The sequence below is a fragment of the Plecotus auritus genome (assembly GCF_963455305.1).
Source record: "Plecotus auritus genome assembly, chromosome: 4".
Taxonomy (NCBI): Eukaryota; Metazoa; Chordata; class Mammalia; order Chiroptera; family Vespertilionidae; genus Plecotus; species Plecotus auritus.
In genome coordinates this window covers 151234830-152343047 of record NC_137775.1, presented here as the reverse complement: position 1 = coordinate 152343047, position 1108218 = coordinate 151234830, and the positions used below count along the sequence as shown (strand labels likewise).

General features: G+C 39.8%; 15 protein-coding genes and 2 pseudogenes across 34 annotated transcripts in view; 8 read left to right on the top strand and 9 right to left on the bottom strand.

The window, feature by feature from the left end:
* Positions 1–42453, bottom strand: part of PTPN12 (protein tyrosine phosphatase non-receptor type 12) — a 96645-nt gene extending 54192 nt beyond the window's left edge. Inside the window, exon 1 of one of the 2 annotated variants that reach the window (XM_080666729.1) lies at positions 42240–42453. In XM_080666729.1, coding sequence (XP_080522855.1) covers positions 42240–42338 — 99 coding nt within the window. In that variant the 5' untranslated portion in view covers positions 42339–42453. The remainder of the gene's footprint in view (positions 1–42239) is intronic. The other variant, XM_080666730.1, reaches the window with a different exon arrangement.
* A 26952-nt stretch (positions 42454–69405) lies between these two features.
* On the bottom strand, positions 69406–70042 carry LOC308246858 (transmembrane emp24 domain-containing protein 10-like; annotated as a pseudogene). Its single transcript has one exon. The product of its transcript is annotated as a transmembrane emp24 domain-containing protein 10-like (transcript).
* Positions 70043–133258: 63216 nt separating this feature from the next.
* On the top strand, positions 133259–221017 carry GSAP (gamma-secretase activating protein). 5 transcript variants are annotated; one of them, XM_080666613.1, is made up of 31 exons: positions 133284–133473; positions 146531–146607; positions 149160–149216; positions 151162–151231; positions 151544–151597; positions 156264–156352; positions 158646–158715; positions 159438–159487; positions 165662–165766; positions 166005–166064; positions 166988–167031; positions 167923–168008; positions 174609–174686; positions 176264–176341; positions 180118–180210; positions 180326–180543; positions 182052–182121; positions 182819–182901; positions 185572–185625; positions 198872–199000; positions 199926–199984; positions 200637–200668; positions 203012–203073; positions 209251–209346; positions 211300–211370; positions 211820–211914; positions 216928–217047; positions 217923–217984; positions 219504–219605; positions 219772–219871; positions 220267–221017. In XM_080666613.1, the coding sequence occupies exons 1-31, from the start codon at positions 133365–133367 to the stop codon at positions 220356–220358; spliced, it is 2565 nt and encodes an 854-aa protein (XP_080522739.1). In that variant the 5' UTR covers positions 133284–133364; the 3' UTR covers positions 220359–221017. The 5 variants fall into 5 exon arrangements, with proteins under 5 accessions (XP_080522740.1, XP_080522739.1, XP_080522741.1 ...); XM_080666614.1 differs by lacking the exon at positions 174609–174686 and having other exon boundaries at positions 133259–133473; XM_080666615.1 differs by lacking the exon at positions 219772–219871 and having other exon boundaries at positions 220267–220982.
* On the bottom strand, positions 140867–142308 carry LOC308247464 (tubulin alpha-1A chain-like; the record flags this gene model as incomplete). Its single annotated transcript, XM_080666618.1, has 1 exon — positions 140867–142308. The coding sequence occupies exon 1, from the start codon at positions 142220–142222 to the stop codon at positions 140867–140869; it is 1356 nt and encodes a 451-aa protein (XP_080522744.1). The 5' UTR covers positions 142223–142308.
* A 1794-nt stretch (positions 221018–222811) lies between the features above and the next one.
* Positions 222812–342373, bottom strand: CCDC146 (coiled-coil domain containing 146). Its single transcript, XM_080665436.1, has 19 exons — positions 342244–342373; positions 321181–321349; positions 265209–265291; positions 263391–263600; positions 257007–257064; positions 254887–255063; positions 253118–253191; positions 251624–251851; positions 250793–250979; positions 246066–246158; positions 245314–245484; positions 242234–242322; positions 241976–242140; positions 239855–240079; positions 237870–238098; positions 234462–234590; positions 230286–230423; positions 225044–225292; positions 222812–223348 (listed from the first exon to the last, which is right to left on the bottom strand). The coding sequence occupies exons 2-19, from the start codon at positions 321337–321339 to the stop codon at positions 223148–223150; spliced, it is 2865 nt and encodes a 954-aa protein (XP_080521562.1). The 5' UTR covers positions 321340–321349; positions 342244–342373; the 3' UTR covers positions 222812–223147.
* FGL2 (fibrinogen like 2) lies at positions 294592–300923 on the top strand. Its single transcript, XM_080665437.1, has 2 exons — positions 294592–295286; positions 297620–300923. The coding sequence occupies exons 1-2, from the start codon at positions 294671–294673 to the stop codon at positions 298324–298326; spliced, it is 1323 nt and encodes a 440-aa protein (XP_080521563.1). The 5' UTR covers positions 294592–294670; the 3' UTR covers positions 298327–300923.
* Positions 342374–342634: 261 nt separating the features above from the next.
* Positions 342635–401232, top strand: FAM185A (family with sequence similarity 185 member A). Of its 2 annotated transcripts, XM_080665960.1 has the most exons (9): positions 342663–343334; positions 345844–345953; positions 349848–349940; positions 356587–356725; positions 366315–366356; positions 375531–375626; positions 379622–379756; positions 395534–395595; positions 399825–401232. In XM_080665960.1, exons 1-9 carry the CDS (start codon positions 342884–342886, stop codon positions 399981–399983), a joined length of 1287 nt encoding a protein of 428 aa, XP_080522086.1. In that variant the 5' UTR covers positions 342663–342883; the 3' UTR covers positions 399984–401232. The 2 variants fall into 2 exon arrangements, with proteins under 2 accessions (XP_080522087.1, XP_080522086.1); XM_080665961.1 differs by lacking the exon at positions 399825–401232 and having other exon boundaries at positions 342635–343334; positions 395534–396675.
* A 598-nt stretch (positions 401233–401830) lies between these two features.
* On the bottom strand, positions 401831–570516 carry FBXL13 (F-box and leucine rich repeat protein 13; the record flags this gene model as incomplete). The annotated part of the gene is made up of 21 exons (XM_080665207.1): positions 570433–570516; positions 554996–555099; positions 554447–554537; positions 543078–543145; positions 542030–542184; positions 540247–540356; positions 536789–536956; positions 518201–518296; positions 514623–514755; positions 491890–491942; positions 487266–487366; positions 480851–480980; positions 455870–455968; positions 455247–455364; positions 454985–455147; positions 451277–451396; positions 450397–450523; positions 428468–428551; positions 411379–411513; positions 407918–408081; positions 401831–401954 (listed from the first exon to the last, which is right to left on the bottom strand). Exons 1-21 carry the CDS (start codon positions 570505–570507, stop codon positions 401831–401833), a joined length of 2418 nt encoding a protein of 805 aa, XP_080521333.1. The 5' UTR covers positions 570508–570516.
* LRRC17 (leucine rich repeat containing 17) lies at positions 494209–512058 on the top strand. Its single transcript, XM_080665959.1, has 3 exons — positions 494209–495112; positions 506470–506625; positions 511153–512058. Exons 1-3 carry the CDS (start codon positions 494341–494343, stop codon positions 511548–511550), a joined length of 1326 nt encoding a protein of 441 aa, XP_080522085.1. The 5' UTR covers positions 494209–494340; the 3' UTR covers positions 511551–512058.
* A 116-nt stretch (positions 570517–570632) lies between the features above and the next one.
* ARMC10 (armadillo repeat containing 10) lies at positions 570633–591750 on the top strand. The gene is made up of 6 exons (XM_080665963.1): positions 570633–571216; positions 575935–576083; positions 579059–579193; positions 581850–582026; positions 586411–586482; positions 587397–591750. The coding sequence occupies exons 1-6, from the start codon at positions 570874–570876 to the stop codon at positions 587646–587648; spliced, it is 1128 nt and encodes a 375-aa protein (XP_080522089.1). The 5' UTR covers positions 570633–570873; the 3' UTR covers positions 587649–591750.
* NAPEPLD (N-acyl phosphatidylethanolamine phospholipase D) lies at positions 588537–663362 on the bottom strand. 5 transcript variants are annotated; one of them, XM_080665954.1, is made up of 6 exons: positions 632666–633747; positions 614241–614547; positions 599981–600627; positions 596934–597048; positions 591808–591851; positions 588537–589476 (listed from the first exon to the last, which is right to left on the bottom strand). In XM_080665954.1, the coding sequence occupies exons 1-6, from the start codon at positions 632863–632865 to the stop codon at positions 589371–589373; spliced, it is 1419 nt and encodes a 472-aa protein (XP_080522080.1). In that variant the 5' UTR covers positions 632866–633747; the 3' UTR covers positions 588537–589370. The 5 variants fall into 5 exon arrangements, with proteins under 5 accessions (XP_080522080.1, XP_080522082.1, XP_080522083.1 ...); XM_080665956.1 differs by having other exon boundaries at positions 632380–632710; XM_080665957.1 differs by lacking the exon at positions 632666–633747 and adding an exon at positions 663269–663362 and having other exon boundaries at positions 588767–589476.
* Positions 663363–669621: 6259 nt separating this feature from the next.
* Positions 669622–688416, top strand: PMPCB (peptidase, mitochondrial processing subunit beta). Of its 2 annotated transcripts, none has more exons than XM_080665952.1 (13): positions 669622–669806; positions 670479–670619; positions 671315–671401; positions 672994–673123; positions 677592–677790; positions 678417–678496; positions 683647–683759; positions 684610–684753; positions 685889–686049; positions 687505–687590; positions 687669–687757; positions 687894–687969; positions 688059–688416. In XM_080665952.1, the coding sequence occupies exons 1-13, from the start codon at positions 669708–669710 to the stop codon at positions 688121–688123; spliced, it is 1470 nt and encodes a 489-aa protein (XP_080522078.1). In that variant the 5' UTR covers positions 669622–669707; the 3' UTR covers positions 688124–688416. The 2 variants fall into 2 exon arrangements, with proteins under 2 accessions (XP_080522078.1, XP_080522079.1); XM_080665953.1 differs by lacking the exon at positions 669622–669806 and adding an exon at positions 670078–670143.
* On the bottom strand, positions 688368–721347 carry DNAJC2 (DnaJ heat shock protein family (Hsp40) member C2). Of its 3 annotated transcripts, none has more exons than XM_080665949.1 (17): positions 721076–721347; positions 718788–718978; positions 713987–714062; positions 707303–707401; positions 704614–704755; positions 702794–702874; positions 701375–701440; positions 700609–700700; positions 700413–700534; positions 699848–699997; positions 694498–694586; positions 694149–694218; positions 692495–692679; positions 691204–691304; positions 690976–691083; positions 688718–688875; positions 688368–688503 (listed from the first exon to the last, which is right to left on the bottom strand). In XM_080665949.1, the coding sequence occupies exons 1-17, from the start codon at positions 721137–721139 to the stop codon at positions 688429–688431; spliced, it is 1869 nt and encodes a 622-aa protein (XP_080522075.1). In that variant the 5' UTR covers positions 721140–721347; the 3' UTR covers positions 688368–688428. The 3 variants fall into 3 exon arrangements, with proteins under 3 accessions (XP_080522075.1, XP_080522077.1, XP_080522076.1); XM_080665951.1 differs by having other exon boundaries at positions 718788–719028; positions 721076–721246; XM_080665950.1 differs by having other exon boundaries at positions 688371–688503; positions 688718–688872.
* A 3738-nt stretch (positions 721348–725085) lies between these two features.
* On the top strand, positions 725086–740027 carry PSMC2 (proteasome 26S subunit, ATPase 2). The gene is made up of 12 exons (XM_080666099.1): positions 725086–725271; positions 729136–729173; positions 729531–729612; positions 730527–730626; positions 733339–733470; positions 733873–733945; positions 734607–734702; positions 735569–735733; positions 736625–736712; positions 739297–739499; positions 739590–739686; positions 739773–740027. The coding sequence occupies exons 1-12, from the start codon at positions 725202–725204 to the stop codon at positions 739928–739930; spliced, it is 1302 nt and encodes a 433-aa protein (XP_080522225.1). The 5' UTR covers positions 725086–725201; the 3' UTR covers positions 739931–740027.
* A 6626-nt stretch (positions 740028–746653) lies between these two features.
* On the bottom strand, positions 746654–793658 carry SLC26A5 (solute carrier family 26 member 5; the record flags this gene model as incomplete). The annotated part of the gene is made up of 20 exons (XM_080663652.1): positions 793570–793658; positions 789183–789291; positions 773163–773367; positions 771122–771261; positions 769387–769497; positions 767413–767579; positions 766708–766872; positions 764799–764951; positions 761631–761713; positions 757079–757226; positions 755811–755924; positions 754932–755009; positions 754161–754256; positions 753809–753915; positions 752741–752810; positions 750297–750389; positions 749593–749700; positions 748497–748697; positions 747852–747906; positions 746654–746841 (listed from the first exon to the last, which is right to left on the bottom strand). Exons 3-20 carry the CDS (start codon positions 773312–773314, stop codon positions 746654–746656), a joined length of 2229 nt encoding a protein of 742 aa, XP_080519778.1. The 5' UTR covers positions 773315–773367; positions 789183–789291; positions 793570–793658.
* Positions 793659–800418: 6760 nt separating this feature from the next.
* RELN (reelin) overlaps positions 800419–1108218 on the bottom strand; it is a 462208-nt gene continuing 154408 nt past the window's right edge. The window contains exons 4-66 of one of the 5 annotated variants that reach the window (XM_080663647.1): positions 1080563–1080633; positions 1058736–1058768; positions 1056062–1056140; positions 1039902–1039998; positions 1035220–1035271; positions 1013269–1013365; positions 1010572–1010812; positions 993119–993264; positions 974794–974945; positions 967219–967331; positions 965130–965338; positions 964266–964394; positions 962820–962929; positions 959203–959269; positions 955075–955308; positions 954234–954395; positions 948001–948237; positions 932431–932569; positions 930785–930897; positions 918285–918422; positions 917217–917403; positions 910706–910911; positions 906762–906933; positions 906103–906303; positions 901670–901902; positions 893207–893364; positions 891623–891830; positions 890033–890109; positions 885843–886001; positions 885468–885656; positions 884682–884955; positions 882451–882591; positions 882174–882351; positions 878325–878409; positions 877321–877503; positions 875238–875409; positions 875034–875136; positions 872565–872794; positions 864296–864516; positions 860028–860175; positions 857499–857757; positions 856419–856668; positions 852220–852388; positions 839475–839615; positions 838034–838211; positions 835233–835426; positions 833635–833891; positions 832754–832908; positions 831558–831772; positions 829231–829408; positions 827616–827791; positions 827362–827468; positions 825693–825935; positions 823845–824020; positions 818149–818222; positions 817171–817332; positions 816301–816458; positions 813862–814081; positions 811422–811619; positions 810652–810750; positions 809948–810031; positions 805872–806007; positions 800419–801516 (exon numbers count right to left, since the gene is read on the bottom strand). In XM_080663647.1, coding sequence (XP_080519773.1) covers positions 805878–806007; positions 809948–810031; positions 810652–810750; positions 811422–811619; positions 813862–814081; positions 816301–816458; positions 817171–817332; positions 818149–818222; positions 823845–824020; positions 825693–825935; positions 827362–827468; positions 827616–827791; positions 829231–829408; positions 831558–831772; positions 832754–832908; positions 833635–833891; positions 835233–835426; positions 838034–838211; positions 839475–839615; positions 852220–852388; positions 856419–856668; positions 857499–857757; positions 860028–860175; positions 864296–864516; positions 872565–872794; positions 875034–875136; positions 875238–875409; positions 877321–877503; positions 878325–878409; positions 882174–882351; positions 882451–882591; positions 884682–884955; positions 885468–885656; positions 885843–886001; positions 890033–890109; positions 891623–891830; positions 893207–893364; positions 901670–901902; positions 906103–906303; positions 906762–906933; positions 910706–910911; positions 917217–917403; positions 918285–918422; positions 930785–930897; positions 932431–932569; positions 948001–948237; positions 954234–954395; positions 955075–955308; positions 959203–959269; positions 962820–962929; positions 964266–964394; positions 965130–965338; positions 967219–967331; positions 974794–974945; positions 993119–993264; positions 1010572–1010812; positions 1013269–1013365; positions 1035220–1035271; positions 1039902–1039998; positions 1056062–1056140; positions 1058736–1058768; positions 1080563–1080633 — 9967 coding nt within the window. In that variant the 3' untranslated portion in view covers positions 800419–801516; positions 805872–805877. Of the gene's footprint in view, positions 801517–805871; positions 806008–809947; positions 810032–810647; positions 810751–811421; positions 811620–813861; positions 814082–816300; positions 816459–817170; positions 817333–818148; positions 818223–823844; positions 824021–825692; positions 825936–827361; positions 827469–827615; positions 827792–829230; positions 829409–831557; positions 831773–832753; positions 832909–833634; positions 833892–835232; positions 835427–838033; positions 838212–839474; positions 839616–852219; positions 852389–856418; positions 856669–857498; positions 857758–860027; positions 860176–864295; positions 864517–872564; positions 872795–875033; positions 875137–875237; positions 875410–877320; positions 877504–878324; positions 878410–882173; positions 882352–882450; positions 882592–884681; positions 884956–885467; positions 885657–885842; positions 886002–890032; positions 890110–891622; positions 891831–893206; positions 893365–901669; positions 901903–906102; positions 906304–906761; positions 906934–910705; positions 910912–917216; positions 917404–918284; positions 918423–930784; positions 930898–932376; positions 932570–948000; positions 948238–954233; positions 954396–955074; positions 955309–959202; positions 959270–962819; positions 962930–964265; positions 964395–965129; positions 965339–967218; positions 967332–974793; positions 974946–993118; positions 993265–1010571; positions 1010813–1013268; positions 1013366–1035219; positions 1035272–1039901; positions 1039999–1056061; positions 1056141–1058735; positions 1058769–1080562; positions 1080634–1108218 lie in introns of all 5 variants that reach the window. The other 4 variants (XM_080663651.1, XM_080663648.1, XM_080663650.1 and 1 more) reach the window with 4 other exon arrangements.
* On the top strand, positions 1062637–1062934 carry LOC308245970 (non-histone chromosomal protein HMG-14-like; annotated as a pseudogene). Its single transcript has one exon. The product of its transcript is annotated as a non-histone chromosomal protein HMG-14-like (transcript).

Genomic DNA, 1108218 nt, shown 5'->3' with positions numbered 1-1108218 from the left:
AATCCACCCGTGGGCAAACAACGGCCCGTGGGCCGGATCCAGCCCGTTCGGGCTGTTCTATCTGGCCTCGGAGCCGAAAGAGCGGAGGGTTCTCTTGCTCTCCCCTCCGCTCCTTTACTTTGAATTTATATTAGTTCACACAAACACTCCATCCATGCTTTTGTTCCAGGCCCTCCGGTCCAGTTTAAGACCCATTGTGGCCCTCGAGTCAAAAAGTTTGCCCACCCCTGTTCTAATCAGACAAACATTAAGACTTGATTTAATTGAATCAGGCTCTTCACACTGCAAAAAGCATCATTTTCATTACTGTGAAATTAAAACTTGCCATGGGAGCACTGCATGGAACTCTGGCATTTAAATACCCAATCAGGACGCCAGGATGTGTAAATCTCACATCTTCAAAAAATGCAGAGAACAGAAAATAATGTAACTTGGAGATCTTAAGTATTTCCTTTGAATTTCTTGGAATTAAAGAGAACTCCTCAGACCACCTAACTCAGTTGTTAGGTAATCTATGAAGTTCAGGGATCCTGTTCTGTGTCCTTATTTAGGAAACAGTACACTGGTGATGAGGTTCCTGTGTTCTTTTTAATATGACAATTTAAAAGGTGTAAATTGGGAATCAGCCGAGTCCTTCGCAGAGTGTGGCAGAAACTCATTTCATTTGTAAACATGTTTCTTTTATAAAATGCCTAAATTTGTGGCATTTCTGAATAGTATTCACATGATCCCCTATCTGTTAATGTCTGATTTTGCTGTTCATATTGTAGCCTACTCTGGGTAAGAGTTATGGAATATATAAACAAATGTCATTTTTAAGAACTAAAATTGTTTGTAAAAATCTTCCACTGTGATTTTAACAAAATAGAATATGTACATGGTTAGAAAATGCCATTGTTAAAGAAGGCCTCCAAATGGAAAGTCTAACTGCTGCTGCCACTATTGTCCCAGACGAAGCTGCTATTAATGTTTCCAAAAACACATATTTACCAGCTTGGAAAAATAAAGAAATGTTAAACGTCTTCTTTAAGAAGAAGAGAAGGGAAAAAAAGATTAAAAATATGAACAATAAAATGGCAGTAAGAACATATCTATCAACAATTGAATCTGAAAAAAACAAAATAAAGGAACAAACAGAAACAGAGATAACAGAGAATATTTTGACAGTTGCCAAATGGGAGGGGGTTTTTGGTGGTTGGAAAAGGTGAAGGGATTAAGAAGTACAAATTGGTAGTTAAACACAATAAACTGATGAACAAATTAGATGAAGAGATATTTAAAAAAAACCACAAATTGGTAGTAAAAAATAGTCATAGGGATGCAAAGTACAGCATAGGGAATATCCTGTCCTATCTAATAAAAGAGTAATATGCAAATTAACCATCACTCTGCTACACCCACAAGCCATGTCACCACCCCAATCAGGAGCGAGTATGCAAATTATCCCAACCAAGATGGTTATGGCCACGGAGCAAGCAGGAGGCTTGGGTTTCCTGGCGTGGAGAAAGCCAAGCTTTCCGCACACCCGGGCCAGCCCAGGCCTCCACTCAAGGCTACAAAGTTTCAATTATAGAAGATAAATAAGTCCCAGATACCAGGGCCTCCGCTTGGGTCGCCGGGGGTGTGTGGCCAGCCTGCAAACCACCACAGGCCCCTCACCCAGGCTGCTCCATGCCCCAAGGGAACCCCCACCGTGATCCTGGACACCCTTCAGGGAAAACCAGCTGGCCCCCACCTGTGCAGCAGGCCTCTATCCTATCTAATGAAAGAGCAATACGCAAATTAACCATCACTCCAACACACAAGATGGCTGCCCCCAATGTGGACACAAGATGGCCACCACAAGATGGCCAGTAGGGGAGGGCAGTTGGGAGGGACCAGGCCTGCAAAAGAGGGCAGTTGGGGGCGATCAAGCCTGCAGGGGAGGGCAGTTAGGGGATCAGGCCAGCAGAGGAGGGAAGTTGGGGGCGACTTGGGCCTGCAGGGAAGGGCAGTTGGGGGGGGACCCAGGCCTGCAGGGGAGAGCAGTTGGGGAGGACCAGGCCTGCAGGGGAGGGAAGTTAGGGGTAACCAGGGCTGCAGGGGAGGGCCGTTAGGGGTGACCAGGCCTGCAGGAGAGGGCAGTTAGGGGCAAACAGGCTGGCAGGGGAGAAGTTAGGCAACAATCAGGCTGGCAGGGGAGTGGTTAGGGGGTGATCAGGCTGGCAGGCAGAAGCAGTTAGGGGCAATCAGGAAAGCAGGCAGGCAAGCAGTTGGGAGCCAGCAGTCCTGGATTGTGAGAGGGGTTCCAGATTGGAGAGGGTGCAGGCTGGGCTGAGGGACACAACCCCCCCATGCACGAATTTCATGCACCGGGCCTCTAGTAGTCAATAATATTCTAATAACTATGTATCAGATGTGTACAAAATTTATCAGAATAATTATTTAGTAAATTATGTAATGCCTAATCCCTGGGGTGTACAACTGAAACTAATATAATAATGTATATCAACTCTAAATGAAATTTAAAGAAATGGTTTAAAATTAAAACAAACAAGTAAGTAAAAAACATGCCTAAAAGATTACGTGTAATTTTCTTTATTCTGTCTTAAACCTTGAGCACTAATGATTGTGCCAGGCTTGTTCTAAAGCATAAGCTAATAATTACTTATAAGACACTACAAAACAAAGTTCTTTCACATACTAAATTGGAAATGTCCAACAAAGACCAATTCTGCTTATTCACTGCATTACAGAAGTGGTTTGTGAGTTAGTGACAAATTCTTACCACATATGGCAGAAGGGGATGTTCTATGGGCTGGAATATTTCTGCGTGTCAGTAATACACTTCCTGCTTTCAGAAGCACTGAAAGTCAGCATTGTGAATTGTTTAAATTCACTATTGAACTACATTGCTGAAATTTAATTTCAAAGGAGCCTACTTTCTCCCAGGCTTAAAGACATATTGGAGGTATTCTGGTTTTACTATTCAACAAATTATTAAATACAAATGTAATGAAAAACAGCTCTAGTAACATTTAACTTTTTCACCATTTTACTTTTGCTACTTGTGATGCTGATATTTAAGCAACTAAGAATATTATGTCTACATTTTTTTAAAAAAATCACAGAACTTTCAAGATTCTTAACTTATTCTTGTTATAATATAGCTTTAACATACAGCAGTTGAAATAATCTTACAAATAGGCACTTACATATAAAATAGTGAGCCTTTAGGTTTTTTTTTGAAAAACTAATAAACTTTTATCACCACAATTGTAGAGGCCTAAAACAAGAATACACTTTTTCCCCCCTTAAGATGAAAAAAAATTCCCCACATTTATGATGCTGCTTTCTTTGGCAAAGTTCTCAAAGTGTAGTAGGGGGGTGAAATTATATCTAAAAACAAATGAACTGTTGGTGACGGTATGAGAAAACAAGAAATTCATTAAATGCTAGTAACAAAGAACATTTTAGCATAACACTTAGAAAGGTGATTTGGCAATTACAAATAAACATAACCCCTTAAACCAGGAATTATACTTCCATAAATCTGTCCTCTAGATAAATAGCACACACAGAAAAGTATGTATGTGCAAAGTTACTTATTGCAGCATCCTATATAATAAAAGCCTAATATACTAAGTGTCCGGTCGTCCATTCAACCTATCAAAGCAAAATATGCTAATGATATGCTAAGGCTGCTCAACTGCTCGCTATGACATGCACTGAACACCAGGGGGCAGATGCTCCGACCGGTAGGTTAGCTTGCTGCTGGGGTTTGACTGATCAGGACTGAGCAAGACCGGCCGAACATGCCCTGGAGCCCTCCCGCATCCCTCCCCAAGGCCGGCAGGTGGACATCCCCAAGGGGTCCCAGACTGCCAGAGGGGCTAAGGTGCCCCCTTTCCCTCCCCCCTCCCGCTGCCAGTGCACGAATGTCGTTCACCAGGCCTCTAGTAATCAATAATATCGAGATAACTATGTATAGGGCCAGATGGGTACCTGAAGCAATTAAAGGGACCAACCACTCTGTAAAGTACATCACTTTGCTGTACATCTGAAACTGCTATAGAATAATACTGAATATAAACTGTAATTGAAAAATAAAATTTTAAAAAGACATTTTCAATTAATTTTACCTTTAAAAGTATTGAAAAAAAATCAGATAAATCCCCTTAAATAATTTCATTTGAATCTCAGCGTTTCTGTTCTAAAAGACAAGTATGATAGTTTTAATTTTAGCCCCACACATATAAATCCTCCAATGGGTCTATCATCTTCAAGATAAACTACCAATTCCTTAATTTAAATACAACATATTTTGAATGTTACCTGTCTAATTTCCTAGCTTCTTTTTTTATAACACCTCTCTTACTTAAGAGTTTGATGCTTCAGCCCTATAGAATTACGAGCACCACAAGCACCCCTCAACCCCTTTACATCAGAGTTTCACAATTTTTACTAATGTTGATGAGTTAATTAAAAGCCTAATATGCTAAGTGTCCGGTCATACATTCAACCAATCAAAGCAAAATATGCTAATGATATGCTAAGGCTGCTCAACCACTCGCTATGATGGACTCTTGCTAGAGTGCTATTTCCTTCCTGAAGCCTTTCTTGAACCACCCCTTCTTAACCACCCCTCAGCCTCCAGCAGAGTAGTCAATACTAGATTGCTCTATTACCACTTGTAAAAAGTATTTCAGTAATTGTCTATCTCACTCAACAGACTATAAAACTGAAGGCAGATATTGGACTATCTTATTGGACTTTATAAACCAGTACGTAATGCAATGCAAATGACACTGAAAGGGTTAGTTAGCTAGCTTAATCAGAAAGGTTTGCAGAGTTTTATTTATTTTTTAAAATATATTTTATTGACTTTTTTACAAAGAATAAGGGAGAGGGATAGAGAGTTAGAAACATCGATCAGCTGCCTCCTGCACACCCCCTACTGGGGATGTGCCTGCAACCAACGTACATGCCCTTGACCGGAATCGAACCTGGGACCCTTCAGTCCGCAGGCCGATGCTCTATCCACTGAGCCAAACCGGTTAGGACTTGCAGAGTTTTAGGAATGAGGAGGGCCCATAGGAGAGGAATACATAGATGGAGACTAGAAGACACCAGGGTGCTTATCTTACTTATACAGAGGATAGAGAAATGCCACAGGAAGAGGGGGTCCAGGCAGATGGAAATATTTCTGGCCTGAGCAATAAAACAGCCATAAACCTAGGACAGACAGGGGTATCTCTGGCTTGAGCAATTAAAGTGACCATAAGACCAAAAGTAGCCCTGACCTGAGCAGCTGGGAGAGCTATAAGATAAGGCTTTCTCTGCCAGCACAACTGGGAGAAAACCATAAGATATATCAAAACTGATTCCAACCAGCAAGATAAGGGGGTGAGAAAAGCCACGTGGGCTTTGAGCTTTGAAACTAATTCTATTTAACAGAATGACCAAAGAGGAAAATGTGTGTGTGTGTGTCCCCCAAATTAAGGAAAGGAACCAATTAAAAAAGGTCAGATTCAAACAAAGAACTGCAGCATATATAAACTGGAGACAAAGGGACATGAGGCAGGGAATTTTTTAATTTTTCCCATTAGAGAAAGAGAAAGCAGGCTTTTCCCACTGGGGACACCCCTGCCCAGATGGAGTTTATATCTGTTTCCAATAAACTTCTACATTTTGTATTAAAGAAGCCTTTTTGTCTGTGAGTTTATTCTTCAAACTCTGTGAGGACAAGAACCCACAGGAAGAAAAGTCTGCACCCCGAACCCCATGTTTCAACATTAAAAATGGGTAAATTTAAAAATTATTTGAGCCTTCTCAGACAAGTCACAGAGATGTCTCTAATATTAGGATTTTTGATGCAAACAAAAACTGAGTTTAATATTCACTGTTTCAAAGTTCCAAACAAATTATTTTCACTTTGTTTCTTAAAACACCAAAGTTTTATTCCCCTAAACCTAAATCAGTAAACTGACTCTCAAAGGCCTCTGTAAGTCACACGCAATATGACTATTTTCTTTAAGGTACCCTTTGGTTGTCAAGATTTTAGTTATTTAAAAGAGTAGAACAGTTTCCCTGTTTATCTAATGACCAAAGCTAATGAGAACACGTTGTGTGATATTTGTTGAATCTCTCTAAACAGATGTCTAATGGATTGTCCACTGAGTGTCTCATGGGCATCACAAACCTCCAAATAATACCCACCATTCAACAGTTACTCAAGTCTAAAGGCTAGGAATCATTCCTTCATTTACCTCCCCCTCACCCCAGATATCCAATCCATCAGCAAACTGTGTTAGCTTCACCTCTAAAATATATCTAAATTTCTTCACAGTCATTGAACAGACTTAGATAGAATTCAGAATACATTTAGACAGGGACAAGCATTAAATTTAATTGTTGGCTAGATTTCAAGTCAGGACAATTAAGAAAAGAAAAGGACACCAAAAGAAATAGAGCTAAAATGGAAATTAAGCTAACACTAATTCTTTTTGGAATAAGATAGGATATAAATAAATTAAATATTGGAGCTCAAGACTTCTCATGCTGTTACTAGTCCACACACTACTGTCCAAAATCCTCAATGTCAAAACACTTAAACAAGAGGAGTGTCATAAGACAATACTTTTAGTAAATATGCACACAATATACAAATCTTAAACTGTACCTTAAAGGGAAATAAAAATGGAATTACTTTAAGCCTAAGAATTACAACAGGCAAAATATAACAATAACTAACCCATAAAATAGTACTGCTTCTCTGAAATTTTTCTGAGGCAATTACTGAGGCAATCTGGAATTTTAATAGGTGGGGGGGGGGGGGGTTGGCACATAGTTGGCCTTCAATAACAACTGTTAAATGAATAAATTCATCTGTTTTGATAACTAAAATGTTTAATTGTCCTACATCACAAAAGCCACTCAATCTAATACTACTAAATTAAAACAAAATAAATAATTATTTTGGTTTAATAATTATTAAACCAAAATAAATTCTGTGTAAAACCCAAATACAAAGTAATAGCAACAAGTAGTAAAATCAGAGTACAATTTCCACCAAAAGCACACTCTGACTGTTCTTAAATTTTTAAAAACATATTTATATAAAAATATGCATACCTCTAAATGATGTTACAAGTAACTAAAATAACCAAAGGGTCTATCAACTATGCAATTGCAACACCCACCTCTGATTGCAAAATATGCAACTCTCCTCTCAAAATTCATATTTTTATCTTTGCTCACACTTTACCTACTGCTGCATGACAGACAAACTTGCCTGCCATTCTTTTGCAGGAAAGCATGGTTGTGAGTTCTCATATGAAGCTAAGTCAGGACTGATGTTAAAAGAACAGAATTTGAAATAAATGGGGCCATCTTATGGGTCTTTGGGTAACAAATGATTTTTTTCTTTGTTCATGTTGATTTCAATGCTTCAGTAATTTTCCTAGTAGTCTGTCAAGCAAACTCCTTGCTTTCTTCTAACTCAATACAGAAATCATCTTACTGAAACATTTCCTGAGACTAGTACTAGCACCCATCAGCCCCATCTTCCACTTCCTCCAAAAACGCTTCTTCATCTCTAACCACAGCTCTTGAAATATACCTCTAATATAGGACATATCCCAATGTACAATAATTATTCATATATGCACATAGTGTCCCTGATAGAGCATGAATTCCCTGAAGATGCAGGTCCTATCTTCTTTTTCTATTAATACCAGCATAACCCGTGACAAATAGCATCAATAAACTGTTTAGTTCTTCTCAGGTGGTAATGCTCAGTTCAGAGAAAACGGATACAAATCAGAATTGACCAGTACATTTAAGAAACTATTTCCTCTCCCCTCTTACACTTCATTACTACTTCACAATGGGACTGCTTTGAGTCAGAGAAGCTGGGGTTCAATTCCATCAACCACTAGCAAAAGAGGTCTCAACATAGTAATTTTATAATCCTCCCTGAATGAGTGCAGTATTAGACCTTAATTTAGAGAATTTGTTTCTAAATAAAACTTGGTTTTACAGACTTACATTTAAAAACAAATATGGGCAAGCATAAGAACTAAAAAGAAAAAGGTAATATAAAAATTTCACAAGTTTAATTGATTTTTTCTAAAGCCTAGACAACAAGCAAATGCTTTCTTTCCTTTTCTTAAAGCTCCTGTTTTCTGATTGGAAAAGGAAGTATTTCTGTAGTGTTTTCTAAGATCAAAATAAGTTAGGCGGTGTAATCCAAGTTTATCTCCACGCTATATTATTATGGAAATAAAGTAGAATCCCATTTGAATTGAGAACAATAAAAATGTTTTGTCATATATGTTAATTTTAGTGAAATGACGATATTTAATACCAAAGAGAAAAGTGTTCCTGGGTTTGATTATTTTATTTCCACTTGTTCGTACGCACAAAGCTATCACCCTTCTCTTTCATCCTTTTTTCATCATCTTTATCTATTTAATGCCCCTCTAACCATTTAACTCATGAAATCAGTGGTTCCACAATTTCCAAATCAATCTAGCAAATTGCTCAGAAATTCTAAAATCTGGATATTAAAACTATGGCTCCTGACTATGCCACCTTTCATCTGGTTTTGTGTCTTGATTTAAGAAAAGAAGAGCACTATAATCCCTTTTAGCCTTCAGTCTCCATTGCCAAAACCAGACTCAAAAGTAGTCCAAAGTGCCCCGCTGGTGTGGTTCAGTGGTTGAGCATTGAACTATGAACCAGGAGGTAACAGTTCGATTCCCGGTCAGGGCACATGCCAGGTTGCAGGCTCTATCCCCAGTGTGGAGCATGCAGGAGGCAGCTGATGAAAGATTTTTTTTCTGATCATTGAATGTTTCTCTCTCTCTTCCTCTACCTTCCTCTCTGAAATCAATAAAAAAAAAGTAGTCCAAAGCAATCCATCACTAATCTCTTCATTAATATGTAAACATACAGTAAAATTGAGAATATTAAGTTCCAGCTTTAACATATTAATATCAACTTGTCCAACTGAAAAATAAAACAAGCCTCCCAAGTTAATAGTATGCATGCAGAATTCCTATCTATCTTTGCCAAAACAAATATAGCACAGGAAGAGTCACCTTTGCAGTTTGAGAGCTCAATACATACATATTTACCACTATATGGAAATAAATGATCTTTTGCTTGGCCAGACTACCACAAAGCTGTGGTCAACAGACCAAACTTTTAAAGAGAAACTTACATTTCCTGGTGAACCATTAACCCATGAATCCTCTGAAAACATTCTGAAAGTATTTTATGAAGTTACCAATAATCTCCAAACGGCATCTAAATCTCAAAACCACATCATATAGTTTTATTTTTAAAACACAGATGAGTACTTAACTCCTTTCTTAGATTCCATTGAAACAACTGTCTCTTAATTCTTCTCTCACCTGCCAATGAGTCCTTTCCGGTTCCTCTTCTTACCAGCCTCTAAACATTGGAACTGTTCTCTCCTCAGATTTTATCTTTTAGCAAGTTTCTCTTCTCCCTATCGTGCCTTTAACTTTCACATTTCTGAATATCCCAAAATCTCTACTTCTAGTCCTGACTTTTCTCTTCAGTTCCAGTTCCAAATTCAAACTGCTTACCGAACATACCAACAGAAAGTAAAACCTAAGTAGAGAAAATTAAATTCATCTCATTTTTCAAATGCTTCTAGGTCCCTTTTTATTTTCATGGCACCCCTGCCCTCCTTATCCATTCAGGCTTAAAACCTCCTAGTAGCTTTGGACTTTCCTTCCTTATCTAGGCACTTGCTTCCCCTCACATCCAATAAATTTCAAGTTCTGATTAGTCCACCTTAGTAAACATCTCCCAAACCTGGCCCTAACTTTCTAGTCCCACTGCCCAAGAAGAAAGGTAATTGTTTTAGTCTAGAATCATAGGTAACAATTTTCTTTCAATAACATTGTCACTGGCCCTGGCCGGTGTGGCTAAGTTGGTTGAGCATTGTCCTGTGCACCAAAAGGCCTCGAGTTCGATTCCAGGTAGGGCACATAACAAGGTTGGAGGTTTGATCCCTGGTTGGGGTGCATACGGAAGGCAATGTTTCTCTCTCACATCAATGCCCCTCCCTCCCTCCCTCCCTCCCTCCCTTCCTTCCTTCCTTCCTTCCTTCCCTCCTCCCCCTCCCCTTCTTTCCCTTCCCTTCCCTTGCCTTCCTTTCTTCCCTTCCTCCCTCCCTCCCCCTCCATTTATGTCAAAGAATAGAGTCAGGAGAAATGCATTTATATTCGTTAAATCATGTAAGTACCCTACACCACACCTAATATAGACCAGGCCTTTAAATATTTGAAAACTGAAATTAGTATATAAGATTTATTAATAGATGAGGAATTTTTTTAATTAATTTATTTTCCAACTACACTTGACATACATTATATTAGTTTTAGTTATATAACATAGTGATCACATTTATATACCTTAAGAAGTGATCACCCTAATAGGAATAGTATCCATCTGACACCACACATAGTTATTACAATATTATTGACTATATTCCTTATGCACAGATGAGGAACTTAAAGGAAAATTATAATTAGCTGCCTTAGATTAGCTGAACTCTTCTTGAAACTAGCAAATACCAAAATATATTTATTTGTACATTCAGATACTGCCAATTTTTTTTGTCCTTAAAAAACATTTTGATCCCTTTTTGTGTATATTCTAGAATTTGGTACTATACCTGAGTAGGATACTTAAGATCACACTGCTCATTACCAGCCCCAGTTCCTGCTTAAAAACTCAGAAAACAATTTCTAACGTATAATGCAAGTTTATTTAGATTGCATTAGACAAAATAAATCATGGGTCAATTTCTAGAATGGTAGAGGAAACTGTCATTGATGTTCTCCCCAATCCCTCCATTATCAATCTACACAGAGATCAGATGGAAGTCTAAACTGTATTATCCAGAAGCTTAAAAGTTACCTGGCAAACTAGACTAACTTTATAGGCTATGTTTTTATACATTCCCATTTCAACTTCCCAGGTCTAGTAACACATAAGGCATTGCTATTAAGGGATATGCTGTGCCATTTCTATCAATGCATAAATATGTTCTTTGTTTAATATAAAGTATTTTTTTAAGATATAAAAAATTAAGGGTAATAAAGAATCTACTTTGACACAGCATTATCACTTTTCAAAAAGAAAGAGACCAAGCAGAGATTAAATCAAGATAGGTTGCCTAACTTTTGTCTGCAGAATTGTTTTAAATTCTTAATAGAAACAGAATTTGGCAATTCCTCAAAAGGTTAAATATAGTTACCATGTGACCTAGCATTTCCACTCCTAGGTATATATACCCAAGAGAACTGAAAACATACAGCCACAGAAAAACTTATACACAAATGTTCATAGCAGCATTATTCGTAAGAGCCAAAGAGTAGAAACAACTTAAATGTCCATCAACTGCTGAATAAAAGAAAATGTGGTATATTCATATAATAGGATATTATTAGGGCATAAGTACTAATACAGAGTATCCCCCAAAACTGTACGCACGCTTTGAATAATTATTAATTCTAATGGGTTAAATATGAAAAGAAACATCAGTTGAGCTATCAAAAAATGTTTGTATATACATTTTTTAGGGCAATATATATGCTCAACAGATGAATCTTGAAAATATTATGCTAACTGAAAGAAAAGCATATATTATGTGATTCCCTATATATGGAATGTCCAGAATAGGCAAATTCATAAAGATAGAATGTAATTTCCAGAGTATTAGAGAGAGGTGTAAATGAGGTGTGACTGGTAATAGGTATGGTGTTTCTTTTGGAGATGATGAAAATGTCCTGAATTACACAGTGATGATAGATGACCAACTTTGTGACTATCCTAAAAACCACTGAAATGAATATTTTAAAGAGGTGACTATTATGCTATGTGAATTAATATCAATAAATATGAATTTATCTCCACTAAGCACTTACAAAAATTTCTTAATACGATGTTGGGAGATATTGCTAATAATATTCATTGGCAGCTTCAGACCAGGCTGACCAAGGCACATACAGTCCCCCATTCTATAATAAGGAATATCCATCCATCTCTAATTATTACCTGGTCTCTGTTCCTTATTGCAGACCCTCTCATTAGGACATTAATACCACAGGGCCTAACATAAAAAAATGAAGAATCTGATCTAAATAGGAATAACATGAGGAAATTACAAATGAGGAAATAACATGAGAAATAACATGAGGAAATTACAAATTGTCTATTAGAATCTTTGGCCAGTGATTTTAATAGATAACTTTTTCAGCAAAGAACAGGTAAGCATGATGAATAGAAAAGACAAAAGTACAGTTTTTTAACAAGAGTTGATGTCCAAACCACAGTAATAAAGCTAGATAATTAATTTGCAAGACTAGACATTTACAAGAGGAAGATAATAGGCAGTAAATGCAAGGGTGTGAGGAGGAATAAGCCATCTAAGATTAGGGTTAAAGTCTAAATTCTCTAAACTTCAGGAACTCTAACCCAGGGCCAGGAAGGAAGACTGAAAATAAAAGAACTAAAATTGAACCTGGGGAAGGAAGATGGCTGCCGACAGGAAGGCAGACTGTAAGATAGTGTGAGTGAGAAAACGAAGGGAGAATGTGTGGTCGCACAGGGAGTGTTTGTTGGTGAGTTGAGGGGAAGCTATACTCCAGGAAACTGTGGGGGACTGCTGGACGGGGCTTCCCTGACTGGGCAGCTCCCACTGCTGCTGGGTTCCCTCTCAGAGTGACCAGCTTGGACGTGGAGACCACGCCATCTTGAAGGGGAAAGTGGATGTTATCGGAAGCCTGAAAAGCCCGAGGAATCTACAATTACGGCACCCACCGAATAGCTGTGAACCCAAGAACACCGGTCCCCAAGTGGCACAAGCACGTGGATTCAGAGGAGCTCTACACTCCCTCATGGAAAGGTCAGATTTCGCCTGGGATAAGGAGAGAACTACATAATCAGACACCCGGAGAAGAGAAATCATGGGGAGACAAAGTAACAGCCCCCATATGAAAGAAAAGCAGGCATCACCAGAAAAGGAAGTAAACGAAATGGAGGCAAGCAACCAGACAGAGAAAGAATTCAGAGAAATGGTCATAAGATGGGTGAAAAGAAAGGAAGAAATTCGACAATATGTGTAAGAACCAAGAGGAAATGAAGAAGAACCAAGAAGAAATGAAAAATGACATCACTGCTGTAAAGAACTCAATAGAAAGCATCAAGAGTAGACTAGAAGCAGCAGAGGACTGCATCAGTGAGCTAGAAGACAAGGTAGGAAAAAATACCCAAGGAGAGCAACTTCTAGAAAAAAAAAATTAAAAAGCAGGAGAGCCTAAGGGAACTTTGGGACAACACGAAACAACAACATCCGCATAATGGGGGGACCAGAAGGAGAGGAAACAGCAAGGAATAGAAAACCTGTTTGAAGAAATAATGACAGAAAACTTCCATGATATAGGGAAGAAAAAACCCACACAAATCCAAGAAGCTCACTGAATCCCAAGCAAGATGAATCCCAAAAGACTAATGCCAAGGCACATAACAATTAAACTAGCAAACACCAATGACAAAGTAAGAATCTTAAAAGCGACCAGAGACAGACAGAAAGTTACCTACAAAGGATCCGCCATCTGACTAGCGACTGATTTCTCAACAGAAACACATCAGGCCAGAAGGGAATGGAATGAAATATACAAAGTCATGCAAAGGAACGGTCTGAATCCAAGAATACTGTACCCAGCAAGGCTATAAATAAAAATTGAAGGTGAAATCAGGAGCTTCACAGACAAAAAAGGACTAAGGGAGTTTATTACCGCCAAACCAGCAACGCAAGAAATGCTAAAGGGTCTGCTGTAAAAAAAAGAAATAGGAAGCAAAGAAGGAACACAGGGGTAAAGAATAAAATGGCGACAAACAAGTACCTATCAATAATAACTTTAAATGTAAATGGATTAAATGCCCCAATCAAAAGACAAAGGGTAACCAACTGGGTAAGAAAACATAACCCATATATCTGCTGTCTACAAGAAACCCACCTCAGAAAAAAAGATGCACACAGACTGAGGGTGAAGGGATGGAAAAAGGTTTTTCAGGCGAATGGAAATGAATAAAAAGCTGGGGTAGCAATACTTATATCTAACCAATTAGATCTCAAAGTGAAGGACATAAAAGGAGATAAGGAAGGCCACTTCATAATACTAAAGGGAGCAATCCAACAAGAAGAAATAACTCTGGTAAACATATACGCACCCAATACAGGAGCAGCCAAATACATAAAAAATCTCCTGGAGGATATCAAGGGAGAGATTGACAGCAATACAATCATAGTAGGAGACTTTAATACCCCACTATCACCATTGGACAAATCCTCTAAACAAAAAAAATCAGCAAAGAAACATCAATCCTAAATGACTCACTAGACCAGATGGAATTAATTGACATCTTCAGAACATTTCATCCCAAAGCCACAGGATATACATTCTTCTCAAGTGCACAGGGGTCATTTTCAAAGATAGACCGTATATTGGGTCACAAGCAAAGTCTCTTCAAATTCAAGAAGATAGAAATCATATCAAGCATCTTCTCAGATCACAGTGGCATAAAACTGGAAATCAACTACAATAAAAACAATCCAAAAAAATCAAACACATGGAGACTAAATAGCATGCTATTAAACAATGACTGGGTTACCAAGAGAACAAAGAATAAATAAAAAATATCATGGCAACAAACGACAACAAAAACACAACAATCTAAAATGTATGGGACACTGCGAAAGCAGTCTTGAGAGGGAAGTTCATAGCTCTACAAGCTTACTGCAAAAAAACAAGAAAAAAATGGTAATAAATTACCTAACCCTACAACTCAAAGAGTTAGAAAGAGAGCAACAAGAAAAGCCTAGTGTAAGCAGAAGGAAGGAAATAATAATGATCAGAGCAAAGATAAACGACATAGAGACCAAAACGACAATACAAAAGATCAACAAAACCAAGAGCTGGTTCTTTGAAAGGATAAACAAGATTGATGAACCTCTAGCCAGGCTCACCAAGAAGCAGAGAGAGAGGACCCAAATAAAATCAGAAATGAAAGAGGAGAAATAACAACAGACCCCACCGAAATACAAAGGATTGTTAAAAAATACTGTGAACAACTCTATTCCAACAAACTGGACAACCTGGAGGAAATGGACATATTCCTAGAAAAATACAACCTTCCAAAACTCAATCAGGAAGAATCTAAACATCTCAATAGGCCAATAACTATGGAAGAAATTGAAGCAGTTATCAAAAAGCTTCCAGCAAACAAATGCCCATGGCCAGATGGCTTCACAGGGGAGTTTTATCAAACATTCAAGGAAGAACTAAAACCTATCCTCCTCAGACTATTCCAAAAAATTCAAGAGGAAGGAACACTTCCAAGCTCCTTCTATGAAGCCAGCATCACCCTAATACCAAAACCAGATAAAGACAACACAATGAAAGAGAATTACAGGCCAATATCCCTCATGAACATAGATGCCAAAATCCTCAACAAAATTCTAGCAAATCGGATCCAGCAGTACATCAGAAAGATCATACACCATGACCAAGTAGGATTCATCCCAGGGATGCAAAGATAGTACAATATCCACAAATCAATAAACGTGATACATCACATAAACAAATTGAGAGAGAAAAACCACATAGTCATATCAATTGATACAGAAAAAAGCATTTGACAAAATCCAACACCCTTTCTTGATAAAAACTCTCAACAAGGTGGGAATAGAAGGATCATACCTCAACATCATAAAAGCCATATATGATAAACCCACAGCCAACATCATACTCAATGGGCAAAAACTAAAACCACTTCCCCTAAGAACAGGAACAAGACAGGGATGTCCACTCTCACCACTCCTGTTCGAAATAGTACTGGAAGTATTAGCCATTGCAATTAGACAAGAAGAAATAAAAGGCATCCAAATTTGAAAAGAAGTAGTAAAGCTGTTTGCAGATGACATGATATTGTACATAAAAAACCCAAAAAACTCCATCAAAAAACTATTAAGACTTAATAAATGAATTTGGCAATGTAGCAGGACACAAAATTAACACCAAGAAATCTATGGCATTTCTATACACCAACAGTGAACTTACAGAAAGAGAGACTAAAAAAGCAATCCCATTTACCATCGCACCAAAAAAATTAAGATACCTAGGAATAAACTTAACTAAGGAGGTAAAAGACCTATGTGCAGAAAACTACAGGACACTGAAAAAAGAGATAGAAGAAGACATAAACAGATGGAAGAACATACCATGTTCATGGATTGGTAGAATCAACATCATTAAAATGTCCATATTACCCAAAGCAATCTACAGATTCAATGCACTCCCCATTAAAATACCAATGGCATATTTCACCGACCTAGCAAGAACTCTTCAAAAATTCTTCTGGAATAAAAAAAAGACCCCAAATAGCCACAGCAATCCTGAGAAAGAACAAAGTAGGAGGGATCTCAATACCAGATTTCAAGCTGTATTACAAGGCCACTGTTCTCAAAACAGCCTGGTACTGGCAAAAGAACAGACATATAGACCAATGTAATAGAATAGAGAACCCAGATATCGACCCAAACCACTATGCCCAATTAATATTCGACAAAGGAGGCATGAACATACAATGGAGTCAAGACAGTCTCTTCAATAAATGGTGTTGGGAAAATTGGACAGATACATGCAAAAAAATAAAACTAGATCACCAACTTACACCATACACAAAAATAAACTCAAAATGGATAAAGGACTTACACATAAGACGGGAAACCATTAAAATACTAGAGGAATCCACAGACAGAGAAATCTCAGACATATGCCGAAGCAATTTCTTCACCGATACCGCTCCTAGGGCAATAGAAACTAAAGAGAAAATAAACAAATGGGACTACATCAAAACAAAAAGCTTTTGTACAGCAAAAGAAACCATCAACAAAACAACAAGAAAGCCCACTGTATGGGAGAACATATTTGCAAATGTTATCACTGATAAAGGTTTAATATCCAACATCTACAGGGAACTTATACAACTTAATAAAAGGAAGATAAGTGATCCAATAAAAAAATGGGCAATGGACCTAAATAGAATCTTTTCGAAAGAAGACAGAAGGAAGGCCAAGAGGCATATGAAAACATTCTCAGAGTCACTAATTATCCGAGAGATGCAAATCAACACGACAATGCGGTACCATCTCACACCTGTCAGAATGGCAACCATCAACAAATCAACAAATGACAAGTGCTGGAGAGGATGCAGAGAAAAAGGAACCCTCGTGCACTGCTGGTGGGAATGCAGACTGGTGCAGCCACTGTGGAGAACAGTATGGAGTTTCCTCAAAAAACTAAAAATAGAACTCCCATTTGACCCAGTAATCCCACTTCTAGGAATATATCCCAAGAAACTAGAAACACCAATCAGAAAGGATATATACACCCCTATGTCCATAGCAGCACAATTCACCATAGCTAAGATTTGGAAACAGTCTAAATGCCCATCAGCAGATGAGTGGATTAGAAAACTATGGTACATCTACATAATGGAATACTACACTGCTATAAAAAAGAAGGAATTCTTACCATTTGCAGCAGCATGGGTGGACCTGGAGAGCATTAATGTTAAGTGAAATAAGCCAGGCAATGAAAGAAAAATACCACATGATCTCACTCATTTGTGGAAAATAAAGAACATTATAACCTGATGAACAAAAAGACAGACACAGAGGCAGTAAAGCACCAAACAGACTGTCAAATTACAGCGGGAAGGCTGGGAAGTGTTGAGGAGGGGGAAAAAGAGATCAACCAAAGGACTTGTATTTATGTATATAAGCACAACCAATGGACACAAGACACTGGGGGGATGGGATGAGGGTATGCGACAGGGTGTAGGGGAGGCTGGGGGAAAGGACAATGGGGGGAAAAAAAGGAGGAGATATATGTACTACTATATGTAATACGTTAAACAATAAAAAAAAATAACTGAACCTGGATAATTTAGTAAATATGTGTCCTTAAAAGTTTTAGTATATTTCTCTGAAGAAATGAGTTGGAGGTTATGTTTGATACCAAACACTCAGATTCCTTGCAAAAAAATATTTCATTCTAACACTGTTATAGAATTGGTCCTGAAAAGCCAAACCTCCACTACTACAAAGATATGCATACCCCAAGAGCATGATTTTGTCCTCATATACCTCTTTGTAAGGATAAGCTGTGCTACTCTTTCATACAACATGTGAAATCAAACAAAAAGCCCAAATCTCAATCATAATAAGAACTACTACCTATTTATATACAATTTTCAAGATTTCTACAGTATTTAAAAAGCACAAACTCATGATCTAGATATTTTTCATAATTAAAAATAATGCATAAATATAATCTAAAATGAGTTTCTAAATTATTTTAAAAAATGGACAAAGGATCTACCTAAATAGATACTTTTCCAAAACAGAAGGTATCCAGATATCAAGTTATACTAAAAAGCTACTGTAATCAAAACAGCCTGGTTCTGACACAAGAATAGACATATAGATAAATGCAACAGAACAGACACCAGAAATCGACCCAAGCCATTACTCTCAATTAATATTTGACAAAGGAAGCAAGAGCATACAATGGAGTAAAGGTAGTCTCTTTAATAAATGGTGTTGGGAAAATTGGACAGATACATGCAAAAAATGAAACTAGACCACCAACTTACACCATATACAAGAATAAACTAAAAATGGATAAAAGACTTAAATGTAAGTTGGGAAACCATAAAAATCTTAGAAGAAACCATAGGCAGCAAAATCTCAGACATCTCTTGTAGCAATATGTTTACAGATACATCTCCTAGGGCAAGGAAACTAAGGAGAAAATAAATAAATGGGACTACATCAAAATAAAAAGCTTCTGCACAGCAAAAGAAGCCATTAACAAAACGAAAAGGGAACCCACTGTATGAGTGAACATATTTGGCAATGATACATCTGATAAAGGGTTAATATCCAAAATATATAAGAAACTCATACAACTTAAAGGAAGACAATCCAATTTAAAAATGGGCTAAGGACCTAAATAGACACTTCCCCAAGTATCTATACAAATGCCCAAGAGACCGATGAAAAAATGCTCAAAGTCACTGATCATCAGAGATGCAAATTAAAATGACAATAAGATATTACCTCTCACCTGTCAGAATGGCTACCATTAACAAATCAACAAATGACAAGTGCTGGTGAGGATGTGGAGTAAAGGGAACCCTAGTATACTGCTGATGGGAATGCAGACTGGTGCAGCCATTATGGAAAACAGTATGGAGTTTCCTCAAAAAATTAAATATGAAACTGCCATTTGACCCAGTGATCTCACTTCTAGTAATATATCCTAAGAAACCCAAAACACCAATCAGAAAGAATATATGCACACCTATGTTCATAGCAGCACAATTTATAATAGCTAAAATCTGGAAACAGCCTAAGTGCCAATCATTAGATGAGTGGATAAAAAAAGCTGTGGTACATTTACACCATGGAATACTATGCAGCAGTAAAAAAGAAGGATCGGTAAAAAAGGATTGCTTACCTTTGAGATAGCATGGATGGGCCTGGAGAGTATTATGCTAAGCAAAATAAGCCAGTCAGAGAAAGACAAGTATCACATGATCTCACTAATATGGGGAATCTAATGAACAAAATAAACTGATGAACAAAATAGATCCAGAGACATAGAAGCATGGAACAGACTGGAGGCTCAGAGGGAAGGCAGAAGAAGGTGGGCAGGTAGGAAGAGATCAACCAAAGAATTTGTATGCATATATGCATAATCCATGGACTACAGACAGTTGGGTGGTGGTGGGGGGAGGGTGGGCAGGGAACAGGCTAGAAGAGGTCAATGGGGGATAAGGGGGACATATGTAATACTTTCAACAATAAAGATTTTAAAATAAGGTATTTTAGAATCTATAAATCAAAATAAGCCAAAATTTTAAATAAAAGATGTGACAGTGTGACAACTTTCCAAACCACGGTGAAACTCTAAAAAGAATTTACTAGTATTTTGTCCAGCAGAAACTTTACTGAGACACAAAGAAAGTATGTCAATCTACATAATTATCTTGAAGGAAAAATAAGTAATTTTAGCTAATTGTAAGAACAATTAATTTAAATGGAATTATGAAGTCACATTAACTATCCTAGATGATGATAACCCTTTACTTTGAAAATGAATCACAAGTATTGTTTCATTATGATTGTTAAACTTTCATAAACTGGTGTTTCTCTTTGTGTTAAAGATGGATATGTAGAAACACATATGTAGAATCTTTATGATATAAAGATCTATTACTCAACAACAAAAAAATGCAATTAAAAAATGGGCAAAGGACTTGAGAAAATACTTCTTCAAAGATATACAAATGCCACCAAGCATATGGAAAGATCATTAATCAGCAGGAAAATCAAACCAAAACAACAAAATAGCACCTGGCAACCATTACAATGGCTATTTTTCTAAAAAGTGTTGGTGAGAATGTGGAGAAATTGGTGGACTATTGGTGGAAATATAAAATGGTGCAGCCACTATGAAAAACAGTCAATTCCTAAAAAAAAAAATTAAAATTTGAATTACCATATGACCCAGTTATTCCACTTCTGGGAATATACTGAAAGAATTGAAAGTAAGATCTCAAAACAAATATGTGTACACTCATGTTCACAGCAACATTATTCACAATAGCCAAGAAGTGGAAGCAACTCAAGTGCCCATTGATGGACAAATGGAAAAACAATTGTGGTTTATACATACAATGTAATATTATTCAGCCTTAAAAAGGCGGGAAATTTTATACATGCTACAACATGGATGGACCTTGAAAACATTATGCTAGTTGAAATAAATCAACCACAAAAAGATAAATATTGTATGACTCCACACTTAAATGAAGTATCTAGAGTAGCCAAAGTCATAGAGATAGAAAGTAGATTGGTGGTTGCCAGGACCAGGGGAGAGGAGGGAAATGGGAGTACTTTAATGGATATGGAGTTTCAGTTTTTCAAGATGAAGAGTTCTAGAGAATGGGTGTACAACAATATGAATGTACTTAACAATAATGAACTGTACACTTATAAATGATTAAGATGGTAAGTTTTATGTTATATGCATTTCACCACAATTACACATTTCTTTTAAAAAAGGAAAATAAAGCCAGTATAGTTGTTTACATAGAAATTAAATGTCCTATCTAGTATAGTAAGGGGAACCAGCTGGTTGTGGGTGCCATAAAAGTATCTCAGATTAATAGGCTACACACTATTCATATAACATTAGATAGCTATGCTCTACTCATGAATTAACTATTAAGATGTTTTAAATCTTATTTTTTTCAGTTTGCTGACATACTGGGTCCAGACATTTACAGTAAAAGAAAAAAGTAAGGCCCCAACCGGTTTGGCTCAGTGGATAGAGCATCAGCCTGCAGACTCCAAGGTCCCAGGTTCGATTCCGGTCAAGGGCATGTACCTTGGTTGCGGGCACATCCCCAGTAGAAGGTGTGCAGGAGGCAGCTGATTGATGTTTCTCTCTCATCAATGTTTCTAACTTTCTCTCCCAATCCGTTCCTCTTTGTAAAAAAAAATCAATAAAACATATTAAAAAAAAAAAAAGAAGAAGAAGAAAAAGGTAAGCCCAGCTGGTGTAGCTTCAGTGGTTGAGCATCGACCCTGAACCAGGTCACGGTTGATTCCTGGTCAGGGCACATATCCGGGTTGTAGGCTTGATTCCCAGTAGCAGGCGTGCAGGAGGCACCCGATTGATGATTCCTGTCATTATTGATGTTTCTATTTCTCTCTCTATCCCTTCCTCTCTCTGAAATCAATAAAAACATATTTTTTTAAAAGTAAGATTTAATTATCACCTTCATGAGGATGACTGGTCTCTTCATTTTCTCCTAACGTATCCTAAATGCCAGGTAATCTTTTAGGTCCTACAGATACAGTGGTGACCAGAACAAAATCCCAGTCTTCATGTAGCATACAAAAATTTCAAAAGTACATGCTAGTCGTAAGTATTTTTCATTTCTGCCTTTTATATCCACCATTTGTTTATACATTTTATCCTATAACTACCATGAATGCTGCCACCCAAGATAGTAATTCCCTGTCTGCCGGAGGTAATTTTTTATATTTCTATTTATTCCCCCATAGTACCTAGTGTCTTCCAAGTATCATATATTCAATAAAGCATGGCAAGCCTTTTAGACATAATAGGCACTGATTACCACATCCAGAACATCAGTCAGAGAACTGGCACCTTACAATCACATTTATAACACATTCAGTTCCATAAGTTGAGATAATATAGTTTGTATGAACTTAAAATACTACTTGAAATTTGATCTTTGTAGTTTACAAGAAACTGATAGTGTAATTTAAATAATTTATCTAAACTAATATCTCCTTGTCCAAAATAACTAACTCAAGACACTTCATATCCTTAGAGATGATAGACATGTGTGCTTATGTATATATACACACACATAAACATGTTAAATTTACTGTTTTAAAAAATTTATATAAACAATGCATGATGCTAAAATATTCAAACCATACTGACAAGTTGTGTTATGGATTCCCAAGACCACCTTCAGGTTTGCTGATTCACAAGGAAAACTCACATACAGTCATATTCATAGCTAGGATTACTACAGCTGAAGGCTACAGAACAAAGGCAGCAAAGGGAAAGGTACGCGAGGCAAAGTCCAGAAGAAACTAGACACAAGCTTTCAAAACCCTCTCTAATGGAGCCACACAGACCAACTTAATTTCTCCAGGAATGAGTGGTGACAATACCTGTGAATGCTGTCTACAGAGAAGCTCATTAGAGATTCAGTGTCCAGTTTTTTATTGGTGGTTGGTCACAGGCACACTGCGTAGTGCAAACCAAAATTCCAGACTCCCAAAAGGAAAGTAGATGTTCCTCGTTAACCATATTTGTATAGTCAAGGCACAGTGAGCCACTCTTATCACAGAATGAGAGATACCTCCCAAAAGTCCAAGTTCTCTAACACTAGGCAAGGGCCAATCTTGCAAGCAGGCCCTTCTAAGGTTAATTTACTCTTTTCTGCACCCAATTACAAAATGAAAAATAACCCTCCCCCCATCTCTTTCCCCTTTTAAGTAGCCAACCATGTTAAGCCTGCTTACTAGCAAATATTTTATGTTGTTTCACAAAAATCGATGCAAATAACATAGTTGGACATACTATTTTATGCACACATGCAAATATTTTAAAGAAAAGATCCCTAGAAGTTGACATGCTGTGTCAAAGAATATGCACATTATCAATTCTATTAGAAGTGGCCAAACTGCCTTCCAAAAAAGACTTCACCAATTTACCTTCTATCAACAGATCCAAAGTATCAGTTTTTCTATAACCTTGCCAACATTTGCTATTATTAATTTCTAAATTGTCATGATTAACAAATTTTGAATTTTACCAAATTTGGTAGAACCTGGTAGATTCCTCCAAAAGTTAATAATGGACTCAAAAGTTAATGTTGACTATTTGCATTTTTCTGATTATTGGAGAGATTGCTGACTTTTCTTCCTGTGTTCAGTAATTATCTGCATTTTTCCTTCTGTTAATTATGAGTCATAGCATGTGCTCATTTTTCTTTCTCTCAAAAAAAATTTAAATATTTTTTTACTTATATCAGAGTGGAAGAGAAAGGGAGAGATAGAAATGTGATAATAAGAGAGAATTATTGATTGGCTGTCTCCTGCACACCCCATACTCAGGATTGAGCCCACAAACCGGGCATGTACCCTTGACCGGAATCAAAACCGGGAACCTTCAGTCCACAAGCTGATGCTCTACCCACTGACCCAAACTGGCTAGGACACATGTGCTTATTTTTCTACTGGAGTGGTCTTTTTATTGATACATAGAGGTTACTTAAGTATGTTAGACAATAACCCTCCATCTGTTAAATGTGTCAAAATACTTCATTGCTCATCTTTGCATTATATATTTTTTAAAAATTTTTATAAGATCACACCTGATCTTTATTGTGTTTGTGCTTGAAGTGTGTCAGGAGAAAAGGCACTGATGTTGCCCTCTAAATGTTTCATCAGTCTCTTTAAATTGGCATATTGACTCCCTCTAGACAACTATTTCATTAAAAAATTTACCCAAATATGATGGCTATGACATTTTTGTTTTGTTTTGTTTTGTTAATCCTCCTGGCAGATTAGTTAATTCTGCCTGGAATGTGAAAGTGAGATAGTGTATCAATTCTGGTCATTCTGAGCTCTTCCTCTAACCTGAGATAAAGTGAATGGACAGGGTGGTCACCATAGGAATGAATGCCTTTATTCAGCACGTGCAGAGAAAGATAACAGTAAAAAAGCAGGTGCACAGAGAAGTAAAGGCAAATATCCAAGAAGCCCTAAAGAGACAGAGAAACTGATAAATATGGAGAACCACAGAAAGACCGATGGAATGAAGAGTCACCTAGGTTGGGGATGGCTTTAACTTTTTGGTTCCTGTCCTTCAAGCAGCTCCAGGTTAGTATTCTATTGCAATAAAGATATTTTCCATTTAAACTAGTTTGGAAGTACAGAGCAACCAAAAATCTATACCAACAAATAATTTTTCTGTAATGTTCACAGTATTTATGACCCCACCCTTCCTTTATTGACTCTTTCCCCTATTAAGAATATAACTTGGCTTAGGCAACATCATGTCATAGAAAGGGGATCTGCTTTGATAATTGGTACAAACTCAGCTCTGCCAACTTCTAAATATAAAACCTATGACAAGCTCCTAAATTTCTAAACAGATTTAATGTTTCTTTTAACCATATGACTTATGAGTAAATCCATTGTACACATGTGGGGAGATGTCCAGAAAAGCTATTCTCTGTTTTTGTAGCATGGGATCTAAAACTCCTTTCTTTTCCTATAGTTCTGGTCCCAAATGTGTGTAATCTCAAAACCTCTGAGGGTCATTTCCTGGAAAACTCAAATTTGCTGAGGAATCCAAACTAAGCAAGAGGCCTGGTATTATAAATAACTAGAGGCCCGGTGCACGACATTCGTTCACTGGGAGTGGGAGGATGGGTGAGGGGCAGTCCTTCAGCCCAGCCTGCGCCCTTTAGCAGTCCCGACTGACAGGGAGTAAGCGTAGGCTGCAGTAGGTTATCCTTAGTGCTGCTGCTGAGGTGGGAGAGGCTCCTGCCACCACCGCTGTGCTCGCCAGCCGTCAGCCGGGCTTCTGGCTAAGCAGTGCTCCCCTGTGGGAGAACACTGACCACCAGAGGGCAGCTCCTGCATTGAGCGTCTGCCCCCTGGTGGTCAGTGCACATCATAGCGACTGGCCATTCCGCCTTTCGGTCGATTTGCATATTACCCTTTTATTATACAGGAGGATTTTTCCAGGTCCTAAAGATTTTTTTAATGTAATTTTTTACAGGGCACTTTTAACAGAAGCCAATGAAAAACACTGATCTAACCATCTAAGAACTACATACACAGATAAAGTACTACTTTATACACCTGGGATAAAGTCAAATTACCAGGTTTAAGAACACTGACCATATGGCTTGAACTTGATTTTTAAAAGCTCCTTACTACCAACCAAACCATACATTGTAAGACTAAACAACTATCTATACTAATAAAAGGGTAATATGCTAATTAGACCAGACATCTTCCGGACGTCCTTCCAGACAAAGCCACAGGGGCCATTTAACAGATGGGAGGTCCCTTAGCCCGAACTGCACCCTCTCCAATCTGGGAGCCCTCAGTTCCTACTGATGGCGTAGGCCCGCTCCCCGTGGTTCTCTGCTCTCTGTGGGGGCCTGCTTGCCCCTCACTGCTGCGGCCAGGGCTAAAAGGACTGGGGCTGAGAGGACTGGGTGCCGCCATCTTTGTGAAGGAGTGATGGTCAATTTGCATATTCCTGCTTTATTAGATAGGATAGTATTCCATTATGTATATGTATCACTGCTTTTTTATCCACTCATCTACTGATGAGCACTTGGGCTGTTTCCAGATCTTAGCTATTCTAAGTAAGGCTGCTATGAATATAGGGAGTGCATATATTCTTTCTGATTGGTATTTTGGGATTTTAGGATATATTCCCAGAAGTGGGATTGCTGGGTTAAATGAAAGTTCCATTTTTAATTTTTTGAGGAAACTCCATACTGCTTTCCACAGTGGCTGTACCAGTCTGCATTCCCACCAGCAGTGTTCTAGGGTTCCCTTTTCTCCACATTCTTGCCAGCAAAAAAATCATTATCAAAATGAAAAGGGAAATCACTGTATGGGAAAACATATTCACCAGTGATACATCTGATAAGGGGTTAACTTCCAAAATACATAAAGAACTCATACACCTCAACAAAAGGAAGACAAACAATTATGTATATGTATATGTATATGTATATGTATATGTATATGTATATGTATATGTATATGCATATGCATGCAAAGGACCTAAATAGACACTTCTCCAAAGAGGACATACAGATGACTAATAGACAAATGAAAAAATGCTCAATGTCACTTATCATCAGAGGATGCACATTAAAACTAAAATGAAGTATCACCACCCTAACCGGTTTGGCTCAGTGGACAGAGCGTCGGCCTGCGGACTGAAAGGTCCCAGGTTCGATTCCGGTCAAGGGCATGTACCTGGGTTGCGGGCACATCCCCAGTAGGAGGTGTGCAGGAGGCAGCTGATGGATGTTTCTCTCTCACCGATGTTTCTAACTCTCTATCCCTCTCCCTTCCTCTCTGTAAAATATCAATAAAATATATTTTTAAAAAAATTAAAATTAAAATTAACAAAAAAATAAAATGAAGTATCACCTCACACCTGCCAGAATGGCTATCACCAATAAATCATCAAAAAACAAGTCCTGGCGAGAATATCCAATAGGGCCTCTTTGCAGAAACTATCTGATTTTTCAGGCAGATTTAGTCTCTTTTTTGCCACTATGATTTCAATCTTGAATACATTTACATTAGAGTAATATGATGTTTTGAATTATTATTGAGTATCTTCCACATACTTCTATGTGAGAAGCTTCACATACGTATTATCTTGATAGATATTATATCCCCAATTTCCCCAGATAACCTGTTTATATCACAGCAAGGCCAGGATAGAAACTAATTCCTGTATGGCTCCAAACTTTGCTGTCTTTTTACTAGCCTAGGCTTTTGGAACCCAAGTCCTTGAGAACCTAAGAGCTATGAACATTTTTCTACTCCATGCTGCCCCCACCCAATCCCCTCTCCAATGGGCTTACACACAAAGTATTATGTATAAATTGAAAGGATTTACCAACCCCCTGAAGGGCATCTACTGCCCCCAGGAAAATTTCCTGCTACTTCTCACAAGTGTATTCACAGCAGGTAAATGGACTATCATATTGTCAACTGCCAATTCTAAACATAGTGCCTAGGCCATAGTGGCCATTGAATTGAATACCTTTTGTATGAATGGTGGATGGCAGGATCCAAGAAAAGATACAGGGCACGTTTTTTGCATTCCTTTGGAGTCTATCAGGGTAGCTACTCAAATGTTAAATAGCTTTTCAAGTGTAGGTTACATTTAAAAACAGTCATTACAGAAATGTAGATATTAGCATACACCCCAAAGCCTGAAATTAACAGGATCCACACTCTACATTCTCCATGAAAAACTTTTAGGGAGTAACTATGTATATCTCCAATAAGCTAGTTCACCGACACTATAATATTATACAAATGGAAACAAGATTTTATATGATTGCCGAAACCGGTTTGGCTCAGTGGATAGAGCGTCGGCCTGCGGACTGAAAGGTCCCAGGTTCGATTCCGGTCAAGGGCACGTACCTTGGTTGCGGGCACATCCCCAGTAGAGGTGTGCAGGAGGCAGCTGATCGATGTTTCTCTCTCATCGATGTTTCTAGCTCTCTATCCCTCTCCTCTCTCTTCCTCTCTGTAAAAAATTAATAAAATATATATTTAAAAAAAAAAAAAAAAAAAAAAAGATTTTATATGATTTCAGAGGAAAGAAGACTATTGATTGCATAAATTTAAAATATTTAAATACTACAGGAAATATAAAATGCTACGAAAGGAGTTCTAGTTGGAAGAGATTAGAGGTTTAGAACAACTGGTTATCACTGAGCGTGCCTTAGCACGTCAGTCTTCTACTCAATTCTAATTAAAGGCTCTTCCCCCATGGTATTAAAAATCAAATTTTACAATGGAGAACAAGAGCTTTAAGATAACTGGGCTAAAATATTTATCCCAGAAAGTGAGAATTACATTTTTGCTTCTTACTTCTCAGTGTATGTGGTAAAGTCATTCTAAATTTTTAGTGTTCTGATTCAAAGTACTGGTCTATATAATAGAAGAAAAATTTTCCCAAAGGGAAAAAGTATGTTCAACAGTACAACCACAGATAAGCAAGATTTAATTCATTCAGTAGGTATGCTTCAAGGACAAGAAACGGCTTACTCCAAAAGGTAAGAGAGGATACATACTGCAGAGTATAGGAATTTAACAATGGAAAGGTAATGTGAACCACTATGTTAAGAAGGCTCTGGAATGCCAGGCTAAGAAGTATAGACTTTATTCTACTGGCCTGTATGCTAAACTAGGGCAAAACTTACAAAATTGGAGGTATAGAAGAAAGAGAAATTGGCAGAGGCATACAATTACAGTTTCAAAAGAGCAGAGCTTGGAACTGATGCTTTGAATTGACTTAAGCATTTAAAATTCCAATTATTTAAATGGTCAAAGGGAGCTTTGAGGGTTTTTTTGAACATATTTTTTAATAATAAAAACAAAACCATATGTTTCCAATATGGTCCTATGTGAATATATTAAAGAAACACAGAACTAAACAATAACACTGGGACTTAAATCCAAATATCCTGATTTTTCAACCAGTAAGTAGTCTTTCCTTTACTACACACTTGAAAGCAGTATTTTAGGACTGGATGAGGTAAGAAACTAGAGGCAAGAGAAAAATAACAGCTATTTCTGTAACCACTCCCCAAATTCCCACATGTTGCAAAATAACACTATTTTTGAAGAAATTCCAGTGATATGATATCTGGATTTTATTAATTCAATCTAAAATAAAAAATTAAGCCCTAGCTGGTTTGGCTCAGTGGATAGAGCGTCGGCCTGTGGACTGAAGGGTCCCGGGTTCGATTCCAGTCAAGGGCACATGCCCAGGTTGTGCACTCGATCCTCAGTTAGGGATGTGCAGGAGGCAGCCGATCAATGATTCTCTCATCATTGATGTTTCTATCTCTCCCTCCCTCTCCCTTCCTCTCTGAAACCAATAAAAATGTATTTTAAAAAAAATTAAAAGTGGACATTTTATTAAATTTAATATTCTAAGATAACGTCCCCACAGTTGGGGATACACAAGTAGTCATTTGAAGTGGTTCCCTGAATCCTTACGCACACCAACCAGTGGACAAAAAAAATATATATACTGAACTAGTTTCTATATTTATGTAGAAGATATTACAATTAATAATATGTATTTAAAAGTTCTATTGAATTCAGTCTAGCACTTTATCTTGTATTTTCTTTTTCAGTGGATATTGAAAATACAACCACAGTTGTGTACTAGTAAGCACACCTGTACGCATACAAGGCGGAAAAGCAGTTCTCACACTGATCTAAGAGACAAGTCCTCTGGATCATTTGAGGAATCCATCTGCAGAATAAATGTCTTACAGCATTAAGCTAGCTACAATTTCTGCTCATGCAATAGCCATTAATGCCTATTAAATACCAAGCACTATATTAAGCAATGGGGACACAGAGATAATTAAGTACCAGTCTCTAGCCTCAGAGGCTTTCAGTCTAGGGAAGTAAAAAAATGTAAATTTTTATAAATCTAATTAACTGAGTGCTACAGAAACGTGGTAGTGTTTAACATGAAAAAAAATTCATCTATATAAATGTTAATGTCTTATTTTCAGTTTCAACCTTTCAAAAACCTTTTCTAAATTAAATGTCAAATATTGAAGGACAAATACCAGCAATATTCTAAAAGCAAATGCAATAAAAAAACTCTTTAGAATTAACACTTGAGGTAAATTTTTAGTGGCTGTTTCAATGAGCAATGTCTGGAAAGTTACTTTAAAAAGTTCCCTTCCACTTGTGAAGTTAATTAAATCTATATTATAAAAACCCAGTGGCCCTAACGCCATAACAACCAAAGATTGGCATGGGTGGGCAGGGCCGCATGATTTCACATGCTGGGCTTCTAGTATAAGTACATTTGGCTGGACATCCATTAAAGGATGGATAAGAAAATCTTAACTAAACCAGTAGCACTGGAAAAGCATGAAGATTAGCTCAAATGCAAACACTGCAAAATATTTCCTATCACTCTGGCTTTGAAAGATACATGAGACATATAGCGCCATATATGTAAACTTACTGAGGTATTTTACAAACCTATAAGCCCACCACAATATTACCACTTCACACTAACTACATTGCTATAATAAAAAAGACAGACAGAAACAGTGCTAGTGAAGATGTAGAGAAATTGGTGGGAATATAAAATGTGTATTCTCCTGGTGGGAATGTAAAATGTGCAGCAGTTTTAGATAACAGTTTGGAAGTTCCTCAAAATGTTAAACATTAAGAGTTACCATATTAACCAGTAAGTCTACTCCTAAGTATATACCCAAGATAACTAAAAACATTTATCCTAACAAACACTTGTACACAAATGTTCACCACAGTATTATTCATAAAATACTTGACCTAATGATCTTTATGGGATGTTTGTTTTGTACAGTGAAGACATTAGAAGATGTAGAATACAAAATACTCCAAAGAGTGTGAACAACTCATATGTCCTTCAATAGATAAGTGGATAAACAAAATGTGGAATGTCCATATAACATTATCTATATATAAATCTATATATATAAAAGGCTAATATGCTAAGTGTCTGACCAGTCACTGACCACCAAGGGGCAGACGCTCAATGCAGGAGCTGCCATGACACGCACTGGCCTTTACAGAGAAATGGCACAGCGGACTTAGCGCCCACAAAGCAACACTCGGCTTCTCCCAAGTGGGACACAGGTCCTGCCACCACCCCGGAGTGACAGCCCACCAAATCGCAGCAGATGCTGCTGAGACCCCATGTTGCAAAATGCGGCCCACAGCCCAGCTCAACCCAAAAACGGTGGCTGTGGGCGCCAGGTAATGACGTCACATAGCAATGCCCAGCTTCCTCTCCCCAGGAACAAGCCATCCTATATAATAAAAGCCTAATATGCAAATTGTCCCCTCAACCTGGAGTTCAACTAGGGGGCAGGGCCAGCCAGCCAACAGCCTGCGGGCCCTCTCCCCAGCCAGCCCCACTCTGCCAGGGTGGCAGGCGGCTGGGGGGAAGGGAGGCCCCGGCTGGCAACCAGCAGCTGCTTAGGGACCCTACCCATGAACAGATTTTGTGCACTGGGCCTCTAGTTCAACCATAAAAAGGAATGAAGTATTTTTGATCACTGCAACAACACAGGGGAACCTTGAAAACATTGTATGTTAAGTAAAGAAGTCAAGTCACAAAACACCACATTCTGTATGATTCCATTTATGTATGTCCAAAAGAAGCAATCTATGGAGGTAGAAAATACATTAGTGGTTGCCCAGGGTTGGGGACAGGATGGAGGGAAGATGGGAGAATGACTACTAATGGGTACAGGGTTTCTTTGGGGGGTGGGTGGGAGGGGCTAAAAATTGATTATGATGATGGTTGCACAATTGTGTGAATATACTAAAAACTGAAATTTTACAGCTTTCAATAAATGCATTTTATGTTAGGTGAATTACATCTCAACAGAGTTGCTATTGATTTTTAAAACACCTACAAGCCACAATATTGAAGTTTAATAATAAAAATTGTTATACTTATCAAATCTGTGCAGCATTATAAGATTTTGCCAGGCTTTCAGTCTTTCCTTCTTTTCTAACATTTCAAATCCAAATTTTAAATTAAAAACAAAAAAAATTCAGAGGTCTTAATCAAGACAAGTTGTTATCTGTCTTTAAAAATTGTATTTGAACAGCAATCATTTTACAAAAAAAAAAGCATATACATGTAGATAATATTTGAAAAATATTCTCTATCCTATTTTTTTAAAGCATAGGGAGTGCTCCTTCAACCTCTAACTTCTGCCATCTACTTTCAGAATGTTAAAGTAAATAAAGGAATTTATACCCACTTCACTTGTTTTCCCCACAACCCACTATAATCTGGCTTCTTCCCATACCCCAACCCCAAACTGCTTTTTCTAGCCACCAAATCACTCCTACTTGGCAAATAAAATGGGTACTTTCTAAATCTCACCTTACCAGTCCTCCCAGAATAATTTGACTTTGGTAACTACTCCTTTCGTGAAACTCTCCCAGGCTTTCTGACATCCTTTGGGTTCGCCTCCCTCCTTTTTGACCATACCTTCTCAGAACAATCACTGGTACTTCCTTTTGGGGCTGCTCTTTAAATGCTGATGCTCTTCAACCTAAAGTTGGTCATTCTATATACTTGTCTGAATAAGCTCTCACTCCCATGTTTTCAACTATCTTTTACATGCTTACACGATGACTCCCAAATCTTTAACTCCATCCTGTCAGCTCTCTTGAGCTCTACACATTTATTAGGTGTGTCACAGGCACCTCAGTTTTTTGTTTGTTTTTTAAATAGATTTTATTGATTTTTTACAGAGAGGAAGGGAGAGGGAGTTAGAAACATCGATGAGAGAGAAACATTGATCAGCTGCCTTCCGCACACCCCCTACTGGGGATGTGCCCGCAACCCACAGGTACATGCCCTTGACTGGAATCGAACCTGGGACCCTTCAGTCCGCAGGCCAACACTCTATCCGCTGAGCCAAACAGGTCAGAGCAGGCACCTCAGTTTTTGTTTTGTTTTGTTTTAGCCCTGCCAAAGCAAGGCCTCAAAAAATTGAGTATAAATTCAGAATTGTTCCTCTCCACGGAAATCTTTAGTGAAAGGCGAAAGATTTATGAGATCTGAAGAGAAACCAGAGTATGGAACCTCAGTTTCAACATGTCTAATTTCCTTCCGTCATGTCCTGCTTGATCCCCTCTATTGTTACTCCCCCTTTACTCTTTATCCTACGAAATATATTCTAATTTGAGTGATAGTACACCAAGCTACAAACCTGGTAGTCATACTACAATACTCCTTGCTCCTTTACTACTAACATCTAGTCCATCATTGAGACTTCTTTCTTAATCCTTATCAGATCCTTTATAAACTCTCTATTCCATTACTTTATTTTTTTAAATCCCCATCCGAGGATACACTTTTCACTGATTCTAGAGAGAGGAAAGGAGGGGGAGAAACATCGACATGAAAAACACTGATTGGTTGCCTTCTATATGCACCACCCACCAGGGATTGAACCCTCAACCTGGGTATATGCCCCAATAGAGTATCGAACCTGTGATCCTTCCGTGCACAGGACGATGCTCTGAACCACACTGGTCAGGGATCCACTAGTTTTAGTTAGGTTTACTTCAGACTCTCACCTTACTTCTTACAGTTTAACTTCCAAAATGCTACTCTTCACCTGCTAATTCATCCTTAATACTGTCATTAGAATCAACTTTCTACAACACTCATCTGTCAGATGACTGCTTACCTTTCTTAAAAAAGGCAGGGGCTCTCCAGAGACCTATAGTAGGGTCTCAGCTTTCCTAACAGAACCTATATGAATGATGTAATTGAAGGCTCATAGTAAAGCAGGCTGGAAAAGGAGGGGGTAGGGTGGTCGTGGCAGTTGGAGGTGGGGAAATACTGCTGGACTCTTGGCAGCTAGCATGTCTATTTTTTTACACACCTACCCACTTTCCATGTGAATCTAAGAATTGTAGTGTAGCCCTAACCGGTTTGGCTCAGTGGATAGAGCGTCGGCCTGTGGACTCAGGGGTCCCAGGTTCGATTCCAGTCAGGGGCATGTACCTTGGTTGCGGGCACATACCCAGTAGGGGGTGTGCAGGAGGCAGCTGATCGATGTTTCTCTCTCATCGATGTTTCTAACTCTCTATCCCTCTCCCTTCCTCTCTGTAAAAAAATCAATAAAATATATTAAAAAAAAAGAATTGTAGCGTAGAACTGTTAAAAATTACTATTACTGATATATAAAATAGAATATATCATAGATGCAACAATCTGACCCCCTACCTAATTTTCTCAGCATTACCTTTAGCCTATACCATGTATTACCTCCCTGGTTCTCAAAGTATGGTTCGGGGATGCCCAACCCAAGATCACTGGAGAAAGCCTATGACATCAAAACTCTTTTCCTAATAATACTGTTATGTTTCCTCATTTGTAAATATGAGAATGCACAGACGTTAGTATAGTAATTTTTTATCACTTTCATTTTCTTAGGTGTGTACAGTGGAGTTTTCTAGAGGGCAATTGACACATGATACTGTGTGAAATGTGACATTGCAACATTATGAATGTAGTAGGTATGAGAATCCAACTCTCTTCTATTAAGCCAGATATTAAATAAATTTGCAAAAATATAAAAACAATTCTTCAAACTAATTTGTTTTGAATTAAAATATAGTATACAAGTTAATATTGAATGGGTTTAATATCACTACTTTAAAATAAATATTTTTAAAATACTTGTAATTTCTAATGTAGTAAATAGATAAGAACTCTTCAGGGTCCTCAATAATTTTAAGATTGTAAAGGACTCTTGAGACCAAAAGGTATGAGAACTGCTGCACTACTTATAGCAGATTATCTATCCCCCCCTAAACATGTTCAAATTTAAAACCTTCACCCTTTTGCATGGTGTTTTACCCCCCACCACTAGCCTAGTCCCAGCCAGGCCCTTAGGGACCTCAGATGCATCCTGGAGAAACTGGATAAAAAGAACAGAGGTTTTAAAGTCAGGCAAGATACTTCTCAGACTGTTTCCTCATCTGTAAAATACATGTTATATCTATCTCATAAATTGTTGATATGTTCAATAAGACTGTAAAATAGCCCTAACCGGTTTGGCTCAGTGGATAGAGCGTCGTTGGCCTGCGGACTCAAGGGTCCCAGGTTCGATTCCGGTCAAGGGCATGTACCTTGGTTGCGGGCACATTCCCAGTGGGGAGTGTGCAGGAGGCAGCTGATTGATGTTTCTCTCTCATCGATGTTTCTAACTCTCTATCCCTCTCCCTTCCTCTCTGTAAAAAATCAATAAAATATATATTAAAAAAAAAAAGACTGTAAAATAGGAACCCTCGTACACTGCTGGTGGGAATGCAGACTGGTGCAGCCACTGTGGAGAACAGTATGGAGTTTCCTCAAATAATTAAATATGAAACTGCCATTTGACCCAGTAATCCCACTTCTAGGAATGCATCCCAAGAAATCAGAAACACCAGAAAGAATATATACACCGCTATGTTCATAGCAGCACAATTTCCAATAGCTAAGATTTGGAAACAGCCTAAGTGCCCATCAGCAGATGAGTGTATTAAAAAACTGTGGTACATCTAAACAATGGAATGCTACATTGCTGTAAAAAAGAAAGAACTCTTACCATTCGCAACAGCATGGGTGGACCTGGAGAGCATTATGCTAAGCAAAATAAGCCAGTCAGAGAAGGATCACATGATCTCACTCATTTGTAGAATATAATGAACAACATAAACTGATGAACAAAAATAGATCTAGAGACATAGAAACATCAAACAAACTGGCAAACCTCAGAGGGAAGGCAGGGGAGGGTTGGAGGGTGGGGGATAAGAGATCAACCGAAGGACTTGTATGCATACATATAAGCATAACCAATGGACAGACAGTAGGGGGTTGAGGGGATATGCTGAGGGGTGGGAGGGGCCCGGGAGAGGTCAATGGGGGGGGAAAGGAGACATATATAATACTTTCAACAATAAAGAATTTAAAAAAAAAAAAAAAAGACTGCAAAATATCTGGCAGCCCTACCCGGATAGTGTCGGCCTGAGGACTGAAGGGTCCTGGGTTCAATTCCGGTCAAGGGCACAATCCCGGGGGGGGGGGGGGGGGGGCGTGCAGGAGGGGCGTGCAGGAGGCAACCAATCAATGATATTTCTGTCATCATTGACATTTCTATCTCTCTCCCCCTTTCCCTTCCTCTCTGAAATCAATAAAAATATTATATATATATATATATATATATATATATATATATATATATATATATATGACATAGTGTTTAGTATATAGTAGGAAGGAAAATGTTAATTTCTGCCTGGCCAGTGTGGGTCAGCGGTTGAGCATGAACCAGGGATCACAATTTGATTCCTGGTCAAGGCACATGCCAGGGTTGTGGACTCAATTCCCAGTGGGGTGCATGCAGGAGAAAGCCAATCAATGATTCTCTCTCATTATTGATGTTTCTATCTCTCCCTTTCCCTTCCTCTCTGAAATCAATACAAAAATATTTTTTTTAATTTTTTATTGATTTTTTACAGAGAGGAAGAAAGAGGGATAGAGAGTTAGAAACATCAATCAGCTGCCTCCTGCACACCTCCCACTGGGGACGTGCCCGCAACCAAGGTACATGCCCCCGACCGGAATCGAACCTGGGACCCTTCAGTCCACAGGCCGATGCTCTATCCACTGAGCCAAACCGGTCAGAGCCAAAAATATTTTTTAAAAAGAAAAATGCTAATTTCCTTTCTACTTAAAATGATTTATAAAACCACTAACATTCTGTAGTAAAATAAAAACAATACAATAATTATTTAATCATAACAAGCAAACTGGTTTTGAGCAGTTCTGTCAGAATTACTATTTGCAAAAACATTTTTATAGCCTACATCCCTTGAAATTCATGTCTAATGCACATTAAACTTTACCCTGATCAGAACAAATCTATTTGAGATTAGACATGAAAAAGCTTTAAAAAGCCAAAGAAAATGACTGAAAACAGAAGCCCAAATACTTCTTTCCTTCTATCTCTAGTTATCTGTAACGATGAGGATATATAGACCTTAGCTACAGCCGTGGGCAAACTACGGCCCGTTCGGCTGTTCTATCCGGCCCGCGGAGCCAAAGGAGCAGAGGGTTCTCTTGCTCTCCCCTCCGCTCCTTCACCAGCAGCAGTGTTAACATGGCAATGTCGGGAAACAGGGCCGCAGCTCCTTCTTCAGTAGAAGGAACAACCTCTCAATCTTCCAGAGGCTCCCTGTAATGCCCGTGGACGCATCCCTGACATCACCCTGGGAATGCGTAGACACGTTACTGTGGTGATATAGGGAGACACGCCCCTGGAGAGCACAGTATCAGAGAATTAGCTAAAAAGGAGACCAACAACACTGTTCCCACTGAAGTTGATGTTTTAAAGACCAAAAACCTTTCAACCCAGTCTACATTGCCATCTACATCTACGTCCCGGGCATAATTTGGAAGTTGCACTAAAGAAAATGTTTAATTTACTGTTTACACATTTTGTTCTTTTCTATTTGTTTTAGTTTTAAATTAGTTTATTATATTTAAGTTTAATTTGAAAGGCTTTTGTACCTTTCCTTTGTTAGGCAATTTTATTTTGCCTTTGCCATCTTCAATATAAGGTATGTTATTGTGCTATGATTCCTCCATTTTTTGAAGTTTCAAATTATAATAATTAGTGTTTACATTCTTCTTGTTAAAATGTTTGAAATGAATAAAACTATTGAAATAAAAAAAAAGACCGTACCCTTTTATGTAATGATGTTTACTTTGAATTTATATTAGTTCACACAAACACTCCATCCATGCTTTTGTTCCGGCCCTCCGGTCCAGTTTAAGAACCCATTGTGGCCCTCGAGTCAAAAAGTTTGCCCACCCCTGCCTTAGCACAATAATTTGTTAGATGAAATAAGTCCCATACTTCAGCTCTGTAAAGGAGGTACATTATTCTTCTTTTAAAGATGAGAGAACTCAATCCTTTCATTTTCTGTTAAGTGGCCTGACAAAGTCAGGTAGCTAACCAATGGCAGAGATGAGAGTAAAAGACAGGTATGACAACTCATAGACTAGTTAATGACAGATGGAAAAATTTCTTCCCTCAGTAATCATCAGGAAATTCAAATTAAAACACAAGAAATTCAAATTAAAACAAGATACCATTTTCAACCATCAAATTATCAAAGGTCAAGATAATTATATGAACACTTGTACATTAATGGCAGTTGTATAAATGACAGTTCTTCAAAAAATTACTTATAAACATGTATTAAATGTTTACTTCCAGTACTAGAAGATATCTTATGCAATAATCCAAAATAAAGTTTTATGCATAAATGTTCAGTACAGAAGTATGATATATAAGAGCAGAAAATAAATGGCCTAAATATTCAACCACAAGGAAATGGTTAACATTAGTCACCAGGTGAATTATGATGAAGCAGCTTAAAATGATTTTTCAAATGATCAAAATGTTAAGTTGAAAAAAACCAAGAATATAAAATGACATATATAGTATGGCCACAGAGAAGCATGAAAACATTATCAGACAAGCCCAGCCTTATCGGCCCAGGAACCAAGAGGTCACAGTTTTGATTCCCCATCAGGGCATGAGTCCGGTTTGCAGACTCAATCCCCGGTAGCTGCATGCAGGAGGCAGCGATGTTTCACTCTCTCCCTCTCCCTTACATTCTGAAATCAATAAAATATATTTTAAAAAAAGAAAGAAAACATTAATAGACTTAATGCTGTCAACCGTACTTTAGTAAATGTTTTAAAAGGAACTATACTGATCTACATATACTTATAAACCCACGTCTAAAGTAAGATATAAACTAGTATATATAGTTCAAGCCTATTTGTATAAATTAAAATGTTACATAGATATTTTTTAAAACATTAAAAAAGACAGCCTTTCGGTGATGGGACTATAGCTGCAATTTTCAACCAGAGTGCTACAAGAATTTTTAAGACAAGGAATACCTATTTAGTCAGGGACACTGACCTCTTTTCCCTTCAACTGTCAAATTTAAAAATGACAACAGCCAACAGAACAATAGCCATCTGGTGTGAATGAAATCAAAATTATACCGTTTTTGTCAGATCAGCAAAAAATATATTTTTTGATGTGCTGCAGAATTTTAGTAAATAGTTTATATGCCACAAGACGAAAAAGGTTGAAAATTCGCTGGACTATAGGAAGGCTGGATAGAATAATGGAAAGAGCAAGTTTATTTTTAATTTTTATTTTTGTTTATTGATTTCAGAAAGGAAGGGATGGATAGAAACATCAATGATGAGAGAGAATCATTGATTGGCTGCCTCCTGCCCACCCCACACTGGGGATAGAGCCTGCAAACTGGGCATGTACCCTTGGCCGGAATCGAACCCGGGACCCTTCAATCCACAGGCCAACACTCTGCCCACTGAGCAAAAACGGCTAGGGCAAAAGAGCACAGTTTAGATGCTTTCCTAAGGGGAGGGCATTTATTTTAATTATTATTCTACTAGAGCAGTGGTTGGCAAACTGCGGCTTGCGAGCCACATGCAGCTCGCGAGCTGCGGTTTGCCGACCACTGTACTAGAGGCCCAGTGCCCGAAATTCGTGCAAGAGTAGGCCTTCCTTCCCCCAGCTGCCGGCACCAGCTTCCCTCCGCATTCAGGACCCGGGCTTCCCTCGCAGCCCCGGCTTCATCCAGAAGGTTGTCTTCATCCAGAAGGTTGTCGGGAAGGACGTCTGGTCTGATTAGCATATTATGCTTTTATTATTATAAAAGATAATTTCCATATTTGAAATGATGAACATTATAATTGAATAGGATTTATACTAGCTAGATTATATCTAAGGCTCCGTTCTAAAATGCTAAAATTTTAAAATGTATTTTTTAACCCACATCACAATTTAAGAATAATAGAACGAACAGTAAGCTAATCTTCTATTCTATGTTATAACTATTCTCTCTCTATGGCAGAAGGTACAGTTTCCCTCCAATCTTCCAGGCAAGGGGAAAAGGAACACCAACTAGCAGCCTTAATTATAGCTATTGCTTATCAAGTCAGGGAATTAAAAGCAAGCAATACAAAATAATGGCCTTAGTCATCAAATCTCAAATGTAAAATCACCTCGCTATTCCTAGGTATTATGGAAGAAAAAGGAAACTCATTCAGTCCTTGAGTAATGAAATTTTCAGTAGGAATCCCTGACTCATCCCTAAAGCATGAACCCTAGAGCTACTTCCCCAGTACAGTTCAGAGATTGGGCACCTGTCCTGATGGTCTGCATCACCAAACAATGCTCCTTCCTGACAGGATATGCCTAGGGATAACAAGATGACTAGCATGCAAAGTGGCCAAAGACCTCACCTCTTATCCTTCCATAACCAAAATAAGCCTGCAAAAGACTAGTTTTAAGTGTTTTAAATATTCTAAGCAAATACATTCTTCTATTTTGCTATAGTAAAACGGGGACTCCATCCAAGTATTGACACTATTCAAAGACAGACAACACCATCAAAATTCTCGGTATTAAGGGAAAAGTCCTCTTTTCTTTACCCTTCTCTGATCAAAAAGTAAATTTTTAAAAATACATAAGCTAAATGTTAAGAGAAAATCTTAAAATAAGCGTAAGTTATTTAAATCTATTTTTCCATCGTCCAAAGGTACTAACAAAACCTTACTCCTGTCCTCTATTACTGGTCTAGAAAGGCGGGAATCACAAAGCTCAGCAACACTGTGGATCTGTTAAGTTATTCATTTTAACGCTAACGCTTTACTAGACCGAAGTCTCTTTAAAAAGTGAAAAAGTACCTCAGTATTAAAAGCCATTTCACCTGCACCTTGTTAACAATTAAAACTACTTTGAAGCAAAAACTAAACAATGTTTGCTGCTCACTAATGTTTGCTGCTCACTGTGTACACTTTTCACAATCCAGAAAATAGGGGGTTAAATGATTATTCTTGGGATGTACTTTGCCCAGGAACAAAACTTCCCCTAGCTTATTTCCCATTCCCAAATCCCGCCAAGGCTAAGAAGGAACCACTTCCCAAAGTCCCACTTCCTTTTCCATTCCCCAGACCTCCAGGGTTTCCAACGCCCCAGTCTTGCGCAACATCCGTAGGAGCAGCCGCCGCAACCACCGCCTCCTAAGCCGGGAAACAACCCTAAAGGAACATTTGTCCAGCAGAAAAATAAGGGGGAATGGGGGGGGGGGGGGCAATGTAGGAAGTCGACTTCTGGTCCCACGCCTTCGGATCTGACCCCCTCAAAGTGATGTTTCTAGACCAATTTCATAAACTAGACTTTTAACCTCCTTCCCAGCCCGGCAGCACAAGCAGAAGGCGGAAAGGGGGGAGGGGGAAGGCTGCGAAGGTTATCTCCCAGCTCAGGGCTTCGGCCTGCAACGTCGCCTCCGCCCCACCAGGACTATTGTTCCCAAGTTCCCCACCCCCACCCCGGATAGGAAGTGATAGTCACATCCCCTCCGCCTTCGGCAATATCCCCTGGGGAGTCTAAAGGTTTCCTTCAGGATAACCCTTCCCTCTCCACACACACTTACCCCCTCCACCTAAAGTCACTTTGACCCCCACTCTGTCTCCAATCTGGTTCTCAGGAGACGAGAGACCGGACCGAGATAAATGGGAATTAGGCAAACCACGAGATACCTTATAGACAATCCTCTCCCAGGCGGTTTAGATAACAATTGCGAACCCAATTCGCAGAACTCCTACCTCGCCCACTTCTGAGACCAGCTCGAGTACAGGGACCCCACATATGAATGCCAACCTCAACACCCCCGTTCCTCCATCAGCCGCGATCCGCTCTCCTCCCTAAGCAGACACCCTGCCTAGATCCTCCCAGGAGGGACAGGTTGGATGGGGAGGTGACGAGAGACCTCACTCGCCTCCGATTCCCGGCACGAGAAACAATAGGTGGTCGGCGGCGGCGCTGAGTGCAGACTCGGCCCGGTGGCCTCTCCCTTTGCGCCCAGAGCGCCTGCGGAGGTGGCCGCGAACGCGGGAGGAGGGGAAAGGAGGGGCGGAGGCGGTCTCACCTCCCGCCGGCCTCCGAGACCACCCGGTCCTTGGGGTTGGTGCGCGCCTCTCCGCCCCCCTCCTCACCGTCGCACACAAAGCGCTGGCGGCCCGGCCCGGTAAGGCGGCGGGAGGCTCCGGTGCCGGCGAGAGGAGGCGACAACTAGGGTAAGGACTCACCATGAAGTCCCGAGCGAAGTTGTCCTCCCCATTGTGGTCCGGACTCTTCATGGCCTGGACCCTTTGGATGAATTTCCTCAGGATCTCCACTTGCTCCATCCTCCCGCGTCCCCCCGGCTGCGGTCGCTGGCCGCCCCGCCGCCGCCCGCCCGCCCGGCGCAGAGCCCGCTCCGTCTTCCCCAGCTCGCTCCCCCTGCTCGTCCTCTCCCTCCCGACCCCCGCTAACCCCCGCTGCTCCCTCCTCCTCCCCGCCGCTCAAGGCGGGGGCACCGGCCCGGCACCCGACCCTACAACTTCCAGAAGCAGCCGCCGCTCTCCCCCAGGACGCGGCGAGCCGCTGCAGCTAGCGCCAACCCCAACCCCCAGCTTGCTCCATCCTCCTTCCCCGCCCTCCTCCGCCTCCTCCTCCGTCGGAGACGCCGCCACCGCCTCAGGAACACGGCTCTCCGCTCGCCCTGCCCCCCCTTGCCGGTTCCTCCTTTTTACTCCCCCCTCCCCACTAGCAGCCGCCGCCGCCTCTCCCCACGGGCGCGCCCCCGGCCGCCACCCAGACGCGCGGCCCCGCGCTCGGCTCCGCCCCCAGGCACTACGCCACGCCGCTCCGCCCCCGCCCGCTCCGCCTCCTGGCCCCGCCCCGCCGGCCCCAGCCGGTTTTGGAATGGCTGGAAGTCGCCTCGCCTGTCGTCTGGACGACTTCCGGGGCGGGTTCCGACCGGGAAGCTCTAGCTCTGAGGAGAGCTGGGCGGAGGAAATGCGACTCAGAGCAGGGCAAACCCTAGTCAGCCCGAGTAAGAGTTTAGATGGGACTTGTGGTCTCACCGCCGACTAGGTGGGAAAAGCGTATTTCTCAGGGGCTTCCGTACCGCCGCCTGCCTTGGGCCGGGACTACAAGATCCGGCGGGCGGGAGTCGCGGGGCGGGGCGGGAGTCGCGGGGCGGGGCGGGGCGGGGCGGAGGTGGGAAGAGGATGCTGGGAACTGTAGTCGTGTCAGCTGCAGGTTCACAGTCGGTAGGTCTTGGTGACTGCTGACGGCAATTAGACCTTGCTACTATAGCGAATGGCTACAGCCAAGAGAAATGAACTGCCTCTTGAGTGAAAGACTTGTGCTTTTTGCAAATCTAGACCCTGGCGAGTGAGTGCCTGAGATTCGAAATGCGTCCTAATACTGTACATACCACGCTTATGGTGGGGCCCAGTGTTTGCTGAACTGAAAGGGAGTTAGTCTTCTTGCCTTTACATTCGCAACACTTTGAACTGAATAGACTTTTCTCCGTAGAATGGATTTTGTAAGCCTTTATACATCTTTGTAAATCTAGTAATCAGAGAATATCCTAGTCTAATAATCCATTTTACAAAGAAAGTGGTTTGCCCAAGGTCTCCCAGCATATTCTTAGTAGAGCCAAAAAATGAGAACGCAAATCCTTTTGCTCTCACTACAACACCATTCTGCCTTTCACTAAGGACTATAAACTTGTGATAATGTGACGGTAGTGAAGGATTTGATTCGCGGACATAGGACCACAAACATTTTTACAGATCACATTGGTCAGTGAATTTGGTTAAAATAGGGAGTATCAGTGGTAGGCCCCATTTCCCCAGATGAATGCTTAGAAGTAGACTGGGACTGAACTCTGGTGAACATTGAATACCTGGCTAAGGATTTGAACTTGTTACTTTTGGCAGTGGGAGCCACCGAAGTTTTTTGAGAATAGAAGCAATACTTGAAAAATATTAATCTGTCACTTTTGGGTAGATTGTAAATTATTAAGGGAAGAGAATAAGAGATATTGGAAGCCAGTACATGAAGCAATAAAAGCTGAAACTAAATTCATAACACTGCAATTAGAAAGACACAGATAATCTCTCTCCCAATTTTTTTGGGGGGAGGCAACCAACATTTTTGGTGGCCTTGTTTCGAAAAGGCTAAGAAAATAAAAAAAGAAAAGAAAGACGCAGATAGCTCTAGCAGGTTTGTCTCAGTGAATAGAGCATTGGCCTGTGGACTGAAGGGTCCCAGGTTCCATTCTGATCAAGGGCACATACCTCGGTTGCATGTGGGAGGCAACCAATCGATGTGTCTCTCTCACATCAATATTTCTCTATCTCTCTGTCTCTTCCCCATCCCTTCCGCTCTCTAAAATTCAATGGAAAAATATCCTCTGGTGAGGATTAACCCGCCCCCTCTCCCCTCAAAATTAGCCTTTAGAAAGATGCAGATAGAGGTGAGAGAGACTGAAAGAAATCACAGAACAAGGTGACTAACTGACTTAGTGAGCAAGAAGGAAGGTAGATGAAATTACCAGGTTGGCAGAAAGTTTAACAGAACTTTAACAGTGCATGGTATGGGCAAATGGGGACATTCATACACAGATGGTAAGAGAAATTGGCACAACATTTTTAGAGACATTTGTTCATAAGTGTGTCATGCATGCTTTGACTGAAAAATTTGTAGGTAATATTTACAGCTGTGTACAAACATAAATGCTTATTGCAGCCTTATATGTAATGGAAAGAGTGGAAAAACATACCTGCCTATCAAAAGGACACTGGTTAAAAAACAAAATCACATGCATATAATTAAGTTCTATTACACTTTTTAAAAATGAAAAAAATTATAATGTTGCTGTGGAATAGGCTACAAAATCTGTTTATTAAATGAGGAAAGCTAAACACACGTGTATGGTATTCTTCCGTTTATGTACATTGGAATATGGATAAAATGCTTGAACATACATAGAATTTTTCTGAAGGATACTTCAAAATCTTAGCTGTAATCACCTCTAGGAGGGCCTTGAGAATCTTTGGTAGAAAAGAGACAACTTTTACTGTGTGTGTTACTTTTACAACAAAATTAAATCAATTTATTTAAAAAAAATTTTAGACTTTCAATCAGGATGAGAAAAAGAATGCCAGTATCTTTCATAGAAATATGCAAATAAAAGAAAAAAAGAACAGATCTTATTTGGGAAATTTTTTTAAATGGCACAGGCTTAGTTTCAGAATTTCCACCTACTTACACTACAGTTCTCAAGTAACTTGGCCGTCCTGCTCTGCTCAGCCTTAGCCACAGCCTAGGGTTTGGGCACTTGACCCAAGTTAACCAATCTATGTAGACTGGCCAGCAATCTATTGCCTAGAGTAGAAGCAGGATCTGGTCCAATCAGTTCTCACTAGAATCTGAACTAGGACACCTAGAGAGAATAAGTCATTAAGCTGCAAGGGCAAAAGCCGAATGCCATGGAGTAGAGTTGGGGATTTGGCAGGCTGAAGCCTTGTGGGAGAGTATAAAGTATAAAGAATCTGGTTAGTCAAGAAAGGAGTGTTAAGCAGGCATGCAGAGATATGTAGAGATGTCATGATATAACCCATGTAGCCATGGCAGAGATGGGGAGAATCCCAGGAACCACTTGACTTCCTCATAACTTTCAGGACAGGTTTTGTTGACATTTTTATTCCACAAATAAATTTTGATTTTCTTGAAACAGAATAGGGCAATAATAAAGAGCATGGGCTCTGAAGTGAGAGTGATTCAAAAACCCACTTCATTTCTTATTCAGGGAAAGTTTCTTAACTTCTCTAAGCCTCAGTTTCATCTTCTAGGAAAGCTACCTGGTGCTGTCTTAAGGTGTGTTTCAGAATTAGTGTATTTGTAACTTTCCTCTTTTTAGGCTCATTCCCTACACACAAGTCACCTGTATTCTGGGTAAATACATGAGGGCTGAGAAGAAAGCCAAATACCATTTTCAAAAATCTCTCTTCTTCTTAGTACTTTTGTGAAGGTTTGAGTGGGAGTTTAAAACTAGTAATCAAAAAGAGGTTTCGGAATTACCTGTTTCATATTCACAGTATCCCTTTCCCCTCAAGCTCAGATAAAAGTAATGCTTTATATCTGTATAAAAAATTTAACTTTTGGAGTATTTTCACATCTATTCTCTCATGAAAGCTACCTTTTTTACAGTTTTTATGGCATTACAACTCTTTGTGAGTTCTATTTTTTTTTTTTTTTTTTTAACCACCTAGTTCACTTGTAAAAAACAGATGTCAGTCTCATGGCCAGAACCCACAGGTCTTGAGTTTCCAGCTTCTTGCATAAACCACTGAGTCACAATGCTTTTATACCTGTTGTAATTTAAGTGAAACTACAGATGAGGACTCAAACCTGAGATTCTCCCAAAGTAACATTACTAATATTAACTTGTCCTTTCATTCTACATCCCTCAGCACTCTCTATACTCCCAAATTCGACTCATAGCTGGGAAGTTATGGGAGAGTGAATAAGAAAGAAGGGAGGGAAATTCTTCTCTAGTTTATTCTTGGTATTCCTTACTCCCTCATTCCTACACCTAGTCATAGCAAAAAAGCTGTTGACCAGTTTTTAATTGTGAGTTTATTATTGAAATGTATTATTCAGTAGATAGGGACTCAGGGAATAAAGGAGGAGCACAACTTTTTAGTCAGGAGAAAGGTATATAAAAATGGAGAGAAGTTTGGAAAAGATTAAATATAGTACTATATATTTCTAAAGCTAATATTTCAGAGCTTTTCATGTGATACCCCCTGTTTATTCTCATAACTAAAGTAGGTAGACCAGGTATTATCTCCACCTTTATGCATTAGAATTTTAGTTGGGATAATAATGCCTAATCTTAAAGAAATTAAAAGATTAACAAAGGTCATACAGAGGGCAAAACTGGAACCAAAACCCACGAGGCTCTCTGCTCAATGAAAACGTGTTACACAACAAAGGCTAAATGCTGAAGTGTAATAATAAATACTAACTCAGAAGAATGTAGTAATTAAATCTACACTCTTCTCTGAATTTTCTATATCATATTTCTTATGCTGTTTCATTTAATATTCAAAGAAAAAATTAATATTTTATAAATAACTTCAAAGTCAAGTACTACCTGAGCATTTAATTAGTGACTCTTCCACATGATGACATTTAGTTTCTGTGTTCAGGAATGGATCATTAACAAGGGCTGTGAAAAATGATTGCACCATGTAATTCATTCAGTATATTGATTGAGCTCAGGCTCAACTATCATCAAAATGCTCCAGGAGAAAACAAGCAATTTCATTCAGTAACTGTTAATATTTTAGTTTAAAAATAAATTGTAGATAAAAACAAATACTGTATAATCTCACTTATATGTGAAATCTGAAAAAAGAAACTCATGGGAAAATAGATCAGACTTGGGATATCAGAGGTAGAATTGGAGAAAGGGGGTCAAAAGATATAAACTTCTAATTATAAGATAAATAAGTACCAGAGGTGTAATGTATATCATGATGACTATAGCTAACACTGCTGTGTGATTTATAAGAAAGTTTTTAAAAGAATAGATTCTAAGAATTCTCATCAAAAGGTGAAAAAAAATTTCTTATTTATTTTATTGGGATGATGGATGTTTGCTGAACCTACAGGGTTGGGCAAAAATAGGTTTACAGTTATGAGGACACAAAATAGAGTTTATTCTTGTATTATTATTTATTAATTTTTGTATTATTTTTCATACAAACAACTATAAACCTCCTTTTGCACCACCCTGTATTGTGGTAATAATTTCATAATACATATAAATCAAACCATCATGCTGTGCACCTTAAACTTACACAGTAATATATGCCCGTTATTTCTGGAGAAAAATAAAATTGTGATTCCACTTATACAAGGTATCTAAAGTAGTCAAGTTCATAGAAACATAAAGTAGAATGGTGGTTACCAGGGGCTGGGGGTAAGGGAGAAAGCGTAGTTATTATTTAATGGGTATAGATTTTCAGTTTTGCAAGATAGAAAAGTTCTGGAGATCTGTTTCATAACAATGTGAATATACTTAACATTGTTGAACTACATACGTAAAACTGGTTAAGAAGGTAAATTTTATGTGTTTTTACCACAATATAAATAAATAAGTTATATTGCTTGGGATGACAAAAAAAAAAAAAGTACTGGAGATGGATAGTGGTGATGGTTGCACAACAATGTGAATGGACTTAATGTCACTGAACTGTGTGTACTTAAAAATGGTTGCCTGGCTGTAGTGGCTCGGTTGAGTGTCATCCTGTGCACTGGAGGGTTGCCAGTTCAATTTTTTTTTTTTCTTTCTCTCCCCTTTCCTCTCTCTAAGTATGTCCTCAGGTGAGGATTTCTTTAAAAAAAGATTAAAGTGGTAAAAAATACGTTAGGTATATCTTATCACAGTTTGAAAAAAACACACTTGTATTTAAAGTACCAATGTGATTTTAACTTTTTATCCCATTCACTATTATGTAAAAAAACAACACAACTTTGCATGCTTCTGGATAGGCCACTATAAAGCTAAGTCAAACATAAATAATGGATGTTGTTAGGGAGATATTCAGATCTAAACTAAAATCTATAGAGGGAAATTTTATTTCCAATACTTATCATCACATTATGCAAAAAATCTTTTAATGCCATGAATTCCACAAGGCACATTACTTTCGTATTATGTTTCATTCAGTGGAATCATTAGATGATTACATTGCCTCATCAGTGACTATCGCATTTCAAGATGTCCATTTTGTAGACATATTCAAGTTTATCCTCTAGTTGAAAATGTGTTTAAAAGCATTTACTGTGAATAGCTAGCTGCTCATTTTTCTTAAGTTTCAGCTAATAAGCATTCAAGATTTTAAAATTATTTTTAAATTTCCTTTTAATGTGCTCTACCAGTTACTTTAAAAAAAATTATTGATTGATTGATTCTTGAGAGAAAAAGAGAAACATTGACTTGTTGTTCCACTTATTTATGCTTTCATTGGTTGATTCTTGTATGAACCTGTAACCTTGGTGTATGGGACAATGCTCTAAACAACTGAGCTACCCCACCAGGGTTAACAACAACAAAACTTTAAAAATACTTTATTGTAAACTTTAAGGCATTTATTTCCTTCTTTCTCAAAGAAATAATTATGTAATCCATCAAGGTAACTGTTATCTACCCTCTTCTTATCAGTTTTTAAGTAGTTCCATTATTTAAAAATTCTAATGAAATATTTGTTTCTATCTTTCTTTAATAGTAACTTGTCTCCTGAGATCTTTCATTTCCTTTTCCTAGTTGAATGTTTGATACTTAATGTTTCCTCAATAGATTTCAATCTGCTCTTTCTCCAGTTATCCCTGACTGATCTTTCTGTTGCATGTTACATAAAGACTATTTTAAATATATTCATAATATGTCACGAATCCAGTATCATGTGTAATACAGTTGGTACTATGCAGTCGTTTTATTTCTGATTAACAATTTGTGAGACAATATTAATTATACAGTGCTTTTAACAATTAGCTTTTTCACTTGTGGATTTGTGTGGGATGGGGTTGGGGAAGATGTTTATGATTTCCACTAAAGCCCTCAAAGCCCAAGCAGCCTTGTTATTCATTCCTGGTGAACTCCCATGACTCCTCAAGCCCTACCCCCTGCTTCCTCATTCCTAGAGAAAATAGGAGTTATCAAGTGTCAACCTAGTCACTTCTCTCTCCGAGTGAAATTTGGAAATCATAAACTTATCTCTATACTTATTTGTTTCTCTCCAATATTAATATTTGTAACCCTTTCTGAGGCTAACCCCTCTCTACTGACCCTCTGTATCCTTTTATCTCTTTCTAGTCTTGCTGTACAAATATCTCCTCTCCTATATCTATCTGCAGTCTCTCCCTCTCCACTGACTCTCCTTATCCTACAAAATGCTTCAAGATTCCCTTAAGCCATTGCACAGGGCTGTCTATTGCAACCTATAACAATCTGGCTACTGCCACACTTCTCCTAAAAGGGCCTCCTACTTGCCAGGTCTAATGACATCGTAATCTATATCCTTCTCTACTTTTCTGTGGTATTTGACCCTTTTCAATAAATACCTGTCCTTGAATTCTCCCCTTTCTTAGATTTAGTTTTAACTGGAAGTGAAATTGACATAGCATAAAATTACCCATTTTAAAATGAACAATTCAGAGGCATTTAGTACATTCAAAATGTTGTACAACCACCACCTCACCTCTATCAATCTAAAACATTTTCATGACTCCAAAAGGAAAGCCCATACTCATTAAACAGTTGCTCCCTATTCCTCCATCCTCCCAACCCCTGGCAACCACCAACCTGTTCTGTCTCTATGGATTGACCTATTTTGGATTTTTCATATAAATGGAATCAAATAATATGCCCTCTTGTGTCTGGTCTCTTTCACTTAGTGTAGTTTTGTTTATTTCAAATCCTAGTATTTTGCCATATTTGCCTTAGATTTTATTTAAGTAACAAAACATTACAGAGAGAATTAAGATGTCTTTGTAGTCCTACACCCATTAAGCAATAACTTCCCTTTTTAAACTTTTTATTATGGAAAATTTTTAATTTATAAAATAGAATAGTGAAATGAATCACCATTACTCATTAATCAACTTCGACAATTATCAACATAGGGCCATTCTTGTTTCATCTAAATTCCTTATACTCCCTCTCCGCACTGGATTATTTTGAAACAACCTCAGAAATAATTTCATTCATAAATACTTTTCTGACATTTTTAAGGGAAATAGTTGAACATTAAGTATAAACTTTAGTGTTCCTGGGGTCAACTATCTAGAACTTTCAATTAACTGCCCTCCAGTTTTAAGAGTACAAGAAAGTCATAATAAATCATCTGCAATCTCAGATCTTAAAAAATTCATGTTAGTAGATTCTAGTTTTAAAACAAATCCAGCATAATCTCCTAAATTTCTATACTTACAAAGGCTCTCAAGGGACAAACTAATGTTCCTTACACTGAGCTTAAGGTATTACAAGATCTAAATTATCAAAGAAATGGCCAAGATAAAATACGTTATTTAGGCAAGAAATACACTTTTTGAGGTAAAGTTTTTAAAAAAATACTTTTGCTGAATTTCATTTCACCAGAAAATAATGTCTCATTATATTAGATATAAAATGACACAACTAGAGCCCCAAAGTGGTTTTTAGTTACATTGAATAATGAATTAGTGTTATATGAATATTGTTAAGAATAATGGAAACTACTACTCTTTACTTCGTTGAATCTAAGTTTTTTGGCTCTTTCTGTTTCTACATGTTCTTGGGGTGTATGTGGGGGGGGGGGTCTGTTTGAAATTTCAAAGATCTTCACTTTGAAATGATCACTTTGAGATTATCACTTTGCTACTCCCTATGTCTAGCCACTATCATCTCTCATCTGCCTTTTATGATAATTAGCCTGCTAACTGGTCTCTCTGCATTGGCCTTGGCCTGCGTCTGCCCCAAAGGTCAGAACAGTCTTTAAAACATGTCAGATCCTATCATTCTTCTGCTCAAAACCCTCTAGTGGCTTCCCATCCCACAAATTCCCACTATAAATAATTGTCTCTCATTCTGCATAACTTTTTAAAAAATCTATTTCAAGTTAATTTATATAAAATAAAATGCATCAGTGTCCAGTTTTATGAGTTTTGACAGATGTGTACACCCATGTACCATTAAGGTATAAAACATTCTCATCACCACAAAACGTCCCCTTGCGTGCCTTCTTCGTGACCTTTGAATATTTTGGACATTCTTGAAGGTGAAAAATCTGTTTATAATGATCTGAGCCTAGAACCCAACTCTATTTATATATAAATACAAAATATTTTTGCATGGTTTTAATGTACACCTGATTTTTCAGAAATGCAACTATCGTAAATTGAGGGAAGGTGGCACTGTAACCGGAATCCAAGTTCAGCTGACTGCTGCCCCCCAGAACCAAACTCATTAGACAGACGCTGGTGAAAAAAGAAAAAGGTTTTATTCAAATGCTGGTTCCTTGAGGAGATGGGGACTCTTGTCAAAAATCCCATCTCCATATCTTAGTGCAGGTAGAGGTTTTTATAAAGAGGTAGAGGGAGAGTAGAACAAAATCAAGGGGCGGGGGTTGAAAAGTTCTTTACGTGCAGGCCGGCATAGTCCATTCCGATAAGGACCTGGAAACTGGTCAAGAGATGGTCTGATGTGCGTCATCCTGTTTCTACGTCACCCTGGTTTTACATTTGAAGGTCAGCAATCTCCTGGAACTGAGATGACTGAAGGTCGGAATGTATATCTGCTGAAGTTAGTTCCTAGAATTCTTATACAAACATGCTGTTTATCTACAAGCTACATATTAGAGTCAGTATTTACAGAAACAATGTCAAAAGAATAGTGGGGTGGGTTACAATTTTTCACTGTTACAGTTCTCTGTTCAGAATTTTACCTGAGGTTTGCCATTTTGGAAAATCATGTCGGAGGTTCTGTAAACATCACCATTTGTGGCATTTGAGTTTCCAAGAGAATACTCTTCTATTAGTCTGCATTTGTCATCACATTTACAGTAGTTCTACATAAAGCTGAAATATTTCATTATGTCTTTTACAGTGTTCATGAAAATTTACATATTGAAATAGATAATATTTTATTATAAGTTACTTTCATATATATTACAGGTTTGGCATTATATTGGTTCTTTTGAAGTGTAGACAGGTTATTTATCTGTGAGTTTAATTTCAGGCTAGTAAGTGACAAGTATTAACTATCCTATCTAATAAAGATGGAATATGCTAATTGACCGCCATACCCTCACAAAGATGGAAGCACCCATAGCCAATAAGGAGGGGATATGCTAATTGACTGCCACACCCTCAAAGATGGTGGCACTCACAGCCACAAGATGGCGATGCCCAGTCCCCTCAGCCGCACTGGGACGGCAGGCATGCGGCACAGCCGGGCCCGTCCCCAGGCAGGTCCGGCCACTTCACGCACCTGCCTCCGGAGTCCTCCAGTCCTCTCAGCTGTCCAGGGCCGGCCTGAGGCTCAGGAAAGCCTCGGATGGTGGCTGCCCGAGGCTCAGGTAACCAGGGCCGGCCCATGCTTGTGCTGCCGGCAGTGGCAGCAGCAGAGGTGTGATGGGAGCATTGCCTTCCCCTGATTGCCGGGTCGCCTCCCGCCCTAAGGGCTCCCAGACTGTGAGAGGGGGCTGGCCGGGCTGAGGGACCCCCCCTCCAGTGCATGAATTTTCATGAACTGGGTCTCTAGTTTGTTATAAAAAGAGAACACTGGCTTATTAGATTAGAGAAGCACTACCCGTCTTGTCCTATTACCTCTCTGATAGAATCTACTATTTACTGTTTATTCTCCTCTGCACTCCCTACTTCCCTCCAATGGCTTCCCTGCTATTCCATGAAATCGTCAGGCATATGCCCACCTCTGGACCTCTGTCTTCAGTTGCTGTTTGCTTCCTGTGCTGGAATGCTCTTCTGATGAGGATCTAAGTGATTCATTCCCTCCCTTCAGTTCTTTGTTGAAATGCCACCTTTTCACTGAGGCTTTCCCTGATATCCTGCAGCATTCCTCATGTCCCTTCTCTGTTTTATTTCTCTTATAGAACTTTCTATTCTCTGGGCAGATTTCATATTTTACTCATTTGTTGTTGGTTTTTTTTGTTGTTGTTGTCTATTAACCTGTCCTCTACCTTTTACCCCCTCCCTTCCCACACTAATATGTAAATTTCATGAGGATAGCTGCAAAATGTGCGTTTGTGCTGGTGAAAAAAAATTGTCCAGTTATCCAGCAAAATGGCATTTGTTTGGATATGCTACATAGTTGGCCCTCAGCTTCCTTCTTATCTTCCAGCCTGGTATATTGTATTAGTTTCCCCATTGCTTAGTCCTCTTTATAAATGCAGCAGCATCACTAGAGTTTAGAATAGTGCCTAGCACATAGTAGGTATTCAATAAACATTTGTTGAATGAACAAATGTGTTCCAAGAGAAGTGTTTTTATGTGATTTTATCTGAAAGTTTTAAGATTTAAATGTTTTTACCTTTTTTTAATAATTGTAATTTAAAAAATATATATATCTTTATTGATTTCAGAGAGGAAGGGAGAGGGAGAGAGAGAGAGAAACATCAGTGATGAGAGAGAATCATTGATCAGTTGCCTCCTGCACGCCCCACACTGGGAATTGAGCTCGCAACCCCAGGCACATGCTCTGACTGGGAATTGAACCATGATCTGCTGGTTCATAGGTTGACGCTCAATCACTGAGCCATGCCAGCCAGACAAGAGCAATTCTTTAAGCATCCTCTTCCCTCAATTATGCTAAATTCTGATACCTTACACATTGCTAGATTGTCAGGTGCTGGCATCTTGTTCAGGAAATCGAGCAATCCTGCTTGCTGCTGAAACAGTTACCACTGCAGTTGTCCTGTGTGGTAACCAGCTTCCAAGACAGCACCCAGGGATCCTGACCTCCTGATTTTCACACCATTGTACAGCCTCTTCCAACATTATACCAGAATCTATGTGACAAACAGAATCCTGGGGAAGTGACAGTTTGTGACTACTGAGACCAGGCCAGAAAAGACATTGCCAACCTCTGACTTGCTCTCTTGAATGTCTCACTCTGGGTGAAGCCAGCCACCATGCTGCTAGGAGACTGAGACAGCTCTAGGAGAGGGCCACATGGCGAGGAGCTGAGGCCTCCCGCCAACAGGCAGCACCAACTCGCCAGCCCCGAGAGTGAGCCATCTTAGAAGTGGATTCTCTAGCCCCAGTCAAGTTTTCCGATGCCTGCAGCCATGACTGATATTTTTACTATAACCTTACGAGAGACCTTGAACCAGAATTACCTAGGCTAAGCTGTTCCTGAATTCCTTACCCACAGAAACTATGTGAGATAATAAATGCTTGTTGCTAGGTTAAAACAGTTTTGGAATGGTAATATGTCATAGAGCAGGGGTGGGCAAACTTTTTGACTCGAGGGCCACAATGGGTTCTTAAACTGGACTGGAGGGCTGGAACAAAAGCATGGATGGAGTGTTTGTGTGAACTAATATAAATTCAAAGTAAACATCATTACATAAAAGGGTACGGTCTTTTTTTTTAATTTCAATAGTTTTATTCATTTCAAACATTTTAACAAGAAGAATGTAAACACTAATTATTATAATTTGAAACTTCAAAAAATGGAGGAATCATAGCACAATAACATACCTTATATTGAAGATGGCAAAGGCAAAATAAAATTGCCTAACAAAGGAAAGGTACAAAAGCCTTTCAAATTAAATATAATAAACTAATTTAAAACTAAAACAAATAGAAAAGAACAAAATGTGTAAACAGTAAGTTAAACATTTTCTTTAGTGCAACTTCCAAATTATGCCCGGGACGTAGATGTAGATGGCAATGTAGACTGGGTTGAAAGGTTTTTGGTCTTTAAAACATCAACTTCAGTGGGAACAGTGTTGTTGGTCTCCTTTTTAGCTAATGCTCTGATACTGTGCTCTCCAGGGGCGTGTCTCCCTACATCACCAGGATAACGTGTCTACGCATTCCCAGGGTGATGTCGGGGGACGCGTCCGCGGGCATTACAAGGAGCCTCTGGAAGATTGAGAGGTTGTTCCTTCTACTGAATGGGTGGATATAAATCCGCCCACTCAGAAGAAGGAGCTGCGGCTGTGTTTCCCGACATTGCCATGTTAACACTGCTGCTGGTGAAGGAGCAAAGGGGAAAGCAAGAGAACCCTCCGCTCTTTTGGCTTCGCGGGCCGGATAGAACAGCCGAACGGGCCCACGGCTGTCATAGAGCAATACATAACTAATACAGTATGGCTCATTCAGGTCCAAACATTGTCTTTTGCTTACATGACACCCCAGGAACATAGGAATTCTTCTGCTGTTTCATGAGGTACTGGAGTATGGAAATTATTGTGCAGTTGCCTGTGCCCTTTATCCCCCAACACACCATGTGTTTCTTCGCTAGGATTGTACCTTCCTAGTCTCTTGGCTCAGGAAACAAAGCCCAAGTTCCCTCCTTTCCCAGAAGCATAGACCTATTTGCAGACCTGCCATCCTTCATCCCCAACCTTAATCTTGTTTTTTGTTTCTGTCTTGGGGAAATCCTTCTCTACTTTTATGACCATAATATTTTGTACTTCAACCTTCTCACCCTCTCCAGGACTTTTAGAAATAAAAGTTAGAAACAAGCTTATCTTTTTTTTTCTTTCATGTTATAATCCCTTCCCTGAGACAGTGAACAGATGGCTCTCTCCTTGAATTCTGAATGATGGGTAAGGAAAGAGGAAAATGGAGGGAAGAAAAATTAAGGTAAATATCTCAAAATACTATCCTACCACAATTATCAATATGTGCTGGGTATTTACTCTGCACTAGTCACTATAATGAATGCTTTAAATATTTATCTCACTGACACCTTACAATATCCAATGAAGTAAGTACTATTATGCTCATTTTACAAACAAGGAGGTCATGTTTAGAGAGTGATTAAGTAACTTGCCTGAGGTCTAAAAACTTGTAGGTGGCAAAGCTGGGATTGTACCAGGTATGTGTTTTATTGGGAAGCCCAGGCTTTTGACCATTACCATGTGGTTAGGGAGGGGAGAGAATGGGTTTTATTTGGCTCCGTTTGCTCACATAAATGAGTATGCCAATCATAGCTAAGATTTATCTGTTCATCAAGACATTAACTGGCAGTAGCTTCTACTGGCAACACTTTTCAGGCAGTCGTACCTACTCTGTGCACCTGAAAATCAGACATTTTATTTAGTTTTTTAGGTCCTCCATCCATCCAGCAAATGTTTCCCAAGTGCCTGTGCTGTAGGTACTGTGTGTGATGCTGGAGATACCAAGCTAAGTTAAATACTCACCATGAGCTATATGTGTGTTTGGATGGTACAGGCATATAAACTAATAATTATAGGAGTGAGATAAGCTCTGTATCTAAATAGTATATGAACTACATGTTCTGGAATGCAGAGGAGAAATACTAAGCTTAGGTACGACAGGGAAAAATTCCCAGAGGTAACATTTCAGCCTTCAAGGTGAGTAGAAATTCACCAGTAGGGCATCCTGGACGAGGAAGTGACATGGGCAAAGGTGCTGGGCAGTTTTGGAGAGCTCCAGATAATTGAGAATAATTGAAGAGCAGGATGGATGCTTTGTAGGGATCAGATAATGAAGAGGTTTGTTATACCATGTTGGCGAGTAAAAAGGATTAGAACTCTCACCCCATGGGTGGAACCTTCCCGCAGATAGGCCTTGTTTGTCAGAGTTTTAAAAATCAGAATGCCTGCAGTTTTCTGTCTCCTCAGGTCACCTCTCCATATTATATTTGGCCCCACTAATAACATACTTAGGATTCCTATCTACCCCTATAGACATTTGAGTTACTTCTGCTACAGCAATGGGAAGTCACTGAAGAATATTGTAAAGCAAGATAGTATTTGCTCTTTTAGAAAAGGCCATGCTGGCTTACTGTGGAGAATGAATGGTGAGTCCACAAACTTAAGTACAAGATTAGGAGACTTACTGGATGAGGAGGCTGAGGGAGGGGGAAGAGTGACGATTCCCAGGTTCTACTGGATGAATGGTGGTGCCATTCACCCAAAATAAAATAAAAAATAAAAAAGGAAGGTTTTACTTTGTGTGTTATATAAAGTAAAATTCCTTGGGAAGGATTGTGGAGCGCTTGCTAGAGTCCACTTAATAGCTCTCAGGAGTACATAGATGAAGTTCACCTGGAGACTTTTCAAAAGTGACATAAATGTGCCAATACTGTGATATATTTATGTCACAAATCAAGATACATTTAGGACATGTTGGAATGAATAAGAATTTTTCTTATACTGCTGGTATAAGAAAAATGAGACACTGTTTAAAATGGGGACTGTTCTGGAAAACTGGTGCATATGGTCACTGGGTATAAAAATTACTTTGTCGTCTCATCTGTGCTCACTTTAATAAAAAGTCTTTCTGAATGAAAATACTATGTACATAATATTAAAATAAAATGTACATGTTATAAAAACAAAATTTTTAAAAGAATGTACATGTTTAAATAAACATGTCTTAGTTACAGCTTATCAATCTATAGGTATTCTCATCTTGAAAAATAATTTAAAACTGCTTACCATACTTTTCACCAGAGTTATTATTGGGAAGCCCCATCAACTGACTTGAGTTTTCTCTCCTTTTCCCAAGCTCATATTCACTAGTGGTATATATATATTTTATTTATTTATTTATTTATTTATTTATTTATTTATTTATTTTTGTTAATCCTCACCCCAGGATATTTTCTACTGATTTTTAGAGAGAGTGCAAGGGATGGGGAGAGACAGAGAAATGTCAATGTGAGAGAGACACATTGATTGGTTGCATCCTATACATGCCTCGACCAGGGTCAGAGATCAAGCCTGCAACCTAGGTACGTGCCTTTGGCCAGAATCGAACCTGGGATCCTTCAGTCTGCAGGCTGATGCTCTATCCACTGAACTTAACTGGCTAGGGCATTGAAAGAAAGAAAGAAAGGAAGGAAGGAAGGAAGGAAGGAAGGAAGGAAGGAAGGAAGGAAGGAAGGAAGAAAGAAAGAAAGAAAGAAAGAAAGAACGAAAGAAAGAAAGAAAGAAAGAAAGAAAATATATATATATTGATTTCACCCCCCATCACTGGGCATGGAGCCCACGACCAGGAATTGAACCACGATCGCCTGGTTCATAGGTCTATGCTCATCCACTGAGCCACATTGGCTGGCCAAATTTATCTTAATTGTTGAAAATATTATAGATGTCCCCTTTTTCCTCCCCATTGACTCTCTCCAACCCACAGGAGAAAGCAGCAATTACAATGAACATTTTTGAATTTCCATATGCAAAAGTTGGACCTGGCAAATAAAAATTAAACCTTCTTTAGGAAAACTAAATTTCAATTTAGCACATCGATCTTCAGAGAAAACAATATATACATTTTAAAATATTTTTATTGATTTCAGAGAGGAAGGAGAGGGAAAGAGAGATAGAAACATCAATAATGAGAGAGAATCATTGATAGGCTGCCTCCTGCACGCCCCACACTGGGGATGAGCCCACAATCGGGACACATGCTCTGACTAGGAATTGAAGTGCAACCTCCTGGTTCATAGGGCGATGCTCAACCACTGAGCCACGCTGGCCAGGCACTATATACATTTTTAAAAATCATTTAAAATATTTTAGATTTGTTTTCTCTGAGGATTTAAGAACGTATCCCTCATAAAACTCTGTGAGGTCTGGAAACAAGATTAAATCTTATTTTTTGGTATTTAATATTTCAAAAGATAAAAGGGGATCTTGAATGTTTAACTTTTCCCTCTTTATTAGGAATGTGAAATTCTTTATATGTAATAATCAAAATATGCTGTATTCTCAAACAACATAAAAGTGGTATTGTTATTTGGATTTGCATCATTTCTATATTCTGAACTATGTATATATTCATTTTAGGCTATAATTTTGGATTCTTTTAAAAAATAAAAACAGTAAATTTTCTCTATAAACTAGCAAACAACAATTGCTAATTTATGTCTTATGTTTTCCAGTTGAGAATGTGGCCATGTGTGTCACGAGGTGGATGAGATCATTCCTATGCTGTGGAAGCTGAAGTGCTTTTCTAAGTCCATGGGTGGTCTGGCCCGATTTCCGAGTTGAGTTAGAACAATCTTTTATGTCATGGGATGCCTTGCCCAGGTTGTGCAATGTAACCATTAAAACCAAGCAAACCTGTTACTCAACTACTTCAGTTCTATTCCTTCTGTATCCAAATTAGATTATTTCAATACAAACATGATTCAATAGAATATTTACCAGGTGATAAGGATTGTAAAAATTTCTGTGGACTTACTGAATTAAAAAAAAACACAACCAGTTTGAAAATATGCTATGAGCCAGGTGGGACTTGGAAGGCACTCTGAAAAACAGGCTTTATTATTTATTTATTTATTTATTTATTTATTTATTTGATATTTTACAGAGAGGAAGGGAGAGGGATGGAGAGCTAGAAACATCGATGAGAGAGAAACATCGACCAGCTGCCTCCTGCACACTTCCCATTGGGGATGTGCCCGCAACCAAGGTACATGCCCTTGACCGGAATCGAACCCGGGACCCTTCAGTCCGCAGGCCGACGCTCTATCCACTGAGCCAAACCGGTTTCGGCCAGGCTTTATTATTTAAATAAAATCCAGGTTCTACCCAGAAAAGGTGATATCAGAGTCAATAGTTTTTTACAGGGTTTCTCCTTCTCTCCTTTCTACCCACTTGGGATACCCACCAGCTCCCTTTATTTCTCATCCTAGGACTGTGCCACAGGTGTGGTAGGTGTGGCCCTGCCACTGGCATAAAGCTTTTGCTTCCCACCAAGGCCCAAGAACAGGTCATTGGAGTGGGAATGGATGGGGCTGTGCTTGCTCTGGGTAGAAGGTGGGAGAGAAAGCAAGAGGATTACTGTATGTGAATCATCCTAACAAGAGAGCTTTTTAAGTTCTTGTTTCAATCGTTCCATATTTCTTTAGTTATTCCACAATGGCCTTAAAAGTTGGCCATCTATTTCCTTTAAAGTAGATGATTCATTTTTTATTGCTTTGTGTTCTGCCATCCACATTAATTTTGATAAAAATGTGGATCAGCCCTAACCGGTTTGGCTCAGTGAATAGAGCGTCGGCCTGCAGACTCAAGGGTCCCAGGTTTGATTCCGGTCAAGGGCATGTACCTTGGTTGCAGGCACATCCCCAGTGGGGAGTGTGTAGGATGCAGCTGATTGATGCTTCTCTCTCATCGATGTTTCTAACTCTCTATCCCTCTCCCTTCCTCTCTGTAAAAAAATCAGTAAAATATATTTAAAAAAAAAAAAATGTGGATCAATTAACTTTGAACTCATTAACTGGTACTTAATACCTTCTCAAGTATTACTTCCTCAAAGAAAAATAAAACAAGTATGATCCTGAAAAAGGGATTTGGGGAAATTTTATTTAAGAAAAAAGAAATTGCTAACATATAACTTTTCACTGTCAACATCTGAAATTTTCCAGGGTTTCTTTACAAAAACTGCTCTTGCATAAGATTTTTCTTCTCTGTTTTATTCTATAACTAGAGGCCCAATGCATGAAAGTCATATAAGAGTAGGCCTTCCTTCCTCTGGCTGCCAGCACCGGCTTCCCTCTGGTACCCGGGACCCGGGCTTCCCTTACAGCCCCAGCTTCGTCCCGAAGGACATCTGGTCTAATTAGCATATTATGCTTTTATTATTATAGATGTTTCAAGCCCACAACTACTTTGCTGCATTCTGAGGACATTTCAGGGTCTAAATCATGTAGAGATATACAGATTGTTAATTGTATTATTCACTGTATATACTAAGCAAATGATTTTTGAGTGCCAGTCACTGTCTGGGTGCCAGAGATATAAAAATGAAGCTCCCAGTCTAATTGGGGGAATACATACATATTTGAATAATTATAAAGTAGTCAATGAAATATTAAAAGAGATCTGCAAAGTACAACTAGGACTAGACAATGGAATAACTAATTGTGCCAAAGACAGTCAAGGAATGTGATAATATTTGATCAAGGTATTAAAGAATGACTAGAGATTCACCCAGTGGGTCTACCAAGTGGGAGTAGGCATTCAATTACAGGGAACATTGTTTGCAAAAGCAGGGAGGCCTGAAATGCAAGATAAATCCTGAAAGTGGCCTGGAATCACTGGAATTTAGGATACAAAGATTAAGCATGAGTTCCTTTCACCAGTTGGCTGGCTCTCCCAGCTGCCTCTCACATTCTCCTCTAAGTTTCACTCCTGCTTCAGCTCCTAATACAGCAGAGCTCTTTTTTCTTCCCCAGTACCTCTGGTCATTGAGTAGGTAATTTCTCAGCTACTTTATGAGCATGAGACTCCTTTCATGAAAGGGACACACCTTGTGCCTCATATTACTTTCTTTAACAAAACCAGTCACTCCCAGTCTGATTACTCCCCCTATTTACTGGGGTTTATTTTCCCAAAGACTTGACTGATTTCAAGTCAAGGCCATCTTGGAAGACTGAAGATTTACCAGCGATTGGGATAACGAAAGAATATATAGCAAATTCTGAAAATAACCCTGAGAAGTATTCCAAAAATATTTTGAGAAATTCTAGCATCAATTATAGCCTCTAAAGAAGGTTCTTTGAAAAGAATATTCCACTGGATGTGCAAATTCTAGGGTGTTTTAAAATAGTCACACATTGTTAATTTTTAGGTGTGATAATGATATTGTGGTTATTTTTTTAAAGTCATATTTTGGAGAGACATATTGAAATAATAAGGTGAAAGAGTGTGGGATTTGCTTTAAAATAATCCAGTGATGGGAGGAAAGGTTAAGTGTGGGGAGTAGATGAAATAATATTAATGGATAGACATCTGAAGGTCATTGCACTAGTCTATTTTTGCATGTTTAAAACATTCAGTAATAAAAAGTCACCTTACCTTATAGTCACATTTCATCTTGTCCTTGTAGGTGAAAAAGAAATAATCATTTTTACAAATATAAAGGCACATGGAGTACTTTAATATCATCAATTCATTAACCCCTCCAGAAGTTGAGATAATTTGAGTTCTTTATAAGGAGTCTAATACCTTTTGCTATAAAGGATTTTATATTTATATGTAAATAAATAATCTTTTAGTATTTCTAAAGATAAATAAGTAGGCAATTAAACATGCAAATCTAACAATACTAAAAATTCTACATTTAATCCCAAAGAATGCACCATTTCTTATTTTAGCTTGTCATTGTCTTTTATTTTACAGCACAACTGCACTATAAACACTAATGAATAAAAATTACCTAGTGTAATTGTCATTTTCCTCCTATTATAATGTATCAAGTTATATTGATTTATTTGTCTTCTTTACAGTGCCTTCCTCCACCTACTTAAAAATTTTGTAAAAGAACTCCCGGCATTTTTGGACAATAAAGATCGTGTTAAAATCAGGTCTCTCCTTAGTTCAAATTGTTTAGCCTGTAGAGTAGCTTATAACACTAGATGTTTTCAGCTCTCTTAAGCATGTAAAATGCTTTGTTACAGGAATGGTAAGGTGACTCAATGGGTCCTCTTCTTGCCTGGGTGAGCACAGACTCCAGAGCATAGGGCGAGCTCACCAGGCTCAGCTCACATCGGACCTCAGAGATGTTGGAGATGAACAATGACCACAGGCAAATTTGTGCTCTTCTTGTTTAAAACAATTCCAAACTCATAACGTGCATTTTTTAGTGGTTCTCCTTGCTCCAAATCCAGCTTAACCAACACACCTTTAATTCTTAACTTTTTCATTTTATAGGTCACCTCTACCAATTTCAATTTATACATTCTCCAGGACACTTTCCTTTTAGGTGAGTATTCCCAAAGTGTAACCTAAGGGCCACTTCTGTCCAGCTGCTTGGAGTGCTGCCCCCTACCACAGGCATTCTGGATCAGAATCTCTGGAGGTGAGGCCTGGGAACGGGGCTCCAGTGCACATTAACAACTGGCAGCAAAGCTTAAGAGGAAGTTTTCATTTGGCTATGGAATGGCAGGACCAAGAACAGTAAACCACTACTCTTCTTCTGCCTACCCTCTTCTTTAGAAGTGTATTTCCTCAAGAACTGGACTCAGCCCGGCCGAAATAGCTCAGTGGTGAGCATCGACCTATGAAACAGGAGGTTGTGGTTGGATTCCCATTCAGGGCATATGCTCGGGTTGCAGGCTCGATCCCCAGTGGGGAACATGCAGGAGGCAGCCAATGATTCTCTCTCATCATTGATGTTGCTATCTCTCTCCCCTCCCCCTCCCTTCCTCTCTGGAATCAAAAAAAAATTTTTTTTTAAAGAAATAGACTCATACAGAAAACAGATGGATGGTTGTCAGAGGGGAGAGGGCTTGGGGACTGGGTGAAAAAGGTGAAGGGATTAAGAAGTACAAATTGGTAGTTACAAAATAGTTATGGGATGTAAAGTACAGTATAGAGAATCCTATCTAATAAAAGGGTAATATGCAAATTGACCGTACATCTGCTATACCCACAAGCCATGCCCAACAGCCAATCAGGAGGGAATATGCAAATAAACCCAACCAAGATGGCTGCAGCCATGGAGAGCAGGAGGAAGGCTTGGGTTTCCCCGGCAATGGAGGAAGCCAAGCTTTCCACCTGCCCTTGCCAGCCCAGGCCTCCACTCAATGCTACAAATTTCAATTATAGAAGATAAATAAATCCCAACAGAAATGGTGGCAGCCACGGAGCTGGAGAGAGCAGGAGGCTAGGGTTGCCCGTGGCAATGGAGGAAGCCAAGCTTCTGCAGCCGGGCCTGCTTTGGCCTCCGCTTAAGGCTACAAAGTTTCAATTATAGAAGATAAATAAATCCCAACAGAAATGGCTGCCGCCACAGAGTGAGCAGAAGGCTTGGCTCCACCCCAGGCTACAAAGTTTCAATTGTAGAAGATAAATAAATCCCAGGTCCCAGGGCCTCTGCTTGGGTCACCGGGGGGCATGGCTGGCCTGCAAACCACCACAGGCCCCTCGCCCAGGCCGCCCCACACCCCAAGGGAACCCCCACCCTGATCCGGGACACCCTTCAGGGCAAACCAGCTGGCCCCCACCTGTGCACCAGACCTCTATCCTGTCTAATAAAAGAGTAATATGCAGATTGACCATCACTCCAACACACAAGATGGCTGCCCCCATGTGGTCAAAGATCCTGTCCCCATGTGGACACAAGATAGCCATCACAAGATGGCCAGCAGGGGAGGGCAGTTGGGAGGAACCAGGCCTGCAAGGGAGGGCAGTTGTGGGTGATCAGGCCAGCAGGGGAGGGCAGTTGGGGGCAATCAGCCTGCTGGGGAGGGCAATTAGGGGTGACCCGGCCGGCAGAGGAGGGAAGTTGGGGGTCACCGGGTCTGCAGGGAAGGGTAGTTGGGGGGTACCAGGCATGTAGGGGAGGGCAGTTAGGGGTGACCAGGCCTGCAGGGGAGGGCAGTTAGGAGTGACCAGGCCTGCAGGGGAGGGCAGTTAGGCATCAATCAGGCTGGCAGGGGAGTGGTTAGGGGGTGATCAGGCTGGCAGGCAGAAGCGGTTAGGGGCAATCAGGAAGGCAGGCAGGCGAGCAGTTGGGAGCCAGCAGTCCTGGATTGTGAGAGGGGTTCCAGATTGGAGAGGGTGCAGGCTGGGCTGAGGGACACCGCCCCCTCCGTGCATGAATTTCGTGCACCGGGCTTCTAGTATAATCAGTAATATTGTAATAACTATGTATGGTGCCAGGTGGGTACTAGAAATACTATGGAGAACACTTTGCAAATTATATGATTGTCTAACTACTATGCGTACACCTGGTAGTAATACAAAATAATATTGAATGTAAACTCATTGAAAAATAAAATTTAAAAATAAAATAAATACTGGTTTCAATGGTTAGTCATTCTCATTCTTTTAAAATTTGAAAAACTTGTGAGGATTTTATGTCAATGAGGAGATACTACTTAGGCAAGTTGTGCTGTTTTAGGACAGCAGTCTCCAAACTACTGGTATATACACACACACACATACACACACACACGATGGTATAGGAAGACTTTTCAAGAGCTATGAAGGCCAAGGAGAGTTTTAAAGGATCAGGATTCTGGATATTCAGTTTCCCTTTGCACTCCTTAAAACTATTCTGCAAAAATAATGTCTGGAGAGCGGCCCAACAGGGCAAAAGAGGAGGCTTTCCTGAGCTCCCCTTCTCCTGTGGACGCACTGGTAGTACAGCTACACGTGGAGCAATTCCCTCTGAAAGAGATCCAGAAACTAGCCAAGCAACTCCCACACATCAGACAAATAAGAAAATACCCACATCAAAACAGGTAAGAAAAGCTGAGACACACTGTCTCCATAAACCTCACCCCCCAGCGTTGCACCATACAGCGAGGAGGGATCCTTCTCCCTGAGGAGCGAAGGGTTTGGACTCTATACTTAGTGCCCCAACTCTGAAGACTCCCACTCAATTGGCCACCAAAACCCCTAGCTCTGAAAGTCAATGGGCCTTGCTTCCAAGAGACCCACAAGATCATAGCAAACAAACATAATATTATCAATAAATGGTGATGGGAAAATTGGACAGTCACATGCAAAAGAATGAAACTGGATCCCTATCTTATGCTTACACAAAAACAACTCAAAGTGGATTAAAGACTTGAATGTAAGATCTGAAGCTGTAAAACTCCTAGATGAAAACAAGGGGAGGGAGGAGTAAGTTCTTTGACATTGCTTTTGACAGTAACTTTTTTGGATTTTACACCAAAATCAAAGGCAATAAAAGAAAAAGTAAACAAGTGGGACTACATTAAAATGCTTCTGCACTGACTGCAAAGGAAACCACCAACAAAAAGAAAAGACAATCTTTGGAAAGGGAGGAGATATTTGCTAACCACATAACTAATAAAAGTTTATGCAAAATATGCAAGGAACACTAGCAAAAAGGGAAATAACCCAATTTAAAAATAGGCAAAGGATCTGAATAGACATTTTTCCAAGGATATACAGATGGCCAAACAGGTACATAAAAAGGTGCTCAGCATCACTAATCAGCACAGAAATATAAGTCAAATCAAAACCACAATGAGATATTATCTCACACATGTTAGAATGGCTGTGCTCTAAACGACAAGAAATGTGTATTGATAAGGATGTGGAGAAAAAGGAGCTATTGGTGGGAATGTAAGTTAGTGCAGCGATTATACAAAACAGTAAGGAGATTTGTCAAAAAATGAAAAATAGAACTACCACATAATCTAGCAATCCCACTTCCGGGTATATATCTAAAGGAAATGAAATCACTATATTGAGGAGATATCTGTACTCCCATATTCATTGCAGCTTTAATCACAATAGACAAAGTGTGGAAACAAATGTCTGTCACCAGGTGAATGGATCAAAAAATGTCACACACACACACACACACACACACACACACACACACACTGGATTAGTAGCCTTAAAAAAAATAAGGAAATCTTGTCATTTACAACACCATGGATGAACCTGCAGGGCATCATGCTAAGTGAAATAAGCCAGACAGAAAAAGACAAATACTGCATGGTATCACTTACATGGGGAATCTTAAAAAAAGCCAAACTCATAGAAACAGAGAGTAGAAAGTGGTTTCCAGTGACTGGGTGGGGAGGGGGGTGTTTGAGGGAAATAGAAAGAGGTTGATAAAAGGATACAAACTTTCAGTTATAGGATGAATAAGGTCTGAGGATCTAATGTATAACATGGTGACTATAGTTGACAACTCTGTAGTGCATAATTGAAATTTGCTAGGAGAGTAAAACTTAACATGTTCTCACCATCTTTCTCCACCAAAACAATAAATATGTGAAGTGATGAATGTATTCATTAATTTGAAGGGACAAATTCATTCACAATGTATATTTGTATCAAATTATCATGTTATACACTTTATTTTATAATTTTGTCAATTATATATTAATAAAGCTAAAAAATAATTTTAAAAACCTGATCTGTCTGAGGATAAAAAATTTCCACCTCTTCTTTCACACATCTCTTCCCCATTATGTCAGATTTTAAAGAAGAAAGGCCCCTTCTTACCCTAATCTTTCTATAGTGTATTACCTTTTGGTAGAAAAACCTCTGTAATCCACAGAGATAATTAGAAACACAGCATAGGTATTGGTATTTTGTTGAGAAAGGAGTCACATTAATGAATGAGTAACAATTCCATTTGCAATTTGATGGTTTTCTATTTCACTTTCAAAGATCTACAATCAAGTTCTCAACTGATAGAATATTAAAAGCAAACTTTGGTGCTAGGTTTCCCCATGACTTTTGCCATATGATTCTGAGAGTGCAAAGAATTGCAGGCATTGCTGTAACAAAACTCCTATTTCTACCTACTTATTTACAAGAACAAATTTTGCTCAACATTTACATTAATAATAAAGCACAAAAAGATAGGGGAATAAAACTGAGGTTAAACCCTATCTCAATTTAGCCATAAATAATAAGTAATTATGCTAAATTGATACCTGACCTAATTTTAGCAAAAATTACATACTTGACCTAATTTTAGCCAAACCAGCCAGTCCCTATCCAGCTCATTAAGAGATACATTAAAACAAAATTAGATTTTTCTTATTAAATATATTTCCTTATAAAATGTATTCATGTTATTTTTTTCAATAGTATGCTTATAGCAATTGAAATGATAACTTAATCCAGAATAATTATAATTATTTGGGTGACCAGCTTTATGGTCACTCAAAATTTTTAAATGTAGTTTTAATAGATATGCTTTTTGTTATGATAATTAAGGCAATTGACAAAAGACTTTCAAGAATAAAAATATGTCCTGTTAGGATGGAATTCTTTGGTATAAACAGAATAAAAATATGAGTTCAAAGAGAGAAAAAGGAAAGATTCAAAATCTCTGATTATTAAAAACAGCTTGTTCAGCCCTAGCTAGTTTGGCTCAATGGATAGAACATCAGCCTGTGGACTGAAGTGTCCCGGGTTCAATTCCAGTCAAGAGCACGTGCCTGGTTGTGGGCTCAATCCCCAGTTGGGGGCATACAAGAGGCAGCTGATCAATGACACTCTCTCTTCATTGATGTTTCTATCTCTTCCTCTCTGAAATCAATAAAATTATATTTTATTTATTTATTTATTTTTTGAGCACAAATGTTTTCATTCTCTAAAATGAAAAATTTTAAAAAGAGTTATCTATAGTCAAAGCTCATTTCTATGAGGTGTCGCATCCATCACCCTTTTATGAGACATAAAACTAAGAAAGGGTACCTCCAGAAGCTACCTAAACGTTCCAGCTAATGGTTAAGATAAAGTTAAGGGTGTTTTCACACAGAAATCTAAAGAGGACAATGAGAATGAAACAAGTTCCACATGGTCATTCAAATCTTGCTAAAGGAACTAGAGTGGAAGCCCAAGCTGGTGAGCAAGTGGGAGAAGGAAAGAAAACATGGTTCAAACAGATCGCATGAGGAAACCCAGTACAAATGTTGGCTTTGGCATTATGTAGGTAACCCCTACTTTTTGTCACAGGTGACTCTATTAAGTCCTATTGTTGCAAAACCAGTCCAAATCCTATCAAGTTAAAAAGAAGTCCCTCAATGACTTGTTGGGTGTAGGCAGTAACCCATGTCCTCCCACACCAAGAGACATCAGTTCTGGCAAGAAAGTTCCAACGTGCCTTTATGGTGCTGTTGATAGGATGCCTTGGGCCAGGCCCGTCCCAGTGATGTTCTGCTGGCTGAGATACAAGGTGGGAGGAGAATAGGCCTTATTACTCAGTCAACTTCTTGGCCTTGAAGAAGCGGCGAAGGTAGAAGACCTGCCAAGTAGCTAGTCCAATGAGACAGAACATTGAAAAGATGCTGAAGTATAGGACCCGAGTGTTTGTTGATTCATTGGAACCCCCATCTCCTCCTCTCGCTTCTTCATGCAGGCAAAATCCTTCACGACAGATTCTGACAGGTCTTCTAGGCGTCGTAGCTCTACCTCTAAAGGTTTGAGCTTCTCAACTTTTGCAATCTCTTCATAATTTTTCGCCTCATGTCTAGGATCACGAGTTGGTCAGATAACCGCCCTGTTCCCTTGCTCTCAAAACACACTTCAAACATGTCATAATCTTCAGTGGTAAAGGCAAATTTTCCCTTGGTTGCATCCTCCTTGGAGTACAGAATATGGCCAGCAGAATCTGTGATCTTGAGGTGGGTGCGCAGGCCGCCAGCGCCCCCAGATTGGTCGGTGATCTCGTCTGCGCCGGTCACCAGCAGGTCCTTGTGGATCTCCTCGCGGCCGCGGCACTTGCGGGAGTTGATGGGCAGATGGAAGGAGATGGCGAGAACCAAACTGGGGCCGAGCAGGAGAAGTACAAGCAGCAATGCTAACTGGCAAGGGCCACGTTGGGCTTTAGGCATGGTGCCGGAGGCTGTTCAATAAAAATACATTTTAAAAAATAAAATAAAAATTTATTAACAACAGCTTGTTCATATATTTAAAAAAATAGATGACATGATATTTAGATTCAGTATGATATATTTTTTAAAGTGCTGTAAGATTTTTTAATGACAATATTTACAATACACTGGAAGTTACATCCTTTGCAACCATTTTAACTTGGGATGAAAAGCTTTACATGTCAGCTTAATAATGTGCACAAGGATATGAGTCTTACAAAATTCTTTTGAAAGTATTTGCAAGTAATAAGTTTGAAGACCACTATTTTAGGAAACCTGGTCAGAGATCAGTGTGTAGAAGGGACTAGAATGGAAAAGAACGAGGAGAATTTGGGCAGGGCAACAGTTAGGAGACAATGATTTTTTCCAGATATAAGGAATTTGAACTATATTAAGTTCACAGTCTTGGAAATGAATGGAAACAGACTGGAAAGCAAATGCTACTAAGAAATGAGAATTGTTCGTGTCAGTCCCTGCTTCATTTCATATTAAGTTTTGAATACTGACAAAACAGATTTTCCCACACCTGATTTGATCCTTCCCTCCCTCCCTTCCTTCCTCTATTATTCATCAGTTTGCTAAGTGCTTGGACTTCTGAAACAGTTAACATCAATCAGGTCTCTGGCCTCTGATAGCTTCCTGTCTAGTAGAGGCATTTACAGCTGAGTATGATGCTGAGAGAGATATCATCATATGTGGCCCACATTATTCCACCTCCCTCCCCTTGTAACATGCTAGAGGACAGAGAGCTGAAGCTTCCATTCCCAGACTTCCTCAGATTCCACATGTGGCCCAGTCTCTCTGGCAAGGCAGACACATGAATGTCATATTTTGGGAAGATAGAAGTGGCACTTCTGCTGTTTCCACTAACAAGCAGAGATGTGGAGGCTCTGGTTTTTCTATGGCAATGTAGCAGAGACCCCACTTGTTCTGGTTGGTTCTCTCTTTAGTGAACTGGGGTCTCTCCTGCCCTGTCCTGATGAAGGCTATTCATGAATATATCTAAGTGGTGGCTTCAGAGTATTGAACCCTTACACACTGTTTATGTACTCTGTTTTTTTTGCCTCTACTACTATGTTCCATCCACTTGCCTGGCACTCCATTACTGCCTCTTGTGCCCTATGAACAGGCTGCCTTCTCAGTGTGTCTTTTCTCAATTGGGTCATTTCCTTCAGAGTAGTCTGTTTAGTTGGCCTAAGAAGTTCCCTGGAGAGCTAATTTAAAATGCAGACTCCCTCCCCGCCACCCCAACCCGGATTCAGTAGTCTGAGATGTGGCTGGAAGTCTGCATTTTTAACAAATGCAACAGGTCATTCTGATCCATTGGCCTTGAACTGCACCTTGACAACTCTCTGATGTCAGTGGTTAGGACAGAGTAGGCCTTTGCTCCTTCATTCTTCCCTGTACTATGGAGGATAAGAAAAGAGGAAAGTTAAAGGTAGCACTAGGTTGTAAGTTTGGCTGACTAAGACTATAATTGTAGCACTTGTTCAAATGGGGAAATTAATAAGGTAAACCAGTTTGTGGAGGAAATAATGAATATTATTTGAGATATGTTGGTTTTGACATCCCAAAGAAATTGATATATTGTTGGCAGTTTGTATTGGATTAATGACTTGGCCCTGGAGGTTGGTTATTGGGATGGATTCTCTGTTGAGTGCACTTCAGAGAATTACTACTGTAGCTAAATTATTTCTTTAATGTGGTGCAACCAGGATTGTCCTAAAGATGACATACATCTATTGGCATCATTCCCAATATGACATGGAGTCAAATATATTTTGTATAAGAGGAAGAGTGAGAAGAATCCTGGTAGAATAATCAGTACTATAGGCTGCCTAAGAGATGCCCAAGTCCCAGCTCTTTCCCTAGATCTCTCCTTCCCCTCTCCCTTAATCCTTTCTTCCCTTTTCTCCAGCCCCGTGGTAAATATATATTAGTTGTGTAAATTGTGGAAGGAAAATTATGTAGAATAAATGTAAGAGAAGAGAATATAAACTAAATTTATAAGTATTATTGTAATGTTTCAGTTGGCCACAAACTAGGTAGGGTAAAATAATGCTGTTTCTGAGCTGTCTCACAGGTCTTTGTGTAAAGGAGAACTCTGGACTCCTATTCCAACATATTGTAAAAGATCTGTTTCTTCTCCAGGACTTAAAGCCATTGTTTTAGAGAGGCCTTCAAGCTCTTTTTTCAAGTGAAATCTTATGCAGAAATAATATTTCAGAAATGAAACTGTACTTGATTGAGTTCAAATATATATTATTTATGTATTCTAAAGCTGTCTAGGTTCATGAGAACAATGTATCTATTTTGATGAAGATAAAAATTTAAAACCAGGGTATATGGACAAGGGTAGTATGTGGGCAAACAAATTTCTTTCCAAATTTATATTGATGAAGTCCTGACTTATTCAGAAAAGTGGTTACAAATGGAATAATTTCTTTTAACAACATGTTTTGCAATCTTGGAATACTGTAAATAAACAGATATGGTACAAGAACCCTAATTCTGAAATCTACCATATAATGACTTACCTTTGTCAGTGGGTCGGTCAGTCATAAATATTTATTGAACACTTAGTATAGTCTAGATACTGAAATTATGTTAGAGAAAACAGACACCTGGAATTTATAGCCTAGTAGGATAGTCACTAAACAAATAATTGCAAATAATTATAAGTGCATAAATTATGAATCGAAAGAAATTCTAAGTATGCTGGGAATATATGACAGGATATCTAGCTTGTATAAACGTGGTCAAACATGTTTTTCCTAAGAAAATGATGTTTAAATTGAGACATGAAAGGTGAATAGGCAAAAGGAAGGGCAACATAAAAGTATTCCAGGCAGATGGGCCATGATGTGCAAAGACCCAAGGAGCAGCCCAATATTTTCCAGTGTGGCAGAAAGTGACACTGAAGAGCAGGCTGACCAGGAGGGGCTGGTGAGGCAGTGTACACTGAGGCAGCAAGTGTCTAGAGAAGGAGGGACAAGGGATCAGCATATACTGGGGTGGGATTGGAGCCCATCAGTTAATATTTCTTATATCATCCTGACATATGTATGTTAAGAATTTGAGCCTTATTTAAAAGATAATGGAAAGCCACTGAAGTATTTTAAATAGAAACCTGGGTTGATGATATCCCTCTAGCTGGGTATAGAGAATGTTTTGAAGGAGGTGGGACTGATCTAGAAAGAAAACTGCTAGAAAGATATTGCAATAGTCTAGGCAAGAGGTGATGGTAGTCTGTACATGGATGGTAGCAGTGGAGATAAAATAAAATGGGCAGTTTATAGATAACTGTCTTAGTCTGCTCAGATGCCATAATAAAATATATAATAAAGACTGGGTGACTTAAAAAGCAGTTTATTTTTTCACAGTGTGGAGGCTGGAAGACTCAGATCAAGGTCCATTTGGGTTGGTTTTTGGTGAGAGCTCTCTTCCTGGCTTGCAGATGGCCATATTACATGGCAGATCTCTCTCTCTCTCTCTCTCTCTCTCTCTCTCTCTCTCTCTCTCTCTCTCTCTCCCTCTCTTTCTCTTCCTCTTCTTATAAGGCTCCAACCTATGACTTCTTTTAACTTTAATTGCCTCCTAAAGCCCCTATCTCCAGTTACAATCACAGTTGGGGATTAGTGCAACATATGAATTTTAGGGAACACAATTTAGTCTGTAGCAATATCTTATATGTTTAGGAAATAGTGCTTCATTGGTTGTAGGAATGAGGTGGAAGAGGGTAGGGAAGTCAAGGATGACACTTAAGTTTGTGGTGTGAGTAGAAATGATAATTGCCATTTTTGGAGACTGAGATTACTGGAGGTAGAGAATATTTGGAGGAGAAATATCTGAACCTAGAGCTAAATGTTTTTATTTCGAAATACCTATGAAATATCAAAAAAGGAAATGTCAAGTGGTTAGTTGATTGTATGGATCTGGAATTCAGAAAAGACATCTTGGGTACAGAAAGTAGATTTAGGACTCATCTGCCTAGACATGGCTGTTAAGCCATTGGAGTAGGTGAGAATCCCTAGGGCAGTGGTTCTCAAATGTAAATGTACATCAGAATCACTTGGGTAGCTTGTTAAAACAGATTGCTTGGTCCCACCCCAGAATTTCTGATAACTCTGTACTTTCAGAGGCTTATGAGTATTTTTTTTTTTACAATTTTTAAAAATTTCTTTATTGATTAAGGTATTACATATGTGTCCTTATTCCCCCATTACCCCCCACCTCCCATTCATGCCCCCACCCCCCTGTTGTCTGTGTCCATTGATTAGGCTTACATGCATGCATATAAGTCCTTTGGTTGATCTCTCCCCCTTACCCCCACCATCCCCTACCTTCCCTGAGGTTTGATGTTCTGATTGATGTTTCTCTTTCTCTGTCTCTGGATCTATTTTTGTTTATCAGTTTATGTTGTTCATTATATTCCACAAATGAGTGAGATCATGTGATATTTATCTTTCTCTGCCTGGCTTATTTCACTTAGCATAATGCTCTCCATCTCCATCCATGTTGTTGCAAATGGTAAGAACTCCTTCTTTTTTACCGCAGCATAGTATTCCATTGTGTAGATGTACCACAGTTTTTTAATCCACTCATCTGCTGATGGGCACTTAAGCTGTTTCCAAATCTTAGTTATGGTGAATTGTGGTGCTATGAACATAGGGGTGCATATATCCTTTCTGATTCATGTTTCTAGTTTCTTGGGATATATTCCTAGAAGTGGGATCACTGGGTCAAATGGGAGTTCCATTTTTAGTTTTTTGAGGAAACTCCATACTGTTCTCCACAGTGGCTGCACCAGTCTGCATTCCCACGGCTTATGAGTATTTTAAGGCTTTTAAAATATAGTGGTAAATTACTTTCCAGAGAGCTCAGAGCAGTTTATATAGTATAGAAAGGTCATATCACTGATCCTTTTATTGCATTGAATATTGTAATTTTTTAATATTAGAGGCAAAAAAGTGAACTCATTGCAATTTTGCACAGCTTTGGTTATTAGTGTGATAGTGAACATTTTAAAATGCTATTTGCACATCTTTTGGTTTGGGGTTAAAACACTCTGTTTTTCCATATATATATATATATATATATATATATATATATATATATATTTTGCCATTGTTAACATTTTATTTATTTATTTATTTTTCTTTTAAATTTTTTTAAATTGTTTGAAGTATTACAAATAGTAGTACATATGTCTCTTTTTTTTCCCCCATTGACCTCCCCCCAGCCTCCCCTTCCCCCGAGTACATGCCTTTACCTGCCCCCCCCCCAGTGTCTTTTATCCATTGGTTATGCTTATATGCATGCGTACAAGTCCTTCAGTTGATCTCTTACAGCCCCCCCCACCAAAACCTCCTCTGCCTTCCCGCTGTAGTTTGACAGTCTGTTCAATGCTTCTTTGCTTCTGTATCTATTTTTTTCCCCTTTTCTTTCCTTTAAAAAATCTTGCCTCTGCAGACTAGAAATAAACATATAATGACAAAAAAATGTTTGAGTCCCAATTTCAATGTCCAACAGTTCTGAGTCCCCGTTTCAATGTCAAACAGTTCCTTATGTGTACATGTCAGCAATGATATCTGGATGGTGGGCACATGGTGGCAATGCAGGTCCAACCCTCTCTGGTTTGGTCCTAGGCAAGCTGCTGCGTCACACAGCTGCTGACTGCTAGCGTGGCAAGGCGTCGTCAGCGTCTCCCATCTCTGGACTGTTTCTCCTCTTGTCTTCGTGGTTGGAGCAGACCTGTCAATTCCTCTCTGTTGCAGGAATCCACATGGTCTTGGAGTTGTTTTCTGAAAATATACAAACATATTCTCGACCAAAAGTTAATAAAGGATCCATATTTATATTTTAACACATTTATTCTTTGGCCCCTTCAATACACCATTGCATTTTATGATCAGCATATTTGGGAGCTAATTTGCACTGATAAAATCTGAATCGTCACATTTAGGCAGGTCTTTAATATTCACTTTTATGAACATGAAGAAAATACTTCTACTTTTCCAAGATGAATAATTTAAAAATTTGGCCTATATAGTGCTTGAGACAATTTCCATGTATATGTAGGGTAAGTAAAACCAAGACATTGTCATTCTGATTGACCTTAGGTTGTCTTGTGGCCTTTTAAGGGGGCAGAGGCCCAGAAATTCTTCCTCTTTTTCTAAATGTAGAACACACTTGACTGTCTCTGGTAAACTGGCCATGACCTAATGTTCCATCTTACACAATGCTATTGCATGTGAAAGCCAGCCCAAATGCTTAGCTACAGAGCAGTGAAACTGCTGATGACAAAACCAGATCCTGCTGGGAGCTCAGCTGTCTTGACTCTGTGGCTCTTTCAGTCAAAACTAGGTTACTTTTCTGACAGCCTCTTTCAGTCAACAATGTTAGATGACTTGAAATTATACTTCAATATATACTTCAAACTCTTTATGACTCTTTCCTGGCCTGCAGCCTCCTTAATTTATCATAACATCTGCCTTGGCCTCCTGTCATCACTTCTTTTGGCATCTGACAGTCTCAATGCAGTGAAGCTGGGATTAGGTCTGGTTTGATGACTGTTCCCACAGTCATCATCACATTGCATTTCTTAAACACCCATCCTAATCATAGAGATAATTTCTGGCTCTCTGAAGGATAGCCATCAGATTTTGCAGATGAAATGCACAGAGGCATAATCTGGCATCAAAGCAAGGCTAACTCTCTTCATATCCAAAGGACATTGGTTTTACAATATATTTTTACTCTGAATGTAGATTTTGGGATCCTCCACCTCTTCTTCTTCTTTTTTTCTTAAATATATTTTATTGATTTTTCACAGAGAGGAAGGGAGATGGATAGAGAGTTAGAAACATCGATGAGAGAGAAACATCAATCAGCTGCTTCCTGCACACTCCCTACTGGGGATGTGTCTGCAACCAAGGTACATGCTCTTGACAGGAATCGAACCTGGGATCCTTCAGTCCGCAGGCCGACGCTCTATCCACTAAGCCAAACCGGTTAGGGCTCCACCTCTTCTTAAATTGAGGAAAGAGCAGAACATGGTGAAACAGGCTTGAACTTTGAGATTAGACAGACCAGTCTTCTGGCTGTGTGACTTTGAACAACTTTCTTCATTTCTCAAAGTTTGTTCCTTCATTTGTGAAATGGGGTAATGTGTTTCTTACAGGGCTATTGTGAGAATGTTGAAACATGTAAAACACATGTCAGGTATTCAAATGTCAGTTCCCTTCCCTATTGACTAGGAGTAGCCATCACTTTATGAAAAGAGTTGTCAGTACATGACTAAGATTCAGAAGGTAAATTCTTTAATGAATAGCCTGATTCTTGAATAATAATGGCTCAGCAGCAAGGGCTTGAGTAATTGTTTTATTGCTTTGAACTTCCTTTGACACAGGGCCCCACCCAGCCCTTACGAAAATGAATGCTAGTGAGCAGCCAAGTGTTCCTCAGTTGTGAGCACTTTCAACACAATTTTTTATAAAAGAATTTAATGGCCAGGAATCAAATAACTATAATTGAATATTGCATATGAAGATCAAGATTTCCAATAAATTGAAGGACTCTTGTGTGTCATATCCTCAGCATAAGTATCTCCCATGTCTTTTCACATTTCATAATGGACGATATGAGGAGATAAAGAACTAGAGACAGAGAAAGTTCCTGTTTGAGGCTCCACTAAGGGTCTCTGATGCAGTTTCCTGCCAAGCCTCCACTTTCTTTTTGCTGCAGATATTTTACAACTACAGTTACACCATAGTTAGAACTTCTGAAAATAACAAATTAGATAAAAGCTGGCTTTGCTTTAGACCTCATTGATGTAGAGTGAGATGGAGCAAGTGATACATACTAGTACTGATTACTTATCACCCATATCCACTTATTAAAACAGAATCTCTAATCTCTAAGCAAGTTATGGCCAGCTAGTCTCATTGCTGTGTTTATACCAAAGAAAAAATTCCAAATTAAAAAATTTCGCTCTTTTTTTTTTTAATGTAAAGCGACTCTTTTTAAAAAAATATATTTTTATTGATTTCAGAGAGGAAGGGAGAGGGAAAGAGAGACAGAAACATCAAATGATGAGAGAGAATTATTGATCAGCTGCCTCTTGCATGCCCCCTACTGGGGATCGAGCCCACAACCCAGGCATGTGCCCTTGACCAGAATCGAGCCTGGGACCCTTCAGTCCACAGACAGACACCCTATCCACTGAGCCAAATCGGCAGGGGCAAAAACATTTCACTCTTTTGATTAATTCAGGTTATGTGTACACACAAACTCCGGCCCCTTCTGGTTCAAATTTGACAAATGTAATTATCTGAATGTATTTTTCTTTAAGCATACTGAATATAGATATGAAAATCAGAATTTATATGAAATATAGTATAATTTAGACGCTGGTTATTAACTTTATGAAAAAGATGTCCTCCTCTAGTTGAAACTTCTCTGGTTTAACAAAGTTGCTGATAAGATCATGGAAAAGCCAGGCAGGGATGTTTGGGAAGAGCTCCGGTCTAGATTCTAGGGCCATTACCAACCACTTTTGTTTTGTTGGTTATATCACATAATCCTCTGATTCTCAGTTCTTAATATAGAGGTCTAAGCAAGATAATCTCCTTGGTTTCATCTATAAATTCAAATTACAAGAACTTGTCTACTGTATAAACCCAAGCCCAAATTTCTGTCTTGGACATTAAGTCACTTAAGGATAATGGAGTCAGAATTTCCCAAACTAATTCCCATTTCTTAATTGTACCATTAAGCACCACTGGTAATAGAGTTCTAAATATTTTATTATAAAAACAGAAATTTAACATTAAATTCCAGGGCATATAAAGGAAAAAATGGTTCAAGTTAAAAGCACGCTCATATGTTTCATAGGTTAATGAGCTTATTAAAAAAGCTTGCAAAGTCTCTAGTGCAATATTACATTTTACAACTTATATTTATAAAGTCTGTTGAGCCTTTCCTTTCCTATTTGATTCAAGTGTTGCAACTTGACATTAATGCATACACTTTCCTTCAAATCACACCTATTGTAGCACGTGACTAAATTTAAATTCATATTGCATTACATATTGCAATTCCCTTGCCTTCTTCTAATATATTTAAGAAGTTTGGCAGAATTACTCAACCACTTTTTTGGACATTTAGGATAACTCTCATTATTTGAAACAAATTTGAGAACTGAAACTCCACTAACCATAAGAATGGCTTTAAAAATGACTCACCCAACTTGGTGGTCAGCCTATTTTTTAAAAGTTAGGTTTGAATGGAAAATTGAGAAAGCAAAGGACTATTAATAATGACAGGAGGTGGGTGTATAAACAGGTGTAGTAGATTGTGGTGACAGAGTTGTGAAATTGCCACAATTCTAAAGAACCACATCCCCAGTTTTTTGGTCACCTTCTCAGCAACTGTGGTTTTTTGATTCGGAAAAAGATGAACTGATGAGACAGACAAGACCATCAGAATCTTAAAAAAAAAAAGAAAAAAAGAAAAAAAGAGTGGCATTTGAGAATGAGAAGAAACCTTAAAAGAGCAAAAAAAAAAAAATTCCTTTAAGAAAAGAATCTTTTTCATTCAAGAGAGTGAAACGATTTCAATATAAAAACTTAGGACTCAAAAATAAAATGAGTATTATTTGTTTCCATTAGAATTTTATACTAATCAAACATTTTCACAAACATTTATAATGATCATGATCAGGAAGTCCTTCCTTTCTCACATCCAGGAAGTTATCAGGCCTTACTGACTCTCTGTCTTAAATATCTTTAGTTGCATCCTCTTTTCTTTGTCTTCAGTGTCACTCCCTAGGCTGACACCATTACAATTTCTTACCTAGATGACTGCACCAGCTCCCAGCTGCTTGCCCTGTTTCCAACATTGATTCTCTGTTCTGCCAACAAATGACCTTCTAAAAGACAACCCTGAGTATGGCCCTCTTCTATTTAAAAGCCTTCAATGTATTCCAATCGCCTCAAGAATAAAATTCAAACCTTTAGCATGACATACGAGATTCTTTATGGTCTGACATTTGCCCTTGTGTTCAGTCTTGCCTGTCAGCACTCTCTTCCTCTCTCCAACTTAACTTCTTGATCATGCTGAACTAAATTTTAGTTCCCCGAATTCATGTTGCTTCCTCACCACACTTCTCTGCACATTCTATTCCTCTTACTTGGAATGTCTTTTTTCACTTCTTTATCTAGGAAACTCTTACTCATCCTTTAAGATTCAGCCACCCTCTCCTTTCTTCATCTTTAATCACTATTCCAGTTATGCTAGTATGTTCCCATGCATATCTCACTGCATATTTCACTCTAAGTTGCACTTCATCATTGCACGTGTCCATGTTTCTCTGTCCTGAGATTTCCTAGAAGAAATGGACTGTCTTGTTCACCCGTTTTCTTCAGCATCTAGCATGATGCCTGGCACAGAGTGGACATTCTGTAAATGTATGACAAGTAACCAATGCATAAGTAGTCCAGGAAAGAAAAGTTCAATGTGGAACAACTTTAAAATGGAACTAATTATGACAGTTATTGGTTCAGATTGTTTTTAATGCTATTGTGGCTGCTACAACCTATGACTGGAAGGCTCAAAAGAGTACAAAAAACTCATAGTAAACATGATTTATACTTGACTAAAAAGAACCACATTAGCCCGGCTGGCATGGCTCAGTGGTTGAGTGTCGACCTATGAATCAGGAGGTCACGGTTGGATTCCCGGTCAGGGCACGTTCCCGGGTTGTGGGCTCAATCCTTAGTGTGCAGCGTGCAGGAGGCAACCAATTGATGATTCTCTCTCATCACTGATGCTTCTATCTCTCTCTCCCTCTCCCTTCCTCTCTGAAATCAATAAAAGTATATTAAAAAATAAAAAAAATTAAAAGAACCACATTAAAACAACATCCACCTTTCCTAAAACTCTTTTATTTTACTTGAAAGGAAAGGCAATCTTTCCCCCATAATTTCATAAATTCACAATTTCCCTTCTCGCAAGTTGCGGTTATCACTGGCATCTTAAATCTCTATAACCTTTCCATTCCCAGTTAAAACAGAAGAGATAACTATGGTTTATACCTCTTCAAACACTTCTGTAAAGTCATTAGAAATTTTACTTATATATTTGCAATGTAATTCTGTGAAAAATGCAAGTTCCAAAACAGTATACTTTCATAGAGAGAAACAACAGGCAAAGCAAGGATGAATCTCCATAAACTTGGGCACCCAGAAAATATTTCCTTATTTTTCTATATGCCTGTCATTCTGGGAACTTAATCTATCTATACATATAAAAGGCTAATATGCTAAGTGTCCGTCTGACCAGTCACTATGATGTGCACTGACCACCAGGGGGCAGATGCTCAACGCAGGAGCTGCCGTGACGTGCACTGGCCATTTACAGAGAAATGGCACCATGTACCTGGCACCCACAAAGCAACACTCAGCTTACCCCAAGTGGGTCACAGGCCCTGCCACCACCCCAGAGCGACACCCCACCAAATTGCAGCCACGCTGCTGAGACCCCATGGTGCAAAATGCGGCCCATAGCCTGGCCCAGCCCGGAAACAGTGGCCATGGGCACCGGGTAATGATGTCAGGAAGCCCGGCTTCCTCTCCCTAAGGACAATTAGCCTCCTTGCAGTTTCTTCAGCCCAGGAACACGACTTCCTTTATAGCCAGGTGGAAACATTTCACACTTTAACCAAATGTGTGTGAAGCGTTTTCCCGTGCCTCATCTCATTTGATCCTCACAGAAGTCCTGGAGTAGGTAGACAGGAGACTCAATGGAATCCTATTTTCTTTTCATTAGCTGGAAAATGGAGATTTAGAAAGTTTAGAAACTTGACCCGAATGAAAAGAAGTGAGAAATGGTGGACCTTGAAAATGACTTCAGGTTTTCTCACTGCACAGACTAGAGTCAAACACTGCTGCAGTTAAATATTTTACCCTTTGTTCTCCCTGCATGATCTACAATAATAATGGGCTTCACGTTGATATTTACTGCTGTGTTGCTGACAATTACCTGAAAAAGAAGTTGAGGTGCTTCACTGGTCTAATTAAGCAAGTTTATTTTATATATATATATATATATATATATATATATATATATATATATATATGAAAGGCTAAGTTGACTTGCCCATACACAATACATATAAAGCTCTCGCTGGTGCCAATTGCACGCATATGCTTTGATTTGTCATTGTCCATTGTGAATTTGGTTGACACTTCTATTATAGAGAAAGGGCGAATAGTGATATTAAAATATTTTTTCTAATTAATTTCCTTTCAATGTGCACGAATTCGTGCACTGGGCCACTAGTTTCTATATAAGTCCCAGTAGAAAGGCTAGAATAAAAGGGGATGGAAACTAAATTAACTTCTCTTTCCTTCTTGAAGTCTAGGGACTGATGTAGTTCCTAAGTGTTGGAGGAGTGGAGAGAAAGGGTGTTTGGTCCTTACTCTCATTATCTAACCAGCTATAGCTCAAGTGATTTTTTAAAAATATATATGTTTTTATTTCAGAGAGGAAAGGGAGAGAGAAAGAATCATTGATTGGCTGCCTCCTGCATGGCCCCTACTTGGGATTGAGCCCACAACCCTGGCATGTGCCCTTGACCAGAATCAAACCCAGGACCCTTCAGTCCACAGGCTGACACTCTATCCACTGAGCCAAATGGGCTAGGGCCCTGTCACTCATTTTAATTGCTTAGCAGCACCTACTATGGCATGCGCTACTCTGCATTAGAAAGCATGGAATAATGTCTGGAGGAAATGAGATGAGCATAGCTTGTGTTGTTGGTTGAATAGGGAACAAGGATGTGAAGAGAAATCCCAGGACATGGAGAAGTATCTGGTAAGAAGTAGGGAGGGTGGGTGGCTGGGCTAGAGGACCTCAGTGAAGAACCTAAGTCCTGATTAGCTGGTGTAAGTTCCTCAAAGACAAGGAGTATAAAGGTCTTTGTATCCCTGGGCTCTGGCACAGAGGCTGACGTAGAAAGTGCCTAAAAATGTTTGTTGACTGAAGGAATGAATGGAATGCAATTCCAAGAAGGAGAGACCTTACCTCACGGTTCTACCACTTTCTGAGGATGGAAGGTAGGAGTAGTCCCTTATTTAGCCAAGCCATGGATACCTAACACTCCTTCTTCCCCTTCCCTCTTCCCTAAAGAATTTTTCTTAACCCTCAAAAAAATATTCTCAGGTTTATATTATCTTTCCAATGCTCCTCCCCAATGGGGTATGATGAAAAAAAGAAAAAAAAAAAAAAGGCTAGTTAGTTTAAATCAACTAAGGATGCACAACGATTTCTAAGGGGCAAGAGGGCCCAAAGATAGATTTACTGGATAGATCTAGCTTCTGGATATTCAACTTCCTCATTCTCCTGCACACAGATCTGAGAATACCCTTGCTCTGTCCTGCTTCCTCCTTTCTCACCTTCCCTTACATAATCCCTCACCCCCCCTTCATGAAAGAAAGGCTGCCCTCCCTCTCAGATGTTACAGCAGCACATTGCACTGGGTGGAAGAACTTCTGAGGAGCTAGAGGAGAAGATAATTTAAATTAATGGTGTAGACAGTGAGAGGGGGGCATGATTATAATAATCCTTTTGAAAATCAGAAGGTTTTCAATACTCTCAACAAAATTAAAGAAGGAATTAATTGACTGGTCACTTGGTGACTTACTAAAAATAATTTTTATGATATATTAGTATGTGATTTTAGTTAAGAGGTTTAAAAATTGCAGGCTATTGCTGTAATAAAATTCTTTTTAGCCCCATCTTCTCATTTATGTGAACACATTTTTTTCAGAGCTTACATTAAAAAAAAAAGTATGTCTAATTCTGGCAATAAATAATATTAACCCATAGACACATAAAGTAATTGAAAAAAAAGGCCCCATTATGTCATTAAAAGATACATTTATAATAAAATTTTAACTTTATATATCTAAGATTTATTTAAATGTATCAGTTATGTTGTTTGATCAATTTTGTCTATTTAACAACTGGTGGTAACTAAAATACAGAAGAAATATTTCAATTTGTATACATATTTTTATTGCAAAGAATTATGATAGAGTGATCAAAGATTTTTGAGCATCAAAAACATGGCATATTAGGATAAAATCTTGAGGGAAAATGGAATTGAAATATGAGTTCAAGGAGAAAAAAAGTGATGTGAAATTTCTGCCAATTAAAAAAGAGTTTGTCCATATATTTTTTTAAATGGATGATGGTGGGAATCAAATCTCTATGGTATTTAAATTCCTTGGGTTGTATTTGAATGATATAATAGTATAACTTAAACATGTAAATAGTTATAATACACCAGAAATCATATCTTTTGCCACTATTTAAATGTATGATGAAAAAGTTTAGATGCAAATAAAAATGTGTGAGGTAATATATAGTTTTTCAAAATTATTGTAGGGAGCATGCAAGCAGAGTCTAAAGACCACTGGTTTAGGATCCAGGCCTAGAACCAAATAAATCCTATTTACTTGGTAAGTGGTAAGATAGATTCCATCTTTAGAATTGTAATAATGGGTCTTATTATCTTTTACTTCTTCAGTGGAGCAGATACTAAAGAATGCGACAAGAAAATCTCAGTAATTAGCTGCTACTCAGTAATAAGGAGAAAACATCTAGAGTATTTAGCTTTAAGTGACTTCTAAATGCAAATGATTCACAAACTCATAATTCTAGCCCAGATCTCTCCTCTGTGTTCTGGATTTACATTTCCAGCTACCTGAGATAGATCCACATGGTATTGTTGCTGGAGAAATTAGTAGGCTAGATTTCCCAGACATGAATGGGAGTGGGGTTCTTGAAGTACCCCTGAAATAAGCATTTTCAGAAGCTGCCATGGGAGAATGAGATGTGGTAAAAGCCTTTATTTGTGTAGAGTTGCATTCCTCGGGTTGCAAAGCCCGCTGCCCTTTAACCCAGTCTGGAAAGAGGTGCAGCTGGAGGTCCAGCAGAGCCATAAGCAAGGCCTGTGTCCAAAGATTCCGTCCCAAGTTGCAGTGGGGTCTAGTTCAGCATTCAGGCTTATTAAAGTCCATTAGTCCTTTGTGTGGTTCCCATGCAGGGGAGTGTGCCCCCTGCATCAGGAGTCCCAAGAGGGCCAGAGGGCCAAAGGCCAAGAGCCAAGAGAATGTGCTTTTTTGTTCAGAAGTTTAAATATTCAGGTTTCCCACCCTTGCAGTGACCAGGCCTATTCTGGCCACTGACTCACTTCCAGGTGTGACTGATAGACAGGTAGGCACCTTCCTGCATCACTCAGACCTTGCTGGGCATGCATCTAAAGTGCCTTTGTTCAGTTCCTTCCCCCATCAATCAGCAGGGAACAGACTTGGAGAGTGTTAAATTAGCAAAGCTGTATAAATGGCATGCCTATATTAGCTAGTTTTCCCTTTACTTCTTTCCTGTTAAGTAATAACCAGATTATTACAATGGTATCAGCATCTCTTATGTGCAGTTGGCCAATATCATGTCCACTATTCCAATTCTGATACCAAGATTCTCTCTCCAAAACCCCAAATTGGTTTATCTTCTCAATAAATATTTCCTTCCTCGGCATTTTAGGCACTGTGGCCTCTTGCTTCTGCACTGTGGTGGCTGCAGATCCTCTTTCTTGCTCCTTGGGCGTAACTCGAGCCTCCCTCTGGAGCTCTCTCTGTCAGGCCCGGTTCCCACTTCTGGTTCCAGGCTGTCCTGAGTGCAGGCTAGGAGATACTAGAGGGAAGAGAAAATGGGAAACTCCCTCTGGCTCAGCAGGACTTCAGATTCCATCTCCTTTTCTAGTCTTCCAGATGCGAGTTCATTTTATAGTCATGTTTTCTGTCCATTTTATATCTGCATTCAGCGGAAAGACAGGATCAAGTCAGCTTCTCCAGAACTGGAACCTCTGTATTCTGTATCTTAACCTCTTATTCCAGGATAAGCATTATCCATTTTTTTTTTTTTTTTAAGTATGAAAGCATTATCCATTTTTGTTAAATAGTCCATGGGGGCATATTATTTGACAAATATTTTTATTGATTTCAGAGAGAAAGGGAGAGGGAGAGAGAGATAGAAACATCAATGATGAGAGAGAGTCATTGATCGGCTGCCTCCTTCACATCCCTCACTGGGGACTGAGCCTGCAACCCTGACAGGGAATCAAACCATGACCTCGTGGTTCATAGGTCGATGCTCAACCACTGAACCATGCTGGCTGGGCCATACTACACTCTTGATTGGACATTTGGGTTGTTCCTAGTTTCTCCCTATTTAAATTATGACAGTTAGGAGAACTCTGGAAAAATCTGTTTTTGTGGGGCCTGGGCCTTCCAAGCAATTTCCTATTGTAATGAGACTTTCTCCTTTTTGCCATCAGACTATCTCTTAAATTAGCTGAAGCTAGTAGGCGTTAAGTTACAAGCAAGATTAAGCAACTCTGTTTCTGTGCAGTGGTTTGAATTTAGGGGCAAATGTTGTAGTTGACCAGTAAGACTATGAGTGGGTTATAGCATTGTAATTTCAGGTTGCATGGGTGATCCAGTCCATGCATGCCTAGCCATTGTTGACAAGACCCATGACTTTCTCTGGGACAACCTGAAATAATAGGCTGCTGGTCAGTGGCATGTGCTACACTTGCTGGAACCTGCAGAGAGCACCACTTTCCTCTCTTGTGGGTGCAAAGCAGACCCTGTGATCCTGGGAGACTCATAGGCATCCAGATGCTTCCAGTCCTCTCCACTGTTAGTGTGCTCTTGCATCTCTCCTGGAGTGGTGAAGTTATAGCCTTCACTCTCTCCTGGGGTAAGAGCCCTCCCTTTTCCAGCCCTCTGAGACTACAGCTGGCCAGAAGTGGCATAAAGCTTGCTTTTTCTATCATACTAGAGGTCTGGTGCATGAATTCGTGCACAGGTGGGGTCCAACCGGCCCCATCCCGATCAGGGCTGATTGGGGATGGGACGGCGGGGGGGAGGGGCCTCAGGAGGTTGCCTGGCCAGCCCTGCTCCCTGCAGTGTGTGTCACAGCAACCACTTGTTCTCGTCATTCCGGTCACATAGGGTTTTTTATATATATAGATATCATATCATGAGTCTGTATTCTTCATGTAAGGGCTCACTTGATTTGAGGAAAAAGAACCTGGTTTTAGTTCCAACTTGGGTAGTAGGAAATTACTCTGATTTTCTTCTGTCAGGATTAATCTCTCTATGGGGTTAGATTTCTCTTTACAAATATGGTTCCAATGTACATTTCTACTAAAAATATATTAAAATGCCTTTTTTTACTACACCCTTACCAATAATTCTCATTTGTAATATTCATTAATTTGACAGATGAAATATTTTTTTTGTTATAAATGTTTATTTCTTTAATTGCCTGTGAAATGGAACATTTCCCCATGTTCATTGCTATTCCTCTGGTGAATTTTCTGTTCTTGTTCATTGCCTATGTATTTCCCCACAGTTATTTTTCTTTCTTTTTTAAAAAAATACATTTTTATTGATTTCAGAGAGGAAGGGAGAGGGAGTGAGATAGAAACATCAATGATGAAAGAGAATCATTGATTGGCTGCCTCCTGCATGCCCCCCACTGGGGATCCAGCCTGCAACTTGGGCATGTGCCCTTGACTGGTTTCAAACCCGGGACCCTTTAGTCTGCAGGCCGACGCTCTATCCACTGAGCCAAACCAGCTAGGGCTCCACACAGTTCTTAAGTGTACATATTTAAGATTTGACATTTTATATTTATCATTTAGAAAAATCAGAGTGGAAATATAAAGAAGTATAATGAAATGTTATTCTCTAGTTCTGAAAATTATTTTGCTGCATGGTTTATTCTAGGTCTACATAGGAGAATGGTAGCAAAGTTTTCATTAGTAACTGAAATCTAGAAAGACTCCAAAAGCCTAAATTAAGATCATGAGTTAAGTTTTGTTCTTCCAACTTTTTGATCAAACAGGTTCCAACGCTCTCTTCTGCCCTGCCCGCCCTCTGGTGGAGGTGCTAAAGAGCAGGCCAGGAGATCAAGCAGCCTTAACAGGGGATCAGTGAAAAAGACCCAAGGTTTGCCTGCAAGGCAAGCCAGCTCTGAATAATTGAAGAGCCAGTGTTTGACTAACAAACCTCTGCTCCTCGGTTTTCCTAACATTAAATGGGGTCAACAGAATTTACCGTAATACTATTTATTATTCCCAAGTAGCACTTTTCCATAGGTACTGCTTTCCATCTTTGGTCTTGTTGACCTGGTTATTCCTGCACAGGGGGAAAAAAATTCCCCCTAATTCTATATCTAGAAAAGAACACGGGTTGGTATAGTATAGAGAACAGTGGACAGGGAAGTGAGGATTCTGTTCCCAGCTCTGGTACTTGCTAATTAGTTGACTGGCATTGGATAAGTCCCTTAACCTCTCTGAGTCTGGGTTTCTTCATCTGTAAATTAATAACAGTGATATTAATAGGTTTATTCTGAGGCTTAAATGAGATAATGGTAGTGAAAGTGCTTTATAAACAATAAACCTCTCTACAGTTTTCAACCTTTTCATCTCATGGCACCCATAAATTAAATTACTAAAATTCTGTGGCACACCAACACATATATGTATTTTTGCCAATCTGATAAAAAAAATAGGTATAATTTGTATTCATTCACATTTGATGGCTATTGCTGTGTTGCTGTTGTCATTCTTTTATTTAACAATCTAAGGGAAGAGAGGTCAGTACCCCTGACTGAACAGTCAGGTATTGCTTGTTTTAAAAATTCTTGCAGCACACACTTTGAAAATCGCTGATCTAGGGTAATATTAATAGTGCTGTCAACTCTTCTTTCTGAATCAATGTTCAATGTGATAGTTGCCTCTGTATTTTACTTTTCTATTTATTTTTAATTTATCTTTATTGTTGAAAGTATTACAGATATCTCCTTTTTCCCCCCATGGACCCCTCCTCCCTCCCTCGCTCCTGCCCTTTCTCTCAGGCCTTCACCACACTATTGTCTGTGTCCATGGGTTATGCATAAATGCACGTAAGTGCTTTGTTTAATCTCTTCACGACCACCCCTTTCCCCTTCCCTTTGAGATTCATCAGTCTGTTCCATGCTTCCATGTCTCTGGATACATTTTGTTCATCTGTTTATTTTGTTCATTAGATCCCACATGTAAGTGAGATCATGTGATACTTGTCTTTCTCTGACTGGCTTATTTTGCTTAGCATAATACTCTCCAGGTCCCTCCATGCTGTCTCAAAGGGTAAGAGATCCTTCTTTTCTTACAGCTGCATAGTATTCCATGGTATAAATGTACCACAGCTTCTTTATCCACTCATCTACTGATGGGCACTTGGGCTGTTTCCAGATCTTAGCTATTGTAAATTGTGCTGCTATGAACATAGGGTGGATACAATCTTTCTGATTGGTGTTTTGGAATTATTAGGATATATTCATAGAAGTGGGATCACTGGGTCAAATATGAGTTCCATTTTTAATTTTTTGAGGAAACTCCATACTGTTTTCCATAGTGGTTGCACCAGACTGTATTCCCACCAGCGGTGTACTAGGGTTCCCTTTTCCCCACAACCTTGCCAGCACTTGTCATTTATTGATGGTAGCCATTCTATCAGGTGTGAGGTAATACCTCATGGTCATTTTAAATTGCATCACTCTGATGATCAGTGACTTTGAGCATTTTTTCATGTGTCTCTTGGCCATTTGTATGTTCTATTTGGAGAAGTGTCTATTTAGTTCCTTTGCCCATTTCTTAATTGGCTTGTTTGTCTTCCTTTTGTTAAGTTATATGAATTCTTTGCATATTTTGGAAATTTACCCCTTATCAGATGTATCATTGGCAAATACGTTCTCCTATACCATGGGATCCCTTTTCATTTTGTTGATGGTGTCTTTTGCTGTGCAGAAGCTTTTTATTTTGATGTAGTCCCATTTGTTTATTTTTTCCTTTGTTTCTCTTGCCCTAGGAAATGTATCAGCAAACATATTGCTATGAGAGATGTCTGAGATTTTTCTGCTTATGGTTTCTTCTAGGACTTTTATGGTTTTCTGACTTAAATTTAAGCCTTTTATTCATTTTGAGTTTATTCTTTTTTTTCTTTATTGATTAAGGTATTACATACGTGACTTTATCGCCCCATTGCCCCTCCCCCCCACCCAAACCCGTTCATGCCCTCACCCCCCTGGTGTCTGCTTGAGTTTATTCTTGTGTATGGAGTAAGTTGGTGGTCTAGTAGTTTCACTTTTTTTCACGTACTTGTCCAATTTTCCCAACACTATTTATTGAAGAGACTGTCTTTACTCCTCCTTTGTCAAATATTAATTGAGAGTAATGTTTTGGGTCAATTTCTGGGTTCTCTGTTCTGTTCCACTGATCCATATGCCTGTTCTTGTGCCAGTACCAGGCTGTTTTGATTACATGGCTTTGTAGTATTATTTGGTATCAGGTATTGTAATCCCTCCTACTTTGTTCTTTCTCAAGATTGCTTCGGCTATTCACAATCTTTTTTGGTTCCATATACATTTTTTGAGTATTTGTGGGAGCCCAGCCAGCTCTCTCGTGCCTTCACACTTCCTACCAGTCTGGATGTTGCCTCCTCTTTATGTTTTTGGTGATAAGGGTTCTCTCCAGCTAGTCTTCAGTTGGTTATTCAGATGATTTTTCTATATTTTAGTTGTAATTCCAGTTTGATCCTGGGAGAATGCCAGTGTAGCTTCCACTTAATCTGCCACCATCTTGGAATCCTGCCTCTGTATTTTGGAATAATAAATAATCAGTTTATTCTTTTAATCTTTAGCAAATAAACGGAGCCTTTGGTGTCGGATCCATAGAAAAAGCAAGTTACATGTCCTGATGTGACTCAGATCTCTGTGTGTACTCTCTAGATTACACTTTCACTTTTGTTTTAATTTTAGCATTGAAGGAGTGGACGGTTTAAAATAGTACCTTTCAGAATCAGTCATTATTTAGTGACTCTCCTTTTTGAAAATATTGTTTATGTCTTTAAAATAAATGACACGTTTCTTTTATTGTTACTTGGCCCAACTACAAATTTATTGACATGGTGATGATACTGATTTTTAGTTTGTTAAAAAACAGTTTCTTGAAGCTGTAATAACTAAGAAGATTTAATTATTTAAGCATGTTTAAATTAAGTCTAAAATTTTAGATTACATTGCTTACTTTTTTTTCTGTGTGGCTGAAGATAAATGTGAAAATACATAGAATTATTTAACTAGCAGAGTTGAGAGTTCTGCATTCCTTTCCCTGGTATACACACAATCTCCCTCCCCCTTATCCCATCCCACTTTAGTATGCTATACTAGAAGAAAAACAAAAATGGTAGCTATCTGAAAAGAGATAAAGCTGTCAAAGGTACCTGGCCCAAGTCACCATTATTTTTGCCTAGATATTTACAATAGCCACTTATCTGGTTTTCCTATTACCATTTGTTCTTGAAAGAGCAGCCAGAATGATTCTGTTAAAATCCAAGACAGATAATGTCACTTACATGCTTAAAAACTTCTGATGGTCTTTACTCCTTAGTCCTATTTTCCTGCTCACCCCTTCACTCCCTCAGTCCAGCCACATTGGCCTCCTTGACCACACCATGTCCACTTCGGCCTTATCCTGGGATGTGCTTCCTTCAAACATCTGCATGAGTGGCTTCCTCACCTCCCTTAGTTCTATTCATCTTTCCCGTGGTATCTTCCCTATCACCTCTTTTACCGTAAGATTACAACCACCCCTTTATCCCTTCCTTCCATAATAATTATCAACATCTAACATAAAATGTTGACTTATTTCTTCTGTTTATTATCTGTCTCCCTCTCCAGAATGTGAGCCCCAGGAGGGCAAAGGGCTTTGTCTGTTTTGTAACTGTTTTGTCAACATCCAGAAGAGTGGCTGGATCATAGAAGTGCTCAGCAAATGTTTGTTGAATGAATGAATGAATGATGAATGAATGAATAAAACAAAGATAAGTCATGGTCTTATTTGATTTGCAACACTGTGAAAATTGCAAAGTTTTAATCACCACTTTTTAAAAAGCCACAACACTTTGAATACCTTCTGATGATGAGACCTTGGATGTTGTTGCTATAACATCCAAGTTACAGCGTTCTCCTCTTCCACCCCGCTCCAAATATTTTAGTCATTCTATGTCTTAAGAATTAAGATCTCCATTAATTCATCACTATCCCGTTTAGTGCAAGTATAATCGTGTAAACCACTCCTAGTTTGGCATGAAAGGAGGAAAGAATTGAATAATAATGAAACATCTGTTCTTTGCTTTCGTTGACACTATAGTCTCCTGATGATCTTAGTAGTGGCCACCTATTGTCTGATTTCTCTTTCTCTCCTGTTTCCAGCAGATAGGTCTAATTAAAAAATCTTGTTTGGATCTCTTCTCTTGTTCTGCGTATTCTTGTGGCTTCTATTATCTCCGTTCCTTAGCTTACTGTTAAATTTGTAAACCAAATCTTGACATTTCTTATTGGCTACCATTTTTACATTTCCCAGGCTGAGCATATCCATCTGTCCATTTTTCCAGTTCTCAAATCTTATATGTTTAAAACCAAATTTATCTTTTTCCACTAAAACTGGATCCTGCTTTAGTAATTCATTATTGTTCATGACCCTGCTTTCTTTCAAGTTTGGAAATGCTTCCAAAATTCATGACTCTTTTTCATATTGTTAATTGTCAAGCCTTGCTGCTTATACTTCTAGAATATCTCTTGATGGATCATCTTTGCTTTCAGTAGATTGGAGCTGGGGTCTGAAATTTTGCATTTCTAAATGCCTCTGAGTCAAGCTGATGCTGCTGTCTGTTAACCACACTTTGAGTAGCAAGGGCTTGCTCGCAGGGGTCCTCAAACTTTTTAAACAGGGGGCCAGTTCACTGTCCCTCAGACCGTTGGAGGGCCAGACTATAGTTTTAAAAAAAAAACACTATGAACAAATGCGCACTGCGGGCCCGGGACGAGTCGGCTGCTAAGCAGGACAGGCAGTGGCACCCGGCGGGCTGGATAAATGTCCTTGGCGGGCCGCATATGGCCCACGGGCCGTAGTTTGAGGACGCCTGCTCTAGGGTAACAATGACCACCTGAGCCTAGCCTTTCACTTCCCATTCCATGGCCACGTCTAAGAAAAACTCAATTCTTTTTCAACATAGAGATCTGACATTGCCCAGTCTTGCTTTAAAAGAGAATGGGTCTTTCCCACGCCATGGAAGATTTGGAAAGTCACAGAGGAGCTAAAAAATTCAAATCAACCATAATGGTCAATTCACAATTAATCATTAAGACTTTAATGTATATCTTTGTAGTCCTTTTTTCTTTGCATGAAACTATCTATTTAGGTTATACCTGTATTTTTAAGCCACAAAAGAATCATTTATATCTTTCTATTGTTGTCTGTGTATAATTTTGCTCTCTAAGTATTGAATCCTCTGTCTTGTAAAGTAGAATCTGCCTTTTTTTATGTGATAAAAACACTCAATGCTCTTTTCTCAACCTCCCTGACATCTGGGAACTGGGGACTGGGTGCAGCCAGGCAGATGCATCCTCTCTCGACTTTGATTCAGGAGCTGGTGACTCAAAGCAGCAGGAATGACGCAGAATCCATTCTGGCCAGGGGATGGTGGCGATGGCAGCTGCATCCGGTTTCCAGTGGCAGCAGAGACAGCTGTACCATGGCAGTGTGCAGAGTCCAGCATCTGAGTACAAGCCATAGGGTCAGTGCTTGGCAGCTGCGGTGGTAACTTTACAGGACCAGCTCTGTGGAATGTTTTGGGTATAGTTTTTGCCCAGTGTTTTGTCTTTCCACCTTTACTTCTTTAATTAGCTTAAAAGTTGACTTAATTTACTGACAACAAATTCTAACAGTAAATAACTCTTAGATAAGTGGCTTACTGGTTAAGATATGTGTCAGGCAAATTTCAAAGTACTTTATGTGTATTAACTCATTTAATTATTACAACAATCCTATGATATATGTTATGGTATTACCCCCATTTTATAGATATTAAAACTGAATTACAGAGATGTTAGGTTACTTGATCTAAGTCACATGACTATAAATGGCGGCTTTGAAATTCAAACCTAGTAAGTCTGATGTAGTTCTTAAGAGCCCCGACTTACACACATACTTTTATAACCTAACTAGTGGCCCGGTGCACAAAATTCATGCACTGAAGGGGGGTTCCCTCAGCCCAGCCTGCCCCCTCTCACAGACTGGGAGCCCTCAGGGGATGTCCTAGTGATGGCTTAGGCCCGCTCTGGCCTCCCTCTGCGGGAGGCGACCGGGCTGATCAGGGGAAGGCGCCAGCCCCATCACCCTGCTGCTGCAGCCACAGCCAGCCACCACAGCCACCAATTGTTTTCATCAACATGGACTCCAGTCCCTTCACCATGAAAAAATGACAACTTCCTTTAGGCATTTTCAAGATGTGTCTTTCATAGGACTATGACATTTCTTTCTTTGTTTTTTTATAATTTTTTTTAAATATATATATTTTATTGATTTTTTTACAGAGAGGAAAGGAGAGGGATAGAGAGTTAGAAACATCGATCAGAGGGAAACATCGATTCAGCTGCCTCTTGCACACTCCCTACTGGGGATGTGCCCATAACCAAGGGACATGCCCTTGACCAGAATCGAACCTGGGACCCTTCAGTCCACAGGCTGACACTCTATCCACTGAGCCAAATCGATTAGGGCTCTTTCGTGTTTTTTTTTTTTTTTATCCTCACCTGAGGATATGTTTCCATTGATTTTTAGAGAGTGTGGAAGAGAGAGGGAGAGACAGAGAGAAACATCAATGTGAGAGGGACACTTTGATTGGTTGCCTCCTGCATGAGCCTTGACCTGGGCCCCGGCCAGGGAGGAGCCTGTAACCTAGGTACATGCCCTTGACCAGAATCGAACCCAGACCCTGCGGTCGGCAGGCTGAGGCTCTATCCACTGAGCCAAACTGGCTAGGGCAGGATATGACATTTCTTAGCCCCTCCAGCAGACCTTCGTTTTTTCCTCTAGGAGTGTGGTGGAAAAACCCTAGATCACCTTCTTGGATTCTTATAACCCAAGTTACCAAGAACACTGCAATTGGCGGCTTAGCCAATGAGCGGTCAGAAAAGGCGTTTACACTTGAACTTGTTTGGCTCAGTGGATAGAGCATCGGCCTGTGGACTGAAGGGTTCCAGGTTTGATTCCTGTTAAGGGCATGTACCTTGGTTGGGGGCACATCCCCAGTGGGGAGTGTGCAGGAGGCAGCTGATCGATGTTTCTCTCTCATCGATGTTTCTGACTGTCTATTCCTCTCCTCTCTTCTCTGTAAAAAAAAAAATCAATAAAATATATTTTAAAAAAAAGAAAAAAAAAGGTGTTTCCTCTGCAGCTCATGCGCAGAGGACCCCCTGCGTTGTGTCCACTGGGCTAGGGGTGTGTCCCCGCTGCCCTGGAGGGCACTCCCCCAAGGCCGGCAGCCAGCCCCGCATTGTGGGTGCTGGGCTGGGGGCATGGACCCGGGCTGCTGCTTGGCGCTGGCACACGCGCAAGCCCCCAGCCACTTGGTGCCTGCACCCATAGGCCCAGAGTGGCTGGGGTCGTTCTGGGACCCTGGCTGCTCAGGGCCTACTCACGGGCCTACAGGCTAGAGCAGCCTGAGTCCCAAGGATGTTCCTGGGACCCAGGCCGCTCGACGCCTGTGTATGCAAATTAACCCGCCATATTTGTTGGGTTAATTTGCATACTCACTCCTGATTGGCTGGTGAGCATAGTGGAGGTACGGTCAATTTACATGTTTCTCTCTTATTATTTTTTATTTTTTTTTTTTAATAAATCTTTATTCAGATTATTACAATTATTTCTCCTTTTTCCCCCCATAGTTCCCCTCCACCCATTTCCCACCCCACCTTCTGCCCTTACCTCCCCCTCACTGTCCTCATCCATAGGTGTATGATTTTTGTCCATTCTCTTCATGAACCCCCCCATACCCCTTTCCCCCTGAGAATTATCAGTCCACTCCCTTTCTATGTCCCTGATTCTATTATATTCACCAGATTATACTGTTCCTCAGGTTTTTAATTCACTTGATTTTTAGGTTCGCTTGTTGATAGATATGTATTTGTTGTTCATAATTTTTCTCTTTACTTTTTTCTTCTTCCTCTTCTTTAAGAATACCTTTCAGCATTTCATATAATACTGGTTTGGTGGTGATGAACTCCTTCAGCTTTTTCTTATCTGTGAAGCTCTTTATCTGCCCTTCAATTCTGAATGATAGCTTTGCTGGGTAGAGTAATCTTGGTTGTAGGTTCTTGCTATTCATCACATTGAAAATTTCTTGCCACTCCCGTCTGGCCTGCATAGTTTCTGTTGAGAAGTCAGCTGACAGTCGTATGGGTGCTCCCTTGTAGGTAATTAACTGTTTTTCTCTTGCTGCTTTTAATATTCTCTCTTTGTCTTTTGCTCTTGGCATTTTAATTATGATGTGTCTTGGTGTGGTCCTCTTTGGATTCCTTTTGTTTGGGGTTCTGTGCACCTCCTGGACTTGTAAGTCTATTTCTTTCACCAGGTGGGGGAAGTTTTCGGTCATTATTTCTTCAAATAGGTTTTCGTTATCTTGCTCTCTCTCTTCTTCTGGCACCCCCATAATTCTGATGTTGGTACGCTTGAAGTTGTCCCAGAGTCTTCTTACATTATCTTCAACTTTTTGGATTTTTTTTTTTTGCTTTTTGCTTTTTCGGTTGAGTGTTTTTTGCTTCTTTGTATTTCAATTCTTTGACTTGATTCTTGTGTTCCTCTATTCTGTTGTTGGGTCTCTGTATAATATTTTTTATTTCAGTCAGTGTATGTTTAATTTCTAGTTGGTCCTTTTTCATATCTTCGAGGGTCTCGTTATATTTATCGGCCTTTTCTAGGATATTCTTAAAAAGTCTAATAACAGTGGTTTTGAATTCTATATCCAGTCGTTTGTTTTCCTCCATTTCTTTCGTTTGTGATCTGATTCTTTGACCCCGCATTTTCACTGATTCCCTGAGTTGGTAAGGTATATATTTGTGCTAGGTTTCCAATATGGCCCAGGGGTCTGCTTCCCCAGTTAACCTGAGGTGGACACTCTTGGTGCACCCCTTTGTGGACTGTGTGTACAGCCTTGTTGTAATTAAGTCTTTATTGTTGTTGGTATCACTGGGAAGAATTGACCTCCGGGCCAGTTGGCTGTAAGGATCAGCTGTGTCTATGCTGGGAGAAGTTCGGTGCTGGAGGCAGCCTTATAGGATTAGACTTGCCAAATTGCAATAGCCTCTGTGCTCAGCTTGGATGGGGTGGAGTCTCAGTTTTGGCTTCCTGTCAGCCTTGCCCTTGCGCACATGTGCGCTTTCAGTCCTCCGCCTTCCCCAGCTCGAGTCTCCGCCTGAGAGTCCAGACTCCCCCCACAAGAGCGTGGGTCCCCAGGGGCTCGCCTGGAACTGGGGTTCGCTGCAGTCAGAACTGGGGCTCAGTGCCGTCAGGAGCCTCTGACTCCCTTTCACTAGGGAAAGCCTGTGGCAACCTCCGCAGCCTTTGTGCACCCTGGCACGCGCACGCGCGCTATCAGTCCTCCGCCTTCCCCGGCTCCCGAGTCTCCGCCCGAGAGTTCAGACTCCCCCACAAGAGCGTGGGTCCCCAGGGGCTCGCCTGGAACTGGGGTTCACTGCAGTCAGAACTGGGGCTCAGTGCAGTCAGAATCCTCTGACTCCCTTCCACTAGGGAAAGCCTGTGGCAACTTCCGCAGCCTTTGTGCGCACTGGCGCGCGCGCGCGCGGGCACTTTCAGTCCTCCGCCTTCCCCGGCTCCCGAGTCTCCGCCCGAGAGTCCAGACTCCCCCTGTAAGAGCATGGGTCCCCAGGGGTTCGCCCGGAACTGGGGTTCAGTGCTGTCAGAACTGGGGTTCAGTGCGGTCGGAAGCTTCCTTCCCCCTTCCGCCAGAGAAAGTCAGCCAGGCTCTCAGCCGCCCTTCCTCTCTGCGCGCACAAAGCCCCTTTGCCGTACCTCCAATTCTCTGTGAGCTTTCCTCTTTCCTTCTAGTTGTAGAATTTTCACTCAGCCAGCTTTCCTGTGGTTCTGGATGGTGTCCGTTCTGTCTTTTAGTTGTAGTTTTGAAATTGTTGTGCGAGGCAGCAGTTTAGGTGTTTACCTATGCCGCCATCTTGGTTTCTCTCTCTCTTATTATATTGGATTTTTTTCATATACCAAAATTTCATGAGCCTTTCCATGTTGTTACATATTCATCTAAATATTTAGAGTAGCTGTATAGGATGGTTCATTATTTATTTAATCAACTTGTTATTTTTGGACTTTAAGGATATCCTGGTGGCTAAACTTTTTTTTTTTTAGTATTTATGACTACTTCGTTGGAATTAATTCCTAGAAGAATGCTTGGTCATAGGGTATTCAGATTGCCTTCCAGAAAAGTTTTTCCAGTTTATGTATAAGAGCAGTTAGTTTCCCTGAGTCCTTATTAATATTGAATATTATCATTAAATATTTTTTCTCTGTGGTACTGAAAATAATGTATAGTTTTCTTTTGAACCTAAAATGTTTTAAACATTAAAAAATACATTTATTTGCCATTTGTCAAAAATTCTTTTGTGGCCCTAACTGGTTTGGCTCAGTGTACAGAGCGTCAGCCTGCGGACTGAAAGGTCCCAGGTTCGATTCCAGTCAAGGGCATGTACCTTGGTTGCGGGCACATCCCCAGTAGGGGGTGTGCAGGAGGCAGCTGATCGATGTTTCTCTCTCATCGATGTTTCTAGCTCTCTATCCCTCTCCCTTCCTCTCTGTAAAAAATCAATAAAATATATATATATATAAAAAAAATTCTTTTGTGAATTGACTTCTCTATCAACAATGGGATAAAGTTGAAACTTAGAAGGCAATGCAAGGCTCTTTCTACTCACCCCAACTACTTATCTAATTCACCTACAAGTCCTAAACATTCATCCTACACACCATGGGAATTATTTTGTATTAGATTGAATCGTATGAATGTACTATTTTTTTAATACAGGAAGGGAGATGGATAGAGAGTTAGAAACATCGATCAGCTGCCTCCTGCACACCCCCTATAGGGGATGTGCCTGCAACCAAGGTACATGCCCTTGACTGGAATCGAACCTGGGACCCTTCAGTCCACAAGCTGACACTCTACCCACTGAAACAAACTGGTTAGGGCTGAATGTACTATTGTTGTAGGTCAAAAATGGTTGACTATTGGCAATTTCATATGTTCACCTTCCTCCAGCCCCCTCCCCCACATATCCCCACACATATCCAAACAACTCTGGTCTTTTCTTTCCTTCTTGTTCATTAGGCATGTCTGTGCTCAGGATTTTGCCTTTTGTAAGTAGGCTTCTCTAACCAGGGTACTGGTTCAATTTCCAGATCCAAAGATCTAGAAGATCTGTTTGAGATTTTCAAATAGAGGGTGGGATGTTATAATAAAAAAGAATGATAATAACAACTATTGGCAAGAATGTGGAGAAATTGGAATTCATATTCCATTCCTACAATGCTGGTGGGAATGGAAAATGGTATAACCACTTTGGAAAACAGTTTGGCAGTTCTTCAAGTAGTTAAACATAGAATTACCATATAATTCAGCAATTTCACTCCTAAGTATATACTCAAGAGAAGTAAAAACATATGTCCACACAAGAGCTTATACTAGTACATGAATATTTATTGTAACATTATTCATAATAGCCGAAGAGTGGAAATAATTTAAATGTCCATTAGCTGATGAATGAATAAATAAAATCTGCCTTGTCCATAAAAGGGAATATTATTTAGCAATTAAAAGGAATGAAGTAGCCCTAACTGGTTTGGTTCAGTGGATAGAGCATTGGTCTGCAGACTGAAGGGTCCCAGGTTCGATTCTGGTCAAGGGCATGTACCTTGGTTGCAGGCACATCCCCAGTACGGGGTGTGCAGGAGGCAGCTGATCGATGTTTTCCTCTCATCGATGTTTCTAACTCTCTATCCCTCTCCCTTCCTCTCTGTAAAAAATCAATAAAATATATTTAAAAAATAAATAAATAAAAGGAATGAAGTACCTATACATGCTACAACATGGATGAACATTGAAAACATGCTAAATGAAACTAGTTACAAAAAACTTACTGTATGAGTCCATTTCTATGAAATGTTCAGATAGGCAAATCTATAAAGACAGAAAGTAGATTAGTGGTTGCCTAGAGCAGTGGTCGGCAAACTGTGGTTTGCCGCTCTGTTGACTAATGAGTTTGCCGACCACTGGGATAGGGGCTTAATCACAAGGAACAACAACAGCCTGTAATTATTGGAATCGAGAGTCTATGTCAGTGGTCGGCAAACTCAACAGAGCCGCTGTTTGCCGACCACTGGCCTAGAGTGACAGCTAAGGGGCGTACAGTTTCTTTTTGAGGTAATAAAAACGTTCTAAAATTGATTGTGGTGATGAATGTACAAATCTAAATATTTTATAAGCCATTGGATTATACACTTCAACGGGGTGAATTGTACAGTATGTGAATTATATGTGAACAAAGCTGTGAAAAAGAAAAAAGGTGTGTGGTGTTTGTTTGCTTGTTTGTTTTGTGTGTGTGTGTGTATTTTTCCATTTAATTTTATCTCCTAGCTCTGGCTAGCTGAACATTCCCATGCCTAATTTCAGACTTGCTTTGCCCTTTAATTCTGCTTGAAGTCCAGCCAATAGCTAATGTAGCAGGGTGGAAATTTAACTCACACTGCAACTCAGACATGAAAAGAAAATATAAGTTCTTTATTTAGTCTGTAACCAGTCTGACTTTTCTTCTGAAGTCCCAACTGATGGATAGTGGGAAAAATGAATGGCATGCTTAGTCCCCAGTATCTGGGAGGCCACTGTGGTGGAAGGAATGGCTGGGACTAATTCACATGCAGGTAACATATGCTATTCTTACCTTAAACATTTAATTCATTAATTTAATTCAATTTATCGGTGTAACATTGGTTAATAGGATCATATAGGTTTCAAGTGTACATTTCTATGATACAAAATCTGTGTTATTGTACTGTGTGCCCACCACCCAAAGTCCCTCTTCTATCACCATATATTAGGGCCCCTCAATGCCTATCCCCACCCCTTCCCTCTGGTAACCACCACACTGTTGTCTGGGTCCACGAGTTTCAGTTTTATATCCCACACATGAGAACACACACTATTCTTGCTGAAACTAGATCTACTCAAATGACCAATGGGCAGGACAGTGTGTGCTCCATATGCATGATTTGGAATTCTTGTTTTAATTCTTGATTTTGTGTCTTGCTTTGGACTCTGTTTTCTGTGTGACTCAAGACTTGTTTTGAACTGTATGTGTGTGCTCCTTAACTCACAATGGTTCTCCTGACTCTTGACTACTGGTTCTGTCTTGAACACTGGCTCCCAGGCCATGCGTATATCTCTGGGTTTTCTGTATTCTGGTAGCTGGTCACAAAGTTTCATTGTTTCAGTCTCCTAGTCATGGCATCTCATTTCATCTCTATGATGAGTAGCTGGGTTGGGTCATAAAAGATTGTCTTGTGGTTTCCTGAAGCATTGGAGCTTAATAGAACACATTCACTTATTCCCTTCTTCAAAAATGTATTTAAAGTACTCCAAAATGTTTTAAATAGAATTTGACAAATTTGACATTTTTATAATTTTGTAAAAATGATGTTGCTATCTATGAGTACTTATTTTAATTTTAAAGCTGTACTTTTTTGTTTGTTTGGAAAGAGGACTTCCTGACTATTGGTGCTTTCAATGGAGAAAGTACAAAATAGTATTACATTAGTTGGATCAGGAGAGAGATAAACTGTGATGTACATTCATTTTTCAAATTGTTTTATCTTGGCTAAACTAAGTTAATGATATGACAGTTCAGAAAGGAATTCAGAATATTTACTGGTTGTTTTGAATGATTTATATTCTGAAGGATTGTGATTTCTATAAACAACCAAAAATATTTCAAAACTGGTACTCACTGAGGATGGAACTGATGTAGTGTCCTACAGTTTGAGTGTCAATGCCTGAGAGGTTATTTTTATTACTTGTAATTCATTATTCTGGAAAAAGTATTAAGAATATTTAACATTATATGAATATGTATTGAGTTTATGAAGAGACAGACCTGATTAAAATATTTAACTACTAAATGAAAAGGATTTTAAAACCCTATTTTATAGGGTTTTATATTCAATAGAAGTTATCTTTGTGTCCATTATATACATACATACAAATTAAAAATTTAGGGGATATATATGTAAATAAATAAAAATAAATATGTATCTATATATATAAAAACCTAAGTGACCGTTACGACCAAACAACCGGAATGACCAGAATGACAGGTTGACTAGTATTGACTACCAGGGGTCAGATGCTCAACACATGAACTGCCCCTGATGGTCAGTGCACTCCCAAAGCCAACCTCCCATGGCCCCTCCTCCTGGTTGGCCCCCCGATCACCCAGATCGGGGCTGGCCAACCTCCCATGGCCCCTCCCCCCCCAGGCCGGCCAACCTCCTACAGACCCTCCCCTGGCTGGCCAACCTCCTGTGGTCCCTGCCCCACCCTGCCCGCTGACCTCCCATGGCTCCTCCGCCCCTGGCCAGCCACCTCCTGGGGTCTCTCCCCCAGCCTGCCAGCCCCCCTGATAGGCCTCAATCGCTGGCCAGGCTGAGGGACCCCACCCATGCACGGATTCATGCACTGGGCCTCTAGTATCTAAATAAATACATGCTTATATTCTTAGGTATGTTGTCCCAAGATTCAGCTGAATATAATTTTCACATTATAACCATAATCAATATCATATTTTTTAAGTCACCAGGAAGTAAAAGGTTGATAATGAGAAAAACAAGTATACTCTTTTGAATATTAGTTACTTATTCTGATATTCAAATATATTAAAAGGTTTAAAAAATGCCTGAGCAAATTGTAACAACTCTAAAGCCACTGTAGAAGAAATGTTAATAAAACATGAGATAAAATTACGTAGATTGCTAGACCTGAATAAATGCAATGATAATAGACAAAGAACAGTCAAAAAAGAGAAGGAAGACTGGAAATAAGAAGAGTGAAACATTAAAGGACTGAACTAGTTGAAATCTTGGGTGAATCAGTGACATTCAGCATAGAAAGTATAACAGGGAATATGCATTTGCACATTTAAAGCACTGCACTGCAATGAATTTATGTATTATTCCCACACCACTCATATCTCTCATTCCATTTGTATTGGTTGGGATACTGATTAGACTGTTGTATCAAGTAAGTCCAATATATAATGACTTAAACAAGTAAAATCCAGTATCTATAAGGTGGCTTGATAGTATCTGGGTCTGACGTTCCTTCTGTTTTTGGGCTTTGCCATTCTTGAAGGTATAGTCTCTATCATTCACACTGCTGAAGATGCCTCACCACCATACCAACAGAAAATAGGGAAGCAGAAGGCCTTATGAAGCCTGACATGGTTAACGGAAAGGTAAATGAAAGAGAAAGAAATCTGACTATGTGTCCAATATGGTTTAAGAATAGTTAGGTTTGGGAATTTAAACTGTCCCTTAGGTAATGCTATGTTTTCCTAGGAAAAACTGGTAACCCTCTGAGATGCCCTGACCCAACCTGTTTCTCTCCTTTAGAAGATGCCCTAATATAAATGGGAGAGGGACGTGATTTATAGGTCCCCATTGATGAGGGATGAATTGGGGAGATTTGAGCAGGGGTCAGTCTTAGAGATGATCTCTTTCTAGGGCACTACATGAAAATCAAGGACAAGGAACTCCTCTGCCTTTGGGATTACTTTCATTTATTGCAAACAGTGGTTCTCATGCAGCATCAGCATCACCTGGGAACTTGTGAGAAATGCAAATTCTTGAGTCCTACCCCAGACCTACTGAGTCAGAAACTCTGGGGTGGAGCCAAGCAACTGTGTTTTAACAAGCATTCTAGGTGACCTGAGGCACATTAAAGTTTGAGAAGCACAGATTTAATGAAATTCACTGATTCTTCTTTTCTCTTGGTCTCTCTATCTCTGTCTCTATCTCTATCTCTATATCTATCTCTATCTTCTTTACACACACACACACACACACACACACACACATTTCCACAATCCTCTGGGATTAAAAGAAGCAAGCTTTTCTTTTAATTTTCCTAATGTAATATCCTATTTCCATAAAGCTTCAACTTTCACATCAACATCACATAACAACTGAGCAAATCTGAATAGAATATGGACTGTAATAATAGTGTATCACTATTAGTTCATTATTTTAACAAATGTACCATACTAATAAGACATTCATTATAGGAAAACCCTGGTGCAGAGTATCTAACTCTCTATACTAGTTTTTGTGGTTTTTCTGTAAATCTAAAGCTGTTCTGAAATTTAAAAAAGTGTATTTTAACAGTATCTATATGGTACTTATACCATTGGTTTTGAAGTCAGAGAGCTTGGCTTATAGGAAAAAGAAGAAAAAAAGAAAATAAATCACATAACCAACAAGCAAAACCCGTGTGATTGGACCCTTTGGGGCTGCTTAGAGAGTGGGGAGGGAATTGGGAAGATAGCCTGGATTGCTGTAAAATCCTATTGTGAATGCCAGGAGCCAAGTATTACTTTTGCCACTGTAGTCCTTCTTTAAGATGTACTAATTTCCTCCCTCTCCCGCACTGAACTAACCATGCCATGGGTCCTGTTTTCACAGCAGTAGTAGCAGGGCACAGTATTTTTCAAAGTATTATTGTGTTACCCAGTTACACATATTTGATTTTGCTGGCAGTCTACACTTAACTTTGATGAGAATGATGACGAGGATTGGCTGCCAGCTCCTACATGCTCCACAGAAAGAAATAGTACTGGGTAACAAAAATAGAAATAGTCACTCATGGAGAATGTCTAATTCTAGCTCTGTTTCTGTCCCAGCATCCTCAGTGAAGTGCATAGTTTCCCCTGATTGTGAAATAGAGATAATGTTCTGAATGCAACATTACATGAAAAGGCATTTATTTTTATTCCTTCCTCTGTCTTGGAAAAAGTAATTTGTTTTCATTTTCAATGTACTAGTAAGTTAGAATTTATACTGCCTGAATAGAAAAGATTTCAGTTTTCATTCATTTAGGAATAGTATGTTTCCTTGGGAGAGAGTTGGTTAGTAAACAAACAAACAACATGTGTGGGATGTTAAAGTTTTACAATTACTTAAAAAAATAACTCTAAAATGCTACATTAATATGTTTATAAATTAGAAGTTGTCATTTTTGTGAATGGGGAGTTTATATAGAAAAAGACATGATTTTTGCCTCCACCTAATCCATTTTCCACATCTGACCTTTTGAATAATCATTTTTAAAATGTGAATTACATCACTCCCCTCTTTTGGGGCTTCTTATTGAATTTATTTTTTTAAAATATATTTTTATTGATTTCAGAGAGGAAGGGAGAGGGAGAGATAGAAACATCATTGATGAGAGAGAATCATTGGCTGGCTGCCTCCTGCCCCAGCAACTTGGCCGCAACTCGGCCATATGCCCTGACCAGGAATCGAACCATGACCTCCTGGTTTATAGGTCAACGCTCAACCACTGAGCCACACCAGCTGGGCTTTCCACTGTATTTAGAGTAACCTTCAACCTTCAAGGCTCTGCAAGCTGTGCCCTTGCCATCTTCTCAGTGTCATCTTGAGGCTTTTCCTCTTTGCTCATATCGGCTCTCTTCCCATTTCTTGAAGGAATAAAATGATTTTCTATTACAGAGCTTTGGGACATGCCCTTTGCCAGGAATGTCCTTTCTCTAGCCGCACACAAGGTTAATTTTCACTTATTCTTAATTTCTCAGTGAAATGTCTCTTCCTCAGAAAAGCCTACTGTGATTTTAGGAATCTCTCTTTCCCTTCATATTGTCACAATTTGTGTTATGTATTAAATTGGTGTTTATAATTTATTTTCTAAATTAGATTATAAACCTGTAACATCAGAGATCATATCCATTTTGTTTACCTCCTTATAATCAGTGCCTACCATGGTGCTTAGCACATAGTAGGCATTTAATAAATATTTAATGATCAGATTACCAGATATCTTTTATTTTATTTTATTTTTTTAAAAATATATTTTATTGATATTTTACAGAGAGGAAGGGAGAGGGATAGAGAGCTAGAAACATCGATGAGAGAGAAACATCGATCAGCTGCCTCCTGCACACCTTCCACTGGGGATGTGCCCGCAACCAAGGTACATGCCCTTGACCGGAATCGAACCCGGGACCTTTCAGTCCGCAGGCCGACGCTCTATCCACTGAGCCAAACCGGTTTCAGCTACCAGATATCTTTTAAACAAAATGGACACTGTGGTTTGAAATATAAGTGATGAATTCTAACTTATAATTTTAACATTACAATATGTGAATTTGATTGAACACAAATGGGTTGAATTCCAAAATTTGCAAACTGGTTCTTTGATACTCAGATTACATTTCTCTAAAGATGCCCTTGTTGGTCCAGGCCTGTGCCTGCTGAAAATAAAATTACAGATCTGCAAGCTCACCTATCTATCTATTAGCATCCTTAGACATCAATTTCTAACTCAGAATTGCTAGTTTTCAGCCTCCACATAATTTTCTAAGAGTGTTTGTGTGTGTGTGTGTGTGTGTGTGTGTGTGTGAATTTAAGATCAAAATGAATGTATTGAAAAGATTATTTTTAGTTTTCTTCTCTCCCAATGTCTCTTTCATGATCTGAATGTTTGCATGAAGGGAAGTATTGCTGTAAAGTGGTGCTCAGCACAAGGGGTTGCCTGAGGAGCTGGGAAAAGGGCAGCTTCCAATAATAGTTTGGAACAAGATCTGTCAGCACATCCGCGGTAGCTTCCAGCGTAGAAATGTGTTTGTGTGTATGTGGACCGAGGGTGGAGGACAGGAAGATTCTGCTTGGAGGAGGGGACTGACCCTGGAATCATCCCTTGTCTACTGGAGTGTTCCCTGCTGTTTAGTCACAGTGGCAGCTGCACATCCCTAACTACTGTTGGAATGCTAGCTCTTAAAGACCTCAGTGATGGCACTGAAGTGGCCACCCACAGATGCAGATGTATTTCTTAAAGGGTCCAATGCTAGTAGGGCATCGTAAGAACAATTATTCATTGCAGCTCTTTCTTTTTGAGGTCAGTTCAAATAAAATTCAATTTTGCTTTCAAGTCCCTGCCAGAGCTAGAGAAGCATATTAAGTAGCTAAAAATTTCCCATCCAGAACAGGAATTTCTGCTACAACAGCCTGACAGGTGTTCCTCGGCCTTTGAACACTCACCTCCTTAAAAGCCAGCCCAGTTCAAATTTGGACAGGTCTCATTGTTACATATTTCACTTCCTTATGCCGTAATGAAATCTGCTTCCCTAGACGTTCACCCCGTTTGTCTTTGTTCTGCCCTCTGGAGCTATGCAGAATATGTCTAATCCTTCAACGTGATAGTTCTTCAGACATTTGAAGACAGCTGTCAGGTCTTCTCTCCTAAAGTTTCTCATTCCCAGGTAAAATAGCCTCAGATCTTTCAATTGTACCTTTTGTAAATAGTATAATTATGTGGAAAATGTATGAGCATTTTCCTAGGCAAAGCTGGTCCTTTTAATTTGTTTATTCAATGATTTAATCTTTTTGCATATATTTCCACTAACAAGTAGAATAAATATGATAAATCCTGCAAAGGAGAAGCACATGGTTCAATGAGTATAGACACTAGGGAAGGATTTGACGAAGGCAGAAGTCAGTTAAGGCTCTCTTAGGAAGTCAAGGTTAAACTGAGCTGATGGGTGGGTACAGGAGAGGAAGTACTTTCCAGGCAGAAGGAGCATTATGTACAAAGGCCCTGGGGTGGGAGGGGTATGTGATGGAGGAGTCACTTATCTTCTTGAGCTTTTATTTCTGTATATATGCAAAGAGGGATTATAATAACTTTTCCTTTATTAAAAGATTTGTTCTGAGGACCTATAAGATGGATATGAATGTGCTTTCAAGTGCAAAAATCCTACGTTACTATTCCAAATAGAATGACCTATTAACCCCGTCAGGCTCATTCCCTCACTGTTCCAGAAACAGGCATTCCCTCTAGACAGGTCTCGCCTTTTCTCTCTGTTCATCCAATCCTTGCAACTTTACTGCCCGTTTCCAGTTCTGATTCCTCTGGGAAGCTTCCCTGGGCACTCAGGCTGAGATCCATTTCTGTAGTGTGATGGTTAGACGCAGGGTGTTACAGTCTCGGTGTGAAGTCCGGGTTTGATTACAGAGCCGGTGGCTTTAGACAAATTACTTAATTTCTCTGACACTCAATTTCCTTATTTGTGCAAAAAAAGGTAATAATAGTAACTATTAAAGTAGTTGTGAGGATAAAGTGAGATAAATATATGCATGAAACAGTACCCTTTCTTATTCCTTTTGGGTCCTGTACCTCCCCTGTGCCCACACCAAGTAGCTCAGTAATTCTTTCTAAGACCGACTCTAAGACCAAGGAGTGGGAGGAAGCCATTTGCTTTGCTTCCAGGTATTTGAAGTCTGTGGTACCCTGGCTACTGCTACTGCACAGCGGGCGGAAGTGCCCTGCAGTGAGCCCGCATGCCCACAGGACCTCTGAGCCCTCACCAGCAGACCCAGCTACCTCACGACTCCCCAGGCTGGCTCCCGCTCAGCGTCACCCTCACCGTGCATGACCAACCCAGCCCAGCGAAACCGTGGAAGGCAAGTTATATTTATGTTTTAAATGGCAAGTAAATTATTTTTTCAGAATGTCATGTCCAGGGCTCTTCTAGATTAATGATTCTTTTGCAGAATCCTATTTCATAAATATATCTTGACAATTCATGTAACAGAAAAACAATTTAATTCCTAAATAAACATGTTCTTAAAGTACTTGCATTCAAATGAGGTTAACTAGGTGAAATTCCAATATTATCTTTTAAAACATTGCAAGTTAAGACTGCAGGCAAGGTTGTAGTGGCAGGATATTGAATTTACATCTCAAAAAAAGGGATGGAAATGTGCTAAATTGATTAAGACCATTGACTTAAGATTCTTTATGTTTACAGACTGCAGACAAGAGTGGTTCAATATTACAAGCGGTTTTCTTTGTAGAATTGAAAGAATCTGCAAAACAGAAACTAAATCAATGTTGCATTTGCAATTTAAAATAAAATCCCTTTTGAGCACCACTCTGCATTTATTTCATACCCCAGATGCTTCTCATGCTCTGCTAGGTCAGGGCCGTAAAAGATCTATTAATGCATGTCTAGTTTTGCAATCCATCCTAATTTAAACTATTCTTTAACAGGCAAAGTAAAAGATGAGCATTTAGGACTGGGATTAACAAATGAAAATAGGTCATCCTGTGATATCCTCAGGGACACAGCAGAATTTAGGTTTAAGGCTCAAAGAAAATCTATTTTGAGACAAATACTTCATTATGGACAGGTGTGTCCCACTAATGATGATATCTTTATTTTCAGTTCCCGAAACATCATCTCTCCATTGCAATATAACACTTCTTTCCCCCAACAACCTTGCTTCTATCTACTGAGTTTTTCTGCCCTTCTCTTTGGTTTTTTTTTCTATTTTAAAAAATTTAATTTAATTTTTTTGTTCAAGGTATTACAAATAGTAGTACATATGTATCCTTCCCCCCCCACTGACATTCCTCCCCCCCACCTCCTCTCCCCCCCCCGCCCCCCCCCCCCGCACTTGCCCTCATCCCCCCCGCCCCCAGTGTCTGGTGTCTGTTGGTTGTGCTTATATGCATGCATACAAGTCCTTCGGTTGATCTCTTACCTCCCCCCACCCCCCCCCCCCGCCCCATCCGCCGCCCCGCCCTGCCGCCAACCCTCCCCTACCTTCCCGCTGTAGTTTGACAGTCTGTTCGATGATTCTTTGCCTCTATTTTTATTCAACAGTTTGTAATGTTCTTTATTATTCATAAATGAGTGAGATCATGTGGTATTTATCTTTCACTGACTGGCTTATTTCACTTAGCATAATGCTCTCCAGATCCATCCATGCTGTTGCAAATGGTAAGAATTCCTTCTTTTTTATTGCAGTGTAGTATTCCATTTTGTAGATGTACCATAGTTTTTTAATCCATTCATCTGCTGATGGGCACTTAGGCTGTTTCCAAAAAAATATGGAACGCTTCACGAATTTGCCTGTCATCCTTGCGCAGGGGCCATGCAATCTTCTCTGTATCATTCCAATTTTAGTATATGTGCTGCTGAAGCGAGCACCCTTTGTTTTTCAAATGGAGCCTCCAGTCACATTTACCTTGCTTACTGTTTTGATAGATATTAAAATCGAGGTCAATGTGTTTATTTTTCTGTTGCAACCATTTTGAATATAAGTATTCAAATAGTACACAAAGTCTCACTGAAGCGCTTAATTCAGAGGCTGGAAACGTGTGTCCCAAAACACCATGATTCTGGAGAATTCAAAATTGGCCATTTGGCTTTCTTATAAAATCGATCACAATGAAAAGGTACATTTTGTTCTATTCATTAGCTTTTCCCTGATTTCTTTAATTCACTTTATTTTTATTTGTAGTCTTTCCCATCCTCACACTGATTTTCTTTCTGCAGATCCCTTGAATGATAGAGGTTGACATCAGTGTCCACAGTTTTAATACCTTTATTAAATCTAATATCATTTATAAAAATTCAGGTACACCTTAGAGAACCAGAAGCTTACTAAACGTTAGCTTACCTCATTTTATCACCAATTCCCTCTTTTCCTGTTGCTCTAAAATTTATTTTTACCAACTGCTCTTCTGATCAAGCATCATAATCAGAAATATAATCGAAGTTCCATTTTTTCCTTTCCGTCACCCAACATTTTATTTTGATAAATCAGAAGGTTTGAAAATCTGTATAGTGTCTGATATATGTTTGTGAACCCATTTCTTCTTTGATTTAATCAATCTTGGCCTCCATTCTGTAACATAATTGAACCTGTGTCAAGCATCGTCTACATATTTACCCAAAGATCCTTATGAATTTGTGAAATAAATACTATAGTTAAGTGGTATCTTTATTTAATGCCAATCATGGAGTCCCAGAAAACTTGGATTTTCCTATTTTTCCTATTTGCCCTCAATAGAATTGGTGGTTTACTTTCTGGATGGAAATTAGTGCTTTCTTAGTTTACTTAAAAAAACAAACATTTAGCAACAATTCAAGTATCCACCTATAGGGGACCAGCTCAAATTAATTGTTTCAGCCCATACAATGGAATACTTCCCCTTCTCTGCCTCCTCTTACTGGATATATCACTTATGTGGTTTTATCTTTTTCTTCATGATTTCATAACCTTAAGGTTTTATAGATGAAAAGACCTTTGGGGTCATCTGATTCTATCCCCTCATTCTACAAAGGAAGAAAAACTCTCAGTGAGATTAAATAACATGCCTTAAAAAATAGAACTGACAATTTTGAGAGTTAGGACTAGATACAGATCTGATTGAATAACCTTTGGTTTCATGTTTGTTTCTCTGTTGTCAAGTCCTGTGGATTTGTGCTTTAAGATGATTCTTGCACTTACGTATATCAAAACTGGATGTCAGTCAGACTAATCCTGTTCTCTTGGGTCCATCTTGCACTCTTGTCTCACTAATTTCCCTAATATAGATCTTTTATCAGACATCCTTGTATTCTAGAAACTTCAGTGGTTTCCATTGAACCAGGTCCTAAAATTTCAAGCATCTCAATCCTCTGATCCCATGCTGCCTCTTCATCCTTGTTTCCCACTCTCCTCAACCTTCACCTGCTCATCAGAATGGGTTCACTGTCCCCTAGTTGTATACGAATTTCTGTTGTGTTTCCTGTGTTGGTTCCTTATTCTAGTATCCCACCCACCCAACCCCTCTCCATTTAGCCACTTTCATACAGCTTATCATGCAAACCCAGCTCAAGTTCCACCTTTTCTATGAAACATTTTCTGAATTTTTCTCAACCCTAAGTATACATGGCAGCATCCCAATGAGCAAATGATACTAGCCTCTATAACAGATAAAACCCTAAATATCACTGGCTTAACATCATACACAGATATCTGTTGTTCATTGATAGTGTCTAAGTATTGGTGTATTGGCAATGATGGTGGCAGTACTTTTTGCAGCCATTTAGGGACTCAGGGTGATAGAGGCTCTGCTGTCTTTAACACAAAGCTCCCAGAGTTGTCCAGGCACTGGGAGCTGGAGAAAGAGCTGAGGCGGCACATCTGCTTCTTGACCACCTAACTCCAGTAGGGAGGTGTCACAGCACTTTTGCTGCTGAGAACTAGTCACTGGGCTCCAATCCACCTTGTGCTGGGAGATGTCCTCCCTGCCTGAACATGTGCATCCCCTAAAACCATATTCTCTGGAAGGGAAGTAAAAATCTCTAGAGGGTAGCTAGCTAGTTTTGTTACATACTGTGTTATCCTGCACTGATTTATAATTGCTTGGTCTCCTGGTATCCCCAGCTGGTTTTATACTATAGCTAAAATTCCACAAATATATATGGCAAAATGCAAGTTTAGCACTTAGTGTACGTTCAGTGAACAGTTGTTAATAACAATAATTTACATAGTCTTTTTTTAAAGTTCTTAATTACCAAATTAAACAAGAAAGAAACAAAAAATAACATATCCCCAGTGGTTCTGACTCTGTCTTTTTTAAGAGCACATTTGCAATGTATTTTCATTTTATACACACAAAATGAAACTTTGCTGGATTATCTTCAATTTCAGAGTAATAATAGTTTCAGCTTCAGACACTAGTTTCAATTGGTGCATTTTGTTTCCCCTTTCCTCCTAAATCTTTTCCATTTTAGAAAAATTGACACATATAAAAATAGAATGTTATAATAAAATCTCATGTACACATCACCTGGCTTCACTAATTACTGACTCATAACAAGTCTTGTTTCATCTATATGCCCTACTCCCCTGCCACACTAAATTTTTGAAACTAAACATAAATATATCATTTCATGTGTAATCATTTCTATTTGCATTGCTAATATATAAGGCCTAAAAAAAACCCACAATGCTATAGCCCATTTAAGTAATAACAATAATCCCTATTACCAATAAATAATCCAGTCAATATTCAAAGTTCCCCTATATTTTAAAAATCAATTGGTTTGTTCAAGTCAAGTCAAACAAAGTCTAGACAATACATTTTATTTATTTAAAATATATTTTTATTGATTTCAGAGAGGAAGGGAGAGGGAGAGAGAGACAGAAACACCAATGATGAGAGAGAATCATTGATCAGCTGCTTCCTGCATGCCCCCCCCCCCCCCCCCCCGGGAATCAAGCCCACAACCCGGGCAAGTGCCCTTGATGAGAATTGAACTTGGGACCCTTCAGTCCACAGGCCAATGCTCTATCCACTGAGCCAAACTAGCTAGGGCTAGACAATACATTTTATACATTTTTCTTAAATCGTTAAAAAATTGTAATTCTCCCTCTTCCTCTTATCTTGGAATTTATTTGTTGAAGAAATCAAATCATTTGTCTTATAATTATACTCAGATTCTGGATTTGGCTGATTCCATCTCGTGGTTTGTTTGACAGTTTAGTGTACCTCTGTCCCCAGCATTTCCTAAAAACTGGAGTTAGGTTTACAGTCTTGATTAGATTCAGGTTTAATTTTTCATCATAAATGGATAAATGGGGTTATATGCTTTCATCAGAAGACATATATCTGGCTATCTCTCTCTTTTTAATCCTCACCCAAGGATATGCTTAATGCTTTTTAGAGAGAGGAAGGGAGAGAGAGAGAGAGAAACATCGATCGTTTGTCTTCTGTATGCACCCCAACCGGGGATTGAACCTACAACCTAGGTTTGTGCCCTGACCAGGAATCAAACTGCAACCTTTTCGTGTAGGGGATGATGCTCCAACCACCTGAGCCACCTGGCCAGGGCTGGTTATCTCTCTTTTTGATGTTAACTTTTATCAGTGAGTTTAAGAATTGTCACACTGATCCAACTATTATAAAGTTCTCCCTCAGCTTTTCACCTGTGGTCTTAGCTGCCATTCATGATCATTACTTAGATCCATTATTTCATTACACACCTCTTGTGTCTTTTTACAATAAGATCTTTCAAAGTTTTATTATTTTTTTAATCTTATGTGTTATTAAATATATTTAAGACATTAAAAAACTTCTCACAGTCATAATAATGGTAATTAATATCTGTTTGACACTTAACACTTTACATGTTTTTACACACACGATTTCTCAAATGTTATCTGATCCTCTCAAAACACCTTAGTGGTAAAATGGCTCTGTGACCTTGGCTTCTATAATGCAGTTGCACATGGTCTTCGGTGGGCCACATACATGCATCACCTGAGGTGTAGTTGATCAGGGGCAACTTCTCAGCTCCCATTAGCATCTACAATCTACTCTCATCTCCTCTGGGTCTCCCCTTCTCTATTTGGAGGACTGACCATAGAGTTTTTACAACAAGCCTATGAAATCAGGACAAACGCAGAATGAAGAAATAGACTCAACCTCAGTTAAAAGAAGAGGAGTGCGTAAAGAACAGAAGATGTATAGGATGACCCTGGCCCAGGAACTTAGTTCTTTCTCCCTACAGAGAAGACAAGAGGAAGGAAGAATTGAATTTGACTTAGTGCTTAGTCACAAGAGAAAAAGTTCCAGTGCGGAAATGATTACCAAGAATTGTCAAGTTTATGTTTTTCCATTCTGAGCTGGGAACTATGGTTTGTGTGCTATGTAGAATTCAGTTATACACAAAGTTACATTCATGCACTCCTGACTTTTCTGACTAATAATATGCAGGAACATTTTCCTTAACGTTAAAGCTGCCTTGTAACTATATCACAGGCACATAAGCAGCCAAACCCAGACTGTGGGGAAAGCTACAGGTAAAAAATCTGTTTTCCTCAAGAGGCAAGACTGAGTTAATTTTCCTTCCATCAGCAGAAAGGGGACTAAAGAACGAAGTTTCCATTAGAAAAGATAAAGGTACCTTCAGCACATCTGCGTTGTGACAATAAATTTTCAACCTACTACATAACTCACACTTACATTTATTTTTAAACATCTACCTTTATTATAGTGTAAGATTAGCAAGGGCATAGACCATCCCTTTTACATTCTTAGCACCTAACTCAGTGCTTTGCACAATTCTGAAGAAGAATTTATTGAATGAATCTTACATCCACATATGAAAGCTCCTTCCATACAAAGTGCTTGATAGAGAGAAAGTACTTAATGGTCTTTTCTCTTCCTTCCTAGAGGAATATGTATTTCTTTGGGCACTGCCTTGCTATTGAAAGCCACTTCTGTCTTGGATGGCTCTGAAGGTAAATCTGCTTTGGTTGTGTTTATGGGAGTTACTTAAGAAACTGAAGACAATATTTGTCTTCTCTGACCTTATTTTGTATCCAAAGGGTATTGTGGATACAGCAGTAGTCATAGTTGCAATTGAAAGATGTTAAATAGTCAGCAGAGATCACCCCACCACCAACATAGTCCTGGTCCCTTACTGAATTCTAACACTTTCTCTCCTTTTCCCTCCCAGCCTGGGATCTTATCTGTTCTCATGTTTCTCTCTCTCTCTCTCTTTTTTTTCCTTTTTACAAAATATATTTTTTATTGATTTCAGAGAGGAAGGGAGAGGGAAAGAGAGATAGAAACATCAATGATGAGAGAGACTCATTGATCAGCTGCCTCCTGCACTCCCCCTACTGGGGATTGAGACTGCAACGTGGGCATGTGTCCTGAAGGGGAGTTACTAGTAAACCATGACCTCCTGGTTCATAGGTTAACGGTCAACCACTGAGCCACACCAGCCAGGCATATTGTATATGTAGCATTTACCCTCTCAATTTTATTTTATTTTATTTATTTTTTAAAATATATTTTTATTGATTTCAGAGAGGAAGTGAGAGGGAGAGAGAGAGAGATAGAAACATCAATGATTAAAGAGAATCATTGATTGGTTGCCTCCTGCATACCCCCCATTGGGGATCGAGCCTGCAACCCAGGCATGTGCCCTTGACTGAAATCGAACTCGGGACCCTTCAGTCCACAGGCCGACGCTCTATCCACTGAGCCAAACCAGCTAGGGCTACCCTCTCAATTTTACAGTATTAGAAGGAACACTGCACAGATATGGCCCTTTATTTTTATTTTTTTGAAATTTAAGGCAAACACCTTTTAGAATAGCAGGTTACCCATTTTGTAATTTCTGCCTCTTTTGAAACTTTGTTTCTGCCCCATCCCTCTTGAACAGGGGAATTCCATACTTCAATACTTACTGCACTTAGTAAAGAACAGTACTTGCAGAAAAGGAAAACCCCAAACATTTGTACTTTGAGGTTTCCCCACTCTGAGGACTTAGTGGCCTTTCATTCCCTGCAGTCTCAGGATCACTGGATGGAGGCATCTGGGAGCATGTGTGAGGGGCAGGAACCACAAGGGCCCTGGAGAGCTGGGGTGCCTGCTGCTGCTGAAGACCCCTGATGGGAGATATGGAGGAGTCTCAAGGAAGTCGGCCTTCTGGTTTATGGACCTGTCACTGTCCATTGCTTAAAAGTTGAGATTATTAGCCCTAACTGGTTTGGCTCAGTGGATAGAACGTTGGCCTGTGAACTGAAGGGTCCCAGGTTCGATTCTGGTCAAGGGCATGTACCTTGGTTGCAGACACATCCCTAGTAGGGGGTGTGCAGGAGGCAGCTGATCAATGTTTCTCTCACATTGATGTTTCTGACTTTCTATCCCTCTCCCTTCCTTTCTGTAAAAAAATCAGTAAAATATATTTTTTAAAAAGTTGAGATTATTAAAACTAGTAATTCCTAAAGAACGCAGTTTTGTAGTATGAATCTCTTCTTAGTAAAACATGGCATGATATGAAAAAGGGTCTGCAGTGCAGGTTTTGAGTCTGTGTTCTGCTTTTTTGCGTTAGCCATCTGGCTTCTGGCCAGGGACAGCCCATTTTCTAAGCCGGTTGCACTGAAAACTATTGCCACGCAGAAAAATTCCCAAATGTTGGGTACTTTTGGAAGTTTGCAGCCTTGCAATTATATTTATTAGTTAAACATTACCCTCTTTCTGTGTGCTCTTATGAAAATAACAGCATGATACCAGCTGATCAGGTGCTGATGGAATTAGGCACTGATGGACCTTGATCATATTATCCACACAGGAAATCGAATTTGGGTTTCCACAGATATGCACTGCTGCTGCCTATATTTACCAAGTCTCATCATCATGTCCTCTCTTTAGATGTCTCCACAGAGTTTGGTACATCACTAAAGAATGATAACAGTGCCTTCAGAGTTTTGCACAACACGTTTTTATGAATCGAAGGAAAATGGCATGATCATAGAGGCAGATAATATTAGAATTATTTGGGCCCTTAGCGGGGTTTCCTTCCTAGCTGATTCAATCCCCTCCTTTGTGTGTCTACCCATCCATCTGTGGAAAGGGGATAATTACAACTGTTCTTCATTTGCCTCAGAGGAATGTCATAGAGATTCATTTAAAAAGTTTATAAAGCTTTTTGAGCATGGAAAAGTAAAATTACAAGAAAATATGTTGTCATTGCAGTGGTCCTTGCAAATCTTAAGCAATTCCAGTTATCAATATATTGATGAATATGCATTATTTCATTTTGTTAGCTCTTCATGCTCCGTGAGTTTTTCCCATCATGTGTATGTCTAAGAGAAGGGAGTTTGGAGAATGGATAATCAACCACAAATGTAGGTTTTAAATCGTCCATTTTCTTTTAACTCACTTGCATTCAGGCTTGAAGCTAAAGAAGACGAGCTTCAGGAACGACATGCAGTAACAGCAACCCTGAGCTTCCCTGTGCAGACTCTTTATTAGTTGGGCTTATGATCAAAAGTGATCACTGGAGTTAGAAAACATTTCTTCCGGTCAGACCTGCTTGTTTCTGTTTTTTTTTTTTTTTTTTTTTTTAAATAGTTCCTGTGTAAATCTTGACAAATCACCTGGACCTTTTTATTTTTATTTTATATATATATATATATATATATATATATATATATATATATATATATATATATATTATTGATTTTTCACAGAGAGGAAGGGAGAGGAAGAGAGAGTTAGAAACATCGATGAGAGAGAAACATCGATCAGCTGCCTCCTGCACACCCCCTGCTGGGGATGTGCCCGCAACCAAGGTACATGCCCTTGACTGGAATCGAACCTAGGACCCTTGTGTCCGCAGGCCGACGCTCTATCCACTGAGCCAAACCAGTTAGGGCCACCTGGACCTTTTTAATTGACAAGTTTTCCTGAAGATTTGAAAGAAAATCAAAGGGCAATTGACATGCCCCCTATAATGTCTACTGTCAGTTATGGAAGAAGCAAGGCTATCCCGGATACATCAGAAACACTAATTTCTTCCAAAATATCATTTTCCCTGTTATTCATCCTTCATTGTCTTTCAAAGAGGAAAGCAAAGTGGTTTTTCTGAAAATGGTTAAAATCTCATTAACAGTGCTAAAATTGCATCAACAACATGGGAAACAGAGGGAGTAAAAGTACACCAAATACATAGAAACCCAGAAATCCAGAATGAAATGACTCCTATTTTCTCTGTTCCACAGCATGCATTTCTGACCTCCCATTATGAAAATGAACAACAAATGTTTGTAAGATGTTCTGGATTAATGGTTCTCAAGTATGGTTCCCCAGACCAGCAACATCAGCATCACTAGAGAATTTGTTAGTTAGTAAATCAGAGACTCAGGGGGTGGAGCCAGTTTTAACAAGCCCTCCAGGAGGTTCCCATATGTACTGAAGGGTGCCTCTTACAACTGGAATTTCGTAGGGTGGTGGGGACTGGGCTGGGCATCTTGTGGGCAGTATGAGCAGTGGCTGAGCTCATCACTCTGACTCATTAGGGGGTGCTCCTCGTCTGAGCCAGCTCAGTACTTGTATTTTGGGAGGGGAATTATTCTCCTCTGGGATTCAGATTTCATTTCAGATAAGTGCTCCACTGGGAGATATTTTGACTTGTGGTTAATACTGTATGCCATGATAGAGCTTTTCTCTATTGCTCTTATAACATTCCTTTGCAGATCTGAAGGAGGGGCCTAAGATGGAGAGAAAAGAGACAAGAGGGCCTGAAATAGGTTTGATCCCCACCATTACCATTTCTCATCTCTGCTACCCCCTCCCACTATTCTTTTCTCCTTTTCCTCCTGACCTCCCTGTGTCCAGCATGCTCTCCAGTGAAAACTGGGAGAGGTGACAGAATGAAGGTGACATATGTGCTAGAGATGGCTCAGAGAGAGGATACCCCGGCTAGTCCCCGACCTCACCCATTAGCCTGCAAGATTCTGATGCCAGTCAGAATTCTAATTGCATCTTAGCCAACCATGACTATTTCATGTCCAGCCCCACTCCTTCCTCCCTCTGAGACAAAAAGGAATTCCTGGAAATAGAAGTGGTCTTTCACTTAAACAGATGTTACTATGATGTATATCCCAATTTCTTTTTTTTTTTTTAATATATTTTATTGATATTTTACAGAGAGAGGAAGGGAGAGAGGGATAGAGAGCTAGAAACATCGATGAGAGAGAAACATCGATCAGCTGCCTCCTGCACACCTCCCACTGGGGATGTGCCCGCAACCCAGGTACGTGCCCTTGACCGGAATCGAACCCGGGACCCTTCAGTCCGCAGGCCGACGCTCTATCCACTGAGCCAAACCGGTTTCGGCTGTATATCCCAATTTCAACTGCTGGTGACCTAGTTTCCAAATGGACCCCAGATCCACACCCCAGTCCTTGTTGGAGAATGATTAGCAATATGGCCCACTTCCTGAGGCCCACAGAGCATTTCAGTCCTGCTCACACATCTTAGCAGTCAGATTTGGGGACTAGTCATACGTGGAATCAGTATTCCCTGCAAGAAACCTTCCCTTAGGAAGTTTTTGATCTTTGCAACATCAAAGAGAGACTAAGAGAGAGCAGGCATTAATTTTCATCTATGGTTTAAAATTAATATGTAAAATATATGAAAGAGAGAAAACTGAGTGGACTCAACCACCTGAGACATCTGGGTCTTTATTTATTCTAATATTAATCTTTTTATGAGCTAATTATTCAGTGTACACACTGTAAGAGACTTCTGACTTAAGCACAGTGTTGGTTTAATGAGAGTCCATATAATCAGTAAGCAGAGAAGTTAGGATTTTTCTAACACTGAAAGAAACCATGACTAAAGCATTTTAAAGCAAAAATTAGCAACATTGCTTGAATCGCAGAAGGTCTTAACTACCCCCAAGACCCCTCAGGCATTTACCTAGTGGTCTATGGATACATCTACCGTTTGCTTTTTGAGGAGAAATTAGAAAGTAGAACTGAACTGCTATTTTTAAAAATTCCCTAATATTCCTTAATCCTCAATTCCATTTTCCTGGGTTGCTTTGTAGAATGTGTCTTATCCTGCTATATGGGGTATCTTTCACTGTTAGCATTTTTGTTTCCATGGACACTAGATTTGCAATATTCCCCCTAAGCCTCTCTTCACAGATGGACAAGGTGACAGGGGTTGACGAGTGGATACCTTATTTATTTATTTATTTAAAAAATATATATTTTATTGATTTTTTTACAGAGAGGAGGGGAGAGGGATAGAGAGTTAGAAACATCGATCAGCTGCCTCCTGCATACTCCCTACTGGGGATGTGCCCGCAACCAAGGCACATGCCCTTGACCAGAATCGAACCTAGGACCCTTCAGTCTGCAGGCTGACACTCTATCCACTGAGCCAGACTGGTTCAGGCTGGATACCGTTTTTAGATGATCTTATTGCTACTATAGGTAAGAATCCTAGAAATGTTTATAACTAAAAGGGACTTTGGGGGCCATAGTGCAACTTCTTTTATTTTATAAAGAAGTACCCAAGTCCAGAAAGTTTGAGTGCCTTGCCCAAGGTCACAGAGCAACTTGATCAAAGGGTTGTGACAAGAATTCAGGCTTTTTAACTCTCAGTCAAGTACTGAATACATCACCCTTTTGCCTTGCTGGTTTTCTTTTCTTTTCTTTTTTAATACTTGAAATTCTTTACCCTCTTGAGGCTGAGCTGAGCGGTTGGCCAACCTGGTGTCGGTATCAGGCTTTTTCTTAAGCGATGAGGTTTTTGATATTATCAACGGGCACCCAGGCAGTGAACTGTACTATCTAGTCCCAGGGGTGGACACAGATTAGATGGGCATTTGGAAAGCTGGAGGCCTTGTAGGGAAAGGTGACACATTACAGGATTCAGGCTGACATTACTACTAAGTATTCTGATAGTATTCTGATTCTATGCAGGAGAGAGATCTCCTTCCCACTGGCTCTAATTTGTCTCCGTAGTCCTTCTTTCAGCAGACCAGAGACCAGTCTTGACTAAAATGACATAGATACAGGTTATCTTTTTAAAGAAAAATTCTGTGATGGAGGTGGTAAGCTCAAAATTTGGAAAAGATTTGTATTTTGAGAATGAAGAAAGTTTAAATTAAATACTTCCAAAAATTAAATGAACATGAGGGAGAACACTCATGGAACCCTCAATAATAATTTTAAAAAATCACCTACAAACCTCAATACTTCTACAATTTAAATTATTTCTAGAAAATAACAGGTTTTAAGAGGACTGATGTATAGCCATTTTTGTGATTAACTGCTTCTTTTATATATTTTATTGATTTCAGAGAGGAAGGGAGAGGGAGAGAGAGATTAGAAACATCAATGATGAGAGAGAATCACTGATTAGCTGCCTCCAGCATGTCCCCCACTGGGGATCGAGCCCACAACCTGGGCATGTGCCCTGACCTGGAATTGAACTGGTTCATGGGTTGATGCTCAGCCACTGAATCACACCGGCCGGGCATACCCTCTTTTGTTTTAAAACATTTTTTTCAGTTACAGTTGTCATTCAATATTAGTTTCAAGTGGACAGCAGAGTGGTTAGACATTGATATAACTTACAAAGTGATCTCTCCCCGCCACCCCCATAAGTCTAGTACCCACCTGGCACCATACATAGTTATTACAATATTATTTATTATATTCCCTATTATGTACTTTATATCCCCATAAATATTCTGTAAGTGCTCTTAGATCCTGTTTTGAATGTGCTGAGCTGGTTTCTATTTCTCTGAAGTAGTCTATATTATTAGAATGCACACAGAGAAAGGTTCAGAGGCTTGCTTTTCTTTTTGGCACAGTAAAATCTTTTCAAAAAGATTTTCTATTATATGGATTTTTTTTTTTTAAATCCCTCAGGTCAAATCATGTTCCCTTTGTATATTGTGATTCACGGTAAGATAAAAAAATAAATAAAATAAACAACCACCACCGTAATTTAAAGAGAAGCCACTTAAGGAAGAAGAAGATCTTAAGTAGCTAATGAGTCAGTGTGTATTCATAGAACTTTGATCAATGCTTGCAGGGACTATTTTATGTGAGAACAAAGACACCAAAGAGATAGGGCCACTGGGAGGAAACTGGGAGGTGGGGGGAAGCGGGTGGGCAGGCTACCATGGAACACTGGAATCAGGAAATTCCCAGCCATAATTATCAAAGCCAAGGGGGAGGGAAAGCAGCTGAAAAAAAATTAGAACAAAAACAGGTGAAAAAGGCAGGAAAGGCAATGTTCTTAGCAAGGAATAATACCTTTCATTTTAAATCACCTACAACACATTTTAAATGTACAATCTTGTCCAAGAAAAGAGGTTTCTCTGATTCAACAGCTGAAGGACAGCCTATCATTTCCCTTCCTCCCACAAGTGACACTTGCCAGAGGGACACCAGAATCCCCTGAATTGGGACATTACATCATACAACAAAATATTTCCTTTTAATCTAATGTGTTTTCCTGGGAGCATTCGAAAGAGCACACTAACCCAGTGCTTCCGAGATGGTAATTTATTTGCATAGTGTTTGTTTATTCAAGGCCCTAGGTTGGCTGAGGCAGTCCCTCCAGGAATTGCCCCTCCAGAGGCCGTGACAATAGGTCTTCTGTGGAGGGCAATGCTGGGAGAGCTGTCAGCATTTAGTATAGGCAGCTCTCAGGGAGAGCGGGAGCTGAGGGCCCAGCTGCCAAGATTTTAATGAATTGCTTCAGATATTCTTTCTCATGGCTTCCACTGTGTTTAAAAATCTGAAAGGAAAAAAAAAATCATCTATGTGCAGAACACATGGCAACTGGACATTAAAAATCTGCCACACACACAAATATCTGTTTTAGGTTTCTTTTTAAATGGCTAGGTACTCTTCATAAAATTCACAAAGAATTTCATGAAGTCCATGTGTGCATTTTTAATGAAAATATTTATGATATTATTTATTCCTTGCTATCAATTTTCCTACGAACTAAAGTCATGTGATAGCTTGGAAAAAAAGTTTTAGTAATTTCCCCCTCTAAGGCCAGTTAATGGAAGGTTCTGTTAAGGTAAAAAGATAGTCATTTAACAGTTGAAAATGTCATTTTTCCATCATGTTTCTCCTTTTATTTTCAGTCAGTTTTGGAGAATTTACTTCAGAGCTTAAGGTTAATAAGTTCAGTAACTATAAGTTTGCAGTAGAGGAGGAAAATACAATCTAATTTAAAGAGCTTGCATCTTCTGGTCATTCAGTGTTTTAAATAAAATCACCCATGTCACTATTTAAAGTTCATTCTTAGCAGGATATGAGATGATAGTTCCTTTTATGGGGAAAAAGTTTATGAGGCTTCTGAAACACCAGTCATTCAGATAACAATTATGTTTTTTAAAATATTTTTCATCTTGAAACAATCACAAACTTATAGAAAAGTTGGAGTACCATACAAATAACTGTTTTTTGGAACCATTTGAGAGTAATTGCTTATCTCATGTCTCATTATCCTCTAATACTTCAGTATGTATTTTCTATTAATAAGAACATTCTCCTATATAACCACAGGACAACAATCAAAATCAGGAAATGAACCTTGATACATCACTGCCACCTAATCCTCAGATCCATTCAAGTTAATTCAGTTGAACCAATAATGAATTTTTAAAAAACTATATATTTTTATTGATTTCAGAGAGGAAGGAAGAGGGAGAGAGATAGAAACATCAATGATGAGAGACAATCATTGATTGGCTGCCTCCAGCACACCCAACACTGGGGATTGAGCCCACAACCCGGGCATATGCCCTGACTGGGAATTGAACTGTGACCTTGTTAATAGGTCAACACTCAGCCACTGAGCCACGCCAGCTGGGCCCAATAATGAATTTTATAGCAAAAATATCCAGGTCACAATCACATGCAGCATTTCCCTGTCATGTTTCTTTAGCCTCCTTCTGTCTGGAACAGTTTCTCAGTCTTTCAATGGCTTTCATGACCTTGACACCTAAAAAGGTAACAATCCAGTTATTTTGTACAATATCCTTTAATTGTGTTTGTCTGATGTTTCCCCATGATTAGGTTAAGGTTATCATTTTTGGAAGTGATTGTATCCTGTAATTTCTGTTGGCCCCCTTATTGATGATAGTTGCTTTGATCCCCTGATTTAGGTAGTGCACACCAGGCTTAATAAGTATTTTGTGGGGACACACTTGGAAACTGTCTAGATATCCTGTCCTGTATCAAACTTTCTGTATGTATATTCCTATGGTTTTCTGTTTTAATACTAGAGGCCCGGTGCATGAAATTCATGTACTCAGGGGGTCCCTCAGCCCGTCCTGCACCCTCTTGCAATCTGGGACCCCTCAAGGGATGTCTGACTGCTGGTTTAGGCCGGATCCCAGGACCACTGGCTCCTAGCTGCTCACCTGCCTGACTGCCTGATTGCCCCTAACCACTTGCCTGCTTGCCTTCATTGCCTTAAAATCTGATACCCTATGCTGGACAAAACTACTGCCACATACCTACCCACATAGATGCCCCACTCACCCTGATTGGACACTGACACCTTACCCTGGGTGATGACCCCCGCCCCCTTGAGTACCTTCTTTACCCTCCTTGGGCTTTGAAATCTGAATTTTGGCCAACACCCTGCCCTCACCCATCTGTACAGATGCTTACTTTTCTTTGCTCACCTAATGGATTTAGGATGGAACTGCTTAGGAATAGAGGGGACAGAGATTGAAGGAGGAAGGGAACAGGGGTGAAAAAGAGGAGGAAGAAGAAGAAAGGGAAAAGAACAAATTTATGTTTAAATAAATCACAAGTAAGCATATTAAGTTTAAGGAAAAGAGGAATCTAAAAAGCCACCTAGAAATGGAGTATTTTCTGACTGAGATAGGATATAACCTTAGCAACCCTGGTTATTATAAATAATACCAAAATCCATGTGTTACAGATGACAGCCCATCTTTCACATGGTTTTTGGATCATCTTTTCATACTTTGTACATTCCATTGTTCTTTCTATTTGAGATATCGTAATTCCACACAGTTAATACTATTCATTCATCAGCCAAATTTTTAAAGGAAGTTGAAGTGTTCTTGCTGTCAGAGATATTTAGCACCCTTTCTAACTGTTTATTCCAATTCTCCCTTATTCCCTGATTAAATCAGGCATGATTCCTTTAGAATGGATTCAAACTATTGTCTACTCCATCCTGTTAAATGGCAACCCTTTATCTCCCTCTGAATCATAGGGCTATTATTATTTAGAACATTTCCTTTAAAAAATCTATGTCAGTCATCTTTTCAACAAATTTCAGGGAGAGTGCTCTTCCATTAACATAAAAGATAAGCAAGCAGATTTAAACAGTTATTCTATCAATCAACGCTAAACAGTGTCATCTCTCTAAGAAAAACATAAAAACAACATATTATGTCTCTTGCCATTCAGCCATCTCTGCAACTGCAGAGGACAAAAATTGGCACAAATTGTCAGGAAGAGGTACATTAAAGCCTAAACAATAATTTTTAAAACCTCTTATTTTATTTATTTACTTTTCTATTATTGGTTTTACAGAGAAGAAAGGAGGGAAGGAGAGACAGGGAGAGGGAGAAGGAGAGGGACAGGTAAAGGGAGAGGGAGAGGGAGAGAGAGAGAAAAATGTTGACCTGCTGCCTCCCACACATGCTCTGATGCTCTGACTAGGAATTGAACCCATCACCTTTTAGTGTATAGGACAACCTACTGAGCCACACTAGCCAAGGCTGAACAATAATTTGTTTTTACCAAAATCAGAGTGAGGACAAATTTTTTAAAAATTAAAGCTAATTTTTAAAATTTAAAAAAAAAAATAACATGTGCCTAAGTTTTAATAAATAAATGTCACATAGTTCACATTTCCCAGATATAACAATTGTTAACAGTTGAGATAGTCTTTGGAATTACATGTGTAACTGGTAAGAAATAGGACTCTATATTTTATTTTTAAACATATCTAAATAAGATTCCTTTCTTATATGAAGAAAATGTGTAAGATGTTCAATATGCTTCATTTTCATTTCTAGGACAGAATTTAAAAATACTAAGAAATAACTGCAAAAACATCCTGGTGTCACAGAAATTGGAATTGGTGGTTTAGAGGCTTATAGATTATCTACCTTGAACATGTTATAGATTTAAAAAATTCTCTAGAAAGGCCACATCTTTTTTTCATCTTCTATTGTATAGATCTCTAATACTGTTACTGGAACCATGTTAAGTAAAATATTGAAAAGTCTGAACATAAGCAAAGAAGATCTTGATTGAGGATGCCCATTCATTTTATTGAGATACTGTGTTGTGATTCTCACAGAGTAAGTATATGTTGGAGGACTCTTGTACTCCTACCTCTTTGCCGCTTGCATCTTGGGGTGAAGTCTCTGCTCTGCACCAAATCAACACAGGCCTGAAACTCAATAACTCAGTCACAAAAGAAAGAAAACAACTCTATTTAAAACATCTGGTAGCTAGAACAATGCTTCTCAAACTTCAGTGTGCACATGAATCATCCAGAGAGCTTATTAAAATGCAGATTCTGGTTCACTGCCTTGATTCACCTTTTTCTTGCCTTGTGTTTGCATATCTCCTAAAAGTATCAGTACTTTAATCTTTTCCCAGGCACTGCTTTCTAGAAGTGCTGGGATAAGAGCTTTTTCCTTTTTCTAAAATTTCCTCTTTAGTTCCTGTTTTTCTGTAGTCTGCTACTAGAACTTGCTGCCTATGGCCTGGTTCTCGCTTATGGAATCAGTACTCACCCCCATTTTATATTTCTCTCTGAACCTAGATCTTCAGCTCTGGGGTATCTCCACAGCTAGCCCATCCAAGCCTAGCCACACCTGGCTCTCTGTGGCTAAAGTAAGCTAGCATTGCACAGGTGGAAAGATCCAGGCATTAATAGCAGAACTTTGCTATTCAAAGTATCATCAATGCACTAGCAGCATCAGCATCACTTAGTAGCTTGTTAAAGTGTAGACGCTGACTGCTGAATGAAAAAGAATGAGCATAATTTAAAGAAACCTTGGGACAACATGAAGCATAGCAACATCGGTATCATAGGGGTACCAGAAGGAGAAGAGAGAGAGCAAGGGATCAAGAACCTATTTGGAGAAATAATGTCTGAAAATTTCCCTAACCTAGTGAAGGAAAAAGACACACAGGAGGCCCAAACAAGATGAACCCATAGAAGCCCACACCAACTGACATCATAATTTTTTAAATCCTCACCCAAGGGTATTTTTTTCCATTAACTTTTTTTTAGAGAGAGTCGAGGGAGGAAGGTGGGTGGGGGGGGGGGGGGATAGAGAAACATTGATTGTTTGTCTCCCATTTGCACCCTGACTAGAGCCAGGGATTGAGCCTGCAACTGAGGTATGTGCGGTCTGAGGGAGAATGCCCTAACCACTGAGCAACCAGTCAGGATGAGCCACATCTTAATTAAAATGGCAAATGTTAAAGACAAAAAGAGAATCTTAAATGCAGCAAGAGAAAAGCTATTAATTAACTACAAGGAGCTCCCATAAAACTGTCAGCTGATCTCTCAACAGAAATATTTCAGGACAGAAGGGATTGAAATGAAATATTCAAAGTAATGAAGAGTAAGGACCTACAAACTGACTACCATTTAAAATTGAAGGAGAAATAAAGAGCTTATCAGACAAGAAAAAGCTAAATGAGTTTGTTACCACTAAGCAGGTATAATTTGTTAATGGGCCTTCTTGAAGAATAAGAAGAAGAAAAGAAAGAGAGTTAAAAGAATAAAATGGCAATAAATACATACCTATCAATAATCACTTTAAATGTAAATGGCTTAAGTGCTCCAATCAGAAGACATCTGCAGGCCAGTCAATAGGGTAGCTAAATAGATGAGGAAGCAAGACCCATGTACAAGAGACTCTCTGTGGCTAGGATTTCCAGTACTATCCTATATAACAAAACCCTAATATGCAAATCGACTGAATGGTGGAACAACCAGTCACTATGACACGTGTCTGCTCCCCAAGAGGGAGGCGACTGCAGCAGCGATTGAGGGGCCGGCCAGTGGGTGGCACCAGGGAGCCCCCTGATTGCCCTGCCCACCGGTCACCCCACAGATGGCCCTGATTGCCGACCAGGCCTAGGGACCCTACCCTATATATTGGGAAGAGTCTCTTAGATTTAAAAATTAAAATCTGGCAAGGCTACTCTAACACCAAGAAAACAGGATGATGTAGCGATGACATGCATGGACTCTGGCTTACACATTTTGTGGTCAGCCCTGATTCTGACACTTACAACTGTGTGACAAAGCCAGTTACTTAACTTCTCTCTACTTCAGTTTTTCCTACCCATAAAATGGGGAAAATGGTACTACTGCCTCAGAAGGATCATGTTATGTACTACTTTTTATAAAAACATGTAGCTGCCCATACAACAGCAAGATGCCTTTCACCTGTATGGAAAGTATGGCCACTGGTGCATGCAGCATTCCTGGATTGCGAGAGGGATGTCCAACTGCCGGGTTAGGCCCGACATTCCCTGAGGGGTCCTGAATTTCGAGAGGATGCAGGCTGGGCTAAGGGGCCGCCCCCCAGCCCTGTGCATGAATTTCGTGCACTGGGCCTCTAGTGTTGAATAAGAGTGGCAAAAGCAGAAATCCCTGTCTTGTTCCTGATCTTAAGGGAAATGCTTTTAGTTTTTGCCATTGAATATGATATTGGCTGGTTGTCATATATGGCATTTAATATGTTGCGGTGTCATTCCTTTATTCTCACTTTGCTGAGAGTTTTTATCATAAATGGGTAATGGATTTTGTCAAATGTTTTTTCGCATCTATTGATACGAACATGTGATTTTTATCCTTCATTTTGTTTATGTGATGCATGATGTTTATTGATCTGTAAATTTTTACCAGCCTTGTATTCCTGGAATAAATCTCACTTGGTCACTGTATATGATCTTTTTAATGTACATACACATTGCTAATATTTTATTGAGGATTTTAGCATCTATATTCATCAAGGATATTGGCATGAAATTTTCTTTATTTGTAGCGTCTTTTTCTGATTTTGGAATAATGCTGGCCTTGTAAAAAGAGCTTGGAAGACTTCTCTCATCTTAAATTTTTTGAAATCGTTTGAGGAGGATAGGTGTTAGTTCTTTAAATGTTTGGTAAAAGTCGCCTGTGAAGCCATCCAGTCCAGAACTTTTGTTTGCTGGGAATTTTTTTATTACTGCTTCAATTTCATTAGTTGTTATTGGCCTATTCAGGTTTGAGATTCTTTCTGATTGAGTTTTGGAAGATTGTTTCTAGGAATATGCTTCAATTTCTAGGCATTTACCCATTTCTTCCAGATTGTCCAATTTGTTGGCATAGTATTTTCTTACAATCCTTTGTATTTCTGTGATGTCATTTGTTGCGTCGCCTCTTTCATGTCTGGTTTTATTTATTTGGGTCCTTTCTCTTTGTTTCTTGATAAGTCTGGCTATAAGTTCATCAATCTTGTTTATATTTTTGAAGAACCAGCTCTTGGTTTTGTTGATCTTTTGTTATTTAGTCTTTATGTTATTTATTTTCAATTTGATCTTTATTATTTCCTTCCTTCTGCTTTTCTTGTTCTCTTACTAATTCTTTTAGTTGTAGGGTTAGATTGTTTATTTGAGCTTTTTCTTCAATCCTCACCTGAGGATGTTTTTCCATTGATTTTTAGGGAGAGTAGAAGAGAGAGGGAAAGACAGAGAGAAACACCAATGGGAGAGAAACACATTAATTGGTTGCCTCCTGCACAAGCCTGGACTAGGGCCCCGGGCCAGGGAGGAGCCTGCAAACAAGGTCTGTGCCCTTGCTTTTGACCGGAATCTGCAGGCCGAAGCTCTATCCACTGGGCCGAACCAAGTAGGGCCTTTTTCTTGTTTCTTGAGGTAGGCCTGTAGTGCTATGAACTCCCCTCTCAGGACTACTTTCACTGCGTCCCATAGATTTGGGTTGTTGTATGTTCATTTTCATTTGTTTCCAGGAAGGTTTTAATTTCTTCCTTGATCTCATCGGTAATCCAGTCATTGTGTGATAAAATGCTATTTAGCCTCCCTGTGTTTGAATGTTTTTGTAGTTGATTTCTAGTTTCATGCCATTGTGATCTGAGGAGATGCTTGATATGATTTAAATCTTCTTGAATTTGTGAAGACTTACTTTGTGTCCAACCGTGTGGTCTATCTTTGATAATGTCTCATGTGCACTTGAAAAGAAAGTATATTCTGCAGCTTTGGGATGAAATGTTCTGTAAGTATCAAATCCATCAGGTCTAGTGTGTCATTTAAGGTGGCTGTTTCCTTGTTTCTATCAGCCCTCCCATGAGGAGGAAGCACCAGTCAGGTTCCTGGGAAAGTGGGGGAAATGGCCCGACCTCAAAGCCAGTCACTGATGCCCTCTGAGACTGGCCGGACTCTTAAGACCACTGCCTCCCCAACAGGGGTCAAGGGGCATGGTGGGGCACCATTGGGTTCCCAAGGGTGGGGAGAACGGAATTCCTGGGAGTGGGGCAAGCTGTATCCCTGAGGGTGGGGTAATTGCCTTCCCCCCTTTGCCCCCCAGCTGTTGCTGTTGGGAGGGGCTGTGCCTTTCAGGAAAATGGCTGCAGAATGCACTGATCACTGATATCCCAGCTGGCCCTCTTTCAGGTCTCCCTGCAGTATCTCCCACCCCTGACTCTCCTCATTACCTTCTCTCTACTTAAGCCTTAGTGAGTGGCTTCAAGGGAAAATCCTGTGCTGTTTTTTTTAAAGTGGCTTTGTATCTGGCAGGCTCCCTGGCGGATAGAAGCCCTGCTGGCTTTCAGGGCTATGTGGGCTGATGGGGAGCCCAGTCTGGGGTCTGGGCTGCTCTTGCAACCCCACCCTTCTTATCAGCCTTGAGGTGTTTTCTGCTCTTCCTTGCTAAAAGTCTCCTCTTCAAGTAGTCTTCAATTGGTAATTCAGGGTGAATGTTGCCCAATTTAGTTTTATTTCCAGTTCTGGTTCTGGCAGGAGGTGCAAAAAAGATCCACTTATAACATCGCCATCATGAAACCCTTCTTTAACCTTTATTTAGAGTAGTTTTTAAACCACAGCAAGCCCAAGAATCAGCTGAGGCTCTGACAAAAAGGAACATATTGGGAACTTGCCCAGGTCTAGACGTGAGCCCAGGAATCTGCATTATAAAACAGCTCCCCAGGTGACTGCAATGCAGGTCGTTTTCAGACCCTAGCTTTAAGGAACAGGTGACAAAGGGTTTCTTCCGATTACTGTACTTATTCTTCAATAACTGTTGAGCACTTTCAAGGTGCTCTGTTAGTCCCTGGTAGAAGGCAATAGGGCAGAGAGGGGTGCCAAGACTCAAGATTCAGTTTTCATGTCTCAAGACGTATATGTGGTGTACTAGAAATAGCTCTCTAGGAGTTCAGGGCTGGGAAGGCTTTGTGGATCCAGGTTGGAAGGGCCTGGTGATTTCTCTCCGAGGACAGAGGGTAGAATCAGAGGGGCTCTGTAAGTCAGGTTAGCCTGGAGCTGAAGTTCTGGGTGAAAGGCTGTAAGGTTTCAGTAAAGCGTAGGCGCTTTATTCTGCCGTGGACAGCTGCGACTCACGGTCTCTGTATAGGGACATGAGGACAGCTTTGTTTTAGGGTGAGTAATAACCTGGTTCAGGAGGGTTTGGAGCTGGCAGTAAACTTAGGATGCTGTGGGTAGGAATGAAAAGAAAGCTGTGAGGAGATTCAGAAAACACTGGATGTAGTTGTGATGATGGGGATGAGGAGGTGCCCCCACAAGAATGAAAGGCCAATTGCAGAAAGAATCCTAAACAATTCAGCTTCACTGAAGCCACTGGTGGGAAACCCATAAACAGACAGAGGACCTGTCTATGTTAAGCTGACTAATCCTTTCTGGTGTCTCCATTATCTCTCTTAAACAGAGGCAACGTATTCACATGATTCCTGCAGCTACTTACTACCTAAATACTGCTCATAAGACATTACTACCCTGAAACTGGGTCCAATAGGCCCCAAATGCGGACCACTTCTGCCAGTGCCACGAACTTGAATCTTCTCAGGAGACCCAGCTACTAACACTTGTAGCCTAGCGGGTTCCAAACTTCACTGCAAAGTGGAATCACCAGGGGATGTGTGTGAGAGAGAGAGAGAGAGAGAGAGAGAGAGAGAGAGAGAGAGAGAGAGAGAGAGAGAGAGAGAGAGAAGGGAGGGGAGGGGAGGGGAGGGGAGGGGAGGGGAGGGGAGGGGAGGGGAGGGGAGGGGAGGGGAGGAGAGAGAGAAAGAAGGGAAGGGAAGGGAAGGGAAGGGAAGAAAGGAAAGAAAAGGAAAGGAAAGGGAAAGAAAGGAAAGGGAAAGAAAGGAAAGGGAAAGAAAGGAAAGGGAGAGATAGATGCCTGGCGCGCCCACACCTGATGTGCAACAGTTTGTAAAACATTGGTTTAGCGGCTAAACTTTAGCCACATCTCCAAAGCCCGTAAAAAACCCCAGATCCTCAGCCCTTTCTGTGCGTCGCCCGGAGGGTGCACCTTGAGGTTCCCCGGCCGGTGAGCCTGGGCCCGGCGCCTCGGTCCCCTTCCCCCTGCCCAGCGTGTCCCCCGCGCAGCTCGGGTGCTCGGCGTGGGCCGGGAGGAGGCGGCGCTCGGGCTTCTCAGCCGGGACCAGGCAGAACCGAAAGCTGCCGGCCAGGGAGGCGGGGAGAGGAAGGAGGGGCGGGCGCAGGGCGAGAGGGACGGGGTGGCGAACCCCGGGCCGGGAATGCCCGCGGTGCGGGGCCCCAGAGCTGCCCCGTGGCCGCGTCCGGGCCATGGCTCTCCGTCTGGTCACCGACTTCGATCTCGGAAAGGACGTGCTTCCCTGGCTGCGAGCGCAGCGGGCGGCGGCGGCGGGCGCTGGGGTCCGAGGAGGCGGCGCAGGTGCTGGCGGCGCGCGTCCGGGGTGGCGGAGAGCCGGTGCGGGCGGGCGAGGCGGGGAGTCAGTCGTTCATCCTTGCGGGCTCCCAGGCGGGGTGGTGGGCCCCGACCAAACCGGAAGGAGGTGGGCAGCCCGTGGCCCCTGCCAACCTGGGGAGGTTAGCGCCCAAGGCATGAGCTTCCCTCGTTGGAGTCCGGCTGTGCCACCCTCACCCCGGGCCACTGGGAGAAGGTAGGAGGGGCCGGCCTTGGGCTGCATTTATTTTTCTGGCGAGTCCTCCAGCCTCTGGCTAGCTCGTTGCCCACAGAAATTCACCTTCAGCAGCGGGGCGGGGGGCACTGGGGGTACCTCAGCATGATCTCATCCGCGGAAGGCAGGCGTGCAGGAGCCGCGGCGAGACTCCGCTCCCAGGCCCCAGGCTGCGGGGCGCGGAGCAGGGCGGTTCCTTACGCTCCATTCGCATCTCACCTGCCAGGGGAGGAAGGTTCACCACGCTCGGGGCTCTGACCAGACTAGAGGCTCCTGGAAGTTCTTGCGTTGTGAGGAGGAAAAGAATCACGGACACCCAGAAACTTAGATAAATACTTAAGGGTCGCACGGTGTGTCCTCACGTATGGGAGACGCGCTGCTGCATCTGTGTGAACAGGGGCTGTGACTGCGGGGACGTGCCGCTTTGGGTGTGAAGTGCCAGGGGGCGGGGGTCCGCGCTCAGGCCGGGAGCCGTGGGCTGACGGCGCGCTCTTTTCCGAAGAAGCACCGAGCCCGCCGCCTGCAGCCAGGGCGGCCCGAGGCAGGCGGATGGATGCTCGGGTTTCCTGCACAGCTTCCTCAGGCGGAATCGGAATGCATTCCTGGCAGTTGAGGCTTCCTTCACCAAAAAACCCTTTGTTTTGATTTCGATCCGAGAGTAAAACGTGACGTTTGAACCTCCCCAGCATGGATCAATCAACACTTGAAAGGGGAACTCTGTGATTTCCCAGGTGGGGTGTGTGTGTGTGTGTGTGTGTGTGTGTGTGTGTGTGTGTGGAGTGTGCTGTATACAATGGTGCATCGTCAGGGCTTACATTCAGCTTCAAAGAAGTGAGACCCCTGGATGCCACCTTGTGCGTGTTTCTCAGTCTCCCTTGTTTTTCCTTAGATACTGTAGACTGCTGGAGGACATTTTTTTTGGAAGGACTCTCACATTACCCATATTTACAACTCCTTTCTCCTTAATTCTGGTGGGAGGTGTCTATCCTTACCTTATATCTTCACACTGCCCTGAGGCTTCAGTGGAACATTTGTAGGGTTCCTTCTTGTCTTGGCCTCTTGGCTGTTAGTTCCAAATAAGGAGTCATGTTTTTGTAGCTCAAGGCTTGAGTTTGACTAATGACTAGTGTCATTATTAGCAAAAATTCTCACTTTGGGGGAAATTTTAAAATGTCACCTGAATATCTAAAGAGCTTTGGATGGTTTAACTTTTAAAAATACAGTAGGCAGCTCCAAGTCTGCTTTCCCCCACAAAGTGGTCTTTTCTCTGAACATCCACCTTACATAGCTAAATGGCAGATGTCTGCAAAGAAGTTAGATGAAGTGTGAAATGCCACAGTCATCTGTTTCCGTATGTGTGTTGTGACTGAAAATCTGTGTGAGCCAGTTAGATTTTGGCTTCCTTGTGTCTTGTACTCATCTGTGAAGAAATAGAAATTTGTGTATTGACATTCCACTAAACAACCGAAAGCTGGGTCCTCAGACAGTAAACTTACTAAAAATACCAGTTTTTAAAAAAATATTGGTAATTTTTTGCTGTTGCAGAGCACCTTAGCAAGATATTAGTGTTAAACTGACAGAAATGGTTACTACTGATAATTACCAGTGGGAGGTAGCTCACCCCCCCCCCCACCCCAAGTTAATTTCTTGTCTGCTGTAATTTGTAGCACCGGCAGGAGAGTCTGGGATTCCATTTTATTTCTAGCACAGCTATTACTTCACACATTGTGCAAATTACTTTCCTTTCAAAGTCTCAGCTTTTCAAATGTAAATTGTGAATAATTATACCATTGTAATGTCTCCTGCCTGCACACTTGCTATCTAAATTTGAAGCCTTAAGATTTCTACATCAACAAATACAATTGAGGATTTCATAGTGGTGCTTGGTAGCACTGGTGAAGTATGACACATTCCTGGCAAAACAGCCAGGGTTAACCATGGAAATTCCTTCTTTTAATCAATCAGGAGTCAAGGAGTAAGGAGACCAGATTTGGTTACTGCATCTCCTGGTTCTGGGTTGAACTTTGGGAAAATGGGTTCTCCTGAAATAAATGAAGAAAATATTTGTTCTTTTAAAAATTAAAACAATTATCCAAAGGAATATTTTAATACACGTAAGCTATAAGTAGTAACAATAACAAAACAAAACCATATGCCCACCTTCAAAACAGAAAAACATCAAGACTTTGAGAGGCTCTTGCGTCCCCTATCTGCTCCTTTTTCTCTCTCTAACCCTCATCTCCCAGAGGTAATGACCATTTAAACGTTTATATTTTAACATCCCTTTGATCTTATTTATAGTTTTAACCCATATGTAATTTTCCCTAAGGAAAATATAATTCATTTTGCTTGTTTGTGAATTTTAAATAAATGAAAGCATACAATATGTATTCTTTTTTGCTTTTGCTTCTTCTCAATATTGTGAGATTTATCCATGTTGACTGCTATAGCTTTAGGTCATTCATGTTCACTGCTATATAGTATTCCATTGTGTGAATATACAACAATATGGTGAACATGGATCAGGCGTCCTCAAACTATGGCCCGCGGGCCACATGCGGCCTGCTGAGGACATTTATCCAGCCTGCTGGGTGCCGCTGCCTGTCCTGCTTAGCAGCCGACTCGTCCCGGGTCCGCAGTGCGCATAGGAATTTGTTCATAGTTTTTTTTTAAAGCTATAGTCCGGCCCTCCAATGGTCTGAGGGACAGTGAACTGGCCCCCTGTTTAAAAAGTTTGAGGACCCCTGGGCCTTAGATCCTCCTTTCAAGGAAAGACTTGTCCCAGGTGCTGTGAGTGTGGTCAGCAGATAGCCTTCAGCTGTCAGACCTTCAGGGATTGCGCTGACAGAGGGCTGACTGGCCTTTTGGGTGTGGACCACTTCTAATTAGGGTTTGAGGTGGGGTATAAAGGCCTTGCCATTTTGACTTAAAATAGGACAACTTTGACCATCCGTTTCAGTTCTACAGGTTCCCCTGTGGAGGACCCCGAGGTTGCCTAAAGCTAGTGGGCCTCCATTGCATCTTGACTTCTCCTTCCTTCTGAATGCTTTAATCCCACTTTACTAAGCACTCCCTAATGAACATCCGGATACTAAACTGTCTCAGAGTGCTTCCTCAAGAACCCATCTGCACTTATCCTTTTTCTTGTTGGTGACATCTGGGAGGCTTCTGGAATATGCTGCCACCGTCAGTGCTTTTACTGACCTTGTGGATGCTGCCTGGTGCACAGTGTGCAAGTTTCTCTAGGCTGGATGTCTAACAGTGGAGTTGCTGAGTCATCGGCTCTACACATCTTTAGTCTTCCTGGATAGTGCCAAATTACTTTCCAAAGTAGTTGAACTTATTAATAACCCCATTTATAGTATAGAAATGTTTTTGGTATTCTATATCCTCACAAGCTCTTAATATTTCCATATTTTAGATTTTTTTGGTCAAGTGGGTGGGTCTAAATATTATTTAATTGTTGTCTGAGGTTAAATATCTATATATTTATTGACCATTTGAGTTTCTCCTTCCATGAGATGTCTGTCATTCTTATGTCCACTTTCTTATTGTGTGGTGTTTTTCTTCATATTTATTTTTAAGGATTTTTAAAAAACGTATTCTGGATTCTAGTCTTTTATTCATCATGTATGTTGCAAATATTTTCTCTCAATGTTACTTTTTTTAAGTTCATGATGGTGCCTTTGATAAACAATTAATTTTTGAGTTGAATTTATGAGTCTTTTCCTTTGTGGTTTATGCTTTTTGGGAAACTTTAAAAGAAATCCTCCCTTATTCAGTAGGCATGAAGACATTTTTACATTAACTTGTACTAGAGGTTTTCTCTTCATATTTTGTCTTAATCCATATGGAAATTTATGATGTAGGAATCCAGTTTTATTGTTTTTCCATGTGAGTAGCTAATTGTTGTAGAATCACTAACCAAATAGCCCTACCACCACTCAGTGACAGCAAAGCCACTTCTGTCACACATCACGTTTCCACATAGACACGGGCCTCCTTTTCTGGCTTCTTAATCATTCTTTGTTTTACTGTCCTTCCTTTTACCTTCCTAGTGTCCTTTTCTCATGTCCATATCTTTTTATTGCTTCTTAACAATCACCCTATCCTTGCCTTGTCTCATTTTATTCATAATATGACTTTTAAATCATATGACGGTGTTTACCTCATAAGTTTAGGAATTATAATATCTGGTCATGTTGAGCCTGAGGATTTATGTGAATTAGGCAAACCGGCTTCAATTTTCCATGAGTTATGACTTGCCAACACTTTTAATATCTAGGTACCCTCCTTTTCTTTAGTATGTTTATTTATGCAAGTTTCTTATCTATCAAAATGCTACATTTTTTTTCTTCATAAGTACTGAGTATTCATGTAAGGTTAAACCTCATTTCCTCATTTGAAATTGCTAAACTTCCTCCTCTGGACTTTCCTGTGATGAACTACTGGGAGAAGTCAGGATGAATAAGCAAAGAGGTTATTACATAGTTCTTTTACAAGGGTGTGCCTAAAACATGAGCAACTTATCCAGGGAAGGAGGGCTCTGATGGCTTAATGGTGTGTGTTGAAACATTGTCTCTGAATTTTCCACAATGCCCAGTTTGTCTAATTCAAATGTTTTTGAGATGAGAACCTTGTACACCACTGCAGGATTATTTAAACGGCAGTTACTGCTACCTAACAGACCCTTGAAGGTATTCTTTTTATTATTTCTTTCAACTGTCTAACATGGTTACATTATAAGCTGGTCCTAGTTATGCTATATAATGAATATTATTTAATATGTAAGGGTGGGCAAAAGTACACCCACAGTTGTTCATATGGAAAACAATACAATAATTAATAATAATAAAAGAATAAACTCTATTTCATGTACTCACAACTGTAAACCTACTTTTGCCCACTCCTGTATATTATAAATACAGGGTGCCCCCCAAAATGTATACACACTTTTAACAGCTGATTCTATTACATTTTGAAAATGAAATGTATTTTTTTTTAAAATATATTTTATTGATTTCTTACAGAGAGGAAGGAAGAGGGATAGAGAGTTAGAAACATCGATGAGAGAGAAACATCGATCAGCTGCCTCCTGCACACCCCCCACGGGGGATGTGCCCGCAACCAAGTTATGTGCCCTTGACCGGAATCGAACCTGGGACCCCTCAGTCCACAGGCCGACGCTCCATCCACTGAGCCAAACCGGTTTTGGCATGAAATGTATTTTAATAAACATTGTCTTTATAATTATTCAAAGTGTGAATACATTTTTTGGGGGACACCCCGTATGTAGTTCAGTGGTTCTCAACTCTGGATGCACATTAGAATCACCTGGGGAACTTAAAAACACATACACAAGAGACGAGGCCCCTCACCAGCCCAATAAAATCAGAGTATTTTGGAGGAAAGCTTGGGGATTAATGTTCTTTTAAAAGCTCTCATGATGATTCTAGTGCACAGCCAGAGTTGAGAACTAGTGGTTTAAAGGAATAAGCATATACTGTTTGTTGTGATCTGTACTTTTTGGAGAACATTTTTCTCAATTTTTTAGTAATTTGAAAGTAGATGTGCTTTTGCAAGGAAATTGGATTTTCTTAGCAAGATTTCTTGTCAAGGAGTTTCTTATCTTAGCTGAAACCTTTTAAGTGTACTTTGGAAAAAGTCTCTCATTATCTTTAAAATCTTGAAAGAAAAAAACAAAACACTTCTCAAAGTATTGACACATTGCATTCCAGAAGTTTTGAGTCATGTGCAGCGTGAAAAGAAACTCACTGAAATTCTCCTTAGTTGTCTACAAAATTTACTGTAAAAGGGTTTTTCAGTAATTATCCATTTTCCCATTGTAAGTGTGGTACAAGAAATTTAATTCATTCTCTTTACCATTTTCTAAGATTTGAGTTTAGTCTGTGCCACTTTTTCCCCTGTATGATTACTGGCCAAGTATCTTAACCTTATTTAAACTCCGTTGTTTTATCGTTACAATGGACCTATAATACCCTACATAGTGTGGATGAAATAGAAATAAGAACTCTGAAAATTGTGAAGTGCTATTGAGTAGCAATCTGATTGAATCATGTTATTCTTCTAAGAGACCAAGTGATTATGCTTATTTTTTTAATCCTCACCCCAGGATATTTTCCCCATTGACTTTTAGAGAGAGTGGAAGGGAGAGAGGAGCGGGGTGGGAAGAGAGAGAAACATCAATGTGAAAGAGACACATGGATTGGTGGCCTCCCCCATGTGGCCCTGGTCAGGTCACGGGGGATTGAACCTGCAACTAAGGTATGTGCCCTTGACCCGGAATCCAATCTGTGACCTTGTGGTCCACGGGCGAATGCTCTAACCACTGAGCAAACCAGCCAGGGCAGGAAGCTCCTTTTTTTAATCAGTGGGAAATGTGTCTGACAGCCCAATATACATTGAAAAGTATGTATAGCATATATAAAAAACACTTCTCCCCTTTCTTTGTCCTGCCCCCAGAAGATCCATGCAACTTCTTCCTTTCAGGAGGGAAGAGAGTTCTCAGTAGAAACCTGAATTCTCAATGAAACCTACGCTTTGTCTCTCTAAATGTTTCCTACCTCCAGCTCTGGTGCAGGGGTCCAGCTCACCAATTATCTTTATTTTTTTAACCGTATTTTTTCCTTTTTAACCAGCAATACAAACTGAAATTTGCTATGAGTTATAGGGTATTTTGCATATGTTTTGTCTAAATATTGGAACTTGTCAGAACATAATATTTAACATCTAAAACACTATTCATGTGTGAGGAAAATGAGTCAAGTTAAAGCAATTAATTTTGAAGAAATTGGAAAAATAGATATTTCTCCTTAATCAATAATGATAATTATCAATGTTGTATCTACCAGTGTTTAAATGTTGTATCTACCAGTGTTTAAGTCCTCTAACTTTATTTATTTATTTATTTTTTTCATTTAAGACAGGGAATACTTTATTCAAACCCATCAGAGAAATTGACAATTTGGATCTGTAACAAAGCATTGTTTTAAAGCATAGGCCGGTAATTGTATATGAGAGTGTACACTGCTCTACATACAAATGAACTGATCAGACCAGAACTTTTCAATGTTTAAAACAGAATAAGTTTCCCTGTAAAAGCAGCACCATTGTGACATTTTAAATTTAGTATTCCTCTCCTTCTTTCTCACCCGCTCCTTCAACAGAATCCACACCAACTTCCTCATAATCCTTCTCAAGGGCAGCCATGTCCTCACGGGCCTCAGAAAACTCTCCTTCCTCCATGCCCTCACCTACATACCAGTGGACAAAGGCACGCTTGGCATACATCAGGTCAAACTTGTGGTCCAGGCGAGCCCAGACCTCAGCAATAGCTGTGGTGTTGCTCAGCATGCACATAGCTCGCTGTACTTTGGCCAGGTCTCCACCAGGGACCACAGTGGGAGTTTGGTAATTAATGCCAACTTTGAAGCCGGTGGGGCACCAGTCCACAAACTGTATGGTACGCTTGGTCTTGATGGTGGCAATGGCAGCATAGACATCTTTGGGGACCACGTCACCTTGGTACAACAGGCAGCAAGCCATGTATTTACCATGGCGAGGGGCACATTTCACCACCTGGTTGGCTGGCTCAAAGCACGCATTGGTGATTTCTGCTACAGAAAGCTGTTCATGGTAGGCTTTCTCAGCAGAGATGACAGGGGCATATGTGGCCAGAGGGAAGTGGATGCGGGGATAGGACACCAGGTTGGTCTGGAATTCAGTCAGATCAACATTCAGGGCCCCATCAAACCTGAGGGATACAGTGATGGAGGACACAATTTGACCTATCAACCTATTCAAGTTAGTGTAGGTTGGGCGCTCAATATCGAGGTTTTTATGACAGATGTCATAGATGGCCTCATTGTCAACCATGAAGGCACAATCAGAGTGCTCCAGGGTGGTATGGGTGGTGAGGATGGAGTTGTAAGGCTCAACTACAGCTGTGGAAACCTGGGGGTCTGGGTAAATGGAGAATTCCAGCTTGGACTTATTGCCATAATCGACGGAGAGACGTTCCATCAGCAGAGAGGTGAACCCAGAACCAATTCCCCCACCAAAGCTGTGGAAAACCAAGAAGCCCTGAAGGCCTGTGCACTGGTCAGCCAGTTTCCGAATTCGGTCTAGAATGAGGTCAATGATCTCCTTGCCAATGGTGTAGTGTCCACGGGCATAGTTATTGGCAGCATCTTCCTTGCCTGTGATCAGCTGCTCAGGGTGGAAGAGCTGGCGGTAGGTACCAGTGCGAACTTCATCAATGACTGTGGGTTCCAGGTCTACAAACACTGCCCTGGGCACATGCTTGCCAGCGCCTGTCTCACTGAAGAAGGTGTGGAAGGAGTCATCTCCCCCGCCAATGGTCTTGTCACTTGGCATCTGGCCATCGGGCTGGATGCCGTGTTCCAGGCAGTAGAGCTCCCAACAGGCATTGCTGATCTGGACACCAGCCTGGCCAACATGGATGGAGATGCACTCACGCATGGTTGCTGCTTTGAGGCTGCTGAGCGGATGGCGGAGAGGAAGAGGAGAGGTTGTTGCTTCTTACAGTGCGATTCTTAGGCGGTCGATGTAAGAGAACCTCTTAAGTCCTCTAACTTTAGAGTTGGAAGGAATAGCGTAAAATTTTAGAAGAAGCATGGTACTCAGTTAACGTACATGTTAGATGTATTGTGTTAAGAATCTTTATATCCTTCAATAAAATATGGCTTTCAAACAGAAAAGAAACACCCATGCACCTCGCACTCCGAGCAGGAAAGAGAACACTAATAAACTCCCAAGCTCCCACTCAGGCTCCTTTCACGCTATCACTCATCTAGCACCATAGAGTCATCTTGCCTTTTTTTGAAACTTGTGTATAAATTAAATCATACAGTTGATGATATTTTTTGGGAGAGGATAGGATCTGGGCTTCTTTTGCTCAGTTATTTATGTTGTATGTTATAGCAAATTAATTCTTATTGTTGCATATATATACAGTATATGCCTGTTCTTGCTTCAGTACCAGGCTGTTTTGATTACAATGAATTTGCAGTGTAATTTGATATCTGATATTGTGATCCCTCCTACTTCGTTCTTCTTTCTCAAGATTGTTGCAGCTATTGGGGTCTTTCTTGGTTCCAAAGAGGACATACAGATGGCCAAGAGACACATGAAACAAATGCTCAAAGTCACTGATCATCAGAGAGATGCAAATTAAAGTGACAATGAGGTATCACCTCACACCTGCCAGAATGGCTACTATCAACAAATCAACAAACAAGTGCTGAGGAGGATGAGGGGAAAAGAGAACCCTAGAACACTGCTGGTGGGAATGCAGACTGATGCAGCCACTGTGGAAAACAGAATAGAGTTTCCTCAAAAAATTAAAAATGGAACTCCCATTGGCCCAGTGATGCCACTTCTAGGAATATATCCTAAGAATCCCAAAACACCAATCAGAAAGAATATATGCACCCTATGTTCATAGAAGCACAATTTACAACAGCTAAGATCGTAAAACAGCTCAAATGCCCATCAGTAGATGAGTGGATAAAAAAGCTGTGGTACATTTACACAATGGAATACTATGCTGCTGTAAAAAAGAAGGATCTCTTACCCTTTGAGACAGCATAGAGATACCTGGAGAATAAGCTAAATAAGTTAGTCAGAGAAAGACAAGTATCCTATGATCTCACTTATATGTGATGAACTGATGAACAAAATAGACCCAGAGACATTGAAACATGTAACAGACTGAGGGAAGGAGTGGGGGTGGGACGAGATTAAGCAAAGAACTTATATGCATATATGCATAACCCATGGACAGACAATAGTGTGGTGAAGGCCTGGGGAGGGGGCAGGGGCCGGAGCCGGGGGGGAGGGGGTCAATGGGGGAGGAAGGGGCACATCTGTAATTCTTTCAACAATAAAGATAAATTTAAAAAATAAAAATACATTTAAGAAAAAAGAATAGCAACAGACTATGTATATAATTGACAAGTTAATAAGTCAGAGACTGAAATAATAAAACTGCAATTAAGCCAGAAGGGAAGGACAGAGTAAAATTATTGAGTTACATAGAAAATAAAGAGTAATGACAGATATAAACCCGATATATCTAAGTGTAAATAGATTACATACTTTAAAGGATACTACCTTAAGACACAGCTTAAATATAAGGTTACAAGAAGAGTAATAATAAAAGGATAGAAAAAGTTATATGTCAGCACTAACCAAAAAAAAAAGCTGATGTAGCTATACTGATATCCGAAAAAGTAGCCTTTACAGTAAAAAGAATTTTTAAAGTTAAAGGATATTTTATAATGAATGAAAGGGTTGACTAGTCCAGCTCCTGGTTAAAAGCCTTGATTTTTTTCAAGCCCAACCATATGCAATTACAAAAGCTTTACTTGGCAGGCCTCATGGGGGAAAGCTGCCTTCTCCAAACCAGACTTGGTACATAGCCAGTGCCCCTCAGGCCCTAAAGGGAGTTGCAGTCCAGCCCCCTGGTTGACCATAAAATTATACATAATTCCCAGCCCAGAGGGTTTTTATCAGGAACCTGAAGTAGAGATCTTCCTTAGGTGCCTCTGCGGAAAACATCTCAGCAGGAAAAGGAGGGAAACCTTGAAGATCCTTTTTCTCCCCTTTGACTCAGTACTCAGTACTTTTCCATGCTTAGCTCTTCTCCCTCCTCCTTCCCTGAGCCCTTGGGTCTGCAATGCTGCAGGAACCTTTTGTTGGAGGCCCCCTGAGCAGTGGGAGATCCCCACCTCTGCTGATCTGCCTGACCCTGCATCCATTTCATGGGGCAAACGGACTGGGAAGTGGTGTTTTCTCTGGTTTAACCTTTTTCTTTACTATCACAGTAAGTGTTAAAAGGCTTGACTGTTACCTGATTTTATTAGCTTTTTGATGTAATCTGCTCCTGTGACAGCTCTGCTGAGTTTCTGACAGGTTAATCCACCAGGAAGCTATAACAGTTCTACATTTCTATACCCCTAATGAATAACATACATAAAGCAAAAGCTAATAGTGCTTAAAATTGGTTGTATAACATACATGCAGAAAAATATACAGGACAAGAGTGTACAGCTCAGTGAGCTATTATAAAATGAGCAAATCAGTATACCCAACGTATACAACATGCCAGCACCTCAGAGGGCTCCTGATATACCTCCCAATTATTACTCCTTTCCTCTTCCCTAAAGGTCACTACTATTCTGACCTCTCATTCAATAGATTAGCTTTGCCTGTTTTTAAACTTTATATAATGGAGTCATCAGTATGTATTCTTTGTACTTGGTTTTTCACTAATATTATATATATACTAGAGGCCCGGTGCATGAAATTTATGCGTGTGTGTGTGTGTGTGTGTGTGTGTGTGTGTGTGTTCCTCAGCCCAGCCTGCACCCACTCCAATCTGGAACCCCTCGAAGGATGTCCGACTGCCCGTTTAGGCCCGATCCCATCATCCCTCTCACAATCCAGGACTGCTGGCACCAAACCAGCAGTCAGACATCCCTCTCACAATCCAAGACTGCTGTCACCAAACCACTTGCCTGCCTGCCTGCCTGCCTGATTGCCTCTAACTGCTTCTGCCTGCCAGCCTGATCACCCCCTAACCATTCCCCTGCCAGCCTTATTGCCCCTAACTGCCCTCCCCTGTCGGCCTGGTCGCCCCTAACTGCCCTCCCCTGCCAGCCTGGTTGCCCATAACTGCCCTCCCCTGCCAGCCTGGTCACCCGCAACTGCCCTCTCCTGCTGGCCAGGTTGTCCCCAACTGCCCTCCCCTGCAGGCCCGGTCCCCCCAAACTGCCATCCCCTGTTGGCCCGATCGCCCCTAACTGCCCTTTCCTGCTGGCCTGGTTTCCTCCAACTGCCCTCCCTTGCAGGCCTGGTCCCCCCCAACTGCCCTCCCCTGCAGGCCTGGTTCCCCCCCACCAACTACCCTCCCCTGCAGGCCTGGTCCCCCACAAATGTCCTCCCCTGAAGGCCTGGTCCCCCCCAACTGCCCTCCCCTGCAGGCCTGGTCCCCCCCAACTGCCTTCCCCTGCAGGCCTGGTTGCCCCCAATTGCCCTCCCCTGCAGGCCTGGTCCTCCCAAACTGCCCTCCCCTGTTGGCCTCATCACCCACAACTGCCCTCCCCTGCCGGCCATCTTGTGGTGGCCATCTTGTGTCCACATGGGGGCAGCCATCTTTGACCACATGGGGGCGGCCATGTTGTGTGTTGGAGTGAGTCAATTTGCATATTACTCTTTTATTAGATAGGATACTAGAGGCCCGGTGCACAAAATTCATGCATGGGGTAGGGGGTCTCTCAGCCTGGCCTGCACCCTCTCTAATCCAGGACCCCTCAGGGGATGTCCGACTACCCGGATTGGGCCTAAACTGGCAGTCGGACATTTCTTTTACAATCCATGACCGCTGGCTCCTAACCACTTCTGCCTGCCTGCCTGATTGCCCCTACCCACCTCTGCTGGCCTGCCTGATCTTGCCCCTAACTGCTTGCTCCCCTGCACTGGCCTGATCTTGCCCCTAACTGCTTGCTCCCCCATGCTGGCCTGATCTTGCCCCTAACTGCTTGCTCCCCTGCTGGCCTGATCTCACCCCTAACTGCTCTCCCCTGCCTGATGGCCCCTAACCGCCTCTGCCTCGGCCCCCACCACTGTGGCTTTGTCCCGAAGGATGTCAGATGTTCAGAAAACGTCCGATCAATCCGGTCTAATTAGCATATTACCCTTTTATTAGTATAGATATGTTCTTAAAGATCTCCTGCTAAGTATTAACTTGTTATTATTATCTTTCAGGTGTTTTAGAAAATAATTATGAGAGCTTACGTATATTAAATGTTGAAAGAAATGGAAATATAATCTATACCTATAAGGTATGTCTCTATCTCTCTTTTTCATTGTGGTAAAATATACATAGCATAAAATTTAGTATTATATTAACCATTTGTAGTCTCTTTAAAATTTTATGCTCTATTTTATTGAGGGATAACAAATATTTCTTATTGACATTTAATCTTTAATATATCACTTCTTTTATTTTTGGAGATTCAATGGGGTGATTTAAATTCAGTCTTCTCTTTTTTAAATAAAATAAAACTGTGCATAATGTCTGATATAGTACTCAGTTTTTTTTAATAAATGAAAAGTTCCATTTTCTATAGAAAAAGTGCCCAGTAGAAGATGTTTAATTCCAATTAATATGTTAAATTTTTTTCTTTGAGGAAATATAAAATATGATTATTCTACATCATCTGTTCAGACTTAGATATGCTCAGACTTTTGAGGCATTATTATTTAACAATGTATTTTCTGTCTTTTGAAAAATATATTTTATTGATTTTTTACAGAGAGGGAGAGGGATAGAGAGTTAGAAACATCGATGAGAAAAAAACATCGATCAGCTGCCTCCTGCACACCCACTACTGGGGATGTGCCCACAAGCAAGGTACATGCCCTTGACCAGAATCGAACCTGGGACCCTTGAGTCTGCAGGCCAATGCTCTATCCACTGAGCCAAACCAATTAGGGCTGTTTTTCTTTTTTTAAATCCTCACTTGAGGACATACTTAGAGAGAGTAAGGGATAGAGAGAGAAAAAGACAGGAGGGGGGAGAGAAACATCAATCGGTTGACTTCTGTACATGTCCCAAGCAGGGATTGAACCTGCAACCCAGATATGTATCCTGACTGGGAATCAAACAGGCAACCTTTTGGTATATAGGACATTGCTCAACCAACTGAACCACTCCAGCTGGGCAACAATGCGTTTTCAATGTTAAGTGTTCTAAGGAAAGAAAAAAAATTAAAAAAAATATATATTTTTATTGATTTCAGAGAGGAAGGAAGAAGATGAGAGAGATAGAAACATCAATGCTGAGAGAATTATTGATTGGCTGCCTCCTGCATGCCCCACATTGGGAATCTAGCCCACAACCTAGGCAAGTGCCCTGACTGGGAATCAACCTGTGACCTCTTGGTTCCTGGGTTGACACTCAACCACTGAGCCACCTCTGGCTAGGCTAAGGAAAGAAAATTTAACTTTATTATAGTAGAGAAACGTGAAAGAATAATTCAGTGACCAGTTGCTTTGCACAGTTGTATCACTGTACATTTTTTTTTTGCTTAAAAAGTTATTATTTTAAGTTGTATCTGTAAGTATGCTGCATTTAAGAAACTGTATGATTAAAAATGTTTTACTTATAAGAATACCATAGCCTTGATATAGCAACTCCCAATATTCACTATATATATTCTTTTAAATAGATAGAAGTATAAAGAGATTCACCCCTTTGCCATGCTCAGTCCTACCAGACAGTGTGCCCCAAACGCACTGAGCTGTACACTCTCAATCCATTTTACCCTTTGAGCCCAGGCAAGGAGCTGAAATAGGTTCTGTCACTTTCTGATAGGCACAGCATGCTGCCTTTAGAGCAGGGATGGGCAAACTTTTTGACTCGAGGGCCACAATGGGTTCTTAAATGGACCGGAGGGCCGGAACAAAAGCATGGATAGAGTGTTTGTGTAAACTAATATAAATTCAAAGTAAACATCATTACATAAAAGGGTACGGTCTTTTTTTTTTATTTCAGTAGTTTTATTCATTTCAAACATTTTAACAAGAAGAATGTAAACACTAATTATTATAATTTGAAACTTCAAAAAATGGAGGAATCATAGCATAATAACATACTTTATATTGAAGATGGCAAAGGCAAAATAAAATTGCCTAACAAAGGAAAGGTACAAAAGCCTTTCAAATTAAACTTAAATATAATAAACTAATTTAAAACTAAAACAAATAGAAAAGAACAAAATGTGTAAACAGTAAATTAAACATTTTCTTTAGTTCAACTTCCGAATTATGCTCGGGACGTAGATGTAGATGGCAATGTAGACTGGGTTGAAAGGTTTTTAGTCTTTAAAACATCAACTTCAGTGGGAACAGTGTTGTTGGTCTCCTTTTTAGCTAATGCTCTGATACTGTGCTCTCCAGGGGCGTGTCTCCCTACATCACCAGGATAACGTGTCTACGCATTCCCAGGGTGATGTCGGGGGACGCGTCCGCGGGCATTACAAGGAGCCTCTGGAAGATTGAGAGGTTGTTCCTTCTACTGAATGGGCGGATATAAATCCGCCCACTCAGAAGAAGGAGCTGCGGCCGTGTTTCCCGACGTTGCCATGTTAACACTGCTGCTGGTGAAGGAGCGGAGGGGAGAGCAAGAGAACCCTCTGCTCTTTCGGCTCCGGGGGCCGGATAGAACAGCCTAACGGGCTGGATCCGGCCCGCGGGCCGTAGTTTGCCCACGGCTGCTTTAGAGTGCTAGTTGCCAATGTTGATTGCCTTATTGCAGGTTTGTTTTAAAACTTGTAACATCCTAACTTTCTAAACAATGACATTTACTAAACACCCAGTTACATTTTTTTAGGATGATAAGGAAAATGTCGTCTTTGGATTATATGATTGCCAAACCAGACAAAATGAGGTAAAAGTCACCGTTGATTATGAATTACTCATTGGTTACTTTACTGCTTTTAGAGTTTTCCTTCTTTCTGCCTCCTTTTTCTAGATTCACATTCTCATTTTATTTTCTAAAATTTTAGTTTTTATTTCTTTGCCTTTCTTCTCCCTTTTGCCCTCTCTTAGCACCATTATCTCTCTCTCTCTCTCTTTCTCTCTCTCTCTCTTTTTTTAAGTGCAAAGTCTTTTGGACCAAAACATCAGCTGAAGTCTCTTGGTCCTTTGAGATTTAAGCGAAATTGGCTCAAGCCAATTATCCAATATTCTGTAGGAATGTAGGGAGTCCAGTGTCCTCTCCAAGATTTGTGTGCCCTAAAAGCTCAGGATCTCACAACGACCTCTAGCTCTGAGTTCTGCTTCTGCTTAACCTTCACTTATCTAGCTTTTCAAAGATCCAGGTATAGAACCTAGTCTGCTTTTCTCAAATTTTCCCCAAGCCACCCACATAAGGCAATAGATAATGTGATAGGCTTGTCTATTTTGGGGGGCAAATGGGAGGAAGTCATTTTGTGCCTATATAAAAACAATTTACAACTGTTAAGGGATTAAGAAGTCTAAAAATATACACTGGCACAAAAGCTTCCCCAAAACATCGCTGCATGAACAAAACAAGTTGCCAGGGTAATATGTTCCACTTATGTTTTAAAAAATTGCAAGAAAACTATGCTACACATGTGCATAAATATATGTTAAAAACTCATTTTAAAAACTCCAGAAGGCTAAAGAGCAAATTACCATCATGTTTCATTTTAGAAGAGAGTTAGGATTGAGTGAGCATAATGGTTAGCTTTGACTTTTTATTTGGTAGTGTTTGCATGTTTTAAATATGGAGATTATGCTCATGCTATTTTATAATTAAAAGGATAAAACACTAAATATTAAGTGTATACATCCATGATTCTTCTTTGCAAATTAGAATTCCTCAATTAGACCAAGAGTCAAAGGAAACCAAACATTCTCACATGAATTCAGAGCCTTCTTATTAGTTCTTATTCAAAGTTCATTTTCTGTAATTTAGTGTGTTCTGACTTCCCCAAATTTTTTTTTTATCAACTTCTGGCCATAGGATTCTAGTGTGTTCTCAGGGATTTTTTTTGCCTGCAGGTACTAATTACTTTCTTAATACTTCTACTCTTTATTGTTTCTCTTAACCCATTCTCCTCTGACATCTAAGACTCTATCTTCTTTATCCTCTGAGTTTGCCCAATATAAGTAATTGTCTCCAGTTCCTCATTCTGTGTCTCACATCCTTCTTCTGAGTGACCATTTTCATTTTCTTTAATATTCAAGGAAATGGAGCAAATGTTTGCAAAATTTCAAACAGCAGCAAGACAATAAAAATAAAGATTAAGTAAAGATAGATTACTTTGCCAATGCACTAAATACGAGTCCTATAAGAGATGTACTTGTGACAGTGTCTTAGACATGGCTAGTTATGTCATGTTATATAATTTGATTAAAACTTTACTTGCCTCAATAATTTTAATAACTAACATTTGAGTGCTTATGTATGGCAAATATTGTATTAAGTGCTTCATATGGATTATCTCCCTTGATCCTTCTATCAATTTCATAAGATAGGTATTATGATTCCTATTTTACTGATGGGTGGATAGAAAGGTTGAGTGACTTGTCCAAAGCCACACAGCTAGCAAGTGGCAGAGTCAGGATTAAAACCTGGGTCTAGTTTGGCTCCAAGGTCTGTGCTCCTAACTGCCAAGTTTCAGTGCCAAACATGGCCCCCAATAGCACACTTTTTTTTCTTAAAAAAATAATCAGAAATCCCTCCGTATGAAAATGGGTTCATTGAGGGTTCTTTAGTAAAACGTTTGCCACAATGATACTTGGTAGACAGCTAAATGGGAATCTGTATATGAAACCCCCAATTAAAAAATGCTTTATTTTAATAGCATCTCTATACGTTCGAGAAAGACTTGCAAGTTGTCAGTTGCTCTGTCAACAGTGAGAGAACTTTGCTTGGTAAGTTGAACTCTTTTAATGCTACATGTCAAAAACTAAATTACATTTTTTTTAGTTTCAAAGTATTGAATGTTTACAATATTTGATTAGTGTATTACAATGATTTTCTGTGACGGGAAGCTCTTAGCGGATTAGATGTGAAATAAAGAATCTACTGAGTCTACCTACAAAAAAGATTACTTGGTATTCCTCCTTAATCATCCCTGACAGATGCTTTGAGCCCTCACTTAATTCACATAGCAAATAGTAAACTTTAACAAGCCACTGCATGAATCATTTGCTAATGACTTATTATTTTTCTTTTTCCATTAGCTGCAAGTTTAGTTCAATCTACTAAAGAAGGAAGCAAGAATGAGCTTCAACCAGGTAATGAAATTATACTTTTTAGTGCTTACTGATAGATGAAGATTTATTGAATGACTTAGTCAAATTTCAGGCATCTTTATAAATAGCTTTATCTCAGAATGAAAAGGTAAAGGTCATGTCAAGCATGTAAAAGTTTAAATTTTTTTCAAGTTAACAAGTAAGTACAGAAAATATTATAACAGCAAACGGCAGAAGTATAAAAAGGCAATTAGCACCTGCAAAGTAAACATTGAGAACATACTAGAACCCCATGGTCAGAAGCTGATGTAAAGGATTGGTAAAAGTTTGGTATTTCTTTAACAATACCGTTTTTAAAAAATATCTGGTTAACTATTGACCAATACATAATGCAATATGAGTAGTCCATCAATTCTAAATAAAAGTCAATTCTACTCATTTGCCAAGGCCCACTTCATAGTTTATTATCTGTGTGATGCCCCCCTCCCATCCTTTTAACATTTTATAATATCCATCTCTCTGCTCAGAACCCAATAAATATTGAGTGCCTGCAGTGGGTTAGGCACTATGCATTCAGCTAGGGATATAGTGGTTTGCAAAGAGGTGTGGCAATTGCCCTGAAGGTGAGTTATAGGGATGCCCCATTGAGCATGTGCCCCATCTTCGAAGGAAGCCCAGTGGGATCAGCTTTTCAGTTTATCAAGAGAAGTATGGTCCTGGCTGGGTGGCTCAGTTGTTTGAAGCATCGTCCCGTACACCAAAAGGTTGTGGGTTCGATTCCTGGTCAGGGCACATACCTGGGTTTTGGGTTCAATCCCTGGTTGGGGCATGTGTGGAGGCAACCAATTGATGTTTCTTTCTCTCTCCCTTCCTTTCTCTCTAAAAGCCAATTAAAACATATCCTCAGGTGAGGATTTTCTTTTTAAAAAAGAGAAGTAAGGACATTGATCCAAAACTTTTATTTTTAAAAGTTGGCTCAAATATTTTTAAAAAATTCTCCTTGGGCAATGATAACCACCTGTGGCTGAATCTATCCGATGGACTCCTGTTTTTCAACCTCTGGCCTAGTGGATCTCATTTCAATCTCTTGCTATTCCAATCCAGTGTGTTTGTTCCATCTGCTCTGTCTATTGGGCACTTAAACTCCTTTTGTTAGCATAGTTCCCACTCAGAAGTATTCACCTGCAGTTGCATGTAATGGAAAACTCCTTTTACATACTTTCCACAGGAGGCTTATGAGGCACTCCTGGGCTCCCACAGAGCGAGCTTAGAGAGAGTCAAGTCTGGGTAGGACATTTTCAGGGACCTCAGCAGAAGAGTTTCTGGGAGATGTTGGTGAGTAGGATGTAATTTCTGAAATCTCATGTATATTACTCACCCAACCATCCCTCCTGCCATGTTACACTGAGAACCACAGCAGTCCTCTTCCCTCTTCTGTGCCCTGTCCTGCTCTTAGCATTCTCTGCTCTTCTTAGAATCAGGTGCAATGCTTACTTCAGAGGTAATGCAACTGGATGAGCTTAAGTGAAATAGGATCTAAGATATTGGTGTCCTGACCTTTAAAACAAGGGTATGAACAAAATCTGGTTACCTATTGACCCTGATTTCCTGGGCCAATACATCCCTTTCCCAAGGAGAGACAGGCCCAGTTGCTTGTATTCCTCCCAGTCACAAGGCTGGATTAGATCCTTGCACCTCCTAGTTATTTTCTATTTTGTGAGAATATTTTTTCCATTGATTTTTAGAGAGAGTGGAAGTAAGGGAGGAGGAGGGGGAAGAAAGAGGGAGAGAGAGAGAGAGAGAGAGAGAGAGAGAGAGAGAGAGAGAAACATTGTTGAGAGAGAGAGACACATCGATTGGTTGCCTCCTGCATGCACCCCAACTGGAGCTAGGAACAAACCCAAAACCCAGGTATGTGCCCTTGACTGGGAATGGAACCTACAAGCCTTCCATCTGTGGCTGAGCTCTAACACTGAGAAAAACTGGGCCAGGACTGTCTGACTTTTTACTTAGCATAATGCCCTCAAAGTTCATCCCTATCGTAGCTTTTGATTCTGCTGTTTCTACTTCCTGTATGTCCATATCCTGCGGCCCTGTCTTTCCCTTCAGCGATGCACTCCCAGTCTCCACTGATAGCTGGATTCTCTAAATTCTTAAGACAATTTTAGACATTGCATGGAACCATGGGATTTTTATGCTTGAAAGTAATTGTAGAAATAATCTGGTTCTGTAGTTCTTCATTTTATTTTTTAAATAATAAGGTAGGGATGCCTAGAAATCTTTGTGACTTGCTGACAAGTATATATTAGGTTAGTGGCAAAGCTTACACTAGAACTGATGTCTCCAGAATCTTAATTCAGAGTGCTTCCTGGTACACTGTGAAAACACATGATATGTTATTGAGAGAAATTCCCTTTGGCACAATTATTCTTATCATTATGCTAATTATATTAGTTAGGTGTCTCTCTGCTGCTCTAAAGAAGGGAAATATTAGTATAGGAAAATGGCTTCTGTCCTTGAAAATCCTACCATTTTTCAGGCAAGTTAATTTAGTTGATAGCTGGTTATCTCATTTGGGTACAATTCACTGCCAAAAAGGGCAAACATAAAATGATTCCTTTTTTCCACTGAGAAGATTGCCCTGCCTGCCCCCCAAAAGCTTTTTCCCCCCAATGAAAATATATAAGCTTTTAGGGCAAGAAATAAAGTAGTCAGATGCCATCTGTACTACTTAATATGTTAATGTAGTTATACCAAATTAAAAGAACATCCTATCCTATATAATAAAAGGCTAATATGCAAATTGACCCTAACGGCTGAATGACCAGGAATGACCAGTCGCTATGAGGCGCACTGACCACCAGGGGGCAAACACTCAATGCAGGAGCTGCCCCCTGTGGTCAGTGCGCTCCCACAGGGGGAGGGCCACTCAGCCACAAGCTGGGCTGACGGCTGCAAGCGCAGTGGCGGTGGCGGGAGCCTCTCCTGCCTCCTCGGCAGCAGTCAGAACAGGTCTAAGCTGCCAGATGGACATCCCCGAGGGGTCCCGGGCTGCGAGAGGGTGCAGGTGGGCTGAGGGACCCACTGAGTGCATGGATTTTCATGCACCGGGCCTCTAGTAAAATAACAACAATACGGGAATTTTGGACTGGAAAATGTGGTTTTCCCCTGGGCAGAATGGCTTCCCCAGATTCTTTGTCCGTTGGAGTCAAAGAATGAAACCACTGATTGAAGATGGTATAGCAAAGGTGGAAATTTACTGAAAAACAAGTACAGACTCCCATGTAGGGAGAGGGAAAGAGTCCCACCGAGTTCCTTTTTCCCAGTTTATAAAGGCTGCAGTTTTTGTGTCTCAATATCCCCTCTGATTGGCCACTATTCCCCTTTGATTTGGTCACTATAGCAACTCCTGAGCTCAAAGGTCAAACCTCACATGGGATGTGTGAGGCCCTTCTTCTTTATTTTGTAAATATAGACCTTTGGCTACTCCCAGTTCCCCTATCTCATGGAAATGTAACTTCTGCTGCTTCCAACTTCCTTGCCTTATGAAAATGTAACTGCTGCCTCTCCCAATTCCCTTGTCTTATGGAAATGTAACCTTTGTAGCTCTGTAGCCCTGTGTTTCTTCCATGGACCCCTTTAATTATAAAAATTCCCTAAGCCTGCCTATTTCACCCCTAAAAATTCCTATTTCAATAAGGAAAATTGCTTTTTCTTCTAATGTTCACATTTAAAAAAATAATTTTTTACTTTTCAATTATAATTATCTCCATTCTCACATTTCACAGAACATTTCTATTCTATTTTCATCCCAAGTATCTTTGACACCACGGTCTTTCTTATTCCTAGAACCATTTTTTTGAGTCACTAGGCAAATTCCTAAAGCACCTCACCTTTATTTCTATCCCATTTATTAGAAATACAGTCCTTTTTAATAGGTGTGTGATCCTGGATTTTTATTCGAAACTACAAGTACCCATTGACCAAACAACATTGGATTTTCTTGTGCTATCCCCAAATTGTACATTGTCATTCAAAATGAAGCCATTGAAAAGTACCAGAGAACCGTAGTCTTTATAGGAACTCAAATATAAGGCAACTCCTTTTGAAGTTTAATCTTGAGGGAGGAGAGCTTTTGGCCTATATTTGTATATTTGTGATAATCCCATTATAGCCTGTATCCAAGGACTTCCTCCTAGCTGCTATCTTTGTTGGCATTTGCTTGAATGTGACACTGAGGAAACAGTGGGTATTTATCAGAGCGGCTCCACCCATTCCTGAGGGAAGCCAAGTTCCTGTCCTACTGATGGGTGCTGACAACTGAAACATATTCATGCATCAGGAGTATCTTCATATGTCCACATACAAACCACATCTGCCACCATGCTGCAGAACTGGAGTGACGCTGAAGCAAACTGTCTTATTTAGACTTAGAAGCTGCAAGGGCCTGAGAAGCTGTGCTAAAGGTGGCCGAGGAATGGGAGGAACTGGTTCCTCACCCCACGTGCATCGACTTCTCCTTTATGAAGTTTTCTGGATGTGTTTGGGGTTCTAAGAAATGTCACAGTAAACTTTAAGAAAATTATTTTTCTTTGTGTAATATAATAGGCAACACATGTACATTTTCCAAGTTCAGACCTATGTTATGTGGGGAAAATAATGTGTGATTTTCTGGTCTTCATTTCTAAAAGCCTCCTTTACTTTGTAGGATCAAAGTGCTTAACTCTGTTGGTTGAAATCCACCCCGTTAACAATGTGAAGGTTCTAAAAGCAGTGGATAGCTATGTTTGGGTTCAGGTGAGTGATCTTGTCATTTAACTCTTACCTCATTAATCAAAAGGCCTGAACGTAGAGGCAATGGTGTTTACCAAGAGCTTTCACATACATTATTACATTTTATCCTCAAAGCACTCTGTAAATGGTATGGCAGGAATTATCAACTCTTCCCTTTGCAAACATGGAAATCTTTAAAACCCTGGTTCCTCTGTCTCTATTAGATCATGTTTTGTCTGATAGTAAGGTAATGTTTTATGTAATAAAATATTAAATATAAAAACATACTTAAGGTAAATTTAAAATAGTTTATTTAATGTATTCATAGAGTTGACAGGTCAAATATCCACGATTAAATGACTTAACCCCATAATTGATCAACTCCGTGAAGTGGACATAGAAGCACTGTGTGAACAATGCAGGAAGACGAGATAGAGGCAGCCCTCCTTGTTTGTTTGATCATTCTGAATTTAAAAATTCTGCTAAAATTTATTTGTAACCCCAAATCAGTACTTATGATCGTTTCACAGTCATTTGCAGACATGTTCAAAATGATGAAAGATTTGTTACTCAGTGCACACATTTCTTCTAGTGCTGAGGTTTGGACCCTAACCTGGTGCCCTTTGAGAATTTCCCTGCAGCATGAGGTGGATCTTCCAGATAGTTCCAGTGGATAATTAGACCCCCATCTACACCCCTATCGTGCGAACTTCCCATTGATGAATATGAACAATCAAAGCTCCATATTTGGGAAGATAAATATTTCCTTAACGTCTCTATGGCTTCTTACTCACAATGCCAAAAAATAAATAAATAAAAAATACCCCAAACCTTTCGGGTTTTTGTAGAGCCATGTCTGAAGCCTGTTGATTTATATTCCGACTTCTAGTCCTTGCTCTAGGGTTGCTTCATAAAAGAAAGAAAAACAACCAACATCTAAGTGGGACTTTCAAAATCATGTTCTCACTGATTGCCACACAAGGACCAGGCAGAGGTTTAGAACTCCACAGCACCTTCGTCCAGGTCGCAGTCCTAAGCGAGCATGCCCCGGCCACCTCTGTGGCCCCAGGGGAGGCCATGTCATCTTCTGTGGGAGTACCTCCTTGTGTTGAGACACTGAGCATCTACTCTTCCATTATCCATGTGGTGTCACTCATCTGTGCTTCTCCTCTCCCCAGGACTCAGAGTACCCTGCTCCATGTGCCCCATTTCACAAATCAGGAGATAATTAAGTTCTGTATTATTTTTGTAGCTGAATTCTGCACTTGCTATCTATTTTATAATTTTGAAGTTATTGCTCTCAAGAATGGTATATAGTTAATGTTTTGTTTTTCAATTCTAAAAGGGAAACCGGACTACAAATAATTTTAAAAATAGACCATTTCTATTTCCAATTTGTCATTGTGAAAAGTTAGGACAACAGGTAACATATTTTGACGAAAATGTTCCTAGTCTGTAGAGAGGCTGCCAACTATATGATAGGGACGTTAAAGGTTGTGTTCTTTCAGTATGCTTTCAAGTTTGGAGGGAAAAAGTGGAATTCACTGGTGGATCTCTAGTAAGCTTTCATGTTACAAGACAAACCTGCTGATTTATAGTAAGCCTTTTGATAATGAAAGAATTAAGTCACTGGAGTGTCATCCCATGACCAGTGCTCCCTCATATCACAGTCGACAGCATCAGGCCGTTGGTTTCTGGCTGCCTGCTGAGGAGGAGGAGTGGAGTGGGCCCCCCATTCCTTCCCAGGGGCAGTCATTCTTTGAGGCTTGCAAGTCCTCCACCACATGCCACACGGTGACTCACTGTCCTTTCTTGGAAAGTCCCTGGCTGTGTTGTGCTTTGTCTGTTGGATGTGGGACCTGAGGTTGTAGTGGAGAGTACGTTTACTTAGCTCTCTAATTAAATACTAGGGTTTGGTTGCACAACCAATGTATTGATTGCTCTTATTTTGTGCCATGTGAAATAGAGCTTTCTGTACAAATGTTAACATTGTTTCTGATTGACTTCAGAATCACATTTTCCAAATAGGAAGCCCCATCTCTAGAGATAGCTTACACTTTAGCCTTACCATTTAAATGAATTATGTTAGACCTGCAGTCAGTTTCCCCCTGGAAAACTGAGCTCCTGAAAGTGTTCCACTTTCCTGCTGGCTTCCATCTGTAATGTGTGTGTGCCTAAATGTGTGACTCACCTACACTGTTCTGTGGTTCCCAGCCTCTTCTCTGGTATGTAGCAATATAGTGATCAAATACAGCTTTTGAAATAGTTGTGTATGCAAGGTAGTTGCTCATGGTTTTGATTAATTTTCTTTTTGCAGTTCCTCTACCCACATGTTGACAGTCATCCCTTTCCAGAGAACCATCTGTTACTGATTTCAGAAGAGAAATGTAAGTGCATCCTTAGGTGGTGTATGGGACTTCATGAGTGGACTCTCCTATTGAAGTATGGGCCATGACTGAATCTTCTAGAGGCCCACTCACCAGTGTTGAGGCTCTGCAGACCCTTAATGTCCTTTTGAGACCTGGGACTCCTGTAGAAGGGCTATTGCCCAACTGTCTGTCTCATACTTTTATAACTAGAACTGGCAGAAGGTAAGTATGCTGAATGAATCTAAATTGCTTACTGAAAGAAAGGGATCATCTCCACCTTGACCCGAAATGCTTAGTTTTGTTCAAGTGAAGTTGCTCCCTATAAAAAAGCCTCCCCGGATATCTTCTATGAGTTTTCTATTTGATATTTTCATACAAACAGGTGTTTGGTATTTGGAAACTGCAAGAAAACCCTAACAAATGAGCCCTTATTAGTTGCACATAAGACCGATGGTATAGGGGAGGCAAATGCTTATTGAGGGAACTCAGGGGAGCAGAAAGGTTTATGTGTGCATTGTTGATATTGAGGAGCAGGGTAAATATTGGACTTGAAACAGACTGTAAAGGGAGGTTGTGTTTTGAACCTTTATTGTGAGATTACTGTCTGTGATAATATTTTTCAGTCAGTTGTTCAATCTCCCTTATTTTTAAAAAAATTATTTACAGTGGTTAGGTGAAAAAATAGTACTCATGTTTTTCACAAAGATTAAATTATCTTTCTATTGCTTATTTGTTTAAAGATATTGAACAATTTCATATTCAAGTCATCCAAGAAGATGGAAATAGAGTGGTAAGTATTTGAAATCCCTTTTGCTTCAGAACCTGCCTCCCCCCACCCCCCAAGAATGACATTTCTAGACTGTTAAAGATACGTTAATGTGCCCTGGCCAGTGTGGCTCAGTTGGCTGAGTGTCGTCCTGTGTACCGAAAGGTTGCTGCTCAGGGCACATACCCAGGTTGCGGGTTCCATCCCCCATATAATTGATGTTTCACTCTCTCTCCCTCTCCCTTCTTCTCTCTAAAATCAATAAAAAAACATTAAAAAATAGGCTAACATTGTGGAAACAGCATTTTCTTTATTTGCTGTCTTTCAACTTACAATGTTGCTATTGTAAAATGCGAACTAATACAAGATATATAAAGGGGCCCTAACTGGTTTGGCTCAGTGGAGAGAGCATCAGCTTGCCGACCAAAGGGTCCCAGGTTCAGTTCTGGTCAAGGGCATGTATCTTGGTTGTAGGCTACTTCCCAGCCCCACCACTGGTCAGGACTCCTGCAGGAGGCAACCAGTCGATGCGTTTCTTTCACATTAATGTTTCTATCTTTCCCTCTCACTTCCACTCTCCCTAAAAAGAAAAAGGGAAAAATATCCTCCGGTGAGGATTAACAACAACAACAACAAAACCTAAAGTGTGTGTGTGTGTGTGTATATATATATGGATTAAATGTTCTCTTTACCTCTATCTCAGCCCCCAATCTTGTTTCCTGAGATAACTTACAATGACAACCTAGTGTGACTCTTTCCACACTTTTTGCCTTGCTCAGGTGCACGTATACAAGGATTCAATTGTTTTTAGCAAAATAGAATTAGAACATATATATTAATTTGCTGTTTTTGTTTTTGCTTTTTACGTAATATATCATGGGTATCCATCCCTATAGGTTACTAAATAAATATATAACTTTTAAAAAAAATTTTTATATATAGATACACACACATACATATATAATAAGTGGGATCATAACATATTTGCTGGGGTTTTATGTAGTTTTATTTTTTTTGATTGTTTTCCATTTCTCCCTTGCTTTTTCACCTTTATTTTTGTTCACAACCTGGCATGTATCCTATCATCCTTTTCTCTATACGTCTGTTGTCTCTCATCCTCACCCCTGACACACCTAGGGGATTGTTTATTGTTCACCCCTTCCTCACTCAACTTTGTGAAATGACCTGTGGATCACCTAGAATAGTTCCAACTTATTGTCTTTAGAAGTACTTAATGTACACAGTTTTCAACATTTTCCCACAGATGTACATTTACTTGATTACCAACTTATTTTGTTTGCGTTAGAAATGGTCTCAAACATATTTGTGTCTATAGCTTTCCATATTTGGTACACATATTTCGGGGTTAAATCCTCAGGTATGGATAATTGGGTTGATGTTTTAATAAATTTCAATAGATTTTTCCAGATTGCTTTTCAAAAAAATTGTAACGTTTTACAAGCAAAGTATAACAAAACCCTTTTCTCTATCCATACCATTAATAGGTGTACTAGTCTTTTTAAAAATAATTCCAATTCGGTGGGTGTTAAGTTGATACTATTATTTTAGTCTGCATTTCTCTTGGTATTAGTGAGTTTGAGCATCTACCATGCTTATTGGCTATTTGAATTTTTCTAAACATTGCTTAGTTGTTTTTTCTTTGTCTGTTTTTCTACTGGGTTGTCTTTTTCTTGACAATTTGTGTGCGATATTAATATCTTATTGTTATTTAAAATGTCCTTCAATATTTAAATCAGCATCAAAATAGTGTTTGTTTGAAGATTTTAATTTTAAAGTTATGTGAAGAAAATTGAAATGGAAAATCACATTTATTAACATGTATCTATTATTGATTGCCTTATATCAAGAGGCCAGGCTAGAACATGACCATCTGTGGTTAGGAAAACATGTGTGGCTAGAGTTCTGGGCCACCAGTGACTAAGTGGATGGGAGGGCAAGATCAGGGCCAGTGGTCAGAGAGGAAAGAACAAGTTAAAGATCCCAAAGCCTGTGATGAGAATTTAGGGTAGAGATGTAAATAAACAAGCAGGGGTCAGAAGCTGGGAACGGGCATAGACAAAGGACTGGCTGGTTGGAAGAGGGTTTGGGAGCCAAGAAGACACTGTAGAGACAGTGAGGGCAGTGGGGACTTGTCAGCAGCCCAGAAAGGCTTCTCCCCGCCGAGAGGGTGCAGCCTCAGCATCCCCTGGTCCATGTGTGCCCTACTGTAAGAGGCACTTTTGCCTTCATTCTTGAAGGCTTAGACCACAGCTTCTTGAGGCAGTTGCGGCTCCACGAATTTCTCACAACATTCCTGCATGATGGAGGTGGTATTATACTCATCCCATTTTTACAGCAAATAACAAAACCAAGACTTAGAGATGACATAGCTCTAGAGATGTGAACCTGGGTTGCCACACTCTGTCAGTATATACCTTTTTTTTTTTTTTTAAACCACATTTTTATTGATTTCAGAGAGGAAGGGAGAGGAGAGAGATATAATCATTGATCAGCTGCCTCCTGCATGCCCCCTACTGGGGATGGAGCCCTGCAACCTGGACATGTGCCCTTGACCAGAATGAAACCTGGGACCCTTCAGTCCCCCACACTCTATCCACTGAGCCAAACCAGCTAGAGCTTGTCAGTATATACCCTTATCTGAAAGAGTTCCCAAATCTACCTGAACCTAACACTTTTCAGGAAAATGGAAATAAGATGGCTTTCCAAGGTTTAGAGACAAGCAGGCCCTCTTGGATATTTTCTCCAGCGACACTTTCCTCTAGCCTCTGGACATCGGCAAACCAGAATCAGAAATGCATGATTCTGCGTGCCCTGTGCCTTCCCAAGTTCCAAGTTAGCCTCAATCGCAAAATCCCTGTTAGGGTTAGAGAGGGTTTGGGCATGAAAATGGATATAGAAACATCAAACAGACCGTCCATCCTCAGAGGGAAGGCGGAGGAGGGTGGGGAGCGGTAAGAGATCAACCAAAGGACTTGTACGCACGCATATAAGCATAACCAATGGACAAGGACAGTAGGGGGGTGAGGGAATGTGCTAGGGGGTGGGAGCAGCCGGGGAGAGGTCAATGGGGGAAAAAGGAGACATAAGTAATACTTTATTTTTTTTATTTTAATAAATCTTTATTAAGATTATTACAATTGTTCCTCCTTTTCCCCCCATAGCTCCCCTCCACCCAGTTCCCACCCCACCTTCTGCCCTTACCTCCCCCCCACTGTCCTCATCCATAGGTGTACGATTTTTGTCCAGTCTCTTCATGAACCCTCCATACCCCTTTCCCCCTGAGAATTATCAGTCCACTCCCTTTCTATGCCCCTGATTCTATTATATTCACCAGATTATTCTGTTCCTCAGGTTTTTAATTCACTTGATTTTTAGGTTCATTTGTTGATAGATATGTATTTGTTGTTCATAATTTTTATCTTTACTTTTTTCTTCTTCCTCTTCTTTAAGAATACCTTTCAGCATTTCATATAATACTGGTTTGGTGGTGATGAACTCCTTTAGCTTTTTCTTATCTGTGAAGCTCTTTATCTGCCCTTCAATTCTGAATGATAGCTTTGCTGGGTAGAGTAATCTTGGTTGTAGGTTCTTGCTATTCATCACATTGAAAATTTCTTGCCTCTCCCGTCTGTCCTGCAGTTTCTGTTGAGAAATCAGCTGACAGTCGTATGGGTGCTCCCTTGTAGGTAACTAACTGTTTTTCTCTTGCTGCTTTTAATATTCTCTCTTTGTCTTTTGCTCTTGGCATTTTAATTATGATGTGTCTTGGTGTGGTCCTCTTTGGATTCCTTTTGTTTGGGGTTCTGTGGGCTTCCTGGACTTGTAAGTCTATTTCTTTCACCAGGTGGGGGAAGTTTTTGGTCATTATTTCTTCAAATAGGTTTTCAGTATCTTGCTCTCTCTCTTCTTCTGGCACCCCCATAATTCTGATGTTGGTACGCTTGAAGTTGTCTCAGAGTCTTCTTACACTATCTTCAACTTTTTGGGTTTTTTTTGCTTTTTGCTTTTTCGGTTGAGTGTTTTTTGTTTCTTTGTATTTTAATTCTTTGACTTGATTTTTGTGTTCCTCTAGTCTGTTTTTGGGTCTCTGTATAATATTTTTTATTTCAGTCAGTGTATGTTTAATTTCTAGTTGGTCCTTTTTCATATCTTCGAGGGTCTCGTTATATTTATCGGCCTTTTCTAGGATATTCTTAAAAAGCCTTATAACCGTGGTTTTGAATTCTATATCCAGTCGTTTGTTTTCCTCCATTTCTTTCGTTTGTGATCTGATTCTTTGACGCCGCATTTTCACTGCTTCCCTGAGTTGGTAAGGTAGATTTGTGTGCTAGATTTTCAATATGGCCCAGTGGGTCGGCCTCCCCAGTTAACCTGAGGTGGATACTCTTGGTGCACTCCTTTGTGGACTGTGTGTACAGCCTTGTTGTAATTAAGTCTTGATTGTTGTTGGTATCACTGGGAAGAATTGACCTCCAGGCCAGTTGGCTGTAAGGATCAGCTGTGTCTATGCTGGGAGAAGTTCGGTGCTGGAGACAGCCTTATAGGATTAGACTTGCCAAATTGCAATAGCCTCTGTGCTCAGCTTGGATGGGGTGGAGTCTCAGTCTCAGTCTTGGCTTCCCGGCAGCCTTGCCCTTGCGCGCACGTGTGCGCCTTCAGACCTCTGCCTTCCCTGGCTCCTGAGTCTCCGCCCGAGAGTCCAGACTCCCCCTGTAAGAGCGTGGGTCCCCAGGGGCTCGCCCGGAACTGGGGTTCAGTGCAGTCGGAACTGGGGTTCAGTGCGGTCGGGGGCTTCCTTCCCCCTTCCGCCAGAGAAAGTCAGCCAGGCTCTCAGCCGCCCTTCCTCTCTGCGCACACAAAGACCCTTTGCCGTACCTCCAATTCTCTGTGAGCTTTTCTCAATCCTTCTAGTTGTAGAATTTTCACTCAGCCAGCTTTCCTGTGGTTCTGGATGGTGTCCGTTCTGTCTTTTAGTTGTAGTTTTGAAATTGTTGTGCGAGGCAGCAGTTTAGGTGCTTACCTATGCCGCCATCTTGGTTTCTCCATAAGTAATACTTTATTTTATTTTTATTTTTTTTTATTTTTTTATTTTTTTATTGATATTTTACAGAGAGGAAGGGAGAGGGATAGAGAGCTAGAAACATCGATGAGAGAGAAACATCGATCAGCTGCCTCCTGCACACCCCCCACTGGGGATGTGCCCGCAACCAAGGTACGTGCCCTTGACCGGAATCGAACCCGGGACCCTTCAGTCCGCAGGCCGACGCTCTATCCACTGAGCCAAACCGGTTTCGGCCATAAGTAATACTTTAAACAATAAAGAACTTAAACTAAAAAATAAATAAAGAGAACAAATTATTACATTAAAAGAAAAAGAAAATGAACTATTCTGATGTTCCCTTTTTTTTTTCTCTCACTTCTACCTCAACTTGTCTACATTCTTTACTTATCTGTCCCAATATAGATTGCCTTTGCTACATAAAGCATTTTGAGGGACGTGAATACTTAATTCCTTGCATTAAACTTGTAATATCCTTGGCAATTTACACACCTTATCTCATTTTTCTTCTTTTGAATAAGCATTGCTTGAGAACTGTTATGTGCTAGAAACAAGGCATTGAGAATAGGAAGGTGGCATAGAAGAGTGCATTCTCACTGGGGAGACATAGAGTATTCATTAAAACGTAACTGACAGGAGCTTGCCAAAGTGCCATAGGAATACAGAGGTGGGAAGCTTTGCCTTGGTCTTGGGCCCGAGTTTTCCCTTGGCAGCCCAGCCTCTGTGAAGGCCTCGTCATCGAGACCTGAGTGGGTTATGTCCAGAACAGAAAGCTCTGGCTCTTCTATTAACCTGGCTATTGACTTGTGGTAGGTGTGACCTTGCCTTCAACGCCACCCGCCTGTCTGTTAAACTAGGAATAGAGTAAAATAGTATATTATAAAGTGTTTGGGAAGAGCAAGTAATGAAGTGATGTCTTACGTCTTTTCTAAAAAGACTTGCCATATGTACTAGTATGTGTTTTGTTGTGGTTTTTTTTTGGGGGGAGGGGCTGCTAAAAATAAACTTTGGAAATATTTACATGTATTAGTCAGATAAAATATGCAAATAAGAATGAATTTCAGATCTTTTTTCTTTTAAAATAGTTACTTATTTCTAAAATCCTTTTGCCTCTTTAGGTGATTAAAAATTCTGGCCATGTCCCAAGAGAGAGAATAGCAGAGGATTTTGTTTGGGCTCAATGGGATATGGCAGAGCAGAGATTGTACTACATTGACCTGAAGGTAAAAGCTAGTCCGGTGGCCCTCCTTTTTAGAGGTACAATTGAATTTTGACAGTATCGTTATTGTAATTTACCAGTGACTGCATTTTCATTGATGGTTTATTAAAAAGAATGAAAAGCTTTTCATTACTGTTTCTTTCTTGGCTGCTTCCTTCTCTCTCATGCTCTTTTCTTTTTTAACTCGTATTTTTGTTGGTTTTAGTGGGATAAAATGTCATTTATTTGGTTTTCTCTTTTAGAGATCAAGGAGTACCTTAAAATGTATCCAGTTTTGTGCTGATGAGAACTTTAACCTAATGGTAAGTCCAGATAATGACTGAGCTAGAGGAAATTTTTTAACATGTCGCTGCCCCTTTTTAAAGAGAATTGTTATCATTAATAGCATTTTAGCACTCTTGATGTGCTATTTGTCAGTTGTGTGAACAAGTAAAATAGTTTTTGCCATCTCAAGGCTTCAACACTATAACAATTGCAATTAATATACACAGGAAATTTCTAATAACTGAATGCTTCACATGAAAGAAACAGGTGTAAGAGTGAGGATTAGTAGAAGGTAATAGGTGTGGTCTATAGTAAATAGCTTTACGTAGTTATAAGTCATTGATGCCAAAGGATTTATGAAGTTGGAGGATTTGAGAGTAAGGTCAGTGAGAGGGCATAGTTTAATTAGTAAAAATCTAGCATGACTCCCGAAAAAGCTATTTGGAATGCTAGCCTTGGGGTGAAGAGTCATAAATATTTTTATCTGTAATGGACAGTACAGTATTATTCTTCCTGATGAGGACTAATATTGGTCTAGATTGGTGTCATACCATTATAAGAATTCATTTATTCCTCCTGCATCACTCCCCCCACCCCCTTTTTGACTCATCCACACTCCTGCTAAAGACATGCATTCCTTCTTTCCTTATGTGGCCATCCGTGTCTTGTAAAAGTTTACTCCCTTTAATTGGCTTATTATATAATCCATTTATGATACTCAAATCTGAAACAAAGTTTGCTAAATATTAGCCCTTTGAGAAATAAATACAGGTGAATCTTGTGATTGTAGTAAGCTCCAAAATATTTCCGATGGACTTTCTGTGCTGTGTATCTTCAGAATAACCTCTGAAGACAATGATGGTTAAATGGGCTCTTCATCATTAGGCGAGCACGGGAGTGTCAGGCTTCAGCACTATTGTCACTGAATGTCCTTTTTTGTTTTCTCCTGACTTTTTGACAGTTTGAAGCACCTTTGGACATATCCTTAAGTGACTCAGGATTTAAGTAAGTTGTCAAAGATTTCTCTTAATTTTCATAGACACTTCTGGGCAGAATGGTTATATTCATGCCTAATCTATGGTAATCAGACAAAAGGATAATCAGATATTCCATGTCTTCTTTTATCCTCCTGTTTTCTGTAGGGAATAGAAACAGCTTTATCAAGCATGAACACAGGGTGTTTCCATGTAAAGCCAATTGTGCTGATTTTTGTAGCCATTTATTTCTATAGGTTGTCTCTGCCTATTTTGATCTACGGAATTACACTTCTCCCTGTGATTCAATAAAAGGAGTCAGTGAGTCAGAGACAGCCACCTTTAAATCAAACATAAAATCCCTTTTCTGTAGCCATCAAAGAGGAAATCACAGGTCAATCCACTTGTAAATCAACTGAATCTATTGCGTTACTTCTTTTCCTTTTTAGACAAACGGTGATTTCCCACTCCACTCCCCCAGACTATTTTAGTAAAAACATGAAACACTTTTGAAAAACTAGACACAACACCATCAGTGCACAGAAAAAGTAAAGTCTTCTTGAATTAGAGCAATGATAATTCCAAACTATTCAATGTTTTACTAGCTTTATTTCATCATATATAAATGTACAGTTGTGCTTATTTTGAAACATATACAGTCCTGTAAATCAGAAAAAAATGGAAGTTGAAAATTTTTTTTTTCTGTTTCCCAGACCACATCATTTATGTACCATGTATTTTTTTAAAAAAACAAACAAACAAACAAAATTGTTTTATGGAATTTTTAAACAAAAGAATGTATATACTTAAAATTTTCAGGGACATGTCTCTACTTCTATAGGTATATTTTAGTGGTTACTATCCTTTGCAAGGGAAGTTATTTTTAAATGCATTCAAAATTTTTTGTCTTTTATGTTCTTAGACTTGTCAACTTTGGATGTGGTTATCTTCAAGATCAAGAGAGGTTATCCAAATACCTGACTCTGTGCGTTTTTACCAACCGTACAGGTAGAACCAATGTTGCATTTACCACTTTGTTCAACTATACTTGAGTTCTATACAAAACGTAGTCATTGTTTAGTTGTATGGACCTTGAAAATGAAATATAATGGCCACATTTTTCTATAAGTGATCATTTGGATTTTTTGTATAACAGATTATTTTCTCCACTGTAATTTTATAAATCTGCTAGCTATATAAAATAAGCTATACTCAACAGGGTTATTGTTCTAATAGTTATTTCTGTATATTGTTCTAACAGAGGAGATGGATTCACATTTAATCAGCCTAGATTTTCTCTCCTGCTTCATCTTTTAACAATGGCACAGTGATGGGGATGCTTCTTGCATCAGACTTACTGATGTGTTTGGGTTCTAAACCTATGAACTTAGCTGCTTTAAGTGCCATGCTATCACCTGCTGAGCTAATAATAAAGCTTGACATACAGTTGTTAGTGTACATCTTCTGTCTCTTAACACCTGTGTATTGCAGATGGAGAAAATTAAAAAGGGTGGAAAGTATATCTGAAAATGAGAGGAGGGGAGTATGATTACATGAACAAATCTGGTGGAGAATGTGCTCATTAATCTCAACAATCATCTAAATGATAAACTCTAATAACTAAATCTAATAGCCATTTTTAATATTCCACTTGAGTGGAAATTTACCATGTGAGTTAAGTAGTGCTTATATAACAGATAGCAGTGGGCCTCATCTCCCCTGATTGCTGTTAGGGGTGGATTTCTTGTGATAACCAGAGAAAAGGAATTTTCTGAAACTAGTATGGGAGAACGAATGAGTTCTATTTGCGTGGACGTACATCCCTGGCTTTCCAAAGTTCCATTTCCCTTTGCCCAGTCATAGAAGTGTAGCTGGGTTTCAGCAGAGCCAACATCAGAGCCAGTGTTCAGAGTTTCCTTTCCATGTTGGAGCCAGGTCCTATACAGCATCAGGCTAGCTTAGCTTGTGTTCCCCACTGCAGTCCATCAGTCCATGGCATGTGGGGGTCCGCATGGCTGTGGGCCCCACAGGCAAATGCAGGAGAACCAAGAGTCACAAGAGTCACAAGCCAAGCATGCCAAGAGCAATAAGAGCCAAGAGACTGAACTCTTTTGTTTAGGAGATTATGTATTCCCAAATTTTTGCATTGCTTGTAGTGGCCACACCCATTCTGGCCAACAATTTTGTTCCCTGGTGTGACTTAAAGGCAAGTATCTCCACTGTTTGTCATCCCAACTTTACTGGGCATGAATCTATCTTTCCTTTGTCTAGTCCCCTTCCCTCAGGGTTTTGCAGGGAATAGGCTGGTGTTTCCCTGGGGAGTGCAAAGTTGCAGCTTTATGTGAAGCTGCCCAAATGACATGCCTACAATGTCTGGCCTTCCCTTTGCTCCTTTCCTACTGTCAATAACTAGCTAATTACAATGGTATCACTTGGACTAAAATAGTTTTCCTTTAAAGCCAAATTATGTGGTATTCTTTAAGCCAGCAAGCACTTTCTCTATGCTAGGTATTGGGGATACAATGATTAGTAAAACTGACCTAGTCTTTATTAATATGGAGAATACTATTTGGTGTAGATTTTTGACATTGAATAAGTGCACACATAATTTTAAAAATAGAATCATGATAAATATTATGAATGAGAATTATAAGAAGCTGTGAGAGCATATAATGGAGGTTTAATGGAATATATTAGTATCTTCAGATATACTACAGTTGGACTAGTCCATCTCTGTTTCTTTCTCTCTTCTAGACATTCATTCATTCATTCATCCTGTTCTGTCTTAGTGCTGAAAATTGCTCCCTTTCCCATCTCACTCCTTCATAATTCTTCACATTTTTTCTGTCCATCCCATCTCCCTCAGTCACATGAGTCCCTCCATAAACCAGTCTTGGGGGGTTTAGGGAAGGAAGTGATATTTCACTTAAGACTTGAAGAATGTATATGAACCAAGAACAGTGTGACTGAATTAGAGAGAGAAAGGGGAGAGTAAGCTGAAGAGGTAGTCAGGGACCAGATGGTGGAAGGCCTTACAGACCATGGAAAGATTTTAGATCCTATCTAAGAGTCAGGAGAAGTCTTTAAAGGGTATTTGTTCTTATTATATTTTATTTTGCTAATGCTGAGGCATACAGAAAAATTCAAGATTATAATGAATATCCATGTGCCTTTTACTTAAACAGTTGTATCGTTTACAGTATTTACTTTATCATTCTCTCCACATATAGGTACAATTTCCTTCCTCTTGACTAAACCTTTTAAAAGTAAGTTGTAGACATCATGACAATTTGTCACTAAATAATTCAGCATGTATCTCCTTAGGTTAAATATACTCTTTGATATAACTTCAGTTCCATTATCACTTGAAGAAATTAATTAGTAAACTATTTCATTTTCAGATTTCCATAAATATTTCAAAATATGTATATATGCATATGCATATCTATATATATAAAAGTCTAAGCGACCAGCCGACCAGCTGGCCAGCCGGTAGCTATCATGCGCACTGACCACCAGGGGGCAGACAAAACGCAGGAGCAGAAACCATAGGCATGGAAACATGAACCAGACTGATGAATCTCAGAGGGAAGGGAAGAGGGGGGAGGGCATGAAGAGATTAACCAAAGATCTTATATGCATACTAGAAGCCCGGTGCATGGATTCGTGCACCAGTGGGGTCCCTTGGCCTGGCCTGTGGGGATCAGGTCAAAACCGGCTCTCTGACATCCCATGAGGGGTCCCGGATTGTGAGAGGGCACAGGCCAGGTCGAGGGACCCCACCGGTGCACAAATCCGTGCACCGGGCTTTTAGTCCTATGTAACAAAAGCCTAATATGTAAAGTGCCCCTCGGGAGTTCGACCGCTCACTATGACTTGTGCTGACCACCAGGGGATGGTGCGGAGAAAGGAAGGCCCTGGCTGGCAGACAGAATACCCCAATCGGCCCTGATCTCTGGCCAGGCCTAAGGACCCTACCCATGCGCAAATTTCGTGCACTGGGCCTCTAGTAAATATGTAAATATATGTATATACTAGTATGGGTATGACTTTTGAAGTGAGGATCCCATCAAGATTCATGCATTATCTTCAGTTTTGTCTTTTTGTCTCATTTGATGTAGACCAATTCCTACCTCCTATCCTCTGCCCTGTTTTTCTTTTCACAACATTAACGTTTTAAGGAGTCCAGGCCATTTGCCTTGTGGAATGTCCCACATTCTGTATTTGTATAACTGTTTTCTTGTGGAATTATTGAACTTTTCCCTCTATCCTCTACATTTCCTGTAAATTAGAATTTAATCCTAAAGGCATTGTTAGATTTAGGTTAAACATTTAGAATACTTCATTGTTTAGTTGTATGAAGTGACATTGTGAACTGTATTTGTACCAGGTCAGGGTGGATATAATGGCAAGATGTCCTAATGCTAGTGATGCTATGTTTGGTCATTTGGTTAAGTGGTAACCACTGTCTGTCTTCCTTGTAAAGCTTCATTTAATCTTTGCGTTAGTAATCTGTGAGGTGATACTTTGGCATCATGTGACTATCCTATTCCTTAACAACTTCTCACCTGTTGGTTTTAGGATTCATTGATGTTCATTCACTGAAGTGTTGTAAGTGGGCAGAGATATGATTGGATATGTAGTTTTAAAAGATCACTGTGGCTGCTGTGTGAAGAATGAGTTAGAGGAGTCAAGAGGGAGAATGGGGAGATGAGCAGTTAGGATGAGGTTGTAGTTGTACATTTGAGTTGAAACTGCTTGAATTAGGATGGGCAGTAGAGGTAGAGAACTGAATGGGTTTGAAATGCACTTTGGAGATGGAACTGAGAAGACTTGCTATAAATTAGATAGAGAGGAATCGTTTTTAGATTTCTGGCATAAGCAAATAGGTGAACAGTGGTGCCATTTACTGACATAAACAATCATTTTAGGCTTTTATTCTATGAAGATTTTATTCCTGTTGGTTTTATTCCCACAGGAGTGTCTCATGAATAGTAGCAGCTATAATTTTTAATGGGCTACCTATGACATATGTTATTTAATAAAATGTTAGGTTCATCTGGCATGAGATGTGAATCTGTTCTTCCTTTCTCAGCGATGTCTGGGAGAGTAGAAAATGAGACTTGCTCTTCACAGTCATCTTTGAAATAGAAAAAAATAAGCCTGTTTCCAATGTGATGCTGCCAGATTTCATCTGAAACATGACAGAGAAGCAACTTTTTGGTTTTTGACTAATAGGTTGTCAGTTCATGGATTTCCCAAATTACTTTTCAAAAATGATTTTGCTTTTTACTTTTGTGCTTAAACAAGAAACAAACAAAAACCTATTTCAGTGAAGTAGGATTGGAGAAGGGAGCAACTAGTCTAATCCCTACATGGCTTCCTCTATAACAGCTTCATTTTCCAGAAAACATGGTTCATGAAAGGAATGCCAATAGCCTCAGGGTCTTATTTTTAACTGTTTACATCAATGATGATACTATAATATTTGATGTTCAATTGTCACATATTTGTCATTGGAAGCTACTTTGCCCTTTCACCATTACTTCTTACATTTTGGAAAACCTTTATGCTGAATATACTGCCCTGAGAAATGAAATTCGAGAACTTCCAAGGAATTAGAGATTAAAACCTGGATGATGGGGGATGCTCCAGAGAGTTGATGGTGGGCAAAAGTGCTGCTGCTGTGGTCAGGCCACGTATGTTCTAAGATTATGAGTTCATATAGATTTTTCTAATAAATCTTCTGCAGTGGTAGGGCAAATCAGAGGAAAGAAAATATTCTCATTCCTTTCCTAGCTGATAGTCAACTTTGAAGCTCGACTGAGTGCACTCTTGTGTGTTCTAAGTCAGTGGCTGTGGTTCTTTTCTGTGTACCACCTACTACTGGGAGGTAGTGAGGGGCGAAAAGTGTAAATTCTCCTTCCTGTAAGAGTTGCCCTTCACAAGTTCCCAGAATTAGGCCTGTGTTTTAGCATTTTGTAGAGCCTTTTACAATGAGATAATTTCCCTTGGAAAACTTTGTCCATAATAGCTTTCATTGTCCAAATGGCTTCCCGAAGGCTAGCCAACTTGGAGATGTTATCTTCATCATTGATGAATATTTATTAAACATCTCTGCACACACCATTAAGAGCATGCTTTGTTTTTTCAAACGGTGACTTTCTCCAACTTGTAAATAGAAGCAAAATTATTCTGGAATAATAATAATAATAATAATAATAATAATAATAGCAGCTAATCTTTATCTCACTTAATCCTCACTTATGAAGTAGGTTCTATATTTTATTTACAGATGAGGAAACTGAGGCTCAGAGAATTTAATTAATTTGCCTCAGGCAAATTTTAAAAAATACTGATGTCTGGGTCTCCCTCCCAGAGATTCTGATTTAGTTGATCTAAGGTGAAGCCTGGGCAGAGTGCTACATGGGACTTTTGTAACTCTCATAATTATTATTTTTGCTTATGCTTTAGTATAGCATTACTTTTATTCTTAATGAATCTGTTGTAATTTTGAAGAAAAGTTATATATTTGTTTACTCAGTAACCATAACAGTAATTTTATATCTAACAGAATTGTTATTATTTTAATCTGGTAAAGTTATTCTTTTTTTGTTTAAGTTATTGCAATAAAATGTAACAATAGTCTTAAATGTCATTGAATATAGTCACAAATGATAAGTATTATAACAGAATCCTTAAATAACCTTATGGGAAATGGACTTTTTTTTCTATCGTGATTCTTTCATAGAGGAACTAGTGGAGTTCATGGAGGAAACAGTGGGTGGTTCATTGTGGTAGAGTAATGATTGAATTCACACTTCTAGTTAAACATTAGCTTGGGGACTAGAACTTTCCAGACTCTTTGTCAAGTTACTTTCCACCTGGAAAATCTCCTATTTCAGTTAATCACATAAACATTAGCATCAGAATGAACTATCAGCTTAAGCATAATTCCCTCATTTGTAGGTCATCGATAGACTTTATCTAGTTGTCCACATAGCAACAGTTGTTAGAGACGATGTACAGTTTCACACACATTGAAACAGGTGGGAAGACCAAGGGTGTTCTGGAGTGGTGGACAATGTAGATGTACAGGGCTCTCCTTCGCCCTTGGGCCAAGGCCCTCAGTGACACAAATATGGGTGGGTGGGGGGCTCTCATACTACATTTGCTCTTATTGCTCTATAAGATTGCCGAGTTCACCTCTTATTCTAGGTAACTAAGAAGACTGGAAACTTGCTGTGAAAAGGACATACAGTTTTGATATAGTAGGGTCTTTAGCTATTAGCAATGACTGGAAGGCAAGCTGGATTAGAGGGCAGGGCTGTACATGTATATTAGGAGAATCTCATGAAACTTTGCAAACTTCTCTAGTCTCCCATAATTTCATACACAGGAGTGTGTCTCTATTCATACACTGCTTATAGTATGTGCTGAGTAATGGTTGAATTGAAATTTCTTAGTAACTTGTTATAGATCATTTCTAGAGTTTGGGAATCATCTAGGAGGTAAATTGAGACAAGACATCAAAAGGAATATAAGTAAGGTTAAGTGGTTTAGGAATCTTTTTGTTTATGATTCTACTAAATACCTTCTAATTTCTAGGAAGTTTATGTGTGTGCTACAGCCCGAAGTTTGACTCTTGGGAACAAATTACATATTCAGTGTTTTACTTTCATAAAGGTACTTTTCATTTACTTTGTGTTTTACTTTCACATAATCACTTTTTCGAAATAGTAGCAAATTTGATAGATTTTAGTATTATTGAATACATTCTATACCAATATACCTATATAATACGTTTCCTGAAGAAATTCACTGATGAATATTAAGTTAGCTAAATATTTTTATATATCATATACTTTTCATCCTGCCCTATATCTTTTTCTAGGTCTGGAGGTCAATCCTAATGGACATATTTTCCCAAAGTGTGTTTGTTTGCTTTTCTGTTATTACTAGTTGGAAAATGTTGGTAGATTTAACTTACAAACATACCTAAGGTTTTAGTTAAAAGCTTCCATGATCTCAGACCTTAACAGGTCTAAAACCTAAGATATTTCATTTCACATATCTGTTATCCCCAAAACTGATATGTCAGCAGCCAGCCTAGGGAGCAGGAGTGAAATGTGCAACCTTTCCCAGTTCTGTCATTGCTCACAGTGTGTCCTTCAATAGTTTTAGTCTGAACCATGCTAAGGAGTATTTATTTTGCTTATTTAGTTCCTTAAACATTGGTTTTTATGTAGTACATACTGTAGGTGAAGTTAAAAAATTTTAAAGATGGATTTTTTCCCCAAAATTGAAAAAATATTATGCCAGGCCACACCAGTTTATTATTCTGCAAGTGGGCCTAATATTTCTTTCAGAAGTTAGAGCTCAAGGCAAAAAAGTTTAATAACTTACTTGATAATGAAGAAAATAAAAGTACCTTCAGAACTAGACATATATACATACTTTACTAGTTTAAGGTTGGTATGTTGTGGAAAGTTTTCACACATTTTTCTAATGACTAATGATTAAAACCAGTTAATATGCCCCAGCTGGTTTGGCTCAATGGATAGATGTCGGCCTGCGGACTTTAAGGTCCCAGGTTTGATTCTGGTCAAGGGCACATGCCTGGGTTGCGGGCTTGAGCCCTAGAATAGGGCGTACAGGAGGCAGCTGATCAATGATTCCTTCTCATCATTGATGTTTCTATCTCTCCTTCTCTCCCTGCCTCTCTGAAATCAATAAAAATATATTAAAACAAAAAAACACACCAGTAAATAAAACTTTTCTGAGATTAAGAAGAGTTAGGAAAGTGGAGAGTGAAGCCTAAAACACTAAGTTTAGTAGATAGCCTAACCCTAACCCAATCTACCTCGAAGTGGTATTCCGAAATGACTCAGAGAAGTCTCAGAGGGTCTTAATGACTTCAGGAGTGTGGCGTGAGCCTCTAGGTACCAGGGCCAGCGAGCCAGCTGGTCTCCTCCATCTCTTGGATCCTTAAGTAGATTCCTTTGGATCATTCCCTCCCAGCACAACCTACCTGTTAAGGTCTGAGGTTGTAATAAGCCCAGAACAACTACTGGAATGTGACTGCACTCAGGTCATCTACCCTTAATGCTGCCTTTGGGAGAAGGATGGGAACCATGAAGTCTAGAAGTCAAAGCTGCTTGCTTTATCAGTGTCACAGGTACTAATGTTGAGAGTATTACAAAGAGTCACTGCCTTAGGTGGAATTCCAGCTCTTTGTTTCTTAACATGTTCTCTCTCCACAGGGTACAGCAAGACCTTCACTGCTGCTCTTGGAAATGCTCACTCACAGGTGACAAAGGGCATTACTTTCCTTAACCTTGGTGAGTGAGAGAGAGGGGGGCACCTCTCTGCTCTGATCCATCCTTCCAGTACATGTTATGCCCCAACCTCTACATCTCATTTTCTTCTCTGTCCATCCCATCTTCTCATGCCTCTTTGGGGCTTGGATTGCAATGACAATCACTGTCCTTTTTGAAATCTGATAGGAGAAGGTTTTCTAGGGAAGCACCCATCCCCAACTCCATCAGCCTTTATGGGGTTCTGAGGTGAGGTTGCATTTCTCCTTTTAGGGAATCCACACTGTGAGCTTGCTCATGTTTGCAGTAGCAATCATGAAAGCCATTTTGTTAGTGTAAAAATGATGACAGTGAGTGAGCTGTTCCCTAAAAGCCTATGAGCAATAATATATCATGTTGGCCCTTGATTCTAGAGAGGACAAAGGCATTTGGGAAATTGTCCATTCCCTGTTGCTAATTGCTAAAAGATTCCAAGTCCTAAAAATGATTAATGGATCAGCTTAAGTGAGTTGTTTTTCATTGAGTAAATATGGTAAATGGAACTTGAGTTCTATTAAAGGAATCTAAGAAGAAGAAAATAAAGAAGGGAGTTATTGTTTCTACTGGGAAAGTGGCTTGTCCATGCTAATTGGGATATGGGGCACAAACAGGTTAGCACAGAACTGTTCCTTGCCTACATATGGGACATGGCATGATATTTAAAAAGGAAGAGCTGCCCTACCTTTTGGCTCAGTGGGTAGAGTCAGCCCGTGGACTGAAGGGTCCCAGGTTTGATTCAGGTCAAAGGCACCTCGTGCCTCGGCTGCATGCTTGATCTAACCGGTGTGTGCAGAAGGCAACCAACTGATGTGTCTCTCTCACATAGCTGTTTCTCTCTCTCTGTTTCTCCCCCGCCCTTCCACTCCCTTTAAAAATCAATGGAAAAATATCCTTGGGTGAGAATTAACAAAAAAAACCAAAAAAAAAAAAAAAAAGTTTAAGAAGGTGTGATGTGAGGGAACTGGGCAAAGTGAGAACCAAAATGATAAGAATGTTCATAAAATGATTTTTACTTTGAATGATACTATTGGTGAGGTAAGATATCTTATGCTGTGTTGGCTAGTATGTGGCAGATTTTATGAGCTCTGAACCTGTGGGAAATGACCTTAGGCCTGCTGCTACTACTTCCTGTGGTAAGAGAGATAAATATAAGATTTCTTGGGACTAGGACTAGATTCTTATCAGCATTTCATCTAAAGAGTGATTTGGAAAACTTTCCACTAAAAAAAAAAAAAAATCAAAACAAACCCCAACTTAGCATTTTGTGAGGTCAAAGGTATCCTTTCCCTCCGTCCCCCGTCCCCCCTTTTTTTTACCCTGGGAAACACTCTTGAAAAGGGCAGGCATGATTTAATCTATGGTCTTCAGAATGTGGAGAAGGCAGAAATACTAGAGCTTAGTGAAAATAGGCTGTCTTACATGGATTATCTTTCCTTCTTAAACACATCTTGTAGGCTCAAAATTGTACCTGATTAAAACTGTTCTAGAGATAATTTTTATGACAGCAATATTGCTTTTTTGAGTGATGTACTTTTTGCTATCAATTGCATGCAATTTCCCTACATTGCTACCCTGTTAAAAGGGCTTATATTGATTGAAATTTTAAAAAATAGAGTTTGGGGAAATTTTCAATGAACTCCTAAGCACCACTATATAAGAAATATGTTTATAAATAAAAAAAAACTTCCATTTAAAAATTAATATTATATGCTGTTTCACTTAAGTTATCTTGACTATTACAATAATTTTGCTTGGTGATGATAATCAAATTGAAGCTCAGAAAGGCTGAGATTTATACCCAGGCTTCTTCTTTTTTAAATGTTTTTAATGATTTCAGAGAGAGGGAGAGAGAGATAGAAACATTGATCAGTTGCCTCCTGCAGGCTTCGTACCATGGACTGAGCCTGTCACTCGGGCATGAGCCCTGACCGGGAATGGAACCAGTGACCTCCTGGTGCATGGGACAATGCTCAACCAACTGAGCTACACCGGCTGGACTGTCCAGGCTTCTTTTTGTATCTCTTATCAGGGGCACTATTATAGTTTTTTATTTCTTTTGAAAATAGTCACCATAAATTTAGGGCTTAAACAAAACAAAACATTCTCTTATGGTTTTGAAGGTCAGGATTCTGAAATGAGCCTTGAGAAGCTAAAATCAACATGTGGACAAAAAATGGCTCTTTCTGGAGATGCCAGGGAAGAAAGGGTTCTTTGCCCCCTACAGCATCTAGAGGCTAGCATTTCTTGGCTTGTGACCACATCATTTCAATCTCTTTCATCACATGATCTCCTGTAGTCAAATCTTTCTCTTATAGAAACATTTGTGATGACATTGGGTCCACTGGGTAATCCAGGATACTGTCCCCATCTCAAGATCTTTAATCACATCTACAGGGACCCTTTTATCTCTTAAAGTAACGTATTTGTAGGCTCTGGTGGTTAGCACATGAGCATTTGGAGGCCAGCTTACCACAGATACTATTGTTATTTTTGGTGAGACAGTAATTCTTTGTGTGAGAGTGTCCTGCACATTGAGGGACTTAACATCCTTGGAGCCCACTCACCAAATGGCAGTAGGAATCCCCCTGCCATTTGGTGACACCCCATTGATTGTGACAATCCTAAACACCTTCATATACAGTATTTCCAAATGCCCCCTCTCCCAGGGACATAGTGCCATCCCAATGGACTGGTTAGCCTAGGCCATTTGATGCCTAAACCCTTACCACTGTACCCTACTATATTATTCATGTTTTTCTACTTAAGGTTTGCCATAATTATATTATTGCAACCATTTATGCTAAGCATTTTAGCATTGCTTGATCCATGGTGACTGATTAGCATCTTACATCCTCTTTCCTTTCCTTTGCATAGATGCCTTCTATGCAAATGATTAGCACATATTTATTTGCTTCTTTGGAAAATAAGATTCCAGCTGGCTCACTTACAATTTAAATGTTTCATCTGTATAAAATTCACTACAATCATGTGAATTTCTGTTTTCCTAAGATCCTAGAGAAAATATTGGTATTTCTACCCTCCCGTTCTCCAGAAATGTACTTTTACACTTTGACTCAATCTGCATACAAATGTTCTTGGTACAAAAATATCTAGTGCAGGGACCATGAAGGTGTGACTTCTATAGAGGCAGCGAGCTATGCAAAGAAATAAATTAGTATTTCATAATGTGTCAGAATGCCTGCAGAGATTGTTTTGATGAATATCAACTTAAAGATTCTCTAAACAAAATGATGATGATGATGGCAGTGGTAAGCATGACTATGATGATGATGATGAGTGGGTAAACATGGGAAATGAAATCTTAGAGCTTCCCCAAACTGGCAGAAACTTTGAAGGAAATTCCCATTATAAGCTATTCCCAATTTCTCAGATTAAGGAATAATTCATCTTGCTTAATATTTTTTTCTTTTATTTTAAAAAGTATTTTCTATTCTAATTTGCTCCCAAAGATCCTTTAGAATTATACTGTATAAAGCCATAATTCACTTAGAAACAAAACTATAGATTAAATTAAGGTAACCATAGCTAAAGGTCTGAGGAAAATTAGCCACAGGTAGAAATAAATGAGAGCTGGCTGTAAGATGGGATGTACTGACAGCAGACAGCTTATTACTGCATTGACCAAAGCTTTTGTTTTAAGAGATTAAAAAAAAAATAGAAATACTGTGAAGTCCTGGGCTTTATCTGTACCTGTACAGCTCTTACCACATGTAGATGACTTCAGTTTTTCTCTTCTACAGACTATTACGTGGCTGTTTACTTACCTGGTCATTTCTTTCATCTACTTAACATTCAGCATCCAGACCTGATCTGCCACAGTCTGTTTTTGACAGGTACGGCTGATGATTTCCCCTCAAGAACATGGTCTGTTTGAATTTGTTGACTTTAATGTTTATGTTTGGGTAAGAAGGGTTCCTTTTATTTGCTGATCTTTTTGTTTTTGGCCAGGAAACAATGAAGTGATGGATATGCTACCTCATGGACCTCTGCAGTCGCTGTCGGGGTCCCTGGTGCTGAATTGGTGTTCTGGGAAGCTCTATAGAACGTCCCTCAACCAGTCCTATTTATTACGGCTCCTGTGGGACACACGGCTGGACTGTGAGAAGATGGCCCTGTTGCACTGTGTGCTCTCATGTGGCCAAGACCCGGAGTTCCTGGAAGCCCAGGTGGGGACATAGCTTAAGTTTAAAAATTGGCCAATAGACAACATCAGATGTATTTATTTAGTGGTTGAATATGAACAGAAGCTATTTTTATTTGTTAGCAATTGATCAAGGTTTATGTCTCCATCCTGACTTGAATATATTTTTCTCTTGTGCTCCTTTTTAATGGATCCCAACCAGACTTCAGACTGTGAGGATGCGTCTGTTCTTTTGACTCCTCTTTTTTTTTTTTTGATATTGTGAATAAATGTTTAGCTACATCAGTAACATTCTAAGGAAGTGCTCAGTAAATAATGAGTTTCTCAAATATCTACTTTTTCACCTGTCCTATATTTGGAGTATATTGCCAAATGGACTAAACTCTGGTGGCATATTTTTATTGAAAATTACATTTAAATTTTACATAATAGTTTACAAAGCACCTTTACACATTCTGTCATTTAATTTTTACTGTTCCTGTGAAGTCAGAGACTTAATTGGGACCAATTGGTAGTTGGTTAATTGAAAAACAGATATCTTAAACATTTTATTTTAACCTAAAACATATAAATGTACATTTATTCACCTATCTTCTGATGTAAATGAAAGCCCTTTATTTGACTGTCAGCTAATTAAAGTTCAAAATCATTTTTCTTACATTACACACACTAGTAATGTGTTGTCTCTTATTCCTGTTAGTTTCTTTTTTTTCTTTTCCTAAGGAGAGCAATAATTTCAAAGCAATGTGTTTTTATAGGGCATTTTTTTCCCCTCAGTCTTTTATAGTCATCTCATCTATACTTAGTTTTTTAGTAAGTGTTTTAGAGTCTTTCCAAAGCATCCAACTTTTGTTGACCCACCAACACTCTTTGCATCCATGGTTTGATTGTCTATGGTAATTGTTTAATTACTTAGTTGAGAAAATAAATACAATTAACAGGAATAGGTTTGGGAAAAAAACAAATTATTGGTAGGAATAGAATCATGAGAGTAAATTCTAAGGTAGAGAATGAAGGGCTTTATTCCTCTAGTCTAGCAGATAAGGATGGTTTTGGAGACTATGGAGAGCTGTTGACCACAGGATATCCCTCATCCCTCCCCTCAGAGGACAGCACAGTGATGTTAAATAGTGAGGCATTGTTTGTACTGATTACTGAGCTGGAAGTCAGACCCAGCTTTGCTGCCTCTAGCTCAGTGGGTTTGTTTGCTCCTTTGTCTGACAGCTCTTCCCACTGGTTCCTTGCTAGAATATGACCTCCTCTAGCAAAAACAAACATTGGGTGCAGGAAAGTTTATTTGGATTCCAGCCAAGGGCACTTATTAAAAAGACATGTAAAAAGCATCTCATTTATAATATTGTTTTACCCACACAGGCTTCCATTATCTGTCTAGTCTAGTCTAGTCTAGAAATAAGTATATTCTTAGGCAATTCTAAAATAGATATAAGATTCATATATATTTTATACTTCTTTGGTGGTGGGGGCAGGGTGCAGATTTAAATATTAACAGAATTGTCTTCTTACTTTTTAAAGATTATTCAATGGATTTCTGAGAACATCTCTGCCTACTATTCATTTGACCCCATTCAGGAATTTATAATTGGTAGGTGTTGCTCACATTTTAAGTTGAATCCATGACCCTTTTGCCTGAGGGAAAATACTACACTGATAATGCCTCAACCTGTCAAAATGCTGGTTAGTAGCTTCCCCATCCCCTCTATAGTAGTCAGCAGCTAATTAAATTTCATTCTTTTGTGGTTTTGTGAGAAGCTGGGGCTGTTCAGAGACTGATGAGATATAAGATATGATTTTGATTCTATAACCTCATCAGTGATTTTTTTTCCAATAAAATGTAGCGTTCATTTTGTGTTGGCTGGTTTGATATAAAGTGGTATAATGCCATTTGGATAGATATAAGTGCCTAATTTTTTAAAGCAATTCCTACTTTTATTTATTTTTAAAAAATTGATTTAGAGAGGAAGGGAGAGGGAGAGAGAGAGAGAGAGAGAGAGAGAGAGAGAGAGAGAGAGAGAGAGAGAGAGAGAGAACGCAACCCTTCGGTACACAGGCCTATGCTCCAACCACCGAAGCCACACCAGCCAGGATGTCAAATAATTGTTAAAAAATTTATGTCATTGTCAAAAGCAGAATCTGAACATTCTAATCAGTAGATAAAATTATAATGGTTAATGTGTAGAGGATGAAAACTGTTGTTGGTTTGCTTATTTTGGAAAATCACAGTGTCTACTGCCTGATTATTAAACCATGTCTATTTTTTTTCCTTTCAAAAACCTGCTCAGCTTCTTCATATTGGAGCATATACCCAGAGACAAGTAACATGGATAAACTTTTGCCATATTCCTCAGTGCTCACTTGGAATACAGTAAGTTACAGTTTTTGTGTTCCTTATGTAATTGAAATTAACTCACAGTTGTGGGTCAGTTGTAGGGCATTCCTGTCACAGTGACTAAGGTTGTGATTTCATTTTGATTTTGACTGATAAGGAACTGAATTGGCATTTTCTGGCAGAAAAATAATACTTGCTGTTGGCCAAAAGTATTTCTAAAACTGGAGAATTGAGGAGAAGGCATAGGATATTTGTTATTCTTTCCACTACCAAACAGACCTAAACCGTTATCATCTTCAACAGGTATTTTAATTTTATTAGCTCCTAGAGTGGATTAAAACATTTCTTGGGGTTTCATAAACAAGGAACATTGGACCACTGCTGTTAATCTGAGTGGTTCTCTTTACTTAGTAGATTAGCACCGCCCTGACCTTGCAAGGAAAACGTGTGATAACTTTAGAGCTTGACAACCAGTAAGTCAGTAACCTTAAGCAAATTCACTCCTTGAACCTTTCTTTCTGTTGGTGCAGCCGGCCTCCTTTTTAACTAGGAAGCACTGAACTAAAGCACCGTTCGCTTTCTCTTGAACAAGGTGCCAGGAACTGCACTTTGCTGGATGGGAACGTGCAGAGCATGCACAGGCTTCCCCTGAAAAAGGTTCTGGTTCTGCTTTCTCTCCTGTCCTATTTAGATGCCAGCCTGCATGCTTACTCTTGAGGCAGAGATTCGGATCAGAAAGTCATTTAGAAAAATAAATTCAATTCTGAAAATAGACCTAGGAAAAGATGCGCCAGGATAACATGCGACCCTTTCCATTTTGTACTGAGACTATTTAAATATAGACCTGAAGAAAGACACATGAGGTGTATTTGATTAAGATCTCAGTTTTTGGTATACACAATGGTAGTGTTTTCCTCAAGGCCCTCTGTTCGTGTCTTTCACTGTTAGAGTTATTAGACGTCCATGCCTCACTGTAGAATTATGAGGGGAAGACCTGAGCTTATAACAGGGCCTCCCTGTTTTTGTCAAGAGCCCTTGTGAATATATGTGCAGACGCTGTGGTAATGTGGCAGGAAGTTTGCAGGGTAAACCACCCGGTCAGGAAATGCACATCTCAGCTTCTTCCGCTCAGCACCCATTGCTCTCTCTTGCTGTCCTGCCCTGTCAGGTTCAGTGGTGGAGGCAGGGACAGGACCTGTAGTTCTCAGGGTTGTGTTTTAAGATGGAGCACATCAGCCTGACAGGCGAGTCTTCACCTTTGCATTTCTCATGGCTTTGTGCGGCAGAGGAGCTGCTGTGGCCATAAAAAGTGACATCCTACAAGAAGTACAATGTAAAAAACCCCACAATTATAACCCCCTGTGGACTAAGCTTATTTTAGGGTTTACCACGTTGCTTTAAGGTTCTTGTGGTTAGAGTAGGTTACCTTGAAGATCTCTTCTATCCTGAAATTTTAAAAATCTATGCTTCTCCTTAGCAATGATGCAAATAATTTTTTCTTTCTCTAACCTGCGAATGCTCTCATTGCTGCACCCTTAATAAGCACTTGGCACAATAGAAAACATTAATTTCACACTTCTGTATGGAGGCAGATTATTTTTGTGAAGTAACTGAATTGGATTTTTTTTAAAGATACTAAATAATAGGGTGCTCTTACCCATTGATAACCCCAAATTATGCTATGCAAACAATTAGCCTTGTTATACCTATTTTAAGGTGTTATTTATAACCTAAAGCTGTAGCAACAATTCAATGCTTTTTTTGAAGTGTCCTATGTTGTGAAGCACACAGAAGATTCTTTTCACAGGCTTTTTATTCTCGCAGTGGAGAACTCAGCTGCTTGACTGTTCTAGAAATTTATTTCTCTGTCACTGCAATCCCTTTCTAAACCAAGTAAAACCCAGGACATTTAAGTCCTATCCAACTATCAAGTTTTATTTCTACTTAGCACCTTCTAAATTATATTCTCATGTATTATGTACTTTTTTGGGGGGGGGAAAGGAAAGATGAGTTGACTAATTGAGAGGCTGATATACATAATTCACACAGAAACACATTTTGAAAAACAACAGTGAATAGAGAGCAATTTTGGAAGTTTATCCTCTTATGTCAGTGTCTGTTTTAATGCTCACTTGTCAGCAGGAGGTTATAATTGGGACTTCCTGAGATGAAGTGCACATCCTTCACACCTGCCGTGGTGATAGAGTTGTGCCAACTTTATGGGGGCCTCTTAGCTCTGAAATGATGGTGGAGGGTGAGGCGTAGAAAACTTTTCCATGGCAGTCATACAAGGACCCAATTAGTCTTGGTTCCCTCTAGCAAGTTGGAACCAACTGCAGTGCATTTGAATGAAAGAGGAGGAGAGGGAGGAAGGGTCATAAAACCTGGAACATGCCCCCCTTATCATTACGCTGGTAGTGCAAATAGAACCATGCAAACAATACACTGTTTGCTCTGTTTCTTTATTCGTTGTCTTCTTTCCTTTAGAGACACTGTCAACTATTATAATCATAACTTTACGGAGTCTTTTTCCTCCTGAGGCAAGAGATAGACTGTGCTCACTGTTATTTATAGATTCGGAGGTCTATTTAAAGTAGAGGTTAGCAAACTGGAAGCTGCCCTCGGCTTCTGGCTGTGCAGGAGACCTTTCCTGAGGGCTTGAGCTCGTGGCCGTTGACATGTGTGTCTGCTTTGCCCCCACTGTAGGAAATTCCTGGAATAAGCCTTGTGACGGAAGAGATCACGTTGCCTCTGATGAAGGTGAGTCCACACAGTCAGAGACTTTCGGGCGCAGACGTGCCTGGCTTCCTTGCTGCCCCCACACTGGAGTCACACCTCAACGGCCCGAGTATAACGGCAGTTCCAAAGGGATTGTGAACTGTCCGAGGAGGAGGGGTAAAGGTTAGAGCCTTTATCCTTCCTAAGTGGTTGAGTAGCCACAAAGAATGATGCTATGGCATTCTTAGGAATGCTTTTCGAAAAGGGAAGTTTTCTGGATAGAGAATTACAGGGCTCAATGTAAACCATATAAAACGAGTGCTTTATACTGCGCCTTAAACCCATCAGCTTTTGCAAATTATCTTATAGGGCCTGGTAGCTGTTTTTTACTTCATTGGTGCTGTCACCCCCTCCTAACACACACACATGCATACACACACACACACACACACACACACACACACACACACACACACAGGACCTTAAAACCATTAAGTAACCTGGCTGGGATTATTTCATTTCCTTCTGCTTCTAAGAACAGCTTTTCTGCTTCTGCAGTGGCTGTCTGTGGCCTCGCTCAAGCTGCTGCACCCCTCCTTCCTGCCCCCTGAGCGGTAGCTATTAGTGTCTTTCTGCAGTCTGGTGGTTTCGGAAGAGTGTCTGACTACAGTAGGGAGAATGGGGTGGGTGGGTGAGTAGTAGCGAATGCATGTGTAGTTAAGAACTGGGGAGCATTTTTGCGCAGTTTCCTTGAAGCTCCTTTGTTGGTTTTGGCACTGCCTCCTGTTAATTACAGACTGGTGTGCACCGGGAACTCTCAACTTTTGGCAGCAGGCAGCTCAGTGTGCAACTGCCTTTTCTTTACATTTGATTCTTTTGGATCCATGAAGGGCCTGCTGGGCCTGGGCAGCTGGGGGAAAGCCGTGGGCGGTTGAGGTCACAGTGATGCACTGGGGATGAGAAAGGGCTGGGGGTGGGGGCGGGGGTGGTGGGAGGTGAGGGCTGGGGGGCTTAGTGGTCTACTGCTGGGACTGGCCTTGGGCTCAGGAGAAGATGGTCCTGGGTTTGGCGTGGCCCGTTCCTTCACCCCGACCCGAGTCACTCAGCCTGGGAGACTAATCAGTACCTTCCAGTTCACAGGACACCTGGCCCTGATACCTCTCATTTGTTTCTCCATCTCTGCTTAGTGGTTCTGGCTTGGTCCTAAGAGGGTGCTTTAAAGAGAGACTTACAAGGGATGTTTTACAAAGATAGGAAGATGAAAGGAAAAGAAAGGTCCAATGAATAGTTTAAAAGGCTCTTATGATCAGCCTCTATCCTTTCATTTTATTGTTTCTGCTTCCACAACTCATCCCACCAACCCCATACATTGTTTAATGGACAAACCACAAACTAGTAAGAGAATTTTAAAAAGAAACAAATGCTACCTATCATTCTACAGCTCCTGTCCATATCCTTTTACCTTGGTCTTTGTCATAGGTATGCATTTTTGCTTAGTAGTAATGGCAATCTAGAGATATTCAATGGAGATTACTAATTATAATATATCTTCATTTTTCATGTCACCACATAAACTTCATAATTATGATTACTAATGACTTCATGGATTCTGCTGGGTTGCTGTGTCTTAATTACTTAATCATTCTGTTTTGGGACAGTTAGTTTGTCTACAGCCACACTTAAAAAAGTGACTACTACAATGACCCTTGCACTGAGTATTTTTATACAGACAGCTTTTCTTTGGAATTACTTCCTTAAGGTTAAATACACAGGAGTATTATTGGCCAAATAGCTATGACAATTTTTATAGCCTTTGATTCTTATTGCCAAATTGATATTCAAAAAATTGTGATAATTTACACTGTTACATGGGGTTTATGAGTTTATAATTTTATTATAATCTTATCAACATTGTATATTTTCATTTAAAAATTAAGTATAAAGATTGATGGAAGCCCTAGCCGGTTTGGCTCAGTGGGTAGAGTGTCAGCCTGTGTACTGAAGGGTCCTGGGTTCGATTCTGGTCAAGAGCATATGCCCAGGTTTCAGGTTCAATCCCCAGTGGGGTAGTGCAGGAGGCAGCCAATCAATGATTCTCTCTCATCACTGATGTTTCTATCTCTCTCTCCCTCTCCCTTCCTCTCTGAAATCAATAAAAAATATATATTTAAAAAATTAAAAAATGAAATAAAAATTAGAAAAAAAAGGTTGATGGAAGGTTCTCTTAAAATTTTTACCTATTGGCTTATTTCAAGAATATGATTTGGCTTTGCTTAGGAAAAAAGTAGCTTATTTTTATACTCTGTTTTTTATTTTTATTTTTATTTTGTGTGTGTGTACAATGATGTGTTTTTATGTTGTTCATGCTTATTTTTCTCCTTGGCTATTCATTCTGCCTTGTCACTTTTTCTTTTTTTTATTTTAATAAATCTTTATTGTTCAGATTATTACAATTATTCCTCTTTTTCCCCCCCCATAGCTCCCCTCCACCCAGTTCCCACCCCACCCTCTGCCCTTACCTCCTCCCCACTGTCCTCATCCATAGGTGTACGACCTTTGTCCAGTCTCTTCCCGCACCCCCCACACCCCTTTCACCCCGAGAATTGTCAGTTCACTCCCTTTCTATGCCCCTAATTCTATTATATTCACCAGTTTATTCTGTTCATCAGATTTTTTATTCACTTGATTTTTAGATTCACTTGTTGATAGATACGTATTTGTTGTTCATAATTTTTATCCTTACCTTTTTCTTCTTCTTCCTCTTCTTAAAGAATACCTTTCAGCATTTCATATAATACTGGTTTGGTGGTGATGAACTCCTTTAGCTTTTTCTTATCTGTGAAGCTCTTTATCTGACCTTCAATTCTGAATGATAGCTTTGCTGGGTAGAGTAATCTTGGTTGTAGGTTCTTGCTATTCATCACTTTGACTATTTCTTGCCACTCCCTTCTGGCCTGCATAGTTTCTGTTGAGAAATCAGCTGACAATCATATGGGTGCTCCCTTGTAGGTAACTAACTGTTTTTCTCTTGCTGCTTTTAATATTCTCTCTTTGTCTTTTGCTCTTGGCATTTTAATTATGATGTGTCTTGGTTTGATCCTCTTTGGATTCCTTTTGTGTGGGGTTCTGTGCACTTCCTTGAGTTGTAAGTCTATTTCTTTTACCAGGTGGGGGAAGTTTTCAGTCATTATTTCTTCAAATAGGTTTTCTTGCTCTCTCTCTTCTTCTGGCACCGCCATAATTCTGATGTTGGTACACTTGAAGCTGTCCCAGAGGCTTCTTACACTATCTTCAAATTTTTGGATTCCTTTTTCTTTTTGTTTTTCCGGTTGAGTGTTTTTTACTTCTTTGTATTTCAAATCTTTGACTTGATTCTTGCGTTCCTCTAGTCTGCTGTTAGGTCTCTGTATAATATTTTTTTATTTCAGTCAGTGCATGCTTAATTTCTAGTTGGTCCTTTTTCATATCTTTGAGGGTCTCGCTAAATTTATCGGCCTTTTCTAGAAAATTCTTGAAAAACCTTATAACTGTGGTTTTGAACTCTATATCCAGTCATTTGCTTTCCTCCATTTCTTTCGTTTGTGATCTGTTTCTTTGTCTCTGCATTTTGGTTGCTTCCCTGAGTTGGTAGAGTAGCTTTGTGTGCTAGGTGTCCTATATGGCCTAGTGGCTCAGGCTCCCCAGTTACCTGAGGTGGACACTCTTGGTGCACCCCTTTGTGGACTGTGTGCACAGTCTTGTTATAGTTAAGCCTTGATTGTTGTTGGTATCACTGGGAGGAATTAACCTCCAGGCCAATTGGCTATGAGGATCAGCTGTGTCTACGCCGGGAGAACTTCTGTGCTGGAGACAGCCTTATGAGACAAGACTTGCAAAATTGCAAAAGCCTCCGTGCTCAGCTTGGATGGGGCGGAGTCTCAGGGCTGAGCAAACAGCCTTGGCTTCCTGTCAGCCCTGCCCTATGAGGCCCCTGAGTCTCAGTGTCCCTTGGTTATCGCTGCAAGCACCTCTGAGAAAAAGCCACCCTCGAGTTTCGCCCGCTGCCAGACTGTCCAGTTTCTCCCCCAATGAATCTGGATTCCCAGATTCTCGCCCGGAACTGGAGTTCAGCGCAGTTGGGAGTTTCCGTCTTCCTCCTGCTAGAGAAAGCCAGCAGCATGCTCAGCAGTCATTCCTCTCTGTGTGCACTCACACGCGCACCTCCTGACCTCTGCCTTTCGCGGTTCCCCTGAGTTTCTGTGCGCTCCTCTCTTTTCCCGACAGTCCAGACTCCCCCCGTATGAGTCTGGGTCCCCAGGGTCTCACCCAAAACTGGGGTTCAGTGCAGTCGGAACTGGAGTTCAGCACAGTTGGGAGCTTCTGCCTTCCTCCTGCTAGAGAAAGCTAGCCAGGCACTCAGCTGCCCATCCTCTCCACGTGCGTGTCTCCGTACCTCAGCCTTTTGCAGCTCCTCTGAGTCTCCGTGTGCCCCTCTCTTTCCTTCTAGTTGTAGAATTTCCACTCAGCCAGCTTTCCTGTGGTTCTGGATGATGTCCGTTCTGTCTTTTAGCTGTAGTTTCGAAATTGTTGTGCGAGGCAGCAGTTTAGGTGTTCACCTATGCCACCATCTTGGTTTCTCCTGCCTCGTCATTTTTCTACTCTCCCTTAACTATCTTTAACATTTGGCCCTGCAAACAGTTGTTTCCCATTAACCATCCCAAACATGCTTGTGAGCTCTTTGGCGACTCCGCATGTGCCCATAGGCTAGCTAGTAGAAAGTGTTATCTAAGACAAGCTTGACCTGTACATCTCTTAATGACCCATGGGGGAAGGCAGATGTCTACTGCTGGGACTGGCCTTGGGCTCAGGGGAAGATGGGTTTGGCGTGGCCCGTTCCCTCACTCCCACCCCAATCACTCAACCTGGGAGACGAATCAGTACCTTCCGGTTCACAGGACAGCTGGCCCCGATACCTCTCTTTGTTTTGCCATCTCTGCTTGAATGATACTCATCACTGAATGCTACTGTCTTTGACCTACTTTTTCTACCCCAAGTCCCAGCTTAATTATGTTGTGAGGGACCTTGTTGCGGCGGCACATCCCACCCTTTGTGCCTCCCTCCCAGCCCCAGTTATGACTGTTCTTGCCACGCTCACCTGACAGCCATTAGCTCTGAGCACCTATGACCTGAATCATAAGCCACCTTTGAAAGCGTGCTTGCTGCCAGACTTTCGGTGAGGCCCAAGGGACCCCTGTTTACTCTGACCCACACTTGCTCCTGTTCTCCTTGGTAGGACTGCCCTGATAAGGAGTCGGGAGAGGGAAGGAAAAATGAAACTAGATACGCGCTTTCCTCCTGCTTTCTCTGCAGATAATTTTAGTTTGAAGTGGAGCACTTTACAGACGTTCAATGTACAGGGGTGGGTAAAAGTAGGTTTACAGTTATAATACAAATAAATAATACAATAATTAATAAATAATAATACAAGAATAAACTGTTTCATGTATTCAAACTGTAAACGTACTTTTGCCCCTATGAACATGTTAGGACTTATAAACCAGTTGAATTAGAGGATTGTCACCCGAAAGACAAAAGGCTTCCTTACTTTATAAAATAACTTTCAAAAGAATTTTAAAAATGAAAAAAGGAGTATATTGAAACAAGTCTCGTCCTAAAAGGAATGTCATCAAGAGCAATTTCCTAGGATGATTTTATCCCTTCTTAAAGCATGGTTTTCTCTAGGGAAGTGGCAACATTTGAAAAAGGTTAAAAATTAGCCTTGATTTTATAATGACAAGAGAAACTAGTAAAACTGTCTTACCACAGGAAGCATGTACAGATTTAAAAAAGAAAGAGTAACTTGAAAATAAAGATGAAAGTTGAAAGAGCATCTCCAAGATGGAGAAATGTAGTATTTTTACCCAAGTATTTTTTTAAGCCAGACATCTTTAGTTTCATTTTATAAAAAATGGAAGCCTTTTATTTAGTCATTTGTTTAGAGGTTATTAACTATCTGACCAGAGACTGGGAAGCTCAGAAAGACTGAAGGCCCCTTCCCACCTATGGCCGCTCAGCAGTGAGGGTGTGGCTGTAAGTGTCTGTCAGGTGTCTACAGGCCACTGAGCAATTGGGAGAAGAGTAGTTGACGGTTCTCCATTTAGACTTGTTTATTTAATTATGCCTCTTTTCTCAAAAAGTTTAAAAAATACTGTTTTAACTGGGCAGATCATGAGTATAATTAATTGCTTAGTGAAACACAATGACACCTTTTCCTTGACTTTCCCAATACCAACAACCACCATCGCTTAAATGAAAGGTTTGTTAGAGATCCAAACTACTGATGCAGTCACAGTGTAACAGCTGACAATCTTTTTTTAAGCCAGAGCCACAATGAAATGGCACTTTATTTATTTTATTTTTTAAAAATGTAATACTAAGGCTGTGCCATACTTTATTTAATTAATATTACTATTGATAGTATTTAAGTTGCTTCTGCTCTTTTACAAACACACAATATTTCCACGAGCCTTGGTAATAAAGGTTCTAGCACACGTGTGTGAGATTACCAACAGGGACAAGTCTTAAAGAAGGATTGCCACGATTTGTGATTCTGACACAGGTATCCAGATTCCCCATGGAGCTTGTCACACGTCACAGTGATTATCAGTGGAATGACACCTTTAAAGCCGGGTCCCATCCCTGATCAGGGTGCTTGCAGGTGGTGGCAGATCCATGTGTCTCTCTCACATCGACGTTTCTCTCTCTCTCTCTCTCTCTCTCTCTCTCTCTCTCTCTCTCTCTCTCTCTCTCTCTCCCTCTCTCTCTCTCTCTCTTTCTCTCTCTCTCTCCTTCTCCCTTTCCTCAACATTTAATAGACTTTGCCTGGCGCTGATGCACCAGCAGCCACAGCCACCGTCCAGCCCTGTGGCCCTGTGGCCCTGGGACATCTCGCTCCATCATGGACCATCACACCCCACAGCTGACAGTTTTTAAAAATGAGAATTGTTGCTTTGATAAGAACGTAGCTTTATCAGAAATGTCCATTGGTTATGTGGGAAATACTAATTGATTTTTCTTTTTTAAAAAATATATTTTATTGACTTTTTACAGAGAGGAAGGGAGAGGGATAGAGAGTTAGAAACATCGATCAGCTGCCTCCTGCACACCTCCTACTGGGATGTGCCAGCAACCCAGGTACATGCCCTTGACCGGAATCGAACCTGGGACCTTTCATTCAGCAGGCTGACGCTCTATCCACTGAGCCAAACTGGTCAGGGCTTAATTGATTTTTCAAAGTTCAGTTTATACATATGTGACATTGTGTTATAACTACAAATATATATTTGGTCTTCCAGACATATCCATAGTTCCTGGCACAGAGCTCCTAAAATCCTTATCATTTCCTAAGTGATAAGCGTTACAGGGACATCTTCTGTTATAATAGTTAGTGTTTGTTCCCAGTTTCTGAAATGGCACCACAGCAGGAAGGTGAGACGAATGTCTTTTGATATTTATATCCAGCCCCTTTCAACCACACCTGAGATTACCTTATTGAGGTGCTTTTGAAAAGCACCTAAGGATGGGACTGTGGCCCTGAGAAGCAACCAGGTGATTAGGGGGTTGAACTTTCAGCCCCGCCTCCCCACTCCCCACCTCCTGAGGTGAGGGTGGCTAGAGATTGAGTTCAATCGCCAATGGTGAACGATTCAATCAGCCATGACTTTGTAGGGGAGCCTCCGTGAAGAGTCCTAACGAACGGATTTGGAGACCTTCTGGGCTGGATGAACATGTGGAGGTGCAGGGAGGGTGGTGTGCCTGGAGGGGGCATGGAAGCTCATAGCCCCTTTCCACATGCCTTGCCTCTGCATCTCTTCCATCTGGCTGTTCCTGAGTTGTGTCTTTTATAATAAGTAACCTGTTTTCCTGAATTCTGTGAACTACGGTTGCAAATTATCAAACCCAAAGAGGAGGTTCTGGAAACCTTCGCCTTATAGACCAACAGTTAGAAGCACAGGTGATAACCTGGACTTGCGATTGGCATCTGAAGAAGGGGACATTTTTATAGGAAGGAGCCCTTAACCTGTGGGATCTAACACTGTCTCTAGGTAGATAGTGTCAAAATTAAGTTCAATGGTCGGACACCCAGCTGATCTTAGAGAACTGATGGATGTGGAGAAAAACCCTCACATATTGGTGACCAGAAGTGAAGTATTCTGTTAGTAGACTGTGGTAGAGAAAAAAAAAAAAGAATTTTTCCTATACAACATTTCTGGACAGTGAGTTATGGTGAGTAAAATTAATATTGTAAAACAATTTTATGAAACACTACTTATTAGAAACAGAGCACCAGGCTGGTTAATCCACTCCTGTCATAGCTGTAGAGATGGGGGTAGCTTCAGTTTACTTCCCCGATGATGCAATGGAGGAACACACCCAGGACCAAGGATTCTTGTTTTTGTTTCTCTCCTACTAGTCCCTAGGCTATGCTGCTGCTCTTAGTCAGAATTTTGGTTGGAGACATAATGTTTCATTCTTAAGGCTGACAGGAGGGAAATACCTTAGTATTGGCTTTCTCAGGGCACATGCTGATTTTTGAGATGGAATAATTTAGAGCCATATTTAGTGATTACATTAAAATAAAACCTATGAAAAATGGCTAAGAGAACTTCACTCATCTAAGAAGAGATCTCTTTGTTACTAGATGCTAGGAAAAGGAGGAAGTCCATTTATAAATAGGAGAACTTGCACTTGCAACATGCAATCCCCTTAACAGGATGCCTCAGTGAAACTGAGTCCAAGCTCGTACCACTCTCTGCACAGCAGCCAATCAGTTGAGCGACAAGGTGTTGAGGCAAGAAAAGGTGACTTTATTCAGAAAGCCAGCAAGCCGAAAATATGGCGGACTAGCATCCTAAAGAACCATCCTGAGAAAGTACAGAATTCAGGCTTCTTTTATATCAAGGGAGGGGGAAAGAGGAGGGGCAAGAGGTGATTGACGATGGCAGACATCTGAGCACCAGCAGGGGTCTGAGGAAGATGGAGAAACTTCTTTGTTCTTAGCCTGTTCACTCTAGTTGACGAGTTCAGTCATGAGGTTCCTGCAAATCCTTGATAAGCAATTATTACTTTTCTACATAGTTCCCTTATCTCCTCAGGAAAGGCACTTTTCGGTAAGGGACTGTTCTGTAAAACACAAGGTGCAGGTGGCACACCTCTAATGATTAGCATGTCCATATGCAACACCAAGCAGAAGCTGTTAGCCGGAAGGCCATGGGAACAACACAGGCTTGAACAAGATGCAGCTGAGCCTTTCACTCTGTCACCTCAGGAGTCCAGTCACCAGAGCATCTTGGCTTAGTGTGGTGCCTCGCTAGCCTCATGGACACATAGACGTCTCTGTTTTATCCTGTCTGTGCTGGAGGTGGTGGGTCATTGTGTTTCCGTGGGCTGCAAGTAAAAGCTGATACTGAGGTGGGATCCGCCGAAGAGCCAGAGTGCACGGACCTTTAGCTCTGCTGGTTGAGCCCTGGCCTGGAGAGTGAAGGTGCTCTCTGAGTTGGCTTCCTCTCCAGTGAGAAGACGCTGGTTAATCAGAAGACTTGGGACCAGAGCCAGAGGGCTGTTTGGAAATGAAGGGCAGATGTTTTCTCCTGACAGCAATTTGCAGATGAGCCTGTACCACAGGGCTTAAAAAAATAAAAAATAAAAAAATCAACTGGCAACCCAAATCATAAATGGGAAACAGGCCCTTAATGTAACTCCTTCATTCTTTTGTTCAGTTAATAGTTGTCATGGTCTACATTTGTTAATTATTCCATGTCATCCCAGGGGGACAAAAATAGATTATTTCTCAAGAAGAAACTTCTTTCAAAATCAAAGTTTAAAACTCCCCCTTGAGTAGGAAAATGCTTCTGGATTGTTCCTGGAGTGTCTAATGGCTTCTAACACCATGTCTCCCAGAAGCAGCTAAATTCATGGGTATCTTTCTTATAAAGCTTTTGTGTGTGTATTTTAAAGTTTTCTGAGTTCTTTTAAAGTAGCTGGCATGCGCTTCTAGGGCTTCCACTTCGCTCAGTTGTTTCTGATGAATACAGTGCTTAGTAAACAAGCAGTTCTAGTTCTGTTTGTGCTGGCTGACTGAGAGGAGTGGCTGTCTGTGCTCCCGGTTGGCTGTTAGGATGTGGTTGTGCAGCTCCCCCATATCTTCGTATATTCTCTGGATTAATGAGCATGCTGGTACTAACTGGCAGTTGAGATCCTTCACAGATTGGCCCTAACCTCCTCTTTAATGCTGTCTCCTGTCACTTAACAACACAATCTCAGCCTTCCTCCACCTTTAACCAGGGGTGCAGATGGAGGAAAATGTTTGAGGTTGGGAGTCGGGACTGGGATTAGGGACATGCTCAAGTGGTGTTCTCAGCGCTGGCTGAACAGTAGGATTGCCTGGGGAACCTGTAAAGCTCAGGAGGCTCAGCTCACGCCCCAAACAGTTACATCTCCAGCGGATGGGATGCAGGTGGCTGCTGACGTTTGGAATCAACTCCAGAGGCAGGTATCTTCACCACCGAGAATGAAGTGTTGTTGGTTGTTTTCTCTGCTTTCTCTAAGGCTCTGCCTCTGATCTAAACTCAGAATCCACATTGGGGTATCTCAGTCTTCACTCCCTTCCTCAGAGCCCCCCTTGGTACATCCTCTTCTATCCTTCACTTACTCAAATCCCTTTTCATCCTTTGGATCTCGTCTATTAACCAGACTTCCAAATATTTATCCCAATTTACAATGATCTCCATGAGTTTTTATAGCTCAGAAAGTTGCATCAGTTACCTAGTAGTTACCACGTAGTGACATATGCTGCGCTTTGCATTTCTCTGTACTCCCTCAATAGCTACAGTATAACATGCAGCCCAGTGGCCTCCTTGAAAGACCTGTAAGTTTATATTAAAATAGTTTGGCGACCTTTGGCTAACAGTGTTTCTTATGTAAATGTAAGCTGCTGTCATTGTTTTAAACTTAGATTCTTTTCCTTCAAACTCAGTGATTTTGAACTATTTTAGGCCATGGATTCCTTTGAAAATCTGGTGCAAACTATAGACCTTCCCAGAAAAGCGCTCATACAAACACACACTCCACTTTATATGCCACCAGTGGGTTCATGAGCCCCTGTGAAGCCTGTCCATGGACTTGCTTTACCTGTTTTTTTTCTCAGCTGAGAAAAGGGATTTTTTAAGTGGGGGAGTGAGGAAGAGGAAGGCAGTTTGGGAGAGATATTTTCTTAGGACCCACAGTGTGGGTGTGGGAGGTGGGGTCTTCTGATGGGAGGGTGGCAATTGGTCTGAGGGGAAGAGGCCCTGTGACGGGTAGAAGGACACCCGCATTCCTCCCCTGACATACCTGCGGGCCGCATGGTGGAACGCCTGTCCAGTGCAGGCAAAGCTGATAGCTTAATTGACCACTAGATGTCACCACAACACCAATAAGTTTCTGGCTTTTGGCTGCAGTGTGCCTGGGCCCAGAGGTGAAATAGCAAGAAAGTTGCAGTGACTTAACCATCAGGGACCTAATAGTAGCAGGATTTATTTTCATTATTATTATTTCTCAATACAAGGAAGTACAAAGGATGAATAAAGACACATTCAGTATAAATAAACGGAAAACAAAAGAAAAGGTGAATGAGAGGTCAAGTGGGGAGTATGACCTGACTCCAGTGTTACGATTTCCCCTAGAAATGATACTGTCTTGGAAATATTTTTTGTCTTTGTGAGGATTGTTGGCTGGACTGGGCTTTCAGGCTCCTAAAACGGCAGTTATTATTATGTAACTAACTTCACAGATATTCCAAAACCCATTTCGAACCAATTATGACTGTCGGTTCAGTAAGAATTTGGACAATGTGCTCTTGTTTATCATAAGGGCATGTTTCTTTTCTTTTCTTTTCTTTTCTTTTCTTTTCTTTTCTTTTCTCTTCTTTTCTTTTCTTTTCTCTCCTTTTCTCTTCTCTTTTTTTTCTTTTCTTTACTTAAATATATTTTTATTGATTTCAGAGAGGAAGGGAGAGGGAGAGAGAGATAGAAACATCAATGATGAGAGAGAATCATTGATCAGCTGCCTCTGCACACCCCCTACCGGGCATTGAGCCCGCAGCCCCGGCATGTGCCCTTGACTGGAATTAAACCCAGGACCCTCAGTCCCCAGGCCAGCGCTCTATCCACTGATCCAAACTGGATAGGGTGGCATGTTTCTTGGCTGAGGCATATTTTATTTCTTATTTTTTTCTCTTGCAATACAGCCAAGTCTGTTACCACAGTAAGCATTAGCTCACTTCGGTTTATGGCCTCACATTGCAACCTTGGACCCATTCAGGTCTTATAATTGCATATTTTATATGATACACACATTGGCAAGAACGTGTGTATCATAAATTTTTCTTCATTGATTAAAAAAAAAAACAATTTGTGTCCTAACTGGTTTGGCTCAGTGGACAGAGTGTCAGCCTGCAGACTGAAAGGTCCCAGGTTTGATTCCGGCCAAGGGCATGTACTTTGGTTGCGGGCACATCCCCAGTAGGAGGTGTGCAGGAGGCAGCTGATCAATGTTTCTCTCTCATCGATGTTTTTAACTCTCTATCTCTCTCCCTTCCTCTCTGTAAAAAATATATTTAAAAAACCCCAAACAATTTGTGTCACTATAGCCTTCAACATTGAAGAGGCTTAATATTTCATTTAATTTAAAAATGAACATAATGGGTACATTCTTGCTTCAGGGTAGTACAATTGTATCCATAAGTCCAAGACCTAGATAGGATGCCAACTATTCTGTTCTGGAGTATTTGACAACTGGATATGAAACTAGTTCACTTTGCCTTTCTGATTCCTACATTTTGAGAAGTAAATTTTTGGAAGTGAATAAGCTTGGTGGGAAAGTGAGCCTATTCCATGTGTTCCAAATCTCATGAACATTCTTTGGCTGAACATGGCATTGTTGGTACAACACTGTGTGTTTAACGTAGGCTGACCCGCTTAGCCTTAACCAGGGCAGTCATATCAGTTTGGGGAAGTGAGCAGCGGCTCTCTGTGTGAAAGGGAGTAGGAAAGGAAGTGGGGAAGTAAAGACTCTTTAAACCTCTCTACTTTAGAATCCCTATTGGGATGAGACGCCATCCTTCGTGGGAAGTATTCACTCGGAAATGCTGCCCCATACGAGCTGAGGAAGTAAGGGATCCCAGGTTTGCAGCAGGCTTGTGTGGCCCTTCTGGGTAGTTTGGCCAACAGGGCCCATTGCTCAAGCTCATGGATGTTTTTGTCCCCTACAGGTGCATAGCGTTAAGAACTACTGGGAAAAACTGAACGCCAACCTGGAATATGTTAAGTACTCCAAGCCACACTTACACTATAACAACAGCGTGGTCAGGAGAGAGTGGCACAGCCTGATCTCGGAAGAGGTACGTGTGGGTTCATGAGAACAAAGCAAGAAGCAAAAGCATGCATGTTAGATCCAGGTGATACCCGGAAGTCATAAGGCTGCCTTACATTTGCAGCACCTCCCCAGTTGCCAGGCACTTTTACGTTGTTGCTACCAATCTCCCAATAGGCAGTCAGAGGTGCTTCTCTGATGCTTCTTTGGGTGATAGAGCCCTTCTGTCTCCTGACTGTGGTGGTACATGAATCTACGCATGTGATCAAATGGCAACACTGTACACGCACGATACCAGTATCAGTGTCTGATTTGGATAGCGTACCACGTATAGTCATTTATATAAGATGTAAACATTGGGGAGATTGTGGGTGAAGAGTACCTGAGGAATGTTGTATATAACTGTAGTGTTATTGTATATAATGTATAGTTGACTTACAATGTCCTATCTGTATATATAAAAGCCTGAGTAACCATCTGACTGTCCAACTGGTAGCTATGAAGCGCACTGACCACCAGGGGGCAGATGCTCAACCTAGGAGCTGCTGAGCTGCAGAGACTTGGCAGCTGCGGTGACTTGGCAGCTGCAGTTCTCGGGTGATGCACCTGGAACCAGAGAGGAGGGAGCTCGATTCTGGGGTGCGTCACCTGAGAACTGCCCTCTCGCAATCTGGGACCCCTCGGGGGATGCTGGAGAGCTGGTTTTAGCCCGATACCTGCAGGCCAGGCTGAGGGATCCCACCAGTGCACAAATCTGTGCACCGGGCCTCTAGTAAATTTATAATAGTTTTAGAGAAACAAAGTTTTAATAATCTATGTATTTTACCTGTTTACCTGTAAGGTATATTTCTTTTTCCTGAAACTCTTAATTGTATTACATTATGTCCTTGATGTGAAAAATGTCACCCATAACACCTTCAGCTTTTATACCTCTGACATATTCTCACTCCTAGAAAACAGGAAAAAGAAGGTCCAAGGCTTATGTGAGGAATATTCTTGATAATGCAGTAAAGTAAGTGAAACTGGGGATTCTTGTATCTATAAGATGGTTATCATTTGCATTATTTTTTGGCTACTTTTCTTGGAAGTAGCTTACTTTCTTTGTGTATCATGATGCTGTCAGCTTAGTGAATGCAGCCAGCGGGGCCCTATTCTGGAATTTGATGCCAGAGTTTCTGGTGGAAAAGTGTATCTGTTAAGCCTTACAGGTTTGCACCCTATGGATGGTTATAAGGAAGTGGTAAAGAAAGCTCTTATTAATTGAGCACTTTAGGGGGGTACAGACAGAAGGCTGATTTAAAAAGTGATATTGGCCTGTGAGCTTGCTCTTATTTTGAAAGCAGATTTTCTGGATAGTGAGTCATCTCAGTATAGGCCCCATTCCAACCTCTGTTCTATTTTCTGTTCCCATTATTTCCAATAACCGAGAGCTGCAATTGTTCTAAATTATTGTCATTGTTTGCACTAAAGGGCTTTGAGTTTTATAATTGCCTAATGTGGCTTTTGCCAAGTTGATTAAAGTTTTTGAGGTTTTCACCAGCCTGAGAACAGTTTCTGCAGGGGTTGTCAAAGGAGGATATCATTGTACGGTATTGTGGCTTTCATTAAAAAAAAAAAAAAAAGAATGTTTCCTGTGTGAATAACATTGGCTAATTTCTTTGTAGGGTGATTTCTAACCTAGAAGCAAAGAATTCGGGTAAGAAAAGACCTGTAATCGAGCCTTTGGATTCCAGTCAGTGTTTTGTTTGTAACACCCTTCGTCCTTCCACTGGGGGTTGGCAAGAAACCCACTTCCAACAGTGCAGTGGAGGCAGCACCTTTAACATCTTCCTGTCCGAACTCCATCCATGTCTGCTTGGCACCAGGACCTTCAGGGACAGCTGCTGAGTGTGCTTTTGCCGGATGGTCCCTGAGTGCTGGCCTCTGGTTTTCATTATTTTCTCGCATGGAGTGGATCTAGTTAACATGCCCGCTGGCTGTACCCACAGGATGCACTTTGGAAATTCCCTTGGCTCAGGGCGCCACTCCCTCCAGCTGTCTGATCATACAAGGGCCTTTGACTTGTGTGCTGCTTTCATTTTGGTTGACACTTGGGCACTCACTGGGTGAGGTCATAGGGGCGCAAAGATGAGGAGCCCCTAAGTAAGTGATGTGGGGGAAGATCCTGGGCTTGGAGCCAGACAGGGCGGGGCTTACACTCCAGCTGGGCCTCATGCTAACCGTGTCCTTTTAGGCAAACCATTTAACCATTTTGTATGGTCCTCCTCAGGGCAAGGGTGAGGAGAAAAGGAGAGTAAATGCTATAGCTCTTGGCCCATGTGGGATACCTGGAGTGGCTGGTATATCATTCGTGTATGAGGAAGAAATGCTAACATATAATTTCTAAACCAGGTGACAGGTGTTATGTAAGCTCAGGGTGCAGGTGTGAGGGGCAAGGGGCCAGGGGTGAGGCCAGGTGTAGGGATGGTTGGGGAGAGTCTTGACAACCAAGGGGGACTTAGCTGGGAAAACTGGGGGAGGAGAATGCTAAGCATGTCCAGGTATAAGCCCTTTTGTGGTCTTGTCAGTAGAACTCTCAGGGTTCATACAAGTCGGTCTTTATTTAAAAAGTTGTTTTTATATCTCACTTATGTTTATGGACCTGTTGTTAGGTGTATGTTGGGTGACCCTAACGGAAATTGTTTTATACAGTGTATTGCTGCACAGCCGCAGCTATGGACTCCACCCTCATGCACCGTGACGGTGAATTTGTCAGCCAGCCCAGGCAGACGGAGCCTGGGCCCACTGCATGGCCCCAGGGCCCAGCCTCTGCCTGTCACCAGAGCATCCATGTGAAGCCAGGGGTTGCATCACCAGCACCTGGCAGCAGCCATCGGCAGCGTCCTGCCAGTGCGCGGGGTGTGAACGTGTGGGATTCAGGGGGTCGCAATACGGGAAATGTTGCTGTGGTCTGTTTCTGTTGTGCTCCGCCCCCTCCCTCCCCACCCCAGAGGAGCCCCTTCTGCTCCTGTCCTTCAGGCCTGCTGGCGTCCTGTGACGAGTCATCATCTCTTGACACCTTTTTGGGAACTTGCCCCTTCCTCTCGCTGCTTTGCGTGTGCCAGTTTCCTAGGAAGGATGACATCACTGCCAGAAAGGGAACACTCGTGTGAAATCCAGGGCAGCTGGGCTCAAGTCCTGCATTGTTTCATCTTAATCTTGAAGGTCATGTGGGATCCATGTAGGATTTCTCCTGAGGTGTCAAGAGGCATTCATGCCTCCCGCCAGGAGTCCTCAGCCCAGGGACCAGCAGCGTCCAGTCCTCCTGACCGGCGCTGTGCCTCAGGCTCTGGGACAGGAAGAGCAGGGCAGAGGTGCCCAGGTGCCCAGGTGCCCTCAGAGGAGTGTTAGAGCAGATCGTCCAATGAGACTGCTAGCCTGCTCCCCCTCCCAGTCTTGCTGGTGAAGTGCAAGTCACGGTGGAGAAAGCGCCATTGGATTTGACCTTCCCATATCACTTTTCCATCTTGATCTAGTTGCTTTCAGTCTGATAACTTATACTCATTAGTATTATTGCCACAGTAATTGGTCCCCTCAGCTTAGTAATTCCTGAAGACACTGAACTATGGGAGGCCAGAAAGAAGGGAGTCATGTGATCCTTCCAACAGGTCCCCGTTTCTGTGTTGTGTCCCCCTTAGAGTTTAGAGAGGTTACTCTGTCTCCCAGGAAGCAGAAGTTCTTAGACAGTGGTGAGGTTTTGTGTTGAAGAGAAATCAAAGCCAGAGCCTGTTGCTGTTGGGAGATGTGTTCCTTCTTCCTTCCTTCCTCCCTTCCTTTGTTCTCTCCTGGGTCTCGACCTGAATCTGCTGCTCAGAGCTCTCTTGCAGTCACCTGAGTGAGAAGTTCAGCTTGCAGGAGTAGGTCACACTAACCTAGTGAAAATTTTTTATTTTATCAGGGAACTGTCATGTTTTCCCAATGACTAAGAGAGGGGAAACCCAGGCGGATTCCATTTTTTCCAGCCCATTTCCTGCTTGACAATTGCTCTGTTTCGTTTCAGAGCCAAGAGTGACACCCCTTTTGCAGGAGGAAGACAGCCACCAGAGGCTGCTTGTGGGGCTGGTGAGTGGTCTCTGGGACACTGAAGTGGCAGCAAACCGTGGGCTCCAAGAAGGGAGGAAAGCGCTAGATCGTACTTCTCATCCTGATCTTGTTTTTCATTCTTTCTTTTTTTAAAAATTTAATAAATCTTTATTGTTCAGATTATTATAATTGTTCCTCTTTTTCCCCCCATAGCTCCCCTCCACCCAGTTCCCACCCCACCCTCTGCCCTTACCTCCCTCTCACTGTCCTCATCCATAGGTGTACGACATTTGTCCAGTCTCTTCCCACACCCCCCACACCCCTTTCCCCCCGAGTATTGTCAGTCCACTCCCTTTCTATGCCCCTGATTCTATTATATTCACCAGTTTATTCTGTTCATCAGATTTTTTATTCACTTGATTTTTAGATTCACTGTTGATAGATATGTATTTGTTGTTCATAATTCTTATCTTTACCTTTTTCTTCTTCTTCCTCTTCTTAAAGAGTACCTTTCAGCATTTCATATACTGGTTTGGTGGTGATGAACTCCTTTAGCTTTTTCTTATTTGTGAAGCTCTTTATCTGACCTTCAGTTTTGAATGATAGCTTTGCTGGGTAGAGTAATCTTGGTTGTAGGTTCTTGCTATTTATCACTTTGAATATTTCTTGCCACTCCCTTCTGGCCTGCATAGTTTCTGTTGAGAAATCAGCTGACAGTCGTATGGGTGCTCCCTTGTAGGTAACTAACTGTTTTTCTCTTGCTGCTTTTAATATTCTCTCTTTGTCTTTTGCTCTTGGCATTTTAATTATGATGTGTCTTGGTGTGGTCCTCTTTGGATTCCTTTTGTTTAGGGTTCTCTGCACTTCCTGGAGTTGTAAGTCTATTTCTTTCACCAGGTGGGGGAAGTTTTCTGTCATTATTTCTTCAAATAGGTTTTCAGTATCTTGCTCTCTCTCTTCTTTTGGCATCCCCATAATTCTGATGTTGGTACGCTTGAAGTTGTCCCAGAGTCTTCTTACACTATCTTCATATTTTTGCTTTTTGCTTTTCTGGTTGAGTGTTTTTTGCTTCTTTGTATTTCAAATCTTTGACTTGATTCTTGCAATCCTCTAGTCTGCTGTTAGATCTCTGTATATTATTTTTTATTTCAGTCAGTGTATGCTTAATTTCTAGTTGGTCCTTTTTCATATCCTCGAGGGTCTCGCTAAATTTATTGGCCTTTTCTAGGAAATTCTTGAAAAACCTTATAACCGTGGTTTTGAACTCTATATGCAGTCATTTGCTTTCCTCCATTTCTTTCATTTGTGATCTGTTTCTTTGTCTCCACATTTTGGCTGCTTCCCTGAGTTGATAGAGTATCTTTGTGTGCTAGGTGTCCTATAGGGCCCAGTAGCTCAGCCTCCACAGTTACCGGAGGTGGACACTCTTGGTGCACTCCTTTGTGGACTGTGTGGCACAGTCTTGTTGTAGTTAAGCCTTGATTGTTGTTGGTATCACTGGGAGGAATTGACCTCCAGGCCAATTGGCTGTGAGGATCAGCTGTGTCTACTCTGGGAGAACTTCTGTGCTGGAGACACCCTTATGAGACAAGACTTGCAAAAGCCTCTGTGGTCAGCTTGGATGGGGTAGAGTCTCAGGGCAGAGCAGACAGCATTGGTTTTCCATCAGCCCTGCCCTAATAGGCCCCTGTGCCTCAGTGTTCCGTGGTAATCGCTGCAAGCACATCTGAGAGAAAGCTGCCCTCGAGTTCTGCCCGCTGCCAGACAGTCCAGTTTCTCCCCGAATGAGTCTGGGTCCCCAGAGTCTCACCTGGAACTGGAGTTCAGTGCAGTCAGGAGCTTTTGTCTCCCTCCCGTTTGAGAAAGCCAGCCGCGTACTCAGTTGCCCGCATTCTCTGCACGCGCGCCTCGGTACCTCTGCCTTCCGCAGTTCCTCTGAGTCTCAGTGTGCTTTTCTCTTTCCTGACAGTCCAGTTTCACCCCGTATGAGTCTGGATCCCCAGAGTCTCGCCCGGAACTGGAGTTCAGCACAGTTGGGAGCTTTTGTCTCCCTCCCACTTGAGAAAGCCAGCTGTGCACTCAGTTGCCAGTCCTCTCCGTGCACGCACATCTCAGTACCTCTGCCTCCTGCAGCTCCTCTGAGTCTCAGTGTGCTTTTATCTTTCCTTCTAGTTGTAGAATTTCCACTCAGCAGCCTTCCTGTGGTTCTGGATGATGTCCGTTTTGTCTTTTAGTTGTAGTTTTGAAATTGTTGTGCGAGGCAGCAGTTTAGGTGTTTACCTATGCCGCCATCTTGGTTTCTTCTCTGTTTTTAATTCTTTCAACACAGAATTGTGTCCAGCCACTGTATGCCCTGTGTGTTCAGTGGTAAGGAACACATATATGATTTCTGTCCTCTTGGAATTATAGTCTAGTGTGGGAGACACACATTAGTCAATTATCCCAATAAATATATAATTACAAAACATCATATGGAAATGTACATTAAGGATTTTTTAAATGAGGAAAAAGCAGTATCTCTGTGGCATTTGTATTTCTGGTTTAAAATAAAACAGACTAAAGAATTATTTCTCAAGAAATCCTACCACTAGGAAGACCAAACAAATATAACGCAAAATAAATTAACTAAAGATCAGAATTGGTAAATAACTCCAAAATCTTTAGAAGACTGATTAGAGACATCAGGAAAGTCTAATAAAATGTTTTTAATACTGTGCAAGCTTAGGAATGAGATAATCTACTTCTAGATATGGCAAGTTAAAACATATGAGAACAGTATGTATAAATACATGTTCGCACACTTCAAAATTCTAGTTAAACAAAGTATCCTTGGGAAATAGCCAAGAAGAAATAGAAGACCTGAAAGCACAATAACTGTAAAATAATTAGAAAAACATGCCAAAGATTATCTCCTAAAAGGCTGCACAGTTATTTAATTAGCTTGTTCTTTCAAACTTTTGAGGATCAGGTAATTCTCATGGTATGTAAATTATTTTCAAAAAAAGATGGGAAGCGTCTTAATCACTTTAAAAAGCCATCATAACCTTAAAACCAAAACTGACAATGAATAATCTAATACTAATAGTCAATATCCTTCTTAATGGAATGTTGGGGCATTTCTATTAAAATCAGAAATAAGTTAAGGATCATTGCAATTTTCACTAAAATGTTACATGGTCTGGAAATTCTAGCCAATGCAATAAGAAACAAAAGTAAAAGAAGATGCTAAGACTGTCTAATACTATAAACAAACAAAATAAACAACTGGGAAAATGAAAAATAAGGAACAAGTTAGTAAGCTGGTGATTCTATACTTATTTTATCTTATTTTAATTTATTTTTTGTTTTGTTTTGTTTTATATTTTTTTATTGTTTAAAGTATTACATATGTTAGTACATATATCTCCTTTTTTCCCTCCCATTGACCTTCCCCCAGCCTTCCCTACCCCTTGTCGCATGCCCTCATCCCACCCCCCCAGTGTCTTATGTCCATTGGTGTTCTTATATGCATGCATACAATTCCTTTGGTTGATCTATTTCCCTCCCCAACACTCCCCAGCCTTCCCGCTGTAATTTGACAGTCTGTTCGGTGCTTTACTGCCTCTGTATCTATCTTTTTATTCATCAGGTTATAATGTTCTTTATTTTCCATAAATGAGTGAGATCATGTGGTATTTCTTTCTTTTGCCTGGCTTACTTCACTTAACATAATGCTCTCCAGGTCCATCCATGCTGCTGCAAATGGTAAGAATTTCTTCTTTTTTATAGCAGCGTAGTATTCCATTGTGTAGATGTACCACAGTTTTCTAATCCACTCATCTGCTGATGGGCACTTAGGCTGTTTCCAAATCTTAGCTATGGTGAATTGTGCTGCTATGAACATAGGGGTGTATATATCCTTTCTGATTCATGTTTCTAGTTTCTTGGGATATATTCCTAGAAGTGGGATTACTGGGTCAAATGGGAGCTTCATTTTTAGTTTTTTGAGGAAACTCCATACTGTTCTCCACAGTGGCTGCACCAGTCTGCATTCCCACCAGCAGTGCACGAGGGTTCCTTTTTCTCTGCATCCTCTCCAGCACTTGTTGTTTGTTGATTTGTTGATGGTTGCCATTCTGACAGGTGTGAGATGGTACCACATTGTCTTTTTGATTTGCATCTCCTGGATATTTAGTGACTTTGAGCATGTTTTCATATGCCTCTTGGCCTTCCTTCTGTCTTCTTTCGAAAAGATTCTATTTAGGTCCATTGCCCATTTTTTTTATTGGATCATTTATCTTCCTTTTATTAAGTTGTATAAGTTCCCTGTAGATGTTGGAGATTAAACCTTTATCAGTGATAACATTTGCAAATATGTTCTCCTATATAGTGGGCTTTCTTGTTGTTTTGTTGATGGTTTCTTTTGCTGTGCAAAAGCTTTTATTTTGATGTAGTATTTTATCTCATTTTTAAAAAATCAGGATTAACTAGTTAGAAATAATAATGAAAAACAATATCCCATTTACAAGTTATTAGCATCTAGGTTAATACTTATTAGCATCTAGATTAATAACATAAAAGCAAAAAGCCAATAAAATTTCCCTGCCAGTGACTAAATGACTCAGTCGACACAGTAAAGAAGTGCACGACTGTCATTACCAGATATCTGACTGTGTTGATGGTCTACATGGACAACAACAATATGGTGCTTGTACAAAATAGTCAGTAGACTCTAGTTTAATTAGAATCTTTAGTATGATATGTGATTAGAATCTTTAGTGTATGATATGTATAAAAGTCAATGTGGAAAGAAATAATTTTTAAAAAATTAGTCAATGGTTATCTATTTGTAAAAGAAAATTAAATTAGATTCATCCTATCCCAAATACCACCACTTTATACCATATAACAGCAATTTTCAACCTTTTTCATCTCAGGGCACACATAAACTAATTACTAAAATTCTGCAAAAAGATAGTATAATTTTGATTCATCACACTGGAGGCTATTGTGTTGGCCGTTGTCATTTTTTATTTGACAATCGAAGGGAAAATTCAGGTATTACATGTTTTAAAATTTGTTGTGGCACATCAATTGAAAATCACTGCCATAAACCAACAGAAATGTCAGATAGATAAAGGAGTAGAATATACAATATTTAACTATATGAAAGAATTTAAATAAGATAAGTGGGGAGTTAAATAGTTTTGAAATAAAGAAGGCCCTTTAGTGTGTTATTGAATATAGACATATAGGAAAAGATAGATTGAAAATTTAAACAGAAAAACAAACGATAAATTTGGAAAAAATGGTTGTGATATTTGTGATAAATGATTAACATTTGGTGTATAAGTAACGTTTATAAGTCAATACAAGAACAATACATCAGCCCAGCCAGCGTAGCTCAGTGGTTGAGCGACGACCTATGAATCAGGAGGTCACGGTCAGGGCACATGCCTGGGTTGGGGGCTTGATCCCCAGTGTGGGCATGCAGGAGGCAGTCAATCAATGATTCTCTCTCATCATTGTTGTTTCTCGCTCTCCTTTACTCTCTGAAGTCAATAAAAATATATATTTTTTAAAAAAGAGCAACAAATGAGAAGGGAAATAAATAAAGGCTGTGACGAATGATTTTTCAAAAGTAAATTTAGGCCAAATTCTCAAGTCACGGGAAGGGAAGGAAAAGAATTGTTTACCATTGCTATATTCAAATGACAAATAGAATAAGTGTTTTTGCTTGCTTGTTTTTTATTGCCTATCAAATTAACAACAATTTAAAAATCATACCAGCAAAGCTCAGGGTACAGGGAGTTGGACAGCCTCATCCACTGCAGTTGAGAATTAGTATAACCACAATGGAAGGCATTTGGTGATTTCTCCACAAACCTTAAGTGTGTGACCCAATGAATTCCATTTCTAGGAATTTAGTCTGACAAAATAACATGGTAAACAACTTTTGTTTGAGAATTCGTTGGAGAATTCTCACCAGGGCCTGGAGCTTGACTCTCAGCTGCTCCCTGGGCTTTGGGTGAATCAGAAATAGTTCCTCTTGAAAACATGGCACCCTGGATTTGTGCTCATCAGAGGAAGACTGAGGATTATGCATTTCTGCTGGTGGAATCTTCAGACCCAATATTTTCATATTGATAAAGAATGTTAATAAATGGATCCAACTCAAACCAGTTGCCGGTGTGAGCAGGTGGGTTGTGATTTATCTAATTTATATCCTGTTTTCAGATGGTGTCTGAATTAAAAGACCATCTTTTGAGACATCTACAGGGTGTGGAAAAGAAGAAAATGGAACAGATGGTTCTGGACTACAGCTCAAAACTGGTTGGTTTTGCTTTCTGTTTTCCATCCCCCAAAGCCCAGGGATATAATTCCTAGTATGATTTACAAATCAGGTTTTTGGAGGTCTCCCATTCTCAAACCAGGATATTTGGTGCTATAGATTGAGGAAAGGGGGAAAAGAACCTCAAAACAAAGAGAACTTGGTTTATTGCACTCTTCAAATAGTGATTGTATGCTCATAAAGCCTAAACCGGTGATGAGTTTAGCATGGTTGCCTAATGTTCACATCTCATCTTGGCATTTTATTAAACAGTAGGTAATGATTTCTGTGCATGGAGGTTTATGTAAACATGAGAGAACTTGAAGTTCAATTCTTAATTAGCTCCAACAGCCCAATTAGGCCAGATTCCAGTTAGTTGTAGAAACACTACATTCGAATCTGCTGATGAGACTGGCAGCTCATCTACCAGATAGCCACTTACTGAAACTGTAATCCAAATGAATGCCAGTTCATGTGTAAATAGAAGTGATGTTGTAAGATTGAATTCTAAAGCTGTATTTGGTCCTTTTATAAAGCATATGGAGTTGAAGCCTGACCCTGTTTAGAACCTAGAAATAATATGCCAGAAAAAATTTTAAAGTACATGGAAAGAGAAAGAATACTCCATTTCCCAAGTTTGAGTAAGACCATTATGCAAATGAGCCAGTGTGCAAATATGTACTTTTGCATTGAACTCTGGAAGATTAAATTTATTAGCTCCCTCATTTAATTTCATGTTTTATTTTTAAAGTTTCTGCCTTTATTGTAATCATTAGTGTCTGTTTTAAAAAGAATATCTTTGAATTTAATAGTTTTTAATATATTAGGAAAGGTTGGTATTCTCATATACTGATATTTATAATCAGAGTATTGAAACTTTCTTAAATAACTCACCCTTGAAGTGGAACTATACTGAGGGGCTGACTTTTATCGATGTGTTAGTGATCTTCCCCAGGTTGATATTAACTTGCTTTCTTAGTCTTTTAACTAATACCGTTCAACTATTTAACACATCTGCCTATCACCTTTACTTCTGTTGACTTTAGATTTCACCTCCCAAAGTATTAAGAGTTTTTGTTTAAATATCATTCTTCCCCATAGTTAACCTCATAAAAGTTTTAACACTAGTTTGTGTGAACCACTCCTAGAACTCCTACAATGGACCTGAAATGGTGCAGGTGTAGTCTCAGAAAACTCAGCGCCCCTGACTTCCCGCCTCAGCAGTTACTGATTGAAGCCAAATCTGCCTGCCCCGGCCTAGCGGCCAACAGCTACATCTCCCAGGCCCCTCTCAGGAGGGTGGCTCAATAGCCTTTCTAAAACAAATTCCAGAAGTTTCTGCCGAACCTGGATATATTACTCATGCATTATCTTACTTGATTTCAGCCCAAGAGAAACTGAGAATCTGTATCATTGAGAATAAATGTTATTTGTCTGTGCCTGTAGGGAGACCCCATCCTTTGCCCACACCTGCAATGCTTGGATTCATGGCTGATAACTGCTTAGTGGAAGCTATACTAGTATTGACACACTAGAGAAATGTTGGAACCTGGGGACTTGAAACCAGTCTTATTCCACAGCCCATGCTATTCAGTATCGCCTTTCTCCTCACTGCCAGTGGTTGGCTGTTGCCACAAAGCAGGCCTAGAGCAGACCCAGTTGCACTTGACCTTCACTGATGGACAAGGGCCTGTAATTGAGGGCCTGTTGGCCAGGCTGGGGGAGCTCAGCTGGGGCACGGCCCGCACAGACAGAGGGTGCTCTGTGCATTTTCAGTCTTTCCATTTGGGATTCCAGTGCCTCAGAGCTGACCTCAGATAGGCTGGTTCTGTGTCTGGGAACAGCCGGAGCGCCAGCTGCCCCGAACGTGCCTGTCAGAGCTGGGAAGCATAGCTGTGGGGCCCCTGGGCGTGGGTGGGATGAGCTGAGGTTGACAGACTGTCTTTCCCCTCCAGCTGGACCTCATTTGCCAAATACTGGAAACCAGTTGGAGGAAACATAATCTTCATCCCTGGGTTCTCCACTTGTACGCAAGTATTTCTCATTCTTTTGTCATGGTGTGCAAAGAGCCAAAACAACTCTGTTTCAGCAAAGCCTTTTTGGAACTTACCAGTTGAAAGCAATCCTCACCAGTCCTGACACCATCTATCTTAGTTCTGTGCTCAGCGTTTAAAGTTATGCCCCTGTTATTTCACTCATCCTCTTTCCGGCATATGGTTGATGGGGGTGGGGGCTACATGAGTTAAGTACTACCAAGAAGGGGAATTGAAGTTAACATAATTAATTATGTGCCAACTCCCTGATTCTAGGCATTAGGCTGGTGGTCATCATCATCTTTTTGAAGCTCTCTACAGGGGTAGCCTTTCCCGATTTGTATGGATGCCATCTGTCTAGGTACTCAGAGCTGCTGCTTAGACAAATGGAGTTTCAGAGATGAGCTTCTTGGCTGACATGCTGCTTTGGTCTTTCCCACAGCAATAGGCGGGCTAGTGCTGCTGAATCTGCAGTCTTCCACATCATGACCAGGATTTTGGAAGCTACTAACAGTTTGTTTTTACCTCTGCCTCCTGGTAAGTCTTGGCTCCTTTATCCTTTGTTATAATAGATTTGTTCTTTCTTCTTCACATGGTCCCTAGATGAGGGCACATTATGAGTGTAAGGATGAGACCTGCTGTGTCTGAGAAATTGTGTGTCTGGTGTCATTGTGAGAGATGGGCCTGAGGTTGGTCTCTGCTCACCAGATCTCCCCCAATTATTAAACTATGCTGTAGTTTGTCACTAACTTTAGGGAGCCTCGTTGGGTCCCCATGTAACTTTCTAGGATACTTTGAACCAGTGGAGCTGATTCAGGGAGATCTTTTTCTGATGTCCGTAGCCTAGTTTATCTGATCAAGAAAGTTAACACAGAAGGAAGTGGGTCTGGCTGGGTGTTAAAATTGGACTGATTCTTATGTGCTTGGAAGCTGTACTTTACATTCCCATGGCTATTTGTTTAATAACTGGCAATTTTTACTTCTTAATCCCTTAACCTTTTTCACCTATCCCGATGACCCCCATCCCAGCTGGCGGCCATCAGTTTGCTCTCTGTATCTATGAGCTTATTTCTGTTTTGTTTGTTTGCTTATTTTGTTTTTCAGATTCCACATATACGTGAAATCATTTGTCTTTCTCTGCCTGACTAATTTCACTTAGCATAATACATTCTAGTTCTATCCATGTTGCTGCAAATGGCAAAAATTCATTCCTTTTTATGGCTGAGTAATATTCCATTGTTTATATGGACCACATCTTCTTTATCCATTCCTGTTATTTTTTTTTATCCATTCCTCTATTGATGGACACTTAGGCTGCTTCTATATCATGGCTATTGTAAATAATGCTGCAATGAACGTGGGGGTACATATGTCTTTTCAAATTAGTGTTTTGGGTTTCTTCAAGTGAATACCCAGAAGTGGAATTTCTGGGTCATATGTTAGATCTATTTTTAAATTTTTTGAGGAACTTCCATACTGGTTTCCACAATGTCTGCACAAATTTATAATCCCACCAACAGTGCACAAGGGTTTCCTTTTCTCCACATTCTTGCCAACACTTGTTGTTTGTTGGTGTATTGATAATATGTCAGACAGTTTAATTTATTCATATACAGCTATCCATTCACCCATCATTAATTAATTCCTTTATTCATTCATCTTAAGCCAACATGTATATAGTGCCTATAGTACTTTGTTCCAAGTACTTTACATAAATTAGCACATTTAATTTTCATAACAATCCTGAGTAGTAGGAGCTTAAATTGAACCACATTAAATATTTGACCAACACAAATGGCACTTACATATCGTTTCACTTAATATTATTCCCATTTAAAGATGGTGACGTTGAGGCACAGGAAATTTAAGAGTAACTTGCCTAAAGTCACACAGCTATTAGGCAACAGAGCTAGTATTGAAATCCAGGCAATCTGGCTCCAAATTCTGGGCTTTTAATGACTGTTCTGTTGCTACCTTTTGAATTTTATATTCCAGTTGAATTAGTTGATGCTCAAACTTTGGCTATTTATGGGCCCAGAAAATCCCTATAGCATGTCTGAACTTATCTGGATCTGTAATATATCTGATATGGTGTGGAATCCTTTATGCTTTATCTATCCATACACCTTATCTTATTAGGTCTTCATGTAGTGGAGGTACTAAGCGGGTTTCTTTTGAGTTTGTAGGAATCTGAAAATGGCATTGTATGAGGAGAAGGGATGGTTTTAAATTATTCCAATGGAATATGAATTGTGAGGAGCCCTCTAGAAAGAGTGAAGGGATTTCATGGCTTCCTGGCTTAAATTCTTAATTATTATGATTAACACAAAAGACTTGGTAGAGGGATGAATGGACACTTTCACATTTGTTCACCCTGGTGTTCAAGCTCCTTTTGTAAATAAATGAACTTGACTTCCTGGGGGCAATATTATTCCTTGGAGATCATAAAAATTCACTTTCTGCAGAACATTGCATTCTTTCACGGGGATGGATAAGGAGGGAAAACAGGAAAATGTTATCTGTAGTGACTGAGAATTATTTTGAGTAGACTTAACAGCTTGTGTCCATGGGTCAAGTAAGGAAGAGCAGTTTCTATCCTTTTTCTATCTTTTAAAAAATATTTTTTATTGATTTCAGACAGGAAGGGAGAGGGAGAGATAGAAACATCAATGATGGGAGAGAATCATTGATGGGCTGCCTCCTGCATGCCCCCTACTGGGGATTGAGCCTACAACCTGGGCATGTCCCAGATTGGGAATTGAACTATGACCTCCTGGTTAATAGGTTGATGCTCAGCCACTGAGCCACATCGGCCAGGCATATCCTTTTTCTCTTAAATGTTTGTTTCCCTCATGTGACATAGAAATGGAAGTGAAGTGACACTGAATCATGTGTGTGTACAGACATGTGTGTAAATACAGGGCATTTTTTCATTTACATGTGTCAGTGTGCATGCTTTCCAGGCCTCCTAGAGTAGAGGAAACTGAGTTTTATGTTTCAGAAACATGTAACGTGAATTGGTTAAAGAAGAAAAAGAATGAGGTCCACAAAAAGGAAGTCACGGTTTAGAGCTGGAGCATTTGCAGTTTAAAGGGGACCTGTGTTCGTTCCCCTTGCTGGCCAGAGGAGGCCAGGACCCCTGGAGGACGAGGACAAGAGTTGGCTGGAAAAGCTCTTTTTTGGAACCAATGCCTACTTTTAGCCAGTTTTTCCTGTCGCCAGAGCTGACATGCAGAGAGGAGGCCAAGAATGGACTGTTGAACTTGGGCCTGTGCCCTAGGGATAGAGGATGAAGGGTCATCAGGGATATTTAGGACATGGACACAGGGATGGAGAGGAATTTTAAGTCCAGAAAACCTATAGAACTTATAAACCTTTATTCAGAAATAATTTCATAACTTTTTTTAATCTTGGGAAGAACGTCCAAACTGATTAGAAGAATCTCATGTTGTTAATTAGCTAGTAAAATTATGATTTTCTCCTTTGGATTCAGGGGAGCTAGTGGACTCATCCATTGCTAGCCCAGTAACATCTGTTTGTGGGCAGAGCCTGCATGTTATCAGACCCTCGATGTTGCCAGGACTCGGGACTTGAGTTCCTTACTGCTCATGATTCATGTGCTGAAAGAGTGTGTGTGTGTGTGTGTGTGTGTGTGTGTGTGAGAGAGAGAGAGAGAGAGAGAGAGAGAGAGGGAGAGAGAGAGAGAGAGAGAACCCCATGATTTGTCTGAATCCAAGTCCCTGCGCTTTGGGTATCATTTCTTTGTCATGTCAGCTCCCAGGACTAGGCTAGATTCTTTGTCACTTGCTGCCCGCTTCCAATCAGTTTCCAAGCCTCTCCCATCGTTGCCCTCATTACCTCCTGCCCAGGTTCATGCATTGCCTCCAGACAGGTCTTCATACCCCTTGTAGCAAACTGCTACTCTACCTCCTTCTTGCCATTTTAATATTCCAAAAGTACAGCTCAATCCTCTTGCCATGCTGCTTAAAAACTTTCATTGTCTCCCCCAAGTCTACTAAATGTTAAATTCCTTCCTGCCATTCAGCATTCAACCCATTACATTTACTCAGAGCACCCTACACTTTTCTTTCATAGACCTGGTCATGTTAAATAATAGATATTGATTTTTTTTTGGTAATTATTTGATTTTCTCTCTCCCCCTCAGACTGGAAGGTGGAGGGGAGCAGTTTGCTCATTGGTGTACACTCAGCCCCTTGCCTGGTATACATAAGGGATTTGTTAAGTCAACCTTTCCAACCTCACCTCCTGTCATTCCTGTCCTCCACCTGATTCCAACTCAGCCGGATCACTTAATGCTTTCTGAACATGCCCCATACTTACTTACCTTTGGGCTCCTGTTCTTATTGTTCTATTAACACAGCTACCAATGATGGGGGCTGGATTATGTTACAGTAGAAGCCTAGGTCAATGTCCCACAGCCTGTGTGCAAATTTCAACTCCACCACTTACTATTTACATGATTCTGGGCAAGTTTCCCAGCTCCCGTGAATCTCAGCCTCTCCATTTAAAGCTGTCCCACTCCATGGGGCTGTGTGAGGACCAAGTAAGCCAGTGGGTAGGTGGAAGGCCTCAGTACACGTTTGAGATTAGCCACTGTTGTTATCCCATTGGTGCTCCTTAGACCAGCTCTGGTTCTCAGGGCAGCCCTGCGAGAAAGGTCGTGGTGGTTCCATGGGAAGGACGCAGAAACGGAGACTCATAGGGGCTAGTAAGAAGCTTGGCAGGACTCCAGCCTCAGTCTACTCACACAAACATGGCTTTTTCTGCTGTCTCCACCCTGTGTCCTCCTGCCTCATTTCCACCCCAGGAATCACATGTACCCTTCACAGCTCCCCTCATATGCCGCTTTTCCAAGAGGGCTTGTCTGATTCCTTCCTGGTCTGATGTCTTCTTCTCCCAGGGGTGCTATTTTTATCATTTATTGTTAATAGTGCACTTAGCGCTCTAGGTTTCTGCAAGTTTGAGGAGTTTTCCCCATGATACTCAGGTTTTGGAGAGCCTTCCTCTCTATTGGCTTTCTACAGATTTACTATCTGACCATATTGTTTTAATTCTTCTTTTATAATAAATAATTTAGCCCAAGTAGATCCCAAAGGCATACCTGGAGATCAAGCATATAAGCTGGCTCCTTCTGGGTCAGATTCTTTTCCTCTTTAGCAAAATGCTCCCTATCCATCAGCCTTTGGCTGGGCATGTGGAGTCTGAAGGTCTCCTGTTAACTGTTCTCTTGTGCTATCTTACCGTAGTATTGCCAGCTGCTAAACTGTAAAGCCATTTCTCATCGAGCAACCTTGCACACTTTTCCTCTTTTTTGCTTAGGAATGGACACAGGTGACGGTAATACAGACTCATTGGGAACTTACATGCCCAGCACAATGCTTAGTCTTGGTAATGCGTAGCCTTGTCTTCAAGCAGCATTTAGTGGAGTCTAGGCGCCAAGCACTGAGCTACGTGCTTTACGAACACCGTTGTTTTCATTCTGTCTGAGATGCTGGCTGACCGTTTACCCTCCCGCATCTCTCATCCCAGGTTTTCACACTCTGCACACGGTCCTCGGCGTCCACTGTCTCCCTTTGCATAACCTGCTGCATTACATTGATAGTGGGCTGTTGCTTCTCACAGAAACGGCTGTCACAAGGCTCATGCAAGGTAAGAGGCTCTGAGGCTCTGCGTTTCCCGGAGCGCTGGCTCCTGTCTGGGCGCCTCCAGGCCTGGCTTCCAGGTGGTGCACCTGTGTGGCCAGGGCCCAGCAGTACTCAGCAGGGCCCCGTGTTTACATTAATGCTTTGCATTAAATCTGGAAATTCTTGATATTGAACAAGGGGCTCCTCATTTTTTTTTTTTTTTGCATTGGGCACCATAAATTATGCAGCTGGCCCTTCTGAGTGCGGTTCATTTCCTGGAACCATCCTTTGGGCAAATTTAAAGTGTCTTCGCCCTTCAGGAGACCCAAAATGACTTCTCAGTCCACACACAGCTCTTCGACTCTTTTCCTGGACACGAGGGCACTTGAGGACAGGAGCCTCTGAGGGCGTGTTTCTTAAGAAGTCACGAAATGGCTTACTTTCAGCCAATTAACACTGTCATTTCAAAGCTAGACTTGAAATGCAAGAAAAATCAATGAGAAATACAGTGCTTGTATGATTTTGAGCTTTAAATATGGTCTATCGTATAATCGCTCTCACTTAACTGATTCAGTCGTGGTATTTTATAGATGAGTTTTGTTAATACATGTTGAAGTATTTCCCATTCCTCAAGGTACCTTCTGTTTTTAGTTAGTCCCTAAAATTGTTTTCTGATTAGCAGCCTGCTACAGAACCATGTCCCATGATATATAGAAAGCTTCCTTTAAACAACCCTTTTGTTCAGACAGACACAACCTAACATTTTCAAAGCACGGTTAGACTTAGCTTAATTCAAGGTTGGGAGATGTGTTATCAGGATGAACCGTTGAAGTACTAGTAGCCTGTTCAGATACTTAAGTGGAGATTTCTGGTTTGTTTGTCACTCTGACTTTCTCGTAGATCTGGACAACACAGAGAAAAATGAGAAACTGAAATTCAGCATCATTGTGCGGCTTCCTCCGGTAATCCTGAATTCTATTTTATTTTCTCCCTGAGCCTTGGCTTGAACCTCTTTTAAGTTCTTCATGCAAAAGGAGCATTTACTTGATTTGGGCTGAAGTCAGTTGAATTGTTTCACTTTTCAGCTCTTTCCAAGAAATCCCATCCATCCCCACCCTCTGCCGCTGTCCGCTCGGCCTGCGAGGCCCTCGTGCCTCTGGCTCTGCTCTGCCTTGGCACAGCCCACCTAATACTCTTAGCCATTTTCTTCTCTTAGGAAACCGCTCTAATATTTACATCTGGGAGTCAGGGGAGGGAGAGGGGAAACATGTGCTTTTGGCTTTTTAACTGATAAGGAATTTAAATACAGGTGAGGTCAGAAGGTCCTGGAACTGAATTTCCTCTTACTGCGTTTTCCACCAGGGTTGGAAAACATTCCCGGGTGGAAGGAAGAACGAGAAACATGAGGGAAAGCGTTACATAGACACTCCTTGTTTTTGTGGGAATAGTAGCTCTTGGATTTAAAAATACTTTGAAAATATGAAATTCCATAGCACGGTCTTCAGAGCCTCGACTCTGTGAACCCCTGACCCTGAGCGCCAGGCCAGCCCTGCATGCTGTTTACATACCTTGAGCACTTGCATCTCTGGCATGATCCTCCCACGAAGGGGTGTTGTTGCCTTTCTGGACCTAATCGGCTTGCTTTGTAACACCCTCTCCTTGCAGGCTTACTGAAGCAAAGGCGAGAGCAGAAAACAAAGCCTGTTTTCCATGGCTGGATCTCTCAGGGGACTGTCTCTGAACATTTATTTTGGTCTCTAAATTAGATTATTTTTGGGGGGGCCTCATACTCTCAGGGAATTAAATTTTCTGGGCAAGACATTGGCAGAGAATATGCCTATGACCTTTCGTTTCCTATTAAAACATCGCTTGGAGTTGGCGTGCAGGACCCCAGCTTTGAAGAGCAGCGGATGAACTCCATTTCAGAAAAAGAGTTTGGCAACATCAGTGTATGAACTGCTTTCTCAGGGTTGCATTTAAGAGAGTATTTACTAAAAATTCAGAAGCATACCTCTGAGGAAATGGCCTTTTTCCAAAGGTCGTTAAGCATAAAGAGCCTTTTATACTAACTGGTTATTTTGGAACAATATTTTTAAAATTATGAATAGAATATAAGGTACATTTACTTAATATAGTGTGAGCTGTAGTCTCCTCTATATGTTTTTTCATCCTTTTATTTTTATACTTGACATTATTTTCTTTAGAGTAGCTTAGGTTCACAGTAAAATTGGGTGGAAGGTATAGAGATTTTCCATACTCCCCCCACCCCCACACATGCATGGCCTCCCCCACTATCAACATCCCCACAGAATGCCCATTTGTTACAATTACTGAACCTACATCACAACCATCCGAAGTCCACAGTCAGCATTAGGGTTCACTCTTGGTGGCGTTTGTTCTATGAATTTGGCCATCATTATAGTGTCGTACTTTCACTGCCCGAAAAATCCTCCTTAATCTGTTTTTCAATTTGCATCATAGCTTATTGGTCAGAAGATCTGCCGACTTTGGGACCATCCCATGAGTTCTAACATTATTTCCCGGAACCATGTGAAGTGGTTGCTCCAGAACCATAAGAAGCAGGTGAGCCAGTGTGAGAGCACGCCCCACTCAATGTTTTTTGGGTCCTGTTTGCCCATTTCCACTTACCTACATGGACTGCAATTGTAGTTATTACCACTTTTTTTTTTTTTTAAGTCTGTGCTGGTTTTGGATAATCAACTAACAGCAGAAGTGGTTTCCTTTTTAGCCTCAGCGTTCTATGATTGACAAGTCGTCATTCAGTGTGGAATTTCTGCCTCTGAATTACCTCATTGAAACACTGACAGAGATAGAGTCCTCCAATCAAGGTAATTCACTCCTCTGGTCTCAGCGTTTTCCTTTGACACATCAGTCAATCCCTGTTTACTCCCCTGTACCTTTTTCTTTCCAAAATACCCCTTACTTATAAGCAGGTCCTTATTGCAGTTGGTTTTAATGAGCAATACACAACTCACCTGGAGTAAATTACCGAAGGAATGATCACCTCTGAAGTTTTAAAAGGGTTTAAGATGTTAAAAACCCATTGGGTTGATGCACATGGCCCTTCCTGGTTCTGAGGTTTAATAAGTTTTAACAACCCATTCTCAGAGCAATGTGTTTTACTAAAATATAAAATAATTATGATTTAAAAGAGCTGTGGGCACAGCATTATAAATGCCATATGGTTTCATAGTAACTCTTTTCTCTTTCTCTCTCTTTCCAGATCTGGATGCTTTTATAGGACATGACAACGTGGATGCAAAATTTGTGGAGGAAGCAGCTCTGAAACACACCACAATGCTTTTAGGCTTATAAAAAAGAAAATATAATGGTGTCAGCTTCCAAGTTTTATTCTTGCTCATTAGCTCTACTTCTACGGAGAATTCTCTAGCAATATTGAAATTGGTTACCAAAATCAGAATGCATTGTTGAACCATCTGAATTTCAGTTTGGTACTTGTTCAGAATGAAGTCAACTGCTGTCCCTCACCCCAGTTTTGGACAGACGATAACAGCCAAGTGTGGAGAAATGACAGCTAGCCCCGGAGGCAGGCAGTGGCATGGAGGGTGCTCTTCCTAGTGGCTACAGAGGCCAAAAGCTGGTTTCTCTTGCACTCCGAAATGAAAGATGCTTTAAAAATGCAGGGACTAGTGTTTAGAAAAACAAAAACTAGAAGTGTCATTGAAAATAACGTATGACAAGTGGAAAAATTAAATGTTGCATAAAAACTGTATTTGTAAAGAGGATAGATTTTAAAAAACTGAATTCAGACTAAGTCAAATCTGCTATTTCCAGTATAGAAAAATTTGTAACATACAGCAGTTTGTACATACAGTCTATTCAGAGTAAGATTTGTCTTTTTGTGATGGTTCAGATGGAATTGTGTTTAATATGTTTAAGCTCTTTTATGTTTATAGAAGTTTGATTTAGAAATAACTTATCATTAAAAAATGAAACCAAAAAACACTGAAAGTTTTGGCCTGACTCTTGTCATTTCTACAAAGACTTTACAGTCCAGCCAGGAATCATGAGTCTATGAACATGTTCCCCGAAAGTCCCCCATGACATCTAACTAGTTCTCCCACTTCCCCCTGCCCCCCTTCCCGCCGTCTGCAGTGACTTAATTCTGACCCATATATAGAGTTGCTGCCTGGGGTCAGCCCATGACCCTTTGCTTATTTCTTTTCACATTATTTCCCTTAGTGAACTTGTGAAATTTTAATCATCATAAATATCCCTAGTTGGTATAATAATTCAAGTTCTTCTCTAAAATGATCATTGTATTTTAAAAATTGTCCTCTCTACAGAATTCCCCTTTTTGGTCAAATACTTCATGGTCACCGAGGCTCAAAATCTTGGAGCCATATGAACAAGACAGTGCTGATCTTTTCCTCTTGGTAAGGTCCTTATTTTTCATTCCTTACCCTTTACTTTTCACACCTGGCTTGTGTCGGTCGCTTTCTAAGGTCTAATTCAACTGACTTATATTTGAGATAGACATTAGCTCGATCCTGTCATACTCCTTCAGTAACTTGCCATTCATTATAGGATACAATTCAAACTCACATTTAAAATTACAGGATAAAATGCAAACTCCCCCTAATCCCGCTTATGCAGTTCCCCAATATGCACATTCTGTTCCAGCCAGCCCCATTCCCTGGGCCTGGAGCACAACTTTTGTCTTTTTACTTCAAAGCCTTGCTCAGGCTATTTCCCCTACCTGGGATCCCCTCTTCACCTACTGAAATCTTCTCTGTAAGAAGTTCCCTCCGACTGTGGCCTCCGGTCATTCCAGCACACATTGCCACCTTTCCCCTCTCAACCGGAAACACACACTGTAATATTTAAGTACACATTCCTTTGCGATTTAAATTTTTCCCTGCATTCCTATGTTGTTAAGCTTCCAATGTGTATTTTTTGAATCCCTAATGCAATTGCTAATTCCTACAACACAGGACCTGTGTTTATGCATTTCTTTGTGTTAAACACATGATTTATATGGTTACTTATGGGTACGCCCAAGGAATTGCCTTTCAATGACTGCACAAAGCAATTGCGTTAGATTCAGGACTCGGAGACTGAGAATGACATTAAATTTCCCTCCAATCTGGCAGGATCGGGGTTTGGAACAAATTTTGTTTGATTTAGCAAAATAAAGGAATGTGGTATTTCTCACGCCCAGAGTTGTGAACTAAAATTCATAACTGATATCAGTATGAAATAAAGGTAGACTGAGCATATAAATGAATATAAAATCACAGGTTTGAAATCTTGTGTATATTCATACATATGAACATATAAAAACAATTAGGAATATACTTGGCTGAAATGCAATAAAACTAGATTAATAAAATCAGGGGAATTGGCCTCATTTTCAACTCTTTCACATGCCAAGTTATAAATATTTCCATTGAAATTTTGAAAAATCTGGTATCAAAACTTAAAATAATCATGAGTTTATTTGCATCCAACATTTTGATAAATCTAGTTGTATAAGAAAGATAAATTAGGGCATAATTATTTTTGCAGTGAAAGGATTATTTACTTGTAAAAAGAATCACCATAACATTATTTTGAAAATAACAAGCTTCCCTCCTGTTTTTTACTTGATTTAGATTTAACAACATTAACTTTAAATGCAACCATTTACTTAACAAAGTCAGTCAAGTCTCTGTGATACTTGATCATTCTATCTTTTTCTTTAAAGTCAGTATATTGAACAGTATTTCCTTTTTGTCTTTAATAAATAAGGACCACTCAGCTAATTTCTGTGCCTCATTGAAAATTATTTTTATTGAATTTTTATAGCACCTGGCCTACTATATATATCTGAAAGGTTTCAATATATAGAGTGAAAAAGAAAGAAATGAACAATGCAAATATATACTTTGACATAATTGTAGAACAATTCTATGTCCTACTCAACATCATATAAAATATAGTAGTTGGTGAGTATAAAAGGAAACTGTTATTTCTGCTGTTGGTTAATTGTGGCTGTTGTATTTGCCTGTAATTTCGCGCTATTGTGCTGACATTTTCCAGCTGTGATATGCCAGAAGCTTGGCTGAAGTGTCTCCTTGAGGAGCCCGAATTCGTTTACATATTCAGATTTCAATTGGCTTTATAACAGGCTTCTTGATGTGCCTCATATTGGCCCCTGGTTCACTGGGCTTAAAAGGAGCCAAAGCACCATATGGTTTTGGCAAAGGAAGAGTGGCTTCTGCCTCTGGGATGTAGGCAGTCGGACGCAGCTCTGCAGTCGTGAGAACACCATTGGGCAGCTGGCGCTGTGTGTCCAAGAATTGCTGCAAAGAATGAAGTTTCCTTTTCAGTTTTCTGCAAACTCTGGTGAAGCCACTTCACCCCAGGGCTTGTCAGACACAGCTGGGTCTGAGTTGTAGGCTGTGCTGGTTGACATTCCCCCAAAGGATAGGAGGGTATGAGGGTGAAGTCACCACACACACACACACACACACACACACACACACACACTCACACTCACACTCACACTCACATACTCATGCACATGTTGCACCTTGCTGTGATGACCCATGTTGCTCAAGCATCACGCTGTTCATGGGGCTTATGGTTTATCATAAACTGGTTGGTGGGTTCTAACTTCCTGTGTGTTCCAACCTCAGTATCTTTCATCAAATACTAAGTATTTCCATGGTTTTGTTGTTGACAGAGGTAGGACAATCTATTCCCTTTGGTAAGTCATTGGTGAACAAGTGTTAGAAAGGAAGAGATAAGGAGATAGGTAGAACCAGAGGGAAGATGTGGTCAGTAGTTTGCCTTGACCCTCAAGGTCCTCTGCCTGTGCTTCTGGAAAACAGATGACTCTCTTACAGCATGAAAAAGAATTCTAAATAATGGAGACAGGTAAATGATGCTGGGACATCCTCGGTAAAACCTGAAGGTGCTAGTAAATACAGTTCCAGGCAGTGTGGGAATTACAAACCAGACCCTGTTTTCAGATATTCCTAACTTATGTTTGGAATGATGTGCCTTTTCCTTGGGCTAGTTAGTGAACAATGATCTTTTTGAAGAATCTACTTGACAGTCTGAGAGTGAGTTGTAGGTCCCCAAGACACAGTCTCCTTAGAAAGAGATGCCCAATTCCATTCTACAAATATTGAAAGGCCATGGGTTTAGGCAGAAGAACTGGGTACCGAATGTGCAGGTGGAACCAGTGATGGACCTAGACTTAGGCCCGTGGAAGGAGAAAACAGGGATGGCACTGAGGCCAAGGGTGCACACCAAGTGCAGAGTCTGCAAAGGCTGTGACAACCTTGGTGTGCTGGGGGCCTCCCAATAGGCTGTGATGGCCGCAGCCGGTGGACATGGAAGAGTAAGGTGTGGTTTGAGCAGGGGTGCCAGGACAGAGATTGGAGACCTATGGATACTAATAAAACCAAAGCCAGCCTCGCCTGGTCATGGCCATGTCAGTGCGAGTCCGTGGTGTTCAGCCACACTAGCCACGAAGTAAGATTGTGGAGTGGAAATTGGTGTTTGCCAGATGTTCTCCAGAGAATACTATGGTGCTTTGAACTATTGTACTTTGATTGTCTACACAATATCTTTTTTTGTTGTTGTTAATCCTCACTCAAGGATATTTTTCCATTGATTTTTCAAAGTGGAAGGGGGGGGGGCGGTAAAGACAGAGAGAGAGAAACATCAATGTGAGAGAGACACATCGATTGGTTGCTTCCTCCATGCGCCCCAACCAGGGCAAGGGATCAAGCCTGCAACTGAGGTACATGGCCTTGACCAGACTCAAACTCACAACCTTTCAGTCTGCGGGCTGAAACTCTAACCACTGAACAAAACCTAGGGCTTTACATAATAATAATAATTAAAAAACACCCAAAATTTCTTCTGATTGTTTGGACTATGTATGGTAGAGTGGGGAATTTTTCATATATTTTGGGAAGATTTAAACCCTTGAAAACATCCTTTCCCAGCCTTTTTACAAATGCAATATAAAAGCCTAAAGGTACCTGAGACTTTTCGGCGATGGCCAAGGCATACATTTCCTCATCTCGAAGCGCTTTCAACCATTCTCTCTCAACCTCTTTATTGAGGGGCAGACCCTTTTCTATCCTGGAACTGCAAGAGAAGATGAAGTCTTCTTTCTCCTTGACTTCCTTCTGGAGTTCAATGGTCAGAGCTTGCTTCATGGACAGTTCAGCAACAAGAGCCATCAGTTTTTCAGTAGCATTTTTAATCTTTTTCTGGTAGCCGTTCATCTAGAATGAAAGAACCCAAGGCTTAGCTTATGTGTATGTTCCGTGAAGAGTTTAAGAAAATGGCAGGCTGCTGGCTGTCTATAATGTGGGGGACAAATAAGAATTGGATGAGACCTCAGACACCCTAGCTGCGTAAATAATGACGAGGAGGGGAAAAGAAAGACGTGTGTTCATCAAGTTACTAGCTGTCCAAGTGGGTAGTAGTGAGGGGAATAGTGAAGTCTCTTTATTTTAAAGAGGTGATAAGGAGAGGGAAATAGAGTGTTCTTGATGTCTAAATTCTGGCTTACTTAGGCCACGTTATTAATTTGTCACTTATCCAGTGGGGGGAAAAATCTGGTAGAACAAAAACTATATTTAGAAGTTATTCTTTACTTATATAAGGTAATTAGCAGAGGCTCTGCATCTGAAATAATTTTTAATGGAAACAGTCACACCTCAACATGTTTGTATTATTGATCATAATTTCTGGGGTGCATAATTATTAAGTCATAAGCAAGCATGTGCCGAACTGGGGAAAATCTGGCCACTAATTTGAAGTGAAATGTTCTGATTGTATGTGTGTCTTGACCATTTCACATCATCTATTTATCATCAAAGAATTAAAGGACAGAGCTGAGAGGAATAATTGATTTTAAAAGATGGGAAATAAGTGAAGTTTGAATTGGTGGTTCCTCTAAGCTTTCTGGCCCATAGCACAACCTTTCAGGGTGGCCGTGGCCATGGTGGGGCACTGAATGGTGACTCCCCCACCTGCCAACACTGCCATATCACCTCGCTGTATTTTTAATTTATGATCTGTTTCACCACAGACATTGTGTTATATGTGTATGCATTAGCTATTTGGTTACAGTCGGTCGTCCCACAAGAAGGTACTACTCTTCATGAGGACAAGGCCTACTTGTTTTATTCATCACATTCCCACTATCCAGGATGTGCTTGGAACATAGGAGGCACCAAGCAAAATTATAATAGAATGTTTGTTAAATGAAGAAACGAGTAAATTCTTCATCTATTTCAATCCTTCAGGCTTTTGAACCAGGGTACTTGGAGACATGAATGTGAACTTTCAAAAAACTGCACCTGACCTTGAAAGACTTTTCTTCTTCTAATAGAGCACATACTGCTCTATCTGTACATTTGCTTAGAAGAATGTTGCTGCCAATGATGTACCTGCCTCTGAAAATGTAATGACTGGTTATTATGTACACACTTTGTCTTCTTAAGGGAGTATAAATTTGTAAACTCTTCTACACTGTCGTAATTTTGAGGGAACACACATTTAATCAAAGACTGCCATTTAAAGGATGAGGGGTGAGTCATTATCTCTATCCAATTTCATTAATTAATTAGTCACTGCACACTTGCATGTGGTGTGAATGTGTAACCAGCCAACCTTCTTCTTCTCTCTCTCTCTCTCTCTCTATATATATATAAAAGGATGATGTTAGATCCTGGGTTGGTTTGAGTTTTTGCTGAGATTTTCCATTCATTTGGGAAACTTGGAAGATGAGCCATAAGCTACCTGGGGAAGACGAGGGGCTTGAGGTGACACTCATTCTTGTTGGGCACCCACAAAAGCTAGGCTACTTCTACTGACTATGTAATGCCTGCAATGACTTCAGCTGATATCACACCCATTTCATGGATCAGGAAACTCAGTTTCAAGGTCATTTATGTATCTTTCTCAAGGTTATTTGCTAGTATCTGAGATCTGAACATAATTCTACCTTCAAGTTATGGTTATTGTGAAGACATTATAATTTTATTTTATTTTATTTTTTATTTTTTAAATAAATCTTTATTCAGATTATTACAATTATTTCTCCTTTTTCCCCCCATAGCTCCCCTCCACCCATTTCCCACCCCACATTCTGCCCTTACCTCCCCGCCACTGTCCTCATCCATAGGTGTATGATTTTTGTCCAGTCTCTTCATGAACCCCCCATACCCCTTTCCCCCTGAGAATTATCAGTCCACTCCCTTTCTATGCCCCTGATTCTATTATATTCACCAGATTATTCTGTCCCTCAGGTTTTTAATTCACTTGATTTTTAGGTTCACTTGTTGATAGATATGTATTTGTTGTTCATAATTTTTATCTTTACTTTTTTCTTCTTCCTCTTCTTTAAGAATACCTTTCAGCATTTCATATAATACTGGTTTGGTGGTGATGAACTCCTTTAGCTTTTTCTTGTCTGTGAAACTCTTTATTTGCCCTTCAATTCTGAATGATAGCTTTGCTGGGTAGAGTAATCTTGGTTGTAGGTTCTTGCTATTCATCACATTGAAAATTTCTTGCCACTCCCATCTGGCCTGCATAGTTTCTGTTGAAAAGTCAGCTGACAGTCGTATGGGTGCTCCCTTGTAGGTAACTAACTGTTTTTCTCTTGCTGCTTTTAATATTCTCTCTTTGTCTTTTGCTCTTGGCATTTTAATTATGATGTGTCTTGGTGTGGTCCTCTTTGGATTCCTTTTGTTTGGGGTTCTCTGCACTTCCTGGAGTTGTAAGTCTATTTCTTTCACCAGGTGTGGGAAGTTTTCGGTCATTATTTCTTCAAATAGGTTTTCAGTATCTTGCTCTCTCTCTTCTTCTGGCACCCCCATAATTCTGATGTTGGTACGCTTGAAGTTGTCCCAGAGTCTTCTTACATTATCTTCAACTTTTTGGATTTTTTTTTTTTGCTTTTTGCTTTTTCGGTTGAGTGTTTTTTGCTTCTTTGTAATTCAATTCTTTGACTTGATTTTTGTGTTCCTCTTGTCTGTTTTTGGGTCTCTGTATAATATTTTTTTTTCAGTCAGTGTATGTTTAATTTCTAGTTGGTCCTTTTTCATATCTTCGAGGGTCTCGTTATATTTATCGGCCTTTTCTAGGATATTCTTAGACATTATAATTTTAAATAGAAAATAAAATCCAGATAGAGAACGTGGAAAGTGGGGAAGGAAAGGGTAGATAAACCACTGGGCCAGAACTCAGTTACACTAGGACCTTCGCTACACTTTCAGCCTTTCTCCAGGATTACTGTTGATTTTGGGAGACACTGCCATCAGCTTTAACAAGCCAGCTCTCAGTAAACACTGACTTTCTCCAAAGAAAGGGAAATTCATTCTTCAAAAGGAAGGAAGGAAACATTTAAAGAAACATCAGACGTGCTAATTCAGGCAAAGTTTAGGAGCCTTAACATTCTTTTTTTTTTTTTTTTTTTTTCAGAGAGGAAGGGAGAAGGAGAGAGAGAGAAACATCAATGATGAAAGAACCGTTGATCGGCTGCCTCCTGCATGCCCCTTACTGGGGATTGAGCCCGCAACCTGGGCATGTGCCCTTGGCCAGAATTAAACCTGGGACCCTTCAGTCCCCAGGCTGAGGCTCTATCCACTGAACCAAACAGGCTCAGTGGATAGAGTCTTAACATTCTTATTTTATGAGGTGAAGGGCTTAACATTCTTATTTTATGAGGTGAAGTTGTGAATTGCATGAGCTGCAATGACCATCCACCTGTGTAAGTCATCAGAACAAAGTGTGAAAGCCAGATAAATGGCACAGGAGGCTTGAGATTTACAATAATTTCTGCTTGAGTTGGTGGGCCAGAAATGTGTTTAAAATAGGACCGACTGTTTACTTTTTTAACAAATGTTGTCCTAGAGTTTAGTGCACCCGAGGCATTTAGGGAAACTAAGAAGAAGGAGGAACAGTCATTGCCCTGTGGAGCCCACAGTCAGGTGTGGCTGTTACCATGATCTGTTTTCCCATCTGTCTCCCCAAATTTGACACTGTGAACGGTGTGCCCCTTCCTCTCTGTTCCCTCCCCCATGCCTAGCATGACGGGAGCTCGTAGTGGCTCAGTATTGTTGGCTAACTAAAATCCCTGTGCAGCCACAGGGGGATGCTCCAAGGCGCCACAGAGGCCAGGCTGCGGTGCAAGGCCCCTCCGTGTCACAATCACCAACCCTCCTCCTGCTGTCTGCTCCTTTTCAGGTACCTTCTAGCAGTCCCAGTCGGACCCTATGGCGTTGAATCGAGGTCCTGTTACAGTATTTTAAGTTTATGAAATCAGGAAGCTCTGTGTCACTGGCTTCTCCTGACTAGTGGGGCCCAGTGGCGACTCCACCCCATTGTGTAACAGGCCCATGTTTGTGTGACTGTTGTCTTCAATGGTCCCCTTCCATTTCTGGCTTCTGGCTTAGTTCCCATGCAGTCACACTGTTGTTTAAGTGAAGTCTTCCATTCACAAGGAGCTCAAAAGGATTTAACTTGGCACATGGAATCCTATCTAATAAAAGAGTAATATGCAAATTGACCATCACTCCAACACAAAAGATGGCTGCCCCCGTGTGGACACAAGATGGCCACCACAAGATGGCCAGCAAGGGAGGGCAGTTGGGAGGGACCAGGCCTGCAAGGGAGGGCAGTTAGGGGCAAACAGGCTGGCAGGGGAGCAGTTAGGCATCAATCAGGCTGGCAGGGGAGTGGTTAGGGGGTGATCAGGCTGGCAGGTAGAAGTGGTTAGGGGCAATCAGGAAGGCAGTTGGGAGCCAGCAGTCCTGGATTGTGAGAGGGATGTCCCAGTAGGGTCAGGCCTAAACAGGCAGTCGGACATCCCTCAAGGGGTCTCAGATTGGAGAGGGTGCAGGCTGGGCTGAGGGACACCCCTTCCCCCTCCCATGCACGAATTTCGTGCACCAGGTCTTTAGTATAAAGATAATGATTGTCATATTTGAGTAGGTGCCCAGTTAAGTGAAACTTGTATACTGCCATTTAAAAGTTTAGGTTTTCCCACTTTAAAGTGACTTCATTCAAGGAACAAGATGGGAACTTACTTTGAACTGTTATCTAAGCATCCTCTTTACATTTTAAATTCTACGTCCATTCTGCTTCTCTGTCATAAAGCCTAATCTCCCCAGCGCTTTGCTCAGTAAGCAAAGCATTTGGTGGGAAATGGAACTGCAATAAAGCAGTAAGGGCAGAAGAGAAAAGGCAAGGTCTTGGACAAACCTTCTTGGCCAAGAGCAGCGTGTCCTCCCTGCTGGCCTCAGTTTTGCTACAGATCCTGTCCGTGAGCCGGGAGACCTGTTCATAGATGAAATCCTTTTCCAGTAACTGCTCTTCCTTCTTGGCCAGTTGTAGTTCCAGCTACAGTAAAAAACAATTGCAATAGGAAGGGGGAAAAAGGTCATACAAGTAAAAACTTCTCCCCCCGCTTAACGAAGACACATTGTTTTTGTAGTTGCTAAGATTCCTCTAGAAAGTCTTTAGAGTTGGGCTAAGGCATGACTTCCCCTGCCACCCCCATTCCTGCAGATAGCTCTGGGAATTCTTCCTCGCCATGGCAGAGAATGGCCCTCTCACCTCAACCTACCTTCCATTGCCCTTCCTCTGATATGCTCCCATCAGGAAGGCATGTTAATCCCTTCAAGATGCCAAAAAAAGTTTTTTGGGGGTTTATGATACAAAGGTGGGCATCTTGAAACCACTCAATTTTTACTTCTTTTGGCAATGTTTAAAGTCAAGTTTAGGTTTTGTTACTAGATTACAATGAAGGTCTACTATATTAGTGGCTAGAATAATGAAGGATAAATCTATCCCCAGAGCCTGAAACACTAGTACAGATATCTGTGACACTGAACACAAGAGGCAAATAGATGCTATTTTAAGAAATAATATTTTGGGATCCAAGATGGCGGTGGAGTAGGTGGAAGGTACACTCACTTTCTCCCAGGACCGAATTGGAATTACAAACTAAATTATAGAACAATCAAACTGAATAACCAACTGAAGACTAGCAGAAGAGAAGTCTCATAACCAAGGATTTACAGAAGAAGCCACATTGAGGCTGGTAGGAAGGGTGGAGACACGAAAAGGGCTGGCCCTACTCCCATCGGCAGCAGCTGAGATACTGGAGGGTTATCTCAGTTGTCAGGGTTTCCCTGAGAAGTATGGGGTCTCAACCCCACACCAGGCTCCCCAGCCCAGAGCACAGAGCTGGGAAGAGGCACTCACATAAAATCTGGCTGTGAAAATCAGCAGGGATTCTAACCACTAGGGAGAGACAGGAGTCTCCTAGAAATCCACAAACTCCCTTAAAGGGCCAATACACGAAATCTCGTTCATAGCCACTCACCCTGGGCTCCAGTGGAGGGAAGGTGGAGTGGACTAGAGTCATGTGAAGAGAAACTGGAGTTTGTAGCTCTGGGGAGAGAGCTTAAGGGACAACCCCCAGGGCCCCTGAGCTGAGTCTCCCACACTGTAGAGGCCATCTTTCTTGGGTGGAGCACTCCCCTCCTCATGGCATCAGCCTGGTGGAATGCAATAGCCCCACTCTCTGGTCTCCCTCCTGCATTAGCCTAATCCCAAACCAGATAAAGACACTACAAAGAAAGAAAATTACAGACCAATATCCCTGATGAACACAGATGCTAAAATCCTCAACAAAATAGTTGTGCAATAGATTCAGCAAGACATTAAAAAGATCATACACCATGATCAAGTGGGATTTATTCTGGGGTTGGTACATTACCGCAAATCTATAAACGTGATACACCACATCAACAAAATGAGGGATAAAAAACACATAGTTATATAATAAATGGAGAAAAAGCATTTGGTAAAATCTGGACCCATTTATGATAAAAACTCTCAGCAAAGTGGAAATAGAGGAAACATACCTCAACTGACAAAGGTCATATAGGACAAACCTACAGCCAACATTATACTGAATGGGCAAAAACTACAAGCATTTCCCTTCAGATCAGAAGAAGCTGGGAGATACATGGTAATGGAAGGGGACTTGACTTGGGATGGTGAACACGCAATACAACATATAGATGATGCATTATAGAATTGTATTCCTCAGAAACCAAGATGGCGGCATAGTAAACACCTAAATTGCTGCCTCGCACAACAATTTCAAAACTACAACTAAAAGACAAAATGGACATCATCCAGAACCACAGGAAGACTGGCTGAGTGGAAATTCTACAACTAGAAGGAAAGAGAAAAACACACTGAGACTCAGAGGAGCTGCAGGAGGCAGAGGTACTGAGATGTGTGTGCACGAAGAGGACTGGCAACTGAGTGTGCGGCTGGCTTTCTCAAGTGGGAGGGAGACAAAAGCTCCCAACTGCGCTGAACTCCAGTTCCGGGTGAGACTCTGGGGACTTAGACTCATTCGGGGAGAAACTGGACTGTCTGGCAGCGGGCAGAACTCGAGGGCAGCTTTCTCTCAGAGGTGCTTGCAGCGATTACCATGGGACACTGAGATACAGGGGCCTATTAGGGCAGGGCTGATGGGAAACCATTGCTGTCTGCTCCGCCCTGAGACTCCGCCCCATCCAAGCTGAGCACAGAGGCTTTTGCAAGTCTCGTCTCACAAGGCTGTCTCTAGCACAGAAGTTCTCCCGGCATAGACACAGCTGATCCTCACAACCAATAGGCCTGGAAGTCAATTCCTCCCAGTGATACCAACAACAATCAAGGCTTAACTACAACAAGGCTGTACACACAGTCCACAAAGGGGTGCACCAAGAGTGTCCACCTCAGGTTAACTGGGGAAGCAGACCCACTGGGCCATATTGGAAACCTAGCACAAATATCTACCCTACCAACTCAGGGAAGCAATGAAAATGCGGAGACAAAGAAACAGATCACAAATGAAAGAAATGGAGGAAAGCAAATGACTGCATATAGAGTTCAAAACCACGGTTATAAGGTTTTTCAAGAATTTCCTAGAAAAGGCCAATAAATTTAGCGAGACCCTCGAGGATATGAAAAAGGACCAACTAGAAATTAAGCATACACTGACTGAAATAAAAAATATTATGCAGAGATCTAACAGCAGGCTAGAGCATCGCAAGAATCAAGTCAAAGATTTGAAATACAAAGAAGCAAAAAACACTCAACCGGAAAAGCAAAAAGAAAAAAGAATCCAAAAACTTGAAGATAGTGTAAGGAGCTTCTGGGACAACTTCAAGCGTACCAACATCAGAATTATGGGGGTGCCAGAAGAAGAGAGAGAGCAAGATACTGAAAACCTATTGGAAGAAATAATGACAGAAAACTTCCCCGACCTGGTGAAAGAAATAGACTTACAACTCCAGGAAGTGCAGAGAACCCCAAACAAAAGGAATCCAAAGAGGACCACACCAAGACACATCATAATTAAAATGCCAAGAGCAAAAGACAAAGAGAGAATATTAAAAGCAGCAAGAGAAAAACAGTTAGTTACCTACAAGGGAGCACCCATACGACTGTCAGCTGATTTCTCAACAGAAACTATGCAGGCCAGACAGGAGTGGCAAGAAATATTCAAAGTGATGAATAGCAAGAACCTACAACCAAGATTACTCTACCCAGCAAAGCTATAATTCAGAATTGAAGGGCAGATAAAGAGCTTCACAAATAAGAAAAAGCTAAAGGAGTTCATCAACACCAAACCAGTATTATATGAAATGCTGAAAGGTACTCTTTAAGAAGAGGAGGAAGAAGAAGAAAAAGGTAAAGATAAAAATTATGAACAACAAATACATATCTATCAATAAGTAAATCTAAAAATCAAGTGAATAAAAAATCTGATGAACAGAATAAACTGGTGAATATAATAGAATCAGGGGCATAGAAAGGGAGTAGACTGACAATTCTCAGGGGGAAAAGGTTGTGGGGGGTGCAGGAAGAGACTGGACAAAAATCGTACACCTATGGATGAGGACAGTGCGGGGGGTAAGGTGGAGGGTGGGGTGGGAACCAGGTGGAGGGGAGCTATGGGGGAAAAAGAGGAACAATTGTAATAATCTGAACAATAAAGATTTATTAAATTTAAAAAAATACAAAAAAAGAATTGTATTCCTGAAACCTATATAATTTTTCTTTTTTTAAAAACATGTTTTCTAAAATTGATTTTTAGAGAGAGAAGAAAGGAGAGGGATAGAGAGATAGAAGCATTGATGAGAAATATCATCCATCAGCTGCCTCCTGGATATCCCCTATTGGGGAATGAGCCTGCAACCCTGGCAATGTGCCCTGACTGGGAATTGAACCGGTGACCTTTTTGTTCATGGGTCAATGCTCAACCACTGAGCAACACTGGCCAGGCCATATATAATTTTATTAGCCAATGTCACTGCAATAAATTCAATAAATAACAAAAATAAAAAATAAGAAAGAAAGAATATTTACCGAATCTAATTTTTTTATCATTTCTTCTGTAGTCATATCTTTCCCTGGAAGGAAGCGGATTCTGTTCTTACCCTCAGGATTTACAAACTCTTTCTCCAGGTCTTTTATTCTGTCTGTACACTGTGAAAACTATTAAAAAAGAAACATTAACTTTAAAACTAACTCTCCTGCTTGTAAATCTTAAAATCACATAGCCAAGGGTTTTTAGCATCTTTGTGTTGGACTGACACAGACAAAGGTGGAAGACAATTCTTAACACCCAATCAGCTGGAACTTGAGGTTAAGCCATGCTCTGCTCACTTTGGTGCCATGAGGAGGATGTCTGTAATTGATCCTACAAAGAAGGCAGTGACTTCTGAGTCATCAAAGAAAAGGCTGATTTTACAGCCAGTCCTTTGTTACTTTCCATTTCATGTTATACTCATGGGATGCTGTGTGGTTGCAGAGCTCAGACTATACAGATTTGCCATCTTTATTGAAGGTTGTTCCAGAGGCCAAGGCAGACAGCATACAAGGTATGGGACATAATAGACTCCAGTTTAAAACCCTTTGCTGGCAACAGGCTTAATGGCGTCCCACAGGAGAATGAAGTTCTTAATTACTAGGTCAGTATAATGTACATTCTATGAGAAATAGACTGAACTATTTATATATTTTTCGCTAAATACCCAATATGATATCTTATATATCAACTCTATTTGTTGAATTAATGAGACTTTGGAGGTAGATGAAGAAATATGGCCACTCCAAGTAGAAGTGGCAGCCACACTGAGTTTTTGTTTTATAGGGAGATGTGGAACATGATGAAAACCAAGAGTCAGCATTTTTAGCTTTTCTCCTGAAAACCTGCATAATTTCAAGGAAACCATTTATCTTCTCTAAGCCAGTTTCTTCAACTGTCAAATTGGAAGATAAAGCTTAATCTAATGGTGTTGATCTAGTAAATGAGATAATATATTTAAGAAACTTTATGTGTCCAAGATGATAGAGTTTAAAAATTTTAATTTATGCTCCTGACAAAAATAATTTTAACTGGGGACATAAATAATTTGATTTTTTCTTTTTTCCCCCCTTCTCTCCACACTTCTTAATTGCCATCAATATGGAATTTTAAAGTATACACCCATATGTAATTAAGCATTTGTTCAGCACAACATTTCCTTCTCTTAATTAGGAAATTAAATAGGAAGCAAAAATATGGTGCTTGCTTATCCAGCGGTCCCTTGATGGATCTTATTTCCCCATGGGCCCTTGAGGAAAGATGGTTTACTTTTTCTATATAAAATGGTGTTCCTGTATTCTACAGTAGTTCATGTGATTTCCAAGATCCCTAAAAAGAACCTCTTATTGCAAACATCCAGGAATATATGACTCATGATTATCCTTGGATTAAACTGTTGAATGATTAAAAACTTTTTCAAACAGCTGAAAAAACGCAAACCTTAAGAGAATTCCAAAAATGGGAAGACTTTGAAAAACAACAACACAGCAGCTTTATCAAATAACAGGCTATGGCAGGGATCCGGCACTGTCAGGCAGGGTTCAAAATGGCTTGCCTGAAGCTCAAAATTTCACACACAGTCCTTCAAAGGGCCCACGTAGTTAGTGCTGAGTAGACAATTAAATAATTAAGTGAAGTGTGGAGACTAATGGGAAACTTTCTATTTAACTGTTCGTAAGCTTGTTGGAACTTAATCTGGTAAAACAGGTGGGGATATAACACAAATCCATATGTCTCAATTCACCCACAGTCAGAATGGTAAAGGCTCCCATTAGGCAGGGCATACTATCACTCAATGAATAATATTCCCTCTCCGGTAATCTGAATTTATAGTTCTCACTGGATAAGTGCTTTCATATAATGAAATGCCAAGTATATATGTTTTAAGAACAACTCACTTTATCCATTGAATAGAATTGTTGATTTGCAATGAACAGTTAAAATGCTTATATAATGGAGAGTGAATTTTTCTGTTGTGGGCCTTATTGAATTTAGTTCCTTTGTTCTGCTGGGCATCTTGACAGTTTAGTATGGGCAAAGATGGCCCTGAAACTGTATTTTGGGAAAGAGCTAGAGAGAGCCAAATGATTCTGTGAAATGGAATGAGACACGTATGAAGTGCCCGGGGGACAACCTGGGATGGTGAGGCTGTGGAGGGCAGATGGGGGATGAAGATGGAAAGACAAACCAGTGGAATGGAGCTAGAGTAGGGTGCTACATGGGGTAATGCAGGCGGGGACTGCTCCCAGTGATAGAGTGGCCCTGTGGAGCTTGGAAGGGCATGGCTACCTGATACTTAACTTGAAATTCTTTGCATTTCTGTACCATGCCCTCTCACACTGTTGCCCCAAATCTTCAAGAAAGTCAGTTCACAGACAAAGGCCTTGCATGAATGGTCCTGTGTAGATGCAGGCTGAAGATGCTGGCCGAGTCTGTGCTGGGTGGTGCAGGGGTGGACCAGGCACTGTGTGATGAGGGGATCTGTGAATCCCCTTGATATGATTAAATTAAAAAGCAGGACCCCAAACTGTGTTTACAACACAAGCTAATAAAAACCTTTTACTTGTACACCTAGAAAAAGACCAGAAGGATCTCTTCCAGATTTTTGATAATTTTAATAGTGGTTATATCTTGGGGATAAAATTTTATTTTCTTCTTTAAAAACTTTGTATTTTTTTTTCAAAACTTGATTAACGTGTCTTAATTTTATAATCAGAAAAAAATCTGAAAGCCACCTGACATTTTAGAAAACTTGTTATAGGTTAAAATTTGTTCCTACACTGAGTCGATGGAAAAAAGTTCAAGCCACAGTTTTTTTTAGTTTAATTTTTTCTTATATTTTCATAAAAATTACAATTATTAGAAGTGAAGAAAGCAGCTTTCTTTCCTTTCTTTCTATTGCTACTTCATGTTTAATTTTGTGGTCTTTATTACACTTTTTAAAAGGCCATGTCAGAGGCCAGGTTATTAAATTACAGGGAAACTACAGGGGTTCACAAGGAGTCGAATTATATGTGATTGCCAATTAATAACGAACAACAATCTCAGCTCCAGAGGGCAAGAGTACTAAAAATAAGAGAGCTAGATCTTTCCAGCAAGCATCAAAAACATAATTATGCTGGTGGAAGTGAAATTACATAAGTTTTGAGCTGTGAGAAAGCTGAGCTAGAGTTGAGATTTGGGAGGGTGTGTATTCCCAGAAAGGCAGAAAATGCTTCATGGGGAAAAGACCTCTGGAGCTTGGCCCTCCAGCAGTGTTCCACGGCATTTTCAACCCAGCCACATAACTCATGGGTTCCAGGAGTAGCATGGTTTGGTTTACATGTAAGAACATACAACCTACAGACCAATAATGGAGAGGGGGAAAGCAAATGGTCCCAGGCAGCATCTCATGAGCTCTTTCCCACCTGAATCTGGAGCACTGCTACGTCGGCATCCAGGGACCTCTTGACTGGCAGCAATTTCTGGGTCACATAAATCTGTCTTTGTTTCTCAGCAATCTTCAGTTTCAGGAATCGGATTTTTTCATCCAAGACATGTATTTCAATTTCTGCATTTAGTTTCATCTTCTCTTGGATATTTATTTTTTCATAAAAGATGCACACTTCTTCTTCCCGCTCTATCAGCTGAACGCCACTATGGTCAAATGGAGAGGCGGAGGTTAAGAGGATGTTGAGGTCACAGTTTTACTAGCTATTGTGGTTTCCTCTGGATTTGGGTGCAGAATGCACATCAGCATTGCATAATTCCAGAAGACAAAAGATATTTACCAGTGGCTTTCTAGTTAAACTCTACACTTCAAATTTTGGGAGATTGGAAAGGGATGGTTGTTTAGCCTCTTGACTCTGAGCTGACCATGTGGTTGACTGGCATAGAATCTCTGCAAGTCCCCAAGGTTTCCTGGGGTGGGAAAGAATGTCATTCCCCATGCATGAACAAAGTGACCCCACAGTCTGATTTTCTGCAGATCCTTTCCTTGGACCAGGCTTGCCAACCAAGTTCTGGCCAGATGCACACAGGCAGAGGGCCAGGGAATGTATTTCTGCAGGGATTCTGTTCTATGTAACGTGCCAAGCCCATTAGCTCCTTTTAAAGCTGACTATTTCTGATGCAGATTTCCTAATGAACAGGCAAATTCCGTCATTTATAATAATGCCAGGGAAAGACCCCTCCTTGTGAGGAGAATATGGGAAGAAACAGTAAGAAATTTCTAATTCCAGCCCCAGGGATCTGACCAGGGCCTGGGAGTACACTGCCTAAATGCCTTGGTTTGCGCCAGGAGTCAAATAAGAAGGTCCCCCATCCCCCAGAGAACACACCTGCCAACCCTTTGAAAAATGGTATTCCTCATCACCCTGAAGTTCTTCCCACACACTGCATACCCAGTACCCCAGAGTTTACCTTTAATTGCTTCTCTCTCTCTCTCCTCCTCAAAACATGTGTTTATGTAGTTGTATTTGACTAATCTTAGCTCTATATTTTGTCTCATTTGACAATTATTGGTTCTTCTCATGATCTCAGTCCTCTTTAAAATAGAAAGCAGGAGCAATGTTTGACCATCTTTTTGTATTGTCAGGGTCCTGCACTTACACAGAACACAACCAAGGGTTGATGATAAACACTCTGATACCAGATGCAATTGCTATAAGGCTCTACAATCTCACATGCCAGATTTCTCAAAGCACAAGAAACTTGGGAAAACTGCTAAAGTAGTACTTGAGTAATGATATAATTGTGGCCTGGAAGAAACGATGATACTCCTAAAGTTCTTACTTACTTGCTGAGAAAACGAACTGGGAGAAAGAAAGGCTGAATAAATATCATAATATGAACAGGCCTGTCACAAAAGTGGATACATGATCCAAAGATTTATGTCCATTGTCTGTAATAATTTGATGGTATCAGAGGCATCCTGAAAGGTAATCTGGGAAAGGACTTTTATCTTTAAGTAAGCAGCTCCCCAAACTCAACTGTCACTTCCTTCCTTCCTTCCTTCCTTCCTTCCTTCCTTCCTTCCTTCCTTCCTTCCTTCCTTCCTTCCTTCTTTAAATTTTTATTTATTGATTTGAGAGACAGAGAGAGAGACAGAGACACAACAATTTTGTTGTTCCACTTATTTATGCATTCATTGGTTGATTCTTGTCTGTGCCCTGACCGGGATCGAACCTGCAATCTCAGCGTCAGATGTTCTAACCAACTAAGCTACCTAGCCAGGCTCAGAGTTTCTTATTTTCAGGCAAAACATGCAGCTATCCCTCCCCTCCAAAACTAATAAAACCTGAATATCGAATGTCCCTCTCTACCCACTGTCACGTGTAGGTAGAAAAAGGGGAAACATTTCTAAATAGGATCTCTGGGTGCTTTGTTCTCACAGTAGGTTCCTGATTCTTACCTTTCATTTCGAGACTGAATAGCTCGTTCGTATTTTTTGCGAAGCTTCACCATCTCCTCTTCAATCATTGTGATCATATGGGCAAGTCTGTCAATGTTATTTAAATGGACTTCCTTCTTCTCTTTCATCTCTTGAAGTTTTACTACAATTTTGCATACATCGTTTTGCATGCTTTCTCTGATGGTAACATTGTTGGCATGTTTCAGCATGGAATTTTGTAGCTTTCTTTAAAAATAATGGGAAATAGATAAGATTATAGTTTTCTTTAGTTTCTTTAAAAATAATGAAAACTTCAAAACACAAACTGTATCAAAATAGCTCTTGATTTAATACATCCCTTGCAATGACAATAGTAATAATGATATTCATCAAACAATACACTTCAGGAATTTCTGTATTCTTTTCTGATCTCAGATTCCCCCTCCATCTGGATTAGGACATCTTTCTTTTGTGTCCCAAGACTCTCCTCTACCCTCCCCCCACTTTATCAAAGCAAGAGACAACAGCAATTCATTTACTGCTCTGCTGTCCCAGAAGACTGTGCTAAGGACAGAGAGGGTTATATCTGATAATGTCCATTGGACCTAAGGTGGTCTCTGACTCGATAAAGCATCACAATAAATGCTGGACGAATGCATGGCTTCTATAAACAATGTATTATCTTTATGTAGGATTAGAACCTGATTAGGAAATTAGATTTTCCTTTTCATACAAATCCCTTACCCCCTCTACCCCCACCCCATCCACTATCCACACACAAGGGCCCATTTTATAATATCTTCATAAAAGCAAACTGAACAATAATGGTCACCAGAAAAAATTCAGGTTATATAGACTCAGTAGATCAGGGACTAAACATAAGTTGAAAGAGTCAAACAGATCTTGCACATGGTAAGTAATACATTTTATAAAACACCATTTGGCAGACATTTTTTAGTATTTTTACATGGTTTAACTCCTCTATACTAATAAAAGCCTAGGTGGTCCTCATGCCCTCATGTGCGATGTCCTCACAAGATGGCCACAACAAGATGGCCGCCATGCGCACAGTGGAGGCAGGGCGTGGTGAGGCCTGAGGGTCCCGCAGCTCTGAGCAGCGTGGAGGAGGCTGGTCCCAGCATCTCTGCTGCCTCGTGCGGAGGAGGTAGGTCCCGGTGCAGGAGGCGGATCGCAGCAGAGGAAGGCAGTTGTGGGGGATCAGGCCGGCAGGGGATGGCAGTTGGGAGCCAGCAGGTCAGCAGGGGAGGGCAGTTGTGGGCGATCAGGCTGGCAGGGGAGGGCAGTTGGGGGTGATCAGGCTGGCGGGAGAGCAGTTAGGTGTCAATCAGGCCAGCAGGGGAGCAGTTAGGGGGCGATCAGGCTGGCAGGCAGAAGCGATTAGGGGCAATCAGGCAGGCAGGCAGGTGAGTGGTTAGGAGCCAGTGATCCCGGATTGTGAGAGGAATGTCCTACTGCTGGTTTAGGCCCGATCACCGGGATCGGGCCTAAAACTGGCAGTCAAACATCCCCCAAGGGTTCCCAGATTGGAGAGGGTGCAGGCTGGGCTGAGGGACACCTCCCCAGTGCACGAATTTCATGCACTGAGCATCTAGTGTAATAATAAAAAGTCCTATGAAATAAGGACAGTTTTTTTAATGGGTAAAAAAAGTGAGCCCAGCGAGGTTAGGTGTTTTGCCCAAGGTCACACAGCTAGTAAGTATCATGGCTGGGATTTGAATCTAGAGAGCCACCTCTTTTAACCACTATACTACCTCTTACAAGCACATTAGAGCTTCAGATCTACAACTAGGAATGCTGGTTAATAAACATTTGATTGTCTTTTAATCTTAAATGCAAATGATCAAATTGGTGCTTTTTTTCCTAATTGGATAAATGAAAATAATCATAGTAAGCATTGTTATATATTATAGTTTTTCATTCACTTAAAAAATAGATGGCTCTCAAGCAGTAGAAGCATAAGGAATCACATTCAGATGCCTTGATTATCATCTGTAAAACAAGGTGTAAGGGCTTTTCTAGCTTCATAAAATACTATTATTTTCTATTTTATTATCTCCAGAGTATTTTAGAGGTTAGTCAATCAGAAGACTTTGAAAGGATAAGAGTTATTATAACACTTACCTTTCTTGAGAAACTGCACTATTTCTTAAAATTTCCAGTTCATTCAATGACATTTTATGCCTTTCTGTTATTTCAGTTACCTGCTGGTGAGCTTTGTGAAGTAAGTTAATAAATTTGTTTCTTTCATTTCGAATAGTGTCATATAATTGAGCAAACTCTTTGAGCCTGTGAAAATACCAGTGTTTTTGAAACTTGTGAAAACAGGATGTTCCCCCTCCCCCCCACCTAACTAGATAAATCATCATGTAATTCTTTTACCTCCGTTGAATTTCACGTGTTTTCTTCTTGTGTATCCTGATTTCAATATCCTTTGCTTTGATCTCCTTCATAATGTTGATATATTTTTGCTGAAATATAAAAAATTATGTGTGAAATAGTAATAATAATAAAGCCCACCAACAACAACATATGAATACTCCCAGCCTCACCCCATCTCATTCCTATGCATTATGAAAAATCCTTTGTGCTGATTCCGTGAGATCTGAAAATTGCCTAATCAGCTGAACTAAATCACAATAGCTAGGACAAAGGGTTAATCAAGGAAGCAAAATAATAGAGAGGCGGAAAAGGAAGAGCCTGTACAGGATGAGTTTGAGGAAAAGTTTGGGGAACATTTGAGGGAGCCAAAGAGTGGGCTAGGTGAGTGAGGAGTTTGTGGAATATAGATGAGGGGAGGGGATTTGCAGTAAGCTTTGATAAATGTTACTTATTGAATCCTCTGTGGTGTTTTGTGAGAGACAAGCCATGATTTTAAAGCACTATTCCACTTGTACGTTGAGTGCTTTTTCCTACACAATAAGGCACCATAAGGAGATGTTACAAATTATGCATAAATATTTGAAGTCAGCACTTTACAGTTCTAAAATCCTAAAAAATATACCAAGTCTAAATACACTAGTTATGTTCTTCAAATATAAAGATACTGGATCCTTCATCTAGTGTAAGAAACATTTCTAAAGATGAAGTATTTGCTGGTAGAAACCTGAGGAATTAGTTTCTGTTGGTCTTCATTTGAGGACTGTGAAAGCAAAACCCAACTGGCGTGAGTGGTTAAAAAGAAATTAGACATCAGAGCCAAGATTGACATGCAGCAATTTTATCTTGTTCTCAGTGAGAATAGGATTCAGGAAGAGACTAATATTATTTAAGTAACTCTATGTGTGAAGAATTATACAAATAAAAAAATTTAGTATCATCCACTCCATCTTGGGGATAATAGCAACATTGTTTTTCTTCTTCACCCTTTGTCTTTTTGGGAGGATGTAGATGACACAAAATAAAATGATGAAACTGACTGTTGTCTTAGGAAAACTATAGTTTATTAAGGCTAATGTTTAACAGACCAATTCCCAATTCTAAGAATACTTAAAGAAAACAATATCTTTCCTTTCTTGATTTCCCTTATTCAAGAGAAAGAACTGTGTGCTTTTATAAGAATGAGCTCATTTAATAATGAAGTTTGGTTTGATACATAGATAGCACATGTATCAATTTTTTAAATATCTTTTTATTGCTTTCAGAGAGGAAGCTAGAGAGAGAGAGAGAGAAAGAGAGAGAGAGAGAGAGAGAGAGAGAGAGAGAGAGAGAGAGAGATTGAGATTAATGTTGAGAGAGAATCATTGATCTGCTGCCTCCCGCCCGCACTCCACTGGGGATAGAGCCCAAAACCCAGGCACGTGCCCTGACCAGGAATTGAACCGTGACCTCCTGGTTCACAGGTTGACGCTCAACCACTGAGCCACACCGGTTGGGCTCAATTTTTGAGATTAATTTAAAAATTATCTAATTCGTAAAACAGGTCACTGTCCCTTGCAACAAGTATCCCCCTGCTCTCTCCTTTCCTTGTTTTGCTCCTGCTTGTCCTCCCCTCAGCCACCCTGTTCTCTCAAGCTGCCTTCTTTCCCCCATTCCTCCCCTGCTGCTGCCTTTCCTTTCTTTATTCTGTGAAATCCAGCTAGCCTATGAACTCTACTGGGCCAACCATGCTAAACATCTTGCAGTTTCTCAAATGTTCTAAGGTGGAAAAAATAAACAGTTAAAGGGGCATCTGAAGAGTTTGCTGTGGATTGTGTGGTGATCTTTTCCTCAGTCTTCTTTGCAAAATCTTTATTTAACCTCATTGCTCACTATGCTTTGATGTGAGTTCTTTCTTGGGAATAAGAAGAAAGGCTACTCTGCAAATACGTGCTCAGAATTAGAACAAAGGTTGCACTTAGAAATGGCCAACATCTGGGCCACATGGTAAATTCAGGTTTTCTAGTTTAGTGATATGTCATACTAGAGGCCCAGTGCACAAAAATTCGTGCACTCGGGGGAGGTCCCTCAGCCTACATCCTCTCGCAGTCCGGAACCCCTCGGGGGATGTCCAACTGCCGGCTTAGGCCCGCTCCCTGGGGGATTGGGCCTAAGATGGCAGTCAGACATCCCTTTGGCAGCCTGGGAGCCCTCGGGGGATGTCTGACTGATGGCTTAGGCTCGCTCCCTGGCGGGGTGGATGGGCCTAAGCCAGGGGTGGGACATCCTTAGTGATGCTGAGGAGGTGGGAGAGGCTCCCGCCACCGTTGCTGCGCTCACAGCCATCAGCCCGGCTTGTGGCTGAGTGGAGCTCCCCCTGTGGGAGCACACTGACCACCAGGGAGCAGCTCCTGTGTTAAGCGTCTGCCCCCTGGTGGTCAGTGTGCATCATAGTGACTAGTTGTTCCCGGTCGTTCCACTGTTAGGGTCAATTTGTATATTATGTTTTTATTATATAGGATCATATTCATTTTTTTAACAGGGGACCTCTGGGCATAATCCTCAAGTGGAATAGGTGGTTCTAATATTAGAGTTTAGCCAGCATGACAGGAGGGTTGTTTTTGTCATTGGTTTTATTGTTGTTTTGGCTTGGGGATGTTGCACTGGGTCAGCTCTGGTGCTTTGCTGGGAGCCCAGGAATGTCACCTAGTGGCACTGGGTGAAGCAGTAGCTAAGGGTTTAAATGATGGTGGCTTGATGAACTTGGGAGGGAGGACGGTCTCATGCTACCGCTCTTGAGTTGTTCCCAGGCAAAGCTGGCTGTGAGATGTCTGTGGCCTGTGCAGCTGTCAGCCATGTCCACCACGTTGTTCTTACTGATTGGTCATCTGTTCAAATCCTCTGCTCCTTTGGTTGATCTAGCTCTTTCTCTCTATAGATTGTTGACTACTGCTAATTGGATCCTGGGACTATTACTTTGGGAAGCTGTTTCATCACTGGAATTTGGAGACTTAGCAATTACAGCTTTCTAATGAACACTGTGTTCCAACAAGGCTAACCTGAACTCCTGCAGTGATTTATGGATGGTTACAAAATGCAGTTACCTGAACTTTCCGGAAATCCTTGGATTTTTGCTCTTTCTCATCAATTTTGATTTGAGTCATACGGATAAGGCTGAATACCAGCTCTTGAATGTTTTCTTGATCCTTTAAAAGCTTGTTTTCTTCTGCAAGTTGCTGTTCTACTAATTTAGACTCAGCTTCTGATAGGATTTTCTTTTGAAGAACACAAGATATTATGATTTATTTCTTTGAAAGAACACACTAAGGCCATTATCTTAGACTATTTTTAAACTCCTATGTAGAATTTCTTTTATTAAAACATAAAACAAAGTAATTCTACTGCCTTAGCTCCAAGCATTTTTAATCTTATAAAAGAATGAGAAAATATTATAGCGTATTTAACAGGACAGAACTTTTTCTTATTCAAACTGTATTTTAAAGTAAATTTAAGAAAAAGAAGAGACATAAAAGCATGTTTAAAAATACTTTGGCAGTGGCTTGACTAAATAAAATTTGAAAAATTTAAATTAAACATTGGTGAAATAAAGCATTTATTGTTTGCTTTTAATATAATCAATAGCTTCTATTTTAAAATATGAATTTGTATAATCTTTGCTGCTTCAAGTACATCCCCCCTTCCCCTTGCAATGTAGGGTTGGTGTGGACCCAGGTTAAGTAGGGTCATGCTCTCTTTACTGACTCTCTTATTAACGAGGTTTCGTGGGGCACTGTTAAAAACCCAACTTCATATTAACCATTCTTAGATAGAAGCTTAAATGAGAGATGATATGAACCTGTTGGGCCAAATTCCTTTTAGCTACTTCAACTTCTTTGTGGAGGTCTCTCCTCCTCTCAGCAGTAGAATCATCTTTAGGGATAGCTTCAATCTGGAAGTCAAAATTTAAAACAGACATTTATACAAGAAAGAAATATTTAAGGTCATGTAGTGAACTGATCACATACCTTTTGAAAATGGTGGGGAAATGATGATTCGGAGTCATATAGGAACACTGATTTTGCTGAATATTCTTCATGAAGTCATTGAAAACTAAAATATAAAGACCTGCAAAAAAATCTATAATTCCCTAGCTGCAAATATACTATTTCTCACTCATTTGGAAATAAAATGTCTTAATAATAATAGCTGCTAACATTTATAAAGCATTAACTATGTGTCAGGGAAAGTTCTAAATGCCTGTATGTATGGTCTTATTTAATCCTCACAATAATGCCATGAGGTAGGTAATATTATTATCTCCAATCGTACAGGTGAGGAGAATGAGGAACGAAGACATTTAGGCAACGTGCCTCAATGGTTTCGGTTCAAACCCAGGCAGTTAGACTGAGAACTCATGATTGTAATACTGCATGTTACCGCCTCTCTTACTCATCACTCAGCACTTCAGAAACATGTATATTTTAATGATATTTATTATACTTATAAAGTGTGAATTTAAATCCTATAGGCTAAAGAAAAATGGAGCTATTTATTAATAACAGTGAGAGCAGTTGGCTACTTATATGTGATGGTTTGATGAGCAGCTGGAAAGTTCTTACACAAAAGAAAAGCCTCTTAATCTTTCTTATTTATTCCAGAAATTCCCCCATTACCTTCCTATTGTATTAGCTTGCACTTGTGTCCCCTGTGCAAGTACTTTGAGGAGAAGGCAACATCTCATTCCATCAGTCTTTGCTGCCTTATTGGGAATGAACTTGCCAGATTCTTTATGATGGAGAACAGAGGAGAGAGGAATGAGACACATGGCAGCTGCTGGGAATGCCCACCAAGGATGCAGGAAGGGCCAGCGTCGGGGGCTGACAGCATTCTTGACTTAGGGCAGGTTTAGGGTTGGACCTTTATACTAAAAGCACATGACTCCAACCTGATGTGGTTTATCTCCTACTGGGAAAGCACATAATTCTAGGCACCAAGGGAGGATATTGGCTAAAACTTGTCTCAAGAAGGGAAGATCATACTGTTTAGTGATTTAAAAGTCATCTAACAGGATCTTTTTGAGGTTCATGCTACTCTTTAAACTAGGTAAAGGGTATCTTTAGAGGCCCTAATATCCATGAACCTGTGCATCATCAGTAGCACCTTCTCTACCCTCAGGTGCCCAAGGATGTCCTGCCGCCCAGGGCCTCTCCTATCATGGACAGCTAGCTCTTGAGAAGCACACACTGGACTCAGGGAGATAAGACATAGTCTTGAGAAGTCTATATAACAATAGACAGAATTTGTAGTTTTGGCAGCTAATGGCTATAGCAGGTCAAAAGGGACAGCCCAGCATGGATTCCATGCAGAGGTGAAGAAATCAGCAGGGAAGAGTTTGATTTCTCCTGCAGGAAAGTGGAGTTAATCCTTCTGGGACAGGGGAAGCCCAGCAGGCACCCTGGTGCCCGCCTGATTCTCCGCCACAGGTGCCCAAGAGTGGGCTGCTCCAAATGCTTTGCTCCCAAGTGTGGGAAATCTGTACTTGCACGATAACTGGAACCAGGGATGCTTAGAAGGATTCTATCGACAATATGATGAGAGCACACTCACCAGCTACTCTATGCCAACTAAAGGCTGTCGACTAATTTTCCTAATTTCGGGTTTCAGACATTTAGCTATTTCCAATGTTTTGAATGACAAATAATACTTCAATAAAATACATTCATTTTTGAACTTGGGCTAGCTGCTTCCTGGACCCCTTTCTCAACTCTCCATAAACACAATCCCCCAGTGTCAGGCAGGAATTGAGTGTCTGTGCTTTGTGGAAGAGGTACCAAGGTGAGCCATTGGCAGCAGAGCCTGCTGGTTGCCCAGACAACAATATGCACCCTCCACTTTGACCTTGCTAACAGAACCCCTGTTTTGTTCAGTGCTGCAGTGTATCCAGGCATCCTCAGACTTCTTTGCAGCTGAAGGGTGACCAATGAGCCAGTACAGGCCAATGAAGTGCAAGTGAAAGCCTGCTGAACGGGGCTCCTGGGAAAGTCAGTTGCCATACGCCTTTTGCTCTCTGCCCTTCCCCACTTCAGGATGATCTTATGCCTGAAGGTGAAATGGCCATCTTGTGATCTTGGAGAAAACATGTACATGTTAAGGATGACACACGAAGAAGCTAAGAGGATCGTGGAATATGAAATTACCTGCTATACCTACCTCTGATTATCCAATATGTTTATTGTGTGAATAAAACAACCCTCCATGTAGGTAAGCCACTGTAATTGAATTTCTATTACTCCTTGCAGCCAAATTGCAAACCTAATAGATTCTAGTTATGTTCCAGCTATGTTATCATACTGGAGTGATGAGCTATGTAGCATTACATCTGAGCTCCAAATTGCATGTATCAGCAGGTTTGGCAAGCTTATTTATTTCAGTTCTTTGTTTTTATGGAGTAGCATTTCATACTTAGAAAAAAAGTGTTTATTATAACCATTAAAAAATAAGTAAAGTAAGAAATTAAACATCTCTGCTTCCCACCTCTACTTCAAATGCTACTTCCCAGGAGTCACTGTTCATAATTTGGAGTCTATTCTTCCAGACATTTTCAATGCACGAACAAATATCAGTAACTTTCATAAAAGTGAAGAAATTAGACATTATTCTGCTGCTGTAAACATCCCAGTTACTTGATATCACTGAACTTCAGTTTCTTTAAGGCTTTGATATTTTTCTGAAATATTTCAAATGTTCATGAGGTTTGTGGCTTGAATTTCTGGGACCGTCTCTACGATCAAAGGCCATAGGAGAATCAAACAGCTGTCTCTAGGGGAAAACAAATTCTGAAAAATAGCCAGAGCCCTTCATACTTACCTTTTATCTCTTTCCTTTTTGGATTGTTTGCAAGTCTGAAATGTTCATTCAGGATGGAGTAATTGGCCTGACCCACTCCTATTTTCAAGTACTTCCAACCCACTGTGGGACAATTATAAGTCACAAGGCAGAGGCAGTTGGTCTCTCACTGAAACTTTACTAGGACAAAAACACAGATCTTTCTTTCTCTTTTTCTCTTTCTTTCTTTACATCTTTCTTCCTTCCTTCCCTCCTTTCTTTCTTTCTTTCTTTCTTTCTTTCTTTCTTTCTTTTTTTCTTTCTTTCTTTCTAAACACAATTATTTAAGACCTTTATTAACAGGTGCTTACAGTTTGTTGACTTTAAAAAAATCAACTTGTAATCTTTTATTACAAATTAAAAATGAGGTTCTTAAAAATCTCAAGTTGACCAGATAGGAAACAATTTTAAAAACTTTAAAGGTGTATTGAGAAAAACCAGGCTTAAAAAAAATAAACATTTGTCATTTTCAAAAAGAGATGTCTTTAGATAAAAATAATAAAAACCTCATGCTGCATAGATAATGCAGATAGTTCTAGTTATCTGGTCAACAGGCAGAACTCGAGCACTTAAAGTCTTCAGCTTCAATCTTTTGTTCATTTCTTATTGCTGGAATTTCGTATTCATTTCTTCTTATTTTAAAAACATTTTCAAAATATATATTTTTATTGATTTCAGAGAGGAAGGGAGAGGGAAAGAGAATAGAAACATCAGTTATGAGAGACAATGATTAATCGGCTGCCTCCTGCACGGCACACCCTCCCTGAGCCCCACCCCTCCCACTGGGGATTGAGCTGCAACATTGGCACGTGCCCTGACAGGGAATCAAACCTCGACCTTCAGATTCATAGGTCAACACTCAACCACTGAGCAACACTGGCCCAGCTAATTTCTTCTTGTTGGATGACTAAGCCAGGTGATGGTAGAGATAGTAAAATTACATTTTTCTTAAAATCAATGAGGAAAGAGGATTTTAATACATTTTAATTTGTTAGTTTTATAGCCTATGAGTGCTATTTTGTGAACTTAATAGCTAGAAGTGTCCTAATGCAATTGTTATCCTATTACTGTTTTATCAATACAAACAACACTTGCTGGTTTTAGGAGCCTCCTGCTTATCATAGTTAGGTTTCCATCAGTACTTGGGACAAATATTATACCTGCTGTTTACTGTAAATTTCACTCTGACTAAGATGGAGTGCCACAGGGTGGGCTTTGGGCTAAAACAGAGAAGTTCTAATAAACCAATGCTTCCAACAAGAGTAACTTGAAAAATTGAATTAAAATATATCTTTGAAGGCATAAGAATTGCAAAGGTAGGAGAGTTAAAGTCTTCAAAGTTTCTAGCATTGTTGGGGACATAGTAAAATTATTAGTTTATACTGAACTTTAATAAGTCAAGGATGAGTGTAGTAATCTTGGTCCTCCCCTGTAATGACTGGATGGCCCAACTGCTTTCCTTGGTCAGGCTGAGGCCAGATCCAAACAAGACTTTTCTCTGAACTTGGGAAAGCAAATAGAGATTGAAAAACATTATAGGACTAGAGGCTCTATCATCAGATTGATGCATTTTAACATGATCTTTTCTCTGTTCTTTTCCATTTCCTATTGATACCAAATACAACTTCTTACAACATTTTTTACTTAAAAAAAGACAGCACTGAGCTTGAAAGTCAAACAGTGGTGTACAGCACCCACCTCTATTAGCAGCCTCTGATGCAGGGCTTGGGTTTGAGTGAGGGCATCCCAGGACACTTTCAAGAGTAGCTCCATTTTTTTCAGATTTCGAACATCTCGTTCTTTCTCTCTTTGCTTCCGAGAAAGTTCATCGTGGTAGTTCTGTTTGTCAATGAGACAGTTTCGTAAATTGAGATCCAAGATCCCTCTGTTCCAGGTAAAGAGACAAATGAAAGCGATTAGTCATCAGCTGCCCTTGGTGGTTTTAAAGAGAGCATGATCAGCGTGTACATACAGAACTATTCTCATGTTAGAATCAAGTTGTAAATAATGCCCAAAGCAACTTTGTTTGCAAGCTGGTATCATTTAACACCACAGTCTTATAAAAACCCCAGATGGAATAGTAGGTTGGCAGACTATTTCTCGGCAATTTTACTTAAAATTAGAAGTAAAACTCTCGGGAAATCACGTCACTAAATTGCTCCCATTAGGAAAAAGTCATAATTTCCTCAGAAATACCACTCATGTGTAGAAAAAAACATCCCTCAACTATAGCACTCTCCAGTGATAGGGTTTTCGGGTTTTCCAGAGGCACATTTCAGAAACTTACAAAATACAATAGATTGTATCCTTAAGATTTGGTCACAGGAAATTGAAGACAATGTGTAAAGGATGGAAAAAATACTTCTAAAATGCTTTATTTAATAATATATGTTTTATTAATGGTAAAATTTGATTTAATATTCTATAAAATGTTTATTGAAAAGTTCTATAAAAAACAAATTTGTTTGAGATTATGTTTTGAACCCTCATACATAAATTGAAGAAAAATTTAGATGACATGTTACTAACCTTTCAGATAGTGAAGTTGCTTCATTCTCTCTGGTTAATTCCAATAGCTTGACCAATTGGTTATATTCTCGTTCTTTGATTTCAAGTAAGGCTCGTTTGCCTTCAACTTCCTTTATTACATCCTCCTTCTCTTCAATTACAGCATTAATTTTGGTTTCAACTTTCTTTAGGGAGTCATTTAGTTCTTTGAGTTCCTGTTCCAAGATAATCTTTTTCTTTTCCATTTCTCTGTGAGGGATACATACATACATATACATGTATACCTACAGACACATTACATACACATGGACACACATACATACTCACACATTTGCTTTATTTTGATCCCAGGCTGCCTTTACCTATTTTTAATTCCTCACCAGGAAACAGAAGAGCTGCTCATAAATTCAGGGATCTCAGAAGTGGGGTGAAGATCTCCACTGAGTGCCACTGAGGGCAGGGATTTGTCCAGCCTACCCACTTTCTCCCCAGATCCTGGGTTCTACCCTCATCCTTCCCAGCCTCCCAGGACTAACCTGAATTTCTCAACTTTGGTGCTGGAGGGCTTGGCTTTGAGAACCATTACTAGAGCCTACTTTTTTCTCTTGTTTGGAGATCAGTCACCAGAGCAATCATATTATTTCTCCAGAATTTTTGTGTCTTCACTTATCTTTATCTTTTTAGTTCCTCTAAATCTTGAACATTTCCTCAGTGACTTCTGCCTCCAAATCTATCCTGGATGTTGTATGTGTGTGGGTAGTGGTGGCGGGGGAAAGGTGTTACATAGGTGAATTGGTGGCAAATAGTTCCTATTGTTTGGGCTTTAGGCTTCTGGCTGGCTGACATACTTCTGAACCATGAAATTCTACACAGTTTAAATAATTTATCCCTTGAACATCTCTTTAAAGTTAATTGGAGTTATCCATAAAGATATGATTTATAAGTTGGAAAGAGACTATTGTCCCCAAATTAAGACATAAAAGAGTGTTATGAATTATAGTATTATGCTGTACTACTTTAATGAGCTTAATATACTAGTACACAACCTAGACAAGAACAAATGCAAATATTCTAAAATTATAACAGTAATTTGATGTTTTCAGTGGTTAATATTTCTGTTTTAATGTGCACATATAACTTGGGGGAGAGTAGGCTGGGAGAGATCTATATATATAAAAGCCTAAGTGACCAGCTGACCAGCCGACCGGCCGGTAGCTATGACGCTCAATGACCACCAGGGGGCAGATGCTCCGACCAATAGCTATGATACTCACTGACCACTAGGGGGCAGGCGCTCAACACAGGAGCTGCTGAGCTGCGGTGACTTGGCAGCTGCAGTTCTTGGGTGACGCACCCGGAACTAGAGAGGAGGGAGCCCGATTCTGGGGTGCGTCACCTGAGAACTGCCCTCTCACAATACAGGATCCCTTGAGGTATGTTGTGGAGCCGGTAAGGCCTGATCCCCACAGGCCAGGCCGAGGGCTTCTAGTTAAAAATAAAAATATTAAATCATACACTTTTTTGCGTGTTGTTTTTTCTATTTCTTTTCCAATTTGTACAGGAACTGCTTGGTGGTGGACCACTTCATCCTAGTAAAGAAATGGAACCATATTAAATTATGTCAGGTAAGCAAATTAAATAGGAGAGAAAAGAACTACAACATGTAGAACTTTCACTATCTGTTCTGTACTATGCAGGGTGCTTTAATTATTCTATTTAATACTCACAATAAGCTTACACTATAGTTATGGTTGTTATCATTTTAAAGAGAAGATAACTGAGTCTAAGAAATACAGTGGGTGCTCAACCCAGATTCCCTTTATGGAGGTACACCCATCCATCAGAGGTTGCGGGAGTCGGCTGATAACAGTTCATGCTTGTTCTCTTCTCCAAAACTGAGCAGAGCTGATTTGTTGGGGAACAGGGGACGCAGAGAAGGGGAGAGCAGGCTGTGAAATGACTAACTGATGTGGTGATATAACAGCCCCTCCCCTCTGCCTTTGGCTGGAACAACCTCTGCGGTGCAATTCATGGTCAAGAGTTCCCCATGGGATCAGGTTGATAGCAAGGTTCTCCTGAAACCACCTTGTGACCCAGTTTCTTCCCCAGCTCTATCCTGCTTCCCTCACGCCCTTATCTGATTCTCCTTAGAGCCCTCCCTCCACGAATGCTTGTCTTAAGCTCTGTTTCTAGGAACCTTCCTGAGACTCATGCCCAGAGAAGGCAAAAAATTTCCCAAAGTCGCACAGCTAGTAAACATCAAGGCCAAGGTCAGAAGCTAAGTTTGTCTAACACCACTTTCCACAATGCTCCGAGAGTTCATGGAACGTTCAGTTTTAGCCTCAAGAACCTTATGTACATGGCGTGGGTGATGGAAGAGCCCCTCCTGCCTGAGGATCACAGCGGGTTTTGGGGCCTGGGGCAACACGTGCACAGAGGGTGAACACATCACTGCAGTGTGTGCATTTCTCCCTGGGATCTTGCTCAGTCCTGGGGCAGATCCAAGTTTTGTGAGGCTGAAACTTGTACAATTTTTTTTATTTTTGTGGGGGGAGTGTGCTCTTTTAGAAAAAGAGTAGAAAATTACAAACGCTGAATTAGGTACAGGGCTTTGGAAGAGACTCATGCAAGTGAGGGGCCTGAAGCTTTAACTTCATTGAGTTCCTCATAAATCCATCTCTGCTGAGTTCCTAAGTTCCAGATAGCAGCTGGGTACATCTTGGCTCATAAGACTCATAAGCAAAAAGAGGTCAAAGTGTATCACACTAAGCAAAGAGTGTCAGATGTTATTTTAAAAATAACTCTAGGTTACTTAAATTGTTTTGAGAGTTATTACATGTTTTTAAAAATAAAATGAATGTCAATTATCTCTTAAAACATAAAAACAGGCCCCTCATCAGTTGCATGATAAGAGGGAAGTAGAATGGAACCAAACAGACAATGATTAGGTGATAAAAATATACATAAGAGGTTAGAAAATTTGGTTTCTATTCAAGGAAGAGATTGTGTTTGTGACAATTCTAGTATCGAAAAATGCTTGGCAGTCTAGAGAGGCCCGTTCCTGGGTTGGGACTCCAAATTACAATGATCCTACCGGACACTCTACAGACTTTTGTGAATTCCTAGAGTCCAGCTTTAGTTTGATTGGTTTACTCACAATGCTGAATGTTTTTGTGCGATGATACACCTCTTTGTCAAACCTATGCAGTCAAACTTTACATCCATGCATTTTTATGTCCACACAAGCACAATATCTGAATATTTATGAACGCTAAGTAGCATACCTTTAGGGTGACCTGATATTCCAACAATTCTTCTAGTTCCTTCTGCTCCTTTAGCAATTGCTTCTGCTTAAATGTTAAATCTTCCCGTAAATTTTTAATTTCTAATTTCTTCTGCATTATTTCTTTACGTAATTCTTCGGTGCTTTCTCTCAGTATTCTCATCTTCTTCTCCATTTCCTTTAAAAGTCATGAAGATTATTAGGTTATTTAGAGTCTGAGCAAACATTTGTCTACTTAAATTAAAAATAATTTTACTGGCCATTTTGATTATATTTGTTTTGAGTTTCATGAATGATTTCTTAACAAGTTAAATACAATTTATGATTTCTGACATTTTCGATAAAGGCATGACAATTATACTGAATGTATTAAACATTTTATATTAGATTCATACTCTTTTTTATTACTGCTCTTTCTATCATCCTATATTTTATTTATTTATTTTTTGTTAATCCTCACCTGAGCATATTTATTTATTTATTTATTTATTTAGAGAGTGGGAGGGAGGGAAGGAGGTAAAGAAGGGAGGGATACATACACACACACACACATATTTAGAGAGAGAGAGACATCGATGTGAGAGAGGCACATCGGTTGGTTGCCTCGCACAAGTGACCTGATGGGGGCGGGTATTGAACCTGTAACCCACATAGGTGCCCTTGACCAGGAATTTAACCTTCTACCCTTTGGTGCACAAGCCAACACTCTATCCACTGAGACACACCGTCCAGGGCCTCCTATATTTCAAAGGTTTCCTTTTTTCTGCGTTAATTTTTATCTTATACCAAAAAGTATTAGTGAAAACTTCCAGGCTATTTTTTAGTAGCTTTGTGTTTTGACAAAATTAGATGCAAATAATCTTTGAATATCTGGCTTCTGGTTAACCTGTGTCCCACATGAGATTAGGGAGTATGTACTAGTATTTGGAATTTCGAACACTCTTGCACTCCTAATCTCCCACTTTCTTACTGATATTACTTCTCCCATTTCATGCACATTCTCCTCAAATACCCTCCACTCCAGACTCATAATAAATCTTTGTTTCCCAATTGAATATATACATAGAGAATGTTCCAAAAAATGTATACACATACTTTGAATAATTATAAAGGCAGTGTTTATGAAAATACATTTCATTTTCAAAATTAAGCTATCAGCTGTTGAAGTGTTTATACATTTTGGGGACACCTTGTATATAATATATATTCATATATATAAAATTGTATTTTGCTGTATGCTAAACGGGTTTTTGTGTCTTGAAATTAAAACACCAGCAGCATGCTTTTGAAATACAACCACTCAAAAGGTGTGATGATCTTTCTATTTACTCTGTATGATAGATTTCAAAAATTAGACACAAATTCCTCCTATTCCGGAAAATCTTTGTCATTAAGAGGTAGGGCCTATGTCTCTACCCCTTGATTTTAGACTTGGCCATGTGACTTGTTTTGACCAATGAAATATCCCAAAAATGATTTAAGCATAGGCTTGAAAAGTGCTTGCATGCTGGGGTTTGCCCTCTCTTGAGTCTGTCTCTTTTTTGAGGCTGGAAACCCCTCCACCACGTGACTGACTAGTGGCATGTGACCTTCCAGCCTGCCAACTCGCTGACATACGAATAAAGCCATGCCAGGCTGCCCAGCTCCAGCTGGTCCAACACAGACCAGGTGAATTCAGAACTGTGAAAAATAAGAAACAGTTGTTGTTTTAAGCCATTAAGTTTTGGGTTGTTTTGTTATGCAGAAATAGATAAGTGGTACATCTTTTTGATAAAGATTTCTTGTAATAAGCTGTTTGGGAAACTATAAGGGTAATAGCTATAGCAAAAATAATGTTTTAAAATGCCAGCCACAGAATCCTTTTCTCTTCTTCTGGAAACAAAGCAAATATTGTCTAACAAAACACAGCCTAAATTAGGTGCTAAATAGCTAAAGCCTGTAATAGGCACCACCTACGATTACTCCAGAAGTTATACAGATATTCCTTTCGGTATCGCCCATGGTTAAGACTTCTGGATCTTTCCAATGTTTGGGGTATGATAGTGGCATATTTATATTTATAAAAATGATGTTTGAATCCAGCTATTTTAACAAACTCTAGACCATCTATATAAAACTTACTCCTGGCTTAGGGATCTTCTCAAATTCCTTTATTATGAGGGATTTTTCTTCCAGTAAGCTGCAAAAAATTTAAAAAGGAAGTTTGACAAAGTACAAAAGAGTTAGTTATTGCTGCAGTAATAACTTTTTCTCCCCTTCTCCCAGTGTACTCCCAATGCTTGTTTGCCAGGCCCAGTGTTCATTCTTTATGACGGCTTCAGTGAGTCCCACAGGCCCATGTAGGTGCTTCCCTCCAGACCTCCCACAACACTGTGTAAGCACAACCTCTTGGGGCAGTTACCTCATCACATATAGGTACTTGGGAACATGAACCCCTCCCTAGACTCTGGCTCCTTCCAGTCCTGCTCTGGGCCATTTCTTCTTATATTATTTGCAATGAACTAATGTCTTTTTGGATTATTGCATCAGCTTATACTGGTTTCATCACATAAACAGGTACTACTAGCCAGTAGGTCTGGGAACATGGAGCTAAAGATGCATGCACACCAGGTTTTATTTTTATGAAATTTTATTTGCAATAATGTAAACTAAGGTTAGTATAATAAATATGTGCCACATGGAATTTAATATAGGTTAGCAGTCTTGGCCACAAGGTAAAGCTCAAATTTTCAGAGCTTTGAATACTTATGCCTTTGCTTTTAGAGCTTGCACATACTAGCAAATTGATATTTTACTTCCAAGCTATTGATCCTACACCTCACCCATCCTGCCACTTGGGGGCAGTAGTGTGCTGCCCTCTTTTGGTTGTAAAGGCAACCTTAGTGTGCTTGAGTTTCAAAATGGTGACAAAGAAGCTCTCACAAGTCAATTTATAATCTTTTCTTTAAACAAACATAAAATGGCTAATTCTTTAGGGAAGTTTTAACTAATTATATTTTTATTATTCATTTTTATTTATTTTTATTAAGAAACAATTATTGACTTTTGTCCTTTGAAAAAATGTATGTTTTTGTATTTATAGAGAAATACAGTTAACTGTTGAACAATACAAGTTTGAATTGGGCAGGTCCACTTATATGCAGATTTTTTTTCAAGAAATACTGTAAATGTATTTTCTCTTCCTGATTATTTTCTTAACATTTTCTTTTCTTTATCTTACTTTATTGTAAGAATATAGCATATAATGTACAAAATATGTGTTCATTGACTGTTTATGTTATTTATTGGTAAAGCTCTGGTCAACAGTAGGCTATTAGTAGTTAATATTTTGGGGAGTCAAAAGTTATATAAAGATTTTGACTGGCGGGGGAGGGGTGCGCAGATCAATGCCCCAGGTACTTGTCACATCATTCAGGGGTCAACTATATATCATTCATAATCCCACCCCATCGCACCAGTTGATAATTTTTATTTTCCTTTTATCATCTTTAATATTACTTTAATATCTTTCAAATAAATCTAATAAAGATCTAATATTTAGATATTTCATATCTAAATATTAAGGATTTTAATATATTTAGTTAACATATTCATATTATGTTCCTTTTAGTACCTTTTTTAAAATTTTATTTTATTGTTTAAAGTATTACACATAGTAGTACATATATCTCCTTTTTTATTCCCATTGACCTTCCCCCAGCCTCCCCTACTCCCTGTCACATGCCCTCATCCCACCCCCCCAGTGTCTTTCTTTTAGTACCTTTTAATAAAATTATATTAAATCTGTATATATGATTGAATCCATTTTGACCCAACATGTAATTAAAATAGTTTCCCAATTGCAAAACAGACTTCATAATTAATAATTTAAAAGCTATAGTTTCAAGGTTTTCTAGTGGGTGAATATACCATAATAAAATAATCCTAAATATTATCTATCTTTTACAGAACCCATTATATGCAGGTACATGCATCATTTCTAAACTTCAGAACCTTGCTAATAAGTATTATCATCTTCATTGTACAAATGAAGAAACTGAGGAGTTAGGCACCTTGGCAAAGTCACACAGTCCAGGCTGAACTGACATTCAAACCCATTCCTATCTGACTTCAGTGGGCTTTTCAGTACCAAGCTGCCTCTGGAATACATTATTTTAACATCCCATTATTTTTTATAATTCAGATTGCTTTCAACTTTTCACTTTTATAAATAACTAGAGGCTCAATATACAAAAATTCGTGCAAGAGTAGGCCTTCCTTCCCCTGGCTGCCAGCACTGGCTTCCCTCCGGCACCTGGGACCAGGCTTCACTCCAGCCCTGGCTTCGTCCGGAAGGAGGTCTGGAATGACGTCCAAAAGGACGTCTGGTCTAATTAGCATATTACTCTAATATTTTATTATTATAGTGTAATAAACATATTTATGCAGAATGTCTTTTTTTTCTCCTTTTGGATCCTCATTTTTGCATGGCATTGTGGGGATTAACAAATTTTTGTGTGCCTCTTGATATATGTAAACTCTTAACCTTTTAAACTGACATTAAAATGGAAACCTGTCTGACATTTTCCCGACTAAGGGGTGCTTCAATGTCAAAGCTCCTCAGGATTTCTTTTCTGCAGCAAGAAAGTCCTAACTAAAACCATGTCACCAAAGGTTTTTAGTTTGAAGGACTTGTGGGTGAATGGACAATGCAGGAACCCTGTATGCTGCCAGGTGCAAGAGGCATTATTCACCACCAGGAGCAGAACCAGCCCAATGGGTGGAGGTGGCAAGAAGGTAGATTTCTAAACCAGTACAAGCAATCATCATCTGAGAGGCAGGCTGCACAGAGCTGGGCTGGCTGCTGTGGAGGTGTGGCCCTGTCACCGAGGTGCTGAAGTAGAGACCGAGTGGTCACTGAGAGAAGACTCCAGTGATTCTCACGTGTAGTCAGGGCTGAGAACCACTTTTGGGGCCAACAGTTCTTAAGCTCTGACGTGAAACGGGACCACATAGAAAGCTTGTAAAAAATTCAAATGTCACCTTCGGTGGGAAGGCTTAGCAGGGAATCAGGATCATTAGGGTTGGATCTCAGGTGTCTCTCCTTCGGTTGTGAGGACTAAACTGCAAAACCTGTGCTAAGCTGGTTCTGTTCTTGGTTGCCGCAGAGCAGGCAGGCAGGAAAGATTTAAAAAAATATATATTTTTAATTCATTTCAGAGAGGAAGGGAGAGAGAGAGAGAGAGAGAGAGAGAGAGAGAGAGAGAGAGAGAGAGAGAGAGAGAGAGAAAGAAACATCAATGATGAGAGAGAATCATTGCTTGCCTCCAGTGCACCCTGCACTGGGGATCGAGCCAGGAAAGATTTTTTAAGTTCAGAAGGTGAAATCTGTTCCAGCTGTGAGTTTTCCTTGTGGCTAATCCTGATGATCTGTATGCCTCTCTGTCATATTCTAAGTTGCTAGGGTTCCCGATGCAGTACTAAAATAATTCCTGTTCCCTTCTTACGGGATCTGTTTGTTTCGGTTCCGACGTTGCTGTCACTACTGGAGTAAGAATGGAAAATAGTTACTGCATTCTGGGTGAGCACCCACAGGGACCACAGGAACCAGCTATGGGGCAGTAAATAGTCACGAAGGCCAGGACCACGTGGGGAGGGTCTGGCACATGCGCAGCACAGTATCCCCACTCTCCACGTCCTCTCCTGCGGCAGACAGCGTGGGCCATGGCCTTGTTTCCCCAGCTGATGGGCACTTTCCAGAATGCATCAGATTTAGCATGAGAGACTCAATTTATTTGCTTTCCAAATCTTAGGAATTATTAGAAAGCAGAGAAGTAAAAAAAAAAAAAAAAAAAAAAATGTAAAGTGAAGGCAAGGAAAATGTTGAAAAGAATATTGGAAAACCTTTTCAGGGAAAGTTTCTAGAAATAGAATGAGTTCTATTTTGTTTCAAAATAAATTATGGCCCTAACCGGTTTGGCTCAGTGTATAGAGCAGGGGTGGGCAAACTTTTTGACTCGAGGGCCACAATGGGTTCTTAAACTGGACCGGAGGGCCGGAACAAAAGCATGGATGGAGTGTTTGTGTAAACTAATATAAATTCAAAGTAAAGAAGCGGAGGGGAGAGCAAGAGAACCGGATAGAACAGCCGGATCCGGCCCGCGGGCCGTAGTTTGCCCAAGGCTGGTATAGAGCGTCGGCCTGCGGACTGAAAGGTCCCAGGTTCGATTCCGGCCAAGGGCACGTACCTTGGTTGTGGGCACATCCCCAGTGGGAGGTGTGCAGGAGGCAGCTGATCGATGTTTCTCTCTCGTCAATGTTTCTAGTTCTCTATCCCTCTCCCTTCCTCTCTGTAAAAAATCAATAAATATATTTAAAAAAATAAAAATAAATTATGAACAGTGTTTATTTAATTACTTCATTATTTATTTATAATGTATTCATTTAACTTATTTAAGTAGGTTACATATTATGTCCTGAACTGTATATTTATCAAGAGGTCATCAATAAGTAGTAATCTCCAAACCAAAACTATGCATTAAGACAGATTTAATTATTAACTGACCACATAATTATACTTACCATTAGCATTTATTAATTTACAGTATGTGAAAACATGAGAAAATCAACCAAAAAATTGAGTTAAATCCTTTCTTGATAGCGTATTTGAACAGTATATTATTCTTAGTTGTTGCCAGTGATTCAGAAATTCCTACAAATGTTGGTGTTGAGAAGTGCTAGTTATTTGGGTTTCTATTATTTAGACCCTGAATAAAATGAGGGTTTGTTGTACCGATGTGAAAAATACCATCAGTGTATTTGGATGAATAGTCTCTAACTGACTTATTTTTCTGTGGGGATGGAAATATCTACCTTTTTCCCAGGGAAAGAGTGTTGACTGAATTTGTTTCGGTACCATGTAATACTAAATATGTGAAGCCAATGAAGTACGCAGCCTGTTATTCTTTCCTGACATTTCTTTCGGTATCACTGTTATTTTTATGAAAACACATTTGTTACTTCTTGGAGCTGTTAACATTTGAGAATGCAAAGGAGTCTGCTGAAGCTAACATATCATGCATTACAAATCCAAAAAGAATACACACTAAGCAGTTTTGCAAATGTGCGTTTTGAATGTTCTTGTTCACTGTTGGTCAGTGTGCACGGTCCCTCCCTGTCCCAAGTAGCTCAATGAACAATTTGCCTGTCTATACCTAAAAGGCAAGAGTTCTGGTTGTTTTTGTGTTGTTTTTTTTTCCCCTTGGCAGGAATACTCGGAAATTTTAAACAACTTAAATATCAAGTGACTTATGTTCTTCTTACCCTTTCACGGAAATGTCAAGCATTCATATTTTCAATACTAATGAACAACCACCAATTGTTTTAATTTCATTATTTTTTCAACTGAAAGAGTGCTTACAGAGCACAGAAATAGCTAGGCTTTCTTTTTATAGATTGCACTGGTGAGTCTGAAACTGGTTAGATTGAAAGACAAAAAAGAACTCAGATGTTTTCCTCCTGAATATAATTCTCCTGATTAAGCTAGCCTTCTTCACCCCCCAGCTGGAAAAATAGGCCCCAAAGAGAGGATTCAAAACCCAGGACTTGCAAGGTCCCCAGGAGGTCATTCAAGTCATTTGCTTATCCATCAGCAGGACTGAATTACATTCCCTTGGGCAGAAATTTACCTCTTAAAAATAGCCAGAGAACGTCGTGCCACCTTACATGGTAACTAATTCTAGGAGAGATCGTTTGGCTTTCTCTCCAGTACCCAGGCACAGAAACCTGGATTACACTCATTTTGAAATTCAGGTTAAATAGTGGGATTTGCTGAACAAACTCTTCCGCTGACTTGCTACTCACAGACAGAATGTTAGTAAAGATTTTGGAAATAACATCGGCCCTTCTCGCAATACATTTCTGCTTTAGTTCACTGAATGACATCCTGTAGATTTGGATAAGTAAATGTGTCTTCAAAAAGGAAGTCACTTTCTTCCTTGATCCTAAGGAATAGTTTAGTAAGGGGGGAATGAGGTTGAATGTGTGTCCTGAGTTCTGATATTAGAAGACTAGCCAGATAAGACTCTCAGCTCACATAGGCTTGTCTGGAAAGTGTGTGGGGAACACTGCCATGCAGACACATGATCTGGTGCTGCAAACAGACTCAGGGGCCCCGGCCAGGGCCGCAGAGGGCCAGTGAGCACCAGTCCTGGCTCTCAGGAGTGTGTTCTTTGGCTGCAGCTCCCAAAGCTGGTGGCTTCCCTGACACACAGGAAACACAGCAGGGAACTCCTTTTCCTGAGAGTGTCTCCCTGTCACCTCAGCTTTTTCTAGAAGTTGTGTAACCTATTATTCAGGGACTGACTGTTCTAGGGAATCAAGGAAAGAGATAGGCTTGTGATCATGTAAGCATTGCTATCTCATACTCATTGTGCCTAAAATTCCTAACTTGGTCGAATTTTGTTTATGTGGAAACCACTTGGCTCGCATCTGTCTTCAGCGTGCTTGGGAGAACCGAGCACTTACCTATTCAACCTGTACTGGTTATGGTACTCTCTTTCCTTCACGGCGTTGTATTCGTTTTGGTACTTGAGGAGCTGCTCTCTCATCTTGGAGACCTCCGTGGAGAAGGCCTCTGGGAACTTGTCAGCTTGCTGCAGGTGGAACCGCTGCTGCTGGATCCGTTCTGTGAACCGCCTGGCGTTCTGGAGCAGGTGGACCTCTGAGTCCTGTGTGCTGTGTCCCACAAGAACAGAGTCACATCATGAGGACACACAGGGCCTGCTTTCTCCCAGAAAGGAGGTGGACAAGGCGGTTAGGGTCCCAGCCAGAATGCAAATGGCCATTTAGCCACATGGACTTGAAAGCGAGTGTCAGCAGAAGAGACTTTAATAGCTCTTATAACTTAGCTTCTAGGGAAAACTCGTCAGTTTCAGTTCAGCGTTCCCAGCCTCTGTCTGCCCTGCTGCAGCCCGAGCAGCAAAGTGGACAGTCTACTACTCCATCACGCCTTCCCCGCCCACCAGGCCGTGGGAGTGGGAGCGAGCGCTGAGTGTTCATAATGACAAAAAGGAAAACAGAACTGAGGGATCAAGAGGAGTTAACATGTGGGTGGCAGAAGGAGAGTAATGGTTTTGCAACACAACTGGGAAGTAGGAAGAAATAACGGCACAGCCTTGGTCCTGCCTTGCTATCTGTCACTGGGGCCCCGGGAACTGAGCTGTGGGCCAGGCGATGAGGAAGCCACGCCAGCACCAGCAAAGCTCTGCAGGGCTCTGCATTAGCGCTATTAAGAGGTGAAGGTGTGGCAATAGTCCTTGCATCTGCAAAGAGGTTCAGAGAGATGCCACAGAACTGCATGGAGTTTTCTCCCAGTTAAGCAATGTTCAGGGTGTTGGGAAAGATGACCCCAGACTTTCCATCTAAATCCTCTAAGTTCCTGAGTCTTGAGAACTACATGTGCACACTGGCAGGCAGGACTAATTGTGGGAAATGGAGTCTCCATTTAGGGATGAGGGCGAGGATCTAGCTTGGGGGTGGGGAAGAGGAGGAGGGGGAACCAAAGCTGAGGGCTCTGGAGTGTGCTTAGGGGCCTCCTGGAGCTGGGAAGCATGAGGCAGGGTGAAAATGAGGGGTGCATAGGGATGCAGCTCTGCTCTCCTAGTCGTTCACTCTTGCTCTCATCCTGAGGGTGGAAAAAGGACTGAGCAAGAAAAGAAGGAGGGGCAACGGTTGGAGACTGGGGTAGAGGATGGCTGGGGAATGGCAGAATGGAGTTTCTGTCCACAGCTGCCTCCCCTTGGCTTTTGATGGAGACATCATGCAAGGCTATGCAGCAGGAGGTGGGGGGAAGGAAGAATGTCAGTGTCCCACCCAAATCCCTTGGAGCACTCTCATATATATCAACAGCACCTGTGTGCTCCTGTCCGTGAAATTTCTCTGGCCACAGGAGCTTGCTTGGCTTTTCAAAGGGCGAGCTAAATGTGCCAGGAGCTCATCTTCACAGCAGCAATTCTTAACCAAAGAGGGGTGGGCAAATGCTCTGGCCCATCGGTGGAGAGTTCTACACAGTCACACACAGTGTCCTCAGCGAGACAGAGTCCCAGGTGCCACAGTGTTAACCCGAAGATTAACACATCACCAGCTGGATGCCTCCCATCCCCGTCTCACTTCCCCACTCTCTCACGCTAATTTCCGGTATCACTTCTCAAAGTACTTGAGCTCAAGTTCTTGCCTCAGGATCTGCTTTTGAGAGGAATGCAAAATAAGATAGGTCCCATCACAAGTAAAAATATAAATATGATTGAAGATGTCCCCACATCTTTTACTAAGTAAGTAGCATACCTTATAAGAGTGTCATGCAGGAAGGTGTACTTGGCTTTTAACTCTGCCACTCTGGTTCCAGCAAGTTTTCCCATGGCATGCAACTAGCAAAGAGAACACAGGATCATGATTAGCCATCACCTTCTTTGTGCTGTAAGCAGGAATAACACGAATATATGGACATCTTATAAAATCTTTCAGTTAAACACTGGAGAGAAACTGGATGTTTGGAGAAAATATTTCTAGTTCGATACTGCCTCCAGTAAGCTCTGCATCCCTGGGCAAGTGGTTTTCCTCTCTAGATGAAGACTGCAATTTCTTCATCTATAAATTGAGGAAATGAATTGAGCCAAATTCCTCCAATTCTAAAAAAGCATATTTCTAGGTCTAGCAAACAACCCGAATAGTATAGATTACTAGGATGGCTATTTTTTATGTTGAGAGAACTAGTAGTTATTGAGCATCTATTATGAGCAAGTGTTGTACTTTTTTAATTCACAAAAATGGTTTATGAGGTAGGTATTATCTCCATTTTAAACTAACATTTGAATAGTTAAGTAAGTTGTTCAAAGTTATAGAGTTAGTTAAAGGCAGAATCAGGATTGAAACCTAAGTGGTTCAGCTCCAAAAATCCATGTTCACTCTCGTGTACACAACGCCTCTGCCACCACTATCAAAGAAACATGGAAGGTTATCTAGTACGTGAAGCAATATGATTTATTCCTTTCTCATTTGTAATAAACAAACTTTTGATTTACTCTCTGGGTTAGGTGGTAAGTAGTTAACAGACATCATAACACAGCACCAAACCCTCAAGTTTTACCACAATGTAATGAGTATTTTGTATTAGGTTTGACTTTAGCTGAACTAACATAGTACTGACAAATAGAACTAAAGAAACGATTTGTGTTTTTCAATGCCTGTTGTCCTTACCTCCAACATATTTTCTCGATTCTGTAACTTTCCTCTCCCTTCCCTGATCCCAACACCCCCTGTCAGTGGAGGACTATAAAACCTCTGCTGTGCTCTCCTCCCATCACTGCTTCCACTTAGGGCCCCTGCTCATCTGCTTTCCATGGAGATCTTTTTAAAATTCAAACTAAGTCTTATTTTGCTGGGTGACCAAAACTCTTCAAGTGGAATAGAACTCAAGATCCTTGAAATGATCCTTACAGTCCTGTGTGACCCTGCCACGCTCCCGGCCTCTTTCACACACCTTCCTCATTCTCACAGCACTCCGGCCGTTCCAACTGCCCTGCATTTCCACAAACGCCTGAGTCTCTTTCCTTCCCCAGGGCTGAGGTACTGGCCATTTCTCACTTTACCCTGACTTCACTCCAAATCTTTCTTCATACCTCAGCTTAAATATCAATCTTCTCTGACTTCTAAATCTTAGATATCCACCTACACCACCCATCCCCAAAGAACTCTGTTTTTCATTTTACAATAGGCAGTAATAAACTTATGTGATTAAAAAAATGTTTCTTCCCAACTAGTAAATAGACACCATGAGGAAAGGGCCCAGGTTACCTTGCTATTCACTGTAACATCAGCCAGTGGAACCACAGGCGCAGTGTAGGTGTTTGGCAAGTGTTTGCCAAGGGAGCAAATGAATGACTGTAAATGACAAAATGTCTACACAGTGGGGTTTTGTGGTATCTCTGTCCAAACCAGAACAGAAAAACATTGCTAAGTGCACTCTAAAACCATTGCTTTTTTTGTGAAAGTGTTTGGGATCTTTCATGAGGCCCCTACAAGCTGGTGCCAGGCTTGAGCTCCAATCCCCACAACCCTTATCTTTAAAATGTGGATGAAATATTGTGAACAGATTTTTAAAACCTTTGAGGAGTTTTCACTACTCGCTTTATGAACTATCTTTAAATGTATTCATATGTCACCTTAAATATAATTTATATGTAACCTTTTAAAGGTTGATTTGCTGCTGGTATAGGTTTACCTAATGTTATATTTTATAGATATTTAATTAAACACACTTATGTTGGTTCTGCAGTTTTCTTTTTGTATTCTTGAGCCAATATATAATTTATTTCAGATCTCAAATATTTTCCTTGGTTCCTGAAAAAGGGGGTAGGATATAAGCACCATGCCTTTAAAGTTTCATAGGTTAAAAAAAAAAAAAGCTTTGCATATGGGCACTTTTCAGAAGAATTGTTACTGGGAAAAGGCTATGAAAAGGTCAGTGTAAGAGTATGTGTTCACATACACATGTGTGTACTGTGAAGGCCATGTGAGAGCCAGCCGCCAGCCTTGGAATTAGCCAACAAGTTAGCTCTAGGCGGTAAGCAATTGGGTAAGGTAATTATGGACTCATCTGTTTAAAAACACACATAGTATTTAGTTTTGTTTTTAAGATGATAAGACCATTATCTCCTACCTACTGCTCTGCACAATGGAAACAGAAGTGGATGTGACACAGGCCCTGCCCCCAGGTAGCTCACAGGTTGAGGAGATACACACAAAAAGAAATTACAGAACACTTAAACTACACTCAGTAGTTTCATTGTCAGTCAACAACTCTACCTGGCATTTTACAATTTTCTTCATATTGTAAGTTAAAGCAAATAAGTAACATTATAAATGACAGACCACTGCCAGGGGTGGAACTTACGGAATGGTGGTTTGAAGAGCTTGATGAATCTTCTCCCTCAGAAAAACACTGATTAAACTGGTCAAAATTATCTAAGACAACCATGTGCACGCCCTGGAAAGGGACTTGAGGACGTACAAAAAACTGAGCAGCATTTATTCAACAAAATACACTGAGACTGCATGAGAACAGTGGAGACCATGGCATTTGAACCAAGCGTTGTGTCTGTCACCCCAGCTCCCTGCTGTGGACGAACTATTCCGGGCAGGTTTGGCAGCCAGTGAAGAACCTGCCTTCCCACTGCTGAAGATCTGGTCAGGTGGGCGGGGCAGGCCCGGAAAGCTGCTGCATTCATCCTCCCGCACGCCCAGCTCAGTTGTGAAAGAGCTTTACCGGATAGATAGCTGCAACCATTCAATAGCACTCACCCCCACACCCAGGCTCCTGCTCCAAAGGGAGACTGCGGGGAGGGCAGCCCAAGGAGATCAGAGTCCCTGTCCCCCAGCTCCTGCTGATCAAGGTGGGTCTGAGTAAGCTGTGAAGACTTGCTGCTCTACCTGAGGATGCTCACTTTTTGGAACAGAGTGTAGAATCCATGCCCCAGGGCACTGTCAGAAACAATAGCTATCCCAAGGGTTAACAGCAAGTGGTGGCTCATAGCTTAGTGATACCAGTAGAGGCAGGCGAGCATTTAACAGAGAAATTGATGTCTGAGACAGCCAAAGAGGGTCCTGCCGAAGTCACTGTTGGTACTGGTGGTCCAGAGGCTGTGGAAAAGCCCACGGCTGTGACCACACAGGAGTTACCTCCGAGGGAACTTCCAAACTATCAGCCCCTGAGCTAAAGGCTGGGCAGATAAGTAAATTCCCTGAACTCTAAAAGTGGTCCCCAAGCCACACGCAGACGCAGCTCAGGAGGCTTAAACACTATCTCTGACCCATCGGTGGCTGACCACTAAGCTATGTAGGGGCAATCACCAGGAAGCCAAACTTAAAAATAAAAACAAGGAAGGAATATCTAAGCAGAGACATCAGAGGCTGAACACTATGGGGGAAATACACTTCACAGACTTAGTGCAGCCAAGTCACTAAGCAAACTTATGAACAAATATAACAAAACAAAACAGCAAAACGAACAGCCTGGGGAGGATCCAGAATTGCTGCACTATATCATCTGAAAGGTCCTATTTTCAAAAGCATGAGACATGTGAAGAAATAGAGGGGGAAAGGCAGAAACTGCCTTGGGGGTGCAGATGTTGAATCTAATAAAGACTTCACGCAACTATTATAAATATGTTCAAAGTGTGAAAGGAAACCATATTTAAAGAATTAAAAGAGTATGACGACAATTCATCAAATAGAGACTATCAATGAGGTACTGATCTAGGAGGATAAGAACTAAGGCATCAAAAGGATGTTCTCTGGAGAGTAAGAATGTACAGCTTTCATATTTTTTATTTTTGCTTATCTGTATTTTCTAACTTCCCCTGACACACAGTTAATGCTTTTTAAAAATAAAAGGTGATTGAAATAAGCTTGAAAACTACTGGGCTTGAAAACAGTAAGGATTCACAGCAGAATTTCAAACTGGAGAGTACTATGATCAGATCCTAGTGGGAGGGGCAGCCAGATCCTAGCTCAGACATAGTGAAAACTCAGCTATATTTTCCCTCGTTGAGTTTCCTCTCACATAGCAGTAGTTTGAAGGCTGTTGGGAGATGGACCAAGGATGCATGTTGGCAAGTTTTATGATCACAGGAAAAGCAGGAGGATGGAGAGGTTTCCTTTCCTATTTGCTGTTTCCATCACTCCACTGCCTTTGGTGCCTAAGAAACTGAAGAAAGCCTGACAGGGTGAACATCTGATGTGTCTTTGTAGTTTCTACACAAAATTGGAAAAGATTAAGTCATAGATGTTCAGAAAGAGGACTGATAAGCTATTTTTCATATGGTTTACTCCACTGAAAAACAAAAAAGGAAGACCAAACTGTGAAGAATGGATTTTACCCTCCTTAAAAATAAAAATCATAATCTGGAAGTTAATATTCATAAAAAGCTGACATTTCCATAAAATTGTAAATTGTCTTTTTCAGCAGATCCAGCTCTGGTTAAAAACTTCAGACTCAGTTCGAGTAGATGAAACGCTTCACGCATAAACATAACCTGGAAAAAATAGTTGCATTTTCACACCGCATAATACAAATGGATAGCAAGTTTGTCATGTTTTAAAAATGCAGAATCTAAGAAATAGAGCACAAAGACCAATCTTAAATTGTCAACTAGTATTTGCAACGAAAGGTTAGATATAATGTCACAAGTTCATAAATATGATTGCACAATAGATACTTGTGTTACTGAATTGGCTTGTTGGTAATTGAGAGTGGAAGGAAACATTTACTCTAGAGCTAAAAGTTTAACAGGAGTTCATGATTCATAGATGAAATGTAACAACATGGAAAAAATGTCAAAAATTGAAATGCTAGGACATTCCAAGGAAAGTAATAGCTCAGTAAGAGCTTATCTGGAAGGGGGTCAGCATAGGAAACAAGTAGGTGTTTGTGTGAGTGTCTGCAGGGAAACCAAGGTGGCCACGATTATTAGCCTACTCTATTCTTGTGGCCTCCTTTGACATTACCTACTAGTTCGGTCTGATTTTGAGAAACAGTTGCCATGCTTTGGGAGGTAGCATAAACTTGAAATCCTTACCATGCACATCTCCCTCTCCCTCTCCCTTTCACTGCTGGGACTATACAACATAGCCATTTGAAGTAGTTGCCAAATACAAACGAGCTCTCAACAATAATTCATCACTCCTTGTGTTTGACTTGCCCCCGTAACAGTTATATGAAGCTTTAGCTTTCCTATATACCTAACTCATTCATCAGACAAATTTAGGCCACCTAAACTCATTCCCCACATCAACAGATTCATTTATCGACACTCACATCCACCCTTTACTTCTTTCACCAAATCTCAAAAACAGAGTCTTCCTGTCCTTGTGATGAAGACCAACTCACCCACCCATGCGCTCAAATATATTCTCCTCTGCCTCTTCCTAGACATTAACTCATCAGCTATCCCTTCTCTCCTTTACAGCCTCTACTTCTCTCCTTTTGCTGGCTCAGCATATAGTAGTCGGGTATATCACAGGTGGATTTGGTTTGAATTCCAGCTCTGCTACTTTTTAACTATGTAACTGGGAGTAATATTGAATCAATCTGTGCCTTAGCTTCTTCCACTGTAAAAGACAAAAATAGCCCCATTTCATTAGACTGTGGTGAAGACTAAATGACTCAGTATATGAAAGTTATTTAGTATAGTATCTGGTACACAAGTAAGGGCTTAAGCAATGTCATTTATTTTACTATCATTAACATTATCCTCAACCTACAAATTTGCTCAAGTTTTCCTCATTAAAAAAAAAAAAAAGACAAAATCCATCTTGAATGCAGTCACCCCTTTCTCTCTTTCACTTTCATTTAAGTTTTTCTCAGAAAGAGTAATCTCTGCACTTTCTCTCCATAGTGACCAAACTACCAGTACATCACCAAATTGGTAAACTGACCAATGACTTTCTCATATCTCTGGCTAATTTTGGCATTTTTTTCTTCATCACATTTGTTTATGTTATGTCTTGATGTGGTTTTCTTCGGCTTTAGATTTGCTCAAAGTTTTGTATCTGTGGGTTTATAGTTTTCATCAAATTTGGGAAATTTTCTTGTGTTATTTCTTTAAATATTTTTTCTGTCTCCCTCTCCTCTCCTTCCTGTCTCCCTCCCTCCTTCTATGATTCTGATTGCTCATGTTTGGCCACATGATGTTCACAGAACTGTAGAGGGCCGCCTGGGAAGGCACATGGGCATTTCCTTAAATTGTTGTCAGCTGAGCCCGAGGCGACTGGCAGAGCCGCATCTCAGTTACGCCCTCCCCAAGAAGTGGGGGAGGGGAGCGGGGGGGGGGGGGGCGCGTTATCAGTACTGACTTTTTACCTTTGTCCAGGTGCCGGGGAGCGGGCTTTGATATGTAAATCTAGACAAGCACCAGGAATACTAGGGCCTACTCAAGAATGCAAATAAGCTCCTTTGATCCTAAGTTTTGGTGTTACTTCCTGGTATTTGGGCGTATAAAATAAACTTGCTGCGTAGGCTCCGGGTCCCTGCCTCTCCATCAGAGAGGATGGCGTCCCACCTGGCTCCCAGCTTTGTTTCTATCTTTCTATCTGGTCTCTTTCTTTCTTTTATTTCTTAATCCCCAGCTCCTCCACTCAGAATCGGACCCGTTCCTTTTCCGTGCTGACGCGGAAAAGAGAGAACAACTCTACACAGAACACTGATGTTCTGTTCATTTTTATCTTCTACTCTTTTTTCTTTGTTTCATTTTGGATAGTTTCTATAGTTATATCATAAAGCCCACTAATCTCTTTTTCTTTAGTGTCTGATCTGCTGTTCATCCCATCAAGTACATTTTTTGTTTCAGCTACTGTACTTTTCATCTTCAGAAATTTGATCTGGGTCTTTTTATAACTTCTACTTCTCGCATTATGCTCATGCTTTCCTCCACCCTTTTCCAACATTCAAAATATGTGTAATAGCATGTCTACTAATTCTATTTGTGTATACTCTATTCATTGCTTCTTCTCCTCATTATATGTCATATGTTTCTGCTTCTTTGCATGCCTACTAATTTTTGATTGACTGCCAGACATTGTGAATTTTACAATGTTGGGAGACAAAAAATTTTTTGGCATTCCCTTAAATATTTTTGTGTTAAATGTGTCTCAATTAAAATACTGTTAACTTAACAAACTGTTGGAAACGGTTTGGTTCTTTCATCACTTGCTTTTAACTCATCCACCAGTGCTCTCAAATATAAACTCTTCTTTCCAATAATTATCTGTTGTCTAGGGCTAATTTGGCCCCACAACTGAGTCAATACCCTTCTATTCAGAGTCCATGTATTAAGAGGTCTTTCTATTCTGGTTGATGGGAACATGAACTATTCTTGGCCCTGTGGATTGTTCCATACCTCCTTTCCGGGAGTTATTTTGCCAGCCTCAGCAGTATCCAGAAAGTGTGCACTGACCAGGACTCTTCTGCAGATCTCTGAATTTATTGGGGTGACCTTGGTCAATAAAATTATATAGATTTCAGGTGTACAATTCTACAATATATCATCTGTATATTGTATTGTGTGTTCACTACCCCAAGTCAAGACTCCTTCCATTATCATTTATCCCCCCATTTACCCTCTTCTACCTCCCTATCCTATTGTCTGTGTCTATGAGGAGGTGTTGTTGTTTTTTGCTTAATCCCTTCACCTTTTTCAGCCAGCCCCACAACCCTCTCTCCTCTGACAGCTGTTATTTTGTCCTCTGTATCTATATGTCTGTTTCTATTTTGTTTGTTAGTTTGTTTAATATATTTCACATATAAGTGAAATCATATGGTATTTGTCTTTCTATGAATGGTTTATTTCACTTAGCATAATACTCTCCAGGTCCATCCAGGCTATTGCAAAGGTAAGATTTCCTGTTTTTTTTTTGTTTTTGTTTTTGTTTTTTACCGCTGAGTAATATTCCATTGTGTAAATGTACCATTGCTTTTTTTTTTTTAAATATATTTTATTGATTTTTTACAGAGAGGAAGGAAGAGGGATAGATAGTCAGAAACATCGATGAGAGAGAAACATCGATTAGCCACCTCTTGCACACCTCCTACTGGGGATGTGCCCGCAACCAAGTTACATGCCCTTGACCGGAATCGAACCTGGGACCTTTGAGTCCGCAGGCTGACGCTCTATCCACTGAGCCAAACCAGTTTTGGCCCATTGCTTTTTTTATCCACTCATCTGATGAGCACTTGGGCTGCTTCCAAATCTTGGCTATTGTAAATAACACTGCAATGAACATAGGAGCACATATATTCTTTCAACTTGGTGTTTCAGGATTCTTAGGACATATTCCCAGAAGTGGAATTGCTGGGTCATAAGGAAGTTCCATTTTTAATTTTTTGAGGAAACTCCATACTGTTTTCCACAGTGGCTGCACCAACCTGCATTCCCACCAACAGTGCCTGAGGGTTCCCTTTTCTCCACATCCTCACCAGTGTTTGTTGTTTGTTGATTTATTGATGAGAGCCATTCTGACAGGTGTGAGGTGATATCTCATTGCAGTTTAATTTGCATTTCTCTGATGAATAGTGATGCTGAGCATCTTTTCAAATGTCTCCTGGCCATCTTAAACTGATTTTTTTTTTTTTAAATTTAAACTTAAATAAAAACCAGTGATCTAGTTGGGAGAAGTCTTATTTACTCATTCACTTCCATTCTAATTTACCTGTCCGAGAAGGCAATGGAAAAGGAGGAGTAGTGAAAAGTAACTTGGCCTATCCATCGACTTGAAAGAACAGAGAAGCTGCCACACAACACTGGCTGCCTCACCCACAGCTTCTCTTCTCCCTTCTGTGTGGTTGGCAAGGCTCACAGCAGTGGGGAGAGATCCGGGCTGTTGTCGCACAGCTGTCTGTTCCTCCTTTGGTGGCCCACCACAGGAATGTGACCAGGAGGCCGCAAGTGACAACAGGGCCTCCCAAGAGGGAAAGTATCAGATGTAATGGATGTGGTGGATGAGGATTACAGGTGCTTAGCTATATGCAAGACTTCGAAGATAAGTCACAATAATTTTAAGATAACATGTACAGCCAAGTAGGTAAAAAGCATGCCTAAGCACATACATGCTAATGAGTGGTATTGCTTTAAAAAATCATATTTGTACCAGTAAAACTGCAATTGCTTGAAACTTTAACAATTATTGAATCCTGTTTAACATTATTTCCCCCTGCTTCCAAAGATCCTGGGGAGCGTAGGTAGTGGCTTGGAGCGGCTGTAAGCCTGGAAGGCAGGAAACAAGCCAGATGGAAACCCAGTTGCCTCTTCAAGAACTTCAAAGAGTGAACCTCACCGGACCAAAGCCATGAGGGCTGTTGAAACAAGCGTCAGGAGATTATCAGAGTCAGGAAACAGAGCCAGGTTAAAGCCAGTGATTCACTAAAGTCACAAGACAGGAACCAGAAGGATACGCGTGGGGACAGGATTTGCAGAATAACTGTGCTGTCAGTTGACTCTGACGGTTTAGCTTGCAGAAGGCCCACCACTAGGGCATCTTTAAAGTGCTGGAGAGGGCTTAGGCAGTGAGAAACCTAAACGGAGCTGGGACCCTTAGAGACCACAGCATCTCCAGCACAAGGATTACTAACGTCTGAAGATGCCACAGCTGGTTTATCTCACTGTCCTGCCCTGACCCTGTCCTACGGGTCTATCTCTGGCTGACCCCAGAGAGCAGGGGGCTGGATCCCTGGGACTGGCTGCTTCCTATGTGCTGAGTAGGTGTGGGTGCCCACCTTTCAGACCTCCTCCTGGGTGCTGAGGGAACCGCCCCTCTTATCCCGCTGTCAGCCAGTGTCTCCCAGCTCCAGGCTCTGAGGTTTCAGGAAAGGGACATTGCCACTACCCACAACAGAGAAACCTGGGGCCTCTGGTGCCCACCTTCCTGTTTTGAGGATGCTTCTGCCCACAGTACTATTTCCAGTATTCATGAATAACTATTTATTTAGCATAGACACGTCCGGGAAGCTATGCTTCCCAGCAGAGTGGTGTGGCAGCACTACTCTCCACTTCCCCTCGTAGCAGGCAGACCATATGGACAATGAAGCCTTTCACTGCTAGTCACGGAAGTGTTCTTTAAAAAAGAACAAAAACTCAAAGCTTCAGCTTGGACTTCCCCACTGATACCATAAAATGGAAACTTGGGACCAGCATATGGGGATGTTTGAGTTCCATTCTTGCTAATTCGCTGGTAAGGGGGTTTTAAATCCTGGCAGCATATTTAGACAAGCTGTTTAATTTTTATTAAGTTTATTTCTAAGTAGTTTATTCTTTTTTATTCTATTATAAATTAAATTGTGTTCTTTTTTTTTTTTTTTTGCATTTTCATTTTTGGATTGTTTATTGCTAGCGGGTAGAAACCATTCCATTTTGTTAACTAAAATTATTAACCATGAAAATAAAGGCTAATCCTCATAGTAAACCTTTCTTCAGATGTCTCAGGGCAGAATATCTTTGAATCTCTTGTTCACTTGATGTATCCTAAGTATCTAGAAGACCGCATGACATTAAGGTACTAAAAATATTTAATGAATGAGGAATATGTCACCCATTCCTCAATTGTGTTGAAATCATGCTCACACGTCTGTCCACCATATAAGAAGCTCTCTGAAGGCAGGGGTCATTCTAGTGTCCAAGAAGCTTTCATAGTACCTGGCATACAGCAGGTGCTTAGCACATGTCGGAAGAATCTATCAGTATCTAGCAAAGTGGAGTGTGGCATGAAGGGTTGAGCATATCACAGAAGGCAGTCTCAAAGTATGGCTTCCCATTTCCTCATGCACATGTGAACTGGGCCAAAAGGATTATTAAGGACATCGCTGAAAGAATATAAAGAAATCAGTCTAGAAGGAACACCTGCAGCCTGAAGGGTGTGTGTGTATGTGTGTGAGCGTGTGTGTGTGTGTGAGTGCAGGTGCACACATATGTGAAACTTAGGAGGACATAAACCTGATGCTGACTGTGGGAGATTTGTGGATTTGTTTATTGTATGTGGAATACACATTCCCTATACAGGTTGGAATGGACTATAAAGAGCCTCTGAATGGAAAACTTGTCAGACATTTTCTCTTGACAGCTTGCCACCCAGGGAAGGTACTTAACATGATCTACTTCCAAGGACACTTAACTCAGCCCATAGTTCCTCAACATAAATAACTGCTACAGGTGGCTGGGCCAAATTTCAGATTCAGAGGGATGCAAATCCATCAATAAACCAGAAAATCCAATATCTAAATATTTGAATCCTAACAAAAACTCGTCAAAGGGCAAGAAAATAGAATTTTTAAATAACTAAATGTGTATTATAAATGTCACATTTAAACCTGAAATTAGATCCTCAGAATCTTTTAGTTTATGAACTAATATGAACCAATTACGTTATAAATTTCTTGAATTACCATAATGAATGGTAACAGATGGATGGCTGTTACCCATGGCAATTATATAACAGATTATTCTGGAATTTCCTCAGAAAAGGGTGGAATATTCAGAAATTAACAATTTTCCAACAAATCTGGTTTTTATGATATTTGGAGAGATAGTCCTTTAGCTTGTCTTAGTTTTTTAGAAAGTGGAGAAAACTATATAATATTAACTAAGTATAATTTTAACTTTTTTTCACTTGATACCAACTTTAATACTCAAGCAAAGTAAAATAAAAATTTTAAAAGGCTTAAAAATAGATTCTAACAAACATTTCACCAAACACAGCTGTTTCTAGTTCACTAAGTTAGCTATTACAAAATATTTTAATGTGCTTTCTGGCAAACATAAATAGCCTAATTTCATGGAAATGCCACATTTCCAGTTATTCATAATAGGTTGTAACAGTTTAGGGATATGTAACTATTTCTACAGATTTCTATATCAGAAAAAGGAGGAAAGATGCTACCTAAATCTCTTAAAATATGTAAGATAGACTTTAATCCATACTATAAGGGTGTATTTCATGCCAGAGACTATAAACTAGCAGCCATTCTGCAGATATTTTTAGTATGCACAATTAAAAATTGGTGTATTTGCCACTAAAAATCTGACTTGTCAGCCTCTCTTGAAAAATTATTAGATTTGATAACACTGGATTCACATTCTAACTTTACAGCAATTAATTGGCATTTAGCTGAGACTGACTTTAGAGGTACTTTAAAAGGGCTGTCCCTTTTAAAAAGAGCATAGTCTACCCCACCCATTCAGTGTAAATGCCATGTACTAACATGATACCCAGGCTGTTTCCCTCATTTATGTTACTTTTATGGACCTTGTAGGCATTTGAGATTGGGACCCTGATATATACCATGTATATTTAAAGGTAGAAAATATTCAATTGATTAAGGGAATGGCTCCACGTATAAAATTCTTGCACAGATTTTTTGGAATGCCATATTCTTCAGTGTTGTATCTGTCCCTTGCCTATCTCTGTACCTTCCTTAGCATAAAGGTGTATGACTGCACCCGTAATGTTTTAAAGTTTCTGAGATTTTCTTACTGTTTTTCCACTTTAGCTTTAGATAATTTTATGAAAAGATCAAATAAACATGAGTCTGATATTTTTTTTGACTAACTGAAATATTGAAAAGTTATTTAAATTGAAATATATATATTTTAAATTTAATTAATCTTTATTGTTCAGATTATTACAATTGTTTCTCCTTTTTCCTCTCATAGCTCCCCTCCACCTGGTTCCCACCCCACCCTTTGCCCTTACCTCCCCCCACACTGTCCTCATCCATAGGTGTACGATTTTTGTCCAGTCTTTTCCTGCACCCCATACCCTTTCCCCCTGAGAATTATCAGTCCATTCCCTTTCTATGCCCCTGATTCTATTATATTCACCAGTTTATTCTGTTCCTCAGATTTTTAATTCACTTGATTTTTAGGTTCACTTGTTGATAGATATGTATTTGTTGTTCATAATTTTTCTCTTTACTTTTTTCTTCTTCCTCTTCTTAAAGAATACCTTTCAGCATTTCATATAATTCTGGTTTGGTGGTGATGAACTCCTTTAGCTTTTTCTTATCTGTGAAACTCTTTATCTGACTTTCCATTATGAATAATAGCTTTGCTGGGTAGAGTAGTCTTGGTTGTAGGTTCTTGCTATTCATCACTTTGAATATTTCTTGCCACTCCCTTCTGGCCTGCATAGTTTCTGTTGAGAAATCAGCTGACAATCCTATGGGTTCTCCCTTGTAGGTAATTAACTGTTTTTCTCTTGCTGCTTTTAATATTCTCTCTTTGTCTTTTGCTCTTGGCATTTTAATTATGATGTGTCTTGGCGTGGTCCTCTTTGGATTCCTTTTGTTTGGGGTTCTGTGGGCTTCCTGGACTTGTAAGTCTATTTCTTTCACCAGGTCGGGGAAGTTTTCTGTCATTATTTCTTCCAATAGGTTTTCAGTATCTTGCTCTCTCTCTTCTTCTGGCACCCCCATAATTCTGATGTTGGTACACTTGAAGTTGTCCCAGAGACTTCTTACACTATCTTCAAATTTTTGGATTCCTTTTTCTTTTTGTTTTTCCAGTTGAGTGTTTTTTGCTTCTTTGAATTTCAAATCTTTGACTTGATTCTTGCGTTCCTCTAGTCTGCTGTTGGGTCTCTGTATAATATTTTTTATTTCAGTCAGTGTATGTTTAATTTCTAGTTGGTCCTTTTTCATATCTTTGAGGGTCTCGTTATATTTATTGGCCTTTTCTAGGATATTCTTGAAAAGCCTTACAACCGTGGTTTTGAATTCTATATCCAGTCATTTGTTTTCCTCCATTTCTTTCATTTGTGATCTGTTTCTTTGTCTCCCCATTTTTCACTGCTTCCCTGAGTTGGTAGGGTATGTTTGTGTGCTAGGTTTCCTATATGGCCCAGTGGGTCTGCCTCCCCAGTTAACCTGAGGTGGACACTCTTGGTGTACCCCTTTGTGGACTGTGTGTACAGCCTTGTTGTAGTTAAGTCTTGATTGTTGTTGGTATCACTGGGAGGAATTGACCTCCAGGCCAGTTGGCTATGAGGATCAGCTGTGTCTACACTGGGAGATTTTCGGTGCTGGAGAAAGCCTTATAGGATTAGCCTTGCCAGATAGCCAAGGCCTCTGTGCTCAGCTTGGAAGGGGCAGAGTCTCAGGGTGGAGCAGAAAGTCTTGGCTTCCCATCAGCCCTGCCCTTGCGCGTGAGTCTCCAGACCTCTGCCTTCCTTGGTTCCCGAGTTTCCGCCTTACAGTCCAGATTTCTCCCGTAAGAGCGTGGGTCCCCAGGGGCTCGCCCGGAACTGCGGTTCAGTGCAGTCAGAAGCCTCCGACTCCCCTCTGCCAGGGACAGCCTGTGGTAACCTCCGCAGTCAGTCCTTGTGCACACTCGCGCCTCCAGACCCCTGCCGCAGCGGCTCCCCTGAGTCTCCGAGTTTCTGAGTCTCCGTGTGCCTTTCTCTCCGCCTGACAGTCCAAACTCCCCCTGTATGAGCCTGGGTCCAGAGGGTTTCGCCCGGAACTGAGGTTCAGTGCAGTCAGAACTGGGGTTCAGTGCAGCCGGGGGTTTCCTTTCCCCTCTCGCCAGAGAAAGCCAGCCAGGCACTCCGCCGCCCTTCCTCTCTGCGCGCGCATCTCCGTACCTCAGCTCTTTGCCGCTCCTTCTCTGTGAGCTTTTCTCTTTCCTTCTAGTTGTAGAATTTCCACTCAGCCAGCTTTCCTGTGGTTCTGGATGGTGTCCGTTCTGTCTTTTAGTTGTAGTTTTGAAATTGTTGTGTGGGGCAGCAGTTTAGGTGCTTACCTATGCCTCCATCTTAGTTTCTCCCTGAAATATTTTGTTACTTGGGTATTCAAATGTATTTTCAATTAAAAAAAACCACCATGAAACAAAATATAACCTGAAAAGACTTTGAAGACACTGAAAAAATGTGTCAGTCAGCTAAATTTTGTTGGGGCTTGAAAACAGGAAACATTCAGTTAACATAAAGAACTTTTTCTTCCCTAGGAACTAACGTTCCCTTTGGCTCTGTACTTTATGAGCTCTGACAAAAAAAAAGCAAAATTGTAATTTGTAAGGGAAGTGCAGATAAATTCTGAACAACTTATCCCAGCAGTTATCATTTTAGTAGAGGTTTGAGCTAAACAGGAATTGAACATCCAGTAATATAGTCCAATAAGTAAATCATTTCCAGGCAAATTAGTCACTAGCACACTAGAGGTTCTAAGAGAGGCGTTGTCAATATAAAAATAACTTATTCAAACATAGCATAATTTATGACTTCTGGTAAAATGGAAGACTGGAAGTTTTATTAAAGTGGGGACCACGTCCATCTTTCCCATTATTACATTGCCAAAGTCTAGCCCATGTGCCATTCATAAGAACTTGTTGAGTAAGTGAAAGGAAGAGTACATGAGCGTGTTTAGCAAATAAGTCATTCAATAAATATTTACCAAATAATTCATGAAATAAAGTTATTCAATACACGCTTATCAAATGAATACACAAAAAGTACAAATTAATTCTTCTCTTATATCTTATGAAAGTAATGATTAACATTTATTTATTCATTGAGTGGTTGATATTTATTGTGTTAAGTACTTTTGTATGTTGTTATTTAGTTCTCACAATAACCCTATGAAATAAGCATTACAATACAAAATTTAAAATAAAACAAAAAACTGTTGAGTAACTTGAGCAATGCCACAAAGCTGGGGAGAGGCTTTATAGGAATTTGACTATGATCCTATTCTATTTCTCATTTTCTCCCCAATATTTATTCCCAATATTTCTTTTAAAAATTCTTTATTGTTTAAAGTATTACATATAGTATTACATATGTCTCCTTTTCCCCCCTGCCACTGACCTCTCCCCGGACATCTCCTCTACCCACTCACCCCCATACATGCCCTCACTCCCCTAGTGTCCATTGGTTGTGTGTCCATTGGTTATGCTTAGATGCATGCATACAAGTCCTTTGGTTGATCTCTTATCTACCCCTCCCCTGCCTTCCTTCTGAGGTTTGATGGTCTGTTCGATGCTTCTCTATCTCTGGATCTATTTATGTTCATCAGTTTATGTTGTTCATTATATCATTATATTCCACAAATGAGTGAGATCATGTGATATTTATCTTTCTCCGACTGGCTTATTTTGCTTAGCACAATGCTCTCCAGCTCCATCCATGCTGATGTGAATGGTAAGAGTTCTTTCTCTTTTATAGCAGCATAGTATTCCATTGTGTAGATGTACCACGGTTTTCTAATCCACTCATCAGCTGATGGGCACTTAGGTTGTTTCCAGATCTTAGCTATTGTAAATTGTGCTACTATGAACATAGGGGTGCAGATGTCCTTTCTGGTTGGTGTTTCTAGTTTCTTGGGATATATTCCTAGGTGTGGGATCACTGGGTCAAATGGGAGCTCCATTTTTAGTTTTTTGAGGAAACTCCATACTGTTCTCCACAGTGGCTGCACCAGTCTGCAATCCCACCAGCAGTGCACGAGGGTTCCTTTTTCTCTGCATCCTCACCAGCATTTATCATTTGTCGATTTGTTGATGATAGCCATTCTGACAGGCGTGTGATGGTACCTCATTGTTGTTTTGATTTGTATCTCTCGGATGATTAGTGACTTTGAGCATGTTTTCATATGTCTCTTGGCCTTCTGTATATCTACTTTCGAAAAGTGTCTATTTAAGTCCTTTGCCCATGTTTTGATTGGATGGTTTATCTTCCTTTTGTTAAGATATATGAGTTCATAATAAAAAGAAATAAACCCCTCACCTTTGGAGGATAGTATTAATTAAGCATTTTGAAAACTGGTATATCAAGGGAATAAATCAAGTATTTGTCATGACTCTCCTGCACGAACTCTACCTCAGGGTAGCCAAATAATTGGTGAAAGGAAGTTTCTCTTTTTAGGAGAATTCTAATTAATAAACAAAGAAGAAATGATGATATTACAAAATTATCATTTTGCAATCCCTAATGAATGGATCCAGACAAGGATCATCAATGGCTGGTGACCTCAACAAAAGGGAGAAAACCAGTACTATGTGCCTCTGAATAAAATTATATGTCACCGTTTAGAAAGTAATCTTGCCTAATGCCTCCCACTCTGCCATATATACACATATTTAATGTGACTCAGATTAAGCCTCTATGAAAGTAAAGGACGAATATTATATGATTTCACTCTGTGGAATAGTCAAATCCATAGAGACAAAAACTAGAACAGTGGTTACCAGGAGATGGGACATGGGAAGTTCATGTTTAATGGCTGCAGACTTTAAGTACAGGCTGATAAAAGAGTTCTGGAGATAAATAGCACTGATGGTTGTATAGCAATGTGAATGTACTTAATGCCACTGAACTGTTTACTTTAAAATGGTTAAAATGGTGACCTTATTGATATTTAACAACAATAAAAAAGTAGTAGGATTACAGTTATCATATGCATTTCTAATCTTTTTTTTTTTTACAATGAGCAAGAATTTTATTTGTATTAGAAAATAATTTTTTTCAGAAAAAAATGTTTTTTAAAAATGTATCACAGGCTTTCTACAATGCAGCTCTGGGCAGGGTGGGGCACAGGATTTTTTTAAAAATTATTATTCTAAGAATTTATACTCTAAGCCAGACAGCTCATCCTAGCTAATAATCCTATATAATAAAAAGGTAATATGCAAATTAACCATCACTCTGTCACAAAGATGGCGGCACCCATAGCCACAAGATGGTGGCGCCCAGTCCCCTCAGCCTCGCTGGAGTCCCCCAGTCCTGGGGAGACTGCTGCTGAGAGTGGACAGCGTGAGCGGCCTGGCAGGACGCTTGCTTCATGGCGGCAGTGATGCCCCAGCCTCGAAGGGCCTCTGGGGGACAGGTGGGCCAGCCCACAGCCTCCGCGGCCGAGCGCAGGCCCGGAGAGGAGACAGCGGGCCCACCTCCCATGGAAGCAGCTGGCTCCCTCCCACCTCCTGCGGAAGCTGCACTGCTCCCGTGGAAGCAGTGAGGCTCCCGCCGGCTCCCACGGAAGTGGCGGGCTGCTTACTGTGCGCGACATCGTGCGATGGGCTACTAGTATAAACATAAATATCAAAAGGCAAATCGAAAAAATTTATAGAGACATTTAGCATATATTAGAGAAATTGTCTGAATCATTTTCATGTACAGTGAGGTATGTGAATAGTATGAGGGAACTCCCAATTATTTTGAAAGACCTGAAGAAACTGAATTGATTTCTAAAATCCCAGGCACATTGTGCTAGAAAAGCTTTAACATGGGTAAACTGTACTTTTGTGGCATGTTTTCTATAGTCAGCGACAAATTACGGGTACCATAGAGGTCAATTGAGAGTGGATGGGCTGGAACTTGAAATCTGAGCAAACTTGGTCAGGCTTGGACAGGTCTTTCCTCAGATCTGTTTACTCGGCTGTAAAATGAAGGGGCTGGTCTCGATAATATGGAACGTCATTTCCTGAGGTTTTATGGCACCATGAAGGATAAGCATGAAATTGCTGTTTAACATTAAAATTGTTTTAGTAAACTCTAAATTCTCTTTGTCCCAAATATGTTATATTAATTACTGGAATATATACCTAATATAGTCAACTTCCAACTGACAATGCTATTTTGCTATTTGTTGTAGTACTGGTGTTTTAAAATATGAGAAACTAAGAAAAATTACAATCAATTGTTAAGAAAGCAAATAGTTGTACAACAAAACTCCTTCAAACATTTGGAAATTGGGTATGTTGGCTAAAATCTAACACTGTTTAGAAAGTTAAGCTGTTAGGAACTTGTATGTCCTAAAAATGTATTTTACTTTATTGATGGGCAATATAAGAATGTAATCTGAAGCATGACTGGCCATTGTCAAAATGATGGAGAAGGCGTTTATCTTTGATGCCCTAATGCTCTGATACTTATAATGTACTCTAACTTTCTTCTTTCCATATCCATTCTGGAACACAAACGTCCTATGAAATTAGCTTTACGTATGGCCTTAATGTCTTCGTTAAATAATGGCTGGTGGTGCAGCTCCCATCATAATTCAATTTCTCTCCCTCCTTTCCCTCCCCCGCCCCCCCCCCCCCCCCCCCGAGTCTCTTTTCTCTGTTTTTGTCATCTTGATCCCACCACTTTCATCTCTCTGGGCTCCCTTTCATTCCTGTCTTCTGTGTTTGGGTGGGAATTAGAAAAATTAGAGAAGATGGGCCACATAATGAGCTGCAGATGTTGGCTATTTGTGGCATGGTGAGGAAGAACAACTTAAACTTGGCCTCGATTCTCCAAGTCAGGCCAGACTCCTCCTCTCGTGTCTTAGAAAAGAGAAAGTAAAGTCCCCAGATCCATATGCTTTTAAGTTACTAAAAGCAACTTCTTCCTCCTCCTTACCCTCACTGCTTCACACTGCAAAAGCAAAGATATAAAAAGGAGAACAGGGATAACAGCAACTGTTAAAAAAAAAAAGCTTTAATATACAAGGTGGGGCAAAGTAGGTTTATAGTTGTGATATGCGAAACAGAGTTTATTATTGTATTTTTTATTAATTACTGTATTGTTTTCCATACAAACAACTGTAAACGTACTTTTGCCCACCCTGTATTTACCTCATGGATTCTAATATTTTCAATGTTACAGCTTTTGTCTTTATTCTGTGCATTCTGCAGAAAATGCAGTTTATTGAATTGATAAACCCTACACTCATTAAATACATTTTAGACCGAGGGAAGTTACGCATGTCATTTTTATGAGATAAGATTTTATTTTTAAGAGTTCCTTTCATTCTAAATACTTCCTTTTTTTGCTTTGTAAGTGGGAGATTTTGGAGTGATGGTAGTTAGAAAGGTGTGTTAAGAGGCTAAGAAAGAAAACTAATCAAGGACAGAAACAGGAAGCTTTCATTTCTGCCTAGGCAGCATATATCCAACATAGCAGTGGTTGTTTATAGATGACTTTTGTGGTCTAAGTTGGAAAAAAAAATCAACAACTCTAAAAGTTGCCATTTCAGAGTTAGCAAAAGGAGAGGCTAATGCCATGGCAAACTGGGAGGGAAAGAGGGGTTCAGAAAAGGCCTTGGTGTGCATACTGAACCCCCTCTAAGGCCAAAGACATTGCCTCTGCCCAAGGCTGGATCTGGCTTGAAACACGTTGCTCAGCAACTTAACGCTCAGCTAAGTGAGAGATATGTCTGTTTTTTCACCCTTGCCATTCCCACGGGTAGGTACAGAACATGGTTCAATAAATGCAAAATAAGTACACACTGAATGAATGAATACCTAAAATGGGGTAGATCTTTATAATCTTCCACTGGAATTAATTATTTAATTAAAGGACAGTCTATACTTATGTTTACATTTTAATGATTTGCTTTGCTATTATATGGCTTTAATTAATAATATTTAGAGTCATAAACACCTGAAAAGGATCTTAAAGACTTCTAATCTGACCTTCTCATATTATAGATGAGAAAACTAAGGCCTAGTTAAATGGCAAGATAGTGGAAGATTCCTCACTGAAAACATGGGTTCCATGACTACCATCTAAGGCTCTTTTTGAGACGGTCACAGTAATGAATGGAGATTTATTTTAAATTTATGTTTATATGTAACTATGCAGCTTGTGTGTCTATTTTGTCATCTTTTTCTGCAACAGCAGTTGTTGAAGTTAAACTTTGTGTCACTTGTAAAAACACCTGCCATGTCATTTGTACATATAAACATGATCAAAAATAATTTTGTGTTAAATACATAAGCCCAGAAAAGCTGTGATAAATAATCATAGATACTTTAAAATAAGGACCAAGCAACTTAACATCTGTTGATAATGATCATGAAGTGGTTTCTTCTGCTCTGAAGTATTCACTGAAAAGAACAGGAAATTACTCAAATCACAGATATTATCAAACTAAAAGCAGGAAAAGAAATAAACACAATAATATTATACTTTAGAATGCCACACTTAAATCATGTAGAAAGATTTCCTTAAAAGAACTTGGATGATGACCTATCAGTGTATTTAAATGTTTGCTATTAACACTGTAACATTTACCCCTCTCATAAATTTTCTTTAGTTACCAACACAATGGAAATCACCTTTAATTAACATTTATTGAGAGTTCACACGCTGACATATATATTTCATAAGATAAACTCGAGTCTTTTAAAAACATGTTTCAAAGAGAGCAAGGACAGGCATTTAAAAGACATGCATTCAGCATGAAATTATTCAATTAGCATGGAGTTAGTTGAATATTTTCACTTTTCCATAATAATTTAAGATGCACACTATTCTTATGAAGTGAAATATTAAAATAAATTCTTAAGGTAAATATTGTTTCAATTTATACTTATATAATTACAGCACATATATATTATATAACATATAATTTATATAAATGTAATATGTTATATAGTATATAAATTCATATTTATATATTAAAGAATTTAAAGCTATGGATTTTGTAATAATATAGAGTTTACCCTCATTATTTATGAATTCTGTATTTATCAATTCATCTACTCATTAAAATTTGTTTGTAACCCCAAGATAATACTTGTGGGCTTTTGAGATAATTTGTAGACATGTGTAGGGTGGTTGAAAATTTGGTAGCCCAACACACATTTCCAGCTAAGCTCAAAAAAGGCAACACTCTGCTGTCTTGTTTCAGCTCTCATACTGTAAAGAAGTGTCCTTGTTGTGGTCTAAGTAAACATTTTTTCATTTTTGTGCTTTTTTGTTGGTGATTTCACTGTTTAAAATGGCTCATAAGCTTAGCAATAGAGTGCTGTCTAGTGTTGATAAGTACAAGAAGGCTGTAATGTGTCTTATGGAGAAAACACATATTAGATAAGCTTCCTTTTCCTTCAGGCATGAGTTATAGTTCTGTTGGTTATGAGTTCCATGTTAATAAATCAAAAATAGCCCTGGCAGATGTTGTTCAGTGTTTAGAGCATTGATTCCTGGTCAAGGGCATGTACCTGGGTTGCAGATTCATTCCCCAGCCTCAGTCTGGGTGCCTGCAGGAGGCAACCAATCAATGTGTCTCTCTTACATTGATGTTTCTCTCTCTCTCTCTCTCTCTCTCTCTCTCTCTCTCTCTCCTCTCCCCCATCCTCCCTCCCTCCTTTCCATTCTCTCTCAATGGAAAAAATGCCCTTGGGTGAGGATTAACAAAAACCAAACCAAAACAAAAAATCAACAATATTTTTTTTTACCCTTTTTTATTTTTAAATTACAGTTGACATATCCTCCTATATAATAAAAGGGTAATATGCAAATTGACCCTAACAGTGAAACGATTGGTAGCTATGATGCGCACTGACCACTAGGGGGCAGATGCTCAATGCAGGAGCTGCCCCTGGTGGTCAGTGCGCTTCCACAGGGGGAGTGCTGCTCAGCCAGAAGCTGGCTCATGGCTGGCCAGTGCAGCAGGCCGTGGCAGGGAGCAGGCTTAAGCCGTCAGTTGGACATCCCCTGAGGGCTCCTGGACTGCAAGAGGGCGCAGGCCGAGCTAAGGGACGCCCCCCCGCGTGCACAAATTTTCGTGCACTGGTCCTCTAGTAATATTATATTAGTTTCAGGTGTATAATCATGTGATTAGACATTTATATAACTTACCAAGTGATCACTCCAATAAATCTGGTACCCATCTGATACTATATATAGTTATTACAGTACTATTGACTATATTCCCTATGCTCTGCTTTACATCCCCCTGACTATTCTGTAACTACTAATTTGTATTTCTGAATCCTATCACCTTTTTTGCCTATCCCCCTAACTCCTCTCCCATCTGGCAATTGTCAAAATGTTCTCTGTATCTATGAGTCTGTTTCTGTACTGCTTGTTTTTTATTTGTTTTTAGATTCCACATATAAATGAAAACATCTGGCATTTGTCTTTCTCTGTCTGACTTATTTCACTTAGCATAATACCTTCTAGGTCCATTCATGTTGTTGCAGATGGCAAGATTTCGCTCTTTTTATGGCTGAATCATACTCTTTTGCATATATGCATCACTTCTTTATCCATTTATCTATTGATGGACACTTAGGTTTCTTCCATATCTTGGCTATTGTAAATAATGCTGCAATGAACATAGGGGTGCCTATTTCTTTTCAATTTAGTGTTTTGGGTTTCTTTGAATAAATACCCAGAAGTGGAATTTTTGGGTCCTTCTTTGTCTCTTGTTATACCTTTGTTTTAAAGTCTATTTTGTCAGTTATAAGTGTTGCTATCCCAGCTTTGTTTCCATTTTCATGAAATATCATTTTCCTTCCCTTTACTGTCTGTGTCTTTCCATCAGAAGTGAGTCTCTCTCTCTCTCTCTCTCTCTCTCTTTTTTTTTTTTTTTTGTCCATTCATCACTCTGTCTTTTGATTGGAGCACTTAATACATTTGCATTTAAAGTAATTGTTGATAGATATGTACTTATTGTCACTTTTTAATCTTTTTTTCTTATTATTAAACAAGATTCTTTAATGTTTCTTATAATACTGATTTGGTAGTGATCAACTCCTTTAGTTTTTTCTTGTCTGAGAAGCTCTTTATATGTCCTTCAATTCTAAATAATAGCTTTCCTGGGTAAAGTAAGATTGTAGGTCCTTGCTTTTCATCACTTTGAATGTTTCATGCCAATCCCTTCTAGCCTGCAAAGTTTCTTTTGAGAAATCCACTGACAGTCTTATGGAAGCTCTCTCGTAGGTAACTAACTGCTTTTTCCTTGATTCTCTTAAGATTCTCTCTTTGTCTTTAACCCTTGGCATTTTAATTATGAAGTGTCTTTGGGTTCATCTTGTTTGGGACTCTCTGAACTTCCTGAACTTGTATGTCTATTTCCTTTGCCAAGTTAGAGATGTTTCCTGTCTTTTTTTTCAAGTAGGTTTTCAATTTCTTCCTCTTTCTTCTCCTTTTTGGCATCCCCATGATACAAATGTTGGTACTCTTGAAGTTGCCCAGAAGCTCCTTACACTATCCTCCTTTTTAAAATTTTTTTTTTTCTTTTTCCCGTTCTAATTGGGTGTTTTCTGCTTCCTTATCTTTTAAATTGCTGATTTGCTTCTCTGCTTCATCTTCTCAACTGTTGACTTCCCGTAACGTATTATTCATTTTAATTAGTCATTCTTTATTTCTGACTGGTTCTTTTTACAATTTTCATGTCCTTTTTTTATGCTGTTGAAGTTCTGACTAAAATCCTTGAGCTTCCGTATAACCATTGTTTTGAACTTTGCATCTGGTAGTTTGCTTGCCTCCATTTCATTTAGTTTTTGTTTGTTTGTTTGTTTCTGAGATTTCTTGTGTTCTTTCATTTGGGACCTGTTTCTTTGTCACATCATTTTGGCTGCTTCCCTGTGCTTGTTTCCTTATGAGTAGGTGTCCTGTAGGGCTTAGTGGCACAGCCTCCCCAGTCACCCAAGCGGAGTGCCCTAGGTGTGGTCCCTATGTGGGCTGTGTGAACTGTCCTTTTGAGCCTTGACTTTGTTGTCATGTCACTGGGAGGGATTGGCCCCCAGATACCAATTGGCTGCGAGGACCAACTGGGACTACAGCAGAGGAGCTGCTGTGCAGGGACTGACCCTGTGGAACAGGACTTCCTTCAATGGGGCTTTGGTTCCCACTGAGTCCGCTCCTTGAGAATGTCACTGGTGAAGGTGGTTGGTTGTAATTGGGTGTGGTATGGTGGTCTGAAGCTGTCCAGGGAGGTGCAAGGTCTGACACTGCCTGTGTCCTGCCTGGGTCACCTGGCATGAACTGATCTGCAAAAGGCTGCTACTTGTGTTGAGCTTGGAAGTTCCCACAGTGAGGCCAAGCTGTGAACCAATGCTGGCTGCTGCTAGTGCCAGGCCTGAAGCCACTTAACAAGTGGTACAAGGTACACAGGGGTCCGATGCTGCTTGTTTGAGAGCTTTTAGGAAAGTCTGAAGCATGAGCCAAGAGAGGCCATGTGTATGGAAAAGCCACTGAAAATGGCTTGGGTGGGCTTGGTGAGGTACGGGTAAGACAGGTCAAAGAAACTGATAACGATTCTAGTTTTAACCGAAATTAAGCAATTCTTAATCTCTCTATGTGTTGCATTTTTGTTTAAAATTCAGCATTTTGTTTAAGATTATTTTCATGAAATTTGTAATGAACACAACTAAGACATCTAAGGAATATTAATCAATTAAAGTTTACTTTTGGAATCTTATCCAACAACAGTAAATACAGAATATACTTTGTATAAGAAAAAAAATTAAAGAAGTCTGAATATGTTGTGAATGTGAATATAGACGGATGAAAGTAATTTTATCATCACGTTTATAGAAACAAATCTTGTTACTTTGAAATCCCACCATATATTGATGTCAAATAACTTATTTAGGTCTGAAAAACAAATCTGTAAACGGGCATAATGTGTCAGTTCTGTGTTGGGGCAGATCAGTGGATGATATTAGGAGTCAGGGGAGATTGCACATAAGAAAATGCAGGAAGTTTTCCTGCAAGAGGAAGGAGGCAAAGGTCAAGGCCAGAGGGTAAGAAATCTATACTCCCCAACCTACTGCTCCCTCTCTACTCTCATTGCCATGACATTACTTCAACCAGAGTCATATTTCACAGTTCTCCCTCAACTCTCGCTCCTCTTCTTCCATTTCTCATCACATATCAGATCCTATGGCTTCTATCACTCTTTACAGTAATGTCTGCAACCCCTTTACCACTCCTCCTGCCACTACATTGGTTCACCTGCCACCACACTAATACCTCTCACTATTTCTTGCTGGTTTCTAGCAGAAGAGTCATTCCTAAAAAATTGTCCTAGAAAATAAAAGGTTTCTATTGTTAATTAATGTTTGAAAAGTGCAGCATACATCACTTTCCTCTTGGCCATCCATATACACATTAGCATAAAACTGATATTTTTCAGAGGTGCTTGTCCTGGAACTCTGTTTTCATATAACCTTCATCAGCATGTAGTCACTCATGTTCAAGAAACACACGTTAGGAAACCATGGCTTGGAGTATTTAAGTGGCCTCTAGACTGCTCTCTTTGCCTAATCTTTCCCTTTTCCAATGCATCTAGTATTTCACTGATGAATTAATTTCTCTGAAGTGCCTAACTGATTATATTATCCCTTTGCTCGGAAACCTTCAGTGGTTTCCCACGGATCTAAGCGATGATTAAGCACCAGGCTCTCCATAACGTGCTACCAATATGCCTGGATATGTGGCATAGGAGAAAAGACATGGACTTTGGAATCAGACCCAGGTTCAAGCTCCAACTCTGTATCTTAAATACTGTAAAACCAGGGGCAAGTCATTGATTGCTTTGAGGGTTTTTTTTGTTTTGTTTCTCTCATCTGCAAGTACTTGTAGAGATGGGAGGATATAGTGAGATTGTTTTTGTGAAAGCTTCTTGCACTAATTATAGCACAACACTCTCTGGCCCCACAGCATCTTTCAACAAAACCAGCAGCCTCCTCCTTTGCCCCGGGTTATAAATCACTAGGCAGACTGAGCCTCTTTCATTTGGTAGTCACTTAGTGTCTGCCTGGAGTAAGTGATTTTCTAAATTGAGAGCCCAGAGGATCATCTATCAGTGTCAACAAAAACTGATTAATAAAGCAGTTCTCTGCCTTTATTTGGGGAATTTTTTATGGGTCCTGAGGGAACAGGAGCTAGTTCCACAGCATATTCAACCTTTTCAGGTGAGACTGTGCCATTTGCCCTTGGTTAAGTGGGGATGTGCAGGGCCCAAGAATTAGCAATAATGCTAGGAAAGCAAATCCTGGATTCAAGCACATGAAACAAAAGCCCATTACAAGAGCCAGAAAGCTGCTCTTTTGTTAGATTTAGAAATATTTAAAAAGTGTTTCTGATTTACTTGATTGTACCACAAGAAACTACAAGGTCCTCAATACACCTTCCTAAGAAGGGAAAGGGATTTTTGTATGATTTGTTCTCTAGTGTAGCCTCAGGGCCTGTGTAGTCTTGCATGTAGATGGTGCTCAGTTAATATGATGTCTGGATGAATGGATAAACGAATGAATGAACAAATGGAAGAGGCCATGGCTTACATCTTCTATATGTTCTAGCATAGGTCCGAGTACACAGAAGATCCTTAATAAATACTTGACTGGCTAAATATATGGATTTATATATACCCTAGTCAGTCAAGGGCATTTAGTAATGTACCTTAAACTAAACATTATTCCAATATATTTCTACTTTATACAATATTATTACATAATATCTTATTCTCTATATTCTTTTTCTTTTAAAATATTACTTTGTTTTATGCTTCTATTTTATAAAATACTAGAGGCCCAGTGCATGAATTTGTACACAGGTGTGGTCTGGCTGGCCCGCCCCAATCGGGGTCGATCAGGCCAGGCTGGCAGGAGGGTGGTGGGGGAGGAGCTGCCCCCTGGTCTAACTCCTGGTTGAACTCCCAGTCGAGGGGACAATTTGCATATTAGCATTTTATTATATAGGATTTTTATATCATCTATATTATCATCATTCTCTTTCTTTTAAAATTTCTCTAATCATTCATTTATTTCTCTGCTCACAACAGGGGAGTGTCACAGCTTGAAAGTGAGTAAGGGGAGAGAAATAAAATTAGGAGACTAAGTAGATATTTTTAATCAGAAAGTTTAAAAAATTGTATAAAACTGATGTAAACATATTGAATAAAATGAAGAGAAAACAACTTAGTTTTTTAAAAGACTGGAAGAAGATGGAGGAAAAATGAGGCATAGGGTGTGCAGAACATGTTTGACAAATTTATTTGGAAAGAATGTTACTTTTATACACACTTTTTTTTTCCCCCTGAAGCACTCCACTCAAAGGTTTTTATGACTCTCATTCCTGTATGAGGGAAGAATAGCCAAATTCCTCCTTCACAGTTACAAGACCCAAGGCTCAGTAAAGTTAATAATCTATATATCTGATAAGAGGTAGATCCAGGGGAGGGATCCAGGCCTTTTAAGTATTCAGGAGTAAATACAGCTGTGGAATGTAAAGTGAGCCTGACACAATTAGAGAACATGAATAGGGTAGTTTGGCTGGAATGAAGAGGGTACATAGGAAAGTCAATTCAAGAAATAAATATGAGATAGATTACAGAGTACCTTAAGTAATATAATAAAGAATTTGGATTTTTATCCACATCAGTCATTTTGAAATTACTTTTAAAGCAATAAAAGTCTTTTTTAAAATAAGGAATCTTAAGTGAGATGCCAATATGCAAAACAAATTAAAAGGAAGTGGTTTCTCCAATCGAAGCCATTCCTCCTTCTTGGCCTTGGCCTCTGAGGAGAAAAGTTTAAAAAATATGAAACTGAGAAGTCTGAAAAGTCATGAGTGCTGACGTGTTACACCAAGAGGCATAGAGAGCAGGTGAATGGGGCCCACGATAGAGGCAGGATTCACAGAGCGGGGCTGCCAGTGGCAAGGGGAGGCAAAGATGCTTGGAGACAGAAGAATCCGAGCAGAGGTGGGCACAGTTCAAAGACTTACACTTGGGCAGCTCTGGGAGATGACAACATAACCTCACAGATGGTAAGGGGCAAAGGAGGAGGCTGCTGGTTTTGTTGAAAGACAATGATGTACTTTTAACTGTGTTTATTACTTTGACCATAACTATGTTATGGTCAAAGTAATAAAAAGCAGCTTCCCCACCGCCCTCCTCTCTACCAGTTTTCTTCTCTTTTTCAGATAGTCCATGGCACAAGTCAGAAGGATGCACTTCGTTATATTTTTTAAAAAATTAAGATTTCACCTGCGTGTCCAACATGAAGAAAATGCAGGATCCTCAATGCCATGTACTAAAAAGGAAAAAGGACTATTTCTGTTTTTGTAAATATTTCTGTTCTTCAGATAGTGTGAATAACTAGGACTTAATTTGTATCTTAAAATATTTTTTTTCTAGTGGAGTTAAGTACAATTAAATGATTCACTTCGAGCATAATTATTTTGAAATACAAGATTTTTCTTGTGCTTTATCAAATAAACGATGAGAGTAAAATTTGTTCAGTATGTGCATCCAACCAACTCACAGTGATCCGGATGAGCATACTTTGACTGGGAATAAGTAACAGTTTTTGGCAAACTGAGGTGGCCGAGGGAAACTCTCCTCGTTTCTGAGTTTCTGAAACTTGTGATGCAAGTGCTCCCGCCCTTTTCTGACAACAGAAAGCCTGAGTCAGACGGCAGCGGCCGCTGTTAAAACAGCTCCAGCCCAGCACGCTTCCTCACTTGCCTGCTGGGTGAGCGCCACCGCGGAGATGAAGCTGGCCACCTGGTGCTGCCTGAGCTCGGCGGCTGTCCTTGCTGCTTACAGTTGTTTGGTTGCGGCAAACAACGACACCGAAGAAATTAAAGATGAAACGGCCAAGGACGCCTGCCCGGTGAGACTAGAGAGCAGAGGGAAGTGCGAGGATGGAGGCGAATGCCCCTATCAGGTGAACCTGCCCCCGCTGACGATTCAGCTCCCGAAGCAGTTCGGCAGGATGGAGGAGGTGTTCAAAGAAGTCCAGAACCTCAAGGAAATCGTAAGCAGCCTGAAGAAATGTTGCCAAGACAGCAAACTGCAGGCTGATGACAACCGAGACCCCGGCAGAAGCGGGCTGTTGTTACCGGGCACGGGAGACCCGGGAGAGGCGGATGACAACAGAGTTACAGAATTGGAGAGCGAGGTGAACAAGCTGTCCTCTGACCTCAAGAACGCAAAGAAGGAGATCGACGTGCTTCAGGGTCGCCTGGAGAAGCTGAATCTCGTAAACATGAACAATGTAGAAAATTACGTTGACAGCAAAGTGGCAAATCTGACATTTGTTGTCAATAGTTTGGATGGGAAATGTTCCAAGTGTCCCAGTCAAGAACAGATACAATCACGTCCAGGTATGTATAATAACCATTTTCTTAGCATTTATTCATGGATGTTATGTAGCTAGACAATATTTATAAACATTAACTCGAGCAAATAAGTTAAATGGCTGATTAAATAAATTAAGCCTTTTATTCATCCAGGTAGTGCGGAAAAAATGAGTATCTTTGCAAATGTGTGACCATAGAAATGGTAGTTATAAAAATCATGATTAGTTCTGTAGCCATTAGAAAGCAGTTTCAATTTCAAAGCACTTTGCTGATGTCAAAGTTACATATAAACTTTGTAGAGAAATAGAATTTTTTAACATTTTAGTGCATTTAACTTATCTCTTTACTGAAGTGCTTGAAAACATAGAGACAAGGCAGTATTTGCGGTTGTACTCTGTTCATCGAAGATCAGTTTCTTATGGTCTGCTGACTGCTTCTTCTCATGTAGCAATAGGAGCTCTTTGAAAGATCTTAGCAAGTAATCTGCAGTAGATAACCCCAAATACCTAGTGAAAATGGGAGACTTTATAGATGGAATAAAAGCAGTCATATGGTTTCATGTGTGTGTAAAACTTTTTGCTTTGAGACCTAGTGACACAAACATGGGAAGGGGGAGATTTGGAATGCCACTTAGGAAGGAATACATTCTCGTTTCTTTCCCTCTTTTACCTTAAACTAGAATTCAAGCGTATAACAATAGAACCCATCCTCACCATCCAGGTTACCTGAATTAACTTTAATAAGTATATGTCAAAGGTAACAAACCTAACTGCCTACTCTGCCCATGAGCCAGCTGTGGCACTGGTTCCTGCACACCCTGGCTTTGCATCTGAGTTCCTGGGGCCACAGCTGCTGATGGTCTTGTTACACTTTGGAAAGCCATCTGTGCATTAGGTCTAGGACTTACCATGAGTGTGAGGTTGAAGGGATATGGTGCCTAGGGCAGGATCACGTTCATTTGGAACCAGTACCTCATGCGTGCTCCATCCCCAGGGAATCTGCCAGTGAAGACAGGTGGGGTTTTCAGGACCTCTGTTGCTAATGCACTAGGCAGCTCCCATCTGAAGTTACCCTACACATTGCAAGGCAGAGAGGTAGATGACATCCTTGGGCACACATTAGATTCTCTTGTCTATTTTTTTTTTTTTTACTAAAAGTTTTGGGAAAATATCAGAATATTTTGAATTCCAAATACACATGAATAGATTTATTATGCCTCGGAGTAGTTTATACAGGGTGCCCCCCAAAAATGTATACACACATTAACAGCTGATAGTTTAGTTGATGTTTCTGTCTTTTCAGATTTAACCCATTGGAATTATTATAATTACTCAAAGTGTGTATACTTTTTTAGGGGGGGGACAGCCTATATTAAACTTAACTTATCTGGCATGGATTTTTATAAAAATTATCTGGGAGTAAATATCTGTATTGGATTCCTACAGAACCATGCTACCTAATTATTATTTTTATTCTAAACATAATCACCTGTCATTTCTTTCTAGAAACCAAATATATGAAACCTGGCTAAATACTTTCCTTGGGTAATAAATTCAAAATAAGAATATTGGAATATTATTGAAAAAATTTCCTTTTAACTTAAGCTTCCTTTTTTTTTTTTTTTTTTTTTGAGCTTCTTTATTTAGTGGTCAAGCAAGTAAAATAAATGTGAATGTATGATCAGTGCTGCGCATTAAAATTTTAACCCGTCATTTGGAACATATCCCATAACACTTTTAACAGCAGAGGCTATCAGCTGCTTTAGGTGAAGGAAAGAGAAGCCTATGATTCCTCTGTAAGCGCGGAATAGTAGAGCTGGAATTATCTGACTTTCAGGATCAATTAATGCAGTAGTTACAAGAACAAGCTATGCAGCCAGCTAGAACTCAGTCCTGACGCTGCCACTTAATGCTTCTGTGACTTGGGCAAGCCACTGATCCTCTTTGAATATGAATATTGTCACCAGCAGATTTGCAATAATATCTACATCATAAGGATCATGTGCAGATTAAGTGTAAAAATGTTATCAAGCCTTTGGCAGAATGCCTATTGAGGGTAGCCCTCGCCAAAAATGACTAAATTCTTAAAACCATTATTTTTATTTCTTCTTATTGTTGTTGATTGTTGTCGATGTCAATATTATTACCAACCAAGAGTATGTTGTCTGCTTTGTAACACCAGATTCTTTTTCTGAGGCCTTAACAAGCATTTGCTAAACTGTTTCAAGTAAGTTTAGCAGAGCAAGGTTCCATTATCACCATGGATGGAGCTGTCAAACTGCTTTTATACATACAAAGAATTCTTCAGATGCATAATTTTTAACAAAATCCAATGTCTTTCTTTTCTTCCCCCTTCAGTTCAACATCTAATATATAAAGATTGCTCCGACTACTACACTATAGGCAAAAGAAGCAGTGAGACCTACAGAGTTACACCCGATCCCAAAAATAGTAGCTTCGAAGTTTTCTGTGACATGGAGACCATGGGGGGAGGCTGGACAGTGCTGCAGGCACGTCTCGATGGAAGCACCAACTTCACCAAAACATGGCAAGACTACAAAGTAGGCTTTGGAAACCTCAGAAAAGAATTTTGGCTGGGGAATGATAAAATTCACCTTCTGACCAAGAGTACGGAGATGATTCTAAGAATAGATCTTGAAGACTTTAATGGTGTCAAACTCTATGCCTTGTATGATCAGTTTTATGTGGCCAATGAGTTTCTCAAATACCGTTTACACATTGGTAACTATAATGGCACAGCTGGAGATGCCTTACGTTTCAGTAAACACTACAATCATGACATGAAGTTTTTTACCACCCCAGATAGAGACAATGATCGATATCCCTCTGGGAACTGTGGGCTCTACTACAGTTCAGGCTGGTGGTTTGATGCATGTCTTTCTGCAAACTTAAATGGCAAATATTATCACCAAAAATACAGAGGTGTCCGTAATGGGATTTTCTGGGGCACCTGGCCTGGTATGAGTGAGGCACAGCCTGGTGGCTATAAGTCCTCCTTCAAAAAGGCCAAAATGATGATCAGACCCAAGCACTTCAAGCCATAAACCACTAATGCTCATTCCTCTGAGTATTCTTTACCTAATAGGGCAATTAATTCCTTTTTGTATTCCTTTTCCATGGTTACACATTTATCTCTGAACATTGGGTTCTTATGCTACACAGCATCTGAAATAAAGCTAAAAAATATATACAATTTAAAGGAGTCCTTTGTTGCTGTTATGCTAAAGAACACTTGCAAGCATCAGGGAATATTGAGAATTACACATTAGATTTATAATTATCTAATTTCTATTAATTAAAAAGTTTTCTATTGTATTACTTGCTATAATTTAAAAATAATTGTTTACTCAGCAGGCTAGATTGTACACACAAGTAATTTGTATTTTGGCTATGACAAACACTTCTGAGGGTATATCATTCTTTTTCAGCTATAAAGAGTTATTTGGGTATTTATTTATATGTAAATACCATAATCCTCATTCTGAGATAAACTTCTTAAATTTATGGCATTTACTTTTGGTCAGAAAGATCTTATAGCATTTTAGTTCACGGGCAAATTAATGCTGTTCAGGTAATCCATGAAATGTAAAATATTTGTCATTTAAAATATTAAAAAATGTGGCATTCAGAAAATTAATTTTAACATTAGGACCATGGTTTAAAGGTAATTCATTCACAGTTTTTTACTTTTTAGATGTTTTATGGTGAAAATTGCTCTAACATAGATATTATCTTCCTTTACTCTCTATGCCTAATAGTTTTTAAAATTGCTCACTACTGTGCAAGACTACTGGTAAGCTTTCTTTAGAAGAGGTTGGTGTTGGTGAAGAATGAAGCATTTATTTATAGTCTATAATGCTCTGAAGGCCAGTTTTATATCCAAAGCAGTAATAGCTTTAAAGCTAAGTTTTATAGGATAAATAGATAAGTCTATTTATAAAAAGCATATGAATTTTGATATATATAGAACAGTAGTTCAAATAGTATATATTTTAATCCTAACTGGTGTATTGATTATTTTACTATCAGAAGGATTCAAATAAAGATGTTTATTTTTTTAACCAATCAAAAGTATCTGGATCTTTTATAATTAATTAATTAATTCTGGAATGCAAATATCATACTCAAAAGATTATAAAAATAATGTGTTAAGTTTCATCATTGTAAAAAGGGATCATGTCAGAGAGAACAGTAGTATTCTGCTGCATATTTAAAAATACTCTAGAATAAAATTTGAAATACTCATTGTATGTGAGTCATAGAAATACATGCAAGCTTTCATTGCTAGTGTCTGTTTCTACTATAATAACCAAGATTTTAAAATATATTCACAAAGATGCATCTTTACTCATTATTTGAAAATGATTAGGTAACAAGTTAACTTTTCAAGTATTACCCTTTACAGAAACTTTTAATCAAAAAGAAGCAAAAATCCTTTTAATCATATATAACATATGGAGTTTTTAGGTAAACATGATGAAAATTAAGTTATTATGAATACAATTAAAATGTTAAAGAGAAATACAAATAGAATTAAGTTATGACCAAAATGTATCACTGTATAGTAGACCAAAATCGGTAATTGTCTATTTCAAAGGCTGTGTATCTACCCAATAGGATACCAAATGCAAATGTTGTAACTGATTTACTCTTTATCTTTCTCTTTTGTTTTTTTTTAAATGAACATTTTAATATCATACAAAGTATTTATTACAGATAAGGGCATTTGGATTCACCATATACAATTATTAATATATGTATACGTTTAAATAAATTTAAATTTCTATGATCAAAAATAGACTCCTCACAGGATATAGTTCTAAAGAAAAATAGTTCATATAGTGAGTGTGCACTGATTTAATGGGAACTAGGTATCATTTCAGGAAAATCTGGCATAAAATTCATTAGTGCATGTAAATATTCAAAAGCTATCCTTCTATCTTTCCACTCTTATTTCAAAGGATCAAAATATTATTTTCCATTATACTTGATGGTACTTTTCTAATAAAAAATTCTGTAACATAGAAATTCCTTTTTAAAATCATTTCATGCCACGTATTATTAAATATATTTTAGATTTTGATAATCTTTAACATGTTGATATCTACAAGAGTCTTTTGACTTAACTATTTACTTAAAAAGAAAGATAACTATTTACTAATATTCACTAATGTTTATAAACATGGATTTACTATTAACAATATATTATTTTAGAGTCTTGTCTTGGTTCCATGTTAATGGCCAATATTTGTTATCTTCATTAAGACTATTTCTGAGCTTTATCATTCTTTGAAAATAGAGTCTAAAACTAGAAATTCCAAGTGGAACGGATTCACTCATTGTTGAAGGGGAAAAAAAATCAAATTATTCTGATAAGCAGCAATGCTCCAAGGAAATAATGACACATCCGTTTAATAGATAGAGAGCTTAAATATGCAAAGCATAGAAGATATCCTAGTAAAAGTATTTGCTGGTCCTTATGGGTAATGTCATCACAATAAGTTCTTGTTTATAATTCTTATTTTTCTTTATGTATAAATAAATTTGTTTCATGTCTTTCAAAAACCCTGTAAAATACAAGAGTTAATCTTCATATCTATTTATTTCTTCAATGTGAAAATATTAAACATTATTGTCTGTGAAATAATATTTATATATTTACTCTTGTCTGAAAAGTTGCATAATGTTTACCTAACTGGACAATATCTTTGACTCAAGACTTTAACGAGTGCTCTTTTACTAACAGGAAGACAGAGGCAATTACATCATTATCTTATTTCCCTCTATTAGAATACTGTTGACACAGTTGAAATACAAAAGTTTCAGTTTCATTTTGAGGCATTCAACTCCATCTCCACTTTTTCCATCACTGATGTTGCTGCTCTGGTTCAGCCCTCATCATATCCTCAGGATAATGCAAATGCTTCTGAATAGTAACCTGTGCCTCCAGTTTCAATCTATTCCAATCTATCCTCCATATCCCTGCCAGAGGGATTGTGCAAAAATGCAGTTCTGATCATGTTATTGTCCTGCTTAAAACCTTTCAACAACCCATTTCCTACACAATAAAACCCAGCAAATAAGCCCCTTCCTGAAGTGGTTTCTCCCTACCTTTTCCACCTCTACTCACACTCCTGCCACACTCAATGCTGTGTTCTGGAGCAAACCATGTTCTCTCATATTTTCATGACTGTGCAAACTATTGCCTTGGTTTAGGGAGAATGCCATCCTCAACCTCAGCTGAGTTTTATCTTCTCACCTATGATTTAAGAGTAGGGACCCAGGAGCCAGACTTGCTATGTTTGAATTTTAGCTCCACCTTTTGCAAGCTGTGGAATCATATGCTAAGTCAATCTCACTGTTCTTTGGTCTCTTCAATGATAAAATAGGAATAACAAGAGAATTTTTCTGTTAGAGTTATTGAGAGGATTCAATGAGATAACATATGAAAATCACTCAGAACATACATATATATCATCATCATCATCATCCTAAATAGTTATCTCTTCTGGGCAGCCTTCTCTGAAGACATGAGGAGTTTGATACTCTCCTCTTTTGCCCTATACCATTGTAATACAGTCAAATCTCACTCTCGAATGTCTCCCATCTCAAACAATTTGGTTCTCAACCAAGTTGTTCACACAAAAAAATGTCTCAGTTATCTAGCCAAACTTCAAGGTTGGACCTGACAATCCTTTCATGCTGATACCTTAACATGACAAAAAGCCTCTCTCAGGCAACAAAACAAAGGAGAGAATGCTGTTGTTGCTGGCCAAAATCAATGATTAGCAAAATTTTAAAATATGGAGGCCATCAAGAGTGCTAATGTTGCTAAGGGCATGAAAGAAACAATGATCACAGGCCATTAAAGAGGTAGAAAAACTGTTGTTGATTCGGATAAACATAAAGCAGTTAGCTGGTGACAGCATTTCGAAAGCAGTGATATATGAACAAGTGAAGATGCTACATGCTGACCTGAAAGACACCCCTGGAAAGAGTGCTGAAAGTGATTCCTTTAAGGCCAGTAGGGGGTGGTTTGATGAATTTAAGAAAAGAAGTGTTTATTTATAGATTAAACAGTACATTAAACATGTACTGTATATAAGAGAGGTTAAAACAGAATCATTTGGGGGTCTGGAATGGAATAATTCTATTTACATTATTTCTAATGGGAAAAAATGACTTGGTTTTTGAACAAATCCCTTCTCGAACAGCCTTCCAGAACAAATTAAGTTTGAGAACTGAGGTTCAACTGTATTCTTTCTTATATATCACATTATTCAACAGTTATGTATGTTTTACCCTGAAATCAATCTGTTTGTCTAGGATGTAAAGGAAATTTGAGACAGGAATGTTGTTACTCAAAGTGGTTCATGAATGCATTAGCATAGAGGAAGGGATATAGTCTAAAGAAGCCAGAGTTATAGTTGGGGAAGGAGTGGGGACTTTCAAATCAGAGGATTTGGGAGATGGTACATACAGGTGAGAAGTGATTAAAGCCAGGGGAAAATATGGCAAGAGAGATCGAATATAAACTACAGGATTGGGTATGGAACAATGGCAAACTATTTAGAAGGGGTTCTGGAACTGAGGAAGGCTAGTAAGAATCTAATAAAATTCCCTGGCAAGTGGAATGAGGAAACTGACACAAATGGCTGAACAAATGGTTGGAGTAGCTGAGCAACTAACAGCCAGCTAACCCTCCCTAACCAAAGATACTAAGAGCAGATGGAGAAAATTGAGACAAATGGTTGAACAAATGGCCAGAATAGCTGAGCAATTAATAGCCAGCTAATAAATAAATCACAAGACCCTATTCTTCCTAACCAAAGATACCTAAAAGCAAATGGTTTAAATCACCTTAGGGAGAAAGATAAAAAAACAATCAGAGCCAGACTAATCCAAGATGGAGGTGAAACTAACCAGAGAATGACCGCTGAACCAACTATATGCTCATTTTGCTACAACAGCATTCTAAATGACACACCTGGAGAGCTAAAGAATATTCTGTGAGATCCTCCCCTGGGACCTCCCTTAAAATTCCCGCCTATAGAAAATACATAAAACCCTCAGGACAAAGGATGCCAGCATACGCTCTTCTTTGAGCACTGAGCATGTCCGGCCTCTACTCTCCCTCTCTTTCCTCAGGTGAGTACTTTGCTTCTATCCTATACTCTAAGGGTCCTGATGAGACCTGCACCCAGGGGAGCAATGGGCAGCGGCAGCTCATCCCAAGATTACTTATGCCTTGATCCTGTCTCCAGGGCCCTTCCTTTGCTTCACTCCCCAAGATTTAATAAACTTACTTTCAATTTCATCTGGACTCATGTCTTAAAAATTTCCTGTGCTAGTCAAGAACCTGGAGGTTGCCTGACACTCTACAGGTCCCAGATTCTGCTGGAGCAGGGCCGGCTCCCAGTCTGGTAACAGGTACAGCCTCTGGGTACATGTCATGGGTACATGGCTGTACTGGACTGGACAGTGATTGTCCTACCTGAGTTTCTAAAGAAAAAAGTATTTTCACACTTCTTATACTATATTATAGTCTTGAAATTAATTTTAATCTCACAAGATTCATGAATACTTTAATTTTTAAAAATTACAGATTAAAGACCCCTTTGGAAACCATCTTCAATTCCAAATCTCCCCTGAGATAACAAGCAGAGTTGGCTGAATCCAAAATGTAATTTCATTCCGTGCGTTACCAAGTGGCAACGTCTGCTGAATCATAGCTTTGCCAGGTTTCTTTTATCAATTGGGAAGAGTTGGGAGTGAGAACAGAAATGAGAGAAGTTGGCTATACTTGAAGAACTCAGAGTCCGCTGAATTCCCAAGAGTGACAGAGCCTCCCTTGCTCCTTGAAGTGGTCCCTAAGGCTCTTCTTGCTGAAAGACACTGTTACTTTTTCTCATGAGGAATGAACCTTAATTCTCTTTTGGCATCTCCAGACCTGTGAGCAGGGCATGCCCTAATGTCAATTATAGTCAAATTGGAGAAGAAACCTTTATACTACCTTATATCAGCAGAAAACTGGGAGACACATGTAGAAACAGATTTTAAGGTTGCTTGACTAAAGAAGAAAAAACAGAATTTCAGATGTGATTGAATTAGTTGATATAGATATATTTACCAGGAATCCTTAATTCAATGGGCTGATGTGAGCAGATGTGGTTGGTTCTAATGGCTTGCTTGATTAACACAAATCTAGATTCAACAGTAGCTATACTAATTAAAGCCAAGAAGCCAGAAATGTCTTGGGACTAAGACTTATAGAAATAGAAATGTTGGAGTGAATTTATCTGTAATTCACTAAAAAAGTATTCAATCTATACCATATGGTAGACAGCCCCTTAAAATAACTAACATTACATTTATATTTATTATATTAATCTAATAAATATTTATCACCTGCCTGTCATGTGTATAACATGGTGTTATATGTTTATAAAAGTATTTTGAATATGATTTTTTTCCAAATAAAAAATTTCTAAAATCTCAAAATCTGAGTTTAATCTCTAGCATTCAAGATTTCCTCTGAGTAATTAAGGATGATGCTGTTTAAGATAGACTGCCTCTCTATTACAAAGGTCTCATACAAAGGTGCAGCATCTGAATCTGAAAGTTTGTTGAGCTTCTATCTCTGTAAGTTGGTTTTTCTCATCTCCCACAAGAAGCAAATAATTTGTGCTTAGTTGTGAGGGTTTATAAACTAAGGGTCCACAAAACTAGTTGCTTCCATTATTTCCCATTCAGCAATGCTAGCATCGTAATTCTTTTCAGTTAATCTCAGTGACCTGTTTTAAATTTTTTTAGAGATTCATGCTGCTACATACTAATAATGACAAGCAGCTGTCACTTACTGAGTGCCAACTTTCCTAGGAGCATCTGCAATGTTATCTCTGTTTGCTGTGATTAATGCCGCAATAAGGAGGTAATGTTGTACATCACTGAAGTTTTCCCTGAAAAAAAATCAACAAACTTCTATTATCTACAAACTGTTTATCATGTATGGACCATTATCCATTTTCAGCTGTCCTGGCTTTCTTGGTGCATTTCACATGAAGTGGGCAAATTTTCCATGATAAATAACCCGTGGGGATTCCATGGTGAAGCATCCACATAGAGCAAATCTCAGTATCACCCCTGCTCTGACTTTCTTTGTAAATCTATAAAGTGGGAAATGATTCCAATTAAATCTCAGCTTAGGATGAAACACCTCTATCTGTATCTTTTCAAAAACAATTACATAATATTCTGTTGACAGGAGATATTTCAAAATTTAATATGCTTTCCAAGTATGTTAATGTCCCTACTTAACCTAGTGGTTAAACATTATTTTCTTCCTGCAGTTAAGTCAGAATTTATAACAACTCTGACAGAAAAGGCAAACAAGTTTCTATGCTCTCCAAACACTATTTCACTTCCATGGTTACGTGGCAGAATTCACTGATGAGAGTATACTGCTTAAGTTCAAAGCACTTTGTAAGTTCCTTGGAAGCTGAAAGATTTCTCCGGTAAACACCAAAGTTCTTAATTTGTTACATAAAATAAGTATTTAAAATGTGAATATAATTTACAAACGAAGGATGTTAGTGAAGACTTTTTTATTTCTATTCTATAACAAAAGTTTTGCTTTATCTGATCAAACCAATGATTAGAAATCTAGAGAGGCTCTGATCACGGATAGGTATGGAAGTTGGGCTGGAAGACTGATACTTTTTTGTTGAATACAGTAATGGTATTTAACATGCTAAACTGCTAGAGGGGGGTTGTCAAACTGTGTCCCCAGAGATCCTTAAGTTCTGCAGACATATTTCATGAATATGAAAAAAAGCCAGGACAATATATGATGCCTGAAACACTGTTCACCTAGAGTAGTTCTGCTTCTGTTTTATATCTTGGGGATCCACCTCAATTTCACTTAAAGAAAAGGTTTTGTTTTGTTTTAAAAAATATTTTAAAATCATTGCTTCCCCATTGCATATTCCTTCAGGAGCTCAGCCAGCAAAAATAAAAACTGGAATAGACACATGAAGACTCTAATGTGGTATGTTATTTCTAACACTAAACTTGTAAATATCTGAAAGTTTAGGTGGACTTCATGTAGAAAATACATTCTGAAATTCAGAAGAAATTTCTCCTTTCGAAGTTTGCCTTGTAAAATAGTCATTCAGTAGTGTGATTATTGTGGTAAAGGGCCTTACTAATTACTATGCACATCATTCCTTTGAAAATGGCATGGTTACGTGTGCAACAGGTAGCTAAGAATTCACAAGGAGCATCCAGAAGAATACCAGAGGCTTCCTGCTTTCAATGTTCCTAAAGCTACTATCAGTTATCTTAAAAAACAGGAAAGAAAATAATAAATGGAGTGGGGTATATACAAGCACCATGCAAGGTTACAGAAACAGAAGTGATCACACTGTCAAGAAGTGGAATGCTTGAAGAGGGTGGAATTCTGAAGCACAGAAACGTGGGGGAGGGTACTCCTGCCCAGGGCACAGCATGAGCAAAGGCTTCAGCAGGTTGGAAAATAGGAGCCAGTTAGAAAAACAGCTGGAGCATGGGGTATGTGGCAGGGGACAGAGACCAAAAGAAGACAGGAATGGTGGATCAGAATAGAGTAGAGGGATTTGACTGTAAAGTCAAAGAGGCGACATTTAATCCTATGACAGAGCAAAGAAAATTCAAATCTAAGTATCTGCAGTCTCCCATGCCACCTACTGATTGCTCAGCTCTGTGTATGGGCCTGTGAGGTGATGATATGATGCTGGGTGGTGGGGAAAAAACACTGGAAGGAACTCTGAAGATTGTTTTACAAAATAATGAAATCATCAAAGGTATCAAGCAGAAGATGGATGGCAATACAGAGGTGGGAAACCAGCATGAGGACAACAAAACAACTTTCTGGAGAAGTTTTTAAAAGGGGGAATTAAGGGATGTGGGAAAGGCGTCTTTTTTTTTTTTTAAATGTATTTTATTGATTTTTTACAGAGAGGAAGGGAAAGGAATAGAGAGAAACATCGATGAGAGAGAAACATCGTTCAGCTGCCTCCTGCACATCCCCTACTGGGGATGTGCCCGCAACCAAGGTACATGCCCTTGACCAGAATCGAACCTGGGACCCTTGAGTCCGCAGGTCGATGCTCTATCCACTAAGCCAAACCGGTTAGGGCAAGGCGTCTTTTGTGATGAGGAATTTTCGGAAGTTTTGCTATATGATGTGCTGTGAAACTTCCTCTTTGATTCCTGAAAGAAACCTCAATATATTCTAATTGCTTGTCAAGGCTTTCTGGAGGCAGATGTGTTTTGGCTGTGCTGAGATGGATTTGAAGGTGGGAGAGAGGGCTCAGTTTTACTCAGTCACAAAACTATCTGTAGAGAGTATGGGTTTCCACCAGTGGGCTCAGGGCCTTGGGGCAGTGGTGCTGGTGGGGACAGTAGATGTGAAGGAAGAGAACAGAGGACCATCATCTCTGCATCCTTTACCTCTACATCCAGCACATCCAAATCTGTTTTACGTTTTGTGCTTCTGTGTGAGATTTCCACTGGAAAAAGTGATAAATGTAGTTTAAGAAGAGGGTGAAACGCACTATGGTAGGCAGTGAGGTACCCCTGAAGGCTCATAAGCTGAGAAATGTACTATTAGAGTGAAGTTAGGTTCCGGGAACTTAAATGACTTGCTGAAGGCTGCATGGCTAGTACATGCAGAGCTAGAACTAAGACTCAATTTTACTGACCCACTCCCCTCAACCCCACCAGCCAATCAGAGATTTTTCTTTTCAAACTGTTAAGGTTTAAGACAGTTTGAGCCTGTTTATTCTTAGACATAACCTTTATAGACAGCAATATTCCTGTCTTCTTAATTTGAAGTTTGAACCCCCTCACTTCATACCTCTGATGACGCCCAGGTATGCCTGTTGACCTCCAGCCAGATGTGTATGGGCTGGGAATATGTAAAGAAATTTTGCCTCAGAAGATAACAGATTGGCATTATGTTCTAAGCTTGTTGCTGGCACCTCCTTCCTATTTCCGCTTACACCAACAGACATGCTGATAGAACAAAGGTTAAAATATGATGACTCAAACTATCGATATACTAGGAGAAAACAGGAAACAAATTTATCATCTCAGAGTAGTAACAAAGGTCTTCTTAAGTGTGACACAAAATCCTGAAGCTGTAAAAGAAAAACACATAAAAAATACATGTTCACATGGGAAAAAAACCTCAAATGAAGTCCAACAAACTGAAAGATTTTTGCAGTGCATATTATACATGACCTATTTTCTAAATGTATAAAGGCCCATTTTCTAAATGTGTAAAGAGTTTCTATGAATCTGTAAGTAAAAAACTACACAATAAAAAAATGGAAAAAAGATGTGACTAGAATTCACAAAAAAGGAAGTACAAGTAGGTCTTTGTGTTAACTAAGCTTCAGCTTCTGTAAAGTTGGTGCTTTAATGTCTGTCCTACATGCTTATGCTGGATACACTTTGTTCTAGACAGTCTGATAATATGCCTGAGTCACCTTGTCTTGGCTTCCTGCCTTCCTCATTGGTCCCCCACCCCCACCCCACCATTGACTTGAGTTCTCCTCTGGGGCCATGCTTTTCAAATACAAACCAACCAATCCAGAGTCCACACTCTTCAATCACCTCCTTCCTAAGGTTCTCACACTCAGGCCACTATACACCTGACCTGATCACCCAGTGCCAGGTACCCAATAACTAAGGACATCTCCTATGCCCCAGAGCCGGCTGAAATTACTCCAACTAGCCAATCCTGAGCCTTCTTACCCTGCTTCACCCATTCCTTCCCAAGGAAATCACAATAAAGGCGCTGGCCCACAATTCTCCCCTCTCCCTGTCTCCTGACTGACCCAGTGCTTTCCCATGCTGACCCCTGTGACATGCATGCCCCTTTCTCATAGGAACTGTGAGTAATAAATAATTTCAATGGCAATTGTCTCCTGATCTGTTGGCCTTCCTATATCTCACATTTTCTATTAATACACTATATTTTAAAAAAATATTAAACATATAAAAGGAAGCTCTACTTCACTTATTTTAAGATAAATATAAATAAAGACATGAGATATTTTCCCCTATCAGAGTGTCAAAGATCCCAAAGTTAGATAGCATACAATGCTAGTATGAGTAAAGAGACATTTATTTATTGTTGGTGGGAACGTAAATTATTACAACCTCTATGGAGAGCATCTTGGCAATAAAAACAAAATGCCAAAATGCACAAACTCATGATATGACAATTTCACTTCCGGGTATATATTCAAAAGAATTGAAAGTAGGTTCTCAAAGAGATATTTGTACATCATGTTCATAGCAGCAGTATTCACAAGAGTCAAGAGGTGACAGTAACCCAAGTGTCCACTGACAGATGAATGGATAAGCAAAATGTGGTATGAACATCTAATGGAATATTACTCAGCCTTAAAAAGGAAGGAAATCCTGTCACATGCTACAACATGCAGGAACCTTGAAGATGTTTTGCTAAGTAAAATAAGCCAGTTACAAAAGACAAATATTGTAAGATTCCACTTATATGATGTATCTAGAGTAGTTAAATTCATAGAAACAGTAAGAAGAATGGTGATTGCTAGAGGCTGAGAAGAGGGGGAAATGGGAAGTTGTTTAATGGGAACAGAGTCTCAGTTTTGCAAGATGAAAGGTTCTGGACATTGGTTATACAACAATGTAAATAAACTTAATATCTCTGAACTGTACGCTTAAAACAGTTAAGGTGGTATCTTTTATGATAGGTGTATTTTTCCACAATTAAAAACTTTTTAAATGAGCAAACCCATTGATCCAACAATCTCACTATTAGAAAGTTGTCTTTTCATTATTATTATTCCAGTGTGAAATGATGCCTGTATAAGGTGGGAATAGCAGAAGATTGAAAATAACCTAAATGTCTTAAAGTATGGTCCATTCATGCACTGAAATACTATATACAAAGCATTACAATAATATGCAAATTGTATATCTGTGTGGGAAATAAAGCAAGTGTGTCTATTATACTACCACTTGCTCATTTGTGCATTGACTTCTGTAAGGCTTTATGCAAGACCCAATAGTTCCCTCTGCACAGAAGGACTGTGGATTGTGGAATGGGGTGGGAGGCTGACTTACTTTTTACACTATACTATTCTGCAACATTTTAATTTTATACAATGGCATATTTTATGTATTAAAGACAGTTAAAAAGAAAAACTAACCCTGTGGCTGAAAAAAAACGTTATTACCTGGCTCTCTGATACTGTTCATTAACTTCCTAATGTGGCTTATATCTCACTACTTGACCATTGAGACCTGATCTTGCTTGCCTAAGGAAAACTATAATGATTGCCTTGTTTTAGTTGAAGTTCCTGGTGTTCACTACTGCTGACTCATTTACTGGTGTTGCCTATAAATTCAGTCACTGGAAGCCTAATTCCCAATCTTACTCCCTTCTGCTTTATTCCCCAAAGAATCTACCCAGCAGACAAAGTTACCCCCTCCCCTTCCACCTCTATATAATAGATTTTAATTGAAAATGGCATTATTTATTTTAATCCTTAAGCTTCCATCCTTAGTACCTAATATATTCCAGATAAGGATGTTTTGATCAACAATGAACTGCATATCGATAGTGGTCCATAAGATTAGAATGGAGGTAAAAACTTCCCATGAGCTAGTAACTGTAGTTGTTGTAACGTATTTTACTGTTTTGTGTGGGTCTCAGTCTATTGATAGTAATGCGATGGGCTAGAAATGTCTGGGGTCATTCACCGGGCCCTGGTGAGCATCCTGCAGACATCTCCCTTTTCTAAACCAGTGTCACAACTGGACTGATTCTTGTGGTTCTTATTATGATTACAAGATGCCCTTCAGCAATAACCACTAGAAAACTTAGGGGAAAAAATTATATTACAAGCCCTGGGACATACAAGGCATGCCAGAAGCCAGGGGGCACAGAGTGAGGTCATGGGCAGGAGAGAAAGAGAGAACATACAGGCCTGGGGGTCTACTATTATTGGGGTTGAGGGCGTGGCCTTTCTATTGGTGAATTTAAAACATAAGAGCGGGAATATAAAGCTCACGAAGAGGGGGGAGGGAGAGGATCCAAGATGGCGGCGTAGGTAAACACCTAAACTGCTGCCTCACACAACAATTTCAAAACTACAACTAAAAGACAAAACGTCTATCACCCAGAACCACGGGAAAGCTGGCTGAGTGGAAGTTCTACAACTAGAAGGAAAGAGCAAACAGCATTGAGGGGTGCACAAGCGCGGAAAAGCTGAGGTACGGAGACGCGCGAATCGGGAACACTGCTGTTTTCAACCCGAAGGGAGATAAGCTCCCGATTACTCCGAACTCCAGTTTCTGGGGAGACGCGGGGGACCCAAACTCCTACGGGGAGAAGCTGGACTGTCTGCCGTGGGGTCGGAAAGTGAGGGAGGCTTGCTTGCAGGGCTGCGCGCAGGAATAATTGTTTACTGTGCTGGGGCGCGGGACGCAGGGACACGGTCGGAGACGCAGAGCCAACTTCTGGCAGCCATCGCTGTTTGCCATGCCCTAGCCTAGTGACGCCCTGAGACCCCGCCCCGCACAACCTACAAACCCACCCAAGCTCCAAACAGCGGCTTTAGCATATGAATGGTCTGCCCTATTGCAGCTTAACCTAGCAAACTTGCAGCCCGGGTCAGACAGCTCCAAAACCTCCAAACCCCAAGCAAAGCGGAGAAAACTGTAGTTCTCGCTGTAGCTTCTGCTGGGTGGCCTCAGACAGTAGCTGACCTGCACCCCATTGGAGATCCAGAAGCCAGTGTACCTAGTGGTCAGAGTGAGACACCAGATTTCAACTCCTCACATCCATAAGTGACACATTCAAGAGGCAGACTCAGTGAGCACCAAAGCCCCACTGAAACAAGTCCTGCACCATAAGCATGTCTCCAGCGCAGCAGTTCTTCCATTATAGACACAGCGGGTCCTCACAGCCAATTGGTCTGGAGGTCAATTCCTCCCAGTGTACCAACAGCAATCAAGGCTTAACTACACCAAGACTTTGCACTCAGCCCACAAAGGGGTGTACCAAAGGCGTCCACCTCAAGTGATTGGGGAGGCTGAGCTACTGGCCCCTATAGGTCACCTACCACACAAAGCCACTCCATCAACACAAGGAAGCAGCAAAATGCGGAGACCAAGAAACATGTCACGAATGAGAGAAATGGAAGAAAGCAAACTACTGGATGACATAGAGTTCAGAACCACATTTATAAGGTTACTCAAGAATCTTCTAAAAACCTCTGAGGAACTTAGTGAGACCTTTAAGGATCTTAATGAGAATACCAAAAAAATAGAAAAGGACCAGTCAGAAATTAAGCATACACTGTCTGAAATAAAGAATATACAGAAACTCAACTGTAGATCAACGTACCCCAAGAATCAAACCAAAGATCTGAAATATGAGGAAACAAAAAACACCCAACCAGAAAAACAAAAAGAAAAAATCCAAAAATATGAAGATAGTGTAAGGAGCCTCTGGGACAACTTTAAGCGTACCAACATCCGAATTTTTGGGGTGCCAGAAGAAGAGAGAGAGCAAAATATTGAAAACCTATTAGAAGAAATAATGACAGAAAACTTTCCCTACCTGGTGAAAGAAATAGACTTACAAGTTCAGGAAGCACACAGAACCCCATACAAGAGGAATCCAAAGAGGACCACACCAAGACACATCATAATTAAAATGCCAAGGGCAAAAGACAAAGAGAGAATCTTGAAAGCAGCAAGAGAAAAACGGTTAGTTACCTACAAGGGAGCACCCATACGACTGTCAGCTGATTTCTCGGCAGAAACTATGCAGGCCAGAAGGGAGTGGCAAGAAATATTCGAAGTGATGAACAGCAAGAACCTACAACCAAGATTACTCTACCCAGCAAAGCTATCATTCAGAGTTGAAGGTCAGATAAAGAGCTTCACAGACAAGAAAAAGCTAAAGGAGTTCATCACCACCAAACCAGGATTACATGAAATGCTGAAGGGTGTTCTTTAAGAAGAGGAAGAAGAAGAAAAAGGTAAAGATAAAAATTATGAACAACAAAGTGACATCAAATACATACCTACCAACAAGTGAATCTAAAAATCAAGTGAATAAAAAATCTGAAGAACAGAATGGACTGGTGAATATAATAGAATCAGGGACATAGAAAGGGAGTGGACTGACAATTCTCAGGGGGGAGGGGGTGTGAGGGGTGCAGGAAGAGATTGGACAAAAAGCTTACACCTATGGATGAAGACAGTGGCGGGGGGTAAGGGCATGGGGTGGGGTGGGGAATGAGGTGGAGGGAAGCTATGGGGAGAAAAAAGAGGAACACCTGTAATAATCTGAACAATAAAGATTTATTTAAAAAAAATAAAAATAAAAAATAAAATCTGTGACATAACATAAAAAAAAAAAAAAAAAGAAGAGGGGGGGAAAATAGCTTAAATGGTCAGTTATCGAAATCAACCAAGATCAAAAAAGACCCTCATGGGTCTGGGAGGTGGGGGAGAAGACCTGGCTTTTTATATAGTGTGTGCTGACAATGTGTTTATTGGAGATAACCTTTGCTGAAGTGGATGCCTCCACAATTTAAGTCAGATACTTGCCAACTGACAGGACTTATGCTACAATTGCTCACATGTTTGTGGTGATGCTAGTGTAACAAACCTATTGTGCTGCCAGTCATATCATAATACTAGAGGCCCAGTGCACAAATTCATGCACTAGTGGGGTCCCTCGGCCTGGCCTGCAGGCTCAGGCCGAAACTGGCTCTCTGACATCCCCCAAGGGGTCCTGGATTGCGAGAGGGTGCAGACCAAGCTGAGGGATCCTACCGGGGGCTGGGGAGGGACAACATGGGAGGTTGGCCAGCTGGGAGGGACAGACCGCAGGAGGGCTCTAGGGCGTGTCCAGCCTGTCTTGTTCAGTCCTGATCGGCTAGACCTAGCCGCAAGCTAACCTACCAGTCGACTGTGTGCCCGCTGGTGGTCAGTGCACATCATAGCGAGCAGTTGAGCGGCTTTAGCATATTATTAGCATATTACACTTTGATTGGTTGAATGGCCAACCGGTCAACCGGACACTTAGCATATTAGGCTTTTATTATATAGGATAGCACATACAATCACAACAATAGGCTCTACCATCTAGATTTGTGTTAAGTACACTCTGTGATGTTCACACAATGAGGAAATTCCCTGACAACACCTTTTGCAGAATTTATCCCTGTCGTTAGTTGGGGCATGACTGTAGTTCTCAGATTACTAAAGGTACTATGCACATTCTTCGCAAGATGTCCATTCTCTAGCGAGAGCCACAAGCTTTCAAAAGTCAATTTACTTTCTCTCCAAGTGCTTTCTCAAGAGAACAAAAAACCATTAATTATTTTTCCTAATCCTTATTTTAAAAGCAACATCTGTTCAGTGACAGCATCAGAGTTTAGAATATTATTTTTAATATTTAATCAACTTGCTACAACATTAGCTAAAGAAGCAATAAAAAATAGAGGCAATTAAACTTTGTTAAATATATAATTAAAAATAAACACCCAGAGTGCACTCAGACACACACAAAGTAGGTCCACATTATGTTAGTAAAGTCAGTAGAGGAATTGAAAAAGAGAAAGGGAAATCAAAGAAAATTAACCATACAGACAGGGACAGTGGAGCTGAGGGCTGCGGCTGCATTTTCCTCTGGTAACTGGCCCCGAGTCTGGCATGTGGTCGATGCTCAGTATAGATGTTCAGAATGAGTAAGGGAAGGTAATCCCCAGACAGGAGGCAGAGGAACTGTCCATTCTTCTGTTCCTGATTGTTAACACTTTTCTGACTCCTACTTGCTACTCAGCCTGTTCAGACAGCATAGTTTTTCTGACAAGACCCCAGGTTTCTGGCCAGAATCAATCTTCATGTTTGTTTGTTTTTGTCCATTTTGAATATGACACTGTAAGGATGCCCTAACATGGGACCTTCTTTTCTCTTACCCTGAATACGTTTTCATTGTACAATTTTACTGATTGAATTTAGGGGTGTTAATCTACTTTGCAAAGTACAATATGGCTTATATTCCTGTAATTCTAAAACACATCTTTAATCTTTGTAAGTAGATATGAACCATGTCAATACTCCAAATGTTTAAGTGCATTCCAGGCATGTGCCAGGGTTTTCTTCCATACTGGATAGATTTTTATATTTCCACCTAACTGTCAGAGTTAAAAAAAACAAAACAAAACACAAAATCTTCAAGAGAAAATGGAACCTTTCTGTATTGTTTAATAAATGATCAGTCTGTTTAAAGCTTTTCGACAAACAAAATTCTTGCAAGTCTGCCTGGATGTGTCAAGGAAAAGCAAGAGCATGCAACAACAGCAAGATTTGTAGAAAGATTTTAAAAGGAAGCTTAGTAGTTTTTTAATGCATATCCTCTAAGTGCAGCTATTAGTGAGGTGTGATAACTAAGAGGACAGGGAGACTAAGGAGAAATATTTAAATAGAGCATTAAATATTTATCATTAATTTTTTTCTTTTAATATACAGTTTACTTAAAAAGTCAATTTGTAAAACCCTAAAATAGCAGTGTTTAGATGTGTGAATGTCAAAGTGAAGACTGTCAGGTGAAATGTGTGCTAACACAAAAGGCAGGAGCCTGGGTTCCATGCCTGGCTCTGCATCCACCCATCTGTACAACCTGTGGTAAGCCTCAATCTTTCAGAACCTTTAAGATGAAAACAATGACATCTCAAACCTCTATTCCTTAAGGAATCATTGTAAAATTTAAGTTATATACTTGATACTATACTGACTGTAAGCTCCTTAAGGATGAGAATCTTATATTTTCATCTTTCTTACCAGTTACTTAATTAATTCATGTATGAAAGAAATAGAAAACTTTTTAATTTGAAAATCATTTTAAATTTCACTATGGATTATCTCAAGAAACTCATCAATAACTCTATAGAAGGTCCAACCTAGAAAATACAGGAAGCTTTAATAGCCTCAGAAAATCAGTATTTTTAGTAATTAACCTAAAATTTTTATTAAAAATCCCAAAATGTATTTAATCCGTTATCAGCCTTAAAAGAACAAAATGTATAAAAAGTAAGAAAATATCTTTTGAACATGTGAACATCCCAGTAAAAGAGATAACTTTAAAAGTAGGGAATTAGTAAATGATGGCAGCATCTTAAATACATAGCAGTAGACTGTGATATTAAATATACATAAGAAACAATATGCAATCTTTTCAGAGAGCCATATGAATACTATCAAGAACCTGTAATGACTAAATCTCCAGCCCAGGGACTTCCCAGAAAACTTGAGATCCACATATTCAACATTTCCCTCAGACCTGTTGCTTCTTCTGAATTCTCTGTCACTTATAGTATCACTAGAGGCCTGGTGCATGACATTCATGCACTCAGGGTGTGGGGGAGGGGATCCCTTAGCCTGGCCTGTGCCCTCTCGCAATCCAGGACCCCTCGGGGGATGTCTGCCTGCCAGCTTAGGTCCTTAACGCTGCTGCAGAGGCGGGAGAGGTTCCTGCCACCACCGCTGTGCTAGCTAGCCATGAGCCTGGCTTCTGGCTGAGCGGCGTTCCCCCTGTGGGAGCAGGCTGATCACCAGGGGGCAGCTCCTGTGTTGAGCATCTACCCCCTGGTGGTAAGTGTGCATCATAGCGACCAGTCATTCTGCTGTTTGGTAGATTTGCATATTAGGGTTTTATTATATAGGATATTCAGACACTTTCTGAAATCAGAAATCTAAGCATCAATTTAGACTCTCTTATCTCCCTCACCTTCACCCTGCCCCACCCATCCAGCATTTTATACTTCTGTAATATCTCTCCTATGTGTATTCTAGCTTTTTTCCCACTGACAACCCTTGATTTAGTCTCTCTCATATCTTATCTCACTCACTGAAATGGTATTCTAATTGGTGGTATGGCAGGAATGAAATGAGATAAATTTAATAAATATCTAAGAGAGAACCAACTGACTGAATACATGAGGAGAACTGGGCTTGGGAGGAGAATAATGAGTTTAGTTCTGAGCATGTTTAGTAACTTGGGAGTCATCCAGGTGAAGATATTCTAAGTATGTGCATATATGGGTGTGGACAAAGCTTATGGATCAAAAGTAGGTTCACAGTGGATGCCATGGAGAGGGATGAACTATCCCCTCTCATGTCCTACTGCCTCCAAAAAGCTTTTCCCACATCAGCTCATCCTACAGTGAACAGATACATTCAAGAGATATTTAAAAGAGATAGTTAACTCTCACATTGATTAAAAGAACCCAAGAGGAAAATTAGGATTGAGAGAAGAATGATGAATTTAGTTCTGAACATATTGGATACAGTCATATTCAACCTGTACACTGAATATTTGTGAGCTTTACGGGATACATTATACCATAAAATTAAAAAAAATAATAAAAGCAAAATAGAGCAGGATCCAATTTCCAGTGGGACAAGGAAAGCCTGTGGAGTGCCAGGCCTATCTTTAGGCAGCGGTGGCAGAGTTGGGGAGCGGGTGTCCAGCATTGACCCACAGAGTCCACTGATGGGAATTGCGTGGCTTAATTCCCAAGTATTACTTTGAACATTCATCCCAAAGTGTGAATTAACACAGTGTAGTTCTGCCCTGTTAGGACTTTATTGATTTTTATTTTTTGAGAGAGGGAAAGAGAAACATCAATGTGAAAGAGAAATACAGATCAGTTGCTGCACGCATGTGCCCCAACTGGGGATTGAACCCACAACCTAGGTATGTGCTTTGACCAGGAATGGAACCCGCAACCTTTTAGTGTATGGATCGACTCCCAACTGACTGAGCCACCCGGCCAGGCTGCCCTGTTAGGTCTTGCTGCTTAATGTGATCATAATGTCAGAGGAGAATTCTAAATTTTCTACAAGAAGTATTTTATGATGAGATAATACTGAATAAATATTTGTTAATGACTTTAGTATCAGATAAAGCCTACAAACGCTGTAATAGTTGAGGGGTTGGAGAAACCACAGTGAGCTGACTGCTCAGGCAAAGTTTCTCAGAGGACTTGGAAATTGAGCCAGACTCTAAAAGACTAGACCAGATCCAGGGTTTGTAAAGTGTGGCCTAAGCAAGTATTTTATTTGATTTTTTAGTTTGAATGGCACAGTTTTTCAAGAGGTGATGAGACTGGAGGATTTGTGGATATCCGTGACCTTGCATTTTGCTTTGTGAAAATATGCCAGTTTCCCAGGCATCTGAATATGAGAGACTTGCTAAGAGAGCAACATAAGCAGAGGAGCATGAGGGTCTAAGTGACTTATTAGTTGCAAAAATAATCTGGGAACAAATTGCAGAGTGCCATGAATGCCATACTGAACACATTATGTAGGCACTATTAGAGAGCATGACATCCATGTTTTGCAATTCAGTAGCACTGGGCCAGTTGTGCGACTGACATTAATAACCATAAATGATGTAAGCAGCTTCTGGTTCTTGCAATGTGATGTCAAGCATCTGGACCTTTGGAAGTGAAATCTGACTGTTTCCTTTCAGTTGCCATCTGAACTCTTGCTATTCTGCAGATACAGCTTCTGTTTATATAACTGAAGAGGGATAGCTTGTACAAAGTAGGTTAAAATTTTTTGTAAGATTCATAAATCTTAGAGGAATGTGAAAAGAATTAGAAAATAAAGTTATAGATGCCAATGGGAACAATCTCAATGGTATTTATTATGAAAATAAAGTTGTTTAAAGCCAATAATTCATTCTGTAAGATTTTGTTGACTTGAGGAACAGTTCACATGCAGTAAAATTACTGATGTAATTATTGATGTGATTTTACGCAGTAGTTTTACAATTCTCAAAAGGGTAGGTAAGATAGTTTTTGGTGCTATAATCTAAGGTATCTACTTCCTCAAGGGCTGGTCATACCTAAGAATTAATAACTATAATTTATGTATACATGTGTACTGAGAGACTGACTCTTGATATATTTAATAAGTTGTTACATCGAAGATCAACATGAAGGAGATGTCGTAAGTTCTCTTTTGACTTTGCAAAACAAACCTTTCATGCTCCTTTATCTGTAGCTTAAAAAACTGGACTATAATTTTTAGTGTTAGCATAACCTTTGGTAGAAATAAACTTTAGTTTAGTCTTATTTTTTGTTTGATAGAATTATAAGGGTATGGTGTAAAATTAGAAATCCTATTGCAAAGTTGGGCATATGATGAATGTTAGCAGAAATAGAGAACCCTGCTCACTTAAAAATATTAAGACTAGAGATATGAATAGTTTTAAATATATAAAGATTTAACATAGAAATAGGTATAAATTTGTGTGAATAAATATAATCATGCATCTCTTTCATAGCTCTGTCTACTGAGAGGACTTTGAAGCAATGACAAACTAGTAGCAACGAACATACCCAATATTAGGTCTTAGTTTTCAAATATCATTCTCCACTAACAGGAACAAGGGGTCCTTTGAGAAATGGCTGATCCCAGGGTTGGAGCAAAGAAAATGGAAGATGAGCCTGGAACATATTCTTATGACATAAAAAAGTGCACAAAGAATCAAATCTGGAACAACTGAAGTATCAAAATGAGTAAAGACAGTGAACAGAATAAGCATTCATAGTCCACATATGTAGATTAGACAGACAGATAGATAGATAGATAGATAGATAAGAGAAAGTACTTTCTTTCAATTAGGAAGCCAACTAATAAATGTAGAAGCAATGATGAAATTAGAAAATCTCCCTTTGGCAACCATAATAGTGATAATTGACTTGGGCAAGAATCATCAAGAGACATAAAACTAATAGGTAAAAATTTTAGGATATATAAATAGTCTCAGAGTATCTCCCCAAGGTGATTATTAATTTCAAACAGAAAAATAATAACTCTACAGAGGAGAAATCTAGAAGTCATCACCTTAACTATGTGATCTAAGTTAACAATACTAGTAATGGGACACATCAATACGGTATCATGTACTCCTGATATTTATTATGTATATAACATAAATATTATGTATGTGATAATACATACACACATACACAAACACACATATGCTCAACAGTCATTGTGATGATTGTTTGAAGTATTTACATCAATAAAATATTTGGGGGGCAGATTTAGTTTTGCTTCTTGGTTTTGAATAAACTCTTTTTGCTTTAAGGCTTTTTAGCTTATTTTTATTATGACTGTTTATTAAATTTCTTAGATGTTTTATTCAGTTATATTCACATAGTCCAGTATTAAACCATATTCTAAAGTATAGTTCTCAAGCATAACATGGTAACAGTTGCATATATGGTCAATATCTTTTTTAAAATCCTCCTCTATGGGTATTTCCTAAATGTTCATCCCTTTTTTAAAAAGTCAGACAATGAGAATATATATCGTATTCCGCTTTTTGCTTCTCTGCTGAAGGAAACATTAGGTTTCAGTACTCTGTTACCGTAACTACACTTAGTTAGGTAAACATGTATTCTTTGTACTATTATAGGTCTTTTATCTTCATTTTATGGAAGTAAATGTAGTATATCAATAATGAGATAAATCTCTTTTACTTCATTTACCAACCTTTGGAATGTACTTAACTGGCTGCATATATGCAAATATTTGTTATGTTATAAAAGTATCAGAACCTACACTACTGCATTATACAAGATTACATTAACAAGCTCTTGGAAGAGAAGGTAGAAACTATTTTATTATTCTAAAGTGCTTCAAACTGTACATATTTCCTACAGGTTGTTTGTAATATATTATTTTGATAATGATACTAGCTTCCTCTGACTTTTGAGGAAGATGATTCAGGTCTTACTATAGTAATATATAAAAAGAAATAAATATACCTCATGCAGACAAATGAAAGCTGGAGTTGTAGATAAATCAACAATCCGCTCATCTCGGATGTTAATTGTGGGCACTATGGCATGAATAGGAACATTTTCATCCTTTTTATCTTTTTCCTCTTCCTTTTCTTGTTCTGTGTCTGTGGTCCTGTCTCCCATTTTCACAATTCTAAAACAAAATCATTTCATATTCAGCTATTTAGGGATGTCTTCACTTATAAAGTAAAATTAATAGAAAATAATAAAAGCAAGCAAAACTCAACTGGTTTAAGCTATTCTCCAATGGAACTATATAGATCAGGAAAGTTAGCTATTATAATCATGTTACTATAAAAGCCTGTTTGTTATAAAGATACTCTTCATTGTTACACTCAAATCAATAATTCTAATTTTGAAAAGTAGATTATTGTTGCATTAATTGGAAAAATACATATAACTAGAGTATAAGCTTCATGGGGGCAGAAACCTAATTTTGTTTACTGAGCATTGTCTTAGACATTCAGTTACTATTCACTGCTTGGGTAAATAAATAAGCCTTCATCCTTAAAATACAACACAAAGTTTACTCAAAGTTTATGATAAAGTAAAACCAACACCCTGGGATGCCCTATACTACCTAAGGCATGCACCTGAACACCTGGCCAGCACCCACACTGCCTGCTATGGCCACAGCTCGAGCCTATGCTTGTGTGCACTGCCACCTGGCCTACCTCTGCTGCTCATGTGTATGTTCAATTGTCCTGTCAGACTTCACTTACAAAGCATAAGCTCAAAAATAAAATAATTAAAATATCAAGATGGTGACACCAGAGCATTAAAGTAAATGCAAGACCCTTCTAAGAGCAGGTCATATATGACTGCACAGGTCACACACCTATGAAGCCAGCTCTGTGTACTGACCATTGATTTGCTCAAGTGGACTCAGAGCAGTTTCTAAAAGGACCCCTGTCTTGGTCTGCAAGGTCTTTATTGGCCTACTTTGGTGGCATCGGGATGGCTGCCCTTCCAAGAGAGAACTGGTAAGAGGCCTCCATTGCACAAGAGAATGTCAAGTTAATCATCTGCTCTTTTCATCTCTGAAATATATGATTTTACATGCAAAAGAAGAGTATACCTGCAATCATCTCTTGCTAAAGAAGATAATTCCAACTGTCAGAGTTTTTTCTTTTAAAAAAATTAAATTTGGGGACTGACATTGGTTAATAACATTATGTAAGTTTCAAATGTACAATAGTATATCATCTGTCCATTGCATTGAGTGCTCACCATCCAAAGTCTAGTAGTCTCCATCTGTCACCATATATTTAACTAACTGTTATATCTTTAAGGTCTGGATCTTCTGTTGAACACATGTCATCTCTCATGTCCATCTTATCAGATTAGCTGCTCCTTGGTCATAGGGATCTCCATTCTTTTAATATGGAAAGCATATTCTCTAATATGAATTGAGAATGCCAGGTAGGCTCTGGTTCCTTAATTTATTTATCAAGTGGCCACAGGCATGTCATTTATTCATTACTAGAGGCCCGGTGCACGAAATTCATGCACGGGGGGCAGGTGCGGTGTCCCTCAGCCCAGCCTGCACCCTCTCCAATCTGGGACCCCTCGAGGGATGTTCGACTGCCCATTTAAGCCTGATCCCAATGGGCAGTCGGACATCCCTCTCACAATCCAGGACTGCTGGCTCCCAACTGCTCGCCTGCCTGCCTTCCTGATTGCCCCTAACCGCTTCTGCCTGCCAGCCTGATCATCCCCTAACCACGCCCCTGCCAGCCTGATTGATGCCTAACTGCTCCCCTGCCAGCCTGTTTGCCCCTAACTGCCCTCCCCTGCAGGCCTGGTCACCCCTAACTGCCCTCCCCTGCAGGCCTGGTCCCCCTCAACTGTCCTCCCCTGCAGGCCTGGGTCCCTCCCAACTGCCTTTCCCTGCAGGCCTGGTCACCTCCAACTGCCCTCCCCTGCAGGCTTGATTGCCCCAACTGCCCTCCCTTGCAGGCCTGGTCCCTCCCCTGCTGGCCTGATCACCCACAACTGCCCTCCCTTGCAGGCCTGGTCCCTCCCAACTGCCCTCCCCTGCTGGCCATCTTGTGGTAGCCATCTTGTGTCCACATGGGGGCAGGATCTTTGACCACATGGGGGCAGCCATCTTGTGTGTTGGAGTGATGGTCAATCTGCATATTACTCTTTTATTAGATAGGATAGAGGCCTGGTGCATGGGTGGGGGCCAGCTGGTTTGCCCTGAAGGGTGTCCCGGATCAGGGTGGGGGTTCCCTTGGGGCGTGGGGCGGCCTGGGCGAGGGGCCTGTGGTGGTTTGCAGGCCAGCCACGCCCCCTGGCAACCCAAGTGGAGGCCCTGGTATCTGGGGTTTATTTTAATCTTCTACAATTGAAACTTTGTAGCCTGGAGCGGAGCCAAGCCTTCTGCTTCCTCTGTGGCAGCAGCCATTTCTGTTGGAATTTATGTATCTTCTATAATTGAAACTTTGTAGCCTTAAGTGGAGGCCTGGGCCCGCCAGGGTGTGCGGAAAGCTTGGCTTCCTCCATTGCTGGGGGCAACCCTAGCCTCCTGCTCCTTCCAGCTCGGTGGCTGCCGCCATTTCTGTTTGGATTTATGTATCTTCTATCATTGAAACTTTGTAGCCTTGAGTGGAGGCCTGGGCCAGCAAGGGCAGGTTTCCTCCATTGCCGGGGAAACCCAAGCCTCCCTCCTGCTCTCTGTGGCCGTAGCCATCTTGGTTGGATTTATTTGCATATTCGCTCCTGATTGGCTGGTGGGCGTGGCTTGTGGGTGTAGCAGAGTGATGGTTAATTTGCATATCACTCTTTTATTAGCTAGGATGTCTCTGTTTCTTTCTGAAATGGGAGTAACAGTAACTAATTTTTCTGCTTCATAAAGAATATATGCCAGCGATTTTCAATCTTTTTCATCTCATGGCACACATAAACGAATTACTAAAATTCTGTAGCACACCAGAAAGTATATTATATTTTTTGCCAATCTAACAAACAACAAAAAAGGTATACTTTTGATTCATTCACACTGGATGGCTATTGTTATGTTGACTGTTGCCATTTTCTAAAATTTGACAATCTAAGGGAAAAGAGGTCAGTGCCCCTGACTAAATAGTCAGATACTGCATGTTTTAAAAATTCTTGCGACACACCAGTTGAAAATCACTGACATGTGCAGATTAAATGTGATAATGCCTCTGGACTGCTAGCTTCCATTCTCTATTTCTAATTTTCTTCCATAGGTATAACTTACACATGCACTTGTTTCCCTCTTCCCACTACAAAAATACATCATAGGTGGTAGCACATACTTCTATCAGAAGGCACTAAATGTCAGGTTGTCTTAATGTGATATTAATAGATATTGATATCACTTGGATGTTCCCTCCTTTAACAGACATATTTTTTTTCAATGACATAAAGCAGTTTTTAAAAAGAACCTATTATTATTAAGGCATCACAACAATTTACATTTGATAAGTAATCACAGTTTATTGTTTAAATCTTCAGGGAGAGGAAAACTGGTTATATATCTAGATTTGTGTGTGTTTAATATGCTAAAATTTGTATGTTCAATTACATAATAACTATCTCAGAAATATATTTCCTTCAGAATGTTAGACCATACCAGTTATGTTTAGCTTTTTCTTTAAGAAATATTTCAAATATAAACAAAAGCTGCAGAATAGTATAATGAATCTTCACATACTCATCAACCAGCTTCAACAAATAACAATTCATAAGCAATTTTGTTTTATCTAAACCCTTCTACTTCTCCTCCCTACTCTCATTATTTTGAAGCAAAACCTAGGTACATAGATATAATATATCCTGAAGAATTCCATAATAATATACAGAGATAATTCTCATTCTATTTCACAATTGCATAGCACTCCTTCGCAGAGAGGCACCACAAGTTATTTATTTATTTATTTATTTATTTATTTATTTTAATATATTTTATTGATATTTTACAGAGAGGAAGGGAGAGGGATAGAGAGTTAGAAACATCGTTGAGAGAGAAACATTGATCAGCTGCCTCCTGCAAACCTCCCACTGGGGATGTGCCTGCAACCAAGGTACATGCCCTTGACCGGAATCGAACCAGGGACCTCCCAGTCCGCAGACGCTCTATCCACTGAGCCAAACCGGTTTCGGCACCACAAGTTATTTAAACAACTCCCAATTTATAACCATATGGAATGTTTCCAGTTTTCTGCTATTATAGTTTTGCAAAGTATAGTTCATCTATTTATTTTTAAATATTTTTAAAAGGCTCTTAAAATCTTTGTAATCAAGATGGCATTAACTTTGAAAACAGAAGTTAAGGCAACCTTCTTAAAGCACTGCACCTTTAAATACAATACAACTTACCTAGGCAACAAAAGACAGATATTATATTGAATTTGCGCAAATCCTCATTCTGCTGAAATTTTAATTTTCTATTATCTCAAAAACATTCTAAATATTTTAAAATAGGTAAAACTTTTATTTTACATAGGGAAGCAACTAAAAGACACTATGACAGGTTCTGATAGACATTATCAAATTAACCCTTAGAAAAGAAATACAAGAGGCAAATATAAAGTATAATTGGCTTAAAACCTAAACACTAATTAATCTAATTAAATATAGGATTGAAAGGGCTGAGGTAGGGAAATAACTAGCTCTGTATCAGACAAGGTAATCCTATATAATAAAAGGCTAATGCAAATTGTCCCCTCAACTGGGAGTTTGACCAGGAGTTCGACCAGGGGGTGGGGGCAGCCCGCCAACTGCCTGTGGCCCCTCCCCCTTGCTATCCCCACCCCCAATGAGCCCCCCCAACCTCCCTCGGACCCTCCCCCAAGGCCGACCCCACCGGTGCACGAATTTGTACACCAGGCCTCTAGTGTAAAATAAGCCTGAATAAAAAGCAACATTTTCAGGAAGGTAGACAAAGCTTAAAAACCTATACCTAGGTTATGCTTGTAGCCTGGAATTTAGATTTTAATCTATAGGTATTGGAAGCAATACATTTTTTTTAGAAAGGAGTTATGTGAGTTTGTAAAGATGTCGGTGACAGTGAGAAGAATGGTTTGGAAAGGATATGAATTTGGAGGCAAGAGGACAATTTAGAGGCTCTGTACTAGCCACTGTACTATGGGTAGGAGACAGATTCAGTGGTGAGCAAAACCAGACAAGGTCCCTGACCTCAAGAGGGCTCACAGACTGGTGGGCAAGACAGAAATTAATCAAGGAATTGCAAAGATATGTATACATATACAGGGTGTATATACACTTTAACAGATGATAGTTCAATTTTTAAAATAAAATGTATTTTAATAAACACTGCCTTTATACTTATTCAAAGTGTGTGTATACATTTTGGGGGAATATATATGTGTGTGTATATATATATATACACACACATATATATACATATATACATATATATGTATATATGTATATATACATATATATGTATATATATATTATTATAACTGAAATAGGTGCTATAAAAACTTGGACCAGAGAAGTAGGGTTGCTGTGTACTGCACGCCTCCAGTGGGTACCATATGCATATCAAGTTCTGCAGTGAAGCAGCCCTGATAGGAAGGTTAGATGATGAGAATCCAAGCAAATGTAGTCTGTGTGTGCTATAGGAGTTCAAAGAAGAGAGGATATGGTTCTATGAGGCTTTCTAAAAGGAAGAGTGAGCATTGACAGAGAAAAGCAAAAGGCCAGTGAAGGATAAAGGAAGGTAAAATAAAGCTTTAGTTCTATTACAGAAGAACATTGAACCCTCTATTACTCAAACTTCATCTCGGGGTTAAAAAATACTGTAAAGCCAAGTAGGAAGCTTCACAAAGAAATATTAAGCAATGAACATTGCAGGGTATGCCTTGTTTTGTAAAATACACCACTACTTCCTCTTCTCGAAATCTAAAGAGGAAATTCATCATTTTGTTTTGATTTTGAACTCTTAAGGAAATTTTTCTTGATAGTTACAAGGAGCACATGCAAAAACCAAATACCCATGCATCAGGGAATGGGGCAGGGTACACAAATGATGTGGCCTTTTTAGGGTAAAATGGCAATGCTTGCTTCAAGAATGATGTAGCAGGAAACCACTCTATCTTTCGATATTACTTGTCACGAAACAAGCACAAGCTTTGCTCATTTTAGAAAAGCAAGATACAATCTAAAGTCAAACAGGAACCTGACTAGTCTCACATAGAGCCTGAGCATTCTTTCTCATTATTTAGCTCTTCTAACTGCCCTGGAAACATGATCACATTCTCCTTTCCCAGCTGCCCATTGCTATAGGTTGGTTATATGACCGTTTCTATGTAATTCAAAGCCAGACCTCTTGGAGGAAGGGAGAAGTCTGGGACACTGATATTTTGTTGTTGTTTCAGTTCCCTATTTTTGTTGAAAAAGCATAGATATGTTGCCCCGGCTGGGTGGCTCAGTTGGTTGGAGCACCGTCCCATATATGAAAAAAGGTTTCATTCATACTTGATTGTGGGTTTAATCCCTGGTCTGGGCATGCGGAAGGCAACCGATTGGTGTTTCTCTCTCACATCGATTTTCTCTCTCTCTGAAATCAATAAAAACATATCCTCAGGTGATGATTAAAAAAACAACATAGATAGATCAAAAGAGGGCTACAAAAATTGTGGTATATTTAAATTTGTGTGACAAGTTCCTCTCAATCCTGTCACTGTATATCTGTGAAAAATATATATATATATGTATTCATTTTTGGAAATAATGTTAAAATATACATTAAAGGCCTTTTCTGAAAGGCCTCTGGTCCATGGTATGAGAGGCTTACAATATTTGGTAGCCAATTAGATACACAGACTATAGTTACCTCAGATCCACTTAATCCAACAACAACAAAATCATCAGATACTACCAAATTGGCAATTCTAAATGTAACATATATAATTATTGCACTTATTCCTGTCTAGTTCTTTTAGTCTATGTCTTATTATGTAATACCCATTATTACTATATCTAGACAAGATTAGACTTGAAACCTTTTTTTAAAGATATAAATACAGTTTCACATCATGTTTTAAAAAATCTGGGGGAGAGATTTCTGCTCAAGATGACAAAGTAGGTAAATGTTGTGTTCACCTCCTCCCATTACCGCTTCAAAATTACAACTAAATTATAGAACAACCATCCCAAAGAACCACCTGAAAACTTTTGGAACAAAACTTATATAACTAAGGATATAAGAAGCCACACTGAGACTGGTAGGAGGGGTGGAGACATGGAAGGAAATGGCCCCAGATTGCGTGTAGCAGTTAAGAACAGGAAGGGATATCTCAGCTGTGGAGGTCCCCCAAAAGGAGTGAGGGGTTCCAGTTCCACATGAGGCACCCCAGCCTGGACCACCAGTGCCCGGAAAAGGATTTCCCACAACATCTGGTTCTGAACATCAGTTGGGATTCTGTCTGGGTGAGACAGAGGGCTGCTGGAGACCCAGGAATCCTCTTCAAGTGTCCACACACAGAGTCATTCACTCACAAACACTCCCACTAAGCTCCAGCAAAGGGACAGCAGGGACACATGGGAAGGAACTGAATTGTCTGGCTTCCAGGTAAGGGCTGGAAGAATCAAGGTGCTTGCAGGTGCCACTGTTCTTTTGTTGAGCCTTCCCCTCACACAGCCAGAAGGCGCAGATGGGCACACCGTCTGAGTTTCTGACAGCCAGGCTAACACAGCTCTTGCCCCACCCTGCTGATTCTCTGAGACGCTGCCCGGCCGGAACCTCTTTCAGAGGCTAATGCACACAGGCTGCCTTCCAAGGCCCACACTGCGGGCTTTCCTAAATCTCTCCACGGCCCACAAACCCCAAACAAGCAGTGGCTGGCCTTAGCGTGCCCTGGACCTCTTGCTAAGCATCCTAAGCCTGGCACTAGTGGCAGCCAGCCTTGGTTCCCAGCATAACTGCTCCCAGGTGCCTCTAAGCCCAGCATAATCAGCTACCAACGGAAGATCACTTTGTAGCTTGCTCCTACCAGCTGGCCTCAGGCCAGACATGAGCAGTGGCTGAGCCTGGCCTGCACTAGAGCCCCTCCCAAGCAGCCCCAGTCCAACACATCTGGGGGATGGCTTCAAACCATACCAGAGCACGACCCAATTAGGACCACAAATGACACACCCAACTCAGCAGGCACCAGAACCCCCCTAAAGCAAATCCTACTCCATGGGGTCAGCTCCCACATAACAGCTTGCCTACTGTAGTCACAGACAGCCCTCCAAGTTAATTATCCTGGTAAGCCACAGCAATCAGTAGCAGAGCATACACAATCCACACAAGGGGACACCCCTGGAGCATCTGGCTCAAGTGAACAGGGAGATTGAGCCACTGGGCCCCACAGGATTTACTACATAATTCCACTCTGACAAGACTGGGAGAAGTAGCAGATCTAATACATAGAAACAAACACAAGGAGGCAGAAACATATTCCAAATGAAAGAACAGGATAAAAAAAAAAGACTAAACAAAATTAAGGCAAACAATCTACCAGATGCAGTTTAAAACACTGGTTGTAATGACGCTCAATGAACTTAAGGGAAGCATAGATAATATCAGTGAGAACTTCAACAAAGAGATAGAAAAAAATAAAAAAGGAGATAGAAACCACAGAAAAGAACCAGTCGGAAATGAAGAATACAATAACTGAAATGAAGAACAACATTAGATAGGCTCAATAGTTGATGAGATGAAGCAGAGGATCGAATAGGTGATTTGGTAGATAAGATAGTGGAAAACACTCAACCGAAACAGGAAAAATAAAAAAATAAAAAAAAAGGAGGATAGTGTAAGGGACCTCAGGGACAACAGCAAGTTTAACAACACTTGCATCATAGGGGTAGCAGAAAGAGAAGAGAGCAAGGGATTGAGAACCTATTTGAAGAAATAATAACTGAATACTTCCCTAACTTGGTGAAGGAAATAGTTATACAAGTCCAGGAAGCTCAGAGAGTCCCAAATAAGATGAACCCAAAGAGGCCCACACCAAGACACATCATAACTAAAATGCCAAAGGTTAAAGACAAAAAGAATTTTACAAACAACATGAGAAAAGCAGTTATTTACAAGGGAGCTCCCATAAGACTATCAGCTTATTTCTTACCAGAAACTTTGCAGGCCAGAGGGATTGGCACAAAAATATTCAAAGTGATGAAAAGCAAGGACCTATATAACCAAGATTACTCTACCCAGCAAGGCTATCATTTAAAATTAAAGGAGCAAAGTAAAGAGTTTCCCAGACAAGAAAAAGCTAAAGGAGTTCATTACCACCAAACCAGTATCACAAGAAATATTAAAGGCACTTCTTTAAGAAGAAAGGGAAAAATAAAAAATATGAATAAGAAAATATTGCTAAGAAATTCTCATTGACAAATGCAAACATAATAAAAGCAGTGAGTAAATCAACCAACACTAACACTATTACAGAGGTTAAAAGGCAAAAGTAGGAATATCATGTGTAATTACAATAGTAAATTAAGGGCTACATACACACACACGTAAAAAATAATGACAAAAAACATAAATGTGTGTGTGTGTGTGGGGGGGGGTGAGTAAAAATGGTAGTGATTGTAGAATGTGTTTGAATTTAAGTGACCCTCAACTTAAAATAGACTGCTATAAACATAGCTTGGTATATATGAAGCACAAACTGAAAATCTATAAGAGATATACAAAAAATGAAGAGAAAGGAATCTAAACACAACACTAGGGAAAGTCATCAACATATAAGAGAGCAAGAGAATAAAAAAGGAATGGAAAAGAACTACATAAACAAGCAAAAAACAATTAATAAAATGGCAATGACTACATACCTATTAATAATTACTTTAAATGTAAATGAATTAAATGCTCCCATCAAAAGATAAATGGATAAAGAAGTGGTACATATATGTAAAGGAATATTACTCAGCCATAAAAAAGAATAGAGTATTACCATTTGTGACAACATAGTTGGACCAAGAGGATATTGAGCTAAGTGAAGTAGATTGGACAGATAAAGACAAATACCATGTGATTTCACTTATATTTAAAATCTAAAAAACAAATGAACAAATAAGACAGAAACAAACTCACAGATAGATAGAACAAACTGACTGTTGCCAGATAGGAAGGGGGTCAGGGACCTGGATGAAAAAGGTGAAGGGATTAAGAAGTATAAATTAGCAATTACAAAATAGCCACCGGGATATAAAGTACAGATAAGAGAAGATAGCCAATAATATTTTAATAACTATACGTGGGGTTATGTGGGTGCAAGACTTAGAGGGGGATCACTTCGTAAGCTACATAAATGTCTAACCACTATGCTGTACACCTAAAGCTAATATAATATTGAATGCCAACTGTAATTGAAAAAATAAATATTTAGGAAAAAAGAAAGTAGGTAGAAAACTTTATTTAAAGACTCAACAAATCAAACCACAACTTCCTTCTGTTTAAAAAAGGAAAAAGAAAAACCCCTCTCCAAAAAAAAAAAATCCCCACAAAAAAACCATTCTGGCACAGAAAAAAATAAAACTATTGCAGTAAGTATGTGCAAATAAATTTGCCTCATGATTGAAGTGTTAAAGTAACCATGTGGTTTGGACTACCTTTATTTTACTTTTTAAAATATATTTTTATTGATTTCAGAGAGGAAGGGAGAGGGAGAGAGAGATAGAAACATCCATGATGAGAGAGAATCATGGATCGGCTGCCTCTTGCACGCCCCCTACTGGGGATCGAGCCCACAACCCAGGCATGTGCCCTTGACCAGAATCGAACCCGGGACCCTTTGGTCCTCAGGCCAACGCTCTATCCGCTGAACCAAACCGGTTAGGGCTGGACTACCTTTAATTAAAAATATATACATACGCATTAAAGAAAACAAAACTCTTGCAAGTAAGCTCCATATCTATGCTTTAAAGTAAATGTTCACAGTATTAGACAATTAAATTATATAACTGCCCATGATCATGGAGAACTCTAATAACTGTCTTAGATGAAGTAGTAAGCTCCCTGTCTGGGATGGAAGGATGCTGAAAGAGTTAGGCCTCTTCTCAACTCATTTCTCTCTCCCTCTGCATCCCTTTGCCTACTCTCACCCCACCCCAAACCTAGACCTTCTTGTATTCCCTCCCCCAACTCCGCTTTCTGCTCAGAAATCTACACAGCCCAAAGGAGCTCTATATTATTCATTTTTTAGTGGGTATAACATATAGGGTTATGATGGGAAACATTGTCCATGTGAAAGAACTATCATAGAAACAGACATGATTTTTGTCTTTAACATAGCCTTCTGATTAGCATGCAGAAACTCCTGTCTAGTGGTCAGTCACCTGTGCACCCGATAATGACGTTTACTTAGCTCTTCACAACTTAAACAACGCTTTCCCTCACATCATTTCACTCAATCCTTACAACACTATGTTCCATAAGAATGAATTACGTTGATTTTATAGAGGAGAAAATTGGAGGTCAGAGAATATAAATAATGTGCCCAAGATCTCACTACTATAAATGGCAGTATTTACTCAAACTCACATCCACTCGCTCCAAATTCCTTACCCTTTTCTATCACACTGAACAGGACTCCTACCGGGGCCTTAGCAAAGCCCTTTCCTCTTGGTCTCCAGTAATGGAAAGCAGAGTCAAGAATACAGGCAGGCTGATGGAATTTAACTTCTGTCTCCGCAAACATATAAAAACTAGGACCCCTTTAGCAAAGAGCAGGTCAACACTGTGTAAACCAATGAAAGACAAAGTAATTATTGTAGAACAGTAATTAGGCAGTACATGAGGTGATAAGACTGAGCTGTGCAAAAACAATGGGCTACAGAACTTGTTGCTATAGTTACAAACCAAAGGAAAGCCCTCGCGAAACCATGGCAAGAAACACTGGTTTCATTTCTGCAATAATTTATAGTCATTCTGCAAGTCCATGCAGGCTTCAGAAATTCAAAGGAAGCATAAGAGGCCCTATCAGTTCCCTTAATAGTTTCCAAATAATTCAGTAGTGAGCAGAAATTGAGTTCCAAATCCTGTGGGAGGCTTGGAATGCCCAAGCAGCTCTGAAGCTGACAGTCTTCCAGAGGTCTATAAAGGAGAGATTCTACATCTTGTTTGCATGTAATCTAGAATCCTCACATGACAGACCATTTCTTACTGCTGTTACAAAAATGTGCATGTTTTTCAAATTCCACTGTCTTTGCTTGAATCTTTAAAAAACTATACTAGAAAGCACTTTTATAAAATTTCCATAATAGGCTATGTATCCTACCTAATTAGGATACATAGAGCCTTGCAAACCTGCTCTTTCATACCCTAGTAATCAGGGGTCCTCAAACTACGGCCCGCGGGCCACATGTGGCCCGCCGCCGGGTGCCGCTGCCTGTCCACCTTAGCAGCCGACTCGTCCCGGGCCCGCAGTGCGCATAGGAATTTGTTCATAGTTTTTTTTCAAACTATAGTCCGGCCCTCCAACTGTCTGAGGGACAGTGAACTGGCTCCCTGTTTAAAAAGTTTGAGGACCCCTGCTTAGTTAGTAAAAACTGTGGGTCTAGATGGATTTGTTTTCTTAGCAAAGAATCTTCATGAAATATGGGTTATCACTGCTTTAATCTGCAACAGCCCAAGTTCCTTCTTTCCTTCCCTCCCTCTCCTCTTCTTCCTCCTTCTCAGATTACTTCATCTAAGACAGTTATCAGAGGTTTTAACTTAGTTGACTAGGATGACAGCATGAGATAAAGGAAATAACTATTTTGAAGTTCATCAATTCTGGCTTCAATTTCATTCCTCTCTTTCCTATGTGACCTTGGGCAAGATATACAACCTCTAAAGTGGCTGTTTCCTTAAATACAAGATGATGAAAAAGTTGTGAAGACTAAATGGGACAATGCATGTGAAGTCTCCGGCCAGAGCCCAGCCTGTGATCCTCAATAAATGTTAGCTCCCTAACAACACTGCCTGGTTCTCTTGCTTTCACGTCTAATATGCCTAAAATTCCTTATTTTGATAGGGAACAAAGAAGTAGAGGTCAGCTTGGGAATCTGGAAAAGGTGACCTGAGTTCTCTTCAGCAGGAATTTGTCCCAGAGCACTCCTTAGGATTTGGTGTGAGAGTCCTGGTAAACTCAATCTTCAAATCCCACTGTGAGATGTATAAATCTAGGATAAGAAAGACTCTAGGGCACCGGGTGCTGGAGAGGGAGAAAGGAAGAAACACATTATTTTTAAAAGTCCTTAAAATAACATGCGTCAAATCCAAGGACGGGCAGAGCCAGCTTTAGATAATGAAGTAAAGCAGGCAAGTTCCCGCTCTCATGTCTAGAAATTTCATAGTCTTCTCTTCTCATTGCATAAGCATTTCCTGTTCCCAGGCTTCCCCTGGCCCTAGGCAGACCTCCACTTTAGTCTTCCTCCGCCTGGGCAGCTTCCCTCACTCAATTTCTTTCCTTCCTCTAAAGGCAAAGGTTCTTACATTAATTATAAGGTTACAAGAATATTTACCAAGCCAAACTACCTATTTTACACTGGAAGATGAAATAATAAATAAAAATAAGTAAAAAAAACCTTTCTCTGAGTTGGGGAACAAGGAGTATTGGTGAGAAAACAAGTGGACATGAGCCCTGAGGTTCCACCCAGGAGCAGGCTCAGAAAGTGAAATAGTGGGACTGGCATATACAAGAACACCAGAGGGATAATGTGCCTCCTTTCCCAACTGGGACTTGGGAAAGTGGCAAAGTTCCAGAGCCATCATCAACGTTACCCCTTCCTGGGATGAAGAGGAGAGGACTATTGAGGCAGAAAGGGCCCAAGGGAGTTCACAGTGTGGCGTGGGAGAGGTCTGTGCTGGCTGGGAGTCCTATAGCCCAAGAACCCTTGACATTGTGATGAAAAGACACTGCTTCATAAAGTTTTGTGGACCATACAGCTGAGAACAAGACGGGGATCAGAATTCTCAGATGCGAGCAGGGAGACCCATGTCTGAGACCAGGTGGGATGTATATTTCAGGAGAGTCAACATGGTCAGATACCAAACACTGACCCGACAACCCTCCTGAAGCATTAATGCTACCTAATAACCCTGAACTTGGGACTAATAACCCTGAACTTGGGACTCATGCCCATGAGAAGGCAAGGAAAAGGGAAACATACATTAAGTATTATTTTTCAAAAAGTAGCTTTATTTATTTTTTAAAAATATATTTTTATTGATTTCAGAGAGGAAGGGAGAGGGAGAGATAGAAATGTTAATGATGAGGAAGAATCATTGATTGGTTGCCTCCAGCAGCCCCCTACTGGGGATCGAGCCTGCAACCTACACACGTGCCCTGACCAGGAATGGAATCCTGACCTCCTGATTCATAGGTCAATGCTCAACCACTGAGCCATGCCGGCCAGGCAGAAAGTAACTTTATTTTTTAAAATTGACATTATTGGGGTGACATCGGTTAATAAATTATATAGGTTGCAGGGTGAGTGGCTGACAACACGAATTAGAATTGGCCTCAGCAGGTTCTGATGCCTGCTGAGCTCTCCCTTTGGATTTGTTGCCCGTGAAGCTAATTGGGTCCTGCTCTGATGTGGTCAGGAAGCTGGCCTCTGGATGTGTTGGTTCTGGGGCTTCATGGGAGGGACTCTGCTGTCGGCCAATGTCAGACACTGTATGTGACTGGCCCTGGACAACCTGTTTAGATCTATAAAGAGATCCAGTTTGTGGCGGCCTCTGTTGGGCCTGGCTCTGCAGTGTTCGGACCAAGCTACACACCAAGGCTGGCTTTTACCAGCACTCAGCCCAGCGTCCCAAGGCACCCTGAGATCTGCCTCCACCTGCCTGCACCTGGAAGCTACCTATTAGGCTCCGTCAACGAGCCTCTGGTGGTACTTGGGTTGCATGAGGTAGGTTCTCAGTGAGTCACCAGGAAGAGGGGAGTGGTATTTACCAGATTAATACAGGTTCAATCTTGGTGCCACTGCTGAGTCTGAGGCCACTCAGCAAATGTCCCAGGTTGTACCAAGTTTAGTTGCCACCTGCTGGGTACTCACACACGCTGGTGGTGGGGCAGGATCTCAGAGTGAGGCCAGCAGAGTTTATCAGGCCCAAACAGACCAAGATTTTGCAGTGTGAAGGGAAGGCTTTGCACTGGTCAGGTGTGCCAGGGAAAAATAGCCCCCATCATAGAGCCACACAACTCAGTCTCTGCCAGATTCTGCCCAGAGCCTGATCTCAGCAGGCAGACTTCTGGGATTTGGGTGGATGGGCTAGTGCCGTGGTCGGCAAACTGCGGCTCGCGAGCCACATGAGGCTCTTTGGCCCCTTGAGTGTGGCTTTTCCACAAAATAACACGGTCTGGGCAAGTCTATTTTGAAGAAGTGGCGTTAGAAGAAGTTTAAGTTTAAAAAATTTGGCTCTCAAAAGAAATTTCAATCGTCGTACTGTTGATATTTGGCTCTGTTGACTAATGAGTTTGCCGACCACTGGGCTAGTGAATATTCTGTGAGAGAGGGTGCTGGTCTGGCTTGGGGAAAGGTGGGGGGAGTGGCCCTCGCCCCCCATCCACACAACTCAGCCTGTCTTGGCTTCTGCCCAGACCTTGACAGGGCGGAGCCACCAGGAACCAGTAGCATGGAGCTGCTGGGACCCTGTTAAGTGGAGCTAACATAGCTCCAGGGAGGGGTGGCGCAAGTCAGGTTCAAGGGAAAATGGGAGTAATGACCCCTGTCCCAAAGCCACACAGCTCAGTCACTGACACCCCTGAGTCTGCCTGGACCTCTACATCCTGGCACAGGCAGCTAATTCCTCAAAAGGGCACAAGCTCCCCAGGGTGGGGTGACAGGGAGTCCAGAGAGTGGGGCTATTTCATTCCCCCAGGCTGATGCCATAAGGAGGGGAGTGCTCCATCCAAAAAGATAGTGTCTGTGGTGTGGGAGAGGGACTCAGCACTGGAGTCTTGGCAGCTCTATCTCCAGAGCCACACACCCCAGTGTCTCTTCATGTGACTCTAGTCCACTTTGGCCTCCCTCCGCCAGAGCCCAGGGTGAGTGGCTGCAGATGAAACTTTGTATTTTGGCCCTGTGTCTCTAGCGGACTCCTGTTGGAATTTTGACTGAGCAATGAATTAATATATCAGTGTGGGGTGCTATGCCATCTTAATATTGAGTCTTATTTTCCTTGTAGAGGGTATTTCTCCCCACTAACTTAGGTCTTCTTCAATTTCTGTCAGCAATGTTTTATGATTTTCAGAAAATGGGTCTTGTATATATTTTTTTCAATTTATCCCTGTGTATTCACATTTTATATGTTATTGTAAATGGTATTGTTTTTAAATTTCAATTTCCAAATACCATTAAAAGTCCTTCAAAATAAAGTTGACTTTTGTTATTGACCTTTTATCTTGTAACATTGTGAAACCTTTTCATTAATTCAGTAGCTTGTATAATATTCCTTAGAATTTTCTACTTATATGATCATGTTGTCTGAAAATAAAAATAAATGTAAAAGTAATTACAAAAATGTAAACAGATTAAATTTACCTGCTGAGATAAATTCTCAAATTGTATTTAAAATATCGAGCTTTATTCTGTTTATAGGAGACAAGTTCCAAATATAATGTCACAGATTTGAAATAAAAGAATGAGAATATTATTAGGTAATAATATACATCAAGACAGAACACAATACTAGAAATAAAGAAGGTCATTATTTAATGACAAAAAATGTTATCAGGAAACAATAATAATCATGAATCTATACATACCTAACAACATAGCCTCAAAATATATAGAATGTAAATGCAATTTCTACCTGAAGGATATATCAATGCTACTACTGTGATTTGTTGAAACACTATTGCTACCTTGTAGAAATTGAATGAAACATTAGCACTACAAGAACTCTAATCTGAAGGAAGCTTTTAAATCTATTGCAACACTGTGGTTGCAATAAATACTATCTTTTTTTAAAAATCATCACTGGATGATTTTTTATTTTATTGATTTTTTTTTTTTTAAGAAAGAGAGGAAGGGGGGAGAGAGCGAGAGACAGAGAGACAGAGAGAAACATCCATTGGTTGCCTCGACCAAAGATCAAACCTGAAACCTAGGTATGTGCCCTGACTGTGAATCGAACTCACAATCTTTTGGTGTATGGAAGACATTCCAACCAACTGAGCCACTTGGCCAGGGTGCAATCAATACTATCTTATACACACACACACACACACACACACACACACTGCTTTAACGTATAAAGTACTACATCCCTCTACCTCAAGAATCTTCCTGAGATATTTATAACCTAGGTAACTTTTCAAGGTATATAAAGTGGGAAAATTTGACTACATTAAATAACAAAGTTTTTCCTGTACATCTCTGCATGGATACAAATAACATGCAAATTTCAAATGGGGACTACCTACCTATTCATTAAATACTTCTTAGTACTGCTAGGTAGTAGTTCAGATTATTGAGTTTATTAAGATTTCATAAAAAGTCATAAGATATATTTATTTTTAAAGTTTATAATTAAGAAAGTTAGCAAATTCCTAGGGCTTCCCTCACTTGAAGCTGAATTCCATAATCCTTGTTTAGGTTACATTTTTCTGAAAATTCTCTCATGCCCTCTGCTGTTCATTTACTGAATATAAATTATTAAATAAAGTAAAATATTCATGGGCATTTACATATTGAGTCACTCTTAGGAAGCAATATATAATAATAAATTAGTTAATATTTTAAATTAAAAATGTAATATGTTTCCTACTGAAAAAACACACACACACAAAATGAAGAAATAATTCATAATCTCACTACTTAGAGATAACAATTGTTATCAAGTTGTGTATTTTTCTTTGGAATTGTTTCTATGGAATATATTTTTAAGTATGATTTTATGTTAAAATACCATCATTATTATTATTACAAAATTGGGATATTAGACATACAATTTGGTGTTCTACCCTTTTCACTTAATATTACTGAGAGCAGGAGCTTCTTCTATCCCTGTGGAGATGGGGTGCGTCACCGTCTTGGTGTTCCATACCAATCCATACCAAGAGGGTGATGTGCTCCATCTCTACAGGGACCAATCCTCACCAAGAGCATAATGCACCCCATTTCCACACCAATAGAAGCCCCTGCTCTTGGGAGCCTCCTAGACCTAGCACTAAATATCTGTTCATTTTGGCTGTTTATTTGTATCCTTTAACATATCCCCTAATCAACTGGTAAATGTAAGTAAAATGTTTCCCTGAGTTCTGTGAGCCATTCTAGCAAATTAATCTAACTTGAGGAGAGGGTCATGGGAATCTCCAATTTGTAGCCAAATCAGACAGAGGTTGTGGGTAACCAAGGGACCTACAATTTGTGACTGGCATCGTAAGTGGGTGCAAGCAGTCTTGTGGGACTGAGCCCTTAACCTGTGCGATTTGATATTATCTCCAGGTAGGTAGTCTCACAGTTGAGTTCATTGTAGGACACCCAGCTGGTGTCACAGAGAACTGCTTGTTATGGGAAAAGCCTCACACATTTGTTGACCAGAGTGTCAGAAGTGAAGTGTTGTGAGTGTGGTGGTAGTGTGAGGGTAAAGGGGACACACACAGAAGGAAAACTGTAGATTTTCCCTTTACAATTATATTATGGAAAAATTCCCTTATCTTTGAATAGTCTTCAAAATATAATTTTAAATTATTGCATAGTATTCCCGATATATTCTAATTTCTGTAACACCCTCCTATTTTTTTTAACATTTAAGTTGCTTCAACTCTTTACTACCATAAATAACCCAGCAAAACAAAATTCCTTGAACATAAGTGTTTTTTTTAACATCCCTAAATTTATGCTTACATTAAATTCCAAAAAGCCCAATATCTAGGTCACAGATACACATATTTTAAGGTGCTTTATGTATATTGCTAAACTGGCCCCTAGAAATGTTGTAATAACTTACATTCCCACCAGTGGTATATGTTCATGACCAGAGGAACAGCTTTTTAAAAAACTGAAGATGTAAAAATATCTTACAAGTGAATTCAAAATAAGGGGGGACATTTATATATGACTCTCCACTTATTTGATGAATATTTTTTCCCAAGGGTGTCAAGAAGATAAGATGTTTCCTCATCTCAGGGTAACCTCACAAAACACTGTTTGCCCTGCTAAACAGTGTTTTGTGAGGTTACCCTGAGATGATACATGTGAACATGCTCTGAAAACCATATGTCATACAGATGGAAGGTAGTATTTTTGTTAGTCATTATTAACATGCGGCCAGATTTGATATATAAATCATTAGATTTTTAAAAGTATCATAACTTTTTTTTAAAATCCTCACCTGAGGATATGTTTTAACATTGATTTTTAGAGAGGAATGGAGAGAGAGAGACAGAGACAGAGATACAGAGACAGAAACATCAATATGAGAGAGAAATGATTGGCTGCCTTCCATATGCTCCCCAACTGGGGATTCGAACCCTCAACCTAGTTATGTGCCTTGACTGGGAATCAAACCCGTCACTCTCCGGTGCGTAGGATGACATTCCAACCAACTAAGGCACACCAGCCAGGTATCACTAGCTTTTTAATATGTTGTATTAATCTTAATGATCAATAATTTCCTCCATTTTGAAACTCATGTGATCAGAAAAGTAACTTTTCAATTATCTTTAGTTTTATTGTATTTATGTCAAAATAATAAAATAATCATTTTCCCATATAGGCAATTAAGGGTCAATTGCCAATTCCATTTACTTGGTTTGTCTCAGAAAAGAAATTACCATAGAAACAAAATGATCTATTAGAAATGCCTATTTAATCTAAAAATATATGGCACATGTATAACAAATTTGAATGCATTCTCAACTTGTTTAAACCAACACCTTTTTCGAGTTCTTTTTCAAAGTTTCCCCCATGGGTTTTCTTTAAAAAGACAGTTTGAAGATCAGTCTGAATAATTATGACCAAATGACATAAAAGCCAAGAATGATTTTCAGTGGGAACTTGGTGAACTTAGAGCTAATATTATTGTGAACCTTCACTAAGAGGAAGAATAAGGAGGGAAGAAGGACTAGCATAGAAAGGAGGAAAGAATAACTTAAGAAAATACTAAAACTTAAAGAGGGTAATGGGTAGCAAAGAACCCTGTGACTTGGGTCTGTAAAGAATTTAGCCCACAACATGAGGAATTTAGCCCATCTCTATCACGATAGCCCCCAGTAATTCTGGTTATTGCACTTGGCCAAGGGCTTCTTTAAGGCATCCAGCTTCTGCACTTGCATTATATTAAACATCATTGTTTGCAGTGTGTCTTTGCTGAGAACTTAGAGAATAATTTGCAGGAGGAGGAAGTGGCACTGAAAGGTAAAAATAAACAGGAAAGGAGAAAAAAATTCTTTTTCATCTTTTAAATTACCCACGGAATAATAAAAGGTAAAAGAGACCTCACAGAGTCACTCAGTACAAATCCCTCATCATCTTAAGGTTGAAGAAACAGATCCAAGTGACACAGATAAACTAGTGTCAGAGCCAGGAAAACAATCAGTCCCATGTTCTTCCCATTGCACTGTGTTGACTCTCTTTTATCTTATTTTAGTCCTAAAACCAAAGATTATTTGCAGACAAGAGATCAATGCTGCTGTCAACACAAGTCCTGAACTCTCAGATTTTTCTTGGTAACTTAAGAGTCAGTGCTATCCCTAAAATAAAAATACAGGATAGAAATGGCCTGTCCATTATTGTCATTTGATCCTTACAAAAAACCTTTTGAGGCAAGTCAAGGAAGGTATTATTAACCTCATTTTAAAAGCGAGCAATTAAAACACAGAGACGTCCCATGACTGGCCCAAGATCATTTAGAGTCAGAGTGAAGTAGGACTCTATTCCAATTTATTCTGCCAAAGAGGAAGTTCCCTCAGAGTCCCAATCTGGCTTTTTATCTTCTTGAAGGGGTTCTCCATCCCAAGATACCCCGTTCCAGTTTAGTGAAGTTTGGACTTAACCACCCACTGAGGGTACTCCTAATTTGCATCTAGTTCTCACCTTTAAACTCGCAGTTTCTCACTCCTTCCCTTGGTACTGATCTTTATTTAAGCTCCTGTGTCTCTGTGGGTTATGGCCTTCGAGTCTCTCTCTAAAGCTCCACCCTCTTCAAAGAAGTCGCGTCCTCGGTATCCAAGGAAACCACACAGCCTTGCCCACCTTGCCCCTTCCGCGCTTTCCATTGGCCAGCTGAACTTCCACGTAATCCATCTTTCAGTCCCTCCAATGGCTAATGGTTTTGAGGTAAAGTGCTCGCGCCTCCGAGCACAATCTAACACCTGCTCTTACTTGCTTTCCACCCTGCACATTGCCTCCTGGGATATGTAGTTTCTGAGCATCCCGGAATCCTCGCTGTTGGCTCCCTTTAGAACTACCTTTCCCATCTGCCTTTGCGAAAGGGGAGGTGGTAGGTGAGAAGTCCTGTCGTGGGGGATACGTACTGCTTTGAAATTGCAACTTGCGGCTGAGGCGTGTGAGGTTGAAGTGTCAATTCCTAGAGACACTGAGCAGTCTTGCTCTGCTTCAGCAAACCCCCGCAAACTTCTCTCTTTTGACTTGAGCCGGCGCAGTACCAAGTCCTCTGGTGGTGGTGAGACCGGCCTGTGGCTGAAGTGATCTGAGAGCGTGAGAGGGGCGCGCCATGTTCGCCCCCCGCTTGGGCCGGGGGCTCGGCTGCCTCCGGCTCGGTCACCTCCGAGTGTGGGCCGGCGAGGCTGCTGGGCGCTGGGCGTGCGGGGATTGTCAGGCCCGGCTGCACGGCTCGGGTGGTGGCGAGCGCCGGCCAGGGTCCGAGCCGGAGGTCTCGCCGCCTGGCCCCGCGCGCCGAACGCTGAAGGAGTGGGCGCTGCTGGTGAGCCCGTTCGGTCGGCTGCGGGCGCGGCTGCCGTGCCACCTGGCCGTGCGGCCCCTGGACCCCCTCACCTACCCGGACGCCGACCACGTGCTGGTCGCCGTGAGTGGAATGGAGGGCGGGGCCCAGGACCTGGCCGGCCTGCACGTTAAGTACGACGAGGAGCTGAAGGAGGTGGCCATCGTGTCTGACACCATTGACCCCCAGGCATCCGTGGAGGTGAACGCGCCCCTGAAGTTTGGCAAGTGAAGTGACGTGAAAACGGGTTTGGGTCCCAGGCCGACGTGCACTGTTAGTTGGTCCCTTTGGGTCTGACTTTCTAACCTGATATACGGCTGTCCCCCTTCACAACCTTCCTTTTTTTTTTTTTTTTTTTTCTGTTCTACTCTGAGTATTCCAGTGCTGGTTACAAATTAGTTTCCCAGCCATAGAAGTTTTAAAAATCGAATGGAAACATGATTTGGATTCATCTAAGTCAGATAACATTTATGGAGCCCCTTATGTTCTTCTTTGGCACTTTGTTCCTATTTCTGTCACTGCGCCTTGTCAGTAGAAAAAAGGTTTATTTTTCAAGGTTCATGTTTCTTGATAATCCCTTCAGTGAAATGGCAGACCATCCACATTTCCCCTTGCTTTTGGGTCTGTCCCCGAACAGCCCTGTGTATTGGATGCTCCATTACTAACCTGGACCAAGTGTTTGGTTTCAGATAGGCCCCCACCTCCTTACTGATACATCTCCAATCATTTTGGCTTAAGTAAATGTTCCGTGAGTAGCAGGTTTTGAAGAAAAACACATAGTAAGACTGCCTGGGAAACTTCAATTGGTCATGCCTGCAAGATTTATTTCCGAAGTGTTTGGATTGCATGTTATTTCTCAAATGCAAGCCAACACTTTCCTAGGAAAGTCTCCCCGGGTTCTCCTTCCTGAGACTGAGGGATATTGTTGATGATCAAACTAGCAGCGAACACTTAAAAAATAATCTAATCTTTACAATTGAATTTATAAAAGTAGATAACTATTATTGTCACCATTTCACATAAGGAAGTTGAGAGATAGCAAGTTTCATAAAGTATGTACTTATTGTGGGTGAACAAATAGAAAAAATTGCATGCCTTCATGAAATGTATATTCTAGTGGGGTTGGATCAAGAAATATGCCTGTCCGCTCTCAGATACAAAGTGGTGGAATGCGGATTTTAACTGGTTGGCGTCTGCTGAACCACTATGCTTTATTCTCAACTTCTTCTAACTAGCTTGGATGAATAAGAGACCCTTGACCTCAAAATGTAACAGTCTGTGGTGGGGCAGATGGTAGTACAAAATAGACTTGGGTATTGAAATGGAGACACACAAAATTTTATGTCAGCACAGATAAAAATGGAACTTACCTGTGTTGGTGATCCCAAACCTCATGATTTTGTTGATTCCTCTTTTTAGAGCTAGAACCCCATTTCCAATGGATTGTGTCCATATGTCGATTGCATGGGCCCCTTAAATCAACATGATTCAATTTTTTTCATACTTGTTCCTCCAATTTGTCATTTCAGTGAATGGGTAAAAGTAGCATTACTGCCGTTCAGTGTCTCTAGCCCGAACTTCTCTACTTTCCTAGTGAAGTGAAAATTGTTTCCTTTTTTCCCCTATCAACCGCTGCCTTAGATCAAGCCTTAGGTTGTAACACAACTGGGTAAAAAATTTGCAGTTACGTTTGCATCCATGGAAGTAGGAGGTAAAATTGTCTTTTTATATATTTTAGATTAATCCCAACCAAAATATTGCTGTTATTTTAAGCCTTTATAGAGTAAAGACTGCAATATACACAACTGTAGAAATTGATTTTTTATGCCATAACTATTGAAATTGTGGTATCATACCCCAGTATTTTGTGTTTGGGGCAACATAGTGCTTATTTCACTAGTCTAGTTTAAGGGAAATCATCACTATTTTTTTGAATTAGGTATTAAATATCAGTGTTTATTTTGTGTACAGAGACAACCACGATTACACCTTAAATTAATAGCCAAGAGTGGCACCTGTGACTTTTTATTTTCCAATTTTCTTTGGATAATACTGTTATTTATCCACAATTTTGAGATTTTAATACTGCGTATTACTAGGTTTTTCAAAGTTGTTCCCATTTTTTTATTACTGAAAATACCTGGTAATGTAGCTGCATGCTAATATCCTCTCTTTCAGATACAAAAGATTAGAGATAAGATTTTGCAATAGTAAGTCATGATCATATATGCTAATCCACACTACTTCTGCAAAATGCTTTTAATTTGGGAACAAATTTTTGAAATTTCATGAATATAAGGAAGAATAGGCTAACTGACTTATCTAGTTTATCATAATGACTTGTTAACTTGCTGTATTCTTACTAGAACTGTGTGTGTGTTTTCTCATTGTGAAAGAAGCTTCTATGATCTTTCCCAGGAGTTCCTTTAAGATTTGGAGTTTAAGACCTCCTTTACTTCCCTTCCATATTACTTTCTCTCTTTAGATGACATTGGCTAACAGAAATAACTGCTCTTTTAATAAGATCTGGCAGAAAAAGGCATTACATTTGGTCCTGTTGCCATGGTGGAGACCCCTTACCTTTAGAGAGAGAGACTGCTGACAACTATGCTCTCTCCAGGGTTCAGTAATATTGTGAACTTAACTGAGGAGCTGGATTTCTAGGGGGTATTAAAACGCTTTGGAGCCCATTAACTATCGTACTAACTTGTATTTTCTTTTTTCATTTCTAGATTTGAATATCAGGTCTTCAGGGTCTGGCTGTATAAAAGTCCAAAATATTGAGTGTGATAATTGCAAAATTGAAACTGAGCAGGGGACTAGCATCTTACAGTCTGTTAAGGTATAAGCATATTTATAATTTTGTGTCAGCATTATTTAAAAAAACACACACCTTAAACTATGAACTGCAGTATCAGACTAAAGCTGTTATTCTGAATATCATTTATTATGAATATTAAGTATAATTTATCACTCAAATTACTTGCAAAAAATTTGCATCGAAGTCAGTTCTGTTCTGAAAGTATAGAGGTTGTAGCAGCTTTGAAGGTTTTTTCCTCATATTCATTTTAGATTTCATTTTGAATTCTACAATGAAACTAATAGTGCATTTAAAAAATATTAGGTTAATCCTTGAGTTATCTCCTTTTCATCAAGGAAGAAATTATGAGGCATTAAGAGATTGAGGAACTCATTTAGGTTTACATAGCTAATAAATTGAGCTGAAATTTGAACTTGGGTCTTGCTGATTTCCAAGCTCATAATATTTCCACTTTTCTTTATTGTCCAAGCAAAATGTATGGCAATACTACATTTAGTCAGCATTCTTAGAGAATAATTAAGAAAATATTTTAGGCAGTAGACCCTTAACTCATTGAATGCCACACATTTGCATTGTTTAAGTGCAGTATAATAGTTGATCTTATACTAAATAGTTAATTATATAAACATTTATTTTACCTATTTTGTTTTAAATATTTTTAAAATTTTTATAATCTGCTTCACATTTTTGGAGGGGAATTAGATAAGCTTTAAATTATAAGACTAACCCAACGTTTTTGAGCCTTCACCTCTTTGAAAATCTGATGATTGTCTCAGAAAAAAAAATACACATATATATGAAATTTTGCTTATAATTTCATAAGTTTCACTGACTCTAGAAATTCAGTGTAGGCTTGGTTAAGAACTCTTGATTTAAAATATTTGTTTTGGAGATACTATTTTCTAATGTTCATCAATTATCTGCTTGATAAAGACTATATTATATACCACTTGACTTCAGACTCATGTCACAATGGACATGAAGTAGTTTATCCTATCTAATAAAAGAGTAATATGCAACCTGCACTCCAGATATGCAGACTGTCACTCCAGCACACAAGATGGCCGCCCCCATGTGGACACAAGATGGCCAGCAGGGGAGGGCAGTTGGGAGGGACCAAGCTTGCAAGGAGGGCAGTTGGGGGGAACCAGGCCAGCAGGGGAGAGCAGTTGAGGGGGGACTAGGCCTGAAGGGGAAGGCAGTTGGGGGGAACCAGGCCAGCAGGGGAGAGCAGTTGGGGGCACCAGGCCTGCAGGGGAGGGTAGTTGGGGGGGACCAGGCTTGCAGGGAAGGGCAGTTGGGGGCAATCAGGCCTGCAGGGGAGGACAGTTGGGGGGAACCAGGCCTGCAAGGGAGGGCAGTTGGGGGCAACCGGGCCAGCAGGGGAGGGCAGTTAGGAGAGACCAGGCCTGCAGGGAAGGGCAGTTGTGGGGGACCAGGCTGGCAAACGAGGGCAGTTAGCCATGACCAGGCAAGCAGGGGAGGGCAGTTGCAGGGGACCAGGCCTGCAGGGGAGGGCAGTTGGGGGCGACCAGGCCGGCAGGGAAAGGCAGTTGGGGGGGGGGGGACCAGGCTGGCAAGGGAGGGCAGTTAGGGATGATTGGGCCAGCAGGGGAGGGCAGTTAGGGGTGACCAGGCCGACAGGGGAGGGCAGTTGGGGGCGACCAGGCCAGCAGGGGAGGGCCGTTAGGGGTGTCCGGGCCTGCAGGGGATGGCAGTTGGGGGAGACCAGGCCTGCAGGGAAGGGCCGTTAGGGGCAACCGGGCCAGCAGGGGAGGGCAGTTAGGAGTGACCAGGCCTGCAGGGAAAGGCAGTTGCGGGGGGACCAGGCTGGCAAGGGAGGGCAGTTAGGGATGACCGGGCCAGCAGGGGAGGGCAGTTAGGGGTGACCAGGCCGACAGGGGAGGGCAGTTGGGGGCGACCAGGCTGGCAGGGGAGGGCAGTTAGGGGCAATCAGGCCAGCAGGGGAGCAGTTAGGCATCAATCAGGCTGGTAGGGGAGTGGTTAGGGCGTTATCAGGTTGGCAGGCAGAAGCGATTAGGGGCAATCAGGCAGGCAGGCAGGCAGGTGAGCAGTTGGGAGCTAGCAGTCCTGGATTGTGAGAGGGATGTCCCAGATTGGAGAGGGTGCAGGCTGGGCTGAGGGACACCCCCTGCCATGCACAAATCTCGTGCACTGGGCCTCTAGTTATGCTATAATATAGAAAACTTGTAAGAATGATTCATTTTGCCCTTTTCACTAAATTTAAAAAAAAAAATCATTTCTGGTCTAAGGTTTTATAATTTCCCCCCTGAATAAAGCAACCACAAGGTAAGTGGTGGTTTTGCATTTTTTTACTCCCTATGTTTTAGGCACTCTATTGCTGGTCATATTGGTGAGTTTGCTTTTGCTATTTTTTTTCTCTACTATTCTTTTTTGTTGTTAATCCTCACCAGAGGATATTTTTTCTGTTGATTTTTAGAGAGAGTAGAAGGGACTGGGGGAGAGAGACAGAGAGAAACATTGATGTGCTAAGACACGTCAATTGGTTGCCTTACGAATGTGCCCTAATAGGGCCAAGGAATCAAACCTGCAACTCAGGTATGCGCCCTGGGTCAGAATTGAACCCACGACCCTTAGGTGTGCGGGCAGATGCTGCAACCACTGAACCATGCTGGCCAGCGCATATTTACCTATATATTTCTCTTTATAATTGTGGCAGAACTGAAGACATACGTAAATTATTAAGATAAAGAAGCTACTTAATAAATAGACCAAACATCTACTGGTTCATATACAACTATAATTTATTTCTCACTTGTGTCCAAAAGTGTGGGTGGCTTTTTTGTATTCAGTGATTCTAGGTTCCTTCCATCTTCTGGCTCTACCATCTCTTAGAGCCTTCTTATAACCTACACTCATCTGGTGGAAGGGGCAGAGCATGGAGAAAGCACACCAACTCTTCTAAAAGCACAAGCCTGGAAATTGCACTTATATTCTCTTATCAAGAATTTAGCAACACGTAAGCGACAATCTCTTCATGAGCCCAGCTATACTCCTCTATTACTTTGGGGAGGAAAGTGGATTTTTGTGGACCAGTAGTAGTTTCTGCCACAGTTGACAAATGTGACATCAAATTACACACACTCTCTCACACATTTTTTTTTTTAAAATCTGGCAGAGGAGGCAATTTGTGACTGCTGTTTTATTTGTGCTTAGAGGAATTTTCACTTAATTCCAGTTTCTGAGTGCTGTGCTGCAAAGTTTAACAGTCAGTGGGCTGTTATACTAAGTGTAATTACAGTATAACCTTCAGATGAACCCAGCCATAGGAGTGTGAGTTTTGAAATTATATAGAGCTTAATTCTGTTAGGTTTTATTTTTTTCTAACCATGTCGTCTGATAAAATTATTTAACTTTTCTGATTCTTGGATTTCTCCTTCTGTAAAATGGGGAAAATATGATACCTATTTCTCTGAGTTGTTGTGAGGATTAAATGATTAATGTAAAGTAGTGAACATTGTATTTTGATGCAAAGAATTGCCAGGTAAGTGCTAAATGTTCTTATTAATAATGACGAATATTAATAACAATGAACAGTAACAGTGGTTATTGTTGTCATCCTCCTCATCATTTATGTGTAGTTAGCCAGTGAGTGGTCTTTGATTCCCAAGTTCTTTTTCAGTGAAGCTACTGGAACACCCAGGTAGCTCTTTTTCCCCTTTGAATCCACATGGTTTATTTAATCTCCTTAAAGCAGTTGACATTCCTTTTTACTTGATGTTATTATTCCAAACAGTGCATGTCTATTTATTCCTGGTTCCTCTTTTCTGCTTTATTATTTAAAAAGAAATGTGTAACATGATAAAAATCTTATTAGTATAAGTCAAATTTATTCTTTCTTTTTCTCTATGTATTTTTGTATTTGTCTTTCAGAGTCAAAAATTACGTGTTCAAACTAAAGGAGGCAAAGTGATCTGTCTGGGAACAATTTATGGAAATATAGATATTCACGCATCAGATAAAAGTGTAAGATTGACACTTTTTTTTAAAGTAATTTCAGCTTTATATCAGGTTGGCTCATACAGTGGGTAGGTTCTACCAAATTTGTGGCATAACATTCTCTTTTACTGTATTTTAGTTCATTAGTAAATTCAAATTTCAAATTAAGGTGATTAAATGTTATGAAATTTTAGTTTGTGATTTAATTTTTTTGACAGTTATTTAGTTCCTTATTTAGAATCAATAACATCTTTAAATACTCAATATTTTATTCTAGTTCTGAAGAGATTTTTATGATCATGGATTAAAATGGATTATTAAATAATACCACCATAACTGGGATTAAATTCTTATGTGTTAGGTTTATTTGAGTATTTTTCCAAAACCTGTTTACTTTGCCTTTAGGCAATTGAAGGATGATTTTCAAAATTAAACTTTCTTCAGTATTTTCCACAAGATGGCACCACTAGATAGCATAGCATTACTGTTCTCAAAATTTTTTACTAGCCATATGGATTTTGGTTGTTATTTTTTAATCAACTTTTGTTGCTTTCTGTGATTTAACATAGTATTAAGAGTAAAGGTATAATTTTGAAGTATAAATTGTCACAAAATTTATAAGCATGATAAAGTTTTAAATCTTTGAGAAACATAAATCACCTTTTGTTCTGCACTTACACAGTTTACAAGGCTCTTTTGTTATACAATTTTAAAATCCATACTCAGTTTTATTCTCAGACTAGAGGCCCGGTGCACAAAATTCATGCACGGGTAGGGTCTCTAGGCCTGGTCAGTGATCAGGGCTGATTGGGGCCTTCCTTCCCCCAGCTGCTGGCTGCTGGCTAGGGCCTTCCTTCGTTTTGTGCCACCCCCTGGTGGTCAATGCATGTCATAGTCAGTGGTCAAACTCTTGGTCTGTCGAACTCCTGAGGGGACAATTTGCATATTAGCCTTTTATATAGGATAATTGGTAGGGAGGAGTTGTGAATATATCTTATACGTAGATTACTGTTAGCATAATTAAACACGGTAGATTATAACACTAATTGTTTCTACTGTTGTCACTTTTATTTTCTGTCTTTAACCTGTGAGAGACTGTTTAAACCCACACATTTACATTTATTCTTTAAAGTAAACTAGTATTGAAAGACACTGCCTTGCCTTATGTAGCAGCTCTTTTGAGATGGCATTTAGTTTCATCTCTCAGATTGCTGTGGTCTTACAGGTACAAAAGGGAAATTGGACAACTTTATAGTTCCTTCAGACTGTCCTTTAAATGAAAGCTCATGCTATCTGAAATGATATAACTTACCAGAATATTACATATTGACATTCAAATATAAGTATCAAAGAAGAATTTAAATTATCTCTTAAATATTTCTATTTTGAATATTTTGGCTACTGTTTCCACTCATTATTTCTTTCTTTCAACTTTCATGGTTTATTGCATATTCATTTAGTCCTGCTTTCTATTATACTGTTTTGTTTTCTAGCTTGAGTTTTGTGTTGAATCAGTCTAGATATTTCTTTTTGACTTATAGTGTTCATTTTAAAGCATATTTCTAAGTTTAAGGAGTTTTATATAAAATAAATGCTTATGGAATATATTAACTTTAATATACTACTTTCACAGACATATACTTTGCATATTTGAGAAGCAGCATTGTGAACTGGTTAAGACCACAGAATTAAGAACTAAACTACTTGGGTTTCATTCCTGGTTCAGCTACTTACTAAGCTCTTTAACTTCAGACAAATTACTTAATCTCTATATGTCCACTTTTTCTGGAAAATGAAATAATAGTAGTGTACTTCATTCTGAGGGTTGTTATGAGGATTAAATGAGTTAATACAGATAAAAGTACTTAAAATGATGTCTGGCACATAGCTAACTCTAATATAGTGTTTATTATAATGATGGTGATAAAGGTAAATGAAACACATTTAACAAAGACAACTTGACCAGTCCTGGATCTACCAGTTAACTTTACTGAGTCTTCATTATTCGTAAAACAGAGATGGTATTATTTGTTTTTCCCAGTCAACAAGATTATGAGAATCAAATGAGCTCTAAAAATACTTAGCAGCATTCTTTACATGTTATTTTATATGGAGTTGCTGTTTTTAAATTATATTATTAATTTCAGTACCCTAATTTTGGTACAGAGAAGATAGAAATTCATATGATTGGTGGATAGATTAATGACATGGTTGTTAGTTGACCTCTCTTTGTAGGTTGGACTACAAAGCTACAGTGCTTCTTTAAAAGTTGGTTTTCATTACATGTAATGTTGATTTATAATAACTAAACTTATGAAAAGTTTTTCCTCATTTTCTTAGAAAAGAAAATTAATTATAGTAATATCTCTGTCAGGAAGGTATTGATTTTGGGATCTATTTTTTTCTCTTTAAATAACTATTTTCTATTAATAAGCAGGCTATATAGTTTAATTCAAAGAGTCTACTTATGCTTTATTTCATTACCATTAATAACTGTAAATCAGAGCCTCAATATTTTGCTGTAAACGGTGGTGTCCTAAGTTTAATTGTTCTAGTTATTATCTGATATAGTGCATTATATTAGTGAATTTTGAATTTGTTTGAAATTAATTTTATAGAATAATCAGTTAAAATTACTATATTGTGGCGGGGGAAGTGTATTTTTACTTGCTTTCATTTGCTTTGGTGGGGCAGTGGAGGATATATTTCTAGCTTCTTACAGAGTAAAATATTTCCTGTTTAATGAACAAAGTAAATCCTTGGCATTTTCCAGATATTCATAGAGTCTCTTAAAGGCTATTTGGTTGTGGAGAGAGTCTAATCAAAAGTGCCTCTTTGCCAGTTCAATTAAGCTTCAAATATTCTCTCAATGTTTATCTATTTATCTTTTGGTGTTCCCTAAAACAGCTTCTGTATCTGTAAAAAGCTGGAGTATTCCTACTTGCTATCTACTTTGTGGAAACTTGGAAAATTTAAAACCATGCATAAGGCAACTTTTCATGAAGCAACTTTGTAGGTAAAAGATAAATTTTTCAGGAATTTTATACCTTTACTATAACACTGAAGAATGCCAAACATTGTATTCTCACAAATTTGAATATATCTATCTTTGGTTGATAGAATTATTGAAACTAAATTTAAAGTAAAAATTTCTGTGAATCCAAAATTAGCTTAGAACAAACTGTAGTAGGTAAAAAGCAGTTGGGTGTGTATTATCCTATATAATAAAAGGCTAATATGCAAATAGACCGAATGGCGGAACAACTGGTTGCTATGACGTGAACTGACCACCAGGGGCCAGGCACTCAATGCAGGAGCTGCCCCCTGGTGGTCAGTGTGCTCCCACAGGGGGAGTGCCGCTCAGCTAGAAGCCCTGAGCCGGGCTCACCAGCATAGCAGCAGTGGCAGGAGCCTCTTCCGCCTCTGTGGCAGCACTAAGGATGTCCGACGGTTGGACATCCCCTGAGGGCTTCCGGACTGCGAGACGGTGCAGGCCAGGCTGAGGGACCCTCCTGAGTATACAAATTTTATGCACCGGGCCTCTAGTATATTTAATAAAAGTCCATTAAAAAAGAAAGCTATAGAGAAAGAAGAACAATGTTGAAGGGATCATGATACCAGATATCAAGCTATACTACAAAGCCATTTTTCTCAGAACTGCGTGGTACTGGCACAAGAATAGACATATAGACGAGTGGAACAGAACAGAGAACCCAGAAGTCGACACAAGCCATTATGTTCAATTAATATTTGACAAAGGAGGCAAGACCATACAATGGAGTCAAGACAGTCTCTTCAATAAATGGTGTTGGGAAAACTGGACAGATACTTGCAAAAAAATGAAACTAGACCACCAACTTACACCATACATAAAAATAAACTCAAAATGGATAAAGGACTTAAACATAAGATGGGAAACCATAAAAATCTTAGAAGAAGCCATAGGCACCAAAATAGCAGACATTTGTCGTAGCAATATATTAAACGATACAGCTCCTAGGGCAATGGAAACCAAGGAGAAAATAAACAAATGGGACTACATCAAAATAAAAAGCTTCTGCACAGCAAAAGAAACCATCAGCAAAACAACAAGAAAGCCCACTGCATGGGAGAACATATTTGCCAATGTTATCTCTGATAAGGGTTTAATCTCCAACATTTACAGGGAACTCATACAACTTAACAAAAGGAAGATAAACAACCCGATCAAAAAATGGGCAAAGGACCTAAATAGACACTTTTCGAAAGAGGACATTCAGAAAGCCAAAAGACATATGAAAACATGCTCAAAGTCACTAATCATCCGAGAGATGCAAATCAAAACAACAATGGGGTACCACCTCACACCTGTCAGAATGGCTATTATCAACAAGCAACAAGTGCTGGAGAGGATGTGGAGAAAAAGGAACCCTCATGCACTGCTGGTGGGAATGCAGACTAGTGCAGCCACTGTGGAGAACAGTATGGCGTTTCCTCAAAAAATTAAAAATGGAACTGCCATTTGACCCAGTAATCCCACTTCTAGGAATATATCACAGGAAAACAGAAACACCAATAAGAAAGGATATATGCACCCCTATGTTCATAGCAGCACAATTTACAATAGCTAAGATTTGGAAACAGCCTAAATGCCCATGAGCAGATGAGTGGATTAGAAAACTGTGGTACATCTACACCAGTGGTCGGCAAACTCATTAGTCAACAGAGCCAAATATCAACAGTACAACGATTGAAATTTCTTTTGAGAGCTGAAAACTGACTTCTGCACATGGGCCACGAAGTTTCAATCGCACTGTACATGCGCACCCACATGTGGTATTTTGTGGAAGAGTCACAAAGGGCCAAAGAGCCACATGTGGCTCGCGAGCCGCAGTTTGCCGACCACGGATCTACACAATGGAATACTATGCTGCTATAAAAAAGAAGGAATTCTTACCATTTGCAGCAGCATGGATGGAACTGGAGAGCATTATGCTAAGTGAAATAAGCCAGTCAGTGAAAGAAAAATACCACCTGATCTCATTCATTTATGGATAATAAAAAACATTATAAACTGATGAACAAAAATAGATACAGAGGCAAAGAAGCATCGAACAGACTGTCAAACTACAGCTGGAAGGCTGGGTTGGGGTGGGGGAGGTAAGAGTTCAACCAAAGGACTTGAATGCATGCATATAAGCATAACCTAGTGGACGCAAGACACTGGGAGGCGGGTGAGGGCATGTGCTGAGGGGTAGGGGAAGCTGGGGGAAGGTCAATTGGGAAAACAAAGGAGACATATGTACTACTATTTGTAATACTTAAACAATAAAAGAAAGAAAAGAAAGACAGAGAGAGAGAAAGAAAGAAAGAAAGAAAGAAAGAAAGAAAGAAAGAAAGAAAGAAGAAAGGGAAAGAAAGAAAGTAAGCTATATATTGCAAATCCAGAGGGCCAAGTGATTTTAATTTACTTCTGATAAGAACTGCAGGGTACTTTTCTTTCTCTTTTCATATTTGTATTTGTCTTCTCAAATTTTAGTATTCTTGAAACTTAGTTCTTATTAAAAATATTTTGAATGCCTAACAGTTTTTGAAGGATATATTAGGAGCAGGTTACACTGATGCCCATGTGTTGAAAAAACAATAATGTTCTTTCTTTAAACAACCCAGTATATATTTTAATTTGACCCTGGGCAAAACTGGCAAGCCTTCCTGGTGATTTCAGTTTCTATATTAACAATTTTATATTAACATTCATTTTATGCTTAAAAATATTTGTTTAAAATACTACAAAGATGATTTGCAATTCTATACTAGCTATCTTCATTTTATATTGTGCACAATATGTGAGACATAAATGCATACCACATTTTGCTAGGGAAACAGGGATAAACACAAAATTCCTTCCATTTTGTTCAGTGGAAAGCTACTGCCTTATTAGATGTAAAGTGGAAAAATTCTAAAAATAATAGTGCATTCACTGCATTAAACAACGAAATGAGAAAAATCATGATAGTCTAATAAAATCAGATAAAGTATGTGCTAAAATTCAAAATCTGTTATGATTTAAATAGCAACAAAACAAATCTGAAGTATAAGAGGACTTCTTTAATCTGATAAAAGAGATAAAAAAGGTATCTATAGCAAACTTGAATTCTACTTGATGCAATGTTGAAAGCTTTCCCTCTGAGAACAGGAATAAGATGAGAATTCTTGCTATCCCATGGCTTCTATTCACCACTGAATTAAACTATCACTTTTAGATAATCATGCATGTAAAAACATGTTTTTAATTCAGATAGATTATTAAAATTAGTTTAGTGAAGTTGTTGGATTTAAGGTCAAATAAAAAAAGCCAAATAAGGTCAAATGAAATTTAAAATATCTTTTATAGTAGAACTTAGAAATATCAAATAGGAATAAATGTAACAAAATATGAAAAACTACATAGAAAATGTAAAACATTAAGAGAAAGAAGATCTAAATAAGTGAATATAATGGGTCTATTTCACATTCTACAGAGAGTTCACTGTCACTCTTAATCTTGTAATTGATAGAGTTAGGGAATCAAAGCCAATAAAGTGATTGGGTATTAACTTTTTATGTAGTTACGTACTACTTCTGTAGATACCATTTTGGCTTTTTTACCGGTATTTGTTTTATAATGAACTGATTTGAGTCTGTCTCTTACTAGACTGTGACCATAGATAAACTGCAGGGAAGTTCTGTTAATATATCTACTGAAGATGGTTTGCTGAAAGCCAAGTATCTGTACACAGAATCATCATTTCTATCTTCTGCTGCTGGGGATATTACATTAGGAAGTATTCATGGTAAGATGACAACGGCCTAATACTTCTCAGACTTTACACGAAATGTAAATTTTAAGAGATGACTCTGTTTCTCTGTCATTAAAGGATCTGCCATTAGGAAGCTGGCCCTCTAAATGATTAATTACAGAGTAACCATCTTTTAAAAAACCCATAAATTAAAATGACTTATAAGCTATTTAAATTGGGCAAGAAATTGAATATTATGCTGTTATACATGAAGGTAATAATGATTCTGATTTTTAATGAATTTTCTTATAAAAAGAAACCAGCAGTAAGGAAATATGTGCAGGAGATGTTTAGAGGAAAGCACAAATAAATAAAAGCAGTGTTAAAGATAAAGATGGGTTGTGAGTGGTTGCTTTTATGTTATGATAGGGAAAGATAAGGATTAAATAAGTTAATGAAATATTTGTGTGGAATCTAATTATAGTAACTTAGTGATAAGTTACTAATTCTGACTAAAATATTTTATGTGTGTTAGTACTGGCACCAGGTCCTTTCAATACCCTGGTTATTTTCAGTTTTCTTTGATTAAGTATCATCTCGTGACTGTCAAAACATGTCTCTGTGGACAAATAATATTACTTAGTTGATTCATTTTGTTGAAAGAAGAGAATATGATGAAGAAATATGGCAAAGGTCATGATGGTAATTTGTCACTCAGCATGCCTCTTAAATTTCCACATAACAGATGATTCAAGTTTAGGCATGTTTTCTAAAATATATATAGATAGAATTAAATGCCTTTTGGGCCATTTTCCAGGGAATGTAGGCTGAAACATTTTCCATATATAGACAAATCATTTAACTTTTATAGGAAAGCTGAGTATTGGAATCTGTACACTTTGGCAAAACTTCCAGATTTAATAGTGAGCATGAATTATTAGGTGATACTAGAAAAGCATGGCTAGTGCTAGTCAACCTGTGTAGCAAATTGACAAATAATCTTACAGTTTAAAAAAATCTTGCCCTAGCTATGTGGCTCAGTTGGTTGAGTGTCGTCCTGTGCAGTCAGGACACATGCCCAGGTTGCAGGTCCATCCTGTATGAGTGGCAACTGATAGCTGTTTCTCTCCCTTCCTCTCTCTCTAATATTAATAAAAACATATTTTTTTTTAAATCTTAGGAAATGAGTACTTACATTCTTGAAATAATTCTTGAGCCTCAATTTAATAGTTGTACTTCACCAACCATTATTACAAAGTTAAGGTATTACTTAAGCCCAAAATAGCTTAAGTCCAATAGAGCTATATCCAGATAAAGCAAATGGTTTTGTTACTTATTCATTTATTTTTTACTCAGCTGTGCCTTAAATAGTTCTGATAATTTGTAACTTTTCATAATTTAACAATGACTTTTTCATAAGCATTGCATAAGAATTGTACTTAAGCCCTACCTGGGTCTGTCAATTGGTTGGAGCATCGTCCCATGCACCAAAAAAGTTGGGGGTTTGATTCCTGATCAGGGCACATACCTAGACTGTGGATTCCATCCCTGGATGGGGTGCATATGGGAGGGAACCATTGATGTTTTTCTCTCACATTAATCTGTCTTCCCTCCCTCCCTCCCTCCCTCCCTTTCAAAATCAATAAGCATATCCTCAGATGAAGATTTTTAAAAAAGTATTGTACTTAATATATTGAGTAGCTTTTAATGGTAAAGCAATTCTTTATCAAGTCAGATTTAATTAACACCCATGATAAGAACATGGCTCTCTGCAGTGCCGTGTTTATACCATGTTTATACTAAATTTATTAATTTTTGCTTTCTTTTAAGTTAGATAATAATTGCATTTGGTACAGTTTGTCATTGATAGTTTACATGATACTAAAACAGATGCACAAAGGCAGTCCTCAAAATATTCTAGGTCTCTTGATTACTTAAAGTAGCTGAAATAAGGAAACAATTGTAGGGATAAAAGAGTTTATCATTCCCTAGTCTTTGTAAAGCCTTTTATATTTACTGACTTTACTATGAAGTTAAGTACCTTTCCTTGGGAGATTTAAATCTGGATCAGACCTAGATCATCTTTTGTCTTAGATTGGGTTTCTTGAAAGCAGACTCTCAGATGAAAATTAGAGTATAGCAATTTACTAGGGAGGCCTTCAATGCCATGCAAAGAAAGGAAGCCCAATTTCCATGGAAGTTGGACTGTGATGCAGTCTCAAAAACCCCAAGAATGAGCTCTGAAGCTGGGGTGATCCTCATAATTGTCTCAAGTTGGGGTAAGGAGAGCTGGACCTTTATATCCCCAATTATTATGTGACCAAATGGGGACTGGACCCAGAGCAGGTCTACCTCAGGCTGGCCTGTAGTGTGTGGGTTATTGACTTTTTGCAGGAAAGATTTCACATATGAATCCAGGTGATTTTGAGAGTACATTTATTAAAGCTGGAGACAGTGGAACAAAGGAAGGACTTAAGGATAGAAGAAGCAACAGGAGAGAGCCTAGGTGATGCTCTGCTTTGGCTCCCTAGAAAGTGAGCCCCAAGACAGGGCTACTAATAGCTCACTGGGAAGTAAAAGGCACAGTGACAGAAGTGAGATAAGGCAGAGCTGCCGTTAGTTCACTGGAAAATCAGAGAAAAAGGGGGCTTAGAGACAGGTTCAGGTGGTAAGCCCAGGACGAGCTTCTGCTACCTGCTGCTCCCATGGTTGCAAGTCTCATGGGGACCCTTAGAGTTTAGGAGAAAAGAAGTAAAAAGTTCATGCCTGAGAAGGGGCATGGACGTGCTCCAAAGAGTGCCCGCCCAGCATCCTTTCTCTTGAGGATTTTTATTTCTCTTCTGGGGGCCAAAATCTTAGGGGAGGGTTTCAGCAGAATATTCATTAGCTTTCCAGGTGCGTTTTAAATATGCTGATACATCAAAATGAGTGTATAGGGGAGTTTGGGAATATTTTCTGGTCAGCTTCACTCCTTTACTTTTATCTTGGGTCTGTCTGTCTATAATCGAGTTTTTGGTATTTGTTTTTCTGACTTCATCCATCCTTGGGTTTGGCTGGCACAAATGGGTCTCTTTGTTCTATCTCCCTGATCAGGGTGATTTAAGCTATTTATTCTCTGGTCAGAGAGGAGAGGTATCAACCATTTGTTCTCAAGTGCCCTTGGTTAGGGAAAATAAGATCTTGTTGATTCACTAGCTGGCTATAAATTGGTTAATTTGTTTGGCCTTATTTAATGATCTTGTTTCAGTTTCCACATTCTACCGTACTTGCCCAGGAATTTTCCTAGCTGCTTATTATCCTACCTCAATTAGATGCAAGCTGCCTCAGAAATGAGTGTAATCTTGGGCCAAAAAGCCTATTTGAGCCCCTAAGAAGGCTGACAGCTGAGGGCTGTCTGCCAGCATTACTCCTAATAGTTAAGAAAATAAGCCCTTCGGTTACAAAGGGGTTCGGGATGATGAGTCACAGCATCCACTACAGTTATATTTATTGATTTATTCAACACACAGTGTGGAGCAAAAGGAGGTTTACAGTTGTGACTACACGAAGCACAGTTTATTCTTGTTGTTTTTATTTTATTAATTATTGTATTATTTCCCATACTATGACTGTTAAACCTATTTTTATCCCACCCAGTATTTTCTAGTAGTGAGTAATGAGTAAGGTAATTAATGAGTAGTATTTACTATTATTAAAGTTGGTTGAATCGCAATTATTATTTATGTCGTCTAATAAAAAAGAAACTAGTTTATTCATTGATTCAACAAATATTCCCCACTATTCTAGCACTGGAGGAGATCTAGTGAGAGAATGGGTACTTAGGTAGTTTGTTTTTAGATAAAAGATTTTGTTACAGTATACTATTTTGATTTCCTTCTAAGTTACCAAAATTAGATTGTAAGTATATTCTATTTTGCTATTTGAATATTTATGATTTTAAGGAATTTTATACATATATGTGAAATATATTCACATGTATTCTAAATATATTTTTAAAATGTAAATATATATATATAGTTTTCTGACTCTTTGAAAGAAAAGCTTCCTTGAAATACCTTGTTGAGATTGGTTTTACTTATAACATATTGATTAGGTTTAATATGTAGGAATACTCATAACAGCTATATTAGTGTTTTATATTTAAATTACTGTTTGGAATAAGTGATTAATTAATAAAATTTCATATTAAATACTTAGATTCCATCTATAACTTAGGATCTTATTTTAGTATTTTGGGGAACATACCTTGATAAATAAATTGTTGAGTATTAGTTCTCTCATTTTTTCAGTACTTCAAAATTCCTTTGTTTCACCAAAGATTTAGCAGTTTGTCCATGCTTAAACTCTTTTCTTAAATAACTACTGTGCCTTTTAAAAACTTGCACAGAAAAGTTATATTAACTATACACACCCAGTTGATAACTTTTATTTTTATTTATTTTTAATCTTTTAAAAATATATTTTTTTATTGATTTCAGAGAGGAAGGGAGAGGGAGATAGAGATAGAAACATCAATGATAAGAGAGAATCATTGATCGGCTTGCCTCCTGCATGCCCCCTACTAGGGATCGAGCCCGCAACCTGAGCATGTGCCCTTGACTGGAATCGAACCTGGGACCCTCCAGTCCGCAGGCCAATGCTCTATCCATTTACCCAAACCAGCTAGGGCCAGTTGATAACTTTGATAGTTCTGATAATTTCATAAAGAAATGTCCCAGTTTGCCTTAAGAAGGACATGTAGTCACATTTATAAATCTGCCTTGTAAATTTAGAAAGTCAGAAATAATATAAAATTTTAAAAGAAAGAAGCTTTTTATTGGAAGCTTTTTAAACAACTATTTATGAAGTTTATGAAAATATTTCATTTAAATTTTAGTATTAAGTCCATTGTAAAATTTTGGTTTTATCATTTTGACCTATGATAATGTTATGTTAATATTGAATCTGGACTTAAAACACTTTTATAGGAAATACTAGAAAGGAATTACACTTCCCTTGTGGTATAGACAGCATAAATTTTTTTCAAGATTTAGACATGTGATACTAAATGTTGCTATCCAATGCCCTGTTTGGACTCAGCTCAGCTGCTTGGAGGGTCTCGCTTCTTCTATAAAGGTAATGCTGCCATCTTCAGTGTGCGACTTCCAATCTTCCTTGAAAGGAAGAGAGATTGTAGAGGGTCATGTCAGAAGATTCAGAAACCAGGCCTAGAAGTGCATACATTACTCCTGTCATATACTATGTTATGGTTCTGAGAACCATTATTTTCTTGAGATTGCTTTACTTTCATCATGAGTACTAATGATATACTCTTTAAGAAAGACCGTATGTTCATTAAAAAATAGTAAGTTTTTACTGCATTCATTGAAGATAGTAAAGCTCCTTTGCCTTGTTGAGTATGTGACTGGACTCACTAACTAAATGACTAACTATAAAACTATGTCATTGTTCTTTACTAATACTTACTTAAAATCACAAATATTAGGTGTCTGCTTCATCTTATTCTTGAAGTGTTCAGGAGTTAGAAGCAGTAAAGAGAATTCTGAGTGGAAACATCCAGTGTCTCACAATAGGTTAATTGTCCAAAGCATAGTTTTCATCTGTTGGTTGCCATTTCGAAATTCTTTGCCAACTCCTCCAGTGTAGGATAAAGTCAGTAGACTAGCATTCCATGATTCTGCTGCAGATTGTTCTTTACTTCTTTTTCCAAACTAAATTTGAACATTGGTTCAAAAAAATAATCATGTTTACTGTGTACATACTGGGCACTGTGCTAAGCTCTCGAAATATAATGCTAAGTAAGATGTGATCCCTGTCCTCATAGACTTGCCTAATTGCTCCAACCTAACTGACCCGCATGATTTAAACATAACATGTACAGTTTTGCCTTTTTATCTTTGCTTATGTAATTCTTTTTCCCAGAGAATCCTTCCGCTTCAGCATATTCAAATTTTATCCCTTTCAAATCTCGAATATGACTATTGTCCCTGTGTATGTTAGGTCATTTTAGTCTCTTTTCTCTGAATGGCTCTGTCACCTAATTCATACTGTTCATTTATGAGGTTAATTTATAATTGTTAATAAATACTAATTTTTAACTTTTAATGTGTGCATCCCCTTAGATATCCTATAAGGTTTTGGATGGCTAGTATGTCCTCTGCCCTCAACTCCATCCTCCGTGATTCAGGTCCTTCCCCTGTGCAAAATACACTCCTTTCCTTCCAGGGATCCCAAAAGTCACATCCCATTATGCATCACCTCAGAGTCCAGAATCTCTGCATCAAAATCAGATCCAGTGTAGATGAGGCTCCTCAGGTATAGTTACTTACTAGTAAGTACAGATCCTCCAGTACAGGAATACCTTGTTTTATTGTGCTTTGCTTTATTGTGCTTCGTAGATGTTGCCTGTTTTCTAAATTGAAGGTCAAACCCTCCACCAGCAAAATGATTACAACTCACTTTATTGCAATATTTGCTTTATTGTGGTGGTCTGGAACCAAACCTACAATATCTCCAAGGCATGCCTCTGAATCTGAAGACCTGTAAACTAAAGAAACAAATTGCCTAGTCTTCACCTCAACCCCCACACACATGACCTACACACCCAACATATAATGATGAAACAGGAATAGGATAATTGCTCTAGACTTTCCTGTTCAAAGGGGGAAAATGAGAAGCACAAAGAAGTCATTGGTCTGTAGTGATTTTGAAATGTGAATGGGCAAACATGGTGGTTTTGATTAAACCTCAAGTTCTGGGAATAATTCTTTAGGGTTCCAGGCTTTGCTCTCTGAGCTCTGGGTTCCTGCCTCTGAGTCCTTCTTTTTTTATGTTATGTGGCATGTGTTTGTAGCTGAGTAGTTTTCTTAGACTGCTTCCTGCCAGTAGAATTTTGTGGGTCCAATGGGCTCTTTTCATTTTTTACTGTCGCTGCTCCTGTTAGTCCACTTTGCAGTGTGTTTGCTGACGTATTCCTGTCAAAAATTTTGTCAGCCTCCTGTGAATCACATTGGGGTTTATTTTACTAGATAAAAGCCATATCCAAGAATCTTTGAAAATATGGGCTTCTGCAGAGGTATTGAGGTACAGTGCCCTCCAGCTTTCTAGAGGGCCTGTTGTTTGTTTGAGAGCATCTATGATCTTTTTAATCTTTTTAAAGGACTTTTTGTGTAAGATTAATACTGTGAGGTACCACCCTCCATCTTTCTGGGGTCTTAATAGAAGGTTTTACAGTTACTCCCTTGGCTATATTTTTAGGCCATGTGTGTCAGTGTCCTGGAAGCCATTCTTAACTTTAACATCTTTTGCCATCTTAAGAGACTGAGACTGGTTCTTTTTTTGTTTTAACAGTTCTTTAGATTATCTCTCTTCTCTTGCATTTTACTCTGAGCAAAAAGAAAAAAACAATAGGCATCACCTACAACACTGACTGCTTAGAAATCTTAGCTAGGTCATTCATATCATTAAGTATATTTCCTACTTTCCATATTACTGAAGGTGATAGTGTTGCTAAGTTTCTACTACTACTTAACAAGGGTCCTCCTTCCTCCAATTTCCAAAAACATTTTTCCTCACTTCCCTTTGAGCCCTCATGGGAAGCATACTAACAGTCTGTTCAAGGCAATTTAGGCCTTCTCTAACATGCTCCTCAAAATCCTTCCAACCTCTACCCAGTGCCAAGTTCTAAAGCTACTCCCACATCATTAGGTATTTATTAGGGCAGCATCCCACTTTCAGCTTTCAGAATTTGTCCTAGTTAACTCTTCCATTGTTCCAAGTTACCCCAAAACTTAGCAGCTGAAAGCAACATTTATTGTCTTCACAGTCTGGATGGGTCAGAAATCTGGGTGCGGCTTAACTGAGCCCTCTGCCTCAAGATCCCGCAGGGGATTGTAATTGTGGGCTCATTTGAAGATTCACTAAGGGAGAATCTACTTCCTAGCTCACTAGTTGTGGTTGTTGGCAGGATTCAGTTCAGCTCCTGTTAGATCTCACAGCCAGGAGGCCACATGCCTCATTTATTTAAACAAGGCATGCGGCCCATCGGCCGCGAATTTAACATACTTGTGTTAGATGGAGGCATCTTTGAATTCTTTGCTTGTGAGCCTCTTTCATAGGGCAGTTGACAACATGTCTAGCTGGCTTCCATCACAGCAAAAGATGGCTAGCAAGAGAGAAACCAGAATCTTTTTGTAACCTAATCTTGGAAGTAACATCCCATCATTTTTGCCCTATTTTCTTTGTCAATAACAAATCATTATGTCCAGTTTACACGAGGGGAGGAAATTATACAAGGACTTGAGAGGCAGGGATTATTGTAAGCCATCTAAACAGCTGTATGATCTTTGGCCACTATTTGCATGTGATGGCGAATCTACATTTCCTGGATTTGAAATTAGAAGAGTATCTAGAACACACCAGTGAAATAATATTTACATAACACATTTAACAGTTTCTTTACAACCTTATAACCTACTGAGTCTTGAAAATAATTTTATGAGCTTAACTTCACACAAACCACATTTTGTTCCCACACAAATGTAACTGTTGTTCATATACTCCCATGAAGTATGATGGAAAATAAGACTTTTAAGAGATTTTTGTTATCAAAGCACATCTGACTATTGGGAAAATTAGTTATGTGCCCTTGAAATGAAATAAATGAGTTTACTTACCCTAGATTAATTTTAAGGTAATAATATTCTTTTACTTTTAAGTGTAGTTTTTGAATCATGGTAGAAGAGGTAATATTGCTTTTACCTTCAGTATAGTAAATATGGGTAGTATGGCTCCAGAGTAATTATAATACAAACATACACATGAAGAAATATCCTACTATTTTTGGTATTGGAAGAGGGGGACTGGGAAGAATGGTTGCAATATCCTATACCTGTCCTGGAAAATATATTTTCATTTAAAGATGGAAACCTTTGAAGCTTTTTTCTTTGTTAGTCATAGTTCAATGGATTCATTATCCCTGCCCCAAACCTCTTTTAACTCTTGGCACAGAAACCACTTTAACATATAAGCATGGCATACTGGCCTGAAAAATAATTGTTATTTTTTTCATATAGATTATTTTAGCATTATTTGGTTCAAAACTTGTCTTTGTGTAGTCTGATAAATACAGTGATATTTAGGTTGAAAATGCATAGTCAGTGTATTTAAGTAATATTTTTTTTATTGTTTACATTATTATTGATATCCCCATTTCTCTCTTTCTGCCCTCCTCTCCTTCCCTCTGTCCAACACCAAACTGTGTTCTGTGTCTGTAGGTTATGCATGTATGTTCTTCGGCTAATCCCTTCACCTTCTTTCATCTAATTAAGTAATTTTTTTATTTATGGATTTTAGAAATATGATGTTTCTTTCATGTTTACCAGAATGTATGATGGTATATTTTGTAGTTATGCTAAAAAGCTTAAAATGTAATGGAGGAAGAGTGTGTATAGATGCCTAAAACTTTTTATTTCAGAGTTGCAACTAAATCTCTGATTGTTGTGTGATACTGAGAAAAATTGCCAATGACAAAAACTGTTATTAAATAACATTGTGGATATCCAGCCATGTTCTAGTATACACAGTTTTTTTCCTAGATTATTCCTAATATATGAAATTGCCTTTCTTTTTCTCTCTTTTACAGGTAATATAACATTACAAAGCAAGATGGGTAACATCACAGTAGGTATGTGCTAAGATGTTAATTGTTAAATTTTGCATGCTTTTTAAAATGACTTTATTTGTGGTATTTCCTTAGGGTAAATAAAGTCTACAGTTTAGCTGATGACTTGATAGGATCCTGGTGTGCAAGTTAAATATAGGCAGACCCAATGTATGAAGATGTGAAATTATTTCCGGAAATTTATTGGTTTATAACCCTATAAATATTGTATAATTATTGGTTTGGCACCAATCAGAATAGGTTTAGAATTCTGATTTCACCGCTTTCTATACATGGGTAAATTACCTAAATTCTCTGTGCCTCAGTTTCCACATCTGAATAAGTAGAAATAATAGTAAGTACCTATTATATAGGGTTATTGTAAGGATTAAACACGATTTGTGTGTGTGTGTGTGTGTGTGTGTGTGTGTGTGTGTGTGTGTATAGTAATTTAACACAGTGCCTGACATGGTAAAAATCTATAATAATAAAAGCATAATATGCTAATTAGCCCGGACAGCTGAACAACCTTCTGGACGACCTTCCAGACGAAGCCGGGGCTGCGAGGGCCGAGCCCCTTGCACGAATTATGTGTATCGGGCCTCTAGTTTAATAAATAATAGCCATTTTTATTATTGTTATTGTCCTAATCCTAGGCCAGAACTAATAGTAGTTAATGGTACGTTAGACCAAATCACTGCATGTGATGCTGTGCCTGCTGGAGGAAAAAGTTCAGATGTCAAGATAGTTTATATAAAACTTTCTCTATCCAAGTAGTGTCTGCTTGCCTATAAGGTGAAGGCACACTCTGAGCTCTCTGAGTGGTGGTTGTTTTTTAGTCCCTAGAGGGTAGGGGGTTTGGGATGGGAAACTGGGATCTTTGTGGAGCAAAAAATATGAACTGATGGTGGTCAGTACTTTTTCATGTGCTTATTATTCATTAGTATACCTTCCTTTGTGAAATTTGTTCATATCTTTTGCCCATTTATTTGTCTTTATTATGGAGCTGTAGGAGTTCTTTATATATCACTAGAGGCCCGGTGCATGACATTCATGCACTGGGAGGGGGGGAAGGGAGGGGTGTTCCTCAGCCCAGCCTGCACCCCCTCACAGTCCGGGATCCCTCAGGGGATGTCCACCGAGGGGTCCTTAGTGCTGCCATGGAGGTGGGAGAGGTTCCTGCTACCGCTGCTGCGCTCACCAGCTGTGAGCCCAGCTTCTAGCTGAGCGGCGCTCCCCCTGTGGGAGCCCACTGACCACCAGGAGGCATCTCCTGCGTTGAGCGTCTGCCCCCTGGTGGTCAGTGCGCATCATAGCGACCAGTCTTTCCGCTGTTTGGTTGATTTGTTTATTAGCCTTTTATTATAGAGGATGGGAACAAATCCTTTATCAGACATTGTATTCCTGTATTTTCTCTCAGTCTGTGCCTTGCCTGTTTATTTTTTTAATGGTAAGCAATTAGGGACAATGAGAAGTTAGACCTGCCTTGAGATAAGTTTTTTCATTTCTATAAGCAATAATTTTAGAACTAAGTGTATATTACTTGGCCCTTAGAAAAAGAGCTGGTTGTAAATTGGTAAGTCTCTTTGTCTTAAATAGAATCAAATTTTATATTTTGTGAGGGTTTTTTTGCAGAAAAGCTCATTTCCTCTAAACAAAATGGTTTGCTGTAGGTATTGGCACACTTTGTGTGTAAGGACCACATAGTAAATATTTTTGGCTTTCTGGCCACATAGCCTATCTATACTATAAAACTCTTATCATTTTAACAGAAGCAGCCATTGATAGTACACGAGTAAATGGATGTGTTTGTGTTTCAATAAAACTCTGTTAATCAAAACAAGAGGTGGCTTTAGTTTGGTTGCCCTGCTTTAGAGCCTAAAACTGTTTGTTGGTGTGATTCTGGAGAAATTTTGGGTTTTATGTCTTAACTAGAGGCCCGGTGCACGAAATTCGTGCATGGGGGTGTGTGTCCCTCAGCCCAGCCTGCACCCTCTCCAATCTGGGACCCCTCGAGGGATGTCCGACTGCCCGTTTAAGCAGTCGGACATCCCTCTCACAATCCAGGACTGCTGGCTCCCAACTGCTCGCCTGCCTGCCTTCCTGATTGACCCTAACTGCTTCTGCCTGATCACCCCTAACCACTCCCCTGCCAGCCTGATGGATGCCTAACTGCTCCCCTACCAGCCTGTTTTCCCCTAACTGCCCTCCCCCGCAGGCCTGGTCATCCCTAACTGCCCTCCCCTGCTGGCCTGATCACCCCCAACTGCCCTCCCTTGCAGGCCTGGTCCCTCCCAACTGCCCTCTCCTGATGACCATCTTGTGGTGGCCATCTTGTGTCCACATGGGGGCAGGATCTTTGACCACATGGGGGCAGCCATCTTGTGTGTTGGAGTGATGGTCAATCTGCATATTACTCTTTTATTAGATAGGATAGAGGCCTGGTGCATGGGTGGGGGCCAGCTGGTTTGCCCTGAAGGGTGTCCCGGATCAGGGTGGGGGTTCCCTTGGGGCGTGGGACGGCCTGGGCGAGGGGCCTGTGGTGGTTTGCAGGCCGGCCACGCCCCCTGGCGACCCAAGCGGAGGCCCTGGTATCTGGGGTTTATTTATCTTCTACAATTGAAATTTTGTAGCCTGGAGCGGAGTCAAGCCTTCTGCTTGCTCCGTGGCGGCAGCCATTTCTGTTGGGATTTATGTATCTTCTATAATTGAAACTTTGTAGCCTAAGCGGAGGCCTGGGCCGGCCAGGGTGTGTGGAAAGCTTGGCTTTCTCCATCGCCGGGGGCAACCCTAGCCTCCTGCTCTTTCCAGCTCCGTGGCTGCCGCCATTTCTGTTTGGATTTATGTATCTTCTGTCATTGAAACTTTGTAGCCTTGAGTGGAGGCCCAGGCCAGCAAGGGCAAACGGAAAGCTTGGCTTCCTCCGTTGCCAGGGAAACTCAAGCCTCCCTCCTGGTCTCTGTGGCTGTAGCCATCTTGGTTGGGTTTATTTGCATATTCGCTCCTGATTGGCTGGTGGGCATGGCTTGTGGGTGTAGTGGAGTGATGGTTAATTTGCATATTACTCTTTTATTAGATAGGATACCAAAGGTTACAAGTGGATAATGTTTATTTGAAATCCTTGATTGGTTGATTTGTATTTTCCTTGAAAGATTTACTTCAGAAAGTTGAAGGCAGCTTTTATAACTCATGACAACCTAATTAAAGCCTACTGAGGCTCTGGCTGGGTGGCTGAGTTGGTTTGAGTGTCATCCCATACACCAAAGGGGTTGCAGGTTTGATTCCTGGTCAGGGAACATACCTAGGTTACAGGTTCAATCCCCAGTAGGCATTCATATATGGAAGGCAACCAATCCATATTCCTCTCTTTCTCTCACCCGCCCTCCACCTCCATCCGTCCCTCTGTCCCTCCCTTCCTCTCTCTCTAAAAATAAATGAAAACATTCTCTGGTGAGGATTAAAAAGATAAAGTCTACTGAGTAACTTGGATTTTGAGGAATTGAGATGAATGGAAGCAAAACAGTTACAAAGGAACAAAAAGTGATTTGTGGGAACCTGAGAGGGAAATATGTTACTGTGTTTCCCCGAAAATAAAACATCCTCTGAAAATAAGACCTACTTACAGGTTTCCTTCTGAGTGAAATATAAGGCATCCCCTGAAAATAAGGCCCCCAGGCTCTGTCTCAGAATGAAAATTAATTTACCGTAAACTGGTCGCTAGGGCCGCCCCGACTGGTGTCTAGCAACCAGTGACGTTACGCGGAGTCCTGACGTCACTGCTGTGTGGAGGCGGAGCGGAGGTCGGAGTGAGCGGTGAGCGCAGGGCGGGAGAGAGGAGGAGACTTTCGCAGATGCGTGTAGAAGAACAGGAGGATTAGAGCGGACGGGACGCGGCGAAGGTGGTGAGTGCTGGTCTGTCTCTGGTGACACCACCTGATGCTCGCGGCCGCCTTCATGATGACTGAAGGTTCTCAGTCAGTGGCAGACCCTGCTCCAGCCCAGATCCAGGCCCCAGCAAGCCCAGTGACAGTCCCCAGGCAGGCCCCAGGGGGTAAATGTCTGATAAAGGGGTAGGGGGGATGTCTGGTGAAGGTGTTCAGTGGCACAGGGGTGGGGGGAGGGGGATCACTTAAAATGACACAGGAGGATCAGAGGGGGCAATCAAAATAACACAGGAGGATCAAAAGGGGTTACTAAAATGGTAATCCCCCCTCTGATTCTCCTGGGCCATTTTGATTCCCCCCTCTGATCCCCCCTGTGTCATTTTGAGTGATCCCCCTCCCCCCACCTTGATACCCCAATTCCTTTTTTTTTACCCCTAGAAATGAGTGCAAAAAGAAAAAGCTACTCTGTGGAGTACAAGAAAGGAATTGTGGAAGACTCTTGGGGCCAAAATCTTACTGCTTTCTGCAAAGAGAAGATGTTGAGTATCCGATTGGTCCGAAAATGGCGAGCAGAGTATGGTAACCTCATTGAACAAGTGGACAAGGGAAATGCTAAAAAGCGCAAGTGTGGATCTGGTTGGCAACCATTATTTTCCGAGCTGGAAGACCTGATCTGTGAATGGGTTGTTGACAGGAGAGCAAAGGCTTTGGTTGTGAATAGGGCTCAGATTCAAGAATTTGCCCTTGCAATGGCACCACAGTTTGACATAGCCCCCGAAGACTTCAAAGCATCACAGCACTGGCTGGATAATTTCCTTCAGGGAAGTGAACTGTCTTTAAGAAGATCTACAACATTGTTTAGGTTGGAAGATACTCAAGTTATTAAGCGAGCACTTGGATTCAAGTCCTTTATTGATGATGCTGACTTCTCTAAATACAATCTTTCCAACATGATTGCTATGGATAAAACTGCAGTGTTTATGGGCCAATCATCTCAAACAACAATTGAATAGCGGGGTGCCTCCTTAGCGTACATTCCCTCCACTGCTTACGAAAGTGCACGTGTTTCCTGTATTTTGGCAATTCGTCTGGATGGCACTAAAATCCCACCTTTAATCATTTCTAAGGGCAAGAAGGAAAAGATTGAACGTGTTTTGGGCGTTTTTATTCTTGAAACTGAGAAAGCCTGGGCCATACAAGCAGTTATAAGGAAGTGGGTCGATTTAATGCTGCCGCTTGTTATGCGAGGGAGCCAAAGAGATCTGCTAGTCTGGGATGCAGCCAGCACTCACCGCGCTAAAGACATGAAGACATTTCTTCACAAAGAAAAATAGATCAGATAATGATTCCCGCAGGAATGACGGCCTATCTCCAGACTCTTGATATTGCAATAAACAAGCCATTCAAAGACAATTTGCACATGGAAATTAATGACTACATTGAAAATAGAATGGAGAGAAATCAGCGTGGAAACTTTGTGAAACCTAAACTGCAAGAAGTTGTGACTTGGGTGAAGAATTCATGGGAGAAAATCACTGACAGTTGCATTGCAGATGCACTGCAAGCAGGCTACCTTGACAAGAAGTACTCATTTAAAGACAGTGCTATTGCTAAACATGAGAGATTTGGTCCACTGATTCTGAAAGAAATGGAGTCACAAGAAATTCACCAGGAAATTCAGGAATTGGATTGTTATGATGATGTTCCAGAAGATGATGACATGATTGTCATTGAATAAATGAGTAAATTCTTGATACTGTAGGATTCACAGTTTGTCTGGTTTGTGTTGACAACTACCATACTACCGTACCGTATACAGGTAATAAATTTCCTTTATTTTCATTTAACAATAAATGTGTACCGTATTCTTCTTCATGGACAAATAAGACATCCCCTGAAAATAAGACCAAGTGTGTCTTTGGGGGCAAAAATTAATATAAGACACTGTCTTATTTTCGGGGAAACACGGTAGAATAGCAGGAGCTTCAAAATATTGGAATGGGTGTTGAGAAAAGGTTATATAATATTATCCAATTGGAATATTAAGAGATGAGATTAATTAGGTATTATTCTCTATGCTTTCAGGAAAATAGATTGTGTCCTCTCCAGGATTTCTTTATTAAGAAATGGTTCTTTATTTCTAGTTTAGATAATATGATTGATCAGCTTCTTAAGTAATCTCATCAGTCATTTAGATTTTGTATGTGCATTGTAATCTACCTCACAAAACCCCGTTCTTCCTAATTTCCATAATACAGGGTTCTCTTAGAAGCTGAAGTACTATGAAAGGTTTTATTATCAACACCCTGATTTTCTTTGAAATCATTTTTTAAAATTGATTTTAGAGAGAGAGAGAAGCATTGATTTGTTGTTCCACTTACATATGCATTCATTGGTTGTTTCTTGAACCCGAAACTTTTGTGTATCAGGACAACGCTCTAACCAACTAAGCTACCTGGCCAGGGCTGAACTCATAATTTTACAAATAATAACTTTCTTCTGGAACACCAGGTCATGTTCTATTTTAAAAAGGAGAGAGCAGAGCTTCATAATAGATCTTGTAATGGTGGGATAGGGGTATTAATAGAGTTTCTCACCTCACTTTACTTTCTCTGTACTATGTGGCCTCTTTTGGAAAGCATTGCTGGTAATTATATCTTTAAAAAAAGAACATCTTCATTTGGGGGAGGGGTTGCCTTGTGTGTTTTTCATAACCCCAGCCTCCTCTATGCTCCTCCCCAAATACAAAATACCTGGGCAGGACATTAATTTAGAAAACTTTACTTGAAGGGACCTTAAAATTCTGCCTTTGCAAATCCTTTACTATAATATAAATGATTGCAATGAAAAATTATTAAGAGTCAAATTAAGGTTTATATATTTAGTCCTATATAGAAAATTTGTTCCTTACTCTTTTGATTAGTGCAGGTTTGGAAGTATAAGAATCAAGTTGCAAAAATTAAGAAATATCTTTGGTATTGCTGTTTCTTAGTATTTACATGTTGAAACTGGAGGTAGAATTATAAAAATTCAGAACTTTCTGAAGATGTTTGACCAATTTTTAGAGAATTCTCCTTTATCTGAAGGAAAATAGCAAAGTTTGGAATTTTAGCCTTTTAAGCTTATTTGTTATTCTCTGCTATTAGCAAAGCACATATTACAAATATCTATTTCTTTGACTGCATACAGTATTAGCTGGTAGTTGGCATCAATTTTTTCCTGTTGTGTGTGTAATTTTCAGGAAAATTCAGTGGTCTCTGTCAGACCAATAAGACCTTTTCCCAAATTGTGATGATACAAAACTATAGAGTGTACTTATTACAACACTGTCTGGACTAACAATTTCTGTTCACTTCTTTTACCCTCTAAAGCTTATTTCCCTTAAGGTTTCCTCCAAGAGCTATAGCATTTCTCTATTACATGAATGTCCAAAAATAAGAAATTCTGTGAATGAAGCCTTAATTTGACTCTTGATCGTTAATTTTTAGTTCCAATCACTTGTATTATAGAAAACAAGAAGTTAGTGTATGTTTTTGCTACAAAACTTTTCCAATATGACCTTTGCTTTCTCTTTTGAAAGTATATATTGAATTAAAAAATTTTTTGATAGCCTCCAAGGGATGGGACATTATCAGAACTCAACACTGATAACATGAGAATGTAATTACTTAGTGGCTTAGGATATAATTATTTATCTGTGTTTCTTTCCCATTTGCATGGGGAGGAGGAGAGAAGTGAAAAGTATTATTTATAAACCACATAAAAATTTTGTATATTTTCCCCCTAGAGAAAGCAAGAAATCAAACTAATGCTTCAAATATCTTATTTTGCTCATTTGGAATAATGCACACATTGTGTAGTCCACATTTTTTATCATTATATATTTTTACTTGGCTTCTTTTAGGATGCAGTAAGGGGCTTTAAAAGGAGTTTCTGTTGGTACCTCAGGAGAGAAACACTCATCTTTATCCAGCTATCCTATATTATTTATCTCTAGTGGCTTAATTTCCCAATATTTTAATACCTTTTGACACTTAAAAAATTAAATAAATGTTGAATCACTATATTGTACATCTGCAACTAATATAATATTATATGCCAACTATACTTAAATTTTAAAAATTGAATAAATTGGTTCTAATAAAGGCCATTTTTCAGTATAGATTAGAGGTAAATTATTATAAATTATCTTAGAGTCAGATTTTAAACAGTTTATTCCCCAGTTGTTGTCTTTGAGTCATCTAAAATTTAAAGAAAAATGTTGCTTCCTTTATAAGTATACAAATGTTTTTTTTCTCCATATTTTATAAAAAGTATAATAGTATCATCTTTGACATTAGTTTCATCACATTCCCTACTTACTTTGTTTCCACTTTGAAATCATAAAAGCTCCAGATAAAATATGCTTTTAAGAGGCCTCTCTAAAAAAATATGCTTTGGCTTTCTCAAGGCAGTCAGAATATTCAATTAAAGGTTCAGTTGCCATGGAGAGGAGAAAGAAGGAGAAGCTACTTAGCACCGACTCTTCAACATCATGCTCTTACTTCTTTATCTCTGACTGTCTTGAACTTGATGTTGGCTGATTGAAAATGGAAGTCATTGATGACATAAAGAAATTTGTGTGTCAAATTAGGACCACCTTAATTATGATTTTCTTTCCCTGACTTAAGATATCTGTTCAATTCCAGAAACTTAAAAAAAAATATTTAGGTATAAATGAGCTTCACTCGCTCTTTAAGTGATCCCCCGCCCCCCTATTTCTGTCTCAGAAATGCAACAAAACCTTATATAGAGTAATCTTTCACTCTCAGCAGCACTTTCTAGTACTAGCAAATTTGATAAGAGGAGAAAATATGAGATTTTAATTTTTGTTAACTTTGCTACTACTTATATGTTGATTGTACACGAGATATAATTCTTTAGTAAAGATTGAAAGTTGATAATAAACTAAATGTATCAATTATGCTTAATGATCTTGGCTGTCAAGGATTCATTGCTTGTGTACTGTCCTTCCTACACATTAGGTTTTATAATAAACATGTTTAGACAGGGTGCCTTAGATGTTTAGAGATAAGTTATGCAGGTTACTGTAGACATAGGGATTTTTTATTGTCTGGGCGTATAATTCTAGATTTCTGTTCCTGTTTTCATTTTAAAGCAGAAGATGGCATAGTTATAAGAAAAATTTATAAAACCTTGCAAGATTCTTAGCTCATTATCCTAATACTGAAGCAGAGCTTTTTATTTCAAGTTTATAATTCCAGTTATTCAAATAAGAGTGATTATACTTACAGCTTTTTTCCTTTCCTCCTAGATTCATCCTCTGGGTGTCTAAAAGCCTCAACTCATCAGGGTGCCTTAGATGTTTATGTCAGCCAACTGGGGAAGGTGGAATTGAAATCCCATAAAGGTTAGCCAAATGGAATATTTTATTTTGACATGTGGTGTAAGGAAGGTGTTACATAACATTCAGGAAACAGATGGTCAATTTATCTTATCTGTGGTACTGACATAATGATTTCAAGAACATATCTTCTGATAGAAACTGACTTAAAGACTGGAATACTACTCTGTAGACCAATGATCTTAGAAACATTGGGGACAGATGGCCATGAAGACTGACTTTCCCTTTGTAGTTCCAACAAAAATGTTATAATATAGTGATTCACTATTATTATAAAAAGTTTTAGTGTTAGTGTTTTTCAATTTAACTTTATGTCTGAAATATAATATTCTTTGGAAAATGCTCTCTTTGGAAGCTTTTCTACGAGTCTGTACGTGGACCTTCTGAGGCCATCACTCTAGAGCAGTGGTTCTCAACCTTTCTAATGCCGCGACCCTTTAATACAGTTCCTCATGTTGTGGTGACCCCCAACCATAAAATTGTTTTCATTGCTACTTCATAACTGTAATTTTGCTACTGTTATGAATCATAATGTAAATATCTGTGTTTTCCAATGGTCTTAGGCAACCCTGCTAGCGGTTCTCAACCTGTGAAAACCCACAGGTTGAGAACCACTGCTGTAGAGCATAAGACCATCGGAAAACACAGATATTTACATTATGATTCATTAACAGTAGCAAAATTACAGTTATGAAGTAGCAACGAAAACAATTTTATGGTTGGGGGTCACCACAACATGAGGAACTGTATTAAAGGGTCACGGCATTAGAAGGGTTGAGAACCACTGCTCTAGAGTAATTCTTTTTAAAATGTAATCCTGAAATAAAGGTATCACCAGGAGGGTCTTCTAAAGGTGATTACTGACTTAGTCTCTTGAAGTATCAAGACTTATTATGTAGCCCTGGCCTAGTAGCTCCAATAGGCCAAGGTTGTAGATTCCATCTCCAGCCAGGGCACATATAAGAAGCAACTAGTGAATGCATAAATAAGAATAACAGTCGATTTTCACTCTTCCTCTCTCTTTCTCCCCCTCTCGCCTCCCCTCTTTCTCTTCCTCTCTCCTTCTCTCCCCATTCCTTTCTCTCTCTAAAATAAATAATTAATTAATTAAAAGCTTATTTTGTTTTTTCTTCTATAATCTTATTTCAAATAACTTATTCTAAGCGTCCAGGTCTTTCATTAAAAGTGGTACACTTTTTAGTCATCTCTAGACTGTACATGAACATGCACACATGCATGCTGGCAAGTGGCTTGGGTACTTGGAGTAACTTGGCCATAGGGGCTGAAGTGACCTGTGCAGAAAGTTAAGAACCATAGCTCTGTATAAAAAATTTTTTAAAATAAAGTCTAGGAGCTCTTGCATATTGGCCAGAACAGGGCTATGTGTATATCAAGGAAAATACTTCCTTACAGAGACCAGTTTTTCCTGCTGTTGGTAATTTCTTTCCGACATTGTTTTAATACTTTTTTTTTTTTTGTCAACGAGGCTCACTTGTCAGAGTGTCAAAATAAAACTACAATTGCAGAGGTCTGAAACTGAAGTTATTGCTGACACACAGGTGTGATTTGATTTCTCAAGATCAATTTTTTCCCCTTTAAATCATACCATGTTCTAACTAAATTTCTAAGAGCTTCATTAATGCTATTCAGTGTATTTTGTGAGTGCCATAAAAGTCATATAATTGCATTTGAAAAGGAGAAGAAAACCTACAATCACTGCATTTAATGTAACTAGTAACAGAGTAAAAGCTCTTACACGAAAGTTTTTTCCTGTTGTGTATGGATGGGCAGAAAAGTAAAAACATTGTTAATCTTCATCCACTTGAAATATTTTTCAGTGTTATTTAGAATTTTGATTAGGATTACAATTTTGTGTTTTCTCCGATTGAAACCATGTTACTGGCAGATGCTTAAAGATAACTGGAAACAAAGATTTCTATCTTATTTTAGGTCTCTTTAATTCTCACTACATTTGGCAACAGTGACTTTTCAGAGTAATTGATACTTAATTGGAATTCTGTTGCTTAATGGTTAGTAAAGACATCTGGAATCCTTTCCCACACTACCACTGTCTTGCTGTAGGGTTCAAGAGCCACTTGAGTCTCCTAGCTTTTCAACATTTGTCATGTGAAAAAGAATGTTATAATGCTTGTTTTCTCTCTCCCTATGAATATCAACATGGGAACTTATTAATTCATTCAGAAAGGCTGAGTTTACGCTTGAGAGTCAGGCCTGCATCTGAATACTGACTTTTATACTTAAAATTTGTCCTTGACAAAACCACTAATCTCAATATAGTATGCCTTTAATAAATGGTGCTGTTAGTATTAGTTTTAATACTAACTTTTGAATTTTTAAAAGAACGGTATTGATGCTGATAACCACTTTCCTTTCTAAAAAAAAAAAAAAAAAACCACACCAAAAAAAAAACCCAGATCGTGTTACAGGAGACATTTGGGAGTTTTCAAGTCATGAGAATTCTTCATTTGCAAACAGTCATGGAGTATTGGTAGTGATGGTTTTGTTTTTAAAGGATGTATCAAGATGGGGGTAATGCTGTTTGCATTGCTTAACATTTTTAAAGCTCACAGATTCACGATCCCTTCATTCATTTAAGAACAGAAAAAAATTATCACATTTGACACATTTAGAGACACAAAGTCCCCAGAAAGTTTTTAAAGTTTGTTATTTTCTTTTTAAAGTATGTTTTATAGATAAACATTTCTTTTCCATTCATCTGGAAATTTTTCAGGGTTGTTTTTTTCCTAAAGTTTCTCGTATTTGTTGTTCTAGGGAATCTCCTGTCAGTAGTTTACATTTAAACTTTGAAAAGCAATTTTTTTAAAAAATAAAATAAACCAGTTTTAGTGATGTGCTTTGTTACCCCCTTTTTTGCAGGAGTATAAGAGTTCATCAGTCTTATCCCAAACTTTCAGCTCTAGTTAGGAAGGCTAACAGGATATGAAATTACTTATAGAAACTTAAGCTGATGTTAACCAAACTAGGAGGCAAACAATAACCCATAAATAAATGCATTCTAGAAAGAATCTTTAAAATATTCACAATGGATTTCATTCTGACTGTCTTGTTCACAGAGCTGAGGTTAATGTTTTATGGCAGGGGCCTCTTACTTTTTTGATATATGAGAAACAGAGAAAAAGTTCTGAAAGAGGACTGTGTGGATGAGTTTGCACTGCAACCCACGACGTTTCAAAAATGATTCCTTAGCTAACAGCATACTTTTTCTTATTTCTTCCTTTAGATGCTTGAATTACTACAAGATTATAGTGGGAATAAAGTTGAGTGTCTTGCCCTAGGTACCCAAAGACTGTAATCCATTGAAAAGAAACAGTTAAAATTCAAATATTCTCTTTTTTTTTTATTATTATTATTGTTATCCCCCTGGCCCCTACAAGGTATAACTGAAAGCACAAGACCCCAAGGTTCTAGTTGTGTTACAATGGTCATTGCGGTCACAAGTTTTGTAATACGATGAGGTCGCATATCAGTGTGTGAAATCCCACAGTGGTTAAGAGCATGGGCTTTGTTGTCACTGAATTGGATCTAGATTCTAACACTAGCTCTAAAGGGAACTTGAGCCAGTTCTCATCTGTAAAATGAGGATTATAATAATACCTCATAATGTTGGTATGGAGATTTAAAGAAACAACGTGATTAAGGTATAATTACATAATGTAATTATACCTTAATAAATAATTAATGATAAATCCTTTCTACAAGCTTCATGTTAATAAACCACTCGCTTTTCTGTGATGAGAGCTTTTGGCAAAAGAAATTCACACTGTTCTAATAACTCATACTTTTGACAGAAGTTACTGTGAATGCCTTGGGAGTAAGAAAACATTGACACCTCCCGACCTCCATGAGTAAGGAGAAGGCAGTGTACCAGGAGCAATGCTACCCATTCATTAATTTTTGTAATAGACTCTAGTACTTTTGATTTCTTTGCATTAATAAGCTTTCTTATTAACTTATTACAGGCTCTGTACTTGTCAAGGTCCCATCTTCTCTTCAAGTTCATTTACAGTTATCAGGAAAAGAGGTCAATGTGAGCTCAGAAGTCCATGTTCAAGAGATGGCCAAAACTCATAAAGATGATGGTGTAATAATTACTGGTAAGGAGGCTACATTTTACTGTGTAAGATGAATAGTCATTGTCCATACATAAATAGAAATATGGTATGCTTAATTTCAGTTTTAGTCTTTTATTCTTCTCCATTGTCACATTTTGGTGTTTTGACACTTTTTCGCCCCCTGCTTATCAGTGACATAATGCAGATATTTTGTTTGGGATACTCACCAGTCCTATTATTGGTTAAAATTGATTAAAAAAATTTTTATCTTGAAGAGATATTTGCATACCATGTTTTAGCAGCATTGTTCACTGTAGCCAAGAGGTAGAAGCAACCCATATGTCTATTGATGGATGAATGGATAAATGAAATGTGGTATATACTACATACAGTGGAATTAAAAAGGAAGAAAGGCCTGACATATGTTACAACATGAATAAACCTTGAAGACATGCTCAGTGAATTCAGCCAGTCATGAAAAGACAACTACTGTATGATTTCACTATATGGGATATCTAAAGGAGTCAGATTCATAGAAAAATGAAAGAAGGGGAGAGGGAGAATGGGGAGATATACAGTGGGTATAGAGTTTCAGTTTTGCAAGATGAAAAAGTTCTGGAGATCTGTTGCACAACAGTGTAAATATACTTACCACTACTGAACTGTAAACATAAAAATGGTTAAGATGATACATTTTATGTTATGTGTTTTTACCCCAATTTAAAATTTTAAAAATCATTAAAAACATTTTTTCCTGGCACTACTGCTTTCTAATTCTTGGACTTAAAAATCAACTAAATACATATAATGCAAGACTTAAAGTTAACTTTGTATGATTAGAATAAATAGGAATTTGGTTTGGTATTATGCACTTTGAAAACTTGTTCTTTTAGTATAACAAATTCTCAGTCCTAGAAATGTGAATAGCTTTACACATTTTTCCTAATTACCTCTGGCTGTATTGATCACTGATACTACTTTTAAAATTTATTGTATAGATAATACATATACATACTTAAAATAAAACTAATGCTGGTGAGGTTTTCCTTTAAATCTTAGCAGCATAAAAAAAAGGAAGTGTGTGGTGGCGCTGGCTGTGAGGTGTCTTCATAAGATCAAGCTTCAGTTTTAAATATTTTTTTTGTATGTTAAGAAAGCTGTCTGTTAGAACTCATAGAATATTAAGAAAAGTCATAATAGTAATAAAAATAATACCCATACACTCTCAGATCTAAATCATTGCATTTAAATGGGCAACTCTTAGTTACATGATGAAAATTTAAGTGTATTAAATGTGATAAGAATCAATTTCTTGTGTTCTAATCTCAAGTTTGATAAGGAGCCAACAGAATGATCTTTTGGCTCCATAATCTAAAGATAATACAAATTTGTTTAACAGTGTCCCAAATGACAGTGTAATCAATTATTTTATATATGTTAAGAATGTTTGAATTATAAATTAAAGTTAGTTTGTCATTTTTTTATTCTGTTACTCATAAATCATATGAGTAATTTAGATTTCATTTTAATTCCATTTTAAAGTCCCATTCTCATCACTTCAGCCATTAAATCATTTAAGAACACTTACTGGTTCTGCCATTGGATAAAATCGGTATCTGCAGACCTGATCTCTTTATTAACTTCTTGCCCATTTCTACTCTACTAAACTAACACCTTAATATATTTAAAAACAAACAGTATCTTTCCCTAGTCTAGCTCTTCCTCCTGCTGTCTTCTGTATTTTCCTTCACTTGGTCAGTCAATCACTCAACAAGCGTTTATTGAGTCAGGTATTATGAGAAACTAGGAGTGCAAAGCTGACAAAGTATGGTCTGTCTGCCATCAGAAGAGCTTATATTCTAGAGTGGCAAAACAAATCAGTGAATACAATAAAGTGGGAAAATGTTACAATAGAGTTATGTACAGGGTACTGTAAGAGCATGTAGGTGACACATCTAAATTAGACTAGCACTGTGAGTTTAAGAAAATGAGAGAAGGCAGGGAGAGAGGCTGGGGAGTTGGGAATGGGGTCAGATCACATAGGGCTGATTTGAATTTTATGCTAAGTGCATTGCCAAGGCAGTGAAAGGTTTTAATCTGGGGTTCATATAGTCAGATCTGTATATTAGAAAGATCACTGAATGTTGAGTGGAGAAAGCTAAGAGAAGACAATGGTGGAATGAACAAAAAGCTAATTAGCAGCAGGTTACTGCAGTGATTCAGGAGAAAGATTCAGTGGCCTGGACTCCACAATGATCTGTTAAATTCAACATGTAAATTAACCTTCAACAAATTTTGGCTGAAGAAATAGATAAGTGGATGAAAATGCATGCTTATCTCATTGGTTATCATGAAGCTTCTCAGCCTATTTAGTTCTTTTTGTGTGTTATTTGTTATTATGTCTTACACTCTAGCCTTACTTCCTAAACCAGGAAGGTTCAAATTGCAAAATGAATTTTACTTCCTATTCATAGTGCAAGATTCTAGGTACTGATCAGCAGAATTCTTTTGTAGAGTAGCAAATGATATACTACACAGTTGGGCCTCAGATGGATCTGTAGGTTGTCATGGATATTAAATTCAGTCCATTAGAGTGATAGTACAGAAGGACCTCAGATAAAGTCAGAGGAGTCTTGTTTTGGAGAGAGCTGTATGAACAAGTGATTGGGTTTAGAGAAACTTTCATAATTCATTTTGATTCTAAAACTGTTTGGTGCCCAAAACGCCACAGACCTTATTTATCAAGTGAATGGAATGTTTTAAGAGGCCTAGAAAATTAGGGCTGATTGCTTTTTCTGTGGGTATTTTCAATCCGAAACCCAATTTTGGAAATAATGGGAAGCTTTACATGTGAATTATTATAGAAAGCTGAGCTTATCTCATCTGGGTCTTTCTTACAGAGCCTATGAAGCATAGCAATGGAAACACCTCTCTGCTAAGAGGTCTAGATTTGTATCTGTAGCATGACTTCTGCAAGAAGCCATGCCATAAAGTTTATCCTGAGGGCTCAGGCTTCCCACAGGGTTTGATGTTTCAGCCCTGTAGTTTTATTTGATTTCCTGCTTCCTGGTTTCTCTTGTTGCTGCTATCAATGATAAATAAGATAAATCGTATGATTTATAAGTATTATGTGCTATTTTGAGTCAAAAGAAAGCCTGGGACTCTCAGGCTGAAATATTTTCCTACTAAAAAGATGTGTACAGCCCTAACCAGTTTGGCTCAGTGGATAGAGCATTGGCCTGCGAACTGAAGGGTCCCAGGTTCGATTCCGGTCAAGGGCATGTACCTTGGTTGTGGGCACATCTCCAGTAGGGGGTGTGCAGGAGGCAGCTGATCGATGTTTCTCTCTCATCGATGTTTCTAACTCTCTATCCCTCTCCCTTCCTCTCTGTAAAAAATCAATAAAATATATTTAAAAAAAAAAAAAAGATATGTACGTGTGTATTCTTTGGGATGCAGTCTCTAATTCTTATAAGTTCTTGGTTCTAACTTTCTTCTCTATCCATATATGGCAAATTCAACTGATGGTGCATGGTAGGTAGGTTTACTGGTAGGTAAGATATATCTTGGAAGCTGACTTCTCTGTTAAGTTTTAAACTTGGTTCATCAACTTAGATATGAAATCTCACTGTGAAATACTAAGCCCAAAAAATGCCTGTGGTACAAAGTCTTTTAAATCATTTTTTATTTTCAATTACAGTTTCTATACATTATTATATTAGTTTCAGGTGTATATCCCAGTGATTAGGCATTACTTAAGTGATCATCCCAATAAATCTTGCACCTGACACCATATACTATAGTATTCGAATATTATTGACTATATTCCCTATGCTGTACTTTATATTCCCATGACTATTCTGTAACAACCATTTTTTACTTCTTAATCCTTTCACCTTTTTTTTTGCCAATCCCATCTGGCAACCGTCAAAATGTTCTCTATATCTGTGAGTCTGTTTCTGTTTTGCTTGTTTATTTTGTTTTTGGGTTCACTTGTTAATAGATATGTATTTATTGCCATTTTATTGTTGTATTTTTTATCTTTTTCTTTAAAAAGACCCTTTAACATCTATAATAATAAAAGGATAATAAGCTAATTAGACCGGACGTCATTCCGGACATCTTTCCTGATGAAGCCGGGGCTGGAGGGAAGCCATCCAGGTCCCGGGTGCCTGCAGGCGGCCCGAGAGAAGCCAGCCCGGGTCTTGGGTGCCTTCTGGCGGCCGGAGAGGGAAGCCCGGGTCCTGGGTGCAGGAGGGAAGCCAGTGCTGGCAGCTGGGGGGAAGGAAGGCCTAGCATGGGGCCTCTAGTTTCATATAATGCTGGTTTGGTGATGATGAACTCCTTTAGCTTTTTCTTCTCTGGGAAGCTCTTTATCTGCTCTTGGATTCTAAATGATAGCTTTGCAGGGTAGAGTAATCTTGGTTGTAGATCCTTGTTTTTCATCACTTTGAATAGTTCTTGCCAGTCCCTTCTGACCTGCAAAGTTTCTTTTGAGAAATCGGCTTACAGTCTTATGGGAGCTTCCTTGTAGGTTTTCTCTTGCTGCTTTTAAGATTCTCTTCGTTTTAACCTTTTGCCTTTTAATTATGATGTGTCTTGGTATAGGCCTCTTTGGGTTCATCTTGCTTGGAACTGTCTTTGCTTTCTTGATTTGTATGTCTATTTCCTTCAAGTTTGGGAAGTTTTCAGTCATTATTTTTTCAAATAGGTTTTCAATGTTTTGCTCTATCTCTTCTTCCGGCACCCCCATGATGTGAATGTTGGTATGTTTAAAGTTGTCCTAGAGGCTCCTTACACTATCCTCACTTTTTTAATCTTGTTTTCTTTTTTTGCTGTTCTGAGTGGGTATTGTTTGCTTCCTTATATTCCAAATTGCTGGTTTGATTCTCGGCTTCATCTACTTTACTGTTGATTCCCTATAAATTACTCTTTATTTCAGTTAGTGTATTCTTCATTTCTGACTGATTCTTATTTATGCTATTGAGATTCTCAATGAACTGAGTGTCCTTATAACCAGTGTTTTGATTTCTTTAGTCGATTGCTTGTCTTCATTTTTTTTAGTTCTCTTTTCTGGAGTTTGTTCTGTTCTTTCATTTGGGCCATGCTTCTTCATTTCCTCATTTTAGCAGCTTCCCTCTGTTTGTTTCTATGTGTTAGATAGAGCTGCTATGTCTCCTAGACTTGATAGAGTGGCCTAATGTAGTAGGTGTCTTATAGGATCCAGTGGCACAGCCTCCCCGATCACCCAGGCTGGGTACTTGAAGTGTACCTCCTGTTGTAGATGAGCCTTGTTGATGATTGCTGTTGACATGTCAGTAGGAGGGATTTATACAGGCCAATCAGCTGTTAAGGACTGGCTCTGACCACTGACCTCCTACCACTGTAAAGGATCAGCTATGCTGGGGCACGTCACACAAAATAGGGCTTACTTCAGCATGGCTCTGGTGCCCCCTGAGTCTACCCCTTGAGTGTGTTGCTTTTGGAGGTGGTTGGGTGGTGGTGCTTCAATGTGGTCACAGTCTAGATATCCCTCCTGATTTTTATCTGTCGTCCATGGGTTTGGGACCAGCCCATCCTTGTCTCTGCCCCTCCTACTAGTCTCAATATAGCTTCTTCTTTAATTCCGTAGTTGTAGGACTTCAATTCAGCTTGATTACAGGCGTTCTGAATAATGGTTGTTTTATAGTTTAGTTGTAATTTTGATGTGGTTGTGGAAAGATGCAAGTACCATGTTTAACCTGTCTTGACTAGAATTCCAAAGTCCTTTTCTCTTAAAGCTCCCAATTTAGGTGTTTAGAGATTATTAGAAAGTGTATTGCCAGCCAAATGATTGTTATTTGTCATAGACATAGTAGAGAAGGTAGTACTACTGGTTTTACTTTATTTTAGTCAAACTAAATGTAAACCATATAAAAATAAATTCATTTGGGATCAAAATCAAATTAGAAGAGATTTCTCATTCAGCTAGTTTTTAGTCAGAATAGTTATACATTTATGGCATCGTGATTTATTATGGAAAACTGCTTTGTGGGTTAGAAAAGGGGGTGAAATGGGACTAAGCCCAGAGAATGGCACTTAAGATCTAGAGAAACTGTTTTCTCTCCAAATGGGAAAATAATCCAGTCTTTTGATATGACTTGTAGAAATATATATATTTTTAAGAATATTCTGAAGTTTGGTTTTCTCCAAGCTTATAGAACATGGATTTGTCAGTCGTGTAGATGTACTTCAGGATGACTTAGATGGAATTTAGTAATAGAATGAAGAATGCTGTCGACTCATGGCTGCTTAAAAATACTTCGATAGGGAGTTAATGTAGGAACTGTCTTCAGTGTTCATGCTTTTATGGTGTTTTTGTTTCCACAGCATTTTGTAAAGTATAAGATCCTGGGAGTATCATAGATAATTAAACATCAACTTTGTTAACATTTACCCAAAAAAAGGACAAGTTTTGTTTTTACTCATCTGCAGACTTTATATGTAAGGCCAGATAGTAAATATGTTACATTTTGAAGGCTACATATAGTTTCTGTTAAATATTCTTTTTTTTTTTTATAGCCATTTAAAAATGTAAAAGTCAGTCTTACTTCTTTGGCCATAAAAAAACAGACCTCAGGCCAAATTTGGCTATGGTTTGCTGACCACTAGACAAGAACAGGCCCCAAACATAGAGCATTTCAATTCTGTTTGTAATGCCTGGAGTTTTGTTTGTTTGGTTTTAGTTTTGTATTTATTTTGGTCATTCACGAAATACTGAACCACAGCCAAATCATACCCTGAATGAACTCTTCCCAGTTGTGAACTAAAAATTATTTGTGCACATAAAAGTGTAATTGTGTAAAATTTAATAAACAACACAGCCACAGAAGATATATGAGGACAAATAAAAACATGTTCAAAACACTAGCCATTAGTGAAGTGCTAGTTAAAACCAGAATGAGATACTACCTACATAGTAGAATGGCTAAAATAAAAAATACAAATAATACCAAATGCTGGCAAGGATGTGAAGAGATTGGGTCTCTCCTGCATTGTCATTGGGAATATAAAGTGATAAAGCCACTCTAGCATTCAGTTTGACAGTTTGTTAAAAAACTAAACATGAAACTATCATATGACCTAGTGGTTACAATCCTGGGCATTTATCTTGGAGAAATGAAACAATGTTTGCATGAAAACATTTACACAAATATTCATAGCTTTATTTGTAATAGCCAAAGCTAAAAATGATTGAAATATGCTTCTACCAGTAAATGGTTAAACAAACTGTGGTATGTTTATATATTGGACAACTGTTCAACAATAAAAAGGAATAGTTTATTGATATATACAACTTGGATGAAATTTAAGAGAATGATGCTGAGTGAAAAAGTCAGTCTCAAAATGTTACATACTGAATGATTCCATTTATATAACACTAGAGGCCCAGTGCACGAATTCATGCACATTGAGAGGAAATTAATTAGAAGAAATATTTTAATATTGCTATTCGCCCTTTCTCTATACTAGAAGTGTCAACCAAATTCAGGATCAACAATGACAGATGGAAACACATGCGTGCAATAGGCGCCAGCGAGAGCTTTATATACACTGAGTGGCCAGATTATTATGATCTCTGAACGCATATAATCTGGCCACTCAGTGTATATCGTATATAATAAAAGGCTAATATGAAAATTGTCCCCTCGACCAGGAGTTTGACCAGCAGGCAGGCTGGCCAACCGCCCATGTCCCCTCCCCCTGGCCAGGCTGGCCGGACCCCACCCATTCACGAATTCATGCACTGGGCCTCTAATATATATATATATATATATATATATATATATATATATATATATATATACACATGTACATGTACATGTATATGTATATGTATATGTATATGTATATATACACACACACACACACACATATATACACATACACACACACACACAGAGTGGCCAGATTACTATGTGTTCAGCGATCATAATAATCTGGCCACTCAGTGTATATAGATAAACTTGCTTAATTAGACCTGCTTTCTGATGTAGCTAAACTTTTTCCAGCCCAGTGAAGCACCCCAACTTCTCTTCAGGTACTTATCAGCAACACAGCAGTAAAATACACACGAAGCAGATTATTACTGTAGATCATGCAGAAAGAACAAAGGGTAAAATATTTAACTGCAGCAGTGTTTGACCATATTCAAACCTGAAGAGAAAACCTGAAGTCATTTTCAAGGTCCACCATTTCTTACTTCTTTTTAGTTGGGTCAAGTTTCTAAGCTTTCTAAATCTCAATTTTCCAGCTAATGAAAAGAAAAATAGGATTCCACCGAGTCTCCTGTCTACCTACTCCAGGACTTCTATGAGGATCAAATGAGATGAGGCATGGGAAAATGCTTCACAGACATTTGGTTAAAGTGTAAAATGTTTGCACCTGGCTATAAAGCAAGTCGTGTTCCTAGGCTGAAGAAACTGCAAGGAGGCTAGTAGGGAGAGGAAGCTGGACGTTGCTACGTGACATCATTACCCTGCGCCCACAGCCACCGTTTTGGGTTGGGCTGTGGGCTGCATTTTGCGCCATGGGGTCTTGGCAGCGGCAGATGTGATTTGGTGGGCTGTAGCTTCAAGGTGGTGGTGGAGCCTGTGTCCCACTTGTGGGAAGCCGAATGTTGCTTTGTGGGTGCCAGGTCCGTGGTGCCATTTCTCTGTAAATGGCCAAGGTGCGTCATTGCAGCTCCTGCATTGAGAGTCTGCCCCCTGGTGGTCAGTATGCATCATAGTGAGAGATCGAACTCCTGGTTGGTCAAACTCCCGAGGGAACAGTTTGCATATTAGGCTTTTATATATAGAGATTCTTGAAATGACAAAACTATAAAAATGGAGAACAGATAAGTAGTTGCCAAAGATTAGGGAAGAAGAGGGAGGATAAGACTATAAAGACATGTCATAAGGGACTTTCTTAGTGGTGATAGTATTTTGATTATAATGATGGTTATATGAATCTATACATGTGAATCTATACATGTGATAAAATATCATAAAGGTATACCTAAAACAAACAAAAAAGTGAGTATGCAAAAAATGCTGAAATTGGAGTAAGGTCTGTAGTCCAATTAATTGTATTTTGCCAACCAATTACCTGGTTTTGATAATGTACTATGGTTATATAAAAGGTCACCATTGGGAGAACTGGCTAATGGGTGCACCTCTTTATACTGTTTTTGCAACTTCTTAGGAGTCTTTAATTATTTCAAAATAAAAATTTAAAGAGAGCCTGGCTGGGTAGCTCAGTTAGTTGGAACATTGTCTTTATACATCAAGGTTACAGGTTTGATACTGGTTAAGACACAAGAATCAACCAATGAATGCATAAATAAGTGGAACAACAAGTTGATGTTTCTCTTTTTTTTCTCTCTCTCTCCCTTCCTTCCCCTCTCTGCCTAAAATCAATCAATAAAAAAAAAATTTTAAGGTCATTAGAGAGAGTAAGAACAAGTAGAGCATGATGGAGGAAGGGAGGGAGGGGAAGAGAGAGAAAGAAAAAAAATGAAGGTTTCCAGGCAAGAAGCGGAATAAAAAGGACTTATTTACCCTTCTACCTAAAACAACACCACAATTTTTTAAATAGACAAAATACATGAAAAACAGTTTCCAAGACACTAGATATTAATAAATGAAATAGAGTGATCACTGAGAGATAGGAAACAAAATAAGCCCCTCCTAACTGCCTCAAGAATCTCAGGCTATGCTGAGTACAGAGGGAAAAGGCATCTATTATGGAACTCAGCAGACTCCCTGAGTTGAGAAGAGTCCACAGAGACTAAGAATGCTATAGTTCATAGGACAGAATACCAGAAGGAATAGAACCTGGTGCTTACACAGGTCCAGGAATAATGCCTGCTCTACTTGCCAGACTGGAAAAAATTGTAACTCATGGAGCATAAGGTAGAGAACTAAGTAGTTGGAAACAATTAACCCTAGACTGAGCACCCCTCTACTGCCTAACAAATTATAAAAGCAAGAGATGAAAGGCTTAAACTATTACCAAGTAACTTAACTGCATCCTTGAACAAAGCTAAAGATTTACAGGAATACAAAAATATTTAGTGCCCAACAAAATAAAATTCACAATGTCTGGCATCCAATCAAAGGTTATCAGACACGCAGAGGCAAGAAAACATGACCCATAATGAATAGAATATCAATTGAAACCCACCCAGAACAGACACAGATGTTAGCATTAGCAGAGAAGGAAAATAAAAGTTATAACTGTATTCCACATGTTGGAATTTAAGACATGGAAAATATAAAAAAGACAAAAATTGAATTTCTAGAAATAGAACTGAAAACTATAATGTCTGAAATGAAAAATTCAGCAGCTGGGATGAGACATAGAAGATTTGAGGAAGAAAAAGCCTCTCCAAGAATATTTCTTGGGCAAAATTGGTTAATAGTATACTTGCTCAAAACCTAGAGTATGATTATCTTTGTTATTATTTCAAGTAATTGAGAGAAAAATACAATGATAGGCACCATTAAAACTAGCTCAAAAATATTTTGCCAGTAAAGATTTGTTGTCAAGATATCTTGGTTTGCATTTCTGTCGAGAGAACTGTAAACAGTTAATGTTGACAACATTGGTTATGGAACTGTGTGTGGTATTAGAGGTTTTGTTTGTGAAATACATGCATTAAAATAATTAAATTTCAGCATAATTATTTTCATGTTGTTTTATGTGTATGATTTATTTTCCTAGCCAACTGGTAAGCTTTTTGAGGGTGCTAACATGTCTTTTTACATCTTTTGACCATCCCTGAAATACTTAGCATGGGGCTTCCCATTGTGGGTCAGTAGAGTTTACACTGTAAAAGAGGGAATCCTCCAACTATGATGCACTGAAGTTTATTCTGGGGCTAATAAGACAGCACCAGAATTATCCCTCTGAACCAAAAAAATGTAAATAAACAAAGTCTGTTATAGGGTTTGGGGAAGAGGGTGCAAAAGCTCATCTCAGTCTAGAAGCTTTTCAAACTTATTTTAAACCAGAGAACTAAATTATGCAAATTATTCCTCAGAGCCCCATCATTATCCACAGCCAGTGCTGATTAGATCAAGCACATTTAGGGTTCATAGCTAACACTTCTCGACTAGGCATTTGAGGAAATAAATAAATTTGGAGATTTATATATTTGGGTAGATTTGGACAGAGCAAATTTAGAGTGCAAATGCTAGAGTTTAAAAATGTCGTAAGGGGAAACTTTTCTCCCCATTTAATGGGAGCCAGACCACGTGGGGATAGGGTGGGCATTTTCCATTTCTTGGTCAAATAAACATTGTCTGATTTTCATTGGCAAAGGCATTTAAATAAGGAACAAGGTTTTTGCAACCCCAAGTTTCAATATGTGTTATAAGATTTTTTAAGGAAGGGATTTATAAACTTTACAAATTAGAGTCTCCACAGATTCAGGTCAAAGTATGAAAGGCTTTTAGTAAATTACTGTTTGGCAAGATAGAGAAAGCTATTTTAAGGAACCTATGTGGAATTTTGTAAATTACTTTATTTTTTTAGTATTGTCTCTAAGCTAAAATCGCTTGTGTGTTCATTTTGTTGGTAGCAGCAGCACCATGTGTGACCTTTGCTGCTGCAGAAGGAAATAGGCAGATTGGCTTCTCTCTCCACAAGTAAGAAAATGCATTATGAGAAACCAAGATGGCAGCATAGGTAAGCACCTAAACTGCTGCCTTGCACAACAATTTCAAAACTACAACTAAAAGACAGAACGGACACCATCCAGAACCACAGGAAAACTGGCTGAGTGGAAATTCTACAACTAGAAGGAAAGAGAAAAACTCACAGATAATTGGAGGTATGGCAAAGGGTCTTTATGCACGCAGAGAGGAAGGGCAGCTGAGAGCCTGGCTGATATTCTCTGGCAGAAGGGAGAAGGAAGCCGCCGACTGCACTGAACCCCAGTCCCAGGCGAAACCCCGTGGACCCAGGCTCATACAGGGGGAGTCTGGACTGACAGGTAGAGAGAAAGGCACCCGGAGACTCACTCGGAGACCCAGGGGAGACCCAGGGGAGCCCCGGCGGGCAGGCGTCTGGAGGCGCGCGAGACTGTGCACAAAGGCTGTGGAGGTTGCCACAGGCTTTCCCTAGCAGAAGGGAGTCGGAAGCTCCTGACTGCACTGAACCCAAGTTCTGACTGCACTGAACCCCAGTTCAAGGCGAGCCCCTGGGGACCCACGCTCTTATGGGGGAATCTGGACTCTCGGGCGGAGACTTGGGAGCCGGGGAAGGCAGAGGTTTGGAGGCGCGCGCGTGCCAGTGTGCACAAAGGCTGCGGAGGTTGCCACAGGCTTTCCCTAGTGGAAGGGAGTTAGAAGCTCCTGACTGCACTGAGCCCCAGTTCTGACTGCACTGAACCCCAGTTCCAGGCGAGCCCCTGGGGACCCACGCTCTTGTGGGGGGAATCTGGACTCTCGGGCAGAGACTCGGGAGCCAGGGAAGGCAGAGGTCTAGAGGCACGCGCAAGGGCAAGGCTGACTGGAAGCCAGGACTGTCTGCTCTGCCCTGAGACTCCACCCCATCCAAGCTGAGCGCAGAGGCTATTGCAATTTTGCAAGTCTAATCCTATAAGGCTGTCTCCAGCACCGAACTTCTCCCAGCGTAGACACAGCTGATCCTTACAGCCAACTGGCCTGGAGGTCAATTCCTCCCAGTGATACCAACAACAATCAAGGCTTAACTACAACAAGGCTGTACACATAGTCCACAAAGGGGTGCACCAAGAGTATCCACCTCAGGTTAACTGGGGAGGCCAACCCACTGGGGCATATAGGAAACCTAGCACACAAATCTACCCTGCCAACTCAGGGAAGCAGTGAAAATGTGGTGTCAAAGAAACAGATCAAAAACGAAAGAAATGGAGAAAAACAAATGACTGGATATAGAATTCAAAACCACGGTTATAAGGCTTTTCAAGAATATCCTAGAAAAGGCTGATAAATATAATGAGACCATCGAAGATATAAAAAAGGACCAACTAGAAATTAAACATACACTGACTGAAATAAAAAATATTATACAGAGACCCAACAACAGACTAGAGGAACATAAGAATCAAGTCAAAGAATTGAAATACAAAGAAGCAAAAAACACTCAACCAAAAAAGCAAAAAGAAAAAAAAATCCAAAAAGTTGAAGATAGTGTAAGAAGCCTCTGGGACAACTTCAAGTGTACCAACATCAGAATTATGGGGGTGCCAGAAGAAGAGAGAGAGCAAGACACTGAAAACCTATTTGAAGAAATAATGACAGAAAACTTCCCCGACCTGGTGAAAGAAATAGACTTACAACTCCAGGAAGCTCACAGAACCCCAAACAAAAGGAATCCAAAGAGGACCACACCAAGACACATCATAATTAAAATGCCAAGAGCAAAAGACAAAGAGAGAATATTAAAAGCAGCAAGAGAAAAACAGTTAATTACCTACAAGGGAGCACCCATACGATTGTCAGCTGATTTCTCAACAGAAACTATGCAGGCCAGAAGGTAGTGGCAAGACATTTTCAAAGTGATGTATAGCAAGAACCTACAACCAAGATTACTCTACCCAGCAAAGCTATCATTCAGAATGGAAGGTCAGATAAAGAGCTTCACAGATAAGAAAAAACTAAAGGAGTTCATTACCACCAAACCAGTATTATATGAAATGCTGAAAGGTATTCTTAAAGAAGAGGAAGAAGAAAAAAGTAAAGATAAAAATTATGAACAACAAATACATGTTTATCAACAAGTGAACCTAAAAATCAAGTGAATTAAAAACCTGAGGAACAGAATAATCTGGTGAATATAATAGAATCAGGGGCATAGAAAGGGAGTGGACTGATAATTCTCAGGGGGAAAGGGGAATGGGAGGGGTTCAGGAAGAGACTGGACAAAAATCAAACACCTATGGATGAGGACAGTGGAGGGGAGGTAAGGGCAGAAGGTGGGGTGGGAACCGGTTGGAGGGGAGCCATGGGGGGAAAAAAGAGAAACAATTGTAATAATGTGAATAAAGATTTATTTTAAAAAATGCATTATTAGGAAAGTGACAAATAATATATAAGGAAAAAAATCGTAGATATTTGGGAAAACCTTACTATTTTTTATGCTTTGCCTATTGATGCTAAATAGTGGGAAAAAAATAATAAAGTTTGAGAACCAATGTTCAAGATTTTTTGTTCTTTCCTCTATGTTTATTTGAATCACTAGGAAAACGAAATTCTGTATTATAGAAAGACTACTGGGTGCAGGTACCTCAAAATCCTGAACTACTGAATGCAGCACAGGCATAAAAAGAATAAATTCAAATTGACAGAGCTGAACCCCTTAATGATGAAGTTAGGGGGAAAGAGTAGCTTCTAACACAAGGATTTACTAATGGGAGTCATAATGGTATTGAAAATATAGCAAGAGAAGTAGAAGGAAAAACTCAAGAGGAAGTCATTGAATACTCAGCTGTGTTCTGGGACAGATACAGTGATCGCTAAGACATAAATAAGATTATGGCTCAGATTAAATGGGAGATGCAATAATTCAGAGAAGAATTTGTATCAAAGAAGCACTTAACAAAGTTTGGATGGTACAAAGCACCTTTTCATCAGCTGAGAACATTATATGGTACCAACAAAGGAAAAAAAACACTATACTAAAGAAAAGGATTGCCTGATTTGTGTGCTTGGATTTAACAAAGAACATTTATATGATGAATTGAAATAGTATATTTACAGCTCCTCAGTTCAGATTTGACTGGGTTCTTAAGGAAAGAATTGCAATGGAGTGCTAGAGGTGGTGTAACAACTTAATTACCTTGATGTTGAGAAGAAAAACACACACATAGAACTTGAAGAGTTAAGATGAGAAATGAACCAGTGAGCTCTATGATTGTCACAGCCTATTTATTACCTTGAGAGAATTTCCAGGCTGCAGGGCACAGAGGGGTAAGAGGCGGAGCCAACAGACTCCCCACAGGAGGGGACTGAGCTGAGCATCTAGAGCAAGCATGCCAAACTCAAAGGCTAACACGGGCCAAATAAACGAGGCATGTGGCCCGTGGGCTGCAAGTTGGACATGCTTGATCTAGGGAGACCAGGGCTGTTGGAGTTCACAGGAGAGTTCCAGAGAGTAGGCAGCTGTAAAGGGGGCCCATTCAGCAAAGTACTGATCACCCTGTGTGTGAGGAAACTACCTAACACTTCCTATAATGGGAATGAACTTCAAAATAATTATGCTGAGTAAAAGAACCCAGATTTTAATAAAGTGTGCATACTGTATGATTCCATTTATTAAAATTTAAGAAAATGAACTAATCCGTTGTGATTGCTGAGGGATAGAGGTAGAGGGGTCTGGAGGTAACAGGCAGGGAGGCACAGGAGAGAAAGGTTACTAAGGGGCACAAGGAAACTTGTAGGTGTGATAGATATGTTCATTATCTTGATTGAAGAAATGGTTTGACGGGTTTTTTACATATTCTAAAAATACATTGAATACTTTATATACATGTCATTTATTTGGTCAATTATGCTCATGCAAAAGCTCTTTTTTAAACTTGCATGCAAAAAAATACAAATAAAATACAGTAGCTTGCCTTTTAGAGTTCTGAGAAAATGAAAGGAGGGATCAAGCCCAGGTAACCTTTGTAACCCTTTCCCAACTCTTATCACAACTAAGATTTTTTGCTGTTCCAAAGCATTTTGATTTTAAAGATATATTATTAGGATTTATGTAGTCAAATATTGCTGTTGTCACTCAAGATATAACTTCATGCATTTTGTGTTTCAGGGCTCATGAATCAAGGAAGCAAACTTGAAAAATGGATTAAGGCTGATGCCCCAAAAGGCACTGTAAGTTTTAGAAATCAAAGCTGGTTTCAGTCCCTGAAACTGCAGGACTGAATGGTTTGAGCCTGGCCGGTGTGGTTGGTGTGGTTCAGTGGTTGAGCGTCGGCCTATGAACCAGGAGGTCACAGTTTGATTTCTGGACAGGACACATGTACAGGTTCTGGGCTCGATCCCCAGTAGGGGGCGTGCAGGAGGCAACCAATCAATGATTCCCTCTCATCATTGATGTTTCTATCTCTCCCTCTCTTTTTTAAAAAAGGAATGGTTTGAGTTGTATTTATAATTTTAATAATTAGTAGATCAACAGCTACAAAAATGCAAATACCATTGTTCATATAAATATTGAAAATAACAAATTGGATGAGTACTGAATTTTTTTTGGGGGGGATGTCAAAATTTGTACTTACCTATTGTTTCAGTTTTCATATTGCTCTGTAACATATTACTACAAACTTATCAACTTAAAATAACACCCATTTATCAGCTCACAGTTCTGTAGGTCAAGAGCCTGGCTAGATTCTCCATTCAGGATACCTATCAGGCTGAACTCAAGATGCTGGCTGGACTTAGTTCTCATCTGGCTGCTCTGGTAAAATAAAATAAAATAAATCTTCCAAGCTCGTTCTTATTGGTGGCAAAATCTTGTTCCTTGTGACTGCATGAGGCCTCCGTTTTCTTGCTGTCAGTCGGCATTTGCTGTAAGCTTCTAGAGGCCAACTATATCCCTTCTCGTGTGGCCCTGATCATCTTCTAGGCAGCAATGATGCATTCAATCATTCTAATACTTTTGACCTCTTCCGCAGCCACGTGGAGAGAGCTGCTATTAAACGGCTCACTTGATTAGGTCAGGCCTACCCAGGATAATCTTTGTTTTGTCATATAACATAATTATGGGAGTGATGTCTCATCATATTCACAGTTTCCACTCATACTCAAGAGATTATACAAAAACATAGGTAATAGAGGGAGGGGGAGGGGAAGTTATTTCAGAATTTTTTGTACTATAGCTCTTATGTAATGTACTTGTATTTATTATGACAGCAAGGTAAATTTAAGTTGTGAATAAAACACATCATAAATATGATGTAATTGCTACTGATTTTTTCATTTATTTTGCATAATTTAAGACATAACTTGTTAGTGGGAGAGAAACATTCAGCTATTTTGTAGCCTGATGTTTGAAGATAGATTTTCACTTTTATAATGGTGTATTATATAAAGTTATTTTATGAATTCTCATTCTTTCAAACCTTATTTGTCTACTCCTAGAGCATTTAAATTAACACTGAAAGACAACCTAGTAGATTAGATTTTTTTATGATTAAGATACATCAGTTCTTAAACACTAATTTCTGATATACCTTTCCAAATAGTGTGATTTATAATAGTCTCTTTGTTAATATTTCACATATTTATAGTTGTCTGTTTTTAACTTATTTGTGAAACAAAAAGTCAGCTTTGTGGAATATCTCCAAGTCTCCTTTTAGTTTACCCTCTGTGAAATCAAAATTAGTATAAGTTTGGATGATACACATTAGTATATTTGATGTGGTTGTTGTTGTGTGTGTGTGTGTGTGTGTGTGTATAATAAGTAGAGGAAACTGAGAAGCAGACAATTTTTATCCCTTTTTCACTCTCATGCAATTATATAAACATTTTCATGACTAAAAATAAAGTTTATGAATTTAGTCAACAATTGCCAAAAAGGTCATGAGCATAACATTAGTCAACTGTATTTAAAATTATTAAAAGAATTATATATAATTTAGATCACATAATCAAGTCTAAACAAAAAGGGAAAGCTTCCATATTTTGCTCTCTTAAACACAGACTGATATATATCAAATGCTTAAGAGCTGAGACCTAAGAAATGATTTGGATACCTTGAGGACCTTGCACTGAGAACTTGAAGATTTCACCCCCTCTTCACTCTACTTCTTTTGTTTTTTAATTTAATAAATCTTTATTGTTCATATTATTACATTTGTTCCTCTTTTTTCCCCCCATAGCTCCCCTCCACCCGGTTCCCACTCCACCCTCTGCCCTTACCCCTCCCCCACTGTCCTCATCCATAGTTGTACGATTTTTGTCCAGTCTCTTCCTGCTCCCCCCGACAGGAAGAGAATTGTCAGTCCACTCCCTTTCTATGCCCCTGATTCTATTATATTCACCAGTTTATTCTGTTCATCAGATTTTTTATTCACTTGGTTTTTAGATTCACTTGTTGATACATATGTATTTGTTGTTCATAATTTTTATCTTTACCTTTTTCTTCTTCTTCTTCCTCTTCTTAAAGAATACCTTTCAGCATTTCATATAATACTGGTTTGGCGGTGATGAACTCCTTTAGCTTTTTCTTATCTGTGAAGCTCTCAATCTGACCTTCAATTCTGAATGATAGCTTTGCGGAGTAGAGTAATCTTGGTTGTAGATTCTTGCTATTCATCACTTTGAATATTTCTTGTCACTCCCTTCTGGCCTGCATAGTTTCTGTTGAGAAATCAGCTGACAGTCATATGGGTGCTCCCTTGTAGGTAACTAACTGATTTTCTCTTGCTGCTTTTAATATAATCTCTTTGTCTTTTGCTCTTGGCATTTTAATTATGATGTGTCTTGGTGTGGTCCTCCTTGGATTCCTTTTGTTTGGGGTTCTCTGCACTTCCTGGAGTTGTAAGTCTATTTCTTTCACCAGGTTGGGGAGGTTTTCTGTCATTATTTCTTCAAATAGGTTTTCTTGCTCTCTCTCTTCTGGCACCCCCATAATTCTGATGTTGGTACACTTGAAGTTGTCCCAGAGGTTCCTTACACTACCTTCATATTTTTGGATTCTTTTTTCTTTTTGCTTTTTTGGTTGAGTGTTTTTTGCTTCTTTGTAATTCAGATCTTTGACTCGATTCTTACAATCCTCTAGTCTGCTGTTAGATCTCTATAATATTTTTTATTTCAGTCAGTGTATGCTTAATTTCTAGTTGGTCCTCTTTCATATCCTTGAGGGTCTCACTAAATTTATCGGCCTTTTCTAGAAAATTCTTGAAAAACCTTATAACCATGGTTTTGAACTCTATATTCAGTCGTTAGCTTTCCTCCATTTCTTTCATTTGTGACCTGTTTCTTTGTCTCCACATTTTGGCTGCTTCCCTGAGTTGATAGAGTGGCTTTGTGTGCTAGGTGTCCTATAGGGCCCAGTGGCTCAGCCTCCACAGTTACCTGAGGTGGACACTCTTGGTGCACCCCTTTGTGGGCTGTGTGCACAGTCTTGTTGTAGTTAAGCCTTGATTGTTGTTGGTATCACTGGGAGGAATTGACCTCCAGGCCAATTGGGTATGAGGATCAGCTGTGTCTACGCTGGGAGAACTTCTGTGCTAGAGACACCCTTATGGGAAAAGACTTGCAAAAGCCTCTGTGCTCAGCTTGAATGGGGCGGAGTCTCAGGGCGGAGCAGACAGCATTGATTTCCCATCAGCCCTGCCCTAATAGGCCCCTGTGTCTCAGTGTCCTGTGGTAATCGCTGCAAGCACCTCTGAGAGAAAGCCACCCTCGAGTTCCACCCGCTGCCAGACAGTCCATTTTCTCCCTGAATGAGTCTGGGTCTCCAGAATCTCGCCCAGAACTGGAGTTCAGTGCAGTCTGGAGCTTTTGTCTCCCTCCCGCTTGAGAAAGCCAGCCTCATACTCAGTTGCCTGCCCTCTCCGCACACGCGTGCCTCGGTACCTCTGCCTTCCGCAGTTCCTCTGAGTCTCAGTGTGCTTTTCTCTTTCCTGACAGTCCAGTTTCACCCGTATGAGTCTGGGTCCCCAGAGTCTCACCTGGAACTGGAGTTCAGCACAGTCGGGAGCTTTTGTCTCCATCCCGCTTGAGAAAGCCAACCGCGCACTCAGTTGCCAGTCCTCTCTGCGTGCGCGTCTCAGTACCTCTGCCTCCTGCAGCTCCTCTGAGTCTCAGTGTGCTTTTCTCTTTCCTTCCAGTTGTAGAATTTCCACTGAGCCAGCTTTCCTGTGGTTCTGGATGGTGTCCGTTTTGTCTTTTAGTTGTAGTTTTGAAATTGTTGTGCGAGGCAGCAGTTTAGGTGTTTACCTATGCCGCCATCTTGTTTTCTCCCACTCTACTTCTTGATCCCCTTTCATAATCGACTTTTTTCTAACACACCTTTTCTTTTATTTCTGTAGCTATAAAATTTGTCTCCCCATGAAGAACAAATGTATCTCCTGTTCTTTTTATTGATTTTTTTTTAGAGAAAGAGGGAGAAAGGAAAACAGATATTAGAGCAGAATATGGATTTGCTGCCTGCTGCACACCCGCTACTGGGGATCAAGCTGGCAACCCGGGCATGTGCCTTACCAGGAATTGAACCAGCAACCTTTTGGTTCATGGGAGGACACCCAGTCAACTGAACCACATGGCTAGGACTCTCTTGTTATTTAAAAGAGGATCTTAGTCAAAGAGTTTTGGAGTTAAACACCCTGCTTGGTTACTACAGAACATAACACGGTGTGTCAATCCTTACTCTGGTCTTCCCCATGCAGGTGTTATTGCTGAAGAAAGCAGCAATAGGTCTCTCCAGTTGTGTGCTTGAAACATTTAGGGATCAGAAGCCAACTTTTTAAAATTTTTTTTTTAATTGAGAGAAAGAAACACTGATTTGTTGTTTCACTTATTTATGCATTCATTCGTTGTCCCTTGTATGTGCCCTAAACAGGGACCAAACCCACAACCTTGGGGTATCGGGACAATGCTTTAACCAATTGAGCTACCCAGCCAGGCCAGAAGCCAGCTATTATGTAGCTGCCAGAAATCTCCAAATGTAGTTTAAAAATCACCATCAGAACAATCTTAAATCTTTTGGCTCAGGTCTTAAAACTTCCTATTCAGCTGATTCCCCTGCTGTCCTCTTTCAGGAACCATTTCTACAGCTAAGTGATATTACTTAATTTTAAACACTTTCAAAATCAAACTAAAAGGGAGAATTATTAAAAGGATTTAGCTAATATAGATTACCCTACAATAATACCAGTTGAGCCCTTTTAAAAACTTTTCAGAATAACTTTCATATCCTTTTCTTTACATGTTATCCTTCAAATTTGTGGGATACAAAAGGATAGTGATGAACCCCATTTAACACATAAGTAACAGAGAAAATAGGGTTAAAATACTGATCTAATATTACCAACACAACTTCTTTGGGGCGATCAGAACAGTATGCTCTCCCCTGGACTCTGAATATCAGTTCACATGACATTAAATAATGTTATAAATAACCTACATCCCTTAGCATAAAATTGGGAGAGCACCCTTTTTCAGATAGCATAGTTTTAAAATATCCCTATTGTGCAATTCTGATTAAAAGGAGATTTATCTGGGACATTCTTTCTATTCACAGATAGTTCCTGCTTCAATTTAATTTGCTCCTAGCAGTTAAGTCAGATGTTGAGATGAGTCGGTCAATTGGCATTTAGTTCTGTCTTGTTGTTAAGTATCTGGAAACCATAAGAAAGCCTTGTTTCCTCTAAAAATTTATGTTGCCCAGCTGGCATGGCTCAGTGGTTAAGCCTCAACCTATGAACCAGGAGGTGTCATGGTTTGGTTCCTGGTCAGGGCACATACCCGGGTTGCAGGCTTGATCCCCTGTGTGGGGTGTGTGGGAGGCAGCGGATCAATGATGATTCTCATGATTGATGTTTCTCTCCCTTTCTTTTCCTCTCTGAAATAAATAAAAATGTATTTTTTAAAAAGTGTATGTTTATGTTTTTTACAATAAAGCTTCACAGATCCTTAAAGTCATTTGCCCTGGCTCCATCTCTTTCTCTGATTTATAAGGTCACCTCTGCTTTCTTTTCTAAAGAAAAGCTTCTAAATTTCTTGTCAAAAAATATTACATATCTCAGTGTTGTTTCATATAATTGTAACCCCAGATTTAATAATCTCATCAAACTATTGGTTTGATTAAGGTAAATTTACATGGAAAATTTATATAGTAGCAATACTTGATTTGACTTTTTAAAAATCACGATTATTAGAAGATTTAATGATGTATTTTAAAACATTTATAGTTGGAATAAGAATCAGGAGATGATTTGCTGCTGTTTATACAATTGAGATCCAGCTAATAATATTTGCATCAAATGAAGTCACTAAATTCTAGATTTTTTTTGTTCTTCTGTTTGAGTTGAAGATTATACTACTTCCTCTTCACTATTGTATGTTGACTCTTTCACTGTCAATTCTCTATCTTTAAGTGGTATTATATCCCGTCGCTGTTGCTGTCTGTTATATGCTTGCCTTCATCATCATAGCTAGACCAAACTGGAGTTTCAGTAGGGCTGTATTCCTGCCGGACTATAGATGACATTTTCATAGCTGCCTCCCTGCAATAACAGTGATTAGCATTAGCTGGTTGGCAGAAATTGCCAGTGCAGATTTTTCAAACTAAATCAAAGTTGGAGTTAAAAACTCACCATCAGGAGTTGAATTCACTTTTCACAGCTTTGTTGTCTTCCTGAGGGGGAGGGTATGGATAATTGTGCTAATAATCAGGCTCCCAAAGCTTAAGTAGCTCAGTGGCACTCTAGGTTAGCCAGTTCAAAGATTAACAGGCACAGTGAATGAGTCATGAAACTGCATGGCCATGGAGTAGGAATACTGAGAGCACTCTGTGGTGCTCTTGAGTGAGTTCTCTGCCTGCCATTTCCAGTCTTAGATGAGCAGAACCCTTTCCAGTCGATCTGTGAAGGCTAACCAGGCACCTGAACAGGAACTCCTAACCCAAAGTCTGCAGATCTCTGTTGGATACATGGATTAGTTTCAGGGAGGTCCATGAACTCTTGGAAAATTTATGCATTTTGTATCTTAATATACCTTTTTTTTCTGAGGAGAGGGTTTGTGAATTCTCAAAGGTGTCTATGACCAAAATGATTAAAAATACTAGTACTATCTTTCTTAGGAGGCAGAAAGGAAGGAAGCAAAGAAGACATGTAAAAATTGTTCTGGACTCCCAATTCCAACATGAAGGTGTGTATGTTGTTGGGAGGTTCCCCCATACCACCAAGCAATTATTGGATACCAACCTAGGTGTCCTGCAATTCAACTCAATTATGATACTATCTACCCAGAGTTAGCATCAGATTCCACAGATTAAGGGCTCAGTCCCACAAGACCACCCTTCACTTCAGACACTAATTGCAAGTCCAGGTTGTCACCTGGGCTTCCGACCAACTGGCTATATAGAGCAAAGGTTCCAGTGACCTCCTCATTGATTCGCCATAGCTGCTCACAGAACTCAGAGATACTTTACTTACCTGATCACCAGTTTATTATAGAGGATATAATTCAGGAACAGCCAAATGTAAGAGATGCATTGGGCAAGGTATGGGAAAGGCTGCAGAGTACCCATGCCCTCTTCAGTTATGCCCCTCTCCCCAAATCTCCATGCACTTACCAACTCTGAAGCTCTCTGAACTCTGTCTTTTGGGTTTTTTAGGAAGACTTCAATGATGTAGCTATGATTTACTAAATCAGTAGCCATTGGTGATTGATTAAGCCTCCAGCCCCTCTTCCCTCCTGTTAAATCAGTTCCACCCGTCTCTTTAAAACCAGGCAACCAGCCCCAATACTTAGGTACTTTCCAAAAGTCACCTTATTAACATAAACCCAATTGTGGTGGAAACAGACTTGTTATGAATAACAAGATACCCATTTCACCTTTATGACTGAAATAATTTCAGGAATTGAAGCCAAATTAGGGGTGAGTCTCTGCTTCTTGTTGATAAGGGACAGCTGCATTTGGTGGTAGAAAACAAAAGTGGTCTTTTGGCTGTCCTGGCTCAGGGAAAGGAATTTTCCATATATCCAGCTAGTTAACTAGAGTTTTGCATTAGGTTTTGGGGCCAAGTCCAGCTAGTAGTAAAATCTTACTTAGTTTTCTTTGCATATTTTTTAATCTAGTGACCTGGCAAGAGGGGTCAGGAATCAAAAGCAGGATTTGGATATTAATAGGTATCTTGGGTCTTCTTGATTAAACACTATATTTTATACACTTGAACATTACATACCAGATTAGATTCAGTGAGGCCCTTGCCAGAAAGTCTCCATTCATCTAGTTAAAATCCCAACTATTAGAAGTTCAAAATGTTACTTCTCAAAGAGTGATTGGCAAAATAAAATCAAAAGATTAGAAGCTTAATTTCTTTGTGTAATATGTTATCCATTCACTACCACCTGCCCAAATTTGGTTGTTTAATGGTATGACAGGGTTGGCAGAGACTCCTAGGACCTAATATCCATATCGGTCTTCTCCAGACCTATCTGGAAGGGTTGAGTCACCATTCCTCTTCAAAAATTTTCAAGGACCTGCCCTCTTTAACCCAGCTTCAGTTGGCTGTCTGACCCCCTCCCTCCCTGTAGTCCTGGGCCCAGAGGGAGTACCTATTTTACAAGTTTTTGTTTTAATTTAATTTTCATACACACAGCCTTGGATCAGAAACCATTTTGTTCCTTAGACCTCAAGTGACCAATTTTCATGTCAGGCTTGCTTAACTAAGGAAGTTCTCTGAGCCCTGGCCAATGTGGCTCAGTTGGTTGGAGCACTGTCCTGTGCACTGATGGGTTCTGGGTTCAATTCTGATCAGGACACATACCCACGTTTCAGGTTTGATACCTGGTCGTGGCATGTGCTGGAGGCAACCAGTCGATGTTTCTCAGACCACTGTTTCTTTTCCTTCCTCTCTGTAGAATCAATGAAAAACATATCCTTAGGTGATGATTAAAAAAAAAAAGTTCTCTGAGAGAAATCTACATGCTTAGAACACATTATGCACTCTATACTTTGATGCTATTATTTATTTTTCCAGCTTGCAGAAAAGAATCTCATCTTCAGGGATTGGTCAAGAATTCTCATTTTGAACACTCCACAGGTTACTTCTTCAGGTCAGTTAAATAATTGCACATGTTTGCTCTCAGTCAATAGGAAAAACTGAATGATGGAGCAGATAACTTCTTTCTGTTTAAAAACTCACAGGGTAGACACCCTAGGCCTTCTACCTTTAAAAATTGCTTATTTAAAACGAAATCAGAAATGAAAGAGGCAAAATAACAACAGACCCCATAGAAATACAAAGGATTGTAAAAAAAATACTATGAACAACTCTATTCCAACTACCTTGAAGAAATGGACATATTCCTAGAAAAATACGACCTTCCAAAACTCAATCAGGAAAAAAAAAAAAAATCTGAATAGGCCGTTAACTATGAAGGAAATTGAAACAGTAATCAAAAAACTTCCAGCAAACAAAAGCCCTGGGCCAGACAGCTTCACAGGGGAGTTTTACCAAACATTCAAGGAAGAACTAAAATCTATCCTCCTCAGACTATTCCAAAAAATTCAAGAGGAAGGAACACTTCCAAGCTCTTTCTATGAAGCCAGCATTACTCTAATCCCAAAACCAGATAACGACACTACAAAAAAAGAGAACTACAGGCCACTATTTCTTGATGAACATAAATGCTAAAATCCTCAAGGACTTGTATGCATGCATATAAGCCTAACCAGTGGTCACGGACAACAGGGGGGTGGGGGCATGTGTGGGGAGGGGTTTGGGATGGGAATGGGGGGATGAGGACAAATATGTGATACCTTAATCAATAAAGAAATTTTTTAAAAAAATGCTAAAATCCTCAACAAAATCCTGGCAAATCTGATCCAGCATTACACTAGAAAGATCATACACCATGATCAAGCGGGACTATTCCAAAAAATTCAAGAGGAAAGAACACTTCCAAGTTCCTTCTATGAAGCCAGCATCACCCTAATACCAAAACCCAATAAAGACAACACAATAAAAGAGAATTACAGGCCAATATCCCTCATGAACATAGATGCCAAAATCCTCAACAAAATTCTAGCAAATCGGATCCAGCACTACATCAGAAAGATCATACACCATGACCAAGTAGGATTTATCCCAGGCATGCAAGGATGGTACAATATCCGCAAATCAATTAACATGATACATCACATAAACAAATTGAGAGATAAAAATCACATAGTCATATCAATTGATGCAGAAAAAGCATTTGACAAAATCCAACACCCTTTCTTGATAAAAACTCTCAACAAGGTGGGAATAGAAGGATCATACCTCAACATAATAAAAACTATATATGATAAACCCACAGCTAACATCATACTCAATGGGCAAAAATTAAAACCATTTCCCCTAAGAACGGGAACAAGACAAGGATGCCCACTCTCACCACTCCTTGGAAAAGAAGTAAAACTGTCATTATTCACAGATGACATGATACTGTACATAAAAAACCCTGAAGACACCATAAAAAAACTACTAGATTTAATAAATGAATTTGGCAATGTAGCAGGATACAAAATTAACACCCAGAAATCTATGGCTTTTTTATACACCAATAATGAACTCTCAGAAAGAGAAACAAACAAAAAAACCAATCCCACTTACCATTGCACCAAAAAATTTAAGATACCTAGGAATAAATTTAAGGAGGTAAAAGACCTGTACTCGGAAAACTACAGGACATTGAAAAAAGAGATAGAGGAAGACATAAACAAATGGAAGAACATACTGTGTTCATGGATTAGTACAGAATCACCATCATTAAAATGTCCATACTACTCAAAGCAATCTATAGATTTAATGCAATCCCCATTAAAATACCAATGGCATATTTCACAGACCTAGAACTAACTCTCCAAAAATTCATATGGAATAAAAAAAGACCCCAAATAGTTGCAGCAATCTTGAGGAAGAAGAATGAAGTTGGAAGGATCACAATACCAGATATCAAGCTATATTACAAAGCCACTGTTCTCAAGAACAGACATATAGACCAATGGAACCGAACAGAGAACCCAGAAATAGACGCAAGCCATTATGCTCAATTAACATTTGACAATAGAGGCAAGAGCAAACAATGGAGTCAAGACAGTCTCTTCAATAAATGTTGTTGGGAAAATTGGATAGATAACAAAAAAAAAAAAAATGAAACTAGACCACCAACTTACACCATACACAAAAATAAACTCAAAATGGATAAAGGACTTAAGTGTAAGACGGGAAACCATAAAAATCTTAGAAGACTCCATAGGCAGCAAAATATCAGACATATGTCGTAGCAATATCTTTACCGATAACAGCTCCTAGGGCAATGGAAACTAAGGAGAAAATAAACAAATGGAACTACATCAAAATAGAAAGCTTCTGCACAGCAAAAGAAACCAGCAACAAAACAACAAGAAAGCCTACTGCATGGGAGAACATATTTGCCAATGTTATATCCGATGAGGGCCTAATCCCAAAATGTATAGGGAACTCATACATCTTAACAAAGGAAGATAAATAGTCCAATCAAAAAATGGGCAAAGGACTTAGACACTTTTCAAAAGTGAACATACAGAAGGCCAAGAGACATGAAAACATGCTCAAAGTCACTGATCATCTGAGAGATGCAAATTAAAACAACAATAAGATACCATCTCACACCTGTCACAATGGCTATCATCGACAAACGACAAGTGCTGGTGAGGATGTGGAGAAAAAGGAACCCTCCTGCACTGCTGGTGGGAATGCAGACTGGTGCAGCCACTGTGGAGAACAGTATGGAGTTTCCTTAGAAAATTAAAAATGGAACTCCCATTTGACCCAGTAATCCCACGTCTAGGAATATATCCCAAGAAATCAGAAATACCAGTCAGAAAGGACGTCTGCACAATTTACAATAGTAAGATTTGGAAACAAAAAAAAAAATTGCTTATTTACCCCACTGTTATTTCATTGGAAACATTTTGAAAATTGAGGAAACAGGCATTTGGCCCATAATAGTCAAGTCAGAATACTTTACTCTGCACACCAGATCTTACAGAAAGCCCCTAGTTAAATGAATGGCAACGGTCAAGCAAATTGCTTTGGGAGTTATGGAGCTTAGGATAACTGTTAGCAATTTATATTTAATTGGGAGCTGGTTTAAGCTGATTATTTTCTTAACCCCTAGGGGAAAGTAACTGAATGGAAATTTTTTGAGAGATGAGTAGAGGGAGAGCTAGTGATCATTTGGACATCTGCAAGGTCAAGGACGGAGAAGTGCTTAAAAGTAGAAGATCTACTGGGACAGGGATATAAAACCACAAAGACCATTTTATAAGGGAGCTTCCCTTGCAGTTCAAAATGTTGGCTTCAATTAAGCAAAAAATAAAATGAAACTTTCTAAGTCTGAAAGGTACTATGTATCACAAATGCCATAGTCACATATTCTGTTTTCTCGGAAAGGAGTTCTCAAAGCTTCTCACAGTCGGGTGAATATTTACCTGGAAATAAGTCTGCAGTTTTGCATCTTAAGGATCCGGAGCTGTTGGCAGCCTATCTGAAGAAACTCAAATATTTCGTCAGTAAGCAGGTCACAACCAGAAATATCCAAAATGTGCAGGTAATGGCATTTTGCTGATAACATCTCCATTGCTGAGTCAGTAATCTGAACACACAGCCAAATAAGTACAGATTATTGTGATGAACTTCATCCCAGGGAAGAATAGTGTACTAGTCAGTTTGGGCTGCTGTAACAAAATACCATAAACTGGGTAATTTTAACAATAGACATTTATTTCTCACAGTTCTGGTGGCTGAGAAGTCTAAGATCAAGTTGCCCACAGATTCAGTGTGTGGTGAGGGCCCTCTTCGTGGTTTGCAGATAGCTACCTTCTTGTATCCTCACATGGCAGACAGCTCCCATTTCTTCCTATTCTGATAATTCTTCATGGCGGCTTCACCCTATTTAATTACTTCCTAAAGCCTAACTTCCTCATACCATCACATTGGGGATGAGGATTTCAACGTGAATTTTGAGAGAACACAAATATTTGGGGGGAAGGGCACAACTTTTTAGTCCCTAGCCAACAGGACACTTGCAGATTCTCTTTAATCAGCTTGCCACATGGTAGGTCTGTAACTCTCATGCTAGTGACTTAACTGTTTTCAGACCAATAAAATATATATTTCAAGTGGCACCAACAGAATTTGTGATCTTGCTATTCTTTTTAGAGATCTCTTGTTTGGATGGGAAACTTCAACAAAATTTCCTTAGTAATAATACCTATTACATCAATATATGTAAGTTATTAATACTGCAGCAGTGTTATAACATCGCGTTACAGAAGTCTAAAATTAACAGAACTCTAAAAGTTAACCTGTAGACAGGGTCAGATTGCTATGAGAAGGGGTCTGGACATTGCTGATGGTTTGCATGTGAAGTAGCATGGTTCTGGGAAAGGACAAGTAAGTGAGACAGACGTTTGCAGGCAGTGGGAGAAAGAGCAGAAGCGACAGACACTACACGAATCTCACTCTGATAAATTTTGCTGAGGGCTCCAACATCTGGAAAGTTTGCCCAGATGTTTTGCAGAAATAATTCAACTCCACTTCTTAGATTATTTCACTTAGGACCTAGCTTTTGAATTTAATTGAACTGATACTCACTGCAGAATCAACTAGATTACTCTCCAAAGGAATGTTTGGTCCAACTGGATTTAATTTCTTACTTTAAATGTTTGAACATTCTAAAACATACATAAGGCTTGACTTTTGTTTTTAACATAAAGTTGAGAGAATTATGCGGAAAAACCATTCAATTGAAATGTACACTTTTTAAGTTTGGAAAAATAGATGTCATTGTCTAAGCCTGCCCTTTTTCCAGAACAAGCTCAGGACCAAGGTTTAACATTGCAACTGATTCTCACTAAAACGCCTTCAGACATTCCTATCATACTATGTGGGTCTCTGAGGATCTGATGTTAGTGTGTGTGTGTGTGTGTGTGTGTGTGTGTGTGTGTGTGTGTGTGTGTGGCGGGGGGAACTCTCAGAAATGTCGAGGAAAGGAAAGAAAAAGAGCTCATAGAAAAGTTCAGAACAGGTGGAGTTAAGAGTGCTAGGTTTTATTGATACTGTGGGAACTGAAAAGGAGATCACTTCCTGTAGACCAGAAACTCAAGACATCCAATAACTGAGGTGATGTCCAGACTTATGGGGGCTGGGAACTAGAGGCAGAGATGACTGGCTACATTCTTAACTCCCAAATACAAGGTCCTACTATGAGTCCTGTTGAACAGAGGTTATTCCGATTTTAGTGCTGGGTAGGACAAGGTCTCAAGACTAACTGATCTAAGAAGTAAGCTAGCTGCAAGGAAAAGCTGGCCTTCCAGGAGATGGATAAGGTGACCATTCAAGATTAACTTTTGGGCTTTTGGGAAACCTAGTCTAGAATGATGAGCCAGACACTGAAGTGTTTTATGACCCATCAAAAGAAATATCGGTGGAATATACTGTGGAATATATTAGACTAGACCATAGCCCTATGGTTTTGGGTGAGGAATATTTAGATTGGTCCAAATTATGGTCACCACATTTTCTGAATCAGGACAGTCATTTGACCTGCATAATTGGTAAAGCTAAACCCTTCTCCCTTACACTGAGGTTCTGAAATAATCAACTCCCCTTTCTTTTTCTCACCCTAGGTCTTTGAGGTAGAGTGATTCATTTCATAATACGTTATTTGTGTAACATCCTCCTTAGTTTCTAGGCTGCAGGACAGTGGAGTTTGGGCTGCTCCCCGCGGGCCTGAGCCTTTGAACACCGGTGACGGGTGGAGTACACCGCAGGCTCCAGACCTGCTTATGTTGGTGGCGGACTGTAGATTCAGTATTCAAAGCTATCTCTGGTCTGCTAAATTAGTCCAGCTATTTTCAGGCTCCCAGATTTTGTTGGTCTTGTCTCTTCTCTTGTTTTCCCTAACAATGTGGGCCCTCACCCTTCTGCAGTTTTAGTAACGTTTCAAGAGGACACAGAACTATATCTGTATACTCAATCTGCCATATTAATCCAGAAGCACAAATCTCTATTTCCTGACATAGAAATATGTCCATAGTATATTAAGAGAAAAAAGTAGGTTACAATGTATTTTGGAAAATATGATTGTGTTCTTTAAAAATATAACACAAACCTATAACTTTTCTAATTTCTTTGTACATAGAAAAAAATGTATAAGAATAAGTATAAAATACCAACAATGGTTATGTCTGGATGGTGGTACGACAATGAATTTTTACTCTCTCCTTTATGCTTTTATATGTTATCCAAATATTTTACAATGAGTATATATTTCTTTTATAAACAAATGTCAAGAAAAAATGCCAAACACTTGAAATTATTTTGGAACATTAACAGGCCCACCTGAGGAATTCTATATGGAATTGTGCCTTTGTTTGACATACTACTGACTTTCAGGGCCCATATTCAGTGAAGTTACATGGTATAAATTTTTATATTTTTGTTCAGAAGAGATGCAAATTATTTTTGTCTGGTAGAAACTATAATTCCAAGGTTATGGATTGATTACCTTATAGTCATTAACCAATTTCAAATCTTAACTCAATTATCAGATCTCAACATTCTTTCTTCAGTTCCTATAAGTGCTCAGTTCAACCAATGCTCTAGGAACTGGCTTTACCATTTTGTTGGTTCTCTTATTAATTAAATAAATCTTTGACACATTTTTGATATTTGTGTGAAGATTGTTTTTAACTTTATGAAAATTCTATTGTAACACAAATGAAATCATAAAGCTATTTCCACTTTGGGGGAAAAAAATCTAATGAATACCTCAGACATGGCTAAGAAAAATAAGTTCTGTGGTGAGTCCACCTCTCACTTCTACCCTGCCTGAGTTCTTTAACATTGCTTCAGTTTGATATTTCTGAGCTCTGACTTCTGCACATACCTTTGTACAGCCAGCAATGCTGAGAAATGTGAGGTTAAGGCAATAAATGGACAGTGTTGTAATAAACTCATCTGATAGTTGGGTGCAATAAGAGACATCCAAGTGTTCCAAGATTTGTGAGACTTTGCAGAATACCTGCAAGAGATTCCAAAGTCAAAGGTTTTTTTCTTTTCTTTTCCTTAGTCTTTATTCAAATGTTATATACATATACAGCTTTCTTACCCATAGCAGTTTACCAAGTATGCATTTCAGTCCCTGAAATACAGTTGTGTTACATCTTGTTGGGGGGAGAGAAAAAAGCCATTACACCCAAAAATTATTTACAACAAAAGATATTCACACAGCAGCTTAATAACTTAGTAGTATTCAAATTCCTGATAATAGATTTTGGTTTTCTTGAAGTTAGCGCTAATGACATTTTACTTGCATAGTCAGCAATTATTAGCGTTATATTCAGCCAAGTGAGTGGATGAACAGAAATCTGGAGGTGAGAATTAGATGGCAAACACTCTAGGGCTGATAGTATAATATAATGGAAAGAACACAGTCTTTGGTATTAGGCAGACCTGAATTGTAATTCCATTTCCATTATCCATTAGTATAGATCTTTTTGAGCCTAATTTTTCTCTTAAAACTAGAGGCCCAATGCACAAAATTCATGCATGGGTAGGGTCCCAAGCCTGGCCGGCAATCAGGGACGATCTGTGGGATGACCAGTGGGGCGATCAGGGGGCCCCTGCTGGCACCCGCCTTGGCCGGCCTGGCGCTGCCTGCTCGCCAGCCCCCCTTCCCGCTGCCTCCACAGCCAGTTGCCTGCCTCTGGGGTTGGGGAGCAGCCCCAGTCCACTCGCTGGCTGGCCCCGTCCCCCGATTGCCCCGCCACCACCTGTCGCCTGCCTCTGTGGGGCGACCAGTGGGGCAATCGGGGTGGGGGGGCGGTGCTGGTGCCTGCCTTGGCTGGCCAGGGGCCTGCAGGCTGGGGGCAGCTCCTGCATTGAGTGTCTGCTCCCTGATGGTCAGTGTGCATCATAGCAACCAGTCATTCTGCCAGTTGTTCTGCCATTCCGTCAATTTGCATGTTAGGCTTTTATTATATAGGATTAGTGAAAATACAGTTGTCCTCCAGTATCCACAGGAGATTAGTTCCAGGACCCCAGAGTATTCCCAAATCCGGGGGTGCTCAAATCCCATAGTTGACCCTCGGTATCTGCGGTTCTGAATCTGCCAATTTTAACATCAACCCTTCTAGAACTGTTCTGAAATGCCAAAATATTCATCTTAAATTTCTAGGGCTAGTAAAGGCCTGGAAATCATTGGAATTTCTTTCCTTTATGTCAGTGGTTCTTAATTTTTATTCTCTTTTCAGTAGAAAAAACCACAATAGAACTGAGTGATAATTAGCATCCACAAGGAAATAACAGTCAAAAGTTTACAACTCAGCAGTTATACAAGAAAAAAATGACCCACAAAATAAACCTGGCAGTAATTGTAAAAATATCTGAATAGGCCAAGATGAGTAGAAATTGGAAACCAAGTTTCTAATTCAAGATACTAAAACTTTATTTATTTATAAGAAAACTAGGGGCCCAATGTACAAATTCATGCACCTTGAAAGGAACTGGGCCTCAAGGCTGCAGTGGGCACAGGGGTTGGTCTTGGTCTATCCTCCGTGCCCCAGCCCAGTCCCTCCCACCGCAGCCCCCAGTCCCCTGTCTCCTGGCAGCCCTGCTCCCGCTGCCACTGCTCCCACGTGCTGATGGCGCTGGCTCCACTCACACCTGCTGATGGCACAGAGCGAATGGGGCCAGCACCTGCAGCGGGTGTGAGTGGGGCCAGTGCTGTCAGCGGGTGCAAGCAGTGGCTGCTGCCCCAATCGCCCCTCAGGAACAGGGGGAGGTGGAGAAGCCCTCAGGGGCAATCAAGGCCAGCAGCCGCCGCTCGCACCCACTGACGGTGCTGAGTGAGTGGGACCAGAGCCGGGTGCCAGCAGCAGGTGCAAGCACCGGGCAGGACCACAGTGCACAGGAGCAAAGAATTTTCAGTAACCACCAGAGGCTTGCCCCAGTGATAGCAACTGGCACCCTGCCTTGGTCTGGCGCCTCTGCTCACCTGCTCCACCATCCCACAGTGGCCAACACCCGCCATGTTCCACTCGCCCCCAATGGTGAGCACACGTCGTAGTGAACAGATGTTTGGTTATTCCGCTGTTTGGTCTATTTGCATATTAGGTTTTATATATATATATAGATTCCCTCCCCCAATTTGTAAGAATTACAACTATCAACATGTGCTCATCACTCTAGAGATTTTGCCTCATTGTGAAACAGCTCAGATTCTTAGATTACTAAATTGGAGACCTCACTAACATTAATTTTATCTGTATTAGGTTTTAGTAACCATAATGGGTTACTTGTAAGGCATTCCTTGTTTTATATATAAAAAGGGATGTCCTGGGACTTCATGTCATTTCTTCTCAGAACTAAGGGAAGGACCTAACTCCAGAGGTACAGCCACCAGTGGGGGCTTCCCTCCCACTGAGTATGCCAATTTCCCCTCATTCTAACCCTAGGGAAGATTGGAAAGAATTAGTCAATTATTTTCTTTATCAAGTTAATAGAGGGAAATTTTCCAGGAGAGTCAGTTAAGCATAGCAGATAAAGCTAGAATTATGGCATCTGGTAGAGTGGGGCTAGAAGCCTAATTCTGCTGGTATGTGGGTTTACTGAAACTCTTTGAGCCATAGTTTCCTTTGGTAAAATAATCATGATAACACCTATATCAATGCACAATTGTGCCGATTATCTGAAATAAGACCTGATATGCTTCCTAGCACAAAGTAGATTCTCATCTACCTAGCTATAAAATTTTATATACAGTGTTATTTGAGAGGCAATATAGCATATTGTTAGTGCTTGACATATATGATATTACTTATTTAACCCAAAATCATTATCTTTGCCTGACCACAACAACCAACAATGACTCCTTTTTTCTCTGACCTCATGCAGAATTTTTTCAACTCATTTGGCACTTATAGTACTTGATTGATTCCTATTTTGTGGCTTTGTATGAAGATCTGTCTTTAGCAACTAAGTGACATCAAAAATTGGAAGGAGCACCTTGTCAGGGAATAGTGAGTTAGAGACAATCAAGTAGAGGGGCCACACCCACAGTGTTGCAGAGGGGAGTCTAGCTTTGAAGGATTGAGGATAGTGGTCTCCAATCTCAACTTGGAGACTAACATTTTTCAATGAGAATGCAATAAGTCTCTCAAAAGTACTGCCTGAAACTGCTGGTTTTTTAATACCATTTCCATAAGCATCATATTTACAACTAGAGGCCCAGCGCATGAAATTGTGCATGGGTAGGGTCCCTAGGCCTAGCCTGCGATCAGGGCCATCTTCCGCCCGCTTGCCAGTCCCCAGTCCCACCCCACCACTGCCCACCCCGGTTCCCTGTGGTTCCCCATTCACCATCCAGCGATCGGAGCCTGCAGGCTGGAGAGAGGGACCAAGAGGTCGGCTGTTCCGCCCTCTTGTCAGTCCCCAATCCCACCCACTGCTGCCACCCACCCCGGTTCCCTGTAGTTCCCTGTTTGCCATCTGGCAATGAGAGTCTGTGGGCTGGGGGGAGGGACCGAGAGGTAATCAGTGCACCTCATAGCGACTAGTCGATTGGTTGTTCTGGTCATTACACCATTATGGTCGCTGGCCTTTTACTATATAGGATAGAATACAGTAGATTCTCAATAAATACTAGTTGGTTGATCAATCTTTATGTGGCTTCAAAGATATAAAGAGTTCTGTTTTAATAATACAGGAATTCTTATGTTTCAAGGAGTAGGATAACATTGCTTTCTACTTAGAGAACAGATACCCTTCAATGAAGCAGATAAAATTTTAAACAAAAAGGAATATTTAAACAATAAGAATAATTTATGAAGACATGAAACAAGCTTTAAAAGGAGATTCAAGACTCTCAGTGTCTGAAAATCCTCTTTGGTGGCATCTCTCAATGTCTTGGGCTGCTTGAATCAGTGATGCATTAAGCCTTTTTTTTTTTTTTTTTAAAGCTCTAATATTCTTTGAAGCTGAACTTTTTTAGAGGTTTAAATTAAACAATAATGCAAAAAAAGATTAAAAAGTCTTTGATGCTTTCATGGTAGCATTCTCATCCATAGAAAATCTGAGACACAAAGATTGGTATAAGGCTTTATGCATGGCATAAATCAGTGCAGATCCGAGAAATAAGTCAGAACTTTCCCTCTCATATTCATATTATCCTTTAGAGACATGTAAGTCATATTAAGTACTTAAGTCTACAGGCATGTTTCAACACAATCACTCATTAAATTCCATTTCTCCCCTACAGATAAGATTATTATGTACTTTTCTGGCTCCAGTGGTGCAGAATCATACATGTACCAGTACTGTTGATATTATTTTCTTGGAAAGTGATAGGCTAAGCTTCTTCCAAGTCAAAATCCTTTAAAATGAAGATGGAGAGAAAAGGCAAAAATTATTAAGTGTAGACCAGCTGGTGAGGCTCAATGGTTAAGTACTGACCCATGAACCAAGAGGTTGCCATTTAGATTCCTGGTCAGGGCACATGCCTGGATTACAGACTCAATCTCCAGTAGTGGGTGTGCAGGAGGCAGCCGATCAATGTTTCTTTTGCATCCATGTTTCTGTCTCTCTATCCTTCTCCCTTCCTCTCTCTCTCAAATCAATAAAAACATATTTTTAAAAAAATTATCAAGTTTAGCTCCCATCACACATATCACCCAATTTTGCTGTGGGTTAACAACCTTGAAGAAAATTTCCAAATCTCTTAGTGAGTTAAATCGTTTTTTCTCTGTACTTTCTGGGCTGAGTCAGTGGCGGAGGGGGGAGGGGGTTAATAACTGCATTCCTAAATTGGGTATGTAGTGGAGATTGAGTTTCACTCACATTTACTGACTGTCACAATAATGTGCTTTTGCCAAAATCCTGATTTAAATCATCTCGACAGGTGGCAGTTCCCAGCCTTATAAAAGCTCACCTAATGTTGCATACTTCATGACACCATCTCTTGACTATTTGTCTCATTAGGTATGATTAATTCTACCACAGTACCAAGTTTTGTGGGTTTTTTTTTTCCTATTGATAATTATGGAAAAATCTTGTACTGTCAAGAAACATTTTCTATAATTAAGACTATTATAGGCTGCCTCAAAGGCTAAAACACAACTTCCACAATTTTAGGTAATAAACTAAATTCAAAACTATAATTTCTTGGGTCTCATATATTCCTCAAGGTGTAGTGCTCCACTTCACCAAAGACAGCCTTGTTCCCACTACTCATCAGAACAGGAGGGCGTGGTGGCCTGAGCACACTGAGTTGGGAAATATGGGCCTTCCCACGAAAACCAAACTATTCAGAGCCTCTTCTCTTGGTGAGTTGCATTCCCACCCTCCATGCCAGAGAATTTAGGCTGAGAAAGGCTTAGCTAAGGCCCAACCTTGGAGGACCATGCTGCTTTTAACTATGGAGAGGTCTCTGAAAGGGGGAAAGGGCAAGGCCAAGGCCCCAAACAAATATTTCCAGATACTTTCATGATGAAATTTGTTACCAAGTGTTGATTCAGGAAATGAACATTAGCTTTAAGCCAGCTCAAAAGTGACTTATTTCATGAAGTTTTCTCCAGTTCCTCTGGAAGAAATGCCTCTTCCAAATTCGTATAGCTTTTATTTCTTTCTTTTTTTTTCTTTTTGGCTTCCTCACTTTCTGCTTGTACTGTAGCTATATAATTGTCTTACCTTCTACATTGACTATAGCTTCTTGAGAGCAAAATCTATATCTAATTTAACTTTGTGGCCCCAATATCTATGATGCAGAAGAAGTTCAATATGGGAAAGTGTCCAAAGGAATGAGAAATGCCTCTTAGCTCAGGAGTGAGAAGAATGAGTTCCCACAGATCACTCTTAGAACACCAAGCCTGGTCCTTCCTTGCACTCTGTTTAATAATTGTCGGAGGCAGGGTAGGAGGGTGGTTAAGAGCAGAGAGTCTGGAGCACAGAGTAGGGTTGTTGGGAGGATTGAATGAGTTAATATGAATAAAGCAATTAAACAGTACCTGGCTCACAGTAAGCAGTCAATAAGTAGTAGCTAGTACTATTATTTTTATTCACTGCTTCTCAGTGGCTATGATTGCCAAATTTCTAAAATCATGCACACCGTAGTAAAAATATTTTGAGCACATACTTTCAATAAATGTATATTAGTTTACTTGTAAGTTATATAGACATACAACTATTTAAATATGTATTATATCTTATAAATCATATGTTGATGTCAGAAATGCCCAAACCTATAGAGAATTTTTGTAAGAGTTTATTTGAGTCAAACTGACCACAGGCTAGGAAGCAAGATCTCAAATGCTCCAGAGAAGGACAGTTTTGCAGTTTCTTTTACAAATTTAGAATTAAGGGGGGAGAGTAAGGAAGATTACATGAAGGTGGGAGAAAGCAAGGTACAGGATAGATAATGAGATTATGTGCTCCCTTGAGGGTGGCTATGCCTTTAAGGGGTCTGGAAAGAGGATTTCTTCTGGCATTTCAAAACTGTGTTAACCTAGATGCACAAGAAAAATGGATAGTGTTTGCTTAAAAACCTTTTACTAAAGAAGTTATAGGCCTAGGGTGTGACTACCCACCATGACCTGATCAGATTGCCCTGTGAGGTTACTTTTGCTCGGATTTATTATGAGCCCATTTTTTCAACCATACATATAAGAACAAATAAAATGTATGAGATAAAAATAAATCTAAATAGAAGTTCTAATATTTTTTTTTATCACACTGAAATATATTTTCTTACTCATTTGCCAAAGTAAATGTTTTCTCTGGAGATACTTACTCAACAGTACACCTTTGGTTGTCAGTAAACTTTGACAATTTACTAGCTGCACAGACCCTGAGTATGTGATGAAAACAAGTGGATTACTTTTAAAATATGAAATGTGACAAATGCATAAAAAGACATCAAATGTGGGGAAATTAAAGAACAGAAAGGGTAAGCAGTGAAAGAGAATGTGTATTGGAAAGAAGACTAGGAAAAGAATGCAACAAAATATATTTAAATGATATTTTATAATTAGGATTTGTTGAAAAAAAAATCCACAACCATTTAAGGTTTTAGACTTTATCTCCAAAATAAAAATGAGCCAGAGTTGGACTACCCAAAAGCCAATCAAATATTTTTCTTGTGGCCTGTGGCATATTCCTCATTTTCCATTTTTCTAAGATAAGTGAAACAAAAAGGTGTCCAGTGGCCCAGTTATCTGGTACTCCTCCAAAAGCCTCTGTGGGACAAGAAGGGCATGGAAATTACTTAAGCTATATTAACCAACCTGAAAGAGCTGACGGGTTTCTATTTGCACAGCCAGCCACCCTACATTTTATATTTCTCTTTCTTTACCAAGAAAATGGCAACTTTGTCCTTTACTCTAAGGACAAAGTCACACCATCCTTTCGTGACCTCTTCCGTTTAAGAATCTCTAGGAAATAATGAGTTCATGAACCATTGATGCTGCTGCCTTGATCTTTCATTTGGGGACATGTAAAATAAGAGATGATATCAAGGGAGCCTCCTGGTCAAGGGAGGGCCTGGAAACAGAAGTTGTGTCTGTGACCTTGAGCAATTTACTTAATCTTGAGTTTCCTCATCTGAAGAGAATGAAAACAACTCACAGGCTTCTTGGAAGTTGAAAGGAAAATGTGTGTACTCCAAAAGCACTTGTCAGACATACACCCTATACAAATGCTGGCTTTTGTCAGCAGTGGAACCAGAGAAATCCTGGAACAATCTCATCTATAGTTTAAAACCTGAGAATACTACCTCATCACCTTCAACACACTGAAGACTTTGGGATGAGGAAATACCATGCACAGAATTTAAGTGGGATCTGATAAGAGAAGGTTATTAGAAGTCATAACATGGAGAAATCACAGCTCCTGTGAGACATGCCACAGTAACTCAGTTCATATCAGGTGAGGCTCAATGAGTAAAGCATAAAAGATCAAAAACAGATTGGCCGTTTGGGTTTAAGAAGCAAAAGAAGCATAAAGTCCTGCTCTTATGTGGGTAAAAATAGGATTCTGATGTTTATTTTTCCTGCCTTTTTATTTTTGCCTTCAGACAATCTGACAGGTTTTATTGATCTCTTGGCAAGTTTTGTCTTACATAGGATAACTAATGTCCCAGGGGCAGCTTTAAGGTTAGGAAAGGCTTCCCAAGGATTATCTTCCTTTTAACACATTCTCTTTGGGGTTCTTTTCATGAAAATAACAGATGTGCACATTCTTTCAGTGAGTCCATCAGTGCTTCAGTTGTCTGAGAATGGTTCTCCCCAGTGGGAGTGGGCAAGAAGCCAGGACTGGTGTGGGGTTCTCTTAAGAGTCAGCTATTTATCAGCCAAGAAAGCATGGTACCCATGACTTCAGTATCCCTCAGAACCTTACAGACTGTGGGAAAAATGACAAGCCATCAAATCCCACATCCTTTGAAGTTTAGCAAATTTCTAATCCTATTGAATTGTCTCTGCAATTGGAAACACACTACTCTGAGAAGCAACAGAGAACAGCAAGCTTATTTCTTTTGTTCACAGCCTTTGAAGGGAAAATAATGTGTAGGTATCTTGGTAGGAGTTTGTGATTCTCAGTTGATTCTGGGTACTTGGGTCTCTTAAGTGTATGTTGTTATATTATAAATTCTAGGAGACCATTCTTAGCATGGATAGCACAGATTTCTGTAACAAAGCTCTTACTTGTTTCAGGTTTTGTGGGAGTTGCTTTTTCCTTAAGATACCAGATACCCATTTCTTAATTCTACCAGAGGGATTCCTTATTTCCCTCAACCAAGACTCTATAAAATTATTCTGTACCTGGGACCTTCTGGGATCTTTATCACAGACAGTTTAGTCAATTAATTCCTAACAGTAACCTGGAGTATTGGAAAGGTAAAGAATTTTCCTGAGCAGTGTGGCCAAGAGATGAAGTATCCAGACCTCCAGATGTCCCATCTCTCCATACAGGAGATTTCAGAGCATCCACCATCTCAAAGGCCAAGGATTAAGGCCATTTTGGAAAGGGATCCTACGTGTGTTGCTTTAACTATCCCTGGAGAAGAGGTGGAGTTATTGAAATCTAATGCTTTGACAATTCTTGAATGATTTAATCTTAGAAACCAAATAGAAATTCATGTTGGCTTTTTAAAGTGTTGCTATGTGGAGTCAACACATCATCCTTGGCATTATAAGTCAGTATGTGTCAAAGGCCTCTAAAATCAATTGTGGTTAAGCACTAGGAGGTGAAGTCTATCAACTTATGAAATTAATTGATCAGAATCTTGCATAAACATAACTAGTCAGAAAAATTAGTGATTCAAAATAAGAGTTTAAAATCAGAAAAGAATCCCTGGAGAGTAATCCAGTTTTTGCTGTTTGGACAAGAATGAATTCAACATGAATGTTAGGGCAAGACATAAATCCAACTCTTCTTACACTCTAGATCAGTGATTCTCAACCTTTCTCATGCCGCGACCCTTTAATACAGTTCCTCAGGTTGTGGTGACCCCAACCATCAAATTATTTTCGTTGCTACTTCATAACTGTAATTTTGCTACTGTTATGAATCGTAATGTAAATATCTGTGTTTTCCGATGGTCTTAAGCTCTACAGCAGCGGTTCTCAACCTGAGAACCGCTAGCAGGGTCGCCTAAAGACCATCGGAAAACACAGATATTTACATTATGATTCATTAACAGTAGCAAAATTACAGTTATGAAGTAGCAACGAAAATAATTTTATGGTTGGGGGTCACCACAACCTGAGGAACTGTATTAAAGGGTCGCGGCATGAGAAAGGTTGAGAACCACTGCTCTAAAGACAGATGTCCAGAACAGACTGGCCATAAACCGTTCTTGGGGAGGAGGACTCAGGACTGTTGCTGAGTGAGGTGGGTACTCCTAGACCTTCTGACCTGAGTGTCCATGTAGATTCTCCACACTAATTATAAGGGTCTCAATTTTATAGAGTAGGTAGTTCAGGATACAGGACTGAGATCCCTGAACTCTCAGTCCCCATTTGGACTCAGCGTGGAGCAGACCCACATCTGTAGAACTGCTTGACTTACTGAGCAGTACTGGGTCAGGCTGAAAGCCAAATAAATAAATAGCAATAGATCTTGCTCTGCTGTTCTCCCAACTATGAAGTGACTCATGATTTGCCCCACACGGCCACCCTCCCTTATTCCTTGATCCATCTTCTCTACTTCCCTTTCTATTTGTAAATCAAGATAAATAATCTGTTATTAAATTAAGGGTCAAATAAAAAGCAAAAATAAAAGTTTGCAACCCGAGAATGAATAAAAGAAGTTAAAACACAGTGAAGATTAAACGGGAAAAGGAACTTGTTATCTCGTGTCCAAGCAGTTAAGGCAAGAATGAGGGTCTCAAAAAAGAGGGGACTCTGAAAGAACAACGAGGGATGCAGAGGTTCTAGCATCTCTGCTGCTGCTTATACCCCATAAATAAAGTTTTTAGATACCTTTGTGATCATCAGAGAACATGACATTAACCCAGGCTACAACTAGGCTCTTAAAATTCCTCAGTGATGCTATTTGCAAGATATCAGTAAACCAGTTTGTGAAGAATACAAACTAGACAGAAAATACAGAAGAGTAGATGAGGCTAAACCTCTACCACATACCTCTTATTTCTCACATAATTATAAATATACCCACTGCATTCTAGTTGCGGGGCTTTAAAAAACAGATATCCTTATCTGTTAGAGATACTTTTTCATAATAAAAGCTAAGAGGAGGCCATGTTTGAGTTTGAAGAACAATGACATTCTTGAAATTACCTGTAAATAGAGTAAAAACAGTAACAAATTCCAACAGAGCTCCCTTAGCTTGCCTGCAGCCACCACACGCCTTTGGAGAGAGTGGGAGAGGGAATGCTTAAAAGACTTACACAAGTAGAGGGTTACAGAGAGCTTAGAGGAAGCACAGGGAAAATCACTTACAAGAAGAGAAAGTGCCACAATAAATGCCAAAATGCTGAATAGGACTTGGTAGTTCATAGCCCTGGCTACGTGACTTGGCTGTGGAAAGGGCTTGAAAATGAGGGTTCCACAAACTCCCAGGCAGGCAAGTCAGATGTCAGTAATCATCCTTAACCATGTCTTCACCCCTGTCCGCATCCAAATTGTCAAGTATCATGGATTTTGCCACCTAAAAGTTCTCCATTGCATTCCCTTCTCTCCAACCACACTGTTACTGCCCTTGTTCAAGCCGCCATCCTCTCTTCTGTGGACGGTAACAAAGACCTCTCAACTTATATTACCTTTAATCTAAATAGCTGTCCTCTCTCCCCTCTGCCCTTATATCTAACTTTCATATATTTTTTAAATATTTTTGAAAGTATTACATGTGTCCCCTTCCCCTCCCCCACCCCCCATGGACCCCTTCTAGCCTGCCCCTGGCCTTTACCACTCTATTATCTGTGTCCATGGGTTATGCATATATACACACAAGTTCTTTGGTTGATCTCTTCCTACCCACCCACCCCCACCTTCCCTCTGAGATTCAACAGTCTGTTCCATGCTTCTATGTCTTTGGATCTATTTTGTTCATCAGTTTATTTTGTTCATTAGATTCCACATATGAGTGAGATCATGTGATACTTGTCTTTCTCTGACTGGCTTATTTCGCTTAGCATGATACTCTCCAGGTCTGTCCATGCTATCTCAAAGGGTAAGAGATCCTTCTTTTTTACTGCTGCCAGGTATTCCATGGTGTAAATGTACCACAGCTTTTTTTTATCCACTCATCTACTGATGGGCACTTGGGCTGTTTCCAGATCTTAGTTATTATAAATTGTGCTGCTATAAACAGAGGGGTACATACATTCTTTCTGATTGGTGTTTTGGGTTTCTTAGGATATATTTATAGCAGTGGGATCACTGGGTCAAATGGGAGATCCATTTTAAATTTTTTGAGGAAACTCCATACTGTTTTTCATAATGGCTACATCAGTCTGCATTCCCACCAGCAGTGTACTAGTGTTTCCTTTTCTCCACATCCTCTCCAGCATGTGTCATTTGTTGATTTGTTGATGGTAGCCATTCTGACAGGTGTGAGGTAATACCTCATTGTCGTTTTAATTTGCATCTCTGATGATCAGTGACTTTGAGCATTTTTTCATATGTCTCTTGGCCATCTGTATGTCTGCTTTGGAGAAGTGTCTATTGCCCATTTTTTAATTGGATTGTTTCTCTTCCTTTTGTTAAGTTGTATGAGTTCCTTATATATTTAGATATTAACCCTTTATCAGATGTATCATTGCCAAATATGTTCTCCCATACAGTGGGCTCCCTTTTCATTTTGTTAATGGTTTCTTTTGCTGTGCAGAAGCTTTTTATTTTGATGCAGCTCCATTTGTTTATTTTCTCCTTAGTTTCCATTGCCCTACGACTGTGGTCAGCAAACTGCGGCTCGCGAGCCACATGCGGCTCTTTGGCCCCTTGAGTGTGGCTCTTCCACAAAATACCATGGCCTGGGCGAGTCTATTTTGAAGAAGTGGCATTAGAAGAAGTTTAAGTTTAAAAAATTTGGCTCTCAAAAGAAATTTCAATCGTTGTACTGTTGATATTTGGCTCTGTTGACTAATGAGTTTGCTGACCACTGCCCTAGGAGAAGTATCGGTAAACATATTGCTACAAGAGATGTCTGAAATTTCGCTGCCTATGATTTCTTCTAGGATTTTTATGGTTTCATGACTTACATTTAAGTCTTTTATCCATTTTGAGTTTAATCTTGTATATGGTTTCAGTTGGTGGGCTAGTTTCAATTTTTTTTGCATGTATCTGTCCAATTTTCCCAACACCATTTATTGAAGAGATTGTTTTGACTCCATTGTATGTTCTTGCCTCCTTTGTCAAATATTAATTGACGATAATGGCTTGGGTCAATTTCTGGGGTTTCTGTTCTGTTCCATTGATCTATATGCCTGTTCTTGTGCCAGTAGTAGGCTGTCAGGTTTTGTTTGTTTGTTTGTTTTTTTAAATCCTCACCCAAGGATATTTTTTCCCATTGATTTTTAGAGAGAGTGGAAGAGAGAGGAAAAGACAGAGAGAAACATTGATGTTAGAGAAACACATCGATTGGTTGCCTCCTGCATGAGCCCTGACCAGGTATGTGCCCTTGATCGGAATCGAACCTGGGACCCTTCAGTCTGTAGGCCTACACTCTATCCACTGAGCCAAACCGGCTAGGCCTAGGGTGTACCAGACTGTTTCCATTACAGTAGCTTTGTAGTATAACTTGATATCTGGTATTGTGATCCCTCCAACTTTGTTCTTTCTTGAGAATGCTGCAGTTACTTGGGGTCTTTTTGGGTTCCATATACATTTTGGAGTATTTGTCTAGATCTGTGAAATATGCCATTGGTATTTTTAATAGGGATTGCATTGAATCTGTAGATTGCTTTGGGTATTATGGCCATTTTAATGATGTTAATTCTTCAAATCCATGAGCATGCCAAAATGTGTGTCTTCAAGAGCACCAAATAATTTTAATTTAATATGATCATTGAATGTCTAATGTTCTAGGAAAAAAACTCAAGTTGAAGAAAGTAATGAAAACCAGATCCTAAAAAGTCAATACTGGGACTACACACACTCAATCTGCATGTGTTGTGGTTTTCAGTAAAACACTAAAATGAGGTAGTTCATGACTCTTGCAAAACCTAACCAGTGTAAAAATGTTTAATTCCTTGTTTTTCTCATTAAATCATTATGTAAAATAAAAGTTTTCAATGTCTTATAATAAAAAGAGAATCTCCTATAGTTACCTTTTATAAATAACAAGAAAAAAATTCCTGACAAATTGTAGATAATGCAAACATCTCAATTTAATCACCTTATGTTACTCCCTTCCTCTCTCTTGTAAATCTAGATAAGGAATTGTGGAATTGACTTTATGCATCACTTTCTCCTCCCCACCTCCTTTGTCTTATTTTGAAACTTAATAATTGGGCTGGAGGAGGCACAGTGGAGAAAGATTACCACATGCCTGGAAGTGTGAACCTTGGAAGGGGTAAAACTGGAGAAAAGCCACCACACACACACACACACACACACACACACACACCCCAAAGGCAGGAAAAGGGGATAATAGAAAAAAATTTTTGTTAACTTGAATAGAACAGCTGATTTTGTGCAACTAATAATTAAATAATTCTATATTTCTATGCTCCTGTATTCACCCATTTTTTCTTTTAGTGCACTGAAAATGAATATACACCTATTTTAAAAGATTTTATTTATTTATTTAATTTATTTTTTTAATCCTTGCCTGAAGATAAGTTTTCCAGAGAGTGAAAGAGAGGGAGGGTGGAGAGAGAGAGAGAGAGAGAGAGAGAGAGAGAGAGAGAGAGAGAGAGAGAGAGAAATATTCATGTGAGAGAGACACATCAATTGGTTGCCTCCCACACGCACCATGATGGGGGCCAGGGATTGAAACTGCAATATGCCCTTCACCTTCACCAGGAATCAAACCTGCAGCCCTTCGCGTGTGTGAGCCACTGAGCCACACCAGCCAGGGCAAAAGATTACATTTTTTTAAAGCTATGCTAAACTAAGCTGTGTGACTATATAGTTAGCATATGGGTAAATGCTTTAATCTAAAATATCTCAGAGTACCTAAAAATAGGTTAATTTTCAGGCTCTAAAGAGTGAAAATAAAAATGACTGGAACCCATAGACAAAAAGAGAAATGGCAGAAAATACTGGCTTCCTGGTACTTAGCCTCAGCGTTTAATCAGCACTCTCTCATCCAAAGGAGCATTTTAAAAATTAATAAGTGATGCATATTAAGAGGCCATTTCAACACTCTGAATGATTTCAATTCTTCTGAATGATTCATAGTTATTGGTCAAATGTAATTGATTACCATCTAAGAAATATAATTCAGTATTAAAAATATTAATATTTAACTTTTATTTTAATAACCTTTGCTCTATCAACTTGTCAAAGACCCTTTGAAAGCCTGACTAAATCATATTCATGGATAAAGTTTTGTGTAAATGCATGTTTAATCCTTAAATGAGCTGCAATACTTACTAGTAAATCATGGTTTATTCTTAGAGGAACCTTTTGGCTTTTTCTCCTAGTAGGTTACATATGTCTAAATGTTTTTTGTGGTTTTTTTAATATATACATATTTCTTTATTGATTTCAGAGAGGAAGGGAGAAGGAGAGATAGAAATATCAATGATGAGAATCATTGATCAGCTGCCTCCTGCACGTCCCCAGTGCCCCCTACTGGGGATCAAGCCTGCAACCCAGGCATGTGCCCTTCGCCAGAATCGAACCTGGGACCCTTCAGTCAGCAGGCTGACTCTCTATCCACTGAGCCAAGCCAGCTAGGACGTGTCTAAATGTTTTGTAACCCTTTTTGTTACTGTAGAGTTACAATCTTGTCCTAAATAGAACTTGCTGACCTCTCTGTGATCTTTGTTTTGAAGGATAGTGTTTGTTCTTTTTATTTTTTTATTTTTTAAATATTTTTATTTATCTTTATAGAGAAGAAGGGAGAGGAATAGAGAGTTAGAAACATCGATGAGTGAGAAACACCGATCAGCTGCCTCCTGCACACCTCCTACACACCTCCTACTGGGGATGTGCCCGCAACCAAGATACATGCCCTTGACTGGAATTGAAACTGGGACCTTTCAGTCTGCAGGCCGATGCTCTATCCACTGAGCCATACCAGTTAGGGCATGTTTGTTCTTTTTAATTCTTTATACAATTGAATATAGTAGTAAGCACATTTCATAGGAACTTCTTAGAACCTTGATACCCAGGGTCTGGAATTGGAAGAAATTGACATTGCTTGACATTAATGCCCCTAAAGAAGATTTCTTACATTTTTCCCTTAAGTACCATTACATTGTCCAGACAAAATGAAATATAATCAAAATAATTTGAAAACAATTTTTCCTCACTAAGTCATATTGTCAGTTAACCATTTAAAGCAGCAGTCCTCCATTTCTATTCTCCGTTTTTGTAAAACTAGAATTACATGCTAAAGTTTATAGCACTGTTTGATCTGGCACCCTCTATAGCACTCACCAGTTTATATAATACTTTAACACTCTCCTATTAGTTATCTTAGAACTTCTTGTAAAGAAGCTTACAGACTCATGGGAGACAGCTTCAAGTTTGCCATGCTCTGTGGACTTGTCAGCTATCACTTGTGCTATCTTCCACTTGGATAAATCCTTTTACCTCAATAAGTTTCTTTCTTTAAAATTTTTTTCCTAGTTTAGCCCCAGGTTTTCATAAGTCTCAGGGATTTTGAACTCTCAGGAAACTTTATATGGAGCTTCCAGTGTTTAACATTTACCCATTCCTAGTTTATTGGTTCCCTTTTAAAATGTTACCTTCCATGATTTACTAATAGTTAACCAGATTTTATCCTAGTTCAATACAGGTATAATATGTGATTCTGTTTTTTCTACTGTAACAACAGTACATTGATATGCTTAATGTTGTAACTTGCTCATAGTAGCTACTTTATGACTTCCTAGGTATACCTCAAGGCCAGGTCTAGGAAATTTACCTTTCTCATGAGATTTTAAAGTACTAATTGAACATGTAATTGTTTATAATATCCAGTTACTTACCTCATGTTTCCATTCTGGTAAAATATGCTACCCACTGTGTTTGAGTAACTTAAGTTCCTAATTGTTAAGTACCTGGTATAACTTTTCAAACTCGCCCAATTTTCATGGTTAGACTATGTAACATTTCTATATGCAGAACACCTTTATAAGTTTACACTTTTACCATATTGCATTTCATCTTTCTCCAAGTAAAATGTCTACCTATACCTATTTATCCTAGGAATTGATCTTGTCTCAACCAAGATCACATACATGTAGTTATATTTCCAAACCATTTTTCCCACTTTGACCTACAAAGTTTATTTAATTTGTGCTTAATTTTCCATTTTAATTCTTTATCAAAATAACTTAATTATCTTACCTGAATTCCATAATCGGTGAATTGATAACACTCAGATAGAGAAAGTTCCTTTAATTTTTTATGTCTGGAAAGTGTCCACAAACCCTAAAAATGTTTAATGTAAAGATTATTTTGTGGTTATAGTCTAGATAGAAGATATATTTCCAATAAGATAGCCATTCATACAAAAAGATTTAGCTTCTGTCTTCTATTTCTTTATACTTAGCAAATCATAAAATAACTTTAGTTAGGCAACATTATTAAATAAAAATTTCAGGTTATCTCTATCTAATGTTTTTGCAAAAAGTGTCACAGTACCCCAGGACCAGAAAACTCCTTATCTTGTTACCTATTTCCAAGTAAATGTTATCTAAATCAATACAAATCTTAAAGACCCCTAAACTCAAACCTTTATTTTGAAGATATTTAATGTGGCTAATGAATCTGTTTTTCAATAAATTCTTATTTGTCTCACCTAAAAATCTTTAGCTGATTTTATTATGTTTAATTGCTTGAAAAGAGAGAACAGATCTTTATATGAAGGCCTGTGGACAGATAAACATTCATCAATAGCCCACTTCTTTTTCAGTTCAAAAGCTTTCTTTCTTCTTATTTTAAAAAAAAGATTGCCCTCTTCAGTTTAAATTTAATTATAGTTTATATATAATACTAGAGGCCTGATGCACAAAGATTTGTGCAAGAATGGGCCTTCCTTCTCCTGGCTGTTGGCACTGCCTTCGCTTCAGCCAGAGCCGCCTTTCCGCCTTCCCGCCTTCCCACGCTGCCCAGAGGCACAGAGCTGCTGGGGTGGTGCAGAACGCCTTCATCGTCACCATGGCGACGATGCAAGCATCCCGCCCTGCCCCCAGCTGCTCAATGCCTGCATATGCAAATTAACCCACCATCTTTGTTGGGTTAATTTGCATACTCACTCCTAATTGGCTGGTGGGTGTCAGGAAGGTATGGTCAATTTGCATCTTTCTCTTTTATTAGTGTAGATTAGTTTCTTGTGTAAATATAGTGATTCAACCTTCATATACCTTACAATGTGATCACCACTCTAAGTCGTAATCATCTATTACTGTGCAAACTTACCACAACGTTATTGACTATATATATTCCCCTTTACCTTTTTCACCCATCCCCACACCCACACCACTTTGGCAATCATCGGTTTTAATTGCTATTTTATGATTCTGTTTTTGTTTTGTTTGTTCATTTTATGTTTGTTTAAGATTCCATGTTTAAGTGAAGCCATATGGTATTTGTCTTTCTCTGACTTATTTCACTTAGCCTAATACCTACTTGGTCCATTATGTTCTTGCAAATGGCAAGATTTTATTTTTTTATTGCTGTGTAATATTCCATTGAGTGTGTGTGTGCATGTGTGTGTGTATCAATAAACACTTAGATTGCTTCCAATTCTTGGCTACGGTGCAATGAAGATAGGAGTGTGTATATGTTTTCAAATTAGTTTCCATTTTCTTCAGATAAATACCCAGAAGTGGAATTGCTGGGTCATATGGTAATTCTATTTTTAGTTTTTTGAGGCAGCGCCATACTCTTTTCCATAGTGTCTGCACCAATTTGCATTCCATTAACAGTGCATGAGGGTTCCCTTTTCTCCACATCTTCAACAATATGTTATTTGTTGACTTTCACATGATAGCCTTTCTGACTGGTGTGATGTGATATTTCATTGTGGTTTTTACTTGCAATTCTCTGAAGACAGCCCTTAAACTTTTTATGAGTGGTTTTGCTTTCCCACTTCTCAGTACTTCCCCCATAAACTGTCATAACTCTCAGATGATGAACTGATTAATGCGCCTTATATAGGCCATCCTCCGGTTTGCAATCAGGATCACATTACTTTTATAATTCTGTAAGATATGTTTCCTAGATTAGGTGGACAAGGAGAGTTTCTTCTCATTCTATTGTCCCAGAACTGGCTGGCAGGGAAAATCCCAAAAATAGTATATGAATTTCTCCTTTAAAATTTTATTTACAGGATTGGTTTACATTTTAATGATCTTAAACACAACATTTGGACCATAATTTAAAATGACTATGAAAATATTATGTTTCTTTTTTTAAATGATGCACATAAAAAATCCAGATCAAGGGGGAAAGTGCTTAGAATTCTTATTAAACAAAGCCACTTTAAATTGCAATATCTAATTTCAGTTAACATTTTTGTACACCACCCCAAAATAAAATCACTTTGTTTATTCTTTTAATTATTTTATTACAAATATAAATTCTTTTGTTAAGAACACATTATGTTTTCTGCCTCCTTGTTTCAAAACAAAGAATGACCAAACCCTGTGGAGCCATTCACATGTGGTCTGTGTTCCAGATATGGATGCTATTTTATTCATGTTAAAAGAACTGGATTTAGGTATTCCCCCAACAGAAACCATATTGTTTGAACAAAAATATTAAGTAAAAGATGCAAGGTTTTTCTTTTTGCCCTGTACTTGATAGTAGCTAAATATGTTTTACTATATTTATTATGTAGCCAAGTTAGAATTTTTTTAAGATGAATTGGAAATTAAGTACACTTGCTAACTGTGACATTTAACAATCTACATTCTTTTTACCACTTTATTGAAAATCACTAAAAATTAATATTCACTAATATTAAAATAGAATTCCTTGTTTTATCACTATAATTTCTCATTAAAATGTATGACCTCAAGCCCTAACCGGTTTGGCTCAGTGGATAGAGCATCGGCCTGCGGACTCAAAGGTCCCAGGTTCGATTCTGGTCAAGGGCATGTACCTTGGTTGCAGGCACATACCCAGTAGGGAGTGTGCAGGAGGCAGCTGATCGATGTTTCTCTCTCATCGATGTTTCTAACTCTTTATCCCTCTCCCTTTCTCTCTGTAAAAAATTAATAAAATATATTTAAAAAAAAATGTATGACCTCAAAATTTTATTACTTAACATAATTAGCCATTTGGTAAAAGCAAATCAAAACCACAATGAAATGCCACTACATACATACTAGGATAGCTGTTCTTAACAAGACAGATAATAAAATATCTTGGTGAGGATGAGAAGAAATTAAAACTCAACTGTTGATGAGAATGTGGAATGCTCCAGTCACTTTAGAAAATAGTCTGGCAGTTCTTCAAAATGTTAAACATAGAGTTACCATATGCCCCAGCAATTTCACTCCTAGCTATATATCCAAGAGAAATGAAAATATATGTCAACACAAAAGCTTGTACACAAATATTCCTAGCAGCATTATTCATTTAGAGAAAAAAAGTAAAACTAGCCAAATGTTTCAAATGATGAAAGATAAATGTGTTATAGTCATACGATGGAATATTTGGCAATAAAAAAGTACTGATGCATACTACTATAGATGAACATTTAAAACCTTATGCTCAGTAAAAGAAGCCAGACCTAGCCCCAGCCAGTATGGCTCGGTTGGTTGGAGCATAGTCCCGTGCACCAATGGGACACAGGTTCGAGTCCCAGTCTGAGCACATACCCAGCTTGAGGGTTTAATCCTCTGTCGGGTGTGTGCAGGGTTCATTTTATTCATGGCTTTCTGACTCAGAAGCTTTTCAGATTAATGACTTAAAGAAATCAGAACCGGCTAGGTAAAATGTTCTACTTGGCACCATGAGGCTCGTAAAAGCTCCAAATTAGGAGGTGTTCTCTGAAACAAGTGATGGTTCCAACATTTTACAGACTTTCTTTATACTTTTACAAAGTCTTAAATCTCAGGTCTGGGCAAAATACACTCATTCTTAATTCAAATTCATTTGATAGATATACTGTATATTTAGCATGTATTTATTATACTGATCAGGCTCTGGGGTAGAAACTGGGAGTATAAAGGTCAATGAGGTACAGTATTTGCTCTCAAGGAGCCCACAGTCTGGCATGGAAAATAGGCATATACAACAGATTATTACAACCCAGTAAAAGGTAAATACTGTGCACAGTGGTGGTACCATAGAGGGATGATGAGGCCAGCCACTGTGGATTAGAGAAGACTCCATGGAGGAGAATCATAAGTTGCCAAGAAAACTATAGAGAGGAAACATTCTAGGCAGAAGGGTCAGAATTGCAAAAGCATTAAGATTTAAAACAATATGGCATGTATAGGGAACTATACAGCATGGCATGAATAATAATTTTGTTGTTGTTGTCAATCCTCACCCGAGGATATTTTTTCCATTGATTTTTTAGATAGAGTGGAAGGGGTAAGGGGGAGGGAGAGGGAGAGGGAGAGGGAGAGGGAGAGGGAGAGGGAGAGGGGGAGAGGGAGAGGGAGAGGGAGAGGGAGGGAGAGAGAGAGAGAGAGAGAGAGAGAGAGAGAGAGAGAGAGAGAGAGAGAGAGAGAGAGAAACATTGAAGTGAGAGAGACACATTGATTGGTTGCCTCCCACTAGCACCCCAACCGGGGCAGATCAAACCTGCAACCAAGAAACATGCCCTTGTCTAGGAATCAAGCCCATGACTCTTTGGTGAATGGACCAATACTCTAAACATTGAGAATGCCAGCCAGGGCAATAACAAAAAAATTTTTTTAAATATCTGAAGAGCTGACCCAAGAATTTCTCTTAAGGAGAAAACTGTGGGGCTTTATTTTGGTTTTGTTTTAATACCCTGTTAAGTGCTTGGGATAAAAGTCCTGGGGGTTGGCTGGTGCCCTGCTTTTACTTCTGGGAGGGAAGGAAAGAGGACAGAAAAAATAAAGAGGAATGAAGAACCAACAAGGTGGAGTAATTGTGCCTCAGTGGGGCAAAGGCAGATGAATGCTTACTTTGCAGGAAAATTGTAACATCATGAAAATTTAAAGCTTCCTTCATTTCCTTCAAAAGTTAGCTACACTCATGAATGCTTTGCAGGAAAGGTTTTGGTTTTGTTTTCCTAAAGTGTAAGGAGGAGCAAAAGTTAATCAGGTGAAGCACAGAGGAAAGCAGCTGGTATGGCAGGCTGGAAGAATCAGGATTGCAAGTTGGACGAGAATGCGAGGCCCCAGAAATTCGTAAGACTCTTGGTGAGCACTTTGCTCCTTCGTAGGCCTTGGAATTCAGGAGCCTAATCAGAGGGCCCAGGAGCCCCTAGTAGTTGATTTATATTATAGCTCTGGTATGAGGGTCACTGAAGGACCTAAGACCCAAAAGGAAGTAGGCACCAAGTCACAAGAACCTTGTACATTATTCTGAGGAATTTGGATTTCATCCCATGCAGCAGAGGTAAACAAAGCTTTCCCTTGTAGGGAATATGAGCTGCCACATAAGTGACCATAATGCAAAAAAGAACAAGGACGTGTTTCAAGAGAGATATGATGGGCCACAGAGCAAAAAGTCATTGCTTCCAGTTGGCGGTTTAGAAGGGACTTTCATGGAAAAAGGAGAATTTAAATTAGGGCTTAAAGACTAAGATTTTGACAAGCAAAATAATGAGAACAGTGTTTCAGGCTGAGAAAACAGCATGAACAAAGACTGCATTTGGAAAGTGTGAGTTGTTTGAGAAGTTATTCAGTTTGGGGTCACTAGCAGTAGTGAGAGGGGACATCGAACACTGCCGGGAACAGATACATGGACACAGACATTTAGAAGCAGACAAGTCCTTGAAAACTATTCTTCCCTCCTTCCCAATATTACATCTGGAATTGTTTAGCTAATGGATATCACCAACATAAACATAAAGCATTCGTCCCCTTATTTTAAAATAGCCGTAGTAAGGTTCAAAGAATGGTACAATGAATACCTATATACCCTTTACCTAAATTCACCAATTATAAACATTTTGCCACATTTGCTTAACACTACGAGTTGTGTGTATGAACATACATAGTTTTATTAATATACATGTATGAATATAGCTTTATATTTATACATATACTACATATAGTATATATATACATATATATACTTAAATATGTACATATATACACACATACATTTCTCTGAGCATTTGAGAATAAGTTTTAGATATCATGATGCTTTCCTCTAAATATTCTCTCTGCATCTTATTAGGAATAAGAACATTTTCCTATGTATTACCTATAATAATAAAAGCGTAATATGCTAATTAGACCAGACAGCCGAACGATCTTCTGGACATCATTCCAGACAAAGCCATGGGGGCCACGGCAGAGGTGGTTAGGGGCAATCAGGCAGGCAGGCAAGTGGTTAGGGGAGATCAGGCAGGCAGGCGAGTGGTTAGGGGCGATCAAGCAGGCAGGCAAGCGGTTAGGAGCCAGTGGTCCCAGATTGCGAGAGGGATGTCCGACTGCCGTTTTACGCCCGATCCCACATCGTGCCTAAACCGGCAGTTGGACATCCCCCGAGAGGTCCTGGATTGCGAGAGGGTGCAGGCTGGGCTGAAGGACCCCAACCCCCATGCATGAATTTTGTGCACCAGGCCTCTGGTGTATATACTAGTATACCTAAAATTAACAGTAATACCATCTCTATATATAAAAGCCTAAGCGACTGAACAACCGATCAACTGTTGACCAGACCCTATGATGTGCACTGACTACCAGGGGGCAGACGCTCAACGCAGGAGCTGCCCCTTGGTGGTCAGTGCGCTCCCACAGTGGGAGCGCTGCTCAGCTGACTGACGGGTGCCAGACACAGGGCTCACGGCTGGCGAGCACTGCTGGGGCGGCACCATTCTCTCCTAATCGGGACTGACTGGGTGCAAGCCTGTGGCAGGCATAGCGGGGCTGGGATGAGTGGGAGCAGCAGGCAGGAGCAGGCGTCATTGGACTGCCAGTTTCAGCCCAATCCCCAAGGGACCCCACCAGTGCACGAATCTGTGCACCGGGCCTCTAGTACTAATATAAAGTCAATATTCTAATATTTTTTTATCCAGGACTCAGTCAGTTCATCATTGCATTTTGTCATATCTCCTTAGTCTTTTTTTCTTTAAATTTTGTCTTTCAAGACATTGACTTTTAAAGATCCCAGATGTGAATAGACACTTATCCAAAACAGACATACAGATGGCCAATAGACATATGAAAAGATGCTTGCCCGGCTGGTGTTGCTCAGTGTTTGAACATCAACCCATGAACCAAGAGGTCACCGGTTCAACCTGAGTTTCAGGTTCAATCCCCAGTGGGGGGGCATGCAGGAGGCATCTGGTGTTTCTATCTCTCTATCCCTCTTCCTTTCTCTCTCTCTAAAAATGAATAAAAAATATATTTTTTAAAGAGATGTAAATTAAAACCACAATGAAATATCACCTCACACCTGTCAGAATGGCTACCATCAATAAATCAACAAACAACAACTGCTGGCTAGAATGTGGAAAAAAGGGAATCCTAGTGCACTGTTGCTGAGAATGCAGACTGGTGCAGCCACTGTGGAAAACAATATGCAGTTTCCTCAAAAAAATTAAAAATGGAACTGCGTTTTGACCCAGTGATCCCACTTCTGGGAATATATCCTCTAAGAATCCCAAAACACCAACCAGAAAGTGTATATGCACCCCTGTGTTCATAGCAGCATTATTTTCAATAGCCAAGATCTGGAAACAATCCAAGTGCCCATCCTATCTAATAAAAGAGTAATATGCAAATTGACCATCACTCCAACACACAAGATGGCTGCCCCCATGTGGACACAAGATGGCCACCACAAGATGGCCAGCAGGGGAGAGCAGTTGGGAGGAAACAGGCCTGCAAGGGAGGGCAGTTGTAGGTGATCAGGCCAGCAAAGGAGGGCAGTTGAGAGGGACCAGGCCTGCAAGGGAGGGCAGTTGGGGGCAATCAAGCCTGCAGGGGAGGGCAGTTAGGGGTGATCAGGCTGGCAGAGGAGGGAAGTTGGAGGCGACCAGGCCTGTAGGGAAGGGCAGTTAGGGGTTACCAGGCCTGCAGGGGAGGGTAGTTGGGAGGGACCCAGGCCTGCAGGGGAGAGCAGTTGGGGGGGACCAGGCCTGCAGGGGAGGGCAGCTAGGGGCAAACAGGCTGGCAGGGGAGCAGTTAGGCATCAATCAGGCTGGCAGGGGAGTGATTAGGGGTGATCAGGGTGGCAGGCAGAAGCGGTTAGGGGCAATCAGGAAGGCAGGCAGGCAAGCAGTTGGGAGCCAGCAGTCCTGAATTGTGAGAGGGATGTCCGACTGCCCATTTAGGCCCGATCCCAGTAGGGATCGGGCCTAAATGGGCAGTCGGACATCCCTTGAGGGGTCCCAGATTGGAGAGGGTGCAGGCTGTGCTGAAGGACACACACCCCTGTGCACAAATTTCGTGCACCGGGCCTCTAGTCAGTAGATAAGTGGATAAAAAAAAGCTGTGGTACATTTATACAATGGAATGTTAGGTGGCCATCAAAAAAAAAAGAAAGAAAGAAAATTTTACCTTTTAGACAGCACTGATGGACCTGGGTATTATTATGCTAAGTGAGATAAGCCTGTCAGTCAGAGAAAGACATGATCTCACTTATAGGTGAATCTAATGAACAAAATAAACTGATGAAAAAATAGAAATAGAGGCATGAATACTTGGAACTAACTGACAGCTGTCAGAGTGGAAGACGGGGAGAGGGGGTAGACAGGATGAAAAAAGGTGAAGAGATGAGCCAAAGAAAATATATGCATAGCCAATAGACACAAACAACAGTGAGGTGATGGCCAGAGGGAAGTGGTGGGGGGGCAGGTGCAGGGGCTGGGTGGAGGCACACAAAGGGGGGGATGGAAATGGGGACATCTGTAATAGTGTCAACAATAAAAATAAAGTTATAAAAAAGAATGAATAATGAATGAAATTTTTCAACATTTGTAAAAAATTAAATAACTTGCAAAAAACCAATACTTGAGTTCATTAAGTGTTTTTGTATATCAATAAAGGATTATATAAAATATTAACACCATGCTTAATTCCTTTACACAGACTCCAAACAATTCTGGGCAGTTTGGAGTATATCTGTTTCAAACAACTTAATAGGACAAAAACAGGAATATTGAAGCAAAATACTAAGCTATGAATGTTAACATGACAAGAACATATATAGATGAACAATTTTATTTTACAGAAATTGCTAGAAACATCTCTATCTTCAAATTACTTGATCCATCTGTGAAGTTTGACCCTGCTGACACAATATCCTGCTTTTTGAAACACCACCTCCCTTGGTTCCCATGACATCACTCTGAATTCTCACCTCACCTACTTCTTTGCATGTTCATTTCCGTTTTCTTTCTGTGTTCATGTTCCAACTTTGCCCAATAAGTGCTAGCATTCCCTGGAGCTTTGAACTTGACCTCTCGTCTCCTTCTGTCTCTCATCCTTGGCTTCATCCATTTCAACCATCTCTGAGTCTAATCTCTCTCCTGCACTCCAGGTCTTGTTTCACAATGGAAAATTAGACACCTGAATGTGCCATAAGCACCTCAAACTCAGCGCTGTGACTTTCAGAGGACTGGCCTTCAAACTGGACACCACAAAGTTTCAATGGATTCTTTCTAGTCTTTGTTAGTTTCAGCAAGGAGTCTAGTTAAAAGTGAATGGCTCACAGTGGAATTGTCATTGATCTAAGTACATTGCTTCTTCCTCTGCATTTTGCAACTTTTATGACCCTTATAAGGGGTCCTTGCTGGGAAATTTTTTAGAAGTGTAATCTATACAACTTTTAGGATATTTGATATTTTAGTACAGGATATTAGAAAACCCATTCTATGAAATAAGATGGAATGGAGTACCCAGGAGTCTAGGATGATTGAAAACTCTGATGTAATTATTGGAGGTTAGATCATGGAAAATCTAAAAAACGAAAGATCCTTGACAATCAGCAAACATAAGCAGCCTCCTTTCTTCCTGCTTTTTTTTCCGAGGATACAATGGGACATGAGTTGTGATACAGAAGGTAGAATGGGGGAGGGGTGAGGAGGGGGTTGTTAAATGCTTGTGTAAATTGTCTGCTTTCAGTAATGCTTGAATGGGAATATTCCTAAATTCTATGATTCCTTGCCAAACATACTGAGGAACAAAACAAAACAAAAATGAAAATTCTGAAAGTCAAATGGCTATTTGTCTTCTTTTTGTCACCCAGTCCCAAAGGGGCCCATACTATGGAGAGATGTGTCGTGGTGCTGGAATTAAACATATCTAAAATGGAATTCAGCATTTTTCTCCACGTCCTAATCCCTCCCTTAGATTCTTTTCCTGGCTAATGATACCACCATGTCTACAGTTGACCAGTTAAAACCCTGGGCATTGTCTATGTCTCCTCCTCTCCCCTTTGCTCCCCATATCTAGCCAATCAATCACCAAGCCCTATCTGAACTACCTCCTAAACATCTCTCATACATGTCCCTTCTGCCACTACTATCAAAACCTCGTTATTTCTAGCTATCATTGCAGTAGTTCGCCCTTTCTTACATAGATCTTCCTTACTGTCATTTCTGTGCCCAAATCTGTCGGAGTCCTTCTATGCAGAGTTCTTCAGTGTTTCCCATTGCGTATAGCATGTTGTCTGAATCGCTTTGCGGGCATCCAAGACCACTCACATTCTTCCCTCCACCTCCTTCTCCAGCTTCATCTCCCGCCACATCTCCTGACTTCTTGGGCCATACTCTGACAATATGAAGTCACCTTCCAACAGATAACTTTTTCTCATGACTTCATGCCTTTTGACCTGCTACTTCCTCCACTGAGAATGTTCTTCTCTTCTTTGCCTGACAACCTACCAAAGCTTTCAGCTGCACCTCAAAAGCTGAAAAGCCTCGCCTGACTTCTTCACAGAGACATAGCACCCACTTTCCAACACCTCCACTCGGCCAAGATACAAGATCTGGGCACAAGTCTGTATTACAACAAATATGCCTCATTATTTCATAAATCAAGTTAATTATTGCTGAGATGTATTGAATACTTACCATGTGCCAGGCATTATGTTAAGCAGTTTGCTTTCGTTATCTTATTTAATCCTCACAACACTGAGGAAAAGTAATATTATAATCACTTTTCCAAAGAGAGGGAAATGGAGGCCCAGAGAGGTCAAGTAACTTGCCCAAGGTCTCACAGTGTGCAGGCACCAGCCAGGATGTGAACCCACACTCTGAACTCATGCTTTTCATAATCTGTAACCATGTAGTGCTGTTACTATTGTTGCTGTTTTGACACTAGACTGTACCTTGAGACCAGTACTATGGCTTTAAAATGAGTACTCCCAGAACTTAGCACAGTGTTTGACACAGTTGACAATGAATAAATTACTTGTGAATGAACAGTCTATAAAATTAGCTGTTTTTAGTAGACCCAGTTTTCTCTTATCTTGCTGGCACACTCTCAGAATTCTTATTTGGAATCTATTTCCCTTGGTGAATCAGTGTTTATATTTCATATGTTTCTTTCTGAGAGATTTGCTCTGTTTGGTTCTGCTTACAACATTATTTGATGAATAAAGGACAAAACTTCTACTTGGAAATATGTTTTATCTCGATTATACATTCCCTTTCCAGAATCACTGATAACACTGTCTTTACAATGTCCTTGAAAATGTATCTTAACCTCCCAAGTGATTTTCCCTTTTATACTCTGGTTAGTGATTACAATTTTGTAAAAATAACTTACCCTTCCTTCTGAGTTATTTTTGTTTGTTTCTATTTATTTGGCTGTTAGTATGAATTTTGTTAGTATGAATTCTTTTTTACAGCTATCAACCTCCCTGACCTAATTTATTGATCTACAGAAGGAAAGTAGGCTTTGGTCAACACATAGAAATAGGTCCTGTATATATTTATAGAGGGAAGAAAAATCAGCATCTCTGTTACCTAAAAATAGAGCAACTTGCCTTGAGACTGTTTGCCTCTTACCTGATGGAGGCAGAGAGGAGGGTTATGCCACCAAAGAATTTCCTTGAAGGAAGTGACAAGCTTAAGTTGGCCACTGCTTTTTGCAATGTTTTTGGTAGGCGTTTTGCTGGAAACGGGACAACTGACTGAAACCTCTGCGAGGAAAACCACTATTGCTAGTTATGGAACCAGCAGACTTATACGGATAAGACCAGCGGCTGGAGAGAGGGGCCTGGAAAGGACTAAGGAGAGGTCCAGTTTTATCTGAAAAAATACAAGGGCAGACTTCTTGTTATGTACAAATCCTTTTGTCTCTGAGTTAGCCTGCTTCCTTTTAACTTCCATTCTTTCTATTTCTTGAATCCCAAGTGATTTCATATGTTTCCTGCCTCAGAGGTTTTGCTTCACCGAACCTCAGGCTTTGTGTGTGTGTTCCCTGCAGATGGGTGGTCTCTTGAAAGAGTATCATCAGATTAAGACATGCAGCTGTAAGCACTCCCTCTCCAGCGCAGAGCTTTGCTGAGAGAATGTGGAATTTAAAGAAGCCGTGTTTGGTTGAGAGGAGGGAAATGGTACCAGACCCATTCACTCACTGACACACTGGTCAAATATTTTATATTGCTCTTACATTCTGGGCATTATGCTAGGCATCCCAAAGACGGGATGATCCAGCCTCTGCCCTCAAGAAGCGCATAGTGCTATAGGGAGACAGACTTGGAACAAATATTAAAATATAATGAGCTGATTGCTTTAGTGAAGGCATTATAAAGTATGGTGGAAACACAAGACAGGGAAATCCTAAGCCTTCCCAGGAATTCCAGCAAAGCTTCACACAGCTGAAACTTAAAAGATAAGGGGAGAGGACGTTTCAGACAGAGGGAATAACTTGCAGAGATGGGAAGGCAAGGAGAGCTTCACTTGGGGAGCCATATAAGAGAGTAAAGGTAGGCAGGGGCCACTTCAGGAAGAGCCTGGCCCTTCACACTGGATTATTTAGACTTTATACTGTAGTCACTGTGGGGCTCCTGTAGAATTCTGAGCAAGGAAGTCAAAGGTTCAGATTTGCATGCTAGAAGATCACACTGCAGCAGAGTACATTTGAGGACAGTGATATTTAAAGCAAGAGAGGTTAGTAAGAAGAAATAGTGCTTGAACTATGGCAGTTGCAGCAAGGAGGGAGAGGAGAAGGGGAAGAGATATAAAAGATATTTAGACTAAAAAGATTGTTAAAGTTCTCACATTGGCTTCGTTCTGTTCAAGGATATTATTTAGTCATAGATTATTTTTGGCTAGAAATATCTGAAACTGGATGACCTTATAACATATACAATTAAAATTAACATGGATATCACATGCCAATATTTAATTAGGATTTTTTGCAATTTAATTTGAAAATGATTTGTGTGCTATTTATAATTCAAGAGTCATTATTACTGTGAGATCATGTAAGTAGGAAACACCCTTCTAGGGAACTATGCTGTAATGTGGCAGACGTAAGATTACAGTACCCTGGGAACTAAAGAATGCTTACTTATTCAGAAAAACACATAGAGACATTGATGTCACCATGTGATTTATGTTTTCTTAAAGAAAAAAATGCATCAATAAAGTAAAACCTATTGATATTGCCTTGAAATGATATTGATTGAGAAGTATGATTTTCTGATAATTATGACAGCATGAAAAATATTTATTATAGATAAAATTAAGTCAAAGTATCTTAAAATCTTGACTATTAGCTTATGTCAAGATGCTTTATGTCATAATCATCAGTAATTACTTGTTCAGCATCTACCTACCTAGGCACATGAAAAATGGAAAGACAAGTAGCCACAATAATCAAACAAGAAGAAGAAATAAAAGGCATTCAAATTGGGCAGGAGGAAGTAAAACTGTCATTATTTACAGATGACATTATATTATATACTAGAGGCCCGATGCATGAAATTTGTGCATAGGGGGATGTGTCCCTCAGCCCAGCCTGCACCCTCTCCAATCTGGGACCCCTCTCACAATCCAGGACTGCTGGCTCCCAAATGCTCACCTGCCTGCCTGCCTGATCATCCCCTAACCACTCCCTTGCCAGCCTGACCAATGCCTAACTGCTCCCCTGCCAGCCCGATTGCCCCTAACTGCCCTCCCCTGCCAGCCTGGTCACCCCTAACTGCCCTCCCCTGCAGGCCTGGTCTCCCCCAACTGCCCTCCCCTGCAGGCCTGGGTTCCCCCAAACTGTCCTCCCCTGCAGGTCTGCTCACTCCCACGTGCCCTCCTCTGCCAGCCCGGTCACCCCTAACTGCCCTCCCCTGCTAGCCTGATCACCCACAACTGCCCTTCCCTGCAGGCCATCTTGTGGTGGCCATCTTGTGTCCACATGGGGGCAGCCATCTTTGACCACATGGGGGCGGCCATCTTGTGTGTTGGAGTGACAGTCAATTTGCATATTACTCTTTTATTAGATAGGATATAAAACATTAAAGACTCTACTGGAAAGCTACTAGATCTAATAAACAAATTCAGTAAAGTATCAGGATACAAAATTAATATTTAGAAACAGGTGGCATTTCTATACATCAATAATGAACTATCAGATAAAGAAACTAAGAAAACAATCCCATTTACTATTGCGAAAAAATTAATAAGGTACCTAGGAATATATTTAACCAAGAAGATAAAAGACCTGTACTTGAAAAACTATAGAACACTGAAGGAAGAAATTGGTGAACCTTTTCACCCAGTGATCTGCCTTCTAGGATTATATCCTAAAATTCCAAAATACCAATCATAAAGAATATATGCACCCCTACGTTCATAGCAGCATTATTTACAATTGCCAAGATCTGGAAACAGCCCAAGTGCCCATCAGTAGATAAATGAATTAAAAAATCTGTGGTACATTCACAGGATGGAATGCTATGTAGCTGTGAAAAAAAAAAAAAAGCTAAAGAAATTTTACGTTTTGCAACAGCATGGATGGGTCTGGAGATTATTATGCTAAGTGAAATAAGTCAGTCAGAGAAAGACAGATACCATATGATCTCACATAAATGTGGAATCTAAATAACAAAAATAAACTGACGAACAAAATAGAAACAGAAGCATGGATGCATGGAACCAACTGACAGCTGTCAGAGTGAAGGGGTGTGGGGGAACTGGGTGAAAGAAGGTGAAGGGATTAGTCAAAGAAAACATATGCATTAACAATAGACACAGACAGCAGTGTGGTGATGGCCAGGGGGGAGGCGGGGCGGGAGCTGAGTGGAGGTGGACTAAGGGAGTGGGAAGAATAAGGACATTTGTAATAGTGTCAACAATAAAAATAAAGTAAAAAGAAAGTTGAAAGGACAAGCATCTCAGACAGAAGGTACAATGTGTTTAAAGGTCCTGCAGTAGAAAAGAATTGGCTTGTTTAAGGAACTAGAGCAATGGTCGGCAAACTCATTAGTCAACAGAGCCAAATGTCAACAGTACAACGATTGAAATTTCTTTTGAGAGCCAAATTTTTTAAACTTAAACTTCTTCTAACGCCACTTCTTCAAAATAGACTCGCCCAGGCCATGGTATTTTGTGGAAGAGCCACACTCAAGGGGCCAAAGAGCCGCATGTGGCTCGCGAGTCGTAGTTTGCCAACCACGGAACTAGAGGATGGCAGTGGAGCTAGAGGAAAGGGAATGAAGTGAACAGATGCATGAAATGTTATCAGAGGGGGTAAGGCAGGAATCTGTTCAATCAGTGGTAAATGTTCTTTCAAATTTTGGTCTTTTCCTGATTTAATTTCTCTGTTCTGTTAGACACTGTTGGTTATTCCCTCAACACTCATTCACACATGACTACATTCACCTGGTTCTCTTATAACCCTTTTCACCATCTTTCTTTAGTGTCCTTCGTAGATTCATCATCTTCTTCCCGATCCTTAAATATTTTTTTAAATATATTTTATTGATTTTAGAGAGGAAAGGAGAGGGAGAGAGAGAGAGAAACATCAATGATGAGAGAGAATCATTGATTGGCTGCCTCCTGCACGCCCCCTACTGGGGATCGAGCCCACAACCAGGGCACGTGCCCTTGGCCAGAATCGAACCTGGGACCCCTCAGTCCAGAGGCTGACGCTCTATCCATTGAGCCAAACCAGCTAGGGCCGGATCCTTAAATATTGATATTCTGTTGTGTTCTTCCTGGGTGCACATTTCTTCTCAGTCCCCACACTATTTCTTAGGATCTTGGTCATATTCCCACTTTCATGCTCATGACTGCCATATCTAAATCTCCCTTCAGGGTCTCTCTCCCAAGCCTTTGGCCTGAATATTCCATACACTCTCACTCAGTCTGATAAAATGAAGTAACTTTTCCCTCAAAACCTATTATTTTTCTTATATTATCTTTTTTGAGGTAGGACCGCAATCCACCCAAAGTCATATTTTTGGAATCATTCTTATTCTTCAATCTCCCCCTCTTCTATGTCCTCATCTTCCACAACAAACCAATCACCAAATTATTTCAGTTTTACCTCCTACGTATTCTTGAATATGTTCTTCCCATGCTAGTTCTGGCCTCTGAGTTAATTCAGGAACTCACCATCTTTTTTTTTTAATACTAAAATGATCTCCACTGGTCTCCCTTCCTCTAATCTATTCCCTAGAGAACAACCAAATAATCTATATAAAATAGGAGGCTGTCTAGCACTGTGACTACCCTACCAATTGTTGCTTCACCTTCATTGGTTCAAGTCCAAGCTTCTGGCACAGCATGAAATTCCCTCAGTCACATCTTCTTTTCATGGTGTATTCTAGTAGTACACCAAGCTACATAAAGTTCCTTAACAAGCATGTATTTCCATGCTTCTGTGTTGTGCTGGCTGAATTAAGATATCCTTTCCTCTGCTTCCTCTATCATTACAACTGCCACAACATATTTAAATTATCCATACTTACCTTTCCAAATTGGGCTGTAGAGAATAGGTCTTATTCACATTTGATAACTCTACAGCTCAGCATTTGTTCTTTCATTTAATTAATATTTATCTACTACTCCCCAGAGTTCTGGGAAAGCATCAGTAAGCAAAACTAAGTCTCAGTCTTCCTGGATCTCACATCCTAGTGAGGGGACTCCAGGAGATTGCCTAAATAATGGGCACTCCAGATCTAGTACTCATAGTGAAATTTTTTGAAAATTTGACAAATGAAAATCTTCTTAAACCACTGTCTAAGCACACCGTCTGGAACATTGTCTGACTCATTTTCCCTTATGAATATGGTGGTGACTAAGGCAACTTAAGCTACAAATTGAACTGCCCTGTTTGTGGATTCTGTGGTCTTTAGTAAATGATAAGTCTGACTGGTGTGAAACATTTTTCCATATAAATGGAGCTATAACATCATTTTCAACCAATTCTCTGGAGTAGGAAGGGAATAAATGACATCCCATTTAATAAGACATTAAGAAAAACTATAGAAGATTAAAGATACTTTAAAAACTATTACATTAGTGATCTATTTCCCCTCACTTATGAGCCCTGTCCTCTTTATATTAAAGAGGAAAATTGACATATTTCCTCTTTCCCTAAAGTGCTTATTAGATAACTTCTTTTAAAAAAATCTTTATTGTTGAAAGTATTACGTATGTATGTCCCTGTTTTTTTCACATCTACTCCTTTTAGCCACCTCCCCGCCCCACTCCCCTCCCCCACCCGGGCCTTCACCACCCTATTGTCTGTGTCCATGGATTATGCATATTAGATAACTTTTTAACTTTTGTTCATGGATGATATAATACATTAATCACTATTTTCTACAAAGGAATGGCTAAAAACAATAAAATTGTTGTAAGAAGTGTATACAGTTTGAAATAACTGTGTTCCCTTTGCTTTCCTCATTTAAATTAGCTCTCTCAAATAAAATCTTTCTAGATTTCTAAATGTCTGTATTTTTGCCTTTGCTAATTAACCTCATGAGTTTCCATGAGTTTCAGAATACAACTTCCCTTCATCCTTTGCAAACCTATAAAGTTCTTGTACCTCTGAGGAGTGAATTACAATGATTTTCCTGCTTATTTCCTGAGCTCTCTACCTCTCTATAACACTATCTTACAGGTGACTCAAACTAAACACGGCCATTTTCCCAACCTGCAGCAAACCTGCTCCTCTTACTGTGGAAGGCACACAGGTTAGTAAGGGACACTACCATTTATACTGACGCTTAAGCCAAAAATCTGGCATCATCTTTGCTTCCCTCCCTCTCATCTATACCCCTGTACTCAGTCTATTTCTGTCTCCTGTTTATTCTTCCTTCTAAATGTCTCTCAAATCTTCAGACTTTGCTCCAGCCATCTCCCTGGCTTTAGCCCTAAAGCAGACCCTCATAGCTTTTCACCTGGATTACAGCTTCATAATTGGTCACCAGTTCACTTATTATTCCCATGCCCCTCCTGCAAACAGAGTGATCTTTTTAAAATGTCCATCTGACCATGTCTAATTGACAGTACTGAATGTCCTTTTATTGCCAAAAGGACAGAGAACAAATTTCTCAATGTGGCTTCTCGGCCCCTCACAACCTGGCCCCTGCCCATCTCTCAAACATCATCTCTCACCACTCTCCTCACAATCAAGCCATACCTAATTCTGCAGATTTCCTGGATGCCACCATACTTTTAAGCCCCTGTATCTTGGTTCAGACTATTTTGTTGGTTCAGCCCATACCCATTTTCCTTCTATTGAAAAAGGTCAGGTTTGCCTGGCTGGCATGGATCAGTGGTTGAGCGTCGGACTATGAAACAGGAGGTCACAGTTCGATTCCCAGTCAAGGCACGTGACTGAGTTGAGGGCTCGATTCCCAGTGTGTGGCGTGCAGGAGGCAGCCAAGCAATGATTCTCTCTCATCATTGATGTTTCTCTCTCTCTCCCTCTCCCTTCCTCTCTGAAATAGATATATATTATATATGTATTTAAAAAGATCAGGTCTTACTTGAGCCTCTGAGCCAGGTTGGTTCCCTTCCCTTTGGTTCCCACATCTGTCACAATTTGTAACCATTTGCTCTGCGCCTGTCTTCCACTAGAAAGTAAGTGCTCAGAAGAGGGGTCATGTTTTATTCATTCTGGCATCCCCAGAACTGAGCACAAAGCAAATATTTAACTGAGTACTGCGATTCTAACTGAAAAGTCATTATGAAAAAGAATGAAAGTGAACATAGTTATTAGAAAACATAAGAAATGTTTTTCCCCCAAAAGGCACAACTGGTCACATTTGATCTCTCATAAATATCTGTAACTTTCAGAGATTAAATCTCAAATGTTAAGTCTGTAATCCAATTTGCATTTCATCAGACCTACAATCCAGACTTAGTGTTCAGCTGCCCAAGTTGACAACTAGGCTGGTTTATTTTAATTTGATTGTTAGAGGTTAGCTTCCACAGCTGTTGTGGTACTGTATTGTCAATCATTTGCCTGGTAGATCAGAGTTTTACTGATTTGGAGGGGGGAAAAACAACAACCTTCAGAAGACTTCTTTTTTGATCTTTTAGCAGAAAACAATTAGCACTCTTCCCCATAGATGTGCATTTACTGCTCTCTCAGGTTGTGAATATTCTTTATAAGAAAATGAAAACAGCAAGTGAGGCTGTCATTTTCAGTTTTAAATTGTCCTCATTAGGTAATTTTTTAATATATCATCTTTGAAAATAAAACTAAGTTTTCCCCAAAAGCTAAAAACTAAGAGCATTTAAAGTTCACTCCCTTCATTCAACAAATGTTCACCAGGCCCTGCAGGCTTGTGATGAGTTCTGTGGTGGCATTATATTCTAATGTATTTTATAATGTGCTTTGACCCTCTATTTCTTCTTACCCTGTGACTCTTCAAACAACAGCTGGGCATTCTCTCTGTATGTGTCAGGGAAGGGTTTTTACAGAAGAACACAGGAGAGAAAAAAATCCTTCCTCTTCAAACTTTTATGACTTTTAAGCTTCAAATCCTTAAACCCTGAAACACTTGGGGCATAACATTTTTTAAAACCATGCAACCAGTTTGAACATTTTTTCCACCCCTAGAATAGATATGGAATCAATGCCAAGAGAAAAGAAGAGGAACAAAGAAGAGAGGAGAGGAAAAGAGCAGAGGAGGAAGGAGAAGAGAAGGGAGAAGAAGAAAAGAGAGGAAAGGTAAAGAGAGGGGTAAAGAGAGGGGAAGGGAGAATCACATGGAAGCAACAGAATGAAATGCTGGAAGATCCCCCCTAGATCTGTTCTGGACCTCCCTGGACTCTATTCAGCTGGACAGAAAGTAGGAATCTTCTGCTAGAATTGGGGTTCTAAATAAATGAGAACCAATGTCACCTTTCCTGGCAGGCCTGTGAAAAGCAACAAGGCACCTGAGTTTTCATGTGCTCATCATGTATCAGCCAAGACCTAATGAGGAAAACAGAAATAACGCTATTTCAAATTGAGGAAATAGAGTCATTGTGACAGGGAATTGGCTACATAGGTGGTAGAGAACCTGAAAAGCTGAAGGGATAATGACAGAGTCTAAAGATTAGCAGCGGCAGGAAGCCACTACTAACTCTATATTGGAAGGACAATGGGAAAAGGTGGTGTTATTGGAGCCCAGGGGCAAAGGTTACCCAGGAAAGTGGAACCACAGGAGGCCTGAGTAGACAGTTGATCATAAATGAAATGCAGCTGCTAATGATGATGCACATAAAGGTGGAAGAAAATCCTGGCTTCTTCCTTCTTCTGACCCTTCACAGGTGCCCACACGCACCAAACCCAATTAGAATTTAGTTAACATGAATCAGCCAATCTGTAGCAGAGTGAGAGATGGGTGAGGAATGGGTCTGAGGGCAAATATACCCTGAGAGCAGGAAAATGTCTTCAGGGGATGTCTAGGACTATGGACCTAAGACAGCCTCACAGAGTCCCCATGGCCTCGCATGACCCAGACGAAGACAGAGCAAGGCACATATGACAAGAGTGCCTGGAGAATTGAAGGGGCCTTGATGCTGGGACACAGAAGACACATAAGGATCTACCTAGACAGGAAACCAAATACCAAATGGGCCCTCAGAGATCTCAGTGGATTCCAGCAGAAGACAACATTGAGAAGGTAAGACTTGACCCCGCCATAATGAATTAGCTATGTATAACTGCTCCCCACCCTCACTCTCATACCACTTAATGATACTCCAAGGAAGGGGGAGGAGACCATCTAGCAGAATAGAGCGTGAATCTAAATTCTCTATTAGACAAAGAAAGAAAAGCCAATAAGCAGACTTAGTCCTTCATCTAAAAGAGCCCACTGAATGATGGGGAAGGGTAGACACATAACCCAGATGCCAGTAATACAGTGAGAAACAGGTCATGTTGAAGATTGCACTGGGGCTGGAGATGCACATGGAGAAGTTCCTATACTTGTCTGTGAGGTAGGGCTTCTCAGAGAAGGCATCACAGACAGGTGATATTTGTTGAGTTTAAGGGATTAATAGGGATTTAGTAAGCAGATGGAGGGGAGAGCCTCCCCTTTATTGTCTTCCTATATCCCTCCTAATGCACTTCAAGAGAAGCCAGTACATTACTTATCTAACTACAGCCCATCTAAGTCTTTCAGCAACATGGCAAATCTCTCCGGGTTTATCATCCATTTGATTAGTAAATGAGGCAGTGCTGAAGTGACAGGATGCATGTGACCTGAGTTTCAACTCTAATGGGTAGCACCAGCAGCTTGCAGGAAATGAGGTTCTATAAATGTATTCTTTTGTACATTTGATGAGGCCATTTCTAGACTTCGGTTTTGAACTGGCCTGAGGTCTCAAGGCACTCAGGTAGTCTTGCAGAATATGCAAGCCACAAGAAAAATCTACTTAAGCCATCTAAAATATATTATTTCCACATTGACCAACTTCTATTATGAAACAAATTTCAGATCAATCATGTAGCACTCCGATCTGTCAGGACTCTCCTTCAATATTGTATTTTGCCATTTTTTAAACAGAGAAGCAAGACCAGGATTTACAAGTAATCATCTATCACTATTCCAGAAACAATATTCCTAAACTTGCCTTTTATAATCTAATATTTTAAGAACTAAAAGTAATTGTTGTTCTTTTCATTGTTCACAAAATGGAAAATGATTATATTACAGAAAACAAACATTACTGAACTGTTTTGAATATGTGTGGTTGTTTTTGTTTTTTTTACCTCATTAGAGATATTTGTTCCAGAGAGATCTAGTGATATCAAGGAGTAGATGTTTACGATACATTCAACTCCTGAGTCAGTCAGCTGTTCACAATTTCGTAAACTCAAATAGTTTAAGTTTTGGCAGCTGAAAGAAAGTATCATAAAAAATAATTTTAGCTTTTAATTACTGTCAGTAACAATTTCTTCACATAAAAACTATCTGGGAAAGCAAATGGTATTGAAGCAAGGGTTTTACTTTTCTCAACATAAAAGTAAGCTTAAAAGTGGAAAATAATTTGGAATTACAAAGGTGGATGAAAAGGAGATGGGCTATTATATAAGGCATTCTTCCTGTGATTTCATTTCATATTGTAATTTCTAATAAGAAAAAAAATATATCACATACATATCATGTAAGTAACACAATGAATGATCACTAAAAGTGCAAAGTTAATTTTCTTACTTATCCCTTATGAGTTTGCAATGGGAATTGGGCTTGACCCTTAGTGTACACATGACCTCCGACGAGTAAGGAGAATCAAGAATAAATCCACCAGCTAGAACATCCCTTAGGAAATGCTTGAGTAAAGGTTTACATGGAGATAATATCCTTGAAAAGTACTGCGAAGTCACTCATGCCTAGATATTCATAACTTCATGAATGATCAATTTCAAACTTTCTCTAAGGTGAAATTAATAAGAAACATCTCAGATACAATTAAAAGATTAGTTTAATCTATGACTTCAATGTCTTTTATTTTATTTCATTGAATATTGGACCAGCTTTTGGGCTGGTCCTGATGTTTTTCAAATGGCTTTGAAGTTCTATCTCTGATCTCTCCTTATTAGTAAATATACAGTTACTAATGATACGATGCAAAATATTGTTTTATCATACCGCTCTGATAGTCTCAGAATAGTGGCATCACCCACTTGGATACAGTTACTTAAATTTAGCTCTCTTATCTTTGTGCTTGAAGGACCATCAAGAAATTGCTTTAGTCCTGTATCACCAATTCTGTAGGAAAGAGTAAAAACAGCTTTACATGTGATTTGATATGTAAGTATATAGAATACTATTTAAATAGCAGTTACTACCCCCATATATTCCAAAATAGCAAGATAATATCTTTCTACTGGTATTTTGTCAACATTTTATTTTTTTATTATTTTTTTATTTTTTTAAATATATTTTATTGATATTTCACAGAGAGGAAGGGAGAGGGATAGAGAGCTAGAAACATCGATGAGAGAGAAACATCGATCAGCTGCCTCCTGCACACCTCCCACTGAGGACGTGCCCGCAACCAAGGTACATGCCCTTGACCGGAATCGAACCCGGGACCTTTCAGTCCGCAGGCCGACGCTCTATCCACTGAGCCAAACCGGTTTCGGCATTTTGTCAACATTTTAAAGCCAAATTTGATTATATAGCTTTTAGTTTAATTTGTTTTAAAAGTATAAATGATAGTAATAGAAGTTTTAATAAAAATGCTATTCCTCTTCACGTAAGTGTCATACTAATTATAATTATTAAAGAAACAGATGGTCCTTAAGGTGTCTCTCTCTTGGATTAAAATGTGATCAAGCTAAGCAATCCCTGATGCAATATCCTCAAAAGAAAAAGACCAAAACTTAAGAGACTAACAGTCACATTACTGCTAGAATCTTGGAGGAATTTCCACTAAATACAAGGTCAATTTAGTTGGACTAGAAACCCAATAAGTGACCTATGGATCCTTTCCTTTTGAAGCAGAGAAAATCTAGATATATAAAAGCTTTTAAATAGCAAAATATGTAAGAAATACAAGTTGGTAGTTACAAAACAGTTACAGGGATGTGAAATACAGCATAGGGAATATAGTCAATCATCCTATATAATAAAAGCTTAATATTCTAAGTGTCCAGTCATCCAGTCATTCGTTCAACCAATCAAAGCATAATATGCTAATGATATGCTAAGGGAGCTAAACCGCTCGCTATGGTGTGCACTGACCACGAGGCAGCAGACAGTCGACCAGTCAACCAGTTACTATGATGTGCACTGACCACCAGGGGGAAGATACTCTGACCAGTAGGTTAGCTTGCTGCTGGGGTCCGGCTGATCGGGACTGAGCGAGATGGGCTGGACACGCCCTGGAGCCCTCCCGCGGCCCCTCCCAGGCCCTGATCGTGCACCTGTGGAGTCCCTCAGCCTGGCCTGTGCCCTCTCGCAACCTGGGACCCCTCAGGGAATGTTGGAGAGCTAGTTTTGGCCCAATCCTGCTGGCCAGGCCGAGGGACCTCATTGGTGCACGAATTCATGCACCAGGCCTCTAATATTGTAATAACTATGTATGTTGCCAGTTGAGTACTGGAAATATCAGGTGGAACACTTTATAAAGTATATTATTGCCTAACCACTATGCTATACACCTGAAACTAATACAAAAAAATATTGAATGTAGCTGTAATTGAAAAATAAAATTTTTTAAAGTAAATAAAATAAAATAACAAAACATAACCTAGACATTAAAAATAAAAAAGATAAAAAGTATAAATAGTAGAATGCTTAGAAGCAAAAGAAAACCAAATGTATCAATTTTATAATAATGATACATATTAAAAAGTTGAAAATATTCCCTATTAAGACAGAGACTCTCAAATTTATTTAATAAAATCTAGTCATAAGTAGTCTATAAGAAACATATTTAAAATAAAATAACAAAAAAAGAAATTGCAAAGATGTGTTAGCAAACTTAAATAAAATTAATACAGGTTTATTGATTCCAATAATTTAAAAGTTGTGGGAACTTGCTTCAAAACTTCATATACAGTCCATTTTTAAAGGTTTGGTGTGTGGTTAAGAAAATGTATATTCTTTGACTCATCTGCTTATTGTTTTAGGTGTATCTTTCATAGATGGATTTTAAAAATCGAACCTGAAACTCTGACACTAAACCTTCTCGGTCTTTTCACCTTATGTTATAGTCTTTTATAAATTTCTCTTTTTTGTTTTTTACTCTGATGTCATGGAAGTGGTTATCTTCCAGCTCTGTTCTTCTCTCTTCAGTGAGTTCTAATCTGCTGATTAGCAATCCATTGAGTTTCTTTATTTCAATAACTACATTATATTTTTATTTCTAAAATTGGTTTTTATTTTCAAATAAATCTAGTTATTTTTACATTTGGTTGCCTGCTCATGTTTCTGATTCCATTATTTATTTCTTCAAACATAACATACATAGTTACTTAATATTCCAAATCTGATAATTCTAATATATGAATTACTTGAAGATCAAATATATTTTGCCATTTCTGGTGACTCCTTTTCATGGTGACTCCTATTTTTGTACATTTGATAATCTATAATTATGAACACCGATTTATTTGATCTTAACCTATGGTAACCCTGAAATCCTAAATAGAGATGCTTTCCAATAGAGAAAAAGCTTTAAGCTAACTTCTTCCAGAAACCTGAGTCCTTTGAAGGGTTTTATCAGCTATACTGCCTGAAGCAGAAAACCTCCATTTATTTTAAAATTAGTTAACCTGCAGAAGCCTGAGTGAAATAGAATAAAGATCAATAATTAATATTTCACATATTAATACAGATAAGATTAGCTGTTATGCACACACACACACACGCATGTATGTACACATTCACATATGCACAAATACACATTGTGCTGGTATCATGATGTAGGAGTTTGTCTGTGATTCTCAGTATCATGATGCCAGCTTGCTCATGAGCTTGCAGTCAAAATACCAGCTGGGGCTTCATTCATATGAAGGCTTGACTGAGACTGGAGGGTCTGCTTCCAAGCTCACTCTATGGCTATTGGCAGGAGGCCTAAGTTCCTTGCTGCCCATTGATTGGGGGCCTCATTTCCTAATCTCCATTTCAAATTCTATGTTACCCACCCCTCCCAGACACATGGTGCTTCTCCATCTTAATAGACAACCTGGCTTAATATTTCATGTAACTTAGCTTATTACTCAGACTCGTCTTATGTTTTCCCAGATATTAACCAACATCCTAGGATCAAATGCTATTTTGTTATCTTCTGGCCCAATAATATTACAAGAAACTTACATAGGCAAGAAGCTGAGATATTCATTGGTGAAGAGGTTTCAGCAATAATTTCATCCTTGCCCACCTGAGAATACCAGGATAGAAGCCCAATAGTAGCCTCACTGAAAACAGGGTTTTAGTAAGGACTTACCATCTATCCATCTGTCAGCAAATTCACACAGGAGAAATCTAACTAGTACCCAAGATTGGTTCCTCATAAGCAAGTTTGAAAGTCCATTTTGGAAAAACCTCTTAACTGAACCAGCTGTGAGAACACTCACTAAGAAAGATAGTCCATAAGTCTTTTTATGAATTCATTTAATTTTACAAGGTCCTGTGATTCCACATATCCTGAGCTTTCCCTGAGAATCTCCCGGCATCGCCTATAGCCAGTCTGGTTTGGGTACCCCTCCTTTGTGTTACCACAGCCTCTACGCTTACCTCCACTTAGACTCCTGACTTTCATGTTTACTATCAATGAGCTCTTTAAGGAAGCCTGGCACAATACAGAGTTTCAGTGTTTCTTGAATATATGACTAAATGACTCATTACCTTATACAATTTGCCAAATTCAACACACTAAGTTGCTTCAAAGGTGAGAGTGACTTGAGGCTACTATCCGTTATTCCCTTGCAGTTCGCCATGTAAATGTGACTAATGTTTGGATAATGCTTGTCTATATATTTGAAGCATGAATCAGTAATTCTTTTATTTCCTGTTTAAAAAAAAACAAACAGAAGAAAAGATAAGTACTGCATTTAAATTGCCACAAGAGTAAAAGTTAGTGCTGAACCACATTTTTAATATTACAGACCTTCAAATCGGATCTTTGTGAGGTTACAATTAGAGAAGGCTTTGAAAGCAAGATCGGAAATATGTGGCGAACCAATGAAAACCACTGATGTAATACGAAGACAATGCTCAACTAAAGCCTTTAGAAGAAGAAAAGATTATTAAATTAGCCACAGCACAAGTTTAATGAGGTCATTTTTTCCTAAATATTTTCAGAAACACATTAACCATTAAATTTTCATTTTTTCAAAGAAAACGAGACTTTTTTCAACATATTTTAGTATACATACATTAGAATAATGCAGAGGAATCAGAATTAAATCATGTTATGAAAGTATGGGAAAATATGAAAAAATACAATGCTGGAAAAAATCACTACATTTAGAAGCTTCACATGTAGAGCTAAACTTAAAATTTATGCTTAGGCTATATCACTGAAACAAAAATATCCTAACTGTGAAACAAAGTTTCTTAGGACATTTAAGGATTCAAATGTCCAAATGTATGTGCGTAAATTTTAAATGATTTTCTTACTATTAAAAAAACAAATATGAAAAGCCCATTCATATTTTTAGTAATTCAAGTCACTAAAAAGTGTGCCCATTTAATGGGAGTGAGAAGAAAATGTACTTTCCAACTACTTACTTTTAAACAGTTGTCTGTTAGAGTTGGCATGTCATTGATGGTCAGATGCATGATTCCAGTGCAGCTGCTTGCAATGTTCCTGAAGCCTTGGACTGAAATCTGAATTTTACAGAGTAGGTGGAAATAATGGGAAAACCCATTAGAATGAAATCTAATAAAACCCTTTGGTGGTAATAAACAAAGGTATGTCATGATTTTGCTATTGTGTTTTAAAATGGAAACCAGCACCAGCTGATGTGGCTCAGTTGGTTAGGCGTCGCCCCCTGCAAATGGTTGCCAGTTTAATTCCCAGCCAGGGCACAGGCCTGGGTTGGGTGCTCAATCCCTGGTGGGGGCATATAGGAGCAGCAGATTGATGTTTTGCTCTCACATCGATGTTTCTCTCTCTCCCCCTCTCCCTTCCTCTCTCTCTCTAAAAATCAATTTAAAAATAATATTTTTAATGGTAACCATAAAATGTGGCAGACATACAGGTAAGAATCTAGTCTTGATTTTTCTCTTTATTATTTAATATTTTACATGCATATATTATGAAATGATCATCACAAGTCTAGCTAACATATTCATTATTTGAGGTAAAATTCACATAACATAAAATTAATCACTTAATAAGCCATTTAACCATTAATCATTTTGTGCAACCACAACCTCTAACTAGTTCCAGAACATATTATCACCCTAAAGCAAGATATATTTTTGTTGATCTGATGAAAAATTAGATATAATTTTGATTAATTCACACTGGACTGTTATTGTTGTATTGGCTGTTGTCATTTTTTTATTTGACAATCTAAGGGAAAAGAGGTCAGTGCCCCTAACTAAATAGTCAGGTACTGCATATTTTAGAAATTCTTGCAACTCATTGGTTGAAAAATCACTGTCCTAAAAGGAAATCCTGTACATATTAAGCAGTTGCTTCCCATGCTTGCCTTCTCTCAGATCCTGGTAATCCCTAACTTGTGTTCTGTCTCTATGAATTTACCTATTCTAAATGTTTTCTATAAGTGAGTTTATATAACACTAGAGGCCCGGTGCATGGATTTGTGCACTGGTGGGGTCCCTCGGCCTGGTCTGTGCCCTCTTTCAATCCAGGACCCCTCAGGGGATGTTGGACTGCTGGTTTTGGCCTGATCCCCGCAGGCGAGGCTGAGGGACCCCACCGGTGCACGAATTCGTGTACAGGCCTCTAGCATGCATATAAGATCTTTGGTTAATCTCTTCTCACCCTCCTCCCTTCCCCCTTCCCTCTGAGATTCATCAGTCTGTTCCATGTTTCCATGCCTGTGCATTGAGTGTCTGCCCCCTGGTGGTCAGTGCTTGGCATAGCTACCAGTTGAATGGTTGAACAGTTGCTTAGGCTTTTATATATACTAGAGGCCCGGTGCACAAAATTCATGCACGGGGGTGTGTGTCCCTCAGCCCAGCCTGCACCCTCTCCAATCTGGGAACCCTTGAGGGATGTCTGACTGCCCGTTTAGGCCCGATCCCAACGGGCAGTCGGAAATCCCTCTCACAATCCAGGACTGCTGGCTCCCAACTGCTCTCACCTGCCTGCCTTCCTGATTGCCCCTAACCGCTTCTGCCTGCCAGCCTGATCACCCCCTAACCACTCCCTTGCCAGCCTGATTGATGCCTAACTGCTCCCCTGCCAGCCTGTTTTCCCCTAACTGCCCTCCCCTGCAGGCCTGGTCACCCCTAACTGCCCTCCCCTGGAGGCCTGGTCCCTCCCAACTGCCCTCCCCTGCAGGCCTGGTCACCCCTAACTGCCCTCCCCTGCAGGCCTGGTCACCCCCAACTGCCCTCCCCTACAGGCCTGGGTCCCTCCCAACTGCCTTTTCCCTGCAGGCCTGGTCACCCCCAAATTCCCTCCTCTGCCAGCTTGGTCACCTCTAACTGCCCTCCCCTGCACGCTTGATCACCCCCAACTGCCCTCCCTTGCAGGTCTGGTCCCTCCCAACTGCCCTCCCTTGCTGGCCATCTTGTGGCGGCCATCTTGTGTCCACATGGGGGCAGGATCTTTGACCATATGGGTACAGCCATCTTGTGTGTTGGAGTGATGGTCAATCTGCATATTACTCTTTTATTAGATAGGATAGAGTCCTGGTGCATGGGTGGGGGCCAGCTGGTTTGCCATGAAGGGTGTCCCAGATCAGGGTGAGGGTTCCCTTGGGGTATGGGGCGGCCTGGGTGAGGGGCCTGTGGTGGTTTGCAGGCTGGCCACACCCCCTGGCAACCCAAGCGGAGGCTCTGGTATCTGGGGTTTATTTATCTTCTACAATTGAAACTTTGTAGCCTGGAGCGGAGCCAAGCCTTCTGCTTGCTCCGTGGTGGCAGCCATTTCTGTTGGGATTTCTGTATCTTCTATAATTGAAATTTTGTAGCCTTAAGCGAGGCCTGGGCCGGCCAGGGTGTGTGGAAAGCTTGGCTTCCTCCATCGCTGGGGGCAACTCTAGCCTCCTGCTCTTTCCAGCTTCGTGGCTGCGGCCATTTCTGTTTGGATTTATGTATCTTCTATCATTGAAACTTTGTAGCCTTCAGTGGAGGCCTAGGCCGGCAAGGGCAGGCGGAAAGCTTGGCTTCCTCCATTGCTGGGGAAACCCAAACCTCCCTCCTGCTCTCTGTGGCCGTAGCCATCTTGGTTGGATTTATTTGCATATTTGCTCCTGATTGGCTTTGTGGGCGTGGCTTGTGGGCGTGGCTTGTGGGTATAGCGGAGTGATGGTTAACTTGCATATTACTCTTTTATTAGATAGAATAGATTGTATGAATATACCACATTTTGTTTATCCATTCATCTGCTGATGGATATTTAGGTTGTTTCCATCTTTTGGATATTTTAAATGGTGCCACAATGAATATGCATGTACATCTATTTGTTTGAGTACCAGTTTTGAATTCTTTTGGTTATATATCTAGGAGTAGAATTATTGGGTTCCATGATAATTCTATGTTTAACTTCTTAAAGAACCACCAAGATGTTTTCCACAGTGCCTGCACCATTTTATATTCCCACCAGCAATCTATGGGGGTTCCAATTTCTCTACATCTTTGCCAACATGTATTTTCCTTTATATTTTTAATTTCCTGGTGGGTTTGAAGTGGTACCTCATCGTGATTTTTATTTTCAACTCCCTAATTACTGATGATATTGAGCATCTTTTCATAATTTGTATATCTTCTGTGGGGGAATGTCTAATTCAAATCATTTGCCTATTTGAAATTGGATTGTCTTTTTGTTGTTGAGTTGTAAGAGTTCTATATTATATTCTGGATACTAGACACTTAGATATATAACTTGAAAATATTTTCCATTGTTCATTTTTTAAATAATAACCTTTGACATACAAGTTTTTAATTTTGGTGAAGTTCAGTTTATCTATTTTTGTTGTAGTTGCTTGTGCTTTTGGTGTTCTAGCTAAGAAGCCATTGACAAATCCAAGGTCATGAAGATTTACCCCCAGTGTTTTGTTCTAAGTTTTATCATTTTAGCTCTTCTATTTAGGTCATTATTCCTTTTTATTTTCTCTCATTAAACTTTGTTTTAATGAGTCTCAAAGTTTTGTGACAGATTTTTGGTTGTTTTCATTAAAAAGTACTGATTTTTAAAACGTAGCTTAAAAACTGCAACACACACACACACACACACACACACACACAAATGGTCCACAAAACATTCTCCTTTCTTCCTGAAGGTTTTAGGATGCATTGTTATTATTAACCAGTCTTTTATATTAAACTTAAATGGCCAATTGAGATAAAGGGTTCTAAGACCATTCTTCCACCACTGAGTAAGAAGGGGTGGCAGGTATTGGGGATAATATTCATTTAGCCTGAGTTTTCTGGACAGACTTGGTGACTTTGCCAGATCTAGCTGCCTTCTTATCCATTCCTTTGATGACACCCATAGCAATTGTCTGTCTCATGTCACAAACAGCAAAACAGCTCAGAGGAGGGTAGTCAGAGAAGCTCTCAACATACATGGGCTTGCCAGGAACCATATCGACAATGGCAGCTTTCAAAAACTTAAGGCCATCTTCCAGTTTTTTCCCAGAACAACAATAAATCTTCTGCTTCAACTCAGCAAATTTGCAAGCAATGTGAGCTGTGTGACAATCCAGCACAGGTGCATATCCAGCACTGATTTGGCCTGGGAGGTTCAGTATAATCACTTGAGCTGTGAAGCCAGCTGCTTCCATTAGTTGGCCATTTTTGCTGTTACCAGCCACATTGCCACAATGAACATCTTTGACAGACATGTTCTTGACATTGAAGTTCACATCGTCCCCAGGAAGAGCTTCGCTCAAAACTTCATGGTGCATTTCAGCAGACTTTACTTCAGTTGTAACATTGACTGGAGTAAAGGTGACCACCATGCCAGGTTTAAGAACACCAGTCTCCACTCAGCCCACTGGAATAGTACCAATGCCACCAATTTGGTAGACATCATGGAGGGGTAGATGCAGGGTCTTGTCAGTTGGACGAGTTGGTGGCAGGATGTAATCCAGAGATTCAAGCAGAGTAGATCCACTGGCATTGCCATCTTTAAGGGCGACTTCCATCCCTTGAACCAAGGCATATTAGCATTTGGCTCAAGCATGTTATCACCATTTCAACCAGAAATTGGCACAAATGCTACTGTGTCAGGGTTATAGCCAATTTTCTTAATGTAGGTGCTGACTTCTTTAACAATTTCCTCATGTCTTTTCTGGCTATAGGGTAGCTCAGTGGAATCCATTTTGTTAACACCAACAATCAGCTGTTTCACACCCAGTGTATAAGCCAGAAAGGCATGTTCATGGGTCTGCCCATTCTTGGAGATACCTGCTTCTAATTCACCAACACCAGCAGCAACAATCAGGACAGCATAGTCAGGACAGCTTTGGGAGGTAATTTTGGGCTCTATCCTCATGAATGGGAATAGTGTCCTTATAAAAGAGGCCCAATGAGATCCCTCACTGTAACCCACTATGTAAGGTTACAGAGGTAAGGTGCTGTCTAGGAACCAAGGAGTGGACCCTCACCAGACACTGAATCTGCCAGCACCATGATCTTGCACTTTCAAGCCTCCAGAACTGTGAGAAATAAATGATTGTTGTTTATAAGCTACTCAATCTATATTTTGTTATAACAGCCTGAATGGACCAAAATACTTAGGTCATTTTTTTTCTAAACAGTTTTTGGGAAATATGTTTTTAAAGGCTGAACAATGTATCTATTTGGCCCTGGAATTTCTTCGGCAAAAATGTCCTAAGGAATGCTACACACAGAGATTTATATACAAGGATGTTCATTGAGAAGTTCCATAATACTGAAAAAATAATACCAAATTAAAATTCCAATAATTAGAATGGGTTAACCTAAACTGTGTCAACTCCTATGATGGAATGTATTATAGTTACTACAAATTATGTTTTAGGAGAATAACTGAGATTGTGATATAGTTTAAAAGAAAACGTTGGTTATATAAATCCATGCTACTCAAAGTGTGGTCTACCAACCAGCAGCATGGGCATTAACTGGGAGGTTGTTAGAAACACTGAATCTCAATCCAACACCTACTGCCCCAGAGGCTGCACTTGAACAAAATTTCCAGGTGTTTTACATGCACAGTATAGTTTGAGAGGTGCTAATCCAGAGGAAATAAGTGAGCAAAAGAATGGGGGCAATTGGTGTATGAGTTTGGTTCTCCAGAAAAACAGAACAAATTGAATAGATAGGTAGATAGATAGATGATGGGAAGGAAGGAAGGAGGGAAGGAAGGGAGGGAGGGAGGGAGGAAGGGAGGGAGGGAGGGAAGGAAGGAAGGAAGATTCATTTTAAGAAGTCAACTCGTGATCGTGGGGGCTGGCAAGTCCAAACTCTGTAGAGCAGATGACAGGCTGGAAATTCAGGGAAGAGGTGATGTTGAAGTCTTGAGTCTGAAATCTGCAGCCTGGAACTCAGGCAGGTTTGTTTCAGTCTCGAAGTAGAATCGCTTCTTCTTTGGGAAACCTCAGTTTTGTTCTTAAGGTTATAAACTTATTAGATGAGGCCCACCCACATTATGGATGGTAGTCTGCTTTACTCAAAGTCTAGTTACTTAAATGCTTATCACACCTGAAAAAAATACTTTTGTGGCAATATCTACACAGGTGTTTGACCACACAACTGGGCAACATAGCCTAGCCAAGTTGACACATAAAATTAAACATCATAGTAGGAAATGCATCATAATGTTAACAATGATTACCTCTAAAGTGTGAATAGTTCCTGCGTTTTTCAAACTTTCTACATTAACCATGTAATATTAGAAGAAAAAAAAGAAAGAGAATGACATCATTTGGAAGATAGCAAAAGAAAGCCCTTAGTAAGTCTTTGAATCACCTCTTACTGTGGACTTCTCCTTGCAGGGAAATATTAAATGTTGTAGGTTCAGTTCCAGAGCACCACAATAGAGTGAATATCACAATAAAGCAAAGTCACACAAATTTTTGGTTTCCCAGTATATAAAAATTATGTTTACACTATACTGTAGTCTATTAAGTATACAATAGCATTGTGTCTCAAAAAATTACATACCTTAATTTTTAAAAACTTTATTTCTAAAAAATGTTGATCATCATCTGAATATTCAGTGAGCTGTCATATTTTTTGCTGGTGGCGGGTCTTGCCTCAATATTGATGGCTGGGGACTGATCAGGGTGGTAGTTACCAAAGTTTGAGGTGGCTTTGGCAATTTCTTAAAACAGGACAATAAAGTTAGCTTCATTGATTGACTCCCTTTTATTAGTGATTTTTTTGTAGCATGAAATATTGTTTGATAGCATTTTACCCACAGTAAAACATCTTTCAAAACTGGACTCAATCTTATCAAACCCTGCCACTGCTTTATCAACGAGGTTTATGCAATATTCTAAATCTTTGGTTGTCATGTTAACAATCTTCACAGTATTTTCACTGGGAGTAGATTCCATCTCAGGAAACCACTTCCTTTGTTTATCTATAAGAAGCAACTCCTTGCCCTGGCCAGTGTTCTCAGTGGTTAGAGCGGTGGCCCAAGCACCAAAGGATCAGGGTTTGATTCCCAGTCAAGGGAGCGTACCTGGGTTGCTCTTACATTGATGTTTCTCTCTTTCTCTTTCTCTCTCACTCACCTTTGCTCTCTCTAAAAATAAAACAAAACCACAACAAATAAAGTCTGGGAAAGAGTACAGAATTTGGCAATAGACCAGATTGAAAATTATTCCAAGTCAAAGGTAAAGTACAAGCAAAGGCAAAGCAGTGGTAGCACTGGGCTTGACTGAAGTGGCAAGATCACCCTTATGATGAATAAGAAAAGTTTAGTAGGTAAGGAGGAAGGGAAAACTAATGGAAAACCCATTAAGGCAAGAATGAGGTATTTTGTATTATACTGCCATGGATTCTTTTTTTTGGGGGGGGGGGGCGGTGGGGTATGTTTTTTGTTGTTGTTGTTAATCCTCACCCAAGGATATTTTTCCATTGACCTTTAGAGAAACATCTATGTGAAAGAGACACATCGATTGGTTGCCTCCCGATGCACCCAACCAGGGCCAGGGATTGAGCCTGCAACCAAGGAACGTGCCCTTGACTAGAATGGAACCTGGGACCCTTTAGTCCGTGAGTTGATGTTCTATCCACTGAGCCAAACTAGCTAGGGCCTGGCATGAATTCTTGAATAAATTTTTCATAAGTACTCCCAGAAAGAAGTCCAGGGGAGATTAATGAATGTTAAAAACCTGGAGAACAGAGGAGGAGGGGAAAATGCTAGGTTTGGAGTCAGTCAGCAGAGTTGGGTTTGAGATTGGCTTTGCCTCTTTCTCACTGATAACAAAAGGAAACTCAACCTCTCTTATGCTTAGTTTTCTCATCTATAAAATGGGTATGATGATACCTATTTTAGGCGATTCTATATAAAAATGATTAGCTAGCACAGTGTCTGGCATGCATGTTCGGTATCAGTTTTCCTGTTACTGTTCTGGGTACATTGTGCTTCTACAGAAAAATAAAGATTTGAGAACTAGAGATAGAGGGCCTTGAGAGATAATTCTAACACATCCCTCACATTGCATATATAAAGAAACTAGAGGCCCAGTGAACGAATTCATGCACAGGTGGGGTCTGGCCAGCCCACCCCAATTGAGGCCAATCGGGCCTGGCTGGCCAGGGGGAGGGGACGTGGGAGGTTGGTGGGCCAGCCCCACCCCCAATCAGGGTTGAGGGGCCGATCGGGGCAGAGGCCAGCTGGGGGAAGGGCCGTGGGTGGTTGGCCGTCCGGCCCCGTCCCTGGATCCTGGTGGTGGGCCCCGCCCCCTGGCTGAACTCCCGGTCGAACTCCTGGTCGAGGGGACAATTTGTATATTAGCCTTTTATTATATAGGATGGTATTCAGAGGTTTGAGAACATGTTCCTTATCTATTCATCACCATGTGGTCCTCAGTGTTGGACACAGTGTCAAACATAGTGTGTGCTCTATAAGTGCTGAATGAATGAACGAATGGTCTTGAGTCACACTGCTGGTGGCAGAGCCAGGGCTAGAGGCCACCTCTCCCCATTAAGACAAACAACTCCTGGGATGGGGACAGTCATTTTTCACAAAACTTCTAAGTTCCTCCCCTTTATCTCAGACCCTAGACCACCACCCTAGCACTAGCACCTCCAATAATAGCTTCTCCTAAACAAACAAACAACTTTGTCTCTCTTGCTTTCTTGGAAACATGTTCCTAACAAGATTTCCTGACAAGGCAGGGAGAGTGATGATAGCAGTAATCAGCCACAGCATAGCAATTCCTTGCAATGCAGCCAAAAATTTGGTGCTATCAACCAATAAGATTGTATCCAGAAAAGGGGGTCAGGGAGACCTCTGAGAAACAGCTTTTTAGTTTTGTCCTGGCATAAGATGTCTAGTTTTCTACACAGTTTATTTTAGGATATCCAAAAAGATGCTTGGCTGATATTTTATTCCTGCCAGAATCTTCTAGCCAACCAACTATTAGTTGTCCTTACTCTTCACTGAAATAATAGGGTATAAGCCTGAAATTAAAATTTCCCCTCTAAGGGAAAAAATAAAATATTTTACCATGTTAAAATAGCAGGCCTTGCCACAGTTGATATCTGTGTAGAATTCTTACAAAACTTGAATGTGATCTCCCTTTGTTTCATTGTGAGGTGATTTTTTGGCTTTAATTTTGACACCAACTAGAGCCCTGCCACTCTGCTCTTTGCTGGTTAAGTTCCCATTGGTTAAGAAGTTGGGCAAATTGGCCACATCAGTGGTGTTCCAATGTCAGGTCCCAGCAGACAGCTATGGCTCCTGATTGGGGCAGAGAAGCTTTGGTGATCACAGGAAAATTCTCTCCATCTCCCTCTGGTGGGTCTCAACCCATCAGCACGACAGCACAAAAAATGAGTTGTAAGTGATCCATACAATGAATACCAAAGTGCTGAGCACCCAGGAGTATCTCAGATCCCTCTTTGCCACTCAAAGGTAGTGAAAAGAAGGAAGGGACTTACCTTGGTGAGGGTAACAACTCACCAAGCTTCCATTTTCTACTCCTTTCATACAGCATTGTCTCTGAACCAATTAGCTCAGCAACAAAGAAAAGAGATCTATATATATAAAAGCCAAGTGACCAGAACGACTGGAATGACCGGTTGCCATGACACACACTGCGGTGGCCAACTGGCCCGATGGGGGCCCTGATGGGCCTCCCCACCCCGATCAGGGGCGGGGCCAGCCGGCCAACTGCCCATGGCCCCTCCCCTTGGCCAGCCTGGCCCCGATCAGCCCACCCCCCCTGCCCGATCAGGGGTGGGGTCACTGGCCAACCTCTCATGTCCCTCCCACCCCCCCACCTGTGCAGAATTAGTGTACCGGGCCTCTAGTATATATATAAAGGCAAGACCCTCCATTGCAGTTAGAAATATCCATCTTAGGTAAACATGGCCCAAGTGGTGTTCCTGTACCATTTCCAGCTGTTTCTCTCATTCTGCAGTGCTGTAACCAATGACTAATGGGTAATGTGATGACTTTAGTCATATCCATATATCCTTCACAACCTCTTAGTGACCCCAAAGAAGCCTGGCTTAGCAAGGAGAATGAATTGCTGGAGAAAATCAAAGATTTCTCCCAAAACATTATGGAGCATTCTGTTTTATTGCATTCAAATATGCCACAAGTATCTTCAATAGCAACACTTCTCAAGGTCTTGAAAAGCTTTTAAATATTGTGTCTCTTTTGAGGTCCCGCCATTCTCTTTCTTTGGATGACCCTGTACTTTCTAGTCTATATGTTCTTCATGGCCAGCCCCCAATCTATGTTCCCTAGTGCACTTCTCCCAGGGAGCCCTCCCTGATCACTTCAGGCAGAGCTGTTTTATCCTTTTACATCTCAGAGCACCAAAGACCCCAGCCCTCACTTTGCAGTTTGTATCTCCTGCCTTGTACCATCACTAACTGTGCACGTGGCTAATCTCCCTGCTGAGGAACACAGACCGCATCTTAACCCTCTTGTCCTTTACACAGCGCCTGGCACAGAGTTTGAGGCCACAACGGTTTGTTAATAGACCAGGTAGCTATTAAATAAATTATTTGTAGAATGTACATTAGAATTAGTAGTTCCAAAAAGGGAGGGGGTAGACAATATCGTCACATGTTAAAGATGACCATATTTATCTAAAAACATTGGAAAGCCAAACATGAATAAAAACTTTCATTTTCCAACGTGAGTGAGGAACTAGAACACGAGATTAGTGAAACCTACAGATGCCAGGAAGGCAAGCGTGCATGCCAACTCTGTGTGCACTCACTGCTCAGTGATTCAGAGCTGAGATCTGCAGAAGCAAGCTGACCCTTCCCAAGCTTCATCATTCCTGACTAGAGTACACTGTCCTGTCCTTTTCCTCAGCCAGTGGCCAAACTGCTCACAGCTTTCCCTGCATTCTAATGGAGCTTTGTCTCCTTTTTCAACGAGGCAATCACAATCATGATACTTTCTTCTTACAGCACAAGATTCAGAGCGCTATTTGGTTTGTCCAGATTTACTGAGCTAGCCGGTGACTTTACAGGTGCAAGTCTAGCCACAGGCTTCACCCAGGTCCAAAACACTACATAGAATTTTGTGAACAGTTTATGAAAATCTGTGTGTAAGTCACTTCCTAAGATAGGGAAGGGCAAAGAAACAAAATTAAGTATGGTTTTTCAGAAAACATTAAAAAATTGTTCAAACCATTTTTCAGGAGTGGGAAACATGATCTTACTCCCCTGAGACTCATCATTTTGTCATTTGATTCTTCAAGATCTAAAAATTGCTGCCAGATGTTTCATATTTTTACTACTTAATACAATAAACATCTTTATACATTTTGCCTACAAAGAGATTACATTAAGATATGGATGCTAATTAATAGGTGTTTGTTATATTTCTTTATTTTTTACTTTCAATAATGGCTAGCATAAAGTTAAATTCAAACTAATAGTTATTTAAACCATGTATATTTCTGAGTCCTACCTATAAGCAACATAAAAAGATTTTTATGAATTCTTTTATTTCCAACAACAGCGTGGACACAAAGCATTCCTTTACTAAAACAGGGGAACTGAGGCACAAGAGCCAATCCAGAGAAGCAGAAGTCGCAGTGATTTTTCTGACTCATTACTGCTTTTCCACTAGAACTTCTTATTGATGACACTTAAGAGCAGGTATTTTCTTCAAATAGAAAACACAACAATATTTTTTTCTTCTTTACAATATACAGTACATAGCACTTTACAGTTTTACAAATGACAGTCTAGTGCAAGCATGTCAAACTCAAAGGCTAACACAGGCCAAATAAACAAGGTTTACGTTTATGTGGGCCACAAGAAAACAAAAGCTTCAGTTTTCATAGAAACATAGGTTTATTTCGATGGAGACAGGCTGAATACAAAGGGCTGAAATAAATGAGTAATCATTAACATAAATTAATAGAACATTTTAATAAAAATTAAATTTTTTCTTGAACATTAACTTACCAGACACTGAATAACTGCACAAATAAGCGTAATGCAAATAAACCTATTTTTCTTGTTCTCCAAAAGTGAAATATTTCCTGTTGCGCACACTAAACAAGTCAGTCCTAGAATAATGACGTGGCAATCAGCTGCTAAAATATTCACTGCTACGGTAGTATCAGTGGAGAGAAATTGTGCACTTGTGCGTAAGGCGCATAAGGGAAATGAATGCAACATGATTATAGTAATCAGTCATTAGTGAGTGTTGTAGTTCGTTATTAATAATTATGTATAACAGGATATTGTAAAAATTAAGTTACGAAATTTATATTAGAATGTCTCTTACATATCTTGGCTGGGTCACAAAAATATTAGTTGTGGGCCGCATGCGGCCTGCAGGCCACGAGTTTGGCATGCTTGGTCTAGTGGTTAAGGGCCAGATCTTCAGAATTAGATGGATCAAGGTTCTAATCTTGGCCCAGGCATTTTGTGTATGACCTTAGGCAAGTTATTTACCCTGTCTTTGCATCATTTTCACTGGTGTGTGAAGCCAGCTTACTAGCCTATGAGAGCAGACAGTTAAATTTTTAGGAATTCTGCAAGCCAGTTATTAAATTCAAACAGTTTAAATTATATCATGTACCTTTAAAATTAAATAAATTATACTAAAGGTAATGAGTACTCAAAATCATCACTTCTTAATTTTTTATTGCATGTTACCATTATCTCTGCTCTTGAGGATACTTATGTTTATTGTATCTGTCTGGTGAAAATAGTACATAATAGTGCACTCTTGCACATACTTTCCCTACTCCCTGTTCAAAGACCTCATTGGTAGCTTGAAATAGGCCATGGTGAGAGTCTTTACATCATGGGTATCAGCAACCACTGCAAAGTAGGGCTTTCCCTGCTCCTAGATAATTGTTATATGTTTACTAGCACACCATTGTTCAATTTCCACATCTCTAAAATGGGAATCATTTTACCTACCTCATGTAATTATTTGTAAAGATTAAATGAGATAAAAAATGTAAAGCACTTAACTGAATACCTAGTATAAGTCAAGACCCAACAAACGGTGCAATTATTATTACTATCCATTAAAATAAAGAGTAAAGGAAAATAGAATCAAACAAACATAAGTGAATTTGAATTTGTTTCCAGTTCTTTTGGGTATGTAATCTGTTTGTTTACAACTGGTTTAGCTGGTCATACCACTATTATTGTTCTAATTACCCCTTATCAATAAACTGCCAAATCTGTATCTCCACTCCCAGCTCTGAGCCCAGGGCCAGACTTCCACTTTCAAGTAGTTTTTATCATTGACATCCAGATGTATCACAAGAATCTCAAATAAATTTGATTTCCAAAATAAAATCCATTATTCTTTTCCCCCAATTTCTCCTTCTTTAATTATCTTGGTTAGTCTTCATACAAAAGCACAAAATCCTAAAGCTGAAAAAGATCATTTTAGCCCAACCTAGTCATTCTACAGAGGAGGATGCTGGGGCAGAACAACCAAGTGTCCAGGGTTACACAATTGGTCAGTGGCATGCAAGGACTAAATCCCAGGTCTCCTAACTCCAGTTTGGGGCTCCTTTTACCACCCACTGACTTCTGCTATGTGTGGGTGGGGGGTGGGAGGGAGAGAAAGAGAGAGAGAGAGAGAGAGAGAGAAATCCCTGTTTACTCATGCTTTGCTTATGCAATCTCCTCATTCCATTTGGCTAGTACATTCATCTCTGGATGTGCCTCTGTGGCTTTCTCCCACCTCTACCACAAACCCCAGGGATGAATAAGTAAGACCTTCCATCCTTTCATGATCTTTGCCTCTCTGAAAGGAGGATTTGGAATTTATGTAGCCTTGAGATAACTGAAATGACCTTGGGATCTTCCAGTGTGCAGTTTGATGGCCTACCTTTAAGATTCATGGCTCCCAGAGAGATTTAACAGTACAAGAACTACAGATAAACCAGTATTATTGCATCAAGTATTCCAATCATTTGAACATTTCTGGGATGCTGTCCCTTTTCATTTTCTTGATTTGTGTGTAATGACTAAAAAATAATTGATGAAAAATACTTTCACTTTAGTTATTTCATAGTTTCCTAGGCTCTTTTCTCCTTGTAAATGTCAAAACCTTACCAAGAAAAGATCATCAGACCTAGGTCTAGTAAGTTGCCAACTTCTCAGCCACCCAACAGGCCTCCTGAACTTTCACCTAGGAACCTGGCTAGCCATTACTTAAAATTGGTTGCATTTTCATTCATTATTTATTCATTCAGTCATCAAAACATTGATCAAAGCCCAACTATGTGTCAGGTACTATACTGTGCTAAGGAATCAGATATACCAGTAAATAACGCATCATGCTGGCCTTCAAGGAGCTCACCATGGGGAGGAGAGCAGACAAATAAGCAGACTGGTACATACATAGAGAATGCTTAGTAAAAGTGCAATGCTGGAAGTATACACAGGAGGAACATAACCCAGCTTGGCTTTGGGGAAAGACGGGGCAGTAAGGGCTTCCTAGAGAAGGTTGTGATTGAGCAGTTCCTCAAAGTATGTGTGAAAGTTAACCCTGTGAGTGGGAGAAAGGGACAGTATCAGGGTGTCTAAGCAGAAGGGAAGAGGTGAGCCTAGCGAAACAACTGAGGCTGGAAATGGAGAACTAGGAAGGCACAGAGAGAGAAACACTGATTGCAAGTTCTCTTACTCTCTGGTTTACTTACCTTACATCTAAACAAAAAAATCTGCATCTTGTTCCAAACTCCCCACTCTTCATCTGGTCTGGTTCCTATTGTCCTCCATGTTCAGAGTTGTTGGTTCCTGAGCATTTAGGTTTCAGCTGGAATGCCTTCCTTCCCAGCAGAGCTGTGGTCATTCCATGCCTGGCTTTCTACACAGTACTATAACCCACTGACCGCTACACACAGTGAGCGATACATGAATCTGTACGGAAATGTCTATCTAAAGATAATATCAATGGGAGAACCCTTGGAGTTATAGACAGAGCAGAGGATAAAGGGAAAAATATAATCCAGAATCACTGCCCTCCTAACTGGCACTTTCTCATGTACAAATAGGATACCTTTGTCCTCTCCATTAAAACTCTTAATGCTACCCATATTTTCTATTTTTGTATTTTGAAAGAAATTGAACATCTTTTAAAGAGCTCTAAAATGAATAGGGAACTAATGTGGATCTCTTTGGAGCATTTTAGCTGATGCCTTTTTATTTATTTATTCATTCATTATGGGGATATTCAAGGAAAGACTTAAAGGAGATGAAGAAGGTAGCCAAACAGATAACTGCAGAAAGAGTATTCAGGCAAAGAAAACAGCCAATGCAAAGAAACCATAAGTCAAGACCTTTTGTGTTTGAAGAACAGCAAGGAAGCCAGTGCTCCCAAGCAGAGTGGGTAACGAGAGTAGTAGGAAGTGATGTTGGAGATGCAATTGGGGGAGGAGGCATATTACATGGGTCTTAGAGGTCCTTTCAAGGTTTTTCTTTTATCCAGTGAATAAGAAGCCTTACCAAGTATTTGAGCAGAAGAAGGACATTAATGTGGGTTTTTTAAAGATCACTCCAGATGCTGTGTTGAGAGCAGGCTTGTAGGAGGCAGAAGTGAAAGCAGAGAGACTAATTGGGAGGCTATCACAATGATCCAGGCAAAAGATGATGGTGGCTTTGAGTGGGATGGTAGCTGTGGAGGTGGTGAGAAGTGGGCAGATTCTGGATGCATTCTGAAGTAATAGTCAATGGGACTTCCCAATGGAGTGGATGTGGAGAGTGAGAAAACAGTCAAGGATATTGCATTAGTTTGCTAGGTCTTCTGTAACAAAGTACCACAAACCGTGTGGCTTAAACAAAAGAAATGTGTTATCCAACAGTCCTGGAGGCTAAAAGTCCAAGATCAAGGTGCCAGCATGGTTTGTCCTTCTGAGGTTTCTCCCTTCAATGTGAAAAAAGAACATGGTCCAGGCCTCTCGCCTTGGCTTCTAGATGGCTATCTCTATGTTCACATGGCACTCTCCCATATGCGTGTTTCTGTGTCCAAATTTCCCCTATTTATAAGGACATCAGTCATATTGGATTAAGGCCTAATGTAATGATCTCATTTTAGCTAATTACTTCTGCCACAACCTTATTTCCAAATAAGGTCACATTATGAGGTACTAGGGGTTAGAACTTCAACATATGAATTTGGGGGAGATACAATTTAATCCAAAACAAACGACTCCAAGATTTTTGGCCTATGCAACTATAAATATGGAGCTGGGGAAGACCAAAGGTGGGGCAAGAAGTTATTTTTTAGAGCAGCGGTTTAAAAAATATTTTTAAAATATAAGAGTAAAATTTAAGAGTGAAGTCTGGGTTGGTGATATATATTATATATCATATGTGTGTATGCATTTATACATATATACATATATTTCTTCTATAAACATATTACATATAAACTCATATACATATAAGCTTCTATAAGCATATATATGTATATATAAACACACCTCTATTTTTGTATTTTGAAAGAAATTGAACATGCACACACATACATATACATGTAATGATGTTGTATGTGTATGTATATATATAATGTATATGTACATATATATGCTTATGATTTTAGGTGATATTTAAAGCCGTCCTCTAGGTCTGATAACCAAAGGAGTAGGTATAGGGTGAGAAGAAAAGTGAACCAGGATCTGAACCCTGGGGCCCTCTTTGATTAAGGGGTTGGAGAGCCACAGCATTAGCTTTCTCACAGAAACCAAATCTACATGAGTTTTCTAAGTCATAAAAAATGTCATCAGGATTGATACAAGCAATGTAGGAAATTAACAATCTCAGCAAAAGCCAACATGCACATACTTTATGACCCAGCCATTGGACTCCTATGTGTATACCTAACAGAAATAAAGTAGTGTATATAGATGTTCATAGCATTGTGCATTTTCTGTATGGATATTATCTATATATATAATAGAGAAATATGGTAATTACCCGGGACACCATAACAGGTTCACCAGACCGGGGGAGGTTGCGCACGCAGCATTGGGGGCAGGGCGGCAGGGGCCTCCACGCGCCTGCGCTGGGGGAGGGCCTGATCAGCAGTGGCTGTGGCTGCTTCAAGGGCCAGAGAGGAAGGCAGGGCTGGACTGGCAGCAGCCACGGCCGCTGCGGGGCCCGGGGAGGGAGGCAGGGCCAGGCCGGTGACTTGAGGGGAGTGGCGCTGCGCGATTTCTAATTGCGCACTGGGCTCCTAGTACTTTGATAAAAGTCATTACCCACCCGCTCCCTCCCCCCCCCCCCAAAAAAAAGTCTTTAGGGAATGCCTCTACTCATTAGGTCCCAACTCTCAGTGCCAGGAAAACAGGAAGCAAATTTAATCTGGCTTCTTGAGTGTTAAGGATTGCTTTGTGGTCATTCACAGAGCATGCTCAAAGCAACAAATTTAGGTACATGTGAAAAGCCATGAGAAACCTTCACAACTTTCTCTCTGGGTTTTAGTTTTTTTTTCTTTTTCTTGAGTATGGTTCTCCATCAAGCCCAATCAGAAGCATTCTTTGCTTCCCCAACTAAAGGCTAAATAGGAATCACACCCTCACCAGTTGTCAGTTTCTTTCGGTTGCAATGATGGAAACTGGAAACTCAATATAAACTAGCTTCAATAGAAAGGGAGTTAATGGTGTGTCTAACTAAAAGTCCAACTAAACAATATGTCATCTCTCCTTCTTAACACATCATCTCTCCCTCTCATAAGTTGGCCTCTTTGTGATGGTTTCATTCTTTCCCACTGCAGACAAATTTCTTCTGTATTCCTGGGCAAGAGAATCACAAATCAGCCTGGACTTAAACACTCCAGACCCTGCAACCTCAGGGAAAACAGAATTTATTTTTCCCAATGTTGAATTGTTCTGCTAGGATCATACTCTGCCTAGAAAAATCATAGCCACTGCTTATGAAATTTAGTATTGTCTAGGCCTGGGCCAAATGACCAGTGGCCAGGAAAATACTAATACCAATCCTATCTAACAAAAGGGTGATATGCAAATTAACCATCACACCGCTATACCCACAAGCCATGCCCACCAGCCAATCAGGAGCAAGTATGCAAATTAATCCAACCAAGATGGCTGCAGCCACGGAGCAAGCAGGAGGCTTGGGTTTCCCTGGCAATGGAGGAAGCCAAGCTTTCTGCATACCCTGGCAGGCCCAGACCTCCACTCAAGACTACAAAGTTTCAATTATAGAAGATAAATAAATCTCAGACACCAGGGCCACCGCTTGGGTCGCCAGGGGGCATGGCCAGCCTCCAAACCACCACAGGCCCCTCGCCCAAGTTGCCCCATGCCCCAAGGGAACCCCCACTCTGATCCGGGACACCCTTCAGGCAAACCAGCTGGCCCCCACCTGTGCACCAGGCCTCTAGGCTATATAATATAAGAGTAATATGCAAATTGACTGTCACTCCAATACACAAGATGGCTGTCCCTATGTGGTCAAAGATCCTGCCCCCATGTGGACATAAGATGGCCGCCACAAGATGGCCAGCAGGAGAGGGCAGTTCGGAGGGACCAGGCCTGCAAGGGAGGACAGTTGTGGGCAATCAGGCCAGCAGGGGAGGGCAGTTGGGAGGGACCAGGCCTGCAAGGGAGTGCAGGGAAGGGCAGTTAGGGGTGACCAGGCTGGCAGAGGAGGGAAGTTGGGGGCAACTGGGCCTTCAGGGAAGGGCAGTTGTGGGGGACCCAGGCCTGCAGGGGAGGGCAGTTAGGGGCAAACAAGCTGGCAGGGGAGCAGTTAGGCATCAATCAGGCTGGCAGGGGAGTGGTTAGGGGGTGATCAGGCTGGCAGGCAGAAGTGGTTAAGGGCAATCAAGAAGGCAGGCAGGTGAGCAGTTGGGAGCCAGCAGTCCTGGATTGTGAGAGGGATGTCCGACTGCCCGTTTAGGCCCAATCCTACCCAGATTGGAGAGGATGCAGGCTGGGCTGGAGGACACACACCCCCGTGCATGAATTTCGTTCACCGGGCCTCTAGTACTCTAACAATAATAATAATAATAATAATAATAATAACTAATGATGACTAAGCACTTATTTTGCAGCCACTGTTCTAACCTTCTTATGTGTATCAATTCATTTCATTCACACAACACATTTATGAGGTAGATACTAGTATTTTCCCCATTTCATAGATAAAGATACTGACTATACAGAAAGTTTAGGAAACTTGCCCCAGACCCAAAACTAGTAAATGGCAAACTCGGGATTAAAAGTACCCCAGAACTCATGCTCCCAATACCATGGTATATTCTCTCAAGGTGCCATGAGTGACAGCTTCACAAAACCACAGGGGAGAGGATCAATCCCTGAAAAAAGTATGAGGTGTAAAGGAAAACTACCAACATTTCATACAATAGTTCATTAGTCTCACTTATTTAACCATTAATCCAAATATTCAATAAACATCTGATGAATGTCTCCTGTGAATTAGGTCACACGGCATTTCCTAGAGCCTAGAACAAGATGGACCCCATTCACTGTCGCCAATGTCTCCCACACAATGGATAACAAAGGAGTACAGGAAAGGGTACTTTCTTTACATGGTGAAATTATTTTGTCTCCATAAAGTCTTCCCAAATTGTGTTTAGACATGGGTTTAAAAAAACTATTTTATGGCATAAGCTTAGATTTTATAACTTTGAGTAAATGGTAAGTATAAAAGCAAATGAATTAAATTTGTTCAACTGATTCAAGCAGAATTTTTGAATCTGCTTAGTGAATGTAGACTTATTTTTCCTTCTGAAAATAGCATGAAGAAAACATTGCAATCAGGCTCTAAAAGAAAATTTTAAATTAATTTCAAAGCTATTTTAACAATGTCAGCCTCCTGGAATAAGAATGCTATCATTCAATAAATATGTATTAAGTACCTGGGTATGGTTAAAACTTTCATGACCAAAGAAATGCAAATTAAAAATACAAAATATCATGTTCAATGCCAAATTGGCAAAATATTTTAAAACATATTTATAAAGATACCAAACATTATTTTACATTTATAGTAAGTGTAAATTGACAACCTTTGTAAAATATGGGTGGCCTTAAAAATAACTATATCCTCTGTTTCACTTCTAAAAATTTGTACCCCCAAATTGCATAGGCATATGCAAAGATATGGCTACAAGAATTTTCCTCAATTGATAGCAAAATATGGTAGGCCAAAAATGAATAGTGAAATACATATTGGTGTTTTGGTATAATGGAATACTATGTAGCTATTAAGAGTAAGTTACAGGAAAATATTTCATGAAATATTTACTTTATAGAATAGTAAGTGAAAGATATGTATACTATATAATCCATTTTAGTTTAAAAGATTATAGACCTGCATAGAAAAAAGACCAAAAGGCTTTTTTACTAATACTGTGTATTATTTCTAGGTGGTTAATTTTTAGGTTACTTAATTTTTTTTCTCTTCTCTCTCTTTCTCTCTCTCTCTCTCTCTCTCTCTCTCTCTCTCTCTCTCTCTCTCTCTCTCTCTCTCTCTCTTGTTTTTAACCTGGAATGAGAAAAAAAAACAAAGATTCTTTTTAAGTAAAAAAATATACTACAAAATTCAAAGTGACAAGTATATGGCTAGAGGTCTGCAATGGGTAGCGAAAGAGGAGGCTGGAGCAGCCCTGTCCTGACTTAGGGCTGAATGTCAGCAGAGGCTTCTTTGAGGAGGAGAAACTGAGCAGAGGCATCACCTCAACCACAGCTTGTAATACTATGAAGAAAAAAAAAAAGATGATGACAAGCAGATGCAGGTGCAAGTGCTGGTATTTCTGAGGCAATCGGTCCCGTTACTTAATGCATCTACAGCGTTTATCCAATCCCAAAAGAATGCAAAACATTTCTAAAATATATGTAATTGATTTTCACTTTTCTTTGCAATTCCCCATCACCCATTTATTTATTTTTTCTAACAAGTATGGTGAAAATTCTTCCACAATATTGTATAAAGACATCTTTCCTTTTTGGCGCAGCTGTGACTACATTAAAGCTTTGCCCGTAACATAGTTCATTTATCCCAACCCCGAGTTCCTGGAAGAAAGGGATGCTGAAGACAGTGTCCAGTGCACAGCAGGCGGTCACACACCAGCGAAAAGCATTTAGCTGTTAGCCTACTCTCAAGTCTTTTTGTTTTATTAGGACCTTTTTCTCTTGGTCAGATATATTAATACATGACTTCATAGTGCAAAATTTCCCGCATTAAAAAAAAAATAGATTTCAGTTTCCAAGGGGAGAACCTGAAAAATACGTGATTGTCAGTTTTCCTTCTCTGAAACCATTTTCGTGCTGCCATATCAGTGCAGCTTGGCCTGAAAGAATAAACAATTCTCACACCCAGAACTGAGGAGGTAGGCAGAGTGTCCTCAAAGGGCTGAAGTCCCTCGGAAGCAGTAACATCCAATTTCACCTCTTCTTTCTGAAGCTAGAGCAGCAGCCATTTGAAAGATAGCCATGGATAAGAAGGAGCCCATCTCGGCTCAGTATTAAATGGTACAATTTCCAGTGCCTGAAACAGTGTCTGATGCTTAGAGTTAAATCTCTGTTGAACTATTAAATGAACAAATGGAAATGGAAGAAGAATGAACAAAATAAACGAACCGTTGTTTTGCATAATGACATGAAATACTAACTTCTCTGTGGTTTGAGACTCACGAATTAAGGAACAATCAGGAAAATAAATCTGTTCTTTATACATTCAGACCAAGCTCAAAAGCTGCTGAGGACAGGTAGGCGATGCAATTAAGTGGTAGCAGTCTAGGTATAAGTGCACGTGTACACATTACCGAGTGGAGAGGGTGTCAAACGGAAGCATGCTCCACCTCAAGGGGGTGAGACTGACTCAGCTCCAGCCATGGATGCCATATGGGAACGCAGGCCCAATTTTGCCAGTTCTTCCAGTGTTTTAAGAGAAGCTTGAAGTCTAGATTTTTATGTTCATATTATAAATGTTGGCTCAAAATTTAAAGACAGAGAGACAATGTCTGTGTGTTTTACATGCATACCTAGCCAGATAGTCACTGATTTGAAACTTATCATTTCAACTTTTCTTTCTTTTTTTAGGATATTATAGTTTATTAATTAACTTATTAATACACTTTTGTAATACTTTTACCCACATTTTTAGCTACATACCCTTTAATGGCCTCTTTATATAACAATTTGATATTCTGTAAGATTTTCTACATATGAAATAAAAAGATAATTGTCTTCCATCAGGGAAAAGTAATCAAAACTTTAAAATTGATAGTATTGAAAGCTTCTTTCATCTTCACTCTTTATTATCAGTAACGTTACGTAAAACTTTATCATGTTCAATTTGGGAATACCTCTATAAAGCTTCTTATATATGAACTCTAAGATTTCAGGTCATGTTAAATTTCCTTGTACAGTAATATGTATATAACTACATTATATACCAGTATATATGATTATAGAGACAATTTATTCTTATTGAGCATTTGGATTTTTTTCTGTTCTGTTTATTTTGTTTTCTATATTCCACATATAAGTAAAATCATAAGGTATATGTCTTTCTTTGACTTATTACACTCAGCACAATAGCTTCTACGTCTACCCCTGTTGTTGCAGATGGCAAGATTGCATCCTTTTTTATGGCTGAATCATATCCCATTGTATACATGCACCACTTCTTCTTTATCCACTTATCTATTGGTGAACACTTAGGTCATTTCCATACCTTGGCTATTGTAAAAAATGCTGCAATGAACATATGAGTATATATGTGTTTTCAATTAGTGTTTTGGGTTTCTTCGGATAAATACCCAAAGTGGAAATGCTGGATCCTTGTCTCTTGTTATAGATTTTGTTTTAAAGTCTACTTTGTCTTGTATAAGTATTGCTATCCCAGCTTTTTTTGTTTGTTTCCATTTTTGTGAAATATCTTTTCCCATCCCTTTATTATCAGTCTCTGTGTGTCTTTCAATCCGAAGTGAGTCTCTTGTTGACAGCATATGCAAGGATCTTGTTTTGCTATCCATTCAGCCTCCCCATGTCTTTTGATTGGAGTATTTAATCCCATTTGCATTTAAAGTAATTGTTGGTAGATATGTATTTATTGCCAGTTTACCATTCATTTTTTATCTTTTTTAAATTTCTTCTTAAAGAAGACACTTTAATATTTCTTGTGGTGATGAATTCCTTCAGCTTTTTCTTGCCTGGGAATCTATCTGTCCTTCAATTCTAAATGATAGCTTTGCTGGGTACAGTATCTACTTTTCTATGTCTAAGAATGTTTATGCTTAGAACTTGTATATGTGTACTTGTGTTTTTGTATGAGTTGTGTGTTGTTTCCCCTCCTCTCCTTTCCCCTATGTCCTCCCCACTGCCTAGTAATTACCTCATGAAAACTGAGAAGAACAAGGAGGTAAGTCACACTTATGTGGGGAATTTTCAAGCATGTGGTGAGCTAGTGGAAAGTATCAGAGGATGTATATTTAGGGAAAAGAGTGATCAATGGGCTATGTCAAGTACATATGGGTATTCCTGAATTTGCAAATATTTTTCTCCAAGATTAGGCTATCTGTGTTTGCTAATGGACACCCATATCAAAGTTAGGCTTCTATCTTCCCAAAGAGACTGGGAGATACTGGTGTAATCTCCCTTGGTGATTACATTTCAAAGCATGGCTCCCAGGTACTCGAAAAAAACTGTCCTGGGTTGCAACACTGGCAAAAAGCTTTTTAAGAGGTTTACATCTCAAAGGGAACAGAAAAAGAATGTACAACTGCAAGTTTTCTAAAGTAAATAAATGCTCTAAGAAAAAGGAGGTTAGGGGCCAACACTCAGAGAGAAGCCTTTCTAAAGCTTAGTCAAGCTGGAGGCAAGACCATCCGGGTCATAAGAGTGATGGGTAGATGTTATTCAGCAAGTTGCACATCATTGGATCATTAAAAATGTAAATTCTAGATGTTTCAGACCTAGCTTAGAGTCCTCCTCTCCTCTCCCCTATGTCCTCCCCACTGCCTAATAACCATGAAACTGAGGTATCTACCAACAGATGTCTACCAGAGTGCAACCTGGGTCTTTTCACTTCTAAATGGGCATCATAAATACATACTCCACAGCATTTGTACAAGGACTAAATCTGATATGTGTGAAGCACTCAACATGGTGCCTGGCGTATAGTAACAACTCAATAAATGGTAACTAGCAATATTTCAGCCAGTTCTCATCTGTGCTATTGTAGTATCACAGGAAGAACAAACTATGATACTAATATTAATAAAATACACAGAAAAGAAGTTAAAAGAATTATGACTTATATCGATCAAAATAGAGTAGAAGAAACCATCAATGACACGGCACCTATTGCCAAAGTTCCATGTCCTACCCTCCACAACTCTACCCTATTTTCTACCCAAATTTCTTTAATCTGTTTTTTCGTAGTTAAATATTTCCCCATATAGATCTCAAATCTGCATGTTATTTAGCCTAAGGGTATAATGAAATTTTTAAAACTACTATCTGTTTTGTATTTTCTTTTTACACTTACATTTGAAGCATGTTTACTCTTTGAAAGCCCATGTGGGAGCCAACTGACTTTTCAGAAAGTTCCTTGCAAATTCTCCCTCAAAAGAGTTTTCCTTTGTTTGTATCTTGGTAGCAATTTTTAAAATTTCAAGATTTGGACTCTGGCATAATAACTGTTCAGAGTATCTAACAGAAGTGGTCTGTTTCATCATCCAATGAGCTCTGCCTGTTTGTGGATGTGACACCCCAGTGGAAGGAAGCCAAGAGCCTATAGTAACGATCCTGGGGAAAATGTAAGCAGCTGTGGCCATGTAATTTAAAACCTCTGAAAAGTGTGCTGCAGTCTGTGCACAGCGTTAGTGTAACATGGGGACTGGATGCAGCCCGCTCTCCGGAGGACTTCCTCGCCTGCTGCAGGAAAGGGAAGACTGAAAAGACAAACCTGGGTGCAGCCAGAAAGGTCCAGATAGATGAGCTTGTGGCATCCATGCCCTAAATTCAGGTACCGTAAACCTTTGTCTGTGAATTTTCTGCAATAAGCCAAACTAAGATTCTGTAGGTTGTGGAAGTGCCTGAAAAGAGGGTGAGAGGAGAGAGGAAGGAAAGTGAATATAGTTGTTTTCTCACATCTTTCTTAAGCCACTGTGACAAAGAGAAGTAAAACTGTAAGTGAATCTTTTCACCTTGCAAATGTTCAACAGTTGAACCTTATTGTTAATGCTCTTCCTGTTAAGTACAGGAGATTTCATAACTTTCAGATAATGCCTAATTACATTTCAAATGAAAAGGAAGATGTGCCTAGATTTTTAAGAAAGCTGAGATAAAGCCTGGAATTGTGGGGGCAGGGAGGCTTGTGCATTCATATTGTTTGGAAGTTAGCTTGTGTTTGAAAGCAAAGTTACTGAGTTTGCATTATTGTTGCATTTAGGTTTTATCTTTGAGGCGCCAAAGTAATGAGCAAAATGTCTGGAAATACAAACCCTTTGTAAACATTTAAATGGCGATGAACTGTTACATGAGAGTGAGGATTTGGACAGAAAGGAGGCAAAGTTGAACACAACAGGCTCTTAAAATGGACATGATCAGCAAATGCTTTGAGAAATTAGATTTGAATATGCATGATTTTGTAACACTTTCATAACTATAATTTAAAAAAGACTAATTGATATACAGAGCTTAAAAATGGATTAAGAAGAGTCCACAAATGAGTGGGTAGCACATGAAAGGAGTAAAAACTACATCAGAGACTGTCAATCTCATTGGAGTTGAAACTGATTAAATATGGCATTACCACCATGACCAAAATGAGAGCTTCCAGAAAAAAGGGAGGTAATTAGGACAAGCTATGCAAGGGCTCACAGCTTTCCAGATCCTCTTTATCCTGGCATTTTTTAAAAAGTACAAGAACTCCCACTACTGCCTGCTCTTGTAATGAAATTAACAACATGCTCTTGATTTGTGGTCACAACAGTTTAACAGCAAATGGGAAAGCAAAAAGAACCAAAGTGAAAGAAGATGCCTCTCTGTGCAGAAAAAGCCCACAAATGAATAATAGAGTTTACCTTCACATAAATGGGAAATAAGATCTGCGAGCACTGACCATTAATCAGATTTATTCCGAAAATTTGAAAAACACATGTATATGATACAATGATTTCCATTCCATAGAGAATCATTTGGTTCAGATCACAGATTCTCTCTGGTAATTACTGTGTCTATGAGATTCAACAGAACAGACAGGGATGCCTTCTGGATCCCCAGTGGCTGGGTGGGCAGGGCTGTGAAGGAAAAAGCTGCACTAACCTCCTCAAGACACATCCCCTCTCCTGGGTCCCTTCAGTTAACTAAGCGCTATGCCAAAGTTTTGGAAATGCTTTATTTTCCTCTCCCTGGAGTATACCCTTGTGATTCAACTGAGTACAGTACAATTTTTCTGGGGATGGGGGGATGGACTTCATTTCTAACAACCCTTCAGCTCTCTAATTCAGAGAAAGGAGTAGTGAGGCAGACAGCAGGACACCATGGGAAATACACAAGGTTTTGGAATCTGACCAAATTGGATTCAAATCTCAGCTTTGACACTTATTGCAACTTCCCTGACCACTCAGATTGTTTCTGCATTTGTTAAGTGGAGATTATATTAACTTTTTTTTTTAACTCTAGCTGAGTGCCTCCAGCTTTCCTGAAGCTCAGTTTTCTCATCTTCAACATGGATGTAATTCTACCTGCTTTTCCTCTTAGAGGTGTGACAATTACATGAGGACATAAGTGTAATAGTATTATATTGAGGGTGATTTTTTATGATTATAAGCAGCAGGAAGCCTGGCCGGCCTGGCTCAGTGGTTGAGTGTTGAGCAATGAACCAGGAGGTCATGGTTTGATTCCTGGTCAGAGCATATGCCCGGTTGTGAGTTTGATCCCCAGTGTGGGTGTGTAGGAGGCAGCCAATCAATGATTTTCTGTCATCATTGATGTTTCTATCTCTCTCCCTCTCCCTTCCTCTTTGAAATCAATACAAATATTTAATATATATATATATATATATATATATATATATATATATATATATGAAACCAGCAGGGATATATGGTAGAGACTTTAAAAATATATATTGCTACTATTGCTACTACCTCAAATAATAACACATTAATTGTTCTTGTGAGGCTTGTACTATCTATCTTCTTCCATTTAATGAAATAGTATCTACTCAGTTGACAAAAGTGACGCATAAAACTGATTCACATTGCATCTACACCCTCATTTTGGTCATGGTGGTAATGCCATATTTAATCAATTTCAACTCCAGTGAGATTGACAATCTGATTTCATTTTTATTCCTCTCATGTGCTGCCCACTCATTTGCAGATTATTCTTCTCATCCCATTTTTCAGCTGTGTATATCAGTTAGTCTTTTTTTTTAACTATAGTAGTAAAACTGTTTCTTACAAAATCATGAGTACTCAAATGTATTTAAATCTGGTCCAAGCCCATTGTTTAATTTCTTAAAGTCCATGTGATCAGTTATCAAATACAAAAAAATGGGAATTGAGCTAGGAGTTCTTAACTTTTTGTGTGTCAGATGTCATACAGATCTATGGATCCTTCGTCAGCATAATGTTACTGATGCATAAAATAAAATACTTAAGATTACAAAAGCAGCCAATCATATTGATAATTATTATCAAAATATTTTTATATGATCTAAAAGAGGTCTACCATGATTTTGAAGTAGTGGCAAGTGCCAATGTTATTTTGAAATATTTGTAACAAGAATAATAATAATAAAATATTTGTGGTGCATATGGTTGAAAGAGTCCCACATTTTACCTACATTTCCATTAGAGATTAGTGAAAATAGAGGGGTTTTTTCCCCACATCAAAATTCATGGAACTTCTGAATTCTATCCCTGGTCCCCATGGGGGATCCACTGGCAAAAAAGGTTTTCATTAGAGGAAATGACTCCCAGATTGAAAGTCGCTAGCTGGCTCTCTTCAACCTCATGGGGACCACTGGTTTGAAAGCAAAATACAGGAATCTTGAGTGGCCCTGTAGGCCTTTCTAGGGATTTATAGGGCCACAGATTTGAAACTGCTGAGGAAAAGTAGCAGTTGACAATGAAATTGCATTTGGCAAATTTTATGCGATACTGCTACTTTTTATTTTGAATTTTGGCAAAGAAATGTGTCCCTTACATGAGGAAGATCTGGTTCATAATTTTCCCAACCCAGAAACAACTTTATTATTCTAATTATGCTTTGAGGCAGTGTTTGCAGTCAGTGTTTATCTTTTCCTAATTATTTGATAACTAAAAGTTTCTAATGTAAGGAGAAGTTTCTGTTTGTTATTTATTTTTCTACTGTTATGATAGTCTTTAGGAAACCACAATTCTTATAGAAACTACAGAGATGATTTTTTCTCCATTCTTCTGGCTTTTTCACATCAAAGAATTGAGGCTTTCTGTGTTAGATCTCCAATAACTGAGGCAGTTACTACTGGAAAGAATATAAAATTACTATGTATTTTACCAAAAATTTCTCTAAAAAAATCACCAAGACAAGGCCTAGTCTGTAATATTCACATGTGGATTCTTTTGAGTTGAGTGTGTGGGCTCTTTAGTTTCCCAGAGGCCATTTCACATGATAGAATCCCTACAGAAAAGCCAAATGCAGTGTTTTGACCTCCTGTTTACAGGCTAGGTCTTGAGGACGTCCAGTCCAGGCCACAGCTTCCTCTCTCTGCCCCACTCTGATGGGCACTGGTGAGACTATACAGCATGAGAATGTCTGCCAATAAGAAGTTTCCAAGCCAACTGAAGGATCAATTCATCTATATGAAAAATAATAAGATACCACACCACTATCACATATAATGCTCCATAATACTTTAATGACTACTCTTTGCCTAGAATGCCTCACACATAGTAGTTCATCAATATATGATGAATACACAAATGAATGTTGCTATTAGAATTCAGGGGAAGGAGAAACCACATAGACTTCTGGTGGATGATGTGACTTGAGGTACAAAGGCTGTGGATTAGCATAGATAAGAAGAAAGGCATTCCAGCTATAGAGAAAGAAAAACATGTAGCAATCAGATGACCAGAGTTAAGCACTTGCCTTGGGAAACCTGGGCAGATAAATTTGATCAGATAATGTTAAAGAACCGGGAAGAGACAGGACTTCAAACAGGTCAAAGACATGATCAGACTATTGTTCCAGGTGATACTTCTTGCAGCATAAGGCAAAGCCGACTGAAGAAAAGAAAAGAGACCAGAGGCTGAACCCTCAGGATGCTGTGCCAAGTGAGGTGCTGAGAGTGCCACCTAGGTTGTGGCAATGGGAATAAAAAAAAAGGGTTTCGTTCAGGAAATATTTAGAAGCAAAAAAAATCTCCTGGAATGGGCATGAGCTGTGGCTAGCCCTCATTTTCAACTTTAGAAAACTGAACAAGTCCCCAACCAAGAGAGGAAAAATATTCAATTAAAAACCTGGCAAATCAATGTTGCCAAGAAGGGCAAACAAATTACATCTTTCTTCTGGCAAAGGATTTCTTTGGGAAAAAATGCTAAAGGCACTGAAGAGAGAATGACAGCAGCAACAAACAACATTTCTCTGGTTATTTATAGTTTAAAGAACACTTTTGCATACCCAAGCATGTTTGAAACAATGGAAAACAAAGCAAAAATAGAGAATCATTATGAAATATATTTTCATAATAGATAAGAAATTCAGTGTACATTTTTTTCAGATGACAAAAAACACACATCAGTATTGAGTAGCATTTATCCTAAATTTTCTCTAAATAGCAAAAACTGAACATTAAAATCACAACAAAATTCTCATTTTGGGGCCTATTTTTCTATCTGTTGCCACACACACATTCATACATGCCCATATATACATACAATATATATCTTAATACGGAATGTCTAAAGAAAAGTAGCGAATGATGTTTTATAAGATTAGAGAAACTTATAGAACTCCAGCTCACAAGAGCCTATTGAGCATCGCTTCCCAACTCCACGTTCAGTGACGTCATGTTGGTAGCTTAAAACTGGCCATGGTGGAAGTATTTACACCACAGAAATCAGTAGCTTCCACAAATCAGAACATCCCCTTTCCCTGTACCCTGGACAGTTATTAAACATTTATCAAAATACTGCTATCCTTGGAACACACTTTGAGAGACATAGAGAATACAGTATGCTCTCTATGCTCTCTATATAGGAAATATATTCAGAGATAAAAATGAGAGAGAAGATGACAGCTTTGAAGGACAAGAATAAAAATTTGATCTAGCTCAGCCAGTGTGGCTCAATGGTTGAGCATCGACCTATGAACCAGGAGGTCATGGTTCAATTCCTGGTCAGGGCATATGCCCAGGTTGCAGGTTCAATCCCCAATGTGGGGCATGCAGGAGGCAGCTGATCAATGATTCTCTGTCATCATTGATGTTTCTATCTCTCCCTCTCCCTTCTTCTCTGAAATCAATAAAAATATATTTTTTAAAAATTTTGATCTAAATATAAAAGGGGATCTTAAGATAAAACTGGAGTAAATCGAATAGAAGCATTAAAAAGAAAAATACCTTCCTTGGCTGAGAAAAGAGCTAAGTTTTAGTGTTCAGGTTTACTATGTTTCAGGAAAATTAATTGAAAGAACACAATTAAACTTGGAAAATACTTAGAATATTTCAGAGAAAAGGAATTTCTTGCATCTTGGCAGGAAAAAAAAAAGGGGGGTTACCAAAAAAGGAACCAAAAAATCAAGCTGGCTTTAGACTTCTCTGTAACCAGAAATATCAGATTACAGAACAACATTTTGCAGATATAAAAGGTGTGTAGCACACGACTTACAAATAATAGTAAAATACATAATACTCCCTATTGTAAATTCCTTGTAACTAATCAATTCTCACACAAGGCTTTTATTGACTTTGCCAAACTCATTAATGTAAATAGTGCTTCCTGGAGGTGGTAGATGTTCCAAGAGGTAACCAGAGCATGGCAACGGGGAGTCTGGGACACAGAGCTGAAAGCATGAGGTATTCTATTGTAGAGAAGTCCCAGATGCTGGACTGGAATTTAGGGCCCGACTTCACTGCCCAGGAAGGGGGACCAGAAAGAGACAGCAGAGCCTAACTCAAACTAGGGCAGAGGACCTGGGCCCACCAAGCAAGGAGAAGGTAGGCACCAGCTCGGGGACTTGAAAGCAGCAGTCCTGCTATCAGAACAGGGGTGCCACAGTATTGGGGTGCTGTTAAAAGGAGCACTGCCTTTGGGGAATGCTAGAGCACGCCCAAGCCTAGAGGAGCGTAATTCTTTTCAGTGCAATACAAATAAAAGAAGCATTACCTGGGTAGGAGCCGCATCGTCCGGTTGGTGATAGCTGTGTTAGACAGGTTGAGATACAGGATCCCAGGACAACACTCAGAGATGTGTTTCATTGTTTCGTCCTGCATGAACACGGAGAGAAGAACCTTATCAAAGCCTCACAGGCTTTGCTGTCCTCTCTATCCTCTCTACCTGCTCCAAGAAGTATATGCATGTGGTCTCTTCATACTCTTTGATATTATTAGTAAATCAAATTAAATAGAAGTATTGATTTTGCTTGAAGCTCCACTACTTCCCCTTTTTCTGGAAATAAAGTTCCACTTCATCACAATGACACTACATTAAAATGTGAATTCTCACAAGTTCAACTCTCTGACAAGTAATTTGACCTCAAGTATTCAAGGGTCAAACACTCCTGACTCTTCGGATGCATGAAAGTGATTTAAAAATGGATCAATTTTTAAACTTACTGAAATTATTATGCAGGAATAGTAAATGCTCTTAACTGGACTTCATTAAAAGTGAGTCCATGCTTACACATCTATATTTATTTATAGATGTACGTGTATGAGAGTGTGTGTGTAATTAAGTTTCTATGGTTCTGTTCCTGAATATATTAAAACAGCTAAACAGACTTTCACCAAATGTATGGCAAGTTTGAGGTGACCTAAAGTAAAATATAGGCTACATGAAATTCAGGGTTGGGAGTACTGTCAGAGAGGATCTCAAAGATTCAAGCAACTCTCCCCCAGAGAGCTGAACCTGAAGTACAAGACAATGGGGTGACTATGACCTGAGAGAGACAGAAAACAAACAGTGATTTCGAGCATGACCCCTAAATGGACATTTACAAGACCAGATGAACTCCAAGCTGGATTGCAATGGAGCTGCTTCTTATAGGGTAACTACTTATAAACACTCTAGAATGAGTAGCAGCAGGTTTTTATTTATTTAATGATGGTTGGTGAGTCTCCCCGGGAACACAGAAGTGGTCAGCTAGTTTTAAATATTTATGGTACATTGGTTCTAGAAAGAATAGGCCATTGCAGGAAGAGGTAAATTGTCACTTGGCTAGGGGATGTGGTTTTTGGGGAAGAGTTCTGCATGGCCAACACAGCCACCCCGAACATCACTAAGGGTTGCAAAAGTTTATTTTCAGTTGGATCATCAATGTTTAACATTCTATTATTCCTAGTTGTTTCCTGGAGTCATGGGTATTAAAGTAATAAAGTCCTTCAGGTTGGGCTTCTATCACATGGGACAGGAACTGGTTGATTTACAGGGGCAGCAAACCACACTTTAAAGAGGACCCCGGTTGTAAAACTGTGGTTCTGCTATAGGAAAGGTTCTATGTGCCAATGCCACAGGCGTGCAAGGGCAGAGCTTTCCATAAGCATTAGACTCTTGCCGCTGCTTTTGAGCTGTCAGCAGTTTTCTAGACACCCCACCACCAAAATGTAGGATTTGGAGTTATGTGGAAATTACAGTATAGTTTTCCCAGAAGCAACGGAGAGAACAACCATACTGTGTGGCATTGTTTGTAGTTTATACAAACAAAATCTATCTTCAAAAATATTCATGATGCCAATCCAATATTAAAATGATTGTGGACCTTTTGGAAGACTCTGGCAACAATGCAACTGGGGCAAGAGGAGGTCAGAAAGCTGGTTTATGCACCGTTAGGGAGGCAGCCACAGAGAAGATGAACATTTGGGGACCGGGAAAAGGAAGATGGAGTATGCTTTATGTATCAGAGGACTCTGCTTTTCCCTGTGATATGAGGAGGCAAACCATCTTTGCATTTTTCTGTTCGGAAAAAACACAAATGAATCCTATTCTCAATATTTAAAATAAATTTAAATTCAAACCCCCAATGTTAGAACACATAAATGTAAGAACTGTTTGAGTGTCTACATTGCAGAATGGCTTATGAATTTGTCCACAATGCACTCAAACATTTCTGAAGGTAATATATTCTTAGAAATTAAAGCTTTTTGAATGAATGGTACTCAACTTCTTAAATGTAAACTTGTCTCCCATTCTGTCTCAAAGGGAAAAACAATAATGAAATGTAACTGGATAAAATGGTCCTCCCTGTATATTATTAGACTCCAAAATTAGAACATATTTTGATGTTCACAAATTCAATGCAGGTGGCATTGTTTTGACTTTCCTATTAGAAAGCCAAATTTAAAGACTATGATCTGTTAAGTGCAGAACTGAATGTCCCTGAAGGCAAGAACTAAAACTTGATTCATTTTTAAATCCCTATAACACCAATAATAAATAACAAATTCCCTATATATCTTTATATAAATAGAGATAAATACAGGGTTTTCCAGAAAAATGTATACAAACTTTAACAGCTGATAGCTCAATTTTTAAGATGAAATGTATTTTAATAAACTTTGCCTTTATAATTATTCAAAGTGTGTGTATCCACATTTTGGGACACCTATATATTGCTAACATAGTGGATACTAAAATATCCACAGAAAGCTCAGAGGGAAGGCAGGGGTGAGTGGTGGTGGGTGGGAGGTGATCAACCAAAGAACTTGTATGCATATATGCATAACCTATGGACACAGACAATAGTGTGGTGAAGGCCTGGGCCAGGGGGCAGTTACAGGCTAGAAGGGGTCAATGCGGGAGGGGGGGAGGGAGAGGACAGCTGTAATACTTTCAACAATAGAGATAAATTAAAATATATCAACAGAAAGAATGAAGTAGAATAGAAAGTTAACAGAAAGAATGATGATGATGAGACTGGGGAGGCAGCAAGGAGGAGCCAATTCATGACGTCTCTTCACCTCTGCCAAGGGGCGTGGATCCATCCTGGAGCAGGTGCTTAATGAGGGCACCACACAATCAGGCCCCTCATTCTAGTCCCTCCTGTTGCCTCAGGAACTTGCTCCATTTGTTGCTTCAAGTGAGTCTCCTCCAGCTTCTATAAACCTAAAACAGGTTTCCCTGCCTCTATGTTCTTCTGCCACTCCCTTAGTCACTTTTCTGGAACAATAGGTTTATACCTAATGCTCATTTTCTCACCTCTTGTCCACTTTTCAATTCACTACAATTAGATTTCTGCCCCACTATTCTATGGAAACTGTTCTAGCAAAAGCCACCAGTCACTCTCTATTTTCAAATCTAGGAGGCCATGCTCACTTGGTAACTTCCTTCTGAAACTTCACTCTCTTGCCTTTTGTGATACCTCTCTATTCTCAACCTACTTCTCTTCTATTCCTTCTTAAGAGCCTTCACTGTTTCTTCTCTGACTGCTCTTAAAAGTAAACATTCCCCATGGTTCAATTCTAAGTCCTCTTCTCGTCCATACACTCTCTCCCTCTCCCTCTCCCTCTCTCTTTCCTTCTCACTCTCCCTCTCTAGGTCGATCTTATTTATTTTTGAAATGTTAGTTATGACATATATCAATGTCAACCCAAGATGAAAGCTCAAGTTCTAGTCAATGTTGTCCATTGCCTACTAGAATCTCCATATAGTTTTATTCATTAAACGTATTCAGGGTGGAGCAACAGTAGGTTTACAGTTGTTCGTGTGGAAAGTAATATAGTAATTAATAAAAAATAATACAAGAATAAACTCTGTGCTTCACGTACTCACAACTGTAAACCTGCTTCTGCCCCACTCTGTATTATAGAGTGTTTCCTATGCTCTGTGCTCTGTGCTGTGACTACCCCAAAAAATGAGACACATCTCCTGCCCTTTGGGCCCGTTGGGCTAGTGGAGGAGGCAGAAACACTGTGATTAGGGTTACATAGGACAGGAACCCAGAGGAGCAGCAGCAAACTCCTCCCTGGGAGTCAGTGATGTCTTGGGAAAGGCAGTGGGGTCTAAAGTAAGCCTTTAAGCCTGCCAAGGAGGAAAGCAGCACCTGAGGACTGAGGGAAAGAGTATTCCCATCGCAGAGCACAGCCTGAGCAAAGGTAAACAGTGAGAAGCAGCCTGGCGAGCCAGCAAAGAAAGCAAAGCAGCTTTGGTCGCTGAAACGATGTGTGTGCAGGGTTTGGAGCAAGATGAGGCTGGAAAGGGAGGCAGAGGCAAGACCTCAGAGGGTATCCAAGGTATAGTAATTTTAAAGAGCTTTGACTTTATCCAATAATGTAAATGGCGAGTATGCGTATAAATGATGGAAACTGGAAATGAAATAGTCAGATCTGCCTTTTAGAGAGAGCATTAGTGTGCTCACAGGGTGGGAGACAGACTGCAGGTAGAGGAAAGCCTGGAGACGGACCAGGAGAGAGGTGGCTGGGTTCACATGTTCATTCCCATCTTCTTTGGCACTGCCCCCTTGAAGACCGTGAAAATGAGCCTATTGTTTCTGCGGGGTCCCAATTCTTCTGTCTCATATACACATGGCCTTAAATATAAAAATAGCTCATGTTTGTGTAGTTGTTGAATTGTTTCCACTTTCCAAAGACTCCAACGTTGGACATATATCTACAGGGTTAATAATAGCATTATATAAGTAGGATAACATTTCTTGCCAATGTTTAACATAGTTTGCTTTTTTCCATGTTTATGAGCACACAGGCATATATTTTGGCAACGCCTCTGTGTATTAGCACTCCAACAGAGCAAGCCCAAACCTATGCAAACAACAGTAAAATAAGTTTCTTATACTCACCGTGAGTGTTGAGCAGTCAGAGACATTCAGCTCTTGCAAATTTTTACAGAGGCCTAAATTAAACAAGTGACATATCACTAAACAACATATTACAAATGTTTAAACTTAAAGTTTTTCCATCCTACATTCAATGCGATGTATTCATTAGAACACAAAAACCTTGGCAAGTCTTATTCTAAGTACTGGTTTCTTTTCCCAGAAAAACGGTTTCTTTTGGCTTTAAAATTAAAATATATACACATGTTTATTATTGTTTGAGGATTACAGAAGGAAGCAGAAAAGAGAAAAATACTACTTTGTGGAAAACAGCATATTTTTAGAGCTTTGGCTTCAAAGCACTGAAGAAAACCAACCTGCTTTTTTGTGGCTTGACTTTTTGTTCATTTTTGTTGTTGTTTTCTGTTTCCTTTTAACGTTTTATTATGAAAAATCTCAAGCATACAAAAAAAAGTTGTGAGAACTGAAGAATTATACAATAAGTACACCCACCACCTAGATGCTACAATTTACATCTTAATGCATTTGCTTTACCACATATCCGCTGGTACATCCATCTCTCTATCCCTCAATCCATCTTAGGTTTTATGCATTTTAATGTAAGTTGCAGACATCAGCACACTTTCCTCCAAATACTCCAGCATGCATATCATAAATAATTCAGCAAGTATAATAATTAACAAAACATCTATGATTTTTTGAGGTTAGATTGACATACAATTTACAATGAATTACAGTTAGAGGAGTGGAGGGTTAGGAAGGCCAAGTGCCTGATTAGCCCTGGGACCAGAGGCAACTGTGCAGCTTATGGTCTTGCAAGGAAGACAAGACATGCTCCCAGAGCTAGATGGGAAAGTGACACACAGTCGACACTCTGGGTTTAGACTGACAGGAAATAAAACTCCAAATCTGAGACAAAAGAGAAGCAGTTAGGAGCAGGAACACAAACAGTACCCAGGAGGAATGCTTGAGGCAAAGAACGGGGAGGCATTCTAGGTGGAGGAGACCCGTCAAGGAGGAAAACTCTAGGCTAGGGAGTGATCCTGGCATTCACACGGCCAGTGAATAGAAAACACATCTGCCATTCATAACCACACAGCCCCACGGTAATAACAACAGAAATGTTATTAATTATAAATCCATTTTGAGCATTTCTTCATCTGCCAAGAATGGACTATGTCCTAAGTAATAAATGCAAACCAAAACCACTTTCAGGATTAAAAAAAAAATGGAAACAATTCTTTCATATAAAAATGGAAACAATTCTTTCATATGTGCAGATCTTGGAAGTCATCAATAATACTTGCTGGCTAAGGAAAAAATTGATTGCCTCCCAAATATAATAACTAAGTTTATGAGATTAAGATTTTTATAGAATAGTTACTTGAGAGTAATTCATGCATTCAACAAGTTTTTGCCAAGAATCTGCTTCATGCTAGAAACTCTACAGGTGCCAGAAATACAACAGTGAACAAAATAGACAAAAATCTCTGCCCTGCTGAAGTTTACATCCTTGTTGGGGGGGGGGGGGGGGGGAATCAGATGATTATAAACAAAAGAAATATCTGCTTTGACAGATGGTGATAAGTGCTCTGGAGAAAAATAAAACAAGAAAGAGGTGGAGAGCAGCCAGGAATGGGAAGGGGTGTGACTTCCAATACAGCAGAGCCGTGGTCGCTGAGAAGGTGACCTTGAGCCAGGAGATACCGAGGACAGTTCAGTTTACCCTGAGCATTTCTGGAGTCCACATTCAACATGACTGGTGATTGGGAGGCAGTAAATGAAAGAAAAGAATAAGCTCAGGAAGACAGCCATTGAGTCCTTTTTTTTTTTTTTTTTTTTTTTTTTTTTTTTTTTTTTTTTTGCACATCTCTAGTCTGCAAGGGGGAAACCCTTTAATCCTTGAATCCAATGTGCTGATAAACTACAGGTTTCGGTTTTTACGGTGCTAAGCCTAGCATTGTGGAGTGCTTCCCCTGGGCCAGGCACTGTGAAGTGTGTCACCACAGGAGCCCGTTTCATCCTCTCAACAATACTAGAGGTATCTCCAGTCCCATTTACAGATGCAGAAGATGAGGTGAAGTAATTAGCCTCAGGTTGCATAGATTAGCAACTAGGAGAGCCTTAATTCACACTCAGGGCTCCAACATTTAGCCACTAAACAAGGCAATTGGAGGGTGCAGAGCCTTTATACACCACTGCTCTGCATATGCCTTGATTATCTGGAATGTCTTGCTTTAAAAAAAAAAAAGCTGCTATTATCTGTCAATAACGGTGCTTACAATGTCCTCAACTAATTTTTTTTCCCTGCAACCTAGGGACTCTACCATACCTCAGTTGGATCTCATTGTTCCTGATCTGCATTAGTTAAGATTACCCAAACTTGGATTTCAAAGGAATACTTTCATTGTTCCATCTGTCATACCAAGTAATTGGGGCCAGCTGGATGTCAGGATGCGCGTGGTTACCATCATAATCCTGCTTTTCTTTTGTAAAGCCGCTGAGCTCCGCAAGGAAAACCCTGGGGGGGTGAGAAGGCGAGCAAATCCTGGCCGGGTGGGTGGGGGCCGGAGAGGCTCCAACCCCGTCAAACGCTACGCACCGGGCCTCCCCTGCGAAGTGTACACGTATCTTCATGAGAAATACTTAGATTGTCAAGAAAGAAAACTCGTTTATGTGCTGCCCGGCTGGCCTCACGATTTGCTGCACATGTTGTTAGCAAGAAACAAGATCCGCATATTAAAGAACAGCATGTTTTCCAAGTTCAAAAAGCTGAAAAGCTTGGATCTGCAACAGAATGAGATCTCCAAAATTGAGAGTGAGGCTTTCTTTGGTTTAAACAAACTCACCACTCTCTTACTGCAGCATAACCAGATCAAAGTCTTGACAGAAGAAGTATTCATTTACACACCTCTCCTGAGCTACCTGCGCCTTTACGACAACCCCTGGCACTGCACCTGTGACATAGAGACGCTTATTTCAATGCTGCAGATCCCAAAGAACCGAAATTTGGGGAACTATGCCAAGTGCGAAAGCCCACAAGAACTAAAAAATAAAAAGCTGCGGCAGATAAAATCAGAAGAGTTGTGTAATGAAGAAGAAAAGGAACAATTGGACCCGAAACCCCAAGTGTCAGGGAGACCCCCAGTCATCAAGCCTGAGGTGGACTCTTCTCTTTGCCACATTTACGTGTTTCCCATACAAACACTGGACTGCAAAAGAAAAGGTTTGTAAGTTTCTTTTTCTTTACATTAATTTCAGAAACAGGAAGGAGGGAGGGAGGGAGGGAGGGAGGCAGGGAGAGAGAGAAAGAAATATCGATGTGAGAGAGGAACATCAATTGGTTGCCTCCCAAACACACCCCCACTGGGGGTTGAACCTGCACCCTGGGTATGTGTCCTGATGGGGAATCAGAACCTGCCACCTTTTTGGTTCGTGGGATGAAGCTCCAACCAATGGAGCCAACACGGGTCAGTGTGTAAAGTTTCTTGCTTTTTCTTTTTCGTGGGCAATTTAAAATGTTCTTTGAATCTTACAACTCATTCCTACACCAAGCCATGCCTTGGAATTTCTGGTGTAACTTCCCCCAGAACCCTTTCTCCAGTGACAGTGCTGGAGTCCAAACTCAAGACGGTTGGTGATTTAGGGGACATTTCAGGAGGGTGGGAGGGACAGCAATTTGGGTCCTACTTTCATTCGCTTGTTGCAAGCTGTGGCTGTAAGGAATTCTTTTCATCTTAAATCTAATGTAATTTAATTGATGTAGGAAAACCAGTGGGCATGAAAGCAAGTGCAAAATGCTGTTTACATAACCTGACTTACCCCAAGTGAAGCCAGAACGTGGTGTGCATGTGTGGGGAAATGATGACCTAAAGGAGAACCATGTGCAGAGCAGGGCTGGTGAGAGCGCTGTCAGAGGGAGGCCAAGTAAGATGCGGCGATTGTGTAGCTCATAGTTTAGTCTTCAGGTTTTAATAAGCACTGGCTAACATCCTGCATCTTAATTGTCCCAAGTTACCCGAAATAAAACACACAAAAATATGGCGGGAAAAACTAAGTTAAAAATATTTAATCAAAGAACTATGAGACTAAGGGAATCTTTCCAGAATATTACCTGCTTCCTGAAAATCATTACTGGGTTTTTATCCCACACAGTCTTAGACTAGTCCTGTGCAGGATTTGCACATTAAGGATAAATTCATGAAATAAAACAGAAGGGAGGTTGTAGTAATGCTGCTGACATGTTAGTGAAGACGTTCTCAAAGTGTGGTCTCGGAACCGCTTATCTACCCTAGGGTAACAAGCCATAGGACAGTGTCTGTCTGTTTCATTCAAGCATATAGACTAATAACTTATTTGTAATATTCATTAAAGCCAGATATCATTGAATTAGGGTCTGTGGGGCATGGTGTCATTCCACTTACTTGGGGGGAGGTTTTTTTTCTTTAAGAACTGAAAGGGAAGATGCAGAACCTAGACACTCTGGCTCCTTTCCAGGGAACCATAGGCAGGAATTTGTTGACATTGAAGAAACAGGCAACCTGAGCCAGCAGGAAATTTGTTCATTTCTCAGCGAGGTCAAGCTCAAGCCTTGCCCCACTCTGTTGGACTCTGGAAGGTGGCACCTGGTTGGGTCACATCACAGCCATGTGGCTTGGAAAGGTTTGCTTACTGTGATACCCTGTGAATTGTATACAATTTGATGCGATAGCAGAGCAATTACAGCATTGTAACCTGGGAGATGCCATTCTGGGGTCCCCTGAATTTAAGAGAGTGCTCATTAATTGAGAGCCTACTATGTTCCAGGTACTCCACACTCAGCCCTGTCCACAGTTGACTACCCATTTACAGTTGAGGAAATGAGCCTCAGGGAGGTCAAGTCACTTGGCCGAGCGAGGTCTCATAGGTAAACAGCAAAGCCAAAATTTGAACCTTGGTCTACTTGACCCTGCTGTCTTCTAACATTAATTTAACTATATTCAAGCAAGCAGCTGTCTTAACAACGGGAGCATTAGAGAATTCCAGAAAAGTCAGTATATGTAGTGCCTCTGTGGCCAGATTGGGTGGAATTTCCCAAATATTGTTACGGTGAGTAGTGCTTCATTCTGAGGAGTGTGTTTTACTAGGGTTTCCTTTGTAGTGCTTAAAAACTTGAACTATATATTTAAAAACTAGCCAGGTGAGTGTGGCTTAGTGGTTGAGCATCGACATATGAACCAGGAGGCCACCAACTGCCAGTTAGGGCACATGCCAGGTTGCCGGCTTGATCCCCAGTGGGGGCGTGCAGGAGGCAGCCAATCAATGATTCTCTCTCATCATTGATGTTTCTATCGCTGTCTCCCTCTCCCTTCCTCTCTGAAATCAATAAAAATATTTTTAATAAAATAAAATAAAAACTAATTCAAAGCTACTAATCCTAGACTTGGGTTAGAAAATTTTCTTGATATTGCTGAGGTTCTATCTTCAAGATAAAGTTAATTTGCACTTGGTGCATCAGGTGGTAAAGAGTAAGTAGGTACAATTAAGTTTATTAATTATCTGAGAAAAAAAATGCCAACAACACAAAGTTAAAGACTTCTGTAACTAGACTACACTGTCATTTAAGAAGAGATAACTTGTTAGGAAATTTGGTTTTTACTGCTTTTCTATTCTTGGGCCTTTTCCTCTCCCATGAGCCTATTTCTGCCTTGTCTTTTTTCCATGATATTTTTGTCTGTCTCTTGGCAAAAATAAACTTGCAATAAATATATATTTGTATTTTTGTTTTATTTCCTCCACTTATTGTCTAAATACAACCTTCCATATATGCTCATAAATTCATTCCCCCTGCTTTAAAAATACACATACTATTTACTGGGAAACAATATAAATAAAATTTAATGACATAAACAGCATATATAATATAGCTGTTTATTATATATAATAAACACTAAAAGACAACTCAAGTTCCTCCACATGTTAAAGAATACATAAATCAGAGGCTATACTTTTTAGATTTAACATGTAGATAAAATTTAGATAAAATGAATAGTAGTCTTGTCTTTTAATATAATCAGTATAAATCTATTGATTATTTTTAAATTTTTTGGTATATTGTTGATGTCTGTATGTCTATTAAATGCCCTTAGGTGCTTCCTGGCCCGGGGCATGTGCTTCAGATGGATGATAATAACGAAGCTGCTTTCTTTGTGCTTGTAAAGCAGTAATTTAAGTAACCTTTTCAAATCAAAATACATAGGAGTTAAAAATCATGTCTAGACTTCAAGTATGACAATCTGAATATAATCCACTGTAATTTTCCGTATCCCGTTCTATAAATAGGTAATAAATGTCAAATGCTAGGAATAATTGTCCTGCGATGTTCATCTTGAGCTCCCTGCCAGGATGTGGTAACAGTTTCGATTGCACCACATGTCGGACACTATGCAGGCTCTAAAGAAGCCTGAAACATGCCATCAAGAGTGAAGCTGGCATTAATAATTAATCAGAGTTGTCACCTAAATGCTTGGTGTGCCTAAGTCAGCAGCTTCATGCATTACTTCATGTACTGCTCACAACCTTAAAAGAAATACTATTATCCTCATTTTACAAATGAGGAAACTGAGGTGTGGAGAAGTCACGTTGTCTTCCTACGGCCACACAGGCAGTCCCCAAGCAGTTCCCACGCCATGGAGCACTATGCAATGTCGTCTCTCCCTGCAATATTCTGGGTACATCTGTTAATCCAGGAAAATTTATGAGAATTTGAACCCTCCTCCTTAGGCTCTATACAGTGTACCACGCACATGGTACCACACAAGGACCTGAGTACAGATCCCCTAGCTCAGGAGCTGTGCCACTCCCAGCTGACAGATGATGAGTCAGATGGTATGTGCAGGGTACCATAATATGTGCCAGTTTGACCACAATATGACCACATAGACCTCAAAGATCACTATTTTTGCCTTAAACATCTGACAGTAAGAAAAATAAATAATAGCTTTATTCACTGGGAGACAGCCACTTTGCCAACAAAACTTAGTCTTTCAAAGGGAATAAATGTAAGATTAGTTGAAAGGCATGTTACTGCCATATTGAGGTAAATTGATTTGCCAAAAATACATGAAAGTAGCAGTTTTAAAACTTTTAGCTTCACATTTACCAGAATAATTTACCAGTTTTAAGGATTCATTTTACCTCTAAGATTAGGACTGGGGAGAATTATGCCCATCAATTGTTCCCAGTAGCCTCTAAAGTTAATTTCACCACTGGCTTGAACAATAATTAAGATTTTTTTATTTGCAATAAACAGGCCCATTTATGTCTCTTTACCCACTACTACTAAGCCTTCAGAGTAGTTCTGACATTGCTGGCAACCAAGATAGACTATTCAATGGGAAATTACATAGAGAAAACTTCCCAGTTTCCTCCTCAAAATCAGCAAGACTTGGTTGGGGAAGAGGCAAGGCTTGTCAGGGGTGATAATCAAGTAAATATGGTATTTGTTGAGGGTTTACGAAGGATTTCAAGTGGCAGCAATTAACCATGTGGTGTCTGGTCTAGAAATGGAACGCTGGCCAAATTTAACCTCTGGCCTGGGAAATTTGTATTTATGTTATCTTTATCAAAACAAACATGCTTTATACCAATATTTTCAATTCTCATTCAAGTTTAAAGTAATAAAGAACTGTTTATATTCATCAATATAATAAAATTTTTCTATGATTTTCTAAGCCATACTAGTAAAGGCTTTGGTTTGCAATTCCTGGTATTACTTATGGATCCTGTTTTTACTCAGGGCTGCTGCTAACAACGCCAAGGTCGTTTCTGCAATTCATGTTCCTTTTCCAGCATCCACAGGTCTGCCACGTTGCTTAAGCTGGGGTTTCAGGGTGTTCTCATAAACATTTTTTTCTACCCATTTATTTGTGGTTAACCCTTGTCCTCCAGTGGTCTCAGATCCAGCCCAGCAGATGTGGGTTCAGTAAGCAAGTCTTGATACAAGTCCAGAACCTAGGAGATGCTGACTCTGGTGACAAGGAAGACCTACCGCCTTTAATGGCTTTAAAGCGCCTTGGTGAGGACTTGGGCTTTTATCCATAGTGAGATGGAAAGCCACTGCAGGATTCTGCCACCTGGAGGGTGGGAAGTCATCTGGGAAAATAACAAAACTGACATGATCTGACTTACAACATTTTAACAGGATCACGTAGGTTTAGGATACTGTTAGGATAACCCAGACAAGAGGTGATGGTGCTATGGGCCAATGTGGTAGCAATGGAAGAAGTGAGAAGAGGTGGGATTCCGGATTTTAAACTAAAGCTCTATTCTGTGTTTAAAAACCTTCTAAGAAGATGTGATAGCCATTCTCAATAGCTATTCCAAATGCTAAATGCCAAGAAATTTTTTTTTCATTCATTGGGGTGACATTGGTCAACGTGAACATATATGTTTCAGGAGTGGATTTCTATGTTACAAGATCTGTATATTACACCATGATGGGCACACAGTGCAAGAAATCATTTCTAATGTCTGTTCTCAATTGTCTCTGTGGTTTCCAATTATCACCAGGATTTCCATCTCCTTGTTTACATGCAGTGCCCAAGAGAGACTATAGCTCTCTAGTTAGGGTCTTGCTGATCCTAAAGGGACAGGATTACCCCACTGTTGCACCATTATAATAAGTTTAACTCTTAAAATCTTTCACCTTTTAGTATGTTGACAGATACAGCTCTAGGTCAAATGGAACCATGTCTTATTGGAGGACAGAAATAAGATCACTCCAAATTTTCAAAGTACTTTTATTACAAGAGGCCTCAATATATAACCTGAATCATTAAACATAACAAGCATTAATGAGTTCCTATTATTTACCAAGGCCTAGTTATCCCTTGCTGCCTAACTATCCCAAAACTTACAGGCTTAAAACAACACACTTTATTATCTCACAGTTTGTGTGGGCCAGGAAACCAGACATGGTTCAGCTACGTCCTTTGGTTCATAACCTCTCACAGGGTTGCAATCAAGGTGTTGACCAGGGCTCAGGGCTGTGATCTCATCTGAAGGCTGAACTGGGAAAGGATTCCCTTCCAAGCTCATATGGCTGCTAGCAGAATTTGATTCCTTAAGAGCTGTTGGACTGAGGACCTGAATTCCTTGCCAGCTACTGGCCAGAGGCCACCTTGAATTCCTTTCCATGTGAGCCTCTCCAACATAACAACTTGCATCATCAAAGCCAGCAACAGAGTTTGCTAGCAGAACAAAAGTCACAATTTCTTATAACCTAATTATGGAAGGGACATCCCATCACATTTGCTGCATTGTTAGAAGCAAATCACTAGGTTCAACCCATACTCAAGGGGAAGGTTTTACACAAGGGTATAAATAGCAGTAGAGGGGATCATTAGGTGCCATTTTAAAAGGTGTCTGCCACATATCACTTATTTATTTATGATATACTAGAGGTCTGGTGCATGAAATTCGTGCACTTGGGGGGAGTTCCTCAGCCCAGTTTACACCCTCTCGCAGTCTGGGACCCCTTGGGGGGTGTCTGCCTGCCAGCTTAGGCACAATCCTCCCAGGGATAGAGCCTAACCGGCAGTCAGACATCCCTCTCACAGACCAGGGCTCTCGCAGTCCAGGACCCCTCACTCCTTATCACCCGCCTGCAGTGGAGTTAGGAGAGGCTCCCGCCACCGCTGCTGTGCTCACCAGCCATGAGCCCAGCTTCCAGAACCCGGCTTGCTACTCCTTAGTGAGCCCTGCTTCTGGCTGAGTGGCGCTCCCCCTGTGGGAGTGCACTGACCACCAGGGGGCAGCTCCTGCAGCTCCTGCGTCTGACCCCTGATGGTCAATGCACAGCATAGCGACCAGTCATTCCTCCGGTCGTTCCGCCATTCAGTCGAATTGCATATTAGGAGTTTATTATATAGGATTAGGCATTGTTCTAAGCCTTCCTCATGAAGCTTCCATGGTGAGGAGGGGGTGAGAAATGAAAAAAATATCACTGAAATGTATACTATGGTAGTTGATAACTACTGTTGAGAAAAAGCAAGGAATGGTGGTATTATTATTATTATTATTATTACCCACTTGAAAGCAGGGAGATGTTATTTTAAATATGTACAGAGCCAGAAAGGTCTCATGGCCATCCCAATATATTGACTGACCCCAGTTGCTCCCCATACCCCATTTCACCCTACATGCCAACCTTGAGGATTCTAAGCAGGTGGAACAACATCAGTGAAACAGAAAGGTGCCATGCATAGGCAGCAGAGCATAGTGGTTAGAAGCATAGATTCTGGGTGAATATGTTTATGTTTAATTCCTACGAATGTGACTGCGGGCAAGTTGTGCGAGTTTCTTCACCTATAAAAGGATAATATGCCCTGGCTGATGGGGCTCGGTTGGCTGAGTGTCATCCCATGCACTGAAAGTTCACCAGTTCAATTCCCAGTCAGGGCATATGCCCAGGTTGCAGGTTTGATCCCTGGTTGGGTGCATACAGGAGGCAGCCAATAGATGTTTCTCTCTCATTGATGTTTCTATCTCTCTCTCTCTCTCCCTCTAAAAAAATCAATAAAAAATATTTAAAGACAATAAAAAATAAAATTATAATAATGCTGCTTAGCTCATAGGTTCTTGTCATTTAATACTTGCTAGAGAACTTAAAACAGTTCCTGCACATTGATACTAAGATCCCATCAAGAAGAGAAAGCAAATGTAAAAGAAAACAAAGGATACTAGAGAAAGAACTACCAATATCATCCTATTAAAGACCATGGATTCTGAGCTGTTAAAGGTGGAGAAAGCCCTGGCCAGTGTGCTCAGTTGTTTGAGCTTGGACCCTCTGCACTGAAGGGTCGTGGGTTTGATTCCCAGTCAAGGACAGGTACCTGGGCTGGGGTTCAATTTCTGCCCCCAGGTGGGGTGTGGGTGGAAGGCAACCAGTGCATCTGTGTCCTCACATGGATGTTTCTCTTTCTCTCTCTCTCTCCCTTCCCTTCCGTCCCTCTTCCACTCTCTCTGAAAAGGAATAGAAAAAATATCCTCAGGTGAAGATTAACAACAACAACAACAAAAGAAAAGTGGGAGATGGGAGGGATAAGCCTGAGTCTTTTTGAAAGTAACTATACTATGGGTTAAGAAATCATAAATAACAGAGGGTTTTTTATATATATTTGGGAGAATTTATCAACAATTAAATTATTCTGTACCAAAAGGGGCATTATGGATAAATGGCTACCACTTTTCATAAATTTATTTTATTCTACCCAGTTCAAAGCATCTCTACTTATTCAGGAAGTTTTGAGGCCATGCTATTTCTCAAGTATCAATGAATCTGGATGTTTTACTTGTTTCTTCTAGTTTCCTTTTGTGGGAACAGAAACTAACCTGGCTTTTCTTGCCCTACTTAATTCACCTCTTTTGTTTCTGATTTTATTTATTTGGGATAAAATCTCTTCAGAATATTTTTCTAAGGGATAAGAGAAAGGGCAAGCATTATGCTAAAATATAAAATAAACACAATGGGAGAAACCAAGATGGCGGCATAGGTAAACACCTAAACTGCTCCTCGCACAACAATTTCAAAACTACAAGTAAAAGACAGAATGGACATCATCCAGAACCACAGCAAGGCTGGCTGAGTGGAAATTCTACAACTGGAAGGAAAGAGAAAAGCACACTGAGACTCAGAGGAGCTGCAGGAGGCAGAGGTACTGAGACACACACGTGGAGAGGACTGGCAACTGAGTGCGCAGTTGGCTTTCTCAAGCGGGAGGGAGACAAAAGCTCTTGACTACGCTGAACTCCAGTTCCGGGCGAGACTCTGGGGACCCAGACTCATACGGGGTGAAACTGGACTGTCAGGAAAGAGAAAAGCACACTGAGACTCAGAGGCACTGCGGAAGGCAGAGGTACCTAGGTGCACGCGCGCGTGGAAAGGGTGGGCAACTGAGTGCGTGGCTGGCATTCTCAAGGGGGAGGGAGACAAAAGCTCCCGACTGCACTGAACTCTAGTTCTGGGCGAGACTCTGGGGACCCAGACTCATTCGGGGAGAAACTGGACTGTCTGGTAGCAGGTGGAACACGAGAGTGGCTTTCTCTCAGAGGTGCTTGCAGTGATTACCACGGGACACTGAGACACAGGGGCCTATTAGGGCAGGGCTGACAGGAAACCAATGCTGTCTGCTCTGCCCTGAGACTCCACCCCACTCAAGCTGAGCACAGAGGCTTTTGCAAGTCTTCTCCCATAAGGGTGTCTCCAGCACAGAAGTTCTCCCAGCATAGACACAGCTGATCCTCACAGCCAATGGGCCTGGAGGTCAATTCCTCCCAGTGATACCAACAACAATCAAGACTTAACTACAACAAAGCTGTGCACACAGTCCACAAAGGGGTGCACCAAGAGTATCCACCTCAGGTTAACTGGGGAGGCCAACACACTGGGCCATATAGGAAACCTAGCACACAAATCTACCCTACCAACTCAGGGAAGCAGCCAAAATGTGGAGACAAAGAAACAGATCACAAATGAAAGAAATGGAGGAAAGCAAACGACTGAATATAGAGTTCAAAACCACGGTTAAAAGGTTTTTCAAGAATTTTCTAGAAAAGGCTGATAAATTTAGCGAGACCCTCAAGGATATGAAAAAGGACCAACTAGAAATTAAGCATACACTGACTGAAATAAAAAATATTATAGAGATCTAACAGCAGACTAGAGGATTGCAAAAATCAAGTTAAAGGTTTGAAATACAAAGAAGCAAAAAACACTCAACTGGAAAAGCAAAAAGAAAAAAGAATCCAAAAATATGAAGATAGTGTAAGGTGCCTCTGGGACAACTTCAAGCATACCAACATCCGAATTATGGGGGTGCCAGAAGAAGAGAGAGAGCAAGATACTGAAAACCTATTTGAAGAAATAATGACCGAAAACTTCCCCCACCTGGTGAAAGAAATAGACTTACAAGTCCAGGAAGCCCACAGAACCCCAAACAAAAGAAATCCAAAGAGGACCACACCAAGACACATCATAATTAAAATGCCAAGAGCGAAAGACAAAGAGAGAATATTAAAAGCAGCAAGAGAAAAACAGTTAATTACCTACAAGGGAGCACCCATATGACTATCAGCTGATTTCTCAACAGAAACTATGCAGGCCAGAAGGGAGTGGCAAGAAATATTCAAAGTGATGAATAGCAAGAACCTACAACCAAGATTATTCTACACAGCAAAGCTATCATTCAGAATTGAAGGTCAGATAAAGAGCTTCACAGATAAGAAAAAGCTAAAGGAGTTCATCACCACCAAACCAGTATTATATGAAATGCTGAAAGGTATTCTTTAAGAAGAGGAAGAAGAAGAAGAAAAAGGTAAAGATAAAAATTATGAACAACAAATACATATCTATCAGCAAGTGAATCTAAAAATCAAGTGAATAAAAAATCTGATGAACAGAATAAACTGGTGAATATAATAGAATCAGGGGCATAGAAAGGAAGTGGACTGACAATTCTCATGGGGAAAGGAGTGTGGGGGGTGCAGGAAGAGACTGAACAAAAATTGTACACCTATGATGAGGACGGGGGGGTGGGGGAGTAAGGGCAGAGGGTGGGGTGGGAACCGGGTGGAGGGGAGCTATGGGGGAAAAAAGAGAAACAATTGTAATAATCTGAACAATAAAGATTTATTAAAAAAATAAAATGAACACTGTCTTAACCACACAAAAAATTAAAAAATAAAATAAACACACTGCATATTTTTTAAAAAGCATGATTTAAAGACAGACATAAAGAGTAGGAGATACACTAGGTGAGCCTTGGTTTCCTATTAACCTATCACCTGGACTCCTCTTCCAGAGGCGGTGCCTGTGGTAGCAGCAGCAATGGTGCTATTGTACCTAGTGTACTATTGTCCAGGCACTGCTGTCCCCCGGGAGGAGTCCTGGAGTGATGGAGCATAAACTAAATCAAAGAATTCGGAGAATAAGTGTGAGATGAGGTGCATGGGCAATAAGTCAGGATGACTCTCTTGGAATGTTAGCATCCAAGGAAAGGAGAAATGAGATAACAGCTTGAGGGTCACCAAGGTCAAGAGCTTTTTGTTTGATTTTTTAGGGTGGAGAGACCTGAGCTTACTTGTGGGGCTGAGGAGAATGATAAAATAAAAATGCATTAAAGAGGCAATAATTACTAGTGAAAACACAAATAGAAGGTTTGAATTGCTTCATTTCATTTTAGCTTTCTTTTTTTAAAGCTTCCTAGCTGATTCTATGGGCAGGAGGCATGAACCCACCGCCTCCCTGATGACTGAGCCAACTGAGCTGTGTTGTCTCTTGTTCCCTTGGTTTCTCCCCGCTGCCTTGAGGAAGTTTCTCTGAACAGCTCGGCAATGAGTGGCCCCTTAAGTGTCATGCACTTGGCTCACCGGGCTTCGGTAGAATCTGGCACACGCCAAGGCTTGTTCTGACGGGCGTTCTTTGCCTTTAGCTATCCTTTTCCTCTGTAAGAACTGATGCTTCCATCACACAGGTGTAAGAATGGTAAGAGCAAAAGGGAGCAAGAGGAGGCTTGATAACCTGAATATTATTAATGTTTCCAGAGTTGAAGAAAGTTCCAAACAACATCCCTCCAGATATTGTTAAACTTGACTTGTCATACAATAAAATCAACCAACTTCGGCCCAAGCAGTTTGAAGATGTTCATGAGCTAAAGAAATTAAACCTGAGCAGCAATGGCATCGAATTCATCGATCCTGGTAAGTTCCACAGACGAGCCCTTTTAACCGGTGACAGATGTTCTCTATTTTTTCTCCCTATGGTAACATTTATAGTAAATACAATTTAGTTTTTAAAGAACTAAATAATAAAATGTTTGACTTTAAATTAAATGTGATTAGTTTAGAATTTGTTTAATTAGAACTTGTTTAGATTAAAACTTGCTTAGCACTCAGAAACATTTGCCAAAATGTTGTTTTATGAAGTATGTAATACTATATATTACTAAGCAATAGTTATTTAATTAGTTCAAATAAGAGTGTTTTATAGAATACGATAAAAAATTCTAAACGTGATTTTTAAAGGGAAATTCAGATTTGGCATTTTCTTTGATATACATTAAGTTCCAACTTGTTTAAAGTAGGACTTTAAAAAAAACTTGTTTAAAGTAAATTTGAAACAACCTGCTAAGCACCAAGTTCATAAATTAAGATAAAATGTCCTCAAACCAGAGCCAGTCATATTTTATCTAATCCTAGATCAAGATCAGTTCTTCCCATCTTTCAAATCTCTTCTCCATTTTCTAAGCAAGCCTCTGGCAAAAACAAGAGTGGTAAATTACACAATGGATTTAGAAAGAACTGAGAATTGCTGCAATATTAGATTTGTAACATACATATTCTACATGCCCTCACAGTGCTATTTCAATTTGAAAAGTCTTATCTATCAAAAATGGTTATTAATACTATTAAAAGTGCAATGTTAACGTCATAAATATTGTGAGCACAATTTTTTGCTTTTCTTAATGGCAACTTAATGCCATTAATAGAACATTAAGATTTTAACAATATAGAAGCGAAAATTAAAAATGAATGTCCTAGAACTACACAGGTATATTTTAGTATTAATAACATTGTTTTAAAGTATTAAGAAACCATAATTTTTAAACATTTCTCAAGGGAACAGCAATACGCTACATTTATATCTAGTCTGTACAGATAGTGTAAACTTGGGAGTATCTTTAAATTGTGAGGTCAAAGCAATTTTCACTTCACAGTGAGTAAGATTGCTCCAGAGACAACTCTCCTCCCAAATGAAGCAATAATCATGCTCTTGTGCAGGCCAGCCAGGCCACAGGGTGAAGGACCTGGAGGTGGGGACTTTCTTTTGCTCCAGGAGAACCACAGACCCTCAAGATAAGCATGCCATGTCCCAGGTCCCTGGGCAAGTATCTAATTTCCTTCTGATCTTGGTTAACGAACTACCAAAAGTATCCACGCAGCCTTAGCCGGTTTGGCTCAGTGGATAGAGTGTTGGCCTGAGAACTGAAGGGTCCTGGGACTGATTCCCATCAAGGGCACACACCTTGGTTGAAGGCTCCATCCCCGGCCCTAGTAGGGACGAGTGTGGGAGGCAGCCAATTGATGTGTGTCTCTTACATCGATGTTTCTCTCTCTGTCTCTCCCCTTCCCTTCCACTCTCTCTAAAAATCAATGGAAAAATATCCTCGGGTGAGGATTAACAACAACAACAAAAGTATCCATGCAAACAAGTTTTAGAGCTATCTCTAAAAGAGGCTTTAAGTTACATTTATTAAAGTAGTGAATAATAATGCAAACAATATTTTAATTATAATAAAACTACATTATATAAAGAAAACTGGAGAAAAATAAGAGACAACAACACAGAAATAGATAATAGTACCTTTATTTTCAATCCTTTATTTTCAATCTTTATAAGTTGGAAGTATTACATATGTCCCCTTTCCCCCCCATCAACCTCCTCCAGCCCCCCCGCCCCCCCCCTTCCGCCCTAGGCCCTCACCTCCCCATTGTCTGCATCCATAGGTTATGCATAAATGCATACAAGGTCTTTGGTTATGACCTCCCACCCACCCACTCTCCCCTGCCTTCCAATGAACAAAATAAACAGATGAACGGAGTGGATCCAGAGACATGGAAGCATGTCTAAGGATCATTTCCCCTCATCAGTTATGAAGCTATTATACTAGTCATTGCGAGGACCCCTTTTCCATCCCTGGGATCGCCTTTCCCGAAGGCCTTTAATGTTGTTTACCCACTGTGCTTTCCTTGCTGGCACACACGCTGTAAAATGCAGCAGTAGTATTCTTTCTCCTTGGTTCAATTCAGTCCCAGGAAAGTATTTTCTACGTTAACAAATGTGTATTGAACACCTACCAAATGCCAACCACTCTTCTTGGTGTATATCTTCTGGAACAAAAAAGTATCTCAGCCCTTAAAATGACCTAAAGAAGTTTTCAAATAAAAGACCTTCTATATTTTGGGGCCTTTGAGATGACACCCTGCCAAAGTAGGCTTACTTAGCGACTTATGCTGGTAGATACACAAATGCAGTAAGATCTGCCAGTCTTTAGGAGGTGTGAACGACAATCTCATGAAATTCCAGATATTATTGCAAAAAGGGGGGAAAGAAGACACCCTAGTAGGGGTTTACCTCCCTTAAGAAACAAATGAAAACTAGCTTTTTAATGTGCCTGGGTTCAGATGGTTTAAGTAACAACTGTAGTGCTTTCAAAATAAAATCTAGAAATGTTTACACATGCTTTCAATCTGAAGGGCTGACTCGTTTTAAGAAAAGTAAATTGTTGAGATCATTGACTCACAAATGTTAGCAAATAGAAAAAAAATGCAGTATCTTCAGAACAAAGATTACAAGGGCTGACCTTTTGCTCCTCTCTACCTCCTGCTCTCCCCACCCCACACCCCCAATTATTTGCTTTGCACCAAAATAGAGTTGTTTTTGAGGGGGGATTATGGGTTTTGTCTGAGAACAAAATGATATGAAAATGCTTGATGGTATTAGTATGAGGACATGTTTTCCAAATTCAAAATAAGAACACTTTATGCTCTAACAAGACTATTTTAAAACAGCAATGAGAAAATGTTTGAAATTGAAACAAAATATTTGAAATTAGGATTGAACTATAAATTTTAGGGTCAGTCCACATCAATTAAAATAGGGATAATCTAGGTTTAGATTTCTTTAATTTAAAAAAAAATAAAGCTTCTTATTGTCTCATTTTGTGTTATGTCTTTGATATTTGTTGTAAGTATCCATCCCCCGAGCAGAATTAAATACATATGATTCAAAGCTGATAGCTACCATAGTTTGCCAAAACACAACCAGATGTTTTCAAAATGTTGATAAAATTGTTTTGTTTTTAGACTCTACAGGACTATCTAAAGGAATATAATTCCCTCCTTCTAACCCGGGAAAAGGCTGTTTTTTTTGACATTTTCAGAGTTTACTGATATCCCAGGGAGCTTTCAAATCATCACCAGACACAATTTCATGTTTTATGCATTTACATCTTATATTTTGTGGCATCTTTCCAGTGAACATAAAAATGCACGTAAGCCCAAAATTCATATTTTAGAAAGCTAACTTAAAACTGATTTTAAGCATATAAAATATTGTGTTCCAGTTAATTTAAACAAGGGGAAAGCTTTGTTTGAGTAAAAATATATTTTAGCACTTCTCATTTAGATGCATGTACTGTTAGGGAAATACAATTAAAACCAAAATGCCCCTGTTCCATGCTTCCATGTCTCTGGATCCACTCCGTTCATCTGTTTATTTTGTTCATTGGAAGGCAGGGGAGAGTGGGTGGGTGGGAGGTAATAACCAAAGACCTTGTATGCATTTATGCATAACCTATGGATGCAGACAATGGGGAGGTGAGGGCCTAGGGCGGAAGGGGGGGGGGGGGCGGGGGGGCTGGAGGAGGTTGATGGGGGGGGAAAGGGGACATATGTAATACTTCCAACTTATAAAGATTGAAAATAAATAAATAATTGAGGAAAAAAAAAACACAAAATGTTCTTCCAACACAGAAATCCTCTCCACAAAAATAGTAGAGAAAGAAAAAAGCATTAAACCAGATGGTGATGCACATCACAGGCAATCTGCTAAGAGATTGCAAAGACAGAAAAACTCTCACATTTTACATAGCCAAACAGATACAATCCAATGCATACATGTTTTCAGGATAAGTGATAGCTAGTCCTTGAGTAAGAGGACTTGACAGCAGCATTTGTCACACACAGTTAATCCTAACTTTACCTGGTGATTGAGGTGACCAACTGTGTTAGTGAATTGGCTTTATCAAGAGGAAAACAAACCTTTATCTTTATGAAGAGGAAAACAAACCTTTATCTTGTTGTTTGGAACTTTCTGCAAGGCTCCTACCCTCCCACAGAAACTGGGAGATCTGGGTGCTATCTTTCTCAATGATTACATTTCAAAGAGAGGGCTCCCAGGTCCTTGAGAAAGACATTTCTGATTCATAAACGTGACAAAAGGCCTTAGTCTTCTAAAGGATATGTATACACTTCAAAGAGAGGAGAAAGTACTTAGAATTATAAGTTTTCTGAAGTAAATGCTCTGAGAAAAAAGGAGGGGATAAAATCTTTTCAACAGGGTAAATTAAGTCTCTTGTTTTTAACATATTCGTTGTTATAAACAGCATACATTGCATTTAACCCAATTAATTACTCACTGGTTTAATAAACATTTTCTGTTTCTAGCTGCTTTTTTAGGACTCACACATTTAGAAGAGTTAGATTTATCAAACAACAGTCTGCAAAACTTTGACTATGGAGTATTAGAAGACTTGTATTTTTTGAAACTCTTGTGGCTCAGAGATAACCCTTGGAGATGTGACTACAACATCCACTACCTCTACTACTGGTTAAAGCACCACTACAACGTCCACTATAATGGCCTGGAATGCAAAATGCCTGAAGAATACAAGGGGTGGTTTGTGGGGAAATATGTTCGGAGTTACTATGAAGAATGTCCCAAAGACAAATTGCCAGCATACCCTGAAACATTTGACCAGGATACAGAAGAGGATGAATGGGAAAAAATACATAGGGAGCACACAGCAAAGAAGCAAAGTGTAAGAATCACAATAGTGGGATAATTTAGAAATTCTTCTAGTTGCAACTAGTTATATATTTGCTATCCTGGTGTCAAAAAAAACCACATGTTTACATTTTGATTAACTGTGTTGCCTATTTATGCAGGGTTATCCAACTAAAGGAAGGTTTCTTTAATTATTTTTTATTATTAGAGTAATCAAGGAAATACTCTCATCCTGTTTGCCTGCCTATTTGCAGAACAGCCTTTGGTGATGATTCCAAACTAGTAGCCTGCGGAAGATGTCTTCTAATGACATTAGAATTTCATAATGTCCTGTATAAATGTTTTTACTGCTTTTTAAACATAATTTTTAAAATGTTCATTTTTACATGCCTTTTGATAGCTGTACGGACATGCCTAAACACGACCAAAACGAAAAGATACAAATGCTTGGTAATAATAAAATGTCATTCTCTTCCCTCCTCCTCACCCCGTCCCCACCCCCACCTGTTTTCAATAAGTCAGCTTATACATTGAATAAATTTCCATTTCTGATTCTTGTGCATTCCAAATTCTCAACTACTCTTCATTGATTCTTGCAAAACTGTCAAGCTAGACCTGAAGGAGAATTGTCACAAGCATTAGTAGAGAATCTGAGAATTATATTGGAGGCTGGTCAGAAAATGAGGAGGAGTTGTAGATGATGTGAATCATGAGCTCTGAAGAGGTATAAATACAGCGAAAATGAAGACAGAACTGGTTTTTCAATAGCATTCAGACTAGGAAGCCATCTGTTAAGGGGGAAGGGGCTGAGCCCTTCCTGCTAACCTGATACTTCAAGGAGCATAAAACAAAGGATGAAATTAGGATTCAGGGCAGGATTTAGGATAAAGCAGAAACAAAACAAAAAAAGTTATATCAAAGGAAATGAGAGAGGGCTGGTGCCTAAGAGGCCCTATTATTTGGGTTTGCAGGTTAAAATTAACTCACTGAGTGCAACAGATCACAAAAAAAAAAAAAAAGAGGCAATACCTGGAAACTGACCCCATCGGTTTGCATGTTTTTTAAATCTTTATTGTTGAAAGTATTGCATATGTTCTCCTTTCCCCCTGCCATTGACCTCCTCTAGCCTACCGCCACCCCCCACCCCAAGCCAGTTTGCATTTTGATAGTCAGCTATACTATTAGGAAAAAAAGTAAAATGAAAGAAATATGTACATATCCCTAAAAGTCCCACTTTTTCCTTTTTATACAGACTTCTTACTCACATGGACTTGAATACATTTTTATTTCTCATCTCAAGATACTCCTAAAATGTTTATCAACTGGTCTTATTTGATACTTGCACAAATTCCCAAAACACAGGAAATAGTGTAGGACAAATAGTAAAGAGCATTTCTTAAGTACCTGCTAGATGCCAGACACTACATTAAGAGCTTCACATATTCTATTTCTAATTCATGGAAGAGTCCTCTGAGGTAGGTAATATTATCTGCCTTTTCTAACGAGAAACCCAAGGCTTAGGTAACTTGGACAAAGTCACAGTGCTGACAAGTGGCAGAGCTAGGATTCAGGTCCACCTAAGCCCTTTCTGCTGTGCAGGGCTGCAGAGTGTGCTTTATTATTTTTTATTACAGTTGAAATCCAATATTATTTTGTATTACTTTCAGGTGTACAGTACAGTGGTCAGACAGTCATAAACTTTACAAAGCACTCCGCCTGATATTTCCAGTACCCCCGGCACAGTGCAGAGTTACTAGAACATTAGAGGCCCAACGCACAAAATCCGTGCAATAGCAGGCCTTCCTCCCCCCAGCTGCCGCACCGGCTTCTCTCCGGCACCCGGGACCCGGGCTTCTCTTGCAACCCTGGCTTCATCGGGAAGGTCGTCGGTCTAATTAGCATATTGCACTTTTATTATTATAGATTATTGACTATATTCCCTATGCTGTGCTTTACTTCCCAATAATTATTTTGGGAAGTAAAATACAGTCGATAACCAATCTGTACTTCTTAATCCCTTCACCTTTTTCACTGAGTCCCTCAAACCCCCTCCCATCTGGCAACCATCAGTATGTTCTCTGTATCTATGAATCTGTTTTTGCTTTGTTTGTTCATTTATATTGTTCTTTAGGTTCCACATATAAGTGAAATCGTCTGGCATTTGTCTTTCTCTGTCTGACTTATTTCACATAGCACAATATCCTCTAGGTCCATCCAGACTGTCACAAATAGTAAGATTTCATTCTTTTCTATGGCCGAGTAATTATTCCATTGTGTAAGGGGGTTAATGGGGTGGGGGGGGGGGAGTGGGAAAGGGGGCTTCTGTAATACTTTCAACAATAAAAATAAATTGAAAGGTAATAATAATAAAAATAATTTAGTAGACCTATAAGTATTAGCATGAAAATATTTCTAAGAGACAAAGGAAAATATAAACTAATATGGCCTCTTTCATGTTAAAAATTTTAACTGTCTTTTTAGTCACATATATGTAAATATATTTTTAAGAAAACAGAAAACATAATATTGAGTATCTTTCAGTAAGTGTATGAGTTTGAGGGAAAATTTGCTTTTACCAAATATTGTTAGAATTTTAAAAATGAGAATATGTTCTTCTACTGTATTTTAGGAGATAAATTGATATATAGATAAACACATGCTAGACACACACAAAAAAGTGATCAATTAGAATAGAGAAAGAATCAACTTCTAGGGTATACAATTCGGTAAGAGCTGACTACATTATAAGCTTGTTATACGCTTGTAATTGGCATTCTTATGGCCTAAGACTGTAACCGAGGTTTCCATATTCTTTTTACTTTTCTTTACATTTGTTTAATTAAAATACAAGAAAGCAAAACAGTTGTAATTAGCCCTGACTGGTTTGGCTCAGTGGATAGAGCGTCGGCCTGCGGACTGAAGGGTCCCAGGTTCGATTCCAGTCAAGGGCATGTACCTGGGTTGCGGGCACATCCCCAGTAGGGGGCGTTCAGGAGGCAGCTGATCGATGTCTCTCTCTCATCGATGTTTCTAACTCTCTGTCCCTCTCTCTCTTCCTCTCTGTAAAAAATCAATAAAATATATTTGAAAAAAAAAGATTAAAAAAAAACAGTTTAATTAACATACTTACTGACAGATCTCAAAGTTTTCGATCGGAGAGGACAACCACGAAAATTCAAGCGCAGCACGTTGAGACGCCACCTTTGCAGAGTATACAGTACATATTTATCCATGATCACATTTTTTACTGAGGAAAAATCAATCTAAAAAGGATAAACAGAAGGTATCCAGAAATGAAAAGATCTTTGGCATGTAAAATTTTTTAATATTTTTAAAGCATCAAGGACTAAAACATTTTTTATAACATCACTCATTTGGGGGGCTTTTGTTGTTGTTGTTTTTCATGGTCATTCCTAGGTTTAATTACAAACAGATTCAAAATGTCCAGTCCAGGCCAACAGCTGTGAGGGTTGGCGGCCTCACATCCACCCCAACCCAGATCAGCTATCTTGGAGTGGACTGGACACCCCCATCATCTCAAGTGAGCCCCAAGGCTGCCCTCCCCCACTTCAATATCAATGCAATCTGGGTTAATATTTCTGCCTTTTGTTTTATGAGCACAGACTATATGTTGAGTCCTTGACCATGGGAAAGACAATTTAGAGTGTGCGGTTATAATGACCTTTTCATAAGTCATAATTTGGACGTTATTCTAGAGAAAAGGAAGGATCACCTGAATGGACCTGGCTGATCGTATGTAAAATTGAAGAGCACAGAGGTTTATGTGAGTTCTGAGTGGCCAGGGCTAGTTGATAAACAATAACATTGATATCATAGTATTAGTAGTATTTTTCAGTTGAAAGGGTAAGTTTATGAACATACAAATTTTTGCCTTCTCAACAAAGCAATTCTTAGTGCTAAAATGCTTGTTATAGTTGTGCCACGTTTGAGCATTCACAAATAAAGGCAAAAAAGTAATTGAAGATGAAGGGCAACATAGAATTGTGGAAAGAGAAATTTGCTGAACATAATGAAACTTAACTTCCTATCCTGGCTTTGTTATTCATGGCCATGTGCTCATATATTCTCCATCTTTACCCAGTGAGGTTTCTGAGCAGAAGTGCTGGCTGTTTCTGCCAGGCTTCAGAAGTGTTTGCCTTCATCTTAATATTGTACACATGCTTTCTCTTCCAGACCATTTGAATTCATTTTTTTTCTTCTTTAAGGGTTTCCCAAAGGAAAAAAGTAACACCCCAATCTGTCACTAAGTAAGAGATTAGTGTGTGTGTGTGTGTGTGTGTGTGTGTGTGTGTATTTGGTTTCAGACAGGGAGAGAGAGATAGAAGCCTCAATGATGAGAGAGAATCATTGATTGGCTGCCTCCTGCTAACCCCGTACTGGGGATCATATGTCCTGAGCAGGAATAGAACCATGAGGTACCTCCTGGTTCATAGGTTGATGCTCAAATACTGAGCCACACGGGCTGGGGGAGATTTCTTACTTTAAACCCCACTTTACTTTGATTCTCAGAGTGTGGTTCTAGGACCAGCAGCATCAGCATCATCCAGGAACCTGTTGGAAATGAAAATTGTCAAGCCCCACGCCAGACCTATTGAGACTCTGTGGGTGACCATGGGCAATTTGTTTTAACAATCCCTTCAGATGATCCTGATGCATGCTAAAGTTTGAGAGTAACTGCCTTAAACTAAAAATAAATTTAAGACAGGAATACTCAATTTGTTAGCCATTATGGGTTACCTAAGACAGAAGCTCATTTTCTTCTTGCCATTGTTACACAAGATAAGAGCACAACGGTACACCCAAGCAATGGAATGGTGCTCTGATGGGATATAAAAATGTTGAGATGACCTATCAAACTAGAGCCCTTGACATGTTGTCAACTACTTTTAGTTTCTCTGTGTAAGTTTTAGAGTTTCTGCAGAATGGCCCTGGCCGTTTATTCATAGGCGAGTCTAAGCACAGATATCATTAGTCCTCTAATCATCAGCAATCAAAATGCAGTGGCAAAGTCAGCTATTGATTGAACTTTAGGCAACAGAGGGAATGTTGCCACTGCAAAATTGATAGATGGCATCAATGATCATAGTTGCTGAGATTAAAGCATCATCCATGAAACAGAATAGAGAAGTCATTGGGGATAATACATGCTTATTTTTTGTTGCTGGCTGAGACCTCTCCCAATGTCTTTTTGGACCGAGAAACACAGGCATGTTCTAAGTTACGAAAACAGTACAAAAATCGTACGATGGGAAGGGCACAGAGGCACCGGCCTAGAAAGTCCATATTAGAAAATGCCTAGGTCAGTGGTCGGCAAACTCATTAGTCAACAGAGCCAAATATCAACAGTACAACGATTGAAATTTCTTTTGAGAGCCAAATTTTTTAAACTTAAACTTCTTCTAACGCCACTTCTTCAAAATAGACTCGCCCAGGCCGTGGTATTTTGTGGAAGAGCCACACTCAAGGGGCCAAAGAGCAGCCTGTGGCTCGCGAGCCGCAGTTTGCCCACCACGGGCCTAGGTGTATGCGTGTCTGTATGCATGCAAACACACAGAGAATAGCAAACAAGCTTTGTTTACGCGTTGTACATCTTAGCCCTGTTTCATGCTCAGTTGTTTTTTCCTTTGCGCCACATTAAGGGCTGCTTTGTTATATTTTTGAACGAATAATATAGCTGATATGTTTCATGCTCCTTACCTACAGGTTCTACACTCAGAACTTTACTTGCAGTGTTTTCATTTATCTCTGCGGCTTCCTGAGTTATGCACTGGCAGGCCTAACTGGTACAATAGAACTTCGTATCAATCCAAAAATAATAGTCAATTTATTCCTACCATTCAAATTGGAAAAAAACTAATAATGTACCTCTTAAAATGACATTGCCTTTTTCTCTCATCTTTCAGGCTCATGCCTGCACAAAAGAGAAATAAGTGCACCCACTCTTGGTGGCCACATAGCGGGGAGAGGAAGGAAGGTAGCCACGACTGCACTTGGCTTATGGCAGTCCACTCTCTTTTGAGAACTAAAACATGGCCGTGCTCCATATCACGATATTTCAGCCAATGGTGGACCACAAGTACGAAGGTGGCTGCGTAAGATTATAATGGAGCTGAAAAGTTCCTATCACCTAGTGACATCGTAGCCATTGTCACATCGTGGTGTAACACATTGCTCACGTGTTTATGGTGATGCTGATGTAAACAAACCAACTGTGCTGCCAGTCATATAAAAGTATAGAACATACAATTACACACAGTACATAATACTTGATAATAAGTGACTGTGTTGCTGGTTTAGGTATTTATTATACTATTGGTCATTATTTTAGTGTGTACTTCTACTTACACAAAAAGTTCGCTGTAAAACAGGATGCTGTGTTACACCAGGCTGTGGCCTCATACATCCATTGTTTGCCACATCTTTTAATCGCATCATTTTCTCCTGTGCTTGATTTAATCTCATGTTGTTTTGTATAGTAACATGCTGTACACACTTGTAGCCAAGGAGCAACAGGTTATGCCATATAGCCTGGGTGTGTAGTAGGCTATACCATCTAGGTTTGTGTAAATGCACTCGATGATGTTCACACAATGACAAAATCACCCAGCGACACATTTCTCAGACATATCCCCATGTGTTAAGCAGCACATGACAGTAAAGACACAGCTTCAGGTAGTGACTACTTACATGATTCCACAATGAACTATTTTGTGTCATTGCCATCCAGGAGTGACAAACTTGACCACAAATTACCACATCTTTTAAATTGAGGTTGAAGAAAATCTAAACACAAAGAAAAATATGTAATTTCAAAAACTATGAATTTTGATGTAACTCTTCCACTTAGCATTTTTTGCTATTAATAATGATAATGTAATCCATATATTGCAGAAGCAGGGATTTAAGTGCTGGAACTTTATCTGAAGATAGGAATTTTATCTAAAGCACCATAACTTGCACCAGCTGGTTGGCTCAGTGGCTAGAGCATCGGCCTGTGGACTGAAGGGTCCTGGATTCAATTCTGGTCAAGGGCACATGACGGGGGTTGTGGGCTTAATCCCCAGTAGGGGGCGTCAGGAGGCAGCCGATCAATGACTCTCTCATCACTGATGTTTCTATTTCTCTGTCCCTCTCTGAAATCAGTGAAAAAAAAAAAAAAATATATATATATATATATATATACATATATATATATATATATATATAAAATTTTTTTTTAAAAAAAGGTGGAACAAAACACTAAATACTTATGTTCTAAAACTAGAGAGTGTCCTAAATTCTGGTAATTATTCAGGAAGAAAGTATAGATATTAATTTACTTTAAGCTTTATTAAGGTAAATGTACATACTAAATTTTGTGTAAGTGTTGCCTAAGAACAACTTAGAGAAAGAGGGAGGCAGGAAGCAATGCCCTACGGGCTGCACACTGTAAGAGAACTCATTAAGACCTAGTAAGCTCCAACACACGAAGTGGATGGGAGAAATACGAACACAGCTACTCTGGGTGGGCCGAGCCTTTACTTCCTGAACCTTTATTCCAGAATCACCACTGCTCCTCGGAAGGTCACTAACTTAGTTCCCTCAGGCTGCTGTAACAAATTACCACAAACTGGGTGGCTTAATACAACAGAAACACATTCTCTCACAGTCCTGACGTCTGGGGGTGTGAGATCACAGCCTTGGCAGGGCCATCCTCCTGAAGGCACTAGCAGAGTGTCCTCTTGTTTCTTCCTGGCTTCTGGTGGTTGCTGGCTTTCCTTGGCTTGTAGCTACTTCGCTCCAACCATTGCCTCTGTCATCATGTGGCCTTCATTCCTCCTGGGTGTGTCTGAATCGCCCTCTCCTTCCTCTTATAAAAACACTGGTCACTGGACTTAGGACCCACCCTCTTCCAGGGTGACCCCATCTTAGCTAATTACATCTGCAAAGATCCTATCAAATAAAATCACATTCTGAGGGTCTGGTTAGACATGAATTTGGGGAGGATATTATTCAACCCAGTTCAGTGACCTAACTCCTCTGTGTCTGTTTCATCAGCAAAATGAGGCTCTATGATGAGATAATCTCTCAAGGCTTCGTCCATACCTAATTGTAATTGTTAGTGTTAAGTTAAAAGGGTTTACTTTTCCACATCAACGTGATTAAATTATTTTTAACGACAAATCCTAACAGGATATTATTTGTAATTTTTTAAAAGTTCTATCTAATTGGATCCTACATATCATATAGATGCTAGATAAGTGGAGACAGACTTTTATCTGAAAGGTATACTTGCATTCTTGTCTATATAGAGAAAACAGGAGCTATTTAAAAAGGCCATATAATGCCTTTTCCAATATGTGGGGAGTTATTTATTTACTAGTTTACTTAACACTTATTATTAAGCACCTACTCAGTGACAATCATACCTTACTAATTCCATAGAATACTGTCCAGAAATATTTTAAAGGCAAGTGTTCCACAGCTCAGTGTGGAATAAACTTTGCAAAGAATTTAAGTGCAGTTACCATGAACCTCACTTTCTCCTAGGAAGTCATGCCATTGTAGTATAATAGATATTGAGAATCTTTAAATGTTAAATGCATTTATACTTGAAAAGATTAGAAAACAATTCCATAAGAAACACAGGCTGTTGCCAACATGGAAACCTGGGGAAAACATCAGGCAGGTGAGTGTGGATTTTTAATTTAATTTCATAGATAATCACTGCATGGTTATTCTCATGGGCAAGACATCGTAACCCCCAAACTGGAAAGATGTAGCACAGAAGAAAAAAAAGAAGTTTTAAGAAAACTATATGCCAGTGAAACTATATCCTATATAATAAAAGTGTAATATGCAAATCGACTGAATGGCGGAACAACCGGTGGGTGGGGGGTGGGACCAGCAAGCAAGCGGAGCCAGGCCAGCCAAGGTGCATGCCAGCAGGCAGAAGGAGGGGATGTCGATGTGGGGGGGTGGGGGGATCCCACAGCAACCAGAGACAACAGAGGGGCGATGGGGGGGCAGGGCCAGCTGCTCACTGCCTGTGCCTCCCCTGATCAGCCCACTGGTTACCTCCCACAGAGGGAGACTAGACTTCGGAAGCCCACTGTGGGACATCCCCTGAGGGCTCTCAGACTGCAAGAGAGTGCAGACTGGGCTGAGGCACCGCCCTGCCCCGCCCCAGTGCATGAATTTTTGTGCACTGGGTTTCTAGTATAAGTATAAAGTTTGAGGCTACTCGATGCTCTTATTCAATGTGTATCAGTACCTGCTAGGAGCCAGGGGATATTTCAATCTTTGGAAGGAAAGAGGAAAAACATCTAGGGGTCCATGAACAACTAATGAGTTGAGCAAGGGGACTGAAAGCCTATGTCACGAAAGAAATGAAGGGATGTAACAAAGAGGACAAAAGATGAGAGAGGAACCTTGCACCCTAGTAGGAAGAAGAATTACAAGTGCAAGGAAGCCTGCTCTCCTCTAAGTTGTTGGAATGAGTCCTGCTAGTATATGATTCCAGTTAAGGAACATAGAGGCAGCTGCAAGAAGTGTCTTCCTAGAGTCCGAGACTTGTCAAGCCTCCTGTCCACTCTCTGCACCTCCTGACTCCAGTGCAAATGAATGATACTCCTGGAAGGGACCAGGGATGGTTCTTGGGATGGGGAGACTATGAAATGCTGACAATAATCTGAAGCACAAGGATCACAGCAGATATTTTCATTTTTATTTGACCTCAAGTGATGGAACTAGGATCTCTGAGAGGGAAATCAGCAGATTTCAGCTTTATGTAAGAAAAGACCTCTAAGCTAGTCCCTTCTAACATAAAGACTCCATGGTTTTAAGATGTTGTAACCCTCTGCTCTCTAAAACAAACAAGTTCCAGAAGAAACAAATTTACAATGTTTATGGTGAGAAATAAATATATTCCTTAATTCCCTGTGGTGTTAGATTGGTGTTGGGGTATCAGCACATGTCTTGCAAACGGGAAGGATCTCCACACGGAGAGAAGCATCAAGGAAAGGCTAAAATAGAGTGGGCTGGCTGGGAAGGGTTCCTGTTCACTGACTATGATAGAGCACCAAGTGTGTTACTGAGGGGATACTGACGGGGTGGAGGAGCCTGTTGGAAGAGATGAACTTTGAATTCCTTCTAGTAAGGGTTCTCTTCCTGGCTTGCAAATGGCTGCATTCTTACTGTCTCCTCACAAGTCAGAGAGGAAGCTCTTTTGTCTATTCTTAGCAATCATCTTGTTCTAAAGGCACTAGTCCCATAGGGGGGCTTCGCCCTCATGACCTCATCTAATCCTAACTATTTCCGAAAGACCCCACCTCCTAATGCCATCTCACTGAGGGTTAGGATTTCAACATATGAATTTGGTGTAGACACAAACATTGGGTCCATAACACACAGTTATGCAGAACTGGGATTCACACTCTAGTTTTCTACATTTAGGATTTGTTTCCCTACACAATTTCCACAGAAACTTTACCCCACTCTAGAATGATAGATTGTTCCAGCCTAGAATAGAATGAGTTTATTTACTTATAAAACACCTTTCAGCATAAAATTCAGTCCTCAGCATATAAATACCATTTTGAACATTTTTCCAAATGTTCATAATTATTAGACATTTTCCAATCATAAACTACTTGACAAATGATCATGATTTCCTTCACTTTTGCTGACAAATCCTCCTAAGAAATATTCATGTGAAAATTCTGCCAACACCCATATACTTGAAGGTTAAATGTGTTCAAAAGTAAACCTCAGTTGTTTAATGAAGCCATTCTCTTCACCCAAAATCAAAATGAAACCTTGACCGGTCAAAAGTTTCCTGTTCCTTGTTTAAACCAATCATTCCTTTCTATATAACATCTCATGTCAAAAAGTATAACAACACTTTCACTTCCAAACAGTTAGGGAAAGTTTTAACCACATCCCATTTGGATAGAATTCCCAAGAGTAAAGTGCTTAACAACTGAACAATCCAAGTCCATGGTTAAACTACATGTTCTACTAAAGTTTTAAATATTGATACAATACCTGGACTATTCTTAGCAATTATCTTGTTTTGCCTACCCAAAGTAGGACATTCTATAGACATTAATTTTATTTTTAATGTGGTATTTCTGATGCTTACAATGGTAGATATTCTAAAATTTACCTAATGTGAGCTTTTTCTCATGTATATAGAATTTTAAGGCAAAAAAAAAAAAAAAAAAAAAAAACAACAACAACTAATGTCCAAGTTTTTCACTCTGTATTCTTCTTCTATCTTTTCCCAATTTACACTTGTTCTTCACTATCTGATACAACAGCTACCAGCTACCTGTGGCTACTGAGCACTTGAAATGTGACTGGTATGACTGAGGAACCAAAATTTTAATTTAAAATCTAAAGCTTGATTTGGTTATTGGAAAACATTTAATTACACATGGAGCAATCTGGGTATGTGAATACTTTTTCAGGTGTGACATGAGATCTAAATGCAATCTATATTTATATTTATATATCTGATATATTTGTATATCTGATTAACTATACCTAATGAATATTTAGTGTTAGAATTAAAAATGGTAAAAGCATAAATTACAAACTTGATGTCAAAGACAGTGTGAAATAAAGAATATAACATATCTCATTGGCAATTTTTGTATATTGGTTAAATGTAGAAATGATAATAATCTAGATATATTGGGTTAAATAAAATGTATTATTAAAATTTAAAAAATAAAATAAACTTATTCTCAAAGCAAACATACACTGAGTGGCCAGATTATCATGACCACCCCATCAGTACTTCGTTGGGCCACCTTTTGCCTTCAATACTGTGGCGATTCATCTTGGCATTGACTCCACGAGATGTTGAAAGGTGATGTGAGGAATCGGACACCATGCCTGATCAATTGCACTGTCCAGTTCTGTGAGATTTGATGGTTGTGGAACCAGCTGCCTGATGGCTCTTTTAATTTCGTCCCACAAATGCTCAATTGGATTGAGATCTGGTGATTGTGGGGGCCACCTAAGCAAGGTAAAGTCTCCCTCATGTTCTTAAAACCACTCCTGCACAATACGAGCACCATGGCATGGCGCATTGTCTTGTTGGAAGAAGCCATCTCCACTGGGATACGCCATCAACATGATAGGATGAACTTGATCAGCAATGATACTTAGGTATGTTGTGCTATTCAGACGTTGTTCCACACAAATTAAAGGGCCCAAATCAAGCCAGGAAAATATTCCCCAAACCATAACACTGCCCCCACCAGCTTAAAGGGGTTGTACTCATGCATATGGGGTGCATGCTTTCATGCTGTTTTCGCCAAATTCTCACTCTGCCCATCTGCATGATGCAACTGGAAACAGGATTCATTGGACCACATGACTTTTTTCCAATGCTCGACTGTCCAATCCTTGTGTTCCTGTGCGAATTGGAGACGTTTTATCTTGGTAACTATAGACAGCAAAGGTATTTGAACAGGGCTTCGGCTTCCATATCCCATACAATGCAGTGTATGGCTAATTTGCCTACAAACGTCAGGTGGTCATAATAATCTGGCCACTCAGTGTATACCACCTAGAATATAGTGTCCTAAAAAACATTGTAGTACGTTTCCAAATGCCATTAAAAGTCAAAATACTGTTTCGGACATAAATTCCATTTGTATCAAGCATTCAAGCATCCAATTCCAGGGATATATAGAGCAATATTTCTATGTGTTACTTAGAATTTAAACAATTTTAAAATACTTTATAAGAAAGAAAATGATTATGTGGTCAAATAGATTTGGGAAATCCTGATCAAAACAAAGCAAAACATTACAAAACATTTAAGCATCTAGAGAAAGAATTTAATAACAAACACATACCCATTAATCAAATTTAACAAATATTATCCTTTTAGAAACTAAAGTAAAGAACTTTTCTTTAGGGCCTTCTTTTAACCCCAGGAAAACAGTGACATTAACCATTTACTGTAGACCTAGTTTTTGTATTGACATTTGTATTGTTTTGTGTTTGATTGTTTTTGTTAATCTTCACCCAAGGATATTTTTCCATTGATTTTAGAGAGAATGAAAGGGAGGGGGAGAGACAGAGAGAGAGAAACATCGATGTGAGAGAGACACATCGATTGGTTGCTTCCTGCATGCACCTCTACCAGGGTCTGGGATCAAGCCTGCAACTGAGGTATGTGTCCTTGACCGGAATCAAACCCAGGATCCTTTAGTCTGAGGACTGACTCTCTATCTACCTAGCCAAACCGGCCAGGGCTGTATTTTTTTAATGGAAAGCCTCCATTCTTCCAGCTTCTAAGATGCCACATTACTCATCCTGGTGTTTCCCTGATCACCCATTTCTGATTCTCTTCTTCCTCCATTTGTTCTTATATTAGTCCAAAGAAACAGAATCAAAAGGAGATATAAAGACATAGATTTATAGATTTATATGTATTTACTATATATATGTAATATATAGCTTGGGGTTCTTTTTGTTTTTTGGGTGTTTTTTCTATAGAGAATTGGTTCCCCATATTATGAAGGCTGGGAAGTCCAAATCTGCAGCTGGAGACCCAGGTGAGCCAATTGTATTGTTCAAATGTGAGTCCAGGGTCTGAGAACTGGAAAAGGCAAAGGTATAAATTCCAGGCTCATCTGAGTCAGAAGGCAGCAGATGATGAGATGTCCCAGCTCAAAGGCAGTCAGATATAGAGAGAATTCCTTCTTACTCAGCCTTTTTCAGTGGACTGAATGATGCCTGTCCATTAAGGTGGGTCATCTGCCTTACTCAGTCTACTAATTCAAAAGTTAATCACATCCAGAAACATCATCATAAAGACACCCAAAAATAATGTTTAACCAAATATCTGGGCACCCCATGGCCCATTCAAGTTGACACATAAAATTAACCATTGTGGTCCCCATTGGCAACTCTGTTTTTCTCAAATCATGGTTATTCCCCAAGACTCACTCTTTGGCACCAGCAAAATATTTTAAAATCTCTCCCTCAAAGAGTTTGTTCATTCTTCAGGCCTATGTTTTATTTGTTACAACTACTTAATCAAAAAAATTTTTTTGAAAAGAACTTTAAATTTTATTTTTCAATTATAGCCTACATTCAGTATTATTTTGTATTAATTTCAAGTGTACAGCATAGTGGTTTGACAATCATATACTTTACAAAGTGTTCCCCCTGATATTTCCAGTACTCACCTGGCATCATGCAAAGTAATCACAGTATTTTTAAATATATTCCCTATGCTGTACTTTCTTTCCCATGATTATTTTGTAACTAACAACTTGTATTTTGTAATCCTTTCACCATTTTCATCCAATACCCTAAGCCCCTTCCTCTCTGGCAAGCATCTGTCTGTTCTCTGTATCTATGAATCTGTTTCTGTTTTGTTTGTTTGTTTATATTGTTCTTCAGGTTCCATATATAAGTGAAATCATATGGCATTTGCCTTCCTCTGACTGATTTATTTCACTTAGCAAAATACCCTCTAGGTCTATCCATAATGTCACAAATGGTAAGATTTAATTCTTTTTTTATGGCCAAGTAATATTCAATTGTATATATGTACCACTACTTTTTCCTTCACTTGTCTATTGATGGGCACTTAGGTTGCTTCCATAACTTGGCTATTGTAAATAACGCCGCAACGAACATTGGGATGCATATATTCTTTCAAATTAGTGTTTTGTGTTTCTTCAGATATGTACCCCAAAGTGGAATCGCTGTCTCCCTGGCAGACAGAATCTCCACTGATTTTTACAGTCAGCTGTTATGTGGGCTCCTCTTCCTGGCTCTAGTGCTCTGACCTGGGGAGCCCGGGATGAGGGTGAGAACGCACACTGCTCAGGGGGGACCTTTGCAGCTGAGATATCCCTCCAGATTCTCAACTGCCAGACTTTGGTGTGGGGCCAGCCCTTTTCACATCTCCACCTTTGCTACCAGTATCAATGTGGCTTCTTCTGTTTATCCTTGGTTATAAGACTTCTGCTCAGCTGGTCTTCAGTTGGTTATTAATGTTGGTTGTTCTATAATTTAGTTGTAGCTCCACTTTGGACCTGGGAGGAGGTGAGTACAATTTCTATCTACTCTGCTACCATCTTGGATTCCCATATACTCAAAAATTTTAACACTGTACCATCAATAAGAAAAAAGTAGAAAGGGGATTTATGCTTAATTGTGTACTTCCTTTGTGCTAGGTATTTCATTTTAATTCTTATAATAACCCTGTTATTTGCCCATTATTATCCTAATTTAAATATGAAGGGTCCTAACGCAACACCATTTTCCATTTCTACCTGCATTCAGGTTGCTGCATGAAATACAGAATGCCTAATTCAACTTGAATTTTAGATAAACAATGGATAAATTTTTAGTATAAGTACCTGCACATTAATACCAGCATCATAGAATGATGGTTGAAAGTTTGACTATGATTGCCAAGATCTAATGAGAGCATAGAGAAAAGGGAGAGGGCCAAGGTCAACATCCAGAGGTATAGCATAGAACTTGGGAGGAAGAGGAGAGTGAGAAACTTACCATGAGGACAGGGAAATAATTCCCCAAGGAAACAACCAGGAAATGCCATGCCATAGAAGCCAAAAAAAGAGCATTTCAAGAAAGAAGCATGGTCAGATGCTACAGAAAGAACGAGGAAGATGAGAGGTGAGCATAGGCAATTGGATTTGATGATTAAGGAATTCCTGGGGCCTTAATTAGACCAAGTTTGTAGTGGTGGGACTAAAAGGAAAAAATAATTTGCCATTCATCCAACATTTAGTGAGCATATAGGGATTATGAATTCAAAGCATGTAAGACACTGTCCCTGTCTTCAAGGAACTTATAGTTTAAGAGGAAAACAAAAATAGACAGTTATAACACAACTAAAAGTGCTTCAGGGGTAACTAACATATGGAGGGTAACAACCAAGACCAAGGGAGAAGATAGAAGATCAAAGGTAGCCTTTCTGGAAAAAAAAATAACATCTAAGCATAAGTGAGCCAGTCAGAGGAGAAAAGAGGGTCCTATATAGAGAGGGCATAATGGCTAGAGACAGAGCCTTACATTAAGGCAGTAAAAGGCAACTCAGCCTGGCTAGAGCCAAGAATTCCTGCAGGGAAATGGTAGACAATGAAGCTGAGACGTAGTGAGGAATTAGAACGTAAAGGGCCCTATGGGGCATGTTAAAGCCAATGGGGATCAAGGAAAGATTTTAGGCAGCAAAGTGACATGAATAAATGTGATTTTTGAAAGATAAAGATAGCTCTGGGTAAGCAAATGAAAAATGAGTCAAGGTCAAGAGTTGATGTTGAAAGACTCAATGAAGTAGCTTTAATAACAATGTCACTGATAGATAATGAGTGCCAGAGGGAATGTAGAAGAGAAAATAAGAGAAATTACAAGTTAAAAAAAATGTAGTGGAAGATAAATGAAAAAAGTCAAAGATTATTTCTAGCTAGGTCAGCCAAGTTGATGATAATGCTATTCATTTAGAAACAGGATAGAGGGGAGAGAGAGAAAGGAAATGATGAGTTCTATTTTGGAAATGATGGATTGGCTTGTGCCTTTGGAACATTCAGGTAGAGACTGTTTAAAAGCATTTTCTGGGGGTCTCAGTAGTTTGAGATAGAGTCAAGAAGTCTGACAACACATATAGGGATAAAAATAGAGTATTAATTCAAGAGAGGAGGAGGGTTGAAAAATGTCTTAAAGTAATAGGGTGAGTTGAATACATTTATAGACCTGAGGGAATAAATCAATAGAAAAAAATTAGAGATGATGGGGCCAGGGAAGGCAGGGGGAAGGGGTAAGGGTAACAGCTCTCTCCAAATTAATTTTATATTGTAGTGCGATAAAGGAGAATTGTCTTCTAAACATAAAACACAGACTCTTGAGTTAATTGGTAAATTGCTTCAATGCAGATCACAAGCCATCTAGAACAGATGGTAAACTTCTAAATTGAATGAGGTTCAACCAACCATTTCAATGGAACATTGTATGGTATGGAAAGAAAAACACTTGGCAAGACAGGACACATGAGTCAGGAGTAAGTGGTGAGTGGTGTGAGTCATGCATTTAAGATCAATAAAGAAGCTGGCTCTGCTCCTGATGTTATTAGTTCTGAGTTTCCCACCCCTCTAGTCACCCAGACTTAATGCTATGCTATGGGCCTCTTCTTTCACCCTTTCACTCCACAGACTGCTGGTTCCAGAATTCAGCTTTGGTTCTCAAATGAGTCTTCCTTTTCATTCCCATGGTGTTATCCAAGTGCTCCTTCTTAGAAAAGACTCCTTCTGCCTTCAGACTTTACCTAACCTCCCCCGCCCCAACCCAAACAAGGCAGGGGGAGGAGAGGGAAGACAGGTGAAGGGTAAAGAAAACAGCTTTGTAAGTCAGCCATCATGTCACTGCCCACTTGATGAAGCCCAACTCCTGAGCGGACACTCAAGGCCTTAACAATTTAGCCCCATCCCATCATCCAATTTTATATCTTGCACTCCCAACATAAATTCCCTATTCTAGCCAAACTGACCTACTCAACTGCCCTGAAATGTTTCTTCATTTTCTTGCCTTTATTTTTCTTTCAATTCTTCAACAAATATTCAGCAGAGAGAAGCCTTCCCCGACAGCCCTGTCTAGCACACCCCAACCTCTCTTTTTTAAAATTGAGATATAATTGACATTTAACATCACATTAGTTAAATGTGGTGTACAACATAGTGATTCCATCTTTGTATATATTGCAAAATGATCAGCACAATAAGTCTAGTTAGCATCCATAGCCATACATAGTTGCAAGTATTTTTTCTTTTGATGAGAACTTTTAAGGTCTACTCTCTTAGCAACTTTCCAATATACAATACGGTATTTTTAACTATCGTCACCATGCTGTATATGACATCCCATGACTTATTTATTTTATAACCAGAAGTTTGTACTTTTGACTCCCTTTACCAATTTCAACCACCCCCCGCCTCTAGCAACTACCTACCTGTTCTCTGTGTATCTATGAGTTGGGTTTTTTGTTTTTGTTTTTGTTTATATCACACAATATTTGTCCTTCTCTGTCTGACTTATTTTACTTAGCATAATGCCCTCAAGATCCATTCGTATCACCAATGGCAAGATTTCATTCTTTATATGGCTGAATAATATTCCATTGTGTGAATATAGCACATCTTCTTTATTTCATCATCCATCAGTGGACATTTAGGTTGCTTCCAAATCTTGGCTATTGTAGCTGCAGTAGACATCGGGGCGCCTATATCTTTTTGTGTTAGTGTTTTAATTTCCTTCAGATGACTACCCAGAAGTGGAATTGCTGGATCATATGATAGTTCTATTTTTAATTTTTTGAAGAACGTCCATACTGTTTTCCATTAGGCTGCACCAATTTACATTCTTACCAATAATGCATAGGGTCTCCCTTTTTTCACATACTCACCAGCACTTATTTGCTGTCTTTTTGGTGATATCCATTCTGACAGGTGTGAGGTGGTATCTCATTGTAGCTTTGATTTGCACTTCCCTGCTGATTACTGATGTTGAGCATCTTTTCATGTGCCTGTTGGTGATCTGTGTGTCTTCTTTGGACAAATGTCTATTGAGGTCTTCTGCCCATTTTTAAGTTGGTTTGTTTTAGATTTTTTACTATTGAGTTGTAAGAGTTCTTTGTATATTTTGGATATTAACCCCTTATCAGATATATGATTTGAAAATATTTTCTCCCATTTGGTAGGTAGCCCTTCATTTTTTTAAATATATTTTATTGATTTTCTACAGAGAGGAAGGGAGAGGGATAGAGAGTGAGAAACATTAATCAGCTGCCTCCTGCAGACCTCCCACTGGGGATGTGCCACAACCAAGGTACATGCCCTTGATCGGAATTGAACCTGGGACCTTTCAATCCACAGGCCGACGCTCTATCCACTGAGCCAAACTGGTTAGGGCAGCCCTTCATTTTTTTATGATTTCCTTTGCTGTGCAGAAGCTTTTCAGTTTGATCTAGTCCCACTTGTTTACTTTTAATTTGCATAATACTTTTATTAAGCATATTAATATCTTATTAAAAGAAATTAAAATTAAAAATAAGAAGCACATTTTCCATGGGATAGCCAAGAAATTTAATTAGTACAAAATATTTCTTTGTTGAGCAAGGAACCACTTATTTTTGCTTTTTTTGCCTTTGTATTTGCTGTTCCTTTTGATAAAGGTGTTCATCCTTTAACCCGATTTATTTTCTTCATAGCATTAATTCTGCATGACATGTTCTTGTGTGTTTATTTACTATCTGATTTCTTACACTAACATATGAACAAGGCTATTTGTCTAATCCACTGCTATTTCCCTAATGCCTAAAACATTGCTTTGTATATTATTGGCACCCAATATAATGGTTAAATAAAATCTTGATTGAGTGCCTGCTTGTGCCAATCTCTTAGGTGCCAAGGATCAATAAGTAATTAAAATAAATATAATTCCTAAAATCTCAAAACATATAACTTATGAGGGCAGACAAAAAAACAAAAGTGTTATTAAAAATCAATAGCTATTTACAATGAGAAGTGCTATGAAGGAAAAGAACCAGGCATTATAGCAGGTATTAATTTTAGATTGGGTAGCTAAGAGAGGTCACTTTGATGGGTAGCATTTAAGCTGAGATGTACCAGTAAAGAACGAGAAAGACCTAGTCAAGCTAAAGGGTGGGATGGAAAAGAGTTACAAGCAGGGACAAGAACATGAGCAAAGCCCTCTAGGATTATTTGCATTCACTTCTAACATTTTCCTCTGCTGGGATACTAGTTTCCATCCAAGATTTAGAGATGTTTAAAGCTAGAAGTAATCATAGAGGCCATCTAACCCACCCTCCTCTCATTTTACGGAAGAAGCTACAAGTACATTCTCTTTGCTAGGGATTTTCAATGTCTTTAAACTGAGGTTGAGAGAAGTTAGATGTCCTGTGGGAAGTCAGCAAGCCAGCAGGGCTAAATTCAGAAGCCAGTCTTCATGACTTCCTATCCAGTGGCTTCATCACTCCGTCATCTAATTCAACATGCTAATAATAGTAATTTCTACTGAGAAATTACTACATTCTGGGCATTGTTCTAAGCGCTTCATGTATATTAATTCATTTAATCCTCATAATAGCAAATGCAAGAGATATTATCATTATCCCATTACAAATCATATGGTTTAGAAACAACAAGATTAAGCAACATGCCTCAAGTCACACAGCTGGTGACAGAATCAGCCACCCAGACTCCAGAGCACACTCTCTTAATGTCCATGTGCCTCTTTCTATGATATAGTTTTTCATCCTACAAATGGATGTACCATTTCGCAAGGGTGGTTCTTGCTAAAATTAATGTAGCATCTTGTATAATTTACAACTCATTAAAACGTTACAGCGAGATCATTTATAAACTACTTAGTTTAGATAGAATTCCTGATTACTGACACAATGAGAGCAAGGTCTATGGGCAGAGCAATCCTCTACCAAAAATAAACCAATACTAAAGCAATTTTCAGATATTTTGCTTCATCTGCTTTTTCATCCATTCCACAGATCAAGCCAGCACACACACAGTTCCCTCATAGAGCAATGTGGTTTTGGAGCCTTCCCTATCTGTAGCTCACACAGTACATACCGGTGAAACCTGGAACAGCTCTCTGCTTTGTTGAATTGAGGTCAGACTGACCCCTGAGGTTATCAAAACATGGATTCAAAAACTCATTGAGAATACTCTTTTGCCTAGTAGTTCTAAGTAATTTAATCCAAAAGGTCTGAAACATCTGGTTCTTCTCCTACAACATGGTTTGAGTTTTAATAGCTATCCAGGGTTTTGAATTTTTTTCCCAAGGAAGATGAGTCATCCACACTATAAAATCCAAAGGTGATTTTATAACGTTTTGCAAGTCCACATGCTATCTATCTTTCACAAACAAACAAAAGTTGTAGTTTAAAATGAAAGCCCTAAGATGCTGCTTATATTTTTAAACTAATCAAGCAATTTTACATTTTAAGACAACTACATTACTTAACATTATTTAGACTTTCCAAATTCATCAACATAAGGCTTTTCTCTGTATTCCTTGCCAAATTACACACACATATGAAAAAAAAAAACAAAAAACTTGCATTTTTATGGAAAATGGTCTTTGCCAACCCTCCCACAGCTCTGAGTTTGACTGATAGTGTATGAGCCCTACCATCTGCTAACTAAGCAGCCTTTCCTCATCACTAAGTGATACTAAGAAAAATTATTATAAAACAGAACCTGACTTGTTTTCATGAGTTGATGTAACTGAATCAAAAAGCAAGCCTGCAGTTTAAATGTGTTTTCCAAGTTCAAATTGTATCCCATTCCAGATTGCTGTTTTTAATTATTTCTTCAAAACATCAGGCAACCTAAATGTACAAATTTCCATTTATTTTAAAAATGAATACATCCAAAATTTTAAATAAAATTAGATCCAACTCGCCGAAACCGGTTTGGCTCAGTGGATAGAGCGTCAGCCTGCGGACTGAGGGGTCCCAGGTTCGATTCCGGTCAAGGGCATGTACCTTGGTTGCGGGCACGTCCCCAGTAGAGGGTGTGCAGGAGGCAGCTGATCGGTGTTTCTCTCTCATCGATGTTTCTAGCTCTCTATCCCTCTCCCTTCCTCTCTGTAAAAAATCAATAAAATATATTTTTTTAAAAAAATTAGATCCAACTCACATTATATTTTTCTGCTTTTACACCTTTGTTTCTCAATTCCCTGAGAATCAGTTGACCAGAGAAGTCACCACATTAAGTGCCATTTTAAAACTTTGACTTAAAAATTAACTTTGCAAATCTATTGCATAAATAAGCTTAACAGAATCAACTATTCAAGACATGAGTGTTAGAATCATTAATTTCTAGTTTTACACTATTCTATAAATACACTCTTTCATTACCTATACATTTTTAAAAAATAAGCTTTTATTTATTTCAGAGAGAAAAAAGGAGAGAGGGAGAGAGAGAGAGAGACATCAATAGGCTGCCTCCTGAACACCCCGACCAGGAATCAAGCCCACAACCCAGGCATGTGCCCTGACCAGGAATCAAACCAGCAACTTCTTGGCTTATGGGTTGACACTCAACTGCTGAGCCACACCAGCTGAGCTACCTATGCATTTTTAATGGACATAAACAATTTATTATATTGAGGAAAAATTTAAGAATATCTCCAAAAATAATGCTGTGCTTTAGTGTCATATCCAAATTTAGTCATTTTAAAAAGAAACACAATTACTCGTATTTGTTTAAGAGTAGTAAAACTAAACAGATTTATAATGGCTTTTTAATTATTGTTTTTGTCTCAAGGGCAAAATATTTATATGTGTGTGTGTGTGTGTGTGTGTGTGTGTGTGTGTGTGTGTGTGTAATATTTCCTTAGAATTCTCCAGAAGAAAAACAAAATGATATAGAGGCTATAATTCTAGCCAATGATGTAGGGAAACCAAGTTCTGGTTGCAGCTTTATAGTTATGTGACTTTGGGGATGTCATTTAATTTCTGAGATCCTCAGCTGTCCATCCTGAAAAAGGCAAAAACGTAACACAAAAGTCTTGTTCTTTTCTAGCGCCTGTTTGAGCACTCTGGTAGACTCTACAAGTCTTCAATCCCCAAGGGCCTCTACATCATTCCACATGGACGTGGAGGGAGGAAACCAGGCTGGAAGAAAGGACCGGAAGCGGGATCGTAACCTATGACATGATATTGAGGCAGGATAGTAAGAAGCTAGGAAAATTCCTGGGCAAGTGGAATGAGAAAACTGAGACAAGAAAATTAAGGCCAAACAATTTAACCAGTTTACAGTCAGCTAGTGAATCGCAAGGCCTTATCTTCCCTAACCAAGGACACTTGAGAGCAAATGGTTGATACCTCTCCTCCCTGCCTAGAGACTAAATAGCTTAAATCACACTGGTCAGGGAAATAGAGAACAGAGACCCAATTCATGCCATTTGTGTCCGCTAAACCCAAGGATGGATGAAGTCAGGGCAACAAATACCAAAAACCCAATTATAGACAGACTGACCTGTCGGGCATGAAATTTTTACTTTCTTCTAAACTCTAAAGATCCCCACAAGACTTGCAACCAGGGGGACAGCAGGCAGGGGCAGCTCATCCTGGGCTAACCCCCTGATCCTGTCTCCATAGCCCCCTTTTCTCTGATTTTCCAGTGACCTAACAGTGTGGCTCACTTCTTTCCTGTAATGTTTCTAGGGAACCAAAGCAGAGCACCGCCTAGGCTCTCTCCTGTTGCTTCTTCTACCCTAGGACCTTCCCCAGCTTTAATAAACATACTCTCAAAATCACCTGGACTCGTATTGTGAAATCTTTCCTGCACGAAGGCAAGAACCCACACACAGCAGGCAGGCCCAAGGCAGACCCACTCTGGGCCTAGTCCCCATCTGTGACAATATCAGAAAGTAACATTTAAAATGCAAAAACTGGCCGTGGTTTTCACTGTCCCGAGAAACATCCCCAATAATTCTACATGTTTCTGACATTCTGAAATGGGTTTTCCCAAAAGGAATTCTAAAACTTCAATTATTTCAACGTAAACTCTTCCCCATAAGTTTCCAGTTTGGTTAGGGAGATGAGGATGGGAATGTTTTAAAAAGCAAGGGCTAAGAGGGCTGAAATTGCCCAAGATCATATTACTAATAAATGGCTGATGCAGGATATGAACCCAGTTCTCCAGAGAAACTGAGTCTGGACTGTTTTTTAATCACTATATTATCAAATTGAAAAACCTTTTATGAGAAAACATACAAGTTCATAGCCTGTCATAACTGTTGAAGTTTCTATGTACAAGTCTCTGTTAGACCCTGGGTCAAATTATGAGATGGTTTGCTGACTCTGAGTGTTTTGGATCTTTATTAGTTGGCATTTTTGGTCTCTTTGAATTGGGAGATGGAAGAGCATTAAACCAAAGTTCCTTTATGTACTGAATTCTTAAATACTTCCTTGCTTTTTATCTGTTGCAGTTGTGTGTGGGATTTTTTTGTTACTGTTGTTGTTTATTTTGTTTTTGCTTTTTTACTGCAACCAACAAATCTTTTCTGGCAAGGCGGAATGCCCTTTTATTTTTTTAATATATTTTTATTAATTTCAGAGACGAAGGGAGGGGAGAGAGAAATAGAAACATCAATGATGAAAGAGTATCATGCATTTGCTGCCTCCTGCACGTCCCCCACTGGAGATTGAGCCTGCAACCTGGGCATGTGCCCTGACCAGGAATCAAACCATGACCTCCTGGTTCACAGGTCGATGCTCAACCACTGAACCACACCAGCCAGGCAGGAATGCCCTTTTACTAGTAAATACTGGCTGATGACTGGCAGTTCCAATCCAGGTGCAACAAGGCCAACTGGTTGATTAACTCACCCAACCCCTCTCAAAGTACCCTCCTGCCTAGCAATCTTGCAGTTAGACATGATCAGGTGATAAAGTCCCAGCCTAAAATACATCAATGAAAGTCTTGACTGTGGAGTCTTGGGGAAGACTTTCCTAATAGACAAACTTTTTGCCTTCTACCACTGTGACTTTTCCCCTTATTTTGACCTGAGGCTGGAAATGGAGTACCCATATTATAACCAGGAGACAATAAGCAAAAAGGTGCTAAGGGTTGTGGGGTAAAAACATAGAAGAATTACATTTTTTATTGACATTATAGAGGGGCAGCCTTGCATTGTCTTCCTCTTTGTTTTATAAAAAACAAATAGAACCTTATTTCTTTAAGCCCCACAATCAATCATGTTTTTTGATATCTTTATGTGCTCAGAACACTCCCATCCCTGTTGCATCTGCACACTCTCCACCTCCACCTCCAATTATGGCATCAGCTATGTCAGTAACAATAAGGCTCGTGATTGGAGGAAGCCTGTTAGAAGAGGTGTGGGCAGTTATGCACCCCCCGCCACCACCACCCCGCTGCCCAGCTCCCTCCTCTGCTGACTTCCATGTATCTAAAATCTGTTGCACCTTAAATGATAATATATGTTTGAAGGAGAAAGGAAAAACATTACTTTCATTCTTATTTCCTACAGCTTTAATTTCTTCATTTTTATTGTCATATTTATCTGATAGCTTCCAAATGTATGTATAGCCTCCATAAAATGAGATAGCCAACAGCTAATTATAAAAAAATATTTCCTCAAAGTATGGCTTCCATCATTCATGTAAGGTTCATAAAACCACTCTTTAAACAAACATTGTAAAAATAACTAGTTAAGACATAAATTCATACAAACCTGCAATATTGCTCTTTCTGGTAATAGTGAAATGTCACATTCAGTAATTTCACCTACAAAAGAGTCTTCAGACTGACTCTCTTCAACAGAAACGATTTCTTTTTCAACATTTCTTTTGTTTTTAATCCTGTTTCTCCATTTTCTCAATTGAATTTCATGTTTTAACAACTGCCATGAAAACAATTTAGAAATTCTATGAAATTGTTGTAAGGGTTAAATGAGATGATATATATAAAGTACAAAGCTTGACACAATGATAGGACCTATTAAACATTTTCATCAGCAGTACATACATTATCATTATCCAGAGCATTTTTAATATTCTCTGAACCACCAAAGAATTATAGATCATTTCCATTAGTTGTCACACAACATTAGCACAGACAGCCACCTTGAAAATGTGGTCCAGCGGGCCTTTGTGGTTCAGTGGTTGAGCATCCACCCATGCACCAAAAAGGTCACTGGTTCTATTGCCGGTCAGGCTACATGCTTGGGTTGCAGGCTCGATCCCAGTAGGGGCTGTGCAGGAGGCAGTGGATCAATGATGTTTCTCTCTCATTTATGCTTCTATCTCTCCCTTTCCCTTTCTCTCTCTAAAATGAATAAAAATATTTTTTTCCAAAAGATGTGGCCCAACGTCCTCTTTTATAAACAGGGAAGCTGAAGCCCACAGTGTCAAGTTTCTAATAACAATAGGACCTGTATTTGTGGCATAAAGGGAGGGAGGTAGCACAGAAATAAAAAGGAGAGTCAGAAATAAAGAATTTGGGGATTTGACTGACTTATCATTACAGAAAGTCCCAATTTTAACTTTCAAAACAGTCCTGAAAACTGCATAATAAAGGGAAAAGCCTTTAGGGTAAATAAGTGTTTGACCCCTTCACACACACACACACACACACACACACACACACACACACACTTTTGTTTTAATATGTATACATATCAGAGCCTAAGTAAGAGCATGCGTTGGAAAGCTAGCACACAGAAATGTTCTCTTATTCTCCTCCCAGCACTCACCCGCCATCCTCACTGCACCTAGGTGCATGCAGAATGCTTGTGAGGGCAAGGAATCACACAACTAAAAGAAAATGTCTTATCTAGACACCCAATCAACTACACTGTAATCCACATCCACATTAAGGATAATACTATTATTTTATATACTAGAGGCCGGGTGCACGAAATTCGTGCATTGGGGGAAGGGGGTGTCACTCAGCCCAGCCTGCACCCTCACCGATCTGGGACCCCTCAAGGGATGTCTGACTGCCCATTTAGGCCCGATCCCACCTAAATGGGCAGTGAAACATCCCTCTCACAATCCAGGACTGCTGGCTCCCAACTGCTTGCCTGCCTGCCTGCCTGATTACCCCTAACTGCTTCAGCCTGCCAGCCTGATCACCCCCTAACCACTCCCCTGCCAGCCTGATCGATGCCTAACTGCTCCCCTGCCGGCCCAATTGCCCCTAATTGCCCATCCCTGCTGCCTGGTCACCCCTAGCTGCCCTCCCCTGCAGGCCTGGTTGCCCCCAACTGCCCTCTCCTGCTGGCCTGGTCAACCCTAACTTCCCTCTCTTGCCAGCCTAGTCGCCCATAACTGCCCTCCCCTGCTGGCCTGATTGCCCCTAACTGCCTTCCCCTGCTGGCCTGGTCACCCCTAACTACCCTCCCCTGCCAGCCTGGTCACCCCTAACTGTCCTCACCTGCATGCCTGGTTGCCCCCAGCTGCCCTCCCCTGCAGGCCTTGTCCCTCCCAAATACCCTCCCCTGCAGGCCTGATACCCCCCCCCAACTGCCCTCCCCTGCAGGCCTGGTCACTCCCAACTGCTCTCCCCTGCCAGCCCGGTCACCCCTAACTGCTATCCCCTGTTGGCCTGGTTCCCCCCAACTGCCCTCTCCTGCAGTCCTGGTTCCCCCCAACTGCCCTCTACTGCAGGGCTGGTCCCCCCCAACTGCCTTCCCCTGCAGGCCTGGGTCCCCCCAACTGCCCTCCTCTGCCAGCCCAGTCACCCCTAACTGCCCTCCCTTGCAGGCCTTGTCCCTCACAACTGTCCTCCCCTGCTGGCCTGATCACCCACAATTGCCCTCCCCTGCTGGCCATCTTGTGGTGGCCATCTTGTGTCCACATGAGGGCGGCCATCTTTGACCACATGGGGCGGCCATCTTGTGTGTTGGAGTGATAGTCAATTTGCATATTACCTATTTATTAGATAGGATATTAGGCATTATTATATAGTAATATATATCTACTGTGTGCAAAACATTGTGCTCAGTGTATGGAGATGCTTAAGAGAACAGTACTGTCTGCTCTCAGGGAAGTTCAGTTTGAGGGGAGTAGACAGGGGCAGATTGGTCTTGTACAGTTATCTACTTCCCCGTTAGACAAGCAATGATCAGACTAGGGGCCCTGGGGTCCAAACTCTATCTTAGGATACAAAGTGGTGGAAAACACTGAATGACTTAAGAGCAGACTTAAAACAGTGGTACCCGCGGTGTAACTGTTTAACTGGCAAGGTTGAAAATGTAGTCCACAAAAGGCAAATGCTAGAGGATATCCTGCTAGCACCATTATGTGAGTATTCAATCTTTTCATACTCTCTCTTCGTAATTGTGCAGGATCATCAGTCTCTACATCTGAACCAGTTTGGGGTGGGAGGCATTGATCCTGCCTTCCTCGGGGGCAAGCACAAAACAGAAGGTTTAATTCCTTCCTATTTTTCTTTTCTTTTTTCCTCTGCTTTTCATTTCAAAGAATATTAATAAAACATTACCTACTAAACAATGTAACTACAAACATTTCCAGCATGTTTCTGTTTAACCCCAGGAAATACTGTGAATATTCTAAAATATTAAGTAATAATATATTAATAACTTAAGCAAACTAGAGATATTTTTAAATTTGGAGCAGTTTGCTTGGGTCCTCTATTTTAATTGCTTTAGTTGCTAATGGGTATCCAGTTAAGAATGATCATTTAAGCTTAGCAATTCAGCCATTTAAAAGTAATTTAATATTAAGATTATAATTTATTAAATTGAATGATGAAAAAGAATAAGTAGCAATCTAATCTTATCTAGAAAAAATAAATTTATTTCATTTTTATCATTTATTTCTCTATTATAATCATATCAAATAGTTTCTCTTCCATGTTAGATATCTATTTAAATCCATGTTTAAACAAAATTCTTAGTATCTTTACCAATAAGTCTAAACAAAACGTTAAAAAAATTTTTTCTTGATGTTTATATAGTTGAAATGAAACAACGGAATTTATTAGGAAATATTTTGGATAGCTGAAGTGAAATTTAAATTATTAAGTTAAAAGAACAAAGACCCACATCAAAAGCACATAATAGTCAAGATTTTAGTATTTTTCACACATAGCATTATTATCTAAGGCAACATCAATATAACAGCAACATTTAGATTATAAAAAATTTAAGTTTCTACTATACCATACCAGCTCTTCTTCTCTCTTTTCACTTAGATATCTTGCTTTATCCCTCCATTTATGTAGCATTATTATTATCCTATTATAGCGGAATATCTGTTGTAACCGCAATAGTATATCTAAAGAAAATTTATTGGATTACTGTATATAGTTAAAACTGCTTCCAAAAAATATTTAATATTCTATCATGTTTATAATATGAATCAATATTGTATCTAATAGTTTTTGTTTTGTTTTAATTACATCTGAAATTAATTACTTTTTACAGCAGTAGATAGTACTCCTGAGACTTTATTAAACTGTAAATATCACCTTTCCCATAGAAATTAAGATGTAATAGATGTAAATAAAATGTCAATACACCACTCACAAAGGGCAGTGGCTTTTTTAGAGCCCATTCCCCTGGTGTTAAAACCTTCAGAGGATCTACTGTGATAGCCGCCATCAAGAGGGAATGATTCTTGCAATTTGCAGCAGCCATAAACAAGCAGTCTCTGGTGAGCTGGACAAAACCTAAAAAAGAGGCTATAGTTCTCTATCCCTGCTCTTAAGATCACGTACATGCACTGTCCATTCATTTTAACCATCAAGGATTTAAGCAAAAGAAAATTATTTTTCTTTAGGTTTCCTCAAGTGTCCATTAAATGCAATATCTATAAAGAATACAGAGCTCTCTACAAAAAATAGTCAATTTTGAAACCTATCTGTAATACACCAGCTCTTTGTTATGTAAAGAAAGGTCATAGTAGATCCCTATTTATATTTATACTAGAGGCCCGGTGCACGAAATTCATGCACAGGATGGGGGGGTGGTCCCCTCAGCCCAGCCTGCACCCTCTCCAATCCTGGACCCCAACCAGCAGTCAGCATCCTTCTCACAATCCTGGACCACTGGCTCATAATCGCTCACCTGCCTGCCTGCCTGGTTGCCCCTAACTGCCCCCCTCCGCTGGCCTGGTTGCCCCTAACTGCCTGCCCCGCCCCCCCCCCGGCCTAGTCACCCCTAACTGCCCCCCCCCCCCACAGGCCTGGTCGCCTCTTACTGCCCTCCCTGCCAGCCTGGTCGCCACCAACTGCCCCTCCTGCTGGCCTGGTCACCCCCAACTGCCGCCCCTGCCAGCCTGGTCACCCCTCACGGGCCCCCCACCAGCCTGATCACCCCATACAGCCTGCTGTTCTGTCATTTGGTAGTCCCTCACTAACCCCCCTGCCGACCTGGTCTCCCCACGCAGCCTGCTTGTTCAGTCGTTTGGTCATCCCTCACTAACCTCCCTGCCGAGATGGGCATAGGCAGCCATTTGTGAGGGTGTGAGGGTTAATTTGCATATTACCTATTTATTATATAGGATTTGTGTGTACATCACAAAAATACATACAGAATTTTATTTAAAATATGCCTGAATCTAATCTTATTAAATACTTTAAATTAATGCCTTTATGTTTCATGACAATTCTCTAGACATAAAAAAAATTATCAATTGAGACAGACTCCTAGATAGAGAACAGGCTGACAGTTCTGGGGGGCTGCAGGGTGGAGGGACTGAGCAAAAAAGAAAAACAAAGAGAAAGAACTCGTGGACATGGACAACAGTGTGGTGATTGTGAGGGAGGGAGGGTAGGAAGATGTAGAGGAGGGTACAGGGAGAATAAATGGTGATGGAAAAAATAAAATACATATTTTAAGTAATAATAATTATAAATTCCTTAGTATAAATTATGCTCAACTATTATTTTTTTTTTATTCTTCGAATACAGGAATATAGAAAATAATTGCTACCATGTAAGGATTTACCTTTAAGTTGTTCTTTTACACTTTTCACATAAGAGTGCCAGTGATAAAACATGTATTTTTGAAGTCTTAAATTGTCATATTTAATTGCTATTTCCATTTTTTTAGCTAGAATGTCTTCTTCCGTTACGTGAGGAATTGCTATGTCTTTCCAACTGCTATAGGCAGAAAATAGAGAAAATAATATTTTAATGTTATGGCAATACATTACTAAATAAACTGAGAGGGAGAAAAAGTAATACCTCCTCAAAAACCGCAGCACAGAAATAAATTATTTTTATTGCTTTATTTCTAAACAGTCCTTGCATTTTCTTTGAGATTGCACTCTCCTTGTCTACATTTCTGAAGCCCAGAAAATTCTTAAATTCAAAAGTTTTTTTCATAACTTATATAGAGGCAAAACTAGACCTGGCCTAGGGTAATTTTGCATCAAAATCTCTCTGCATCTGACACACGGCTGGTCAAAGTCTTCCTTCTTTTCACATAGAGTATATATCTATCTGACTGTAGAAATACTAATATATTCAAATATGTTTTGTTCCAATGTCCTGCCCCAGACACCACTAAAATGTTATATAATAAACATTTACCTTTCTAAATTTTACAGAGATTACCTTTCTAAATTTTCTCTTAAAAGAACCTAAATTGCAAAACACATCTGGCTCCAAGGGTTCCAGATAAGAGAATTATGGACCTCTATCTTCAATTTTGGAGTTTTACTTAAAAACTAGAGGCCCAATGCACGAAATTCTTGCAAGGGGCTCGCCCCCTGCCACCACGGCAGCCACCTCTGCCTTGGCCCTCGCAGCCCCGCCTTCATCTGGAAGGTCGTCTAGAAGGACGTCCGGTCTAATTAGCATACTATGCTTTTATTATTATAGATTAAAAAGTCAAAGTGATACCTTAAAGAAATAAAGAACATATTTTAAGTAACTGTAACTATAGATAAAATCAGCACACCTGGCCAAAAGTGAGCTTTTCTCCATATGGAGACTATCAAGAATAAGAACACAAAGAGGAAAAAATAGCATATAAAAACTCACGTTCGTACCTAAAGTGGTTCTTTACTAAATGTCCAGTGTAAAAAGTGCATGCTTTTATCATCAAGTCTGGAGTCATCTAAAGTAAACAAATAAATAAAATAACAAACATTAGAAATAAACGCAGGGCACCTCTGGGAGGTCCACAGGAAAATGAGACCAATGGTTGTATCTGGGGAGCATAATCCATCAGGGAGACAGGAACCAACTGGAAGACTATTTGCCATTTATATATTTCGGAATTTTATTGTGTAAGCCTATTACCTATTTTATTTAACCTTATTGTTGAAAGTATTGCATAGGTCCTCCTTTTTCACCCATTTACGTCTTCCAACCGGCTCCCACCCCCACCCCAAGGCCCTCAACACCCCTTTGTCTGTGTCAACGGGTTATGCATTGATAAATATAAGTTCATTGGTTGATCTCTTTCCACTTTTTTAAAGATAAAGTCATAGCTTTGAAATTTCCCATAATATTGCACTTACTTTAAAGCATTTAAGGTAAGCACTATGGCATTATTATTAGCAGCTATATTGACAGGATTATAAAGCTGTGAATCTGATGGTCACTCTGTCACTATTAAACTGGGTGATTTTGCCTTCTCAGGAGTATAAAATGAGATTTTTCTTTTTTTTAAAAAAAAAAGGCATACAGAAATTCCTCAATTACCAAGCAGAAATAGAAAACCATGTATATTAAAAGTCTACACTGAAAAAGATGCAAATTTATCACTTGCAACTATTCATAATACACATTAATATGTGGGTAAGGCTAAGGATTATGGAAATCATCCGTACCTCCTGTCCATTCTTTAATACATTGACACATTTATTATATGTACATGGCTACTGTAAAGTGCTTAATGCTGTACGTTTTCTCTGATGTTATTGCCACCCTCTTTATCATACAAATCCACAAACATGTGGTCGTATCTATTTGGTGTAGAGATGTTTGGTTCATATCTATTCCAACTTCCCAGAATTCTAAATTCTGTTTCTCTAAGGCAAACCCTTTTTTCACCTTTGCACATTGCTGTAAATCTTTGTTAATAGATACAGCAAAGAAATGTTATTCATGAATTTATTTCAGGCATACAACGAAGGCCCTCGGGCCCCCTGATAGTCTGCTTCATGTTCAGTGCCATTTGGAAATCCTCACTTTTGATAGGGATTATATACAAATTACCCCTTTTTTAAAATATATTTTTATTGATTTCAGAGAGGAAGGGAGTGGGAGAAAGAGAGAGAAACATCAGTAATGGCAGAGAATCATTGATCAGCTGCCTCCTGCACGCTCCCCACTGGGGATCGAGCCCACAGCCCAGGCATGTGCCCTTGACAGGAATCAAACCTGGGATCCTTCAGTCCACAGGCCGACGCTCTATCTACTGAGCCAAACCAGCTAGGGCCAAATTACTCCTTTCTTAAAATTAAATCTTTATTGTTGAAAGTATTACATGAGTCCTCGTTTTCCCCCATTGACTCCTTCTAGCCCGCCCCCATCCCCTCCTTGCCCCAGGCCTTTACACCCTATTGACTGTGTCCATAGATTATGCATATATGCATACAAGTTCTTTGGTTGATCTCTTCCCAACCATCCACCCACCTCCACCTTCCCTCTGAGATTCCAGTCTGTTCCATGCTTCTATATCTCTGGATCTATTTTGTTCATCAGTTTATTTTCTTCATTGAATTCCACATATGAGTGAGATATGTGATACTTGTCTTTCTCTGACTGGCTTATTTCACTTAGCATAATACTCTCCAGGTCCCTCCATGCTGTCTCAAAGGGTATAAGATCCTTCTTTTTTTACTGCTGTCTAGTATTCCATGCTATAAATGTACCACAGCTTCTTTATCCACTAATGACTTTGTAAAGAAAAATTATAATTCAGCCAGTAACACTTGAACTTGACTTTTCTAATGATCAACTCTTTAAATCAGCATAAAAGTATTGTTTTGTTTCTCTTGTTGAAAGACTTTGTAGTTGTAATATTCCCTTTTAGTAGTTCTTTCCCTAAATTATTGTTTTAATTTCACATATGTTGTTCTCCCAGTTTAAAAAAACACACAACACCCACTAATAGAATTACAATAGATGATTTTTCCTCATCCTCTTGTTTTCTCCACAGGGAAGCATAGCTTTAAGAGAGCAACTCCAAGGGACTGGCCTACAACAGGAGCTCCAGGTTTGTGATCACCACCACCACTCCCCTCCCCGCACCACCACCCCATCCCCCCCACCCTCCACCCCGCCCTGGGGCTGGGCATGCATCAGCTCCACTGCAGCTCAGCAGTGCCTCTGGCCAGTTGAACCATCAGTCACAGGCAGGCACACTGGGTAACACGGTTTAACTTCGAGTTTTCACCACTGACACTCCCGCAGCATGCTTTCTACTCTTCATAGCCGTTGTGTATTGGCTAATTGCTTCTGATTGGAAAATGTTCTCTGACGTTTTTTATCCCAGCGGGCAGTGTGTTACACAGAGTAGGAGCTCAACACATATGTACAGATTGATTGAATTAGACAGCTGCCTAGATGCAGGCCAGTTCTCTGCCATCTGGCCACTGCAAATGGAAGGTAAAGGATTCGGACAACTATGTGGAGAAGTTGCTGAATAAAAGAGCAACTGGTGTTGGTAGAGAGGACCTAAGAGTGAGAGCCGTTTCTGGGCCCTCACAAACCACTCACATCAACTTCCCACAAGGGCTGCAGCACACAGGCACCTGCTGGCTATAACGGAAGAGAGGGCGCCGTGGTGTACCACCATACGATTCCTGAGAGTCCAATTATTTTGTAAGATTAGTTTTGAGTCTGGAAATTCAAGAGAAAATTCTGCCGTGGGAGATGGTTTCTAAAGTTAAAGGGTGGCAATGTTGAAGTAATAAATTAGTTGTAAAAGAATTTTTCCAGCATTTAGTAAGAATTGGACAGTCGTCTTTTCTTTTAGACCTGTGTTCCCTTCTCCAGAGGTTGATTAGAATCACCAATGAAACTTTTTCTAAAGTACCCATGATCACACCCCCACCTTCCTTAAGGTTCCCTCAATCCCACCCTCTCTAGGAATGACCACTATGATGAATCACTATTACTACTAAGAGGATGTCTTACCCCTTATGGACAATGGGGACAGAAAATGTGAAGGCCCACTATATTAAGCTGAGTTCCAACAGGATACAATATGATTCAATGAAAATACATTCAACTTAACACCCTAGTTTTTTTTCTTTTCTTTTTTGACACCTTAGTTTCAAGGAAACATTTTTTATAGCTGGAAGAAAAATAAAAAGAAGTGAAATACAACATGATTTCTTCTTTAAATGATACTAGACATAGCATAATTACAACTTGGTCTTAAAAAGTGTTTTATTTTTTAAAATACAGAAAATAGTATAAACACCTGAAAACATTGTCAACATGTTCCTACATTTGCTTTTTCTATTTTGAAGTATATAAAAATATATAAATCATGACATTTCATTCCTAAAGTCTTTTAGTATCTATCTCTACACACATTTTCTTCACAACTACAATTCCAGTATTCTATCTTAGATGATCCTATATAATAAAAAGCTAATATGCAAATCAACTGAACAGCAGAATGACCGGTCGTTATGATGCACACTGACCACCAGGGGGCAGATGCTCAACGCAGGAGCTGCCCACTGGTGGTCAGTGGGAGTGCCGCTCAGCCAGAAGCCAGGCTCACGGCTGGCGAGCCCAGCGGCTGTGGCAGGAGCCTCTCCCGCCTCCGAGGCAGTCCGACATCCCCCAAGGGCTCCCGGACTGCGAGACAGTGCAGGCCAGACTGAGGGAGCCCCCCCACCCCCGAGGGCACGAATTTTCATGCACCAGGCCTCTAGTTACTAATAATTGTTTAATATCATCTAATACCCACTCCATGTCCAAATCTTTGGAATGGTTCTCCCAAAATATCTTTTACATTTACTAGAGGCCCGGTGCATGAAAATTCATGCACTGGAGGGGGGTCCCTCAGCCCAGCCTGCCCCCCTCACAGTCCAGGAGCCCTCAGGGGCGAGAGGTGACCCGGCGATCAGGGAAAGGCAAAGCCCCATCACACCTCTGCTGCTGCCACTGCCGGCAGTGCAAGCCTCGGCCGGCCCTGGTTACCTGAGCCTCGGGTGGCCCTGGGCAGCTGGGCAGCAGCCATCCAAGGCTTGCCTGTGCCTCGGGCCTGCCCTGAGCAGCTAGGGGGCTGAGGGGACTGGGGGACTCCAGAGGCAGGCGCCCGGCCTTGCCACGTGCCTGCCGCCCCGGCAGGGCTGAGGGGACTGGGCACCGCCATCTTGTGGCTGTGGGCACCACCATCTTTGAGGGAGGGTCAGTCAATTAAGCATATTCCCTCCTTATTGACTGTGGGTGCTGCCATCTTTTGCGACAGTGTGAGGGTCAATTAGCATATTCCCTCTTTATTAGATAAGATGTTCAAACTAGGATCTAAAGAAGGAACACATATTTGCATTGACAACTCAGTTTATGTGAGGAATTTACCACCTTTTTTTCTTTATTATCCTTTTCTGAATTTTTCAACATTTAATGAATATTAGGGGCAAGGAAAGGATGGTCCCAGCCTAAATCTGATGAATTCAGTTATCTAAGCATTTCTAATTAATTTTTAAAGAAAAGGTCTAGAAGTCAATTTAGATATTTTTGTTTTGAATTTGTTTTGACAAGACGAAGAAATTTTCTTCTATTATCTGAAAGAATGACTAGGATGGGGGAGGGAAGCCACAGGGTGTCTTAGCACCTTGGATTGGGGTTCTAGCCTTAAGGAAGAAGATACTACAGACAAAAATCCAAAAGAACTGTTCCCATGAGGCCCACGGCACTATTTGTGCAGCACAAGTAAGGAAAGGTATTTCCCCACTTCTGTAGAGCACACACAACACAGAGCCATCAAACATCACGTGACTTTAAATTTTAAAAGTTCTAAATAATGTGATAAAAATATTACAAAAAGCCTTACATTGTGACAAATTTTGAAATACAATCCACTAAATTAAAATTTTATCACAGCTGGTAGCAAAATGAATTGAAAGTTTTAAGTTCTTGCCACACAGCGGTACTATTTTGACAGATAAACAAATTTGACTTCAGTCCTGAAGCGCGAGTTTGACTTAGAAGTCTTCAAAAAAGTATCTTTGTCAAAGTGATCACTGGGTATGGTTTGAGAAGAGCAGAGAGTCCAGAGAAAGGAGCACTATTTTGGCCTCTTAAGGATTTGTGGTTGAAGGAGCCTGGAGCGCACCTCGGTCACACATCCAAGCTCCCAGGAAGTCTAGAGCAGCAGCTAAGGCTCCACCCTCTGGTGGCTTCATGGGTTCGGGACAGAGACACTGAAGGGGAATTCTTTTTCTTTTTTTAATTTCTTTATTGATTAAGGTATTACATATGTGTCCTTATTCCCCCATTACCCCCCACCTCCCATTCATGCCCCCACCCCCCTGTTGTCTGTGTCCATTGGTTAGGCTTACATGCATGCATATAAGTCCTTTGGTTGATCTCTCCCCCTTACCCTCTCCCTCCCCTGCCTTTCCTGAGGTTTGACGTTCTGATTGATGTTTCTCTGTCTCTGGATCTATTTTTGTTCATCAGTTTATGTTGTTCATTATATTCCACAAATGAGTAAGATCATGTGATATTTATCTTTCTCTGCCTGGCTTATTTCACTTAGCATAATGCTCTCCATCTCCATCCATGTTGTTGCAAATGGTAAGAACTCCTTCTTTTTTACCGCAGCATAGTATTCCATTGTGTAGATGTACCACAGTTTTCTAATCCACTCATCTGCTGATGGGCACTTAGGCTGTTTCCAAATCTTAGCTATGGTGAATTGTGCTGCTATGAACATAGGGGTGCACATATCCTTTCTGATTGGTGTTTCTAGTTTCTTGGGATATATTCCTAGAAGTGGGATCACTGGGTCAAATGGCAGTTCCATTTTTAGTTTTTTGAGGACTGAAGGGGAATTCTTGAATTCACGAGGGACTGCTTTGGGATTCCCAGAAACAACTGGTTGGAATTTTAAGAGGAACCCAATCTCCCGTATTATAAAGATATGGACAAGAGGAAGTGAAGTTTGGAATGTTACTATCAACACTATTCTACTTGTATCCCAGGCTGATGAAACCAGAGGAAATTTTGTAATAAATGAAAAAATAATGAAATACAATTAGAAATCATGAATTACAATTACTGAATTTATGGCTCTTTAATGTCAGTAGTAATTTGTCCCATTAATTTTTAACTTTGTAAGACACTGTACATTTATTATATATAAGAAAATGGCTGTAATTTAAATAATACCTATAGAAAAGGTTTACTTCTATAGTATTTGAGGTATCTAGTATAATATGAGGAATCTGGTAAGACTCAAATGAAAAATAAATGTAAGTCGTTCATTACCACTAAACCTGCATTACAAGAACTGTTAAAGGGAATTCATTAAGAGGAAAAGAAAAGGTCAAAACTATAAATACATACTTCTTGCAATTTTAATTGTTTCATGCTAGATTTATAAGTGGTTGGCCTACTACCTTTACTATATATTTGCCTTCACTGGTGAGATTTTATTTTCTTTCATATAATTTCTTAATTTTTTTAAATATGTTTTTATTGATTTCAGGGAGAGGGAGAGAGAGAGAGAAACATCAATGATGAGAGAGAATAAATGATCAGCTGCCTCCTGCACGGCCCCCACTGGGGATTGAGCCCACAACCTGGGCATGTGCCCTGAACAGGAATTGAACCATGATCTAGTTCATGGGTTGATGCTCAACCACTGAGCCACACTGGCCAGGCAAGTTTCTTCATTTTTTTTTTTTAATGTCTACTTTTTTTTTTTAATATATTTTTTATTGATTTTTTACAGAGAGGAAGGGAGAGGGATAGAGAGCTAGAAACATCGATGAGAGAGAAACATCCATCAGCTGCCTCCTGCACACCTCCCACTGGAGATGTGCCCGCAACCAAGGTACATGCCCTTGACCGGAATCGAACCCGGGACCCTTCAGTCCGCAGGCCGACGCTCTATCCACTGAGCCAAACCGGTTTCGGCCAAGTTTCTTCATTTTTGATCTTCTACAAATTTTTAAAAGAGACTTTAATGCCCAGCAGGCTTTTGTGCATGGAGAGAAACACTCATTGCTATTAGTATGTTAGTGCTCTATTTAATAAACAGATTTAAATAAATACAACTTAGAAAAACTAAATTTTCTTAAACATGTAAATGTTTATAACAAATTTTATTAAATAAAATCCCTGAAACAATTTAAAGTAAATTAAAAACTTACAAAAATGTTATTTAGAACTCTCAAATGCCATACACAGCAGATAAACATACATAAATGCCCTATCATTCATTAACTATTATTACTTATTTTACACTTAAATTTATCCTAAAAGTAAACAACATGAATCTAGTTCACATCTTAATTATTTCTACACATCTTTATTTTTATTTCTTCTAAGTTACAGTAATACTTATTTTGATGTCTTCTCAGGAAATAATAATCTACTCAACCTCAAAAAAAAAAAAGGAATACCTTTACAAGCCAGCAAGAATGGATGTGGTTATCAACCAGCTGATTCTTGTTTGGGGCACAGGATCTGTCTGTCTCTCCCAAATGGTTAAAACCCCAGTTTCCTTTCATAGTTACACGATGTTTGTTACATCAGTAAGACCTTTTTTTTTCTTTTTTTTACCTTTTAAGTCAATATCTTTCATTTGGACTTTAGGATTTCATTACACAATGCTCCGTGGGATAACGTTTTAATGTGTGAGAAAAGCAAGAAGCAGAAGGCTATTGTCTGCTATTTCCATGTAAGAAGTCAGAGGGGCGGAGAATACAGTGTATTTGCTAGTATTTTTCAAAAAGAAGCAATGGAAGGAGATAAGCTTAAAACTACAAAAATTGGTTACCTAGAGAAAGGGAGGAAATAGGGAGGATAGAGAGGCAGAAATGCAAGCAATATTCTCTGGATACTCCTCATTTTATTGTTTTGATTTTGCACCATGTAATGTTATATATCATTAAAAGAAAAGGTGACCTTCAGTACCAAAAAAAAATTAATTTAGGTTAAAAAAAATAATTTTTTACTGAAAATACCTGGTAAGAAATATACATCTTCAAGGCAAAAATAATTGCATAATTTTCTTAAACTGAGGTAGTTTTCTTGTTAGTGGCCTTGTGGCATTATTATTCTGAAATAAAAAATATTCCGTTGAAGGATAAAAACAATATTACATTGAAGGATAAAGCTAAGTGAGGAATTATATTAATGTCTATAAGCATCAAGATTCATTGAAAGTGGGTCAGCCGAACCAGGGGTGCCTCCTGATGGGAAGCACTAGAAAGAACACAACACCCCCAATGCAGCCTTCTTGTCACCAAGAGGAAAAAGAGGGGGGAAAGAACTTGAATATTGTGTAGGTCTGAGTACAACTTGCAGGAAATACAAGAAACAGAACAAATGAAGTGACACTGGAGGAAACCATGAGAATGTGGGACATTTCACATGACACATTATCTGTCTTATTCAATAAATGACATGGGGGAAAATAAGAAGGAATGATTGTAGTTGCATAACAGCCAAGCCAATATGTGGACCCTGTATGGATTTTGACTTAGAACCATAAGTAAAAAGGCACTTTTGAGATTTAAGGACACCCGAATATGGACTGAATATGGAATTTATATATCGGAATACAATCAGCACTGGATTATATTCAGGAATTATTGCCAATCTCATTAGGTAGACAATGGCACCTAAAAATCTCATTTCCTGTTAGAGATGCACACTGAAGTATTTACTGGTAAAATAATACAACTCCTGGGATTTGCTTTCTATTGCTCCAGCAAAAAAGGGTAAGGGGGAAATAATGAGCAAGAATGGCAAAATGTTGATAATTGTGACGCTGTATGATGGCATTCTCTCTACTTTTGTGTTATGTTTTGTGTTAAAGATTTTTTAATGTTATAGATGCCTTTTCTTCTTATAATTAGTAAGCCCACCTGGAAATGTCATTTCCTATGAAATGAGAATCAAGTCTGTGAAGTTAGTTTCCTTCTTACAATGGTTGATCCTTTCATCTTGGGACACAGTTAAACTATATATCTACAGTTATGAGAACATTTCCTATTTTCCTATAACTATTTGACTTACAGTTTCCTGTAGGAAATCTTCTCTGTTTCCATAAACAGAAACAAATCTATATATTTATAAATAGGCACATACAGACAGCCCTTGTTGTGCTGGACTGTGTAGTGTGAGACCATAAAAATGACTGCCTGCTAAAACTATGCAGAGCAATATTAATAACTAATATTGTGGCCTTTAAAATGTTTTTTCAAAACATTAAACACTCTATTACTGGAAGTTATTACTGTATAAAAGAGAAATTTAAAAAGGAAAGCTAATATTTACTATATGTAATTTAAAATACTAAGAACATTGCAAATTAGTGTCTTATCTCTGTTTAAAAAAAACTTTTCAATTTTCACTGAGGGTGAAGAAGAAATTAATCTATAGCCTTCTACCTAGCAATCTAAGGCATCTGGAGATTTACATTTTGCAAAGTCACATATAGTTTCCATTTTTCCTAACTTATGACATGAAGTGGGCATCTTTCCTATGTCTTGGTGAACTGTCATACTCTTTCTAAGTCAGGATCAGCTTCCAACATTTTTTCCTCGTGTGCTTTCAACATCATGAAATACTTCTGAGAATTGCTTTTTAATAAAACTTTGTTTGAAGTAGCTTTGGTGTCTGTTGGAATTCTGTGCATTTTTTAAAAATTCTCTATAGGCTTTTATCTAGACATTGGACACAATCTAATTGCATTTTATAAGATTGCTTTCAAAATACTGACAATGAGGTTTACCCCTCAAGATCAGTCGTTTTTAACAATTTTAGTATCTTATAAGCAATGGTTCTCAAGCTTTTTGTTCAAGTGACATTATACTCAAAGCAGAACTATTCTAGTGGGTAAGGGGTGAGGATGGGGAATCATCTGGGCCTCCCCCTCAGCTCCTGAGGTTGCCCCTGAACATCTCCAGGAACTTGGTTTTCGGTTGTCTGCACTCACAGTAGATCAGAGGTCTATGTTTGATAAAGTCAAGTCATTAAGACACCACACACCATGATGCAGATCAATAAGAATCAGACATAGCCGAAACCGGTTTGGCTCGGTGGATAGAGCGTCGGCCTGCGGACTGAAGGGTCCCGGGTTCGATTCCGGTCAAGGGCATGTACCTTGGTTGCAGGCACATCCCCAGTGGGAGGTGTGCAGGAGGCAGCTGATGGATGTTTCTCTCTCATCGATGTTTCTAGCTCTCTGTCCCTCTCCCTTCCTCTCTGTAAAATATCAATAAAATATATTAAAAAAAAAAAAAAGAATCAGACATATTGGTTCTTCCCAGTATATCGGTGCCTCAGAATCACCTCAGGCTTGGCAGAAATATCCCACCCCTCCATTTCTGTCCCTCTGTTGCAGACCAATGATTAGGATCAATGATTGGTGTTACTCCCTACCCAGTCTTCTAAATGATGCTTCAGATTGTTCCTGGCTCTTGCCATCCACCGTGACTGTGCTTTCATTTCACTTATCAATGCTCAACTTCACCAGCCACTCCCCAACCCTGCCTATGCTTACTGAGACATCAGCCTGGGATCTGGAGGTCTCACATGTGGTCCCGCACACATCTAATTTGTGTCAGTATTTCTCTCCCCACATGCCTCCTGCTATTTTAGCTTCTTTTAGATGCACAGTCTTTGTTCTAAAAGCGTCCATGTCCTGAATTACTTCCCTGCCCTCTTCACAGGATCAAAAACAGCTGTTGGAGCTGGTTGTTCTTTCATTAACAACTGGCCTGGCTTTTAACTTAGATCTCATTGGCCATATCTTTATGAGCATAATTCCTGAGCAGATGTCAGGGAGAATGAAGAGGGGGGCGGGGTGGAATACAGAAAGAAATAGATTAGGAAGGAAAGAAAATATCCTCCTTTAAAGCATTTCACCACACTATTTTTATCGTTATAAAAATGCAAGAGAGGAGGGGAAAGAGAAGTGGTAAAGGGGAAATTTAATATAAAAGTTTTATCAGAAAGAGGGAGAATAAATGCCTGTCTCAATGCTTCGTGGAAATTTGGAGGGGGAGGGGGGTATTACTATGAGTGTGGCTGTGTGTATGTGTATGTGTCTCCGTGTGTGTGTGTGTTGTGTGTGTGTGTGTGTGTGTGTGCCCCCAATTGTAGAATCAGTCTGCTCTCACGCCACTTTTAAAATCTAAATTGTATTTGAAAATTTCCATCAAAACTTTAAAAATACATTTTAAAATGCTTGATTACTAATCCTTACCAGCTGATCATCCAATCCAAAAAGTTGTTCCAAGTAAGTTTCAGATAATCTCCGAATTTTGGGTTTCATTGATGGATCAATGCACATATCCCTTTAATAATAAAACACAGTCAAAAATTAATTTCATTTTATAGTAGTTAGTTCCATAATTAAATCATTGGCTATTTAGATGGAGTGTAGGGGAGGGGAAGGAAGAGACAGGTCCCTGGGGAGAAGTATAGCAGAACCACCAGGAGGGCTTTTTCAAACTACCTCCCCCTCAAGATTTTGTGGAGTCCCCAGGAAGGCATGCCTCCCTTTCCTCGTGTCCAACCTGAAACAAACTGCCCTAGAGCACAAAGTACTGATGAAAGCACTATTTCTCAAGGTGAGAACCAGTGGGCAAATGGTTCCTTTCAAAGTCCTTACGGACTTAAAAGCATGTGGAGGGATTCTTTAACTATCTTGAGATTGGAAGCATTCATTAGCAAGACCTTTTTTGATACTCTACAATGAGCATTTATTTTACCTTCAAAATACCTCCCTATCACAAATCAAAGCAAGACTCACCAGAGCAGACTTTCGAGGCCATTTTTCATTATAATGATGATCATTTCCTCTAAAAACCTCAGCGGGTCCTGAGGACATGTAACAAGCAGACCACACAACAGAACCTGGGGAAAGGAAATGGAATCAGTGTTTCTGGATCTGCATGTTCTCAGAGCAACAGATAGACCCCCTCAGACAACTACAAAGTCAAGTAATATGACGGTTGTAAGTATGCATGCTTTATAGATACCCCTCCATATTTATTCAGTGTTAATATTGTGCAAAGTCGGACCAAAATGCAGTTTACCTTTACTCTCTTTTAAAATCTATCATAAATGACACAATAGAGTCCCTGCACAGTGTTTTCATTAGGTGAGGAGTGCTTTATAGACAAATTGAAGACATCGTTGTGATTCTTCAGATAGTGGTTTCCACCCTTTTGAAGTATGAGGAAGTCCTTTTTAAAGTAAAAATTCCTCAGAGCCAACCACAAAAATGACTGAGAAAATCTACCATCAAAATTTACTGTGGGGTCTGGTCAAGATGGTGGCACAGGTAAATGTGATACTCAGAAACTCCCACAACTACATCAAAATTACAATTAAACTACAGAACAGCCTGAAATCTAACCGAACAGAAATCCTATAACTAAGGAGATAAAGAAGACGCAGCCTGGCCCCAGCCAGGTGGCTCAGTTGGTTAGAGCATCATCCCAATATGCCAAGGTTGCAGGTTCAATCTCAGGTTAAGTTACATACAAGAAGCAACCAATGAATTCATAAATGAGTGGAACAACAAAATTGATGTCTGTCTGTCTGTCTGTCTGTCTGTCTGTCTCTCTCTCTCTCTCTCTCAAAACCAGTAAATAAATTTTTTTAAAAGTCTCATGGAGACTGGTTAGGAAGGGTGGAGGGGCAGTGAGTGGAATGTGTGTTGGTTAAAAATTGAGAGGGGTATCTCAGCTGCAGAGGTCCCCTCTGAGGAGTAATGGGTCCCAGCCCCACACCAGGCTCCCCCAGTCTAGGGTTCCGGTGCTGGGAAGAGAATCCCTATACCTCTGGCAGTGAAAACCAGTGGGGATTGTGGCTGAGTGAAAGAGGCCTGCTGGAGTCCCAGACATTCCTCTCAAAGGGCCCACATGAGAAGGTAAAGTACTGCATGGGCAATACCGTTAACAATATTGTAATAACTATGCATGGTGTCAGATGGATACCAGATTTATCAGGATGATCACTTCATAAGTTATATAAATGTCTAATCATGGGGAGGTATACCTGAAACTAATATAATATTATATGTCAACTGTAATTGAAAAACAAAAGAATTTTTTAAAAATGTGCGAATTCAAGAAGTTTTTTTGAAATGTTTTTGTATTTTATCATTCACAACATCTACAGACACATCGATGGGTTGCCTCCTGCGTGCACCCTGACCAAGCCAGGGATCAAACCTACAACCCAGGTATGTGTCCTTGACTGAGTGCTTGGGCTGACTCTCTAACCACTGAACAACACCGGCCAGGGCTACGGAGTATATATTTGAAAACGTGTGGCATGGTTGACTTACTGGATCTAAGGATATGTTTAAAGCACATGGAACTCAGAAAGCTGCTGCCATAATATTTTCCTATTGAAGTTCTCCCCAAAGAAGCAGCTTTGGTGAGATACACAAAATTATTTTGTATTTCTCCATTTGAGACAGAGAAAAAGGTTTACAGCACACAGCCCATGGGAATCTCCTGTAATCCTCCTGAGACATTCTCTTTGCTTTTCCTTTACTGTCTCCAGTGGGGTGGAGTGGGGGGCTTTCTTTGGCCCTTCTTCCAACTATAGCCTCTTCTTGCTAGCTTCTTTAGTACTCCTCTCTCTCTCATGAACAAAATAATTTCACTTGAGTCATGCACAGTTCTTCCCACCTCCACTGGACAAGTGTTAGCAGATCCTTAGGCTCCCAAAAGTCCTCACAGTATTCCTCCAAAAAGAAAAGGATAGTGTATGCTGACTGAACCCTGTACTACAACATTTCCCACTTAGCTCCATGAACCCCTTTTAGTGTGCAGCCAGCAGGCTAAAATCCAGCCCTTAAGATTATGACAAAATGGTAAGACCTGGATGTCTCTCCTTCTCCAACTCTGCCTCCTCACCTAGCCCTACCACTGCTCACAGTGAGCCCTTAGCCCAGCCGTGGGCAAACTACGGCCCGCAGGCCGGATCTGGCCCGTTTGGCTGTTCTATCCGGCCCACGGAGCCGAAAGAGCGGAGGGTTCTCTTGCTCTCCCCTCCGCTCCTTCACCAGCAGCAGTGTTAACATGGCAACGTGGGAAACACCGCCCACTCAGAAGAAGGAACAACCTCTCAATCTTCCAGAGGCTCCTTGTAATGCCCGCGGACGCGTCCCCCGACATCACCCTGGGAATGCGTAGACACGTTATCGTGGTGATGTAGGGAGACACGCCCCTGGAGAGCACAGTATCAGAGCATTAGTTTAAAAGGAGACCAACAACACTGTTCCCACTGAAGTTGATGTTTTAAAGACCAAAAACCTTTCAACCCAGTCTACATTGCCATCTACATCTACGTCCCGGGCATAATTTGGAAGTTGCACTAAAGAAAATGTTTAATTTACTGTTTATGCATTTTGTTCTTTTCTATTTGTTTTAGTTTTAAATTATTTTATTATATTTAAGTTTAATTTGAAAGGCTTTTTTTGTACCTTTCCTTTGTTAGGCAATTTTATTTTGCCTTTGCCATCTTCAATATAAAGTATGTTATTGTGCTATGATTCCTCCATTTTTTGAAGTTTCAAATTATAATAATTAGTGTTTACATTCTTCTTGTTAAAATGTTTGAAATGAATAAAACTATTGAAATAAAAAAAAAAGACCGTACCCTTTTATGTAATGATGTTTACTTTGAATTTATATTAGTTCACACAAACACTCCATCCATGCTTTTGTTCCGGCCCTCCGGTCCAGTTTAAAAACCCATTATGGCCCTCGAGTCAAAAAGTTTGCCCACCCCTGCCTTAGCCATTCACAGACTAACTTCTCCCCCAAACCTAGAGAATATACTTGCACAAGAGATCAGGGGTTCTCACCACAGCTGCAAGCTACACTGAATAGTCTTCTATTACCAAAGGGATGAAATCTTCTATCACATGGAGGCCAGACTTCAGACGGCCCCCTGAATAGCTCTGATGAAAGGTCATCTGCTCTCTTGCACTTGTGTGCCTGGGTCCCCCTCGCACTGAGTTTCTGTACTCCCTGCTCCGTGCTCCCTCCTCCATCCTATCCTGGCACCTTGAGGACCTCAGAATCACCTGGGGAGTGATTTGGTCTCTAAGATCGGGGCCTAGAAACCTATATTTTTATTAGATGCAGGGTGATTCCGACCTAAACATATTCTATAGTCTGAAAACTAGTCCTTCATGGAATTCGCCTTTAACGTGAATTTTTAAGAAAGTTGGGATCTGATTAATAAATATGAGAAATTGCTTATTTTTTCACATTTCCAAGCTCATTGATCAGAAAACTACATTTCCTGAAAAGCTAACTTGCAGAAGTCAATCAGGTTGAAAGGATAAGTCTCTGAAATGCTAATAAAGCCATATGGAACCAGCATAGTCCGAATGCTCACTTTTGCATAAGAAATCTCACTGTTCATAGTTTCCCACTAGGCAAAATAAAGTAGCCTAAGGTTTTATATATTATTGTGTGAACTGTGCTTAGCTACATGCCAATAAGAAATATAGTTAGTAACTTAATAGCTTTTTTTCTGCTTACTGAAAATAAAAATCACAAAACCATTAGCTTGGTCTTCATAAGCAGAGGTGAAACATGCAAGAATTCCCAAAAGATGAATGTTTGACTCTCAGGAATATTTTTAATATATTTTTATTGATTTCAGAGAGGAAGGGAGAGGGGGAGAGAGATAGAAACATCAATGATGAGAGAGGATCATTGATCGGCTGCCTCCTGCACACCCCCCACTGGGGATCGAGCCCACAACCTGGGCATGTGCCCTTGACAAAAATCAAACCCGGGACCTTTCAGTCCGCAGGCCGATGCTCTATCCACTGAGCCAAAACGGCTAGGGCGACTCTCAGAAATATTAATCAAGGCTTTATTATTGCTCATTTTCTTAGTAAAAACTTACACAATCAAGGACAAAAAAGCCCATGACTTAATTATCCAGATTGGCTTTATCAAGCTTGTAAATTCACAAAACAATTGTGCAATCCTCAACTTGCTTTTGGCTCTGCCTCCCTAATCTCAGTCCCCAATATTTTTCAAATATTCTGAAAGCTGTCTGGGTACTGATGACAAATGTGGGTTAATCCAGGACAGTTGCATCTACTTTCCACTACTACCCATCTTTCAAGGAGCAAGATGATGCTGTGGGTAGAGTCCACCGGGTTTAAATCCTGGATCTGCAATCCCTCTGATGTGTAACCTCTGACAAGTTACTTCTCTGTCCCTGTTTCCTTAACTGCATATGGGATAATGAAGGTACACATTCTATATAACTATAATGAGAATTGAATAAATTAATATATGTGAAGTATTTTGAAGAGTGTCTAGCACAAACTAAGTCCTCAATAGATAATAATGATAGCAAGTCATCATCATTATTTTTAACCATTCCACTACTAATTACCACTACCATTAGAGGAAAAGACTTGGACAAAGAGAAAATAAATTTAAAAACATTTCCTTGTATCATTCAAAGGCCAATGTGATGACAGAGAGAGACTGACTTTATACCAAGTCTAATGGAAAAGATTAGGACAAATGCATTTGGGAGGAAATGTTTGGGAGAGAAAACTTGATAGAACAATAGTTTAGATGTAAATAACAAGATAGTAACTGTCTATTAGAACTATGGGTAGATAAACAACGCTTAAGAGAGCAAGTCTTATCTTTGAAGCTACTCAGATAAACATAGTGAAATCTGCTAAAGGCCTATATAGCAATACAGAAAATAATTGCCCCATGAGAGTAGAGATAAAAGTGATTACCAAATGCTTGTGGGGTCCTTAGCAGTTGGAGAATCTTCCAACTGGCAAGGAGAGGACAAGGGGCTTGAAGGTAGGGTTTTTCTCTTGGCAAGAGCAAAGCCTTGGGCTCAGACTCATTTGACTGGAGTAAAGGATTAATGTAAGACAGGAGCAGGCAGAGCCACACTGTGAAAAAGCCAGAACCTGGGACTGGTCCTCCTTTAGACCCAACGGGTCACTCATGATCAAACCCCAGCAAGATCATTCACATGGCTAAAGGTCACAGGTCAACGTGCCGCAGAGAGTCACAGTTCGGTTTGTTTCCAAGATCCAGCTAGGATGGCCTTGACTTTTAGACGTTGTATTCTTGCTTCTGGACTTCATAGATGAGACAAAGAACGGCCCATTGACTCACAGAGCCAGGGATTTTAAAACTACAAACCCAGGGCTCCTCCCTTACCCATACCCTGCACTCACACAAAGTTGTGTGCATGTGTATCTACCTCCAGAAGTTGAAGGGTTTTTTTGTATGCTATTTATCTGGAAGTATTTTATTCATATGCAAACCCAGAAATACATTATTTTTTTTCCCATTAACATTAAACTTTTATTGTTGAAAGTATTACATATGTCTTCATTTTCCCCCCATGACCACTTCTAGCCCTACCCCGCCCCCAATCCCAGGAAATTCTTTTAAATAGGTGGTGGAATAATCAACATATAGTTTGCCCCTTGTTTTTTGAGGATGCATTTAGGAATGCAATGTCAGAATCACAAAGTTATAGAAATCCCTTTACTTAGGAACAGGTTTATTCAAAGTCCCTTCTATCTCCCCATCTGCCCCAACACTCAAAACAAATCCAAAGTGACATTTCACAACTGCTTGAAATCCTCATCTGTGGAAAAGTTGGAATCAGCATGCTGTTTTTCTAGGGCAAAGCTTAATTTGTTTCTGTGGAAGTTAGTAAGTTAAAAATTTGAAAATAAAGGGGTTGCTGTGTCTTGTCAACATTTAAATAGAGGGTACCAGATTTTTATTTTAGAAACTCTATAACTAAAAGAATACTGAAGATTATTAAAAGGGGCCAACTGGCTTCAGCCATTCAACTTGAGGGGTTTTAAGGCAGATGGCGCAGGTGAGTGTATGTAGTCTCTGTGGGGTGAGGAGAACAGGACAACAGAGTCTGATAGCAGCTGGATTGCGCCTGACCCAAAGGGGAGGCAGTTACCAGCTGTCTAATCTCTAGATAAGTGAACTGTTACTGGAGAAATAATAAATCATATGCCCCGCAGGTTTGCCTCTAGAACTGCATCTATGACTTGATTGGCTGGGTTGAGAGAATTCAGTAAATAGCACTCTCAGGAGAAGTGACTACCTTCTAGCCCCAAGATCCAGCAAAATTAGCTATTATAACCAGTTCCTTCTCTCCTACATTGGCTAGTGGTCCTTTGCTCATATATTCAGTAATTCCTGATTCTTGCATATCTGGCAAATATTTGCAGCAACTAGTCCCTAAGGGAAAAAATAAAGGAACTAAAAAGACCTGCCCTAACTGGTTTGGCTCAGTGGATAGAGCATCGGCCTTTGCCCCGGGTTCGATTCCCGATCAAGGGCACATACCTCAGTTGCAGGCTCCATCCTCAGCCCCAGTGCGGGAGGCAACCTCAGTTGATGAGTCTCTCTCACATGGATGTTTCTCTCTCTGTCTGTCTCTCCCTCTCCCTTCTACTCTCTCTAAAAAAATCAAAGGAAAAATATCCGCAGATGAGGATTAACAAAAAAATTAACTAAATTAAATTGAAGAAAAGACCCATAATAGTCTACGTGATTTAGAAATAAATAAATTTTTAAAACAAAGATTGGAAAAGTAATCATGAAAGAAACATAAAACATAAAAACTGCATAACATCATAAAAATAAAAAATGTATTTATTTCTAAAAATAGAAAACTTTGCGTAAAATCATGATTTGTAATTTAAATACGCCCTCTGCTGGACAGATCTAGTTTTGCAAACTCTTTTATTTTTTCCTAGATGTTAAACCAAAATCTGAGCTAACAATTTGATGAGCTACTTTTTTACTCTCAGATACAATTGCATGAATAGCTGCTTAATCATTTTGTAGGCACTACACCATAATGTCTCGCCCATCCTGGGTCCCTATGGGGCAGGCCTTGTTTGTAAACAGTGTGCTGATTTCTGCACAGTAAAAAAAAAAAAGAGGAAGACAGATTTCTAAATATTTTTGATGACCTACTGTCTGAAATTCTACCAACAGGGCTTCATTGTTTGAGCTGTTTTATTAATGATATCTTTTAAAATTCAATGTCTTTTGAAAGGAATATCTCCATGGAAGGTGATTCCAATTAGTGGTGGGATGAGTATCTCAGAGCTCTGAGAGAGAAATGAACACAGTGAGAGTGAGGAATCAGAAGGCAACACTCAGTTTTCCCACAGTTCTATCGGGTGCAGGCGCTGAGTGTCTACAGGCAGACATTTCAAAAAAAAACAAACACTGAATTTCTAAAATATATTTTTCCTAAATCTTAAAATAATACATAGAAAGTATTTTATTGCTCAACTTCCCAAGTATTTAACCATTTAGTTCATTTATTTCAAATCTAAAATTAAAGTTTACAAAAATACTCAACTTTAAGATTTAAAAAAAAAAAAAAAAGGCCATCCTCTAACTCTGTTTATATCTTTTGTATAAACAATACATCCATGTTGTAGGAAAGCCATACCAGATACTGATGGTCTATGAAGGAAAAGACTAGGTTCCTGAAACACTGAAAACATGAACCATCAAGGAAGAAATTATTTCCTGACCAAGAAATTATTTCCTGGATGACTGACCACAGTGATTTGAAATTCACTTTTTAAATCAGAAAAAAAAATCTTTTAAAACCGCAAGTCACCAGGCTGGTGTGGCTCACTGGTTGAGCATCAGCCTATGAACCAGGAAGTCACGGCATGCAGGAGGCAGCCGATCAATGATTCTCTCTCATCATTGATGTTTTATCTCTCTCCCCCTCTCCCCCTTCCTCTCTGAAATCAATAAAAAGAAAATAAAAATGAAACTCATGGGAATCCCAAAATACAATACAGATAAAAGCAGAGTTGCTCTTGGCTATTGTAAGATGGGTGTGTAGATGGAAGAAGCGGAATTTTCTTGCTCTCCATGCCTCTTCTCTACCTTAAGTCCCTGGAATTCTGCTAAGAAAAAAAAATAAAAGAAAGAAAGAACTCCTGCCAGTATGCGCTGTATGCAGTGAGCCACACACAGGCTCAGTGGGAGCTGAACCAGTGAGAGGGTTTTAGGAAGGTGCTAGCTGTGACAGAGGCCGGCCCAGGCCCATCAAGGAAACAGGATGTCCAGCGACCTCAGCCATATAAACAGAGGCAAAAGGGCTTTCGCTCCTGGGAGACCAGAGCAGGCCTGCAACCCAGCCAGACAGCTGGCTACCTATGATGAGAAACAGCATTTCCCAGCATTTTCCCATGCTTTTATACTTCCGGTACTGTCTTTGTTTATTCCTAAAATTGATTTTCCTGAGGACACATTTTGTGATTTTCTTTTCCCATTTTTTCCTTTCACAGTTGCTTTCTCTCACTCTAGAAAATAAAGGCCTGTCTCTCATCCATCTGGAATCTTACTACAAGAAAACTGAGGCAGAAAGATTGAAAAACTTGTTCAAAACACACAACTAGTAATTGGCAAGCCAAGAATCAAACCTGGGCAATCTCATAGTAAAAAATGATACCCTTGTCTTGCTTCAGATGCTTTAGGTTCCAAGTAATAAACCTCAACTCCACATATATTGGCTCCTACAACTACAAATTCAAAAGATCAAGCTTGGGTTTGAGGCAGAATAGTAAGAAGCTAGGGAAATTCTTTGACATGTGGAATAAGGGAAACTGAGACAAAATCATTAAATGAGGCCAAACAATTTGAGCAATTTACAGCCAGCTAATGAATCACAAGTTTTTATTTTCCCTAACCAAGGACACCAGGAGCAAATGCTTTACACATTCCAGACTGTCCTGGGACAGAAGGGCCTGGGTCCTGGTGCCTCTTAGATGTTGTTCTTTGAAAATAACATTAACCAGATAAAAACTCTGACCCCTCTATATTCACATTTTGATGAATCAACATATTGAAGGACACGCCTGGGAAGCTAATGAATATTCTGTTAAGACCTTCTCCTAAGACCTTTTCTAGAATTCCCACTGTTCCAAGAAAGATTTTTAAAAACCTCAAGAAAAAGGACCCACGGTGTGCTCTCGCTAAAGCATGCTCACGCCTTATATCTCTGCTTTCTTTCTCCTAAACTCTAATAGTCCCCATGAGACTTGCAACTAGGGGAGCACTGGGCAGCAGGCAGCTCATCCTGGATTTACCCCCTGATCCTGTCTCCAAAGCCCCCTTTTTCTTTGACTTCCCAGTGAGCTAACAGCAGCCCCAACTTGGCTCACTTCTTTCCTATGACATTTCTAGAGAGCCAGGGTAGCCCTGCCTGGTCTCTCCTGTTACCTCTACCGTAAGCCCGTCCTTTGTGTCACTATCCCCAGCTTTAGTAAACGTATTCTCTAAATCTCCTGGACTTGTTGGTGAAATCTTTCCTACATGAAGTCAAGAACCCACATACTACAGACCAGCCCAAGGCAGATCCACTTCGGGCCCAGACCCCATGTGGTAGCAGGTTTAACCCAGTGACTTACTGATGTCATTAGAAACCTGATTTCTTCCCATTTCCCTATGCTGCCTTCCTCAAAATCCACTTCACCCTAAAACCATCTCTCCTTGTGGACACAGGATCATTGCCAATGGCTTCCAGGCCTACATGTTTCCCCCATGAATATCCAGAGATGGTAAATCTCTATCCCAACATTACAACAAGCAACCTGACTTAAATTGGCTTAGATCACATCTTGCCCTTTCCCATGATCCTCACCACCACCCGCCATGGTCACAAACATTGTGGCCTAGAAAACTCAATGCACTGGTTGTGTAAGTTAATCAGACTCCAACCCCAGAGATGCAAATAGTCAGTTTCCCGGAAGCACATGAGCTGTGAGGGGAAAGGGTAGGTTATAAAATAAAAATGTAAGGAATATTAGGGAGAGAGAAGGGGGAAGTAGATGTTGTGTAGGCGACTTGTTAATGTCCAGTATATATCTGCTCCTGGGGAACATAGAAAAGAAATAAGAAACGAGAGATCATTATAGATAGAAGGGCTCAGACCCACTTACTGAGTGATACTGTTGTGATCCACATGTTCATTGCAGCATTATTTACAATAGCCAAGATCTGGAAACAGACCAAATGCCCATCGGTAGATGAGTGGATAAAAAAGCTGTGGTGCCCTGGCTGGTGGGCTGGGTGGATAGAGCAGAGGCCCAAACACTGAAGTGTCACAGGTTTAAGGGCACGTACCTGGGTTGCAGGTTTTATTGGAGGCCTCCAGTTGGAGTGTGTTTAGGAGGCAGCCAATCTATGTGTCTCTCTCACTTCAATGTTTCTCCTCTCTCTCTTCTCTCTCTCTCTCCCTCCCTCCCTCTCTCCCTTCCTCTCCCTCCGTCCCTCCCTCCTTCCCTTCCATTCTTTCTAAAAATCAATGGGAAAAAAAATATCCTCAGGTGAGGATTAACAACAAATATACATAAAAAGTTTAGAGGGAAAAAAAAAAAAACTGTGGTACATTTACACAATGGAATACTGCTCAGCTGTAAAAAAAAATAAAAAAAAGGAAATCCTTTTGTGACAGCATTGATGGACCTGGAGATTATTATGCTAAGTGAAATAAGTCAAACAGAGAAAGGCAAATACTATATGATCTTATATGTGGAATCTAATGAACAAAATAAACTGACCAACAAAATAGAAACAGAGGCATGGATACATGGAACAGACTGACAGCTGTCAGCGGGGAGGGGCACTGGGGGACTGGATGAAAGAAGGTGAAGGGATTAAGCAAAAAAAAACAAAAAACATATTTACATAGCACATAGACACAGACAACAGTGTGGTGATAGCCAGAGGGAAATGGGGGTGGGGTAGGTGGAGGTGGGCAAAGTGGGGGGAAATTGGGAAAGAAAGAAATTGCTTGGGATGATGATGGGCACATGATACAGTGTGCAGATGATGGTTTTTTTTAGTTGTACACTTGAAACCTGTACCCCAATAAAATTCAATTTTAAAAGAAAGAAAACCAACACAGTGATGACAGATAGCCAAGTCAACCATAACCCATCTTGAGACTCTGTGCCAGAATTAAAATGATGATACTGTGTGGTTGCACTCTGTGAAGATTTACAGCATACAAATTTGAGCTAATATGATGTAAAATACCAAGTCTCACTTTGTGATACAAATCCCACAAATAAATATATCTCTTAAGAATGACATGAAAAAAAAGTAGGGGCTATGTTTTCCCTCCTTTTGAATCTAGGTGAAAATAATGTTATATTGACTTCTGAGCCTTGGTCATAAATGGTGATAAAACTTCTACATAGTTCTGTCTGGGGATGCTTGCTCTTAAAACCAAGCCACCATCCTGTGAGGAAGTTCAAGTAGCCCATTGAGAGGCCCATATGGAGGAACCATGCCTACTTGTTCACAGACCTAGCTGAACTCCCATCCATCACCCAGCACCAACTTGCCAAGCATGTGAGTGAACCATCTTAAAAATGGATCTTTGCCTTGGCTCGTGTGGTTCAGTTAGTTGGGTGTCAATCGAAAGATTGCTGGCTTGATTCTGGCCAGGACACATACTTGGGTTGCAGGCCTGGTCCTTGGTAGGGGGCATGCAGGAGGCAGCTGAGGGATGTTACTCTCTCACTTGATGTTTCTCTCTTCTCCCTTTCTCTCTCTCTCAAAATCAATAAAGTATTCTTTTTTTTTTTTAAATGGATCTTTAACCTCCTGTTGATCCAGCCAAGATGGTACCACATGGGGCAGAGACAAGCTCTCCCTGCAAGACCTTGCCAGAATTTCAGATCATTGGGCAAACTCAATGATTCCTGTTGTTTTAAGTCACTACTGGTAAATTTTGCAGTTGAATTACATAGCCATGGGTAATTGATATAGCAAGCAAACACAGAAAATGGCTATACAGACAAATCAAGCCTGTAATTCCACCCATCCCTATCTACGTACATTATGAAAAAAACACACCCAGACATGACTATCTTTTAGTTTAACTTTTTATTATGGAAAATACCAAACATATATAAACAATGAACCCCTATACACCATCACCCAGTTTTGACAATTATCACCATTCTGATTCTTGTATTATTTATATATCCATCCATTTTCCTACCTGTTCTCAATTATATTTTTTAGGTAAAATTTACATGAATTCAAATGCACAGGTCTTAGCTGTATAATTTTGACAGCGGATACACCCACACCTCATAGTCATTTTCCAAATCCCCAGAAAGTTCCCTTGTTTCCCTTTCCAGCTGTCTTCTACATCAGTCAAGGTCCAGTCAGGAGACAGAAATCAAACCAGTGATTTAAAAAAAGAACATTTATTCTATTCTAACAATTAAATTCTAATAAATATTTTAATTCAAATTTATGTTGACAACAATTTTAAAAGAACGAGAGTTAACATGTTAAAGAAAACAGGAAATGACAGACCAAACGGATGAAAAGATGCAGAATTTTCATTGGAATGTATAAAAAGAACCAAAGGGACATTCTAGAACTGGAAAACATTCTATCTGAAATGAAGAACTCATTTGATATATGTGTCAGTAGACTGGACACAACATCAAACAGATTCAGTAAGCTCGAAGACAATGAGTAAAAAATATCCAAACTTGCGCACAGAGGGGCAAAAGAACAGGGAAAACAGAACAGAGCAAAAGAGGCATGTAGGACAAAGAACAAAAATCTAACATATTTTTTATTGGAGTCCCAGAAGAAGAACGAGAGAATTTGATAAAATAAATAGTTGAAAAGGACCAAGAGTTTTCTAAAACTGATGAAAAATATTAATCAACAGATTCAGTAAGTTCAGTGAATCAAACAGATTTTTTTTTTTAAATCAGCCTCTATTCAAGAGGTTTGCAGGGGAATTATATGTTAAGGAGACACCATGTTTTATTTAGGACAGATAGATGAATGAAGTTTAGAAGAGGTTCAACATACAGGGAAATCTGAAATAAAAGATTAGGTATTGCAAAGCTTACAGAAGATGGGTTTCAGAAAGAGTGTGAGGCCTGGCAAATTGGGTCCGATGGACAAATGTACAGGGATATGAGGCACAATGGGATTCATCCTGGTAGCCTCTTAGGGGAAGTAGGTAACCAGGTTAAGATAGGTATGTGGGGCCCCAGAAGACTGCTCTTTTGCACTGGCTGGTAATGTGGTAGCAGAGGTGAGTGAAGGACTCCTCAAGAGAATATCCTCTTAAACAATAGGGAGCCCTTCTGAGGGCTCCTTTCTCCACGGGCAGAGCAATACAGCAGGCTGGTGAGGAAGTGCTCACACTGAGGAAGAACCAGGGATGCCTCTTGCAGCTTTGTAATGTTATAGCAAGTGGAGAGCAAGGTGAAGAGCGGCTATCACTCCCCTGATGCTCCCTGACCCTCAACTCAAATCCACTTCTGCTACCTGTTCCTGGCCAACCTGGACTATCATCACTCAGAATGGCTTTATCCTGAATCTTAAATACAAATATTCCACTTTCTGACTCCTACCTCCTACTTTTCCAGCTCCCTCACTCAATTACTACCTCTAGCCCTCTTCACTCACCCCTTAGGAGCCCGCACTTTCTACCAATATATCAGTATTATGTTTTATTCTCATTTCCTAGTCCTTAGAGTCTGTGGCCCATCACTTCAGGCACTCTCAAAAACCTAGCGCCCTCACCATTGCCCTTCCATTCTATATGCCTACCAAACTCCTATCCTGGATGAAGTCAACTTGTATTTATGTACCTACCTGTGGTTTACTGAGTGCTACTTGAGAAAATCACACAATTGGGAAGGTGAGTACACGCTCTCTACATATTTTTCAAACATAATTATATAAAGGTAAAACATAAACGAAATGCATCACAAAATTTAAAACAATACAGATGTATATAGAGTGAAAAATTAAGAGTTCTCCTCTAAAAACATCCCCCAAAACATTTGCTGTGAATAGTTTGGCATATGTTCTATGCATGTATTATTCTTAAATATGGATACATATATACATTTAAACACACCTATACATTTATACATACATATACACATGTATGTATACATACACAGCTATACATACATACATACATATGTGAAATCAGATAAGTAGCTAGATTTCAGTAGACACTTAGATGGGCAACTTGTATTTTCTTTTTTAAAATTTAATATATGAATCAAACAGATTTTTATGGGAAGTAATTCTACATAATATCCTGTTCCTGTATTCACATTTAGGTTATTTACTATTTTCACTATTAAAGATGTTATGATAAATATCTTATACAACCTTCTAATCCTATATGCAGGTATAGCTCCATAGTGGATCCCTAGAAGTGGAAATGCTTGGTCAAGGTCAGATGTATTTAACATTTTATTAAATACTCCCAAATTACCATCCAAAAAGGAGGGGCACTGTACCAAACTGCCCTCCCAACTGCAGGGAGAGTCACCACCCCAGCTGGGCTCTCAGCACTGCTCACCTCCTCCTTCCTTCCCTAGACTTCTCTCTGCCTCATCTCCCCATAACTCACCTCTGTTCCCTTTATCCCTACCCAAGCATACACATTCTTGGCAAATATCTCACCAAATATTTGTAAAAAAAAAAAAAAAAAAAAGCCACCAGAGGAGAATTTTCTTGACTTCCTACAAAACCTGCCCACTCCTATCCTGTCCTTCTCCCCTCCGGTTGTGATGGTGAGGAGTGGGGGCAGTCCTTCCTCCGATTTAAGAAAATACTAGGTGTGGGATCCTTCCCTTCACAAAAAGCTGGCTACTTTCCCTCTTAAGGTCTCTTCTTCCCCTTTCTCCTTAGCTAACCCCAATCTATCTTCTGCCTTTATCGCTCCATTGAAACCTCAGGCTGGCCTTGGGCCGTACCTAGACCCCTTCAGGTCCTTACCTTAGGTGACACTATTGCCCACTCTCTTCATAAAGCCACACTCTGTCTCTAAGGTACTTCTTTCTCACTCCTGATCTTGTCTTCAGGCTCTTCTCCAAACCTTCAAAGTTGGGGTTTGGAGTTTCTGTCCTGGGGCCTTGTGCTCTTTCTCCCTGGGAGATGTCATCCACTCCCCTTCCAACCACCATTTCCCTCTGCCTTCTCTCGGATCTGTCTTCAACCCAGACCTGACCAAAGCTGACTTCATCCCCTTCCATTCCGTTCCTCCTCTCCTCTCCCTCACCCCGCCAACCCCTAGCCTTCCCCTGGGAAATCCCTTCCGATTCCTCCCCCTTCTAACTCCGCCGCCAAGAGGCGCCAGTACCTCGCAAACCTGAGGAATATAGTTCTCCTTGAAGTAATTTCTCAGCCAGGGGCTGGCATTGCGTAGGGAGGCCATGGCAAGAGGCTCCCCTGAAACTGCGCTCGCGGCCTCCTCTCCACGCCTGGGGCGGCAGGCAGGTGCCGAGCGGGATCAGGGCCTACTAGCGCGTCCCGACGTTGCCCTGACAACCGCCGGCCGGGGTGGGCGGGGCGCTGGGGGCGGGATGGGCGGGGCGCACCAAAGCCGCCCCACCCGGGGGGCAGCCGGGAGGGGGGCGGGCTTCGGGCCGGGCGGCACGGGCCTGGGAGAAAGTCCGGGGGAGCCCATCCTGGGCAGTGGCAGTCCCCTTGTGTCCCCCTCGGGTCACACCGTGTGGCAGTTCTCCACGGAGACCGGCCCTCCGCAACCCGCCCCTCGCCCCATCTTGGGGGAGCCGCCGGGATGTGTCGTGGCCGGAGTGGGCGGTTTTACTCTTCGCAGGGCTGTTTCCGAGAGGCGGAGCTCCGACTCCCATTTCCTTTCTCCTCCGGCGGTTCGGCTGCAGCTCCGGCGGCTGTGCGACCCGCTTGCTTCGCAGGCTGCAGCGCCGGCGCCCACGAGCCCCCCACGCCAGGCCCCGCGCTGCGCCCCGACCCCAGCGGCAGCATGGGCGGCGCCCGGGACGCGGGCTGGGTGGCTGCGGGCCTGCTCCTCGGGGCCGGCGCCTGCTATTGCATTTACAGGCTGACGCGGGGGCAGCGGCGAGGCGGCCGGGGGCTCCGGCTGCGTCCCTCCCGGTCCGCAGGTGAGGCCTCCTGGAACCGGGTGGGGGGGGTTGGGGAGGAGGGCGGCCGAGGCTATCCCAGGGGTAGGTGTTGAAGAAGATGCCGCAGGCGCCCATGGCTTCCCTGTGCTCGCGGGGAAAACAGCAGCCCAGCCGGAGAGGGAGGGAGGCCCAGGTGCAGCGGGTGGATCGTCCAGTTGCTTGGGGTACGGTTCTGAGCCGCTTCCCTGCCTCCACTTCTTTGTTCAAAATCCTGGGATGAAAAATTGCCAGACTTTCTGCCTGAGTCCGGCGTCACAGCTGAGGATCCGGTTTCTCAAAAGCACGTTGGTTGCTTCTCACGTTAAAGCTCGCTTCCGGCCTTTGTGTTACCAAAGGGATTCCCCCGACGGTGGACGGGGTGTCGCGGGGCCTGGAGCAGCAGATGAAATTCTGGTGCAGTTACCCTGGGAGAAAGGACGTCGGAGGGGCAGTCCTGCCGGAACACAGCCCAGCCTCTGAGAGGGGAGGTACCTTGGTCTCCATGGTCCATATGTATGCAGCCGGGTGTAGATACAGCGATTTCAAAATGGAACCGTTGCCTGCTGGCGGGCAAGTACGGGATTAGGTTTCTGTCCAGAAGCTGATGGCTGCATTCAGGATTCTAACAATTTGCCGAATGTTTCAGATAATGGACGCTGTTAGGGAAATAATTAAAATCACCTGCCAACCAAGAAACTCCTCTCTACAAATGAACTAAATAGCTTTATAATAGAATAAGCACTCCACTAGATTGCTACACCTCTCACAGGCATTCTGCTGCTAGGATTGCAAAGACAAAGCGTTCTCGCCTCTTTGTAGACCCAAATGTAACCTATTTCGTATGACGTGTATGTCCTCAAGATAAACAACTTGTCCTTAGGAGGACTTGACCGCAGCATTTGCTCCAGGGAAGTGCAGGGAAGCCCACCTCGCTATAGTTCATCCTAAGTGCGCTGGTAGTTGGGTTGGCTATTTGTGTTAGCCTTTATCCTGAGGGAAAATAAACACTTCTCAGTACCTTTTTGATAAGCAGGTGGTTGCAACATGGGGCCAGATGCCAAGCCTGAACTCAGAGACAAGATCAGCTCCATCTGGTGTTCCTTGATGTTTACATTTTCTTTCTTTTATTTTAATTTTATTGTTGAAAGTATTACATATGTCCCCCATTGACCCCTTCTAGCCCACCCCCACCCCCATCCCAGGCCTTCACCCACCTATTGTCTGTGTCCATGGGTTATGCATATAAGCATACAAGCTCTTTGGGTGAAACAGATAATCCCAAAGCCCCTAAGAAAGATTTTATTGGATTGTAAAGTGGCAAGAGGTTTACTTATCTTTTAAAAAGATGTATGTTTATGTCAAAGAGACATAAAGGAATTACAAGTTTGCTCAAGGAAATGCTGTAAGAAAGGGGAGTGGATGGGAAGGACTCTTTCCCCTTTTCCACAAAGGAAAAATCTTTTTAAAGATTTGCATTTACTAGTATACTTATGTACAAAGCCTAATATGTTGTCTTTGTGTCAGAGATGTTTCTGAATACTAGTAAGTAACTGATCTGGTGGCCTGGACTCATACTTCTCACTTACTTTTCTGTTGTTTTGTTTTGTTAATCCTCACATGAGGATATATATCTTTTCCATTGATTTTTAGAGAAAGTGGAAGGAGGGGGAGAGAGAAACATAGATTGGTTGCCTCCCCAACGTGCCCAGACTGGGGCGGGGATCGAGCCTACAACCAAGGTACATGCCCCCAGAATCAAACCCTTGGCCAGAATCAAACCCACAATTCTGCAGTCCGTGAGTGGTCACTCTGACCACTGAGCCAGACCGGCTAGTGCCAAAGTCTTACTTTTTAAACTTAATTTTATCGTTTCCCAAAATCACCATTACCTTAGGTCAGGAAGCTTACAAAATAAGTTGCTCATAGTATCTTCTGCCTGAAGCTACACCTTTGTCTTTGAATAACATTGAGAAATAACCATCTTGTCAGCATCATTCTTAAGTTTTTAGAAGGTGATATTTCTTTAATTGAGGTACAATTAGCACATAACATTCTTTATATGTATTTATCAAATCAATATATACATATATCAAGTTATAGTAATTTGATATATGTATATATTGCAAAATGATCACCACAGTAAGTTTATTGACACCCATCACCACAGAGTTACAGGTTTTTTTTCCTTGGGGTGAGAACTTTTAAGACTTACTCTGAGCAATTTTCAAGTATATAATAGAATATTGTTAATTAGGTATGTGCCCTGACAGGGAACCAAGCCTGCAACCTTTTGGTGTACAAGTACACGCTCCAACGAACTGGGCCTCCCAGCCAGGGCTACTTAATTATTTTAATTACAGCAGTAACACATGTTGGTTGTTTTTAAAAAATCAGAAAATACTCATTAGTGCAGGGTGGAAAATAAGTCACTTTTAATCCCAGCACCCAAAGATAACCTCCTATAGTAATTTGGTACATGTTTTTAAAAAGAAAAAGTACAGATGTGACATAATATTGTACCTATTTTATATAACCTTTCTCTTCCCCCATCTCCAGTAGTGTAGCGTGGACACAGCACTGTCTGACCTATAATCCTAGTTTCGCTTTTAAGGAATTGTTCTATGTTTATAACACAACTAGAGGCCCGGTGCATGAAAATTCATGCACTGGAGGGGGGGTGTCCTTCAGCCCAGCCTGCCCCCTCTCACAGTCTGGGATCCCTCAGGGGCAGGAGGCGACACCCACATCACACCTCTGCTGCTGCCACTGCCAGCAGTGCAAGCTTCAGCCAGCCCTGGTTACCTGAGCCTCGGGCAGCCGCCATCCAAGGCTTGCCGGCACCTTGGGTGTCAGCTGGGCAGCCGATACCCAAGGCTGGCCGGCACCTCGGGCCGGCCCTGGGGGGCTGAGGGTGGGTCCAGCCACACTGTGTGCCTGCCACCCCACCCCCCCACCCCCCGGCAGGGCTGAAATTCAGGACTGGGGGACTCTGGCGGGGCTGAGGGGACTGGGTGCTGCCATCTTATGGCTATGGGTACTGCCATATTTGTGATGGTGTGATGGTCAATTTGCATATTCCCTCTTTATTAGATAGGATAGTCTATAATAATAAAAGGGTAATATGCTAATTAGACCAGACATCATTCCAGATGTCCTTCCTGATGAAGCCAGGCCGGAGGGAAGCCGGCCTAGGTTCCTGAGGGAAGCTAGTGCTGGCAGCTGTGGGGAGGAAGACCTACTCTTGCACGAATTTTTGTGCATCGGGCCTCTAGTCTATATATATATAAAAGGCTAAGTGACCAACTGTACGTACATCCGACCGTCCGACCAACTGGTACATATGACACGCACTGGCAATTTAAAAATAAGCATTGACTCGTGCATGCGTAATACATATAAAGCTCTCACTGGCACCAATCTAGACAGAGTAGGAATAGTCCTACTTGAACCCATTTTCGGACATGGTCAGTTATATGTTGCTTTCTCCCGAGTTTGAAGAGCATGTGATGTTAAAGTTGTAAATACTTCATCATAAGGGAAATTAGTCATGCTCTCTGAAAGTGTTTTTACTCTTAAAGTGGTATACAGGGAGATATTAGAAAAAGTTTAATCAATTTATCAGTCATTGTTTTTATCAATGATTTTTATATCATGTTTTTGTTTTTATATCATGTTTTTGTTGTTTTTATATCATATCTTTGTTATATCATGTTATTGTTTATTAATCAATTTATATATTATTTTTATATACATTTTACTAATTTTCTTTCATCTCTGGCACTTCTATTATAGAGAAAGGGCAAATAGTGCTATTAAAATATTTCTCCTAATTAATTTTCTTTCAATGTGCACGAATCCGTGCACCGGATCACTAGTAGTGTTATAAAAATGGTTTTTGATTTCTGCAAAGAGGATTTTTTTTTTTTAAGGTTAAAAGCTATAATTCTAAAAGTCACTGAGCAGATCCAACATTTGACTGTTCTAGCATTTCCTCAGAATGACAGCTTTTCCTTTGTCTTCGCCACAGCAGATCAGGACACCTGTCCAGCCTCCCAAACAGCAATGCCTTGTTCACATAAACCAAACAAAAATGCCACACCAGCCCTAACAGGTTTGGCTCAGTGGATAGAGCGTTGGCCTACGGATTGAAAGGTCCCAGGTTCAATTTCGGCCAAGGGCATGTACCTTGGTTGCGGGCACATCTCCAGTAGGAGGTATGCAGGAGGCAACTGATCGATGTTTCTCTCTCATCAATGTTTCTAACTCTCTCTCCCTCTCCCTTCCTTTCTGTAAAAAAGCAATAAAATATGTGTTGTTTTTTTTAAAAGCCACACCAGAAACACGATTGGGTTCCTCCCATAACTTTCTCCTGCCAGAGGTGCTCTTAAAATTTTGATCAGAAAAGGTCTGCTTAATGTAAATCACATTCCTATAGGCAAATGTTTCATTGGATGGGTGTACCTGATTTTTTGAAGAAACAGAAAATGCATTTGGCATTAGGGTTATATATTATTTGCATGCAGTGTCTTACTAAAAAAAAAAAATACTATCGTAGATTACAATAGTATCTTCTTCCCAGGGTTACTTGAGAATTATATCAGACAAAATGCATAAAGTACTTAACTCCATGCCTGGCATCAGAGCATTCACTACTGTTTTAAAAAATTTTTAATGTCATTGATTTTAGGTGAACTTTATATCATTTTCTTTTTATGCAGAAGACTTAACCAATGGTTCATATGATGATGTCCTAAATGCTGAACAACTTCAGAAACTCCTTTATCTGCTTGAGTTAACTGAGGATCCTGCAATCATTGAAAGAGCTTTGGTCACTCTGGGTAACAATGCAGCCTTTTCAGCTAACCAGGTAAGTATCCTCGTCTCGACACACAGGTTCCTTCCATTCTTACACACCAGCAGTAATGGTGACCCTGAGGAGTTAAAGCCTCAATTTCCTCTCCTATATAATGTTACTACTTACACCCATAGCATAAGGTTTGTTTACTTCTGAAAAGCACAGCTTAAGGAGAGGTGATTATTAATATGTTTCTAGATCCCTACAAAGTTGGTCACAGGTATCACATTTGTAATAAGTGTATCTAACATTAGCATTGCATGGCCTTTTAAATTATTTAAAATTCAACAGTAGAACAATGAAAGCATCTAACATTTAAGTACGTGCTTTACACTGTAATAACTCTTATGAGGATGGTTTTGGTGCAGGTTGTCCCTGGATCACTCCCAACAACCACTAACCAATGTAAACAGCTTAGAAGACTAAAGAGCTTAATTTGAATGATTTCATCTCTGACCCCATGAAGAAAGAGTAGACACATTTTTTGTTATTATTTTCAGCTAGTGCCCCTTTGTTAACATGTGATGAATACAAAATTAATTTGAATTTTATACTTTACTTCAATCCAGTTTTCTCCAGTATAGCAAGGTTTACTATAAAGCTCTTAGAGATTTATAATGAAATAGAAAGAATATTTGTGTATTGCTCACATTCTTTCAGTTGCAAGTGACAGAACCCAGCTTAAATTATTTTAACAAAAAGGGAAAATATTGAGCTCAATTAACTTGGACATCCAAGAATAGCACTGGTTTCAGGCACAAGTGAACACAGTTCAAGGCTATGGAAAATGTTACCGGAGCTCACTCGCTCTCTCTATCTTCTGTCTTTGCTTACGCCTGCTTCTTTTTGTGTGTTGGTCTTTGTGTCTCTGGCTGCAAAGAGGTTTCCTTCACAGGGATGGAAACAAAGCCACTGGCCTCTGAAGACTTCATCCCTATAGCTCATAGTCCAGAAGGTGGAGTTGCTGTGCTAGGGTCAAGTCGCTGGGTCAAGGCACCATGAACCATGATTAGCGAGGCCTGGCTCACAGGAGCATCCTACAGCCATACTGCAGGGATGGGTATGAACACAGCTGACCAGCAGCCCCACCAGAGACTGTATGGGATAGAGGAGGTGCCATGTCTGCACCCAGGGAAAGAGGGGTGCCAGGCAATCAGAAACAACAGAGAATAACTAATTTATTGGCATGCCTGTATTGGGGTATTTCTGATGCCATCTATACTTATAATAGGGTAATATGCAAATTGGTCCAGGACATTGTACAGCAGGAAGGCGGGGCAGTGAGCTACAAGCAGTGGAGAGCTACAGGAGGGCGGGGCAGCTAGCTACGTGCAGCGGAGAGCTACGAACATTGGTGGGCAGGGCGGCCAGCTGAGGCAAGTGGCAGCGAGCTACTCCTGCTAGTAGTTTTATATTTCTCTGAAATAAACTGTACTCAAGTGGGTCAATGGCCACTGGCAAATGAGTACTTTCTTGGGTAATGAGAGTTAGTGCCCCTCATTGTTAATTATAGTGCCTTGATCTGCTTTAGCAGTAGGGAGCGGGGCGGCGGGGGGCGGGAGGGTGGGGTGGGCAGGGACTGTTTTCTAGAAACAGTAACCACAAGTTTTTTGGGAAGAACCTGAACCTGGAACTGCGGAGGGAAGGTTTTTTTTCCTCTCCATGCTTTGCCCACCCTTAACAACAGAATAAGGGTATTGGGCTGTTGGTAAATATGACAGTAATAATTTTCAGCCTGTGTTTCTTGTAACAGTTGAAGCAGTTGTACAGTTCACCGTCAGGGACAAAGGCACATAGTATCATAGTGTTGCAATTGATTGTGCGAAATTCCCAAGTTAATTTCCCTCTGAAAATTTGGGAACCATTTTTCAAACTGTGGAACTCCATTTCTGCAAGATGTTAATAGGTGTCCCTCCCATCACCTCCACACTGGGAAATGACCCTCTTTGTGTACAGTTCATAGAAATACTAGTGCAGTCAACTCTTGAACAATAAGAGGGTTAGGAGCACCAACCTCCGTACAGTTGAAAATGTGCAAATAACTTTTGATACCTCCAGGACTTAACTACTAGCCTACTGTTGGCCCAAAGCCTTACTGATAACATAAACAGTTGGTTAACACATATTTTGTTATATGTATTGTATACTATATTCTTAGAATAAGGCAACATAGAGAAAAGAAAATGTCATTAAAATAATAAGGAAGATTGGATGTGGAGAGAGCAGAGTGCCTGAAGAATGGCTCCTCTGTGTATGACACATCCAACAGCAACTTGGGCTTACTCCTCACAGGTGGCAGGATACCATGACCTTCCTGTGACATTGTGCCCTATATATATATTAATAATAAGGAAGAGAAAATACAGTTATAGAATTTACTGAAAAAATTCCATGTATAAGTGGACCCATGCACTTCAAACCCATGTTGTTCAGAATTCAGTTGTACTATACTCAGTACTCCGCTCTTAGAGCCTCCCAGTGCACATGAACATTAATGCATCACAACAAAGAAATATGATGACTCTTATTATACCCAAAGTTTCTCACACTTGCTTAACCATAACACCCCCCCCCTTTTTAAAATGGAACATCCATTAACATCTTGAGGGATTGGTATTCCAAAGAACATATTTTAACAAAACACTGCTTTAGTATTCTAAATCATATTTTTATAAATTTGCCAGTATAGAGAAGTGATATAACTAATTTCAAACTGAAATAATTTTGTTTGTAAATTGCTTTGAGATCATTATAGTAACTGTGCAAATCTATATATCGCCATGCAATAGTTTAAATAATTACATCTTAATTTTATTTTCAATTGATTTTCTTTACCTATTATGGATGGTAAATTTTTTAAATAGGAATTATGGATTGTATATAGGAAAGATATTTCCAAAGAGTTTTTTATTTGTGTTTGTGGATGGAAAGAAGTCAATGTAGGGGGCTACATATTGAATTTATGGTGCTGTTTTTCCCCCTCTTAGGTTATTATTCGTGAATTGGGTGGTATTCCAATTGTTGGAAGCAAAATCAAGGATCCCAACCACAGTATTAAAGAGAAGGCTTTAAATGCATTGAGTAACCTGAGTGTGAATGTTGAAAATCAAATCAAGATAAAGGTAAGCTATCTAAAAATCACAAATGTGTAAGGTTATCGATAAATGAAAGCGAAAATAATAAAAAGGTCAGTAATAAAATTTTAGTAGACTATCCTTTATAATGTTATGGCCAAGAATTACCCTTTTCCCCCAGCTTTATTGAGATATAATTGACATATAACATTGTGCAAGTTTAAGGTGTAAAGAGTGATGGTTGGATACATACATACATTGCAAAATGATGACCACCATAGTGTTACCTAATACCTCCATCATCTCACATAGTTACCTTATTTTTCCTGTGGTAAGAACATCTAAAATCTATTCTTTTAGCAACTTTCAAGTATACATGGGCTACTGTTTGCACTACAGTATTACTAACTATAGTCACTCTGCTGTACTTAGATCCCCAGAATTCATTCACCTTATAACTAGAAGTTTGTACCCTTTGACCAACATCTCCCCATTTCTCCCACCCACAGCCCCTGGCAACCACCTGCTACTCTGTTTCTATGAGTTAGGCTTTTTTTAGATTCTGTATATAAGTGAGATCATTCAGTATTTGTCTTTCTCTGTTTGACTTATTTCACTTCATATAATGTCCCCAGGTTCCCTCCATGTGGCAAATGGCAGTATTTCCTTCTCTTTAATGGCTGAATAATATTCCATTGTGTATATCACATCTTCTTTATCCATTTGTCAACAGACACTTAGGCTGTTTCTATTCCTGGTTATTGTGAATAATGCTCCAGTGCACATGGGGTTATCTCTTCGCGATAGTGATTTCATTTCCTCAGATAAACACTCAGAAGTGGAACTGCTGGATCATATGGTAGTTCTATTTTTAATTTTTTTGAGGAATCTCCATACTGTTTCTGTAGTGGCTGCAACAGTTTACATTCCCACCAACAGTGCACAGGAATGGTTTTTCTCTCCATTTTTGCCACGTTTTTGTTTGTTGGTTGATTGGTTGATTTAAAGAAAAAAAAAATTTTAATCCTCACCTGAGAATATGCCTTTTCATCAATTCTAAAGAGAGAGGAAGGGAAAGGGAAACAGAGAAATGTCAATTGGTTGCCTCACACATACGACTTGACTGGGGATCGAACCAGAGACCCTTCTGTGCACAGACAGTGCTCTATCCTTGGAACCACTGGTCAGGGCTATTGATTTATTAATGATAGCCATTCTGACAAGTGTGAGGTGACATCTCATTGTGGTTTTGATTCACATTTCCCTGATGATTAGTGATGTTGAGCATCTTTTCATGAACTTATTGACCATGTGTATCTCTCCTTTGGAATAATGTCTGCCCACTTTTTAATGGGTAGAATAAGGCAGAGGAGGGAGGATCTAAACCAGCCAGTAAGAGGTGCAATGAATTTTTGAATTTGGGGATTCAGTTTAATCCAAGTAGTAAAGGAACCAGGCCAGAGTCAAATAACATCAAAAGATAGATACAACAAATTAGGAAATTATGTTAATTCAGCATTTATTGAGCTCCTGATCTGTGGTACAGAGCTAAGAAATGAACATGATTAACATATTGTTTAAGAAAGCTAGAAGGAAAGATAAGGTAACTTCATAAAGCTAGATGGAAAGATAAGTAATCAAGGCAGAACATGATGAAGTAATTTAAGAAAAAATGTAACTAAAAACATCATTGAGTACATAGAAAGGGGAGATCTCATCAAAGTTTCTGTAAAAGGTAGATTACAACCTGGCTCTTAAAGTCTAAGTTTTCTACAAGTAGAGTTGGGGAGGAGGGAATTCCAGGAGAAAGGAACAAGGTAAGGTGGGCACAGGTCCAGGAATAACTGAGCTGCCCATTTGGTAATCTCATTGCTAGAACTGAAATGGCAAAAGGTTCAGAGATCATAGGGATGTAAATGCCCAACACATTTTAGGAAATGCTTTGAGAGACATCACTATCTTACATAAATATGACATAAGAGCTAAGGAAATGCGGTGTTTTTTTTAAAAGAATGATGTGATGAAATTGTGACCCAAGAGAGCCAGTTGACTTGTAAACATCATTTAGATCTTGAAACCAGATTAAAAATTTAATCTCTCTTTGCTTTACTACCATTGCTTTAGTTTCTGTGGTATTATTTAAATGTTAAATTTCTTAGCATTTATATTAGGAATTTTTGTTACCAGTTAGAATGTTTGGTGGAGTTCAGATTTAGTTGGGTGAATACCAATTATCTGAGAGAGATAATTTTTCCAAGGTGAAAAGACCATGGCCAGACATAGAAAATAGAGTTCAAAAAACTTTCCATCACACTGGGTTTAGTTCTATTACGTGTGAAATAGGAGTACTGCTGGCATTGCATTATTTTTTGCCAGTGGTGGTTAACAATATTATGAAGTAGTAGTTCATATACGTTCCCCTAGGCATATATGAACCTTGGGCCATATATAGTTTTGCTTATTTTTGATAGAACTAATTATAAAGCAAAATTCTATTTTCTCCCCCCACCTTCTTTACTTTTTTACTTCTTAATGTACCTCTAGACCCTACTGTGAAGGTGCTTAACCATGGTACAAACAGAATTCACACCTCCTTAATTCTGTTGTGCTCAGAACAGTTGACTCACTGTGCAGAAAGTTACTTACTGTTCAATAGAAAAACTTTGGAGATTCTAAGATGCTCACTTTTCCCCCCCACTTCCAGGTATACGTCAATCAAGTCTGTGAGGATGTCTTCTCTGGTCCCCTGAACTCCCCTGTGCAGTTGGCGGGACTGAGATTGCTAACAAACATGACAGTTACCAATGACCATCAGCATATGTTTACCAATTACATTACAGACCTGTTCCAAGTGTTGCTTTCAGGAAATGGAACCACCAAGGTATGAAGGAAACGGTGATTACTTGAAGTACAAAGAGCTATCGCATCAAGTTTATAAGATTGGAATTGAATTTTCAAGTCCCTCAAAAGAGAAAGTTAAAGTTTATTAAAAACCCTTACATGGGTCCAAGAAAGTAAATTATTTTTATCCCCTAATATTGAATTTCAAAATTAACTTGTGAAAATAATATATTTTGCTTAATCAGTAGATTGGTATTTATTTGGTTTTCTGCACATCAGTTTATCTTCTACTGAAGGTAGCTAGCTTCTCCCGCCCCTACCCCAATGGCATCTTCGAGTGATAGTGCTGGTTAATTGAATTTTTGCTTACCTTGGGGTTAACAAAACATATTTTTGATTCAGCCATTATTGGTTGAAAAGTCTTCTTAATACTACTTTTAAGTTTTAGTAATGGATGTTTCAGTGCTTCACTTTGACCTGTTACGTAGACATAGGAAGCAATAGGTTGAGCTGAATTAAGTAGAATCTCAAGAGACACCCTATGAAAGTTACTTGAGTAACCCCTCATACTATTGTGTATTCTTATCAAGTGCCGTTTTTTCAAGATATAGCATAAAAACAGAAGGCAGATTAATCAGAGTTTCTGATTTGTTGGGTTGATCCATCAGTGTTTTACTGTATTAGTCTCTGTTCTCTGGCACAGTTGACATAAAAATGCACAAGCATTTTATTATTTGTTTGATTGTTTGTTTGTTTTTAAATTGTCACCTGAGGATATTTCCATTGACTTTATAGAAAAAGGAAGGGAGAGAGAGTGAAACATTGATGTGCAAGAGAAACTCTGATTGGTTGCCTCTCTACTTACCCCTACTGAGGATCCAGCCTAGGTCTGTGCCCTGACCAGGAATCAAGCTGGAAACCCTCTTGGTGCACAGGACATTGGTCAACCAACTGAGCCACACTGTCTGGGCAAAATGCACAAGCATTTTAGAAGAACCGGATGTGAAGCCAGACTCCAAATACTCAATGTCACTGAAGTTATTTCTGAGGTTATCCAATTGTGATCACAGCAGAGCCTCATTATAATCCTTTTAAAGGCATTCAGAATTAAATGTAATAATCATATTAGTAATATTTTAACAATATTGCTCCATCCATTGACAGTTTCCAAAATGCATGCACCCATCACCATCTCTCTCTCTCCAGGAGACCAAGGTAACTTCTAGCCCCTGGGGCCCTGTAGAAACTCCCTACCCTCGCCGCCGCGGCCTGGCAGCTGTAGGAAAAATCTTCCCTCCGCCTCTCTGCAGCTGCCTTACCCAAAACCCCAGAGGAGCACTTGAGTTCAGAGCCAGGCGAGTCTGACCTTGAGGCTATGAAGATCTGTCTCAGACTTGGTCTATGTTTTAATATATTTTATGACTTTTTAAAAGGTGACTCATGCCCTGGCTGCTGTGGCTCACTTGGTTGGAGCATTGTCCCATACAAAAGATTGGATTTGATTCCTGGTCAGGGCACATACCTAGGTTGCGGATTCAATCCCTGGTCAGAGTGCATATGTGAGGCAACCAACCGGTTCATGTTTCTCTCTCTAAATAATCAATAAAACGTGTCTTTGGATAAGGATTATTTAAAAAAAAAAAAAAGGTAACACACACCACAATAGTATGTTCTATTTCTGTTTTTCCATTACTGTGCCTAGTACAATATTTCTGGAATAGAAAATTGGCTTTTTTGGTCTGTCTGGGAATCTAACCACCAATTACAACATTGTTTTTCTCCTTAAAAAAAAAATTTAAAGTTTCAACTTGCAAACTAACTTTTGGATAGTAATCCATTTGTAAGTGGGAAATTGTATCCATTTTAGATATTTTCTTAATAACCACCAAAATGACTTTTTTAAAATCTTATTTTTAATAAATGATCTCACTGTACTATAATAACCTTTGGGTATAACACTGATTCATAACTAAATACAAATAGTGGAAGATTAATGTACATCAACTGCTCCATCTACAGTGAGAGCAAAGAAAACTTAATGGCTTGAAAGAAATGACCCAGAGCCCCCTACAAGATGGCACATGTGATAAGAGACAGAGACTTAATGTGGTTTCAAACTGAAATACATACTCTATTATGTTCTTTGGTGTGGTTTGTTTCTGTTTTCCATGTCATCTGTCTTCTACAGAACATAGCAACGTGGAATTTTAGTTCAGGATACTGTATGCTGCTGCAGTTATTATTCCTGGTTGTAAATCTGCCCTCATTGACAACTAGAGGGCCTTTTAGATTCTGTTGACTTCATCCAGGCTTATTTCATAGTTTTGGGGCCACCCTATTTCAGAACTCTTGTCCCAGTTTTCTTAATCAAAACTTCAGTGAAGTTGGAGACAATTGTTTATTCCTAACACTTTCTATCGGTGTCGCTGGCAGCCAGTTGGGCCACCCAGACCTGACAGTGACTCCAGGAAGTGCACTAAAGAAAAAGGTCGGAAATAATCTTTGCTCTTTCACTTTAAGAGGCTGTAATTTTACAAAGGATGTCTGTTTGGAAAACATGGTCTCCACATATACAAGAAACTGTTACCCGTGGTTTCCAGTGGGAGTGCCGTAGGCAGATAGGATGGTGGCTTTTGTTTTTACTTTGTTCTCTTCTGCACTGTTGTAAATTTATCATAATCATTGATTAATTTTATTTTTAAAAATTTAAAGGAAAATTTTAATATCAATATTTCATAGTTTTCCACTGCATAATTTTTAATAGTTGATTAAAAAAATAAAATTAAGCAAAGCCATATATTCTCCTCCTTAATTTACAAATTAGTATGTTCAACATGTTCAAAGGAATATATGAATATGTAAGATCTATATCTATATATATAAAAGCCTAAGCGACTGTTTGACATTCGGATGGTAGCTATGACACGCACTGACCACCAGGGGGCAGACACTCAGTGCACAGGCATGGAAACATGGAACAGACTGATGAATCTCAGAGGGAAGGGAGGAGCGGGGAGGGCGGGAAGAGATTAACCAAAGATCTTATATGCATACTAGAGGCCCAGTGCATGGATTCGTGCACCGGTGGGGTCCCTCGGTCTGGCCTGCGGGCATCGGCTGAAACCAGCAGTCCGACATCCCCTGAGGGGTCCTGGATTGTGAGAGGGCGCAGGCCAGGCTAAGGAACCAGGCCTCTAGTAGGTACATAAAGACCAAGGAAAAAATACCAAAACTTAATAATGATCATTTCTGTCATGGAAATATGGGTGAATTTCCTTTTTGTGCTTTTCTATCTTGTTTGCTAATATTCTCTAGTAAACACATAATGCCTTTGTAATCAAAGAAAGTTTCATAAAATACACATCCGGTTCCTTTCGGGTCTAATGGAGAGCATATTTGTCACCGTTTCCTGACTTCAGAACCCCCTCCCTGCTCCTCACTCTGTCATTTCAAGTATCTTGTAGAAAGTACAGTTTTACTTGACCTTTGTTTTTTTTTTGTTTTTGTTTTTTAAATATATTTTATTGATTTTTTACAGAGAGGAAGGAAGAGTGATAGTCAGAAACATCGATGAGAGAGAAACATCGATCAGCTGCCTCTTGCACACCTCCTACTGGGGATGTGCCCGCAACCAAGTTACATGCCCTTGACCGGAATCGAACCTGGGACCTTTCAGTCCGCAGGCTGACGCTCTTCCACTGAGCCAAACCGGTTTTGGCTTGACCTTTGTTTTTAAAGTAGGAATTCTATTTTAATTTTTTTATTGCTAAGTTTTCAGTTATAAGTGATAGGAATGCTGATATTTTAGCTACTTGCCTATAAGTTAACATATATTTGCTGATTATTTCTATCACTGCCTATTTAAATGATTATAAAGCATTTTTCACATTAAAAAAGTAAATTCAAAGATTCATTGTGACCTACTAAGAAGAAAAGGGCCATATTGTTATTTATTTAGTCTTGGTAACCAAATTGTTTTTAAATTTTCATACTTTAAATAGAAATAAACTGAGCTTTGAAAGATTCCTTTTTTGTTCCAAAGACCATATTTCACCTAACAGTAATCATAATACAATTAATGTAACACATGTTAAACCTACCATGTGTTAGATATGCATGTAGGTGGGGGTGAATATTGTCTTCACAATTTTCTTCCTATCTCCCTAACAAGGTAATTGGAAAAATTTGGTTTAAATAACACAAGTGCTCTGAGACCTGTGCCAAGTGTTGGAGGGCCAGAGGGGGTGTGGGTAGGGAAGGAGCAATCCCTTTTACATAAGATGAATTGAGAGCCTCCACGGAGTAAGGGAATTTGAGCCAGACCTTGAAGCATAGGTAGTGCTTTAAAATGTGACATGGCGAGAGGACAGGGAAAAATTCATGCCAACTGAGTCTCAAATAAACCAATATTGTTCTTATTTCAGGTTCAAGTTTTAAAACTGCTGTTGAATTTGTCTGAAAATCCAGCCATGACTGAAGGACTACTTGGTGCCCAAGTAAATAGCTTACATGTTTGTTTTGTAAATATACAAATGTGTAGATTTGGACAGATAGATCTGGATGGATTTATCCCTTTTAAAATGCTAACAGGGAACATCTCTGAGGAGCAATATTGTGTTATGTTTTTTCTTTGGTTCTTTTTGCCTATATGAATTTCTCAACTTTTGTAAGGAGCATATTTTACTTTTAAAATTTGTTTTTCAAAAGGTCTCCCTAGTAAAAATAAATAGTAATTTTTCTGTCTCCACCCAATTTGGGATATACTTATGTCATCACATCTTTTACACTTGACTTGGTTATGCTCACATGTATCTCTTATCCACTGGAACACTAGTATGAAGGAGTTCCCAGAACGCACCGGTGCTGGGCCGAGTGCCGATACTCCAAATGAGTACAGGATGACATGGTGCTTGTCCTCATGGAGCTTACAATGTAGGGAGGAGACGAAAATATGTAACAGGAAAACAAGACAATTAAAAGATAAGTATTCTGAAAAAGCAAGGTGGTGCAGAGTTAGAACCACCTCAGCTCCTGTGGAAAGAGACCCTGCTCTATTCACCTGCTCATCCTGTGCCCTGCAGGCATGTGTGCAGTAAATGTTTGACGGGTGAATTGATGAGGTCCCATGAAGACTGTATGATGGATCTTAAAAAAGGAAATGGGTGTTTTCACAAATGATTATATTCTAGGATTCGAAGGAAATCATATTTTTCAGCTAAAATAGGAAATCTCTTTTTTCCATTAGTATACAGTGTGGGGGTACATAAGATTTTGCATTTATATTATACAATCTTAGGGATAATGTTCAATGGTAAGATTTTTAAAATGTATTCAACAGTTTTAAAATGTGAAAATATACATGAAAAATGTTTTCATATGTTAAAAAAATAATACATATTTCCTTTTTCAGGTGGATTCATCGTTCCTTTCCCTTTATGATGGCCACGTGGCAAAGGAGATTCTTCTTCGAGCTCTTACGCTGTTTCAGAATATAAATAACTGCCTCAAAAAGGAAGGCCACTTAACTATTCAGCCTACTTTCACTCAAGGTTCATTGTTTTTCCTGTTATATGGAGAAGAATGTGCCCAGAAAATGAGAGCATTAGTTAATCATCATGATGCGGACGTGAAGGAAAAGGTAACAATAATACCCAAATTCTAACTGGTAGGTCATACTTTCCAAAGAGTAATGCTGTCTGGAAGTAAACTTCATCTTCTTTACAAAGGGATTCTTCCAGCTGCTGAATTTAAACAGTAAATATCAGATTTCATCATTTCCACAGCTAGAACTTGCCATGGTCTTCTGATGTATTTTGGACCATTTTATTGATACCAACAAATATAACAGCTTATTCTGAAACATTTATTTCCTTTTATTTTGCTCTTTGCTGAGCTACTTTAATTATTTCTTCTACATGAAGTGACAGTGACCTTTTTATATGTAAGCTACTCTTACGCTGTTTGCTGTGATTAGTAGTTACTCACCTGAGAGAGCATTAGTATGTGATTGGCTTTTCTATGTTCAGAACTGCCGTAGGAATGACCTTCTTTTAGTAGCAATGAGATCCTATGCTCTTAAGTCCACCTGCCAGCCTAGCCATACTGCTTTCAAAAGTCTATTCTAATTATTAAAATCTATTCCAGTCAATGAAAATGGTAAACTTTTCAGAGAAGTGTTTCCTACTACTCACCCACTCCCATTCAGTGTGCCAGCATGTAAAGATGCTGTTATAAAATACTGGGGTCCATCTAAATGCCCACCTATAGGCAATTGGTTAAGTCAATCATCTAGTCTTAAAGAACTAAGTATGTCTGAATGTGCTAATGTGGAAAGACACCCATGAAATATGAATGTTTTTAAAGGAAAGATATTTAGGCTTATATATGGATAGCCACTTCTAATGATAGTCAAACTCCTGGGCGTGGGACTGTAGAGTGAGGAAATGACTTTTCTATGTTCACGTTCTACGGTTGGAAATTTTTACTATGGCATAAATTTTATCATAATTTTTTAAATAAAAAGGAAAAGTAACTCACAAGGTTATGTTTTCTCCTATTAATTGATAGTACTTTATTCATTATTTCCATCCATATTTTACTTGACTAAAATTACATACAGTATATGAAAATTTCTCAGCTATTATCTTCAATAATATTTTTGCTCCATAAGCTACTATAACAATTCATTGATATACTGAAATTCAGCCAGGTTTTATAATATTCAAGTTCATCACCACCATGCTTAGTATTACGTAAATAAAAATGCAAGCAGAAGTTTTCCTACTCAAGTATTTAAGGCAAAGCTTTAATAGTACTTTAAATTCCATTGGTAAATACATGGATTTCCACAGGAAATCAAAATCCTCAAACAGAAAGATGTGTTTTCAGTTATCCTGATACAGAACTCAAACTTGGAAAAAATATTTTTACAGTAGAAAAAGGATTCAATATTGAGATGAAAACATGTAAATTCGTAAGTGGCTACAGTATTAATGTACATATGATGACTAAGAATAATACTTTATCAGTGATGCAAACATAAGTATTAATTACCTGAAAGATACATTTCTTTATAATAATTTTTTAATCTGCCTCGTTACTTACTGAAAATATATATTCAAAATGCACACATTAAAAACTGGGCTTTGGTTTCAATGTGCTTTAGTAGCATTGAATTATAAAACTGCCTCTTTTCTTCTTCTATTAGTTTGAATAAATAATCACATATCCTGAAAATCAGAGCATTGACCCTGAAATGTCAAAATGCTGGAGAAAGAGGGGGAGTCATTGTAACTACCCAGAAAGAATTACATAATGAAAATGCACAAGCAGGTCTTTATCTCTGTAGATGGTGGCACACCTTGGTTTTTACTAGGTGCGACTGCTAATTGGTGGTTCCATCTCTCGGGCAATGAGGAATGTCAGTGTTCCTCAGTTCCCACAGGAAAAAGGGAAACTTCAGTAATGTCTCACATTGGTAATAATGCCAGCTAATCAAAGAGGAAAATGAAATTGACTTAGAGGAAGGAGATTAAAAAGTATTAGGAAGTACATTAGACTGAATGAAGGGAAGAGAATATATTTTTCTTATACTTTTCAATTTTTTTTTTTTCGTTTTGCAGATAAACCCTTCAAAATGTAGATATAAGTAAAAAATAAAATGGGACTAACTCAACAGTGAGATTCTATAAGGAGAGATGAAGCTTACTGTACTTTTTTCTTAGTAATAAAACATCAAAGTAGAAAGAATGTGAATGGTAATTAAAGCTTGTGAGGCAGCCTAGAAATATGAGGCAGGCCCAATTAAGTGGAACTAGCACGTAATTTAAAGTGCTTAGAGACCATCAGTTGGTACATGTGAATACAAAAATAATGCTAAGGCATTCGACAGAGAAGAAATCAAGAGGTACTTCGCTTGTTTCGTAGAGCAGAGGTAAGAGATGAATTTTCCATTCAGCGTGAAACAGCAAGGAAGGTGATCACAAAAACATGGGCTAGTATTAGGGTAACACACCTCAAAACGAATCCACCACAAACCTAACATCCTGATTTGCAGCTGCTTGCTAAATGCTCCTTGGAAGTGAAAAAGTTTATGCTTATTCAGTTTTTTTCCTGAAGGTCCATTTTATGGGGAAATTTTTTGTGCTTTAGTGCTCCCAAATCACATACATTCACATATAGTATATACACAAACATTACATACACATTTCTTTTTGACCAATTTGCATCTTTGTAGATAAAAATGCTAAATTTTGATTAAGATCATTTACATTTGGTTTTGGCTCTCCAAATTTTACAAAAGGAATGAGATAAAGTTGTCAGTCCTCAAGTGTTTAGTGTCCTGATATACATACTGAAATCTGTAACAGGAACAGTACATTATCAAAAAAATTAACCTATTTTCAGCTTTCAGGTCTACTTATATGTATTAGGTAAGGGTATCCTAAAAAATCACTTTCTCCCTTATATTTTCAAAGTGCATTTTTTTTAAAAAAATCACTTAATTATTTATTCATGGTTTTTGGAGGTAGCTCAAAATTCTTTTCTTGTTACATATGAGGAAACTGAGGCACAGTGAGCACAGATGATTTGTTTCAGTAACAGAAAAATCCTTGGTGAAATTAAGTGGCTAACTGTAGCATGCATATATATGTGCTGCAGCACTGCCTCGGTAGCATTTGGTGTAAAAACCTACTTTGATTATTTGTTATGAATAAAGCTCATTTCACTGAGACTATGAATGAGACAGAATGGACCTCCAAATGTATCTAATCGGCTCACTTCACTTAAGATGGTTCAGAGTAATCAAGTGACTTCAGAGTCCTTAGGACTGAGGCTCAAGTCAGCTGGTTCTCTCTCTCTCTCTCTCTCTCTCTCTCTCTCTCTCTCTCTCTCTCAATATCAGTATTCTACACTGGTTTACTAAAAGTAGAATCATGCTGAGGGAATCATTTAATATAAAAATATGACATCTGAATAAGGTCAAACATAAAATATAAATCTTGACATATTGAGTTAGAGCTAAGAAACCAGAAAAATATGAGTGTACAGAGAGAATGAAATTTAATTCAAAGTGCATGGTATATTAACACTTAATATCTGCATTTATCTTTGTAAAGTATTTCCTTGCAGCTATATTTGTGCTTAGCAGGTCTGACATTTGGATTAAAAATAGAACATTTCATAAATCACATTCTCATAACCACACTCCCTTATTCTGTCAGGGCTTTTGATTTAGGGACTGTAGGCATGCAATAGAAATATACCATTCCTTTCTTTTTAAAAAAATTGTCTTTACAAATGTAACTTAGCCTAACTTCTATGTTTTTATGCTTTAAAAAATATATCACTTAATATTTGGCATGTAAGCTACTCAGAGTAAGAAGTGCTGTAAGCATATGAGTGTCAATTTTATCATTACTCTAGTGTGAATGTAAGAAATATGTTTATGTGAGCATATCTAGGTATGCAGACAGGCTTGACTAACCTTGCAGAAAGCCCTTAAGAACAGAACAGAAATGAGTCTTTAAAATCAGTTTTAGCCAATTCATTACTTAACCCATGCCTGAACTCTTTGTTTATATGAACTGGCAATCGTATTAGTAAAATGATTACATTAAAACATAAACTTGCAAATGTAAAGGAAGTTTCCAAATGTAAAAAATCATAATCATGAATTTCGTAGTCTTTCAAATTTATATCAAATTTATTTCATTAAAAGCTCCTGTGCTCATATTTATTCAAAGCTTTCATCATTGGTATGTAGGTATCTTGATTCCCCATGCTTCAAGACAAAAAAGTCTTCATTCTTAAGTCCATACCTTTCTAGAGCCTCATTCAGTTTCACTGGAGGCTCTAAGTAATGCTGGCAAAGGGCAGAGAGAGGAAAAAGTGGAAAAAGATTAACCATACATGTATTTGGGGGGTATTTCAAATAAAAATTCAAACTAAAATGACTAACATGTCTACTTAAACTAGTGCCCTTTTCATTGAAGCATTAGCAAATGAGTTAATCGCATTTTCTAATACAATAGAGTTATTAATGTTAAGTCGATGGAACCGTCATACTTATCAATCTATCCAAACGCCATGTATGTCAAATTTGGTTCCCACTTAGACTGAACATCATTAAATTGCATGAAATCTGGTCACCATTTCACTACATGAAATTTCAATCGAAATGAAATCAATGCCTAAGATAATATTAGAGAATTAAATATTACCAATATTTTTTAATATAGAAACTTACATTGTAGGAGTGTTATGCGTGTAAGCAAATGCTAGAGAAATCTTTCTGGGCTGAAGAAGGATTGTTATCCTCAAATCCCTAGCCACATATTGATAGTGTACAGGGTGGAAGAAGGACAGAAATATGACAGGTGGAATGTCCCTTTGTGTGTTCACCTTTTCAATCTAAAAAAAAAGTGAAGATAGCACACTGCTGCAGAATGTTTTAACATATCAAATGTTTTCCAAATAAACTGAAACCACCTGGATATGGGTTATTCTATCTACTGATTTAAAAGGTATTAACAATTAAAAATCACCTCACCAGTTTTTCTCTTTTTGTCTAAATCTTTACATTGTATAATTGCTACTTTTCCCCTTTATTTCTAATGGATTTCCCCCAATTTCAATTTTTAAAGCTTGTAAAATGTGGAAAAAAGCAAAATGTCTCATCTAATCACCAGGGGGCGCTCTGCCTCCACCCTTCACACAACGAGCATCCTTTGAGCGCTGTACAGTAGTCAGGCCAAGGAACCAAGCAGAAGCCTGGAGCTTGCAGTCTAATACAGAGACAGATAAGAAATGAATAAATAAGAAAATAGTATCTGATCTGAGTGGTTGATATATTCTGGGGACAAAATGTGGGCAAGTGTGGGATGTGGAGGTTTCATTTTAAATACAGCGGTCCAAGAAGTTCTCTCTGGGAAGGCGATATTTGAACAGAGACCTGCTGGGACAGAATGCACAGGGCTTTGCAGGCGATTGTGAGGGCTGTGGCTCTGACTGAGTAGGATGGGAAGCTACTCGGTAGAGGAGTGTCATGGTCTGATTCAGTGTGCAAAGGTCACTGCCCTCTGCAGTGTTGAGAACAGACTGTAAGGGACAGCATGTAGCAGTGAAGGTGATGAGTAATGGTCAAAGTCCTAATACAATTGGAAGGGTGTGCTGATTGCATGTGGGGGAAAACTGGGTGGAGGGAAGATAAGAGAGAAGTCAAGGTTTTGGCCTGAGCAACTGGAAGGAGGATTTGCCATTTACTGAGATGTAAGAGAAATAAATTTGAGGGAAGCTCAGAAAGTTTGGTTTTGGGCTTAGATTTGGGTACCATTGTTAAGAAAACAGTTGGAAATATAAATGTGGATTACGGGAAAAACCTGAGCTACGGAGGGACAGTCGATAAGTGGTATTTAAAGCCATAAGACTGATGAAATCCCCACAGGAGTAACCAGCTAGAGAAGTCCCTGGGCTGAGTCCTAAGGTACTCACTGTTTAGAGGAAGCATAACGAGGAACTGGCAGCAGAGACTAAGAAGGGACAGCAGGGATATACTAGAAAAATGAGGCAGGTTTTCTGTCTTTAAAATGCACAGGTTTGGCCCTGGCTCGTGTGACTCGGTTAGTTGGGCATCATCCCATAAACTAAGAGACCACGGATTCAATTCCCAATCAGGGCACATGCCTAGGTTTTGGGCTCAATCCCTGATAGGAGACATGCAGGAGGCAGCTGATTGGTGTTTTACTCTCACACTGATGTTCCTCTCCCTTCTAAGAATCAGTTTTTTAAAATTAATAGTTATTGACCACACACAGGTTTTTTTCTCCCCCCTTGCTCACTTCCAGGTTTATGGCTATGTTTAGAGGGTCAGGGATGCCTTTTCACTAAGTGCTGAATAACTGAGGTTTTAACATATCACCAATAAAATGTAACTTTAAATCAGTGCCTTCAAGGCATTGCCCTTGAAAAATTATTTTCGTTTGAGATTTCAAAATGATGAAATTATTTCCCACTAAAAAACAACTTGTTTTAGCCACATCAGTGTGGCTCAGTGGTTGAGTGTTAACCCATGAACCAAGAGGTCACCAGGTCAATTCCCAGTCAGGGCACCTGCCCAGGTTGCGGGCTGAATCCCCAGTAAGGGCATGCAGAAGGCAGCTGATTCATGCTTCTCTCTCCCTCTCCCTTCCTCTCTCTCTAAAATTAATAAAAACTTTTTTTAAAGCTTGTTTTGTTCAATTCTTTTCCCTGTAAGTCTTAGCCAACAATATAATTACACAATCACCCTACACTAATTTCTCTGCTAAGCTGTAACTTTGGTTATAAGCTGTAACTTGGTATGGATTTTGATGCTAAAATATCTGAGTTTCTTCATAGGTCAATTCTTGGCTGTTTCAAACTACCTAGAAGAGGGGGTGGGGAACCTCTTTTCTGCCAAGGCCATTTGGATATTTATGACATCATTCATGGGCCATACAAAATTATCGACTTAAAAATTAGCCTGCTATATTAGGTCAAACATTTAATTAACTCACCCCTAATGCCTTGGCAGGGCCAGACCAAATTATTTCACAGGCCTAATATGGCCCTAGGGCCGGATGTTTCTGATCTAGAAATAGGCCCAGAAGAAGGGCCTAACTGAGCTGATGGGTGACTGGAAGCTGTCTCATGTGGGAGCACTTCAGTCCCACAAGAGAGACTGGAAGCTGTCTCATGGGGGAGCACTTCAGTCCCACAAGAGAGACTGGAAGCTGTCTCATGGGGGAGCACTTCAGTCCCACAAGAGAGAGAAAAATACCCACGGCCCTGCGGCCAAACAACTGTATAGAGCAAGACTGTTCGAGGAGAAGAAGAGTCAGTGGTGGAAGCAGAAGTCCCCAGCTTCAAGCCAATAAGGACCAGGAACCGCCTAAGACAACACATACATTCCCATTTAAGGGTTATGTTTTATGATCTATTCCAATAGAAGATAAAGACCCTGGTCATTTAAAAAGTTAACATACGTTTTGTAATGCTTGAAATATGTTTCCCCCAGAACTGAGTTGTTTTATTAAGTTTTAGTGCTTAAATACATCATCTAGAAAATTTACTCATTTCCTAGATAAATTAGATGTTGTTATATGTATAATTTCAAAGTGTTGCTGAGTTAAGAATGTCCTTAATCTGCTTATATTATAGTAAACAGCTAATATATCTACTTACATGCAAGTTGTTTTAAAGTGTTTTACAAATCAGGCAAAACATCCTCCCCAAAAATGCTATCTATTTTATAATTTGACAAACTCATGGTTGTCAAGTTTATGCAACGAATGTCAAAATGTGAACAAATTCCAAATTGCTAAGTGAGTTTTTATTACGTTTCATTAAGAAAGAAAGATGGAAGTTAGATTTTTAACAGAAATAATTCTTAAGGCTGAATAATATAATAACTCATGAAGACTGGGGTTTTCTATCTTCTCAGTAAAGAACACAACAATCACTGAAGTTAAAAATGTAGGTGTCATCCCAGATTCCTCTCTGCACAGGTTTAATAAAATAATTCTAAGTTACTGGCATATATTACATGTGGACCATATATATGCATATATCTATATGGAACACACACATATGGAATAAGAAATGCCACCAAATATAGTGGTGTACCAATGGAAACCAATATCAAACTTCCCCCCTTCTTCAGGTACAAAGACACATTCTGGTCCATCCTCCCCATCCCTGTGGTCATTCATTCCATTCCATCTCCCAACAGTGTGGCTCAGGATTGTTGCATCACGATAAGGGAATTTTGAGTGGGGGAATAGGCAGTGGGCAGGCAGTGTATTAGGTAATTTTGGAACAAGCTATAACCTAGGGAAAGGGCAGGCCAAAAACAGGACGGAAAGGGAGTGCTTGACACAGCATGAAAATGGTTCCTGCCCTAGGATGTGGAAAATGCCACATAAAGCAAAGTAGAAGCCAACCAGCCATTTCTAAATTTTGCTTAGGGCAGGTCCTGGATCCAGGAAAGACGAGAAAGCTTTCTTCTATCCTGCTTGATTCCAGAACTCGCTAGTAGCTAAGTTCTAGGATTCTGCTATCTTAAGCAAAAAAAATCAGTTCTTCACCCAGCCTGCATGGCCCAGTGGTTGAGCATCTACCTATGAGCCAGGCGGTCACGGTTCGATTCCCAGTCAAGGCACATGCCCAGGTTTCAGGCTCGATCCCCAGTGTAGGGCGTGCAATGGATGATTCTCATCACTAATGTTTCTCGCTTTCCCTCTCTCAAATCAATTTTAATTTTAAAAAATCAGCTCTTCTATAAGTCTATGAGTAAAAGTACCATTTCTCCCAACACCTGGCACCTAGCAGACACTGAATCGATGTTTAACATTTCTAAAAAGTTCTAAGTTGTCCAGCCTTACTTCCTCCATTGCCCTCCATATGACATCCATACTCTGGCTGAACAGAATTCCTCACTATCACCAGGTGCTGCTTCTGATCCTACACGCTGCCCTTTCCTCTTGAAATGCCTTCTCATGGCCAAGTTCAAATGTCACCTCTTCCATGAAGCTCTCCATGATTCCTCCAATCAGTAACTATCCCTGATTCTGAGGCCACTTACCCCTTTGACATGTTTTATAGTTATTATGTACACGTCTTACATGTTCTTCTAGAATGAAAGGCTCCCTGAGAGAGAAGAGATGGTGGTTCATTTTTCTGTTTCCCAAGACTACACTCATTTTTTGTTATATAAACACACGCTCATTACAGAAATAAGTCAAAAGAACAGCATGCAATGAGGGTTTTTTCACTATATAAATACTGTTTTACTAATTCATGATTTACCACTTCATGTGATGACTATGAATCACAGGTTCTGATTCTAGTTTGAACACACCAAAGGGAGTGGTAATGCCTGAATCTTATCATAGATCAAACACACCAGTTATTTTTATCACAGACTGACCTCATTTGCTAAGGCAAAAGTTCCCCAGTGAATGGCCACAGATTTCTTTGTTTGAACATCAATGTGAATCCTTACAGCTTCTTCTGGGTCCACATGCTGGTATTTCATAAACCACCTGATGAAACAGCAATTTATTAATTCAAGCCTTTGAAATATATAATGACTGCTTCATCTAATTAACCTTTAAGATTCTGCACAGGAAAAAATCACAGTAGGCAAAACCATCTCCTTTAAGTCTACTTTTCTTCAGGAAAAACTGAAGCAAAAATATTTCATGTACAAACTGCTATACAATAGATAAGTCTCAAGCAAAACTCTCCTTTGAATAGTAAGATTTTGTGCTATGCGTATTTTGATTTTATTGATGATTTATTCTGAAAATGTCTTACTGTTACTTTAAAAAGTAGATAGTTTGCAATCCTGGTATGAATCAAAACAATGGGAAAGAATTAGAAACTAAAAGTCTACTTGCAAAAGAACATGAAAAACTTGCTGAAACCAATTTTTAAAAAAGGAACTTATGTAATACTTTCAACAATAAAGATTTAAATAATAAAAAGAAAAAAAACTCGCTAAATTGAAAAGCCAACAAAAATTCATGTATAATATTTAAAGATCAGGAGCTAAAAAAAAAACTAAAAAAAAACCCACTTACTACCTGAGGATTTTATTTAAACAGCATACAAGTGAACAATGAGGTGTTTTGGTTGGACAAGAAGACAGGGTTCATGAGGGGGATAATTAGAGCGAAGGAACACTGAAAGGCTGCCTAATGCCTTGGAAAGAGCAGGGGACACTTTCAGGAGAAAGAATTTTTATTTCTAATAAAAAGGGAAGTGTACTATCTACAGGCTTTCCTAGCCATTAGTTTAGAAGAGGAAAAGAAACATTGTCTTCACATTATTTATATCCCAGGTCTGCTACTGCCCACTACTGCTGCAGTCAAGACGGATGGACAGGGACTAGCACAGGTGCTTCTACACTTTATGGAACACATCATGGAGCAGCTCATCCATCTCTTACAGCCAGAAGGTTGTTACTTACTGTAGGAGCGGCCGAGCCCTCTGGGAGCCTAGAAACAAAGACACTGTTCTCAGCGGCAGAGGAGAGAGAGGCACTGCCCTGCCACAGCTCCTGACACTCAGGATGCAGGGCGAGATGAGAACAGTTACTGGTGCTCCCGTCCATTTTCTTAAATTCCTACTGCAAATCAAAGAAACATACTCCTTTCTACCTTCATGTCTATCTGAAATAAAGGTTTACTCCAGTGCAAATGTCAAACAAAAACTCAAACTTCTAACGGACTTGGATAGAAACATTCCCAAAGTAAGGATGACACCCCAAGCCTATTATTGAAAGTTGTTTTTTGTGTAATCACCTAAAATATATAGAGTACTCTAAAGTTTTGATAGATAACCTTATTTCTAAAACTGTTAATACTAAGCAGCGATTACACAGTAAAAGCTACCACAATTTACTTTTCTTAGAGCAAATAATGTCCCCCCTGTCCTTTTACCACCTCAGTGACAAGACAGCTCCAATACAAGCAGAAAGAGGGAATTACATGAATGAATTTATATCGTCACATATACTAGTATAGGGTGTCCCAAAAAAATGTATACACACTTTGAACAATTATTAATTCCAAAGGGTTAAATCTGAAAAGAAACAACAATTGAGCTAAGTGTGTATACATTTTTTGGGACACCCTGTATATGATAAGTTTCCATTTTGCTACATATGAAGACTTATTTTCATAATTATAAATGAGATATTCTAACATATTAAAGACATATATTGAGTAAAGATCAATACCATACGAAGTTGATTTGTAGACACCGTGGATGATGTTTTGAGAGGTTTTATTAGAATTCAGAATAAGAATTAAGTGGAAAAGTGAAATTCAAGCCCTATTAATAATTTAAAATAAAATTTTTAAATAAGGTAAAAATATCTAGCCACTTAAAGAAACTAGAAAGAAATATAAATGGGAGAAATGAGCATTAATAAAGACAGTTTTAGTGAACTTAGAAAGTTAATTAAATAAGTAAAACAAAATCAGATGGAAGCCAATGGTCAATGCACTGTTAAGTGTGACTTTGTTACTGTTAGTTTTTATTTTCTCTTGTGCATATCAAACAGAGTTGACTGCAATCTAACTGAATTATTTGAAATGACTTCTCTTTTCCTTAAATAGACAGGATTAAGGAAAACACAGGCAGTGGGTCTCCTAGTTCTCAAAAGTTCATGTGACCTTTATCCACTCCAAAGACAAGTGATGAGTAGGTTGGAAGGCAAGGGGTGAGTAATGCAACAATGTCATTACCAGACTGAATTCAGTGCTGACTGAAATGAGACCAACACAAGTGAGTCGTGCTATGGGCCCATTCCTGGATTTCCTCTGGTACACACAGGAGAGCTCCAAAACGCTTTGGAACGAGGGTGCATTCCAGCCAGGGGTCCTCAAACTACGGCCCGCTGGCCACATGTGGCCCGCCGAGGACATTTATCCGGCCCGCTGGGTGCCGCTGCCTGTCCTACTTTGGCAGCCGACTCATCCCGGGCCCACAGTGCGCATAGGAATTTGTTCATAGTTTTTTTTTTAAACTATAGTCCGGCCCTCCAATAATCTGAGGGACAGTGAACTGGCCCCCTGTTTAAAAAGTTTGAGGACCCCTGGAGCAAAGAGTGGTTACAGAAGGAGAGTATCCTCCAAGTGACAGAAAGAACAAGAGTTAGGTCTGATACTGGCTGATGGGTTTAACTTCAGTCAAAATGGTGTGTGAACTTCTGGGCTAGGTACAGAAATGTTTTTTGTTGGTAATATAATTTCTGGTTTCGAATAATTATGTAACTAATATGACTGATTATTTAAAAATTTTAATTGAATCTGACCTACTAACCCCCAACCAACGTATAACAAAGTCCACCAATAAAATCACAAATTACATGGTATCACAAAATCATTACTACTTTACTTTGACGTCCAATTAGCTTACTCTGGTATAACAATAGCCGGAATGTTGTCTTTTTGGAAGCACACGTACCTTGGTGCATACGCTCCAATGGGAATAGCTGCAAGGTCAAAAGGTCCAAATCTTCTTCCTATCTCTTCAAAAGCAGGGCAATAGCCAGTGTCTCCTGCGAAAAAAAAACGATTCCAAGGGCCCAACACAGACCAGCTGCCCCACAGAGCCTTGTTGTCATCCAGCAGAGTCCTTTTACACCAGTGCTGGGAAGGTGTAAAGACAAAGGTGACCTTGTCATGTCCGGGGACACAATTCTCCTCCCACCAGTCCAGCTCAATCACGTTCTCACAGCCACATTTCTGCATCCAGTCGAGGAGACCCAACGGCACAAACCACCTCAAGTCATTACCAAATCGCTCATTCAAAGAGATGACAGAACTGTAGTCCAGGTGGTCATAATGGTTGTGACTGATGAGGACCGCGTCTATGGGGGGCAGTTCACTGACAGAGCACGGTGCATGCCGAAAACGCTTTGGACCCATGTGCTGCGACGGTGAAGCACGAGAGCTAAACATGGGGTCTGTGAGAAAGATGAGCTCATCCATTTCCACCATTACCGTGGCATGTCCCAGCCACGTGACTCTTAAGCCAGCTTCGCTCACTCCAGCTGCTTCAGGGTCATTGACAAAATATGGCTTAAGCACAGGGAGTTCTTTATCAAGTTCCTAAGTGTATAAAAAAGGAAAGCAGCCCTTAGAAAAAAATTCAAAGGCCTTATGTCATCACAGGACATATTTGACATAAATAATAGAAAGAAGAGCTATTTGGGGAGAACTGAAGTCATTCAATAAATTTGCTGTTTTTGCTTTGCTCTTGAAAAGGCATACTTCTTTCTGAATCTGCCACACTAATCATGACAATATAGTAATGTAAGACACTCTTAACCCCAAATGCAGTAAACAAAGGAAAAATTAAATTTAAAACTGAGCACTGCTGAATGTACTAAATGTTTTCAAGGCTCTCTTACGAGCCCAGCTGCAGTCACTTTGCCATTTCAGGTGGCTAGTGCATTTACTGCCTGAAAACCGCCTCAGACACAGGTCAGTCCCCAAAACAGTAAAGAAAACTTACAACCATTTACTGACAGATCTTGGATCTCAGACATGAATCTGACTTTCTGAGTAGAATTCAAATCAGAGCATTATGATGATTCCTGGGTGGATCACAATCATAGACAGTTCTCATTCTTTATCTTAAGGTTTTCTATCATTGATCAAACCAAAGCAAAACATGGTCCCTGCCTGAGAGAAGCTGATCATTTGGGGGGAGGAGGAAGCAGATGTAAAACAATAACTACAACAGAATATGATATGTTAATCCTTTGGTTATTCTGCATTTTATCATCGGGTTAAGCTAGACCCGTGGTCGGCAAACCGAAGCTCGCGAGTCACATGTGGCTCTTTGGCCCCTTGAGTGTGGCTCTTCCACAAAATACCACGGCCTGGGCGAGTCTATTTTGAAGAAGTGGCATTAGAAGAAGTTTAAGTTTAAAAAATTTGGCTCTCAAAAGAAATTTCAATCGTTGTACTGTTGATATTTGGCTCTGTTGACTAATGAGTTTGCCGACCACTGAGCTAGACCAAGCAGCAGCTGTGTTTTAGGGCCTCTTGTAACAACTTCACCCCTACCTTCCACTCACTCCAGAAACCTCTCTCAGTTCTCAGTAACAGGGAAAGCTCTTCTCTGGAGCAACTGGCTTTATGCACTGGACTGTCTCTGGGAAAACTCCGAGTCCCTGCTTCCCTTTTCACTTTGATGAGGAAACTCAGAGTAAACGCTGAAGCTGCCTCCAGCATCGTGCAGGACACAATGGAACATATTTCTATCCTAACTTTATTCTTGACTTTATTTTCCTATCCTCATAGTCCATTTGCTCTTATATGTTCATACATCTGCTTTTACTGCAACATGTATTTTTATAAGCTGCTGCGAATCCATTTTGAAAAGGGTATGGCACTGGGTAATTAACGACAAGACATGCTATACAGCCTAATAGGAAGGAATGAAGAGCCCTGTTGCCACAGGTATTACAGACACCATAACCCCTGTGAGTTCCTGAAGAATGATGAGAAGTTCGTGACGCAGAGAAAAGGAGGAAGGGCACTTCAGGTGGAGAAAGTGCCTAAGCAAAGGCAGAGCCAAACAGAAGCTGGCGTTTTGGGGGAAGGGGACAAATAAAATCTATAAAGGATCAGAATACAGTAAGAGCCCTGACTGCCATACTCTACCCAAAGACAATGAGAAAGCATCTTTTTTTATTTTTTTTAATTTTTATTGATTTCAGAGAGGAAGGGAGATGGAAGAGAGATAGAAGCATCGATGAGAGAGGATCACTGATTGGCTGCCTCCTGCACGCCTCCCACTGGGGGTCGAGCCTGCAACCCGGGCATGTGCCCTTGACCGGAACCGAACCTGGGACCCTTCAGTCCGCAGGCCGACGCTCTATCCACTGAGTCAAACTGGCTAGGGCAGAGAAAGCATCTTAAAAATAGAAAAAGACATGACCCAATTTCTGTTTCGAGAAAACACTGTCAGAGTGAAAATGATGACCTTGGATTGTGTCACAATAGCTGCCATGAGTGATGAAGACCTGAACAAAGGAGACAGCAATGAGCAGAGATGAGAGGGCAGTTGGAGAAGAAGCTGGTGAAGGCAAAGTGAGAAGTCACCGAGAGGGTCTGACTGAGAAAAGGACCTGGACAGAAGAGGAGCAGCACCTCTGGAGGACAACAAACACTTCTCTTAGCCACCCTAAGTCTTGGTTTCCTCATCACTAAAAGGGGTCTAACAATTATACCTACACTTCATGGCTGGGGACTGGCTTATGGTTTCCTCATCACTAAAAGGGGTGTAACAATTATACCTACACTTCATGGCTGGGGACTGGCTTATGGTTTCCTCATCACTAAAAGGGGTCTAACAATTATACCTACACTTCATGGCTGGGGGACTGGCTTATGGTTTCCTCATCACTAAAAGGGGTATAACAATTATACCTACACTTCATGGCTGGGGACTGGCTTATGGTTTCCTCATCACTAAAAGGGTATAACAATTATACCTACACTTCATGGCTGGGGACTGGCTTATGGTTTCCTCATCACTAAAAGGGGTGTAACAATTATACCTACACTTCATGGCTGGGGACTGGCTTTTGGTGGCTGGCACACTGTAAGCGCTCCACAAAATTTCCGAAAGAAGAAGGCCCCACCCCTGACAACCAATCAGGCACCAACCCTATGGATCTCTTACAGTGTACCTGTTTCCTTTCTCATAGTTCCTAACCTACCTAAGTAACATCCTAACACTTAAAAGTCCTAATTGCTTAACTGTCTTCCTGTCAACTCAATCCATAAACAGCCACCTCAAAAGCTATCTACTTATGGTATAACTCTCTCCCCTGAATAAAATCTTCACTGGCTCTCTACTGCTTGACAGCATACACCTCACCTCCTCAGCCAGCAAGCCTCTTTGGACTCCCCCAACCCCTTTTCCAGCTATTTCATTCCAACTCTACACTGCTGTGTTCCAACTACACCGAGACCGCTCTCTGTTCCCAGACTGAGCTGGAGAGCCCTGCACAATATTGATCCCATTTCTCAGGCTGAATGTCTTCCCTTCCATGCCCATGAGTCCTTAATCAAACCTCACACCCTTCATGAGACTATCCCTGGGTGTCCACTGCTGGAAGCAAGCACTTCTGCCTCTCAACTTCATTCCACTTAGCTCATGCATCAGCTATGAATATTCTGTCTTATACCCTGGTTAAATGTATACAGGATGTATCTTATGTCTTATTCAACTCAGAATCACTCACAGTGCCTGATTCAGTGATGAAATACAACATCTATACTAATAAAAGGGTAATATGCTAATTAGACTGGACGTCTTCCAGATGTCATTCCGGACATCCTTCCTGACAAAGCCAGGGGCACGGCCGGCCTGCAAACCCTTGGTAGCTCCAAGCCCTGGCCGGCCCCACCCCCAGCGGGGACCCCCACCCTGATCGGGGGCGTGGCCAGCCTGCAAACCGCCCACAGTTCCTCGCCCAGGATGGCCCTGCTCCCCAGCGGGGACTCCCCACCCCGATCCAGGGCCCCCTTCAGGGCAGGCCAGCCGGCCCCCACCCGTGCACCAGGCCTCTATCCTATATAATAAAAGGGTAATATCCAAATTGACCCTAACAGCAGAATGACCAGAACAACCGCTGGACCAGTCACTATGAGGCACACCGACCACTTCTTGGTCCCTTTTCCCGGCCGGCAGGCTACGATCCTAATGGCCAGCCGCAGTGGGGGCAGGGCCGGCGAGCGGGCAAGAACAGCCGACCTCTCGGTCCCTTCCCCAGCTGTCAGGCTCTGATCACCCAATGGCGAACAGGGAACTGGGGGTGGTGGCAGCGGGGGGCGGGGTTGGCTGTGGGCAGCTGGGGAAGATGGCCCTGACCGCAGGCCAGGCCTAGGGACCATACCCGCTCACAAATTTCGTGCGCCGGGCCTCTAGTGTATTAATAAAATTAGTTGAATGATAGAATGAATGTAAATTTTTCAAATCAGTTCTCAAAGTTAGTAATCAGGGTTAGTGAATAATAATAAATGCCATATAGTGTACTTATCAAGAATTAAGGAGAGCCCTAGCCGGTTTGGCTCACTGGATAGAGCATCAGCCTGCGAACTGAAGGATCCCAGGTACGATTCCAGTCAAGGGCATGCACCGGGTTGCAGACTCGATCCCCAGGAGGGGGTGTGCAGGAAGCAGCCAATCAATGATTCTCTCTCATCATTGATGTTTCTATCTCTCTCTCCTTCTCCCTTCCTCTCTAAAATCAATATATATATATATATATATATATATATATATATATATATATATTTTTTTTTTTTTTTCTTAAAGAATTGAGAAAAAGAGAATCAAGGAATATAAATTGAGTACCTACCATATGTTAGGCTTCATATTAGGCACATAATAATGATGATGAATTATCAAATACAGGGTGGGGCAAAATAGGTTTACAGTTTTGAGTTCACAAAACTGAGTTTATTGTTGTATTATTTGTTAATTATTGTATTATTTTTCATATGGACAACTATAAATGTACTTTTGCCCAATCCTGTATATCAAGAAATTTAGTGTAACACAAAATAAAATCACATTAACAATAGCTACCATTTATGGACTGCTTACTATGTGTGCTAGACACTGTACTAACTGCTTCATAAAAATTTAATTTTAATACCAACCACAATACTAGATGTAGATACACTAAGTATCTCCACTTTACAGGTGAGAAAACAAAAAAATCAGAGAAGTCAGAATATTCATACAAGGTAACCCAGCAGCTAGCTTTCACACACACTGTCTCTTACCATTATACTACTCCCAAATATTATCTCAGATGGGAGAGAATAAGGACACAAGGAAGTTTTGGAAATGATGGATATGTTCATTATCTTGATTGTGGTGATCATTTCATGGGTATATACTTATTGTCAAAACTCATCAAATTGTACTTTTTGAATATGTAGAACTTGATTATATGTTTTTTTCTTATTTTTTTCCTTTGGAACTTGTATTATATTAATAAAACTATAAAAAGTGTTTACGTGGCATCATGTTTAAACAATACATCAAAATACCTGTAACAAAATTCCCTGAAAAGTGTTGCATTTTCTTTTTCCTGAGCTTAAAAATCATTTCAGGTTTAGTATCTGGTATTATGCATTGACTCTTGAAGGGAAACAAAACCTGAATCGAGCACCTCTGGCAGCCTCGACTTGTTCTCCAAAGTATTAACAGGTAAGGTCCTAAAAGAACTGTCAACAAAGGCCATCCTAGCTAATAAAGAGGGAATGTGCAAATTGACCATCACACCATCACAAAGATGGCGGCACCCAATCCCCTCAGCCCCACCGGAGTCCCACGGTCCTTTCAGCCCAGCTGCAGGGGGGTGGGGGGGAGGGCGTGGCAGGTGTATGGTGCAGCTGGACCTGCCCTCAGCCCACCAGCTGCCCAGGGCCGGCCGGCCCAAGGTGCAGGCAAACCTCGGATGTCAGCTGCCCAGCCACCTAGGGCCAGCCCGAGGCGCAGGCAAGCCTCAGATGTCAGCTGCCCAGCCAACACCCAAGGCTAAGGCTCAGGTAACAAGGGCCGGTCAAGGCTTGCGCTGCCAGCAGTGGCAGCAGCAAAGGTGTGATCGGGGCATCACCTCCCACCTCTGAGGACGCCCAGACTGTGTGAGGGGGCAGGCCAGGCCGAGGGACCCCGCCTCCAGTGCATGAATTTTCATGCACTGGGCCTCTAGTATATTATATGATCCTTATTTTTACGAAATATTAGAAATAGGCAAATCCATAGAGACAGAAAACAGACTAGCAATTTCCAGGGGCTGGAGGAGGGCAGGGGAACTGGAGGGTGGTGACTAAGGACATGGGGCTTCTTTTTAGGGTAATGAAAATGTATTAGATCGTGGCAATGGCTGCACAACTCTGAGTGTACTGAAAACCACTGATTGTATACTTTAAGCAGGTCAATTTTGTAGTAGGTGAATTATATCTCAACAAAGCTGTTTTTTAAAAAAAGTCAAAGTACTGACATCTGAATTAAGCAACCACACTTTTCTCATGTTCCTTTCTCCATGCTAAGACCATCACAAATGAGCAGCTTCTTTTAAAGAAGTTGATCTCTAGCTACTATCCCATAAATATGACTCAAAGAAATAGTCTCAATTCGATTCCAAAAAGAAAAATAATTTTTTTTTTTTTTACTTAATCATCAGACTTAGAAAAAGCACGCAGAATGAGGGTTGGGAAATTCTTATTTGAGGAAACCAAGCACTCACTTGGCATTCTCTTTACTGGATGGAGATTTTTCTTGCTGGTCTTCCTTTTTTTAAGCTTCAAATGGGAAAATCCCTAGGCTCATATTTAACCAGTATACTAGTTAATATTTCACTTTTCTTGGGGAAAGGGAAAAATCCTCACATTCATTCAACCACTAACCTTTGCCAGGTGCTTTAGGTGCATTATGTCACCTAGCCATGTGAAGCAGATGTCACTGGCATTTTACAGATAATAAGACCAAGGCCAAGTGGGGGGCCAGTCACTAAGAAACTCATCAAGGTCAAATAACAAGTGCCAATTAAGAGTGGAATCATGCCCTAGCCGGCTTGGCTCAGTGGATAGAGCATCGGCCTGGGGATGGAAGGGTCCTGGGTTCGATTCCGGCCAAGGGCACATGCCTGGGTTATGGGCTCGACCCCCAGTAGGGGGCGTGCAGGAGGCAACTAATCAATGATTCTCTCTCATCATTGATGTTTCTATCTCTCTCTCCTCCCTTCCTCTCTGAAATCAATAAAGAAATATATTTTTAAAAAAAAAAAGTGGAATCAAGGTGTTCCTGACTCTAAAGACCTTCTCTTTTCATTAAACCATAATTCTTTCCATGGCATAAATGATATTAACTTTAAAACAATGAAATCCATACTCTTGATAATATTAAGAGTATGTGTTTGGGTGCATGAGTGATATAGATTTGATGAAAATCTGTTAAATACTAACGTATTTTAAAATAAAATTAATAAAAATTTGAGGAAGTCTGTCAGATATAAAACAAAACAAAACAAAAAAGAGGATATACAGGAGAAATAAAAAGAAAACTACGGAGGATTGATCCAGGAGATCCATATAATAATTAGTAGTTGATTTTGAATGGAAAGATGGAAAGAAATTTTCAAAGGAATATAGAAGAAAATTTCCTAGAAGTTAAGGAAACAGACTTTTACACCTAACGGGCCCACCAGGCATCAAGAATGATGAATAAATAACAATACATCATGGTAAAATTTCAGAACACTGATACCAAAGAAATGATCTTTCTCAAGTTTCTACAGAAATAAAGGTTTCTCCACAGCAATACTAAAAATAAGGTCACAGAGGTAATGCTTTCAAATCCTGAGAGAAAACTGTTTCCAAACTAAATTTCTATACCCACACTATCAGTTAAGACTGAGAATAACCCTGGCCAGGTGGCTCAGCTGGTTGGAGCGTCATTCCGTACACCAAAAGGTTAGATTCACAATCAGGACACATACCTAGGTTGTGAGTTCAATCCCCTGTTGGGGCACAGATAGGAGGCAACCAATCAATGTTTCTCTCTCACATTGATGCTTTTCTCTGTCTCTCTGTCTCTCTCTCCCTCCCCCCGCCCCCTTTCTCAAATCAATTTAAAAAAAAAAAAAGCAACATATACTCAGGTGAGGATTTTTTTAAAAAGTGTAAAAATAAAGACATTTCAGACAAGCAACGTATCAAAAATTGACTTCCCAAGTACCTTTTTCTCAGTAAGCATGTACTCCACCAAAATGAGAATACATCCAAGAAAGAGGAACAAGTGGGATGCAGGAAACAGCCAACACTGAAGAGGCTGAGGAGCCAAGATGATGGCGAAGGGAGACCCTAGAAGGGAAGCTGGCAGGGAGCCTGGAGATTATAGCCCAGTGCTGAGAGACCACCTGAGGGGCTCCCTCAAGAAAACTGTGTTGAGAAGAAGGGAAATGATCAGTCAGAAAGCTAAGCAGATGAAAAAAAAAGTATCATTAAACCCAGGGGGGAAAAGTATACATGGCCATAATACACTATTCAGTTAGTTCATCACTGAAAAACATTGACATATTCACAACAACATATATATATTTGCTATTGTTGTTGTTGTTAATCCTCACTCAATATTTTCTACTGATTATTTTAGAGTGGAAGGGAAGGGGAGGGAGGGATAGAGGGGGAAAGAGAAAGAGAAAAAGAGAATCATCTATGTGAGAGAGACACATCGATTGGCTGTCTCCCCCACATGCCCCGACCTGGGCCAGGATTGAACCTGCAACCTAGGGATGTGCCCTTAACTAGGAATTGAACCCATGACCCTTTAGTGTGCAGGCCAAAGCTATAACCACTGAGCAACACCAGCCAGGGTGACATAGTCACAACAATATAAACAGTAAAGGGAAAGTTCAAATATAACCATGGAAAAGAGATGGGGAAGGAGAGAGAGTTAAGCACAATAGAAAATTGAAGGACCACAGAACAAAAAATACTGCACATTTCCACCTATTAGAGATATCAAAAATAGTCAGATTCATGGAACCAGAGTGATGGTTGCCAAGGGCTGGAGGGAGAGGGAAGTTGGGGCTGCTAACGATGGGCACAAAGTCTCAGTTAAGCAAAATGAAGCTCCAGAGACTACTGTATAGAACTGTACCTATAGTCGACTACAAGGGACACTGAAAAATTCAAGCTAGAGCTCATGTCAAGTGTTCTTCCCACAACAAAATCAAAAGAAATCTAAAGGCAAACTCCAGAGGAAAGGGTTAATAGTTGTTGCCTCTGGGGATAGTGACGGAGTAGCAGGGACTGGTTAGGAGACTAGTATTTGTCTAATAAGCCTTTCAGTACTACAACTTTTTAAAAACTGAATACATGTATTTATTCTCTTCATAAAAATTAAAAAGCAACCTATTCACACATACTATCGGATAAATAGAAAATAATTGGTATGTTTCATTTTCCCAACGGGCACCCTATTCTTCAATATCATACAGCCAAAGATTATATTTTCAAAGTACTTTCAAGTATCAGGTGAACAAAGAACAATTGCAGTGACCTACACGGTCTTATCCTAACTTTATAGATAAAATAAGAAAAGGAACTCCTTGAGGGACTGTGATAGAAACAAGGTCCCACACTGGATAAACCTTGGGCTGGAGTCTGGTTTCCGCAATCCAACCCTGGTGTCCCACTTTCCGACCCGGCCCCGCCCCGCTGTGCAGCCTCAGTTCTGTGCCTCTCACACTCCTACAGACAGTCCCCTGCTCACTTCCATAGCAGTAACGGATAAGGACAGCCTCCTGCGCCTCATGAACCTCAGGAGGTGCCTGTCTCCTCCCTCTCTGAGATTCTCTGTCTCTTTTTCCCTGACTGCGGGTGACAATAACAATCGGGCAAGTCACTGAGCCAACCGCAACCGCACACAGCAGTGACAGCATCTGAACAATGCCACGCCTGTGTACTGCACAATGCTCTAAAGACCCAGAAAAGGCAAATATCAGGAACTGTCCAAGGACAGAAATGTTATTAAAACAGACACAAAAGGAGACATATGTAAAACTTTAAACAATAAAAAAAACTAACTAAATAAAAAAATATGTATACAGATTTCATAGAAAAAATGATTCTGATAAAATACTTTGATTTTTTTAAAAAAGAAACAAATTTATGTCCCATTCAACATGTAAAATCTGTACAAAAATATTGTCTTTGAAAATAATTTGTAATCTGTAGACTTAATACCTGGGAGATGTTGTGATATGTGAATCCCATTTTTTGAGGTATGGGGTCTTCCTTCTCCAAACAGATCTGATCTTCAAAGTTAAAAAAACACATACTATTCTCTGAGATTGCAACTAAATTGTGCAGCTCTGCTAGTGGCCCCTTTTCATTGTATTTAGACCCGTTCTATTAGTTATTTTATACTTTAATCATATTTCTTCCAAAACACTTTCATATTTATATATCTAAATAAATATGATATGAATTGCATAATATATAGTAATTATAACCCGGCACATATCATAAAATCCCCCTGAAAACTCAAGCACCCACCTGGCACCATACACAAATAATACAACATTAATGACTGATTACATGCTGTACTTCACAAACGCATGACTATTTTTAACTACCAATGTGCACTCCTTAATCCCTTCACTTTTCCACCCAGTCCCCACACACTCCTTCCATCGGGCAACCATCAGTTTGTTCTCTGCATCTAAGAGTCTGTTTCTATAAAAACAATGATTTGAAGTTGTGTTTTATTCAACTCTAGCCTCCCAATGCCTAACAAAAACAACTCCCAGAGATGTGATTAAATTCTAAACTGACCTAATAATCTGAAACAGGTGTTCTTTACATGGATCTTAATATGTTTTGTTTTGTTTTTCCAGAAAATGTCTGACTCTATCAGATTTAGGAGTTGGTAAAAATTAATAATTTTGGCAATTTAAAGGGATTAAATATGGAATTAGTTACAGGTATCTATGAAAATAACAAGTTAACATGCATTTGACCTGGTTCTAGGCTTTTATTGGAACAAAATATAGGTAAGAGATAAGAAATAAAATGTAAATTGGAATAGGGCAAAAGTGTCTTCTTTCTCCTTTTATGTGATGCATATTTAAGTGGTACAGAATGAGACCTACTTTCACATAAAATCTTCTGACTTAAACAAAAAACTTACACTTCATTAAAGAATGTAACTCTCGCCTGGCCGACGTGGCTCAGTGGTTGAGCGTCAACCTATGAACCAGGAGGTCACGGTTCGATTCCCAGTCGGGACATATGTGGGCTCGACCCCAGTGTGGGGCGTGCAGGAGGCAGCCAATCAATGATTCTCTCTCATCATTGATGTTTCTATCTCTTTAGTCCTCTTCCTTCCTCTCTGAAATCAATAAAAATATATGTATTTTTAAAAATGTAACTCCCACCTCCATCACCCTTCCTTCTCTGCTTTATTATTCCTCAGAATCTAATCGTTTTTAATATTCCACAGAATTTACTCACTCGTTTACTATCTCTCTCGTCCACTAAACCTCAGGTCCAAAGCAGCCACGGGTGTGTTTCTGCTTTGTTCATTGCTCTACCTCTCGCACCTAGAGATTTCTTTAGTTATTGAACACTGGCTCAATACACTCACTAAATGAATGAGTGGGTAAATGAGTTAATGGACTGGCTTGAAAGGGTCCAGAAACGCCCTAAAATTATAGTAAAATGCAATGTGATTATGTGCATGTGTATATTTCTCTAAGAAGAGGATCCACAGCTTTCATCAGATTTTCAAAAGGGACCAGTATCCAGAAGAGCCTGAGGTGTCCTAGCCAGAAGCACTTTATTTTCATTGCTACTTCATAACTATAATTTTGCTACTGTTATGAATCAAAATGTAAATATCTGTGTTTTCCGATGGTCTTAGGCAACCCTGCTAGCGGTTCTCAACCTGTGGGTCACGATGCACAGGTTGAGAACCGCTGCTGTAGAGCCTAAGACCATCGGAAAACACAGATATTTACATTTCGATTCATAACAGTAGCAAAATTACAGTTATGAAGTAGCAACAAAAATAATTTTATGGTTGGGGGTCACCACAACATGAGGAACTGTATTAAAGGGTCGTGGCATTAAAAAGGTTGAGAACCACAGACTTAGAGTATATATACGGCCACTTGCTTGGCTAAGTAGATGCAATACTTCTAAATGACAGTGGTGCTTTCTGGTGGAGCTGATGTGCTTGAAAGCAAGAGTGAGATTCGAAGAAACTCTAAGGACCATGTGGAGACTGACGAGGAGACTGTTCAGGTATGTTAGGAAACTTTAAATTTGTCTTCGATGGAGATCAATTATATGGGGCACAGCTCTCGGTTCATGGAAGATAGCCAGGATATTTCTGTACCAATCAGAGAATGTGAGATCTTCTTGGCTTACACTCTCATAATGTAATATGGTGGGGTTAATGAGAGAAAAACTATTCCCTTTCATTACTGTAAGGGAGAGAGCCTGGACACCCGAGCTAGTGAGGAGAGAAAATAATGAATGACCTGAGAAGACCTGGAGAGGTATTCCTCCCTCCTCCTGTCTCCTTTCCGGGGGATAGTTAAGGAATTGGGCATTTTCTCACATGTTCTTAACTAAAAAGGAGAAGAAAGCTTCCCTTGAATTATGGGCAAAGGTCTAATAGCCCTGTGCAAAGGCTATTAGTGTACACACAAAAAAAACAACAACACACACACAAAAAAACTAAGGACCACTGGCCTGGCCAGTTCTCAGAGATTCGATACAGTTTCTAGAGTCTCCAAATTATTAGACTGCAAGGATGTCCATCTGTCTTCATGGGGTCACTCACTTCCTCTCTGAAATGAAATCCAACTAAATACACCATTGCTATTTCTGTATGTTTACAAACTGTGGCTCAAAAACAGGAAAAATTTACCCCAATATGCAGCCTACCCATCTTGGCCTCCTGCCCTAACCCTTTTCTTCACAGCTCAACTCCATGCTTCTTATTTCTCTTCATATGGGGTTCTCCAGAAAAAGATTTTTCTGTTCCTCCCATCCTCAAAGTTGAAACACAGAAAAAGGTTTTATCTCTTAATGCCTGAACTCATTCTAAAAAAGTGCTGGTAAGATATTCACGTTAATCAATTCTGTCTACTAGGATTAATACTGTGAGCGTTACTTAGCATCAAATTGACAATGTCAGTTTTTTTATCCCATATCCTTTAAAGAAAAGTAGACACACAGACCCAGATAAAATATTTACCACCACCACACCCATCCATCCACCCACTGCCCCTCCTGCCTCTCCCCACGGTAGATCAGGCCTTCAGGGCCCTCACTCTTTCAACCCATCCCCCACTCCCAACGTCAAGTTCTTTATCTCTCAACTCCTCATAAAGCCTGAGGCTGATGGAAGAGTGGCCAGGGGAGATAGGACATAGGGGAGGGAAAGGAATCTAAGAAAGGAGAAAAGAGAAAAGGGTGCTACTGTAATTGGGAGCCACCCGCAGCTGCCAAAATATAATCTGATTCAGCTAATAACCCTTATGCCAAATGTTAGTACGTTTTAGTCTAAGTAAAACCAGCATATTTAAAGGCCAAGCATTTAATGCCAATCTTAAAGATCTGAAAAGGTTATCTGAAGATTTCTTTTATAGCTTTAGCAGCTTTATCCAAGGATGAAAAACCAAGAGCTCTTGGGCCACGCCCTAACCCTCATAAGACATATTCCAAACACACGCCAGGTTATTCCTTTCTGGAGCATATCATGCACTTTCTTACCTTTGTGACCTTCTCCATGCCACCTAGAAAACCACTGCCAAAATACTTTTTATCTCTCTAGGCCCATGTCAAATATCACTTCCTCCGTGAAGCCATTTCCCGCCCCACCAGTGAGAACTGTTTCCTTTCTTGTACCTCTAAAGTACTCTGCTCCTACCTCTAGTTGCCACTAGGTCAGTACTAAGCTGGTTATTCATATATGTGCTCTACTGTTAAGCCATGAATTTGAGGGCACCTGATTTACTTTATCTGCCCAGAACCTAGCCCTCTGCTTTATCACATAAAAGGGGTCAACAAACTAACTTGAGTGTCATAATACAATTCACAGCAAAGTTACGTTATGTATGTGTGTGTATACAGCGAGTAAATACACAGCCCGTGAAAGGGCCACACGCTACCTCTTTGGAACTCGGAATGCTGCTGTGATCTTTTTCCATGATCAGCCATCTGAGAATATTTGGGATAGAGAGACTTTTCCATGTTGGCCAAGGATTAACAAATCTCCCATCCTTCCCTCTCTCTGATTTAGTTACATCTTCCTCTAGTCTGTAATCCAGTTTGAAACTTTTCCTGGAAAACCTAGAAGAAGTACTTCCTCCAGAATTCCGTGCAGAATTTTGGCGTTTTCTTACTACTTCTTTAGGATATTGGCTGCTTGTCCTCAGGGACTGGTTGCTTTCATTTTCATCCATGTCCTTTGGAGAACTAAAACAGAGGATGAAAAATATTGAATTTAATATAAAGGCATTAAAACATATTACATAGTGTATTTCTTAGCCAATAAAAATTTCCTCAAACTTATAAAAATATTATGTCCCTATTAACTCAAATTTTCTTCTTGTAAAATGCAAGTTTAGAATCCAGTATTACTGCATGCTAAATAGAAAAGATGTTTACCAATTCCTGCCAAACCTTTTAAAAATCCATATCAGCAGTAATCAAAACCAATCTGGTCCACCAGCCAGCATTTAAACGTGAAATTTTCCATTTCGATGACATCTTGTAGAATAAATTAAAGCACCTTCATGAATCTGTAATATTTTCATACCTGAATTTTAAAATATTATTAATAACTTAGTAAGGAATACCTTAGTTCCTTGAGGATACCTCAGTAATTCAAGTGATTTACATAAGACCCACTAGGCCTAGTTATTTTTACTTTGAAGATCATCTGTTTCCATGCCCCCTGAAAAGTACAATGAGTCCAAATCACAAGAAAGGAGAATAACAACATATTCAGAGGCATTTTAATAAAGTAGTTAAGAGGTGAACAATACAAATTGGAATTAATTCAGATTTAGAACTGCAAAGTCAGAGTATAGCCTAGGTAAATTTCCTGATCTCTCATGTATAAAATGGAGATAATAACACTTCCTGCTTGTGGGGTTTATTGAGAGGATTTGAAAAGCTAATAAAAGTAAAATACTTAGAAATGTGTATACAACAAATATAATACACATGTATGCACATGATAACAACTGCTGTTGCTGACCTTGTTATCACTGCTGCCACCACCACCACTTAACACAAGGCACTGAAATCCTTGATTTTGAACTATATACTCCAAACACAAAATCCTATCTAATAAAAGAGTAATATGCAAATTAACCATCACTCTGCTACATCCACAAGCCATGCCCACCAGCCAATCAGGAGTGAATATGCAAATAAACCCAACCAAGATGGCTGCAGCCACAGAGAGTAGGAGGGAGGCTTGCGTTTCCCTGGCAATGGAAGAAGCCAAGCTTTCCACCTGCCCTTGCTGGCCCAGGCCTCCACTCAATGCTACAAAGTTTCAATGATAGAAGATACATAAACCCAAACAGAAATGGTGGCAGCCACGGAGCTGGAGAGAGCAGGAGGCTAGGGTTGCCCGCGGCGATGGAGGAAGCCAAGTTTCTGCAGACCTGGACTGCTTTGGCCTCCACTTAAGGCTACAAAGTTTCAATTATAGAAGACACATAAATCCCAACAGAAATGGCTGCCACCACAGAGTGAGCAGAAGGCTTGGCTCCACTCCAGGCTACAAAGTGTCAATTGTAGAAGATAAATAAATCCCAGATCCCAGGGCCTCTGCTTGGGTGTCCGGCAGGCGTGGCCAGCCTGCAAACCACCACAGGCCCCTTGCCCAGGCCGCCCCACACCCCAAGGGAACCCCACCCTGATCCGGGACACCCTTCAGGGAAAACCCGCTGGCCCCCAGCCATGCACCAGGCCTCTATCTAATAAAAGAGTAATATGCAAATTGACCATCACTCCAACACACAAGATGGCTGCCCCCATGTGGTCAAAGATCCTGCCCCCATGTGGACACAAGATGGCTACCACAAGATGGCCAGCTGGGGAGGGCAGTTGGGAGGAACCAGGCCTGCAAGGAAGGGCAGTTGTGGGCGATCAGGCCAGCAGGGGAGGGCAGTTGGGAGAGACCAGGCCTGCAAGGGAGGGCAGTTGGGGTGATCAAGCCTGCTGGGAAGGGCAGTTAGGGGTGACCCAGCTGGCAGAGGAGGGAAGTTGGGGGTGACTGGGTCTGCAGGGGAGAGCAGTTGGGGGGTACCAGGCCTCCAGGGGAGAGCAGTTAGGGGTGACCAGGCCTGCAGGGGAGGGTAGTTAGGGGTGACCAGGCCTACAGAGGAAGGCAGTTAGGGGCAAACAGTCTGGCAGGGGAGCAGTTAGGCATCAATCAGGCTGGCAGGGGAGTGGTTAGGGCAGGGGTGGGCAAACTTTTTGACTCGAGGGCCACAATGGGTTCTTAAACTGGACCGGAGGGCCGGAACAAAAGCATGGATGGAGTGTTTGTGTGAACTAATATAAATTCAAAGTAAAGGAGCAGAGGGGAGAGCAAGAGAACCCTCCGTTCTTTCAGCTCCGCGGGCCGGATAGAACAGCCGAACGGGCCGGATCCGGCCCACTGGCCGTAGTTTGCCCACGGCTGGGTTAGGGGGTGATCAGGCTGGCAGGCAAAAGCGGTTAGGGGCAATCAGGAAGACAGGCAGGCGAACAGTTGGGAGCCAGCAGTCCTGGATTGTGAGAGGGATGTCCGAGTGGGATCGGGCCTAAATGGGCAGTCGGACATCCCTCAAGGGGTCCCAGACTGGAGAGGGTGCAGGCTGGGCTGAGGTACACCACCCCCCGCCGTGCACGAATTTCATGCACCGGGCCTCTAGTGATAAATAATGTACTAAGAATATGCATTCATCTGCCATGAATTTCATTTCTTTCCTATTTCCTAAACAAATATTTGCTTTCTTTCTAGTTTAAATACAATGCATACACTTAATACATTATAATCCTAAGGAAATAAGCACAATAACGGAAAGCCAAATATTATTTTTATGGCTTCAGTAGTGTTTAAATAGAAATATTATCCAGGAGAAAAAGGGAAAGAACAAACCCTAGGATGAAAACATTCACTGAACCAAACTTTTTTTTTTTTTTTCAAACTGTTAGGAGTAAATAGTCTACAATCTAGAGAATAATCAGTGTTCAGAAAAGAAACCAGAGCTGACAAAAGCACTCGCTGCTGCTCAGCCTTCTCTGTTTGTGGGAGAACCTATAAGCTAAGAGAGTCTAATGAGCTTTATATCTTGGGCAAATAACTTTCTCACCTGTTAAATCCCTACTTACCTCATAGGGTTTCAGATGATTAAATGATATAACACACATAAAGTGCTTTCATTCACCAAATGTTAATTCTCTTTTTCCCCTTTCCCAGCTAACTGGCCACTCATCTAAATTCTTTAAATTCTATTAGAAAACCAAGGGTCTGGCTGAGTTATGCCCATTCTTCTCATAGAATTGCTCCACCCAGGTTATTAAGTTCAGGCCCAGGCCTTTACAAAAGGAAGAAACAAAGACCACCATCCATTTGAACCCCACTTCATTTAACAGAGGTAAACACACAAGTTTAGAGACTAAGTAATTCCCAAGATAATATGTCTAAAAGATAGGAGAGCAGTTTGTGAGACATGTGCATAAGTCTACATATATACACATATATTCATATACAGGGTGCCTCCAAAAAATGTCTATACACTCTAACAACTGACAGCTCAACTTTCAAAATGAAATGTATTTTAATAAACACTGTCTATATAATACACATGTAATTCTACCAACTATATAATACATTTTGGGCTCATTATTTTAAACAATCAGAGGATAGGGAGAAAGGAGAAAAGGGTACTTGGCATCAAAAAACACAAAAACAAAGTCAAAACAGGGCTTTTAGACAGCATCCACTTGTCTAATGCAGCTGGGACATAAGAAGCAAGAAAGGCTTGTGAGAGTCGAGATGGTAAAGGTGTGAAGGGTCATTAGACAGTGGGACTAGATTTGGGGCCTGGACTGAGACATTAAGAGGTTTGGTTACACTGTAGGCAATGGAGAAAAACTGAAGGTGCTTAAAAAGGGGTGTATTTACAGAAGACAATCTAGTATTAGGACAAAAACAAAGGGGTATGGCTAAAAACTGGAGCTAGGAAGACAAAATAATGAGTAGGAAGCAGAAAAATCACTAATAGCAAAGCCCTATGCTACATGGTCTACACCAGGCGTCCTCAAACTACGGCCCGCGGGCCACATGCGGCCCGCCGAGGACATTTATCCGGCCCGCCGGGTGCCGCTGCCTGTCCTGCTTAGCAGCCGACTCGTCCTGGGCCCGCAGTGCGCATAGGAATTAGTTCATAATTGTTTTTTTAAACTATATTCCGGCCCTCCAACGGTCTGAGGGACAGTGAACTGGCCCCCTGTTTAAAAACTGTGAGGACCCCTGGTCTACACATTTCACTTAAACTACTGCTCCCACCAAAATTTCAAGGTGGGTAATGTAATCCCCAGTTTTTAACTGAAGCTCTGAGAGGTAGACAGCAGTCACTGATGAGGCAGTGACAATGAGAAGAGAAAGAACAGAAAAAACCCAAGAGTCAATAACGAAGCCGAATCTCTAAGACTTCAGAGTCTCGGGATAGTCCAAAACTTTGTACAATTTGTAAGGCAGGTGGGGATGAGGTGGGGGTTACAATAGTGGGAGGAATCAGAAGTGGCAGCACCACTAACCAAATAAAAGAATTAGGGGAAAGCAAGTATTTGGAGTATGGACGAGAAGGTGGATTCCGACCCAGAGCGTCTGAAGTGGGGTTTGAGGTCATGGGGAAGCAAGAATTCAAGCAGAAGTGCTCACTGACACCCAGTGGAAATGGATGATGCTGGGATCCAGGTTGCTATAGGGGTGATAAAAGTGAGAGTAAGATAACAGAGAGGTTTCCAGGAGCCTGGAGAGTAAAATGAGAGTGAGAAATGGTTTCAGCGCTGTTTTCTCCCTGAACAATAAACTTTTTCAAAGTTGTCTATTCATGCTATCCCCATTTCCTCACCTCCCATCCACTCAGGTTCTCACCCCAAATCAATCAGGGGAAAAGGGCTCTTTATCAAAATAGCCATCCTTTCTTAACATACCCCCTCATCCAACACACACACACAAAATCCACTCTTCTGGAGCGATCTTTTTAAAGGAAAATTTGGTAGAAAACAAACAAAAAGGGGAAACCTCCAGAGCCCTTTGGTCTCAGAATGAGGGCAAAGTTCAGTAAGATGGTGTGTTTCTAGCCCACGTTCAGTTCCTCTGCTCCGAACAGTGGCCTTCGTCTATTTCCTCAGGACCACTACTGCTATTAACAGAGCCTGGGCACATGATGTTTTAAAATATCCTTGCCGTGAGAGGAGGGAATGTATGGACACAGATATTCACAGGATTATGAATTACTATGAAAGTTGTTCAAGCAACACAAAACGCTGGCATTCAGACACACCATTTCACACTATGCACTGTTAAGTGTGAAATGTTGGGAAGGAGCAGAAGGACATAAAAACATGAACCGTGACAATCTGGACTTGTTCTTTTGGAGGAAAAGTACTGGAAGTCCATTTGGTGAGTGTGCAAAAGGTACTCCAGGGACAAAGTAAGCCTCAGCTGGGGGGATGTATGGAGCCTGCCCAAGGGGCGGGTCATATCAGCCTTCCGGTCACTCGGCAATGGATACAGCCACAATCTCACAAGAGTCATCCTAAATGACAGGAAAACTAGAAATGAGTATGGACAAAAAAGGGGTCACATACTTACTAAACCTGACAAGCTCAGGGGAAGTGGCATGGTGGGCCTTCCAAACTCAGAACCTGAAAGTAGCCACATGGTTACTAACTACAAAGTGAGTCATGGCTGGCAGTCACATCCTAGGCCTGTAGCTTCCTTGACAAAGGTCAATCGTTACCTTAAGTAAGCCTATCCATTGTCTTTCTGCATCTAAGATAACATACCCTTGGAATGTCAAAGTCACCCCCCCTTTTTCCAGACCCCTCAGGGTACACCCACAGCACCAGAGCAAGAGACCACAGAGCGCCTCATTGTTATCTTTCCCCCATATGCCATCTCTACGTGCTGTAAATGTTACTAGTAACTATGCTACCCCCACCAAGGTAAAAGAAGTTTTTGTCTGTCTGTTGTACTCTTGATCCAATCTCAGAGATTTCCCCACTTTGCTTTCTTCTGCCTCCTTAATCTATCACCGATGAATTTCACATACAACCCTTAGGTCTCCTCCTTTGATGGTAAAGTATAAAATAGGCTGCAGCCTGGCCTATGGGGCTTAGTGGTTGAGTGTTGACCTAGGAACCAGGAGGTCATGGTTGTATTGCCAGTCAGGGAGCATGCCTGGGTTGGAGGCTCAATCCCCAGTAGGGGGAGTGCAGGAGGCAGCTGATCAATGAATCTCTCTCATCATTGATGTTTTTGATGTTTCTCTTTCGCTTCTTCTCTGAAATCAATAAAAATATATTTTTTAAAAAACAAAACTTTAAAATATGCTGCAAAACTGTTGCCATTATCTTGAGCATTTTCTCAATCTGTTAAGATTTTGCTTCCTAGCAACTGTCAGTTTGACTCAAATAAACTCATAAAAATTCTCTACAGGTTTGGACATTTCTTATATCCGCATGAGGAAGAGTGGGTTCTATGTGTGGTGCTATTCACTAGATAATAAGGAGAAATAGTGAGAGAGAGAAAGACAGGCATAAAAAATAAAAATTGTGATAAATTAAGTACCTATCAATAATAACGTTAAATGTTAAGTGGCTTAAATGCTCCAATAAAAAAGATACAGGGTAGCTGAATGGGTAAGAAAACATGACTCATATATATACTGTCTACAAGAGACCCACCTCAGAACAAAAGACTCACAGAGAATGAAAGTGAAGGGATGGAAAAAAAATTTCCAAGCAAATGGAAACGAAAAAAATGTTGGGGTAGCAATACTTGTATCTGACAAAAGACTTCAAAATGAAGACCACAACAAGAGACAATGAAGGTCACTACATAATACTAAAGGGATCCACAGAGGTCAATGACACTGACAAGGCTCCTAACCTTATGAATTTGGCCAACAAGTTAAAAGGCCCTGATACCACCAGAGCAGGTAATGGAAAGCAAGAAAGTCACTGGAGAGGTTACTTGAGCCCTGATTCATTTATGAATGAATGTGGCAGAAGGACAGACGTTATTCGGCTCTGGATGTCAGCCTTGCCAGTCCTTTGTGAGAAAAAGGTAAATGACCAAAAACAAACCAACAATGTTGGTTTTTACAAGGAAGCAAAACCCTGGGGCCTGACCCTGTTCAGCCCATCTCCTGACAGTGTAACAACAGGTTCAGAGTGAAGGCCTTGAGACATCCCCAAAATGTCAACTAACAGAATCTTGAGGTTTAAAGAAACTTAGAGATCTCTGAGTTCAATTCAGTATATTTTAAGAATACCAGGAAGTCAACTAATATTGGACAAGGGAGCCACGAATACTTAATGAGGAATAGACAGCTTTTCAATAAATGGTGCTGCAACAGTTGGATATTCACTTGTAAAAGAATGAAACTGAACCCATATCTTATGCCACTCACGAAAATTAACTCAAAATGGATTAAAAGACTTACATAAGCTGAAACCATAGAATTTCTAGAAGAAAACAGGAATAAAGTTCCTTGACATGGGTCTTGGTAATAATTTTTTTCTATGGCACCTAAAGCACAAGCAACAAAATAAAAAATAAACCAAGTGGGACTGCCATCAAACTAAAAAGCTTCTGCACAGCAAAGAAAACCATCAACAAAGTGATAAGACAACCTATGGAATGAGAAACAGTAATTGTAAACCACATATCTGATACTACGCTTATCAGATATATCCAAAATAGATAAAGAACTCATGCCCAGGCCAGTGTGGCTCAGCTGGTTGGGACACCGAGGGGTTGCCAGTTCCATTCCCGGTCAGGGCACATGCCAGGGTTATGGGCTCTATAGGAGCCAGCCAATCAATGCTCTCACATCGATGTTTCTCTCTCTCCCTCTCCCTTCTTCTTTCTCTCAATATCAATTTAAAAAACAACACACCTTTAAATAAAGAACTCACACAACTGAATAGCAAAAAAACAAATAACCCAATTAAAAATGGGCAAAGGACCTGATTAGACACTTCAAAGAAGATATACAAAAGGCTAATAAGATGTTCAAAATCACTAGTCATTAGGGAAATACAAATTAAAATCACAAATGAGATATAATCTCACATGTTAGAATGGCCATCAACAAAAACACAAGGGATAACTAAGACTGGTGTGGATGTGGAGAAAAGGGAAGCCTTGTACATTGTGGTGGGAATGTAAATTGGTGCAGCCACTATGAAAACAGTATAGAGGATCCTCAAAAAATTAAAAATAGAACTACCATATGATCCAGCAATTCTACTTCTGGGAATATATCCAAAGGAAACAAAAACACTAATTTGAGCCCCAGCAGGTTTTGCTCAGTAATTAGAGCTTCAGCCCTTGGACCAAAGGGTCTTGGGTTCCATTCCCAGTCAAGGGCATGTACCAAGGGTGCAAGTTCGATCCTCAGTCCTTGGGGAAGGCAACCAGTCTATGTGTCTGTTTCACATGGATGCCTCGATGTCTCTCTCTCTTTTTCTTTCTGCCTCTCCTCCCTCCCTTCCACTCTCTCTCTAAAGATCAATGGGAAAAAATATCCTTGGTGAGGATTAAAAACAAAGAAACAAACAAAAAACCACACCTATTTGTATGGCATGTACATACGATGAAATATTTATTCAGCCATAAAAAAATGAAGAAATCCTACCATTTGTGACAACATGAGTAGACCTGAAGGCACTATGATAAATAAGTCAGACAGAGAAAGCCAAATACTGTATGATCTCCTTTATATGTGGAACTTTTTTTTTTTTAATATATTTTATTGATTTTTCACAGAGAGGAAGGGAGAGGGATAGAGAGTTAGAAACATCGATGAGAGAGAGACATCGATCAGCTGCCTCCTGCACACTCTCCACTGGGGATGTGCCCGCAACCAAGGTACATGCCCTTGACCGGAATCGAACCTGGGACCCTCCAGTCCGCAGGCCGACGCTCTATCCACTGAGCCAAACCAGTCAGGGCTATATGTGGAACTTTTTTAAAAACCCAAACTCATAGAAAAGGAACAGGGGGTAGGGAAATTGGAGGTAAAAGGTACAAATTTCCAGTTAGAACATAAATAAGTACTAGGAATGTAATAATGTAAAACATGATGACTATAGGTAACACTGCTATATGATAAATAGGAAATTTGTTAAGAGAGTATCTAAGAAAGTTTTTTTCTATTTTATTTTTTAAAACTTTTTTTTAATGCTCACCTGAAGGCATGTTTTTAGAGGGAAGGGAGGGAGGAGAAGAGAGGGAGAGAAGGAGAGAGAAAAAGAGGGAGGGGGAGAGAAAGAGAAACACTGGTAGGCTGCCTCGCATACACACTGACCAGGGGTCGAATCTGCAACCTTCTGGATGATGCTGCAGCCCACTGAGCCACACCAGCCCGGGAACTCTTTTATTTTCACTGTATCTAGTAGGCAGACAGACATGAGCAGAGCAAGGACCATGGGCTAGATATACTAAAGGTCACCAGGGAAGAAAGCCCTGGGTGACTAGCAACAGACAATTGTAGTGTGAGACCTCATCCCCAGGTGACCTTTCCTCCCCTAGCATAGGTATCACTAGTCATATGGTTTGGAGCCCCTGACTTCATATCACTGGTCATTTGCTAGTCATTCGGTTTCAACCCATTGACTTTTCCTCCCTAGAGATAATATCTAGGCCTCAGTTTCAGCTCCAGGCCCAGAAAAGCAGCAAAAACAGACAAGTGACGCCATGGCTGACCTCAGGACCAGGTACATTGAATACTGACCCCCTGCCCTGGCACCAATCAGTGGGGATCAGGACCCTGAAAGGACACATCTGGAAAGCTGCTGAATATTCTATTGAGATCTTCCCCCTGGGACCACTCCTAAGAACCCCACCATGCTCCCTCCTGGGAGCACACCCATGCCTTTCCCTCCTCCTCCCTCTCCCCATCTTCCAAAGCGCCTCACCTTTGTCTTCCTCACTTCTAAGCTCCAAGGGCCCTTCCTTTGCCTCTATAACTTGTTTCCTAAGCCCATTTCTTCTACAAATTTCTACGTCTACCTCTGTGATTTTCTAAATAAGTGTCCTCCTATAGTTTGAGTTTTGGCTCTAAATTCTCTTTTTAGCCAGAACTCAAGTACCAACGTTGCTGAACCCAATTCCGGTCGGACTCCACCAGTCAGACACTTGGTGCCGTTCTCGCCAATGCCAATATATCCATAAGATAAATGTTAGCTGAACATATTGTGGTAATCATTTCACAATACCTGTAAATCAAACCGTCATGCTGTACGTCTTAAACTTATACAGTGATGTCAATTATTTCTCAATAAAACTAGTGGGAGGGAGAATGCCAAGATGCAGTAAATCATAAAAGCACATCAAAAGTGGATATAATTAAAATCTCACTACCAAGAAAAGAAGCACAAAGGATTTAAAACATTTGAAAATAAGTACTTCTCAACTTGGCACCCTTGTCATCCTTTTTAAGTCTTTGTTTCCTTGTCGGGTGCCTGTTCCTGGGTTACTGGACAAAATGTACATAATGTTTAGCCCAGTGTGTGGCACACACACAGCCACAATGACTGCAAGCCACTGTTCTATTATGTTCTAAACACTGTTTAGTAAGGTTAGTGGGATACAGATTCCATTTTGAAATGTCTACATTAAGGGCAATAGCATGAATCAACTGAAATGGAATAAACTCTGAAATGTGTTTTTGTTCTTATATTTGAGTAAGAGAAGCCCTGGTCTTCCTTAAAACAAATAGGAAACCACAATTCCCCACAGGAACCTATACAACCCCACAGGTCCTTGCGGCCTCACCAATTCCCCTGGATTCACCAAGAGGTCCTCATAAATCTTGATAGTGTCCTGTTCGGAAAACAATAATCTTCTCCCCTTACTGCCCCCACAGAGCAAAAATGTGCAAACTCAGGATACTAACAGCAGCCACATCTACAACCAGCACTGTCCCCAGAGTTTGAGCCCATTACCAAGATTCTTCTTTGCATCAAAGGAAAAATTCCCTACAACAGGAACAGGCAAAATAGGCAAGCAAGGTCAGTTCTAGCTCAATGTCCCCTAAAGCCACGGTCGCCAACCTTTCGGACCTCATGGACACCAGTGGTCCACGGACCGCCGGTAGGCGACCGCTGCTCCAAAAGTTTCCTCCTTTGTGTTTTACATCTCCTACTCAAGTGACTTGACTCTTCAGTCATCAAAACAGATTTTCAAGGAAGGATCTGATCTCCATTATGACTGATATGGACCAATTGGGACTCCTCCCTAGAAGAGGACAGCTGGGTGCAAAGCTTTAAACCTGTGATTCTCAATGCTGGCTGCACATCAGAATTACAGATGCTCCTCGACTTACAATAGGATTATGTCCAAATAATCCTATTGTAGATTGAAAATATCAGAAGTCAAAAATGCATTTAATACACCTATTTAATACATCATAGCTTAACATGGGCTACCTTAAACGTGCTCAGACACATTTCCCTACAGTTGGGCAAAATCATCTAACACCAAGCCTATTTTATAATAAAGTGTTGAATATCTCACGTAATTTATTGAATAGTGTACTGAAAGTGAAAAACAGAATGGTTGGTTGAGTACTCACCATTAATGTACACAGCTGAAAGCATGCTGGCCCTAAAGAATGCTTGAGGCACTGAACTAAACAAACAACAATGCTGACAACACAGTACACTCTAGAGTCTCGGTTGTTTACCCTCATGTTTGGGTGGCTGACTGGGAAATATGCTTGCTGCCCAGCATCAAAAAAGAGCATCCTACCACATATTGCTAGTCTGAGAAAAGTTCAAAATTCCAAGTACAGTTTCTACTGAATATATATTGCTTTTGCACCATCGTAAAGTTAAAAAATCATAAGCTGAACCATTATAAATTAGGGACCTGTGGAGTTTTTTAAACGACATCTGAGGATGTAAATCAAAATGTCAGGTGGGAGCTCCCAAGTAGTTTTTAAAAGTTCTGTGGGTAGCCCTGGCTGGTTTGGCTCAGTGGATGGAGCGTCGGCCTGTGGACTGAAGGGTCCCGGGTTCGATTCCAGTTGAGGACATGTGCCTTGGTTGCAGGCGCATCCCCAGTTGGGGGTGTGCAGGAGGCAGCTAATCGATGTTTCTAGCTCTCTATCCCTCTCCCTTTCTCTTTGTAAAAAAATCAATAAAATATATATTTTTTTAAAAAAAAGTTCTGTGGGTATTCTGATTATCTAGGCAAGGTTAAGAACTATTACTAGTTATTGGCACAAAGGTAGGATAGGCATTTAGGAAGGACCAAAGGGACTTTCTGGTAACCCCAAATTTATGCCAGCCTGGTACCTGCCAATCATAAAACCTATTCTTCCTCCCTGTCCCATACTACAAGTTACAGAGGCAGCATAACCCAAAGATGGTTTCACAGGTCTGGCACTGGGAAGACTACATTGCTAAGGACAAAGTTTGATAGGTCACAGACTTGTACACAGTCCGGCTGAGTCACAAATTCGACTCTGTGTGCACAGGAAGCCAAACCGAAAAAAGGAAAGACAATCAGTGATGGTTCACATTGCCTACAATAACCCACAGCAGCCTGTACATGATGAGTACTCAATAAATATTTACTGGGTGAATAAATAACAAATAGGAGCCAGGTAAACTCATTTTTTATTGGGATAAAGTAATTGTTTTTGAAAAGCTCTCTTGGGAATTGAATTATAACAGAAGCAAAAGTAACCAAAGGGCAATGAGACAAAACTCAACAAAGGGCCCAGCCAGGTGTAGCTCAGCTGTTGAGCGTCGATTCAGGAACCAAGAGGTCACCAGTTCGATTCCCAGTCAGGGCATATGCCCAGGTGGCTGGCTCGATCCCCAGCGGAGGGGCACGCAGGAGGCAGCCAAGCAATGATTCTCTCTCATCATTGATGTTTCTATCTCTCCCTCTCCCTTCCTCTCTGAAATCAATAAAAAAAAAAAAAACTCAACAAAGGACATTCCCACTAATTCTACTAATTATAGAAATAAAAATTGAAAAATCTTGGGGAATACTTTAGTTGAACTCTATGGTGGTAAAAGTGGTGACACTGTCGTAAAGACTAGAAGATGCCCTTTTCTCCTCAGTAACAACCCCCGTTTTACTTAGGGTAGCTATGTAAACAACACTTCCCAGCTTTCCAGCTAGAAATGGCATATTGATCGTGGTGATATAATTATAGGGTGTCCCAAAAAAATGTACATACACTTTAACAGCTGATAACTTACTTAATGTCCACTCCTTTTCAGGTTTAACTGGCTTGAAATAATGGGTGAAGCCAGACTAAGCTGTGAACAAAGAAATTTTATCCTAAAGTGCCACCAGACTTCTATGGGGATTCATAAAAGATAAAGTTTACAGTACAAAACCAGCAACAGTCGACAAATTGAGGGCACAAAAATACCAAACAAAATGATTCTTGATGTTTGTGATCCCATTACTTCACATTATCAGTAGTGCCTGGACCAGAATGGTCATCAGTTTGAAAAGAGGCATTGACAAGAAAAAATTATTCATTTCTGTAGCTTCTTTTAAATTTTGAAAATGACTATTTAATAAACACTGACTTTATAATCATTCAAAGTGCATATACTTTTTGGGGGACAGGCTGTATTCTATTACTTTTGGGGGGACAGGCTGTATTCTATTTAACTGTAAATTGTTATCAATTAGTTACACAGAAAAGAACCAACAACAAGTAAAAAATCAATTCTAGCCCTGGCTGGTGTGGTTCTGTTGGTTGGAGTATCCTCCCATACACCAAAAGGTTGCCGGTTCAACCCCTGGTCAGAGCACATATAGGAGGCAAACCAAAGTATGTTTCTCTCCCCCCTCCCCACTTCTCTCTAGAAACAATGAACATATCCTAAGGTGAGGATTTTTAAAAATTAGTTCTATATTTCAGTCAAATAAACAGAAAAAATAAATGGGGTCTTGAAGATATTTTCCCTGCTTTGAAAAGATGTCTACGTTCATCCAGCATATAACCACCTGGCATTTTATCCTCCCAAAAGGGAAGACTTATTAATCAAGTCCCACAAAGTGACCAACACATCCAGTATGTCCGGGACTTTCCAGTCTTAGCACTGAGAGTCCTGCATCCTGGGAACCCCCTTAGTCCCAGGAAAACCTGGACCTCAAGGTACCATATAAATGCATAGTTACGTCTTCAACAAAACGTATTAAAACGTGGGCAGTGTATTCAAAATTGGAGATGAGCATATTCTAAAGTATGATTTTAAGATATCTGAGCAGCTAGCAAAAAGAAATTATACAGCTCTAGATAATCATACTTAACCAAGAGAATGTTGCTGAGAATATCAAGTTTGTCAAATTCCAATAGTGTGGTGAAGGCCTGGGGAAGGGGGACATCTGTAATACTTCAACAATAAAAATAAAAATAAAACAACTTTTTAAAAGTTTGTCAAATCCTTCATTGTGATGATATTCAGTATGTGCAGCCAGTTAAAAAAAAGGGGGCGGGGCTCCAAATAGCACACACACATTTACACACACTGGATATTTCATCTACATATAAAATTGAGACACCATATAAAGAAAGAATGAGAAAAGAATCAAATTTCATCCAAAAAATTTTAAGTATCTCATCTCTGTGAAATGGTGGAAAAGCCCAATTTTGATGTTTCAGTCTTGTGACATCATGACAGGTTAAAAAGTCTCGTACAGGTAGAAACAGGAAATCTGTAAGTTTCAAGAGCTTGAACTGGCACATACTCTCAAAGGTCCTTTCCAACTTGAACATTCCATGACTGCGTGACCCCTTCACAGATGAAGTCAAGCCAAAGTTACACCATTCCAGGGGTCCAGTTCTGGCTGGCGATGGAGCCTGGACTGTTTATTAGCCATGTTCTCATCTTAAGTATACTTACAAACACTTAGAACCAAAGGAGTGTATGGTCAGCATGGAAAGATAAATGACACATTTCACCTCATGTGAGGTATTTTACTTAGTTTATATCATAAACAGATAAACTGGCCTCAAGTTTAAAAAAATGACTTTGAGTACTGCCGGCGTGGCTCAGTGGTTGAGCATCAACCTATGAACCAGTAGGTCACGGTTGGATTTCCCGTCCGTGCACATGCCGGGGTTGCGGGCTCCATCCCAGTTGGGGGCATGCAGGAGGCAGCCCATCCATGATTCTCTCTCATCATTGATGTTTCTACCTCTCTCTCCTTCTCTCTTCCTCTCTGAAATCTATATATATATATATATATATATATATATATATATATATATATAAATTTTTTTTAAAAAAAGGACGTTGAATCTACAAATTCTTTAAGCTGTCATTAGGTACTTCAACTATAAAATTGCACAATATTCTGAACATATATAGTATTTGTTTTCATGAACTCTCTAAACAAGCCAAAGAAATGATCACAGTAACTTCAAAAGAGGGCAAACATCTTTGGAGTTTGAAGGACTTTCAAAACTCAGAAAACAAGTTTCATAACAAATTATTGCTGTTGTCTAGTTGTCCCAGCATTGGGTCTTGTAAGCAAAACAAACAAATCCATAGTGTAAGGAGGGCCAATGACGAAGCTTGGTGTTTCTTTAGTTTGACAACTTTATTCCTATCACTAAAAGAGATTACAAAAAGATGTCTAAAGGTATTTATTGTACAATATGTTAGTGTTCCTTAATCTGGGAAAGACTCCAAATTAGATAAACAAAAAATTGCCACCTTCAAGGGAAAAGATGGATTATTCTAAGTAGCAGGTACATACTGAGTTGTTTTTCAATCATGCTTTTGAATTTATGCTCATCCATCTATATGCCAGCATAACCAATGGTACTGTGCCTCCATAACCAATGGTACTGACCATTGCAGACCAAGGCTTGCTGATCCATACCACGCTATCTTGGCTACACTAGTACCCCATTCTAAGAAGTGTATACAGTATATTCTGTCAAAGGCCAGGACTGCTGTGCTAAGGGACCTTGAATAAAATACTGAAATCTCCCAGGCCCTCAGTTTCCTGTTTTCTTCATCTGTGGAATGGGGTTAACAATCTCACATATTGTATGTTTGTAAAATCGAACTAAAAATAAATATAGCTAAAAATACATGAAAGAACTTTGTAAATTATAAAGTTATAATACCTCACTTAACCAGCTGAATTGGCAAAAGACTATACCTCTGATATAACAAAACTATTCCCCGAGGATATATGAGTACATATATAATGTCACAAAAATTGTTAATAAAATACTTATAATACACAATAGTTATTAAATTAAAAAGAGAAGTCATGTAAAGCACTATAAATTATAGATAGGTAGGATGCTTTAGTATTACAGCAGTTAGAATGGTGTATTACTTGAACCTCATGCTGGAAGTCACATAGGTGATTCTTTTAATGCCAAGTTTATACAGACCCTTATATCCATCCCTTCAGGACAAAGGCTTGTTAACCATTAACTAGGTGCAAGTGCAAGTTCATTTCCCCAATACTCCAATGAAAACACTTTTTACTTGTATGCATTTCCATCTAAAATGCCCGGATCAACACAGCCCTCCAGCTACAACCATCTATTCTAATTTACCTAAAAAGAGTGAAATGAAATGGGAAAAAAACCACACACCATTATCCACAGCTATCTACCACCACAAAGAAAAAGCAGAATGAAACAACAAAATTAAATGCAAATAGTACTTTTCCCAACACAGAAAAAAATGTTCTTAAAAATCCCGCTTCCCAAACTCACAAATGCCTAAAGCAACAAAAATACCCTTTTCAAACAGGAGGATGACTGTGTCAAATAAAGCACAACCAAACCCTTTGATGGAATGCTTATATTAAAATATCCTTCACACATTTATAACTGGACCAACTTTAAAATTAAATTGTGCAATACAGTATGTATACAATATAATTTGGAATTGTCAGTGAAAATAAGGGTATGAGAAATACACTAAATATTTTTGTCTCTTGGAGACTTACCAAATTCCTGCAGCAGGAATGCCTGCAAATGTAATGAAATAAAATCTTTGAAAACTGTGACTATATTTTAATTTGTTTAAAACAGTTTTAACTGTAGTCAATCTCTCTCTTAAATTCTTATTTCAAACAAGTACACTTGCCCTATATTTTCTCGAATAGACCTAATATTTTCTTGCAACAAAACCAGACCACTGTGGGATATAGGTAATCTTTTCTTTTTTAAAGATTACATAACTTCTTTCTAAAAGACGTCGATGTCTGCGGCGAAATCAAAACCAATGCAACTGAAAACGGAAATGGGACTGCTAGATATCCATTTTTAACAAAAATATAAATTATTCTTACTTTTCAGAGAGCTATTATGTCAGGAAACATTTTCTCAATAAATGAATCAGTTATCAAATAGCAAACACTTCACGTTAAGCTTTTAAAGTAAGCCAGGTGAGTCCTATTATAACATACAGAACCTGCAGTAAAGGCAAGTACAAGAACTAAATGGGGTTTTAAAGCTTAACTTTTCTCATTCCCTTGATACATATTTTCCAGGTTCAACTGAGGTGTGATGCATCAGACTCCGGAGCCTATGGAAGCGAATTTATCTCAAGTACCAGAACCCTAGCGAGCTCTTTGCAAGGGGGTGGGTGGGAGAGGGACACCACCCCAATACCTGTTCGGAAAAGCCTGCCATACAGAACACCCAACATAACTAACCACCACAGTACACAAAACTCAAGCAAGCGCCGGCTCCCACCACCCGCCCCACCTCGCTCCATTCTTTTGCTCTTCATTTCCATTCCTTAGTTAACTTTCAAGATAAAAGGGGAGAAACCTGTTGGAATGGATTTTTAGAAGATAAATACTACAGATGAAGCAGAATCAAGTAGCTCCGAGAAACCCATTCATTTACATACAACCACAAGACGATTCGCCCACGAGTATTCGGTCAGTTGAGGATGCAACCTATGATTTGCAGAGAAGATGGGATCAAATCCCAGAGACGGTTTCTCTCCCAGGGGAAAAAAATAATAGTCAATGTGGCTCCTCACCCAGGCAGCTCCAGACGCGGACTCCGCAAGTCGCGAGGTGCGGAAATGCAAACGAAGCCCGGCGGCTCACAAGTGCGGCATCTCCACTAGGAGGCAGGGCTCGGGACCGAATCCCACCCCCCGCCCGCGCCCCAGGCCGGGGTCCCACCCAGAGACTCAGAAAGCAGCGGAGGGGCGAAAGGGAACCGCGCGCGGAAGGAAGCCACCACGCGCGAGAGCCCGGAGGGCGCGGCGCCAAGCGGCCGGGGGCGCAGTCGCAGGCCGGGGGCGGCGGCCGCGGGCTCACCGAGCGCTGGGGACCGCAGGACGCGCGCGCCGGCTCCGCTGCCTCGGCTGCTCCTCCGCCTGGAGCCACAGCGCCCCCGCGCCGCGGGAGTGGCGGTGGCGGCAGGTGCTCGGGTTCCTCCGCCCCCGGCTCCGTCGCGACGGCTCCTGCGAGGGCGCCAGCAGCTGCAGGCAGCGCCTTAGCGCTCGCCGCCTCACCATCCTTGGAGCGAGCCTTGGCCGGGGCCGCGGCGCCCGCGAGCCGCGGCGAGGCCGGGGCCCCAACCGGGTTCGCTCCACGTTGCCCGATCACTCACTCATTGTGACCTTCAGAGCTGGGAGCCCTGCCAGCGTCCGCCAGGCGCTGGCCGCAGTTCGGCCTTTACCAAGATGGCGGCCCCCGCTGCCCCCCACGCCGAGGCCATCTTGGGTAAGGAGGCGCCTCGGGCGTGCGCTTGGCCCACTCCCGACCCCGCCTGCGCCCCGGGCGCGCTCTGCGGGAGCCCTAAGTCCAAATGGGTTTCCCAGTCCTAACCCCGAAGCTGACTCTCAGTTCCCAGGAATACCTTCCTGGGCACCCGCCGTAACTGCTAAAACTAGGGGAGATGGTGGTGGCCTCGCACCGCCTGCGCAGTCATAGTGGACGAGCGCTGGGTAGCAGCAGACTTAACCTAAGGTCCCGCGAGCCAGGTAGCGAAGAAACTACCGGGAACGTGAAGTTTACAGTAGGTACTGAATATGAACGGCAGCACGGCCTGGTCAGTGTGCTCATTAACCTTTAAAGTTATATTCACTTTTTTTTAAAAAGTCAGGATAATGATAAGAGCATAAAGTTGTGATTCTGAGTTTCTCCCAGGATTTTCTTTCTTAACTGCAGGATGAGATGAGCTGTTTCAAGAAATAACTTAAATACAAACAAACCGAAATAGAATTCAACAACGGATGGTTGGGCAAAAAGAGTCCTCTATAAAGTCATCCACAGTGTGGCCACTGGACAGAAAGAAATACCCTCTGAATAAATTGTTAATTTAAATTAAAAAAAAAAAAAGGAGAAAGAAATGCCCTCTGTCCGGCGCTCGGGTCTAATTGGCAAAAAGAAAAGAAATACAGGTCCCAAAATGCAGATATGACTGCTAGAAAAGGCAAAGCAAACTAATTTGCATTTTGAAAGTGCATAGGGAAAAACACTTAAAAAATCATGTTAATAATGTACTAATGTCTTTAACCTGAAGTCAAAACTTCTGGGTAAGGGTAATGCAGTGGTCAGCAAACTCATTAGTCAATAGAGCGGCGAGCCGCCGTTTGCCGACCACTGAGTTAGACTGTAGAAATATAAAAAAGACTGTGCTTGGTGTGAGCCTTTCCCCCTCAGGCTAGCGAGCAGTTGATGCTGAATCCCGGGGACTTAAGTGTGATTAGGGACTGCTTGCGCCTGCGTGGAGCAGAGACTGCTCTCGCTCAATGGTACCTGTGGTGCAACAGCAATCAAAACAAAACAGCGCTACAAACCCACAGGGTATGATGTTACTTGGCAAAGGAACTTTTAAAAAGATGCCCTTTGTTCCTCTCACCATAATTTTTTATTATGTAAATTGTCAAAAATACAGAAAATAAATATGCCATTTTGTATACCTTTTGAATAAGTTACAGGTATCAAAATACTTCACCTCTAAATACTTCAGCCTGCCTCTCCTAAGAATAAGGACATTTGCTTCAGAATCACAATAATATTATCACACCTAAGAAAACAATTTCCTGATATCATTTAATGTTCAGTGCACATTCAAGATTCTATGATTGTCCCACAAATATCTTTTATAGCTAGGAGTTGGTTTTTTTTATATGTTTGGTTTTTGTTTTTGTTTTTTTAACTAGGATACTGTCTATGGCCATCTATTGCATTTGCTTATGATACTGAAGAAACAATTTGAAATGTTCACAAAATGACTTTTTTTAATGTTTTTATTGATTTTTAGAGAGAGAGGAAGGAAAGGAGAGAGAAACATCAATCGGTTTGCCTCCCACATGAACTGCGACTGAGGATCAAACCTGCAACCTGGGCATGTGCCCTGACCAGCAGTTGGAACAGCAACCTTTTGGTGCAGGGACAGTGCTGAACCAACTGAACTACACCGGCCAGGGCAATAACTATTTTCTTTACACATCATACTCACGGATATTATGAATAGACAGATGTTCATAGGGTGTTCTTCATTAAGAGCAGGTGCTTTAGCCGAAACCGGTTTGGCTCAGTGGATAGAGCGTCGGCCTGCGGACTGAAGGGTCCCGGGTTCGATTCCGGTCAGGGGCATGTACCTTGGTTGCGGACACATCCCCAGTAGGAGGTGTGCAGGAGGCAGCTGATTGATGTTTCTCTCTCATCGATGTTTCTAGCTCTCTATCCCTCTCCCTTCCTCTCTGTAAAATATCAATAAAATATATATTAAAAAAAAAAAAGAGCAGGTGCTTTAGATAAGCACATCTCTGTATACCAGGAAAGTCTAGGAGGAAAGAGTAGTTTTTAACACCACATTGAGACTATAATTGAAGCTGTATTAAATAGTAATGTTTATACTTAACTCCTGGAATACATAAATTTAATGGATTATGTTGGAATCTCTACTCAACCTGACTTCTAAAGTTTAATGACTGTTTTTTTCCCTAGACAATAAAAAGAAGCTGTTCCATATAATAATTTATATCACTCCAGACAAAACATCTAGCTTTCCCTGCTTCACAGTACAGAACGAAATGAACATTGCACCCTCTGCATTTTACTCATGGTTTAATTTTAGATCCTGACCTGCTGAATTGGGTTTTATTTGTCCTTCCCTTTTATGCACCCTCTAGGAAGTCAGGAACTCAGCAGATAATGGTAACTATTTCTAAGTTATTTAATTTTTAAATGTTAGTTAATGCTGTAAAAAAAAAAAAGGTGCAAATTTACACGATTCCTTAAAAGTGACTAGTGGCCAATGTAACTGTTTTTGGAGATTAGAATTAAATAAGATTATTTTCATACTTCTCAAAATATTAGGTGCTACTTAAGCTCCTTCTGGAGAACCACAGTTAAAACAGTTTTAGCATAGTAGGTCTCATCTTTAAATTGAGTTCTGTAATCAGTACTGTTCTCCCAGCTCCAGGCCTAAAGGAGGTCTAAAGGACTACATGGCCCTAACCGGTTTGGCTCAGTGGCTAGAGCGTCAGCCTGTAGACTGAAAGGTCCCAGGTTCGATTCTGGTCAAGGGCATGTGCCTTGGTTGCGGGCACATCCCCAGAAGGAGGTGTGCAGGAGGCAGCTGATTGATGTTTCTCTCTCATCAATGTTTCTAACTCTCTATCCTTCTCCCTTCCTCTCTTTAAATAAATAAATAAATAAAATAAAATATTTTTTAAAAAAATAAAAATAAATAAATAAATAAAGGACTACATGATTTGTTACTAGAGGACTTTCATTCAATTTGTATTTATAGCAGCATCTGTGGAAGTCACTTAAATACTGTGTTCACCTCCTATTTAATCAAATGTTGTTTTTCTGACCATTAAGAATCTTTAGATAACTTCAAATAGCAAAAGGAAGAATCTTGGGAAGTTAAATTGTACTCTGTGCCCTACCATTCTCTACTAGGTTCTCTTTGACCTTGGGAAATACCCTTTTCACCTCCTAGTTCCCCCATCCCTATCCTCAAAATAACACTAAGTGTCTATGGCTACTTGCAGCTGTATCATTTGGAGGCTCTACGAAAAGTTTTGAGGGGTAGCGGGATGGGGGCGGGCAATGAGGGGATAAGGACACATATGTAATACCTCAATCAATAAAGGAAAAAAATAAAAGTTTTGAGGGGAAAATATGTGAAGCGAGGGTGCTGATTATGTTACTGAACTGGGGACTGGGCCCAGAGCAGGTCTGCCTCGAGCTGGCTGGTAGTGTGTGGGTTTTTGACTTTGTGCAGAGAAGATCTCACCAGAGTCCAGGTGATTTTGAGAGTATGTTTATTAAAGCTGGAAACAGTGAAACAAAGGAAGAGCTTAAGGTAGAAGAAGAAACAGGAGAGCCTAGGAGGGGCTGCTTTGGCTTCTTAGAAATGTTATAGGAAAGAAGTGAGCCACGAAGGGTTGAGTGAACTCAGAAGTAAACGTCACAGTGACAAAAGTGCGACAAGGTGGGGCTGTTGTTAGCTCACTAGAAAGTAAAATAAAAGGGGGCCTTACTTACAGACAGATTCAGAGAGTTAGCCTGGGATGAGCTGCCACTGCCTGCTGCTCCTCTGGTTTCAAGTCTGGTGGGGACATGCTTAGAAAGAGAGAGAGAAGGAGGGAATGAGAGAGAAAGAGGGGTGAGAGAGAAAGAAACATTGGTTAGTTGTTTTCCATATGTGCCCCAACTGGGGATGGAACCCCCAATCTGGGTATATGCCCTAACCGGGAATCGAACCATGACCTCCTGGTTCATAGCTCGACATTCAACTACTAAGCCACACCATCTGGGCTGGAATTCTAACTTCTTAGACTTAGTATTTTCCATGTGGACTAATAGCTACAAAAATGCAGGGGAGAACTTCAAAAGTGGAGTGATTAAGATGAATCTGCCATTGTTAATATCTATTCCGCCTTGAATATTCTCAGGTATCTGTTTCTCCATAGACTGAGTAACCAAGGAGGATTACTTCTCCTAGCCCTTCCCATCTATCCTTGAATTCCCATGTCCTCAGCTATAAACAGGTATGTGTCATCTACATGCTTCCAATTTGGGGACCAAGAATACTGCTCTCTGAGGTAAACTGAAGAATCCTCCCTTCCCCCTAAGATATCTATCTGCTAATCCCCAGAATCTATAAATGTTACATTATATGGCAAAAGAGACTTTGCAGATATGATTAAATTAGGACCTTGAGGTGGGAGATTAGTCTGGATTATCCAAGTGGGCTCTAAATGTAATCACAATAGTCCTTATAAGAGGGAGGCAAGAAAGTCAAAGAAAAAAGGCAATATGGTAACAGCAGCAGAGATTGAAGAGATGCCACCACAGCCAAGGAATGCAGACGACCTCTGGAAGCTAGAACAGGCAAGGAATGGATTCTCCCCTGGAGCCTGTAGAAGGAACCAGTCCTGCCCACACCTTGACTTAAGCCCAGTAAAACTGATTTCAGCTTAAGGCCTCCAGAACTGTAAGAAAGCAAATATGGGAGAAACCAAGATGGCGGCATAAGTAAACACCTAAACTGCCTCACACAACAATTTCAAAACTACAACTAAAAGACAAAACGGACATCATCCAGAACCACAGGAAGGCTGGCTGAGTGGAAATTATACAACTAGAAAGAAAGAGAAAAGCACACTGAGACTCACAGGAGCTGCAGAAGGCAGAGGTACCAAGGCGCACGCGTGGAGAGGGCTGGCAACTGAGTACGTGGCTGGCTATTTCAGCAGGAGGGAGACACAAGCTCCCAACTGCTCTGAACTCCAGTTCCAGGCAAGACTCTGGGGACCCAGACACATACAGGGAGAAACTGGACTGTCTGGCAGTGGGCGAAACTCGAGGGCGGCTTTCTCTCAGAGGTGCTTGCAGCGATTACCGCGGGACACTGAGACCCAGGGGCCTCTTAGGGCAGGGCTGCGGGAAGCCATTGCTGTTTGCTCTGCCCTGAGACTCTGCCCCATCCAAGCTGAGCAAAGAGGCTTTTGCATATGAATGGCCTAGTCCAGTGGTCGGCAAACTCATTAGTCAACAGAGCCAAATATCAACAGTACAATGATTGAAATTTCTTTTGAGAGCCCAATTTTTTAAACTTAAACTTCTTCTAATGCCACTTCTTCAAAATAGACTCGCCCAGGCCGTGGTATTTTGTGGAAGAGCCACACTCAAGGGGCCAAAGAGCCGCACATGGCTCGCGAGCCGCAGTTTGCCCACCATGGGCCTAGTCCTTTGAATTCTAAACTTACCTAACAAACTGCAGCTGAGTCAGTGAGACCCAGAACATCCAAAAGAAGGCCCAAGGCCCCACAGCAGCTTGCATTGCTTTACAGCTGGGCCTCATCTGGGCACCTCCAAACCCCAAACAAAGAAGAGGAATCTGCAGATCTCTCCATAGTTCCTGCTGGGTGGCCTCAGGCAGAGGCTAAATTAGCACCTCCTTGGAGATCCAAGAGACAGTATACCCAAGGGTCAGAGTGGGACCATCCAGATTACAACTCCTCGGATCCATAAGGGACATACTCAGGGGGCAGACTCAGTGAGCACCAAAGCCCCACTGAAGGAAGTCTTGTCTCATAAGGGTGTCTTTAGCACAGAAGTTCTCCCATCGTAGACACAGCTGATCCTCACAGCCAATTGGCCTGGAGGTCAATTCCTCCCAGTGATACCAACAACAGTCAAGGCTTAACTACAACAAGACTGTGCACACAGCCCACAAAGGGGTGCACCAAGAGTGTCCACCTCAGGTAACTGGGGATGCTGAGCCACTGGGCCCTATAGGACACCTAGCACACAAAGCCACTCTTATCAACTCAGGGAAGCAGCCAAAATGCGAAGACAAAGAAACAGGTCACAAATGAAAGAAATGGAAAGCAAATGACTGGATATAGAGTTCAAAACCCCGGTTATAAGGTTTTTCAAGAATTTTCTAGAAAAGACCAATGAATTTAGCGAGACCCTCGAAGATATTAAAAAGGACCAACTAGAAATTAAGCATACACTGACTGAAATAAAAAATAATATACAGAGATCCAACAGCAGACTAGAGGACTCTGCAATAATCAAGTCAAAGATTTGAAATACAAAGAAGCAAAAAACACCCAACCAGAAAAGCAAAAAGAATCCAAAAATATGAAGATAGTGTAAGGAGCCTCTGGGACAACTTCAAGCATACCAACATCAGAATTATGGGGGTGCCAGAAGAAGAGAGAGAGCAAGATACTGAAACCTATTGGAAGAAATAATGACTGAAAACTTCCCCCACCTGGTGAAAGAAATAGACTTACAACTCCAGGAAGCGCACAGAACCCCAAACAAAAGGAATCCAAAGAAGACCACACCAAGACACATCATAATTAAAAAGGAAAGAAGACAAGGGCAAAAGACAAAGAGAGAATATTAAAAGCAGCAAGAGAAAAACAGTTAGTTACCTACAAGGGAGCACCCATACGATTGTCAGCTGATTTCTCAACAGAAACTATGCAGGCCAGATGGGAGTGGCAAGAAATATTCAAAGTGATTAATAGCAAGAACCTACAACCAAGATTACTCTACCCAGCAAAGCTATCATTCAGAATTGAAGGGCAGATAAAGAGCTTCACAGATAAGAAAAAGCTAAAGGAGTTCATCACCGCCAAACCAGTATATGAAATGCTGAAAGGTATTCTTTAAGAAGAGGAAGAAGAAGAAAAAGGTAAAGATAAAAATTATGAACAACAGCCAAAACCGGTTTGGCTCAGTGGATAGAGCGTCAGCCTGCGGACTGAAGGGTCCCAGGTTCGATTCCGGTCAAGGGCATGTACCTTGGTTGCGGGCACGTCCCCAGTAGGGGGTGTGCAGGAGGCAGCTGATCGATGTTTCTCTCTCATCGATGTTTCTAACTCTCTATCCCTCTCCCTTCCTCTCTGTAAAAAATCAATAAAATATATATTTTAAAAAAAATTATGAACAACAAATACATATCTATCAACAAGTGAATCTAAAAATCAAGTGAATAAAAAATCTGATGAACAGAATAAACTGATGAATATAATAGAATCAGGGGCATAGAAAGGGAGTGGACTGACAATCCTCGGAGGGAAATGGGTGTGGGGGGTGCGGGAAGAGACTGGACAAAAAGTGTACACCCATGGATGAGGACTGGGGGGGGAGGTAAGGGCAGAGGGTGGGGTGGGAACCGGGTGGAGGGGAGCTATGGGGGGGAAAAAAAGGAACAATTGTAGTAATCAGAACAATAAAGATTTATTTTTAAAAAAAAGCAAATATGTTTTGTATTAACCAACCAAGTTTATGGTAGTTTGTGACAGCAACAATAGAAAACAAATATGCTGTCCTTTTATCAGTCTTTGAAGTCTGATGACAATATATATGTACTAGAGGCTCGGTACACAAAATTGTGCACTGGGGGTGGGGGTCCCTCAGCCCGTCCTGCACCCTCTCGAAGTCCAGGAGCCCTCACTCCTTACCGCCTGCCTGCTCACTGCTTCTTACCACTCGGCTTGCTGCTCCTTAGTACTGCCGCAGAGGTGGGAGAGGCTGCCGCCACAACTACTGTGATGCCAGCCGTGAGCCTGCTGGGAAGCCCGGCTTCTGGCTGAGCGGCGCTCCCCCTGTGGAAGCACACTGATCACCAGGGGCAGCTCCTGCATTGAGCACCTGCCCCCTGATGGTCAGTGCACATCATAGCGACCGGTCGTTCCACCATTCGGTCAATTTGCATATTAGGTTTTTATTATATAGGATATGTATGTAAGTATATGTATATATATATATGTATATGTGTGTGTATGTGTGTGTATGTGTGTTTGTCAAGTTAGCATAACATTAATGAACTAGAAGCCCGATGCATGAAGATTCATGCTAGAATGGGCTTTCCTTTCCCTGGCGGCCAGCACCGCCTTTCCACTCCAGCCCAGCCCCTTTCTGCTCAGGCCCCAGAGCCACCTCTTTCCACTCCAGGAGCCGCCTCTTTCTGCTCCAGCCCTGCCTTCCCATGCTGCCCAGAGGCCCTGAGAGACTGGGGGTGGGGCAGAACACCTGCATCATTGCCATGGCGACAACGCAAGCGTCCTGCCCACCCTGTCACTCAGTGCCTGTGTATGCAAATTAACCGCCATCTTTGTTGGGTTAATTTGCATATCACTCCTGATTGGCTGGTGGCATAGCGGAGGTATGGTCAATTTACATGTTTGTCTATTATTAGGTAAGATGGACACAGGACTGTAGATATAGACTCCATACTAGACTTCTAGGCTGAGCTCTGAGAGACCAAATTTTCAGGAGTTATAGGACCCGTTTTCCTGGTTGGTATTAGCAGTAGCGATTGGAGGCTTCTGAGGAAGGAGCAGAAGACCTAGTGTTGACAGAGATTGCTTCTGGTTCTGTCATGAACAAGTCATTAACTGCCCTAAGCCTCTGTGAAGTTGATCTACATGATCACTAAGAGCCCTTCCAATTCTAAAATTCTGAGCTGTTGCAAAACATATTTTACCTTTTAACTTCACATTCACATGTTACTGCTATTACAATCTCTCTCCAGCCTAGCCAGCCTCCCCTCCACCACAAAGTCTACTGGTACACATCAACCACAAGCGCATGGAGCTTGTTTCTTCTAGCTTGTAAATTTCTTCCCTGCCTCATCCCCTGAGCACTCGGACTCTCCTCAACATTCAAACCACAAATCACAGACTTTGAGAAGCTCTCTCATCTTCCCAAAGCAGAGTGGTCATCTCTGCCTTGGTGCTTTTGGAGAACTAAAGCAGTATCAAATTATAGTTGAATATTCTTTTCCATTTGTTTTCCCAAATCAGAATGTGGGCTACTCATAAGCAGTATTCTGTCAGATTCGTGTTTATATCTCTAGCACCTACTTCTGTATTCAGCACATAGCAGACACTCATATTATGTTTGTAGACTGAATAAACAGATGAATAATTAATCCCTGAACTCTGAGAACCTAGTTGAGGTTGTTGGGGAGGGGTTGGGAATGGGAATGGATGGAAGTGAAGTACAAGAAGACAGGAAATTCATGTTTCAGCAAGATGTCCAGAGTCCTGGAGAAAAAGTTGAGGCAGATTTGTGTAATAATTTAATTCAAGGCTATCTACAGATACTTATTGTACATGCAATTTAGCATCTCTCTTGACCTTGCTTCAAAGTCAGTTTCTAAGTGGAGTTAACAGTATGAGCTATCTTGCACAGTAATCTGCTGATTAGAAGCTCTTAACTGAGGCGGATGGCAGGCAGCCACACACAATTTGTCAGCCCTGCATCCTTGCATGCCTCTAGGCAGAGGCTACAACTTTAGGATTTTATGGTAGCTAGTTTACAACTCTGTCCTTATAGACCATTCTGAGTAACAACTCATGAAAGTATCTCCCTTCAGTTTTTCTTCTGAGGCATAAAAATTACCCACCCTCACTCCTTGAGTGCTCCAGATATATCTTCCATTTTCTTGATACAAAATACAAAGGACAAACCGACTGAGAAAACCTCCTTTAAGTGGAAATGAGGCTATCATTTCCACACACCTAGAAAACCTGCTAAATCACACTTCACAATATATAGACTGATGTTAATTTACAGTTTGTCTTTGATCATGCATAACTTTTTTTTTAATATATTTTATTGATATTTCACAGAGAGGAAGGGAGAAGGATAGAGAGCCAGAAACATCGATGAGGATCATGCATAACTTTTATGATGTAGTCATCTCTGTGTGTTCCTTTGCTGTTTTATACTATACTAACGGCCCAGTGAATGAAATTTGTGCACAGAGGGGGGTTCCTCAGCCCGGCCTGCATCCTCTCCAATCTGGGACCCCTCGGATCCCTGTGGGGTTGGGCCTAAACCGGCAGTCGGACATCCCCCTCACAATCCGGGATGACTGGCTCCTAACCACTCACCTGCCTGCTTGCCTGATCTCCCCAAACCCCTCTGCCTGCCAGCCTGATTGCCCCTACCTTGCCCCCCTGCCGGCCTGATCACTCCTACCTTGTCCCCCTGCTGGCGTGATCGCTCCTAACCTCTCTGCCTGCCTGCCTGATCACCCCTAACTGCTTCTGCCTACCTGCCAGATAACCCCTAACTGCCCTCCCCTGTAAGCCGGATCTCGCCCCCAACTGCCCTCCCCTGCCGGCCTGATCTCACCCCCAAATGCCCTCCCTTGCAAGCCTGATCTCACCCCCAGCTGGCCTCCCTTGCCGGCCTGATCGCCCATAACTGCCTCTGCCTCGGCCCCCACCACCATGGCTTTGTCTGGAAGGAAGTCAGACGTCTGAAAGATGGCCAGTTGACCCGGTCTAAGTAGCATATTACCCTTTTATTAGTATAGATATATTATATAGGATAGGATTGCTTAAATTGGGGGGGGGGGAGCCTTTTTCATCAGGAGGAGATGCTCTTGGCAGACAAAAACACATAATCCCTATATATCTGGACTGATAGCCAGCCATATGCACTATACTGCCAAACTGGTAATTAAAAAATTGAATCACTTCCTTACACCTTACACCAAACAGCTGTTGCCCTTAAAACCCCTCTTCAGCCCCCACCTTAGGTTCTGCCTTCGCAGTTCACCCAGAGTAGGTTCTGACTGGTCGGTTTTTATGCCAGTCAGCGTCAAAAGTTCCGCCTCCTAGGCAGCCATTGGCTCCTTGCAACTCACCCAGATTTGGTTCTGATTGTTCGGTTTCTATGTGAGTCAACATCTCCAGGCCTGATCATAACGGCGGGGCTGATCAGCAGCCACCCCAGGCTGCTGTCGAGTGGGCTGAACTGCTGACCTCTGGGGGAGAGAGAGAGGCTTGGCTGCTGGCAAGGCCCGGAGAGAGAAGCAGGGTCTGATAACCCTGCTTCTCTCTACGGGCCTCGCCCACAGCCGCTGCTGCTGCTGATCAGCCTTTCTCTCACTCTGAGAGGTCAGCAGTTCATCCCGCTCGCCTGCTGTGCGCACAGCCTGGCATTCAGTCAAGCCTTCAGTCGTTTTGGATGTTACGACCCTGGCTCTTTATATATATAGATACTTATATCAGTTTAGAATTTTACATTTGAGATTCAGCTTACTTTTTTAAGGTACCACTTATTGTACATTTTCCATGTATCAGACACTATGCTAAATGCTTTACAATTCCCATAACAAACGTGGGCACTAAGCATTATTATGCCCTTTTTATAGAGGAGGAAGCTGAGATTTAGAGAAGCTAATTAACTTTCCTGAGGGCACAAGGCTAGTGAGATGCAGAGGCAAGGCTCAGTCCCATGTCTGTTAGATGGAGAGATTCAATAATTAGGTGAGCTTCTTACTTGCTTTTTATTATGCTAATGTGACATTATATTGCTTAAGAAATACCACTCAGCAGTTAACAATAGCTTGTGGAGGGAAATGTAATCCTTATTTCCAGAATCAAAATTTTCACAATTTATATTAAGCATCCCATTAGGTAACATATATTTACTGCTAGGTGGGTAAAGCTGTGTATTACTATGCTCAGAGTTTCCCCAGCATCAAGGACTAATGGCTAACCCTCTTATAAAACAAACTATTCTCTGTTTCAGTTCTTAAAACTCAGAGAGAGCAAAGCTATAGCCCTAAGGACTCCCTACATGGATCCAGGCCAAACATGAAATACAGGTTTATCATATATATGTCAATGTTCATTAGTGGAAATTACAATGTTTTGTAGAAATTCAGATTAACCTACAACCTCTGTCATGTTCTGTACCATTAGTAATATGAAATTTTGATTATCAGGTTTTACTTATTCCTTTTTAAAATGACAAGAAGATTTATATAGTATCCTGTAACCTCGGTCTTCTATGGAAAGATAAGAATGTGTGTGATTTTCAATGTAATCGTAGTGTACTTAGGGTTTACAGAATGTCCCAGATTTGCAAGGACAGCCTGAGATTTACTCTTGGGTTGGTCTTGGTTCCTCTAAAAAGATACTCAACTCCCAAAGAGCAAGAATCAGATTTCAGTGGCTTCCCAGGTGATTGCATAAAAATCACTGAAAAGTATGTTTAACAGACAGATGGGCTTCACCTAGGAGAAGTCTCAGTAATAATAACAAATGCTTACATAGTGTTTACTATGCTCTAGGCCAGGGGTGGGCAAACTTTTTGACTCGAGGGCCACAATGGGTTCTTAAACTGGACCGGAGGGCCGGAACAAAAGCATGGATGGAGTGTTTGTGTGAACTAATATAAATTCAAAGTAAACATCATTACATAAAAGGGTACGGTCTTCTTTTTTTTTATTTCAATAGTTTTATTCATTTCAAACATTTTAACAAGAAGAATGTAAACACTAAATATTATAATTTGAAACTTCAAAAAAATGGAGGAATCATAGCACAATAACATATCTTATATTGAAGATGGCAAAGGCAAAATAAAATTGCCTAACAAAAGAAAGGTACAAAAGTCTTTCAAATTAAACTTAAATATAATAAAATAATTTAAAACTAAAACAAATAGAAAAGAACAAAATGTGTAAACAGTAAATTAAACATTTTCTTTAATGCAACTTCCAAATTATGCCCGGGACGTTGATGTAGATGGCAATGTAGACTGGGTTGAAAGGTTTTTGGTCTTTAAAACATCAACTTCAGTGGGAACAGTGTTGTTGGTCTCCTTTTTAGCTAATGCTCTGATACTGTGCTCTCCAGGGGCGTGTCTCCCTACATCACCACGATAACGTGTCTACGCATTCCCAGAGTGATGTCGGGAGACGCATCCGCGGGCATTACAAGGAGCCTCTGGAAGATTGAGAGGTTGTTCCTTCTACTGAAAGGGCGGATATAAATCCGCCCACTCAGAAGAAGGAGCTGCGGCCGTGTTTCCCGACGTTGCCATGTTAACACTGCTGCTGGTGAAGGGCCGGATAGAACAGCCGAACGAGCCGAATCCGGCCCGTGGGCCGTAGTTTGCCCACGGCTGCTCTAGGCACTGTTCTGAGCACATTACGTTTACTCATTTTACCTGCTCAACAACCTAGTGAGGTAAATATTGTTATTATCATCACCAACTATCAATGATGAAACTAAGGCACATAGAGGTTAAGGAGCTTGCCCAAGGTCACCCAACCAATCAGAGATTGAGCCAGATTTTAACATAAGCTGCCTGGCTTCAGTGTCTGCACTTTTAACTTCTGTGCTATGGTTCCCCTAATTTGCATGTTAACAAATTTTGCAGATGACTCTGCTATACAGCAAAGCATGGAAACCCTGACAACTGTCAACTGATGTATGAATCTCCTCTTATAACCTCATACCTGGCTGTCTCTGAATTAGGGTTGGGGACCAACCACCTCAGGACAGCCTATGTTATTTTCTAAGTTTCTAGTCATTAGCTATTGCATCCTCTGTTCCATGGAGACTAAATGTGATCCTGGGAAGGAACTTGACTTGGGAGTAAGTAAGGTGGTATACTGGGTTGTCTCATGTGGCTTGGAAGAGTATTTGTGTGCATCTCTTCCCAACCCTGTGTTTGATGTTTGTTGGTAGCTTAAAATCCACCTTGATGGGAGTTTGACACCACAGAAATCAGCAGACACGACAAACGAGGGCTTCTTTCCCACTAGAGTTGGTGGTTAAACATTTGCCAGCATGCCACTGGATTTATGGCATGATCCGGGCTCAACCAACAATTGGCTACGTTACCTCAGGTACGTTCTTTAAATTCTCCAAGCCTTAGTTTTTTTCATTTGTAAAAATGGAAGAAATGACAACTGTGGAAATCAAATGAGATATTTCTTTTGAGAGAATGAAACGAAATGTGGAAGCATTTGGCATTATTTTGAAGAGATGAAGAGTAAGCACTTCTTTACAAATAATGTTCCTTTTTTTTTCCATTTCCCAGTTGCTCCCAAACAGTGAAAGACATCTATCATATTCCTCCATGTCTCTTTCCCAAGCTAAATTTTTTAAAATTATTACTCATTTGTCACTGTTTCCAGACCCTTTTTCATATTTCAAGATAAATCACACACACAGATCACAACTCTACCCTCCCTTGGGATGTATTTCGGTTATTTCTCTGAGCTGCCCTTCCTGGGGCAGCTCACTCTGCTGTCACCAGCTCTGCTGCTTGTGCCAGAGGCCGTTCACTATGGGCACCATAACTGATGCACCATAACTGATGCACTATGGGCACCATAACTGATGCCCAACAAAGGTTGATTATCTCCACAAGTACCAAAGATGTGTTGCTTAGACCCCAAAACTCCCAAAGTTTTGAAGAGGTTTAGTGAAACTACTGTTTAATTATTTTACTCCCATCTCCTTTCCACAGAAATCAATTATTAATTTGAGGAGGAGAGATCTCCTAAATCAGGAGAAAAATTCAAACAAACAAAACTTATGCCCAGACCAGTTCTTCCTTCAACACTTAAGGCTTTGTAACCAGGCCAAGATTAGTCACCTGACTCTCCCTTTTCGTTCTATTCTATCCTGAGAGGCTCATTTGTCCATCAACCAGCCAGACACACCTATGCCACCTGGATTCCAGTGGTGGATTCAGATAGATTCAGCCTGAGGGCTCCTATAAAATTTCTCACGAAGTGTAGAGTTGGATGTGTAGAAATGGAGAGGGAAGATCTCTTCTTCGGGGTAGAACTGTAGTTTTATAAGAGTTGCCTAAGTGACCCCAGACAGGTAGCTCAGTTGGTTAGAGCATGATTCCAATACATCAAGGTTGCAGGTTCAATCCCCAGTCAGGGCACATTCAGGAATCAACCAATGAATACATAAATGGTGGAACAACAAATCTCTCTCTCGCTCTAAGTCAATCAATAAATTTAAGTTACCTACGATGAAATTACTTTTTTCAGTCATCACATTATTATTAATTTAAACTTAACTTGGTTGCTGTTTAGTCCTATCTCCCACTAATTGCATTTTGTAAGTTGCTTCTTTGAACATAAATGGAGAGCTTATACCTATGAAATAACCCCAGCCTATTGAGGGCATTTTACTAGTAGGTTCTGATTTGGTCTCTGTCACATCCTTTTATGTGACAAAAACATGACTAAGGTGATAGGCTTTTACTGAAAGATGGCGGCGGGGGACGGGGGGGGGGGGGGCGAGAAAGACTCATAGAAGACTGGACAATGTTTATCATTTAGAATACAGCAGTAGCTCTCTTGGCCCAAAGCTCTCTTGGCCCAAAACATCTTTGGTAATCCAAATGCTAGTGCCTCCACCAGTTTTGAGACCCCAAAAGTGCCTTTGTTTCCTTCTCTATCTGCTTTTCTATTAACTTTGCTTCTATTGCCTCTTCTGCTGCTGATTATGTCTACTGCCTTCCTGCTATATCTGGGATGCAAAATGTCCTTAATGCGAATCCAGTGGGATCTGAGCACACTGTTGGGCAGATTCCTCATGCAGATCTCTCCCAGGCCACTGCTCTGCCATGACTAGTCTAACATATGATTTTGTCTAGAATAGCAATTCCTAGTCCACTCAGCTGTGGCCAACACAAGAGGTCACTTGACAAAAAATGTGTTCATTTATTCAATAGATATGAATTAGTCGCCAACTATGTGCCAGATGTTGTTATAGCTGCTAGTGATATACACTAAGTCCCTGCCCATAGGGAGCACTCGTTATAATGTGAAAGAAAGGCAATAAATAAGTCAAGGAAAATTAATTTAGTGATAAGTACCGTAACATAAAAAACAATGTAATGAGATCGAGAGATACTGGGCTGGGGGCAAGAATTAGAGTTGACAGGGCAGACCTCTGAAAAACATAAAATTGAGGTTGAGACTTGAATGTTGAGAAGGAGTTACTTTTGTCAAAATCTCTGCAAGAGCATTCCAGCACATTCCAGAGCATTCTAGCAAAGGCCTGGGTACAGGAAAGAGGTTGGTGTCCTGGAGCAGAAAGAAGGCCAGGGTGGTGGAACTATTGAGAGTAAGGGGAAGAAATCAGAAGATAAAATTGGAGAGGTAGCAGGGGCCAGATCATTCAGCAAGTGGCACTAGAAAACCACTGGGGAGTTTGAACTATAGGAGATGTGTTGCAGCTGGGGATAATGATCTGGTTTTGACAAAGGTTAGAATACAGTAACATCAGAAAGTGCTGCCTGGGCATGGTGTATTCCAGGTATTTGGCCCTAGCAAGCACTTAGCATTTCTTAAATTGTTCAGTCCAGTCAGTCATTCAGAAATTTCTGTCCCTCCATCTTTCTGTCATTTATGATTTTATAAGCATGCTTTCAGTGTTCTCATTCTGATTATAGTATAAACATTGCTTCAGAGAGAGCAGCTGAAGGTCACAGCCAGCAATGATAATTCTTAGGATACAAAACCAAGGTCCAGATCACAGAATGAAGGTGGGTCAGCTGTATGACTAAGGGAATTGCTCAACTTTCCTCCCCATGTTCTCCCCTCACCCCATTGAAAGAGTTTCCAGTACCAAGGTCTCTTTTTGGATCCCTCTTGTCAAACCTCCCAACCCCCACAGTCCTTCCATAAGAAGGATCAAGGACAACACTCCTGCTCTTGAAGCCAGTCCAATAATGTGATCTTACCACAAGCTAACAAGCCTCCCTCAGTCTACTGCTTGGATTTCTAAGTACCACCTGTTCTGGACTTCCAGGCCTTGTCCCTCACCAGTTGGGATGTTCCAGGTACTTGACGCTAGATCTTCCAACATCTGGCTTAGAAAGCATGTCCTGCCTCCTGGACGGTACCTTTCTCCCAGTGAGACAGGCCAGTAGCCAGCGCAAGTGGAACAGGGAAACTGAGAGCAGATAGTGAAACAGCAGTTTGCAGCCCTCTAGTAAGACCTATCTTCCCTGAATCAGGGACACTTATGAATAAATGGTTTGCACTTCTCCTCCCCAACCAGAAGATAAAGAGCTTAATCACCTGACTCGGGGAGACAGAGAAATTCAATTAGTGCCACTTGCCAACCACCCCAAGGACAGATGAAGTTAAGAGAACAAATCTCATTTTGATACATGGTGACCCTCTCCTGAGAACTCCCCTAAGATTTCCACCTGCAAGATAGAGATAAAGACCCTCAACACAAAGCACCCAGCCCACTCTCCCCCAGAGGGGCATGCCTGTGTCATTCCTTTCCCCTTCTCCTTCCCCCACAGGCATCTCCTAAACTCTAAGGGACCCCATGAGACTTGCAACCAGGGGAACAGTGGGCGACGGCAGCTGATCCCATGCTAACCCCAGAACCTGTCTCCAAGGTCCCCTTTTCTCTGACCTCCCAGTGAGCCTATGCAGCCCACCTAGGCTTTCCTGTTGCTTCTATGCCCGCCCTTGTTTCGCTGTCCTAAGTGTTTTTGCTGCAGCCAACAAATTCTTGCTTGCTTTGCTGCGCTTTGTCTCTTGATTGAAATCTTTCCTTCCAGAAGACAAGAACTGAGGTCTCGTCGTCTTGCTAGTGATCAGCACCTGTTCTCCAAATGTCTATTCCAATCCAGTTATCAGCTCTGACTCCCAAATGCTGTTCATTCCTCCTGCCTCTTTGTATTGGTAGACATATCCGGATAGTAAAACTGTCCCTGAAGGCTTTAAGTGAGGGTCACACTGAGGTGTGTAAAAGCAGGGTAAGCCTTTGACCTTTTGACCTTCTAAATTAGAATGAAGCCTGAAAATATCAAGATTAAAGTACCCTGGGGTTGCAGGAGAGTGCTTCCTTCTATGGAGCTTTGAATTAATCTGAAGTGTTTATATATTAAAGAGCTGGAGACGTTAGCTGCTCTTAGCATTAATGGTTCACTGAAGACGGAGTTGCAATTTAGATAGTAGATTAATGTTGTAATATTTTGAATTCTTAAACACAGCTGTCAGTTGGTTATTGACTATATTTGGGAGCTGAAAAGTAAGAAGGAGCAGGCATAGCTTGTACTGTTTTATCAGCATTGTCCCTGGGCCCACACCCAGCAAGTCGCTGGGCTTGGTCACCCTTTCTACCTGGTGAGGCATCTGGAGAATTGTTTTTCTAATTCTACTGGCCTTTGGCAGTAATCTCAGTTTTAAAAAGACAATTAAAAAGAAAATGTTATATCATAGAATAATGAATGTCTACTTTAGAAACTTAGCAAAATACAATGAGGTATAAAGAAAGAGATAAAATCACCATCCGTCCCAGCATCTAGAGATAAGCACTGACTCCTAAATGCTGTTCATTCCTCCATAAAAATAACTGACTATCGCCAAAACCGGTTTGGCTCAGTGGATGGAGCGTCAGCCTGCGGACTGGGGGGTCCCGGGTTCGATTCCGGTCAAGGGCATGTACCTTGGTTGCGGGCACATCCCCAGTGGGAGGTGTGCAGGAGGCAGCTGATCGACGTTTCTCTCTCATCGATGTTTCTGACTATCTATCCCTCTTCCTTCCTCTCTGTAAAAAATCAATAAAATATATTAAAAAAATAAAATAAAATAACTGACTATCATATGTGCTCATTTGGAAACAATGTGCACTTACTGTGTGCCGGCTTCTGAACTAAGTGCTTTAATATGTATTAAACTATTTAATTCTCCCAACAGCCCTGTGAGGTAAACAAAAGCTGATTCAAACCAGGCAGGCTACCTGGAATGCCTGTTCTTACCCAGCACACAACATAAAGAAAACAAAGGCTACACCCAATCCTTTGACTTAGAGGAGCACTTTTAACATGTTACATTTCAAGAAACTAATTTCAAAATTCATCAGAAAATATATTATCTTGTGATTTAAGGAACAGAAGAGATATTGTACACAATGTATCAGTATCAGTAACATTTGTTCTTTGCAGATGGTGCTACTCCTAAGTTTAACATTCTCACAAGCAGACTGATGGCATAATAACTAAGCTTTTGTCCATGTATTTATTCCTTAATGCATTCAATCTATTATACCCAGCACCAGTGACTAAGGGAGAAAATATGGACGAAAAGGGAAATAAAGACAGGAAAAGAGCAGTGCCTAAACAAGCTGGGGTGGAGGACACCTCTGAGACAATCTTTTTGATGTCACAGGTTAAAATTAGCCTCTTAGGAACTAATCAGTCTTCCATGGGTACTGGTTACCTCACTGGCCTCCCAGCACCCACTCTAGCGTGCAATGATCCATGTTGTATGCAAAGCAGGTCCTGTGAGCCTCATTTCCGGCTGCAGGCACTGGCTCCGTGGGAGCCTTATCCTTTACCCTCTCCCTCCCAGCAGCCTTTGCTGTGCCCTGTGCCGGCATCACTTTTTATTATGCTGCTTCTCCTTTCTCAGCTGGAGGGACATTTCCTCCGAAGAACCTTTCCCATCCACCCCGAAGAGGCCAAACTCCCATCCACCCCGAAGAGGCCAAACTCCCATCCACCCCGAAGAGGACAAACTCCCATCCACCCCGAAGAGGCCAAACTCCCATCCACCCCGAAGAGGCCAAACTCCCATCCACCCCGAAGAGGACAAACTCCCATCCACCCCGAAGAGGACAAACTCCCATCCAGTGAGAACTTAAGGCACTGCAAACACCTCCCTATTAGCACAGGTCACAATCCTGGTTTTATATTTGTATGTTTGGCCATTTATTTGGTATCTGAATCTCAAACAGGCTCCATGCCACCTCTGGATCCCCAAGGTCTACTATGGCTCCTGGCACAGAGTAGTCGTCCACAGAGTGAATGAATGATTAAAGAAATCTTTACTGGAAAGTTTACTAGCTGCTATTTTTTAAATAAGTTGCCATTTGAATTACTATGTAATCGATGTGATAATATTAATAACAACAACATTGAGCCCTAGCCGGTTTGGTTTGGTTCAGTGGATAGAGCATTGGCCGGAGGTCCCAGGTTCGATTCCGGTGAAGGGCAGGTACCTCAGTTGCAGGCTAGATCCCCGGGCCTGGTCAGGGCGTGTGTAAGAGGCAACCAACGATATGTATCTCTCTCACATCAATGATTCTATTCTCTCTCTCTCTCCCCCACTCCCTTCCACTCTCTCTAAAAATCAATGGAAAATATCCTCAAGTGAGGATTAACAACAACAACAACAAAATAACAACATTGAGGAAAAACACAGTCTCTGAGACACAGTGAATATAAGCTGATTTTTACTGTCCAACAGGGAATAGAAAAGTAATCCAAAGAGCGGTAGGTGATCAGCTCTGTTTGGTGGGGTCTTGAGGAATGGACGTTATACACAGTTGTTTGTTTTTTTTTTAATATGTTTTATTGATTTTTTACAGAGAGGAAGGGAGAGGGATAGAGAGCTAGAACCATCGATGAGAGAGAAACATCGATCAGCTGCCTCCTGTACACCTCCCACTGGGGATGTGCCCGCAACCAAGGTACACGCCCTTGACCGGAATCAAACCCGGAACCCCTCAGTCCTCAGGCCGACGCTCTATCCACTGAGCCAAACTGGTTTCGGCCGTTATACACAGTTTTAACTCCAAATCCACAAATGATCCATAGTCTAACAGGCTTCACAATTGGTTGAATCAAAACGCTACAATTAAGTCACTATTAGCAAACAGTGACCATTTCACCAGCAGGGTGTTTTCTATTGGTTTTAACCAGTATTTTGAGAAAAAACTGTTGCCATTCTTTCTTCTGGAGTCCTGACTGCTTGCTGTTTTGAAATTTCTCTTGCCCTCTGAAGCTCAGAGTTCTGCATATTCTCACATTGAGGACTCACTCCCAAAAAGCTGTATTTTCTTTCTTTTACCTTGTTGCACTCACCTGTAAAGTATCTCCCTGGAAGGATTCTTATGTGGATTTTTAAGTCAATTCAAGGAAAGGTGATAGTAAGTATATAGTATACTCAATAAAAGCCACTTAGATGTTACTGAAACTGGTGTTATTGATTCCAATGATAAAATTGTTTGTTTATTTGTGTGAGGACCAGTATGCCAGGTCCCATTAAGTTGTGCTGTGCTAGAAAAGACTATTCCCATTTCTTTCTTTCTTTTTTTAAAATGTATTTTTATTGATTTCAGAGAGGAAGGGAGAGGGAGTAAGAGATAGAAACTTCAATGATGAGAGAATCACGGATCGGCCGCTCCCTGCACACCCCCCACAGGAGACCCAGGCACGTGCCCCTGACTGGAATCAAACCCAGGACCCTTCAGTCTGCAAGCCGATGCTTTATCCACTGAGCCAAACCAGCTAGCACAAGACTATTCCCATTTCTACATTGATCTTCTAAAGCAGAACAGGAAAAATATCTTATGGAGAATCTCCCTGAACAAGTTTTTCTTCGTTAAATTAAGTGAATTCATGCCCTTAATACCATAAAATTCAAGGCCAAGATTGTTCTGGGAAATTCCTTCTGCAGATATCTTGTGAAGATAAAGCCTTAGAATAATGGAGTCCATGAATCATAGGATTTGGTCAGAGCTCCAGGTTCTTTTCAGCACCTCACCTCGATTTCTTACAACCTATGTGATCCTAACTTCTCAGAACCTCAATTTCCTCATTTGTAAGATGGCAGTGATCATATTAACTGATTGCTAGGCAATTGTCAGGACTAAAAGAGAAAGGTCTCATGGGAAACTGTAAACTACCATATAAACAGTAATTATTAGTTGTACATATAATATCACTTTTATATCTATAATAATAAATGGGCCTAGTTCTCCATGGAAACACAACCATATTTCTTGCACTCATTAGCAGTAAGTAAGTTGGTCACAGGCACCCAATAAGTCTCAACATACTAGGTGGTATGGGATAGAAAACACAAATGTAAAAGATGACCATTATGAATTTTAAAACCATAACATTGGCATATTTTAAGATAACATCAGTCAACTAGAAAGGAGAACATTAGTATAATGCATGAATGCAATGTCCCCACCTGATTAAAATTAAAGGTATTGTCTTCTATTATTGGTACATCAATGCTATTCTAAATGAAAATATTTTTAAAAAATATTTTTATTTATTTCAGAGAGTAATAGAGAGATAGAATCATCAATGATGAGAGAGAATCATCAACCTGCTGCCTCCCGCATGCCACATACTGGGGATGGAGCCCACAACCCGGGCATGTGCCCTGCCCAGGAATCGAACTGTGACCTAATGGTTCATAGGTCAATACTCAACCACTGAGCCACACTGGCCAGGCTAAATGAAAACATTTTTAAGAAAAACATGCATATATAAGATTTGATATAAGATACGTACAAGTAATTGTCTAAGAGCAAATAAAATAAGCATATTATTAAATTTAGTCCGATATAAATACTGGCTTTAAAGGAAAGTCTCTACACAGAGTTGTAGATGAGAAAGCGTCTGCATTCCTTATGTGTTTTTATGTGTGCATATACACATGTGCTTATATATAGTATATATTTCCCCAAAGGGATTTCCATTTATTTGTTGCAAATAAATGAATCATTTTGTTTGTCATTCCCCTCATCCCACTATTTTCAAGGTAGGGAAAGGATTCTTCCCCATGAACCATTCAAACTATCTTTTTATGCCTGAGAAAGTTCTTGCTATCTTAGAAGCAGCCTGATTTGAGACAAAGTGACAGGCCTACTTTTTGTGTGTCTTTTAAAATTCTTGGTAGCTAATGTCTAGAAGCGAAAACTGTGTATGTAGGCATTGCAGCCTGATTCTCCCTAAAGGAAGATCCTAATCACCAATTTCAAAAGCATGAACTTTGCTAATGAGCAACACTGCAATCTGCAGCCATTGTGTTTTCTTTAAAGCAGAGTCCCTTACAACTCAAAAGTACAAAGACTCAATCTCCATGCCGTGAAGACTCTTCAGGTTATTGCTCAGTGATTAATCCAGGGGGGTTGCGGGGGGCTGTTTTCACCTTAATTGGTTGGAGGGCAAGCTGTAGATATAAAAGAGTATTTCACAGCCCACTAATGAGCAGCTTATTCAATAAATGCTCACATTGAAAACACTTTATATACATAATAAGGAATGTATAAAGTGAAATAGTGCTTAATTCCCATAAAATCTTTCTCGTCTTATTTGCTTGCTCTGTTTTTTTTTTTTTTCAGTTCCTATCTGCTGCTTCAATGAATAGAAGGAACTTCTAGGTGAAGGTACCAAAACACTCAACATTTAAGGCTGAATCGCCAACGCTGATGCTGGCAAAGTAATCACAGCAGAACGGCGGGGGGGGGGGGGCGGGGGGGGGGTTAGGTGCTTCATCTTTTCAATACTTTATTACTATTGTTATAAAGCTTTGGGGAGCAGGTATGGTTTGATTGCTTGTGTAGCCAGCTTTTGTTACATTTCTTTATATGTAAAGAAGTGGCTGGGAAACTCACTATCAAGGGTTAGAATGGTAGGATCTCAGGTTCAGAAAGGACCCTATGTCAGTGAGGGTTCTGGCGGAAAACAGAGTTCTATGCAAAATGTTTAACTGAAGATAGTTTATTGGCAAGATGGTTTACAGGGATGTGGACAGGGTTAATGGACCCACAAAGGATGAGGGAGCACTAAGGACTATCAGTGGGGCTCTTACTACCCGAGGTCTGAAAGGCAAGGGCAGAAGACAGTGCTGAGCACTGGGAGAGCTGGAGTTATGGAGGGAGTTATCGTCTGACCCAGAGGAAGACACAACCACTGCTGGAACCTAACTGGGGATGCAGGCAAGAAGGACCTCCGTCTCCCTCTTCCCCCACCGTCCACCCCCTGGCAGTGCTTTCCATGGACTAAACCCCAAGAGCAGCCAGAGGAGGGGTGCCCAGATGCTCTATCAGTAAGACTTAGCTCCCTCCTGAGTACCCAGATCAGGTAGAGGGACAGAGACTAGTTGGGGTGGAAGAGGGCAAACAGAATAAACAAACAGACCCTTAAAGGCCCGCAGATCTGGCGGTTCTCAGACCTGTGCAGGTGGCAGAGCACGTGGAGATCAGCTTACTCCTTCAGTCCAACCAAGTTTAACTGCACCCCTACCACACGCCAGGCCCGGCTAAAAGCAGGTAAATTCAGAGATGCATAACACATCATTTCCTGTCTCAGAGGAACCTACAGCCTAAGCCAGGACAGACTAGTAAGGAGATCATTTCAATGTAACACGGCTTGTACTAACCAATGTGTGTGTGCAGACACCCACTGTAGCATTGTAATAGCACGAAATTCAAAGAAAACTAATTATCCATCAATTGGGGATTGGTTAAATAAATAAGAAGACATCAATTCAGTGGAATGCTATGACACTGCATATTTAAAATGAAGATCTTTATGTCGTACTATAGTGTGCTCGCGAGATATATTATTTTAAAAAAGCAGAGGCTGAATGTCGTATAAAAGAGAAAGGAGGGGAGGGAGAGCAAAAGGAAGAAAGAAGAATAAGATCTACGTATACATATATGTTTGCTGGTATATCCTGGTCACCCTTTCAGAGGAGCCATGAGAAGGAGTTACTGCTTGTCTCTGTGGAAGGGAATGTGTGGCCAGGGGGGCAGGGTTAAAAGAAGGCATTTTATTATGGTCTCAGTTCCCATGGTGATTATACTGATTATACATTCAGCTCAGGGCCTACTTCCTATTCAGTATAACCTCCATTAAGAGGCAAGAGACAAAAAGAAATAAAGCTGAAGCACTTCAATGCGTCCAGACTGGGCTCAAGGCTGCCAGCATCACAGCCAGACACAGGGAGCTACTTAAACTGTCACATTATGCATAAATCGCTCCCTCCTCACCAGGGGCCCATTGTAGAAAAAGTTGAATCAGGAAAGCTCTATGAAACATGCAAAGAGTTTTTGCTCCAATTCATTTGCAGTTCCCTGTATGACCTTATTAGTTATGGCCAGATGAACAATTCTGAATTTCTCTTCCTATTTCAATTTGTATAAGAACCTCTGTGATGTGATGTGATGTGATGTGTGTGTGTGTGTGTGTGTGTGTGTGTGTGTGTGTACGCACGAGTTTGAATGCATGATTATGTGACTGTGAAACATGACGATCAATAGATAGAAAGTGTACTCCTTCCACACACTCCCATCACTTTTTCTTTCAATTCAACTTTTTATTTATTTATTTATTTATTTTTATTTTTTTATTTTAATAAATCTTTATTCAGATTATTACAATTGTTTCTCCTTTTCCCCCCATAGCTCCCCTCCACCCAGTTCCCACCCCACCTTCTGCCCTTACCTCCCCCCCACTGTCCTCATCCATAGGTGTATGATTTTTGTCCATTCTCTTCATGAACCCCCCATACCCCTTTCCCCCTGAGAATTATCAGTCCACTCCATTTCTATGCCCCTGATTCTATTATATTCACCAGATTATTCTGTTCCTCAGGTTTTTAATTCACTTGATTTTTAGGTTCACTTGTTGATAGATATGTATTTGTTGTTCATAATTTTTCTTTACTTTTTTCTTCTTCTTCCTCTTCTTAAAGAATACCTTTCAGCATTTAATATAATACTGGTTTGGTGGTGATGAACTCCTTCAGCTTTTTCTTTTCTGTGAAGCTCTTTATCTGACCTTCAATTCTGAATGATAGCTTTGCTGGGTAGAGTAATCCTGGTTGTAGGTTCTTGCTATTCATCACATTGAAAATTTCTTGCCACTCCCATCTGGCCTGCATAGTTTCTGTTGAGAAATCAGCTGACAGTCGTATGGGTGCTCCCTTGTAGGTAACTAACTGTTTTTCTCTTGCTGCTTTTAATATTCTCTCTTTGTCTTTTGCTCTTGGCATTTTAATTATGATGTGTCTTGGTGTGGTCCTCTTTGGATTCCTTTTGTTTGGGGTTCTGTGCGCTTCCTGGACTTGTAAGTCTATTTCTTTCACCAGGTGTGGGAAGTTTTCTGTCATTATTTCTTCAAATAGGTTTTCAGTATCTTGCTCTCTCTCTTCTTCTGGCACCCCCATAATTCTGATGTTGGTACACTTGAAGTTGTCCCAGAGTCTTCTTACACTATCTTCAACTTTTTGGATTTTTTTTTTTTGCTTTTTGCTTTTTCTTTTGAGTGTTTTTTGCTTCTTTGTATTTCAATTCTTTGACTTGATTTTTGTGTTCCTCTAGTCTGTTTTTGGGTCTCTGTATAATATTTTTTATTTCAGTCAGTGTATGTTTAATTTCTAGTTGGTCCTTTTTCATATCTTCGAGGGTCTCGTTATATTTATCGGCCTTTTCTAGGATATTCTTAAAAAGCCTTATAACCGTGGTTTTGAATTCTATATCCAGTCGTTTGTTTTCCTCCATTTCTTTCGTTTGTGATCTGATTCTTTGACGCCGCATTTTCACTGCTTCCCTGAGTTGGTAAGGTAGATTTGTGTGCTAGGTTTCCAATATGGCCCAGTGGGTCAGCCTCCCCAGTTAACCTGAGGTGGACACTCTTGGTGCACCCCTTTGTGGACTGTGTGTACAGCCTTGTTGTAATTAAGTCTTGATTGTTGTTGGTATCACTGGGAAGAAATGACCTCCAGGCCAGTTGGCTGTAAGGATCAGCTGTGTCTATGCTGGGAGAAGTTCGGTGCTGGAGACAGCCTTATAGGATTAGACTTGCCAAATTGCAAAAGCCTCTGTGCTCAGCTTGGATGGGGTGGAGTCTCAGTCTTGGCTTCCCGTCAGCCTTGCCCTTGCACGCACGTGCGTGCCTTCAGACCTCTGCCTTCCCCGGCTCCCGAGTCTCCGCCCGAGAGTCCAGACTCCCCCCACAAGAGCGTGGGTGCCCAGGGGCTCGCCTGGAACTGGGGTTCACTGCAGTCAGAACTGGGGCTCAGTGCAGTCAGGAGCCTCTGACTCCCTTCCACTAGGGAAAGCCTGTGGCAACCTCCGCAGCCTTTGTGCGCACTGGCACGCGCGCGCCTTCAGACTTCTGCCTTCCCCGGCTCCCGAGTCTCCGCCTGAGAGTCCAGACTTCCCCCACAAGAGCGTGGGTCCCCAGGGGCTCGCCCGGAACTGGGGTTCAGTGCAGTCAGAACTGGGGTTCAGTGTGGTTGGGGGCTTCCTTCCCCCTTCCGCCAGAGAAAGTCAGCCAGGCTCTCAGCCGCCCTTCCTCTCTGCACACACAAAGACCCTTTGCCGTACCTCCAATTCTCTGTGAGCTTTTCTCTTTCCTTCTAGTTGTAGAATTTTCACTCAGCCAGCTTTCCTGTGGTTCTGGATGGTGTCCGTTCTGTCTTTTAGTTGTAGTTTTGAAATTGTTGTGCGAGGCAGCAGTTTAGGTGCTTACCTATGCCGCCATCTTGGTTTCTCTTCAACTTTTTATTTAGAAACTAGAGGCCCGGTGCATGAAATTCGTGCACGGGGGCAGGGGGGTGACCTTTAGCCCAGCCTGCACCCTCTCCAATCTGGGACCCCTCAAGGAATATCCGACTGCCCGGTTAGGCCCGATCGGACATCCCTCTCACAATCCAGGACTGCTGGCTCCCAACTGCTCACCTGTCTGCCTTCCTGATTGCCCCTAACTGCTTCTGCCTGCCAGCCTGATCACCCCCTAACCACTCCCCTGCCAGCCTGTTTGCCCCTAACTGCCTTCCCCTGCAGGCCTGGTCCCCCCTAACTGCCCTCCCCTGCAGGCCTGGTCACCCCTAACTGCCCTCTCCTGCAGGCTTGGTATCTCCCAACCGCCCTCCCCTGCTGGCCTGATCGACCACAACTGCCCTCCCTTGCAGACCTGGTCCCTCCCAGCTGCCCTCCACTGCTGGCCATCTTGTGTCCACATGGGGGCGGCCATCTTTGACCACATGGGGGCAGCCATCTTGTGTGTTGGAGTGATGGTCAATTTGCATATTACTCTCTTATTAGAAAAGGATAGAGGCATGCTGCACGGGTGGGGGCCAGCTGGTTTGCCCTGAAGGGTGTCCTGGATCAGGGTGGGGGTTCCCTTGGGGCATGAGGCGGCCTGGGCAAGGGGCCTGTGGTGGTTTGCAGTCTGGCCATGCCCCACCGGCAACACCCAAGCAGAGGCCCTGGTATCTGGGATTTATGTATCTTCTATAATTGAAACTTTGTAGCCTTGAGCGGAGGCCTGGGCCGGCCAGGGTGTGCAGGAAGCTTGGCTTCCTCCATTTCCAGGGAAACCCAAGCCTCCTGTTCACTCCGTGGCGACAGCCATTTTGGTTGGGTTAATTTGCATACTCGCTCCTGACTGGCTGGTGGGCATGGCTTGTGGGTGTAGTGGAGGTATGGTCAATTTGCATATTACTCTTTTATTAGGATAACTGTAGATTCGCATGCATTTTTTAGAAATGATACAGAAAGGTCTCATGTACCCCCAATCTATTTTTTCCCAATGGTACATCTTGCTCAACTAGGAAATTGACATAATCCACTGACCTTCATAGTTCATCAGTTTTACATGCATTCATTTGTGTGTGTTTAATTCTATGAAATTTTATCACATGTAACCATTATCATATTCAAGATAGAGAATAATTCCATCACCTCAAGGATCTCTCATGCAACCCTTTTATAGCCATACCCACCTCTGTCTTGTTCCTCTCCCCCTCCCCTTCCCATATCACTACTTGGCAGTCACTAATCCCATTTCCATCTTTGTAATTTTGTCATTTCAAGAATTTTATATAAATGGAATTATAGTATATAATCTTTAAAGATTGGCATAATTCTTTTGAGGCCCATCCATGTTGCATTTATTGAGAGCTCATTCTTTTTTGGTGCTGAGTAATATTCCATAGTATGGATGTACTACTGTTTAAACACTTACCTTTTTAAAAATATATATATATATATATATCTTTATTGATTTCAGAGAGGAAGGGAGAGGGAGAGATAGAAACATCAATGATGAGAGAGAATCATTGATTGGCTGCCTCCTGCACATCCCCTACGGGGGATCAAGCCCACAACCTAGGCATGTGCCCTTGACCATGTGCCCTTGATCAAACCTGGGACCCTTCAGTCCGCAGGCTGACGCTCTATCCACTGAGCCAAACCAGCTAGGGCATAACCACTTACCTCTGTTTAAAAATATTTTTATTGATTTCAGAGAAAGGAAGGGAGAGGGAGAGAGAGAAACATCAATGATGAGAATCATTCATCGGCTGTCTCCTGCACGTCCCTTACTAGGGATCAAGCCTGCAACCAGGCATGTACCCTGACCTGGAACCCAACAGTGATCTTCTGGTTCATGGGTGAGCACTCAACCACTGAGCCACAACAGCCAAGCTATCTTTTTAAGGACATTTGAGTTGTTTCCAGTTTTGAGCTATCATGAATAAACCTGCTATTACTATTCATATAGGTGTTTTCACCTCTCTGGGATAGATGCCCAAGGGTATAATTGCTGGATTGTATATTAAGCACATATTTAATATTTTAAGAACCTGTCAAACAATTTTCCACAGTGACTGTACCACTCTGAAATTTTACATTCCCACCTGAGGCCACACCCCCGCCCTGGCACCGGGGGACCTGAGGCCATGGCCCCCCTCCCCCCATCTGGCAGGGCTTGATGGGGGACCTAAAGCTGCACCCCCTGCCCGGAGGGGCTTGAGTAGGGTGGGGCCAGCCGGGTCTGGGTCTTGCGCGATTTCGAGGCGCACGTGGGTGGGTGGGGACTTGATTCTAGGTCCTGTGGCGTGCCCCAGACTCTGACAGGAGGGAGATTTTCATATACATTTTACTAATTTTCTTTCATCTCTGACACTTCTGTTATAGAGAAAGGGCAAATAGCAATATTAAAATATTTCCTCTAATTAATTCCCTTTTAATGTGTACGAATTTTGTGCACTGGGCCACTAGTTAACTATATAATTAAGCTAAATATTTTTAACTTCTTGAGTTCCTCAACAATTTGAAGAGGGTTTAATGATGGTACTATTTACAAATGCAGGGCATGGTTTAAAGAAACCAACGTTTAAAGAGGGATTACAGCATTGCAGAACTAGTAACAGCTAAGACCTGTATCCACTTAGTCTCAAAGGTAGAAGAGAAAGGAAAGGCCACTAGAACACAGAGAGGGCAGCTGTATGAAGAAGGCTGGGGCCTACGTAAAGTAATGTATCAACCCCCGAGGAGAAATCTGAGGGATAAATGTACTCACCTCACTTTTCCAGGCTTCTGTGTCCTGTGGTGACTTTTACTGGCTAAACCCAGCTAGAAACCGATCGAATCAAGCAAGCTATGCAGGTCACCGTCCTAAAGCACAGGATAGAATGAAAAGGGTGAGGAGTGGCTATAGCCCAGCCCCTTGTGATTTTAATGCCCCTAGTATTTCTGTAGGCTAGATTTAAATAATTTAATTCTTAAGTAGGCCTTTGTTCACATGTTAATCACTCTTTCTGCTCAGCTCTTTTTGTTCTCATGAATGTAGTCATAAGTTGCTGATGTGGTGTCTATTTGTTAAGCAGGATGAGACAACTTCAGGGTCACATGGAGAATTTATGAGTTTGTTTTGCAGAAAGAAAGAATGTCTTCAAGGTTTCTGTGACCATCTGCTGCCTCCCAGGACTATGATGTGAAAAAACTATGACTAAAGAAACACAGACTTCTCTCTCAGTTCCCTGGAATTCCCCCTCCCCTACTCCCTAGCTGCATAAAAACTCCCTACTTTTGCTTTATTGAGAGAGCTGGATTTGAGAGATCTTGTTCTCCTGTCATCCTCTTGGGTCAGCCAGATCCAATAAACCTTTCTCTAACTCCAAGTACCAGTGTCCCAATGTTTTGGCAGACTAGGGCATCTGGTACATGAACCCGAATTTTGGGATGTGATTCTGCAACATGGGCACAAAAGGAAGATATCCAGATACTTTTTAATAAACACAGCATCTATTGTATTATCCCATTCTTTTAAAAAGTATCGATTGTGTATTCAATCAGTATAGCTATCCATTCATCCATCCATCCATCCATCCATCCATCCATCCATCCATCCATCCAATCCACCTTTCTAGCCATATACATGCATAGAAAGATATCTGAAATGTTACCATAATGTTAATGGTGATACTTTTTGGATGATGAGATTTGAGGTATTTTTTTAAAATTGAGATATAATTTATATAGCCTAGGATTTACCACTTTAAAATGTAATATTCAATGGTTTTTAGTATAGTCATAAGGTTATGCAACCTTCTATCTAACTTCAGAAAATTTTCATTACCCCTAAAGAAACTCCATATCCATTAGCAGTCATTCTCCATTTCTCCCTGCCCCCAGCCCCTAGCAACCACTAATCTACTGTCTCTATGAATTTCCTATTCTGAACATTTCATATAAATGGAACATATAATATTTGGCCTTTTGTGGTTGGCTTTTCTCATAGCATAATGTTTTTAAAATTCATCCATGTTGTAACATGTATCAATACTTCATTTCTTTTTGTTGAGAATAATATTCCATTGTACAGATATACCACATTTTGTTTATGAATTAATGAACACTTTTAGACTATTATGAATAATGGTATTATAAACATTTGTGTATAATTTTTGTGTGGACATATATTTTCATTTCTAGGGTATATACCTAGGAATGGAATTGCTGAGTCAAATGGTAAGGAGCTGCCAAACTTTTCCACAGCAGTTACACCACTTACATTCCCATTAGCAATGTTATGGGTTGAAATTTCTCCACATTCTCGTCAACATTGTTACTGTCTGTCTTTTTCATTATACCCATCTTAGTGTATATGAAACAGTATCTTAGCATTAGCTTTGACTTGCATTTTTCTGATGGCTATGATGTTGAGCATCTTTTCATGTTTATTGGCTATTTGTATATCTTTTTTGGAGGAATATCTATTTAAATCCTATGTCCAATATTTGGTAAAAATTTTATTGAGATATAATTCACATGCTATATAACTCACCCACTTAAAGTATACCATTCAATAGCTTTCAGTATATTAATAAAGTTGTGCCACCATCATCACTAATTTCAGAACACTTAAATCACTTCAAAAAAGAAACCCCATACCTAGTAACTGTCAACCTTTAATCCTCCCATTTTCCCCAACCCTAGGCAACCATTAATCTACTATAGATTTGCCTATTCTATTTTATATAAGTGGAATCATAAAATATGTGGTCTTTCATATATCATTGAATATACTGCCTTCCCTCACTTAATATAATGTTTTCAAGGTTCATCCATGTCGTTGAATGTATAAGTCCTTCACTGTATTACTAATATTCTGTTGTATGGATATACCAAATTTTACTTGTCCATTCATCAGCTGATGAACATGTGGGTTGCTTCCAACAAGTTATTAGTATACAAGTGAACATATACTTTTATTTCTCTTGGGTACACCTTGGAGTGGAATTGGTGGGTTAAATCATAACTATGTTTAACTTTATTTGAAATATGTTTTTATTGGTTTTAAAGAGAAAGGAAGGGCGGGGCGGGAGAGCACAAAAGAGAGAAATATCCATGTAAGAGAGAAATATTGATCAGCTGTCTCCTGCATGCCTCTACTGGGGACTGAGTGCGAAACTCGGGCATGTGTCCTGAGTGGGAATCAAACCAGTGACCTTTTGGTGGATGGGACTATGCTCAACCAACTGAGCGACACTGGCCAGGGCTATGTTTAAATTTTTGAGGAACCACTAAGACTATTTTTAAAAGTGGCGATACCATTTTACATTCCCCACCCCCACCCCCCAGCAGTACATGAGGGTTCTATATCACCACCAATTGTTGATATTCTCTCTCTCTCTGTCTCTCTCTCATTTTTAAGCCATCTTAATGGAGGTAAAATGGTATCTCATTGGGATTTTAATTTTGACTTTGACTTGAGGATGAAATCCAGGTTCCTGGTTGGAATGTTTGGGTGAATGGAGATATCATTGGCTGCTTTGCATTGGATATTATAGGAAGAGACTTAGGAGCGAGATAGTGAATTGCATTTTGGACAAGTTGATATTGAGGTGACAATGAGATATTCAGATGTAGTTTTCTAGTAATTGAATGGTTAAGAGAAAGGTCTGGTTGGGTAGGCAGGGAAGTCCTCAGGTAGAAATGGAAACCCTCAGGAAGTGTGCAGTAGAAGAGGCCCAGATCCAGAATCCTGGGGAGACCAAGCTTTATGGCAAATTAGTGTGGTGTTTCAGAGCACCGGGCTTTTGAGCCAGGCAGCCTGTTCTTAGCATTGTGACCTAAGGCAAGTTATTTTACCTTAGTTTCCACATCTGTAAAATGAGCATAACAATAACAGTTAGAACAGTGCATGCTATTTTTCGTTTCTTTAAACGACCTATGAATAAAAAGCTGCCCAAGAAGGTGAAGAAGGAGGAGAAGCTCTAAGATATTTTGAAAAAAGAAAATTTCAGCTATCATGTCAAATTCTGCCAATACGATATAAGGTCTGTAAAGTGTCCATCTTTCAGCAATTAGTGGCCTCACCAAGTGCAATCTCTATGCAATGAAATGACTGTAAAGAGCCTGAAGAGTAATTAGGGGTGGACACTGATACATCCTTCCCTGCCCTGACTAGCCAGGCTCTCTCATTAGAATCTTTTTTTTTTTTTTAAATAAATCTTTATTCAGATTATTACAATTATTTCTCCATTTTCCCCCCATAGCTCCCCTCTACCCATTTCCCACCCCACCTTCTTCCCTTACCTCCCCCCCCACTGTCCTCATCCATAGGTGTATGATTTTTGTCCAGTCTCTTCATGAACCCCCCATACCCCTTTCCCCCTGAGAATTATCAGTCCACTCCCTTTCTATGCCCCTGATTCTATTATATTCACCAGATTATTCTGTCCCTCAGGTTTTTAATTCACTTGATTTTTAGGTTCACTTGTTGATAGATATGTATTTGTTGTTCATAATTTTTATCTTTACTTTTTTCTTCTTCCTCTTCTTTAAGAATACCTTTCAGCATTTCATATAATACTGGTTTGGTGGTGATGAACTCCTTTAGCTTTTTCTTGTCTGTGAAACTCTTTATCTGCCCTACAATTCTGAATGATAGCTTTGCTGGGTAGAGTAATCTTGGTTGTAGGTTCTTGCTATTCATCACATTGAAAATTTCTTGCCACTCCCATCTGGCCTGCATAGTTTCTGTTGAGAAGTCAGCTGACAATCGTATGGGTGCTCCCTTGTAGGTAACTAACTGTTTTTCTCTTGCTGCTTTTAATATTCTCTCTTTGTCTTTTGCCCTTGGCATTTTAATTATGATGTGTCTTGGTGTGGTCCTCTTTGGATTCCTTTTGTTTGGGGTTCTGTGGGCTTCCTGGAGTTGTAAGTCTATTTCTTTCACCAGGTGGGGGAAGTTTTCAGTCATTATTTCTTCAAATAGGTTTTCAGTATCTTGCTCTCTCTCTTCTTCTGGCACCCCCATAATTCTGATATTGGTACGCTTGAAGTTGTCCCAGAGTCTTCTTACATTATCTTCAACTTTTTGGATTTTTTTTTTTTTTGCTTTTTGCTTTTTCGGTTGAGTGTTTTCTGCTTCTTTGTATTTCAATTCTTTGACTTGATTTTTGTGTTCCTCTTGTCTGTTTTTGGGTCTCTGTATAATATTTTTTATTTCAGTCAGTGTATGTTTAATTTCTAGTTGGTCCTTTTTCATATCTTCGAGGGTCTCGTTATATTTATCGGCCTTTTCTAGGATATTCTTAAAAAGCCTTATAACCATGGTTTTGAATTCTATATCCAGTCGTTTGTTTTCCTCCATTTCTTTCGTTTGTGATCTGATTCTTTGATGCCGAATTTTCACTGCTTCCCTGAGTTGGTAAGGTAGATTTGTGTGCTAGGTTTTCAATATGGCCCAGTGGGTCGGCCTCCCCAGTTAACCTGAGGTGGACACTCTTGGTGCACCCCTTTGTGGACTGTGTGTACAGCCTTGTTGTAATTAAGTCTTGATTGTTGTTGGTATCACTGGGAAGAATTGACCTCCAGGCCAGTTGGCTGTAAGGATCAGCTGTGTCTATGCTGGGAGAAGTTCGGTGCTGGAGACAGCCTTATAGGATTAGACTTGCCAAATTGCAATAGCCCCTGTGCTCAGCTTGGATGGGGTGGAGTCTCAGTCTTGGCTTCCCGTCAGCCTTGCCCTTGCGCGCACGTGCGTGCCTTCAGACCTCTGTCTTCCTGGCTCCCGAGTCTCCGCCCGAGAGTCCAGACTCCCCCCACAAGAGCGTGGGTCCCCAGGGGCTCGCCTGGAACTGGGGTTCACTGCAGTCAGAACTGGGGCTCAGTGCAGTCAGGATCCTCTGACTCCCTTCCACTAGGGAAAGCCTGTGGCAACCTCCGCAGCCTTTGTGCGCACTGGCGCGCATGCGCTTTCAGTCCTCCGCCTTCCCCGGCTCCCGAGTCTCCGCCTGAGAGTCCAGACTTCCCCCACAAGAGCGTGGGTCCCCAGGGGCTCGCCCGGAACTGGGGTTCAGTGCAGTCAGAACTGGGGTTCAGTGCGGTCGGGGGCTTCCTTCCCCCTTCTGCCAGAGAAAGTCAGCCAGGCTCTCAGCCGCCCTTCCTCTCTGCGCGCACAAAGACCCTTTGCCGTACCTCCAATTCTCTGTGAGCTTTTCTCTTTCCTTCTAGTTGTAGAATTTTCACTCAGCCAGCTTTCCTGTGGTTCTGGATGGTGTCCGTTCTGTCTTTTAGTTGTAGTTTTGAAATTGTTGTGTGAGGCAGCAGTTTAGGTGTTTACCTATGCCGCCATCTTGGTTTCTCCCCCTCCCATTAGAATCTAATGATTAGATGCTTCCTTTCATGATAGTCAGTTTGGGGTCTTATCCCACTTTTTCCAATCAATTTCAGCCACCAATGGGATATGTTGCACCCGGTTACCATTTTATTTTATTTTTGAGAGGAAGGGAGAGGGATCAAGAGTTAGAAACATCAACGATGCGAGAGTAACATGGATTGACTGCCTTCTGCATGCCCCCCATCGGGGATGGAACCAGAAATCAGGCATGTGCCCTGACCAGAATCCAACCAGTGACCTCTTGGTTCATGGTGATGCTCAACCATTGAGCCACACGGCTGGGCACCAGGTTACATATATATATATATATATATATATATATATATATATATATATATATATCGTTACTGATTTTTTATGGAGAGAGGAAGGGAGAGGGAGATAGAGAAACATCAGTATGAGAGTGAAACATAGATTAGCTGCCTCATACACGCCCCCTACCTGGAATGGAGCCTACAACCAGGGCATGTGAGACCCGGGAATCCAACCGGGGGACCTTTGAAGGGCGTAAGATGACGTTCAACCAACTGAGGCACACGGGCCAGGGCGCACCAGGCTACCGTTACCTCCTCCACATCTGTGCCTTGCACCCCTAGGGCCTAAGGCTTAGGCGACTGGAGTAACTGATGATGCAGGGGCTTCTGCAGACTCCCTATTGCGTTTTATTTGGAGTAGACCGCTCAGCACCTGGCCCAGGTAGATCCCTTCGGGCAGTGTCATTCCCATCATGGCCACAAGGTGGTATCCTCGCTCTCCTCTGGGACCTGCCCCCTGACCCCGCCCCCGTCACGACCTCGGAAGCGCTTCATCCACCCAGTGCCCAGCAGAGATGGCGGCCGCGGCGGCCCGAGCGGTGATCTTACCCGCGGCGCGGCCGCAGCTTTGGAGTTTCGTCCGGAGGTTCCTGGTCGGAGGCGCTGCCGGACGGGTGAGCTGTCTTCCTCCATCTGGGTGCCGCCCCGGGCGGGCGGGCCTTTCCGGCGGAGCCCGCGTCGCAGGCGCCCTTCCCGGCCGCGGCGTCGGCGCCGCTCACCCCGACGGCGGGCAGGGCCCGGCTCCGCGAAGGGCGCCGCGGGGCGCCGGGCGGCCGGGGCGCCGCACTCCTGCCGGGGCGGGCTGGCTTTGGTTACCCGCTGCGCGTGGCCTGCCGTGACTTGTGGGATGACCCTGGTTACGGGCCTCTCTACCCCGTTACTCAGGAGTCACTATAAAGAGTGCACGTTGGTGACTCAAACCAGTGATTGCAAACTGGGGGACATGACGAGGTGAGATGGTTTCTGCCCATTTCTGTGTTGTGTATACGTACTTTTATGTTTTCCTCCCCCTTCCTTGGTTTCCCCCGCCTGCTTGGTGGTAACTGCTCCCGTCCCTAAGGGAAGGGCACGTTGGTGGGCTGTTCCTGGCTTTGGGAGAGGGTCGATCGCGGAAGGAAAGTCCCTGCGCCGGGCACAGGGGTGGTCCCAGCGAACAGAAGCCGAGGAGGGGAGCGTACCGCACAGAGAGAACCTGTCTGAGACAGATTTAGGGTTCCAGTCGACACTGACTATCGGAATGATGACGTGTTTTGGTTCCTCCCCCGCACCCCTCCACCGCCACCCAGCCATTGCATTTTGGAGGAAGCAGATTGAGAAGCACCCAGGCGGCTGCACAGGTGGTTCTGAATGTTCCCGAAACACGAGTGACACATTTGGAGAACGGCCTCCGGGTGGCCTCCGAGGATTCTGGGCTGTCCACGTGCACGGTAAGTGGCTCCTCAGGAGAGCAAATGGCTGGTTTTAACCCGAGCTGCTTAGTTGGCTGGTGCTTGAAAAACAGGGGCCGGTATGTCGCTTATGAGTCTTTGCTCCAGTGAGACTGCCATACTGGGTGCACGTGCCCCCAGTTGAAGCGTCTACATCTGGTTTTTGTAGCCTGTTATTATATTATTTGTTGTTAGTAATGTTGATAGTAATGAACGTTATATTTGCTGGGCTACTCTGCCAGCTGCTTTTACATACTGTATTTTCTTATTTGATCTTTAAAACAGTTCTTTGTATTTAGGCATCATCATCTTTTTACAGTAGGGGAACAAGTTCAGAGACGTTGAGTGGTTTTGTCCGAGGTCACACAGCTAATACATTCCAGAACCAGGATTTGAACTTACATTTGACAATATCTGATATTTTTTAGGTTATAGTTGTTAATGGCTATAGTACAAGTTGGACTAAGAATCTGGGTCCTCAGTGAAGCATCCAGCAGAGTATGGATGACCAAAATTTTTAAATCTCATAGTTCATAGCAATATACTATCAATCCACTCAAGTCAGGAAAACTTTAGTGTTAAGACTAGAAAGCATTTGTCAGAAAAAGGAAGGTGCCTTCTCCCTGGTTCCCACTGCCATTTTCCCCAAAGAAAGGAAATGGTGCTTTACTTAATTGTGCCTTGGTTACATTAAGGTTGGACTCTGGATTGATGCTGGAAGTCGATATGAAAATGAGAAGAATAATGGAACAGCTCACTTTCTGGAGCATATGGCTTTCAAGGCAAGTTGTCTGACATCCTATATAATAAAAGGCTAACATGCAAATCCACTGAACGGTGGAACTACGGGTCACTATGATACCCACTGACCAGCAGTGGGGAAGACGCTCAACGCAGGAGCTGCCCCCTGGTGGTCAGTACACTCCCACAGGGGGGTCGCCACTCAGCCAAAAGCCCTGAGCTGGGCTCATGGCTGGCGAATGCAGCAGCGGTGGCGGGAGCTTCTCTCGCCCGGCAGCAGCGCTAAGGATGTCTGAGGGATGGCTTAGGCCCACTCCCAGCATGCCTAAACCATCAGTATCCCCTGAGGGATCCCGGACTGTGAGAGCGTGCAGGCCCGGCCTCTAGTATTTTATAAGAATGCATTGTTTTAAGAGAGCACAAAATTTCATTCTAAGGCATGACAAACTTAAACAGTATGGCATGTTTTATTTTTAAAATCTTTTCTTTTTTCCAGAATAATTATCTGAAGTAATTACTTATAATTGCTCTGTAGAAATGAAACAGGATTTTCTCTTGGGATGTAAAGGTTATCTGAAATTATACCAGGGGTGGGCAAACTTTTTGACTCAAGGGCCACAATGGGTTCTTAAACTGGACCGGAGGGCCGGAACAAAAGCATGGATGGAGTGTTTGTGTGAACTAATATAAATTCAAAGTAAACATCATTACATAAAAGGGTACGGTCTTTTTTTTTTTTATTTCAATAGTTTTATTCATTTCAAACATTTTAACAAGAAGAATGTAAACACTAATTATTATAATTTGAAACTTTAAAAAATGGAGGAATCATAGCACAATAACATACCTTATCTTGAAGATGGCAAAGGCAAAATAAAATTGCCTAACAAAAGAAAGGTACAAAAGACTTTCAAATTAAACTTAAATATAATAAAATAATTTAAAACTAAAACAAATAGAAAAGAACAAAATGTGTAAACAGTAAATTAAACATTTTCTTTAGTGCAACTTCCAAATTATGCCCGGGACGTAGATGTAGATGGCAATGTAGACTGGGTTGAAAGGTTTTTGGTCTTTAAAACATCAACTTCAGTGGGAACAGTGTTGTTGGTCTCCTTTTTAGCTAATGCTCTGATACTGTGCTCTCCAGGGGCGTGTCTCCCTACATCACCACGATAACGTGTCTACGCATTCCCAGGGTGATGTCCGGAGACGCGTCCGCGGGCATTACAAGGAGCCTCTGGAAGATTGAGAGGTTGTTCCTTCTACTGAAAGGGCGGATATAAATCCGCCCACTCAGAAGAAGGAGCTGCGGCCGTGTTTCCCGACGTTGCCATGTTAACACTGCTGCTGGTGAAGGAGCGGAGGGGAGAGCAAGAGAACCCTCTGCTCTTTCGGCTCCGCGGGCCGGATAGAACAGCCTAACGGGCCGGATCCGGCCCGCGGGCCGTAGTTTGCCCACGGCTGAATTATACCATGATTTCTGAAGCCTAATGTACTTTAGAAACCAAATTTGTTCCTTGCCTGAAACTGACATAGACTTATGTCCTCATACTAATTGTCTAAAGTATTTAGAACAGATGGAGGATAAAGGCAGGTATCATAACACACCCCCCCCCCTCTTTTATTTCAGGGCACCAAAAAGAGATCCCAGTTAGATCTGGAACTTGAAATTGAAAACATGGGCGCTCATCTCAATGCCTATACTTCCAGAGAACAGACTGTATATTATGCCAAAGCATTTTCTAAAGATTTGCCAAGAGGTATTATTGTTATTTATACTGCAGATATGTAATTTTCATAAGAATCAAGAAAATTTAGTACTGTTTTTATTCTGCCTGTTGTGAAAGGGTAACCCCCAGAAGTGTAAAAAAAAAAAATTCTTTTTTCTTCCAATATGACAAGTGATAGAAAATATTTATAGGCACCCTAGCCGGTTTGGCTCAGTGGATAGAGCATCATCCTGCTGACTGAGGGTCCCAGGTTCAGTTCTGGTTAAGGGCGTGTACCTTGATTGCAGGTTTGACCCAGCCCTGGTTGGGGCTTGTGCGGGAGGCAACCAATTGATGTTTTTCTCTCTCTCTGTCTCCCTCTCCCTTCCACTCTCTCTAAAAAAATCAATGGAAAATATCCTTGGGTGAGGATTAACAAAAAAATATATATGTATGTTTATAGGCTGCAAGACTTGTATAAACTAGGCCTTAATGCTTGATTTAAAAATACTTCCTCCAAAGCCATACCTGTGTAGTGAAACATTTTTAATTGTTTGTATTTAGTTATTTATTACTGCTGACTGTTTTTCCCTCCCTCACTTTATACTGTTACCTGAATTTTTTTTTAATTTAAGAAATCTTTATTGTTCAGATTATTACAATTGTTTCTCCTTTTCCCCCCCATAACTCCCCTCCACCCAGTTCCCACCCCACCCTCTGCCCTAACCTACCCCCCACTGTCCTCATCCATAGGTGTACAATTTTTGTCCAGTCTCTTCCTGCACCCCCACACCCCTTTCCCCCCGAGAATTGTCAGTCCACTCCCTTTCTATGCCCATGATTCTATTATATTCACCAGTTTATTCTGTTCCTCAGATTTTTTATTCACTTGATTTTTAGGTTCACTTGTTGATAGATATGTATTTGTTGTTCATAATTTTTATCTTTACCTTTTTCTTCTTCCTCTTCTTTAAGAATACCTTTCAGCATTTCATATAATACTGGTTTGGTGGTGATGAACTCCTTTAGCTTCTTCTTATCTGTGAAGCTCTTTATCTGACCTTCCATTCTGAATGATAACTTTGCTGGGTAGAGTAATTTTGGTTGTAGGTTCTTGCTATTCATCACTTTGAATATTTCTTGCCACACCCTTCTGGCCTGCATAGTTTCTGTTGAGAAATTAGCTGACAGTCGTATGGGTGCTCCCTTGTAGGTAACTAACTGTTTTTCTCTTGCTGCTTTTAATATTCTCTCTATGTCTTTTGCTCTTGGCATTTTAATTATGATGTGTCTTGGTGTGGTCCTCTTTGGATTCCTTTTGTTTGGGGTTCTGTGGGCTTCCTGGAATTGTAAGTCTATTTCTTTCACCAGGTGGGGGAAGTTTTCAGTCATTATTTCTTCAAATAGGTTTTCAGTATCTTGCTCTCTCTCTTCTTCTGGCACCCCCATAATTCAGATGTTGCTACGCTTGAAGTTGTCCCAGAGGCTTCTTACACTATCTTCAACTTTTTGGATTTTTTTTTCTTTTTGCTTTTCCGGTTGAGTGTTTTTTGCTTCTTTGTATTTCAGTTCTTTGACTTGATTCTTGTATTCCTCGAGTCTGTTGTTGGGTCTCTGTATAATATTTTTTATTTCAGTCAGTGTATGTTTAATTTCTAGTTGGTCCTTTTTCATATCTTCAAGGGTCTCATTATATTTAATCAGCCTTTTCTAGGATATTCTTGAAAAGCCTTATAACCGTGGTTTTGAATTCTATATCCAGTCATTTGTTTTCCTCCATTTCTTTCGTTTGTGATCTGTTTCTTTGTCTCCGCATTTTCGCTGCTTCCCTGAGTTGGTAGGGTAGCTTTGTGTGCTAGGTTTCCTATATGGCCCAGTGGGTCAGCCTCCCCAGTTAACCTGAGGTGGACACTCTTGGTGCACCCCTTTGTGGACTGTGTGTACAGCCTTGTTGTAGTTAAGTCTTGATTGTTGTTGGTATCACTGGGAGGAATTGACCTCCAGGCCAGTTGGCTGTGAGGATCAGCTGTGTCTACGCTGGGAGAAATCGGTGCTGGAGACAGCCTTATAGGATCAGTCTTGCAAAATTGCAAAAGCCTCTGTGCTCAGCTTGGATGGGGCGGAGTCTCAGGGCGGAGCAGACAGTCTTGGCTTCCTGTCAGCCCTGCCCTTGCGCCCATGCCTCCAGACCTCTGCCTTCCGTGCGTCCCCTGAGTTTCCGCCTGACAGTCCAGATTCCACCCCCCCCCCCGCCCCCGTAAGAGCGTGGGTCCCCAGGGGCTCACCCAGAACGGGGGTTCAGTGCGGTCAGGAGCTTCCGACTCCCTTCCGCTAGGGAAAGCCTGCGGCAACCTCCGCATTCAGTCTTCTCTGCGAGCACTTGCGCGCGTGCACCACCAGACCTTTGCCCGCCGCGGCTCCCCTGAGTCTCCAAGTCTCCGAATGCCTTTCTCTCTACCTGACAGTCCAGACTCCCCCTGTATGAGCCTGGGTCCACAGGGTTTCGCCTGGAACTGGGGTTCAGTGCAGTCGGAACTGGGGTTCAGTGCAGTCGGGGGCTTCCTTCCCCCTCCCGCCAGAGAAAGTCAGCCAGGCTCTCAGCTGCCCTTATACTCTGCGTGCGTGTCTCCGTACCTCAGCCCTTTGCCACTCCTCTGATTCTTCGTGAGCTTTTCTCTTTCCTTCTAGTTGTAGAATTTCCACTCAGCCAGCTTTCCTGTGGTTCTGGATGATGTCTGTTCTGTCTTTTAGTTGTAGTTTTGAAATTGTTGTGCGAGGCAGCAGTTTAGGTGTTTACCTATGCCGCCATCTTGGTTTCCCCTGAATTTTTTATTTCTATAAACCTGAACACGTTTTATATTTACTGACTGCTGGGCTGTTTTTTGAACAAAACTTGCTTGCTTTTTTTTTTTTTTTTTTTTAATGCTCACCTGAGGATTTGTTTTTGATTTTTAGAGAGAGAGAAAGAGAAACATTGATCTGTTACCTTCCATATGTGCCCCAACTGGGGATCAAACCCACAACCTAGATATGTGCTCTGTCTGGGAATTGAACCTGCAACCTTTTGGTGCACTGAGTGATGCTTCAACCGTGCCACCTGGCCAGGGAAAAACTTGCTTACTTCTTTATTGCATTTGCACATTCTCACATTCTAGAGCAGGGGTGGGCAAACTTTTTGACTTGAGGGCCACAATGGGTTCTTAAACTGGACCGGAGGGCCGTAACAAAAGCATGGATGGAGTGTTTGTGTGAACTACTATAAATTCAAAGTAAAGGAGCGGAGGGGAGAGCAAGAGAACCCTCCGCTCTTTCGGCTCTGCGGGCCGGATAGAACAGCCGAACGGGCTGGATCCGGCCCGCGGGCCGTAGTTTGCCCACGGCTGTTCTAGAGCCTTATCCTAGAGTGCACTTCTTTTTTGACCTTCCTTTCCATTAATTTATTTTTTAGTTATTTTATTTAAACTAAAAAACAAAAACAAAACAGTTCACCCATTCTTAGATGTTCTAATATGGCCAATTTTCTGCTTTGTAATTTTAATACAATTTACACATATGCAGGTGTCCATGACATTTAAAAAATATATATATTTGTATTGACTTCAGAGAGGAAGAGAGAGGGAGGGAGAGATAGAAACATCAGTGATAAAAGAGAATCATTGATTGGCTTCCTCTGGCGTGCCCCACACTGGGGATCGAGCCTGCAACCTGAGCATGTGCTCTTGACTGGAATTGAACCTGGGACCCCTCCGTCTGTGGGCTGACTCTCCATCCACTGAGCCAAACCAGCTAGGACCATGATTTTTTTATTTTTTGGTTAATCCTCACCCAATATCCATTGATCTTTTTGGTATTTTTAGAGAGAGTGGGAGAGAGAGGGAAAGACAGAAACATTGATGTGAGAGAAACACATTGATTGGTTGCCTCCTGCACACCCCGACCAGAGCCCGGAGCTGCGAGGAACCTGCAACCAAGGTACATGCTCTTGACTGGAATGGAACCCGGGACCCTTTGGTCCGCAGGCCGATGTTCTATCCACTGATCCAAACCGGCTAGGGCATCCATGACAGTTTTGAAGTGGTTGTAGGTAGTCATTAAGTGTTGTGGGTCCTCTGGCAGATTTACATTTAAAAAATTTTAAGCCTGGCCACCGTGGCTCAGTGGTTGAGCTTTGACCTATGAACCAGGAGGTCGCGGTTCATTCCCGGTCAGGGCACATGACTGGGTTGAGGGCTTGGTCCCTCCTAGCGGGGGTTGCAGGAGGTAGCCGATCAATGATTCTCTCTCTTTATTGATGTTTCTATCTCTCCCTCTCCCTTCCTCTCTAAAATCAATAAAAATATATTTAAAAAAAATTTAATGTCCTTTTAGATTTATTGAATGTATAGAAAAATGTGTTTTTTCTAAGTTTAATTATTTAGTCAATATTGAGTGATAGTATCATGGTTTCTGGTGCTAGTTAACTAGATTTTAATAGTGAATATTAAGATTCTTAGTATTTCTTATGCTTATTGTCAATTAGCTGTAGAAATTCTTGCTGATATAATACAAAATAGCACATTGGGAGAAGCAGAGATTGAACGTGAAAGAGGAGTAATCCTTAGAGAGATGCAGGAAGTTGAAACCAACTTACAGGAAGTAGTTTTCGATTATCTTCATGCCACAGCTTATCAAAATACTGCACTTGGACGGACAATTTTGGGACCAACTGAAAATATCAAGTAAGTATAATTTGAGATTTTCTTTTGAGAAAAACTTATGAGTTGTGAAAATTAACCTTCATAAACATTAAAAAATTGTGTTTCAAAAATTCCTTCCCCCCCCCAACCCATGATAATCTGAATGAAATTGTAGTTAGCTGTACTTTAGCCACACCTAACTCCCTGGTGTCTGGGCTCCTAACTACATCTGGAAAAAACAAGTGATGGTATCACATCTGGCTTCTTTCTTGATATAAAAAAGTTTAAATTTTTTGATATTTGATGCCAGTATACTTTTTCGGACTATGTATTTTTTATGTTTTCATTGATTTCAGAGAAAGGAAGGGAGAGGAAGAGAGATAGAAACATCACTGATGAGAGAGAATCATTGATCAGCTGCCTCCTGCACCCCTCCCTTCCCCACACTGGGGATGGAGCCCCCAATCCCGGCCTTTGCCCTGATTGGGAATCGAACAATGACTTCCTGGTTCATAGGTTGACACTCAACCACTGAGCCACACCAGCCAAGCTTTCTAACTTAGTTTAACTTAGATTTTCTTTAAGGTCTAATTTAATTTCAGGTATGTTATGTGAAGTTCTGTGCTTTTTAATTTCCATTTAATTACTTTTCTTACTCCACTTCACAGATCTATAAATCGTAAGGACTTAGTGGATTATATAACTACACATTATAAGGGACCAAGGATAGTACTTGCTGCTGCTGGAGGTTAGTTGATTTAAATATCTATTACAGTAAAACTACAATATAACGGCTAATTCGGGCGAGGGGGTGTCCATTAAAGCCGAAAGTCTGTTATATAATAAAGTAGGTTTTCTACGTGCATATGTTAAAAAATTGACAAATTAGTTTACCTGTTTTTACTTACGTAGACACATTTGTGTAATTCAAATTAAGTATGAAAAGTTTAGTTTCACAGAAGTTTTCTATATGTATTACTGTAATTTTAAATTTATATTGAATAGGTCTAATACATGTGAGCATTCAGCAGTCAGTCACCTTGAGTAAACAAATGCACACGTCTGGGGTGTGGCTTAGCACACTTTGGAACATTGGCTGGCACGTGTTAAAACTGCTGCAGAAACAGAACCAATTACCATGTGCTCTGCGGTGTGATCCTGTATTAATCATTCGCTGAACATTGCTGACGAGCAGTGACGCTTGGATTTAGATATGTAGATCAGAGGCAGGGAATATCCCCCAGGCAGTATTAGGCCCACTAAATCATTTGGTCTGGCCCTGCCAAGGGATGAGTTAATTAAATGTTTGACCAAATATAGCAGGCTAATTTTTAAGTTAATAATTTTGTATGGCCCCAGAATGATGTTATAAATATCCAGATGATCCTTGGCAGAAAAAGGTTCCCTACCCCTGATGTAGACTATAGTAGATACGTAATATTTATATCTGTCAGTGAAATTACTACAATGTTTTTTCCAACATAATGGACTATTTGCTAAAATTTGTTTAAAATAACAGTGAATTAATAAAAAAATAACCTGTTAATTTAATTTTAAGCAAATCTTGGTTAAAAGCACTTTAAAATCAACAGGGTGTTAATTTTCACATAGGACATACGGACCAGAAATTTTGTCTGTTAAATCTGAAGTCTGTTAAATCAAGTGTTTACTGTACTTTTAAACAGAGTAATGTGCTTATCAGTTTGATCCCATTGGGAGATACCCTAAGAGTATTTACAGAGGTGTAAGGGGAACCAGACTTGCCCCTCTATTTTATAGTTGAGTTTTGAAATAGAAAAATGTATGGACTCTCTAATACGTTAGTGTACATACATAAAGGAATTTACTTGCAAGAGAGGGCACGAGTGAACTGGGAGACAATGAAGACAGTGCCCTGCAGTTAGGGACTCTTTCAAGATTTTAAATTATTTCTTGAGAACCAGCTTCATCCTTGGTCAGGCATGGAATGGATATGTTCTTTAATTCTTTCATTTGTTCATTCTTCCATTAATCTACTATTACTGAGAAGGGGAAGTACAGAGGGAACCATGAGAATGTTTAATGGGAATCCAAACTTGCAATCTATGTGGCTGACTTTAGGACAAGGCTTCTTTGGGGACATGTTTAAAGCCTGTGAATGATAAGAAAATTCACATTAGATTCTGTTAGATTTCGTGGCACTCTGAATTCAGGCAAACAGTACATTTTATTGGTTCCCATTTTTTTCCTTCTTTTTTCTCTTTCTCTTTAGGGCAAAGTGAAGTTAGATCAAGTATAGATTCTTTGTGTTAATTTTTCTTCCATTGGAAATGATAGTAAATTAAAATTCTAGTTGTTCTGGATAGACTTACGAGCTAATAACTTGGAAATAATGGAGAAGATGAATAGGAGCGTTAAATATCTCAAACATATTATTCATTGTGGCTCTCAGCTAAATTATGTTATCTGTGTATGGCAAGCAGTGCACTCTAAAATTCTCTTGGGAAACAGAGGACTGTTGGTTAGGTGGGACGTCAACATCCAAACTGTCTGGAATGTCTCTGCTGCTGTTGTGGCATATGGACACAGTGTGTTTTATTGTAGTTCATGAGTTCATTTTAACATTACTGAAGGTAGGATATCTTATAGCAGTGGTCGGCAAACTCATTAGTCAACAGAGCCAAATATCAACAGTACAGCGATTGAAATTTCTTCTGAGAGCCAAATTTTTTAAACTTAGACTTCTTCTAATGCCACTTCTTCAAAACAGACTTGCCCAGGCCATGGTATTTTGTGGAAGAGCCACACTCAAGGGGCCAAAGAGCCGCATGTGGCTCGCGAATTGCAGTTTGCCGACCACTGTCTTATAGTAATGGTTTGTCCTAGATTAATTGGCCTTTTGTCTTACTGATAAATAATGATGTGCTTTATAAACATTGGCATTTTGAATTCAATGAGATAGGTCAGACTTAGCTTCATTATTTGCTCTCCTGCCTTTTGGATAGAGATACTAGTAAGTAGAGTTGGTATTGGAGCAGCTGAGTCTGGAATGCCCAGCCAGGGGGGCTACAGGTCAAGGTGATAGAACAGTAGAAGCAGTTGTCATCAGGTGCTGAGAACTGTGTGCATGTTCATGGGTTTTCACTCTCTGCTTGTCATTCTTGTACCACGAAGATTTCCCTTGTTTTGTTACCCTCTGGATTGATATCTAAGGTGGCTCTCCTATATAGGGATTCTGAAAATGTACAAGCATGCCCTGTCTTGTTTCATACCACAGATGTGTTTGGAAAATATGGGTGTAAATTGTGCTTTTATATTCTAACTAGAGGCCCAGTGCATGAAATTCGTGCATGGGGCGGGGGGGGGGGGTGTCCCTCAGCCCAGCCTGCACCCTCTCCAATCTGGGACCCCTCGAGGGCAGTCGGACATCCCTCTCACAATCCAGGACTGCTGGCTCCCAACTGCTCACCTGCTTGCCTCCTGATTGCCCCTAACCGATTCTGCCTGCCAGCCTGATCACCCCCTAACCCAGCCGTGGGCAAACTACGGCCCGCGGGCCGGATCCGGCCCGTTCGGCTGTTCTATCCGGCCTGCGGAGCCGAAAGAGCGGAGGGTTCTCTTGCTCTCCCCTCCGCTCCTTTACTTTGAATTTATATTAGTTCACACAAACACTCCATCCATGCCTTTGTTCCGGCCCTCCGGTCCAGTTTAAGAACCCATTGTGGCCCTCGAGTAAAAAGTTTGCCCACCCCTGCCCTAACCACTCCCCTGCCAGCCTGATTGATGCCTAACTGCTCCCCTGCCAGCCTGTTTGCCCCTAACTGCCCTCCCCTGCAGGCCTGGTACCCCCCAACTGCTCTCCCCTGTAGGCCTGGGTCCCCCCCCCAACTGCCCTTCCCTGCAGGCCTGGTCACCCCCAACTTCCCTCCTCTGCTGGCTTGGTCACCCCTAACTGCCCTCCCCTGCAGGCTTGATCGCCCCCAACTGCCCTCCTTGCAGGCCTGGTCCCTCCCAACTGTCCTCCCCTGCTGGCCTGATCGCCCACAACTGCCCTCCTTGCAGGCCTGGTCCCTCCCAACTGCCCTCCCCTGCTGGCCATCTTGTGGCGGCCATCTTGTGTCCACATGGGGGCAGCCATCTTGTGTGTTGGAGTGATGGTCAATCTGCATATTACTCTTTTATTAGATAGGATAGAGGTCTGCTGTATGGGTGGGGGCTGGCTGGTTTGCCTTGAAGTGTGTCCCGGATCAGAGTGGGGGTTCCCTTGGGGCGTGGGGTGGCCTGCGCGAGGGGCCTATGGTGGTTTGCAGGCCGGCCACACCGCCCCCCCCGCCCCGGCAACACCCAAGCAGAGGCCCTGGTATCTGGGGTTTATTTATCTTCTATAATTGAAACTTTGTAGCCTTCAGCGGAGCCAAGCCTCCTGCTTGCTCTGTGGCCACAACCATTTTTGTTGGGATTTATTTATCTTCTATAATTGAAACTTTGTAGCCTTGAGCAGAGGCCAAGGCAGGCCAGGGCTGCGGAGACTTGCCTTCCCCCATTGCCAGGGGCAACTCAAGCCTCCTGCTCTCTCCAGCTCTGCGGCTGCTGCCATTTTTGTTGGGATTTATTTATCCTCTATAATTGAAACTTTGTAGCCTTGAGTGGAGGCCTGGGCCACCAGGGTGTGCGGAAAGCTTGGCTTCCTCCATCGCTGGGGAAACCCAAGCCTCCTGCTCTCTCCAGCTCCGTGGCTGCAGCCATTTTTGTTGGGATTTATTTATCTTCTGTAATTGAAACTTCGTAGCCTAGAGTGGAGTCCATGTCCAGCCAGGGTGTGCGGAAAGCTTGGCTTCCTCCATTGCCAGGGATACCCAAGCCTCATGCTCGCTCCATGGCCACAGCCATCTTGGTTGGGTTAATTTGCATACTTGCTCCTGATTGGCTGGTGGGCATGGCTTGTGGGTGTAGCAGAGTGATGGTTAATTTGCATATTATTTTATTAGAATGTTTCATTTTTTAAAATATATATTTATTGATTTTAGAGAGAAAGGGAAAGGGAGAGATATAAACATTAGTGATGAGAGAGAATCATTGATATGCTGCCTCCGGCACGCCCTCTTCTGTGGAATTGAACTGGCAACTCGGGCATGTGCCCTGAATGGGAAATGAACTGTGATGTCATGGTTCGTAGGTTGACGCTCAACCAACCAGGAGCCATACTAGCTGGGCTAGAATGTTTTATTTAAAGAGATTTTGTGGCAATATTTTTAAAACCATTTATACATGCCTAAATTTGTAAGTTTATATTTGTGTTTAAAAATCCTTCACTAAAAAAAAAAATCTTCACTAAGATTGAATCTGTCTAGAGTTTGGATAGTAAGGGTTATAGAATCTAAGTAATTCTTAAGTTTTGGATAGCAAGTAATAAGAATTTGCATAGCTAGGGATTTATTCGGAAATTTAGATGAAATTATTTTGTTCCTAAATTTGATAGCAGCTCAGAGAAAAGCATATCTGTATATCTAGCTTTCTTTAAGTGTTAGAACTCACTTTTTCACTTAAAAAAATTTTTACTGTTACTTTTTTTTTTTTGCTAGTTTGCATTCTAGGACTTTCAGTGACTTAATATAACATGATTTCATATGGAATATGGTATTTTCAAGTTGCCTTACTATATTTTCCTGTGAATCCACTGGTATGTTAATAACTGTTGGTTGCTCTACAGAATGACAAAGCTGTGCAACCAAAAGCCTATAACACCAAGGAAAAAAGGTGTGCTGTATGAGCTTACTCTTAAATGGTTTAGTGAATGCAAAAAGTTACGTGTAACCTATATCACATTACATCACCTTGAGTTATTGTAAACTGAAGTATTTAGTTCTCTGCTTTGATTGTACTGCTATTATATATGTAAAATATTTTCCTTTAATTTAGGAGTTTCCCATGATGAACTGCTTGAGTTAGCAAAGTTTCATTTTGGTGACTCTTTGTCCACACACAAAGGAGAAATACCAGCTCTTCCTCCCTGCAAATTCACAGGAAGTGAGGTAGGGCAAGCCTCCTAAGCTAGTAGTTAACCCTTTTGAGTTTCTTGTGTTGTATTTATGAATGAGTATACAAAATGTGCATGTTTCCAACAGGAGTAAAATGGAAGAAACCAAAAGCTTAAACTGAAACACAGAAAAAGGGAAGAGGATGGACTCATTTGCTTATATTCATTCCAATTTCATATTATTTAACCACCTACTTTTCCTAAGGAAGCAAGGTTTTAAGGGCAGCAAATTTAGTCTTTTTGTGCTTTTCTTTGGCACTATGCCCATTTATATATTGTAAGGTATAAAAATAAACTTTTATTTTAAAAACACCCCAAATTTTGACTTTCACATTAGGTTTACTCTTGGCTAAGTTCTTTCTTCTGCCCAGTAGAGCCAGAACTTGCAGGAAATCTGCCGCTTGTCAGCTATAGTTTTAAGCCTCAGTAGCGGCTTAGTCTGCCACATTAGGAATGATGCTCAAAGTAGTGTCTGGAAGGAGGCCTGATGTTGGCAGTTAAATAGAACATAGCATTGGCAGTACAATAATAAGCTTAAATTTAGATTTAAAAATTCAGATCAACAAACACAAAAGATTGATTTCTACTAGTAAAATAATGCAAACCTTTTTTACGAGGTAACCATCTGGTGGCTATGTCTAGTATTTCAATTGGAGACCTTTTGATGAAAGTCCCTAACTCATGAAATTCTTCTAGATTAGATTGTACAATGTAATGAGGCTTAATAGTTTAAACCAAAATAAGTCATGGTGAGCATTTTAATTTTGCAATTGATGGGAATGGTAAATTTGTTTCTTTCTTGTTAAGTATGTTATGTAGTGTTTTGTTTTCTTTATCTTAACTAGATTCGAGTCAGAGATGACAAGATGCCTTTAGCACATCTTGCAATAGCTGTTGAAGCTGTTGGTTGGGCACATCCGGATACAATCTGTCTCATGGTTGCAAACACACTAATTGGCAACTGGGATCGCTCTTTCGGAGGAGGAATGGTAAGTGATTTAAAATTTTTTTTCAGCCCTAGCCAGTTTCTTAGTGGTTAGAGTATCAGCCCACAAAGGGTCTTAGGTTCGATTCTGCTCAAGGGCACATACCTCAAGGGCACAGGCTCCATCCCCAGCCCCAGTCTGGGCATGTGTGGGAGCAGCCAATCGATGTTTCTCTTTTGTCTCTCCCTGTCCCTTTCACTCTATCTAAAAATCAATGGAAAAAATATCCTCGGGTGAAGATTAACAAAAATAAAAAATAAAAATAGAAACAAAGAAGTTTTTTCATAATAATTGCAAGGTAGAACTCTGTACTAGAATTTTGACTTTTAAAATATAAATTGATCCTGATTGTATCCTGAGCCAGAAAAAAATTTTTTTTCCTTTTGTCATAAAGTTTATTAGTGGGATAATTGGCAATATTTGAATAAGGATAGAAGGATTTATAAACAGTCAAAGTTACATCCTAATTTTTAGTAGTTGTTGTGAAGTTAATTTTAATTTCCTTGTTTTTCATAAGTGCACACTAAAAAGTATTTAGGAATAAAAAGCATCACATCTGCAACGCATTCTCAAATAGCTGAAAAAATATGTTAAAAAGAATGATAGTTTGCATTCTAGGATTTCAGTGACTGGATGGTAATATAAAGCAAGCATGGTAATACAAGAATTGTTAGGTAATTTAAATAAAGGGAATTCTTTTCACTGTTTTTTAACTTTCCTGTAAGTCTGTCAAAATACACAGTGTAAATTTGTACTCGAAGATTTCAACAAAATACATTTCATTTGTTAGGTTTCACATGCACTATAATTTAAAATCTTTAAGCATACATAGCCAAGAGCACTACAGATTGGGTTGATAACAAGGTATTATTTTAGCAGTGAGTGTAATTATGTTAATTATTGGGATTCATTGCTTTTTACATTATGAATTTCTCTGGGGGTGCATTGGGCTGGTGAGATAAGTATAATTCTTAGTCTCATTGAATTTTAAATTATTTGACAGATGTTGATAGATGAAACTGAGAAACTCAGGCTCTTAGGTCATTCACTATTTGTCTTATATCTCATTATTCTTTCTGGTAAATTGGACATGTATGTATATATATAGTTCTCTTGGACAGTTTTATTTTCCTTACAGAACTTATCTAGTAAGCTGGCCCAGCTAACCTGTCATGGCAACCTCTGCCATAGCTTCCAGTCTTTCAACACTTGCTACACAGATACTGGTTTATGGGGAATCTATATGGTTTGTGAACCAGCCACTGTTGCAGACATGTTACATGTTGTTCAAAAAGAATGGTAAGAAAATAAATCTTGCCCAGAATTCACACCTAATTTCCTCTATACACTGTTCATGTTGATTTTCTACTGATGTTATTAGTATGTAATCAAAAGAATGAGACCAGAAGCAGCCATGTTTTTAAAGATCACAGATGTTTCCTCTAAGTCTCATGTGAAGCTGCACTGATTTCAACTATAGAAAATTCTTTAAGAATACTTTAGAAAGGAGATCCTAGAAATTTAAAATCCTATATAATAAAAACCAAATATGCTAAGTGTCTGGTCGGCAGTTCAACCAATCAAAGTATAACATGCTAATGATATGCTAAGACTGTTCAACCATTTGCTATGATGTGCACGGACCACTAGGGGGCAGACGCTCCAACCGGTAGGTTAGCTTGCTGCTGGGATCCGGCAGATTGGGACTGAGTAAGACGGGCTGGACATGCCCTGGAACCCTCCCACGGTCCCTCCCAGCCCCAATCATGCACCGGTGGGGTCCCAGGGCCTGGCCTGTGCCCTTTCACATTCTGGGACCCCTCGGGGGATGTCAGAGAGCTGGTCTCAGCTCAATCCTGCAGGCCAGGCCAAAGGACCCCACTGGTGCACAAATTCATGCACTGGGCCTCTTGTGTTTAAATACATGCCAACTAGAAGTTTGGAAAATATCTCTAAAAGTTATCTAGCTTGGAAAGGCAGTGTTATGAAAATGAATCTGAAGTTGCCATTGCTAAAAGAAAAATGTAGTGTTTTGTAATCAAAACTAGTACCATGAGACAGAGGCAGAAAGACCCACAGCTTCTTAGAAAATTCCTCCACCATTCTTAAATGGCTTACATCTCTCTAAATCTAGTTGACTGGAGTATAATTATTAAGGATCAGGTTTAAGTTAAATTCAGTTGGATTCTTTTAAGAAACTAGTTGCCTACCCACCTATTCTCTAGCATATCAGAGCCTAGCAGATGGGGATTTGTGAAGTCTCAAAATGGTTATAGCATTTCTCAAAATATGGTTAGACTATTTTAAAATATATTTTTATTGATTTCAGAGAGGAAGGGAGAGGGAGAAAGAGAGAGAAACATCAATGATTGGCTGCCTCCTGCATGCCCCACACTGAGGATCAAACCCACAATCTGGGCATGTGTCCTGACCGGGAATCCAACCGTGAACTCCAGGTTCATAGGTTGACGCTCAACCACTGAACCATACCAGCCGGGCTAACCTATTTTTATATTTTATTGAGCTTCTGTTTGCTAGTCATATCATTTTCAAAAATTAACAATACCAGGAAAATAATCAGTAATAGATTAGCTTTTGCTTAGCTATTGGGATCATTAGTAATTTCATGTTTTTTATAAGCTGAAATCGAGTTGTGGTATAATACATAGGATATAGTATGTCTTTCTTTAGATCATTACTATAAAACATATACTCCAACTACTTGACATTTTGATTTTTCCAATTGGTTTTTAGGATACGACTCTGTACAAGTGTCACTGAAAGTGAAGTTGCACGAGCCAAAAACCTTCTGAAAACAAACATGTTATTGCAACTCGATGGTAAGAATAAAGATGTAAGTTCTGTTTTCATGTGATTGATCTATAGTCCAATCCTTAGCTTTTTTTCTCTTTAAACAGGTTCTACTCCAATTTGTGAAGATATTGGTAGGCAAATGTTGTGCTATAATAGAAGAATTCCCATCCCTGAGCTTGAAGCAAGAGTAGATGTAAGTAGTTCTTACATACTTACTATTGGGTCTTGTGTAAAAATATTCTTATTACAAAAGCTAAAAATATCATTCCAGGTATAAAATTTGTTTTTACTGTAAAAAGCTCCGAATGCTATTATCTTCTCCGTTTTAGGCTGTGAATGCTGAGACAATTCGAGAAGTATGTTCCAAATATATTTATGATAAGAGTCCAGCTATTGCTGCTGTTGGTAAGCCTGGTCACTTTTCTCCTATGTAGAAAGTTGGCTAAGTACTTTCCTTTTAGTCAGTTTTAACTTTCTTTTCTTTTAATCCTTAGGTCCCATTGAGCAACTACCAGATTTTAACAGGATTCGCAGTAACATGTGCTGGCTTCACAATTAAAATGCTCCTAAGCAAAATATTTGAACATATATATTTATGAAACTAATAAAGACTGGCAAGTTTTAAGCTATCAGTCCCCAAAGGAAAACATAAAAATGAACATACGTACTTGGAAATTTGAATGAAATACTGCATCAAATTTTCAACGGATAGTGCTACCACAGTGAATGGTAGATCTCTTGAGAAATTATGTTGGAATAGCACGCTTTCAAATTATCTCCATAAGTATAATTACAAGAATGAAAACTTGTAAAGTATTTTCAGTTTTATTATAAAAATGCACACACAACGAAGATTGTCTTAAGTCATTTCTTGGCTCTACTTGCACTTAGTACTTGCTCTTGAGCAGCTTTCTTTGCTTTTACCATCTCGACAAGTTCCTAGGAAAAGGAGAGAGGTGTTATTTAGAATTGGCAGACATTTTTGTGTTTGGTATAAATATGTGAAACATTCAAACTGGATAAATCTATAATTAAAGCTACTACTAAAAGGTTGATTTTACTAACTCCCAGAGCTCTGAAAGTTTCTAAGATGGCCCATGACTACTGTGGTATTGAAGTAAGCAAAAATCTATAAACTCAAAACATCTACAACCTTATATCGTTTCATGCAGTCCTTCTTTGTCCTGCCAGGCACTGCTTCTGCTATTTTTTCCCATCTTTCAGGTGTATTTACTGGGTATGTTTTCAAGGCTTGTTCCAAAAGTTTCTGTTCTTCTGTTGTCCAAGGGGTGAAATCTGTGCATGGACCTGCTTAAGAAAAGTTTTATTTGAAAACCCCAGTTATAAAAAAATGTCTTGGAACACCTTTCCAGTGAGTCTTCTGGTGCACAGGTATCTTGGTAAGTGCCCATTCAAACCTGTGATATGTAATTTAAAAAATTTTTTAGACATAAGATACAAACATCTCTAAATATTAATGAGAGGGAGAAAAAACTTGAAATAGCTCATATGCCAGAAAGATATCTCAAAGGCTTTTTTAAAAATTTACATTTTTTATTGATTTTGGAGAAAGGGAAAGATTTGTTGTTCCACTTATTTATGCATTCTTTTTTTTTTTTTAAATATATTTTATTGATATTTCACAGAGAGGAAGGGAGAGGGATAGAGAGTTAGAAACATCGATGAGAGAGAAACATCGATCAGCTGCCTCCTGCACACCCCCCACTGGGGATGTGCCCGCAACCAAGGTACATGCCCTTGACCGGAATCGAACCCGGGACCCTTCAGTCCGCAGGCCGACGCTCTATCCACTGAGCCAAACCGGTTTCGGCTATGCATTCTTTTAAAAAATATATATATTTATTGATTTTTAGAGAGGAAGGGAGAGAGAAACATCAATGAGAGAGAAACATGGGTTGGCTGCCTCCTGCACGCCCCCTACTGGGGATTGAGCCCACAACCTGGGCATGTGCTCTGACCAGGAATGGAACCTGCGACCTCTTGGTGCATGGGTCGACACTCAACCACTGAGCCACACCAGCTGGGCCATTGGTTGATTATATGTGCCCTGACTGGGATTGTACCTGCAGCCTTGGCTTATTGGGACAATATTCTACAGAACATAAGTTCTTAGTATTTTCAAACTGAAATTTTGGGATAATAAACCAAACCAATCTTAAGAATACAGGAAAAGTGGGATTGTTAAAGGCCAGGACAGGTTAACAAGTAAAAGTCAAGGCTGTTAATCCCAAAACACATTTGGAACTATGATCTGGAAAGCATATCCAAGATTAGTCTGTTTAAGGGAGAAAGGACTGGTGCCTCACAAATGTGTGAAGTGAAAGAGAACTTTTTCAGCAACTCAATAATGGCACATCCCAAAACACACATATATACATGAACAATAGTTTCATAAATAATACTCACTTATAAAATAGGTATAATGCTCTATGACATTTTCTATTCATGACCTATTAAATATATTTTATGACCCACTTATGAAGGATACTTAGGGAGGCTGGATCATGATTTACAGTTAAACACTGTAAATTGGCCCAGAGCAATAAAATTGGCTAGAATACCCAAGACAATCTTCTCAGCACCCTAACAGTTTTTAACTTTTCATTTTTAAGTAATTTCACAAGAGTATAAAGAATCCTGATGTGTCCTATCCCAATTCCCCACATAGGAACATTTTACCATACTTGCTTCCTCTTCCTCTTTATATACACATTTGTTCTGAACCATGTAAATTGCAGACATGCTTCCCCTTTATTCCTAAGTACTTCTATATATTTTTCCTTAAAAACAAGGACATTCTCTTACACAATTATAGTGTAGTAGAGGCCTGGTGCATGAATTCATGCACAGTGGGGTCTGGCCAGCCTGCCCCAATTGGGGCCAATCTGGCCGGAGGGAGCGGGGAAGGAGGGGCTGTGGGCATTTGGTGGGCTGGCCCCACCCCTGATCTGGGTGGGGGGGGGGGCCTATCAGGGGAGGGGCCGCCCCCTGGTAGAGCTTCTGGTCAAACTCCCAGTTGAGGGGATACTTTGCATATTAGCCTTTTATTATATAGGATTTTTCAGTCAGGAAATTGACCTTGATAAAATACTATTATCTAGTTTATAGACCTCAAATTTCAATTGTCCCAATATCCTTTAGCACTGATTTGTAAAATCTGGTGAGGAAAACAAACACAGCCTCTCCACTAATTGCATATGAAATGGAAGAACTGTGATTCTCAGTGGTGTTAAGTAAATCTATCACTGTCTTGAAAATGTTTGCTTTACATCTTCCAATCTAACCACTTTATTTCCCAATCATTCTGAACACAGACCTTAGGTCTTGTATATCCTAAAACAGTGTGGATATATAGTTAGCATCTTCTACTTATAGAAAAAATTTAATTACCTTCAAATCGTTCTGAAGGTGTTGCATTGTCTGCTTGAGGCACTACTCCATGTTCTTTTTTAAATTTATCAAAAGCCTTTTTGTTTATGTCATCTTTTTGATGAGGATCTGAGGAATGAAAAAATTTAAATATATTACAGATCATCTCATTTAGCCTTTCATTAAATGCATAGATTATTTTAAAATAATCAAGGTAACAAAGAAACTAATTTGGCAAAATTAACTCACCAAGTTTTTGAAGACTTTTTGCTTTGCCGATAACATCTTTGGCAGTTCTCTTGACTCCAGAAGAAGAATGTATGTTCATGTAATTAGCAATAACTTCCCATCTAGAACAATCAATGGGATAATTAAGGCAAAAAAACTGCAAAACAAAAAGCAGAATGACTAACACTTTTTTAAAAAAAGTATATATTTTATTGATTTCATAGAGGAAGGGAGGAGAGAGAGATAGAAACACCAATGAAGAGAATCATTGATTGGCTGCCTCCTGCATGCCCCACAATGGGGACCAAGCCATAACCCGGGAATTGAACTGTGACCTCCTGGTTCATAGGTCGACGTTCAACCACTGAGCCATGCCGGCCGGGCATGACTAACATTTTTAATGCAGAAGGGTTAGCTATAATATCTACAGAATTGGCTCTAAATTGGTGGTCTAATCATCACTATTGCCTGGACTATAGTTCTTGCTTTTCATATGTTTAAATCAACTGTCATATAATCTTGATTTCAAGTCTGTATAAAACCATATAGATTCTGTGTACAAATCAGTGGAAATAAAAACCATGCTTTGGTGTATCCCACCATTTGGACACACACTTAAGGAGATAAATAATTCTGAAAACAGATTTAGTTTACTGATGTAAAGAATGAGGGAATCTGGATCTCTAAGGCTGAGTTCTAAACTCAAAACTGCAATAAGCTCGGGTTTGAAGTCAGAAGCAACAACGAATTAAGACTGTGAATACACTCTAGTCCCTAATATAAGCCATGATGGAATAAGCCAACATAACAGTCAATGTTTTCCTCATGATTTTTAATTTCTGAGAAATTGATGAGACATACTGCTGTATGTATATGTGTGTGTGTTGGTGTAAGCTGATAAGACTAGTAGGTTCAGCCCGGCCGGCATGGCTCAGTGGTTGAGCGTCGACCTATGAACCAGGAGGTCACAGTTTGATTCCCAGTCAGGGCACATGCCCAGGTTGTGGGCTCCATCCCCAGTGTGGGGCATGCAGGAGGCAGCTGACCAATGATTCTCTCATCAGTGATGTTTCTATCTCTCCCTTCCTCTCTGGAATCAATAAAAATATATTAAAAAAAAAAAAAAAAAGACTAGGAGGTTCAAAATGCATTCTGCTTTTCACACTTCCCTCTGGCACAGAATTTAGTACAGGGCAGTCTGTCTAGACAAGCTTATCTCTGGAAGTTCCTGCTATAACCAATGCTGTTACTTGGATGCTTTGTCTAGATACCCAGGCTCTGGGTTGAAGAGAAATTTAATTAAAATCAGTACCTTGAATTTGTTCCAGCAGGGAAGAGGTTCACAGCTTTAATTAGTAATTGCAGATCATCTTCTGACCAGTTTTTACTGCCATTTCCACCTCCACCAGCTGACTTCTCTGCATTCTTAGATGCTTGTCGCATACGAGCCTCAGCTTCCTCTTTCTCTTTTCTAATTTGCTCATTTATTTCTTCTATCTACACAAATATAATAGTTAAGTCAGGGACTTAATGCATCTTGCTACTCTACACTCCCTTTCTGGCTGGGGTTTGTGGTTTTCAACTCAGTATTATCCTGACAATGACCCAGGCCAACCCCAAAACTGGCATCAGCTTTTCACTCTGGCTTCCGACTGCAAAGCTCTCCTTAAGGAACCAAGAACCGCCCTCTGCCTGACCTACCTTGTATTTCTATCATGTGATTTCTATGTGCCTTTGACACTACCTAAGTCTACAGTCAATGGGTTATTCACCCACACAAGGCCATTTCAAACCTCTGTTTAATAAGCTCATGCCCACTCTTTCAGCAGATACTTTCAATTATTTTTCAACAAAAAGATAACAGCACAGCAAAGTGGTCTCTGTTTTATCTTGAAGTTCTACTCTTTACATTGTTACATAAAATCTTTCCTCAAACATGCACAAGTAAAAAAAGAAAACCTTTTCTTGACCTTGTTGCTTCTGTGGATGCTATCTTGGAGTCATCTTGGACTCATTTCCTTACTTCAGTCCCTCAGAACCAATCACCAAAACCCCAATGATTCCCATCATCACTCTCCCAGTCCAAGCCCTTCCATTCTTACAAATAGTCACTTGCACTTACCTAATACATCCTGCCCACCAATGCCAGATTAATAGTGCAATGTTAACCCTTTCCTACTCAAAGATCTGCAGTAATGGAAACTAATAATGACATTAAAAACATACTTAATTTGGCACTACTTTTCTTAACCAACTTCATCTCCCCCTAACTTTCTACAGCTACCTGTATTTTATAGTTCATGCTGTTACTCTGATTTTCATTTTCACAGTCTTTCCTTTTAGGCTGGCTCAAACCCTTCACTAAACCTTCCCTGGCCACTCTGCCCTGGGGTTGGCACATGCTGTCTAACCTACAGCATTTACTGTGGGCCCTCCATCTTTTGGTCCTTAGGCCTTTTCTCTTCAGCATAATTGTTCCTGAACTCCTTTGTGCAGCAATAGCATTAGGCATTTCTATGAATCATCTGGGCGTAGTGCTATAGTAGGTACTAATACTTGTTGCATTGAATTTAATTTCTGGGCCTGTTTCCTCATCTGTAAAATAAAAGGTGTAGACTAGATAGAACAAATGTATCTTTTGGTTCTAAATATTATTATCCTACAAAAATGCTCAAGGAATAGCCAAAACAATTATTTTTTTTTCTGAGAATGATTAAAAAACAAAACAAAAACCTATGACTAATGTGCTAGGATACCACAAATCAAACATTATATAACCATATCACTGAATGCAATTTAAATCAACAATACCACTTACTATAAACAAAGCAGAGTGGGGGACCCAAAGAGAAATGCTCTTGCCCTCATAGTAACTTATGTTAGGTGGGGAAATACTGAGGTGAAAGCAACACTATAAGCAGAATTAAATGTTAAATATAAATAGAGGTGATGTTTTCCTCCATTACCTGTTTTTCCAGAGCAGCCTTTCCTACTTCTTTTGTAGATGATGTGAGTGTTTCATTCAAGCACTGTAAACTAAGGGGGAAAAAGGATGAAACTTTATCCTAAGCCCAGGAAATGATTTCAATAGATTTTTTATTTTAATTTTTATTTGATGATTTTAGAGAGAGGAAGGAAGAGAGAGAAAAAGAGAAACACTGATTTGTTGTTTCACTTATTTACGTATTCATCAATTGATTCTTTTATGTGCCCTGACTGGGCATCAAACCCGCAACACTGGCATATTGGCAGCATGCTCCAAACTGAGCTACCTGACCTGGGCTGAAGACTTCAGTGTTAGTTCTGTAGTTATACCTTGCTAATTCAAGGCGATCACAAAGTTTTTCCACTTCTTCCATCATTTTAACACGCTCTGCCTCATTGTCAGAAAAATGATTCCAGGTCTAAAAGCACAAACATAAACATTTTCATCTTATATCTAGTGACACTGCAAAATACATTCATAAACACAATTACAAAGCATGACATTCTCAAGAGGTTCTTGAGATGAACATATGGCCTTCTGACCATAACAACTATATTTGAGGGTACTCCCAGGGCTCTCCCTGACTGCTAGCAATAAAAAGGCATTCCCAGTGAGTGGGAGAGCAAAACAAAAATGGTGATGGTGCAGAAGATTTTTGGATGTTATAAAAATCAGAACGAGTTCTCTGAGAATCACTTAATCAAAATCTGTATCCTGACTCAAAATCTAGTGTGTGCCGAACTGTAAAATTTCATGGAAATTTTAAATTTACTGAAATTAAAGAAAAAGATAATGTGTTAGGGAATAGGAGGTATTAGAAAAATTATGCTTAGAATAAAACATCATGATGTGCCTGATGTACAATTGGAAAGTACTTCCAATACTGCTGACACTTATGCCTCCCATTCCTCACTTTTCTTTGCTTCCTTAAGCCAGGCAGCTTGGCTTTCACCAAAGTTCCAATGGGTCTCACTGCTGATACTTCCCTAGGGTTCTAAAAGCACTACTGATTTTCTTCCTACCTGTCTGAGTCACTCTTTCTCAGGCTCTTCTTCCTCTAACAGTACCTTTACTATTGGTGTCTGCCAGGGTTTCACCCTCCACCCTCCTCACTCTCCCCTCTCCCTGGGTGATCTCATCTACTCACAATGTTCCTAGTGCCACTGAGATTTAAAAAAAAAAAAACATTTTTATTGATTTCAGAGAGTAAGGGAGAGGGGAGAGACAGATAGAAACATCAATGATTAGAGAGAATTATTGACTGGCTGCCTCCTACACGGGATTGAGCCTGCAACCTGGGCATGTGCCTTGACCGGAATCGAACCCGGGACCCTTCAGTCCGCAGGCCAACACTCTAGCCACTAAGCCAAACCAGCCAGAGCACCACTGAGATGTTTTTATTTATTTTTTAGAGAGAGGAAGGGAGAGGGAGATAGAAACATTGATAAGAGTCAATCAGCTGCCTCCTGCACATCCCCTACTAGGGATTGAGCCTGCAATCCAGGCATGTGCCATGACCAGGAATCGAATTGGTGACCTCTTGGTGCATGGGACAATGCTCAATCCACTGAGCCATACCAGCGGGACTGGATGATTCCATTCTTGAACTCCAGACTTGTACACACTAGCACCTGTTTTCATTTGAGTGTCTCTGCGCTCAACATGCCCGAAACTAAAATCATTATTCCCCCTAGCTTTTTCCTCCTCCTTTGTTTTCTATTTTACTGAATTATACCATCACCCATCCAGTATTCCATGCAAGAAACCAGGACATATATTAACCCTCACTCCTCTACTATCTCCAACACATAATTGATAACCAATAGGCAACAGCTTATTCTGCCTCCTTAATGTCGGTTCATTTCATCTACCTTTTTCTTTTTTCTTTTCTTTTTTTTAAAAATATATTTTATTGACATTTTACAGAGAGGAAGGGAGAGGGATAGAGAGCTAGAAACATCGATGAGAGAGAAACATCGATCAGCTGCTTCCTGCACACCTCCTACTGGGGATGTGCCCGCAACCAAGGTACATGCCCCTGACCGGAATCGAACCCGGGACCCCTCAGTCCGCAGGCCGACGCTCTATCCACTGAGCCAAACCAGTTTCAGCTCATCTACCTTTTTCTATTCCTACCATCTCCACCTTAGTTCATGCCACAATACTCTCTCACTTGGATTATGGCAAAAGACTCCTAATTGGTTTCTCTAACTCTAGTCTTCTCTCAGCATCCTGACCAAAACCAATTCAAGATCAGATTTACACTAAAAAGACATATAATATCCTTGAAACTTGGCTCCTCCTCACCTCTTGAGCTGCCTCTGGCTCATTAAACCCAATCCTCTGGAACTCTGCATTCCCTCAATGCTCTGTGACCTCTCATTGCTAATCCCATACATATTCTGCTTCACCTGGCTAAATCCTACTAGATCCAGTAAGCCTTCCCTGACTACCTTTTCAGTACCTTCTCATCCTAGTACTCATCTTAAAGTGCTTAAAGTGTTAGAAATAGCTGTTTGTCATTCTCCATCATAAACCAGTGGATTCCTTTACAGCAAGGACTGTTTCATCGTTATATTCACATCAATTATAACTGCTTGGCACATAGTAAATGCTCATCAGATATTTGATAAATAAATGAACTCACACTGGAAAGGAGCGATAAAGTTACCAAATGTCAGAACTTTTAACCTTATTTAAACATCATCTTTAAGAACTATTCAAGCTTTTTATTTTGTAACTTGTGTCCTGGTGCACGGATTCATTCATGCACATTGAAAGGAAATTAATTAGAAGAAATATTTTAATATCGCTATTCGCATCTTGCTAACGAAAAGAAAATGGGATTCTATCGAGTCTCCTATCTACCTACTCCAGGACTTCTGTGAGGATCAAATGAGATGAGGCATAGGAAAATGCTTCACAAACATTTGGTTAAACTGTCAAATGTTTGCACCTGGCTATAAACTAAGTCAGATTCTTGGGCTGAAGAAACTACAAGGAGGCTAGTCGCTAGGGAGAGGAAGCTGGGCATTGCTACGTGACATCATTACCTGGCACCCACAGCGACCATTTCCAGGCTGGGCTGGGCTGTGGGCTGCATTTTGCGCCATGGAGTCTTGGCAGTGTTGGCTGTGATTTGGTAGGGTGTCGCTCTGGGGGGGTGGTGGCGGGGCCTGTGTCCCACTGGGGGAAGCCAAGTGTTGGTTTGTCAGCGCCAAGTCGGTGGTGCTGTTTATTTTTAAATGGCCGGTGCGTGTCACGGCAGCTCCTGCGTTGAGCGTCTGCCCCCTGGTGGTCAATACGTGTCACAGCTACCAGTTGGACGGACACTTAGCCTTTTATATAATAAACTAGAGGCCCGGTGCACGAAATTTGTGCAGGGGGGGGGGCGGGGAGTGTCCCTCAGCCCAGCCTGCACCCTCTCCAATCTGGGACCCCTCAAGGGATGTCCGACTGCCCAGTGGGATCGGGCCTAAACGGGCAGTCGGACATCCCTCTCACAATCCAGGACTGCTGGCTCCCAACTGCTCGCCTGCCTGCCTTCCTGATTGCCCCTAACTGCTTCTGCCTGCCAGCCTGATCACCCCCTAACCACTTCCCTGCCAGCCTGATTGATGCCTAACTGCTCCCCTGCCAGTCTGTTTTCCCCTAACTGCCCTCCCCTGCAGGCTTAGTCACCCCTAACTGCCCTCCCCTGCAGGCCTGGTCCCCCCCAACTGCTCTCCCCTGCAGGCCTGGTCGCCCCCAACTTCCCTCCTCTGCCGGCTTGGTCATCCCTAACTGCCCTCCCCTGCTGGCCTGATCGCCCCCAACTGCCCTCCCCTGCAGGCCTGGTTCCTCCCAACTGCCCTCCCCTGCTGGCCATCTTGTGGCGGCCATCTTGTGTCCACATGGGGGCAGCCATCTTTGACCACATGGGGACAGCCATCTTGTGTTGGAGTGATGGTCAGTTTGCATATTACTCTTTTATTACATAGGATAGAGGCCTGGTGCATGGGTGGGGGCCAGCTGGTTTGCCCTGAAGGGTGTCCTGGATCAGGGTGGGGGTTCCCTTGGGGCGTGGGGTGGCCTGGGCGAGGGGCCTATGGTGGTTTGCAGGCTGGCCACACCCCCTGGCGGCCCAAGCGGAGGCCCTGGTGTCTGGGGTTTATTTATCTTCTACAATTGAAACTTTGTAGCCTGGAGTGGAGCCAAGCCTTCTGTTTGCTCCGTGGCGGCAGCCCTTTTTTTTTTGGATTTATGTATCTTCTATAATTGAAACTTTGTAGCCTTAAGCGGAGGCCTAGGCCAGCCAGGGTGTGCGGAAAGCTTGGCTTCCTCCATCGCCGGGGGCAACCCTAGCCTCCTGCTCTTCCCAGCTCCGTGGCTGCCGCCATTTCTGTTTGGGTTTATGTTTCTTCTATCATTGAAACTTTGTAGCCTTGAGTGGAGGCCTAGGCCGCCAAGGGCAGGCGGAAAGCTTGGCTTCCTCCATTGCCGGGGAAACCCAAGCCTCCCTCCTGCTCTCTGTGGCCGCAGCCATCTTGGTTGGGTTTATTTGCATATTCGCTCCTGATTGGCTGGTGGGCGTGGCTTGTGGGTGTGACGGAGTGAGGGTTAATTTGCATATTACTCTTTTATCAGATAGGATTGGCCTTTTAAATTTTTGTATTGACTTCACATCATATGCCAAATGTGCCAAGCACTATATGTAAATTATCTCATTTAACCTTCACAACTCTATTAGTAGGTATTATTTCAGTTATTATATAGGGGAGGAAATTGAGGAACAAAGGGGTTTGAAGCAACCTCCAAGGCCACAGGTAGTAAGTAGAGAATGACTTGAAACCCAGACAGCTTGCCCTCAGCCAGTGGTCTTTACAACTATGATATACTGCATCCTTCTCAAAATAATTTTCTAGGTGAAATCTGAGGAAAATACTTAATATTTTCTGATAAGGAACAATATTACTAGTCTTTGACTCTACCAGTTTAAAATGTAAGAACATCTCTTGGATAAAACTACATTTGAAAACTTTCAGTATTATTCATCAATATTTATTAGTGAAAACTGTATTTGAATGCAAACTACAAGTATTCACCCAAATGATATCCCTTTATTTAGATAAAAATAAAAGCTTTTTAAATCCTTAAAAACAGCAAAATTTAACTTCTAAAAGAACGTATTTAATTTAAGAATTTTACACCATTAAGAAAGCAACCAGCCAAAACCAAATTGTGGTGTATTATCAGAACAAATGATCTGCTTTCTCCAACAAACGAATGGCCATGTGTGCAGGGAGAAAGATGGTGATGACAGGGAGCCTGTTACAGACCAAATTAGGAGACACATAACTGAAGCCTTTAAATGATCTTATTTAGATTCTAATTTGAATAAATCAACTATAAAAAGACATTGTTGAGATAATAAAGGAAACAAGAAATAGACCAAATATTAGGATATTAAATAAGTGGGTTTTTTTAAACTTTGAAAATGGCATGGCAGTTAAATAAAAAAAATTTAAAAAATCAGAGTTGGATATTAAAATATGAATGTGGGAAATTTTTATAAAGTGAATTTAAAAACATTTACACTTTGAGATAAAATGTGTACAACAGTTTAATTATTTTCCATAGTATAAGAAAAGAAATATTTTAAAGTGGAATCAGCAACTTTGCTTGGTCAATCTGACATACCTTGCATGAGTTTCGAAGTTTTTGCCTTTCTTTCTTGATGGCTTTTTTCTGGATATCTTTTTCCTTCTTTGCCAGTAATGCTTGTTGTCTAACTTCCTCTTCTTCTTTCTCTTTAGCTAATCGAGCAGCTTCTAATTCAGCTTGTCTTTGCTTTAAAATGGGGAATAAAATCATTTTAATAAGAAAATTAGAATTCCTAAATGCTCTATAATATTATTCAAAAAATTCAACCTTTTAATAAATTTAAAAAAAGATGATACATCAATGTATTGAAGACTGAAGGTTGAACTGGGAAAAGCAGCTGGTAAGTCCTACAAACACTTACATTTAGGAATGCAAAACAGACATATTAGAAATAAGCATGATATTAAAGAAATTTATATCAGATGTTTTTGCTCAAAAATTTGCTGGTAAAGATCCCTCTAACTATCAATTGTACCAACTTGTCATGATTCATTCATACTAGCAGCTAATTCTCTGCGTCCAGATTATGGTTTCTAAACTAGATCTGAAAATTAAAGATTTTATGAATATTAAAGTCCAACTTCATCAAATGTCATCTTACTTTTTCTTTAGCTTCTTGCTCCTTCCGTTTTGCTTCTGCTTTTGCTTTCTTTTCTGCTTCTTTCTTGGCCTTTTCTTCTTCCTTAAATTTTTTTATTCTTGGATCACAGCTATATGCATTGTCTACCAGAAAGAAAGTTAATCTTTTGAATTTCTAAAATTTAATTAAAGAACTTAAAAATATTAATTACACTTACCAACTAATGTTCTTATTCTGTTCATTTCCTCTTTTTTTCTTTGTGCCCTTGTTGCTCTGTTCTGCTTTTCAATCCATCTTCTTTCATCACGACTATAAAATAGATAATATTGGAAACAAAATATTGCTCATAGATATGACTGAAAATGTAACATAATTTTATATGTAAATAATGTCTGAGAAGGTAATAATGCTATGTTATAATGCTACTAACATTAATGCGTGATTTATAATTAATTTGGATTAATATTTTTGGAACATTTATGTCAAACAATTTCCCAGGGAAAACTAAAATAAAACATAGGTTAAGCAACCAGAAGAAAAAGAATTTGCTGAATTGAGCTTTTTGGACAATTCTATATTCCATGGCATTTTCTTAAGTATATCTTTAACCGACTACTGATCTGGCCTCATCTAGCTTAACATATGAGAAGAGGGCTCTCAAAATATCAAAAACTCATTTATATATAGTATATTTTTACATCATTACAAATACCAAAAAGCCAAATAAATATCTTCCTTGCCCAGCCATTGTGGCTCAGTGGATGAGCACTGACCTGTGAACCAGGAGGACGTTACGGTTCATTCCCAGTTGGGGCATATGCCCGGGTTGCGAGCTCAATCCCCAGTAGGGAGCTTGCAGGAGGCAGCCGATCAATGATTCTCTCTCATCACTAATGTTTCTCTCTTTCTCTCCCTTCCTCTCTGAAATCAATAAAAATATAATTAAAAAAAAATCTTCCTTTATTAATGATTGATATACATACCACTCTGCTTTTTCTTTTTCTTCTTCATCTAGATAAGAAAATTCTCTCCAAGAATCAAAATTATACCTGTAGACAGAAATAAAATAAAAACAAATAAACAAACTCTTTAAAATTAACTTAAGAGGCATATAATTTTAAAAAGCATTAATGGCAGCCCTGGCCGATACTGTTCATTGGTTAGAGCATCAGCCTGTACACCTAAAGGTCTCAGGTTCGATTCCTGGTCAAGGGCACATACCTGGTTTGCAGGTTCAATCCCCGGTTCAGTCAGGGTGTGTGTGGGAGGTAACCAATCAATGTGTCTCTCTCACAGTAAGGTTTCTCTTTCTCTCTCTCCTCCCCCCTCCCTTTCACGCTCTCTAAAAATCAATGGGGAAAATATCCTTGGGTGAGGATTAACAAAACAAACAAACAAAAACCCCAATATTAATGGCAAGTGAATGAGTTTGTTTTTTTTAATAAATCCCTTCCACTCCCTTCTTGTACTGAATTAACACTATGCTCAAGTCTTTTCTTCCTTTTTAAATGACATTGTATTTAGTATGAAAATCTAAAATATACTTATCATTCCCCTCCAGTCAAAAATCACACCTCGTTTGTTCTTCTATTAGGTTTCTCTCTCCCTGGGAACTTAAGTTTTCCTTGCCTTCATCATTGCTACTCTGTTAACTCTTAAAGTAACCATAGTAGTGGTTATTTTTAGCAACTATAACTATAGAGCTAAATTTTGTCATTTTTGTTTTACGTGATTTTATGTTTTATCAGATATTAATGAGAAAATACAGCACATATAAAGTGGCCATTGAATATTATGCTTATTAAAAATTAAGAAATTAGTTATAGAGACAAATAGTACTGTTTCTTCCACACGTACTCAAGTACTTTTAATAGCAAGATAGCTAGTGAAGACGTATTTATTTTTATTCAATTCAAATGATTACTCAGTTTTAATTTTTTACCATTAGAGTGTGTGTGATATCTAGAAATCTAATTAATAGAAAACACTGAAAAAACAATCATAAAAGCCTAACTATCGTATAGGAGCTAATGGAGTGTTTATTAATTTCTGAACAAAGTGCTTTTGATTCCTCGATTAATTTATGAACAGTCAATCAAGTATTTACTGAATACTTAGCCTTTAAAAAAAATGACAGCATCTGCCGAAACCGGTTTGGCTCAGTGGATAGAGCGTCAGCCTGCGGACTGAAAGGTTCCGGGTTCGATTCCGGTCAAGGGCATGTACCTTGGTTGCGGGCACGTCCCCAGTGGGGGGTGTGCAGGAGGCAGCTGATCGATGTTTCTCTCTCATCGATGTTTCTAACTCTCTATCCCTCTCCCTTCCTCTCTGTAAAAAATCAATAAAATATATATATATATAAAAAAAAATGACAGCATCATAAAATCAGTGTATTCACTTACCAGAAAGAATAAAATGCATCTACATCTTCAAATGATGAATTCATATCACCAAGTTTAGGGACATTTTTTTTATTTGACCATCTGAAATATTAAAAGAAAATTCAATTAAAAATTTGGTACAGAAGTTAAACAGACAAATTAATTAAAAACATCAGTTTTTACTAACTCCTAAATCTTCCTCTCCTAGGTCCTCTAAGACTAAAGAGATGGAGTTGGTAAATTAGGAGTGGTGTGCAGAACAACACAGGTGCAATAGAGGACAAGGATGGATAGGAATGGGCGAGCAAACAATGAAATGGTGTTTTAACCATCAGGTTATCATCAGTCTATAAATTACAGGGCTGTAGCAGCTGCCAGTGGATGGCTAAGAAAAGCAGGCGCTAAGCCCCCTTTCCCAAGCTCACTTGGCTCCTGCCCGTAAACAGGCAGTACAGCAACCTGCAGGCCTAGCCTTTTAAAAAATGTTAATACAGAGGGAACAAATTTCCACCCCCTCATCACCACCACATTCCCCCTTAAAGTCAGACTTTTAGGTTCAGCACCTCACCCATCACATACATCACATAGTAAAAGGATCTTAAGGCTACTTACTGACTTATTTTCCATTCTACAAAAAAAAATACATTTTTTTACCACCTTCAATACTGTTACAAAACAAATGTGAAGAGTAAGATTAGACCACACCAAATGGCTAATCAAAGTGGTTCTCAAATGTGGATGCATATTAGAATCACCTAGGAACATTAAAAACCCTACATGAATTCAAAAACTATTAAATTGAAATCACAATTAAATCACAATCTCTTTAGGTGGAACCCAGGTATCAGAAATTTTTCACACTCTACAGTTGAATCCAATGTGCAGTCCAGATGTACTCCATAAAAAACCTTTCAATGCAGATGTAACCAAAAAATTTAGAATACTGGTACATCCTATGTAAAAACTGATTTAAATGAAATAAATTACATATGCTTTAATCTTAAATATAAATCATCCTTAGTCAGAGAACCTTATGATAAACAGATGCTCAAAAAATAGAACAAGAGCCTGGCTGGCATGGCTCAGTGGTGGAGTGTCAATCTATGAACCAGGAAGTTGCGGTTCGATTCTCTGTCAGGGCACATGCCTGGGTTGTGGGCTTGATCCCTAGTGTGAGGCATGCAGGAGGCAGCCAATCAATGATTCTCTTTCATCACTGATGATTCTATCTCTCTTTCCCTCTCCCTCTCTGAAATCAGTAAAAATAGGTATAAAAAAAGAACAAAAGCTTTTTTTCAAGTGATAATGGGCCAAATAGAGTAATGTACCCATTAATAATAAAAGAGAAACAAAAAAATGGGAAATTACTGTCACCTAAGTAACAGTATCACACTATATAAAAGCAGTCTGCCCCCAAGGAAAACTCAAAAGAAAAACATTCCATGAGTTATAAAAGAATTTCACTATGGAGAAGTAAAACTTCTGTTTAGAGAGCAAAGCAGAAACCTAGAGACTATAAGAAGCAGGCCAATATAGGAATGATTTTCAACTGGTGTGCCACAAGAATTTTTAAAACATGCAATACCCGATTATTTAGTCAGGGGCAGTGACCTCTTTTCCCTTAGACTGTCAAATAAAAAAATGACAACAGCCAACACAACGATAGCCGTTTGGTGTAAATGAATCAAAATTATACATTTTTTTTTTGTCAGATAGGCAGAAAATATATTTTTTTGTGTGCCGCAGAATTTTAGTAACTAGTTTATGTGTGCCATGAGATGAAATAGGTTGAAAATTGCTGCAATAGAGCATAATGATCACAAGGGGATGCCTTAACTCACCTGGAATTCCTTTCAAACACTGGAGAAAACACTTCGAAGAAATTGTCCTTTGCTTCACTTTTAGAAGGAACTGAGTTATCAAAAGTAGGATCTACACTGTTAAATGCTCGTCTTTTCACTGGATCAGATAACATTTCATAAGCTGAGGAAAAAATGATAAGGTCATATTACCATGACTTGACATTTTTTTTCCCTGTGAGAAAAAAAATTCCCCTTCCTTTAAAAGAAGTTATTATTTTTCACATTTAAAATTTTATGTGCTTGGGGGTAGAATTTAATCTAGGTAAAGAAAGCTCTAGCACTAGTAGATATAATTGCACTTAACCTCTTCTGGAAGGCAAATGACAAAACAACAGTTAAAAATACTCATCCCTTGGCTTCTGGTCGAGATGGCAGCACAGGTAAATGTGGTCTCACATCCTCCCACAATCACATCAAAATTACAACTAAGTTACAAAACCACCATCATTCTGAACCCCTGAAATCTAGCTGAACAAAAGTCCTATAACTATGGATGTGAAGAAGCCACATCGAGACTGGTTAGGAGGGGTGATGTGGAATTGCGGAATGGGCGGTCCCACACCAACATGTGGTGGATAAAAATCAGGAGGGCTACCTCAGCTGCAGAGGTTCCTCCTGAGGAGTGAGGGGTCCCAGCCCCACACCAGGTTCCCCAGCGCAGGGTTCCAGTGCTGGGAAGAGAAGTCCCATAACCTCTGGCTTGAAAACCAGCAGGGATGGTGGCTGAGATGGAGGGCTGCTGGAGTTCCTGGTGTTCCTCTTAAAGGGCCTGCACACAAACTTACACAGACTCACTCGCTCTGAACTCCAGCACTGGCCCAGCAGTTTGAAAGACACCAGGGACATACGGGGAGGAACTGAATTGTCTGGTATTAGGGTGAGAACTGAAGGGGTAACTTTCTCCTAGACAGAAATGCTGGCAGAGGCCATTGTTCCTTTGCTGAGGCCTCTCCCCACAGAATCAGCAGACAGGTGGCTTATTTGAGTCTCCATCAACCTGGCAACACTGTTCACCTTGCTCTGGTGATTTCTTGAAACCCTGACCCACCCAAGCTGTTTCTTTCCAGTGGCTTTTCCATACAAATGGCTTCGCTCATGCTTCGGACTTCCCCACAAACTCTAGAAGGTTCACAAATCCCAAACAAGCAGCATCTGGCCTCTGTATGCCTCGCACATATTGCTAAGTGGCCCTAGACCGGCTTCAGTACACACACAGCTTTTCTTCTCCAGGCACCTCCAAGCCCAGCAGCTTATCTGCAGATTGTTTTGTGGCTCATGCGGAGTAGCTCTAGAAAAGGCACAGGTGGTGGCTGACCTTGGCCTGCACCTCTCAGGAGGCCCCAAAGCCAGTGCACCTGGTAGACAGCTTCAGACCATGCCGAAGGACCACTCAACCACCTCCATGAGCGACACACTCGAGGCAGAGTCATTAGGCACTGGAGCCCCATAGAAGCCAGTCTTGCTCTGTGGTGTTGGCCCCTGAACAGCAGATCCTCCATGGTGTTTGTGCCCAGTCCTTGAAGCCAATCCACATGGGTCACACACCTGGAGCACTCAGCTCAGGTGACCCAAGAGGGTGCGCCACTGGACTCTATAGGACACTACTACAGAAAACCACTCCGAAATAAGTCAGACAGAGAAAGACAAATGCCATACAATTTCACTTATGTGTGGAAACCAAAAAACAAAGTAAATGAACAAACAGAACAGAAACAGACTCATATAAAGAAAACATTTTGGAAGGGGGGTTGGTGAGATGGGTGAAAAAGTGAAGGAATTAAGAAGTACAAATTGGTTGTTACAGAATAGTCATGGGGATGTTTTAAAGTACAGCATAGGGAACATAGTCAGTAGTATTGCAATAACTACGTATGGTGTCAAATAGGTACTAGACTTATTGGGTGATCACTTTTTAAGTTATATAAATGTCTAATCTCCGGGTTGTATATCTGAAACTAATATAATATTGTAAGTTAAGTGTAATTGAAAAATTAAAAAATTAGTAAAAAAATACTCATCTCTTAAGAAAACATGACTCTGAGGAAAAACAAATTATTAGAAAATTAACTTAGATTCCCCAGGTTGTGAACAATCAAAAGATCTCAGGCATCTTAAGCATTGTGTAAAAGTGGGCCAATAAGAATGCATTTAAAAGGTGTGCTACAATTTTTTAAAAATTAGCATCAAAATGTAAAATCACATTTAAGGAAACATTTAGAAATGGTGGCACCTATATTAATCTGCTTAACAAGGACATGGTTATGTAATTACCAATGAACATTTGTGGGTCCTATATTAGGATACAAACAACTTCTTAATATAAATTAGCAAAACGTCTGAGGAACAGTTTAGTCCCATAAAGTATCTGAAATGAGAAGGATTTTAGTATTCTCATCATTAGATGTAACAGGTATGAATTCACCCTAGGATGAGGTTCTTAAATGAATCACCTGGTGATCTCATTAAAATACAGATTCTGATTCAGTAGGTCTGGGGTGGGCCTGAGCTGCATTTCTGAAAAGCTGTCAGGTGTTGCTGATGCTGCTGGTTGAGAGAACCTCACTTTGTGTAGTGAGGTTCCGGGGAAAATTACCAAAAATAACCACATGTAACTGAAAATGAGTAATCATCACTATTAGAAATTCCTGACTCTAAAATATTTCCTTACCTTTAGTTATGCAAGTGAAGTAGTCATTATCTCCTTCTTTTATTGGTTCACCAGCTGCTTTCCGTTTGTCTGGGTGATGTTTTAAAACCATTGCTTTATCTACAAAATAAGCCAGATTTAGATAATTTGTTACTTTAGACATCAAAACTAAGAATAAAGATGAGCTAAATAGTGTTTCTAAAATCATAATGCTAATTTAAAAATATTTTGCCGATGGTAAAACATAAGCTTATTAAATGTGGTAATTAGAGAAACAAGAATCATTGTAAGAAGTGGCCAAAGTGCCAGAACCTAACCACAATTACTATTCACCTTTTAGTGTATTTCCACACAGACTTTTTTCCCTTAAGCATATGCTTCAAAAATTTTAGGCATAATTGTATCATATATATCAGTTTATATTCTGCTTTTTTCTAACTTAACATTAGAGCATTTGCATTTTCCATGTTGTTAAAAACTTCAAAAATTTTTTAAATGATTGCTAGTGCTTAGTACAACATTCAAGTAAATTTACCATAATTTGTTTAACTATTTCTTTACTTACGGATATTTAGATTGTTTCAAATTTTTCTCTATTATAAAAAAAAAATCCCTATTTTAATAATTTTTTAGGGAAGTATTTTTTGATACTAAGAAGTTTTCTTTTTAGGACACATTTACAGAAGTGAAATTAGTGATTGAAAATGTATAAACAGATCCAAAAATAAACCAAAAAAAAAAAAAAAAAAACGAAAATGTATAAACAAGTTTCCTTCTAAAGTTATACCACTTCATTCTAGGTAACATCCTATGCACCACAGCCTCACCAGCACTGGATGCAATTATTTAAGACTTTGATTATCACTTGTATTCAACAATTCTTTTTTTGTTTCTATCTTTCATCCTTTATCTATGGAGGAAGGAAAAGTCAGTTTTTCTTCTGAGTCTGTGTGACTCACTTTACAATAATAGCTAGCTGTTAACATCTATTGAGCATTTAATATGTACCAGGCATAATTTATCAGTTAATCTTTTCAATCACCCCATAAGGAATATACTCTTATTTTATCCATTTTACAGATGAGGAAAATGAGGCATAGAGAGATTAAGTAACCAACCGTTGTAACCTGTCCCAAGTCCTGTCCAACTCGGGCTCCAAACCAGGGAGCCTGACGCCTCAGCCTGTGATTGATTGTATGGTGCCTCTCAGTCCTTCATGCTTGATACTAATGCTTTCCCAGCTGCTGGAATTGAGCTTACATTTTTAAAAAACAGCCCTAGCTGGTTTGGCTCAGTGGATAGAGCATTGGCCTGCGGAGTGAAGGGTCCCGGGTTCAATTCCGGCCAAGGGCACATGCCTGGGTTGCGGGCTCGATCCCCAGTGGGGGACGTGCTGGAGGCAACTGATCAATGATTCTCATCATTGATGTTTCTCTCTCTCTCGCTCTCTCTCTCTCTCTCCCTCTCCCTTCCTCTCTGAAATCAATAAAGAAATATATTAAAAATAAATAAAAAACACTCAATTATTTATATTTATATTTACTGATTATTTCCTTTATAATTTCTTCCAGAAGAAATTTCTTTCAAACCTAGAAGGCCCTTCATTCTCCAAAAGCCTGATATATGTTTCTAATTTCATTAATAGTTTGTATGATTAGAACTGAAAATTAAAAAAAATCTTTAAGTATTTTTGGAATTTTAATATAGTCAAGCAAATATCTAAACTTGTCATTTTTTCAAAGTCCTCATCCCATAGTAAATTTTACCAGGGTATGTTTCTGATTACCTACCCTTGCCTCAGGATTTACTTTAAAATGACCATTATTTGAGAACTTGATAAATTCTCAAAACGGCATATTATTTTTGCATATTTTTCCTGCATCTAGCCACTTGACACAACTCTCTTCGCTTTCCTAGGTAGATCTTATATTACCTACAAAAATATATTTCTTCCCTTTTTCGAATAGTTCTGTTATTTAATATCTAACTCACTGACCCACACTCACAACAAAGCATAAAAAATAATGGGTATGTTAGCTCCCCCCATAAATTTTAATGGTAATATGTTCTGAAATACTTTTCAAAGTAGGGAATTAACTGCATTTATTTTCCAGGTTCTATTTATCAAAAAGGCATGGATATCTACTTTAAAAAATCACATAATATTATCTAAGCTATAAACAAATTTAGTTATATTAATATACCAGAGGCCTGGTGCACAAATTTGTCCACGGGTGGGGTCCCTTGGCCTGGCTGGCGATCAGGGCCATCTCACCCAGTCCCCATAGGAGCTGATGGGGGCCAGCTGGCTAGGGGGAGGGATTGCGGGAGGTTGGCCAGCTGTGGGAGGTTGGCTGTGGGAGCACACTGACCACCAGGGGGCAGTCCCCTGGTGGTCAATGCACATCATAGTGACCAGTCAAATGGTCATTCAGTCGACGGTCGTAACAGTCGCTTAGGCTTTTATATATATATATATATATTCTGTTGGTGAACATTTAGGTGCTTTCCAATTTTGGGATATTGTGAATAAATTTGCTGTGCAGTTTTGTACAAATATTTTCATGGGCATATTTCTACATATAATGCAAGAAACTGACATAAACATTATTGTTTTTCTTGAGCTCCAAGATTTTTCTTACAGTCAGGTATATTAGTGTTTCCATTAACACTCAAGAAGAGGCATTTTCACCTTTTAACTGGTTTAAGCAGAAAAAGAATTTATTAAAGGTTATTAGACAGTTCACAAAACTCAGAGCCAGACGATTAGGCTTGGAGGCCACGCAGTCAGGAATAATATGTCCTTCTGGACAGTTTGGCGGTGTGATGATCGCACCAGGGCTGGCACTGCAGAAATTGCGCACAGGCTACTTCCACTGCCAGGGCCTGAGGGAAAGCCATGAGCTTCTCTTTGCAGTGCTCTTCCACTCCTGCTGGAAAAACATACTCTATACAGCTTAGGCCTGTGTTTTTTTTTTTAATTTTTATTGATTTCAGAGAGGAAGGGAGATGGAGAGAGAGAGAGAGAGAGAAACATCAATGATGAGAGGGAATCACTGATCAGCTGCCTCCTGGGGGAATTAAACCGTGACCCCCTGGTTCATAGGTCAATGCTCAACCACTAAGTCACACCACTGGAGAGCTCAGGCCTAATTTAAACACTGTTCCCTTTTGAATTTTAAGTGTGTGCTGAGTAGTGAAACCTGTTATATGACTACAAATATTTTCTCTCAATTTCAAGACATATCTTTTTGTAAATAGGTAAGTTTTCTTATTTGCAATTAATTACTGTTTGTTACATTTATTCTGCTTTCTTCCGTAGGGAAATCTGGCATCTCTCTATTCTTCCTCACCGAATCTTGGGAACATTCCTCAAGGTTGTGCTCTGCTTTACTGCATTTTCTAGTTGTATGTCAGCTTTTGTAATTCTAAACTCTGCTTTCATGTTGTTTCCAGGCAATTCTACTTATTTCTCCCCTATTTTCCTCCTGCAATGTCTACACTGCCCCCAAAGCAGTGTCTTCACATTACACTGCCAACATGATTTAAGTTTTCTTTTGAACCTGACGACAAAGCCTGAGAGAGATGATGTCTCAAGTTTTTGTTGGATAGTCTTCTCTTGTGCTGCACTATTTTTTTTTCTTCATTGACTTTTCTATATTATCTTTAGTTGTCCATGCACATGAGGGGGTCCTGAGATTGTCCTATATGCTGTCCCTGAGCAGGCAAAGGATGAAACCTGGTATTAAAAATAAGGTAAAAATGACCAAGAACATTATTGGTTTGAAAAAGAAACAAAGTAATTTGAGAGCAGCTGTTATCTGAAATTTCAAAGACTTCTTTTCTTCCTTTCCCCCAACCAAAGACAGTTTCTGGGGTGTTCTGAGGATACATTAGCAAAGAGGCTTTTTTTTATTGTTACTCCTCACCTGAGGATATTTTTTCCACTGATTTTTAGAAAGAGTGGAAGGGAGAAAGAAAAACATCTATGTGAGAGAAACACATCAATTGATTGCCTCCTGCACGTGCCCCAACCAGGACTGGGGATTGAACCTGCAACCCAGGTATGTACCCTTGACGGGAAATTGAACCCTCCACATTTCAGTGCATGAGCGGATGATGCTCTACCATCGAGCAACACCGGCCAGGGCACAGAGGGGCCTTTATTGTACATTCATACTGTTATCATAAAAAGCCTCCAATATGATTTTTAATTTTACAGAAGTTTAATGTGAAAGTTTCCAGTTTAAAATATCAGGAATATTTTAAGCTAAAAGTATTAAATTCAAAAAATTCAAATTACCAAAGACTTTATTTCCATTCAAAGAATATCAAACCTACATACATCATTTACCAGAATGGCAATTTTACTTCAAGGAGAAAATTATATAAGCAATTGAAATATCACCTTTAGTATTCAAATACTTTCTCTTAACCTATCATTATTCAACTTTTCTAGTAATTTATTCTTTTCAGAAATGCAAAGGAAAAATAGACCACTAACTTTATTCACCCTTAATTGACTTCTTAATTTTCATTGTAGCAATTAAAATACATTAAACAGAAATAAAACTCTTTTGTGTTTGCAGTGCGATGCAAGAACTCTAAGGCTTTCAAATGCTATCAGACTCTCATTCTGATTAGGTTTGTTTGTACTAATTAATAATATAGATCTGAAAACACTAAGTTGGAATTTTCACTTCTGGACAAGTTTTCAGAAAGCAGTATGTAGCAACTGTTTATTTTATAGTTATAGAGGAAAGAGAGCAACAGTTTCCTTCTGAATAAACAATAAGAATATTCAACCAGAGAATGAATTATAATTCCACTTAATGTTAATAACCTGTGCACTGGGGTTGTAAAACTTTTGGCTACAGAATTAAAAAATGTATATTAGCCAATAAAAAGAACGAACTTAACAGAAGCAAATGGATGTTCCTTTTACAACATACTTTACTTTTTTTTTATATTTAGAGAAAGGAATAATTCTTTCACCTAAAAACACCAACTATTTTCATAGTTCTAAATCACACAAATTCATATGTATGAAGATATATTTGGTATTTGTATGCTATTATTTAATACAGTAAGACTTTGCAAATACTTTTCCATGGAAAATTAATTTTCCTGGCACTTATGTATTTTACGACTATTCATGTGTATTAACATATGCTTAGTCTAAAAACATGTCAGCTTTTAAAGAAATTCAATAATAGGTCTAAAGTAATCTCATAAATTCCTTTATCTTCTTAAAGAATATTTTCTGTGATTTCCATTAATAGAGAAAATTTTGAGTTTATCAACTAGCATTTTTCAACATGTGATAGGACTCCTTCAGCCATTTTCCTATACACACAACATTCTCTCTTCTTGACTGGCCTTGACTCCCTATTCCTTTTCCCTATGGCCACAATCTTCTCCTCTAACCTCAACATCCATTCTCTAGAGTGGAGGGCGGAACATTCTTCTAAGATAAAACACAGAAAACTAATCACCTTCACCTCTTCCATGAAACTTTACTAGTTAGTTGAACCAAATGCTGTACAGGGAATTATGTCCACAGGAATGGAAAAGACAGGACATTTAGAAGCAATAAGGGGATGATGTTTTGTAAGGCATATGAAGACTGGCTTCCCAACAACCGCCCTCCCGACCCCAAATTTTTAACCTTGTCAATGAAAATAATAATGAAACATTGAATAACTCTTTTTTGCACAGAAGAGAAAGGTTGGTATCAACAAAGGTGTGACCACAAAACAACATTAAAAAAAAAAAAAAAAATCTAAGTAACAAGGCAGCTTCTACTAAATACAAGTGAAGTATTTTTTTAAGAAATTTTTTTTAATGAGTCAAGTTACATTCCTAATTTCTACTATTACTGTTTTTTGTAGAGTGATTTAGAAGCAGTACATGGTACAAAGGAAAGAACTATTTGATTTTGGTCAAATTATTTTTTCTTTTTGATTTTAGAAAGAGGAAGGAGGTGTGAGGGAGATGGGGAGAGATGGAGGGGGAGAGAGACAGAGAGAGATAGACACAGAGAGAAAGAGAGAGAGAGATCCATCCACCAGTTGCCTCTTTTTTTTAAAAAAAAAATACATTTTTACTGATTTCAGAGAGGAAGGAAGAGGGAGAGAGGGATAGAAACATAAATGATGAGAGAGAATCATTGATTGGCTGCCTCCTGCATGCCCCCCACTGGGGATCGAACCTGCAACCCAGGCATGTGCCCTTGACCAGAGTCGAACCTGGGACCCTTCAGTCCACAGGCCGACGCTCTATCCACCGAGCCAAACCGGCTAAGGCCACCAGTTGCCTCTTACACATGCCCCAACTGCCGGTTGAATCCAAAACCTGGGTATGTGCCCTGACCAGGAATCGAACCGTGACTTCCTGGTTCATGGGTTGATGCTCAACCACTGAGCAGCACCGGCTGGGCTGAAGTATGTTCTTTATCCTGTTACAAACACACACACATACAACCGTGATTTCTTATTCGTAATGAGAAAGGCCACTCATGAGACTGATTGCTTTTTTCCTGGTTTTGGAGGTAAAGGAGAGTGTGGTCAGGCATTGGTATAACCATACGATAGATGCGGTTCAATTTAGAGTTATGGCTATAGACTATGATCCTGCACATCTTTTCAAAAGGAAAACATTTCTTATACCAGATATCTGATTATTTCAAAATAACTAAATACTTACGTGCTGCTTTGATCTGTCTCTGTGTAGCTTTGTATCTTACATGGCCAAGTCCAAGTACTGCATAATGATCTTGGTTCTGATAAAGACATAAAAGGGAGTCAAGTTTAAAATGAAGCAATATATACTATCTCTTGTATTTTGGCACCCTGAAACAGTGCTTCCCAAAGATGTTCCCATGATAGAAGTCCAGTGAGACATTCTGTATAAAATGGGTTCTGTGGTCATTTAAGTTTGGGAAATGCAGACAGACTCTTGTATAGCCTTTTTGATGATTTGATGCACATAAGCCTAATAAAGGCTCTGAGAAGTTCTGCAATTAAGAAAACAGAAATCTGTAAAAACCAGCATTTTCCAAACTTACTTGACCATAGAACCCCTTTTCCTCTTAAAATCTATTAATAGCCTATGGCCATTCTTAAATGAAAGTATAGCCAGGAAGATTTCAGATCTGAAGAGAGCATTACAGCAGCTCTAGGGCAGTGATAGGCAAGAACTAGGAGCCACAGGGACCAAAGAAGGTAGGTTAAATGGAAATTTTGAGAAACCGAGGGATGAGGCTTCTCTCAATAGAAGTACCTGCTTTCATTTCTGCTTTGGTTAACAGCATTGCAAATTTAGAAGTTGGGGTAGCAACTGGAGTGAAGGCTCCTTACAGAACTCTAGTATTGGAGAATGAGTAGGAAGGAAGGGGAGTACGAGCATAAGATAGGAGAAAAAAGTCAAATAGGGCTGACTGGTTTCCCTTCAAACTCAGGATTGCAAACTTCATAGGGATTGGCCCCTTTATTAGACCTGGCAACCATACTTTTTCAGTTAGTTCACCTTTCCACTCAAGATTACTATTACATACTAGTACCTTCTGTCTTCTGGTCTTTCTTTAAACTTTACAGACCCTTCTCAACCCTCTCATCAATGTCCGTGCCTCTTGCTTAACTAAAAAACTTAAATCACACTGTTCAAATTCCAGCTTCTTTCTACCGTCCTACCTGCATCCATACATTTTTTTCCCCCTTTCCCTTTATTCATAATTGAGAAAGCCTGTCCTACCAAGACAAATTACTCCTTCATCTTGGTTCTGAATATCACCTTTTCCAAGGCTCCTCAAATACTAGCATTTTTCAGCTACCTCCTAATTTCAACTGGGTTATTTTCATCAGTATAAAAAGATGCTCTATTATACCATTTGCAGCAGCATGGATGGAACTGGAGAGCATTATGCTAAGTGAAATAAGCCAGGCAATGAAAGAAAAATACCACATGATCTCACTCATTTATGGAAAATAAAGAACACTATAACCTGATGAACAAAAAGATAGATACAGAGGCAGTAAAGCATCGAACAGACGGTCGAATTACAGCGGGAAGGCTGGGGAGTGTTGGGGAGGGGGGGAAAGAGATCAATCAAAGGACTTGTATGCCTGCATATAAGCACAACCAATGGACACAAGACACTGCGGGGGTGGGATGAGGGCATGTGACAGGGGGTAGGGGAGGCTGGGGGAAGGTCAATGGGGGAAAAAAGGAGATATATGTACTACTATGTGTAATACTTTAAACATTAAAAAAATAAATAAATAAATAAATAAATAAACCTTTCTCGGACCCCTTTTCCAGCTACCATCCTATTTTTCAGCTGCCTATCAAAGTTAAACTTCTTTTTTTAAAAAATATATTTTTATTGATTTCAGAGAGGAAGGGAGAGAGAGAAACATCAATGATGAGGGAATCATTGATTGGCTGCCTCCTGCACGTCCCACACTGGGGATTGAGCCTGATCTCCTGGTTCATAGGTCAATGCTCAACCACTGAGCCACATGGGCTGGGCAAAGCTAAACTTCTTGAAGAAGCTGTCTCCTCTAGCATTAATTTTCAAACCACTCCAGTCTGGTTCAGCTCTGTCCACTTCTAGCCCAGATGCTACAAAATTGCTCTCTTCAATATCAATTTCCAGGTACCAAATCCAAGATCACCTATCTGCCCTCACTTGGCTTCAACTCCCATTGGCAGCACAACCAACTCTTTTTATTGAAACATTATCTTCCTTTAGTTTCTGTGACTCCACTATATTTTCCTCCCACCTTTCAAAAGCTTTTTCAGTCATTTTTACTAGTTAATCAATGACCTGCAAAGCTCAGTCCTGAGGTTTCTTTTGGTCTCTCTATACTTTGATCCTAGGTGACTTGATTGAATGCTGGGCTGGAATATGGTAAGAACCGTGTAAATGTTCATGTCTCTCCATTTCTGTCCCTCCCCCATCCCCCTAAGTTCTTAAAGATTGCCAGTGCTTCAAACTCTACAATGGCTTTTCACTGAGGACCACTACTCCTGACTTCCTCGCCCCTCCCTCATTCACTCTGTTCCAACCACTTGCCTTCTCTCAGTTCCTCGAACATTCCAAACTTCTTTCTGCCTCAGCACAAGCTCTCTGCATGGAATGCCACTCTCCCTGATCTTTGCAAATCATCCAGTTTTTATCTTAAATGTCAGTTCACTGGCCTTCCCCACTTTCTCAGTCTAAGACAGTCATCTGAACACTCTATCTATCACTCTGTTCTTCTTTGCCCAGCACTTAGTGGCCATGTTCCCGATTGCTTGCTTATCTGTTTCCTCATTGGAATATAAGGTTTGTGGAAGGAGCAAAACTATCTTATTCAGCACAGTATCTTTAGCACCCAGAAAAGTATCTGAAACACACAGCAGGTGCTTGATCCCTATTTGTTGAATGAAACAATTAAAAGAATGTGTGAACTCCGCCACCTTGCTCTGATGCCATCCACTCTTTTCTATACCAAAGATCTTCTCCATTCTTTCTTCCTTTTCACTCTTGTCTATCTTATTGCCCCCCAATTCTATGTCCTCCTGACCCTTCCTTTCCCTCAAGTTACTGTTTTCTCTCATTTTCTTTACAACCCAGCTTTGAAAGAGTATTTTACACTTAAGGTCTCACTTTATTACCTCCTAATAACTCTTCAACCCACTGCAATTTCTTGCTATCCCAATCATTTCACTAGAATGGCTCTCACTGTGGTCACCTAAACTTCGTTTGCCAAACCCAGTGGCTTTTTATCTTTATGTTATGCGATTGACCTCTCTCCTAAGCAGTGACACTGTGATTGTGTTTTCTTCTTGTGACTTCCTCCTCCCTTAATTCTTGGAAGAGTATAGTGCCTGATGATTAATGAAACTTTGTTAAGCAAATTTTTTTTGTCTTACTTCTACTTCTTTTACTCTTTTTAGTATCCTTTGCTGTTTCTCCTCCTATAATCATCCTTAAATATCTATCGGTGCTGTGCTCCTCAATGTTCTTCTTTTCATTTAAAATTGATGATGATAGCAGGAGGATCAATTCACACTTTCTGAGTGCTTATATACTTTTCTAAGTGCTTTATACATATGCCTTACCTCATTTAACACTCACTTCAATCAATGAGATAGGAACTCTTATTATATACTATTTGTTTTGAATTTATCTTGTGTCCAAGCACTAGTTAAGTGCCTTACCTGCATCATTTCACTAATCTTCACTCTAATCCTTTGAGCTGTTAACATTATCATTGTACCAATAAGGGAAATGAGGTGCAGAGATGTCAGGTAACTTTCCCAAGGTCCCAGCACACTAAACGGGCAGAATCAGATTTGAATTCAGGCACTCTAATTCCAAAGTATGTACATTTAAGTATTATACTAGCACCTATTTAAGCAATAATACCTATTTGTCTGCATTCTTCTCCTTGGCTGATGTCATTCAATTTCCCACAGCCCAACTATCACCTATGTACCAACAACTTGCAAATGCTTTTTGCCTCTAACCTCTTTGCAGAGTCACAAACCAATTTCTAACCACCTAATAGACAACTTCACCAGTATGTTACCAGAACCTCAATTTTGACATAACCAAATTTGAACACAAACACCACCCCCCACAAACTTCCTTTTCCTGCATCCCAGTGTTGGTATCAAGCCCAAATGCACAGAGGTCTTCTGAATACATTCCCTTTTCTTGTAACACACAGACAAGGTCAAAACTTCTCAAGACTACCTCCCCTCCGCCCCAAATTTATCCCCTCTTCCTCAAAACCCAGCCACAAATTTAATTCAAGCATCAGGCATTCATTTGAAGGCTTAAATTATTGCATTAGGCCTATGCTAGCAAATTATTCACTTCCCCTTCAGACCTGCCCTCCCTTTTCAAGCAATTTTCTGTGCTGCCAGGAGAATTACTTTTTTAAAATTAGCTTAGAAACTTTTAATGACTTCCTACTGCCCTGAAATAAAATTCCTTCCTTAGCATGGCATAAAAAGGACACTACAGAGGTTGATCTAGAGGAGCGGTGGCCAATCAGTGTCCGTGGACCACTGGTGGTCCGTGAGGTCTGAAAAGATGGTGACCACTGATCTAGAGTCTGTTTTAGGCAGAATTTCTCACCACCTTCCCTCAAGAACAACCCTTACCCTAATCCCAAAAAGGTGGTACATATTCTTTTACACCTTTGTGTTTTTGCATCTCTATTCCTTCTGCCCAGAATACCTTTTCTCCCTTCTTTGCTTCACAAACTGCCTCTCATCCTTTTAAGACCAGCTCAAACATTACCTTCTCTGTGAGGCCTTCCTAGACTTCTTCAACAGAAAGAGCATCCTATGGCTAGTACTATCCCACTAAGGCTAACCAATGAAAAGGTGCTCAACTATAGTTGTCTTATTGAAGCATCTTAAAACATGGTTTATTAATGGAGAACTCATGAGAAAATGGCCTGTGTCTAACAAAGCATCTGACTGAACAAAAGATTCAGTTATTAAATACCTTCCAGTCCTTGGGATCAAGTGTTTTCAGCATGGGAAATTCTTCTAGCTGCAATTCTTCATCTTCTGATTCCTCTGATAACTCTTTCTTATCCTCCAGTTCCTGAAAAGAGGCAGAAGCATTTCTGTTTCTCCTCTTAACAAAAGCTTCAAACCATCTTCCCACAGGTTCAACTTGACAGAGTCTTGAGGCTGTGATTGAAAGTGTTAAGAGAGGCTTCAATGTATTGCATGGAATAAATCTGTTTCAAGGCAATAAGATCAAAACAATGATAGCATCAGAATATAATTTTAAAACCATCAACTAAGAAAATGGCTGCAATAATCCAGTTAACCTGAGGGTTGGCAATAAATTTAGAGTATTCAATAAACCTCTTCCAATTAGCTGAGAAAACAACACATTCATCAATGTCAACAATAAACCAACACTTTTCTGGGGATCTGAGAGGAAGGTGAGGAACAGGGAGAAATGTTGCAAACTTTTACTTTTAGACCAATAATTGTAATAAAGCAATAAATGATAATCATCAAGAGCTAGCCTTGTCAAAAACAAGACAACCTTCTAAAAGCAACTAAAAGTATCTTAATTTTAAAACCCTGAATTCAAATAGCTTTAAAATTTTTTAAGAATTCACTAGGAGTGATTTGTCCAGCAGCCAAGGGGACTTATTAAAACAACTGCTATAGTGGAACAAGCTCTGTCCCGAAATCAGAGGCTGGAGTTTAGTCGAGGTCTCACCATTAGTGGCTTTGTGAAATGAGTCAGAGGTGTCTTCAACTCAAAACGGGAGCAAATATCTATCTCATATGATTCCTTGGAAGACTGACTGACAAACCGTGGAAGCACTTCGTAAGGCTTCAACATTAGTCACTGTAAATTTGTATATTGACATTTCAAAAAATGTTATTTAGGTCAGGGGAAAAAGTTAACATCTTAATTCTAATTTCATATTCCATATGAAAGCAAAAGCTTTACTTTGTTCAGTTATCAATAACTCAGATGTAAATATTCCCTTGTACCTAAAGCCACAATTGTCTAAAAATAACTGACTTTTTATATTTTAATTAGTTGTGGAAATTAAGATTTCCTCTACCATACACAGGAGAGGATTCAAACAGTAATGTTCAATAAGTACTGCCCTACCCATGTGGCTCAGTGGTTGAGCCTCGACCTACAAACCAGGAGGTCAAGGTTCAACAGGAGGGCAAGGTTCAATTCCCAGTCAGAGCACACGCCCAGGTTGCGGGGTTGATCCCCAGTGTGGGGTGTGCAGGAGGCAGCCGATCAATGATTCCCTCTCATCACTGATGTTTCTCTCTCGCTCCCTCTCTGAAACCAGTATTTATCTATCTATATCTATATAACTATAATCTGTGTAGTGTGACTTTATTTTCTTACCATGTTTGTTTGTTTTTTAAATCCCCACCTGAGGACATGCTCATTGATTTTAGAGAGGGAAGAAAGAAACATCCATCCGTTGCCTTCCCCTGTGCGCCGCCCTAGGTAGGTGCTCTGACGGGAATGGAACCCTCGGCCTCCCTCCCGCTACCGGAGGCGGCGCCAACCACTGGCCCACACCGGCAATGGTTAGGAACGTTATCTTTCAAGCCTTTCCCTCTGGTTTCAACATGATATACACTGACACTTCTATGCGCACGAATGCAACACGTGCCGTGATATACGTTCAAAACCACATTCAACAAGCGTGTCTACAAGCGGCTGTAGTGATTCATGCAGATGGCTGAAACTGGGGGCTCGAGTTTACAATGTACACGCCTGTCCGGGGCTATCACAGCAGCAGGGCACGTTTCACTTCAGGACCGCGCTGAGTCTTTCTACACGGATCTTACCAGCAGTCCGGTCTTTTTATACTGACCATGTGGACCAGTGTCTGAGTTATGACATTTAAAAAACCAAGTGGGGCAAACGGAGAGAGGGAGAAGGGTGTCGAGCACCGGCAGCAAGGGTCTGGTCCGACCCCACGCTCTGGGGAGCTCGCAGCGGGCAGCAGGGTACTGGAGGGTTCGGTCCCGAACCGCTCGGCCCAACCCATGAGTCAGCGGCCGCGAGAAGAGAGAAATCTGTAGGGGCAGAAAAGAGACGCCCCCTTCCTCGCAGTTTGGGGAAGGATGATTGTCTAGCAGGGAGCAAAAAGGCGCTCGTCACGGCCCCACACGTCCGGGAGCTAGTCGCCAGGGGCCAGGGCTGAGAGATTTCGGGGTCGCGGAAGTCGAGGGCTGAGGCGGGGTGCTGAGGTGGGACAGAGCCGGGGTTGAGTGGACACGTACCAGAGGTCAGAGCGTGGGTGATGGCGGTGCCCTGGCCCTCCGCAGCGCTCGGCAGGAGCAGCATGATGGCGCCGGGGCCAGCCCCGCGGTCGCAGCGGCTCGGGTCCCGGGCGGAGCGCGCTTAGCGTTCCACAGTTCTACCTCCCGGTCCGAGCCTCGCGCCTTGGCTCCACGACGCCCAGGAACCGGTGCCTGGAGACAACCAGTAATTACTTCCGGGTTGGATCTCTCATGTGTATTGGGGCCATTCGACCCCCAAGCCCGCCGCCGGCGTGTGCGGCAGCCGGGTCCGTCCACTGATTCAGTTCCGGCTGGGTACCAAGATTCAGGAGAGAAAGATTCCTAGACTCATCAGTTCCGTGGTAAAGAGGATGAAAAATGTAGAGCATAATTTTCTAAAGCAGCTTTTACTATATTATTTTTGTTTTTGTTACTCCTACTTATATTTGTCTGAACCTAACCACTGGTTTTTCCAGGAGCTCTACTTGCATAATCAAAATGGAAAACATATGTTTGTATTGAGAATGATTCTAGTTTATACATCCACAGAAAATTCTATGGATTACATTACATATACCTGTGATGCATTTGTGTTTACCTAAATAATACTAGCAGCTAACTTTTTTTTTTTTTGGTGCTGGAACTAAGTAATTTACCTACATCATTTAGTTTAATCCTCATAATATTTGGAGAAGAAACTTTTCTATCTAGTGTTAGATTCTAATAAAAAGCCAGCAACTTTTTCTCCTGCTCTAAAGCATGAAGTTTTATGTAAAGATTTTCCCAATTACAGGACTCTGGAACTTAATTTTGTAATGTGTAATAAAATCAATTGTACTCCTACTATATGATTCCTTCTTGTACTGGAGTCAAAAGCAAGAACTAGCAAAAGGAAACCAGTGGGTGAAGAGTCACTCCCTTAATCCCCCCATTCAATCTGGAATAGGTAGAGCAAAATAAAAGGAATGATGTGCTACTCTTTGGGAAAAAGCGTCATAAACTAACAAATTATTCTCTGAGAATTACATTTTACTGTTAAATATATTGAATGTTACTGAATGACAAAATGGTCACTTCTAAATTGACATTTCAAAAACGAAGCTAATCATCTCCCCTAATCCTCTTCCTGACTCATTTATTAATGCAACCACTGTGAAAAGAGGCTCTAAGTCTCAAAGTAACCTGACTCTACTTTCTTTTTTTTTTTTTAAATATATTTTATTGATTTTTTACAGAGAGGAAGGGAGAGGGATAGAGAGTTAGAAACATCGATGAGAGAGAAACATTGATCAGCTGCCTCCTGCACACCCCCCACTGGGGACGTGCCCGCAACCAAGGTACATGCCCTTGACCGGAATCGAACCTGGGACCCTTCAGTCCGCAGGCCGACGCTCTATCTACTGAGCCAAACCGGTTTCGGCTCTACTTTCTTAATATTAATAATTTTTTTCTCCCACCTCTCCCATCCATTCTCACCATCACTCTAAGGTCATAAAGGGTACTTTTTTTTTAGAAAGAGAAAAAGAGTGACGAGAGAGAGAGAGAGGGGGGGGGGGAGGGAGGGAGAGACTGAGAGAAACATCAAGGTGAGAGAGAGACATTGATTGGTTGCTTCCTGCATGTGCTCCGACTGGATCCAGGGCTTGAGCCTGCAACCCAGGTACATGCATTGACCTCAAATCCGAGACCCTTTAGTCCGTGCCTGAAGCTCTAACTATTGAGCAAAACCAGAGTTAGGGCAAGGATACTTTTTTAAAAAGTGTGGTAAAATTTACATAACGAAAATTAATATCTTAACCATTTTAAAGTGTAAACTTTAGTAGCATTAAGTACATTAACTGTATTGTTTAATCAATCTCCAGAACTCTTTCCATCTTACAAAACTGGATCTCTATACCCATTAAACAACTCCCTATTTCCATTCCCCCCCCCCCCTCCACTCCCTGCAACCACCATTCTACTTTCTTTTTTAAAAAATATATTTTATTGATTTTTTACAGAGAGGAAGGGAGAGGGAGAGAGTTAGAAACATCGATGGGAGGGAAACATCGATCAGCTGCCTCCTGCACACCTCCCACTGGGGATGTGCCCATAACCAAGGTACATGCCCTTGACCAGAATCAAACCTGAGACCTTTCAGTCCGCAGGCCGATCTCTATCCACTGAGCCAAACCGGTTAGGGGACTACTTCCTGTCTCTATGAATTTTACTCTGTGTACCTCATATAAGTTGAATCATACAATCCTTGTCATTTTGTGACTGATTTACTCATTTAGCACAATGCCTCACAATTGTGGTATGTACCAGAATAATATTCCTCTGTATGTATATTTTATCCATCCATTCATCTGTTGATTGGGTTGCTTTCGCTTTTTGGCTATTTTGAATAATGCTTCTATGAACAAGGAAATACAAATATCTCTTGAAGATCCTGCTTTCAATTCCTTTGGGTATATACCCAGAACTGGAATTGCTGGATCATATGGCAATTTCATTTTTAATTTTCCATAGCAGTTACACCATTTTACTTCCCCATGAACTGTACAAGGTTTCCATTTTCTCAACATCCTCATCAACACTTGTTTTCTTTTTCTCTTTTTTATAGTTACCATTCTAATGAGTAGGAGGTGATATCTCATGGTTTTGATTCATTTTCCCCCAATTGCTAGTGATGTTGAGCATCTTTTCATGTGCTTGGTGGGCATTTACTAGTATATGATCTTCTTTGGAGAGATGTCTATTCAAGTCCATTCCCATTCCTGTCTCCCCTCCCCCCCCCATCACCCTTGATTTTGTTAATCTTACCTGAGGATATTTTTCCCACTGATTTTTCTTTTAGCGAGAGTGGAGGGGGTGTGGGGAGAGAAACATCAATGTGGGAGAGACACAAGGATTGGTTGGCCCCCCCCAACCTCCCCAATGCGCCTGACTGGGGTGGGGAATGGAACCTGCAACCCAGGAACATGCCCTTGACCGGAAATCAAACTTGCTACTCTTCCCTGTGCAGGTTGGTGCAGTAACCACAGAGCAACACTGGCCAGGGCACATTTACAAGTTGTAAAGGCCGGTTGTTTGCTTTCTTGTTGAGTTGTAGTTCATTATATAGTCTGGATATTAACTATTATCACATGATTTGCAATATTTTCTCCTATCCTGTACTACTATCCTCTCCTTTTCACGTTGTGTCCTCTAGTACTCAGAAGAGCCAGACTTTATTTCTAAATTCTACAATTGTTTCCTAATTGCTTTCTTCCATTCCTCATCTCCCAAACTCACTTCTTTCAAAACCTGCTCTTTTCCCGACTTCTTTGTATCTGGGGATGGTACCACTCTGCTTTAGGAGCAGGCTCACAAATTGAAAGCAGCCCTAGCCCGTTTGGCTCAGTGGATAGAGCGTCGCCCTGCGACTGACGGGTCCCAGGTTGGTGCTGGCCAAAGGCTGGGGTTGTGGGATTGATCCCCCCTAGGGGGCGTGCAGGAGGCAGCCAATCAATGATTCTCATCATTGCTGTTTCTCTCTCTCTCCCCCTCTCCCTTCTTCTCTGAAATCAATAAAAATGTATTTTTAAAAAGTTGAAAACATTTACCTCCCCATCCTGAGTTAACTTGTTAGTAACTCAAGGTAAATAGAAGGTAAACTCCTATTTACCTATACCCTACTTGTAGATCTAGCCACTGTTATTGCATACTTAATATTCTGCTATTTAAGCAATAAAACACTGTTATTTAGAGCCTCCACCATAGTGTGAAGTAAATGTTTAATTAAAGCATATGTGAAGAAGTTGCCCAAGAGTACACAATACATAAATAACTAAATCGGAACTTAAACTCAGCGCTGAGCCAGGGTTGGTCTTGAAATCTGTTGCTCGAAGAAGGAATAGTGAAGGCTAGGGTTCTCTTCTAACAGGGAATGCTTCCCACTTCCCACAACCGCGCCCCCGACGCCCCCGACGCCCCCGACGCCAGCGCGCGTATTTCAGGGCGCTCTTCCGCTTCCGGTGCGCAGAGTAAAGGGGCCCTCGGAGCCCGCTCTACTTCCGGGGGGAGAAGAAAAAGGCAGGCACCACCGGAAGCGAGGAAGGTGCTGTGTAATTACTACGGAGCTGAGGCAGCTGGATCTGCTAAAATGCCGGATTACCTCGGTGCGGATCAGCGAAAAACCAAAGAGGAGGAGAAGGAGGACAAGCCTATCCGAGGTCAGTTGAAAGAGGCACGAGTTCCGGGCGGGCCGCGTTCGGACCAGGCTTGGTCAGGGGGCGAGGCTGGGTTCCTGTCGGGCGCTCGGTCCTCGCTTCCTTTTGTGCGGCTGGTGATTTGATCTGGGGCTGCAGCCGGATTAACCCGCCAACCCTTCCTGTCTCTTTCATCCACTCCAAGTTCTTATGCATCTTCCGCTGATTGACATGATTATTCATGTTCAGTTCTCAGGTCTTGAAGAAGTCAGGCACCCTGCCTGGCCTTGCAGGCCTTGAAAAGTTAGCCGCCTAGTGGTGCGTGCTCACCTGGATCCTCTTCTGTCCCTGGCCCCTTAAGTGGGACAGCCTGGAGCTCTTGTGGGCGGGAGTGGGGCCAGACCGCACCTGCGTTCAGCAGCCTCTGTACCCGAGTTCTGGCTAGGAACGAATTCAGAGCCAAGACTCAAACTATAAGAGAACATTTATTTGGAAAATTACAAAGGTAGAAGAAGTAATTTGTAGAAGAAATGGATTTAAGAAACATGTTTTAGAGGCGAAGGAAGGGTCCTTGGAGTTCGGGAGTGAGGAAGGTTAAGGTAATGCGCCTGGGGGGTGGGGTGGGGGAGGGACAGGGTCCTCAGTCCTAAGGGTTTTAAGAGTGGAGATTTTAGGGAAGGCCCCGCAGTGGTTCTCAACCTTTCTAATGCCGCGACCCTTTAATAGAGTCCCTCATGTTGTGGTGACCCCCAACCATCAAATTATTTTCGTTGCTACTTCATAACTGTAATTTTGCTACTGTTATGAATCGTAATGTAAATATCTGTGTTTTCCCATGGTCTTAGGCTCTACAGCAGCGACCCACAGGTTGAGAACCGCTAGCAGGGTCGCCTAAGACCATGGGAAAACACAGATATTTACATTACGATTCATAACTGTAGCAAAATTACAGTTATGAAGTAGCAACGAAAATAATTTGATGGTTGGGGGTCACCACAACATGAGGGACTGTATTAAAGGGTCGCGGCATTAGAAAGGTTGAGAACCACATCTCAATAGCATACTCAGCAGTTTTCCAGGTGTGTCCTTTCAGAGTCTAGGTCTCCACTAATTGCTTGGCGTCAGGGCAGGGGGTCATTATCCAATGCAGCTGGTCCTGAGGGTCAGCCATAAGGTGCCTGGTCTGGTTTTGTTGCCTTTTTGGGCCTGCGGCTCCAGGGAGGTAAGATCAGGGGGTCCAAACCGCTGGGCCAGTGATATGCAAGGGGAGGAAAGGTCACACTGGGGGCAAGGTCCTATCCTACAGTTGTCCTCTGCTAGGCACCCAGGGTTTTCTGCCCTGGTGAATTTCTGTACCCGACCCCTCATCCTTGTTCTGCTCATGTCTACTGCCTACTCATGTCTACTGCCTACCGCAGAGCCAGGATCCTGAAACATAATTTTCTTTAAAAAACAAACATTCATTTAGCTTGATGATACATTTATATGCCTAAAACTCAAAAGGGAGAAAAAAGGTACATTGACAAATGTCACATCCCTGGCCCCAGCCACCCCTTATCCACAGAAGCAACTAGACATTTTCTAGGCATATACAAGCAATTTTGCTCATGTATTTTATTTTTTGCATAAATGCAGCATGCTGTACATTTTTTCAGTTTTAATATGTATTAGAAATAAGTTCATGTTATATACTAGTAGAGTCAGTGTTAGTGTCTCTCTGCATCTGCATAGTACTCCAGTTTTGGGGGTATAATGTATGAAATTAATCATTATTCATGGACACTTTTCTTCCAGTCTGTTGGCCGTTATAGAGCAGTGAGTAACTTTGTTCATATAACTTTTACTACATGCACAAACACAAGCTGTAGGATTAATTTTAGAAATGGAGTTGTGATTTTGATAGAAATAGCCAAATTAGTCTCCTAGAGATTGTACACTTTTACACAGTGCATGAGACATGCACACCATTTTCTTTTTTTTTTCTTTTTTTTAAAAAATATATTTTATTGATTTTCCACAAAGAGGAAGAGAGAGGGATAGAGAGCCAGAAACATAAATGAGAGAGAAACATTGATCAGTTGCCTCCTGCACACCTCCCACTGGGGATGTGCCCGCAACCAAGGTACGTGCCCTTGACCGGAATCGAACCTGGGACCCTCCGCTCCGCAGGTCGACGCTCTATCCACTGAGCCAATCCGGTTTCGGAAGGGAGCTCCATTTTTAACTTTTTGAGGAAACTCCATACTGTCACAGTGGCTGCACCAGTCTGCATTCCCACCAGCAGTGCATGAGGGTTCCTTTTCTCCACATCCGCACCAGCACTTGTCATTTGTTGATTTGTTGATGATAGCCATTCTGTCAGGTGTGAGATGGTATCTCATTGTTGTTTTGATTTGCATCTCTCAGATGATTAGTGACTTTGAGCATGTTTTCATATGTCTCTGGGCCTTCTGTATGTCCTCTTTCAAAAAGTGTCTATCTAGATCCTTTGTCCATTTTTTGATTGGATTTTTTATCTTCCTTTTGTTAAGTTGTACATGCACACCATTTTCATACACAATTTCCCAATAGCCCCTTATGTAGTCTCATCTTTATGCTGTTTTCTTTTGTTCCTTATAGACTATTTGAAAGCATTCTTATGGTGTTTTTTTCTCTTTTCTCTTATTCTTCCCTCTCTAAATAACTTCAACCTCTCCTAGTGCCCTTTCTTCCCTGTTTCCAACCTCTCTTCAAAGAAGGGGCATTCCCTCTCTAAGTTCATCTCATATTCTACTCTTTCCCTTGAAAGTATTTTAGGCCACTGTAAACCTCAGAGGTACTCAGTCACCTAATGGAAAACTTGGTTACAGAGATTTAACATTTCTTCTGTGTATTTCTCTGGGTATGTTATTCTGTCAATGTAGTAATAAATTTATCCCTTGGATACAGTTAATGGCTAACGTGTGTATAGTATTTTATGCTCTTCATATTTTATGTGATCTTTATAGCAGCACTGTGAGGATAAATTATTCCTTCATTATTTATTTTTGAGAGAGAAAGAAAACATCAATTTGTTGTTTCACTTCTTTATGCATTCATTGATTTTTTAAAATATATTTTTATTGATTTCAGAGGGGAAGGGAGACGGAGAGGGCAAGAGAGAGAGAGAGAGAAACATCAATGATGAGAGAGAATCACTGTTTAGGCTGCCTCCTGCACGCCCTCTACTGGGGATCAAGCCCACAACCCAGGCATGTGCCCTGAATTACCTGGCCAAGGGGTAAAGTCATTCTTTATGAGCTTTGCTATAAGTTATGTCATTTTGGGTTTAACTTTGTTATGCAAGATGAACCCACTGTGGAGGGCGTCATGGTGAAGGTCCTTTCTTGGATGCATGTATCTGATGGTCTGATCATTGGTTCTGGAGGCTGGAAGTCTGAGATCAGGATGTCAGCATAATTGGGTTCTGGTGAGAGTCCTCTTCCAGGTTGCAGACAGGCATCTTCTGGCCGTCTTCACACGGTGGAAAGGACCATTATCTCTATTTTTCAGATGAGAAAACTGATGCTCAGAGATTAAATGATTTTTCCAAGGTTACTTAGCAAGTGCTTGACTTCGTTGGGACTAGTGCAGGTTGTTTTGATTCTCAAACTGTTCTTTGGGCTACCTGTTCTTATTGGATCACATCACTTTGAGACTCTCCAGCAGCTAGGCTGTGTATTCTTTTAAATCCACCTTCACCCAATTACCCAGGATTCTAGGAACTATTTGAAGGTTGTAGTTATATCATTACAACTTTGCACGTTTTTTCTCACTCAGTTAATGAGCTTTGGATTTGAACAGAGAAGAATTATTAGCTCTAATTTCTCTTGTTTGAATCTTACGTGTTTTCTCTTTTTTTCCCCCCAGCTTTGGATGAGGGTGATATTGCCTTGCTGAAAACTTATGTAAGTCCTTTCACTGTCTACAAAACATAGATGTTTTATGTTGAAATAAGAACTATTGTTGGTATTGCTCTTCCAAAAATAATTAGAATATCTAGAAGTTTATAGTAATCTTAACTGAAATAAAGTCAACTTTTACAGATTCTATCTAGAATAAATCAGAGTGTAAATATTCAGTGTGTCTAAATTTATACATTATTTTTATACTGTTTGTAATTAAAATGTGGAACTCTAGAAAGATTTGAAATAATTTACACAAATATTTACTGTACTTGAAATGTATGAACTATTAAATATTTTTGTAGTTTAATAAATTGTTGATTTCCTGATACTCTAATTAAACTGAGCTTTATCTTCTAGGGTCAGAGCACTTACTCTAGGCAGATCAAGCAGGTTGAAGATGACATTCAACAACTTCTCAAGAAAATTAATGAGCTCACTGGTATATTTTAATTCCTGTTTCCTCTCTCTAGATGTAATATATTAATCACATCAAAGGATTTTAAATATAAATGTTGCTCTTTCATGAATTTCAGATTTTTAAGAAATTGGATCTCATTTAATAATCTCTTTTACTTCCTTTTACAAACAAGTTTAATATTTAAGCAATTAAGAAATAACATCATCCTTTAAGCAAGTAATGTTTCTGTTGGTGAAAGCCATGTTTAATAAACTTTTTTTATATTGATTTCAGAGAGGAAGGGAGAGGGAGAGATAGATAGAAACATCAGTGATGAGAGAGAATCATTGATTGGCTGCATCCTGCATGCCCCTCACTGGGGATCAAGCCCGCAACCTGGGCATGTGCCCTTGACCGGAATCAAACCCGGGACCCTTCAGTCTGCAGGCCGACGCTCTTATCACTGAGCCAAACCGTAGGGCTTCAGTAACCTCTTAAGACAGGTTAAAGTTTCTTATTGAATAAAAATATGATCTCACATGGTACTGCTTGAAGTAAGTGGGCTATTGACTAGTAATTGAAAACAACTTCTTGGGAATTTCAGTGGTGACATTTTATAATATTTGACCACAAAAAATGTCAAATATGTTATTAAAGTTTTGGCTTATGACTACTTTAGGGCAGCAGTTTTCAGCTGGGTGATTTTGCCCCCCCCCCTCCCCCCTTCAGGGCATTTGGTAGTATCTGGAGGTAGTCTTGATTCTCAGGGCTTGAGGGAGAGACAGTGCTAGTGGCATCTAGTGGCTAGTGTCAAGGATGTTGCTAACCATCCTATAATGCACAGGACACTCTCCACAACAAATTATTTAGTTCAAAATGTCATTAGTGCAGAGATTGAGAAAGTTTGCTTTAGTGATGCATTACATTTTAGTGAATTTTATAATCTCTTTTTGTAGGTATTAAAGAGTCTGACACTGGCCTGGCCCCACCAGCACTCTGGGATTTGGCCGCAGATAAGCAAACACTCCAGAGTGAACAGCCTTTGCAGGTTGCGAGGTATGTCCTGTGGAAATTTGAGTCTCAGGTATAATGTGATAGTTAATAAAGAATTTTCCTTCTAAATCCCAAGTAAATAAAGCTTTCTACAAAAATATCTGGGGTTAAAATTGTATGCCTTAAACCAGTGTTCGGCAAACTGCGGCTCGCGAGCCACATGTGGCTCTTTGGCCCCTTGAGTGTGACTCTTCCACAAAATACCACGGCCTACGCAAGTCAGTATGAAGAAGTGGCGTTAGAAGAAGTTTAAGTTTAAAAAATTTGGCTCTCAAAAGAAATTTCAATCGTTGTACTGTTGATATTTGGCTCTGTTGACTAATGCGTTTGCTGACCACTGCCTTAAACAGTTATTCAAGGAGTAAGTGAAGCCATAATCATGTAAAAGATTCAAAGTGATACAGAAAGATGCAGGGCAAATGTGAAAATCTTCCCTTCTATCTTCACTGTCCCACTGTCCCTTTCTCAGATATAACAAATACTGAAAATAGTTTGGTCCTCTTAATCCTGCTGTATAGCTTCCTCTCCCAATATCCTCCTAATGTAATTATATTAAAATTTAGGTTAGATCACTATTCAGTATAATAAACCCTATTCATAAAGAGCCAGGAAATAAACTGATTTCTTTTCCTTTCTTGTACCACTTTTTGTTTTACTTGTCATAACTGCCTGGTTTTGTATGTGTATTACTAACTCAACCCCTCAGTTTTCCCTGATTGTCTAAAATGCTCTTCAGATGCATTAGATGCCTTAGGTCCATCTCCTTCAGGTTTTCTCTCATGTATACCTCAGGTGCACCAGCTGTAGCTCTCAGGTTGATCTTCCCCAGCACTTTCTGACCTGCTTCAGTTTGACCAGTTGCCCTTTCCGCCTGTTGCGTCACAAGCATCCTGTCATTTCTTACTCTGGAGGTTCCCTTTGCCTCTCTCCTATTGCTTGTGTACCAACTCTTTTTGGTTTACTCTCACCCTCATTAGATGGGCCATATTCTCTGGTAGCTTCATGAAAGAGGGTCATTTAGGAGGTAATATTTTAAGACCATATATGTCTTTAAATGTTTTGGCTGGTATAAAGTTCTTTCTCCTTCAGAAATCTGAAGGCATCGTTTTATTGTCCTCCATCTGTAGTGTTAGTCTGAAGCCATTCTGATTCTCAGTTCGGTATATGTTTTTCCTTTGAAAATTGTAGGGTCTTCTCTTGTCACTTGTTCCGAAATTTCATGATGATGTGCCTTGGTGTTGGTGTATTTACATCCATGATGCTGAGCTCTTATGCCCTTCAGTGTGGCACATTTTCTTGAAATTATTTGAATAATTTCCTTCTTTCCATTTTCTAATATTCAAATAATAGAAGTCCTCTATTTTGGACTTCTGTTATTTGAATATTGGACCTCCAGGATTGCTCTTCTAATATGCTAATCTTTCTTGCTTTTTTAAACTATTTTTGTCAGCATTCAAATATATATTAGCCTTTCATTATATAGGATATACACTTAACTTTCAAGGAGGAGTATACATTCAAAGGTTCTTATCTCACCATTCTGGAAGTTGAGGTCCCTGTATAGTCTATACCTTTTCAGCTGTGGATTAAAAAATCCATATCTGTGCATACAGTGTTGGCAGGGTCTGTCAGATAAAGTAGTGATAAATACTTTTATATATGTAATTCTACCTCCCTGGTAGATACTTGGCTAGTAACAGGAAACAGAGTTTTGTCACACAGTTATGCTTCAAGGACAGAACATCTTTACCTTACTGTCGGTGCTACCTATATGCATACTTCAGAGACTGTTGTATTTCCCTATATTTGTTGTTATAGATTATGACATGAGTTCTCTCTAACATGAGCTCTATCTTTTGTTTTTGTTTTTCTTCAGTACACAAATAATATAGAAGAGGAAAGGCAGTAGAGTACTTTCTATATAATGTACACATTATTATGAATTTGCCTTCATATGGCACACAGAAAAAGAATACATTTAAGTTAAAAACAGCAACAATAAAAATTATTGTGTAAACTCAGGAAGAATGGAAAAACACTTATTAGTGTAAGACAAGATGACTGTCTTATTACTTAGTGTAAGGCAAGATGACTGTCTTCTGATAGGGAAAATAAAAAGGAAAGTCACCTAAGACAGTAGTTTTCAACCATTTTCATCTCATGGCACACAAACTAATTACTAAAATTCTGTGGCACACCAAAATATATATTTGCCGATTTGACAAAAAAAGGTATACTTTTTATTCATTCAACTGGATGGCTTTTGTTGTGTTGGCTGTTGGCATTTTTTTACTTGACAATCTAAGGGAAAAGTGGTCAGTGCCTCTGACTAAATAGTCAGGTACTGCATGTTTTAAAAATTTTTGTGGCACACCAGTTGAAAATTGCTGATTTAAGACATAGAGAAGTATCACTAATAAAGTAATATAGGTATGAAAATCAAGAAATTAGAGAACTTCATAATGATGAAATATTTGGGTTAAATTTCCAATGGTATGTATCTTTTAAAAATGTTATGGCTTGGCTTAAGTTGGATGGGCCCTTGGAATTAAGCATATTGTATAGAAAAGGATCTTTTAACAGTGGCCCAGTTTCTGCAGTTCTAGTTTACACCTGCTCATTAGTGTGCTGCATGCCCAGGGGAGAATCTAGTTACTTGAATTCATTATTAGTGGTTTCGGTTCCTTACTCTAATCGAGTCTTTTGCTGTGTTAGATGTACAAAGATAATCAATGCTGATTCGGAGGACCCAAAGTACATTATCAACGTGAAGCAGTTTGCCAAGTTTGTGGTGGACCTCAGTGATCAGGTAGCACCTACTGACATTGAAGAAGGGATGAGAGTTGGGTAAGATTACTATTTATAATAAATACTAATTTTCCATTAAAGATATCATATCACATTCACATCCTTGGCCTTCTTTTGAATGAATGTACTGGTTGCCATGGAATACCAAGGGATGATCTAGCAGAGTACTTCCGTTTGAACATCCTTTGTTCTGCATCCACTTCCTGACCTCCCACCTTCTTCTTTTCCCCCACCCCCACTATGGCTTTTATTGAATGACTTCAAATGTCATAATCAAAGTAAATGCAGAATTTGAGAGTTGAGTTTGCCAGCCTATTTAAGGTAACATGGTGTAAGTGGAGGATAGTTATGAGGATTGAGTTAATGTAATTAATGTTTACAGAATACATAATTCATTTAGAAAGTTTTTTGAATGTCTTAGTATCTTTTTTACCTTTTTAGTGTGGACAGAAATAAGTATCAAATTCACATTCCACTGCCTCCTAAGATTGACCCAACAGTTACCATGATGCAGGTAAGAAACTATGGAGGGAAAAGAAATGGCATGACTTAGAATACAACTGCATCCATCTCAAGAAATTTTGAAACTTTAACTGATATACACTGAGTGGCCAGATTATTATGCTCTCTGAACGCATAATAATCTGGCCACTCAGTGTGTGTGTGTGTGTGTATATATATTAGAGGCCTGGTGCATGAATTCGTGCATGGGTGGGGGTTTGGCCAGCCTGGCCAGGGGGGAGGGGATATGGACGGTTGGCCGGCCTGCCTGCTGGTTGAACTCCTGGTCGAGGGGACAATTTGCATATTAGCCTTTTATTATATAGGATATACACTGAGTGGCCAGATTATTATTATGCATTCAGAGATCATAATAATCTGGCCACTCAGTGTATATTGTTAATATGTGGGTATGTATTGATTTGCCCAAAATTTCTAAACCACTTTTCAGCTGAGAAAGTCTTTATTAGTCTTTGCTAGTTTACCTCTCAATATCATAAGTAATATAGCAAGTGGTTCTAGTGCACTGGGCGATATATCCCATTTAAAAAATTATTACTTGCTATAAATTTGATTTTTCTTTAGGGTACTGGGTCTACTCTACTAGATAGAACTTTTGGACTAGTATTCAAAAATCTGTGGCTATATGTTGTACATTTTCTTCCCTCTCTTAGGTAGAGGAAAAACCTGATGTCACATACAGTGATGTGGGTGGCTGTAAGGAACAGATTGAGAAACTTCGAGAAGTAGTTGAAACCCCTCTACTTCATGTAAGTGGCTGAGTGTTGCATTTTAAATTTCTTTGCATAAAGATATGATAGCCTATTGTACACTTTGCACTAAAATTGCCTATATATTAGGTCGCTTTTTAAATTTTATAATTTCCTTAATGGAAATTTTTGAGGGGATAGAGGATAGAGGGTAAAGGTGTGGAGAATAGGTAAGTTTGAGAAGAGAAAGCAAAAGGATTGAGTGGTCAAGCCAGTTAAAAAAAAGATTTTCTATTTTTAGTGACACAGGAGGTTGAGGTATAACCTTTAGCAGTATGTTAAATATGTTATAGTTTATTGTAGAAGAAACCGTGTGCTTGAATGATATCAAGAAGAAATGAGCTTAAGTGGAATTGAAGTAAGCTTGGGACAATAATGGAAAACTAGTATATAAAATACCAGAAAATACTTTTGTTCTTTAAACACTGCAATTATTTTAAAATTAAAAAAAAAAGAATTGTTAAGCCTGGATAGCAGAAATGCCTTTAAAAGCCATTCAGCCTAATGTATCTACTAGAGGCCCAATGCACAAAATTTGTGCAAGAGTAGGCCTTCCTTCCCCCGGCTGGTGGCACCAGCTTCCTCTGGCACCCGGCACCCGGGCTTCCCTCCAGCTGCCGGCAGGCACCCGGGACCCGGTCTTCCCTCGCAGCCTCGGCTTCGTCTGGTCTAATTAGCATATTACCTTTTTATTATTATATATATGAGTCTAGTTTATATCTTATATCTTAGAATAAGTAAAGTTCTTATTTAGATCAAGTATATAGATTGTGGACTTAGTAGTTTTGGTTTAAATATATTGATGTAGAAATAGTCTTATTATATAGAAGTGAGTGATAATTATAAATATTGTGTCTCCATCACAGCCAGAGAGGTTTGTTAACCTTGGCATTGAGCCTCCCAAGGGTGTGCTGCTCTTTGGTCCACCAGGTACAGGCAAGACACTCTGTGCTCGGGCAGTTGCTAACAGGACTGATGCTTGCTTCATTCGAGTTATTGGATCTGAACTTGTACAGAAATATGTCGGTGAGGTAAAGTAAATTTATCATAATCAAAGAATTTGTAGCTGTGAAAAATTTATAAAGCAGGGATGAAATTTAAATGGCAGTTTCACATAGAAAATTGAGATCCGAAATTTCTTGATTGATGGATTGTAATTAGTAGATGTAAAAGCCACCAGCTTTCCCTTTTGGTCATTTGGAAATAAAAAAACTGCTTAACATTTTTAATTACCATGCATCCTCCTCAGAAATATGACTTTTTCTACAAATTTGGTTAGTAAGAGAAATACCCCCAGAAATGCCTGGTGAATGCATTCAAGTGTGCTTTCGCTTTAGGGCCAACCTTTTACGGTCTACTGAGAAAGAAAGAACATGGAGTATCTGTCTATACTCACTCACACACATTCACACACACACAGATTTTTTCATTAAAGAATAAGTCTAGGGCTGTATATATTGTATCTGAAATGTTAATGATTAGAATACTTACAATAAGAATTAGGAGAAGAACTGCATGAATTGAGCTATGCAGTACTTTTAGTCTCTGAGCAATACTTACAAATCAAATTCAGTGATCAGAAATGCCAAGTGATAAGTCAGATGCTTTTATTTCCTCGAGTGTTACTGATTGAAATGGTGGCTTTATTTATTAATTTGACCTCTTCAGGTCTTACAGTTATTGGCTATTTCCTAGGTACAGAATCATAAAATTACTTAAGGTTAATAAGATTCATTTAAGGTGAATAAGATTAATTTGATGGAATAGGTGACAAACTTTAGTTGTTTTTGTTTTGGAAAAAGCCTGGGGTAATAATAGTTGAGGATAATTTTAGCAATATTGAAAAGTTTGAAGTATAACTTATTATATTTTTAAAGATTTAAAAATGAACACTAAATTAACAATTTTTTTTTCCCCATTAGGGAGCACGAATGGTTCGAGAGCTTTTTGAAATGGCCAGAACAAAAAAAGCCTGCCTTATCTTCTTTGATGAAATTGATGCTATTGGAGGTATGGATGTTATTTTAAAGCAGTGGTCGGCAAACTCATTAGTCAACAGAGCCAAATATCAACAGTACGATTGAAATTTCTTTTGAGAGCCGAAAACCGACTTCTGTGCATGGACCATGAAGTTTCAATCGCACTGTACCTAGTCTTGGTGTACATTGTGCGCCCACACGTGGTATTTTGTGGAAGAGCCACACTCAAGGGGCCAAAGAGCCGCATGTAGCTCGCGAGCCGCAGTTTGCCGACCGCTGTTTTAAAGTAAAAAGAAATGTGACATAGCTTTGCTATTTTTCAAAGTCTTTATCTTTGTACTTTCCTAATTTTATTCATGTGACACATGTTTTCAAACTTGAATAATTCCTAACTTGGGATACAACTTCACTTAATGTGATAAGAAAGCATTGGGGCATAATTTATTTTTTATTTTATTTTATTTTATTTTATTTTATTTATTTATTTATTTATTTATTTATTTTAAAATATATTGATTTTTTACAGAGAGGAAGGAAGAGGGATAGATAGTCAGAAACATCGATGAGAGAGAAACATCGATCAGTTGCCTCTTGCACACCTCCTACTGGGGATGTGCCCGCAACCAAGTTACATGCCCTTGACCGGAATCAAACCTGGGACCTTTCAGTCCGCAGGCTGACGCTCTATCCACTGAGCCAAACCGGTTTTGGCGCATTGGGGCATAATTTAATTGGTGGTGGTATTTCATAAAGTGTACATAAATATTGTTACTGTTGGCTTCATAGATCTGATGAAATACACTATTAGCTGTGAGATCTAGACCAGTTGTTTTAACTAACTCTTGAGCCTAAGTTTGCTCATCTTATAACGGGCATAATTCCTGCCCTGCTTATTTCATGGTTTTTGAGAGCTGTAAAGTAGTGTGATAGATTTTGAAAACGAAACTTCTATAGGCCTTGACTGTTGTTATAGTCTATAAGAGGAATAATCCTTACTAGGGAGAAGTGTCATATGTCCAGACATTTTTTATTTAAGAAACTTAGTGATGAAAATGACTTGAAAATATAGTGGACCTTGTAACACTGTTAGGGGACTGTGGTTAGGTTACCTAGAGTCTTGCTTTTATACTGGATGGACAGGGTGTAGTTAATGTCCTCAAGTGGTTACTTGAGCCCAGTATATTGATGCAGTGTGGTGACTTTGAAGTAATTTTTATAGTGTCATTGAAATAAGCCATAAGCCTTACGATGTCAGGATGCTCTGAAGTTACACTTTCCAAGGTGGGTTGTGTATAAAACAGTATCAGGGTGCAGGAAGAAAATATACCAATTTTTCCTTATTTAATTTTAATCTTATTTTTTAATTTTTTGTGTTATAATGTCCATAATACGCTAATACAACAGTATGTATCTATAATTTTAAAATGAAAATATATACTTGGAGGCTTATTTTTTGTTTGGTTTTGTTTTTGCTATTTTGGTTGAAATGAGACAGACATTTATCTGAGAGTACACTAATGTATCCAAAATAGTGTGATAGTGTAGGTTATATTTCTACTGTATTATGGCTCTAGCCATATTTTTTATTTTATTTTTTATTTTTTTAAATATATTTTATTGATATTTTTACAGAGAGGAAGGGAGAGGGATAGAAAGCTAGAAACATCGATGAGAGAGAAACATCGATCAGCTGCCTCCTGCACACTCCCTACTGGGGATGTGCCCGCAGCCAAGGTACATGCCCTTGACCAGAATCGAACCCGGGACCCTTCAGTCTGCAGGCCGACGCTCTATCCACTGAGCCAAACCAGTTTCGGCATAGCTGTATTTTTAAGAAGAGTTTTGAGAAATGTGGAAGAGTGTGGGAGTTTCTTACATTATAGGTAGAAGTTTCATGTATTCTGCTGCCTAGTCTTGGTGTTCATTGTTAAACAACTGGTGTTTTGAGTGATTTAAAAACAAAGTTCCTTGAGATAGTGGCTAGCCTGGTCTCCCTCAGTTTAGGGATGAGATGGTCCTGACTCCTTTAGTTTGAGGAATGAAATGGATGGGATCCTCTCATTTGGGGAAGCAGGGAGAGGGATCCCTTTCAGTTTGGAGCAAGAAGAGAAAATAAATTCCACTCAGTTTGAAAAACAACAACAACAGAGTTCCTTGAAGAGGATTTAAAAAATACTTTATTTTTATTTTTAAAAATATATTTTTATTGATTTCAGAGAGGAAGGTAGAGGGAGAGAGATAGAAACATTAATGATGAGAGAATCATTGATTGGCTGCCTCCTGCATGCCCCCTGCTGGGATCAAGCCTGCAACCTGGGCATGTGCCCTTGACTGGAATCGAACCCGGGACCCTTCAATCATCAGACTGACGTTCTATCCACTGAGCAAAACCGGCTAGGGCAAAAAAATAATGAAGCCTATGTTAAATAAATCTAGGATGAGCCTTTTGAAAGATTCACTTTCTAATTAGTTTTGTGAAAAGCAGGCAGTTCTTGTAGGATTTGCTTTAAGTTGGATATTCACTTGCACTGGAGGGCATGATTTGAGCTGAGATTAACAGTACTTTCAGGTAATGCTAGTGCTCCTGTGACCGGAAAGTCTTCTTTTTGTCTTAGGGGCTCGTTTTGATGATGGTGCTGGAGGTGACAATGAAGTACAGAGAACAATGTTGGAATTGATCAACCAGCTGGATGGTTTTGATCCTCGAGGCAACATTAAAGTACTGATGGCCACTAACAGACCTGACACTTTGGATCCAGCACTGATGAGGCCAGGGAGACTGGACAGGAAGATTGAATTTAGCTTACCTGATCTAGAGGTCAGAAAACCATTTCTTAGAAAAGGGATTTTTGAAATTTTTCTTTCTGTGATGTTTTCCATTGTAATATTTTTCAATTCCCGTTTTTAGGGTCGGACTCACATTTTTAAAATCCATGCGCGTTCAATGAGCGTTGAAAGAGATATCAGATTTGAATTGTTAGCACGACTGTGTCCAAATAGCACTGGTAGGTTGAAAGGTCTTGTTTATATTTGCTGGTCTGTCTGTCCAGGCTGCTTTAATGAAGCCTATTATTTTCTTTTTGTTTGAAAGGTGCTGAGATTAGAAGTGTCTGCACAGAAGCTGGTATGTTTGCCATCAGAGCCCGGCGAAAAATAGCTACTGAGAAGGATTTCCTGGAAGCTGTAAATAAGGTCATTAAGTCCTATGCCAAATTCAGTGCTACTCCCCGCTACATGACATACAACTGAGCCCTGAAGCTCTCATGAAAACACTTCTTTTAATTCGAATCCTAAGCTTATATAGACTTGTTAATAACCACAAAAAAATAAATGGTTTTAAAATGTTTTTTCAGATACTTTTTCTCTGTAGTATAATAAAAGGTGTTATTTAGTATCATTAGGCACAAAAGGTTATTACAGTGTGTTATTTTCTGATACACTACCATTTAAGAGTTTCATAGCATAAAGTGCTTGCTTAGAGCATGTATGTCTTAGGCATATATTGGCTGGGTGCTGTACATAAGTCATTACATTCTCCCATCTGCCCAGGGAGGTAGATCTTGATAATGAATGCAAAAACTTGCCTACCAAATTGACTTGTTGCAGAGCTGGGATTCAAGTCCCAAGTTTATCAGCTCTACCCCTGTGCTCCTAACCAGTGTGCTATTGTGCCCTCATCAGAATAGCTCATCTGGGCACATGATCACGTGCATTTCCAGGATTTCTCCCTAATGTGTTGAATAATAAAGCTTTGGCCAAACGTTTTTTAAAATGGAAGAAGCATCTTATATAATACGTTTTGCTTTGCTATTTGACTTGATTTCAAATTAATAATTGATTTTGATTTTGACTTAATTTCAAATTAAGAAGAATTGATTTACAGTGAAATCAAAAGTATATACACATAATCTAATTTAGAAAATCCAGAATTGGCTTTGTACAGATAAGTACTTCTTTCATTTTATAAATTAATGGTTTAAATTTTGGTAAAGTTCCTGTTAGACTTCTGGCTAAATATAAGTTGCATTGAAATTTTCAACAGACTTCTTTAAAATTATTTCTTGTGCAAACACCACCAAATCCCTTCCACAGTTCCCTCCTTCCCCCAAATTCTGAGACTCAAGCACAATAAAGAATGTTTTTATTGCAGTTCAATATTCATAAGTAATGCATAATAGAGGTGGATACAGTTTAATTCACAAAAGAAAAAGTTGACAACATAGAAAATGCTATAAGTATTACATTGAAATATTTAAAACATGGAAAGTTTTCAAACAGAAAAATTAAAGCCCCTTATTTATAAAATCCAACCACATCTTTTTGATTTTTCATTCTTGTGAAATTTATCAGAAAAATTTTTTCCCCTAAGCCTGCCCTAGTCTTTCATAAGGTATAAAATATAAGCAGAATCTAGAAACGGTTTGCTCTAACATTTTGATAAATGTAAGCATTTAGAATACGCTCTTTGAAGTCTTACCACTTTTTCATATAGCCACATACATCATACGTATCAATTTGAGACAACTCAAATTGGATATGTTGCCCTCACTCAGGCTCAACCTGTTATAAGCTCTGAATCTTGACATCTCAGTTACATGACAAAAATCTAACTGGCCACGCATCAAATGTACAATAAATTATTTGAAAAATGTGGGTGTTTCTACCCAGGCATGTATATGTGGAAAATATCAACTTTATCTAGATTAGCATGCTTATACCATATTTAAAAACATAAAATATACATTCACCAGTAATTCCCTCCACCTAAAATGTGCATGTGTATATCTGTGTAGAGATGCAGGTGTATGTTTATACATGTCAGGGTGCTGATAGATAAATCAGAATACAAAGGGTTTATGACTAGAAAAATAATACTGGAGTAATACTTTAAAAATATTCTTAACATTTAAAAATGTGATCAGATTTATAAAAAATTAATTTTCACAAAGGTCAAGTTCATCTGTTACATAAAGTAAATGCTATATACCAGTATAATGAAAAAGTTGGTAAGCCTTTTCAAAGGCAAGATGGATTTGTGAGATGCTCAAACTTGGTTACATCCAAGTCAGTAAGCAGGCAGCTAGCTTTTGAACATTTTGTGGGGATTTGAGGGGCTTCAAAACCATTGCATACATTTTGGTTATGTTTGGAGAATTAGATAATACTTTTATCAGTTCTCATATCAACTTTTATCAGCACTCAAACCATATTATCAAGAATCTAAACATACCGAATCCTAAAAGCATTCCTGAAAGGTACACTAAAGAGAACCAACAGCACTTTTGCACTCACTAAAACATACAGGCTCACACCAAGTAAATTTTATTGGATCTTAGAATTTAAATTGACTATCTTTAAAGGGGCAGACATAGGAGATAAAGCCTTCCCACCACATACCATTCCCTCCTTCATCCCACACAAGGGCACACCCCCCCCTCCCCCACCCCCTAAAACACACAAAAAAACCCCCCACACCTACCCACTCCAGGGCAAATTATCTGGGTTTGCTGGCCCTCCATGCACACAGGAGGGCAGACTCATTTTCTCAAAATGTACCTTTGGAGGCAAGCACCTCCTTTTCTCTGTTAAACAGGTAAGGATACAGGATCAAACCACATGGAGTGGATATTTTAGATGTTACCTGAAAACTACAAAGGAGCTACTCCAGGGCTTGCAGAGGATCCATAGCTCACTTTCTTTGAGCCCCACTGCAGATGAGATTGGCATTGGGATCCCACCATCAACTGCCATATGAGTACACAATGTCTATGACATGAACTAGCTTCCCGAGTCCTGGTTCACATTATTTTCAAACATTCCATCCATCCATGAGGTAGAGATCAACACTGTCATATTACGCAGGATTTGAGAAAGACAAAGCATTTCTCTATATGGGACCTTCCTGAAAACAGATTTCCCCTACTACCATAAGAAAGGCTAGTCCCTATATTTATCGATGTACATTATGCCCATTTTGACAGGGCAGTAAGAATCTGAATTTGAACCAGGGCTGAAAAACAGGCATACACTAGCAGCTATTAAAGTCCAGAAAGAAGGTAGAGACAAAACGGACTAAGTAAAAAAGGGTCAAGAAATTTTCCACTATATGAAATAATTCTAAGTGAACCATTCCAAAATATTTACATACAGATAAAATACATTTTGAAATGCATTAGATTCTCAGAGGCATACTGAAAAAATTTTCCTTTAGTAAGACAAGTGCTTTTTATGTACATGGTAGAATTCTATTTAAAATAGGTTAAACATTAAAGGACAGAAAAAATAAGTTTGTAAGATACAAATACTTCTTTTGTATACGTTCAACCTATCAACAACTAAGACTTGAGTCACTTTACTACATGTAAAGTGTTGAAGGCTGGTGCTAAGGAATATGCAATGAACTATTTTATAATATTGCTTACAATCCTTAAGTTCTACTTTAATGGCCAAAATGATGCAGGCCCTTTTACAAAAGTTTCTAGTATAAGGTGAGGTTCTACAACTACATGCTTTTTCAGAAGGCAGTCTGTATCAGAATGCAGATGTATCGGATCTTGCGTGTGATGATTGCCAAGGAAATAACTGGATGTAAATCTAATTTCACTCTAGATCTAGGGAAATAGTTGATTAAAAGAGAAGGGTCTACTTTGAATTAAATTAGTAAAGTTACTGAGAAGCCTCATGGGAGTTAAAGCAAACAAACCATAGAGTTTGTTTTTGAGTAGACCCATGCTCACACAGTTCTTTCCTGGCATCTGACCATGTTTCTCCTGTGTGTTTTCTTCATGAAAACTAAGGCGAGTCAATAAGAAAACTTTTTAAAAAAGAAAAACATAAAGAAGACAAACTATTAGCAGGAAATCTTAGCATAGGAGGCTTTAGTCATGTTAGCTAATACTTGTGCTTCGAATTAGAGTGATTTGTTACAACTATAACAATAACTTTTGATGACAAGTTGGCTTAATAGTCTCCTCCACTCCTTTGGAACAATTTTAAAGAGTGCTTTAAATAAGCATTTTGCTCATTCATAGGCTTAAGACTGAGTCTGATGAAGAATTAACGGATAACTTCTGGACTTCTAAGGAAAATATTAAGTTATACGAAGGCATTAATTTTGTTAAATACATGGTCTTTAAGACTACTTCACTATTAGAAACATTTCTAGGGGCTCCTACTGGTCACAATTGTTACCATTTTAGCACCAAAAGAATAACTATAACAGACTGAAACACATTAAGAATTCATGAGTCTACAATGAAACCTAACTTGTCACCTTCTATTTATTAAACCAACTTCTTTGAAGTTGATAAATGGAAAAATAAACCTGCCTTTCTAGTAAGAACTGTGTTTAAGGATGACTAAATAGCTCAAGTTGAGGAAGGAAAGCTATCATTTACATAGAAACACCAACTAATAAATGCAGAAGGAATAAGAAAATTGGAAAAATTCACAAACCTTAACATTTACTGATTTAGGCAAGTATTATCACCAGATGTTAAAAACTCTGGGTGAATGGCTCATGGGGAACTGGGAATTCATTAGATGCCAAAGAAACACCATGTTGATAACTTACTAGTCACAAAGGTGAAAATGTAATTGAGGGGATTAGATTGTTAGTAGATTTATCTTAGCATTTAATGGTAGGGTCAACTAGATATGATGTGTTTTCTGATGTGATACAATTTAAAGTGTGTGTCTCATCTATGATATATTCTAGCAAAAAATATATATTTTTTCCAAATCCATGAGGCCTCTAGATACAACTTCTAGATCACAGGTAGTTTAGGATATAAAAGGACATGCTAAATAACACCTTAAGAAAGCAAGTAGACACGTTAGCAATATGGGATTCTGTAGGATAACTGCCCAGTCTCTTTAATGAATCAATGTCATAAAAAAAGGGACTGTGCTAGATAGACTTAAAAGACTTAAAGGGACATGACCAGTTATAGTGGAAGGTTATAGTAGTTTGGACAAATCAACTACAAATATGGAGACAAGTGGGGTAAATTTGAATATGGTAAAATGTTCTGGAATGAGAAAATAAAAATTGTGGAAGAAAATAGGTTACAGAACACTATGTGGCATATGATCTTATTTTGGTTAAAAGATATCCTATCTAATAAAAGAGTGATATGCAAATTGACCGTACCTCTGCTACACTTACAAGCCACGCCCACCAGCCAATCAGGAGTGAGTATGCAAATTAACCCTACCAAGATGGCTGTGGCCACAGAGAGAGCAGGAGGCTTGGGTTTCCCTGGCAATGGAGGAAGCCAAGCTTTCCGCCTGCCCTGGTGGGCCCAGGCCTCCACTCAAGGCTACAAAGTTTCAATTACAGAAGATAAATCCCAACAAAAATGGCGGCAGCCGCGGAGCTGGAGAGAGCAGGAGGCTTGAGTTGCCCCCGGCGATGGAGGAAGCCAGCAGCCCTGGCCTGCTTTGGCCTCTGCTCAAGGCTACAAAGTTTCAATTATAGAAGATAAATAAATCTCAACAAAAATGGCTGCGGCCACAGAGCAAGCAGGAGGCTTGGCTCCGCTCAAGGCTACAAAGTTTCAATTATAGAAGATAAATAAATCCCAGATACCAGGGCCTCCACTTGGGTCACCGGGGGGCGTGGCTGGCCTGCAAACCACCACAGGCCCCTCACCCAGGCAACCCCACACCCCAAGGGAACCCCCACCCTGATCTGGGACACCTTTCAGGGCAAACCAGCCAGCCCCCAGCGATGCGCCAGGCCTCTATCCTATCTAATAAAAGAGTAATATGCAGATTGACCATCACTCCAACACACAAGATGGCTGCCCCCATGTGGTCAAAGATGACTGCCCCCATGTGGACACAAGATGGCCACCACAAGATGGCCAGCGGTGAGGGGGGGGGGCAGTTGGGAGGGACCAGGTCTGCAAGGGAGGGCAGTTGTGGGCAATCAGGCTAGCAGGGGAGGGCAGTTAGGGGTGACCAGGCCAACAGAGGAGGGAAGTTGGGGGCGACTGGGCCTGCAGGGAAGAGCAGTTGGGGGGAACTCAGGCCTGCAGGGAGGGCACTTAGGGGTGACCAGGCCTACAGGGGAGGGCAGTTAGGAGCAAACAGGCTGGCAGGGGAGCAGTTAGGCATCAATCAGGCTGGCATGGGAGTGGTTAGGGGGTGATCAGGCTGGCAGGCAGAAGCGGTTAGGGGCAATCAGGAAGGCAGGCAGGCGAGCAGTTGGGAGCCAGCAGTCCTGGATTGTCAGAGGGATGTCTGACTGCCCATTTAGGCCTGACCCTACCGGGATCGGGCCTAAACGGGCAGTCAAACATCCCTCGAGGTGTCCTAGATTGGAGAGGGTGCAGGCTGGGCTGAGGGACACTCCCCCACACACGAATTTTGTGCACCAGGCCTCTAGTAAATATATATTCATAAAGATATGGGAGGATATGCATTAAGTTGTTAGAAATAATTTTTGAGTGGTGGCATATCATGTTTTATTTTTTCATTTTTGCTTTTCTGTTTTTCTGTAATGCACTATATTGCATCTATAAAAATAAAAGCTTATTTCAAAAGAACTAGAAAACCGTGGGTATGCCACCTCTGTTCAGTAACTCTCATTACAGAAAGTCTGTAGGGCAACAAGTACAAAAGCAAGGAACACACTACCTATCTGGTGACAGCATAACTGATTTGTAAGTAAAGTGCTTAAAGAGAAAAATTCTTAAGTGCTTAGCTGACAAAGATAATAGTGAAAATTAACAGAAATGTCACTGCATAATAAATTCAGGTTAAGAGGCCAATTATCTTGGAAATAGCCAATTAAAAGAAAACCACACAAGTAAGATACATCTTGCTATGCGTCATTCACCCTCCAAATCAAGCCTTGACTACTCGTATTTATTCTTAGAAAAAAAAAAAAAATCTCGTGTCTAGTATTTAAAATGTGTAAATTAGTAGTTTTGGAAGAGGCTCATACCCTATCCCAGGCTGAGTTCCTCATGCCTCAGCCTGAGTGGCATTGGGCTCTGCATCCTCCTGGGGCGGAGGAGTCAAGGCTTCTTGTTCAGCAAGCGCCTCTCGAAGCTGGCTCCCTAAGACGGCATCGTGAATGCTGTGGAACAGCAGCTCCTTCAAGGCTGGATTTTCAAAAAAGTAGTTTGAAGTGAGGTCATTTACAACTTGTACTAGAAAAGAAGAAAAGCAAATTAGTGCACACTTGGGCATCAGTCTTGAACATAAAAAACAAACCCACTTTCATATAGTTCCAATATTAAGATGATATAAGTCTCACTCCAGATCCTATCTCCATGACATCACACCCCCAGTCGCAGGTGGCTACTTTCATTATTTTCTAATGCATTTTCCAGTATTTCTTTATGCAAATGTAAGTAAATATATAAACATTTATTCTTATTTCCCCCCTTTTCTCACCCAAAAGAAAGCATATGATATGTTATCCTGAATATTTAAAAAATTTAATCTTCTCACTTAATATTTATGACTACATGGTATTTGATCTCATAGATGTAGCCTAGCTTTTTACTTGGTCCCTTTTGTTTGACAGTTGAGCTTTTCCCCTCTATTGTTTCTACAGACAGTACTGTGACGACTAACCATGTAAGTGTTTCTTACTGAGCATGTGTAGCATATTGCTGGATTTGCTGGGTTAAAAGGCAAATGTGCTTTTTACTTTGAGAGCCTCCACAGAGGCTGTTCCATTTTGCACTCCCACCAGCAAGGTCTGAGAGGGCCTGGTCTTCCAGTTTGCCTACAGAACACATTGTCAAGCAGTTTTCATTTTTGCTATTATGTAGAGTTCATTTTCAAGCAGTGTTTTAACCAAAATTTAATATAAAACAAGACAGCAGGCATTGTATGGAAAAACCTACATGCTTTTATATAAGTAAGTTTATGGCAGCCATTAAATTATTACTAAAAAATATACCAGCCCAGAGCAATGGTTTATTAGCTCCGCTCCACCAACTGCAGCTCAGGAGGCTGCCACAGGAGCCCAGTGACAGGAGTGCCTGTGACTAACTTCAAAGCTAGCTTTAGAGTGATTTTCAGAAGAAGAATTTTCATTTTCACTAAAAACTAAAATTAGGGGAAAATATTCCCAAATGCAGTTACTGAAGAAAAGAGAGAGAAAAAATCAAAATGGTAATATTTCTCCTCATTCTAGAAGTGTACTTACCACTGCATCCTGCTAAATACACATAAATACCGACATCTCCATATTCTTTTACGATCTGTAATAATGTTGAAATAAAGTTTAGTTTCTCTTGACTGTGCCAAATGTAAGTCTCTTTTACCAATATGTATTTCACCGATATAAGATACTCTACTACATTCACTTGAAATACTTTGCTTCAATAATTATGCATTTTTGAGCTAATCATTTAAAAACTGTATATATATTTTTATTTTTATATGGACAGTGATAATTAGGGATACCAAAGAATTCTTGTTAAATTTTATTTAGGTTTAATAAAGGTATAATGGTAATGACTTTGAAAAGAATCTTCTTGTAGAGATATACAGTATACTGAAATATTTATAGGCAAAATAAGAGAAGGGGAAAGTGGGTGTGCGGGACAAGTGAAACAAGATTAACCATAAATTGATAATTGTTGAAGCTGAGTGATACTTATTTGGGGGTTCATTACACTATGCTCTTTATTTTTGAATATTTTTGAAACTTTCCATAATCAAAAGTTTAAAAAAAGCAACAAAAGATGTTTAAGAGTCGAAAAGGGACTCTAAGTTCAACTGTCTGATTTTTACTGATGGCAAAACTGGGCACAGAGAGATTAAATGACTTGTTCACGATGATGCTTACCCCTGACAGAGTTTTTACACCCACAGAATCGATAAAATTGACTTGTGTGAAATCCAGAATGACAGTGTGGACATTGTCCCCTGGGGGCATGAATCTTTGCAGTTCTTCAGGAATTGTGGTCTTGATGACTACAGGGGGAAATTTTACTTCATCATCCTCTTCCTCAGGCTTCGTAGCATCTTCTCCGTCTACTTCTCCATCCTGTGTCAAAAATTAAATCACACCAGAATTCTATGTATTTTGGTCCTGAGAGTTATAAGGAAATATTAGTCCTTAGAGTCTCAAGCTACAGACTATACCAGATCTTTTCTAAAATATTTGCCAAATCCCAGCCTTGTAATGTGACAAAAAAAAAATGTGTGCATAATATTCAATTTTAGCTCAGTTTATTTTCCTTTTTTTTGGCTCAATGAAATCCACTCTCCTTAGTCCATTTTCTCCTAATTTCTAAAATAATCCTATTAACTTCAGCATGATAGACCATAAATTACCATAAGCCTGGACAGTAAAAACCAGCCTTTGAGCTTTTTGACTATAAGCTGAATGAATCTATGGCTAAGTACTAATGATAAAATTTATTAAGGTTCTGTATGATGTTTACTTTTTAAAACAATGTTTTCTGCCCTAGTCGCTTTTGCTCAGTGGATACAGCATCGGCCTGCAGACTGAAGGGTCCTGGGTTCGATTCCAGTCAAGGGCAGGTACTTCTGTTGCAGGCTTGATCCCGGCCCCACTAAGGGGCATGTGGGAGGCAACCAATAAATGTGTCTCACATCAATGTTTCTCTCTCTCCCTTTCACTCTAAAAATTAAAGGAAAAAATATCCTCGGGTGAGGATTAATGAAATAACAAACAACAATGTTTTCCTGAGCCTATATCACTACTTCTTTCAGAAGCATTGTCATAACTGACATTATCATGCATTTTTATTTTTATTTTTTATCATGCATTTTTTAATACATAAAGGATTGTTAGATTATTTCTAAGCTTTCTTATTTTAGGGACTTCATGCTGTGTTAAAATTTCAATCATGAATAAAGGTGGGGCCACTATGAATCAAGAGAGAAGGGAAAATTACACTGAAGAGACCACTCACCGCCTTGATAATGGTTGCGTTGGCCATGTTTGCATTCCCGACTTCTTTAGCATACTTCTTCATGGCCTTTCTTCTTGCTCCCATAATAAGTGCTGGGTTCACTCCCGTCTTTACAGAAGAGCATTATTTGCAAAATCACTTCTTGGCTCCCAGGAACCCACCCAAATACAATTAATCTTTAAATGTCCCAATTTGATGGTTTTCTATGCGAAATTACCACCCCAAACCTTTCTCTACTTTTCCCTCAGATCCCTGAACTGAGTTATTCCCTCATTACAAGAATTTTAGTACGTTTTCTTATTCTTGGTCTTGATTCAAGCCAACCAGAAGCTAAAGTATTAAAGAGAATTTAAAGTAGCATTTTTTCAAACTTAGATTTCTCAGATTCTTATATTTAAGAGACTTTGGGTTGATTGTGAGGATTTCCTATAAACTGGACAGTGTAGGGTCAAGTTCTAATCAAGACCAAAGGAACCCTTATGATCCCAAGAGCAAGAAATCTAAAATTATTTTTTCACCTTTTCTTTAAAAATTTTTAAAAGGTTATATATGTGTGTATACATATATATACTCATACACATATAAACAAAAATGTACACACACATTTTAAAAGTATATAAATAAGTATATATATATATACAAACACACACACATATACAAAAATGTAGAGAGAAACAATGTAAAATTAATTTTTTGTGACTCACCTTTCTTTTTAATGCACTGCTATACAAGTCACTATTTGCATAATAAATTGGGGCATTTATTTGGAATATTTTAATTCCAGGAATTTCTTTCACCTGAGAAATAAAATGTTAGTGAATTTAAAACATGGAAATATTTCAGAATCAAAACTGCAATAGCCTCCCTCTTCTAACCTAAAAATTCATACAGAGGTTGCTAAGGGCCCTCTTAATAGTGTTTAGATAAAATAATGTCTCCCTAATCATGCTCTGGAGGAAGGAGACTGAAAAGAAAGCCTTTAAAAATGCACATTTTGATCAGAGAACGAGGATGACGGCATAGGTAAATGCCAGTACTCGCTGCCTCCACAACCACATCAAAATTACAACTAAAATACAGAACTATCATTCAGAACCACCTGAAATCTGGCTAAATGGAAGTCTTACAACTGCAGAATAAAGATGAAAGTATATAGAGACTGGTAGGAGGGGCAGAGGTGACAAGTGGGCTGGTCCGACACTATGTGTGGCTTTTTTTTTTTTTTTTTCAATTGGGAAGATATTTCTGCTGAAGAGGCCTCCTGTGACAAGCCAGGGGTCCCAGACCCACATTGGACCCACAGCCTAGGGTTTCAGAGCTGGGAAGAGAAGTCCCTATAACTTGGGCTGTAAAAGCAGCAGGATCTGTGACTGAGTGACACTGAGGCTGCTGGAGACCCAGCAGTTCCTCTTAAAGGACAGTGCATGAACTTACGAGGTCTTGCTCCCTGTAAGCTCCAGCACTGGGGCAGCAGCTTGGGGGGATCCAGGAACATATGGGAGAAACTGGATTATCTGGCATTGGAGCAAGAACTCAGGGGTGGCTTTCTCCAAGACAGGGGTGCTTGCTGGGGTCATTGTTCCTATACTGAGACCTCCCCCTGTTGCAGAGATGACTGGCAGCCATATCTGAGTTTCTCATACTGTTTGCTCTGCCCTGGTGATTTCCTGAGATCCCACCCCATCCAATTTGCAGCCCCACCCAAGCTGTTTGCAATGGCTTTTCCATATGAATGGTCTGTCCTGGCTCAGACTTCAGACTTACCTATAATCTCTCAAACAAGCAGCAGCTGACCATCAGACCTGGCACTAGCAGCAGCCTGCCTTGCTTCACAGCTTGGCCTAGCCTGGGCACTTCCAAGCCCCACACAAGTAGCAGCCATCTGCAGATCGCTCTGTGGCTCCTACTGGGTGGCCCCAGGTAGTAGTTGAGTTTGCACCTCCTGGGAGGCCCCAGAGCCAGTGTACCCGATGGACAGCTTCAGACCATACCAGATTGCAACTTTACACATCCTTGAGCAAAACCCTCAAGGGGCAGACTCAGTGAACACTAACGCCTCACCAAAGCAAGTCCTACTCCATAGGGGTGTCTTTTGAACAGCAGCTCTTCCACTGTAGTCACAGCTGGTCCTCACAGCCAATTGGCCTGGAGGTTAATTCCTCCCAGTGATGCCAATAGCAATCAAGGCTCAACTACAAGACTGTGTACACAGCCTACACAGGGGCACACCTAGTGTGCTCAGCTCAGGTGGGCTGAGCCACTGGGCCCTACAGGATACCTACTACACAAGGACACTCTACTAATTCCAGGAGACATGGCAGCTCTACCTAATACATAGAAACAAACACAGGGAGCCCAGCTGGTGTGGCACAGTGGTTGAGCATCAACCTATGAACCAGGAGGTCCCATTTCGATTCCCGGTCAGGGCACAGGCCCAGGTTGTGGGTTTGGACCCCAGTGTGGGGCATGCAGGAGGCAGCTAATAAATGATTCTCTCTCATCATTGATGTTTCTATCTCTTAAAAAAAAAAGCCTTGAACTCTAGAATGCAGTTTGGAAACAAGTAATTCAGCATATAATTCTTCGGAAGGAGGAGAAAACAGTAATCCTAATACAATCTCATTTCCTAATATCTTACAGTGAATCTGAGAATTTCTTCTCCAGCAAAAACAAAACAAACAGAGAAAACTAGTTTTAAAAGATTTTATAAAAGTCTTTGAGATTCCACATATGAACATTCAAAATCAAGGATATTTTAAATCCTGATTTTAACCTATGTTTTACAGTTAATATTTTACCATCAGTTTAAATCATCAGAAAAAAATCATGCACATACAAACCATTCTCTCAGTTTCAGTATTTTGTAAATATATACCTTAGTTCCAACAATATATATTTATCCTCATTTATAAAAGAGACAAAACAAATATTAGGAGGTTGAGCAATTAATGTACGGTATAATGTACAGTGTAAGCTATAAAAGTGAATCCAGAGAGTAAATCAATATTCAGGATTTTCACTTTGACTAGTACACCCCCTTCCTTTTCACGCCCCCTTTTTATCCTAGTGAAAATTAGATTTAGTTAGCCAATCACATTATATCACATCACATGCTTACAACCATTTAAAATGATAGAAAAGGTCCTACCTCCTCATATGCATCTATATCAATATACACATCAGTGTCAGGAAGCTGTCCAAGGATTTTGTAGCTCGGACTGAAGAGAGAGAGAGTGAATGTGTTAAAATACCATTGTGTTGAGACCCAGTATGTAATTGAAACATGAAGTTGTGCACATTTAAATGTCATGTATGGATGGGCTAGTGAATTCAGGAATACTTGATGCTTATATGGTGCCTTTCACATTCCTGGTGCCATTCCAAACCTAACATTCTTCACACACCTCACACCACACACACCCTACACCTCACCCCCAACATACACAATACACACATACAGCAAATATATCTTACATCACACAAATAACACATACAGACACACAGAAACACATACCCCACATATGACACATACCCTTCACATACACATACACAACACCATTACACACACATACCATACAAATACACACCACACCACACACCTACCATACCAACGATCTGGTCAGGACAAAAGACTTGGGCATTTAAAGATGGGGGTAAAAATGAATTGTGCAGAGTTCAAGTCATGCCATACATGACTCAAGTTCTCATTCTACTCAGTAGATAGAACTGTCATCCTACTCTACGTAAGAAGAGGTTTTCTTTTTGTTTCTAGGAGTCTCTGACCGGGGTGTGGGTAGTCAACTGAAGAGGTGGGGAGAAAATAAAAATCTCCAGTTAGCATAGAAGTTTTCTTAAGTTTTGTTTGATAAATTGAAACCCAGTGAGGTAAGGTAAGTTGTCAGGGAGCTTTGAGAGCCAGAATATGTCCCAAAGTCTTTGATATGACATTCCATGGTCTTGGTACTTATGTCCTGGTGCTGCTTAGCATGCAGAGGCAAGTGCTTTGTGAGTTAGAATATACAATACAAACATTAGCTGATTTTCTGGGTGGATTCCCTCAATAAGTATTCAGAGAACACACTGTGTCTGATTCTGGACTCTAGGAATACTGCCTTCAAGGTCAAGATGCCCAGTCTGTAGACAGATACAATCCACTTAAAGTCAACACTGCAATCTCGGGCAGGACACTCACACACATCCTAATCTGTACACTCACCTCTGTGTTCTGTAAATCACAGTCAACAGCGCAATGATGACAGCAGTAATCAAACCATAGTCCAACCCCAGGAACAAGGAGGAAACAAAAGTTGTAAGCCAGATGGTCTGAACAAAACACAGAAAGCTTTATGGAGTATCCTGTTAACAATTTCCTAGAGTTACACACACAAACCTACACACACACACACACACACACACACACACACACACACACACACGGTACCTAACCTTGCCTAACTAGATACTGCATATAACAACTGACTGCACTAAATTACAATTCTCACATTTCTATCAGCACTAATCCCTGTGCTGCTATGATCAATCACCTAACAATCACCTTTGTTACTTACCAGCTCTATTTTGCTGGTTCTCCAGAAAAAGGGGAGATCTGAGAATTGCATAAACATTCCTTTCAGGTTGACGATCACAATGGCCGACAGCACAGCCTGAAACACAGCACATCCATACTTGCCTCTCCTCATGTGTCCTAACAGCCCCGTTTGCTGGCTCCTCACTGTCCTCCTGCTGCCCTCCCACACCCTCTCCCCACTCACTTCCTACGCGGCAGTGATGGTACATTTGGAGCCATGAACACCTGGATTTTCAGGACTTGGTTAGCTAAAATGGGCCTTGGAAAACCAGGCTTATATCCTAGCAGCAAACCTGCATAGTAGTCAAGAGGTTCAGAATTAAACTTGGTACTCAAGGAGTTATTTCACCCATGGCCTTTCTACATTGATTTCCTTTACTCTAACATTGCTCTTCATCTCTACTAGATTAAATATATCAGTAAACAAATGTCTTATGAATGAAGGCCATCTCAGATTTTAAAAGGAAGTATAAGGTGAGAGAAAATCAAGGAGAAAGGGACCTTGGAGACTAGCCAGTGCAAACACCCTCTTTGCAGATAAACTGAGACCCAGAGATGTTGAGATGGCTTTCCCAAGGTCCCAGTTGCTGATAGATTGTGGACCAGGATGTTGGTCCTAGCCTTGGCCCTTTCTCATACCATCCTGCTAGGGTTACAGTAAAAACCCATGAGACATCCGCAAAAATATAAACAAATAAAATAGCAAAATCTGTACACACAGAAAACCTCACACCAAGTCCAAGCTACACACCTGGGGTAATGATTCAAAGAGGAATCCGGTGGCTAATATGACCATCAGAATCATTAACGAGGCCAAACAACCTGCAAGCTGCATGAGAAAAGACACATGGAAGGGGCTTTTAGGAGAGAGTGAGAGGCCAGCATAGGTTGGTCCTAGTCTTTTGATAACCAATGTGAGACGATCAAGAAAAGATGGATTCATATAAGTCACCCAAACCATTACATAAACCTATTAACTCCTTCCCACTTCTCTGAAGTTCTGTTCCTCTTACAGCTTTTAAACAGAAGCTGAAATACCCTGACTGAAATCTGCTTGCCAGGGGTGGGGAAAGGAGATGTCTGGTGCTGATCTGAGACCCATAAGGGCCAGAAGAGGTCAGATAAGACTCTGCTATCCAATGTGGTGGCCACTAGCCATACGCAGCTATTTAAATGAAAAGAATTTAAACTAAAGTAAAAAATTAAGGTCTTGCCTGCACTAGTCACATTGTAGGTGCTCAAGAGCCACAAGTAGCCAGTGGCTGCCATATTAAATGGTGCAAACACTGAATATTTCCATCATTGGTCCAAGTTCTATTGGATAGCTCTGGCATCCTTCCCATACTCAGTCTGAGGCTTTCACGACAACATCCCATGTCTCAACTTTGAGGTTTATGATAGCAAAGAATATCGTATAATTTTTTGATTTAACTGGAGAGTATACCTCTTTCCTATAGATTTAGCTCCTTGGGATTTGCCTCCATCAATCATACTTTTCTCTGATTCACTACACAGCTCACTGGAGCATGGATCTTCAGGCAGAATAGCTTTGGGTTCAGAAAAGAACCAAGGGATTAAAATTAAATTACCACCGAAATCACCAGTCCTGAGAAGCCAGTCATATGCATACCTGTGTCTTCCCTCCAGTGCCCTCCTGAACAAGGCTTCGAGACAAGGAGCATGAAATTGAGAAAGTCTGGAAGAGTGATCCAATGGAATTGCACAGTCCCAGCGCAATGAGCTCCTTTTTCATGTGGAAACAAAGCACACAAGAGATCCGTTATTCTTCAGAAAGAAAGGTGCGACGGCCCACATAATATACATTTTCAGCAGTATGGGCTGTTTCTTCATTGTCTTTTCAGATATAAGAAATGGGTTAGTATGAGCTCAAAATAGGAATTATTACATAATTTAAGGTGGGGGTGGGAAACACTTTGAATATTTAGTGTTGGAGGTAAATGCTACACTCAGCCCTTCTTTCCCAAATACTCTCTAAGGGACAATATTTTTTTAAAAATTTAAGTTCTTTATTGTTGAAAGTATTACACATGTCTCCTCCCCCCGTCCCCACTGACCTCTCCCCGGCCGCTCCCGCCCCCCAGCACATGCCCTCGCCCCCCTACTGCCTGTGTCCATTGACTAGGGATAAAACTTGCTTGCTGTGGTTTAAGGTATATAGGCTTGTGGTGTGTAGTTCTGACATCGTTTGAATGCCTGGCTCTTGTTCATCCAGAGTACATGTCAGTGTCCTCCTGGGGCAGTGAGTCCTGCTCTTAGGGCTCCTCTGGTCTTCCTGGTTGGATTACTGTGCTTCATGTGAATGTGGATCATCTCGTCTCCTCTTACAAACAGAGCATGTTGGAACAGACACCGTCATGCCAAAATTACAGCTTATGGCATTCAGATTAAATACCTTATCTGTAGCTATGTTATAAAAGAAGGTGACAAAAAACACATTGTGGGGTTTGAGTGATGAATCATGACCAAAGAGAAGGTTTCCTGAGGAGTACAAATGGTTCTGGAAAAACATTTTATTCCCAATCTGTGACCTTTAAAAAGTGATCACATCTATTGAAAGACAACTGTAACTGAAAAAAATAAAAAATAAAAACAGTGATAACATCAATAGCAGTATGGCAAACTGTAAACCTCAGATTGGAGATTTCACCTTTCTAGCTGGACCTCTGCCCATGGGGTGAGGTAGGACTGTATCTCAGTATTCTAATGCTCTGATTTACAATAATTATGAAAAAAATGTAATGTTCAATAAATTCATGCTTTAAATACATCCACCATCAAACTACACGTTTTTTGATCAAGATAGAGGATTTAAGTTTACTTGCCTTTCATAGCAGAGTATGATGATTATATCACTAAGGAACATCTGTACAAAATTACCTGATTGCCATCGACCTGGTAGCCATGTTTATTTGCCAAGGTCTTGGCCATCGAGATGGTCACTGAAAACCCAACAATGGCTATGGCGATGGCATCCACGTACACGAGGTGGAAGAGGCTGGTGTCCGGATTGGCTGGAGGTAGTAGCCTGAAAGATCAAGATGACTTTAACCCACGTGCTGTGACCGCCTGGAAACAAACAAGCAACGACAGGGGCGCACTTCAGAGGGGCATTATTTACAAAGGAGGTGATCAATGCGTGGGTACTTGTTTGCTCTCTTTGGCAGAAAGGAGGGCCCTTCTGGACACACAGAGGTTCTTTCCAGGCCCCAGCCCCAGGGCACCAGCTTTCTCCCTGAATGGGTTACCAGCAGAGATCAAATGCCGTTTTCTTTAGAAAAGGAGTAACCGCACACCTCATGGCACCTGCATGGCAGGTGTAAGTAAGACCCAGAACAGGAAGAAGAGACATTCGAACCAAAGTCTGAGGGCAGCAAGGGTATCGGACAAGGGTCATCTTGGAGGAGAATTACTGTCCGAGCAACAGTAGGTACTCACTGCTCTCCCTTGTTATGTCACATAACTGCTTCTTCCCAGGATCCCTTGGGGTGAGTTTCTAACATCAGAAAGGAGCTGCAGCAAATTATACTTCTTGGGTCTCACCTGGGAGTCTGAAGGGGCCAATAATGTGACTGCTGAAGCCCCACAGTGGGCAACCTAATTTCTGTGGCCCGTTTTATAGGTTGGAAACTCCTTAAAGGAAAAGAATAGGAATCCCCTAGAATAGTTTGGGGGAAGGAGCAATATAGGTTTTCAAAGGCACCTGCTCCCATTTGAGACACTGGGCTAGATAACAACAACCACCACCACCAATTAATTGATGCATAATATTATTCTTACAGTAACAATCATTAGGTGTTTCCTCTGTGCCAGGTTCTGTGCTTATTTATCTCCAGTAGCCCTGTAAGCGAGGCCCCATCATAACGGCCATTTTATAGATGAAAAAATTGAGGCACAATGAGGCTAAGCAACTTGTCCCAGGTCAAACAGCTCATCAACTCTCACAACAAAAACCATGAAGAATCCACCGCCCTGTGCCTATTTCTCTTACTGTGTCATATCACAGCGACAAAGGGGATGTCTCAAGTTCTGGGGTAAAAGAAAGGGAGGCGAGAGAGGAGAGAAATCTAACATAAAAGCCTAGATTATGTGCTTCATGCTTGACATATGTCATCTCATGTGTCCTCACAATAATTATACTAGATAGGTACCACTATTATCCCAATTTATAGGTGGAAAAAATAGATGCTTGCAGATGTCAAGTAATTTGCCCAAGATGGAGCGGGTAGTCAAACTCAAGGGGTCCGACTATAAAACTTACTGTCCGTCCCTTGCACTTTGCTACAGAAGCGTTAACCAAGAGGGGCGGCCTGGGAGCGGCTTTGGTCTGAGGAACAAGAGTACGAGAAAAGGGTTGATTTTGGAATGAAGGAAGGAAAGTAAACCAAGAAACAGAATGTACTGCCACAGCTTGGATCGTTAATAGTCAACCGTCGCTTTCTGGACCCTGTATTGTGTATGTACTTATGTGCGTGTGTGTAGATGAGAGTGATATGCATGTGTGTAAATAACTGTGATTGCTTTCAACTAGGACCCAAAATTCCTCCCATCCTTGTATGTGCTGCTCTCCCATCCAGAAGTGGAATCTGTTTCTCCTCTGGATAAATCTTGTGATTTGCTTTGACCAACAGAATGTGGTGACAGTGATGTTGTGTGAGTGCTTCAAGCGGCTTCTGCTTTTCTGTCCTGACTCAAGCCACCACGCAGAGACACCATGTGGAGAGAAGAGGCCAGCCACCCCTCAGCAGTCCCAGCCCTCTGGCTGAGGTGTCACACTTGTGAGTGAAGTCCTCTTGGATCCTCCAGCCCCAGTCACCTGTCAGACACCTACAGCTGCACGAGAGACCCCAAGTGAGAGCAGCAAAAGAACCACCAGCTGAGCCTTACCTGGACTGATGAGGTGTGCACAAAGAAACGGATGCTGCTTTAAGCACTGATCAGACTCACAGATAACTGAAACGGTATGATTACACAGAGACAGATAGGTGGGTAGGCAGGCATTACTGGTTTCCTGCTTGGTTTTGGGCAAAATTCCAGGAAGATAAACTTTCTGAGTAGCCAAGTTTTAGAAAGGTAAAATGTTATTTAGAAAAGAAAAACTTGGACAGAGGGAAAGCAGGTTTGGGTACAAGGTGACCAGGAGAGTACATGGGTGGCATGTGAATTTTTAAAAGAAGTCTAAGTGTGAGAATTCACATTTGTTCCAGTTATTTGTGATTAGTTATTCAGTAGGGTTATCTCTTGGATCCAGTCAAAGACTAATGTTTACCACTTGACTAATTATGTTAGTGACTCAGGTGTGAGGTAATGGAAAGTGCACACCACTGGGTATCGGAAGGCTGAGCGCTGGGTCCAGGCTGGGACTCACCAGGAGTCACCAAACCTCATTCATGTCTCTCAAATGTCACCTTCTCGGACACTCTCCCTAAAACAGCAACCCCGGCCCGCCTGCCCCTTTCCTGGCTTCCCCTTTCTTCATAGCACTTCTCACTGTGTGGCTATTGCCGTCTCCCCCAGGAGAATGCGAGCTCCCTGAAAACAAAGGCATTTATGCTCACACGTTTGCTTGAACTGCTGTGCCCCTGCCATATAACAGGCACTCAGTAAGCACATGCTGAATGAATGAACTTGCTTATCTGTAAAGTGGGAATAATGTACGTCACAAGTGTTATTGTGAGCAGCAACTGAGATGGTGGGTAGTAAAGTATTTTAAAAATATTTTTATTGATTTCAGAGAGGGAGGGAGGGAGATGGAAAAATCAATGATGAGACAGAATGACTGATTGGCTGCCTTCTGCATGCCCCACACGGGATCAAGCCCACAACCCAGGCATGTTCCCTGACCGAGAATTGAACCTTGACCTCCTGGTTCATAGGTCGACGCTCAAACACTGAGCCACCCTGGCCGGGCTGGGCTAAAGTATTTTATAAATTACAAGTCCAAATAGAAAATCAAGCATTATTACTGTGTTATACTTGAGTTCATGCTTCCTCCTTCAACACTTGCTCTGTCAAGTGAACTTTGTCTTAAAGAGCAACTCCTGCTCCCTGTGATTCCCACAAGGTTCATAGATGGGGCTGGAAGCAAGGTCTGATGGGACATGCCAGGTTCTGTCAACCTCCAACATCGGGGCAAATGTCTGACTCGGTTTTTTGGAAAGAGAAGAGGGTGGTAAGTGAGATAGTATAAGAGACAGAGACACAGAGAGACACAGAGACCACCAGACAGTGTCAGAGAGGAACAGAGCTAGACCAGGAGAGGCTCATAGTCACTCTTGCTCCTTCAAATAAAGGGAATAATAAATGTAAAGAGTTAGATAAAAGAAAAAAAAATGAAGCAAAGAAGTAATAGATGATTTGAAACTAGAAAAGTTGTTGAAAGAGTGAGCCCCAGAACTTGTGGTTACTGTGTCTTGAACACTTACAGCGTATTAGCTTTACACTAATATCTCCTGGGCTCTCTCATGGGCCTTGGATAGGCATCAGTTACCGTGCTTGCCAGGCAGGAGAGGAAACGGAGGGTTTGAGAGGACAGTGACTTGCCCAAGGTCACACAGCTAGAAAGTGGCAGGCTAGACTTAGGTCTTTTTGCTCTTAATCTCTATGTCTCCCAGGGAGCGTTTTAAAAAACTGGTAAGTGCTGAACAATAGGAAACCAAACAAACAACACATGCCACGCTGGCGGGACTGTAACATGGAAAACAGCATGGAGGCTCCTCACAAAGTTACGCCCAAGAGAACAGAAAGCAGAGTCTCGAGGAGGTATTTGCACACCGTGTTCATAGCAGCACTATTCACAACATCTAAGAGGTGGAAGCACCCACTCACGGATGAATGGGTAAACAGCAACTGGTATATACACCGGGGACTTTTATTCCGCTTTAGAAAGGAAGGAAATCCTGGCATGTGCTGCAACATGGATGAACTTTGAGGACATTATGCTAAATGAAATGAGCCAGTCACAAGAAGACAAGCACTATATGATTCTGCTTATCTGAGGTAACTATGGTGGTCCAATTCAGAGAGGCAGAAAGCCGAATGGTGGTTGCCAGGGGCTGAGGAAGGGAGATGGAGAGTTCTTGTTTAATGGGCATGGGTTCCAGATTTACAGGATGAAAAGGCTCTGGACATCAGTTTCATACCACGAGTATAATTAACACTGCTGAACTGTACAATTAAAAATGACTAAAATTGTAAATTTTATGTTATGTTTTTTTTTTTTTTACCACAATAAACAACAAGCCATGCACATGCTAAAAACCAAAAATCGAAACAACAAAAAACCCCAAACCCCACCCCCCAAACCTTCAGCTATTTGATAGGTAGGAACAAAAGGGGTTTCTCTTTACAAGAACACTAAAGCAGGAGTTAGAAACCATAATAGATCCATTGATTATTCAAGTCACACTGTTACTTCAAATTGTTTTCCTACCCCAGAGGAAGTGTCCCAACGACATCCACATTGTATGATTCGTGCAAGCTAAAACCCGCTGAAATGCCAGTTCCCATGACCACCTAAAACAGACACAAACCCAAATGTCCTTTACAGATGAGAATTCAAATGCCACAAAAATGAGCTCTTCAAACAATGTTAGCCAAACCAAATCTATTCTCACTTGAACTTTCAGTTTTAAAAAGAAGAATTATAGCTGGCTTCTAGCAATTCTAAATTCTCCTGACGACTCTCCCCGAAAAATTAAAATGGGTTCTAGTTTTCCTGTGGCCTGGAATGCTTTCCTTTTTCTTTTGGTCTGTTCCATGCTGAAGTGTTTGGCTAGTTGACTGCAAACAGAAAAGGCCACGAAACCTTTCAGGAGTTGGCTGTGCATGTGGGCCAGGTGAAATGCGTCTCTGATCACCTGGCATGAATAAAGGCCACTGAGGTGAGTATTGTGAAGGGGAACGGGGGTTCGATGACAATGTATCATTACAAAATGTAGATGGGTGGATAAAAAAGCTGTGGTACACTTACACCATGGAATACTATGCAGCTGTATGGAGGGACCTGGAGAGTATTATGCTAAGCAAAATAAGCCAATAGGAGAAAGACAAGTTATCACATGATGTCACTTATATGTGGAAGCTAATGAACAAACTAAACTGATGAATAAAAGAGATCGAGACATGGAAGCATGCAACAGATGGACGAATCTCAGAGGGAAAGGGGGGCGGGCGGGAAGAGATTAACCAAAGAATTTATATGCATCTGTGCATAAACCATGGACACAGACAATAGTGTGGGTGAAGGCCTGGGGTAGAAGGAGGGTGGGGGGTTGAGGGAGAGGGGGGAGTGGAGCCCGTCAGTGGGGGGAAGAAGGGGACATCTGTAATACTTTCAACAATAAAGATAAATTAAAAGAATAAAAATAAACAAAACAATGTTTGGATCCGCAATCGTCCTGCTGACCCCGTTCCCAGCACCACATGTGGTGGGGCACCCTGCAGTTGCCTCCTCCCAGTTCAGTCAGGGTCAGAGTGCAAGTGCCCATCACACACGTTTCATCATACATAAGCTTCCTGGGTTGCCAGGGCATAGATTCAGTTGGTGTGGAAAGTACAACCTTTAGTGCGCTACAAGAGGAGGAAACAAGGGAGGAAGGATGGCAACTTTCTTCATCCTGAAGAATTATAGCTACAGAACTTTGAGTGGGCTGCCGAGAAGGAATTAAGGCTGTCCCTCCGGGTGGTGGCAGCTTCAGGGAACCCATAACGAGGTGAGCTTATCTGACACATCAGCCCGAGAGAGCGAGTGCACGGGTGCTTCTGGCCTCTTTGATGAAATGCTCCCTGCTCTTTAAAATATATATATTTTCATGGATTTTAGAGAGGAAGGGACGGGGGCAAGCGATAGATCAGTGATGAGAATCATTGATCGGCTGCCTCCTGCACACCTCCTACCGGGGATTGAGCCCACAACCCAGGCATGTGCCCTGACTGGGAAATGAACTGTGACCTCCTGGTTCATAGGTTAATGCTCAACTACTGAGCCACACTGGCCGGGCCGAATTGCCCCTTTTTGTTGGTCGCAATTATGTCTGTCACCCTGAATTGTATTAGTTGTGCATCTCAAACTGGGGCAGGTGGGGGGTTTGCCCAGAATATTCAAATCCACAGGATAAATGTGGCTTAAGTTTCCATTGCCGCAACTTTATAAAGTGGAAAATAATTTAAACCCTGCTTTTCAATCAACACAAACAGATATATTATGAAATAGAATGCAAAACTCAAGTGTTTTCATGGTAAAGAAATTTTATGCTTAAAGGGAGTCATAAAGACTCTCCCAGATTTCCCAGTATGGCTTCTCTCTCCCTTGCTCTGAGGAGAACTTCGATAAGAAATTTAAAAAACACTGGATTCCTATAATCATAATGATAAAATTCTGGAAAACCATTGCCCTGGGAAACATGAAGGAATCCATTAAAGGGAACCTGGAAAATGGACAGAACCAGGAACCCAGGCCGGGAAAGGCAACCTTCACCATTTGCTGCACAATTAGGCCTTGCCTGCCCGTCTCCTTGCCATGAGAAGGAGCTGAGAGCCTCGTGCTACACTCCATGACGAAGCAGGAACTCTGCCCAGTCCCGATGAGAGAACAGGCTTTGAAACTGCTAGACAGTCCTGTCGGGATGTAGACATGACCAAAGCACGGAAAAGAATCAAAGGGGTTGGTTTCTACCTGAGCTGTAATGTTGGCCTGTTGTTTTTGTGGCTCAAACTTTTGGCCAAATTTGGGTCAGACACCTATACTTTTTATTTTTTGTCCTTATGGTTCTCGAATTATGCACCGAGGTGCCCCAGGGTACCAAGGGGAAGTCACCAGGACACCGGGGGATAGAACTTTCAAGGAAAACAGTGACGTGTGTCAGACACTATGCACACGTCTAGTTTGCGGTAGTTCAGTTTCCACGCCAGTTCCTACTACCCTCCTTTGGATTACACTGTATCTTTGCAAAGCTGGGCATTCAGCGGTTGCTGGGCTAGAAAGCAGGTACCGTGCAAAAGCGAAGTGAAGAGGAAATGGAGGATAGCAGTGCCCACCTGACCTGAGGATTTGTGAAGTGCACGCATCCCATTAATAACAGTGTAATAAACATATACATGTTACTTCAATGTAGGTGCATTACTTTTACAAACAGTTCCTAGGTTGTTAGACATAAATACACTGCTTGGGCCTAACTACTTACTAAATGAAACTGTTAGGTATTTCTTGTGGCCTAGGAGTGCCAGGAACCAAGAAAGTTTGAGAACTTTTGTCTTTTTTGCTCTTTTCCAAATTGAAACAGCTTATTTTTTTCAGGTTATTAGTTATGTGTTCATTATAAAAGAATTAGACAACAAAACATTGAGGCAGAAAAATCTTCCCTAAATCTCATCACTCACAGATAATTCCTATTAAAATATTTACAGAGTCTTCACCTATATTTTAAAACTCATCCATTCAGTGCTCTAATGGTTTTTCTTTCTTGTCACTGTATTTGTAAACGTTCCCCTTTCAAATTCTACCCTCCTCTTGGCAGGACTGAGAGGGAAAAGGTCTAACTCCCTGTCCCCTCCCGTCCACTTCCGCAACCCTCTCAGAAAGAGCTGAAAGGTGACTTACCGCAAAGAACTCTAAAGGAATGGGTGCCGGCAATTTCTCTTTAAATCTCTCATTAAACTCCTTGCCACCCAACAGCAAACCAAAAACCATCAGCCCGACGCCTAGGGAACACACGTTGAGGTTTTTAACATTCTGCAACACAGCAACTGTACTCTGTAACACAGTGAACACTGGAGTTTACATCGGGCAGCAGCCCTGGACAGACACTAGTGCACTAATTCACACAGCGGCCCATACCGGGCGTTCTCATCGAGTTCTCAGGCTCAAGTCGCTCTCTTTGTAGCTTCCCCCAACTTGGAGCCTTTTTTTCCTTGTCAGACAAATTTAAAGCTGAATTCTTATCCAACGATCTTACTTTGTTCTTTGACATGCTCATGTGTCAATGTAGTAGTATTATAAAGTTCAGAAGAGTAACCCTTGTACTGAGTCAGTCCTAAGCACTGAGAAAGGATTAGGGGCTGATACCAGCAAAACAATACAAAGGTAAAGACACAGAAAAACTTTTGAGAGCTGAAAGAGAAATCATTGTTAGCAGATGAAAGAGGAATCAGGTGGGCTTTCAAGGCAAGAGGGTGCTGAAGTTTGAAAAGATGCCCAGGAGAGTTAAAGCCATTTAATTTTATCCTAGGGTTGCAATCCCAGAACCCCACATACAGTCAATTCTCATTTGGACCCTGGGAAAGTAGGTTACCACTGAGCCCCAGCTACACACCTTTCCTAGCAATGCCTACAGCCTACTCAGGTCCCCGTCTGTTCTGTCTCCTGTGTGATGAGGCATTTAGAAAAATCTCAGAGTAAGAAGCATGCTACCAGCTATTATGGGAAATGAAGACTTTAGTTATTTAGGGAATGTTCCCACAGTTTGATTCCATTTGAATCCATCCAGGACTCAATTTAAATGGCACCCTCCAAAGTGACTTTCCCAGACCCCTAATCTAAAGGTCTCCCTATCCAGCTTTCCTAGTAGCCAGTGCCTTTTGTTCATAGCTTCAAACAATATTGTAATCAATTACACATTTATGCAATTAAGGGCTTACTATTTGTCTTCCCATTGGACTAAGTTCCAAGAGGGCAACGGCCATGTCTGCTCACTCACTGCTGGGCCTAGCACAGTGTCTGGCACATAAATACCTACAAAGGTCTTTCGGTCCAAGAATAGCTTTAGCATCATCTCATAAGTTTCAGTAGTACTTTAACTGTCATTTGGTTCTAATTATTCAAAAATTTCTTTTATCCATGGGTTACTCAGAAGTAGGTTTTTTTTTTTTTGTTCCTAAATGTATGGGAATTTTAAAGCTATATTTAATTACTGATTACTAATGATACTATACTGTGTAAAAATATACTAAATTTTTAGAATTTGTGGTCAGTTTCACATGTAAATTTCAACACAATTGGTTATTACCATTGTTCCCTATGTGCTTATAATGAATTTATATTTTCTCTGAGTTGGGTGCAAAGGTCTATATATTTTTTTATTAAACTGGTTAATTGTGTTAGCCAGATCATTTATAGACTTATTTTTTGCCTGCTTGTGTAAGCAGGTTTTGAGAGAGTTAGGTTCTCCCATAACGCTTTCAAATTATTTGTTAGTTTCCAAAGAGAATATAATTCTGTCTCAAGAAAAAGCTGTCCTTTCAGCTAATGAGGGTGAAGGTGTAGCCACCAAATAAAGACATAATAAAAAATTCCTTGTAAGGCAGGCAGTATCGCACATGAATAAAATGAGAGTTTAAGGTTTAATTCATTTTGTAGTGCTCTTTTCAGAAAAGTTTTAGAATAACCAAGTTTTTCCCATTGTATTAAAATTCTTAGAAAAAAAGAAAAGTGAGCCTTGAAGGTGAAAGAGATATAGAAGAGGAGGAGGGAAAAGAAAGGAAAAGCCAGGACCAGTAAGCTGCTTACTTACATACACCACTGAAAAGATCCCACTGTACCGCTTCGTTTTAACTCCAAACAGGTACTTCAGCATGGAGGTGAAGACATGCACAGCTGCCGCGGTGGTGAAGCCGCGCACCAGGGGCTCTGTGAGGTATATGGCCACAAATCCAAACCTACAGACACCTAGGCAAAACTATTTGTTTTAAATGACAAAGAAACAGATAAATCACATGACAGATCAGGAAGTTAAAACCAACAGAAAACATACAAATTTCTTTCTGGATCACTCTCTAATACTACAAATTTGCACCTGCAACAGTTAAGCAGCGAACAAATCAATCACTGATTATACAGAAAATACTGGAAGGTTTGGAGTGGCCTGGAGTCCCAAAGAGCATCAGGCACACTCAGAACCGGGGACATGGTGAGTCAATGTCATTTCCTGTTCCTTCCAAGCAGATCTGAGAAGCCTCTTCCCATCACTAAACAATTCTGCTTCAAGCTTTTCTTGCTATTGAAATCTCTAAAGTACCCAGCTGAGGCTTGCTGGTTCCTAAAACGTATCAACTTCAGGAGGGCATATCATCGGCCTGGTGCTCCTGAGTGCTGGGAGCTCTGAGCTCTGGGATCTTGCAGGCTGATCCTACCCACCCAGTAAGACCAGCCAAGAGCGCTCAATAGGTATTTATTAAATGAACAAATGAGAGCCCATTTCCCCATCTCTGAGTCTTACCTGAATGATTCCCGAGAGTAAGGTCACTGACATGGCGACTTTCACTCTCAAGGCGTCTCTGGCTTCTGTACCATTGGTTGTGTTTACTCCTCCCGGGATGACTATATCATCTGGTACCAATCGAACAGCCACGCCGCCAATCATCAGGCTAATTACAGCAAACGGACCTGAAATAGTGACGCATTAATCAAGGAAATCGGTTTCAGTGTATCTGATGTGATTGTTGCCAGTACTCTAGAGAACATGGGTGAGGTCAATAAATCATCATTGAAATAAAATTGCACTGTTCTCCTTAAGCATTAAACCACTGCTCCTGGTTTATATGTAAACTGTGTGTGTGCAGATTGTATTCTCCAAAAATGACCATGATGACATCTTCCATCCCACAGACTCTTCTAGAACTCTGACATTTCCCTATTAAGAGATAGACTAATTTTTAATCTTCCTCTCCTTGAATCTGGGAGCACTTGTGACATATTAGTAACCAAAAGAATGCTCTTACCCTTTGAGACAGTCTGGAGAGACCTGGAGAGCATTATGCTAAGCGAAATAAGCCAGTCAGAGAAAGATAAGTATCACATGACATCACTCATATGTGGATTCTAATGAACAAAATAAACTGATGAACAAAACAGATCCAGAGACATAGAAGCAAGGAACAGACAGACGAATCTCAGAGGGAAGGCGGGGGTAGTCATGGGGTGGGGAGAGATTAACTGGGGGATTTATAGGCATATATGCATAGTCCATGGACACAGAGGATAGTGTGACGAAAACCTGGGAAGTCCAGGTGCGAGATGGAGCAGGTCAATGGGAAGAAAAGGGGGACATCTATAATTCTATCAACAATAAAGATAAATTTTAAAAAATGCAGCGGAAGTGATACTGTTGACTTCTGGGGCTAGGCGACACAAGGTGATGCAGCTTCCACCTGAGAGCTGTTACACTTGCTGGTGCTGCAGCCCTGAGCGTGAGAAAACTCCAATTAGGAGCACGTGGAGAGAAAGGAGAGGAGAGAGGGGAGCTGGGAGAGAGAGAGAGCAGAGAGCAAGAGGAGAGGATGAGAGGGAATAAGAGAAAGAGGTTCAAGCTTCCTGTAGCTGCTCTAGCCGCAGCTCCCTTCTGACTCTCAACTGCATGAGACCCTGAGCCAGACCTGTCCAGATGAGCCTTTCCCAAATCCTGACCCACAGGAACTGTGAGACACAATGTAATGATTCTTGCTTTAAGCTGCTAAATTTGGGGGTATTTGTTACCTAGGAATGGACATCTGAAACACTGTGCCTGTGTTTGCTGCGGGCTGCCTCATGCAGCACCAAGGCTATTATGAAATCCATATAAATCTGATCCTAAATACACTTAACTACACTACAGGGAATCCAGAGCCTAAAGTCAGATGAAAATGCAATACATGTGTGGTGATTAGGAACTTGCAGTACCACTAATAAAAAGAAAAACCAGATGCAAGTAAATCGTGTTATGAATTAAAACACGTATTTCACAGATTTTAACAACTGCTCTTTCTACACAAGAAAATTGTTCTTTCCCCCCCATTATGCCAAGATGATAAGAAAGCTATTAGTTCTAGAAATCTTGGGGGGAATGTATTTTTTTAAATAAATTTTATTGATTTTTTACAGAGAGGGAGAGGGATAGAGAGTTAGAAACATCGATGAGAGAGAAACATTGATCAGCTGCCTCCTGCACACCTCCCACTGGGGATGTGCCCGCAACCAAGGCACGTGCCCTTGACCGGTATCGAACCTGGGATCTTTCAGTCCACAGGCTGACGCTCTATCCACTGAGCCAAACCAGTTTCGGCAGGGGGAATGTATTTTAAAGTACCTACTGGGTATGCAGTAACAACTTGTTATTAAGCAGATGTTCTAATAACAAACATGCTATGTCTTCGGCACATTGCAAATCTGAAAAATCCCAACAGAAAGGTACTAGAGTATCAAGTATAACTTTTACCGATGGATATGTGTCTGGAGGTTCCAAAAAAACAATACATGATAACAGGGTAAAATGAAGAGTACAGGCCGAACACCGGAGGCACAGCTGCCAGCATTGCGAAGGCTAAGCCTGTGGGATAAACACCAGACAGAAATAGGGAGATCGTTAGAAAAGAGGTTTATATGTATTTTCCTCTTGGTTCTTTATCTCTGATGAACAAGTGACAACCATGTTAACTGAAGCAGAAGTGTCCTCACTGGCCCACCCTTCTACCCTGAACATACACATTATCCTGCCTTGTGCTTACAGAGTCCAGGCTGGGATTTCCCCTGGTCATCTCCTCTTTTCCAGGAGACATAGCCACCACTAATCAACTTCCCACATTCATTCTGGTGCCCCTCCCACCAACCAAATCCATTCCCCAACAGCAGTCTCAGTGACCTCTTACAAAGGCAATCCAAGTGAAAAGCACGTTGATAACTTTCACTGCACTCAGAATGAATTCAGAAGTGGCTAACAAGGGTAGGCTGACCTGCCCCTGCCCACCTCACTCCCAGAACATTGCCTTTCTGCTAATTCTGCAAATCATGTCTTCAAACACCCAATTCTTTTTCTGCCAAGTGCCTTCACACATGCTATTCCTTCCTCTCATCATTTTCATTGTTTTCAAAGAGAGGAAGGAAGAGGCACAGGGATAGAAACATCAATGATGAGAGAGAATCACTGATTGGCTGCCTCCTGCACACCCCTTATTGGGGATTGAGCCCACAACCCTGAATGTGCACTGACTGGAAATTGAACCTTGACCTCCTGGGTTATAGGTCGATGCTCAACCATTGAGCAACACTGGCTGGATACCTCTCATTCTTTACCTGCCTCCTACTCATCCTTCAGGTCTCAGCTCACTTCTCATTTCCTTAAAGAGGTTTTTGTGATTTACCTTCTTAAAGTAGGTCTCCCTGTGATTATCTCATAGTATCCTGTATTTTCCTTCATAGTGTTTAACATCATCTATATATATATATAAAAGGCTAATATGCAAAGTGTCCCCATGGGAGTTCAACTGGGAGACTGGGAATTCTATCACTTGCTATGACATGTGCTGACCACCAGGGGGTGGCACAGAATGAAGGAAGGCTCCGGCCAGCCCTGATCTCCTGCCAGGCATAGGGACCCTAGCCGTGCATGAATTTCGTGCACCGGGCCTCTAGTTTATACATAAAAATGTATATGTGCTTTTATTTGATTCAGGTCTCTGTCCCTGATTAGGGAGTTAGATCCATGAAGACAGGGAGGGACAAGCAGATCTTGATAAACAAGTGTGAATAGATGAACAAATTAATGAGATGTTCTTAAACACTTAATATCACATATAAAAATCACACAGATGCAGAGGATTTAACATTTCATGATGTCTTACAATTAGAATATGAACTTATCATCAAAAACCTTAATTATGACAATCCCAAGAGCATTTCACAGAGTGACTGATTAACCCAGCCAGTTCCTAACTGTACTGATCTGCAAAACAATATCACCATATTCCACTACTCTTAGCTCTGGGGCTTTTTAAGGGTTACGTTTTTTTTTTTTTTCCTGGAGAATTCTTTTAGACAGGTAAAGGCTACTAGAATGATATGATAAAAACTATGGATTTGCAATCATGATGAAATTAAGCAGAAAGGTCAAGCAATTGTTTGAGGATATGGTAGTAAGAGAAACAAACAAAAATAAATAAATATATTCTACTGACCTTGAGGAAGCTGAAGCACCCCTGTGCTAATGCCTGAGACCAAGTCACCCAACACATACTCCTTGAATTTGTATGCTGGCAACCACTTAGTTATGGGTAAGAACATATAAATGATATTTCTTACTTTCTTAGGAGTACATCTGGGGACCAAAAAAAGACAGAGAAAAAAATGAGTAACATTTCTGTAGAATTTGAACCAAGGCATTTCCCCTTCCTTTTATCCTGGAATGGTAAGAAAACATTCACGCTGGTGCTGAGGATAACGTTTCACTCTGCAGAGATCAGAGACAAGAAGAGCTGTTCTTGCAATTTGTTGTTGTTGGGGACATCTAAATCAGCTCCATAATAATGCTCTACAACTGACCATGAAAAAGAGAAAAATTTAGCTTCAGAATAATTGAGATAACTCAGAAGCTATTATTTTAATAGATACAATCCTTACTATCTGTGTTGGTATAAAAGGGAAGTAGGGGAATTATTTACTGATTGAGTTAACTTTTGAAGAATGTGGAACCACTGACCAGCATCTGCCCATTAGTTTTCCCCTTTCCTTATAAAATCAAGGAAATTTATACAGGTATTTTGAGTTTTATTAACATATGTCCCTTGCTTTAGGGTCTTTGATTCGGGAAACTCAAAATGCCATTTGTCACTGGAGTGTAATAGCTGAGTCTATTATGTCTGGTTGTCTTGGTTAACTGGAAGACCAAGCTGATAAAACCAAGGCCTTGCATTTAATCCCTGTGGGCCTTGGCCAATTTTATTGCCAGGCTACGCCAATGATCAAAGACATCACCGAGTAACACTATGGACAGATGAGTTCTATGGCCACCGTGAAAATTTTAAGTGTTCCCTGTGACAAGGAAACAATTTGTTCCATTCAAAATATAATATATTATTGCAGCATGCATGGTATTTTTATACAGTATCTTTAGTGGTTAAGAGTATTTGGCACTTTTTTTTAAATATATTTTATTGATTTTTTACAGAGAGGAAGGGAGAGGGATAGAGAGCCAGAAACATCGATGAGAGAGAAACATCAACCAGCCGCCTCCTGTACACCTCCCACTGGGGATGTGCCCGCAACCAAGGTACATGCCCTTGACCGGAATCGAACCTGGGACCCCTCAGTCCGCAGGCTGACGCTCTATCCACTGAGCCAAACTGGTTTCGGCGGCACTTTGATGAAGGAAATTATTAGAAGCACAATGTGAGGCAACTGTGGTAAGGGCAATAAATTTGAGTAAAACAAATTAGATTTGATACCTTGTTTAGAAAATTGAGATACTAATGATAGCTACACTTATATAATACTTACCATATGCCTCATCCCCTAGTAACTATGACGTAAGTACTATTATTCTACCCATTTTACAGACCAGGAAACTCAAGCACACAGCTGGTAGGTGGTTGGGACTAGGATTAAAGCTCAGCGAGTCTGACTCCAGTGCATACATTTTTCACCTCTCCTGAAGGGTGAAGCTTACATGAACACTGAACACAGAAGGTGTAGTATCAAGCGTTCCGGAGGCAGTAATCAAATGGTTTGGTTTTGAAGTTTGGGAGCTATCAATAGGCACACATGTATTGACATTCTCACGCCTGCAACATGGCTGTGCATGTGTCTCCAAAATTAAGAGTCACAGGACACTGAGGGTCCTTGACAGCATAGGTTGGGGATTTAAATTCAGGGTTTTGCCAAATGGGGTAGAAGTCAAGGGTAGAACAAAAGAGAATGGCTGGAGCATTCTGAGAGACAAAGGGAAAAGGTGGTGGAGAATTGGAAGTGGGTTATTTACAGGAACCTTTACACATAATCCCTAAGGCACAGTAGGAATTTAATAAGTATGGTGAAATACATAATGAAGCTCGTGCTCAATCAAATATCTATCATGGACAACCCTGTGGACAGTTCAGCAAATCACGAGTGCTCACCATTTTTCCCCCTCCATTTCGCCAGATTTTCCTTATACACTTGACCTTGTTTCTCTCACAAGTGAATGACAGAATAAAGGAAACAGGTTAATAAAACACAACATACGTGAATGCTTGTTTTAGCTTATCCCCAATGGAATCCGGAATCTTGTCCTTCTTGTGCAGTCTTTCCTGGAGGGCCAGATGACTAAAGATAGGCCTGTCCACATAGTACTTCTGGGTCGCTGCAAGGATTTCATTTTCTTCAGCATGATCCATAGTACTCTGAAATTATTCATCAACAGCAGGAGACAAGCATTTCCTGAGTGTCACTAGGGAGAAAATAAACACTCTATTTCAGATGCCAAAATCCAATCCAATTGATGACTGTTCTTAAGCATCTCTTCCTTGTGGTATTCTAAGTTCTTCTGAATGCTTCATCTTTGGACACCCCAGAGCACTTAACACAGTGATCTATACATAGTAGGCACTAATAAATGAAATAAAATCAATAAAAATCAACCCCCAGGTCAATAAGTGGCTCATTGACCAACCACTGGACATCATGAAAAAAAAATATGCGTAGATCCAAAGAGGTTGAAAATTTGAGAGTCTAAAATAAAAAAGAATTCTAGCAGCTAATGCAACCAAGTACCAATAAGGATGATATGAAAAGATTAGTCTGGAGAAAGGATTTTTGCAGCAGAATCTGACAAATAAAGATTGTATGTTTTTGTTTGGGGCTAACTTTTAAAAAAAATATATATTTTTATTGATTTCAGAGAATAAGGGAGAGGGAGATGGGGATAGAAACATCAGTGATGAGAGAAAATCATTGATTGGCTGCCTCCTGCACACCCCACACTGGGGATCAAGCCTGTAACCCAAGTATATGTGCTGACCCACAATCAAACCATGACCTTCTGGTTCATAGGTCGATGCTCAGCCATGAACCACGCTGGCTGGGCTAGGCTAACTTTTGATGGCCACTCTAGGAATATCACAATATCCAAGAATAACTGGGCTGATGTATGAGCGGAGTTTGACACATGGCAATGCTACCACTCTGCCTTCCAGCTGCTCCCAACTCCTCCAAAACATTACATGACAGTGTTGTAGAAATGTTTACAATTCAGGAAAATACCCAGCTTGGAGTTCCATTTACTCTAAGAAATGCCATTTCTTTCCCCTCACTCTCCTTCAGTTTCCCCCACACACTTATCACTGTAGCTTTCAAAAGCCTGGCTTTGTGCTGTTTCTCTGAAGTCTCCCCCTCACCTCTAATTCCCCATAGATGTGTCTATAGTTGCTACTTTGCATAATTTTCCATTTTTCTCCCACTGTATTATAATTATTGGTCTCCTCTTCTAGACTGTAAATCGCTCCAGGCAACAACACCATACTCTGAATTCCCGGGATCTAGCTCAATCCTTGTTTCCTAGCAGGCACTCAGGAGGAGCTGAATGAATAAAATCTTTGGATTGGTGCCTCATGATTGTTGATAATGTATGCCAGGCGTCCTCTCTGTTATATCACAGTGCAGAAGGTTAAGTCTACTTTACTCTATTGTTTCTTTTGGACACTTCCTCCTTGGTCTTCTTCTGCCTATTTTTAGAAAGGTTATTCCTTCCTTCATAGAGCCACTCAAAGAGAAAAAGACCAGATAGAACTGAGGGAAGTCTAATAAGAATCAGACTGTTTGTTTTTGTTTCACTGTTGCAAAAAAGTTAGCTTTACCACTGACTTTGCTCTTAACACACATTTACTGCTGTCAATGGGACAAGTAGTGATGAACACTGTCTAAAGATATTGTATCATCTACAATGCAGTGGTGACCAAATGTGGCCACTCACTTCAATCGTCTGGGGAAAGGTTCAAAGTACTGCGTGTCCAGCCCAAATGGTGTGGCTTAGTGGTTGAGGGTCAACCTATGAACCAGGAGGCCTTGGTTCAATTCCCAGTCAGGGCACATACCGAGGTTTTGGGCTTGATCCCCAGTAGGGGACGTGCAGGAGGCAGCCGATCAATGGTTCTCTCTCAGTATTGATGATTCTATCTTTCTCTCCCTCTCCCTTCCTCTCTGAAATCAATAAAAATATACTACAAAAGTAAGAGTTTCTTCTTAAAAAAATATAAAGTACTGCTGTCGAGGCCTCACTCTGACTCTTTTGAATTAGGATTCCCATGGGTGGGGCCTAGATGGTAGACATTCACTCCATGTGGGTGTGGGCATGCAGCACTGTATCATTGTATCCATGTGTGGGGACTTTTTCTTAAAATTTCAGAGCAACAGAATAGGTTTACATTGTAGTATGTGAAATGTAAATATACATACTATATAGTATAGTGGAGGAAATAAGATATTTCTAAAATATTAGACATCCTTTTCCTTATTCTACCCTCCACCTAGAACCTCTCAAAATTCTTTTGACTTCATTAAGCAGAGCAATTAGATGTATGTTTTGAAAGTTCCCTAGGAAATTCAGATGATCAGCTAGGTGGGTATTTGACATATATAAAAATACTGGCTTTGAACTCTGTCTAAACCCAGAATCTTTTAGAAAACAACAATGCCTGGGCACTATATCAGACCAATTAAGGCAGAGCTCTAACTTTTAAAAAAGCATCCTAAGAGTCCTGGCCAGTTTTACTCAGTGGATAGAGCGTCAGCCTGTGGACTGAAGGGGCCCGGGTTCGATTCTGGCTAAGGGTGCATGCCTGGGTTGCCAGCTTGATCCTCGATAGGGGGCGTGCAAGAGGCAGCTGATCAATGATTCTCTCTCATCATTGATGTTTCTATCTCTTTCTCCCTCTCCTTTCCTCTCTGAAATCAATAAAAATAAAAAGTAAAAAGCATCCTAAGATGATTCTAATGAACAGAGTTAAGAATCACTTGTTTATAACCTTTAAGAGACAGAAAAATACATGTGAAAAAGACTAACAAATCATGAAGAAACATTTGAACACAAAAGCCATTAAATACTTTTAGAAATAATAATAAACCAGTGACATGATTAAAGCCATATGAGATCCTTTTAAAAAAGTGATCTTTGTAATATATGATATGCTAGAACATAACATAATAAATATAGTAAAGGTTAATATAAAATGCTTACTGAAAAGTACATGAAATAAATTTTGAAGAGGAATTTGATATAAAGGCCTGATTTAGCTGTGAAAATGGTGCTTTGAATTTGACATTTTAATTTAGGTAATTGGTTCTCAGGCCTGGCTGCACATGGGAATCACCTGGGCAGCTCTAACTACCACCGATGCCTGACGACAGCCAGGGATTCTGATTTAATTGGCCTGGGCGGCAGGCAGGGATTGAGAGCTTAAACGCTCTCCACATGAGTCTAATGTGCAGCCAAGATTCAAAATCTCTGACTTAGCAGATGGCAGTATGAAAATCTACACTCACCCAATACGCCGCAAGTCAATTTTTTAGTATACGTATATTCCAAATATCGCATGGGGCATGCTTACATTCAAATTTTATTCTTTGTCTCAACTTTAACATATTTTGCCAAATTGGGCAACTGTAACTGTAGGTTAGGAAGAGACAGAGTAAAGAGGGGGTTCTCAAATATTTTTGAAGTGTTGGGACCCTGGCTGCAGGCTCTGTCTGTCCTCCTTGAGATAACTGGCTGGCAGTGTAGCGATGTCTTAAGTGGGGAAAGAAAGGCCTGCTGGGAGGGGTCAGGACCGGAAAGGCGCAGAGCACATTATAATGAAAGGCTGTCCTTTTGGGGAACTTCTAATGCTCATCAGCAAAAATTAAATAATTAAAGCCTTGAAGGCTATCAATAACCACCTTATCAGAATAAGAGAGGCAAAGTAACCAAGGGACCAACACAAGGAGATCAAATGACCAGACTCTTATCTGACAGATAGTGAGGTTCCAGAGTGGCGATTGAAATTATAAATCACCAAATTGTAAAACAAACCCTTCCGTGAGAGAAAAGTCACTTCTGAGATGGCTTAAAGTGATACATCCTCTGGTAGGTCCTTCAACAAAAGTACTAATGACACAAAAGCAAATGGATCTAGAGGTTTTTCCACAGCTATAAGAGAAGAAATATAAAAATAGTATAGAACATCTTTTATCATAGATTTCTAGACCTGAAAGTAATCTTGGAGATCATCCAATTTAAGTCCCCCACATTGTAGGTGAGAAAATGAACTCAACTACACTCACTTGGGCGTAAGTGACTTATCCAAAAATATTCTCAAAATGCAAAACTTGTTTCCTATTCAAAGTAGTTGTCAAATGTAAAAGGCACAGATATTTATAAATAAAAATTATAACAATATAAAAATACTCATGAAGATGTAATATAGTCAATAACATTGTACTGACTATGTAAGGTACCAGGTGGATACCAGACTTATTGTGGTGACCACTTCACATGGTATACAAATGTCTAATCACTTGTACGCCTGAAATTAATAAAATATTGTATGTCAACTATAATTGAAAAGTTAAAAATATTATAACAAAGTAGCAACATTTTAACTTCAAACTAAAGGCAGGAATTAGTTGCTTAGCAATAATGAAGATTCACTATGATTTTATGGAAGATGCTCCAAATTGGAGGTCAGGGTCAGGGTGTAGCCCTACTTCTGCATCTCAAGTTCTATGCTGTGATGATAGGGTTAAGTAGATCAGGAGTTCCATACTTGGAAACATGTCAGAATCACCTGGGGAGCTTGAAACCACAGATTTCCAGGTCCTTACAAGATTCTGATTTAGTAATTCTGGAATCTGTATTATTTAAAGCCCATGGGGTAAGACTGATGAACAACTTGTTGGGAAACCAGACTGTAAGCTCCATGAGAACAGAAACCCAGTACTGTTGCTATCTGTACAGTGACTGCTAGGTAGAGCTCAGAAATGCTTTTTGAATGAATATGGGAAAATAAGTCTCTCTGGGTCTTAGTTTCCTGGTCTTTAAATGATATTTCCAGTGATAACATTCTGAGGATAGTCTTTGGCAAGTTTGTTCAAAATGCCAATTAAATCTTTGTGCTTAAATTAGCTAGAATGGATTCAGTTGTCTGAAACTAAGAAGTTTACACACACACACACACACACACACACACACACATTCACACCAGTTTAATAATGTTTCTCTCTGTTTTAAGTTGGAAGGTGAGTATTCTTCACTATGAACTGGGGATGTCAGTTAAGACATCTATTCATCTATTCAAAGTAATCAAGTTGCATATTTATAATTCTAATAATGCATATGTTAACCTTTTATTTATATTTTTAAAAATATGTTTTTGTTGATTTGAGAGAGGAAGGGAGAGGAAGAGAGAGAGATAGAAACATCAACGATGAGAGAGAATCATTGATCGGCTGCCTCCTGCATACCTCCTAATGGGGATGGAGCCTGCAACCCGGGCATTTGCCCTTGACCAGAATCGAACCTGGGACCCTTCAGTCTGCAGGCTGATGCTCTAACCACAGAGCAAAACTAGCTAGGGCTATGTTAACCTTTTAAATCCAAGTATGCAGCACATGCCCAAACTTACTATATCTTTCATATAATTTACCTATGGGTGTCAGCATGAACAACCAACAAAAATAAATGTTATTTATTATAAACTTTTTCTACACTTCCCAGAGCAACAGAACATAAATGTTTATATAATGAACATGGCATATAGAAAAGTTTTTATGAATTATAGTTGAGAAAATAAAGTTTTCACTTATGACTTTGTCAGCCTTTTCCTGAAAAGCAGTTTGTAAAAGCTGCTTCCTCTTCTCTATATTTCTGGCATAACTAGAAATATATTATCTGCTTCTCCTTATAACAGTCACTGACTAACTGCAGTAGCGCAATATGTAGGAAGATCCAAAGGCCTTAAAATCTAAGCTGGTCCTAAATGTAAGCTCTGTGAGGGCAGCACCATTGTCTCTGAACACCCAGCACAGAGCCCAGCATGCAGCAGTCTCCCAGACATTTGTTAACTGAGTGCTCTCTGTCTTTGAATGGTAGGGACCAAGGTTGCTGGAGTATGTAGCCTGGGGCTCTGCCATCCTTTACCTCTTATATCCTCCTCCTCCCCTTAAATTCCTCTGCTAAAGGATTATTAGATTAGTATCCAGAGGGGCAACATTGTCTGATAGGCTTTGGTCTCAGAAGGACTGTGTGTGGCCTCTGCACCTGGCACTTAATAGCTGTAAGTTTTTTTGCAAGGTCCATAAGCCTTCTGTCCCTTCGTTTGCTAATCTGTAAATGGCAGTTACGAGCGTAGGCTGCGGAGTCGCACAGACCTCAGTTCCAGTCCTGGTTCTGCCATTATGACAGGACGTAAGGCAAGTACTTGCCTTTTCTAAGTAGGGTGACCATAAGTCCTGGTATTTGCTTGCTGTCCCCAGAGTAATTATTACTTCCAAATTGTCCTGGATTAGAAAATAATTTACATTTCTCTCCTTCAGATTCTTTAGCTCTAACACTGAGATAAAAATAAACCTCCTTAGAGTTCCGAGAGGAATAAATTAGAAAATGTTTCTACAGTACTTATTATGGGGCCTGGCACACAGTAAGTGTTCAATAAGTGTGTCTATTATTATTACTACTGTGGGCAGGGCACCTAATTTCCTTCAACCTTAGATTCCTAATTTGTAAACGGGAATAATAATGTTCCTTTATTTTCATTCAATTGTCTTTTTGATTCACTAATGTATTCACATGGCTCAAAACTATGTAAAAAGGATTAAAATGAAGTCTCACTTCCCCCATGGCTGGAGGCAACCATGGTGTCAGTTTCTATGTGTCTTTCCAGAGATATTTTATACACGAGCAGATAGAAATATATCTTCTTCCCATGAATGGTAGCATAACTTAACACCATTCTACACCTGGTTTTTTTTCACTTAACAATATTTCCTGGTGATCTTTCTATGTCTCTACAAAAGAGCTTCCTCGTTTTACTTTTTGAACAGTTGCATAGCATGCTGTTGAATGCATGACCCCTAACTTGTCTCACCAGGCCTCACAGTGCTGCACTGAGGATTAACGTAAAATTATAAAGCACTGAGAAAAAGGTACTCAGTAAATATTTACTATTACCTTTTTAATCAATCCCACACTTATTTCCTTTTACCTGCTCCACTGCTCAAGGCCTTGGGTCTCCATTTATTCGTTCATTCAATACTAATCTACTGACTCTCAACTTCCATGTTTGGCTGTAACATGAGGGTTGGCTACGCTTAGAGACCAATAAGCTATGGTACATGCCCTTAGAAAAGTTGTCACCTAATGTCTTCGCAGAAATGTACATCCTTTTAAGGGTTTCTCATAGGTGGGTGAAGGCATATGAAATGACAGAGCATACAGGGAAACAGAGAAAGTTTTGGGGACGGGAGGAAGAGATTGTTGTCAAGGAAATACCAACATTTAGGAAATGAGACCAAGGGTCTTTTACTAGTATATATAAATCATGTTACTTTTTTCCTAGAAAAGTAATATATGAACACTAGAAAATTTGGAAAATTTCCATTTCTCTCATGCATATATGATACATATTAAATGTATATCATAAATGCATATATTTGTACATATATAATTTGTACATATACATGGCTCAGATACTGTCTTAATAGTTTTGCATTAAATTTTTTTACTTAACATTATATCATAAACATTTTCTATGTCAATGAAGAACTTCAGAAATATACTTTTTAATGGTTGCATTATAATATATATAAAATGATGTAGTTAACCACCATCCTTATCATTAGATGCTTAGCCTATTTCCAAATTTTTGCTATTATGAGATTTTGTTTTTTGATCTGTGTGAATTTACATATGTGATGGTAATAAAAGCGAGTTCATTTTTAAACAACGTAAATGCTCACTTTACTGGGTAACTTACAAAGTGAGTACATAAAAACTACAAATTGACTTAAAATAATATCAATTGTAGACATTTATGTGAGTTTCTTATTTATACACAACAGTAGTTAAACGTAATTATTGTAGTTACTATTTATTGAGACTGTGAAATTTAAAAAAATCACAGCCTCTATGTTAGGTAAAAACGATCCTCACTTTTCAGATGCAGCCTCTGTGGCTCCCTGGTGTAGTAAAAGCTGGGGCTGGAATTGAGGTCTGCTCACTTCAGAGACTGTGCTCTTATGCTATGCTGCCTCATTAACTGTGCCTGAGATTAATTATGTCAAAATGTTTATCTATTTTATCTGAATTATGTTACATATAGGCATGTATTCCCCCTTGTCGTGACTTGTTTTTGAAGCATTGAGATCTTAACAAACTTAGAAGTAGGAGTAGAGGTCAAGGAAGGCTTCAGAGGGATATTGGGTTTGAAGTAACCCTCGAATAATGGGTAGAAGGCAAAAGTGAGGGCCTGTGATTCTGCGAAGCGAAATGAAAAGTAAAAACTGATAGGAAATGTCCATGGAATACCAAAAGCTCTGTGCTTTGCGTGGTTACAGGAAGTGAAACTGCAGAGGTCGAAGAAGACCAGGTTAAGGGGACCATAAAAAGTCTGTCTACAGGTTCCAATTTGAAGCCATATGCTCCAGTCCGGTGGTCGGCAAACTCATTAGTCAACAGAGCCAAATGTCAACAGTACAACGATTGAAATTTCTTTTGAGAGCCAAATTTTTTAAACTTAAACTATATAGGTAGGTACATTGTTATTAACTTAATTAGGGTACTCCTTCAATCGCACTGTACGTGCGCGCCCGCATGTGGTATTTTGTGGAAGAGCCACACTCAAGGGGCCAAAGAGCCTCATGTGGCTTGTGAGCCACGGTTTGCCAACCACTGCTCCAGTCCTTTGACTATGTTCCCATCCTCCTTTATCCTATATAGAAATGATCAAAGCCACCAAGACATGCAAAAATGATTCAATTCCAATAAACTGAATCCCTTCCAGCACTAATTTGTTGTGAGTCCATAAGTTGATAGATTACAAGATTTATTTTCCAACTAGGAACACTTGAAAGATCATTAATACACTTAAGATATGCCTCTAGGATTTTCTGTGGGGTAAAAAGCTCAATAATTCAAATTGGTGCTTAAGTTTGAATGACAGATATTTTAATAAGAAAAAGTTCTCTATGTGAAAATGGAAGAAGAATCTACTGGTTTACCAGTCATTTCTTTTTCTAAAATAATAACGTTAGTCAAAATAATACTGATACAGTAAAATTGCAAATATTATGGAAGGGCTAATTGGAAAAATAAAGTTTTCCATCCCTTCTTTTCCCAAATTCTAGCTTTATTCCCTGAAGCAACCATTTTCTTCAAATCATTTTTTAGTTCTTTTAGTGAGTTTATTTTTAACTCTAAATCAGCTATTAGTCTTTTTGGTGGGACTTGTGTGTAACTGTTCTGTGCATTTAGTATCTTTGTACCTGACACCAAGTGCTCGTCATTTAGGCAAATCTTGAGGACTGAGAACGAGTTCTAAGTAATATAATTATATGGCTATTTTTTTACTTATCAAATTTAGACATTATCTATGAATGCTTACCAAAAAAATGAATATTTAAGACTCCTTATTCTGTACTATTTTTGCCAGATTATATTACTCTTTTAATTTCTTTACTTATGTAACCAATATAGGCTAATTCATTTTATCTGTTCTCTCCTGGAATTTTTATTAGACATATATTGGAGCTTTTCATTGTATCTTTTAATCTCTGACATTTTTCATCTTTTAATCTCAATGGGTTGATTCCAGATAGTTTTCTCAGATTTGGTTTGAAGTTTACTAATCTATCCTTGCCTCTAACATGTTGTTTAGCTGGTACATAAATTTAAAAAGATTCAAATCTATATTTTTCATGTCTATATCTTCTTTTTGAAATATGCTGTTTTTTATAGTATACTATTTTTGCCTTTAGTTTTCTATACTTTTTATCCCTTTAATAATTTTTAACACACTTAATATTTTGTTCATATATTTTCATTACTTTACATTATTGGGTCTCTGATTCTTCTGTTTGTTTTGTTTGTTGATACTCCCTTATGGGGATTTGTAGATCAAAAAAATTGTGAGCTCATATTAAATAAGGGGGGAGGGGAGGAAGTGGTTCACTGTCTCCTTGGCCCTGAGACCATGTCTTGTTTCCAGGTTTGAATGGTACAACCCATCCTCACACCCTAGGATCTGTATCCCACAGAGAAACTCGTATGGGCTGGGCTGAGTATGAACTTGCACTTATTGTCTTTTAAAACACTTTTCTGCATTCTGGTAGTCTTTATTTCAAAGTTCATTATTTATTTAAATATCTAATTGTGTTTTAGTCTTTATTTTTGTGTGTTTACACTGGAGGAAATTTGTGTAAGTCAATTTAGTCCTCTACGTTGTTAAAAGGCCCATTATTACAACTATGAGAATATTGTTCACTATTGATTCCATCTATATTTTTCTTGCAGCTCACTACTTGTCCTAATTTGTATAAATTTCTTTCTAAGTCTTGGTGATACACATCTGTTAGTTTGGGTGTTAATTTAGTTACACTTGGGGAGTTAGACTCTTTCTACCCTTATTTCGCTGGAGCACTTTCTTAGGTAATTGCTTCAGAAAGGGTACTTGGAAGTAAATGACCTGAGTCTTTGAATGTCTGAAAATGTATTCATTTCACTCTTACATTTAATTGACAAATTTACTGTCAACAGAGTTTTAAGTTCAAAATAATTTCCCTTATAATTTTAAAGACACTACTCCAGGGTAGTTCAGTATCCAGTTTACTGATGGGAAGCCTTATGTCAATCTTAAGTAAGTGACTTTATTTTCCCTTTCAGAAAGTGTGGAAGCCTCTCTATATATTTCACTCTGAAGTTTTGTAATGATTGTATCTCTGTATGGATTTTCACCCTCATTCACTTGATGGACCTTTTTTATATCATAATTTTCCTTAACAAGAGGTAATTTTTTCCTTGTATTTGTCAATTTCTTCCCTTCTATTTTCTTTGTTTTCTCTTTCTAGAGCTCCAATAGACTGGTGTTGGATTTACTGAGCTGCTTCTCATCTTTTCTAGCACATATATTCTCCATCTCTTTGACATTTGGTTGTGCATTTCAGGAGATTTCTTAAACTTTTTCTTTTAGCCCTTCTAAACAAATCATTTTTTATTTTAATAACCATTTTAAAAATTAAAGATATTTTGTCTGTTCTCTGTTTGCTCCTTAAAAGAATTCTGTTTTGTTATATGGAGACAATGTCTTTTTAATCACTCTGAAGCTACTCATATTTTTTTACAAAGTTGTTTTAAATGATATTCCCTCTATCACTAGTAACTTTATTCTTTTCCCCATGCTTCTTCCTATGGAAGGCTATTCTTGGTTATATTTTTAAAATTAAAGACTTCGTTGACTTTTCTGGTTAATTGGTGTTGCTTTCCTCCATAAATCATGTATATAATTTTCTTTCTTAAAAAACATATTTTATTGATCTTTTACAGAGAGGAAGGGAGAGAGAATTAGAAACATCGATGAGAGAGAAGCATCGATCAGCTGCCTCCTGCACACCCCGTACTGGGGATGTGCCTGCAACCAAGGTACATGCCCTTGACCGGAATTGAACCTGGGACCCTTCAGTCCCCAGGCCGACAATCTATCCAGTGAACCAAACCAGCTAGGGCTAATTTTCTAGGATAGGATCCTTCCATGAATGAAATGGTGATTACAAGGCTTTTTGCACCTGTGGGCTCTGTTGACTTCCAGGTTGACTTTAGGGTGAGGAGGCCAGAACTGGCTTTCAGGCCAGAGCCCACCACTTCCCAAATGCAAGAAAGAGAAAGAATTTACCTAAAATACCAAACTCATGTTAGAAGCACTGGTTCACCGTAACTAATCCATAAAGACTTCTCATTAATTCTCTGCTTTCAGGCCCTGCGGCTCATGCCTGCTCTCTGTCCTTGCTGACTCTGTGCTCAGAGCCCCTTTCCAGAGGGTCACCCCCATTCCTATGGTGGTCCTTCTTGCACTAATTCTGGGTTCTGTTTCATCAGTAACTTTCCTCCAAACATTTTCCTCTCTCATTCTCTTTATAGAGTTCTTCCTAGTCTTTGTAAAATTTTACAGTCAATTAAAAGGAGTTATAGGATAGAGAAAAGGCAAATGCTTTTGCTTAGTCTATCATGTTTAATCTTTGTCTAGTTATTTTTTTTTTCATTTTGTAAACTGGGAAGTTGTGTGCTAAATTTTATCAATTGAACACATTTTTAACATAAAATATATAGATATATGAAGAAGGATTTGGAAGCATTTGCCAAAAAATGGTAAACAAATTGCGGGTAATTTTATTATCTTTTTATTTATACTCTTTGTATTTCCACAGTAGACACCATTATTTTCATAATAAAAGTAAGTTTTAAGTGTGGATAAAGGGTACTTTTTTGTTATTCTCTTGGAGGAGGAGTCTGCAAACACAGGAGCCCATTGGCATTTGAGAGGAGAGTGAGGGTTATGTTCAGAGACCTCGGAGAATCCCAGATTTCACTGAGAACACCACTGATTGAGAGATGAATGTAGGAGAGCTGCTTGACTGATGCAAGCTATCAGGTTTCTTTTTGTTACATGCTTCACATACACCCCTAGGAGGCAAGCACTATTTTCTTCACTGCCAATCAAGGCCCTTTCAGATTCACTCCCATTTACAGTTGAAAAAGAAAAAACTGCCAAGAGACTACTGTAGGAATCATGCACCCATACCACCAACAAGGGCCAGGTAGGTAATGACAATGATTGAAGTGAACCAGGTGAGTCTGTGCCAATCTAGAGAGCATATGCCAAGCCCAAAGTGATCAGCTACTATTCAGCTCTCACGGAATGTTGGCTTCCAATTCTAAATGTTCTTTATGTTGAGGTTCAATTTACATAGAGTGAACTGCACAGATCAGTGTATGTTTAATGAGTTTTGCCACACATTTTAGACCACTATAAATAGAACCTTTTTATCACCCAGTTTTTAAGAGAACTTGAAACTACATTTTAATGAAAACACTTTTTAAAAATATATTTTTAAAATTTGTTTCAGAGATGATAGAAACATCAATGATGAGAGAGAATCATTGATTGGCTGCCTCCTGCACACCCTATACTGGGGATTGAGCCCACAACATGGGCATGTGCCCTGACCGGAAATCGAACCATGACCTCCTGGTTCAAAGGTTGAGGCTCAACCACTGAGCCACATCAGCCAGGTGAGGCCAACTTATTTTAAATATTACCCAACCAACTCCTTCTTTATATTTCTCCACAGCACTCAGCACCATCTAACCTGCACTGCATTTTACTTCCTTATTTTCTGTATTCCTCCCTCCCTTCATAAGACTTAACGCTGCATGAAAACAGGTACATAGTAGGACTTCATTAGACATCTGTTGAACAAATGAGTGCATCAAGGGAGAAAGGAAGAAATGAAAACCCCTGGTAGCTTTGGAGATGCTAGTTAAGAATGAACTAGTTAAGAAAATTTTATCATTTCTAATTATCTTCCAGCATTTAATTGTTTTGAGGCAGTAAAGATTTAAGGAACACACTAATGATAATCTTGAAGACCAGAACAACCCTGACTATACTTACCATCTTTAAAAATTAGATTTGTGGGAGGACAAATGCTTATATATAAACACATTACTGGGTATTTAATAATAATTAAGTTTTTCATTAGGTTTAAAGTTATGATGACAAAACCATCTTTTCCTAGTATATTTATTCCTACTGTAACTCATTTTAAGAAGTAGGTAAAGAATAACTTCCAAAATAATAAGACTGCATGTGCTCAATATTACTAAATCTTTGTAACAATGATCAGCAATAAACACATGAAATGAGTCCAATACTAGAAAAACATTTTTTTTTATGTCAGTGAGCACAGCCAGCTCTAGGTCCATGTAGAGGTGGGGGCTGAGCTGGCTGTGTAGTTCTCCACCAGATTTTTGACATAAGGCGAGGGCAGTTCCTCTGAGACACCAAAGGTTTCCACTACAGAAAAAAAATATTCTCCAACGTAAGACATCATTTAGAATCAAGTCGGGCTCTGTGATTGGTCAATGCTGACTAGACCAACTATATGCCAGTTAACCCATGGAGACACCATTCCATGCACTGTGTATGGAAGACTTCAGAGAACACACAGGAATCATGGGCCACATTTACCAACACAGAGAAGGTGAGATACAATGATTTGCCTAAATTTTAGAAATCTTGAGAATAAACTTGTAGCAACTATAAGACCAAGCAGAGAGAAAAGAAATAAATTAAATGTAGTTCCTTGAATCCACGGGCCTTCTGACCCTTGTTCTACATTTCCTCCTTAATGCCTTTTCATCTTTTGTCAACTCATGTCTGTTTCTCTTTTACTGATCTGACAGTCACGAATACACTGTTTTTTTCCTCTTCTAGGTGTTTGGGATGTGAAGGGCAGTAGGAGAAAGAAAGAGTAGGATAAACAGAAATAAATTTCATGGATTACATTTAATGTTATACCTTTAAATCTAAGAATAATTTTCAAGTGTGAACATCTGCAGAATTTACAATGTAAATGGCAACAAGATTAGATCCCAACAAATGATTAAGGTAAACAATGTGCTCTTTTTTCCTATCCCAGTTCTGGTAACTCAATAGCCTACAACTACTTGAGAAGGTGTGAGGATCATTTTTTTTTTTTTTTTTTATCTCAGTTTGGACACAGAAGCTCGCATTTCAGCAACGATCAAGGTGATCGTCCTTATCCCTTGCTGACACCTTTCTCCCCACCCCAACGAGTCACAGATCACCTCTAGGAGAAAATTTCAATAGGCTATTAAACACTGGCAAGGATACAGAGAGAAGACAGATAATCCTCTCTGGGGACTTTAAGGAACAACTAATCATCTTGGATAGGCAGAGTTATACCTGATTCAGTCAAAATGTACTAGCTGCTGGAAACTCGCAAAGCATTGTGGAAATACTAACTGGTGAGGAGGCACAGCACCTTCCCTAAATGAATGGCAATTGCTTGATTTGGACTGTTTCTTAGAAAAGCATGTTAAGACCTTGTTACCATTAACTGTATGTAATACTGGGCCAGGCTGTGTATAAAAAGAATTTTGTTCCCTGGCAGGTGTTTCTCAGTGGTTTGAGTGTCTGCTTGTGGACTGAAGGGCCACTGGTTTGATTCCTCATCAAGGGTATACACCTGGGTGGCAGGTTTGATCCCAGCCACTGTCGGAGCATGTGCAGGAGACAACCATTTGATGTGTCTCTCTAACATTGATGTTTCTCTCTCTGTCTCTCTCCCCTTACCCCCTCCTATCCACTCTCTCTAGAATCAATGGAGAAAATATCCTCTGGTGAGGATTAAAAAAAAAAAAGAATTTTGTGGGCCTGCTTTCTATATTTAGGTGATACAATCTTAGAATCAGTTAGTTATGATTATTTAATCCAGTAACTCGCAATCTTGGCTAGGCATTAGTATTTTCTGGGTGTGTATACTGGAAAGGGGGGCTTTAAAAAAATAGAGATGTCTGGGCCTGCCCCAGTCCAATGAAATCAGAATCTCTGATCCAGTTTCTTTCCTTCCTTCCTTCCTTCCTTCCTTCCTTCCTTTTCCTTCCTTCTTCCCTCCCTCCCTTCTTTCCTTCCTTCCTTCCTTCCTTCCTTCCTTCCTTCCTTCCTTCCTTCCTTATTCTTTTTTTCCTTTCTTTCAAATTAAACTCTCCAGGTGATTCAAATGCATTAAGAATCACTAATCCCACATGACAACCTTATCTTACACATAAAAAAGTTAAGGTCCAAAGAATTGAATTGACTTGTAACTTGCCCAAGAACACTCACCTAGTTAATGGAAGAGTTTGGATTAAAATCATGATCTCCATTAATTTACTCATTTAATAAATATCTCTCAATGACATTCTAGGGTTGTGACCAGCTACCTAGCTGTTACTGAAGAGTAATAAGATAAGTCAGAGCTGGTTCATAACTAAAGATCAGGTAAGCTGGTCCTGATAGAAGTTAAAAGGGGAGACTTTGAAGCTATGATGGTTCTGGCATTGCTCTCTCAGTGTGATTCAGGCCTCTGGAAATGTTAAGGAATCCTTTGGTCCAGGTATAATCTATTACTACTTATGACCCCCGCTCCCATTTTACTAGGTCCAGGGGTCCCTCTACTTACCCAGATCTAATGTGTAGCACAAGGGGGAAGGGGAAGGGTCCCCAGCTGGGAAGTCTAGTGCAGTTTAGTGAAACCTTGATCAGTGGGGATGACAGCTGCCTCCTCGGCCCTAGGTACAGAAGAAAGAAAAGTTTATCCACAGTTGCTGGTTTGTTCTTTGAAAGAAGTTATGTCTAAAATATTATATATATATATATATATATATATATATTGTTTTTCCCTATTGACCCCCCCCCCCCGCCACTCCCAACCCTGAGGGCAAGTCCCCACCGCCCCAGTGTCTGTGTCCATTGGTTATGCTAATATGCATGCATACAATCTTTCGGTTGATCTCTAACCCCCACCCCTGCCTTCTCTCTGAGGTTGGATGGTCTGTTCAGTGCTACCTTGTCTCTGAATCTATTTTTATTCATCAGTTTATGTTGATCATTATATCCCACATATGAGTGAGATCATGTGATATTTATCATTCTCTGACTGGCTTATTCCACTTAGCATAATGCTCTCCAGTTCCATCCATGCTGTTGCAAATGGTAAAAGTTCCTTCTTTTTTATAGCAGCATACGTAGTATTCCATTGTATAGATGTACCAGTTTTCTAATCCACTCATCTGCTGATGGGCACTTAGGCTGTTTCCAAATCTTAGCTGTTGTAAATTGTGCTGCTATGAACATAGGGGTGCATATATCCTTTCTGATTGGTGTTTCTGTTTTCTTGGTATATATTCCTAGAAGTGGGTTTACTGGGTCAAATGGGAGTTCCATTTTTAACTTTTTGAGGAAACTCCACACTGTTCTCCACAGTGGCTGCACCAGTCTGCATTCCCACCAGCAGTGCACCAGGGTTCCTTTTTCTCCACATCCTCACCAGCACTTGTTTGTTGATTTGTTTATGATAGCCATTCTGACAGGTGTGAGATGGTACCTCATTATTTTGATTTGCATCTCTCAGATGTAAAATATTTCTTAATGCTGTCCATTCATTCCCAATACTAGCAATAAACTCTCTCCCAAGACACAACGACAATTCTCACAATGGTTTACACTGAAATATTTATATGATAAAAGATATATAGGGTTCTCAAAAAATGTATACACACATTGAATAATTATAAAGGCAGTGTTTATTAAAATACATCTCATTTTCAAAATTGAGCTATCAAGTATTCAAGTGTGTATACATTTTTTGGGGGACACCCTCTGTGTATATCTCCATCCTAAAGGTGAACTATGTGTGTGTGTGTGTGTGTGTGTGTGTGTGTGTGTGAGAGAGAGAGAGAGAGAGAGAGAGAGAGAGAGAGAGAGAATATGAGAGAGAGAGAATTTGAGAGAGAGAGAAAAGTTGTCCAAATTTTGAACTGAATCATTGCCATACTTAGCAATTCATGGCTACTAAAGTTGACATTAGAAACTATCCTGAGTGGTGTATCAGTACTTGAAGAAAACAATCTCAGAGCACTTCCACTGAGAAGAACAACAAAAAATTGAAAAATGAGATTCATAATGGCCAAGGTAAAAGCTAATCTTTGTCAACTAAAAAATTAGTGTGGCTCAGTTGGTTGGAGCATCGTCCCGTACACCAAAAGGTTGTGGATTTGCTTCCTGGTCAGGGCACATACCTAGGTGTCAGGTTTGACCCCCGGTGGGGGCGTGCACAGAAGGCAACTGATCGATGTTTCTCTCTCACATCGATATTTCTCTCTCTGCATCTGTCTCGGTCTCTGTCTCTCTCACTCCCCTTCTCTCCAAAAATCAATGAACATGTCCTTGTGTGAGGGTTAAAAAACATTAACAGGACTAATTTATCTTTATTCCTTCACAAATAATACAATTATTACCTCCCATTCACAGAATACTTACTCAAATGCCATTCCAAAGTAAATTAAATAACATCCACTCAGTCTGTGGATAGACCCACTCCTTGCTTCACTTCCATTTTCTTCCACTTACCAACCCTCTGACTAATTCACTTAGTTCTAAAGTGACATCTTATTCCTAGGCATCAAGAATCCTCTGAAAGACATGCAACATTTTGAATGGGTGTGCATCTTTTCTGGTGATAAAGTCCCTAGCTTTAGCCAGATTTTTAAAAAGACCTGTCCCCTCCCAAAGCTCCTTAGAATTCCAGGCTGATGTTGGGGAGAAGATAGTGGCGTTGGTGGTGTTGGTATCCACAATGGAAGACTTTATGAAAGTAGCCTCTGGAACTATCCTCCAAAAGCATCGAAGGATTTCATGAAATTGAATTTATCCTCCAAGAGGATGGCCTTAGTAAAACAGAGTTTTGAAAGCACCAGAGGATTAAATTCATCCATGCTGACTTTGTTTCTTTCCTGAAAGATTTCACAAGTTTGAAACCAAAGGAAAGGAAATTATCACCTCATTTTTCTTGTTGATTTTGACTTTATTAACTCAATGTTAATGCAGATGACAGGAAAAATGGACGTATCTTCTTAGTTATTTCCTAGAAAAACTTTTACTTTGGAATTACTAAAATGCAGACTACCTGCAATGGTAGAAAAATAACAAAATGATTAGGATACCAGGGGACACACTTGACATTTAGGATGAAATGAAAGTTCAACTGTTTTTTATTTTAAACTGAATAGACAGTGCAAACCTTACAAACCAGCCCACTGTTGTTTCAACTGGAAAATTCTTCCATTTTCCATTCTTCTGCAGTTTGTAGCAAAGCACCTCACACAGGGAAGGCGCTCAAATACTTGTTGGATTGAGTCAATTCTCTGGGTATCGCTCATAAATTAATGAGGAACGTGTAACTCTGTATAGTTTCAGAGTAGTTAAAGGGAGAAAAAAAAGAAATGCTACGTAACAGCATTGGGGCTTCAGGTGTTGTTACCTAATAGACTAGAAGGCTTTCCAGCAGTGCACTTAAGATATCAGCCATAGCAACCTTACCTAGGAATTCCTCACCCTAAGTTTCTTTCTAATGCAAATTAGTTTGAATTTCTCTCTCCAGCCTCCTGACCCCTGACTGAAAGTCTTCCGCAACAAAGAGATACTACACAACTAGGCCTGCCTAGCAAAAACCTATTTTCAACTTCATTTCAAAAAGGCTTAGGAACAGTTGACCCTTGAACAATGCAGGGGTTGGGGCGCTGACCCCCCGCGCAGTCAATCATGGAAGTATAACTTTTGACTCCTCAAAACGTAACTGCTAATAGCCTACTACTAACACGAAGCCTGACTAATGACATAAACAGTCAATTCACATTTTGTACATCTAAGGCACATTGTTCCAGTCTTCACATAAGAAAAAGCTGACTTTCAGTCCCTTGCCCTAAGCTGCCGTTTTTGTTACTATAAAAGCTTCCATCCCTGGTTGATGACAGTCACCGCGGTGGAGCGGGCTCTTCCCGCAGGATGACGGCCTTCTCAGCCCCGGCCTCGTGCAGTTCCCACCGTGGCGGCTGGACCGCGCCTCCTCTCTGGGCCGGGGCCGGGCCGGGCCGGGCGGAGGGCGCCCTCAGTGGGCCCAGCGGTGCCAGTTAATCGACTTCCTGCTCAATCACCTGCACTGCAGAGAAACCAGGAGCTCCAGCGCCCAGAACATCAGAACCGCAACTGTGGTACAGCGCCCACCACGGCGGCGGCCGCAGCCAGATGTCAGAGCAGGCAGGCTCTTCGCAACCCTTGGTTACCGGAGTTTCCGGAGGTTCAGGCTTTGCCGGGGGGCTCAGCGGGGCTCCCCGACTGGCAAAAGCGGGCAGACGCGCCCTGGCATAACTGGAGGCAGCTCCTGGTCTCCAAGAGAGGCCGAAAACAAAGGATGCTTTTTTTTGTTTTGTTTTTAAAGATCGGGATACAAACAGGTTGGACTAGGAAAGCGTCCTGAGGGTGGCCACAGCTCTAGGATGAGGGCGTCTGGGGACCACATCAAGGCGCCTGAGAAGTTAGGACAACAAAGCGGTAAACAGCAGAGGGATGCAGACGTCGAGCAAAGATGCAAACCACTGTGAAGCCGTCTCGCTGCAGAGGTCCGGTAAAACAAACAGCACACAGCAAAACACCCAGGCCGCAGAGGTGCGGGGGACGATGTGGGGAGTTTGCACAGGACAGAACTTGTGGGGACCCTATCCTGTCCAGGTTTAGAGGCGGCGCAGGGGTGGGCAAGTCTAGTTAGCCGACCTTTATTTGCAGGAAATGGGGGGGGGGGGAGAGGAGAGAGAGAGAGAGAGAGAGAGAGAGAGAGAGAGAGAGAGAGAGAGAGAGAGAGGAGAGAGAGAGGCGGCGACCCGAGAGCCCCACTGGGGTCGGTCTGCGGGCCTGGCTGCCAGCGCCCCGCGCGCTCCCCTCCCGCTCCTCGCGGCCTTGGGACCACGCCGCCCCTCGACGGCCAGACCCCGTGGCCGCCCGCGCGCACTCACCGGCCGGCGCTGCCCGGGCTGCCCAGGGCGGAACCGCCGCCCCGCCGCGCTCCAGCCGCTGCCGCTGGACCCCGCGCCGCTGCCTCCCGCGCGGCTCTCGGAGGAGGCGCCCGCCGCAGTGGAGGCGCCGCAGCCGCGCGAGGCCGAAACCCGAGCCCGCCGCGCCCCGCCCCGCCCCGCCCCGCGCAACCCCGGGGTCTCTTCTTAGCACCTGGAACCTCGCAGGGTGGCGATGACAGTCACCGCGCACGAGCTCCTGCGGTGGGTTCCTGTCGCTGAGAGGTGGGAAGGAGGAGACACATGTAGAGGTCCGAGGCTGAAGAAAGCACAATAAACGGTAGGTTTCAAGTAGGAAACAGTGCCTGTTATTATTAAAAAATGAACACACCCTAACACGTATTGTCAAATACAGTCCTTGTGGAGACTGAGATCGACACAGGAACATTAAAATGCTAATGGCAATGTGCGATTCAAACAAACCTTGGTGAGCTGCCTTCCACGAACACTTTACTTGCAAATATTGTGCAACAAGACAGCGAGTGACAGATTCTTTTCCAGGCTTTCGAGCTAGAATTTACAAAATAAAAGTAATGGAACATAACATGCTATTTAGGAGAAAGGGATATAAATGGAGGAAAAATGGAGAATGGAAACAAAAGAAGAAAGGGATGCAAGGGGGAGGAAGGGAGGAAAAAGCCTGTTTAATTTCTAACGAGGATGCGAGAGAACTCCGTGATCAGACTGCCCAGATTCAAGGTGAGGAGTAGAATGATTTCAATATAAAATATTTCCTCTGCCTTTATGCCTTACTTAGCACGGTTATAGTTGGCTCAGGGTCATCTTTTTTCCTGCTTTGTGCATTTCTGCGCGTACACATTGCAGGGACACCTGTCTTAAAGCTGAAAAGCGAGCCTGGTGGCGTCTGACAATGAGAGCCCACCCCGTGAGCCGCGGCCAGGCATCGCCCCGGGAGCCTCAGGTGCTGTCCTCTACGCACGGGAGGAAGAGCTGGAAATCCCCTCTCTCCTCCACACGAGGGCACTCTCTTCAAGGGCACCAGACCACTCAGCGTCCCGCGCTGAGGAATTACTGATGTTGGCGCATGTGTATAAAACCAGCTTTCAACATCTCTGAGTGAATTCTAACAGAATGAGATAGTAAGGAGGAACTGGGTTCCAGTGACATGCATTTTTGGTGTCATTCACTTGACTGATGAGATTATCTCGTCATAAACATGTCCCGCATCCCAGTACTTAAACGATAATGTACTTAAGAATCATCTGGGAATCTTGTTTTAAAAAAAATGCGGATTCTGGCCCTGGCCAGTGCTGCTCAGTGGATAGAGCACCGGGCGGCACATCAATGAATCCTGGCTCCATTCCCACATACCTGGGTTTCAGATTAGACTCTCAGTCGGGGTTGGCAGCAATCAATTGATGTGTGCCTCTCACATCTATGTTTTTCTCTCTCTCTCCTTCCCTCCCTTCCACTCTCCCTAAGAAATCAATGTAAAAATATCCTTGGGCAAGGATTTAAAAAAATGCAGATTCTGATTCAGTAGGTCTGGGAGATGCAGTTCTAACAAGCCCCTAGGTGGTGCTGACACTCTAACCACTGTTCCCACCTGCCGGGGCCATATTTGCATTTTGAAAAGCTCCATCTAGGTGCTGCCTGGAGGATGGATTGGAAAGGACCACAGTGGGTGCTGAGGAGGATCAGATACTGGCCACTGTAGTACATTCAGGTAGGAGAGGCTGAGTCTGCAAAGAAGACTGAGAACACACAAACAGAACGGTAGAAGGAAAACCAGAAGTAAAGGGCAAGTCCATCACTAGATTTTATGAGAATTTCAAAGATTATTGCCTCTCCAGGAGTCTTGTATCTTCTGCCAGCATCTGTGAAACAGTAGCAGGCTAATTTGTGAGTTTGCAAGCAGAGGAAAATCTCAGGCTCTCTGCAGTTCCTGACAGTAAGTTTGCTGAGAGGCAAGAGGGGTTGAATTCAGAGCACTGTGAGGAATTTGTATTAGATTGGGAATGGGAGAGTGATTGTTTTAAGTTTCTCTCTTTGCCCTGCCTGGGTGGCTCAGTGGGCTGGAGCATCGTCTGGTACACCAGAAGGTGATGGTTCCATTCCCGGTCAGGGCACATACTGGTACATAGGTTGTGGGTCCCAAACCTGGTCTGTGTGCGTATGGGAGGCGACCAATTCATGTTCCTCTCTCACATCGGTGTTTCTCTCTAAAATCAATAAAACATATCCTTGGGTGCAGATTAAAAAAAAGATTTTTTTCTCTTAGTCACCAATTTTTATCCACTTAATCATGATGTGGATTAAGTGGAATGGTTTTCTTTCTATTTATCATGCTTGAAGTTTGCTGAACCTTTTGGATCTGTGGATTTATAGATTTCATCCCATTTAGAAAATTTTTAGTTATTAGTTCTTCAAATAAAAAAATAGTGAATTCATCTGTAAGTGAAGTTGCCTGTTTAATGTATCCCAATATATTGGATGACATCTTTGTGTTTCTGATCCATCTTTCTTGATTAAGTTTGACAGTTCTAGATAATGTTTATATTTGTCAACTTGTAAAAATTTGCAAATTTTTAATCTTATCATTTCTTTTCCCATTCTAAATAAATATTCACTTTTGTACCTAATTTTGCATTTATAATTTTGAGTTCTTTTTCTTAAAGAGAGTCCACAAAAGTATATAAATTTCAGGCCAACAAAACATGGATCTGCCCCACTCACAAGCAGCATGTCATTAATAAGGACTTGAGACAAAAGTGTCATCCCCAAAGTAGGCATAACATGTAAACGTAATTGTTTATTTCTGGTTTAGACAGTTCCTAAGTACCTTTCAGTTGAGTATTAGGTCCATTTTCTTGGTTATAAAGGCTCATGTACCAGGGCTGCATAAGGCAGGGCAGGGAAGATACACCACCCTAGGTACTGAAAACAGCAAATGCTGAGCATTAGCATGCACTAAGGGCTTGAAACAGGTCCAGTGGACTAACCTGTAGGTCCAAAGTCTCATGGGAAGCTGGGCCCTGGGACCCAGGCCTCCTGATGAGCGACCCGCTGCCCGATCTATCCAACTGAAGACTTTTGAGGCATGTTTGCCAAAATATCCACCTCAATCACCTAAACAAATGCCTGAAATCTCACCATTAAAAACTCATTCTTTTGGATCTTGAAGCATTTCTGGAAGTTTAGCACTGCTTATTAAAATACAAACTCCTTGGGGAAAAGTTATATCCTATAGTAACAATTTTTGTGATGTGAATACGTTAATGCTTACCATGTGTCTGATACTCAATAAAGCTGGTTCCCCTTTCTGTCTCCCATATGAGAACTGGTTAACATCGGTAGCACTGGGTCCCAAGCTGGTTTTCTGTGATGTAGATGTTTGGGCAGGGTCTGGTTATGTATGGGTGTGTCTTAGGGAGAGAGGCTAAAGACAGCTTTCCCCCTTTGCTATTTTATCAAGCTCCAACCACGGAAGGTACTAGAATATAAATATTCTGTTACAGTTAGGAAATGAAGAGGCAGACTAAAGAGAATCAACTTCAAGCTACCCAAAATATTTTTTTAAAATATATTTTTATTGATTTCAGAGAGGAAGGGAGAGGGAGAGAAACATCAACGATGAGAGGGAATCATTGATTGACTGCCTCCTGCATGCCCCCTACTGGGGATCGAGCCCGCAACCCTAGCATGTGCCCTTGACTGGAATCTAACCTGGGACCCTTCAGTCTGCAGGCTGACGCTCTATCCACTGAGCCAAACCAGCTAGGGCACATTACCCAAAGTATTAATGTGAAAGAAATTACACTAGAATGAGGAGTAATTGGGCTTAAGGGAGTTTAGTTTGTTATGGTGATTGCAGAGCTGTTCAAAAGCGCCTTACATCACAATATGTCTGCTTCCCACAGATAGGAACATTAAGAGATTCCTGTAATAACTGTGAAAGTTAGTTTACTGAGGCAAGATTTCTTACACAGAGTTCTGTGCCTTTTTATTATTCACACATGTATCCATATATTATTCTACCAGTATCCTCTCCATAAAAGTTATGTTTTCCAGACTTAACTTCTCATTCTCTGCTGTATTGACACGATTTCTGGACTGTGGGCCCCGACACTGGCATAAGGTAATAAGGCCACTGGAGAGCACCAGACTCCCGCTGTCACTGCGTGGTCTCCGTATCTGTAAAGACAGCGTCAATTCCCATCCATGTTGGAGTTTTAAAAAACTAAAAATTCACTTATAATACGCACCCGAAGGACTACCTGGAAGATGCAGCAATAACGACAAGACCCTTTCACCTCTGAATTGGAATTCTTTCAGGAACAGCTGACTTTTTTTCCCTGCACAATAAAATGTGCAATTGTTTTTTATATTCACTACTGTATTTTGTCTGGGAAGCAGTTACTCTGGAGAAGAATGAATCCTTAGTAAAATTCTTGTCAGACAATTTGAAGTTATTTCTCAGCTGTTGTCCCAGATGTACCTATTGATTCTACCCTCCCAGCTTTTCCCCCCTGTACTTACTCAAACCACTCTCCACACGTTGGTCAGAATGGACTTATCCAAAGTTCCTCTGCTTAAAGATCTCCAACAGCTTCCCAAGGCCTCTGGGGTGAAGCTGAGTTTTGTCAGCATGAGAAACCACTCCCCATCCCTCATGCCTGACTCCCCAGCAACACTGGTCCCTGTACATCTCTCCAGGCTGCTCCCCACAAGCCCTCCTCAAATTCAAATGATCTGTGACTCGCCTAAGGAGCTAAGCTAGTTCCTGCATTTGTGTTTTTGCACAAAGTCCATTTTTCCTCACTGAATCTGCCTGACAAACCCCATTTATTCTTTTTAAAAAAGCAATATTTAGATCTTCACATGAGAATAGAGGATAACACTCTTGTATGTACATAACTCATTGAAATCTTAACATTTTGCAGTATTTTATTCTGAACTTTAAAAAAGAAATAAAGCATTTTAGTTGGAGTTGATATCTTCCACAAACCCCTTCTCTGATCTTATTTCCCTGCATGAGAAAGTCACTATCATAAATTTGTATTTACTATTCCCACACATGCTTGTCCTAATATATAAAAACCCAGGGTCTGTAATGACTGAAGGCTCGACCGAACACCAGAAGACAGTCCTGCAGTCAGTGCTGGGTTGCCGTGGCGACCCAGCACTGATTGCCGCTACAGCAGGCTTGGTGACGCAGCACTGACTGCCAAGGGGGCTGCGGATCAGGCCCGGAGAGAGGCCCGAGAGAGAGGCAGGGTCTGATCTGCAGCCTCCGTGGCAGCTGTTGATCAGCCCTTGCCTCTCTTTTTCTCTGGTCTTCACCAGCAGCCACGCCTCTCTTTCTCTCCGGGCCTCCGTGGGGGCTGCTGATCAGCCCGCCTCTCTGATCAGGCCTGGAAGATTGGCCTCGAGATGCTGACTGGCATAGAAACTGACCAATCAGAACCAAATCTGGGTGAACTGTGAGAGCCAATGGCTGCCTAGGAGGCGGAGCTTCTGATGCTGGCATAGAAACTGACCAATCAGAACCTAATCTGGGTGAACTGCGAAGGCAGAACCTAAGGTGGGGGCTGAGGAGGGGTTTTAAGGGCAACAGCTATTTGGTGTAAGATGTAAGAAAGCGGTTCAATTTTTTAATGACTGGTTTGGCAGTATAGTGCATATGGCTGGCTATCAGTCCAGATATAGGGATTATGTATTTTTGTCTGCCAAGAGCATCTCCTCCTGCTGAAAAAGGCTCCCCCCCATTTAAGCAATCCTATCCTATATAATATATCTATACTAATTAGATTTGCCATCTTCTGGATGTCTGACTTCCTTCTGGACAAAGCCATGGTGGTGGGGGCTGAGGCAAAGGCAGTTAGGGGTGATCAGGCCTGCAGGGGAGGGCAGTTGGGAGCAACCAGGTTGGCAGGGGAGGGCAGTTGGGGGCAAATCAGGCCTGCAGGGGAGGGCAGTTGGGGGCAAGATCAGGCTGGCAGGGGAGGGCAGTTGGGGGTGATCAGGCAGGCAGGCAGAGAGGTTAGGGGCAATCAGGCAGGCAGGCAGAGGCAGTTAGGGGCGATCAGGCAGGCAGGCAGGTGAGTGGTTAGGAGTCAGCGGTCCCAGATTGCAAGAGGGATGTCCGATTGCCAGTTTAGGCCTGATCCCACAGAGATTGGGCCTAAACCGGCAGTCGGACATCCCCCAAGGGGTCCCCAATTAGAGAGAGTGCAGGCTGGGCTGAGGGACTCCCTCCCACCCCCCACCCCCCCGTGCATGAATTTCATGCACTGGGTCACTAGTATATTATAACAATATATGCATGTATTTGTAAGCAACATATAGTATTTATTTGCAAGTTTTAAAATCCAATAAATGGCATCATACTATGTAATTTTGTAACTTATTATTAACAGGTGCACTACAAGTTTATTCAGTTTAACTATCATACAATATTCTATTATATGAATAAACCACAATTTATCTATTCTGTTGTTGATGCATACTTGGATTGTTTCTGATTATTCGTAATTATAAATAATGCTGCTGTTAACATTCTTGCATACATCTCTTTGTGTATATATGTTAAGAGTTTCTCTGTGATAAATGCCTAGAAGTAGCTGGGTCATACTGTATGTACATATTCAACTGATATTGTAGCATATTCAATGTTACTGACATAAACACTACTTTCTACAGAGATTTTCCATTCTCAAAGATGAAACAAAACACCAGTAAATGTATTTGACATTGTCCTTTGCAAACCTGACCAGGCTTACAAACCCTATACAAACTTTAAGACTGAATAAAGACAAATGAGCTTCAGACGGCTTTTGGACATATTTTATTGAAGCATGGGCTTTGAGCCAGGTCCACGCTACAGTGCAACCTTTTAGTTAGGTTAATAAAGAGTTCAGGGCTACAGGTCCATCACAATGTTGCTGGTGTTGGCACAACTTCATCAGAAGGCAGGAATATGACCCGCAGGAAAAACAAGCCACAAAGAGAACACAATGAAAACATCCACTGTTTTACAAATCACTCTGTTACCACAGACACAAGATGGCAATTACTCCTGGTAAATCAGCCACAGAACACTTAAAAGAAATCTTTAGACAAGGAAATGGGAACTCCTTTGTGGGAGACAGGGTTTTCATCCACAATTTGTAAGTAGAAAATATTTCAAGGTCAGGCATTTCTCTTATCCACAAAACAATGCTAAACCAACATACATTTTAAGGAGTATATTAAGGTACAATATCTTTACAACTATCTTCTTGAGTAGGTATTTCAAAGAATTTTCTGCAGAATATAAGTAGCCCGAAATTCAGCAGCAAAATATTGCAACATAACAAGTAAATACAGTGTCCATGTTATATAGTAGAAGAGAATACATAAAAGGACTCATGATGATAATTTAATCATATAAAACATGATACATAGCTGAAATACAGTCCACTTAAATAGCGTTGTGACCAAGAATGTTAAATGCCATTTTGAACATAAAAAATCTCTTAAATTTTTGTGCTTAAACTTTTTTTTTCCTGTTAAACTATTTCTTATTTCCAATACTGCCACTGTAACTGATATTACAACAGATCACAATTTTCACGGACACATCAACATGAAGACATTTACTTATGAGAAAATAAGTCACTTAGCATTAGTTCACAGTGTGGGACAGTGGTGGGCACTCGGTCTTGAGAAGGGCTTTCAGGGAATCCCCAAGTCCTTCACAGGAGTTTCCTGATCTCAGATGCAGTGAGAGGTTTAAAAGAATGAAAAGCAACACATCACATGTTGGAAGGAAAAAGAAACGTTTTGATTCTTCATGGGTTTCGTCTAAGTGACCTTCGTCTTCTGTTGTAGAAGTGCCTGAGCCCATGCTGCCGTGAAAAATTCATCATGTAATTTTGTTTGCGGGTGCTGTTACAACCAGGAAGGATCGAGGCAGAGAGGGAAAGGAGAGAGAGCATTAAGTCCAGTCCCTGAAAGTGCAATCCAGTCTAAGTCCTAAGCCACCGTGATATGTATTTGAACATTTTCAGGGTTAATAGGTCATGATGACATTGCCACCCCGGGACAGAATAACTGAACTTTGACATCTGTATTCATTGCTTTTGGCCTTGAAGAAACCCCCTTCTATTTATGAGTGCGCTCCAAACCAGAAAAAAAAAAGGCAAGTTCTTTTGATTCATAGCAAGAGTAGACTGAAATTGGGGATTTACACTTTTTATTCTTGAATCTTTTCTGAGAACATTTACTTGGGTGAATTTCACTTGAGAGACAGCATGTGTTGTTACCCATTACCTTATTTAAATCCATTTTTTCACAAGTAGGAATCATAATTTGATTCCTTTAACAAACCTTTTCATTTAAGGCAAAAGCGAACTTATCATCTGAATCAGCTTGACATTCCTATTTTACGCAGTCTCGAGGCAAATGAAGAGGTAAGTTTTCCCCTGAACGTTGGATTCCACTACCTTCCTTAAACAATAAGCAGCTGGGTTCATATGCTATGAATATGACCTTATGAAAGAGACACTCCACTGAAAACAAAAGTGTAATTAAATGTGTAATCATATTTGCATGTATATGTTTCCCATATGTTTGTACATACTCAGATTCATACATGCTATGTGCGAAGCTGGTAAAAATACTGAAAATGGATTTTAGGAGTCTGCAGGGAATTGTGCAAAACTGGTAGAGACAGCTGTTTTAGTATGGAAAACACATTTTGAAAAGGATCATTATCTACTAAGTGCTTCCTATGTAAAAAGGACAATGTATTGAACTAGTCAGGTGTCATGAGAAAGAATCCTGTTACCTCTTTAGGCACAAAATATTGGGACTGGCACTAGCTGTCCCCCTGCCAGTGCTGTAGGTCACCTGGGGCCCTTTCCCTGAGCTATTACAGTGGTTTGAACTAGCCTCCTCATTCTCTCCCCTTAGGAAACACCACTGAAAAGAAATCATGAAATACTAAGAAAGCATTGTTGAATGTGCAATTGTATGTACTTGTGAGTGTATCTTCCCACACATACATACAGTGGATTTTATTTTGGGTTGGCAAATGTTTTATGATTTGTAATAATGCCAAGTTTGCTAGGGAGCTAGGGATCAGGTGCCTGCTGGTCCAATCTTTCTGGAATGCTGAAATGCTGCTGAAATGCTGCTTGACAGGACCTCCTGAATGCCTTTTTCTTTTAAAAATTAAAAAATTCCAATTACAGTTGATATTCAATATTATATTAGTTTCAGGCGTACAGAATAGTGGTTAAACATTTATATAACTTATGAAGCAATCCTCCTGATAAGTCTAGTACCCACCTGGCGCCGTACAGAGTTATTACAATATTATTGACTATATTCCCTATGCTGTACTTTACATCCCTGTGACTATTTTGTAATTGCAAATTCATGCAGTGGGCTTTGCACACAAGTTTCAGTAAACTTTCCCTCAAATTCTGGCTTTACCTTGTTAAAAAGGCATTCACAATCCTCTTGTCTAGGGAGCAACTTCGAAGTCAATTTAGCCAGATATTTCAAATCTTCTACACATTTAATCGTATTCTGTTTTTCAAGTCTTTCTTCTACTATACTACATCCCCACCCCTATACAGACTGCTCTATCCAAACTCACCTTGAACTTCTTCCATCTGCATCATTTGCCATCCTCAACATTGCTTCCTAAATTTCTACTTATTTTTCAAGTATTGCATTTTACTAATTGCTCACCCCCTCCAAAAGCAATCCCCCCCGCCTCTACTTTGAACGCTCCTAGTGCTTATTTTCTGCTTTGAATGGAGACAATTTGGCTCCCCAGGACTAAACTTTTGTGGCAGCCTATCCCTCAATTTCCCCCACCCCCACACCGCAGCCTGAGCCTCCTGCCTCACCAACGGCATGGTCATGGTCGAGGCATGTTTGCTGAACTTTTGATGACTTACTGATTGGATTCCTGTTGTAAATCATTACTCTTTAACTATAAGGAATAACTGCAAAGTTAAAGCAATGAAAATTATTCTGTTGAAAGCACGTTTAAAGGTATAAGGTACTCAAAGAGAATTTAAAATATTTTACATGAAAAAAAAAGATAAACTCAGAACACTCAAGATGTTTAGTTATCTCAATGGAACAAAGGAACATTTAAACAAAAATTGCCACGCATGATTAATGGCTTTAGAGCAACTTCTCCATATCACTATATATTATGGACTGACATAAATTCTTCATCTTTGTGAGAAAATAAATATTAGCAGGTTTTAGATCTTTAATACCTTTACTATCAGCCCAGTGTGGAAGCTTATATCTAATTTAGGGGCATTTTGATTTACTGGATACTTATGAATTTCAAATAAATTTATGTGTCAGTAGCATATCTTTGGATCCCTGCAAATGTTGATATGCACACAGCATTTGCTATAAATGCCTGGTGTTTATATAGTCACATTAAAAATGGCCACATTTTCAAAGCATCCTTGAAACTGACTAGTAATTTTGTATGTAAAACATAAACATCTTTGGAGTAAGTTAGATTGGAATCTAATGAAGCAGATTTTTCCAGTTTTTAAGCTTTTTAAAATCAAGCACCCTGGCAAGTTATGCCAAAATGCTGTCTGCCTCTAGAACCATTTCATAAACTGACATGGTTATTGAACAGTTACTGGGGCCTCTAAACTGTCTAACTTACAGGATTGCGCACGAGGGAAATTTTAAGTTTGAAGAGCTCATGTTTATTTTTTGTGTGGAGCAGATCTGTGAGCCTGTTTTTGTTTTGGATACACAGAGATGTATCGCTGTAGATAACCTTGTAACCAAAATAATAATAGGTGTGATAGAATTTTAAGTATTTATTCTGTCACTGCAATTATAGGGAAAGTAATTTTTATTACATGTCCAATGAAAGCAGATATTGTTCATCCCAAGACATATCAACTGTGCTAATTGACATCAATTTGCTTTGGCTATGGAAGGACTAGGCCTGTTTTAAAATTCTTCCATTATGATTAAGCCATTAAAAGAAGGGAAAATGAACATCAATGGCCTCTTGGAAATGCGAACTTAAATTTCCAATTCTGTTTAGGGAGTTTAGGGACTTAGATGGCATATGAGATTATTAAATTCTCCCTATTTCTGCACAGGAAATGTGGATATTGCAAGATCTTTCAAGAACTAGTGACTCTGTCCTTTTGAACTGTTACTATCTTAGGTCATTTATTATTATGAAAAAATTCAATTGATTTTTAATAGATTCTAAAGGAAATGGAGAAGACAGTCTTGGGGAACATAATTTGAGCTCATAGACCACTTAGGTACTTTTGTTGATCAGTAACTAATTCATTTCTCATCAAAACATATGATATAATAAATAATGCTTTATATAAATGCAGAAATAAGAACCCAGTGGACTGCCATATCTTTCAGGGAAGTACTGGCGACTGGAAGATGGAACACTGCTGTTTAAATCAACAACGAAACCCCCCTGCAGAGCGGATGCTGCACACTTTACTTTCAGGGCCATGCATTTTCAGGGCGGCTACAGTAAATGAGTGTGGGCTCACATAGTTCACAAATGTTGAAGATTTCATATTTATTTTCTCTGATAAATGAAATAACATTTGTTAACGTGTACCTCAGGGAGTTGTAGGTTTAAATGAAAACCTGTAGCATAATCTGCAAGTATTTAATAAATGATAAACATTTTACCTTCTTTCCTAAGTATCTCCATTAGGGAACAAATATAAATATATGTTAAAGAAGGCCAATCTTACCTAAGGATAAAAACCTAGAACTCACAAATATTATAAATAAATCCATCCCCTTCTACCAATTCATTCATTAACTTAGATTAGAATGGAGAAGTAAGGCATCCTCACACATCTGCAGCACAATTGATCTTCTAAAAGACATTACATTTAATCAGACCCCTAGCTCTCTGGCTCACATTTTTATTTTCACTTTCCCCTCGTAATGAATGTATGAATTGTGAGCACTTCAACAGCACCTGATACAGTCCCAGGCTCAGGGTCAAGTTGTTTCCTGATGAAGGAATGCTGATTGTGCCCAATATTGTTTACATTTGAGAATAATCACAATTCAACTGAACTCTGAGTCTACATGATACAGGTTTCAAAAGTTCCTGTATGTCTCAATATCACGTGTAACTTCATTTTCATGTATATATTTTTTCAACTGCATAGGTCTTCAACAAAACTTCTCAGTTAACGTAGGTACAGCGATGAAACTATTAGTACCCTAGAATTAGTAACAGGACTTACCTTACTCTAGTGGAAAACCAATGACAGCAAATAATGAAATATAACACAAGTTAAAAAATGCCTTTCAATGCATGCAGCACTGTGATTAGTCATAAAAGTCTGATCAGGTTTAGACGCAATATAGGATTTTTCATCTCTTTTGAAAATAAAAATTAAAGATGTTATTCCTTATTCTTCTATACCTCATATATACATATATTTAACTTTTCTATGTAATGCAACATGCAATATTTGCTCATAACCATATGTCAAAGTACATGTAGCTATAGTACTACATTTGGCATAAATGTTGCATATAAAGTATAAATATGAAAGTACTGGTTTAATAACCACTACTAATTTTATTTTGTTTTAAATTAATTACATTTTAGAAAATAGTTATTCCTGAATATATTAAGGAATGGGCTTTTAAAAATATAAAGTCCTATATATCAGATAACAATCAAATTTAATAAAGGACAAATATGCTTTGCAACAAATGTAATATGCTCATCTCCATAAATCATTTGTGCCAAAAATATGACAGTATTTTGATAATGAATAGCATAAAGGGATGGTCATGATGGAACACATATTATTAAAATCTGATAAATGCATTTAAGATCATAGTTGGCAACATATTGGTTTTCAATTTTCAGTAAATGTGGTAATAATTTACTTTTTCATAAATCAATTCACACAGGCTAACTCTTTACTGAGTAATTTACTTTCAAGATACACATGCAAAAATTGGCCCACTCCATTATACACATGACAGCTGGTGACTTAGACACGTACACAGGAAATGTGATGTGTGAATGAAATGCATAGTTTGGTGAGGGAGATTCTTAGGATAGAAGTATGAGTGCCCAACAAAAACATTAAGACAAAGAATTCACTTTTATCCTAAGAAGGATCCCACCAGCATGGATCTTGTGAGGGATCTGCCCAAATGTATTCACAAACATTTACTGAAAAACAAATGTTCTACACTAGCAAAAGAATTCAGAGAAATTAGGTTTCTGACACTTGATTGTCAATGACTGTGTTATGCTACATCATTCAGACGTAACAGAATGAGGACTTTTTGTAAGCTAGTGAGGCTGGAAAAAAGTGGCCTGTCAGTTTGGTTCATCTGTTCCATGGCAGATTAGTGAAGTGCTTTTCAAGGGCAGGTTTTATTGAAAAACATCAGAGTGGGAAGATTACTCTCTCAAACAAGCATCAAGCATAAATGACTTTGCTTGTTAAATGCTAAATGGTAGTTTTTATCTTTATGGCTGGGTGGGGGTGGGGGGCTTCTCATTCTGTATATCCATATTTATGAAATTCAAATCCTTCCACAGGGAGTATTTTAAAAGTAAGACATTAAATTAAAAACACATTATGTATCCTGTTCATTTAGGATGAATTCCTAAACCTTGAAATACTTTCAAAAGAGCTAAATTTGTTCTCATCAAATTCATATATCTTCTTGGTTAATATGGGCAGTACTGAGGTTAAATTCAAGATACCATGCATGACCAATTTTTCTTTCTAAGGATTTTTAGCATGTGTACTTGGTGCACATGCACAAAAGTGAAACTATGGTAATAAAGCTAGACTAAGGCCAGTCTTCACTCAGAGAAGGAAATACATTTAAAAAGTGTATCGCCCCCAATCACTAATCGCAAATTCATATTAGTGTGTCTCATTAGGTAGGGCTTGCATCTCTTTAGATATGGACCTCAGTCTCCTCCCCCCTCCACACCTGAGGAGTTAATATTACTAATTTATAGAACTAAATGTCATTATTAAGAGTATAGTGAATAGAGAGAATATACGTATTTAAAATATATTTTTTATTGATTTCAGAGAGGGAGGAAGGAAGAGGGAGAGAGAGAAACATCAATGATGAGAATCATTTATCGGCTGCCTCCTGCATGCCCCCTACTGGGGATTGAGCCCATAACACGGGCATATGCCCTTGACTGTAATCGAACCCAGGACCCTCCAGTCTGCAGGCGGGCGCTCTATCAACTGAGCCAAACTGGCTAGGGCAATAGAGAGAATATTTTGAATCAATAGGAATTCTTGGCGTATTCCTTCTCTCTATTTCTAAATATACATCTATGGTAGCAAAGTTAAAATTAGTAATATTTGTGATCATGACATGAGCTTTGGCTAGCTTCTTTGTGCCTCATTTGGTTGAAAGACTGAAAAATTATTTTATTATATTTTTTGGAATTCTCTGGAACTTTCTTTTTATTTTATGCTCATAAAATCAATGAATTATAGCTACTAAGGGCATATTAACTAGTGAATACTTTTTAAAACTTTTTGTGACGCTTCTGGAAAGAAATACTTTGAAAGTATACAGTGGCATAAAAATGTTGACTCCCAAGGCAAGAGCAAAACATCAAAGTCATATTCCTGAAAATATATATTCTTTGTATTGTACTTTTTAAACAACTCATTTATTGAACTCAACTTCATGATGTATGTCTCCCCAAAAAAGGGAAAAAATAAAGTCCTTTAATGTTAACAAATTTTTGAATTTTCATTAAAGAGATAGCATTTGCTTTTAAAACTATATATGTAATATATATAAATAAAGTGATATGGTGATATGTATAAAGTTATACTATTTAAATTATTCTCTGAAAGAAGATGCAGAATAAAACTCAAATGATGCAACAGTGTATGTGTGACAATACTCTCTTATCATTGAAATGTTTTAGTGCCCTGCAGAATAAGAGCAGAGAGGTGCCTAGTGAGTTATACATTCTTCAAAGTATTAAAATTCCAGAGCTGGGATGTACTAGTAAGTGAAGTCTTTACAAATACCAATTATTGCTCCAGAAAAACACCAGAAACAATAGGTGTGATCAATGTGATAGATCTCATACAATCTGAACTTGAGTCTTGTAATAATATCATGATGCTGGTAGCTGCTTATAAAACTTAGAACCAACACCAGGTATTCGAGATTTCCTTGGGAGTTGTGTGGTGGTGCTGGTGTTCTGAGGGCCGCTGGGGCAGCAGATCCACAGGAAGCAGAGAACAGAGTTCTGCCTCCAAGTTGTGAAGGGTTATTTCCTACCAGGGAGTATATTTGCACTTTTGACCCCATGTACTCTTTAACTTTAGTCCAAGGGAGGGACTCATGGTGATGATACACCTCTGAAATCCAAGACAGATAACCGCGATTGCTTGGCTGGGTGGCAGGTGAAAAGTATCTACTCCAATTAAGAACTGTTATGTCTAGCTAAGGGCAGAAACTAGCATCCTGCCTTCTTCTGAGGACTGTTACGTTTTGAAGTTTCCATAGGAGTTGGCAATGCTTTGTCAGGCACAGGAAGCCCCATTAATGTAAACTGTCTTGGCAAGAGACTTGAAAGATATAAAGTGGTTATTGACTCTAAATTTGATTCTCAACCAGTTTATTAGAATCACCTGAGGTGCTTTTAAAACAGACTGATACTCAGGTCAATTGAAATCAAATCATCCGTAGGGATGGGCCTGGGCATTGGGACACTGCCCAAGCCCTAAGGGATTCTGATCTTTAATCAGATTGAGAAGCACTGCTCTGAAAAAAGTAGGCAGGGCAGAATGGCTCTAGGGATGGTTTTTGGTCTATTTGGACATCGCTCTCTGGCCTTACTTTATATGTATTCATTTTAGAAACCAGGTTATTCTATTCTCTTGGATTAATGTCGTCTGAGGAAATTAATATCTAAGTAAGACATCAGCCTCATATATAGATTCAAATGAGTCTGGACTGTTATTTGAAACTTCAACTTTGTCTTGTGGAGGCAGAGCCCAGCAAGTTGTCCAAAGCAGCAGAGCGCACAGTGGGGGCTTGTGTAGGGACCGGGTTGCTCTTGGATTTGGGGGTTGATATGGATGCCATGCAAGCAGGTGCCTCAGTGAAAACTAAGACGAAGGCTAACTCAAGACTGAGAAATTCAGCTCATGGCTATGATTGAAAGAAAACAAATCTGGTAGTTTTCCTACCAATTAATTATATAAATTTGCTTTCAAAATGACTGAAATCAGTCAACAGACTGATTTCATTATCGATTTGGTAAACAGAATGAACATTTGAACCTATCTACCGAGAAGATTCGCCTCTCCTTGCCAACCACTTGGAGCCATCAGTCCGAACCCGTCGAGACATAAGCATTCCAGTTCTACAGGAACTAGATTGTTAGAGAAAAAGCAAGTCATCTCTCTGTGCAACAGTCAGCCCGGCTAGGTGACAGTGGTGCCAACCTTACTATATGGGAGAAACCAAAGGGGAATACCCTTCCCTTGTTAGGTGCTGGGGCTGGTCAGGAGGAATTTGAAACTTCAAATTCTTTGTTCTAGTTGCAACTGTGTCATTACAAGAAAGAAAGCCTCAGGCTTCTGTGGCTGAGAAGGTGTTTGTAACTGGGCACATTAACTAGTAATACTCTGCAGATTAACCAATACATATCATTTCCCTTTCAGGACATCATTCCATTTTCTAAGGCAATCCAGATCTGGTGAAGGCATTGTTTCCCATTTACCTGGAGACTTTGTTTGATCCAATTAAACTATTATTGACAAATTCTTAAACTTTTTGCTTATTGTGTTTTCTAAGGTACATTCAATTACACTGGGGGCTTTATTATTTCACGTCGACTCGAGTTATAGATTGAGTTGCTGAAGAGTATTAAGCCAAAATCCCGAGGGGATCTCTTCAGGAAGAGTTCTTACTGAATTAAGGAGCATGTCATATCAAAGGAATTCAAACCTTTCTAAAATGAACATGGGATGCTACGTATCAGATACTCACAGGACGACCTCCACGTGGTCCAAAGCCCATTGATCGTGACCCGTTCCGTTGTGGCGTGGTTGCCACCAGCGTAATAAAACTCCTTTCATCCGTGCCTCCCTGGATCACAGACAGAAGGACAAAGAGGTTAAATACGAGAAAACAGAGACCTTTCTGGTGTGTGATTTCCAGACTTCACATATAATAGGCTAATCTAAATCAATACAACTTTGGGTATGGAATTCAGATTTGCTTAGGTCGCAGGATGCTTCTGAGAAGCATTAATTTTATTGGCTATTCAAGGACTTGTAATACGTGTACATCTCTCCTCTTTATTCCTCTTCCTATACGAGTAATGGGAAGAGCAATTCAGTCAACAAACATGATGTGCCTTCGGTGTGACGGGCACTGTGCTAGGAGCTAGGGGTACAAAGGTGACAAAAAGCTATGCAAAAGTGACATAGTTGCCTATCTTCAGAAAATTTCACATTAAGTGTACCCAGCAGAAATGAAAAGTGTTGCTTTCTACATGACTAGAAATACTGGTTAGAGGAAGGAAAATATGAAAAAAGCACTGTTATTACGCTCTGTTCCCTCTGGTCCGATGCCTTGCTTCAATTTCTACCTGTTAATCTCATAGGAAACAGTAACACAACTTGGGAGATGCAGGTTGGTCTTAGTTCTGCCACCACTATGTTTGTGGTGTTGGTCCAGTAACTTCAAATTTCTAGCTCAAACTCTGATTCTCAGGGATCTTGTGTGAGACACGCCTCTCCGTTCAGGCCACTCACAGGGGGACGTTGTAAGACACCCGCTGAGCCTGTGTGAAATCCTTGGGCTGGTGCTGCGCGATGACGTGCCAGGTGATCCCGTTGTTGACGCTGTACTGCAGCAGCACGGCCTTGTCCACTGCGTGGGGGCTGCTCAGGTCACTGTTGCAGCTGTCCGTCTGCGATGTGCTCCCGATTTGCAAAACAAACATGATTTTGCTGAAAAACACAGGGGAAATCATCTTTTTAAAAAATATACATTTTTATTGATTTCAGAGAGGAAAGGAGAGGGGGAGAGAGATAGAAACATCAATGATAGGAGAGAATCATTGATCTGCTGCGTCCTGCACGTCCCCTACTGGGGATCAAGCCCCGCAACCTGGGCATATGCCCTTGACTGAAATCGAACCTGGGATCCTTCAGTCCTCAGGCTGACTACCCACTGAGCCAAACCAGGCAGGGCAGGGGAAGTCATCTTTAAACAAGAGTCAGGAAGTGTTAAAGGAGTTGCATTTTCTAATTAAAAATCTTTTTTGTTCCTAAAGTCCATAATTCCCTAGTTCATAATACAGTCTTATGACTAAATCACATTAGTAGTAAAATTTGTTTATCTTTTACAGCTTACATATGAAAAATAATCTCGAAAAGGCTCATTTCCTACACAAAGAAAGCAATTCTGACTTTCAAAGATCTGTCCTCTTTTTCACGATGCTGGAAATCTTGTTCTAGTATTTCACCTGAAACTCCTATTCTCTGAAAGGTATGAGCCAAACAGGCACTGAGGACAAGGAGAGGACAAGGAATAAAACCACAATATTTATGCTACATGCTTCTTTTACAAGTAGCTGCAAGCTGAATAGCATCTACACAAGGATAAACCATCATGCTATTTTAGGAAAGGACTTCTGGAGATCAGAGCAGAGGGAAAACTGTGTTAGACATGCAGGCTCTCCACCACGCCTGCTATTCTCTGACATGCATGTCCTTTTGATTTTCCTTGCCCACAGAAGACAGTTTTCAAACATAAAAGATCTATCCTCAGTGATGAACAGAGTAGTTCCATTTAGAGTAGATGTCAAATAAAGCAGTAGACTGAAGACTTGTAACTGCATACATTAATTTAAAACAAAGTTATCTGTACCACATGGTGTATAATTGTTAACTAAGTAGGTAGTTGTAGCTCTATATGGGTCAAGGAAAGAATCAAATTGTTTCTAGATTAACTAAGTCATGTTGATAGGAAAAAATGGGGTTGGGGGACACAGCAACTTTTGGCATCTCCACAGTTACCATACAGGAATCAATTTTATTATAGTTTGATTGTTTATCACATTGAAGACCACAGACTTGCCTTTCTGCCTCTGAAAATACATTACTAATGTTTTCCAAAGTGAAAAACCTCAATAAAACACCCATATTCTTTTTAACTAAATATTTAATTCTCAAATATACTTATAGCTATTGAACAGTTTTCAGCATTCAAGTACTATTTTAACCCAGTACTCTACAACCTTTAAAGAGCCTTGGAACCCTTCTTGAATCAAACAGACAAAAAGCTGTGTTCACACTGGCTAAGGTGGCAGAGCAGGGAAGGGCAGATGGGGAAGGAAATCCAAGCCCCAGGGTCTCTTTTTCTCTGTCACTTCCCTAGTCCATTTGCACAGTCTCTGCCCACTTTATTCTGCATTAATATGCAGCTCCTACAGCATGTGAATTTTTATTTTTATTTATTTATTTAAATATATTTTATTGATTTTTTTTTTACAGAGAGGAAGGGAGAGGGAGAGAGTTAGAAACATCAATGAGAGAGAAACATCAATCAGCTGCCAAGGTACATGCCCTTGACTGGAATCGAACCTGGGACCCTTGAGTCCGCAGGCTGATGTTCTATCCACTGAGCCAAACCGGTTAGGGCAGCATGTGAATTTTTAAAGTTCCCACCCACCCATCCATGCTCCGTTTCTAGCTATTGTAACTACATATGCTGCATATAGATATATGTTTGTGTGACTGCAAATCTATTTCACATATACATTTACATTTTTTAACATTTACATTTATATGCTTGCAATGGTCGACATCAAATTATCTATATAGATTATCCCTAGCTGACTATTTATTTATTTATTCAACTTTATTGAAATACAATTGACATAAAATGCTGTGTAAGTTCAAGATGTACAATGTGTTGATTTGATATCAATTTTTGTATTTGGCCATTTCTCTAGGCTTATGCCTATGATCGCACTACTCAGTATGTGGAGAAATGTAAGGTAATTGTACAATAAACTTAAGCAAAGTATAATTCTGAGTTGTGAAACACAATGATTCCTCATACCAAATTGGGTTTCCACAGCTTCGTGACACCTGTGTCATTAAGTTTGTGATCATATTTGACAGTGGATGATGACCAGTCTTGAACTGATTCTGTGTCTGAACTATAACACGGGAGTTTTGTTACCTTGCTCGAGTGAGATCCAGAGGTTTGGTGGCAGCTTGCCTTATCTGGCAGCCATTGAAATAGAGCGAGTCCCCATGGGCATAGGGTGCCAGCTGCCCACAGCCACTTCCTATCACTCCGCCTTGAATGGTCTCCCAGTTTGCCTCGGTGACTCTCGCTGACTCAAAATTATCTTTAATATAACTGGGAAGATCACGACTGAAAACAGAGCAATCATCACCTAGAGGGAAGGGATTAAGTGTACAAATTAGCTGCAACAAGCAGAATGACCAAAGATTAAGAACAAGTATTCAATTTCAAATTTAACCCATTGTTGTTACTGGAAGAATGACAAAATACCCAACAGATATAGACTCCCTGAAATAAATGTTTCTCCTTTATTTTAGCAATTATTGGCTAACATTGTTGAAATAAATCCCATTATCTCTGAGTCAATGTTCACTAAAATATATAGTTGCTAATCTACTTCTTGCTTATGTGAACCTATATTTAAATACCACAGCATCTGGCTGGGCCTGCCTACAGACCAATGATGGGTCTTAGCAGGGAGCTTCCTCCCTGGCATGAGAGGCCAGCCTAATACCTTTCCCCTAGCATGATTCTGTAGCAGAAAATAAGATAAATCATATTCTTGTTCTTCTAGCCCTATACTTGAGGATTCTTGAGAGCAGAGTCTGTATATCATTCATCATCGGATTCCAGCACCTAGCACAATACTTAGCACATACATGACATTCAATCATGAAGGTGGGATAAGTAAATGCATAATGAATAAACTGGATGTGTCTCTCAGAGACCATTGAGCTGAAATACTCACATTAGGTAAGATGGTACATTAGCAAATGTGTATGTGCTTGCGTTTCCCATTGCTTTCAACAGCCCAACTTTCCTAAATGCCCACAATAGTTTAAAATGAAAAGGTCACAGAGCTCTGCTGGATCAGGGGCGAGGGAAAATTCCAGACATCCAGGACTCCTTGTGAGACATCTGATTTCGTCATTTGCCTCAAGATCAAATTCCCCAGCTAATACACAGCCAGACCCGCCAGTCTCAGCAGGAATGAAACCAGGTGAAAAAGATGACCGCTAAGTAATTTCTAATATCAGAGATATGCAGCAGTCAACATTAATCACACTCATTTCATTAGTAGGCAAGGAAATAGCATCAACCAAGAAATCTAACTAGATTCTACTCCAGAATTCAAATCTCTGGCTTCTTTCATTGTACACTTGGGTAAGTTGCAAAACTTGGCCCCTGTTGGATAAATCTCTCAGCTATGAGACAGCAATGCTTACTGGGAAGAATAACATGAGCACCAGCCTCTATTCTGACACTTACTAGCTCTGTGATCTTAGGCAAGTCACTTAACCTCCTTGTCTCAGTTTCTTTATCTGTAAAGTGGGACTGACTATAATTAGCTGACTTACGGGATATCATACACACTAAACGACTCTGCCAAATGATTGGTGGACACGGTATAACTAGCAAAGCATAAGACAAAGTAAGGATTCCTTCAAAAGAGATTTCTTGAGCATCGCTATATGACAAGAGTTAAGCTCTGAGACTATAACGGTAATTATATAAAGTGAACTTTGTAACAACAGAGGCAGAAATATTGCATTAGACTCCCAGGAGTGGGGAACCTTTCTCTGCCAAGGGCCATTTGGATATTTTTAACATAATTCACTTAATATAAATTTGTGTTGCTATGAAAAAAGCTCCTATATTTATTGAATTTGGAGTCCCATCTGTGGTTGCCTTGGCAGGGCCGGACCAAATGGTTTTGTGGGCCAGACATTCCCCACCCCTGCTGATTAGGGGACAGCAGGGCTGCAAGCTGACAGAGCAATGTTTTATGATGTCAGGAGCTGAGAAGCTACTCTGTCCCAAGGATACTCCAGCTCCTAGAAACTCAAGCAGTAAAAATGTTTTTTTTAATATATATTTTTTTGAGTTATGAAGGCTTTTTTTTTTCTTTTTTGTGATAGAGTAACTTGGGAAACAGAATGTCTTGAATTGTCACTGAATTGTCAGCTACATCTTGGGAGGGCAGTGGCAGCTGCTGTTGGGAGAGGCCATGAGAGAGAAGAAATATTGGCAAAGTAGCCACGGATAGGCAGCTAGGCCAGAGAGGAGAGCAGTCCAGGGTGGAAATAAAATGTGGGAGGCAGGGAATTGAATGGAAGATGGGGAATGTGAGGAACTATAGAATTCCTGAGTGGATAAAACCTGCATTAAAAAATACCTCAAGGAACATAGCATGAAATTATCCTTGATAATTCATTCCAAAGATAAATAACTTTGGGATCAGAGTGTGTCATCTATCCCAAACCCCTCAGGCTGGAGTTTCTATCCATTTCCTAGTGGCCTTTGTATTCGTGCTGAGAGAAGGAGAACAGCACGCTCTCCTGGATCGAAACGGCAGCCTGGGATCCAGACCTTGGAAGCTCTCATCGCAGATGCAGACGGCGCCCGTGGTGCAGTACCCGTGCCCGCTGCAGAGCTTGGGGCAAGCCTCTCCGATGTACACGTGGTCAATCGCCCAGCTTTGCTTCTCAGTTTCTTCCCCCTTCTGGATCCAGCGGAACTGTGTTGCACTGAAAGTCCCACAGAGAACAGGAGGCATTCAGAAGGCAGCTCTTTCCCATGGCTGTGCCCAGCCTCTGACCGTGGCAATGGGGACTATTTCTCAGAAAAGGGCTTCCCAAACCTCCCCCTTAAGCACTAACTCACAGAGGTGAGTGGATGTCTACTCCTAAAACGTTGGGAGTATCCCCCAACACACTATTTTGGAAGTTTGTGCCTTCCCTAAAAATTTTCTGTGTATTTTCTCTTCTATTCCATTAGTCTGTGCCCATTTTTCCTACAGAGGTTTATCGTTTTCTAAATCTTTGAGGAAAATGAATTTTTGTAACCTGACCAACACTGCACACCCCAGAGGCTGTTTGTATCTGGACTGAGTGCAGCCTTTGGGAGCACAGAACATGGGGGGAGATATGCTGCCAACTCCAGGTCTTTGGGGATCTGTGATTGGGGCCTGTGAATGAGTTTGGCATGTGCTATGGTCTTTAGTCAAAAGAAAATTTGAGATCTATGAGTCCTCTACAAATATGACCCTATTTCTTCCCAGGCTATGCAATTGCCATTTTGTGGCAGAGGTTGGTGAGAGGAAGGAGAGAAGAGGAGACAGGGTACTAAGGCTGCAACTAAAACTCCAGCCTCATTTTATCAGTTGTTCTCAGCTCACTGCTTGAGCTTGGTAGAGACTGCCAGATAATCCTGCAAAGTTTACCTTAGTATGCAACCTACCTGGAGGAGACATGGTCAGGCAGCTGAATGGTGATTCTCTTCCAGCTCGAGCTATTGACAGCATTGTAGATGGTGGCCTCATGGAACTGAAAGGGGGAACAGCCAATGCTGTTTGAAGAGGATGGAAGGCATTGGCTCTGGACCAGCTGCCAGGAATCAGATCTGCAGAAACCAAAGAGGTTGCATTAGACAGCTCAGGAAAAATATTTGACCTGTCTAATGTGGACATAATGCTTTGGGTTTGGGTTAAAGTAAGATATTTCAATGTAAATGTCCTATTCCCTATACATATTTATAATTACAGACATCAAAAAGAAAACTTGAAAATAACTGCACGCAAGATCTATTCTAATTCTTTACAAGCAAATGAATATATTCACAGACAACAGAATAAAATAATAGCATTCAAGGTGCTGCATTCTAATGGCTTCCTCCCCCTGATATTGTTACCAGAAACATACCCGGAGTGGACTGACAAAATTCTCGGTCTTACCAAACTTAACTCCCTATAACTCATTTTTAAAAGTGGTGGTGGGAGGCAGGCCTATCAGCACCCTTGGATGGTAACTGTTCTGTGTCAGTCTTTTATTCGATCTGGCTACTATGCTTAGGAGATGTGACTGGCCTAAGCATATTCAGATCTCTCACTGACTAACATTTTCATTAAGGTTGGTTGAAAATGAGCAACATTTGTACTTTCAGGACAAATGTCGTGTTTTCCTTATTTTAAAATATAAAGTTTTTGGGTTTTTTTTGGCTGCAGCCTAGTATGAAAATAGACTTTTCTTGGTTTGAAGAAACAATGTGAAAATAAGATGTGTAAATTTTATATGCATGAAATTTGTACATGTGAAATACGCATGAGCGGACACTTTTAATACAAAATATTGTTCCTCTGTAAACAGTTGCCCTAAAAGTAGACAACCATTTGAACTGTGTATTCAGCTTTGGAGGAAATGTAACAATTATTTCACAAACCTTGCATCCTTAGTGTACTCCAACATTACGGAATGAGGGTCACCACAAGAAGTGGCTTCACAACCCACTACAATCTAAAACAAACATAAACAATCAATGTGAACCAGGCAGGATTAAATAATATCTACATTAAATAGAAATCCTATCAGTCTTCATTATGATTAGTAGTCAAAAAACATTCATCGAAGCTTTTATAGAGAAACCTGCCAAAACACCAAGAATACATTCTTTTGACTTCAGCTAAAGACATGCAATTTTGCATGGAGATGAGAATTAAGGTTAAATAAGTACTATTCCTATTTATTTAATTAGTATAACATATTAATCATAAATTTAGAAACTATAAATTGGCCAAAGGAAAGTTATATTAGAAGAATTAATGGAAAGAAACTCAAAGTATTACTGGTTCAAAACATTGTCATTGATATCCTAATCTTTGATGCTACTATTTTTATTTATAATTTAAAATAGCAATTTTAAAAAAATATACTTTATTGATTTTTTACAGAGAGGAAGGGAGAGGGACAGAGTTAGAAACATCGATGAGAGAGAAACATCAATCAGCTGCCTCCTGCATACCCCCCCACTGGGGATATGCCCGCAACCAAGGTATATGCCCTTGACCGGAATCGAACCTGGGACCCTTGAGTCCGCAGGCTGACGCTCTAGCCACTGAGCCAAACCGGTTAGGGCTAAAATAGCAATTTTTAATGACCTAATATTCATTCTCAGGGTTTTTCCATTTCCATATGAATAAAAGCTTTGCATATTACATGCACTTAAGTATTTGAATAATCAATAATGCATAAATGTTATAAAAATTTGGTGATTCAAATTTAAGTCCTAATCATCTACTTAATCAACAAGTCCCATTTCAGGGTTATTATTGGAGAAGGTTAGTGATAAAAATTTCAGGCCAAGAGACAACCAAGATGGCGGCATAGGTAAACACCTGAACTTGCTGCCATGCACAACCATATCAAAACTACAACTAAAAGACAAAACAAATATCATCCAGAACCACGGGAAGGCTGGCTGAGTGGAAATTCTACAACTAGAAGGAAAGAGAAAAGCGCATTGAGTCTGGTAGGAGGTGTGGAGGTGTGGAAGTGTGGAGGTACGAAGGTGCACGGGAAAGGGGCTGGCAACTGGGTACGCTGTTGTCTTTTTCAATCAGGAGGGAGACACAAGCTCCCCACTGCTCTAAACTCCAGTTCCTGGCGAGACTCTGGGGACCCAAACTCATACAGAGAGAAACTGGACTGTCTGGCATCAGGACGGAATACGAGGGCGGCTTTCTCTCAGAGGTGCTTGCAGCGATCATTGTTCCTGCACAGTGCCGCGGGACACAGAGACCCAGGGGCCTCTTTGGGACAGGGCTGATGGGCAGCCATTGCTGTTTGCTCTGCCCTGGTGATTCCCTGAGACCCCACACCACCCCACCCAATTTACAACCCCACCCAAGCTGTGTGCAGAGGCTTTTGCATATGAATGGACTGGCCTTTTACAATCTAAAACCTAACAGACTGCAGCTGGGTCAGAGAGCCCCAGAGCTTCCAAAAGAAGGCCCAAGGCTCCACAGCAGCTTGCATTGCTTCACAGCTGGGCCTCATCTGGGCACCTCCAAACCCCAAACAAAGAGGAGGAATCTGCAGATCTCTCTGTAGCTCCTGCTGGGTGGCCTCAGGCAGTGGCTGACTTTGCACCTCCTTGGAGATCCAAGAGCCAGTGTACCCAGTGGTTCAGAGTGAGACCATCCAGATTACAACTCTTCACATCCATAAGTGACACACTCAGGGGGCAGACTTAGTGAGCACCAAAGCCCCACTGAAGCAAGTCCTGCCCCATAAGGGTGTCTCTAGCACAGAAGTTCTCCCATTGTAGACAAAAATGGTCCTCACAGCCAACTGGCCTGGAGGTCAATTCCTCCCAGTGATGCCAACAGCAATCAAGGCTTAACTAGAACAAGACTGTGCACACAGCCCACAAAGGGGTGCACCAAGAGTGTCCATCTTAGGTAATTAGGGAGGCTGAGCCACTGGGCCCTATAAAAGACACCTAGCACACAAAGCCACTCTATCAACACAGGGAAGCAGCCAAAATGCAGAGACAAAGAAACAGGTCACAAATGACAGAAATGGAGGTAAGCAAACAACTGGATATAGAGTTCAAAACCACGGTTATAAGGTTACTCAAGAATCTTCTAGAAACCTCTGAGAAATATAGTGAGACCCTCAAGGATATGAAAAAGGACCAATTAGAAATTAAGCATACACTGACTGAAATAAAGAATAATATACAGAGATCCAACAGCAGACTAGAGGATCCCAAGAATCAAGTCCAAGATATGAAATACAAAAAAGAAAACAAACAAACACCCAACTGGAAAAGCAAAAAGAAAAAAGAATCCAAAAATATGAAGATAGTGTCAGGAGCCTCTGGGACAACTTCAAGCGTACCAACATCCGAATTATTGGGGTGCCAGAAGAAGAGAGAGAGCAAGATATTGAAAACCTATTTGAAGAAATAATGACAGAAAACTTCCCCTACCTGGTGAAAGAAATAGACTTACAAGTCCAGGAAGCGCAGAGAACCCCGAACAAAAGGAATCCAAAGAGGACCACACCAAGACACATCATAATTAAAATGCCAAGAGCAAAAGACAAAGAGAGAATATTAAAAGCAGCAAGAAAAACAGTTAGTTACCTACAAGGGAGCACCCATATGACTGTCAGCTGATTTCTCAACAGAAACTATGCAGGCCAGACAGGAGTGGCAAGAAATATTCAAAGTGATGAATAGCTAGAACCTACAACCAAGATTACTCTACTCAGCAAAGCTATCATTTAGAATTGAAGGGCAGATAAAGAGCTTCACAGATAAGAAAAAGCTAAAGGAGTTCATCACTGCCAAACCAGTATTATATGAAATGCTGAAAAGTATTCTTTAAGAAGAGGAGGAAGAAGAAAAAGGTAAAGATAAAAATTATAAACAACATATCTATCAACAAGTGAATATAAAAAGCAAGTGAATAAAAAAATCTGATGAACAGAATAAACTGGTGAATATAATAAAATCAGGGGCATAGAAAGGGAGTGGACTGACAATTCTTGGGGGGAAAGGGGTGTGGGGGGTGCGGGAGGAGACTGGACAAAAATCATATACCTATGGACGAGGACAGTGGCGGGGGTAAGGGCAGGGGTTGGGGTGGGAACCGGGTGGAGGGGAGCTATGGGGGGAAAGAAGAGGAACAACTGTAATAATCTGAACAATAAAGATTTATTAAAATAAAAATAAAAATTTCAGGCCATACATTCATGAATAAAACAACTCTGGCTTCAGAGTGAGAGAGTATGAAACATATTCTAATAGTGGAAATGGAAATCATAAAAGATATAAATAAAATGGTGTGCTGCTTCATATGAAGGGAAGATTCTATTTAAGAAGTAATAATTATGTGATGTGATAGAGGTGCTAACTATTGCTATAATGGCAATCATATTACAGTATATAAATGTATCAAATCTCCATGTTATACAACATGAATTTACATAATGTTATATGTCAAATATGTTTTAATAAAAAAATCATCAAGTTGGGTGCATGTGAACTGCTCCTGAAGCATGGAAAGAGTGTGAGAGGTAGAGATAGGAGAAAAACAGGTAGAAGAAGGATCGACTTGTAGTCTAAGGTGTTTGGCCTTAATTTGGTGGGTAATGGGAAGTCATTAAAGGTTTATGAGCAGTGGAATGATGCACTCAGAGCTGTGCTTTGTAAAGATCAACCTGAATGTGGTGAGAGATTAGAGGTGGGAAGTCTAGTTAATGGACTAGTGATTTATTAGGGCCAGAATGGAGGTAGTAACAGTGCAAACAGAGCAGATGGGATGGGTGCTAGGAACACTGACAATTCAAAGGAAAGGGTACAGTGAGTGATTAGATGTGAAAGTTGGTGAACAGGTGAAAGGTAGTGCCATGAATAGAAACAGGGAAATCAGAAAGAGGAGCTGATATGGGGAAGGAAGATATGAAATTCATTGTTAGCCATGTTGAGTTGAGATGCCAACAAAACAAAGGTGTGAAAATGTACACAAGCTACTGAAATACTAAATTAATTGTGGTACCGAGTCAAGGCTGGCCATGAGGATTTGAGAGCTGGTCATATCTTTAAGACCTGAAGCTAAGGATGAGTGATACTTCCAATGGCAGAATGTCTATGGTGGAAGAAGAAAGCCGAGAAGTACGGGGAAATGCTGACATTTAGAGAGGTGAAGGAAGAGGAGGAGCTAAAAAAGAGATAGAAGTAGGTATCAAGAAGATAAGAGCAGAATTGGCAGAGAACCCAGAAGCCAAAGGGAATGGCATGGGTTGGAGAGGACAAGGACGATAGTGCCAAATGGCACAGAGAGAAAAGGAAAGATGAGGAATGAATGAAAGCTGTCAGATGTAGAGTTTAGGAAGTCTATGGTGACTTTTAAAAATGCAGCTTTAGTGATACTTCATTAAATTGCTGGGGACAATTTTTTTTTAAACAAATTGATTTGGTTAGAGAAGAAAATGTTAGTCTCTTTAGTTCTAGGTTAATAGAGGCAGCAAAAGAGGAGGTCCCAGTCAACTGAATCAAATATGATGACTCTGATATTGGCTAGGCAGAGGGAAACCCTTATTCTTAAAGGATTAGAATGACTGGATGTGACCTATGACTCTGAACAACCTTCATGCCCTATGTTAAAGATAATCCTGAGGGAATGGTAGCATTTGGGGAGCTTGCCTCACCCTCTGGTCTCTGAAGGAGAGTTTAACATAAAGTTGAAGAAAAAGGGTGAATATTTTTTTTCTAGTAGACCTGAAGAGTTTTTTCATCTTAAAAAACAGAAACTCTTTACCCATTAAACAACTCCACATTTCTTCTACCAACTATCAGTACATTTTTATTTCTGCTAATAAGGACTCTTACTATTAACCATCATTGTAGCATGTCTCTTTAAATAAGGGCATTAGAACAATTGATGTTTGTCTTTAAAATGATCTAGTAATAAAGTGTATTTCTGTAATCCTTTTCCTTTAGTGTGTTTTGTAATAATAAAGACATCAATTGATATTGCTTTATTTTTCTCTGTCTGATTGTTAATTATCTTCTATGCCTTCCTTCACATTCTTCTATATTAATAAATATGCATTTAAAAGATTTGAGAGTCATTTAAAAATCTTTGAGGATTTGGAAGTTGCTACTGGGCTAATGTATAGGTTTGTGTTTGGAAGTAAGAGACAAAAGGAAAATGGAAAGACATAATAAAAAAGGATAAATAAAGAAGCAAAGTGGCTTGATATATGAAATAGGTATATAATAAGAAAAGTGGGAGGAGAGAAAAAAAGAGGGAGGGTGGGTAGGGTGGTGGGAGGGAGACACACACACACGCAGACAACTATTTCCAAGGTTTGGGAAAGTGAATTCAAGATTACATATCTGAGACGTAAAAATACAGTTACATTTCTTGCTATGTCCCAATATACTTACAGATTTTATATATGCTCCAATAATCCTACCTGATAAAAACTTTGTGAAAGATTACTTCTTTTATTCATAGGATAAAGTCTCTTTAATGAATGAAATCCATCATTTCCTTATCCTTGGCCAAATATAAGCATTCTCTCCACATCCCCTCCCGCAAACGTAATGCCATCCACTTCCCTTACCTTAAACTGCATCATGTACCCTGGCTGTATAATGAGCTCTCTGGAGGAGAGCACATTGTGGGTCTTGTCTTTCTTTTTATTTGGCCAGTAGAGGTGGAAGGAGGGATTGCCACAGAATCCTGCTGTCCTTACTGCATTAGGGTAAAAACTCCAGTTTTCTTCATGGGAAGTGCCTTCTGTTAAGGTAAATTGGAAATAATATGGCATGTTATTCTCTTGAGCTGACTGGCTTATTGTTGAATTACTTGAGCTTTCTGTTTACTCTTTAAGATTTATTCTTATTCTATTTAACTGCTATAAATATAAATCCAAGCTGAGAAATCAAATCTAGAAAAGATTATTAACTACTAGTACTTAAAACGATTACCCAACTTTTAAAATGTGATTGCTATTTTGTTCGCCAGTTTATTTTGTTCATTAGGTTCCACATATACATAATCCATGGACACAGAAAATAGTGCAGTGAAGGCCTAGGGAGGGGGCAGGAGTGGGGAGGAGGGGGTCAATGGGAAAAAACAAGAACAAAAAACAAGGGGGCATCTGTAATACTTTCAACAATAAAGATAAATTTAAAAAATAAAATGTAATTGCTAGTCTGGGTAACTTTCACCATTGCAAAATGATTCTTGGTATACTTTTTAAAAAATTCTTTATTGTTAAAAGTATTAAGTAAGTCTCTTTTTTCCCCCATTGACCTCTTCCCAGCTGCCCCACCCTCCAGCACATGCCCTCACCCCACTACTATTTGTGTCCATTGGTTATGCTCATATGCATGCGTACAAGTCCTTTGGTTGATCTCTTACCCCCTAGCATCCCGCCTTCCCTCATAGGTTGGACAGTCGGTTCAATGCTTCTATGACTCTGGTTCTATTTTTGTTCATCAGTTTATGTTGTTCATTATATTCCACAAATGAGTGAGATCATGTGATATTTATCTTTCTCTGACTGGCTTATTTCTCTTAGCATAATGTTCTCCAATTCCATCCATGGTGTTGCAAATGGTAAGAACTCCTTCTTTTTTACAGCAGCATAGTATTCCATCATGTAGATGTACCACAGTTTTCTAATCCACTCATCTGCTGATGGGCATTTAGGCTGTTTCTAAATCTTAGCTATGGTAAATTATGCTGCTATGAACATAGGGGTGCATATATCCTTTCTGATTGGTGTTTCTGATTTCTTGGGATATATTCCTAGAAGTGGTATTAATGGGTCAAATGGAAGTTCCATATTTAATTTTCTGAGGTAACGCCATACTGTTTTCCACAGTGGCTGCACCAGTCTGCATTCCCACCAGCAGTGCACGAGGGTTCCTTTTTCTCCGCATCCTCGCCAGCACTTGTCGTTGGTTGATTTGTTGATGATAGTCATGCTGATGGTGTGAGTTGGTACCTCACTATCATTTTGATTTGCTTCTCTCGGATGATTAGTGACTCTGAGCATGTTTTCATATGTCTCTTGGCCTTCTGTATGTCCTCTTTCAAAAAGTGTCTATTTAGGTCCTTTGCCCATTTTTTTGAGATTCTTGGTATACTTTTAACCCAATGTAATGTATATCTCTGCAGTAAAGAAATTCCTAAAGAAACTGAAATTATTTTGGGGTATTGAAATTTCAAATTATATTTGGAGCTAGACATTTCGTCTTTAACAGGATTTATTAAATTCTCAGTTGATATTTCAACAAGCCACCAGCCTCGAAGATTTATAAACTACAGGGCAAAACAATAGGTAACATTTGTTGAGCACTAAATATATGCTAAGCACTATTCTAAATTTTCTTGTAGTAATTCATCCAAAAACACAGACAAACCGCTCACAGGAAAGACTGTTCAACGTCTTGTTTCTTACCATCATCAAAAGTGTCGACCAGTTGACTGGGATTGATCTCTGCTCCACCAATCAAAATGTTGTCTAGTGCCCACTGAGCACGCTCTACTCCGGAAACCACAAGTCTGTTGCTGGTCACAAAAGGCTGCCACCAGCGAAGCCGAGTTGTGTTGGTGAGGGCGTCTTCAGGAAGAAGTATGTAGTCATGTCTAACAGAAATGTATTTCTGATAATCCATCTCATGCAGCAAAGTCCAAGTAATTCCTATAACAACAAATAAATCAACATAGTAACATATCTGGGGAAAACCCCCACAAACGACTGGTGTACAGCAGTTACTGCAAGCTTCTGAAAAAAAAAAAAAAAAGAAACTTCAACCAATGAGAATTTATTTCATTGACTTTAATGGAAAGACTCAGCACTTATAAATATTGTTGCAACATGAGGCTGATGATAAGAAGGGAAGGGTATTTAGAAATACTTGGCCAAAGATAAAAACTCTAAACATTATATATTTTCTGCCTTTAAAATTTTGTGCTAGATTCCTAATATGTATTATTCCTTATGAATAATGAGAAACATCCACATTTTGCATGCTTCTAGACAAGAACTGCTATTATTTAAAAATATAGCCATTACAATTCTACGCAATTTGTGGTTTATTGGACTGATATGAACATTCCCTCTTAACAACTGATATGACTGTAGATGGGATGTTTAAATTATTTAAGAAAACACCTTTTGAATACACACAGTACTTTAGGGCCATCCATTTATATGCTAGTTATTAAGAATATCTACCTGCTAAAGCTGATTCTCAAGACCTCATCACATTATTTCTGGTTTCAGCTACTTCCAAATAATAAAACAGAATTTGGCTAAAATAGTTTATGACACACTTGCAAATTCAGACTATCTTCTTTCACAATTAATGATGTTTTTAGAATCTTGTAGGTTCTCTTAGAATTTATTACACACATGTTCACATGAAAGCTTTTTAAAACACTTTAAAATGTTTTTAAAATTACCTTTTCCTTTGAAAACTATATAAAAATTATTTTTAATGGTATAATTTATAATGTAGCTTCAGTTAAGCATAGAGATTTTTTTCTTTACTCATAAACTTTGGAGATTATTTATTTAATATTTTATTTATTTTCCTTAATTGAAAAAATTTTAAATTACAGTTGACATTCAATATTATATTAGTTTCAGGTGTACAGCATAGTTGTTAGACATTTACATAACTTATGAAGTGATCTCCTGATAAGTCTACCCCCTGGACTCCATACAACTTTTTTTTTTTTTTTTAAAGGGAAGAGCGTGAACGCAGTCCCCCACTACCACAAATTATGCAGTCGAGTTTCCCACATTTGGGGAAATCACAGGGGTCAGCACATCCGGAGTGCAATGGATAAGCCTCGCCCTGGGAAAACCACCTTCGTGATCATGGTATCTCCCCTGCCAGGTAAGTATCCATACAACTTTTTAATGTGATTTCTCTCTTGTTCCTTTATTTGGTAGGATTTTGCTAACACAGAAGTCACATGTATGGAATGTATAACACAACTAAAATCCGTAACTTCCTCTTTGTAAGTTTCACTATTCTCTTTGCAAAGACTTTTCGGAGGGGCACTGGATGGAATTTGGGAACCTGCTCCAAGGTATGGCTTTCACCCCTGAAACGTGCCTCCATCCGTAGAGTAGTCCAACAGCACGCCTTCTTTCCGGCAGATGGGCCGATGGCAGGAGGTCATGTTGTTCTCACTGCCGATGCGTCCCCAGTATTGCAGGAATCTGAATGCAAGCACACATTATCCATCAGAATGGTAAATTAGAACAAATACTCTACTCAAATCCTGGAGAACAACTTCTCCCACACGTGTTCCTTGCTTTGGGGCCAATATGCTAAGTTGTGATGAAAATAAACTCAAAATGACTTACTTTGCCCCTCTGAGATCCAAATCTTGAGTAATAGCTTGTCTCACAGTGGATCCCCCAAAATAGAGTGCAGTGTCCTCGGCAAGAATCCCACAGTCGGTACAAGTACTCCCACCTTCTAAGGACATCCATAAATCAGGTTTGATTTCTTCACTGTCAAAGCGTTCCTTCAGAAAAGTCTGGAAAAAAATAAGTAGCATGTGGTTAAAAATAATTTCAGATAATAATTATGGAATTGTTAAGTTAATTCAGAATTACATCTTGGACTTTAAAAATTAGAGCTGATGCTCGGCTGGTGTAGGCTCAGGGGTTGAGTGTTGACCCATGAACCAGGAGGTCACGGTTCTCTTCTTGGTCAGGAATATGCCTCGTATTCAGGCTCAATCCCCAGTGGGGTCATGGGGAAGGCAGCCAATCGATGATTTTCTCTCATCATTGATGATTCTCTCTCTCCCTCTCCCTTCTTCTCTGAAATTATTAAAAAAAATAAAAAAATTAGAGTTAGTGTTAAATGGTTTTCCAAGGATATTAAAAAAAAAAGGATAGCTTCACATGTTCTTTTCAATCATATAGTGAAGATCATTTAAACTTAAATAATGTTTAATAATTAGAATTTAAAGTCTAGAGAGAATCTTAAAACAATTATAAGGTTGAGTAGAGTAATACTCCTATTTGTAAAAATGTTACTTAAGCATATACTCCCAAATTATGTTTATTTACATGGTTTATAAAAGTAGTATTATAATTTATTATGATATTATGAAACATGCAGAGTAGATAATTAAATATTAGGGTTCATTATGGCTACATTTTGTGTAAAATTATTTCATCTCCTCACATCATAACAAGATCTTGATTATTCATTTTTCCCATAGTATATTCTTTTTGTCCATAATACAGTTTTGCATTGCGTTGAGGAACCCAATGTTTTCTAATGGTAGAAATATGTCATGGAAATAATTTGTTAGAATTATTATTGCAGCAATTATACAGAAAAACTATACACTCTTTTCCACTTATTTAAGAGAGTTATCTAGTTGTTATCTTATTGTGTAGTTGAAATGATTTAAATAGATCTTCTTCAGACTTAGAACATGATCATCTCTGTGGTTAAAGATGTGTAGTCAGATGTGAACCTTACCTCGCTGATGTTAGCAAATCAATGCAATTTTAAAAATGGAGGTTTACATGTAAGGACTCTAGTCTGAAGACATGCATTGTTAACCATGGAAACTCTCATTAGAAAGATTTGAATCATAATATAGATTTGTACAATTTCTAATTCATCTGAAGAATGCTAATGAAATTTGAATGTCATGAAAGAAACTACATTTTATTTTTAGTTTATTCATTGTGACTATGTTTCTTATGTTATAATACATTATTTATATACTTTGCTCCACACAGCCTGTGTATTTGTGAATTGGGTAAATTGTATTTGTGAATTGGGTAAATCTTGATCTAAGAAACCTATGACATTTTTTAGTTTCTATCCAAAGAATTTATTTCCTGGGGCCCCCAAAGAACATTGTATAAATTATTAGTCTCACACGTAAGCGGGTTATTAAGTCAGGGCCTACAATTCAAGTCCATGCTCCATCAGGGACTTTGACATTACCTTCAGAGCGTGAGTCAAGTAGCAGTTGGGCCCAGAGAATCCTGGATCACAGATGCACTGTTCCTTTAAGCAATCTCCATGGCCCCTGCAGTTGTCCAAGCATCCAGGGCCCAGGTAGAAATTATCGATTGCCCACTGCATATCTGAGTACTTTTGATAAAACCTAAACCTTATTGGACTATTAGCAACACAAAAGCAGAGGAGTGAAAAACAAACGTTAACTTTATTCAGGTTCATTTTCCTGTGCGTACATTCAGTGTGCAAGAGAAAACACATTTAAGACACTCTGAGAGTATGAAATGGATTAATAAAAATGTTTCCTGACTGTCATTATATTTTTCTTTCTAGTCATGGAACTTTAAAACTAGTTTCATTTAAATTTTATAACATATGAACAAACTTGTACAACACAATGAAAACACAGAAAAATATCTATTTCAAGCAATAGGAGCATTTTAAAGCACACAATTATTTAAAACATTGCATATGAACTTGAGTCCAGTGATTGCATCATAATTTAGATTCATTAACTGCATTTCTGAAATTGTGCAGAAGGTGAGCAAATCCTTGGACAGAGCCTTGTCAGCATGCACACAGCCCTCAGGTGATTGGGAAACAGAAACTTCTGAATTCCCCAAAGATAATCAATATTCTCAGAGTAACTATGCTAATTAGAAAACAAATTTGAAAGGGTTATATTAAAGGACATTTTCTTGAGATTTTAATTTCATCATTGTTCTTCTCTGCCTTCTGGGAAAAATACAAACCTCATAATTAACCTTATATTAAAATACTCCACACCATGTTGGTGTAAAGAGTCCAAAGTGCATGAGGGAACTTTCTGGGGTGATATAAATGTTCTGTACCTTGGTTCATGTGGTGGTTTACATGGGTTACACAATGGTAAGAGCTCACTGCACTAAACAATTAAGACATGTGCATTTTACTGAATGTAAGTTGTACTTCATTATAAAAAAGAAAAGAGAGAACAGGAGGGGGAAAATGAGGAAGGATGTTGTGGTGGCTTCCCAGCATGCATTTTACCCCAGATGAGTCATATGAGATAATCTTCAAAATATAATTGCCTTAACTATTGACTGAGTCAGGAAAGGGCATTCTTGAGTTAATTCGTACCAATGGGATGCAAGGAGATGCTTGCTCTGGCTCTCTTTGAAAGAAAAGCAACTCTCTCTCCCATTGAACACAGGTACGAATGCATTCTGCTCCAATTTTCTGAAAGTCATCTATGGTCAGGGGAACCAGCCTGAAGGCTGAGTGTGGCCAATGTGTGGACAGTGGAACAAAGAGTAAACGTTAAGAGTAAGAAATAACAATGTCCTTAAACATTGTTATTGTGAATCATTTATCTTTGGATTATTTTCATTATAGATATAATACATTTCATTTTTAATTGAGCCCGTTTGAATTGGCTTTTTTGTTACCAGCAGCTGAAAGTATCCTGATTTGGCTTCCTATTGTGCTAATTGACCAAGCCCTTTAGATTTGTTCCTGAAAACTGTGAATGCTTATGTAGTAAATGATAGCTATAAACACTGGAAAAGCTATGTGTAAGCACCTTATTCAAAAGGCTTTATGTATTCTGGTCATATATCATAACTCTCTTTTACGAGAAAGTTTTTCATTTAGCCACGCACTATGATTCATATGATGGAAGTTCACCTATCATTTTCTTAATGTATCTTTTTTCCTAATTTTACAGTTGAAGATAAATCTTTTGGAATTGCCTTAAATTAACTTATCCACAGACTTTTCAGAGAACAGTTTAATCATCTTGGCTCACAACTGATCCAGACTAATTACTTTTCACTGCAGGTACAGAATATAATGCTTTGATAAGAGAAAAATGAAACCTACGAACCATACTTGTACAAATAGTATGAAGAGTTAGGATTTGTACAAACAGCATAATGAGTTATGATTTTGCTCCTGGCTTTGTCTATCATAGGTTGACAAGGCCATAATGAGGAAAGCGTATGATGTGTGGTGGACCACAGTCTACAGGTCCATAAGGTAACATACACCTCTCATCTGGCTCCCAGGCCATCACTATTGTTCTATCCCCATTTGCAGACACTGAGGTATGTAACATGAAAGGGCCTGCCAAGGTCCGTCTTGACAAGTCTGAGAATTACAATTTGAGATTTCCTTGACTTAGCCATTCATGAGGTCACCAATTTAGAGAGCCTTTAGAGTTAGGGAGGAAGACAGCATTTTACTCACAATCACACAGACGCTCAGGCTCAATCAGGGTCCCTAATCTACTCCTGGATGGTTGGAACCAGGCTTTATTTTAATTTTCTACTTACTTTCCCACTAAGCTTTCAGGGAGGGGGTAAGTGATCCTTTTCCATCCTTTCGTCGGAAAGAATACAGATGGCTGAGAAACACTTCCAGAGCATTTTGGGTCCGCAGGTAGGCACTGAGGGACCAGATAATTCCAGCTCACACCAAAGTCAGTAGAATACTGCACATGAATTTGATTTTGAGCAACTTTTTCAGATACTTTACATCCAACAGAGATCTAATAAACAGAAAAGCAAGCTTGTTAATATATTAAACTCATATTACATGTTTCTACTCTAAGGACGTGGCACAAAAAACTTGCTGATCATTTGATAGACACTGCACCCCATCTATCCTATATTTTCAGGTTCATTCCTTGTTCTGCTGATGTGTGGGAAAGTTGACATGGTTGCTCCAGGTGACACGATATAGAGAGTGCCAAATACATTGGGCAGGGAGTTTGGAAAGAAGCTGAAACCTGTGCTTTTGCCATGGTTGGCTGATTGCCTGGGGAGGCCTGGGCCCTCTTACAAATTGTTGTTTGTTGTGCTAATGGTCTGGCGCTTCTCTTTGGCAGAATGCTGACCTAGAAGGATTGCTAACAGCTTTACCAAGTTTATTATTTTGTCCTACAACTTATGACTCTCAATAAATCACTCTCAATTACAAGTAAGACATAATGAAGTGATAACAGAAGGTACTTTGATGGAGGTAGCCATAATGCAGCATTTGTTGCTAATACAGTGCAGGTAAGGTAGACAGAATAAACTGGTTGACATAAAATCTTAGCCAAAATTAACGCTGGCATTAATGCTACTCATGCCTTTGTTTCCCATAATTTTCTTTCTTCAGAAAAATTAAAATGCTCTTGTAAAAAAAGTAGATATAACCATACTAACTTTAATCCTTTTGTAAAGGAAAAGATTGCCAGTTGGAATCAGTATCCTACATATTTATCAATATTTGCTCTATTAGTATTTAACCCTGAGCCGAAGCACATTTACTCTTATGAAAGGTTCATCCTGAAATAGTTCAGAAGTAAACTACATTAGGTCAGTAAGTTATAAATAGTTGAGTTGTATACCTTAATATTAAATTTTATATTTCAAAGTATATATTAAGTCAATGAAGTAGATGATCTTTGTCTCTACAGTTGCTTTTTCATTTTTATATTGCTAGTATATGGTTACTTGTGCAATTAAGACCATAACATTTTCACCTTGAACTGCATGATCCAGTTGTCAGTGGGAGTCAGGTCGTGAGTCACTGCATACACTTCTCTCCCATCATGACTGCCACAAATCATGACACCATCAGGGGAGTCACAGAATCTTTCCACTGTACAATCGTCATGGAATAGCCAGTGCTCACTCACTTAAAAAAAATAAAGGATGAAAATTTTATGACAAAAATACTTGAGGCAAATCTTCATTGTGCTACTCCTACTGGAATAAAGTGAAAAGCAAGACCTTGGACACTCTTGGAAACATAAATCACAAATGCATCTGACATGCAGCAAAACTAAACACTTGTCTCTCTTTTTTTTTAATATATTTTTTTAATTGATTTTTTACAGAGAGGAAGGGAGAGGGATAGAGAGTTAGAAACATCGATGAGAGAGAAACATCAATCAGCTGCCTCCTGCACACTCCCTACTGGGTATGTGCCCGCAACCAAGGTACATGCCCTTGACCGGAATTGAACCTGGGACCCTTGAGTCTGCAGGCCGACGCTCTATCCACTGAGCCAAACCGGTTAGGGCAACACTTGTCTCTTGATATTAAAACAAGTGACCAAGAAATGTTGGATTTCTACCCAAAGTTAGAAAACAGAAACAGAAATGAAAATTTCCTAACTAAATAAAATGTCCTATTAACAAAACTATAGAATGTCATTTAATAAAAACATACTTGATGGCTTGAATGAAAGAAAATATTTAGTCAAACTAGGAAGATTGAGAAAAACCAAAGGGTGATACCCTTTCTCTGTTTCTACACCATTTGGGAATCTGTAAAAGGTTCTATAGTCTACTCTTCTGAAAAGACCCAAATCCAAATTGCATTTCCACTGGATTTTTATTTAGCATTATGAAAAATGTACCTGCAGTTTTGTCCTCCATAAACATGTCAAAAGCAATTCTTCCGACAGGGCCAGCATCTGCCGGGGAGCGTTCGTGCTGGGGCACTGGGGCGCTGCTGAAGGTGTCCAGCATGACTGTCCTCTGGTCGGCAGAGCCTGAGATGAGGACATTGTCGATGGCCCAGTCGTTCTGATCCAGGCCATCATGTCTCGGCTGCCACCAGCGGAAGCGAGTAGCAATCTCTTTAGCATCAGGAGGGAGAAGGATATTCACGAATCTGTAAGAAAATGATGGTGGGGGAGAGGGGAGTCTTGTCAAAGGTCTCATGTAAGTAAAAGTAATTTACAACCGTGTCACATAGCGAGTGAGGACATTGACTAAAATAATTTTTAAAAACCACGATGAACTGACTTGATCTTACGAAGTCTCTCCAGCCACTAAATTAGGGAAACAGAATGCGAACAATTCAAGTATCCCGGAACTACCAACTTACTTGACTGCCCCTGGGCTGCCTTAGAAGGACTCCACAATTTTCTGCTTGCCTAGGAACTGTAGACCTATGCACTTGGGTAGACATAAGCCAGTTGACTTTTTTTTTTAAATGTCACCTTGGAGCTAATTTCATCTGTTTCCTTCTCCTGGCTCCTTGATTTCATTCTACGCCCAACGAGCACCAACAATTTGCTCAAAATATGCACACTAGATTATGGCAGGATGTTTGGACTCTCAGCCTGACAGTACCAGGCTGTAAGTAATTACTTTATCAGTTGCATGTGGTTTGACATTGACTTTACGTATGTACTAAGAACTGCTGAGTGAGAACCATGGGCTAATGAGCCCAGCACGCCTTTCTGACTCAGCCACCAAGGACAGACATGGAAGAACATGGCTCCATGCTCCACCATGAACCTTAACTAGCGAGAAATCAGGTCTGAAATACCCCTTAGTCACAATTATGCATTTAAACCCCAGGGATATGTGAAACCCTTTCAAACTTATATTCACAACTCATAAAGTCTGTTGAGGAAAATAATTTCCTGAGGTTTATTGTTCTCTGCATAAAATCTCACTTTTAATCCATGCTAATTTACTTCCCTTTACTCTTAATATTAGTGCTCCGGGACAGGGCCAGGGCTATTCAGGGTTTTTAAATAAGAAATTTAAAACTAGACTCTAGGATTCTTAAGAATATTTACATTTTATTGTGTTTATTTTCTAGCCCCTAATTCTCTAAAATGGAATGAACCTATATAAATAAATATTTTTTCTGTTTTCATTTTCCCAAAATGCTGTTGAACTTAATTACCACAGGCTCATGAATATATATATATATATATATATATATATATATATATATATATATTTGTACTGGGTCTATTCATTATTGGTACTGTATTTTATCTTATTCTGGGATTTGAAAACTAGTTGGTCTTAAAAACCCAAACCAGCTGTTTATCCACCTCAGAAACCTCACCTTCATGTTGGTCGGTTTCAGAGGCATCCTCTACTGATGGGTAATGTCAAGGTCCCCATAAGTCCCCGTGATTGATTACTGGCAGGGCTCACCAAGAATCTTTGCTAATCATACTTGTTATTAGAGATAACAGAGAATACAAACCCAGGTTTGCTGTACTGGTCATAGAAAATTTCCATTAGCAGGTTCCAGGTGATGCCTCCATTGACAGAATATTCCAAGAGGACCCCTTGGTTACGGTTGTTTGGTGGAATCAGGCATCCATACATGAAGTAAAATTGGATAAACTCGGCATTGGTGAGGTTTAGATCCACGGTGACTAACAGTCGACTGCAACCCTAAGGAAAAGCAGAATGGAATAGACTGTGATAAGGAATTGTGATTGCACATTATTGGTTTTCTCTGGCTTCCATCCTTTTTGTTTTTCTTTTATAATACAAGTCACACAATATTAAAATACCCATTTTATTAATTTCTGTTATACTAGCTCCTAGCATGGCTTCTAGCACACAGTAGGTACTCAGCAAATATTTGCTGAACTTTGAAGTTTCTGTATTAGAACTTACAAAGGGCAAGGTATCTAAGAAGATTCTATTCTATTTTCTTATAAGCAAGATGAGATCTGGAATTAAAGTAACTGTTGTATGTTTTTATTAGACACTAGAGGCCGGTGCATGAAATTCGTGCATGGAAGTGGGGGGGTCCCTCAGCCCGACCTGCACCCTCTACTATCTGGGAGTCCTCAGGGCATGTCCTACTGACGGCTTAGGCCCGCTCCCCAGGGGGAGAGGGCCTAAGCTGCAATCTGGCCTCCCTCTGCAGGAGGTGACTGGGCTGACCAGAGGAAGGCGCTGCCCCCATCACCCTGCTGCTGCCGCCACTGCTGGTTGCTGCAGCCGCCAAGGTGTTTTCATCAAGATGGACTTCAGTCCCTTCACCACGAAAAAATGACAATGTTCTTTAGGCATTTTCAAGATGTCTCTTTCATGGGATATGACAGCTCTTTCTTTTTTTTTAATCCTCACCTGAGGATATTTTTCCATTGATTTTAAGAGAGCATGGAAGAGAGAGGGAAAGACAGAGAGAAACATCAATGTGAGAGGGACACTTCGATTGATTGCCTCCTGCATGAACCCTGACCTGGGCCCCGGCCAGGGAGGAGCCTGCAACCTAGGTACATGCCCTTAACCAGAATCAAACTCGGACCCTGCAGTCGACAGGCCAAGGCTCTATCCACTGAGCCAAACTGGCTAGGGAAGGATATGACATTTCTTAGCCCCTCCAGCAGCAGACCTTCGTTTTTTAACTCCAGGAGAGAGGTGGAATCACCTTCTTGGATTCTCATTATGCAAGTTACCAAGAACACTGTGAGTGGCATACTGGGAGCTTAGCCAATAAGCGGTCAGAAAAGGTGTTTCCTCTGCAGTTCATACGCAGAGACGGGACTGCCAGTGCGCCCCAGCAAGCAGGCAGGCCCGCCCTGCTCCCTGCTCTCTGCGGGCCCTGCTCCATCCTGCTGCACGCGCAGCCTTCTCCTGAGCTGGTTGTGACTGTTATGGCATCCCAGCTAATTTGCATATTACCTCTTTATATATATATTTCCCAGTTATTCATAGGCATTTATTATAATTAGAGATAATAGTTGTAGTGCTTTTTATTTAAACTTTTATAGCTGATTTGAATGTCACCAATATTAATTCATTAATGTAGGTAGGTAGAGATTTCTTGTTTGGATATATAAGGAAAACGAGGCCCCTTAGAGTTCCACCTAAGCTAGAAAGAGAATTGTGAACACACACTGCATTCCTAGTCAGTGTGGTTGGTTAAAAAAATCCTATATGCTGTATGTCCTCTTGTTACTCTTGGGCCTAAAACACTGAATATAAATAATATACTTCATTGGCACAAATGCAAACTCAAAGGTAGGGCATGATAGGGAAATAAAGAATTGACAGTAAATTCATAATTTTTTTTAAAATTCATAATTTTTAAAAAAAAAGAGAGAATAGGGGAAGAAAAAGGGAGAGAGAGAGAGACATCGATGTGAGAGAGTCATATCAATCGGTTGTCTCCCTCACAGGCTCTGCATGGGCACAGGGATCAAACCTGCAACCAAGGTATGTGCCCATGCTTGGTAATTGAATCTGTGACTCTTCGGGGCATGGACTGATGCTCTAACAAGTCAGGGCTGAATTTATAATAAAAAATTCAATTGCCTATGAGGGATATTTAATTATGGTATTGGAGAAATACTATATTTTAAAAATATATTTTTATTGAGAGGAATAAAGAGAAACATCTCAATTAGTTGCCTCTTGCACCCTCCCCCCAACTGGGGATTGAGCCCAGCTGGGCAAGAAATACTATTTTTAAACAAGTCATCTTTGGCAGCAATGTAAGATGAGTATAAATTTCTGAAGGAAATTTTCTAACATTGCTGCTGTCATTCAGAAAATAATTTGCTATAAATACAAGTATCTAGTAATTACTGACAATTATTCTTTTTTGGATAATTTACAGAAAGGATTAATTGTTATTAACAAATTCAGGAAACATTGAAGCTCATTTTCTAGATTTTGGCTCCTTAATTCCAAAATCTGTTGCAAGCTCAAGAGTTTTCAGTTAGAGCATCATCAAGATGGAAGACCCCCCACATTGTGCCGGCTCTCTCTCCCAGGATAGAAACTCTAAACATATGTACTTAAATATGCCTCGTGCTGGCACTGCCCTGCATAATTAAATTGTCTCAGCTGATTTGTGATAGGAAAATGTTGGAAATAATTAGTGTATTCTGATATGTATAAAGTTGCAAGTTCAGATCTGGCTGTGCATTTAGAATGCATAACTCTGCATCTTGATCTGCCAATTAAACTTTAAAGGAGATGCAACCATTTGGGGGCATCTTGGAGGATGCAGGAATGATTAACCAGCAGCCAACCACTCACCCCGCTGAAATGAAGAGCCATTCCTGAAGCCACAGCTCCACACACGGTACTTAATTTCCCTCCGTTCACAGTAAGCCAGTTCTGGTTGGATGGAGCTCGATTGAAGTTGTCTTTGAGTTGAGTTGGAAGGGAGGTCTCAGGCTCATCACAGTACAGGCCACCCCACTGCTCATCACAGCTGGGTGCGGAGAAAGAGACAGGAAAAGTCAACATCAAACATAGCCCCGCACAAGTGTGTGCTCAAATTAGGGAAGCCGAACCTTTTCCTCATCCATGATAATGAAAGGTTATTCATCTTCACAGAGCTTGCCAGAATTCACCTCCTCTCCTTAAGAGTGCTTTAGGTTAAAAATAAGCTGTGGATTAAATGCTCCTAGGCTTTCCTAAAGTAGTGGCATGAACTTATAGGTGGAGGGAAAGAAGCAACTTCAAAAAAATTTACTAAAGCCCTGTCTCTATATGACACAGTTCTGGATGGCTGATAAACAGCTGCAGCTGGCAAACTAAACTGGTAGGTCCTAACAATGTACAGAACTGGTCTTTTTAATAGAGGCTTTGGGCCAATTGGGAATCCAAGAAACCATGTTCCCAACAGCAGAAGGTACTTTGAACGGCATCTGACCTCTTTGACCAAAGGACTAACTTCTCTGTTCCATGTGGGAGGAAAAATGAATCCAGAACTGGGAGGCTCAGGAGTCTCAGAGATAATTCTGGATATGGGCCAGATCATTAAACAAAAGCAAGACTTTCCAGGTGTATGGACATGAGTGGAGAAGGCACTATGAATTCTCTCTCAGCATCTTCAATTCATCAAACAGTATAATCTTTGAAAATAAAGCACAGAGGCCTGTAGTACACCACACACACACACACACACACACACACACACACACACACACACACATACACCCCACCTCGTTTAGATCCTTCCGAAGATGCCAAAGATCTCTAAGAGTAAAATAATAGGCCGCTCCATCAAATATATACATGTTAAATTGATCAGGCATTTATGTACTTCCTTAAGCAAATGACACAGGAAGACCAATTAAACCACAGTAATGTATATCATTACATAAATTCAGACCTAAGTGAGGAAAATACTTAATGATGTATTACTTTTGGTCAGAACATATGGAATTCCTGATCTCTTAATGTCTATTTCAAGGTTCTGGTGTATCACAGAAACACAGAAGGAAATAAAATCAGTCAATTATAATTCAGCTTTCTCCTGACAAGATAGTTATTGTTCAGTTCCTAATCTCCAAGCAAGAATGAAGATACAGTTGCCATAAACTCTGTAGTTAGCTCAGCATCAGATTCTAGGACAAATGTATAACCGCAGGTAGCTTGGGAGTGACTAATAAACCAGTTTCAGAAAAATCTCCTGGCTGGAATGTGAGTCAGGAACTTTCTACAGAAGGAAGAGAACAAATCTACTTACACACAGTTTCCTTGGATGCACCTCCCATGGCCACTGCACATGTCTATGCAGCCATCCCCAATATAGACGTTATCTATCGCCCATGTCTGCTGCTTGTCAAAAGGAGCTGGTTGATGCCAACGGAAACGAGTGGCTTGGGACCTTTGAAGAAAGAGAGAATTATAATGAAGGGTGTGGTGAAAAAGACGTGTTCTGGTGTGACTGAACAGGTGCACGGAGGAGGGTAACACAAATGCATGGATATCCCCACTTGTGTTCCGAAAAGAGCATTCATCATTGCAGCATTCTATGCAAAAGTGATTAACAAAACCAAACCAAACAGAACTGCAAAAGCTTGAGAATATATTTTGGGCCAATGATCTTTATAAGCCTCGTAAAAACAGACTAAAACAGAAACTAAAACTAACCCTAAAACCAATAGTTTCAAGGGAATGGTGAGCCCTGAATTTTGTGGAGGGGCCACTGTGGAGTGACTTGGGTCTGCAGCCAACTTATATTTGCAAATTAGAAAAAGATGCCAGTCCTTGAGCAGCCACAACCCCTCTGCATTTGACTTAGGAAGCAGGCTATGAGTTGGATTTCAACTCCTACTTGCTCCCTTAGGCCAGATACTTGGGCATACTGGTCCACCTCACACAGCATTTGTGAGGAATTTTCACATGCTAGATAACTGAACAGATAAAAGAGAGAGGGTTATAAATAAGACTAGAATTATTTTATATTGCTTTAAAGTCAATATAAATAAAACCAAATTAGACATTCTCCCATTTCAGAAGTAGAAATATATTTACAGTTTGGGGGAGTGTGTTGTTCAGAAACACAAACTTTTGTTTTCAGAGACACTAGGTGGCAGTAAAATCCAAAAAATGCCTGAGGCTCAAGTGAGTTTGAAACAGAGGAAATGATTAGCCAGAGCAAGTTCTGTTTTACGGTCTCAGATATGTTTGTCATTAACAGATTGAATCACTTGACTGAGATATATCTGTGTCAGGCAGGGCAAAAGACCAACAACAAACAGCAAGGTTTTCGTATTTTCTAACAGAAAACATTTCTATTAAGTTTAGAAAATAGAAAAGAAACAGATCAGAACTGAAATCATCACACTGAAAAGAAATAGTTCAGTTTGATATTTGTTTACTGAGCATCTATGCACAGACAGATTTCTCCACAATCCTCTTGCTCATCAGCCCCCATATGTCACTCCCAGCAGAAGAGTATCTACCTAATTCCCTCTTATCACACATCCGATTACATTTAGCTTCAAACCCAAACTCCTCCTTTGCCCCTGAGGCTCCACATGAGCTAGTCCCTCATCCTGGCCTCGAACTCTAGAGCATGGCTCCTTCTCTCAGTTCTTGAAGCTCACTGATCTCCCACCTCTGCCTGCATATTTTCCCTCTCTCTGCCGGATTAATCCCTGCGTGGCCTTTGGGGCTCAGAGGAAATGCCAGGTACTCATAGTGAATTTTTTCTTTGTGATCCCTTTAAAAATTACATTTCTTCTACAGCAAACTGCTCTTTTCCTTTTATAGTATTGACCAAAACTATAGTCCTATGATTATTTGCATATATATTTCTTAAATGTCTGTCTCCTCTTCAGAAGAGGAAGTTATAAGGGAGCAGGGTTAATTCCTTTTGTTCAACATTACACACTCGAGGTACAGTGCCTAGCGCTTAGTAGGTGCTCTTTAGGTGCAGGGAATTGGTACCCAGGGGCTGCCATTCTCATAGGAAATTATGTGAAGAAGGCCCCTGCAGTTGTGCAACTCAGTGGCTCTGCTGATCACTTAATTTTTAGTGACTAAGTTTATTAATAGCCATGCCTGTTAATGCTCAGCAACATCTTATAAACATAGTGTAATATCGTATTTCCAGAGCACATCATCACTTGGATTCTGATAGCAAGTCAAAACTTATATATTTCTTCTGTCTTCCTTTAGACCATAAGCTTCTGAAGGGCAGGGAATATCTCTGTATTCCTTTGGGAAATATTGCTTTATATTTTCAGTGCTTATAGATAGTAGGCAAGTAATGGAATTTCCTTGTTTCCCTAATGTTTTATATATGCTTCATCAAAGCCCTCTCACCTTGCATCAAAAGTGCCTTTTCATGTGTAATTTCCTCTGTTAGATAATTCTCCTTACTTATCATTTTATTGTTGGTGACACCTATAGATTGGGCTTCATAAACAGTTACTGGAAGGATAGCAAGTTAACAGCAATAAAGATGGCCAGGAAAATGAAATAAGAGAGGTCTTATAGACGGGTAGGCAGGGGCTGGAGGTCAGTGTGGAGGGGCAGTGATTTGATGTTGAAGGGGAAGAACTTCCTTGCCATTGGGAGGTGGCATGGGCTGCCTAGCAGTGGTGGCTTTCTAATCACTGGTTGTGTTTAATCAGGCTGGGCAGCCACTTAACAGAGAGCTTGTACAGAAGAGTTAAGAGCCAGGTGCGCCCTAGCTGGTTTGGCTCAGTGGGTAGAGAGTTTGCCTGCGGACTAAAGGGCGCCGGGTTCGATTCTGGTCAAGGGCACATGCCTGGGTTGTGGGCTCGATTCCCCAGTAAGGAGTGTGTAGAAGGCAGCCAATCAATGATTCTCTCTCATTGATGTTTCTCTCTCCCTCTCTCTTTCTCTCTGAAATCAATAAAAAAAAATTTTTTTTAAAAGAGCCAGATGCATTGTGGGGGTTGATAGCTTTTATGGGGACCTCTAACCATGACATTTTCAAATAAGGGCTCTGATCTATACTCTGGTACCAGTAAATTCTATGTCCACAGGGAGTAACTTAACATACTGTATATAATGAGAGGGTTAAATTAGATGATTTTTAAGGTCCTGTCTCAAATGTGATAATCTTATATCCTTGGGAATAACTACACCTAGTAATTATGTACCCACAAAACAGGAGTACTTACACTAGCCAATGTCATCTATATATATAAAAGTCTAAGTGACTGTCGCAACCAAAACAACTGAACGGAGGACCGAACAGGCTGTGTGAGGCAACCAGGCCAGCAGGGGGGTTAGTGAGGGCCGACCAAACGACTGAGCAGCAGGCTGTGTGGGGCGACCAGGCCGGCAGGGGGGTGAGTGAGGGACAACCAAACGACCGAACAGCAGGCTGCATGGGACAACCAGGGTGGCAGGAGGGGCAATAAAGGGCGACCAAACGACCGAACAGCAGGCTGTGTGGGGCAACCAGGTCGGCAGAGGGGGCAATTAGGGGTGACCCGGCTGGCAGGGGGGGCAGTGAGGGGCAACCAGGCTGGAGGGGAGGGCAGGTGGGGTGACCAGGCCATCGGGGGGGCAGTTAGGGGTGATCAGGCAGGAAGGTGAGCAGTTAGGAGCCAGTGGTCTCGGATTGTGAGAAGGATGTCTGACTGCCAGTTTAGGCCCGATCCCTATGGGATCCCTATGGGATCGGGCCTAAACTGGCAGTCAGACATCCCCCGAGGGGTCCCAGATTAGAGAGGGTGCAGGTTGGGCTGAGAGGATCCCCTCCCTCCCCCCTCCCCCTGCCCACAAATTTCGTGCACCAGGCCTCTAGTTGTATAAGAAAAGGAAACACATTCACTAAGAGAATGAATTGAAATAGAAATTAAAAATGTAAGTCTGGGAGTGAACTTTCCCTTTCCACCGAAGACTGAGTCTCCCTCCCTGGCTGAGCTGAAACACCAAAGTTACCTCCCTGGAGCAGAGAGAAGCAGACCAGCGCAGGCCAGAGCAGACGGGCACAGGGCAGAGCAGACCAGCACCACCCAGAGGAGCAGACCAGCAAAGCACAAAGCAGACTGGCAAAGCAGAGTAGAGCAAAGCTATGCAGCTAGAGAGGGGCCTGGCCCCAGGGCTGCCTCACAGCCGCGGTATCACAATTGAGCTGTTCCACAGCCCTGCAGCCATGAAAACCCCCACATGTCTGGAAGTTGAATTCCCAGTCCTGTCACAGCTCCACTGTGTCAAGGGGCCAAACCACTGATGTTTATGGGCTGACACTTCCCCACCCGTACAACTAGGAAATGCTACTTCCCACCTCCCAAGGGTGTTGTGATAATTAATTAGTCATGTTTTTCACGACCTGCGAGTATCTGAAGTCCCTTGGCAGGTGTCATCATTTATCCTGAAGCTTTTTTATAATGATAGCCACCACCAGCTGCTGCTTCTTGGTGTTGGGAAGAAAATAGCCCAGAACAGATTTCTTTCCTCTCCATCTATATAGCACATAGCAAGTGCTCCTAAGTATCATTTAATAATTAAATATCCATTGGTAAGTAGTTAAAATGTCCCTGTCAATAGCATGGTTTCCATCACTGCCCTCTCTGGGAACCTTTCAGCAAACCTTTCCTACACCTTCAATAGGTTTCCACACACATTGCAGAGTCTGAATCTGCTCTTTTCTTCCAGAGGGCTCTATCTATGAAGTCCTTGTCATCATTACCATCAGGAGAAAAAGCCCTTGATAGGAACCATACATACTTTTTTCTAATGTTTTCACTATTCCCTGATGTTTCATTTACTCTCAAAGAGCTACATAAATTACTTAGAACCAGAAACCATAGCTCAATGCTCTACTCTACCAACAAAGAAGTTGAGGGTGAGTGACCGAATTACACTGATTCACTCACAAAACCGAGACAAGGCAAGGATCTCTTGGTTTATTATTACTTTGTATTCTCATTCAGTAGATCCTTTAAAACTCTATCTCAATCTCTACAGAATAATCCCACATCTACCATAACCCCAACATACAAATGATTGTTTAGCTACTGGAGGCAATGTGTATTGCTGCTGTATGTACACACATATCTATTAATCTCGACTTCTGCAAGTCAATGTCAGGGCTGAAGCCTCTGACCCTCTGATTTGAGTTACAGGCTATGCAATGTCTGTCCCATTTCAAAATCTTATCCAAGATCCTGCCATTATATTTGGCATAAAATTTCCTCAATTAGCCTATTTATTTGTGTTAGACAAAAGTGGAGAATATTCCAAAGAAGACATAAAAAATAACCAATTAATGCATGAAAAGATGCTCAACATCATTAGTCATTAGAGAAATTGAAATCAAAACCACAATATGATACAACTTCATACCCACTTGGATGACTATGATAAAAACACACAGCAATAACAAGTGTTGACAAGGATGTAGAGAAATCTGAACCCAAATACACTGCTAGTGGGAATGTAAAATGGTGTAGCTGTTGTCAATTTCTTAAAATGTTGAACATAGTTACCTTATGATTCAGCAATTCCACTCACAGGTGTATAACTGGGAAAAGCATAGGTCAGATAAACTGAACACAGGGTCACAGCCATGACCCACAGACAAGAGCTAGAGAAAAAATAGGCTCTAGCATTTTTAGGTAACACTGATCTCACCATGAATGAATGTCATTTAATTTTCCTTTCTCCTTATTAAATACACTGAGGTCTGAAAACTGGCATGAGAGGAGAAAGTGTTTGGACTACAGATTATGACCCCAAACATGTGATAAAGGTAAAGTACTCTCAAAAGGTGACCTAGCTCCTTCATGGTATCTTTCTGGAACTAGGGTGGAAAGCACATTAGAGTTAGCAATAGAAGAATGTTAGTGAGCCACCCCACATGGCCTTTCTTCCTTGAAAGAGAACATATGGGGGACTTTGGTATAATCCTGGTTCAACCACTGTCTGTGTGTCTGTGGGGAAAATCAAATAACCCTCCTGTGTCTGAGTCCTCATCTTAAAAGATAGGCAGGAGGCTTCCGGTTAAAGGAGACTTAAGAGGCATATCAACCAATTATATTGATTTGTATCCTAGTTTGAAAAACAACTATAACAGGTCTTATGAGACAAACAGGGACACCTGAATATTGAATAGTAAGTATTGAATAAAAAATTATTAACTTATAGTGTAATAATGGTATAACAATAAGTTCTTTAAAAATTCCTTTTAAGAGATATACTAAAACATTTACAGTTGAAATGATATAATGGCTGGTATTTGCTTCAAGATGGGGGCGGGAGTGAGTGGTGCTATTGATGAAACAAGGTTGGTCTTGAATTGATAATTGTTGAAGCTGGGGGGTGATTATATGGAAGTATAGTTTACGATTCTCTTCAATTTTGTATGTTTGGATGTAAAATAGATAAACATGAGCCAAAAATAATCTGTGGTCCCTTCATACTCACTGTAATATTTTGATTGAATGATTATAATAAAAAAGGGATTTCCTTTTTTTATAAAATAAGGTTGTATTATTTTTGCTGATAATTATAATCAGTAATGATAATCAAAACTACAGTGTTCTGAGTAAGCCCACTGAGGCATCAAATACACTGGTCCATACTTCAAATGAAAGGAACTTCCTATAACTTACAAAATACATTCTAAATGGAAAATTACTTATATTTAATTGTTAAAACAATCTTAACAATTCTGAAGAATCCACACATAGCAATATGTACAAAGTACAGCCAAATCTCAAATTTCTCTAATAAAACTTTGGCAACAAGGTCGACAACTAATAAAGCTTAGAGGGAATGCAGAATTTCTGGAAATAGTTTTAGTCTCTGTTGCATTATAAATAGAAATAGATTTAATTTGTTTTAACATAATGACAAAATATGATTAATATATTCAGTATGTGAAAATCAATGGTACAATGGTTTATAGTAGACAAAATTATTTTATGTTCTGTAGTCCGGAATGACCAGCAGAAATTTGGTAAAGTTATAGGAGGAATGCTTACAGTATCAAAATAATGCATTCGAAGATGGGTAGGTAAGAGAAGTCCAAGGCTTCCTTGACTTCATAGAAAAATTTTAACAAGGTGTTCAGTAATATGAATGCTTGCCAAAAGTCTTTCAAAAGATACTAAGTTGAACATAACAATGGAGGGAAATCAAGAATACCAGGGCAAGTTTAAAGAATCTCCCTTTTAAAAAATAAACTTGTAATTCCCTTGAATATTTCTCCATGGCGGACTCAGTAAATATTGTGCTTAGTTATTTGGTTTTCTTCGAATAAGACCTTTTTTTTTCATTTATAGTTATAATAGGTAGAAATATCCTCCCTCTCTAAATTTATTTACCTGCAAAAAGCTATAGCCTCCTCCATACCCATCTTATCACCCCAGTTGCTCCACAATCTTCTAGCCCTTTTATGTGCTTATCACCTTTCCCTTCAACTTCCTGCAAACATTAAGTAGCTTCCATGCTGTGGTTAAAACCACCTGGCTTCCAAAGTGTTGTAGTTAATCTTTAAAGACTCTGGTATCAGCTAGGTCATTAGGGATAGTAGAAGGGAGTGGATCATCTTCAAACTGTGACTTAAAATAGCCAAGTCACACCTGAGCCTTTCAGAGGCAGCTCCCCCCTCTACCTTTCTGGTGAATTTGAGTTACCTGCCCTTCCACTGACTCACCCTGGTTCTCAGGTGACATTTCAAGAACCCAAGCCACTTGAGCCACCTGTTATTTTTAGTCTTGGGTTAGTAAAGAAGAGGAGGCAGATTCAGGTTAGGGGCTATGAAATTGATTTTTTGCATCTTCCTATCTTCTTTTTCAGTTTCTCTCAAGAACTCCTAGCATTCTCCCTTCCTATGTCTCCTAGAACTATAACTCTTATGCAAGCAATAAAGATGTAGTACTAATACAGCGATTAAGCCCATGGGCTCTGGGGCCATACAAGCTGCATTTATTTTCGGTGTCTTACTGAAACTGTTCTTTTGAAGGTCACTGGCTAAATTTAGTAAATTTATTGTGAAACTTTTTTCTTTGGGATTTTCTTCCTGCTTGACACTCTCTTCTCACTGGCTTTTCAATATCATGTTATTCTGATTCTTCTACCTCCATGACTGCATCCCTCCTGCTTCCTTTAATAGTCATTTCCACTCATTCTGCTATGAAATTTAGGTACGTATTCTTTCTTTTCTTTTAAAACAATAGTCTACATATATATTTTTAAATATGTTTTTTTTAATCGAGTTTAGAGAGAGAGGAAGGGAGAGAGATAGAGAGATAGAAACATTGATGAAAAAGCAACATCTATCGGCCTGCACGCCCCCTACCAGGGATCAAGCCCCAAACCCAGGCATGTGCCCTGACCAGGAATCAAACTAGTGATCTCTTGGTTAATGAGTGGACCCTTAACCACTGAGGGACACCAGCCAGGCCCTTTCTCTTCTTTTTAAATGCTCTCCTATGGAGAGCTGATACATTTTACAGCATTGCCTATACAGTGGTCGGCAAATTGCGGCTTGTGAGCCACATGCGGCTCACGAGCCGCAGTTTGCCACTCTGTTGACTGAGTTTGCCGACCACTGGCCTATCAACTTTATGATCATGCCTCCAAATTTATTATCTTTCCTTGTCTCCAATCTTTGTATCTCTGTCAAATGGATGTTTGCATTTGTATTTCCAGCAATATTATTTAATTCAGCATCATTTGATTAAATTTGCCATATTGTCCCTCCTGGAATACACTTTAACTCTCTTCCCACTTCTCCTCACCACTCTTTCAGGTTTCAAACTTTAGAGTCATCTCTTGATGTGTGCAACTGAATAAACTGTTACTGAGTTTTATCAATTCTTTCTTTGAAATGTCCTATAATATCTGCCTCATGTCCTCCATGTTAGCCATAGCATGGGCCTTGTTATTTCTTTTTTTTTTTTTTTAAATATATTTTTATTAATTTTTTACAGAGAGGAAGAGAGAGGAGAGGGATAGAGAGCTAGAAACATCGATGAGAGAGAAACATCGATCAGCTGCCTCCTGCACACCCCCCACTGGGGATGTGCCCACAACCAAGGTACGTGCCCCTGACCGGAATCGAACCTGGGACCTTTCAGTCCGCAGGCCGACGCTCCATCCACTGAGCCAAACCGGTTTCGGCAGGGGCCTTGTTATTTCATGTGCAGTCACTATCACAATTCCTTTGACACTTTCCTCTTACTCAAGTCTCTTTGTTCTCCCAATTTTTTTTTCTTAGAAGAATAGTCTCATCCCAAACCCACCACAGTTCATTTTTCCTATAAGTCTAAACTCATTTGCCATGCTTCAAACTTGCTATAAGTTAACCCAACTCTACTCACAAGTTTCCACACCTTCCAGACATGAGCCCTCTGCTTCTATCAGCAACTCCTGTGCTTCACCCAGGCTCATGTGGCCTGCTCACACGGTTCCCCTAATTTAGAATATTCTTCTTACCCACTGAATTCTTAGCCATCCTTTGAGGGCCCATCTCTTCCAAAAAACCCTCTCAAACTCTGGCATTGAACACTGTCTTCCCTTTCTCAATACCTACGGCATCTCTAGCCCATTCCTTAGTGAAGCTCTAACTTACACAGGGCATGTATTATTTTTAAGTTGTTTATTAGGTATACTTCTCATTTTCCCCAATCATATTGTAACCTCCTACAGGAACTTAACATAGCATCCTACTGTAACCATGGGCTCACTTTGCTTAAGCTAATTTAGGAAGACTTCTTAATCTGACTGAAGTTTAAGTCTTATAATAAACAAGTGTGATATGTGGTTAACTTATAAAAAATAAAAATGATTTGTATTTTAATAAATGCTTACAGTGTCCGAAACACATCCATGAACTTTTATTCAATTTTCTTATGGTAAAGGTATCTCCATTTTTCAGAGAGGGAAACTGAAGTTTAGGGACATGAAATGACTTGCTTCAAAGCTCACTGTGCTGAAAAGCTGGAGCCTCCACTAAAGCACAATGCTGTTCATTCATTTTTTTTTTTTTTTTTGACTTGTAGGACGATCTAACTTAACCAGTGTATATGGGGAAGAATATACACTATGGTTCTATCTACCCAATTTATTAAGGTTTAAATAGAACAATGTTTGAAGCAGAGTTTGATGTACCTGTGTTTAGTCTGTGTTCCCTTCCCAGGGAAAAGCACTGACATGCCTTCAGTTCTACAATTCAGAAACCAGGGAATCATCTTCAGCATTGCCCTTTCCCTCACCCTCCCATGTCCATTTAATCAGTGAGTGCAGTCAATTTTATTGCCTCCATTTCTCTTGAATTTCTCCACTCTGTTCATATTTGCTTCACTTTAGTCCAAGCTACTAGCACTTACTGTCTTTTTAAAAGTCTCCTTACATCTATTCTTATCCTCCACAATTTGTTGTCCAGTTCTAATAAGCTTTTCTGAATGCAAATCCAATCACATCTCCCTATTCCCAAGCACTTTAGCAGGCTTTTCATTGTCATATAACAAATCTGAAAATCTTTAGTCCATCCTACAATGATCTTCATGATCTCACCATCTCACACCTCACTCTACCTTCTCTTTCTCTGATCCATTCTTCTAGTATCTCAAATACCTGCTTCTTCCTATTATAAGTTATTATCTTTACATACAACACTCTTCCCCTTACTCTCCACCTACTTAACTCCTATGCATCCTTCATATCTTGCCTCAATTATCCTTTCTCAAGAAAGCATTCCTTGGCTTTCTTCACCAAGGCAAATCTCCCTACTATATACAATGTTTTAGCATCATGCAACTGTCCTTCATCTTTTATCACACCTGAATTGTATATTTACTTCTGTGATTACTGGGAATTTCCCTCTCCCACTGGACTAAATGCACCTTGAGGCAAAAATGAGTTCAACCCCTCACATGGAACTAGCACATGATTAAACACTTTAAAAGTATTTAATGAGTGACTAAATGGTTGAATAATCATGACTGATGACTACTGGCCATTTCAGTTTGGTTAATGGTTTGATCTTAATTTGTGGAAAACCAACCTCAGTTGACTTACCACCACTGTACCAATTATACTGGGATCCTAGCTTGGGGTCACAAGTGAGTGAGTGGAGAGACCTACACTGGCACATTGCCACACCCTATATAGCACATGGCTTTAAGTTGTCAGATCATGCTTGTTTATAGGAAAGAGCTACAAACTAAAATTCTCAATTCTGTCCTGGTGGACAACATAAACAGTGATGTCTCAATGCTTCACAGATATTGAGACAGTAAGTTCAACTCAAAACAAGGAAACAACATGTTTAAAAAGTGAGTGGATATAAGAACAGATATAGTATTAATATGTTAATCTGTGTTGGAGAAAAAGTACTCTAAGCCTGGTGCACTATTCTAATCTTTGGCATGTGGAAGAGCATGATAAGAAGTGGGTCTGACTTGAGCTCCAAACATACATGTTTCTTTCTGAATTATCCCAAGGATCTTGTTGACTTATCCAAAAGGCAGTGTTGACTTTAAAACCATTGTACAATGTGAGCTTTGAGAGTAGTATAATAAATGAACTGTACAGTTTTAATACAATAGCAAGAGAAAATAAATTATCATCAGATTTTTCAAATATAATTTGAAAAGGGTTAAAATTTTTGTGGGTATGTGTAAGAGACAATTAAAAGATAGGTTAAAAGATGAGGAATAATTATTTTCTCTGAGTAAAAGACGTAAGGGGATAATGACTAGCTGGAGTAAATCTTAGAATGTCACTTATTTGCAAAATGCTACCAAGTAGCTGGGTAATAATTCACAGAATACATAAAGACTTAAAAGACTGCTGCCTTAATGGAGGTTTATTTTTCTATTTTACTTATTAAGATCGCCTTAATAATTCATGCATGGCTATACCTTTAATGAGCAACAAAATCTCACGTATCTCATTTAAACTTGGCAACTGTGCTGACAGTTAATATAGCTTCGTACCTCTGAGCCAGCAATTGTAGGGCAGCCCTTGGCTGTCAGTAACTGAAACCATCCCATTTTTTATAATCCTAAGAAAAGTTATGCTCTAGATGAATGGTTGAATGTTATGGTCATGTTCTAGGAAGATTTATTCATTCTTCACTTGTGGGGAGGTGAGAGAATAACGAGCCCGCACTATAACTCCTTTTCCATAAACTGCATCGGTTGCTGTGCTTCTTTTGTGAGGACAGCTACTGATTGCCATTTTCTTGGAGGGAACAGGAATTCCTATACAGATTTTAAAACTTTCTTATGATTAGCACTTACTTAGTTGGGGAAAAGAGAGTCATGTAGCACCATCCCACTAGACAAGGTGGATTATCTGCTTTAGTCAAACAGTTGCAAGCACACAGATATTTAGATGTAACTTTATACACCTTTACCAAGGCAATTTTATTAAGCCAACATCATTTCTTCCCCCCCCCCACTTATCTTTTTACTATCCCTCTAAAGTGAAGCCATCATCATTTCTTATAGACACAACGAATAAAGTATTTATAATTGTTTTTTTCACATAAAAATGCTCCAGGTGATAATTTTCAAGATACGATTTAAAATAAAATTTCAGAAACAGACACTAATTTTAATACACATTTCTGATAGCAAATACCCCATTTATCTGACACCACTCACTGCTATATTTACAGTAGTCTGAGTGGCAGAAAACAAAGTCTATTTAAATCTACTTTATATCCAATGTGCCTGTTTTAAATTTAAGACTTGTTCTTGGCAAAGTGAATGAAGGTGAAGAAGCTTACTGATTTCTTGGATATGTCATTCTTTAAAAATATTAGAGTTAAAAGTAAGTAAAAGTCTATATTTTTGGAAAAGACAAAACAATGTCATCATAAAAACTGGTTTCTATGTTACTTACCAAGATAGACTTAATTCATGCAGGGGAATACCATCAATAGGTAACAAAATCTCATCTATCTCATTTAAACTTGCTGTGCTGAGATCTGACATGCCAAATCATATCACATTTGGGTTCACAACACACAGATGCATCCATACCTGGTGTAAGGAGGAAGAGGCAGGGTGATTCTGGTCCACTTGTTGAAAGTGTCTGACACCAGGATCCGCTGCAGATGATAGCGACTGCATTCAACATTGGTAGGCAGACAGTCCCTTACCAATGGGTGCCACGATAATCCCAGATCTACCGAGTATTCTAATTCAATAGCTGAAATAGAAGGCATTATTCTGAATAGAAATACATGTCTCTAGACCCAGGAACCATAATTACTTATGTATTCATTTCAATCAAATATCAATTTGATTCCCTCCATACAATGTTTCCTATTTTGAGATATTTCCTGGTTTGATTTTTCCCTCTGTATATTACTAGTTATTATTTTTTACATTTTCCATATTAAAATAATTTTTCTTTTAAGGGAATATAATCAAATGAAACATAAGTAAAATTTACCAAATCATTCTTTATACTGAGCAATTTTCAGAACCACCATAACAAAGCTGTTAAAGTAATAGTCATAATTTATATATACTTACGATTTAACCTAATAGTTATAAAATATATGTTACAGAAATACATCTTCCTCTGCTGTGTAATGGTATATACTGGGAAATCAGAAAGGCATAGGAGGTAGCTGAAAGCCATGTAATTTCTACCAAAATACCCAATCTGCTCTGGTCCTTTGAAAAGATATTCCTTTCCCTTCTCTTCTTCTGAAACATTCAATTTATACTCCCCATTATATATTTTTTCTCTCTATTCCCTTCTGAAGGCTTTATAAACTGCTTTAACGCCCACCTCCATACTGGAATTACTTTCTCCAAGGCTGTGATTCTCAATCTTGGCTGCACACTGAAGTCAGCTGGGTACTTTTAAAACGACTGATGCCAGGGTCCTACCCTCAAAGATTGTGATTTCACTCTTCTGGGGCATGGCCAAGGTGTCAGGAGCTTTAGAGCTCTCCAGGTATTCTCAGGTACAGCCAGTATGGATCACTCACTACCCAAAGGTACCTACAAACCTTTTCTAGTTACATACAATGGATTGTCTCAGCCTTCATTGTACTTGTTCTCCCCAGGGCACTGAATATTATTGATCACTCCCTGTTTCTTTCTACTTTCTTTTCTTTGGGAAATCAACTGACTCATTTTCCCCTGACTCTTGTGCTTACTACCACAACTACCAACTATGGACATTCTTCCAGACTCTATTTCTAGTCTTCTTTTCTTTTTTTTTTAAATATTTTTATTGATTTTAGAGAGGAAAGGGGAGAGAGAGATAGAAACATCAATTATGAGAGAGAATCATTGATTGGCTGCCTCCTGCATGCCCCCTACTGGGGATTGAGCCTGCAACCCGGGCATGTGCCCTTGACCAGAACGAACCCAGGACCTTTTAGTCTGCAGGCTGACGCTCTATCCACTGAGCTAAACTGGCTAGGGCTGGTCTTCTTTTCTACCTGTATACTCTTAGGGCTTCAACTACTACTTCTGTGCCCAATTTATGTCTCAGAATTGATTTTATTCATTCAACAAATGTTCATTCAGCTCGGCATGGTGCTGATGCTGGCATATTGTCATGCACAATATGCACAAAATTCCTGCTTTGCATATTGAAAGTCCTCCTCACTAAAGAATATCTCCACTCAAAGCTACTTTCACCCAAGCTAAAGAAACACTCATCATTTCCCCTCATAAATAAACATATTTTTAACAACCAAATTCTATCAATGACAAAACTTTTACACTCATATTCTAGGTTCAAAATTTAGAAGTTATTTTCAAAATTTTACTCCTCTCTCTCCTTTACCCTCTATTTTCTCACCCAGTTTTGAGATCTGCTGCTTCTTTCCTTTTTGTTTGCATTGTCCTATATAGATTTTACCCATTCCATTTCTCTTCCTGCCCTATAGTTCAGGACTTCATGGCCTCCCACAGAGATTACCACTAAGGCTTCTTCACTGGGATTATTCCTTCCCCACCTTCCTCAGATTCTGGGCTAATCTCCCTGAAACATACCAAGGCATTCCTCTGTACTTGTGCCTTCTTATTCATGACCTGGTCAAGCACAAATTCCTGTGACTGCTTTTTAAGGCACTGTGTTGCCAACTGTGCTTATCCACGTTCCTCTTTCATTTTATCATTCAGTTCAACCCCTCTCTCTCAAGACTCTGCACCAACCGACAGTAGAAAGCACACATGGCTGAGCTAATAGGGCAGAGTTTCAGTACTGGTGCTGCTAAAGGCAAACCATGTCATAACTTAACTCCTTGAGTTCTCATTAACCTCCTATGCTAATGAGGGAGTAGGTATCTTGGACCTTAAAGTCCTTTTCTATTTTTAAATTCAGCACTCTGGTCTCCTTCAGGATGGTCTGCTCACAGTTTCCCCCATAGAACAGGAGAGCTCTACCTCTGCTTCTTTGCTTATGCTGCCAGATGGCATGGGTTTTTTTTCTCCTCTCCACTCATCCTTCAAACCCCCTCTAACAATCAATGCCACTTGAGACTTAGGTCCTTTTTGAAATCTTACCAAACTCTTTGGATTGACCATCCATTGATCATCTCTCTTTCCTTTGAACTCTCATTACATTTTGCATCAGTACCATTCCATGGAGCATTTGATTTAGACATTTATTGGATTCTAACTTTTTGAGATATTCTTTCAACTAGACTGTACCTATTGAGGACAGGGTGTGAACCTTATACTTTTCCAAGTTCCACTCCTACTGTCTAGTTTAGTGTTGGCTGATTGATTGAATATGAGGTAGAAAGAATACTTCTGGGATTCCCCCTAAGAAAGGTGCATTAAGTTCAAACTAATAAATATGAAAAATCTGGATTTTGCAGGACCTTCGAAGTAACCAAATTCCTCAGATTTCGGCATTCCCTTCAAATCTAAAACAGAACAAGGTCCTTGTGAACATTCCGGTATGAATCCCTTGGAAGAAGAGTGGCTTGAGGTGGTGAAAGACCAGAAGGGCCCTAGGTCTGTAAATTCTGGTGAAGAGTCCAAGTATGCAATAATGTCAGTTTTTATTTCTCCTAAGATAGGCCCATTAGTGTGTGCAAGGTATGTATGAGTGCAATGTGTACATGCACAATTGAGAGGATGCAAACTGGTCACAATGAGGTGGCTTAGAATATGCTATGACAACTTTAAGCGTACCAACATTTGAATCACGGGGGTGCCGGAAGGAGAAGAGAAAGAGAAAAAAAATTAAAAACCTATTTAAAAAATATTGACAAAAAATATTAGGGAAGTCCCTAATCTGGTGAAGGAAATAGACATACATGTCCAGGAAGCACAGAGAGCTCCAAACAAGATAACCCAAACAGGTCCATACCAAGACACATCATAATTAAAATGCAAACGTTTAAAGAGGAAGACAGAATCTTAAAAGCAGCTAGTTTCTTATAAGGGAGTGCCCATATAATTGTCAGCTGATTTTTCAACAGAAACTTTGCAGGCCAGAAGGGAATGGCAAAAAAAAATATGCAAAGTGATAAAAAGCAAGGACCTAAGATTACTCTACTCAGCAAGGCTATCATTTAGAATCTAAGGACATATAAAGAGCTTCCCAGACAAGAAAAAGCTGAAGTTCATTACCATCAAATCAGTATTACATGAAATGTTAAAGGGTTTTCTTTAAGAAGAAGAAGAAGAAAAAGATAAAAAATATGAACAATAAAACAGCAATAAATACATATCTATCAAAAATTGAATCTAAAAAAACAAAATAAATGAATGAGCAGAAACAGACTCATAGATACAGAGAACATTTTGATGGTTGCCAAATGGGAGAGGTGTTGGAGGATAGGTGAAAAAAATGAAAGGATTAAGAAGTACAAATTGGTTGTTACAGAACAGTCATAGGAATTTAAAGTACAGCATAGGGAATACAGTCAATAATGTCCTAATAACTGTGTATGGGGTTAGATGGGTAAGAGATTTATTGAGATGATCACTTAGTAAGTTATATAAGGTCTAAGCACTGGGGTAAACACCTGAAATTATTGTGTGTCAACTGCAATTGAAAAATAAAAAATGATTAAAAAAATAAACTACTAAAACTCAATTTACATACATTTTTCAAGAATGCAGCTATGATTTGACTCAAAGTGCTCCTGTGTTTTAATTTCAGACTAATCAGCGGTGTAATGTAGTCCTTTGATAGAGGCAGCCTTAGATGCCTATTTATACACATCTGTCCCTCTACCCGAATCTGCAATACTTACCATAACAAGAGTCTGTGACTGAGCAGGAGGCGGCAAAATCTATCTGCAGAAATGAATCCTCATTCACAGCAATGTCTGTGGTGACCACATAACGGGTGCTGGCCTTTTCGATGAAGACAAGGGCATCACCAGTAGAGCCACACACAGGCATCTTGGTGCCTCCAGGGTGAAGTAGCCATTTCCTACTATCCAGAGCTGTGAAATCATCCTCCAAGACTGTATTACCAGAAATATTTCCTCCAATAAGAATCTGAAATGTAATTTTAAAAAAGCACAAATTTTCATTTCGGCTTTAAGATATGAGAAAGTACAGTCTTTTTGTTTGTTTTTAGCAGTCCTATTGGTCACAACTGGCATTATACAGCAAACACAACGTTAGGGGGCCTTTCTGAATGCTCTTGTTTATGTGGTCTGTTTGGCCATCTGGCAAGAAGCCATGAAAATCTGTGAAAACAAATAGTAGGATTGACAAAACCATTCACAGCTTTCATGGGCCAAATTGTGCCTTTGGAAACTGTATGTGGAAAAGCAAAATTTGGCTTACATGTGATTATTTTTCATGTAAAATTTCTATTTAAGGACAGTTGTACCCTAAGGCACTTCAGCTTAATTCTTTGTATGGATTCTACAGTTTGTTAACAGGTTCTTTGAGTTCTATTTGATGCGCATTTTATTATATATGAAGATCCTTTAGAGTTATCCATAGGATGTTAGGGAGGTTTATTTATTTTTCCCTTCAAAGGCTGGGAAAGAGGATTTGGGAGTTACTGCATGGGAGTTACCAATGCTAATCTGCACATTTTCCTTTTCAGAGAATTATAACCTCGTATCATGCTTGATACAGTCCCTCTATCCATATGGCAGAATCCTTTCTGTTGTGTTGTTTATTTTATAGGCTCAGGCAATTGAAGGAAAAGAGAATGAAAGGAAGCTAAATGCCACATCTAATCTAGCTGTGTGCCCTTGGGCAAGTCACTCAACTGTCCATCCTGGGCTTTCTCTAGTGAACTGGGGGCTGCTATCTAAGGCCACATTCAGATAAGGGACAACATTATAATAGTTAATTCTAAAGAAACTGACCTGGTCGATAACCCAGGGACTGTAGAAGTGCCCGTTTTCAGATGGTTGCCACCAGCGGAGCCGAGTAGAAGCAGAACGGGCTTTCATGGGTATCTCCAGGGCGATGTATCTGCCCACGTTGCTGGAGTTGCTGAAAAGGAACTCTTGAAGGAGACTCCACGAGAGGCCGCCGTTGTGAGAATACTGCAGAAGCACAGGTTGGCTCCTGGGATCTGGAACCCCTTTACCACATCCCAGTCTCATGAAGAACTGCACAAATCTGACATGAGTGAAACTTACTGTAGATATTTACTTCAGTGAGAAATTCACAACATTAGCAAAACACAAGCACTCGGGGTAATACGGGGAGTGCATGGCTTTAATGAATATAACGATTTAACGAGTATCCAAAGAAATCATTTCAAAGCATTTTCTTTTTTAACGTTAAAGGAAGTTAATAAAATGTGAAATCTGAAAAAAAGGCAATTCTGCACCCATATTTATATTTTGCAGCCCTCCAGAGAGGTGAATCTGAGGAAAGTGAGCATTCACTGCACCCTTTGGCCATGCTATGAGAAGACAGTAGGGGTCCGAACACTGTCCAGGTTTGGGAGTGTGTATTGTTAACTATTTAAGGCAAATTTGGATCCTTGTCCTTAGTATCCGAAACAGGAAGAATATAATTAATACAGTTTACCTCACTTATTGGTGAAACCATCCATTCTCAGTTTATACCAGTAGATTTTTAGATCTCATATTATTGGTTTTGGGAGACACATTTAAATTCACCAGTTGTAACACCTCTTTGTAAAAGGCCAGACACCTTTTGGAAGAGGTGTGTCAAGCTTGGGCCTCTTTTCTGCCTTTTGTGCCCAGGGGCAGGGGAGCATGAGTGTGGGGTGGTGGGGATGGTGGGCTGTGCCAACCTTTGACTATTGCTGGGTCTGCGATGGATGATACTGGCCATTGAGAACTGTGGCGGCCAGCCAGTGCAGCCTTTCCAGCTGGCAGGGAGGTGGGCAGAGTGGCAGCAAGCAGCTGGGGTGCCAATGAAAACGAGCTCACATGTTATCTTTGGCAGGCAAACTGTTGGTGCCTGGTCTGGCTGCTTGCTACCGGGTAATGCAGAATAAGCTTCATGTGTAATCCAATGCATACAGCCAATTATGTATGCATGCCACACATATGAAATATATTGAGGCTTATAACAAAAGTTATCAGTTCCATATATAAAACCATGCATTCTTCATGGGTTCCTCCTCTCCCCTATCTCCATTAACTGTGTATAAATCTCCTAACTTGAGAAAATTGGGATTTTTACACAGAGCATTTCGAGGTCAATATATGCAAATCCTACACAGCATGCTACTGAGATGAGATAAATAATGGAGTTTTTAACATTGGATTAATGAAAAAAATACATGGTTAGTGCCTAGTGACGTTTATATCTATAGAAATAGTAGTCATTTACAGAGAAAAACTTTTAGCATGTCATCTAGTTGTATTGGGAAAACGTTTATATTAATTTAGTTATAGATAAACCATATCAGAATTATTTAGAAAAACCTAATAATTTTTAAATTAGAGAACTCAGCTGCCAATGATAAATCTGAAAAAAGAGCATCAAATTAAGTCATATACATTAAAATAGGATGGTGATAAATACAATCTTGTTTCCTCTAACTGTAAAATTATTATGTCACAGAACTGTATTTTCTGTGGGGCATCAAATTTATAACTCAATAAATAAAAGATTTAGGAGGAAGGAGAGGATAATCTGTTATGATGTATTTTAATTTGCTCTGAAATGTTTAAAAAAACAAAATCATCATTCTTTTGTTCACTTGCAAAAATAGGTCAGGGTTCCATTTTACACATGTTAAATTGTCTTCTTTATTTTCCTGGCTAAGTGTTGGGCACTCATCAACTGATCAAAGGATATACTTCTTGACAGGACATAATCCTCTGAGCCAGTTCTAAATGTTTGTTTCTGAGAGACTGTGCTCAATTTAGAAAATGAGTGCTTAGAGTGATGAGCGAGTCATTGGACAGAAATGCTTATAAAGAATAAGGCTACACTCAAGTGTTCTTAACTTAAATTGCTAATGGATATAAAGTTAATTGTAAATAATTCGAGGGCGTATGGTATTTCCATTAGGCTTTCTATGAAGCACGGTGTAAATAATTTCTACACAGTCCAAGTGCTAATGAAAAGCATTCTGTAGAAGATGGATAAAAGAAGTTGCAACATTATTTTCCTGAAGTTAAAGTAAGTTAAATATTGCCATTTCCTAGTCAGCATCTTACAAAATACCAGATATTAACTTTTGTCTGCTTATCAGTATTTCATTTCTGATCTAGTTACTGCACAATTCTCTTTCAGTTTTAGAATGTAAATTATGTAAATTGTGTCTTAATGGAGTCGCTGATAAGAAAGTAAGTCAGCATTTCTAATGGAAGGCCTTGTCTTTGAGATCTCTTTCTGATTCATTGATGTTCTGCTACTGTACATCACAATGTAATTTTCCAACAACATTCCAAAGTGATTACCTAGCATGTGATAAATCCAGATCTCGTGTCATCAACATGCGTAAGCCATCTTCATTGAAAAAGAGGTTGTTTCCACTAGAAAGGATTCCACACTTCCGAGATGGCTTTCCACCACTCATTAATAAGAATCTATCTGATTCCAGCTGACCTGAAAAAGGTAAAAAGTATGACTCCAATTATAGTCATACTATTTTTATTTATTTATTTAGTCATATTTTTTAAAGGAGTATGGTAAGTGCTTTGTGTAGTTCCAAAATATGAAGTCATAAACATCGAAGTCATAGATTTGGGATAAGAGGCCTCTTCAACATTTTAGCAAGTTTGAATTGTTTAACCTTGGCTGTGTTATTTAAGGGTCCACAGGACAGAAGGAGGGGGCCTTTTCTTGAGTACCTATGGTCCAGCCAGATGGGTCCCTCCTTTCTGCTCCTCCACACTGCAAAAGATGACACTGGCTAGTCATAGAGTGATTCAGGACAAAAGTAAGGGAGGGCATGTGACCATTCCATAGACTTCTTCACCATGTCCTTGCTACTGTGAGAACAGTATCAGACAAGTGTTACATATTTTTAACACCATTTTAATGGGAGAAATTTCAGGATGATTTGATATTTCTTATTAAACAACTAGTGACCTGGTGCACGAAATTCGTGTACATTAAAAGGGGATTAATTAGAGGAAATAATTTATATTGCTATTTGCCCTTTCTCTATAATAGAAATGTCAGAGATGAAAGAAAATTAGTAAAATGTATATGAAAATCTTCCTCCTGTCAGAGTCTGGGGCACACTCAGAGTGAAGTGCCCGCCCACCCACATGCACCTCAAAATCGTGTGAGACCCAGACCCGGCCAGCCCCACCCCCATTGGGCTAGATCCAGACCTGGCCAGTCCCACCCTTGTCAAGCCCTGCTGGGCGGGGGTGTAGCCTCAGGTCCCCTGGCCCAGTGCCAGGGTGCGGGGGGGCATGGCCTGAGGTCCCCCAGCCCAGATCAGGGCAGGGGCATGCCTTGAGGTCCTCCATCAAGCCCTGCCAGGTGGGGGACACGGCCTGAGATCCCCTGTCAAGCCATGCTGGGTGGGGGGGCATGGCCTGAGTCCCCCATCAAACCCCGCCAGGTGTGGGGGGGTGCCGCCTCAGGTCCCCCAGCCCAGCACTAGGAGGGGGCACAGCCTTAGGTCCCCTGTCAAGCCCTGCTGGGCGGGGGCGCGGCCTGAGTTCCCCCAACCCAGCACTGGGGGTGCACCTTGAGGTCCCCTGTCAAGCCCAGCCAGGGACGGGGGAGCAGCTTCAGGTCCCCTGGCCTGGTGCTAGGGCAGGGGGTGCGGTCTGAGGTCCCCCGGCCTGGTGCCGGGGTGGGGGGTGCGCCCTGAAGTCCCCTGTCAAGCCCCACCTGGTGGGGGTTGTGGCCTGAGGTCCCCTGTCAAGCCCTGCCAGGTGAGGGAGGGCGTAGCCTCAGGTCCCTGCTGATTGCTCGTTAAGGCTCCTTACGGGAACTTGGCCTCAGCTGTGGGTGCAGCCATCTTTGTGACGGAGTGATGGTCAATTAGCATATTCCCTCTTTATTAGATAGGATATTTTTCAAAACCAGCTGTCAAATCTCCTCAGATATTCATCACAGATTTACTTCAGTTTTTTGATTGTGGTAAAATGCATATAATATAGAAATCTACCATTTTCATCATGAACAACTCAATGGTATTCAGCTCATTCACAGTGCTGTATAACCATCACCACTACCTAGTTCCAGAACTTTAAAATCCCCTGTAAAGAAAACCTTGTCCCCATTAGGCAGTCACTCTCACCCTGCCCCTGGCAACCACTGATTGGTTATCTCTATGGATTTGCCTATTTTTGATGATTCTATAAATGGAATCATATGGTAGGTGACCTTCTGTATATGACTTTTTCATTTGCATAATGTTTCAAGGTTCATTTATGTTGTAGCCAGTATCAGCATTTCATTCCTTTTTATGTCTAAACTAGAGGCACGGTGCACAAAATTCATGCATGGAGGTGGTGTGTGTCCCTCAGCCCAGCCTGCACCCTCTCCAATCTGGGACCCCTCTCACAATCCAGGACTGCTGACTCCCAACCACTCGCCTGCCTGCCTGCCTGATTGCCCCTCACCACTTCTGCCTGCCAGCCTGATCACCCCTAACCATTCCCCTGCCAGCCGGATCGATGCCTAACTGCTCCCCTGCCAGCCCGATTGCCCCTAACTGCCTTCCCCTGCTAGCCTGGTCTCCCCCAACTGCCCTTCCCTGCCGGCCTGGTTCCCCCCAACTGCCCTACCCTGCAGGCCTGGTTCCCCCCAACTGCCCTCCTCTGCATGCCTGGTCCTCCCCAACTGCCTTCCCCTGCATGCCTGGGTCCCCCCCCCCCCAACTGCCCTCCCCTGCAGGCCTGGTCCCCCCAACTGCCCTCCTCTGCCAGCCTGGTCACCCCCAACTGCCCTCCCCTGCTGGCCTGATCACCCACAACTGCCCTCCCCTGCAGGCCTGATCTCCCGTAACTGCCCTCCCTGCAGGCCATCTGTGGTGGCCATCTTGTGTCCACATGGGGGCAGCCATCTTTGACCACATGGGGGCAGCCATCTTGTGTTGGAGTGATGGTCAATTTGCATATTACTCTTTTATTAGATAGGATAGTACTCCATTGTACTGATATTACCTAAATGTAATTTCAGAATGTACCTTAAAACCATAATATAATTTCATAGACAATTTGGGAAAAAGGAAGTAAATCTTTAATTTGGGACAAAGGAAAAAAATCTTTAATCCAACTATCCTATATAATAAAAGAGTAATATGCAAATTGACCATCACTCCAACACACAAAATGGATGCCCCCATGTGGTCAAATATGGCTGCCCCCATGTGGACACAAGATGGCCACCACAAGATGGCTGCCAGGGGAGGGCAGTTGTGGGCAATCAGGCCAGCAGGGGAGGACAGTTGGGAGGGACCAGGCCTGCAAGGGAGGGCAGTTGGGGGCGATCAGGCCTGCAGGCGAGGGCAGTTAGGGGTGACCGGGCTGGCAGAGGAGGGCAGTTGGGGGCAACCAGGCCTGTAGGGGAGGACAATTGTGGGGCACCCAGGCCTGCAGGGGAGGGCAGTTGGGAGGTACCAGGCCTGCAAAGGAGGGCAGTTGTAGGCAATCAGGCCAGCAGGAGAGGGCAGTTGGGAGGGACCAGGCCTGCAAGGGAGGGCAGTTGGGGGCAATCAGGCCTGTAGGGGAGGACAATTGGGGGGCACCCAGGCCTGCAGTGGAGGGCACTTGGGGTGGACCAGGCTGGCAGGGGAGGGCAGTTAGGAGCGACCAGGCTGGCAAGGGAGGGAAGTTAGGGGCGACCAGGCTGGCAGGGGAGGGCAGTTAGGGTGACCAGGCCGGCAGGGCTGGGCAGTTAGGGGCAATCGGGCCGGCAGGGGAGCAGTTAGGCGTCAATCAGGCTGGCAGGGGAGTGGTTAGGGGTGATCAGGCTGGCAGGCAGAAGCGGTTAGGGGCAATCAGGCAGGCAGGCAGGTGAGTGGTTGGGAGCCAGCAGTCCTGGATTGTGAGAGGGATGTCTGCCCGTTTAGCCTGATCCCAGTGGGACATCCCTCGAAGGGTCCCAGATTGGAGAGGGTGCAGGCTGGGCTGAGGGACACCCCCCCACGTGCACAAATTTCGTGCACCCGGCCTCTAGTCCTAATATAGATAGCTATTACATTTCTTTAGGACTTTCTCTTATGAGGATGTTTTTCCACAGTTTTATCAAGAGTGCATATCCAAAGGATATATAATTGTGAATACTTTCAATTATTACCTGATATGTATTTTTCTATGTTGTAACATTATCGTCACATATAATGTTAGATTCTAGGTTTAACTGAGGTACAGAAAGTGATAAGGGACTGCTTAATGAGTTGGTGATAAAGCAATGAAAGGAATTTCCATTTCTGGAATCTTTTCCTTCCATCCAAGAATTTTAACCCTCTATAGACTTTTTCTAAAATTATAATTAATGAGAAATTACATGTGATAGCAAAAGTGGTGACAATAACCTTCGTTTTTCTCAGTTACAGTCTTGTTCTCTCTCACTGACCATTGTTTCAAAAATGGAACCTTATAAAATTCAGAACTAAATGAAGGCTTGGGTAGTTTCAATTGTAGTGATAAATAATGAAGTATTAGAGTAAAACCTAGTGATTACTTCCAAATTACAAATTTTGTTTAAAATGTAATCTCTTTCACAATGCTACATATAATTTATAAAAAAAGATTACCTTCAAAATCATCCTTGAGAAAATCAGGATTTTTGGTGCTAATTTTACAGGTTGGACCTGAGTAGCCAGGATCACATATGCACTTGGTTCCATTGATACAACTCCCATGTCCATTACACATCTCTTCACATTGGGGACCAATATAGACATTATCAATGGCCCATGTCACTGGCTGAGAGCCAACAGGGTAAAATCCTTGGTACCATCTGAAACGTACAGATCTGGAAAAGAGGAACAAATCTTTCAAAATCTAATCAATAGAACAACATACCTTCAAAGTAAGCACATCTGATCAATGAGCAGTGGGCAGTTACTGTCACTGACTCACACTCAAGAAACAGAAAATATAATTCAATTTTGGGAACACAAACTCCATTTCTCAATCTATGAGATTTTGCCAATCAAGTTCTTGCTCCCTGTAAGCCCTTCCCAATTCTATCACTATGTCAAAATTCCACCTGAATGTCCAACTTTTTCTTTTCTTTTTTTTAAAAACTATGCTTTTATTGATTTCAGAGATGAAGGGAGAGGGAGAGAGAGATAGAAACATCATTGCTGACAATCATTGATCGACCGCCTCTTGCACGCCCTCTACTGGGGATCAAGCCCGAAACCCGAGTATGTGCTCTTGACTGGAATCGAACCTGGGACCCTCCAGTCTGCAGGCCGATGCTCTATCCAGTGAGTCAAACTAGCTAGGGCCCAACTTTTTCTTTTTTAAAATTTTAGTTTAGAGAGACAGGGAAAGGGGGAGAGAGAAAGAGAAAGAGAGGGAGAGAGGGAGAGAGGGAGAGAAGGAGAGAGGGGAGAGAGAGAGAGAGAGAGAGAGAGAGAGAGAGAGAGAGAGAGAGAGAGAGAGAGAGAGAGAGAGAAACATCAATTTGTTGTTCCACTTGTTTATGCATTCTTGGTTGATTCTTGTATGTGCCCTGACTGGGAATCAAACCTACAACCATGGCATATAAGAATGATGCTCTAACCAACTTAGCTACCTGGCCAGGGATCCAACTTTCTCAATATTGACTTTCTCGGTGAAGCTTCTTTCATACCTTCTATCTACACTCTGCATAACATTTTTTTTAAGTCGAGGTGACATTTGCATAACACAAAAGTATATGTATATATATTGTTTTAACTATTTAAAGCACACAACGTAGTGGTATTAAGCAGATTCACAGTGTTAGCCAACCATCACCTCTATAGAGTTTCAAGACATTTTCATCACCCCAAAAGGAAACCCTGTGCCTATTAAGCAGCCCCCCTATTCCCTGACTTTGGCAACCACTAATCGACTTTCTGTCTCTATGGATTTACCTATTCTGGATATTTCATATAATTAGACTCATACAATAGGTGACCATTAGTGTCTGGCTTTGTTCACTTAGCATGATGTTTTCAAGGTTATTCCACATTGTAGCAAATATCAGAATTTCATTCCTTTTTACGACTGACTGAATAATATTCCATTGTATGGATATACCAACTTTATTTATTCATTTACCAGTTGATGGATATTTGTTTATTTCTACCTTGTGGTTATTGTGAATAGTGCTTCTATGAACAAGTATTTGCTTAAATACCTATTTTCAACTCCTTTGGGTAAAGTAGTGAACTTGCTGAGTCAGACAGCAGATAACCAGTCCTTTAATTTCTCTCTCTTCCATAATTCTGATGGAATTTCCATTATTATAGTTATCACCGGTGTAGGTACTTAAAAGCATACCTATTTTTCCTATTGGCTGTGAACTCCTAGAGGCCAATCTCCATGCCTCTTTCTTCTTTGCACCCACTCGTGGTGCCCCATATAGTGTTTCACATACAGTGATGTTCAGTAAGTGTTTGTTGCATAGCATTTGTTGTGAAAAGCCTTATTTTATTCTATTGACTTATCGTTAACCATGGCAAGAGACAGCCCCAATAGATTATTTTAAAGAGAGGAGTGACAAAATCAGATTTATTTTTAGACCGTGTCTCTTACTTCTTAATTTCTTTTTAAATCAAAGGTACTTTTCCTTTTTATTTGTAAGTGAATTGCCTTTTATTGTTGATGATAAGTTAGTCCCTTGGAAATAATCTATATATTTAGGCAGGGGTCCAGAAATAGTTTAGTATATTTTATTATGTACAAAAACTCAATTCAAAGAAGATGGATTTCAGAGGGGACAGATATAGAGATAGCATGTATATTCATTTTTGTGCCCTGTGAATCTGTCCAATTTTCAATTAGCATAGGAACCAAATTCAGAATACTTTTTATTTTTTATTCTATTTTATTTTTTTATACTATTTATTTATTTTTTTAATTGTTTGAAGTATTACAAATAGTAGTACATATGTCTCCTTTTTTTTTTTCCTCATTGACCTCCCCCCGGCCTCCCCTTCCCCCCAGTACATGCCTTTACCTGCTCCCCCCACCCAGTGTCTTTTATCCATTGGTTATACTTATATGCATGCGTACAAGTCCTTCGGTTGATCGCTTACAGCTCCCCCTGCCAACCTCCTCTGCCTTCCCGCTGTAGTTTGACAGTCTGTTCAATGTTTCTTTGCCTCTGTATCTATTTTTCCCCCTTTTCTTTCCTTTAAAAAATCTTGCCTCTGCAGACTAGAAATAAACGTATAATGACAAAAAATGTTTGAGTCCCAATTTCAAAGTCCAACAGTTCTGAGTCCCCGTTTCAATACTTTTAAAAACAGAAATTAGAAGTCAATATTAGGAGCTTTTATTAGGTTTCTAAAGTTTAGTAGAGAGCAAAGCAGATGGAATCAAGTTTTAACCCCAATTTCATTGTTTAGATCAAATCTCTAACTATATTAAGCTGCCCCCAAAATGCCAGTTCATAATTAAATTTATTTTCAAATACCTGTCAGAGTTTAGTCTTGGCCAGGAGCACTTCCTACCTTTTGAACTTTCAGACTGCTGAGCTGAGGGAAATGGTTGGAGTTTTTCTTTGAACAAAAGCCTGCATGGATTTTTTTGAACTTCTTATTTATTCAAGTGTTCTGAATACAAATGAACCACCTTGGTTGGATATTTATTATTGTTCACCTGCCTTGACATAGAAACTGCAAGCGCTATGATAAATGGGCTGAAGGTTCTGGTCTCACTGTGGTTGTCTTCTCCTGAAATCTTATTTTGAAAATCTCTCACTGCCACCCTCCCTGGTGAATGTCAGTGCCTGTTCTCCCAAGCCAGTGGTATTCAAAAGGATCTATTCTTTAAATGTAAACTTAAAATTTCAAGCACACAACAGTGCTTTCATGAAATAGGGGTTTTGGTTGACTCATTATGAATCCATATAAAGCAGAAGCAATCAAGAGTTTTAAAGACAAAAAAACTCTAGATGAAAAGGACACAAAGGTGATGTGAATAAAATTCAGTGGAAGCTCAACACTTATGCTTCAAATGTGAACTGCCTACTTGTGGAGGCAAAAAATGACATTTCCACACCTGAAAACATTGAAAATACTTTTTATGGTGCCCAATGTCCAGTAAATGCACAGAAAGGGGTCATTTAAACGTGGGTTATATATATATTTTAGCATCTAGCACTTGTGCCATTATTATGTGCTGTGCTGAATACAAACCAAGGGATGGTTGACTGAGTTGGAGAAAATTTAACTTTTGCCTTCCAGCAATTCATGCCTGTGTGGTTTTTAAGAAGAGTGTTAATTCTTTTCCTGAAACAAGGACTAGACAACGCTATGAAGGCAAATTCTTCTCTTTGCAGAAATGGTGGAATGCAGTTTGAAAGATGAGTTTATACCATTGTGGGAGTGGGCATGCCTCCTTAACAGAATTACTTTCTTTTCATAGAAACAACATGGAATACAAATAACACGATGGTCTGAGTTCTGTACCTTATTTATAACTAGAGGCCTAGTGCATGAAATTCATGCACAGGAGGGGGGTTGTCCCTCAGCCTGGCCTGCACCCTCTCCAATCTGGGACTCCTCAGGGGATGTCCGACAGTCGGACATCCCTCTCACAATCTGGGACTGCTGGCTCCTAACTGCTCGCCTGCCTGCCTGCCTGATTGCCCCAAACCGCTTCTACCTGCCAGCCTGATTGCCCCCTAACCTTACCCCTGCCGGCCTGATTGATGCCTAACTGCTCCCCTGCCAGTCCCATCACCACCAACTACCCTCCCCTGCTGGCCTAATTGCCCACAACTGCCCTCCCCTGCTGGTCTGATCACCAACAACTGCCCTCCCCTGCCGTGACCCGCCTCCTCCACCGGGACCTGCCTCCTCCGTGTGAGGTGGCGGAGACGCTGGGACCAGCCTCCTCCATGCTGCGCAGAGCCGTGGGGACCCTCAGGTCTCAGCGCGGAGTGGCCACCAGGCCCCGCCTCTGCTTTGTGCACGGCCATGTTGTGGTGGCCATCTTATGACTATGTCGCGCGAGGGCATTGCGTGAGGGTGTGACACCACCTAGGCTTTTATCATATAGGATTGGAGGAGGTATATTTTAAACTGACACTCAATACCAGTCAGTGAAAATATTAGTGTCTACTTTTCTCTTGTTCAAATTTCCAAATTACATCATCATACCTTATGTGCCAACAGTCTGGTGGACATGACCAAAGGCTAAGTGAGGCAGGTTCGAGGGCACTGTCCCGGAGTGGGTCTCCTCACTCAGAACTTATGATTGGCAGATCTTGTGACCTTATTTCCTACTCCTTGAAATAATATTTTTTTCATGTGGGAACTTGCTGAAGCAAGTCTCAGTTGTCAAAGCAATTTCAAGTCATGGCTTACAATCTATATGTAGGGTTGTTTTCTATTTAATAATTAGCTGGGAAATAAAAGGTATATTAAAGAGAAAACCTAGAGCTTCTCAGCAGTATCATAATGGTCATGGTATTGGTTACAGGTGCCTAAGAGATTGGCTCTCCAGGCCTTTCCCTGCCTACACTGCCCATAAGCTGGGATTTGGGGGCAGCCAGGCTTCTGTTGCTATTGACTTTCTGGCCACAGCTGATTGGTTCAGATTTTCTTTTCTAGAAATGTGAAATCATGAGTTTCAGAAAATGAGAGCTGTGGTTGCTGAATGATATTAATACCAATATGATAAAAATGAGGATCACACCTTCTGTTGCTGATGGCCTCACACTTCATGAGTAGAGTCCATGTTATTATTCCCCAGTATGTTTCCAGTAAGTTCTTCCACTTTTTTATATATCTTTATATTTTTTGCAATATGTAACCTTAAATAATACAACTGATTTTGGATAAAAAGATTTTATGGAGATACTTCGCCCAATTTTTTAATAGACAAGCTCATTTCTCCTCCGACCCCCACCCGCACCCCCACTGTAGCAGTTTTCTGGTTGTGCTTGCTGAATCCTCAGCTCTACCTGTTCCAAAGTTCTCCAGAGACTCTCCCTGCCTCCTCGGCTGTCACTTCTAAAGATCCTTGAGGACACTTTGCTTAGTAATGCTTTTTCTTTTTACTGTTTTTAAAACACACATTGTCTATTAGAAGAGTATCCTGTTGTAAGTAGCAAGAATTAATAAATAACATATTGTCTGGCCGGTGTAGCTCAGTTGTTGAGCTCCAACCTATAAACCAGGAGGTCATGGTTTGATTCTAGGTCAGGGTACATGCCTGGGTTGTGGGCTTAATCCCCAGTGTGGGGCATGCAGGGGGCAGCTGATCAATAATTCTCTCTCATCATTGATGTCTCTCTCTTTCCCTCTCCCTTCCTCTCTGAAATCAATAAAAAGATATTTTAAAAATAAGTAAATATCATATTCAACAACACAAAATATTAAAGCCCTTAACAATTAAATTATAAAAATTATGCTGATTATATGAAACGGAATCAACAGATTTATGTTCAAAGATAATGCAGATTTTTGAAAATTCCTTTTCACCATTTTGGAAAAGTACTAATAGTTTTGCTTGAACACCCAAGACTTCAAATTATGCTGAGCTTCACATCGGGAATGTAAATCTTGTAAGTATAATATTAATACTTTTTTTAACATACCCTGAAATAATAAGTTCCTTATTCTGAGGGAAAAGACAAATTTTGAGACAAGCTGCTTTGTTGACTTCCTCTCTCTCTTTAAATTTTTCTTTCTTTTTTTTTTTTTTTTTACTGTTGACACTATTACAGATGTCTTTCATTCCCTCCACCCCTTAGCTCACCTCCACCCAGCCCCTGCCCCCTCTCCCTTGGTCCTCACCACATTATTGTCTTTGTTCATGGGCTATGCATATATGTTCTTTAACTAATCCCTTTACCTTCCTTTAACCAGTTCCCTATGCCCCCCACTCCTCCCCTCTGACATGTCAGTCTGTTCCATGTATCCATGACTCTGGTTCTATTTTGTTCATCAGTTTATTTTGTTCATTAGATTCCACATATTGAGAGCCTATGGTATTTGCCTTTCTCTGACTGGCTTATTATGCTTAGCATAATAATCTCCAGGTCTCTCCAGGCTGTTCCAAAGGGTAAGAGTTCCTTCTTCTTCTTCTTCTTTTTTTTTTTTTTACAGCCATGTAGTATTCCATTGTGTAAAGGTCCCATAGCTTTTTTATCCACTCATCTACTGATGGGCACTTGGGCTGTTTCCAGATCTTAGCTATTGTAAAGAACATTGCTATAAACATAGGGGTGCATATATTCTTTCTGATTGGTGTTTTGGGATTCTTAGGATATATACCCAGAAGTATTATCACTGGGTCAAAAGGCAGTTCCATTTTTAACTTTTTTGAGGAAACTCCATACTGTTTTCCATAATGGCTGCACCAGTCAGCATTCCCACCTGCAGCGTGCTAGCATTCTCTTCTCCACATTCTTGCCAGCACTTGTTGTTTGTTGATTTATTGTCAGTAGCCATTCTGACAGGTGTGAACTGATTCCTCATTGTAGTTTTAATTGGTATCTCCCTGATTAGTGAGCTTGAGCATTTTTCATATGTCTATTGGTCATCTGTATGTCTTCTTTGGAGAAGTGTCTATTCAGGTCCTTTACCCATTTTTAAAGTGGATTGTTTGTCTTCCTGGTGTTAAGTTGTATTAGTTCTTTATATATTTTGGAGATTATCCCCTTATCAGATGAATTATTGGTGAATATGTTCTCCCATACCATAGGTTCCCTTTTTATTTTGTTGATGGTTTCTTCTGCTGTGCAAAAGCTTTTTAGCTTGATGTAGTCCCGTTTGTTTACTTTTTCCTGTGTTTCTCTTGCACTCAGAGACTCATCAGCAAAAATATTGCTCAAAGAGATCTGATATTTTACTGCCTATGTTTTCTTCTAGGATTTGTATGGTTTTGCAACTTACAAAAGTCTTAAGTCTTTTATCCATTTTGAGTTTATTCTTGTGTATGGTGTAAGTTGGTGGCCTGGTTGTATTTTTTTTTTTTTTGCATGTACCTGTCCATTTTTTCCAACACCATTTATTGAAGAGACTGCTTTTACTCCACTGTATGCCCTTGCCTCCTTTGTCAAATATTAATTGGCCATAATGGCGTGGGTTGATTTCTGGGCTCTTTGCTCTGCTCCATTGATCTATATGCCCGCTCTTGTGCCAGTACTCTGTGTTTCACTTACTGTAAACCTAATTTTGCCCCATCTTGTATATGTAACAAGAATGCTGACAGAGGGCCCTGGCTGGTGTGGCTCAGTTGGTTGGAGCATTGTCCTGTACAGCAAAAGGCTTTGGGTTCAATTCCGGTCAGGGCACATATGGGAGGCAACATATTGATGTTTCTCTCTCTTTTATCAATAAAAACATATTCTCGAGTGAGGATTTTAAAAAATGCTGACAGAGGCTGAAAAAGTAGAAATGCCTGTGGAAAGAGTACTAACAATTTTTTATGAGACACCCGAAACATTCTGTAGGCTTTCATCCTCCATGTGTCTTCTCCCCGCACAAGAAACACCGGCAGATGTTTGAAAGCCATAAAATTCCTACTGCATTTATATTGTGATGGAGGAGGGAATGGGAAGGGTTACATTAGGGGAAAGCCATATTTCTGCTGCTTCCCAATTGATCTAATAAGGAATCATGGAGGATATAAACCCTTCGACAGAGTACTAGTCCTGTCCCTGGTGTGCTCCTTTAAATCTATCTTCAAACCATAAGTTAGTAGTTACGTTAGTTCAGTGTCCTATGTTTTAAACATAAATCAGTGTGTTTCAAGTGAAGAACCGAAGAAGAAATTTGAAGGTGGAAATTTCCCCGATAAAGTCAGCGATGATGTCAAAAGAAAACCATCAAATGAAAAAGAATGTGGCATAAAGCCGCAGGTCCTTACCCGCAAAGGTGCAGCTTCCCGAAGTGCACAACCTCTCTCCTCCAGCCCTGGGTGGTCCCTGCGTAGTAGGTGCTGCTTGGGTGGTGCTCAGTGGAGCACAGGGAGCTGACGTGGCTGCTGCTGTGGTAGCAGAGGGGGAGCAGCAGGTGCCAGGTTGCCCCAAAGTCCCTTGAAAATTCCAGTTTTATTGGCTCAGCAGATGAGCTATCAGTTGAGCATCCAACGTTGATCTTGGGGAAGAAGAAAAAATGACACAAATTACCTCGAAGCAATAAGCCTTGAAATGATTCACCACGTCATTATTTTCTTGAGTCCATTTCCTGGGAACTGTCTTGCTGAAATATTTAACACTATGAAATTCTGTTTTGCTTGAGTAATATCGGATATTACCTTTAAGTAATACTTTTTCATAAAGAAACTCAATGGGTCTCATGAAAAATTTATTTCCCCTCATTTTATTAAAAAAAAAACTAGGAAGTGGGTAAAGCAAAGGCTGACATAGAATTCCGGTTCTTACCTTTGGCCTACTTTCATAGCCAAGCCAAATTAATAGTAATGAAAAAACTTTCTCCCTAATTCTAACCACCAGTTTTTTCTAGTCTGTTAGACAGGAATACCTTCTGTTTTCCTTCTTGTGACACCTTCCAAGTACATGTAATCCCAGTTTTGCATGAGGAGAATCTTCAACATGTATTAAAATTAAAATTATTTTTCCCAGAACAGGGAGAGCATTCTTAGAAAGACCTTTTTAACCATTAAGGAAATAACCCCTCCAGTCCTTTTCCCATGTTTTTAAGTAAATTAAACTAAAACATAATTAAGTAAATGGATGTTATTTTGTCTTATGAAATTTTTTTCTCTTCCCATTGAGATAACATTTTCCTGCTATCATAGCAACCGAATATATATATATATATTTATTTATTTAACTTATTGATTATTGTTGAACTTATTCCTCTTACCTCTGGTGAATAAGTTATTGAGATTTGATAACCTTTTTAACTATAGGCATTTGCTTCTACTTAGATTCTTTTGATAACAGAACTCTTTTATTAATATTTATAGCATAAAATTTAGAAAATATAACAGAAAGTCATATAAGTAACTTAAAATTAGAAAATATAACAGAAAATTTAGAATAAATACTGAATAATTTCTTCACCAAGACATCATTTGGTCCCTGACTTTTAAAATGTAAGGGATACCTCTAATTTAGAGAACACAGAGAGTTAATCTAAAACAAATATTCAAAACTGTGTTGATGCAATTAGACACTATTTTAAGAAAGTCTGCCCAATGATATGACACAAGTATCTTTGGAGGTTAGTACTACTGAACCCTGGCATAATGCACCTTTGGTTCTGCTAATTTTACCTAACTTTTTGAAATGCATAAAGGTTTTTAAAAATACATTATTAATTACTTATTGAAAAATTAGAGTTCATGAATATTCATGAAATACAGAGAAAATATATCTGAAATTATAAAAACAGTGAAGTATTATTTTAGCTGTAAAATTCATCACACCATGGTAAATATTACATATATGTGCTGGCATAATATAGGCTATTAGAGGCCCGGTGCATGAAAATTCATGCACTGGGCGGGGTGTCCCTCAGCCCGTCCTGCCTCCTCTCACAGTCCAGGAGCCCGCAGGGGATGTCCTACTGACAGAGCGGGCCTAAGCCACAGTCTGGCATCCTTCTGCGGGAGGCAACAGGACGGATCAGGGGAAGGCGCTGCCCCCATCACCCCACTGTCGCTGCCACTGTTGTGGCTGTCAGCCCTCGGTCCTCGCTTCTTAGCGCTGGCCCCACTCCCCACCCACTGGTGGGTGGGGGGCGACCTGGGGCCAGGCCAGCTGTGGGAGGTTGAGGCACAGCAGGTCGCTGCCTCTGTGGCTGCCTCTGCAAAAGGGGCAGCACTGGGACCGGGACCACGCAGCCCTGTCTCCCGCTGCCTCTGTGGAAGAGGCCGCTGCACTGGACTGGCCCGCACCATGACCTCTCTCACGCCGCTGGCCCTCGGCCTTGCAGCTGCTGTGGCTTTGTCCAGAAGGATGTCTGGAAGACGTCCGGTCTATCCAGTCTAATTAGCATATTACCCTTTTATTAGTACAGATAGTTACATTGACTTGGGTCCTAAATAACAGATAACAATTATGAAAATAATAATACTAGAAGAGTATGATCCTTTTTATATTTATAATGTTTAAAATAATTTATTTCAACAACTTCCCATTTTAGAAGGTGGGAGATTATGTCATAAATAAAGGACAAAAATTCAGAAATAAACCTCAGTATGACAATTGGTTCTGCTAATAAAAATGAGTTATGATGTAAAACCTGTTTTGTCCTTGTATAAAAATGGAAAGCCATAATGCATGAAATTATCTGAGATTTTCCTCTTTGTTCATAGGTTTTGTTCATGATAAAATGTATAGCATTTCTGGTAGAACAAAGCCAATACCTCAAATTGTATGATGGTGTTCTCATTCACACTGAGGTCGCGGGTGGTAATGGAATGCTCACCGACTTCATTTGAAACGAACACCATAGCTGAATCTTCCTCACTGTCATACAAAACAACAACAAGGAATCCATTTAGGCAAAAGTTCATTGTGATTTGCAGAGAGCAGTGGTTTTATTTTTAGTTTCTGAATTAAATACTTACGGTGCTCCCTTTGAAGAATATGGGCAATAAAGGCCAATGTTACCACCAGGATAGAAAAACCAATTGTCTTCTCTGGGCCCAAAGTCAAATGTATCCAGAAGCATCACAGGGTTGTTTAAATTATTTCCATCAATAATGAAGTCATCAATGATCCAGATTTCTTCTTTCTTACCTAAGGCATTTTTGGAGAAAGCAAGTTTTTCCAGTGGTGAAAATCAGATGGACATTTTGCTCATGGAAGAGAGTCAAGGACAGAGGGACTCAGTAAAAACAGGTCAAACATATGCCTTGGCAATGAAACACTAACTATATAACACTGTGTTTACAGTGATTATAGTGACAGTATAAAACAGATTAAGCTTTCAATCATATTAAATCGACACAGGATGGAACAGTCTTATTAATTCAAGAAAGACATGAAAAACAACTTGTGAAGTGTGCTGTCTTTTTTGTCATAATGGTGCTACTAACCGTCCCACCGACAAGAGTGAGCTTTGAGTTTGTTTTCATGGTTCCAGGGAATATATAAGACATCTATATCTATGGGGATGGATAGACTTAGAACACAGCTACACTAACTCGTCTATTCAAGAAGCAACTCATGATTTTAGAGTTAACCCATGGTTTAGCATCATGCTTTTGTCAGGCTGAAGGATCATGGCTATTAAAACACTGCCTGGTGCAGAATTTTATTTAATTGTTAAAAACTACAGAAAAGAAAAACATGTTATATACTTTATTTTTTCTTAATGCTTTTCAAAACATCTGTTTATTTAAAGATATGTGGAAATACACAGAAAACTAGTAAAATCACTCCTTAGGCGGCCATAGAATTTGACTCATGGCTTAGGCTGGGTGTTTAAGGAAGATATTACTAAGTAGATAAGAAGGGCAAACCAAGGCTACTTGGCAAAGCACTGTATACATTGAACTGAAAACAAGATAAAGACCATGCCACGCAGAAACGTCAAGATTTCCCAAGGTTGCTTTTTCACAGGTTCCTATTTTTAGCATAATTCTTACAAAATATAAAAAAAGTACTTGTAAACAGGACACTGTAGGAGTAACCTGATGATTTAAATGGTTCTCTCTCTCCCTCATTTTGGAAGCAGGTGGTGAAAACAATAAAGAAAAACCAGGTAAGCATTGCAAACATAACACAAAGACAGTATCCTTTGGACTGTGAAACTGGTTGCATTCCCTTGTGAATTTTTATTTGGTCCAAATAGAAAAGATTATATTTAACATATATATAAAAGGTACAAAACATAAAAGATTATGTTTTCTCTTCACAACAAATTAAAAGTATTTATTTTGACTTATTAGTTATAAAGGAAATGCTCAGGTTAAATTTTAGAGATGGCAGTACATTTTTCTTATTTATTTCTGTGTTACCTCTACAAAGAATCTGCTTAATGTGGTATTTCCATGCTTACATAGACCATTAAATGCATAATTTGGTAGAGTCTGGTCCTTTATAATCAGCAGTTAATAGAAATATAGGATACAATAAAACATTAAAAATTTGTAAAATCATTTTCTTTAACCATTTGAAAATGCTATTAAATTATACATTCGCTTTGCCTTTTCAACTGAAACAAGTGTATGTGATAAGAATATTTTATCTAAGACACTATCTGCTTGGTGTAAGCCCTCTCTCACTTTGTCAGGGCATTTTGCTATAATGTTCTATCTCGCTAATGAAATGCCACACTCAGAAGAACTATGTGTTCCTAAATGAATTCAGCAAAAAATGTAGTTACAATTGATGAGTGCCTAATGGTAATGTTGGATTATTTTTTAAAAACCTTAGACCTATGACAAGATTCCGTTATATTTTCATCATCAAGAGAATTTACGGATCAAATATGAAGAGATGATAAAGATATATATATATATATATATATATATATATATATATAAAGTTGAATATTAATTGATACTTCTCAAAAGTGAAGCGTGTGAAATGTGTTTGATGAATAGCTAAGATACTCAGTTGATAAACACTTCCTCCCACCTTAGAAACAAACGTGTTAACATGACACAGTCAGTGTTGATCATATGAAAACATGTGCATTTTTACCGTTATTATAAGGCTGCCAGAGTCTGAATCTTGTAGCATTGGTTTGGGCGGTGTATGGCAAGGGAACATTAATGAAAAGTATGTTGGTCATTTGAGGGAAATAAAACTCATCCATCAGGTGCCAAGTGATTCCCCCATTGACGGAGAATTGTAATAGAATAGAGTGAGACCTCTCTGGAGTACCTAGAAAGAAGATAACAGAAGCATAAGACATTCTGTGCTAAAACGGGGAAACAGTCTGCTCTTAGACTATTCTTTTGGCTTCACTGCATAAGCTGACTTATATTCACATAGAGGTTTTGTAGTCCAAATGCTTCAGAGGCAACTTAAAGTAATGACAGGTTGAATTTTCTGTATGAATATATCTCAAAAAACACAACAAAATTTGGATTTTCATACAATAGTATCTCCTCTTTCCAGCTATAGACATATTTTTGTGTTTTCATTTAGGAAATATTACATAAACCTTTTTTTTTATTCTACTGGCATCCCAAGTTTATAAAGAATCAAATATTTAAATCTCAGGATACAAATAAAAATCTACTTGAAAATTTGTTACATACAATTGACATTATTTGTCAAGAAAATGTTTTGGTTAATATGAAATCTCAGAATGACAAAGAGTTGGCTTTTTTGAATTCACATATGTAAAAGAAAATCCAAAATTTCTATGAGTTAAACATTTTTAATTTTAAAATTCTTACACCTAGAAAGTAGTGGTGGAAAAAGACTCAGGGACATGATAAAATTAACTACCACAGAACTAGTATGAGTATTATAGCTATGTGCAATTATTATAAAATCAGTAACCTTACCTTATATCAAGATGAATTTTATTATAGAAGAACATTTGTTAACCTTTATGTACTCAAATTTATGTTAGCTCTTCGATATGATAAAATTTATGGACCTCAAATACATTATTTCTTTGTGGATAAGGCATTGTGCATGGGAGAATTTTCTTAAAGGGAAAGAATAAAATCATACCCATAGAAATGACTTACCTTTTGCTATAAATCTAAGTGAAAACTGGACATACATGGTATTGGTACAGTCTAGATCTCTTGAAATAAGCATCCTTAGTCCTTCCTGAAAACAAAAACATAATATGTTAAGCAATCTTATTTCACTGAAAAATTATTTTCTTTGATTTTATACACCCTAACTTGGATCAACTAAATAATAAACACATACATATAATGATCAAGAAGCCATATTTGGTCTAGTGTAAAAGGAAAAATTGATAGTTTCTACTTTCTTAAAAGCTTTCATTTCCTATGCCTGAATGACACAATTGCATTATCTCAACTCTGAATCACATTTTGCTGTGACTATTAGAAACAGTGCGAAAATGATAGCATTCTATATCTACTGGCCTTTTAAAAAAAATAGCCTCCTTTGATCCCAGCATGCTGTGAGAGGACTAACGAGGAAACCGATGGAAAATGTGCCAAGTGCTCCTGCTGGAAGCTGAGAACTAATAGGTAACTTTCTCAGGGTTCCAAGGAGCCTTAGGAACGTACCACTCCTTTGCACACTCTGACAGCCCCGGGGGGCTCTCATTCAGGCTGACATAACGCCCTCCAGCTGGTCAAGTTAAATAAGGCATAACTAAGCGAGTCCTCGTGCCTGGGCTCCACTGGCTCATGCAGAGAAGCCCAGGAAGGAGGAAAATGGTCACATTAGCTTTAGCAATTTTTTCTGCTAATAGCTATTTCTGGTTGCCTGGCATTGACAGCTCCATAGCTTGTTTTCTATGTGTGTACACAGGACTGCAGTGAAGGCCAATAAAATTTCACCATGAAAATGTCCTAAGTTAAATTTCTGTAAGTTAAAGATTTTTAATGTTAAAATTCTTACAGCTAGAAAGTTGTGGTGGAAAAGACTCAGGGACATGATGATAAATTTAACTAAATTTCAAAGGTCCAAACCAGCCTTTCAGTTTTTCAGCTGTGACTTCTGAATGAAGTGACTCTTCGGTGGTGAAGGGCTGTGTTATCCTGAGTGACACTGTCAATTGATTTCTTTAAATAAATATCATATAGATTTAGGCAAAGCAAATTCTTCCTCTTCTTCAGAACATCTACTATAGAGCACTTTCCGCAATAGCTGAAACATTTTAAATAGAACTGATTTTGTAATAGCAACCGCATACTGTCCACAACATGCTGTGTTCTAAGTCTGACACCTCTCATTTAAAGCCCCTAGCACTCCTAAGGGGACGATGTTACACTCTTCATGTTGCAGGTAAAACTGATACTCAGAGGGACAGGAACAGTTTGTAAGTGGTGATGGCAGGATTTGAACACAGACACGTCAGATTCTGAAACTTATCCTCCATCCTTCATAAGATACCAGTGTTGAATTTTTAAATTTAAAAATATGTTGATACCAGTGTTGATTTTTTTAATTTAAAAATATTTTTATTGATTTTAGAAAGGAAGGCAGAGGGAGAAAGAGTTAGAAACATCAATGATAAGAGGACATCATTGATTGGCTGCCTCTTGCACACCCCCTACTGGGCATGTGCCCTGACCAGGATTGAACTATGACTTCCTGGTTCATAGGTTGAGGCCCAACCACTGAGCAACACCAACCAGGCACCAGTATTTTGTTTATTAAATCATCTTTTGGTTTAAGAAGAAGAAATCCACATAATATTAAATTTAGAATTTGAGAATTACTTGATATTATATGAAAACGCAATTGCATTTAAACACGTGCTTGAACTTCACAAAGTGTAGATTCACACTTTCAGGATTGAAGGTTGTCTTGTAACAAGCCTTATATTTCCAGTTGTTTTTCTTTTATCCTAATAACTCACTGCCTTGCTCAGTCTGTGACACTGAATCAATGCCTATTCTTCCTGAGTCAAGGTCATTACACTCTCCCTCATACACTAACAAGCACTAAGCCTTGGATGTTGTTGCAACTTGATGCCATGTGAAGGTGGCAGTTATGAAGAAAGGTGTCTTCTTCAGCTTGTAATGAAAAAGCTTTGAGGTGGTTAGTTGATAGATCCAACTAGTACATATCCCTTGCTAATATTAAGAAAAAGGACTATCCCTTCCCCGTTTATTATGGAATGTAAGTATAAGTTGTTCCATATAATTGAAAAAATTCCGGGGTGTCTTACTTCATTTTGTAAGAGCAATTTTGTTGAAAGTGGGTATGATCTGTAATATGGAAATATCTTTCCTTTATATTTGTAGTATTTATTTATAGTTCAGCACTTGACATTGATAATTACATGGCGAATGTGTCAGGCTTGGGTTCTGCACATATTCTAGTTCATGTAGATATGTTTCTTTTGTCATTATTTTTCCAGGTTCAGTAATCCATTTGTGCGAAATGTGAGAAATTTTTTTGAATACAACAAGCTATTTTAACTGATACAATTCCTGGATCTATAAACATTAAAAAGAGACTATCATTTCTTTTTTCATGAAAGAATGCCTTTCTAGGTCAAACTACAACCTACTGAATGGCACACGCTAAGCCCTCACTACATCTTGCTGAGCTGATGGATCATATGTCTAATACGTACAATGCTTGGCTGCTCTTGCATTTGGGTGGTGGCTAAAGGGAAAACATAAAAGGCTATATGTCTTCCTCCTTTATAGGGTCTAGGGACCAGGTTAATTCTATTGCTTAACAATTTACCAGGGAAAGATATTTGAATCATGAAAGGTGACAGGGCTTCTCATTTTTTATCCTGTCAACGGCTTCAAATAGATCAGAAGTGAGCTAGTGGTAATGAGAGCTAAAGCCTTAGACAAGGCTAACACCCCCCGCCTCCCCCGGCCCCCCCCGCCCCACAACACAAAACCCAGTATTTCTACCCAATTTCTTTGATCCCTCATAACTCTTAGGGACTGGTAGGTCTGAGACTTAGCATTTTTTCTTTCTCATCCAAAACTTGAGAAAGTTCTAAATTCAAACAAGGACGATAGGCAGCACCTATTAGCTATAATTGAAAAGGTTCTGGGGTGTCTAATTTTCAAGTGTTAGGTGTTAATCATTAAGGTTGTACAGAAACCCATGCAGATTTCTGTTAAAGATTTCATTTGCACACCTAGATTAGCTGGTTTTCCCATGCTGAGAGAGACTTGATAAAGCATGGGTTCACATACGCAGATGTGCCAGCTCAGCACGGAACTTCACACAATCGCCTGATATTTCTCTAACCAGATATCTAGGATGAAATACAAAAAATACTAACAATGCTATTTAACTTGACTTAAATGTCTGGTTTTCTTAGTAAAAAAATGGTTCTATTGGCGGGGGGGGGGGGGGGGGGGTGGCACGCAAAAAGAAAGAAAAAGCAAAGACCTTTCATAAAACTATTTTAGCCCAGCTGGTTTGGCTCAGAGATTGAGCATCGACCCTATGAACCAGGAGGTCAGGGTTCCATTCCCTGTCAGGGCACATGCACGGTTTACTGGCTCGATTCCCAATAGGAGATGTTTCTATCTTGCTCACCCTCTCCCTTCCTCTTTTAAATCAATAAAAACATATTTTTAAAAAACAATTTTAAAATATTGCAAATTAAATAGTCAATAACAAATGTTACATTCTAGAAGTGAAAATTCTAGAAATTGCATCTGTATAATTTTTAAATCTATAATTCAAGAAGAAAGTAAAAATTATGATTACCAAAGTGGAGGAAAAATTTTATGCCTAAGTGGTCATAAATAATATGCTGAATAGAAGAGGAAACATGGTTTGGGTGAGAAGACAATAATTATGTATAAAACACATCATCTGAACAGATTCAGAAATGCATCTGTTCGGAGCAGAGCGTGATGAAAGGAATTTCAGTAGCAGTATGGAGAAGTAGAATGCTATCTGACCCCTTTAAAAATGAGAGATGTTCCAGATTTGATGGTTTCACCATTCAGATTCCCCCTCTCTGCACCATACACTTCTGGCCAAAGGTCTGGATGTAAGTTCCCATTGAAATCATCTTTAAGAATGGAGGGCAAAGGAACGACTGGAACACAATAGGTTCCACCAAAGCCCCGGTCACACCTAAGAAAAAGAGTGGAGAAAAGGCATTATTTGTCCTGAGTTAAAGAGGCCATGTTTATTTTTGCATTCCAAAAAGAGGAACTGCCAGTGTTCACTTACAGACAGCGTCCAGCATCACAAGTCCCTCGGCCCGAGCACATCCACGGGCACCCTGAGGCCAGCACCACATTGTCAATAGCCCAGGTGTCGCCTCCCACAGTGTAGTTGGCCTGAATCCATCTGAACCGGGTCCTGGGAGATCTACGCAAAGAAAACACACCGCGTTTGACAAGGAACCTGGAAAGCATGAGAACGTTTACTTCAATTCTCCATTTCCTTTAAGTACTCTCCTCCAGGTTCCAGTTCCCTCTTCTTTAAGACATTAGATTTTTGTGTCAAGTATTGGATGCTGTTTCCTCTTACACCACAAACAAGAAAGTATTAAACAGGCTTTTAAAACATGTCACCATTTTTTTTTTTATGCAAGAGGCTTCAAACATGTGTGAGGCGGGAGAGTTATTTTGAACCATGGGTTTATTCTGTGTTTGAACCATATGCAGAATTTTAGTTTTTGCTCTCAGACTTTCACTACCATCCATTACTAAGAAGGAGACCCAGGGTAACAGACACAGGAAAGATTGGAATCATGCAAAGTTCTTGCCATGAGGTCCCTGCTCTATGGTCGGTCCCTAAAGGGTTTGTGAGACAGTAAATGGAAGCTCCATTGAGCTTTGCCTCTATTTTGGTCCTGACACACGTGATCCCTTAATCATCTGCTTTCTTCCCTTGTCTTATCTTCCCCTATTTCTTGCCTCACAATTATACTCTGACAGCACTGAATCCTTGCATTTCCCCATGAAATTCTCTGGTGTCTGGGGTTTTGTTTAGGCTTTTAATAGCAAACATGGCCTCCAGCAGGCCCTCTGTGTTTGGGCAAGACTCAGCTCAGACATCAGCTCCTCCAGAAAGCTCCCTCTGTTCTCCCCAAACTGAGTTAGGTATTACCTCCCTGTGCTTCAATAATATACCTGTGTATTACCTGTTAGAATTTTATATCATAAAAGGCTTAGAAGTCTGTTATCCCAAATAATGCATTTGTGTCTGGCATCAGCCTATTTGTGTTGTATCAGAGATCTAAAACTCAATAGAAATTCAACAAATGCTTGTTGAATAAAAACAAAGTGAATAAATGAGCTATAAGGAAGCATCCTGTAAAGCTCTGGGGTCCACAGGAAATGATTTTAGGTTCAATACTAAATGCTTTGGCTTCCTGCAGTGTTTTTCTGCCATTTGGTTATGCTTCCCTGAATCAAAATTGAACCAGGAAAACAAAAGCCACTATAAGTATTTAATACAGACAGAATTTGATGCAAGGAACTATATACACAGGTAGTGGCAGGGCTGAGAAGCCAACAGGGGTAGTGAGGAAACCAGAGGTTAGCAAAGTCAGGAAGCCTCTAGAAATCCAAAGTTGGAGGGACACAGGCAGGACACATTGCTGTTGGTGTCCACAGGTCAAGGTCACATGAAGGGCCACCTGGGAAGAGCTGGAGCCACTGAGGTTGGCCAACATGCACTTGAGGCAGAAAGGGAGAGGGAGGAATATCCTGGTTTATCTCTATTTCCACCTTCCAATCTCTTGCCAGTGTCCGCCACTGCCTAAATCTATCAGGAAGCCAGCAGGTACAGAGGCCGGCACTTGCAGCCTGCACAGGCCAACCTGCTTGCAATTCAGAACAGAGCAGTGCAGGGGGTGGGGGGGTTGGAGGCAAGGCTCTGGGGGGAGCAGTCCCAGATGGCACAATGTCCAACCAGCCACCACAGTGCACCTTAGTTCCTAGAAAGATCCTAAAACATCCAAATGCTTAAACCACGAAAGTGGGAGCCTGTTATAAGCCCCAATACAACTCTTAAATGTGGGAAGAAAGATGTAAAATAATATGAGCTTTTTATTGTGGTATTGAGAGTAAAAAAACAAAAACAAAAACCCACAAACTAACAACTGAGGATACTCTTCCATATGTGATGATCTCACTTACTGCTTAATGTGAATAAGTATCTGTCTGTTTATTTGGAAGATACTTATTTTTGCAACAGTTTAAAAATGAAATCTGATGGGCAGCCTTCACGTGGCTGAGGAGCAGAAAAATTCAGCCTTGACAAACTTTCGGAACTCCTCACCACATTAAAAACCGCAGCCCAAAGCACCTCACACTTTTCTTCCTGGCACATTCTGTGCATAATCATCACGAGAAAGTAACAGCATTGCCAAGTGGAATCACAATTATTTTCAAATTAGGTGACAGAAACCTAAAGGAAGCTCTGCCATGCAGCCAAATGACAATTCTCACATGGTGGCGAGTGGAAGGTAGACAGTGATCCGCTTCCAATTCTGGAATCTTTCCGAGGTGTAAATTGAACTTTCTGTGTAGTGCAGACAGCCAATGGTTGGAGGGACACACTCTTCGGTGACAAGATGCCAGTCCCTGCCATTGTTCAGAGAATACTGCAGCTGGACGCTGTGGGAGTCGCTGAAGGGCTTGCTACAGCCCATGCTCATGTCAAACTGCAAGAAGGTCGATGCTGACACATGAAAGTCCCAGGTCTCTGCATAACGAGGTTTTCCTACACGAAAGGAAACGTTTAATGGGCAGCATATAATTGTGCTCTCTTTCCTTATTTGGCATTTATGCAGGTCACACACACTTTCAGTAGCAAATGAAAATCATGTCTTATCCTTAGTGCCCCATTCTTCAGTGGTAAGTATTTTTATTTGGTTAGCACAGATTTGAAAACATGGAAGGCTGCTAACTGGAAAAACTTCACTATCTTGAGAAGGGTGAATATAGAGCCTTAAGTCTGTAATTCTGCAAATTATGAAACAAAGGAATGTCTTCAGCTATATTTTGCTCTTCTTTTAAGAAACCTCAGTCATATTCTACATGCTCTGTGAACTGTCATTGGGCTCACCAAGTTATATTAGAGGACAATACAACTTTATTTTTTTTCCTAGGAGCCTCCCTCAAGCACAGGCAGTTAGGAAACAGTTTTGCATTAGAGAATCTCCTCTTGATTTTTAGTTAATTTAGTCCTTTAGTTAATTAAATATTCTCCCTTTATCTGGTGAAAATGTTTACCTATGTTTTCAGTGAATATCAGAGCAGTATCCATAGAGAGACAGTCAATGTCGACTTGACCTCCTTGGATTCGATACCAGTTGGCTTGCAAATCTATAGAGCCATCAAATTTGTCTTGAAACCCAGTTTGAGAGCTGTCATTCATTCCTATAAGGACATCATCCAAGGCCCACTGGGCTGAATGCTTCCCTGAAATCAGATGAAATAAAGGCAGTTACAGAAGGTTCATTATATACAATATACATATCTTTATGACCGTGCTTTTAAATCAAATTGTCCAGAAATTGACAGCAAATTAAGAAACACACAATACAATGTAGCTTTAACCATAAGACCTAAATGCTACCAGGAAAGTTGGGGTGAGCAGTAACTTGCCATGTTGGGGTTGCCACCATCGAAAAGCTGTAGCAGGTGTCTTTGCCTCCCGTGGCAGGTCAATAGAAATGATCTGTGGTTCCAGAAATGACATGAAGTCCAGCTCACGAAGCAAATGCCAGAGTATTCCATTGTCATTTGAATACTGAACAATAAGCCCTGAGTTAAAAGACATAAATCCAGTTACTTGGAAAGCTTTCCTAGAGGCAAAAAAGGCAACGAACAGGATTTTTTAAATGCCAAGGCTGCAGCAGAAACTTCAAATTGCGACTCATGGAATGAGGGCACATTCATCTAACTTCCAAGGAATGAATTAGTAGACCCGAAGGCTCATCAATTTCTTGACAGTTTCTAATGCACCACCTCCCAGGAAATGGAGAAAAAAAAATACATAAGCTCTTTTAAAGACCACTCAAGTTGTATGAACAATGAGTAGGTTGGTAAGGGGAACATAAAAATCCACTCCAGATTATGTATTTGAATTTTAGATTCTGTACTGAATATTACAGTCTCATATCATTATTATACACGCAGAAGAAACAGCTCAATCTCCCCAGCACAAAATCAAGTAGTGCTCTTTTCTGCCAAAGCACAAGGCAGTGAGCGAGGCCCAATTAGAAATTCTGTTAAGCAGAAGGATCCTTTACTGTCTCTTCACATTTTGTCAGACCTTGGTCACCGAAGTCTGAATAAATCCTAATTATTAAATTGCAAAGCAGAAAAAACTCACTACCCTACAATGTTGGTTCTGCTTTCCTTCCTCTGTGCCACCCTTTCCCCTTCACTTATCCCATCTACCCAACGTCCCTCTGTCTATCACGAGAGTAACGTGATTTAGGGACCAGCATCTGAACAGGCCTCTGAAGGGACTCAGGTGTCCATTAAAATAGGAGAAGTCTGGCTCAAGAAGTCCATACTCCATCTGGTTTCTGCTTGTTGCCTTTCTCCTCATTACTTTTCCAGGAGAGTCACATATACCTTCAGGCAGCAACAAAGTCTGCAGAGCTGAGGACCCCCAATGCCAAAGGACAATAAAGAAATGCCTCCCAGAGAAGTTACAAAAGAGTGGAGAAATGCAGTAAGGGGAAACAGCAATATCCATATTTTATATCAACTACTGAGCCTCATTAGCTGTGTCATCTAACACACTGCACATCTGAAGAAACCAAGCCATTTTTGCTCATCTACTGAGTGTTTACAGCATGTAAAACATTTCTCTTTGTAAATTACAACTCCATCTGCATTCTGCCCAGTCTTATAGGAAATAGCATAATTTTGATTTTCATTCCAAATATGTAAATTGAAGCTTCGGCTTGGGTAAGTAAAAAATCTTTGGTTTCATCACTAAAAAAGATCGGTTCAAGGATTTAGAAAGATTTACATGTTAACAGCCAATTTTTAGTAAAAGGCTAAGAAATGCCTGTGGGATGTGAGTTACATGACCAGCAGTGAGTTCAAGAAAATGGCTCAAGCCGAAACCGGTTTGGCTCAGTGGAAAGAGCGTCGGCCTGTGGACTGAAGGGTCCCGGGTTCGATTCCGGTCAAGGGCATGTACCTTGGTTGCGGGCACATCTCCAGTGGGAGGTGTGCAGGAGGCAGCTGATCGATGTTTCTCTCTCATCGATGTTTCTAGCTCTCTATCCCTCTCCCTTCCTCTCTGTAAAATATCAATAAAATATATTTAAAAAAAAAAGAAAAAAGAAAATGGCTCAAGAGTAGCTGAGCAAAAGTTGTTTTTTCCTAAAGGGACACTGAGGGAAGTTGCCCAATGGGCATGCCCAGTGGTTGTGTAGAGGAGAGCCTAATGCTTAAGAAGAGTGGGTGCTTCCTATTATACTTTGGTCAGAGGTTTGTTCATTTGTAGCTTATGTAAGAACAGGGGTAAAGACTAGTAATTTTCAAAAGAGCCATAATTGTTACACCATCCCAACCACAAACTATTTTCAAATAGTAATTTTATTATAAGGATTAAAGAAAACATCAAAATCCTCTACCTCTCCAATCAGAAAACAAGGTCCTGAGGACAGGACTTGGTCTTTTTCTCACTCCTCAAAGCTCCTATCTCTGCATGGGCCAAGCATGTGCTTGGGAAATATTCATTTGTTTTGAATTTCATACAGTGTTTACAGGGTGACCTTGTAAACACTTTTCCTATTATGTTGCTGGCCGGCCGGAAAACCTTCAGTTGGTCTCCATGACACATGGATTCAGACCCATCTCCTTACCATGGCCAGCAAGACCCTGTGTGACCCACCTCCTGTCTGTCCTTTATTACAGACCACTCCCCAACCTTTATGAGCCCCAAGCCAGTGCCCTTCTTTCTGCTCCTGCAATACCACAATTCTTTCCCACCTCGTGGCCTCTGCTGTCTCTTCTGCCAGGAAAATGTTCCTGAACTAGTTTGCTCCTTTTCATCCTTTAGATTTCTATTTAAACATCACTTCGTCAGGAGTAAACCCCTCCCCACCCCCCCAATATCTAAATCAACATCTCCCCCTGCATAAGTTTACTTTCCATCTCATTGGCTTATCTATTTTCATTTAGCCCATCAATCTAACATCTTGCTTATTTATTTTCTTTTTTCTTTCTGTTTTTCCCAATTGTTTGGGGGATTTTATTTTTTAATTTTCTTTGTTGTTTATTTTCTAACTCCTCTCACTAGAATGTATGTGCCTTAGGGCAGAGGTTTAGTCTGCTGTGGTCAATAGTGGGACACTGGTTCTTTCTCTTCTGGCACATGGTAGTTTGCACTTCTTGTGCGGTCACCACATTCTTTCTTTCCCTTTGCTACATGGCTGACAATACCCACAATCTACCCAGCAGCTGCTTCATTATTCTGGGTGCTGGAATGAGGCCCTCAGAGGATCCATGTAGCACAAAGGAGAAATCCCTCCCCTTTTTAAACCAAGATTTAGAGAGCTGTTTGTTATTGCAGCATAACCCAGCTCATGAATCAGTCTTTTGGTGACTCTGTATCAGCAGCTCACTAGAATAATGTCAGGCTTAGAGCAAACTCTTAATAAACACTTGTTGAAGAGATTAGAGAACACAAAATGGTCTATAAAAGTTTCTAGACTGATGCTTCAGTAAATAGAGATCTAGATAATTACTAGACTAAAAGTACTCAGATACAAAGAAAAAGTCACAAAAGCTTCCAGTGTGTGCTGATATGGCCAAGGACATTTAGAACTGACGAACAGAGCTATCAGTAGGACTACTGGCTAATAGGTACTGTTTAAGCCACCATGTTTTACACAGTCATGCTTGAGATAATAACAAACTTAGAAGCTGTAAAACTCTTCACATGCCGTTTATGAGATCAGGGTTTGGAGGAGGATTTTGTGCTAGGAGCCAATTCACATTCAGAGTCTCTTAAGGAACCTCATTATCTTTGTAGAGCTCCTGAAGGCCACCTTGCATGCTTCAAGCCTTCTACATTTCCTTCAGAACTGAATCCCTGGGGCAGAAGATGGTATGGATGCCTAGAGAGGGCAGAGGTCTGGGCAAGGAGAGAGGCAGGATAGCATGGTGGTTAAGTCATGGGGTCTGGACCCAGTGTGAGTGGTTTGAATCCCTGTTCATCCACTTACTAACTGCATGATTTTGGGTAAGTTACTTGAATTCCTTGTACCTCAGCTTCTACATCTACAAAATAGGATTACTAATAGTACTTATAGCAAAGGGGTATGATGGAAATTAAATGAACACAGTTAAAACACATGGAATAATGCCTTGCATATAATGTGTGCTCAAAGTTAATGTTTATTATTACCAAGAACTGCTTCTTCTACTCAACGATTCTAGTACCCCCAGAATGTTTATGGGCAGAAAGTAGCATTTGATCTGCATTCCATAATGATCTACGCAAACAAGTTTCTAGCCCCTGAGCCGAATGTAAAAGTCTCTGCTATTTTTTTTTCTCCCTGTGGAAAGTTATAAAATGATTAGAGTTCCCTAAAACAAAAATACTTTGACCCAGAGAAGACATGATGCTTTTCAGGCTTACGGATCTGCATGAGGAATCTTAGAGATCATGGCTCTATACAGCTGCCCATTCAATGACAGAGAAGAGAGGAGAAGTAATGATTCAGGGCAGTGGATCAGTTTGCAAAATCCTGGACCAATTCTGGGAGGAAAAAGAACTAACTTGCCAATAGTAACTGCAATTTCTATCAAAGATAGCAGCTTACCTTCATTTCTAGCTCTTGGTTTGATGCAGGTAATGCCTGAGGTTTTGCTTCCAATTTGTATATAAAACTGAACGAGTCTGGGAAGGGAAAAAACTCCAATTTACTTACAAATAGGTGAATTCAGAGGACATTTACTCTTTTGCGTTTTGACACACACAAAAATCCTATAATTCTTAAGTTTTAAACATAAAGGGCATATGAGCACCAGAAACAACAGAGATTATGTAATAAGTTATTCTGTAACCATTACAAATAATTCATATGACATTAATTTTATTCTGTAATAACCACCAAAACAAAACAGTTTAACCCCACTTTATTTTGACAGGCTGATGTAATGAAATGAAGTCACTGAAATGAGAATTCCTTAAATCAAGATAATACTGTTCTTGGAAACTCAAGATGAGGAAAAAAAATCTAACATTAAGAAGCTGAGCTCTTTGGTCCTGGCCACAGAAGCAAGATGATGAAGGAAACATCCTTGGTTGGAGAGCAGTGCAAGGCACACACACTGTGCTGCCGCAGTGGCTCCAAGGGCTGTCCCCTTCCGAAGTCCACCTGTGGCAGGCGTGGCTACCGCAAGCGGAAGAGGAAGTATAAGTGGAGTGCCAAGGCTAAATGAGCAGACACCACCCAGGCTGGTGGGACGAGGCACCCAAAATTGTGTACCACAATCAGGCATGGATCCCATGCAGGAACAACACCTAAATCCAAGAGGGCAGCATCCAGTTCATCTGCAGAATTTCAACGACTAGTCAAGCAAGAAATGTTGTTGTTTTTTTTTTTTTTTAAAAAAGAAGCTGAATGCTACATTTGTTAGGGCCAGATAATTAGATGGTTTAATTTTTCACACTGACACTCACTCAGTGTGAATGACATTATGCCTCAGTCCATGGTAAACCAACAGAGAGGGTCTACGTGACAGGCAGGCTCCTGTGAGAAGGACTCAGAGGAGAAAGAGATTGAAAGCAGAAAGTATGACACAAAACTCCAGATTTTAGTGAGAATAAAGTCTATAAGTTTCAAACATTTCTTCATTATTCTTTCTCCCAGTTCTCAAATAATTTAATTGATTTATAAGCAGCACAGTTTTATTTTAGGTGTAATTAATACCTCGTCTTAAAACCAAGCAGTTATTTATTTTACCAGTAGGTGTCAGTGTAGGTATTTTAATTGCTGGAGCACTTTTCATTAAGCGAAAACAAATACACTTAGATAAATGGGATGCATCATTTTCAGACACAAAATTTAAAGTTGAAAAAAATCATTGTTTTACCTGGAGTATGTTAAAAATAATACCAAATTGTCTTTATAATAATGCAGAACTTTAGAAAACCAAGCTGACATACAAGGCTAGGTGATGACTATACACTGATTAATAAACTGTGGTATAAATTTTGTAGAAATTATCCATTTTATTACAGACTTAAAGTTATGCCTCATTTCTACATATCAGAATCTATATAGAGAAACATTATTATGTAAACCTCAATAACAGAACAGAACCCCAAAACAGAATACGTTCCAGGTTAGACCAAATGACATAGTAAATACAATGTTCAAGGAGAAGTGTACCAAGGAACTACTTACCTGATATTCCTGGTGTCCAGAGGGACAGTCCGCGCTTCCCTTTTCCCCGGGCCATTGAAGTAGAGGGATTTGCCATCGTTAAGAGTCCCACAGCCCGTTCCAACCTGGCCTCCGGTTATCTTGTACCACAGAGAACTGAGCTTCCCCTCAAACCTATCGAACATCTCACTGTGATTAGGCACATTAGACACACAGGTTCCTTGTGCGGCTTCCGAGAAAAGAAATACATGGGAGAGAGGTTTTGTTGAAATCCTTTCATGTTGTAAGGAACATGCAAGCGCATGGGCCAAGGAAACATTTGCACAGGTGTTAGAAGAAACCAAATGAAAATTTGTATCTCACAATCATATGACTGAAATGCAGCCATCACTACCATCCTCAGAAACACTATTCTGCATCTATAATTGTTTATTTTTTAATAGGGAGACATTGGGAACCACACATTTCCATGGCTCTTGCTACTCAAAGGATTTGTACAAACTGAGAAATAGATTTTGTCCACAATAAAGTTAGTTTCTCTGTTGCCCTTCTATCCCAGATTTTAGATAACCACCCTGAAGCCACAGGTGACAGTGCTCTCCAGGGAAGGCCCCTGCAACAACATGCTAGCCCCTGGTTACACTTCAGAAGGGCAGGGCACTGAAAAGCTAAGGAGAATCTGTTTAAAGTTGTCTCCAAGAAAAATTCTGAAAGAGGTATTGATGCTTATAATATTTTCTTTTTAGTTTTATCTTTAATTTCAGCTCCCTTTTTATTTTTGCTTATAACAACATTCAATGGTGACTGTGGTCAGAAAATACTGTTCTTGTAAAGTTCTCATTGGTAGTCTCAGATTTATCATTTCATAAGTTGACTGTTACTTTAAATGTATAGAATTACATTTCTTATAAAAAACAATGTAAAAAGTACAGCCAGTCCTCACAGCCAAGTGACTAAGAGCTTGGGCCTGGGTTTTAGAAAATGACTACAAGGGTTTGAAGCCTAGCTCTAGCAATCCTACCTGTGTAACCTTGTCAGATTACTAAATCTCTCTTGCCTCAGTTTCCTTAAATGTACACAGGAACAATAACAATATTATGGCACAGGGTTATTGTTAGAATTAAATGAGATATAATAAAAGGCACTTACTATAGTGCCTAGCATGAATTAGGAACTCAAACAATGTTCATTGTTATTGTTATTACTAATAAAAATTTGTGTTGGCTTTGGCTGGATAGCTCAGTTAGTTAGAACGTCAGCCCAATATGCGAAGGTTGCAGGTTCAATCTCTGGTCAGGGAACATACAAGAAGCAACCAATGAATGCATAAATAAGTGGAACATCATTCAATCTCTGCGCGCGCGCGTGCACGTGTGTGTCTCCCCATCTCTCTAGAATCAATAAAAAAGTTTGTGTTATATTTTTCTTCCTTAGGCAGCTCAAAACTACAAAATATTTTAGCATTTCATGTGCTTGGGTTGCAAATTCTTAAAATTAGGACTTAAGGAAGAATAAATTTAGGATATATTTTCTTGGAAGAAGTATCATGAAATATAGTAACTAGAGATACATATTTTACAAACAGACACCTATCTGAGGCCTTACCGGTGTACCCCAGGTCACAGAAACACACCCCTGAAACGCAGTCCCCATGGCCACTGCAGTAACTGGGACAAGGCTCAGAGATGTACACTCCATCCAAACCAAAGGGAGGCACGTTTTTCTGTGAGCTGCTCTCCTGGATCCAGCGGAATCTGATCTTACTGTTGGGAAAAACAACACATGTTCTTGTACCAATGTCTCATTGCTAAGCACTGAACTCTACAACAGTTAAAATAATTCAAGAAAAATTAAATATATATTTGAAAGTATGCTTGATTGGACACAGCCTTCATACGGTGTCTCTCTCAGATTTTTCTCAAAACTTCTTGATTTCTTCTTCAGCATAAATATTTCAATATCAGGTACAGAAGACTTTTGATGTCCAGGAACATAGTATAGGTTTTCACTTGTAGATTGTAAGGGGCTCCCTGGAAATTTTTGAAACCATCAAATGAAAGCTCTTTGCTAGAACACATAAGGGACTCTGGCTATTTGCCACTGGCATGATTCTGATAGTGAAGAATAAAGTTTGTACTGACAGCTCTGTTCCCACCTGTTGCCTTCCTCTTCACTTTTCATCTGCAAATCTCCAAGGCGCTCATTCTATGAACTCTTAGCAACCAGCTGGGCTGCCAGTGAACACTGGTAACTGCCAATGAACAAAGGAGGGACCTGGTCCCTGTGCTTCAAAACCCTGGGACACCAGTGGGCTGGGCTGCTGTCCAGTCCTCCCCCCACAATAACAGTCTTGAGGCCGCCAAACTAAGACTTGTTCCAGTTGCTTTCCAATCTTTTTCAATCCTTTCAACACATCTCTTTTCTTTTTAAATACTTGGAAACCTACACACATCTTTGATTTCATACCAGGAAAATACGTTTTCTTCCTTAGTTCTATTGCTATCAAAAGGAAAGATGGATTAGGCTATCTAGATTTCAATTAATTTTGTTGCCAATATTTATAGACTTTGGAGTGAATCAGTAAAAAAGGGTAAAGAATCTTAGAGATCAATAAAGATTGTTAAGGATAACTGTAGACAAAGATGTTTCCTTCTCCCCTCTTTTATTATGAACATAATATGTCAGTATCAGAACACATTTCTTTGTGCTTCTTCAAATAGCTTTGCTAATTTGGCAACAATGAACTATAGCAATGTGTGTTTTTTCTTTATTGTTTTAAGTTAATTACTTTAGGCAAATTTGCAAAATGTAACCAATAATGCTGTGTACTAGGAGTAAAAGAGTTCAGAGGTTACTCATCTATTAACACAAAGTCTTAACACATATTCTTCAGTGAACATTTATTTTCTTTGGAGTGAATTCAAAATATATAGGTCTTATTTTCAAAGGTAAAAAACAATTGAACTAAATATTAGAAAAACAAAGCAAAAAATAAGAGAAAGAAGACAGGAAAAGAAAAAAGTAAATACAGTTGCAGAATCATGGACCTTGGAAAAATTCCTCCCATTGGGGTTGCAATGTTATTTAGGCTGTGAAGAGATTTTTTCCTCTGAAAAGAAGTAAATGGAATTGATGAACAGTAGCTTTTGAAAATTGTTCTTAAGGAAAATGTTAAGGGCTCTGTGTCCCTTCCAAAATATAAGCTGTGTGTCTATAATAAAAGAAGAAAACGTACCAATTCCCTGATATATGTCCTATTTGATTAGAAGTCATACTTGAGTTTTCTTTTTATTTTTCTATAATAAAATCCAGGGACATATGGATCCATAGCTTCTACTCCATGGAAAGTAAGAAAAAGAAAAGGCAAGAACGCCTTTTTTTCTCCACCCAAGCTTTCCCACCTGGGAATCTCTGCTTCATGGAAGGGGCAACCTCAGACTGAGGCCCAGAGGCATTCAGAAGGTTGAAGAATCCTACCTTTAGGTAGAATTCTAGAAGCTTTGGTAATTTGATAGTGGATGAAGGGTGCCTTGACCTATTTGATTCTTGGAGTCCTGTAATCTATACTAATAAAAGGGTAATAGCTAATTAGCCCAGATCAACTGGACACCTTCCGGACATCCGAATTCCTTCCGGACAAAGCCACGGTGGAAGGGGCCGAGGCAGAGGCATTTAGGGGCGATCAGGCTGGCAGGGGAGCAAGCAGTTGGGATGATCAGGTCAGCAGGGGAGGGCAGTTGGGGGCGATCAGGCTGGCAGGGGAGGGCAGTTAGGCGGCGATCAGGCAGGCAGGCAGAGGCACTTAGGGTCAATCAGGCAGTCAGGCAAAGGCCGTTAGGGGTGATCAGGCAGGCAGGCAGGCAAGCAGTTAGGAGCCAGAGGTCTCAGATTGTGAGAGGGATGTCCGACTGCCAGTTTAGTCGGACATCCCCCAAGGGGTCCCAGATTGGAGAGGGTGCAGGCTGGGCTGAGAGACACCCCCTCCCCTCGTGCACAAATTTCATGTACCGGGCCTCTAGTTTTCATTATAATAATAAAAAAAATCAAGGTCTAGTCTGGCCAGAGAGAGAGACACCCCTGTTGGTGGATCCTAAGGCTGCTACAGAACCAAGCAGCACAGTGTGCTGTTAGGTATTTGAGAGGGTGAAGGATCTCAGGAGCTCAGCATTAATGAAGGCATATTTAAATAAAACAAAATGACTAATCATTTTGTTAATAGGTTGAGTCCAGGACATGGTGAATCACAGCCGAGTGTCCTCGCTGGAAACCTATGTTCCTGAGTTAAAAGGCAGGAGCTGGTACCTTTTTTCCTTCTTTTAATCTTTGCTAGTTGGTTTTTTGTTGGAAGCACAAATCTAAGTGACAGAGGTTTCACTGATCACGATGTGGGCGAACTTTGCTTCACTGCAATTTCTCCAAGTTGTGCCCGCTTCCTGATCCCTATTGCTATTCTGTTCTCCTCTCAGTAGCACGATCTTGGAATTGAGCACAAGTAATTTAGCAACCTCTGGGTTGCTGGAATAAAAGGAAGAACTAGTAAGTTTACTAAAAAATATAATCATAGAGAGACCATAATAAGGGAGGAAATATGTCAGCCAAAGATAAGCTAATAAGAATGTCCAGATTCCACATAGTTTGCATTTTTATTTATTTAAACCTTTATTGTTGAAAGTATTAATATGTCTCCCCTTTTCCCCCATCGGCCCCTTCTAACGTGCCCCCACCCCCCACCCGAGGCCTTCACTGCACTATCTGTGTTCCTGGGTTATGCATATATGCATACAAGTTCTTTGGTTGATCTCTTCCCCCCCTCCCCCCCCTTCCCTCTGAGATTCAACAGTCTATTCCATGCTTCTATGTCTCTGGATCTATTTTGTTCATCAGTTTATTTTGTTAATTAGATTCCACATATGAGTGAGATCATGTGACACTTGTCTTCCTCTGACTGGCGTATTTCGCTTAGCATATGGGAGGTGATATAGCTTTGAAATTATTAAGATCATTAATGTATGTGTGCACATGTGCATGTGCTCGTCGTGCCTTTTCAGAGAGATACCGTAGACTCCAGAACAATGAGTTCTTGCTGAACAGAAATGGAAATCATATTTTAAAAAGAGAGGTGTCTTGAAAGTAGATAATCACCTATTGCTGATCCTTAGTCCTCATTCAACATCCCTTCATTCAACCAGCATTTACCAAGTGCCTACAATATGCCAGGGCCAGGGGGATATGATGGGAAGCAGACATCCTACCTGGTTCCTGCCTTCACACAGCCCACAGCTGAGTGAGGAGACAGACTTAATTAAACCCCTGCACAAAGAAATGTGAATGTGCAACTCTGATAACTAAATAAGCTGGACACTGAGCTATGGGAGCATATAATAGAGGCCTTTGACCTGATAGTCAGGAAGGTCTGGAAAGAACTGAAGGAAGTAATGATTGAGGAAAACACAGAATTTAATCTTACATTGTTTTACTAGAAATAAACCATAATGTGGTTTGACTACTGAAATTACTGAACAGCCCTAGCCAGTTTGGTTCAGTGGATAGAGCGTAGGCCTGCGACTGAAGGGTCCCCAGTCAAGGGCACATGCCTGGGTTGAGGGCTCAATCCCCAGGAGAGGGCGTGCAGAAGGCAGCCAATCAATGATTCTCTCTCATCACTGATGTTTCTATCTCTTCCTCTCCTTTCTCTCTGAAGTCAATAAAAACGTATTAAAAAATTACTGAACAAAACTTCCCCTTTGCATGTCTCAGATAAGGAAGAAATAAAAGACGAGACTCTATCTTTGTGACCTTCATCAATTACCCTTGTTTGCAGGATGCCTGAGTGACTAGGAGAAATGGTTTCTACAACACCCTCTTCTGCTACCATACTTCACAGAAGGTTGCGTTTGCCTCTCAAACAAGGAAGGTTCCCAAGCACCTGCTTGTCCAGTGCAGAGGCGCAACAGGTGGTGGAGGGGACATTCTGCTGATTACTAAGCAGCTATTTCTGGCCTTCCCAGATATATAAACTTTTTTTGCATTCTGCATGAGGAACCTACAGCAGGTTGCATGGCATACTGTATGGTTGGGGGTGTTGCTGAGAGACAGGAGGGATGTAGCGGCATACATTTACCACAGTCAATGTCTCTCCTTTGTAGGCAAGAACCAAGAGAATTCATATGAGTGCAAACTGCTCCTTTTGAGAAAATTAGCTTAGAATTATTTGTGAAAGAGCAATGTTCTAGTAACTATTATAGGCATGTTGCTTTCTGACAAAATAGCTCCAAATTTTGACAATTTTCACACTTAGAATTCTCAGCTTTCCAACATTGTATTTGGAGATATCTAAGTTTAACATATTGCAGAAGGAACAACAACAGCTCATTTACTTGGGTTAAAGTAGAAACATATTTACTATTCTCTAGTAGAGAGCTCTTCGTCAGAAATGCCATCAACCAATAAGCTGGATTGTATTCAAATTAACCAGGAAGTTGGATTCTAATGAACAATATTTCTTCTTCCAAAAGCTAAGGTCCAAGAAAATATTGATACATTGGTAGCCTCAAAATATTGGCTTGCTTTGTGATATTAAGGACAAGTTTCTCTTATTTCTCACATGTGGCTTTATCAGTTGGATTATTTCACTCAATGTCAAACAAACTACAGCTTCAGATTCCACTGTATATTATCTGGCTTTGGGGAGTCAAACCAGATTTGTGTCTTGGCTTCTGATTCTGTTGACTACTTTATAGTGATATCTTCCAACATCCTTATATTCTACTCATTGCAGCAAAGATCTCCCTCCCCCCATGCTCCCCAACTTCGTAGAGTGCTGCACCTATGTATTTTGGAAGAGCTGTGGTTGGGCCACAGTTTCAGAAAAGCATGTAGACAGAAAGGCAGTGGTGGAGGTAAGGAGTACAATGGCTGCATGCCCAGCTTGAGATGGGCAGAAAGCAAGATGAGATGGCTATTTAGCTGCATGTTTTTATGGAAAAGGAAAGATGTCTTAAAGGGTGAAGCCTGGAGAGTAGAACCAACAGCTGGGAAGAACAACAGATTAAGGAACAGAACTGTCTTAATCAAGGAAACTTTCTTGTCCTGCTCATTGTTCATGAAAGAGGGAGATGCAGGTAACAAGTATCTTGCTGGCTTTCAGAATTCCTACAACCAGTGGTTACTATGTGCTTCCCATTCTTTACCTTTTTTTTTTTTTTTTTTTTTTTTAAGTGGAAGTGTCTGTTGTGGTTATCTGGACATTGTCTTTCCAATGTTGAATATAGGTGGGGTACATAATTTGTCTTTTTAGTTTATAGGCCTATGGATCAAGAGGAGCCATATACAGGGAGCCGTGTCTATACCTTGACCTGATGTAGTGCCTGATACTGTGATGGGAAGTTTGTCTACTGAAGTTTATGGTGTAATTTTTTCAGGGATACATATCTAAGAGAACACAATCAGCTTATCTAGCTAGATGATACAGAGCAAAGTTGATGATCAGTTAGGTGAAAGATTCACAAAAAGAATAGTCCCCAAGAACTTTATGAATAAGCCACTCCTATAGATAGCCACACTTTTATCATTATACCAGTCAGGATGAGGCAAGTTATGCTGTGGTAACAATCTCCAATCTCAGTGGCTTAACTCAACAAAAGCTTATTTCCTGATTATGCTATATGTCCAGTATACATTGGCAAAAAAGTCTGCTTCTTGTAGACACTCAGGGACCCAAATTAATGTAAGCTTCATCTTAAAACATGCTTTCATTAAGCAGAGAACATGACAAAGTATACAATAGGCTCTTGAAGTCACATGCTTTATTTTACTCATATTTCATAAGACCATGTCAAACTTTAAAGAGTATGGGGATAGCACAATCTTACATATTTTAGGAATGAAGCAAGCTAAATATATTGCTGAATGGCACTAACGAGTATGCCAACCATATATTAAGCCACATCAGTAGTAAGCAGTGCAAATACACTTACTGTATTGTCTCAGCTCCATACAGAAATGCTTTGAATCACAATTTAATGTTATGTTCTAGGATTCCATTAAAAAGTATCTACTTGAAGAATGTTCCTTTATCTTTCATAAAGTGATAGTTAAAAATACTGATTTCTATGTTACCAACTCTACCTGGCATAAACATACATATACATGCTATGTATCTATAATAATAAAAGCCTAAGCGACCACTGCAACCGAACGGACGACTGAACGGGCTGTGTGGGGCGACTAGGCCGGCAGGGGGGTTAGTGAGGGACAACCAAACGACTGAGCTGCAGGCTGTGTGGGGCGACAGGCTGGCAGGGGGGTTAGTGAGGGGCGACCAAACGACTGAGCAGCAGGCTGCATGGAGTGACCAGGCCAGCAGGGGGTTAGTGAGGGGTGAACCAATGACTGAGCAGCAGGCTGCATGGGGCGACCAGGCCGGCAGGAGTGTTAGTGAGGGGTGCCCAAACAACTGAGCAGCAGGCTGCATGGGGCGACCAGGCGGGCAGGGGGGTTAGTGAGGGGTGACCAAGCGACCGAACAGCAGGCTGCGTGAGGTGACCAGGCCTGCAGGGGGGGCAGTTGGGGGCAACCAGGCCAGCAGGGGGGAGAAGTGAGGGGTGACCCGGCCCGCAGGGGGGGCAGTGAGAGGTGACCAGGCTGGTGGGGGAGCAGTTGGGGACGACCAGGCCAGCAGTGGGGGCAGTAAGGGGCAACCAGGATGGTGGGGGGGGGCAGTTAGGGGCAACCAGGATGGTGGGGGGGGGCAGTTAGGGGCAACCAGGCCTGCAGGGGGGCAGTTGGGAGTGACCAGACCAGCAGGGGGAACAGTTAGGGGCAACCAGGCCAGCGGGGGGGGGGGGGGGCAGTAAAGAGCGACCAGGCTGGCAGGGGGGATAATTAGGGGCAACCAGGCCTACGGGGGGGGGGGCAGTTGGGAGTGACCAGGCCAGCAGGGGGGGCAGTGAGAGGTGACCAGGCTGGTGGGGGAGCAGTTGGGGACGACCAGGCCAGCAGGGGGGGCAGTAAGGGGCGAGTAGGCTGGCGGGGGCGGGGGGGGCAGTTAGGGGCAACCAGGCCAGCAGGGGGGGGCAGTAAGGGGTGACCAGGCTGGCAGGGGGGGAAGTTGGGGGTGTCCAGGCCAGCAGGGGGGGTAGTTAGGGGTGATCAGGCAGGCAAGTGAGCAGTTAGGAGCCAGTGGTTCCGGACTGTGAGAGGGATGTCCCACTGCAAGTTTAGGCCCAATCCTCAGGATCGGGCCTAAACCTGCAGTCAGACATCCCCCAAGGGGTCCTGAATTGGAGAGGGTGCAGGCTGGGCTGAGGGGACCCCTCCCCGCCCCGTGCACAAATTTCGTACACCGGGCTTCTAGTTTATTCTATAATACTGAACATAGAAAAAGTGTATCTTTTAAAAAATCAGAATGTATATGCTTCCTTTTTTTTAACCCAACAATGAGAACTAAATGATCCTATATTTTCCTCCTTTGTCCGAGCTGCCAGGAAACTAAGAGTTAAATTTATTGTCCTATTAATGAAACAAATTCATTTGAAGTGTTTGATCTATTTATCTCATTCCTCTGTTAAGTGAATTTTAATCTTTTCCTCTATTGTTTTAATATTTATTGTAATAGTTAAAGGGATCATTTATATTGCAAGATATTTCAAATTGTCTTTATAGGAAGGCATTAGTTTATCAAAAATCTATATAAAGTGAAATCTGATATAATGTCTTATAATTTTTTTAGCCTTTAACATCTTTTGTTCATGGCTGTACTGCCAGTGCTTAGAATAGTGGTCAATAAATATTTGTTGAACAGATGAATACATGAGTGAGTGAATTTGCTTCACAAGTGTAAATGTGTCACGTGTGCACACATGCATGCACACACAGACACAGACAGACATCCCTACTTCAGGAATTTTGTTCCAGCATTCTTTTCCTCAAGAGTCATTACTTAAATAGATAAAGCTAGATTATATGAATTCTTTTAGGTTATTAAGATGCATGAAATAAAAACACTGGGATAAGTATATACTCCCAAGAAATAGCAGCTATGGCACATAATAAGAAAGGTCACTTTACCTGGATGCAAGGGACCTTGGAATAACAATGGTGATTCTTGTCCATTCTTCGAAGTCTCCAGTGTGATATACGGTGGGGTCACTCAATTCTCGGGCGTTTCCTTCACATCCTTTGCCTGCAGAAGCTGGGTAACAGCCTTCTTTCACCAGAAACCAGGACATACCAGCATCATGAGAGTACTGAAGAAGAACGGGGGCAGCACTGCTGAAATGATTGGCACACCCTATGTTTAGCTATTGAAAGGAAAGGCAGAAGGATACAAAATTTTAATTCCAAGTCACCATTTAACAAATTAGGTGCCACAGCAGCCAGGGCCCTTTCTACTGAGTTAGAATTAAATTGATAATGATAAGACCTGCAGCTCAGTTTTAACCAAGACCTTTCCATAGGTTCTGGAAATCTTTGTTTAGGCAAACAATAGGTGCTTTTTAGTAGAAAGTTGGACCAGTTGCCCACTTTGTGAATTTCCTGGGATTATAGGAGGAAAGAGAGAAGCACAGTATCCGTGATGTTGAAACCTTGGACAAAAGCCAAGTTATGTTTTCTTCTCCTTTCCCAGATGGCACAAACAGAGGGAAGCAGAAGATGAAAAGCCGTCCTCTTCAGAACATGAAGGTTACCTGAAGAGAGGGCTGTCCTCTCTGCTTTAGTGGAAAAAACATCTTTATTCAATTTTCTTGCCAAAGCCCAGTAAGAAATCATTGTCAACTTAGATGAACGAGCTTAGTCATAGCATCAAATAAGCAAAAGAATCCAGAAACAAAATTAATATTGCTCTGTGCACTTAAGTAGAGGAATGTCATCATAGGATTAATAGCATTAAAATGCAACCTAAATCCCAATGCTCTAACACACTACTTTTTTCTCGATTTTTTATCTTCTAATCCAAGCTTGTCAAACTCGTGGCCCGTGGGCCACATGCCTCTTTTACTTGGCCTGTGTTAGCCTTTGAGTTTGACATACTTGTTCTAATCTTTGCAAAGAAGTATATATTTTGGTCATATAGTTGAAGTTATCACACTTCTAAAACTTTCCTCCTACTTTTTATTTAATGTATTATTTTATTATTATCTGCAGTTTTGCAAACAATGTATCTTTTTTTTCTTCAGTTGATTTGTTAATCACCAGGTAAATTCTAGGAACAATATTACTAAGTCAAAATGTAGACACTCTTTAAATTTTCTATTTATATGTGTTCATTTAAAAAAATATATATTTTTATTAATTTTAGAGAGGAAGGGAGAGGGAGATAGAAAGATGAATGATGAGAGAGAATCATTGATTTGGCTGCCTCCTGCATGTCCCCCATTGGGGACTGAGCCTGCAACCTGGGCATGTGCCCTAATCAGGAATTGAACCGTGACTTCCTGTTTCATAGGTCAATGCTCAACTACTGAGCCATGCTGGCTGGGCTATATGTGTTCATTTTTAATCAATTGGTTTCAAATAAGTCAATTTTACCATAACTCTGAATATTATTCCAGTTTAAGACAGTTTCTTTCAAAATTCAAAAAGTGTATACATTATTTTAAATAGTTTTAGTTTATAGTTTTGATAATCATAAATGTCAAACACTCTTTCTGATATTTATTTAATTACATGCTATCTTATATGAATGATCTATTCATATCTTATTTCATTTGTTGCTGGGAGCCACCATAGAATTTTACTGTATAAGACTACAAATAAGACTAGTCAAATATTATAGAAAACATTTAAGTAGGGACTCAAAATACCACAATAATGACCAAAGAATAAAGGATGAAGGAAAGGTAGGGCCATAGACAAATAATACTGGGCCAGAGCTTGAGAAGTCAACCAGTTCATCATTGTCCCTATGCAATAGCTTGATCCAGTCTTTCAAAAGAAGATTCCAATGATCTCCTTAAGACAGTGGTAGAGTAAGTGAAAGGTACATTCACCTCCTCCCAGGACCAAACTGAAATCACAACTAAATTATAGAACAATCATCCTGACTAACCAACAGAAGACTAGCTGAAGAGAAGTGTTATAACCACGGATTTACAGAATAACCCACATAGAGACTGGTAGGAAGTGTGGAGATGTGAAAAAAGGCTGTGGCTGAGGTTCAGAGGGATATCCGAGCTGCAAAAGTTCACCCTGAGGCGTGGGTCTCAACCCTATGCTGGGCTCCCCAGCCTAGAGCACCAGAGCCAGAAGAGGTGCCCACATAATATCCAGCTGTGAAAATCAGCAGGGATTCTGTCCATCAGGATGAGACAGGAGTCCACTAGAGACATAAGTGCCCTCTTAAAGAGCCAACACACAAAATTTCATTCTCAGTCACTCACCCTGGGCTCTGGCGAGGAAAGGTGGACCAGAATAGAGTCCAGTGAGGATAGTCTGAGGTTTGTGGCTCTGGGGAAACAGCTGAAGAGACAGCTTCAAAAATCCCTAAGCTGAGTCATTCTCCCACACCACAGACACATTCTTTCTTGGGTTTAGCATTCCCCTCTTTATGGCACCAGCCTGAGGGAATGCAATAGCTCCCACTTTCTGGACTCCCTCTCGCCTCACGCTGCAGAGCTTACACCCTGCTGAGGAGTCATCTGCCTTGGCCAGGGTGTAGAGGTTGGGGCAGATCCAGGGGATGTCAGTGACTGAGTTGTATGGCTTTGGGGTTGAGGGGGGCATTCTCCTACTTTCCTGTAACCTGATGGGTGCTTCCCCCTTCATGGCCAAATCTTGATCTGTTTGGCTTTACAAGGGGCTTAGGGTATGATGTAAAGCCAATTAGGATCAACTTTATCACCTCTGTGGTACATTTTCCAGACTTGTTAAAGTTTCCAAATTTTCCAGTTTCATTAGCACTTTCATTATTTTAATATATTTGCACATTCTGTTCCCTCTAATGGAATTCTTCCCCCTCCATTGTTCATCTAAGTCTCTGTATTTCCAGACATTTCCAATTACAATCCATCCATCCATCCATCCATCCATCCATCCATCCATCCACCCACCCGTCCACCCATCCACCCATCTACCCACACTTTTATTCAACTAACATTTTTGGAGCACTGGCCACATGTGCTATGCTAGGTGCGCCCATAGATCACAGCCTGTTTCTACTACAATAGTCCTGGGACTGTGCACTTTTCTGATTCACTTACTAGTTTCTGGGATCCTTGAGGACTAGAGCCATATTTTTAACCTCCATATTTCTAGCACCTAGTACCAGCACTGTGCATTTCTTTACAAATGACACAAAGTATTTCTTACAGATGCCAAATATATGTTAGTTGTCAATCCCTGAATGACCCATATTACATATCTATTATTAACTAACAGCCACAAGTCAATAGTCTTCTGCTGGCATGATCTGAGGATTGAGCTTTTTCTTAGGCATTATGCATTCTTATTGGTTGTTTAAATACTTGATACATTTAATGTTTTCTTTATTTAGATTTTATAAACTTCAAAATATCACCTTGCAGACTTTCATATCTTTACTATTCTCATTTTATAACATTAAATAAAAAAGTGTCAGATGAGAAACAGCATAGTATGCTGGCAATGTATTTGCTATTGCTGTTATTTTGTTATCACTTTCGATAGTACCAACAAATTATTATAGAGTCATATACAGTTATTAATGGCTTTTCCATTGTAGTTTAGCATCAAAATTTAAACAGAGAAGGATAACAGTTCACTAATCAACTTCCTTGTTTATAGACCAGTGGAAATTATATTTTAGAGCTGCCTATAAACATCTGATCTCTTTAATAATTCCATTTGTAAATTATTTAGCATCTGCATCCTGCTGTTATGTAAGGACCATGTAGTTGTGCTAGTTCATTAAAACTGCATTTCTTTCGACCCCAGAATTCACCAATGGGATTTTATCATAAACACAATGAAATTTTGATTAGGCTTCTGAGAAAAGAGCTTGTCAAAGTAAATACCTGCTATCCATGTTGACCTGTTATCACAGTGCTGAAGAACAACAAGCTTTTAAGCGGACAATGATAAAGTAAAAGTTTACAGAATCAAAGGAAGACAAATTATTTGAAAATGCTATAGTAAAAGCATAAAATAACTCACGAGTCCTAAAAGTACTAGTAAGTTGAAAGGAAGAATTTATCTATTACCATTCAGAAGCATGGGATTCAGTAAGTCACCATCAGATTGAAATCCTAAGAATCGATTTTCTTTTTAGTTCTAGTAGAAGTCCACGAGCACTTAAAAAATACAGTGACATAGCTACAACTTCCAGGGCTCATGAAAAAAATGATAAGCTGTTTTCTTATGGGGTGGAACGGAAAAGCTTTGCCATTTTAAGATTTTTGAACTTCTGTTTGAGTCCCTTCTTTAATAGTATATGAAAACTGTGTGTTCTTTGTCAATTTCACATATAAATATGGAAGTTGGTTTGCTCCTTAACCTGCCCTAGGAAGAGGTTTGTGCATAAGTACCTTGAACTGTAGCACATATCCAGGTTTCAGAGTCAAATCTCTAGTTACTGCAAATCGATCCCCATCTGATTTTCCAAATACCATGGCTGACGGCGTGGCAGAGCAGAAAGTTTCATTTTTCAGCATTCCTTCGTTAGCCAACATCAACCATACACTCATTTGATTCATGGGGTAATCAAAAGCTGGCTTCTCATAAAAGTTCTAATACAAATAATACAAACAACACAGAAAGGCAATTTGACAACTGAATACAAGAAAGGAATTTTCAGTTCATAACATGCAGAGCCATGCACCATTGGTATTTCTAGAAAATACAGCAGAATCTCTAATTTAACTAATTTCTTTTTGGCCGCAATGATTTTTTTCTTCTGATTATTTAACAGCTGAAAATATTTTGCCACAGTGTATCTAATTTTATAAACACACTAATAATCATGCTTGATGACTTGGCCAGACTTCATAGTTTTTTGTTTGTTTTTTACTTCTAAATAATCTGGGAACTAGTGGCATAAAGAGGTAACAAAAATTAAGTGCAAATAAAAGAAATGAAGTGCAAACACAGAAAACTTATATTACACGTTCAGGTGTCAAGCACTAAGTTCTTTAATCTCATGTACTTTTATAATTGTCTTCTTGGAGTTCAGACATGGAAAAAATACCTGGGGTAAAGTTGGGTTGACAACTGGGATGATGTGCTTTTGCTTTTCTGACAGAATGATGATGTCATCGATGGCCCACTGGTCATAGTCCTCCCCGGAGAACACGGGCTGCCACCAGCGGAACCTGGTGCAAGGGGTCTTGGCAGCACTTGGGAGCTCCAGGTAGATAAATCTGCATCAAAGCAAGTCACTTACGGTTAGGAAAGGGAGGCTGTATCTTTCTGAGCAGCTGCCAACATCACAAGAATAGCAATAAGAGAAAGTTTAGTTGTGTTTGATCTCTTGATATTTTCTGAAAAATTTCTAAGTTTAATAGATCTGACAAGAGGTTTAAAGCTGTAAGCAGGAAGAGAGAAACCAAGATGGCGGCATAGGTAAGCACCTAAACTGCTGGCTCGCACAACAATTTCAAAACTACAACTAAAAGACAGAACGGACACCATCCAGAACCATAGGAAAGCTGGCTGAGTGAAAATTCTACAACTAGAAGGAAAGAGAAAAGCTCACAGAGAATTGGAGGTACGGCAAAGGGTCTTTGTGCGCGCAGAGAGGAAGGGCGGCTGAGAGCCTGGCTGACTTTCTCTGGCGGAAGGGGGAAGGAAGCCCCCGACCGCACTGAACCCCAGTTCTGACTGCACTGAACCCCAGTTCCAGGCGAGCCCCTGGGGACCCACGCTCTTACGGGGGGAGTTTGGACTCTCGGGCGGAGACTCGGGAGCCGGGGAAGGCGGAGGACTGAAAGCGCGCATGCGCCAATGCGCACAAAGGCTGCAGAGGTTGCCACAGGCTTTCCCTAGTGGAAGGGAGTCGGAGATTCCTGACTCCACTGGGCCCCAGTTCTGACTGCACTGAACCCCGGTTCCAGGCGAACCCCTGGGGACCCACGCTCTTGTGGGGGGAGTCTGGACTCTCGGGCAGAGACTCAGGAGCCAGGGAAGGTGGAGGTCTGAAGGCGCGCACATGCGCGCAAGGGTAAGGCTGACAGGAAGCCAAGACTGAGACTCCACCCCATCCAAGCTGAGCACAGAGGCTATTGCAATTTGGCAAGTCTAATCCTATAAGGCTGTCTCCAGCACCGAACTTCTCCCAGCATAGACACAGCTGATCCTTACAGCCAACTAGCCTGGAGGTCAATTCTTCCCAGTGATACCAACAACAATCAAGACTTAATTACAACAAGGCTGTACACACAGTCCACAAAGGGGTGCACCAAGAGTGTCCACCTCAGGTTAACTGGGGAGGCAGACCCACTGGGTCATATTGGAAACCTAGCACACAAATCTACCTTACCAACTCAGGGAAGCAGTGAAAATGCGGCGTCCAAGAATCAGATCACAAACGAAAGAAATGGAGGAAAACAAACGACTGGATATAGAATTCAAAACCACGGTTATAAGGCTTTTTAAGAATATCCTAGAAAAGGCCGATAAATATAACGAGACCCTGGAAGATATGAAAAAGGACCAACTAGAAATTAAACATACACTGACTGAAATAAAAAATATTATACAGAGACCCAAAAACAGACAAGAGGAACACAAAAATCAAGTCAAAGAATTGAAACACAAAGAAGCAAAAAACACTCAACCGAAAAAGCAAAAAGCAAAAAAAAAAAATCCAAAAAGTTGAAGATAGTGTAAGAAGACTCTGGGACAACTTCAAGCGTACCAACATCAGAATTATGGAGGTGTCAGAAGAAGAGAGAGAGCAAGATACTGAAAACCTATTTGAAGAAATAATGACCGAAAACTTCCCCCACCTGGTGAAAGAAATAGACTTACAAGTCCAGGAAGCGCACAGAACCCCAAACAAAAGGAATCCAAAGAGGACCACACCAAGACACATTATAATTAAAATGCCAAGAGCAAAAGACAAAGAGAGAATATTAAAAGCAGCAAGAGAAAAACAGTTAATTACCTACAAGGGAGCACCCATACGACTGTCAGCTGATTTCTCAACAGAAACTATGCAGGCCAGACGGGAGTGGCAAGAAATTTTCAATGTGATGAATAGCAAGAACCTACAACCAAGATTACTCTACCCAGCAAAGCTATCATTCAGAATTGAAGGGAAGATAAAGAGCTTCACAGATAAGAAAAAGCTAAAGGAGTTCATCACCACCAAACCAGTATTATATGAAATGCTGAAAGGTATTCTTAAAGAAGAGGAAGAAGAAAAAAGTAAAGAGAAAAATTATGAACAACAAATACATATCTATCAACAAGTGAACCTAAAAATCAAGTGAATTAAAAACCTGAGGAACAGAATAATCTGGTGAATATAATAGAATCAGGGGCATAGAAAGGGAGTGGACTGATAATTCTCAGGGGGAAAGGGGTATGGGGGGGTTCATGAAGTGACTGGACAAAAATCATACACCTATGGATGAGGATAGTGGGGGGGAGGTAAGGGCAGAAGGTGGGGTGGGAACTGGGTGGAGGGGAGCTATGGGGGGAAAAAGGAGAAATAATTGTAATAATCTGAATAAAGATTTATTTAAAAAAAAAATAAAGCTGTAAGCAGGTGTAGTCCTGGTTATGTTTATCCCATTTGGAACTGTAGATTTTGGAGGCAATATTTCAACTGTGTTCAATTCACTGAACAATGTCTTTTGAATACCATAATAATGGTCATAAACCTTTTCAAGAAATACCTAGAAAAAACTGTTCCTGGAGAAATAATTTGAATGATTTTAAATTTTTTTTTTTTTAAACCAGTTTGGCACCATTACAGTCCCCTCTCTGCTGGACTGGGGAACCTCACTAGGTTCCATCTCCCACTCACCATCCCTGACTTTCTCCCTGGATGTTATATTTCTTGATTTACCCAGTTGCCTCATCTTTGGTTTCTGCCTCTCCCATGTGTCCTTAGTAGAAATGCTTTTGGTCAGTATGTCTATTTCTGTTATATTATGAAAAGTTATGTCACATTTAAATTACTCAATGTTTTAAAACAATAAACATATGAACCCCTATTGTACAAAACAGCTATATTTTAAGTAACATTTTAAAATATATTTAATGTCTAAAAATTAAATCTATCTATTCTTCAGTAATATTTTTTTCAATAAAACCACTGGGGGGGGGTTCAGTAATAAAATTCAAAACAGGGACAACTTTAGTATGTTAAAGTTCAATAATGATTGGTCAACATATGTAAGAAAAACCTTTGTCTTTGTGTTAAAGTAAAAATGCAGAGATTATAAAAAGGAATACTGTAAAAGTGATATCTTTGAGTAGATTTTAACAACATATATAAAATATAAAGTACAAATACAAAATTTCAAAAAACTACATAATTATAAAAGAACTAAATTTACATGTATAAATACATTGATTGCCTGGTACAGGTATTAGTATTAAACATGAACCATTTTTCCAAACTCCTTGACAGTCATTATCTAAGACATTTTATTATATATATTCCCCATTCATGAAAATAAAAACAGGGATGGGACAGTGAAAAATTTGAGAGAATCCAACCTCCACAGATTTATCCATATATTGTGTAGGACTAGCCCTAGGTGCAGCCATAAGAAGACTTTTGAAAAAATATATAGCTTACTATTATATATAAAATATGATCATATTTTGTGTGTACATTAAAAAAAATCCAGAAATGCTTGGAGTAGCCCTATGTCACAGAGTTTCCTTGTGCGGGGGCAGGGGGTAGTGGTGCGGGGAGTCGGGGGGAATGGTCAATTGTCACACTTTTCTTCTAGTCACATTTTTCTCAAATTCTTTAAAAATTCAAATGTGAATACAAATGTTTTCTGTCCAGGAACTTGAATGAAATGAAATGTTTATATATAAGGCTATTATTCATACCAGATATTTATGATTTCGTCTATTTTTGCAAAAGTTAACGACATTTTGGAAACCCTCAACAACAGTGTAATCTTTACGTTCCTGGAAACCACTGGGAGGCCATCAGGGTGTGGTTACCTGGGTTTGCTGAAGTCCGAGAAGTACATCTCTGCCAGCAGGTGCCACTGGATGCCCCCGTTGTTGCTGTACTGAAGGAGGACGCCCTCCTCTCTGCTGTCGGGCTTGTTGCACGCAGCACTCTCGCCGCCTATCTGGATGTAGAACTGGACAAAGTCCACCCAGGAAGTATCCAGATCCCAGCTCACCAGCTGTCTTTTCCCAGCCTTGCCGAAGGACAGAAACACCACAGGTTCAATTATCTGGGAGCTCCTAGGCATTTTGTTGTTCTAGTTTTAAATTCATATGAGCATGCTAGCACTATATGGAGACGATTTTGTCACCATGTATTGTTGAAAGGAGCAGTTGCGCCATTTAATTGTCTCTGCTTTGGTTCTGGTCACTGTTTCTCAATACATTCAATTAGTCTCTATATCACTGATTGCTAGACCTGGTTATGAGATCCTTGGGAACTGCTAATTACACCAAAAAGTATTCAAAAGTCTTTAAAAATAAAATTAATTTAAATGAAAACACTTCCAATATTTGTTTTGTGAATCTCCCCCAGGCAGAGTATGGGAGAATTCGATACTTTGAGATCAATTGGAGCTGGGTTTGAATCTCAGCCCCATTATTCATGCTGTTCATTAGCTGTGTGACCTTTCTGTGAGTTTACTTTCCTCAAAGGTACAATATAGCAACAATACCTTCCTTATAGGGTGTCGTGATAATTGGATGAAATAACATTTTGCATGAAATTTGCCTAGCACAATGAATGTCTTCCCGGGAGGTATGCCTGGACCTCCTCCATCTTGGGAATAAAAGTGAAACAGGCTTAAGATAGAAACTTGACAAAACAAAGGAGTACTTGAGTCCCAGTCAGTGTGTCTGTCTCTGTCTGTCTGTTTCCCACATGAAATAGAGAGATTGGGATGGACCATTTAAATACGTTTTTGCCACCACTACATGGCCTCTTTGTGTCTTAAATATGTTAAAAATTCCATCAAATCCAGCACTTGTTTCCTTTACTTAGTGTGTCTCCTACATGTCACAATCCTGTTGTAAGGTGTTAGATAGAAATTGACAAGGTTTGTCATGATTGCTGTTGTGTGTAAATAGGTTTGTGCTAATGAGATTGGGGAAAAAAAAGGCTTGATCACGAGATTCTTCCACCCAGATTCTGCTAAAGTGAATCCACAGACTACTCTGAACTGGTCTCGGAGAGCTCCTAAGAAGTTCACTTAAAAATTGGGAAGAAACACTGAGATAGGATACTCAGTTTAGAGAAAAACACCCCTCACACTTATAATTTAACCCTACTCAAATTCACTAAGTTAATTAAGAAAGGGTTTCAGTTATGAGTCACAGGGAAATACTTGGGGCTAATTAAAAGAGTACACTGTTACTGAAAAATCTAAAGCCAATTAAGAGATTCCCAACCCCCCAAAAGGAGGTTCCAGTGAAACAAGAACTGAAAGTTTAATCCTGACACAGGAATTTACTATTTGGAATGCTCAATTTTAAATATGTATTTGAAGAAATCTTAAAAGTAATATGCATTTTCAATGTGTTATATGTGCTTTTGATTTTTCTTGTTGAGTTGAAGTAGTATAAGTGTGAAATACCTCAGAGATTATTATAATCTGGCCTAGAATTTTCATGTTTTAGGATCATTACAGGAAGAGTGATTTTGAGAAGAAAAACTACAGAACCTAGCTGGTTAATTCTAATCCAGCAAACTCTTATAAAAAACTTGGCATGTGAAAGGAACTAAGCCAGAAGGATAAAGATCTAAGATGTGAATTATAAAAAAATCTTATTATCCCAATTAGTTGGTTGGAATGATTGGTCTATTGTGAAATTCACCTGCCAGTGTTATTTTTCCAGGAGACTATAGTGTTGGTCTCCAGAGGTTTTGCAAGAGTGTTTTGTGGGATATTTGTAAATGGTAGAAAATATTGTACAAGTGCTTGGCTTGGCGCTGAAGATGTTTTTTACTAGAGAATAGCACAAATCCCTTTCTTTTGTTCAGTGACTCGAAATGCTGAACATTGTGCTAAAGGAAGGAAAAAGAAAATGACTCCTGGCGCACTTTGTGTCAGAATTTAGAATTTGATGTGACACATGCTTTTCAGTTTTCCTATTACACTATGATCAGTGTAGTTGTGTTTACATGTGTAGACATATACTCACATGGAATATGTGCGTGCATGTGTGTTGGAGTAACAGGTTAAGGATCTCCTTATCCCTGGAGTGTGGAAAATATCTTCCAATTTCCCCTCAACATTCTAGGTTAAAATAACTTTCTGCGTTAAGGGTTTAGATAAAATAAAACAAATTTTCAAGGAAATGTCTCCAGGCTTTAGAGCCTTTAAAATAAAACTTATAAAAACACTTCATAAAATGTCACCTTTCAACTCCCATTAAAACCTTTTAAAATCAAACTCCACTATACTAACAAATCTACTATATTTACTTGAAAATAACAATTTCTTTATGCCCCTTTGCTGTTTTCCAATTTTCATTCATTTATTCGTTCATTCACTCATTCCTTTCTTCGACAAATATTTTTTGGTGCCAATTTTACAAACTCAAAAGAAGAATTAATGGAAATGTGCAGTGACAGTAAGGACAATTTAGGGCTGTAGACCAAGTTCTCGTCTTTGTTGATCCCATTTAGTCATATAATCATTTATCAATTCTCCAGTCTATTCAGTCTTGAGGGTATTTATTGATATGTAAATGCCTAGCACAAGGCATGCATTTCTGAGTTGTACATCTTATCTAGTGTTGGCTCAGTCAGTAGGGATGCATCTTACTGAGAATAAAAAGTTATTCTATATCTGTATAGAACACAGATGAGAGAGAAATTAAAAAAAGAAGATATCAGAGTAGTTTGTCATAGTTCCAGAAAGCTCCATGGAAGCAGCAGGATTTGAGCAGGATGTTGCAAGGTTTATATGGATACAGAGATGATCGAAGGCATAATGGTAGGCAGTGCAGACAAAGCATACAGGGAAATTGGCAAGACCTGGGATGATTTGGAGAGTTTTTTTTTTGGGGGGGGGGCAGAGGGCTCATGTTCATAAAGAGAAAATAAGTACATATTAGGGCAGTAGTACTGGAGACCATCTTGGATATTTGTGCTGGAAAAGTGCCAGGATATAAGCATATTTCTATAGAAATCAATAGAAGGTGGTTTAAAAGGTCTAGAGAACACTTCCTTCCTTTGGGTCATTGCCTCTTCCCTATTTCAATCATACTGACTGGTGGGGCTGCCAAACTGTGTATCCTACCTCTGCCAAAGGAGTGAGCACATGACTCTGGCTGTGCCAATCACAGCACACCATTCCCCAGGACACTATGACTGGCCAATCAGAAACCTTCCCCAGAATTGTCTATGGAGCTGCTTAGAAAGCTTTGTGGCCATGGTTCCAATCTCATAATGACAAGCTGGCCTGAAAATAAGAGTCTATTCTCAAGGGGAGAGCTCTGTGGGCATTCGAGTTTCTGGTTCCAGATATCTCTGAGGCCAGTTCGACCTAAGCACTCCTTGTGTTTTGATTACATGAACAATTTTTCCTCCTTTTTTCTTATGCTAGCTTCTCTCACTTAGAATTCAGAACAGATCTGACTGACACAGAGAAAAAAGTAAAAGAAAACAATGATCCTCAAATATTTTGACAGCCCTGACCAGTTTGGCTCAGTGGATAGAGCGTTGGCCTGCGGACTGAAAGGTCTCAGGTTGGATTCCGGTCAAGGGCATGTACCTTGGTTGCGGGCACATCCCCAGTAGGAGGTGTGCAGGAGGCAGCTGATCCATGTTTCTCTCTCATCTATGTTTCTAACTCTCTATTCCTCTCTCTTCCTCTCTGTAAAAAAATCAATAAAATATCTTAAAAAATATTTTGACAAAAATTGAGGGAGAAAGTTGGATTGAGCTGGGAAGAGAATGATTTTACTTTGAAATGCTGATTTTAAGTAGTGGCAGGGCGTATACAGGGAAATATTTAATGACAACAAGTTGTAATTTAGTCTCATAAGATGTAATTATGATAGCTAACATTTATTGAGCTATTTCTATGTGCCTAACACTATTCTTTATTCTTACTTGCATTAACTCACTTAACCCTCCCAACATCACACTTTATAGTTGAGAAAATTGAGATACATAAAAATGTTATAACTGTGCGAGGTAAAACAATGATTGAGGTTTGCAGCCCAGTTACAAACCCAGGTAGTCTGATTCCAGGCATCATCTTAAATTAAGTGTAAGAAATAGTGATATATAACTTCATAGCCTCAAAATATGTATATACACACACATGTTATTTGGAGTGTTTGAGTACATATTGGTTAAGAATTCATAATCTTGTTTTAAAATTGATACTTAAGGGAGATACAATCTTTCCATTTCTGCACAATTATACGGCGTATCTGGATCTACGCAATGTATATAGTAACTTATTGACTATTATCTCTAAAAATAAGGCCCCGGGGACTTTCAATGTCAATGGATAGGAAATATCTTTAAATGGAATCCCTCCCCAATTTTCTATCATTTTCTGTCTTACTTGCTGATGCTTTGTTCTGCACCTGCATCAAAACAAAACCTGTCCCTATTTTTGCATATGCATATATTAACTTGTTTGGGATTTCTGCCCAAATTCCCCAACATATCCACGCTTCATGCACACTTGTGTGCTTGTTACGTGATGAAGACTGGGACATTTCCAATTGTCCTAGAATTGGTGGCTGCAGTGCCTGCTGGAAAGAATTGGTGTTTAGTACCCCACATTCTATATTGGGGTCACATTGTCAGGTTAGAGAACAGAAACTGTTTCCCCTCCAGTCCTTTTGGAGACAATATGGAGAGATGAAATGGAGGAGGAAGGAAGAAAAGAATGCCCTGCCTAGACTGTAGCAAAGGAGTTGTATCCCGGTCCCCTATCCCTAACCAAGCAACATGGGTTGGAGTTGTTCTAAGAGAATCTGACTGGCACCTCAGTCCCTAGCTGGTGTCTATTGACCTGCCTGCCGAACCTGTGCTGCCACTGGGGAAGCTGAGCACTGCCAGAGAAACTTCTGTGCAGAGTCTGTTGTTATGGACTTCATGTCTGTGCACCCCAAACTCACGGTGAAAGCCTAACTCACAAAAGGATGGTATTAGGAGGTGGGGCCCTTGGCAAGTAATTAGGTTATGAGGCTGGAGCCCTCATGATAGGATTAGTGCTCTCACAGGAGAGACAGAAGGGAGCCTGCTTTTCCTCTCTGCTTTCTCCAGAGAAGACGGCATCTGCAAAGTAGGAAGTGGTCCTCCCCAGACACCAAATCTGCCCGTGTTTTCATCTTCTTCCCAGCGTTCAGAACTCTGAGAAATGAATGTTTGCTGTTGAAGCCACCCAATGTTATTTATTTTTTTTAAATATATTTTATTGATTTTTTACAGAGAGGAAGGAAGAGTGATAGTCAGAAACATCGATGAGAGAGAAACATCGATCGGCTGCCTCCTGCACACCTCCCACTGGGGATGTGCCCGCAACCAAACTACATGCCCCCGACCGGAATCGAACCTGGGACCCCCCAGTCCGCAGGCCGACGCTCCATCCACTGAGCCAAACCGGTTTTGGCCCAATGTTATTTTTTTATGATATTTTTATATACGGTATTTTTGTTATAGTAGCCTGAGTTGACAGTCCCACACCAGCAGGCACCAAATTGAGCCAAAATAGGACCCTAGATGTTTGCTCACCATGACGAGCTGATCAGTTCCCTAGGAACAGCTCTGCAACCCACACCTCATCATTACTCCTCCTTCTTCCAATCATCTTCTAGAGATTAATGGGTTGACAAGTTTAATAAACACTTACCGAAGTGTTTTCTATGCATGAGGCACTGTACTACACGATTTATAACTACACTAATGCTTTAATCTGCATAATATACCCTAATGAGATAGACACCCTCATTATCTCCACTTTACAGATGAGGAAGCCAAGCCCTAGAGAAGTTAAAGAATTTGGTCAAAGTCACAGAGCTAGAAAGCGGCAGTCTGGTTTCAGAATTGCCATTTATAACGTCTAAATTCCACTACCTCCACCATCACTCACACCTTCACCCATAGGCCTGCATGTTCACACACCCTCCAAAGGCTGGGGTGAGAAGCAAACAAGACCCTCATATACTCAAAGACCCCCAAGACACAAGACTGGCTGGCCCTGGAGGAAAGCAGTAAAATTTAAATCAGGTACAAGAGGGGCAGGATTTTAAAACTGGCCTAACCTAGATTTGTAGTAACTCAGAACAATCATAAAGCTATAAAAGTTTCCCAGATGTAGTTAAAAGATAGGAACTTAACAAAGCCAAGTTAAAAGCAGAGAATGTGGGGAAAATAAAATGATCTCATATCTATACCTTCTGAGTCTGGACTGCTCCATAAATCAGTTACATATTGAAATAGCCATTGCCCTGATCATTGCTGTCATGCCTTAGTCATGACTTAGTTATCACTTTTCTCCGCTCTTAGTCATACCTTGCTGAAATACAGAGATGATCCAGAAGAGATGACCCCACATCCTTGTTCTGGCTTTACAACTTCTCCCCCAATAACTTCTTGCCAGTCAGACTCCCAACCATTCTGGTTCTCAAAATCTGACATAATTGTAGAAGGAAGAGCAGCTTCTGGGTGGCATTCAGTGCCTTGATATCCCTGGTCACACCTAGAGAGAGGAGGGCCAAGTAAACTAGTCATAGTTTCATCTGTGAGTGCCATGGCCATGTGACCTGCAACATTTCCTATGTCTCACTTTTGCTCTGGGCTTCAGCAGTCACATGTAATTTTTCTCTACAGTGTTAATCTGTATACGCGGTCATAACAACCTTCAGTGTTGCACACTGCAAAACAAGGAATAGAATCTTTTCTTACAAGAAACAATGCTGTAACAGGGAACTCTGGCACCAGGTAATAATGAAGAAGGATATGAATGTCTGTGTGTGCATGCATGTGCACGTGTGTGCGTGTGCATGGTGGGGGTGGGAGAGAGAATAGTGGGATTTTCCTATAGCCTTAAAAAGTCACATATAAATGTTAGCTCAACTAACATGTAACTCTGGCCACATTTCTAGTTCCTCTTTCTGAATAAATTACATCTCGTTTAGAGTCTTTAAGTATTCAAGTGTGTTCCTATCTCATCCTCATTAGCTATAATCACCATCTCCTCTTGTATACAAGTTTGAGCTTCTGGTGAAGTGGGTAAGAAAGCCTGTAGCAGCTGTCTGACTAGTGCTTTAAGACTGTCAGGGCAAAGAAGAGAAACAATCGCAAGGCTCTTTTAACTACCGAGAACTTTGGAACTAATTAATAAACTGAAGTTTAGACCCAAGAGGTGATATTTCCAAGTTTAAAATGTATGGCTCTGTACTAATTTATATGTAACAATATCTTTACATCTACAGTAAGAACAGAGAAGAGGGCCTGTTTTCTTTGGGCTATTTCATTATTTATCAGTCTATCCACATAACTGATGACAACTGCATTTGGGTCCCTATAAAGACAAATCCTGGGAAGCAGAAGCTCAGTCCCACTTTCTGATGCGTGTACCTGCACATGCCATGGTCACAGGAGCCGTGCCCGCTGCACATGTTTGGGCACTGCTGGCCGATGTAGATGCTGTCCAAAGCCCACTCGTCCTGGGCTGTGTAATAGCTCTGACTCCAGCGGAAGCGGGTGGCACTGGACCTAAAATGGGACAGTCATAAAAAACAGTATTTTAACTGACATGTAGTAGTACAGACAAAAAATATCCAAGTTCAAAATCTTTCAGATAACCAACTTTCTGGAACTTGTATTTGGCTGCTAATCATTTTTTCTGTAGTTCAATTTCAAGTCAACTACCACCCAATTCAATAATTTCATCATGAAAGGAAATTAAAAAGAAATCTCCTTATTTTGTATATACCTTAGTTTAATTTGGGACATTTTATTTTAATTGGAGACATTCTAAAGAAAAATAAAACTTCATTTTTTTGTTGTAGTTACATAGAGATGTGATGCTAGGAAAAGAAACAAAGTAAGATATTTAAGAAAAATAAAGGTATATACTTAACAGCTTCTCTTTTACAGATGAAAATGTGATGTGTTTAACTTAGAGTAATACCATTTCTTACACTAAACACATGAGTAGTTATTGGAAGACTTCCAGTTACCTCTTAATAGAAAACTAAAGTTTTCTTGGGGTTATTGCTTTGGGGTTGAGGGGACATGTGACAATATACTATATTGCAAGTATAGCCCTAGCTAGTTTGGCTCAGTGGATAGAGGGTCGGCACAAGTGTGAACAACTAGGCGCTAAATTCTGCTTATTATTTCTGAAACATTAACTTCCTTAGGTTTCATGGACAAGCTGATGTTAAGTGGAGATAAGAAGTTGAACAATCTATTAGAGAAACACTTGGGACCTTAATTCATTTAAACCAGATATAAAGTCTAAATAAGATAATATTTTGAGAGCAATGTCAAAGGTTTTCATTCTTTGATTATCACAAAAAATTTCTTTTAAAATTACATCATATTTTTCACCTCTGGGAATTTTCAGGGACCCATAATTACTTCTTTTTGGTCAAAGTGAAAAATAAAAGGAAAAAAATTGCAGAATTAACGTGCATGCTCAGTTCCATTGATTAAACCTTCCCCAAGCACACTATCTACAGATACACTTGATCTTAACGACCCTGAATAAACCATTAAAGTCTACTGCATCAATTATCCACATATTAAATACTCCCTAAGTACATAACAGATTGTGAAAATCCAGACTAAGCCCTAACTGTTTATTTTACCAATGATCTGTGGCTAATAGGTTGCATTTTCATTCCTAGTAGGATAATTCCAGATTCACTGAGGTGCACCCAGTACACACAGGTTTGCTGCATATCAGAGCTTGTCATGGTACATACAATAGTACAGATGCAACTCCTCTATGGAAATAGTTTATATTTGTAACTTAACAAACATTGCAATTTACACAATCCTATTAAGAAATGGTTTTTAGAAAAATCTACTATAAAATAGGTACATATTCTTAGAGTAGAGCCCTATAGAAAAGAAGTAAATTTGGACTTGTGCATCAGTGTGATGAAAAGGAGAGATGACTATATTCTTTTTTTAAATTTTATTTTATTGTTTAAAGTATTACACATAGTAGTACATATATCTCCTTTTTTCCCCCCATTGACCTTCCCCCAGCCTCCCCTACTATATTCTTTTATGATTCATTATAATCTGAGTTAAGTCTAGGGCCACAGGAGACTAGATTGTGAGCTCTTTTGGGGAGAGAGATATCTTTTGTCTCAACAGTTTGCACAGGAACAGAAAAAAAAAATCAGGCGTACAAAAAAGGTCTGCTAAAAAAATGAATGGATGAGTAGAGCGACAGGCCAAGAAAGGGCAGCCTGTTTCTGACTTCTGTAGGCAACGAAGTGAGGAATGTTCTAGGAGTTAGGGGACCTGACTCCCAGGACCTTCGCTCTGTAATTTATCATCTGTGTGACCTTTGGTGAGAAATGTAAGCCTTCAGGGGCTCCTCATTCCTCACCTCTCAAATAAAGGAATTGGACAAACTGATCGCTAAGATCCCTTCCAGCTCATAAATTTAACGATTACTTTGGTGGTTTGTTCACCAAGTTTATTTTCTTTATAGTCACATGCCCACATGAAAACTGTAGCATGCATTATTTTGAGGTTTTGATATTTCAAACCTTAAAATGGGGTTGGAGGATTTCAGAAACCTGTCCTAGATTTCCCAGTTTATTTATGCTTCTAAATAGTCACATGTAGACACATTCTAAATTCTTTTTCTGATTAAACTGATCCTTACATGTGTCCTATAAACTCTTGAAAAAAGATATTTCCTTAAAATAAAAAGCTTAAGCCCAGCTGGTGTGGGTCAGTGTTTGAATGTCAACCCATGCACTAAGAGGTCATGGGTTGGATTCTGGGTTAGGACACATGTCCGGGTTGCAGGCTCGATCCCCAGCTCGATCCCCAGCAGGAGGCATCTGATTTATGTTGATGTTTCTCTTTCATTGATGTTTCTATCTCTCTCTCCCTCTCCCTTCCTCTCTCTCTAAAAGTCAATACAAACATATTTTAAAAAATAAATAAAAAGCTTAAAATGGATTATCCCATTTAAAATTAATACCCACAGTTTAATGTGCTGATGTTAACAAAAAAGGAAGCAAAAAGAGGTCAAATATTGGCTTCATATTTAGTGAGAAAAAAAATTAGTCCTCTGAGCAATCTCTAGCTGGTCACATGTGAGAACACAAGGTGCGATGTCACTGATTTGCAGCTGCATCACTGATAAAAAGTGCCCTCAATACAAATATTTAATTCACCGATTCTCTCTCTCTCGATTTTTTTCTCTCTCTCCCTCTCTCCCTGTCTCTCTGACTATCATATTCTTAGGGGGAAAATCTCTTTGGATTGAGCCTGTAAGTGGGACTACTGCTCTGTGGATCATGAAAGGAAGCTGATTTACATTTAAAAACCAAACTTTACGGATTCCCCAAAGCAACAAAACTTGTCTTTCCTTCATTAAATTTCCCCCATATAAACTTCTAGACTGAACTAAAATAACTCTGAGTCATCTCTTGATAGTTAGGTAACCCGAGGAATCAAGGTAAATGAGGGCTGACTAAATATTATATTTTCCACCTTCAGAGTTACTGCAATTACATTTATCCAATTATTCTGAAACTCATTCAGACATTAGGTGTTGATTTGTTTATGAAGTCAGCAACTGACAGCTGCTCCTGTCTCATTAGGCCCTGTTCTTATGTAAATGTCTCTCATAAAAACAAAATTAATTTTCATTGGGTAACAAATGCTCAGTTCATATACAATAAAATTTCTCTGAGCAGGTGTATACATATTAAATATTTCCACTCTAAGTTGCTCTATCTAGAATATTTTTTGAAGTTAACAAATCTATAATAATGCAGGGACCACATTTGCTTGTATGCATTCAACTTATAGCTGCATATGCTTGAATCAAAACAGTAGAACAAAGATTTGCCAAAAGGAATACTGCTTCAGACTAAACTACACTCCCTCTCCCCAATGCTTGAGAAACACATGCTATTTTCAGAAGTTTCAAGTGAATATGATAAATAATATTATCAAGAATGCCAAGGAGAATAAATGTACTTTATCCTTATAGCAGAGCTTTTAAGCATTATAGATCCAAAACAATGATAATAGCCAATTGAACTTTTTTGAAATATGGCAATAATGTTTAGTTTAAGTATTAGTCAGTAGAAATCCTATCTAATAAAAGAGTAATATGCAAATTGACCATACCTCCACTACACCCACAAGCCACGCCCACCAGCCAATCGGGGTGAGTATGCAAATTAACCCAACCAAGATGGCTGCAGCCATGGAATGAGCAGGAGGCTTGGGTTTCCTTGGTGATAGAGGAAGCCAAGCTTCCTGCACAGCCTGGCCAGCCCAGGCCTCCACTGACGGCTACAAAGTTTCAATTATAGAGGATAAATAAATCCCAACAAAAATGGCTATGGCCACAGAGCAAACAGGAGGCTTGGGTTTCCCCGGTGATGGAGGAAGCCAAGCTTCCTGCACACCCTGGCCGGTCCAGGCCTCTGCTAAAGGCTACAAAGTTTCAATTATAGAAGATAAATAAATCCCAACAAAAATGGCTATGGCCACTGAGGGAACAGGAGGCTTGGGTTTCCCCGGCGATGGAGAAAGCCAAGTGCCTGGCCTGCCCTGGCCTCTGCTGAAGGCTACAAAGTTTCAATTATAGAAGATAAATCCCAGATACCAGGGCCTCCACTTGGGTTGCTGGGGGGGTGTGGCTGGCCTGCAAACCACCACGGGCCCCTTGCCCAGGCCACTCCACGCCCCAAGGGAACCCCCACCCTGATCCAGGACACCCTTCAGGGCAAACCAGCTGGCCCCCACCCGTGAACCAGGCCTCTAGCCTATCTAATAAAAGAGTAATATGCAAACTGACCATCACTCCAACACACAAGATGGCTGCTCCCATGTAGACACAAGATGGCCAGCAGAGGAGAACAGTTGGGAGGGACCAGGCCTGCAAGGGAGGGCAGTTGGGGGCGATCAAGCCTGCAGGGGAGGGCAGTTAGGGGTGACCAGGCCAGTAGAGGAGGGAAGTTGGGGGCAACCGGGCCTGCAGGAAGGGCAGTTGAGGGGGGACCAGGCCTGCAGGGGAGGGCAGTTATGGGTGACCAGGCCTTCAGGGGAGGGCAGTTAGGCATCAATCAGGCTGGCAGGGGAGTGGTTAGGGGGTGATCAGGCTGGCAGGCAGAAGCGGTTAGGGGCAATCAGGAAGGCAGGCATGCAAGCAGTTGGGAGCCAGCAATCCTGGATTGTGAGAGAGATGTCTGACTGCCCGTTTATGCCCGATCCTATGGGGATCAGGCCTAAATGGGCAGTTGAACATCCCTCGAGGGGTCCCAGATTGCAGAGGGTGCAGGCTGGGCTGAGGGACACACCCCCCGTGCATGAATTTCGTGCACCGGGCCTCTAGTATTAAAATAAATATCCTATAGGGTTGCTTGCTTTCAAAAAATATTTTTACTGTTTTTACCGAGAAATTTGAAGAAAATCTGGAAAAGCAGAATTAAATTATCTAGTAGAATTCAATTATCTAGTAGAGGAATAATCTAGTAGATTTATTTTCTGTTTGCAAAAAGAGATGCTTTGTAATAAAACATCTCTTTAGTTCACTTAGGCATATTGAATTAAATTCTATTTAATTTTCCAACATTTAATGAGCACCCCAAGTACATGGCAGGCACTGTGTAGGAACAAAACAGTTAAGGGTCAATTAATATATTTCCTCATAAGTGTCTAATAAACATTGATGAGAATTGAACTTTTCTGACTACTATAGTAAAACTTTCAACTCAGTGGTCTATCTTTTAAACTAAGAAATAACAATGCAATATATACTCTGAGTGTAAAATACTCTACAAAAAGGGTTCTTTTTTAATTAAACATTTTTTAAAATTGGTTTTAGAGAGCAGAAGGGAGAGAGAATGAAGAGAGAGAGAGAGAGAGAGAGAGAGAGAGAGAGAGAGAGGGAGAGAGAAACATCCATCGGCTGCCTCCTGTATGTGCCCTGACTCGGAATTGAACCCACCATATTTTAGTGCATGGGACGATGCTCCAACCAACTAAGCCACACTGGGCAAGGCTGCAAAGTTCTTGCTTTTAAAAAAAATATATAAATAAAAATAATACTTTTTGGAAATAACTTAAATTACATTAATTAAAAATAACAGTTTATGGAGTGATGCCAGAAGAATGGTGGTGTGAGAGGTTCCTCTGGTTCAGCCGTGGGCAAACTACGGCCCGTGGGCTCGATCCAGCCCGTTCGGCTGTTCTATCCGGCCCGCGGAGCCGAAAGAGCGGAGGGTTCTCTTGCTCTCCCCTCCGCTCCTTTACTTTGAATTTATATTAGTTCACACAAACACTCCATCCATGCTTTTGTTCCGGCCCTCCGGTCCAGTTTAAGAACCCATTGTGGCCCTCGAGTCAAAAAGTTTGCCCACCCCTGCTCTGGTCTCTCCCCTTGAAGTTGCAACAAGTTGAATAGCTAGAATTCAACAAAGGATTCCTGCTCCACACACAGACACTGCTGAGAGATCCCATGCACTGAAACATCTGAAGGTGCGCAAATGAGAGCAAACAGGGAGGTGGGAACGGAGAAGAGCAGGTACCAGTGCCATGGAGGCAGCTATGAGCTCACTGTGAGTCTTGAAAGAGGGGAGAAATCAGGTTGCTGCCTGCACTCCCTGCTGCCCCAAGAAACAGAGATACAGTGAGTGTTCATGCCTGAGTGATGGGTATGTGCTGCAGCTGAGCCCAGTGAAAGTGCACAGGTGCCATGGGGTTGTCTGGTGGCCCTACAACCTCCCAGAGCTAGCAGTGGGTGTCAGGCTACAGAGCATATTATCTGCAGCCCTGAGAACTGGAGAGGCAGAAGCATTTTTCCCTGAGTGGTGGGCACACCCTGTGACAGATGGAGATACAGGTGCACAGTGAAGGTCTAGCAGTGGTCATTGCTGAGAGGAGAACAAAGCCATAAATGCAGCAGCTGGCCTCTTACAGCTGACTTTATTCCAACCCACCCTTGGCTGCACTGCCAGCAGCTTTTGGTTGCAGAGGACAGTGTTGAGATTGGAATCCAATCACCAACCACTTTCCCCCATGGGGTTGGTGCCCTGAGACTGAGGTGAACTGGTCATAGAGGAGATGCCCACCACCTCAGGGAACACAGGACATTTTCCACTGCCTACCAGAGACCCCAGAAGCCGGACAGTGTAATAGGAACTAAAACACTGCACTTCAGTGCCACCTTCTGGTAAACAAACAAACAAACAAACAGAAGTCTTATTCTTTTCAACCTACTAGAGAAGTGCCTCTCTTACGAAAAAAGTGTATTTCATTCCCATAGATGCCCAGTCAACTTTGAAGTCCTGGCCAGTGTGGTTAGTTGGTTGGAACATTATCCCATGCACTCAGATGTGGTGGGTTTGATTCCTAGTCAGAACACATGCAGGAGAATAACCAAGGTAATGAGGCAGCTCAGAAAGAAAATAAAATAACTCCAGAAATAAAGTTAAAGACATGGACATAATGACAGAGAATTCAAGTTTGCAGTTCTGAAAAAACTTAACGAGATACATGAAAACACAGAGAAACAGTTTAATGAACCCAGAAAGAAATTCAATGATCAAAAGGAGTACTTTACCAAATAGACTGAAACTTTTACAACAAACAAATAGAAATTCTGGAGCTAAAGCACCCAATAAAAGAGATGAAGAATGAACTAGTGAGTTTAGGAAATAGAGCTGACCAGAAGGAGGAGAGAATTAGAGATATTAAAGATAGAAATCTAGAAATGATGTAGATGGAAGAAGAGAGATATTTGAGAGCAATAAAAATGAAAGAACTCTATTATCCAGAGAACTATATAACTCCATAAGAGAGTGAAATAAAAGAATAATGGGTACACCTGAAGGAGAAGAGAGAAGGAAACAGTCTATTCAAAGAAACAGTTGACAAGAAGGTCAAAAATCAACAGAAAGAGCTGGATCCTTGAATCCAAGAAACAAACAGAACACCTAATTATCTCAATCCCCAAAGGCCTTCTCCAAAACACATTGTCAAAAATTAACTCAAAGAAGGAATTCTTAAGGCAGCCAGGAAAAAGAAGATGGTAACATATAAAGGAAATCCCATTAGATTATCATTGGGTTTTTCAGCAGAAACTCTATAAGCTAATGGAGTGGAATTAAATTCAAATAATTAAAAAAAAGAAATTACCAGCCAAGATTAATATATCCAGCAAAGTTATCCTTTAGATATGAAGGAGAAATAAAGACTTTTCTAGGGAAAACAACAAATATGTGGAAATTAAATAACATGCTACTAAACAACAACTGTGTCAATGAAGAAATAAAAGGAGAGATAAAAGATATATACATAGAAATGAGAATGCCAATATGACATATGTCTATCTCAAGAAACAATAAAATCCCCAATAAAGAACATTACTTCTTTAAGAACTAGGAAAGAACAAATTCAGTCCAAAGTAAACAGAAGGAAGGAAATAAAAAAATAGAGAAGAATTAAGTAAAATAGAGAACAAAAAGACAATAAAAAATTAATGCAACAAAGAGCTGGTTCTTTGAAAAGATTAATAAAATTGACAAACCTCTGGCTAGAGGAGGAAAAAAAAGACTCATATAAACAAAATCAGAAATGAAAGAGGAGAGGTTACTGCACTCATCATAGATAAAAAAGGATCACACTACAATCCCATGAAAGACTATATGCCACAAAATTCACTAACCTAGAAGAAATGGACAAGTTCTTAGAAACATATAACCTTCCTAGACTGAATGATGAAGAACTGGAAAATCTAAATAGGCCGATCAACAGTGAGGAAAATAAAACAATTATCAAAACCTCTCAAAAAAGTAATGCAAACCCCATGTAAATACAAATGGCATTAAAAAAATTCTCATCTGAGGATATGTTTTATTGATTTTAGAGAGAGAGTGAAAGGGAGAAGGAGAGAGAAAGAGAGAAACATTGATCAGTTGTCTCCCATATGTGAACCGACCAGGATTGAACTGCAACCTGGGTATATGTCCTGACCAGGAATTGAACTCACAACCATTTGGTGCAGGGGATGATGGACCAACCAATGAAGGAACACTGGCCAGGGTCCAAATGGCATTTTTAAAAGAAATCGAAGAAAAAAATCATCAGATTTGTATTTAACCACAAAAGACCAAAGCAATCTTGTGAAAAAGAAATGAAGTGGGAGGTATCACATTGCTCACTTCAAATTATTCTACAAAGCAACAATAATCAAAACAGCATGATATTGATAGAAAAACAGACACACAGATCAACGGAACAGAATTGAGAATCCAGAAATAAATCCACAAAGGAGCCAAAAGCATACAATGGAGAAAAGAAAGCCTCTTTAATAAATAGTACTTTTGCCCTGGTAAATATTTCTCAGTGGTTAGAGCATCAACCTGCCAAAGGGTCATGGATGTAATCCCCAGACTCACATTGATATTTCTCTCTCTCCCTCTCTCCTTTCTAGTCTCTCTATAAAAAACAAAAAAACAAACCAATGGAAAAAATACCCTCGGGTGAGGGTTAAAAAAACAGTGCTGGGAAAACTGGAAAGCCATATGGAAAAGAATGAAGCTAGACTACTGTTTGTCACCATACATAAAAATTAACTCAAAATGGATCAAAGACCTAAATATAAGGACTTAAACAATAAATTACATAGAAGAAAACATAGGTACTAAACTTATGGACCTTGGTCATTGAGAATTTTTTATGAATTTGACTTCAAAGGCAAGGGAAGTAAAAGCAAGAATAAATGAATGGGACTATATATCAAAGTAAAAAGCTTCTGCACAGCAAAGAAACAGTAAAAAAAAAAAAAAAAAAAAAAAGGCTACCAACTGATTGGGAAAAGATATTTGAAAACAACAGCTCCGACAAGGAGTAATATCAAAAATTTAAAAAGAACTCATATAACTCAACACCAAACAAACAATATAATTAGAAAATGGGCAGAGGACCTGAACAGACACTTCTCCCAAGAAGATACACAAATGGCCAACATATATATGAAAAGATGCTCAACTTGACTAGCTATTAGGGCAGTGGTCGGCAAACTCATTAGTCAACAGAGCCAAATATCAACAGTACAACGATTGAAATTTCTTTTGAGAGCCAAATTTTTCAAACTTAGACTTCTTCTAACGCCATTTCTTCAAAATAGACTTGCCCAGGCTGTGGTATTTTGTGGAAAAGCCACACTCAAGGGGCCAAAGAGGCGCATGTGGCTTGCAAGCCGCGGTTTGTCGACCACTGTATTAGGGAAATGCTAATCAAAACTGCAATGAGATACCACCTCATACCTATTAGAATGGCTATTACCAACAAGACAAGTAATAAATATTGGAGAGGTTGTGAAGAAAAAGAAAACCTCATTTACTGTTGGTGGGAATGTAAACTCTTACGTCATTATGGAAAACAGTAAGGAGGTTCCTCAAAAAAAAAAAAAAAACAACAAACCAGACCTCAGTATGGTGATTACCTGAGAGAAAGGAGGTGGGGAGACGAGGATAAAAGAGGCATAAATGGTGATGGAAGAAGACTTGACTTTGGGTGGTGAACACACAATAAAATCTACAGATGATGTATTATAGAACCATACACTTGAAATCTATATAATTTGATTAATTAGTATTGCCCCAGTAAATTTAATTAAAAAATTTTAAAACAGAATACAAAAAACCAATTAAGAATAGAGTTACCATATGACCTAACAATCCCTCCCAAAAATTTGCAGATATTTATTGGTAAAGATATATGTACCCCTATGTTCATTGTAGTGTTATTCCTGATGACCAAGACATGGAAATAACCTAAGTGTCTTTCAATATATGAGTAGGTAAAGAAGATTCTTTATGGAATACTACTCAGCCTTAAGAAATGATGTAATACTGACATTTGTGACAACATCGATAGATCTTGAGAATATCATGCTACGTGAAATAAATCAGACAGAAAAAAAATCAAGATCTATATGATTTCACTCATATGGGATATAAAACTAAAAGTAAAAAATGAATAAACAAGTCAAACAAAAACTCATAGATACAGATAATAGTATGGTGGTTACCAGAGAGAAAGGGGGTTTGGAGGAGGTAGAAAGGGTAAAGGTGGTCAAGATGAACACACAGTGCAATATACAGATGATGTATCAGAATTGTACACTTAGAACCTATATAATTTTATTAACCAATGTCACCCCAGTACATTTAATTAAAAAAGAATAATAGTTTATGATGTTTTGGGAAATGAAAAGACATCTCTAAAATATACTATTAATATTATCTTACCATCATAATCTTGAAATTGCACCCCACATATCAATGAACAAAAATTAGCGTTTTTTTTTAAATAATGAGGACAATATACTTAATGGTGAAATAGTAAAAAGAATAAACATTTGTAGCTTAGTACCAAGTTTGACCAGTATTTCAATTATTTAATGTGTTGTTTTTGTATCTTGATAGATATACTTGGAATAGCATTGAAATGAAATACGTCTTGATTATATTCCCAGCAGTAGACGTGAAAAAGTAGGATGTTAGAGAAGGGGTGACTTGTTATGCAAAGCATGAATAGAGTATACAGAAAATGGCTCACAGTTGGATATAAAGAAATCTGTGGAAATCAAATTTCAAGCATCCCACTGACATAATGATGAATCTTTAAAAATCATCATGAAGGCATTCTTATATAATGCTGTAATTCAATCTTCAACTAAAGGTGGTATAATAATTCTAGGTTATTATCTAATCAAGTTTTGTGTGTGTAGAGCCTAACTTTTATATAAAATAATCTAAGAAGGGTTTATTTAGCAATTTCCTCTTTACAAAAGGACTCTGGGAAGGCAGATACCATAAAACAATAGAATCCCTGTCTCTTTTACGCTTTTTCTATTACACAAATCACAGAATCTTAGTCTTAGAACTGTGAGGGACCTTTAAAATCAACTAATTAAACATCTTCATTATATTCATAAGGAATCAAGTTTGAAGAGGTTGTGAATAGTTAAAATCATGTGGTTAATTGGTCATTGGGAGAGACATACTGAGAACTCAGGCCTCCTAATTTCTAGTTCAAATCTCTTTCTTGGGTGAGCTCATTCTGACCCAGTGCTTTAAATAGTAAGCATAGCATTTAACTCTTCAGCCCCAGCCTTGTTTCTGAGCTCTAGACTCATAAGTCCATTTCACTTCTTGACAGTTCTGCTTGGATAGATAAGCATCTCAAACTTCACATCACAAAAATAAAACTCTTTTTAAAAATTATAGTTGGCATAAAATATTATGTTAGCTTCAGGAGTTGCACAACATGGCAATTCAGCATTAATATAGGGTGTTGCAAAAATGTATACACACTTTAACAGCTGATCACTCACTTAATTTTCACTCTTTTTCATGTTTAACTGATTTGCAGTAATGGGTGAAGCCAGACTAAGATTTGAACAAAGAACATTTATTTTAAAGTGCCACTAGACTTTTTTATGGGGATACATAAAAGATAAAGTTTAACTTTCTCCCTAGTTACTTAGGATTCTGCTTCCCAGAAAATGATCTGTACTGTTACTGAAAGAATGTGAATAGAAAAAAAAAAGTATGGTAAGCTTTTGAAATAAAAAGTAGGGCTTTACAACAAGAAAACAGCCTTGCAAACCCAAACTATCTTGACACAGAAGTTTTTCGATTCTTGCATCATGTCAAACATAAAGGAATGGACTCATTGAGTTCTACCATAAAAACAAAGTTGGGGTAAAAGGGAGGTCAGAAAAAGCTAGGACAGTTGGAAAACCAAATTTTCATGCATCTTGCCATTGTGCTCAACTTTTATTCATATTCGAGTCATATTAACAGAGAGTAAGAGTTAATGTGACAGCCATATCTAAAAATGTCTCTCACCAGATTTTCTGGGGAAGAAGCACGATGACTCTTCTCCACTGTGTGAACTCACTGGCATGGTAGATACTTGCTGATGTAAATTCCTGACAACTTGGCATACTTGGAAGGCATTCCTAAAAGAGAGTCCGGCATAAGTGAAAAAGAACTGGGAGAAACCTAACATCGTAATATTAACCATTTGCATTATGGATGCAATCCCTGATTTTTCCTTTTGTGAAGCTAATATATTTGGGCAATAATTGAAATGAGATGGCACAATGGAATTAAATGCCTTCCAAATCTCACATGTAAAAACAGAAATTGATTAGCATCCATTTTTTTGACCTTTTATCATAAAACTGGCATTTGGAAAAATTATTCTATTCACTATGATATTTATGCATTTATAGCAATGTCAGATTACAAGTATGTATCCTATATAATAAAAGCCTAATATGCTAAGTATCCAGTCAGCTGTTCAACCAATCAAAGCATAATATACTAATGACTAGGAGCCCAGCGTGCGATTTGAAATTGTGTGGTGCCGCCCACCCTCGAGTCACCAGTCTGGCCCTGCCTCACTCCCTGGGCCCCACAACAGCCTCAGCTGCTGACGGTTTGGCCCTGCCTCCCTCTCCGGCCCTTGAAGCAGCTGCTGATGCTGCTGATCAGGCCCTCCCCCAGCTCAGGCGCGCGAAGGCCCCGGCCACACCACCCCCAACCTCCTCCTGTCTGGTCGACCCATTATGGTGTCCCGGTAAATTAGCATATTTCTCTATTTTTTATACACACACACACACATATATATGCTAAGGCCACTCAACCGCTCGTTATGACGTGCATTGACCACTGGGGAAGCAGGCAGTCGGCCGGTTGACCAGTCGTTATGATGTGCACTGACCACCAGGGGGCAGATGCTCCAACTGGTAGGTTAGCTTGCTGCTGAGGTCCAGCAGATTGGGACTGAGCAAGATGGGCCGGACAGGCCCTGGAGTCCTCTTGCGGTCCCTCCCCAGCCCCAATCGTGCACCTGTGGGGTCCCTTGGCCTGGCCTGTGCCCTCTTGTAATATGGGACCCCTCAGGGGATGTTGGAGAGCTGGTTTCAGCCCGATCCCGCAGGCCAGGTCGAGGGACCCCACTGTTGCACGTATTTGTGCACAGGGCCTCTAGTATATAAATAAGTACATTTTATTCTAAGAAACTGAATCTATGTATTTCGTTTTTGTTTTTAAAGGCAAGAGATAACATATTCTTAATAAGGTCTACCTATAGGTAAAGAGACTTCAAAACAGATGAAGACATGCTATAGGGAAAGAAGAAAAGACATGTTTATAGAGGGAGGGTTAGAGAAAATGATATTCAAAACACCATGCTAGAATAACCAGTCCTGAAGTTATTCCCACTTCCTTTTCATTTTCAATTACCCTTTAGTATCTGGCAGTGCAGAATGTGGCATCCTTATAATTTGCTGCTGACTTTATGTCAATTCTGTTATAAATAACATTGTTCCTTTTCAACCAAACCTAAACTTTTAGAATTGTAATTCTTTGCTTCCTATGCAAAAAGGAAGAGGCTACCTGTCTATCACAAGCTTTAGAAAAAATAAGCTTACTTCTTGGACAAGGTGCCAGGTAAGGCCATGGTTGGTTGAATACTCCAGTTTCACCTGGTTGTCCATGTGGGGAGTGTATTTCTGTCCACAGCCCATGACCAGACTGAACTGAATCATATAGGATGCTCCTATCTGCATTGATTGGGTTTCCACATAGCGCATGCTTGAGGCAAGTTTAGAATCTCCTGTAAAACTGAAAGACAAGAGGGAAATCAGAAAATTTAAAACAGCAATGTATCAGGGAAAAATGAAGCTCTTCAATTCATATGATACACCCAAATAGTTTCATTTTACATATTTAAACCGTGCAAGTTCTAGAATGGCTTTCAGTAAACCTAATAAATATAATTTAAAACAATCTATATATTAAAAAATATAATAATATGTATATATATATATATTTCTAAGTATATTTTTATTGATTTCAGAGAGGAAGGGAAAGGGAGAGAGATAGAAACATCAATGATGAGAGAGAATCATGACATCCCACACTGGGGACCGAGCCCACAACCCGGGCATGTGCCCTGACAGGGAATCGAACTGTGACCTCCTGGCTCATAGGTTAATGCTCAACCACTGAGCCATGCCAGCCATGCACAATATATATATTTTAAAAGTTAATACCTAGAGTTGTCAAATGTACTTGAAAATGGGTACTCAACTCACTCACATATTGCTCATGAATATAAATCCTTTGACTCATCAAGCTCATTTCTTGGAATCTATCCTAGGAAATAATCCTAAATTCAAAGTCAATTTTATAAAATATGATGAGTGTTGCTGGTTTAACTGAATATAGTAATTGGTAACTATTTCAATGTCAAACTATAGAGAAAATGGGATGCTGAAGTAAACTGGGATAGCCAGTATTTCAAATATTTATGAACATAATTAATAAAATCAACATGTGTATGATAAAGTAAGTTAGAAAAATCCACAAACTTATGCATAAAGAAAATTCACCAGAATATTTTCAGTGACTGTGTTTGGTGGTGGGACACATTTTCACTGCAATTAATATGGGTCAATGTGCAAATTTTAGCACTATTACATAATAAAAGAAATCAACATAGAACAAAAATACTATTACACTATATATGCACAAACTCGTCTATATACTTTAAAGTAGGCAAAAAAAAAAAAAATCACAAACGCGTCTTCCTGTGAGAAATAAATGCTGCTTTTACCTTCAAGGGTTAAATACTCTCTTGTACCCTTCATGAGAAAGGTAATTAGAGGCAGTCAACTAGGCTTCATTTGATTTGGTTACAAATAATTATGTTCACCATCAGCTCCTTGAAAATTCCTCCCTGCTGAGATGGTTTAGTGTCCTCTAAATTTTACAAGGGGACAGATAGAAATGCTGTATTTTGTCTGCACCTAACTTTTGCATGGTCACAAATTAACCATGAACTTGGTTGAAGAGAGGAAGTGTTTAAACCCGAGAAGTGTGTGCTCTACAAGGTATCCTGAGCTTTTAAAGGCGCCAAGACACCAAGAAAGAAACAAGATAAAAATTACATAAAAGGAAAAGAGGCGAAATGAGAACAGATAAATAGTAACACAATTTTTACGTAGGATGAATATCTCCACAGGCAGTTGTGGCAGATCCAGCTGCCATCCACAGTCTCTTTTCTTCTCCCCATTTACCTTCTAGGGATTGGTCTATGTCCACCAATGAGTTCTCACCAATGGGACATAAGTGGAGGATGCTAGGTGGATTTACTTATTCAGCTTTAATCTAAGCCTTTAACTGAACAATTAAAGGTTTAAGATTAAAGATACAGATGGACTTGGCTGGCATGCCCATTTGCCTGTTGCTCCTACATCTTCCTTTCTCCCCATCAGGGCAGCAGGCATCTTGTGACAGGAAGGGAACAAGCATGAAGATGGTGGTCTCTCAAATGAGGTGGCAGAGGAGAGATGGAGAGGGCCTTGTCCCTGAGAGCCTGGGTGAGCTGCTTACCAGCCCTGCACCACATATCCTAGGTCTGCTTGCTACAAATGATAAATAAGCCTCTTCCCTTTTGTTTATGTCATGGTCAGTCTTTTCTTGTTTTTGTTGTAACTTAGAGCTGAATGCATGTCTAACTGCTACACCTGCCACACTTCATGGGACTGTCTGATACCTTTCCTGATGTCTTAATCTGAAGCAAAATAACACACAGAAAGCACAGATACCTCTGCCTTAAATTCTTGACCATTCCCAGTACAAGTTCACTTGGCTGCTTACGATTTATTTAAGACTGGCTGAAAGCCAGTGATGGTAGGTCTATTTTTTCCCTTCTTAATTCCCTGATGTTCATACTCAGCAGGAGTTTTAGGGGAGAGAATTTCACTTAATGCCATTTTTAAATTTATAAAACTGTTCCTCTTTGCTGCTGGTCTAAGATATGTTTGTAAAGGCAAAAATGAAGTTGAAGTTCTTCTGTTTTATAATCATAGAAATAGAAAAGAATAGTACACCCTAACCGGTTTGGCTCAGTGGATAGAACGTCGGCCTGCAGACTGAAAGGTCCCAGGTTCGATTCCAGTCAAGGACATGTAATTTGGTTGTGGGCACATCCCCAGTGGGGAGTGTGCTGGAGGCAGCTGATCGATGTTTCTCTCTCATCGATGTTTCTAACTCTCTATCCCCCTCCCTTCCTCTCTGTAAAAAAAAAGCAATAAAATATATTTAAAAAAAAAAAAGAGAAGAATAGTGCTTATCTGCCTTTGGGATAGAAATCCTGGAGACAGAATGCTTTGGGAATCATGAGGTTTAGTTTTATTCATGTTGATTTGCAAGATAAAAAGATAAAGGAACAATAAAAAAGTTCCTGCATGAATTACAAGATCTAATGAGAGAATAGGGATCTCTTTCCACTAAGACAAGTGCTTTTTCATTCCCACCTCCAAGAAGGCGAGTAGGCTCTCTATTATGACCCGGTAAAATGGGTGACACCATAATGTAACTCCAGTCTCCACAGTTCTTTCTATTTGTAGTCCTCAGTACAGCTGCTTTGCCTCCCTCGCCCTTGCTTAGTCTCATGTATTGCTGAGGCTGTTTTCCTGACCAGGTTGGAAGCCTCTGAACATGGAGAGATCACGTCTCGTTTATCTGCGCATCCCCTAAAGCACTCACAGCCTGTGTACCTCACAGAAGCACTCGGTGTTGGTGTAGGGCATCCTGATGTTCCCAACAGCAGGATTATCTTATTTGATCTTTGAGTCAAGACCATTTGGAAGACATCAGAGATCCTGAACATTGTGTTATGCAGAAGGAAAACTGAGAGGCTGAGTTGCTGGCCCTAGGGTCACACCATTACTAAAAGCTAGAAACTAGGCCTTCTTATTCCTACTTTGATATCCTTTCCCTTATGTCATCAATGGCATGCCTGTGAAGGACACTTAAAGAATGTTAAATAAAATGGACATATGAGAGAGGTCTCTCATTTGGGGTGAAGGCAGCTTTTACAAAACTGCAGTTACTTAAATGCTGCAATGAACACAGACAAGAGTTTGAGGTTATCCTCACTTAAAAAAACCACTCTGCATTTCCCCAGAGCCTCCTTCCCATCTCCAGAATAAAGGCTCTTTTACATGAAAGGCAGATGCACATAACCAAAGCAGTGGGGGAATGCAGAGCGCATTTCCAGAGAAACATCAGAGCAACAAAAGCTGCTTTTGGTTCGATCCCATTCAGAAGATTCATCTGCAGAAGAACATGTTAATAAACCTAAGCCTCTCTAATATCATCTTTTTCGGGGTTTTGTTCTTGTAATCATTAAATAAATATTTACTGGAATTGACAGAAAAACTTGTTGATATTGTGATTAATGGTATCATTTTTAACACATTTGTTATTTCTACAATATTATAGTCTCGTAACAGAAATGACCGTATGATTTTAATGGATTATATAAATTTTACCTTTATTGGAAAAAACAATCTGACAATATAGAAGCATTTTTATAAGTAAAAATTTGCAATTTTACTATGTAGACATGACTGCTGCTAAAATCCTGGTGTAAATACTTTCAGACTTTCTTCTGCTCACACATACATACACACTCGCTTTTCTTTCTTTTAAAAATAATTATAAAATCATAATAAACCTGCTCTCTTTTCTTTTTATAACAATTTAATTGCTACATTTCCATGTGGTGAAGCACTGTCATTTTTAATGAATAAAGACAATCTCTAATTATGGAAATCTTTGGAGGTTGTTTCCACCTTTCACTGTTGTAAATAATGCTTCTATAAAATGCATATTTGTGTATTTTTCATGCTTGTCCAATTATTTCCTTAGGATAAATTTCTAGAAGAAGACTTGCTTGGCCAAAGCAAATTTTAAAAATTAACACTTATTGCCAAGTTGCCCTCTAAAGAGCTTGTACCAAGTTACATTTACCAAGAACATTAACAATGACTGACTGCCAATTCTTATCACTTGTCAATGCTGAACATTGACATTTTTATTCTAGCTACTCTACGCATATAGTCTTTTACTATACATTTCTTTGATTATTAAAGAAGCTAAAATGCTATACATGTTTATTGGCTATTTGTAGTGTGTATGTGTGTGTGTATGTGTGTGTGTGGTCTTTTCATGTACTTGGCCCATTTTTTAAATTCAGATTTATCTTTCTCTTACTTATTTGTAAGAGTTGTTCACATATTGGCATGTATAGCCTGTCATCTATGTTGCAACTATCTCTTGTTCCCAATCACATTTTTTGAAAATGTCCAATGGACAGTGAAAGGAATAAGTATATATTTTACCTATAGGGTATATGTTTCTTCTTTATCTATTAAATCACCTTTGTCAATTACCTCCATATATTTGTCTAGATCCTCACTTATTTTTGGTTTGCTTGATCCATCAGGAACTTAACCACAACATTACTAGTAAGGTCACACTCTGAATTATGATTGGGGTAATTTTCCCTTTGTAATTCTAACACGCTTGCACTATGCTCTGTTGTATGGCATTCAGTGTGTGGAGGGCTGAGTCTTCTCATCTCCCTATGGACTTCTACGCCCCACGGCACCACCTGTTACTGGACTCTAGCCCCAGCTTCAGTCTGAAAGAGTTCAGTGGGGCCAGGGGTGAGGGAGCCACTTAACTTTCATTCATTCTAGTCTCATCAACACATTTTCCCCAACACTACTTCTTTCAGAAGCTCATTCAAGTTTCAAATGCCAAGAATGGCATTTTTTCTATAATGTTACAATGCCTGGATTACCTCAGAGGGATTTCAGAGAGACAGTAAGTAAAACATGTGGGTTTAACATACCATGTTCTATGATAAGCTGATTTACTAATTTTTCTTTTGGCTTTCTTACTATATTCTCTCAACCAGTTTCTCAACTGCACTAATTCTCTATATAAGAAATTTCCAGATACCAAATTAATTTTATTACAGCTCTTTCCACTCACTTCATTCAATCTATACCTTCAAACAAATTTGGAATTTCTGCACATAATCAATTTTGTCATGTATTTATTCAATACTTTGTTTAAAAAGTCCTTATTTACTTTGTTGAGTTGGCATTTGAAGATATTTTGCAGTACATGTAGTATTTGGCATTTATTTCAGGCTCCTTTTATACATTTGTCTCTGGCACCTGCTTTATTTTGCTTATCTTTACTATTCTTATTTAAAGGACATAATTTATCTTCTTTGGGCTCTTCATTCTCATCTCCATTTTCAACAGTTCTTCAAGTCAGCACTACAATCTTACCTTAAGCTAGGTCTTCTTCTAGAAATTTATCCTAAGGAAATAATTGAGCAAGCATGCAAAATACACAAACTCTTAGGATATTAAAAAGCATAAGTCGAGCTGCTTGGCTGCTGTTTATTCATCTTTTACAGAAAGCAGCCTCTTTGCAAACAAAACTCATAAAATTGGGCACTTAGCAGTTTTCTCTAATGGATCATATAACTTCACATGTGGGAGGTAGAATTTGGTATAATTTGTCACCTAAGTTAGAGATTCAGGCTGTTAGTACACAATGGCCATGACCACAAATGAGCACTGTCTTCTCTTTCTAATGAGGTTACATGCACCTCCAGGGGCAGTTTACATGCACCTACAGGGGCACTACTGTGGGACAGGTGGGTCGACCAGACTCTGCCAGGAGCCATAGAGTGTCTCCTCCATCTTTCATTAGGAGTCCGCAGGCCCATCGACAGCTGCCACCAACCTTTTATCTCCTGTGGAACTAGCCCAATTCTCCTGAAGTCTAGATGCAAGCAGCTAATTCCAATAACTTTTTAAAAAATCTAATTTTTAAGTTTACTAAAAATTAAAAAAATATATTGTTTAAAGTATTACCTATATCCCCTTTCTTCTCCCATTGACCTCTTCTAGCCTGTCTCCACCCCTCCACCGCCAGCCCCAGGCCTTCACCACCCTATTATCTGTGTCCATGGGCTATGCATATATGCATATTTGTTGGTAAGATGAGATTATTTCAAATATTTCTGTCAATTTTCAATTGAGTCTTCATTTGCCCGCCTAACAGCGTTTTTAGCAAATGTTTAGCAGTTAAGAGTAAAGTGTGTTTTAGAACAAAGGGAACGATCTGCTGTGTGAAAGTGTGAATGGGGAGTTGGCACAAAGCAGGCGGCTGTGGCCACCAAAGAGAGGAGAAGGGAGAAAGGCAGTCAGAGGGACAGAGAGGGGACCTGCTGTCAGAGAGCCGAAAGTCTAAGGATCCAGGGAAAAGAACTTCTTTCAACTCCTGTGAGCCTGCCAGTCTCCTGTCAGGAACCTGTGGGTGTGTACGAGTAGTTACGTTGTCAGGGTCCCTTTTCACCAGCTGTTACTTGAGAGGAGAAGAATCAGAGGAGCCTCAGTTGTTTCTGTTAATAATTTCAACTCATCTCAGATTTTTGATTATCCAGAACCTCCTTACTCCTGTTACGCTTATGTTGCATCCACAGTAACTCCAGAATCAATTTTGGTTGACGTGAACTTGCTCAATCCACATTTACACTCTTCATACTTACAACTTGCTTTTCAACATACTCCTGTGGTCTTGCTCCTCACTTCCTTTCAGAAAGGAACACACTGGCCCATGCAGTCAAGCCCAATAGCCCTGACTGAAAATGTTTAGCATGGAGAGAAGAGGTGAGGTCAGAGAGAAAAACCTGATCCTTCTGACTATGTGCAGCCAAGTTCATTATCTAGCACATACTCAAGCGGGGCCATTTAAAGACATTTATGGGACCTTGATACTTTTCATTTTAGAAACTCATTCATATATCATAACATACTAAAATGCACTCCTCTCCCACATTAAATATGTACTTTTTGTTGCAAAAACTTTCAAGTGGGTTTTACAATTTTGCCTTTAAGTTTTATTTGGCTCCTAGTAATGCAACTATACTAATAAAAGGGTAATGTGCTAATTAGAGCAGACGTCTTCCAGACGTCCTTCTGGACAAAGCTGCAGTGGCTGTGAGGGCCGAGGGCAGGGAGCCATAAGCCCTGGCGGCTGCAAGGCCCGGGGCTCAGGCCTCACATCCGCGGTGGCTGGCAGTGGCAGCAGCAGCAAGGGGGCAATGGGTGCAGCACCTTCTCCTGATCAGCCGGTCGCCTCCCACAGAGGGAGGCCAGACTGCGGCTTAGACCTGCTCCCCATGGAGAGCAGGCCTAAGTCAGCACGACATCTCCTGAGGGCTCCCAGACTGTGAGAGGGGGCAGGCCGGGCCGAGGGACCCCCCCCCCCCTCCGCAGCCCCAGTGCATGAATTTTCGTGCACCAGGCCTCTAGTGCAATATATATTTGGTTGTGATTCCTCAGCATACTCAAAAATTATTTCCAATACCATGAAATTTTGTGAATATTTAAATTTTGCAATGAATGAAGCTGATGTATGAGATGGTTTATAAATATCTAATTATCATTTATTAATTTTATTTTTTAAATTTTCTTATCATTTTTTAGGTAATATTCATTTTTCCAGTCCTTGGACTTTTTCTAGTCCCCTGGAAAGCTTAGTGTGTCCAAAATGACTAATGAAAGCACTATGCCCAAAATGGCCAATGAAAGAACTTTCTGGGAAGAAGCAATAGTTAATGCAAAGGTACTGAGAGAGGAAAGAGCTTGGCTTGCTGGAGTAAAGAAAGGAAGACCAATGTGGTTGGTGTAGACTGCATGAAAGGGAGGAGGCAGGAGAGGCCGGCTGGGCCAGATGACTGAGGGCCTACCCTGGAGATTTTGTGGACCACTGTCCATAGAAGGGTAACTATCTCAGCGCATTGTATTTCTGTTTCAACAAGCCAGACATACCATGAGTCTAAATAATCAAATGTAGATTTGTCTTATTACTTTGTTTACTGGTATGTTCTCTTACTTCTCTATTGTCACTGAGCTACTTAGTCCAAATGAACATTTTTAGGGAAATCTAACTTGGGAGAAATAAATGATACAAAAGTTAACTGTCTGAACATCAACAGGATATTAGTCTTGGAACATAGACATTTTATCCATTCCTTTGGCAGCTCTTAAGACTTGGTCCTCCAATATATACCTTCAAGTGGTCCATTTCTCCACGGCCATCATTCTATTCCTAGCACCATCGTAAGCACATGCCGATGGCACTGTTAGTTTCTGACCTGAGCTTCTTCTACAGCTTCTCCTATTACCCTCTACCATCTATTCTCTACATAGCAGCTACAATTACTTTGGAATATAAGTATGATCATATTATTCCTCTGCTCCAAATCATCTACTGGGTTCCCATAACACTTAGAATAAAATCCAAAATCTTTATATTCTTCGATATGGTCCTAATATAATCTTGTTCCTTGCCTGCCTCAGCATCTTCGTTCTTGCTGTTCTCTCTGCCTGTAAAGCTTTTCTTGCACACTTTTCCATGGTTGTCTATCATTATTCCGATTTTTACTCTTATGCCTCCCAAAAGGGCTTCCTTCACCATTTTACCTAAAATAGTCTCACTCTCAACTTCTGCCACCCAACACTCCATTCCCTTATCTTCATAGCACTTACCAACATCGGAAAAATTATTATGCATGTGCTTATTTATTGTTGTTATTCCTCTCTTGAATGTAGCCTCTACAAAGGAATTTTCTATCTTCATCCCTAATGCCAGCTGCTATACCTCTGGCACAAATAGTGCCTATAGTGCAATCAATAAATAGTTGTATATAAATTAGTTTACCAATGAATAAAAAAATTTCAGGTAATAAAATCCTCATGATGAAAGAGCCTAAAAAATAGGCTTTATTTTAGAAAGTCCTATATCAACCTATTTGGGGTTATATTCAATTGTATTTCCAATTTTATAGAGGCCCAGATACTGCAAATACTCTTTTTATAGTTGTTGGAAATAATAATAAGTGACTTTTCAGTTTGCCACTCAATATATTTACATTATTTATCTGCTAAGCTGCCTAGAATAATCACTTACTGTGAAATAACAGTTGAAGTGGCTCTTGGGAGCCAGCTCACCCTAACTCACTTCCTTTAGCATATAATTATTCATAGTAGCCTCATGATCCTTTGTATTATTGTGGTATTAGTTATAATGCCTCCTCTTTCATTTCTGATTTTGTTTGTGTCTTCCTTTTTTTTCTTGGTAAGTCTAGCAAAAGTTTGTCTATTTTGTTTATCTTTTCATAAAACCAGCTGCTGGTTTAATGGATCTTTTGTATTATTTTTTTTTCCGTTTTTATTTCACTTATTTCCACTCTGATCTTTGTTATTTCCTTCCTTCTACCAACTTCGGGCTTAGTTTGTACTTCTTTATCTAGTTCCTTGAAGTATAAAGCTAGGTTGTTTTGAGATCTTTCTTGTGTCTTACTATAGGCATTTATCACTATGAACTTCTCTCTTGGAACTGCTTTGGCTCCATCCCATATGTTTGTTGGATTTCCACTGTTATATTGTATTTCTATTTTTATTTGTCTGAAGATATTTTTTATTTCTCTTTTGCTTTTCTTGACCCATTGGTTGTTCAGTACCATGCTGTTTAATCTCCACATGTTTGTAAATTCTCTAGTTTTCTTCTTGTAATGATTTCTAGTTTCATACTATCATGGTTGCAAAAATTGCTTGATATGATTTCAATCCTCTTAAATTTACTAAGACTTGTTTTATGGCCTAAAATATGATCTATCCTGGAGAATGTGCCATGTGCACTTGAGAAGAATATGTTCTGCTGCTTTTGGATGGAATGCTCTATAACACCTGTTAAGTTCATCTGGTTGAACATGTTGCTTAAGTACAATATTTCCTTACTGATATTCTACTGGGGTGATCTATCCATTATTGGAAGTGAGGTATTAATATTGTACTGCTGCCTATTTCTCCCTTCAGGCCCGTTTTATATATTTAGGTGCTTCTATGTTGGGTGCATAGATATTAATAAATGTGATATCCTCTTGCTGAATTGACCCCTTTATCATTATGTAATGATCTCTGTGTCTTATTACAGTTTTAGGCTGAAATACTATTTTGTCTGATATAAGTATAGCTACCCCTCCTTTCTTTTGGCTTGCATTTGAGTGGACTATCTTTTTCCACACCTTTACTTTCAGTCTGAGTGTGTTCTTAAAGCTGAAGTGAGTCTATCATAGGCAGCATATAGTTGGGTCTTGTTTTTTTATTTTATTTTACTCCATTCAGCCAATCCATGTCTTTTAATTGGAAAATTCATTCCATTTACATTTAAAGTAATTTTTGATAGGTATGGACTAACTATTGCCATTTTGTTAATAGTTTTCTGGCTGTTTTGTAATTCTTTTTTTTTTTCTTTTCTGCTTGCTCATTTTCTTTGTGATTTGATGATTTTCTGTAGTAGTGTGCTTAGATTCCTTTCTCTTTATAATTTTTTATCTACTATAGGTTTTTGCTTTGTGCTTACCAGGAGGCTTATAATTATAGTACTCTATTTTAAGCTGATAAGAACTTAAGATTGAATGCATACTAAAGCTCTATATTTTTACCCCCCTGACATTTTATGATTTTGATGTCACAATTTACATTTTTATCCTGTATATCTATTAAAAAATTATTTTAGTTATAGTTGTTTTTAGTACTTTTGTCTTTTTAACCTTCATACTATATTTTTAAGTGATTTACCCACCACCATTACAATATTAGAGTATTCTGAATTTAACTAAAATTTACCTTTACCAGTGAGATTTACACTTCCATGTGTTTTCCTGTTACTAATTAGTGCCCTATTTTTCAACTTGAAAACTTCCTTTAACATTTCTTGTAAAGTCCATCTAGTGGTGTTGAAATCCTTTAGCTTTGGCTTATCTGGAAAACTTTTTATCTCTTGTACTAAAACCAACCGCAAATACTAATATGCTAAAACAACCATCTGTCACAGTTGTACACATCTTGAAATAAAAACCTTACATAATACAACAACAATGTCCTTTTCACCTCTGTACCTAGCTAGTCTATTAGATAGGACAGAGGAATGTAAATGTCCCTTGGTATTATCACTAATAGCATTTTTTTTTAAATATATTTTATTGATTTTTTACAGAGAGGAAGGGAGAGGGATAGAGAGTTAGAAACATCGATGAGAGAGACATCGATCAGCTGCCTCCTGCACACTTCCCACTGGGGATGTGCCCGCAACCAAGGTACATGCCCTTGACCGGAATCGAACCTGGGACCTTTCAGTCCGCAGGCTGACGCTCTATCCACTGAGCCAAACCGGTTTCGGCATCACTAATAGTATTAGATGATCCTATATAATAAAGAGGTAATATGCAAATTGACCATAACACCCTCACAAGATGGTTGCCTATGACCAGGTTGGCATGGGGGTTAGTGAGGGATGACCAAACTACTGAACAAGCCAGCTGCGTGGGGTGAGCAGGCCAGGAGGAAGGTTAGTGAGGAATGACCAAACAACTGAACAGCAGTCTGTGTGGGGCAACCAGTTAGCAAGGGGGCCATGAGGGGTGACCAGGCTGGCTGGGAGGGAAGTTGGGAGTGACCAGGCCAGCAAGGGGGACAGTTGGGGGCAACCAGGCTGGCGGGGGCGGGGGTAATTAGGGGTGACCAGGCTGGCAGAGGGGGGCAGTTGGGGGCGACCAGGCTGGCACGGGGGTAGTAAGAGGTGACCAGGCTGGTGGGGGGGACAGTTAGGGGCGACCAGGCTGGCGTGGAGTGGGGGAGGTGCAGTTGGGGGTGACCAGGCCAGCAGGGGAGGCATTTGGGGGTGATTAGGCTGGCAGGCGGGCAGTGAGGGGTGACTAGGCCGGCAAGGGGGTGGCAGTTGGGGTCAACCAGGCCAGTAGAGGGGGGCAGTAAGGGGTAACCAGGCCAGTGGGGGGGGCAGTTAGGAGTGACCAGGCCAGCAGGGAGGGGACAGTTGGGGGCAACCTGGCCAGCAGTGGGGGGCAGTTAGGGGCAACCAGGCCAGCAGGGGGGGCAGTTAGGGGTGATCAGGCCGGCATGCAAAGGCAGTGAGGGATGATCAGGCCAGCAAGGGGGGGCAGTTAGATGAGACCAGGCAGGCAGGCAGGTGAGCGATTAGGATCCAGCAGTCCAGGATTGTGAGCGGGATGTCCTGTGGGATTGGGCCTAAACTGGCAGTCGGACATCCCCTGAGGGGTCCCAGATTGGAGAGGGTAGCAGGCTGGGCTGAGAAGACCCTCTCCCCCGTGCATGAATTTCGTGCACCGGGCCTCTAGTCTTTAATAAATCTCAATTAAAAGTATTCCCTTAGTGATCTTAGAATATATGTAAGAGATTTTAAAGATTATTTTTAGAATATAAAGTAGAGGTTCTGATTTCAGATACTGTGTATGGAAGAAATATACTACAAATAATTAAAAGCAATTCATTTCTCCACAGAAAAACATGCTCCAAGATGATACATTGTAAAGTGATTTATAGCATATTGACTGTGGTGTGTCTAATGAAAAAGTAATGTACAAGTTTTCCCTGGAGAATATTCTCAGTAACAACAATCCATGCTCATGGAGAATCATGAGTTAGAAAATGAGAACCAAATGAACTCACAGCTGGGAAAAGCCAACAATAATTAATTTAACACCAGTTATCTGTAGGAGACATGTATACATTTCAAAATTTCTCTTGAGAGAAACAAGGTTATTGAAGGGCACAGACCACTAATTTATTAACATGTTCAAAGAATTTTTTCTTAATAAGATAATATGCTCCAAAGGCTTTGCATTAAAAATAATTTGTTTTAGGGCTAGAAAGTTATGATAAATAGTTGGTCAATACCATCATTTGAATCTTAATATTGTAGCAAAGTGAGTTCACATTGAACTTGGACAATATATTCCTCAACAGTAGTAGAGAGAAAACAGTATCATTAAAAGCGGCTTTATACTGATTCATTGGCTAAGAGAATGGGAACAGTTTGAGGTCTTCCATGTTGCTTCATTTTAATAAGCAGCAAGCATTTTTCATGTCCTTATTAAAGTGGTTAATGACTTTCTCTACTCTCATTATCACTGCCAGAGTATACTCTCTGTTGTTTCTTAACTAGGACAATTCCTTTTCATTTCAGAGAAGATCAGAAAGTCAAATCTGATTGCTCACATGTGGTTGTTAATAAAACTCCTATTGTGCTGCTCAAGGTTCCCATGGGGATTGTACACTTATTTATATTTTCTTATGGTTTTCTATAATTATTGTGATTGTACTTTCACAAAGTAAATGTATCGCCACCAATTAAAGCAGTGGTGGGTTAAGAATATTCATCAGACTTGTGTGAAAGGATATTGTTCTTAGGGTTTGATCAAAGCATAGAAATTAAACTGCTGTTATCATGCATTCAACCCAAGTGTTAAATTAAAATGCTCAGCAACTTTGGAGTTTATTTAAGCTGATGTTAACTATTTCTGAAAATAAACATGATACAGGACTTGCATTCCTGATATGACTCTTTGTTGTATTAAAAGTGGTGGAAAAAACGACTACATTAATCTTGGGGGATACAGTTTTATGGTATATGACCAACTTGATTTACTGTTAATTCAGGTCAATTTAAAATTTCAAAATCATAAAATTCCCAAAACCTCATTTTGGTTTATAACTTTGCATGTCATTTGCTTCACCCCTTTATTTTTTTTGAAGGCTCCAGGATTAAAAAAAAAGAATATACATGAAAACAAGCAGCTGAGGCTATCAACTAGAGAAAACAGGGTTGCTTTTCCTATTTTGTTGCATAGAAATTTCATTGTATCTAGTTTGACAGTGCTTGCAGCAGAAGTGATCAGCAGTACTTCCATTCCATTAGCTGTCATTCTGATGCTAGACTTTGAGCCTGCTGTGTGCGAGATGGGACTGTCCCTACACAATCCCCATCAAAGGTAATTTTCTGTGCAATGGTGTGTGAAATTTACCTCTAATTATGGTAAGGTTACTGATGGGTTACTTATGATATGCTCTCTGGAGACAACTGTGGTGAATAGCTTTCGGCAAGCTTCATCTGGAGAAATTAAATTGGTTTGACCATGACTCAATAGAAAGTAAAAGTCTCTTAGAAAATTCTTCCTCAATCATGTTTAAAGTTCTAAAGAAACCCAGAGAGAGAGGGGGGGGGGGCGGGGGAGGAGGCAGAATGCATAGTGGTGAAGGCTATGGGTTTTGGAATTAAGCAGACTTGAGTTTTAATCCAGGATTTCTGGGCGTAGAAGGCCCAATGTCACCTGGCCTATGCACATCTCTTGGCTTTTATTCCTCACATTCGCTACCTGGGCTCCATCGCCATTGGCTTCCTTCCTGATCCTCGAACATGCCATGGCCACTCTTGTTCTGGAGACTTTAACCACAAAGTTTCCTGTAGTTAGACTGCTCTTCATTCAGATATTCATGTGTGTGGAGCTTCCTTGTTCTTCCACTTTCTAATCCGTGAAATGTATCATATCCACTATTTGAGCTATATGAACATAGCCTCCTCCTCTCTAGTTAAAGCAGCCAACCCCTGTCTAATTAATCACTGTTGTGTCATCCTATTATTATTCTTGAAGTTCTAATCATAGCCTTAAGTTATTTATTTACTGCTTAATGTATAATTAAGTTTAATTAATGTATAATTAAGTTTGCATATGAACATGGAGAAGATATCTAAGAATGAAAGGTATCTTGACTAAGACACACCACAATCTTGAAACCCCACTGATATTAACCAGATGAGTTAATATGGCTGATAAAATGGATTAAAAAGAAGATCCACATTAACAAATTAAGATGGAAAATCTTCTTGGGCTTGATGAAAGCATGAAAATAGAACTAATTATTGTTTATTAAAATAGCATTAGAGTGATTTCACATTTCACTATGATTATGGAGGGTCTCCATGAAGGGAGAATGTTATTCACTTTAGTCATTAACACTTATTGAGGAAAGTTTTTATATTTAATGGTGGTAAATGAAAATGAGATGAATAAATATGGTGAAATTTTGTATTTATTTAAACCTATCAGTTTTTTTGGGTCTTCCTTCCAAAGATAGCTTACTTGTAGACATAATAACAACTTTCAAATAGTTCATGTTCAGTAAATATTTGTCAACAAATGACTAAGTGCTAGCTGCACTGGAAGATCCTCCTTATGTTCTAATCCTCAATGCAAATTGTAACAACAAGAACAAAGATGAAGTCCTTACCACAGGGTCCAGTCATGGCCACAGTATGGCTGAACATTTCCCAGGTAGAATCCCAGAGACTGAGTGACCTCCACAAGATTGGTAAAGTCAAGACTAATGCTGTTGAAAAGAACAGATGTCATGATAATCTCATCAATAGCCCATACATCTTCTCCTTGGGAAGAATGATACGGCTGCCACCATCTGAACTGAATTCCAAACTGTCTTGCATCATCTGGTAATTCTACGGAGATTATTCTAAAGGAGAAAAAGTAAAAAATTTTATGTTACTTTGACATCTTAAAATACAAACATTTATAGCAGGATTCTTTTTTCTGCTGTATAGTATTTTTAATCAGTTTTCTTCCACTATTACAAATATTCTTCTGAAATTTCCAATTTTCCTGCCTGACTCCAACAAAATCTTCTAAACACTTTTAAAAATCTAAAAAAATGTGACTTTTGTTTCACTCATCTGATCTCAGAAAAGCTAAGTCAGTAAAACACAGTTCTCAAAGTGGCAGGATTCGTCTCAGTCGAAAAAGGATTTATGGCAGCTTGTTACACGCATTAGAATTTGGGGCTGGTTGAACCATGGCACTTCCTTATTCCCATGAGTGTAGCATAGTGTGCAAGGTTACTTGCTGTGTCGTGGTGGCTATGACAACAAACCTTTACCTGACAAATGGAGAAGAAAATTAAGAATAATATCTAATTTCCAGGAGCAATTATTGTACACAGCAGCAGGAACCATACATTAATTGTCACTGCAATGACATCTGCTTGAAAGCTCCATAAATCACAGTACCATGCTGCTCACACGCATACACAAGGTGAGATGTGAAGCAAATGGCAAATGGAACATTTGTCTCCCATCAATGTGCAATTAAACACCAGGAGAGGTGTTTGCAGTAAATGCACAGTGAAGGAACTGAGTCTTTCTTTAGTGAGCAAAGAAAAACTCTCAAGACAGTGACTAGTTGGGTAACTTAGAAATAAATTATTAAAAATTTTTAATGTCTGTGTGGTTTACTAAAAACTAGATTGATTTTAATATTTGCATTATGTTATCTTTAGTTACTGCATAATCACATATTGGAAATGTAATGTTTTAAACTTTAAATCACATATTGGAAATGTAATGTTTTAAACACTAAAAGTTATTAAAAGTATCTATACTCTCTTTAAATAACTTGTTCATGGAAAAAGGGGTAGAATAACATGACTATCATCACTGATTACATAAACTACTATTAAGAAACTGGTAGGACTTTTTGCGATGTTAGAAAACATACTTTTTAAATAATGAAAAATCAATATTCATATACAGGAATATAAATTAAAAAAACAGTTCTCAGGCTAACACACATAGCTATAATATGTTTATGGTTTTTAAATACTTTACACAGTCTGCTGAGTAATTTTCACCTTAATTTTTCTAAATATTCATTTGTTTATTAAATAAGTATATTGTTAATATTAATATACCAAAAACATAAAAAATAAACCAAAACTATATTTAGACTGGCTCAACAGTGAAAATATGATTTAATTGAATAATTTAATTTGATTAGCAATTATTAAAAATTACAATTTTCCTTTATATTAATAATTTTAAAAATAATTGCTATTCTCTCTGGTGAAAATAAATATAATTTTAAAAAATAACAACTGAAAAGTAGAATTTCTCAGGAAACTTTATAGGAAAATAAAGTGCATATTTATGTACTAGAGGCCCGATGCAGGAATTCGTGCACGGGTGCGGTTCCTCAGCCTGGCTGGCGATTGGGGCCAATTGGGGTCATCTCGCCCAATCCCAATCGCGGCCGCGGGAGGTTGGCCGGCCAGAGGGAGAGGCCGTGGGAGGTTGGGCAGCTACAGAATTTTGGCTGTGGGAATGCAGTGAACACCAAGGGGCAGCTCCTGTGTTGAGCGTCTGCCCCCTGGTGGACACTGTGCATTATAGCGAATAGTCGACTGGTCATGCTGGTGGTTCGGTCATAATGGTTGCTTAGGCTTTTATATATATACTAGTGGCCCAGTGGACGAAATTTGTGCACGGGGCAGGGGGGTAGGTTCTCTTAGCCCGGCCTGCACCCTCTCCAATCTGGGACCCCTTGGGGAATGTGTGACCCTAAACCGGCAGTTGGACATCCCTCTTGCAATCCAGGACTGCTGGCTCCTACTTGCTCACCTGCCTGCCTGCCTGATTGCCCCTAACCACTCTGCCTTCTGGCCTGATCACCCCAAACTGCCCCCTGCCAGCCTGATCGCCCCAACTGCCCCCCCATGCCAACCTGCTTGCCTCCAACTGCCCCCCTGCTGGCCTGCTCGCCCCCAACTGCACCCCCCCCGGCCAGCCTGCTTGCTCCCAACTGTCCCCCCCTGCTGACCTGCTTGCCCCCAACAGTGCCCCCATGCAGGCCTAATTGCCCCCAAATGCTCCCCCTGCCAGCTTGCTTGCCCCCAACTTCCCCCCCGTCAGCCTGATCACCCCTAATCACCTCTGCTTCAGCCCTACCACCATGGCTTTGTCCGGAAGGACATCCGGAAGGTCTCCTGGAAGGTCTCCTGGTCTAATTAGCATATTACTATTTAATTAGTATAGACTAGTAGATACGATAATGTAATTGAAATGACCAATATTTTCTCTGGCAGAGATGTTAAAATTGTGGTCTATATCCAGACTCTTGGGGAGATACTAAACTTCTATGTGCCTAAGCATCTTCAGCTATGAAGTTGGGATAATATCCTTATGGCAGAATCAGTTTTTCACTATTGTGTCCTAGCACCTAGAACAGTACCTGGCATAAGGATTTAAATTCTTGCTGTGAGAATGAACTACTATTATCAGCATAACCTAATAGAGATTTGAATACAGAGGCAGCTTTTAAGTGACAATGCCAGGATCTAGACCTGGGCAGCCTGGCTCTAGAGCCTGTACTCTCAACCTTTACTTCATGTCTTGGGGTAGGGTGGCAGATTGCTTTCACCACTCTATGCATATTACAGGGGCTGGTTAGAATAGCTATGGAACCATTTGATTGGAAAATTCCTAGAAGAGAGCCCAGGAACTTAGGTTAACTTTCTGTATCAATCTTCCTTTTTAAAGTAGATACTAAGTTCATATCCTATACAATAAAGAGGTAATATGCCAATTGACCATCACTCCAACAACACAAGATGGCCACCCCCATGTGGACACAATATGGCCACCATAAGATGGCTGGCAGGGGAGGGCAGTTGTGGGTGATCTGACCAGCAGGGGAGGGCAGTTGGGAGGGACCAGGCCTGCAAGGGAGGGCAGTTGGGGGCAATCAGGCCTGCAGGGGAGGGAAGTTAGGGGTGACCAGGCCTGCAGGAGAGGGCAGTTGGGGGGGACCAGGCCAGCAGGGGAGGGCAGTTGGGAGGCACCAGGCCTGCAAGAGAGGGCAGTTGGGGGTGATCAGGCCTGCAGGGGAGGGCAGTTGTGGGGAATCAGGCCAGCAGGGGAGGGCAGTTGGGAAGGACCAGGCCTGCAAGATAGGGCAGTTGGGGGTGATCAGGCCTGTAGGGGAGGGCAGTTGTGGAGAATCAGGCCTGCAGGGGAGGGCAGGTAGGGGCAATCAGGCTGGCAGGAGAGCAGTTAGGCATCGATCAGGCTGGCAGGGGAGTGGTTAGGGGTGATCAGGCTGGCAGGCAGAAGCAGTTGGGGGCAATCAGGTGAGTGGTTGTGAGCCAGCAGTCCTGGATTGTGAGAGGGATGGGTAACTGCCCGTTTAGGCCTGATCTCACCGGGCAGTTGGACATCCCTCAAGGGGTCTCAGATTGGAGAGGGTTCAGGCTGGGCTGGGGGACACACACCCCTGTGCACGAATTTTATGCACCGCGCCTCTAGTATTTCTTACAATCAAATACAATCGTCAAAATAAAATAACATTAGGCTTCATAATAATTTTAGAATATAAGAACAAGCCCCAAAATTAAGAAAAATGCAGAATAAGAAAAGAAATATATAGAATAACTTTAGTCTCATCAGTGATACAAAGCTTAACATTAATAAAAATACCAATTATTTCACAAGACATCATAATCAGTTTGAATTAAAAGACTAAAATATATTCACAGACTTTCAATTTTATAAATAACAAGCACATAGAGTTCTTTTATTTACTGAATCAATCATAGGCAAGCAAATTATTAGAAATTGGCTAGGAGTAGTAATGGTTAGCCAATTAACATATCTAATTTATAGATCATACTTCATTTTTGAACAACCATGACAGAAAGGAACAATATGGAATTCAGAGCAATTACAGGCAGCACATTATGCTGAAGAAAATACAGCAATGGCTAACGTTATCAAGATATATTTAACTTTCCTGTGAAGAATTTACGTGGTTTGTATTACTTATCACATAAGATATAATTTAGCATTTAGAATATATCAAATTCCACTTCTGTCAATCACCTTTTATTAATATTTGTAAGAGAGAGGGGGAGGGAAGAAGAGTCTCAGACAGAGGTACACATATAGAAAATGAAAGTGTTCTCTCCTCTTCTTGAAAGAAAATCTCCACTCTGATCTTAATCTTTCAAGCTATGCACATACCTAATGCTGAAGAGCCACCTTGGTCCTGCTTAGAAGAAAAATGCTGCTGTCAAGTGGCAGGCAAGATTAAATGCACCTTTGCAATAGCACATTAAATGTGTAATTATTTTTCATATTAACAAAGATTAATTTAATTTCATGATATAGATTGATTACTAAATTTTGGAGCTGTCCATCCTTGTTAGAAAAAATTGTGCTTTAGGCCAAGTTAACTTAGGGTGGTGACCTTTTCTTCATGTTTTCATCATTATTATTATCACCTTGATTTTAAATTTTCTTTTAATGTTCACTGTGGAGAGCCTACGAAACGTTTCTTTAGTATTCATATGCGTCTACTGAGTGAGAAAGTTGAGTTTAGCCTTACATTTACCTTTAAAGGAAAATATCCAATACATCTGGTATCTTCTTAAAATTTTATATAGTGTTTATAATTCATAATAGTTGTTAACTATAATCTCTGTTACATGCTACTTTATTTTCCATGAAAATAAAAGTTCTCATCAATTAGTAAATCCTTAATTCTGGAAACAGCCCTATGAAAAATGCTCAGGTTTGCCTGACCAGCATGGCTCAGTGGTTGAGTGTCGACCTATGAACCTGGAGTTACTGTTCGATTCCCGGTCAGGACACATGCCCAGGTTGTGGCCTTGATCCCCCAATGGGGGGCATGCAGGAAGCAGCCGATCAATGATTCTCTCTCAATATTGATGTTTCTCTCTCTCTCTCCCTCTCTAAAATCAATAAAAAAATATTTTAAAAAAATGCTCAAGTATGCCAAATCTATCATCAGTGCTCCTGCCAGTCACCATGGTGCCCACCGAACCTCAGTGCCCACAGCCTCAGTCTTTTTCACATCTCCCCATGATCCACATGGACTTCTAGGATTGAGTTCTTTATATCCGACTGGGAATGTAAGCCACAGTGTTAACCTCTTGCAATGGTATTTTCACTTTCTCATTCTACTCTTTTCCTGATATTTTAAAGGAATTTCAGTGAGCAGATTAATAAATGTTCTGAAAGGGATGAAGATGATTTGGCCATCTCTGAAACTGTACCACTTATAGTGGTTACTACTCAGCTTTAAGTGAAACTTAAGTCTCACAACTGTGACTATAGATTGTGAAATACATAAGCTAAAGAAAAATAGAAGGAGCGTGAAGAAGGGACTTAAGTTATATCCTCACACTCCACCTTTGCCAGGGACTCTATACATGCTAGAAAAATTTATTTATATTCATTTCTTAATTATAGTACAAATTTATTGATATTTTATGAGTTATTATTTCATATGATTTATTATAAGATACTGTAATACTGTATTGCTATCAAATATTCATCAATAGCATTTATAATTCAGTATTATATTAAAATCATATTTAATAGTTTGCACTATAGTTAAATGAGAAAAATAGTATTAAGTGTTTTTCTCTTTCCTAGGCATCAAATTATTTCTCTTATATTTCAAAATATGAGAATAAATTTCTCCAAATTTATTGGGTTAGAAGAATGTGGCTTGCTAATTTTTCATTTTAAGATTCATCAATCTTTGTCCTCACCATCTTGCAGTGAAAAAATATCTGGAATCTTACACCATTTGAATGAAGATTTCCTCAGGAAAGAGCTATTACTCTAACCATTTTTTTCCAAATGATTTGCAACATACCTGGGCTCATGATAGTTGAGATATGAGTAGTGCTCCAAGAGTTTCCAAGTTATCCCATTATCATAAGAATAATGCAGTAAAACTCCTTCTCCGGGCTGGTCAGGGGCTTTGCATGTGCTCAGAACAGACTTGCTCCCCAGCCTCAATGTGAACTGAAGAAACCTAGACATGAATTGTCTATAATTAGTGTGTGTACAAACATTTTTAATCATAATGCTCATCTTGGTTTTTAAAGAATTTCAAACAAATTTAAGTGAACTACCCCAAAGCTGTAGACTTCCACTCATCCCTCTTTTATAAAATGTAATTTCACTGTGAGATGTATGAATATGTGTAGAAGATAAGGTCAATGCACCTGCTTTATATACAGATACATACATACAAATATAACTGTATATTTATACATATCTGTATCCTATGACTTGTGTATGTATACTTAAAATGCCAATCATTCCTTTACTGCATTATTTATTAAGCACTGGGGGAAGGGGCAATGTAAATCTAATCAGCCTCTGCAAGCTGTCAAATAAATAAAACTACATAAATAATTAACTAGTCCTTGGCTTGAGAACACAGTTTTGATGCCAACATTTCATATTTTTAAAACTCTAGTCAGTCATTAGTATTTTAAAGTCATCAGTGAGCTTTTTCGTTTATTTAAAACTAGGGCAAATTAACCCTATATGAACTCCCTCTCATCCTGGTTTTAAATGAGAATATGTATATATCAGCAAAAATAAATAAATCAATAAGTAAATAAATAAATAATAAAAAATTAATAGATCTCAATTCAAACATTATTATCTGTTTTCAGCATGTATTCCATCCTGCCTTCACTCACCTGGATTGTGAGCTGTCAAGGAAAGATGTAATTAGCTGACGCCTCCCATCTTTGTTGAAAACCAGGGCCTTACCACTGGCCAGGACACCACAGCCAAAGCTGACTTCAGCACCACGGATAGAGTAAAAGTTATGGTAAGAGGAGAGCCGGGAACTGCCAAAGCTTTCAGAAATAAACATTGGGAATGTCTGGGATGCCATCTCGCAAGCTGGGCCAGAAAATCCAGGGTCACACCTGAAAGAGAGCCCATGAAATTAAATCTTAAACTGTTGGTCCTTTCAGAATTTCCTGAATCTGCCCTGGGGGGGAGGAAGTCCAGAGGCCAGAATTTGACTGAATGATAGGCAAGGCTCATTAGTCTTTGGAGAATTTGGAATCAGAAGACTTGGTAAGGACAGACTGTGAACATTACAGAAGAACACACACTTTGCATAGCTCTGCTGTAAAAAGCTTATAATTTAAAACAATAACTCAGCACTCACCTTCAACCAATGCCAGCAATTTATCTTCAAATAGATCTAGGTTTTTGCATATTTACAATTTAAAATCTCTGTCAAAGGTATATACTTTTATCTACAATTATGTTCACTTAACTTGTAAAAGAAACATAAACCAAATGCTTCTATAAGAGATCTAGAATAAATTTCCTTTAAGAACAAGTGTAAACGTACATGTTATATTTGTGACTGGAATTATTTGAAAAAGATTGGAAATAAATGTATCCTTAACTATTTCAAACTTAGATTGGCATTTTAAAGAAAATGCTTACACCCTTGACCTAGATAGATGTCCTTCGCAGAACTGTGTTGCCTCTCAGTGGAATTCAAAATTAGTAGTGCTTCAAGGAAAAGAGAAAAAAAACCACACAACAATCTGCCAGCTGCCATGTAAGAATACACTGTTTATGTTGGCTGACTAGAATATGTATGGAACTCCCTGAGCCTTTTACCAGTGAAAAAACTCATCCCAGAAGACTCAACAATTGAATTCAGAACCTTCTTATATTTAAAGAAATTTACTTATCAGGAATTAGTTTCAAATCCTTTGTTTTTATTTATTATTTCTTTCTTACTATATTTACTAGTTAGCCAGCCCATTACAAAATTAAATTGGTGTCTTTTGGGGTGGCATGGGGGTTCTCATGAAAGCATTCAAAACTTCCTAGAGTCTGAAACAAGACTTTTATAAAGTGTGACTTTGTGTGTTCTTCTGTAATGTTCACATAATATCAGTGAAGTGATATTATGGTATAATTCAGAAGGCTGTTTGTTACCACTAGCTCTGAAACTGGGATCCATGCTGGCTTTAGAGAGGTCCAAGGAATGTATGAACATGCTGAAATCAAATGCCAACTTTTATGTGCACTGGATATTCAGGAGAAAGTTTATAGCAATTATCATATTATCAAAGAAGTTGGGCCCTAAAATGCCAAGAACTACCATAAACTGAAGTTTGAGGGTTGTCTTGGCATTAGAGATGGGAGTGAGAAAGAAAAACAATATTTTGCAGAGCATGTAAATGAGCCTCACACAGTTTGCTTCTTTCACATGTTACCTCATTGACTTAGTCGGACTCTGAATAGCCAAGTAGTTTCTAAGAAGGACTTAGAAATTACCTAAAGAGGACACATTTTAACACTGGGAAACTGAATATATGGCCACAAAATGGAACCGTGTCCCCAACAAGACTATTGCCAGAGTGTAATTCAGAACAAATGCACCTTTGTGTATCTTAAATGTGTCTTCTTAGGACCAGTGCCTGGGAGAAATTGGTGAGCATTTAGAGATGATTTACAGTGGAGTCAGTTCCCATATTCTGGTTTTGAAAGTATACTTTCAGTCAAAAGTTACACAATTGGGGTAGAATGCTAATTAGGATTCCACTCAGATATTTAAATACCTCTGTAGCCTTTGTTTTGCAGCAAAACAGTAGGGTAGCACACACAGGTTCCAGGAGTGACCTGAGGCCCCCTACTGGTTCATCTACCCACCCTCACATGCAACATTCCCTGGTAAGATACATGGCTGACATGTGTGTAGAAAGGTTTCTAAGCTCTCTGTCCTTCTCATTAGCATCTTTAACATCTCTAACAGGGGTGGACTTATCAGGATAGTGATGTCAGTTTAGATACACAGACCAAGGGATTATACACAGGCAAGAAAGTGTTAGGGAACAAGAGAGGTGGAATCCTAGTAGCAAATAATGGTAGTGATGAGAGGAGCAATCTGGGGAGACACAAAGCTGCAGAGACCCCAATTCAAGGATATGTTTAAAGGAAATTAGTGGTATTGAATTCACTTAAAAATATATTTTTATTGATTTCAGAGAGGAAGAAGGAGGGAGAGAGAGATAGAAACATCAATGATGAGAATCATTGATCGACTGCCTCCTGCATGCCCCACACTGCAGATGGAACCTGCGACCCAGGCATGTGCCCTGACTGGGAATCGAACCATGACCTCAACACTCAACCACTGAGCTATGCTGGCTGGGTGAATATGAATTTCTTTTCCCTGCAATTTTGCTCAAACTTGACAAGGCGCATATTGCTGGAAAAGGATGTAGTGGCCAAACCTAGAGCTCAGCCACAGAAATACAAAAAAAAAAAAAAAAAAAAAAACCCAAAGTTCCCACTCATGAAAACATTCTGTAAAACTTCAGGAGGTGAAGGCTATGATTATTCGGTATAATGTATAGTGTCAAAAGAGAATGATGCCCAAAGACATAAAACTGCCATTCAGATCTGTTTGCATCCATCATGGGTAACACAGATGGTTGCTGTAATAAAATTATTGAATGCTAACAAGGATATTGCACACAAAAAATGAAGTATGAAGCATAACTATTGTAATTATAGATAGGTCTTTTAAAAACAGCACTTTCTATTTTTATTAATAAAAGCAGCTGTCCTTTTAGGTGATTTGTTTTCAAAATTTTCCAGGACAATGTCAGGAATTACTAGTGTCTGGCCTCTTGTGTTAATTTTATTTAAAATGCCTTAAACCAGAGGATGGCCTGGTTATGGAAAATGAATAAAGGTAACAACTGGAAGAAAATACCAGTCAGTGATTCATAAATCTAATGAGTTAGTGTTTCTGAGTGGGAGTTGGTGGTTATATATGAAAAAGCAAAGAGATGCAAATTATGTTTCAAAATATGAATAGGAATTTTTAAATTCTTTCTGTACTTTATAAAACATTTCCATTGTGCAGAGTGAGTTCTTTGTTAATTAAATTCATCGAAATATTATTAAAAAGTTAACCTGATACTCTATACTCTAATCTCAGTACTGGCAAGTATCTTGCCTCAGACATATAATTCACAAAGAATAAGTCCAAAGGTCTTTCATGAGTTTGCTAGTAATGAAGCAATTGATTAATTAATTAATTACTCTTTGTTTGGAGGACAAGAAATAAAACAGACTAGATAACCTTGTTGAAAACTTATCTGTGTAACAAAGATTGTCTGTGGTTTCAGGGATTTCTAGGATATCTTATAATTAAATATTAACATGGGAATATCCAGTTATTGGATATTACATTATTTATGTATAATTTCACACTAATATTCAACATTATGTACTTTACCTTACTCATCATGTTAAAGACCCAAATGATTTTCAAAAGGAAGCAAAATTGCAAACTTATATTTAAAGATGAATTTTCTTATCAAATCTGCTAAATTTGGCTCACTCAGTTTCCTTTAGCATTAGGTCTACGGGTCAGGATTGATTTTCATAATTCATTTTACAAAGTATGCTAGGAATTAAAATATGACTCACGAACACTAGAACAAGTCTATGGAAAAATAACATATTAAAGGACATTACTAAATACAGAAAAGGCAGTCATCAAGCTACAAGGAATTCAAATTTGTTCACGAATTTACATGAGCTATGCTAAATTTGTTCAAATTTTAGTTTAATAGAAATTAATTTATTCATTAACGTCAATTTACAAAATACACTTAATATTGTATTATGCTTAAATTCCATTTGGAGTACCCTACTTTTGGTCTTCAAAGACCTCAAAACGCTGAAAAGATACTAGGTTAAAATGATTTGTGGCTTAAACATATAAAGTATATACCAAAAAAAGAGAAGTGTGAGTATAATTTAAAAAGGCTCACCTGCAGCCATGCCGAGTGCACTGTCCTCTGCCAGAACAGAATTTGAGACACGATGGGCCTATGTAAACTGCAGGGCAAGAGACAGCATGTGAAAAATGGCAAAAAATGGGAAAAACCAAGAATACCCCAGGCATTTAAAACAATTTTGTGAAGCAATGCCCATGACATCTAGCCCATTGTTTACACGTTGTGCACAGGAAACTAGTGTGACATGTGGAGTGCTGTGTGACAAGGTAAGTGCTTAGTTACAAATCTGCCAGAACTGTCTTAACTTGATTCTTTCAAGATTTTAATGTTTCAGAGCAAAGACAGTAGGAACATGTGATTTGGGTTCCTTAACAGAGTCTCCTGAGCTAAAATGATTTCAGGCAGAATATTAATGCTTCCGCCTTGAACTTTCTACATAGCTTAATTTCTTTAGGTAGAAATAAAGAATTTACAAAGGATCAGTTAGATATAGCATGAAATGGAGAGGGTATAATTTAATTTAAAAACTATGATTTCTATTCTTATCAGGTAATATCTATAACTTTGAAGATGAGTGTTACATATATTTTGAAGTATTAATTATCCTTCCTCAAATGGGGAATTAAAATCTGTTGTTGAGCATAAAACCTTTTCTCTATAATGCAGACCTATTCCTAAATGGTGGGCTTGACTGATAATGGTATTATGAATTCTAATACCTGAAATTCTAATCTTTGTAATGCTGAGTGATGGGGCTCCTCACTGTTGAATGGTAGGTTCTGAGATACTCAGACTCAGATATATTTAAGATATTAAGCTGTTTGATAAACAGTATAATCAAGTCACACCAAATAGTATAAAAGTGGAACAAAACCAATGAGGAATTAGAGATGCAATGGTTATTAAGACATCACATATTCAATTTCAGGCATAAACAAATTTACCATTCATGACCATTTTCTTTTCTACCTTGTAACCATGTCAAAATTAAAATGATTTTGCTTTAAAATAAATTTTCCTGTGGCCTGTGTTCCTATAAGCACTTATTCTCTGGAGTCATTTAACAGGTACAGTAATTCAAATGTTAGGCAAAGCAGCCCAGGAAAAACTCTTGCTGAAGGAAACTGATGGTTGAAGAAGAGGTTGGTAGCAGACTGAGTGGTTGAAACTATTGGTTTTAAGTGTCAAATAACTCTGGATTCATATTCAGTTTCACCTGGGAAACATTGGATAAGTGATTTATCCATTTAAGCCTCAGTGACCCTATTCTTTGTCCCTGGAGGAAAGAATAAATGAGATGTTGCATGCTTAGCATGCTGTCTGACACTATAGGGTTATGGTTGTCACCACCATATTGGGGACAAATGTCCTTCCTGCTCCATCTGCTTGATGAGCTCCACTGGACGCTGAGTGCTGAGGAATCAGAAAGGAGTTTCCCTCTTCTTTAGCCTGGAAAAGCTTATGGACTGTCTTCCCAGCAGTAGGATTTGGTCTGAAGTCCTGTTAAGTGGATCATTGCATTTTGCAGGTTCACTCTTGAGAATGCCTTATATTATACCCATGTCATCATTCAGAAAGCTCCCATCATAAAAACAACAACAATTAACAACAATAAAACAAGACTTTCCCGATCAATAAAAAAATTAAATTACAATTAAGAATTCTGTTGTCATCCCTGCCTGCTAAAGATGGAGTCATTAGGAATTGTAGTATGAAAAAGTTGTCAGGCTTCCTTTACTTAAGAGTGTGGAAAGGACATATTCGTTTTCTTCACTACTACCATTAATGTAAGCAAATGGGGAAAATTTAAAAAGTGACAACTAAGACTTGCTCTAGGATTTTCCACTTTGTTAAGAATTTCAGGATAATTTCCAAAATGTTTTTTTTTACTCACTAGTGGAAGCTAACTCGCTATGAAGAAAAAGTATACCTAACAGAAGTAGGAGATTGACCTGTTTTTTCTTCACATAATTTTGGAATTCCATACTGAAATGGGAGAGAATCCTTTGGCAAGATGGCACACATGTCTCTCTGAAGGAGTGAGTGTGTGTCCTCTTCTTGGCTTCTTAGGTCCTGTTTTTGTGTGAAAGCCTTACACATAAGATAACAGAATTGAAGAGATTCTGCCCCAAGTTTTGCATTTGGCAAACAGTGCTAACCATGCTCATTTTATATATCGTTACCTTTTCTCATTCTCCTGATAATGAGAACTCAGGATGTGTAGTAAACACTTTCTGACTTGGAATCATGTTGTAACAGCCTTCTTTAGGAAATTCAGATATTCTTTTCATAGACTTATAAGTGATTCATTGCATTCTTAATTTCTTCAGATGCTTTATTTCATTACTGATTTTTCAGTTTCTTTTATGACTATCAAAGTAATATAAGTTTGTTATAGGACCTTTGAAAAGTATGACAGCAGGCAAAAGTCATCCATATCCCCTATCCAGAGGCACATACTTATTCCCTGCAGCTAATTATGAGGTGTAGTAATTAAAATGCTATGCAAAATGTTCTATAGATGAAGAAACTCCATTTCAACAAGTTCATCTTTACTTGTGTTTTCAAATGCACTGTTTGTGTTCATTTAACTCATGTGGTCTTTGAAATCTGGGACTTTTACTGGTTTTCTTTGAATACAGATTATTTAACAATTTTACATTGCCTCATCAGCAAAGTATTTTGCCTGAAGTTATTTCTGAATTTCAAGAACTTATTTAATTAATTGCATACGAATTTCTAAATTATTCAAAAATAACAGAAAGATTATTAAGACATGGAAGATCAGTATTAAACAATGGTATAGTCTTTTCCTACTTTGTAAGTCAGTGGCAATGCTGAATTTGCTAAGTATTGATATTTTGTCCTTCCCTTCTTCCCTCCCTGTCTACTTCCTTATAGTATAACTCTTTAATCAAATTTATATACTCTCTAAAAACAGGAAATCTCTAAATCTGCCTATAATTAGAATTATTAAAAACCAGAGTGTTGGCTATTAAAAACAAATATAAGAAGTTTATAGCCATGGAACACAATACTTAAAATATCTTCTCTCATGTGCACTTATCCTAAGTGATATTGGCTTTAAAATTATACAAAAATTAATAATTTATTTTAAAATTAAAGATAATATTTTTATATATTTTAAAATTTTTCTTTTATACTGTTTTCTGAAGAAGAGGTAGAAGTTTTACTTCACAAGTTTCATTCTAGAGAAAATGTGTTCTTATGTGTGCTGTCTGCATCTAAAAGATAAGCATTCCAGATGTTGTCGTAGTTACTAAGAGAAGAATGGGTCTTATTTTAATACATGCAGTATGGTAAGTATTTATGCTAATTTTGCATAAAACATTCAAAGAAAATGTTAGAATATCCCTTGTCATCAATGTGAATTTGAGTTTCAGGGCATTATGCATTTCAAAATTATGTATGTTGAAACATTCTAGCATCTAATATTGCTGACTCTGCTGCCTTTTTTTTTGCTCGTGTATCCTTGGGCTTCTAATGGAATGCAAAGAAGAGAGGGAAGAAAGGGCGTTTAATGAATCACAAGACCATGACTTGGAAATGTGATTACGTCTGTGCTGACGAACAAAAGCACAGGAAGACTCTACTTCAATGGCATGTGATTAAGATAGGCATAAACTAACCATTATCAATTGCCCACATGTTTCCAAGGATGGGTCCTGTTTGTCTCCAGCGAATTCTGGTGTCCTGGGTTAGCGCTGCATTAGGAAGGGGGATCGTTATTCGGTTCCACCTGCAAGAAATTTAGCACATCTTTTCAATTTATTTTACATGCTTTTGATGTTCTAGTCTCTGTGTGCTTGGGGGTAGCACTAAAGTTTGATAATAAACTTTAAAAAAATTTAAGTTCTTTATTGTTGAAAGTATTACATATGTCCCCCCCAATTGACCTCTCCCCAGCCGCTCCCACCCCCCAGCACATGACCTCACCCCCCTACTGTCTGTGTCTATTGGTTATGCTTATATGTATGCATATAAGTCCTTTGGTTGATCTCTAACCTCCCCGCTACCAACCTTCCCTCTGAGATTTGACAGTCTGTTCAATGTGATAATAAACTCTTTAAATTTACTTGTGGAGTTTATTTGTTTATAGTTTTAAAACAAACATGTCACTTACAAAAACACCCATATCATCCATATACATTCTTAATAGCAAATGATATTATTTTGTTTTTAGACATTAGTTTTAGAAATTTTTACATGAATAACGCAGAGTTAAACAGTATCTATAATAATAAAAGTGTAATATGCTAATTAGACTACATGTAAGGACAACCTTCCCAAAGAAGCCTCAGCGGCGGGGGGAGGAGGGAGCGAGGCAGAAGCAGCTGCCGCGGCGGGCAGGGGCTGAGCCTCTTGTACAAATTTCATGCATCGGGCCTCTAGTTCTATGATAAGTATCTGTGCAGAGATGGGGTGCCCACTAGCATTAATTACTTTTTATTTTTTGCTATCCCCTAGTCCTATGCACATTTAAAGAGAGGCTAAGAAAGAGAATAATCTTCAACTTAATTTTCTCTCCTTGGAAATGTTTTTACTATTTATCTAGTGCTTATTCTGTAAAATGGCAAGTATTTTACATAGTCATCTTTAACTCTCTTAACTGCCCTCAAGGGGATGTATCATTTCCTTAATTTATGTGGAAAAAAGCAGAAAGTTAGAAAGAGTAAATATCATTACACAAACAGATGGCAGAATCAGGACTTGAACCTAGGTTTGATTCCAAAGCTTAACTTTCACTATCTATGTCGCAGTGTTCCATAACTAAGTATTTTGGCAATAAGCCTTCTGGCAATAACCACAGAATCACTACATAGAATTTGAATTTATGTAATCCAAAATATAACAGCCAAGTACATAAAGAATGAATGATCCTACCAGTATAATCTTACATCCGGTATACCAAAGTTAGTCTTTTTTTCCTTTTCACAAGATCACTTCTAAATCAGCTGAAAAAGAGAGGTTAGCTTCCATGCTTATTAAGCAAAAAATATTAGTTTCAGGCTTACTCACTGATTTTGAGTCTGCAACATGGGTTAAAGTCTCTGGATATCTCAGAATTTACTTACCCACTGTAGTTTTCAGAGGAGTAGATGGTGCTGTGGGGGAGGTGGGGTCCAGCACAGATCTCAGGCAAACATTCAGTGTGCAGGAGGGACCAGGAACGCCCATGGTTGGTAGAAAACTCCAAGCTGACACTGATAACACCAGAACAAGCACAACATGAAAGAGGAAAATATAACAAATAAAATGTAATTACCTCTTTCTTGTTAGGTACATCAGATATCTATAGAATGAGGGTAAAAGTTTTTAAAATGCTGCTTCTGAAAATATGGTTTTACCCCCCACTGAAGTCTGACCAGCTTTCAAAGGGCAAGCAGTTACATTACTGCTATAGAAACAACCTCTGTTTTAAAGACAACAAATGGTAACTGGAGTTTGTGCTCCTGAATTTGATAGATGGCAAGGCAATTACCATGTCTCACACTGCCGCCACTTCAACCCGTGGATGTGAATGACAAAATCTTTAGAAAGGACATGAGCAACACTTCAGCAAGTGAAACTGAGAAATCATAGCTGTTGAAGTGCTAATTGATTTCTGTTCCTATTATTAGGGGGTCACTAACCAACATGAGTTCCAGCTTTTTTTAGTTATTTGTTTTCTCTTTTCTCTCAGCAATCTGTTGGATGGATGGCTGCCACAGCACATGCAAACTCCTCTGATACCTAAGACCAAGCTCGTAGAATAAAATTATTCCTATTTGAAATCTATCCAATCATGCTCTGTGTTAACTGAAGAACTTTTCAGTTTATTAATAAGTAGTTTATTAAAAATCCAGCTGAAAACCTACTGAGAAGTTGCTCTGATTTAATAGTCGAGGCGATGTGTTCATTTTTAATTAATTCACACACTCAAAAATAGGGCTTCCTACCTGTTACCAGGTTGATGTGTTCCACATCCCAGATTAATGGAAAACTGTATCATGTGTGACATCGTAGAAGGGAGAACAGGTAAGACATGGAAAAAATCTACGGCCCAGACATTTGTATTATACCCTTGATGGTTTTTTTGCTTGAGACAAAATTTGGTAGTAGGAGTCTGAAGTTCAGGATTGATGACTACAGAAACCAAAGATGGAACCTTCAAAACAAAGGAAACCAGAATCACTCATAATCCTCCTTATGTGAGTCTGTGTAAATTTTCCTAGAATCAATCTTGTAATTACAATATACAAAACTGCCATTTTTAATTTTTATATTTTTAAACATTTTTATTGATTTCAGAGAGGAAGGAAGAGGGAGATAAAGATAGAAACATCAATGATGATAGAGAATCATTGATCGGCTGCTTCCTGCACGCCCTCTAATGGGGATCAGGCCTGCAACCTGGGCACGTGCCATAACTGGGAATTGAACCATGGTCTCCAGGTTCATAGGTTGATGCTCAACCACTGAGCCATGCTGGCTGGGCTAACTGCCATTTCTTAAAAATCCTCATGTGAGGATATGTTTATTGATTTGTGTGTGTGTGTGTGTGTGTGTGTGTGTGTGTGTGTGTGTGTGCGCGCGCGTGAGAGAGAGAGAGAGAGAGAGAGAAACATTGTTGTGAGAAGAAACATCAATTGGTTGTGTCCCATACATGCCCTGAGCCGAGATGAAACCCATGACCTTTTTGGTGTATAGGATGACACTCCAACCAACCGAGCCACCTGACCCTCTCTTCCTGAAGATAAGTTGGTGTAAGGTCTTTAAAAGTTATCAAGGCATCTGTATCCATACTATATGCCTTGGCATAAGACAAAGACAGCTTGACATTTACACTTATCATGAGTCCTCTTTTAAAAAATGTTTTTATTGATTTGAGAGAGAAAGGAAAGAAAAGAGGGAGGGAGGAAAAGAGGGAGGGAGAGAGGAAGAGAAACATCAATGTGAGAGAGAAACATTAATTGGCTGCCTCCTAATGTTCCCTGCTAGGGATTGAACCCAAAACCTGGGCATGTGCCCTGACCTGGGAATTGAACCAGTGACCTTTCGGTACTTGGGATGATGCTCAACCAACTGAGCCACATCAGCCAGGGCTCATCAGTGCTCCTTTAAGCTGAATTTATATAGTACTAATAATGCCTTGCCAAAGTCGTTATTCTGAAAACAGATTCTAAGCAGAAACAGCCAGAGCCAATGAGTTAACCCATGATAACTCGCAGAATTGATATGGTCTGAGGCATGCAGATGTCCATAGCAGGTGTAACCCTACTGAGTCACAGATGGAAAAGTAGTCCATTATTAAGTAGTTAAACTTGGGTGACCCTAGCATGTAATTGTTCCCTATTATAGCCTCAATGTTTATCTCCTATCTTCCTAACTGAAACCATGAGATGCTAGATGCTGGTGTGCTCAAGCTCTTTAGAGTACCTAGGGTGCCATCAATGTGTAGAGGAGGCTAACTAACAATGAATGTGTTAGTGTAGTCTCAGTACAATGAAATCTACTATTAGAAAGGAATAATTCTATAATTTATGATAAGCATCACATATAATTCTGAAGATGCTTGTAAATAGCCAGAGCCAACACCTGTCCTAAATCCAAAGGGCAAAGGAAAAAGGTCAACCTTAATGCTCCTAATTAGCAGAGAAAAAAGCTAAGTAATAAAAATCTTTACTTCTATTAGAAAATCTCAAAATACTGAAAAAAGTTCCTTATGCCTGATAGCAAGACTGTGGAGGCTGCAAGTAGAGCCACTTTTAGGGCTTTTTTGGGAACAAGAATAACTGTCAATCGAAGTATTGGGCTCCACCTTATTGGATCTGATGGGCTGTAATTCATTCATCCTGATTAAACCTAATTTTTCTTTGTATTAGGAAAAAAAAAGAATGTTAAAATGTCCATGTCACTTTTAAAGTAATCTGGCAACTTCCTGGGCTGCTAGAAGAGAAAGTTATTCTCTGTATCTAACTTGGTCTTAGTGATTTTGAACTTGACCTCTGCGGTGGGGCCATTTGGCACATGAATTGGCATGTATACCTTATATGAGGAATAAGAAAGGGTATCCAGTGTAATATGTTCTTTTCTTCCTTCAATCTTTGCATACAGGATGATATCATTTTCATGAGAATCTCCAGGGTCACAAATCCCTCCTGCACAAAATAAAAATTTTAAATTGTTAGTACCAACATGCATTCATAAACATGTCAAATCAAATATAGTGTTAAACTTCAGAATATATTTATAGGACCCAGATGTCACTTCAGAAAAACCCTAAACAAAGGTAACCAGACTCAAAGAAAAAATGTATGAAGATAGTTCAGATAGGCTATGCTAAAGATCAAAGACTGGACATTTGTGAAGGCCGAAATACATATTTGCTTGATGAGATTACTAAACTAATATTCTACAACAAGTTATGACCTCATGTCCATATTTTAACCCACATTAAAATGGTGTGCTACTTTTCAATAAATCATTATGTCCTTATATTTAAGGTCTTTATGGCCAAAGTTTAGAAACTACTGATTATAGTTTTAAAAAAAGTATGGTAACTCACTGCATCAAAGATTTCTAAAATAATGTTATTTAAACTGTTGCATTTAATATCTCTAATATTTTAGCACATATGAGGTGTTTATGTTTTAAATGTAGTTCTTTTACATTTTTCAGTTTTATTTTTGGTACCTCATTTGATTGTTGTAGAGAGAGTAGTTTATTCCTCTTCACTCTACTTTAGAGACATAGGAAATGACTGAATATCAGGATTGAGAGGTAATTAAGAGCATCCTGATAATGAAACTGAATAAGAGAACAGGTACCTGCTAATTAAGTGGTGGAAAAGCCATGTGTTGACCTTATGTCATTTAGCCCTTGAACCTCTAATCTTCTCATTACTGCATTTGGCCAATAATCTGTACTATTTGCTGTCTTCTAGCAACTGTTGGCATAACCTGAATCTGAAAGGATTTCATGTCTAACTAGAAGTCTCTCCCCACCTACCATTATCATTCATTATAGTATCAACCATAAAAGCAGGAGTGAAATTGGGGAGAAATCAATGATAATGTGATGCTAAGTAAGAAAGCTGGAATCTAATCAGTATAAGAACATAAAAGCAGAAGTAACTTGGATGGTGGTATTTGTGGAGCATTGAAATCTGGCATGTTACATATGCTAACCTATGTAACTTGGCATATCATAAATATTTACTAAATTGTGTAATCTGAACTGAGAACAGAGAAGCCAGATATAGTGATAATGTGGCCCTCATTGTGTAAAGAAAATACTATGATTTTGACATCTGATAAGAATTTTTTAGCGTTTTATTACATAATTCTTCTAAAACTTATTTACTTATTGATTTTAGAGGGAGAGAAGAAGGAATAAAGAAAGAGAGGCAGAAACATCAATTTGTTGTTCCACTTATATATGCATTCACTGGTTGATTCTTATAAGTGACCTGACTGGGAATCGAACCAACAACCTTGGTGTATGGGGATGATGCTCTAACACAGTGGTCGGCAAACTCATTAGTCAACAGAGCCAAATATCAACAGTACAACGATTGAAATTTTTTTTGAGAGCCAAATTTTTTAAACTTAAAACTTCTTCTAATGCCAATTCTTCAAAATAGACTCGCCCAGGCCGTGGTATTTTGTGGAAGAGCCACACTCAAGGGGCCAAAGAGCCACATGTGGCTCGCGAGCCGTGGTTTGTCGACCACTGCTCTAACCAATTGAGTTACCTGGTCAGGGCTCATTACATACTTTTATTTTATATAGTTAGTAAAACCACTCTAAATGGAAGTCTCTGGGAGAAAGGTCTACAAGAAAACTAAATTCCCATTTAAAAAATATAGCTTCCTTACTGAACACATATTAAAGATTTACCAAAAAGAACAACAAATGTGAAAAGTTACAGACAGTGAAGATTTAAAGCGCCACACCCATAGACATAGGAACTGAACCATCAGTTTTCTCTAATTTCATTAATTTGTTCCTTGTGAATTTCCTCTGCTGTCTTAAGAACAGTTCGTTTACTGCACCTGCTTTCACACGTGGGAGCTCATTCAGCCCAGAATGACAGAATAAGAAAGTCCAAAAGGAGCTAAGACTTTTAAAACGATGACAGACTTTATCTGAAAGATTCCTCTGGGGGCAATTTATCAATTCTGTGAAGTTTCAGTGACAGCAGCTTCTACAGAAAGACACGGATTCTTCTTTAGCTTTAGATGCTTTGATGTGCTTAGAAAGGTATGACTCAAGGGGCATTTTGTACAGCAATTAATGCACAGAAGATTTCAATAAAAAAAGATGGACAGTTTTAAAAAACTTTAAATCCTGTTTTAAGTAGCTTTTAAGGTATTTATATTAGTAGAGTTATTTTGTTATTTGCTGTGTGCAGGACATAGCCTTGACTAAAAAAAAGTTTACGACCAATATACATGAAAGAACAATAATTAGCAGTAAATTGTGTTGTGTACCTTAATTTCAGGCCAAATTCACAGAAAGGAGATATGTGTTGGCTAAAAGAGCTGGGCATAAGGGAGATGCTCAATAAATTTTGGTTGAAGAAATAATAAAGGAATGATGTATGTTAGGGTACTTTTGTCTTCTTCACTGTATTCTGGCTTTAAGAACAGTGCTAGATACTGGTGTTTAATGAATTTGTGTTGAATAAGTAAATGTACACTGAGTGGCCAGATTATTATGATCTCTGAACGCATAATAATCTGGCCACTCAGTGTATATCCTGTATAATAAAAGGCCAGTATGCAAATTGTCCCCTTGACCAGGAATTCGACCAGCAGGCAGGCCAGCCAACCACCCATGTCCCCTCCCCCTGGCCAGGCTGGCCGGACCTCACCCATGCACAAATTCATGCACTGGGCCTCTAATATATATATATATTACACACACACACACACACACACACACACACACACTGAGTGGCCAGATTATTATGTGTTCAGAGATCATAATAATCTGGCCACTCAGTGTATAGACAAAGGAAATATACCTTGAATCAAATTTTGAAAATTGAGCAAAATTTCCAGAAATGGTAGTCACAGTAGATTGATCTGAATCAAGGGGTGAAATCAGGAAGAACAAATAGGCGGGTCCTGAGAAGAAGGGAATGTAATCTGGCCTAGAGCAACAATCAGCCACTGATTTTCCTAAGGAGCCATGTTTAATGAAGGATTACTTATCAACTGTCTATCACATCTTTTTTTTTTAATTGATTTTTTACAGAGAGGAAGGGAGAGGGATAGAAAGTTAGAAACATCGAAGAGAGAGAGACATTGATCAGCCGCCTCCTGCACGCCCCCTACTGGGGATGTGCCCACAATCCAGGTACATGCCCTTGACTGGAATCGAACCCGGGACCCTTCAGTCCGCAGGCCGACGCTCCATCCACTGAGCCAAACCGGTCAGGGCTGTCTATCACATCTTAAATCCCCTCCCATATTGCTTTCTTCTGCATCAGCTACTGAAGTTTTAAAGTCTTTTCTATAGGTCCAGTCTTATCCTACCCTACTGCCATATCCTATCATATTCTATCCTAAAAAACACCTTTGCTGGATTCTGCTTTCTCATCTAGATCCACACCCCATTCTTTTCTTCTGTTTACTGATGAACTTCTTAAAGGAGCAGTTCTTTATTTCTTTTTAACTGTATACCATGGGGACATTGGTGGGCTCTCTCTGTGGCATTCCCTACACTGCTGATCACCTCTCCGTCATTTCACCCCTGAACCACTCTCTTCCCTTCCTCCTTTAAGGTAGAATGACGCTTTCCTCCTTCATTTCTTTATGTCCACTCTCAGTATTCTTTATCTACTCTTTTCCTTCCACCTCCACCTTGCTGAGTGCACTCCCTAAGAATTTTTCATGTCCTTTGCTGTCTTCTTGGGAGAACACAGCAACTTCAGTGGCTCCAGTTATCACCTGTATGCTGATGACTTTCAAATCTGATTCAGATCCTTAGTAGAAGTTCTACTTTCATATGACCTTCCAGAAGCCTCAACCTTAACATATCCTAATATATAAAAATCCAGGGGCTGTCACGACCTAAATGACCAGATGGATGACTGAACAGCAGGTGGTGTGGGGCGACCAGGCCAGCAGGGGGTTAGTGAGGGATGACCAAATGACTGAACAGCAGGCTGCTTGGGGCGAACAGGCCAGCAGGGGGGTTAGTGAGGGATGACTAAACAACTGAACAGCAGGCTGCATGGGGCAACCAGGTCAGCAGGGGGGGCAGTTGGGGGTGACCAGGCTGGCAGGAGGGGCAGTTAGGGGTGACCAAGCTGGCAGAGGGGGGCAGTTGGGGGCAACCAGGCCTGCGGGGGGGGGGTCACTTGGGGCAACCAGGCTGGCGGGGAGGGGCAGTTGGGGGTGATCAGGCTGGTGGGGGGGGCAGTTAGGGGTGATCAGGCAGGAAGGCAGGTGAGCAGTTAAGAGCCAGCAGTTCCAGATTGTGAGAGGGATCCCCGGGAACAGGCCTAAACGGCAATCGGACATCCCCTGAGGGGGTCCCCCAGGGGTCCCCGATTGGAGAGGGTGCAGGCTGGGCTGAGGGGACCTCCCCCTCCCGGTGCACGAATTTTGTGCACTGGGCCTCTAGTCTAATATAAAAACTTCTACTCCACACTTACTCTTTATTTATATATATTATTGACATTTCCCATCTGGGAAATGGCCCATTATTCCAGTCATCCAGGAGAGAAATCTGTGTCCTCTCCAATACTGTTGTCATAATCCCCACAGTCAACTGGGAACTGGGTGTGAACTTCAGTTGGTTCCTTCTCTTTAGTTATTTATTCTTCATTTCCTCCTTTAGGATATTACCACCAGCACTGCCATAATTCCTTTGTCACTTGAATTAGTGCAATATCTTCCTAACTTAGGGTTGCCAGATAAAATACATTGCATAAACAATAGTTATACAACAATTATTCCCTGTTTATCTGAAATTCAAATTTAAATAGGCTTTCCCTTCCCCAAATCTGCCAACCCTACCCTATCTGACTGATTTCCTGTCTTCTAATTTCTCATTGTTTCAGTCTTTACTTCCTACTCCTTCCAGAATTACCTATCTAAAACACATATGAGAATATTTTACAGAACTTACAGGAATCATCTGATGGCTCCATGTTAACTAGAAAAAGAGAACTCGAACTCCTTAGTATGATATTAAAGAAAATCACTGCTCTGTCTCCAGTTTGCTTCTCTAGCTCCATTGTGTCTCTTTCCATTCATTTATTTTGGGAAAATCACCTAGCTCCAAACATGCCATGTACTTTTTCCTTGTGTTTTTTCTCAAAATATTGGCTTAGATTCTAATGTCTCCCCTTAAATTTAACTCACGTCCACCCTTCATGGCTGAGTTCAAACACTATCTCCATGAAGCTTTACCCTAAACCACTCCAATTACCCAGAGCTTCCCCTGCACTTTCACAGCATTTTCATTCCATTATAGCCCACTGCATTCTCTCTCATAGATGGCATGTGTGGGCAAGAACTCTGTATAGGTAATCTTTATAATAAAATACGAAGATATATTAAGTCTTAACTATTTAGTAGGCACTGTTTTTTTAAAAATATATTTTTATTCATTTCAGAGAGGAAGGGAGAGAAACGGCAGCCTCCTGCAAGCCCCCTACTGGGGATTGAGCCCACAACCCAGGCATGTGCCCTTGATTGGGTTCAAACCTGGGACCCTTCAGTCCACAGGCCCATGCTCTATCCACTGAGCCAAATTAGCTAGGGCTATTAGGCACTGTTTTGAGGACTTTTTAGGTATTAACTCACTGATAAGCAACTCTGTGAGTTAGGGTCCATTTTTCCCAGTTGTAATCTCCATATATCTTAGCTCATTGCTCTTTAAATTCAATAGGAATTCACTAATTTAAAAAAATATATGTTTTTACTGATTTTAGAGAGAGAAGAAGGGCGAGGGAGAGAGAAACATCAATGTGAGAGATAAGCATTGATCAGTTGCCCCATGCATGCACCCAGACCACGGATCAAACCTGTAACCTAGGTATGCTCCCTGACCGGAAATGGAACCAGCGACCTTTTGGTGCATGGTATGATGCTCAACCAGCTTAGCCACACTGGCCAGGACATCATTAATTTTTTTAATTGAATGAAGATACTTCTATTTGGGATAATGTACCTTGGGCTCATTCAATTGAATTTTTACCTCATAGTCAAAATTATTTTAATTGATTCACTAATAATCTGCTTTGTAGAAAGAATTAAAGATGTCTTAATCTCACCTAAAGATGACACTCTCTTATGTAATGGCACTAAATCCAGTTGATTTCTATGATTGACTATGATTCACAATGGGAAAAAAAATCAAGATTTCAAATATATTATGTCAAAATGGTATAAAGAGAAGATATTTAAATTAGACTGTCATATCAAATGTTTATTGCAATTTGTGGGGGGAGGCTTAGGTTTCCCGGGAGCCACTTAATGGAATGAGAGCCAGTTTGAATTCTAATTATTTAAAGGAAATAAGCTCTGGATCTTTAAATATACAAATAATTTCAGAGTCAAGGTGAGAATATTTTTATGATAGGAAGACTACATTATATTTTATATATTTATATAACTTCCATTACATTATTATATTTTATATAACTTCCCTCTTACCAAACAGATCATTATTGAAAATGAGGTAGCATCACACAGGCATTTGTGTTTGATATCATGATACACTCTAAAGTTTAATGCGCCACTCTGAACTGTAGTAAATGCAGAATGTATGAGAATTAACAGCCAGTGCTAAAGCCTACACTCAGGAGGCCTGTTTGTCCTGATGGACTGACATCTATGTCAGTAAGATCAAAGGTTGACAATGTTTATTTCCTGTCTAACTTCCAGGTGTTGCCTGTGCTTTTCCAGTCATTCAACAAAAGAAGGCATGTGACAGCTACTCACATTTCTGGAATGACATCCAGTGAAAGAATATGCAACTGTGGCTGTTGTTGAGGAAAATGATAAATTTGAGAGGTCACAAATTTTACCCCTTAAATCCCCCTTGAGTATTTTTCCAAACTTCTAAATACTTATTTGCTCTACAATAATTTGAAGAAAAACATGTCTTATAAACACCTTTTTTATGTGTTTGCCAACCTATTAGAAAGTAGAGACTAACAAAGCACTATAAAGTATTATAAACCTGTTTTTTGTGTCGCTTCCCATAATAAAAAAAGTATGCCCCATGAAAACAAATGACTCAGCTAGATTGTTGTTTTTTTGGAAGCTAGGGCTTTGGACAAGGGAGTGACTTTGTCCTTTGTAGTTCTTTCCCATTGTCTTTTCAGCTTGACCATCGAGGAAGCGGTGAGGAAGGTATTATGGCATTTTGTCTTCAGGCCTAGTCATAGCATGCCAGGACTAGCTCTCTTACAGGATGGTTCCAGCAGGGCTCGTCTGAAGCTGATGTGAGCATCACAAGATTTTGCTCAATCAGTAGAATGCATATTTCCTGAACTTGCATTTTATACTGTAGACAACAAACACTCTTACTTCCTCAGGAAGAGGTGCTGGCTTTGAATATGCCCTAGGTCAATGAAATTTGTTCAAAATGTACTTACCCAAAACAAAGTAAAACCTCAGGTTCCCATAACCGGTAGTGTCCATGTACGGAGTGCATAATTTCCTCTCACCATCTTTGAGGAAGACAAGCGATAATCCTGATTCTATTGTCCCACATTCCGTACCAATGACAGCACCCAAGATGTCCCACCTTAAAAAAACACAAGAATCATTAAGAGTTAGAAGATTAAGTCAAAGCTTTGAAGAGTATAATCCATTTTTTTATAAAGAACATTTACTTAATACTGGATAATTCTGAAACAAAACGCAGTACTACAGATTTTATTTTTTATTTTTTTATTTATTTATTTTTAATATATTTTATTGATTTTTTACAGAGAGGAAGAAAGAGTGATAGATAGTCAGAAACATCGATGAGAGAGAAACATCAATCAGCTGCCTCCTGCACACCTCCCACTGGGGATGTGCCCGCAACCAAGCTACATGCCCTTGACCGGAATCGAACCTGGGACCCTTCAGTCTGCAGGCTGACGCTCTATCCACTGAGCCAAACCGGTTTTGGCAGTACTACAGATTTTAGATAATGAACAAACTTTTGAAAAATTGATCTTTATTGTTGAAAGTATTACAGATGTTCCCATATTTTTCCCCATTGACCCCCTCCACCCCACCCTACCTCCTCCCCAGGCCTTCACTGCACTATTGTCTGTGTCCATGGATAATGCATAAATGTATATAAGTTCTTTGATTAACCTCTTCCCTCTGAGATTTGTCAGTCTGTTGATAATGAACAAATGTTTAAACACATTCTACTCACAATTAGGTTTTTTTCCATAAAAGGACAAATTTAATCAATACTATGGATAGAGTGTCTACTAAATGACAGTCTTGCTTCTCAAAGTACTTATAGTTGAGGTGTGAAATCAAATAAGAAAACAGGGGACCATAAAAAACAGTATCATAATGTCACAAGTACTCATGTGGTATTTCCCACATTAAAAATTATAAAAAGAAAAGCTATATAATATCTGGCAAAAAAGGATATATGATTCAAACTGGGTCTTGTCAAATAGGCATTTGGATATGTAGAAGAGAACAAAATACTATATAAAAACTCTTATTTCTCCTTAGTATTTATTTCTGGTCACGTCTAATTTTGCCATTGTTAGTCACACAACTAACTTGCCTATGGATGGAGAAAACTGGGGCACACAGAGGTAAGTGACATGCCGAAGGGTAACTGCCAGTTTGGTTCTGAAATTGAGATCTTCTGATTCTCGGTTCACTGTTATTTTAGTAGTTACATTTCTAAAGAGGATACTGTGTCAGGACAATTATGTTGAACTATTCCAGTATATAATAGATTTGTGATCAAAATGTTGAGAAAATGCCTATTATTTTGCATTTAAATTGATTATTTCAATCATTCAGGAACACAATAAATAACTCCGAGGAAGCTCTTAATAGTACTTGACCACTGTCAGTTAACCAGGAACCTCTCTTGACTCATACAAGAAAATTTCACACTGGTTCATTGATCTTCATTTATCTCAATTAAACCACTCAGCCTACTGATCTACAAAATAAGTTAAGGTTACAAATGATGCATATGATGGCTGCTTTTAGGCATTTATATATTGTAGAGCATTTTAAAAGTTAAATTAAAAAGATAGCATTGTCATGGATTGAAAGAACCTTTTATTCAAGTGATAATTGAGATTAGTAGTCTTCTTCCTTATTAGTTGTAAATGAATAACTTATAGATTATTATAAATGGATTATTTTCATGACCTCTACCACAGAGCTGTGTGAGATATAATTCAGACTGTACATTTCTTTTCAATCTTTAAAGTCCAACATATTCCAATTTTACTCTACATCGGTCTTTATTTTTCCACTATCTATTGGAAGTTAAAAAGTGAAGTGATTTTCTTTAGAAACCCAAATATTTATAATCAAGTGAAATAGAAAGTTCAGTCCACTTTGAAGAGAAAGAAGCAAGCAGAGAGAAATCTGAAAAATAATTTTGTAAAAGTCTTATCACTTTGAGTAAATTATCCTGCATTTATTAAAAATTCAGAAGGAGCCTTTTGTAGCACAAGCTCATTCATTTTTCAATTTCTATAAACACTGGCTTGAACTTAGCTGAAGGCAAAGTATCCTTCAGGGGATCCTGGAGCTCCATCAATCACTGAGGGAAGTTCACTTTTGGACTTTAGTCTTCTGATCTAAGGTTGCAAAACTGTAGTTAATTCCAGTTACAAAAATAATATGGTCTATGTATGAATCTCTCCTAATTTAACAATTACATGAAAGTAAATGACAACTAAATCTTTGAGGCCAGCAGTGGCTTTGGAAGAGCTCCACAATATTAGCAATATCTAGGATGGCATGAGCATTTCCCTGAAAAGGAATATTAGTTCTCTATGGTTTAAATTATGTTTTCTCTAAGGAAATGTGGTTCTATGTGAACTGCATTTGAAGAAATGTCTGCCTAGGGGGGAGGGCTCTGTACAACATAGCAATTCATATTTATTCTTTGATGACTAACTCTAAAAATAAAGTCCCCGAATTATTTATTATAAAAACAGTGGTATCTATTATTTATTATAGAGTGGGATGAAGTTGGAACACAGAAAAAAGTTTCATAATCAATAAAATGCCTTAAGGCAATTTTTTTCCCTTAGAAGTGGCAAGATCACAATAATATTTAATTTGTATTTTTAAACTACAACTTTCTATTTTTTATGTCAAGAAAAAGGGGTATTTTTTTTGTAAGCAGTTTCTTCACTGGAAAGCTGATGATTCCCACTATCAGCTGTTTTTGGGATGGTTTGAGAATAAAATTGCTTTAATCAGCTCAAATATGAATCATTTTAAGAATGATATGAGAGAGTAGAATTTAAATGTTCTTGCCAAAAAATAAAAAAAGATAAATATATGAGGCGATGATGTGTCAACTGAAAATGGAGGAAACCCTTTCACAAAATATACATATATCAGATCACCATGATGTACACTTTAACTAGCTTATAATTTTAAATTTCTCAATCAATTATACATCAATTTAAATTATATCTTAATAAAGCTAAAGTTAAACAAAATGTTCCTTCATGAGCCTATAAAAAGGATCATATATATTCTTTGAAGGGAAATTTGGCAGTAACTATAAAAAAATTACATATATACATAAATGTCTCAAAAATATATACACATATCTTTCAATTTTGAAAGTGAAATGTATTTTAATAAACACTGCCTTTATAATTATTCAAAGTGTGTGTATACATTTTTGGGGGACACCCTATATATGTGTATATGTATACATACATGTCTGATTCTCTAAATTTCATTTTAGGAATTTTTATTTCAGAAATACTTTAACAAGTATAAAAAAATTTATTACAATATTCTTTGTCTATTAATAGGGGTTGTTAGATAAAAAATGAAATTCTGGTCAGTTTCTCTTTTTGATACAGTCACAGCAAAGTCTGAATGAATATATGCCTACACACACACACACACACACACACACACACACAGAGTGGCCAGATTATGATCTCTGAACGCATAATAATCTGGCCACTCAGTGTATATCCTATATAATAAAAGGCTCATATGCAAATTGTCCCCTCTACCAGGAGTTCGACCAGCAGGCAGGCTGGCCAGCCACCCATGTCCCCTCCCACTGGCCAGGCTGGCTGGACCCCACCCATGCACGATGCACAAATTAATGCACCGGGCCTCTAATACACACACACACACACACACACACACACACACACACACACACACATATAAGTGGCCAGATTATTATACGTTCAGAGATCATAATAATCTGGCCACTCAGTGTATACTAGAGGCCTGTTGCATGAAATTCGTGCACTCAGGGGGTCCCTCAGCCCAGTCTGCACCTTCTTGCAGTCCAGGAGCCCTCAGGGGATGTCCTTAGCGCCGCTGTGGAGGCGGGAGAGGCTCCTGTCACTGCCACTGCACTCGCCAGCCGTGAGCCTGGCTTCTGGCTGAGTGGCGCTCCCCCTGTGGGAGTGCACTGATTATCAGGGGGCAGCTCCTGTGTTGAGCGTCTGCCCCTGGTGGTCAGTGCGCATCATAGCAACAGTCGTTGCGCTGTTTGGTCGATTTGCATATTAGCCTTTTATTATAGAAGACTAGAGGCCTGGTGCATGAAAATTCATGCATTGGAGGGGGGGGGGTCCCTCAGCCCGGCCTGCCCCCTCTCACAGTCTGGGAGCCTTCAGGAGTGGGAGGCTACCTAGTGAACAGGGGAAGGCGATGCCTCCATCACACCTCTGCTACTGCCACTGCTGGCAGCACAAGCCTCGGCCCGCCCTGGTTATCTGCACCTTGGGCCAGCCCTGGGCGGCTGGGCAGCCCTGGCCGAGGTGCAGATAACCAGGGCGGGCCGAGGCTTGCCTGTGCCTCACGCTGAGGCTTGCCTGTGCCTCACGCTGGCCCTGGGCGGCTGGGGGCTGAGGGGACTGGGGGACTCTGGAGGCAGGCGAGCGGAGTGGCCGGACCTACCTGGGGGCAGGCCCGGCCGTGCCGCACCTGCCACCCTGGCAGGGCTGAGGGGACTGGGCGCTGCCATGTTGTGGCTGTGGACACCACCCTCTTTGAGGGCGTAGCAGTCAATTAGCACTGTGGTCGGCAAACTGTGGCTTGCGAGCCACATGTGGCTCTTTGGCCCCTTAAGTGTGGCTCTTCCACAAAATACCACATCCTGGCGAGTCTATTTTGAAGAACTGGCATTAGAAGAAGTTTAAGTTTAAAAAATTTGGCTCTCAAAAGAAATTTCAATCGTTGTACTGTTGATATTTGGCTCTGTTGACTAATGAGTTTGCCGACCACTGAATTAGCATATTCCCTCCTTACTTGGTGTGGGTGCCGCCACCTTTTGTGAGGGTGTGATGATCAATTAGCATATTCCCTCTTTATTAGATAGGATACCAACATTTTAACTGTAGGAAATGTGATATGCAAGGGGGACTATTTTATTTTAAACATTTGCTTTAAAAATGAAAATAATATTCAAATAAAAAGATTTTTAAAAGGCATTTAATTAATATACATTATAATTCAGAATGAAAAGTTAGATGATCTCATTATAGGTTGATGAAAGTACTAAGAATATTAATATAGGCAATAAAGGTCTTATATTTAATCAGATCTCTTCCTACTCTTATTGGCAAAAATGGTTCTAAAGGTGATGGATCTATGAAAAATTGTTTTATTATATTTTTCAGAATATATTAAGTCAAATTAGCAACTTTAGGTTTGAACTAAGATATGGAATAAAGCCTGGATATAAGATCCCACGTTTGCCAAGTTCATAGGTTTTTAATCTACTATGAATTCTCTGAGATTGAATAAATTCCTGATATTCATAAGGTCTCTACTTGGGATAAATTCTCTGATATTTAATAAGGGATGTACCAGAGGTAAAAACCCTTCCACATTAATTTATATTCATGAGGTTTATCTCCAGTATGAGTCCTGTGATGTCTAGCAAGGGGTGTGCTTTGACTGAAGGCTTCTCCACATCCATTGCATTGGTAGGCTTTCCCTTGAGCAGACAGCTTAGGTGAAGGTAAAGGATGAGCTCTATTTGAAGGCTTCCCTGCAGGTATTGCATTTCAAAAATTACTTTCTTCATTTGGTTCTACTGTATTTCACTGAAGTTCAATTTTATTTCAGGTTTTTATTACACACTAGAGGCCCGGTGCACAAATTTGTACATGGGTGGGGTCCCTTGTCCTGGCCAGTGATCGAGGGGGGCCAGCTGGCTGAGGGGAGGGACCCCAGGAGGTTGGCCAATCGCCACCCCCCCCCCCATCGGGGCCTATCAGAGGGGCCAATCTGCAAGGGGGAGAGACCGTGGGAGGTTGGCCAGCTGGGAGGAGGGGCTGCGGGAAGTTGGCCGGCCAGGGGGAGGGGCCGAGGGAGGTTGGCTGTGGGAATGCACTGACCACCAGGGGGGAGTGCCTGCACCCTGGTGGTCAGTGCACATCATAGCGACTGGCCGACTGGTCATTCTGGTCGTTCGGTTGTAACAGTTGCTTAGGCTTTTATATATATATATATATATATATATATATACACACACACACACACACACACACACACACATATATATATATATATATGCACATACACATATATATATAGATACATAGATATAGATAAAGATATAGATATAGATATTATGTTTCCTTATAGTCTTGTTGGATTAACATGAATGAAAATATTGGCTTTAGAATGGTAGACAGCATTCAGCTTTCTAACTAATAAGACTGAAATATAACCTGCCCTGGAGAACTGTTTAGAGAAAAGAATGTATTGCCTGGGACATTATAGTCCCAATCAATGTTAGTTTCCTGTTCCCCCATCTTCCCTGTAAAATGTAGTGCTATTTTTGTCTTAAAATAAGTGAAGACAGCAATGAAAAGAAATCTCTAACTTATAATGAGTATTTTTTTCATACTAGAATAAGCAGAGAAACAATCCTGGATAAAGTTGCAGTACGGTATGGAAAGTGTTTTTGCTTAAATATCTTTCAGGAAGGGGGTACTTAGCTGAAAGATTGTGTTTTATCTATCTACTAGAGGCCCGGTACACAAAATTCATGCATGCGGGGGGGAGGGGGTCCCCTCAGCCCAGCCTGGACCCTCTCCAATCTGGGTCCCCTTGAGGGATGTTTGACTGCCGGTTTCGGCCTGAAACTGGCAGTCGGACATCCCTCTCACAATCCAGGACTGCTGGCTTCTAATTGCTCACCTGCCTGCCTGCCTGATCACCCCTAACCGCCTCTGCCTGCCAGCCTGATCGCCCCTCACTGCCCCCCTCTGCCAGCTTGGTCGCCCCTAACTGCCCCCCCACTGCCCTGCTGGCCTGGTTGCCCTTCACTGCCCCCCTCACTGGCCTGGTCACCCCTTACTGTTCCCCTCTGCCAGCCTGGTCGGCCCTCACTGCCCCCGCAGCCAGCTTGGTCGCCCCATGCAGCCTGCTGTTCAGTCGTTTGGTCATCCCTCGCTAACCCCCCTGCCAGCCTGGTTGCCCCATGCAGCCTGCTGTTCAGTCATTTGGTCATCCCTTGCTAACCCCCCTGCCGGCCTGGTCACCCCACACAGCCTGCTGTTCAGTTGTTACTGTGAGGGTGTCGTGACCAATTTGCTTATTACCCTTTTATTAGTATAGATTGGTCTTTTGTATTGAGATTTTGGCCACAATCTATCTGGGCCCCTAAATTTATTTTAATTTTATATTATCTGCATGGTCAAGTAGGGTTTGCTTTAAATAAACATGTCTGTAAAACATGACCCATTTAATACAATGTTAACTTAGATTGGCAATATATCTTCAATTCACTGACCCTGAATTATAAGCTTAACTAAAATCCCCCTTCAGCTTTGTAAGTATTTTGTGACAAGGATTCTAATCAGAGGTAACATCATTCTTCTGGTTGGACAGAGGGAATACTTTATAGAAAATAACAAGAAGATGCTCAAGCTGTTCTAAAGAGTCCTAAATAATTTTGAAGCCCATTTTTACAAAAAGCATCAACTTACATTGAAAGGGCTACAATGGAGATTGGGGTTGTGTGTGTGTGTGTGTGTGTGTGTGTGTATGTGTTTGCAGTTTTGATTTTCAAAGGTTATATATAAGATTCTTTGATTCAATCTCCTGGAACAAGGAGTCCAATATAAAATTGTTTGATTTGATTTAATATTAATTTTGTCTTAATTTCATTCCACTAGATAGCATTAAATTTTAAGAAAGACAGTTGAGTCAGTTGAAGGCATGTCCCACTTTGCAAGCAATGTCTTTAAAATATATAACTAATAGTTTGCACTTTGCTCTCTTTATTAAATCATCTATTAGACACGGAGTTATGGCTGACCTAAGGAAACCACTGTCTGTGCTCAAATTTTTTTCTATAATTTTAGATGAGCTGTTTTAAAATATATTTCTTGATAGGGCTCTTCAGAGCAAGTTTATACAGCAGTTATCTTAATAGGGTATGGATGGTAGTGGAATAGGACTGTAGGACTGGAAGTTGGAGGGAAGTGGAAATAAGCCAGAGGTTCAGAGATTACTCTCTCTCTCTGACCATTTGAAAAAAAGTCAGCAAGGCCAAAGATGGGAATGGAAGTTTGATCCCAGGACAAGTCTTGTATGCCCTATGGCATCTTTTTTATATCTTGCTGGTATGTGGGAATTCTGGGTATTTTGTCTTACGTAGGAGGCATTTGTCACTACTAGCCTTTTATTTTTATGTTTTTAATTAGGGAAAGACTCGTCACACAAGTGAAGGCTAAGGCCTTGAAAGGACACCTGCATAAGTCATTCTAAAAAAGTACAGATGGAAATATTTTTGAAGTTTAAAGAAAGAAATTCTATTTGTTTTTATTATGATAACAATATTCTCATTATTGAAAAATTGGAAAATATAAAGAGTACAAGAAAAAAATCACCCATAATCACACTATTCTAGAGACAAGCACAGCACAATTAATATTTTAGTGTATTTACTTCTAATATTCTATATGTATATTTCCATATAGTTGTGATAATATTGTATATGTTTTTATATTCTGCCTTTTTCACTTACATTAATAATGCACACATTTTCCAGGTTATTGGCTCTATATAAACAGGCCAGGTAATATGTATTTTTTAAATTCTTTATTGTTGAAAGTTTTACATATGTCTCCTTTTTCCCCCATTGACCTCTCCCTGCCCGCTCCCACTCACCCCAGCACATGCCCCTACCCCCCTATTGTCTGTGTCCATTGGTCATGCTCATATGCATGGATAAAAGTCCTTTGTTTGATCTCTTATCTCCCACCCCCCACCCCCATCACCTGCCACTCTCCCCTGCCTTCCTTCTGAGGTTTGACGGTCTGTTCCATGCTTCTATGTCTCTGAATCTATTTTTGTTCATCAGTTTATGTTGTTCATTATATTCCACAAATGAGTGAGATCATGTGATATTTATCTTTCTCCAACTGGCTTATTTCGCTTAGCATAATGCTCTTCAGGTCCATCCATGCTGCTGCAAACGGTAACAGTTCTTTCTTTTTTATAGCAGCGTAGTATTCCATTGTATAGATGTACCACTGGTTTTTTACCCATTCATCTACTGATGGGCACTTAGGGTGTTTCCAAATCTTAGCTATTGTAAATTGTGTTGCTATGAACATAGGGATGCATATATTCTTTCTGACTGGTGTTTCTAGTTTCTTGGGATATATTCCTCGAAGTGGGATTACTGGGTCAAATGGGAGGTCCATTTTTAATTTTTTGAGGAAACTCCATACTGTTCTCCACAGTGGCTGCACAAGTCTGCATTCCCACCAGCAGTGCACGAGGGTTCCTTTTTCTCCACATCCTCTCCAGTACTTGTCGTTGGTTGATTTGTTGATGATAGTCATTCTGACAGGTGTGAGATGGTACCGCATTGTTGTTTTAATTTGCATCTCTTGGATGATTAGTGACTTTGAGCATGTTTTCATATGTCTCTTGGCCTTCTGTATGTCCACTTTTGAAAAGTGTCTATTTAGGTCCTTTGCCCACTTTTTATTGGATTGTTTATCTTCCTTTTGTTAAGTTGTATGAGTTCCCTATAAATTTTGGAGATTAAACCCTTATCAGATGTAACATTGGCAAATGTTTTCCTATGCAGTGGGCTCTCTTGTTTTGTCGATAGTTTCTTTTGCTGTGCAGAAGCTTTTTATTTTGATGTAGTCCCATTTGTTTATTTTCTCCTTAGTTTCCATTTTCCTAGGAGCTGTATCAGTAAAGACATTGCTATCACATATGTCTGATATTTTGCTGCCTATGGATTCTTCTAAGATTTTTATGGTTTCCCATCCCATCTTACGTTTAAGTCCTTTATCCATTTTGAGTTTATTTTTGTGTATGGTGTAAGTTGGTGATCTAGTTTCACTTTTTTGCATGTATCTGTCCAATTTTCCCAACACCATTTTTTGAAGACATTGTCTTGATTCCATTGTATGCACTTGCCTCCTTTGTCAAATATTAATTGAGCATATGGCTTGGGTTGATTTCTGGGTTCTCTGTTCTGTTCTATTGGTCTATATGTCGGTTCTTGTGTCAGTACCAGGCAGTTTTGAGAACAGTGGCTTTATAATATAGTTTGATATCTGGTATTGTAATCCCTTCAACTTTCTTCTTCTTTCAGATAATATTTTATTATGCACATGCCAAGCTATATTTAGTCATTATTCTATTATTTAATTTAAAAATATAGTGATAGTTACAGGCAGTCCTTGCATTACATCAGACTTTACTTACATCGTTTTGTGGTTACTTCGCCATCTCCCATTTATTTATAAAAAAAAAGTTCCGTCATTTCGATGTATGTACATATGTGCTTTATGTTTTTTATTATTTATTTACCACAAGTAAAGGTCAGCAATTGTTATCTTTCTTTTAAATTTTTTTACTGTTTCACTTCATTACTGCTGTGTGAGTGCTCCATGTGAGTGACGTAGGTGCTTACATAGGTGGGTTCCGACCTACTGCGAAAATCGCGTTACATCGCGCCGTAGGAACGGATCTCCGACGTAACCCGAGGACTGCCTGTACATTATTTATCCCATTTTCTGGGCCTGAGAAATTACATTCTCAATTCCCTAATGCCCCTGGATATGTTCTAAAGCACAGATAACCTCAAGTTAAGGTTCTGAAGGTGTGAGAGTTCTGCTCTTGCTTCACATAAACTCTTAGATATTCAGGACTATTTGGTGGCCAGTGTTGATGAGGTGCACTACCAAGGAGGGAATATGGAAAACAAAGACATACGAAGTAGGCATATGAACATTTTGGTGCTAGCAACCTACTCTGACATTTTCAACAGAAAAATCCTATCACTGGCTAATGACCCAGGGCGTCAGGAATCAAAGCAGTTCAGAAGGATTAATATTTCATCCTCTTTTTCCATTTGACTTCAGTAAAGGAGGTCCTCTCGGCTAGGGAGCCAGTTGGATGCTCATATGGACAGCTGGTTTGTAAAGGGGAAAGGAGCAAAAAACCAATTCAAGAATGGCAGTGCCAAGAGCAAAAATGTTGTGCAAATGTGCTGCAATTTAAAAAGGATCTACAATTCATATGAAGGAGTTCCAGAACAATTTTTAGCATACGTAGCTAACATATAGAGCTTTTTTTTTAATTAGAAAAATTACTACTTATACTCTTTAAAGATAAAAATAATTTGCTTAAATAGAAAGCAATGTTAGAACCCAGGTCAAAAACAAAACAAAACAAGTAAGAAGTAATACGTGTCTTTTAACAGCGTGCAACAAGTTTACGCTGATCCGTTTTAGCACCTTCAGGGTTTTAAAAAATACCCAATTATCATTTTAACTAGTATTGTCTTTTTTCATAATGACCTACTTATTGGTTTATTTAGGGGTTTCTTGGCCTTTTTAATTTTGTTTGTGTTTCTTGTATATATCACTAATAAATATGAGCAAATTTTTTTGAGCACCACTTTGCTCGTATCCCATTACTGATAATTATAGTTGGGATAACAACTAATTTCTAAGTTTTTGGATAGCTTATTATGTGCCATACATTGTGCAAAGTGCTGCAGATATACTGTTGCATAAAATACCCCCATTTTTTTTTTGTTAATCCTCACCCAAGGATACTTTTTCTATTGATTTTTTAAAAATACATTTTTATTTATTTAAAAGAGGAAAGGAGAGGAAGAGATAGAAACATTAATGACAGAGAATCATCCATCAGCTACCTCTTGCACACCCCACAAATGGGGATTGAGCCTGCAACCTGGGCATGTGCCCTGACCGGGAATCGAACTGTGACCTCCTGGTTCACGGGTTGATGCTCAACCACTGAGCAACACTGGCCAGATGAGCTTAAATTTTTTATTTGTGCACTGCTCTTTCTTGAATCTCTCATCTTCCTCTAGAGTTAATATCTAGGCATACATCTTCCAGTAATTCATTTAGAGAGGGTAAACTTTCTGAACCTTATGCAGTTGAAAAGGTTTTTATTTTCCCTATGACTTGAATGATATTTCTCTGGAGAAGAATCTTATGTTCTAAATAATTTTCTCTCAGAAATTAAAATAACTTTTTCATTTTTTAAAATTTATGCTTAATGCTACCAAGGAAAGTACAATGAATCTCAACTAGAAGCTCTTAGGACTTCCTCTCTTATCGGTACTCCAAAGTTTGTACTCAGATGGTCTAGGATTGGGTATTTTTCCATTCATTTTGCTAACCATTTTGATTCAGAGGTTCTTTTCTTTCTTCTTCTTTCTTAAATCTCAGGAATTTTCCTTCAATAATAAGGAGTCTTTGAATATTTCATTCTACATATTCCCTCTGATTTCTCCTTCTGATTGTCCTATTATTTCTAATGTTAGAAGTCCAATTATTTTTATGTTTAATTCCCACCCCATCCCCACCCCCTAACTTACATCTCCTTTTCTTTTATCTAATGACTCTAGTTTTGGGAATATCCAAGACTCAAATGTCCAACTCATTAATTTGCTCTTCATTTATACTGATATTCAGGGGGAGAAAATTCTTCAAGTTTGTTTTAACAATCGTAAAGTTTCATTGCTCACATATTATTTTTTTCCTTATAAAATCTTTTTATTTCACAAATGCAGTATGATCTCTTATCCCTCTGAGGATATTAATTATACTTCTCATAAAAATCTTCATTTGTATAGTCCACTACTTCTAATTTCTTAGCTCTTAGTTCTCTAGTTTGGAGTTGATTTTACTCAGATTTGATGATTTGGGTCATTTGTTTAAATTTGTTTCTGCTATGCTCTCTTAGTTTTGGTGCCTGTGCACCCAGTGATGGGGAAGCAGATGTGCCCTTGGCTGGCGACTGCCATGGTGGCTCTGCAATCCCTTTGAGGTTTCCAGCCACCTGACATTGCCCCACTTTTCCATTCCAAGGGTCCACATTCACTGCTTGCTTATGGGAAAGACCCCTGCTTGGAAGGGGGTGTACTGAGGGCTCACCTACGTGGCAGGTACTACAGCAGTACCTCAGAATCCCTACCTGCTCTGTGTCCAGCGTCACTGACCTGCAGCAGCACTGGGACACCTTTTGTAGGGTCTTATTCAACATGTGTTTTGGGCTACAGTTTCCTCCTTCCACCAAATCCCTTCCTCCTCTCACTTTCTTTTGTGTGTGTAATCCTTCCTAATTCTGGATCCAAGACTACAATTTCTGGTTTATAGTGTTATTATAAATTCATTTGCTCATTTTCTAAATATGTTTTTATTGATTTTAGAGCGAGAGGAAAGGAGAGGGAGAGAAATATCGATCGGCTCCCTTCTGCCCACCCCCTACTGGGGATTGAGCTCACAACCCAGGCATGTGCCCTGACCCAGAATTGAACCAGTGACCTTTGGTACATGGGACAACACTCAACCAACTGAGCCCCAGCATAATTTTCTGTAATTTCCAAGGATTTGGGGCAGGTAGGGAAGACTGGAACATGCTGTTTTGATTCAATTATTCTCATATTCATTGCACTTGTGGAGTTGCTCTCTTTAACATGAATACTCTGGTGATGACAAAATAAAGATATTTTAAAAAGGTATTTGGGCCCTAACCGGTTTGGCTCAGTGGATAGAGCGTCGGCCTGCGGACTGAAGGGTCCCAGGTTTGATTCTGGTCAAGGGAATGTACTTTGGTTGCGGGCACATCCCCAGTAGGGAGTGTGCAGGAGGCAGCTGATCGATGTTTCTCTCTCATCAGTGTTTCTAACTGTCTATCCCTCTCCCTTCCTCTCTGTAAAAAATCAATAAAATATGTATTTTTTAAAAAAAGGTATTTGGAAGTGGGATGGGGAGAGATTAACCAAAGAACTTATATGCATCTATACATGACCCATGGACACAGACAACAGTGTGGTGAAAGTCTGGGGTGGGGTAGCGGGTGGAGTGGAGGGGGTCAGGGGAAAAAAAGGGGAGCATCTATAATATTTTCAACAATAAAGATAAAAATTTTTTAAAGAAAGAAAAACGGTATCTGAATAGTAAAAACATACTATGTTTGCTTTTGGAATGAAAGACAAGTATACAAATTCCATATTATAGTAATGCATTTTCCATAAAGCCCCCACCCACCTGAGGACAGCCTGGGCTAGGTAAGCTATGGTGGTTGCTAATTAAATGATGTGTTTGTAAGGTTAAGCCACAGTTCAGAAAGACTGACATAAATTAGCAGTGTATCTATTAAAGTTTCTCTCTGCAGAAGTAACAGATGTCTTCTTTAGGAAAAAGAAGGAAGACTTTAAAATCCCACTTTAAAAGACTAAACTCAACAACACTGGCTTTGGGACAGCGTTGTGATATGAAAGGCAAACTGTTCTCACATCCTTGTGATCTAAGATCAAATTCTTTGATTCAATGGTAGGAAAACAGGGATATTTGTAAAAGTGGGTTCCAAAAAATGTCATAATGACTTAGTAGCTTCCTTTTTTTCTTGCTATTCAGGTGCAAGGTTTGGAAATATTATTAGAGAGAACCACATCTTCTATTTTCTCTCCCATATTTCTTATGGGAGGAAAACGGTTAAAAGAGATGAAAATATTATAGCCATATAAATAATTTAATTTTAAAATTGTTTAAAAAACTGACCTCAAAGCTACAGAATTAAATAAACTTAATTGGTTACTCTAAATATCATCTGTTTTCTACCTACTTAGGCAGGTGAGCTTATAATGACAAATTATGTGGATGGAGATGCTTGAGGAGAAGAACGAGACAAATATTCTGTAAACCTGGCTGAGCAAACAAAACACATCAAGAATTTCACTACCAGAGTCCTAATCTGTTTTCCTTTGTCAGCTTTTACCATAGGTACAAATGCTTCACATTAATTTGAATTTGTGACAGGACTTTCCTCCCAAAGCAATGATTAAAAATTATTATAGCAACATTCTTTCCTAGACCAATAAAATAGCATTTGGGACTGGGTGGGTGTGCAGAGGGGGCACACACATATACACACATCACTGTAGGCTAACCCAGCATTTTTATCATCACCCCAAACGCCGAATATGCTAGGTCCTGTCATTATCCTTTTATACCTTTACAACGTAATGCAATCTTAATAACTGAGCACCAGATGGGAGCATAGTGAGGTAATTCTGGGTGTGTGGCCTGATATCCTGGGGGAAGAGCTCCAAATAAGCCAAGGTGTGGTGTTAGAATAAACTACTTTTAGAACTTAGATGATTAGTTGTGTACCAATTAGAGCGGCACAGGTGTTTCTGTCAAGCACATTATCCCATGTTATTGGATAAGAAACCTGCTGACAATGCCATAGCTTGAAAGCATCAGCCTCTGAACTGTAACCAATCCCTGATACATCCTTAGTCCAGAGGAATGTCCAAAGGCATAGTTGAAACCACCGAGTCACAGAATGAATAGAAATTACTCTGATGTTCATCTGTGTCCATATTGATTTTAGCTTTTTTTTTTTAAAGGCACATATACTTTTATTTTTTTAAATATTTATTTGTTAAATTAATTGGGGTGACATTGGTCAACATGAAGATATAAATTTCAGGTGTGGGTTTCTACGTTACAAGATCTGTATATTGCATTGTGTGCCCACCACCCAAAGTCAAATCTTCTCCTGTCACCTTATATTAGACCCCTTTTTCCTCCACCCCCTTCCTCCTGGCAATCACCACATTGCTGTTTGTGTTCATGAGTTTCAGTTTCATATCCCACATATAAGTGAAATGGTAGAGTTCTTAGGCACAAATACGTTTAGTTCTTTTTGTTTTGTTTTGTTTTGTTTTGTAAGATTATTTGGTTTAGCCATGGATTCTCTTGTATCATTAGTGCTCTGTGAACATGGAATGTCTGATCTGTTAATTGACATTTATATTTCCAGATGTTTTTGGACCAGTACATTAATTTTTAAAAATGTTTAATTTCTCCTAATAGCAAATCAATTGCTTTGTAAGCTTAATTCATGAATGGGTGTTTTTTTTGTGTGTGTGTGTGAGTTTATCTTCACTGTTACTAGTAGAGGGGATTTCTTTTGTTCCTTTATAAACAGGGCTTCATGATACTACACGTTAAAAAAAAAAAAAGAGGAAAAGGGAACTGTGGGAGATAAAACAGGTAAAAATAAATTTTCTCTCTCCTCAAAACAATAAGAGTAAATGGCATTGCCCGGCCATGGTGGCTCAGTAATTGAACACTGACCTATGAACCAGGAGGTCACGGTTCCATTCCTGATCAGGGCATAAGCCTGGGTTGCGTGCTTGATCCCCGATCATGCAGGAGTCAGCCAATCAATGATTGTCTCTTATCATTGATGTCTCTATCTCTCTGCCCCACTCCCTTGCTCTCTAAAATTAATAAAGATATATATATATATTTATATATATATTTAAAAAGAGTAAGTGGCATTGAAGACTAAGTTTTACTAGAGAGGGGAGGGAGCGGGAGAGGGAGAGGACATGGTAGTACTGAAGATGAAAATTGCTTCTCTGCTTTACCGGGACAAGGGCTGGGTATCACTGAGATGTGGCCCTCACTGAAGAGGATGACTCTTCACTGCTGGATGGGTGGCCTGAGCTTGGAGAAATGAAGGAGTGGAGATCAGCAAATCTCTTGTGCTTCAAAATCTGGGACCCCCTCATAGGCAGTCAAACTACATAATCAGGAAGAATATTTGAATTGGTCTTTGTATCGAGGTCAGAAAGAATGATATGCTGGTGATGGATCCTTTATCTCCAGAAGGTAGGTAAAGATGCCTTGCATACGTTGTCAAAGTTCTGGGCCCCATCAGAGCCCTTTGGTCTGTGAGGGGAGTGGAATGAGCCCTGTGTAGTGTAAGGCCTGAGCATCAGTGCTAGGCCCATAGAGGTCAATGGTAGGCCCCGAAGGGGTGGGGTCCCTCAAAGCGTCAATCTCCTTCAGAGGCCTACCCTCGCCTGTGCCACAGACTTCCCTGGGGCAAGAAAGAGCAGAGCTGTCAGCCACAACAGAAACCTAGCTTTCAACAGTAAAAGGCCCCGATGTGGCCCCAAGGAGTAGCCGCAGCAGTGGCAGCTCAGGCTGCTGGTCAGATTTCCCTGTGATTGGGCCTGAATGCACTTCCTGGGCAATGCACAGGAAGTGGGGAGCCCAAGAGAGCAATATTGGCCTTCTTGTCACTCAGGCACTTAGATGTTCCATCCAGGTTTCATTTAACTTGTTGTGATCAGAGAGACATGACTATATCTCAGGTGTGTTATGGAAAAGCTTCTCATAGTAAACAATTAAATGACTGCTGTTTCATATTCATGATGAAATTACATTTAGTGTTATTTCATTTATCCTCATTGTAGTATTAGAAAACATATACTAAATAATGGGAACTGGTGTTATGATTACATGTACTTATTGCAAAAACAAAGCTAGGTGAGTACCAGGAAATTTCTAGACTTTCTTCCCCACTTACACTACCTTATAAATTTTGATTTTCTGAACCTATTAATATTTTTAAATGTGAACTTATGAAAATGTTGCTTGATTAATATGAGATATCTTAGAACAGTGTCGGCAAACTCATTAGTCAACAGAGCCAAATACCAACAGTACAACGATTGAAATTTCTTTTGAGAGCCAAATTTTTTAAACTTAAACTTCTTCTAATGCCACTTCTTCAAAATAGACTCGCCCAGGCCATGGTATTTTGTGGAAGAGCCACACTCAAGGGGCCAAAGAGCCGCATGTGGCTCGCGAGCCGCGGTTTGCCGACCACTGTCTTAGAACATAGGACCCAGAAGAAGGCACATATCTCAGAATGGCCAGAAAATACTGCCACCAAAACACTCTCATAGCTTCATTTCTCTTCTACTGCAATCTCAACCCCATATTCCTCCTTTACAAATATCTCAAAGATAAATTTTACCCCCTCAACAACTTTTAAAGATCAGAACCATCAAAAATCAGATAATCGCATTGATAAACCTCAGATTTCACAGAGACAACTGAAAGTCTCAATATAATAGCAGTGAAAAAATTTTACATTCTATACAGTTTGAAAAAAAAACTTCCTCCCAGTAAAAGCTGAATAAACAAAGATAAAATATAAGTGTTTCAACTGAAGATAAAAGGTATTCACAATCACCAATTTTTAATATGCATAAAAATAGTTGATTACTAATAAAAAATATTTAGGTTAAACGTAACCCTTATCTGTTCTAAGAATCATCAGTATTGATTTAGCTATGCTTTGCTACTTAACAATATGCATTAAAATATGTGAGTGGAATAAATGTAAGTGCTCTACACAGCATGGGAGATAACAATTACTTACCCTGTAGGTTGGCTCTCAAATTCTTCTGACCACTGCTCTTGAATATCCTCTGTAGAAAGATCTACATCCCGGGTGGTTGCAAAATTAAATTCACTGCCTTCATTTCCATGGAAATAAATGGAGTTCCCTTCTGACTGACAGCTATGCTGTAGATAAAAAGAGAGCATGGGGTGGCTGTTGAATTGGTTTTGTAGCTGAATCTGTCTTACTCATGTATAATTAGAATTTTTAGAAAAGTCATTATATTATTTCCTCTATGATGGACTCTTAAGTCAAAGGGCTTGTTACCTCTTTTTTTTGTCTTGTTTAATTAAATTATAGTTTCTTTCTAACTTATTAAATTATAAAAAACGTGTCAAGAGGCCATTTGATCTCTGCCACCTCAGCCTTCAGAATGAAATAAGAATATTTTAATTGGAATAATTTCCCATCTTCAGCATAGTCCTTGTTGTAGGAATTAAGTGTGATAATGACTTGTCATATATTTTCAATACCGTGGTTATGGGCTAAATTGCACTGACCTTTTCACTATTCCATATAGTTCTAGCTTGTCATTCAAGTCTTCCACAATTTGTCTATAAATGGGGTATGAGTAGACTAGACTAGCCAGCTAATCAAAACATGTAATATAGAAAAGGTCAAAGTAATCCCTGATATGATCATATATTCTCAGCCACCTTTTGAGTAAAAGTTTCTGGCCAGACCTAAGAAGTGCTGAGAAATCACAAACTTTGTTATTCTCCAAAAGAACACTAGTTTTATAAAAAAAAATTTACAATAATTTTTTAACATTTTTTCAACTTAAAGTGAATAGTCAAAGGCAAGAGCAAACTCTGGAGCTGAGTAAACTAAGTATTTAAAAATGTGATAAATTTGCATTAATAATTCTTGGTAACAAGTTATATATAGAGAAATGCTAATAAATAAAAGATCAAACATTCTTTTATGTTATATAGATATATTCTAAAAATGAAATAGATGTGAAGAGAAGTAGTTGGGCAGAAAATATTAGTTAGGCAGAGCGAATGTAAGTTCTGTAGGGCAAGGATCATGTCCATTTTATTCTGTGTTGTAGTCCAGGTTTTAGCACAGTGTTGGCATATAGTAGGAATTAAAATATATCTAGTATTCTTTCAACAATTAAATAAATCAATGAGTGAATGATATGGCTATACCTTTTCGGGTATTAAATTAATCTTTCATGGAGAACTCAGTAGTAGAAGAGATTAACAAAGGTACTGGGAGAAAGGGGTTTATAATGAAGTAATATAATATATATTCTTTGCTCTAAAAATAAAATCCCAGTCTAGGTGAGATATATCAAAGATAGGTCTCAATGCCAGGCAACATATAGTAAGTGCTCATGAGTGAGAGAGGGTAGAAGTCAGTGTATCTGGGGGCTGGTGTAGGTGAGCAGGCTTCATAAATGAGTAGGACTTCAACAGCCTTTAAAATAAAAACGAAATCCAAGTTGGATGACAAATAAATGAATGACAAAGGTGTTAAGTAGGCATGATTTTCAGAATCACACTTTAGCCTGACAGCAAAGGATCTTAAATGGCAGTCTAAGAGATCTCTACAATATTCTGTTGGCAGTGGTAGTCTAGAACAGAGGAATGATGTGTGCAAACAAATGTTTTATGACAATTAAGCTGGTATTGCTGGTAAAATCAATTGGGGGAGGATTTATACTACTACACTGAAAGAGTAAATAAAGCTTTCAGAAACTCCTGTAAGTTCAAAAGAGTCAAAAGCATATGATCTTGGGGGAATCACCTCATAGCACTGAGAAATTAAGGCATATCCACTGGATCTTATCATCTTAGATATTCTGTTGTGTGTGGCATGTATCTCCTGTCAGAGAATCTTCTTCACAACACAATGAATACAGGTTATTAATAGATTCTAAACTGAGATCATTACATGCAATCTTTAACCCACACGCATTGATCAAAACCAGGATTCAGTTTTATTTAACAGTAAATAATCTGTCAGGCTTTGAAAAGCTGAAGTATCCTCTACTACTGTGCATCCCGTAAAGACAACTAATGCTAAGTAGAATAACACAGATTACTTTCTTTTTTTTAAAAAAATATATATTTTATTGATTTTTTACAGAGAAGAATAGAGAGTTAGAAACATCGATGAGAGAGAAACACCGATCAGCTGCCTCCTGCATACCTCCCACTGGGGATGTGCCCGCAACCAAGGTACATGCCCTTGACCGGAATCGAACCTGGGACTTTTTAGTCCGCAGGCCGACGCTCTATCCACTGAGCCAAACTGGTCAGGGCCACAGATTACTTTCTTAATAATAAATCCGCTGAGCTGTAAGTTTCACAATTATCTTCACATTCTGGAATCCTGAACAACTGTGGCCTATGTTTATCTGGAAGTAATATAAGAACTCTGATATCAATGTAAACATTGTCATTAACCAAGGAAATGGCATACATGAAATCTTATACATGTGAAAATGGAATAATTTATATTACAATTTAAAAGGATGTATTTGTGTAATAAAAACAATAACTAGCTTAACATAAAACTTTGGTCATTTTTGGCTAAACATCAATTTAATTTTTCAATTTTGGTTTCCTATATATATAAAATCCTCACCAAGAATATGCTTTTATTGATTTTGGAGAGAGAGGAATGGGGAGAGAGAGAGAGAAACATTGATCGGTTGTGCCTTGACCGGGAATTCAACCCACAACCTAGACATGTATCCCAACCAGAAATCAAACCTGCAACATTTTTGGTAGACACTCCAACCAATTGAGCCACCTGGCCAGGGCAGAATTGTTTAATATTTTAAGACTCTGTGTTGTACATAATTATGTTTCACTCTTCCTCCAAATTTATATTACTAACATATCTGATACATATTTTAATGAAGTTGAGGTTGAAGTTTTATGTAGAAGATGAAACCATTATAAAATTAGATAGCATACTGTTAAACTTGTTTCACAACATTAAAAAGTCTTAATGTTTCGGGAAACTAAAAGTATATTTAAATGATTTTTATGTTAGTTATTTTGCTGTTACAAAACATTTGGTAGTTTAATAGACCACTTGTAATTGTACAATTATTGAAAATTCTCTACTAAACATATACTTTTGTCACTATAACTGCAATAGTGCCAGCATAGGAAATACAAGTAATATTTATCATATCAAGTATGAAGAAAGCAACCTGAAAAAATGTAACACTCATTTTGAGTAATAACCTATTTTTATACTAGTAGAGTCTAAAAATTAGTATGATCTGTTTTTGGCAAGTTTCCCTGAAGGATAAAATGGTTTATTTTTGTAGTTTTATTATTTCTATAGGGAAGAAACTATTCTATACAATCTGTAGTAAAAGAACAATACTCAATATGGAATCTAAATGAAGACAAACAGGGCAGTGGTTTATGCCAGTCAGAGTTCATTTTGCATGGTAAACACCCTAATCCTGTCTGTCAAGTTTAAGGGAAAAGTCACAGTTAGCTTTATTATCCCTCCCAAGTAGATCCAGGGTCCTTTGGGTGTGGAGGGAGAGAGGTATTGCTTTTTGAATATTCTCTTCTTCATAGTCTTAGTTCAGTGCCACATAATCAAAGGAAGGGTGTGACACACCCAAAGTAAACAGCCTTTCAGGAGGAGGTGGCTCAACCTTCTCCATCTCACAACAAGATAGGGCTGCCATTTCCTGGGTGGCAGGGCCTGCAGATGAACTGAACCCACACAGATGGCTTGCTCTGCTCCCCACCACACTAAGGAGATCAGATATGATTTCTGCCTCAGCCATTCTGAGTAGAACCCAATGTTTTTCAAGTTTGAAGTAAGGGTGATATGAGCCAGCAGGCTAATATAAGGACTACTAAATAGGGGGTAGTCTGTAAAACTGGTGAATTCTTCAAATATTTGAGCAGGAAGGGGCCACCTGAGAAGCTGATTAAGTATAGGCCCTATACTTAAGAATTTTGTGAAGGGTTGGGGCCAGTTTGGGGTTCTCATTTCTGAGGATTCCTAAGACAATTACAAGGCAAGTTAGAGTTTCTTGTTTGTTTTTTTAAATATATTTTTTATTGATTTCAGAGAGTGAGAAAGATAGAAACATCAATGATGATGAGAATCATTGATTGGCTGCCTCCTGCATGCCCCCCCACTGGAGATCGAGCGCCGCAACCTGGGTATGTGCCCTGACGGGGAATCAAACTGTGACCTCCTGGTTCACAGGTCCACTGAGCCATGCTGGTCGGGCTAGAGTTTCTTGCTAATTCTATTTTAGGGTTTGTCACAAATGGCTCAATGTCTTAGAAATGGTCTTGTTTCCCAGATGCTCTCCAAACTGAGAATTTATTCCTGAATGTATTTGGATTGAGATGGAGTCCCTGGCCTCTGCGTGTTTGATATTGCATCTCTGCATCTGAATGGGACTCCATGGCCTGCTTGATTAGGTAGGGGTTGTTGGAACTTTCTCCTAGAATTTATCTCAATTAATTTAGCACCTAAGGGGATGAAGGCCACAATACGTGAAGAAAATAAAGAACTGGAAATCAAAAATAATCAAGATGACAAGAAATGAAAATTCAGTTACTATGCATCAAGGAATTTGAGGATTCGAGTCAGAAGGCAACATGTTCCCTCACATTTCTCTGCTTAATGGCAACATGGTTTTGTAAAAGTTATTTAATTCTTTTTGTCCTGTTTCTTAAGTTATAGAATAAGACCAATAATATCTATTTTCTAGAGATGATGTTAGAAGCACAAGTAATATTATGTGGAAGTGCTTTTTTAAAACTCTTCAGTGTTGTAATAAAATTATTTTATTTCTGAATATGTGCATTTTCAAAAAATAAGGCATTATATTCCAAACTTTTAGTAATAGTTGATAGTGAAATTGAAGGCTATTTAAGTCTATTTTTTATTGATGTTAGAGAGAGAGGAAGGGAAAGGGATAAAGAGATAGAAACATCAATGAGAGAGAAACATCGATTGGCTGCCTTCTGCACATCCTCTACTGGGGATTGAGCCTGCAACCTGGGCATGTGCCCTGACTGGGAATCAAACCGGTGGCCTCTTGGTTCATGGGTGGATGTTCAACCACTGAGCCACACCAGCCAGGAATTAAATCTATTTTTATTGTGTTTCTCATTAGAATAGTCATTAAAATTCTTAAGATCAACTTAAAACCTTCAGTAAAATATAAAAGAATAGTTCCCACAATACATTATGATAGGCACTGCATATACTCATTCATTTTTAGTGCAGATAGACTATCAATTAGAAATGTAAAAGCCCTCCAAATTCTGGCAGATTACCAAACATTCTTCTGAGACAGGAAAACTTAATAATGCAAGATGTCTGTTGCCACTTCTCTTACAGATGCATTGTACAACATCAATGTACTATGTTAAAATCCAAACAAAATGTGCATTGAAACTATGAAAAGAATTCCATAAAATTGCTCTCAGTGATTTTAATAGCCAGCTGTTTTTGTTCAGCATCTATTCAAACTCATGTCATTTATATGAAATAACAATTAAAATCTAGATAACTTCAAAAGACAGTTAAATGAGCTCTTGCTATGTTAAAAACAACAATATTTTGGAAGTCAGGACTATTTTATTTTGAGTATAGTAAAAAAATCTATCAGGTTTTCTTGAGAAAATGATTATAAATAGCATGTGATGTCCTGAGTTAGAGCTTTTGATTGTGGTGAGTATATATCAGGTAACTAACTGGCATTTATTCTGGGTAAAATAAAAGTATAAATTTTATAGATGGGCTCCAAATATTTCTTTCTATATCTAGCCCTCCTAACATACATTATTTTGATTTTGTTGGATTATTTTTTGCATTGATCAATGGCATACACTTGATACTTTTAAGTACTGCAGATACCCAATTATTAAAAATTCCTTAAATGAAAACATTTTTAAAAGGCCCTGCGGGGTAGCACATTTAGTTAGAGTGTTGTCCCGATATGCCAACGTTGTGGGTTTGATCCTGGGTCAGGGCACATAAAAGAATCAACCAATGAATGTATAAATGAATGGAACAGCAAATTGGTATCTCTCTTATTCTCTCTTTCTAAAATCAATAAACAACAAAAAAATCCCTTATGAATATGAATCATAACTACATAGCTTAATTTCCTAGTTTTAGAAACTCATGTGAATTTCTTTACTAATTTTGATACAATTATTTATGTTATGGCATTATTATGCCATCATAAGCAAATGATTTATATAGCTTAAATCTAAATTATAGTCTCTTAATAAGTGAAATGATGGCTTTGGGATGACAAATTTTCCTTTAAAATTGTTTAAATGTACACTTAAATTTTTAATAAATGGCTCTGACTATTTAACAAAATCCCATAAACATAGTCTTTGTTTGTATTTGTCAATCAAAAATATTTTCCTACTTTGCTGTTATATGGGTTTCCTTTACTTGAAAAGCAGAACACAGTGTAACTAAGTGACAAGAATTTGCCATTCAGAAAAGCATCAACAGGAAACATCAGTGCAAATTCCTCAATATAACAAGTCCTTGGCCGCAATTCAGGATAGCATTTTTCTAAGGTTGTTCCCTATACGCTGCTGAAAATGTTAATGGCTTCACCTCTGTACTTGTAAAAGTACTTGCAATCACCTCCACCATAGTTTAATTAGGTTTCTATCAAAGATGAACACTAAGGCACCTCTTAATATTATCTCCCCGGGGTCTAATGGCCCTGATGATTCTTTCAAGCATCTGTAGCCTGGCAATTTATTTTTTTACTATACATCCTTTTTTTTTGAAATGAATATATTGGGCATTTGGGCAATGCCAGCTTGCAGAGAGCTGGTGGCAGATGGAATGAAATCTGCCTGGTATGCCTTCCCTCCACATGAGCAGAGAGCCATCCATTTCCTCCATTAAGGAGTTGTCACTCAGCCCACCCAGCTGGAAGACCGTTTTTGATAGCCAAGCTGGCTGGTGGCAGACAATTCAGATACAAAGTGCACTTTAAAAGGAAGCTAAAACATCATTTGTAGGAAAATTGAAAATGCATGGCTTCCACCACAGCCAATTTTTTAATGACTGTAATATTTTAAGTGATTATTTTTTGCCACTTCAGATTGCTCCTTAGAGAGGAGAGGTTTTTTTAATTAAAATCTAGGCAATGCAAACAGATAAGATATGAGGAGCAGAGAAAAGAGAAATAAGATGAATAAAATTAATTAAAATGGCATTGTTGGCAGAGCCATAAATTAGCTACTATGTGACTGGAAATAAACTCATATATTGTTGTAAGAGTTTCTGGATTGAAGTGAGATGTGTGATTGGAAAGTGACTGACTTATAGCCTACATATCATTGTGTTTCCTAAGCCTTTCATTATGTTACAGCTTTATCATCTAGAAATACATATCTTCTATATCTTTGTACAATGGCCTTTAAAAGTGCAGACTTTCATATTATTTAAAAAGTCAAAGTAGGAAGAGAACAATTCCTTCATGAGGCAAAATGAATTTGTCATTTTTTGCACAATTTCTAGGAAATTTAATGCCAGTTAAAAAAACGGAAAACTTGGCTATGAACACAGTCCAAGGGCAGGAGGGCTGAAGTACATTTTCTCTAGTCAACACAATAGATGCACCCGTGGAGAGTGAATTTTAGGGAGCTTAAGGAGTATTTTTTTCTCATTATTTTCTGGATTCATTAAGCATTCACATTTGAACCACTTTATGCTAAGATTCATAAAGATTCAATTTATGGTATATTTTGTGACAAGTGTATAATTACTTGGCAATAGTTATGACAACTCTAAAATGGCAATAGTGACAGTTTTGAATTGGAGTAATGAGAGGAAGAATAACAATGTAAAATTCCATAGGGCAGTTGTTAACCTTGTTGATGGGGATCAACTTGACTTTCAGTGTCTAAGGTTTTCAGACTTGCCTCCTCAAATTAAGGCCAAGGATACTAACCACAACATGGAAGGCTGCAGATACTGAGGAATAAAGGGCCTGGCTTTATAGTAAATATACTTGGTTATGAAAATGAAAGCTCTTTGATCTTGGGGAAGTTACTTGGCCTCTCTGAGCCTACTTTTCCATCTGTGAAATGGGTGTAATTGTGATGGTTAGATGAGATATTGTAAGTAACATGCCTACTAAAGATTGGTGAGTCTTAGGATATCAGTAAATGTTATTTCCCTCCTCTTTTTTTGCACCGTTTTATTCATTCATTTAACAAACCTTACGTTAATGAGTGTCACTATACTGTCTAGGTACAAAGCTGATGGAAAAATATTACTATTTTTAAAAAAATGTTTTACTGATCTTAGAGAGAGAAGAAAGAGAGGAGAAAGAATTACTGATGAGAGAGAGAAACATCGATTGGCTGCCTCTTGCATGCCCCCTACTGGGGATCAAGCCCGCAATAGGCATGTGCCCTGACTAGGCATCAAACTGTCCGTGCATAGGATGACACTCAACCAACTGAGCCACACTGGTCAGGGCGTTACCATGTTCATTTGTGATGTTCATATAGAATAAAATAAATTTTCCTTACCAGTTATTGTATTAACTTAATTAGTGATTAAAGTGTCAGCTTCAGACCAAAAACAAACAAAAAATGGGTACATTAGGCAGTCAGGCTCTGGGGACTTGTTTGAATAGTTATTTTCAATAGAATTTATCAAGATTATTTGTTTCTGTGCTTATTGCCACTCTCATCATGGTGATTTGGCTCAATTCCATGTTTCACTAATGCTATTCCACATTAATTACTGTACAAATAGGCTGCATTGAGGGGAATTGTGAAAAGCACACTACTTACATTTAACCCTTCATCCCCAAAGTACTCTTATTAGCTTAACAAATTATATTCTGGCTCATTCTACAATATCATGTACCCAGCTCTTGGGGGAAACATGACAATAACAGCAATGCAATCCAAAGTGAAGAACATCCCAAGCAAAGGGAATTTAGGTAGACAGCATGCAATTAACCAAGCTGGAATCTGGCCAGAAAATCATAGTTAACATTCCGATTCTTAATGGGAAAAGACATGGGAACATGAACTAGCTACAAGTCTTACTGAGCTCCGGTTTATCCTCATTAGAAAGCCAGGACTCCAATCCCTCAAGTTACAGACCAGAGAGTTTCCAGTACAATGATTTGCAAATCACATTTTTGGAAATAATATCTGATTTCCTCCTGTTTGTCCTTACACTCTGAAAAAAGAAAACCATTAAATGAATTGTTGAGATTATTTTCTGGGGTGCTCAATTTCTGGGCATTATTGCTCTGCCAGGGGATTAGACTCCCAAAAAGCATGTTTAAAAATGAATTCTGCTTTGAGTGTGATCATCCCTTTCACTATTTGTCTCAGATTTTTTTCATTAGCCTCAACTTGTATTAAGACTTAAAATTTTCAGGCAAGTTAATTTACATGTTTTCATAATTTGGATGTAATGACTTTTATTCTCCATTAATGTTTCAACAATTTGTGACAATAGTATTAGACAGGTGGCAGCAGAAACCCAGAATGAAAGCTTTAATTCTTATATAGGACTGGAAATTTGCCTAGCGTCCACTGGGACAATGAATTTGGCAAATGCATAATGTATAAGAGCTATAAGAAAATTAATAAACTCTCCTGTTCTGATTTAATGCTTCCCCTAATGAATTGTTGATTTACCTAATAGCTGTTGTCTTCATTAGGGCCTTCGATGTTTGTTAAACTAGGAAATTTGTCATTATTGGATATTTATCAATAATTAATGTAGGAGAGAGGAAGTAATCTAGTTAACTGAAAGTAGTAGTGGAGAGAAGGTTAAGATATGATCTGTCTAAATTCCGCATACTTAGTTACTCCAAGTCCTTGGCATAAATGTGCAAAATTTAATAAATTACTTTTTAAGGGAACTTCTTTTGAATACATGTGGTCAAATCATAGCCTATTATAGAGGACAAACCTTTATAACAGACTCTGACAGTTAGCACTGACTTACTTCTTAATATAAGTTCCCATAAATGTGTAGAAGAAGAAATCTGGAATCCCTTGCTAATAACACTAGGAGGTAGGATAATAAACAGAAAATGATTAGCAGGTGCAGGCACAGCAATCAGAGTGGGGAGATTTCTTAAAAGTAAAAAATACAAATAACAGCACCTATCTCATAGTGATCTGCATTTAATCTGTGGGTCAATTCCAGAGTTGACAGAAGCCAGTGATTTATGCCTTTGCAAGCTGAGAGTATCCAGGGTAGCTGAGCAGATATCAACATTTATTAATGGTGAGTGAGCAAAGCACTCCCTCTCTCCCTAACAGACACACACACACACACATACAGATATCCAGGAGCCATAGATCATCCATGCTTGCAAAATACAGATTTTAACTACAACTAAAGATGAGAGTGAACAAATAGACAAAAAAAAAATAAAGCAGCTGCTTGACCAATATTCACCTCCATGGCATATTGATCCATTTGGGAACTCTGCTTCCTGGGGAGTTGGATAGACTGAAGGATGAAGAAAGTACCCCACAAACTAAAACCTGCTCACAGCTCTTTCCTAGCCATTTGTCCCTGGGTTCCTTCTGAGTACCTCACTGATTTTTGCAGCTCTTCTCTTCGATGGTGAGTCATGGAAAGTAGGCAGCTGCTGCAGTTCCAAGCTAAACCTTCAAAAACTTACATTTAGTGTTTTTCTTTGAACTTAAAATTAAGGATAGTCTCAGATTGCAGTGTCTGAGGAGTTGGAAAGAGATGATTTGATGGACTTGTCCAGATATTTCCAGAGTGACTAAGGAATATTAAGCACTAAACATCTAGGTCTTTACAGATACTCAATGTTCATCTGCTATAGATGTAAAACTTGGATTATAGGGTCTTTCTCATAGTGTTGGCACCTACAAGCACTCACGAAATGCCATCATTATTACTATTTATACTATTCCATCATTATCATTTACCACTATGATTACTGTTATTATTTATTATTATCCAGTATCCATGCTACTGTAAGTATCATTCCTGGATATGAGAATCCTACTCAAGATGAAACACTGATTCTTGATACTAAATGATTAATGGAAGGAGCCCCCAAAAATCACTTCATTTCCTTTAAACTCTGATGACAAGACCAAGACCACCATCACTGAGTTGGACACCAGAAGTTGCCCTGAGATTCATCATTTTCCCACTTCATTTTTTTCCCCCTAGGACACTGAATTGGAACAACTTTCTTCACTAAATTTTTTTTCCTTTTTCTTTTTATTAACGTAAATAATTTTTTATTTTTAAATTACAATTGACATACAATATTATATTAGTTTCAGGAGTATACCCCAGTGACAAGATTACTCTACCCAGCAAAGCTATCATTTAGAATTGAAGGACATATAAAGGGTTTCCCAGGCAAGAAAAAGCTAAAGGAGTTTATCACCACAAACCAGTATTACATGAAATGCTAAAGGGTCTTCTTTAAGAAGAACAAGAAGAAGAAACGATAAAATATATGAGCAATAAAATGGCAATAAATACATATCTATCAACAATTGACTCTTAAAAAACAAAACAAACAAGTAGAACAGAAACAGACTCACAAATAGAGAGAACATTTTGATGGTTGCTAGATGGGAGGGGTTTTCAGGAGATGGGTGAAAAAAGTGAAGGGATTAAATATATATTTGGTCCTGGCTGAGTAGCTCAGTTGGTCAGAGCGTTGTCCCAACATGCCACGGTTGTGGGTTTAATCCCGGGTCAGGGCACATACAAGAGGCAACCAATGAATGCATAAATAAATGGAACAACAAATGGATGTTTCTCTCTTTCTCTCTCACCCTCCCTCTCACTCTCTCTCTCCAAAATCAATCAATCAATAAAAAAAATTTTTTAAAGTACAAATTGGTAGTTATAGAATAGGCATGGGAATGTAAAGTACAGAATGGCAGCTATGGTAGCAGTAGCTATTCTCATGACTACAAATGAACTGGCAGAAATCATATACAAAAGTTAAAAAAGAAATATTCTGTAAAAGAAGGCAAAATCATCACAACCAATAATTAAGACGTGGGACTCAATATTGAAAGGGTTGCAGGCTCCTTGCCTTGCTAAGCCCACAATCTGCTTACTCTGGGAGATTGCTAATGAGGGAGGTGCTCTATGACTTGCAGTACTGTATTTATTGGCAGTTAGAGCCCCACCTACTTGGTCATGAACAAAGGGCTGCTTAGGGATTTGTGGGAAATAAAATATCATGATGGTAATTAGAAGCATAAGAATATTATGTGCCTTTTCTTCCACATGGGCAAGTTCTCTGAGAAAACATTGGAAGATGAGTCAGGCAAGGCCATGAACTTGTGAGGAGAATAGAAGAGAAACACAGATGGCTGTATAGGAAAAACATATCAATTCTGTAACCTCTTACAGCCCTTCCAAATAAAAAAGCACAACAAATCTAAGGCCAGGTTCAGTGTTAGAAACTGGTACTGTTATACATCTATTTCATATTAATTACTAAAGAGCCAACAGATGGTAATAGCTTTCTACCAACCCAGGGCAGATTTAAAGTGGTGACCTATAATTGCAATTCCCCGGATCACATAAAATCCTGAGTTAATTACTCTATTTGGTCTTATATCATTTTGCCCTACTTGAGATAAACAAGGACAGGCTCATATGAAATGGATTAAATATTCCCCCAAAAAACTGAATAAAGAAGAAATCTAAAGAAGGCAAGGAGAAATATGTATGATGCATGCCAGTGACTCATTTGTTTCTTTCTTATTTGACCTGACTCTCTCAAGCATTATGTTCAAATTCATCAGCTGGACAGTTTACATACTTACTACTCTCTATTCTCTTGTTTTATAAGAAGTACCTACTCTTCCTCCCACTGACAGATCCAAGGTGACTGTTTACCACAGACTAGGCTTGGGCCTGTGCACACAAGGGACAACCTAGTTTGTCTAAGATCCTGCCCCTGAACTGCTTTGTAGAGGAGCAAGAAGCCCTCAGCAGAAAGAGGTTGCAGTCGTTAGCCAGAGGTCCCAGAGAGATGCATGGGAGGCACCCCCAGCTTTGGAGAGGAGTGGGGAGATTTCCAAGGAGCCTATTGGTAGGTTCAAGAGAGAACCAGCTTTGATCATTTATCAGGATCAGGGATTAATACTTTTGGCTTATAACAATATCTGCATCTTTTCTTTTCTCCTTCCATCAGACCCAGCCCTGAAGGGTTCAGAGGCTGAAACTTGTGGTGGATGGTGAGGAAAGAGAAGGACATGACCACTGCCTCCGTCCCCACCCACTGCAGTAGAGCTAGGCTGGAGAAGGGAGGAACTATGGATGAAACTTGAGGTTTGGATTGCTACAGTAAACTGGTCCTATTTGTTTTTAAACCAATACTGTTGGGAGACTTAAGTGATTGGATGATGTGTGTTGGTCTATCAGCTGTCTTAGGACCTGCTTTAGTTTTCATGCAAAGAAGGCAGAGATGAATTTGAATGGTCAAAAAAGAAGGGATCTGTTTTCTACAGCCTGGCCACCCCAAGTCCTCTTTGTTCAACCTAATGTTGAACAGAGAGGAGGGAGACATTAACTATATAAAACTTCACATGGACAGACATCTGAGATGGGTGGGCCCTTGCAGATGCTGTGGAATTTCCAGGCAGAGAAAAAAGAAAGGTGGGAAAGCATGTATAAAGGGGTGAGGGTGTGTAAATCTATGCTGTATTTGTGAGGCTGGTAGTCAGTGGGGCAGATGAAGATGAAAAGTTAGGTTGGGCCAATACTGGAAAGGGTCTTGAATTACATGCTAGGGAGTTTGGTTTGTATCTTCTAGGCCTACATACGTCTTGAGTATGGAGGGAGCATGATGCCATATTAAGAAATGATGTTGTAATTTTTGTCAGTGGCATTCCTTTGTATGATCCTTGGCTTTTAACATCCTTGTCAGAGACCATCTGCTGCCATTAGAATGCTGACTTCTTTCTTTGGTGTCCCACCATTCTCACTCTATTTCATCTCCCAGGCAGCTTACTGAATGAAAATGCCTCCTGCCTCCCTAAGGGAAATATTTTAATAGTCCTGTCTCCTTAAGTTCACTTTAGGTCAGAAGTCAATACTTGAGATGGACCCATAACTAGGATTGTGAAAACAAAATCAGCTACAAAAGAGAAGGAAGAAACCAGTGTTTGGTCTGAACTTAATAAATTCTTATGTCTGAAAATCAGTCATCTGGAGGAAAGAACATGCAGTGTTAATGTAATAAAGCTGAAGCAAGATAAATAAATATGAGAAAAGCAAGAATCTTTTCACCTAGAGCCAGAAAGTGATGGGGAAGAAAATGAGCAGAAAATTTAACAAGTGAATGTTGAGAAGAAACAGGAAAAAGAGGAGCACATCAGTTTATATTTATTAGTTATAAGCAAAGTCATTGGTGACAGATCAAGATTACATCAGATTCCTGTATTTGAATCTGGCTCTGCACTGGTGAGAGGTATATTTTGGACAAGTTACTCAACATCTTTATGTCCATTTCAACATCTGTAAAATGGGGTTAAGATAGCACCTTTCTTATAGGTTTATAAGGATCAAATTATATGAGATGAAATATATAATTCTGTGTGTGTATGTGTATGGGTGTGCGCGTGTGTGTGTATGTATACACATGCCTCAAAGAGTAAGTACCTAGAACAGTAAGTATTTGATAAAAAGTAGACCTTTCTTTAAAAAAATATATATTTTTATTGATTTCAGAGAGGGAAAGATAGAAACATCAATGATGAGAGAGAATCATTGATCAGCTGCCTCCTGCATGCCCCAGACTGGAGATCGAGCCCACAACCCGGGCATGTGCCCTGACTGGGAATTGAATCATGACTTCCTGGTTCATAGGCCGATGTTCAACCACTGAGCCATGCAGGACGGGCAAAATTAGCTCTTTTTTATTGGACAAACAGAAGTTGGGAATGAGAAAGTAGAGAGGGTACCACCAGAGACTCTGGGTAATTAATTTAAGGGTGCTTGGGAAGAGTTCAGTATAGAATTGCATGACTAAAATAGCAGATTGAGCCCTAGCCGGTTTGCTCAGTGGATAGAATATCGGCCTGCGGACTGAAGGGTTCTGGGTTTGATTCCAGTTAAGGGCATATAGCTCAGTTGCAGGCTCCTGCCCCGCCCAGGCCCTGGTCAAGGCTAGTGCAGGAGGCAATCAATTGATGTGTTTCTCTCACATTGATGTTTCTCTCTGTCTTTCCCTCTCTCTTCCACTTTCTCTAAAAATCAATGGAAAAATATCCTCAGATGAGGATTAACAAAAAAATTAAATAAATAAAATAATAAAGAAAGAAAATAGTAGAATGATGGTTGCCAGAAGCAAGAGGGATTGAGAGGCTGGGTGAAAAAGTTGAAGGGATTAAGAAGTATAAACTGGTGGTTACAAAATAGTTGAGGGAATATAAAGTAGAGTGTAGGAAATATAATCAATAATCAATATATATAAAAAGCCAGCTGGCCAACCTCCTTCGGCCCCACCCCAATCAGGGGCAGGGCCAGCCGACCAACCACCTGTGGTCCCTCCCCACAGCTGGCTCCGCCCCAGATGGGCCTCCACCACCCTGATCAGCCCGTGGCTCCTCCCCCCAGCCAGCTCTACCTCCAATTGGCCCTTACACTCTGATCAGGGGCAGGGCCAGCCGGTTAACCACTCATGGCCCCTCCCCACGGCCGGCCCCACCCCTGATCAGCCCCCACCACCCTGATTGGACTGTGACCCCCAGCCAGCTCTGTAACGATCGGCGCCCCCACACCAATCGGGAGTGGGGCTGGCTGGCCAACCTCCCCAGACCCCTCCCCTGGCCGCTGACCACTGAATAGCCCCTCCCATCCCATTTGGGGGCGGGTCGGCCAACCCACTGCCCACAGACCCTCCCCACATCCAGCCCCACCCCCAATCAGCCCCCTCACCTCAACCAGGGGTGGGGCCCACCGGCCAACTGCCCACGGCCCCTCCCCCCAGCTGGCCCGCCAATCTCCCTCCATCTCCTCCTCCCAACAGTCGCGGCCCCGATCTGCCCTGATTGGGGCTGGGTGGGCTGGACCCCACCTGTGCACGAATTCGTGCACTGGGTCTCTAGTATTGTAATAACGATGTATGGTACCACATGAGTACTTGAAATATCAAGGGGATTAATTTGCAAAGTACATGATTGTCTAACCACTATGCTGCTCACCTGAAACTAATAAAAAATAATATTGAAAAAACAGTAGCTCTTATTAGACAAAGTGTATTCTATCTGTCCTTGACACCTACTATTCCCTCATCTTCTTAATAAGTCTTCAATCTTCTTCATTCCTTTTCCTAAAAATCTCTCAAATCTGTCCACATTTCTCATCCTGTTTGTGAATTCTGGCCAACATGATCTCCCATTGGACTGCTGTTATCAGCCTCCTACTTGGTGTCCCTGCATGCCTCCTCTCCCCTCCATTCCATCCTCCATTCTCAAGGGGATAGTTCAAATTCAAATATGATGTGTGACTAAATTGGAATGCTTTGTGACTCCCTATTACTTTCACCATGAAGTTCAAACTCTATAGGAGCTTACAAAACCTTTAAGGTTTTGTCACTGGCCTTGTCTCCAGACTTAATTATCACAAGTCTCACCTTAAGAATCTGTAGGAAAACTATTTTGTACATTATCCAAGACCTTTGTTTCGTGGTCTCACTGTACGTCATTTCTGATCCTAGAAACACTAGTCCTCCCACCTGGCCAACTCCAAGTTACTCTTCAGTCTCTGCTTGGATTCCTCTTCTCCTGGATCGCCTTCCTAAACACTCAAGTCTGGATTTGGTACTGTATGTTGTACTTTCACAGCACTCACACTTTCCCAGCAAATTATAGCGATTATGCTATTTTGTATTTGCATGTTGACATGTCTAATTGCCCACACTAAGTTGACAGCCACTTGAAGGGAAGAAACTTATCTGCCTTTTTGTGTTTTTACTCTCTAGGTTCAGTCCAGTACATGGCACAGTGGGTCCTCAAAAATACTTTTTAAATGCCCAGCGGCATGGATCAGTGGTTGAGTGCCAACCTATGAACCAGAGGTCATGGTTCAATTCCCGGTCAGGGCATGTGCCCAGGTTGCAGGCTCAATCCCCAGTGTGGGGTGTGTAGGAGGCAGCTGATCAATGATTCTCTCTCATTTATGTTTCTATCTCTCTCTTCCTCTCCCTTCCTCTCTGAAATCAATAAAAATATATTTAAAAGAAATCTTGTTAAATGGATGGACAAATGTTTGTGTAACAAAGATTTTCTATCCTTAAAAGAGGAGGTAACATAAAAACAACATTGCCTATCCCTTTACTAGTAGGTTTGGTAAGAATAGTTATCTTTGTGCAAATTGGCTTACTGAGCTTTAGGTTTTGGAGAAGAGAGGAAGGAACAAAAGAGCGATCAAACCTTAACTGTAGCTCCTGGGAAGAAAAGCCAGTTGCCTGTGTCTACAGGATCGAGATTGTCTTCTAAAATGACTTGTCTGTGAGCTGAGTTGATGACCAGGATGTTATCCAAGGCCCAGCAGGCTTCATACACTTCACCCACATGAAGGTTTTCCTGCTTCCACTGAAACTGGACGTTCTCCCCTTTGGCGTATTCAGGAAGGTAGAGGATGTGGATGATTGTGCTGACATTGGAAGGGGCCCTGGAACATATGGTGAGATGGGAATTAGTGCCACAGTTAAAGAACTTAAATCAACTTTGTTTCTTAATTAAGATTGTAGTTTCATTATATTAAAAATACTATATACAGTACAGATTAAATACTCATAATCTCATAGCCCTTAAATCTTTTAGTATGCTGAATATTAAGGAGTTCATATTAAGTGATGACAGTTTAAATATTAAATGTCTTCAAGAAGCTTACTTTTAACACAGGACAGGACTAGGCTAGTAAAGGAGTCACTGAAGAGACAATAGCACACATTTTCATGGCACCTCTAGAAAACCATGTGTATCCAGCACAGTTTATTTGATAATAATAAGAAGAAAGGAGAAAAACTATACTTTGAAATTTTGCATCTATTAGGCAATTGTATGCTATATTTTATAATCATTCTTTACATAATAGATATTTTATTTCGACTAATCTGATACCTTTTTGTTTTATTTACATGAAATGTGAGCTTTTCCATGAGAATTAAATGCTCTATAATTCTTTAAAATTTCATGCAGAATGATCTTTAAAAACTTGATATAATTTAAAATTATTTTTATATTACATGTATTACAATCTAGGCCTTTCTACTATATAGTAAAGTATTTTTATTCAACATTTTATTCTACCAATGTAGAAATTTGCTATAGTAAAGATTATTGCTTTAGCAAAAATTAAGTGTTACTAAATGCAAACTATTAGTGCTCTGGACTTACTATAAATCAGTTTTAAAAGGACTACAGAAAAGACATATTTTTCACTCACCAAAGCAGCATATATATATATATATATATATATATATATATATATATATATATATATCTGTAAAATTGTCAGTATAGGTTATAGATGGTGTACCTTACCTTTAGGGGTAATCAATCCCCCTTTCTTTTAAAATATTTCATGATGACTATGTTTTTGGCTTCATAAAGAATTTAAAACGATGAAAATAATATATTTAGATTTAAGAAGTGATTGAAAATATGTTCATTCTGGTCACCAAATGGAAAGGAAAATCTGCACTAATGTATATAACAGTTTGATGCATGACCTTAAATTGAAAATCTCCTATAGTAAAAAGCCAAATGGAATCAGCTGAATGTGATCTTTATGTGTTGTAATTATATGTATATGTGCATCCACTATTTGTCATATCAAAGGTATGCAGTTGTTTTCCAGCAAGAAAAAGCTGCTACAATTTACCTAAATTACGACATACGAGTATTACATAGAGAAAAGATAGAGGTGTGGTTAAAATTTCTAATATTTATGCTGCCTTGATTAAAGACATTTATATAAATAAGTATTTCATGTGCATGATTTTCATAATAAGTACTAGAAGTTAGAAAGAATAACAAAATGTTCTGTTTAAAATGGGCATAGCATGCCAGAGCTTGGCTTAAACAGGTTATCTCTAAATTATAGATTATCCTGCCACAGAGGAGGATGGTCTATTAAAATCCATGAATTAGAATCATTTTTCTCAGTTTTTGATTAGACTAGCACTTAGATATGTAACATTTTTAAAATTTTGAAATACTACTAGAAACTTTGGATAGACTAGTTTAGTGTTAAAAACTAAGAACCTAATATTTATTCCCACCTCTAAATAAATCACCATTTTTCAACATGGAAATACGGTAAGGAAAATAGCATGTGAAAAAAGAAAACTACAAAACTTATAGAAAATGTTCTACCTGAGTTATTCTAATTTAAGAAGTAAACCAATCAGAATAACGACCTTATAAAATTTCCAGGTATCTTTTTTCTTTTAACATGTTACCATATTTGAAATTAAACACCCATTATGAATTTTGTTTTATAATTTAACCTATACAGGAGTAAACATAATTTGATTCTTGCTAATTTAACCAAATCTTTTCAACTTGAATGAACTCCCTCAAGTACCCTACCTCATTTTCTTATAAAGGTTTTTAAACAAAGATAATGTAATAAATGATTATAAGTTGCATCATAACTATGATCATATAATTTTAGAACTGGTCTTAGGAAAGCTGAAGGAAAATGACAGAACTAGAGATTAGATGCAAAATGTCTGGCGGCTGTTCACTCAATGTCGTTACAGACAAAGGAGCAGATTTAGGTGGTAATCGGATATATTGCTAGGCATATAAACCAGGCCATAGACAGGCCACCTGGAGAAATGGGTGATGTAATTTTGTGGAGGATTCTGTACTTTTACCAAAAGATAATTTGTTAGAGCTACTACCAACAGTGGGAAGTTCCAAGTGGAAATGACCCTTTTAACAATACTTCTTCCAATAGAGCAGATCATGATATGTGTGTCCATGCAAGTCAGCATAATTACAGCCAGAGTACTTTTAACCACGAGGAATCAAGCCAGTGGTAGAATGAAGGCAAACAGGGAAGAAGAAATACACCTCTGTCAGAATTTATGAAAAATACTTTCAGTGACAACAAACCTAATTGTCTCGAGCTGAATCCAGTCCGCAGTATTATTCTTGGCATATGATACGATGATGTTGGGGTCTGAATAACTAAAGCGACATGAACCTGAACCTGTAAATAGCAATAAGTTTCAAAGTTAAAAAACCTTGTAATGACATAGTATCCTTTCTGATAAATATTTTAGATACTTTTTAAAAACCGTTTAGATATTTAACTGATTGTTTCCTCATTCTTCTAACTTTGCTAGAATTTCTTGTGAACTGTTCTGATGAATATTATTTGATAAATAATTTTAAGAAACAGAAAAAAGGCAAACAAGGAAAACTGTAGATTTATTTAGAGACACACAAACTTCTAAATTAAATTATAAAATAAGCACATATTTTCTATGCCAAAAATATCTCAATATTATAGAATGATTGATAATGTACTATGGTTCTTGCAAGTTAATATCAATTATTAGTGATTGCATTAAATGGCATGTAAGTCATTACATTTTTTAAAAATGTTTTTATTGATTTCAAAGAGAGGAAGGGAGAGGGAGAGAGAGACAGAAACATCAATGATGAAAGAGAATCACTGATTGGCTGCCTCCCACACGCCCCACACAGGGGATTGAGCCTGTAACCCTGGCATGTGCCCTGACCAGGAATCAAACTGTAGCTTCCTGGTTCATAAGTCGACATTCAACCACTGAACAACACTGACCTGGCTAAGTCATTAAATTTAATGAGGAATGAAAACACCCTCTTCTGTGTGTGTGTGTGTGTGTGTGTGTGTGTGTGTGTGTGTGTGTGTTATTTAAATGAGACAGTATATGACAAACTAAAATATCTTACCTAATAAAAGAGAAACATGCAAATTAACCATCACTCCGCTACGCCCACAGCCAATCAGAGTGAGTATGCAAATTAACCCAACAAAGATGGAGGTTAATTTGCATATGCAGGCGCGAGCGGAGTGAAGCCTGCTATGAGGGGAAGGGGGGCGGCGGAGGGAGCTACTGTAGTGGTGCTTCAGACAGAAGCGAAGACTTGCCGGCTCTGGTGTCCCAGGAGTGAGGAGGTTCCGGCTCCCAGGCGGCCAGGGAGTGGGGACTTGCCGGCTCCAGGCGGCCAGGGAGCGGGGACTTGCCGGCTCCAGGCGGCCAGGGAGCGGGGACTTGCCGGCTCCGGTGTCCCAGGAGTGAAGAGGTTCCGGCTCCCAGGCGGCCCGGGAGCGGGGACTTGCTGGCTCCGGGTGAGCCGGGAACGGGGACTTGCCAGCTCCTGGGCGGCTGGGAGTGAAGCCAGGGGAAGGAAGGCCTATTCGTGCACGAATATCGTGTAACGGGCCTCTAGTTGTAAAGAAAACTCAAGCACTAAATGAACTATGGAAGATATGATTTATATTATTTTATTATAACCCAACATTAAAGATTTAAAAGAGGGACATTATATCCCATTGTGACTACTTGGTGATTATTTCCCATTACTATTTTCAATATTAGAAATATTTATACCAAAGAAAGTTTTAAAGCTCAGACAAAAATGTGTTTCTGTGTGTTCAATGAATTCATATAAAACATAGTATAACTGTAATTCCAAAGATCTTTGGATACCCCAAACAGTCATGAAACATATGTCAGAAGTTTATTTTACTGAATAGCAGGATTTTTAATACTATATTAAAAACAAATGAACCAAAAAAAAGAAAAATGGTGCCATTTATGTTTAACCGTTACCCATCTGCTAGAGGAGCCTTGGTTTCAGCGAATGGCATCTGTTGAGTTTTTACATTTCTAGCACGAGTTCCAAGCTTTCATCAGACTCATTTATTTTATTTCAGTGGTGTTTAGTACAACACAGTTCGTTTGCAATCACAAAGCTGGCACTGTGCTAAAAGGCCAAACAGCAGTTTTCCTAGATTTATTCTCACAGCCAAAACATATGTGAAAAAGCAGGAGAGGAAGGGTATTCAAAGGAAACCTACCCAGCAACCCTGAACTCAAACAGAAACCCACCTTATGTCATTTTGATCATTGCTAAATTCTACCTTTCATAAGCAGCTGCTTAAAATAAATACCACACAGTGTGGGATTGGAAATGGAAACCACCAGGATTATGCGGGACAAACTTCAACACAAACAAGAATAAGGTCTGACAGACAATCTGTTTATTTCAAAAGAAAATTCAAATTAGCCTAAAGAATTTAAATGGTATTTATGTGCTTCCTTTATGCTGTATATACCGTAAGTACCTAAAAGCAAACGTATAAGGTGAATTCCTGTAAAAGGAAAGAATAAGACAGATAAGCAAACTCTTCCTTACAGAATTAAATTCCTTGAATATTGTTTACAAATTGAGAAGAGAAGCAAAGCTGATAAACCTCAAAATAAAAATGTGTCCAAAGATGACCTTGATTACAAACATGACTCTCACCTATTTTCTTACTAGAGGTCCGATGCATGAAGATTCCTGCAAGAATGGGCCTTCCTTCCCCTGGCTGCTGGCACCGCCTTCACTCCAGCTGGAGCTGCCTTTTCGCTCTGGCCCGGAGCTGCCTTTCTGCCTTCCCACGCTGCCCAGAGGCCTGAAGAGGCTGGGGTGGTGTGGAACGCTTGCATCATTGCCATGGTGTCCCGCCCCGCCCCCAGCCGCTTGGCGCCTGCATATGCAAATTAACTTGCCATCTTTGTTGGGTTAGTTTGCATACTCACTCCTCATTGGCTGGTGGGTGTTGTGAAGGTATGGTCAATTTGCATATTACTCTTTTATTAGTGTAGATGCTACCATCTCCATGTTGTAAGATTAAGTTGATTATAAACCTATGAAGTAAAACAAAAAGGCACCTGGCAGGTGTCTCACTCTTCCTCAGCCACGTAGTCATTAAATCTTTCACATCTACAGTATTAATATCTTTTGCATCCATCTCCTCCTCACCACTGTCAATTAGGTCTTTCCAGGACTTGCCAGGACTTTGCAATAGTGATTAGTTGGTCTCCATGTCTCTAGCCTCACATGTCCTTTTCCAGCCATGCTGTTGCCAGCACTCTTCCTACAAGTGAACTGAATCACGTTACCTCCATGCTTATAATCAATCCTTTAACAATTCTCCAGGATAAAGCTTTATCCCTCAGGATAAAGCCACACTTCCACCCACAGTGAGGCAAAGATGCACAGTTCCTGGAGATCAAACATGTACCCTAGAAAATAGAACTAGCCCAGGGCTACCTTAAAGGGTTCCCATGTGAAAAGATGGTCAAAAGGGCAAAGGGACTCCAACGTAGGGATGGACAGCTGGATGACCAGGACTGGGGTACAGGGTACAAGTGGCCAATCAGAGGACAGACACTGCCCATGTTTAGTGGACTAAAGTGGGGAGGTCCCCCGCTGGAAGCAGCACCTCTGCAAGAGAAACAGTCCACTTTGGATATCCGCCTCGCTCTGAGGCTACTCCTACCAAACTACCATTCCAAATGATGCCAGTCCAAAGAATAAATGATTCCCCAGGCCCACTCTGAGTATAGCTGCTCTACATACACTGGGTGAAGTTTTTCTTCACGCAAACCCTTCTGAATTGCAACCACACTGCCACATAGACTTTGATCAGCAGAATAAGATTGTCCTTGCCCAGAGTGACAATGATTACTTGACTCTGTCTGGGATGAGGGGATGTCCATGTGCCCAGGTGACTAAGGCCAACCCCAACTCCCCGCTTCTAGATGCTGTGGTAGAGCGCTCACGTCCTTCAAAGCACTCTTGTTCAGTGGGGAGACAATAACCAGGCACCACCTGCAACAGCTACTTCTTCTTGATCCTCTTAAATCAAGAATCTGTCATTGCTGAAGCTGATATTTAAAGCTAAAAAGGAAAGACAAACCCGAACGTCAAATGCAAAACATCCGCTCTTTTTGCAGATCTATTTTCTCTCCTTTAAAGCACTTTCTGCACTCTAAAGTAGCAATTTTGCAAAGAGTTAAGGAATTGCTGAAGGAGAAAAGGTAATTTAGAATCATGGGCAAACAAGCATGGTCCGAGAACCACTGATGGGCTTAAACTGGTTTAAAATTCAAACACTCTCTTTGGTACTTATAGGAATATGAGTTCCAGAGACCTAAAACTGTTTTAGTGCTTTTCTCTTCTCTCATCTGTATTGCCTACTTTGGTGATCTTACCTACTTTCAAGGCTTTAAATAACATGTATAACATATGATACGTGGGAGTATATCTCCCATGAGATTTACACTTGTATATCCAACTGTTACTTGCCATCTCTAATGGAAATCTCAAAGTTAATAAATAAATATTACAAGTATTAGGAGATCGGAGATGGCAGCAGAGTAGGTGTAAGTTACACTCTCCTCCTCCCAGGATGAAACTGGAATTACAACTAAGTTATAGAACAATCATCCTGAATAACCAACTGAAGACTAGCTGAGGAGAAGTCTTCCAAGCAAGGATTTACAGAAGAAGCCACACAGAGAATGATAGGAAGAGTGCAGATGTGAAAAGGGCTGGCCCTGCTCCCACAGGCAGCAGCTGAGATTCCGGAGGGATATCTCAGTTACAGCGGATCCCACTCAGAAGCATGGGGGTCTCAGCCCCAAGCCAGGCTCCTTATCCCAGAGCACCAGAGCTGGGAGGAGGCACCGACATAACATGATATATAAAATAAGACATGATCTGCTGTCCCATACTTTTTAGACCTTCCTTTTACTGCTCTTCCTCTCATTTACTCTGCTCCAGCCACTTCAGACTTTCTCTTACCTGAACACTCCCTCCCAGGGCTTCTGTGCTCCTTCTCTCTGCCTGAAACTACACCGATTATGTCAATTTCCTCCCACCCTATTCCCCACAGACCTTCCCCTGGCTGTGACCTTGTTCTCCCTCAGGCATCAGTGCGAATATCACCTCCTCAAAGAAGCCTTCCCTGAGCACTATTCTAAAAAACTCTTATCTCCAATCTCCAATCATCCTCCATGTCATCACTCATTTTTATGTTATTCATAGCACTTACTAGTATTTAAATTTCCCTTGTTTATTTACTTGTTTACTTGCTCATTGTCCAACTCCTGTTAGGATGCAAGCTCTGTGAGAGTAGGAACTGTATCTGTCTCATTCACTAATTGTGTCCCTACTACCCAGAACAGTGCTTGGTATACAGCAGAAGCTCAATAAACTCTGGCTGGATTAGAAATAAATTTTCTATAGTTTCTTTACATTTTAAATTCTCCATTTCTTTGATTTACTGAGTTATATTTCTACTAAAAAGGGCACTGTGAGAGTAGATAGTTCTTAACGGACTTTTGATTTGCCTGAATGAGTCACAGTGACATCGATCTCTGACAGCATGCTTTAGAATCTGTGGACTACATGTACCCGTACCACACATTAACTTTGGAACTGCTGTATAGTCAACAGGGCAATAATTCACCCAAGTTAATTAAAAAATGTCCCAAAATGACTTAGATGGTTACATAACCCAGCCTGCTTTTGGAATAAAAATATCAGAAACAAATTACACAAGTAATTCTGATACGTTTTTATCAGCCTGATAAAATAATGTGAGGAGTAACGATAGCCAGATGAATTATTCAATTTACTAGTAAAGTCTTATTAGAATGGCCCAGCATAATTGAAGATAAGCAATTTGGAAAGTAATTCAAAGTAGTCATAATCCACACAGAATATCATCCCCAAGGCACAAGTTCTGACCTCTCCATCAGGAATCATTTCTACTACATTAAAAGAAGTTTCTCACATGTAATATCTTCTTGATCATAAGACATTATCTTGTCTCTTTAAATTGACTTATTTCGTTTGTTTGAATATTTAATTAGATTAACACACTGCTCTTAGGGGGAAAAATACCCATTTTTATGTTTAGGAAGAAACCTAATAAAATTGTAACCTTATAGAAAAATGTGACCAAATTGTAATGTTATGAATTAATGAGAAAATATTTGATGGTAGGTGCATCTTATAATGTACCATATATCCTTAGATCTTACTTATTTTTTCTCATACGAGGGAAGTCTATATGATAATAGATTCAAGGCTTGTTAGCATTACTGATAATTCTATACAATAGCTTTACTTCACTTTTCAGAGTAAAATTTACTCTACGTAAGCTACGTTCCAGAGAGGAGGTATGTAAGGACTTAAGAGAATGAACAATGGAGGCAGGCTGCAGGGATGCGATCTGGGCTTCTCAGCTGTGTGACCTTGGGCAAGTCACTGACTTTTTCTGTGCCCAATTTACACATTTGTAAAAAGTGAATAATAATAGCACTCTCTTTATAGAACTGCTGTGAAAATTAAAAAGATAACACATGATAAATGCCTAGAAAACAGTTTTTAGCCCATGCTATTTAACAGATTTCAGCTGTGATTCAATATTTTTTGTCTCATTTCATAAATTCATTTACCCTAGAAAAGGGAGCAAATTTCTGACCATATTTATTCATGGGCTAAATATAAAATTGAATTACTGTTATCAAGGACTTCCAGTACATTTTTTCTCTCTATGGTTTCTTTTACCTTATGCCATTGCCTAACTCTTGAGTGGAAATGCTATAAATTCAATAAGGAAATGAAAACTGAGACCCAAATGAGTTATCTGTTTGTTTGTTAGCATCACTGGTGCATGTGTTAGTGGGGAAGAGAGGAGTCTACTTGGTAAGAAAAAGGAGGTGCTCTGAGAGGATGACAAGACATATTGGTGTAAGCACATACAATTCAAAAGGTTTGTACAATTGGTAGAGTGGGGCTGAAAATTTGATTTTGCAGTTCCTAGCATCCAAAGAAAATAGATAATCTGGTCACTTAGAGTTTTAATAGCACCCGTAAAGAAAACAATTCCAGTAACTCAAGAGAACAATTATGGTTGCTAAGAAGAGGTCTATGTGCATGCCCAATTTACAAGTAAGGAAAGAAACTGTGGCAAAGAGAGGTTAAGAAATTTACTCAGGCCCTGGCTGGTTTGGCTCAGTGGATAGAGTGTCAGCCTGTGGACTGAAGGGTCCCAGGTTTGATTCCAGTCAAGGGCACATGCCCGGGTTGCGGGCTCGATCCCCAGTGGGTTGTCAGCAGGAGGCAGCTGATCAATGATTGTCTCTCATCATTGATGTTTCTATCTCTCTCTCCCTCTCCCTTCCTCTCTAAAATCAATAAAAATATATTTTTTTTAAAAAGAAAGAAATTTACTCAGGGCCAAAAATATATATTTTTTTAAAAAAGTAAGAAATTTACTCAGGGTCAGAACTGGACAGACTAGACATAACCCACTTAGCCAAGTTTATGAGGTGAGGTCAACTGGCAGAGAAAGAACTGTATGGTTTGACTTCCAAATGAGTCATAAACACAGAGAAAGACTCTGAATGCATGGTGTAAAATATATACATTCAGAAAGATTCTGAATGTAAAAAAAATGCATGGCATAAAAAAAGCATAATTTTCCATTAATGACTATTATTTATTGGGAATCAGAACACTGGCTCTGGTAGCATATTATAATCTCCACGATGGCTCTATATGACTACTGAGACAGGCAAAAGCAACAGAGTATTAAATAAAGGGAAGGTGATAGGAGAGATTGGTATTTGGAAGAGAAAGATGAAGGAACTTGTAGGGGGATATGAAAGAAGTTTGGAAATGACAATAAGTTTATCAAATGTAAACCCATGGCCCTGGATGTGTTGCTCAGTGGATGTGTTGCTTAGCGTGCTGGCCCACGCACCAAAGAGTCGTTGGTTTGCTTCCTGGTCAAGGGCACATACCTGGGTTGCAGGTTCAATCACTTGCCTGGTTGGAGTGCATGTGGGAGGCAATCAATCAACATCAAATCAAATGTTTCTCTCTCTCTCTCTTTTTCTCTCTCTCCCCCTCTCCCTCCCTCATTTACATTCTCTCTAAAAATCAATGGGAAAAATATCCTCAGGGAAGGTGTAACAAAATACTAAATAAAAAATAAAAAAGAGCCCTGTCCAAAGCATGTACTGTGTGTGCATTCCTGCATTTCACAAGTGTCTTAAATCACAGGTCCTGAAGCATAGAGTCCAGACTAAGTAGTTCATTTTCCAATTAGCTTAGCTTGGCACACTCACGTGATACATATATTTTAATGCAGGACAACACTGAAAAGAGAATAAGGAGCTATAGATTTCTTCTCTATTACTTAAGGCAGAGTTGGCTCAATTAAAATATTCTTTTTTAAAAAAATATATATTTTATTGATTTTTTTTACAGAGAGGAAGGGAGAGGGATAGAGAGTTAGAAACATCGATGTGGGAGAGACATCGATCTGCTGCCTCCTGCACACCCACCACTGGGGATGTGCCCGCCACCAAGGTACATGCCCTTGACCAGAATTGAACCTGGGACCCTTCTGTCCGCAGTCCAACGCTCTATCTACTGAGCCAAACCGGTTAGGGCTAAAATATTCTTAAAAAGAAATGATCACATTACAACTGAATTAACATTGATGAAATGACTTTTAAGTAATTATTTGTTTACTCTAGAAACACGCCATTCATCTTTGGGCTATGTTGGAGATGAACCTGAATGAGAACTACTTTGAACATTTATGAACCTCAGGGACTCAATAAAAGTCAGAGGGAACCTGCAATTTCTGGGACTTGCTAACTGGAGTGCTTCTGTGAAGGGCTGGTTGGGAGACTCTGAAAGAGCCGTTAAAGTTTATAATGCCCAAATACACAAGCACATGAAAAGCAGCAATTATATGCAAATCAATGAAGCCCATAATAAGCATATTGTAAACCTGTTCATTGTGCAATAGCCCATTAACCATAATATACATGTATGGAGATTATAAATACCTGCTAGGCAAGAAGTTTCTAAAATTCATGAATAAATGTCTCCCTTTATCCCATCCCTCTTGGATAGTTGCTGTAAAAACAAAAAACTTAAAGAATAGCTTGATTTGGTATAAGATCAAGGCCATTTCAAAAATAGAAATGTTAGTAATTTCTTCTATTAAGAATTCAAGACTACTCCCTTCTTCAGAACCATAGCCCAATAGGTCCATAATCCTTTGAGGTCAGATAAACTTCAGGATCCAAATTATTTACTTAAAGATTTCAGAAAGGTGATGAGGTACATATCCCATATCTATATATATAAAAAGCCAACAACTGGAACACTCACCACCCACAGCCCCTCCCCACGGCCAGCCCCGACCCCAGTCAGCTCTCCCACCCCAATTGGGGGTGGGGGCTGGGGGGGGCCGCCAGCCAACCTGTCCTTGGCCCCTCCCCCCAGCCAGCCTGGCGCTGATCAGGCCAATCAGTGAGGGGCCAGCCGGCCAACCTCCTGCCATCTCCTCCTCTCCACAGGCCTGGCCCCAATCCACCCTGATTGGGGCCAGGCTTGCCAGACCCCACCCATGCACGAATTCGTGCATTGGACCTCTAGTATTATATAACACAATATTTCTGCAATGAAATACATAAAGATTCACATAAGTAGTAAAATAAAAATAAAGATTATGAATAGTCTTCAATAATTTACAGCCAGTAATTGCTGCCAAATCAATTCAGGTCATGTGTGGCTTTGCTATCATATAAATGAATAACAAACAAACAGGTTTGTTGTTTTTCAGAGTTTTTTTTTGTAATATGAAATTGCAGATTAGGAATTTGTGAGCTGATATCTCTAGCAGCCCTCTCTATTTCTTTTTACTTTTGTAGTGAAAGGATAAATCTATGGTGTTAGTCTCTCAAAACCTGGATAGTTTTATTTATGCCCTTCTCCACCAAGCCCAGGACTTTTCAAAGTAAATCAGAACAGAAACAATAGAAGAAGCTACTGTCCTCCTGGGGGGTTCCGCAGTGGTTGTCGGTAGCAGCCTCTTTCCTTAAAGCCCTGCCTGAAAAACAAGCTGCCTTTTTAAATGTTCCACAGGGCCATGGGAGGAGGAGAGAACTGAGCGTGCAGAATTTATAGATGGAGAAAAGTACAATCTGAAATCATGCCTCTAGATTGCGGAGCTGTGCCCATAAATACTGAAGGCTCGAGGAGTGTCTGGACAGACCCCTGCTGAGGATTCTGGCAGCTCAAGGGCTGCTGCTGCCATTACTCAAAACTCAGACCTCAGAGACAGGCAGGGCTCCAAGAGCTGCATGGAAACAATAGCATTTGATCTGGAAAGATGATAAAGTTATGAAATGGATATAATCCGGCTACTTAGAACTCCCTGCTGTGACCTGTGCAAATCATAACAGGATCAACACATCTTTTCATCTTTCCAAGGTAGATGAATGGATCAGAACCATTAACTCAAGATTGCAGTGAATGGAAAGAACAATGAATAAACAGGGAACTGCTGGAGAAGCTTTGAAAAATCTAGACACACTCCCTGGGGATCGTAGGTTAGGGCATTCAAGAAAGAGACTTCCTTGTTCTATATCGTGCAAAAGATGATGAGCAACTTGAAGACAGTGGTATAATAAGCAGTTCTGGCGATTTATCCTTTTTTTTTAAGGGAGATTGTACTCAAAAGCATCAAGAAACACAAAGCTGATTTGCTACTTTGAAATTCATTCTTCTTCAGAATCTGCCCCAAGCAGGTCATGGACAATTATCACACAGATTATCAATGTTTTTATAGTTTTACAAACTTTTGTTCAAATATTTCATCGGTGGCAGCTGTGCATGTTTATTTTCCAGTAACAACAATGATGTAGAACAATGATTAAATTATACTTAGATTTTAATTTCCTTTGTTACTGAGTTTGCCAGAAAAATCCTAAGGGCATTAGCCCATGGCATCAGTCATCTACTGTAAGTAGAGCAACCTCTTGATAATATGGCAAGTACAGAAGTACTACCTGATGAACTGTACCTAAGTTTAAGCATATAATAATCTAATTTCCAGGATAACTGGTTTAACATGTTTCTTAGTTTTCATGTCTGTTTTATTCTTCCCCTAGTACAAAACCTAATCTTTGTAAGAATTTATGTATCTGTGCATAGTGTTTTGTAATAGGGCATACAGACAGACACACACACACACACACACACACACCCACACATGTATATGTATATTTATATATATGTAAATTTGTTCCATTACTTAGTACATTTTTTAAAAATGTAATTAAGTGTATACTCTAGTAGTGAGCAAGCTTCTTGCCTGATACTCTTTTGAAGCAAATTGATTTTGTCACTTATTACCTTCCTGTACATCAGTTATCCCTGGAGTAATTTGGAATGTAGAGTTCAAGGAAAATGGGGGGTGGGAGGATCTACCGAGGAAGATGAGAAGTTGGCCCCATGTGGGCTATTTACCAAGTCTCAGAGCACTGCTGAAGTAAATGCATGAAGAATGGCTGAACAGGGAATGCTCCCCTTGGCTGTGCCAAGTCTCCAAGCCCCTTGTAGGCATTCTGTTAGCTGTTGTCCCCGCATCTGACTGTACCTACACATCCTGCCATGAGCTGCTTCAGAATCTCATAAAATACAGGCTCAAATTGCCTGGCCTGCACCTGCACAGAGACAGCAGCTCATGCCTTGCAGAAGTTCAGGAGTTGTAGCCAGAGGGGCAACCGTCTGATTCACGGGTAAGAGGCAGGGAAAGCATAAATGGTTACTGTATTGGATAATGCTTTGTGGCAGCCTGGGCAGGAAGCATCCCAGGGCCTCTCAGTCCCAAATGACAGGGATGGGAATTGTGACTGAAAGGCGCCCACAGATATGACTTTAATTAAGAACAGTTCCACACTGCACAAGGAGAAATCCTCGAATTGCTCTTGGATCTGTCAAGAGAGAGTGAATTTAATTTTGGTAAAATATGATGACTGAAATTGAGATGAATCATTATTTTATTAATGAAAATTGTTGGTTTAGAGAAATCAACATGTCCAGTATCTTTGTCCCAAGAGATCAATCATTCAATTATTTGAATATGGAAATCTAGAGTTTACCACTGTTTTGCTCACCCAAAAGTACCCTTGGGGGGAATTTAGCATATTTGTAACTGCAGAAATCAAGGACAGTGTTGTAAGAAGGACTACTATATGGAAGTAAAATTTCCATTTTAAGCATTTACTAAAAACTGATATTAAGGATTAAGAGATATCAAATAAAGAAGAACAGTAAAAATCCTCCAAAATATTCTCTACTTACACTTAAAACATGCTCCCTCAAAACCTGAAAGACCTCTTTCATAAAATGTAGAGAAAGAGCTGGGTTTTAAAAGCAATACCTCTTCACCTTCTGTTTTACATTTGTTTATGTTTAAAATGAGGCTACTCATAATAATTTCTGTTTTGACTTACTTTATTAGTAAATAGGCTATTGGGTGTGCAAACCTTTCTTTCTGAATAAATGTGACAGTATGTGATTTATTGTACTTAATATTTTGCCCTTTAGTCACTTCCTTGGCTGAAATCCCCAAACCTCATTAGGTGACTTCTTCCAGTTTTTAGCAGATGGACAATGACCACAGGATATGAAAGGAACAGCTGTCCCCCTCCCCTTTTGTACCTTGCTCCCTTTCAGTCCTATCCCTGCTTCCTCACTTCCAAAATATTTGTATTCCTTCCTCTTCATTGCCACTCCTATCACAAGAGAGAAAGGGACCAATTCTCTTTCCAGTTATGGATTGCCATGCATTTCCAGCCACTTTTAGGTCCCCAACCCTGTGCAAGCCTCCTCCCAAGCCCACAGCATAGAACTTTCTATAGAGCCTAAGTTGGGAGAAACACAGGAAGAAAAATGCAAAATGTGTAGGCTTTGCCAGGTTCCCTGCCAAGAAGCCCTCCTTTACCCAGAGCCAAGGCCATATACCCCAGCCTCAGTGTTTGTTCATGTTTGGCCCACTTTCTAGAGGACCCATCCCCACCTTAGGCAGCAGGTATTACGTACCATCCCCAGCAAGCTGAAGACAGCCTTACTATTCGTACTGCTGTTCTGGCTCTGACCTTGGTCTCAAGGTCTGGGGTAGCCCCTGCTTTGTCTTCCTGCAGAGTGCCATCATCTAATCTCTGCTGTGATGCTGACCCTCTGGGCAGTACCAAGCCTGCTCTTGTCAGTCACGCTCCCAAACAATGAGGTCCTGCCTCTGGACTTGCATTTGTCCTGGACTTTCCAGCAGGCTGTGCTCTCACTATCGGTTATCTGCATACCTTAATTAGCCTTTGTTTTGTGTGTATGCGTTTTTCACATGTGAACTCCCCCCCCCCCCCCCACCTATTGGATAATAAACTCCTTGAAGGCTGGGCAATGCCGTAGGCTTTCCTTTTCCACACAATGGATGCAGGGACATTGTGATATACATGGCATATTCTAAAGATCTCTCCCATAGAAGAATCTTTGATCAGGAGTCCTTGATTGATGAGAAAGCGAAAACTTCTGCCTCAGATCAAGTTCTAATATCGCCCCTGGAGTTCATTCAGCACACTCCTTGCCTCAGCAGTCAACAATAGGTATAGCAATCAGCCTCAATTTGGAACAACACTAAATCCCTTTTCTAATCTATGGCTTTCATCAAATCCAGGTCATATTTATTTAGTTCTAGTTATGAGCAAAATTCAGCCCTACTTACAAAGAGGGATATTTTTCACTTCTTAGCCCCCAAAGAAACATCTAAGCTTGAAAGTAGATATGCAGCAATGGCCACTGTATAAATCAAAGCAGAGTGAGATAAGTACCATAAAATAAACACAGAGTAAGTGGGGATTCAGAGACATCAGGCTGGGCAATGGAATGAGTTTTCATGGAGGAGAAACCATTTAGTCGGTATCAATGCTCAGCTTCTTATCCTGTGGTTTGCTGCTATGTCCCATCTATTAAAATGGCCCTCAAAAATTTTAGTACAACTTATTTATGTATGAATTACTGACATGTATCTTTTAAGCCTCATCAAGGTGAGTGATAATGAATTAAATATTCCAAAAGGGAAAGAGCATAGTATTTACCTTCAAACTGTATTTTAATTCATATAACAATAACTAGATATCAGTTTTAATAATTCAAAAAATTTGTAATTAATCTCAATCATCTTTTTTTCCCTTTTTATTGAATTTACTGGGGTGACACTGGGTAACAAAATTATACAGGTTTCAGGTGCACAATTCCACAACACATCATCTGTACACTGTATTGTGTGTTCATCATCCCAAGTCAAGTCTCTGTCCATCACCATTTATCCCCCCTTACCCCTCCTCCACCTTACCCCGTTCCCCTCTTCTGCATAACCACCACTGTTGTCCATGTACATGAGCCTCTCTCTCTCTCTCTCTCCTTCATTATTTACAATACCGAATATTTGGAAGCAACCCAAATGTTCATCATCCCACTGATGAGTGAATAAAGAAGCTGTGGTACATTTACACAATGGAATACTACTTGGCCATAAAAAAGAGGGAAATCTTACCCTTTGTGACAGCATGGACCTGGAGAGCATTATGCTAAGTGAAATACGTCAACCAGAGAAAGACAAGTACCATATGATTTCACTTATAGGTAGAATCTAATGAACAAAATCTCAATAATCCTATCTAATAAAAGAGTAATATGCAAATTAACCCTCACTCCACTACACCCACAAGCCACGCCCACCAGCCAATCAGAGTGAATATGCAAATAAACCCAACCAAGATGGCTACGGCCACAGAGAGCAGGAGGGAGGCTTGGGTTTCCCTGGCAATGGAGGAAGCCAAGCTTTCCACCTGCCCTTGCCGGCCTAGGCCTCCACTCAAGGCTACAAAGTTTCAGTTATAGAAGATACATAAATCCCCCAAAAAAGGCTGCCGCCAGGGAGCAAGCAGAAGGCTTGGCTCTGCTCCAGGCTGCAAAGTTTCAATTGTAGAAGATAAATAAACCCCAGATACCAGGGCCTCCGCTTGGGTCACCAGGGGGCATGGCCGGCCTGCAAACCACCACAGGCCCCTCGCCCAGGCCGCCCCACACCCTAAGGGAACCCCCACCCTGATCCGGGACATCCTTCAGGGCAAACCAGCTGGCCCCCACCCATGCACCAGGCCTTTATCCTATCTAATAAAAGAGTAATATGCAAATTGACCATCACTCCAACACACAAGATGGCTGCCCCCATGTGGTCAAAGATCCTGCCCCCATGTGGACACAAGATGGCCACCACAAGATGGCCAGCAAGGGAGGGCAGTTGGAAGGGACCAGGCCTGCAAGGAGGGCAGTTGTGGGCAATCAGGCCAGCAGGGGAGGGCAGTTGGGAGGAACCAGGCCTGCAAGGGAGGGCAGTTGGGGGCGATCAAGCCTGCAGGGGAGGGCAGTTAGGGGTGACCAGGCTGGCAGGGGAGGGCAGTTAGGGGTGATCAAGACGGTAGGGGAGAGCAGTTGGGGGCGACGAGGCCTGCAGGGAAAGGCAGATAGGAGGGACCCAGGCCTGCAGGGGAGAGCAGTTAGGGGTGACCAGGCCTGCAGGGGAGGGCAGTTAGGGGTGACCAGGCTGGCAGGGGAGGGCAGTTAGGGGTGACCAGGCTGGCAGGGGAGTAGTTAGGCATCAATCAGGCTGGCAGGGGAGTGGTTAGGGTGTGATCAGGCTGGCAGGCAGAAGTGGTTAGGAGCAATCAGGAAGGTATGCAGGCAAGCAGTTGGGAGCCAGTAGTCCTGGATTGTGAGACCCAGTGGGATCAGGCCTAAATGGGCAGTCGGACATCCCTCGAGGGGTCCCAGATTGGAGAGGGTGCAGGCTGGGCTGAGGGACACACACCCCCCCATGCACGAATTTCGTGCACCGGGCCTCTAGTTTTTTTTATAAAAGCTTAACAGAATTTTATAATATTTGAGAATATCCCCTTTTATTACTTAAAATAGGACTTAAGAACTTGGGGTGAGGTTAACTGGTTTTTAAAAATATACATTAAAAGGGAATATGTCAACTTCAGGATGATGAAGCAGTATAACCTGAATTATAATGACTTCCAAACCTTTATTTATTAAATTTAGATAACATAGAAATGTTCCACATAAAATATTTCAGCTTTGTGTCAATATAGATCATTGAGGATCTAAAAATCATTATAAGCAGCCTGACCAGTGTTGCTCAGTGGTTGAAGTCATGGTTCGATTCCAGGTCAGGGCACATGCCCGGGTTTTAGGGTCAATCCCCAGTGGGGGGTGTGCAGGAGGCAGCTGGTCAATGATTCTCCCTCATCATTGATGTTTCTATCTTTTTCTCCCTCTCCTTTCAGGAATCTCTCTGAAATCAATAGGAACATATTTAAAAATCATCATAAGCAAAACTTATTTTAATATCTCTTATATCCAAGAATATTACACTCAGATAAAATACATATTAAACCTTACAAAACATATATATTAAACTATGTTTACCATTAAATTTTCTAAAATTCTGTTTTCACTTATATTTGTTTTGAACTCAAGTCACCAGAGATTTTGTTAGTCTCATACTTGGAGATTTCCATGTTTCCAGAAGAGGTTTTCACTATTTCATAATAAATTCCCCAAGGTCTTACTTACCAAGGAGAATGACTCATGAAAACAATGAGAGTCTCATTTTGAAATACATTTCAGTAAGTATATAAGAAATGAGCAATAATTCATATGAAGTTATGGAGGCATCAATTTCTCCTCCTTCTGAATCAGCTGTTCTAAAAGAGTTGAGGGAGAGTTTCTCTATTGAATCAATTCTGAGTAATTAAGAAGGATATTAATTAAGCTTGAGGGGAAAACCTGCTTTCTTTTTGCTGAATGCAATATAATACCTCTTACAAGTGGCATTTTATTCATTATATGTTTTTGAGAAAAAATAATGCCATATTTATTTTACAAATCAATCTTTTAATTTATCAATAAGAATACCTTTTCAATTTTCTAGTTTTTATTTTTCAAAATATACTCATACAAAATGAGTAGCACTCATTTACCTCAGAGACTCTGCAGCACATACAGTACATAAGAGAATTCAGGCTAAGAATATTTTTATATCTCAATTTGTAAATATAAAATGTTTATGATTTAATCACTTTCCTTTCTCTTAAGATGATTAAAAACAATGCAGTAAAAAAAAAATATAGACACACAAAACTCCAAATCTTCAGGATATTTACAAGTAAAACCAAAGAAAAAATGTACTAATTCTACATATTATGGACAAATAATAGATTCCAGCTAGTTCAATGATAACAAGCTGGTAAACACATGGATAATATTTTTGTCTACTGGCTTCACTACAAGCAGTTTTTTGTTGATTTTTCATTTCCTTCTGGGTCATGTTTTCCATTGATTGAGGTCCTCAGATCACCTCCCCAAAATCTTCTCTTGGCATGAAATGTCTGCATCACCCCAATTTAGCACTTGGTTACATGCTATTATAAATGTCTCTGTAATAGTTACTTGTCACTCAGGCAAGAAATATTTATGATCAGTTACTTAGTTTGAGTCCCTGGGCTAGGGGCTGAGAATACCATGATGGACAAAAGACAGATTTACCTCCTAAGCCAAACTATTTGTTCTTCATGGCATATGTTTTTAAATGCTTTACCTTTCAGCCCCATTTGGCTGATGAATTCTATTAATCTGAAGAGAGATGGGCTATCTTGAACAAGCATATATTTCTTTATTACTCAAGAGTGAAAGAGGCCATTTTTTCTGACCTCTATTGCCTATTAAATAAGTTTAAAAAACCCCAGCCAGTGCAAATGAACTCTTCAGACAGCCACAATTTTATCTGACACTGCTCATAGCTGTTCCTGGCTGGCCCTTCTGCTCTAGGAGGGCACTCACATTCCCATCCTAACCTTTGCTTGTGTCACTCTGTCTCCTCACATGGAATACTTGTGTCCTTTCCAGTGACTCTCGCTGTTGGCTTGCAGATATTATTTATTTATTTTATTCTGTAACATTGCTAATTGTATTGAATGAAGCTATTAGTCTTGACAAATAGATACATAGTCTATAACATGCTGCCAAAGATAAGAGCCTATGGATTTGTAGGCCCCAAGTGTGGTGCCTGTCCCCTCCCCAACTCCCCTCCATCAAATCCATAAGAGCAATCCTTGCGGAGACAAGTTCTACCACAGAGACAAGGTCTACCCAGAGACTTTTTCTACCACATTAACAATATATTAGGAACAAGCTTGGCAGATTGAGTGGTAAAAATCCCCCTTAACTTTGAGAATTCCCATGTATCCTTAGGCAACATTTATAATTCAAGAAAAAAGAAGACTCCCTGAATTGCTGTACCCTGCAAGACTTAGCTGGGATCTGTCACCATGGGGACCTGTACACATGCCCATCTCTACTTATCACAATCTGGCAGGTCTCTAGGGAGCTCATGCTCTGTGCTCATCCGGACCTTCGACCACACTGCCAGGTACTGTAAAAATATTTGGTTTTCTCACTTCTCTCTTTTCATTGTTCAAGTTAGCTCAGATCAATGCTGGATTCACAGCAAATATTCAGTGAATTCTTAAGTGGATGACAGATACAAAGCACTACTAGCACTTCCCCTGCGCACAGTGCCCTGCCTGGCAAAACAGAGTGTGGAGGCATCTGTAAGATAAGGTTTACAAGGGCATCATCTCAATTTTTTCTTCCTATCCCAAAGGAAATCTAAAGGAAATGGGTAAATGCTCCTAAGGCTACAACCATAATTCCACAAGTTGAATCTAATGAATCAAGTGAGGATTGTAAGAGATCAATAGCTCAGCACAGAAATAGATATGAGATATTTCATTGGAATGGAAAAATGAAAAGTTCTACTGAGAACATTTTGAGACACTTTTCAAGATGATTTAGATGTTGATAACATCTAATGCAGTTTATAGAACTGCATTTTTAAGATGCATTAACTTTAAAACTAATTTAGATCAAATAGTCTGTATATTTATGTGTGTACATGTGTGTATGTGTGCAGGCATATATGATACATACATATATACACACACACATATATATATTAGGAGACTTGGGAGGGCATTGCTGCATTAGGACGATAATTTGAGAAACTCCTTAGTAATTCAAGAAATTTCTGTATACATATCTCTGAGGTACTTGAGACTCTTGGGTAATGTTTGTCATGTAATTGAAAATTTTTACAAGAGCAATATAAAAACATCAGGGCAATAGTTTATTCAATTGTGGTTATATATGCATATAAACATAATTCACCATTGAAGCCAAAAGTAATGATAGAATCCCCTAGAAAATTCCGATGTTTCATCTGAATTATCACACAAACAATAAACATTGAACATCTTAAAGGAATTCCTGCCCAGCTGGTGTGTCCCAGTGGTTGAGCATCAACTCGTGAACCATGAGGTTGCTGGTTCAATTCCCAGTCAGGGCACATGCCCAGGTTGTAGGCTTGATCCCCAGTGGGGAGGTGGGGGGCGCAGGAGGCAGCTCATCAATGATGTTTCTATCTCTCTATCCTTCTCCCTTCCTCTCTCTTGAAAATCAATTAAAAATATTTTTTATAAAAAGAACTTCCTGAGGAGTGACACTAAATCTGGCAGACTATATTTAACCACATCATGAGTATAAATTTGGAGAATTCCACAACACATAAATACATAAATATAAAATGTTGAACTATTGATGCACAATGTCTTTTATAACACACTCAATATAATCTTGAACTGACTGTAAAGGTAATGGCTACCTAACTGTGGCTGCTATTTTGGTATTGGTTATGGTGGGGCTTGTAAAATCCAGGATGAATACACACAACGATGACATCTTTAAAACTTGTGTGTATGCCTCAGTCTTGTCTTCATACCATCCATAGAAACACAGTAATCTTACTTCAGGCACTCATAATGAGATACACAAAACTATTGCTGCAAAGTTCTGCCCACTATCCTTGTTTACCATTCAGCACCATACACCACACAGCTAATGGTTTGCTACTACATTGTTTCCTAACCACCCCAATCTGTTTAGTTCCCAAGAATTTTTATTCTCAAAATTCAGTAAGCAAATTTCCCAATGAAGTCCCTCAGCAAAAAGTTATAATTTCTTTCACTAAATATTTCCTGTTGCATCCCAAATAATGACATGCTAAACTTTCACTTTTGATTCAGAAACTGACACTCAAAAGAACTTTCTAAGTGTATTTTTTAGTTATAAACTTGATCTATCTACCCTTTTCGCTCTTTCTCCCTCCCTCCCTCTTTCTTTCCTCCCTGACTCTGTTTCTCATCAGACTTCTAACCTAAACTTCAAATTCAAGCTTTAAATAACAAACAACTCTCTGGCCTGCAGGCTGCAGCACTCCTGGGGAAATCAAGGGCTCTTACTGGTCACATGTTTGGGTCTAGTCTCAATACCTTAGGTGGGGTGCTTGTTCTGAGTTTTGAGTCTTGGGTACCAAACATTGTATTCTCTGAATAACTCCCCTGTTTGGCCCTTTTTATTCATCTCTATTGTTCACGGTAGAGTGCTACTGAAAAGTGAGGAAATAAAGAATCTACGCCAGCTCTACAGTATATTCTTTACTACTTACAAAAACAGACCTTTGTTTTTCCTTTAAGGAAGGATAATTTAATTGGTGCTGGATCTCTCTTACCTTGAATAAAATTAAAATACTAATAGAACTGTGAGGCATATATTTTAAAGTGGATTCTCTTGTGTTCTTTAATTGCTAAAAGATAATATTTGAAATTAATATTCATTGCTCTAACAAAAAGGAAGAATAAATACTCAGAGTACAGATAAACAGGAAACCATTACTCAGCTTACTTTTTATATTCATAGCCTAGTGAATTTATACGTATCTGTCCTGATTAAGGATCTCTAAGTTACTTACCTGTCATGCTGGAGTTTTAAAACTTTGTTTTCGTAGCACCAGAACTTTAAAACAATGAACTGTAATTTTTGTGATTATAAAAATATCATGTACATGCTCATGATAGAAAGCTTGCTGATAATAGATCAAAGAAAACATTCAAACAAACTCATTATTTTGTTTTGACTCATACTTTTTTTGCTGACTGCACATGGACTTCCAAATTGTCTGTAAGTCGTTGTAGGTAACGTTATCAATGTGCGAGGGAAATAACACACACTGTAGCCAGGCAAGCAGCACATAATACATACAGAAGCTGAACCGAGGCACACTGACAAAAAAGTGACAGCTATGTGACTGGAAGAAAATTGCTCTTAAACACAATCAACCACAGTGGGTCCCTCGCTGTGAGAACACGGACTTGTAACTAGGACGAGGAGGTCGTTGAAGGAAACAGTCCTTTCACTAATGGTGGATCTCCAAAGATAGGAGGGTGCAGATGGTAGAAATTTGAGGATGCTGACCCAATCCTCGAGTCAGGAGGAGGTTTCCATGTGATGGCCCAAAACCAATAAAGCCAGCCTCCATTTAAAAGGCAGTGTCTTTCTTTATCTAGAACATTCCCTTTGGAAATTTACAGATATTATTATTACTATATACCTATGAAAATTAGAGTGGAAAGTAATATGATAGACAGCAAAACTATAAATACTTGATCAAAGGTACTTTATTTTACTGAATGTTTTGGGTAGGAATTTTTAGTTTTAATGCAAAAACACTTAAAAATATTTCCAGGTACAGTCATTTTTTAATTATCCACATCTGAATGAAACATAGATTGTTTATGTCAAACATGAAGCCCTAACTGTTTCTCTCAGCCACCAAAAATGATCTCTTTCATTACCAGTCAGTAAGAGTGCAGGAAATTGAACAGCTTTCAATCTTAATCTGAGGAAAACATAATTAGCAAGGTAATTCTGCTATAACAGGATGTTTTGGATTGTATGTATCATTTAAAATATCACTGGCTGTAGGAGAGAAGTGGGAACAGAATGTAGCATTTAAACATTTTTTTAAATTTCACTTTTAAAAATGTTTTAAATTATTTACTGCAATATTGAGACTTACTCTTCTCTAAATTTAAAAGCATTTGGCACTGTAATCCTGATGGTACACTATGATTAAAACAAACATTTCCAAGTTAAATTGCTGTAATTGCTAAAATCACTTACCAATGGAAAATTGGAGCACAGAGGCTGTTGTTGTATTAAGGCCTGTGGTGATCTAGAAAAAGGAACATACCAAAATAAGACAAGATAGAGAGGAGGAGAAAATGGTGAAAGACATCCAGAGGAGGGGGGAGGAAAAAGAAGAGGGAAGGAAGAAGCCATAAACAGGGGTTGTATGTATCCAGTGGTTAGTTTACTTTTACTGAAATGTCTGAACACATATTTATCTTGTTTCTCTGTGGCAAACAAAGCTGTGAGATCCTGACTGAGGCACTCTTACTGTATTTCTTAATAAGTGTTGAAAACTGCTTGTAGGCAATCTACCAGTTCATTTTAATCTTGTGAAGGCTCTAACACAGCCCCTTCCACTCACACTATCCCCTCCCCTCCATCCTACATCAGCAGATCTGGGACTCAAAGCAAATGTCATAAAAAGGTTAACAACCCAAACTGGGAGGTAAATTAAGACCAAATGAGGAGAAAAGGATTATTTTGAAAAGTAAACAAAATTACAACAGCTAACAGGTACAGTATTTCTTTTGGGGGTGATGAAATGTTCTAAAGTTGATTGTGGCAATGGTCATATAATTTTGTGAATAAATGAAAAGCTGTGAATTCTATGCTTTAAAAGAATAAATTGTAGAATATGTAAATTATTTCTCAATAAAACTGTTAACCGCCACCCCCCCCCCCCCAAATACGGGCTTAGAAAAATCCTTCCCACACATTTCTATTACTTCCTCTTAGTTTCATAATTTTCCCCTTTCTGAAAAAGAAGTGGTGCATTAATTTTTTAAAAATTTAAACTGAAAAGTTTTTTACTTATTTATTCTTTGGAGCACTGACTTTGATCCATACCAGCTCAAATGAAATGAGAATTAAGATTCTCATTTTCAACAACTCTCTTGTTGGGTTCTTGACCCTGTAAGCTAAAGTATGGGACACCTCCCATTGCTGGACCCTAAAAAATAGAAAGTGTCTGTGTTTTCACCATGGCAGAAGCAGTAGGCTGTCTTACTTTCACTTCTTAGATGCCACAATGACATTCTGGCCCATCCCCGCACTTTGTGAGACCCCATGTGATTAAGTCCACAACTGCAGAAGTGTCCAGAGGTTCCCAAGGGATGGATTGCAGTGTGAATTAGTGGACAAAAGAGTGAGCAAGCCTCTTGTTCTGGCAGATGGAGCTGAGATGTGATTATCAAAAGATTCTGCTTCTACCACACGTTTCAGAAAGATGACTGAGCGTGTGCTTCACATACATGGATTAAAAGTTAATGAAGCAGGAAGGGTAATGAGGGAAGGGCAAGGGAGGCACTGTACAAGTTGTCCAGCTATCAGTATAGGTACCAGCTCCTAGTTGATTTTAACCACTGCAGAAATCACTGCTGTCAAGTGTCAGAGGAAATTCTCTATTTCATCTAAATCCCTCATTATCACAGATTATCTGCTCAAGGAAAACTGGACCACCATGCCCAGGACTCTCTTTCCTGCTCCATTCCCCTTACCAGTCATGAGAGTAAAATGCACCAGTAGAATTTTCTCTAAGTAATCCTATCAAGATTCCTTTAAAAGAAATCGGATTTTCAAAGTTTTTAGACTATGTCCAACTATTTGCCCTCACAAGTTTCCACTTGAATAATCTGATGTTAAAGTTCAATGAAGCACATGGGAATTTAAAAAATTTCCACCAAATTTGAATGAACATTCTTTTCCCCCTTTGATTTTATGTAACTGAGTAGATTCCTGGATGAATTATGAAACACTCCTGAATATAAGTTCTTTGAAATGATGGTATTATATAAGTTAAAAGCTACTGCTAGTGCATTAAATATACTAGAGAGTCCTGCCCTGGTGGTGCAATAAATGATGCTTGTGTCAACTGCATGATCAAGTTCCACAGCTGTGACCTCTGCTAGCAAAGAGCAGGTTGCTTGAATTATTGCCAAATTTCAGATTACATGTGCTAACTGAGGGTGACCCTAGACTTCGATTAGTCATTGATTCTACATTTTTTCCTTCTTCACCAGGAAAACTAAGGACAGGTAGAGTGGTTGACTCTCATTTCTGTACATTTACCCATTTAGTTTATTAGTAAAGTTCTCAGCTACAAGAAAGTACAGAAAAAATGAAGAGAAAAAAATAACAAAAAGCATTGCCTATAAAATCTATTCACCTATTATTTTCCTCTGGTCATTATAAATTCTTGAGTTCAAATATGTAATTTTAGTCTGCAGAGCTATTAAGCCTTTATGTCTGACATTCTGAAAACCAAAGGGCCTCCAAAGGGATTTTGGTAAATAATACAGCAACTATGAATGTTTGGCAGAGAACTTTTTTTTTCTATCAAATCTTAGTACTCTTAAATGATCAAATAGACTGCAAACAGTAGAAAATTGGTATGATCACTAAATGAATCTGAAGAATTCACTGCAGGCTGAGGCTGTTCATTCTGCACTTCTTCCTTGCAAATTTTTATTGAGTTTGATCATGTTTTAGACCAAACTCACCCTTGTAGCTAAAATGTATTCCCAAATATAAATAACTAAATAAATAATTTCTTTTCTTAAAATGAAGGGTAACATAACTAATTTTGTTTTAAGCTCTGAGAAAGCACATTTTCTCTTAAAGGAGTGGGTAAGTCATTCCTCATTAACTTTATTTCAGACTAGCGAATGAATAAAGTTAGCCGCCAGCACCAGAAATATGGAGACTTCAGTGAGCTGAATAAATGGGCGAGGGCCACACAGCACAGCAGCAGTGAAAGCAGAAATGTATGTGTGCCTATGCAATAGAAGATGCTGCCTCTCACTAACTCTGACTAAAAAAATAAGATAAATGAAATGAAATGGCCATTTGACTAAATTCTCAAAATGGAGATGCTCTTTTTCATTTTAAAAGACCAAGCATTAGCCTAGTAATTTTCTTTACCCATTGTTCTTTGTTTCATAACTTCAGTAAGACTTTGATTTAAGAAAAATAAGAAGGCATATTTTTTAAAAAGTTTGAGGCCAATAACTTCCATCTGTTCTCAGGTAGAACAGTTTTGATTGGATTCAATTCTGAAGCACCATGCAAATGTTTGAATTTGAGTAGACATAATAGCATGTTAACCAACACCTGAGTTTCTCACTTTTCATTTGATTGATCTGTCTTCTGTAAACACAGCTTGGATAATAAGTATATATTTGCTCCTGGGACACTAATACAGTATAAAAATTATTAAAAATTCAAATTATATTCTTAGATATGTTTATTTCCTATTAATCAATAGAAACAAAAAAGAATTTGCCAAGCATTTCCATAAATATTACTGAATGGGAGAACATTCTAAAATAGGCATTTATTTTAAGCTCAATTAACTATGATAAAATTTTAATTTTGTTTTAAGGTTTATAGAAAATTAATTCAGTCATGGTACATTATTTTAAATGTACTAGCACATCTATTTCTTTCAAGAAGTGCTGCGGTACCAGTCACATTTGTCTGCAGGAATACTGTACCACCATGTGAGCCTTGAATTATGAGCATCTATTATTTTAATTTACATCCAATTAATTCTGTTTGTGTTCTAATTTCAACTAAAACCTCTTCAATTTATCAATGTTCTGAGGCTCGTATCTTTAATAAATTAAATGTATCCATTGCCATAAAAGGGGTACTCAAGCAGCATAAAATAAGAACCATGTTATAAAAATTAATTGACTTTCTCATTTTTATTAACTAAATATTCTTTTAATTGCCTAGCTAGGTTCCTCACACCCCCCCCCTTTTTTTTAGCGTGGAAGCCAGTCATTTGACCACTTTTAAAGTTAATGAACTTGAAATACAATGTGTGACATAGGGGTGAAAAGTATAAGCTATTATGAAAGCCCCAGGATAAGGAAGACGGGGAGAGAAAAGGAGAAGCATTGAAGTTCAAGTCAAAAGCAGAAAAGCAAAGCAGAAGAGATGTTGTGAGAAGAGTAGGAGGTGCAAAGGAATTGGGCCAGAATAATATAACGTTTGCCCTATATCCATTTTCAAGAATGTGAAATGAACTACTCTTCATGCCAAAAAGAAGTATCCAGGAATAACAACAGGCTCATTAGCCACATGCTGATGGCTAGTGGTTTCATTGTTTTCAACTGAGAATGCTCAAGTGTCATTTCACATATAATGTAAGAAATGATCTTTGGCAAGCTAAGTCTCATCACTATTAATTAAAGGAAAGTAACATGCTCTTGAACAATTTTGCATAAACCACAAGTTTAAAAAACTGGTTTATTCACTGTACTCTTTCACTTAAAAAAAAAAAGCATTAAAAGTTCTTCTGACTAGGGAACACAGTTTAAAAATCATGTGACAAAATCGCTCATCTAACATTTCTGGCTTGCGAGGAGAAAATAAATTTAGAAGTAAAACTTAATACAAGAACTTGTGAAGTCATAAATTATTTAAATATATAGATATATGTGTAATATATGTCACATGTCACTCATATTATGCCCATATTTTCCCTCTTTTTAGTGTGGAAGCCAGTCATTTGACCACTTTTAAAGTTAATGAATTTCAAACATAATGTGTGACATAGGGGTGAAAAATATAACCTGTTACTAAAAGCCCCATGATAAGGAAGATGTTGGCAAAAAAGCTCAGTAAAGACAATGTATTTGGAATAATGTACATAGATAACATGTACTTACCAATTCTCTTGGACCATATGGCTCACAGAAGGTGACAGCATTGCCGTGCATAATGGCGCCGCACTGTTCTCCAATCTCACAGTTGCGACATTCAACCCTGTGGGAACACAGAATGCATCCCCAGTCTGAGAACTAAGTAGCACAAAGTGGTTTATTGCTCAGGTAAGGAAAGATGTAATAGTTACTGCTATTCAGTTCATATCAACATTTTGAGGAAAGCAATAGTATTTTGTGTTGTGACATGTTAAGAAACCATGAAACCAGAAAGACTTAAATTTAAATCCCAATTCTTTAGTTACTTGCAGTGGTGGGTAAGTTACTTAACCTCCCAAAGTTTCAGTTTTCTCACCTGCAAAATGAGGATAATAATACTGATGTAAACTAACATAGTTATTGTGCAGATTAAATGAGAGACTGTATAAAAAATACAGAATACAGAACCAATCTCTTAGTTTTGAATAATGGCAGATGGTATTATCAATAATTACATATATATGTCCAATACAAGGATGTTTGTAAATATTTAAAATAAGTATGCAGGAGGGAGCCGATCAATCTCTCATCATTGATGTTTCTATCTCTCTATCCCACTTACATAATGACCTAAAAACAGGTATCTCTGAAATCAAAAGATGTTTTACAAATTATAAATCTTTTGTGATATAATTAGTATAAAGTTTAAAATTATTGTTCACATTGTTCTTAAATAAATTTGCATGTCTAGAAAATATACCATGCTAAAAATAATGGAATCAGAGTATATTTAATCCACTTATTAATATGAGATATATACAAATTCTAATTCATGCCAAGTTTGGATACTGAGTTACTACATTTACTTTGCAAATGATTTAATTAGCTGCTTTCTTTATTACTGTAAAATGAAGTGCTTATAAATCCTTAAGACATGATTTTAAAAATAAATGTATCCATGATTTTAGTAGGAAATAGGCTTATGAATATTCTAGATTTGACTGTGCATATTTACAGGAACAGTCACAATGCTCTGTACTGAGACATTTCGGCCTACCATCATTACATACCTAACATGTAGAAAGATAGATCTGTTTCCTCTGTCTGAACCTCAAACCACATGAGAGCTGTATTTCATGCAGAAAGAACATTTTCAAAGACTTTCACATTCCAGGTGCCAAACATTGTGGAAAGAGCACTGTGCTCTTTGTTTGGGAGATCATTGCATTATGCTCTTTCAGCATTTTGCTAATTTTAGAGAAAGAGAGCAAGAACACCTATTAAAGTAGGAAGACAAAAGTGTAAAGAGGTGTTAGTTACCCCATAAATCCTAGAAGCAGAAGCAGAGTGAGTAAAATATTGGCAAATAATGGTATTTCCTATATGTATATTGCATGGAATAAATGATTTTTCTCATTCCAATTTGTTGAGCTGTGTTTTCTACACCAGGAGATAACAATGTCAAGAACCTTTGATTTTTGTGTGTGGAATAAACGGGAACTATTTCTGGTAGGGAATTTAAAATGCTAGCATCACAAATATCAGTAGGATATTTAAATCTTCTCTTGATTACTGTGAAGCAAGATTCTAATAAATGTCCTTGACATTAGAAGAGATATAGTAGTAGCTTCATAAGGGCAACAAACATGTCTCTTGTTCACCATTTTATGCCTTGCATGTTGTATTCCATAAAAATCTGTTGAATGAATGAATGAATATAAGACAATTTCATGAACAGAACTATTATTAAGGCCTGATGTCCAAAGCACTTAGAACAGTGCTTGGCACAAAGCAAGAATAATGTAAGTGTTAGTGTCTGAGCTTTTTATTATTATAGATTTCCACCATTTTCATCCAGAACTGGTATATTTGTTTTTTCCCTCACAGAGAACCTATTACATGAACTTTTTACTACTGTTTTTCTATTTTTAAACTATACATTATTTTTTCCCCAAGGACTATGATTGTGATAAAAGTACAGAGAAGGAGCACAAGAGTTATAGTGGGATTCTCACTTAGTGATATATGAGGATTATTTGGCTACAAGTCATTGTAAAATGGCTTGAAAGAAACATCAACTTTGACAGGAATAAAATTGAAAGAATGTTCAACTCTCAAAATGGCTATCTGCCATTTCCCCCAAGTAACTCTAAACTAAAAGCATCACTGCTGATGTGAAAGGCCTAATGTTGAAATTCCCATAGCAATAATCTTATCTATCAGTATTGATTAGCAGCCCCCAAATCAACTCTATATCAGAAAAATATATCTGTATAAAATGTATGTATTATATCTTCCTTCCCCCATAGTTTGGATTAAACAGGGTTCGGGTGCAGCCTAGATATTGTATATTGTTTAAAGGTGATTCTAGCCCTGGCTGGTTTGTCTCAGTGGATAGAGAGTCGGCCTGCGGACTAAAGGGTCCCGAGTTCGATTTTGGCCAAGGGCACATGCCTGGGTTTCGGGCTCAATCCCCAGTAGGGGGCATGCAGGAGGGAGCCGATCAATCTCTCATCATTGATGTTTCTATCTCTCTATCCCTCTCCCTTCCTCTCTGAAATCAATAATATATATATATATATTTAAAAGGTGATTCTAACATAGATGGCCTACAGCCTGGCATCAGGTAACCAGTGAATAGACAACAGATGTTTGGTGTGTTTGGAGAATCACTTCTATGTTGTGGAATAACAGAAATTAAAATACTAGTAAAAAAAGCAAAAGAGCAAACAGAAACAGCCTTTCTCTGCATTTGGCTTAACAACCCCTCTAGACCTTTCTCTTCTTCACTGTGCTTTATAGCTCCAGAAACTTAAAATAAAGCTTCTAAAGGCATTGGTGTCCTGTTGAAACTTAAAGATTTAGAATTATCAGTATTTAGAATTATTCACTGTGTTGTTGTTACTTGGAGGCACAATGGCTTCAACAAGGATTGATGGAACAAATTTGTCAGCTTCCTGCCAAGGTCTTTTATGTTTTTCCTAGAATTTCTCACAGTCTGACTAGGTTTGTCAACAAAATTTATTATAATTTAAACCTGAATGCCCATCCCACTCTTAGCTGCCAATGGTGTTATTTACTCATTCCTCATTCATTAATTCATTCTTGAAATTAACAGACTTATATAGAGGGCTCACAGGCACTGTGGTGAGCTTTAGTGAAACAAAAACAAATAAAACATTTCCTTCCAGGAGGAAAGGCAGAGAGATAAGCACACAATTGCAATATAGGGTGCCAATGCAATGATAGCTATTTATTGTATTCAATTATGTGCCAGATATTCCAAAGCCCATTAAAACCTCTCAACCATTCTATAAGATAGCCGTCTGTGTCATTTTACTAATAATTGAGCTTCAGAGAAATTAAGCATTTGCTCAAGTCACACAATTGCAATTTGGACCCCGTGCTTGCTAATTCCAACAACCCTCACATTTTCCATAGCTCCTCATTCCTCATAACAGGGGTACACTGGCTGTGATGGTACCTAACTCGGACTGAGGAAGAAAGGGAAAGCTCCTACAGGAGGTGGTCCCAGAACTGGTCCTGAATGAGAACTAGTTACCCAAGCAAGGAAGAAAGAATGCAGAGATTGTGACACACAAGAACTGCTACTTCAGTGCATTAGTATGGCTGGAACTATACTGGTTCATGAAGAAGGTGGCAAGTGATGGGGCTGAAAGGCTTCCTGGACCAATTACAAGTAATAAGTACAGTACTAAAAACTCTACAAATAATGCCTCAATTAATTTATGTAAAACCCCTTCCTCTATTTTTTATCCTCATTTAGAGGGTGTTAAAACTGAGACTTGGCGATATTAAATGAACGTCCAAGGTTGCACTGCTTGAAGTTACAGAACTGGAATTCAAACTCCCAATATCAAACTCCCAATGTCATGATACAAACCCAACTTTTAGGAAAATTTATCTAGCAAATGATGGATTGGAGGTAGAAAAGACAGGACTATTGATGTAACATGAGCAAAACATAATAGTGCTTGAGATAAGGTGGAAGTGGAGAAAAGTGGGCACACTCTAAAATATTGCTATTCAATAGAAATATTAATGTGAGCCACATGTAATTTTCAATTTGCTAATGGATACACTAAAAAATATAAAGGAACAGGTGAAATTAATTTTAATAATGTTTTATTTAACTCAATATATTCAATTACATTTTAACATTTAATTAATGTAAAATTATTAATGACAGTTTATATTCTCTGTTCATAATAAGTCTTTAAATCGTGAGGTGTATTTTACACTTACAGCACCTCAGTTCTGACTAGTCACATTTCAAATGCTCAACAGTCATGTGACTAGTGGCTACCATATTGGACAGCGTGACTCTAGAAAATTACAGAGCTTGGAGACTGCTCTCTAGTTATGTTGACAACTGGAGATGCCCAGCTGACAATGATTATATGTATCTGAACTTCAGAGAAAGATCAGCACTGACATGACAGCTTAGGATATGGTTGAAATCATAGGAGTGCATATTATTGGGGGTCAGGGGAGAGAGGGAGATACACAAAGTGAGAAAGGAAGCAGTTCAAAATGGAGTCCTGGGAAAGAAATAATATTGTTCATAGTCTTGTTTCTGGAAAGCTCTAACCATCATTATGACCCTTCAATGTGTATCAATCTGAGCCTATCCCTTCTTACTTTCCCATGACTATTGGCCATGGATTAATTTCTATTCATGTTCCTAACCATCTGTGCTGCCCATCAAGGTGACTTTCCTAATACTGACTCTACAACATGAACTTCCGAGTATTTTTTTTTACCATTAAATTTAAGCATTGTATAACTACACACATGAATGCCATTATCATAAAGAAAAAGATAAATCATAATTTCATGATGAACACAATGATCTTGATGGAGGTCAGATAGTCCAAAGGGCAACTAGTGGCTATGGTTTCACAGAAGAAACTAGTGATCCATGTCAGAAAGACAAGGTAGGTTTAAAAAAACCTACAGGTAGAAATAAACACCCATACTCCAAGAGAAATAATTCCCCAGAATTTAAAACAATATCTAAGTGCTCTTAAAGTCCTATGCTCCTCTCCTTCTCAAATTGCATGTGTGTCTAACAATTTAACTTGTTGAATAGAGTTAGTACTAACCCAATGGGTGCTCTTTATGAAGAATACTAGTGGTCTGAAATCCTACTCTCCCCTATAGAAAAGTTATACGAGTTCTTAAGAACTGGGGTTCAATTTGCTGAATGATGACAGGTCCAATATCTTCAGGCTCAGAGGGGGAAAAATGCTGATTTCCTAACATTTAAACTGTGGTCTCACAATTTAATTTTCTCAGGAAAATAATGGTCTTTGTAAATCTAGATAACATATTCTTCAGAGATTGGTGGAAAGAAGGGAGTTTTAAATAATCCCAGTTACAAACTTTTGTTTCTCAATTTAAAAAGGAATGTGACTCCCTAGGCTAAGGATTAGAAATGAATTGCTTCTCTGCCTAATAAGAAAAGTAATACTGAATATTATTCTAATCTAAAAAAAAAAACAAAAAAAAAAACTTCCCATTCCTTTTCCTTTTCCCGATATGAAAAACAGAGCATAAGAATCTGATAAATACCATGGCACATCATACAAATCACCTCTCTGCCAAGAATGGTATGATTAAAAGACATTGTAATGGAAATGCTTGCTATCTCCAAAGACCATGCAAAGCCTGAATTTGTTAAACCCTTGTTGAACCTATGTATCACACACTTAGGTTCCACATGAAGCTAATCTATTACTAGAGTTCACAGATCATTGCACATTTGAGTCAGAGGGCACCTAAAATATCACCGAGTCTCATCGCCCCTTTATTTTACAAATGATGGAACAGAAACAATTCAGGTTTCCTGGCTCCTTGTACAATATTCTTGCCATTCCACTGTAATGCAGCCAGAACAAGAACTCCAATTTTATAAAAACAGCGTGCAATGAAAGAGTTTGTCACTATTTTTACTGTCAGCGTTTATTTTGAAAAGCTACAATGACTTTTCTTAATGTTTTTCTTTTACAAAAGGATTTTGTTTTGCTAGTGAAAATGTACAAAAACAAAATAAAAACATTTATGGACATAGAAAGTGTTAAGAATGAATTTGCTGGGCTGGAATATATAATCAAATTCAATATTTCCAAATAGTTTTTATATATACACTTTAACACTATTATTTTTTAACTAGCAAAAATATAAAATAATCAGTAAATATAAAGGCAGGTACTTGTTGACCAACACATCTAGGGTCAAGCCATAAACATAAAAGAAAAAGAAATGCTTTGAACCAAAGTTTTGTTTTTCACTATTACAAGCTCCTTGGCAGTTTGGAAATTGTTATTTTGGTGTTAATTCTCTATATTTTTTTAATTATTATTATTTAGGTGGCTGGGGCTTTTATTTGACTGGGATAAAGTGAGAGCACACTTGTAAAGGTATAATTATGTTTTCAGTCCTGATTTTGAAATTATTAAGCTGGAAAACAAGCCAAAGCACCCTTTCAGGACACACAGAGGAAGATAAAGTGAAATGTCTCTGGAGTCCAGGGGCCCCACCTACTGTGGTGACTTACAAGGGACTCTCAGGATACAGGGCAGAGCAGGTGGGTTAATGAGAAAATTTGGCTCTCACAACTGGAGATTTATGAATGGTTGGTGGTGACATCATCCTGATAACAATAAATAAATAACTGAAATATTTCCTCAAGAGCAATCTAATTACATGGCTCATTCTTCTGATCAGATCAGAAGGAAATCACTCAGCCTTTAGTCAGGCACTCTGCTGAAACAAGTTAATCACCTGGAAACTCACTGACAATCAGTTACCATCAAATTCTCATTTGAAATGCATGCTGTTTGCCCCAAGATGGAGGACACTGTATTATCTGTTCATAATTTATTGCCTCTGAAGGAGGAGTCAGTGTATGGGACTCAGCCTCAGAAGAAGCAATCTGGCATTCAACAAGCCAGAATTGTCTATTCACCAGCATTTCTGAATGGAGATCTTAAAATAATTTCCATATTGTTTCTGACTATAAAAAGTACTTACAATTTTCCTGACCCAAAGATAACACGTCTCTTCCCCAGATATAGCCAACACTGATACTGACAAAATCTGATGTGTGAGCTTGCAAGACCAGGACAGATGAGGGACAGTGAATCCACCAAAGTAAAGAGGACCCTGTGGGCCATTTGGTAGCAGGGCACTCAGCTGACTTCTTCTGGAGACACTGGAGCTCCTTGTACTTTCCATTCAAACCTCAACAACCAGAACACTCAACTTTTTAAAAAAATATATATTTTATTGACTTTTTACAGAGAGTAAGATAGAGGGATAGAGAGTTAGAATCATCAATGAGAGAGAAACATCGATCAGCTGCCTCCTGCACAACCCCTACTGGGGATGTGCCCGCAACCAAGGTACATGCCCTTGACCAGAATCAAACGTGGGACCCTTCAGTCCGCAGGCCAATGCTCTATCCACTGAGCCAAACCGGTTAGGGCAGAGAACACTCAACTTTTGCCCATAGTCAGTTTTATGATAAAGAGGGCATGACTACTTGTAAAAGATCAAGCTCTTTAAAAAATCTATTCTCTCTGTAAATGTGGAATATTTTTAGAAAAAACAGCAAGGAAAATTCACTCTATGAGACTGAGAATAATATCACCTTCAACGATGTCATGACTTATTTCTAAGGTACTAAAACATGTTCCAAAGGTGAAAATTACAAACTCCATTTTTAGCTCACTCTTTCTCATTACTTCTGACTGAGGAAGGTAAGAAAATTCTTCTTATTTCACTAGGGGGTTTTAAATTTGATCTTTCTTTTGTTAACACGTACAACGACAAATATTATTTGGGTTAAAATAACCCTCTAATATGCTACTACTGCATACAACATTCTGACCTCCTACTATGGTGAATTCCACTACATGCTGCTTAAAGAAATATTTTCTCACTCTTTCAAATGTACTTGACATTTAATTCCACCAAGCGAGCTCTTATTTCTGTCATCTAAAACAGAGATTAAAGAAGGAAATAATATGCCTCCAGATTCACACCTTGTTTTATTAGTGAGCCACGCTTTACCCCACAGTAATTATGTAATGGTAAGAAAAGTGAGGGAAGGAAGCAAGAGAGGAAGGTTAGAGAAAAATTTTGTAATAAGAGAATAAACTTATTAACAAAAGAAAAAAGAGAATGAGAGATGGTGGAACAAGGGGGAGGGAGTGAGAGAAAAAGTAGAAAAGATGCACCTAAGATCAGAATATTGGACCATTAAACCCTATAGACCAAATTATAATTCCGCAACCTCAAAATACACTGATATATAATAGGTTCTAGCAAAGATATGTCATCAGAGAAAATATTTTGCCTGATTTTTCTCATTATTCACAATCTCCCTTAGTAACTTGCTCTTGAAAAAATGTAAGGTTTATGCTCCATGTTCCATCAGTTAACCCGATTGGATCATATGTCTTCTAAATGATCATCATTACAAAAACTACCTCTTGAGAATCCCTCAGCAGTGATATGGAGACTTCGGTGTCCATGGCTAGGTGCTCCCCTTCACCCAGTGCTATCTCCCACACTTACTGCCCATAGGCCTGCTGGACAATGAGCCACGTCTATGTACTTTTATCCCATTTCTTTCTCAGGGACATTGTTCATCAGTCTTACTTTTTTCTGATTACATTGAAACTGCACTTAACTGTGATTCTCATACTTGGCTAATAAATTGAGTCCCCTCTGTTTTTATTATTTACTAGTGGTCTGGTGCACGGATTTGTGCACACTGAAAGGAAATCGGGAGCCCACGCCTGCGTGCCTGGGGAGTTTCCATGTTCCTTGAGCCAATGGGAAGTCACATGGGGAGTCTGTCCTCCTCCCCACAGCTTCCTGAAAAAATATTTCCAAATGTCCCTTCTGCGGCCAAGGTTGCGCCTTGCCAGGGATCTTGGAGGGAGTGGGTGCTCTCTCTCCCATGCCCCACACTTCAGATCCATCTCTCTGACTTTTACCCCGATTGTCAGTCACCACCTTGTGGCCATTTTTATATTGCTGCCTTCCTCTGTAGCTCTGGGGCAATCGGTAAGGGATGAGATTTTCTCTCTATGCCAGAGGCAGAGTTCCAGGAGCCTGGCAGCTATATAAGGTTCGTCCATCCGGAGCTGACCAATGCTCTGCAGGGATCCAGGAGCAGGTGTTCAGAGCCAGTTCCAGGACCTTTCCAGGAGATGGGGACAGGCCAGGTGGTAAGTGGAAGTTGCGAAGGGCTCGCCCGCGTGGACATGCGTGGGTGTTGGTCACTGGGCTGGACTTTACCAGCACTTGCTCTTCAGATGGGGGCCAGCCCAGGTAGTATGTTTGTGAAGCTCCTCTGTGGGTTTTTCCCGAGCCTGCATCCTGAGACCCAGAGGGCAATAGGTAAGGGGTGTGGTTCAGCCACAGGGTCTGAAGGGAGAGTTCCAGAGGCCGGTGATGGCTGATTCGTGGCCATTCGGCTACACTCCCACCACCTGGGCGGAGTATTTGCTGAGATTGCACCTGCCAGAGGCAGGAGAGGCTCGTGTGCCCGGCTTCTGACTGAGTGGCTCTCCCGCTGTGGGAGCGCACTGACCACCAGGGGGGCAGCTCCTGCATTAAGCGTCTACCCCCTGGTGGTCAGTGTGTGACTGGTCTTTCGGTCGTTCCGGCGTTATGTACTGGCTTTATATATATATAGATGGGGAATCCAAGACACTAAAGAACTACGAAGTCGTTTTACTGTTGGCTTGACTTCTTTTCTGTTATTAGGCTATTAATCACGGACTAAAACTCCAGCTAGCATAACTCAACCCCCATCCTAAATCTGTCTTTTCATATTCTCTGTTGAGTTAATTATATGTCAAAGAAAATTACCTTTAATGAGCCAAATTACCAATCTTTTTGCTCCATTTCAGGATAACTGCTCCAATAAATTAGCATTTTCAAGAAAATACCAAATGAAGCAGCAATCTGAGATCTCTATTTCCCTGACCTTGTAGTCCATATATATATATATATATATATATATATATATATATATATATATATATATTATTGATTTCAGAGATGAAGGGAGAGGGAGAGAGAGATAGAAACATCAATGATGAGAAAGAATCACCAATTGGCTGCCTCCTCCACATTCCACACTGGGGATCGGGCCCACAACCTGGGCATGTGCCCGGACTGGGAATCAAACCGTGACCTCTAGGTTCACAGGTCAACGCTCCCACTGAGCCATGCTGGCTGGGCTGACCTTGTAGTCTCATCTTTTATCTGAAAAAGTGGAAATGTTCTAGTCTTTTCTTGATTCAAGCAATCCTATGCAATGCCAGCAGTGGCTTTAGCTTCCTTAGCTGTAAATTGTGGGCTTTCTGTATGATAAAGCGACTGACAACTGACAGAGGTCTTCAGGTACCATAGGACCTGAAACAACTCATTTGCGTCTTTCTTCTTGACGCCTCATCTCCCTGTTGGCATCACAACTTACTCATCTCAGATCTCCTTCTGCAGAGTAACTCCTGTTCTTCCCTGATCTCTGCTAACGAGGACATCTCTGCTATCATTACTGTGCTGGAGGGGAAACATCTGTTGTCATCTAGTTGCCATTTATCATCATGTTTTGTAATAGTCCCAAGTTTCCCACTAGAACATCAGAGCCTAGTGGTGTTATAACTGTGGATGTTTTCTGTGATTATCAGAAAACAAGCATTAAAGGGCTAATCTGCTAAGCCACACAAAGATTCCTTCTTGATTTTGTAATTGCTAGGAGTATAAAGATACTTCTTAAGAAAACTTAGTTTTTAAGAATTCATTCACGTTTTAGTTCCTTTTACTCTCTTTAAACTCCAAGTTATGAAACAGAAATGTCTATTTCATATTTTTTCTCATTATTGAAAAATCTTGAGTAAATCTGTACACAGTGAAACACATAGATCTTAAGTTTTGACAAATGCACACATCTATGTAACCCATGCTCTCTCAAGATATATAATATGTTCATTACCAAAGAAAGCTCCTCAAGGCCCTTTCCAGTAAATCACCCATCCCTGAAATAACCAGTGATTTAATTTCTATCACTTTAAGTAAGTGTGCCTAATCTATATTTCATATAAATGAAACCACACAGTAAAAACTAGTTTGGGCCTGGCTTCTTTCATTTAACATAATATTTTAGAGGTTCTGCCATGTTGTTTCAATTATCAATAATTCATACCTTCTTATTGCTCAGTAGTATTCTATTGTATGAGTGTCTTACTCTTTATTCATTCTGCCATTGATGGATGGCTGAGATTTTCCCAGTTTTTGCTACCAGGTACATTTCCTTTTAATAAAAAAATTAGTTCTCTCCATTCATATGAAATACTGGCAGTGTTAATATCATATTAAAATAATTTAATTTGCCCTCGCTGGTTTGGCTCAGTGGATAGAGTCTCGACCTGCGGACTGAAAGGTCCTGGGTTCGATGCAGGTCAAGGGCACACCCCTGGGTTGCGGGCCCAATCCCCAGTAGGGGGCGTGCAGGAGACAGCCGATCAATGATTCTCACTCATCATTGATGTTTCTCTCTCTCTCTCCCTCTCCCTTCCTCTCTGAACTAAAAAAAAAATATATTAAAAAAAACACAAGCAACTGGCCCCTGGCTGTGCCTATTATTAAAAAAATAATAAATAAATAAATAAATAAATAAATAGATTGATTAAATGATTTAATTCATAAAAAAGAATGATGAAAGTGTGGTTGGTGAAAGTAGCAGATGCTTAAGTGAAATGTTAATGAGATAAAGCATATTTGCAAGTCTTTACATAGCTTCTAAAGTTAGTTACATGATGTTTTTCTTCCCACTTCTTTGGGGGGTATTGGAGGGTTGTCTCTCTATATATGAATAAATACTGATTTGCTCCATCATCAATAGTGCAATTGTATTGAACATACTTGATAATGGGGCGCTGTCAGCAGTGCTGATAAACTGGTGTGGCTCCATCCATACTCTCTCACTCCCTTGGGTTTAGTGACACAATTGAAATGATGAAGTTACTATTGTAACTCCAGAGGTATACCTGTGCGTGGACCAGCATCCGGGCAAAGTTAAGGTGAAACAGCTTCACTCTCATCAAACCTGAGCCACCACTATATTCCCATGAAGGGCTTTTGTTGTTCTCTTTACTTGGAACTTTACTTTCTATCTCTCATTCCAACAAAGCAATCAGAACCCACTGGGAGAGCGGGAAGATAAAGGGCCACTTCCTTAGCAGGGCCCAGAGAGACTTGGGGAGCAAACGGCAGAAACATTCTATGCTCTGCATTTCAGGGAGGCAGAAGGACCCTATGCTTCTTGATAGCATATCAGAGCATAGCATCACAAAGAGGCCCACCGTCCAGGTCCAGGAGCAGCAGAACAATTCCATGCCCTTAAGCAGGACTCAAAACAGAGCCACTGGCCAGAAGGAGTGGACAGGAGAGGGATGAAGGCTATGCGTGGACCAGTCCCCACAGACTAGATGAGCTGGGGAGGACTCAGTGAGTATCTGCAGGAACAGGTGACTAGAGAACCTCTGGCTTTTGCACTAATAAGTCATCTGAAACTTAGATACAACTTCAGAAAAATGGGAGAGGGCTAGCCAAAGTTGACTGAAATTAAGTTTCCATCACTGGGGGACAATAAAAAGAAATTAAGTTGGGTTATGAAAGAATAAAGAACATTTTATTTCTCTGATACCCAAGTTTGTGAACAGAATTCATAACTGCTATGCCTGTGTGAGCACAACTTCGGAAGAACTGGCAGAAACTGTTAACAGTGTTGCCTCCGGAGGAAGGGGACATATGTCTAGTATGGGAGCAAAACTTACTTGCATTATTTTCTCAATATTCTTGGACTTTTCACTAAGTACACATATTACTTTTTAGATCAAATCTAATATTTAAACTAAGTAGATAGACAGTACACTCAATATTGAGCTGGTATAACAAACTTCCTTGGTTCTATTCCAACTGCTGTCACATACTTGGAATAGTTACCTGGCTGTTATGTTCATTCATAATAATAGTAGTATCATTTGTACCATAGTCATTTGTACATGAGATAAGAAACTTGGATGTCAAGAATTACATGAAATAGAGTGGAAGTTCATTTCATTAGATAAAGTTGAGGGAAGCAAATAAGTTATGAGTGATTAACTTTTAAACTGATCTACCTCTCCATCATTGTATAGACATGACTTAAGTTTCTCAATTTCTCTTTTTTCTTGTCCTTAAAAATTGCAAGTTAAACAATGTATAGGATGCTTTTTGAACCATGTGGAAGAAACATGCTCATAAAAGTAGCACATGTTTCTCTTGTGGAAAATTACTTGGTGATGCATTTGGTCATGGGACTCTGGCCAAAGGCAGCACACCAGGCACTTCGTTTCTGCCTGTGCGGCAGTGGCACAGGGATGGTGCTGGCAGCAAGGACCCTCCTTCCACGCTGCAACGAAGTTACCCAGTGGCTTCTAATTCAGCGGGTGAAGAGAATCAAAGGCAATATAATAAGGAACAAAACTCACATGCCAATATGTGTACAAGAAAACAGAGATTTCAAGAGAGTGAAGTCAGAAAACGAAGTTGGCTTTGTTATTACTTTATTGAAAATGTTTCATGAGATATCTGATTTTACTGGGTTCTGGTTTCTGGCTCTAGGGAGTTTATGTCTATTTTTAAGGGGTTTAAGGCATCCAATACCTCTTTTTCCCTTCTCTGTGATTCTGCCATACTATATTTTCTTTATACTCCAAATATCATATAATACAGATATATTTAATTTTATGTTTATTTTTTCATCCAAATGCAACAAGGGAAGACTTGGAGACTCATTTAAATAATCTGGTTAAAGATAATGTTAATAATAATGATTTTTGTTCATATCTAGGCTTAAAGGAGATAAGGAGACCAATGTGCAAATGCACCACAGGAGGAAGAAAGAAGGGAAGAGGGAGAGGAAGAGAAGGGAGGGGAAGGAGGGAGGGAGGGAGGGAAGGAGGGAGGGAGTAGGGAAGGAGGGAGAGAATGAGGGAGAAAACTAACTTGTATTGAGCACCTACAGTGCACCAGGCATGGTGCCAGACCTCTTCAGACTTACCAGTCTTTAAAACAGTGCTCTGAGGACAGTATTAGTCTTACTTTTACTGACCAGACAAAGGACCTCAGAGAGGTGAAGCAAGCATTTTGCTTTTCTAAGGTACCCAGCTGGCAAGTGCCTAGTTCAAGAGTCAAACCAGACTGGCCTGACCTCAGAACCCCTGACACCTTTTGTTCAACAAAGTCATCTCTCAAATGATGAGAGATTCATAGTTTGGGTTCTTGCTTTGTTTTGTAGTTTGTTTGTTTATCTTAAAGAGGCTAGATGAAAGAGCTGGTGGATAATAAGGGATAAAATGAATTTACTCTGAAGCATACTTGATAGGAGACAGAAGTATGTGGCTTTTTAGAGTTAATAAAAGGTTTTTTAAAACGCAGGGAAAAACCATACCTTAAATAAAAGGGACACAAAATCCATAACTCTGGTCAGGAAATCATAGATCAGTCATGAAAATGGGTGAAGCAAAATCAATCACGTTTCATTGATTTTAAAAACAACAGAATTTGAACCACATAAAAGTCACATTTTGTATCTGTCAGGAAAACTCACTGAAGAAAATGTATTAACTTGACAGAAATGAACTTGCCTTGAAAGAAACAAATCATCCGATAACATCTACATTAATGGAATATGAAAAAGCCAAGTGTCAGGAGAAGTAGAGAATTTTTCCTGGGTAAAGCTGTGCTTAGAAAGTTTTTGGTGTTTGATTTTGTTGTTGTTCTTTTTTTTTTTTTTGGCCTTTTATTAATAAAGAGTTTCAATTTATTTTAAGAAATTTATATTTAGGTTATGTTCATATGAAGGTGAAATTTTGTTGAAATTATTTCTTTAAATTGCATATAAATTATGAGACTTTATGGCTGTCTACTCTGATTCTGTTTGTATATTTATACTATATAGATCTATACTTCCTTCAAGAAAAGACATAAAAAGTTCCTCTTTCTAGTGTTTAAGCAGCAGTAACACTCTCTACATGTCATCTGCTACTCTCAGGTCAAGGGCCACTTCTTCCAAGAAATGTTTTTATTGTTTCCTTCACTAAACTATAAATTACCTGACAGAAAAAAAAAAAACTGCTTTTAATTTACTGTATAAATAAAATAATTATTGCTTAGTATCTGTTGAACAGAAATGGGTATCACATGGTAACATTTGAGGATAAAATGGTTATTCTCTTCCTAGTTTTGAGTATTGCTTGGATTTTGGTTGCAGCTTGAAAGTTTACATTCGATCTTCTACTTTATCTTGAACTCGTAATTGTGTATACAAAAACATTGAGTATCAGAAAACCCACATTCAGATATTTTCTTAAATTGTACAGACTGATTGTAGCTCTGGATGGACAGGCCTGTTTATCCAAAGTCAGCAAAGAGACAATTGCCAACAAATTCATGCATCCATGTATGTATTCAACAAGTTTCTTTTTTTAAAAGTGAATTTAATGTTTTCCATCTCCACTTATATCCCCTATACCCTCTTCCACCTCCATTCCCATCCCCCATCTCCCACCCTCCCCACCCCCTGAAATCACCACATTGTTGTCTGTGCCCATGTCAACAAATTTTTAACAAATGAGTTTTGGTTCATTATATCTTGGCCCTCAAAATACTCATGAAATTGTACCTAAATAGCCTTTGAAGAAGTGATTGGAGTATAATAATGAGTTGACCCAATGGCTTAGATCCTTAGAAGTTATTTGGAAATGTGATCCAAATCATCTGTCATGTCAGATAAACCATTTCCATTCTTTTGCTTGTATAAATGCAATAATTACACATTAAAACTTAATGTTTTCTGTGTATACAACTGAACATCTAACCATGCCCATGGCTTTGAGGGATACCTAGATTCAGTTCTTAAGTCAGGAATAGACAGTATGCAGTCTACATTAAGCCCAGGTCCCTAGTTAAACAATTCTTACTGATACCTTAGCATTAAAGAAAAATTTAATTTTATGTAACTGCTCCAAGGGAACATCAGCATTTCTTTTTTGCATAAAAAAAAAAAAAACCAAGTGAGGCATATTCCTGTAACTTACCATATATTTGGATTCAATTCCAGTTGGTGGTAGGAATCAAAGTCATCTCGTAGGATAATACTGTCGCTATGTATTTCAGCTAAAAGAAAAAAAAAGTATTTAGAAAAAAGTATACTAAACAATAGATTTGGCTACACAAAAGGCTCAATGTGCTGCATTTATGAGAAATAATAGTTTGACCTTAAGACTGAATTTTAAATGAGCAGTTGATAACATTTGCTTTGCTAAGGGAAAAGGGTAAAGGCTGTGCTGTTTAGACACCTAGAAATCTGGAAACTAGAGCCCCGAAAGAGAAACCCTGCCAAAGTGTCACCAGGCAGGAAAGGCAGGGAGACCAAGGTTAGCACCAACTGATAGGGAGAGGTCACACAGGACTTGCCTCTCATAGCTCCACATGCCCAAAGAGATTCTGTTTCCAACTCACTTTAAAGTGCAGAAAGAAACAGGACACTCTATTCGTTGTCAGCTAGCATTGCTGGTATTTACGAACCCATTTCCTCTTCTCTTTCTCTCATTTCCTATATTCACTCATTTTTTTATTTAATGTGTTTCGAGTTAACTTCTTTCCCCCTAAGATCTGCATAGGAGAAATAATCTACACAAATAAGTAAAAGTCCCCAGTAAAGTCATGTTAGAAGTCAGAAGGAATGCCAGGGAACCATTCGTAGTTTTCAATATATTATCACTAAACTTGAGATTATGTTAAACACCTATTTTTAATATAATCTAGAAGAACTCCGGGCATGCTAAGAGCAAAGTATGTTTTCATAGCTATAGAGTATGTGATATTTGCACTGAATAGAGGGTGGGTGAGTAAAAACAATTTCATGGCCAGCTACAATGTCAGTCAGCTCATTTTCAAGGTTGTATGAGAAATGATAATTATTTCTATTCAAGGTGAAAAAAAATGAATTTTGTGCTTAAAAACTCTCCCATTGATTCCCATGGTTTGCTTGGGAAGTTTGTTTCAACTAATATAAATTCTCTGAGCCTGTATAATTTTGTTCAAACTAGTTTACATATGCTTTTTGGAAAAATTAAAATTATATGATCTAATGAACAAAAAATAACCCTCCCAATTCCCCACCCCCCAAACGTGACATTTACCTTTTTTATTTTGCTCACTGAACTCACTGAGTAATTAAATTCAGCTCCAAATATTAGGAAGCATACTTCTAAATTCTCTTTGGTGATAGCACCACCTATAGCCATCCTCACCCTCTTTATAGCAGGTATGCCAGCAGGTATGCACATAACAAAGGCCGGGAAACCAGTGAATCAGCATGTATTGTGAGAAATGGCTTTTTAGACTCAAAGCCTTGGGCACTATAACAGGGAGAATAGGGATTTACACTGGAGAGAACACTGTGATGTATTCTGTGCATGGGAGTGACTTAATGATTCCTCTGAACAATTAGACACAGTGCCCGAAATGCCTATAGGATACAGCTCTCTCAAAGACTCAGCTGGGCCACTGTGAGTCACCAACCTATCTCTACGGCCAGAAGGCATGCTTCTAAGTGCTTGTTTGTCTGCCAAAGAAGAGATGCCCCAAGCTGTAGCATCACATAAAAGTAGGGCTTCTCAAGGCAGATCTTCCAAAGAGAAAAATAAATTAATTGGGCTACAGGTTGAAAGGAAAAGCCCAAGAGACAGATCACTGACTCATCTGCAAGTCCCACAGTGAGAGACACCTGAAAAGGCTGGGGCCAGTCTGGATGACTTCTTTTCATTCTTATTAAATAGCGTAGTGTAGGACATTGCTTTTAAAACAGGTCTTCACTAAAAAAGAATGAGAAATTTAACTCTTAAAGTTCTTTGTTTTATAGAGAATTTTTACAAAGGCAGGAGTAAGCCTCAATGGTTGTTTATATAGTTATTGATTTCCAACACTGTTATGTTGTTGACTAGATGCTTTACAAATATGAATTCAGTCCATCCTCATAACAACCCTAGGAGGTAGGTACTATTATTACTTCCATTTTACAAATGTGGAAACTGAGGCACGGAGAGGTTAAGTAACTTGCTTGATGTCCCATGGATAGAAAGTGGTGAAGGTGAGACTAGCCAGCTTGGTTCCAACATCTGTACTCTTCACCACTAAACAACCCTGCCTCAAGAACTGTGGCCCACTCAGTGCCTGGCACTGTGAGAAGATCATGAGAAAAATGAGGAGTGATAAACGTAATAGCGTGCCAGTAAACAAAGCACATAGTTATTGAAATAGTCTCATTTCAGTTTCTGAAGAAATGACCAAATTAGTTCTCTTTTTACAATGCAGCACTAATTTGAGCAGACATCTCAAATATGAAGTGAGATGAATCCCTCCATACTCATAACTCCTTACCCATCACTTCTATGGTCTGTTTATGGTGGATAGGAGCACTAGGGAAAATTCAGCAGTAGAATGTTCTGTGGAATGGTCACACTCAACAGGATCCTAAGGATGGATGGACTAACGGGTTTGAAAGTCCTTCCATTAGCCCTCAGCTGGATAGCATGATCATCCTTGGTGAGTTCCTGTGTTCAAGCATAATCTGGACCTGACTCTGATTTCAGTGAATGATCAGCAAATCAGAGAGTGCAGAGTGCTTCATCTGCCCACAAAGCCAGAGGAGGAGGGGCAAGTAGATCTAGGACTAAGGTTAGGGACACTGGGGCCTTAAACACTTACCTAGGTGTAGTTGCATAGTGGCCTCTGTTGGAGCTGAACCAAGAGAGAAAAAGGGAAAGATGATTGATTAGCAACAAAAGTAAAATCCAGTATTAAACAATCACAAATGCAATCACAAAACTTAGGTCATAAAAAATAAAATGGCTAGAAGCTTTTTAAAAAAGCTTTTTAAAATGCCAATGAACATCCTAAAATAAGACATCCAACTGACTATTTAGTTATATTTAAAAGTAATACGTTACTCTTAAAGCAAAGAGTATAACCCATTACACACAGGACACATTTATTATTCAAGTTTAGTCAGGTATCCTTTGAAACACTCAGTAGTATAAATATGATGTGATAGTTCATGAATATGCAGAAAACCTTTTGAGCATGCATTATATGCCAGGGGCTCTTCTGGGTGCTTGGGAAATAGAGGGGAAAGTAGCACCACCCTTGCCCTCTAACAATTGACCATCTGGTAGACAGCTACAACAGAGTGCAAGTGCTATGGCAGAGTATTCAGAGGGTGCGGGGGTGAGATGGGGGACAGGGGAGGGATACTAATTCCAGGATGACAAGAGAAGAGGGCTGTTACAAGAAGTTTTCCAGAGAAGATGACTTCTGTGCTGAGTTGAAAGACTAGTAGGAGTAAGATAGATGGGGATAATGAGGGGAGAGGTGCTTCTTTCTGCAGTAGCAGTGGAAGGGCACAGAAAAGTAAGAGAAAATGGCCTTCTGGGAGAACCACAAGTTCAGCATGACTGGATGAAGGTGTAAGAGGAGCGAACCGAAGGGGTGAAGTTGAGAAGATTGAGAGGACAAGACCATGACACTGAATGCTAAGGAATTTGGATTTTACCACGAAAGCATGATGATCTGAACATTTATGAGCAAAGGAGTGGATGTTCAAAAATGCATTTTTAAGAAAGGACACTCTGACAGGAGTGTGAAAATAAGGAACACTGCCCAATTAATACTTTGGTAATATTTTTTCTCAAAAGACTTTCAAATCTATGCAGAAATACTGTCAATTCACTATCTAAAAATTAGAACTCATGACATAGATATTTTTAAAGCTTTCACATCAGGTGAAGAATTTCAGCTGATATGAAAATATTTGTTTCTATTATGATGGTCAGTGCTTCAGCGATGTTAGATGAAAAAATCCAGACATAACAGCATTTTAAAACTAGAAACTGATGTTTGTCATATTGCTTCACACCAACATATTATACACATTTAAAATTCCTGTGCTCAGTTTTTTAAAACAGATTTTATGGAGAGTGCCATGAATATAGTTGTTAGTATACATCTATCACATATGTGCAAATGCTCTGAATCATTAACAGTTTATGGAAGTGTTCAAAAAAAAAAAAGAAGAAGAAAAATGTAATGGCCTTGTGTTTTGTGTCAGTGCTGATATTGGTCAAAACATAGAAGAGTTTTACAAAGATTCACTAATGGTTAGCTGTAATTTAGGATTTGGGGGGAACAAAAAGAATAATTGCCAATTATCCAATAATCAATGACAAAAATATGGCACAACGATGTACGTTCCCTTAATATCATACTGCATATGAGTGAGCTGAATTTGAAACCTCAAGGAAAGCAAAAGCTTATTTGCAAAGTATTTAGAAAAGAGAATTCCTGTTAAATAATGATTCCATATATTTTCCTAACATGAATCAATATGCGGAAGATTTCCTAACAATAATCAATATGCTGCATTTTTTTAAATTGTCTGCAAAAATGCCAACAAAAATTTGCAGACTATCTTGTTGATATAGATAATTTTGTAGTTTCTTTTCAGAGTATGCAATATCCCTATGAATCCCATGCTGATAAGACTAGGTTGACACAAGAGTAAATAAATTTACTTGGACAGGTATAGTTTTGAAACTGGTATGTTTTTGTAACAAAGTGAAACCAGGTCTTCTAAAATAAAATGAATAAATTTTGTCAAGGTGCTGGTAGATATTAAAGGAAAATAATTTTTGATATTTGATTCAGTTATTGGAATACTTGAATATGAATATCTAGTATTCAACTGTAAATCTTATGAAATCTTAAAACAGAATACATATTCCAATACTTAAGATGTGCTCTAAGTGTAAAATACATACCAGATTTGAGATACTTGTTACAAAAAATATAAAATAACTCAATAATCTTTATTAACTATATTATATTGAAATGTGTAGTATTTTATATATTCTGTGTTAAGTAAAATACATTATTAAATATACTTCTTTTTGCTTTTTACAGGTGGCTACTAGAATATTTTTATTTTAAATTATACCTGTGGCTCTCATTATACTTCTGTTGGATGGATAGTGCTGAACAAGAGCTAGGAGGGAGATCTGTACTGGCTATCAATTAGGGAATCATTACCACACAGGGAAGGGAGGAGTGGAGTCAGGGAAGAAGACTGAGTCACTCAGAGAGATTGTGGGGTATTAAAAAGAAGTGAAATGAAGATGTAGATGCGCATTTCAGGGACTGATAGAAGAAGAGAAGCTATCAAAGGAGTCTGAGAAAGAGGGCATTTCGTTATGGAAATAAGAAGAAGAGAGAGTTTTAAGAGAGAATAGAGTTGAAGGAGAAACCAAAATAATCCTAATAAAGCTGATATCTATTGAGAACACCTTGTTACCAGTCACTGTGTTAAGCAGGGTCTGTAAATGAACACAGAGAATTTGGCCTCAGAGGCCACACTCTTAACTAATGTGCCAACTGCTCTTTCAAGGAAGTTCACTGCAAAGACAAGAAATGAGATTTTGTAGTGCCCAGCGAAGGAATAGTACCAAAGGGTTTTTTTGTTTGTTTGCTTTGTTTCTTAAGGTATTATGATAGTTTACCAGGTCCGATATTAGCTCCTAACAAAAGGAGTTCTTTGTATTCAAGACATAAATCTGTTAAGAAGGGGGGGATAGCATTTATATATGTAAAATAATAACTTCAAAAACTGGGGAACTAGTTAGTCAAGTTAAATGTAAAATTTATGGCAAATATGAATTAGAAATATTTACTAGTCAGTACAATGGTTAGATGAGCACAACAAAATATCTACAGAGGTATCAATTAAGTTATTTACTTGATTTTATTTATTTTTAATTTTTTTGTTACATTCAATATTAGTTTCAGATGTACAGCAAAGTGGTTGGAAAATCATGTACTTTACAGAGTGGTTACCTACTTGATTTTTTTTAAAAAATATTTATTGTTGGAAGTATTACATAGGTCCTCCTTTTTCCCCCATTAACCTCTTCCAGCCCGCTCCCATTCCCCCCTCCCCAGGCCCTCACCATACTACTTGATTTTAAATAACTCTGATAACTAGGGCCCAATAAAGAGAATAAGTTATAAGATATTTTACTCTACTTTAAGGAGTCTATCCAAATTTATCTCTACCCTTTCTAAATTATTTTGACACATGTCATCTTTCACTGAAGCAACTACAACATAATCAGGGAAGGGCCCTTTAAAAAAGACCCATGGAGCCTGGCCTGTGTTGCTCAATGGTTGAGCGCTGACCCATGCACCAAGAGGTCACTAGTTTGATTCCAGGTCAGGGCACATGCACAGGCTCGATCCCCAGTAGGAGGCGTGCAGGAGGCAGTCGGTCCATGCTTCTCTCTTATGGATGTTTCTTTCTCTCTCTTTCTCTCCTTCACCCTTCCTCTCTCTCTAAAATCAATGAAAAAAAAATATATATATATATATATATATTTAAGACCCAGAGAATCAGAATCTCTGGGAGTGGAGGCTCAAATTTGTATTTTTTAAAACCGCCTCTGGGCAGTCTGAGCAGCTTGGGTGGCAGGAGATGTGCTGCGGCCAGGAAGCCCAGGTTCACCAAGCCACTAGGCGCACCACAGCCCTCAGGCACCCAGAACGCACCAGGCCCGCTGCAACGATGCCCAAAAGAAAGGTCAGCTCTGGCAGCCAAGCAGGAGCCCAAGAGGAGGTTGGCCAGGTTGTCGGCCAAACCTGCTCCTGAAAAAGTGGAAATGAAGCCAAAAAAGGTGGCAGGAAAGGATAAATCTGCAGACAAAAAAGTGCAAACGAAAGGGAAAAGGGGAGCAAAGGAGAAGCAGGCCGAAGTGGCTGACCAGGAACCCAAAGAAGATCTACCTGCGGAAAATGGAGAAAATCAAAACGAGGAGAGTCCAACCTCAGATGAAGCAGGAGAAAAAGAAGCCAAGTCTGGTTAATGTCATGTACCATGTCTTATAAGTGGTCCCTGTCTTCCTTCTTGTATAAATCAAAGGAATATTTTTATCAACTATTTTGTAAATGCAAGTTTTTTAGTAGCTCTAGAAACATTTTTAAGAAGGAGGGAATTCTACTTCATCCCATTTTTTGAAGTGTAAATGGTTGGGTTTTTTTTTAGAGGTGAAATCATTTGCTGGTTGTTTATTTTTTGGTACAACAAGAAAAATAGCAGGATATTAAATATGGTAGACTTTGATTGTCTTGGGTGTCAGCTTAACATTCCATAAACGGGGATAGTTTTTATATCCTATAATACAAAGTATACTAAATGGCAATTTGGAGTCAGTTGTGTGTTTGCTATGTCTTGAACATTTTAAATTACTTCTATTCACATATTTTGGTAGAATTGTTTCCTAAAGGAAACCACTGCTTGATCTTGGCTCTCCCTGTCAGAATTTTGTGCATCTGTAACATCTTTGGTATGGTAGTTCAGTTTTCCTAGTAACTTTGTCAATGTGCTATGAAAGACTGAAATCTTGATTATGTAGTATCTATGACATTAAATTGTTAATTAGTGGGACTTTGATGTAACAGCATATCAACATTTGAAGATATTGATACTTGATACTCTATTAAGGAAAGCTGGCCTATAAATTTTAAGCTGGAAAGTCACTGGAATAACTGTTTAGAAAAGAATCACAACTACATGACTTTATATTTTTGGTACGTATGTTAAGAATTGTGTACAAATTGAAATGTCTGTGTACTGATCCTCAAAACAAACAACAAAATCTCAATTATGAAAGAGAGAAAAAAACCTCCTCTGATGATTTTAATAGAAAACCAAATTTTAAAACCATTCGTTTAAATAATATAATCCACCCCTTATTTTACAGCATGCAGAACTATTCTCTGTATTAAGTACTCTATGTCTTTTCTCTGAAGAAGAAGTAAATTCCTCAAAAGAAGAAAATATGTCCACACAAGATACCAGGCTAAGATGGTACTAGATTCTCAATAAATACTGAATGAAATTGAAAGCTTCCTTCTTAGTGATCATGTATCTTATGATATTTTGGAAAATAAATAATTGAGGATCCAAACCTTTGAAATATGTCAAAATATACTCAGAACTTTATCACATAGTCCTTTAGTATAAGTAGTCTGGGTAGTTTAAACACCTAGTAAGTGTCCACCTGGATTTAATTGAACTAAAAAAATTTAAATAATATTTTAAATCACTAGTTAAGAAAATTCAATTCAATATATTTTTTTCTTTTTCTGTTAACCCTCACCCGAAGATATTTTTTCCATTGGTTTTTAGAGAGAATGGAAGGGATGGAGGAGGGGGAGAGACAGAGAGAGAAAGAAACATCGATGTGAGAGACACATCAATTGGTTGCCTCCCACATGCGCCCCTACTAGGGATGGGGAACCTGCAACCAAGGTACTTGCCCTTGACTGGGAATCGAACCTGAGACCCCTTTGTCTATGAGCCAATGCTTTTTTTTTCCTTTTAAATATATTTTTATTGATTTCAGAAAGGAAGGGAGAGGGAGAGAAAGGTAGAAACATCAGTGATGAGAGAGAATAATTGAATGGCTACCTCCTGCACGCCCCCCACTGGGGATCGAGCCAGCAACCTGGGCATGTGTCCTTGATCAGAATCGAACCTGGGACCTTTCAGTCTGCAGGCCGACGCTCTATCCACTGAGCCAAACCAGCTAGGGCTATGAGCCAATGCTTTAACCACTAATTGAAACTGGCCAATTCAATATTTTTAACAAAAATATCCGCTGTCTGATATAACTAAACATTATTTCCTCAAAAAAAGGTAACATACTTAGTACACATTAAATTTGTAAAAGGAAATATACAAATTTCCTTGAAAAATATTTACACATGCATGATTCAAAATCTAGTCAAGTAGTAGGCCTGGGACACTTATTTCAATCATCTTTCACCAAGTGACTATCAATCTAGTTTTATGTAGTAAAACAACTTTCTAAGCTTGTAGGAAGTTCATCTTTTTCACATTTATCAGGGTAATATATCAGAGAATTAGAATAAATAGCCTGAAGAAGTTTAATATAGTTCAACATCATTTATTACATTCCCATTTGGATAGTACCTGCTTTGCCTCATACTACTAACATGGATGAATAACTAAATTCCTGAATTATGTAAATTTGGAAGAAAGGTCTTTTCCTTTATTAAATATAAAATGTATACATCAGAGAGGTCCTAATGTGTCAAATTTCCAAGTAATACCCACTGGCATCCTCCAAGTATACATTTTCTGCTCCTTTGCCATTGAACTAGTTCTGACTCATCTTTCTAGATTGCTTGAATGTTTTTATCTCAACTTTTGTTGGTCTGTTGCTGATTCTATGACTCTTTTTTTAAAAAAATTTAATAAATCTTTTTGTTTAGATTATTACAATTGTTCCTCTTTTTTCCCCCATAGCTCCCCTCCACCCGGTTCCAACCCCTCCCTCTGCCCTTACCCCCCCGCACTGTCCTCATCCATAGGTGTACGATTTTTGTCCATTCTCTTCCTGCACCCCACCACCCCTTTCCCCCCGAGAATTGTCAGTCCACTCCCTTTCTATGCTCCTGATTCTATTATATTCACCAGTTTATTCTGTTCATCAGATTTTTTATTCACTTGATTTTTAGATTCACTTGTTGATAGATACGTATTTGTTGTTCATAATTTTTATCTTTACCTTTTTCTTCTTCTTCCTCTTCTTAAAGAATACCCTTCAGCATTTCATATAATACTGGTTTGGCAGTGATGAACTCCTTTAGCTTTTTCTTATCTGTGAAGCTCTTTATCTGCCCTTCAGTTCTGAATGATAGCTTTGCTGGGTAGAGTAATCTTGGTTGTAGGTTCTTGCTATTCATCACTTTGAATATTTCTTGCCACTCCTGTCTGGCCTGCATAGTTTCTGTTGAGAAATCAGCTGACAATCGTATGGGTGCTCCCTTGTAGGTAATTAACTGTTTTTCTCCTGCTGCTTTTAATATTCTCTCTTTGTCTTTTGCTCTTGGCATTTTAATTATGATGTGTCTTGGTGTGGTCCTCTTTGGATTCCTTTTGTTTGGGGTTCTGTGCACTTCCTGTACTTGTAAGTCTATTTATTTCACCAGGTGGGGTAAGTTTTCAGTCATTATTTCTTCAAATAGGTTTTCAGTATCTTGCTCTTTCTTCTTCTGGCACCCCCATAATTCAGATGTTGGTATGCTTGAAGTTGTCCCAGAGGCTCCTTACACTATCTGCAAATTTTTGGATTCTTTTTTCTTTTTGCTTTTCCAGTTGAGTGTTTTTTGCTTCTTTGTATTTCAAATCTTTGACTTGTTTCTTGTGATCCTCTAGTCTGCAGTTAGATCTCTGTATAATATTTTTTATTTCAGTTAATGTATGCTTAATTTCTAGTTGGTCCTTTTTCATATCCTCAAGGGTCTCATTAAATTTATCAGCCTTTTCTAGAAAATTCTTGAAAAACCTTATAACTGTGGTTTTGAACTCTATATCCAGTTGTTTGCTTTCCTCCATTTCTTTCATTTGTGATCTGTTTCTTTGTCTCCGCATTTTGGCTGCTTCCCTGAGTTGATAGAGTGGCTTTGTGTGCTAGGTGTCCTATAGGGCCCAGTGGCTCAGCCTCCCCAGTTACCTGAGGTGGACACTCTTGGTGCACCCCTTTGTGGGCTGTGTGCACAGTCTTGTTGTAGTTAAGTCTTGATTGTTGTTGGTATCACTGGGAGGAATTGACCTCCAGGCCAATTGGCTGTGAGGATCAGCTGTGTTTACACTGGGAGAACTTCTGTGCTGGAGACACCCTTGCAAAAGCCTCTGGGCTCAGCTTGAATGGGGTGGAGTCTCAGGGCAGAGCAGACAGCATTGGTTTCCCATCAGCCCTGCCCTAATAGGCCCCTGTGTCTCAGTGTCCCATGGTAATCGCTGCAAGCACCTCTGAGAGAAAGCCGCCCTCGAGTTCCGCCCGCTGCCAGACAGTTCAGTTTCTCCTTGAATGAATCTGGGTCCCCAGAGTCTCGTCCCGAACTGGAGTTCAGTGCAGTCGGGAGCTTTTGTCTTCCTCCTGCTTGAGAAAGCCAGCCGCGCACTCAGTTGCCAGTCCTCTCCGCGTGTCTCAGTACCTCTGCCTCCTGCAGCTCCTCTGAGTCTCAGTGTGCTTTTCTCGTTCCTTCTAGTTGTAGAATTTCCACTCAGCCAGCCTTCCTGTGGTTCTGGATGATGTCCGTTTTGTCTTTTAGTTGTAGTTTTGAAATTGTTGTGCGAGGCAGCAGTTTAGGTGTTTACCTCTGCCGCCATCTAGGTTTCTCTGATTCTATGACTCTTTAAGGAGTTCTCCCACCCCACCACCCACCTAGGTCCAACTTACCAGCTCTTTTGAAACTGAAATTGCATAAATCAACTCTAGCTAGCACTTAAAGTTGCCAAGTGGCCTATACTGAAAAGTTTGGTTCTGAGAATGAGAGCACAAAAGTGTTCTTAAAGAAGTAGGCTTTGAAGAAAATAGGATAGACACACCTTTAAAAGAATTCTAAAAGACATTCTTGCTTTCTTCTAGGTGTCTCTTCATTGTGATAAAAAACCAGGTCAGATGGCTGACCATAGTTATACATGGGAGGATGTACTATGGGTAGGGGCCCTGCCAGTTGTCTGAGGAGACTGAGTTGGAGAGAGGAAAAGAGATAGCCTGGAGTGGTTCTCTATCCAGAGGGATCACTGTGGGAGAATCTTCATTAAATGGTCCTTATTTAGCTTCACTGACAAGACCCGTAAGACTATATACATAAAGGCTGGACAGAACATTATGCTATGAGGAACTTACTTTTTACCCTAACACTGAACTGTTAACAAATTTGGATATCCCTAGATTTAAAAAATGAATAAGTGTATAAGATACACTATGGAAAAAATTCATCCTGAGAATACCAGGAGTTCACTTTGGTTTATACAAACACCTGATTACTTAGTAATTCATTTATCTTACCATAAATGTTGAGGCAATTCAGCTTAACATGAAGTTCCTACCACTAAGCCGTAAACTCTTATAAGCAGTACAATGGTTAGCAGCCATACTGTCAATGGTGTTTTTAAATTAAAGTACAATAATCATGATATACCATATCCTGCAGTTGGAATTCATGGACCACTCCAAGGAGATCCCTGAACACTGGCAATGCATAAATAAATCCAATGTATAATTCTGAAGATCTACTAATTTGTCATTTATCCTAGGCAAGATACAACATCACTATCTGTGTTAATAGAGCACATGAAGGGTAAATGACTGTATTTCAATGAACTCTAGATTGTACTCAAAATAAGCACACATCTCTGTAATCTTCCCTCACAAACTTAATGTTATTGAGATCCACAGAAACTATGTCTTTTTTAAAGCTTGATCAGGTTCAAGTAACTTGACTGAACAGGCCCCCTACCAGCCTGGTTGCCCCACGCAGCCTGCTTGTTCAGTCGTTTGGTTGTCCCTCACTAACCCCCCTGCTGGCCTGGTCATAGGCAGCCATCTTGTGAGGGTGTGAGGGTCAATTTGTATATTACCTCTTTATTATATAGGATTATGTATAACAGGATATTGTAAAAATTAAGTTACAAAATTTTTATTAAAACCTTTCTTACATACTATTATATGGGCTGGGCTGCAAAAATATTCGTTGTGGGCCTCATGCACCCCGCAGCTGCGAGTTAGACATGCTTGATCTAGAGCATCTCACAGGCTATATGTAGTTAATAATTTGTATGACATTGGCAAGAAAACACTAGCTGAAGTCTGCAGATATAAATTAAAGATCTGAAAGTTTTGGTAAATTGAAATAGGAAGCAAACACTTCCAATTCCATAATAGCTTCTATGATTTCATTTGGATCCTGGAGCTCACAGTTGTGCTTTTCTTAATCACTTTATAATAGGCTAGTGGCCCAATGCACGAAATTCGTGCAAAAGTAGACCTTCATAGCCCCGGCTGCCTTGGCCCTCCCAGCCCTGGTTGCCTTGGCCCTCGCAGCCCCAGCTGCCTTGGCCCTGAAGCCCTGGCTTCATCTGGAAGGTCGTCCAGACAGTCATTCTACTGTTCAGCCATTTGGTCGATTTGCATATTACACTTTTATTATTATAGTTTAAATCTCTGGGTGTTTTTTAGTAAATATCATAAATATGGATCATTATATGGTTTCTCAATATTAAATTCTTCCTATCAGCAATTCAATTTATCCAAGAGACAAATTACATGCTGAAAGTAAAGAAAAACTTCATTTTTGAAAAAGCATTTCTGTGTTTAGGCTCTTTCAGAAGTTGAGCTCACTAGTATCTCATGAGATCACATTATCTTTATTTATTTTTAAATTGAATTTATTGGGAACACACTGGTTCACAAAACCATACAGGTTTCAAGTGTATAACTCAACAAAGCATCATCTGCACACTGTATCACAGAAATACAAAGGATTATAAAAAAATACTATGAACAACCATATGCCAACAAATTGGACAATCTGGCCAAAATGGATAAATTCCTAGAAACATACAATCTTCCAAAACTGAATCAAAAAATCTGAATAGATCAATTGCAACTAATGAAATTGAAGCAGTAATCAAAAACCCACCAAACAAAATTCCTGGACCGAATGGCCTCACAGGCGAATTTTAGCAAACATTCAAAGGACCACCACCCACCTCCTCAAACTAACCAAAACAATTCAAGTGGAGGGAAGACTTCCAAGCTCATTTTACGAAGCCAGCATTATCCTAATTCCAAAACCAGATAAAGACACTACAAAGAAAGAAAATTATAGGCCAATAATCCTGATGAACTTAGATACTAAAATCTTCAATAAAATATTAGCAAACCTGATCTAGCAATACAGTAAAAAGATTATATACATGATCAAGTGGGATTTATTCTGGGATGCAAGGTTGGTACAATATTCAGAAATCAATACATGTGATACACCACATAAACAAAATAAAAGATAAAAATCACATGATCATATCAATAGCTGCAGAAAAAGCATTTGATAAAATCCAGCATCCGTTTATGATAAAAATTCTCAGCAAAGTGGGAATAGAGGAAGCATACCTCAACCTAATAAAGGCCAAATATAACAAACCTACAGCCAACATAATACTCAGTGGGCAAAAACTAAGTGTTGTTCCTGAAGATCATGAGGTCACATTAGAAAGAATGAAGTCGTGTTTAATTCCCCCAAAGGTTGTTCTTTTGATGAAAGTATTTTTCTTTTAACTGACTTATTTTGGAAGAAAACTTTTAAGAAATCATGTAACTCCAAAACATATTTCAGCCAACTTGTTCAACAATTTATTCAGTACAAAGAGTGAAGATTTCTATATGCTGGGCAGAAAAATAAAAAGGGGTGCCTAAAAAATGAGTTAAGGAAGTGGTTAATGAGCTTTGTGTTAATATTATTGATTACTTAAAATAAAAAAGAGAAGGCTTTGAGCCAGACAAGCATCATACATACATATATATGTATATATGTATGTATGTATAATGACAGACACTTCTCACAAATAAAGGCATTATGTGATGGGAATTATATCTCCTGAATCGTTTTAGCATTCAAAGACCCTAGGTAGTTTTGCCTCAGGTATCTCTTCACCTAATTTGAAATTCAAATGTATAAAACTTCCACAGATAAATATGACAAATTAGACATGGCCCGTGAAGTTACCATTTAATGAGCTATGAACCTAGATTTTCATCTCCCCAGGAATAATTTCTTTATTACTTTTTGTATTTTATTGCAATAAAACACCATTTGACCTTCAAGTATGATAATTAAGCTTCTAAAAATGTTATAAATTTAGAGTGAAAATAGTTCTCCCTGTGTTCTGGAATATATTTCTGTTCAGTATAAAAGATTACTTAATATTTAAAGACAGCTAAATTATACACAGAACCAGCAATATTAGGAAGTATTTTTCCTCTTCCCGTCCTCCCCTATTTCCCATCTAAATTTGATTTGTGTCACATAAAAACTTATCATCTCTCGCCTTATAAAATAAATGAAATAGGAGCAAAACTAAAATATATCTTTATAATCTACAAATGGGAACAGTGAACTCTTTCAGATAAGACTTATTCTTTTATGAGCTGTCAATAATGAGATTTTAAACACTAAAGCTTATTACTTTTTTTTTTTTTTTTGCTATGCACATGCCCTCATCTTTTCTGAGGACACATCCATACATATTTCAAAAATTTGCCTATGATATAAGTAAAAGTTTTTAGTGAGAAAATCAGAAAACAAAATATACCATCTGACTTGCTGGTGAATTGTTATTTTTTAAAATATTACTGTATAGCAATCCTATTTTCAATCTTAGACCTCTGAGAACTTGAAGAGATGAAGTTTACAGATGAAGCAGAGGAGAGGGAGTGCAGCTATAAATTGAACTATAGCCTAAGCATGTATACATGGCTTTTAAATAACATTCAGAGATGGGAAGGAAAATCAGGATTATCATCCTCAAATAATAATAACAACAACAACATCAACAACACTACGACTACAAGAAGAAACCTGTTGCTAATGTTAGCAGAAATTTGCTAGAGGTCTACCGATACCTATTCTTCCCTTCTTTATTTTTACTGGATTGGGGACCCCAGTTAGAATATTCTGTGTCCTCTGCAACTTCCTGTGACAAAGGAATTAAGTTCTGTCCATAGGAAGGTGAGGAGAAGTGATCCATGAGCATGCTTACTGTTGCAGGAACCTGTGAGTGCCGGAGTAGCCAGCGTGGCCCCTGCGTATGGAAGCTAAATGCTGTACACAGTAGACCCACTCCACCCCTGGACCACCTACCTCCCGACTGGTTTATGCCTGAGCAATATACTTCTAGACATTTAAGCCATCTGTACATTGAGGCATTTGCCATGAAAGCTTAGTTTATACTCTGTAAGAGTTCATTTCCTGTTGGCTGGGGAAGAGATTCCTTTTGGGAAATGGTATCCTCTCTATGTCTCAATGCTAAAGGCCAGAGTGGAAATTAAAGTTGATTAGACTGTGAGTTCCTGTGAGTAGAGACTCCATTTTGTATATCTCTGTACCCCTATGCCTAACACATAGTTGCTCAAAAAATGTTAGTTGATTGGGTACTAATAACCTTAGCAAGACATTATATCTAGAGTCATTGTTGTTAGACAATTCCAATGTTCCAGTGTTCTCCTCTGTTCCTTCCTCTCTTAGTCACTGGTACACATGTTATCATCTTCATCTTACCTTACTTTCCACTTTCTTTTACGTACGTAAGAATAAATTGTACAATTTGTCTTGTTCTAAAATAGATATGAGGCAGCTAACAAAAAAAGGGCAGACAACTGAACAAGACCATAAAGTAGAAAAATTAAAGATGATGACAAATGAGGGTCAGAAAAAAAATGCATCCAGTTGAGATAAGTATGCAACATGAATGCGGTGACATCTTCAGTTTGATCCTGAAGCTTACAGAAGTCGAAGAGTTTGTAACATGAAAGAACACATATTGCTTAGGAAAAAAGGCAGCTGTTTCAGGTACAGAGACTTGGAAAAAGTTTCTCCTGTGGTTTCTTAGAAAGGGAACACTGAGCAATGCAATAAACATCATTTGAAATAACATCTAACTATGAATTTTGTAGGGTTATTCCTAATAAAGTCAGTCAGTGGAGAAGGCAAAAGTACATAATGCCTAAATGCAATTGTAAAAACAATGCTGGTTATGCAGAAGGTGTAGGTTGGCTAGCAATTAGAGAAATAATAGAGCTTTAGCCGGTTTGGCTAAGTGGATAGAGCGTCGGCCTATGGACCAAAGGGTCCAGGTTTGATTCTGGTCAAGGGCATGTACCTTGGTTGCAGGCTGCTCCCCAGCCCGGGCCCCAGTCAGGGCTCATGCAGGAGGCAACCATTGATGTGTTTCTCTCACATAGATATTTCTCTCTGTCTTTCCTTCTCTTTTCCACTCTCCCTAAATATCAATGGAAAAATATCCTCGGGTGAGGATTAACAAAAATAATTAAAATAATAAAAAAATAAAAAAATAAAGAAATAATAGTAATTAGACAAGTCTGGAAAGGTACACCTGCTGTACGTGTTTCACTCATTCCCTCAACAACCAATATTTGAGTACCAGGCACCGTGCCTGGCTGGCTGTGGGAATACAAAAATAATCCAATCTTTGCTGGATCAAAGAGTTCAAAATACAGTAGGAAATACATGTAGAAGTTAACATATGACAATGCAATATGGTCAACTAAATTCAATTAGTAAGTATAGGTGGAATATTGATAAAAATAACGATGGTACAGGAGGAGAGACTTGAGCTGGATCTTTAAGGATGAATACAATTTCATGGGTAAGACACATGAAGAGAAGGGTATTCCAGGGAAGGGAACTGGCATATATAAACTACAGATAAGCCACAGAGATAGGGGATGGGATGGCATGTTTGATGAAATCAGTGCTTATTACAGCTGAAGTAGAGATGTCAGTGCTAGGTGAGAGTGGGCAGTGTGGAGAGAGCCCAAACGCAGAGATGAAGTTGGAGAGAGAGAAGCAGCATCAGATCATGGGTAGCCTTGAAAGCTAGGCTAAACAGGGCAAATGAGGCTGGCAGCTAAAAAATGAGGTTTGTGTTTAAGAACACTTCGATAGATATGTGGCAGGCCTGAAACAAAGGAATGCTGTAGGTGTGGAAAGAGCAGTGATGGTAAGAGATGTTAAGAAGATAAAGTGAGATAAATTAGTCTTAGACACATTGGGTATAGAGATGGATGAAAGGAAAGTAATGTTTATCTAAGTCTCCATTTAGTCACAAACCAGAACTATAATAAAAGGGTCCAAATTTGGGGAAAAGACAAATTCAGTTTCAAATATATTGAGTTCAAGGTATGTAAGTGAGATCCAAATGTAAGTGCCTAATAATAATGACAGCTAATATTTATAAGGTATTTATTTGCCAGCTAACATCTTATGCATGTCATTATTGCCTTTAATCCTCAAAACTTTACTATGTTCCTTCTGGGCACAGAATATTGTGCTGGGTTCTTGAAAATTATATGAGACAACCAAAAAGGTAGATACTGTTATTTTCCCTATTTTGCAGTAAAATAATTGAGATTACATAGCTAGAAAGTTCCAGAACAGAAGTTTGAACCCAAAAGTAGATACTTCCAAACCCCACGCTGTTAACCACATTGCATTACTGACTCTCTGAACAGGGGATGGTATAAAGGAAGAAGCTGATGATTTGGAAAAGAGAGGACAAACTGTTGAGCAAGTCCTCAGAGGAGATGGCACGACTTCCAGTCCACTGAGTTTATATTTTTCTATAAATGTGTTTTGGAGTTTCTCTCCTAGATTTGGACTAAAATATCTATATTATAAGATATTTAAGAAAAGTATGTGAAACTGCCACACAACTCTCATACATCCAGTACAGAGGTCCACATATGCCCCCTGGGGACACAGCACAATATGTATTAATTAATATTAATGAGTTCCAACTCTTAAGAACACCAATGTGAAAATCTGTATTTCATTGAACAACTGAATCTTCAAGTATAAAAATAAGGTCAGATTAACAGGTTTCATGAAGTAATATTTCACAAACCAAAATAGAATCGTAATGAAAAGTGTTTAACCACAGCTTCACCGCCCTTCCAAACTTAGACTTTGTCCTTCAAAATATGGGAGAATTCGGCAGATTACATAGCAGCCTGAGTAGAAAACATACTTCTATGCACATCCAAAACCACTCAATGTCAAATTCTCCTCAGGCATAAATCTTGATGTTTTGACTTTGGACTAGATAAAGCTGTCAAGTGGAAATGTATATAGCTCCGAAGATTGAAAAGCAAGCTGTTTAAATATATGTTCAGTCATCTTGGGAAAAACAGCACCAGTCCAAAACACTGTTCTTTAGAAAATTAAAAAAAGTAGTCAGACCCACCTAAAGCCAGTAGCAAGACATTTTAATGTGGCCCTGGGGAGTAGCCTCTTTGTCATTCCCTTTAATCTTATCTGCTGAAAGGATCACTTGGGGATACTTTGCCAGCCACTGCCCTAGGAGGGCCCCAGTTCTTTCCCCTGTTAGATAGTTTGTGAGAACCTGAAGCAAGGTTCCTGGATGGTTTTATCTGAGCCTCCTAACTCAGCTCCCTTTGTTTGTACATTACAATGTTCAGGGATGTCAGCAAAGTAGTATAACTGCTAAACTGGATTGTAACCTACAAAACAGCCCTGGAAAAACAGATGACTTTGACTAGCAAAAGTTTTAACATTGGACAAATTCAAGTGAAACGTATCATTCATTATTTTTTCACCTCAACCATTAAAGTAGATATGGTAAAATCTAATTCTGACTATTAGTCAATTCTGACATGTTTAGTCTGAATTAATTTTAAAAAAATGCATTTTAGGGTAGTGGAAAGACATTTAGTCAGATAAGCTACTGAATAACCAAGGATAGCCAAGGGAAGATTTGGGTAGATCTGATCTACAATTCATACAATAGTTGAGTATAAAAGCTATTTTCCACCCAGCTTCATTGAGGTATAATTAACAAATAAAAATTATATATATTTAAGGTATATGACATTGTGAAATAATCACCAAAACCAAGCTAGTTAACTTATCAATCAGCTCACATTAATAGGTATTCTTGAAGTGCTGAAAAATATTGAGGTAGGTTTAACACCACATTCACTCTATGGACTTGCTTGCTGAACTTTTTATCTCCCTCCATCTCAGTTTAAATAAAATGTCACCAATTCTTAGCACAAAAGGATTAAAAAATTCCAAAGACTTTGGAGTCTGAAGGGCAGAAATACACTGCCCACCACCGTGACCCCAAGGCCCTTAGAGAACACAACCACACTTTCTACCACTCACTTTCTACCACTCAGGGTGAAGAACAGCAGAAACACTGCTGAGCTGGCAGAAAGCAGCCAAGGTTTTCTGCTCCAGCTGTAAGCCTGACCCCTTTCCTCCTGACATAAAACATTTGCCTTTGGTTATATCCACTTCCATCATCCCAACAACAGAGAATTCCAGCATGGCTCTTAAATGGCATACACTCTTTGGGGGCACTATAGGGCATGACTGCTGTCAGCTGTTTAAGCCTGCCATCTGGCCTTGCTAAATAATCGATGTATGCGTTTGAAGAGAGAATGCCAAGAAGCTCCCAGGCCAGCAAATATACATGCGCACCATTATTCTCTCTGCCCTGCCCCCTCCACCATGATGTGTGTGTGCTGTTGGACCAGCAGTGGCCATGCTGATACACTCTCATCAGCCCTACACTTGTGACTTTTGTTTAACCAGGGCTCCAAAAAGTATGTATTCTCTCCTCCTAGCTGTTCCAGGATGAAGGCAGTCGTGATGACCTTGTTTATTGGGGTTGTGGTTTCTGAGAGTTTAATGTTTATTCATTTATTTTTTTTAATTTAAGAATCTACTAGGTATAATGAAGCCAACATTGGGCTGCGAGTCCAGACTTTTGGATTCTACTCTGGCCACTTATGAGTATAGTGTATATTTTGTCAAGTTCACTTTATTGGCTTCATCACTAATCTGCAGATAAGGACTGCATGGTTCTGAGATCAGAGCATAAATTCAAATATTATTCCCCATCCTCAGTCTTTACAGGGTGGGACACAAGTAGGTTTACAGTTGTGAGTACATAAAACAGAGTTTATTCTTGTATTATTATTTATTAATTATTGTATTATTCTCAATACATATAACTGTAAATCTACTTTCGCCCATCCTGTATATCCCATTCCCAACTATTCATTTACATTATAAAGGATTTTTAAAATCCCAGGTTTAAAAAAAAAACCAGCTTTTAGGTAAGGATAAGTGTTAATAAAATTAGACATGTTTTCCTGGTACTATGCAGTTTTTAGAGTACTATGTTCACTCCTATATGGTGTTCTATATTTTCAATAATGTGAACATTTTCATAGTCTGAAACATACTTACATTGTGATAGATTTCTCAAGCCTACTATGAAGGCAATCACATTTTTTCATTCTCAAAAGTTACAGAATAAAATCTGTTTAATCCAGTTTTTTCTCAGAGAAACTGGGCATGGTACCAGCTACCCAAGAGCTAACCCCCCGGATCTCTCCTACACACAGCACCCCAATCCCGTTAGCGTATACACACGCACGCGGACCCGGCGCCGATCCAAAGCAGGGCAAAACAACATCTTCGAGTTTTCTACCAGCTCCCCATTTTCTTACAAAGGAGGAAGAAGCAGCCTCTGGGGCCAACCTATGAATTAAGAAGAAAATGAACCAGATTCGGAGGGAAACCAAGATGGCGGCATAGGTAAGCACCTAAACTGCTGCCTTGCACAACAATTTCAAAACTACAACTAAAAGACAGTGCGGACATCATCCAGAACCACAGGAAGGCTAGCTGAGTGGAAATTCTACAACTAGAAGGAAAGAGAAAAGCTCACGGAGAATCAGAGGAGCAGCAAAGGGCTGAGGTACGGAGACACGCGTGCGCAGAGAGGAAGGGCGGCCGAGTGCCTGGCTGACTTTCTCTGGTGGGAGGGGGAATGAAGTCCCCAACTGCACTGAACCCCAGTTCCGACTACACTGAACCCCAGTTCCAGCCAAAACCCCGTGGACCCAGGCTCATACAGGGGGAGTGTGGACTGTCAGGTAGAGAGAAAGGCACACTGAAACTTGGAGACTTGTGGGAGTCGCGGCAGGCAGGGGTCTGGAGGTGCGCATGCGTGCAGGTGCTCGCAGAGAAGACTGAATGCAGAGGTTGCTGCAGGCATTCCCTAGCAGAAGGGAGTCGGAAGCTCCTGACTGCACTGAACGCTAGTTCTGACTGCACTGAACCCCAGTTCCGGGCGAGCCTCTGGGGACCCATGCTTTTATGGGGGGAATCTGGACTGTCAGGCAGAAACCTAGGGGAGCTGCGGAAGGCAGAGGTCTGAAGTTGCGCGCGCAAGGGCAGGGCTGACGGGAAGCCAAAACTGTCTGCTCTGCCCTGAGACTCCGCCCCATCCAAGCTGAGCACAGAGGCTTTTGCAATTTTGCAAGTCTAATCCTATAAGGCTGTCTCCAGCACCGAACTTCTCCCAGTGTAGACACAGCTGATCCTCACAGCCAATTGGCCTGGAGGTCAATTCCACCCAGTGACACCAACAACAATCAAGACTTAACTACAACAAGACTGTGCACACAGCCCACAAAGGGGTGCACCAAGAGTGTCCACCTCAGGTTAACTGGGGAGGCCAACCCACTAGGCCATATAGGAAACCTAGCACACAAAGCTACCCTACCAACTCAGGGAAGCAACCAAAATGCGGAGACAAAGAAACAGATCACAAACGAAATAAATGGAGGAAAACAAACGACTGGATATAGAATTCAAAACCACGGTTATAAGGCTTTTCAAGAATTTTCTAGAAAAGGCCGATAAATTTAGCGAGACCCTCAAAGATATGAAAAAGGACCAACTAGAAATTAAACATACACTGATTGAAATAAAAAATATTATACAGAGATCCAACAGCAGACTAGAGGAACACAAGAATGAAGTCAAAGATTTTAAATACAAAGAAGCAAAAAACACTCAACCAGAAAAGAAAAAGAAAAATGAATCCAAAAAGTTGAAGATAGTGTAAGAAGCCTCTGGGACAACTTCAAGCGTACCAACATCCGAATTATGGGGGTGCCAGAAGAAGAGAGAGAGCAAGATACTGAAAACCTATTTGAAGAAATAATGACCGAAAACTTCCCCCACCTGGTGAAAGAAATAGACTTACAAGTCCAGGAAGCGCACAGAACCCCAAACAAAAGGAATCCAAGGAGGACCACACCAAGACACATCATAATTAAAATGCCAAGAGCAAAAGACAAAGAGAGAATATTAAAAGCAGCAAGAGAAAAACAGTTAATTACCTACAAGGGAGCACCCATACAATTGTCAGCTGATTTCTCAACAGAAACTATGCAGGCCAGACGGGAGTGGCAAGAAATATTCAAAGTGATGAATAGCAAGAACCTACAACCAAGATTACTCTACCCAGCAAAGTTATCATTCAGAATGGAAGGTCAGATAAAGAGCTTCACAGATAAGAAAAAGCTAAAGGAGTTCATCACCACCAAACCAGTATTATATGAAATGCTGAAAGGTATTCTTTAAGAAGAGAAAGAAGAAAAAAGTAAAGATAAAAATTATGAACAACAAATACATATCTATCAACAAGTGAATCTAAAAATCAAGTGAATTAAAAATCTGAGGAACAGAATAAACTGGTGGATATAATAGAATCAGGGGCACAGAAAGGGGTATGGGGGTGTGTGTAGGAAGAGACTGGACAAAAATCGTACACCTATGGATGAGGACAGTGCGGGGGAGGTAAGGGCAGAGGAATGGGTGGGAACCGGGTGGAGGGGAGCTATGGGGGGAAAAAGGAGAAACAATTGCAATAATCTGAACAATAAAGTTATTAAATTTTTAAAAAAAATCTGTTTAACCCAAGAACACTGATGAGGTATTTGAACTATAATTAGAATAGGGCTTTCTCATTCAAGAGCCATGTATGTAAACTAGCAACAGTTTGCCAGCAATAACCACCAAGTATCACATTGCTTAGATAAAGCCATATTGATGATGTATATATTACTACAAATGCTTTTCCAAAACCAATATAAATTTTCCTCATTTTTTTCTCTAAGTCCATTAGATTTTCTTTAGCAGAGAGATAGTTAGTAGAAATTTCCTTTCAACTCAATAATGTAATTCCTAAATTAATAAATTTTCCCAAAATATAAATCTGTAAGCAAAAAAAATGGTTATATGCCTATGCTGATGGTGAAAAAGGCATGAAATTTACAAAAACTGGCTCAAATATATCCATTGTCAAGATGCTTAAATACAGAAAGAAATGTGTGGCTGAGAAATACTTGTATTTACTCTATCAACATTTTCTGAGTGGCTGTCACATGCCAGGTACGATGCCAGTCCTGGGGAACCCAAAGAGCACGGAGGCTCGGTTCCTGTACTTGAGCTCGGTCTCTCAAAGGTGGCATCCAACACTTTTCAGAAGAAAATCCATGTGAAGTGGGAAATGCTACATGAAGACACAAAGTCAGGAGAAAGCTCAAGAGGTAGAGGGATCAATTTTGTGTGAGAGCATGGGTCCGGGTTTTCACCCTTCAGTGGGCATGTGTATGCATGTGTGTGCACATGTGCATGTGTGTGTGTGTACACACATATGTATGTGCACCCGTCAGAGTTTGGTATGGGTGAGAGCTGGGATGTGTATGAGGCAATCATAAAGCAGAATTATGGACTGTAATTCATTAGAAAATGATTATGGAAAGAAAAATTTTTTCTTGTTTTTTTTTTTTTGTTCATACTTAATATTTTCAAAAGTTTACAGATCCTTATCAATAATTACTAAATAATTATTATGGTATGAAGGGGTCAGTAATTCTAAAGCATCATGATCAAGCAATATTAATGAAATACTTAATTAGCACATAGAATGCAGGACCTACCATAAATAATTTTGATACAACCAACACGGAGAAGTAAAAGATTCTTACCTCCTTGTTCACACAACTGCTGGGCTAAAGCATCTTTGAAGATAATCTGGCCCCTGTGTGTGGCTGTAGCCCTGGAAATGAAAAGGAAAAGGTTAATCCAAATCTTATAATAAGTTTGGTGATAACTTATGTATTTTTTAACTTTTTAAAACTCTCGTTATTGTGTGGACATGATTTTTTAAAACATTAATGCATCTGAACAATGAAAAAATTTAACAATAGAGTGAAGGCTTAAACCAAGGCACCTGGGTTATGAATTATCTTCTGATTATACTTTGTAAAGATACTGTAGCATTTGTGAGCTTACTTTGAAAACCACAAATGTGAGCAAATCCTACATAGAAGAAAAAGCATAGAAAAAATGCTTGTTAAAATTTCTTCTTCAGCAAGCCTTGATATAAAATGTTTTGTGGAGCAATAATGATATTATCACTAGAAAAATATGCTCTTAATGCACTTTTTGTCCTGAAATCAACAGTCACCATAACATATAGAGAGGTGAGACAAGAATTACATTTTAAAGTATTTTTTAAAAAGAGGGCTATTCAAAGCTTTCATAATTACAAAATCTCTCATAATAAAATATACCTTTACTGGGTCTAATTCACCATTTGAAGGAGATATATATCTTTTACCTCCTCTAATCAGAGCTGCGCACATAGATTGGTAAAAAAAATATATATAATAATATCCTTGCAGCAGATGTATTATTCAATGGCTATAATAGGAACTGTCTTATCAAAGGAATAATTATTTATGTTTTATATTCAAAGTGTTTTTCCTTAAAAATGATTTTTCTGGCACCAAATGTATTATTTAAACAAATTTAAAACAGAAAATCATGTTGCTTTAAGAAACCTGATCTTTATAATAACTAAAAAATATATATATTTTAAACATATTTTATTGATTTTTTACAGAAAGGAAGGGAGAGGGATAGAGAGTCAGAAACATCAATGAGAGAGAAACATTGATCAGCTGCCTCCTGCACACCCCCTACTGGGGATGTGCCCACAACCAAGGTACATGCCCTTGACTGGAATCGAACCTGGGACCCTTCAGTCCACAGGCCAATGCTCTATCCACTGAGCCAAAACGGTTAGGGCAAATAACTAAAATATATTAACATTAAATCTCAACTTTATTCTAAACTACCCTAGGGCAAAAGTAATTTGATTCAACCATGATTTGCTGAAGATGGGTTATGTGCAAGGCACTGTGTGTGTTTGGTCACAAGGCAAAGTTTGGCCTCTGCATTTCCCCTCCATATGTGCACCACTCAGTCAACATCTTATCCTTTGTGGGGCCCAATGGGAGCTCATGGTCTCCATGTGGATATACCTTCCTCCTCCATGCTACAGACTTTTCTGGTATCTATCCCCCATTGAATTATTACTGTCACCAGTATCAAGTCTCCTAGGACCCAGCTCTCTGAAAGAAATCTGATAAACTAATACATGTTGAAGTGTTAATGGGTGAAGTTGCTCCAAGCTAACATATTTCAGCAATGAAACTTAAAATATTATACTTTAGTGCGCATGTGTGTGCGTGCACACACACACACAGTGGCGAGTCTGAATGGTGGAAGGGAGATATAATTGGAGAGAAAAATCAGTGGGCAGCCTTCAGCGCACACCATATGTGAAGAGATAAGGGTAATCAGCCCTTGTTGTTAAATGTTAATCAGTATCAAAATTGCTGATAAACAGATGCAACCTCTCTGTCTATATTCACATATGTGTATGGGTTTTGCTTTGCTCTTAGCAAGCTGAAACTGAGGAGGACTGAATGTAGGACCAATCCAAGCTATAAGCATGGCCTACAGACTCACTAATCAATCATAGGTTTTACATCCAGAGGGAACATGTTAACTCAATTTAACTCAAAACATTTCACTGTTTAAATCTCAATCAACTCAGGAGTTTTGAGCTCACATACACTTCTAACAGTTAGCATAGCAATCAGAAATGTAGAATTTTAATTTGACATTTTCTTTGGAAGGGACATATTTTCTGAAACTACTAACCACCAAGAAAAGTCCTCTAATGTATAGTGCTTAATAATTGTCCCTCTTAATTGTCTTCTGATTGTAGCTGTATAGTATTCTTATTGTAATACTAGAGGCCCGGTGCATGGATTCGTGCACTGATGGGGTCCCTCAGCATGGCCTGCGGGGATTGGGCTGAAACAGGAAGTCCAACATTGCCTGCCACTCCTGCCTGCTGCTCCCGCTCATCCTAGCCCTGCTACGCCTGCCGTGGGCTTGTGCCCAGTCAGTTCCGAGCAGCACTCACCAGCCATGAGCCCTGCCTCTGCAACCAGTTGGTTAGTTGGCTGAGCAGCACTCCCGCTGTGGGAGCGCACTGACCACCAGGGGGCAGGTCCGGCATTAAGTGTCGTTCGCTCACTTAGGCTTTTATATAGAGAGATTTCTCCTTGATCCACAAACTTGTCATTGTTCCAGTCTATGCTCCCCATGAACACAATGAGGCAAGAATCCTATCTAATAAAAGAGTAATATGGAAATTAACCATCACTCCACTACACCCACAAGCCACACCCACCAGCCAATCAGGAGCAAGTATGCAAATTAACCCAACCAAGATGGCTGCAGCCACAGAGCGAGCAGGAGGCTTGGGTTTCCCTGGCAAAGGAGAAAGCCAAGCTTTCCATACACCCTGGCTGACCCAGGCCTCCACTCAAGGCTACAAAGTTTCAATTATACAAAATAAATAAATCCCAACAAAAATGGCTGCAGCCATGGAGCAAGCAGGAGGCTTGGCTCCGCTCAAGGCTACAAAGTTTCAATTGTAGAAGATAAATAAATCCCAGATACCAGGGCCTCTGCTTGGGTTGCCAGGGGGCATGGCCAGCTTGCAAACCACCACAGGCTCCTCGCCCAGGCAGCCCCACGCCCCAAGGAACCCCCACCCTGATCTGGGACACCCTTCAGGGCAAACCAGCTGGCCCCCACCCGTGCACCATAAAAGAGTAATATGCAAATTGACCATCACTCCAACACACAAGATGGCTGCCCCCATGTGGACACAAGATGGCCACCACAAGATGGCCAGCAGGGGAGGGCAGTTGGGAGGGACCAGGCCTGCAAGAGAGGGCAGTTGGGGGTGATCAAGCCTGTAGGGGAGGGCAGTTAGGGGTGACCAGGCTGGCAGAGGAGGGAAGTTGGGGGCGACCGGGCCTGCAGGGAAGGGCAGTTGGGGGAGACCCAGGCCTGCAGGGGAGAGCAGTTGAGGGGGACCAGGCCTGCAGGGGAGGGCAGTTGGGGGTGACCAGGCCTGCAGGGGAGGGCAGTTAGGGGCAAACAGGCTGGCAGGGGAGCAGTTAGACATCAATCAGGCTGGCAGGGGAGTGGTTAGGGGGTGTTCAGGCTGGCAGGCAGAAGCAGTTAGGGGCAATCAGGAAGGCAGGCAGGCGAGCAGTTGGGAGCCAGCAGTCCTGGATTGTGAGAGGGATGTCCAACTGCCCGTTTAGGCCCAATCCTACCGGGATCGGGCCTAAACGGGCAGTTGGACATCCCTCAAGGGGTCCCAGATTGGAGAGGGTGCAGGCTGGGCTGAGGGACACACCCCCCATGCACGAATTTCATGCACCGGGCCTCTAGTATCTAGATAAAATTCAGAGGTTTTGCCTTTTCCCTGGGTATCAGAGATATTCAAATATCTCAGTCATAGCACAGCACCTTATGAATAGTCCACTTTCTTGCTTTCCCTATTACTCAGTTTCCTCATATTTAGGATTTGTTGCTTTCATTCATGTTCTTATGCTACTTCGGTTGAATGAATAAATTTCTGAGGAACTAGAGAATAACTGAAACCAAAGGAACTTTTATTACCTACTTAAAATTTCTTTAGCAGTGGTTCTCATTCTTCAAACAAGTATTATGGAAATCCAATATATGAAACAGAGGAGTCTTAGCTTTTGAAGTTGTTAGGTTCCCTTTCCTCATCCAGCATGCTCCCCATCACCCATTCCCCCAACTTCCTGGTGCACTTCTCTGGAACTCCTGGGTTTTAGAGAGGCAGAGTTTGAGAACCACTGAACTAGTATAACTCTTAAAGCACATGAAACAGAAAACTGAGGCATAGCGAAGACCTGCTCAGTATCACACAAACTGTTAATGGCAGATAGAACCTGACTCCAGGTTTTGATTTCAAGCCTTGGATTCTTTCCTCTGCATCAGTAGTTTTCAAAATGTGTTCCTTAGTGGCACCCAGGGGTCTCCCTGGGAGTCAGGGGAGGGGCAGCAGGGAGTGCTCCAGGCTTCATCAATTCAACCAGACCACTGGGCCTTTACATGTTCTCATTATTTAATGTTTAAAGAAAAGGTTCAGGAGTTAGAAACTGATTTGCAGAGCATGCCATGGGCTCAATGTCATTATCTGAAATCCTCTGCATGGGAAAATCCAAAGGAGTAGTAATAATGTGACTGGTATATGAATATATAAACCTTATATATTGTTGTTATTATTATAACACTTCTCTGATGAATTGAAATTTACTCCCTGCTAGGCACTGTTGTAAGGTCTCCACATATATTAACTCAATTCTGACAACAGCCCTCCAAGTTAGATACCATTATCCCCATTTTCCTGGCACACAGAACTGTTGTGTGATTCACCTAATATCAGAAAACTGGTGTTAAAGTCAGGATTCAAACCTACACAGAATGTAGAATCCTTGTGTTTAACCATCACATTAAATCGTCATTGATCTGATTCATAAATTTGGTGGTAGCCTTTAATCTCTTTCCAGGGGGACAGCCTGCTTTATGGGGCCTGATAGTCAAATTCATTCCTTCTGTGGCTTGTGCTCTCTATTCCAATCCGTTAGTCCATAGTTAAGCACTTTTATTTAACTTCTTTAGGACAAACTACTTTCCTGTTTTCAGTTGGAACCTTGGTCACTTGGCCAGCAGCTCCCTGGAATTAATCTTTAAAAATACCATTTCCCTTGATCCCTTCTTCCAGGGTGTTCAATCAGTCCCTCAACTTCTAATCAGCTCACTGAGGTCCCTGTGTCAGTTTCTCCAACAGCCTGCAAGACCCCTCACATCTCTTCTGTTCTCTAACAAATACAAGAGCACCGAATGCCAATCTCAGCCACACCACTGCCCAGTCTCCATGGGGAAACAATGAGCATATTGAAAGATAATCATCACGTGCAGCATTTTCTTTTCTTTTCTTTTTTTTTATTGATTAAGGTATCACATGTGTCCTTATTCCCCCATTGCTCCCCATCCCCCCCAATCATGCCCTCACCATCACCCCCTGTTGTGCAGCATTTTCTTTACCAACCTTTTAAATCCTCAGATTTAAAGATAAAAATACCCAACTCTACAGGAGATGCATCATTAGCAATTTTAGGGGCCTATAAATATGAATATTTAAAATAAAATGTATTGGCTGGCAGTATGGCATATGGCTCAGTGGTTGAGCATCGACCTATGAACTGGGAGGTCATGGTTCGATTCCCAGTTGGAGCACATGCCCGGATTGCAGGCTTGATCCCCATTTAAATATGTGTATATTTAAATAAATACATAGTTTAAATATAAATATATGTATATACATTTAAATATAAATATTAAAAAATATATTAAAATTTCCTAAAAACACAGTAACTAAGAGTTGAAAGACTAGAGGTCATGTCCTTCAATATTTAACTCATAATATATTTTTCTTTTCTTATAAAAATGAAAATACACAGTTAAGATATATAGTAACAGGCCTTATTTAATTTCAGAATTGTTACTTTATGTAATTTATAGCTCTCTTTTGGAGGAGGTCTATCAAATTTGTGGTGCTAATAACTTGCACTGAATTTTCCATAATGAGCAGTAATTTTTCAGAAGAGTTTTAAAAATATCCTCATTGTTCATTGTTCTGGAGAGTAGACCAAATTTCTTAAACAAGCTTCTAATAAGTACTTATCAACTTCTTGGGAGATTCATAGATTTCTAGAGCAAATTTGGCAACAAGAATCCCTATTAAATAAGTAATTTTAAAATCCCCTTGGGCTATTATAATCTATCATTTGAAAAACTCTAAAGATTCTACCAAATAAAGAAAATTCATTATGATCACTATATTCAGAGCTTAAAATAGACTTTGTTGTTATGACTTTTTGTTGTTGTTGTTAATCCTCACATGGGGATATTTCCCACTGATTTTTAGAGAGAGTGGAAGGGAGGGGGAGAGACAGAGAGAGAGAAACATTGATGTAAGAAAGACACATCAATCGGTGGCCTCCCACATGCACCCTGACCAGGGCTGGGGACCCAGCCTGCAACCAAAGTACCTGCCCTTGACTGGAATTGAACCCAGGGCCATTCCGTTCACAGGCCAACGCCCTATCCAATAAGCCAAACTGGCTAGGGCTTGTTGTTATGACTTTTAAAGAATATGCCACATTTTAATTTTAACTGAACTCCTAGAGCAACTGTCTGCCCAAGCCATTTAATAATTGCGTGTGTATTGCAGTAAGTGCTGAGCTCTGAGTCTCTGGAGTCAGAAATACCAACATTTGAACATAGTGAGCTGCCACTTATGAACTATCTGACTTTTACACAACTCCTTTAATCACTCTAGGCTTCATATTCCCTGAATAACAATATGGAAAATAATAATTATTATTTAAATATATGAATATTTATTCTTCAGATATAGTCTACCTAAATAGATTTCAAGCTTCTGGATAGTAGGAATAGTTAATTAAAAAACATTATCTCTCATAAGGCACCTGTTATAATGACTTGAACATATGAGAAAAATCAAAACTATATTTTGAGGTTCACACTTTGCTTCAAATGTGCCATATGGATATCCAGTTTCCAAAAAAGGAATAAAAAGTGGCTTTGATATAGTTGTTACAATGCCTACCCAAGTGTATTGTTTATTTTATGAAATGTTCACAGATTTACCTAAAGAATCATTTTTAAATCAAGGGCAATGCTGGGTTTCTTTTCCTGCCTTTCTTTCCTGCTTTACAAGTGAGGTCTGGTATGATACTGTGCTTTGTCCATTCACAGTTGGAAGGATATTCATTAATCATCAATCTGATGTTAATCTAGTGTAATATCAGCATGCCTGTGCCAAGAGACCCTCCAGGAAATGTTTCTAAATATGTGGGACATGGGGGAAAGAGAGAGGTGGTTTGAACTTGGTAAATTTGATCTTCAAGGGAATCAATTCACTTGCAAAGATTCTTGCTTCCTTTTCATCTGCAAATTACTGTACTTAAAAAACTTTCTTGTTGAAAGTATTACATATGTCCTCCTTTTCCCCCATTGCCCTCTTCTAGCCTGCCATTGTCCCCCACTGGAGGCCTTCACCACCCTATTGTTTGTGTCCATGGGTTATGCATATATGCATAGAAGTTCTTTGGTTGATCTTTTCCCACCCACCTTCCCCCGCCTTCCCTCTGAGACTCGACAGTATGCATCCAATATGTCTCCTCTTTGGAGAAATGTCTACGTATTAAGGTCCTCTGCCCATTTTTTAATCAGATTGTTTGTTTGGAATTTTTTGGTGTTAAGTTGTATGAGTTTCTTATATGCTTTGGATACTAACTCATTGTGAGATGTATTATTTGGGAATATCTTCCCACATTCAGTAGTTGTCTTTTTGTTTTGTTGATGGTTTCCTTTGTTATGCAAAACCTTTTTAGTTTGATGTAGCCCTATTTGTTTATTTTCTCTTTTGTTTCCCCTGCCCAAGGAGATATATCCAAAACAATACTGGTAAGAACAATGCCAAAGAATTTATTCCCTATGTTTTCTTCTAAGAGTTTTATGGTTTCAGGTCTTACATTTAAATCTTTATTCCATTTTGAGTTTTTGTCTATGGTGTAAGATAATCATCCAATTTTGGTTTTTTTTTTTTTGCATGCATCTATCCAGTGTTCCCAACACCACTTATTAAAGAGACAGTCTTTATTCCATTGTATATCCTTGCCTCCTTTGTAGTATTAATTGACCTAAAAGTGAGCATTTATTTCTGAGTGCTCTATTATTCTATTCTATTCTATTCTATTCTATTCTATTCTATTCTATTCTATTCTATTCCATTCTATTCTATTCTATTCATTACATCCCATCCGATCCCATCCGATCCCATCCCATCCCATCCCATTTCATTCCATTCCATTGATCTACATATCTGTTTTTATGCCAGTAACATACTATTTTGATTATTGTATATTTATACTATACTTTGATATCAGGGAGCATGATACCTACTACATTGTTCTTCCTCAAAATTTCTTTAGCTATTCAGGATCTTTTGAGGTTCCATATCAATTTTATGATTAGTTGTACTAATTCTAAGAAGAATGTCACTGGTATTTTAATAAATGTTGCATTAAATCTTTATATTGTGTTATATTACAAGATTTTTAAGGGGTAAAATATTCTACTATATAGCTATATCATATTTTCTTTATTATATTAGTTAAGTTTTTTATTTTTAATATTTTAAATAATTATGTAAGTCTTTCACCATATCTTTTATTTCCCTCCTCCCAACTTTATTGAGAGATAATTTTCTTCTAATTTTTTCTAGGGTTTTCATGCTTAGAAACTCTTTCCCACTCTAAATTCAGTTAAATAGATATTTACATGCATTTTTGGGAAGTTTTTATATTCATCTGGACTTTATTTTAGCATAAAGGCATTCAGTAGGGATATAAATTTATTTTTCCCATTTATTTAAAAATGTCCTTGCAAGATGCAAAAGTCCTCAAAATATATTAGCAAACTGAATGTAGCAATACAGTAAAAAGATCATACATCATGATTAAGTGGGTTTTATTCCTGGGATGCAAGCTCAGTATATATCCACAAATAAATACATGTGATACACCACATTAATAAAATAAAGGATAAAAATCACAATCATATAAATGAATGCAGAAAAAGCATTTGATAAAATCTAGCACACATTTATGATAAAATCAACTCTTAGCAAAGTGGGAATAGAGAAAATATACCTCAACATAATAAAGGCTATAAATGAAAAACCCAGAGCCAACATCATATTTAATGGGCAAAAACTAAAAGTTTCCTTTAAGATCAGGAACAAGATAGAGATGTCCGTTTTCACCATTCTTATTCAACATAGTACTAAAAATCCTAGCCACAGCAATCAGACAAAAAGAAGAAATAAAAGGCATCCAAATTGGAAAGGAAGAAATAAAACTGTACTTATTTGTGGATGAAATGACACTATTTATAGAGTCCTCTAAGGATTGTACCAAGAAACTTATAAGAAATGATCAATGAATTCAGTAAAGTAACAGGATACAAAACAGATATCCAGAAATCAGTTGCATTTTTATACTCCAATGATGAACTATCAAAAAGGGAAATGAAGAAAACAATCCCACTTATTAGTACAATTACGTAAAAATATAATAAAATACCTAGGAATAAATTTAACCAAGGATATGAAAGACCTATACTCAGAACATTAAAAGACACTGAAGAAAGAAAATGAAGAAGATACAAATAAGTGGGAGCACATAACGTGTTCACAGATAGAAGAATTAACATCACTAAAATGTCCAAACCACCCCCAAGCAATCTATAGATTCAATGCAATCTCTATCAAGATACCAATGGCGCCTTTCACAGAACTAGAGTAAATAATCCACAAAAGACTCTGAATAGCCACAGCAATCTGGAGAAAGAGGAAAAAAGTTGGAGGTATAACACTACCTGATACCAAACCATACTACAGGGTTATCCTAACCAAAACAGCATGAAAACAGACACAGAGATCAATGGAACAGAATAGGGAGCCAGAAACAAACCCATGCCTATATGGTCAATTAATACAGGGTAGGGCTAAAGAAGGATTACAGTTGTGAGTACACAAAACACAGAGTTTCTGTAAGACCCAGCAATTCCACTTTTAAGTATATACCCTGGAGAACTGAAAACATATGCTCACAGAAAAAAACATAAACACAAGTGTTGCTAGGAGCGTTATTCATAACAGGCAAAAGTGGAAGAACTCCAAAGTCCCTCAATGGATGGCTAAATTGTAGTACATCCATACAACGGAATATCATGCAGCCATAAGTAGGAATGAAGTACTGTTCATGCTATAACATGAACCTTTCAAGAATGAACCTTGAAAAGATGCTAAGTTTAAAAAGCCAGTTACAGAAGCCTACATGTTGTATGATTCCACTTATATGAAATGTCCAGAATAGGCAAATCCATGGAGACAAGAAGTAGATTAGTCATTGTCAGGGGATAGGGAAATGGGGGGTGACTACTAACGGGCACAGGGTGTCTTTTTGGGGTGATGAAAACATTCTGACAGTTTGGTGATGACTGCACAACTCTGTAAATTTTCTAAACACCACTGAATTGTATACTTAGGGGCAAATTTTATGGTATATAAGTATCTCAATGAAGCTGTTATTAAAAAATAAAATTGAAATATATTCTAGAAGGTTGTAGATAACCTAATGGTAGATAGACATATATCATTATTAAGGACATTATTAAAGACTCATAATCATTATTAAGGTGTGAATTGGGTATACTTCTTTTTTCTTCAGGTTAAAGTTAAAATAGACAAAAAGAGGTGTTTTAAGGCTTGAAATATCCAGAAAACAGAGCTAAATTAGTATTTTTTTAAAATGCTGCCATTCTTCAATGCTTTATTAAAAAGAATGTAGTACATGGCCTCAAACTGCAACCAAATTTCAATTAAACCTAAGTTTCATTTCTGTATCTCATGCAACTTTAAGCATAGAGAGAAATTTTTCTTTGGTGTAAGTAGTGCTTCTCTTACCTGCCTAAGGGTGCATTTAGATGAAAGAAAACACATTAAATTATTGATGTAATGATTAATTGAAAGTCCCCTTAAACTATCTAGCATATTTATAGCATAACACTTTGGCCCTCTGCAGGCAAAACTACAACTTTTACAAGTACATGCAAAAGCAATTATGTGTGCCTTTTTGTTTTTAAATAAATTACAGTATTGAAATAACCAGGCCAAATGTTGTCTAGATGAAAGCTGATTTCTTTTCTGTACACTCCTCACCTAGAAACACACTCCCTTGGGTTAATACAGAAGCATACTCAGACTGATCTCCATATTGCTTCCAGCGCTGCTGTGTTGCTAGAGAGAGTGTCCAGGTGGGATTCTTGGTATCACCAGTTCTGTCACTAGTGAGCCCGATTTTGGAATAGCACAAGTTTCAACACAAGTCTAATAAGAACCATTTACTAGCTAATAAAAAACAGACAGTGGACACATTAGGAATGTGAAACTTCCCACCAAGGATAACACTCAGGCAGGTGCATTTTCAGGGAAAGACATGGGAATGTGAGATGGAAACAGGCAACAAGAATGGCAGAACAAGTAACCATTTTGCCAGATAGATAATATGTTTTGTGTTAAGGGTGTTTAAAAGGCAAATTCTAAACCATCCAGACCAGTGATCCTAGAAAGGGGAAGCTTTAAAAATATATAGTGTGCCAGGCTGCAGTCTCAGTCAATTTATTCAGAATCTCTGGGCATGGGGCTCAGGCACACAAGATTCTACTTGTAATCAGGCTTGAACATGACTGGTCTGAACAGCTATACCACTATTACTTGTTTCCTCGTGACTCAGAATGCTTCATCTTCCCTTTTGGCAACATCTTCCACCTGGTTACAACCACCACTATCAGCAGGTTGTTTTATTCCTTCTTCCTCCAACCAAAAACCCATTAGTGAAAATTACAGTTTATTCTGTTGGTCCTTCATGGGGATTGCCCCGCCTTTCCCCGTGATTTGTCACTGTACTTAGTAGATATGAATCACATGTATATTTAACTCCCACTAACAACAAAAGAAACAGAAAAAGTAATTTTCAATGAGGTGGGATTCTCCTATTAACCTAAAGGGATGTTGTATGACATAATGCATTTTCAGCGTTGGTTCTGGGCTAGTCATTCACAAGCTGGTGTATAGGAAGGATTTCTCAACCTCAGCACTAATGATATTTGAGCTGGATAATTCTTTGGTGTCGGGGGCTGTCTTGTGCTTTACAGAATGTTTAGCAGCATCCCTGGTCTCTACTAGATGTCAGGTATGCCAACAAAAAATGTCTCCAGACACTGTCAAATGTTCCCTGGGAATATAGGCAAAATTGTCCCTGGTTGAGAATCACTGGTATATAACAGGTTTGTAAGAACTCAGCCCCTATCAAAACTACAGTATTTGCACTGAAACTTCTGTTTACCACATTGAATACCACATTTATACTATGAAAAAATATTTCAAATTTGGCTCATGTCTAGCAGTTTAATTATATATAATACCCCCTAATGCCAAGAGCATTTCCTATTGAAGTCAGTTTCTGTGGATCAGTCATAACCAGCTTCCTGCATTGCTTTGGGCAAAGAAGAAAAGATCCCGATGCACACATTCTGCAGTAGATATCTGCATAAATGATCCCTGCCGGCTCAAGCTAAGTCTCTGCTTCAGGAAAGTTGTTTTGCCTGACTCATATTTTTTTGTGAGTTCACTCTATGACTAACAAGCCCTTGGGGCTGGGAAAGTTGAAAGGTTTTTGTTAAAAGGATCCTTCCTGGAATTCCACACAATATTATTAGAGAAAACCCATTGTGGATAAATGGGAGTTGATGAAAATATAAGGTATAAATATTCAAAGTCAAGAATTTATCACTAAGACCAGGGATTCACTAACAGAGCAAAGGAGATTGAGTCAATTAATCATAAAATTAGGCGTTTTAGAGTTGGATTATATGCTTCATGATTTTTTTTCTTCCTTTTGCTGGGAAGACATGAACAAATCATCCAATTTCAGGAATGTAGCTAAAAGAAAGCCTTTATTGCAAACAAAGGCAGAGAAACAGTGAGTTAAAAGTGAAAAGTCAGTCATGGAAAATGAATATTTTAAAATTCCTTTGGAATTACAAGGCACAGACCATGACTAATAGCATAAAAATGATGGCCCATCTTTACAATTTTCCCCCAGAAAACATACACTGTTTGAATTACATTGTGAATAAAGCAGCAACAAGGAATGCCATTTTACAGAACTTGGGCTCTTATAATGTCGTTCTCCGCCTGCGAATATTCCATTTTTGTATAATGCTAAAGAAATCACATTTTCACTTTTCGGTAGTTCATTATGGCTCATTGCTGTAGCAACTGCCAAACCAGTCAATTTGTATAAATAATAGAACAAGCTTCTATTGTCTCTCAGTCTGACACAGTGCCAACTAGTTGGTTTACCTTTTCCAAGAGGAAAATCATGTTTCTAAACTCTTTATCTAATTTTAATGTTCCTGGAGTTATACACAGTAAATTCTTTTGGAACACTGAACTGAATGTATATACTCAAGCATTTATTCCTTAAATTAAGTTATAAAGACCACTGATTTCCAGGTTGCCATTAAAGAACAAACCCTATGTGAGTATTTAAAAGCCCAGTGAATCTGTTTTCCTTCTGATCTTTTAAAACAGTAGCAATTTAGTGATCTTGTTTTTTCTAATTTACTCATCTCCTAGCACATCAATTCATATTTGCCTAATTCAGATTTCTGGAATCAATCACCCTTCCCTAAAAAGGAAAAAAAAAAAAAAGGCTGTGTTTCTGGATTTGCAAATTTAAATCTCAGCCTGTTTTTGTTTATTTTTTTGTCTTTCAACATTATTTATAGCAGTGAGAAGAATAGCTACTATCTTCTTACCATGAATACAAATTCATATCATCCAAAATTTACAAAACAGAAATATTCACTGGTTAAATGTGCGAAGAGTTTGTAGAAATTAAATGGGTATATAGCTACAGAGTCATCCTTACATACCTATATGGTGTGGCCCACATGCCTGCAATTCTTAATTAGAGATTTATTCCTTTGAAAAGTAACTGATCTATTTTTAAGGTCCTTTTGCTACTTTAAATGTTTTATTTGGGGATGATTTTAGATTTAACAGAAAAGTTGCCAAGACAGCACAAGAGCATTCCCACACACCCTTCACTCAGCTTCCCCTAATGATAACTCTTCACACAACCCTGGTACGTATATCAATACTAAGAAATTAACATTCAGATTTTAATATGTTTCAGATAATGTCCTCCCCCTGCCCCATAAGGATCCGATCCAGAATACCATGTCACATTTAGCAAGACCCCTTTTGTAAACACAAAAATTTCCAGGCAGTATAATTTATTAAATTACCAACCAACCCTATTATGAACTCGTTTATTACATCAATTTTCTTCTGGAAGGAAAAGATAAGGGCAGCATAAAAATCCTGGGCATGTGAGGGTCTATAAAGGAATTGTGAAGGGAAGGAAATGCTGCCAAGAAAGGAGGCAACAAATCAAAGCCAAAGACATTCCATTTTGCCTGGGGCAGGCCCTGTGCGGCTATGTGTAATTAGCTTCCTCAATGACTACATCTGACAAACTAATTTTCATTTGAGAGAAAACAACAAATCATTAATTATGCTAATAAGTCACAGATGAGAATCTTTGTGTGTAGCTTCTACAGGCACTGTGATTGGTGCCCTTAGTCAGCCTTTCCAGTTCCCGTGTGAGGACATCTCTGATCGCCCAGCCCTGGATCACACTATTCCCTGCCTCTGCAGGACCAATTCCGAACCAGCACTGTTGTCGGATATACCTCTCTGCGATGCCCTTAGTAGCTAGCTTACAGTCTTGTTCTGATAGCTACTTGAAAGCGAAGATGTAGTTTAAGAAGCAACAAAGTGTTGTGATTAAGAGCATGAGTTTAGTAATCACAATTGGGTTTAAATTTAGCTACCATTTAATAGTATTGGCCTTGGGCAAATTAAATAGCCTCAAGTTGCAGTTTATTCATGTGTAAAACAGGGGCAATAATAGGTCCTAAATGATTCCCATGAATATGGCTTGGTGGCATACAATCATCCTGGCACCCATAAGGTCAATCTTCTCTCTGTTCTTAAACTAATCCTAGAGTCAGGAAGGACAAAGGACATTATGTTAGTCCTGTCATCCAGGGAGATTTAGAATTTAGCTGCTTCTTCAAATGTGGATCTTGGGGATCAACATGATTCTTGAGACCCTATGTTGGTTTCTGTCTCCCTTCATTGCCAGGCAGATCTGGGACCCTAGGGAGCTCCTTTCTCCCTTCCACATTGTCTCAGCGGACTTCAGACTTCTACCTAGGTACCTGCTCCCAAGACCTCCTGGTTATAATGCCAGGCACTATTCTGGGCGCTGGGGATAAAGCAGTGAACAAAAAATGTTTTGTGTTCATGTCATATCAAGAAGTTTATATCATAGTCACCCACAACTAGAGCTCCAGACAAAAACACCCTCTCTCTCTAGGTTCCCAGTGTTGGCTGTCCAGATTTGTCACTGGGCTCCAATTAAGAAAAACTCCAATGTCATTGTCCCCTGGCCTCTGCTCTCCCCTGTCAGGCCCAGAGCCTCTAGCCATTCTCTGTCATAGGGTCTGTTTTCTGAGCATTAGTGGCAGACCTATCCCCTTTCTACTTGCCTTTCACATGTCATAGGTTGCCATGACCACCACACCTAGCAACCGAGTTGCAATTTACAAGAACAATAAAAACATCCATGGGTTACAACCTTAATAGTAATAACAAACTAAAATCATGTCAGAATTATCCACCTTAAGTAACTGGTTTATAGATTCAAATACTTTGTACCTCCAGTTTCCTTCATCCTGAAGTGGGAAACACACAGGGAATCACATAGCTAAGGATATTCCTTTTCAAATCATGCACTGTCTACTAATAATACGTATTTTTATGAGTAGATCTGGTTATATAGGAAGCAACTATATTTAGAACAACGGCAAATTTCTATTGTTCATCAAATTGTGCCTCTGCGGAGAGACCAGTGCTCCATAATACATGCTGCTCTATCATTATTCCTTCATCAGCCTATCACATTTACAGCCTAAGGCCTGCTTTCAGTTCTAACAACCTAACCATTTCCTACCTCAGGACATCTGCATATGCTGTGCAATTATTTTTGGGGGAATTCTCTTCCACAGAGCAACTCCTAGTCATCCCTGAGGTCTCATCTTAAATGTCTTCCTCAGAGAGGCCTTCATTATCTTCTAGACTAAATCAAATTCCTTGTTGTATCTGTTCATTATAGCTTTCACTTCTCCATGTCATTTGTCATAATTATAATTATGTTATTTGTGGGAAGTATAGTACAGTGATCAAGATCATGAGCTCTGGTATATGAACACCTTAGTTTAAATCTGATTACTTATTGGGGTACCTATATAATAAAAGCCTAATATGCTAAGAGTCCGGTCAACCAGTTGTCTGTTCAACCAATCAAAGCATGATATGCTAATGATATGCTAAAGGCCACTCAACTGCTCGCTATGATGTGCACTGACCATCAGGGGGCAGACGCTCCTACCAGTAGATTAGTTTACTGCTGGTGTCCAGCCATTTGGGGACTGAAAAAAGACAGGCCGGAAATGCCCTGGAGCCCTACCACGGTCCCTCCCCGGCTGGCTAACCTCCCACATCCCTCTCTAGCTCTGATCATGAACCTGCGGCATCCCTCAGCCTGGCCTGCGCCCTCTCACAATCTGGGACACCTTGGAGGATGTCAGAGAGCCAATTTCAGCCCGATCCCGCAGGCAAGGCCGACAGACCCCACTGGTGCACGAATTCGTGCACTGGGCCTCTAGTATCACATAAATAAATGACTTAATTGCTCTGTGCCTCACCAATAATAGTACCTATCTCATAGAGTTGTGGTGAAGATTTAAAGAAATTATTCACATAAAACACTGAGCCTGGTATACAATAAGCTCTCAGTTATATTAGCCACAATAATTATAATAACAACAATAAAAATACAGGATCTATGGCAGGGACCACTTCTGTTTGTTCACCAATGCATATTTCTGGGGCTTGGCATAATCCATGGCACATAGAAGGTGGTCAATACATAGCAGCTGATTTTACTGAATGAATGAGAAACAAAGTAAATACAAATCAGGTTTCCTTTTAGTCCACATTTGCAGTTTAGAGAGAAAGTTGTCTGCATATAACATTAAGAATACAAAGGCAAGAGCAATATGAGAGATCAGTAATTTTCACAAATTCAGGGGGGAAAGAAATAACAGAAACAATTCATCAAATTCAAAATTCAGTCACACATTCTCAAAAATTTTGTAGAGGAAAAAAATATTCAAAAATTATTATGTGCTAAAATTATCATTTCCAGTAACAACATACAATTAAGATATGAGCAAATAAACAAAAATAAAATTGATATTTGTCTTATAACAAAGGCTATGCATACATTCCTGAAAAGATGAGGGCATTCAAGTATTAAGTGAACAAAAGGAGATTGCTAGTTAAAGAACTACTATTTTAGGACAATCCTTCAACTGGTCGTTTTCTATAAATTTGGATTTTCACTTATAGGACTTAGTTTTAGACCAAGGTTCACAAGAATTTAAGTTAATTTAAATATAGACATGTTATAAAAGTCACATAAATTCAAGATACCCAAATGTGATATTAGGAGAAGCATTTTGCTTAGCAGTAAAAAATAATGTTAGCACTGTGCATTAAATCCCTAGGAAAATAAACTAGGCTTCTAAGTACCAATATAATTGCAAGTCTCCTTATGAAATCAGAGTGCCAGTCCCATTTAAAGGCTTAGATTGGCTTCAGGGATAAGTATATAATGACATCTGAAATATCCAAGCAGGGATTTAAAAAGTGTACCTTTCATATAAAATGTAGATACAAGAATTCTTGTAATTCTTGTTTTACCAACTAAAACAGAGACAAAGCCTCCAAAAAAATCAAGATCACAATATAAAACTATTTTAAGAATGCTGACACTTTTTGAAATGAAGTAAACCAACAGCATTTGTTTCACAAGGTCTCCTAAAAGGTGTTATTTTCATATTTCCAATCACTACATAGGATGAACATTCCCAGGCTTTATTTTTAAGTGAATTACCCACATACTATCTAATAAAAGAGTAATATGCAAATTGACCATCACTCCAACACACAAGATGGCTGCCCCCATGTGGTCAAAAATGGCTGCCCCCATGTGGACACAAGATGGCCACCACAAGATGGCCAGCAGGGGAGGGCAGTAGGGAGGGACCAGGCCTGCAATGGAGGGCAGTTGGGGGCGATCAGGCCAGCAGGGGAGGGTAGTTGGGAGGGACCAGGCCTGCAATGGAGGGCAGTTGGGGGCGATCAAGCCTGCAGGAGTGGGCAGTTGGGAGGGACCAGGGCTGCAGAGGAGGGAAGCTGGGGGCCACCGAGCCTGCAGGAGAGGGCAGTTGGGGGGACCCAGGTCTGTAGGGGAGGGCAGTTGGGGGGGCCTAGGATTGTAGGGGAGGGCAGTTGGGGGTGACCAGGCCTGCAGGGGAGGGCAAACAGGCTGGCAGGGGAGCAGTTAGGCATCAATCAGGCTGGCAGGGGAGTGGTTAGGGGGTGATCAGGCTGGCAGGCAGAAGCAGTTCGGGGCAATCAGGAAGGCAGGCAGGCGAGCAGTTGGGAGCCAGCAGTCCTGGATTGTGAGAGGGATGAAAGTCCCAGATTGGAGAAGGTGCAGGCTGAGCTAAGGGACACACCCCCCCATGCACGAATTTTGTGCACTGGGCCTCTAGTCCTATCTAATAAAAGAGTAATATGCAAATTGACCATACCTCCACTACACCCACAAGCCACGCCCACCGACTAATCAGAAGCGAGTATGCAAATTAACCCAACCAAGATGGCTGCAGCTACGGAGCTGCAGCAAGCAGGAGGCTTCGGTTTCCCTGGCAATGGAAGAAGCCAAGCTTCCCTGCCGCCCTGGCTGGCCCAGGCCTACACTCAAGGCTACGAAGTTTCAATTATAGAAGATAAATAAATCCCAACAAAAATGGCAGCAGCCATGGAGCTGGAGAGAGCAGGAGGCTTGAGTTGCCCCTGGCGATGGAGAAAACCAAGCTCCCACAGCCCTGGCCTGCCTTGGCCTCCACTACAAAGTTTCAATTATAGAAGATAAATAAATCCCAACAAAAATGGCTGCGGCCATGGAGCAAGCAGGAGGCTTGGCTCCGCTCAAGGCTACAAAGTTTCAATTATAGAAGATAAATAAATCCCAGATACCAGGGCCTCTGCTTGGGTCACCGGGGGGGCATGGCCGACCTGCAAACCACCGCAGGCCCCTCGCCCAGGCAGCCCCACACCCCAAGGGAACCCCCACCCTGATCCGGGACACCCTTCAGGGCAAACCAGCTGGGCCCCACCCGTGCACCAGGCCTCTATCCTATCTAATAAAAGAGTAATATGCAAATTGACCATCACTCCAACACACAAGATGGCTGCCCCCATGTGGACACAAAATGGCCACCACAAGATGGCCGCCACAAGATGGCCAGCAGGGGAGGGCAGTTGGGTGGGACCAGGTATGCAAGGGAGGGCAGTTATGGGCGATCAGGCCAGCAGGTTAGGGCAGTTGGGAGGGACCAGGCCTGCAGGGGAGGGTAGTTAGGGGTGACCAGGCCTGCAGGGGAGGGCAGTGAGGAGCAATCAGGCTGGCAGGGGAACAGTTAGGCATCAATCAGGCTGGCAGGGGAGTGGTTAGGGGGTGATCATGCTGGCAGGCAGAAGTGGTCTGGGGCAATCAGGAAGGCAAGCAGGCGAGCAGTTGGGAGCCAGCAGTCTTGGATTGTGAGAGGGATGTCCGACTGCCCGTTTAGGCCCGATCCCAATAGGGATCGAATCCATGCATTGGGCCTCTAAACGGGCAGTCGGACATCCCTCAAGGGGCCCCAGATTGGAGAGGGTGCAGGCTGGGATGAGGGACACACACTCTTGTGCATGAATTTCGTCCACCGGGCCTCTAGTAGGTAAATAAAAACCAAAGTTTTGAGCCTATCTTGAGTCAAGAATAAGCTCACTTTTCCCCTAAAATACTTCCCAGCTTTATGATTGCAGTACTAAAATACTCCATCTTCATTCCTACTCAAACTCATATTTTATAAACACATTCCCAATTATTGTTTTTCACCTGCCATTTCAATAAAGGCATTTATCTTTTGTTCATACCAATGTACTCACAATGATGATTAAAACACTTTAATACATCTAGCACTTTTAAATACATATTAACTCTTTCTTATTTAATTCACACCTTCACTTAATGTTTCTTCATTAATATACTTAATGTTCTTTCTTTATGTAATAAACTCTTAGAGGTTGGTGGATCAGGTAATTAACACAGTATCTATATATATAAAAGCCTAAGCGACTGGCCAACCGGCCAACTGGCCAACTGGCCGATAGCTATGACGCACACTGACCACCAGAGGGCAGATGCTCAACACAGGAGTGGAAACCACAGGCATGGAAACATGGAACAGACTTATGAATCTAGGAGGGAAGGGAGCAGGGGGAAGGACGGAAAGAGATTAATCAAAGATCTTATATGCATACTAGAGGCCCAGTGCACAGATTCGTGCACCGGTGGGGTCCCTTGGCCTGGCCTGTGGGGATCAGGCTGAAACCGGCTCTTTGACATCCCCTGATGGGTCCTGCATGTGAGAGGGCACAGCCAGACTGAGGAACCCCACCGGTGCCCGAATCCATGCATTGGGCCTCGAGTTATATAATAAAAGACCTGATGATAGTGATGATAATTGAAAATTTATAAGACTAAGTCCATGATTTTGCCTACCATTCCCATGGTTGGTTCAAGGAATACTGTTTGGCACCCTCTAAGTAAAAAGTTTCATGCTATGTTCTATGGGGAATAGATACCGAAGCCTTGCTTTCAAATTGCTTAGAGATTGCAGCTCGATATCTGGCTTCTAAGGCTGGAAGAAACTTAGAGACATATAAAAATTCCCAGGCACTTCTGCTCATTTTAATGGGTGAAGATCTGTATGAGACTTGATGACAACCTTGAGTCTTACATTTCCAGGACAACAGGAACTGTCAAGGTTATAGAACTTAGGATGCTGTCATTTTTTTTCTTCTGCTCCTCTCCTAGCAACAGATGCAGTTACAGAAAATGCTTTAGAAATTGGGGTTCATTAGCTATTTTAAAAGGTGAACAAATTTATAAAGGATGAAAATTGCACCCAAAAATATCTCAAGGCTCTGAAAACCACTGAGAATCTCTGAGTTCTGTGTTTAAGATCTTCAAATAATGTGTAATCGGAAAGGGGATCTCCATCACATAATGAGCTTCACTCCTGCCGAGGGAGAAAGTCTATCACACACACCCATTTATGTCCCCTTTTTGTACGGGGAGACATTTCCAATAGTAGGAATATTTTTAAAGGGTTCATATATTACCTTTGAGACTTGTATTTGTTTATTGACAATTTTACAAAAGTTTTGGGTTAAGAAAAAGGTTATTTCAAGAACATATAATAAGAATTATTTGATTCAGTTTGGGGTTAAGAGAAAGGTTATTTCAAGGACATATGAGAATTATTCTAAATTATGTCCAGCTTAACCATCCTGATTGATAACAAAGCCAAAACATGAATGAGGAGAAATCTCAAATTTCATCTGAAGTTGCTGGATATCTTTTCTATTTCAAAGAGAATGGCACTGAATAGTAAGTAGTCTGAAAAGAAAACCATAACTTATGCTCTGAATCTTTGACAAATTAGGAATAGTGCCTGTTACACTATGCGGGTCACAGCCTGTCAGGTAAGCATTTCTTACTGTGTGGCAGAGACAATGCATATATTAGCTATGTAAATGTGAAATCTACACACAATTTCCAGGTTAGAATATATTTGAAGAATATGGTCATAAATAATGTGTAGTAATACGAAGCCTGATTCTGCAATGTCTGTGCGCCCACAAATTATTTATAAGGAATGCAAAACAAATCTTTTAGATAGATCTAATGAACTAACGTATGATATCACTAAGAATTAATGTAGAAAGTAGTAATAGGTTATTTCTTGCTAACAAACAAAACTCCTAAATCTTAAATATTAGTTACAAAAATGAGTTAGAAAACAGATTTCTCAAGTTATTTAATGTGGGGTGGCTTTTCATGATGTTTTTCTCTCCTTCCTTTTCTACCTATCACATCCAGCCAAGATATTTTTTAAGTTGGGGAACAAATAAATGATCATGGATAAATGATGTGCAATTGTTGCTGATCAGCAAATCTAGCAGGGACTTGGTTTTGATGAAATAATTTAAAAGTGCCAACCATATATCTAATGCATCTTCCTTCAGGTTAGTAAAAAAACAAAAAACAAAACATCTCACAGTCAAGAAATAATTCAAGGTCTAAAGAAAGACAATTAGCCTCTACTCTCAGTTTTGCCACTACACGGTCTGGGTGAATGAAGCTGAGCAAGTAGTACAACTTGCCTCCAAGCTCCATTCTTTATCTGTGAAATGGGAACAATAGCTGGTCTGCCTAGCTCATAGGTTGACATGAGGATCAAATAAGACAACAGATATGAAACTGTGTTGTAAGCTGTAGAAGAATCACTACATGGAGAGAATAAAAATCTGATTTCCTGATAGTCAATGCTTTTTATCCAACTCTAGATATATGAATATGCATGGCATGTGAATACATATGTGTAAGCACCTACACAGGTAAAAGCATACAAAGGGCAATTGTATATGTTGCCAGCTTTTGTAAGACTTTCATCAATATTTAAATTCTGCCCTCATTTTCAATGTTCTATTCCTCTGATCTAACTATTTAAAACAATGTGCCAGAGTATGTGTTACCGAGGAAGGAGTGGGTATAAATGTAAGTCCTCCTGCAAATGCCTGCCAACTTCCAGCTATTTGGATTTTAACCTAAGGGTTCTCAATTAGTTATTGATCTGATGATGGCTAAATCTTGGGGGTGAGGGGGTTGACGATTATTCACATTTTCCTGGGTCACAGGCTCTTTCAGTTTATCAAAGTGTGCTATAATTCGTCACACAGACACCTTTAAAATGAAGAGTTAGCCCAAATGGTTGACTTTTACTTAAGGGACATGCGGGTATGGTCACAGTGGTGTCTAGAAAAATGTTGGCTAAGCAAGGAGAGGCTAGAAGGGACAATGAATGCTTTCCCAAGGGCCTTCCTCATCAGCTAGTCCATGGGAATAAACACTGACCCACTATGGTTTATAAAACATTTTTTCAGCTCTAAAGAGAAAATATGTAGAAGAGAACATGTGGATTTTGAGTTGCTTAGAAAGGAGAAATCAAGGTTTTACATCTACAAGGAATTTTTATCCATCTTGAAAAAAAATGGTCTATCTGTTGGTAAGGAAAAATATAGTACGCATTTAAAAAATTTTAAATAATGCCATGCTTAATTTTTCAGGTGAGGAGGACATAATACTACAATATATATTCAGAAGAGAGAATCAAACATTTCACTAGCATCTGAAATAAGTGCTGGATAACTGGGGAATCTATTATAGTGGAGAGAAGAAGGAGGGGACTTCAGTTTAGTCCACTGTTAAAGTCATAATCCTTGGTATTAAGGGGGAATAGAGCTCCCTGTAAGTAGTTTCTTATAGACAATCATAAAATATAATTTACCTCTTTCACATTCTACAAAAAGGACAAAAACAAACATGAATTGAATAACCATCCAGAGAACCTGAAAAATGAATTATCTCTTTTCAAAACCAACCAAACAAACCCAAGTCCAATTTATCTTTTTTCTTGGCTTTAAAAATCAAGTAGCACTGCAACTAAATCCTAAATCAGTATAATTTCTTCAGGATAGGCTATATCAGGAAAAGTATCTCTTCTTCATGATCCTAAAATCCATGCTCATTCATTCACTTAACAAGTATTTCCTGGCACCTATTATGTTACGGGCTTCTTGCAAGAGCTGGAGATAGTAAGACAAATAATACACAGCTTTCAAGTGAATGACTTCACAGACTAACAAAGAGAGACTCATGAAATAATAATTATAACGGAATGAGGTAAGTGCAATGGCAGCACAAAAAAGGACTCCTAATCTGAATGGGGAGACAGAGAGGCAATATCTGAGATGAGTTCTAATTGGTAACTGAGAGGTTGCCAGGTTTTAAAGATGGGGGACTGGATGCGAACAACTGCTACTCCCTCCTGAAACCTCACTAAAAGACAGTAAAGGGTCTTTAAAAAGGCTAAACCAAAAGATCCACAGAAACAGGACAGATGACAACATCAAATTTTGGGAAACTGGAAAGTGGAAGCATGAGTTGCAAGTAACCAAGAACACACCAAAACACTGGATCCTGAGTCAGCAGTGGAGTGAGCTCAAAGAGATGCAGAAATTACTAGTGCTAGGTGTTTTCTGAAGTTAGGGAGATGAGATTGAAAACAGAGACTCTTTGTTGAAGTCTATTTAAGAAGCTTTCTTCACTTCTATGCAGTTCATCACAGGGCCTCATCACACCAACAAGATTGGAGGTTTATTCTTCAGAGGTACCAGACACATTTGTGGGCAGGGCACTATGCTGAAAATAGGGATAAATGAAAGTTTACATACTCAGTTACTCTCTCCCCTCTCCCCATGCTTTCTTTCTCTTCTAGGACTCAAAACTAGGTGAATACCCTCCCTTAAGTGATTTGAACATCCTTTTTGGAAACTCTGACCTGACTAAGGGAAATATCTAAAGATCCCCAAATCTGAGAATCAGGGAATTATCCAAGCCAGATCAATTTAAGGTAAAGATAACTACTACTGAACTCTCTCATCACCCCCTACACTAACCCTACAGAACTTCTAGGTAATTTTGTAGGGCCCTACAGCCAAAGATCAAGGGACTTTTGAGGAATTCTCTATTCTGAAAAAGAGACGAAATGAATAGGAAGGAAAAATATAAAAGGAAATGGAGTTTACACATGGGTACAAAGAAAAGGATCCCGTGTTCAGTTCTGGTCAAGAGCATGAACCTCGGTTGCGGGCTCCTCCAAGGCCTGGGCCCTGGTCGGGGAGCGTGCAGGAGGTAACCAATAGATGTGTTTCTCTCACATCGATATTTCTTTCTGTCTTTCTCTCTCTTTTCCACTCTCTAAAAATCAATGGAAAAAATATCCTCAGGTGAGGATTTAAAAAAATAGAAATTATTCAAAGGAAAAACGAAAAATGTATTGGAAATTTAAAATATAATAGCAGAGCTGAAAGACCAATGAAAGATTTGGAAGATAAAGCTGAGGAAATCCCTCAGGAGGTAGAGCCAAAAGGCAAAAAAATAGAAAATAGAAGCAAAAAAGAAAAGAAAATAGAAAACTAGAGGACCTGTCCAGAATGTTTAATGACATGATAGAGGCATTCCAGAAAGAGAATAGAGAAAATGGGCATGGGAATGGAATACATCCTCAGTGACATAATTCAATAAAATTCCCTGGACCTTCAGAATACAAGTTGCCGGTGGAAGAGCCCCCTGAGGTTCTATCACAAAACAATGCATTATCATCATGAAATTCCACAAGTCCTACAAATTTGTAAATAACAAAAGTTTTCCTGGAAAGGGTCAAGCATGAGAATAGCCTTGGTCTTCTCAGGCTATACTGGGGGCTAGAAGGCACTGGGAAGGTACTGGAGCCTTCTGATTGTGAGGGAAACATTTCCAACTTAAAATTCTTATACACAATCAATCTATCTATCAAGAGGGTAGAATTAAGACATTTTCAGACTAACAAAGACTCAAAACTTTTTTTCTACTTGGGGAAATTATTCGAGGATGCTCTCTTCCAAATAACAACAAAGATGACAAAAGTGGAGGCGGGGTTCAGGGAAATACCAAGAAAGAGGAACATGTAAAATAAAGAAAGCTGGAGCAGCAAAGCAAGGGTGAGGGAGAGGGAGATCGCACCAGCTGGGCAGCTGGACCAAAGAGCAGCCGGTCCAGATTAGAACAGGACAGAGGCTCCGGGAAAGATTGCTACAAAACATTTAAACTGATGGAAAACTTAATGGGTCTGAATGTGTTGAAAGAAGGGTTACACAACTAGGGGAGAAACAAATACTTAGAACAGAAAGCAAGTGAAAAAGCAAGGAAATTATTAATTCCAGGGAAAACAAAAACTTAGTATGGAAAGGAAAAGAAATTATGGTGCAGTATCTGAGTCAGCTGTGAATGGTTTTACATAATCAATATGATAAACTGTGAATACTGACCCAACCCAAATCACAAAACAACAACTTAGTCTTCCCCTGTGGAAAGTCAAGATATAATGCCTAAAATGGAAAAGCCAAGAACTGGCCTGTTATGTAAAAATAAGAAAAATTCTGAAAGAATCATCTAGAACAGAATCCCTGTTGTGACCACGAACAGCAGAAACTCCCACACAATAGGGGATATGTGACGTCAATGACTTCTTGGGTGAGCAAAAACAAATCTGTATTTTTCTAAGCCACTAAAACTCAGGATTTTTCTTGTGTGTAATGAAACCCATTCCTAAATGACAGAAATTCCAGGAAGCAGATTTTCTGGTTGATATTGTTTACAGAAATTCTCTACTTTTATAAATTTTTAATCTCACAATTCACACCAAAAGGGGCCATTCAATTATGCTGATGTTACTAACCACCCTTTTTTAGTGATTTTTCCCCTCCGAGGCACCCTATTCCCCAGCACTCGTGTGCTTACTTTCTTTCTCCTCTGCTGACATGCCCAGGGACTCCTCTGTGCTCATGTGTACATTTACTCTGCCCTTTGCCCCAAGCATTATGAAATCAATTACTTATTACACTGCTAAGTAATGTCATTTCCTCTCATCCTTTTGTCACTTGGGCATTGAAAGCAACCGCTCATCCATCTTCTTTTCAGAGCAAGACCTAAATAAGTAGGTCTTAAAATCATCATGACCTCAAGCTAGGTCTAATCAACTGGAACCAGAGGAAGGAGGAGAAGACATTTGTGTCAGTTTCGTGCATATGTTGGAATTATTTTCTTTGGCAGAAAACATGTCACATTCTTTCTTTGTGACAGTCAGCAGAGCCGATCACAGGGCTACACAGGGGGCCGGTGATGGAGCTCGACAACCTGGCAACCTCACCATTATCCCAGCGCCCCTGGTCGCAGCACTGCCGGAGCCAGATTACTCTTCTCTCCAGGAGGAAAGATCACATCTTCTGCATGGATTACAGTGCACTCACAGGGTCTGGTTCAAAGAAGAAATATTGGGCATTGTGGCAAAGACAATGCCAATAAGATTCTCAGGACACTAGGAGTGTTCATTTTTGTCTCCCCCCTCCCCCAGTCTTTAGAAAACTGACATAAATATATCATGATTTCTTTTTTTAAAAAAAATATTATTTTGCTTCCAAACAAGCAAGGGACTGACTATCCTTGCTATGTATTAAGTCAGTGGTCAGCAAACGGCGGCTCGCGAGCCACATGCAGCTCGCAAGCCGCGGTTTGCCGCTCTGTTGACTAATGAGTTTGCCGACCACTGACCTAAACTCTCGATTCCAATAATTACAGGCTGTTGTTGTTCCTTGTGATTAAGCCCCTATCCCAGTGGTCGGCAAACTCATTAGTCAACAGAGCGGCAAATGCCGCAGTTTGCCGACCACTGTATTAAGCTATATCTTTCTTTTCTTGATCTGGACTAAAAAAGAAAGATAACCAGGCCCATTCTCCCATAGTTAGTTATTTTTACAGTT

What these genes read in the sequence shown, in the direction of transcription:
- GSAP (XM_080666613.1), top strand. Translation starts at nt 133,365, where the DNA reads ATGGCTCTCCGTCTGGTCACCGACTTCGATCTCGGAAAGGACGTGCTT. An exon ending in TGTCACAAGGCTCATGCAAG is followed by an intron (nt 217,048 to 217,922) that starts GTAAGAGGCTCT and finishes ACTTTCTCGTAG; the next exon opens with ATCTGGACAACACAGAGAAA. An exon ending in TCCAGAACCATAAGAAGCAG is followed by an intron (nt 219,606 to 219,771) that starts GTGAGCCAGTGT and finishes TTTCCTTTTTAG; the next exon opens with CCTCAGCGTTCTATGATTGA.
- FGL2 (XM_080665437.1), top strand. Translation starts at nt 294,671, where the DNA reads ATGAAGCTGGCCACCTGGTGCTGCCTGAGCTCGGCGGCTGTCCTTGCT. An exon ending in ACAGATACAATCACGTCCAG is followed by an intron (nt 295,287 to 297,619) that starts GTATGTATAATA and finishes TTCCCCCTTCAG; the next exon opens with TTCAACATCTAATATATAAA.
- CCDC146 (XM_080665436.1), bottom strand. Translation starts at nt 321,339, where the DNA reads ATGGGAGACAGGACCACAGACACAGAACAAGAAAAGGAAGAGGAAAAA. An exon ending in AAAACAACACGCAAAAAAGT is followed by an intron (nt 251,852 to 253,117) that starts GTATGATTTAAT and finishes TATCCCTCACAG; the next exon opens with AGAAATGGAAAAGAAAAAGA. An exon ending in ATCAGAGGCTGCTAATAGAG is followed by an intron (nt 246,159 to 250,792) that starts GTGGGTGCTGTA and finishes TTTGACTTCCAG; the next exon opens with ATTGAAGCTATCCCTAAAGA.
- FAM185A (XM_080665960.1), top strand. Translation starts at nt 342,884, where the DNA reads ATGTTCGCCCCCCGCTTGGGCCGGGGGCTCGGCTGCCTCCGGCTCGGT. An exon ending in GAACGCGCCCCTGAAGTTTG is followed by an intron (nt 343,335 to 345,843) that starts GCAAGTGAAGTG and finishes TTTCATTTCTAG; the next exon opens with ATTTGAATATCAGGTCTTCA. An exon ending in TGATGGTGTAATAATTACTG is followed by an intron (nt 379,757 to 395,533) that starts GTAAGGAGGCTA and finishes TTTGTGTTTCAG; the next exon opens with GGCTCATGAATCAAGGAAGC.
- LRRC17 (XM_080665959.1), top strand. Translation starts at nt 494,341, where the DNA reads ATGCGCGTGGTTACCATCATAATCCTGCTTTTCTTTTGTAAAGCCGCT. An exon ending in ACTGGACTGCAAAAGAAAAG is followed by an intron (nt 495,113 to 506,469) that starts GTTTGTAAGTTT and finishes TAATGTTTCCAG; the next exon opens with AGTTGAAGAAAGTTCCAAAC. An exon ending in CATCGAATTCATCGATCCTG is followed by an intron (nt 506,626 to 511,152) that starts GTAAGTTCCACA and finishes TTCTGTTTCTAG; the next exon opens with CTGCTTTTTTAGGACTCACA.
- ARMC10 (XM_080665963.1), top strand. Translation starts at nt 570,874, where the DNA reads ATGTGTCGTGGCCGGAGTGGGCGGTTTTACTCTTCGCAGGGCTGTTTC. An exon ending in GCGTCCCTCCCGGTCCGCAG is followed by an intron (nt 571,217 to 575,934) that starts GTGAGGCCTCCT and finishes CTTTTTATGCAG; the next exon opens with AAGACTTAACCAATGGTTCA. An exon ending in AAAATCAAATCAAGATAAAG is followed by an intron (nt 579,194 to 581,849) that starts GTAAGCTATCTA and finishes CCCCACTTCCAG; the next exon opens with GTATACGTCAATCAAGTCTG.
- NAPEPLD (XM_080665954.1), bottom strand. Translation starts at nt 632,865, where the DNA reads ATGGTGAGGCGGCGAGCGCTAAGGCGCTGCCTGCAGCTGCTGGCGCCC. An exon ending in CCTGCGGTCCCCAGCGCTCG is followed by an intron (nt 614,548 to 632,665) that starts GTGAGCCCGCGG and finishes CCTCTGTTTTAG; the next exon opens with TTCTCCAAAGGACATGGATG. An exon ending in CTTTTGCCTTAGCAAATGAG is followed by an intron (nt 591,852 to 596,933) that starts GTCAGTCTGTGA and finishes GCCCTTTGCCAG; the next exon opens with CATTACTTAGAGCCTCCAGT.
- PMPCB (XM_080665952.1), top strand. Translation starts at nt 669,708, where the DNA reads ATGGCGGCCGCGGCGGCCCGAGCGGTGATCTTACCCGCGGCGCGGCCG. An exon ending in AGTACTTGCTGCTGCTGGAG is followed by an intron (nt 678,497 to 683,646) that starts GTTAGTTGATTT and finishes CCTTTAATTTAG; the next exon opens with GAGTTTCCCATGATGAACTG. An exon ending in TCCAGCTATTGCTGCTGTTG is followed by an intron (nt 687,970 to 688,058) that starts GTAAGCCTGGTC and finishes TTTAATCCTTAG; the next exon opens with GTCCCATTGAGCAACTACCA.
- DNAJC2 (XM_080665949.1), bottom strand. Translation starts at nt 721,139, where the DNA reads ATGCTGCTCCTGCCGAGCGCTGCGGAGGGCCAGGGCACCGCCATCACC. An exon ending in GATCGCCTTGAATTAGCAAG is followed by an intron (nt 694,219 to 694,497) that starts GTATAACTACAG and finishes TTTCCCCCTTAG; the next exon opens with TTTACAGTGCTTGAATGAAA. An exon ending in AAAAAGTCTTCAAAAACTTG is followed by an intron (nt 691,084 to 691,203) that starts GTGAGTTAATTT and finishes TTCATTCCTCAG; the next exon opens with ATCCTCATCAAAAAGATGAC.
- PSMC2 (XM_080666099.1), top strand. Translation starts at nt 725,202, where the DNA reads ATGCCGGATTACCTCGGTGCGGATCAGCGAAAAACCAAAGAGGAGGAG. An exon ending in GAAGAAGGGATGAGAGTTGG is followed by an intron (nt 733,471 to 733,872) that starts GTAAGATTACTA and finishes TTACCTTTTTAG; the next exon opens with TGTGGACAGAAATAAGTATC. An exon ending in CAACAGTTACCATGATGCAG is followed by an intron (nt 733,946 to 734,606) that starts GTAAGAAACTAT and finishes TCCCTCTCTTAG; the next exon opens with GTAGAGGAAAAACCTGATGT.